The sequence below is a fragment of the Ambystoma mexicanum genome, chromosome 6q (genome assembly GCF_040938575.1).
Source record: "Ambystoma mexicanum isolate Mex_15411 chromosome 6q, UKY_AmexF1_1, whole genome shotgun sequence".
In the NCBI taxonomy this organism is placed as follows: Eukaryota; Metazoa; Chordata; class Amphibia; order Caudata; family Ambystomatidae; genus Ambystoma; species Ambystoma mexicanum.
In genome coordinates, this window is record NC_090937.1 from 1,624,940,728 (window position 1) to 1,625,946,895 (window position 1,006,168).

General features: G+C 47.4%; 2 protein-coding genes across 5 annotated transcripts; both read right to left on the reverse strand.

Annotated features, from left to right (window-relative positions):
- Positions 1-136,701: 136,701 nt before the first annotated feature.
- LOC138516922 (transcription factor COE3-like) lies at positions 136,702-686,834 on the reverse strand. Of its 4 annotated transcripts, none has more exons than XM_069632382.1 (17): positions 685,786-686,834; positions 551,588-551,744; positions 529,528-529,591; positions 528,644-528,699; positions 497,934-498,007; positions 495,096-495,164; positions 316,333-316,414; positions 278,684-278,801; positions 273,525-273,655; positions 272,530-272,656; positions 241,019-241,107; positions 191,979-192,044; positions 184,005-184,182; positions 175,300-175,485; positions 172,568-172,771; positions 166,523-166,595; positions 136,702-140,806 (listed from the first exon to the last, which is right to left on the reverse strand). In XM_069632382.1, exons 1-16 carry the CDS (start codon positions 685,917-685,919, stop codon positions 166,528-166,530), a joined length of 1,803 nt encoding a protein of 600 aa, XP_069488483.1. In that variant the 5' UTR covers positions 685,920-686,834; the 3' UTR covers positions 136,702-140,806; positions 166,523-166,527. The 4 variants fall into 4 exon arrangements, with proteins under 4 accessions (XP_069488483.1, XP_069488484.1, XP_069488482.1 ...); XM_069632383.1 differs by having other exon boundaries at positions 184,017-184,182; positions 273,525-273,658; positions 685,786-686,832; XM_069632381.1 differs by having other exon boundaries at positions 273,525-273,658; positions 685,786-686,832.
- A 99,183-nt stretch (positions 686,835-786,017) lies between these two features.
- Positions 786,018-794,606, reverse strand: LOC138515397 (streptococcal hemagglutinin-like). Its single transcript, XM_069630254.1, has 4 exons — positions 794,262-794,606; positions 792,822-793,145; positions 788,754-790,805; positions 786,018-787,565 (listed from the first exon to the last, which is right to left on the reverse strand). Exons 1-4 carry the CDS (start codon positions 794,604-794,606, stop codon positions 786,018-786,020), a joined length of 4,269 nt encoding a protein of 1,422 aa, XP_069486355.1.
- Between the last annotated feature and the right edge of the window lie 211,562 nt (positions 794,607-1,006,168).

Sequence of the window (1,006,168 nt, forward strand, 5' to 3'; positions counted from 1 at the left end):
TTTCCAGTTCGTACTCCTTGTTACCTCTGTCAGTATTTTTCTGATTTTCTTTTCGACCTGTTTCCTCAAACAGCGTTGACTTCTCCTTTTGTCCTGTCTCCTCAGACAGTGTACAATTCTTCTTTTGGCGGGGGTGTTGCCAACGCGCACACGCGCGTATTTTTCACGCTCTTTTCCCAGGCAGACGGTGAGTCGCGCCCGTATTTACCAACTGTGCTAGCCCCGTGTGTAGCGTACCCCTTCAGAGGTCATTGTAGGCTGCGTGTGACACGCATACGTTCATTTTTGTGTTCGTGGGTGCCACAGCATAGGGCAGGTTCCTTTTCCCACGCATGTGGTCTACGAGGGGTCGCGTGCACGTCATTTTCTGTTTTAGGGGTGCCTGTGCATTGCGTGACCCGTCATCTTTCCCCAGGGGTTACATACAGCCTTGCTAGAGCACTTGGGTATGAATTCCATCTAGTACCCTACCCCTTTGACCCCCAATTGCCCAGGACAATTGTCCACTGCAACTCCCATACGCACAACTCCATCAGTGCCATGGCTGGGAGGCGAGCAAGTGGTAAGGGTGGCAAAGGTAGCTGAGCCTCAAGAGGTGGGCATGGTGGGCGCGGTAGGGGACGTGGCCAGGATTTGCAGACTCCCCCAAGCCCACCACATGTGGAGGACCAGTCAGGGACACACATCCCCCCCATGGTTGAGGGAAACGTGGCTGACACCATCCCTGCTCAGCCCTTGTTGGACCGGCCCGTTGTGGCACCTGACCTAGCACAGGGTGACTCCCAGGCTGACTTCCAGGTCGCCAAGTCTAGGCCACGGGTGGCGGTGCAAGCCAGTGTCACCAGGCCACGTGGTACAGGGGCAGCCATGTCATCTGCAGCCCCGAGTAGGCGGGGTGGGGAGGCTGCAGGGGCAGCTGCACCTCCGTCCACCCCAGCTCTGACTCCCCCAGCAAGGACAGTATTGGTCCCGGTACATCAGACTGAGGTTCCCCCTGCCATAATCACACTTCAGCTAATGCCTGCAGATAGTCATGTGGTCAGTGTGCCATCGCACACTACTACTACACATTCCACCAGTGCTCCTGCCTCTAGTGTCCAGAGCGGCGTAGGGCGCTCCGGATCCCCACCACCCACAAAAAGAAAGAGGAAGAGTGCTCGTCCAGTACAGGCTGATGACCCCGACACAGCTACACGGTCCGGCACGCCAAGGAAGCCTAGCTTTAATGATGCCGAACTGGATGCACTTGTGCAGTATGTGTCCGAACATGACGCCGAAATGTTGGTCACTTCAGGGTGTAGGATTACACCTGCTCGACGTCAGGCACACTGGCAGTCCATCGCGGACAGCATAAGTGCCCTTGGGTTTATGAGGCGCACAGCTGTTGAGTGCTACAAGCGCTGGAACGACCTTAAGCGTAGGGCAAAGAAAAAGCTGGCCTCAAGTCATGCCGCAACTCTGGTGACTGGAGGTGGGTCTCCACAAGAGGACATAGAACTCACTCTACATGAGCATGTTGCTGGGACCTATGTCACAGAGGAGCAGATCCAAGGTGTGGGAGAACTGCCAGATTACGAGGCATTGTCCGGTGAGTGCACATGCATGTGTGTGTGAACCATGTGTATGTAGTTTGTGGGAGGGGATTCGGTTGAGTGCCAGGTCAGGGTGTGTGTGCCTGAGTGTTTTGTCCCACCCATGTGCTTCATCCAATGCATTCTGCACCCCGGGATGTGGGTATTACAGTGTCCCTTCTGGCCACAGTAGGCGTTTTGCACTACATTGCGCCAGTTGCCCTTGAAGTGGCATCTTGCTACCCCATTGTTCCGTATTAAGCTGTGTTCATTCAGGCTGATTGTAGGAATTCACCTGGTTCTACTGCGCATCACTCTGCCCCATTGTCACATATATGTCATGCCCATGGTACATGCCATCTGTGTGATGGCATGTGTCATGTATGTGTATTGGACATGCCACTCACAGGCCAATGTGTGATGGCACTGCTAGCCAGCATGCAGCTGATGTGTTGCTCTCCCATCTTGGTGTCATCAGTGTCTGACATTTTCCTCCCCTTCCAACTCATGGACAGTGCATGCATGGGAGGGTTATAGTCATGTGGGACATGTGTAAATCAAGTACTGGTACTGTGGCTTGTCTGGCCTAATAGCGTGCCATGGTGCTAATGCCTGTTTCCATGTTTTGTCTTTCTTGTTTTTGCAGAGGATGACGCAACTGATGCTGTTGACGGAGAGGAGATGGTGCAGGCCCAGGAGGGATCTGAAGCACGACCAGGCACCAGTGGGGGACGTGGTTTGGTGGTGGGGGAGAACCCTCTCTTGCTGCAGGCCATACTGTCCCGGGGTGTCCCTGGCTGCACCTCCCCAGAACTCTTTTCAGGTGTTGATTCGGATGAGGCCTATGTGGATTCGCAGGTATGTGTTCATGGAAGGGATACTGTTCTGTCCGACCCACCTGCACAAGGGGTAGAGCCCACTATGGGGATGTCAGTGTTGGTAGGTGCGCCTGTGGTGGTTACGGATGCACTCCGCAACATCTGATCCTGTTCCTGGGCCAGAGGGGAAATGCAGTCCTGCAGCCTCAGGCAGTGCCGACACAGCAAGGCGCAGTTCGCCTTGCCCCAGACAGGTGTGCTGCCCGCCAACGCGGTGGCCGTCCGCCACCAGGCAATACCGCATGGGAGCAATCCATTTACGGTATGGCCAACCAACAGACAGCATCATCCGAAATGATTGCTCAGGCCATTGGGGAGGGTGGCCACTTCCATTGTCCCACCAGAAAGGCAGATGGAGCTACTACAGTAGGCAACATACTACATTTGCCAATCAGTCAGGGAGGACATGTTGGCGTCCAACAGGGACAGACAGGCGGCCCTGGACAATCTGAGGGAATCAATTTCAATAGATGCCCAGGGACAGAGGGAAGCCCTGAGGGGAGAGGTCCGGCACCTCAGTCAGACTCTTGTGGACCTTGAGGCTTCCACTGTCACCAGGACGGAACAGCTGCTGGAGCGCATCACCCGTACGCTCTCAGCAGAGATGCAGGCAACTCGGGCGGAGGTCCGGGCAACACGTCGGGTGTTGCATGGGGATCTCCGCACCATATCCCTCCAGAACGAGGCCTTCCAGGCCCGCATGCTTGCTGCCATGGAGGACCAAACTAGGGCATTGCGTGGGCTGCCTCCCATGGCACCACCACCTCCTGTGGCAGCAGCAGCAGAGGTTGAGGAGAGCAAATCCAGCAGTGAATCTCCCACTATTTAGTAGCCGTGCAGGCCATGAGCCCATGGAGGTTGAGGAGAGCAAATCCAGCAGTGAATCTCCCACTATTTAGTAGCCGTGCAGGCCATGAGCCCATGGAGGTGTTTTTTTCCGCAACATTCACGCAGGTGACTGTTGGTGGGCACCCTGTCCTCGGATCTCCTGGGTGGCCTCCCCCACCCCCCTGGCCCACACATGGCCATTTTTGATTTTTGATTTTTGATTTTTGATTTTTTTGTTGCAGTGTGTTGCCTTGTGTGGCTCCCGTGGGCATCCACTGTATTCCGGCTGGGCACATGCAGGCTTGTCCTGAGTTTGGGTTAGATGCTTGGGTCAGTGAGACACACACCCCTCCTGCTTCCCGTTTCCATGGGCTTGCAAAGGGTGTCCCCAAGTGACAGTGAATTACACAGTGACGTTGGACTCCCATGAGCTGTGTGGGCAGTCTGTAGTCAATATTGTGTATACATTCCTAGTGCATATTGTTGTTGTATTGTGCACTGCATGGTGTATTGATGTGTGCTTGTGCATCCATGTCTCTCTCCTGATTTGCAGGTTCATTCCTCATGTCTTCACAAGGCCGTCCACTTTGGAGATGGGGCTCATGTTGTGAGCAGTGGACTTCCAGATGTGCATGGCAACAACACTATACAGTTGGAGGTGGTGGATGTGCTGGCATTCTCATGTTGTAAGACTACGTATCCTTTGCCTTAGTACTGTCATGTTTATGCTATGTCGATTGTATTGTGGTAAGTATTTGGTCATGTGTGTTGTTGTTTCTACATTCATGTGGGCATATTGTGTTTGGCCAGTTTCCTTTAGGGACACTGTACTTTGTGACACGTGTCATGTTTGGGGGATGACTTTGTTTGCTCTCACATGGCATGTCATGCCATGGTGTGTTGGGTGGCGGTGCTGGGGAGGGGTTGGGTGACATGGCACTTTTGTCATGTTGTGTCTTGCAAGGGGGTAATGATTTCAGCAGCATAGAAGTGTGTCTTTTGAACACAGCATTGGTGCTGTTTGTGTAGTTTGGGAAGCACACAATGGAACACTTCCAGATTTACAATCTCAGGCTGGTATGGTTGTGACAGTTGACTGTCCATTGACACATCATAATTGTCAGTAACAATCATCATTGATTGTCAGCTGGTATGTGCCAGGGCTGTGTGCACTCCACAGGGGTGTGATTTTATGTGAAGTAATTAGCCAAGAGCTGTGTACGGGCTGCCTCACCCCGTGCCCTTCCCCTCCCATGCGCAGTGGGCATGCATGTGGTTGGGGATGTGGGGGCACCACCATGTCCACGGCCAGGCCCACGGCGTGTTGCAAAGTTGTGCAGGACACATGCTGCCACTATGATCCTGCACACTACTGGGGGAGCGTATAACAGCTGCCCGCCAGAACGGTCAAGGGAGCGGAAGCGTGACTTGAGCACTCCGAATGTGCGCTCCACGATGCCCCGGGATGCAATGTGGGCTGTGTTGTATCTTACCTGGGGCGGCGTGGTGGGGTTTCGAATTGGCGTCATCATGTGGGTGCTGAGAGGGTAGGCACTGTCCCCTGGGGAGGTGGTAATGGGTATCATCAGTGGGGTTGTAACATTACGCAGTATCTGACATGCATGCATGCGCAGTGGCATTTGTACTCACCGAGCAGCCATGTATCGCCATGCCGCCCAGCTTCTATGTCTCGGTTTAGGGTAGACATTCAGTAGATGAAACTGTCGTGGGTGGAGCCTGGATAGTTGGCTATACTGAGGTGATGATTCCCTTGGCAACACATACTACCTGGGCATTGATGGCATGCCATTGCTTGCGGTTTCTATAGATGTGCTCAGTTGCCCTGGGGGGACGTAGAGCCACATGGGTGCAATCAATGGCACCTAGCACTTTGGGGAATTGTGCCACGCTGTAGAAGTCCTGGGCAACAGCCTGCCTTTCTGCAGGTTTTTTGGGCAGGTATATGTGCCTGCGGACTGATGGGCGTGCAGTGATGATGGCCAAGACCTGGTGTAGGCAGCGTGACTGCATGGCCTGTGACACCCCCCCCACTATGGCACTTGTCCGCTGAAATGATCCAGTGGCCAGGAAGTGCAGTACATTGAGGACCTTCTCCAGGGGGCTGAGTGCTTGGGAGCACAGGGTGGATGATGTGAGGTCATCCTCCCACTCACTGACCAGGTCGAGTATTATGTGAGGTGGAAACCTGTACCTCCCATACACATGGTCATCAGGCATCCCAAAAAGGCTGGTTCTGGGTGTAAAAATTCTGTCACGGACTATCCTCCTCCTCCTCCTGCGGTATCCCACGGCCACTGCTGCTAGGAACGGTATGGTCATCCTGGCGTCTGAGCTTGTTTGTTGTTTGCGTGCACTTTTATGCTGTGCGGGTGGACGTACGCCTACTTCCTGCTAGCGTACGTGTTTCCGGATTGGCCACGTTCGTTTCCATGAATACGTGTTGTAGGCGAGCGTGTAAAACTTCCCGCGCAGCCCTGGAATACCCGCACCCAGCCCAATCGCGTGTGGTACTTCTCACGCACCCCTGAAATACACGCACACGCTCCCCCAGGCCCAATCGCGTGTGAAACCACCCGCAAGCCCCTGAAATACACGCACACACTCCCCCTGGCCTGATCGCGTGTGAAACCACCCGCGAGCCCCTGAAATACACACACCCAGGCCAATCGCATGTGGATCTTCTCGCGCACCCCTGAAATACACGCACACGCTCCCCCAGGCCCAATCGCGTGTGAAACCACCCGCAAGCCCCTGAAATACACGCACACACTCCCCCTGGCCCGATCGCGTGTGAAACCACCCGCGAGCCCCTGAAATACACGCGCCCAGGCCAATCGCGTGTGGAACTTCTCGCGCACCCCTCGAATACACGCACACGCTCCCCCAGGCCCGATCGCGTGTGAAACCACCCGCGAGCCCCTGAAATACACGCACACGCTCCCCCAGGCCCGATCGCGTGTGAAACCACCCGCGAGCCCCTGAAATACATGCACACGCTCCCCCAGGCCCGATCGCGTGTGAAACCACCCGCGAGCCCCTGAAATACACACGCCCAGGCCAATCACGTGTGGAACTTCTCGCGCACCCCTGGAATACACGCACACGCTCCCCCAGGCCCGATCGAGTGTGAAACCACCCGCGAGCCCCTGAAATACACACACCCAGGCCAATCGCGTGTGGATCTTCTCGCGCACCCCTGAAATACACGCACATGCTCCCCCACGCCCAATCGCGTGTGAAACCACCCACGATCCTCTGAAATACACGCACACACTCCCCCAGGCCCGATCGCATGTGAAACCACCCGCGAGCCCCTGTAATACACGCGCCCAGGCCAATCGCGTGTGGAACTTCTCACGTACCCCTGGAATACACGCACACACTCCCCCAGGCCCGTTCGCGTGTGAAAACACTCGCGAGCCCCTGAAATACACGCGCCCAGGCCAATCGCGTGTGGAACTTCTCACGCACCCCTGCGATACACGCACCCAGGCCATTCGCGTGTAATACTTCTCGCGCACCCCTGAAATACACGCACCCAGGCCATTCGCGTGTGGGACTTCTCGCGCAACCCTGAAATACACGCACCCAGGCCATTCGCGTGTAATACTTCTCGCAGGCGCAGCCCTTTGCGATGGTTTTGCGATCTTGATGGCTTTTCCTTGCGCGAGGGCGTTCTTGGGGGCGTAACTGGCACTGATGCAGGGTCGCTGCGCCACTCTGCGCCACGTCTGCTTTTGGAGGTGGGAATCCATGAATACGCTGTGTGCGGAAATTGATTTTATCGCACGCGGCTGGCGCAGACATTCGCACGGGCACGCTGTGCGCCAGCCGCGTGCGACACTTTTGGGAGGAATTACATGAATCGGCCTGAAAATATAAAGAAACTTGGCCCAGCTTACAATTCCTTCATGATTGACGGAAACAACATCAAAGTTGGACAGGAGGTCAAAACACTGGGATTCTACCTAGATTCCAATTTCTCCTTCAAAAGACAACTGAGCTCCCTTGCATCCTCCACGGCCTACACATGCAAATTAATCCGCACAGCCAAACCCTTCCTGTCAGATTCTAGTTGCCTGACACTCGCCAGAGCTCTTATTTTGTCTCGTCTTGACTACTGTAATGCCCTTTATCTGGGATCCACCAAGGCTACCACCAGCAAACTGCAAACCCTTCAGAACAATGCTTTAAGAGCAGCTCTGGGCATTTCCAGAAGGGAACACATTACAAATCTCAGCCAACAGAACAATTGGCTAGCCACTAAAGTTAAAATCCTTTTAAAAACGGCATAACTCATTCATAAGTCCTTGAACAATGCCGCCCCAACTTACCTGATCAGCAGATTCAACCGACAGTCTTCTTTAAGACCCACCAGAACCGCATACAGAAATTGTCTATCTGTTCCCTATTACAAACGTGCCACCACAGGGGGCAACAGCTTCCCAGTAAAAGCTGCTTTGTTGTGTAACTCCTTGCCTCCAAACCTTAGAATTGACATGCCCTACCAGAATTTCCGCTCACTGGTAATCGCATGGTTGAAACGTGAGACCCATTAAATTTGAAGCGCCTAGCGCCTTTTGCATATGGAAACCACTTGTGCCCTCTTGCTTACCTGCCCGTGTGCCTCCTATTTACCTGTATATAATCACCTATATATAACGGCCTGTTGGCCTACTACTGATTTGTATATAACATTGGTGTACTTTATTCTTGTATTATGTATTTTCTGTGTACTGTAACTACATTTCGAATATTCTTGTGAAGGCTGCGCCTTGATATCCCCGGGTACGCTCGCGCATTATAAATAATAAAAACAAACAAACAAACTATGAGGTCCCTTTGCGGGACCCGACCTGAACGGCTGGTCCAGACCAGCCGTTAAAGTATGGACCTGTAAAGGCACTCTCGATGTAAATACGGTACCGCAATTTGCGGTACCGTACTTACCGCCTTCCCCAGTCCCATTGAGCCCTATGGGGCAAAAATGGGAATGGGGAAGGGCCAATGTTCAATGGGAAATTACCACCCTCCAACCTTGGAATGGGGTGGTACTTCCCCATTGAACATTGGTGGACTCGTTACGATACCGACACCAACCATGGTGCTAATAGTGCCATGGTTTAGCGCCAGTATCGTAATGAGGGCCTTTGTCTCTTAAAAGCTCACCTTCTGGCAGCTGGCAGTTTGTAAACTACGTACGCGTAAGGTACAGAAGTGATGGTCATAGCCATCTAGTGGCTGACATGCACACTACTTAGCTCAATGTTATCCGACTAGAGCACGCGCAGTCAGAACGCTCCAGAAACTAAATTCTTTGTGAGTCATGGTGTTGCTTGAGCTCCCGCCGACTCCAGACCCTAATAGAATATTTGTGAGTAGAAGCTTAGAGAAGACCAAAGAGAATATATACCCGGCGCCAGCGTTACTGTAATTTCCCTTTTCTGAGTTATAATGAAGTCTGATTAACTTCACCATCTAATTTAACAGAACAAATCTATCTTGTTCAGGAAGTTTTACTCATTTTTGGCTGAGACTTAAAAATTATTTCATTTTCTTGAACAAAACGTAAATATTGTGTGTTGTCGCTCACTTGCCATTAGGGCCACCGAATGCGACGTCTTGCAAAAGTTAGACTTCCAAGATTTCCTGAAAATAATTGAGAAAAGTGTATATTTAAACTTCTGTTGGTTTACTAAAAATAAAAAAATTAAAAAAGTGTTTAATAACATTAATAATTGTCAATGTTCAGTTTTGTGTACATTGTTGGTTGGTAAAATTAAAAACGTATTAGGAGATAATTTGCAAGGGGGTCTGAAATTTCGACTGCATAGAGCCTCCACAGTGTTTAATCCGGCACTGGGCCTCCAAGTAACCCAGAAGTCAAGGAACAGCTCTGGACTCAGCTTCCTGGATTGGGCCTTTTTGGGAGTGTTGCTTCTTTCTGCCTTGGCGTGGATTGTGGACATGCTTTGTTCAAATCATTTTGTTCCAGCTGCGCCGCTATATGGTCTGGTCCGTTCCGTGCGCTATATAAATACACAAATACAAAATACAAACCTCTTGTGAGTTCCACTGACCTGGAAATAGCCGGTCTGTCAAAAGCTTGTTAGTGCCACATGCCGTTGCTGATTGGACCTCACCTATTAACAGCTGCCAAACTGACGCTGAATCACCACCTCCGAAAGTTCCTTAAAGCCCGGCTTTATGCTCTTGACGCCCCCCTAGACGAGAATAAAGTATTGGGAAAAGGCCATATTGCCCCTGTCAGCATTTGTGACAACAGTGAGTTTTAAGACTCTCTTCTCTGCTTTTATCTTCTAAGACATTCTTGATCATTGACATTGTGCCATTTAATTGCCTGAATGTCCCACGCATTATTAGGCAGAATCCAGTGCAGTTCGCTTAGGGATCACTACACCAGATTAGGACTACAGGTGAGAGCAATAAATCCCCTTTGATATCAGTCTGTACCACAAAGATTTAGTTGGTAGCTGTGGCTGAGCAGTCAGACTTATCTCAAGAGGGAGATGAGCAGTATGCAGGGTTTACACATTAGGCCCAGTAGACTATGGAACAAGGAAACACTGACCAAAGCTTTGTAGTTAAAAAGTATATATATATGTATTTTATACACTTCGAATCAAACACATGTATCACAAGTATCAAGCACGTTAAATTAAGTCAAACAAAAATATACACACTCCCTATATGAATTGTAGAGAAAGTGAACCAGTGTAAAAACTGAGCAAAACGGCACAGTGACAACTTCACACAAGGGATCCTCTAACAATTCCTCACAAGGGAGGGAAAGCACAAGTTATTAAGAAATATGTTCTTATATACCCTAGCAACACTTCCCATCAGTTGTGAGCCAGTTCAGCAGGACAGTGCATCCATATAAGCAATACTTAAAATGAAGAATGAGCAAAATGGCATTTCACAATGATTATGCAGTGGGAAGAAAGAGTAGTCATAAGAAAGGGGTGCACCACACAGTTCGAATGGAGAATCAATCTCGAGAAGGCAGATCTAACAAATGTGACCAGAGTCAGTAGGCCTGTGCCAGAGTTAGTGGTACAGTGCAAGGGCCCAGGAGCAAAATGTTCTCGTAGCTGCAGTCTTTGGTTAACGATATATGAAAGGGTGGTTGCAAAAGTTCGAGAAAGACAATGTTAAGAGAGAGGGGGCGGTCAACCCAACAGGTAGGTAAAGGATTTAAAACACCTTTAGCACTACCACGAAGAAAGGGCGGCCTGGCGGAACAATGTACCTTAGATGAAGAAGAGGCTCCTGCGGTGGCGATTGTTCCTGGTAGTTCCTGCAGTTCGGGTGATCCAGCAGAGAGTGGAGGAAGGCTCGAGTTACTGCACTACCCACTGATGAAACCAGCCGCGGTGCTGCCCGACGAATAAAAGGTACGCTCCTTTAAATCGCGGTCCGGGTGGACTGGTGCCTGGCTATCCGGCCTCCGAGTACAGGGTACAGGAGATTCGACCAAGGCAGGTCCGGGAAGGTGATTGGCAACTGGTTGGCCCCACCAGCTCAAGGGATGAAGGCTCTTGCAGGTGAAGATCTTCTCTCGTCATGTGGTGAGATGCTGCAGCAGGGCTTCACCAGTGGTTCAGTCATTGTAGATGTCTTTGGCTTCTCTCCTCTTCGGCTTCTTAGTTCCAGTGGCGACGTCTTGCTCTTCCAGTCCTCAGGACCCTGCTTTTATGCAAAAAGATCCCCATTCATACAGCCTAGCTGTCACTCACACAGTGGAGTGGTCATCTTGGCGGGAGACCCTCCAGCCTATCAGGATAGAGTGCGACCTGCGTTGTGGAGGCAACCCTGTCCAGGGGTCCTACTCCCCCTCCCACACAAGGAACCCACCCCAGACTCAGTGGCGCCGGAAGGAGGGCTTCTGGGCAGAAGCCCGCCAAACGGCCGAACTAAGGATCCCCGACCTGGGTTAGGATTGTAGAGAAAGACACGAGAAAGAAGTTATATTAAAGTTCTGGCAATAAAAACCTACCAGAGCAAAGTTAATATTAAAATGCACAGCGGTATGTTAGAGGCTGTCAGAAAATGTGGTAGCCTCGAACAATGAAAATCCCATAGATAAATATTTGCGGTCAGATTTTTATGGTAGTAACCACTGCCACCAGCCAGAAACTTTTGAGAGAGGGACTTTAGGGTACCCCCTTGAAAATGAACATAGGGGAAAAACTATTAACCTGTTCCAGTACCTCCATAGTAAGATGGGTTGTACTGGTTTAGTTCATAGGATTTGATTAGTAAAGTCAATGGGGACTTTACATGCCCTGGGAGACAGTAGTCAGTCCCAGGGTATGAGTCTATGTTTGGGGGTCCCTACGACACCCCTGTGTCACTGAACTGAGGGTGCTGTGTAACACATGTGCATAAAGATGGTTCCTATGGGGTTGAGAAAGATCCCATAGGCATTAAACACAAAAATAGCCTAGAACACACATAGCAAAATTGCCTAGGAGTGGAAAAAGAGTCTCACTCTTAGCGGGTAAAAAGAAACAATCCCTTCAAATTCAGCAAAGCTGCTGGGGGACTCTGTAGGTAAAGGAAATTAGCCATAGAATGCGAATTCTCCCTAACACTCGCCCCCCCCCCCGGGGGGGGGGGGTGGGAAGGAGGATCTAATCCACTCCTGGATGAGTCTCTTAGCTCTAGTCGGTTATAAACATCCTAGAGAGACCATCAGCATTTTGGTGGTGACACCCTGACCTGTGCTCAATGGTAAAATCAAACCCTTGGAGGCAGATTGACCATCTTAGCAGTTTCGGGTTTTCCCTTTTCATTTGCATTAACCATCTCAAGGGTTGGCGGTCTGTTTGAATGATGAAAGTAGATCCATACAAGTATGGTCTAAACTTCTTCAAAGCCCACACAATGGCAAAACATTCTCTCTCAATAGTTGCCCACCTTGTTTCAGGTTCCTTCAGTTTCCTACTGATGAAGCAAATGGGGTGCTCCATACCTTTCTCATCCAGTTCACTGAGTACTGCACCTATACCTATATTGGAAGCAGCTGTTTGTACAATGAAGGGTTGGTGGTAGTCAGGAGCTCTGAGAACTGGAGCTTGACAAAGTGCTTTCTTCAGGCTTTCAAATGCCTGGTTGCACTCCTCATTCCATTTGATCTTTTTAGGGAACATTGGAGAAGAGATTACATTCAGTGGAGAAGCTATGGATCCATAGTTCTCAATGAAATTCCTGTAATACCCAGTGAGGCCTAGGAAGGCTCTCACCTGGGTTTGAGTAGAAGGGGTTGTCCAATTTTGCACAGCTTCAATCTTGCTGAGCAAAGGCCTTATTTCACCACCTCCTACCTCATGCCCAAGGTAGACCACTTTACTCTGACCATAAGACATTTACTTGCTTTTATGGTCAGATGGGCCTATTCCAGAGCCTGCAAAACATATGCTAGGTGGTCAACATGTTCTTTCCAAGTAGGGCTGAACACTGCAATGTCATCCAAGTATGCCATGCAGAAGTCCTCCATCCCATTCAGAACCTGATTAACCATCCTTTGCAATGTAGCAGGTGCATTATTTAATCCAAAAGGCATAACCTTACATTGGTATAAACCAACTGGGGTGGAGAATACAGTTTTCTCTTTGGCATGGTCAGTCAGGGCTATTTGCCAATAGCCTGACGTGAGATCAAATGTGCTGAGGAACCTGGCTGAACCAAGTCTATCCACCAGCTTATCTGTTCTTGGCAAAGGATGGGCATCAGTCTTAGTGACTGCATTTAGAGCTCTATAGTCCACACAGAATCTCAACTCCTTGGATCTTGCCTTTGGTACTAAAACAACTGGGCTAGGACATGGACTAGTAGAGGGCTCTATTACCCCGAGATCAAGCATCTTGCTGTCTTCTCCTTTGATGTGGGTTCTTACATTTTCTGACATCCTGTAGCCCCTGCTTTTGACAGGTAACCAGTCACCAGTTTGAATATCATGCTGGCCCCAAGGGGTCAAGCCTGGTGCTAGAGAAAACAGGCGGGCAAATTGATTCAACAACATTTTGCACTCCTCCTGTTGCTCAGGGGTCAGATTAGAAGAGAGATTAACTTCTTCTATTTTCTCATCCAAAGATTTGCCTCTGAGGAGGTCAGGTAGAGGTTCACTCTCCTCCTCCTCTTGAGCTGAAGCTAGAAGCAAAGCTCCCAGTTCTGGTCTCGAAACATACGATTTTAGACGGTTGATGTGAAAGACTCTAGGAGCCTCTTTAGGATTGCTTAAGTCCTCCAGATGGTTCACCTCTCCAAGTTTTCCCACAACCTTCAAGGGTCCCATCCATTTGTCCTGTAAGGCCCTCTGCCTTGTTGGGACCATAACAAGAACTAGCTGGTCTTGAGCGAACTCAACCATGTTGGCCTTCTGGTCATGCCAATGTTTGAACAGAGCCTGACCTGCTTTCAAGTTATCACTTGCCTCAGCCATCATGTGTAACATTCTCCTCTGGAGTCCTATCGCATAGTCAGTGACTCTGACTGGCGTGGGGGAAGGAGCACTCTCCAACCCCTCCTTGATCAGGGCCAATGGACCTCTGACCGGATAGCCATAGAGAAGTTCAAAGGGACTGTAACCCACTCCCTCACAAGGGACTTCTCTATATGCAAAGAGAAGGCATGGCAGTAGAAGATTCCACTTTTTCTTAAGAGGGTCTTCCAAAGCTCCTATCATGTTCTTCATGGTTCTGCTGAACCTTTCTACCAACCCATTTGTCTGAGGGTGGTATGCTGTTGAGAACTTGTAGGTAACTCCACAGTTTTTCCGCATGGCCTTCATGTAGTGGGACATAAAATGTGACCTCCTGTCAGATATTACCTCCTTAGGAAACCAAACCCTGGTAAAAATACCAAGTAGGGCCTTAGCTACAGCCGGAGCTGTAGCAGTCCTCATAGGAATTGCTTCCGGGAACCTAGTAGCATGGTCTACTACAACAAGTATAAACCTGTTGCCTGAAGAAGTTGGAGGATCAAGGGGACCAACAATGTCAATTTCTACCCTCTCAAAGGGTACTCCCACCACAGGGAGAGGCACTAGGGGTGCCACGTTCTTTGAGTCACTTTTACCAGAGGTTTGGCAAGAGTGGCAACTCTTGCAATACTTATCTACCTCAGCCCCCATTTTAGGCCAATAAAAGTAGAGAGAGAGCCTTTCCTTGGTTTTCTTGAAGCTCAAGTGACCAGCCAAAGGTGTCTGATGGGCTAGTTGCAAGAATTGGAGTCGGTTTGCTTGGGGTACAACAAGTATGTTGTAGTCCCCAGGGAGTGACTCGGTTGGTTCACTATAAAAGAGGCCATCTTCCCATTGTAACCTGTACTTCCCAGGCTCTTGCCCTTCAAGCTGAGAAGCTGCCTGGTGGCGAAGACCTTCCAAAGTTGGACATTCTCTTTGTCCCTTACTGAAGTCTGCCCTTTGGGGTCCACCTTCTGCCAGCAAAGACTGCAGCTCAGGATGGACCACAGGGTCAAGATACCCAATGAGTTCCCGGCCTCCTACTAGATCTGAATCTTCAGGCTTTAGTTCAACCAAACAGAGTTGTACCTCCCTCTCAGCTTCAGCTGGGGGAGGAATCGCAGGTGTGATTTTTGACAACCTAGGAGATTTCCTGGTTGGCAGCACTGGAGTGTCTCCTGCTGGTTTCTTCTTTGAAGCCTTGGGTTTCCCCTTTGATTCTGGTTGCTTTGAAATAGCAGTTAGTAACTCCAGTGGAGTAGGAGTGATTTCTTGTTCTATCATCTCCTCAGGAGAGCCCCTCAAGGTCCTCTCCCTTGCAGGTCTGGTAAGGTCCTGTAATCTCTTACTAGGAGGTCTGGGAGTACTTGACACTACTCCCAGGTCTTTCAGATCATTGCCCAACAGCACCATTCCTGGTACTACAGATTGTACACTCACAGGTATCCTGACAGTCATTTGATTGCACTGGATGAGAGCTGGTAATTGGGGAAGCTTCTGCACAGGCCCTCCAGCTAACTTGGTGAGGCATTTGGGTGCCTTAGCAACATCCTCCACCTTGAAAAAAGATCCGTCCACCACAGTTATGCTGGCCCCAGTGTCTCTAATGGCAGGGGTTTCCTGACCATTGACTAGGACACTGTCTTTATAATACTCTTTAGTATTAGGAGGGATATAATTATACACATCTAAATTCCGTTGTTCCCACAACCCTAGAGATACTAAAGATACACTAGCTGAGACTCCAATGGGATCATCAGCCAGTAGTTGAAAGTTTTCACTGATCATATGTACTTCCTCCTCTGGAGCGAAGGCTAAGGAGACAGTGTGGACCCCTGAATGTTTACCCTTACATCTGGGATCCCCTTTCACATGATCAGTAGAGCCACAAACATAACATTTCCCAAATGTCTTTATGAATGGAGGCTTGTTCTGACCTCTTTATGGTCTGGGACCAGAAGGTACACTAGCCTGATTTGGATCCCTTGTGGCTTACCCTTTGAATTTTGTTGGGGCCCTCTTTGGAATTGGATTTATTTGAATTCTATTTGTTGTCCTTCTTTGGCCGTTTTCCCTCATCCTTTTTCCAGTTACACCTGAATCCTTGTGAGTGGCCATGTTGGCAACCCACAAGTCAGCAGCCTTAGCTAGCTTCTTAGAATCTAATTCTTTTGAATCAGCCAAGTGTTGTCTGACCTCAGGAGAGCAGGCATCATAGATAGACTCCATCATGACAAGATTTCTCATTCCTTCATAAGTGTTAACTCTATAACTCTTAATCCATCCCTCTAAGTTCTTCAAACACTCATTCACCCAAGTAGCCCAAGGGGTACTATCATGCTTTTGAGGGTCCTAAACCTCTTATGGTACTGGGAAGGAGTCTTCCCAAATCTAGTTATCAAAGCTAGCTTTACACATTCATAATCCATCCTATCCACCTCCCCCAACTCCATTACCACATCAGATGTAACAGGGGGGAGCCTAGAGAATAACCAGGGGATCAACTGATTCCCTGTGATATCCTAGAGCCCATGATTGTATTCAAACATAGCAAGTAATTCTAATATATCCAACTTAGGTTCATACATACCCACAATCTCTTTAGGCATCCGGGGTCTTTTTCGACTGGAAGATCTAGAGGATTCGGGGAGAGAAGCATTTTCCAAAGACAATTTCTTCATCTCAAGCTCATGGTTGAGCTTCATTTCTTTGAGCCTTAGTTCTTGATGTCTCTGTTCAGTTTTGGCACTAATTCTTTTGAATTCAAGTTCAAGTCTCATTTTTTCTAGAGAGATAAATTCAGGACTTAATGTGGGACCTGGTAAGGGTCCAGTAGCCACAGGCTGAGGCCTTTGAGCAGGCAGAAGACCAGAGAGGGTGACATTGTTATCCTCCTCTTCCTCATCTGTCTCGACAATAACATCTTCAACATTATCCTCATTACTGTTTGCTACATTTGCTGGAGTAGTGGACACTACAGCACCACTAGCCAGACTTTGGTTCTCTAACAGTCTATCAATAATTTCTTGTTTCTTGCCTTCGACAGGAAGACCTTTCCTTCTACACAGATCCCTTAAATAATCAGCAGTATTAGTAAGGAGGGTCTCCTGGCTGTAACTTTCCATGATTTGTTTAAACAAAACTTGCTGTGATAGTTAGCCTTGTGGTTATTCGAACCAAAGCACTAGCAGAACTCTAAAATATAAATCCAATACTTTTATCCTCACCGTTGTACATCAGTGTTTGGCAGAATCGAGTGCAGTACCTTTAGGGAGCACTACAGAAGATTATGACTACAGGTGAGAGCAATAAATCCCCTTTGGTATCAGTCTGTACCACAAAGATTTAGTTGGTAGCTGTGGCTGAGCAGTCAGACTTATCTCAAGAGGGAGATGAGCAGTATTCAGGGTTTACACAATAGGTCTATTAGACTATGGAACAAGGAAACACTGACCAAAGCTTTGTAGTTAAAAAGTAGATATATATTTATGTTATGCACTTCTAATCAAACACATGTATCACAAGTATCAAGCAAGTTAAATTAAGTCGAGGAAAAATATACACACTCCCTATATGAATTGTAGGCCAAGTGACCCAGAGTGAAAACTGAGCAAAACGGCACAGTGATAACTACACACAAGGGATCCTCCAACAATTCCTCACAAGGGAGGGAAAGCACAAGTTATTCGGAAATAGGTTCTTATGTACCCTAGCAACACTTCTCATCAGTTGTGAACCAGTTCAGCAGGACAGTGCATCCATATAAGCAATACTTAAAATGAAAAAAGAGCAAAATGGCATTTAACAATGATTATGCAGTGGGAAGAAAGAGTAGTCATAAGAAAGGGGTGCACCACACAGTTCGAATGGAGAATCAATCTCGAGAAGGCAGATCTAATAAATGTGACCAGAGTCAGTAGACCTGTGCCAAAGTTAGTGGTACAGGGCAAGGGCCCAGGAGCAAAATGTTCTCGTAGCTGCAGTCAAGTCTTTGGTTAACGATATATGAAAGGGAGGTTGCAAAAGTTCAAAAAAGACAATGTTAAGAGAGAGGGGCGGCCAACGCAACAGGTAGGTAAAGGATTTAAAACACCTTTAGCACTACCGCGAAGAAAGGACGGCCTGGCGGAACAATGTACCTTAGATGAAGAAGAGGCTCCTGCGGTGGCGGTTGTTCCTGGTAGTTCCTGCAGTTCGGGTGATCCAGCAGAGGAAGAGAGGCTCTCGTCGTGGAGGAAGGTTCAAGTTACTGTACTACCCATCGATGAAACCAGCCGCAATGCTGCCCGACAAATAAAAGATACGCTCCTTTAAATCGTGCTCCGGGTAGACTGGTGCCTTGCTATCCGGCCTCCGAGTACAGGACCCTGATTTTATGCAAAAAGATCCCCATTCATACAGCCTAGCTGTCACTCACACAGTGGAGTGGTTATCTTGGCGGGAGACCCTCCAGCCTATCAGGATAGAGTGCGACCTGGGTTGTGGAGGCAACCCTGTCCAGGGGTCCTACTCCCCCTCCCACACAATGAACCCACCCCAGACTCAGTGGCACCGGAAGGAGGGCTTCTGGGAAGAAGCCCGCCAAACGGACGAACAAAGGATCCCCGACCTGGGTTAGGATTGTAGAGAAAGACACAAGAAAGAAGTTATATTAAAGTTCTGTCAATAAGAACCTACCAGAGCAAAGTTAATATTAAAATGCACCGACGGTATGCTAGAGGCTGTCAGAAAATGTGGTAGCCTCGAACAATGGGAAAATCCCATAGAGAAATATTTGCGGTCAAATATTTATGGTAGTAACCACTGCCACCAGCCAGAAACTTTTGAGAGAGGGACTTTAGGGTACCCCCTCGAAAATGAAAATAGGGGAAAAACTATTAACTCCTTCCAGTACCTCCATAGTAAGATGGGTTGTAATAGTTTAGTTCATAGGATTTGACTAGTAAAGTCAATGGAGACTTTACATGCCCTGGGAGACAGTAGTCAGTCCCAGGGTATGGAGTTTATGTTTGGGGGTCGCTACGACACCCCTGTGTCACTGCACGGAGGGTGCGGTGTAACACATGTGCATAAAGATGGTTCCTATGGGTGAGAGAAAAGATCCCATAGGCATTAAACATAAAAATAGCCTAGAACACACATAGCAAAAATGCCTAAGAGTGGGAAAAAGAGTCTCACTCTTAGCAGGTAAAAAGAAATAAACCCTTCAAATCCAGCAAAGCTGCTCAGGGACTCTATAGGTAAGGGAAATTCTCCCTGACACGCATCTGCCCAAACCGCCATTCTACAACAGTCTGCATGATCTGTCTTTACTTTACAAGGGGCATGGGATTTGCTAAAGTTTATACTTTACTGCATTTTATTGTTTGATTAAAAGTCTATGCTCTTATAGGACATTCCTTGGATATGCTTTTATTTTGGAACCATTGTACTTAGGTTCTATGGGTTGCTACTGTTATCAGCTCACAGCCCCTTCTAAGGATATCGTTTGCCCTTGGCCCAGGCCACCACAAAAGGAAACAAAGGTCTCCAGCGGGCTGCGTCTCTTTCAACTTTATGATTGGGATCACTGCTGAATTAGTAGTAGCGTGGGGATGAGTTGGTAAATTAGACACTACTCTTGGGAGGATAGCTCAGGGGCAACATGCTTGCCTTGGAGTCAAGACGATGCGGAGCAACACAGTCGATCCCTGGGTCCGCGCAAAGAAACTTCTGGGTATTAAGCGCGTTATAAAATAACCAATTACAATTACTCATCCTTGTCCGCCTGCAGAGCAGTAGTCGCCTCGTCACAGACTAACCTCTTTGTTGATAAGCGTAATCAAGCTTGAAGGAACATGTGTCTGATCTATTCGACTGCCGCTATAGCACGGCATTCTGGAAACTGTAGATTTCACGCAAAGTGCGTTGAAGTCTGAGTGATGCATGTTATTTCTTGTCTATCTCTTCTTGGAAGGCAACCCTTTTTCCACTCTTTGTATGCTGCAACCTTCACTTATTTACAAACCTGTAATTAGCTTTTGCCGTTTCCCTTCTGTTCCTGTGAAGGCTTTATTGGCAATGACTTGCGTTAATGTTCGGCGGTAGTTGTTATCGCGGAGGGGTTCCATTATGTTCTAGTTTATGGGTTGTTTCCTTGTTTAATGCATCTGAGTTCTCATGGCAGTGTCGCTCGTCTGGTGTTTCATGCTCATCTGACGTCTTCAGTGACTGCGCATGCGCCAATGAGCTTGGATAGAATAATGGAGTATTGATGACTATCCCATTGAATGACTGCTTTTGTAATTTTACCATTAACATATATGTGCATGTTGTTTATATCTCAGTATTGTGACCAATCCAGGGAATGTATCCCTTATACCAGGGGGGAGCCACTCCCTTTGGGTCTAGGGAGGTGAGTCCTCTCCACTTAATACCACGTAGGTGACAGGGCAAGCAGGATCCCACTGGGGGCAACCCCCCTTAAGGGGGCAAGGAATCCCCAAGTAAAGTTGTTACCACACCTCCCTTTAACTCCCATGTATTTGTTGCATATATGGGAAGTGAGCAGTACTATAATATGGAGGGCCCTTAGTGCCCATCTCTGAAGAGCAGCACAATGTCTCCTCGCTCGTTCCCGTGAGGAACTTAAAAGACATGCGACCCATGTCGAAGAGGAGAGAACCAGACTAAGGGGGAAACGAAAGCCTGCCTCTCGTTTCCAGGAGAAGCCAGGAGGAAGAACCACATGGAGGAAGGACCACACAGAGAATGTGGTGGGCTGAGGAAATCCAGAGTCTACGTATTGCTGCTGAAACCAGGAAGGTGGGGGGCCTGAGGAGCGATATGTGAGCACCATCAGAGCGGCACACCAGTGTCCAGCTATCGAAGTCCTGTCGGTCGCATGCAGAAGGAACTAAAAGAGGAGACCTGATCGCAAAGAAGTCATAGTCGCGGTTACGTATAGAGCAGAGAAGCTGCCTTCCCCGATGAGCACCGCCACAGGAGAACAGCTACACAGCTGATCGGAAGACACAGGAGGAGAACAATGAGGCACGAGAAAGCCCTCCATGGGATTACACTGAGGATACCCCACAAGGGGGTGGATGCAACAAGGGAATCCTACGGCCTGAGAGGCCAAACAACCCACAATGGGCGGAGCCCAAGAATACCGCACGTTGGGGTGAATGTAAGTCGAGAATCAGAGGACCTGAGTGATCAGCAGCCCATGAGGGGCTGACGCAGAGAATAACCCATGAGGGGGTGAAAGACATACGATAACCAGGTCATCAGAGAGGTTGGATATCCCACGAGGCACTGAACCACACAATACCTGACGAGGAGGTGAATGCCATAATGTACCAATGTCAGATTGTCCATGGCGGTCCAAAAGATGTGAAAGCCAGATTAAAAGACCCAGTAGGCGTAAAAAAGAGACTGTTTATAAAATCATAAAAGTCAGGACTCATCAATATTGTTGTTGCAAACGAGCAACAGGTTTAGAGAAGCAGCTACTCCAATGTGGAGATCACGTTCTTGAACTGATACGAGCGCTTGCATGGCAGGACCGAGCAACCATCTCTAAGAAGTGAGAAAGACTTAAACATCCCATCTTTGAACTATAAGAGCAGGCCGAAGCCTGAGTGAGTGAGAGAGAGAGAAAACCACAGACTCAATTGGGTGTGGGGTCGGTAACCAGCCACCAGAAGCCAAGTAGAGAATCTGGATTGCCAGTGACAGTGGAAAATGATTCTTTACTCATATGTCTCACGGTCCAGCTGTCCATGTACCCGGAGGAGGCGGCGGTAATGGGTCCAATGGATAAGAAGGTGGTTTCTGCTGGTCAACGTAATTATGCTGCCTCCCACCTATGCTTTTGCCCCGCCGCGTATGTCTCTTAGCGTGATCAAACCCTCCTGGAAGACTTTGACAACCTTTACTCTACTGTGCGAGGGGGTCTGGACTGCTCGGCTTTGCTGAACATCATGCATTGTCCGGATGAGTTCCTGTCCAACCTGGTATACAATGGAGTCACGGCGGCTGTGATTGCCATGGGAACTATGATTTCGGCCAGGAGGTTTCTTTATGTCAAAGATTGGCAAACAGAGACCTCTCAGAAGAATGCGGCGCCAATCCTTCCCGCTCAGGGGGCAGAATTCTGTGGGGATGAACTGGAAGAGAAGATGCATAGGAGGCATGAGCAGGAAAAGCATCCAGGCACCCTAAGGAGAAAAAAGCTGGTACCTCATGCAAAAGGTATAGATACTTGCATGCCGGAGCCGGTTCCTCCAAACCCTCAATCTGCCACAGATGGAGGTTTCATCTCCCAAAGGGCAAATCGTCTACCCCACCCAAGACAACTCGCTCTTCACTGGCAGGATCCTTCCCCAGAGTTACCGGTGGGAGGAAGGTTCTTTCTCTTGAATGATCTATGAAGTCACTCCATTCAAGATTCCCAGGTCTTCAGCATTGTGTCAGATGGTTTTCATTTAGAGTTTGCCGTGGTTTTGAGAGATACTGGAGTGGTGGGGTTTGCTTGGCCTATGAATAGCCTCAAGAAGGCCTCTTTGGAGACAGAGATCTCAGGGGATAGAGTTTACCAATAAATCATGTAGCAATGGAGTAGGATGAGCAACTAAAGGACTAGGCATAATTAAGGTTACCAGCAAGTAACCCCTGCATTATTGCCTTCTTTATCTGTACCATCTCCCAGTCAGGGGGCCTTTCTGCCACCCCACCTCACCTCTTCTGGCCCTTGCTTTCCCCTCTTTGCCCTGGGCAGCCCTGTACAGCCCTCTCACCGAGTCCATTGGAGGACACTTGGATCACGCAACCCCGAACTAGGGCGGGCCCTTCTACACGGATTACCCCGGCATTTCTCCAAAGCATCTTCCACTGAGCAGACCCTCTGGTCACAAGCATGACATTCTTTAAATGTTGTCTGCACTTTTCACCACTTTTCCTTGCCCCCCCCACCAGCCTTTTGGTTCCCAACTTGCTCCCTCCCTGCCCCTGTACATATCCCACTTTCCCAGCCCATTGCTGGATAATTTATTGTGTGTAAATGCCTCACTTGGAATGATTTTCAAACTCCACACTTGCTCCTCTGCGTTGGCCTATCAGAATGATCTGATTTGGCCTCCAGTTCAGCAAAGGATAATTTATAAGACCGTATGTTACATATAAGGGTGTTCGTGAACTGTCTCGACGGTATCCGTCCCGTCAGATCATTTCGTTCTGTGGATAAGCAGTTGGTGGTTGTTCCCCGTTGGCGTTGCTGTTCATGCCAGGATGGGTGCTTTTCAGGTTTGGTTGCTAAACCGAGGAATCAGGTCCCGCTGGATATACGGTCAGCTCAGTCCCTTTGGTTATTTCTGAAAAAGCTGACAACCTTTCTGCTCCAATGAAGATCGCTCGTTCCTGACCTTCCACCACGGATACATCTTCTTCCAGATGCAGGATTCCTGCGAGGTTCCAATCTTTTGTATATGCTCATTATAAATAAGCAATATACACAACAAACATATTTGGCAACCTTTCCTGGGATGTTGGCGGAGGGCAGAGGGTAAGGGTGCCTCCGGTTTGACTGATCCCCTCCAACGTAGATGTTCAACGACATCTGGACATGACTGTGATGTATTGGGCTTCCGGCGTACAAGGCTAAGTAGAGGCTTAAACGCCTACTCAGCCCCCCACACATCTACAAACCAAGAGCCAACACAATCATAAAGGAAAAACAGGCACAGTTGAGAGATAGTAATACTATAAAAACCCACCCCTCTTGAAGATCTCTGGGTGATGAGCTAGGGGAGAAGGCATTCAAAAGACCACAATGTTCAAAAGGAAGTTGCCAAAGAGGATTAAAATGACCTATTCAGTCTCTAGGGCCCAATGATGGACCAGGGGGCAGATATCTGTCAAGAGTACCTTTACAAATGTCTTGGTGGTTCAATGGCATAGAATCAAGATTCTCTGCACCAATCGTGGTGTCGGCTCGGGTTGAGGATACAGCAGTCGCGATGGCCCAGCGGCAAGCTGACATCGAGTCAGGGTGAAATGGAAGGTGGATGTTGTCTCGAATTCTCTACTCACACTCTGCAGATCGGGTGGTCCCCAAGTTCAGTCATTGGTAGCAGTTCTCTGGCCATGATCTAGTATCAGGATGCATATGCAGGCGAGTGGATTTTATGCAGAGGTTCGGAGGTTGCTGTTTGAGGAACACCAGGGTTGGGTCGATCAAAGCAGCGATGAAGAAGCTGGTGTTTCAGATGGCGACTCAAGCACGGCAAGGCAGCGGTACTTCATGGTTCGAGATGAGGCAACGTGTGCTTTTGCTGGCACGGTGCAAAGTCGAACAGAGTTGAACAGCAGACAGCATCGAAGGGCCTTGCTAGAAAGCTCGGCAGTGAGCGCACTTGAGTCATGGCTCAGAGCAGTTTGTAGTCCACAACAGTGGCCTTATTTGTTCTGGATTCCAGGTGTTCAGTGAGTCCCACTCCAGGGTTCTAGGTTAAAGGTTCAAAAACAAAAGGCTCGAATGCCTTTTTTTTTACACCAAAAGGACCGAAAAAAGGGTTTAATTTATTTATTTATTTATTTTAGGGGGGTTACCCCCTGTTTTCTCGTTTTAAAAAACTTTTTTTCACATACCAAACAAAAAATATATAAATAAATAAATAAAATTCGACCCTTTTATTTTCGATCCTTTTGGTTTCGATCAAAAGGGCATTCAACTCTTGATTCTAAACTTTTACCGGAAACCCCACTCCAGGGTCTCAAGGACTAATGCCAGTCATTTTCTCTGGCTCCCAAACATGGGGGAGGCTGGAACACACCTTCAGGGAACCTACGACACAGTGAAGTCCTAGGCAACAGGTAGCAAGGAAGGCTTATGGTCCAGCAGCATAGTCCACTCCCAATGGTCCCTGGAGATTCTTAGGGGGGCAAAGCTGGTCTCTTGGAACACTTGCCTGCAAGGGTTGCTCTCTCAATAGGGTCCTGCAAAATATTTTCAAGTGATGATCCAAAGATACTTCAAGATGATTAAAAAAAAAAGCCCTGGGAAACCCCTAAGAAGAATCAGAGTTCAGGTCTCAAAAGGGCATCTTGAATCCTCCACCCATTCAAGGAGGTGGGGGGAGTTCCCCCCCACACCTGGAAGAAGGGAGGAGCAAGATGAGTACTCCCCTGTGCAAAAGGGGGAGCCCAAGGGAAATGACCCAGAGAGCCCACAATACAGCAGGGCAGAAGAGACTAGACCCCGTCATTCTGGGAGGGATTCCCAGTCTCAAAGAATAAGGAAGCGCCTAGAGGACAGGGAGTGGACCACAAACAGTATCAGCTCTGAGTATGAGGGCGAATGGACTCAGGTGCAGCGGAAAAAGAAGGCTGCCAAACAAAAGGGAACTCTTGTCAAAGTCGCAATTCATCAAATAAAAGCCATCAGAAGCTTCATGACTCCCTACCACAAAAATGTCAAGTACTCAGTCTGGGAGCATCTGGAGCTGTATGACCAGATGATGACGTCATTTGGCATTAAAAATGATCAAAATTCCCTGGAGTTTGTCAAGTGGACATTCCCCCCGGAATACTCCAGCTTCTTTGTTGGGCTAGAGGATCAAGATCATTCAAGATGGTCTACTTACAAGGTGGCCATCTTGAAACATGTCTCTGTGCACAGGAACCCTCAGGAGGCTCGCATGCCAGCCTATAACCTGCAGAATGGAGAGGACCAGGCACCCAGAGAGTTTGTGCAGGAACTGAAGCGGGCATTAGCCCAGACCTCTAGACGGGTGCGCACAAGTAGTAGGGAGTTTATTAATACTTATTTTCATGCTCTCCCCAAGTATATCATGACACAAATGGTTAGGGACTTCCATGATCAAAGGACCCTGGATTGGATAATAAAATAGGCTACCCAGATCTATGAAGTCCAAAAGTCAGTGGAAAACAAAAATACTCAACAAAATCCCAAACCTTCCAACATTTTGGGGGGCCTAAAAACACTCCTCCCTCTAATAAGCCAAATGAGAGGCGGAGGAGACTCTCTGATCAGTCCCAAGTGGGTGGTAGTCAGGCAGGGTACTCCACAAAAGCGTCACCTACATAAGCCCCAGATACATGGATAATAGACCCATCTTGAGGTATGTATTGACTCCCCTGGGACGGGGGGGTCCAGTCAGATAAGTGCGGCCCCTCAAATCTTCCCTCCAAACTTTCCACAAAACGTCCCACAGAACTTCCCTCTGAAGAAAGAACTATTCCAACCTCCAACTTAAGTTTCTTCCCCAGGTACCCTGCAAACCCCAACCTTCAGAGCCTCCTCTTCTCCCCGCTTTCAGGACTCTAGACCCCCAAATCAGGGGGCAGAAGGGAGACCAAGGATGGAGGGCTACCAGGGAAACCTGCAATACCGATCTACTCTGGAGGAAGGGACAGATACCCTTCCCGAGAGCAGCAAAGGTATGACTCTAGACCCACATACCAACCAGAGAGGATGTTGCAACTGGAGCGCCAGTTCCAAAGTCTGACCCAAGACCTGAGTTGCATGTTGAGGGCTCAGCAGGGCCCTCAATGAACCTGGCTTCGCAGAACAACTTAAACCCATGGTCTGGTACCATGGAGCAATGATGTGGTGAAAACCTGTGACAACCAAGAGGTTCCAGCTGAGGAGGCCCGGGGGTAAAGGGGATGCAAAGCCCTAGAGGAAATGTCCTTCCTTACCCGAGAGAAACCCCTAGAAACGTCTGAACCTGAACCAAAATCTCCGACCCCCGAAAAGTTGCAACCTAGGGAACAGAGGGTAAGTAGGAGAAACCAAGGGACAAAGAAAACCCATATTGTGGAGGAGGTCCGTGTCATCCAGTTAGAAGGGTAAGAATCCCGGGAGGATTCAGGGAAGAAAATCTTCTCTTTCAGTGATGGGGGGTTTCTCCCAAGGAAAAATGGGTCCCAAAAGACACTATCTCAGACCGGGTAAGTGTGGGGACTGACCCAGAACCACCAAGAAGGTTATATATAACTGTAGGTTGTTGTTGTTGTAAATTATTTGCAAAATGTGTGTAAAATGTGATGGAATTTGGTTTTTAAAAAAACATCTTCTATTAAAGAACTAGAGTTGAGCATGGAGCCCGATGAGAACACCGGGGACCTGGAAGGGAAGGAAGAAAGGGGGTGCCGTGCCACAACCTCCAACCCAAAGATGGAAGGAGAGGCTGGAGTGCCCACTCCCAAAAGAAGGAAGAAAAGGGGGGTGCCACTGGAGTGCCCACTCCTTGATGAAGGAAAATTACGCCTAAGGAAACCGCACTCTGCCCTGCTCTTCCCTAACAAAGAGTCATGGAAGAACAGGGGAGGGGCATGTGGGGTGCATTTAAAGGCCCCAAACAGAAGTCCCTTTCACCTGAATGGTAGGCATTTAATCCCTGCAACGAAAATGGCCTGGCTTTTGCTTTTGTGTTCACATGAATGGCAGGCACTTCAACAAAAACGGTCTGGATTTTGCTTTTGTTTCATGTAAAGTTAAAGAGCCATGTGGAAAGAGTCCTAACTATCAATATCAATGGACCAGCAGCAGTTTGATTTACAAAAGAAGAAGGAATCAAAGAATCCGTTAACATGGAAAACAGGATTTTTCATCATTGAAAGCAAAAACGGCCTGCACATATGTTAGCAAATAAAAACAGCTTTAAAAAGCCACAATGGAAAAAAATACCACCGCTCACAGTAAAAAGTGAGGAAAGCAAAACATGATGTGTGGGTTGACCAAAGCAATGTATATTATGTTTCATCCACAATACTCCAGTGACATTTGAATAGACACTGGCCTCATTACACGGTAGGTGGTAAGGGTTTACCGGTACCGGTAAGGGCACCGGTACCGGTAAACCCTTACCGCCTTACTAAGAGGTCCCTTTGCGGGTCCTCTCTTAACGCCTGGTTTTTCCAGGCGTTAAGGACGGGACCCGCAAAGGGACCTCAGAGCTAATTACGGTACCGCAATTTGCGGTACCGTAATTAACACCTTCCCCATTCCCATTATGCCCTATGGGGGCAAAAATGGGATTGGGGAAGGGCCTTGGTGAATGGGGAATTACCGCCCCCACTCACCTTGGAGTAGGGCGGTAATTCCGCCATACACCAAGGCAGACTCGGTACAGTACCGTCGGCAACCATGGCGCTAATAGCGCCATGGTTACCGCCTACCGTGTAATGAGGCCCACGGTCTTCAAAAAAAACCTGTTCTGACTGAGGGAAAAACTTCACAAAGGAAAGCCCCACTTCCAGCTGGATGTCACATCTTCCATCTAATAACCCCAACAATAAAAGTTGTTGCTGCTAAAGGCATCAATATTCCGTATGCTCCAGACCTGCTGACTAGGATAGCAGGGACTTCAAGAGAAAGACTTCCTTGGCTGGTGCATGACTAAAAGGTGTGCATTCTTGATGCACACACTTCAAAGAGCACACCCTAACTCCAAAAAGAATCATAAAAACTTCTGGTCATAGACTGGCTCAGGGAGACAGATGGCGGTTCTGGATAAAGTAGCCCTCCCATTTTCTGAACAGGAACAATCACAATTATTTTAAAAGACTATTTCTATTTTAGACATTTTGCGCAGCAACCATACTGCGGATTGAGTTCATGTTTATACAATTTCTCTTGCCATGCTGCATCGTACTGATTTAGCGGTTGGCTTATCTAATTCCCCATGACCAGCAAAAATAGAAATAATATTTAGTATGGCAGTTGCTAGTACAATTATGAAGTTGTGATACACAACTAGTTTTTGCCAAAAAGTGGAAAGTAGAACAAAGGATGATGACAAATGAGAACAGACAGATGTTGCTCCAACACCTAAATCTGACAGGGGGTGGAGAGAGAGAAGGTAACTGTCCAATATTAGTGGCAGAGATTATTGCAGGGTATTTCCCCTAGATTGTAAAATTGGTGATGTCATTTCTACTATATAAGGGGGACTTCACTAGTGTACTATACTCTCGGCCAGCCCATAGAGCCCAGGTTTGCTCAGAAGTACTTTAAGACGAGATAGCTGAAACCTTGAGATGGATGGGGGTGAAGATTTATTACTCCACCACCAATCAATAAGGACAATTCAATAGTTTGGCAAAGGGAGTCTGTTTAATGACAAGTACAGAAAACGGGGGGTCATGGATATCAGCAGTGATGCGATCGTCCTTCTCACTTCAAACTCCAATGAACTTCATACAAGTTGTAACATTTAAACTCAAATCTCATAAACTTTGACGTGTAACACTCAAAAGTTAACATGCATTTCTATTGGTTAAGAAAAGGTAACTTTACTATAGGTACTATATCTGTATATGGTAACGGAGTGAGGGGATTGGGTAAACACTGTCAGGTGGGCATTTAAGCCCTTCCTTCAAAAATGACTACTGTAGACATCACTAAAAGTATGACGTCTCATTGGTTCTAATAACTATAGGACCCTAGATTATTTGGTTCACTGTGATTGGGTTGGCACCAACCCCATGCATACTTTTTCACTTCGCTTAGCAGCACACAAAATGGTCGGCCAGGTGCGGGGTGCCCCTTAGTTACCCGGCCTTCCTCCAATTATGGTTACAATCAATCATCCCTTTAGTATCCATGTGTCAATTAGTTCACTGTGGTTGGCCTCAAGAATGCATTTTCTGTCTGGAAAAGTTCTGATATCTCTGCATGGTCCGGTGCCAAACGTAAGTGTGAACCCTTGCTTCTCCTTGCTCAGCTGGTCACGTGATTCCTACACCGTGAATTTGTCTCTTTTCTCTCAATTTGTGTATTTGATTCTCATTTAGCCCGCCACCTGCCTATGTCTTCTCATCTCGACCTTTCATAGGCAGGATATTCTTCTAGTAGTATGATTTTGGCTTTCCTGGCGCGAGTTGCCTCTGCCGAGTTTTGATTCAGCCGTCCCTTCTCGTTTTGCTAAATATGAATCTTTTCTCATTTGGCTTTAGTAACCTGGGTTGATTCTGCTTTTTGTGCAAAGTAGAAATATACTTAGAATACTGTGCTTCGTTTGCGGTAGATTATGTATAATGGTGCTTGCCGCACTATTCTTCTACTAATCATAGCAAGTCGCACTGTTTTCTGAGCTTTCTTGCGGTTCCAAGCAGGTGTTATGGTCGAATATCTTCATCTTTCTTACAGCTTGTACTTCTTTGCATTTCGACATCGTTCTTTCACTTTAGGTTCACAATATCCTTATTCATGGCGTTTCGTCTCTTTGCATCATTTCCTGGTTATTATTTCTTTTATCTGTGAGTCAGTCCGGGCCCTCGTGACGTCACCATTCGCCTTCCATTAAGGCCTTTTTGGTTTCTTCAGTGACTGAACTCAGACGATCTTCATTTTGTTTCATTTGTTGGTAAGGTTTTCTCAATGGATACCTTACTGTCCATGGTTTTCTGGGTATCAGTACTTCAATAGGTGCTGTTCTTCTAATAGGCACTGGGCAGAGCACTACTGCCCTACTGCAGCTCTCTGCTGGTTTATTTGCTCATCATACGTCACATATCTCGGTGTGAAAATGGATGATTGGAGTGCAGGCTTTATTTGGGACCTCCTCTACACAAGGAAACACAAAAAAATGGGGAGAGAGAAAAAGGAGGATGACAGAGAGAAGGCTGCTGATACTTACCATATTTGAGAGTGGAGTGATCATACCCCTGCCCTATCTTTCCAGAGTGTCCTGAGATGCAGCTGGCTTTCCTGAAGCTTAAACAAAGGCTTGCTATGTAAATAGCAATAACCCCTGCCCTAAAATGCATACGGCCTTCATTCTTGTAGCAGTGCATCCAATATCTCCCCATTGAAAATTACATATTGAAAACCCCAATTGTCAGTGCATTTCAGTCATCTCCCCATAGAAGAATCTCTTGTTTGCCTGTGTATGTTAGAATATCCCCATTGAAAAACCCCTCATTTGTCTGAGTAAATCCTTTGTATTTGTTTTAGTCAATCAATTATTTCCTCCATTGAATTTCACGGGATCAGGATTGGTGGAATTCGAAACGAGCAATGCCAGTGTTATTTGTTAATTGTTATAGTTATAAAATGTGGTCCAAAAGAATGAATCCCATTTTGATCAGAGAAACACAATTGTCCCTGTGTTTGAATTGGGGCCTGAAAAACGAATTCCCATTTGCCACTGTCATTCCTCTTTGCATCTGCTGTCCTAACCCAAAACCGGTTTTCCTTTTGGTGAGCTAACCGCTTTCCCAGAGCTTACCTGTCTTTTGCAGCCTAAGTAAAAACGAATTCCATTTGCATTTTCTTTTCCATTCAAATTAAGCTTAATAGCCCAAAACATTGTTTTCAGCTTTTGTTCCTCTTTCCCTTTTGTGTGATCAAAGCGATTTTTCATTTGCATTCCCTTTCCATTGCCCAAGTCCTGTATATTCTCCTTGTGTGCTGATTAGTATTCTCTAAAAGCTCTGCTTGTCTTTCTAATCACAAGCAAGCAAATTCCCTGTTTTCTATCTCTTTCCCACCCAGTTGTGAGAAATAATTAAAAAAAACATGCTTCCATTGGTCCTCCAAAAAACTGATTTTCCCCTGCTTTGCTGGCTTCCGATCTTGTTTCTGTGAGCACCACACTAAAACCAATTCCCTGCCCCCCTGTATTCTTACTCTCTGCCACTGCCTTCCATTCAAAGGAATCAAGTCCAATTGATGCTTGGGGGTTGAGTGTTTCAGGGGGAGTGCTTAACACTAGTGCTATCATTGTGTTGAATTGTTCTTTTTCTCTTCTGCCATTAAAAAAAGGAAGTAACTGGGACAGTATATCTTAACCTGGTTGTTTTGAAGAGATTGTTGCATTTTTGTGTTGCCAGAACATTGGTGGCTGTTGTAATTGGTTGATTTTCCGTTGACATTAAATAATACATTAATAAATATGTTATTGCTACACACCGGCCTGGTTCCTAGTCCATTGTGACATGGGCTGTGTATGGAAGTTGGGTGCGAGACGGGTTGGAAAGCTACTCAAAAAGAATCTGTGGTATACTGAAAAAATAATACGTGTTTTATTGTGGACCACTTCTGTGTAGGGGAAGGAGTTCTCTGGCTTGCGTGTGCCGTCTAATGAACCATAGCAGATCAGAGCACCAAGCTTCGGTCCAGCAGTGGGGAGGGAGGTTGGGGGCTGGGAAGGGGTTTGCTTTGTTTTGGAGTGGGTGAGGAGGTGGGAAGGCAACAGGGAGAGCCTCCCCACATTCGAAGACACAAAACGATGGTGCCACTGGGGAAGGGGTTAGGTGAGGAAAGGAAAGGATTGACAGATTGATATCAGCTGGCAGAGAATGTGTATTCTCGCCACTTGATTGGCTCAGCGCTCTTCCCTGGGCATGAATAATATTTATACTGGTAGATGGTTGTTCTTGCCACATATTGTTGATTCTGGTCCCATGGAGCGGTAACCAACCCAGCACTTCACCTGCGAGTGTGTGCCAGTTTAACATCACATACAAGCGATGGGATGTTCCGTGTGAAAATCACACAGACCCTGAGTTTAGAAAAAGTTCAATCTTAATTATCGCTAGTGACCATAGTTGAATGCATTCTTATGGTATGGTATACACTAGTTAACGAGAATAAATCAAGAGTGAGCACATATTTTTTTTTTCTAAACTTTATTGTCACATGGAAGTCCTAAGTGACCGCCTCTCAGTCATACAGAATGTTGACAATGCCATTCTTAGCATCCACTGTGGGCACAACAGCCAATCACCTTGCTCAGATCACGGGCAGAATCCCACGTTCCAACCTCTAATCTGCAAGCGCACGACCTGCCGTCTTCCAACCCCAACCTCATCCACCCCACATACCTGATTACTCTATTGGTGGCAAACCAGCAACGCATTCATTCATACAAAATAGATTGCCATCAGCATCCCCAGATTAAAAACCTGGGCTATAAATAGCGATAAAACATGTGCCGGTGGGCCAGATCGAGTTGTAACGGCACCAGGACCTTTCATTAAGGCCCTCGCGGGACATTACCTCCCGATTCGGGCTGCTGGATTGGGTGTTATTGCTACATTCGCACCCGGGGAAGACAGTTTAGCCAATCATGCGGCTGGAACAGAAGGCAAGAATACACATTCTTTGCCCGCTGTTCCAGCCAACCGAGGCTCAACTCCGGGTGGTGACATTTTTTTGTTTGTTTTGAATGTGGAGAGGCAACAGGGAGCCTCTCCCTATTGCCTCCCCACAAACCCCCCAAAATAACCCCAACCACTTCCCAGCCCCTTCCTCCCTCCCCACGTACCTGCTGGCCCAGAGCTGTGTGCTTCAGTCCCTGTGCTCCTCCCATCTCACGTCCACTGCCATAGACATGGAAAAGGTACTTTGTCTCTTTCCCTATGGTGCCAGACATCTTTTTCTCATTTATTTGTTTACCTCTGGAGATAGGCTGTGCAAGCAGCACGGATCTCCTGAGGGAGAAAAAACATTTTCACTCCAGTTAAACCCTAGGTTGTAAATAGCTTTCACCCCCTCAATAACAGGCAGCCATTGGTGGTAATGGCCCAGAGCCCTCGCTGAGGCCCTTGCCAAGGCCCTCGCCTTGCCTGATCCTAGCTTGGCTCGGGCTGGCGGGTCGTTACCGCCCGTGGCTGCCCCTCACCGCAGGGCTGAGAGCCATAGTATCGACTGACTTCCTTCAAAGAAGCCACCAGGAAGAATGTCTCTGCATTCAAGAAACAACACTGCAATTTCCCAGTAATAGTCCAATCTTTTCTAACACACCAAAGTGAAAGCTAAAACAAGGAGAATGTGTGCATGTTTGTAAGGGAAAACATTAACATTGGACCTAATTACAATGCATGCTAATACTGCCCCAGTCCCATCAGGCTTACAAACAAAATGGCTACCTTGTAAAGAAAACCTTGCATTTTATAAAATAAAAATACGTTTAATTTACGTTTTGTGTACTTTACTTACAGAAATGATTGAAAATAGAAAATGTCATTAAAATGTCTTACTTCACCACCACAACTCTAAAGCCTGTATTACTATTATCATTAATCCCGGATAGCCTTATAGACGTCTGGAGGGGTCATTATAGCTTGGATTAATGACCCTTCCTCCACCCATGACCTTGGGCTTTGCTTCAGGTCATTATAATGCGATAATAAACTCCATCTCTGCATATGAGGCTAAATTCGTTTTTGCTTTTATATCTACAGGTGTCCTGGCTTTTCCATGACTTTTATGTTGCTGGGTCCACTTTGCATTGACCCGCTGCGTACCTTTTGCAAGCGAGTGATGCATGTACATGGCCAGTGTCTGTGTATGGTGCCCCATCGATAAGGTTGGCGATCGCACTTTCAATGTGTCTCTGGTGCTGAGGGTAGGTGCCTTGCTGGCATAACTTTCTTTCTTTGATAGATTAATCTCCTCTACAGCACTCCCATTCTCATTGACTGCCTTTTTCTTCATTAATGAACTTCAAAATCCTCTGTCTGGCCCAAAAAGCAATGCAGGACTCAGGTCCCTCCAAATCTGAAAACGTATCAAGACCTATGCACCTTCAAGCCCCCGCCCAAAATCATAGGACGCCGGCCACCTATCCAGCACAGTATTACAGAAACACCACCAGGGAGGTTGACTGTTTCCTGTTCAAGCTCCCACACTATGGAACGCCTTGACATCCCGACGTCAACATTAAGAGACCGACCTACTGCCGCTTTTGATTATCCCTAAAAAGTCTATTGTAGCCGCTAGCATTTTTAATACCATCCACCCCTATTATCTAAGCTCCTTCCACTCCTGCTCCCACCCACCACCCTCTTCCTTCCCCCCTTTGGCTGCCTCCCTGACGGTATCACCGGATTGTCTCGGGAGGATAGCTCAGGTTCTCGTCTTGGCAGCAAGACAACAAGGAGCAACACAGGTTCAATCCCCGGTTCTACGCTTAGAAACCTCTGGGTATTAAACACGTTATAAATATCATATTATTGCATCAGTACGCCACAAAATCCAGTGATGTTGTCTTGGAACAATGTTCGATACACAATCGCTATTTCATCTGCTCTCGTGAGGGCCTCTGTTTGTGAGCGCATCTCCTGCTAAAATATAGGGGATGCGTCGTTGCATCTTGCCAATTCCTTCCACCAATGATCTCACGGGATATTCTGTGAGATTTGGTGATGCAAGACTTAGGGAAATCCCTAAGGTTATTAATTGCCAATGAGATATGTACATTGACCTTGGCTTTCATTGGATTTTGTGTTCAAAGCGGTCCGGCGGAGGGGAGCTCTTCTATTTGTTAGTATTAGTCTCTCGCTGGTTGGTAATCCATGGTCTTTTGATGGATATAACACGTATTATTCCATCAAGATGACCTTGGTGCGAACATCGCAACCGCGCGATGTAGCAGTCTAATGAGAGCATCGCGCACACTGCACGTCAGGCAGGATTTCCACACCACCCTGCTGGCCTTCATGATGGAGGACTAATGAACTCTTGCAGGGACTGCAAGGGTCCATTAGGGAACTGGTGCAGGATGGGAGCTGACTGAGAACATTTTCTCCTAATTGGTGGGGGGTGGAAGCAACCAGCTGCTGACTGAGCCGGGAGTCGGTTAGGCGTGGATCTTTATAGAAGTCACGGCAAAAAAAACTGGTGCCATTGATTGTAGTCAGTTTAAAATGTGACTTTCAGTTGTGGTGCCTAGGAAACATCTTTAAACTTGTTGACGGTCTTTTCATTTGTTTCTTGTACATCTCCCAAAATCTCTTCCCCCGACCCGTGTGGTCTTTTTAGGACTTTTACAAATCCATGTGTTACTTTGTCTTCCATTTTCTTCTGTGGCTTGGAAAACTAAAGGGAATAGAACGGAATTTGAATGTTCACCAATTCTCTGAAATGTCACCCATCAGTCGACCTCAATTTTTTGATGGTAATGATTTTTATTATTGTTTTGCAGTAATAAGTGTGAAAAGATTTGATCATAAACTATATCACACAATAAATAAGTGCATTGTTTTGTAATCATTGACTCCCAAATGCACAGAAATAATTTAACATCCAAAATGTTCGAAATGCAATTTTATGACTTCCTCTCTGAAAATGGGCTCTACAGTCTGGAGCGGTGAAAAAGGAGAAGACAAAAAGGTGAATGCCAAGAAGATACATTATTTTTCTAATATATATATATAGATATATATATATATATATATGACAAGTTACTGTTTCCATAGGAAGAGCACTTTTTGGGCGGCTTATACCTTCGCTCCCCCTGGACGAATCCACACCAGACTTTGCAAAAAAAAGTATATGGCCCACTCTGAATTTTTTTGCAAAGTTTGGTGGGGTTTGGTCTAGGGGGGCAAAAGTTATGGGGGGCGTGCCAAAACGTTTTTTTTTCCCATAGACTGAATGGGGGAAAAACCTTGTGCACGCCAACAGCCCAAACCGTTGGACGGATTTTCACCAAATTTGCGGCAGGGGCAGGGGCCTGGTCCCAAAAGCGTGCATTTGTAAATTTGGTGACAATCCGTCCAGTAGTTTCCTTTAAAACGACAAAAAAATATGTCTCAAACAATTAGTGATATCTATGTCCGCTCTGCGGTCACACTTCCCTGTTCGCTCCGCTGACAAGATACCGATTGGCCAGGGGGGGTGGCGTCATGACTACAGACACACGACGTGTTAGCCGATTGGCTGCAGCGAGCCCTGATGTGCGTCAGAATGTGTGGATGCGCACGACATCTTGGATCTGAAGACAGTGCGGTCGCCACCAGAGGCGAAATGCTGTTTCGGAAACTGTTTTGGTCTCTTATAGTGCATGGGGAGGTTCACAGAGTAAGAGATGGGTTTAATACTGTACTTGTTTGGGCGGCAGGTGTTAATGATGCATTCGCCATGCGAAATGCTGTTTCAGAAACTATTTTGATCTCCTACAGTGCTTAGGAAGGTTCAGAGAGTAAGCGATGGGTGAAATACTGTCCTTATTTGGGTGGCAGTTGTTAATGATGTATTCTCTATGCCCGCGTGGTTCGGGGCGTTTGTACGTGCAGAAAATGAGGGGTCTAACAAGGGTAGTATTTCAGTCCGTGCTGTGTACAGGCACCTTGAAACTGTTCTAAGGACACGCGTGGTGTTAGCGAACATTGAAATTGAGTACATGTTGTTATTACATTATTTTTGACTATGGGTGTGCTATTGATTACTACGCCGCCAAGGGTGTGACATGCTGCAGTGGTTGTGGCCAGGGCCTAGAGTCTTGGATGCATGGCCGTAGGCCGTAGGCCGAAGGCCATACTTCCAAGACTGTAGGCCCTGTCCGCAACCACCGCAGCATCTCACAGCAATGCATACACCTGTAGTATTGATTATCGATTAGATAGTTGTGGGGAGTGTGTACAGTCTTGGGTGCATGGCCAAAGGCCATGCACCCAAGACCAAAGTTATAAGCACTGGAGGTATAAGGCACTGCACACGCACACATTGTAATATCTATGGACATACAGCTAGGAGTCTAGCCTCTGGCAGAACAAATGAAGCATACCACAACTATCGATACAACCGTACTACCGCACATCACTCAGGTGGTTGTGGGCAGGATGTAGACTTTTGGGTGCATGGCTGCAGGCCGTAGGCCATACGCCATACTCGTAAAACTCTAGGCCCTGGCCAGAACCACCACCTCATATTACAGCAATGCATACACCCATACTACAGCGTAGCAGTCTGATGGTTTTGGGGATACATTTAAATATCTATGGGCATATATCCAAATCTCTAGGTCCTGGCCAGAACCACTGCAGACACGTTAGTGGCTGTGTAGTTATGGTGAAGTTGCTGTTTCCATAAGAAGAGCACTTTTTTTGGATGCCTTATAACTGTGCTCCCCTTAGACGAACCTTCACCAAAGTTTTAAAAAAAAATATATCGGACACTCTAACTTTCTTTGGAAAGTTTGATGATGTTTGGTCCGGGGGGGGAATTTATAATGGTGGGGTGGGGGGAGGTTCTCAAAAGTCTCTTTTCCACTTAGACTAAATGGGGGAAAAAGGTTGTGCCCGCGAACATGTGGTGCTTTCCCCAATTGGTTTTGGAACAGCGTGAAGTACGTCAGCTTTCTTCGGTGCTTCCGCTATCTTTTATTAATGTTTTAGTGTATGCAGACATCGCCAGAAACACATAGAAAACAAGAGAGCACTGCACTTGTCACTCTTATGTAATACTATTTCAGAAGGTGACCTTTGAGGGGGGTGGTTTGTGATGTGGGAGCACAAACTGAAAAAGTGGAGTTTTCTTGCCACCAAAGTCATACGTTTAAATGGAAGTTCGTGCTCACCGTACCACTAGCAATTAGTGCATGTGGGTTAAAATCTTTTTGCAATAATATTACCGTCAGACTGGCGTTGTAATGTTTTGAAAACTAAGGCCGCCATCTGCACTGTCTGCTGGAAACAGTGATTCAGGAGGTGTATGGGAATAGCGGTTCTCATAATTAGATTTCAATATGTTGTTGCAAAGTAAGAATTTTTTTGCCTTCTGAGTGAAGGTCACATGAGTTGTTTTTTTGGTTGAACGCTCAATACGCCCGTGCATCCGAGTGAATGTATAAGGGGCATTTGTTTTTTGACCTTGAGCGAAAGGGAAACCTTTTAAGAAATTCAAGGAATGAAAGGGTCGAAAAAAATAGCAATTGATAAGGTTATGTTTTAAAACGTTTGTAAGGGACATGCAATATCAGTCCTTGAAGATTCTTCAGTGCGAATACATTGGTGTCTGACTTGCACAAAAAGAATGGAGGCAGTAAATATTATGTAAGTTTACTTTTGCCCACTCTACAGCAAACCGCGCTTTATATTTACATGAACGAAAATATAATTGTGCCAATATAACTGGCGTATTATCTTTGTGCGCTGTTACATTTTTCCTGTAATATTGCAGAGTGCACAGGTTCTGCATTTGTAGGATATGACTACACTAATCCTTTTTTAGCATTAATATTTCTTGTTTGAAACGTTATGTTTGGCCACATAGGTTTGTGTATCGCTTTGCACGTTCTTTTGGTCTTATTTGAAATCACGAGACGTAATTTTTTTTTACTTGTCCATTCATTTTGATTTCATAACTGAATTATCGTCTTCTAGTGTAGTTGCCATTTTTTTTATCTTACTCCGCATGCAGAATCTCTGTGTTTGTACCCTGTTACTATAGTTACACATGGTCATTAGTAACATTTCACTAAAATGTCATGTTTGACCACTTACATGTGAGTATTAATTAGCAATTTTTTTTGTCTTTTTTAAAAAAATTTGGTAGAAGTTGGTTGTTGACACGTATTTTCTGTTACGTTTCCCACCCAGGTACATCTTGCCGTACTGTATGTGCCATGGTTTCCAGACGTCGAATTAGGGCTTTTTCGGACGGCAAATACAACTGCTCGTGAGCGGTTGCCTGTACATAACAATTATGTGGGAGGACACCATAAGCCCGCTTTGCCCTTACGCTGAACTTGCTGTTCGGAGCAACATCACATCATTTATGGTGCTGTAGGCTCAAGGCCATGGCGCCTTTTTGGAAATTACTGTGGAAACAAAGAGGCTGCTTTAGCAAGAACCCATACCTTTTTTGTAATGGAAAAAAACAACGTGTTCCTCATCTGTAATATTTGCAATGCCACACTTAGAACCATTGTTATTATTGCATTGAAAATGGGATTCCTCCGATGGTCTGTGACAGTTTGTTGTTAAATAAACCTACTTTACAAACTCTAAAATTTTCACGTTTTATTTTACAATCCAGTCTATTATTTCCAAATGTAAGTTATTAGGTTGTACGTCATTGTATGTTTATTTACAGGTTCTACGTCACGTGACGTACTTGTGCTTTTTGCAGCCTACCATGGAAAGTGAAGAGGGACTATGTAAGAAATAACCGCCTTCCCTTTCTATGGTGGCCATCTTGAAAAAGGATTTTGTTTTGTTATCCGAACCTCCAAAACAGCCCCGGATTATGACAAGTAATCCTCCTTTTTAGTAGCACACCTTACTGCTTTGCAAATTTAGACTATTACTGGCAAAGATTATTGCGTCTATGCATTTTACTGAAAAATATGCAGTACTTGGAGTGTTGCAATTTTTTAAAAATAAATTATTTACACTGTGAAAGGCTCTATTAACGCAATATTTACTTTGTTTACGGGTGGCTTTATTTTTTGCTACGGCAGGTAATAAGGTAATTTGCGAACAATGAGCAAAGAGGCAACAAACGGTAATATGGGTCGGTAGATGTACGGCAACACATTTTGTGCGTTTGTTATTTGCAAGGTAGCGGCACTGTTTCTCATGCTTCTTCAGTACGGCAGTGCTGCTGTTTCTTGGGCAGGAAGGATACCTTTAGCTGATGTCATTTTCAGATAAGTTCAACTTTTGCTAAAGACATATCATGTGTAGTGCATTGGTAATCACTGCATACCAATACGTGTTGGCGTTGTGTAAGGGAAATGCCGAAGGTGGACGTTCCTACATCAATATAAAATCTATTTTCATACTGTCCACGAGGCATAGATCTTACTGTTAAGTGTGTACTGATTCTGAGACATGGCGCTGTGCTGTACGCCAGCATATTGTCATGTGGCATTCTTCGCAAGGTGTATACTGTTTAGCAAAAGCCCCTTGCTAAAGGGATGTTATGGTTACATTGCCCTACTGAAAATCTGTGACAATCAGTACAAAATGTTTTTTATTAACAAGACGTTATACTAAAAATGACGTACTAAAAACCCGTAAAAGTCACTCAAAAAAAACTTTGTTAAGGGGACGTTATGGTTAAGTTGCACCACTTTACAAACCTGCCATTATGGCTCAAAGTAAAACCAAAAAAATCCTGAAATTCGCCAGTTATGGTAGGCTAAATGCCCATACCTACCCGCACCACTGTGCACTGCTAGCACTAACACCCAGACCATAAAAGATAGCATCAAAAATGTCATTGATGATATCACTGCTGATATCACATGTGTAGCCCCTTTGTTTTTGTTCACTGCCATACATATATATACAAGACTGACATGGCCAATCTTACGGATATATACTCAACCATCCAATCCTGGATGGCTGACAACTGGCTCTGTTTAAATAGTGAAAAAACAGAACTCCTACTCATTGGCTCACCTACCATCCTGGGTAACCTCAGTCGGGAATACTCATCCTTCACCATCGACAATACACCTATCAAAGTGACTGACCACGTCAAAACACTGGGCGTCTACCTAGACTCAAACCTCACCATGGACAGACAAGTAAATGCCATCTCCACCTCATCAGCCTACTACGCCAAAATCATTAATGCAGCCAGACCATTCCTCTCACAACATAACTGCCTCACCATAGCTAGAGCCATCATTGGCTCCAGACTAGACTACTGCAACGCCCTACTCTCCTGGACTTCATGAAAAAACCTTTCTAAACTGCAAATAGCGCAAAACAATGCCCTCAGGGCAGCCACTGGGATCTCAAGGAAAGAACACATCTCAGAAATCAGGAGACAAGTCCATTGGCTCCCAGTCAATCAGAGAATCAAGTTTAAAACTCTTTCACTGGCACAGAAATGCCTCCATGACACTTCCCCTCAAAACCTTGTACAGAGGATTGTTAAACACACTGCCACTAGACCCCTTAGGGAGGGTTACTCTAACCTTATCCAGCTGCCCAAAACCAAAAAGGCCCGCGCAGGAGGATCCAGCTTCCCTACGATAGCTGCCTCACAGTGGAATGCCCTCCCGCCTAGCCTCAGAATGATTAAATCCCACCTTGCGTTCCGCAAAGCACTCAAAACAATACTCTTCATTTAACCAACATAACCTGCTGTGTTTTGTGTTTTTGTCTGCTCAAAGAAAAATGTTGACTACTGTATCCTGTAACTAAGAGACCTTTTGGTCAGATGTAACCTCCCCAATGAAAATTCTTTGCAATCTCTTGTAACAAGCGCCACGATGCCCCCGAGCTGTACGTGCGCTTTACAAATGCGAATAAATAAATAAATATGTATATTGAGTAAAAAAACTTTGTTAAAGGAACATTATGGTTCAGAGTTAAAATGGAAAACCCTTGACATTCGCTAGGTACGGTAAGCTAAGCAACCATAACTCTGACTGAGTTCTGGCTGCGTTAGGCCTGATAAGACACCTAAGCCGGATAAAACCAACAAACCCTGTACTTACGATCTGGAGACAAGCTGCTCTTGTCCATTCCTTCATCCTCTTGTGTATATAGAGGAGACTGCAGGTTTCTGTGCAGTTTACCATGGGAGATCAGGAAAATTGAGTCCATTCTCCAGTTCTGCAAAGGGGTAAAAACCTATCTTTTTAAATAAGCTAAATGGAATTAGATCACAAACGACATAGATAAGCTTTAGTGAAACCCGTACCTTTCCTCTTCTATGTCAACTGCGCCTAGATACAGTTAAGTTTGGTTTTGTTGCACCTGATAAAACCCTCAATCATTCAGAATCAATTCTCCTTGTAATGAATTGAACCATTGGATTAGTGTAACGACTTATAAGGAACCTGAACAGAGGACTCAAAACCTTACTTTGATAAACTATGAAAACCCCATGTTAGACTGATGGACAGTACTTCAGAGCAACCCAAGTTGTTTTGGCCAGAAGAAGCCTGTGTGGAAGGCCTACTACTCTGGCTATTTTGTATGCTATTTTTTTCTGAAAAGTGGTAGCGCCATTTGGGAGTTAGGTTTTGGACTGATGACTATTTTGATTTGGGAAATTGACGAGCATCCTTAGTTTAGTTATTTAGGCAGGTAATAACCTCATAACAATAGAGACGTGTAGGCATTTTCTCTTTATTTCAAATAAACACCCTTGAAATGTTAATCTATAGTCTGACTTCTTCTGGTTCACCGCACACCGCATGCAAGTGTACTTCCACCAACCCAGTATGAAACTGTCAACTTGAAGCTGGTATGAAGACTTCTATCGCCTAAACTTTGGAAAGCTCTCCCATTGGATTTTTTTTCCTTTCCTGCATACCTTTTAATAATTTCAAGAAAAGTCTTAAAATGTATCTGCTACTCGGTGATTTCTTACATCCCCTGAAGCTACACTGTAAGTATATTTTCATGGTATAAAATGTCATTTTTACATTAAGGGGCTGATTCATGGAATTATTTGCGCCGAAAAACGTCGATTTGTGCGCCCTTCTGCCCGCAAATCCCCATTTGTTAAACAGGGATTTGCGGGCAGAATGGCGCACAAATACCAGATTTTCAGTGCAAATAATTCCATGAATCAACCCATAAGTGTACTGTGTTGTGCCTCTGTAGAGCGCCTTGGATAAAAGCGCTATATAAGCTTTGTTATAAAATAAATGAGTCCTTTTACAAGGCCGCACTGGCATACATTGGGCAGGCAGTATGGACTTGTCTTCTGCCAATGGTATGGCATTTTGTACTGACAGTATGGGCAAAGCAAAGTGACTTGTCTTACGTGGGGATCCTGGCAAATATTGGCAGATCCAACATAAACATGTTTTCATATGGTATCATAAGTAGCATTATGGGCAAAGCAAACATGAGTATCCTCTTATGTGGGAATATTGGCATATATTGGTGCAGCCAGTATGGACTGCATGTAAATGTTTTTACAGTAGAAGAATACTGGCATATATTGTGGGAAAAGGCATCATGAAAATGCTTTGGATTATGTTCCAGAAAATGCTCCTTTGCAGTGTTGATGGCTTGGCATGCCATTGTATTTTTTAAGTGACCCTAAAAAACCTTGTGAGGTAAAACCAGTGCTTTAAGTGGGGTAAGAAACTGAGGGGGGGCTCATTTAGGGCGTGGCCTAAGCTTTGATGGGTATGGCCTGATTGATTGGCGTCGCCTAAAGGCGAACATGTAAAACTGGTCTGGCCTACATTACTAAGTACATATTGTGTAACAGACTGGTTGCTACATGCCTTAAAGTTGGGAATTTGATCTGGGACTCCTTAGAAGTGCCAGTATTGTGCAACTAAAACTATAGCTCCTCCCATTGGAAATGCATGTACTTTCCCATTAACCAGGACTGGCTCCAGGTGTCAACCATGGGATAAGGGCACTTGGCAGCAGTCTGCTGCTACCACATATGTGAAAATCATGAATATGTATGGGGCGACATTGACTGCATCTACTCACTGTCCAGTTCCAACATGACAGAACTCAATATAACTAGAATTAGTGATGTGCAACATTCCAAACATCTACATGCAGGCTGCGCGGCCCTCAACACATCCCATCTTTCTCCCACCTTCACCGGCCAATAGTTTTGGATTATAGCCACAGATAACTGTCCTCCCAACAACCACAACTAAAATGACCTGCCATTCACGGAGCTTGTGACTAGCTTCAGAAAGCAACGAAGCGCTGTAGAGGTCATTGGCCCGCTGGGGTAGTACACAATGAGGAAAGCAGCAGGGATACAAAAGGTGCGGGCAGGTAACAACTGGCTCCGGGGGAAATTTGGCAGCCACTGTTCTACAAAGATCCAATATATTGCCTGTATATGCAATGCTTTATAAACATCAAATCGAACCCACAAGCAAACCATACACCATAATGTCAGCACATACATCCTCACCAAAGGCATGCAACGCAACACTTATTCATCAAACCACAAAACGGTTGCAGTTTCATCTGGTCGTGGCGAACACACTGAAGTGAGAAGTTGCCTCGACCAGTTGAAACTGCAACAACAAGCAACAGTAAGCAACAGCAACAGTGAGGCAGCGGTCACTTACCTTACAGTGGATGAACTTCTCCTTCTCGTCGGTGGTCGTCGCAGCATCGAATCCAGTGGAAGAAGGTAAGTAAAATAAAATGGTGCACCGCCAGGCTGGGACTTTATTACTTCCTCTGGTGAGCCTCGCGAAGGGTCGCCAGAGGAAGTTAGATAGGTCAGGTCACAAAAAGTGAAACACTTCCGGCAGGCAGCTGTGACTGGCAGAAGAGTCAGCCAGTTACAGCATCACTCAAACAATGCTGTGACTGGCTGGCAATTATGCCAGTCACAGCTGTTGGCCAACACTGTTTGCCACTAATTTGATTGATTTAATTATGGACGGTCGGGTCGCCCATGATTAAGTCAGGCAAGTCAGTCACAAGCAGCCAGCGGCAGAGGCGTTGCTAGGGGGGGGCCTGCTGGGGCTTTAGCCCAAGGTCTTTTGGTTGTAGCCCCAGATTGAGGCTCAGGGGTTACAACCAAAAAGGCCAGCTAACCCCCAGTCTCAACAGTCCCAAAATAAGCATAGCTTCAGATCTTTTCCAGACGTATCAACACCCCTTGCTGGTGGGCTCATCTACCGTCGTGGCTGTAGTGGGGGATGACCCGCCGGTGCCATGACTGGGACTGGGGGGACCTGGCAGGGCCCCAGTTAAGCCCTGTTAGCGGTGTTCCGCTACCACTACCCCTGAGCCCCCCACCCTCCGTTGCACAGAGACACGGAGACAGAGATGATACTCGTGTGGGCTCCACGGTGGTTCTGCCGCCACCGGGAACGCCCCGTTTATTTATACGAGGCACGCGACGGAGTGAACGTCACCCCGTCGCGTGCGCGCCCTTACAGGGCCAGTGCTACACTCCTCCTTTTCCATAACAACAAAACTTGAAAAAGAGAGGATCTAACTATCACACATTTCACAGCACACAATAACACCCTCATAGTCCCCCATTTATTGACAGCCACCCTGGATCTCCCGATGGTGCTTTCAACAGCATAGATACGTCCATCAGCGGGCCTTCCAGCTCAGTCGGTCACATAGTCCCTGAGACGGGCAGGTTTCCCATGCCCTGTTCGCAGGGGGTACCTCCTGCCACCGTCTCTGGCCGGTGTGCCATCGCCTGCTCCTCCACGAGCAGGAGAGTCCATGGCGGGGGCTTGACCCCCACTTTCATCCGGTGCCTCTTCACACTCTCTACTGTCTGTGCTTTCCATTCTCGGCTCACCCAGCCTCTTGAAGAAGCTAGCATTTCGGGTCTCCGAGGACATCCCGTCAGAGGCAGTCACCATAGATCCCTTCACCGCCACGACATCCAGGGGAGCAGGTTCATACGTGAGGGACAGTTTGCCCTGTGGGTGGCGATTCCTCACTAACACCTCATCCCCCAGGGCAATACTTGGGGGCCTCAGACCTCTTCGGCTGTTTTCCATCTGTGTTCTTGCCCGTCTGTCCTCCTCAACTTGTTCATTGTCAATGACAGCCGGCTCACGACCCCCCCCCTCAGGTATGACATCTCTGGGACATCATTGGAATAAAGCCTCCGCAGGTGCCACACCAGTTGAAGAGTGGGGTGTGGTCCGGTATCCCCGCAGAAACACATACAGCGCCCTCTGTAAACACTCGCCTTTCCCTTGAGCGATCCTGAATACTTTGTTAAGCGTGCGCAACATGTGCTCTGCCTCCCCATTGGCCCGAGGCCAGAGCGGGGTGACCCTTATGTGTTGAATTCCATAGTCCTTCATAAGATCAACGAAACTCTCGCCTTGGAATGGTGCCCCATTGTCGGAGCACAGAACGGAGGGTAGGCCATGAGTAGCAAAAATCTTCTCCAGTGCTATCACCACCTTATCAAACGCCACCGACTCTATGAATTCGACCTCGGGATATCGAGACCATTCGTCCACCACCACCAGGAAATGAGGTGGACCCAGAGTCCGCATGCACCACTTCCCATGGTCTTGTCCCTCTTGGCATTGTTTCGATGGACGGTTCGGGCTGGGCCGGTGACGCGGCCTGGCACAACACGCTCGATGCCACAAACTCCTCCACTCTCCGCTCCAGCTCCGGGAACCACACCTTCTGGTGGAGACGAGCCTTTGTCTTGGGAGCTCCTTGATGACCCTGGTGCGCCAGGGAGATGACCTGTGGGATTTTGGTCTGGGGCACCAGGATCCTTTCCCCTCTCAGCAAGAGCCCTGACTCCGAGAATGTTAGTTCTTCACGCACTCACCATAGATGCTCCAGAGCCACTCTGGCCTCACTCGTTCTTCAACCCAAAGCATCCAGCACCACCTTCCAGGCACCTTGTGCCATGGCCGCCTTCAGTATGGCGAAGTACTCGTCGTTCTTCGACGCCAGCTCCAGCTCCTCCACCTGCATGGAGTTAGAGGTGGCCGTTTCTACGACCAGGCGAACGTACTCGCCGGCCTCTTCTGCTGACTTGGATTCGTGAGAGCCCCCTCTCGGATGTCTTGAGAGGTAGTCCGCAGCGTTGTTGGCCCCGGGACGGTATATTAATGATACGCCATACTCGAGTAGTGCGAGCATCCAGCGCTCAATTATCACAAGTGGCCTGGAGGAAGACCCAGCCATGATTGGCAACAGAGGTTTGTGGTCCGTGACCACGGTTACAGGTCGCCCCAGAATGTAAAGGTGAAAGTGTCTGCAGCCCCACAGAACCACCAACGCCTCCCTCTCGATTTGAGAATATTGTTGCTCGGTATCGGAGAGCGCCTTGCTTGCATAGGCAATGGGGCGGACCTCCTGGTCACTCCCCACTTGCGTGAGCACCGCCCCCAGGCCATAGGGGCTAGCATCAATGACAATCTCCGTCTGTAGGCTCGGATCGAAAAACGCCATGGTGTCCTCCGCTGCCAAGGCGCTCTTAATGTCATCGAACGCCGCTTGCTCAAGGGGCCCCCACTGACATACGGCGTCCTTCTTTGTCAAAGTTCTCAACCACTCTGAGCGGGACGCCAGGTTTCGGATGAAGCGGCCACAATAAGAGACCATGCCTAAGAAGCTCCTTACTTCAGCGACATTTTCTGGGGGCCGAGCCTCTTTTATGTCCCTCACTTTTCGGGGGTCAGGTGACACCCCATCCGCCTTGAAGACAATTCTGAAAAACTCAATCATGGTTTTGAGAAATTCGCACTTATCCTTGTGTGGGGTGAGCCCCAACGAACAAAGGCGCTCGAAGGTCTTGGCCAGACGTGCCAGGTGTTCCGTTTCTGGCTTGGCGTACACCAGGATGTCATCGCTGATGTTAAGGACTCCATCTAAATCCGCCAATGCGCCTCTGATAATGTTCTGGAACACCTACGCCGCAGAAGATACCCCAAAACTCAGCCTCGTGTACCTGTACAAACCCCAATGAGTGGTGAACGTCGTTATGTATCGGGACTCGGGGTGGACGACCGCCTGATGATACCCTGCTCTTAGGTCCAGTTTAGAGAAGAACTTCACCCACTGTAGTTCCGCTATAATGTCATCGATGGTGGGAGTTAAGTGCCGCTCCCTCTTTATTTCCTTGTTGGGGAGTCGCATGTCCACGCAGATCCTCACTGCGTCGGGCTGTTTGGGCTTGCGTGCGATGACAATGGGCGAGACCCATGGAGTGGGGCCTTCAACTTTCTCAATGATACCCAAACCTATGAGGTTGTCCAGCTCTCGATCCACCAGATCCCTAAGATGAAACGGTACTTGCCGATGCTTCAGCGTCACTGGTTGGATCGACTCATCAATGTGTAGCCGTACAGGCTCACCCACCAACTCGGTGAAAAACAGTGACAGTCAATAAATCATTCTGAAACAACACGTGCTGCTTCCAGTGGCTGTCCACCACTGGATTATCCAAAAATTGGGCTTGGATGGCTCACGGGAACTTCGTTCCGAAACCATGAACATCCGAGGCCTATTCAACAAAATGGCCGCTGGCCGCGTGTGTCTCTCCACTCTCCGCAGTCAGATTTCGCCTGATGCGCTCATCTTAGATGATCTGCGCAACGGGCGAACTTCGCCGCCTGTCCCAGGGAGTGATCCGGTCTTCGTCGCCACTGTTAGCGGTGTTCCGCTACCGCTACCCGTGAACCCCTCACCCTCCGTTGCACAGAGACACGGAGACAGAGATGATACTCATGTGGGCTCCACGGTGGTTCTGCCGCCACCGGGAACGCCCTGTTTATTTATACGAGGCACGCGACGGAGTGAACATCACCCCATCGCGTGCGCGCCCTTACAGGGCCAGCGCCACAAGCCCCACTTTTTGGAAAAGGCCCTGTTTGGTTTGGAGTCTCTCGTCAAGTGTGATCTTTCTCATGCTGGATACGATATCTTCCCCATCTAGGACACCCATTCTTTACTATCCCCGCGTATACGTGCCGGACGCTCCGCACGCCACGCTCAAGGTCCGCTCCTCTACGCCAAGCCCCAGTGTCAACAGCATTGGATCATTACACACGTCAGTGGTTTGCAGTGTCGGGCCAGTGGGCCGCGTTAATGATACTAGACTCCACAATATCTCTGTACTGGGCGCCCAGAGGATGGAGCGAGCAGCCTGGGCAGCCCTCCAATGACATGCGCGCAGCTTTGAAGCCGGGGCCTTATCTCCGCATAAGCTTCAGACGCTGCTGCCGCATCTGAAGGTTATTTGCGTAACATTTATCACCGCTGCGTTCCTATGCTGACTTCTCAGGCCTCTGGGACGTCTGCTTCCCATTGCTGTCAAACGGAAAAGGCTTTGAACTATTCGGAAGTGTAATAGCCAGTCCGCTCTGCTCATGGGATAAGCAGACAAAGTGGGCGGGCTCATTTTCACACGCAATCGGAAGTGACGTCTCAGGAACGTGATACATTTTAAAGGCAGCTATGCAAAGCGTATACCACTGCTTTTTCCTGATTGAAAAAAAGTGCACGGGAGAAATGAGCAGTTGCCTTTCATTAATAAAAAAATTGACCTCTGAAAAATCTATTGATATGCTTATAAAATAGCAGGGGGTGGGGGGGGGGGCTACGGAGGAGAGGGGAAGAGAAAGAACCAAGGAATATACGTTGAAAAATCCCCTACAAAGCAAACTTTGAACCTAAGGGTGGAAGCTAGAGCTGGCCCACCCAGAAGGGGAGAGTGCCCCAATTCCTGTCCCCTCTCCAAGTGTAGTATTTACACGTTCAGTACCAACCGCACCTCGTAACAAAAGTGCTGAGCAAGGTTCTCTTTCTTTTCTAGAACTGTCAGAGAAGCAACAACCAGACAGAGACACCATCCACAATACCGCAACTCATCAGCACCCCCAAATGATCCAAGCCAGAGAGAGAGAACCCCTGCATGGCGAGAGGGCGCTTCCACGTGGCTTTTCCGGGCTCTATGTGATCCAGGTATCAATGCCACCTGAAGGGAGAGAGCCAAGGAAGCAGGAGCCGGAGCGCCTCCACTGCTTTGCCAGATGCTAGGCACTACTCCTCAGTCGCAGTGCACAAGGAAGCAAACCGCTGCAGCCCCCTCCCCCCCCAGCACACCAGGGACTTGAAATAGAGCAGAAACCACTCAACTGGACTACACTTACCTTGTGGGGAGCAGCACCTCAATCCCCGAACACTTTTTCCCTCTCTCTGTGTTGGAAAAAGGGGCGGAGCTTAACCAGTGTCTTGAAAGTTTGTGTCAATTTGACCCCGTCCATTGGTGAAGGAAAGGACAGATTGGCCTGGGTCAGAAAACCAATCAGAGAATGTGGAGGGCTCAAGGGAAACCCCAGGAGACAGGGTGTTGTGGGGTGCTCAGGTGAGGTTCAGAGTAGGAGGAAGTAGCAGACCACGAGTCTAGCAGGGCAAGGACAGTGGATGGCAGTATTGAGGCGATTTTTGGACAAAGGGAGGTATGGTTGGTAAGAGCAAGTAGTGAGTGACATTGTTAGTGAGAGTGTAGTCACAGCTTTCAACCTTCTGTGGCCCCTGGGCGGGTGAAACACCCGATATTGTTTTTGTCGCATGAACGCCTATTCACTTATATGGGTGTGAAATGGGCTTGATGGGTGAGAGAGCTGCTTAAATGTAAATGGCTGTTGTCGCCCGCTAAACATATATGTATTGAGAGGTATGGTGCAGGGAGTGAGTGGGACAGAGTTGTGAGAGTCGAAGGAGTGTGACTGGGGCGAAGGTGGGGTGGAGGGCTGGTTACAGTAGTGTGCAGGTGGGCATAGTGGTGTGCAAGAGGGCACAGTAGTATGGAGGAGGGAACATAGTGTGGATGAGGGAGTGGTAGGATGCAGTGTGGGCATAGTAGTGTGGAGGAGGGAGCAGTAGTGTAGAGGAGGGAGTGGTAGGATGCAGGAGAGTGTAGTAGTGTGGAAGAGGGAGCAGTAGTGTGGAGGAGGGAGTGGTAGGATGCAGGAGAGCGTAGTAGTGTGGAAGAGGGAGCAGTAGTGTGGAGGAGGGAGTGGTAGTGTGCAGGAGGGCGTAGTAGTGTGGAAGAGGGAGCAGTAGTGTGGAGGAGGGAGTGGTAGGATGAAGGAGAGCGTAGTAGTGTGGAAAGGGGGCAGTAGTGTGGAGGAGGGAGTGGTAGTGTGCAGGAGGGTGTAGTAGTGTGGAAGAGGGAGCAGTAGTGTGGAGAAGAGTGGTAGGATGCAGGAGAGCGTAGTAGTGTGGAAGAGGGAGCAGTAGTGTGGAGGAGGGAGTGGTAGTGTGCAGGAGGGTGTAGTAGTGTGGAAGAGGGAACAGTAGTGTTAAGGAGGGAGTAGTAGGATGCAGCAGGGTGTAGTAGTGTGGAAGAGGGAGTGATAGTGTGGAGGAGGGTGCAGTAGTGTGGAGGAGGGAGTGATAGTGTGCAGGAGGGTGTATTGTGTGGAAGAGGGAGTGATAGTGTGGAGGAGGGAGCAGTAGTGTGGAGGAGGGAGTGGTAGTGTGCAGGAGGGTGTAGTAGTGTGGAGGAGGGAGCAGTAGTGTGGAGGAGGGAGTGGTAGTGTGCAGGAGGGTGTAGTAGTGTGGAAGAGGGAGTGATAGTGTGGAGGAGGGAGTACTAGTGTGGAGGAGGGAGAAGTAGTGTGGAGGACGGACTTGTAGTGTGAAGAAGAGAGTAGCAGTGTGGAAGAGGGAATAGTAGTGTGGAGGAGGGAGTGGTAGGATGCAGGAGGGCATAGTAGTGTGGAGGAGGGAGCAGTAGTGTGGAGGATGAACTTGTAGTGTGAAGGAGAGAGTAGTAGTGTGAAAGACGGAGTAGTAGTGTGGAGGAGGGAGTGGTAAGATGCAGGAGGGTGTAGTAGTGTGGAGGAGGGAGTGGTAGGATGCAGGAGGGTGTAGTAGTGTGGAGGAGGGAGCAGGAGTGTGGATGAGGGAGTGGTAGTGTGCAGGAGGGTGTAGTAGTGTGGAAGAGGCAGTAGTCGTGTGGAGTAGGGAGCAGTAGTGTGGAGGAGGGAGTGGTAGTGTGCAGGGGGGAGCAGTAGTGTGGAAGAGGGAGTGGAAGGATGCAGGAGGGCATAGTAGTCGGGCGGAGGGAGCATAGTGTGGAGGAGGGAGTGGTAGTGTGCATGAGGGCGTAGTATTGTGGAGGAAGGAGCAGTAGTTTGGAGGACAGAGTGGTAGTATGGAGGAGGGAGTGGTAGTGTGCAGCAGAGTGTAGTAGTGTGGAAGCGGGAGTAGTGTGGAGGAGGGAGCAGTAGTGTGGAGGAGTGAGTGGTAGGATGCAGGAGGGCATAGTAGAATGGAGGAGGGATCATAGTGTGGAGGAGGGAGTGGCAGTGTGCTGGAAGGCATAGAAGTGTGGAGGAGGGAGCAGTAGTTTGGATGACAGAGTGGTAGTGTGGAGGAGGGAGTGGTAGTGTGCAGGAGAGTGTAGTAGTGTGGAAGAGGGAGTAGTAGTGTGGAGGAGGGAGTGGTAGTGTGCAGGAGGGTGTAGTAGTGTGGAGGATGGAGTAGTAGTGTAGAGGAAGGAGTAGTAGCATGCAGGAGAAGGAGTAGTGTGCAAGAGGGAGCAGTAGCACAGAGGGACACGCAGTCACAACAAAGGATGGAGGCAAGTAGTAGGAGTAATGAGAGAGATCAGAAGGATAGAAATCAAAGATGCAGGAATTAGAAGGGGGGAGATGGTTGGTGTTGGCAGCAGGAGAGTGGTGAGATGAGAACATCAGGTAGGTAGAGGGAGAGGAGTACGTGGCCATTAAAGGAAGAAGGCCAGTTTTACCGGGGAATAAAGGCAGAGCTCCTTTAAGAGAAGGAGACTTGGAACGATGGGAGGGAGCGGGAGGCGGGAGGAAGGGGAAGAGAAGAGGGAAACAAGTCAGTTCATGTATGGAGCAATAAAGTGAAGGTTGCATTGAACCTGGCTCAGTGTTGTTCATGAGATGTGGATGGAGGCCTAGGCGAGGCTAACAACTGGCGACGAGGCCATCGATCGCCCACGGTGTGCTGCGGGCGGGACTGTGGGCCCAACAGTGTAGTGGTGGGACGGAAGAGCCCAGAAGTAAGACGGCGGGCCGAGTGCACCCAACAGTGAGCCGGTGGGTAAGATCACCCAGCAGCGCGTTGGAAAGTTAAGAACCAGCAGACCTTCTGACGAGAAGTGCCTTCGGGTGAAGAGCACAGCAGCTGGAGGGAGGAGGTAAGCCCAGCAGCACCACAACGGAGTGCAGAGGTGCCAGGAGAAGCGTAAGAGCCGATGCGCACAGTCAGCATGAGCGGATGCCTGGCAGAAGAGGAGAAACACAGGGGTCTGGCACACCACCGGAAAGAGACCCATGCCCCTCCCCCACCGTTTGGAAGAGAAGGCTGCGCGGGCCAGAATCAAAGCCCTACACCTGCGCACGGGGGGTGGTGGAGTGGTGACGGAAAATAGTGCGGTCGCAACCTGTAGCAGCAACGGCGCATGGCCCACTAACAGGTCGCCCATCTTTGAAAAAAAAAAACAACAACAATAAAACTAGTCATAGTAACAATAAGCAATAGCAGGGTGCCAACGGCCCACTACGCATGCTCAACAGGGATGCCCACATGAGGCACAGCCCCAAAGCGCAGCACTACAGCGCCTGGCTTGAAGACCCCCTCCACAGCCACACATAGGATGGGCACCGAAGGCCTGTCAACCCACGCGTGGTTGCGAGATTCATCCCAAGTAGCAACTGAAAGCTACAAACCCATGCACCACACCGGGGCAAGAGGCCACCCATGTCAGGGACCACATTCCACACAACCCAGGATCAAATACTCATGTTAACTACTGCAGGAAGAGCGCCCCACACTGCCAGCAGTGTAGATCACCAACCACGAAGCCGCTGGATACAAATAACTGAAGAAGCTCAAGGAACTCAAAGATAGCCACCATACAACCCCATCAAAATAGTTGACCAAGCACAGCAAGCTGCTGACACAGGGGCACGTGCCCTCGCAAACGTAGAGCCCGCATCCCAAGGCAACTTCCTGCGATGACTCAGCCCATTCACCCTGAACCCACACCACGACCAAGGCCAAAGATGGGAAAAATGGGTTGAGGAATTCGAGGACTTTATGAGGGGGATAGGGTGAAGTGGGAGAATGGAAGACCAGGCTCCCGTCCTTCACCTCTCGCGCTTGGCCTAAAGGGTCACGACCCAGACACCCGCCACGAGAAGAGTTTGTCCATTTACCAGACGACCAGATACCCTGGTACAGGAACATACGGATGTGTCCATCTGCCTGCCCAGCAGCCCGCACTGGCCATGCCGACACCTGCGGCACGGACCAACTAGACTAAAATCTACACGTCGTTAGAGATGCCATGACGACCTAGACAACGGGAAGCACATCTGTACAAATATACACACTGGACATTCCCACACCGATCTACACGAAGAATATACTCAGTGCTATGACATAGGCGACAGGCATATTCACGGACGTGCATCTTTATTATTTTTACATAGGCTTTCAGAATGCAGAAACGCAAGACGCGTCATGAACTCATCTACAAAGCTTGCTCACGCTTCTCTTGAAACCAGTTACCACCATGAGAGGTATAATGAAGACACGATACTGGTCATGGAACTATATGCTACTATAACCTAAAGCACCTATGCACCAAACGGACCACTTATGCACCAGGCCCAAGTAGGCCTCAAACAAGAGCTCCCGTGGACATTAACAAAGCAAGAGTCAGGTTGCTGATCCTGCAGAATGAGCCCGGTGAAGCAACCAGCCAAGGTCGCAATGTTGCAAACCCACATTCCAAGAACAAAGCATCAAAGGCACGATGTTGCAACCTCGCACTCCGCGCACCAACGTTAAAGTCACACCTGCAAATTAAACCAGACACACAGTGGAAAAGCAATATTAATTGTGCAGAATTCTGCCTCAAACACGGTCCCTCCCCACGTGACCAAGCCGAACCTGACGAGATGCCAAACCCAGGAGAGAAGAGGAGTCTGGATCCCTCGCTACGAGACACAGGCAGATACACTTGAAAGGCTCAATGGACATCTGCGACAGTGGGAGCGGTCAGCCTTCCAGCTATGAATAAATCCTCACATTGTCTGCACGTACCCATAGTGAAACATTGTTGCAAATTGCAGGTACACCGAGAGCTGGGAACGGCGGTGGTCCCAGGCTGGGAAGCTCACGGGCGCACCAATCAGAACATGGGGCTCTTAAAACTGACGCCAGTAATATTAACCAATCCTCAGGAGTCTTCATGTAACAATTCTCATGTATCTAATTGTAGGGACAACCCAGATATATCACCTGACTACCCTTTGTCCACTAACATTGTTCTCTATATGTGTGCTATACTAACCCTACCACTCGAGCAACCAATTAAGAGTGGCGATAGGTTTTTTGTTAACTTTCTGAAGTGACGCAAGTAGCGCGTCATAATACAGTAAAAAGGGCCTGCGAGCCCCACGATTGTGTGTGTGTCAGGACGGACGCGTACGCTCCTTGACCCATCCCTGTCGTTTTGTCTAATAAACAGCAGAGTCACCTTGCTCCTTGTGTGAGTCTCATACTCTATCTCATCTGGGATATACACGGGAAGAGTTGGGGCCTCCCTGCCTGGAGGTCTGCGGACGGCCCGGCCGACCCCGGCAGAATTTCCCCCCGACAAGTTGGAGGCACTGCTGAGATCTGTTTAAGATCGACTTTTTATTTTTACTTTTTCCAGGCACTCCCGTTGCGAGGAGGCCCGGCGGCGCGGCCCCCTCTGCCGTTGCCCCCTTCTGAGGACTACAGGACCATCGCGGAGCTGCGAGAAGACCGGACAGCGCAATCCGGATATTGGCCCTCGGGAGCCGGTTGAGAAGTATCCCGCCCGCGGTCGGCGAGTGTCCAGACGTGGTCCAGACGAGGGGAGGTGGCGAGCCGCTTGGAGGGGTGCACGCAGTCGAGCGGCCCTGCATCAGAGAACTTGGTGAGCATGACACGCACAACAAGCAATGCGAAATTGTGAGGGAGGGGGAGGAAGTAAATAAGGGAGGAGGGAGGTGTTGTACAGATGCACGGCGAAGGTCTAACAACTTAGTGTTGCCAATGGAATGAATGGTAGCGAAACGAGTGCGAGAGCAGTCGGCTACGTCACGCGAAAAAGAGGGGGCGGAGCACGAAAACATCACGTGCGGCCGCTCGTAAGACACTGATTGGCCTAAGTCGCGACTACGTGTAAGGGTGGGTGTGTGTGGTTTCCTACGATTTGGCATTTATTGATCAATGAGTAGACGAGGATCCCTATTGTTCGAGCAAGAAACTCGATAGGTAGATGACGTTTCCCTGTAGGCGGTAGCTAGTTGCCTAGTTGCCCAATACGGAAGATAATTGGCTGGTTAAGCCCTCTTGTTGAGGGGCGTATCACACGCGAGGCGACGCAGCGTGCGCAGTCCGATTATATTATTGATTTGATTACCTTGTTCCAGGAGTGACAGGAAGACAGCTGTAGGGTTAGCGGGGGTAGATTGCAAGTGTATTGTGAACTTAAAAAACATAATAAGAATGTACCAGTAGCTCGAAGAAATCGGTGACGTCACCAGTAGGGATTTAATAGGATATCGCGAGCACAAGGAACTTTGGGTTTGAGAGTGGTGGGGAAGAGAAATATGATAAGGGAGCGGACACGGAGATAAACGATAAACGAGTGTATCGGGAAAAGGAGAAGGGGAGAGGGGCGTGGCTGCGCATGGAGAACGCCGGCCACGGCAAGTGTAAAAGGGGGAGGAGAACGGGGAAACAGGACGACTGTATAAGAGCGTCGTAAAGGGTACGCAGCCGCAGGGGGCTGCGTGCGCTTCGGCCGCAGGGGGCCGTAAGGGAGGGAATATACAAATGTAAAACCATACATATATATAAATATATTTTTTATTTTAATAATTTTTTATTGCATAATTTGTCAAAGGATTGTCGTAAGTACCCACACTTGCGGGGCCAGGTAAACAATATAAGGTTGTATATTGTAAACTGCTAGTGAAGGGAAGGGTAACAAGTGGAGCGCCACTATGTCACACGGGACAGGGTCGGGAGGGTGGGGGAACACCCTCACTACCCCACTACAGCACATATGCACCACACTGCCACCCCATAGGGAGAAATTAATTAAGTACAGCATAGAGTGGACCCAGGGGACGGATAACAAAATGTTAACACCATGGCCGCCTAATGGTAGTTTCGATCCATATGCCCAACATTCACTGCTAAACCATCTGCACAATACATACAAGGGGAAGAAGTTGGCAAACCATGTGGAGGTGTTTAACTTATGGAGGATGTTCCAGGGGTCCCGACCAGGACCAAATGGAATGTTCACTATGGGGGAAACACCGGAAGAAAAGGAGATTAAGAAAGAAGGAGAGGATGGGAAAAAGGGGCGTGAAAGCACAAAGAATACGGGGAACGGAGGAGAGGGAGGAGAAAAGATTGATAAATCAGACGACATAAAAAAGGAACCGAGCAACGAGATACCCATAACACCGGGAGTGAAAACAGAGGGAGGAGGGTTGTACCCTTTAAGAGAATTAGGAGAAATAGAAGGACAGTTAAGGGCGGCTGAAGGATACTTGAACCCGGCATACAGCCCTCCACCATATGTGGCTCATAGGAAGATACCAGTGGGGGAGGGGAGGATTGGAGAAGAGCAGACTGTAGAGATAGGAAATGATGAGTGGGTAGCTGCACAGATATTATTAAAATTACGAGGTTCACTAACTGGAGAAGAGAGGGAGGTAGTAAAGAGAACAGACGAGGATAGTGCAAGAGAGAGTGAAATGAGGGGGGAGGAGCTATTACGACAAAAGGAAGAGATTTTGGAGGAAAGATTAGCAAAGCTAAGGGATGAGCAGAATGAATTGATCAAACAGCTTGAGAGGGAGGAAAGAGAGAGAGTGAGGAAAAGGAAAGAAGGTAAGAACGAATTGGAAAAATTAAGGGAACGAAATGAGGAGCAAAGGAGAGAAGCTGAAAGGGTAAAAGCAGCAGCAGACAGGGTATCAAAAGTAGTGCTGAGAGAAAAGAAGAAGGAAGAAGAAGAAAAGGAAAAGGAAATGGCAATATGGAAGAGGAGGGTACTATCAGAGACAGCTAAGAAATATGAAGAGGGGAAGTAATAGAAAGTATAGTAGAAAGAGAAAGGGTGAAATGGGAAAGGAAGAAAGAGGATGAAAGAATATTGGAACAGATGAGCAACGAAGTGATGGAGGAATTGAAGAGGAAAAGGGAGGAAAATAGTAGGGAGATGGAGGAGAGAAGTGAAGGGGAAAGAGAAGGGAGGAGTAGGGAGAGTGAAAAATGGGGGGATGTATATAGAAGTAGAGAAGTAGCAACAACATCAGCACTAAGGGGAGCAGTCGGTAACAAAGGAAAAGGAGAAATAGACCTAATAGATTTAGAAACAGTAACAATAAAAGGGAAAAAGGCAGAGTGGGGGGTACCATTTATGAATGATTTTTGTAGTGAGGAGGAAGAAGGAGTGGAGAGGGAAGGAAGGAAGAGTGAAAGGGAAAGCTTAGATAAGCTTTACCTCACTCGAACAAACATAGACTCGCCATGGATCAGTAGGAGAAGGGAGGAACTAGAGAGAAGTGAGGAGGGAGTGAAAGGACTAGTGGAAAGACAAACCCATGAAACCACACCATCCCCATCTCCATCACGCCCTCCCCCATCACACCCTACATGCTCAACCACTGCACGCTCGCTGCGCAGAATAAAGCTCGCGCCCTTCATGGATGAACTGACACCCTATGCATGTCGGCTTAGAGACCTCCCTAGTCGCAGGCAAGACAGACAAATAAACACGCCCACATTAAACACAGGAAATGACGAAAAGAGGGGAAAGGATGGAGAAGGAGTTAGGAGCAGGGGTAATAAGGACGAAATTGAAGAGGTAAAGGAAACGGAAGAAGAGGAGGGGTGTGAGGACTCGATATTATGGAACATAAAGGGTGACACAAGACACAACTTAATGCCACTGTTGGAGAGAGGAGGGGTTAGACCACAGTACGTCCCTTGGAAGCATACGGATAAAGAAAATATAAAATGTAGGCTCCCATCACTAAGTGGAGGTGCGGGTAAGTGGATATATGAAATGGAAAAACACACCGCAGGACAGAAACTAGCAGTAGGAGATGTGAAGGGCCTGTTAATATCAATATTAGGGGATAGAGCGGATGACATTTGGAAGAGAGCGGGATTCCATGGGGTAACAATAACAAACACATCGCATGATGGGGCACCATTTGCCAACTGCAGACATGCGCTATGGCAGGCACTGAGAGTACAGTACCCAGACACATCAGACATAGGAGCAATTACTTCCCGTAAGATGCGTGAGAATGAGGATCCTGTTGATTATATCCAGGATATCCAAGAGAAGTGGCGCATGGAAACTAGAGAACAATGGGACAAAACACCAGCCATATTTTATCATATACTAGTACAGGGGCTCCCAGAAGGAGTTCAGAAACAACTAAAGAAAGTAGTGGGAATCGAAGCAAAACCATGGCCAGAAATACAACTGACTATAGTACATCACTGCAGGACATGGCAAGGAAAAATGAAACAAAAGGAAGAAGACAGGAAAACAGAAGAGGCTAAACTAGTACAGAAAAAACTTACTAAATACACAATGGAAGGGGCACTAATAACTACGCCCACACCAATGGCCCAAAGCCCCACACAAGTAGTGGCTACACAAGATCCCGCTCAAATAGCACCTCCACAGACTATAACACAACAAGTCCCGCCACTGCAATTACACACACCAAACATGGGAGGAGGGTACCCAATGCAAGGAGCTGGGTATTATAGTTATAACAGAGGGAGAGGAGGATTTATGAGAGGGAGAGGATACGGATATAATACCCAACAGCAGGTGGGAGGACTTAGAAATTCCTACCCCACAGGGCAACCAGAATACCAGGACAACACAGGGAGCTTCCCATGGCAAAGCAGGGAACCACCCGTGTGTTGGAGTTGCGGATTATTAGGACACATGTCACGTACGTGTAGGGTCAGGCCAGGAACACCAGCATGGAATGAACAGGCACAACCTAGGACCTCACAAGAACAGCAGGGCATACAACAACAGCAGACGTTACAACAAGGAAGTGACCCACAACAACAAATAACACAACAACAGCCACTGCCACAACAACAAGTAGCGCTAACACAACAACCCCAAACTCAACAAACGCAATTGGGTAGGGTGACGGTGTTGGGACACAACCCTTACACAGGGAATGGCCAATCATTGTACCCCCAATAGGACAGCCCACAGACGGCCTTGGTGTGTCCCATCCTGTCAGTAACACCTAATAGTGCGGAGGAGCCACGCATAGAGGTAACGATAGGTGACAAAAAATTATCATTCCTTGTTGACACCGGGGCAACCCGGTCTTGCATAAGGGAAGGTAAATTTAAGATGTCAGGCGAAGCCATGAACACCCAAGGATTTTCTGGGGCTAAAGGGTTGGTTCCCTTTACTGATAACGTTCCCTTATCTATTGGAGATTATGATCTGTCGGTTCCACTTTTGTATTATAGTGCCTCACCAGTAAATATACTGGGGAGGGACATAATGAACAGGTTGAATATGACGATCTCCTTTACAGAGGATGGCATAATTTGCTCTACTCCAGGGATTAACATGCTCGCAGCACGACAGATTATGCAAGCATACTGTGGACAGACAGCGATTAGGGCGGAGCCAGTAGATGGCGAGCTATTCCAGTATGGAACAGACATGGCATTTGCATGGATGACAGGGATAGAAGGGAAAATATGGAGGAGGCCAGCAGCCTATCTGTTCCGACCAGAAACACCTGTTAATGAACCAGAAGGAAAGGTGTTTGTAATGGACATTGAGAGCATTATTGCAACAGCTGATTATATTGCTGTGCACGCCCAAGATAAAGAAGGGAGAGCATGGAGGGCAGTGATAGCACTAGCAGAAGGATGTAGGCTGACCCAGGTGTCAGATGAAGAGCTGTTCTCAGAAGAAAAGGAGGAAGGTGAAATGGTGTTCATGATGAGTGTAGAAATATGGCTAAGAGTGGCTCACAAACAAGTAGCGCAGAAAATTGCAATGGCACTTGAGGCACCCGCATGCACCCCAGTCCCATTCTTTAAGGAGGATATGTCAAGGGTGCCCAAATCATTATGGACTATTAGCCCTTATGACGTGGGATGCATAAAAAGCATAGGGGGTGTAAGGATAAAATTGAAAAAAGGTGCCATACTACCAAGAGTGAAACAGTACCCACTGTCAAAAGAGGCAGATGAGGGCATATATGAAACCATAACGGCCCTTATAAACAATGGCATATTGGTCCCCTCAGAGTCACCATGTAACACGGCTGTGTACCCTGTGCGCAAGGCTAAAGGGGGGTCTTGGCGCTTCATACAGGACCTCAGGCCCTTGAACAACATAGTAGAAGCAGAGTATCCAGTAACGGCAAACCCGGCCACAATATTGTGTGGCATTCCAGCAGAAGCATCACGATTTACAGTGATTGACCTTAAAAATGCTTTTTTCTCAATACCATTACACCCAGACTCACAAGATTTGACAAGCTTCACTTACCGAAATACAAAGTGGAAACATACCAGATTACCACAGGGGTATTGTGAATCACCCTCAATTTTCAATAGAGTAATACAGATGGATTTGGGTAACGTTGAAGTGGAAAGCACAGTGTTACAGTATGTGGATGACATAATAATTTGCAGTACAAACGAAAGTAAATGCAGAGAGGACTCGTTAAAAATGTTGACGATATTGGCTGAAAAAGGGTACAAGGTAGACATGGAAAAGATACAATACTGTCAGGAACAGGTACTTTACATTGGCCAACTGATATCCCAACATGGAAGAAAGATTGCACCACAAAGAGCACAGGCCATTTCAAGCACTCCAATGCCACAAACTGTGAGAGAACTGCAGCAATTTCTGGGGCTGTGCAACTACTGTAGAGCATGGGTATTTGATTACAGTTCATACATAGGACCCCTGCTTGAGGGTTTGAGGGAAGCCAATAAAGGGGAGAAAAAGTTGGGGTGGACTATGGAAATGAGGGAGGCCTTTGACGAATTGAAAGACGCGATATCAACTGCTCCAGTACTGGCATCCCCAGACTATGAGCGACGATTTTTCATATTTTCACATTGCGACTCAGCAGTGATGAAAGCAGTATTGGCCCAAAAAACGAGCATGGGCTATAAACCAGTAGCATTTTACAGCGGTCACTTAGACCCTGTGATGTTAGGTCACTTCCCTTGCGAACAAGGTTTCGCTGCAGCTGCTTTTGCAGTGGAAAAAGCATCAGCAATAACCATGGGGTGTCCAACTACACTGTTTGTGGAACATGCACTATTTGCAATATTGAATAAACCCAAGTCCACACTAACAACACAGAGGGCATCAGGTTATGAGATCATTTTGTCTAGAGCTGAACTAGCAATTGTTAGATGTAGCACGGTTAACCCTGCAAGGTTCCTAGCAGAAGTAATTGAGGAGGGAGATTACGCCCATGACTGCACCCAAATAACTGAAACGTACTCAAGTACTAGAAAAGTTGAAGAAAACGCACTCGAGGGAGGTGAGCTTTTGTTTATTGATGGGTCATCAACTATTGATCAAGGAGATGGGATACGGAGGACTGGGGCAGCAGTGGTAAAAATGATGGAGGCGCCGGTGTGTGTGGCTATGAAATGTGTACAATTACCACAGCATTACTCTGCTCAAGCCGCGGAACTGGTTGCACTAATATTGGCATTGAAGGAAAGTTTTGACAAACGAGTAACCATATATTCCGACAGTGCATATGTTACATCCACTGTCCACTCAGGGCTATCAAAATGGAGAAGAAGAGGGTTTAGGAGAGCTGATGGCACTCCAGTGCAACATGCCCTCTTGTTGGCTGAACTAATTGAAGTAATAAACGACCCCCAAGAACTAGCCCTAGTCAAATGCACCGCACACACCAATGGTGAAGACCACGTCTCAAAAGGGAATGCAGCAGCAGACGCACATGCGAAATATGCTGCATACTTTGGTGAGATATGGAACCCCACAGACTCACAGAGAGGGAGAGGGAGGGGAATGGCTAGGGAGATGTTGATAAGAGAAGGGTACACCCATCTCCCAGCCACACAGATTATGGAGCTACAAGCGGCTGCACCAATGGCCGAAAAAGAAATATGGGTAAAAAGAGGATGTACAATGTCACCAACCGACGCACTATGGCGCCAGGGTGGCACTGGAAAAGTTGTAATACCATTGGCACTTTTAAACACCGCCCTGAGCCAATTACATCACCCAGCCCATACAGGCAAGGAAATAATTGCAGCACGAATTAGAGAAGATTGGTTCTGTCCCGAGTTAAATTCTCATGTGTCAAATTTTATCAGCAATTGTCTCACATGTCAACAGTTTACGGCCGGTCATACCCTAAAAGTGATAAGAGGTACCATACCCCGGCCAGAAGGACCTTTTCGGCATCTCCATATTGACTATGTTGATATGATCAACATATGTCAAGGTAATAGGTATATGATTGTAGTAGTATGCCCATTCTCTAGGTGGATTGAAGCAGGGCCCTGTTCACACCCAGATGCATTTAGAGCAGCCAAATTCCTAGTAAGGGAGGTCTTCCCCAGGTGGGGAGTGTGCGAGGTCTTAAGGTCAGACAATGGCCTGCATTTCGCAAACGAAATGTTCCAGCATATCACATCCTTGCTGAGCATAAAACACAAATTTGCATGTGCATACCACCCACAGGCTAACGGTGTATGTGAACGCCTGAATGGCCTATTGAAGGAGGCAATTGCAAAAATACAACAAACAACAAAGAAAAGCTGGTTGTATTGCCTTCCATTAGCCCTATTTGAATTAAGGAATAGGCCAGGGTCCGACCACCACCTCACCCCTCACGAGGTGGTTACTGGACGTCAAATGCGCCTTCCCCTAACGCCAACGTCAAGGGCATTCACTGACCACGAAAGTTCAGCGAGTGTGTTAGGTGATGAAATGTATCAATATGTGTCTTCTTTGATTACTAGTGTTGTGTTTGTGTCTCAACAGCTCGAGCGCACACGGGGCGGGTCTACCAGCAATCAAGAAGAAGGTGCCAGTACAGAATTGGAAAAGGAGAACTTGTGCAAACTTGCCAAAGGTGACCACGTGCTACTTCGCAATTTCAATAGGAAGTGAAACGATAAGAGGTTCACTGGCCCCCATCTGGTAGAGGACGTATCAACAAGAGCAGTAAAACTAAAGGACAAGCGTGCCTGGAACCACCTACATGATGTAAAGATCTACAAACTGCAGACCCGCCCCAGCGCCAACGACAGGTCCATTGGAAGAACAGCAACAACATCCCCGACAGCGGAAGGAAGTTCTACCACAGACAACAACCCAATTGTTCCCTTACCGTGTCACTACCCAGCTTCCCCGGAGACAATAACTGACGAAGAAAGGGGTGATCCCCATACTGCCCACCCCATGGTCACACGCTCAAAGAGTAAAAATACTTCCGCCATCTGAGCACAAACCCCCAGCCCATTGACCCCCAAGTATAGTTATAACTGAACTGAAGGACATTGCCAGCACAAATACACATGTAAACACGTGAATGTTCTCTTTTTTCTCTCGCACATACAGGAACTGCGTATTATTGTATTGTTAAGAAAAAGCTAACTAACAAGTTCACTGCCCAGGCGTAGATGGTACTCCCAGACGATAACTACCCAGAAGAATTGTCACACCAATTTGTATACGAAATAAAAAGGCCAACATACCTAAAAAGGAGAAGGGTACGTGTCTACTACACAGCATTCCTCCTGGCCATAGAATATTCCATGCCCCACCTCCGCCCATACTTGCCGGTCCTAAGAGACCGATCACTTAGAGTAGCGTGGGAGCAGCTCTTCGCCTGGGCACTGAATGACTATTTGATAGGGAGAGCTTAAAGGAAACAAAAAACTAACATTTAATAACAAGCATTTTGAGAATTTTTAGGCGGGCAACTTTAACGTCGCAAGAATACGCTGCCAGGACTGCAGCAAGGTAAGAGCAAAATGCCGGTGAGATTAGCATATGTAATAAAAGTAATAGGGATTTTGATGATCACCGGGTTCTTGGCTGCCTCTGTATGGCAGTACAGCTATGCTATTAATTTTATTGCTGCACCCAAACCTAATATACCCCCGTCCCCTGCTGCAACAGGTGTTACGTCAGGTGATAGTAGTAACATTGCATCCAAGCAAAATAGAGTTAAACGCAGCAAAAACTCAGACAATAAAGGTATTGATAATTATATACAAGATTCAGCACACGTCACAAACAACATATCGTACCAACACATGACCCGCATTGGTAAGCAGACAACTGAGGACAGCTGCTACGTTTGCTCATTAATACCATACGCCATGAGTGCTTCACGAACATTTGTTGCTACAGAAATAGATGAAAAGACAGCACAGTGCATAATATACTTGGCACTGTTCCAAACGAAAGGAAGATTTCAAGGGACAGTAGTGCACATGACATGGAAAACACGAGAATCATACCCATATGAAAACAACTTCCTCAAGACCTATTTGAGTTACCACAAGAGCAGTTTACATGCTGAAGCATTCAGATACATAACAAGTGGCCCTGCAAAAGGAGAAACAAAGAAAGTAACACTGCAGTATCTACCATGTGATTGGTACGCCACTGAAGTTCCGGGTAAACAAGGATGCTGGGAGAGGCCGCTGGTGACGATAACAGGAAAGGTGTATCTGGACAACAGCTGGGAGATAGGAGTGATTGGCAGCAACATGGTAACAAAAGAAACTATCTCAACTATCGAGGCACACAATCACCGATGTTGGACGACGTGGATCAAGTATGTACCAATGCTCACGTGGGTAGAAACAGATGAAGACCCAATAACAATACTACCGCTGACTGCGCCCAAGGTATGCTACCAGCATAAAGGAGAGGTGGACGTAGGGTATAACACCAATTGTGCAAGTGTGATGGAGTTACCTGAGGGGGGAGCAGGAACAGCAGTAATAATGGACCATTATTGGGCCTGTGGAAAAAAGGCATACCATACACTGCCTCCCCTGTGGAATGGTGTGTGCACAATGGTGCACGTCAATGTACCATCACTAGTGGTACCTAAGAAGCATGTCAATGTGGCGAACTTTCCCAAAATGGATGAAGGGGACAAGAGAAAAAAGAGATCTGTACCACTTCAGGAGGAGCAAGGGAACAGGACCAACAGCAATGATACTGTCCTAAATAGAAGAAAAAGACAAGGAGAGCCACTGACAGGAAATTACCTGTGGGGAAGGTCGGAAATGGCACTAACCTCAATACCGCCAGAACACAGACTATTCAGCAGAGCAGCAATGTTCTTCTCCTCAATAATACACCCGGGACTGCAGGCTTACGCAAACGCAAAATGGCTCCAAATAACTAGATGGGAACTAATGATGACCATTAATTCTACAGTAAATGGGTTTAACGCAATAAAAGAGGAGCTGCGAGCTATAAGGATGGTAGCACTCCAGAACAGATATGTATTGGACCTTCTCACAGCAATGGAAGGAGGAGTTTGTGCAAAGATAGGACAATCATGCTGCACGTTCATACCTGCCAACGATGCTGACAATGGTACACTGACAGAAGCAGTTTCACAATTGGCCCAGATGCACTCCAAAATGATGGATGAAAGTAACGGTGTAAACAAAGATAAGAGCTGGTTTTCACTAATATGGTCATGGATGCCATCCTGGCTGTCAGATGGACTGAAAATAATAGTGGGTTGTACTATTTTGGCTGGAGCTACGCTGATCATAATTAGATTTTGGAAGGCCCGGAAGGCACGTACTACTGACGAGTTGCTCGAAATGGTGGGAATGCACCCCTTGATGCCAGCAGATGACGGCCAGAATACAGGTGTAATAATACAGGAGAGGGAGAAGTTGCGCACCCAAATCATCACCAACCATCTAGACCCACCATCAGTGAAGGTCGAGAACCCAAGAAACCCCAGGAGCTACATAGGAAAATGGGTATACTGTACTCCTGGAGGAACCTGTGAATATATGTATTGGTCATTTGAAGATCATGTAAACCATTATGGACATCTAGGAGGAATAACTAAGATATGGCGAGTAAGAGGAGATAACGAGAAGGATATGTTTGTGGTCGACAAGTCGACCAGAGGGGGGACTGAAGTGGGAGAATGGAAGACCAGGCTCCCGTCCTTCACCTCTCGCGCTTGGCCTAAAGGGTCACGACCCAGACACCCGCCACGAGAAGAGTTTGTCCATTTACCAGACGACCAGATACCCTGGTACAGGAACATACGGATGTGTCCATCTGCCTGCCCAGCAGACGCACTGGCCATGCCGACACCTGCGGCACGGACCAACTAGACTAAAATCTACACGTCGTTAGAGATGCCATGACGACCTAGACAACGGGAAGCACATCTGTACAAATATACACACTGGACATTCCCACACCGATCTACACGAAGAATATACTCAGTGCTATGACGTAGGCGACAGGCATATTGACGGACGTGCATCTTTATTATTTTTACATAGGCTTTCAGAATGCAGAAACGCAAGACGCGTCATGAACTCATCTGCAAAGCTTGCTCACGCTTCTCTTGAAACCAGTTACCACCATGAGAGGTATAATGAAGACACGATACTGGTCATGGAACTATGTGCTACTATAACCTAAAGCACCTATGCACCAAACGGACCACTTATGCACCAGGCCCAAGTAGGCCTCAAACAAGAGCTCCCGTGGACATTAACAAAGCAAGAGTCAGGTTGCTGATCCTGCAGAATGAGCCCGGTGAAGCAACCAGCCAAGGTCGCAATGTTGCAAACCCACATTCCAAGAACAAAGCATCAAAGGCACGATGTTGCAACCTCGCACTCCGCGCACCAACGTTAAAGTCACACCTGCAAATTAAACCAGACACACAGTGGAAAAGCAATATTAATTGTGCAGAATTCTGCCTCAAACACGGTCCCTCCCCACGTGACCAAGCCGAACCTGACGAGATGCCAAACCCAGGAGAGAAGAGGAGTCTGGATCCCTCGCTACGAGACACAGGCAGATACACTTGAAAGGCTCAATGGACATCTGCGACAGTGGGAGCGGTCAGCCTTCCAGCTATGAATAAATCCTCACATTGTCTGCACGTACCCATAGTGAAACATTGTTGCAAATTGCAGGTACACCGAGAGCTGGGAACGGCGATGGTCCCAGGCTGGGAAGCTCACGGGCGCACCAATCAGAACATGGGGCTCTTATCACTGACGCCAGTAATATTAACCAATCCTCAGGAGTCTTCATGTAACAATTCTCATGTATCTAATTGTAGGGACAACCCAGATATATCACCTGACTACCCTTTGTCCACTAACATTGTTCTCTATATGTGTGCTATACTAACCCTACCACTCGAGCAACCAATTAAGAGTGGCGATAGGTTTTTTGTTAACTTTCTGAAGTGACGCAAGTAGCGCGTCATAATACAGTAAAAAGGGCTTGCGAGCCCCACGATTGTGTGTGTGTCAGGACGGACGCGTACGCTCCTTGACCCATCCCTGCCGTTTTGTCTAATAAACAGCAGAGTCACCTTGCTCCTTGTGTGTGTCTCATACTCTGTCTCATCTGGGATATACATGGGAGGAGTTGGGGCCTCCCTGCCTGGAGGTCTGCGGACGGCCCGGCCGACCCCGGCAGAATTTCCCCCCGACAAGTTGGAGGCACTGCTGAGATCTGTTTAAGATCGACTTTTTATTTTTACTTTTTCCAGGCACTCCCGTTGCGAGGAGGCCCGGCGGCGCGGCCCCCTCTGCCGTTGCCCCCTTCTGAGGACTACAGGACCATCGCGGAGCTGCGAGAAGACCGGACAGCGCAATCCGGATATTGGCCCTCGGGAGCCGGTTGAGAAGTATCCCGCCCGCGGTCGGCGAGTGTCCAGACGTGGTCCAGACGAGGGGAGGTGGCGAGCCGCTTGGAGGGGTGCACGCAGTCGAGCGGCCCTGCATCGAGAGAACTTGGTGAGCATGACACGCACAACAAGCAATGCGAAATTGTGAGGGAGGGGGAGGAAGTAAATAAGGGAGGAGGGAGGTGTTGTACAGATGCACGGCGAAGGTCTAACAACTTAGTGTTGCCAATGGAATGAATGGTAGCGAAACGAGTGCGAGAGCAGTCGGCTACGTCACGCGAAAGAGGGGGGCGGAGCACGAAAAAATCACGTGCGGCCGCTCGTAAGACACTGATTGGCCTAAGTCGCGACTACGTGTAAGGGTGGGTGTGTGTGGTTTCCTACGATTTGGCATTTATTGATCAATGAGTAGACGAGGATCCCTATTGTTCGAGCAAGAAACTCGATAGGTAGATGACGTTTCCCTGTAGGCGGTAGCTATTTGCCTAGTTGCCCAATACGGAAGATAATTGGCTGGTTAAGCCCTCTTGTTGAGGGGCGTATCACAAACGAGGCGACGCAGCGTGCGCAGTCCGATTATATTATTGATTTGATTACCTTGTTCCAGGAGTGACAGGAAGACAGCTGTAGGGTTAGCGGGGGTAGATTGCAAGTGTATTGTGAACTTAAAAAACATAATAAGAATGTACCAGTAGCTCGAAGAAATCGGTGACGTCACCAGTAGGGATTTAATAGGATATCGCGAGCACAAGGAACTTTGGGTTTGAGAGTGGTGGGGAAGAGAAATATGATAAGGGAGCGGACACGGAGATAAACGATAAACGAGTGGATCGGGAAAAGGAGAAGGGGAGAGGGGCGTGGCTGTGCACGGAGAACGCCGGCCACGGCAAGTGTAAAAGGGGGAGGAGAACGGGGAAACAGGACGACTGTATAAGAGCGTCGTAAAGGGTACGCAGCCGCAGGGGGCTGCGTGCGCTTCGGCCGCAGGGGGCCGTAAGGGAGGGAATATACAAATGTAAAACCATACATATATATAAATATATTTTTTATTTTAATAATTTTTTATTGCATAATTTGTCAAAGGATTGTCGTAAGTCCCCACACTTGCGGGGCCAGGTAAACAATATAAGGTTGTATATTGTAAACTGCTAGTGAAGGGAAGGGTAACAAGTGGAGCGCCACTATGTCACACGGGACAGGGTCGGGAGGGTGGGGGAACACCCTCACTACCCCACTACAGCACATATGCACCACACTGCCACCCCATAGGGAGAAATTAATTAAGTACAGCATAGAGTGGACCCAGGGGACGGATAACAAAATGTTAACACCATGGCCGCCTAATGGTAGTTTCGATCCATATGCCCAACATTCACTGCTAAACCATCTGCACAATACATACAAGGGGAAGACGTTGGCAAACCATGTGGAGGTGTTTAACTTATGGAGGATGTTCCAGGGGTCCCGACCAGGACCAAATGGAATGTTCACTATGGGGGAAACACCGGAAGAAAAGGAGATTAAGAAAGAAGGAGAGGATGGGAAAAAGGGGCGTGAAAGCACAAAGAATACGGGGAACGGAGGAGAGGGAGGAGAAAAGATTGATAAATCAGACGACATAAAAAAGGAACCGAGCAACGAGATACCCATAACACCGGGAGTGAAAACAGAGGGAGGAGGGTTGTACCCTTTAAGAGAATTAGGAGAAATAGAAGGACAGTTAAGGGCGGCTGAAGGATACTCGAACCCGGCATACAGCCCTCCACCATATGTGGCTCATAGGAAGATACCAGTGGGGGAGGGGAGGATTGGAGAAGAGCAGACTGTAGAGATAGGAAATGATGAGTGGGTAGCTGCACAGATATTATTAAAATTACGAGGTTCACTAACTGGAGAAGAGAGGGAGGTAGTAAAGAGAACAGACGAGGATAGTGCAAGAGAGAGTGAAATGAGGGGGGAGGAGCTATTACGACAAAAGGAAGAGATTTTGGAGGAAAGATTAGCAAAGCTAAGGGATGAGCAGAATGAATTGATCAAACAGCTTGAGAGGGAGGAAAGAGAGAGAGTGAGGAAAAGGAAAGAAGGTAAGAACGAATTGGAAAAATTAAGGGAACGAAATGAGGAGCAAAGGAGAGAAGCTGAAAGGGTAAAAGCAGCAGCAGACAGGGTATCAAGAGTAGTGCTGAGAGAAAAGAAGAAGGAAGAAGAAGAAAAGGAAAAGGAAATGGCAATATGGAAGAGGAGGGTACTATCAGAGACAGCTAAGAAATATGAAGAGGGGAAAGTAATAGAAAGTATAGTAGAAAGAGAAAGGGTGAAATGGGAAAGGAAGAAAGAGGATGAAAGAATATTGGAACAGATGAGCAACGAAGTGATGGAGGAATTGAAGAGGAAAAGGGAGGAAAATAGTAGGGAGATGGAGGAGAGAAGTGAAGGGGAAAGAGAAGGGAGGAGTAGGGAGAGTGAAAAATGGGGGGATGTATATAGAAGTAGAGAAGTAGCAACAACATCAGCACTAAGGGGAGCAGTCGGTAACAAAGGAAAAGGAGAAATAGACCTAATAGATTTAGAAACAGTAACAATAAAAGGGAAAAAGGCAGAGTGGGGGGTACCATTTATGAATGATTTTTGTAGTGAGGAGGAAGAAGGAGTGGAGAGGGAAGGAAGGAAGAGTGAAAGGGAAAGCTTAGATAAGCTTTACCTCACTCGAACAAACATAGACTCGCCATGGATCAGTAGGAGAAGGGAGGAACTAGAGAGAAGTGAGGAGGGAGTGAAAGGACTAGTGGAAAGACAAACCCATGAAACCACACCATCCCCATCTCCATCACGCCCTCCCCCATCACACCCTACATGCTCAACCACCGCACGCTCGCTGCGCAGAATAAAGCTCGCGCCCTTCATGGACGAACTGACACCCTATGCATGTCGGCTTAGAGACCTCCCTAGTCGCAGGCAAGACAGACAAATAAACACGCCCACATTAAACACAGGAAATGACGAAAAGAGGGGAAAGGATGGAGAAGGAGTTAGGAGCAGGGGTAATAAGGACGAAATTGAAGAGGTAAAGGAAACGGAAGAAGAGGAGGGGTGTGAGGACTCGATATTATGGAACATAAAGGGTGATACAAGACACAACTTAATGCCACTGTTGGAGAGAGGAGGGGTTAGACCACAGTACGTCCCTTGGAAGCATACGGATAAAGAAAATATAAAATGTAGGCTCCCATCACTAAGTGGAGGTGCGGGTAAGTGGATATATGAAATGGAAAAACACACCGCAGGACAGAAACTAGCAGTAGGAGATGTGAAGGGCCTGTTAATATCAATATTAGGGGATAGAGCGGATGACATTTGGAAGAGAGCGGGATTCCATGGGGTAACAATAACAAACACATCGCATGACGGGGCACCATTTGCAAACTGCAGACATGCGCTATGGCAGGCACTGAGAGTACAGTACCCAGACACATCAGACATAGGAGCAATTACTTCCCGTAAGATGCGTGAGAATGAGGATCCTGTTGATTATATCCAGGATATCCAAGAGAAGTGGCGCATGGAAACTAGAGAACAATGGGACAAAACACCAGCCATATTTTATCATATACTAGTACAGGGGCTCCCAGAAGGAGTTCAGAAACAACTAAAGAAAGTAGTGGGAATCGAAGCAAAACCATGGCCAGAAATACAACTGACTATAGTACATCACTGCAGGACATGGCAAGGAAAAATGAAACAAAAGGAAGAAGACAGGAAAACAGAAGAGGCTAAACTAGTACAGAAAAAACTTACTAAATACACAATGGAAGGGGCACTAATAACTACGCCCACACCAATGGCCCAAAGCCCCACACAAGTAGTGGCTACACAAGATCCCGCTCAAATAGCACCTCCACAGACTATAACACAACAAGTCCCGCCACTGCAATTACACGCACCAAACATGGGAGGAGGGTACCCAATGCAAGGAGCTGGGTATTATAGTTATAACAGAGGGAGAGGAGGATTTATGAGAGGGAGAGGATACGGATATAATACCCAACAGCAGGTGGGAGGACTTAGAAATTCCTACCCCACAGGGCAACCAGAATACCAGGACAACACAGGGAGCTTCCCATGGCAAAGCAGGGAACCACCCGTGTGTTGGAGTTGCGGATTATTAGGACACATGTCACGTACGTGTAGGGTCAGGCCAGGAACACCAGCATGGAATGAACAGGCACAACCTAGGACCTCACAAGAACAGCAGGGCATACAACAACAGCAGACGTTACAACAAGGAAGTGACCCACAACAACAAATAACACAACAACAGCCACTGCCACAACAACAAGTAGCGCTAACACAACAACCCCAAACTCAACAAACGCAATTGGGTAGGGTGACGGTGTTGGGACACAACCCTTACACAGGGAATGGCCAATCATTGTACCCCCAATAGGACAGCCCACAGACGGCCTTGGTGTGTCCCATCCTGTCAGTAACACCTAATAGTGCGGAGGAGCCACGCATAGAGGTAACGATAGGTGACAAAAAATTATCATTCCTTGTTGACACCGGGGCAACCCGGTCTTGCATAAGGGAAGGTAAATTTAAGATGTCAGGCGAAGCCATGAACACCCAAGGATTTTCTGGGGCTAAAGGGTTGGTTCCCTTTACTGATAACGTTCCCTTATCTATTGGAGATTATGATCTGTGGTTCCACTTTTGTATTATAGTGCCTCACCAGTAAATATACTGGGGAGGGACATAATGAACAGGTTGAATATGACGATCTCCTTTACAGAGGATGGCATAATTTGCTCTACTCCAGGGATTAACATGCTCGCAGCACGACAGATTATGCAAGCATACTGTGGACAGACAGCGATTAGGGCGGAGCCAGTAGATGGCGAGCTATTCCAGTATGGAACAGACATGGCATTTGCATGGATGACAGGGATAGAAGGGAAAATATGGAGGAGGCCAGCAGCCTATCTGTTCCGACCAGAAACACCTGTTAATGAACCAGAAGGAAAGGTGTTTGTAATGGACATTGAGAGCATTATTGCAACAGCTGATTATATTGCTGTGCACGCCCAAGATAAAGAAGGGAGAGCATGGAGGGCAGTGATAGCACTAGCAGAAGGATGTAGGCTGACCCAGGTGTCAGATGAAGAGCTGTTCTCAGAAGAAAAGGAGGAAGGTGAAATGGTGTTCATGATGAGTGTAGAAATATGGCTAAGAGTGGCTCACAAACAAGTAGCGCAGAAAATTGCAATGGCACTTGAGGCACCCGCATGCACCCCAGTCCCATTCTTTAAGGAGGATATGTCAAGGGTGCCCAAATCATTATGGACTATTAGCCCTTATGACGTGGGATGCATAAAAAGCATAGGGGGTGTAAGGATAAAATTGAAAAAAGGTGCCATACTACCAAGAGTGAAACAGTACCCACTGTCAAAAGAGGCAGATGAGGGCATATATGAAACCATAACGGCCCTTATAAACAATGGCATATTGGTCCCCTCAGAGTCACCATGTAACACGGCTGTGTACCCTGTGCGCAAGGCTAAAGGGGGGTCTTGGCGCTTCATACAGGACCTCAGGCCCTTGAACAACATAGTAGAAGCAGAGTATCCAGTAACGGCAAACCCGGCCACAATATTGTGTGGCATTCCAGCAGAAGCATCACGATTTACAGTGATTGACCTTAAAAATGCTTTTTTCTCAATACCATTACACCCAGACTCACAAGATTTGACAAGCTTCACTTACCGAAATACAAAGTGGAAACATACCAGATTACCACAGGGGTATTGTGAATCACCCTCAATTTTCAATAGAGTAATACAGATGGATTTGGGTAACGTTGAAGTGGAAAGCACAGTGTTACAGTATGTGGATGACATAATAATTTGCAGTACAAACGAAAGTAAATGCAGAGAGGACTCGTTAAAAATGTTGACGATATTGGCTGAAAAAGGGTACAAGGTAGACATGGAAAAGATACAATACTGTCAGGAACAGGTACTTTACATTGGCCAACTGATATCCCAACATGGAAGAAAGATTGCACCACAAAGAGCACAGGCCATTTCAAGCACTCCAATGCCACAAACTGTGAGAGAACTGCAGCAATTTCTGGGGCTGTGCAACTACTGTAGAGCATGGGTATTTGATTACAGTTCATACATAGGACCCCTGCTTGAGGGTTTGAGGGAAGCCAATAAAGGGGAGAAAAAGTTGGGGTGGACTATGGAAATGAGGGAGGCCTTTGACGAATTGAAAGACGCGATATCAACTGCTCCAGTACTGGCATCCCCAGACTATGAGCGACGATGTTTCATATTTTCACATTGCGACTCAGCAGTGATGAAAGCAGTATTGGCCCAAAAAACGAGCATGGGCTATAAACCAGTAGCATTTTACAGCGGTCACTTAGACCCTGTGATGTTAGGTCACTTCCCTTGCGAACAAGGTCTCGCTGCAGCTGCTTTTGCAGTGGAAAAAGCATCAGCAATAACCATGGGGTGTCCAACTACACTGTTTGTGGAACATGCACTATTTGCAATATTGAATAAACCCAAGTCCACACTAACAACACAGAGGGCATCAGGTTATGAGATCATTTTGTCTAGAGCTGAACTAGCAATTGTTAGATGTAGCACGGTTAACCCTGCAAGGTTCCTAGCAGAAGTAATTGAGGAGGGAGATTACGCCCATGACTGCACCCAAATAACTGAAACGTACTCAAGTACTAGAAAAGTTGAAGAAAACGCACTCGAGGGAGGTGAGCTTTTGTTTATTGATGGGTCATCAACTATTGATCAAGGAGATGGGATACGGAGGACTGGGGCAGCAGTGGTAAAAATGATGGAGGCGCCGGTGTGTGTGGCTATGAAATGTGTACAATTACCACAGCATTACTCTGCTCAAGCCGCGGAACTGGTTGCACTAATATTGGCATTGAAGGAAAGTTTTGACAAACGAGTAACCATATATTCCGACAGTGCATATGTTACATCCACTGTCCACTCAGGGCTATCAAAATGGAGAAGAAGAGGGTTTAGGAGAGCTGATGGCACTCCAGTGCAACATGCCCTCTTGTTGGCTGAACTAATTGAAGTAATAAACGACCCCCAAGAACTAGCCCTAGTCAAATGCACCGCACACACCAATGGTGAAGACCACGTCTCAAAAGGGAATGCAGCAGCAGACGCACATGCGAAATATGCTGCATACTTTGGTGAGATATGGAACCCCACAGACTCACAGAGAGGGAGAGGGAGGGGAATGGCTAGGGAGATGTTGATAAGAGAAGGGTACACCCATCTCCCAGCCACACAGATTATGGAGCTACAAGCGGCTGCACCAATGGCCGAAAAAGAAATATGGGTAAAAAGAGGATGTACAATGTCACCAACCGACGCACTATGGCGCCAGGGTGGCACTGGAAAAGTTGTAATACTATTGGCACTTTTAAACACCGCCCTGAGCCAATTACATCACCCAGCCCATACAGGCAAGGAAATAATTGCAGCACGAATTAGAGAAGATTGGTTCTGTCCCGAGTTAAATTCTCATGTGTCAAATTTTATCAGCAATTGTCTCACATGTCAACAGTTTACGGCCGGTCATACCCTAAAAGTGATAAGAGGTACCATACCCCGGCCAAAAGGACCTTTTCGGCATCTCCATATTGACTATGTTGATATGATCAACATATGTCAAGGTAATAGGTATATGATTGTAGTAGTATGCCCATTCTCTAGGTGGATTGAAGCAGGGCCCTGTTCACACCCAGATGCATTTAGAGCAGCCAAATTCCTAGTAAGGGAGGTCTTCCCCAGGTGGGGAGTGTGCGAGGTCTTAAGGTCAGACAATGGCCCGCATTTCGCAAACAAAATGTTCCAGCATATCACATCCTTGCTGAGCATAAAACACAAATTTGCATGTGCATACCACCCACAGGCTAACGGTGTATGTGAACGCCTGAATGGCCTATTGAAGGAGGCAATTGCAAAAATACAACAAACAACAAAGAAAAGCTGGTTGTATTGCCTTCCATTAGCCCTATTTGAATTAAGGAATAGGCCAGGGTCCGACCACCACCTCACCCCTCACGAGGTGGTTACTGGACGTCAAATGCGCCTTCCCCTAACGCCAACGTCAAGGGCATTCACTGACCACGAAAGTTCAGCGAGTGTGTTAGGTGATGAAATGTATCAATATGTGTCTTCTTTGATTACTAGTGTTGTGTTTGTGTCTCAACAGCTCGAGCGCACACAGGGCGGGTCTACCAGCAATCAAGAAGAAGGTGCCAGTACAGAATTGGAAAAGGAGAACTTGTGCAAACTTGCCAAAGGTGACCACGTGCTACTTCGCAATTTCAATAGGAAGTGAAACGATAAGAGGTTCACTGGCCCCCATCTGGTAGAGGACGTATCAACAAGAGCAGTAAAACTAAAGGACAAGCGTGCCTGGAACCACCTACATGATGTAAAGATCTACAAACTGCAGACCCGCCCCAGCGCCAACGACAGGTCCATTGGAAGAACAGCAACAACATCCCCGACAGCGGAAGGAAGTTCTACCACAGACAACGACCCAATTGTTCCCTTACCGTGTCACTACCCAGCTTCCCCGGAGACAATAACTGACGAAGAAAGGGGTGATCCCCATACTGCCCACCCCATGGTCACACGCTCAAAGAGTAAAAATACTTCCGCCATCTGAGCACAAACCCCCCGCCCATTGACCCCCAAGTATAGTTATAACTGAACTGAAGGACATTGCCAGCACAAATACACATGTAAACACGTGAATGTTCTCTTTTTTCTCTCGCACATACAGGAACTGCGTATTATTGTATTGTTAAGAAAAAGCTAACTAACAAGTTCACTGCCCAGGCGTAGATGGTACTCCCAGACGATAACTACCCAGAAGAATTGTCACACCAATTTGTATACGAAATAAAAAGGCCAACATACCTAAAAAGGAGAAGGGTACGTGTCTACTACACAGCATTCCTCCTGGCCATAGAATATTCCATGCCCCACCTCCGCCCATACTTGCCGGTCCTAAGAGACCGATCACTTAGAGTAGCGTGGGAGCAGCTCTTCGCCTGGGCACTGAATGACTATTTGATAGGGAGAGCTTAAAGGAAACAAAAAACTAACATTTAATAACAAGCATTTTGAGAATTTTTAGGCGGGCAACTTTAACGTCGCAAGAATACGCTGCCAGGACTGCAGCAAGGTAAGAGCAAAATGCCGGTGAGATTAGCATATGTAATAAAAGTAATAGGGATTTTGATGATCACCGGGTTCTTGGCTGCCTCTGTATGGCAGTACAGCTATGCTATTAATTTTATTGCTGCACCCAAACCTAATATACCCCCGTCCCCTGCTGCAACAGGTGTTACGTCAGGTGATAGTAGTAACATTGCACCCAAGCAAAATAGAGTTAAACGCAGCACATACTCAGACAATAAAGGTATTGATAATTATATACAAGATTCAGCACACGTCACAAACAACATATCGTACCAACACATGACCCGCATTGGTAAGCAGACAACTGAGGACAGCTGCTACGTTTGCTCATTAATACCATACGCCATGAGTGCTTCACGAACATTTGTTGCTACATAAATAGATGAAAAGACAGCACAGTGCATAATATACTTGGCACTGTTCCAAACGAAAGGAAGATTTCAAGGGACAGTAGTGCACCTGACATGGAAAACACGAGAATCATACCCATATGAAAACAACTTCCTCAAGACCTATTTGAGTTACCACAAGAGCAGTTTACATGCTGAAGCATTCAGATACATAACAAGTGGCCCTGCAAAAGGAGAAACAAAGAAAGTAACACTGCAGTATCTACCATGTGATTGGTACGCCACTGAAGTTCCGGGTAAACAAGGATGCTGGGAGAGGCCGCTGGTGACGATAACAGGAAAGGTGTATCTGGACAACAGCTGGGAGATAGGAGTGATTGGCAGCAACATGGTAACAAAAGAAACTATCTCAACTATCGAGGCACACAATCACCGATGTTGGACGACGTGGATCAAGTATGTACCAATGCTCACGTGGGTAGAAACAGATGAAGACCCAATAACAATACTAGCGCTGACTGCGCCCAAGGTATGCTACCAGCATGAAGGAGAGGTGGACGTAGGGTATAACACCAATTGTGCAAGTGTGATGGAGTTACCTGAGGGGGGAGCAGGAACAGCAGTAATAATGGACCATTATTGGGCCTGTGGAAAAAAGGCATACCATACACTGCCTCCCCTGTGGAATGGTGTGTGCACAATGGTGCACGTCAATGTACCATCACTAGTGGTACCTAAGAAGCATGTCAATGTGGCGAACTTTCCCAAAATGGATGAAGGGGACAAGAGAAAAAAGAGATCTGTACCACTTCAGGAGGAGCAAGGGAACAGGACCAACAGCAATGATACTGTCCTAAATAGAAGAAAAAGACAAGGAGAGCCACTGACAGGAAATTACCTGTGGGGAAGGTCGGAAATGGCACTAACCTCAATACCGCCAGAACACAGACTATTCAGCAGAGCAGCAATGTTCTTCTCCTCAATAATACACCCGGGACTGCAGGCTTACGCAAACGCAAAATGGCTCCAAATAACTAGATGGGAACTAATGATGACCATTAATTCTACAGTAAATGGGTTTAACGCAATAAAAGAGGAGCTGCGAGCTATAAGGATGGTAGCACTCCAGAACAGATATGTATTGGACCTTCTCACAGCAATGGAAGGAGGAGTTTGTGCAAAGATAGGACAATCATGCTGCACGTTCATACCTGCCAACGATGCTGACAATGGTACACTGACAGAAGCAGTTTCACAATTGGCCCAGATGCACTCCAAAATGATGGATGAAAGTAACGGTGTAAACAAGGATAAGAGCTGGTTTTCACTATTATGGTCATGGATGCCATCCTGGCTGTCAGATGGACTGAAAATAATAGTGGGTTGTACTATTTTGGCTGGAGCTACGCTGATCATAATTAGATTTTGGAAGGCCCGGAAGGCACGTACTACTGACGAGTTGCTCGAAATGGTGGGAATGCACCCCTTGATGCCAGCAGATGACGGCCAGCATACAGGTGTGATAATACAGGAGAGGGAGAAGTTGCGCACCCAAATCATCACCAACCATCTAGACCCACCATCAGTGAAGGTCGAGAACCCAAGAAACCCCAGGAGCTACATAGGAAAATGGGTATACTGTACTCCTGGAGGAACCTGTGAATATATGTATTGGTCATTTGAAGATCATGTAAACCATTATGGACATCTAGGAGGAATAACTAAGATATGGCGAGTAAGAGGAGATAACGAGAAGGATATGTTTGTGGTCGACAAGTCGACCAGAGGGGGGACTGAAGTGGGAGAATGGAAGACCAGGCTCCCGTCCTTCACCTCTCGCGCTTGGCCTAAAGGGTCACGACCCAGACACCCGCCACGAGAAGAGTTTGTCCATTTACCAGACGACCAGATACCCTGGTACAGGAACATACGGATGTGTCCATCTGCCTGCCCAGCAGCCGCACTGGCCATGCCGACACCTGCGGCACGGACCAACTAGACTAAAATCTACACGTCGTTAGAGATGCCATGACGACCTAGACAACGGGAAGCACATCTGTACAAATATACACACTGGACATTCCCACACCGATCTACACGAAGAATATACTCAGTGCTATGACGTAGGCGACAGGCATATTCACGGACGTGCATCTTTATTATTTTTACATAGGCTTTCAGAATGCAGAAACGCAAGACGCGTCATGAACTCATCTACAAAGCTTGCTCACGCTTCTCTTGAAACCAGTTACCACCATGAGAGGTATAATGAAGACACGATACTGGTCATGGAACTATATGCTACTATAACCTAAAGCACCTATGCACCAAACGGACCACTTATGCACCAGGCCCAGGTAGGCCTCAAACAAGAGCTCCCGTGGACATTAACAAAGCAAGAGTCAGGTTGCTGATCCTGCAGAATGAGCCCGGTGAAGCAACCAGCCAAGGTCGCAATGTTGCAAACCCACATTCCAAGAACAAAGCATCAAAGGCACGATGTTGCAACCTTGCACTCCGCGCACCAACGTTAAAGTCACACCTGCAAATTAAACCAGACACACAGTGGAAAAGCAATATTAATTGTGCAGAATTCTGCCTCAAACACGGTCCCTACCCACGTGACCAAGCCGAACCTGACGAGATGCCAAACCCAGGAGAGAAGAGGAGTCTGGATCCCTCGCTACGAGACACAGGCAGATACACTTGAAAGGCTCAATGGACATCTGCGACAGTGGGAGCGGTCAGCCTTCCAGCTATGAATAAATCCTCACATTGTCTGCACGTACCCATAGTGAAACATTGTTGCAAATTGCAGGTACACCGAGAGCTGGGAACGGCGATGGTCCCAGGCTGGGAAGCTCACGGGCGCACCAATCAGAACATGGGGCTCTTATCACTGACGCCAGTAATATTAACCAATCCTCAGGAGTTTTCATGTAACAATTCTCATGTATCTAATTGTAGGGACAACCCAGATATATCACCTGACTACCCTTTGTCCACTAACATTGTTCTCTATATGTGTGCTATACTAACCCTACCACTCGAGCAACCAATTAAGAGTGGCGATAGGTTTTTTGTTAACTTTCTGAAGTGACGCAAGTAGCGCGTCATAATACAGTAAAAAGGGCTTGCGAGCCCCACGATTGTGTGTGTGTCAGGACGGACGCGTACGCTCCTTGACCCATCCCTGCCGTTTTGTCTAATAAACAGCAGAGTCACCTTGCTCCTTGTGTGTGTCTCATACTCTATCTCATCTGGGATATACACGGGAGGAGTTGGGGCCTCCCTGCCTGGAGGTCTGCGGACGGCCCGGCCGACCCCGGCAGAATTTCCCCCCGACAAGTTGGAGGCACTGCTGAGATCTGTTTAAGATCGACTTTTTATTTTTACTTTTTCCAGGCACTCCCGTTGCGAGGAGGCCCGGCGGCGCGGCCCCCTCTGCCGTTGCCCCCTTCGGAGGACTACAGGACCATCGAGGAGCTGCGAGAAGACCGGACAGCGCAATCCGGATATTGGCCCTCGGGAGCCGGTTGAGAAGTATCCCGCCCGCGGTCGGCGAGTGTCCAGACGTGGTCCAGACGAGGGGAGGTGGCGAGCCGCTTGGAGGGGTGCATGCAGTCGAGCGGCCCTGCATCGAGAGAACTTGGTGAGCATGACACGCACAACAAGCAATGTGAAATTGTGAGGGAGGGGGAGGAAGTAAATAAGGGAGGAGGGAGGTGTTGTACAGATGCACGGCGAAGGTCTAACAACTTAGTGTTGCCAATGGAATGAATGGTAGCGAAACGAGTGCGAGAGCAGTCGGCTACGTCACGCGAAAGAGGGGGGGCGGAGCACGAAAACATCACGTGCGGCCGCTCGTAAGACACTGATTGGCCTAAGTCGCGACTACGTGTAAGGGTGGGTGTGTGTGGTTTCCTACGATTTGGCATTTATTGATCAATGAGTAGACGAGGATCCCTATTGTTCGAGCAAGAAACTCAATAGGTAGATGACGTTTCCCTGTAGGCGGTAGCTAGTTGCCTAGTTGCCCAATACGGAAGATAATTGGCTGGTTAAGCCCTCTTTTTGAGGGGCGTATCACACGCGAGGCGACGCAGCGTGCGCAGTCCGATTATATTATTGATTTGATTACCTTGTTCCAGGAGTGACAGGAAGACAGCTGTAGGGTTAGCGGGGGTAGATTGCAAGTGTATTGTGAACTTAAAAAACATAATAAGAATGTACCAGTAGCTCGAAGAAATCGGTGACGTCACCAGTAGGGATTTAATAGGATATCGCGAGCACAAGGAACTTTGGGTTTGAGAGTGGTGGGGAAGAGAAATATGATAAGGGAGCGGACACGGAGATAAACGATAAACGAGTGGATCGGGAAAAGGAGAAGGGGAGAGGGGCGTGGCTGCGCACGGAGAACGCCGGCCACGGCAAGTGTAAAAGGGGGAGGAGAACGGGGAAACAGGACGACTGTATAAGAGCGCCGTAAAGGGTACGCAGCCGCAGGGGGCTGCGTGCGCTTCGGCCGCAGGGGGCCGTAAGGGAGGGAATATACAAATGTAAAACCATACATATATATATATATATTTTTTATTTTAATAATTTTTTATTGCATAATTTGTCAAAGGATTGTCGTAAGACGCCACACTTGCGGGGCCAGGTAAACAATATAAGGTTGTATATTGTAAACTGCTAGTGAAGGGAAGGGTAACAAGTGGAGCGCCACTATGTCACACGGGACAGGGTCGGGAGGGTGGGGGAACACCCTCACTACCCCACTACAGAACATATGCACCACACTGCCACCCCATAGGGAGAAATTAATTAAGTACAGCATAGAGTGGACCCAGGGGACGGATAACAAAATGTTAACACCATGGCCGCCTAATGGTAGTTTCGATCCATATGCCCAACATTCACTGCTAAACCATCTGCACAATACATACAAGGGGAAGACGTTGGCAAACCATGTGGAGGTGTTTAACTTATGGAGGATGTTCCAGGGGTCCCGACCAGGACCAAATGGAATGTTCACTATGGGGGAAACACCGGAAGAAAAGGAGATTAAGAAAGAAGGAGAGGATGGGAAAAAGGGGCGTGAAAGCACAAAGAATAAGGGGAACGGAGGAGAGGGAGGAGAAAAGATTGATAAATCAGACGACATAAAAAAGGAACCGAGCAACGAGATACCCATAACACCGGGAGTGAAAACAGAGGGAGGAGGGTTGTACCCTTTAAGAGAATTAGGAGAAATAGAAGGACAGTTAAGGGCGGCTGAAGGATACTCGAACCCGGCATACAGCCCTCCACCATATGTGGCTCATAGGAAGATACCAGTGGGGGAGGGGAGGATTGGAGAAGAGCAGACTGTAGAGATAGGAAATGATGAGTGGGTAGCTGCACAGATATTATTAAAATTACGAGGTTCACTAACTGGAGAAGAGAGGGAGGTAGTAAAGAGAACAGACGAGGATAGTGCAAGAGAGAGTGAAATGAGGGGGGAGGAGCTATTACGACAAAAGGAAGAGATTTTGGAGGAAAGATTAGCAAAGCTAAGGGATGAGCAGAATGAATTGATCAAACAGCTTGAGAGGGAGGAAAGAGAGAGAGTGAGGAAAAGGAAAGAAGGTAAGAACGAATTGGAAAAATTAAGGGAACGAAATGAGGAGCAAAGGAGAGAAGCTGAAAGGGTAAAAGCAGCAGCAGACAGGGTATCAAGAGTAGTGCTGAGAGAAAAGAAGAAGGAAGAAGAAGAAAAGGAAAAGGAAATGGCAATATGGAAGAGGAGGGTACTATCAGAGACAGCTAAGAAATATGAAGAGGGGAAAGTAATAGAAAGTATAGTAGAAAGAGAAAGGGTGAAATGGGAAAGGAAGAAAGAGGATGAAAGAATATTGGAACAGATGAGCAACGAAGTGATGGAGGAATTGAAGAGGAAAAGGGAGGAAAATAGTAGGGAGATGGAGGAGAGAAGTGAAGGGGAAAGAGAAGGGAGGAGTAGGGAGAGTGAAAAATGGGGGGATGTATATAGAAGTAGAGAAGTAGCAACAACATCAGCACTAAGGGGAGCAGTCGGTAACAAAGGAAAAGGAGAAATAGACCTAATAGATTTAGAAACAGTAACAATAAAAGGGAAAAAGGCAGAGTGGGGGGTACCATTTATGAATGATTTTTGTAGTGAGGAGGAAGAAGGAGTGGAGAGGGAAGGAAGGAAGAGTGAAAGGGAAAGCTTAGATAAGCTTTACCTCACTCGAACAAACATAGACTCGCCATGGATCAGTAGGAGAAGGGAGGAACTAGAGAGAAGTGAGGAGGGAGTGAAAGGACTAGTGGAAAGACAAACCCATGAAACCACACCATCCCCATCTCCATCACGCCCTCCCCCATCACACCCTACATGCTCAACCACCGCACGCTCGCTGCGCAGAATAAAGCTCGCGCCCTTCATGGACGAACTGACACCCTATGCATGTCGGCTTAGAGACCTCCCTAGTCGCAGGCAAGACAGACAAATAAACACGCCCACATTAAACACAGGAAATGACGAAAAGAGGGGAAAGGATGGAGAAGGAGTTAGGAGCAGGGGTAATAAGGACGAAATTGAAGAGGTAAAGGAAACGGAAGAAGAGGAGGGGTGTGAGGACTCGATATTATGGAACATAAAGGGTGACACAAGACACAACTTAATGCCACTGTTGGAGAGAGGAGGGGTTAGACCACAGTACGTCCCTTGGAAGCATACGGATAAAGAAAATATAAAATGTAGGCTCCCATCACTAAGTGGAGGTGCGGGTAAGTGGATATATGAAATGGAAAAACACACCGCAGGACAGAAACTAGCAGTAGGAGATGTGAAGGGCCTGTTAATATCAATATTAGGGGATAGAGCGGATGACATTTGGAAGAGAGCGGGATTCCATGGGGTAACAATAACAAACACATCGCATGATGGGGCACCATTTGCAAACTGCAGACATGCGCTATGGCAGGCACTGAGAGTACAGTACCCAGACACATCAGACATAGGAGCAATTACTTCCCGTAAGATGCGTGAGAATGAGGATCCTGTTGATTATATCCAGGATATCCAAGAGAAGTGGCGCATGGAAACTAGAGAACAATGGGACAAAACACCAGCCATATTTTATCATATACTAGTACAGGGGCTCCCAGAAGGAGTTCAGAAACAACTAAAGAAAGTAGTGGGAATCGAAGCAAAACCATGGCCAGAAATACAACTGACTATAGTACATCACTGCAGGACATGGCAAGGAAAAATGAAACAAAAGGAAGAAGACAGGAAAACAGAAGAGGCTAAACTAGTACAGAAAAAACTTACTAAATACACAATGGAAGGGGCACTAATAACTACGCCCACACCAATGGCCCAAAGCCCCACACAAGTAGTGGCTACACAAGATCCCGCTCAAATAGCACCTCCACAGACTATAACACAACAAGTCCCGCCACTGCAATTACACGCACCAAACATGGGAGGAGGGTACCCAATGCAAGGAGCTGGGTATTATAGTTATAACAGAGGGAGAGGAGGATTTATGAGAGGGAGAGGATACGGATATAATACCCAACAGCAGGTGGGAGGACTTAGAAATTCCTACCCCACAGGGCAACCAGAATACCAGGACAACACAGGGAGCTTCCCATGGCAAAGCAGGGAACCACCCGTGTGTTGGAGTTGCGGATTATTAGGACACATGTCACGTACGTGTAGGGTCAGGCCAGGAACACCAGCATGGAATGAACAGGCACAACCTAGGACCTCACAAGAACAGCAGGGCATACAACAACAGCAGACGTTACAACAAGGAAGTGACCCACAACAACAAATAACACAACAACAGCCACTGCCACAACAACAAGTAGCGCTAACACAACAACCCCAAACTCAACAAACGCAATTGGGTAGGGTGACGGTGTTGGGACACAATCCTTACACAGGGAATGGCCAATCATTGTACCCCCAATAGGACAGCCCACAGACGGCCTTGGTGTGTCCCATCCTGTCAGTAACACCTAATAGTGCGGAGGAGCCACGCATAGAGGTAACGATAGGTGACAAAAAATTATCATTCCTTGTTGACACCGGGGCAACCCGGTCTTGCATAAGGGAAGGTAAATTTAAGATGTCAGGCGAAGCCATGAACACCCAAGGATTTTCTGGGGCTAAAGGGTTGGTTCCCTTTACTGATAACGTTCCCTTATCTATTGGAGATTATGATCTGTCGGTTCCACTTTTGTATTATAGTGCCTCACCAGTAAATATACTGGGGAGGGACATAATGAACAGGTTGAATATGACGATCTCCTTTACAGAGGATGGCATAATTTGCTCTACTCCAGGGATTAACATGCTCGCAGCACGACAGATTATGCAAGCATACTGTGGACAGACAGCGATTAGGGCGGAGCCAGTAGATGGCGAGCTATTCCAGTATGGAACAGACATGGCATTTGCATGGATGACAGGGATAGAAGGGAAAATATGGAGGAGGCCAGCAGCCTATCTGTTCCGACCAGAAACACCTGTTAATGAACCAGAAGGAAAGGTGTTTGTAATGGACATTGAGAGCATTATTGCAACAGCTGATTATATTGCTGTGCACGCCCAAGATAAAGAAGGGAGAGCATGGAGGGCAGTGATAGCACTAGCAGAAGGATGTAGGCTGACCCAGGTGTCAGATGAAGAGCTGTTCTCAGAAGAAAAGGAGGAAGGTGAAATGGTGTTCATGATGAGTGTAGAAATATGGCTAAGAGTGGCTCACAAACAAGTAGCGCAGAAAATTGCAATGGCACTTGAGGCACCCGCATGCACCCCAGTCCCATTCTTTAAGGAGGATATGTCAAGGGTGCCCAAATCATTATGGACTATTAGCCCTTATGACGTGGGATGCATAAAAAGCATAGGGGGTCTAAGGATAAAATTGAAAAAAGGTGCCATACTACCAAGAGTGAAACAGTACCCACTGTCAAAAGAGGCAGATGAGGGCATATATGAAACCATAACGGCCCTTATAAACAATGGCATATTGGTCCCCTCAGAGTCACCATGTAACACGGCTGTGTACCCTGTGCGCAAGGCTAAAGGGGGGTCTTGGCGCTTCATACAGGACCTCAGGCCCTTGAACAACATAGTAGAAGCAGAGTATCCAGTAACGGCAAACCCGGCCACAATATTGTGTGGCATTCCAGCAGAAGCATCACGATTTACAGTGATTGACCTTAAAAATGCTTTTTTCTCAATACCATTACACCCAGACTCACAAGATTTGACAAGCTTCACTTACCGAAATACAAAGTGGAAACATACCAGATTACCACAGGGGTATTGTGAATCACCCTCAATTTTCAATAGAGTAATACAGATGGATTTGGGTAACGTTGAAGTGGAAAGCACAGTGTTACAGTATGTGGATGACATAATAATTTGCAGTACAAACGAAAGTAAATGCAGAGAGGACTCGTTAAAAATGTTGACGATATTGGCTGAAAAAGGGTACAAGGTAGACATGGAAAAGATACAATACTGTCAGGAACAGGTACTTTACATTGGCCAACTGATATCCCAACATGGAAGAAAGATTGCACCACAAAGAGCACAGGCCATTTCAAGCACTCCAATGCCACAAACTGTGAGAGAACTGCAGCAATTTCTGGGGCTGTGCAACTACTGTAGAGCATGGGTATTTGATTACAGTTCATACATAGGACCCCTGCTGAGGGTTTGAGGGAAGCCAATAAAGGGGAGAAAAAGTTGGGGTGGACTATGGAAATGAGGGAGGCCTTTGACGAATTGAAAGACGCGATATCAACTGCTCCAGTACTGGCATCCCCAGACTATGAGCGACGATTTTTCATATTTTCACATTGCGACTCAGCAGTGATGAAAGCAGTATTGGCCCAAAAAACGAGCATGGGCTATAAACCAGTAGCATTTTACAGCGGTCACTTAGACCCTGTGATGTTAGGTCACTTCCCTTGCGAACAAGGTCTCGCTGCAGCTGCTTTTGCAGTGGAAAAAGCATCAGCAATAACCATGGGGTGTCCAACTACACTGTTTGTGGAACATGCACTATTTGCAATATTGAATAAACTCAAGTCCACACTAACAACACAGAGGGCATCAGGTTATGAGATCATTTTGTCTAGAGCTGAACTAGCAATTGTTAGATGTAGCACGGTTAACCCTGCAAGGTTCCTAGCAGAAGTAATTGAGGAGGGAGATTATGCCCATGACTGCACCCAAATAACTGAAACGTACTCAAGTACTAGAAAAGTTGAAGAAAACGCACTCGAGGGAGGTGAGCTTTTGTTTATTGATGGGTCATCAACTATTGATCAAGGAGATGGGATACGGAGGACTGGGGCAGCAGTGGTAAAAATGATGGAGGCGCCGGTGTGTGTGGCTATGAAATGTGTACAATTACCACAGCATTACTCTGCTCAAGCCGCGGAACTGGTTGCACTAATATTGGCATTGAAGGAAAGTTTTGACAAACGAGTAACCATATATTCCGACAGTGCATATGTTACATCCACTGTCCACTCAGGGCTATCAAAATGGAGAAGAAGAGGGTTTAGGAGAGCTGATGGCACTCCAGTGCAACATGCCCTCTTGTTGGCTGAACTAATTGAAGTAATAAACGACCCCCAAGAACTAGCCCTAGTCAAATGCACCGCACACACCAATGGTGAAGACCACGTCTCAAAAGGGAATGCAGCAGCAGACGCACATGCGAAATATGCTGCATACTTTGGTGAGATATGGAACCCCACAGACTCACAGAGAGGGAGAGGGAGGGGAATGGCTAGGGAGATGTTGATAAGAGAAGGGTACACCCATCTCCCAGCCACACAGATTATGGAGCTACAAGCGGCTGCACCAATGGCCGAAAAAGAAATATGGGTAAAAAGAGGATGTACAATGTCACCAACCGACGCACTATGGCGCCAGGGTGGCACTGGAAAAGTTGTAATACCATTGGCACTTTTAAACACCGCCCTGAGCCAATTACATCACCCAGCCCATACAGGCAAGGAAATAATTGCAGCACGAATTAGAGGAGATTGGTTCTGTCCCGAGTTAAATTCTCATGTGTCAAATTTTATCAGCAATTGTCTCACATGTCAACAGTTTACGGCCGGTCATACCCTAAAAGTGATAAGAGGTACCATAATCCGGCCAGAAGGACATTTTCGGCATCTCCATATTGACTATGTTGATATGATCAACATATGTCAAGGTAATAGGTATATGATTGTAGTAGTATGCCCATTCTCTAGGTGGATTGAAGCAGGGCCCTGTTCACACCCAGATGCATTTAGAGCAGCCAAATTCCTAGTAAGGGAGGTCTTCCCCAGGTGGGGAGTGTACGAGGTCTTAAGGTCAGACAATGGCCCGCATTTCGCAAACGAAATGTTCCAGCATATCACATCCTTGCTGAGCATAAAACACAAATTTGCATGTGCATACCACCCACAGGCTAACGGTGTATGTGAACGCCTGAATGGCCTATTGAAGGAGGCAATTGCAAAAATACAACAAACAACAAAGAAAAGCTGGTTGTATTGCCTTCCATTAGCCCTATTTGAATTAAGGAATAGGCCAGGGTCCGACCACCACCTCACCCCTCACGAGGTGGTTACTGGACGTCAAATGCGCCTTCCCCTAACGCCAACGTCAAGGGCATTCACTGACCACGAAAGTTCAGCGAGTGTGTTAGGTGATGAAATGTATCAATATGTGTCTTCTTTGATTACTAGTGTTGTGTTTGTGTCTCAACAGCTCGAGCGCACACGGGGCGGGTCTACCAGCAATCAAGAAGAAGGTGCCAGTACAGAATTGGAAAAGGAGAACTTGTGCAAACTTGCCAAAGGTGACCACGTGCTACTTCGCAATTTCAATAGGAAGTGGAACGATAAGAGGTTCACTGGCCCCCATCTGGTAGAGGACGTATCAACAAGAGCAGTAAAACTAAAGGACAAGCGTGCCTGGAACCACCTACATGATGTAAAGATCTACAAACTGCAGACCCGCCCCAGCGCCAACGACAGGTCCATTGGAAGAACAGCAACAACATCCCCGACAGCGGAAGGAAGTTCTACCACAGACAACGACCCAATTGTTCCCTTACCGTGTCACTACCCAGCTTCCCCGGAGACAATAACTGACGAAGAAAGGGGTGATCCCCATACTGCCCACCCCATGGTCACACGCTCAAAGAGTAAAAATACTTCCGCCATCTGAGCACAAACCCCCCGCCCATTGACCCCCAAGTATAGTTATAACTGAACTGAAGGACATTGCCAGCACAAATACACATGTAAACACGTGAATGTTCTCTTTTTTCTCTCGCACATACAGGAACTGCGTATTATTGTATTGTTAAGAAAAAGCTAACTAACAAGTTCACTGCCCAGGCGTAGATGGTACTCCCAGACGATAACTACCCAGAAGAATTGTCACACCAATTTGTATACGAAATAAAAAGGCCAACATACCTAAAAAGGAGAAGGGTACGTGTCTACTACACAGCATTCCTCCTGGCCATAGAATATTCCATACCCCACCTCCGCCCATACTTGCCGGTCCTAAGAGACCGATCACTTAGAGTAGCGTGGGAGCAGCTCTTCGCCTGGGCACTGAATGACTATTTGATAGGGAGAGCTTAAAGGAAACAAAAAACTAACATTTAATAACAAGCATTTTGAGAATTTTTAGGCGGGCAACTTTAACGTCGCAAGAATACGCTGCCAGGACTGCAGCAAGGTAAGAGCAAAATGCTGGTGAGATTAGCATATGTAATAAAAGTAATAGGGATTTTGATGATCACCGGGTTCTTGGCTGCCTCTGTATGGCAGTACAGCTATGCTATTAATTTTATTGCTGCACCCAAACCTAATATACCCCCGTCCCCTGCTGCAACAGGTGTTACGTCAGGTGATAGTAGCACACGTCACAAACAACATATGGTACCAACACATGACCCGCATTGGTAAGCAGACAACTGAGGACAGCTGCTACGTTTGCTCATTAATACCATACGCCATGAGTGCTTCACGAACATTTGTTGCTACAGAAATAGATGAAAAGACAGCACAGTGCATAATATACTTGGCACTGTTCCAAACGAAAGGAAGATTTCAAGGGACAGTAGTGCACATGACATGGAAAACACGAGAATCATACCCATATGAAAACAACTTCCTCAAGACCTATTTGAGTTACCACAAGAGCAGTTTACATGCTGAAGCATTCAGATACATAACAAGTGGCCCTGCAAAAGGAGAAACAAAGAAAGTAACACTGCAGTATCTACCATGTAATTGGTACGCCACTGAAGTTCCGGGTAAACAAGGATGCTGGGAGAGGCCGCTGGTGACGATAACAGGAAAGGTGTATCTGGACAACAGCTGGGAGATAGGAGTGATTGGCAGCAACATGGTAACAAAAGAAACTATCTCAACTATCGAGGCACACAATCACCGATGTTGGACGACGTGGATCAAGTATGTACCAATGCTCACGTGGGTAGAAACAGATGAAGACCCAATAACAATACTACCACTGACTGCGCCCAAGGTATGCTACCAGCATAAAGGAGAGGTGGACGTAGGGTATAACACCAATTGTGCAAGTGTGATGCAGTTACCTGAGGGGGGAGCAGGAACAGCAGTAATAATGGACCATTATTGGGCCTGTGGACAAAAGGCATACCATACACTGCCTCCCCTGTGGAATGGTGTGTGCACAATGGTGCACGTCAATGTACCATCACTAGTTGTACCTAAGAAGCATGTCAATGTGGCGAACTTTCCCAAAATGGATGAAGGGGACAAGAGAAAAAAGAGATCTGTACCACTTCAGGAGGAGCAAGGGAACAGGACCAACAGCAATGATACTGTCCTAAATAGAAGAAAAAGACAAGGAGAGCCACTGACAGGAAATTACCTGTGGGGAAGGTCGGAAACGACACTAACCTCAATACCGCCAGAACACAGACTATTCAGCAGAGCAGCAATGTTCTTCTCCTCAATAATACACCCGGGACTGCAGGCTTACGCAAACGCAAAATGGCTCCAAATAACTAGATGGGAACTAATGATGACCATTAATTCTACAGTAAATAGGTTTAACGCAATAAAAGAGGAGCTGCGAGCTATAAGGATGGTAGCACTCCAGAACAGATATGTATTGGACCTTCTCACAGCAATGGAAGGAGGAGTTTGTGCAAAGATAGGACAATCATGCTGCACGTTCATACCTACCAACGATGCTGACAATGGTACACTGACAGAAGCAGTTTCACAATTGGCCCAGATGCACTCCAAAATGATGGATGAAAGTAACGGTGTAAACAAGGATAAGAGCTGGTTTTCACTATTATGGTCATGGATGCCATCCTGGCTGTCAGATGGACTGAAAATAATAGTGGGTTGTACTATTTTGGCTGGAGCTACGCTGATCATAATTAGATTTTGGAAGGCCCGGAAGGCACGTACTACTGACGAGTTGCTCGAAATGGTGGGAATGCACCCCTTGATGCCAGCAGATGACGGCCAGCATACAGGTGTGATAATACAGGAGAGGGAGAAGTTGCGCACCCAAATCATAACCAACCATCTAGACCCACCATCAGTGAAGGTCGAGAACCCAAGAAACCCCAGGAGCTACATAGGAAAATGGGTATACTGTACTCCTGGAGGAACCTGTGAATATATGTATTGGTCATTTGAAGATCATGTAAACCATTATGGACATCTAGGAGGAATAACTAAGATATGGCGAGTAAGAGGAGATAACGAGAAGGATATGTTTGTGGTCGACAAGTCGACCAGAGGGGGGACTGAAGTGGGAGAATGGAAGACCAGGCTCCCGTCCTTCACCTCTCGCGCTTGGCCTAAAGGGTCACGACCCAGACACCCGCCACGAGAAGAGTTTGTCCATTTACCAGACGACCAGATACCCTGGTACAGGAACATACGGATGTGTCCATCCGCCTGCCCAGCAGCCCGCACTGGCCATGCCGACACCTGCGGCACGGACCAACTAGACTAAAATCTACACGTCGTTAGAGATGCCATGACGACCTAGACAACGGGAAGCACATCTGTACAAATATACACACTGGACATTCCCACACCGATCTACACGAAGAATATACTCAGTGCTATGACGTAGGCGACAGGCATATTCACGGACGTGCATCTTTATTATTTTTACATAGGCTTTCAGAATGCAGAAACGCAAGACGCGTCATGAACTCATCTACAAAGCTTGCTCACGCTTCTCTTGAAACCAGTTACCACCATGAGAGGTATAATGAAGACACGATACTGGTCATGGAACTATATGCTACTATAACCTAAAGCACCTATGCACCAAACGGACCACTTATGCACCAGGCCCAAGTAGGCCTCAAACAAGAGCTCCCGTGGACATTAACAAAGCAAGAGTCAGGTTGCTGATCCTGCAGAATGAGCCCGGTGAAGCAACCAGCCAAGGTCGCAATGTTGCAAACCCACATTCCAAGAACAAAGCATCAAAGGCACGATGTTGCAACCTCGCACTCCGCGCACCAACGTTAAAGTCACACCTGCAAATTAAACCAGACACACAGTGGAAAAGCAATATTAATTGTGCAGAATTCTGCCTCAAACATGGTCCCTCCCCACGTGACCAAGCCGAACCTGACGAGATGCCAAACCCAGGAGAGAAGAGGAGTCTGGATCCCTCGCTACGAGACACAGGCAGATACACTTGAAAGGCTCAATGGACATCTGCGACAGTGGGAGCGGTCAGCCTTCCAGCTATGAATAAATCCTCACATTGTCTGCACGTACCCATAGTGAAACATTGTTGCAAATTACAGGTACACCGAGAGCTGGGAACGGCGGTGGTCCCAGGCTGGGAAGCTCACGGGCGCACCAATCAGAACATGGGGCTCTTATCACTGACGCCAGTAATATTAACCAATCCTCAGGAGTCTTCATGTAACAATTCTCATGTATCTAATTGTAGGGACAACCCAGATATATCACCTGACTACCCTTTGTCCACTAACATTGTTCTCTATATGTGTGCTATACTAACCCTACCACTCGAGCAACCAATTAAGAGTGGCGATAGGTTTTTTGTTAACTTTCTGAAGTGACGCAAGTAGCGCGTCATAATACAGTAAAAAGGTCCTGCGAGCCCCACGATTGTGTGTGTGTCAGGACGGACGCGTACGCTCCTTGACCCATCCCTGCCGTTTTGTCTAATAAACAGCAGAGTCACCTTGCTCCTTGTGTGTGTCTCATACTCTATCTCATCTGGGATATACACGGGAGGAGTTGGGGCCTCCCTGCCTGGAGGTCGGCGGACGGCCCGGCCGACCCCGGCAGAATTTCCCCCCGACAAGGGGACCAAGACTCACCCAATAAAATAGATGTGTTTGGCAATCTGGCGGGAAAATAAATAAAGCATTATAAAGACAATCCGGATGCAGGAGAGAACCACGTATCAACACCTCCTGGCAGCAGTCAACAGCAAACTGAGTGTAATCTCCAACAGGGACTATGAGCGATATGCATTCAATCAATGCCCCCAAATCCCACATGAGTCAATATGGGAGTTTGTCATCCGGCTACAGCGAAAAATCCTACACTGTGACTTCGCCAATTTCAATGACGATGAGGCGATCTGCTTGAGAATCATCGAAGGGTGCACCCCATTGCTATTTAGAAAGCATCTCTTAAAGAAGACCCTGTCCCAACAGGAAATCATCGACCTGGCACGGATATACGAAAGGGTCGATGCCCAAGCGGCAGCCATCGAGAGCCCCAAAAAGTCTGAAGCCATTGCGGCCCTGGCGTCAGGACAACCATGATACACCAGATTCCCTGGATTCTCACAACTGCATCCCATGAGTGACAAGCAATGCTACAGGTTCAGATTTAAATACCCCCATAGAGGTCCGTGCCCCGCCATTGGACAAGGATGCATGTGCTTCCAGGCAGTGTGCAGAGAGAAGCTACCTGATCCTGGCTCATACTGACCACCACCTCTACTAGCTTTAACCAGATGCCGGACCTGATAAGGGAATCCAACGATCGACGGACCTCTAAGGGAGACCCACCGCGACCGCCTCAGGATGGGTACCCCAACACAGCGACTGGTCGCCCCGAAGTAATCAGAGCCATGGAAGATCTCTACATTGCGCCGCCCAAGCGTGATTCGTAATGTACAATTACCAGCCCAACATGGACACCCAGACCTATCAGACCGGCCAGGAGCAAGCCTACCAAGGAGGTCATGGACTACACCAGGACTACGACATAAGCACACTCGCCCCACGCTATGATCATGACCCATATGAAAACCTCCATCCACGTGATCTGCCTGAGTATGGAGATGTCCAACACTACCTACATGACAGGTACAGCACGGAATACGTAAGGCTCCATAGCTCCTCATCAGACGACACATTGGCACCCAAGGTAGCGATACAAATAGGAGGCATATACAACCAGTTTGCTGTGGACACTAGAGCAACCGTCAACGTCATGATTGAACCACTATATCGTGCCATCTCAACGGTATACCCGCTGTGCAAATACCATGCCCACATCTTTCGATGGGGGTGACTCAACCTCCACAGTCAAAAAGACAGTTCCTCTGTGACCTATCTCACAGAGATCGCAGGGTCTCTACAGCCATTCACATCATACAAAGTCCCTCCCTAGGACTCTGTCCCCTCAGCTATAAAATAGCTAGGGCCCTTGCCCTAATAGACATACATTACAAACAAATGGACGTTATCCAGGGCCTTCCGCCGAGCACGCACATCATACAGGTGATGGGCCAATGGCCACTAGACTTCGGAGCCTCAAAGCCCTCTTCCCGAAGCTGTTTGAAGGAGTTGGTAGACTCAAGGACACTGTCATCAGCCTGCACATTGACCCAAGAGTCAAGCCTGTCCCACAACATCCCAGCAGAGTCGGATTTCATCTTCAGGCGCAAGCGTCAAAAGAATTACAACTCCTTCTGCAAAATGAAATTATTGAGAGGGCAGAAGGGCCCACACCATGGGTGTACCCCCTGGTTGACGTCCCAAAAGACAACGGACTACTACATCTATGTGTAGGTATGTGCAGCCCGAACACAGCCATCCAAAGAGAGAAACACCCGAGACCCAGCATTGAGGACATGCTTGTGAGGTTAAATCAAGCCACCCGGTTTTCTACATTAGACCTGAACCAGGGCTACCATCAGCTAATGCTTAACCCTGCATCCAGACCTATCACCACCTTTGCAACCATGACGGCTTGTTCTGATATAAGGGTCTCAACTTTGGGATCTCCTCGGCTCCAGAGATCTTCCAAGAAACAATATGCAAGCTAATCTCCCCAGTGCTCAATGCCCTCAATTACAGCGACGATATCCTCATCTTCGGAACCAATCAGGATCAACACGACAGAGCCCTCACCACGGTGTGCAACATCCTCCAATCTGCCGACCTCATGCTCAACGGCCCCAAGGGTGACATCAACAAAACTAGCCTGTGGTTCTTTGGCCATATTTTCTCGGGCCAAGGCATCAAGGCTGACCCAGAGAAAATCAAAGCTATCATCAACCTGCATGCCCCGGCTAGCATCACTGAACTAAGATCCTTCCTGCGGATGGCGGGTTACTGTGCCCGATACCTCCGGAACTATGCCACCATCACGGACCCCCTTTGGAACCTACTCAAGAAGGACTCTCTGTTTGAATGGGACATACAATGCCAGGTTGCTTTCTGCATCATTAAAGAAGAGCTAGCCAATCCCTGACAGCTGGCATACTTTGACCCAAACTGGGACACCGACCTCACAGTAGATGCCAGCCTTGTCGGTCTTGGCGCCATCCTAGCCCAGTCGGAACCCAAGGACGGCTGCAAACACAACATCATTGCCTACGCCAGCACACAGTCCTATCAAACACAGAAAGGGCATATTCCCAAACAGAACGCGAGAGCCTGGCAGCTGTGTGGGCCTGTGAGAAATGTCATCATTTTGTCATCGGGAGGAGGTTCACCCTCATCACTGACCATCCGGCCATACTGTACCTGTTCGGCAATCCCAAGACCAAGATGCCCCCTCGCATTGAAAGATGGGGCATCTGACTCCAGGAATATGGCTACCAGACCAATCATAAGCCGGGGGGAGGCTAACCCAGCCAACTACTTGTGTCCGGCCACCCAGAAGGGGAAACGGAGGAGACCATGGCACGCGAAGCAGAGGACTACATTCCATACTTGTCCACAAACCTCCCCCTCATGCATACTGTCACGTCAGAAGTATTCGCCGCTCAAAGCAGAGCAGACCCCACCATACAAGCTGCAGTCCGCCTCACCAACGAGAACAAGTGGAAACACCTCAACACAGAACACTTCACATGAGGGGAAGTAGACAGAAGCAACCTGCTGTGGATGGGCAAGATGCAAACAGAACTTGCAATAACAGACCAGGACACACTGCTAAGAGACAATAGACTAGTGGCCCCTAAAGGACTCAGAAAGGCGCTGGTGATGTTAGCCCATGAGGAACACAGAGGAGTGGAGAACACCAAGAAAATTCTATGGAACCATGTTCGCATACATGGACGTTATCGTGGAAGATGTGGTAACCCACTGTGGGCCCTGTCAAAAAGCCACACCTAACAGAACACTGTGCCCGCTACAGCTGGTACCCCTACCAGAGAATAGCCATAGATGTCTACGGCCCGCTTGACGATGGAGGACACTTGCTTGTCACAATGGACGAGTACTCCCGTTTCCCTCTCATCAAATACTCACAGTCAACGTCCTTTCACCATGTGGCCTCAGTGATAGATGAACTACTCAGCGAATGGGGAATCCCCTAAACGGTGAAGACTGATAATGGCCCACCATTCCAAGGGCAGGAGTTCCGGAAACTAGCTGATCACTTACGATTTCACCATCAAAAAGTAACGCCGTTGTGGCCCCAGGCCAACGGCATGGTGGAAAGATTTATGGCCACGATCAAGCAAACCCGACAAAAAGCTGTGATAGACCAGATGCCCCAACCGCAAGCAATGTGTCAGATGCTGCGGAGCTACAGGAACCCACCACATGAGGCGACAGGGCAAACACCCGCAGAGCTCATGGTGAAATACAGGCCACAGACTCGCCTTGCCCAAGTGGAAGACTACATCCCAGAACAAGATACAGAGATCTGAGAAAGGCACGCAAAGAAGAAAAGGAAAGCCAAGGAATGGGCGGAACGAAAGAGAAGGGCGAAGGAACAACATCTCAAGGTCAGAGAAACTGTCCTTGTACGGCAAAGGCAACAGAGAAAGACGGACTCCCGGTACAACACAGAGCCATTTCTAATCACAGCCATTAAAGGCTCAATGATAACAGCAATGGGAGAACAAGGTGAAATAATGTGGAATGCGTCCTTCTTCCGGAAGCTTTATATCGAGGAGTCGGGACCAAGAGAAGAGCCGGCAGCTGAGCTGGAGGGAGATGACAACAGGGAGGATCCTGAGGTGCCACAAGTCGAACCGCCAAGCGAGACCCGTGAATCACCTGGCCGACCCCAGCGAACCACGCAGAAACCCCAAAATCTGATTGAACAGATGTAGCACAGGGGCTTCTTTGATAAGTGCAGGAGGGGTGTTACCAGAGAATAAGAGCAGAGCCCCTTTAAGAGAAGGAGACTTGGGACGATGGGAGGGAGCGGGAGGTGAAGAGGGAAACAAGTCTGTTTTTTGTATGGAGCAATAAAGGGAAGGTTGCATTGAACCTGGCTCCCGTGTCCTTCATGAGATGTGAGTGCAGGCCTAGGCAAGGTTAGCAGGCAGTGTATCTGAAACACACACCATTTAATCCCTTTTAGTCAACTAACAAAATTGAAAGTGTAAGGCCAGTTAAGAAGGTCCCTGTGGGAGATAAGACAGATAATTAATTGGACTTTAGGTTCATAGTCAGACTCTAGACATCAGGGAGAAACATGCACCATATACCAACCAGGGGAGTAAGGACGCCTGGATTAGTGAGAGATTGGTGCTTTTAGATGAGAGAGAGCGGGTTGGACCTAGCGCCATGATCACATGTTCAGTAAAAAACTCTCTGGGAGTAGAAGCATTCTTTGAGCCATCTGTGACGCTAGGTTTTGTTTTGATTCCCGTCCTGAACACATGCAGAGGGGACTGCCACCAACCTCTGTCCACCAGGCTCGTACCCTATGGTTAAGAAACAACAAAGTGACCTGAGCCACCACTAGGGGCAACATTTAGAAGCTCTTCTGCGGTCCATAGTCCTTCTCTTCGAGGGCCCAAGCAATTACGTTCAAGAGCAAGTACTCATGGAAAGACATGTCCCAAAACCCAGAACACACACCGAGACAGTGGACCTCCACTGGCTCCAACACCGAGAACGCAGCACAGACCTGGCATGGCCTTGCCCAGCTTTACCGGAGCAACGAAATGCCTGAAGAGTCCAGTGATCTGTTTTGGAAAGATGGAGGAGAGGTTGCAATTATAGCCGCCATTACAACAGGGGAGTTGTCATTTGAGACTTCTGCTGTCCACACGTGTGCATTTCGCTCTGAACAGGTACGCCACCGGCATACGATCAGTCCACACGCATGCAGTGACACCATGATCTATCTTCCAAGTGCAGAGGTGGATCTGTGTTGCCATGAAGATGGCAACAGATCAGACACAGTGTGCCTCATTACAATCTTGGCGGAATGGGTTAAGGGGTGCCGCTAATGGATGCGGACCTGTTAAACCAATTCCGCCTCATTACGAGACCCATCGCGGGACCCGGTAAGGACGCCTGGTCCTAACCAGGCGTCCTTACCGGGTCCCGCGAGGGGACCATGGAGCTAACAACGGGCCAGTCGTAATCTGCCCGTTGTTAGCTCCCTGCACCCATTCCCATTGAGCCCTATGGGGGCTCGAATGGGTATGGAGAAGGTCCGGGCCCGGGTTCCCTGAGGGAGGAATTACCGGGCCCTCCAAACTCGGAATGGCTCGGTAATTCCCCATTCAGGGAACCCGGACCCGGTTTTGGAAGCAGCGATGCCGCCAAAGCCGTAATGAGGCCCTGTGTCTCCCACACTCTTCCCTATGGCGTCAAGGTCAGAATGAGACACTTACAAGGAAAGTCAAAGACATCATTCCCTGACATGTATCATAGAAACAATGTCTCCTAAAGTGTACTCTAGCAATCACACCCACTTAGGGGGCGTGCGGGGCCGGAAATGGCCCACCAGCCTGAGGGTCTCAGCAAAGGCTCAGCGGCATTACTTGCTCAGTACGCCCCCTAAAAAGAGTGGTGATAGCTAATCGGATGCCAGGGTTTGTCTGTGGTGTGAATAGTTTTATTTGTTTTATGGGAGATGGGATTTTTTACCAGATCTCCAGTAAAAATAAACTAAGATGGCCGCTCCAGAGAAAATAGAAAAGGGATCAAGTCCCTTTTCTATTCCTATAGTGGTCATGGCAGGAAGGAACATTGGTGCTGGGAGAACTAGCAGATAAGTAAGGTTGGAGTGTGATGAGTGGGGGCTTGTGGATGACGCATGGGGCAGGTGCGAGAGTGCCAATGAGGTACCAGAAAAATGGCGGCACTCGGGTAAGGGCTTCAGGTGGCTGGGAAAACACAGGCGGTACACTGTGTGTTCTTTCCCGTGTTTATATCCACCTGATTGACTAAGTGCCCTTTCCCGGGTGTATTTAGATATGTACAATGGCATAGAAGAATCCTAGAGTCAAATCTGCTCTGTTAGGAACGCATCAATGGATGCAGCATTGAGGCAATGGCCAGTTTTGAGCCAAGAGATATAAGGTAACAGGCAACGAGGGTGGACTCCAGAATATAATGATTATCTTCTATTCAGAAGAGCGGTACACACAATCCCGGGGTGTTCATCGAGGTAACTAAGAGACTCGCTGGGGGGCTAATGGATCATGTCAGCATTAAGCAAGAGACCCTCGTGCTCTTGAAAGGTAGCAGACAAAGAGTATGCCAAAATAAGGGAACCTCTCAGCACAGTCCTGTGTTGTTGTTGGTTTTTTATTTTATTTCAAACAAAACATTACCTCAAAGTAAATGAGCCTCTGTTATTTTGAGTTCAGGGGTAACTAGGATGCTATTTATTTATTTATTTGTTTGCATAGCGCAAAGGCCGCAGGCATCAGAGCCCTCACAGAAACACAATGGACTTAAAAAGAATGGGACAACACAGAACACTGAGACTGGGCAGCCTTTCAGCCGGATTTGAAGTGTGCATATCTAATGGTGGAAGGTCGGAGGTCAAGGGGACAGGTCATTGTAGTGATTGACCTCGTGAAGTCAGTAGAGCCTCATTCTGCTGGTGGTTAAGGTGTTAGGAGGACAAGAAGGCAGTCAATGATTTGGCATCAGAGGGGCAGCTTAGGGCATAGTCAGAAATGATCTGTGCCATTCATGTCAGAGAAAGGTCATACATGTACTTGAACTTGAATTATTATAAGGTTGGTAGAGCGCCAGCCGGCCTGGGGTTGGCAGAGATAGGGAAATGGGAAAAGTGAAAAGAAAGTGGGTCTGATGGGGTGGGTGAAGGAATTTAGGGGCAGGGCAAAGAGGGAGGAGGCTGAAATAGTCATTAGGCTCCCCAAAGATGTGGCCATTTATGAAGACTTTGGTTCTGTAGAACGTGGGAAGGGGTAGATATTGCAGTGGTTGAGCAGATGTTGCCTGGTGGGAGTGGCTGCAAAGGTAATGCAGGGTTAGAGCCCACAGTTTCTGCTGTTACATCGACTATACATTTGCTGGTGAAAGGGTGCGGGGATGGTGTCTTCTGAGAAGGCGAATGGGCTATGTTGAGCTCAGGGGAAGTTCATGAGGGGATGTTGCCAACCCCATCTTGCCCAGGCTGAGGTTCAGAGATGCGCTCATCGCTACAGGCGGCAGGATGCCAGCTGAATACGCCTGCCAGAATAAAGTCATGGAGCAAGAGAGTATCATTAGCAAGGTGGTCAAAGGGGAAGTTATGATGGCAAGGCATATAGTGTACAGGTAGGTGAAGAAAGATGAAAGGCAGCAGAGTGGACACGGGGGGGGGGGGTGATGATGAAGTTGTGGTCCTCGTGGATGTAGGATAAGAGGCAGCTGGAGATGTTGGAAACCGCTGTCTCCATGGTGTGTGTTATGATGTCAGTAGCAGGAGGTATGGGGCGCAATGGGCAACGCTCACCAACTGACAAGACGAAGGATTGGCACGGGGGGTGGCGTGGGTTATGCACGGGCGGTGGACAGTTGGTTATTCAAAAGAAAACTGTTGCTACAAACTAACAAAAGGAGAAACTTCCCTCAGCTGTGTCCTGCACTTGCTTATACAACAAGTGGTGGCGAGCTGGCGGGAACCGTGCCGATGATTATGAGCGCCGGCAGAGCGCTCAGGGGCGAAGAACCGGAACACGAGACGAGGGCCAATTGAAGAGCCTGCAGATTCCCGGCAGTTAGTGGAGTTCCAGGAGTGCGGGCAGATTTGGGAGCGAGCGAGCGAGGCACGGCGCGTATGGCGTCGCACAATGGCAACGCAGCATTGGACTACAAATGTGTTACTGCGGCACCTGCTAGTGGACCGGTGTAATTGTACTGGTGATTGGAACAATTATACACACAGTGAAAAATCTGCGTCGTCCACCGTGCTTTGTTCCTGCACCAGGGGAACCCACAGTACCTTGGGAGGAATGGAAAGACATGTTGAATTTTTACATAAGAGCAAGTGGTGGCAGGAGCATAGCAGAGGAAGAGAAATAGGCCACGCTAATGACATGCTTGGGAACGGAATCATTGTGATTATTTAAACTGCTGCCTGAGCCGGAAGGGATGATTGCACAAACACAGGAAATCAACAGTGGGCAGATGCAAGATGGCACAGGAGAGGCTTGTGCAACATTAGGGAGCATTTTCATCATCGCAATAAAATAATTGGATGACCAATTTGGCCACAACCTGAATGTAGTACGTTTTTCTCCTGGCGTCAGACCACTGGTGAGAGCGCGGCAACTTAATTGCAGATCATAGGGCACTCAAAGCCACGTGCAAACTTACAGGAAGTGAGGATGAATATATTTGTGATCAATTAACGAGGGCGACATCCAAAAAGAAAATACAGGGAAGACTGTGGCTGGCAAAAAAACCTGCCTCTGAAGGAAGCGCTTGCAACGGCAAGGAGTGTAGAAATGGCAACCTGATGTGTTACTTATGTGAAGAGGGAAGAAGGCGAAGAGACGAATATGCAGGTGCCCTCCTAGGTACTGCAAGCAAAAAGTCGAATGAAGAAAGAAGCCAAAGACTAAACAAGAACAAGAAAACAGTGTGTTTCAGGTGTGGAAACGAAGGGCATATCGCTAAACCCAAAGAGTGTCCAGCACAGGAAGGGGTATGCAAGAAGTGTAACAAAATAGGGCATTTTGCCAGAGTAATCAAGAACAACGGCCAAGGAGAAAGCGGAAGGAAAATTATCTATGTGCGATAGATGGGACACAAAATGATCAACAAAGGAGTGTTGATGGGTCATAAAACGATGAGAATGCTAGTTCACTCTGTCTCACCATACACAATTATTTCCCACAGAGCATTTGGAGGATGTTTTAAAAGACAGAGACCCAAATTGAGAAGATCTGATGTAGAACCCTCAGCATATGGAGGTCATTCAATTGATGTGATGGGATATTTTGTACGTGAAATAGCATTCAAGGACAGGGTGGTGGAAGCTAAAGAGTAGGTTGTGCGAAAGAGAGGAAATGTGTTGGGCTGGCACCATCAAGCTAAGCTGTGGATGTAGCGGAACACTGATGCAGAGGTTCAAGTACTAGCAATCAATGGCAGTAAAGTAGTATCGGAGGAGTTGGCAAAAATATTTCCAAAAGTGTTCTCTAAAGGTATAGGGAAGATAAAAGGATTCACTAGAGTTCAAGAAGCTATGTAAAGAAAATGTGATTAAAGCTTTTGAAGCAAGTGAATGGTTATCACAAGTGGTAATAACAATGATATCTGACAAAAGAATATGCATGTGTATAGATCTGCGTGATTTTAATATTGCAATTTAGGTAAACCGGCACCTGCTGCCCAACATAAATGAGATGCTGGTAATTATGAAAGATGCAAGTTGGTTCTCAAATCTAGACTTGTCTTCTGTATACCAACAGGTGGTTTTACATCCTGAATCTAGGCATCTTACATCTTTCATAATGCCATTAGGGGCGTACCAGTTCATGCAGATGCCATTTGGTCTGACATTAGCTTATGCATTTTTTCAGAGACTCATGGGAAATCTATTCGGTGGGCTAAAGACAAAAACATTTTCCAAGAAGACGTTCTCATATATGCTAAGACAGAAGCACCATGATGAATTTTACATCAAAGTAATAGAGATAATCGCAAAGGTGGGAATGACAGTAAGATTTGAGATATGCCAGCTAAAAGTACAGGAAGTAAGCTATTTGGGACACAGAATTGATACATGAAGGATAAAACCTATACCAGAATTGATGAGGACAATGATAGAGGCAGAGCGGCCTGCAGGCAAAGCACAGTTGCAATCCTTTCTAGGATTAATAGAATTTTATTCAAAATGTGTTAAATATTTTGCTTGGAAATACAAAGCCTTAAGAGAGTTTTTGAAAACTGGAAAACAAGTTTGATTGGACAGGCGTGTACATGGAAAGCTCTGCGAAGTTAAAGGAAGAGTTAAGATATGCTCCCATACTTCATAGATTTATGGTAGGGGCAAAATCATTTGTAACGACTGATGCATGTAAGTATATTTTAGGGGAAATTTAAGCCAGAAACAAATTGGAGTAGATGTTCCGATAGCATAAGCATCCAGATTGCTCACTGATATTGAGAGGCGATGTGCCGTAATTGAGCGTGAGGCACTAGTGTACCATTGGGGTTACCGTTATTTCAGATAATTTGTGTGGGTCATACCAGTCATGTTAAGATCGGATCATAAGCCACTTGCACACTTGTTCACAACAACCGGGTCAGGAAGAGGTTCTCCACGTATTGCAAGCTGGTTAGCTAATTTGCAAGGATATCATTTTGAATTAGAATACATTCAATGAAAATGAATACTGTAGCAGATTTCCTGTTACATAGGCCTGATAAGGAAAGGATTGATGAAGACAAGATGGATAATGAGATGTGGGTATGATTTAGATAGGAGGCAATTTATTCAATCTTATAGAAAGAGGAAGGGCATGAGTGTTTGCAGGATGATCATGAGTTGTACAGAATGGTTGGCCCATGCAGCCAGAATGCAGCAAGAGTTACGTAGTAGTCAAAGATGAATTGGGGGAAGGAGTGGAAGGTGTCATGAGAGGTAGCAAAATAGTGCCCGCAAGAGGCATCAGAGCGAAACTCATAGGATTGGCTCATGATGGGCATTTAGGAAGGAGTGTAACTAAACGGAACTTGAGGGAGATTTATTGGTGGCCAGCTATGGATGCTGAAGTGGAGGTTATGGTATGGTTAAGAAGTGTTTACCATGGGCAAGAGTGACAAAATGATGACTAAAAGTATGCCAGAATTGCTGTTGTTGTGTCAGTAAATGTGTGGTCAAAATTGGCTTTGGATATCATTGGACGTTTGTATGTTCTGGGGGAGGATTGATTTGCAATTGTGTTGGTTGGATCACTTGTCCAAGTCGTTCCAAATAGGGTTTGTCCAGGAAGTCACAACTTAGAGAGTGATAGAATTCCACCAAGTGATCTTTAATCGTGAAGGTGTATCTAACACTATTGTCTGTGATAATGGTGTGCAACTAATTTCTAGGGAAATTAAGATATTTCTGGCGGATTATGGGATAGAGGTGGTAGATACAGCATTGTACAATCCTAAAAGTAATGGATTAGTAGAAAGAATCAACCGCCTCAGCAAGGATAACATACAACTGTCAGTAGCGAGTAAACTAGATTGGGTATTTGAATTGGAGTGCATGAAGGTAATTTACAGACCGACACCAGATGTGGCAACAAGAGAAAGCTTGCTTGTCAGGATGAGGTGAAGGCAATCTTGCAATAAATTAAGTCCTACATGGATGGTAGGAGGTCAGTCACATGTAGTGAATGAGGCAAACGTATTGCAAAAGATCATCAAAAGAGTTAGAAAGAACTTTATGAAGAGGAAATAATGTGTGGTTTGTAGTATAGACGCAAAAATGTAGTTCTACCAAATGAATCGGCGGAAAAGGGGTGAATCAGGTTAAGTAAATGTGAGTGAAGAGAATAGTGTTGAATTTGTCAGGGGAAGTAGTCCCAAGTGAGAGAATGGAGCTTTGGTGCACTTGAAGGAGTATATATTAAATTAAAGAACATAGGCAGCGAGTTTGCTGCGTTCATTGTTTAATGCTAAGGAAAATGTGCTACAGTTAAGGTGCACTCACAATGTTCGAAGCAACGTAGGCACTTTACCAAGTTCATTCTTGCAATGTTCATTGTGCAGTGCTCAGGATAAATAAGCAAATCCTATTTTTTCGAAATGCTCAAAATACCATCAACTTTCCAAGTTTTCTGAGTCTCATGTAGTCAGATAGCACAGTGAGCTAAGCGCTCGCTCCCGATATCTGTGCACTGCCTGCTGTGGCAGGTTGTATTCCGGCAGGGTCAACTCAGCCTTTCATCCTTCTGATGTCGATAAAATGAGTACCATTCTGTGGGATAAAATAATGTCTTCTGTTATTTGAGCGCTGAGACCCACGGGTGTGTAGATCTATATACTTTGTAAGTGGTAAAAGTTATTCCTAAGGAAGAGGAGGTGTAGCAGGCGGTATGGGACGTACAATGGAGCTCGTGGGCAAGGCTCGCGTGCTGACGTGGCGCGGAGAGGCGTGGTTTATGAACGGGATCTGAAGGGATTTCAAACAGATGTTGAGGTGCAGGCTGGCTTCATGCCAAGGAGAACCCTACCTGAGCTGTCTGCAGCACTTGCCGCCATGCCAGCGTGCCACCTTACAGAAGCCAGCTGCAGGGGTTATTGGAGGTGAGGCGCTAGGTGAGCCTGATGCAGACCAGTCCTCCCCGAGCTGGGCCATACTGGACGTTTAAAGTTACACTGGAAGGGTCGTTAGTCAGAATGACTGTGCCGCGAAGCAGCGGGCACTCCGTCACCAACACAGCATGGGTCTGACCCTTTCTGCCCTTCCCAGTGTCAATCTTTGGGAAAGAGGCCTGCTTTCAATTCAAAACATGTTCTGCACTAGAGCCAGGCCAGCGTGCTGCCATTTTTATTTTAATGAGTTTTGGAACCCGAGGGCAGCGGTGGCACAGATGGTGTTCCCGGTGCAGAGGAGGGGGACATGAAGAGGGTTCAGTGCTGGAGTGGGTCGAGACCCTACAAAGAGTCCTTATGGGTATTCAGGACGAGCACAAACGCCCTGAGCACTTAAGGTGAGCTGATGGCCCCCATTCAAAGACCTGAGTCTAATAAGGAAAGTTCTCGATTCTCGGGAGGATAGCGCAGGGGCAATGCACTCCCCTTGGAAGCAGGAAACAGCAGAACAACACAGGCTCGATCCTCTGGTCCGCACTTAGAAACCTCTGGGTATTAAGCACGTTATAAATAACCAATTACATGGGCCGGATTAGATCTCCAAGAATCTCAGATTTCTTCTTTCTTATGTAAAATAAAATGCTACCGCACAGATACCTTTCTTAAAATGTAAAAGAAAAAAAACATAGCAAAGTAGACAACTGTGGTGACTTACTTGGTTTAGATTTGCATAACGTAAACAAAAGCCCATTGAATATTTGGGGGTGTACCTGATAAGGGAATTGAAGAGAATTGCTGAATTTGACGTAAAAAAATGGATAGAGGCACCCCTGTGTGAGGTGCGCAAGTGGGATGGTTGACCTTGAATATTTGGGCTAAAGTTAACGCCATTAAGATGGTACTTTTGCCGAAAGTGCTTTATGTCGTTAAGTGTCTCCCTCTGAAATGTCCTAAAAAACGACCCCAGCGGATTGATAGAGTCGGGCTTGTGGGGCGCGGGGAAGAAACCTACGATTGCACGATACATCCTGGTGGGCAATACGTGCGAGAGTGGTTCTGGTTACCCTGATCTTGATAGTTATCCCAGGGCCCTTTTGTTGGCAAGTCGGCTTACTTTATTGTGGAAAGGGGAGCTTCTTTCCGACTTCGGATGACTATAGAGAGGGAAAAGATCTCTCCGTGTGCTCTGGGTCATTTTTATTCCATGGTGAAGGTGGCCAGTTTGGTCACTAAGTTGCCTTCATGGATGACTGGTAATGGTCAGAACGCGTGGATGCTTTACGATGCCTCATGGGCTGTGGGAACCAAACCATATGCTGGAGTAGTTGGATTTCGAGGGGGAAACTGAAGGTCAGGGATGTCTTGTGTGATGGGCGACTCAGGTCTTTTGCCTCCCTTTGTAGTAAATAAGACCTTGGGAGGAAGGAGATTAGAGGCTATTCGGATCTGCAGTCCCCTTTGTTCCAAAGGCAGGGTATGATGGATGCTCCGATGAGGACTAGGCTGGACAGAGGCTTGTGATTAATCTGACGCACACACGCGTACGGTCTCCATCTTTCCTAAACTGATGCCTATGAACCTCTCACGTTGAGTCCTGCAAGAGATTGAGACGGGCTTGGGCTCTAGAGCTGGATGGGGATATTTCTGTTAAGGAGTGGGACATCCTGTTGAGGGTGTGTGAGATCGAAACTGGACTTGCCTTTGTGGTTCATCCATCAGAGCACGTTGGGACGACTGCATTGGACTCCTGTGCAGATGCACAGACTGAGTATGCCGCATAATGAATGATAATAATAATAATAATTTAGCATTTATGTAGCGCTACGAACCCTCAGGCATCTGAGCGCTGCTTATTATTACCCATGGTGTGTGGTGCTCATTTATCGACCTTGGAAGGATGAAAGGCTGAGTTTGGCCCTGCCGGGATTCTCTGCACGAATACCAAAGCGAGGGCTCTACTCACTGTGCTATTTGACCGGCTGGGCCAGTGATATGATATGATGTGATATGATATTACATTTATAACGCGCCTATATACAAGTGTTTCAAGGTGCGACGAGGAAAGGGAGGGGGAACAGAGGGAGGACAGAGACACCGATCTTACTAGGCCAAGTGACATTGAGATCACGAATGTACAAGGATTGTGGTAGGGAAAGGGGTAGGTTGCTTCACATGGTGTGGCATCGTTCGCGGGTTGTTGACATTTGGGGTGAAGTATTGGCCAGGTTGGATGCCATTTTGAACATATCCTTTCCTAAGTCACCTCTTCCGGTAATTTTGCTGTCGGCTAGTGGGAGTTGTGGAGTGGCCCGTAGTTTTGAGTATTGGATCAACAAAGCCTCGGTGAGAGCGGATAAGAGGTCTTGAGCGTGTGGAAGACCAGTAAAAAGCCAAGGATGGAGGGCTGGTTAGCTGCCCTGTGGGTCCTACCTACTTATGAGAATGACGCTTCTGAAACATAATTAGAGGGACTTGTATTTGGAAATGTGGGGGCCTTTTAACGATTTATATGGTTAAGCAAAGGCTGCTAGGTTGAGTGGTGTGTGGGTACATGGTGGAGGCATGGGATGGGAATGTGGCGTGTATGTGTGTGTGCATTTTTGGTTGTGTTTTGTTGTCTCTTTGTATTAGTTATTTTTAAGTTTCCTATTTCCATAGGGATAATTATGGGTGGTGGTCGGCTGCTCTACTACTTTGCGGAGACGTATTTGCTTTTTGTTTAAGGCATTTCTATCGTGACTGTTACCATGGTGTCTCTTGCATTGTCTGTTGTATTTTGTTCCAATATCTAACATGAGTTTAATGGAAAATGTATAAAAAAGTGCATTAAAAAAAATAATGTACTTGTTTAATGCATAGCTGTGGCCAGCATCAAAGCCTGAATATTAAACACATGAGGTGAAGTGCTGAAGTGAAAAAGAGTTGAAATTAAAAGGTTGCAACTTTTATAATCATTCGCCTGAAAAGACTTGGCCTTGTACTGCTCCGGCCATCCTCTAAACCAGCAGTATTCATACTGTGGGGCGCACCCAGAAGGGGGTTGCAGCCGCATCCCTGGGGGGAACGTGAGAGCCCAGCAAGAAGCAAGAAATGTAAAAAAAGTTAATGAAAAAGTGGGCCGCAGTTGTAAATGGATATATATTCCGATAGCCACAGACTGTTTTTATAGTGCCCAAGGGGGTGCTTTGCGTTAAAATGTAAGTAAATTGTGATATTTATAGAATATTTATTCAGCAACAATGATCAAAATTACTAACTGCATAGTGAAGTAGCTCATCAAACTGGCCCACACCGGCCAAAAAGGTGGCCCATTTTGACTGGCACACACTAGCATTTTGCATTTTTTGTACAGGCATAGCCCTATGGAAATGCTGGATGGGGCACTGCATGTATGTATGTGCAAGGGGGAGCTCCTTCGCCTCTTCGCACATACGGGCAGAGCAGCCTGAAACAGGGCGTTTCAGCAGCCGCATGCAGGCCAATGCAGAAGGTACGTTTATGTGCATTTTCTTTAATTGAAACATGCGCATGGATGCGTGTATGCATGTGTTATAAGTGAGTGTATGGTGATGGATGCTCGTGTGAATGATAGAGTGAATGCTGTATGAATGTGTGTGTGTGTGCGTGTGTGTGTGTGTGTTGAGCTGATGTTGGAAAGTGGTGGATAGAGGGGGGAAGGAGGGTTGTACAACAAATGCATTTATTTTAGAAATGTCAAAATGCCTTTGTAGCACAATCCCACTACCCACCTTCCAAAATCAGCTCTCCTTCAGAGGTGCTGTGGAGCCCAGGGGACAGGGATGGTATTTTATTACTGGATTTCTATCATAGATTTCCAGTCAAACATACTATGCTTTCCCCCTTGGCACCCCAGCACCTTGCATACACACATAATCATGTTGATTGTGTTAGGCCTAGTGGGGCCCAGGGGACAGGGATGGTATCTTTTTACTGGACATCTACCGTAGATGTCCAGTAAAAAATGTCATGCCTGCCCACTGGGCCCCCAGCACCAATCGCAAACTATTTGGATATTTACCCAGTTTTTTTTTTTTAAGTATGCTCTACAATGCAACATTTTAACCCATTATTTGAAAACCCTCGGGCTCCCTAAGTGGGCTTGGTCGCTATGGCATTTTTGGGGGAAATAGTTATGCACCTCCACTTAAAAAATTCACCAGCCGCCACTGGCCTTCGGACTGTGTTGGGAATGGGATGGGGGAGCCCAGGGACTGTGGTGGGAGCAGGATGGCCGGGAACCATTGGATAGTGGTGGGAGCTGGGTGGGGAGAGCCCAGGGTGTGTGATGGTGTAGGGAGAGCCCAAGGACTTGGTAGGAGTGGGATGAGGGAGCCCAGCCACTGTGATGGGAGCAGGTGGGTGAGCACAGGGACTATACTAGGAGTAGGGAGCGGTGACAGTGCGCAATACATACTGTCCATTTGGCATTTTTGGGGGGGCCCAGCCTGCCTAAATTTTGCTCAGGGGGGCCCAGGCCAAAAAGGTTTTAAAACCACTGCTCTAAACTGTGCAAATTGGGATGCTGCCACTGGAGGCAAGCTCAAACTGTCAGCCACCTCTCGGCGTCCACCAGGTGGATGTAATTGCTGCTGCCATTATGGACTCACTTGAGTGTGTGAATGGAGTTGCACTGCGCCATGGGCAGACCAAACGTGCACAGGTGACTTTAATTATGGAATGAACAGACTAGGAACATTATGAGAGATTTACAGAAAGTGACCCAATCATTCACCCGATGCTAACGAGTGAGTTCCGGAGGCGGGGTCCGGCCACTGCAGATCTCCGGTCACAGCATGACTTCATATTAGATTTCAGCAGGTAGAGAAGCTTCGAGTTTTGTGAAAATAGAGGGCAGGATCTAGTATTGCCACGATTCCTGGTATTTAAGTGTCAGGCAGTGCAACCAGGATAGCTGGATTAACCATTTCATTAATCTGGGCATTAATGCTTATATGAGTGCCAATAAATATCGATTTTTTTTTGTTTGAAGTACATAGGTAATAGGAGGCCCAAATTGAGAGGAAGGCCGCCATGGAAAGGGAGAAGGGACTACCAGTAGTTCCGTTCTCCCTGATCCATGACAACCATCTTTTTTTATAGTTTAATTGCGCTGGTTTGCCAGGTTGTGATAAAAACACTATTAGTACCATGGTACAATGTGCTGGGGTACTAATAGCAATATAGATTTAAATTTATTTAATGTGGTGCAGTTTAAAAAATAAACTTTACACACATTACATAAATATGTCTTATTCAAATCACAATAACATTTCATCACTTCCTTGGAATATATACTAACACGAACTATACTTTCTCAATAGACGTTTTGTAAAAATAATCATTAAAATACATTATTTCAACTAAAACAAAACAAAGAACTATAATAATAAGGGTAAGAACACGAAAAATGTAATTCTTAGACAGTCCTTAAGAGACCTCTACTGTACACTCAATAGCAATGACCTAGTTTTATTACAGTGTGTTCATAGTCTCTTAGGAGGTCAATAGACTGGATAGAGCATTACAGATCACATTCCTATAACTTTAGACTGCCCAGTCAGTTTTTGCCTACTACTGTACGCCAAATAGCGATCTTCAGGTGATCCTTTTCAAATGGATATGTCCAAAAAGCTCTAGATTATACATTGCTATGGGTAGTTTAATATTTGTTTTGTTGATGCTCTGTAACCACAAGTCTGTCTCCATTATGGATTCCTTATTCTGTACTTATCTGCCATAATGTGTAGTGCAAGTCTTTAGCATAAATGGGCAACCAATTAATACGTGTTTCCCGGTCTCAGTGATTTTCTTTATTCATCCATAGCCGGCAGTACCGTTCAGACATAGGCATCTGATTAATTATTCCACTAATTGCCAGAGTTGGAAGTTGGTTAATCCTGGTTAACAATATAAAACGTCTCAATCTAATTGAGGTACACAGGTTTAGGTATTGCTCTTCTCGAAAAGGATCTTAAGTATTTCTGCCCAAAATTCTGGCTTAGTCTTCAAGACTGTATTGGCAAGCCCATTAGGACCAGGTGCTTGAGAAGTGTTTAATTTATTAATCTTGGAGGGCAGCAGGTTGGCTGTCACTTTAAGAGGTGGGCTAAGAGGGGCAGTATTCATTATTAATCAGGGTAGCCCGCATGTTGCTCCTAGCTTCCCCTAATAACGGCCAGATAATACGGGTGTTTTTTGTACACAGAGTTCGTACTGTCTCCTGCCACTGTTTTAACTTCTACGCATATCGTTTTTGTTTGGTCCAAGATTTAAATGTATTCTTAAGTGACCTCCATACTGAAGCGTAGGACCTGAGTGTCATAGACGTTTTTTTCGCCTTATGGATATTGGCTCCTAATAGCCTTTTGCGTCTCTTATTCCTTTATCATATGAGTTCCTTTTATGTGGTTCATTTATTGACGTCCCTTCCCTAGAAGAAGGATGGATATTAGCAAAGGAAGATAGCCATCTCTTTTAGAGATGCCACAATCGGTCTGGATAAATCCCGCCAGAACGAACACATACTCTTGATCTCTCAACCACCACACCTACCGCTAAGAAGCAGCTATCACATGAATGCCACACCAGCTGCACACATATCCGGTAATCACACGCACCTTTGACTCTCTCTACTCTCTCTACCAACTTGAACTTCGGCTCCCAAGGGCGTTCAACCTACCAGCGCCTTCAGACCATACCATAAGGCGCTATATAAATGCAAAATAACATAACATAACATAACATTTCTAAATATCATTGATGGACATAGTCAGGAATGCGTTATAATTAAGGGTAGGCACTCCAGAGAGTGCTTGAGCCGCTTTATTGATGTTCCCTCTCAGACCAGCATATGTGAGTCGCAGCATGATTTACCGTGAGATCGCCCATCGGATTAATGTTTTCATCGACTTCATCTGAGGTCATTGTGAGCAATATAGCCCAAGGACCCTGGGGCATTACCGTTGAGGTAATGCCCCGGTAAGCAGTTAGAAGCATGTTCTACTATTGTTTACACTAGGTGTTTAAAAAGGTGTGAATGGCTCCTGCAATAAATGATTGCAAGAAGCATTTATAGTGGATACCTATGCCCAATTGGGAATCCCTTGCTGCCAGCATGACAAACCCCTGCTTCGTGGTAAAGATGGCAGTTTTGGCAGGCTGAGCCGGGAAAGAAGGTTGGCCTGTTATGGCTTTCCTGCTCCCAACTTGCCAAACGAATGAAAATCTGGTCACTAAGTAAAATTCACTTTTTCCAATGCACCTGATGACTGTGATGGACTATGGAAATAGGCTTAATAATAGAGAGGAGGAGGGAGAACAGGTAAGCATTAGAGTGAAGAAGTGAGATGTTGGGTGAAGACGGAGTTTGGAAGCTCCTCACTGACTATCCGGAAGGTGGACGCAATCCTTCCTAGTGATTTGTTCCATAGTGTTGGGTCATGGAAGGAGAAGGTTTGCATTTTGGCCCTTTCCTTGCAGGAATTCTGGATTTCATTGTCAGAAGGTTGGCGGGGCAGTGGGCATGTGTAACTCTTTGCTTTTGTTAGGTAATCCAAATTCTTGCTGCTGTGGCCTTTGTACACTATATCCAACATCTTGTAGTCGATGCATTTTGGGAGCGAAAGTTAGTGTAATTCTCCTAGCCTGAGAAAATGACACTAATTTGCATTGTCCGGTGGTCAGTAGAGGGGCTTTCAGTTGACCAACGGTAAAGGTACAGAGTGCAGTGAACAGATCCTTACTCTCACCATGTACATTGGAATGGGACTTGGACAGGTATGGCTTTCACAGGAGGAAGAGTTGGTTCCATGAAGGCTGTGGGTCTTATCTTGTGTGTCGTGTGGATCTAAATGGCCTAGAGATTTGTCACAGGAAGGGAGGAAGCCATTGAGGTTGTCTCTTGTTACCGTTCATGCGGCTGAAATCTCTCTTTCTTGGGCTCAGATGAGGATGTTCTTAAAAGAGGTTTGTTCCTTGAGTTCTGTTACACAGCGTTATACGAGCAACACCAATGCCAGTGCTTCCAAACTTAAATGGGGGGTGCTCTTCCCCTTTATTGAAAGATCGGCTTCAGGCCGCCCTGGGCTCATAATGTACCTAGATTCCTGTGTCGGGATGCGTCCGACAGAACTGTGATATGATGGGATTGTGACGATTAACTTGTTTGGCCTCTGCCCGTCGACTCATATGCCGTGGGCTTGCTAGTATCATGTTATGTTAAAAGAGCAATTTGTACTACACCAACGATGACCCTAGTAGTCCAACCGCATAGAAGCCTGTCCGAGAAGTGCCTTATTGTGCATCATACTAGCGGTACAGACATGTCCGCTTTTATAGTCATAGCTTCTCCAAGGAACTAAAACAATCATTCTTCTTGTCCACTGCCTGATCACATAACTATGAGGCTATTGGATGTGAGATTTGACATGGCCACTGTCCTGGTGGCTCTTAGATCTGGCCTCGTATACTCCATTGGGTCTTTCAAATTCTTCACCATTGGTGTTTGACCAAACTCCTGAGTGTGACCTTAAGTGTAACCTTCAGATATTTGCTTCTACTACTTCTGGGCTGTGACCGATCTTCCTATTGTCCACCTGACGGCCTTTATTATTGTGAGGAATTGCCATCTGGCAAGCTTGTGAAAGCCGATGGGCCAAAACACTTCCAGGTTAGATCCACAACAGTTCTTGGAAGAGTCTGGGGTCATGGTGATGTGTACGTTCGGGGTAGAAAATTGGAGTATTGAGACCACCTTGGAAGATCCTCCTATGTCAAATTTGGGGATCTGGCAGAGAAAGGTTGGGCACAACATATTGGGTATATACTCTATCAGTCGTTCACTTGACCACTGGAATGCACAATCCCTCTGCAACAAGTCCTCCTACATCACTGACCACTCAACTTTCACTTCCTGTCATCACAGACACCTGGATCTCTCCTCATTACTCTCCTACACTAGCAGCTCTCCACACTGACCCTACTACCATCTCCCACTCACCAGACCTGTTGGGAAGGACAGCGTTGTGTGGTTCTTTATCAACAAGGCCCTCAACACTTCACCTCTACCGTGTCTGACATCAGCTCTTCCTCATTTCATCATGCCATGCTGCTCCGCTGACTTCACTGGCTCTTCTCAGCTCCTTCTTCACTGATCTGGACCTTTGCCTTGAGTCAGTTCGTACCAACATCCTCTTTCTCATGCTGCAGCCACCTGAGTTGAAATAATGAATTCCCACCGATATGAACACTGCATCGCCTCCCTCCACATACAGCTAAGCCACTCTAGTGGGAACTGTTTAGACCTTGCCGTTCTCTCTAATTCACTCGCCTCCTCTGACCTCTCCATTGACCCCTCAGCCTCTGATCACTCCATTGTTCCATTGTTCACGTTAACATCTTGGGCCTTTAGCCAAGCCATTATCCTTCGCTTTATCCCTTTCTGCTAATGACTGTGCTCACTACCTTTTCTCTAACATCTCTAAAATTATTGACAATCTCACAGCCCTGCTCTATCCCTCCACAACCTCCCACTCCTTCTTTCTACCGCCTCTCCCCTTACCTCTTCTACTCTTGCTTACTTCTCCCCTGCCTCTCCTGTTCAATTAACACCCATTCTTCTCAGTACCCATCTTGCCCTCCTATCAACCCTTTTGATGCCCAAATGGTCAAATACTTAGTCCCAATCACTTGCCGATATCTCTATGAGCTCTTTAAACTCTCTCTTCCCACTGGACTCTTCCCAGCCTCCTTCAAATCTGCACCTGTCTTACCCTCATTGAGGAAACCTTCAAACTGACCCAAACATCCCAGCAAACTATCGCCCAGTTGCTCTCTTTCCCCATTAATCAAAGGTCCTTGAGCACGTGGTCTTTGACTTGATCACTAAGGACCTTGAGGATAATGGTTTTAGAGAGCCACTTAAATCGTGGTTTCATACTAAACAATCCACAGAGACTGCACTCATGTATGTCTTCAAGTTTCTGTCTAATGCCCACCACTCCAAACAAACTCTTTCCTATGCTCATCCTTTCGGACCTTTCTGCTGCTTTCATCAGAGTCACCCCCTCATCTCTCCTCCTCACACTCCAGCACCTTGGGATTTGCAAATCTGATCTTATCTGTATGGCTCCTACCTGGCAGGGTGACCCTTTAAAATCTCTTAGGACTTGCAAACCTCTGACCCTGCCCCTCTCCCTGTCAGTGTACACCAAGGATCAGTCCTTGAGCCTCTGCTTTTCAAGCTGTACACCTCCACCTTAGGAAGACGCATCTATTCTTTGGCATTCACTGTCACCTTCCGATTATGACACTCAAATTGTGTACTCATTCCCCACCTTCACCTCAGCCATCATAGAATGGTGTACAAGCTGTCTCACTTCAATTCAGCACTGGATGGCTCTCTGCAGCCTCATGCTGAACTCTTCAAAAATGGAACTCAACCTTCTCCCAGCTTCCAAATCAGTCCCTACTGCCCCCAATCTGACTAACCTTCTTGCTCCCTCACCCAAGGCTCGTAATCCTGGGGTCCTCGTTAATAGTGACCTAGGAATGTAACAATTCATCACTACCACTGCCTCTGTCAATCAAATTAACCTCCTCTTTCTAATCTTCTTGCTCCCTCATCCAAGGCTCATAATCCTGGGGTCCTCCTTAATAGCGACCTAGGAATGTAACAATTCATCACTACCACTGCCTCTGTCAATCGTATTAACCTCCTCAACATTCGTAAAATCTATCTTTTTCTTACTAAACACTCTACAAAATATCTTACCTCCACACTTGTGCTCCAGAGATCTGACTATTGCTCCTTGGACTCCTTGGGCTTTCTACCTTGAAACACTTGTGTATAGGCGCGTTACAAATGCCATATCATATCATATCATAGGCGTGTTATAAATGCCTTATCATATCATATCTACTGCTCCCTCTAGACAAAGTCATAAACTTTGCTACGTGCACTCTCAACAGCCTATCTAGATCCTCGCCCATGTTCACCTACTGACAACATACTGGTTGGCTCCCCATGCACAACCATTGTCTTTTCACGTTCCTTCTACTAGTCTACAACGCTATCAATGGTCTTGCTCCTCAGTACCGATCTGTTTGTATCACAGTTATCTCGCCATCATGTTCCCTCCGATTCTCCTCTGCACTCAACCTTGCTTCCGCTCGTTCTTCCTACTCGCCCCACTCCACTGGAACCCACTGCCCATAACAACCAAAGCCAGAGGAACAGTGGGTCTTATCAAAGCTAGGCTTAAACTTCACTTGCTTGCAAAAGTGTAAAAATGTACTTTAGTATATTTAAATAGTACTCCTTTTTTTGCCCCCTTAGGTAAATGTTACCTTTGTAAGTCTCCTGTTTTCTTGTCTCACTTTTATTACACCCCCATAAACGGACTCACCCCTTTTTTCTCATCTTATTTCTAGTTGTTGCCATACGTCATGTCTGTTCGAAATTGACATCCCACATCCCATGGCTCGAATCACTGCAGTGGAATAAGGGAGGGCTCTATAATGCTCACCGAAAGGGTACTCCAGATGCCTACTTGCTCTCTTAATGAGAGGAGACCTCACCAGCCATTCCTACTGGCAGGGGGAACATTTCCCCCAACACATGGCCCGCCTGTGACGTTATTTATTTATTTATTTTAGTTTTTCAATAAGGCGCTACATGCCTGAAGGCCTTAGAGCGCAGCAAGTCAGAGGAGAGCAATCCAACCAAGGTGATGCATCAAATCGAAGGGCTTTTATGCTCTTCTTAAAGGTGACTATTGCGTGCATATTTTTGACAGCAGTTGAGAGAGCCTTCCACTCCCGCGGGCCATGGAAGTCAAAGGTGGTTTCGCGAATGCACTTGCCTCCCTGTCAGCGGCATTGGACAGTAAGGGTTCCCAATTTGCAAAAGTAGGTGTGTCAACTCACCCTCTACTAAAGATAAGGAGAGCGTATCCCAAATCCGAGGGACCCACACTGGCATGTGGCCCCGTCTGGAGTGGGCCGCGAGGCTGTATTAAAGCCTTCTTTAACCATGATCTTTAAGGATAATGGTAACGTGTTTTTTATTAGTGAGGTTTCATTTATATGCAAGTTGGTGGTGTCCTTGGATTCGGGACAATATTTTCTATTCTATTGAGATACATTACTAAAGTGGATATTTTCAACAAAAAAGGGTAAACGAAAAGCATTAAAAGATGGTGGCAACCTGAAGACCCAGAGAGAAAGCAATGCTGTTTCTTGCTGAATCAGATCCCAAAATTCTGTCTGTGCTGAAGTTCTCAGTGGGCCTTAGTAGGTTGAACTTGAACTATTCAGAATGGGGGTTAGGGGGTCTCTTCCAGTGGATTTCGAGTGGGAAAACTTAGTTCAGTTTTGACCCCCAGCTCGTCCCCCCCTCCAGGATTGCTGTGGAAGATGTGGCTGGAGCTACACTCAAACCAGCCAGTGATTGGCGCCCGGAGGTGTAGATAACCTGTAAGAATCAAGTGCTCTTGTCGTCCCAGTCTGACTAATCTCAACACATTGAGGAACAAAGTAAAAGTCCCAAACCATACAATAAGAGAAAACAAGCTAAGTGTGAGAAATAGTGCTTCAAATCACTGCTAAAACACAGGGGGATCAAAAAAGGGCTTCATTACAAGTGAGCCGATCCGGTAATAACACCGGAAAGAATGCCGGTACAACCGGCAGAGGCGTAGACAGGGTAGGGCCTGAGTGGGCAAGGCCCCCCCAAAATCTGTAAATGCCCACTCAGCAGCTCTGTGTGGGTATTTACAGATGTTAATGTCACTGCGCTGGACCAACTACATTAGCTTCAGACCCCACTTGTTAGACCATCCTGGCTACGCCTCTGACGACCGGCTCCGGCATTGTTACTGGACCTCACTCTGCTCACTCTGAGTCTGCAGATAGGAGCAGGAAACTATCAGCCGGCCCGACCTGCCGGGAGTTCAGACCCATACCGGCAGAGAAATCACTGAAGCACTGACACCGTTAAGACCCCTCACTCTCTGCCTGCAGAAGTGTCTGACCCTTAGAGAGTTAGAGGTAGCTGAGCAAAGGGATCAGGAAGAACGATATTTTGGAAGAGAGAGTTGGACGTAGTGCAGGCCCCGAAAGGCCATGTGGACGATACAAAGGGACTATAACTTTATTCTTGCAGCCCCCGGGAGCCAGTGGAGAAATTTCAGGGCTGGAGAGATTTGATCCCTGGGCTTGAGGACAAGGATAGGTCTTGCAGTCCTGTTCTGGATAAGTTGCAGAGGGCGGAGAGTAGCTGAAAGCAGTTTGAGCAAGAGCCTGGTGCAGTAATCAAGCCTAGAGAGAACCAGGGCTCTGGAGACAGTGAGCTTCTGGGGGAAAGCAATAGAAGGAAGGACACCTCTGGGGCGGTGCAGCTGGCAGTGTGCCTTCTTGGCAAGGTCCATGATGTGAGGAGAGAAGGAAAGAGTGGAGTCGAAGACCAAGGTTTTTTGTCTCACAGAAAGGTGAAGAAAAAGGGCCTAAGGAGGGAGCGGCCAGAGTGAGAGAGGGAAAGCGAGAGTAGTGGTCCCAGCAGTCCTGAATTGCAGATAGCCAGTCAGGAATGAGCGAGAGAGGAGAGGAGACTGAGGGGAGCCTGAAAGAGAGCTGGGTGCATCCGCTTAGCCACTAAAAGTTAGAGGAGAAGGTAGAGATCAAGTGGGCCAAAGGGGCCAAATAGACATTGAAGAGCCAGGGTGAGAGGGTAGAGCCCAGGAGAACACCACATGTGGAGAGAGAGCTGGGGATAGAAAGTACCCAAGTTGGATTTGGGAGGATCGGGCGAGAAGGAAGGAGGTCAACCAGTCCAGGGCCATATCCATGAGGCCCAGGTACTAACGTATCGGGATGGCATGATTGACCCTGTAGAGGAAAGTAAAGTAGTAGAGGAAAGGTTTCTTGAGGTTTTATCCCCAGTCTTCACCCAGGAGAACAGTTTCCTCAGCGTCTTTCAACTCTGCAGCCTTGGTTTGTCTTCCGAGATAGTTTTGACACGATCCAACGTCCATATATCTATCATTGCCACTTTCCTCATGTTATAGTTTCTACTGCAGCAAACTTCTAGATGTCTCGTCTACCCTACGTTTCTGCATATATACGTTTGCTACTCATCTGGTTACTTATCTTCTTGTTTATCCTCTCAGTATGTAGGATTTATTGTTACTTCAATGACATTATCATTATTTAATTAATTGCATATCATTTCAGTGCTTCTTAGTGTCTTCTCTTCATGACCCCACTTTGCTCTGGTCTGATTCCACTTACAGCTCTTCTATGTCCAATGGTGTATGTCGACATCCTTCCACCACATCAGTGCATGGGCACATTCAATACGGTTGTCTGAGTGCATAAAGTCTCTCATACCTTCGATGCAGTATTGGGATAATACTTGGTGTCATGCACAGAGTGTTCCTGCTATTCTTCCAGTATGACGGAGGTGAGGGGGCGGGCACTAGAGATGAAGTCACCTGCTTCTTTACAAAGGCACTCAATTTTTGATGCACAAAGGTCACTTTGGTGTGATGTGCAGAATCCGGAAGCTTTCTTATGGCCACATGATCTCCCTGCATGGCTGGGATCTAAGTGTCTTGGAGGATGACTGTGCCGTTTTTTTCGTCCAGATATGAGAAGCTAGCATTGTCAGAGGAAGGGCCTCCTTCAAGACCCTATGCATCACTCACGAACAGTGCACAAGACTGGCCCATTATACCTGCAATAAAAGATAAAACCAAATCTCCCATCTCACACCCTAAGATCAAGCACTGCCCTCCTTCTAGTGATTCCAACCTCTAACTCTCTCAGGATCGGAGGATCTGCCTTCTCAACCTTGGCCCTAACCCTGTGGAACTCGCTTTCCCCTCATATTCGACACACTCAAAACTATATGACATTCCGCAAAGCTCTAAAAATGTGGCTCTTTCCGTAACACAAACCTCGACGTTCAGAGGCGATTGAACCCGCGCAACCCGATGACTAATGCTCAATGAGATCCCGAACAGTGTCATCACTGAATACGCTTATTAATTTGCTATTAAGCAACAGCAAGCCTGAAATAGCGGAATATTGATCACCTTAGACCATAACTCCACCTAAACACTCACCTCCCATATCACTATGCTTACTCTCTATTCTACACCATTACACAACTAGAGTGCAGCTACACCCCTCGATCAATTCGGCCTAGCTGCTCACATACGAACATTAGCCCATGAATACCTCATCATTCTAATAATACGCAGCTATATCCCATGACAAACCGGCCTAGCTGCAAACATAAGCATCCCACAGGCCTAACACAGCCTTGGTGACCAGCCGCAAGACTGCACACATTCAACTGATATCAATACCACCACACCTAATGCTCGGATGCTGCTACCTTCAGGCAATTGCATCAGCTGCACGCATAACTGGTGCACCCAAGCACCCTACGACACCTTACTCTCTCAAATGATCTGGACTACAGTTCCCGCGAGTGTTCAACCTACCAGCGCTTTGAGGTCATACCAATGATCCATAGAGCACTATACAAATGCCAAATAACATAACATCTTATCTCTTGGAATTGCATCAATGCAGGTGGCAATGCAGTTGGTGAGGGGAAGCATTTACATAATGCGCACTCGATCATCCTTGCCATTTTTCCATAGCTTGTTCTGTTATCATCAGCTTATCCCTTTTGCTCAATATGTCATTATGAGTTTGTTCCCGGACAGTACAGTACCCAATGGATACATAGTTCACTATAAATGCATTTTATGATTTTGTGGGACACTCTTAGGGTTGGGCACTGGCCACCGTATGAGCCATGAAGACATGAATGACTGAGACCTTGTACTTTGCAAGAAACCAGAGCCTCTGTGGTCGATGTGAAGGCTTTGAGAAAGGCATGTTGCAGTGGCAGGGCCTAGACCTATTGGTACGACCTTCATGTCAATCCTTCCAATATATTTCTAATTCTGCTGCAGGATACTTGGGTGTTCGATGATACCCTTTTAGCAGTGTGTGTTACTCATTAGCTGAAGGATACCAAATGCAGGGGAACCACAGTGACGAGGGTCTTTATGCCCTTAATGTTTACCACTCCAAGATACATTTTGTATCAAATGTTATGCTTCTTGTATTCCGATGGCAAAAAAATGGATCATTTGGTTATAGTCAATTTCCTCAATATACATTGTGTGGCCGGTGGATAATAGCCCTGCTTTATCGGTGTATGAGCCAGTTATTAAGACTCTAATTCTAGATTCAGTGAACGCTCAATATGCTATGAAAAACACTCATGATTGGGCCATTAGAAAAAGGAGCAGAAGAGGACCATGTGGACGCCGGTAAGAAAATATTGATAATGTTTCTTTCTATTGCTGAGGCTCTACTCAGTTATACTGTAGACTATACCTCCCAGAGTCAGATGAACTAACAACACTGGAAAATTAGTCTATAAAATTACATTTGCACTTCCTGTTTGGCTTTACTAAAATGCAATACGAATGTCGCGCCCTCTGACTGGACAGATAAAGGAATCTACTCAGTAGGTCCACTGAACATCTGAATAATAAGCAGTTAGATATTTGGTTCATGTTCTATTACAAATCTGTTCAAGAAGTTACACATTGGGTATCTCTACAGGGCCCATTTGAGCCTCAGCAATTACTGACCCCCATGTAATGCAGAAATAAGTGAGTTTTGACTATTCTATTATCAGAGCAATGCAGGTTAAATTAATTACATTTACAATGTTTTGCTTCACAGAATAGAGTGGTATGGGCAACAAAAGATACATAATATATACACATATTGTGCTGTCCTTAAATTTCTAGCTTTTTAAATAAGTGCAGTACTACATAAACTTAAGAACCAGAACTTCAATCTTATAGGTAGTAGGCTTAATTATGGGTTGATGGACTAGACATGCAAAAGTGAAAGCTTGAATGGCAATCTGGGAAGTGCTGAATTAAATTAAAATAGTTTTTCTTTTTTGAAATGTGTATCTAAGAAGATTCTATGAGAAAATCCCTAACATCAAATTAAAATGGACATTAATTTAAATCACAAAATAACGATGAATGGGATAACTAAACCATTACATTAATGCAGTCAACCAAAAGGGTTGAGTAATGACTAGTTTGTCTCACAATGTATAATATGCAATATTCTATGAAAGATTATTTATAGCTTTTTTAGTTTACGGTTGATGTGGTCAATTTTATGGAAGCATCAGTCAGAGCAGACAGTCTGCAATAGTGTCTCCTGATGAATATTCAAGCACAAGAGGCATAGTGGATGGAAACATGTTGGGATTGGTGACAAAGGGTGAATATCACAGGCTAGGATGCAAGACTGTTATGTGTGTAAAACAAATAAATGTTCTGTTCCTCTATCAATGAAATAGGATGCATTTTATATATGAATTGGAAGTAAAGAAATATATGAATGGTATAAACGTATATGAATGTAGTGTGTTGGTAGAATGACTGATAAAAATATAAAATAATAAGTGAATTATACCAATAAGTTCGTATTTATGTTTTCATTTATTGGAAATTATGTTTACCAAATACATTATTTTACTTAACTATTTGTCAGTTTATTTGAAGATATTATTAGATTCATCTATAGATGTTATCATCTTTTTATTAAATATTAATGAACATGAAATATCAATATCTCCGTAAGATTGGAAAGTTGAGGGGAACTTACTGATTAGCTAGAAAAGAGTTAACCAAATTATACAAGGTTGGATTGTATTATAAGTTAGGACCTCCAGTGCCTGTGACATAACCATTGGGGTCAACATGACCTGTTGCTGGCCACGCCACGCCACCCGACTAGAGTACCGTTGTCAAATTCATTGGTTAGTAATCGGAGATGTATAAAGGGTCCCAATATATCTCTTAGTGTTAGCAAATGTGATAATGGTCTTTTTTTCTTTTTAGTTTGTTTGTTTTAAAGACAGTAGCACATACCCCTAAGTATATTGCAAACACGGTCTCCACAGTATTCCCGCCACTGCTCCTGCCTGTTGTTTCTGGTCTGTCTATAAATGGCAGGGGCTCCACAGTGTCTTTGTTCTACTCCATAATGGAAAGACATCAGTACTGATCTTATGTAGTCAATAAATGTTATTTTAAATAATTATAGTAATGTGGATGCTGTTTACATCTAAATACTGCAGATTCATCCGTCTTAGTGACTAAGCCTCCATGCATTCCTTTTAGGTGCAAGAACATTCTAGGCAACCCTTTCTATTGTATACCCAGGTTGTATAACCATTGTAGATCTTGCACCGTCATGGGAATAGCATGCATTTGATATGAGTGCACTATTTACATACTGAAGCGATATTAACCGAGGCGGCGGGCCAACCCTGTGGGTAACGGCCCGCCACACAAGTTAAGGGCATGAACCAAGCGAGGGTCCTTTAATGCAGGTGGCGGTGCCATTACCGACAGGTAGATCCCCACACAGGAGCTAATAGTGTTTTAAAAAAAAAAATCATACCTTTGCGGTGATGCCGGTGTCGTACATACTGTCGACCAGGCAGTACCTTTTCAATGTCATTGAAAACGGACTGACTGGATGACAGCATAGCGCGCGGATCGCTGCTCCACAAAGGTTTTTATTTTTTTATTTTTTTTTAAACACACTCTTAACACCGGTGTAGGAAACTACGCAGGTGCTAAGAAGTGAGGTGGTTGGGAAAGTGGGGATGAGAAGGGGCACTGACTGCCAAGGCAGTTTAGAATGCAGGCTGTGCCTTACAATAGAGCCTGCGTGCCAAGCATCCTGATTGGCCAGCCCTCCCTCCCAGGGTGCTAATGATGGAAATTGTCATTCACTTAAGCGTCCAGCGTTCTTTTTTGCAAAATATTTTATCTTCATGACAAAAGGTTGTAGGTGGCACCTAAGGTCACATGGACAGATCCAGGTGATCACCATCACGGGCTTAATGCAATGTTGCAGATCAAGGGTCGGCAACATTTGGCTCTCCAGATGTTTCAGACTACAATTCCCATGATACATGACTATTGGCTATGCTGGATAGGGAGGATGAGAGTTGTAGTCCAAATATTCTGGAGAGCCAAAGGTTGCAGACCTCTGCTGTAGAGTGACGATAGCTTGGGTAAATAGTATCTGCCTATACTGACACATAAGCTTGTGTTCGCTATTGCTATGCTGTTTCTTGACTAGTGCTGTAGGAAATAATTATTCCACCTTGGCACTTGACAGCATTGAGAAGGCTGGTCATCACGTGACCAGGCACTGCCACTAAGTTGCTCCGCCCACGGCCACCGCCAGTTTTCACATCTTCCAGGCAGTTATTTAAGGACCCCATGCCAAATAAAGGTAGACAGGATTGAGGATGCTGCTGGTCACGTGACCGGGCCCTGCAACTGAGCTGCTCTGCTGACTACCTATTTAACCGGTCATCCTCATCGCCAGAATCCTCAGCAAACAATGGTCAAAGGCGAAGATCTCACCTGTTTGTGCCTGATAGAGCAAGAGCCAGACCTGCTATACTGCATTTCACCTACCAAGTAACTACTTCTATTTTCCAAAAGACTTCAAAGTGTGCCTCTCCCTACGCAGACTGTCCTCACAATAGCTAGGGTTTGAATGGCCAAATGCCCTAGGCAACCCCTTCAAGCTACCCTAGTGAACCTCATAAATATTACTGTTGCCCCATCCATCCTCATCTCATACAACAACCTTGATGCCCTCTTTATCACCAAAATATGGTTTACCCCATCCTCCCCACATTATTTTGATGCCCTCCTACCACCAGGCTACTGCATCCAACATGCTGAGTGGCCAGGAAGAGCAGGCGGTGGAACGGCAATCATGCACAGGCCATGCTCCATCATCCCCTCTCCCAGAACAATGCCGTTTTAATCACTTGCCTGCCAGTTCCCTCTATCCTACAAGGAATCCATTACCTTCCACTTCATCTACAGACCACCTCGACCACCTCACAGTAGTGATTCTTCCATTGCCGACATCTCCAACATACTCTCCTCTGCCAACTAGCCCACAATAATAATGTCTTTCTCTGAGATGTTCACGTCTCCTAGTCTCATGCCAACAAACACACTCGAAGCACGCTTTTTGCACTCTGCATCCCAAGGCTTAATTTTTACAACATCCCCCCTCATCAATGGCGCAGACCCTATCCCACTGGATGGTCTGACAATGAAGCCATCTCACTGTCGGCCAACCACTCGACAACAGCCCACTCACACACAAACCAGCACACTGTCACTTTTGACCTAATAATCAATTTGCTCACCCCCAGACCTCCTAAAAGCAATCACCACCGTAAATGTACATCCTATTCTGGCGATAGAATCCCAGCCTCCTTCATTAAACAATTGATGGTCATGTTGCACAAAACACCATCATCATTAATGCCATCCTCACAGAATTATCATTCTCAGACACCCTCAAAATTGGTCTAATACGACCTTGCCAACTAGCGGCCCATTACAAACCTCCCTTTTATTGACAGAATCTTGAAAACGTACTTGCTACACAACTATTTTTCAGAATCTAACGACAACACCTCCCACACACCTATCTGTCGGAATTCCATTCAAAGTGTAGCACCAAGATATCCACATTCCAGGTGGTGGATGATGCTCTACAAATCATTGATAAGGCTGACCCATGCCTCCTTATGCTCATTGACCTCTTGTCTGCATTTGACACCATCAACCACTGCTTCCTCCTTTCCCTCCTCGCTGGCAGGATGGGATTGCCTGGCACTGTCCTGAATCAGTTTACCTCCTACCTTTCAGGCAGACCCCAGGCGGTCCAGATAAACATGTTGCATCTAACCAATTGCCCATCTCCTATGGTGTCCCCCAAGGCGCCATCCTCTCACTGATTCTTTTCAGCTTTTACATTTAGCCTCTGGGCGCACTCCTCAAATATCCTGATATATCCATTCACAAATATGTGGATGGTTCTCAATTGTACATGACATTAAAAATCTCACAGGACATCAGTCGTCTCTGTGATCATCTAGCAATCATCCATTTCTGCATGTCAACTGCCTACCTCAAATGTAACCCATCCCAAGAGCAAAGTCATCTTCATCGAACCTCCCCACCCCCGACGCTAAATAAACAACTTGTCCAACAACCGGCTCAATGATATGCACCTAATAAAATGTATTTATTTATTTTATGTATTTATTGCTTGCTTGTTGGGCGCTTATACAGGAAATAAATTCTGTTTCAAAGTGCCCTCAGGGCAGCAGGGAGGGAACATGGGATAGCGGTACAATTAAATGCAACAAATACAGAGGTACAAGGGAAGGCCGAACCTACTATCCCTTATGAGTATTCAGAACTTTCAACTGCAGGAAGGAAGAGGGCAGTGGGGTAGATGCTGTGGTGTCCGTGCTCGTGGGTGAGCCGCAGATGAAGTGCAAGGTATGGTACGTGCTATGCAGCCAATAGCCGCGTATGGTGCAAAGTGCGGTTCTCCAGTGCAGAGGGTGTGCCGGGAAAGTGCTGAAGGAGACAGATGCTGGGGAGATTGGGTGTGAATGGTCAGAGGCCCAGAGGATGCATAAGGGCCCAATACACCACTCACAGCAACTGTGGGATTAGCAGAGGAAGGAAGAAGGGAAGGACGAGGAAAAGAGGAGAGTCTTGCAGTGTTTCCGGAGCTTCAGACGGACCTGCTGAAGATGCAGTGGCAGAGGGAGGTTGTTCCAGAGGAGGGATCTAGCGGAGGAAAGAGAGCAGCCTCCTGCTCTCTGTTTAGTGAAACGCTTTACACACACAGAGTTGGTGCCTGAGGAGCAAAGAGGTCTAGAAGGAGAGTATTTGGTAAGAGAGAGTTGCAGATAGAGTAATCCACAGGCCCAGACAGACTTGTGGATCATGCAGTTGGATTTGAATTTGATCCGTACAGAAACCGGTAGTCAGTGTAGGCTTTTTAGGTCCCTGGGCTTAAGGCCAAGGATAAGTCTTGTTGCTCTATTCTTGATTAGCTGAAGGGGTTCCCGAGTGGAAGAAGCTAGAATGAGGAGAAGGCTGTTGCAATAGTCAAGCCTAGAGAGAACCAGGGCTTGGGAAACATTGACCTTCTGGTGGAAAGTGAGAAATGGGAGAATTACTTTGAGAAGGAAGAGTTGGAAGTGGGACTTCTTGGCAAGGTCCTGCATGTGAGGGAGGAAGGAGAGAGAGGAGTCGAAGATGACTCCAAGGTTTCTGGCGTCAGGAAAAGGAGCAGGGGGTGAGTCCAAGGTAGGAGGCCAGAGAGAAGGGAAGAAGGAGGGAGCAGGGGTCCCAAGAAGAAGGATCGCAATTCTGCTGGCTTTTAGGCAGAGATCATTGCATGAGCAGCAGGCCTGGATGGCAGAGAGGCAGTCAGGGATGAAGGAAGGTGTGAGTGAGTCAGCAGGAAGTTTGAAAAAGAGTTGAATGTTGTCTGCACAACACTGGAAGTTCGGGAGAAGGAGGAGATGAGTCGTGCCAGCTGTGCAAGGTAGATGTTAAAGAACCAGGGAGAGAGGATAGATCCCTGGGGGACACCACATGTGGAGAAGGAAGTAGGAGAGGAGAAGGTGCCCAGTATGGATGACATGGTAAGAGCGGTCAGTTAGGAAAGAAGTCAGCCATTTCAGTTCCTGTCCCGAGATACCAAGTGTATCATGGAGCCTTTTTATGAGTATGAAATGGTTGACGGTGTCAAGGGCAGAAGAGAGATCAAGAAGAATGAGGACAGCTGGGGAGTTGGAGTCCAGAGATGTGAGCAGTTCTTCACAGGTGTTCAGAAGAGCAGTTTCCGTGCCTCTGAATGCTCAGAATCCAGATTGATGATCATGGAGACCACCAACAAGTTCAGTGTACAAGTTGTGTTGGGTCAAGGCCAACTTCTCAGCAGTTTCCCCAGGAAGGGGGGAATTGAAATGGGTCGGTAGTTGGATGGACAGGTAGGGTCTGCTGAAAGCTTTTTCAATAGTGGGCAGACAATGGAGGGCTTTAGGGGGAGGGGAAAGAGCCAGTGCCAAAAGAGAGGCTGCAGAAATCAGAGAGTGCTGGGACAAGAGAGCCAATGTTGCAGTTGAAAGTTCTGGATGAGCAGGGGAGGTCCTGTTTGGAAGAAACCTTCATAGAGTGGACAACTCTGGTAGCTTCATCATGTCTAACAGGGGAGAAGGCAGAAGAAGGAAGCAGAGTGGCCAAGGCAGGTTGGATGGGTTAGGTGGGTGAGTAACAAGTGTGTGCAGGATGTCCTGAGTTTTGGTGGCAAAGTGTGTAGCCAGTGCATTCCAGAGGGCCTGGGAAGGAAGAGGGGAGGATGAGATTGTGGAAAGTGCTGAATAGTTGCCTGCAGATTTTGAAAAGTTCAGTCGTGTTACTAGATGCACCTGATACCCGTGCCTGAATGTGGGCCCATTTCCTGGCATGGATGGCGAGTCTGTATTGCCTTTGGAGCAGGCGGCAGTCCAGTTTGTCAGAGGGTGAACCTGAGGTTTCGCTGCTCTGCATTTTCATTTCAGGTATGTAAGTTCGGAGTCATACCAGGTGTTACGCTAAGAGGCAAGTTTCAGGTGGATCCTTATGACTGGGGCAAGGATGTCAATGGTGTTGGTGATTGCCGTGTGAAGATCGCTGAGAGCAGAGTCTGAGGTGATGTCTGAGGTGGGGGGTCAAGGCGAGATGATGGCAGAGGCAAAGGCAGTGGCTGACACTCGTTTCATCAGGTAAATGTTCAAGAACGAGGTTGGCAGGCCTTTCGTAGGTGCGGTCAGAAGGCCGAAGGGACCCATTTGGGAGGAGAGGAGAGCATGGTCTGACCAGGAGAGTGGGGTGAACAGAGGGGGAGCGAGCAAGAGGTCGAAGTGGATGATGGCATCTAGGGTGTGAATCCACAACTCTCGGATTCAGCAAAATCCTTAGGCTTCACTATTGACAGTAGCCTGTCCTTCCAGAAACACATTGCCAATAAGACCCAAACAGCCTCGCTCTAAATCTTAACCCTGGCATAACCAAATACTTCATCCTACCGCCGGATTTATGGAATGTAATGCAGGCTCTTGGGGTCTCATCGATATGGAAAAAACCCTCCTGACCGGGACCCCGGCAGCTCACTTGGCTCCCCTTAAAGCAGTCCACCATGCTGCAGTGCATATTAATACAGTTCTGTGGAATGACCAAGTCTACCCCATCCTATGCAAATTGCATTGGCTTCCTGTCCAGGCCAGGATGCTCTTCAAGACTGCATGTATCATCTAGAAAGCAGACACGAGTAGCACACCAGCGTAGCTGGCGGCTAAGCTCCACTTATCTGATGGCGCACGCTCCTCATGCAGAAAATCAAGCAACAGACTCGAATGACAAAGAGGCCCTGAAAACAATCCTTCTCTTGTCATGCACCCACCCTCTGGGACTCAATCCTGGTATTGGCTCATAGTGGCCCCACAATTCTCCAATTTCGCTAAGCTCTAAAAACGTAGCTTTTTCAACAACCCCTGTTCAAGGACTAATCCGAATGGGTGCACAGACCATAACTCCGAATTCTGTGCTACTGCAAATAGATACCAGCCCAAATTCTGGCTATTCACACCCCGTACATCGATCCAGTGCTCTCAAGCACATTTCTGTGATTTAAACAATAAAATAAAAATAGAATTGACACAGCGTGAGGCCCAAGTAAAAAATGCAGATACCACCTTAATGTTGATTATTATAACGTCTGTCTAACTAGAGCCTAAAATGTTTCCTTTTAACTATACAAGAACCTTGGTTTGGGAAACGTACTATTCAAGTAGTTGTTTTGGGAGTGTGTCCTAGACTGAATGCTGCATGACAATAGTAGGGATTCTCAAAATGTGTGAACCTTATAGTCTTGATAATTAATGCCACTCAATGCTTTCATTCAACCCTATACGATTCATGTATAACCTAAAATTCCATCTTTGTTTTCTCTATAGTATGTTGCAAGTCAGATCAAATCCTAGCTTTTAGATGTTCCACAATTGTCACATTTTCAAATTGTCTGTAGTATATTTCTTACTCTCATAATGATCGACAAGGAGAGACAAACATAATGTTACGAATATAGGATTTGTGTCAAATTATTTGTTTCGAAATAGGTCTGGTTGCTATACCAATATATTTGATGTTGCATAGACAGGTGATCATATATCTGACATTACATGTGTAACAAAATAATGTTAGTTTGCTATCAGGAAGTCTAGGACACCGGTGAGAGTTGCCTTGTCAGTGAGGCTGCAGTTTTGCCAGGATGGGGAGACAATGTTATTTGCACATGGTTGGGTGATGTAGTCAAATTTCCTAGAGCCAGTGAGGGGGCGAGCCATGACATTTGACGCCTACCTTGTGGAAGTCAGGTGGGCAGCCGGGAGCTCTGCAGTAAGAGTATTATGCCTGCACCACCGCCCGGAGGTCCTGTGGAAGGAGGAAGTGTTTTATCTTGCAGAGTGGAGAGATCTGATCCCACCAATACAAGGGTGATCATAACAGCATGGAGTTGAGAAACCAGAAGAAAAAAGGCATAGATTGTTCAATCAGAACAGAGTTGTGTGGTACCAGGTACAGAAGAAAGGGGGCACATGTCAGCTTCAGACAGCAGGGTGAGCTGTACATACCTGGATTAAGGTGTAGGAAACTGTTGGGAAAATAACCCTGGAGTTGTTGGCTCCTTGGTCAATAGTGAAGTGAATCTTAGTATTTTCTAGAATAAGTATAAATAGGGTCTAAAAAGAAAAGGAAATACAAAAGCAATTCCCAGAGTGATTTCATTCAACTGCTTGGCCCTGAGTATTGCCCTCTGTGTATGAAAGCTGGATGACCCCCTGAACTCTTCCATTCTTCCTTAAAGTGGGGATAAAGGATGGCACTCTCTGCTGACGTGATCTGGCGTTCTGCTGAGTTTCTGGACAGAGGAACCAGAAGTGATGGCACATCTCCTGAAACTCCCTCGCCCTCTGAAATGAGCCCCTCTCCTAAGTTTCCCTTTCATCCCCCCATGTCTACCGGTTGGTCTGAGGCCCGCCTCATGCCTGCTGATCGGACACAAGTGAGTGAGCTAAGGAGCTTAAGAGTCACCCGGCCAGCTCTCCTTTATGGGTCAATGCAGCACAGCTGCCAATGCTTCCACATGTGGTCGGCGATACGGGTCTGCATGGCCAGGTGCCATGGTGGGCATGAAGCGGGAGCATGGCGGTCTTCCACATCAGCTTCAGACATCTCATTGGCGTGCAGCTGAAAAGTGAATGGTGGCCGCCCCCATTTCCTAAATACCTGTTCCTTCTGATGGTTAATGTTACTGCGATATGGCCAAAAGCGGGCAAGTGTGCTGAGCTCCCACCACTAGTGCAACCATCCTTAGGCAATAGTGATGCTGCTCTTCCTTATCATATAAAAGCCTCCGGCAGGCAAATGAATTGCCCTGCATCCAGGGCATCCTGTTAATAAGAGGAAAGAGTGGCTGGATCTTCCAATACTTGAGTCTGGTCCCTGCCTTATTTATCCTTTTCTGGTACAGCTGCTACTGCTAACAAACAGATTGGCAGCCGGTGATCAAAGGTCAATATGATTCATGGTTTTTACAGGTGAGAAAGGTTTCATAACAATAAAACTTTTATTTAGCATTTCATAAGCCTTTTTCCTAAGTAGGTTGTCATAGGTTGTGTGATCTGTAGGAAGCATCTCTTCCTTTGGTTCCTGTCCTTTGTTGATGCTCGGGTTTATTTGCAGGTGACGTCCAAGGTATGGAATGGCTATAGGAGATTTTCAAGGAGCGTTAGGTAGGTCAGAAGATCCAGGACTAACCTTGTCTTTACCAGTGAACACTAAAGGGATCTCTGACTCAATGAAGTCTGAAAGCCTCCCCACCCAGATGTCTCCCTATGCTAGTCCCGGTGTTCCCTTGATGCTGTGCCATGCTTTCATGCCTCCTGCTGCCATGGGCGCAGCACCTTGTGATCGAGGTCTCACCCTACCCCCTGTCTTGGGCCTAAGTGTCCCACTTGGGCATTCCAGTCTAGTCTTGCTCCTCCTGCTTTCTCGCTACCACTTCCTCTGGATCTTCGGCGCCTACACCTGATGTTGACCGTCCTCTTTCATAATTCTCTTGCACCTCCTCTGACTTTCGCTGTTCCTCCTCCTGATCTGCTACACTCTCCTTCTCTAACACCTCCTCCTTGTGTCCATCAACTTCCTCCTCAGTTCCTTCTTTCACTGCCCCCTGATCTCTGCCAACTTGCCTACCACCATCTCCTAAGGTTGACCGCTCATCTCAGTTTCTTGCATCTCCTTTTGTTATCAACACCCTCCTCAATTCCATGTTCTCTGGATGTTGACCCCCCTCCTCCTCAGTTCCATTGTCCACCTCCTCCTGATGCTGACCCCCTCCTCCTCAGTTCTTATGTGCACCCCCACCTCCCTCTGGCACGTCCTTCTCCCCCTCTAACATCCAACCATCTCCATTTTCCCAACATATCCTTATATTCCAAGCTTCCACTTCTCTCCGGGCTCCTATCTTCTTCCAGGCTCCTTCCACCCCCCAATCTTCTCGCAACCCACCATAACCTAATTCTCCAAACACCCACACTGTCTCTTTGAGATTGCAGGCGTACAAAGGCCCCGTAAACCACCCCCTGGGCTAGACACTCAGCATGGTCTGCACCCAGAATGGCATATTGGTGAGGTACTGAGATTGGCTATGGTCAATGTGTCCACACTGGCTCCTTAATTGACTACAAAGCCAGACCAAGTCGTCAAAGGCGGGTCTGCCATCTTGGATTTCATATAAATCATTGCCCTAGTCTGCAGGGAGCCATGGGAGACAAGTGGGCTGCATCACTGATCCTGGTTACTAGTTAAAGTGGGCTACATGTTTTAATCTCTCCGCTTCCCCACGAACCGGCTCAGAAGGCCACGAGTGACGTGTATGTAAATTCCTGAGATCAGAGCACACCAGCAATCAAGGTGCAGGCTTCAGCGCATGACAATGATTCTTTGCGCGGCCCAGTTCTGAGTCGGCATTCCTTAAAGGGACAATGTCGCTGAAATGGTCCTTCATAGCTTGATCCTTGGGTCACCCACCTGCTGGAAAGGGGTGGATTGTTTCCCTTACCTGAGCCACCGTGCCTCCCGGAATTAGTTAACAGTGCTGGAGTCATCATGCCGCTATCTGTGACTGTCCCCTGCGTTATGGATGAGGATGGGTGGGTGGGGGCAGCACAAGATCATTCCATCCCATCCTCCTCTGGCTTGGGGAGGCATCCGACCCCTTTAGTCACCCTACTAGAAGTACCATAACCGGCCGGAGACATTATAAAAATAACTAATTACCTTCCAGGCAAGCAGTAGAAATAGTGTCAGCAGTGAAAGTATTATAACTTTAACGCCCCGCTGCCGGGACAGATATGGCATTTAAAGGCCCACCAGGCCTAGCTTTGGTAGGCCTGAGCGAATCGAGGGTCTCAGCTCGGCCTGCTTGCTGTTAAACGGCATGTCCGCCACAGCAGATGGACGTGAAAGGCATTTGCACCCCGGGATTTCCTGGGGTCCAGATACTTTTCTTTTTTTATTATTCCGATGGTAGATATGCTCAGAGCGAGCACATCTCCCGTCATGAAAATAGAAAAGGGACTAGGCACCTTTTCGGATGATGGCGACCATTGAAAACATGTTCAAAAATGGCCACCATGATCCACCTGGTCCCTGACGAGAGGAGCATCGGGGACCAGAGATTTGCGCTCTGGTCCCCGATGCACCTCCTGCAGGTAAATTGGGGCTGGGAGAGAAGGGGAATTGGGTTTTTCAAAAGTGGGGAGGCAACAGGGAGAACCTCCCTTTTGCCTCCCCACTTTAGAAAAAAGTAGAAAAAATAGAGCTACCCGGGGAATGATCTCGGGTGGCTGGGACAGCTGGTGGTGATTGTGTTCCAGCCACCTGATTTGCTGATTGCCCTTGCCCGGTGCGAAAAGTTTATAAACATACTTTGTGTGTTATATGCACAAGACCAGTTAATGCTAAAATAATCTGAAAGAACGAGTCGTCTCATTACTACTGTTCAAATGGCAAATACCTTTATAGAGAACAGAAATCCCCCCCCCCAACAATGACGTTTCTCAGAAGGCAGATCCAGGAAGTATATTCTAGTGTTGTTTCCTATAAGTCATTAAACAGGTTAATATTTGCCGTACATGTGCTTACATTAAAACAGTGCATGAAGTAACCAGCAATGGGATCATACGTCTACGGTCATCACAAAACGCACAAACAGACAAAACAGTAATAACAGTCATAAAAAAATGATCCAGGAAGCAATTCCGAATAACATGAGCAATACTTAGATAAAAGCTTTTTCTCACACTCTGCACCCTTTTTTTGTCTTTGTTTTACGAGTCTTTTTTTATTTTGTACAAAACTGCTATCATTCCCACTGCCCCTAAAAAAATGAAGGTGGTGGGGGGTGGTCAGCTACTGGTTATTTATTTGTTTCACTCTTTCTTGTTCCTTGCATTATAATTTCTTTTTTTTCTTTGCCTTTTTATGTTTTTTTTTACAAAAATTGTGATTTTCGTTTTGTTTCTAAAAAGACATCAGCAAGTGTTTATGCATTTCAAACTGTCCTTTGGGCTGGGAGCCTCTCCCCCCAACCTCCTCACATACAAAGAAAGAAAAGGTTGTGTCTTTTACAAATTACCTACAAAAATGCACAGGAGCATGGCATATGCAAAATGTTCTATTGCGCCTAACGTTCAATGGGTAGTTACTGTACAGGAAGAATATGGAACTGGTCGAGGACAACTCTGCTAGTCCTTTTTCCCTTATCCTAAACGCATACCAGCGGTCGCGTGGTTAGGAGTGCTACTCTATCTAGAAACTCTAGAAGCAGAATCAAGCAATTTGATCAACTCTTTTAATTAGCCAATCACAATACCTACTTTTACTGAGCAGTAGAGAATTCCCCATGAGTGTCCCCTCTTTCTTTCTGTATCGATGGAGACTCTCTCTTCATGATTATATAATGTACGCCAGGAGTCCACAGAACGCAATGGACCACCTGCTCCTCACATCTAAATTGCTATTAAAGGGGGGGCGTACCCAGCCAATGGCAAAGCGTTCTCCCTTCCTCCTATCCTCACCTGTCGATGCATAGTCTTCGAGTATTACCACCGAATATGATTTCTGATTTCTGAGCCATTGCTTGAACTACTGTACCGCCATTTGATAATTGAAGAGTATTTGGAAGGAACACCAATCCTTTAGTCATGTATGCAAGTGGAGAGCATTGTATACTGTCAATTTCAATGAGCTCATCCAACAGAGTGAATGCTGTTGGACATACATGGCTGATGATTTGGAAGGAAATTACCCATAAAGAACAACTTGAGTTTTTCACTCACAGCCTGGTGAAGGACAACTGGTGTGCTGAAACTTTGCTAATTTCTGGAAACTTCTTCACCAGGTCAAACCAATGATATATAATTTGATCAGTTACTCGATACCAGAAACTTGAAAAAGGACCTCTTTTTTCTTTTAAAAAGAAACATTTTTATAAGGTGAACCATCTTTGGCCTTTCGATACCCGTTTATTGCAAATATTGAGTGAGTTCTGTTGACCACAGCCATTTGCATCCAGGTGTCAACATTTCTAAAGAGAAAAGGGTCTCTGATCTGGTGTGTGTTTTTAGCCCGATCCTTATAGATGTCAATGCAGTTTGGGAGCATTCAAGGGCCTGGAATGCATTCAGAGTTATATTTGGAATGTCTGGTCTGCAATAAGAACAACGCGTGCCGGCATGGCGTCACCAGAGATTTGGCTGTATCTCATTTATGTTTCACCATTGAAAGTAAAATCTTCATGCTCAACCTAGACATGACAGAGGAGAGGAACTCACAACAAGGTGGTAGGACCACAGGATAAGCCTTTCCAGAAGATGTGCAAAAGGAGAGGTGTGATGACATCAGGGGCAAGACGGGAGGCCAGCGGAGTGTTTTTCACACTACATCTCCACTGGGTAGCCCCACACTCACTACAACGCACCAAAAATAGGGGTGTCACTCTGTCTAGTAGTTACTGTTGTTTCTAGACCAATTTTGTCTCCAGAAATTACATTGATTTATTCTGACTAAATTCTCAAATCTCTAGTCAAATTGATGACGCTTTTAGGGCTGATGCTTGCTGGCATGTAGAGTACAATTAAACATTTCAGCATTTCAACACCACTAAGGAATCTCATTTGAAGTTCATTGACTAATACAAAGCTATAGCTTGACCCACCTACTGCTGCTTCAAATGTATTACCTTCATCTGTGCTTCCGGTGTTGGAGTCACGCTGTCGTTCGGTTATCGCGGAGGACCAGCAGGTGAGCCCAGTGACTGGGGCGGTCTGCTGACTCACCTGGAGTCAAGTGTGAAATATAGAATAAAGTGCAGTGGTAGCAGACCTTATCCGCCATGTTAATAGGGACAGGGGGACAACTCATTTTCCTGCAGTGCAGGCCTCAAGTGAGCGCCTTGTCACGACAGCCATAATATGATAAAGATTTTCACAAATTGTGCGCAGTAGCCACACAGTGCTATACAGCGAGGACGAACATGATAGCTTACTTCGGACAGAGAAAGAAGCCAGCGGAACAATTCATGGCTCCCACCAGGAGCCGGTCAAGGTCCTGGGCCACTCGTGTCGTCAGATTTGGTGGCAGGATTATTACACACGCCCAAGACCTCTAGTACGTTCTAACCATGGTTTCCAATAAATAAGACCTTCGTATGACCATGCCACGGGGGCCGATGACTCAGTCAAGTGCTGCACAACTTTACAACTACAGTACATGTGGGGTGTGTAAACAACCCAGAGCTATTGTTCCTGCTCCAGATCCTGGTTTCACCCCTCAACCCCACCTACCCTACATCTTCTAGGTCTGGTCAATGTCTCCGCTGCTACGCGCTCTATGAGACGTCAAGCTCTGGAGCTCGATCAGATCTGGCCAGCACAAGCTACTTACTACTTCCCCTATAACACCCTGGGAATCCTACAGAACTGCTATTCCAACCTTACTTCTCTAAGACGGTTTCCAATTGCATTTGGTGGAAGAACTTGATTGCGTACCAGCGTGGTGAATGCGAGGACCATGAGTGCATTGGACTAAAGTTTCATGAAGGACAGGTACCAGTGCTTGCGGTCGGGATGGATTTGTGCTTTTGTACCAATACTGATGACTTGACACCAGCATAAAAAGATCAAGGTGTAAAGGGTACCATTGGTGGCAGGTATAAACATCAGAGCTGAAATGCACCCATTATTGACAAGAAACACACTCTTTTTAAGACATATGATTGTTACTTTTCCATAATGCTGGGTGATGTTAGCCAACAATGTTCACGGATGCACACCCAAACCACATTCCTTGATGCAATTCCATGAATGAGATTTCCAGGTACCCCGGATAAGTTCCGGGTGCCGCTGCATGGATATGAGTCACAACGCTCCATAAGCTCCACCAGAACAATTTCCCAAAGTCCTGGCTTTCCATCCATGAGTCTTGATGCGGCAGGATTTGCAGTGGAAGTCATCTTGTGGAAGCGCACTCCGGGATATTTCAGCACGATGATGCATGTAAAAAGTTTGATATATGCATAGGAGCGTCATAGGGTTTATAGAGGCTGTGTTGCACCCTCTTGAAATATATTATTGACATTGGTCATGTCACCTTGTGCCACGAGAAACGCGTGCAAATCTCCTAGCATCACTCTAAAGTAAACCACAGGTGTAGGAAGAGAATCCCAACATTCCCTGATCAGTGCCAACAATGGATTGTGAAAAGACAAGGACCGCCATCTAACCAAAAGTCTCGTTTCCATGTCCTTGTCCGGTTCTGTCATTTACAGCAGAATCTTCATGCGGTTATTTGACCCATGTGCCCTCCCCACTCCCAGTGAGACCTGTGTTCTCATCTTAACCTATGTTCCCAGTTTTATAACACAACAAGCAGGTCTTTTCATAAAAGCCCAGGATTTCGCCTCCGGGCGAGTGTAGGGCATGTCGCCCTGGTCGCTGTCCGCTCCCATAGTCCTTTGTTGGAATGTGTCCCCTTTGGTCCTCAGGTCTGTCCTGGCGCTCCTCTTCGTGCTGTTACATCGGGGGCACAAGAAGACCGGACAGTGCTAGAAGAAAGCGAAAGACAGTGTGTTACTGGAGGACCGCTCTAAGTGGCAGTGGTAGTCCAATTTAGAGCCGCCATATTGAATTTGTCAAGTGAACAAGGACTAGTCAATTTAAAACAAGCTGAAAAGGAAGGGAGTTCAATCCAGCCACCGGGCAATTACCGGAGGTTCATAACCGGGTTCAGGACGGACGGCAGTAGACCACCACATGTTGCCATCATGATATTAATATATGATTTCACTTTGTGTTACTCAACTTCAGATCTATATGTGAAGCAACATGAAGCATGGCTAGGGGCTCAAGAGAGCATTGTTCAAAAATAGGGGAGCAATGGGGAAATGTACTATAGGGGAACTATGGAGCACTGTACAAGAATCGAGAAGCAATGGAGCACTGTACATGAATCAAGAAGCAACAGAGCACTGTACCAGCATCCAGAAGCAATGGAGCACTGTACAAGAATCGAGAAGCAAGGGTGCACTGAAGTGAGAAGCAATGGAGCACTGTACAAGAATCGAGAAGCAAGGGGGCACTTTACAAGTTCCAGAAGCAACAGAGCACGGTACAAGAAGCAATGGAGCACTGTACAAGAATCGAGAAGCAAGGGGGCACTTTACAATAATCTATGAATGTATTCTGTTTAACAGATACATTCTAACGTTGGTAAAACAATGACATGGTCCATATTTTTTTAAATCTTGTGATAGTATTACAATTTTCACTAATAAAGATAAAATAAATATTAGTAAGGATAACAACTTAATAAGTAACAGTCATACTAGTATAATATGTATTATCATTGCAGGCATTGCTGATTGTATTATTGCTCAAGCAGTTGCATACAGAGGTAAACCTCTTTTGGGGCGCTTGAATTGTGGATGTAGGCTCAAGATGCAGGGAGTAAAGTAAGATTGGCCAGAATGAGTAGTTTTGCTATTAAATGATTACATATGAAAATAATGTCACCCCATTGTTTACTTGGGGTTATTCAGCCTAACAGTTGAGTTAAACCCAAATGAAGACCAGTTTGTGTATTAGTGCCGGCTTCCCATAATCAGACACCACAGTCAGTGAGTTTGACTGGATAAGATGTCCACCAGGCTCAGACATACCAACTTGATGTTTGGAGTAGTTTGTTGCCTGTGATCGGATGCACAAGCCCATAGGCTGACTGCGAGATGTGTATATTGGAAGCTGTCTGTTCCAAGCAGGTTCGAGACACATTTTTTTGTATTGATTTTAGTTGTGTGCTTCTGTATTATGGGTGTCGAAATAAATCGACATTTTCAGTCGTTACGATGAAACGGCACAGTAATTATATGATCCCTCTTCCTGAAGGCCAGTGCATTACTGCAACCAGTGACGTGAATGAAGATGGCCTTATTTTTCAATTAAGGCATTCATGAAGGTGCCCTCTAAGGCAAAAGGCCAAACTTACAAATATTCATGCACGGCCCGAGAAGTGGCATTGCACGTATTGGAGATAAGTCTCTGTGCCACCCAATGAGCTTCATGTACGAATACAAGATCATTCCGGAAGGTTACATGGAGCTTGTTTAGATGCAGCAGAAGGGGACCAGCTGATCTTCAGCCTGAGGGAAGAAGACTTCTAATTAAGACCACGTTAAACATACTGCGGCTAGCAAAAAGAACCACCTGGCAAAAGGGCCCAGTAAAATGCTAGTGTGAAATGGGTGCAGATAAATACTTGGTACATTTTATTTTGATCTGCCCATTCTACAGAACAGAGAGGGTGAGATGGTTAAAACCCCACTTTTTATTGCACAATATCACAACCTATAACGAGGCGATGGCTGTAATTTTTATTTTATTGTGCTGTAACTGTTTCTCCCCGATCTGGTCAAGTATCTGGACCAGGCCCTAAAGGTGAGGCTATTCAAAATAAACTCAAGAAAGAAACTGTAAGGAAGTCCATGCTTTTAAATGAACGGAATATGCTGATGTTGGTTTATTGGGATTGGGTTAGGTGTCTCCTTTTATATTTACTGATTGGGAATGTTCACTGAGTATTGTGTGCTGACTTAATACTTGTTAATGGATATCTTCTGGATGTATATTAACTGATTGGGAATGTCAACGGAGTATTGTGTGCAGACTTAATACTTGTTAATGGATATCTTATGGATGGATGTGTATTTAATGATTGGGAATGTTAACAGAGTATTGTGGGCTAACTTAATACTTGTTAATGGATATCTTATGGATTTATATCTACTGATTGGGAATGTTAACGGAGTATTGTGTGCTACCTTAATACTTGTTCATGGATATCTTATGGATTTATATCTACTGATTGGGAATGTTCACGGAGTATTGTGTGCTGACTTAATACTTGTTAATGGATATTTTATGGATTTATATCTACTGATTGGGAATGTTAACCGAGTATTGTGTGCTGACTTAATACTTGTTAATGGATATCTTATGGATGTGTATTTAATGATTGGGAATGTTAACAGAGTATTGTGTGCTAACTTAATACTTGTTCATGGATATCTTATGGATTTATATTTAATGATTGGGAATGTTCACGGAGTATTGTGTGCTGACTTAATACTTGTTAATGGATATTTTATGGATTTATATCTACTGATTGGGAATGTTAACGGAGTATTGTGTGCTGACGTAATACTTGTTAATGGATATTTTATGGATTTATAACTACTGATTAGGAATGTAAACGGAGTATTGTGCGCTGACGTAATACTTGTTAATGGATATGTTATGGATTTATATCTACTGATTGGGAATGTTAACGGAGTATTGTGTGCTGACGTAATACTTGTTAATGGATATCTTCTGGATGTACATTTAATGATTGGGAATGTTCACTGAGTATTGTGCGCTGACTTAATACTTGTTAATGAATATCGTATGGATATCTAATGATTGGGAATGTTAAATGAGTATTTTGTGCTGACTTAATAATTGTTAATGGATATATTATGGATATATATTTAATGATTGGGAATGTTTTTAACTGAGTAGTGTGTATAACTTAATACTTGTTAATGGATATCTTATGGATTTATATCTACTGATTGGGAATGTTAACGGAGTATTGTGTGCTAACTTAATACTTGTTAATGGATATTTTATGGATGCATATTTAATGATTGGGAATGTTCACTGAGTATTGTGTGCTGACTTAATACTTGTTAATGGATATTTTATGGATTTATATCTACTGATTGGGAATGTTAACTGAGTATTGTGTGCTGACTTAATACTTGTTAATGGATATCTTATGGATGTGTATTTAATGATTGGGAATGTTAACGGAGTATTGTGTGCTAACTTAATACTTGTTAATGGATATCTTATGGATTTATATCTACTGATTGGGAATGTTAAGGGAGTATTGTGTGCTAACTTAATAATTGTTAATGGATATCTTATGGATTTATATTTAATGATTGGGAATGTTCACTGAGTATTGTGTGCTGACTTAATACTTGTTAATGGATATTTTATGGATTTATATCTACTGATTGGGAATGTTAACTGAGTATTGTGTGCTGACTTAATACTTGTTAATGGATAGCTTATGGATGTGTATTTAATGATTGGGAATGTTAACAGAGTATTTTGTGCTAACTTAATACTTGTTAATGGATATCTTATGGATTTATATCTACTGATTGGGAATGTTAACGGAGTATTGTGTGCTAACTTAATACTTGTTAATGGATATCTTATGGATTTATATTTAATGATTGGGAATGTTCACTGAGTATTGTGCACTGACTTAATACTTGTTAATGAATATCTTATGGATATCTACTGATTGGGAATGTTAAATGAGTATTTTGTGCTGACTTAATAATTGTTAATGGATACATTATGGATTTATATTTAATGATTGAGAATGTTTTTAACTGAGTAGTGTGTATTACTTAATACTTGTTAATGGATATCTTATGGATTTATATCTACTGATTGGGAATGTTAACTGAGTATTGTGTGCTGACTTAATACTTGTTAATGGATATCTTATGGATTTATATCTACTGATTGTGAATGTTCACTGAGTATTGTGTGCTGACTTAATACTTGTTAATGAATATCTTATGGATATATACTGATTGGGAATGTTAAATGAGTATTTTGTGCTGACTTAATAATTGTTAATGGATATATTATGGATTTATATTTAATGATTGGGAATGTTTTTAACTGAGTAGTGTGTATTACTTAATACTTGTTAATGGATATCTTATGGATTTATATCTACTGATTGGGAATGTTAACAGAGTATTGTGTGCTAACTTAATACTTGTTAATGGATATCTTATGGATTTATATCTACTGATTGGGAATGTTAACGGAGTATTGTGTGCTGACGTAATACTTGTTAATGGATATGTTATGGATTTATATCTACTGATTGGGAATGTTAACTGAGTATTGTGTGCTGACTTAATACTTGTTAATGGATATCTTATGGATTTATATCTACTGATTGTGAATGTTCACTGAGTATTGTGTGCTGACTTAATACTTGTTAATGAATATCTTATGGATATATACTGATTGGGAATGTTAAATGAGTATTTTGTGCTGACTTAATAATTGTTAATGGATATATTATGGATTTATATTTAATGATTGGGAATGTTTTTAACTGAGTAGTGTGTATTACTTAATACTTGTTAATGGATATCTTTTGGATTTATATCTACTGATTGGGAATGTTAACAGAGTATTGTGTGCTAACTTAATACTTGTTAATGGATATCTTATGGATTTATATCTACTGATTGGGAATGTTAACGGAGTATTGTGTGCTGACGTAATACTTGTTAATGGATATGTTATGGATTTATATCTACTGATTGGGAATGTTAACTGAGTATTGTGTGCTGACTTAATACTTGTTAATGGATATGTTATGGATTTATATCTACTGATTGTGAATGTTAACTGTGTATTGTGTGCTGACGTCATACTTGTTAATGGATATCTTCTGGATGTATATTTAATGATTGGGAATGTTCACTGAGTATTGTGTGCTGACTTAATACTTGTTAATGGATATCTTATGGATATCTACTGATTGGGAATGTTAAATGAGTATTTTGTGTTGACTTAATAATTGTTAATGGATACATTATGGATTTATATTTAATGATTGAGAATGATTTTAACTGAGTAGTGTGTATAACTTAATACTTGTTAATGGATATCTTATGGATTTATATCTACTGATTGGGAATGTTAACAGAGTATTGTGTGCTAACTTAATACTTGTTAATGGATATCTTATGGATGTGTATTTAATGATTGGGAATGTTAACGGAGTATTGTGTGCTAACTTAATACTTGTTAATGGATATCTTATGGATTTATATCTACTGATTGGGAATGTTAACGGAGTATTGTGTGGTAACTTAATACTTGTTAATGGATATCTTATGGATTTATATTTAATGATTGGGAATGTTCACTGAGTATCGTGTGCTGACTTAATACTTGTTAATGGATATTTTATGGATTTATAATTAATGATTGGTAATGTTTTTAAAGGAGTATCGTGTGCCGACGTATGGATGCATATTTACTAACTGGGAATGTTCACCGAGTATTGTGTGCCGACTTAATACGTGTGAATGGATATCTTATAGATGTATATTTAATGATTGGGAATGTGTTTAACTGAGTATTGTGTGCTGACTTAATACTTGTTAATGGATATCTTATGGATTTATATCTGCTGATTGTGAATGTTAACTGTGTATTGTGTGCTGGCGTCATACTTGGGAATGTTAAATGAGTATTTTGTGCTGACTTAATAATTGTTAATGGATATATTATGGATATATATTTAATGATTGGGAATGTTTTTAACTGAGTAGTGTGTATAACTTAATACTTGTTAATGGATATCTTATGGATTTATATCTACTGATTGGGAATGTTAACAGAGTATTGTGTGCTGACTTAATACTTGTTAATGGATATTTTATGGATTTATATCTACTGATTGGGAATGTTAACTGAGTATTGTGTGCTGACTTAATACTTGTTAATGGATATCTTATGGATGTGTATTTAATGATTGGGAATGTTAACGGAGTATTGTGTGCTAACTTAATACTTGTTAATGGATATCTTCTGGATTTATATCTACTGATTGGGAATGCTAACGGAGTATTGTGTGCTAACTTAATACTTGTTAATGGATATCTTATGGATTTATATTTAATGATTGGGAATGTTCACTGAGTATTGTGTGCTGACTTAATACTTGTTAATGGATATTTTATGGATTTATATCTACTGATTGGGAATGTTAACTGAGTATTGTGTGCTGACTTAATACTTGTTAATGGATAGCTTATGGATGTGTATTTAATGATTGGGAATGTTAACAGAGTATTGTGTGCTAACTTAATACTTGTTAATGAATATCTTATGGATTTATATCTACTGATTGGGAATGTTAACAGAGTATTGTGTGCTAACTTAATACTTGTTAATGGATATCTTATGGATTTATATTTAATGATTGGTAATGTTTTTAAAGGAGTATCGTGTGCGGACGTATGGATGCATATTTACTAATTGGGAATGTTCACCGAGTATTGTGTGCCGACTTAATACGTGTGAATGGATATCTTATGGATGTATATTTAATGATTGGGAATGTGTTTAACTGAGTATTGTGTGCTGACGTAATACTTGTTAATGGATATGTAATGGATTTATATCTACTGATTGAGAATGTTAACTGAGTATTGTGTGCTGACTTAATACTTGTTAATGGATATCTTATGGATTTATATCTACTGATTGTGAATGTTAACTGTGTATTGTGTGCTGGCGTCATACTTGTTAATGGATATCATCTGGATGTATATTTAATGATTGGGAATGTTCACTGAGTATTGTGCACTGACTTAATACTTGTTAATGAATATCTTATGGATATCTACTGATTGGGAATGTTAAATGAGTATTTTGTGCTGACTTAATAATTGTTAATGGATACATTATGGATTTATATTTAATGATTTAGAATGTTTTTAACTGAGTAGTGTGTATTACTTAATACTTGCTAATGGATATCTTATGGATTTATATCTACTGATTGGGAATGTTAACTGAGTATTGTTTGCTGACTTAATACTTGTTAATGGATATCTTATGGATTTATATCTACTGATTGTGAATGTTAACTGTGTATTGTGTGCTGACGTCATACTTGTTAATGAATATCTTCTGGATGTATATTTAATGATTGGGAATGTTCACTGAGTATTGTGCGCTGACTTAATACTTGTTAATGAATATCTTATGGATATATACTGATTGGGAATGTTAAATGAGTATTTTGTGCTGACTTAATAATTGTTAATGGATATATTATGGATTTATATTTAATGATTGGGAATGTTTTTAACTGAGTAGTGTGTATTACTTAATACTTGTTAATGGATATCTTATGGATTTATATCTACTGATTGGGAATGTTAACAGAGTATTGTGTGCTAACTTAATACTTGTTAATGGAAATCTTATGGATGTATATTTAATGCTTGGGAATGTTCACTGAGTATTGTGTGCTAACTTAATACTTGTTAATGGATATTTTATGGATTCATATCTACTGATTGAGAATGTTAACTGAGTATTGTGTGCTGACTTAATATGTGTTAATGGATATCTTATGGATGTATATTTAATGATTGGGAATGTATTTAACTGAGTATTGTGTGCTGACGTAATACTTGTTAATGGATATGTAATGGATTTATATCTACTGATTGAGAATGTTAACTGAGTATTGTGTGCTGACTTAATACTTGTTAATGGATATCTTATGGATTTATATCTACTGATTGTGAATGTTAACTGTGTATTGTGTGCTGGCGTCATACTTGTTAATGGATATCATCTGGATGTATATTTAATGATTGGGAATGTTCACTGAGTATAGTGCACTGACTTAATACTTGTTAATGAATATCTTATGGATATCTACTGATTGGGAATGTTAAATGAGTATTTTGTGCTGACTTAATAATTGTTAATGGATACATTATGGATTTATATTTAATGAATGAGAATGTTTTTAACTGAGTAGTGTGTATTACTTAATACTTGTTAATGGATATCTTATGGATTTATATCTACTGATTGGGAATGTTAACTGAGTATTGTGTGCTGACTTAATACTTGTTAATGGATATCTTATGGATTTATATCTACTAATTGTGAATGTTCACTGAGTATTGTGTGCTGACTTAATACTTGTTAATGAATATCTTATGGATATATACTTTTTGGGAATGTTAAATGAGTATTTTGTGCTGACTTAATAATTGTTAATGGATATATTATGGATCTGTATTTAATGATTGGGAATGTTTTTAACTGAGTAGTGTGTATTACTTAATACTTGTAAATGGATATCTTATGGATTTATATCTACTGATTGGGAATGTTAACAGAGTATTGTTTGCTAACTTAATACTTGTTAATGGATATCTTATGGATTTATATCTACTGATTGGGAATGTTAACGGAGTATTGTGTGCTGACGTAATACTTGTTAATGGATATGTTATGGATTTATATCTACTGATTGGGAATGTTAACTGAGTATTGTGTGCTGACTTAATACTTGTTAATGGATATGTTATGGATTTATATCTACTGATTGTGAATGTTAACTGTGTATTGTGTGCTGACGTCATACTTGTTAATGGATATCTTCTGGATGTATATTTAATGATTGGGAATGTTCACTGAGTATTGTGCGCTGACTTAATACTTGTTAATGAATATCTTATGGATATCTACTGATTGGGAATGTTAAATGAGTATTTTGTGCTGACTTAATAATTGTTAATGGATATATTATGGATATATATTTAATGATTGGGAATGTTTTTAACTGAGTAGTGTGTATAACTTAATACTTGTTAATGGATATCTTATGGATTTATATCTACTGATTTGGAATGTTAACAGAGTATTGTGTGCTAACTTAATACTTGTTAATGGATATTTTATGGATGTATATTTAATGATTGGGAATGTTCACTTAGTATTGTGTGCTGACTTAATACTTGTTAATGGATATTTTATGGATTTATATCTACTGATTGGGAATGTTAACTGAGTATTGTGTGCTGACTTAATACTTGTTAATGGATATCTTATGGATATCTACTGATTGGGAATGTTAAATGAGTATTTTGTGCTGACTTAATAATTGTTAATGGATACATTATGGATTTATATTTAATGATTGAGAATGTTTTTAACTGAGTAGTGTGTATTACTTAATACTTGTTAATGGATATCTTATGGATTTATATCTACTGATTGGGAATGTTAACTGTGTATTGTGTGCTGACGTCATACTTGTTAATGAATATCTTCTGGATGTATATTTAATGATTGGGAATGTTCACTGAGTATTGTGCGCTGACTTAATACTTGTTAATGAATATCTTATGGATATATACTGATTGGGAATGTTAAATGAGTGTTTTGTGCTGACTTAATTGTTAATGGATATATTATGGATTTATATTTAATGATTGGGAATGTTTTTAACTGAGTAGTGTGTATTACTTAATACTTGTTAATGGATATCTTATGGATTTATATCTACTGATTGGGAATGTTAACAGAGTATTGTGTGCTAACTTAATACTTGTTAATGGATATCTTATGGATTTATATCTACTGATTGGGAATGTTAACGGAGTATTGTGTGCTGACGTAATACTTGTTAATGGATATGTTATGGATTTAAATCTACTGATTGGGAATGTTAACTGAGTATTGTGTGCTGACTTAATACTTTTTAATGGATATGTTATGGATTTATATCTACTGATTGTGAATGTTAACTGTGTATTGTGTGCTGACGTCATACTTGTTAATGGATATCTTCTGGATGTATATTTAATGATTGGGAATGTTCACTGAGTATTGTGCGCTGACTTAATACTTGTTAATGAATATCTTATGGATATCTACTGATTGGGAATGTTAAATGAGTATTTTGTGCTGACTTAATAATTGTTAATGGATATATTATGGATATATATTTAATGATTGGGAATGTTTTTAACTGAGTAGTGTGTATAACTTAATACTTGTTAATGGATATCTTATGGATTTATATCTACTGATTGGGAATGTTAACAGAGTATTGTGTGCTGACTTAATACTTGTTCATGGATATTTTATGGATTTATATCTACTGATTGGGAATGTTAACTGAGTATTGTGTGCTGACTTAATACTTGTTAATGGATATCTTATGGATGTGTATTTAATGATTGGGAATGTTAACGGAGTATTGTGTGCTAACTTAATACTTGTTAATGGATATCTTATGGATTTATATCTACTGATTGGGAATGTTAACGGAGTATTGTGTGCTAACTTAATACTTGTTAATGGATATCTTATGGATTTATATTTAATGATTGGGAATGTTCACTGAGTATTGTGTGCTGACTTAATACTTGTTAATGGATATTTTATGGATTTATATCTACTGATTGGGAATGTTAACTGAGTATTGTGTGCTAACTTAATACTTGTTAATGGATATCTTATGGATTTATATCTACTGATTGGGAATGTTAACGGAGTATTGTGTGCTAACTTAATACTTGTTAATGGATATCTTATGGATTTATATTTAATGATTGGTAATGTTTTTAAAGGAGTATCGTGTGCGGACGTATGGATGCATATTTACTGATTGGGAATGTTCACCGAGTATTGTGTGCCGACTTAATACGTGTGAATGGATATCTTATGGATGTATATTTAATGATTGGGAATGTGTTTAACTGAGTATTGTGTGCTGACGTAATACTTGTTAATGGATATGTAATGGATTTATATCTACTGATTGAGAATGTTAACTGAGTATTGTGTGCTGACTTAATACTTGTTAATGGATATCTTATGGATTTATATCTACTGATTGTGAATGTTAACTGTGTATTGTGTGCTGCGTCATACTTGTTAATGGATATCATCTGGATGTATATTTAATGATTGGGAATTTTCACTGAGTATTGTGCACTGACTTAATACGTGTTAATGAATATCTTATGGATATCTACTGATTGGGAATGTTAAATGAATATTTTGTGCTGACTTAATAATTGTAAATGGATACATTATGGATTTATATTTAATGATTGAGAATGTTTTTAACTGAGTAGTGTGTATTACTTAATACTTGTTAATGGATATCTTATGGATTTATATCTACTGATTGGGAATGTTAACTGAGTATTGTGTGCTGACTTAATACTTGTTAATGGATATCTTATGGATTTATATCTACTGATTGTGAATGTTAACTGTGTATTGTGTGCTGACGTCATACTTGTTAATGAATATCTTCTGGATGTATATTTAATGATTGGGAATGTTCACTGAGTATTGTGCGCTGACTTAATACTTGTTAATGAATATCTTATGGATATATACTGATTGGGAATGTTAAATGAGTATTTTGTGCTGACTTAATAATTGTTAATGGATATATTATGGATTTATATTTAATGATTGGGAATGTTTTTAACTGAGTAGTGTGTATTCCTTAATACTTGTTAATGGATATCTTATGGATTTATATCTACTGATTGGGAATGTTCACTGAGTATTGTGTGCTAACTTAATACTTGTTAATGGATATTTTATGGATTCATATCTACTGATTGGGAATGTTAACTGAGTATTGTGTGCTGACTTAATACTTGTTAATGGATATCTTGTGGATGTGTATTTAATGATTGGGAATGTTAACGGAGTATTGTGTGCTAACTTAATACTTGTTAATGGATATCTTATGGATTTATATCTACTGATTGGGAATGTTAACGGAGTATTGTGTGCTAACTTAATACTTGTTAATGGATATCTTATGGATTTATATTTAATGATTGGGAATGTTCACTGAATATTGTGTGCTGACTTAATACTGGTTAATGGATATCTTATGGATGTGTATTTAATGATTGGGAATGTTAACTGAGTATTGTGTGCTGACTTAATACTTGTTAATGGATATCTTGTGGATGTGTATTTAATGATTGGGAATGTTAACGGAGTATTGTGTGCTAACTTAATACTTGTTAATGGATATCTTATGGATTTATATCTACTGATTGGGAATGTTAACAGAGTATTGTGTGCTAACTTAATACTTGTTAATGGATATCATATGGATTTATATTTAATGATTGGGAATGTTCACTGAATATTGTGTGCTGACTTAATACTGGTTAATGGATATCTTATGGATGTGTATTTAATGATTGGGAATGTTAACGGTGTATTGTGTTCTAACTTAATACTTGTTAATGGATATCTTATGGATTTATATCTACTGATTGGGAATGTTAACGGAGTATTGTGTGCTAACTTAATACTTGTTAGTGGATATCTTATGGATTTATATTTAATGATTGGTAATGTTTTTAAAGGAGTATCGTGTGTTGACGTATGGATGCATATTTACTGATTGGGAATGTTAACTGGGTATTGGGTGCTGAATTAATACTTGTTAGTGGATATCTTATGGATTTATATTTAATGATTGGTAATGTTTTTAAAGGAGTATCGTGTGTTGACGTATGGATGCATATTTACTGATTGGGAATGTTAACGGAGTATTGTGTGCTAACTTAATACTTGTTAATGGATATCTTATGGATTTATATTTAATGATTGGGAATGTTCACTGAATATTGTGTGCTGACTTAATACTTGTTAATGGATATCTTATGGATTTATATCTACTGATTGGGAATGTTAACTGAGTATTGTGTGCTGACTTAATACTTGTTAATGGATATCTTATGGATTTATATCTACTGATTGTGAATGTTCACTGAGTATTGTGTGCTGACTTAATACTTGTTAATGAATATCTTATGGATATATACTGATTGGGAATGTTAAATGAGTATTTTGTGCTGACTTAATAATTGTTAATGGATATATTATGGATTTATATTTAATGATTGGGAATGTTTTTGACTGAGTAGTGTGTATTACTTAATACTTGTTAATGGATATCTTATGGATTTATATCTACTGATTGGGAATGTTAACAGAGTATTGTGTGCTAACTTAATACTTGTTAATGGATATCTTATGGATTTATATCTACTGATTGGGAATGTTAACGGAGTATCGTGTGCTGACGTAATACTTGTTAATGGATATGTTATGGATTTATATCTACTGATTGGGAATGTTAACTGAGTATTGTGTGCTGACTTAATACTTGTTAATGGATATCTTATGGATTTATATCTACTGATTGTGAATGTTCACTGAGTATTGTGTGCTGACTTAATACTTGTTAATGAATATCTTATGGATATATACTGATTGGGAATGTTAAATGAGTATTTTGTGCTGACTTAATAATTGTTAATGGATATATTATGGATTTATATTTAATGATTGGGAATGTTTTTAACTGAGTAGTGTGTATTACTTAATACTTGTTAATGGATATCTTTTGGATTTATATCTACTGATTGGGAATGTTAACAGAGTATTGTGTGCTAACTTAATACTTGTTAATGGATATCTTATGGATTTATATCTACTGATTGGGAATGTTAACGGAGTATTGTGTGCTGACGTAATACTTGTTAATGGATATGTTATGGATTTATATCTACTGATTGGGAATGTTAACTGAGTATTGTGTGCTGACTTAATACTTGTTAATGGATATGTTATGGATTTATATCTACTGATTGTGAATGTTAACTGTGTATTGTGTGCTGACGTCATACTTGTTAATGGATATCTTCTGGATGTATATTTAATGATTGGGAATGTTCACTGAGTATTGTGTGCTGACTTAATACTTGTTAATGGATATCTTATGGATATCTACTGATTGGGAATGTTAAATGAGTATTTTGTGTTGACTTAATAATTGTTAATGGATACATTATGGATTTATATTTAATGATTGAGAATGATTTTAACTGAGTAGTGTGTATTACTTAATACTTGTTAATGGATATCTTATGGATTTATATCTACTGATTGGGAATGTTAACTGTATATTGTGTGCTGACGTCATACTTGTTAATGAATATCTTCTAGATGTATATTTAATGATTGGGAATGTTCACTGAGTATTGTGCGCTGACTTAATACTTGTTAATGAATATCTTATGGATATCTACTGATTGGGAATGTTAAATGAGTATTGTGTGCTAACTTAATACTTGTTAATGGATATCTTATGGATTTATATCTACTGATTGGGAATGTTAACGGAGTATTGTGTGGTAACTTAATACTTGTTAATGGATATCTTATGGATTTATATTTAATGATTGGGAATGTTCACTGAGTATCGTGTGCTGACTTAATACTTGTTAATGGATATTTTATGGATTTATAATTAATGATTGGTAATGTTTTTAAAGGAGTATCGTGTGCCGACGTATGGATGCATATTTACTAACTGGGAATGTTCACCGAGTATTGTGTGCCGACTTAATACGTGTGAATGGATATCTTATAGATGTATATTTAATGATTGGGAATGTGTTTAACTGAGTATTGTGTGCTGACTTAATACTTGTTAATGGATATCTTATGGATTTATATCTGCTGATTGTGAATGTTAACTGTGTATTGTGTGCTGGCGTCATACTTGGGAATGTTAAATGAGTATTTTGTGCTGACTTAATAATTGTTAATGGATATATTATGGATATATATTTAATGATTGGGAATGTTTTTAACTGAGTAGTGTGTATAACTTAATACTTGTTAATGGATATCTTATGGATTTATATCTACTGATTGGGAATGTTAACAGAGTATTGTGTGCTGACTTAATACTTGTTAATGGATATTTTATGGATTTATATCTACTGATTGGGAATGTTAACTGAGTATTGTGTGCTGACTTAATACTTGTTAATGGATATCTTATGGATGTGTATTTAATGATTGGGAATGTTAACGGAGTATTGTGTGCTAACTTAATACTTGTTAATGGATATCTTCTGGATTTATATCTACTGATTGGGAATGCTAACGGAGTATTGTGTGCTAACTTAATACTTGTTAATGGATATCTTATGGATTTATATTTAATGATTGGGAATGTTCACTGAGTATTGTGTGCTGACTTAATACTTGTTAATGGATATTTTATGGATTTATATCTACTGATTGGGAATGTTAACTGAGTATTGTGTGCTGACTTAATACTTGTTAATGGATAGCTTATGGATGTGTATTTAATGATTGGGAATGTTAACAGAGTATTGTGTGCTAACTTAATACTTGTTAATGAATATCTTATGGATTTATATCTACTGATTGGGAATGTTAACAGAGTATTGTGTGCTAACTTAATACTTGTTAATGGATATCTTATGGATTTATATTTAATGATTGGTAATGTTTTTAAAGGAGTATCGTGTGCGGACGTATGGATGCATATTTACTAATTGGGAATGTTCACCGAGTATTGTGTGCCGACTTAATACGTGTGAATGGATATCTTATGGTTGTATATTTAATGATTGGGAATGTGTTTAACTGAGTATTGTGTGCTGACGTAATACTTGTTAATGGATATGTAATGGATTTATATCTACTGATTGAGAATGTTAACTGAGTATTGTGTGCTGACTTAATACTTGTTAATGGATATCTTATGGATTTATATCTACTGATTGTGAATGTTAACTGTGCATTGTGTGCTGGCGTCATACTTGTTAATGGATATCATCTGGATGTATATTTAATGATTGGGAATGTTCACTGAGTATTGTGCACTGACTTAATACTTGTTAATGAATATCTTATGGATATCTACTGATTGGGAATGTTAAATGAGTATTTTGTGCTGACTTAATAATTGTTAATGGATACATTATGGATTTATATTTAATGATTTAGAATGTTTTTAACTGAGTAGTGTGTATTACTTAATACTTGCTAATGGATATCTTATGGATTTATATCTACTGATTGGGAATGTTAACTGAGTATTGTTTGCTGACTTAATACTTGTTAATGGATATCTTATGGATTTATATCTACTGATTGTGAATGTTAACTGTGTATTGTGTGCTGACGTCATACTTGTTAATGAATATCTTCTGGATGTATATTTAATGATTGGGAATGTTCACTGAGTATTGTGCGCTGACTTAATACTTGTTAATGAATATCTTATGGATATATACTGATTGGGAATGTTAAATGAGTATTTTGTGCTGACTTAATAATTGTTAATGGATATATTATGGATTTATATTTAATGATTGGGAATGTTTTTAACTGAGTAGTGTGTATTACTTAATACTTGTTAATGGATATCTTATGGATTTATATCTACTGATTGGGAATGTTAACAGAGTATTGTGTGCTAACTTAATACTTGTTAATGGAAATCTTATGGATGTATATTTAATGCTTGGGAATGTTCACTGAGTATTGTGTGCTAACTTAATACTTGTTAATGGATATTTTATGGATTCATATCTACTGATTGAGAATGTTAACTGAGTATTGTGTGCTGACTTAATACGTGTTAATGGATATCTTATGGATGTATATTTAATGATTGGGAATGTATTTAACTGAGTATTGTGTGCTGACGTAATACTTGTTAATGGATATGTAAGGGATTTATATCTACTGATTGAGAATGTTAACTGAGTATTGTGTGCTGACTTAATACTTGTTAATGGATATCTTATGGATTTATATCTACTGATTGTGAATGTTAACTGTGTATTGTGTGCTGGCGTCATACTTGTTAATGGATATCATCTGGATGTATATTTAATGATTGGGAATGTTCACTGAGTATAGTGCACTGACTTAATACTTGTTAATGAATATCTTATGGATATCTACTGATTGGGAATGTTAAATGAGTATTTTGTGCTGACTTAATAATTGTTAATGGATACATTATGGATTTATATTTAATGAATGAGAATGTTTTTAACTGAGTAGTGTGTATTACTTAATACTTGTTAATGGATATCTTATGGATTTATATCTACTGATTGGGAATGTTAACTGAGTATTGTGTGCTGACTTAATACTTGTTAATGGATATCTTATGGATTTATATCTACTAATTGTGAATGTTCACTGAGTATTGTGTGCTGACTTAATACTTGTTAATGAATATCTTATGGATATATACTGATTGGGAATGTTAAATGAGTATTTTGTGCTGACTTAATAATTGTTAATGGATATATTATGGATCTGTATTTAATGATTGGGAATGTTTTTAACTGAGTAGTGTGTATTACTTAATACTTGTAAATGGATATCTTATGGATTTATATCTACTGATTGGGAATGTTAACAGAGTATTGTTTGCTAACTTAATACTTGTTAATGGATATCTTATGGATTTATATCTACTGATTGGGAATGTTAACGGAGTATTGTGTGCTGACGTAATACTTGTTAATGGATATGTTATGGATTTATATCTACTGATTGGGAATGTTAACTGAGTATTGTGTGCTGACTTAATACTTGTTAATGGATATGTTATGGATTTATATCTACTGATTGTGAATGTTAACTGTGTATTGTGTGCTGACGTCATACTTGTTAATGGATATCTTCTGGATGTATATTTAATGATTGGGAATGTTCACTGAGTATTGTGCGCTGACTTAATACTTGTTAATGAATATCTTATGGATATCTACTGATTGGGAATGTTAAATGAGTATTTTGTGCTGACTTAATAATTGTTAATGGATATATTATGGATATATATTTAATGATTGGGAATGTTTTTAACTGAGTAGTGTGTATAACTTAATACTTGTTAATGGATATCTTATGGATTTATATCTACTGATTTGGAATGTTAACAGAGTATTGTGTGCTAACTTAATACTTGTTAATGGATATTTTATGGATGTATATTTAATGATTGGGAATGTTCACTTAGTATTGTGTGCTGACTTAATACTTGTTAATGGATATTTTATGGATTTATATCTACTGATTGGGAATGTTAACTGAGTATTGTGTGCTGACTTAATACTTGTTAATGGATATCTTATGGATATCTACTGATTGGGAATGTTAAATGAGTATTTTGTGCTGACTTAATAATTGTTAATGGATACATTATGGATTTATATTTAATGATTGAGAATGTTTTTAACTGAGTAGTGTGTATTACTTAATACTTGTTAATGGATATCTTATGGATTTATATCTACTGATTGGGACTGTTAACTGTGTATTGTGTGCTGACGTCATACTTGTTAATGAATATCTTCTGGATGTATATTTAATGATTGGGAATGTTCACTGAGTATTGTGCGCTGACTTAATACTTGTTAATGAATATCTTATGGATATATACTGATTGGGAATGTTAAATGAGTGTTTTGTGCTGACTTAATTGTTAATGGATATATTATGGATTTATATTTAATGATTGGGAATGTTTTTAACTGAGTAGTGTGTATTACTTAATACTTGTTAATGGATATCTTATGGATTTATATCTACTGATTGGGAATGTTAACAGAGTATTGTGTGCTAACTTAATACTTGTTAATGGATATCTTATGGATTTATATCTACTGATTGGGAATGTTAACGGAGTATTGTGTGCTGACGTAATACTTGTTAATGGATATGTTATGGATTTAAATCTACTGATTGGGAATGTTAACTGAGTATTGTGTGCTGACTTAATACTTTTTAATGGATATGTTATGGATTTATATCTACTGATTGTGAATGTTAACTGTGTATTGTGTGCTGACGTCATACTTGTTAATGGATATCTTCTGGATGTATATTTAATGATTGGGAATGTTAACGGAGTATTGTGTGCTAACTTAATACTTGTTAATGGATATCTTATGGATTTATATCTACTGATTGGGAATGTTAACGGAGTATTGTGTGCGAACTTAATACTTGTTAATGGATATCTTATGGATTTATATTTAATGATTGGGAATGTTCACTGAGTATTGTGTGCTGACTTAATACTTGTTAATGGATATTTTATGGATTTATATCTACTGATTGGGAATGTTAACTAAGTATTGTGTGCTAACTTAATACTTGTTAATGGATATCTTATGGATTTATATCTACTGATTGGGAATGTTAACGGAGTATTGTGTGCTAACTTAATACTTGTTAATGAATATCTTATGGATATCTACTGATTGGGAATGTTAAATGAGTATTTTGTGCTGACTTAATAATTGTTAATGGATATATTATGGATATATATTTAATGATTGGGAATGTTTTTAACTGAGTAGTGTGTATAACTTAATACTTGTTAATGGATATCTTATGGATTTATATCTACTGATTGGGAATGTTAACAGAGTATTGTGTGCTGACTTAATACTTGTTCATGGATATTTTATGGATTTATATCTACTGATTGGGAATGTTAACTGAGTATTGTGTGCTGACTTAATACTTGTTAATGGATATCTTATGGATGTGTATTTAATGATTGGGAATGTTAACGGAGTATTGTGTGCTAACTTAATACTTGTTAATGGATATCTTATGGATTTATATCTACTGATTGGGAATGTTAACGGAGTATTGTGTGCTAACTTAATACTTGTTAATGGATATCTTATGGATTTATATTTAATGATTGGGAATGTTCACTGAGTATTGTGTGCTGACTTAATACTTGTTAATGGATATTTTATGGATTTATATCTACTGATTGGGAATGTTAACTAAGTATTGTGTGCTAACTTAATACTTGTTAATGGATATCTTATGGATATCTACTGATTGGGAATGTTAAATGAGTATTTTGTGCTGACTTAATAATTGTTAATGGATACATTATGGATTTATATTTAATGATTGAGAATGTTTTTAACTGAGTAGTGTGTATTACTTAATACTTGTTAATGGATATCTTATGGATTTATATCTACTGATTGGGACTGTTAACTGTGTATTGTGTGCTGACGTCATACTTGTTAATGAATATCTTCTGGATGTATATTTAATGATTGGGAATGTTCACTGAGTATTGTGCGCTGACTTAATACTTGTTAATGAATATCTTATGGATATATACTGATTGGGAATGTTAAATGAGTGTTTTGTGCTGACTTAATTGTTAATGGATATATTATGGATTTATATTTAATGATTGGGAATGTTTTTAACTGAGTAGTGTGTATTACTTAATACTTGTTAATGGATATCTTATGGATTTATATCTACTGATTGGGAATGTTAACAGAGTATTGTGTGCTAACTTAATACTTGTTAATGGATATCTTATGGATTTATATCTACTGATTGGGAATGTTAACGGAGTATTGTGTGCTGACGTAATACTTGTTAATGGATATGTTATGGATTTAAATCTACTGATTGGGAATGTTAACTGAGTATTGTGTGCTGACTTAATACTTTTTAATGGATATGTTATGGATTTATATCTACTGATTGTGAATGTTAACTGTGTATTGTGTGCTGACGTCATACTTGTTAATGGATATCTTCTGGATGTATATTTAATGATTGGGAATGTTAACGGAGTATTGTGTGCTAACTTAATACTTGTTAATGGATATCTTATGGATTTATATCTACTGATTGGGAATGTTAACGGAGTATTGTGTGCTAACTTAATACTTGTTAATGGATATCTTATGGATTTATATTTAATGATTGGGAATGTTCACTGAGTATTGTGTGCTGACTTAATACTTGTTAATGGATATTTTATGGATTTATATCTACTGATTGGGAATGTTAACTAAGTATTGTGTGCTAACTTAATACTTGTTAATGGATATCTTATGGATTTATATCTACTGATTGGGAATGTTAACGGAGTATTGTGTGCTAACTTAATACTTGTTAATGAATATCTTATGGATATCTACTGATTGGGAATGTTAAATGAGTATTTTGTGCTGACTTAATAATTGTTAATGGATATATTATGGATATATATTTAATGATTGGGAATGTTTTTAACTGAGTAGTGTGTATAACTTAATACTTGTTAATGGATATCTTATGGATTTATATCTACTGATTGGGAATGTTAACAGAGTATTGTGTGCTGACTTAATACTTGTTCATGGATATTTTATGGATTTATATCTACTGATTGGGAATGTTAACTGAGTATTGTGTGCTGACTTAATACTTGTTAATGGATATCTTATGGATGTGTATTTAATGATTGGGAATGTTAACGGAGTATTGTGTGCTAACTTAATACTTGTTAATGGATATCTTATGGATTTATATCTACTGATTGGGAATGTTAACGGAGTATTGTGTGCTAACTTAATACTTGTTAATGGATATCTTATGGATTTATATTTAATGATTGGGAATGTTCACTGAGTATTGTGTGCTGACTTAATACTTGTTAATGGATATTTTATGGATTTATAACTACTGATTGGGAATGTTAACTAAGTATTGTGTGCTAACTTAATACTTGTTAATGGATATCTTATGGATTTATATCTACTGATTGGGAATGTTAACGGAGTATTGTGTGCTAACTTAATACTTGTTAATGGATATCTTATGGATTTATATTTAATGATTGGTAATGTTTTTAAAGGAGTATCGTGTGCGGACGTATGGATGCATATTTACTGATTGGGAATGTTCACCGAGTATTGTGTGCCGACTTAATACGTGTCAATGGATATCTTATGGATGTATATTTAATGATTGGGAATGTGTTTAACTGAGTATTGTGTGCTGACGTAATACTTGTTAATGGATATGTAATGGATTTATATCTACTGATTGAGAATGTTAACTGAGTATTGTGTGCTGACTTAATACTTGTTAATGGATATCTTATGGATTTATATCTACTGATTGTGAATGTTAACTGTGTATTGTGTGCTGGCGTCATACTTGTTAATGGATATCATCTGGATGTATATTTAATGATTGGGAATTTTCACTGAGTATTGTGCACTGACTTAATACGTGTTAATGAATATCTTATGGATATCTACTGATTGGGAATGTTAAATGAATATTTTGTGCTGACTTAATAATTGTAAATGGATACATTATGGATTTATATTTAATGATTGAGAATGTTTTTAACTGAGTAGTGTGTATTCCTTAATACTTGTTTATGGATATCTTATGGATTTATATCTACTGATTGGGAATGTTCACTGAGTATTGTGTGCTAACTTAATACTTGTTAATGGATATTTTATGGATTCATATCTACTGATTGGGAATGTTAACTGAGTATTGTGTGCTGACTTAATACTTGTTAATGGATATCTTGTGGATGTGTATTTAATGATTGGGAATGTTAACGGAGTATTGTGTGCTAACTTAATACTTGTTAATGGATATCTTATGGATTTATATCTACTGATTGGGAATGTTAACAGAGTATTGTGTGCTAACTTAATACTTGTTAATGGATATCTTATGGATTTATATTTAATGATTGGGAATGTTCACTGAATATTGTGTGCTGACTTAATACTGGTTAATGGATATCTTATGGATGTGTATTTAATGATTGGGAATGTTAACTGAGTATTGTGTGCTGACTTAATACTTGTTAATGGATATCTTGTGGATGTGTATTTAATGATTGGGAATGTTAACGGAGTATTGTGTGCTAACTTAATACTTGTTAATGGATATCTTATGGATTTATATCTACTGATTGGGAATGTTAACGGAGTATTGTGTGCTAACTTAATACTTGTTAATGGATATCTTATGGATTTATATTTAATGATTGGGAATGTTCACTGAATATTGTGTGCTGACTTAATACTGGTTAATGGATATCTTATGGATGTGTATTTAATGATTGGGAATGTTAACGGTGTATTGTGTTCTAACTTAATACTTGTTAATGGATATCTTATGGATTTATATCTACTGATTGGGAATGTTAACGGAGTATTGTGTGCTAACTTAATACTTGTTAGTGGATATCTTATGGATTTATATTTAATGATTGGTAATGTTTTTAAAGGAGTATCGTGTGTTGACGTATGGATGCATATTTACTGATTGGGAATGTTAACTGGGTATTGGGTGCTGAATTAATACTTGTTAATGGATATCTTATGGATTTATATCTACTGATTTGGAATGTTAACGGAGTATTGTGTGCTAACTTAATACTTGTTAATGGATATCTTATGGATTTATATTTAATGATTGGGAATGTTCACTGAGTATTGTGTGCTGACTTAATACTTGTTAATGGATATTTTATGGATTTATATCTACTGATTGGGAATGTTAACTGAGTATTGTGTGCTGACTTAATACTTGTTAATGGATAGCTTATGGATGTGTATTTAATGATTGGGAATGTTAACAGAGTATTGTGTGCTAACTTAATACTTGTAAATGGATATCTTATGGATTTATATCTACTGATTGGGAATGTTAACAGAGTATTGTGTGCTAACTTAATACTTGTTAATGGATATCTTATGGATTTATATTTAATGATTGGTAATGTTTTTAAAGGAGTATCGTGTGCGGACGTATGGATGCATATTTACTAATTGGGAATGTTCACCGAGTATTGTGTGCCGACTTAATACGTGTGAATGGATATCTTATGGATGTATATTTAATGATTGGGAATGTGTTTAACTGAGTATTGTGTGCTGACGTAATACTTGTTAATGGATATGTAATGGATTTATATCTACTGATTGAGAATGTTAACTGAGTATTGTGTGCTGACTTAATACTTGTTAATGAATATCTTATGGATTTATATCCACTGATGGGAATGTGTTTAACTGAGTATTGTGTGCTAACGTAATACTTGTTAATGGATATGTAATGGATTTATATCTACTGATTGAGAATGTTAACTGAGTATTGTGTGCTGACTTAATACTTGGTAATGGATATCTTATGGATTTATATTTAATGATTGGTAATGTTTTTAAAGGAGTATTGTGTGCGGACATATGGATGCATATTTACTGATTGGGAATGTTCACTGAGTATTGTGGGCTGACTTAATACTTGTTAATGGATATCTTATGGATGTATATTTAATGAATGGGAATGTTCACCGAGTATTGTGTTCTGACTTAATACGTATTAATGGATATCTTCTGGATGCATATTTACTGATTGGGAATGTTCACTGAGTATAGTTTGCTGACTTTATAGTTGTTAATGGATATCTTATGAATGTATATTTAATAATTGGGAATGTTTTTAACTGAGTATTGAGTGTTACCTAATACTTATTAATGGATATCTTATGGATTTAGATCTACTGATTGGGAATGTTCACTGAGTATTGTGTGCTGACTTAGTACTTGTTAATGGATATCTTATGGATTTATATCTACTGATTGGGAATGTTAACTGAGTATTGTGTGCTGACTTAATACTTGTTAATGGATATCTTATGAATGTATATTTAATGATTGGGAATGTTTTAACTGAGTATTGTGTGCTGACTTAATATGTGTTAATGGATATCTCATGAATTTAAATCTAGTGATTGGGAATGTTAACTGAGTATTGTGTGCTGACTTAGTATTTGTTTATGGATATATTATGGATGTATATTTAATGATTGGGAATGTTTTTAACTGAGTATTGTATGTTACTTAATACTTGTTAATGGATATCTTATGGATTTAGATGTACTGATTGGGAATGTTAACTGAGTATTGTGTGCTGACGTAGTACTTGTTAATGGATATCTTATGGATGTATATTTAATGATTGGGAATGTGAACTGAGTTTTGTGCGCTGATTTAATACTTCTTAATGGATATCTTATGAATGTATATTTAATGATTGGGAATGTTCACTGAGTATTGTGTGTGGCCTAATACTTGTCAATGGATATTTTATGGATTTATATTTAATGATTGGTACGTTTTTAAAGGAGTATTGTGTGCGGACGTATGGATGCAGATTTACTGATTGGGAATGTTCACTGAGCTGACTTAATATTTGTTTATGGATATATTATGGATGTATATTTAATGATTGGGAATGTTTTTAACTGAGTATTGTGTGTTACTTAATACTTGTTAATGGATATCTTATGGATTTAGATGTACTGATTGGGAATGTTAACTTAGTATTGTGTGCTGACTTAACACTTGTTAAAGGATATCTTATAGATTTATATCTACTTATTGGGAATGTTAACTGAGTATTGTGTGCTGACTTAATACTTGTTAATGGATATCTTATGGATTTATATTTAATGATTGGGAATGTGTTTAACTGAGTATTGAGTGCTGACTTAACATTTGTTAATGGATATCTTATGGATTTATATCTACTGATTGGGAATGTTAACTGAGTATTGTGTGCTGACTTAATACTTGTTAATGGATATCTTATGGATGTATATTTAGTGATTGGGAATGTGTTTATCTGAGTGTTGTGTGCTGACTTAATACTTGGTAATGGATATCTTATCAGAAACAGGGCTCTTGTTCTAGGAAAACATTGCTCTGATGTAAACAGAATGGGCAGTAGAAACACCAATGGATCCGGGTGCACGTGAACTCTCTGCCTAACTTGGCAGGTTCTGCTGTGGCCAGAAGGCGGCATGCTGGGGCAGAAAATGGCAGAGGAGACATGAGGATGGAGGAAGAGAGAGCGAGAGGAATAGAGAGACGTACTGTGCTTAGGAATAGGCCAGCCCTTGCAGGGAGCGCGCAGGAGGGTGGTACTTGTCCGAGTCCTCATAAGAGTCTGTAGAGCAGGTCAATGGAGAGCGGCATAGGGAGAAGGGAGAAAAACAACACATGTCAAACATAAAGGTAGGACAGCAGGGTAGACGGAGCAATGGAGGTAGGAGCAAGACAGAGCGGAGGCAGAACAGTTACACATGGGAAACATAAAGGTAGGACAGCGGGGTAGGCGGAGCAATGGAGGTGGGAGCAAGACAGAGAGCGGAGGAAGAACAGTAACACATGGGAAACATAAAGGTAGAACAGCGGAGTAGGCGGAGCAATGGAGGTGGGAGCAAGAAAGAGAGCGGAGGAAGAACAGTAACACATGGGAAACATAAAGGTAGGACAGTGGGGTAGGTGGAGCAATGAAGGTGGGAGCAAAACAGAGCAGAGGAAGAGTAGTAACACATGGGAAACAAAGGTAGGAAGGCGGGGTAGGCAGAGGAAGAGGAGAGTAGAGGGAGAAAGGAAACACATGTCAAACAAAGGTAGAAAAGGGATGAAGGTGGGGCAACAGAGGAGGGAGCAGGTAGTGAGGAAAATGGATTAAGAAATGACAGCGTAGAAGGGACTCTCTGGTAAGAAAACTAGCAGAGGAAGGGGAAGCAAAGAAAGGACATTGGTGCAAGGTAGTGGATGTAAGTGAGAAGCAAGAGACCCAAGAGAGAGCATTGTGGTGTGACAATGGAAGTGAGAGAATAGAAAATGTGGAGAGAGCCTTGTGAGGGATATCGAGACTCAAGGGCTCACGCAATATGGCATTCGGGAGCAGGACAAAGAGACAGAAGCAGTGAGTTGACAAGGAACAAGGAAGTATAACATGCAGGCATGGACAGCGGAGATGAGATTAAATGAGGCAGACAGCAAAAAAGACGGGAAGCAAAGGAACAGTCAATCAATAACAACATGGCTGCCAGCTAACAGTTGAATGGGTTGGCTATCGCTCGGCTCGCTCTTGTCCCATAGATCAGCTCGCGTTTCCATTGTGTAAGTGTGTCCTTTCCCACATTCCTTTGGATAGCCACACCCAATGGGTCATACCACAAACTCAGAAGTTTCTAAGCATCTGAAGGGCGTATGTGACTATTGCCCCATTAGTGTAGGTGACTATTGCCCCATTAGTGTAGGTAACTATTGCTCCATTAGTGTAGGTGACTATTGCCCCATTAGTGTATGTGACTATTACCCCACTAGTGTAGGTGACTATTGCCCCATTAGTGTATGTGACTATTACCCCACTAGTGTAGGTGACTATTGCCCCATTAGTGTAGGTGACTATTGCCCCATTAGTGTAGGTAACTATTGCTCCATTAGTGTAGGTGACTAGTGGCCCACTAGTGTATGTGACTATTGCTCTATTAGTGTATGTGACTATTACCCCACTAGTGTAGGTGACTATTGCCCCTTTAATTGGCTCCATCTTACTGCTCTCAGGTAAGCCCAATGCTTAGTTGGCGAAAACCAGGATTGAATCGGGCAAATAGGCTACACAGAATGATATGATATTATAGGTTATTTATAACGCACTTAATACCCAGAGGTTTCTAAGCGCGGACCCGGGGTTTGAACCTGTGGTTCTCCATATCGTCTTTCTTCCAAGGTGAGCACGTTACCCCTGAGCTATCCTCCCGAGACAGGGCAAACAAAACAGTGCAATCATTCATCATTTGAACAGACATCAACCACTGGGTGATATTGGCTAAGGCAAAGACTAAAGATAAGACCACAAGTGCAGCAGAAGCAACATGAGACACTGCAGCAGAGGGGGAAGGATGGGGAGCAGGTCTGGTCATAGGCCACAGGGTGGGGCATGCAGACAAATCTGATGTGTCCTTCATTCACACCCTTCTTACGAGGTAGTGCTACGACATGGGAGAGCGGGACTTGCACAGAGGTCTCCTGTGTCCTTCATGCCCTTTACAGGGGTGGGAGACTAATACACGGGAGAGCGGGACTTGCACAGAGGTCTCCTGTGTCCTTCACGCCCTTTACAGGGGAGGGAGACTAATACATGGGAGAGCGGGACTTGCACAGAGGTCTCCTGTGTCCTTCACGCCCTTTACAGGGGAGGGAGACTAATGCATGGGAGACCGGGCCATGCACAGAGGTATACTGTGTCCTTCACACCCTTTTGCAGGAGGGGGGGTGCTAATGCATGGGAGAGTGGGCCATGCACAGAGGTATACTGTGTCCTTCACACCCTTTTGCAGTAGGGGGGGTGCTAATGCATGGGAGACCGGGCCATGCACAGAGGTATACTGTGTCCTTCACACCCTTTTGCAGGAGGGGGGATGCTAATGCATGGGAGAGTGTGCCATGCACAGAGGTATACTGTGTCCTTCGCACCCTTTTGCAGTAGGGGGGGTGCTAATGCATGGGAGACCGGGCCATGCACAGAGGTATACTGTGTCCTTCACACCCTTTTGCAGGAGGGGGGCTGCTAATGCATGGGAGAGCGGGCCTTGCACAGAGGTATACTGTGTCCTTCTCACCCTTTTGCAGGAGGGGGGGCGCTAATGCACGGGAGAGTGGGCCATGCACAGAGGTATACTTTGTCCTTCACACCCTTTTGCAGTAGGGGGGGTGCTAATGCACGGGAGAGTGGGCCATGCACAGAGGTATACTGTGTCCTTCACACCCTTTTGCAGGAGGGGGGGTGCTATTCATGGGAGAGCGGACCATGCACAGAGGGATACTGTGTCCTTCACACCCTTTTGCAGGAGGGGGGTGCTAATGCATGGGAGAGCGGACCATGCACAGAGGTACACTGTGTCCTTCACACCCTTTTGCAGTAGGGGGGGTGCTAATGCACGGGAGAGCGGGCCATGCACAGAGGTCACCTGTGTCCTTCACACCCTTTTGCAGGAGGGGGGGTGCTAATGCATGGGAGAGCGGACCATGCACAGAGGTATACTGTGTCCTTCACGCCCTTTACAGGGGAGAGAGACTAATACATGGGAGAGCGGGCCATGCACAGAGGATTCCTGTGTCCTTCACGCCCTTTACAGGGGAGGGAGACTAATACATGGGAGAGCGGGCCTTGCACAGAGTTCTCCTGTGTCCTTCACGCCCTTTACAGGGGAGGGAGACTAATACATGGGAGAGCGGGCCATGCATAGAGGTATACTGTGTCCTTCACACCCTTTTGCAGAGGGGGGGGTGCTAATGCATGAGAGAGCGGGCCATGCACAGAGGTATACTGTGTCCTTCACACCCTTTTGCAGGAGGGGGGCTGCTAATGCATGGGAGAGCGGGCCATGCACAGAGGTATACTGTGTCCTTCTCACCCTTTTGCAGGAGGGGGGGCGCTAATGCACGGGAGAGTGGGCCATGCACAGAGGTATACTTTGTCCTTCACACCCTTTTGCAGTAGGGGGGGTGCTAATGCACGGGAGAGTGGGCCATGCACAGAGGTATACTGTGTCCTTCACACCCTTTTGCAGGAGGGGGGGTGCTATGCATGGGAGAGCGGACCATGCACAGAGGGATACTGTGTCCTTCACACCCTTTTGCAGGAGGGGGGTGCTAATGCATGGGAGAGCGGACCATGCACAGAGGTATACTGTGTCCTTCACACCCTTTTGCAGTAGGGGGGGTGCTAATGCACGGGAGAGCGGGCCATGCACAGAGGTCACCTGTGTCCTTCACACCCTTTTGCAGGAGGGGGGGTGCTAATGCATGGGAGAGCGGACCATGCACAGAGGTATACTGTGTCCTTCACGCCCTTTACAGGGGAGAGAGACTAATACATGGGAGAGCGGGCCATGCACAGAGGACTCCTGTGTCCTTCACGCCCTTTACAGGGGAGGGAGACTAATACATGGGAGAGCGGGCCTTGCACAGAGTTCTCCTGTGTCCTTCACGCCCTTTACAGGGGAGGGAGACTAATACATGGGAGAGCGGGCCATGCATAGAGGTATACTGTGTCCTTCACACCCTTTTGCAGAGGGGGGGGGTGCTAATGCATGAGAGAGCGGGCCATGCACAGAGGTATACTGTGTCCTTCACACCCTTTTGCAGGAGGGGGGGTGCTAATGCACGGGAGAGCGGGCCATGCACAGAGGACTCCTGTGTCCTTCACGCCCTTTACAGGGGAGGGAGACTAATACATGGGAGAGCGGGCCTTGCACAGAGTTCTCCTGTGTCCTTCACGCCCTTTACAGGGGAGGGAGACTAATACATGGGAGAGCGGGCCATGCATAGAGGTATACTGTGTCCTTCACACCCTTTTGCAGGGGGGGGGGTGCTAATGCATGGGAGAGCGGGCCATGCACAGAGGTATACTGTGTCCTTCACACCCTTTTGCAGGAGGAGGGGTGCTAATGCATGGGAGAGCGGGCCATGCACAGAGGTCTGCTGTGTCCTTCACGCCCTTTGTAGGAGAGGGGCCATGCACCGAGGTCTGCTGTGTCCTTCACGCCCTTTGTAGGAGAGGGGCTACACATGGGAGGGTAGCACCATTCAGACAGATCTGCGGCGTCCTTCCTTCACATCCCTTGTAGGGGGCTAGGCTGATTCATGGACCATTGGTGACTGGGGGGGGGGGGTTGGAGGGGCTTTCACAGACATCTGGTGCGTCCTTCATTCACATGCATACAAAGGAGAGCTGACTGCTTCATGGGGGCAGTGGGCAGCATGCCTACACATTTTATGTGTCCTTCTATATTTTCCCACCCCTGGCACACAGCATACAGACCGCTCGAGTCTCGGTGGGCATGAACCACGCAACTTGGTCAAACCCAACGGCCCCATTGACCTTTATTAGGTATTAAGAGATTGTTTGTAAAAACATGAACCTTAGCACTCTCATTAATGCTCCTCCCAGGTAAAGGGCCGCTCTTTCCCCCATTACCGAAGATCTGAAGACGCCATATAAGACTCAACCAGACCTGGCTTCCAATCCTGGTGCCTTAACTTGGCCAAAGTGGGTGGTACTGGGAAGAGGGCGGAAGCTCAACATTCTTGTTTTGGAAACAGGACGGTACCAAGCAGATGACCGACACATCCCTTGGCCTATAATCTAATAGTAGTAGCCTTTTACAGCACTTAGAAGGATTCCAGCATAAAACCGGAAGTCAAATAGCATTATCATTGTCATCATCTGCTTCTCTTCCTTTATTGACCCTCAAGAAGGAGCACGAAGGAACATTATCAGAAGTGCAACATGAAAGGTACGTGTACATCTCCCTATAGGTATAAACTGCCCATGTCCTATTGGATATCTTGTCTACAAGTAATGTGGTCTTTAACTAAAATATCAGGCTAGGCCTGATAGTGAACAGGGGAGATGGCATCCCCCAAGGCTCGTGCCACTGCATTGCGTCACAGGAACCCCAGCACAACATCTGGAAACATTGAATTGATGTCATTTTCCACCCAAAAAAGGCCCCATTTGAGCTGGAGCAGGGGCTGACTGGCTAATGGGTGGGTGCACTGCTTTGGGACCAGTGTGAATCGTTCCATCAAGTGCTGCATCCAATGAAATATAACCGCGGTTGCCATGGTGACACAACCGCTGCTCCACCAACCCAGAGAATGAGCCTCAAATGTGCGGGCCTTGAAACCAATTCTTGCTTTTGGGAAGCTCCATTTCAGAATGTTCCAGAAAGGCCCCCACACCTTGGACCCCACAGATCAGGGCAGGTGGAAGCAGGAGAGCTCAGGTCCAGTCCTGGATTCTCTTTTAAACTAAATGTAGCCATGTTGAGCCAACCGCTGTCTCTTTCTGTACATCAGTCCCTTCTGTAACAATAAATAGGACTGCTATTGTATGGGTTACCCTTAAGCGACATTCCATACCAACCCAGTGATTACAACATTATACTACACCATTGTGATGAAGAGGCTGTCTGCGGGCTGTGGTATTTAGAATCACAAGCGGATGGCAGATCCCTGGAAGGTCAGTTGGCCCTGATCCACCAAGCCAGCAGGATGCTCCTCCACGGAGCTACAGGTTGGTGACAGAGGCGCGCCTTGTAGCGCGGTACTCACCCTGGAGGCTGCCGCCATTGGTGCTGGTACACGTCGGTGGCGGGGAGGTCTGCGGCCTGACAACGGGGGCGAAGGCGCTCTTCTGTTTGACGGCGGAGATCATGTTGACGGGCGAGAAGGAGAAGACGCCGGCCGAGGCGGAAGAGTTGCCGCTGGACGGGAGGGTGATGGAGGACGCGCCGAGGGGTGGACTCGAAGGCATAACTTCATCGAGAAAAGAAGCAAAAGGAACAGAGCTGAAAACTAGAAATAATGGCCTTCTTTGAGAAAATGGTTAATGCAGGTCAGTTAGGTGCAGACATCTGGGCAACTACGCATGCCCCGTGGGAAAGGTACTATGAGAGGTGAGTGACCCACAACAAGCAAAGCATGGCACCAATATGAATTATGAAACCATTACAGCATGCAGCATATAAACAGTTAACAACAATGACCAGATATGATTACAAAGAAAATTGAAAAATCCATGTTCTATTTTCAATGTCATGCTTCCAGGAGCAAAACCCAGAAAGATCTGTACTAGTGCTGCTTACATTATAAGGATCAGAGTACTCAAGTGTTGCTCTTGCTCATTGCTGTCTTTCCCTAATATTACATAAAAAGCCTCATTTTACAGGGGGCGGGCAGAAATAGAAGCATTCAAGCGAGGCCTAATACTTTGAGGCTTCAGTTTCTCGCTCTGCTCCATTTAGGTGCTTAGACGAGGCGTAGGAGCAGCACGGAGCAGGGATAAGAAATCTGCGTTGCCTCCTCCTCCATTTTGCCAGTGCGTTTCTTTTTACGCCGTCTGGCCGTGGAATCCGTCTCGGTTTTTCACCTGCTAACGATTAGACGGATTCCATACGAACCAGGGATTAAATGTCGCCTGCAAAGCGTAATTTGTAGATGGTATTTATTTCTTCACAAGAAGGAGAGTAAAACTAAAGGGTAAGCAGTAATACACCCGGTGTCATTCTTCGGTGATCATCTCCCACTTGTGAATGTTCCGACAGTATGTAAGTGCACGGTTGTATACGAATTGTTCGTTTCCCAACTGTTCAAAATGGCCCTGAAAGCGCTAAAGAGGAGAAACTGAACGGACCGTCATAGCACACCTTTTGCAATTTAGTAACGCTATTGCAGAGGACGGCAACCTTTGGCTCTCCAGAAGGTTTGGACTACATCTCCCATCAGACGCGGCCAACGTAGTGAATGGCGAGGGATCAAGTGACTCGTAGTCCAAACATCTGGACAGCCAGTGGTTGCGTATCTCGTCCAACTAGAGAAAACACATTTTTCACTACATGTCCTGCTTTAGTGATACTGGATGAGTAAACCAGCCCAGCTATATGTTACAAAAGTGAAAGATGGGTGAAAGTCAAAAGCAGAATTAGCTTCATCCCTTTCTTATTACTACAGCTGTGAGAAATCATCAAACATCATCTTCTCCAAGGTCCTGAAATTGAGGGAGTCGACTAACAGTTCCAACGTTTGCAGATTTGGAGAACAAATGACCAGAACACAGAATGGCCAGTCTTTCCTCAACCCATGGTTTAATTGCTAGTCAAGCTTTAAGCTTTCCTTTCTGTAGGAAGTGAAATTGAATGTTTGTCATTTCAACTGCAAAATCTTCCTTTCAAGACATGTCAAGTTACTCAAATGCCTAACACAAATTATAGCATTAGAAAATGTAGTTTTAAATGAAAATCTACTTTTTTAAAAAAAAACATGACTTTAAAAATGTTTCTGAAATATGTGTCTTTTGCAGAAGGCCATACTGTTAGCTTGACTTTTGGGTTATATGTTAGTGCAAACCTCCGCTTGCAATAACGATAGAAAGAGGAAACTATTTGAAATGTGCATTTGGTAAGGAACAGAAATTATCACTAAACATGTTCTCCATGTGCACGCTGGTGCACAACCCGAGTAGTGTGTAGTGGTTCAGGAGAGCCTGTTTGCCCCATGTTGTATCCAGCAAGCAGTCAAAGTGATTTCTTACCGGGGCCTAATCCTAGATCTCTTGAATTTTCCACTTCTGTTTTTATCTCCATAACGTTTGTGCTCTTGTTTTAATACATTTTTACTGATGACAGATCTTTTTTTGTCTGGACACAGTTCGTTATCTCATCATTGCTGTTCGTATTGGTTGTTGTTTTCTCTATGGTTCCTGTCCACTCTCCTGCCAAACATCTGACATGGTTCAGTCTTGAGTTTGCCCCCGCTACTCCAAAAGCCTTTGGCAAACAACTGTGTTTGAACAACTGTGTTGTGGTGTTGTTGCAAGATGTGTAATTCTTGTTCCACCCTTTACTTGGCCAACCATATCCTCACACAATTGCCCTCTTGGTGGGAATACTGGCACACATTGGCCTGGGACGCTTGAACCCTAAACTTGGAACAGTCTACCTTGCCCTCGGCCATGGATCCATTTGTCTGAATTTATATTAAGAAATCCCTGGGTGTAAACAAAAGCTGCAGGCCTATCCTCTTCAGGCACATGAAAGGAGAACCTATCCTCATTACGAACATGAAAGGAGAACCTATCCTCTTCAGCAACATGAAAGGAGAGCCTATCCTCTTCAGGAACATGAAAGGAGAACCTATCCTCTTCAGGAACATGAAAGGAGAGCCTATCCTCTTCAGGAACATAAAAGGAGAACCTATCCTCTTCAGGAACATGAAAGGAGAACCTATCCTCTTCAGGAACATGAAAGGAGAACCTATCCTCTTCAGGAACATGAAAGGAGACTTACTTGCATAGGGTGAGTTGGCTGTGGAGCCGTTGAGGAAGTTGGGTGAGCCAGGCACCCCGAGGCCGGCCATTCCGCCCCCGCCGTAGCCATTCATGCTGGAGGTGATTGTGTTGTAGTTGGACTGTTGAGGGGTGGAGCTAGGCACGTAACCCCGGGGAGACACGCTGCTTGTGTTTCGAGAATAGCCTGCAAAGGAGGAGGGAGCAAGAGAGCAGGCATTAGAAGAAAAGGGAAAAGGGCTAAAAAAAGAAACAGTGTAGTGGGAGGGATGCAAAATATAGAAGCGCGCGGAACGACATAAGGCATCAAAATCAACGAGACAAGAAGGTTTGATGCATACTTCACCCTGCACAAGCACACGCATGTACACACACACACAGACTTAATTCACTCCTCTGTTCCTCTGTATTCGAGGGTGTCAACCCTCAGTCAGTCATTATTGCAGCAGTCACTCCTCTAATACCGTTTTCAGTCCATCTCTATCAAAGATCAATCGCGTATCCATCTACATCCAAGAAGTCCGTCCTCTACCCACCTCTTGTTCATTCGGATGATGGCCGTCAATCTATGGAGCAATGGCCATCCATTTGCCAGATTAACTTGTGAAGACCGTTTTCAACCCGGCTCTCAACCCTCCACCATCTCTATCTTATAGGTGGGCCCTCTGTCTAGCTCTACTCCAGCTGCTGTCCTCTATCTAGCCCTACTCTAGCTGGCTGTCCTCTGTCTAGCTCTACTCTAAATGCCTGTCCTCTATCTAGCCCTATTCTAGCTGGCTGTCCTCTGTCTAGCTCTACTCCGGCTGCTGTCCTCTATCTATCCCTACTCTAGCTGGCTGTCCTCTGTCTAGCTCTACTCTAAATGCCTGTCCTCTATCTAGCCCTATTCTAGCTGGCTGTCCTCTGTCTAGCTCTACTCCGGCTGCTGTCCTCTATCTATCCCTACTCTAGCTGGCTGTCCTCTGTCTAGCTCTACTCTAAATGCCTGTCCTCTATCTAGCCCTACTCTAGCTGGGTGTCCTCTATCTAGCTCTACTCCAGCAGCTGTCCTCTATCTAACCCTATTCTATCTGGTGGTCCTCTATCTAGCTCTACTCCAGCTGCTGTCCTCTATCTAGCCCCACTCTAGCTGGCTGCCCTCTGTTTACCTCTGCTCTAAATGGCTGTCCTCTATCTAGCCCTACTCTAGCTGGCTGTCCTCTAGCTCTACTCCAGCTGCTGTCCTCTATCTAGCCCTACTCTAGCTGGCTGCCCTCCGTCTAGCTCTACTACAGCTGCTGTCCTCTATCTAGCCCTACTCTAGCTGGCTGCCCTCCGTCTAGCTCTACTCCAGCTGCTGTCCTCTATCTAGCCTTACTCTAGCTGGCTGTCCTCTGTCTAGCCCAACTCCAGCTCGGTGTCCTCTATCTAGCTCTACTCCAGATGGCTGTCCTCTGTCTAGCCCTACTCTAGCTGGCTGTCCTATATCTAGCTCTACTCCAGCTGGCTGTCCTCTGTCTAGCTCTACTCCAGCTGGCTGACCTCTCTCTAGCTCTACTCCAGCTGGTTGTCCTCTATCTAGCTCTATTCCAGCTGGCTGTCCACTATCTAGCTCTACTCCAGCTGGCTGTCCTCTATCTAGTCCGGCTCTAGCTAGCTGTCCTCTATCTAGCTCTACTCCAGCTGGCTGTCCATTATCTAGCTCTACTCAGGCTGGCTGTCCTCTGACTAGCCCTACTCAGACTGGCTGTCTTCTATCTAGCCTACTCCAGCTGGCTGTCCTGTATCTGGCTCTACTCCAGCTGGCTGTTCTCTGTCTAGCTCTACTCCAGCTGGCTGTCCTCTATCTAGCCCTACTCCAGCTGACTGAACTCTATCTAGCCCTGCACCAGCTGGCTGCTCTCTGTCTAGCCCTGCACCAGCTAGCTGTCCTCTATCTAGCTCGACTCTAGCTAGCTGTCCTCTAGCTGTCAGTCCTGTGTCTAGATCTACTCCAATTGGCTGCCCTCTATTTAGCTCTACTCCAGTTGGCTGTTCTCTATCTAGCCACAATCCAGCTGGTTGTCCTCCAACTATCTCTACTCCAACTGGCTGTCCTCTACCTAACCCTATTCTAGCTGGCTTTCATCTATCAAGCTCTACTTTAGCTGGCTGTCTTCTATCTAGGGTTACTCTAGCTGGCTGTCCTCTATCTAGCTCTTTTTTAGCTGGCTGTCCTCTATCTAGCCCTACTCTAGCTGGATGCCCTCCATCTAGCTCTACTCCAGCTGTTGTCCGCTATCTAGTCCTACTCTAGCTGGCTGTCCTGTCTACCTCTACTCTAGATGGTTGTCCTCTATCTAGCCTTACTCTAGCTGGCTGTCCTCTGTCTAGCCCGACTCCAGCTGGGTGTCCTCTATCTAGCTCTGCTCCAGCTGGCTGACCTCTGTCTATCCCTACTCCAGCTGGCTGTCCATTATCTAGCTCTACTCAGGCTGGCTGTCCTCTGACTAGCCCTACTCAGACTGGCTGTCTTCTATCTAGCCTACTCCAGCTGGCTGTCCTGTATCTGGCTCTACTCCAGCTGGCTGTCCTCTGTCTATCCCTACTCCAGCTGGCTGTCCATTATCTAGCTCTACTCAGGCTGGCTGTCCTCTGACTAGCCCTACTCAGACTGGCTGTCTTCTATCTAGCCTACTCCAGCTGGCTGTCCTGTATCTGGCTCTACTCCATCTGGCTTTTCTCTGTCTAGCTCTACTCCATCTGGCTGTCCTCTATCTAGCCCTACTCCAGCTGACTGAACTCTATCTAGCCCTGCTCCAGCTGGCTGCTCTCTGTCTAGCCCTGCACCAGCTAGCTGTCCTCTATCTAGCTCGACTTTAGCTAGCTGTCCTCTATCTAGCTCTGTCTTGTAGGTGGGCCCTCTAGCAAGCTCTTCTCCAGCTGGCTGTCCTCTAGCTGGCCGTCCTGTGTCTAGATCTACTCCAATTGGCTGCCCTCTATTTTGCTCTACTCCAGTTGGCTGTTCTCTATCTAGCCATAATCCAGCTGGTTGTCCTCCAACTATCTCTACTCCAACTGGCTATCCTCTACCTAACCCTATTCTAGCTGGCTGTCATTTATCAAGCTCTACTTTAGCTGGCTGTCCTCTATCTAGGGTTACTCTAGCTGGCTGTCCTCTATCTAGATCTACTTTAGCTGGCTGTTCTCTATCTAGCCCTACTCCAGCAGGTTGTCCTTTATCTAGCCCTACTCTAGCTGCTTGTCCTCTATCTCGCTCTACTCCAGCTGGTTGTCCTCCATCTAGCTCTCCTCCAGCTGGCTGCCCTCTATCTAGCTCTACTCCAGCTGGCTGTCCTTTAGCCAGCTCTACCCTAGTTGGCTGTCCTCTGTCTAGCTCTATCTTGTAAGTGGGTCTTCTAGCAAGCTCTTCTCCAGCTGGCTATCCTCTATCTGGCCCTACTCTAGCTGGCGGACCTGTGTCTAGCTCTCCTCCAGCTGACTATCCTCTATCTAGCTCTACTCCAACTGGCTGTTCTCATCTAGCCCTACTTTAGCTGGTTGTCGTCCATCTAGCTCTACTCCAGCTGGCTGTCCCTTAGCCAGCCCTACTCTAGCTGGCTGTCCTCTGTCTAGCCCTTTGGAAGTACTTTATCTGGCCAGGTCATCTCAAGTACATTTATAGCCATTTTGTTATTGTCCTCTTTCTATGTGAATCCCAGCAGTCGTGTTCTTCTGTGCTAGCAGTCATGTATGTGCTCCCCTCTTCCCCCAACAGGCAGCCAGTGCTCTCTCCATCTCCTTCCCTCTAGCTTTGTGTATTTCACAGTCTGCCATTCATTCATCTCTACCTCAGCACTCGGCTCTTTAAGTCGCTTACCCACACTTCACCCAGTCCTCCTGCCAGCTCCACCACACTGACCAGTCCTCTATCTAGGACTCATGTCCTCTATCTGCGCCTGTGCAGATGGCAAGTCCTCCTTCTGTCTCTACTCCGTCAACACTATCTCAATCCCAGCAGTTCCATACAATGGTTTATTTTTAGGAAAACAAGTATATTTGTAACAGTGTAACACATCTTTAACAATTTCTGTGACCTCAATGTCCATCACAATGGTCATTTTTTGCTGATCGTTGTTCAGGTTCGTGTTTTATTTGGTCCATCCCAGAGGAAAGTCTGCGAATCATGTGTATAGAGTCATTCATCTATCTCTAAGACAGCTCTCAGTTGCCAGCATGTTGCAACACTAGCAGAGCGTCATCAATGTAGGCCCATAGAAGCAGCCCACCCTCTAACCATCTCTACCCCATCCATCAGACCGCTCTTAATGCCTACACAGGAGAATCCTGGTCATCTGACCTCTATCCAAGCCTATGTAGATAACAAAACCTCCATCTAGCAGCAACCAAACATGGGCGTGCCTTGACTCATATCCTAGGAGGTGCCAGTTCATGCCAGACGCTGCCAGCAAGCACACACACAGGCGCTCACCTTCATCCACACCACTGGGAGGCGCCAGTCCATGCCAGAATCCGCCAGCAGGCACACACGCGGGCGCTCACCTTCATCCACACCGCGGGGAGGCGCCAGTCCATGCCAGAATCCGCCAGCAGGCACACACGCGGGCGCTCACCTTCATCCACACCGCGGGGAGGCGCCAGTCCATGCCAGAATCCGCCAGCAGGCACACACCCGGGCGCTCACCTTCATCCACACCGCGGGGAGGTGCCAGTCCATGCCAGAATCCGCCAGCAGGCACACACGCGGGCGCTCACCTTCATCCACACCACGGGGAGGCGCCAGTCCATGCCAGAATCCGCCAGCAGGCACACACGCGGGCGCTCTCCTTCATCCACACCACGGGGAGGCGCCAGCCCATGCCAGAATCCGCCAGCAGGCACACACGCGGGCGCTCTCCTTCATCCACACCACGGGGAGGCGCCAGCCCATGCCAGAATCCGCCAGCAGGCACACACGCGGGCGCTCTCCTTCAACCACATCACGGGGTGGCGCCAGCCCATGCCAGAATCCGCCAGCAGGCACACTCGCGGGCGCTCACCTTCATCCACACCACGGGGAGGCGCCAGCCCATGCCAGAATCCGCCAGCAGGCACACACGCGGGCGCTGAGCTTCATCCACACCGCGGGGAGGCGCCAGACCATGCCAGAATCCGCCAGCAGGCACACACGCGGGCGCTCACCTTCAAATACACCGCGGGGAGGCGCCAGTCCATGCCAGAATCCGCCAGCAGGCACACACGCGGGCGCTCTCCTTCATCCACACCACGAGGAGGCGCCAGGCCATGCCAGAATCCGCCAGCAGCCACATACGCGGGCGCTCACCTTCATCCACACCACGGGGAGGCGCCAGCCCATGCCAGAATCCGCCAGCAGGCACACACGCGGGCGCTCACCTTCATCCACACCACAGGGAAGCGCCAGCCCATGCCAGAATCCGCCAGCAGGCACACACGCGGGCGCTCACGTTCATCCACACCACAGGTAGGCGCCAGCCCATGCCAGAATCCGCCAGCAGGCACACACGCGGGCGCTCTCCTTCATCCACACCACGGGGAGGCGCCAGCCCATGCCAGAATCCGCCAGCAGGCACACACGCGGGCGCTCTCCTTCAACCACATCACGGGGTGGCGCCAGCCCATGCCAGAATCCGCCAGCAGGCACACTCGCGGGCGCTCACCTTCATCCACACCGCGGGGAGGCGCCAGCCCATGCCAGAATCCGCCAGCAGGCACACACGCGGGCGCTGAGCTTCATCCACACCGCGGGGAGGCGCCAGACCATGCCAGAATCCGCCAGCAGGCACACACGCGGGCGCTCACCTTCAAATACACCGCGGGGAGGCGCCAGTCCATGCCAGAATCCGCCAGCAGGCACACACGCGGGCGCTCTCCTTCATCCACACCACGAGGAGGCGCCAGCCCATGCCAGAATCCGCCAGCAGGCACATACGCGGGCGCTCACCTTCATCCACACCACGGGGAGGCGCCAGCCCATGCCAGAATCCGCCAGCAGGCACACACGCGGGCGCTCACCTTCATCCACACCACAGGGAAGCGCCAGCCCATGCCAGAATCCGCCAGCAGGCACACACGCGGGCGCTCACGTTCATCCACACCACAGGTAGGCGCCGGCTCATGCCAGAATCCGCCAGCAGGCACACACGCGGACGCTCACCTTCATCCACACCACTGGGAGGCGCCAGTCCATGCCAGAATCCGCCAGCAGGCACACACGCGGGCGCTCACCTTCATCCACACCACGGGGAGGCACCAGCCCATGCCAGAATCTGCCAGCAGGCACACGCGGGCGCTCACCTTCATCCACACCACGGGGAGGCGCCAGTCCATGCCAGAATCTGCCAGCAGGCACACACGCAAGCGCTCACCTTCATCCACACCACGGGGAGGCGCCAGCCCATGCCAGAATCTGCCAGCAGGCACACACGCGGGCGCTCACCTTCATCCACACCAAGGGGAGGCGCCAGCCCATGCCAGAATCTGCCAGCAGGCACACACGCGGGCGCTCACCTTCATCCACACCAAGGGGAGGCGCCAGCCCATGCCAGAATCTGCCAGCAGGCACACACGCGGGCGCTCACCTTCATCCACACCACGGGGAAGTGCCAGTCCATGCCAGAATCTGCCAGCAGGCACACACGCAGGCGCTCACCTCTATCCACACCACGGGGAGGCGCCAGTCCATGCCAGAATCTGCCAGCAGGCACACACGCAGGCGCTCACCTCTATCCACACCACGGGGAGGCGCCAGCCCATGCCAGAATAAGCCAGCAGGCACACACGCAAGCGCTCACCTCAATCCACACCACGGGGAGGCGCCAGACCATGCCAGAATCTGCCAGCAGGCAAACACGCGGTTGCTCACCTTCATCCGCACCACTGGGAGGCGCCAGCCCATGCCAGAATCTGCCAGCAGGCACACACGCGGGCGCTCACCTTCATCCGCACCACGGGGAGGCGCCAGCCCATGCCAGAATCTGCCAGCAGGCACACACGCGGGCGCTCACCTTCATCCACACCACGGGGAGGCGCCAGCCCATGTCAGAATCTGCCAGCAGGCACACACGCGGGCGCTCTCCTTCATCCACACCACGGGGAGGCGCCAGCCCATGCCAGAATCTGCCAGCAGGCACACACGCGGGCGCCCACCTTCATCCACACCACTGGGAGGCGCAGCCCATGCCAGAATCTGCCAGCAGGCACACACGCGGGCGCTCACCTTCATCCACACCACGGGGAAGCGTCAGTCCATGCCAGAATCTGCCAGCAGGCACACACGCGGGCGCTCACCTTCAAACACACCACGGGGAGCCGCCAGCCCATGCCAGAATCTGCTAGCAGGCACACACGCGGGCGCTCACCTTCATACACACCACGGGGAGGCGCCAGCCCATGGCAGAATCTGCCAGCAGGCACACACGCGGGCGCTCACCTTCATCCACACCACGGGGAGGCGCCAGCCCATGCCAGAATCTGCCAGCAGGCACACACGCGGGCGCTCACCTTCATCCACACCACGGGGAAGCGCCAGTCCATGCCAGAATCTGCCAGCAGGCACACACGCGGGCGCTCACCTTCATCCACACCACGGGGAGGCGCCAGCCCATGCCAGAATCTGCCAGCAGGCACACACGCGGGCGCTCACCTTCAAACACACCACGGGGAGGCGCCAGCCCATGCCAGAATCTGCCAGCAGGCACACACGCGGGCGCTCACCTTCATCTACACCACGGGGAGGCGCCAGTCCATGCCAGAATCTGCCAGCAGGCACACACGCGGGCGCTCACCTTCAAACACACCACGGGGAGGCGCCAGCCCATGCCAGAATCTGCCAGCAGGCACACGCGCGGGCGCTCACCTTCATCCACACCACGGGGAGGCGCCAGCCCATGCCAGAATCTGCCAGCAGGCACATGCGCGGGCGCTCACCTTCATCCACACCACGGGGAAGCGGCAGTCCATGCCAGAATCTGCCAGCAGGCACACGCGCGGGCGCTCACCTTCATCCACACCACGGGGAGGCGCCAGTCCATGCCAGAATCTGCCAGCAGAAACACGCGCGGGCGCTCACCTTCATCCACACCACTGGGAGGCGCCAGCCCATGCCAGAATCTGCCAGCAGGCACACGCGCGCGCGCTCACCTTCATCCACACCACGGGGAGGCGCCAGCCCATGCCAGAATCTGCCAGCAGGCACACAGGCGGGCGCTCACCTTCATCCACACCACGGGGAGGCGCCAGTCCATGCCAGAATCTGCCAGCAGGCACACAGGCGGGCGCTCACCTTCATCCACACCACGGGGAGGCGCCAGCCCATGCCAGAATCTGCCAGCAGGCACACACGCGAGCGCTCACCTTCATCCACACCACGGGGAGGCGCCAGCCCATGCCAGAATCTGCCAGCAGGCACACACGCGGGCGCTCACCTTCATCCACACCACTGGGAGGCGCCAGCCCATGCCAGAATCTGCCAGCAGGCACACACGCGGGCGCTCACCTTCATCCACACCACAGGGAGGCGCCAGCCCATGCCAGAATCCGCCAGCAGGCACACACGCGGGCGCTCACCTTCATTCACACCACGGGAGGCGCCAGTCCATGGCAGAATCCGCCAGCAGGCACACACGCGGGCGCTCACCTTCATCCACACCACGGGGAGGCACCAGCCCATGCCAGAATCCGCCAGCAGGCACACACGCAAGCGCTCACCTTGCTCCGTACCCTGATTTGCTTCTGCAATGTTCACGGCCAGCTGGCTCCCAAAGGAATTGACTCCCATCATCCCCGAGTGTGCGTGGTTGCCGGTGAGCGATGTCAGCTGGCTGGAGTTGCGTGGCACGTTGTACAAGACTTCAGCGATGTCTGCTGCTCGCTTCAGGAGGTGGTCCTGTAAAGGCAGATATAAAAGAATGAGGGTGCCAACTCCAGATGCCACAATGCTACCCAGAAAAGGGGACATCCTTTGGCTGGTGTGAAACCTGCGAGTGCTTCTGCAATTCATAGTTACTACAATCCAGTGTTTCTGATACAGTACACCTTGGGCAGCCTTTGACACCATAGACCACCCACCGTCACGGACAGACTCCACTCTCAAGGCATCAGGGACGCAGCTCTGATGTGGATATCCTCCTTCCTCTCCAACAGATCCCAAATAATACACATGCCGTCTTTCTGCTTAACTCCCCACCCGTTAACCATGGAGTGCCACAGGCACCTCTCTCTCCCCTCTGCTCTTTAATCTCTGCATGAGCCCCCTCCCCGGACTCATCCGATACTACGGCCTATCTTGCGACAACTATGCAGATGACACCAAATTATCTTCAAGATCCCAACGGGCCCTTCCTGCTCCTCCTCCTCCTCCCCTGATCTCATATCACGCCTCTAGGGAAATCGAACACTGGATGACTGATAACTACCACTTTCTCCACTAAGGAACAACCCAGGTCTTGCGGTGCGGGAACACTACCGTCTTTCCCAACAGCATCCCATGGCCACTCACTCTATGTCCACCCCACCACCTCCAACACAGTTAAAAACCTGGGATGTATTATGTACTCGGACCTGACATTATCACATCCCATCAATACAGTGACAAAAAGCTGCCACCTTCAAATGGGCCTTCTCAGATGCATCTCCCCCTACCTGACATTCCCACACACAGAGTCGCTATGATCGTTACTATTGTCCTGTCATGCTTTGACTACACTAATGCCCTTTACATGGGGGTCCCTGCATCACTAGGCCCTAGCGAACACATCACACCGGCCCTGTGTAACCTTCAGTGGCTGATGATCGGGCGACGATCCACCTTCAAGGCAATGTGCTTCACCCACGAGCTCTCCACAATACAGGACCGTAATACCTGCAAGACCTACTCACACGCTACAGGCCCACTAGAAACCTGAGATTAGTTGCACACTCTGCCCCGTCATTCCAGGGTCAAAATCAACCAGATTAGGGGCTCATCTTTCTCAGTCCAAGCACCCACCATATGGAACTTGATTCCATTTACCATCCACCCCATAGAGGATCACCTCGCCTTCCGGAAGGCTCTCAAAACCTGGCTTTTGCCTTCTACATCCTGACAGACTTAGTCAATCTCCTGGGTGAGCTATTAGCCGCAGTCAGGAATACGAGGGCCCTACATCACAATGGAACATACCTGTATCCCTCCTGGGGCAAAGCCACTCACACGCAACAATTACTGCTCGACTTCACCCACCCACACACACATCACCATTTCCAATCGAATGCAGCTGAGCCCCGCAAATAAAATTCAGTCCAACTGTACACATAACCACTCACCTTGACTCTCCTACTCTCCTGATAGCCTATCACAGCACCCGGCCTCTCATCTGATTTCCATGGGCTACTATCAGGGATCTACCCAGCCTCTACCTACTTTCGTGCGGGCTAAAAATGCACACAGGCATTTCAGAAATCTTCCTTCACAACTCAAATCTCGGACCACAGTCCTCCAAAGTGTGTTCATCCCGCAGCGCTTGGAGGCCATACCAATGGCAGTAGGCGCTATACACATGCCATATAACATAACATAATGCCTGCCAATCACTCACTGGCAAAAGCAGCAATTTCAGAAAACACTTGTAGACATAGGTCTCTAGACAAGCAGCTGGGTGGTGTACACATCAAATCCACGCCTAGCACAACACAGGCTTGTACATTACGGCCATCAGCTTTAAGTGGAATGGAGTTGGTTCTGTATTGAATTTAAAATATATAAAGGCAGCATGATAGGCTATTCTTTTGGGGGAGGTGCAGCAGCTTCCTGAGTGACGTAAGCCTGTGAAGGACCCCTACTTCACCAACTAAAGATGTAGAGGAGCAGGTGGACTCGTCATCACTGGCTCCCGCCCCCTCACCTCCGTCCGACTGGAACAGCAGGAGAAGAGCCCTACGTGGGACACCAGGGATCCTCCCAATACTGCATCAAGTTTATGAGACACGATATGCACTCAGACAACCGTATGTATCGAAAGTACCCTCCCACTAAAAGGGTGGAAGGATGTCGGCACACACCACTTTACATCAAAGAGCTATAAGTGAAATCTGATGAGAGCAGAGTGGCGTCATGAAGAAAAGATACTGAGAAGTACTGAAATGATATGCAAATACTTAAGAATAAAGAGGTAACTGAAGTAACAAGAGAAACATGCAATCGAATATGAAGAAATCATATATGCAAATAATATAAAGTGACCTACTGACTAATAAGTAAGGTAGACAAGATATATAGAAGCTTGTTGCAGAGAAAAACGTAACATGGCTAGAGTGGTCATTACGGAAAGATGGACGCCAAACTCGTATTGAAACCAAGCTACCTCCTAGACAGACCGGGGCGACAGTGTCAGCAGACACTGGAAAGACTGTTTTGTGTGAAGAATAAAGAGGAGTCTACTGGTCTAGAAGCAAGGATGCTACTTCAAGGAATAAAAGGATAAACCGTGTACGTAAGACATACTTCTCTTAGACGCTTAACAGCAACTAACATGGGCAGCCATGTGAATAAAGATGGAAACCATAGGCATTGAAGTGAATGGGAAAAGCAGGACAAACTCAAGCACACAGAGAAGGGCGGACAAACTGATTTGACTGAAGCATGCAGACCAGGCTTCCAGCACGAACCCCCTGTACAGCCTCACCAAGAACACAGAGAGAGAAATGTTTCAAGTTAACAGAAGAGATATGACACTTGCAGGGAACACAAGAAAAACAACTCCATAATTGCAAGCAAGAGAAATCCTTTCCATGGTCTTTACTCAGGTGACCTGCACCTGCTAGACAGAGCCTTTTCATACGAGCCAGACTGAGAAGTCTGTTCCCATCAAACCAGAGGCAGGAGGATACAAACTTAACACAGGTTCAAAACCGAATGTTCTGTCTCAATGTCTAGGAGATCGGAGATGGTACCTTGATGGGAACATGCAGCACCTTTGGGGGCGTTCCCCCAACCTTAAATGGTTTCACTTGGCCTGATAACTGTCCAAAGCTCAAAGGCTGAGAAGACCATTTCTGCCCAAACCCTAATCACCTTCCACGCTAACCTTACACTATGTTGCATGGGCCAATCACCTTCCACGCTAACCTTACACTATGTTGCATGGGCCAATCACCTTCCACGCTAACCTTACACTATGTTGCATGGGCCAATCACCTTCCACGCTAACCTTACACTATGTTGCATGGGCCAATCACCTTCCACGCTAACCTGCCACTATGTTGCATGGGCCAATCACCTTACACCCATAACCTCACACTATGTTGCATGGGCCAATCACCTTCCACGCTAACCTTACACTATGTTGCATGGGCCAATCACCTTCCACGCTAACCTTACACTATGTTGCATGGGCCAATCACCTTCCACGCTAACCTTACACTATGTTGCATGGGCCAATCACCTTCCACGCTAACCTTACACTATGTTGCATGGGCCAATCACCTTAAGCTAACCTGCCACTTTCTATTCGTAACACGGAAGTGGGTTCAGGAGGAGCCATCAGATATCACTTATCCAATAATCGCACTAACCCATTATAGAATATATATGTAGTTCACCTCGCTAACCAACGCCTTCCCCTGATGGTTTTTGGGATGTAACCTCATTTTTGTGATGTCAGAGCTTAGCAAAACTGGACGACGGGTGTCTGGAGATTGAGAGCGGTTGAGGAATCTTGCATTGTTCACGCTGCAATCCCTGTTGTTGATTTTTTAATATAGACAGTGAACTTTGTCCTATGGCAGGGTCTTCCGTTCTTGCTACAGGGGATTTTCAGGGCCCAGTTCCTCTTGCATGTAAACAGGGAGACTGATAATAGTTAACTTGCCACTATTACAGCAGGGCCAAACCAAAAGTCAAAACCTTGCAGCCTTCACCGTAACTGCTGCAAGTGTGCCCTATTGAAATTGTTTAGATTGCAACAGTAAAAAATGAACAAATCCATAAACTGCCCCTCTGTCATGCGGTGTGGCCAGCAGCATTATGTATTGGTGGGCAGAAAATGAGCACGACAGTAAGGCATTTAACCGCTGTGACCTTTACTCTACGCAGTAATTGGGAGGGGGCGTACCGGGGCCACGGGCTAATGAAGCGGGTAGACGTGCCCGGTGATGCGCCCGCTCTGCGCGGCCTGCAGTAGAGACACTCCGCAGAGCTGCCTGCCAGCGCAGAGAGCAGCAATCAGAAGGCAATGACTCAGGGCCGATAACGAGCTTGTTAGTGACACAGGGACATTCATGCTAAACATATGTCCCCTGGAGACGTAATGAAATTAAAGCAGACCGCTAGCTCGGGCCACAGAGTCCTGACTGGCTGTGAACCGGGAGATCGGGGCTATCCTGAGGAGACAAGCACATGGAGAGCATTGGAGAACAAGGCGTCCAGTATGTGGCGCACTGAATGCAACAAGGCAAACCAAAGCCCAGAACACTGGAGAGTAGACCGCATGCAAGAGTATGAAACTCAGCATGGGGGAGACCCGTCAGCTCAGTAGGTAGCGCACGGAACTTTCAACATGAGGTGCTGTAGTCACGTGAAACTACTCAGAAAAAGAATTTGACACCCTGTACAGCGCTCCACTGCTCTTGAGCTAGGTCCGTGCTTAAAACAATAAACCCTTATTTTTTTAAATGACGATGCACAGTACCGTGCTCACAACCGCTAGGTACCTCACACCATAGAGAAGAGATCACAGAACACAAGGGCATTAAACCCTGACCGCACACCACGGAACTGAGCACTGTAGAGAAGGAATGCCAGAGCCCCAAACCATACAGCATGTAGCGCAACACTGTAAAGCGGGAATGCCAGCACAGTACAGCAGTAAACCCTGACCATACAGCAAGGAACCTAGCACTGTAGAGCAGGAACGCCAGCACCGTACAGCATTAAACTCTGACCGTAAACCAGAGAGCTAAGCACTGTAGAGCAGGAATGCCAGCACAGTACAGCAGTAAACCCTGACCGTACAGCAAGGAACCCAGCACTGTAGAGCAGGAACGCCAGCACCGACAGCATTAAACTCTGACCGTAAACCAGAGAACTAAGCACTGTAGAGCAGGAATGCCAGCACAGTACAGCAGTAAACCCTGACCATACAGCAAGGAACCCAGCACTGTAGAGCAGGAACGCCAGCACCGTACAGCATTAAACTCTGACCGGAAACCAGAGAGCTAAGCACTGTAGAGCAGGAATGCCAGCACAGTACAGCGGTAAACCCTGACCGTACAGCAAGGAACCCAGCACTGTAGAGCAGGAACGCCAGCACCGTACAGCATTAAACTCTGACCGTAAACCAGAGAGCTAAGCACTGTAGAGCAGGAATGCCAGCACAGTACAGCAGTAAACCCTGACCATACAGCAAGGAACCCAGCACTGTAGAGCACGAACGCCAGTATTGTACATCATTAAACTCTGACCGTAAACCAGAGAACTAAGCACTGTAGAGCAGGAACGCCAGTACAGTACAGCAGTAAACCCTGACCATACAGCAAGGAACCCAGCACTGTAGAGCACGAACGCCAGTACTGTACATCATTAAACTCTGACCGTAAACCAGAGAACTAAGCACTGTAGAGCAAAAATGCCAGAACAGTGAAGCGGTATTACCCGAATCGCTCGAATTCAATTGAAAAGGCATTAAAACCTAGACCATACATCAGGGAACTGAGCACTGTAGAGCAGGAACGCCAGCACAGTACAGCACCAATTCCAGACTATACAGCAGGTACCCAGCACTGTAGACCAGGAACGCCAGCACAGTACAACAGTAAACCCAGACCATAAACCAGGGAACTGAGCACTGTAGAGAAGGAACGCCAGCATCGTACAGAATTAAAAGCAGACTGTATAGAGGGGAATCCAACACAGTAAAGTAGGAAAGTCAGCACAGTGGAACAACAATTCCCTAACCATACATTAGTGAACCCAGAACTACAGATCAGGAACACCAGTAAAATGGAGCACAGAGTCCCATGCCATTAGACAAAGAACACAGCACCATAGAGCAGTATCTTAGGCAAAGCCGAGTACCTGGTCCCAGACTGTACAAAACAGAGCTGAGGATTCGTTGGGCAGGGACCCCAGCAAATGCAGCACAAAACCCTCTATGATGGAGCCTGGAACCCAGCATGCAGTGCACTGGGTAGCACAGTGAAAGAGAGGACAATTTACAGAAGATAACTCAACCCACATGAAACGCAATATGCATACGCGCAAAATTCTATATGATGTAGTGGGGAATAGAGCAACAAAGACCATGCAAAGGAGCTACTTAGAGCGGGGAACTCAGTAGAGCGGAACATTAAATCCCAGTACGGGAAATGAAACAAATAAATAATCCAGTATGGCACCCGGCACAATGTAGCACAGAACCCAAACCGGCAGAGCACAGAAATGTCAAAGGTAATATGCACACTTATACAACTTGAATGTGAAGACTCTGCAAGGAAATGATAAACAGAATGTGCATTACAAATCATCGTACAGATCAAAGTACATCTGGTGAAAGGACAACACTTCATGTAGATTGCCATGACTCAAAAGAGAATCTTCCTTCTGCATGTAACCTTGAAAATGCCAACTTAGTTTGAACTCTGAAAGGGATGTTTGTGCAAGTCTCAGCTTTCTTGAAAGCAGGAAAGCACAGATCTGTTCCCTGTCACTTCATATGTTTAGAATCCCCTGAAACCTGCAGCAGGGACAATGATTTTTTAAATGAGGGCAACATTGTTTAAAGTTCTGTCCTGTTTTACACACGACTCTGCCTCTGGCTTATACAAAAGAACTAAAACATCTGAATGTTATACGATGTAATTTGCGCCTGCTCTTTTCTTCTTGAATTCACACATTCTTTTTTCTTGTGTTCTCTGTGCTTCTTTTCCCTTTCTTTTGCACGTTTGCGCTTTCTTTGCACCTTCCTCTTTCCCACTCTTTCTTTTGCTCTCTCCATTTCTCTTTTTCCTCTTTTTTTCTTTTGCTCTTTTTTCAGACATTCTTTTGCTCTTTCACTATTTATTTTGCGTGTCTGCTCTTTCTTTTGCACTGTCACATTTCCAACCTGACCACCTCAAAAATTCTGGCCCACTTTGAGAAGGCTTTATGGTTGAAACAAATTGAAAATTCTCCTATTTGTTTACAAATATGTAAACTTATATATTGTTTTATACGGGGATTTTCATGGCTTTAGCTCTTAGACATATAGAGCAGCATTCTTAGTTCTCATTAAATAAGTCCCTATGGAATCCGTCAGTTTCAAACAGGTGCTAAAGGCCGGCAGATTCCATAGAAATCCATTGCTTTTCCGCTACCAAGAAAACGTGACGCTGGCAATCATTTGATAGGCTATGGGTTAGAGGAAGCAAAAATGGAAATTCTGGCCAGTGGGTCTGAAGCATTCAAATAAACTGGAGCGGTATCTAATGCGTAAAAGCAAGCATGATAGGTTTATTCATATTTTTACGGATTAGTTACCAAGGCAGGGGATTCAAAATTGACACCCCATGTCTTATTTTTATAACACATATTGGCCTTTGAATTAATAAACACAGTGAGATAACAAGGCAAGAAGGCTTGTTTCTAGAGGGTTCCAGCTCTAGTCAGCGACGGATAGCTCAGTGTGTGACTGTGGATGTGCCGCTGCCTTCCCAAGGGTGTCAACGTACCTGGTTATTGTGTGGCATCCCATAGAGCGCCTCAACAAGGTCAGCTGCTCGCTTCAACAGGACTTCCTGTGGAGGGGGGAAAAAAACAAAGCCGGGTGAACCTAGCGCTCCTTTGCAACATGGTGCAAACAACACAAGGCGCAACAGCACGCCTACTTAATGTGAGACACTGTGGGGATGTGCAAATACTTTGGCTGCAGAATAAACCAATTCAAATTTGTATTATCATCAAATTGAGAACATGAGAGATTTATTTCCTGGCAAGGTTTACACATCGTCCTCTCTTAGAAGGGAGTCGACTACACTTCACCTGACAGGGGAACCGAATATGTAACCCACTTCCCCTACTCCTTTTTGGGATCATCCTGGCATCTTGTATTGTAAACCCCCCACTTCCCAGCCTTACAGAAAGAGGTAGGGATTGACATGTCTCAGTGATCACAAGACTCCTGGAATCCTCCAGGAACCGGTCAGTGTAAGGCTTTCAAGACACCAAGACCAAGACAGCTGAGCGTGGGATGTTTTCCAGGAATCCAAAAAGGAGGGCCCTGAAAGGGCATCTCCGCGCAACTGCGAAGGAGGATCAGGTAGGCCTTTCCCCCAACTGGCTGCAGATGCTTCTTAAGGTTCACCCCGGACCCTTCTCTGAGAGCTCAGATTGCGCTTGACCATAGGGGACACGTCCCTTCACTGGGACGATGTGCGTGGGCACCTGGAGGGGCCAGTGCTGCTCCTCAGTCAGTAGTAGGGCTTGGACTGGTCGTAGGGTTATCCAACTCCAAGCCTCGAGGACTTGATTCATGTCGGGTTTACAGGATACCCTTCAATAGTCATAAGATATATTTGCATACAATGATTCTAAATATATGCAAATGTTTCCTCATGAATATTAATTAGGATGTCATGAAATCCAGTCAGGATCCCAGCCCTCGAGGCCTGGCATTAGACACCCTGTAGTGTGATCAAGTTTTTCTGTGCTATGACCAACTGGGATGTGTTTCACACTTACTCTTGGTATGGACTCTTGGGTTCTATAAGGAGTGATGAATTGAAGAGCAAAGCCAAACTATGCACTATGCTGATGACTAATGGGGGGAATAGGATACTCTGCAGCGACTCCCCAGTGCCTGACTCAACATGGCATCAGGAGACGGTATTGACTGCCTTCCACCCAAGTGTGCATTATCCAGCCAGCCTATAGTCCACCATGTCACACAGACAATGCAAGGTCAGGCAAACCCTAGTATGCTCACTTCTTGAACAATGAAAAGGGTCAATAGGGAGTGGTGGGTGGGGTCTACTTGGTGGGACCTAGATAGCTACCACGGAGAGCAATAGCTTGGCATAAAATCATTGAAGATTAAAGTGGCCAGTGCCTTGTTCATGGCGCGATACCCCGATAAGGGACCACAGTTGCTGAGTAGTACCTAAATTAGTTTGGCGACTGCTTTGTTCCTTTTGCCCAGCCTATGTCCTAAAAGCCCTTTTATAATCTGAAATACTTCTTGGCATCTCTCCCGCCTTCTCGCTTACTGCTATACCCGTCCCTCACTTTCCACGACTTCCTCTTAAGCAGTAACCCTCTCTCCCACTCAAGAAGCTTCTCCTGCCATGGCAGTAGCTCTGCCCGTCACCGCCACCCTCCCTCTGTGCCATCCCCCCCGCCTTTATGCCTCATATTCTGACGGTACCTGCCTACTACCCCTCCTCGAACTATGGCAGAAACCTCTTTCCTCCAATCTCTTCCATGCCTCTCTCTCCTCCGTTCTCTCTTCTCCACCCCTGGCAAGGGCCCATCCGCCCACCCCCTTTGCGCCATACTGCGCCGCGCACGGCCCTATCCATATTCAAGGAACAGCAGGACGGACAATCAGAATCTGCTCATTTCTACCTTCGTGCACTCCGCAGGTTCATTAGAGGAGCTTTAATTAGTGCGCATCAGTTCATTAGCCCATGCAGATTATTTATTTATTTCATCTTGCCATCCACCGCTCTGCGAAGATGCCGCTGAATTAAAGTTAATGGGAGCGGCTAGGCCTAGGGAGAAGGTAGCGGGTAGCTGCCTATTCATCGATTCCTTTTCACGCTTAGGTTATCTGGCTAGCAGGGATATCAGCTGGGTCAATATCCAGGTTCCCTGTTTAACCAAACAAGTCTATCCTGAGAACCCCAATCTCTGACCTGATCATATTGGTAGAGCTTTGAAACAGAGGCACTCCCGTGCCTCACTACTTTATTTAAACATTGAACCTATCAGCAGTTGAATTGAATGGAATTCATATTTTATTTATATCATGCTCGTACACAAGCGTTTCAGAGCACGAGTTGGACCCTCGGTAATAGCAACATAAATGGAGAAACATCTTAATTGCCCCAAAAAAACTTGCCTCTGGGGGGAGATATTTTACAATGAATCTCTCAAACAGGGTTTTCTTTTCAGATCCCACCTGCGTTTTTCTCTACAATTTGTATTTGTCCGGTTTACCTTGATCTTCAATTCATTAAAGACACTAGATATTTTTTAAGGTTTGAGAAATTAAGTTTTAATCTTTTATGACACGGTTATTGTTTTGTCAGCCGACACGTGTTTCGACCCCTACAGGTCTTTATCAAGGCTGAGAGTATTAAACATTACCATTTGTGCAGTGAAATTCACAGAATTAGGGACATTGGTGATCATAATTGATATTGCATGCTTATACCAAATAAAGGAGATCCAACTATTATTCGTGCAACATAGAATGTTCATCATTTGGTGACAGCTGGACATACATACAGGCAGAGGATGGGTAGGAAGAAGGGAGAAATCGAGGAGGTTGGTTAAGCGTTAGTATCTGAGTAGGAGTCAATATTGCTGATCAAAGGGATTAGCCTTACGTATGGGCTCTGGGATATACGATTCAATTGCCATTTCTTACTGAATGGTCCTTAGTTTGTTTCTACGTTTGTGGATTGCGGTTGGCTCAGTTTCCTATCGTCTTCCGCGGGTGAGTACCGACAAAAGCAGGTGAGTTGAGAGCTATGCACCTGCTGCTGGCACTGTTTGAGTGGACGCTTGCTTGAAGCAGTCGGCTCCACAAGGTGTGAATGGGAGATTTCACATTGCACTCTGTCAGCAACTCCCCTCTCCTGATACTCATTATGTTGGCACATCTGAGTCTCCTCCTTCTGCTGATACTCATTATGTGGGTACCTCTGAGTCTACACCGTCGCCTAGTATTCACTGAGTGGGCATCTCTGAGTCTTCACCTTCTCCGGATACTCACTGAGTGTGCATCTCTGAGTCTTCACCTTCTCCGGATACTCACTGAGTGTGCATCTCTGAGTCTACACCGTCGCCTAGTATTCACTGAGTGGGCATCTCTGAGTCTTCACCTTCTCCGGATACTCATTGATTGGGCACCTCCGAGTCTACACTGTCTCCTGGTACTCATTGATTGGGCATCTCTGAGTCTTCACCTTCTCCTGATACTCACTGAGTGTGCATCTCTGAGTCTTCACCTTCTCCGGATACTCACTGAGTGTGCATCTCTGAGTCTTCACCTTCTGCTGATACTCATTATGTGGGCACCTCTGAGTCTACACCGTCGCCTAGTATTCACTGAGTGAGCATCTCTGAGTCTTCACCTTCTCCGGATACTCACTGAGTGTGCATCTCTGAGTCTTCACCTTCTCCGGATACTCACTGAGTGTGCATCTCTGAGTCTTCACCTTCTGCTGATACTCATTGAGTGGGCATCTCTGAGTCTTCACCTTCTCCGAATACTCACTGAGTGAGCATCTCTGAGCCTTCATCTTCTCCTGATACTCATTGATTGGGCACCTCCGAGTCTACACTGTCTCCTGGTACTCCTTTTGTGGGCACCTCCGAGTCTACACTGTCTCCTGGTACTCCTTTTGTGGGCACCTCCGAGTCTACACTGTCTCCTGGTACTCCTTTTGTGGGCATCTCTGAGTCTTCACCTTCTGCTGATACTCATTGAGTGGGCACCTCTGAGTCTACACCGTCTCCTGGTACTCATTGATTGGGCACCTCTGAGTCTTCACCTTCTACTGATACTCACTGAGTGGGCATCTCTGAGTCTACACTGTCTCCTGGTACTCCTTTTGTGGGCATCTCTGAGTCTTCACCTTCTACTGATACCCATTGAGTGGGCACCTCTGAGTCTACACCGTCTCCTGTTACTCATTGATTGGGCACCTCTGAGTCTCCACCTTCTACTGATACTCATTGAGTGGGCACCTCTGAGTCTACACCGTCTCCTGGTACTCATTGATTGGGCACCTCTGAGTCTTCACCTTCTACTGATACTCATTGAGTGGGCACCTCTGAGTCTACACCGTCTCCTGGTACACATTGATTGGGCACCTCTGAGTCTTCACCTTCTACTGATACTCATTGAGTGGGCACCTCTGAGTCTACACCGTCCCCTGGTACTCATTGAGTGGACATCTCTGAGTCTTCACCTTTTCCTGATACTCATTGAGTGGGCACCTTTGAGTTTGCACTGTCTCCTGATACTTATTGTGTGGGCATCTCTGAGTCTTTCGGCACTCACCGCCAGGGGCGCCGAGTACGCGGGTGCTCCGGGGCCCGGGCACCCCCCGTCAGAATGAAGTCGGGCTGAGCCCCCCTCGTTCCCTCGGGCAGGAGAGAAGAGACGCAGTACGGATGGCCCTTTGTTCCATCCATTCCATACTGTGTCTCTCTCTAGCGGCCCGGGTGAGAGCCGGGTAAAAAACGATGTTTAATAATTGAGGGACGGATGCAAAGCAAGAGGCTCTTGTTTTGCATCTGTCCCTCAATTTCTAAAAATCATTTTGGTTTGGGTGTACTTCTACATCTGAGCACGGATGTAGAGGTACACCCAACCCAAAACGATTTTTAGAAATGGAGGCACAGATGAAAAGCAAGTCTGTCCATCCATTTCTAAAAATCTTTTTGGGTTGGATGTATTTGTACATCTGTGCACCCCTATTGCATTGCATCTGCGAAGGGAGGTGCAGGGAGAGGGCAAATGAGACTGTTTGCATGTCTCTGAGTGTGTACCTGGTAGGGTGAATGCTTTGCTATGGGCGGGGAACGGAGACGTTGAGGGAGGTAACTCCCCTGAATTCTAAGGAAGGTAACCGCGTGGAAGAGGGTGGCAGTGTGTGGTGAGGTGGGATCACCTTCTTGTGGCGGGATTAGCGGGATGGGGGGGCAGTAGAATGTGATAATTCAGCCTTTTGAAGACCACAAGAAATAAATCAGTCTTTTTTTTATTTGTTCTTCAAAATGCAGAATTATCACATAGAACCCAGTATGGACCTTGCCATACTGTTGACCTTGTGCAGTGTAATAGCATTCAATGGGACAGTAATTGTAGGGCCTGATGGTGCAGAGCTAATGGGCTTCTATATTTTTAAAGCGACAGTAACAGCACTTCTCAGCAGGGCTGTGTAATCTATTTTTTACTAGATCTGCCATATTTGAAATGGGGCAATGCTGGTACTCCTCAGTTAGCTCGCTAAACAGGGCTTCTATAATTGTAATACTATGCTTTTGTTGAGGCAATGCTAGTTCATCTTAGTGGGGCTGCTGTACTTTTGATGAGACAACATCAGCACTTCTCAGTTGAGCTGCTACACTTATTGACAAGGCCCCAGCACTTCGCAGCAGATTTATTTTTATTGGTTATTTATAATGTGCGTAATAATACCCAGAGGTTTCTAAGCGCGGACTGAGAGAACAAACCTGTGTTGCTCCATGTCGTCTTGCTTACAAGGCGAGCATGTTGCCCCTGAGCTATCCTCCCCAGACTCTGTAGACCTGAAGTACATTTAATGATACAGAACCAGAGCTATTGAGCAAGTCGAACATCATCTTCATCATCATCAGAATAACTCAACACTGTTGTGGTTATACAAGAGCTAATATATTTAAAGGGATGGAATGTTGCAGCGCTATTCAATAACCCAAAGTGCTTAAGCATAGTTAATGTGAAAATACTACACTTCTCACCGTTGGGACAGTACTGCCACTTCTCACAGAGGCTTCTACACCTTTTATGGGGCAGCACTGATCCAGCCTACTGGACAGCATCACTTTTAATGACACTTCTCAATAGGGCTGCTATACTTCAATAGGAAATGCCAACACTACCCCCCAGGGAATTGCATACTCTTGATGCCACCGAAGCAGCACTTCCACCCACCACAGCTGCTTTATTTTTAACGGCACGGTGTGTGTACTTCTCAGCCACTCTGCTTTACATTTAAACAGATCGAAATGTAATTTCTCAGCAGGACTGCAACACTATAGCATTGTGTTCTGTATGTTGAGTGCTTCTTCACCACCAATGTGGATTCATGGCTCTCTCCCAGTGTCTAAATAGTAGATCTGGCAACATTCAATTGGCAACAGGCATGTCCCGAGCTGCCTGCTGTCCATAAGCTGCCGCTCAGGATGTTGAGAGCCGTGATGGGGCAAGGGATAGAAGGCTCGAGCCTGTAGGATAGCAGAATCAGCAGGGTCTTAAAACCTGCTCACTCATTCTGCAGTGAGGGGCCATGGGGCAACATGAGCCTGATCCCACATACAGGTGGTTGTTACCCCTTTATCTCTCCTGAATGAAAGAATGAGTTCTCTCACACACACGTTATCACCCCTGCACATACATTGAATGAATATGGTATGGATCTATAGATTGAATTCTCACTCCAGTTTTCTCAGAGTGTTTTAACAGAAATATAATTGTCTTCTGGGATACTGACTCCATTAATATACATGGGGTCACTGAGATGACGTTCAGTTGTGAGATTACCAGCAACGGGTATACTCTGCTCCAAGGAGTGAGGTGCCGACTCAATATATCACACTGTTTATAGGTGTGAGACCCATCCTGAATGCTTGCCCAAAGAGCCTTGGACAGAGTTTCACACTGAAGAAGTGAGCATGTGATCCGGGGTCTGCAGCCCACACACAGGCAGGGGATTCCCATGCACCCACTTGCGAGATTTGCACCAAATTATTGAGATTGTGCTCCAAGGTATGAGGCACACGCAAAGTCTTTGCTCTGACGTTTGACACACTCACAGGATGGGCTGGCATTTCGTTCTCCCATCCTAGTTGTGTTGCTCTGCCTTTTGAGGGCTACTACAACCTGGATGATTATAGAGGGGAGGAGTAGGGGCAGTGATGGCCTACAGGAATGCAACTCGAAGGCGTAAATCTCCTTCTTACTTGACTTTGGTATATGCAGTACATGCTAGCCAATGTTTCCACTGTGCTGCGCTGCGCGCGCCACCACCCCCCGCGCGCCTTTACACCAAGTTGGCGACTAAGTGCGAATGCAGACATATAACTGCTGGTGATGTCACTTCCTATATTTGGGCCCCTTCCGAAAACTCATAAATCAGCTCCCCTGCTCACCACGAGCCGGGCGCTGTGTTGGTAACGCAATGGCCGTAGTCTCATGACGTGCGTGTGTCTTTGAGGAGTGGGATGGCTCGGTCAAGTCCATCCTTTCACACACGCCCCGGATCATGGAACCCCGCGCCCTCCCACTCCCCTTCCCTCCAGCTAAAGGTCAAGCTCTCGGCTGGTGCAGCTGCCCACTGATGTGAGACCCTTCTGCCAGCAGGCGCAGGCAGGATATTGACTTTCTGTCTTGGGGTGGGGGGCTCTGAGCTCATTATGGGAGCAGCCCCAGTCCCCCCCCCCCCACATGACTGGCAGAGATCCGTCAGCGGAGACAGGCGGGAGGACCCCCAGGCTGCAGCCAGGTAGCCCCCTCGGCAGTGACCCGGGATGTGCGTCAGGGGCTGGCGCTATTGAATTGCTGTCACGTTAAGTGCCGGCAATCGCAGATGTGTCCTGGGCGATCAATATCCTAACACAGCACATGCCTGCTGCTGCTGCCCGCTCCCTGGCACGGGCCTTTATTCAGATGTATTTCCAGTTACGGTGAAATCATAGCTCTTCCTACCCGCCCCCACCCCGGCTGACACTGACATGATCCGGGAAGGGAGGGGGCCTGGCTGCTGTGAACTCCTAGTAGGTGCCACACAGCTCTGAAGGATGCCCAGCCCTGCCATACATAACAGAGGCTACCGCGGAAATGGAGGCCGACCCCAGACTTCCGGGCACTTTCATGCCCCAATTGTTTAATAAAAACTGCTCAGTTTAAAACACATGTTCAAAGCATTTTGGTGACTAATAATTTAGAGGGCAAAGGTATGTTCATTTCCCTCGATGCCTCAGTATTTCTATAAATAAGCCCCAAACCACATTTCTGCCGCACTGCTGGGACATGTGTGTGTTCGGGATAGAAATGTATGCTAAGTTATTGGGTTTCAGGCAGAGAAACGAGGTATTATTGTCTCCTGACGCTTAATATAATCCAGAGATATTTAAAATACACAGATTGAAAAAATTATGGTATTTGAAATTTAAAAAAGCAAATAAAAATGGCCGCCATAAAAAAAAGAAATGGGAGTTCTTAAAAGACACCCTGTTGTACTTTCATGATGGCAAACATTCCTGGAAGTGGGTACGGCTTGGAAGGAGGGTCGAAAAAGCGAGGAGGGGGGGGGGGAGTGGGCAGGTTGTCGCATTTCAAAATGCGTTATTAAATTGTGATAGAAAAAGGCGAGGGCAGAATGCAGGACAGAATGCAGGCTCGTGCCAGTAAATGTTAGGTTATGCATACCAATCTACTGCTCGCCCTGCTGCCACAAGGGGCCGCCTGGTGCTCAAGAGGGTCACGTGATCCCAGCTCATGAGCCTTGAAGAGCCAATCAACTGGCAAAGGAGTTAATACAAGTGGGCCCCGACATTTCGACTGCCAAGGGGCCTCCACGGGCTTTAATGGGTTACATGTCTTTTCACCAAATATTTTTCCCCAACATTTTTTTTTACCTAATGTAGATTCACATAACTAAAAGCTACCGAAACTGATTCACCGAAAACCTGTATACCAAATTTTGTTTATTTTTTTTTTTAGTTGGGAGGGACCGCCAAACTACTGTTTTCCACCCTTAAAAACACCCCAAACATTCCCAAACAAATGTAACCCTTTAACCCACCCAAAAATACATTATATCTTAAATATTTTTAATGTTACATTGTTATTTAGTTATATTTAATAACAATGTAACATTACAAAACAGTTAACATTCGATAAAATTCAGTAAATAATTCTTTCAATGAAAAGGCCTTTCAATGAAGATTTTTAGGTGAACAAGCTCTCGATTAAAAATCTTTAGCTGAATAGTCTGCATACCAGTTTAATCCGGCACTGACCAGAAGAGAACAGGAGGATACATAAGCAGTCGGACAGGTGTAGAGAATGTATGCCTATTCATTAAAAACACAGGAAGCCAATGAACACATCTTAGGACGGGGGTGAAGAGTTTCCTGCAGTTAGCCCCAGTGACCACAGATCGCTCTGAAAGTGCAGGATTCACAAGGCTGGTGCACCAAGACACCGGCCTTGGCAGAGTCAAGTCTAGATGTTACCAGAGCTGATGAGGCTCCACCCTTCTGTTGCTGGTCCAGTAAAGGTAAACAGGCTTGAGTTTCCTCAAGGGCCAAAACCCATCTGCACCCCACAATTAACTTGGGGTGTCAGGGGTAATTTTTTGCCAATGATTACTCCCAGGTTTTAAACCTGAGCAACAGGGGGTGGGGGCCTTTGTGCCAGAGCGAGGACTTGGAAAGGTTAGGATGGATACAATGAGAATAATCTCAGATTTTGAAGGATACAGTTCACCCAGTAATTCATTACCTACAAACAAGCAGTCAGCGATGGGGAAGCCCTGCTAGAATTTGATAATTGATCAAGCAACTGCGCGTCACTAGCGTTATCTGTTAAGTCTAAACCAAAGGTTGCATTCAAAGAGAGCAAAGGCGGTATGTCAAAGCGCTGAGAAGGCAGAGCCATTTGGCGCCCCATAGGATACAGGCAAAGAGATCGAAAGTAAACTATCAATTCAAAAGAAGGAAATCCACTGAATGGCAGGGCCCTCAATGGTGAGACTTTCTAATTGTTATAACAGAATATGAAGGTCCACGTCATCGAAAGCAGCAGACAAGTCCAAGACGGTCAGGGCAGCCGTAATCCCTGAATACATCGGTTCTGCAGGTCATCGAGCAGGGCCAATAGGGCCGAGTCTGTACCTCTAGCTTCTGGAAAGACCACTTGGGAAGGGTCAAAAAGATCCGGTGATTCAATAAAGCTTTGCGGTTGAGACATCACTGTTTTTTCAAGTAGTTACCAGGGTATAGGAGCTTAGAGATGGGACACTCGTTAGATAACAAGTCTACATGTGGCCCAGCTTTCTTACACAATGGAAAGAGAATGGCTTCCTTTCAACATGGAGGAATCACTACGGTAGATAAACATCTACTCTCTGGAGCTTGGGACCAGCCACAGAGGCAAGGAGGACTACTAGAGTCGCTAGCTCTCCCGGACATGCGTGCAAAGGTGGGCCTGAGCACTTACCATTTCTGACCCGGACCACACATTGCACTGGCTCAAGTGGACTGAAAGTTGGCAACGTATTTGGGGGAGGGGCCGGGGGGGAGTGAGTGGTCTTTTCAACAGCTCTGCAGAAGGTGAGGTGTAAGAAACCATGACAAGAGCACGTAGTTCATTAGTGGATTTTAAAAAGCTATTTTTCAGTATGATTGAAACTATAAATACGGTCATTATAGTATTTACGTTTTTTGTAATGCGTCATCTGAGTGGCTAAAGTCGCGCTTCATGACGGGATCGTGCTGATCTCGCTCTCCATAGCCTTTCCCGCCTCGTGCTTTAGCTGATGTTGTAAATGTTTAGTGGGGAAATCGTGTCAAAACGCGGAGTAAGCCAGTGGCTGAACTGGGCTATGGCTTCTGGGGAGGGCGGAGTATGCTCCAGTGGGAGAAGATACTGATGCATATGTCATCATAAGACATATCTTCTCAGATCCAACTGACCAGGGGGTTTTGCCAACTTGTCTGAGCTGAAGAAAAGGAATTTTATATGGAGGGGCATAGCCAGGTGGTCTGGCCACACAAGGTGAGTCGTTCACAAACAAAAAGAAGTTATTCTCTTGCGAAAAGAACATGAAACATCAGCCCTTTCATATATGTAGTGTCGTGGCATAACTGAAGAAATAGAACAATTCATAAATTGTCCAGTAGACATTGAACCTGGAGTCAATCAGCCCGGCTGAAACAGAAATGGAGGTTCTGGGAATGCAGGCGAGAAACTTGGGGTTCGGGAAAGCAATACAAAGCGATGTTTACTATTAAGGTACAATTGACAGTGTAGGAGTAAATCACTCACAAGTGTTTAGAGGCTGATGTGTCAGGGTTTTGTTTTTTAGAATTTTTACCATGAATGAATTCCACCACTGCCATGTATTGAGGAGTGGCTTTGCCAGAGGATTTTGCAGCCCACTGGGGTCGAGTCTGCCATGCTTGATATTGTAAAGCCCAAAAAAAACAGATCTTAAAAGCAAAAAATAGATCAAGTGTCTGATTCCGAACGAGATCCTAAGTGGCATGTTCTTGCTTAACCACTGTGCAGAATATGCCTATGTAGATCTGGACATTTTAGGACAGTGCCTTTGCGTGGGGTTCTATGGGCATATTTAGTTTGCAGTGGCTCTGGATATTTTAGGACAGTGCCTTTAAGTGTGGATAATAGGCATATTTAGTTTGCAGTGGCTCTGGATATTTTAGGACAGTGACTTTAAGTGGGGTTAATAGGCATATTTAGGTTGCAGTGGCTCTGGATATTTTAGGACAGTGCCTTTAAGTGCGGTTAATCATCATATTTAGTTTGCAGTGGCTCTGGATATTTTAGGACAGTGCCTTTAAGTGTGGATAATAGGCATATTTAGTTTGCAGTGGCTCTGGATATTTTAGGACAGTGACTTTAAGTGGGGTTAATCATCATATTTAGTTTGCAGTGGCTCTGGATATTGTAGGACAGTGCCTTTAAGTGGGGTTCTATGGGCATATTTAGTTTGCAGTGGCTCTGGATATTTTAGGACAGTGCCTTTAAGTGGGGTTCTATGGGCATATTTAGTTTGCAGTGGCTCTGGATATTTTAGGACAGTGCCTTTAAGTGGGGTTAATCATCATATTTAGTTTGCAGTGGCTCTGGATATTTTAGGACAGTGCCTTTAAGTGTGGTTAATAGGCATATTTAGGTTGCAGTGGCTCTGGATATTTTAGGACAGTGCCTTTAAGTAGGGTTCTATGGGCATATTTAGTTTGAAGTGGCTCTGGATATTTTAGGACAGTGCCTTTAAGTGGGGTTAATCATCATATTTAGTTTGCAGTGGCTCTGGATATTTTAGGACAGTGCCTTTAAGTGAGGTTCTATGGGCATATTTGGTTTGAAGTGGCTCTGGATATTTTAGGACAGTGCCTTTAAGTGAGGTTCTATGGGCATATTTGGTTTGAAGTGGCTCTGGGTATTTTAGGACAGTGCCTTTAAGTGGGGTTAATAAGCATTTTCAGTTTGCAGTGGCTCTGTATATTTTAGGACAGTGCCTTTACGTGGGGTTAATAGGCATATTTAGGTTGCAGTGGCTCTGGATATTTTGGGACAGTGCCTTTAAGTGAGGTTAATCATCATATTTAGTTTGCAGTGGCTCTGGATATTTTAGGACAGTGCCTTTAAGTGTGGTTAATAGGCATATTTAGGTTGCAGTCGCTCTGGATATTTTAGGACAGTGCCTTTAAGTGTGGTTAATAGGCATATTTAGGTTGCAGTGGCTCTGGATATTTTAGGACAGTGCCTTTAAGTGGTGTTAATCGGCATATTTAGGTTGCAGTCGCTCTGGATATTTTAGGACAGTGCCTTTAAGTGGTGTTAATAGGCATATTTAGTTTGCAGTGGCTCTGGATATTTTAGGACAGTGCCTTTGCGTGGGGCTCTATGGGCGTATTTAGTTTGTTGTGGCTCTGAATATTTTAGGACAGTGCCTTTAAGTGGGGTTCTTTGTGAGTCGGTGGTTGGTAATTCTAGCTGGAAAAGCCTATGTGTCGAGCTCACCGATTGGCTGGCCCACCCAGCATTGTGCACCTGCTTCTGTCTAGAAACATAATGTAGATTTCATTTCTCCTGTTTCAGGAATGCGGCCGACTGTAGCCCAGATTATAATGAGAAGAAACCTGCTTCTTTAATCCGTTCAGAAGAGAAAGAAGTGAGGTCAAGATGAGACACACTAGTAGCACCCACTCTCTATACATTCCCTGATCAACTGCCCCTCCAGAAACCCTCAGTCACACCAATGTCCCACCATTCACCATTCATCACACACTCCACATTACACAATTCACCATGCATTCACCACCCCGCTCCCAATATAGGGAGGTTGTGGCGGTCCCGATACGAATAACTTATCTTCATTTTAGTCCATTTATTTACTACACATCAATTAGATTTAACATACTTTTCAATATAGCACTTATGCCCTTTCATTCAATGGGTGAAATCTTGACCATGTCTGTTAGGACCACGAGGCCCCCACCTCTTTTACAAGTTCCTTAGCTACTTGAGTGTCTGAAGCCCCACTAGGCGCTTCTTAGACCCCATCCGCAAATACTGTCTTACCGGGATAAGCACTAGAAGGGGACGGATTACTGCAAAACCCTGGAGGAAATGGTCAACAGGCACAGAGGGTGCCCTGGTTAAAGCACTAGGAGGGGACGGATTACTGCAAACCCCAGAGGAAATGGTCTACAGGCACAGGGGGTGGCCGGGGTAACGCACTAGGAGGGGACGGATTACTACAAACCCTGGTGGAAAGGGTCTACAGACACAGGGGTGCCCGGGTTAAAGCACTAGGAGGGGACGGATTACTGCAAACCCTGGAAGAAATGGTCTACAGGCACAGGGGGTGCCCAGGTTAAAGCACTAGGACGTGGAGGATTACTGCAAACCCCAGAGGAAATGGTCTACAGGCACAGGGGGTGCCCGGGGTAACACACTAGGAGGTAACGGATTACTACAAACCCCAGAGGAAATGGTCTACAGACACAGGGGGTGCCCGGGTTAAAGCACTAGGAGGGGACAGATTACAGCAAACCCCAGAGGAAATGGTCTACAGGCACAGGGGGTGCCCGGGGTAAAGCACTAGGAGGGGACAGATTACAGCAAACCCCAGAGGAAATGGTCTACAGGCACAGGGCGTGCTCAGGTTAAAGCACTAGGAGGTGGAAGATTACTGCAAACCCCAGAGGAAATGGTCTACAGGCACAGGGGGTGCCCAGGGGTAAAGCACTAGGAGGGGACAGATTACTGCAAAATCCTGGAGGAAGTGGTCAACAGGCACAGGGGGTGCCCGGGGTAAAGCACTAGGAGGGGACAGATTACAGCAAACCCCAGAGGAAATGGTCTACAGGCACAGGGGGTGCCCAGGGGTAAAGCACTAGGAGGGGACAGATTACTGCAAAACCCCAGAGAAACTGGTCTACAGGCACAGGGGGTGCCCGGGGCAATGCACTAGGAGGGGACAGATTACAGCAAACCCCAGAGGAAATGGTCTACAGGCACAGGGGGTTCCCGGGGCAATGCACTAGGAGGGGACAGATTACAGCAAACCCCAGAGGAAATGGTCTACAGGCACAGGGGTTGCACAGGGTAAAGCACTAGGAGGGGACAGATTACTGCAAACCCCGGAGCAAATAGTCTACAGGCACAGGGGGTGCCAGGGGTAACACACTAGGAGGGGGCGGATTACTGCAAACCCCGGAAGAAATGGTCTACAGACACAGGGGTTGCCCGAGGTAAAGCACTAGGAGCGGACAGATTACTGCAAAACCCCAGAGGAAATGGTCTACAGGCACAGGGGGTGCCCTGGGCAATGCACTAGGAGGGGGCTGATTACTGCAAACCCCAGAGGAAATGGTCTACGGGCAGAGGGGGTGTCCGGGGTAACGCACTAGGAGGGGACAGATTACTGCAAACCCCAGAAGAAATGGTCTACAGACACAGGGGGTGCCCGGGGCAATGCACTAGGAGGGGACAGATTACTGCAAACCCGGGAGGAAATGGTCTACAGGCACAGGTGGTGCCCGGGGCAATGCACTAGGAGGGGACAGATTAATGCAAACCCCAGAGGAAATGGTCTACGGGCAGAGGGCGTGCCCGGGGTAAAGCACTAGGAGGGGACAGATTACTGCAAACCCCCGGAGAAAATGGTCTACGGCCACAGGGGTTGCCCGGGGTAAAGCACTAGGAGGGGACAGATTACTGCAAAACCCCAGAGGAAATAGTCTACAGGCAGAGGGGGTGCCCGGGGTAAAGCACTAGGAGGGGACAGATTACTGCAAACCCCGGAGGAAATGGTCTACAGGCACAGGGGGTTCCCGGGGCAATGCACTAGGAGGGGGCAGATTACTGCAAACCCCGGAGGAAATGGTCTAAAGGCACAGGGGGTGCCCGGGGTAAAGCACTAGGAGGGGACAGATTACTGCAAACCCCAGAGGAAATGAACTACGGACACAGGGGGTGCCCGGGGTAAAGCACTAGGAGGGGACAGATTACTGCAAACCCCGGAGGAAATGAACTACGGACACAGGGGGTGCCCGGGGTAAAGCACTAGGAGGGAACAGATTACTGTAAACCCCGGAGGAAATGAACTACGGACACAGGGGGTGCCCGGGGTAAAGCACTAGGAGGGGACAGATTACTGCAAACCCCGGAGGAAATGAACTATGGACACAGGGGGTGCCCGGGGTAAAGCACTAGGAGGGGGCAGATTACTGCAAACCCCGGAGGAAATGAACTACGGACAGAGGGGGTGCCCGGGGTAAAGCACTAGGAGGGGGCATATTACTGCAAACCCCGGAGAAAATGGTCTAAAGGCACAGGGGGTGCCCGGGGTAAAGCACTAGGAGGGGACAGATTACTGCAAACCCCGGAGGAAATGAACTACGGACACAGGGGGTGCCCGGGGTAAAGCACTAGGAGGGGACAGATTACTGCAAACCCCAGAGGAAATGAACTACGGACACAGGGGGTGCCCGGGGTAAAGCACTAGGAGGGGACAGATTACTGCAAACCCCAGAGGAAATGAACTACGGACACAGGGGGTGCCCGGGGTAAAGCACTAGGAGGGGACAGATTACTGCAAACCCCGGAGGAAATGAACTACGGACACAGGGGGTGCCCGGGGTAAAGCACTAGGAGGGGACAGATTACTGCAAACCCCGGAGGAAATGAACTACGGACACAGGGGGTGCCCGGGGTAAAGCACTAGGAGGGGACAGATTACTGCAAACCCCGGAGGAAATGAACTATGGACACAGGGGGTGCCCGGGGTAAAGCACTAGGAGGGGGCAGATTACTGCAAACCCCGGAGGAAATGAACTACGGACACAGGGGGTGCCCGGGGTAAAGCACTAGGAGGGGGCAGATTACTGCAAACCCCGGAGGAAATGGTCTAAAGGCACAGGGGGTGCCCGGGGTAAAGCACTAGGAGGGGACAGATTACTGCAAACCCCGGAGGAAATGAACTACGGACACAGGGGGTGCCCGGGGTAAAGCACTAGGAGGGGACAGATTACTGCAAACCCCAGAGGAAATGAACTACGGACACAGGGGGTGCCCGGGGTAAAGCACTAGGAGGGGACAGATTACTGCAAACCCCGGAGGAAATGAACTACGGACACAGGGGGTGCCCGGGGTAAAGCACTAGGAGGGGACAGATTACTGCAAACCCCGGAGGAAATGAACTACGGACACAGGGGGTGCCCGGGGTAAAGCACTAGGAGGGGACAGGTTACTGCAAACCCCGGAGGAAATGAACTACGGACACAGGGGGTGCCCGGGGTAAAGCACTAGGAGGGGGCAGATTACTGCAAACCCCGGAGGAAATGAACTACGGACACAGGGGGTACCCGGGGTAAAGCACTAGGAGGGGGCAGATTACTGCAAACCCCGGAGGAAATGAACTACGGACACAGGGGGTGCCCGGGGTAAAGCACTAGGAGGGGGCAGATTACTGCAAACCCCAGAGGAAATGAACTACAGACACAGGGGGTGCCCGGGGTAATTTCAGAGGATATGAGGAGAATGGGACTTGGTGGGATAAATGAGGAGGTTAGGCGCCCCGGAGCAGACCAGCAATATGAAAAGGAACTAGGATGGATATTGGGGGAGGGAAGGAGAAAGATGGACGGGGGTCCCGGCGCCAGACCCAGAAGGAAGGGATGGGACTGGGGGTGCTCAATGTTGTAGCTGTGGGGATTGTATAGCTGTTCATGAAACGGAATCGGCATCAACTCAAGGTTGAGGTGCCCAGATTCCGACTCTTTTCTACCCTAGAGAGATCCTTTTTCTGAGCCGCTGCTTCTTCTTTGCGCACTCTCCATCTCCCAGGCTCAGATTCCTGGTCGGTTCTCCTTCAGGAAGAAATGAAAGCCAAGGTTCTGGGCGTAGGATGTGTTTGGCGATGCTATTGGCTGCCTGCCCCGCCATCTGCTAGCTATGATGTTGCTGTGTTATGTTGTGACTTTGTTTGATTTCTATTGTTTGTTTTTAATTTGATAGATCTGTTTTAGTGCACAGTGCTGTGACCCACTTCTGCGCAATGTTCGCACTTTGTACATTTCAAATAAATAATTTGCTTATGTTGCATTGTCGATACATCTGCGTTCTCCTTGCATTCACAGAGAGCTACAAAAAATGCTCAGAGTTTACACCAGGTTCGAACTTGCTGGGATCTGGGACCTATTCTAGCAAGGTTTTCTGGAGATGTTACGGCAATGTCGATTTTATGAACAACATTGTGCTACCTTTGCTGCTTGGAGGGGGTCCTGTCCTGTTCAAGCAGGCATGAATGGTTGGCTTGCCTCTCGGGGGAGAAATGTGGATCCCAGGCTTGGGTTCCCTCGACTGTCCGCTTTGACAGTTGACTTATCAATTCACCCCGGATCAGCTCAGACAGCTAGTCGGCCAACAGCCTACTGGGAGGTCAGAAGGAGCTGCCGGGGCCTTTGTCAAATTAACTTGCATATAAGATGTAGCAATCAGGTGTGGTCCCCGTTGAGTTTTGCTTTAAAATGTACAAATAAAATGCGGCCCATTTACCTCCAAATAACTCATGGTGGGCTTGAGCCCGTGCCCATACGTGAGTTGCACCCCTAATTAATGTAGAACACTACAGGGTAATTTATCTTGGCCAGTCATGCTACATGTCCCATATAATGTTTTAGAGAAATGTGCCTTGGCCAATCATGCTACATTTCCCATATAATGATTTAGGGTAATTTATCTTGACAATCATGCTACATTAACCATATAACGATTTTTCTATTTCCTTTTTTACTTGCTTTAATTCATTTTTATGGGCTGTGTGTGTTTGTAAACATAGAGAATACATATTTTCTAGCGAGCTTTATAGACTTTTCAAGGCCTTGGGTACTGTCCATAGTCTGTTGGAAGATGGGTATAAAGGATATATTTAAAAGCTCCCAATTCTTTCCTAATGCATAAGTACCCAGGTTGCTCATTGGTAGAGGTCTAGGGCAACAGTGGGAATAGGCTACCTATGGGTATGAGGGAAGACCTCAACCGTTCAAAGTTTAGGAGGCTCACCGAGGCTTGGGTGTACTAACAGTCCCTTGGTCACTAACCATATTTTTCCCTTGCAGCATCTCAAACGGTGGCTTTGTATTTATACTTGCATTTGATTTTTTGAGTGCAAGTTTTTAAAGGCTTTTTCCCAATCAATTTGTAAACCCACTAAAAGACTGGAAGTGTTTTTTAGACATCATCCAATCAGAAGGACTTGGGGATAGGCAGGTTGGCATGTTAAGAGACATCTTGAGAAAGGTGGAAAGAGGAGAGCGGAATAGAAAAAAAAAAGTTAACACTGTGTTTTAGAAACTGAGACAGGGAATTTGGGATAGCTAGGGCAGCTATATACTATGAGAAGGCGCGAATCGTCCAGTACACTGAGACAATTCACCCAGAGAAACCTCTAAGAAGAAAAAAGGATGTCACAGGGCTCAAAATTAAGATTGGATAAGCAGGAACTAAAAGCAGCTCCTGGGTATCCTGCATTAACCAGAGACCAGGAGCTACCACTGGGGAACGGGGGGCTGCTGCCCAGCATTCTGCAAATCTATCTTGCACATAAAATGGGAACATATAATTGTGTCTGTTATTTATGACCTTTATTCTTTAAATGACATATAGATGTGTCCTGATGTTTATTTATAGATTGTCCCAAAGTGCACTGAGTGCGTTTGTTTGGTTTCAGAGCGTCCGGGGGGTCTAATGCAGCTCCTGGTAACTGCTGGTGTCAGGCTAACCAGTCTCTTCTAGGCTACAAGCAGGAGCTAAATAGCTCCCAGCCCCCCTGAATTTTGAACCCTGCCTAAGCACACTGACAATTGCAAAGACGGGTGAAATCTGTATGTTGTTATGTTAAGCTGTGATATAAGACAAAGGAAAATCTTATATGAAGCAAAAATGCATGCTTTGTGGGCTTTGAACTAGAGGTTAACTTCTAGTGATGATGGCTCGGTGGTGCTGCGGTGTGTGGCTTGTTGGCTGAATTGTCCTTTTCTACTCTTAGCTTTTACATAAAACAATATGAAATGTATACAGAAAGAGAGGTCGTGTGTGCCTTTCAGATACCAGAGGACATTTGCACCATCGCCAGGGGGTAGCAGTGGTGAATACATCCCTTCAACAGCTAGTGCTTGCTATACATACACATATTCTGCTGTACATTTCAAAAACAGAATGAACAATCACAGAAATCAGAAAAAACAACAAATAGAGGACTCTGGATTTAAATTCAAATGCAACGAGGATAGAAGAATGCCAGTTCAGACCGGAAATGTGTAAGAGTAGCATGGCAAGACAGTCACCACTGCAGACATGGCTGTGTCTATCCTGCTGATGCCACTTTCAAATCCCATAGGGCGTCTAATGTTATGAAATCAATAGAATTGTACCAGAACTGGTCTTTATATTGATCAGAATATTAAGTATTAGTGATAACAAGATGGTGTGGGATTTTACAGCTATACAGCCAGACCGCCTATTGTTTTTGATGCACTTTCTCAGGGCATACTACTCAAGTCTGAGGAACATTTATAAGAAATGCCCAGGCAGAGACTGGAAATGACTAGTTCTATATATTCAAGATGACGCAAGATGTGAGATGCTGAAATCCATAACAGAGCAGAGAAACACATGCAGGGAGAGCAACATCACGGGGAAACCTGCACAACGGTCGGCACGTGATGTTCAAACACATGAAAACCAATGACAATTTAGGGTTAGCCTGCAGTTTGCAACACTAGCCCTCATCTTTCCGTCCGTAAGATGTGCACAGTGAAATTGGGTAGCAGCACTCCCTGTTAATACAGCCCTTGGAAGCAGAAGAAATCAGCATGACCCTCTAGATAAATAAATAAAAAATGACATCATCTGGCAGGATGGGATGGGATGCATCCTGGTCGAGATGAAGAACTGAGCTGTCAGCTAATGGGGGCGAGATGACCTCTAGAGGGCAAGTGGGGCGACACGCCGCCGCCTCCGCCTCCCGGTGTAATTTATGGGGGTGAAGCAGCCAGGCTGCCCCAATGGGGGCCGGGCTCCAGCCATTCTGAGCGCCGGCTTGGGCTGGGCCCGAGGTGTGCCGAGGTGAGCGGGCCTCATTTTTCAGTTGTCCAATTACCGGCGTACAAGTGCTGGCCGCCGGGCCCGCGCCGGAGGGGCCAGAGAGCAGACAGCTCCCCTAACCATGATGAATGGCCGCCGAGGCCGCGCGAGCGCCCCGCTGCCCCTCGCGCGCGCCGCGTCCAATGGGAAGCCGCCCTTCCGGCGGACGCCGGGGACTGTCCAATGGGAGGCTGCGCCGCTGGGACGGGAAGACGCGCCGGGCCAATGAGAAAGCCGGAACTGTTCAATCGCGCGCAGCGGGACCGCCCCCCCACGCTGTAGGATTGAAGAGTCCTCGGGAAGCGGATAGAGAGACGAGGCCGCGCCGTGAGCAATGAAGCCGCGCGCGCGCGCGCGCTCACTGCGCGCATGCGCACTGCACAGAAATGGCCGCCCATGGGGCATTCATGGCTGTCCATTCCCCTCCCTGTAAGAACACCGTTCACATCTTAACTTCTTCCCACTGCCCCTCAATTATCTCTCGCAGACCTGCTCTCTATTCCTCTTTCTGACACGTCACTTAGATGTGTCCTTTATTCTTTAGATATTTTCTTGGCCATTTAGGTTGACATTTCCTTCAGTGTGAATATGCTTTGCGTATATTGATGACATACTTGTGCAGTTATATTTATTTTCAAGGAGATTTTATGACAAGAAAAAGGACTATATGATCCCCTACATCAGAGCTAAATATTAAAGATGCTGGTGAAGTGGCCATTACAAAAAAAGAGTAAACTTTGCAAGTCTCTCTCCTAAAAAGAAACAGCACGAGTGCTCTATCACTTCGGATTACTCCCTCTGATAGAACAGAAACCATTTATTTTGTGTAGACTATAGGCTAAAGTGATTATAGGCAACACTACTACTTGTCTTGGTGAATCGATAGACAGTTTCAACTCAGCAAGGACTCGAACTGTGCCTTGCTGGTACCACACAGGAGGCTTCTCAAGCAATCAACCCACTGAGCTACTTGTAATCTTTCTGTTTGCGCAGCTTGTACTTTCCCTCTCAACCGCTCAGTCACTTCTCCCTTTCGCTCTTTATTTCCATTGTTTCGTTGAATTCCCTCTCTTTATACAGCCCTTCCTCGTCGACCAACGCTGTTCTCTCTTTCCATACAAGCCGCTCTTTTCTCTCAACCTCTGCCTCCCACGTCTCATTTCTCTCCTCCTCCAGTTCTGTGTCCGCGAACCCCACGACATATTTTACCTTTTCTTCTCTGCAGAGGCTCTTACTATAGTCCTCTTTTTCTTTTTGTCCCATACTCCCATTCATTCCTCTTTTTCCTCTCTCTGTTTTCTCATCACTGCTACGGTTTTCTACTTTTTGTCTCTTTTTAATCTTTCTTCACTCCCTTTGTTTTTTTCTTGAATCTCTGTTGTATCTCTATTTTCTGAAATCTGCTATTATCTTTCACTCTAAATGTTCTGTTTTATTTATTTTTAGAATCTGTTTCACACTCTGCTTTTCGTTCCCTCTCTGTTTATTCAATGCCTCTTCCCTTATGCAAGTCTATGCAAAAAGCACAAGCATGCTCGTCCTTAGCACTTAAGAGGTTAAATCTTACATGGTATTTGCTGTCTCTCAATCGCTCTCTCACCATCACACTCCGCTGCTGTCAGTCTCTGCATTTCTCCGATTGGATGTGTCCCCACTTTATCGGCATTGCCTGCCGATTCATGGCACACTGTTGCCTCTGTCGCTTTACTCCAGGGAGCTTCCCTCTTTTGCTTTTGCTGGCCTGTCATTGTCCCCACCCTTCAAGCTTTCATTTTACCATTGTAATGCAGCACCTTCGCCATCTGAGACCCTATTTGAGCACTCAAAAATTGAAATGTCCAACCTGCGTTTCAACTGAGGACGCACAATGAGTAGGGTGACCACATGTCCCGGTTTTGCCGGGACTGTCCTGGGTTTTGGAGCTCTTTACCCCTTTCTCAAGATTATGTTTCCATTGGAATCTGCAGTGCTCCCAGTTTTTTGGAGTAGGTCTTCATAGTTGCATTTTACAACTTAAGATAGTGTCAGTTTGTGATACATTAATTATAATATGTGTTTATTTGAACAGCAACACTTAAACACCCTTCTCCTCCAAACGCTACTGAAGTGTAGTGCCTTGACAGCCACTTTCAAGAGTAAGTCCTACCTTTATGTTAGTTGCCCTGCCCCAGGTTTTTTACTTTTTAAATCTGGCCACCCTAACAATGAAGCACTACTCGAAGTTTGTCGACAAAAGCATGAAATAACCACACTTTTCTTAACGTAAATGAGTTTTCAAATCCGAACTCGTGGAGCCGGAATGTACTTCCTGGGCGGAAAAGTAAAGCAATGATGAGTTTGAAATTTAGATTGACCAATCAGAGCAGCTGATTTTCTGACGGTTTCCTTGTGACATTGTGTGCAGCAAATGACGAGTTAGAATTCCAAGTGAAACTCCAACACGCAGTTAGTGCCGTGGCGTCACGTTCAGCAGCATTTGAAAACTTCAGACAAATATGTTGACCAACCGAAATTCCGATAAACAAATTCGAACTGCAATTCTCGGGAGGACAGCTCAGGGGCAACGTGCTCTCCACCAGGTCCAAGCTTAGAAACCTCCAGGTATTAAGCGCGTTATAAATAACCAATCATAATCATAAAGCAGCTACAGGCAACTATGACGTTGTGTTTTGCTTCTTCCATGGATTCTCAGTACCAAATATTGTGACTTGTTATTTCTATGGAAAATCAGTGCTGGAAATGGGCGCAGTGTACCCTGGGAAGGCCCTGTTTCATGTAGTGGATGGAGTGTGGCCAAGCGTGTGTGAGTGGGGCAGAGCCCCAACCATCATCGAATAAAGGGCATAGGGGAGTATCTAGGCCGGAACGGCGCTTTGACCAGTCAGATCTTCCCGGAATGCAGCTCCGTCTTGTTCCGGCCCAATTCCTGCCTTGAATCGAGATGAATGGAAAGGGCTGCATCATTTATTCACTCTACAATGCTTCTTCGGATCGCCCGCCGTGGATATCTGGCAAGAGCATGCCAAGGGAGTGTTCCAATAAACAGTGCCAGCGTAATGATTTGAAAGGTTTTTCCCAAGTCACCCCTGAGATGATGATATGGCTGGCTGTGACCTGCCCAGAGAGTGTCCTGGGGTGGCACGTGCCACCCCTGACATCAATTGGCCTCCCTGGGTGCCACCCTATTATCCTAAACTATGATCATGATGTGTGTGTGCTCTCGTCCTACATGCCACCCCTGCATAAGTCAGAGCCGCACTTGGGCCACCCCAGTCGAAAGAGTCTGGACACGCAACTGATGGCTGGGAAGAGCCATTGCCATGTCACAACTTCATACTTCCGTCGGTCCGGAAAGACCGAAACCATGACAGGCAGATGTATTTATTTATTTAATGGTGTTTTGTTTAGCACCAACGGCGAGCAGTCACTTCCTATGCCATGCTCAAAGTCCAGAAGAACTTAAGCAGCCAAGCTATAATGCAGCGCCTTCGCTCAGTGCATTAAACCCCTGCAGCTAGGAGGTCAGTGGCCTGTAGACCAGACGTTTCAAGTTGAACGGCTCACTGTAAAGAGTAGTGTGTGACCCGGGGGTCATGTCTTCTATCCAGGAGGACACCAACAGAGATCTGAGTACATCCTGCTGGTGACAGTTTCCAAACCTAAATACATGCCAACATTATCCATTCCATTTGGAAAGCACTGGTTAGTCCTGAGGTTCCCTTTGCATTCTGGGACTTGTGGTCCTGGATTTTCCAATTCTAAAAGCAGCACTGCAAGTCCCAGAATCCACAGTTAAAACAAGGACTAGACTTGTGTCTTCCGAATGGAAGGGGTTATGTTGCCATGTATGATCCCAGTTAGGTGATTCATGCAGTAATGTTGAATTCTGCATTATCAACACCCATCTTTTTAGTTAAGATTTTAGTATTTATAATACTAGAATCTTATATATAATATTACAGAACATTTCATTAAAGGGCTGAGAACATCTCCGCTGTGTGTGCCCACAGTAACCATGTTTTCATGCAATATGATGCAAGTATGCACATCCTCCAATGCTTTCTATGTGCACAAGGAGAACATTTCAAGTGCTTCGAAGCATTTCATTTGCACTCACGAGGCTAGTTATTTCTAACAGCGCCCCTTAGGCTGTTGGCAGACAGTGATGTCACTTGATGACAGGTAAGTATAGCTCAATGGGTTGAACACCTGTCGCACAGATCACAATGTAGCCAGTGGGTTACATGATTGGCTGGTGCTGGCTTAGACTTTCAAGTTCGATGAAAGGAGGTCCAATGATTTGGGGATTAGATGACCGCAACTTGTCTGGTGCAAATCATTTCCTTTGTTTTACTTCTCGAAGCCATGTCAGCGCTCAATAAATACCATAATAATAATAATAATAATAATAATAATAATAATAAATAATAATAATAATACGTTGCGCCGTGCCACTGTGTTTAACTTCTTTTATTTATCCCGGAATACATTTTGCACAGGTTTTTCTTCTTGTATAGGCAAGAATTCAAACAACATGCACTGGTGCAAAGCATTTTTGTACTCTTCGGTTTGCGAGTATCAGTTGGTGCAAATGTTGGTGCTGTGAGTGGCTAACCCAACCGGGAGGGTAGCGCCGGAGCAATGCGCTGATGATCCCTGCAGCATGGGTTCCATCCCCATTCCAGCGCTTAGAAGCTGGAGGCACCCAACATTAAGAAAGATATGAAAAAACAACAATAATAGAATAATACCCAACCGGGAGTGTAGCGCCGGCGCAAAGCGCTGATTATCCTTGCAATATGGGAATATCCCCAGTCTAGCGCTTAGAAGCTGGAGGCACCCAGCATTAAGAAAGATATGAAAAAACAACAATAATAAAATAAGACACAGCATAGAGGGTAGCGCCGGAGCAACGCACCGATGATCCCTGCGACATGGGTTCCATCCCCATTCCAGCGCTTAGAAGCTGGAGGCACCCAACATTAAGAAAGATATGAAAAAACAACAATAATAAAATAAGACACAGCACAGAGGGTAGCGCCGGAGCAACGCACCGATGATCCCTGCGACATGGGTTCCACTCCCAGTCCAGCGCTTAGAAGCTGGAGGCACCCAGCATTAAGAAAGATATGAAAAAACAACAATAATAAAATAAGACACAGCCTAGAGGGTAGCACTGGGCTAAAGCGCCAATGTTTCCTGCAACATGGGAATATCCCCAGTCTAGCGCTTAGAAGCTGGAGGAACCAAGCATTAAGAAAGATATGAAAAAACAATAATAAAGTAATGTGCAGCCTGGCGGGTAGCGCAGGGGCAATGCGCCGATGTTCCCTGCAACGTGGGAAAATCCCCAGTCTAGCGCTGGATGGCTGACAGCTGGCTCTGTCTAAAGAGTGAAAAGACAGAACTATTGCTGCTAGGACTGACTGACACCCTAAGAAAACTTGACCAACGCTGCTCATCTTTCATTATTGACAATACCGCTATCCCAGGCAGTAAAAACTCTTGGGGTCTATCTAGACTCCAACCTTTCCAGGTCCATTACCTCTTCTGCAGCATAGTATACTAAACTCCTAAATGCAGCCAGGCCATTCCTGGCCACTGCCAATTGTCTAACCATTGCCAGAGCCCTAATCGGCTCTAGGTTGGACTATTGGAACGTCCTCTTTTCAGGCACCTCCTCTAGAAACCTCGACAAATGATCCAAAATAATGCTTTGCGCACCGCCACCGGCATCCCCAAAAGGGAACACATATCAGAAGCCAGACGACAACCCCACTGGCTGCCCGTCCGAGAACGTGTCATCTGTAAAACACTTGCCCTCACCCACACGTGTATCCATCACGCAGCCCCGTCCTACCTATCGCAAAGAGTAAACCTACCCCACTACTCCAGATCCCGCAAGGACACCTTACGCTAACTTGTTGGTTGTACCCAAAGTCGGGCGCGGCGGCAGAGGAGGTGGCTCAAATAATTTGCAATGGCCGCGTACATGTTTGTAATATAGCGCTTGGACGCCATAGGACACGATTGAGCTAATCAAGTACCCGCCATTGAAATCGATATCATTAAAATCCCGCAACGGGGGGGGGGGGGGGGGGCTAGTGAGGCGCCTTGCCCATCCCATGCCGGGCCTCAGCTGCAGAAACTCCCCTCCCCCTCGCCACAGCCACCGGCAGCATGAAAAGGCAAATCAAGGCGCAGCTTTTGTTGTTCACTCTGGCCCTGTCAGGCTGTGATGAATGGCCCCAATTTGCCAGCTGTTTTAAGCTGTCACTCCTGATCAGCTGGGCTTGCCGCCCCCAGACAGCATGCTCCTGCCTGGGGTCATTACTGCTCCCTCACCACTGAGGAGTGGAGGGGAGGAGTGTGTGTGAGGAGGAGGGGTGGGAGTGTCGTCACACTGAGCAAAATCAAACCCTCTGAAAGTCCCAGTCAATCAGGTCACTCACCGCGCGCTAAAAGCTGTCAACCCGTCTAATGGGCGAGAAAGCGCCTGCGTGCGCGCGGGCAGCCACTGGGCGCTGAGAGCCGGGGTCCCTTGCCTTGTTCTGTTAAGTTAATGAGCTTTCACATTGAACAGGTGCAGCGCCCTGGTGGTTTCACGGCGCAGAACCCTGGCTCGAGGTCTCCGCGTGCCTACAGGCAGTTATACCTGGAAGGAAAAGAGAGACGCGCCATGAGAAATGGCATTTTGGGGAGAGCTTGGACACAAAACCTAGGCTTAAATTCATCCCATTAGGTGTCTGTGAAACACTGCCGAGCACTGCCTTCCCATTCTGTACTTGGTTCGATCGTCTGTTAGCACAGCCACTCTAGTTGGTCTCCAGCTTTCCCCATCCATGACCTGCTTCTGTCATACCCGTTGAAACGGGTTGGTGCTGTTCCACTTCCCCTCCTGTGATTTTGTCTTTAAAAAAGCACACAGGGGGTGCTGTTTTGGCCCAGCTGGACCAAATTGGGTGTTCCGGTCATTGTCAAGAAAGGTCATTCAGGGTCGAACTGGGGCATACATCTGACCTGAGCACCAATGAAAAAGTCGTCCACAGTTGCAATTCATTCCTGTTGCTAAAGACTGTTTCAGTAGTACCCAAAGGGAGTTTTTTGGTCCAATGTGTTGCAAACCTGGATTTTAAAGTACGTGTTGTGTGTTCAGTAACACTGTTCAAAACCAGCCGTCAGCAGAGGGTATGGCTCCCAAGACTGACAGCCTGGAGCAGGGTGGGCAGAATGGGCAGGTGTTTTGTCCCCAGTGGCTATTGAAAGTTTTGGTTACTTGCTTGCTAGGGCAGGAAAGATTATGACTGCGTTGGCCGAACAAGATGGCCAAAGGACTTGAAGGTCGGAATGAGGCTCGTCTCGGGCGGATAGCTTATGGGCAAGGTGCTCGCCTTGGAAGCAAGATGACGCGGAGCAACACAGGTTTGAATCCCGGGTACACGCTTAAGAGCGTTATAAATAACCTATCATATCATGGACTCTTCGCCTTTACCCTCCATGTACAGCGTCCTCAGTGGTAGGTTTCAGTCGCCAGCGTTGCGTGTCAACTGTGTACAGTCGCGAGTTCACTTGGAAGTATGTTGTCTCTTTCTATTGGCCAATATGTGAAAAAGTGGTGGGGCACCAATGGGAATCATGACTCGATGTGTGTTGTGGTTGTCCAGGTAGAAAGGATGCCGATAGCAAAGGTCCATCATGAGACACCGAACCACCAAACCCATCTCTCTGCCGCCCATGACTGACAGTATTGGAGGCTGCCAATGATGACAGTGTAAAAGGCAGCCAATGAAAAAGTAGGAGAAGGACTAAGGGTTTTTACCAATGCATAATATCCTTGAATTGATCCAATATGGCCGATTGTGTCCCGCACGCTGGCCGTGAGCTGGATTGCTACTTATCAAGCAGATGGTCCGCTAATGAAAGTTGGCCGGCTGAGGGTTTGCCACTTTCCCACCTACATTTTCAATGGATTGGGAAGTCTGATATGGACTGGACAAGTCTGTACAGTGAAGACTTCACTTGGAAGTATCTCGTCTCATCTCTTGGCCAATAGGTGTTAAACTGGAGGTGGGGCTCAGTATTGAATCCTGGGAACCCGGGAGGAACGAATCGATATGAGCCAGTTTTAGGGAGTGCACAAGAAAAGAAGGACAACTCCTTCCGAGGAGCACCTACCACTGAGGGCTGCGATGGGTCCAGCCAAGGATTACCTCATTCGTTTTTTGTGATCAGAGCTTGGTAGGGCTTGAAAAGCGACAAGCAATGGCAATGATTGGGAATGGTATTCTTGATGTTGGGCACAGAGAACTGCTGTAATTGGCTATTTATAATGTGCTTAGTACCCAGAGGTTTCCAAGCACGGTTCCATCCACGTCAGCTTGCTCCCAATGCGAGCCTGTTGTTCCTGAGCTATCCTCCCGAGACGATTGAAATTCCATAGAGGTAGGAGGAGGGAAAGAGGTCTTAACGAAGAGCACCTGGGATGTGTTAGAGAGGTCGGCTTCAGTTCTAGGGCAAATGGATTTCATTTTGGGTTGTCTAGACATCTTTGGATGGAGCGCCATAAAAGAGCCATGGCCAGACGATAGAACTCAGTGTGTCTGGGGAGGCAGGACGTGGCGGAGGAGTTTTTCACTCCCCCGCCCTTTATCTGCCTGAGTGCCTGCATGGAACTTTGAGTTCACTAAATGTGCTTTCTTGCACCTAAATACCAACTGTACTGATCAGACTCTTACCTGCTCAGGGTATGGCGCCCCATTCTACAGGCGAGAAAGTGAGGATCTTCGCTGGTCAGGCTCTTGTCTGCTCAGGTACGGCACCCGATTCTACAGGTGAGAAAGTGAGGATCTTCGCTGGTCAGACTCTTATCTGCTAAGGGTATGGCACCCGATTCAACAGGCGAGAAAGTGAGGATCTTCGCTGGTCAGGCTCTTGTCTGCTCAGGGTACGGCACCCGATTCTACAGGTGAAAAAGTGAGGATCTTCGCTGGTCAGACTCTTATCTGCTCAGGGTATGGCACCCGATTCTACAGGCGAGAAAGTGAGGATCTTCGCTGGTCAGGTTCTTGTCTGCTCAGGTTATGGCACCCGATTCTACAGGCATGAAAGTGAGGATCTTCACTGGTCAGACTCTTGTCTGCTGTGGGTGTGGCACCCGATTCTACAGGCGAGAAAGTAAGGATCTTCGCTGGTCAGACTCTTATCTGCTCAGGGTATGGCACCCGATTCTACAGGTGAGAAAGTGAGGATCTTCGCTGGTCAGACTCTTATCTGCTCAGGGTATGGCACCCGTTTCTAGAGGCAGGAAAGTGAGGATCTTCGCTGGTAAGGCTCTTGTCTGCTCAGGGTATGGCACCCGATTCTACAGGCGTGAAAGTAGGAACTTTGCTGGTCAGACTCTTATCTGCTCAGGGTATGGCACCCGATTCTACAGGTGAGAAAGTGAGGATCTTCGCTGGTCAGACTCTTATCTGCTCAGGGTATGGCACCCGTTTCTACAGGCGAGAAAGTGAGGATCTTCGCTGGTCAGGCTCTTGTCTGCTCAGGGTATGGCACCCGATTCTACAGGCGTGAAAGTGAGGATCTTCACTGGTCAGACTCTTGTCTGCTCAGGGTATGGCACCTGATTCTACTGGCGAGAAAGTGAGGATCTTCACTGGTCAGACTCTTGTCTGCTCAGGGTATGGCACCTGATTCTACTGGCGAGAAAGTGAGGATCTTCACTGGTCAGACTCTTGTCTGCTGTGGGTGTGTCACCTGATTCTAGAGGCAGGAAAGTGAGGATCTTCGCTGGTCAGGCTCTTGTCTGCTGTGGGTGTGGCACCTGATTCTAGAGGCAGGAAAGTGAGGATCTTTGCTGGTCAGGCTCTTGTCTGCTGTGGGTGTGGCACCTGATTCTAGGGGCAGGAAAGTGAGGATCTTTGCTGGTCAGGCTCTTGTCTGCTGTGGGTGTGGCACCTGATTCTAGAGGCAGGAAAGTGAGGATCTTTGCTCGTCAGGCTCTTGTCTGCTGTGGGTGTGGCACCTGATTCTAGAGGCAGGAAAGTGAGGATCTTCGCTGGTCAGGCTCTTGTCTGCTGTTGGTGTGGCACCTGATTCTAGAGGCAGGAAAGTGAGGATCTTCGCTTGTCAGGCTCTTGTCTGCTGTTGGTGTGGCACCTGATTCTAGAGGCAGGAAAGTGAGGATCTTCGCTTGTCAGGCTCTTGTCTGCTGTGGGTGTGGCACCTGATTCTAGAGGCAGGAAAGTGAGGATCTTCGCTGGTCAGGCTCTTGTCTGCCGTGGGTGTGGCACCTGATTCTAGAGGCAGGAAAGTGAGGATCTTCGCTGGTCAGGCTCTTGTCTGCCGTGGGTGTGGCACCTGATTCTAGAGGCAGGAAAGTGAGGATCTTCGCTGGTCAGGCTCTTGTCTGCCGTGGGTGTGGCACCTGATTCTAGAGGCAGGAAAGTGAGGGTCTTTGCTGGTCAGGCTCTTGTCTGCCGTGGGTGTGGCACCTGATTCTAGAGGCAGGAAAGTGAGGGTCTTTGCTGGTCAGGCTCTTGTCTGCCGTGGGTGTGGCACCTGATTCTAGAGGCAGGAAAGTGAGGGTCTTTGCTGGTCAGGCTCTTGTCTACCGTGGGTGTGGCACCTGATTCTAGAGGCAGGAAAGTGAGGGTCTTTGCTGGTCAGGCTCTTGTCTACCGTGGGTGTGGCACCTGATTCTAGAGGCAGGAAAGTGAGGATCTTTGCTGGTCAGGCTCTTGTCTACCGTGGGTGTGGCCCCTGATTCTAGAGGCAGGAAAGTGAGGATCTTTGCTGGTCAGGCTCTTGTCTACCGTGGGTGTGGCACCTGATTCTAGAGGCAGGAAAGTGAGGGTCTTTGCTGGTCAGGCTCTTGTCTGCTGTGGGTGTGGCACCTGATTCTAGAGGCAGGAAAGTGAGGATCTTTGCTGGTCAGGCTCTTGTCTACCGTGGGTGTGGCACCTGATTCTAGAGGCAGGAAAGTGAGGGTCTTTGCTGGTCAGGCTCTTGTCTGCCGTGGGTGTGGCACCTGATTCTAGAGGCAGGAAAGTGAGGATCTTTGCTGGTCAGGCTCTTGTCTGCCGTGGGTGTGGCACCTGATTCTAGAGGCAGGAAAGTGAGGATCTTTGCTGGTCAGGCTCTTGTCTGCCGTGGGTGTGGCACCTGATTCTAGAGGCAGGAAAGTGAGGATCTTCGCTGGTCAGGCTCTTGTCTGCTGTGGGTGCGGCACCTGATTCTAGAGGCAGGAAAGTGAGGATCTTCGCTGGTCAGGCTCTTGTCTGCTGTGGGTGTGGCACCTGATTCTAGAGGCAGGAAAGTGAGGATCTTCGCTGGTCAGGCTCTTGTCTGCTGTGGGTGTGGCACCTGATTCTAGAGGCAGGAAAGTGAGGATCTTCGCTGGTCAGGCTCTTGTCTGCTGTGGGTGTGGCACCTGATTCTAGAGGCAGGAAAGTGAGGATCTTCGCTGGTCAGGCACTTGTCTGCTGTGGGTGTGGCACCTGATTCTAGAGGCAGGAAAGTGAGGATCTTTGCTGGTCAGGCTCTTGTCTGCTGTGGGTGTGGCACCTGATTCTAGAGGCAGGAAAGTGAGGATCTTTGCTGGTCAGGCTCTCGTCTGCTGTGGGTGTGGCACCTGATTCTAGAGGCAGGAAAGTGAGGATCTTTGCTGGTCAGGCTCTCGTCTGCTGTGGGTGTGGCACCTGATTCTAGAGGCAGGAAAGTGAGGATCTTTGCTGGTCAGGCTCTCGTCTGCCGTGGGTGTGGTACCTGATTCTAGAGGCAGGAAAGTGAGGATCTTTGCTGGTCAGGCTCTCGTCTGCCGTGGGTGTGGTACCTGATTCTAGAGGCAGGAAAGTGAGGATCTTTGCTGGTCAGGCTCTCGTCTGCTGTGGGTGTGGCACCTGATTCTAGAGGCAGGAAAGTGAGGATCTTTGCTGGTCAGGGTCTCGTCTGCCGTGGGTGTGGCACCTGATTCTAGAGGCAGGAAAGTGAGGATCTTTGCTGGTCAGGCTCTTGTCTGCCGTGGGTGCGGCACCTGATTCTAGAGGCAGGAAAGTGAGGATCTTTGCTGGTCAGACTCTCGTCTGCCGTGGGTGTGGCACCTGATTCTAGAGGCAGGAAAGTGAGGATCTTTGCTGGTCAGGCTCTCGTCTGCCGTGGGTGTGGTACCTGATTCTAGAGGCAGGAAAGTGAGGATCTTTGCTGGTCAGGCTCTCGTCTGCCGTGGGTGTGGCACCTGATTCTAGAGGCAGGAAAGTGAGGATCTTTGCTGGTCAGGCTCTCGTCTGCCGTGGGTGTGGCACCTGATTCTAGAGGCAGGAAAGTGAGGATCTTTGCTGGTCAGGCTCTTGTCTGCCGTGGGTGCGGCACCTGATTCTAGAGGCAGGAAAGTGAGGATCTTTGCTGGTCAGGCTCTTGTCTGCTGTGATTGTGGCACCTGATTCTAGAGGCAGGAAAGTGAGGATCTTTGCTGGTCAGGCTCTTGTCTGCCGTGGGTGTGGCACCTGATTCTAGAGGCAGGAAAGTGAGGATCTTTGCTGGTCAGGCTCTTGTCTGCCGTGGGTGTGGCACCTGATTCTAGAGGCAGGAAAGTGAGGATCTTTGCTGGTCAGGCTCTTGTTTGCCGTGGGTGCGGCACCTGATTCTAGAGGCAGGAAAGTGAGGATCTTTGCTGGTCAGGCTCTTGTCTGCCGTGGGTGTGGCACCTGATTCTAGAGGCAGGAAAGTGAGGATCTTTGCTGGTCAGGCTCTTGTCTGCCGTGGGTGTGGTACCTGATTCTAGAGGCAGGAAAGTGAGGATCTTTGCTGGTCAGGCTCTTGTCTGCCGTGGGTGTGGCACCTGATTCTAGAGGCAGGAAAGTGAGGATCTTTGCTGGTCAGGCTCTTGTCTGCCGTGGGTGTGGCACCTGATTCTAGAGGCAGGAAAGTGAGGATCTTTGCTGGTCAGGCTCTTGTCTGCCGTGGGTGCGGCACCTGATTCTAGAGGCAGGAAAGTGAGGATCTTCGCTGGTCAGGCTCTTGTCTGCTGTGGGTGCGGCACCTGATTCTAGAGGCAGGAAAGTGAGGATCTTTGCTGGTCAGGCTCTTGTCTGCTGTGGGTGTGGCACCTGATTCTAGAGGCAGGAAAGTGAGGATCTTTGCTGGTCAGGCTCTTGTCTGCCGTGGGTGTGGCACCTGATTCTAGAGGCAGGAAAGTGAGGATCTTTGCTGGTCAGGCTCTTGTCTGCCGTGGGTGCGGCACCTGATTCTAGAGGCAGGAAAGTGAGGATCTTCGCTGGTCAGGCTCTTGTCTGCCGTGGGTGTGGCACCTGATTCTAGAGGCAGGAAAGTGAGGATCTTTGCTGGTCAGGCTCTTGTTTGCCGTGGGTGCGGCACCTGATTCTAGAGGCAGGAAAGTGAGGATCTTTGCTGGTCAGGCTCTTGTCTGCCGTGGGTGTGGCACCTGATTCTAGAGGCAGGAAAGTGAGGATCTTTGCTGGTCAGGCTCTTGTCTGCCGTGGGTGTGGTACCTGATTCTAGAGGCAGGAAAGTGAGGATCTTTGCTGGTCAGGCTCTTGTCTGCCGTGGGTGTGGCACCTGATTCTAGAGGCAGGAAAGTGAGGATCTTTGCTGGTCAGGCTCTTGTCTGCCGTGGGTGTGGCACCTGATTCTAGAGGCAGGAAAGTGAGGATCTTTGCTGGTCAGGCTCTTGTCTGCCGTGGGTGCGGCACCTGATTCTAGAGGCAGGAAAGTGAGGATCTTCGCTGGTCAGGCTCTTGTCTGCTGTGGGTGCGGCACCTGATTCTAGAGGCAGGAAAGTGAGGATCTTTGCTGGTCAGGCTCTTGTCTGCTGTGGGTGTGGCACCTGATTCTAGAGGCAGGAAAGTGAGGATCTTTGCTGGTCAGGCTCTTGTCTGCCATGGGTGTGGCACCTGATTCTAGAGGCAGGAAAGTGAGGATCTTTGCTGGTCGGGCTCTTGTCTGCTGTGGGTGTGGCACCTGATTCTAGAGGCAGGAAAGTGAGGATCTTTGCTTTTCAGGCTCTTGTCTGCTGTGGGTGTGGCACCTGATTCTAGAGGCAGGAAAGTGAGGATCTTTGCTGGTCAGGCTCTTGTCTCCTGTGGGTGTGGCACCTGATTCTAGAGGCAGGAAAGTGAGGATCTTTGCTGGTCAGGCTCTTGTCTGCCGTGGGTGCGGCACCTGATTCTAGAGGCAGGAAAGTGAGGATCTTCGCTGGTCAGGCTCTTGTCTGCTGTGGGTGCGGCACCTGATTCTAGAGGCAGGAAAGTGAGGATCTTTGCTGGTCAGGCTCTTGTCTGCTGTGGGTGTGGCACCTGATTCTAGAGGCAGGAAAGTGAGGATCTTTGCTGGTCAGGCTCTTGTCTGCCATGGGTGTGGCACCTGATTCTAGAGGCAGGAAAGTGAGGATCTTTGCTGGTCGGGCTCTTGTCTGCTGTGGGTGTGGCACCTGATTCTAGAGGCAGGAAAGTGAGGATCTTTGCTTTTCAGGCTCTTGTCTGCTGTGGGTGTGGCACCTGATTCTAGAGGCAGGAAAGTGAGGATCTTTGCTGGTCAGGCTCTTGTCTCCTGTGGGTGTGGCACCTGATTCTAGAGGCAGGAAAGTGAGGATCTTTGCTGGTCAATATGTTGTGTATAATTCTGAGGCATTTGAAGATAATTCGATGTTCCACGGGGAGCCAGCCAGATCTTTCCTACAATTTCCCAGGAATGTGTAAGGGCATGGCAAATGCATTCATCATTATTTGGCAGCCATTTGGAGACACGCTTAATACTTGTTAATTATGTGATGGTTCCAAGTATCAAGAACCTCATTTTCCAGTTGCGTTGCACAGTCAGTAGCCACACATCTTAACTGGGTAACTCAGATTGTGTTAGTTTAAGTTGCTAAGGCACTTGAAATAAGAAAGGGTACCACGAATTCTGTTTTGGGTGTGTGTTTCAATTGTATTGTACCACATGAAAGCACGGATTCCGGACTTTAAAAGGTGCACACCTTTTATAATACCAGACACATTATAGGGAAATCTCCTCTCTCAGGTTACTTTTCACATGTTTATGTGTCAATTTCTCAAAAGCAAATGCTCGAATGTCCTGTGCACGTTCCTCGAATAGTAAAGGCCAATTAAAAGAATCGTGCATGTATTATTTTAAGAGCTGTTCGCTTCCTGTGATGTCAATTCCCACTTAATAAGTCCCTGCACGTTTTTTTAAGGCCATGTTTCATGCCCTTTAGCAGTCCCAATTGTGTCACTGATGTAGGCAAACATGGAGGGCGGTGCACATCAGCAGGTGAACTGGTACATACCTGGGCATACAACATGCTCAAAATAAAAAGGAAATAAAGTGAGAAGACTACAAAGTGGGGCAATGAAAACTCAAGAGCCCCACAACATTTCCCAGGCTGTTAAAAAAAGCAAAAGAGAAGCATCACCCGGGCCAAGAGCTAGCGACCTCATCCATTATCTCCTCTGAAGAGGAAAAAAGGAGCCCTTCAGCATGAGAACCCAGTGTCGCTCAATCACCAGTGTAATCAATTAGTTAATTAATCCATTTAAAAATGGCCAGTGTAGTACCTAATTACATCACCAGCTGAATTAATGACTATAATAATCCCAATCACAAGGAAGCAAGTGTTGCGCGCTCCAGCACACCGCGCACGCCCACTCCGCGAACGTGGAAAATAGATTCTTGCGTTGCACTGAGCATCTATCCACTTAGGGTTCAGGGGTCCATGCAACTTATTATTTGGGATACATGGATACACACAAATACAGCTACTTTGGACCAATCACAGAGTTTAGGAAGCCTTTTTTTCCTGTTGAACAGAAAATGAGCACAGGTTCCTGCATAGAATATATTTCTGCAAAAAGGCACCGTAGAAGACACTGCGGTGGGCAAGCTTCACAATTAACCCTACCCGGATGTGGCAAGGATGGACCTCTATCTTCCAGAGAGGTACTTCGCTCCAGAATGAAGAGGCCTTCTCGCTTCCTTTCAGCGGCATTCCACAAAATCCACTGGCATCCCTCACACAAAGTATGAAGCCTGGGACGGCCACACTCCAATCACCCTAGCGCTTAGGGACATAAGGGTCACCCCAGAAGCCCCAGCGGCTCACCAGAACTCCACTCATCAAGGACCCCCAGAGTTGACCAAGGTCTTTGTATTCCTCTGTGTGGCAGGAATCACAGGACCCCTTACCACATGCCATCAAAAAGAGGACACGAAGGGAATGCAACCAAGCAATGTCTTCCAAGCTGAAATACAATGGAGCGGGGGGAGGGCTATTACTTCCTTCATTGTATTGAGAGTACGCATGCTGCTGAGTACCCCACCATCACTCCCTGCCCGGATGCGCCCTTTAAGAAACGGACAAGTATTGCAGACCCCCAGTCCTGTACACACTTCCCACCCACCCAGGGATAACATCTAGTGCGTACCTATAAGCTCCTAGCGATCTCTAGGCGCTAACTCCTTCCTTTCTAGGGAGCACATCCAAAAAGCACGTCTGAGCACATTCTAGCTACCCACTGGCATATCTCTCAGGTCAGCCGTTCTAAGTTTAGATCAAGCGCAGGTGACAGTAGGTGGGAGGAGAAAACAATGAACATACAGAGGAGAGACAGCTTAGCAGAGATGCCTCAGCTGAGAGATGTGTCGGTCACTGTCTCGAAATCATTCTGTTCACTTGCAGTCCTCATGGATTATAGTGATGTCTCAGCTCTGAGAGGCCAATGTGATGTTGCGTAATGTGCTTTATAAATAACTAGGCTGCATACAAGAAATATACCAGGGTTGACACATAGACATGGTTCACCGTGAGGTTTTTTTATACTCACAATTGATGTTAACAGTAAATCCTACAAATTTAGGTGGGAAATGATGTTAACAAAACATAATTCTTAGTACAATTTATACTCAGAAATTGGATAAAAGCAAGCAGGCAAGGTGAAACATCGATCGGTTATAGCCAAAGTAGCATCACTTTCAGTTGCTCCTGCACAGTGCCGGCTGGTGTGTTAGGATGCCATCCCGCTTGTTTTTGCTAAGTGAAAAGATGTACATTTTGAATTAAATTCAAAACTTCTATGTCTCAGCTAGAGCAATCTCGGAACACCGCCTATCCGCAGATGCAGGCACTGCACCATGCAGGTGGGGGTACTGTGCAAGGGGTTGTCCCATGCCAAGTACTTTTACTTTGATTTCTGCCCATTCCCATGAGTGCTCTGCACAGACGGTGTCAATGACGAGGCCAGCAGGACATTGGAGAAGTGACCCCACCATCTCTTCACTCAGTGTGCAAACGATGCAAAAAGAATGCCCGGACTGAATGTGACAAGAGCAAGCCTGATTCCTGCATGGTGAGGTGCGGGTAGGCCTTCTGGGTTATTGGTGGGATTGGAGTCTGGAGCTGAGCCTGCGATGGCGGCGATCAGGACACTGTAGAGTATGTTGGTATGTATTCATATTCGCATGCATGCCTGCTTGTGAGTACTGTGTGTGGGTGTGCATGAATGTGAATGCATTTGAATACGTGTGTGTGTTTGTGCATGTGGGAGATGAGTGAAGTGTGTATTTGTATGCAGGTGTGTGAATGCAATATGTAAGTGTAACTTGTTTGCAGACTGGGGCGATGGATTCTCATCATTGAGGTGGCATGAGGTGGGAAGGTAGCGAGATGCTTACGCCAGCAATGCCACTTTAGAGGCAGCATGGAGATGCTTAGGCTGGAGATGCTTACGCTGGAAATGCCACTTTAGAGGAAGCATGGAGAGGCTTAGGCCGGCAATGCCACTTTAGAGGCAGCATGGAGATGCGTAGGCCGGCAATGCCACTTTAGAGGAAGCATGGAGATGCTTAGGCTGGCAATGACACTTTAGAGGAAGCATGGAGATGCTTAGGCCGGCAATGCCACTTTAGAGGAAGCATGGAGATGCTGAGGCCTGCAATGCCACTTTAGAGGCAGCATGGAGATGCTTATGCCGGCAATACCACTTTAGAGACATCATGGAGATGCTTAGGCCGGCAATGCCACTTTCGAGGAAGCATGGAGATGCTGAGGTCGGCAATGCCACTTTAGAGGCAGCATGGAGATGCTTATGCCGGCAATACCACTTTAGAGACATCATGGAGATGCTTAGGCCAGCAATGCCACTTTAGAGGCAGCATGGAGATGCTTAGGCTGGAGATGCTTACGCTGGAAATGCCACTTTAGAGGAAGCATGGAGAGGCTTAGGCCGGCAATGCCACTTTAGAGGCAGCATGGAGATGCTTAGGCCCGCAATGCCACTTTAGGGGAAGCATGGAGATGCTGAGGCCGGCAATGCCACTTTAGAGGCAGCATGGAGATGCTTAGGCCGGCAATGCCACTTTAGAGGAAGCATGAAGATGCTTAGGCCGGCAATGCCACTTTAGAGGAAGCATGGAGATGTTTAGGCCGGCAATGCCACTTTAGAGGAAGCATGAAGATGCTTAGGCCGGCAATGCCACTTTAGAGGAAGCATGGAGGTGCTGAGGCTGGCAATGCCACTTTAGAGGAAGCATGGAGATGCTTAGGCCGGCAATGCCACTTTAGAGGCAGCATGGAGATGCTTAGGCCCGCAATGCCACTTTAGAGGAAGCATGGAGATGCTGAGGCCTGCAATGCCACTTTAGAGGCAGCATGGAGATGCTTATGCCGGCAATACCACTTTAGAGACATCATGGAGATGCTTAGGCCGGCAATGCCACTTTCGAGGAAGCATGGAGATGCTGAGGTCGGCAATGCCACTTTAGAGGCAGCATGGAGATGCTTATGTGCGGCAATACCACTTTAGAGACATCATGGAGATGCTTAGGCCAGCAATGCCACTTTAGAGGCAGCATGGAGATGCTTAGGCTGGAGATGCTTACGCTGGAAATGCCACTTTAGAGGAAGCATGGAGAGGCTTAGGCCGGCAATGCCACTTTAGAGGCAGCATGGAGATGCTTAGGCCCGCAATGCCACTTTAGGGGAAGCATGGAGATGCTGAGGCCGGCAATGCCACTTTAGAGGCAGCATGGAGATGCTTAGGCCGGCAATGCCACTTTAGAGGAAGCATGAAGATGCTTAGGCCGGCAATGCCACTTTAGAGGAAGCATGGAGGTGCTGAGGCCGGAAATGCCACTTTAGAGGCAGCATGGAGATGCTTATGCCGGCAATACCACTTTAGAGACATCATGGAGATGCTTAGGCCGGCAATGCCACTTTAGAGGAAGCATGGAGGTGCTGAGGCCGGAAATGCCACTTTAGAGGCAGCATGGAGATGCTTATGCCGGCAATACCACTTTAGAGACATCATGGAGATGCTTAGGCCGGCAATGCCACTTTAGAGGTAGCATGGAGATGCTTACGCCGGAAATGCCACTTTAGAGGCAGCATGGAGATGGTTAGGCCGGCAATGCCACTTTAGAGGCAGCATGGAGATGCTTAGGCCGACAATGCCACTTTAGAGGCAGCATGGAGATACTTAGGCCAGCAATGCCACTTTGGAGGCAGCATGGAGATGCTTAGGCCGGCAATGCCACTTTAGAGGCAGCATGGAGATGCTTAGGCCGGCAATGCCACTTTAGAGGAAGCATGGAGATGCTTAGGCCGGCAATGCCACTTTAGAGGAAGCATGGAGATGCTGAGGCCGACAATGCCACTTTAGAGGCAGCCTGGAGATGCTTAGGCCGGCAATGCCACTTTAGAGGAAGCCTGGAGATGCTTAGGCCGGCAATGCCACTTTAGAGGAAGCATGGAGAGCTAACATGAGTGTCCCCTTACATGGCATGGCACAGCCAAACTAGACTTGTTTATCTCACAGGTCTTGGGAGGATAGCTCAAGGGCAACACGCTCCCCTTGGAAGCAAGACAATGAGGAGCAACACAGGTTCGATCCCAGGGTCCGTGCTTAGAAAGCGCAGGGTATTAAGCGCGTTATAAATAACCAATTAGAGTGGAATTACTGAGATTGCAGAGTCCAGGGCAGTGGGGAGACCTAGCAGGGTTACCTTGTGGGCTGCAAGGATAGCAGCACAAATGGGGGCACACAGTTAACCAATGCTGGGTGTTCGGGCAAAATAATGAGTAGCAGAGAAGTACTCAAAGGGGATGTTGGTGATGAACTAAAGCCAGGGTGGTCTGACCAATGAAGTTGAGGAGAGGTGGAGAGCGAGCTTTTGGAGGGTGGGGGGGGGGGCAGCAGGGTCCTTACTTGTTCGTGATATGGAATCAGCTGTGAATTTACATTGAAATCGAGGATCTTGGGTACGGAGATTGGATGTGGATAGACATGGAAGGGGAAGGAGAGAATAGTGTGGTTAGAAAAGGGTCGGTGATGTGCACGAGAACAGCAATAAGAGAGGTGCCAATCAAGCGTAAAGGTTATAATGCAAGTAGCAATTTAAGTACAACGAATACGATAGGTGTCAATCAAGTGTACAGGTAATGATGTAAGTGGCAATGTAAGCACTAGCAATGAGACAGGTGTCAATCAAGTGTACAGGTAATGATGTAAGTGGCAAGGTAAGCACTAGAAATGAGACAGGTGTCAATCAAGTGTACAGGTAATGATGTAAGTGGCAATGTAAGCACTAGCAATGAGACAGGTGTCAATCAAGTGTACAGGTAATGATGTAAGTGGCAATGTAAGCACTAGCAATGAGACAGGTGTCAATCAAGTGTACAGGTAATGATGTAAGTGGCAATGTAAGCACTAGCAATGAGACAGGTGTCAATCAAGTGTACAGGTAATGATGTAAGTGGCAATGTAAGCACTAGCAATGAGACAGGTGTCAATCAAGTGTACAGGTAATGATGTAAGTGGCAATGTAAGCACTAGCAATGAGACAGGTGTCAATCAAGTGTACAGGTAATGATGTAAGTGGCAATGTAAGCACCAGCAATGAGACGTGTCAATCAAGTGCACGGGTAAAGCTGTAAGTAACAATGTAAGTACTAGAAATAAGTTAAGGGTCAATCAAGTGTACAGGTAATGATGTAAGTAACAATGTAAGTACTAGTAATAAGATAGGTGTTAAAGTGTACAGGCAATAAAGTAATTAGACGTTTAAGTGCAGGAATACAATGTGGCAATCAAGTGTAGAGGTAATGTTGTAAGTGGCAATTTAAGCACTAGTAATAAGATAGGTGTTAAAGTGTACAGGCAATAAGGTAATTAGACGTTTAAGTACAGGTAATACAATGTGGCAATCAAGTGTACAGGTAATGATGTAAGTGGCAATGTAAGTACTAGCAATGAGACAGGTGTCAATCAAGTGTACAGGTAATGATGTAAATGGCAATGTAAGCACTAGAAATGAGACAGGTGTCAATCAAGTGTACAGGTAATGATGTAAGTGGCAATGTAAGCACTAGCAATGAGACAGGTGTCAATCAAGTGTACAGGTAATGATGTAAGTGGCAATGTAAGCACTAGCAATGAGACGTGTCAATCAAGTGCATGGGTAAAGCTGTAAGTAACAATGTAAGTACTAGAAATAAGTTAAGTGTCAATCAAGTGTACAGGTAATGATGTAAGTAACAATTTAAGTACTAGTAATACGTTAAGTGTCAATCAAGTGTACAGGTAATGATGTAAGTGGCAATGTAAGCACTAGCAATGAGACGTGTCAATCAAGTGCATGGGTAAAGCTGTAAGTAACAATGTAAGTACTAGAAATAAGTTAAGTGTCAATCAAGTGCACAGGTAAAGATGTAAGTAACAATTTAAGTACTAGTAATACGTTAAGTGTCAATCAAGTGTACAGGTAATGATGTAAGTGGCAATTTAAGCAATAGCAATGAGACAGGTGTCAATCAAGTGTGCAGGTAGTGATGCAAGCATCAATTTAAGTATAAGTAATAAGGTAGCTGTCCATTAAGTGTACCGGTTATGAGGTCAGTAACAATGCAAGCAATAAGTCAGGTATATATTAACTCAAAGGTAATCGGTCAGGAATCCATCTAGAAAGTGAAGCCCTAGAGAGCTGGTGTTGGGCAGCGTGAGAGCAGGTGTTGGGCAGCGTGAGAGCTGGTGTTGGGCAGCGTGAGAGCAGGTGTTGGGCAGCGTGAGAGCAGGTGTTGGACAGCGTGAGAGCTGGTGTTGGGCAGCGTGAGAGCAGGTGTTGGGCAGCGTGAGAGCTGCTGTTGGGCAGTGTGAGAGCAGGTGTTGGGCAGCGTGAGAGCTGGTGTTGGGCAGCGTGAGAGCTGGTGTTGGGCAGCGTGAGAGCAGGTGTTGGGCAGCGTGAGAGCTGTTGTGGGCCGAGGAGGGTGGAGCTGCTTCCTTGAGAATGAGTGTTAAGGCTCTAGGGGGAAGAACAAGCTGAACAAGCAATGAGGTGCGTCATTTACCTAATTGCCCCAGGTCTCCACATGGATCTGACGCCTCCACCTGGCCCTACCCAGTGACGTGATCGCGTGCAGGGTATATCAGGGTGTCCTGTCGGCCATCAATTCGGCCTTCAGTGGTTCTCGTATAAAAAAGCACGTCATGGCCAGCTCTTTGGGGCCTCATAGCCAGCTCTTTGGGTGAGGCTCCAGTGTTTGAAAGGCACCATACTGCAAAGCTCTTTGGGTGATGCTCCAGTGTAAAAGGTACCAGATACCAGCTCCTTGGGTGAGGCACCTCATAGCCAGCTCTTTGGGTGAGGCACCTCATAGCCAGCTCTTTGGACGAGGCTTCTTTACCGATTGCCTCTCATACCCGGCTCCCTGGGTGGGGCTCTTTTTTAATAATGCACCACCACATCAGCTAGTTCCGTGAGTGATACGGGGCATAATCGAACTCATGGAGCATGGGTCTCATGGGGTGGTCGTACACTCTCCACCCACCACCGACCCACAGACAGTGCTCAGCCAGCCCCTGATGTCCTAGCGGGGCTTCGGCTATAACTGGACAGACAGGAATGAGGAAATCAAGGGCGCCGGGTGCGGATGGTGCAGAGAGTTGTGTGATCTTGCTGCTATTGTTTCGCGGTGAGCCGCCAGTGCACATCCCCATGTATTTTACATAAGAACATGCATGCATTTTTCATGCGGCCCAGGTGAAAGGCACTCTAATGTTCCGCTGCATGTCAGTGGAAAAGTGATGTTTTTGCTCCGAGAAGGCTCCTTTCCGCCAGGAAGCCGCTAGTCGAGGCCAGCATCAGTTGCCTGAAAGCACTTTACTGTGTTCCTTGAAACCGCAGTAGGGGGCACAAGCGCTCTTTCCCCGAGGCGGAGGCGAATAGCGTCCGGCCCAGCACAGAGCCGTAGAATAATATTATATATAGCGCTCTGTGCCAGCGTCTTCCAGCTTCTAGGCACTGTAGTAATAGGTGTTATTACCCAATGTAATGGTACTCAATTTAACGACCATGGAAAAACGAAGTGCTGAGTGGGCCCTGGTGGGGAAGAGCTGGCAAAGCGCTGGCTGCCCACAGCCTTGAGGCCAGAGCTTGATTTGCATCCATGGGTACTATGAAGAATGTGGGGGCTTGTGTGCTTAAAAAGAGTGCACCCCCAAAGCACTACATGTATATACAGAGTTTGAAATTGAGTGGAGCTGGGAGCACCACCCGCCACTCCTCCCTTGGAAATAGCAGGTAGCAGGAGCTACTCTTGGCTCCCCAGGCCAACTGATGCCAAACAAACACACCTGTGTGAATTGAACTCTGCACGTTTGGGACAATCTATAAATGCACATTAGGACACATCTTTAGGACATTTAAAAGGGATCATACATGATAATTGTGCACTTTATGGGAAAGTTCGATTTGTGGAACGCTGTGTAATAATAGCTCCTTGTTGCCCGATGGTAGCTTCTGGGCACTGGTTAATGCTGGACACCCAGGAGTTGCTTTTGATCCCTGTATATAGAATATATTATCTCCTTATGTTTTCTCCAGGGTCAGTGGATGCAGCTGGTAGTAAACATGTTGCACCCTGCTCCTTCTCTACCAGCGCTGGATGGTAGTGCCTGCTGTGGTGTGCGGTTTCAATGCTGCGCGATGTCTAGGGCCATCTTGCCGACATTGGGATACAATAACCCTACTGTGACCAGTTCTACCCATGTTTTGTTTCATACATGTAAATGGTAAGTTTGGGATTGGTACATAGAATAGGGCGGGGGAGATGTGGTTGTGGGGGTTCATACCCATTTTGAAGTAGGAGAGATACGATCAGTAAAAATGAATTCAGTGATACTGTCATTTGGCACCAGAAAAATGAGGGATCATCATAGATCCACCGTGACCATCTTAATCAATGAGTTGTGCGTGAGCTTACCCATCCTAATCAGTGAGCTCTGCATGAGCTTCACCATCCTAATCAATGAGCTGTGCATGAGCTTCACCATCCCAATCAATGAGCTGTGTTTCAGCTTGACCATTCTCATCAATGAGCTATGTGTGAGATTGCCCATCCTAATCAATGGGCTGTCCATGAGCTTGACCATCCTGATCATTGAGCTATGCGTGAACATGACCATCCTGATCAATAAGCTGTGCGTGAGCTTGACCAACCTAGTCAGTGAACTGTGTGTAAGCTTGACCATCCTAATCCATGAGCTTGACCATCCTAATCAATGAGCTGTGCATGAGCTTGACCATCCTAATCAATGAGCTGTGCATGAGCTTGACCATCCTAATAAATGAGCTGTGCATGAGCTTGACCATCCTAATAAGTGAGCTGTGCATGAGCTTCACCATCCTAATCAATGAGCAATGTGTGAGCTTCACTATACTGATCAATGAGCTGTGTGTGAGCTCGACCATCCTGATCAATGAGCTGTGTGTATGCTGCAACCTGCTGACAGATAAGAACAGTCCATTTTACTAGATGCAAAAACAAGGGGGGTCCTGGGAGTCACTCTACCGGACATTAGTCCCGGTTGCGAGAGACTTATCCAGAGTCTTTAGCTCACTATCTTTCACAGAGACGACATATCCCAAACATATCAGTCTTTGTCCTGCCCATGGGCAGTCCAGCACCGAAATGCTAGGCAATTCTCCTCTGAACAAGAGTACCAACAGCATCCCAGACACGTGTTTCGGTCTGGCTGGACCTCATCAGTAGGGTGGAACAGTGCCTCCCTAAGAATAGTGAGCAAGGGGTCCACGTCTGGATTCCCCTAGTAACTTAGGGTGAGACCCAAAGTTACTTGCATATGCAAATTAACAAGGGGGGTCCTGGGAGTCCCTCTGCCAGACATTAGTCCTGGTTACGAGAGACTTACCCAGAGTCTTTAGCTCACTTTGCATATCAGAATGAGCCACTCCAGGAAAGACAGCTGGATGAGTATGGACATTATCAAATGTGTATTAATGTCACCGCTATAAATCACATCGTCCAGTGAACCACAGACATCCTCACCTACGCACTTTTCCACAACAACGGCCAAGTTATACACGGGGGTAGCAAACATTGCCGACATTAAGACCAGGTCTTGCATTACTTATCAACCCACCAACGTGCCCAACATACAGTGCCAAGAAAAGATTGGAGCAAATTGCCCAAGAAACTAGAGGACAGCAGGAGACAACAAAAGAACAACACAAAACATGAACCCTGATCAGTGCACAGGAGTGCTACAACCAGAACAGTTGCACAATCCAGGTATGTACCGACTCGTTTTCCCACTGCAACAATTAGGAATCTCAGGCCCATATTGGAAAACTTGCAACAGAATAACCGCGCCCCCCCCACACCCGTAAGAAAGACTTAGCAGGCCTATGTAGAAAGCACCTGGTATCTCCCAGGCAACCATGAGCCTGAAGAACACCTCAACCCAACGCGTAACTTACTAGAACAGCTCAACGATCGAACCGGGCACAGCGTATCACATAACCACAACCCCAGGTCCAACAAAGAACACACTCACACAGAGGTCAAACCAAAGCAAAATGGCAATACGAATGCAGAGCTCAGAGGTCGAGAATCAGATACAATGCAACCTATGAAACGCGCGCGCGCTATGCCTCACTACAGAACCGATCAGGAGGAACTCCTCGGCAAAGGCAGTGTTGATGTACTGTTTATCATGGAAAAAGGCCCATTGGCTGATTACATAGTGTAACTGACGTCAGAAACTCCCCTTTGACAATCAAAAAGGGATGGGAGGAGTAGGAATTGCAGTGGCGCCTATGGGTCAGAAACCCTGGAAATTCAGGGCTGAGAATCACTTCTCAACCACCAAACTAACATATCCTTAACACACATGCACAGGATAGCCTCACGGAGACTATTGGGAGCCTCATGGCACCACATGATCACTCTATTGTGCTAGGAGATTTTAATATTGGTTTGACGAAAAATGACCCTTCGTTGGGGTCATTTAGTTCCTACATGGTTAGCTTTCACCTTGAACAGGTGATTTACATGCGAAACTCACTCAGCCAGACACTCCCTCAAGGCAACTTTCTGTCTGTGCCTGAACCCTGCAGCTCCACCTATTCACGGACTCTAGAGCAAGCGCTGCATGATACCTTTGGCCAACAATGCTCCAGACAGCACCCTACTTACTAACACGCGACAAGGAGCCATCACGGGGAGATAGTGGAAAACCATCAGCCTACAGGATCTACAGACACTGTGTGAGTTCACCAAGCCAAGTATCTCCACATCAGGGCACCTTTTACCAGAAGAATGAGCTGACATAATCCACTCGCTGGATTATAGAAGCCCTTAACAGCCGGAAATCTATGGAACAATTCACCCCATTGTAGAAACGAGAGGCAGCAAGGTGGTCTAACGCCCTGAAGAAAACAAACCGGAAACTAGAAACATCGTGGATGAAACATATAGTCAACAAGACAAAGCAGAATATGGGGTCAGGTAGGGAGGATGGGGGAAGAGGGAAGAGCAGGGGTCTGCAACCTGTGTCTCTCCAGTTGCTTTGAACTGCAACTCCCATGATCCTTCACCATTGATTATTTTGGCTAGAATAAATGGGAGTTGTAGTCCAAAACATGTGCCGGGCCACAGGTTGCAGATCCCAGTGGTAGAGGCAGCTCCCTCTTTAGCAAGTAATTGAAGTGTAAGACAGGCTTTCAAGAGATCCCCAGTTGGGCTGGCGCTGACTGTTATGGGCAGTGAGTCCTTGAGGAGCGGGGCGAGTACGGAGAAAGAGTGGAAGCTGGGGGAGGCAGAAATGGGGCATGGGACAGTGAGGTTGAGTGCAGCAGGGGATTGGAGGGAACGAGATGGTGAGTAAACAGAGATACAATTCACGGATGCCTATGGAAAGGGCTTTACAACTCAAGATGGTTTTTAACTACAACTCCCATGATCTCTCATTATTTATTAGACTAGCTAAGGCTGGAGATAGTTGCAGTCCATAACATCTGGAAAGCTAAAGGATGCATGCCCAAGCTGGATAGCATGGATGCCTGTGGCAAGGGATCTAGAACCTGTAGCTCGCATTGGCGTTTTGGCCTACGACTCCCATGACACCTCACCATTGACTGTGTTGTCAGTGGTTGATGGGAGTTGTAGTCCAGCACATCATGAGAGCCAAAGGTGGGGAACCCCTGGCTGTGGCTTCAGGGTTAAACCTGCTCTGGACAACATCTCAAAACACAGCTATAAACCTTCACAGGACAGACTGGTAATGTGTGCGCTGTATTATTCACCGTCAGATCGGATTATAAAATCCTAGAGTGACTGCAGTGAAAAGTTTAAAATTAACACTATCCTTTTAACTTTCTGACTCTGGGTGGTGTTAGCTCATTTACTGCAGTGGCACGATTTACCGGTTTGGGTCTATTTGACATAAAACATTGGGCCTAATCACACTTGGTCACATTTATTTGATATTTTTTCGGTCTAAATTGCAGGGACGACCCCCGCAAGCCCCCTTCCCACTTCCCCTCTACCTAATATATACCCTTACACACCCCATATATTTAGTTAATTAAATATGACCGGAAAAAAGGTCATAACAATTCGATCAAATGTTTTAGGTCAAATGTTTTTGGGTCAATTATGCAATTAACCAGCAGCTGATGAAAACGGTAGTGTCAGTGAAGGACAGTGGGCACAAGGACCCTTACACCATAACTTTGTGAGTTAGCAGTCTCACTTACAAGAACATAGTATGACTGTATTCAGCAACAACAGCTAAAACCAAACCAAATGAGCATAGGATACATGAGGCGGCCATCTTGGATCTGCTGCTTTTCAATGTGCAACTCTTAACAATTTCTGTCTAAAGGCAGCTTTTCCTCGCGTCACATCCCTTGTCTCTAGTATTACCGAGGCCCCCTCTGGCAGGCCAGCGCCCCACTACAGAGTCCACGCCATACACACTGTTTCTCGCTGGGCTGGGCTGGGCCAGTCTACCGGGCCACTGGAGGCCTCTGTCAGGAGTGGTTAGGGCATACTGGTCCTACCTTGGGTAACCTCTCCGGATCTCCAGGATGCCGCGGGACCACCTTCTGTAACCTCTGGAACCCGTAGTCGATGGTCGGCTCGTTCAGGGCTAGTCAAAAAGAGCAGAGGAAAAAGGACTGGTTACAACACAAACAGACCACTCCAGAATAGTCTTGCCTCAGTATGTGCTTCATTTGTGTTTTATGGCTATTCAGTCTGATATATTTATTTTTTTACAAATGCTCTACTTATATGCTAGTGCAATGGGTTAATGCGCCTGCGGCAGATTCATTTGAGTAACCATGAAAGCAAAAGTTAGCATCCTAGCAGGAATGACTTATTCTTTCAACGTTCCAAGCTGGATAAAATGCGTACCGTTGAGTTGAATATTGATAACACCAACTACGTTCTTCTAAAGTGTAAGGACATTATTTTTGAGTGTGCCTTAAACAAATATTTTGTATTAAGCGTTTCCCTGCATTGTCACAGCTGTCAATAACTCGTTCCTTATTAAATGCAACGTCATTTAATGAGCGGCACAAGATTGCAAAGCTGCTCTTGATAATAAAACAGCATCATATTTTTAATATAGGGCCTCATGCTGGCTTCCTGCTACTTCAAAGCACTATAACAATAGGTGTCGTTATTACCCAATTTAATGACACTGTATCTATTGACCTGGAAGGGGCTGCGTCTGCAAAGTGCAGGCTTGCCGCATGTCAGAGGGGAGCTCTTAACTCGTGAGCTATTCACCCAGATTGCAGTGATTTAGTTTTCAGATTCTGCCTCTCTGCTGGTCTCTGCAGTGGCCCCTGCTCCCATATCTGAATTCTCCGGGGTCTCCCTGTAGCATTAGCAGCAGGTCCTGCGCGTGCCTACTCTAGTTTGTCAGAATCTCCTTTTGGGGCGCCTGGCGGTGCATTTCCATCGAATTGAATGGGACATGTCTTCCTAATCCCAGGAGATTTGCAGTAGGATGGTCCACGAGCTCACGTCTGTTCATCCATCAGCCATCAATCAAGCGCGCAAGACCGGGTCACGCCAAGTGTACACCCTCTGCGGTGGGGGTGGGCGGAGCACATTATTTAGTTCCCCAATATTGGATTTTTTTCACTGGGCACTGGGCTATTCACATGGATGGAGACAGAAGGAGAGAGGGGCATAGGGTTTGAGGGAGAGAGGGGCAGAGTTTGGGAGAGAGAGAGACAGGCATAGAGTGGGAGAGAGATGGGCAGAGACGGAGAGAGAGGGGCATAGGGTGTGTGAGAGAGGGGCAGAGATGGGGAGAGAGAGGCATAGGGTGTGTGAGAGAGGGGCAGAGACGGGGAGAGAGAGAGAGAGAAAGAGAGAGGCACAGGGTGTGAGAGAGATGGGCAGAGATGGGGAGAGAGAGGCATAGGGTGTGTGAGAGATGGGTAGAGACGGGGAGAGAGAGGCATAGGGTGTGTGAGAGAGGGGCAGAGACGGGGAGAGAGAGGGAGAGAAAGAGAGAGTCATAGGGTGTATGAGAGAGGGGCAGAGTCGGGAGACAGAGGCATAGGGTGTGAGAGAGATGGGCAGAGACGGGGAGAGAGAGGGAGAGAAAGAGAGAGGCATAGGGTGTGAGAGAGATGGGCAGAGACGGGGAGAGAGAGGGAGAGAAAGAGAGAGGCATAGGGTGTGAGAGAGATGGGCAGAGACGGGGAGAGACAGGCATAGGGTGTGAGAGAGATGGGCAGAGACAGGGAGACCGATAGGGAGAGAGAGACAGAGGCATAGTGTGTGAGAGAGAGGGGGCGGAGACAAGGTGACCAAGAGAGGGGCAGAGACAGGGAGAGAGAGGGAGAGAGATATATACAGAGGCATATGGTGTGAGAGAGTGAGAGGGGGCAGAGACAGATAGAGTAATATAGAGAGAGATAGAGAGAGGGGGGCATAACGTGTGTGAGAGAGGGGGTCAGACACTGAGAGACAGAAATAGGCATAGGGTGTGAAAGAGAGGGGGCAGAGTGAGCATAAGAGAGAGAGAGAAGCATAGAACGTGTCTGTGTGTGTGTTGGACAGAGAGGCACAGAAAGGGGGAGAGAGACAGAGAGGCATTGGATGAGAGAGGGAGAGGGACAGAGACAGAGGGAGACAGGGAGGGAGAGCACCGAATGAAAGAGAGCGCGAGGGAGGTAGAGAGAGAGAGAGAGAGAGAGAGAGAGAGAGAGAGAGAGAGAGAGAGAGAGAGAGAGAGAGTGTGTGTGTACATTAAGGGAATGTGTGAGGGTCCGCGCGAGGTAGGCACATGGCCGTTCTTCAGTGTGGTGTGCTATGTTCTCTTATGCTATGTTCCCGGATGTAATATAGCGCTACATGATAAGTTCTGCAGTGCTTACACCCCCGCAATGTCCACATTGAACCGTTTGCTTGTGGCCACAGCATGATATATATTTATTGATATAGGATGGTCGGGAAATGCAGCGCAAGAGAAGGGGTGGATGTGGGGGGCGGCAGAATGATGGGGCGAAGGGAAGTTTGTGGGGCCCCCGGGTCCCCAATATAAGAAAAGATTATGTGGCAAAGATGCATTGCCACGAGCGAACAGTGGCGATGAAAGCGCCTAGAATCCCACCGTGTTGGGTCTGTTCGCCTTGGTCTGGTACAAGGCGTCGCCCGCTCCCATTCTCAGGCCTCACTCGCCAACTCTTTCGTGACCGCTTCAAAGTGCTTGTGTATCGGATCGACCCAAAAACCCTCCTTACCATCTGTCTTTATGCAGTGTTGGTAGAGAGATTGCCCCAGTGATAAGTTATCTACGGCGCGGGCGTGGCCAGGCCAGGAAGGGGCATGACCAGGCCAGGGTGCGTTGCCAGGGAGGTGGCGTGGTCAGACATGGGAGGTGGCGTAGTCAGACATGGGCATGGCCAGGGCCCAGGGCATGAACAAGTCAAGGGGGCATGGTCAGGGAGTTGGCTTGCCCAGGCCCTGGCGGCAAGGCCAGGAGGCATGCCCAGGCCAGGGGGCAAGGTCAGGAGGCGTGTCCAGGCCATGGGGGACTTGGCAAGGCCAGGGAGGGGACATGACCAGGCCAGGGAGGGCTATATCTAGGCATGGGAGGGGCAAGGCCAGGGAGGGGGCACGACCAGGCCAGGGAGGGCATATGTAGCCATGGCCAGGCCAACCGGGGCATGACCAGTCCAGGGGGCATGGCCAGGCCTTGGAGGACATGCCAGGCCAGGGAGGGGGTGTGGCCAGGGGGCGTAGCCAGGCAAAGGAGGGGCGTGGTCAGTATGCACTGTGATGCCCGCTCCGCCTCTCCCTCCAGTAGTCTTCTGTCTTGAATTCTCCACTCCCTTCCTCTCGTTATTTACAGTTCAGAAAAGGGCTGAGGGCACACGACCAATAATATTCAGACCCTCATCGACCCCAGTGCGGTCTGAGCCTGCCTCCCCATCCTCCCTACGCTTCTAACCCCACACTTATAGCCAATCCTTGTAATTGCAGCCATAGTGTTGTATCCCATTCCTGCGTTCCCTGCGCTATATAAAAACCATTAGGGCCCCCGGTCGGTGACGTGGCGCGCTCTCATTGGGGAAGCTCTTTGCTTTATACAGTATTTGCTCCCTTGTGCCATTTCTTCTCTTTCTAGGCTATCTCGCTCCTGATTGGTGCCCGGGGACTGAAACCCCCAGGCTGAAGTTTGCACCATGTATTAATCACTAATATACACCAACGTGATTGGCTTTACCATTTGGTATTGTCCCAAGTACCTCATTAAGGCCCTTTCTTCGCTCTGGCCTCTAATTTGGTCCCTGGGCCGATACAGGGAGATAAAGTGCCCCAGCTCGCGGTTTATTGCTTAAATACATACATACATCAAATTCATGATAGCACTGCGTCTAATAAAATTCCCCCTATAAATAACACCAGCTCTCATTAGCTTTATTTTTAACAAGTTAACAATTATTTGTATGAATCTTTCAATCTGGATTCTCGGCTGTTTGCCAGCCTATCGAAGTTCAGATTGGCTACTTTTTCCTGTTTATGGATTTACGCATTTACTCCGCCCCCTGAGGCGGCCTTTGTTGGCGTGTAGTGCCCCCACAAGAAACCAAGAAACGTAAACACAAAGTCTGCAAGAAAACCATACAGGGCCTAATTCACAGACGCGTTTTATAATGGCACAACCCCATTGGAAAACATTCTATGAATAAGGGCCCTATTCAGCAACAATGTGTGCAGTGTTTTGAATATCCTATGTTACAATGCCAAGCCGCCCCTCCCCCACCTAAGAGGGCAGTCAGGCCACATAGGAGAAGGCCCAAGACGAGCACAGAATGTGGAGAGTGACAAATAACCTCTCTGAGGTTTGTCACCGGCCTCACTGGCAGCAGGACTCACCTGGAGTCTCATGGCACGTGTTGGATTAATGGCAGGACTCACCTGGAGTCTCATGGCACGTGTTGGATTAATGGCAGGACTCACCTGGAGTCTCATGGCACGTGTTGGATTAATGGCAGGACTCACCTGGAATCTCATGGCACGTGTTGGATTAGTGTTAGGGATTTAGGAGATGGGGGCTTGAAAAAGCAAACTGGCGGTGATGTTGGGCAAAGGGTGCTTGTCAGAGGAGTGGGGCGGGGGGGGGGGCAGACATTAGACAAAGAGATGCTTGACCTAATTTGAGAAGCCTTACGGTCAGGAACATAGCTTAGATTTGAAGGGCATGGAGAGGTGGCAGAACATGGCACAGAAACCTTGTGTCAGATGGTGGGATAAAGACAGGGAAAGCAGACGCCTGTCAACTAGGAAAGGCAGGTGTATAGCCAACAGCACGCTGCTGCAGATCACTGTGTCCATGAAAAGAAGTCGGCAGCTCAGTGGGTTCAGAAGCTCAGTGGGTTGAGATGCTCTCTGCGAAATGCTGCCGACCACACATTTGAATTTAAGCGGGACATCTCAGCCTTTTATCTTTTTGTGGTTGATGAAATGAGCGTAAGATAAAAAGCATTCAAGTGCCAGGGGACACCTGTGTTAGCTCCCTGCTCCCTTTCCTGTGCGCTCCTCCCACCCCCGTGCTTCTCCCTGCAATTACCACCTGTGCTACAGTGTATATAAGAGCCCCTGCACGTGTTATCCCTTACGCTCTCTGCGCTATACTTACACCCAGTGTATATAAGAGCCCCTGCATGCGTTATCCCTTCCCCTCTCTGTGCTATACTTGCACCCAGTGTATATAAGAGCCCCTGCACGCGTTATCCCTTCCCCTCTCTGCGCTATACTTACACCCAGTGTATATAGGAGCCCCTGCACGCGTTATCCCTTCCCCTCTCTGTGCTATACTTGCACCCAGTGTATATAAGAGCCCCTGCCCGCGTTATCCCTTCCCCTCTCTGCGCAATACTTACACCCAGTGTATATAAGAGCCCCTGCGCGCATTATCCCTTCCCCTCTCTGCGCTATACTTGCACCCAGTGTATATAAGAGCCCCTGCACGCGTTATCCCTTCCCCTCTCTGTGCTATACTTGCACCTAGTGTATATAAGAGCCCCTGCACGCGTTATCCCTTCCCCTCTCTGCGCTATACTTACAACCAGTGTATATAAGAGCCCCTGCACGCGTTGTCCCTTCCCCTCTCTGCGCTATACTTACACCCAGTGTATATAAGAGCCCTTGCACGCGTTGTCCCTTCCCCTCTCTGCGCTATACTTACACCCAGTGTATATAAGAGCCCCTGCACGCGTTATCCCTTCCCCTCTCTGCGCTATACTTACACCCAGTGTATATAAGAGCCCCTGCACGCGTTATCCCTTCCCCTCTCTGCGCAATACTTACACCCAGTGTATATAAGAGCCCCTGCACGCGTTATCCCTTCCCCTCTCTGCGCTATACTTACACCCAGTGTATATAAGAGCCCCTGCACGCGTTATCCCTTCCCCTCTCTGCGCAATACTTACACCCAGTGTATATAAGAGCCCCTGCATGCGTTATCCCTTCCCCTCTCTGTGCTATACTTGCACCCAGTGTATATAAGAGCCCCTGCACGCGTTATCCCTTCCCCTCTCTGCGCAATACTTGCACCCAGTGTATATAAGAGCCCCTGCACGCGTTATCCCTTCCCCTCTCTGCGCTATACTTGCACCCAGCGTATGTAAGAGCCCCTGCACGCGTTATCCCTTACGCTCTCTGCGCTATACTTGCACCCAGCGTATATACGAGCCCCTGCACGTGTCAGCCCTTCCCCTCTCTGCGCTATACTTGCACCCAGTGTATATAAGGGCCCTGCACGTGTTATCCCTTCCCCTCTCTGCGCTATACTTGCACCCAGTGTATATAAGAGCCCCTGCACGCGTTATCCCTTCCCCTCTCTGCGCAATACTTGCACCCAGTGTATATAAGAGCCCCTGCACGCGTTATCCCTTCCCCTCTCTGCGCTATACTTGCACCCAGTGTATATAAGAGCCCCTGCACGCGTTATCCCTTCCACTCTCTGCGCTATACTTGCATCCAGTGTATATAAGAGCCCCTGCACGCGTTATCCCTTCCCCTCTCTGCGCTATACTTGCACCCACTGTATATAAGAGCCCCTGCACGTGTTATCCCTTCCCCTCTCTGTGCTATACTTGCACCCAGTGTATATAAGAGCCCCTGCACGCGTTATCCCTTCCACTCTCTGCGCTATACTTGCACCCAGTGTATATAAGAGCAAATACTTACACACAGTGTATATAAGAGCCCCTGCACGCGTTATCCCTTCCCCTCTCTGCGCTATACTTGCACCCAGTGTATATAAGAGCCCCTGCACGCGTTATCCCTTTCCCTCTCTGTGCTATACTTGCACCCAGTGTATATAAGAGCCCCTGCACGCGTTATCCCTTTCCCTCTCTGTGCTATACTTGCACCCAGTGTATATAAGAGCCCCTGCACGCGTTATCCCTTCCCCTCTCTGCGCAATACTTACACACAGTGTATATAAGAGCCCCTGCACGCGTTATCCCTTCCCCTCTCTGTGCTATACTTGCACCCAGTGTATATAAGAGCCCCTGCACGCGTTATCCCTTTCCCTCTCTGTGCTATACTTGCACCCAGTGTATATAAGAGCCCCTGCACGCGTTATCCCTTCCCCTCTCTGCGCTGTACTTGCTTTTTGGCACTTGACCTCTTTCCTGACCCTGCTGCTGCACTTACTTTGTCTGAACATCGTTCCCACCCCCTTCCCGCCTGTGGAGCCACGTGGGGGCTCTGTCCCACCCTGGGCACATTATAAATCGGTAATTAGAATGCATACAATAATATTGCGCATGCGATGAAAACGGCCAATACTATTTATATGCCCCAATGAGTGAATCCATATTTTATTTGATGTCATTGCACCGCAGTGTATTTTGATTTATATAGTCCATTAAGTTAGTCAATATGTTCCGATATTGACTCGTTGGCATGCGCTACAGTCATTAGCACACCTCATTAGCATATTTGCAGGAACTCTCTGGGCAGAGGAGCAGAGACCATGCTGACCCCACTGGGCGAGCTCCGGGGGCAGCCCTACACTAACCCTAATGGACGAGCTCCGGGGGAGGCCATACTCTGACCCCACTGGACGAGCTCCGGGGGCGGCCCTACTCTGACCCCACTGGACGAGCTCCGGGGGCGGCCCTACTCTGACCCCACTGGGCCAGCTTCGGGGGCGGCCCTACTCTGACCCCACTGGGCCAGCTTCGGGGGCGGCTCTACTCTGACCCCACTGTGCCTGCTTCGGGGCGGCCCTACTCTGACCCCACTGTGCCAGCTCCGGGGGCGGCCCTCCTCTGACCCCACTGGACGAGCTCCGGGGGCGGTCCTACTCTGACCCCACTGGACGAGCTCCGGGGGCGGCCCTACTCTGACCCCACTGGGCCAGCTTCGGGGGCGGCCCTACTCTGACCCCACTGTGCCAGCTTCGGGGTGGCCCTACTCTGACCCCACTGGGCCAGCTCCGGGGGCGGCCCTCCTCTGACCCCACTGGGCCAGCTCCGGGGGCGGCCCTACTCTGACCCCACTGGGCCAGCTCCTGGGGTGGCCCTACTCTGACCCCACTGGGCCAGCTCCTGGGGCGGCCCTCCCCTGACACCACTGGGCCAGCTCCTGGGGCGGCCCTATTGTGACCCCACTGGACTAGCTTCAGGGGCGGCCCTATTCTGACCCCACTGGGCGAGCTTCGGGGTGGCCCTACTCTGACCCCACTGGGCCAGCTCCGGGGGCGGCCCTCCTCTGACCCCACTGGGCCAGCTCCGGGGGCGGCCCTACTCTGACCCCACTGGGCCAGCTTCGGGGGCGGCCCTACTCTGACCCCACTGGGCCAGCTTCGGGGGCGGCTCTACTCTGACCCCACTGTGCCTGCTTCGGGGCGGCCCTACTCTGACCCCACTGTGCCAGCTCCGGGGGCGGCCCTCCTCTGACCCCACTGGACGAGCTCCGGGGGCGGTCCTACTCTGACCCCACTGGACGAGCTCCGGGGGCGGCCCTACTCTGACCCCACTGGGCCAGCTTCGGGGGCGGCCCTACTCTGACCCCACTGTGCCAGCTTCGGGGTGGCCCTACTCTGACCCCACTGGGCCAGCTCCGGGGGCGGCCCTCCTCTGACCCCACTGGGCCAGCTCCGGGGGCGGCCCTACTCTGACCCCACTGGGCCAGCTCCTGGGGCGGCCCTACTCTGACCCCACTGGGCCAGCTCCTGGGGCGGCCCTCCCCTGACACCACTGGGCCAGCTCCTGGGGCGGCCCTATTGTGACCCCACTGGACTAGCTTCAGGGGCGGCCCTATTCTGACCCCACTGGGCGAGCTTCGGGGTGGCCCTACTCTGACCCCACTGGGCCAGCTCCGGGGGCGGCCCTCCTCTGACCCCACTGGGCCAGCTCCGGGGGCGGCCCTACTCTGACCCCACTGGGCCAGCTTCGGGGGCGGCCCTACTCTGACCCCACTGGGCCAGCTTCGGGGGCGGCTCTACTCTGACCCCACTGTGCCTGCTTCGGGGCGGCCCTACTCTGACCCCACTGTGCCAGCTCCGGGGGCGACCCTCCTCTGACCCCACTGGACGAGCTCCGGGGGCGGTCCTACTCTGACCCCACTGGACGAGCTCCGGGGGCGGCCCTACTCTGACCCCACTGGGCCAGCTTCGGGGGCGGCCCTACTCTGACCCCACTGTGCCAGCTTCGGGGTGGCCCTACTCTGACCCCACTGGGCCAGCTCCGGGGGCGGCCCTCCTCTGACCCCACTGGGCCAGCTCCGGGGGCGGCCCTACTCTGACCCCACTGGGCCAGCTCCTGGGGCGGCCCTACTCTGACCCCACTGGGCCAGCTCCTGGGGCGGCCCTCCCCTGACACCACTGGGCCAGCTCCTGGGGCGGCCCTATTGTGACCCCACTGGACTAGCTTCAGGGGCGGCCCTATTCTGACCCCACTGGGCGAGCTTCTGGGGCGGCCCTACTCTGACCCCACTGGGCGAGCTCCTGGGGCAGCCCTACTCTGACCCCACTGGACTAGCTTCAGCGGCGCCCCTACACTGACCCCACTGGGCTAGCTTCGGGGGCGGCCCTACTCTGACCCCACTGGGCGAGCTCCTGGGGCGGCCCTACTCTGACCCCACTCGGCTAGCTTCAGGGGCAGCCCTACTCTGACCCCACTGTGCCAGCTCCGGGGGCGGCCCTACTCTAACCACACTGTGCCAGCTCCGGGGGCAGCCCTCCTCTGACCCCACTGGACTAGCTCCGGGGACGGCCCTACTCTGACCCCACTGGACTAGCTTCGGGGGCAGCCCTACTCATGTCGCAATAAGGACAGCGGGTTCTAAACATCCAGGATTATGAGAGCAGAGGAAGGCGGCAACAGTGCCAAGGACAGTGCCAAGGACAAGTATGCTCGTCCTTTTTGCATAGACTTGCATAATAGCCTGGCACTTAAGGGGTTAATACCCTTTCGGAACCAATGCAGGAATTTGCTTTACCTCCTTTTTCGCTCATGCCTCGAGCAGGCCACCTGCGGCCCTCTAGCTGTTAAGGACTCTGGCTCCCATGAGGCCCCACCATTGGTTATGCTGGATAGAGCTGATGGGAGTTGTACTACAGAACATCTGCAGAAGCAAAGGTGGCAGCCCCCCGCCCTGGAATGCTTTTATGGACACATCACTGCGGTATCACAAGCTAGCATGGGCTTTCGTTTTCAGTACATATGGCTCCAGCCAGCATAGTCAATCGCAAGACCTCCTGGGAGGTGTAGTTCAAAACACCCTGAGAGCAGACTTTTGCTTTCCCCGGAGGGTGCCGGCAGAGGCGTAGACAGGGTAGGACCTGAAGAGGCCAGGGCCACCCAAAATCTGTAAATGTGTGTGGGCAATTACAGATGTTGAAGTCACTGTGCTGGGCCCAACTACATTAGCCTCTGGCCCCACTTATTAGACAATACTGGCTACGCCTCTGGGTGCCAGAGGACAGATTTTCAGGAAGTTCCATTGTAAGTGTAGGGACATTTAGCGCAGAGGGGCTTTACTGGGGGGCGGGGGGTGCCTGAGCACCTGCGTACTCGGCGCACCTGTTGTGTGCCATATAGCCCGTGCCCTCTCACCACATTATGGCGTATGTTGGTACACCAATGAAAAAGTGGCCCACAGTTGCAAATGTCAATTCATTCCTTTTGATAGATACACTGTTTGAATAGTCACCAATGGGGAGTTGTTTGAAAACATGTGATGCAAATTGTGCATTTTAAAGAATATTTATTCAGCAACACTGGTCAAAACTATTAACCGCAGAGTGCATTAACTCATCAAACTGGCCCAAATTGGCGTAAAAAGTGGCCACCTTTGACCAAAAAAACTGGCCAACACCAGCATTTAGTGTTTTTAGTTCAGCCATGGGCCTATTGTTCTGTTGGCCAGTCCGAGCCTGCACACCATGCAGGTTCTTATTCCGGCTTCCCTAAATGTTCGACTTGTGTGATCCTCGGCAAATGACATAGAATCCCTCTACATCTCGTGCCCTCTTACCTGCTCGAAGCGCTATACAACTGAGCGGCCATTTCCAGAAACGCAGGTGGGGAGAGCTTGCGCTGCCGCCTGCTCACACGGGCCTGCGCCGCTCCACCAGCCCTGAAAGAGGCAGGGAAACAGGAGCGAGCGCCCCCCTTTCCCGGTAGTCCCTGGTGCCCCCACCCACTCCCCGCCAACCCCATTTTAATTGGTCCGAGGTATCTCTTCCCAGCAGCCAATCGATAAGCTGTTTCCTCCCCGGGAGCCCGGGTAATTGCATGAGGAGAGCGAGCTTGCGCGACCCCTGACCCTCCCCGCGCCCCCTCTGCAGACTGTCACCCGGCTCCATTACCGAGCTCAGATGAAGATAGATTGCCTGATTTAGCGTAAACATATGCTGCAATGCCAGCCCCCGGCCCCGGCTTTCTCCTCAGTAATTTGTATTGATTTCGCAGTCCTGCCTCACTGCTCTCACTCCCTCCCGCTCCGCGCAGGCTCAGTGGCAGCGCTGCCCCGCGTGACCGGAAGTGGAAATGCAGACTGCTACCAACAGGCTCCATGTCCTGTGTGGCACCTCCAGCCAGCCCTGCACGTGCTAAATGGGAGTCTGGAGGCAACATGCATTTACTGGAAGGCCAAAGCCACGTGCACCGTCGTGCCATGTGCTGTGCCGGTCGGTGTCCAGCTTCCTCCTCGAGTTTGCAGCCTGCGTCGCATCAGATATTTTGGACATCTCCTCCCATGGTCCATCACCTTTGACTATGCTGTCTAGGGCTGATGGGAGTTGAAGTCCATTACAGCAGGGGAAAGGTCACAGACCCCAGCCCCAGGGGAAGAACAACCTGCTGGGGGAATCGAACAGGTCCCGCCTCACCTTCACAAGTTTGAATTCGGGTCGCCCATCCAAGATCGAAAGATTCACTGCCGTTTCCTTGAGTAGAAATAAGACCTATTGTTGCAGTGCTTTGAAGTGAGAGAAGTCTGACATGAAGCACTGTATAGTTTGATGATTGTTATGGTGGCAGGACTTAAGTGGGGAAACCTGGGGTTACTTGGTACATCAGGGCTGTGGGTGATGCAGGTGGTTAGGACAGGCTTTGGCAGCAATTCAGCACTATACAAACGTGCACTGGCAAAGCCTAAAGGTTGGGCTCCTGTATGGACGCTTTATAGACGTTTGCCAGGACTTGACCCTTTGCCAGCTATTGCCTTCATAGGGCCAGTTTCTTGCAATATTGACCGGTCATGGTGAAACCAGGCCCCCAGCTCACCCCAACCGTTTCTTCTGGAGGTACGCGTGCTCTTCCTCCCCCGTGTTTGTGGAGCACGCATCCCTCAGCATCCGGAGCTGAGGGTATCCTTTTTGAGGGCGCTACCATGTGGAAGGAAGCCCACAACACGGAACAATTGGTGAATCTACGTCTTTAAAACAACCTTCATTGGATCGTGGTAGGTTTGGTGGACTCGTTTTGAGCGACCATAGCCACCCTCCTTCTTCTGTGATGGCGGTCCTCCAGAAACCTCTCCTTATCCCACACCCCCGTCCACTCCATGTCCCCCCACCTCCCTCTCACACCCTTAACCCATAGTTACCCATAGGAATAAAGTATTGCAGGATATACATGGATCCCGGCTTCTCTTGGCGAACAAATAGTCGAACACTTCAAAACTCTCGCCTTGAACACTTAGGCGTTGAAACACTTGTGTATAGGCGCGCTATAAATAAAATATATCATATCATAAACATAGCTGAGAAACTGATTCCCCTTCTGGATACATTGCAGAATACGTATAAGCCAACAATCCAATTTGTGAATCACTAGCATGACATATCGATCCAACCATCCTCTTTGAGGAGAGCCCTGAGAATGGGCCTGGGCCCACAATCATTTTGGGGGATACACAGGTGCCCCTCTTTGGTGATAAACTAACTCATAATTCCCAAGCCCACAATCATTACTAGGGATGCAGGACATATAACCCCTGAGCTCACAACCCACTTTGTGGATTCTTTTTTGCCAAAGACCACTGAGAGGTAAAGAAGGTTAAGGATGGAGGAAGGTTTGCAGTGATGAGCAGTGAAGATGAAGTTAGAGATGTGGGTTAACGTGGTATTTGCCCCAGCTATGACTGCGTGATCAAGAGTAGGGGCTGTCACCAAAGCCGTGAACCTTAAGGTAACTGGTGAACTTGAAGCAGGGATGGAGAAAGAGGAAGAGTTGGCCAGGTTTTTAGTATCAGCAGATGGCTTTTTTCGGGATAGGTAGTCGTGGGGTATTTTGATACAGGTGAGGAGTATACCTGTTTCAAGAGAACGGATAAAGACGAAGGAGAAAATAGGGAGCAAGTACAGGGCAAGTAGGGAGCAAGTAGAGGGCAAGTAGGGGGCAAGTAGAGGGTAAATAGGGAGCAAGTAGAGGGCAAGTAGGGGATTCAAGAGCCTTAATGGTTTGAGGAGCAAATGAGTCCAAGGTGAGCATGATGGCCTGGATTTCTACAGAATGGGTGCAATATTGGCTGGGAGTGAGGATAAGGTAGGAGGGAGAGCAGTGACAGAGGTACGACATGTCTGAGAGAATTGTGTGTGATCTATGTGACCCTGGATAAGAAGTACAAGGCAAAGCCATTAGCTGGAAGAGGAGATAAGAAAGAGAGTGGCCGAGCGCAGTCACAATGGCCTTCATCTAAGTCAATAGGAGAGAGAGAGTGTGTTCCTCAGAGGAAACGAGTGAAGAGAGGGTGGAACGAGGTGGAACGGAAGGAAGATGGTGGAAGGAGGTGGAACGGTAGTCAGATGGTGGAAAGTGGTGGAATGGATATCAAATGGTGGAACAGATGTTGGATGGTGAAAGGAGGTGGTGCAGAATTCAGATGGTGGAAGGAGGTGGAACAGAAGACCAATGGTGGAAGGAAGTGTAACAGAAATCAGATGGTGCAAGGAGCTGTAACGGAAGGAAGATGGTGGAAGGAGGTGGAACAGAAGTCAGATGGTGGAGGGAGGTGTGACAGAAGTCAGATGGTGGAAGGAGGTGTAACAGAAGTCAGATGGTGGAAGGAGGTGTAACAGAAGTAAGATGCTGGAAGGAGTTGTGACAGAAGTCAGATGGTGGAAGGAGGTGTAACAGAAGTCAGATGGTGGAAGGAAGTGTAACAGAAGTCAGATGGTGGAAGGAGGTGTAACAGAAGGAAGATGGTGGAAGGAAGTGTAACAGAAGTCAGATGGTGGAAGGAGGTGTAACAGAAGTCAGATGGTGGAAGGAGGTGAAACAGAAGTCAGATGGTGGAGGGAGGTGTAACAGAAGTCAGATGGTGGAAGGAGGTGTAACAGAAGTCAGATGTTGGAAGGATGTGGAAGAGAAGGAAGAAGGTGGAAGGAGGTGTAACAGAAGGAAGATGGTGGAGGGAGGTGTAACAGAAGTCAGATGGTGGAAGGAGGTGTAACAGAAGGAAGATGGTGGAAGGAAGTGTAACAGAAGTCAGATGGTGGAAGGAGGTGTAACAGAAGTCAGATGGTGGAAGGAGGTGAAACAGAAGTCAGATGGTGGAGGGAGGTGTAACAGAAGTCAGATGGTGGAAGGAGGTGTAACAGAAGTCAGATGTTGGAAGGATGTGGAAGAGAAGGAAGAAGGTGGAAGGAGGTGTAACAGAAGGAAGATGGTGGAGGGAGGTGTAACAGAAGTCAGATGGTGGAAGGAGGTGTAACAGAAGGAAGATGGTGGAAGGAAGTGTAACAGAAGTCAGATGGTGGAAGGAGGTGTAACAGAAGTAAGATGCTGGAAGGAGTCGTGACAGAAGTCAGATGGTGGAGGGAGGTGTAACAGAAGTCAGATGGTGGAGGGAGGTGTAACAGAAGTCAGATGGTGGAAGGAGGTGTAACAGAAGTCAGATGGTGGAGGGAGGTGTAACAGAAGGAAGGTGGTGGAAGGAAGTGTAACAGAAGTCAGATGGTGGAAGGAGGTGTAACAGAAGTCAGATGGTGGAAGGAGGTGTAACAGAAGTCAGATGGTGGAAGGAGGTGTAACAGCAGGAAGATGGTGGAACTAAAGTCCGATGGTGGAAAGAGATGGACCGGAAGGCAGACAGCGCAAGGAGATGTAATGGAAGTGAAATGGTGGCAGTAGGTGGAACGGCAGACAGATGGTGGAAGGAGGTGAACGGACGTCAGGAAATGGAAGGAGATAGAAGAGACGCTCCCTTTCCCTGTGCCCTTCCACTCTGGGTCTGACCAAACACGGATGAGCTGTTCTTACTCACGAGTGCGCTATAGAATTGAAGCTTTTCGGTGCATCGCATGCATGTGACGCACCATAAATGGGATTATGTGTAGACCCTTTGACAAGCACAGGTTCAAATCATGAGTGGCCCTGAAAACTGCACGGGACCCCGAATGGCTGAAGCTCAGCCAGAACCCCAAGGCCACTCTGCATTCCAGGCCATGGTTGGGAGCCCTCATTACTGCAGAGAACACACAGAGACAAGCCCCCCTTGTCCCACTTGTGGGACCTCCCCTTATCAGGGAACATTCTGTTCCACTCTGTACCTTCTCCGCCACATTGCGAGAACCCCCCCCCCCCCAGCAGAGGTCAGGAACAGACTTTGCTCTGTTTGACCCCCGGTTCTTCTCCGCTTCAAGTGAGGAACCACACTGTCTGCCCAAAGATTAAGGACTGAAATGGCATTGCAAAAATGATGTTTCTGAACTTTCAATAGTACACTTTGGCACGGACCCCTACATACTCACAGGCGAGGGGCAAAAACAGTTCAAACACAGAAGCACCACAAAGTTAAACTGAACAGAATTGTGTGTGAGAAAATCGATCAGTTATGCAGAAAAATACAAAAGGACAAAAAAAGCGCTGAAAAACTCTCGCTCCATCTATATTATGCAAAGATGTAAATAAATATCAAATATGAATTCCTCTTTTATAACACACTTAATATCTGAGACCAGACTCTGCATGACCAGGCAAGCTTTGAAGTTAAGCCCGAGCTGCGAGAGAAGCATTGGAGGAGAGAGCAAAGCCACAGAGCGCCGCGGAGGAGAAGAAGTGAGGCACTGCACCAGTGAGAGAGAACTTGTGGCAGCCGGAAGCCTCGCTCGGACAATATAAGCACCTGCCGGTGAGTCTACATAGGAAGGGGGACACTGGGACGGCAGGCGAGCATGTAAGACGAATAAGAAACTTAATGAAAGCAAAAGCAAGCATACTGAATACCGATCTCAATGAAAGGCAGTATTGTGAAGAATGATTTGAAGGAACGCAGTTTTGTGAAATCAAACGATAAAAAGGAATTGTGCAGCTTGAGAGAACAAGCATTGGCAAGAGCCATAAAGGAACTGTGTAACTTGAGAGAGTCTGCATTGGCAAGAGCCATAAAGGGACTGTGTGTAACTTGGGAGAACAAGCATTGGCAAGAGCCATAAAGGAACTGTGTAACTTGAGAGAGTCTGCATTGGCAAGAGCCATAAAGGAACTGTGTGCAGCTTGAGAGAACAAGCATTGGCAAAAGCCATAAAGGAACTGTGTAACTTGAGGGAGCCTGCATTGGCAAGAGCATAAAGGAACTGTGTGTAACTTGGGAGAACAAGCATTGGCAAGAGCCATAAAGGAACTGTGTAACTTGAGAGAGTCTGCATTGGCAAGAGCCATAAAGGAACTGTGTGCAGCTTGAGAGAACACGCATTGGCAAGAGCCATAAAGGAACTGTGTAACTTGAGGGAGCCTCGATTGGCAAGAGCATAAAGGAACTGTGTAACTTGATAGAACAAGCATTGGCAAGAGCCATAAATGAACTGTGTAACTTGAGAGAGCCTGCATTGGCAAGAGCCATAAAGGAACTGTGTGTAACTTGAGAGAGTCTGCATTGGCAAGAGCCATAAAGGAACTGTGTGTAACTTGAGAGAACAAGCATTGGCAAGAGCCATAAAGGAACTGTGTAACTTGATAGAACAAGCATTGGCAAGAGCCATAAAGGAACTGTGTAACTTGAGAGAGCCTGCATTGGCAAGAGCCATAAAGGAACTGTGTGTAACTTGAGAGAGCCTGCATTGGCAAGAGCCATAAAGGAACTGTGTAACTTGAGAGAGGCTGCATTGGTAAGAGCCATAAAGGAACTGTCTGCAGCTAGAGAGAACAAGCATTGGCAAGAGCCATGAAGGAACTGTGTAACTTGAGAGAGTCTGCATTGGCAAGTGCCATAAAGGAACTGTGTAACTTGAGAGAGGCTGCATTGGTAAGAGCCATAAAGGAACTGTCTGCAGCTAGAGAGAACAAGCATTGGCAAGAGCCATAAAGGAACTGTGTAACTTGAGAGAGGCTGCATTGGTAAGAGCCATAAAGGAACTGCCTGCAGCTAGAGAGAACAAGCATTGGCAAGAGCCATAAAGGAACTGTGTAACTTGAGAGAGCCTGCATTGGCAAGAGCCATAATGGAACTGTGTAACTTGAGAGAGTCTGCATTGGCAAGAGCCATAAAGGAACTGTGTGCAGCTCTAGAGAACAAGCATTGGCAAGAGCCATAAAGGAACTGTGTAACTTGAGAGAGCCTGCATTGGCAAGAGCCATAATGGAACTGTGTAACTTGAGAGAGTCTGCATTGGCAAGAGCCATAAAGGAACTGTGTGTAACTTGAGAGAACAAGCATTGGCAAGAGCCATAAAAGAACTGTGTAACTTGAGAGAGTCTGCATTGGCAAGAGCCATAAAGGAACTGTGTGCAGCTTAAGAGAACAAGCATTGGCAATTGCCATAAAGGAGCTGTGTAACTTGAGAGAGCCTGCATTGGCAAGAGCCATAAAGGAACTGTGTAACTTGATAGAACAAGCATTGGCAAGAACCATAAAGGAACTCTGTGTAACTTGATAGAGCCTGCATTGGCAAGAGCCATAAAGGAACTGTGTGTAACTTGAGAGAGTCTGCATTGGCAAGAGCCATAAATGAACTGTGTGTAACTTGGGAGAACAAGCATTGGCAAGAGCCATAAAGGAACTGTGTAACTTGAGAGAGTCTGCTTTGGCAAGAGCCATAAAGGAACTGTGTGCAGCTTGAGAGAACAAGCATTGGCAAGAGCCATAAAGGAACTGTGTAACTTGAGGGAGCCTGCATTGGCAAGAGAATAAAGGAACTGTGTAACTTGATAGAACAAGCACTGGCAAGAGCCATAAAGGAACTGTGTAACTTGAGAGAGCCTGCATTGGCAAGAGCCACAAAGGAACTGTGTGTAACTTGAGAGAGTCTGCATTGGCAAGAGCCATAAAGGAACTGTGTGTAACTTGAGAGAACACGCATTGGCAAGAGCCATAAAGGAACTGTGTAACTTGATATAACAAGCATTGGCAAGAGCCATAAAGGAACTGTGTAACTTGAGAGAGCCTGCATTGGCAAGAGTCATAAAGGATCTGTGTGTAACTTGAGAGAGTCTGCATTGGCAAGAGCCATAAAGGAACTGTGTAACTAGATAGAACAAGCATTGGCAAGAGCCATAAAGGAACTGTGTAACTTGAGAGAGCCTGCATTGGCAAGAGCCATAAAGGAACTGTGTGTAACTTGAGAGAGCCTGCATTGGCAAGAGCCATAAAGGAACTTTGTAACTTGAGAGAGTCTGCATTGGCAAGAGCCATAAAGGAACTGTGTGCAGCTCGAGAGAACAAGCATTGGCAAGAGCCATAAAGGAACTGTGTAACTTGAGAGAGCCTGCATTGGCAAGAGCCATAAAGGAACTGTGTAACTTGAGAGAACAAGCATTGGTAAGAGCCATAAAGGAACTGTGTGTAACTTGAGAGAGTCTGCATTGGCAAGAGCCATAAAGGAATTCTGTGTAACTTGAGAGAACAAGCATTGGCAAGAGCCATAAAGGAACTGTGTAACTTGAGAGAGCCTGCATTGGCAAGAGCCAAAAAGGAACTGTGTGCAGCTTGAGAGAACACGCATTGGCAAGAGCCATAAAGGATCTGTATAATTTGAAAGAACAAGCATTGGCAAGATCCATGAGAGTATGAGAGTATGTGAAAGTGCAACACGTGAATGGTGGCAAATCAAGCAATGGCAAAGCATCATGAGGATGTGAAAGGAGAAGTCAAACACCACTGTAGAGCTGAGACAGTGGCAACGTGCATGCGAGGGACGAGCAAGCAAGGTGTGTCGGTTTTGTGACCTATAATGAGTGGACTGTGTGGTCCAGTAACTGTGCCTAGACCGAGTACACCTATCTATAGAAAAGCCACTAAGAAGCTTGTGATTGACTATAAGGAAATCTTGTGTGATCTGAAATCAAGGAACCGAACTCTAGGAAATTGGTGAAAGGTCATCAGAAGAGCTGGGAAGTATCCCAAGGAATTGCGTTGTTTTGAAGTTGTTGAAAGACTTGAAAGCTTGGGGAAGAGAACCCCTTTTTTGTACTGTGATCTATTTGAACCTTGGGGAAGAGAAGCCCATTTGAAAACCAAGAGCTGGAAAAAGCTCTGAACTTTTATTTGAACACTTATCATTTTGAGGCTGACATTCCTACACATTGTATATAAATAGAAGCAAGGGCAAGTATAGGTTTTGGACATAGACAGACATTTGCTTTGAACTTCCTGACACAGACTATCCTTAGTTTTATTTAGGTAGGGAAATCCCACCTTAGCATAGTGCAAGTTAGGCCTTTTCCAACCTCTTTTCTTCTTAAAATAAAAGTCTATATCCCAATCTTTTAATTCAGTTGTCTGTGTCTGCTTCGTGATCCATGCACATGGGGCATTATGATTGCAATGGAAAATTTAAAAACCATAGAAATTCAGCAAGCATTGTAATCTAGGCAACTCACACCCCCACAATGCATTGCTGATACCGATATACATGACATCACAGATGACATCAAACATGGCATCATCAGTGACATTGCGTACAACATTACCACTAGGTAGATATCACTGCTTGTCGCTCTGAGCGGTACCTGCATGGTGGGGTCATGAGTAGGGCTGTACCGAACTTCGGCTTTGAGTCCCTATTCTGCCGAAGTTCGGCTGAAATACAGCTATCCGGCTTCGGCAGAATAGTTTCTGTTTAGGGACTTGAAGCCGAAGTCCACTTTCTATGATTAGCTGCCCTCTCCCTGTTTGGGAGATGACAGCCAATCATAGAAAGTTTGACAGTGTTCAGGCTGCAGAAGCCAAACAAGCTGTTTGCCTATTGGCTTCTGCAGCCTGACCACAGAGGAACCGGCCTAACGTGTTGAAATAGGAAGCGAGGGAAGGGAAGAGTTCTTCCCTTCCCCCGCTTCCTATGCCAACGGTCGGGCTTCAGCAGATGCCAGCACCCGGATCCGGAGAGATCACCAGGTAAGTGACCATGATCCCCCCCATGCCCCCTCATCACGGTGAGGCCGCGGGGGTGCCCAGCACCCCCGCACCGCAGTTATATTGTTGTTAATCGGGCCACCGGTGCAAATCCGGTGGCCCGACATTGCTATGCATTGGGGGACTGCTCCTACAGGAGCGGCCCCCGCAGACTCATGATATTCTCGCTGTACCCTTTACCGGTAATCATTCTCGCAGTAATGCATTGCTGTCAGATAACTGTGTGAAGGGCAAAGCCTTCAACACTTTTCTGCAGGTGCCAAGGTTCAGAATATAAAGATCCTCCAGACCCTCCTAAAGACCCGACCTTGGCAGCACGTGTGGCTGGCAATCGTGTATCCCAATCACACATTGGGCCTTAATATGATATGATAGGTTATTTATAACACGCTTAATACCCAGAGATTTCTAAGCATGGACCCGGGGATCGAACCTGTGTTGCTCTCGTGTCGCCTTGCTTCCAAGGCGAGCACGTTGCCACTGAGCTATCATGCATGAATAAGAGTACGGTGTGAATGTTGGGCATGGTTGCAAATGTGAATGAAACAGAACTGTGTATGTTATATGTGTAAATGTGTGAATGTGTGGGTTTGCGCGTGCTGGGGAGAGACAGTTGAGGGGAGGGAATATTGCTGCAGCCAGTAGGGACATTTTCTTACAGTGGCTTGTCATGTTTTATTGCCATTATGCCCAAAGCCAACATGATTAATGATCTTATGTGAAATACTGGACTGCATAGTCCAGTATTCTATGTAAGAACGTGAATTATGAGAAGTTAGTATGGTTGCTTTCTTAAAGTGGCATGGCATGTTTGACTGGTGTTATGGACAAAGGAATCATGATTAATGGGTACATGGCATACCTTCCTAAATTGGGCCAGCCAGTATGGGTGTTTTCTTACAGGTAAATATCATGTTTTTCTGGCATTATGCCCAAAGACAACATGGTACATGTTGCTACCGGGAATACTTGCTGCCATTGCTCGAACTAGCATTGCCATTTTCTTACAACAGCGTGCCACTTTTGTATTGGTATTATAGGCAAAGCCAAAGTGTCGAGGGGACTTCATTAGGGCAGCCAAGATGAATATTTAATTGGAGTGCATGGCATTTCTTCCTTGAACTGTGCTAAAAGGAAACGTAAGTGCTCTTACGGATACTGGCAAATAATGGCACAATGACATACATGTTTGGGCACAGCAGGCATACAAATTCTTTTTAATACTCGCATATATGTTGGCAAATGCATCATAAAAATACTCCTGTGCACTGTGTGGGGCCTCGAATCTATTGTTCTTTTTAATGTGTTACACTACAATAACGGATTGTTGTTAAATGTGTGTCTTTTGACGCAATTTTGGCTGGAAGTGCACTGTACAATGCAACATTTTAACCAATACTTGAAATCATTTGTGTGAACTGCACGTGTGAATGGGTGCAGACGACGCTTAGGTGTAGTGCCTTCAGGCACGGATGCTAGAAACATGGCATGTCGGCGCTATGGCAGGGCCCCTCTTCAGGGTGGAAATCACTTCTACTGGAGTTAAATGAACCCCTTCTGGTTACTCCATTCTACTCCGCAATGCAGTTACATAATCAATGTATTGTGTAAAGGCATGTCATGGGTGTCCAAACGCACCCACTGGGGTCATTTCATTATTGAGACATTAATATACATGATCATATTATCCATTCAATTCTATAAAAGCTAGTCCAGTCCTGGTTTTAACTTTTAACTTTACCTTCTGGGAACTGCCCACTTTATAAAGACAGGAATGCAAGTCTCAGAATGAAAAGTTAAAACCAGCAGTGGATGAAAGTCTCCTAAATGGAATGGATGATATTGGCATGTAGGCATTAATTTGCCAACAGATTGGTATGCAAGTACTCAGAGCATGGGACATGTGTTCGGTTATCTCGCCTGCAACAAACAACCTGTTCAACAGATGCAGTATGTGGTGCGCAGCCAGCGCCTACACAAGCCTGGCCCATCCTCTAGGGGGTAGCACAACCGCAGAAATCTCAAGCGTGGCAGAGCGCCGAGAGGGATACCTTCAGACGCAGGGACCGTGTAGTGCAGTGCACATTACTGTACCACCGAGTGCCCAGGAGGTGGGGGGTACAGCAAGCCACCGAGAGCAGGCGAGTGTCTGCACCGGTGACCACAGGAGGGTACACACAGCAAGGTCACCACACTACACAACGGAGAATGGAGAGGGGCGGAGGAAAGGAGGGAGGGAGGGAAGGAAGGAAGGAAGGAAGGAAGGAAGGAAGGAAGGAAGGAAGGAAGGAAGGAAGGAAGGAAGGAAGGAAGGAAGGAAGGAAGGAAGGAAGGGAGGGAGGGAGGGAGGGAGGGAGGGAGGGAGGGAGGGAGGGAGGGAGGGAGGGGTAGAGAGAAGGAAGGAAGGAAGGAAGGAAGGAAGGAAGGAAGGAAGGAAGGAAGGAAGGAAGGAAGGAAGGAAGGAAGGAAGGAAGGAAGGAAGGAAGGAAGGAAGGAAGGAAGGAAGGAAGGAAGGAAGGAAGGAAGGAAGGAAGGAAGGAAGGAGGGAGGGAGGGTAGAGAGAAGGAAGGAAGGAAGGAAGGAAGGAAGGAAGGAAGGAAGGAAGGAAGGAAGGAAGGAAGGAAGGAAGGAAGGAAGGAGGGAGGGAGGGAGGGAGGGAGGGAGGGAGGAAGGAAGGAAGGAAGGAAGGAAGGAGGGGAGGGAGGGAGGGAGGAAGGAAGGAAGAAAGGAAGGAAGGAAGGAAGGAAGGAAGGAAGGAAGGAAGGAAGGAAGGAAGGAAGGAAGGAAGGAAGGAAGGAAGGAAGGAAGGAAGGAAGGAAGGAAGGAAGGGGAGGAAGGAAGGAAGGAAGGAAGGAAGGAAGGAAGGAAGGAAGGAAGGAAGGAAGGAAGGAAGGAAGGAAGGAAGGAAGGAAGGAAGGAAGGAAGGAAGGAAGGGAGGGAGGGAGGGGTAGAGACGAGGAAGGAAGGAAGGAAGGAAGGAAGGAAGGAAGGAAGGAAGGAAGGAAGGAAGGAAGGAAGGAAGGAAGGAAGGAAGAAAGGACGGGAGGAAGGGAGGGAGGGAGGGAGGAAGGAAGGAAGGAAGGAAGGAAGGAAGGAAGGAAGGAAGGAAGGAAGGAAAAGGAAGGAAGGAAGGAAGGAAGGAAAGGAAGGAAGAAGGAAGGAAGGAAGGAAAAAAGGAAGGAAGGAAAAAAGGAAGGAAGGAAGGAAGGAAGGAAGGAAGGAAGGAAGGAAGGAAGGAAGGAAGGAAGGAAGGAAGGAAGGAAAGAAGGAAGGAAGGAAGGAAGGAAGGGAGGGAGAGGGGAGGGAGGGAGGAAGGAAGGGGTAGAGACAAGGAAGGATGGAAGAAGGAAGGGAGGGAGGGAGGGAGGGAGGAAGGAAGGAAGGAAGGAAGGAAGGGAGGGAGGGGAGGGAGGGAGGAAGGAAGGAAGGAAGGAAGGAAGGAAGGAAGGAAGGAAGGAAGGAAGGAAGGAAGGAAGGGAAGGAAGGGGAGGAAGGAAGGAAAGGAAGGAAGGAAGGAAGGAAGGAAGGAAGGAAGGAAGGAAGGAAGGAAGGAAGGAAGGAAGGAAGGAAGGAAGGAAGGAAGGAAGGGAGGGAGGGAGGGAGGGGTAGAGACGAGGAAGGAAGGAAGGAAGGAAGGAAGGAAGGAAGGAAGGGAGGGAGGGAGGGAGGGAGGAAGGAAGGAAGGAAGGAAGGAAGGAAGGAAGGAAGGAAGGAAGGAAGGAAGGAAGGAAGAGGAAGGAAGGAAGGAAGGAAGGAAGGAAGGAAGGAAGGGAGGGAGGAAGGATAGCAATGCGGAAGGAAGAGAGGGAGGGAAGTGGAAGAAAGGCCAAGTTTGGAATGAAAATGAGAAATGAAGTAATGCCTTCCTGTTGCTCTTCATTCCTTCTTCCCTCAATGTTTCACTCATGCTTCCCTTTCCTCCTTTCTCTCTTCCTCTGCCTTTCCCTCTCTACCTCCCTCAGACATGCTCTCTCTCCTTCCTTCAGTTTCTCTCTGTGTCTCGCTCCGTCATTTTTCCTATCTGTGCTCCTTCTACGCACACCTCCGACGTCCTCCCGATCTCGTTTCTCCTCACAGTTCCCTCATTCCACCCTCTTTTCTCCATCCTTCCTACGCTCCCTCCTCTTCCCTGCTGCCCATCATCCCTCTGCCTTTCGTCTTTCCCTTCATTTCCCTTCATCCCACGTCCCCTTCCTCCGCCCCCCCTCCCTCGGTCAGGCCTCTTAGCGGCCCGATCAATGCTCATTGAAAATGCATGTTCTTTAAACTGAGATTGACAAAGTGTAGGCAGGTGAACTCGCCCAGTGAGTTAAGTGATCATAGTTACCAAAGGGGGAGTGGAGGGGCCATTCCCCGGTGACTGGGTGGCGGAGATGAGGATCGGGGTGGGGGCGGCACAGGTAGGCCCTCAGACCCTCTGGCCGCAACACAGAAACAGGCCCTGGCTGCATGGCGATGACAAACACTGGGAGTGGCAGGACAAGGCTGCACCCCCGAGTAAGGGGCATATTAGAGAAAGCCACCATTGGGACGCTGGCTCTGGCATGATACCGGCAGTGATTGGTGAGAAACTTAAAGACAGGGCTGACTCATGCTTTCATCCTTCTGGTTTTCATTAAAAAAGGAGCACATTTGAACTAGGCACTAGGCCACCAAGAGACGTGTGGCAAGTCCTGATCTCCAATGGTTTCCACTCAGTAGCTCCAATCAAAGCCTCGTAGACTATCCATATCAGCCTGATCCCTGCCCAAAAGGGAAGTGCCGCCCAAAAGGGAAGTGCAGCCCAAAAGGGACGTGCAGCCCTAAATGCCTGCCACACCTCCTGTGGCCAACAAAAACAAAAACAACAGCAGCTCCAGTCTCCTGTCCCTGCCTCACTGGGCGTCATCAGCCAGGTTCAGCTGCCTCTCTAGGCAGAAAGACCAAGGGGTTCGGGTCTGGATCACTCTTCCGAAATAGGGTGAAACCCATAGGGTTCACATAACGGGTGTATTTGTAGAACGCACCTTCACCAAGAGGGGCTTCTTGGCGCTATCGACAGACACCAGAGGTTTATTGTTTCCCAACTGAATGGTACTCATTTTATCGACCTCAGAAAGATGAGTGGGCCGGCAGGGATACACAGACCGTGTGTATTCAAAAAAATCAACAATGCAAAAATCCTCTAATGAGAATTAATATAAGCGAAATGACTAAAAGAAATAGTAATTTGCATATTAATCAATATCAAAATTCTGGGGAAATGTCCCCGGAGCACAAGTCCATGGTTGGGTAATGACAGGAATGAAAAACATGTCAATCCCGGCACCAAAAAATGGTTTATTATACTTGTAGTAACCGTCCCGATTCCTTGCAAAACGGCCCTATAGCACTCTCACCTGAAGAAAAACATGAGTTGAAAGGCAGGAGCATGATATTTTCATCCGCAGAGCTAAATGATCTTAACCAGTAGGGTGACCAGACGTCCCGGTTATCCCGGGACAGTCCCAGGAGATCGCCCTCCGTCCTGGGGACCCGGGAGTTTTTTAATTTTATAAACCCTGTCCTGGGATTGGAAGGGTGGGTGGGTACGTCCCGGTTTCTGCCGGGCCCTGATTTGGGAATTTCGATATCAGGCCCGGAGAGACTCTTCCTGCGCGTGAATTGAGGCGTGAATCTAATGCTTTTCACACCCCCATTTCCTCCTCAACCCATCCCGGGCCCTTTTTTCCAATGAAAGGAGTGTGCCTGTGAGCACACACCCCCTCTCAACAGGCCAGCGACATAGAAGAAGGACTACAGTTTTATTTGTGTTTACTTTAGTCCCACCTCTATGTCTAAGGCCTGTCCCATTTTATTTTTACAATCTGGTCTCCCTATTAAGTAGGTGTGATTCGGGAGCGTGTGGCTACCACACCCACTAAGCATACAAGGGGCTTGACAGCCACCGACGACTTCCGACTAGCAACAACACGCCTCCTTGAACTGTCCCCCACCCGAAAGATGTTTCATCCAGGGGTTCTTCTGAAAAAGCAGTGGGAGTACTTGGAGCAGCTGGAGACCACGCAGCCACCCCTCTGGAAGAGGGTCAACACGTTCATAGAGATAAATTCCATTCCATTTCCACCTACTGTTCGCCAGAGAGAGGATCAGTGTTATGCAGGAGACCCACTGGCAACTACTGTATGGAGAGAGTGTTGTGATAGAAATGAGTACCCTGTCGCCATGTCTTCAACTGTCCTACTTGATCTCATTGGTCAGTTCGCAGGATTTACCAGTCATTAAATACCTCGTCCTCCAACGCACGTCACGATCCAAAATTATGACGAACCAGCATTCCATCCTTTTCCATGTCATACTTTTCTCGCATCCACCTCTGCCATTTTCGTGCCGCCTGCACATCTTCGGGACTCTCGCGAAACCTTTGAGAGTCAGTGGCGCCCCCAGATATTTTACATAGGGGTGGCCACACTGGAAATCTTGGGGTGGCACACCAAAACAAACACACATAACTGAACGGGCCGGTGGGGGGGCCAGCATTTTTGAAAGGGTGGCCATGGCCCACCTTGGCCACCCCTTGGTGGCGCCCCTGTTCAGAGTCTCCCCGTTGTTCGAATTCGCACTTCCTGCCTAGACTGTTCACTTAGTGAACCTTTTGGGATTTCTGGCAGCCATGTGAAACCCCCAACATGGCAGCCATACATCCAAACTGTTCACAAAGTGAACGGTCTAGTCTCTTTCTTACTGAGTGCGCCCATTTTAAAGTCACGCTCGGCATCAGGGTTCCCATTCGTAGAGTGTTGTGATAGAAATGAGTACCCCGTCGCCATGTCTTCAGCTTTCCTACTTGATCTCATTGGTCGGTTCACAGGATTTACCAGTCATTTACCAGTCACACACGTACGCGTCCATTCACGTGCTGCAATAATCAGCCCGCGGCAGAGTTAAAGGCCCGAAACAAAGCCGGCATGCAAAACAACGGTAAGGGACAGTAACACTTGCTACGGTGCTCTCGCAAAGGCCTGTTTGTTTGTTTGTTTATTTATTTATATAGCGCTCTTGACCCGGGGGTATATATGCGCTTTGAACATCAGGTTACAGGTAAAAGACAATAGTACAGTATTGATAGGGCATAGAAAATAGTATTCAAACAATATACATAAAATTGGACATTCGGAGTGCATACATATGTGGTAGGACAGTTATTTGTTGGTTAACCAGGAAATGACCTTGGTTCTGAAAGGTTGGAAAGTAGGTGTGGATTTAATATCCAGTGGGATGGAATTCCAGAGTTGTGATGCCAAGGTTGGGAAGCTGGATCCTCCGGCTCTTTTGAGGGAGTATTTGGGAACTGTTAGTTGTAATGAGTTGGACGATCTGGTGGTTCTGCCTGTAATGCTGTTATAATACGGCTAAGGAAAACCAAACACATGGCGAGGGTTCTCAGAACTTTCCACAGAGCATAGTTCTGGTGGAAGGCTGGCTTATGGAGCCACTGAGCAAAGAGGCTGAATGTTGGGTGAGAAACACGTTTGTCACAGAGGTTAAGACCCTCTGGAGACCAATTGTTAACAATGGCTGGCCAATATTCCATTATTATAAATAAGCAATAACCACCCGTGGTAATGGCCCAGGGCCCAAGTTAAAGGCTGGAGCTTAGCGAGGGCCTTTAACACGGGTCTCCGGTATTGTTAGCACCAGTTCCAGTCCATGGAATGGGTAGTTATTGCTATTAGCACCCTAGATTCCGGGGTTCTGAAAGCAATATTTGCTGTATGAATTAACGGTGCCCCTCGCAGAGTTCCGTTCATTCATACAACAAACTAACTCAAGATGGCCACTATTAAGAGCTGGAACACGTGGCTCCAAGAGGTGCTCCTCTTCCATTTCCATGGTGGCCACAAGGAAGACGGAGCAGCACCAGGAGCGCCGGTGGGACATCACCGCTACTGATGAAATCAGGTAAGTGGGGCTCGGGGTGGGAGTGACAGGACATTTCAAGGGCATGGAGGGTGGGGGAAGATGGCAGGGGGTTAGCCACCATCAGGTTGCTAGGAATGAAGGCTTGGATGGATAGAGTCAGTCCACGATTTAAGCAACCTGATTGGTTGCTCCACTGCCCTTTGTGTTAATACAGCAATCACCCCAGAGTTTGTGGGGTGTACATGGCTAGTAACCGCCTGCCTGCCCTAGCCTAGGCAGGCCCGAGCAAAGTGGCCATGTATGCAGCCCCGATGAGGTGTGATAGCTAGTTGTACCCTGGGATAGTTACATTATTTTACGGGAGATGGGCTCCGCAATTATTGCACAAGCCCAATCTCCTTTAAAAAAACAAAAAACTAGATGGCACCACCATAGAAAAAGGAACTTAGTCCCTTTTCCATTTCCATGGCAGTGGCCACAGTCTGGAGGAGTGCTGGGACCAGAGCACAACGCTCTGGTCTTAACTGAGGCTACAATTACCTGGTAAAAGAGACAGCCATATTGCCCCAGCGGCATTGTCTAAAATAAAGAGGCCTTTACAAACTAGAACAACGAAGCACACGGGGCAAGCAGCAACACCACCCAGAATGCAATGCTCACCAGCTCCACAGAGGACCTGAAACATTTCCCCACCATGTGTGACAAACGTCCACTTCCCATGATCCTCCACTTTTGCTCATCCTGCCCCCACCATCATTTCTCAAATGGTCACTTGCTCCACACATGCAAGGTTCCCGTTTCTTACTCCCAACACTACTCACAGGTGAATTTGAAGACTTTTTAAGTCTTCCAATCATTCTGAACGGAGGATAGCACAGGGGCAAGGCACTGGTCTTGGAAGCAAGACCACGCACAGCAACAGAGATTCTGAATCCCGGATCCACGCTTAGATACTGAACTCAGATATGGTATTAAAATAACAATTAAATAAATAAACAATACACAGATGACTGTTACTTTAAACACACATGTCACAGCTGCGCTGCTCATTATTTATTTGACCCCGTGTCTACAGGTCTTTTACCTCAAAGACACTGCTCACCACAGCAGTGGCTCATCAAGGAGACAAGTCCCTTTGTTGTACTTTGACTCTTTGACAAAGACATCTTACTTGGGAAATAGCGGAGTACACTTTCCTAAAGGATATGTAAGGTTCCCTTTCTTCTATAGGAGGCTAAAAGGATAACATGTTTCAAATAGCACTTGATGACCATTAGACTGGGTTTATGACATAACTCTCACTCCTGTTTAGTGAGTTGGGTGTTTCGCATTTCACTGACAGAATTTGAGAATGGTGACGTTATTGGGTATGGCAAACAGATGGACCTGGTCTGCACTCTACACAACATTCTGCCAGTAGGAAACTGACTTGTACCAAACGTGTGAACTCAGAAAGTGTGTAGGGAAGTGTGAGCATGGGCAGACCCTGGGGGACATGGTACCGGATCTCACCTCGGTGTGATTGCCGGAGCACGGGGCATGGTGGTACTGCGGTGCGACAACGCTGGGCTCCTGAAGACGGTGTCTGTCACGATGCACGGCAGCAACGCAGGGTTGTTTGCAGCACAGTCTGGCAGTGGAAGGAGCAGCCCGGCTTTCGAGGTGGTTGAACCCGCTCTGAAAACCACTTTGGCCAAGGATCCGGAGCCGAGAGAGGCCAACGGGAAAAAGAACGCCAAAGGAGGCGTGGCGGCAGCCATGATGGGACCCGTTCACATGGGGTTGGGAAAGGGGTGCAAACCTAACCGGGTTGGAAAGGATGGCTACCCAGACGTGAGAGGGGGGAGGCAGAGTTACAATGCAACAAGACCCTATCACTGGTCAGGATGTCCAGAGGGGTGATTGGTGCATTAGACAAGCAGACGGGCCTACAACTCTTTGGGACTCACCATCCATCTTGTGTATGTGGAGGAGTGGCCCCAAGAGGAATCACCACTGGAGTGGGTTTATGCGAGAGGAGAAGCATAAAAGACATGCCTACAAAGGAGCTGCTCGCCCTTATCCATACAAGGGGCCCATGCAGGCGACAACGCCCCGGTGAAGCAACCAGCGACTTATTTGCCTGTTTGTGTTTGACAAGGGTCTCAATAGAGGGAGTGGACATCTCAACCCAGAGTCCTGCCGTCTCTATCCTACATGATGGCAGCTACAGGATGGAATGAAGGCACATCATGAAACAACACACAACTTGAATAAAGCACACACACGCCGACCAGTGCATTACAGGAAGAGCAAGGGTCTGAAAACTTTGGTTCTCCAGATGTTTTGGACTACAACTCCCATCAGCCCTATCCAACATAATCAATGGTGAGGGCAGTTCTCTGATTGGGCCCGATCTTCCCGGTCCTGGGCTCTGGAAAAAAAATTCTGCCCAATCTCAGGGAACTGGTATGCACTTCACATTTATTTACGAATCCTGCAAGGTGTTCGTGTTGGGGGATTTGAACTGTGGTGGCTAGGCTAGACACTTCCCCACAAGACCACACGAGGGTCTTAGCAAAAGTGCCCTGAAATCCCCTGTCAATGTTGCACAGTACGGGAAGTGTTGATGCACCTTTTTTGGGGTTCAAAAGGTGTGAACATTGTGTACTTTTCTGACAACATTATAATAAATTCTGCTATTTTCCAGGTGTTCATGATTCCTCTTTTGAGGGGCTGAGAGGCCAATGTTTATGGGAGTGACTAAAATAGCCCCAACCCGTGCTGAACCCCTCCGAGTCCTAAGCTAGGTGGGATCCCCCAGTAAAAAAATGTCAGTTTCCACCACTGAGCGAAGGATGATGGGAGTTGAAGTCCAAAATATTGGGAGAACCACAAGTTGCCAACCTCTGCACTAGAGCCAAAACAGGCAATACAAAATACAGACTAGTGGGAACACTTGAGGGTATAAAGCAAAATCTAAGAGTTGAAACTTGTCTAGAATATCTTCCTCTACATTAGGTCTTTGTATACTGGCATCTGGGATAGGTGTTGAAACTGATGTTATTAACCTAGGTTATTTCACTGATAGGCCCCCAATTGCAGCAGCTGAATTGTTTTCTATGAGACGGCCCATGGGGCAAACACATCCAAGACTGGTACAGCTTTCTGACAAACATCAACTGGTGCAAAATGTACGTGGAAAAGCACCAGTAATTTAAAAAGAATAATCTCTATAATGTGGGTGTGGGTTTCTTGTGTGCAAGCATGGGCACGCATGTGTGTGTGATGTCAGCTCGTCTGAGTAAGTGCAGACCAGGTGAATAGGCTTAGCGTCGTTGCTCACCTGTGTAGATGAAGCGTCCCGGTGCACCTTTGCAGAATTGCTTGGACTTATAGGAAAGCGTGACTTCCACCACACCAGGTATGTGCCGCGGCGGCGTCTGCACTCGGATAGCATGAGGCGTTATCAGCTACAGGAGGAGAGGAAGGGAACACCATGAAACCTCTAGAAAGCAGTGATAAAAAACAAATGCATTTGGAGATCCTCAACAACAGAAAACACAGAAATAAGTGGAGTGGGACCTGACCTTCTGCCGTCAACAATCTAGAAACTGTATCCAACGCTTCTCCCGCTCTAGGGCCTCTAGGCCGGGCCTAACCTCGGATATGATCACAGCTCCAAAATGTGACCATCCATAACTGAGGGCCTCAGAACTTGCCCAGGAACTCAACTCTCAGACAATTCTCTACACAGATGATGCAGTCTACAGGCAAGTCACCAAGAGTTCAAAGGGCAGGAATGCTAGAATCAGGAGGGGCAGGATATCATGCCCCAGGGTGTAACATCACTGAACTGACATCAGGCATCCAGCGGACCACATTTAAGTTTCGAGAATAAGGGGGAGCAGGCATCGAACTTGAGAGTACACCCCTGAAATAAAGAATCTTTAAGCATAAGGGAACCAGATCCCTCCATGTCATCAAGGCACTACCTTTCCACTCTTGGTCTTTCATATTTACAAACCAATGCATTCTGGGAGTTGTACTGTTTATGTAACCTTTGTAATCGGGAGAATAGCTCAGTGGCAACATGCTCGCCTTGGAAGCAAGGCGACGTGTAGCAACACAGGTTCGATCCCCAGGTCCCCGCTTAGAAACCCCAGGTATTAAGCGTGATATAAATAACCTATCATATATCAACTACATCCGATTAAGGAAGAGGAATGATCAGAACTGTCTAAGCTGTGTTCTGATGACCTGGTGTCATCTCACGCCTACCCAAGCAGTCCTGCGGTCTCTTCTGACTTTTTATTGTGAGTGACAGAGTCTAAGACCTACCTCGCTCCACACGAGCATCGTGCCGAAGACCACCTGCAGGCCGTCAAAGAAGTTGTCTCCTATCACGATGACGGTGGCCCCTCCAGTGGTCCACCCTTCACTCGGGCTGATGGCCTTGATGCAAGGGGTGGCTGCTTCAGACAGAGAGGAGGAGACACGAAACAAAGATGTGAGTATGATTGCACTCGAAAGAGGACTGGTCACATGGCTGGACAGGAGGTGGGACAGAAGCTTGATGACAGGGCCTGACAGGAGGCGGGACACAAGCCTGGTCACATGGCTGGACAGGAGGATGCACAGAAGCCTGGTCACATGGCTGGACAGAAGGTGGGACAGAAGCCTGGCCAGATGGCTGGACAGGAGGACAGACAGAAGCCTGGTCACATTGCTGGACAGGAGGCGCGACAGAAGCCTGTCACATGGCGGGAGAGAAGCCTGGCCAGATGGCTGGACAGGAGGATGGACAGAAGCCTGGTCACATGGCTGGACAGAAGGTGGGACAGATGGCTGGACAGGAGGACGGACAGAAGCCTGGTCACATGGCTGGACAGGAAGCGGGACAGAAGCCTGGCCAGATGGCTGGACAGAAGGTTGTACAGAATCCTGGTCACATGACTGGACAGGAGGACGGATAGAAGCCTGGTCACATGGCTGGACAGGAAGCGGGACAGAAGCCTGGCCAGATGGCTGGACAGGAGGACGGACAGAAGCCTGGTCACATGGCTGGACAGGAGGACGAACAGAAGCCTGGTCACATGGCTGGACAGGAAGCGGGACAGAAGCCTGGCCAGATGGCTGGACAGGAGGACGGACAGAAGCCTGGTCACATGGCTGGACAGGAAGCGGGAAAGAAGCCTGGCCAGATGGCTGGACAGAAGGTTGTACAGAAGCCTGGCCAGATGGCTGGACAGGAGGACGGACAGAAGCCTGGTCACATGGCTGGACAGGAGGACGAACAGAAGCCTGGTCACATGGCTGGGCAGGAAGCGGGACAGAAGCCTGGCCAGATGGCTGGTCAGGAGGACGGACAGAAGCCTGGTCACATGGCTGGACAGGAAGCGGGAAAGAAGCCTGGCCAGATGGCTGGACAGAAGGTTGCACAGAAGCCTGGTCACATGGCTGGACAGGAGGCAGGACAGAAGCCTGGTCACATGGCTGGACAGATGGCTAGGCTGGTTGTGGATTGAAGGAGTAAATGGTAGTCAAGCAAGAGATAAATGCAGTGTGAAAACAGAAAATTCCAGAGCAGAATAAAATACAGAACAGAAGCGAGAAAGGGAAAAATAGAAAATATTAAGTAATTGTGTAGAGCACAGAGGCGAGAGGAAGAGAAACACAGAGGAAGAGAGAAAGGAAATTGACTATAAGATGACATGAGAAATAATATGGCAGAACAAAGCGCATGGGAGCATGAAACTGTAGGAGAAGCTGAAGGTGACCTATAAAGGAGAGACTGAAAATCAGTTAAGAGAGAAGCATAGCAGCAAAGTGGGATTTAGAAAGAATGAATGGAAGCAATAAAAGCAATGAAAGAGTCAGAAAGGAAGAGAAAAGCAGGAATAATAGCAGACAACAAAGTCAACCAAGAGTAAGAATGAGTGGAACAGAGAAATAGGAAAAGCAAAAGCACATGAGAAATGTTGGGAGTGTAGAAAAAGAGGGGGGAAAGAAAAAAAGAGGGGGGAAAGAAAAAAGAGGGGGTGAAAGAAAAAAAGAGGGGGAAAAGAGAAAAAGAGAAGAGAGGACAAACCTTAACATAGTGTGAAACAGAAAAAGGAAAAGTAGCAGGATTAGAGGAGAGAAGTAAAAACAGAAAACAGGATGAGAAACAGGAAGAGAGTGAGAACATCAAACAGGAAGCATGACAAAGGTAGAGAAATAAGATCGGAGAAGGAAACATAAGAATTAATGGAATTAAGAGAAACGAGTCAAACGTTGGGAGGTGAGACAGAGAAACAGGTGTAAGTGAAAGAAGTGACAAAAGAAGAAAGAGGAAGACAGATAAGATGATCAAAGAACAGGAAGTCAGGGAGACAGCAAGAGAAACTAAGAGTGCTTGAGCAAGAAGACGACCGATTATGAGAGCAGGAAAACCAGGGTAGGAAACCAAAAAGAAGGAGAGAAACTGGAATGAGCGACAAGATAAGACGAGAGGAAGTGGAAAAGGAGGAACAGGTGGAGACCGGGAAATGAAAGCTAGAAAGAGGAAGAGAGATAAGATGAGCAAAGAACAGGCAGGGAGGGAGACAGCAAGAGAAACTAACAATGTGTGAGCGAGAAGAAGTGAGAAACACAGAGAGACCCACTATGAGAGGAAGAAAACCAGGATATGAAAAACAGAAAAGAAGGAGAGAAAACAGAATGGGCGAGATTAGACGAGAGCAAGTAAAAAAGGAAGAACAGAGGAGAACAGGAAGAGAGACCGGGTGATGAGAAGCGAGGAAGACAGATAAGATTAGCAAGGTACAGGAAGTCGGGGAGACAGCAAGAGAAACTAAGAATGTGTGAGCGAGAAGAAGTGAGAAACAGGAAGACCGACTATTAGAGGAGGAAAACCAGTGCAGGAAAACCAAAAAGAAGGCGAGAAACCAGAATGGGCGAGATTAGACAATAGCAAGTAAAAAAGGAGGAACAGGAAGAGAGACCGGGTGAAGAGAAGCAATAAAGAGGAAGAGAGATAAAATGAGCAAAGAGCAAGAAGGCAGAGAGACAGCAAGAGAAACTAACAGTGTGTGAGCGAGAAGAAGTGAGAAGCAGGAAGACAGACTATGAGAGGAGGAAAACCAGGATAGGAAAAACAAAAAAGAAGGAGAGAAACCAGTATGGGAGTGAGTAGACGAGAGCAAGTAAAGAACGTGGAACAGAGGGGAACAGGAAGAGAGACTGGTTGATGAGAAGCGAGAAAGAGGAAGAACGATAAGATGAGCAAAGAGCAGGAAGGCAGGGAGACAGCAAGAGAAACTGAGGATATGAGCGCGAGAAGAAGTGAGGAACACAGAGACCCACTATGAGAGGAGGAAAACCAGAATATGGAAACCAAAAAGAAGATGAGAAACCAGAATGGACAAGATTAGACAAGAACAAGTAAAAGAGGAAGAACAGAGGGGAGCAGGAAGAGAGACCATGTGATGAGAAGCGAGAAAGAGGAAGAGGGATAAGATGAGCAAAGAGCAGGAAGACAGGGAGACAGCAAGAGAAACTAACAATGTGTGAGCGAGAAGAAGTGAGAAACAGGAAGAACGACAATGAGAGGAGGAAAACCAGGATATGATGAAAAAGAAGGAGAGAAACCGGAATGGGCGAGATTAGACAAGAGCAAGTAAAAAAGGAAGAACAGAGGGGAACAGGAAGAGAGACCCGGTGATGAGAAGCGAGAAAGAGGAAGAGAGATAAGATGAGCAAAGAGCAGGAAGACAGGGAGACAGCAAGAGAAACTAACAATGTGTGAGCGAGAAGAAGTGAGAAACAGGAAGAACGACAATGAGAGGAGGAAAACCAGGATATGATGAAAAAGAAGGAGAGAAACCGGAATGGGCGAGATTAGACAAGAGCAAGTAAAAATGGAATAACAGAGGGGAACAGGAAGAGAGACCGGGTGATGAGAAGCGAGAAAGAGGAAGAAAGATAAGATGAGCAAAGAGCAGGAAGACAGGGAGACAGCAAGAGAAACTAACAATGTGTGAGCGAGAAGAAGTGAGAAACAGGAAGAACGACAATGAGAGGAGGAAAACCAGGATATGATGAAAAAGAAGGAGAGAAACCGGAATGGGCGAGATTAGACAAGAGCAAGTAAAAAAGGAAGAACAGAGGGGAACAGGAAGAGAGACCGGGTGATGAGAAGCGAGAAAGAGGAAGACAGATAAGATGAGAAAGGAACAGGAAGTCGGGGAGACAGCAAGAGAAACTAAGAGTGTGTGCGCGAGAAGAAGTGAGAAACAGGAAGACCGATTAAGAGGGGAGGAAAACCAGGGTAGGAAAACCAAAACAAAGGAGAGAAACTGGAATGGGAGAGATTAGACGAGAGCAAGCAAAAAGGGAGGAACAGAGGGAAACAGGAAGAGACACAGGGTGATGAGAAGCGAGAAAGAGGAAGACAGATAAGATGAGCAAAGAGCAGGAAGGCAGGAAGACAGCAAGAGAAACTAACAATGTGTGAGCGAGAAGAAGTGAGAAATAGGAAGACCAACTGTGAGAGGAGGAAAACCAGGATATGATGAAAAAGAAAGAGAGAAACCGGAATGGGCGAGATTAGACAAGAGCATGTAAAAAAGGAAGAACAGAGGGGAACTGGAAGAGAGACCGGGTGATGAGAAGCGAGAAAGAGAAAGACAGATAAGATGAGAAAGGAACAGGAAGTCGGGGAGACAGCAAGAGAAACTAACAATGTGTGAGCGAGAAGAAGTGAGAAACAGGAAGTAAGACTATGAGAGGAGGAAAACCAGGAAATGAAAACAAAAAGAAGAAGAGAAACCAGAATGGGAGAGATTAGATGAGAGCAAGTAAAAAAGTGAGGAACAGGAAGAGAGACCGGGTGAAGAGAGCGAAAAAGAGGAAGAGAGATAAGATGAGCAAAGATCATGAAGGCAGGGAGACAGCAAGAGATTCTAACAATGTGTGAGCGAGAAGAAGTGAGAAACACAGAGACCCACTATGAGAGGAGGAAAACCAGGCTAGGAAAAACAAAATGGAAGAAGAGGAACCAGAATGGGAGATATTAGATGAGAGCAAGTAAAAATGGAGGAACACAGGGAAACAGGAAGAGACACAGGGTGATGAGAAGCGGGAAAGAGGTGGAAGGACATGGCCAGAATAGATTCGATTATAGGTTCTTTATTTCTTTAAACATACATAAATCATGTGTTTATGAGGGGTGTCTACTCTACACTCACAGCCACTGTCCTGTCTCTCAGTCCTGCTGTAGCCCCGAGTCTTACTCCATTGTACCACCCACGCCATTGCAGTGCTCTAGAGGCTCGGTGCCTTCCACAGGCCTCCTAGGCGCTCTATGGCCTGGATCATGAATATTCATGAACTCGCCACTGCAGCAGGTTGGGAGGAGGTGAGATGCATTATGGGCCGGGGTGCACCAGCATGGACTTGCCGGTAGTACACAGCCTGAAGAAGAGAGATACAAATAGAGGGGACAGGAAGTGACGTACCTTCAGTTGGGTCAAGACGGCGCGCCCGGCGGCCATGTTTAGAGTTGTTGTGCACAAACATGTTATCGGAGACTGCGAGGACATGACCGTCCACGTTCACCGTCGTCGACACCACCACCTTGGAGACAAAAACACCACATGAGACTCAGGAGCACAGCGGCCGGCTGTGTCTTCACACCACGCGCGTGGCAGTGCATGGCCTAAAACGAGAGCACTCACAAACCGTCTACATTGTCAGCTCCAAAGAATGAGGACAGAGAAGGACACATGTAATGAATAGGTTTTCAGACCACAGAGCCCTCCCTCTGGAGCATTGGGTATAAAACCAGCCTTCTTTACAGCTTGGTTACAGGGGGTGGTGGATGTGGAAAAAAGGAACTAGTGGTACTCGGGTTGCATCCAAAAAAGAGGGAGTGGGCTGGCCGGACCGATGGCAGGGGGCGGGGGAGGTGGGAAGATGTGCGGGGATGGGTGACCAGGATCACAAACCTTGGCTGAACAGTGAAGCAAGGATTTCAATCCAGTCTGCAGATTGGACCACATCCCTTCCAAGCTTCACTTGGTAAAAATAATTTGGATTTCAAGGTCTACAGTAAAGCACAAATTGCATAGGAAAGCCACATGACAACATGTACATCCTTATAGCAATATGGTAATAATATCATTGTGGCTTTCATTTTACAGCCTGAATGGTAAACTATAAGTCCCAGAATGCAAGATAATGGCAACCCGAAAAGCCTGGTCAACCGAACTGTACTTTTAGTGATTGAAGACCTGCAATAAAAGGCGTGTAATGAACTCAGATAAGATTTGGAGATTCTTTGCAACATACCTCCAGCTCCTTTTTATTCATGATGTTCAAAACAAGTGTTTAATGACATCAAAAGCAACTTTATTGTTTTGCATCTGAAGAGAGTAGACATCATGGATATAAACACATCTTTACACGGGCGCTCTGTGTTGCTCCCTTTAACTATTGCAGACTTGTGAGGTAACTGGTGCTTTGCGGTGTCTTTGAGTTGGAAATGGTCCATCATACATATGAAAGGCTCTGCCTCTGATAAAAAGGAAGGTGTTTGCAGCCTGAGCACCTTACGGACGTGGGGTGTGGGTGTGGTGCCTCGCCGTGACTTGGGAAACTGGCAGTGCTTGAATGTCCAACCTGAGCCGATTCTAGATTTGGCTCGGGAAAAAGAAAAAGCGTCCAAACGCGTTTCTTGATCCTTTGAACTAAAGGCATGTGCTGAAAAAATGAAATGAACTAGTGGTACGGGTATCATTAATCTATATTACACTTCCAGCTCTGGTTACAGGTGAGTCCACCAGCCTACCTTCTAACACAGAGCATTCTCTCGCCATCTACTCACCTGCACGCAGGCATGAAAGAAGTCGAGCATCCCACGGCCAGAGCTGGAAGTGTAACATAAATCAGTGGTACGCCGTACCACTAGCTCTTTTCATCTTTACTGCGCGTACGTTTAGTTCAAAGGCTCAAGAAGGACGCCTTGTCTTTCTCCTGAGCCAAACATAGACTTGGCTCAGGCCGGACACTCAAGCACTGCCCATTTTCCAAGTCTCAGCTCGGCAGACCCACACACACAGCCTATGGGCCGGGTCGTTATGGTGCTCAGGCTGCAAACACATTCCTTTTTATCAGTGGTAGAGCCTTTCATATGCATGACAGAACATTTCCAAATCAAAGAGCTCGCAAAGCACCAGTTACCTTCAGATGTGTGATAGTCAAAGTGAGCAGCACACAGCGCCCAATTAAAGATTTGTTCATATCCATGATGTCTACTCTCCTAATAAGCAAAACAATAAAGTTGCTTTAAGTCACTAAGCAAATGTTATCAGCATCATAGTTAAGAACGTGCTGGACGCCTGTGACACAGAATCTGCACATCTATCTCTGTTTATTACACAACTGCCTTTATTACATGTCTTAAATCACTGAAGGTACCGTGGGGTTAAATAGATGTTTAAGGCTGGTATTACCTTGCATTCTGGGACTTGTAGTTTACCTATTTCGGATGTGCAAAGTAAAGCCCCAATGGTATTCTTTTGGCTTAACATGTTGCTAAAAGGATTTACATGCAGTCATGTGGCTTTATTATGCAAATTATTTTCTGTAAGTAAACTCTATAAGACATTATTACTGTAGACCTTGAAATCACATGTGTATCCTTTCTGCATTTAATGACACATACACTTGGCCCCAATGTACTAATGCTGGCGCAGCGGTAGGTGTAAGAAAGTGTGCAATGTAAACTGAAAATGCAACCAGGATCTCCCGATGCTTGTCTGAAGATATGACACACGTGTTCAGACTCATGGCCACAATGATTCATATCAAACAGCCCGTGATTGGGGCATGCCTGGTCCGGAACGACCATGAAGCGAAAAAAGTGCTATTTAGCGTACGTGCCGGTGGGTGCTGTGAAATACCTGTGCTGTCTATCGTAAGACACTTTGGCTGCCGGAGAGAGAGCTGTGCTCTGTTGTGATGATCTTTGATTCAGGGCTTTAAGTGGGCTGTGGCCCGGCAGTCTCCGAAAACATCACTCAAGGGCTCACAATACCCTCCACAGCCACTTTTCTTTCCGTGTGGGGATTTCAAACATGCACATAGTCTGTGACGTGCCAGTGTCACGTTGCACTGTGCTATTCCATAGGTGTTGGATTGTTTATTTCATTCAATATAAGTGTGTCAAGCAGTCTATTGAATAAAACAAATGGCTTTGTGCCGCTATGACACAGCACAGTGGGATGCGACACGGGCTTGTCAGCAGCAGGGCTCAGGTTGGAATTCCCAGCACCACACAACTAAAAAAAGTAACCCCACAACTTTCCTTTCTTATTGTCCCATGCTGGAGATACTTCAGGCCACATCAGTCATTTAGGCCACACACCCTCGTTGCAGCCCCCTCCCCTCGTTTTCATACTTCACTTAAAGCACTTCTTTGAGTGCTGGAGAGATGGCAGTGCTGCTTATCATAAGAGTCTGTGGGTGCTGGGGAGATGGCAGTGCTGCCTATCATAAGATGTTCTGGGTGCTGGGGAGATGGCAGTGCTGCCTGTCATAAGATGTTCTGGGTGCTGGGGAGATGGCAGTGCTGCCTGTCATAAGATGTTCTGGGTGCTGGGGAGATGGCAGTGCTGCCTATCATAAGATGTTCTGGGTGCTGGGGAGATGGCAGTGCTGCTTATCATAAGATGTTCTGGGTGCTGGGGAGATTGCAGTGTTGCCTATCATAAGAGTCTGTGGGTGCTGGGGAGATGGCAGTGCTGCCTATCATAAGATGTTCTGGGTGCTGGGGAGATGGCAGTGCTGCTTATCATAAGATGTTCTGGGTGCTGGGGAGATGGAAGTGCTGCTTATCATAAGATTTTCTGGGTGCTGGGGAGATGGCAGTGTTGCCTATCATAAGATGTTCTGGGTGCTGGGGAGATGGCAGTGCTGCCTATCATAGGATGTTCTGGGTGCTGGGGAGATGGCAGTGCTGCCTATCATAGGATGTTCTGGGTGCTGGGGAGATCGCGTTGCTGCCTATCATAAAGATGTTCTGGGTGCTGGGGAGATGGCAGTGCTGCCTATCATAGGATGTTCTGGGTGCTGGGGAGATCGCGTTGCTGCCTATCATAAAGATGTTTTGGGTGCTGGGGAGATTGTAGTGCTGCCTATCATAAGATGTTCTGCGTGCTGGGGAGATGGCAGTGCTGCCTATCATAGGATGTTCTGGGTGCTGGGGAGATCGCGTTGCTGCCTATCATAAAGATGTTTTGGGTGCTGGGGAGATTGTGGTGCTGCCTATCATAAGATGTTCTGGGTGCTTGGGAGATGGCAGTGCTGCCTATCATAGGATGTTCTGGGTGCTGGGGAGATCGCGTTGCTGCCTATCATAAAGATGTTTTGGGTGCTGCGGAGATTGCATTGCTGCCTATCATAAAGATGTTTTGGGTGCTGGGGAGATTGTAGTGCTACCTATCATAAGATGTTCTGGGTGCTGGGGAGATGGCAGTGCTGCCTATCATAGGATGTTCTGGGTGCTGGGGAGATCACGTTGCTGCCTATCATAAAGATGTTTTGGGTGCTGGGGAGATTGCATTGCTGCCTATAATAAAAATGTTTTGGGTGCTGGGGAGATTGTAGTGCTGCCTATCATAAGATGTTCTGGGTGCTGGGGAGATGGCAGTGCTGCCTAACATAGGAGTCTGTGGGTGCTGGGGAGATGGCAGTGCTGCCTATCATAAGAGTCTGTGGGTGCTGGGGAGATGGCAGTGCTGCCTATCTTAAGATGTTCTTGGTGCTGGGGAGATGGCAGTGCTGCTTATCATAAGATGTTCTGTGTGCTGGGGAGATGGCAGTGCTGCTTATCATGAGATGTTCTGGGTGCTGGGGAGATTGCAGTGTTGCCTATCATAAGAGTCTGTGGGTGCTGGGGAGATGGCAGTGCTGCCTATCATAAGATGTTCTGTATGCTGGGGAGATGGCAGTGCTGCCTGTCATAAGATGTTCTGGGTGCTGGGGAGATGGCAGTGCTGCTTATCATAAGATGTTCTGGGTGCTGGGGAGATTGCATTGTTGCCTATCATAAGAGTCTGTGGGTGCTGGGGAGATTGCAGTGTTGCCTATCATAAGAGTCTGTGGGTGCTGGGGAGATGGCAGTGCTGCCTATCATAAGATGTTCTGGGTGCTGGGGAGATGGCAGTACTGCCTATCATAAGATGGTCTGGGTGCTGGGGAAATGGCAGTGCTTCCTATCATAAGATGTTCTGGGTGCTGGGGAGATGGCAGTGCTGCCTATCATAAGATGTTCTGGGTGCTGGGGAGATGGCAGTGCTGCCTATCATAGGATGTTCTGGGTGCTGGGGAGATTGCGTTACTGCCTATCATAAAGATGTTTTGGGTGCTGGGGAGGTTGCATTGCTGCCTATCATAAAGATGTTTTGGGTGCTGGGGAGATTGTAGTGCTGCCTATCATAAGATGTTCTGGGTGCTTGGGAGATGGCAGTGCTGCCTATCATAGGATGTTCTGGGTGCTGGGGAGATCGCGTTGCTGCCTATCATACAGATGTTTTGGGTGCTGGGGAGATTGCATTGCTGCCTATCATAAAGATGTTTTGGGTGCTGGGGAGATTGTAGTGCTGCCTATCATAAGATGTTCTGGGTGCTTGGGAGATGGCAGTGCTGCCTATCATAGGATGTTCTGGGTGCTGGGGAGATCGCGTTGCTGCCTATCATAAAGATGTTTTGGGTGCTGGGGAGATGGCAGTGCTGCCTATCATAGGATGTTCTGGGTGCTGGGGAGATCGCGGTGCTGCCTATCATAAAGATGTTTTGGGTGCTGGTGCTGGGGAGATTGCATTGCTGCCTATCATAAAGATGTTTTGGGTGCTGGGGAGATTGTAGTGCTGCCTATAATAAGATGTTCTGGGTGCTGGGGAGATGGCAGTGCTGCCAATCATAGGATGTTCTGGGTGCTGGGGAGATCGCGTTGCTGCCTATCATAAAGATGTTTTGGGTGCTGGGGAGATTGCATTGCTGCCTATCATAAGATGTTCTGGGTGCTGGGGAGATGGCAGTGCTGCCTATCATAGGATGTTCTGGGTGCTGGGGAGATCGCGTTGCTGCCTATCATAAAGATGTTTTGGGTGCTGGGGAGATTGCATTGCTGCCTATCATAAAGATGTTTTGGGTGCTGGGGAGATTGTAGTGCTGCCTATCATAAGATGTTCTGGGTGCTGGGGAGATGGCAGTGCTGCCTATCATAGGATGTTTTGGGTGCTGGGGAGATCGCGTTGCTGCCTATCATAAAGATGTTTTGGGTGCTGGGGAGATGGCAGTGCTGCCTATCATAGGATGTTCTGGGTGCTGGGGAGATTGCGTTGCTGCCTATCATAAAGATTTTTTGGGTGCTGGGGAGATTGCCTTGCTGCCTATCATAAAGATGTTTTGGGTGCTGGGGAGATTGTAGTGCTGCCTATCATAAGATGTTCTGGGTGCTGGGGAGATGGCAGTGCTGCCTATCATAGGATGTTCTGGGTGCTGGGGAGATCGCGTTGCTGCCTATCATAAAGATGTTTTGGGTGCTGGTGCTGGGGAGATTGCATTGCTGCCTATCATAAAGATGTTTTGGGTGCTGGGGAGATTGTAGTGCTGCCTATCATAAGATGTTCTGGGTGCTGGTGAGATGGCAGTGCTGCCTATCATAGGATGTTCTGGGTGCTGGGGAGATCGCGTTGCTGCCTATCATAAAGATGTTTTGGGTGCTGGTGCTGGGGAGATTGCATTGCTGCCTATCATAAAGATGTTTTGGGTGCTGGGGAGATTGTAGTGCTGCCTATAATAAGATGTTCTCGGTGCTGGGGAGATGGCAGTGCTGCCTATCATAGGATGTTCTGGGTGCTGGGGAGATCGCGTTGCTGCCTATCATAAAGATGTTTTGGGTGCTGGGGAGATTGCATTGCTGCCTATCATAAAGATGTTTTGGCTGCTGGGGAGATGGCAGTGCTGCCTATCATAAGATGTTCTGGGTGCTGGGGAGATGGCAGTGCTGCCTATCATAGGATGTTCTGGGTGCTGGGGAGATCGCGTTGCTGCCTATCATAAAGATGTTTTGGGTGCTGGGGAGATTGCATTGCTGCCTATCATAAAGATGTTTTGGGTGCTGGGGAGATTGTAGTGCTGCCTATCATAAGATGTTCTGGGTGCTGGGGAGATGGCAGTGCTGCCTATCATAGGATGTTTTGGGTGCTGGGGAGATCGCGTTGCTGCCTATCATAAAGATGTTTTGGGTGCTGGGGAGATGGCAGTGCTGCCTATCATAGGATGTTCTGGGTGCTGGGGAGATTGCGTTGCTGCCTATCATAAAGATGTTTTGGGTGCTGGGGAGATTGCATTGCTGCCTATCATAAAGATGTTTTGGGTGCTGGGGAGATTGTAGTGCTGCCTATCATAAGATGTTCTGGGTGCTGGGGAGATGGCAGTGCTGCCTATCATAGGATGTTTTGGGTGCTGGGGAGATCGCGTTGCTGCCTATCATAAAGATGTTTTGGGTGCTGGGGAGATGGCAGTGCTGCCTATCATAGGATGTTCTGGGTGCTGGGGAGATTGCGTTGCTGCCTATCATAAAGATGTTTTGGGTGCTGGGGAGATTGCCTTGCTGCCTATCATAAAGATGTTTTGGGTGCTGGGGAGATTGTAGTGCTGCCTATCATAAGATGTTCTGGGTGCTGGGAAGATGGCAGTGCTGCCTATCATAAGAGTCTGTGGGTGCTGGGGAGATTGCAGTGTTGCCTATCATAAGAGTCTGTGGGTGCTGGTGAGATGGCAGTGCTGCCTATCATAAGATGTTCTGGGTCCTGGGGCGATGGCAGTGCTGCCTATCATAAGATGTTCTGGGTGCTGCGGAGATTGCATTGCTGCCTATCATAAAGATGTTTTGGGTGCTGCGGAGATTGTAGTGCTGCCTATCATAAGATGTTCTGGGTGCTTGGGAGATGGCAGTGCTGCCTATCATAGGATGTTCTGGGTGCTGGGGAGATCGCGTTGCTGCCTATCATAAAGATGTTTTGGGTGCTGCGGAGATTGCATTGCTGCCTATCATAAAGATGTTTTGGGTGCTGGGGAGATTGTAGTGCTACCTATCATAAGATGTTCTGGGTGCTGGGGAGATGGCAGTGCTGCCTATCATAGGATGTTCTGGGTGCTGGGGAGATCGCGTTGCTGCCTATCATAAAGATGTTTTGGGTGCTGGGGAGATTGCATTGCTGCCTATAATAAAAATGTTTTGGGTGCTGGGGAGATTGTAGTGCTGCCTATCATAAGATGTTCTGGGTGCTGGGGAGATGGCAGTGCTGCCTAACATAGGAGTTTGTGGGTGCTAGGGAGATGGCAGTGCTGCCTATCATAAGAGTCTGTGGGTGCTGGGGAGATGGCAGTGCTGCCTATCTTAAGATGTTCTTGGTGCTGGGGAGATGGCAGTGCTGCTTATCATAAGATGTTCTGTGTGCTGGGGAGATGGCAGTGCTGCTTATCATGAGATGTTCTGGGTGCTGGGGAGATTGCAGTGTTGCCTATCATAAGAGTCTGTGGGTGCTGGGGAGATGGCAGTGCTGCCTATCATAAGATGTTCTGTATGCTGGGGAGATGGCAGTGCTGCCTGTCATAAGATGTTCTGGGTGCTGGGGAGATGGCAGTGCTGCTTATCATAAGATGTTCTGGGTGCTGGGGAGATTGCATTGTTGCCTATCATAAGAGTCTGTGGGTGCTGGGGAGATTGCAGTGTTGCCTATCATAAGAGTCTGTGGGTGCTGGGGAGATGGCAGTGCTGCCTATCATAAGATGTTCTGGGTGCTGGGGAGATGGCAGTACTGCCTATCATAAGATGTTCTGGGTGCTGGGGAGATGGCAGTGCTTCCTATCATAAGATGTTCTGGGTGCTGGGGAGATGGCAGTGCTGCCTATCATAAGATGTTCTGGGTGCTGGGGAGATGGCAGTGCTGCCTATCATAGGATGTTCTGGGTGCTGGGGAGATTGCGTTACTGCCTATCATAAAGATGTTTTGGGTGCTGGGGAGATTGCATTGCTGCCTATCATAAAGATGTTTTGGGTGCTGGGGAGATTGTAGTGCTGCCTATCATAAGATGTTCTGGGTGCTTGGGAGATGGCAGTGCTGCCTATCATAGGATGTTCTGGGTGCTGGGGAGATCGCGTTGCTGCCTATCATACAGATGTTTTGGGTGCTGGGGAGATTGCATTGCTGCCTATCATAAAGATGTTTTGGGTGCTGGGGAGATTGTAGTGCTGCCTATCATAAGATGTTCTGGGTACTTGGGAGATGGCAGTGCTGCCTATCATAGGATGTTCTGGGTGCTGGGGAGATCGCGTTGCTGCCTATCATAAAGATGTTTTGGGTGCTGGGGAGATGGCAGTGCTGCCTATCATAGGATGTTCTGGGTGCTGGGGAGATCGCGTTGCTGCCTATCATAAAGATGTTTTGGGTGCTGGTGCTGGGGAGATTGCATTGCTGCCTATCATAAAGATGTTTTGGGTGCTGGGGAGATGGCAGTGCTGCCTATCATAGGATGTTCTGGGTGCTGGGGAGATCGCGTTGCTGCCTATCATAAAGATGTTTTGGGTGCTGGGGAGATTGCATTGCTGCCTATCATAAAGATGTTTTGGCTGCTGGGGAGATGGCAGTGCTGCCTATCATAAGATGTTCTGGGTGCTGGGGAGATGGCAGTGCTGCCTATCATAGGATGTTCTGGGTGCTGGGGAGATCGCGTTGCTGCCTATCATAAAGATGTTTTGGGTGCTGGGGAGATTGCATTGCTGCCTATCATAAAGATGTTTTGGGTGCTGGGGAGATTGTAGTGCTGCCTATCATAAGATGTTCTGGGTGCTGGGGAGATGGCAGTGCTGCCTATCATAGGATGTTTTGGGTGCTGGGGAGATCGCGTTGCTGCCTATCATAAAGATGTTTTGGGTGCTGGGGAGATGGCAGTGCTGCCTATCATAGGATGTTCTGGGTGCTGGGGAGATTGCGTTGCTGCCTATCATAAAGATGTTTTGGGTGCTGGGGAGATTGCCTTGCTGCCTATCATAAAGATGTTTTGGGTGCTGGGGAGATTGTAGTGCTGCCTATCATAAGATGTTCTGGGTGCTGGGGAGATGGCAGTGCTGCCTATCATAAGAGTCTGTGGGTGCTGGGGAGATTGCAGTGTTGCCTATCATAAGAGTCTGTGGGTGCTGGTGAGATGGCAGTGCTGCCTATCATAAGATGTTCTGGGTGCTGGGTGCGATGGCAGTGCTGCCTATCATAAGATGTTCTGGGTGCTGGGGAGATGGCAGTGCTGCCTATCATAAGATGTTCTGGGTGCTGAGGAGATGGCAGTGCTGCCTATCATAGGATGTTCTGGGTGCTGGGGAGATGGCATTGCTGCCTATCATAGGATGTTCTGGGTGCTGGGGAGATTGCATTGCTGCCTATCATAAAGATGTTTTGGGTGCCGGGGAGATTGTAGTGCTGGCTATCATAAGATTTTCTGGGTGCTGGGAAGATCGCAAAGCTGTCAAGCTGAAGGATATTGTTTTTCAAAATGGCTGGGGGTGCCTTCTACTTCATCTATGAATACTTAAATACTGATAGAACTGTGCAGAATGTGCACACGGCTTCTAAGAGCTGGAGAGGTTGTTGTATTCCACACAGTGCACTGTTTGTGAGTTTCGAGAGATATCAGTGCTGTCCTGGCTCTGGGATGAGCAAGCATGATCTGTGCTATGCCTAGGAGGAGTGAGTGGGACATGGGGTGATGCCAACATGTTATTTTGTTATGTTATTTGGCATTTATATAGCGCCTCGTGTATCATTGGTATGACCTCAAAGCGCTGGTAGGTTGAACGCCCTCAGGAACCATAGTTCAAGTCAGTAGAGAGAGTAGAGAGAGAGAGAGAGTTGTATGTTGCGTGGGTTTAGGCGCTGGAGGCTGTAGGCCGGGCTATGGAGGGGCAGTTTTACTGTACTCCTGTGCTCTGGGGTGATATCTGTTGTGCTCTGCGGTGTGTCTATGGGCATAGATGGGGTAGATTGGCTGCTTGCAAGGCAGGTGCTTGTTAGAAAGAGGGGTCCCTGGTGGTGTAAAGAGATGCCTGCCCCCCACCCCCTCACCCCCATCTATAACGACCGTGAACGCTCTGTGGGGCTAGGGGAAGAAGAACAAACTCCATAATACCGGACAATGCGAGCAGGTGTTGCGGGGGTGTCCCCCGCTCCATTTATTCCGCATTATGGGTTCGGGGGTTGCAGGAGTGGTCCCCGCTTCCACAACATGGAAAGCAGGGGGAAATATAAAAAGTAAAAAAACTGACCGTGCGGCAGAAGGTCTGCCCCGCAATGGGGGAAACAGACACGGGTAAGTAAAATAGGTAAGTGCACCTCACCTTATATAGGGGTTCAGGGGTGATGGGTAGGGGGGGTGCGGGAAAGGATGGTCTACATGATTTCTGCGCAGTTTTCGAATTCTGAATTTTCTGATTCGAGGTTTTCGGCACCGCAATAATCCAGGAGGTCCATCCGGTTATCCTGTCTGTAAACCGCTGCATAACACACTCGTGGGCCCCGCCCACAGAGAGGGAAGATCTCCTCCCCACGCGCTGGAGAGTCTCTGGACTGGTCCCATTTCTTTCTCAGGTCTTCCTATTGGCAGATAGAATTGCGAGGGAAAGGGGAAGGAGACTAGAGACAGCATTAACAGGACTCTTAGCTTCAAGGCGCTCTAATGAATAGGAAGGAAGGGCTGTGTAGAGGAGAAGGGCAAGGAGAGGCGCAAAGGAGACCGCTACCCAAAAGAGACAGAGGGGTTGTGCTCAGATTCAAGGGTAAAAGAGAGAGGAGGATTTAAAAGGGCCTTGTTACTCCCAATGTAGCGCTTAGAAGTGGATTTAAACTTTGCCTGAGCCTGGCTGATACTGAAAGGACTTTCAGAAGTCATATGCTGCACAAGGCTGCTTAAAAGGAGAGAATGAACGACAAGCAAGGAGGGAAGGAAGAGTGACTAGGGGCGTTATAGTATGGTGGCAGCCTGCCCACGAACACTATTTATATATTGGCAAAGGGCAATGGGCATGCATATGGCACTGAAAGCTTCGAAGCACCGGAATAGGGAATCGAACCCTGGTGCACAGCATCCCATGTTCCCAAGGTGAGCGTGCTCGCCCGGGGCTATGGGCAGCACCAGCCGAGTGCCAGAAATCAGGGGGCGAGTTGGGCATGGATGAAAGCAAGAGGAAGGGGCTTGAGGAATCGGGGGGGGGGCATTGAGAGGCATCCCAGGGCCTGCCAGCAAGGGTCCATTAAAGCAAGCATCTCTGCACTCCTTCCCCTCTTACTGACAGGCCCTGTTCTCTTGCTCACTTGAGAACAGGGTGCATTAAAGCAAGGATCTGTGCACTCCTTCCCCTCTTACTGACAGACCCCTCCTACTGACAGGCCCTGTTCTCTTGCTCACTTGAGAACAGGGTCCATTAAAGCAAGGATCTGTGCACTCCTTCCCCTCTTTCTGACAGGCCCTGTTCTCTTGCTCACTTGAGAACAGGGTGCATTAAAGCAAGGATCTGTGCACTCCTTCCCCTCTTACTGACAGGCCCCTCTTACTGAAAGGCCCTGTTCTCTTGCTCACTTGAGAACAGGGACCATTAAAGCAAGGATCTGTGCACTCCTTCCCCTCTTACTGACAGGCCCTGTTCTCTTGCTCACTTGAGAACAGGGTCCATTAAAGCAAGGATCTGTGCACTCCTTCCCCTCTTACTGACAGGCCCCTCTTACTGACAGGCCCTGTTCTCTTGCTCACTTGAGAACAGGGTCCATTAAAGCAAGGATCTGTGCACTCCTTCCCCTCTTTCTGACAGGCCCTGTTCTCTTGCTCACTTGAGAACAGGGTGCATTAAAGCAAGGATCTGTGCACTCCTTATCCTCTTACTGACAGGCCCTGATCTCTTGCTCACTTGAGAACAGGGTCCATTAAAGCAAGGATCTGTGCACTCCTTATCCTCTTACTGACAGGCCCTGATCTCTTGCTCACTTGAGAACAGGGTCCATTAAAGCAAGGATATATGCACTCCTTCCTCTCTTACTGACAGGTCATGTTCTCTTGCTCACGTGCTTTCCCTCTTTCCTGCACCCCCTCCCTGTATCAGGGCTCTTCTTTCCCCTGTTCTCAGCAGCCTTCCTCTTCTAGTCCCCATCATGCATTTGGAGGGTGCCGGAAGCATAAACACTGTGCATGCAGCCACCACAAGACACAGCTAGTTTTAATGTTTCCATACTATGTACATCTCCCACATCTTCTTTCAACGCAGTCAGAGTTGTGAATGTTAGCAGCTGCCACACCTGGACAGAGTTGTGAATGTTAGCAAGTGCCACACCTGGACAGGTTGTGAATGTTAGCAAGTGCCACACCTGGACAGAGTTGTGAATGTTAGCAGCTGCCACACCTGGACAGAGTTGTGAATGTTAGCAGCTGCCACACCTGGACAGAGTTGTGAATGTTAGCAAGTGCCACACCTGGACAGAGTTGTGAATGTTAGCAGGTGCCACACCTGGACAGAGTTGTGAATGTTAGCAGCTGCCACACCTGGACAGAGTTGTGAATGTTAGCAGCTGCCACACCTGGACAGAGTTGTGAATGTTAGCAAGTGCCACACCTGGACAGGTTGTGAATGTTAGCAAGTGCCACACCTGGACAGAGTTGTGAATGTTAGCAAGTGCCACACCTGGACAGAGTTGTGAATGTTAGCAAGTGCCACACCTGGACAGAGTTGTGAATGTTAGCAAGTGCCACACCTGGACAGGTTGTGAATGTTAGCAAGTGCCACACCTGGACAGAGTTGTGAATGTTAGCAAGTGCCACACCTGGACAGGTTGTGAATGTTAGCAAGTGCCACACCTGGACAGAGTTGTGAATGTTAGCAGGTGCCACACCTGGACAGAGTTGTGAATGTTAGCAAGTGCCACACCTGGACAGGTTGTGAATGTTAGCAAGTGCCACACCTGGACAGAGTTGTGAATGTTAGCAAGTGCCACACCTGGACAGAGTTGTGAATGTTAGCAGCTGCCACACCTGGACAGAGTTGTGAATGTTAGCAAGTGCCACACCTGGACAGGTTGTGAATGTTAGCAAGTGCCACACCTGGACAGAGTTGTGAATGATAGCAGCTGCCACACCTGGACAGGTTGTGAATGTTAGCAAGTGCCACACCTGGACAGGTTGTGAATGTTAGCAAGTGCCACACCTAGACAGAGTTGTGAATGTTAGCAGGTGCCACACCTGGACAGAGTTGTGAATGTTAGCAAGTGCCACACCTGGACAGAGTTGTGAATGTTAGCAAGTGCCACACCTGGACAGAGTTGTGAATGTTAGCAAGTGCCACACCTGGACAGAGTTGTGAATGTTAGCAAGTGCCACACCTGGACAGAGTTGTGAATGTTAGCAGCTGCCACACCTGGACAGAGTTGTGAATGTTAGCAAGTGCCACACCTGGACAGGTTGTGAATGTTAGCAAGTGCCACACCTGGACAGAGTTGTGAATGTTAGCAGATGCCACACCTGGACAGAGTTGTGAATGTTAGCAAGTGCCACACCTGGACAGAGTTGTGAAAGTTAGCGGGTGCCACACCTGGACAGAGTTGTGAATGTTAGCAGATGCCACACCTGGACAGAGTTGTGAATGTTAGCAAGTGCCACACCTGGACAGGTTGTGAATGTTAGCAAGTGCCACACCTGGACAGGTTGTGAATGTTAGCAGGTGCCACACCTGGACAGGTTGTGAATTTTAGCAGATGGCACACCTGGACAGATTGTGAATGTTAGCAAGTGCCACACCTAGACAGAGTTGTGAATGTTAGCAGGTGCCACACCTGGACAGAGTTGTGAATGTTAGCAAGTGCCACACCTGGACAGGTTGTGAATGTTAGCAAGTGCCACACCTGGACAGGTTGTGAATGTTAGCAGGTGCCACACCTGGACAGGTTGTGAATGTTATCAGGTGCCACACCTGGACAGAGTTGTGAATGTTAGCAAGTGCCACACCTGGACAGGTTGTGAATGTTAGCAGGTGCCACACCTGGACAGAGTTGTGGATGTTAGCAAGTGCCACACCTGGACAGGTTGTGAATGTTGGCAGATGCCACACCTGGACAGATTTGTGAATGTTAGCAGGTGCCACACCTGGACAGAGTTGTGAATCTTAGCAGGTGCCACACCTGGATAGGTTGTGAATCTTAGCAGATGCCACACCTGGACAGATTTGTGAATGTTAGCAGGTGCCACACCTGGACAGAGTTGTGAATGTTAGCAAGTGCCACACCTGGACAGGTTGTGAATGTTATCAGGTGCCACACCTGGACAGAGTTGTGAATGTTAGCAAGTGCCACACCTGGACAGGTTGTGAATGTTAGCAGGTGCCACACCTGGACAGAGTTGTGGATGTTAGCAAGTGCCACACCTGGACAGGTTGTGAATGTTGGCAGATGCCACACCTGGACAGGTTGTGAATGTTAGCAAGTGCCACACCAGGACAGGTTGTGAATGTTAGCAGGTGCCACACCTGGACAGGTTGTGAATGTTAGCAAGTACCACACCTGGACAGGTTGTGAATGTTAGCAGGTGCCACACCTGGACAGGTTGTGAATGTTAGCAAGTGCCACACCTGGACAGGTTGTGAATGTTAGCAAGTGCCACACCTGGACAGGTTGTGAATGTTAGCAGCTGCCACACCTGGACAGGTTGTGAATGTCAGCAAGTGCCACACCTGGACAGGTTGTGAATATTAGCAGCTGCCACACCTGGACAGGTTGTGAATGTTAGCAGCTGCCACACCTGGACAGAGTTGTGAATGTTAGCAGGTGCCACACCTGGACAGAGTTGTGAATGTTAGCAGGTGCCACACCTGGACAAAGTTGTGAATGTTAGCAAATTCCACACCTGGACAGGTTGTGAATGTTAGCAAGTGCCACATCTGGACAGGTTGTGAATGTTAGCAAGTGCCACACCTAGACAGGTTGTGAATGTTAGCAGCTGCCACACCTGGACAGGTTGTGAATGTTAGCAGGTGCCACACCTGGACAGGTTGTGAATGTTAGCAAGTGCTGCACCTGGACAGGTTGTGCATGTTAGCAGGTGCCGCACCTGGACAGGTTGTGAATGTCAGCAAGTGCCACACCTGGACAGGTTGTGAATGTTAGCAAGTGCCACACCTGGACAGGTTGTGAATGTTAGCAGGTGCCACACCTGGACAGGTTGTGAATGTTTGCAAGTGCCACACCTGGACAGGTTGTGCATGTTAGCAGGTGCCACACCTGGACAGGTTGTGAATGTCAGCAAGTGCCACACCTGGACAGGTTGTGAATGTTAGCAAGTGCCACACTTAGATAGAATTGTAAACATTAGCTGCATCTCAGCCATTCTACAGGACTCTCAAATATAGGGCTTACCTCCATCTGTCTATTATATGGTGAAACTTAGTGCATTATGAAACCTGGGCCTTTCTCCCACTATACAGAACTCTCAAATCTAGGTATAGCCTCCATCGTTTCCTACTATATGGTGAAACGCAATGTATTATGAAACCTAGGTCTCTAAACCGCTTGCAGGACACTCAGAACTAGGTGTGGCCTACATCTTTGTCTACTGTATGGTGAAACGTAGTGTATTGTGAGACTTAGGCCTCTTCCCCACCATACAGGATTATCAAATCAAGGCATGTAGCCATACTGCGAAGATGAGCTGCAAAACATGTAAGCCACTAAACAAAAAGTTCAACATTACTGCATACTCAACTCACACAAAACTCACATAACCACCTCTTGCGCACCAAGCCTCTTGCACTTCACCACACTGCAACAATAAACAAACAACACATAAGCCGCACCAACAGCACATGAGGACTGACATCGATCCAATACTCGCAACAAAGCTCAGCGCACAGTGTAAAGCGAACTGAAGCTGCCAACAGGACACCACTTCTCTCACTATCCTACTCCCTCTTCACCTTACTAACACACCGCGCCTTCTGGTTTGCAGACCTGCATGAGCGCCTGGGGACCAATTCAGTTGTTGGACGGTACAAATAACTTTAACATTAACATTAACCCACATCTCCCCCTCATTGACACATTCATAAGCATAAAGAAGATATTGTGTTGTGTCTGTGCTGTCTGTGCTGTATCTCCCACTCCAGGCCTTATTTCTGCTTCACCTCTCCTCACAGCACACAATATTTAAAAGCGCAAAATATTTTTTTTTAAAAAACACTGTCAATGTCCATTAAATTGACAACAAATGCAACCATTTTCAATTAAGGAGACCCGCTGGGGTTCTGGTGCACTATATAGCCTATGCTAATCAATCAGTCCATCAAGGCTCACCTTTCATTTTCATTTTTTGGCAAGTCCAGAAGCGTACAACAAAATTAGTGACTGGGGGCACAGCTGTAAGGCAAATCTAAGGAGTGGCTGGGGGCACAGCTGTAAGGCAGATCTAAGGAGTGGCTGGGGGCACAGCTGTAAAGCAGATCTAAGGAGTGGCTGGGGGCACAGCTGTAAGGCAGATCTAAGGAGTGGCTGGGGGCACAGCTGTAAGGCAGATCTAAGGAGTGGCTGGGGAGACAGCTCTAAGGCACATCTAAGGAGTGGCTGGGGGCACAGCTGTAAGGCAGATCTAAGGAGTGGCTGGGGACAGAGCTCTAAGGAGTGGCTGGGGACAGAGCTCAAAATCAGATCTAAGGAGTGACTGGGGACATAGCTCTAAAGCACATCTAAGGAGTGGCCGGGGACACAGCTCTAAGGCAGATCTAAGGAGTGACTGGGGACACAGTTCTAATGAGTGACTGGGTACATAGCTCGGAATCAGATCTAAGGAGTGACTGGCGACACAGCTCTAAGGCGGATCTCAGGAGTGATTGGGATCATAGCTCTAAGATAGATCTAAGGAGTGACTGGGGACACAGCTCTAAGACAGATCTAAGGAGTGACTGGGGAAACAGCTCTAAGGCAGATCTAACAAGTGACTGGGGAAAAAGCTCTAAGGCAGATCTAAGGAGTGACCGTGGACACAGCTATAAGGCAAATCTAAGGAGTAGCTGGGACACAGCTCTAAGGCAGATCTAAGGAGTGACTGGGGAAACAACTCGAAGGCAGATCTAAGGAGTGACTGGGGAAACAGCTCTAAGGCAGATCTAAGGAGTGACTGGGGCACAGCTCTATGGCAAATCTAAGGAATAGCAGGGAAACAGCTCTATGGCAGATCTAAGGAGTGGCTGGGGAACAGCTCCATGGCAAATCTAAGGAGTAGCTGTGACACAGCTCTAAGGCAGATTTAAGGAGTGACTGGGGAAACAGCTGTAAGGCAGATCCAAGGAGTGACTGGAGACACAGCTCTAAGGTGGATCTAAGGAGTGACTGGGGACATAGCTCTAAGACAGACCTAAGGAGTGACTGGGGACACTCCTCTAAGCCAGATCTAACTAGTGACTGTGGAAACAGCTCTGAGGCAGATCTAAGGAGTGACTGGGGCACCACAGCTCTATTGCAAATCTAAGGAGTAGCTGGGACACAGCTCTAAGGCAGATCTAAGGAGTGACTGGGGCACGGCCCTATGGCAAATCTAAGGAGTAGCTGGGACACAGCTCTAAGGCAGATCTAAAGAGTGACTGGGGACCCAACTCTAAGGCAGATCTAACAAGTGACTGGGGAAACAGCTCTAGGGCAGATCTAAGGAGTGAATGGGGCACAGCTCTATGGCAAATCTAAAGAGTAGCTGGGACACAGCTCTAAGGCAGATCTAAGGAGTGACTGCGGCACAGCTCTATGGCAATCTAAGGAGTAGCTGGGACACAGCTCTAAGACAGATCTAAGGGGTGACTGGGGCTCAGCTCTAAGGCAAATCTAAGGAGTGACTGGGGAAACAACTCGAAGGCAGATCTAAGGAGTGACTGGGGAAACAGCTATACGGCAGATCTAAGGAGTGACTGGGGCACAGCTCTATGGCAAATCTAAGGAATAGCAGGGAAACAGCTCTAAGGCAGATCTAAGGAGTGGCTGGGGAACAGCTCCATGGCAAATCTAAGGAGTAGCTGGGACATAGCTCTAAGGCAGATCTAAGGAGTGACTGGGAACAGCTGCAAGGCAGATCCAAGGAGTGACGGGAGACACAGCTCTAAGGTGGATCTAAGGAGTGACTGGGGACATAGCTCTAAGACAGATCTAAGGAGTGACTGGGGACACTCCTCTAAACCAGATCTAACTAGTGACTGGGGAAACAGCTTTAAGGCAGATTTAACTGTGACTGGGGACACAGCTCTAAGGCATATTTAAGGAGTGACTGGGGAAACATATCTAAGGCAGATCTAAGGAGTTACTGGGAACACAGCTCTAAGGCGGATCTACAGAGAGACTGGGGAAACAGCTCTAAAGCTGCTAAGGAGTGACTGGGGAAAGAGCTCTAAGGCAGATCTAAGGAGTGACTGGGAACATAGCTCTAAGGCAGATCTAAAGAGTGACTGGGGACACAGATCTAAGGCAGATCTTAGGAGTGACTGGGGACACAGCTCTAAGGCATATCTATGGAGTGACTGGGGACACAGCTCTAAGGTGGATCTAACTAGTGATTGGGGACACAGCTTTAAGGCAGATTTAACTGTGACTGGGGACACAGCTCTAAGGCAGATCTAAGGAGTGGCTGGGACACAGCTCTAAGGCAGATCTAAGGAGTGACTGGGGACACAGCTCTAAGGCAGATCTAAGGAGTGACTGGGGACACAGCTCTAAGGCAGATCTAACTAGTGACTGGGAAAAGAGCTCTAAGGCAGATCTAAGGAGTGGCTGGGACACAGCTCTAAGGCAGATCTAAGGAGTGGCTGGGACACAGCTATAAGGCAGATCTAAGGAGTGACTGGGGACACAGCTCTAAGGCAGATCTAACTAGTGACTGGGGACACAGCTCTAAGGCAGATCTAAGGAGTGGCTGGGACACAGCTCTAAGGCAGATCTAAGGAGTGGCTGGGACACAGCTCTAAGGCAGATCTAAGGAGTGACTGGGGACACAGGTCTAAGGCTGATCTAACTAGGGACTGGGGACACAGCTCTAAGGCAGATCTAAGGAGTGGCTGGGACACAGCTCTCAGGCAGATTAAAGGAGTGACTGGGGACACAGCTCTAAGGCAGATCTAAGGAGTGACTGGGGACACAGCGCTAAGGCGGATCTAACTAGTGATTGGGGACACAGCTCTAAAGCAGATCTAAGGAGTGGCTGCGACACAGCTCTAAGGCAGATGTAAGGAGTGACTGGGGACACAGCTCTAAGGCAGATCTAAGGAGTGACTGGGGAAACAGCTCTAAGGTAGATCAAAGGAGTGGCTGGGACATAGCTCTAAGGCAGATCTAAGGAGTGGCTGGGACACAGCTCTAAGGCAGATGTAAGGAGTGACTGGGGACACAGCTCTTAGGCAGATTTAAAGAGGTGCTGGGACACAGATCTAAGGCAGATGTAAGGAGTGACTGGGGACACAGCTCTAAGGCAGATCTAAGGAGTGACTGGGGAAACAGCTCTAAGGCAGATCAAAGGAGTGGCTGGGACATAGCTCTAAGGCGGATGTAAGGAGTGACTGGGGACACAGCTCTAAGGCAGATCTAAGGAGTGACTGGGGACACAGCGCTAAGGCGGATCTAACTAGTGATTGGGGACACAGCTCTAAAGCAGATCTAAGGAGTGGCTGCGACACAGCTCTAAGGCAGATGTAAGGAGTGACTGGGGACACAGCTCTAAGGCAGATCTAAGGAGTGACTGGGGAAACAGCTCTAAGGCAGATCAAAGGAGTGGCTGGGACATAGCTCTAAGGCGGATGTAAGGAGTGACTGGGGACACAGCTCTAAGGCAGATCTAAGGAGTGATATGTGAGGCAGGTAGAACCCAATAATGTTTGCTTTTATGTGTGCGGCTAAAGCAACACTCATCGCCCAAAAACGTACAAATATAGGAGTGGTTTTTGTATCTTCACAGGGGGAGTGCCTCTAAACGAAACCCCCTTCCGGCTTGAAGTCTCCACCTGCTGGTCCCCATCCTCCTCACTGTGCCACTATCTCTTCTTTCCCAGGAACTGCCATCATGCTATGCAAATCTGGAGCGATGCTAATCATGCAAGCATGCCATAATTATCACAGCTGTACATGGCCGCCAAATGAGACTGGGAGCGCCGCCGGGATGCACGATGGAAGCTTAGCTTCGATAGCCCTGGGGCATAGGCGGAGCAGAGGCCCTGACTGGTAGACTTGTTTCAGTGCCCCTATCCCTCGGCTTCACTGTCTCTGCCCTGTCGGATAATGCCCATTTGGTCATAACTTACTGAGGACAAGAGGGGAGAATGTGTGCACAAGATCACACAGTACGTCAGCCGTGATAGAACACTCCCTGGTTCCTACCTGAGATGCCATGTCTAACATGCATACTATCCTAACCCATCTCTGTCTGCTTCCTTCCCTTCACTGACTGCCACTCCGGCGGCACCACTCTGCCCACTTACAACGTCCTCTGCTCCAGTACTTACCCTCCTTTCACCACACTATACCCGTGCACTTTCCATGCTGTGCATTCTGGGGGCCACACTACTCTAGAGCATTTGTTCAGAATGCTCCAGCTCTGGGAGACTCAGATTCCCATCTTTGCCCCCTCATCCCATCAAGAAGCATCACCTCCCAGGTGCCCGTAGGCCAAGATGAGGGTACATAAGTGTTTGGCTTTCTCACCAGATAACACCAATAATATGGATTGAAAGTACGCCGCACACCAGAGACCGAACCAGCTTTGTGCACCCTAGCACCAGCTGCAATCATCACTCAGATCAGTGATATTTATTCTATTGTCCATAGAAAGATAAAAGGCTGAGCTGGCCCGGTGGGTTCAAAACCTGAGACCTGCGGCTTACACAGTAGGTACTCAACCCACTGAGCTATGTTCTATACGATTCCGATTCCTTGGCATAAAATGCGTAGGGTGGCCCATGTGTGGTGTCTTGAATTGGACCTTCTCAGACAGCCAGCCAATGGACGGGTCATGGAGCTTATCCTGCCGCCAATGGGTGCATGAGGACTGCTGGCATAAACCTCTTCTGCAAAGGAAGGCTGACCACTAAGTATAGAAGGACGAGCAGAATGAGGCGAGAGACACTGCTATGGCTCCTTTGCCATAAAATAATGTCCAAATGTGCCACCGTAGGGTATTTTCACCGCACGACAAGTGAACTGCATCAGGCTAAAATATAGGCCCAGCCGTGCAGGAATTTTGAAAGCACACTGTTGACTGGTAGACAAAAAGCCCAGCCTTTAAGCTTCAAGTTCCAAGCCCCTCAAATATAGTCTGCAGCAAAAGGAAAATAAAAATTAATTGTCCCATGATTCCAACAAGGCTGAAAGAAATGGGGTGTATATTCCATTATAGGTGACAGATTCACTAAAGTACAGATTTGCTTTAACAGAGCACTGCCATGGAGAAGTCTGAGCATTTTGCAGTTGTGATGAAACTAAGAACACATGAAAAACAAAAATCCATTGCCAGAGAAATGAAAAATCTATGTTTATATTTGTGAAAGTTTGTTTGTATGTTCGGGTTTGGCCCCGACCCCATAACTGTTGGTTGGCTGACAATTTGGCCCATGGTCGACATACCAGTCTGGGGTGTACTGACAATAGTGAAATCTAAGCAACCCCACCCATTCGCCCGGCACAGGGCAGGGTCCGGCCCTGTGCTATCAGTATAGGCGATTTTGGGAGATTGACGATTTTGCGACTTGTTCAAAAATAGGAAGTTAGGACACAAGGTCAGCATACCAGTCTGGCGATGGTCAAATTTCACCAACCCCACTCATGCGACCTGCACAGGGCTGGAGCGGCTTGTTTCTGTATAGGTGATTTCCGATTTTGCAATTTTTTTCAGAAATCAGAGGTTATGACACAATAAAACATACACAAGTCTATAGCAGACCCCCACATGCATACCCGGGCAACCCCGGGTGGTACCGTTAGTATCTTATAATATAAAGGCAAATATTGATGGCATGGTGCAGGAGAAAATGTATATGCGATATGATGTCAAATATAAAAGCAGGCCCCATGTAAAGAAATACATTGTGACATTTAAAACCTATAGTTTCTGTTCATAAGAACGGACTTGAGCTTGGGCTGGAACACCCAATGAAGCCTTCCCCCACATCAGATCACAAAGGTCAAACACCTTTCACCTCTCCATCTGGAAAACTCCTTGAATCCTCAGCAGAGCCAGGAAGGGGACAGAGCTTGTGCCTGGGAAGAGGTTTATTGGGGTGAATGGGCCACCATTGGGTAATGAAGATGCGTCTCATGGATTTTGAACAGTATAAGATACTTGAAATTAAATTCAGCTTGTGTTGGTGGTGTCCTGGGGTAACTGAGAATTGACAGGCACCAGCAAATGCCACACGAGACAGGGGGTGGAGGTATACCCCTCTCCTCAGGAAAGAACAGATCATGTCATTAGACGTTTTTAAAAGTAAATGGACAATGGGAAAGGGGGAGAACCAAAATTGCAAGGGAGACAGAAGGAGGTGGCTGAGACAAGGAAAAAAGGGGACTGACATTTGGAGAGAGCAACAAGAGAGGCAGAGGCTGGGCCATCCATAACCAGAGATCAGGAGAGGCAAACAGGGGGATTGATGCTGGAGGCCATCCATAACTGACTCTGGAGAAGCCGTCTAACCAGGTCCCTATGCTTCCTAGGACCCAAGAGGCCTGATAATCTTTCCTGAGTATAAACCGTTAGTGATTTAAGGTAAGTACATAACAAAAACCATTGGTGGGGATATGTTTGAATTAATATTTTCTCCTTATTGATAGGGTGGGCATACAGAAGTAGATCCCTAGCATGTCCATATTAATTCATATTGTAATTAAGTCTTGCATAGTCAACAGACACTGGAGTCATTTGGGGGGAAATTTGAAAGCTCCAACATCGATCCAAGTGATGATAAATAGTTTGGACCTCATCACGAGGTGGGCGGAGTGGGAAAATGTGTCAGTAACACTATTACGACTGTATTTACCGCACTGCCCAATCTGGAGTTTGGCGCAAAGTGGGAATTTTACCTCCAGCTTTGTGCTAGAGGTAAAAATCTCCCCTTTCTGCCTGTTTTACAGTTATAATCCAAATTAAATGGTAGTTCCAGCCTGTTTGTATGTAAAGTGAATTTTGGACAAGAAGGAGAGGTTTTGCGCCACAGAGTGAGGTGATGCGCATTTCAAGTCTGATCAGGATGGTGTCTATTTATTAACACATCTATGGTCTATACTGTGCAAGGAAGAATCCAAATCGTTTCAATTGGCGTGATGCTCTTGATTGGGAGCGAGGGGGCAGGGCACTTCCTGAATTCATATTTGCCCCAGAAATATCTCCTACACTGCTATGCACTGGTGAAGGGGTGAAGCCGATGAGCATGGCAGCCTCATCTATGAAACAACATTGGCCCTTTTAAAACCTTGCATGCATTCCCTTTAGTTGTGCATACTTTGTCAGTGTCCACCGTAGTGGATGTGGAATGCATGGCGGCCTGTAATGCCTGTGGTAACAACCTGCAAATCATGTTCTTCTTACAGTCTAGCTTTGACAGCATTATTGACCTGTAATAAGAAAGTGACATCACTACTGACCTTTAATAAGAAAATGACATCACTACTGCTCTGTAACCAGTTATTACGCCTCTGTTGGAAGGTCACAATGTCGGCTGCTGGGGGACGACAGAGCAGAATTCTAGCTGCTACTGCTGCACTTGATCAAAGCTGTGAGCTTTCCAAACTTCTATCTAGTAAAATAGCTTTCTGTGCCCCCTGGCAGCCATTAACGGGTAAGGAACGCGTTATGGTAGTTTGTTTATTTTGTGCACCGCTGGAGTTGAACACACAAGAGTAAGAAGAATCTGCATGTTATTGTATATATATTGTATATATTGTACAAAAAAAACTTTTTAGATGTATGTTATTAAACTCCTCTGTGTGTATTGTGAATGGTTTTTTTAAACCAACACACAATATTCATTTTCATAAATAAACTTACATAACAATTTGTGTGTAACGTATCAGAAGCTGCATAATAGTTGTGCTTTTAATCCAGATCCTCCATTGATTAGATGTGTCAGCCACTGGAAGAGTCCAGATATTAACGGGGAATGGTAATATCCCATACCGTATGTAAAAAGGATATTGCGAGTCTCCTTGGAGTTCAGGGACCTTATAAAGGAGCTCGCCCATCAGCCTTGTTCCGCTGTTTGGTCACAGAACTCCTCAGTGATGTGTAATATCCTAATATGATAGGATGGGGGCATTTATTCCCACGTATTATTACTCTAGAAGTTTGTTGTTTCTAACTCAGTTCTTTTTAAAACACTCCAGATCTACAACTGGGCAATTCCAAGCCTATATTAAACTACTATCCTAAACTTCCTCTACCATCCTATCCAATCCCTGGATACCACTGTGTGACAGCAGGGATATATGATCTTGGACTCTAAATTTTGTTCGCCTACACATCCCATCAACTCTAGCTGGTGGGGGATTATGGGATTTGTAGTCCAAAACATCTGGAAATGCACAGCCTGAGAGATTTGGTTTGGGCAGGGCTCTCTCCAGGGACGTCATTTCACCAAAATGCCAGGGGTAGCGGAAGTGACACCATACGACCCTTGACCCCTGATGACATCACAGGAAGTGATGTCATTTGACCCCACCTTGAAGTGATAACGCGGGAAGTAATAGAACACGACCTTTTACCCGTTGACAAAACAGGAAGTGGCATCACATAGCATTGTACACTACAAAAAATATGTTTACAATATCACTATAATGTGATGTACATTTCATACTAGAATGGATAGCCATATGTATCGTTAAGATCAGTGTTTATAGGCCCAAATAACAAATTACTGTGAATGCAAGCAGACGTCCATGACCAAATGGTAATGATGTGTTATTATATAGCACTTACGCTTAAGCACTTTATATAGAAAAAAATATACACCCAATATCACCCAACCTGTGTTGGTACTCATTTATCGACCTCAGAAGAATGAAAAGGCTGAGTTGAAGCATTTAAGAACAGACTAAATCAGTGACTCGCCCCTTGAAGTGTGCCTGAAATAAAGATTGTTTGGTATTCTTATTCTTTCTTATTTAGGGTCGGTGCTAAAAGTGTTAGACTTGTGGCACTCCTGTTCTTATTGTTCTTCTTTTTTTAAGGGGCCTGAACAAGAAAGCCAGCCACTCCAGAAGTAAAGAGCCACAAGGAGCTGGCCACAGCCACAGCCCAGGAGCTTGCATTAACAAAAAAAACAAATTTAGAGGTCGCAAAGGAGACCTCAGAGGTCGCAGTTGCGACCTCTGGTGACCCCTAAATGATTCCCTGGCTCTCTCCTTGCTGGGAAGCCACTGGCTGATGGCTGGACTTCCAAGATTGGGGCCAGGCAGGCATTCCAAAGAGAGTCGACTCTTATTGGGCAAGACATTAGCATAGAAATGACTGTATCTCAGGGACAGTCATGCTTATTGGGCTGGCTGAAACAATCATAAAAATGTACATCTTTCTTGAAAGTATACATGCTAAGAATAAGAGTCTGCAAAAGTTATTTCGAAATTCTTTCTTAAAAAAACATGCAATGTCTTCCAATGTTAGTATTTTTCTGACCAGCCTCCTTATTTATTTGTCATTCCAATACTCAATCCACATGTTTTTAGATAATCATCTATCAATGCCACTAGGAAAGACACATCAGGTTGCAGACTCAGAGAGTATAAAGGATTGTCCCGGGGTCACTCATTATGGTTTAGCAGGGTTGTCCAACTCTGGCCTTGAGGGCCGGGATCCTGATGGGTTTCAGGATATCTATCCCTCATTAATATTCATGAGGAAAAAATGTGCATACATTTAGAATCATTTTATGCAAATTTATCTCATGAATATTAATGAGGGGTATCCTGAAAACCCGACATGGAACCAGCCCTCAAGACCTGGAGTTGGACAACGCCAAGATTAAACAGTAGAGGTTTAGGTTCCAATGCTGGCCATTTGACCACAACATTCATCTTCCCCTTCACTCCCAGGTGAGGTAAATAGGAGGCCTTTCTGACACCCATGGAGACCTGAGAAAATGTCCCACAATGCCTCCTGCACTCATCTAGAGTCACTCTAGGGGAAGACCACTATTGGGACATTCTCACGACCATCTTTGGCATTCCAACACGCCTTTAGAATGGCTTTAAACCTCACCCTCCTTGGCGCATCTCCACGCGCGTGGTGTCGGTTGTACTGCTCATTTGGTCTAGACCTGTTCACTCCGCCCCATTGACAGTGCTGCATAAGAGCTGATCAGTAGATGTTAGGGAATGTATAACACGTAGATCTAGGATCAGACCAGAGACCAAACCTATAGGAACCCAAGGGGACTGGATATACACAGGGTCCTACATATAGTTGTGATAGGGACAGGGCACTCATGGAGGGAGGTGAGGTGACAGTCCCAATTCTGTCCAGGTCCTATTGGCTGCACTAGAGTGTGAGGCTGGGCAACGGGGTTAGTCGAGGGGCGGGGGGTACTGAAACCTCACTTACTCAACAGCAGGCGTCTTCTGTGGTGGCTGCGGAGATTGTGAGCTCAATAGCAATGAGTTGGCATCAAGCGACTTATTTCTGTCTGAGAAGAGGGCTATTGCAAGTCTACTCTCGAATCTTTCCACTGCCCACGAGTAGTATGATGATAGGAGGTTATGGGACTGTTGGAACCCTTAGAATTGGTGGGGAGGATGTTGTACCCAATATGCAACTGGAACTGACACCAGGTAGGTCTTTCCAGGGTTGTCCAACTCCAGGCCTTGCAAGTTTTCAGGACATCCCTCGTTAATATTCATGAGATAAATTTGCATACAATGATTCTAAATGTATGCACATTCATTCTCAGGAGGGTTGGGCACTTACCTTCTTTCATGGCAGGGGAGAAGGCGGTCTCCAGCCACGAGGATGCACAGAGCAGCGGGATTACTGTATGGTAATGCCCCGTTCCGAGCCTCCCCATTGGCTGAAAGGACAAAGCCACGCCCCGCCCCACCCCCCAGGTACTAATGAGAGATATCCTGAAAACCCGTCCAGATTCTCAGAAACTTCCCATTCCTCAGCGATCTAGCCATCGGCGCCCCCAGAATTTCTAACAAGTAACTCGTATCTGCTTCATCCTAGAGTGGAGGGGCTGAAAGAGACATGTTCTTGTACGCTGATGGCATTACCTATATACCGTACAGAAATCACTGGGAAGATTTGCGGTTGAGCGCAACTGTGAAAAGCCTAACAGCTGCACTCTGCTGCTACAAAGTGCTATTAGAGCGTGTGCAGGGAGGAAAAAGCAGGCCTCACCTTTGACAGAGGTAGTAGCCCTTGTCTCCTTGCCCACTATCCAGTGTTTAGGCATCACGAAGGGAAGCTTGGAAGGCAGCAGTTTACAAGCGGGTAGGACCTGCAGAGATCCGGAGAGAGTGAGGAGGGCGAAAAAGTGAATCGTGAAATGCAGGCTTCTAGTGAGGTGATATTAACCGAGGTGGTGGGCCGACCCTGTCAGTAACGCTCCGCCGCACAAATTAAGGGCCATAGCAAGAGGAAGAAGCAGTGCCTGCCACATCGGTAAATATCGCCAGTAGCACCCGTGTAGTGCACTATAAGGGTTATAATGGAGTTGTTTTTTTTTTTTTAAATAAAGAAAGAAACGTACCTTTGTTGTGCGGTTCGGCACCGCGCAGTGCTGCTGTCAGTGTAGTCCATTTTCCATGTTGATGACAGCGACATCATCAATATGGAAAAGGGATTTCACTGATAGCAGCACTCCATGGTGCCGGGCCGCACAGCAAAGGGACGTTTCTTTTTTTTCCTTAAAAAATTCAAAACAACATCCTTTGCATCATTGTAGGGAACTGCATGAGTGGTAAGTGGTGAAGGGGGAGCAGGGTTGTAAGGGAACATTCTCTTTTATGGCTAATTTCCCTCACCTAGTGAGTCCCTCAGCAGCTTTGCTGGATTTCAGGGGTTTATTTTTTCCACTGGGGATGAGTGTGAGCATTTTTCCCACTCTTACCTGTGTTTTGCCATGTGTATTTATACTTTTTGTGTGATCTTGGACTCTGGAGCCACACCCCTCCATGAGCCCCACTTTTGTATGTGTTACACAGCACCTTCAGTGCAGTGACACCAGGTTGTCTTCGAGACTTCCCACTGACTCCATTTTTCTGGGGCTGACTAGTGTCCCCCAGAAACATGTAAAGTTGCCATTAACTTTATGTAGTATTTTTAAATTACAGACCCAGTACACCCCATCTTACATGGAGTATTGGAAAGGGTTAATTCCTACCCCTTTTTGTCTGTGCCTCTTGGAGCTTTGTTTTGCTCTCTTAACATTTAGACTTGGCTGATGGCAGTGGTATCTACCCTAACTTTTCTACCGTGATTAAGGTATATAAACGTGGTACTGTTTTAGGCTACTGTTTTAGCCTTGAACATAAACCCGCTTGACCAAATACTTTTTATTTTGTCTCCGATCGGGTTTAGTCACCATTTCTTTTTGTTAAGGTCCTTCTTGTGTCTTACTTTTCGCATCAAACCAGGTTTGCCTTCTTTGTTCGCCGCCCTTTGGCAGGGTTCTGTCCAGAAGCTCTCCTTTGGCGTCTGGGTGTCTAGGTGGGCTGAATGTGAGGGACGGGTTTAGTCACCCCCTGCACAGGGTCTCCTTGGGGACACAAGTCACACTTTGTGTTGATTGGCTGAGCAGGTTGTCCGGGTCGGACAACCCTGATGCTGAGTGATTGACAGCAGGCTGTGTGAATGGTGGATTTTGGCAGAAAAGGCAAGACTCTTGGGCTGGAAGTCAGAGTTGCCACTGGAACTGCCAGGAACTGAAGCGAAGCAGAGAAGAAGACGGCTGCTGCAACTCCTGAGTCCCGGTGAAGCCTTGCTGCAGTCCTGAGCTATATACCCTTCAGCGACCAGAGAAGATCCAGTCCGGAGTCGTCTTCCCTTGAGCCTGGTGGAATCAACCAGCTCACCTTCCAAAGCCAGAGGATCCTCTTCATGGTTGAAATCACTGCACACTGCTGTAGTGGTCCGCATAGCCATCTGAAGAGCCTCTCCTGTTTTAAAGTAGCGCACCTTTTATACACCGTTGCTTCGCTACTGCTGGCCTCATCCCTGGGTAGTGCAGATCGCTCCAGACGTCCTCCTTCTTGTCCCCACGACTGAAGCTACAGGAACCATGAGTCTGCAGGTAACTACAAGGAACAACTGCCGTGGCACCAGCTTTCTTCAACGAATAAGGTACTGTGTCTGACTTCGAGGAATTGGGGTGAACCCGTCTTCCTCACCAAAGGATTACCCTTTTCTAATCCTTTCCTCTTGTAAATTTTGCTTCCTTTTGTGACAATATCTAAGTACTCCTGGCAACCTCGAATCGTGAACTTTCTGACTGTGTGATCCCTGGCAACAGGAACCCTGTTCCACTTAATACTGGCTCAGGCCTATTGACTTTCATTCAATTGTTAGAAAGGGTCCTCTGATTCTATCTGCATTGACAAAAGTATTGCCTATGATTTTTATCCCCAACTCTCTTGTGTTAATTCATGTGCTAAGTGTTACATTTCTTCTCGCGGGTACGCTTATCTTTAGTAAGACCGAACTGTCATTGCTGTCAAAAAGTGATTGTATATGTACTCCCGGTAACGTCTATGTTTCATAACACTGGTCTTTCAAATCTTGTACTGCACAAGGGGAATTGGTTGTGTGTAGCGTATTTGAAGTGTGGTTTTATTTTACTAGAAGTTAAGTGTTTTGTGAACAGATGGTTTAAAAGTAAATGTACTTATATATTTTACCCGGAAATCTTGTGTCAGTGTTTGCTTGAGTCACTGTAATTGTAGTCCTTTGTGTAATCTCTGCTACTGCTCACTTGCTCTTGAGATAAGTATGGCTGCTCAGCCACTGCTACCACTCTTTCTGTGTAGTACAGGCTTGTACCAAAGGTGAACTTGTATTGCCACTAGTAGTCTTAATTGTGTGCAGTGGTCCCTAAGGCCACTGCGTATGATTCTGCCTAACATGGTAGGGAACGGGCGCTGGCTGAGCTTGGAACCTGGAATTGTACCTTACCGTACAGCCTGCGTTATGAGCCTCCTGATTGGCCGGCGCCCCCTCCTATGGTGCTAGTGGTGGTCAAGCCCACATTCCCACGTCTCATGGTCCACAGAGAGGAAGCCTCTTGTAGTGGTTGTTCTAGGTGGACACTACCCAGTGCTTAATTTGTAAAATAATAAGTGCCAGGGCTCAAATAGTTTTTTAACATGCACATGACGCGCCAGGATGGGCAGCTCGGCGCCCACCGTTGCCACTACCCACTGCTGCTCCCCATGCTGCCAACATATATGTGGGTAAAGCTACTACTCTCTCTGGCTTATTGTGGTTGACGGATTTACTCACTACGGTGGAAGTGTGATTTATAAATTCCAATCAACATACACAAAACAACATACTCGTCGTGTCTTGACATGAGACACGTTTAAGTGTCTTTAAACACAATCATTCACATGTTGCTCTGATTCTATAGGTGTTTATTAAGTGACTGACAGTTACAATAATAAAATTACCAAAACACTACATTACAATCAAACTGTGTCTGAGACCAAAAGTGCTGGGGCCCAGAAATAAGTGCCAGGGCCGAGCCTTGGCAAACACCCCCACAAATCAAGCGCTGACACTACCGCTAAAAAAAGCACAGTCTGCTATGCAGTTTGCTGTAAGAGGACTTGTCTGCTAGAAAATGAAGCCAGTCTTCTGTTTGCTGGTGTGGATTACAAAGCTCAAATAAACTGTCTCTTCTAATCTGCTTAAAATTGAGAAAGCAATGGCCAAGTATTTAATAGTTGATGGTTTCACAATGTATTAGAACGAACAAAATACCCCAAAATATATGAAAAAAGGGCACACCAGCGGAGGAAGGATAGCTCAAGGGCAATTTGCTTGTCTTGGCAGCAAACCAACATAGCGTAACTCAGGTTCAAACCCCGGTCCCACGCTCAGAAACCACATGCTGGTATTAAGCGTGCTTTAAAAGAATAATTATAATAACTTTTAACGGCAGTCTGTCTGTTTCCTTATGACTGTGCATGGAACCTGCAATGTTCTTATAGAGGCACATGCATCTCCTGTAATATGTGACTTTTCTATCGCTATTATTATTCTACACTAGAACTTTTAACCAGAGGACCAGCCGTCTAGTCCTCCCCGAGGTCCATCCGGGTCTTTAGCACGTGACTGCTATTTTCCTAGCACTCTGCCTTTAATTGCATCAGACTGTGAAGAGGCAGTTCCCGGATGCTTCTCTAATCAGCCCTGCTGGGAAGGCACGTGCTCTAAATGGGACCTTGGAAATATAATACACTGGAGAGGGCTTCAGCGCGCCCCACCCTGGAGATAACTAAGAGGGGGCGATGGGGTAGAAAGCAGGCGAATGCCAGGCAGCGGTGCTGTGAGTGAGGCGGTCGCGGGCGCTCAACATCCGGTGTGGGAGTGACTCATCGCGGGGCCGAAGATCCACAACTGGGCAGATGTGAATGGACAGCGCCAGGGAGGTTTCCCTGGAGCAAGCCCCTCGTGGAGCCCAGCCGGCTGGCCACTAGGGGGCGATCAACATCATAGTGTCAAAGATGATCCACTTCCAGGCCAAAGGGAACAGTCTGACATGTGGAGACATAACGACGACGACAGGCTCTGAAATAGACTACTGGCCTATAGAGAGACACGAGTCTAAAGAAGAATAGCCCTGCCAACAGGACGGGACCCCACAATAAGCAGCATTATACAGGAACTAGGGTCTCTATATACAGCCCGCGACCCTCTACTTGGAATGTGGAGAAAAGTGATGTTTAAGGGGACAAGACACATGCATTTCTAAATGTTCTAATTGCTAAGCTCAAGCGCTCTCCCCGTTGACTGGCTCCCATCTACACCACATCTCAACCTTGTAATGGGGTGTAAGGCACGCAGCAATGGCGCTGCCCCACTCCCCAACATGCCCCTGGTACAGGGCATCTTAATTCAGGACTTTTCACTTTCAAAATAAATAAATTAAAAGAGAAATACAAATACATGTGTCAGTTAGACAACAGTGGGAAAGATATACAAATGCATATTCGACACCGGGGAAGACAGTTTATTCACAAACTGTCTTTCTCGGGCACGAATCAATAATTCCTGCTCCGTTCGCACTGCAATCTATGACGGGTGGGCTACTTTGGGCTCGTTGCAGCCTTGTTTCAGTTAGTTTGGGCTACGGTTAAACCCCAGGCTGCGTATGGCTTTCCCCGCCCGGCAGAGAGGGCAGATATGGCTGTTAACTGACCACTGCCCTATCTTGGCTCGGACTGGCGGGTCGTTAGCGGCCATGTCCGCCGCCCCCTGCAGGGGTTTGAAGGCCATATTATGAGTACAATCAATGATGGCTTTTCTTGGAATAGGGCACCCTAAGAATGCTTGGACCAGCAGCAAGCAGTCCTCTCCTTGGACAAATGAACAGCACATCAGCCAGGATCTATATATTAAAGAGCGGTCCCATTAATTATTAAAGATTGGTATGGCGGTAACTACCACTATTTGGGGGTGCAGGGCCAGTAACAGCCTGCCAGCCTGAGCCGGTTATGCTGAGCGCAGTGAGGGCCTCACGGGGTCTCAAAATGAAGATAGCAGAAACCAGTGGGGGTGTGCAGGTGGCTGCGAGATCTCGGGCCGGCACCGTGTAATCCTGCTCTGACGAGCTGTGTGCCGCCCTCTGCCTACTAATATAGCAGAACATCAACAGCTGGAATGCTCTATAAGCTTCCATTGTGATGCATTGATGCACGCCTCTGACATACATGACCAAATTGCAAAACACAACCTATATCAGGGATCTGCCTCCTTTGATGCTCCAGCTGTTTTGGACTACATCCCCCATCAGCCCTAGCCAGCTTAGTCAATGGGGAAGCCTCATGGAAGTCATAGTCCAACACATCTGGAGAGTCATGGGTTTCAGACTCCAAATCCAGAGGTTACCTTCATCAGGCCGACATGACTCAATCCCACCTGCACAGCCAATGATCATGTGCCCTTCATCTCCTAATCCTTCCCAGACCAATGCATTCAATATCATTAAAGTGGTAAATACGTATAACCCCCCTTTGTCACAGTGCTTAGAAGTGGGAAGAACCTGCACGAAGGGTCATTTAGTGTTTGTTATTACTGTTATGGCATGTGATGGCTGCAGCATCCCTCACCAGCCACGGTGGCACCCGACAGGAGGCAGTCCCAGCATCATCCATAGCTTTGCAATGTCCAATGCCCAGGGGGTCCAACCTGGATGCTAGCTGACAGAACAAAACCTTGGGGGCCCCTCACCTTGATCTCATCGCACCACACAACTTCACTTCCCTCATAACCCCACCCACACATTCACAGGCCAACACCTTGAAATTCACCGGCACGCCGACTACCTGTTACCTCAAACTGCAAAGACTCACCCTATTCCTTCCCTCCACGCCTACACCAGATCCATCAAGAACATACCCATTTGCACACGTAGGGCAGGCAGGCCTGGTAACTCTTCACCACGACCGCACAAAGATAATGGAATGGTTCCTCGACACCCTCAACCACACACCCCACACGTTGACTGACACACACACTTGCGGTTTAGAAAGATCAGAACCAAGCGGTCCACTCTCTATAACACAACATCTTAATGCTAGTAGGAAGCGCTGCATCGTAAACTAGGAAACTCTTGGTGCTTCAGTCAGACACAGGTGTCCTGATGCACGCTCAGCATCCATGAGGAAACGGCTGACTTCTACTTGTAGCCGGCAACAAACCAAGATCCTCTTTGGAGCAATGGCGCCGACTCCGGTTCCTCGGTTGAGACCATGTGATAACAACACTGTGCCTTTAGAAAGAGCCATCATTGCAGTCGTCATGACTCATGGAAGCTGGTGCAGAAAGTCCATACCACAGGCACTACCACAGGCACTAGAGTGGGCCTAACGGGCCCGATTTCAGGGTACATCAAGTGATGGCGGGTGCAGTGTTTAAAAAAGCAATGCTTCTGCCCCTTGTGATAACTACCATCCCTGGCTTTTATAGTTCATCTGTGAGGTTTCTAATTATTTACTAGCTGTCAATGTATGCCAGGATTAACATGTATGAATCAGGATCAACTGCGATGTGATGTAATTACATCTGAAGTCATCGAGATTAAAGTTTACAGGATGTAACTTCCTGTGTCAAAGGGCATTTGATTTTACAACCACTGCCTTTATTATTCTGGTGAAATGATGACAGATAGGAGAGATATAGGAGTTTCAACTGGGAATGCAAGGAAACAATATTTTTCCAGCCTCTAAGTGGACAGGGAAGGGAAGCAACATGGACTATAATACCAAAGCAGCAACTTAAACAACAAATCTACAACCAATCAAGAACATAAGCAACATATGTCAACTCAAACAACAAATGCACATTTCATACAACACCGCAAACACCAAATCAGCAACTTAAACAACACTTGAAGCAACAAATAAACAACTAAAATACTAAATCAATAACTCAAACACCAAACATCAGCTCTAACCCCAAAATCAGCAACTCAAGCAACACCTAAAGCAACAAATAAACAACTGAAATACTAAATTAACAACTCAAACAACAAACAACAACTCAAACACCAAATTAGCCAATCAAACAACACCTAAAACAACAAATAAACAACTGAAATACTAAATCAATAACTCAAACAATAAACAACAACTCAAACACCAAATCAGCAACTCAAACAACACCTAAAGCAACAAATAAACAACGGAAATGCTAAATCAATAATTAAAACAACAAACAACAACTCAATCCCCAAAATCAGCAACTCAAACAATACCTAAAGCAACAAATAAACAACAGAAAAACTAAATCAATAACTCAAACAACAAACAACAACTCAAACCCCAAAATCAGCAACTCAAACAACACCTAAAGCAACAAATAAACAATGGCGATAATAAATCAATAACTCAAACAACAACTCAAACACCAAATCGGCAACTCAAGCAACACCTAAAACAACAAATAAACAACTGAAATACTAAATCAATAACTCAAACAATAAACAACAACTCAAACACCAAATCAGCAACTCAAACAACACCTAAAGCAACAAATAAACAACGAAAATGCTAAATCAATAATTCAAACAACAAACAACAACTCAATCCCCAAAATCAGCAACTCAAACAATACCTAAAGCAACAAATAGACAACAGAAAAACTAAATCAATAACTCAAACAACAAACAACAACTCGCACCCAAAATCACCAACTCAAACAACACCTAAAGCAACAAATAAACAATGGAGATGATAAATCAATAACTCAAACAACAACTCAAACACCAAATCGGCAACTCAAACAACAACTAAAGCAACAAATAAACAATGGAAATAATAAATCAATAACTCAAAAAACAACTCAAACACCGAATCGGCCTATCAAACAACACCTAAAGCAACAAATAAACAACGTAAATGCTAAATCAATAACTCAAACAACAAACAACAACTCAAACTCCAAAATCACCAACAAATAAACAACGGAAATACTAAATCAATAACTCAAACAACAAACAACAACTCAAAACCCAAAATCAGCAACTCAAACAACACCTAAAGCAACAAATAAACAACTGAAATACTAAATCAATAACTCAAACAACAATGCAAACTCCAAATCAGCAACTCAAACAACACCTAAAGCAACAAGTAAACAACAGAAATACTAAATCAATAACTGAAACAACAAATAAGCATTTTCAACAAACTGTTTAACCTCAAAGGCTTTTTATGTCCACCTGTTTCCCTCGGCACCCTCAAAGACAGCACCGTGACAATTCTCGCAGCATTTTTATAAGGGCTTATCAGGGATTTCTTGCCAGGGAAACAGACAAATGAAAACAGAGAAAAATAGGCATGCGTGGGGTGGGGAGAGCGGCTATTAAGCAAGAGAAAGTGTGAAGGAGAGAACAAAGTATGGCCAGAGAATTACATTTAGCAGGAAACGTACAGTCGGAAGCACATGCTCATTTCAATACACTCTTGGGGACAGCAAGCCCCCCACTTATAGAATGGGCGGTAAGGGGTCATTCGGACTGCTCGCAGCCCTAGCACAGACCTTGCTGTGTATGGATCTAGGTGATCATAACAACAACAAAACAATCAGGACGAAACATCACGTTTTCTGTTTTCTTTTAGGTCCTTTCAGTGCAAGTATATGTGGGGAGACCCACCACATCATCCCCATACATCCCCCACATTAACTATAACCCTAACCCACCATCCAAATATATTTCCTTTGAAACTCAGTCAAGAAAACTCAGATTTTACCTCTGCAATGTTTTCTGCTACACACTATTCATCGTAAACCATTGTGCTATGATTCTCAATTTAGTAAGGCTACCTGCACCGTGCCCTTTCTGGAACTGCAGAATACTGCAGTGGCTCATAGTGCCTGGAAGCACCTGGGAGAAGAATATTAGCACTATATAAAACACTAAAACAAACACTCAAGAGAATGTGAGGGAGAGACAGAGGGGAGTCAATAGATAAATAGCAAAGGAGATTGAGAGTAATAGACAGAGGATAAAAAATAGCAAACAGAGAAAGAGGGGAAGAAAAGGGAGCAAATGAGACATCCAGAGAGAGAAAGAAAGGAACCTGGTGAAGCTAGGGGGTAAGTTCCAAGGCACCCCCAATGCTATCCCAGGCTGGTTTCTAACTTGCTGTCTAATAAATCATTTGAATGCCTGATAACTCAATGCATTCACAGCAAAGTTGGCACAGTCGCTGATAGGCCTGATGCCCACAGATGTGTGCTGCGGTCGCTTGGGCACGAGTGGTGACTTCTTACGGAACTTTCCAATGCTGCTCCCATGCTATCACCTGGCCCCCTAGGGTGTTGCATGCACCCATGCTCCTGCACTCACCTGGAAGCGCCTCATGTCCCGGGGGTTGCCGGCATTCTTCAGACAGTTCTGGTTACATTTAAGGAAGAACTTGAGGAAAAACCTGAGACAAGGAGAAGGAGAAACAAGGCAAGGTTAGTGGGTCTCCACCCAGGTAAGAGGGTCACAGATTCTCGCGCCATCGCAACCGGCAGCCGGCGTCCCCGTCTGAGCGCCTTCTCACTCCCTCAGAGGCCATTTACTCCACCTCATTAATAAATGAAGGTACAAGTGGAGCTTGAATGGCCTGGGAAATAAGAGCTGTGTCTCATGCATGCAGTCACCGGTCTCCACTTTCACATGCACCTCAAAGGAAAAGATCTAAGAGACGAGAGAAGATTATCCCACAGCGCCTACTGCCACTGACTCGAAGCTTCTAAGCACTGTAAATGACAAGACCCAACTCTTGGCCCTGTTCAACATAACTCATTTTTCTCAAAGTACAAAGGTTGAGTAGACTTGTCAGAATTAGATCATGTGATGCACAGTTCACACACAGGCCCGGGCACCAGGCTCTTAACCCACTGAGCTACCTTCAAATCCATAGATCCATTCAACAACTTTCATAACAAGGTTGTGTAGCCCTCGTGGATACATGTTTCTGGGGGGTACACTCAACAATCATTCTCACTCTATGCACAAGTGCTGTCATTGAACATGGAACACAGGGCAGTGCACAGGATTTGGCAGTGTGCAGTAACACTATTCTTACTTCTTTTACTCAGGCTAATGACACAATAAGCGCTTTGAAACACATTGTGTATAGGCGCTATATAAATAAACTATCATATCATATAGGTGCTGTCAGCCAAAGAAACCCTTCTCTCAACGGTATACAACAACCACAGACATGTTTTATAACTCTGGGGCCTCGTCAGTAGTAGAAAACATCATTTTAGTTTAGTGGCTTAAGGGGCAACTTTTATGTAAATATAATACATTAAACAAGGGAAGCAGTGCAGAGCGCACTATACAGTAAAAACGCATAGGAATGTCACCCTAAAGCAAAATATCACGTGTGGGGTGCTTGCTTTCTGCATCACAGCACAATAAAAAAGTAATTTGTCTCAGAGGTGCAGAGCTGTCATTTTCTAAAGGACTAATATGTTTTCTGAGCTGCCAAGCAGTCCATGCCGCGCGCAACACCTTCAGCCAGTCTGGGCTTCTCAGCCAACAGAACGCTGCATTCTGGAGCTTGTAGTTTTTCTGTCCCCATTGTAATACTATCGAAGCAGAACTAGCACACAGCTGCTGGTCCCAGCCCTGGCCCACCCTAACGCAGGCATCTTCTCTCATCGCGTTTGGGGGGCGCCTGCAGCACTGTCTTCTGTGTCACACGTGATGAGAGACATGTCAGCCCTGCGCATGTGTACAATTTAAAGGGCCTGGAACATGGAATTTTTAGCGCAGTGCAAAGTGTATGTTTGCAGTGCTAATGACTTTGCACCAGTATTTTTGCACTACAAAGTCACCCTGCACCAGTGTAAGGTGAATTTGCACTGCAAAAATGCACTTTGCACCGCTCTGTGATTCAGGGTGTCACTTTGCATTGCGCAAAAAATGCCATCAGGCCCTACGAGTATTAAGAACTGCCTCTTGGTGTTGAGGTAGCACCCCCTCTCCAAGTACCAACAGCCTCTTTCCCCAACACCCAGGTCCACAGACAGAATAACTCACCCATAATTCACCCAAAGTAAAAATGAAGAGGCACAAAGTTTGTTTTAATTAAAGAAATCCAGTGCAAGTGAAGAAATTGTATTTCTGTTGTATTGTATTTTGTTATTTATATAGCGCTCTTTCCCCACTTGTGTGGCCTCAATGCGCTTTGTGCACAAACAAGAGTTGTGCATTGGCCATTTTAGGTGAAAGCAGATTTCGGTATCCTAGGGACTGTAATTTGAACAAAAGACCGACTCTTACAAATGAAAATAACTTATGATGTAAAACTTTAACAAGAAAGCAAAGTCATTAAAAAAAAAAAAAACATTTGTATTAAAGGTTTTCGTTGACATCATTACATGGGAGAAGGACCCTCCGCCCACATATAAAGCAAGCTCTACATGGCATACAGAGGTGCCATGGCATGTCCTCCATGTAGCTGCGAGGGGTGTGGCTCCGGGGACCCAGCCCTCAAGGCGCGAGCTGCTTATGCAACCAGCACAGGGACAGGAGCAATATTCTGCACCCCCCCACCCCCGGCTAATAGGGCCCTCATACCCCGGTGCCAACCAAGAACACGACTTGGTAAGAGGACGGAGAAGGCAGGGCCAAACCCAAGGTCAATGGAACTGCAAGCAGACTTCTGCCCAGGGAAGCCTCTCCCTGGGGCAGTTCATACCTCATGGCCGACCTTCCTCTGCTGACCCTCATGGCGCTGGTTCCTCGCCCTTCCACCTGACTCTGAGTTTGGCCGGAGGCGCCATGCCAGCTTTTATTCCTCTGGCGAGAAAACTCGTCTTCGGCCTATGCAACAGTTCCCAAGCTCGCGCCTTTCTAAGGCCATGCCATCTGCTGTAGAGTAAGGCACATCTCATCGATGCCAAGAGGCGTGGGCTGTATCCTTTGTCTTCCCTGGAGCCTGAGTCACTTGCAGTAATGGGTATAGAAAGAGGGGTGAGTGCTGGGCAAGAGGGCCAGGGGGTGCTGCAGGCGCGCCTCTTCTGCGTTAGGCTCTCATTTATCTAATCACTGTCTAATCTAATCTACTCGCAGTCTCGGGAGGATAGCTCAGGGGCAACGTGCTCTCCTTAAAAGAAAAACAACAGGAAACACCACAGGTTCGATCCCCGGGTCTGCGCTTAGAAACCTCTGGGTATTAAGCGCGTTATAAATATCATATCATAACGAAGGGCGATAGTTTCATACCTCATTGCTGCTAATGTTTGTTAAAGTCGAGTGGTGTTCCTGCCAAAAGCGGTCAACATACTTTAGTTAATTCACTCATGTGTGCTGTCTTCATTTTTAGGTTCTGCATATTTACCAGTTACATCAAGTTCAATAATGAATTATTTGTACAGTGCTTCCTAATTTCCGCGGTAGATTTTTAGTATATGTCCACTCTAATATGTGTTCTAATTACTACGTGTGCAGTGCTGCTTGACAGCCCGTGTTAATGGGAAGGTGGGGGCCAGCACATAAGTGCCAGGAGACCTTTATGTAGGGGGCGTGGGAGCTATCATTCAATTATAAGCTCGGGGGCCGGGTTACATGCACTGCTGTAAAGTGCAATCCTGCACGGTTTTAGTGCCAGGACCAAAACACATTGTTTGACACCTGGGCAAAGCTGCACTAGGGTTAATAACTTTGCCTGCTCACGAGTGCACACTTTGCAGTGCTGGAAATACGCATTGAAAGGTCCGTGCACTGTCTCCCCTAGTAGTGAAACTATGCAGAATTAGACGTGCACTGGTGCAAAGGATCCAATGTGTCTAATACAGGCTTATTATAGAGTAGCACACACCACCCAGGCATGTGTGCAAAGGCGTGATACAGGAGTGAAAGCGAGCACTCACCCTCTCAGCCGCTTACCAAAATTACGCAAACCAAATTGTTATTTTTCACCTTAAGTGTCATAGGAATATGTACAAGGTGAGAGATAGATATAGGGAGATAAAGCGATAGATAGGCCCATAGATAGATAGATAGGACCATTGATAGATAGATAGGCTCAAAAGTAGATAAACAGATAGATAAGCCCATAGATAGACAGATAAACAGATAGTTAGGTATAGATAGGTAGGCCCATAGATAGATGGAGAGAACCAAAACTGGAACTATAGATAGCTACACAGGCCTATAGATAGATAGAACCCAAGATAGAAAGAACGATATATGAATAGGCCTGTAGATAGATAGGCCCCTGGAAAGATACATAGGCCCATAGATAGAATCATTCATAGATAGATAGATAGATAGATAGATAGATAGATAGATAGATAGATAGATAGATAGATAGATAGATAGAGAGGCCTGTAGATAGATAGGCCCATAGATAGATAGATAGATAGATAGATAGATAGATAGATAGGCCCATAGATAGATAGATAGGACCATTGATAGATAGATAGGCTCAAAAGTAGATAAACAGATAGATAAGCCCATAGATAGACAGATAAACAGATAGATAGGTATAGATAGGTAGGCCCATAGATAGATGGATAGAACCAAAACTGGAACTATAGATAGCTACACAGGCCTATAGATAGATAGAACCCAAGATAGAAAGAACGATATATGAATAGGCCTGTAGATAGATAGGCCCCTGGAAAGATACATAGGCCCATAGATAGAATCATAGATAGATAGATAGATAGATAGATAGATAGATAGATAGATAGATAGATAGATAGATAGATAGGCCCATAGATAGATAGATAGACAGACAGACAGACAGACAGACAGACAGACAGACAGACAGACAGATAGATAGATAGATAGATAGATAGATAGATAGATAGATAGATAGATAGATAGATAGATAGATAGATAGGCCCATAGATAGATAGATAGATAGATAGATAGATAGATAGATAGGCCCATAGATAGATAGATAGATAGATAGATAGATAGATAGATAGACCCATAGATAGCTAGATAGATAGATAGATAGATAGATAGATAGATAGATAGATAGATAGATAGACAGACAGACAGACAGACAGACAGACAGATAGATAGATAGAAAGATAGGCCCATAGACAGACAAGTGGCCCCATAGATAGGGCACCGTCCCACGTGACGTCTGCTTTTCCGGGGCAGCGGCCTGTGGGGCCATCCCCCGGCTCCCCCGTGCGCAGGCGTCGCGGGCGGCCTCCGACTTATTGTCGCAAGATCAGACAGTTCTACAGAGGAAAGTAATTGCCTCTCTGAAGAGCGCCTGAGCGCGTGTCCTGGGAGAGCGATCGCCGAGTGCAGCGGATCGAAGGGTTCGGAGAAGCGCTCCCATCTGTCTCTCACTCTCTAATTCCAATCGACCTGCCCTGGCAAGCTTCGAAAAGTGGGCTTTAATCCCAGGGAAAAAACAATCAAAGGGCCGGCCTTGCACCGCGGGGGACCAGGCGCAAGCATCAGGTGTAAGCCCCCTTCTGAAGAGATATGTGCAAACACATTCCCCCCTCCCCCTCTTCCAACCCAAATAAATTAAGATAGCCAATAAGCTACGGCCGTCGCGTCACTCCCATCATCTCCATCAAAACCAATAGCTTGATGTGTTGCCCTGGCAGTGACCCAAATAAGCAGGGGCTCCCGCTCCAAGTCACCCGGACCCGCTTCCTCCCTGCTGGAAGCGAAATAATAATGCCCTGCACCCCACTGCCCCCTTCACTTGCACTCACCCCTCTTTACCCTGCACTTCCATTCCCACCCGAGCACTTTGCATTTCACGCAGACCGGCACTCCCCGCCTTGCACTTCCTGTTACTGCACTTGTTTATGTTTATGTTTATTGAATTTGTATAGCGCTTTAAGCCGAAGCGCTTTACAATATAACAACAGGTACAAAAGTGAGAGAAACCTATTTACAAGCAAGAACAGGTAATTAGTACAATAAGTAGAACGATTTACAAGGGGGAGGGAGGGTGGGGATAGAGTAGAGGAGGGGGTAGGAGAAGGGAGTTACGGTGCAGGATTTGAGGTGGGGGTGCACGGGGGAGGGGAAGGGAAAGTGCACGTGCACGATTCGAATGTCACAACGCCTAGTAGGACCGTTATTGTTATCTTTCTCCCTTGCCCCCTGCCCCTTTTTTGATTTGTGGCGCCTTGAAACACCATTTCTTGTAAAGGCACCTTAAAAATATCCATTAAATATATCCAACAGGTTTGGCTTTTGTGGAGGCCTTTCCCAGGCACTGCCATAATGATGCTACCTGGCCAAAATAAGCCGACAGCTGGAAAACAGTTTGTGCACCTGGACATTCGGTAGCAGTGCCTGGCAAATGCTGAAACCATGCCAAAACACAAGGCAACCTTGCTGCCTTTTTCAATTCTTATTTCTAAACAGAACTTCACACGGAGGGGCGCATATTTTACTTAAAACTCACGTGGCTGAAAGCACATTTCGTTATGACATATTTTCAACTGCACATTTACAACTGCAATCAAGTCATTAACTCTGAACTGCTTTGAAATAACACTGGCAGGCACTGAACAGAAATCAGTGTAATGTTAATGGTTGATAGAGATAGCTGGAGGAGATCTCGAGCGAGTGGGGATGTTTAGAGCAGGAAGGGATATGTAGTGGTTAGGAATGGATGTACGGGTTAGCATAGCCTCAGTTATTAATGGGTGGGTGAATAAACAAACAAAACACAGAGCCACCTAATAGCCAAAACTAACCATTGCGATTTCAAGGGCAATATGAGCAGTCCATGATCCGAGTACTTGTGTTCTAGCCTGGGTACAGGACACAGTTCAACAATAGAGCCACGGGATAAGTGTGCAGCCTGCAGTATGGATGTAGGGCACAGATCTGTAGCCACATGAAATAGGTAGAAATACCCCACATTATTTAAACAAGCATTGGAAATGCCAACAGTTTTGGCTATTGCGTAGGCATGGGAAAGGCACTTGCCAGGCATTATTGTAGTGGTATTAACTGGCCCTAGATGGTCGCAGCTGCAAGATGGCGTGAGTACCTGGTCATCTAGTAGCAGTGCCTGGCAAACAGGAATTCACTGAGTGACACATATAGTGCCTATAAATCAAGTGGATTGGCTAAAGGCAGAACTGGGTAAGACATTTTTATTATATCTGTAGCATGTTTACATCTCCAATTAAGTCATTAACTACCAGAAGACTGCTTTGAAAAAACATTAACAGGCACTTCGAGCAAAAGTTTGATGTAAGGCTTGAAAACGCAAGCTCAAAGAGATCCCCAGAGGATGTGCTCTGGGCCAGGGGGTTCGGGGGCAGGAAGTTGGTGTGAAGGGCATTAGGGATTCGCATGACCAAGGGCAGTCATTGGGTCCCACCTCTTATGCCATTTCTCCTTAGCTGTATTCTAATGCAATAGTTTTGGCTGATAAGTGGCACTTAAGCACCACCTAATAGCCAAAACTAAAAAATGGGGTGATTGGAGACCTGCGCTACACTGATCATGTGAAAACCTACCATGTTTGGCTGAAAAATCCACAAATGGCACAAGTACTCTCAAGTCCTTGTAAAAATGTTTTTTTTTTTTTAATGAATTTCCTTCTATCATCTGTATTACACGTAGTTAGAGGGAAGTTCAAGGTATGCCTGCCAGGAGAGGGGCAGCCAATAAAGTTACTAACACTTATAGAAATGATAGATAAGTAAGTTCCCCTAACCAGTGCCTCGGTCATAAAGGGTATATTATTTGTCACGTGGGATGACGTCATAGCTAACACATATTGAGGTCTAAAGCCTGTGTGTAACCAAAATGTAATCAAGAGTGTGTGAGCTACGATTTGTTGATCACCATATTCCCAACTTTTTTATATAACTAATAATAAAGTCGTATTTTGCCATTTAGGAGGATAGCTCAGGGGCAACATGCTCACCTTGGAAGCAAAACAACAAAAAGCACCATAGGTTCAGTCCTCGGGTCCGCGCTTAGAAACCTCTGGGTACTAAGAGCGTTATAAATAACCGATCATATTCTTTGAGTCTGTCCGGTTATTTGGGTCTGAGATCATTTATTATGTTAATCCCATCCTGCGCATGAGAACGGCCAAAGGTGCTACTGCACAGTAGGCAACCTCGTATGAAACCATTATAATTCTTAGTAATTGCTGACATTTATCGAGCAACGTAATCTGTTGCCGATTGATATAGCGTGTAACTCTGTATGAATATGGGTGATATGGCTGTTGAGATACACATGTGATGTCCACAATTAGGAGATATAAAATGTGTGAGGTTTCATGAACAAACTGAGCACCAAAAGACCACTCAAGTGATAACTGTGCAAGGTACAAGACCCATTGGCATCAACAAATGGCGGTTGAAAAGAGTACCTTCAGTTGCTCCAACCCTTTGCTACAAGTCATTAAACCATTTTTAGTATTTTGTAGCATTCAACCGTCTTAGGATTTCTTACGATTCATGTTTATCCAGAACGCTAGCATCCTGACTCACCTCTGCTACACGCCGAGTATCCTGCCGGCGTTCACCCACTTCCTGGAGGAGGTGGAGCTCTGGCACGGTCACGTGTGTTGTCACGTGACTTCTACCAACTTAAAAAAACAGCCCCAGACGCCCGAGAGGTGTGTTTATCCAGAAAGCTCGCATCCTGACTCACCTCTGCTACACGACGAGTATCCTGCCGGCGTTCACCCACTTCCTGGAGGAGGTGGAGCTCTGCCACGGTCACGTGTGTTGTCACGTGACTTCTACCAACTTTAGAAAACAGCCCCAGACACCCTCGCGGCGTTAAGCCCGACTGCGGAGTAAAGGGCACTGCATTTCACACGTAAAGAGCTGTTTGGCTGCTGTTCGCTCTGGACGGCGCGGGTACCTGGAGAGGAATAGGCAAGTGTGCGGTGTAGGGTGTTGGGAAGCAACAGACGTTAAGTCACTTACTTACATCTTCTTGTGGCATACGTGGAAAGCCCCTCCCCCACCTAGCCTTAAAGCTGTGTACCAACCACTCACGAACTCTCCCAGTGTGGGATGGCTTGTCCACCCCCCTCGGAAGACGACATAAGTCGCCGTCTGCGCAGCAGCAAACTGGCACTCGACACTGTTGACTCCCCAGAGTGCCAGGAGCACACCCTGTTAAATAAGCACTCTCTGAAAACACAGAGAGCTGTGCCACGAGAGAGGCAACCACAAACTGGGAGTAATTCCTCCCCCTTACATCTTCCCTGCTCACACCCCTCACCTCCCATGCCTCCTACGCAGATGAACTCACCCCTGGATAGGCATTGGGCCGACGTCAGGCTAAAGAAATTAGGCGGCTCCAAGAGTCCCACTGTGGACCCCACGTATTTGGATGGTCCTTTGCTCCCAGTAGCAGATCAAAGTGACAAAAGGGAAGGGGAGGCGAAGAACGGTGCAGTGTGGAAGAGGGTCCTTCCACCCCTATAATCACGCGGAGCCCTCTCAAAAATGCTGAGCACAGAACGCCCGGTGGTCCGACCGCTATGGCGAGTGATCTCCCGCCAGAGACTGTCGGAGTATGGGCGAGGCAGGAATCTATACGCCCTGAGCTATCATCACGAAAATGTTCTCAAGACAGAAGAACCGCTGATCGACTTACAGAGCCAGGAGTGCACTTTCACGCAGTCGTCCGTAAGTCGAATGCGGAGGGCGCCTCCAATCACCAAGTTATTACAATTTCCCAAGTCTCTACTACCGTCCAAATGCACCAATCACTGAAAAGTACACACTCACCTATTGGCTGTTCCAACCAGTCAAATCTACCTAACGCCAAGGCAATCCAATATGAAATTAGGGCAAACAGCTCAGACCTGGCTGAGAGCTCTGACCATGAAGCTGAAAAATCAGCAATGAGTGGCAGTCAATCAGATGACTCAGTATTTGAAGTACCCGAGGAGGAGGCGACTAAACCCCAGGATGATTCGTTTTGCGAAAATCCAGACCAACACACTCCATCTGCAGCAGTTGAGGCGAAAACACAAGAGAAAGTCCCACAGCTCATGCAACAAACACAGGAACTACATAAAAGTGGTAGTGGAGGCTCCAGCCAACAGAACTTGGCCTCTCAGTACGAGATCCCTAAACTGGATGACCCACTTGTAAAATCTCCAGTACCACGCAGAACAGTTCCACCAAAGCAAAGAAAAACAGCAAAAGCAAGGTTGGAAAAGGCGCCAGGGAAGAAATCCCGCAAAGCCCGGGCACGAGCACAGGGTAGAATCAATCGCTTAGCAACTCCTCTGATATCATCATCCCTCAAAGACTATTTCATCCAACAGCACAAAAGGAAACACGAGATGGAGCCGGAACTTTCAGATGCTGAAATACTTGAGGCTATCACAGAACCCTCTCCAAGACTGAAATCTAGGAAAATCGAGGGCATCCCTCAAGGGTCCGCAAATAGCACCTCAGCGAACCTTGCCCCACTTATAGACAACGAGGAGAGCAGTGACTTAGAAAACATCTCGCTCCAACAAAGGACAAAGCAAAGTGCTAAAGAAACCTGCGCTCACCAAGCGATTGAGAGAGGTGAAGTGCATGAATCTCCAAAAGCATTACAGTCAGAGGAGGCTCTCTCAAAACCTCGGGATGGTGGCCCACCCACTCCTAGTGAAAGAGAAGAGCAGACTTCATCTACCGCGAATGACCAATATGCATGGATATACCCACACATTCTAGGAAATTCAGGGAGGCCACTAGGAGAAAGCAACTCAATGACTCTCGTTGCACCGCCACCAACAAAGAGAAGGACAACAGAAAGGCCGGTTCATCACTTAATCGAGAGAGAGACAAAAACCCCCAAGGAATCGAGGCGCCTAAGTGAAATTTCAAGCATGACAGAGAAAGACACCCCCTCTAAAAATAAAGCTGATTTACTGTCGATAATGTCGGCGGTGACAATAGCCCTAAACCCCTTTTGCAAATTGTATGAGTCAATTCATGAAGCACTCAAGGACAACTCGTCTATGATAAGTACAATGAGTGAAAAACTAACCTTCATTGAAGGATATCTAACGGCCGTTGAGCAAAACTCAAATAGGATTGCCGCAAACCTTGAGGGGAAAATTGACTTACTGAGAGGCGAGTTAGAAGCAAAAAACAGCCGGACCACTTCCTCTTCTAAGGCTATACAGACAACAGAAAGTGGCAGCAGCATGGGTACCGGCCCCATTTTCAAAAAGTCAGTAAAAAAAACTGCACACCACGAACAGGAACAGGTCATAGCCGACGGCTCACGACTAATCTAAAGCAAACAAAGGGGAAAAGCGCACTGGAAATGGACAAAAAAGCAAAGACCACTCAAAGGGAACTACCAGAATCACAGAAAAGTTGAGATGAGGGGATCTTAAAACCTCAACCCAATATCGTCGTATAGCCAGAGAAACCTTCAACTATCTTCAGACCAGTTCTGACTCTTGATGTAAGTAGTGGGAATGAGTCCGATCAGGATCTATTGAACATTTCGCAACACTCTGTCGGTGAAAAGGCGAGGCCCTCAACATCGGAAAAAATCAGCTCCCCAACGACAAGCTCGCAAAAACCCTCGTCGGGGAAACCGACCCCACAACCGAATGAGGTAACAAACACTAATGGGGGGGGGCCGAAGGTCTCGTACTCAGAGTTCGCCGGCAAATTCACCAAGCATCGCCCTGGAAGCTTTAAAAACCCTTAAAGAACAAGAAATACCAAGAACACGCAAACCAGATCAAGACACAAGCTGCGGGCCAAATCAACGGCAGCACCAGGATAAAACTCGATTACAATCCCATAAATCGATGGGTAGTCACCGAAAGTCAAAGGAAAAGATACAAGAAAAGTTACACGACTCAATACTCTTCAAATTAGAGCAAACCTCTGCAAAGGATACTTATCTAGTATTGAACCGAGGCACAGTCCTGAAATTGCTGCGAAAGATAAGCACGTTGCGAAATTTAAGATCAGCCGATCTTATACTTGTGGAACCATACCACCGGGACCACAGAGCCAAAGCCTACCTCCATGTGAATAGTAAGGCAGCCTTCGATCTCTCCAGAGAAGTTGTAAAGGATCTCCACCGTATGGGCTTGAAAATAGAAAAACTTCGAATCCCAATGCCCTTACACCAAACCCACGAGAGAGAGAAAAATGGCACGACCTTACATCATGCCGCAAAATACATCGCAGAAAAGACACCGTATAAACCCAAGTGGTCCTCAAGGACAAATGTAAGGGGAGAATTCAGGCTGTCTAACCATTATGAAAATAAAGAACACAGTAATTACAGGAACAGTCGACCCACAGATCCACCGAAAGCTCAAGGAATAAGTGACGAGAAGCAATACCAGGAAGAACTAGGCAAACAGACGAAAACAGTGCCGAACAAAGATGGAACTCAATTGAAACCGTGGAAGTGGGTTCAAGACCTTATTGCCCGCCCCCCAAAGCATAGCAATCACCATCGTGTTCCAACGCCACTATGGGACGGGAGGAAATGCCGCCCACTAAGCAAAAAGAACTACCCCTTCATATGGCATCGTGGAACACAAGAGGTCATCGCCATCTAATGACCGAAAGTGAGACTAACTTAGGAGCCTTCGATCTTATTTGCCTTCAAGAAACTTGGCTCCTGGGAAAACCGGCGTTAGACGGCCACGAAATTGAAGTTTCCCCAGCAACAAGGTCCTTACAGGGACGACCATCGGCTGGCCTACTGACGGCAACCCGGGTGGGCTCAGGAATCTCGAGTATAAAGAAGGTAGCTGAAGATTATGGCATGTTAACAACTCTTGTATCTTGGAATCACCGTCCCCGGGATCTAGCCATAGACGCTACATCAGAAGTAGCTATAATCAACCTATACTGGAACCCGGATAGAGTCTCCACTGAGGGCTTCTGTACAGAGATTGCGAATATCATCGATAAAATTACAATTGACCTAAAGGTCCCCCACGTAAAAATATGCGGCGATTTGAACGCAAAATGCGGGACCGGCAAATACAAAGATGATAAGCCTTCCTATCCCGTGGCCGACGAAAGAGGTAAAGCGTGGTCAGAATTAATGAAATCACGTAAGCTGTACAATGTGGCAGAACTGGTGGAGCACAAATCCCAAATTCCAACATGGGAAAGGTCGGGTGCGGAGGCTACTCTCGATTACATTTTCATCACCGAAGGTTTGATCCCGTATCTGACGGACTTCACAGTATACTGGACACCAAAAAGTGACCACGATCTGCTGCAGATGTCCTGGGGCGGTCTTATGAAGGAAAGAGGGCACTACCTACCAGTGGTAAACTCGAATATTCAGCAAAACCGACTTCGTCTCTCATCTAACAACGTGAGAGGGTTGGAAATCGCTCTAAAGCAAAAAGGGGGGGTCCCACCAAAAAATCTAATAGATGGAAGACCTGAATATGTATCGCTCCTTGTGCCCTACAAAACAAGTTTTGGAGGCAAGGTGAAAAACCCTCCCAATCATGCCCACACGTTCAACCAAGAGGTGGTGACAAAAAGACTGGAGCTGAGAAAGCTAAAAAAGAAAGCGATCAAGGCAGGGAAGAGGGAGGCATGGACTGAATACCGCACTGGCGAGAAGATCTACAAGGCATGGCTAAAACACCATCGCCAAGCACTGTACCAGAAGGATGCGGAAGCCATGCTGGTAATTGGGGCGACGAGAAAGACCAAAGATTTTTGGACATTGCTCAGAAATAGAAATTGCCAAAAAGCGCCGCCACTCTCGAGTTCAGTATCTGAACAAAACTGGATCTCCCACTACTCAGACTTATACCGCGTACCAGGGGACTCGCCCCACCAGATTCAAAAAGGAGGGGAATACCCATGGATCGATTTAGCGAATCAGGAAAATATCTTAAGAGCAATTGCCAAGTTAAAAACTTCAAGGGCACCGGGCCCGGATGGACTGACAAATGTGGATATTAAAAGGCATCCATCAGCATGGGCAAATGCAATTTCCGAACTCTTTACCCAATGCCAGACCCAGAGGCAAGTTCCAAAATCCTGGACAGAGGCAATTTTAGTCCCAGTTTTTAAGCAGGGCGATAGAAACCAACCGGCTAACTACAGACCGATTGTACTTCTAGATATAATTGGCAAAATCTTTGCCTCGTTGCTGTTACAACACTTCAAGGACTGGGCCGCCATCTCCCCAGCCACGGACTGTTTCCAGACAGGATTCCAAAAAGGTACAGGAACGGCAATTAATCTTCTGATCCTGAGTATAATCAAAGCCAACACAAAGAGGGGAGCTACTAAAGTTTGCATGGCACTAATAGACCTCTCGCAGGCCTTCGATACAGTAGATCGTAGTAAGCTATGGGCCAAACTGACAGCATGGAACTGTCCGCGACCAGTTCTCGACCCCATCCTGGCACTCCACACGGAAACATCGTTAAGGGTCCGTCTAAACCAGCAAGGGGCCCTCTCCGACATGATTTACACCAAACAGGGAGTCAAACAGGGATGCCCCTTGGCCCCGGCCCTGTTTATTGCATTTATTGGGGACTATCAAGAGTCTGAGAAAATGGTGCGAGCATTCCCTCCTAAAATAGGAGGGGAGAAAGTGTCCAGGCTTTGGTCTGCCGACGACCTGGTTCTACTGGACCAAACAGCAGTCGGCCTTCAGCGCCAGTTGACCAACGTGGCGGCCTACATGAGCACGAACAATCTGCAAATCAACAAAACGAAAACCAAAATCCTGATACTCTCAAAATCAACAAAGAGCACTAAATCAACCTTCAGCTGGGCTTTGGGACAAGCTAAAATCGAAGTCATAACCGAATATAAATATCTCGGAGTAATGCTTGACAACACGCTCCGTGAAAACTCACTCCAAAACTCGCTCTGGTCAAAAGTGCGAAACTTAACTTCTCAAATGCGGGCAGTCGATGGGAAATTTGGAAAATTCTCGTGGTTCCCCGCCCTACAATTCTACAAAACGAAAGTAGTTCCAACCATTACTTATGGCATGGCGGCAAACCTCAATCTCCCGGATGAACTATGGCCGCGTCTAGAAGGCTTCATTTGGAAATCAGTATTAGGCATGCCTAAGTCAGCTCCCCTTCCAGCAATCCATCGAGATTTAGGTTTGCTATCTCTTGGAGCGGTGGTGACCATATCTGCAACGCAACTATACAGGAAAATCCTGCTCCAAAGCTCCCCCCCCGATTTTCAAAATCGTGGCGGCTGAATTACAAGGACGGAACTGCAAAGCCTTGGTAGATTGGGAAAAAAAAATCAAGATCGCTATGGAGGCGGTAGTGTGTGATGAAGAAATACTGATTTCAAATCCATGCCGTGTCAAAACTAAGCTAGAGCAGCAAGATTGGATCTGTACAAACGAAAAAGCTCTTTTTTACAAATCACTAAAGCACCTACCTCCTTCGCACAATCGCCTAAAGGAACCCTTAAAGTACTGTGACAAGTTCCCGGAAAAAAATCTAAGACAAACTTTTATGCGGGCACGGCTGAACTTACTGCCTACTAGAGAAATTCTATCTAGTAGAGCGCTGTCCCCATCAGCGGAGTGCCGTTTATGCAGTGTGCCGGACAATCGAGAATCACTCCGACATCTGTTAATGATTTGTCCAGCATTATCCTATGAGAGACAATCCTATCTGACACCACACTTCAACGAAGCCAAGATGTTGGATGAGGAAACCTCCTGGTCACGGCTGATAGCCGGGGACTCGGCTAAATGGTCCAGGACAGCCGCGAAATTTTTGACTGTCGCCCTGCAAAGAGCTAATGGGCCTAATTGCAAGAGCCTCCAGGTAGCCCCTGAGGAGGCACCCACGTTAAGCCTGCTCTCGAGTCTAGAGTAATGAAAGGAGTCCCCAGGAGTGGTGTCCTTAGGTAGTAAACAAACTGCGCAACAGGGAATGCGAATTTCGAAATATGTTTTGTAAAAACCTATGAGGTTATAAACAAATAAAAATAAAAAATAAAAAAATAAGTAAAACACACAAGAGTTTAACAGTGGAGTGTTCGAGATGATCTGAAGAAATTAGGATTAGTAAGAATGTAGTGGAAGGGAGCAGTGAGCCTTGTGACGCTACAGAAATGACTGGAGATAATAGTATTTTCAATAGATTTCTACTTGAGTGAACCTCTTGGGGCATTTTGTGAGTGGCGTTCCATTCAGCAGCGTTTCAAGAATCATTGTGAAGAGTAGCACTTTAACATTACCATAAGCGTGAAACGGAAGTGACGTCAGTGTGTTTATATATTGTGTACGTGGAACATGGCGGCCATACTGGATTGGTAAAATACGGAATTCATCTTTCCAGCCCATATCATAACTTGATCGCCATGGCTACCTGTACACTGTTATCGGTAATCAGTCATGGATAATGAAAAAGTACATATTGAAGAGCGGTGATAGAATCAATGTTTGGGAGGTCATTGTGAAAAATAAGCTAAAAGTGCTGTTGGACCGCTGCATGCTGGCAGCCATATTGGATTAGTAGAATTCTGAATTAACCTGTCTGTTCTAACAATCAAGATAACATGATCCCCTATAAGTTACTTGTTCATTATTATTGGTAATATATTATGGAATGTGAATGCTTACACATCGAAAAGTAGGGATTAGGCAAACAAATATTGTTTCACAAACAGAGAGTGCGGGGCATTTCCCCAGTTTTGAATCTGGACAGACAGCCCACATGCTGCTCACGAATGGCGCAGCAGCCATTAAACACTATGTAATTTGAAAATTTCTCAAGATCCTGTACGCGGTCTTGCAATTTACAAATGAACTGGCGACTCGCATTACAACAACAACTATGAACTCATTGCCATAAATTGAAGAATATCTATCTATGCCAAGAGTGCTCTTGGACTGTCATTATCTACTGCACACAACCGTGCCCTGATTTTTTAAATCTTATAACCACCCTACACTTATTGAAAACCATTTGCATGAACTTCCTTGCGCTACACATTTTGGAAATCTTATTTAAAAGCCTAAGAAGATAAGCCTCTACTAAAGCGCCAGACTGCTTGAGCATTCAAACACTCATTTTATTTTTTCCCTGAAGAAGCTTGCAGTGCGAAACACATGTTGGCACACGCTTTCAAAGTGCACCAATTGAATAAAGCACCTAACGAACAAAGGCTTCTCGTCATTTCTTAATTTGAGGGAATTGTATACACGTCAAAGCAACTGAATAAAAGTTAAACTTATTACCTCCGAGCCAGCACAGGCCACAGTCCATTGACTCTGAAATAGTTTGTGCTGCTTCTAGGAACTTGGTGGGCTACCGACAGTAGGCAAGTATCTGCAGCATGTTCAACTGAGTATAAAGGCAGTTGAGTGGGTAGAGCTCTGGCCACTGTAAGTGGAGGGCCACCTGACCCAAATAAGCAATGCATCAGGAGGCAGCCCTGCAAACATGCATTTTGGGTCAGTATTAGGTGAACTGCACTTGTCTGCATACTATAAATAAAGCTGTATTGGGTCCAGTTTCTAAATAAATTGCTTTCTGTAAATAAGTCTGTAGTAAACAAGCAATTCAATCAATGAGTAAATCACTTTCATGCTGTAAATACATGACCCGGACCAGTGTGCTTAATAACTTTTCTTAAGTGCTCATTTAGGGTTTTGGGTCTCCTGCTGGCTGCCTGTGCTGTGAGAATCTGCAGCTCTTTCCTCCCTTTTTGATTTCTTTATGTAGAATGTTGCCACAGTACAAAGGTGTGCCCGTCCGCTATAGCCTATACGCTCCTCCTCCTCATGGCGCCGGCCTGGGCGCCACCAAAGTTAGTACTTACTTCAAGAAACCCACTGCGTCCTTTGCTGTGCTTGGTACCAGTGCGAAGCACTCTCGTGGCATCTGCAGTCATTGCTTAAAAATAATGCCTGCCACAATGTCATGCCACGGGGCCTTTGATCACGCATGTGGGGCCGCAATCCTCACAAGCGGTACGTAAGAGCAAGCGCACTCGCACGCACCACCCTCGGCGCGCGCTGCCACTGTAGAATGAAAGTGTCCTGGATGTTGGAAGCCTCGGGTCAACGCCATTTTTGGGAGACTCCCGGTGCTCTGAGCCCGCTAGCACTGGCCAACTTAAAGCCCTTGTTGTCCAGTCCTTGGGTTTTTTATTTCATGTTATAATTAAGAGTCTTGAATTTAACGGGGAAACTAGGACTGCAACTCCCAGGATGCAATGAAAATACAATGCTTGGATGTAGAAGTGCTCCTGCCATGATGAGGGCACGGCATGAGAATGAGTTTGACCATTTTAAAAACCCAGATCCCTACGGACTCTTTTGCTTGGATACGTCCCTTTTATCAATTCTCCAGGTACTAAGTGGTGACGGCGTTGATCGCAAGAAATGAGAATGGGAAACTCCTATTTTTTTATATAAATCCGCCCACTATTAAATGGCCTAACTCAGTTGTTCATGTGACAGGCCCTGTTCTCCTTACCACTCCCTACCACTGTCCTGTGGCTTCGATGCGCTTTAAGTAAAGTGAAACTGATGTTACGCTGACACAGCATCACCAGCTTGTCTTTGCGGGTATTTATATAATTTCTAGAATTCTTGGCGCTAGGTGCCTTGTATTGCCCACATTGACTGCTGGCTCCCCACAACCTGTTCCGCAGGCACGCCCCGGGCCTACCCAAGCTCTGTGGCTAGTGCCATCTCCCCAGGACACAGGTAAGTGCCCAGACGTGTGTTTTTAATTAAAAGGATACGTGATATTATTTCCTTCGCTCCCTCCCGCTGCAATGAGATGCTGGGCTGCAATCCCAGAGCTGCTTTGCTCCTTATCCTGTGTTCTGCCCCTTTAAGGCGGCCCTGCACCCCCAGCCGCGTGGTGCGCTCAGCAGGCATCGATTGAGACCCGATCCGCCCGCACTGCAGGCAGCTAATGGGCTTTATTGCTGCAGAACACAATAAATCAGGCAACCCGATCCGGGGATTCTCCCCCCTAGAAAGAACTCCGAAGTGGGGGAGGAGTGGGGAGGGGCGACCTGGGTGGAGGGGGCTGCAGTCGGTGCGGGGGACAAGCCATTCAGAACAGAGAGGGAAAGTAAAGAGAAAAAAGTAGAGTGTTTAGAGGAAAAGGACAGAGAGGGCTGGTGATACTTATGCCAGCATTACATTTCAGGAGACGCCAGTCACCAGTGGTCTATTTACAATAAGGCCGCATAGGCCCAGGCCTAGGGCTGCAGGTTGCCACTAGAGCAGCATTTTTTAATAGCCGTTTATTTACAAAATACTGTCATATTTGTAATTAAACTTTTTTTGTTTCTGGCTGATGACTACGTTTCCTTTCTCACAATCTGAGGCACGGGGCTTTTCTGCATTTTTGTGAAAGAGGACTAAAGTCAGGGTGACCAGACGCCCAGTCCAGGGAATTTTTGGATTTTATAAACCCCGTCCATGGTTTCCAAGGGTGGATGGCTACAGCCCACTTTTTGCCAGAACCCAATTTCGAGATCCTGAAACCGGTTCCCGGCGCAACTCTTCCTGCATGAATGGGGCATGAAATGCTTTTTACACCCCCATTTTCTCCCCGGCGCTCGCCTCCAATGAGAGGAGTCTGCCGGTGATAAAGTTTCCCTTGCACTTGTGCGATCTCAATGTCACTTGGCCTAGTAAGATCGTTGTCTTGTCCTCCTTTTGTTTCCCCTCCTTTGCCTCATCGCGCCTTGAAACACTTGTGTATAGGCGCATTATAAATGTCATATCATAGTTTTTATAGAAGCTGCCCAGTGCTAAGCAGACAAAAGGCAGCCCTGTTTGGTTTTCGTGGCGTTCAGCGGCACGCCCAATACTGCCAGGAATACAACTGCAAAGAACGCCACACCACGCATAGTAGTTATGTTTATAAGTAACCTTTGCATGAATTAGTAAAGGCTATAGATTTGAAATATAAGATGGGACTTTTACTGTGAATCAGTAACTCAGATGGCAGCGTGAAATCTATAACTATAACCCACAGGTCTTAAAATATTCCTATGTAGCGCATAGTGTAAGCAATTGTAAGGCGTTAACAAAACAAAAAATGTAGATTACCCCAAATGCAAGCTGGAAAGCTCCATAGCTGTACCCACACTGACAAAGGCAATTTGCTGGAAAGCACGACCCAATATTCAATGTCACTCTTGGGGTGTTGGGTAATGATGTAAGCAGTACACACTCAATTGTTTATAAAAGAAGTCTGCACTCCACAGCCATGAGGCATGTTGTTCCTACCCGCCCATATATGTTTAGAGTCGCGCTTAACCATTATTCCACCCTGAGAATGCCCAGCCAATGGTTCCTAAGACCTTCTTCCTCTGTCTTTACTCCACTGGACTCTTTATGCCCCAACAGTTGCCAGATTTAATTTGTGATTTTACCATCTTTTAATGGCCTTCCAGTCCAAGCGAGTGGCGATGCATGGACTGCAGCAGCCTTATCCCTGACGTCTCGTTGCAACCCCGAGAAGAAGTTTTAGTTCGTTTTAATCAACATTTTTTTAATATGTGTCGGTACCACCTGCCTATATTTCATATTTAAACTTTGACACGTGTAGTAATTGTTAGTTATGTTGCCTGAAACATTCATATTACAGACCGGTGCTTCTCATGAGGTGACATCGGTCAACTCGCAAGAAACCAGATATGAATTGAAACCGCAATTCCTCATTTCAACCCTCTCTCACTTGTGTCCAGTTGGCAGACACCACATGTTCTAATCGCTTCCTCAAAGAGATAGTTCTCTTCCCTAACCGAAAGAAGGCAATTGGCCTCAACAGGTAGCGCTATTGCACTCCACGGTAGAACACCCTTCCTTCTCCACATCTTGGGCATCAGAGATCAGAAAACACTCTTTCAACTAACACGCCATAGAAGATACGTTTGAATTGGATTGGAAGCCATACTTTTTTAATCCCCACAACCTTGAAAGCTTCCTTATGTTGCTATAGAGGCAAACTAGGTCAAGATGGCAGTGAAGAGGGGTAGTTTGGCCAAGGGGGCATAGTCTGGTGAAGGGGTGGAATTGGGTGAAGGCGCAGAGTCTGGCAAAGAGGGAGTAAAGTTGAGGGTGGGGGTGGGGGGCCCGCGCACTTAGTTGGACCTAAGGCAAAAGAACACCTAAATTCAACACTGTTCTTTTTTTCTCCCATCACAAATCCAAGACTACAAGTCCCAGAATGCAATGAGAAATGACTAGCGGGTCCCAAATGGAACAGGGTAGGTTGTCATGTAGGATGGTGCTGACACCTATTCCTAGTCTAGCGTCATGAGTCCTGCAACGTTTTTTTGCAGTGTTGCACGTTTCACTAAAGAGACACGACTACAGAATGAGCTACTATTTCCAGCTTCGATCAGCCAATAGCAACAGGTGGTGCTCATGTGGCCATCCAACCTATACACAGCCCCCGGTGCTTGGCTAAAATATGAAATCGACCGGTTCAAGCTGTACTAAAGCCAGTGCTTTAAGTGGGTCAGAGCCTGTTGGGGCTGGGCCCAGGCAATCTCCTAAAAGTGGGGTTGAGCCGGGGCCCCCCTGACCCACCACAACATTGGCTGGATGCATTATCCCGTTGTGGCCGCAACCGCGGCGAGAGTTGCGCCCGCCATTAGGTCAGGCAAGCTGACAGAAGTATCAGCCAGCCACCACTTCTGCCAGTCACTGTAAATTCCTATGGTGACCTCTCGCGCAAGGGGTCACCAGAGGACGTTACTGTGCTTTTGTTTCCCCAGGTCGCCGAGGTGTCTAAAACCCTCAGCGAACCTGGGGACTCCGCGACATATTTTGAGGTTTATAAAAGATGGCTTGAATTGTGCACTTTTCAAGCCACCTTTTATAAACATAGAAATGTTTAACAAAGATGGCTTGGAAAGTATACAAACCATAAGGTACGTACACAAATATATAAATGCTATATATTTGTGGGCGCACCTTACTATGGTTTATGTACTTTTCAATCCATCTTGAAGTACACAAACCATAGTAAAGCAGGCAAACAAAAATATAAATGGAAGCATTTATATATTTATGTGTGTACCTTAGTATGGTTTGTGTAGTATGCAAGCCATATTTTATAAAAGATGGCTTCCATACAACACAAACCATAGTACCATACTCATACAAATATATACAATGCTTGTGTACCTTATTATGGTTTGTGTACGTTTGTAAGGCCACGCCCACCCCACAAGCCACGCCCCCAAATGAGGGCCACCCCCCGCGATTTCTTACCCCACTTAAAGCCCTGAGTAAACCAGCTCTTGCAACGGGCTGTACGTGAAGCGTGATTAGGCCCAAGTTGGGTTCCCATGGATTTCTACATTGTTTTCCATTAGGTTTGCACTGACTTTCTTCTGCATTATTATTCTGGTGTTACAACCAAGAGATGTACAAAACACCCAAGTCCTGCGAGTGTAAATCCCTTGTTAACAGACGTTTGGAAAGGGGTAATGGCCGAGTGACCTATAACATATATTGTTTTGATATATACTTTTCATTAAAGGGAGATCACAGCATTGTGCTGCCTTAACTTCATGTTATATCACAGCTGCCAGACGGTAAACATGATGCTTCAGAGGCACCCGCTGCACCCCTCTTTTTGCCTGCATCATTTTGGACCTATGAGTCAAGCTGATGCAGCACCCCTGCAAAGCCCGGCAATGGTCTTGAGTCCAGCATTTCCCTGGAATAAGAGTGCATCCTATCTTTGTATGATAAGCCGGGTTCAGCTCACCCAACCAGCTGCAGACACCCTTGTCTGGCGTGCAGGTGGTATCCACGTGACTTTTGTAAACCAGAACGTCTCCTAAGCCTGAATGGCAAGGCCTGCCTCTGATTGGACAGCATCCAGTGTGTTTGACATCATGCATCCTTCTGATTGAGACCTGATACTCCGCCACCCTCTCAGGCCCGCTGCCCCAGAAGTACTAAGGGTTTTGCATCAGCCTTGGAAGAAGGTCTAGGAAGAAGGCCTGAGGACCCGCTGTCCAAGAGGTGAAGCGCGACAGGAGAAGCTGCTGCTGACGCCTGATGGGGCGACTCTGCAGGAGCTTGGGACCTTCACCTGAATGGCCTCCATGATGAGGGCAAACACGTGCTGTGCATCCCCGCTAGGGCGATCACTACCTGTGAACGAACACCTGTCTTTGCCACCATACCCTGGCAGCCGGCCTGATCGACCGATCGGCAAAATGAGAGTGGAGGCTCAACTGACAGGGGACATGTCAGGTGCAGGTTCCCCTAAGGATAGCAGTGTCCAGTGCAGGGTCCCCTAAGAATAGAAGGGTTCACTGCAGGTTCCCCTAAGGATAGCAGTGCCCAGTGCAGGGTCCCCTAAGAATAGCAGGGTTCACTGCAGGTTCCCCTAAGGATAGCAGTGTCCAGTGCAGGGTCCCCTAAGAATAGCAGGGTTCACGGCAGGGTCCCCTAAGGAAAGCAGTGTCCAGTGCAGGTTCCCCTAAGGATAGTAGTGCCCAGTGCAGGGTCCCCTAAGAATAGCAGGGTTCACTGCAGGTTCCCCTAAGGATAGCAGTGTCCAGTGCAGGGTCCCCTAAGAATAGCAGGGTTCACTGCAGGTTCCCCTAAGGATAGCAGTGTCCAGTGCAGGGTCCCCTAAGAATAGCAGGGTTCACGGCAGGTTCCCCTAAGGAAAGCAGTGTCCAGTGCAGGTTCCCCTAAGGATAGTAGTGCCCAGTGCAGGGTCCCCTAAGAAAAGCAGGGTTCACTGCAGGTTCCCCTAAGGATAGCAGTGTCCAGTGCAGGGTCCCCTAAGAATAGCAGGGTTCACGGCAGGGTCCCCTAAGGAAAGCAGTGTCCAGTGCAGGTTCCCCTAAGGATAGTAGTGCCCAGTGCAGGGTCCCCTAAGAATAGCAGGGTTCACTGCAGGTTCCCCTAAGGATAGCAGTGTCCAGTGCAGGGTCCCCTAAGAATAGCAGGGTTCACGGCAGGGTCCCCTAAGGAAAGCAGTGTCCAGTGCAGGTTCCCCTAAGGATAGTAGTGCCCAGTGCAGGGTCCCCTAAGAATAGCAGGGTTCACTGCAGGTTCCCCTAAGGATAGCAGTGTCCAGTGCAGGGTCCCCTAAGAATAGCAGGGTTCACTGCAGGTTCCCCTAAGGATAGCAGTGTCCAGTGCAGGGTTCCCTAAGAATAGCAGGGTTCACTGCAGGTTCTCCTAAGGATAGCAGTGTTCAGTGTAGGTTCCCCTTAGGATAGCAGTGTTCAGTGCAGGTTTCCCCAAGGATAGTAGTGTCCAGTGCAGGGTCCCCTAAGAATAGCAGGGTTCACGACAGGTTCCCCTAAGGAAAGCAGTGTCCAGTGCAGGCTCCCCTAAGGATAGTAGTGCCCAGTGCAGGGTCCCCTAAGAATAGCAGGGTTCACTGCAGGTTCCCCTAAGGATAGCAGTGTCCAGTGCAGGGTCCCCTAAGAATAGCAGGGTTCACTGCAGGTTCCCCTAAGGATAGCAGTGTCCAGTGCAGGGTCCCCTAAGAATAGCAGGGTTCACTGCAGGTTCTCCTAAGGATAGCAGTGTTCAGTGTAGGTTCCCCTTAGGATAGCAGTGTTCAGTACAGGTTTCCCCAAGGATAGTAGTGTCCAGTGCAGGGTCCCCTAAGAATAGCAGGGTTCACGTCAGGTTCCCCTAAGGAAAGCAGTGTCCAGTGCAGGTTCCCCTAAGGATAGTAGTGCCCAGTGCAGGGTCCCCTAAGAATAGCAGGGTTCACTGCAGGTTCCCCTAAAGATAGCAGTGTCCAGTGCAGGGTCCCCTTAGAATAGTAGGGTTCATTGCAGGTTCCCCTAAGGATAGCAGTGTCCAGTGCAGGGTCCCCTAAGAATAGCAGGGTTCACTGCAGGTTCTCCTAAGGATAGCAGTGTTCAGTGTAGGTTCGCCTTAGGATAGCAGTGTTCAGTGCAGGTTTCCCCAAGGATAGTAGTGTCCATTGCAGGGTCCCCTAAGAATAGCAGGGTTCACTGCAGGTTCCCCTAAGGATAGCAGTGTTCAGTGCAGGTTCCCCTTAGGATAGCAGTGTCCAGTGCAGGGACACCTAAGAATAGCAGTGTCCACTGCAGGTTTCCCTAAGGATAGTAGTGTCCAGTGCAGGTTGCCCTAAGAATAGCAGGGTTCACTGTAGGTTCCCCTAAGAATAGCAGTGTCCAATGCAGGGTCCCCTAAGAATAGCAGGGTTCACTGCAGGTTCCCCTAAGGATAGCAGCGTCCAGTGCAGGGTCCCCTAAGAATAGCAGGGTTCACTGCAGGTTTCCCTAAGGATGGCAGTGTTCAGTGCAGTGTCCCCTAAAATAGCAGTGTTCAGACAGGTTTCCTTATGGACAGTAGTGTCCAGTGCAGGGACCCCTAAGGATAGAAGTGTCCAGTGCAGGTTCCACTAAGGATAGCAGTGTCCAGTGCAGGTTCCCCTAAGGATAGTAGTGTCCAGTGCAGGGTCTCCTAAGAATAGCAGGGTTCACTGCAGGTTTCCTTAAGGATGGCAGTGTTCAGTGCAGGTTCCCCTAAGGACAACAGGGTTCAGAGCAGGTTGCCCTAAGAATAGCAGGGTTCACTGGAGGTTCCCCTAAGGAGAGCAGAGTTCACTGCATGCTCCCCTAAGGATGGCAGTGTCCAGTGCAGGTTCCCCTAAGGATAGTAGTGTCCAGTGCAGGGTCCCCTAAGAATAGCAGGGTTCACTGCAGGTTCCCCTAAGGATAGCAGTGTCCAGTGCAGGGTCCCCTAAGAATAGCAGGGTTCACTGCAGGTTTCCCTACGGATGGCAGTGTTCAGTGCAGGTTCCCCTAAAATAGCAGTATTCAGACAGGTTTCCTTAAGGACAGTAGTGTCCACTGCAGGGACCCCTAAGGATAGAAGTGTCGAGTGCAGGTTCCCCTAAGGATAGCAGTGTCCAGTGCAGGTTCCCCTAAGGATAGTAGTGTCCAGTGCAGGGTCTCCTAAGAATAGCAGGGTTCACTGCAGGTTTCCCTAAGGATGGCAGTGTTCAGTGCAGGTTCCCCTAAGGAGAACATGGTTCAGAGCAGGTTGCCCTAAGAACAGCAGGGTTCACTGGAGGTTCCCCTAAGGAGAGCAGAGTTCACTGCATGCTCCCCTAAGGATAGCAGTGTTCAGTGCAGGGTCCCCTAAGGACAGCAGGGTTCACTGCAGGTTCCCCTAAGGAGAACAGGGTTCGGTGCAGGTTCCCCTAAGGATGGCAGTGTTCAGTCCAGGTTTCCCTAAGGACAGCAGGGTTTACTGCAGGTTCCCCTAAGGATGGCAGTGTTCAGTGCAGGTTCCCCTAAGGACAGCAGTGTTCAGTGCAGGTTCCCCTAAGGACAGCAGTGTTCAGTGCAGGTTCCCGTAAGGATAGCAGGGTTCACTACAGGCTCCCATAAGGATAGCAGTGTTCAGTGCAGGTTCCCCTAAGGATAGCAGTGTTCAGAGCAGGTTCCCCTAAGGATAGCAGTGTTCAGAGCAGGTTCCCCTAAGGATAGCAGTGTTCAGTGCAGGTTCCCCTAAGGATAGCAGTGTTCAGAGCAGGTTCCCTAAGGATAGCAGTGTTCAGTGCAGGTTCCCCTAAGGACAGCAGGGTTCACTGCAGGTTCCCCTAAGGATAGCAGTGTTCAGAGCAGGTTCCCCTAAGGATAGCAGTGTTTAGAGCAGGTTCCCCTAAGAATAGCAGGGTTCACTGCAGGTTCCCCTAAGGAGAGCAGGGTTCACTGCAGGTTCCCCTAAGGATAGCAGTGTTCAGAGCAGGTTCCCCTAAGGATAGCAGTGTTCAGAGCAGGTTCCCCTAAGGATAGCAGTGTTCAGAGCAGGTTCCCCTAAGGATACCAGTGTTCAGTGCAGGTTCCCCTAAGGATAGCAGTGTTCAGTGCAGATTCCCCTAAGGACAGCAGGGTTCACTCCAGGTTCCCCTAAGGATGGCAGTGTTCAGTGCAGGTTCCCCTAAGGATAGCAGTGTTCAGTGTAGGTTCCCCTAAAGACAGCAGTGTTCAGTGCAGGTTCCCCTAAGGATAGCAGTGTTCAGAGCAGGTTCCCCTAAGGATAGCAGTGTTCAGAGCAGGTTCCCCTAAGGATAGCAGTGTTCAGAGCAGGTTCCCCTAAGGATACCAGTGTTCAGTGCAGATTCCCCTAAGGACAGCAGGGTTCACTGCTGGTTCCCCTAAGGATGGCAGTGTTCAGTGCAGGTTCCACTAAGGACAGCAGTGTTCAGTGTAGGTTCCCCTAAAGGCAGCAGTGTTCAGTGCAGGTTCCCCTAAGGATGGCAGTGTTCAGAGCAGGTGCCCCTAAGGATAGCAGTGTTCAGTGAAGGTTCCCCTAAGGATAGCAGTGTTCAGTGCAGATTCCCCCTAAAGACAGCAGTGTTCAGTGTAGGTTCCCCTAAAGGCAGCAGTGTTCAGTGCAGGTTCCCCTAAGGATGGCAGTGTTCAGAGCAGGTTCCCCTAAGGATAGCAATGTTCAGTGAAGGTTCCCCTAAGGATGGCAGTGTTCAGAGCAGGTTCCCCTAAGGATGGCAGTGTTCAGAGCAGGTTCCCCTAAGGATAGCAGTGTTCGGAGCAAGTTCCCCTAAGGACAGCAGGGTTCACTGCAGGTTCCCCTAAGAACAGCAGGGTTCACTGCAGGTTCCCCTAAGGATGGCAGTGTTCAATGCATGTTCCCCTAAGGATAGAAGTGTTCAGTGCAGGTTCCCCTAAGGATAGAAGTGTTCAGTGCAGGTTCCCCTAAGGATAGCAGTGTAGAGTGCTGGTTCACCTAAGGATAGCAGGGTTCACTGCAGGTTCCCCTAAGGATAGCAGTGTTCAGTGCAAGTTCCCCTATGGATAGCAGTGTTCAGTGCAGGTTCCCCTAAGGATAGTAGTGTCCAGTGCAGGGTCTCCTAAGAATAGCAGGGTTCACTGCAGGTTTCCCTAAGGATGGCAGTGTTCAGTGCAGGTTCCCCTAAGGAGAACAGGGTTCAGAGCAGGTTGCCCTAAGAACAGCAGGGTTCACTGGAGGTTCCCCTAAGGAGAGCAGAGTTCACTGCATGCTCCCCTAAGGATAGCAGTGTTCAGTGCAGGGTCCCCTAAGGACAGCAGGGTTCACTGCAGGTTCCCCTAAGGAGAACAGGGTTCGGTGCAGGTTCCCCTAAGGATGGCAGTGTTCAGTCCAGGTTTCCCTAAGGACAGCAGGGTTTACTGCAGGTTCCCCTAAGGATGGCAGTGTTCAGTGCAGGTTCCCCTAAGGACAGCAGTGTTCAGTGCAGGTTCCCCTAAGGACAGCAGTGTTCAGTGCAGGTTCCCGTAAGGATAGCAGGGTTCACTACAGGCTCCCATAAGGATAGCAGTGTTCAGTGCAGGTTCCCCTAAGGATAGCAGTGTTCAGAGCAGGTTCCCCTAAGGATAGCAGTGTTCAGAGCAGGTTCCCCTAAGGATAGCAGTGTTCAGTGCAGGTTCCCCTAAGGATAGCAGTGTTCAGAGCAGGTTCCCTAAGGATAGCAGTGTTCAGTGCAGGTTCCCCTAAGGACAGCAGGGTTCACTGCAGGTTCCCCTAAGGATAGCAGTGTTCAGAGCAGGTTCCCCTAAGGATAGCAGTGTTTAGAGCAGGTTCCCCTAAGAATAGCAGGGTTCACTGCAGGTTCCCCTAAGGAGAGCAGGGTTCACTGCAGGTTCCCCTAAGGATAGCAGTGTTCAGAGCAGGTTCCCCTAAGGATAGCAGTGTTCAGAGCAGGTTCCCCTAAGGATAGCAGTGTTCAGAGCAGGTTCCCCTAAGGATACCAGTGTTCAGTGCAGGTTCCCCTAAGGATAGCAGTGTTCAGTGCAGATTCCCCTAAGGACAGCAGGGTTCACTCCAGGTTCCCCTAAGGATGGCAGTGTTCAGTGCAGGTTCCCCTAAGGATAGCAGTGTTCAGTGTAGGTTCCCCTAAAGACAGCAGTGTTCAGTGCAGGTTCCCCTAAGGATAGCAGTGTTCAGAGCAGGTTCCCCTAAGGATAGCAGTGTTCAGAGCAGGTTCCCCTAAGGATAGCAGTGTTCAGAGCAGGTTCCCCTAAGGATACCAGTGTTCAGTGCAGATTCCCCTAAGGACAGCAGGGTTCACTGCTGGTTCCCCTAAGGATGGCAGTGTTCAGTGCAGGTTCCACTAAGGACAGCAGTGTTCAGTGTAGGTTCCCCTAAAGGCAGCAGTGTTCAGTGCAGGTTCCCCTAAGGATGGCAGTGTTCAGAGCAGGTGCCCCTAAGGATAGCAGTGTTCAGTGAAGGTTCCCCTAAGGATAGCAGTGTTCAGTGCAGATTCCCCCTAAAGACAGCAGTGTTCAGTGTAGGTTCCCCTAAAGGCAGCAGTGTTCAGTGCAGGTTCCCCTAAGGATGGCAGTGTTCAGAGCAGGTTCCCCTAAGGATAGCAATGTTCAGTGAAGGTTCCCCTAAGGATGGCAGTGTTCAGAGCAGGTTCCCCTAAGGATGGCAGTGTTCAGAGCAGGTTCCCCTAAGGATAGCAGTGTTCGGAGCAAGTTCCCCTAAGGACAGCAGGGTTCACTGCAGGTTCCCCTAAGAACAGCAGGGTTCACTGCAGGTTCCCCTAAGGATGGCAGTGTTCAATGCATGTTCCCCTAAGGATAGAAGTGTTCAGTGCAGGTTCCCCTAAGGATAGAAGTGTTCAGTGCAGGTTCCCCTAAGGATAGCAGTGTAGAGTGCTGGTTCACCTAAGGATAGCAGGGTTCACTGCTGGTTCCCCTAAGGATAGCAGTGTTCAGTGCAAGTTCCCCTATGGATAGCAGTGTTCAGAGCAGGTTCCCCTAGGGATAGCAGTGTTCAGAGCAGGTTCCCCTAAGGATAGCAGGGTTCAGTGCAGGTTCCCCTAACAATGGCAGTGTTCAGTGCAGGTTCCCCTAAGGATAGCAGGTTTCAGTGTAGATTTTCCTAACGATGGTAGTGTTCAGTGCAGGTTCCCCTAAGGATAGCAGTGTTCAGTTCAGGTTCCCCTAAGGATGGCAGTGTTCAGTGCAGGTTCCCCTAAGGAGAGCAGGGTTCAGTGCCGGTTCACCTAAGGATGACAGTGTTTAATGCATGATCTACCTTCGACTTATATTGCATGGGGCAGGGTCATCCCTGGGTGGCAGTGTGTAATGCAGCCCCCCTGAGAGTTTGAATGCATGTTGTAGGGTCTTCTATGGGTGGTAGTATTTAATGCAGGCTCCCCTGAGGGTTCTAATGCACGGTGCCGGGTCATCTCTGGGTGGTAGTGTTTAATGCAGGGTCCCTTTAGATTTCTAATGCATGGTGTAGGGTCTTCTCTCGGTGGTTGTGTTTAATGCCGGCTCCCCTAGGAGTTCTGATGCATGGTGCAGGGTCATCTCTGGGTGGTGGTGTGTAATACAGGCCCCCCTGAGAGTTCTAATGCACGGTGCAGGGTCATCTCTAGGTGGCAGTGTTTAATGCATGGTCCCCTTAGAGTTATAATGCATGGTGCAGGGTCGTCTCTGGGCAGTGATGTTTAATGCAGGCTCCCCTGAGGGTTCTAATGCACGGTGCAGGGTTATCTCTGGGTGGTAGTGTTTAATGCAGGCTCCCCTAGGAGTTCTAATGCATGGTGCAGGGTCATCTCTGAGTGGTAGTGTTTAATGCTGGCTCCCCTAGGAGATCTAATGCATGGTGCAGGGTCATCTATGGGTGGTAGTGTTAAATGCATGGTCCCCTTAGATTTCGAATGCATGGTGCAGGGTCTTTTCTGGGTGGTGTGTTTAATGCCGGCTCCTCTAGGAGTTCTAATGCATGGTGCAGGGTCATCTCTGGGTGGTAGTGTTTAATGCAGGCTCTACTCAGGGTTCTAATGCATGGTGCAGGGTCTTCTCTGGGTGGTGGTGTGTAATACAGGCCCCCCTGAGAGTTCTAATGCACAGTGCAGGGTCATCTCTGGGTGGGAGTGTTTAAGGCAGGGTCCCCTTAGAGTTTTAATGCATGGTACAGGGTCTTCTCTGGGCAGTGGTGTTTAATGCAGGCTCCCCTGAGAGTTATAATGCATGGTGCAGGGTCATCTCTGGGTGTTAGTGTTTAATGCAGGCTCCCCTGAGGGTTCTAATGCATGGTGCAGGGTCATCTCTGGGCGGTAGTGTTTAATGCAGGCTCCCCTTTGAGTTCTAATGCACGGTGCAGAGTCATCTCTGGGTGGTAGTATTTAATGCAGGTACCCCTAGGAGTTCTAATGCATGGTGCAGGGTCATCTCTGAGTGGTAGTGTTTAATGCAGGTACCCCTAGGAGTTCTAATGCATGGTGCAGGGTCATCTCTGGGTGGTAGTGTTTATTGCAGGTTCCACCGAGGGTTCTAATGCACGGTACAGTGTCATCTCTGGGTTTCAGTGTTTTATGCAGCCTCCCTGAGAGTTCTAATGCACGGTGCAGAGTCAGCTCCAGGTGGTGGTGTGTAATAAAGGCCCCATGAGAGTTCTAATGCATGGTGCAGGGTCTTCTCTGGGTGGTGATGTGTAATGCAGGCCCCCCTGAAGGTTCTCATGCACGGTGCAGGGTCATCTCTGGGTGGTAGTGTTTAATGCAGGCTACCCTAGTAGGTCTAATGCATGGTACAGGGTCATCCCTGGGTGGTAATGTTTAATGCAGGCTCCCCTAGTAGTTCTAATGCACAGTGCAGGGCCATCTCTGGGTGTTGGTGTGTAATGCAGGCTCCCCTGAGAGTTCTAATGCATGGTGCAGGGTCTTCTCTGGGTGGTAGTGTATAATGCAGGCTCCCCTGAGAGTTCTAATGTATGGTGCAGGGTCATCTCAGGGTGGTAGTGTTTAATGCAGGGTCCCCTTAGAGTTCTAATGCATGGTGCAGGGTCATCTCAGGGTGGTAGTGTTTAATGCAGGCTCCCCTGAGAGTTCTAATGCACGGTGCAGGGTCATCTCTGGGTGTTGGTGTGTAATGCAGGCTCCCCTGAGAGTTCTAATGCATGGTGCAGGGTCATCTCTGGGTGGTAGTGTTTAATGCAGGGTCCCCTTAGAGTTCTAATGCATAGTACAGGGTCTTCTCTGGGCAGTGGTGTTTAATGTAGGCTCCCCTGAGAGTTATAATGCATGGTGCAGGGTCATCTCTGGGTGGTAGTGTTTAATGCAGGCTCCCCTGAGGGTTCTAATGCATGGTGCAGGGTCATCTCTGGGTGGTAGTGTTTAATGCAGGCCCCCCTTTGAGTTCTAATGCACGGTGCAGAGTCATCTCTAGTTGGTAGTATTTAATGCAGGTACCCCTAGGAGTTCTAATGCATGGTGCAGGGTCATCCCTGGGTGGTAGTGTTTATTGCAGGCTCCCCTGAGGGTTTTAATGCACGGTACAGTGTCATCTCTGGGTGGCAGTGTTTAATGCAGGCTCCCCTGAGATTTCTAATGCACAGTGCAGGGTCATCTCTGGTGGTGGTGTGTAATGCAGTTTCCCCTAGTAGTTCTAATGCATGTTGCAGGGTCATCTTTGGGTGGTAGTGTTTAATGCATGGTCCCCTTAGAGTTATAATGTAATGTGCAGGGTCTTCTCTGGGCAGTGGTGTTTAATGCAGGCTCCCCTGAGAGTTATAATGATTGGTGCAGGGTTATCTCTGGGTGGTAGTGTTTAATGCAGGCTCCCCTGAGGGTTCTAATGCATGGTGCAGGGTCATCTCTGGGTGGTAGTGTTTAATGCAGGCTCCCCTAGGCGTTCTAATGCATGGTGCAGGGTCATCTATGGGTGGTAGTATTTAATGCAGGCTCCCCTGAGCGTTCTAATGCACGGTGCAGGGTCATCTGTGGGTGGTAGTGTTTAATGCAGGGTCCCCTTAGATTTCAAATGCATGGTGCAGGGTCTTCTCTGGGTGGTTCTGTTTAATGCCGGCTCCCCTGGGAGTCCTAATGCATGGTGCAGGGGCATCTCTGGGTGGTAGTATTTAATGCAGGCTCCCCTGAGGATTCTAATGCACGGTGCAGGGTCATCTCTGAGTGGTAGTGTTTAATGCTGGCTCCCCTAGGAGTTCTAATGCATGGTGCAGGGTCATCTATGGGTGGTAGTATTTAATGCAGGCTCCCCTGAGGGTTCTAATGCACGGTGCAGGGTCATCTGTGGGTGGTAGTGTTTAATGCAGGGTCCCCTTAGATTTCGAATGCATGGTGCAGGGTCTTCTCTGGGTGGTTCTGTTTAATGCCGGCTCCCCTGGGAGTTCTAATGCATGGTGCAGGGGCATCTCTGGGTGGTGGTATTTAATGCAGGCTCTCCCGAGGGTTCTAATGCATGGTGCAGGGTCTTCTCTGGGTGGTGGTGTGTAATACAGGCCCCCCTTAGAGTTCTAATGCATGGTGCAGGGTCTTCTCTGGGCAGTGGTGTTTAATGCAGGATCCCCTGAGAGTTATAATGCATGGTGCAGGGTCATCTCCGGGTGTTAATGTTTAATGCAGGCTCCCCTGAGGGTTCTAATCCACGGTGCAGAGTCATCTCTGGGTTGTAGTATTTAATGCAGGTACCCCTAGGAGTTCTAATGCATGGGGCAGGGTCATCTCTGAGTGGTAGTGTTTAATGCAGATACCCCTAGGAGTTCAAATGCCAGGTGCAGGGTCATCTCTGAGTGGTAGTGTTTAATGCAGGTACACCTAGGAGTTCTAATACACGGTGCAGGGCCATCTCTGGGTGGTGCTGTGTAATGCAGGCTCCCCTGGGAGTTCTAATGCATGGTGCAGGGGCATCTCTGGGTGGTAGTATTTAATGCAGGCTCCCCTGAGGGTTCTAATGCACGGTGCAGGGTCATCTCTGAGTGGTAGTGTTTAATGCTGGCTCCCCTAGGAGTTCTAATGCATGGTGCAGGGTCATCTATGGGTGGTAGTATTTAATGCAGGCTCCCCTGAGGGTTCTAATGCACGGTGCAGGGTCATCTGTGGGTGGTAGTGTTTAATGCAGGGTCCCCTTAGATTTCGAATGCATGGTGCAGGGTCTTCTCTGGGTGGTTCTGTTTAATGCCGGCTCCCCTGGGAGTTCTAATGCATGGTGCAGGGGCATCTCTGGGTGGTGGTGTTTAATGCAGGCTCTCCTGAGGGTTCTAATGCATGGTGCAGGGTCTTCTCTGGGTGGTGGTGTGTAATACAGGCCCCCCTTAGAGTTCTAATGCATGGTGCAGGGTCTTCTCTGGGCAGTGGTGTTTAATGCAGGATCCCCTGAGAGTTATAATGCATGGTGCAGGGTCATCTCCGGGTGTTAGTGTTTAATGCAGGCTCCCCTGAGGGTTCTAATGCACGGTGCAGAGTCATCTCTGGGTTGTAGTATTTAATGCAGGTACCCCTAGGAGTTCTAATGCATGGTGCAGGGTCATCTCTGAGTGGTAGTGTTTAATGCAGGTACACCTAGGAGTTCTAATGTACGGTACAGTGTCATCTCTGGGTGGCAGTGTTTAATTCAGGCTCCCCTGAGAGTTCTAATACACGGTGCAGAGTCATCTCCGGGTGGTGGTGTGTAATAAAGGCCCCATGAGAGTTCTAATGCATGGTGCAGGGTCATTTCTGGGTGGTAGTGTTTAATGCAGGCTACCTTAGTAGGTCTAATGCATGGCACAGGGTCATCTCTGGGTGGGAATTTTAATTCAGGCTCCCCTAGTAGTTCTAATGCACGGTGCAGGGCCATCTCTGGGTGGTGCTGTGTAATGCACGTTCCCCTAGTAGTTCTAATGCATGTTGCAGGGTAATCTCTGGGTGGTAGTGTTTAATGCAGGCCCTTCTGAGAGTTTGAATGCATGGTGCACGGTCTTCTCTGGATGGTGGTGTGTAATGCAGGCTCCCCTGAGAGTTATAATGCACGGTGCATGGTCTTCTCTGGGTGGTGGTGTGTAATGCAGGCTCTTCTAGGAGTTCTAATGCATGGTGCAGGGTCATCTCTGGGCGGTGGTGTGTAATACAGGCTCCCCTGAGAGTTCTAATGCATGGTGCACGGTCATCTTTGTGTGGTGGTATTTAATGCAGGCTCCACTGAGAGTTCTGATGCACGGGCAGGGTCTTCTCTGGGTGGTAGTATTTAATGCAGGCTCTCCTGAGAGTTCTAATGCACGTGCAGGGTCATCTCTGGGTGGTAGTGTTTAATGCAGGTCCCCTTGAGAGTTCTAATGCACGGTGAAGGGTCTTCTCTGGGTGGTGGTGTGTAATGCAGCCTCCCCTAAGAGTTCTAATACACAGTGCAGGGTCTTCTCTGGGTGGTGGTGTGTAATGCAGGCTTTAATACAGGTTCCCCTGAGAGTTCCAATGCACGGTGCACTGTTATCTCTGGGTGGTGGTGTTTAATGCAGGCTCCCTGGAGGGTTCTAATGGACGGTGAAGGGTCATCCCTGGGTGGTAGAGTTTAATGCAGGCCCCCTAGGAGTTCTAATGCACAGTGCAGGGTCATCTCTGGGTGGTGGTGTTCAATGCAGGCTCCCCGGAGGGTTCTAATGCACGGTGCAGGGTCATCTCTGGGTGGTGGTTGGTGTGTAATGCAGGTCCCCCTGAGGGTTCTCATGCACGGTGCAGGGTCCTCTCTGGGTGGCAGTGTCCCCCAGGAGTTCGAATGCACGGTGTGGTGTCTTCTCTGGGTGGTGGTGTGTAATGCAGGCTCCCCTGAGAGTTCTAATGCATGTTGCAGGGTCATCTCTGGGTGGTAGTGTATAATGCAGGCTCCCCTGAGAGTTCTAACGCATGGTGCAGGGTCTTCTCTGGGCGGTAGTGTATAATGCAGGCTCCACTGGGAGTTCTAATGCATGGTGCAGGGTCTTCTCTGGGCGGTAGTGTATAATGCAGGCTCCCCTGAGAGTTCTAATGCACGGTGCAGGGTCTTCTCTGGGCGGTAGTGTATAATGCAGGCTCCCATGAGAGTTCTAATGCATGGTGCAGTGTCTTCTCTGGGCGGTAGTGTATAATGCAGGCTCCACTGGGAGTTCTAATGCATGGTGCAGGGTCTTCTCTGGGTGTAGTGTATAATGCAGGCTCCCATGAGAGTTCTAATGCATGGTGCAGGGTCTTTTCTGGGCGGTAGTGTATAATGCAGGCTCCCCTGGGAGTTCTAATGCATTGTGCAGGGTCTTCTCTGGGTGGTAGTGTATAATGCAGGGTCCCCCGAGAGTTGTAATGCACGGTGCAGGGTCTTCTCTGGGTGGTAGTGTTTAATGCAGGCTCCCCTAGGAGTTCTAATGCATGGTGCAGGGTCATCTCTGGGTGGTGGTCGGTGTGTAATGCAGGCCCCCCTGAGGGTTCTCATGCATGGTGCAGGGTCATCTCTGGGTGGCAGTGTCCCCCAGGAGTTCTAATGCATGGTGTGGTGTCTTCTCTGGGTGGTGGTGTGTAATGCAGGCTCCCCTGAGAGTTCTAATGCATGGTGCAGGGTCATCTCTGGGCGGTAGTGTTTAATGCAGGCTCCCCTAGGAGTTCTAATGCATTGGGCAGGGTCTTCTCTGGGTGGCTGTGTTGAATGCAGGCTCCCCTGGGAGTTCTAATGCATGGTGCAGGGTCTTCTCTGGGTGGTAGTGTTGAATGCAGGCTCCCCTAGGAGTTCTAATGATGGCGCAGGGTCTTCTCTGGGTGGCAGTGTTTAATGCAGGCTCCCCTGAGAGTTCTAATGCATGGTGCAGGGTCTTCTCTGGGCGGTAGTGTTTAATGCAGGTTCCCCTAGGAGTTCCAATGATGGCGCAGGGTCTTCTCTGGGTGGCAGTGTTTAATGCAGGCTCCCCTAGGAGTTCTAATGCATTGGGCGGGGTCTTCTCTGGGTGGCTGTGTTGAATGCAGGCTCCCCTGGGAGTTCTAATGCATGGTGCAGGGTCTTCTCTGGGTGGTAGTGTTGAATGCAGGCTCCCCTAGGAGTTCTAATGATGGCGCAGGGTCTTCTCTGGGTGGCAGTGTTTAATGCAGGCTCCCCTGAGAGTTCTAATGCATGGTGCAGGGTCTTCTCTGGGCGGTAGTGTTTAATGCAGGCTCCCCTAGGAGTTCTAATGCATTGGGCAGGGTCTTCTCTGGGTGGCAGTGTTTAATGCAGGCTCCCCTAGGAGTTATAGTGCATGGTGCAGGGTCTTCTCTGGGTGGCAGTGTCCAGCAGGAGTTCTAATGCATGGTGCAGGGTCCTGAGTATGGACTCTTTGAGGGTGGCATTGCCTGGTGTGGTGTCCCCCCTGGGGCTGACAATGCAGAGATTAAATCCCTTTAAGCAGTTATCTTGGTCCATTAAGGCAGCTTGAAAGAGGCCAGGGCTGCCACCAACACCGACATCCAAGATTTGAGGACACATTTGCTCTGAAGCTTCTCGGTGCCCCCAGGGGATGCCAAGAAGTGCCCAAGGAGGCGGGGGCGAGGCACTGCAGGAGTCATGAACAAGACCGATCGGAGGCGGGGCTCCTCCGCCGCCTGGTCTTAAAGTTCTATCAAATATTTAGAACGCTTGCACAGGCCGTAATTGGCTCCCCTTTAAATTATTCACACTCCGAAGTGTTCACAGCTGAAGAGGGTCAGAAGAGAAAGTGTAACTGAACCGACGAGCGGGAGTGAGCGGGGACACGTGCACGCACCACATACGCACACACGTGCAGTCATATTCAGGCGCACCCACACAGATGTTATGTTAAAGGCTGTTCTGCCGCACACTGTTGCCACCTGCGTGCTTTCCCAGTGCTGTGGCAGATCTGTAAAGCAAGAGAGTGTGTGTGGGGGGTAAGTTAGTGGGACTGAGCGGGAGAAAAGCGCAAGAGGGCTGTGATGTGCTGATGGCCACTTCAGTTCGGTTGACAGTGTTCACTGAGCGTGGGTGTGTTTTTCGGTTGGTAGCCACCATATTCTTTTGGGCGTGGTTATGTGTGGTTTATTTCGTTGTTGTGGTGTAGTAAAGTGCATGCAAAGAACTCAGACACAGAGACACATGCAACAGGCACACACAGAGGTTGGCAAAGAGATATTGTGCTCTTAACAAGCGCAAGGCACACCCACGTGTCCCAGACTCACAAAGGTTGCACAGAAACAGGGTTACGGATCACCTACACATGCGCCTGTGCACGCATAGGGGGCAAGTGAAAACACATACAGGATGACATGTTCATACATACATGGGTGCGAGTGAAATAGTATAAGGAATTGGAAAATCACTCTCTATGCCACGCCCAGTGCCAGGCAGGCTTGGCCTGGCATTAGGGGCAAGAGCCCACTGCTTGAATTGCAGGTCCAACATGCTAGGGAGGGCCAGCATAGTTGGTCAAAGTGGCCCAATTTGATTAGTCACTACACTGTGCGGCTAGAGGTTTTCAGCTGTTACTGACCATATATCCTTTAAAATGTAGAATATGCAGAACATTGGACTAAACACTCCCCCTTCCGTACTACTCCAACAGTCGGTCACAAAAGGAATGAATGCTATTTGCAACTGTGGGCCACTTTTTCATTCGTGCCCAAGCCAGATTTATGCCCCAGTCCGGTTGCCAGGATGATAACTGGCGAAAGACCATCCACCATACGTTAACCTATCAACAGCCTCAAAACCACCAATAGCCGAAATCACAACAAGGGCCCGATATTCTGCTCAATTTGCCAGGATCTAGAATCCTGCTGAACATGTTTGCTTGAGTGAATTGATTTAAATATCTTGAGGCTTTTAAAATGGTGCCAACAGCGTGTTTCGGGCCACGGGCATGTGATAGGAGTGGGGTATAAGCATGAAGGTGCTTGCGTGGGTCTTGTGTGTGTGTTTGGGTGTGTGATGGGAGTGGGGTGTGATGGGAGTGGGGTATAAGCATGAAGGTGCTTGTGTGGGTCTTGTGTGTGTGTTTAGGTGTGTGATGGGAGTGGGGTGTGATGGGAGTGGGGTATAAGCATGAAGGTGCTTGCGTGGGTCTTGTGTGTGTGTTTGGGTGTGTGATGGGAGTGGGGTGTGATGGGAGTGGGGTATAAGCATGAAGGTGCTTGCGTGGGTCTTGTGTGTGTGTTTGGGTGTGTGATGGGAGTGGGGTGTGATGGGAGTGGGGTATAAGCATGAAGGTGCTTGCGTGGGTCTTGTGTGTGTGTTTGGGTGTGTGATGGGAGTGGGGTGTGATGGGAGTGGGGTATAAGCATGAAGGTGCTTGCGTGGGTCTTGTGTGTGTGTTTGGGTGTGTGATGGGAGTGGGGTGTGATGGGAGTGGGGTATAAGCATGAAGGTGCTTGCGTGGGTCTTGTGTGTGTGTCTGGGTGTGTGATGGGAGTGGGGTGTGATGGGAGTGGGGTATAAGCATGAAGGTGCTTGCGTGGGTCTTGTGTGTGTGTCTGGGTGTGTGATGGGAGTGGGGTGTGATGGGAGTGGGGTATAAGCATGAAGGTGCTTGCGTGGGTCTTGTGTGTGTGTTTGGGTGTGTGATGGGAGTGGGGTGTGATGGGAGTGGGGTATAAGCATGAAGGTGCTTGCGTGGGTCTTGTGTGTGTGTTTGGGTGTGTGATGGGAGTGGGGTGTGATGGGAGTGGGGTATAAGCATGAAGGTGCTTGCGTGGGTCTTGTGTGTGTGTTTGGGTGTGTGATGGGAGTGAGGTGTGATGGGAGTGGGGTATAAGCATGAAGGTGCTTGCGTGGGTCTTGTGTGTGTGTTTGGGTGTGTGATGGGAGTGGGGTGTGATGGGAGTGGGGTATAAGCATGAAGGTGCTTGCAGTGGGTCTTGGGTGGGTTTGGGTGTGTGATGGGAGTGGAGTGTGTTTGGGTGTGTGATGGGAGTGGGGTGTGTTTGGGTGTGTGATGGGAGTGAGGTGTAAGCATGAAGGAGCTTGCGTGGGTCTTGTGTGTGTGTTTGGGTGTGTGATGGGAGTGGGGTGTGATGGGAGTGGGGTATAAGCATGAAGGTGCTTGTGTGGGTCTTGTGTGTGTTTGGGTGTGTGATGGGAGTGGAGTGTGTTTGGGTGTGTGATGGGAGTGGGGTATAAGCATGAAGGTGCTTGCTGGGGTCTTGTGTGTATGTTTGGGTGTGTGATGGGAGTGGGGTGTGTTTGGGTGTGTGATGGGAGCGGGGTATATGCACGAAGGTGCTTGCGTGGGTCTTGGGCGGGTTTGGGTGTGCGATGGGAGTGGGGTATATGCAAGAAGGTGCTTGTGTGGGTCTTGGGCGGGTTTGGGCGTGTGATAGGAGCGGGGTATAAGCTTAAGATGACAACGCTCCGCAGCCGACCCACCTTAATGTCCACTACATCGAGAAAAGACCTGTTGTCTACCAATGGAAGGGAAACATTAACACTTCTCTGGAAGATTAACACACATGCCTCAACCTCTGAGAAGCACAGAAAAAGCACAAAAAACACCAAGAGCAGGGCCTATAAACCACCTCTCAACATGAGTAACATCAACACGAGGCGCAGAGGCAAGCCCAGTATCCTCCACACGACTCAGATCTACAGGCTGGACCTCTTGGGGACCACTGGAAATTGCCCCTAAAAAGATTCCACCAACGAGTCCTGCACTGTGATACTTCCAGGGTCTGACATAAAGGCCAACATGCACCGCCGCCCCATCAGTCCCTGGAGGAGCTCACCTGCAATACAAAGATGGCGGGCCTTGTCACTTACCGCCCATCACGGCATAGTGCCACCTCTGGCTTCTTCTGGTGTGCCACCGGGAAATACAAGCCAAGCATTAACCTTTGGAGTAAAGCGCTATATAAACACAATAAATACTAATACTAATACATACCAAGCATTAAGCATGGGCCATCTGAGAGTAGGGCTAGCAGGCACGCGCAACAAACCAGGCCAAGAACGCCTTATGAACTTGGAAAAGCCAAGCCTTGTCCTGGGAAGTTCCAGTGCCCAGCCTTAAGTCTATACCACAGTTCTGGGCACGCCTCCTCATCTCCTCGAGTCACGCGTGGGCACTCCTCCCATGGGTAGGCCCCAAGAAAACCACCAAAGGCTCTGACACAGTCTCACAATACAGGGGGTTTTGTGGGGGGCAGCACCCTTAAGATGGTTGAGAGAGATAAAGAGAAAGAGAGAGATAGAAAGAGCAAGAGAACGAGTGGTCAAAAAACAGAAATGGGGAACAAGAGAGATAAAAGCGAATGTGCGAGAAAGAGAGTGCAAGAAGGATAAAGAGAAAATGAGCGAGTGATAGAGAAAGAGAGAGCTCGAGGGAGAGAGAAGGAGAAAGAAGGAGGGCGGACATAAAGGGAAACAGAGAGCGAAATAAAGAGAGACTAAGAGTAACAGAGGTAGACAAACTGAAATAGAGAGAGATAGAGGTAAAGAGAACGAGCGAGCGAGAAAGAGACAGACAGACAGAGTGATAGAGAGATGACGGGAAAGAGAGAGCTAGAGAAGAGAAGAAGGAAGATGGAGTTGGAGAGATAAAGAGAAACAGAGGTAGAACTACAGAAATAGAGAGAGGTAAACAGAACGAGCGAGCGAGAAAGGGCAAAAGAGGGAGTGATAGAGACAGAGTGATAAAGGGATGACAGGAAAGAGAGAGCTAGAGAAAGTGAGAGGGAGAGAGCGGGATAAAGAGAAAGGGAGACAGGGGTAGAAAAAGCGAGGTAGAGATACACATAGAAAGATAAAGGGAGCGAGAAGGCGAAAGAAAGATAAAGAAAAAGATACAGAGAGAGAGAGAGGGAGAGAGAGAGAAAGAGAGAGAGAGAGAGAGAGAGAGAGAGAGAACGCGCGAGCGAGCGAGCACGCGCAGTACTGTACAGGCTAGTCTACAGCAGTTGTTACCGCAAGTCAAGTCCTCAAAAGCGAAATCCACCCCATGCTTCGATGGTTTCCCCTCATGATACATTTGTGTGCAGATGATCTGCGTTGAGTGATTTGCAATTGTTATTCCGACCTCGTTGTGGGGTTGGGGCTCTCAGAGACTCTGATAGGCCAGCTCTGTGGGTGTGTTACAGGGCTGGGGCAGAGTCAGTGGTAGACCTTCTGCCAGTATCTCACTGAACCAGCCCAGCCTTGTCGCCTTTCGGGAGCTGAGAGTGTGTGAAGAAATCTCTCTATTTCCCTCTGGGCCCGTCCCTCTCTCAAAGGGGGCCTTATCTGGACGTTAAAGCCTCCATCTGTAGTGATGGACAGGGTGAATGCAAGGAGGTCCTCGCCTCTCATGCTGATGAGGTCTTCCGCAACACAAAGGCCTCGGTTTATCAATGGCGGCTGCGCGTGGAAGCCAATAGGAGGGGGGGGGGGGCGGAAGGAGCAGGGGGGAGTGGGGGGTTCTGCCTCTGCTGAGCTGTTGTCAGCTTCTCATTGGGATGCAGCCTAGGCCCCTTTCACCACATTAAACATGTTATTAGTGAGTGTCGGGCAGGTGAGAGTTCTGCAGAAGGTGCTCTCAACGTGCCCCACACCAGTGACTCATGCCCGGGACAACATGCTTTACCCCTGACACTCCCTGTACTGCTGTACACCAGCCCATCAGTACCCTTACTCAAGACAATCTTTACCCCTGACACTCCCTGTACACCAGACCATCAGTACACTTACCCGAGGCAATCTTTACCCCTGACACTCCCTGTACAGCAGACCATCAGTACCCTTAACCGAGGCAATCAGCCAGACCAGAAACCAGCACCCTTGCACCTGCCATATCAAACATTAACAACGACCAACACAGGGGACCTGGACCTTAGAACGCCTCATTAGGACCCTGTGGCCCTACACGTGTGCTATGCAAAGGCTACAGTGTGCGAGAGTGACAGTGGTGATGATGCGTTCTTAGCAGGTAGTCATGATGCTGTCCTGTGTAATTTACACATGCACACAGGCCTGCAACCCTTGGTTCTCCAAATATTTTGGACTGCTAATCCCATCAGCCTTAGCCAGTATAGTCAATTGTGAGGGACCATGGGAGTTTCAGTCCGAACCAGATATGCGCCCAGATGCCGCAGGGTTCGGTGTGCTTTATAAATGCCAAAATAAATAAATAAACCACCTGAGGAAACCAACAGGTTACACACAGCTGATCTACCACCTTGGAGGTTCGGCGCTCAAGTTTCACCTCAGCGGCCGGACTCGCCATGCCACTGACTGTAAAGCATTGTGACGGTTAAGACCAAGCCGCATAGTAAGCGAAGGCATGTGTGTCGCTAAGCGCTATGCTCATCTTCCATCCATGCCTTGGCCTCCCATCAATCATGGAGCCTTCAAAGATGCCTTAATGCCCGCAACCACTGTTCACAGCGGCAGCACCGGGATCAGCACCGGGGACGAGCTCAGGATTGTGAAACGTAAAAGAGACCCACACTTTACAACTGGTTTACTAATCTCCCACTGGAGAGAAAAACCCAGGGCTGTGCCCTACGGAATCAGTGATCCTGGGTGAGACAAGCACCTATAGACCACCCTTGCGAAACCCTATGCAAACCACTCACATTAGCCATGCTGGTGCGAAATGGAGGACTTCAGATCTGTTGAATAAAATGGATTACGATTGGCTGGCGGAGTAGAAATAACAGGGCTAAGAGTGAAGGCAGTTCATTGTATTGCATCACGAGGTACACGTCGGTGTATTGACCAATGAGAGATCACATCATCATCTGTGGCATCGCTGAGCCAATCATCACCGTGTCGGCATGCGGACATGGCTGGTAACGACCCGCCAGCCTGAGCCTAGCCAGGCCCGCGCGCAGCACAGACCTCAGCGACGGTTATTGGCCATTGCCGGAAATGTCCGACCCCCCAACCCTGACAACGGGGTGATAGCCATTCTCACCTTGGGGTTCATCCAGAGCGTGAATGGTTTAACTCTAAGATTTCTTTTTTTTATTTACAGGAGATAGGCTGCGCGCATGATGTGCGAGCCCAAACTCCAGTTAAAAAAATTAAAACAGGATGGCTGCTGCCATTGGAAAAGGGACTTAGTGCCTTTTCAATTTCCATGGTGACAGCCGTTGGCGGGAGGATCGCCGGGACTGGTGCACTAAGCGCCAGTCCAATAGGTAAGTGGGAGGGATAAGGGTATGTTTTGTTTGGCGGACCAGGCGGAGAGGGTGGGACCATGGTGGTGCAAAAGGGAGAGGCTCCCTGTTGCCTCCCCACAATCAAAATTGCCTCACACAAGAAAGGTCATTGGGTGGATTGAAACAGCGAGCGGTACACAGTGTGTTCTCTCCCGCTGCTCCAGCCGCCTGATTGGCTGAGCGCTCTACCCCAGGTGTGAATATACAATGCTGACCATAATATCCATTGGCCAATCTTTTCTGTAACATGCCCGCACTAGAAGACTATCAGCTTGCCATCCAATGAGAGATGGCGTCTATTCCGTGACATCACCGTTCGATCCCAACACTTATACAATGAAAGGTCTCATTTTCTTTCTATCGCCACCCATGTAAATTTTAAGCTTTTTGTCCCATAAAATATCCTGTGCTTCTATCTAAAAATGAAATAAATGCATACTTTATGGCTGATATCAACAGGTCAAAAAGCAGGAGGGTCATACCATAAAGCTCATGGCAACATAAAGGATCCAGAATCAAATCATGTGTTCCAAAGTAGGTAATCCAGAATGTATCACTTCGTCCAAGCAGAAGGCGTGCAGGTGGATGATCAGTCCTAGCAAGGCAGGTCCAGAAAAAACCTGAGTGCCGTGAAAGCAATGATCCAGAAAGAGTGCAGGTGGATGATCTGTCCTAGCAAGGCGGGTCCAGAAAAGACCTGAGTGTCGTGACAGCAATGATCCAGAAAGAGTGCAGGTGGATGATCAGTCCTAGCAAGGCGGGTCCAGAAAAGACCCAACTGCCATGAAAGCAATGATCCAGAAAGAGTGCCGGTGGATGATCAGTCCTAGCAAGGCGGGTCCAGAAAAGACCTGAGTGTCGTGACAGCAATGATCGATAAAGAGTGCAGGTGGATGATCAGTCCTAGCAAGACAGGTCCAGAAAAGACCCGACTGCCATGAAAGCAATGATCCAGAAAGAGTGCAGGTGGATGATCAGTCCTAGCAAGGCGGGTCCAGAAAAAACCTGAGTGCCGTGAAAGCAATGATCCAGAAAGAGTGCAGGTGGATGATCTGTCCTAGCAAGGCGGGTCCAGAAAAGACCTGAGTGTCGTGACAGCAATGATCCAGAAAGAGTGCAGGTGGATGATCAGTCCTAGCAAGGCGGGTCCAGAAAAGACCCAACTGCCATGAAAGCAATGATCCAGAAAGAGTGCCGGTGGATGATCAGTCCTAGCAAGGCGGGTCCAGAAAAGACCTGAGTGTCGTGACAGCAATGATCGATAAAGAGTGCAGGTGGATGATCAGTCCTAGCAAGACAGGTCCAGAAAAGACCCGACTGCCATGAAAGCAATGATCCAGAAAGAGTGCAGGTGGATGATCAGTCCTAGCAAGGCGGGTCCAGAAAAAACCTGAGTGCCGTGAAAGCAATGATCCAGAAAGAGTGCAGGTGGATGATCAGTCCTAGCAAGGCGGGTCCAGAAAAGACCTGAGTGTCGTGACAGCAATGATCGATAAAGAGTGCAGGTGGATGATCAGTCCTAGCAAGACAGGTCCAGAAAAGACCCGACTGCCATGAAAGCAATGATCCAGAAAGAGTGCAGGTGGATGATCAGTCCTAGCAAGGCGGGTCCAGAAAAAACCTGAGTGCTGTGAAAGCAATGATCCAGAAAGAGTGCAGGTGGATGATCTGTCCTAGCAAGGCGGGTCCAGAAAAGACCTGAGTGTCGTGACAGCAATGATCCAGAAAGAGTGCAGGTGGATGATCAGTCCTAGCAAGGCGGGTCCAGAAAAGACCCAACTGCCATGAAAGCAATGATCCAGAAAGAGTGCCGGTGGATGATCAGTCCTAGCAAGGCGGGTCCAGAAAAGACCTGAGTGTCGTGACAGCAATGATCGATAAAGAGTGCAGGTGGATGATCAGTCCTAGCAAGACAGGTCCAGAAAAGACCCGACTGCCATGAAAGCAATGATCCAGAAAGAGTGCAGGTGGATGATCAGTCCTAGCAAGGCGGGTCCAGAAAAAACCTGAGTGCCGTGAAAGCAATGATCCAGAAAGAGTGCAGGTGGATGATCAGTCCTAGCAAGGCGGGTCCAGAAAAGACCCAACTGCCATGAAAGCAATGATCCAGAAAGAGTGCCGGTGGATGATCAGTCCTAGCAAGGCGGGTCCAGAAAAGACCTGAGTGTCGTGACAGCAATGATCGATAAAGAGTGCAGGTGGATGATCAGTCCTAGCAAGGCAGGTCCAGAAAAGACCCGAGTGCAGTGACTGCAATGATCCAGAAAGCGTGCAGGTGGATGATCAGTCCTAGCAAGGCGGGTCCAGAAAAAACCTGAGTGCCGTGAAAGCAATGATCCAGAAAGAGTGCAGGTGGATGATCAGTCCTAGCAAGGCGGGTCCAGAAAAGACCTGAGTGTCGTGACAGCAATGATCCAGAAAGAGTGCAGGTGGATGATCAGTCCTAGCAAGGCGGGTCCAGAAAAGACCCAACTGCCATGAAAGCAATGATCCAGAAAGAGTGCCGGTGGATGATCAGTCCTAGCAAGGCGGGTCCAGAAAAGACCTGAGTGTCGTGACAGCAATGATCCAGAAAGAGTGCCGGTGGATGATCAGTCCTAGCAAGGCGGGTCCAGAAAAGACCTGAGTGTCGTGACAGCAATGATCGATAAAGAGTGCAGGTGGATGATCAGTCCTAGCAAGACAGGTCCAGAAAAGACCCGACTGCCATGAAAGCAATGATCCAGAAAGAGTGCAGGTGGATGATCAGTCCTAGCAAGGCGGGTCCAGAAAAAACCTGAGTGCCGTGAAAGCAATGATCCAGAAAGAGTGCAGGTGGATGATCAGTCCTAGCAAGGCGGGTCCAGAAAAGACCTGAGTGTCGTGACAGCAATGATCCAGAAAGAGTGCAGGTGGATGATCAGTCCTAGCAAGGCGGGTCCAGAAAAGACCCAACTGCCATGAAAGCAATGATCCAGAAAGAGTGCCGGTGGATGATCAGTCCTAGCAAGGCGGGTCCAGAAAAGACCTGAGTGTCGTGACAGCAATGATCGATAAAGAGTGCAGGTGGATGATCAGTCCTAGCAAGGCAGGTCCAGAAAAGACCTGAGTGCCGTGACTGCAATGATCCAGAAAGAGTGCAGGTGGTTGATCAGTCCTAGCAAGGCAGGTCCAGAAAAGACCTGAGTGCCGTGAAAGCAATGATCCAGAAAGAGTGCAGGTGGAAGATCAGTCCTAGCAAGGCGGGTCCAGAAAAGACCTGAGTGCCATGACAGCAATGATCCAGAAAGAGTGCAGGTGGATGATCAGTCCTAGCAAGGCAGGTCCAGAAAAGACCTGAGTGCCATGAAAGCAATGATCCAGAAAGAGTGCAGGTGGATGATCAGTCCTAGCAAGGTGGGTCCAGAAAAGACCTGGGTGTCATGACAGCAATGATCCAGAAAGAGTGCAGGTGGATGATCAGTCCTTGCAAGGTGGGTCCAGAAAAGACCCGAGTGCCATGACAGCAATGATCCAGAAAGAGTGCAGGTGGATGATCAGTCCTAGCAAGGCGGGTCCAGAAAAGACCTGAGTGTCATGACAGCAATGATCCAGAAAGAGTGCAGGTGGATGATCAGTCCTAGCAAGGCAGGTCCAGAAAAAACCTGAGTGCTATGAAAGCAATGATCCAGAAAGAGTGCAGGTGGATGATCAGTCCTAGCAAGGCAGGTCCAGAAAAGACCCGAGTGCCATCACTGCAAAGATCCAGAAAGAGCCCTGTTGCCCAAAGTGCTTTAAACTGGCCATTTACTTGTGAGAATCCAGAATTGACCAGTCTGTACAATATACATAATACAGAATTGAACAGTGTATTCTAACCATATGGATTCTGAAATGGTCTGTGTGTCCAGTAGAGATGATCCAGAATTGAGAAAGAGATCACATGTTGCTGTGCTTCTCCCCAGTAAAGTTCTGGCAGAGGGGATCCAGAATTGTGTGCCCCACCTGTAAGTATCCAAGGGTGAAATAAGTGTCCCGAAGGTGGAGGGCCATTATTAAATCATGTGCCCCCAGCAGGGAAGACCCAGACCTACTCGTGAACTCCAGAGGAAAAACCTGAGGTCTGAAAGACGTGCCCCATCAGTAAGGATCTCAAATGCAAGTGCTGGGTCCCATCGGCTAAGATGAGAATCGTGTGTCTTTTAATAACCACCACCTGTAATGAGGATTCTAAACCCTGGACCCTGTACTATGAAGAGCAGCGGCAGCACAGGGGGATCCTGCTGCTTAGTTTGGCCTTATATTTTGGAGCTGGCCCTTTAAATATAACAGGCAGCACAGTGGGCTGGACTGACCCAGCTAGCCCTTTGGCCCAGCTAGCCCTTTAAATATAACAGACAGCACAGTGGGCTGGACTGGCCCAGCTAGCCCTTTGAATCTCCAGGCAGCACAGTGGGCTGGACTGGCCCAGCTAGCCCTTTGAATTTCCAGGCAGCACAGTGGGCTGGACCAGCCCAGCTAGCCCTTTGAATCTACAGGCAGCACAGTGGGCTGGACTGGCCCAGCTAGCCATTTGAATCTACAGGCAGCACAGTGGGCTGCACTGGCCCAGCTAGCCCTTTAACTATAACAGGCAGCACAGTGGGCTAGACCGGCCCAGCTAGCCCTTTGAATCTCCAGGCAGCACAGTGGGCTGGACTGGCCCAGCTAGCCCTTTGAATCTCCAGGCAGCACTGAGGCTGGACTGGCCCAGCTAACCCTGCTGGACTGGCCGTTCCAAGACGCCCATGTTGTTTTAAGGTAATGGACACTTTCCGGCACTCCATTCCAGCATCTTGTGGCATGCCCGATTGGCACATTAATCACAGGCGGCAGAATAAAACTGCATCCCGGGATATAATGGCAGCTGGCAGAGAGGCTCTCAGCGCATTAATACCCGGCAGAGGCCCGCACTGGGGAATAGGAGCCGGCTCGCCTTCCTGGCAAGGCCCGAGCCTTTTAGGAACGAGGCGGCAGGCCGCTGCATAGTTTATGAGCAGAGCAGGAAGGGGATAAGGATGGTCAGCACACACACAGGGGGGAGTAGCATAAATGAGGCACCCGATGAGAGAAAACTTAGAAAGCAACAGAAGGAGAAGAATGCAGATTAAATACAAGGATGAAGTGTTGTGGGACCAGAGAGGGCGGGAGGGGAGGGGACACTCAGGATAAGGACAACGATGCTCTACATAAAAGGGCTGTGGAAACAGAAAGTAAAGGCACAGCCCTCCAATCCACTTGGAAAAGACAATTATGAAGTCTGTGTATCTGTATTTGTATTTATTTGAAGAACAGGATTAAAGATGTTCGATCAGAAATGAGTTACAATAACACGTTTACAGAAGGAGGAGGCATGCCCACGGGGGGTGCCTGTACAATAACATAAAGCTGAGAATAAGGGGTGACCCACTTTATGAGGGTGTAGGAAAGTGGCACACAGACCAGGGACGAAACAGAAACACAAAGTATAGAAGAAAACAGGTGACTTGCAAAAGTGATATTAGCCTTAGGGGGCAATTGCTTCAAACTAAAGAGGAGTACTAATGAAATGTACACAATGACATTATTAACCCTCACTGGAGGCAGTGGTGGGGAGGATGGGGGAGAGGTCTGAGGGACCCCTCTCTAAGTAACAGGGAACTCAGGAGGCAGGAATGTGGAACGAGGATGAAAAATGAATGTGTGAGGAACAGAGAAGAGACGGGTAATGAGACAATCATCAAAGAAAAGGAGAAGGTAAGGCGAGAGTGTAAGGAAACAGCCCCCGTTCTGCAAATGCAAAGGAAAGGACACTAACACACGATAAGCAAAATGCATGCGTAAAAGAGGGATTAATAGGAAAAGAGTGAACGGAAAGAGAACAAATTGCAAGGTTTGCCAATGGGGACCACCAATGCCCCCTGATGGAGCCCAGACCTGGGAAGTCAATCGGAGCTTACACTCTTATCAATCAATACTAGTTTGGCGCGCTGGCGGATCTGTAAAGCAAGGAGGGTGGGGTGTGGTTAGCAGGATGGAGCGGGAAAAGGAGCAAGAGAGCTGTGATGTGCAATTGGCATCTTTAGTTTGGATTCACCGTTCACTCAGCTTGGGTGTGGTTTTCAGTTGGTGGCCACCATGTGGTGCTGGGCGAGATTATGTGTGGCTTGTTTCATTCCTGTGGTGGTGTTGTGAAGAATGTGCGGTTTGTGGTGCTATAGATGCATGGTTGTGTTTAGTTCAGAGTTTGAGAGGTGTATGCAGAAGGGTGAGTTTTTGGTACGGTTTGTTAGTGGAAGTACAAAAACATATTAATTACCAAGACTTGGCTCAAGAGAAAACTATCTTGTGCCATAAGCAAGAAAAATAATCCAGGCCTTCCACCTCCAATAAACTACGACGAGGAGGTTGAAGAAGGAGTGTACACCGAGTGAAGGCGCAGGCAGGGCAGGCCACTGGAAGTGTAGCACCTAAAGGAGGTGGAGCTAGAGAGCCGAGACACCTGCTGCGTTCAGAACGGCTCTGAATGTGAAAAGCAAATGCTGGAGAGCTGCAAGTGCAGATCCTGAGAAGCCGAGGACATGGGAAGCCAATGCGCGGTGGTGGCGAGACCATGAGAAGGTTGTGGTGGGCAGACTGTCTGCATAACCATGCCGATACCACAACGGTGAAGAGTCAGCTAACGGTCTGGTTGCTAGAAGGGATACCGAGACGCAGAGAGCGAGAGGGAATGGAAAGAGGGGGACGCTACCGAAAGCTAACCAAGAGAGAAACTGTTCTCCTTAACATACGTGAAGACCTGCTCTCTGACCTTATCTCTAAGATTCCCTCCATCCTCATCATTCTTGATCTCTCCTCTGCTTTCGACATGGTCAGCCATACCATCCTGATCAATTGTCTCGTGACAACCAGGGTATCACTGACCAGGCACTGCCTGGCTGACCTCTTTCCTTTCTAAACGACCCTCCCAGGTAACACTTGGGTCCTACCTATCCGCTATCTCCCTCTCTACCTGCTGTGTTCCCCAGGGATCTAACCTCTCCCCCTGGCTTTCAACCAATACCTGGCAACTCTCGCCTACTGCATTTCCATTTTCTGCTCAAACTTCCAGTGCTAATTTGAGGAAACCCAACTTATTTTCAGGCTTCCTTCAGCCACCTCCTGAGATCCTCCTCATTGGGACACCTTCACCATCCTTTCCCCTCACTCTCTGGCCAGCCTCCTATGGCCCTACTCCTACCCCTACCTGCGAGGCTAAGAATCTCAGGGTCATCTTTGACTCCACACTTTCCTTCTGCGCACACATCTCTGACGTCTCCAAAAAGTCAAACTTCTTAGTGCATCTCCTTAGAGCAGTGGTCTTCAAACTTTTTTGACTCGGGCCCCTCCTGAGCCAAGTTTAGGCAGGCCGGGCCCCCCTAAAAGTGCTGGATGGACAGTATGTAGAAATCGCTATGAACTTTTGTGTGCCGTCAACGCACCCTACTCCCAGTACAGACCCTGGGCTCTCCCCCACCCTACTCCCACCACTATCCCAGTGCTGCCGCCCATCCTGCTCCCACCACAGTCCCATAACAAACATACACACATCCATACACATTTAAATAAAAAATAAATTGCCATAAACGTACCTTCTGCAGGGGCCTGCGCGTGGTTGCTATAATGCCCCGCTCCAGGTTGCTCTGCTCGTATGTGCGAGGAGGCGCAGGAGCACCCCCTCGCACATACATACATGCAGTGCCCCAGCCAGCATTTCCAATGAGCTATGCAAGGCTGGTGAAGCAAAACACCCCCAACGTTGCATGGCTTAGTGGTCATGTGCGGCTGGGGAAATTAACTGTCAAAGGCAAACAGTGTTTCCGTTTGACAGTTCAGCTGGCCCAGGAGCACTCCCTCAGCTGGATAAAGCAGCTGAGAGAGTGCCCAGTGTTTCACTGCGCTAGCTCCTCGGCTCCTCCATAATGGGTGAGGTGGCCAGTGGGTGGATGCCTCCTCACCCATTATGGATGAGTCGGGAGGCTTGGACTGGCCTATAGGGCAATAGGGCGATCACTGTACCAAAAATGCATAATGCTAGTGTAGGCCAATCAAAGTGGGCCACTTTTTTGGCCAATGTGGGCCAGTTTGAGGAGTTGCTTCACTATGCAGCTAGTAGTTTTGACCATTGTTGCTGAATAAATATTCTTTAAATATCACAATTTGTTTACATTTGAATAAAAAACAACCCCTTGGGTACTATTCAGTCTGTGACTAAAGGACTGAATATCCATTTACAACTGCTGGCCATGCTTTCATTGGTGCCTAAGACCGTTTTATGGTCCATGTGATCTTCCCCCTCCCATTGCCTCCAATCTAAAAAAAAAGAAATTTTTTTTTTTTTTTTACACATTTCATGCTGGGCTCTGGCGCCCCCCCTAGGAGGCGGCCGCGCCCCCCTGGGGGGCGCGCCCCACAGTTTGAAGACCTCTGCCTTAGAGGTACTCTGCCTTTCCTTTCCTTCCCCCAGAAGTTCATGGTCTCCCAAGCTCTGGTTCTCTCCAGGTTGGACTATTGTAACAGCCTCTTTCTAAATCTACCTGCCTCCACTCTTCGCACTTTACAACTAATCCAGAACAGGACTGCAAGACTTGTCCTCGGTTTCAAGCCCTGGGATCGTATCTCTCCAGCTCTGAAATCCCTTCATTGGCTCCCAGTGGATGCAAGGATTACATTCAAAACCCTCTGCATTGTCCACAAGGCTTTCTGGGGCCTGGGTTCCAAAATACCTTCAACTATTCCTCTGTAAATACCTCCCTTCTCGAGCTCTTCACTCCTCCACTTCTAATTCCCTCAGGGTCGGTCGTTTTTCAAAGAAACAAGCCGGGGGCAGATCTCTGTCTTCAGCTGGGCCTCCCTTTGGAACATCCCAAACACCCTAAAACTTGAGGAGAACCATCTCCAGTTACGGAAGCACCTCAAGACCTTCCTCTTCTGCCTTTGCCCCTCTTCTCCCCTGCTGATCTGTTTCTCTCTCGGCACTGTGCACCTGGTCACCCTCTGTCCTTCGGGCCCATGTACCTGCTCACCCTGCCACCCTTCTGCACTGCCTCCCGGCCACCCTCGGCACTGGGATCCGTATCTGTACCCATACAGCCCCACCCTCTTCTTCTGCACTTATCAGATATACCCTATCTGACTAATCATGCACTTGCTGCTTGCTGGCTGCACCACCATTTTCACTGCATTGTTTTATCTATTTATTTATTCCACTTATTATTTATTCTGTTCTCTCCTCTGCTCGCACTTTCCGTCTCTCCCCTTCCATGCACTTTCCCCCTTTTTCCTTTTTCCTTGCACTTACACGTTGTTATTGTCACTGGACTAGTAAGATTGTAGTTTTCTTTGTTTGATTTTTGTTCTCCCCTGTTCCCCTCCCTTTGCGTGGTCGCGCTCTGAAACACTTGTGTAGGAACGCGATATAAATAAAATATCATATCATAACAGAATGGAAGAGAAGGCGCCATCCAATTACAGGCCCCAGAGACGTTTCCCTGCCCTCTTGAAGATAACAGGGAGAATGGGAAGACCGGGAGGCCGCTGGAGACTCGTTATGTAATCCCAGAGACTCATCCCAGTATAACATGACGAAACCCTGAAATAAAGTTTGATAAACTTGAACTGTAGTGAATTAAGAAATAATATCACAGCTAACACTGACAGGGAGATCAGTAAATGTTGGGTAACACTACCCTGGGAACAAAGGAAGGTCCCCCATCATTCGAGAAGCACAGAGTGCAACATTTCAAAGAGAGACAACTATGAAACAAAGACAAAGGCAGCCCGGAAGATAAAATGGACAAAAGAGGCCGCAACCAGCGAAAAGGGTGAACTATAATGAAACAAGAGAAAAAGTACAAATAGGAAGTGGTGCTTCATAAGACTATCCAGGACCCCTCAACCTGGATCCAAGGATACAACAAAGGTCAAGAGGGGACGCATGGAAAGTAATCCCTAAATAGGAGGGAAAAGTCAAAAGCCTTGTAAGAAAGTTAGAAGAATTGATACAGAAGGTGACCAGAGACTCTCTTAACAGTGTGTATTAACAACACAGTAAAAGAAGACAAATGCAATAAAGAAACAACCACCAGGAGATGGGAACATTTCTTTTGTTAGAATAGTGGAAGGGTCAGTTAGTGTTAGGGAGTCTTTCTCCTGACCTTAGTTTGTTAGAATAGTGGAAGGGTCAGTTAGTGTTAGGGAGTCTTTCTCCTGACCTTAGTTTGTTAGAATAGTGGAAGGGTCAGTTAGTGTTAGGGAGTCTTCTCCTGACCTTAGTTTGTTAGAATAGTGGAAGGGTCAGTTAGTGTTAGGGAGTCTTTCTCCTGACCTTAGTTTGTTAGAATAGTGGAAGGGTCAGTTAGTGTTAGGGAGTCTTTCTCCTGACCTTAGTTTGTTAGAATAGTGGAAGGGTCAGTTAGTGTTAGGGAGTCTTTCTCCTGACCTTAGTTTGTTAGAATAGTGGAAGGGTCAGTTAGTGTTAGGGAGTCTTTCTCCTGACCGTAGTTTGTTAGAATAGTGGAAGGGTCAGTTAGTGTTAGGGAGTCTTTCTCCTGACCGTAGTTTGTTAGAATAGTGGAAGGGTCAGTTAGTGTTAGGGAGTCTTTCTCCTGACCTTAGTTTGTTAGAATAGTGGAAGGGTCAGTTAGTGTTAGGGAGTCTTTCTCCTGACCTTAGTTTGTTAGAATAGTGGAAGGGTCAGTTAGTGTTAGGGAGTCTTTCTCCTGACCTTAGTTTGTTAGAATAGTGGAAGGGTCAGTTAGTGTTAGGGAGTCTTTCTCCTGACCGTAGTTTGTTAGAATAGTGGAAGGGTCAGTTAGTGTTAGGGAGTCTTTCTCCTGACCTTAGTTTGTTAGAATAGTGGAAGGGTCAGTTAGTGTTAGGGAGTCTTTCTCCTGACCTTAGTTTGTTAGAATAGTGGAAGGGTCAGTTAGTGTTAGGGAGTCTTTCTCCTGACCGTAGTTTGTTAGAATAGTGGAAGGGTCAGTTAGTGTTAGGGAGTCTTTCTCCTGACCTTAGTTTGTTAGAATAGTGGAAGGGTCAGTTAGTGTTAGGGAGTCTTTCTCCTGACCTTAGTTTGTTAGAATAGTGGAAGGGTCAGTTAGTGTTAGGGAGTCTTTCTCCTGACCGTAGTTTGTTAGAATAGTGGAAGGGTCAGTTAGTGTTAGGGAGTCTTTCTCCTGACCTTAGTTTGTTAGAATAGTGGAAGGGTCAGTTAGTGTTAGGGAGTCTTTCTCCTGACCTTAGTTTGTTAGAATAGTGCTAGGGAAAGTTTTGGACAGCAGACTTACTCATTTGGACATTTCCCAACGACTAACGAGCAGATTATTTCTTTACATAGGTAGTGAAATCCCACCTAGCGAAAGGGAAAGAGAGGCCTAATTCTTATTCTTAAATAAATAATCTTTGGACAAGTCATAATTCTGCGCGCGTCATTCTTCTGACCCGCCGCACTGCCCACAGCACAGTGTTCGCATGGACCAGTCATTTCTGTGTAGGTTGTGATGCTACAAACGGGGCCCAAGTGACACAATGCATCTTTGAGCTTCAGTTAAAAGTACGAGGTTTTTTTTAAGTATTTTCTCCTTTTGCCTGATTCCCTCTGGTCTCCCCAGCTGATGGTGGAGGATTTAGTGCCTGTGAATATTCAGGAAGCTGCCATGATGGTGAAGGAGAGGTTCTGACGTGTTCTAAATCCCGGGCCACCTTCATTCCATTTATAAACAACCCCCTTTCTCCTCAGAGAGTCCAGGAAAGAGGATGTGTTGTATTGTTTAAAGCATGGACCTAGCTTGAGAGCCGACAGAAGACTGCCCCTGCGCGTGGGGGTGGGGAGGGATGCAGGCAGGCTGGGTAGCATTTAATAACAGTTAGTCTGAGATGCACTGAAGGCGAGTGCTGGTTTGAGTCATGGTGCAAGCGCCGCGCGGAATGTCCAATCAGCGGATGCTTGAAGAGGATGAGATCCGGGAGGTGAGCCGCGCTCCGTTCATTGGTGATGAGCGAGCTCTCCATCACTGAGCGCGCTACAGGGGCCGGCGCACCGCCGCGCTAATGATGATAAAGCCGTGCTGGCTGCAAACACTTGTGCATCTAATGGGAAAATGTCAGACTGGAAGTGGGTGGTGAGCGGCTCCGTGGCGCCCCACGTCTCGGCAACCTTGAGACATGTGCCTTAGGCCCCGGTGAAACCAAGTTGTCATCCTGCATAGAAGGTTGGGTTCTGGGGAGCATGGGCATCATTTTAGGGGGGCATAAAAGGGTTTGTCCCCCTCAACTTTCGTGGTACACCATTTCGCTCATTTGGCACGGGATCCTTTCCTTTCAATGTTATGTCCTCCCCCCCCCCCCAACATTTTCATCAAAGTTATTCCATTGCTGGGAAGAGCTGAAAACGAACCTCACTTGAATAGGGTTCAAAAGCTAAGATCAGCTGTGGACTACCGCAAGGACCTCCCTCTCGCCTATCGTGTTCTATGTTATGATGCACCCTTTAATGGACATTTCCACACAACATGGATGCGCCTATCACTCTTATGGCGATGACACCCAGGTGCACCTTAATGGGCCCTGGGACAATTTCATCAAAGCTTCCATTGTCTGAAAGAGGTTGCATCTTGAGTGCATCAAAATGGATTACAGCTAAGCGTTTCCAAGGCCGAGGGTGTGATTGTAGGCCTCCGCCACCTACTTGCCATTAAAAAAGTCTCTCACCACCCACCTATTCTCTTCTGCTATCAAAATCAAACATTCCTGATCTTTATGGCAATCGGAAACGAGGCCTCAAATACCCAATGTAGTAAGAAGCTGGTTTTAGCTTTTCCACTTATTCTTATATTCGATGGAACCACCCATAAGCTAAAACCAAGGCATTCAAGTAGAGCTAGGAGGGAGATGACACGTGAGGAGGAACGCACAGCTTGTGGGTGTTTGGTTATAAACTCTGCCATTGACTGTCCCTAATGCCTGCAGCCATTCCCACCCATTGCCTGCCCCTGCCCATTCAAAACAAATCCCGCTGAGAGCTCTGTGAACTCATTCTATCAAGCAGAAACATCAAACTCCAGCCTACCGGTGTAATTTTTAAGCTGTCTGCTGCTGAAAGTTAATTGCTTAATTGCAGCTGTAAATGGCCACTAGTGTAATAAAAGTTACATTAATGAAGTATGATTTCAACAACTTGATTTATATCTGTACCTTGCATGGAGGTCATGTTAAACAATAGTCACGGACAAAGGCCGCAGTTTTGGCTTGTGCATAGATGTTAAAGGAGTTTTTCCATGCACTGTTCTCTTATGCCCAGGTACCATTTAGCAGCTGTTGCCAACTTATGGCTAAGTAGTGCCATTATGGCAGAGCCTGGCAAATGCATGTCCCATACCTACACAAAAGCCTAAACTAGAGGCTTTGCCAACCAGTCCGCCATAATAGACTTCTATCCCACCTGACTGCATGCCTGATTAATGGTTCCCCACTTTTGTCCACATTTTATCCCATCTCGCATGTCTGCTCAATGGCTCCTCATACCCCTTCACACACTATGCATGCATAACTGACTTCTACCCCGCCTCAGCGCATGTCTGCTCAGTGGCTTCACACAGTATGTTCTGCATAACTGACTTCTCCCCCGCCTCAGTGCATGTCTGCTCAGTGGCTTCACACACTATGCATGCATAACTGACTTCTACCCCGCCTCAGCGCATGTCTGCTCAGTGGCTTCACACACTATGCATGCATAACTGACTTCTACCCCGCCTCAGCGCATGTCTGCTCACTGGCTTCACACAGTATGTTCTGCATAACTGACTTCTCCCCCGCCTCAGCGCATGTCTGCTCAGTGGCTTCACACAGTATGTTCTGCATAACTGACTTCTCCCCCGCCTCAGCGCATGTCTGCTCAGTGGCTTCACACAGTATGTTCTGCATAACTGACTTCTCCCCCGCCTCAGCGCATGTCTGCTCAGTGGCTTCACACAGTATGCATGCATAACTGACTTCTCCCCCGCCTCAGCGCATGTCTGCTCAGTGGCTTCACACACTATGCATGCATAACTGACTTCTCCCCCGCCTCAGCGCATGTCTGCTCAGTGGCTTCACACAGTATGCATGCATAACTGAATTATCCCCCGCCACAGCGCATGTCTGCTCAGTGGCTTCACACAGTATGCATGCATAACTGAATTCTCCCCCGCCTCAGCGCATGTCTGCTCAGTGGCTTCACACAGTATGCATGCATAACTGACTTCTACCCCGCCTCAGCGCATGTCTGCTCAGTGGCTTCACACAGTATGTTCTGCATAACTGACTTCTCCCCCGCCTCAGCGCATGTCTGCTCAGTGGCTTCATACACTATGCATGCATAACTGACTTCTACCCTGCCTCAGCGCATGTCTGCTCAGTGGCTTCACACGCTATGCATGCATAACTGAATTCGCCCCCGCCTCAGCGCATGTCTGCTCAGTGGCTTCACACAGTATGCATGCATAACTGACTTCTACCCCACCTCAGCGCATGTCTGCTCAGTGGCTTCACACAGTATGCATGCATAACTGACTTCTCCCCCGCCTCAGCGCATGTCTGCTCAGTGGCTTCACACAGTATGCATGCATAACTGAATTCTCCCCCGCCTCAGCGCATGTCTGCTCAGTGGCTTCACACAGTATGCATGCATAACTGACTTCTACCCCGCCTCAGCTCATGTCTGCTCAGTGGCTTCACACAGTATGCATGCATAACTGACTTCTCCCCCGCCTCAGCGCATGTCTGCTCAGTGGCTTCACACACTATGCATGCATAACTGACTTCTCCCCCGCCTCAGCGCATGTCTGCTCAGTGGCTTCACACAGTATGCATGCATAACTGACTTCTCCCCCGCCTCAGCGCATGTCTGCTCAGTGGCTTCACACACTATGCATGCATAACTGACTTCTCCCCCGCCTCAGCGCATGTCTGCTCAGTGGCTTCACACAGTATGCATGCATAACTGAATTATCCCCCGCCACAGCGCATGTCTGCTCAGTGGCTTCTCACAGTATGCATGCATAACTGACTTCTCCCCCGCCTCAGCGCATGTCTGCTCAGTGGCTTCACACAGTATGCATGCATAACTGAATTCGCCCCCGCCTCAGCGCATGTCTGCTCAGTGGCTTCACACAGTATGCATGCATAACTGACTTCTACCCCACCTCAGCGCATGTCTGCTCAGTGGCTTCACACAGTATGCATGCATAACTGACTTCTCCCCCGCCTCAGCGCATGTCTGCTCAGTGGCTTCACACAGTATGCATGCATAACTGACTTCTCCCCCGCCTCAGCGCATGTCTGCTCAGTGGCTTCACACAGTATGCATGCATAACTGAATTCTCCCCCGCCTCAGCGCATGTCTGCTCAGTGGCTTCACACAGTATGCATGCATAACTGAATTCGCCCCCGCCTCAGCGCATGTCTGCTCAGTGGCTTCACACAGTATGCATGCATAACTGACTTCTACCCCACCTCAGCGCATGTCTGCTCAGTGGCTTCACACAGTATGCATGCATAACTGACTTCTCCCCCGCCTCAGCGCATGTCTGCTCAGTGGCTTCACACAGTATGCATGCATAACTGACTTCTACCCCGTCTCAGCGCATGTCTGCTCAGTGGCTTCACACAGTATGCATGCATAACTGACTTCTCGCCCGCCTCAGCGCATGTCTGCTCAGTGGCTTCACACAGTATGCATGCATAACTGACTTCTACCCCGTCTCAGCGCATGTCTGCTCAGTGGCTTCACACAGTATGCATGCATAACTGACTTCTCGCCCGCCTCAGCGCATGTCTGCTCAGTGGCTTCACACAGTATGTTCTGCATAACTGACTTTGCTGAATGGCTCCTCATCTTCCTCCACACACCATGCCTGCATAACTGACTTTTATCCCACATGAGGGCAAGTGGGATAGAAGTGGTACCCAGTGCTGACTCAACGTCCGTGAGTGGCCTTCCTACCCGTCTCAGACTGGGGTTGTGCTCGGGAGAGTTCTTCGTCCTGCTCTTGTATAGGGGCGGGCGTTTACAGGTTGGGTGATATGGCTATGCACACATTTACATGCAGTGACTACTCGGGCTTCTGGGTGCTATGGTATGGTATTGTTTATTTATAAAGCGCCTATACACAGGCAAGTGTTTCAAAGCGCTCACCGACCATGCAGTGTGTTAGGTGTCTGTCCCCTGCTGTTCTGAGTTTCACGGTTAGGTGGTGCTGGACATGAGAAGTGAAGATAATCAAGAGATGGGATGCCAGGAGAGACGCTCAGCACAGCATGTGGGTGTTGTTTGGCTTTACCCCACCCATTGCCCGCCCCTGGCCATGCTAGACCCCATGATGTGTACTGATTAAAGATGGCAGACCATGGCTGGCTACCCACAGCCTGTACAGCGCTCTGCAACTCTCGAGCGTGGTCAGAATACATGATCAATCATACCCACTACCTGCCCCTCTCCACCCAAACCCTCACCCCAGCTCTTTGGGCTAGTGTTTCTGGGGTTATTTCTAAGCAGCCATTTGAAAGGCAATGGCATAACTGCTGCTGTAAGCCAGATCCTGAAGTGATAAATATGTCTTAACCAGGTGAGCCCTTAGCCACCTAATTAATTAATAAGCAATATGTGTGCCCTTGCACCTGTTCCTTGCACTGGATACCTGTTCAAAACAACCATTGACAGAGCCAACCGTTTTGGCTGTGGTAGAGGAATTAAACAGGCATTTCACAGGAGCTGCCATGATATACCTTGGTGCTACCAGCATTTTGTAATCGGTTGTCATCTTATGGCCAGGCTGGCCCGATTCCATACCTACACAAAAGTCACAACAGTTGTCTTTCTGATGCTTGTTTTCTTTGCATTTTGGGAGTTATAGTCCTCAATTTCCCATTATAAATCCAGAACTACAAGTCCCAGGTTGATAAGAAAAGCCCAGGACTTGTCAAGCCGCTCTCAGTCAGAATGGGGCATTGTTGGGGTTTTGGGGGAATGAACATGCAAGCCAACCATTAGTGGATGTAATCAAAGCTTCCTGCTGTGCGCTCAGCCACACTTTCTTTCTGTTTTTTTTTCAGAACCTTAATGTACAGGCCTTTCATCAGCTAAGGGCCGATTAGAAGGCAGCTAATGATTATAAAAGGGTTCGTGAGGTGAAGCCCATTTCAATTAACCTTTCAGGTCAAAAGTTCAAAGGCATTATGAAAAGGGATAATGTTTGCTTGTTAATGTGATGTCCACTGTTAATGTAAACGGGTAAAGGGTCTTGTACCGCGCACTGTTGCCACTTGCGTGGTCTCTTGGCGCTCTGGCAGATGTGTAATGCAGGGAGGTTTGGGGGGTTGCTTTTGGGGTCGAGAGGGAGAAGAGCAAGGGAGCTTTCATGTGCTGTCGGCAGCTTCAGTTCGGAGAAACCTGTCACTGAGCATTGGTGCATTTTCGGTCGGTAGCCGTCATGTGGTGGTGAGGTCTGGTTGTGTATGGTTAGGTTTCATGTGGTCCGTGTGCATTTTAAAGCCAAATCATCACCACAGACCTTTATTCGTTTATTGGTTAATATGAGAATAAAATAAAACGCACATACTATTGGCGTCTATACCTCTATCTCGCCAGGTAGAGGTCACTCCGAAACAAGGCTGCATTTTTGATGCCATCCTTTGTTTCAGTGCGGCCTCTTCCCGGGTGCGACCAGATATCGCCTTCTCTCCTCCTGTGGGTCCAACCCCACTCCCTGGATAACCTGGTGCTTTTGCCCTACCCGCCTGCCTAACCGTGTCCCCCTCCTCGGCCCCTAACATAATCCATCTGCTTGCTGTGAGTACTTCGATGGCAGTGCCAGCACACTGTGTGGTAGGGCTGAGCCTCAGTGGCGTCGCCAGGAATCAAATTTAGGAGGGGCACAGAGGAGGCCAAAGACAAAAATAGGGGGGCACAGACAAAAGTAAGGGGAGAACATGGTCACTGCTCGTCTTAGGTAGGAGGGGCACATGGGGGGGGCCCACAGAGTTTAACAGTGGGGGCCCTGCCCCCCCCTAACACCACCCAGATCCCCTCTAGCGACGCCACTTCTTAGCCTCTGTGCTTCGGAGTAAGTGTGTTACAGGCCGGGCAGGAAATGGGGTGGAACAAGGCAGAGCGGAATTCCAGCAAAGATTGTCCTGCCGGAACGCTGCTGTGTCGCTGCAGCCAGGGTTAGTCCAGGAAACGCCCAGATATATATACATTGGTAAATTCAGCTTGTTTGTTTGTTTGTTCGCAGCTTGTTTTTGCTACGGTGAGTATTGTGAGGAATGGAAAGAGGAAAGTCCAACTTCCATTGCTGGCTCAAAAGTGTTTTTTTGTGCATCACTACCAGACATGCATCAAATTTGAAATTGAGTGCATTTGTATGTCCCACAATGCTCTTCGCTTTTATGCAAATGCCCAGGCGTGCTTTATATGAAGAAGTCCTGTTTTGCTGACTGGCACGGGGCCACGCCCCTAGTTGCCGTACACGACCCCGCCCCCTCAAGTAAAGGGTTCCCCCAGTACACTTTCCATTTCCTGCATTGGTTGCAGGAACTTGCTGTGTTCTGTTGTAAGCTGGGAGGAGGGTACAGCGGCGTCGTGCACCGCCTTCCCTCCTTGAGGCACGCCTACCTCCCTCTCGGAGGATGAGCCAGCCATCTCGAGGGCTCTTGAGCCTCGAGCTCCGCCGTCGTGCACAGTACAAGGCCTCCATCACGCTCGGCAATTAACAAGCCCCCGGTCGCGGGCCGCCCCCGCCGACACAGAGCTCAGCCCCGCGGCGGATCCAGTGGGAGAGACGGGCCATTTCATTAACCGCCACGCGGGCCCGGGCGGCGGCGGCGGCGGCCTGCAGCGCCCATCACCGGGCGTCTGTGAGCTAATATAGCCCCAGAAGTCTTTAATAAGGCGGCCGCCCCGGCGCGCGCCCCGCTCTGCATTATTGAAACCAAATTACAGGCAATCGCTCTGCGAGTCCAGGCAGGGCCTCGGGCTGGCGCTCAGTGACTGACTCCCTGGCGATCGAAGGTGCCAAGAACAAGGGGCGTCAGGCGCCTGCGACCAGCAGACCCGGCTAGTAGACACCCAGAGGGTCCATCTCGGGAGGATAGCTCAGGGGCAACGTGCCCGCCTCTGAAGCAAGACGACACGGAGCAATCCCTGGCCCGCGCTTAGAAACTTCTGGGTATTATAAATAACCTATCATCTTGTATGTTTTTATGTGGGGGGAGGGGTGGGGGCGAGGGACATGATCCTCTAATCATGGATAGGCTTTTGTGGAGCTGTAAACTATAAAGTGGATTCAGGTGTGAGTGTGACCTGCAGGGTGAACACATAGCTCTGCAACCAGTGCTTAACTCGCAGAGCTATCTCACTGGTTCGCGAAGGCAGGGATGGGAGTACGCTTAGCTCTTACAGTTTTTTTTAAAAAAAAATGTAAATGGTTCCATTAAGCTGTTGGTAGTAAAAGAAACGCTATTGAGTAAATGTCAGGCTCTTGGGAGGAAGGATAGCTCAGGGGCTATGACAGCACTTACAAAGCTATATTGACATTTTCTTTATTCTCATAGCCCTGAGGACCAGGGTTTTTCAAAAGACACATAGGTTTGATACAGTAAAATAAGTACTAAACAGAGACACTGTTTTTTTTTTACTCACTACCATAATTGATATGATATTTATAACGCGCCTATACACAAGGGATTCAAGACGCGAAATGAAATGCCCCCTCCCCCCCACTGCTCTCATGCCTTCAGTCAGTCAGCACATAAGGTCTACTGTGGAACTAAGAAGGTGCATGGAAAATATTGATCAGAGCCTGCAGATGTGGCTGTGCCCTTCTCTGCGGAAGCGGAACACAACGTGGGATTTGAACTGTACGTCTAAAAAGCAATAGGGCCATTCTCCCTCCTCATCGTGGAGGCGATTTCACTGCATACATGTCGACAGAAGCTCTTAGCATGACGGGCCCGCCCACCTCTCCTGCCATTGGCCTCTCCTGCCATTGGAAAGGTGACGTGCTCCCGGCACGTGTCTTTACATCACATGTTAATGTTACGCAACTCTTTTAAGGCGCAACTCGCCCAAAGGCCTCGGTGATCAGCAAGTAAGAAAAGGGAGGAGGAGCCACGGAGAAGCCCAGAGAGGGCGATGAATGGGTGAAGGGACCTTTCGTGTCCGGAATGCGTGCAAAACACAATGTCCGATTACCCACAAAAGACCCCCTCATCATCCCTTCAAGAGTGTTGACTGCTCTTTCTTTAAAATAAATTGCCATATTTGTGATGTTAACATGGTACAATGCTCTGTTAGCTTCTCATAGAGATGTCATGTTCACAAAGCAGTCAGGAAGTGTATTGTGTGTGTGTGTGTCCTTGTCTGGATGCATCGGGCCCAGGCACCGCCCGATATGCATAGACACCCTCTCCCTGTAACAGGGCTTCTAGTCCTGGCTCCAGCTCTCCGAACAGCCATTTCATCCTCACATCCAGATCCTCAGGCTGTCCAAATGAGTATACATCACCCAGCTTTTCTTAAGCACTTGAATATTACGGTAAAAGTAGTGGCAAATGAAATGAGCTGAAATCCCAGGGTAAATGAGGCGTCTTTTAAGCCCACAACACTTTATCACTGATATATTTTTTTAACTTTCAAGATCTGTAGCTATTCTTATAATACGAACAAAACCTGTGCACTTTTATTTAATGCAAAGCAGCCAGGAATCTCGCTGGTGCTACTTGTCTGCCACCCCTTTCCCACAGGGACATTTCAAAACTGTGAATAGGAGTATATAAAACGGCCAATTATGAAAACGAATACCGTCTACAAAAAAATACTATTTGTAGTTAATCTAGGATTGGATAATAAGCTTTACTCTTAAGTGTTAAATTCTTACTATGAATACAATATACAATGGAAGTGATCATTTAAAATGAACACAATAAAAGCCTACAAATACGTTTTATAGTGAATGTTTCGACAGTCAAAGTTTCGAATGACAAAACGTTCGACAACAAAGTATGGGGAAACAAACTTTTGAATACATTTTTATTTTTTTTAAAAAACATGTTTTAATGGGGTGGGTCCCCCAACCCCTCTTTAAAAAAAAACACGTATTTTACTATATGAAACTAAACTAAACCCTTTAACATAAAAAAAATCCATTCGAATTTTTCTTTTTTGAAACTTTCTATTAGAAAGTTTTGTCATTCAAAACTATTTTTTTGAAACTATGACAGAACACCTACAAATACCCAGTATACAATGAGCTGGAACATGCGGACTAGACGGTGGGAGTGAAAAGGGTAGAGGGAGAGTAAAGAGAGAAGTTGGGATAGAGAGTTGGGCACAGGAGACGAGATGGAGAACACAATAGAGAGATAAAGATAGAGAGGGAGAGACAGGGAGAGCTATAGCAGGAGATATTGAGGAATAGAGCGGGAGAGAGAGGACGGAGAAAAAAAGAAGAACGACACACACAGGTAGAGAGATAAGGAGAGAGAGAGACAGAGATAGAGAGAGAGGCAGACAGCCAAAGGCACAGGGTGTACCATAGACGGCAAGACAGAGAGAGAGAGAGGGAGAGACAGAGGGAGAACTATAGCAGGGGCTATTGAGGAATAGAGCGGGAGAGAGAGGATGGAGAGAAAAGAAGAACGACACACACAGGTAGAGATGAGGAGAGAGAGACAGAGAGAGAGAGAGGCAGACAGCCAAAGGCACAGGGTGTACCATAGACGGCCAGACAGAGAGAGAGATAGAGAGGGAGAGACAGAGGGAGAACTATAGCAGGGGCTATTGAGGAATAGAGCGGGAGAGAGAGGACGGAGAGAAAAGAAGAACAACAAACACAGGTAGAGACAGGGAGTTAGAGAGAGGCAGACAGACAAAGGCACAGGGTGCACCATAGACGGCCAGACAGAGAGAGAGAGATAGAGCGGGAGAGTGAGGACGGAGAGAAAAGAAGAACACCAGGTAGAGACAGGGAGTGGGAGACGGAGAGGCAGACAGACAAAGACACAGGGTGTACCATAGACGGCCAGATAGAGAGAGGGGGGGAGAGAGAGAGAAAGTGAGATCACTATAATTCCCAGAATTACACCAGTTGTGTGTTGGGCACCTCATCTTGAATGATCTTCCCAACCACACAACCATACACATTTGGTGTGAATGAGTCCACGTTATATGTGTGCTACTTATTATAACCGATAGTACATGTAAAGTTACATGTAAAGTTACATGTAAAGTTTCTATAACATCTCCAGCGAAAAAAGAAGCTTTAGTGCACGGTCTCATCACGAAGAGATGCTCACCTCCTTACTATCTGCACCAATGACTCAATGTGGCATTAGTGATGTGGATGTCCACCTCCTTACTATCTGCACCAATGACTCAATGTGGCATTGATGATGTGGATGTCCACGTCCTTACTATCTGCACCAATGACTCAATGTGGCATTAGTGATGTGGATGTCCACCTCCTTACTATCTGCACCAATGACTCAATGTGGCATTGATGATGTGGATGTCCACGTCCTTACTATCTGCACCAATGACTCAATGTGGCATTAGTGATGTGGATGTCCACATCCTTACTATCTGCACCTATGACTCAATGTGGTATTAGTGATGTGGATGTCCTCGTCCTTACTATCTGCACCAATGACGTAATGTGTCATTGATGATGTGGAAGTCCACCTCCTTACTATCTGCACCAATGACTCAATGTGGCATTAGTGATGTGGATGTCCACCTCCTTACTATCTGCACCAATGACTCAATGTGGCATTGATGATGTGGATGTCCACGTCCTTACTATCTGCACCAATGACTCAATGTGGCATTAGTGATGTGGATGTCCACATCCTTACTATCTGCACCTATGACTCAATGTGGTATTAGTGATGTGGATGTCCTCGTCCTTACTATCTGCACCAATGACGTAATGTGTCATTGATGATGTGGAAGTCCACATCCTTACTATCTGCACCAATGACTCAATGTGGCACTAGTGATGTGGAAGTCCACATCCTTACTATCTGCACCTATGACTCAATGTGGTATTAGTGATGTGGATGTCCACCTCCTTACTATCTGCACTTATGACTCAATGTGGCATTAGTGATGTGGATGTCCAAGTCCTTACTATGTGCACCAATGACTCAATGTGGCATTAGTGATGTGGATGTCCACGTCCTTACTATGTGCACCAATGACTCAATGTGGCATTAGTGATGTGGATGTCCACCTCCTTACTATCTGCACCAATGACTCAATATGGCATTAGTGATGTGGATGTCCACCTCCTTACTATCTGCACCAATGACTCAATGTGGCATTAGTGATGTGGAAGTCCACCTCCTTACTATCTGCTCCAATGACTCAATGTGGCATTAGTGAGGTGGATGTCCACCTCCTTACTATCTGCACCAATGACTCAATGTGGCATTAGTGATGTGGATGTCCACCTCCTTACTATCTGCTCCAATGACTCAATGTGGCATTAGTGATGTGGATGTCCACCTCCTTACTATCTGCTCCAATGACTCAATGTGGCATTAGTGATGTGGATGTCCTCGTCCTTACTATCTGCACCAATGACGTAATGTGTCATTGATGATGTGGAAGTCCACCTCCTTACTATCTGCTCCAATGACTCAATGTGGCATTAGTGATGTGGATGTCCACCTCCTTACTATCAGCACCAATGACTCAATGTGGCATTAGTGATGTGGATGTCCACCTCCTTACTATCTGCACTTATGACTCAATGTGGCATTAGTGATGTGGATGTCCACCTCCTTACTATCTGCTCCAATGACCCAATGTGGCATTAGTGATGTGGATGTCCACCTCCTTACTATCTGCACCAATGACTCAATGTGGCATTGATGATGTGGATGTCCACGTCCTTACTATCTGCACCAATGACTCAATGTGGCATTAGTGATGTGGATGTCCACGTCCTTACTATCTGCACCAATGACTCAATGTGGCATTAGTGATGTGGATGTCCACATCCTTACTATCTGCACCTATGACTCAATGTGGTATTAGTGATGTGGATGTCCTCGTCCTTACTATCTGCACCAATGACGTAATGTGTCATTGATGATGTGGAAGTCCACATCCTTACTATCTGCACCAATGACTCAATGTGGCATTAGTGATGTGGATGTCCTCGTCCTTACTATCTGCACCAATGACGTAATGTGGCATTGATGATGTGGATGTCCACGTCCTTACTATCTGCACCAATGACTCAATGTGTCATTGATGATGTGGAAGTCCACATCCTTACTATCTGCACCAATGACTCAATGTGTCATTGATGATGTGGAAGTCCACATCCTTACTATCTGCACTTATGACTCAATGTGGCATTAGTGATGTGGATGTCCACCTCCTTACTATCTGCACTTATGACTCAATGTGGCATTAGTGATGTGGATATCCACGTCCTTACTATCTGCACCAATGACTCAATGTGGCATTAGTTATGTGGATGTCCTCGTCCTTACTATCTGCACCAATAACGTAATGTGGCATTGATGATGTGGATGTCCACGTCCTTACTATCTGCACCAATGACTCAATGTGGCATTAGTGATGTGGATGTCCACGTCCTTACTATCTGCACCAATGACTCAATGTGGCATTAGTGATGTAGATGTCCACGTCCTTACTATCTGCACCAATGACTCAATGTGGCATTAGTGATGTGGATGTCCACGTCCTTACTATCTGCACCAATGACTCAATGTGGCATTAGTGATGTGGATGTCCACCTCCTTACTATCTGCACCAATGACTCAATGTGGCATTGATGATGTGGATGTCCACGTCCTTACTATCTGCACCAATGACTCAACGTGGCATTAGTGATGTGGATGTCCACATCCTTACTATCTGCACCAATGACTCAACGTGGCATTAGTGATGTGGATGTCCACCTCCTTACTATCTGCACCAATGACTCAACGTGGCATTAGTGATGTGGAAGTCCACCTCCTTACTATCTGCACCAATGACTCAACGTGGCATTAGTGATGTGGATGTCCACCTCCTTACTATCTGCTCCAATGACTCAATGTGGCATTAGTGATGTGGATGTCCACCTCCTTACTATCTGCACCAATGACTCAATGTGGCATTAGTGATGTGGATGTCCACCTCCTTACTATCTGCTCCAATGACTCAATGTGGCATTAGTGATGTGGATGTCCACCTCCTTACTATCTGCTCCAATGACTCAATGTGGCATTAGTGATGTGGATGTCCTCGTCCTTACTATCTGCACCAATGACGTAATGTGTCATTGATGATGTGGAAGTCCACCTCCTTACTATGTGCTCCAGTGACTCAATGTGGCATTAGTGATGTGGATGTCCTCGTCCTTACTATCTGCACCAATGACGTAATGTGGCATTGATGATGTGGATGTCCACGTCCTTACTATCTGCACCAATGACTCAATGTGTCATTGATGATGTGGAAGTCCACATCCTTACTATCTGCACCAATGACTCAATGTGTCATTGATGATGTGGAAGTCCACATCCTTACTATCTGCACTTATGACTCAATGTGGCATTAGTGATGTGGATGTCCACCTCCTTACTATCTGCACTTATGACTCAATGTGGCATTAGTGATGTGGATATCCACGTCCTTACTATCTGCACCAATGACTCAATGTGGCATTAGTTATGTGGATGTCCTCGTCCTTACTATCTGCACCAATAACGTAATGTGGCATTGATGATGTGGATGTCCACGTCCTTACTATCTGCACCAATGACTCAATGTGGCATTAGTGATGTGGATGTCCACGTCCTTACTAGCTGCACCAATGACTCAATGTGGCATTAGTGATGTAGATGTCCACGTCCTTACTATCTGCACCAATGACTCAATGTGGCATTAGTGATGTGGATGTCCACGTCCTTACTATCTGCACCAATGACTCAATGTGGCATTAGTGATGTGGATGTCCACCTCCTTACTATCTGCACCAATGACTCAATGTGGCATTGATGATGTGGATGTCCACGTCCTTACTATCTGCACCAATGACTCAACGTGGCATTAGTGATGTGGATGTCCACATCCTTACTATCTGCACCAATGACTCAACGTGGCATTAGTGATGTGGATGTCCACCTCCTTACTATCTGCACCAATGACTCAACGTGGCATTAGTGATGTGGAAGTCCACCTCCTTACTATCTGCACCAATGACTCAACGTGGCATTAGTGATGTGGATGTCCACCTCCTTACTATCTGCTCCAATGACTCAATGTGGCATTAGTGATGTGGATGTCCACCTCCTTACTATCTGCACCAATGACTCAATGTGGCATTAGTGATGTGGATGTCCACCTCCTTACTATCTGCTCCAATGACTCAATGTGGCATTAGTGATGTGGATGTCCACCTCCTTACTATCTGCTCCAATGACTCAATGTGGCATTAGTGATGTGGATGTCCTCGTCCTTACTATCTGCACCAATGACGTAATGTGTCATTGATGATGTGGAAGTCCACCTCCTTACTATGTGCTCCAGTGACTCAATGTGGCATTAGTGATGTGGATGTCAACCTCCTTACTATCTGCACCAATGACTCAATGTGGCATTAGTGATGTGGATGTCCACCTCCTTACTATCTGCACTTATGACTCAATGTGGCATTGATGATGTGGATGTCCAAGGCCTTACTATCTGCACCTATGACTCAATGTGGCATTAGTGATGTGGATGTCCTCGTCCTTACTATCTGCACCAATGATGTAATGTGTCATTGATGATGTGGAAGTCCACCTCCTTATTATCTGCACCAATGACTCCATGTGGCATTAGTGATGTGGATGTCCACCTCCTTACTATCTGCACCAATGACTCAATGTGGCATTAGTGATGTGGATGTCCTCGTCCTTACTATCTGCACCAATGACGTAATGTGGCATTGATGATGTGGATGTCCACGTCCTTACTATCTACACTTATGACTCAATGTGGCATTAGTGATGTGGATATCCACGTCCTTACTATCTGCACTTATGACTCAATGTGGCATTAGTGATGTGGATGTCCACCTCCTTACTATCTGCACTTATGACTCAATGTGGCATTAGTGATGTGGATGTCCACCTCCTTACTATCTGCAATTATGACTCAATGTGGCATTAGTGATGTGAATGTCCACGTCCTTACTATCGGCACCAATGACATAATGTGGCATTGATGATGTGGATGTCCACGTCCTTACTATCTGCACCAATGACTCAATGTGGCATTAGCGATGTGGATGTCCGCGTCCTTACTATCTGCACCAATGACTCAATGTGGCATTAGTGATGTGGATGTCCACCTCCTTACTATCTGCACCAATAACTCAATGTGGCATTAGTGATGTGGAAGTCCACCCCTCACTATCTGCACCAACGACTCAATGTGGCATTAGTGATGTGGATGTCCACCTCCTTACTATCTGCACCAATGGCTCAATGTGGCATTAGTGATGTGGAAGTCCACCCCTCACTATCTGCACCAACGACTCAATGTGGCATTAGTGATGTGGATGTCCACCTCCTTACTATCTGCACCAATGACTCAATGTGGCATTAGTGATGTGGATGTCCACCTCCTTACTATCTGCACCAATGACTCAATGTGGCATTAGTGATGCGGATGTTCACATCCTTACTATCTGCACCAATGACTCAATGTGGCATTAGTGATGCGGATGTCCACCTCCTTACTATCTGCACCAATGACTCAATGTGGCATTAGTGATGTGGATGTCCACGTCCTTACTATCTGCACCAATGACTCAATGTGGCATTAGTGATGTGGATGTCCTCGTCCTTACTATCTGCACCAATGACGTTATGTGGCATTGATGATGTGGATGTCCACCTCCTTACTATCTGCACCAATGACGCAATGTAGCATTAGTGATGTGGATGTCCACCTCCTTACTATCTGCACCAATGACTCAATGTGGCATTAGTGATGTGGATGTCCACCTCCTTACTATCTGCACCAATGACTCGATGTGGCATTAGTGATGTGGATGTCCTCGTCCTTACTATCTGCACCAATGACGTAATGTGGCATTAGTGATGTGGATGTCCTCGTCCTTACTATCTGCACCAATTACGTAATGTGGCATTGATGATGTGGATGTACACGTCCTTACTATCTGCACCAATGACTCAATGTGTCATTGATGATGTGGAAGTCCACATCCTTACTATCTGCACCAATGACTCAATGTGGCATTGATGATGTGGATGTCCACGTCCTTACTATCTGCACCAATGACTCAATGTGGCATTAGTGATGTGGATGTCCACGTCCTTACTATCTGCACCAATGACTCAATGTGGCATTAGTGATGTGGATGTCCACCTCCTTACTATCTGCACCAATGACTCAATGTGGCATTAGTGATGTGGATGTCCTCGTCCTTACTATCTGCACCAATGACGTAATGTGGCATTGATGATGTGGATGTCCACGTCCTTACTATCTGCACCAATGACTCAATGTGTCATTGATGATGTGGAAGTCCACATCCTTACTATCTGCACCAATGACTCAATGTGTCATTGATGATGTGGAAGTCCACATCCTTACTATCTGCACCTATGACTCAATGTGGCATTAGTGATGTGGATGTCCACCTCCTTACTATCTGCACTTATGACTCAATGTGGCATTAGTGATGTGGATGTCCACGTCCTTAATATCTGCACCAATGACTCAATGTGGCATTAGTGATGTGGATGTCCTCGTCCTTACTATCTGCACCAATGACGTAATGTGGCATTGATGATGTGGATGTCCACGTCCTTACTATCTGCACCAATGACTCAATGTGGCATTAGTGATGCGGATGTCCACGTCCTTACTATCTGCACCAATGACTCAATGTGGCATTAGTGATGCGGATGTCCACGTCCTTACTATCTGCACCAATGACTCAATGTGGCATTAGTGATGTGGATGTCCACCTCCTTACTATCTGCACCAATGACTCAATGTGGCATTAGTGATGTGGATGTCCTCGTCCTTACTATCTGCACCAATGACGTTATGTGGCATTGATGATGTGGATGTCCACGTCCTTACTATCTGCACCAATGACTCAATGTGGCATTAGTGATGCGGATGTCCACGTCCTTACTATCTGCACCAATGACTCAATTTGGCATTAGTGATGTGGATGTCCACCTCCTTACTATCTGCACCAATGACTCAATGTGGCATTAGTGATGTGGATGTCCACGTCCTTACTATCTGCACCAATGACTCAATGTGGCATTAGTGATGTGGATGTCCTCGTCCTTACTATCTGCACCAATGACGTTATGTGGCATTGATGATGTGGATGTCCACGTCCTTACTATCTGCACCAATGACTCAATGTGGCATTAGTGATGTGGATGTCCACCTCCTTACTATCTGCACCAATGACTCAATGTGGCATTAGTGATGTGGATGTCCACGTCCTTACTATCTGCACCAATGACTCAATGTGGCATTAGTGATGTGGATGTCCTCGTCCTTACTATCTGCACCAATGACTCAATGTGGCATTGATGATGTGGATGTCCACATCCTTACTATCTGCACCAATGACTTAATGTGGCGTTGATGATGTGGAAGTCCACGTTCTTACTATCCGCACCAATGACTCAATGTGACGTTGATGATGTGGACGTCCCATATTGCATACCTGGGCATATCTGTCGGTTCAGCCCATGTCTCCCCAAAACCTTGCAGCACTGTGCGGTCTGCAAGTGACGGACCTCAGATGATGACAATAATCACCGATCTGGCACTTTGGAGCACAGCTCTTAAGTGTGTGCACATCTACTAAAGACGACCAGTGTGGCTCAAGCCAATATTTGTAATCTAACCAGATCAGCATGAAAAATGAAAACCCTATGCAATGAGTTTGTAAAATATTTTTTCTGCAATTCAATATTTAATGTGATAATATGGCCAAGAGAAACTCTTAGCCATTGGAGAGATTGGGGGTGAATGGCTGATATCAAAATCACGTCTCACGAGTCAATACAGAGACTTGGTTGATTTAGATCTGAAGGTTTTCTGCAGAGTTGGCCAAACATCAGGAATAGCCTCCAGCTGCAGTGCAGCGGCAACAGAGGGAATATACTCTTGCAAATTACCCGTGGCCCTTTCCTCACGTTGCCAGAGCAGAGGTCTGCAACATTGAACTCAATGGGTATTTTGGACTACAACTCCCACCAGACCTAGCCAGCATGGCCATGGTGAGGTTTCGTTGGAATAATAGTCCAAAACATATGGAGAACAGCAGGTTGCAGAACCCGCAATGGTCCTTGGAATCAAATGAAGTTTTCATAATGTTCCTTCACAGCAGATGTAAAGATTTTGGGTCTTATGTCCAAGGGGAAATCCAGCACTGGAAACCTAGGCCTATTCCCAATTGCTCCCTGACTTCATCTCAAGCTTGGAATTCCTAGCTTCCCTTTAGAAGGTATAACGCCTACTGGGCAGGTCAATTGTGGCGGATGAACTTAGAATCAGTTCAACTTGTGATGACTTGCCTGTGGAAAGAGACCAACAAAGTTCTTTCAAGTAAGGGGCATAAATAGTACCATAGACAGTAACCTTTCTATTGGAAACAATGTTTCTTTTGGCTCTCCATTGACACTATTAAGGGACGCGTTCAAGTTGTCGAGCTAATTCAACCCAGTCCTCTCCAGCAAATCACACCTGCGAGACATTCATGAATAGATGCAAAGAACTGCTCAGTAAACAGGATGAGGAAACACTTTACAAATTGTCAATTAATCGTTGCATTCATTTCAAACAATCCCTGTCCCATTTCAGCCCTTCTACCATCCAACAACAACCCATAGTAGAATTCCTGGATTTGTCACCCACTCCTACAGATATTCATGTAGTTTTAATTACTACACACTGAATCATGTTTGGGTTCTGCCTCTTGTTTGGGAAATAGTGGCTTTAAGTGAAACACAACCGATATGTATATTTAGAAGCCCTCCATTAAAGGACAATTTCTATATGACATACGAAACATATTTTACGTGATAAATTAAAGAAACTCTACATTTCGAAAGATCAATCCAACAAAGGCAGAAACATGGGTATTTAGAGTCTCTAATGGCCTCTTTAATTCACTGGTCATTCCTTGAATGTTAATGCCTGGGCTCTGCTTTATAAAGCAAGTTCAATATGATTGCCATCACGTGACTTGTAGTATGATTGATGGTGTCTACAAAATCAGTATGGATCTGCAGACCTTACAACTTTTGGGAATAATAATGGTTGTTTGATATTGCGTTGTACGTTCCCAATACGTTGTGCACAATAACATTTCATGGGTATGCACGATTGGCAAGTCCTCCCATGCCTCCCACCCAACAAATTGACCCATGATCCTTCCCTCGATGCCAAGGAGCTCCTACCTAAAGACACAGATTGACTTGGATGTTCTGTTTCAGAGAGATAATTGGCCTGATTTGAAAAGAAGTCACGCTGTCTTATCGTTGACTGAACCCCGAAGAAGGCTATTGGACTCCCTGGGAAGTTACTATGAATTTACTATTGATAAATCTGGCTTCACACAACAGTTACTATGAGTCAATCAGACTTACTCCTGATTTAATCATTGTATGTCAGGGTTACACTTAGTCATTCTTTTCTCAATCAAATAGCCCTCACCAAGTTTAAGTCAACAGCAAATCAGAGATTCTCATAGTAACGTATTTGTGAATCAGACCCAATTTGTTACATTCCTAAAGCAGTAATTATATTAATCTGAGAAATATCGGTGTCCATAGTTTTTCCAGGCCTTTGGAAACATCAGCAATTTACCTGGGATCTCTATAATTGCCTTTGGAAACATACTTAGTATTAGTTAAATTGTTCCACACACGTTGCCTGCACTATAAGACGGGTGCATGTCATTTTGGTATTATTAATCCATGTGCACTTTAGGAGTACATAATAATTTGCAAAACATGTACTGCTCCACCTAATGATGAGGGACCATTTGTGCATGCTCGCCTTGGCTCTTAAGAAACAATTCAACAATTATGAGCTATTTAGTGAAGACATTTCATTTGATTCCAATGTGACTAAAAAAACGACTCCCAAATGTGGAGCCTCCAATGTAGTCTTAAAATGGGGTATTTTTCCCTTGATCCTATCCAAATTCCTTTGAGATCAGACCAAGGGAAAAATCCTACTCCAAATACCTCCATCCACTACCCATGCCCTGATTTAGACCTAAGTATATCTCCTCCCTCCACTCCCTGGGCCCGGATTGGAACACTTACAGAAATGATCGCCTGTTCTGTCTTCCATGCTGTTGTCAAGATTCAAAAGCAGACGGCACGATGATTCTGCACAGGATCTACCTAAACATTAACTACTGTTTTTGACACAAACCTATTTGATCCCAAAATCTAAAGCATTGAAGTCTTTTGACTTTTCAAAAATGTTAAAGCTTCCAAATTTGTATAAATGGAGTTTCATATTTTCTTCTCCAAAACAGTTACACAAGTTAAAAGTGGGTTAATTTGTGTTAAATGAAATCCACACAAATGGGATTTGCTGTTTCCAAAACTCATAAAATGGCTTTTAAAAAATCAGAAAAGGATCAGTTAATGGAGATTTACTCTGAGATTTAAGTGAAACATTTTAAATTATTTGTATAAAAAAATCATCAAGAAAGCTATGTTTGTAGCTTTGTTTCTAACAAAGTAAGTACGACACCCAAGATCTTTGTTTGAAACATTTTACTTGAGATTTAATTTGCTTTGGTGGAAAATCCAGATATAAAAAGTGTATGCAGATATGTTGGCAAACTAAGTGAAAACTCTTTTCTACAGCTTTGCTATGAAAATATTGCTGGCAAAATGTCCAGCAAATTGGTTTCATGTGGCATTTATTTCAACAATTCTACCTGAAGCATGTTTGGAAAATGTATTCATAATGTTTTCAATTTCCTAAAGTTAATACATTTCAATTGAGTCCAATTACACTACAATAATTAAAATTTCTCATATCTGGACCACTTTTGTAAGTCTTGTAGAGCTCCCTTTTTGTAATAGAAGGCTCAAGAAAAGACAACAGCTTCTCTTATGGTAGGACCCTTGGTCACTGATAACAACAGAGTTGATAATTAAAATAGTCAACACTCCCTGCAACTTTCATATAGATATTGGCCATGAGGGAAAACTAGAATAGCATGCCTTATGAAACCCACACCCGAAGTAACCCTGAACTATAGACTAGAACGCAAGCGCCCCATGAGAGACAATGAATAGAATCAGAACTAACGCGGCAAGCCGTATTCAACCACCGACAATCACAGATAGAAATTGAAGACAGACTCATATAAGACATCTATATGAGTCTGCAGCTATAGATCTACAAAGTGACAAATGGCTTTCTAGAACTTTCAGGCATAGGAATAGAATTGTGGTAGAACAGGTGTAGCAAAGTAGATGCATGCAGCTATAGAAATGTAAAGGCAACTTCTGGGGGCATAATTTAGAGCCGCAGCTTTCTGGTGGATGTAAAATAAGGACAGGGATGGCAACACTTGTGGTCTCCAAACCCCACGGAAATAGATGCTACATCACGTGATGGGGCTCATAACAGCATCAATGAAGACTAGAGCACCACGTTTATGAGCCACAATAGGGGCCGTTGTTCACTCTGACCCAAACAAAGAATTCTAAAGACGTGAATGCAGCGCCAATTTTGAATAAGCCCAAACTAAGACTGTTAAGATTAAGGCCAGATCACGGGTGAAGCTTTGACAAGCATGTAGAGCTTTGCTTGTCGGGAAAGGATATGAATTCCGAATATTGGGGTTATGTTGATTATGCCGGAATGAGCACACTGATGGAATCAACAAGAATAGCTCAGCCTCCCGCTCTGTTATAGAATGGCAGAAACAAACCATCTGTCATAGAAATAGTGAAAAGACTGCCATAACAATGTCCACTCTCGCCCTCTACCGTCCCAAAAAATAAAACAATCAATCCATGATACCATGCTATTACAAGAAAAGACTGATTAATGTGACACTTTCCAAGCTGCAACTTAATATTGAAAAGTAAGAATGCCTAAAATACAGGTTATTAGCAGGGGTCCGCCATAGCATGTGACACTCATTGAAACAAGGAAAAAGAAAAAAGACTTGCAAAACCATTTAATTGCGACTGGTTGACCACTAATACAAGATATCTTTGCACAAAAGTGTACTAAAACAGTGTCACGCCTATCAGAAGGTCATTCCTTATCATTCATTGTTATGTGCTATGCCTGCTTCCTGTTCTGTAATCTAATGGGGGTGTTTAGTGGGGGTTTGGAGGCGAGTACTCTAGCTGTGTTGTGATTTCTATGGGGTTGTGAAGTTTAGACAGAGTAGGCCTACTGCAGTGTGACCTTCCTATGAAAATGTGTATTTTATCTCTATTCAGTAATGTTAACTACTTGCCTCTGCACAGCTTGGCCACCCACATCCTGTGCAAGCCTTTGGTGGAACCCATTATAATTGAGGTTGGCATTTTTTCATCTGATATTACGGGGGAATGCAATACTTACTTTAAGGGGGATTCTGTGTAAGAGACACTATGAAATGCTATTAATGATATGATAAAGTATGATGAGGCATTTATAACGCGCCTGCACACAAGTGTTTCTAGGCGCGACAAGACAAGGTCGGGAGACAAAGGGAGGATGAAACAAACGATCTTACTAGTCCTTGTGTCATTCAGATCGTGCAAGTGCAGGGGGAAGGGAAGATGAGAAGTGCCAGAAGAGGGAAGCGGTAAGGGCGATCAAGGCAGTATTGCTCTGAGTATGTGCGGCCAGGGAAGCCAGCTCTGTGTAGTGCCAGGAGGCAGGGGATTGTAGGGTTGAGCGAGAGAGGAGAGGAGACAGAGGGGATCCTGAAGGAGAGCTGAGTGTCATCCAAATAACACTGGAGGTTAGAGGAGGAGGTAGAGATGAGGTGGGCCAAAGGGGCCACAAGGATGTTGAAAATCCATGATGAGAGGGTGGAGCCCTGGGGAACACCACATGTAGAGAGAGTGGTGGTGGAGAGAAAGGACCCCAGTTGGACCTGAGAGGGACGGTCCAGGAGGAAGGAGGTCAACCAAGCCAGGGCCTGATCCTTGACGCCCAGGTTCTCACAGAGATGATTGAGCCGGATGTCCTGATTGACTGTGTTGAAAGCAGGGAAAAGATCAAGGAGGATGGGGACAGAAGGAAGGCTAGAGTCAAGATTAGTGAGCAGACCTTCAGAGGTGTTCAGGAGAGCAATGTGTGTGCCTCTGGCAGCTCTGAAGCCAGATTGATGGTCGTGGAGACAACCAACAAATTCAGTGTGGAGAGTAAGCTGGGAGATGGCCTGCCTTTCCAAGAGTTTGCCCACTAAAGGGATGATGGAGATTTGGTGATAGTTTGCTGGACAGGAGGGATTGGTGTAAGGTTTCTTCAGGAGGGGGTGCACAAGGGAATGCTAAGAGGGAAGGGGAAAATTCCAGTGGAAAAAGAGTGATTGCAGATATCGCCAAGGCTGGAGAAAGGGTGTCGATATGGTCCTTGATAGTTCTGGAGGAGCAAGGGAGCACCTGCTTGGATGACACTTTCATAGATATCAGGAGTGATAACAGAAAAGCAGGAAAAAGGAGGAGGAGCAGGAAAAGCAGCCACAAGCGTGCCAGGCGAGGTAGAGGGAGAGCAAGGGGAAAGAGAGGACAGGATGTCCTGAGTTTTAGAGGTGACGTGAGAAGCCAGAGCCTTGCAAAGGGTCATGCTTTAGCATGCTTCCCTAGGTCTAGCCTCAACCATGCCACACCAGGTTGTCTGGATACTCAATCACTCTGTAAATAATCTCCATTTGGATTCTCTGTATGAAAATGTATTGTTTGTGGTTATCATGAAAACCTGGAGTGGATTTGGCTCTGGTGGATCAACGTTTCAGACCCCAGTGCTACACAGCTGTGGAGTGGCATTTCTATGGTGAAGTTATCTATTAGGTGAGGTATTGTGTAGCCATTACACCATACTCTTGAGACACAATACATAGCAGCATTGTTATGGCCAAGCTCATTTATTAGCCATTGCCAACATAATGCAGTGGACTAGGCCCATTGTGGAGTGGTTTCCCATGGCAACATGAAAGCCAGTGCCCACTATAGCTAATTATGAAGGTGGCGATGTTCACGAATAAAGAACAATGATTAACATATTTAACGAAACTTAAATACAGAAAATGACCGATTTGTTTAATATATATATATATATATATATATATATACGGGGTGGGGTAAGGGATTAAAAAGGGTAGGGGTGGGTTGGGGTTATAATCATTGCAAAACAGGGAGCTCGGTGGGGTAAACCTTAATACCCCAAATAAAGAGAAATACAAACTTCGGTATTTATTCAGTATTTAAGTTTCGGAATTTTTTTTTCGTTATACCATTTTTCATTGACATCGCATGGAAGCAAATAATAGAGTTCATGTCCCAATGAACTTCACACGATTCACCCATTTCCTTTCCAGGCGCAGTGCACTTTGGCACCCTATTCAACAACTAATCGAGCCTTGTAGGCCGAGGGAGGGGTCATTTTCACAGAGTCATGAACCACAGGGGGGGAGGGGGCTATAAAACTGCCTGTTAGCACATTGTGGTACTAGCAAATCATGTTTGGGAGCTTTCGTGGTGAAGTAAAAAACTTTAGTTTAATAATTAGAAGGTAAATTGACAAACTCTGCAAATTAAATGTGGTTTTATGTTGTAGCATTTGAATAACAAGGGAGTCTTCATGACTGGAGCTTTTCCATTGCAAGCTTTGTCAAACTGGAGAGAGTTTAACATGCACATGTGTCAGGGTTTGTGTAAAAGCAAACAGTTTCTCTGTCACAAAGTGATAACTGTTCAGAATGTTTTTTTTCTTCTCTTTAGCATGTTAAATGGGATGCTACCATGACAAAACATGCCTTCCTAGAGAGAAAGTATCTTGTTGAACAACATCTTGCCTGGAGATTGCATTATTGTTTCCTTGTCTGCTTTTGAAGCCAGAATGTTCAGAGTGCAGTCAATACCAATAGTTAATGACTGCACTCTAAACATTCTGATTGGCCGAGAGGAGGTCAATAACGCTTTCCGTGTGCTAATTACTTTTGAGACCCAGTGCCTGGTGTTTAGATGCCTTTATGGTCTGGCGTCCTCTTATCTGTATATCCTACCGACCTGCTCACACTCTTGGATCCTCACATTGCCACTATGAGGGATTCCAGCCTCAGGCTGCATTGCTCGAGGAGATGGGTCATTCTCAGTGCTTGGCTCCAGGTTACTGAACAATTTATACCCACACATACCTTGTGTTTTTTCTTTGGCAATCTTTCGGAATCAATTGAAAAGATTGTTGTTCTCCCAATTCCTTCTTGCAATACTTCTATTTCTGACACTTTACTCCGATCCATGCTTCCACCTGCTCCTAGATGCAGTGAATTCTGCCCGCTACACTAGCTATGCACATTCTAAACACATTTCATGCATTGTTAGTGCTTGGATAGGCCTTAGGCTATATTATCATTTGTGGGACTAAGTGTTGGCCATGCCTATGGCAATGTTACGGATCGGCAACCCGTTGGGTGACATTAGCAGGGTACTTTCAGATTTTGATTGTGCATAGCTGGCCTAAGGAAGGCTCTATGTAAATGAGCAGGGAGGAGAGGCCGTGGGAAGCGGCGGGTGGCGCGCGGGGGGGACTGTAATGCGGAAAGCGAACACATCACGCTGCACATTATTTTGCAATAAGATCCCTCTCATCATTACCAATCAAACATGAAAAAAAACACACACATTTAGCATAATAAGTTACTGTATGATCTGGGTGGGTGGAGCTTCCAGACAGGAACGCGCAGTAGACCAGCCTCAACCCAGGTGGTACTCAAAATGGGGAGGTGGAGGGGGAGGGCGGGGAATGGGGAAAAAAAACACCCAAAAAACCAACAAATGAAGACTGACATGAAGCACACTGCTCCTGACAAGCCGCTCCGCCATGTTGGGCAAGCAAAATGAAACACGTCGGACTTTTTCACCTACTTAGGCGGCAGCCGTGCATATGGCCCGCGAGTTAAAAATAAAGACAATGTGCATACATTAGCATACATAATGCAGCGCGCTCCCCATTTAATATGCAAATTCCCTGAAACATTGCTGAGCACCTTCTGTTCGGAGTGCATAAATTTGAATTTGCAATTAGAATAATCTTGTATAATTAATGAAAAGCGTCAATTTTGGCTCCTAAGTAATTTGATTAACATGTTGATGGGGCACTTACCAAGCTCTCTAAACCGCCGGGGTTGGGCGTGGGAGAGAGCAGGGTGGCAGGAAATATGTGCGGGGGGGTGGGGGGGTCGGGAGGCAAGAGGGATTCCACCATCGCCAATGGCCAACCCTAGTGTGCCCGGCCATGATCTGAGGTGGTGAGAGGGTCGCGGGGGCGAGGGGGAGGGCAGGAAGCCAGTCAGTTCCCTCCCTGGAGGAAGGGGGAATTGTGGCTTGAGTTGTCCTGCTTGTCCTGCTTGCATACTACTTTGACATAACAGGAATCAAGGTGTCCATAATATCCAGCCAAGTTTCATCTGTTATAGACCCAGAAAAGTTTCTGGGACAGGCCTTGGTTTTCCAGTTAATTAACCTCCAATTCAGGCATGGAAATTCTGTCTCAGGTGTCGTGCCTTAAAAAAAGATTTGCATGGTGCTCCCTATGGAGGCTAATCGAACAATGTGGGGTTGCCCGCATCGGAGTAACTTTGCCCAGTATTACCCCACATACATAGTTTTAAATCTGTTAGCCTTTCTGGCCACGGGTCGTTCAATTCAGCAAACCATTTCTCCCGCATGTTAAAATGGTGGAAGCATATGCATCGGTTATACCAGGCCGCTATCGCCTTCCGACGACGGCCAGATTCCCCTTCCAAACATTGTCTCTTCTTAGAAGCAATCCATACTGCAACGCCTTTATATTTACAGAACAGCATCATACATGCTATAGAAAAGCCCCTATGCTTCCTCAGGTTTGGTTCATAATCTGCAGTGCATGCGGGGTAGTTTCCCTCAAAGACCGGGATATCCCCAGGAATGGCTGAGATGAGGTCAAAAACTTGGATGTGCTGCTCCTTTTCTGAATGGTGTGACTCATCCAACACCCCAACACCCTCTAGAACAGGGGTCTTCAACCTTTCACTCTCTGGATGTCTTGGACTACAACTCTCATCAGCTTTAGCCATGACACTCAACTGTGAAGCATCACGGGAGTCGGAGTCCAAAACCTCTCGGAGAACCACAGGTGGCAGACCACCACTGCCCTACTCACAGTTGTCGCTGCTTCATGATAGTATGGTTCCTCAGCTAACGGTGTAGTCGTGTTTCCAATGGGAGCATCGCAGAACCATAGCTGGTTTAATGGTTGGCCTTTGTTTACTCCACCCCCACGTACGGGTCTCTCTTACTGTCTTTATTTTCACACAAAAATAAGCAAAATATTTACTTTCTTTGTGGCATGATTGCAAAACCTGCATACGTCAGTCTGTAACGACACGGTTACGGTGCTTCTCCTTGGTTACTACCAGTTCCTTACTCTAAAGTGGCTCTTAAACGTGTTACCTTACAATTTGCACCGTGGAACTCAGATCTGAAACCTAATATTTAAAAATATGCGTTTTTCCAGATCAAGACCTTGTACTGAGCGAATTGGAATTCCTCACACATCAATTGTGAGGGTCCTGAAGAAACATACCTCTTCGTGATCCAGAAAGAGGACCCCCTCATAAGGAGAACATGCCCGCCCCCAGTCAGGCTTGGAGGAGCGAGGACCTGCCACAATGGGGTTTAATCTGAGTGGGAGAATTTAGGCTTCAGAAGCGACTCCATGCAAATATTATCCTCAGAACTGAACTCACAATTGCAATTACTTTCTGGAGGTGCAGAGGTGGATTTGTGTAGAAGTACATTATAATCGCTGCTATGGGTGGGGGGGGGGCTTAGTTACTAGTCTTATCTTCCAGATCAGGTCTCATCAGAGGCCTTGCTGGAGGGGTGCTGGAGGCACGGGGGGGGCTATATTCCCGGGTCTGTAGGTTGTAGCCCCGGATAGAAGCTGAGGTGCTACAACTAAAAGGCTAGCTTGCCCCGAGTCCCAAAAGTCCCGGCATTAGCACAGCCCCGGGTCTTTATCTTTTCCAGACCTAGCAACACCCCTGGGCCCGATATAGTTCTTTTCATCGCTAGCAACCCAGACAATATGCCAAGTACAAAGAGAGTTGCTCTTTATCCAGAGATGGTCAAGAACAGGAAGCCTTCAAGGCTCCTCGAGTCCCCGGTAGTAGGGGGGCTTCTGCAAAGTGCTGCAGGAAGAACCTGATGGAAAGTGGTTTAGGTCTGTTTGACCCCCCAAAAAATTGACCTTTTCCAATGTGACCGGATTTTTTTGGGTCGTTGGTTTGTTCAAGAATTGCGGCGCATTCCCTCCACTTCCTTCCACCTTAACCTATTGCCTTGACCCACACCACATATAAATTTCATTTAATTTGACCGAAATTTCCCTAAAGAAACGATCAAAAATATGCAGTCAAATTGAGATGGTCAATTTGCTCTGCGATCAAGTTTGCTAATGGCCTGGAAAGCACAGACTCAGCTTTCTCGCATTGCCTCTCGTGGTCCCCCATGGCCACAGAGAGTCCTAGGGCAGAACATGAAGAAAGCAATGTCCTGGGAGCCCTTTTAGCCGCTCAGCCAGGGCACCTTCTGGGCTTGATACCTGAGCATCATAGCACTGAGCTGTTTCATAGTATAAAGTGCTATTGCAAATATTATGAGCTACTGGGACAGCTCAGTGAGTTAAGCCTTGCCTCAGAGATCAATGTGCAATCTGCAGTCACAGGTTTAAATCCTGATATGGTGACTCGCCCCTATATTTTTATGAAGTTGATAACTTCAGTACCATTAAATTGAGTAATAATAATACCTACCAAATCAGAAGTAATACCCTCCATTAAAACTCAATATGTTAGAATGAAGTTGTTAATATGATTAAGGTTTAGTCTGGGTCCTGCACAGAGCAGGTTTTGCGGGTTCTCTCATTGCGATGAGTGCGGGTGGAAGACTTGATTGACCTCCTTATAAGATGACAGGTGCCTTATACGCAAGGTCAGTGTGAAAACTTCGGTTTCTGTGACAAACCCTCTGACAGGTGGGACTTTCACAGAGTCCATAGTGATTTTGTACAGGGTTGCCCAACTCCGGGCCTCGAGGGCTGGATTCCTGGCGGGTTTTCAGGATATCCCTCGTTAATATTCATGAGGAGAAATGTGCCTACGTTTAGAACCATTGTATGCTAATTTATCTCATGAATATCAATGAGGGATAGCCTGAAAACCCAGCATGGATGCGACCCTCGCGGCCTGGATTTGGACAGCCCTGGAACAATTGTAATAGTGGCAAGTTAATTAAACATATTTTTGGTACTTTGTTCAAAGCAGGTGTGTGTGGGGGGGGGGGCTTGGGGGAATATAAAGGGGTGGGACTGGTGGAAGTATGGAGCAGTAAAAGAAAAAATAACAAAATCGAAATACCAAACATAGGTCAAAATAAATTACATCTACCATAATTGTTCAGGTGAAAACACATGGGTGCACACTTTTTAATAAGTCAACCTTTGGTGCAGGCTTATATGAGCTACAGGGACTGCCCTGCATTTCAGGTGTGAAGGTCGGGGCGTAGACCCCTGCTTAGGCCCCTGCCTTTGTGCAGCTTTGCAATACCACCACAAACATTGTTTGGACGGAACCACACAGGACCCTGTCAAAGTGGCATTTGCCCGGACTGATAGTTGCATCTAAGCCTCCCCGTGCTGAAAGCTAAGGAGGGGTCTTCGCCTCTCCCTGGTGGGCACAAGCTCTGCATAGTAAAGGCAGATGCCTAAGCAGGGGCCCACTGCCTGGCCCCACATATGAAGCTTCCTGGATCAGGACACAGTGCAGTCCCTGTAACTCACATCCTGTGCAATGGGTGGTTTTACCAGACAGTGCTACTGCGCATGCGCGAGCTCAATGAGTTGTATATGAGGCACTTTTAAAGAAATGGGCACACAGTGTGGTGGTGGGTTTGGTGGGGGTCACGTGGGAAGTATATTCCTGGGGACATTATTGAAGGTGCAGGCTGACGCTGCAGGACTTCTAGCAGGTATTTCTCAAGTTCGAATTGAGCACAGATGATGAAACACTGACATGCAACTGAGGGGTGCAGCCTGAGGTCGCGCCATGGGTGGGAATGAGGAGGTATTTGAAGTATCCGGAAGCCCACCACATACGGCAGAGAGACACAGGCGGCCATTCCCCAGGGAACAGAAGGCATGGCCCAGCCTGATGCACCCCCTAAAACCCACAACAAGAAGGACAGAAAACTGGCTTCAAAGGGGGGCACCTGCAACCACGCGAGGTTTGCACAACATCCACTGCACGCCATTCAAGTACACTTAAAGTGTAACAATGAACAAAAGCATGAGGTTTTAGGCAAGCCAGACAGAGGCGGCCAATGATGGGATTGGATAAGGGTCTTTGTAGTTTCAGAAAAACGCAAAAGTGATGGCTGTAAGGTTCCATATGAATCATAAAAGCTGGCATTGCTCTGGGCAACTCTCCAGACCACCCTTGGTCGCTTGCCAACCCATTACAGAAGGGGAGGGCCATATGCAAATCAGGCTTCAGCCCACCTCCAAAAGGGCAGTCTTGCCCGAACCTCTAGGTCACACCCCTTTCGCAGGAGACCGCAAGCACCCCAGACATGTTTCAGCCTTCAATGGCTAGCCTCAGTGATATGTAGTTTGGGCCTCCAGGCAGGGCAAGATTGAGACCCAAGTCTGGCCATCGGTGGCAGGACCAGACTGATCTGCAAATGGCAGCTCCCCTTTTCCAGTGGCACAGAGGGGCTCACAAACAATGGTATGAAAGATTGCCCAGGAAACTGACAGTGGTTATGATTAATTCAAAACCTTCCACCCGCCCTTTCCTGGTTATAGCAAAGCTTCAGTGACACAGAAATGAAATGTGCAGGTTAGTAGCAGCCAGGAGGTCCCTGGGCTAGCCGGTAGCACCCCATCATTTCACCGCACAAAATGCAGTGGCCGAAAATGCTGAATTTAACAGCGCATTTCTACACAATGATATGGGGGGGGGGGCGGTTAGGGTAATATATAATGTATGGGAAGTATGGGGTGGGCAGCGGGGGTTCCCCGTATATAATTGCGTGGAAATGTGCAAAAAGAAAGAAAATATTCTGTATCTGCAGCTTACGTATTTATTATCTCTGAGATGATCACATACAGCCCGGCCAGCCACCATGCCAGGCCACCATGCCAGGCCACCATGCCCAGCCACCTTGCCCAGCCACCATGCCCAGCCACCATGCCCGGCCACCATGCCCGGCCACCATGCCCAATCACCTTGCCCAGCCACCATGCCCAGCCACCATGTCCAGCCACCATGCCCAGCCACCATGCCAGGCCACCATTCCTGGCCACCATGCCCGGCCACCATGCCAGGCCACCATGCCCAGCCACCATGCCCGGCCACCATGCCCGGCCACCATGCCAGGCCACCATGCCCGGCCACCATGCCCGGCCACCATGCCAGGCCACCTTGCCCAGCCACCATGCCAGGCCACCATGCCCAGCCACCTTGCCCCGCCACCATGCCCAGCCACCATGCCAGGCCACCATGCCAGGCCACCATGCCCGGTCACCTTGCCCGGCCACCATGCCCAGCCACCATGCCCAGCCACCATGCCAGGCCACCATGCCCAGCCACCATGCCAGCCACCATGCCAGCCACCTTGCCCAGCCACCATGCCCGGCCACCCTGCCCAGCCACCATGCCCAGCCACCTTGCCCGGCCACCATGCCAGGCCACCCTGCCCGGCCACCATGCCCGGCCACCATGCCCGGCCACCATGCCCGGCCACCATGCCCAGCCACCCGGCCACCATGCCAGGCCAACATGGCAGGCCATCATGCCCAGCCACCATGCCCAGCCACCATGCCTGGCCACCATGCCAGGCCACCATGCCAGCCACCATGACCAGCCACCCGGCCACCATGCCAGCGACCATGCCAGGCCACCATGGCAGGCCATCATGCCCAGCCACCATGCCCAGCCACCATGCCCAGCCACCATGCCAAGCCACCCGGCCACCATGCCAGGCCACCATGGCAGGCCATCATGCCCAGCCACCATGCCAGCCACCATATCTGTCCACCATGCCCAGCCACCATGCCCAGCAACCATGCCAGGCGACCATGCCCGGCGACCATTCCTGGCCGCCATGCACAGCCACCTTGCCCAGCCACCATGCCAGGCGACCAAGCCAGGCCACCATGCCCAGCCACCATGCCAGCCACCATGCATGGTGGCCTGGCATGGTGGCCTGGCATGGTGCCCAGCCACCATGCCAGCCACCATGTCTGTCCATTAAGCCCGGCCACCAGGCACAGCCACCATTCCTGCCACCATGCCCAGCCACCATGCACAGCCACCATGCCAGGCCACCATGGCAGGCCATCATGCCCAGCCACCATGCCCAGCCACCATGCCAGGCCACCATGCCAGGCCACCATGCCCAGTCACAAGGCCACCATGGCAGGCCATCATGCCCAGCCACCATGCCAGGCCACCATGCCAGGCCACCATGCCCCGTCACAAGGCCACCATACCAGGCCACCATGCCATGCCACACTGCCCAGCCACCAAGTCAGGCCAGCAGGGAGGAACAGCAAGATGGGGAGGATGTAGAAGAGAGGGTAAGGAGGAATGACTGGATGGGGAGGATGTAGAAGAGAGGGTAAGGAGGAAGGACTGGATGGGAAGGATGTAGAAGAGAGGGTAAGGAGGAAGGACTATGGTGGAAAGTAGATTAAGGAGGAATGGCTGAAAGGGGAGAATGGCACAGTAGAGGTGTAATGGGTGGAGTGGATTCGTAGAGAAGTAAGGATCAATGTCTGTATGAGATACATTGGGTTATTACACTCAGGTTGTATGGCGGCTGGAAGAGATGGAAGGGGTAATTAGACTGATCTGTTTTGGAAGATCTGGAACTCATTCCACTTTAAGTTGAAAATGTTTTTCCAGGGTGATGCGCCTTCCCACAAGCTCTTAAAACCTGTGCATGTGGATGTTGGACCCAGTTGGAGCAGCACTGTAGAGTCAGAGGTAACTCAATGTGAAGGTCAGTGATAGGTGAACAACCACTCAGCCTCGCCTCGTCCCGGGTGGAAACATCACTTTGAAGGGGTTCTTTTCTGGACCCATTAGGTTCTGACGTGCTGGTGAGAAACGTTTAGCTCCATCTGGGTATTTCTTGTTCGTGTCCAATGATGTGTAATAGCTGCATTTACTTCTTTTCTTTACCCCCTGTAGGTTTCCTTGGTTTCTCCCCTGATTATGTGGAATACCAGGGACAAAACCCCATATAATGAGTTAGTCAACTGAGAATGCTATCAGGAATAGCACAATGGCCACCCACCTCCAGTTATGGCTTTCCAGCCAGCAGCTTACACAAAAGACCAGTGAGCTCAGAAAAGGGAATTTGGACACCGAGGCGCTTCACAGCATATACCGGATGCTGAAGAAAGACAGTCTGGGACCCGCACCCAATCATAAATTAGACACTGTGAAAGCTCTGGCAGGAGAGTATACCAGGCAACCTGTTGCGGGTCTGGGATCTGCACCCAACCATAAAGTGAACATTGTGAAAGCCCTAGCTGAAGAGTATACCAGACAACACGTTGCCAGTCTGAGACCCGCACCCAACCATAAAGTGAACATTGTGAAAGCCCTGGCAAAAGAGTATACTAGGCAACCTGTTGCAAGTCAGGTCCTGAGGCCCGTAGTTTGACTTTTCCACTTACATACATGTGCCTACATATCCCAGCTGTTGGACGAATATAGCAGGACTGATGGCCAGGTGTTCTTCTTGACATAGGCACCGCTGGCAGCATCAGTGTGTACCAGGGCCAATCCCATGGCTCAGTGGACTAATGCACCTGTAGCAGGGATCTGCGTTTGACAGGATTGAATGCCGGCAAGTGAAAGTGCACTCAACAAATACACCAGTTGTATAATATAAAAGCAAAGAGTGAAAGCTCACACATGCAATACCTGACCTGAAACGGTCTGTACTAAAGTCATATATATGGGATAAAGTACCCTCTACCGTACCTTAAAAGGATATTGCAAGTCACGGAGGAGATCTGTTGCCAAATAGAGGAACAAGACTGAAGGCTGAGTTCCTTTGTCAGGTCACAGAACTCTGAGGTGACTTGCAATATCCTTTTTATGCACGGTAGGGGGTAGAGGGTGTTTTATTCGCTATAATACATGGCCACACACTCTCTTTCTCCACAGTACTGAGCCTCTCGCTTAACCTAATGATAGAGTCCTTCCATTTGCTCATCCATTTATTCAATATAAAATCTGTTTTCAATAAAAAAAATAGTTTAAGCGATTTTATAAAAATACATTTAGTCTTTAAGATAAGCTAAAACTTGCAGATTCTTGCTCAGATGTGTTAAACTCCAGCAGTGCACAAATTAAATGTTCTATCACAAACATTTGCTTGTTCCTTTATAGGCTGTAAAGTGTCATAGATAACTATTTTACAAGCAAGGAATTTGAAAAGCTTGTCGCAGCATTAATTAATTGCTGCATGGACAGCTGGGATTCTGCTCTCTGGTGTTATAAGGAGCAGGCATTGTGATGTCAGAACAGAAGTGTAATAACTGATTACAGAGCATTTATGATGTCATTTTCTTATTAAAGGTCAATTGTGATGTCACAACGAGCCTGTAATAAGAAAATCATTTCCAGGCTTCTATATGGGTATTGCCCGCTGCTAGAGGTTCCGGAAAAAGCACTACATTGCCCAAAATAATACAGGGACGCCAAAGCAACAAGGAAACTATTTTAACTTTATCTCTAACGCAACTAAACGAATTCTTTGCCTCCAGAAAAGTCATGCACGTGGGCCTGATTTCCCTGGATTCGGAAATGGACAGAAATGATCTCCCCGGATCCTGAATCCGGGGAAACTAAAAACCCATGCATAAGGCTCAAACACTGGGCATGCAGTGAAGAGATGTTCCCTGAGCTCAGAGGCAAACCTCCAACTCAGACCTCCTATGCTGAAGGCTTGCCTAGTTCTGGTTTAATCCACATTAGAGTATGATAAACATGAGCTGGCTGCAGACGCAGCAGTGAATTGATGTTTGGAAGACGATATTGTCTCTTAAGCAATGTAATTGTTGAGTCAGTAAAAATAGGAGCGGCACATAAGGCTGTATTCTGTGTGAAATGATAAAGCCGGGGAAAGTTGCATAAAGCTGCAAACTATGGGCAACAATGACTACAAGCAGGTGATTGAATGACGCATTTTGTTTCACTTGGCTTCTTCCAGTTTTGATACTACAGATTGAAACCTACATGCTTAGGTGCACATTACTTTACATGCTGGTAATTGTAGGCTCCAAACAGTGCTGCAAACTGGCATACAGAGCCTTTGACGGAACAGCATTTGGCGAAGGGACTCCACAACTTAGTAGGATGTAGAATAATATCCGAACTGAGCAAGCTCCCAGACTGGAGAATACCCTCTCATTTTTATGCTGACTCATACCAATATGCTAATTTTCTCCTTTACACCAACAATAGAACGCAGCAATACCCCTCGATCAATTCGGCCTAGCTGAAAACATTCCTGCACTATTCCTCAAACATATCAACAGTCTTTAGAACACAACTATACCCCTCGATCAATTCGGCCTAGCTGCACACCTACCTGCACTACTCCACAAACACCTCAACAGTCTTTGGAATGCAGCTATACCCCTCAATCAATTCGGCCTAGCTGCACACATACCTGCACTACTCCACAAACACAGCTATACCCCTCAATCAATTCGGCCTAGCTGCACACCTACCTGCACTACTCCACAAACACATCAACAGTCTTTAGAACGCAACAATACCCCTCGATCAATTCGGCCTAGCTGCACACCTACCTGCACTACTCCACAAACACCTCAACAGTCTTTGGAATGCAGCTATACCCCTCAATCAATTTGGCCTAGCTGCACACATACCTGCACTACTCCACAAACACAGCTATACCCCTCAATCAATTCGGCCTAGCTGCACACCTACCTGCACTATTCCACAAACACATCAACAGTCTTTAGGACGCAGCTATACCCCTCGATCAATTCGGCCTAGCTGCACATATATCTGCACTTCTCCACAAACACAGCTATACCCCGTGATCAATTCGGCCTAGCTGCACACATACCTACACTACTCCACAAACACATTGTCTTTAGAATGCAGCTATACCCCTCGATCAATTCGGCCTAGCTGCACTCATACCTGCACCACTCCAAAAACACCCCAACAGTCTTTAGAACGCAGCTATACCTCTCAATCAATTCCGCCTAGCTGCACACATACCTACACTACTCCACAAACACATCGTCTTTAGAATGCAGCTATACCCCGCGATCAATGCGGCCTAGCTGCACTCATACCTGCACTACTCCACAAACACAGCTATACCCCTCAATCAATTCAGCCTAGCTGCACACATACCTGCACTACTCCACAAACACATCTACAGTCTTTAGAATGCAGCTATACCCCTTGATCAATTTGGCCTAGCTGCACACCTACCTGCACTACTCCACAAACACAGCTATACCCCTCAATCAATTCAGCCTAGCTGCACACATACCTGCACTACTCCACAAACACATCTACAGTCTTTAGAATGCAGCTATACCCCTTGATCAATTTGGCCTAGCTGCACACCTACCTGCACTACTCCACAAACGCATCAACACTCTTTAGAATGCATCTATACCCCTCGATCAATTCGGCCTAGCTGCAATCATACCTGCACTACTCCACAACACACCTCAACACTCTTTAGAATGCAGCTATACCCCTCGATCAATTCGGCCTAGCTGCACACATACCTGCACTATTCCACAAACATATCAACAGTCTTTAGAATACAACTATCCCCCTCGATCAATTTGGCCTAGCTGCACTCATACCTGCACTACTCCACAAACTCCTCAACACTCTTTAGAATGCAGCTATACCCCTCAATCAATTCGGCCTAGCTGCATACCTACCTGCACTACTCCACAAACACAACACTCTTTAGAATGCAGCTATACCCCTCGATCAATTTGGCCTAGCTGCACACCTACCTGCACTACTCCACAAACGCATCAACACTCTTTAGAATGCATCTATACCCCTCGATCAATTTGTCCTAGCTGCAATCATACCTGCACTACTCAACAAACACCTCAACACTCTTTAGAATGCAGCTATACCCCTCAATCAATTCGGCCTAGCTGCACTCATACCTGCACTACTCCACAAACACATCAACAGTCTTTAGAATGCAGCTATACCCCTCAATCAATTTGGCCTAGCTGCCCACATACCTGCACTACTCCACAAACAAATCAACAGTCTTTAGAATGCAGCTATATCCCTCAATCAATTTGGCCTAGCTGCACTCATACCTGCACTACTCCACAAACACCTCAACACTCTTTAGAATGCAGCTATACCCCTCGATCAATTCGGCCTAGCTGCACACATACCTGCACTACTCCACAAACACATCAACAGTCTTTAGAATGCAGCTATACCCCTCAATCAATTCGGCCTAGCTGCACACATACCTGCACTACTCCACAAGCACAGCTATACCCCTCAATCAATTCGGCCTAGCTGCACACCTACCTGCAATACTCCACAAACACCTCAACAGTCTTTAGAACGCAGCTATAGCCCTCGATCAATTCGACCTAGCTGCACTCATACCTGCACTACTCCACAAACACCCCAACAGTCTTTAGAACGCAGCTATAGCCCTTGATCAATTCGGCCTAGCTGCACACCTACCTGTACTACTCCACAAACACCCCAACAGTCTTTAGGACGCAGCTATACCCCTCGATCAATTCGGCCTAACTGCAGACATACCTGCACTACTCGACAAACACCTCAACAGTCTTTAGAACGCAGCTATAGCCCTCGATCAATTCGGCCTAGCTGCACTCATACCTGCACTACTCCACGAACACCCCAACAGTCTTTAGAACGCAGCTATAGCCCTCGATCAATTCGGCCTAGCTGCACACCTACCTGCACTACTCCACGAACACCCCAACAGTCTTTAGAACGCAGCTATACCCCTTGATCAATTCGGCCTAGCTGCACACCTACCTGTACTACTCCATGAACACCCCAACAGTCTTTAGAACGCAGCTATACCCCTCGATCAATTCGGCCAAGCTGCACACATACCTGCACTACTCCACAAATACCTCAACAGTCTTTAGAATGCTATTATAACCCACGATAAAAAAGGGCCTAGCTGCACACATAATCTCATACACAAACTCCACGGCCGCCAGAATGCAACTCGGAGTGCACCAAAGCACTATATACTACCCTACTCTCGCCTTTGACTTGAACTATGGTCCCCAAGGGCGTTCAAGCCACAGCGCTGTGAGATCATACCAATGGTATAAGGCGCTATAAAAATGCACAATAACATAAAAGAAACCTTTGGAACATGGGGAATATCTCCCCCCCTTCTGCGAGAAAACAACCAAACGCAGAGATGTACCTTGCCCAGCCAGCCAGGGGCTTCTCAAAGGGACGGACCACCCGTGAAACGCCCCCTCATTACACACTTCTGGGAGGTGAGGTCACACAATGAAGACGCACCCAAATGGGCCGGCTGCTGATTGCTGCAGTCTTTCCTTTCATTATGATTAAACTGATGTTTTCGAATTATTCTCCTCCTCCCCGACCCCCGCCTCCATTACCCGCACTTCTGAGCTCCCCAAGGCCCTCTGTCACCTCGGGGCACAGAAACAAACAACCGGCTAATTTCCCTGCAGGGAGAGCCTAAAATATCCACTGTAAACAATAATTAAGAGGCCAGGAGTTACACGTCCGCGGGGAAAACTAGGCAACTGGGTGAGGGGGGAGGGGGGGGACAAAAGAAAGAAAGAGAAAAAAAGGCAGACACAAAGAAAGAAATGGGAAAGAAAGAGAGCGAAAGAGAAAGAAAGAGGCAAAAGAAAGCAAGAAAGAAAAACAGAGAAAGAAATTAGAAAGAAAGAGAGCGAAAGGGAAAGCAGGAATGAAAGAAAACTATACAAGCAACTAAAGAAATCAAGAAAGAAAGAAAGGAAAAAAGCAACGAGATAGGAGAAAGGAAGGAAGGAAGGAAGGAAGGAAGGAAGGAAGGAAGGAAGGAAGGAAGGAAGGAAGGAAGGAAGGAAGGAAGGAAGGAAGGAAGGAAGGAAGGAAGGAAGGAAGGAAGGAAGGAAGGAAGGGAGGGAGGGAGGGAGGGAGGGAGGGAGGGAGGGAGGAAGGAAGGAAGGAAGGAAGGAAGGAAGGAAGGAAGGAAGGAAGGAAACTATACAAGCAACTAAAGAAATCAAGAAAGAAAGAAAGGAAAAAAACAACAAGATAGGAGAAAGAAAGAAAGAAAGAAAGAAAGAAAGAAAGAAAGAAAGAAAGAAAGAAAGAGAGAATGCAAGAATGAAGAAATAATACAGAAGCAGCTAAACAAAGAAAAAAGAAAGAAAGACATGGAAATCTAGCAAATCCGTGACTGTGCTTCAATCACGACCATTGTAAAGAGAAGGAAATGAGATGGCAATAGAAAGGAAAAGAAGAGGATGGGTAAACATGTGAAGGAGCACATGAATAAATACGGATTGAGAAAAGGCTGAGCAGGAACAAGGAACGGATTCAGAAAGGCGGACTAGAAAACCTGATGGGATAGAATAGAACGAAGGAATCAGAGTCGAGAAAGAGAGGAGCATGAGAGCGCCCGAGAAGGAGTGCACGAAACGACGCAAGGAAAACATTTGCCCCACTGCAGGCAGACAGGGGCGTAGCAGCCAACAGGGGCGCTGGGCTGGACACGGCCGGAGCAAGGGCTGCTGGTACCTCGGGCCAGGGGTCACACCAAGAGCCCTGTGCCGAGGCTGCAGTCCTAGCCGTGTAGGTTTAGGGCTGGAAAGGCACTGGGAATTATAAGGTGCGGCAAACTGGCATCAAACCCTCTTCGTTGCACCACCCAAGTTAGACAGGGAAGGGAGGTGGGGCCTAGCGGAGGGTGGAGGGGGAGAGTGCGCTTGTCTAATCAAACCCTCTGGTCCGGTGAGTGGTGGCTGATTAAACACAAGGATATCAGAGATGGAGCAAATACCCCTGCAGCCCTAAATGCCCTCGGACCGGGCCCAGCTCTTCTGCCCATCCTCGGGTTGCGGTCCCCTGCTGCTGTCATCGCCTCCCCAGCTGTTTGCAATCTTTCACTACCTCCTCCTTTATCCAGTGCCTTGTTTCCTCAGCGACATCACCCATTCCCTCTTAATCCCAAGCACGTGGAGTCCTAGTGCCATGTAGATGTAGCCCCCGACACGTGTTCTGCCAGGCACGCGTTTCCCCACTGCCGTGCCCCCCCCACTCCCATCCTCCCTACCGTAACTGCCAGCAGTCATGGCCTTTCCCATGCACAGCTTCCATAGCGCACTGATTCCCCCATTGCACCTTCCCCAGCACCTTGTTTCCCTAGCTCCTTATTTTCAGAGTTCCTTGTTTCACATCTCGCCGTTTTCCCGGCACCTTGTTTTCCCGGCTCCTTGTTTTCCCAGCACATTGTTCTCCAGCACCTTGCGTTCCCTAGCTCCTTGTTTCTCTGCTTCTTGTTTTCCCATTCCCTTACTTCCCCAGCACCCTACTTTCCCTAGCTCCTTGTTTCTCTGCATCTTGTTTTCCCAGTCCCTTACTTACCCAGCACCCTACTTTCCCTAGCTCCTTGTTTCTCTGCTTCTTGTTTTCCCACTCCCTTACTTCCCCAGCACCCTGCTTTCCCTAGCTCCTTGTTTCTCTGCTTCTTGTTTTCCCACTCCCTTACTTCCCCAGAACCCTGCTTTCCCTAGCTCCTTGTTTTTCTGCATCTTGTTTTCCCAGTCCCTTACTTCCCCAGCACCTTCCTTTCCCTAGTTCCTTATTTCTTTGCATCTTGTTTTCCCAGTCCCTTACTTCCCCAGCACCCTACTTTCGCTAGCTCATTTTTTTCTCTACTTCTTGTTTTCCCAGTCCCTTACTTCGCCAGCACCCTACTTTCCCTAGCTCCTTGTTTCTATGCATCTTGTTTTCCCAGTCCCTTACTTCCCCAGCACCTTGCTTTCCCTAGATCCGTGTTTCTCTGCTTCTCGTTTTCCCATTTCCCACTCCCTTACTTCCCCAGCACCTTGCTTTCAGAACTCTTTTTTTTCCCAGCACCCTCTTTCACCAGCGCCTTGTTTTCACGTGTCCTTATTTTCTCAGCGCCTTGTTTCCCTATTGCCTAGTTTCCCTAGTTCCTTATGTTCACATCCCCTTGTTTTCACATCTCATTTTCTCTGCTCCTCGTTTCCACAGAGACTTGTATCCCCAGTTCCGTGTTTTCAGAGATCCTTGTTTCTATAGCTCCTTGTATTCAGAGTTCCATGTTTCCCAGCACATTGTTTCCCAGCACCTTCTTTTCACATCTCCTTGTTTCCCCATCACCTTGTTTTCTGAGCTCCTTGTTTACACCGCACATTGTTTCCCAGCTGCTTGTTTTGACTTCTCCCTGTTCTCCTTGCACCTTGTTTCCCCATCACCTTGTTTGCCAAGCTCCTTGTTTTCAGAGTTCCTTGTTTTCACATCTCCTTGTTTTCCCAGCACCTTGCTTTTCCCAGTCCCTAACTTCCCCAGCACCCGGTTTCCAGTGGCTCTTATTTTCCCAGCACTCAGTTTCCCCTGCACCTTGTTTCCCAGCACCTTCTTTTCACGGGACCGTCTTTTCACATCACCTTGTTTTGACATCTCCTTGTTTTTCCGGCTCCTTGTATCACCAGCACCGTTTCCATAGCAACTTATTTTCCCAGCTTCTTGTTTTTCCATCCCCTTGTTCTCAGAGTTTCATGATTCCCCAGAAACTTTATTACCTGCACCCTGCTTTCCCAGCTCAGTGTTTTCCTAGCTTCTTGTTTTCCCTGTTCCTTGTTTCTCTACATCTTGTTTTCCTGGTCCCTTGCTTCCCCAGCACCTTCATTTCAGAGCCCCTTATTTTCCCAGCACCCTGTTTCCACATCACCTTGCTTCACAGCTCCCTTTTTCCCCATCACTTTGCTCCAAAGCTCTCTGTTTCTGTATCACCTTCCTTCCCAACTCCCTGTTTCCCTATCACCTTGCTCCCCAGCTCCCTGGTGCCATATCTCCCTGCCCTCAGCTCCCCTTTTCTCCCTCAACTTGCTCTCCAGCACCCTTTTTCTCCAGCCCCTTGCTCGCCATGTTTCCCCATCACCTTGCTCCTCAGCTTCCTCTTTCCCATAACCTTGCTCCCCAGCTTCCTCTTTTGAATAACCTTGCTCCCAGCACCCTGTTCCTGCATCGCCCTGCTTTTGAACTCCCTGTTTCTGCATCACCTTGCTCCGCAGCTCCCTGTTTCTGCATCACCTTGCTATTAAACTCCCTGTTTCTGCATCATCTTGCTCCGCGGCTCCCTATTTCTGCATCACCTTGCTCCTCAGCTCCCTGTTTCACCATTGCCTTACTTCCCAGCACTATGTTTCCACATCACATTGCTAACCAATTTCTTTTTACCCCCATAACATTGGTCCTCAGCTCCCTGTTTCTACATCTCTTTGCTCCGCAGCTGCTGTTTCCGCAACCCCTTACTCCCTTGCTCTCTGTTTCCCCATCGCTTTGCTCCACAGCTCCTTGTTTTCGCATCACCATGCTCTACAGCTCCCTGATTCTGCATCACCTTGCTCCGCAGCTCCGTTTCCCCATCACTTTGCTACCAAGCTCCCTGTTTCTACATCACCTTGCTCCCAAGCTTCCTGTTTCTGCATCACCTTGCTCCCCAGATCCCTGTTTCTGCAACGCCCTGCTACCAAGCTCCCTGTTTCCGCATCACCTTGCTCCCAAGGTACCTGTTTCCGCATCGCCATGCTAGCAAGCTCCCTCTTTCTGCATCACCTTACTACCAAGCTCCCTGTTTCTGCAACACCTTGCTCCCAAGCTCCTTGTTTTCGAATCACCTTGCTCCCAAACTCGCTGTTTCTGCACCACCTTGCTCCCCAGCTCCCTGTTTCGGCATTGCCTTGCTAGCAAGCTCCCTGTTTCTTCATCATCTTGCTAGCAAGCTCCCTGTTTCTGCACCAGCTTGCTCCCCAGCTCCCTGTTTCTACACCACCTTGCTCCCAAGATCCCTGTTTCGGCATTGCTTTGCTAGCAAGCTCCCTGTTTCTTCATCACCTTGCTAGCAAACTCCCTGTTTCTGCAACACCTTGCTCCCAAGCTCCCTGTTTCTGCAACACCTTGCTCCCAAGCTCCCTGTTTCTGCACCACCTTGCTCCCCAGCTCCCTGTTTCTCCATCACCTTGCTCACCAACTTCCTGTTTTGGCATTAGCTTGCTAGCAAGCTCCCTGTTTCTTCATTGCCTTGCTAGCAAGCTCCCTGTTTCTGCAACACCTTGCTCCCAAGCTCCCTGTTTGTGCACCACCTTGCTCCCCAGCTCCCTGTTTCGGCATTGCCTTGCTAGCAAGCTCCCTGTTTCTTCATCACCTTGCTCTCAAGCTCCCTTTTTCTGCATCACCTGGCTCCCAAGCTCCCTGTTTCTGCATCACCTTGCTCCAGCCCCCTACGGGTATCCCCTTTACTCCTTTCTCCCATGTGAGTAGCTACCAGCACCCTCTTCAACCTCCACTAGCCTCACCTATCTCTATGACCCCTGCCACCTGGCAGGGTGCCAATCCATTTGAAGCCACTCCTTCCTTAGACTCCTTTTTCTTGTCTACTTGATCCCATTTCTCATTACTCACCCTCTTGCACTCAGAGGTTCCCTGTTCTCTCTGCACTGCCTCTTGCACCCTGGCCTGCACTCTACTGGCTCTGCACCCTGGCTCTGCACCCTACTGGCTCTGCACCCTGGCCTGCACCCTACTGGCTCTGCACCGCTGGTACTCTCTACCCCCTGACATCAAGTCCATTCTCGCTGTACCAGGCCGCAATAATATCCAGAAAATGCACCTCCCCTGATCCTGGAGGAAGGGGAACCCTATCTGCCCCCTCCCGATCCTCCATCCTATCCTTTCCCCTATACAGATATTGCAAATGATAACTGTGTAGTACATGTATGCACACCAGACTCTCGATTCTGTGATGTATGTTTGTGACTGTGTGTCAGTGCCCTCTGCTGTTGCTGTCCCAATGCTTCCCTGGGACACCTGGGTACTTTATATGCCCGCATCGTATCTACTTACAGGTTTGCCCCACTTTATTCAGAGTGGGATTTGTGGTGGCTCTCCGCCTATACAAATAACAAATGATGCTCGATCCGGAGGGCTGGATCGGGTGGTAACAGCCCGGGGTGCAAGCTACAGGCCAGAGCGTAGCTTAGGGAGGTGGGGGAGCAGCCATCAGGTTGCTTGGGAGGAGGCTTATATCGTCATAGCCCGCAATCCAAGTATCCTGATTGGCTGGCTCCCCTGCCACAGGTGCTAAATACAAATAATGTTCATATTGTAGACAATTGCTATTGTTTTTAATTAGAATCATTATATTTATAAAAACACAATTTATAGATATAATTGTGGATCCAAGTCGTCTGGTCGCAAGCCATCTTTCGGCCCCCGCTTTCTCGCTGCAACAAGGCACCAATGTCAATTCCTGAGCCGCCCACTCCCTTATTACCACTCCCATTCTCTCTACCCCATCCCATTTCGCTTGTCTTGGGGTGGGCCACCTTCCCCACACTTGGCTTCTGCCCCTCCCATAGACGCTTGTCTCCTTTGCTCCTCGCCCGGCCTTCAGAGCCCCCCATGGCCCCCCCTCTTGCAACCTTCTACCACAGTGCCCTTCCTCCCTTGGTATTCACACTTTTTTTTATATTGAGGCCCCCCTTGTGGAAAAATATTGTTTTCGGTCCCTCCCCTACAAGTTATAACTGCTTATATTTTATTTTTAAAGTAGTTACAGCAATCCTTTCAAAAAGATCCTCACGCCCACCCCTAGACATCCTGTGGTCCCCCGTAAAGGGGCCAGCCCCACCTTGTGAAGACCACTGCCTTACATCTTACCTCCACCTCCACCAAACACCCGGCCGGCTCTCCCACCTCGCTGCTACCGCATGCTTTAAAACCGCACACTCTCATTTTGGAAAAGGGGTCAATGTGATACCATGCATTTCCATCGTTTCACAAGAGGGCACAAACAGCACCTTATTTATTTCATGCCAATTGCACCACAAGTGCACGACTTTATTTTATTTTTACTTATTTTTCATTTAATTGTATTTATTTATTGACATACAGAAGGAACAATGCTCTTTTGATCACAAAAGAACGTACAATAGATAAGAAATCAGATTTGATGGGACGCGGTGAGCTTCTTATAATGGGGTTCGGTTTGATGGATATTCTGACCAGATTGTGGAGGGAAGTAAATGGAACAGTCACCGGGGACAATAGATAAGTGGACATACATAGATTAAGGATTTTTAAATGCAGTCAGGCGGTAAAATACTGTAGAGGAGCAGCCAAATACCCCCACCTCAACCACTTCACCCATATTGCCTACATGTTGGGAGCCAGAATGTGAGACACGTGCAGTACCAGTAAGAATACCGGTATAGAAGAGAATACTGGAGGCAAGGTTCCCACTGAGGAAACCATACCTGCATACGAGACGATATGATGGCCATTTGAATGAAATCCCAGAAGAAGCAAATGGATGACCAAGATGAGTGGTGACATCATGCAGAATCGAGCTGACGTGCATAGAAGAGATTCAGAGACCAGAGAAGGAAGATATTCTAAGAAGGCATCAAGAAAGAATCAAGCATATGTGGCATCTTGGGATCAAGGTGAAGAAGCTTATGCCATGGAAACAATGAAGATATCAAGTTATTTTACATGGGTACAGATGCAGAGAAACGCAAGCAGACAAAGTATTCTTGAGGCTAGCTAAGGAGTGACTAAGTTGCGCATGTGACAACACATACATATATGCATAAAGAATAAGTCAAGGTCTTATCAGGCTGGAGCGAGCAGGCATTGAATACAAATCGTGTGAAAGAACAAAACTCCTGTTCAGAAGGCAGGAACCAAACAAGGAAGACGTCAGAGGTCTATTAGAAAACAGTATTTTAACACATGAGAAGCTCAAAATCATGGTTTACAGTCACGTGGACAGATGGAGTTGGACGGACGAGATGGTCACACCTACGCATGAGGGCAGAGCGTGCATTCACTCCAATGAATTCTCCACAGTTAAGAACACTCCCAAGTACAAGTTCAAAGTCTTAATTGCCAGCAGACCACCGAGGTGATGATAGATGGATATGCTAATTGGTGGGAAGCTCTGTTTTAGACGAGCTCACCAGCACCTGGAAGTCCTGCCTGCGTGCTGCTAACGTAAGTGGAAAAGTACTGGCGAAGGTTAGAGTGCCAACCAATTGTAGGGGACCACGTAAATAGGGGTCCTATAGTTTGTGTAGCCAATGGGACGTTGTGTATTTAGTGACGTTCATAGTGGCCATTTAGAGGGGAGGGCTTAGTTGCCCCACCTGATGATAAGTACCCTATCACTTTCATTCATTGTCCCATACCAAGTATAGTGTGTACACTTGGATAGTTCCTTAGACCCAATCACATTTGCCACTAGGTTTTAGAAGTTTTCCACGTAGGATGAAGTTCGTAAACCGCAGGTTGAACGTCACCTATGACGATTTTTTGCTATCTAAGATTACTTTTTCTGAAATGCATTGAGAGATATTGCTGTGCGAAGTCGGATGATGTCTGTTGTACTCCCTGTTTTAGATAATTGATATTAAAGCAGTTATCCTTTTTGAAAACTACCTGAGTCGTTTCGATTATTGATATATGAATAAACTCTGCATCCCCGTCCATCTCCAGGGTATTGCTACTCATCTGGAGATCACCCAGTTCCGTACGGTATTGTCACTCATGCAAGGCAGCTCATGCCTTCCGCAAGGCATGGGATGCAGCACGTCCCACGTGCACAAGAGCATGGTGCATTCTGTGGATTCGCGTTTTATCTCTGTAAGCATAAAATCTGTCTTCCGTTGCTCAATGGCACTTTACAAATAACTGTGTATGAGTCTCCTGTGGTCCTGCGAAGCCATCGAAAGGTCTGGTAGCTCCATGGCTCAGAAGGCAGAAGGGGGTCACTTTCATTTAAATCCTAAATTGCACAGAGATGTCCATGCCTGTTTTCACTTAAGAGCAAACGGTTCCCCCCTCTGCGCCCCCATGCAACTTTTAACTTTTCCATAAATAGAGTAGAAAAGTAAAAAGTAAAAAAAAGGAGTCATTAACTTTGCCCTTCACTTTTCCACTGTGTTTGCGGGAAAGTGTAAATGCCCCCGTAGCTAGCGATTGTAGGGGGCCTTTACAATGGATTCCTATTGAAGACTTCCTGCTTTTACCAGGTGGTCATTTCAGGCAGATTCGCTAGGAATCCATTCAACTACCGCTAGCGTAAAAATAACATGCTGGCGGTATTGCCACCACATCCTTCCGGGGAAGCCGGAACAGCCCTAGGGCGTGGAAAGTGTGTTCTGCTCCCCAATACCACCCTACAAACGGAAGAGACGAACCCCTCGGAACAGTTAAAATGTAGCTGAAAGTGGGATGCACTTTTACTGGGCCCCCGAACGGGACTCCCAGATTTTTTGTAAGTGGTACTTGACGAGCATAGATTGTATTGTTGGACCATAATAAACATTGCTAGTTGTGTATGTTTTATACAGTATGGATTTTTGTATGTTTTTATGTAAATTTAAATTGAGATTTTAATGTAATTGTCATTTGTATTGTGCCTTTTCCCATTGGCATGGCCTCAAAGCACTGCAGGTAACAGAAAAAAGCATACAGAATCATTGTTAATAGACAAAAAATATCCAAAACAGGAAAATATTCATTTTATACTCCAAAAGCGTCCCCTAGGAAGGCAGCCCAGAGTGGACCGGCTCCACGGAGATGCCCCAGTAAAAACAGCCCAGACTGATAACAAAGCTTTCCAAATGAAGAGGCGAAAATAACACAAAGAAAACACAGTAATGACTGTTTAAAAAACCGTGCAAATAGCTATGTTTATTATTCTGCTTCATTTCAATAAGAAACACATTCGGTCCAGATACATTCGCTTTAAAGTGTGCTTTTGGTTTTGTTGTGATGTGACTTCAGCCGGAATGTGGAATGGGGCAATGGAATGTGGAGGGAGAGTCGGCATGTGGTAAGATTGTTTTGCTTCAGATAAGAGACTGTTGGAGGTTTAGTTGCAGGCTGATGAGTGGGGGGGTCCATTGCTGTGATAGTTGAAGGACACATACAGGCCTGGAACTTGCCTGCAGCAGTGTGTACCTTCATCCTTTCCGGGTTCCTATCGATTTCGGCGTATGAGGGTAACCTCCCTGCCCCAACTCAGGACAACTCAGCCCCCCTTCATTTGGACTGGGTTCGTTCCATCTGTGAAGGCCCACGCACCCTCCATCACCCTTCCAAACACCATACTGGTTCTAGTCAAAAGTCACTTTAATGTCCTCTACTTTGTCATTTCATTCGCTATTTGTTCTTTCCTTCTTTTCAGCTTATCAGTAAAGTTTAATTTGAACTTAATCATATTTGCCCCATTGTCCATTCCATTCGGGAGATGCTAGTCCAGTCCTGGTTTTAATTTTGCATTCTTAGACTTGTAATCCTGCATTTAGAATATGGTACACCTGTATTTGTGTTTATTTGTATAGCGCGCCTGGCCCTAAGGCATCTGGGCGCATATATTAAGTTACAATTATACATTACAGCAATAATACAATGTCAAAATAACAATGAGGAATGGACGGCGCATGGAATACAGAGCATGAAATACAATGAATGAAATACCTGGACTACAAGTTCCAGAATGCACAGTTAAACCGGGGCTGGTCTATCATCTCCCGAAAGGACTCAATAGTGTTGGCATTTATGCTATATTTTCAGTAATATTCATTTTTGTTAAATTATTTTTACTGTATACTGTGGCGCAGATGTGCGCACTAGTGTAAACATGCACTCGGGTATCCTCTCGAACTGCACAGCTACGCATATCTATGCTAACCCGTCTCCCAGTGTGAGGTTTATGGGTTAAACGTCCTGTAATCTCGTTGGCATTGCTTGCAAGTAGTGTTGTGTCAATAAAGTTATTTTGAATTTCAGACAGGCTAGACGCCGATTGATGACGTCATGCTTCTGAAAACGAGACACTAGAATCCTTGCTTTTCACTTTTCAGTGGGTATTTTCTGCTTTGACTGATTGACCCGAATGATTCACATTTTCCTTAGAGATTGGACCCATAAAAAAGAAATTTAAATAAACTGTCCCAAAACAAACAAAACTCCTTTAAAATCAAAAATCGAATTTAGTTCAGTAGCAAACAGAGGTGGGGGTCAAAACATGAGGGTAGATGTAGATGTGGAGTGGGTAACGTGGGAGTAGACGGGCATATGGCGGTCCACTCCGTGAGGGGCAGGGTTGTGCAGTTCGGTAAGCAACCAAAGAAGCACGTGCCTGTGTGTTGTGGCAGATGGCGTTTATGCAAATGGGGGAAGCCATCACGTTCATGCATGCTGTACACCAAGGAGAGGAAAGTGTACCTGAGGGCATAGCACACTCTCACCAGGCTGCTGGGCCCACCTCCTGGCCGCAGGAGGTGGGCACTGCCCTAGCTCTGACCCGGATGTCCACTGTTCTCTCTCCTTCTTGGTACACACGCTTCCTCAATATGCAAAACCCCCCATCTGCCACAACATCACGCAGGCATCACGCAGGCACACACAGGCAGGCTGAGATTTGACGGGCAGCAGAAGGTGGGCTGCTTTTTTAACGGACCCTACCAGCCCCTGGGAGTGGGGTGCACTAGTCACCTTGAGCTGGCAGAGGACAGCATGTGGATATTGAGGGGCAGGGAGCGCACTGACAGGCTGGGGCCTCTGAACAGTCCAGGGGGCTGGGGAAGAGTCAGTCGCACGCCAGAACGGTGGCGTCCTGCGAGGCTAGAAGGCTAGAGTACTAGAGTACAGCTTGAGTTCCACCCATCACAGTTTCCTCATTTTCATGATGAGGGTTCCTACTTTGAGGAACAATTTAGACAAGAAACTTTTAAATGCCATTTTAGACTTCTCTCTTACAGTTTTTCATGTTTTCCCTGTAAAAGGCCATACATGTAATTTAAATTGTTGTCCACCCCACACACAAGGTGTGACGGACACGGAACCCAGAATGGCAACCGGAATCAGGTACGTTTCTGGGTGGCATTTAACCGACATGGCTAGTGTTTTTAATTAGTACCCGGCAAGGGACAATCAGACTGTAACATGCATTCTGATTGGCCCTCGCCGGGGCATTACCCGACCGGTAATCCCTCTCCCGACATTCTTTTCCTTTGTCCCCAGCGGGCGGGTGCAAGGGGGTGGGGGAGTGGCAGCCCCTCAGTCAATGAGGAGGCTCAGAACGGGGTAATCCCTGCTCCGAGCCACCATGCGGCTGAAGGCTGTCATCTTCCCCCGCCAGGGATTCAGGTTTTCCCTGCCCCTGCTCCCTCAAATCCAAACAATCCCCTCCCTCCCAACCCCACTTACCTGCTTTTCGGTCCATTTCAGGAGCGAACGCACTGGGAACAATTTTGTCCCCAGCGTGTCCGCTCCCGATCCACAAAAGGCCGTTATGGAAAGAAAGAAGGGACTACACGTAGTCCCTTCTCTCTTTCCCATGGTGGCCATTTTCTTTGTTTACTTTTTTCTTATTTTATGAAGGGCCGCCATGGAAAGGGAGAAGGGACTACTGTAGTCCCATCACCGTTTCCACGGCAGCCATTTTACATTTTATTTGTTTACTCTTTTCCATTTATTATGAATAAGCTCCTTAGAAAGGGAAAACGGACCCTTCCCCGGCTGCCACTTTTTACAACGTTTTTTTTTTCTGTTCCGAAACATAAAACAGAAAAACAATGTTCTTAGTACCCCGGTCTTGCGGGCCGAGATACTAATAGCTATGAACCCCTCGCTGCGAGGGTTAACTATGGGCCCCGAGGCATTACCCGACTCAGTAATGTCCCGCGGTTCTGGGCTTATTGGTTAATTAAAGGCTAGTAAAAGAGACTGGACAGCTGGTAGAATAAATCACACCTGAAAGCTGCCTGCACCACGCCAAATATACATTGAAGCCAAGAGCGAACAGCAATGCTTAGTGGCCACACTAGGAAACTCAACAAATGGTTTGTTTTCTTTGTCATGTTAGAAGGTGTTCCTTCTTCGGGCAGGAGTGAAGTGGTGGTCTACATTAGAAGGTGGTCCTTCTTCAGGCAGGAGTGAAGAGGTGGTCTACAGCTTAAGATCAGTCCCTCTTCTCGCATTCACTCCTTCCCATTCACCCGGGTCCCATGGCCTGATTGACAGCCAGCGTTCCCGCCACTCCAAACGCGTCAGATGGCTATCGGCGGAGACAATAGTGCTGGGAAATGTCAGCCGAGCGCTATCGGGGCCTCCGAAGCAGCTGTCAGTCTGACGGCCCCTTCAGCCGCGCACCGGCGGCTGTAAGCGGGCCCTCCTTAACGAGCAGAAGTGCATACACTCCTGAAAATGGCAGGGTAGGAAGGATCTATATGTTTTAACCCACTAAACACCCTTCGCAACAGAATTTAGGACTGGGGCAAATATATAAACAAACTCCAGTCCTAGAATACGAGTCACAGGTGTTAGATAGTGCCCGATATAAAATATTGTTTACCCAACAATGTTTGCTTTCAATGCTCAAAACACTGCATACCGGGTAGGAGATCGGGGTACCCAGGTCCCACAGCCCATCCTAGAAAAGCTCTTTTTGGAGAAAAAATGGTAAACACATCTTCGTCAAACAAGAAAAGAGTTAAATATGAAAGGGAAAGCAGGGGTTATGGGTGTGGCGAGAGCTCCGCCACAAGGGGAAATAAGAGTCAAAAACAATGGCTACGTTCAGAAGATGTTATTCACAAAGAGGTTTTTCCAAAGCTCCTTCTCACGTGAAAGCGAGAAAACCTCATTCATTGGGCTAGCTTCAACTGCGCACGCTCAATAACTGCGGCAGGGCCGACTCAGACCCTCACCCTTCTCAGATCGATGCATTGAGTATCTAAAATGGGTAATAACAACCCAGCTGTTATTGCAGTGCTTAGAAGCGGTAAGGCTCTATCACAAAACTCTATATAACCCTGAGTAAGTGCCACAAAAAAAACTCTATATAAATACACAAATCTATATTGTGGCAATAAGACCCGAGGCGGCGGGCCAATACCGCCCCAGGTAATGCCCGCGTGGCCGTAGTTACAGGGCCTTAACGAAGCCCTGGGGGCATTACCGTGGGCGGTATTGGCCTGCTGCCGAGGGTCTTATGGCCATTAGTACTCTGGCCCGTTAGAAGAAGGTAAGTGGGGTTGGGAGGGCGGGGAGGGGATAGTTTGCGGGGGCGGGGGATGGTGGGAAAAAAAACTTACCCGAGTACCCGGCGGGGGGCAAAGGCAGCCTCCAGCCATGGGGAGGCTCGGAGCGGGGATTGCCCCGTTTTGAGCCTCCTCATTGGCTAAGGGGCTGCCACGCCCCTCGCGTACACGGGAATACCGTGTGGTATGGCTCGGAAAAGAGACAATCCAACTGTTGTATTCCCGGTGCGCAGCGCGTGCCGGGTACTAATTATCATTATTACCCACCTTAGCAATGTTCTTTTTTTAATCAAAGACAGAGGAGGCTGAAGGGACTGTCAGTCATTGAAGGATTTGAATATCGGGGTGGCACCGGTATCTGCAGCAGGCGCAGAATGCTCTGAGCTATCTATAAGGTAAAGGGTTTGACTGATCAAAGGCCACACAACTATTGCTACACTTTAAAATCTGCTGAAGAATACTGGGGTGACATTTTTTGTATTTTCGTTTTTATAATTTTTGCGGGAAAATGGTTTTGCACAGTATTCTGTGCAGATGACTGCGGTAAATGTAACTCTACTAGACCAACTTAGCTCATAATTTAATTTCATATTTGTATTTCTTATAACAATTTTATTTTTTACCCACCTCCTCACCCTCGCTTTGTCAATCTCAAACCAGCTCTAATTCATGAAGCTGACATGGCCCAAAAAAACGGTGAAATGTGTCTGTGATTGTTGAGCAGTTTTGAGAGACGTATTTGTTCACCTTCCATGGCCATATTTAAAGTGCTACTGTTTTTGGATTGCAACATTATTGGGATTATTGATGCTGAAAAGTGAGTGTCTGTGAATATTTGCTAAAGTGGACGCTTCAGGGGCAATAGTCTTTCTGCGGTGGAACCAGCCGATGCGCGCCTGATGCAGCGGGCGCGTACGGGTCCTACTAATGTTCTGGGCGTTTTTCCATCACCAAGTTGAAGAGATACACCCCTTAACATGGTTTAGCATATTGATGACAATTCTTCCAATTGTCCTGTATCAAATCTATCTTTCTAGGGGACTTTATTGGAAATATATATTTTCTACTCAACATAACATTGAAAGTGTTTCTTATCAGTAAGAAAGTGCACTACATTTTGCTGATTTCACTAAATCAGGGCATTCTTGTGAAATTGAAAATAAATATTACTGAATCAGTACATTAGCCTAAAACACATTCTTTTAAACCATTCAAAATTGCTAGAAACATGTCAGCAAATGACTGTTGCAGATTTGCTCCCCAAGGGAACATGTTTCACTTCATTTGTGGAGAAAATGCATCGCAAAAGATACCTAATATTGTTTTTCTGCAGTAAAGTTGAAAACTAAAGTAAATAATTTGAAATGATTTCCATTTATTTTGCGCGACAAAACCTAGAGTGAAACATTTGCTACAGATTTTCATGGCAAATTTACTGAGTGCTCCTTACTTAAGCAATAAGCCCCGATCCTGGGGGCATAACCGGATGTTAACGGCCTGGTCCCAAGTTATGGGCCTGAGCAAAGTTAGGGCCTTAACTCTGGCTCTTGGCTCCATCATCACCCGGTGCACACTCTAGAACAGGTGCTTATTATTATCTTTATAGCACCTTGACGCCATCCCGCTTGGCGCTAGCATCGATGTATTTGTGAGAAAAAACAAGATGCTGCAAAAGCCTGACCCATTTTTTCTCACATATCTATCCTCACCCAACATGGCCGCCACTGAAATGGAGGGTGGGGCTCTGTGCAAGACCCCTTTCCATTTGCATAGCGGCCATGGGTAGATGGTTAGGTGCAGCGTTGGTGGGGTGGGTGGCACAACCAACATTAAGGTAAGTGGAGGCTGGATGCGTGGAATGGGAGAGACAGGTAGTGCAAAGAACAAGTGGGGAGAATGAAGGAGCTAGGATCGTGAGATTCAGCCCTCGTTTTGAGCAACCTGACTGGTGGCCACACACTAGGGTGACCAGATTAAAAAAGAAGAAAAAAAACCTCAGACAGGCCATAGACATAGAAGTAAGACTACCGTAAATCCAAATAAAACTGTAGTCCTATTTCTATGTCATTGGACTTTTGCGGTGGGCGGGGAGGCGGTGTGCTCACAGGCACACTCCTCTCATTGGAGGAGAGCACCTGGGAGGGGAAGGAATTATGGTCGCGAAATGCTGTTCACGTGCCCATTCGCACAGGAAGAGTTGCACCAGGACCCGATTTGTGGATTTCAAAATCGGGTCCCGGCAAAAACAGGGACTGTAGCCACACATCTTGCAAACCCCAGATGGGGTTTTTAAAATTAAAAAAATTCTGGGACCCCGGGACAGAGGGTGATATCACCAGACTGTCCCGGGAAAACCAGGACGTCTGGTCACCCTACCAGACACGGCAAGGTACTCATTTTGTTTTCTCCTTTCTTTGCATACGTTTTTTGGCCAGGATTTTCTCCTGCTATTTTCCGAGAGGGATAATAAAACTAAACATTTACATTTGGTGATTGGATCAGCAGTATTTGAACTTTACACCCTCACTAGTTTTCAACCCCATCGCAGTATCACAACTAGTCAATCACAGCCAAGGCTAGAATGCCAGGGCTATGTCTCCTCTGTGTACTCCTCTGTGCCCTTTTACCTCAATTCTTCTTCTCGCTTAAGAGGTCCACTACAGCAAACCAAACTTCCACTGCACCCTAAGCCTTTAACCAACAAGCAACAGGCTCTCTGGATTCGTGTAGGGTGACCAGATTAAAAAAAAAAAAACAGGACAGGCCATAAGCATAGAAGTGGGACTAAAGTAAAAACAAATAAAACGGCAGTCCTACTTCTATGTTGCTGGCCTGTTGCGGGCATAGTGGAGGTGGGTGTTCTCACAGGCACACTCCTCTCAAAGCAGGAGAGCGGCCAGGGAGTGGAAGGGGGAGGAAATGGGGGCGTGAAAAGCATTCACACCACCATTCACGCGCAGGAAGAGGCGCACCGGGCCGTCCCGGAAAAAACTGGGACAGTAGCTACCCACCCTTCCAATCTCGGGACAGAATTTATCAAATTAAAAAACTCCCGGTACCCCGGGATGAGGGCGATTTCCCAGGACGTCTGGTCACCCTGAATTGTGGGGTCTCTCTGATTTGCTAATCCAGTTTAATCTAGATATGTGGTCTGGAAGGTAAAATGCAAATCCTGGAAACCAGGCGACCAGGGCTTAAATCCCATCTCGGCCACTTGGCCAAGCGGTGTGAACCTGAGCAAATCATGCTAACTAGCCCATATCCTCCATGTTTGATAATGATATTTATCATTTGCAGAATGCAAACCAAAATGGGAAAGATCTCTCTGTTCCTCCGTGGGAACACTTGTGAGCCACTGCTCTCTCTCGTGACAGGAAGAGAGAGCAGGGTCCCTGCCACCCCACCCCCTACCTGGTTGCCTGAAGAGCAGGCACAGTATTCAGGCAGAAGCGAAATATCCTAAACCTATATTCAAGAAAGACGATACAAATTATTTTTGGTTTAAAATAGAACAGGAACAACATTTTATTAAGAATTATAAATTAGGAGGTTCTACTTGATATGGAAAAGCCCCTGGCGTTGGTGCCCCCTGTTTACACTCTCTTGCAGGAGGGCGCATGCCGCAATGTGGAAATGGTGAGCGGTTGCTCACAGGGTCCAGCCCACTCCGCGACTATATAAGTATAGTGCAACTCTCCCCTCTGGTAAGGGCAGACTTGCACCCCAAAGCTTCCTTTTCGCCTCAGTTCAGAGCAATGGTATTCAAGCGTTTTTATGCTGAGCCCCCTTGAGTAAAACATATTTATTTATTTATTTTGCAATTTGTATAGCGCACCAAACCTAGAGGCATGTATGCACTGTTCTTACAGAAACGGACAATACAAAAGTAGATTGGTTCCATGGTTACGCAAATGCAAGGCAGGCAAAGAGATAATAAACACAGGCAGAGAGATAAGGTATCTGGTCATTGCATAGAATGCCATATCATAGAAAAAAATGCATCGAAAAAAAAGCATTGAATACATTTTTTTCAATGGTAAAGGGTTTTGTTTCATTAAAATGGGTTTTAAAGGTTAAAAAAGGGAGTCGGGGGGATCCCCCATAAAAAAACATGAAAAAAAAGCATTCAATGCTTTTTTCGATGCATTTTTTCTATGGTATGGCATTCTATGGTCTGGCATTCGATGCAATGACTATAAACCAGAGATAATAGGATAATACATAAAAGGCTATAAAGTCATCTGCCACTAGGGTGTTACTTATGTTGCTGGCCTACAGGCTACAGGCTAATACAAGTGGCTTAGTGTAAAGAGCCAAGTTTTCAACTGTTTCATATTGTTGCCGAACCCCACGTAAAGTAGTGTTGTCGGGCCTGCCCAGACCACCTATCTACTTATATGTTCTATTAAAAGCAATCAATATACTTCCTTTTTGAAGAGCCTTGCGACCCCCACGAGACAACCTTCAGGCCTCCTTAGGTGGGGACCAGCCCCACAGTTTGAAGTCCTCGGTTTCAGACGCTCACTATTGGCCACCGTTTCTTCTCTACGGATAGAGCAAGGAGGCCCTGCCATCAGTTGACCCCAACTTCTACCACCCCATCCTCATCCCGCATGCGACTGCAGTAGAAAAGTTGTGCTAAGGGAGCTGGGTTGGGAAACAGCGGTGTCCTCTGCACGCCGCCAATCGGTTGGGAAGCACGGAGAGTAGTGTCATGAACCATGGACATAGCCCCTTCTGGTCTTCCTGGTCCTGGTCCAGACGGAGAGTGTGCTCCTTGATACTTCCAACATGGCCGTGCCCAGTCGCGTGTTCCGTACTAGCCTGTACGTCGGACACGGCACGTTCTATAAATGGGCCACGCCCCCACGCCTCCGCACGTCTCAACGCTATCTCTAGGTAGTGTCTCGACGTGTGTGTGCTGCTCGGCGTTACCCTTCCAAGTTCCTGGCCAACTCCCTTATTCTTTCTTCCCTTTTCCCCTGTTTCCAGTATCTCTTACCTTTCTTCGATCCTCTTCCTGGACGTCCTGGAATACGCGACTTCCTGGAACTTTGAACACTCGCGCTGGAATCAGACTCGACTCGCGCACACTTATACAAGGCCCGGTCCGGCCGGGAGAAGGAGTCCTCCGCGGAACGCCACAAGAAGAGAACTCAGGTGAGCCGGGGGGAAACCTTTGACAGATTGAGACGCCAAACGATCAACACTGATACCGCTATGGAGAAAGCGGTCCAGGACCTCATGCGCGGCATGCAGGAGCTAACAATCCAGGTACAGAACTTAAAGGCAGAGAACGCAGCCTTGAAACAATTAGTGCTGTCACGTGACTCTGCCAATAAGGAAAGCGTGATACTGGGTGGAGTGGTAGACAAATACGATGGCTCGCCAAAATCCTTACGTGGATTTCTGGATTCCTGCTTGGTGCATTTTACATTCAAGCCCTATTATTTTTCAACTTCCAGGGCCAAGGTGGGCTTCATAATATCCCACCTTACAGAGAATGCGTTATCTTGGGCCACTCCCCTAGTGAACTCTGGAGACGTCCTCCTGGACGATTATGATGCATTTATCCAGGCGCTCAAGTCTATGTTTGACCGCCCCGAACAAGTGTTCAGCGCCCAGGAACGCCTACTTGATTTTCGGCAAGGATCCCAGGATATGCTAACGTTCGTTACCAGATTCAAACAGCTGTTAAAGGAGGCTGATTGGGGCCCTGAAGCGAGTTACATCTTATTTCGCAGGGGTCTAAATGACAATATCAAGGATGAATTAGCCAGAGTGGCTCGCCCCAGTTCGTTTCAGGCTTTGGTAGATCTAGCCTTACAAATAGACTTTCGTATCCAGGAAAGAAGGGCTGAAAGGAAAAAGGCTAAGACTGCCTTTCAACGAACCCCTCCGGAGTCGACTGTGAAATCCGATCCTGTCTCAACCCTTGATAACGACTCCGAACCAATGCAAATAGGCGCCTTTCGTGGGCCAATTACTCCACAAGAAAGGATGAGAAGAATTCACACACCGGCCTGTGTATGTATTGTGCCTCAGACAAGCATCTTGTTAGAGTATGTCCTTTAGCCCCTCCACGGCGTTCGGGAAACGCCAGCTCCCGGTCCTAGATGGAGCGAGGTTTCGGGAGAAAGATGTCTGCTCCACATCAATCACATCCTTGAACTCTCCTGGACAGAATAACCTGGTGGTGCCACAGGCCTTTCTATCGCCCTCCAAGCACAAGACCTATCCCATACTGGCCCTGGTGGACTGTGGAGCTATGGGAATTTTCATTGATCAAGACTGGGTTATTAGACATAAAATACCATATGAGTCACGGAACATTAAACAGCCGGTAGAAGCAATTGATGAGAGACCTCTCTCTTCAGGACCCATAACCCTACAGACAAAAGAGGTCTGTCTCTCCATAAACCACCACCAAGAGCAGATTACATTCGACATCATCAAATCAGCCCATTACCCTATGGTTCTGGGTATGCCCTGGCTTCAAAGACATAATCCGTACATTAATTGGACAAAGGGTCATTGTTTCTGGGCTCTGAGTTTTGTATGTCCCACTGTTTATCCCTGGATCTCTCCTTAACACCAGCTATTGAACATTCAGGAGAGCAAAAAACCTAACTCATGGTTTCCAACATTGTACAAGTCCTAGAGGTCCACCAAGGATATACTGATGTCTTTTCGACTGCCATAGTCCAGGTTTTACCCCTTCACAGACCCGAAGATTGTGCCATTGAGACAGATCCCTCGGCAGTAATTCCCTTTGGCAGAATGTTTATCCTTTCAGAACCTGAGAAAAAGGCCCTCTGAGAATACCTGGACATCAATTTGGAAAATGGCACCATAAAACCCTCAAAATCTCCAGCGGGTGCCTCATTGTTCTTCGTTCCTAAGAAGGATTCCAAGGAACTCAGACCCTGCCTCGACTACTGTGGTCTAAATCAATGCACCCTCAAAGATCGGTACCCTCTGCCTCTGATTTCAGATATCCTGGAAGCTGTCAGAGGCGCCGTAATATTCACGAAGTTGGACCTCCGGGGTGCCTATCACTTAATCCGTATCCGTTAAGGGGACGAATGGAAGACCCCCTTTAGAACGCCCTTTGGTCACTTTGAATATCTAGTCATGCCCTTTGGATTAGCTAATGCCCCTGCAGTTTTTCAATGTTTCATGGATAGGGTGTTTTCTGACATGCTTTTTCTCTTTGTCATTGTCTATCTAGACGACATTTTGATTTATTCCAAGGATCCCTTGAAACATGAAGAACATGTCATGGCGGTACTACAACGGCTCAGTGGAAACAAGCTCTTGGTCAAACCTGAGAAATGTCTTATTCACGTGACTTCAGTTCATTACCTTGGATTCATCCTCAGCCCAGAAGAAGTTGGAATGGACCCTTCAAAGGTAAAGGCCATACTGGCCTGGCCTGCTCCTACATCGGTGAAACAGGTTCAGTCTTTCTTGGGACTTGCTAACTTTTATCGAAAGTTCATTCCTACCTTTTCTGAGCTCGTCCAACCGATTGTTGCTCTGCTGAAGAAGGATGTTCCCTTCATCTGGTCTTCCTCGCAAGAGAAGGCTTTTCAACGCTTGAAGACAAGATTCACGCAAGCCCCCGTCCTGGCTCAGCCTGACTTAGATCGCCCTTTCATAGTGGAAACGGATGCCTCCAACTATGCCATAGGAGCAGTCTTGAAGCAGGTGCTTGAGGACAAGATGGACCACCCAGTGGCTTACCTCTCTAGAACCCTAACAACCAACGAAACCCATTACTCCGTCCTGGAAAAGGAACTGTTGGCAATCCGCCAAGCCTTCACAGAATGGCGACATTTACTCCTGGGTGCTAGATATCCAGTCCAGGTCCGTACAGACCATCGAAATCTACAAATTCTCCAATCTATGGAGTGCAGGAACAGTCGTCAGGCGCGTTGGGCCTACTTCTTCGCCCAGTACCAATTCCAAATCACTCATGTTCCTGGATCACAAAATGTGATTGCGGACGCCTTGTCCCGACGTCCTGACTATTTAACCACTGAAGATAGGACCTATCCTACAATGTTTCCCAACACAATCCTTATAGCTCAAGCGATCAACCTCTTGGAAGAGATTCGAGCCAAAACCCAGTCCTCTGACCTCCGGAAGGACATGTCTAAGAAGAATCCCTGGAACTTAAGAATCAAGGAAGGATACTTATTCAAGGACAATGCCTTGGTCATTCCCACACCGAAACTTCAACATAAAATAATAACTCTCTGCCATGATACTTTTCATTCTGGACATCGTGGTGTAACCAACATGCTCCGTCTTATACAAAGACAGTTTTGGTGGCCGGAAATGAAATGCAAGGTACAAGAGTACATCAAGACCTGTACTGTCTGCAGTCAGAATAAGCACGACAATAAGAGACCGGCGGGCCTTCTATTGCAACCTACACTGCCAACAAGACCATGGGAATGTATAGCTACAGACTTCATCGTGGAATTACCACCCTTCCGGGGTTACACGACCATCATGGTAACCATAGACTTGTTTACTCATATGGCACATTTCACGCCTCTCTATAAACTTCCTTCCGCTTCAGAGCTCGCAGGAATTTTCCTAGAACACATTTTCCGTCTTCATGGACTCCCTTCCAAGATCATATCGGACCGAGGACGGCAATATATTTCACAATTCTGGAAACATCTCTGTCGTGTTCTAGGGATTCAACGCGCTCTTTGATCTGGATATCACCCGCAGACCAACGGGGCCACAGAACGTGTTAATCAAACCCTGGAGCAATATCTTCGTTGTTTCGCAACCAAGGTACAGGATGACTGGTCCCTCCTTATACCCTTGGCCGAATTTGCCTATAACAATTCAGATCACTCAGCGATCAACGTTAGCCCCTTCTATTGCAGTCAAGGTTTTCATCCCTCCGTGTTACCTTCAGTTCTACCACATCCAACTCCAGTACCTTCACTTGATTCCTGGATTGAACTCTCCTCAACATCCACAAGGAAGCCAAGGAACAATTGGGAAAGGCCCAGATTTGCACTAAGCGATATGCTGATTCCAAAAGAAGACCAGCACCCTCCTATTCTATTGGTGACCAGGTCTGGTTGTCCTCGAAACTATTACCACGACATCTATGCCCTAACAAGTTAGCCCCCCGATATTATGGTCCATTTTCCATAGAAGAAATCATCAATCCTGTTTCTTATCGGCTCAAGCTACCAGACTCCTGGAAGAGAATACATCCAGTTTTTCACACTTCTCTACTCAGACCCTACATCCACTCCACCCGGAAAACCGGCAGACCCAGTCCTGTGATTGTGGACAATAAGCTGGAATATGAAGTATCCAGAATATGTAACTCCAGGTACAAACGGGGTCGGCTTCAATACCTGGTCGAGTGGAAAGGCTATCCTCCTAGCGAGAGAACATGGGAACCACTATCCAACCTAAACACCCCTCGATTGCTGAGAAGATTCCATCTCATACACCCTGGCAAGCCTGGTGGAACGGGGTTTCGGAGGAGGCATGCTATCATGAACCATGGACATAGCCCCTTCTGGTCTTCCTGGTCCAGACGGAGAGTGTGCTCCTTGATACTTCCAACATGGCCGTGCCCAGTGCCGTGTTCTGTACTAGCCTGTACGTCGGACACGGCACGTTCTATAAATGGGCACCTCCGCGCGTCTCAACGCTATCTCTAGGTAGTGTCTCGACGTGTGTGTGCTGCTCGATGTTACCCTTCCAAGTTCCTGGCCAACTCCCTTATTCTTTCTTCCCTTTTCCCCTGTTTCCAGTATCTCTTACCTTTCTTCGATCCTCTTCCTGGACGTCCTGGAATACGCGACTTCCTGGAACTTTGAACGCTCGCGCTGGAGTCAGACTCGACTCGCGCGCCCTTATACAAGTCCCGGTCCGGCCGGGAGAAGGAGTCCTCCACGGAACGCCACAAGAAGAGAACTCAGGTGAGCCGGGGGTAAACCTTAGACAAGAAGTCCATTTGTACTAGTATAATAAAGCAATGGGACCAGAGGCACGGGGGCATTACCGGGCAGGTAATGCCCACGGAGCGATAGTTGCAAGCCCCAGAGAAGCGAGGGCTTTAATGTAGCCCCTGAGGCCTTACTTGACCGGTAATGCCCCCCCTCCAAGGGTTCTGTTGCTATTAGTACTACTGCACATTGTATTTTTACTCAAGTTGAGAAACGGCGTGTAAACCATTTCTTGATTCGAGCAAAACATTTTAAAAAAAGGGCCACAACGGATTGGGGACAAGGGACCCAATAGTAGTCCCCTCTCTCTTTCCTTGGCGGCCATTAAAAAGATTGAAAAAAAAGAAAACAAAGGAAATGGCCTCCATAGAACAGGGCAAAGGGACTACACGTAGTCCCTTCTCCCTTTCCATGGCGGCCGGTGAAGAAAGGAAAGGAAATCCGCAGGACTCGGATCTCTGATCACAGCGCAGAGGTTAAAACTTTGTCGGCCGGGAAACGACCGAACGAGGGCCAATCAGATTGTTTATAACAATCGGATTGTCCCTCACCGGGTACTAATGTCATATAATGTACCTTGGACTGATGTAGTGTGAATTCTGCCATTTGGGTGGCATCTTATCGCATTATGACTTAGGTGCCTTTTGATGACTCCTGTTGTAGTGGTTTTATTGGGTCCCCTTATTGGGTCTACTATCCCTTGGCCCCAGGCTCCCTCCCGCACAAAGTACCGCGGGCGAAATGCCCGCGCCCTTGTGGCCTTTAGCTCCGCAATATGTATGTACATATGTGCTATTTTAGGCTGTAAAATGATGTACATGTACACCAGAGTGGCATTCCCTGCTCCTCCACAGCTGCCCTCATTGGTAGGTGTTCTCTCTGGCTCCCTTAATGCCCTGTCGTGTAAATACTATGCTGTTAATAACATCACACTGGGAACCCCATGATAACTGTCGGCCATCTTTGAGAGGGTTTCTCGAAAAATAGCCACAGTTAAGCGGCAGTTGCTTGCATCATGACATACATGTCTTGGGACCATTGAAACACACATGTGGGCGCGCTACCATGAGCCATGCATGCACACGCCAGCTGCTTCCATCATCATGATTTTGGGGAGAAAACTATAGTTAAAGATGTTTGGGGAATGATTGCGCTCAACGCTGTTGTTTCTCATTATCATTTGGGTATTTATTGAGCGCGGACTTAGCTCTGAGAGGCAACAGAGCGCTTTACAAATCATAGGGGGAAGGACACAGTGAGGGAAGCAGAGAAACAGAGAGGGTGCGGGGGGGGGGGATTTGGCAGCAAGGGATCTACAAGGAACCAGGGGGGGAGGGAATAGGGGGGAGCAGATCACCGTCTCAGGTAGGGTGGGGAGTGGATGCTGAAATGGCGTAAGTACCATAGCTTGTCATGGGATCACCCTTTATCAGTAATCATTGGTGGTGGTAATACATAAATAAATAAATAAATAAATAAATAAATACCTGTTACCTGCTTACTTATATTTAGCTGCAGTAATCTCCTATTACTTAAAAGCCCCACCAGCCCAGATAATCCCCGCTCACAATGACGTGTGTGTGATTGTGTCTTACGAAAAGAATGCACTTCCCTGGTGACCCCTTGACTAATGCAAGCGCCACTGTTTGCGCGAAGTGCAGTGCACAGATTTTAAATCACTGGTCGGCAGCCGCCGGCACTCCAGCGGTTTTGGCCTATGACTTCCGTGATCCAACTCCATTGCGTATAATGGATAGGGCTGATGGCAGTGGTAGGTCTAACCACCTGCAAGGCCAGAGGTTGAGCGCCGCTGTTTTAGATACTGCACTAATTCCATCATGTGGGCAGACACCCAGAAAAGAGATACTGAGTGCCCTGCACTATTTGCAACACCTGCTGATGTTCGACACGTGCAGCACGCCCACTGCTGACATTCTGAGCCGTGCAGTAGGTCAGCCGCATAAAAACAGCATCCCGCACAATGCGTAAAGAACGTGTGGTAGGTGCGTGGAGGATAGCCCAGGGTCAACGCGCTGGGCTAGGAAGCAAGCCGACGCTGAGCAACAGAGGTTCGAACCCGCGCTTGGAAAGCGACTGTGTTACAAAAAAAAAATAATAATAAAAATAAACGGTAGAAATTGGTGTACTTCCACCCCTCCCCCCCCCCCACCTTACATTCTGGGGCATTGCCAGAGTGGGAAAATGGTCTGGGGTAGGTACTAAGCCTGGCAGTGGACTAACTGGCTGATTCTCTTGGTGGGTACTGCGTAGGGCAAGAAACACTCCGCTGCTGCTCCTCTCAGAAGGCAAAACGGTGCCAATATGGCCAATTATTGCCCCAGTGCAAGTAACATATATGAGGACACACACATTACTTGACACCTGGCTACACTAATTTTGCTACACCAGGAGCTCATTTACGGCTTCTGTGAGGCCATTAACTCTCTGAAAAATGCCCCGAAATAACACTGCCAGGCCCTATACAGCACACAGCGTGACATCAGGCCCTATACAGCACACAGCGTGACATCACCGAATGTTAGAGCTAGCTCAAGGAGAACCCACGAGGGTGCATTGTGGGGGTGTAGGGACAGATAGTGGGTGGGCATGACCCTGGGAAAAAGTAGTGCCAAGGGCGGTCAATGGGTTGGTAAATAACCAAACAGCGGGCACAGTCCTTCGTCACCTCCCATCTGCTGCCAGGGCAATATCAGGTGTTAATGGCTTGTGCTAAACTGCCACCTAAAACACAGACTAAAAAGCTGGTCTGCCAGAAAGATACGGGAGAGTACTGGGTGCATGAAGGTGAGAGAAGCACACACTTAGCAGCAGACTTGGCTGTGCTCAGACATGGCCATTTGCCACCAGGCAAATCCTTGACGCTCTGTGGGCTCTGAATGTAGCCCGTGCTGGAGATTCTCCAGCATTGCAATAGTGTTGGGGGGAGGTGTTAGGGGGCAAGCATGTATCATATCCTGCTACCCCCCCGCCCCTGCCCCCAAATGCAGTGCGCACAATTCCATTTTGGTCTCCTTCGCGTCCCCAAACTGCCCACACCTTCCTCAATCTACTTTTTTGGGCAACATTAGTGGCAGAGGGCATTTTAATGCATAACAAAAATAATAAAACTGTAGAATCATTACAGATGCAGGAAACTCCTCTATTAGAGGTCTGTGCAGGCGCTCTGGGGCAAAATGCATACACACCTCCTAATTTGCATATGGGTTTCACCAACAGAAGTGACTTCACAGAAAAGGACATTGCAGGGAGCATCCTCGGTCTTTGATACTTGGAGGCACCATGGAAGTGACTCTAGAATACGTTTTTCATAAGTAAGACAAGCGGCAAATAACTTTGTGGTGCAAAATACCTGAATTGCACCATTATTATATATAGTGCAACTCTATAGTCATTAGGCTTTTCTTTAATAACAGCATGATATATTAACATAAGCTATCGAGTGAATCAGAATCCCTTACAGGGATGCAGATAAGACACAGTGGGCCTCATTACGACCCTGGCGGAGAACCATGGTGCAATTTGCACCATGGTCCATGGCGCAAAGCTGCCAACTCCGCCATGGGGGTTGGCGGACTTACCGCCCCATTCCGACCTTGGCGGGGCGGTAAATCACCAATCCCCATTTACCCTTCCCCATTCCCATTTTTGCCCCATAGGGTATAATGGGAGTGGGGAAGGCGTTAATTACGCCACCGTAAATTACGGTGGCGTAATTAACGACAAGTCCCGTAGCGCCATGGATTTTTCCGCCTGCAAAAAGCAGGCGTAAAAATCACCATGGCGCTACGGGAACTCGTAGTCGGGCGGAAAGGTACGCCATGGTTTACGCCGGCGTAAACCCCTTTCCGCCAGGGTCGTAATGAGGGCCAGTGTGATTAAATGCTTTGCCCAGGATCACACACTTTGGTTAAATGGTGAAAACGGGATGTGGACAATTTAAGCAACTGAGCACATCTTCCCATGTTGAGTTGATATAGATATGTATTAAGGTTTTGCTTTGCATTTCAGGTGCTTAAATAATACTTTCTTTATAGCAATGCCTTGGAAGCAAAGCACGTTACATAATAAACTAGCCTTCCTTAGTAAACTAACTATACACTATGGGCCCGATTCATTGCATTTTTGCAAGGTTCGAAGTGACTTTGCACTGCTGAAAAGTGACTTTGCACTGCCCACACAAACACTGATTCATGGAACTGTGCAAAGTTTATTCCTGCAGTGCAAAGTCAGTGCAAAGTCATTTTTGCAGTACAAAATGATTTTGCACTGACTTTGCACTGCAAAAATACACTTTGCACAGTTACATGAATCAGGGTTTTTGTCGGCAGTGCAAAGTCACTTTTCAGCAGTGCAAAGTCACTTTGAACCTTGCAAAGAATTCCATGAATCGGATCATTTATACATTGTCATCGAAATATGCTGTGCAATAAGAGTATGGCTTCAGTTTTATTCTCCCCATCCTGCATGCAAAGTCAGAATAGCATCGTGCAGATTAATGTGGGCCTCACAAAGCCCCCTTGGGTTTTAAAGCCATAGGGCCCGATTCATGGAATATTTTGCACGGTGCAAAGTGCCTTTGCACTGCCGACACAAACCCTGATTCATGGAACTGTGCAAAGTGTATTTTTGCAGTGCAAAGTCAGTGCATGGTCATTTTTGCTTCACAAAATGACTTTACACTGTTAAAATACACTTTGCACAGCTCGATGAATCAGGGCTTGTGTCAGCGGTGCAAATATACCTTTCAGCAATGGAAAGTCACTGTGAACCGTGCAAAACATTCCATGAATCGGGCCCTATGACTGCCCCCGTGACCCGTGACTGCCCCTCTGGAAAGCAGAGAACGTGTGGGTGACCTCGCGCTGGGTCATGCTGGAAAGGGCGATAAGTGTCGTCGGGGAAAGAGGCGCAGGTGCTGCTGAAGCGCTCTGATTGGAAGAGCCCGCATCTATGCGCTAGCCAGCTTCTCGGACCTGAAGAAGTAGAGGGCCAGGGTTTGCACGATCACAGCCTGCGGTGTGTGCTTATCATAAATGATGAGACGCCAGACTGAAAGTGCCAGGGACATTACAGCAGATAACATCGATTTCACACAATGCACCTTGAGGTGTGGTCTATGCCCACCGGCAGCAGTGGAGCAACCAACACACAGGGCTTCAAACTGCTACGATCTGCTCCCGTCCCATGCCCACTGCTGGCACTTGTTTAATATAGCACACCGCAGTGCACCCATTGCTAAACGATGATGGCATGACGTGTGCCCACTGCTAACAGGTTGTCCTGCTATTAACCACCACACACGCTATGCCCGCACTTGCAGCAGTAACCTGACCCATAGCATACACACCCCTTGTGCTGTAGCCAGCATTAACACTGTGCCCCGCGTTATAATGCCGCCATGCCGAGGGCCTACTGTTTAAAATACAGCCCCACCATTACACGCTAGGCAGACGCCACCCCCGCTGCTGAGACCCTGGCCCTGGCAGGCGGGCAGGCTGTCCTGTGGCTCCGTCAGCTGGCACGTCTCTTGCAGGCCTGGCACCGTCAGCTGGCACGCGCGCGCAGGCTGTGGGGAGCTCCCTCGTACGCCATCAAATGACAAAGGCCAGGCCTTGCAGGCATCCTGCCAGGCGTGCCAGGGAGGCAGGGGGGCTCATTTGCATATTGAAAACTTTGAAACTTTTTTCCCTCGTCCCCACCGGTGCCCGCAATACAGTTCAAAGGAGGCAGGAGAGCGCCGATTTGCATACGTAATTAGTTAATGAGCGTTTCTATTTCTCACACATCTGGCTCACCACATCAGACCTCATTTCTCAAAGTGACAGCTGGGCTCCTATCGCTACCCACAATGCACCCCGACGCCCACAAAATTAATTGTCAACCTTCCTCTTCGTAATGTATTATTCACCTTGAGAACTCCCTCCTCAACAACTTAGCAGGAATTTAAGAGGCAAGGATGTGAACTAATTAAAACAACAATATCCATAAGAGGCGAAGGGGCAGGGGGCGAGGCGAGGAAGGGTAAAGCCCGAGACCGGCCAGTGTACCAGTCGCAAGAGGGAGATCGAGGGGAAGAACGGAAGGTGGAAAGGGGCAAGGAACAAAGGACCGACAGAAGGGATGGAATAAGAAAGGTGGGAGGGAAATGAGAAGGGGAGAGAGAGGAAGAAGGATGAAGGGAGGTGAGAAAGGGAGAAGGGAAGGAGAGGGGATGAAGGAGACGGGACAAGGATGAAAGGTAGGAGAGAAAGGGAGAAGGGAAGGAAAGGAGGCAAGGATGAACGGAAGGAGAGAAATGAAGAAGGGATGGAGAGGGGATGAAGGAGAGGAGGCGAGGATGAAAGGTAGGAGGGAAAGAAAGGAAGGAGTGGGGAAGAAAGCACAAAGGCTAGAATAAAAGGAGGAGGGAAAGGACAAATGGAAAGAGAGAAAGGAAGACGGGAAGGAAGGGGATGAAGGAGAGGAGGCAAGGATGAAAGGAAGGAGAGAAAAGACACAGGGCAAGAGAGAAGGGAAGATGGGAAGGAGAGGGGATGAAGGAGAGGAGGCGAGGATGAATGGAAGGAGATAAATGAAGAAGAGAAGGAGAAGAGGCGAGGAAGAAAGAAAGAAAGAAAGAAAGAAAGAAAGAAAGAAAGAAAGAAAGAAAGAAAGAAAGAAAGAAATGAAGGAGGCACAGATGAAACAGAGGAGGGAAAGGAAAGCAGGAAGGAATGGAGAAAGAAGGGAAAGATAGGAGATGAAGGAGAGGAGGCGCAGGTGAAAGGAGGAAGGGGAGGAGAGAGGGAAGTAGAAGGGATGAAGGAGAGGTTGGATGGACAAAAGGAAGGAGAGAAAGGAGAGAAGGGAAGGTGAAGGTGAGGGGAAGGAGATGGGATGAAAGCAAGCATAGATGAAAGGAATGAGAGAAAGAAAGAAGGGAAGGAGAGAAAGGAAAATGGGAAGGAGAGGGGATGCAGGGAAGGCTGAAAGGATAGAAGAAAAAGAATGATGAAGGGAGGGGAAGGAACAAAGGAAAGGGGGAGGAACGAAATAAGAAAGGATAGGAGGGCAGAACAAAAAGAAAGTGGCAAGTATGAACGGAAAGAGAGGGGGAAGAAAGAAAGGGTGTAAGGACGAAAAGAAGGAGAGAAAGGAAGGAGACGGTGCAAGAAAAAAAGGAAAGAGTCCAGGTGAAAGGAAGTGGAGAAGGGAAGAAGGAAAGGGGAAAAACGAAAGGAAAAGAAGTTAGATGAAAATATGCAGGGCAGGGGAGCCGACTTATGAATTTCCTGGTGGGGGGGGGGCAAATACAGGAAGTGACATCACTGGCAGTTATAGGACCGCAAATTTGCATGTAGTCGCCAACTTGGTGCAACGGCGCGCGGGGGGTGGTGGCGCGCGCAGCGCAGAACAGTGGAAACATTGGCTAGCATGTACTGCATATACTAAAGTCAAGTAAGAAGGAGATTTACGCCTTCGAGTTACATTCCTGTAGGCCATCACTGCCCCTACTCCACCCCTCTATAATCATCCAGGTTGTAGTAGCCCTCAAAAGGCAGAGCAACACAACTAGGATGGGAGAACGAAATGCCGTCCCATCCTGTGAGTGTGTCAAACGTCAGAGCAAAGACTGTGCGTGTGCCTCCTACCTTGGAGCACAATCTCACTAATTTGGTGCAAATCTCACAAGTGGGAGCATGGGAATCCCCTGCGTGTGTGTGGGCTGCAGACCCCGGATCACATGCTCACTTCTTCAGTGTGAAACTCTGTCCAAGGCTCTTTGGGCAAACATACAGGATGGGTCTCACACCTATAAACAGTGTGATATATTGAGTGGGCACCTCACTCCTTGGAGCATAGTATACCCGTTGCTGGTAATCTCACAACTGAACATCATCTCAGTGACCCCATGTATATTAATAGAGACAGTCTCCCATCTGGGAAGACAATTATATTTCTGTTAAAACACTCTGAATTGTCACTCCAGTTTTCTCGATCTATAGATGCATACCATATTCATTCAATGTGTGTGCAGGGGTGATAACGGGTGTCTGAGAGAGCTCATTTTTCATTCAGGAGAGATAAAGGGGTAACAACCCCCTGTATGTGGGATCAGGCTCATTTTGCCCCATGGCCCCTCCAGAAGGATGAGCAGGTTTTAAGACCCTGCTGATTCTGCTATCCGACAGGCTCGAGCCTTCTATCCCTTGCCCCATCATAGCTCCCAACATCCTGAGCGGCAGCTTATGGACAGCAGGCAGCTCCGGACATGCCTGTTGCCAATTGAATGTTGCCAGATCTACTATTTACTCACTGGGAGAGAGCCATGAATCCGCATTGGTGGTGAAGAAGCACTCAACATACCAAACACAATGGTAGAGTGTTGCAGTCCTGCTGAGAAATGACCATTCTGAGAATGTGAGCAGTAGGCTGGATCAGTTCTGCCCCATAAAAGGTGTAGAAGCCTCTGTGAGAAGTGGCAGTACTGCCCCAATGGTGAGAAGGGTAGCCCCAATGGTGAGAAGGGTAGTATTTTCACATTAACTATGCTTAAGAAATTTGGGTTATTGAATAGTGCTGCTACATTCTGAGTAATTCCATCCCTTTAAATATATGAGCTCTTGTATAACCACGACAGTGTTGAGTTAATCTGATAATGACAGACTTGCTCAATAGTTCTGGTTCTGTATCATTAAATGTACGTCAGATTTTTAGAGTATCGGAAGGATAGATCAGGGGCAACGTGCTGGCCTTGGAAGCAAGACGACACAGAGCAACACAGGTTCGATCCCTCGGTCCGCGCAACATAGGTTCACTCCCTCGGTCTGCGCAACCCAGGTTTGCACCCTGGTGCACAGATGTAGAAGTATACCCAACCCAAAACGATTTTTAGAAATTGAGGGACAGATGCAAAGCAAGAGCCTCTTGCGCAAGAGCCTCTTGCTTTGCATCTGTCCCACAATTTCTTAACATCGTTTTTCCCCAGCTTTTACCCGGGCCGCCAGAGAGAGACACAGTATGGATGGAACAAAGGGCCATCCATACTGCGTCTCTTCTCTCCGGCCGGGTGGGGGGGAGGAATTCATTCTGCCGGGGGGCAGGCCGGGCCCCGCAGCCCCCCATACTCGGCGCCCCAGATGCAGGGTAGGATGAAAGAAAGGAAAGAGGGGAAGAAGGAAAAGGGGCAAACAACGAAGTGAAGGAGGCAAGGATGAAAGAAAGAAGGCTTTGGTAGTATTTGTCCAAATCACTGCTCTGTTTGGTTGGTGATTTAACCAATTGTGTGAATGTACCTGATGGGTGCACCCTCTCGTCCCCAGTGAAGGTACGCATACATATGTAATGTTGTGCTCACACTTGGAGTTTGTACTAATCACCATATGTGTTAAAAGAATGTACCCTTTGTTAAAAGAAGAGGCCTTCTCTTTATACAGCGACATTTAAGACCTGCTGACCTGGCAAGAACTTGTTTTAACAGAAGAATTGTGTTTGGTCACTGTATGTCGAAGCATGTTGAGCCTGCTAAAACTATCTGCAGATTACGGGTGGGGAAGGAATGAGTAAGCACAGCCTCGTGCACAGAGATAAGGACACAGAAGGGCACGAGAGAGAGCGAATAACAGATAACAGGAAACCACAATAGCAGATGTTGAACTGTTGACGGTTGATGCAAAGTCATGACTGGGAGGAACCGCCTTGTGGTGGACATAATCTATGTGCAGCAATGTATGACAATGTAAAACAGATGGGTATAAAAGGACCACGATGTGCAGGGCAAAGGGCGGCACTTTGACGACTTGCTTTGCGAGACGGTTGAACTTGTGGCCCATTCGCGAATGCTTGTGTGTTAATAAAGCAATGTTTACTCAACTCTTTTCTGTTTGAGTTTTTATAGGGTCCCTTTTTGTACTGGTTTTGGTGACGGCAAGAAATCGCACCCACAATTTTGGTGTCAGAAGTGGGACGCGAAGGAGCGACAGTCCGTCACTGGGTGAGGAACGCCGCGGCGGAACCGGAGAAGGAATTGATCACGGGGCCCCAACAACTGAATCCGCACCTTTGATTGCAACCAACGCGTCATCCTTGTTTTTCCGGCTCCGTTGGCGGTGGAACAGCAGGCTGTCGCCCTTCGGGTCCGGAACACTCTGGCGGGACCCTTAAGATAAGTGGTATGGACGGATGCATGATGGAATAAGGAAATAATGATTCAGGGTTTGTGAAGAGGACGGTGGTAAGTCCGTCTATGAAGAAGTAATGTTGAAATGATGATATGATATGTTAGATACGCCAGGAGGATGTATTATTATTGTTAGCCAATAGGTGCATATTTGGGAAAGGTGAGTGTTTTAGGCAATTGTGGTATACCAACAAAATGGGTCAAGCGGCTTCCAGCAAGAGTGGTATAGGCAAGAGACACTATGCCCCTCTTGAAGGAACCCCTGCATTTGATATGTTGATTAAACATGGATTGAATTCAACATTGTTCTTAAAAGAATGGTCCGAATACACAAAAGATTTGATTGAGCATAAATGGCCAGACACCGGGTCCTTTGATGTGGACCGCATATCCAAAGTAGAAATAGAATTAGTAAAAAGACGGGTTAGACCCGCACAGTTTGAGGCTATACGACTATGGAGGGTAGAAGCAATGCGCAGGCGCAATGCTCAGAATAAACAAAAAGCAAAGGAGCAGAAGAGAACGGTAAATCAAAAATTACATGATCTAGAGATAAAAGAGAAGGGTGAGAGGCTAGATCAGTTGGATAGACATATGATGATTAAGAACAGTGGGGGTATGTATTCTGCCGTGCCGGTGCCTCGATATGAAGATGTGATAGGGCTAGAAGCAGAACAAACAACGACTGAATTATTGTTTCCAGGAGCTACAGCTCCACCGGCAGACAGTGAGGGTGAAAGGGTGGAATTCCCAATGAAGTATGGAGACCCAGATAGGTTGATAGACCATAGGAGAACGACTACTGTAGAAAAGGATAGAGATGGAGACTTGCAAATCCTTATGACCGGGCTGTATGGCACACCCCTCAATGACAGCCTACGGGACCAATTGGGGCGTTTGACACCTTTGGAATTTAGGACAGTGGCCACTAAACTATATACCTTTTATGAGGGTAACTGTAAATTGAGAGGACAGAGTACTGCGGATCTGCCCTCAGCATATCAGGACGCTGTCGCGTTACTACCAGTGACTGCGTCCAGTGTTCAGTTATGGGGATGTATGTCCGACATAATAGCGGAAGTCATAAGGGGCGGTGTTGAATGGGAGAAGGAAAAGAGGGCATGGGAAAGAGAGGTGAGGGAAAGAGAGGCTAAACTCAAAGATGCAGACCAGGCGGGCCAAAACGTAGCTAATCGTATGATAGCATCCATACACTCGCAGTCCATGTCCACCCTGGTGAGTCTGATGGAGGGCCTTGGCTGGCCTATACAAGTAAACATAATTAAATATCTTCTTATTAGGGTGGATGATATAGAAGAGGAAAAGGAGCCTAGGTATGTGTCCCAGTGGAATAGGATTAGGACGGAATTGGATAAGAAACTGCTATCTAATATAAGAGTGGATGATTCAGGGGCGGAAGAATGGAGGATGGCTAAGGTGGAGAAACTATTAAAAGATTATAAAAAAATAAAAGAGAAAGCTCTTAGTCATCAATCCTCTGTTTCGCCACCAGCGCAGGCCCTTGTAAGTGAACAAACAGACATGGAAAAGTTACTATTAATGCCAATGAGAGAGTGCCAACCCACCATAGAGGCAGCCACTGGTAACATGATGCGCACCTATGTGTATGTCCCTTTATCCCGAATTGAATTAATGCATATCACCAAGTCCATCCCCGACCCCCGTATAGACCCGGCAGGATTCTACAAAGAAGTAGGAAAGTTATTCAGACCAGGGTTATTTACCGTAGAGGATGTAGATAACATATTGTTAGCCATTGTCCCAGAAGAAATATGGACCCCCTTTCGTGCCAAAGACAATGAAACAATAAAATGGAAAGATGTAATGGATGCGAGCAAAAATAGAAAACTGCATGAGGAATATCCTGAACCCCTAAGGGGGCATGGCATGGCAGTCCTGAGGGCTCTAGAAAAGGTGTTACCCCCATTTGATGTGAATGTGGAGAAACTGTCCGCTGTGATACAGGGTGCAAGTGAGGAGGTAGCACAGTACTTTCTGCGTTATGAAGCAGCATTCAAAGCGCACAGTGGGCTAGAGATAGGGTCTGAAACGGGCCAACGGTACTTTGCCACAAACTTTGTAGAGGGGCTCCACGGGCCAATTCAGGAGAACATTAGGAGGGCAGAAAGTACATGGATGACTAGGAACCCCCGGGATCTCCTCGAAATGGCTAGGTATTACGAAAGAGGGGAAAGAGTGAAGGGACAACAAAAGGCACGACAAGAGAAGGATTTAAAAACCAAAGTGTTGATGCAACAGTTGCATCAAGGGCCCCAAGGCAGGTATAACTACAATTATAACGGCCCGTCACAGGGCTATAGTAGCAACATGATAGGGGGCCAAGGGACAGGAAGAGGTACAGTGCAAGGAGGTGCGCTATATGGGAGGAGGGATGGGCTACCCCAAGATGTATGTGCCTTCTGCAAGAGACCCGGACACTGGAAATCCCAGTGTCCCCAGAGTGGTGGGAGAGGAAGGGGCGTACGGCCCCCTTCACAGACAACATTTGCCCCAGGAAATAGGACTGGTGGGTACGGCAACCAAGACAATAGAATGTTTAAACCCCCTCAACCCAATGCCTTTGACGGACAAGCAAGAGGGGATGTTCCCTGGCCGGCCCCGCCTCCCCCCAATCTACTGTATCAGCCACAACAAAGGACACAAGTACAAGGTGTATGCCAGGGTGAAGAATGTGGAGAAGGGGTATACTATAACGATGATTTTCAGGATAACACAAGCGATATGTCCTGAGGATGCCGGAATGAGATAGCGGGAGTGGTGCAGGTTCCTATAGACCAAAGGGGGCCTTATGCCTCTATTAGGATCGGCCCCCACCGAAACTTGAGATGTCTGGTAGACACGGGAGCTGGAAACAGTTCCGTGAATATCAGAGCCGTCCCCGCTGTCCCATTATCGGATAAAAGCAAGGTATCAGTTGGATTTGGGGGAAATCCAATAAAGACTCCTGTAAGTGAAAAAGTAGAAGCGGAACTTCATGGGGTAAAATGGGAGAATGGGTGGCTATTGACCAATCACTGCCCAGAAAACTTGTTAGGTATTGATGCATTAAAAACGCTAGGGGCCACAATATATTGCTCCCCCCAGGGAGTGAGAATGACCATAAGCAAACCTATGAGTATGATAGGAGTAATGCAAACCCTGCCCCCGGAACTCCAAGACATCCCGAATGAACTATGGGCCACTCATGGGAATGATGTAGGAGTGTTGGATGTTTCCCCAGTAGTAATCAAACTAAAGCCTGGTGCCAGGTTGCCCAGGATAAAACAATATCGCATATCACACGAGGGAGAGCAGGCACTATATCAAATAGTACAGGACATGATACGATTAGGGGTGGTAGAGCCAACAAATGATAGCCCTTGTAACTCTCCGATCCTTCCAGTACACAAGAAAGGTGATGAAGCGGTACCCTATCGTTTCATTATTGATTTGAGGGAGATAAACAAAATAGTAGAACCCAGATATCCAGTTGTCCCTAATATTTCAAGTGTACTCACTTTAATTCCCAAAACAGCGAAATGGTTTACGGTAATTGATTTGAAAAATGCCTTCTTCAGCATTCCTATTGCCGAAGAAAGCAGGTACCTGTTTAGTTTCACTCTTCGAGATAGACAGTATCGATTTACTAGAGCCCCGCAGGGATATACAGAAAGTCCCGCCATATTCAGCCAAGCACTAAAAACACAGATGGATAACCTAGCCCTACCCGCTAACACTGCTCTGATACAATATGTTGATGATTTGCTATTATGTGCAGCCACCGAAGAGGAATGCCATTATGTGACCAGATTGGTGCTAATGCACTTAGCAGAGAATAAGCACAAGGTAGCCCTAGCCAAAATGCAGTATGTAAAACAAAAGGTCCATTATTTAGGCTTTGAGCTGTCCGAAGAGGGGCGAACCCTGTCTACTGATCGCATTGCTTTGATACAGTCCATAAAAGGTCCAGACACGGCAAAGGGTCTCCGAAGGGTAATTGGTGTTTTATCCTACTGTAGGCACTGGATTCCTGAATTCTCTGTATTGATCCAGCCCATGCTAAAAGCCTTAAAAGAAGTACAAGAAAACGGCCCATTAGAATGGACACCTGAGATGGAAAAAGCCCTGACAGCTATGAAAGATGTTCTATGCCACGCACCAGCCTTAGGCACACCTGATTATACTAAGAGATTTTGCCTTTTTGTTGATGAACAGGAAGGTTGCGCTGTGTCAGTCTTGACACAGGAACAAGGGGGTAAACAGAGACCATGTGCATATTTTTCTAGCACTCTGGACTCAGTAGCTCGAGGCCTACCCCCATGCATGAGAGCAGTAGCTGCAGCAGCGACAGCCCTAAAACAAAGTGCAGGTATCATCCTAGGGAGTGAAGTAACAGTAAAGGTTCCACATACGGTAGATGTTCTTCTGAATAGAGTGCATACACAGCATTTGACTACAGCTAGACTCACACAGTATGAGATGATCCTGTTTGCCAGTAATGTAAAAATTGAACGGTGTAACACTTTGAATCCAGCGACACTGCTTCCTTTGCCCACCTCACCTGATGACATTAGGCATGATTGTGTGATTCAAATGGAAGAACACACTAAGGGTAGAGCAGACCTGCAAGACACCCCGCTGGTTGATAATGAGGGTGTATTATTCTGTGATGGTTCCTGTTTCAAACTGCCAAATGGGGAGACAACAGCAGGGTATGCAGTAACTACAGGGGAACGGTTGATTGAGAGTGGGAAAGTGTGTGAAAAATCGGCCCAGGCAGCAGAATTAATTGCGCTAACGAGAGCATTAGTGTTAAGCAGCGGTATGAAAGTGACAATTTATGCTGATTCAGCCTACGCTCATGGGGTGGTTTCCAGTTTTGGTAAACTCTGGGGAGAGCGTGGGTTTTTAACCTCCCAAGGTGATACTATTAAACATGCCCGATTGATTGCTGAATTATTGCAAGCCCTTACGCTGCCCAAAATGGTGGCCGTAGTGAAGTGCTCAGCGCATAAAAAAACACTGGATTATGTCACGCAGGGAAATTCTTTGGCTGACCAGATGGCTAAACTAGCTGCCACAAGGGACACTCGGTGGGAAGCCCGACAGCTCATAGTGGGGAGGGATGTGACTATGGAAGGGACGAAGGAGCGCGTAAAGGAAATCCAAGCAGATGCAACCATTGAAGAAAGACTATCTTGGCACAAGGATGATCAATATGAGGAGACGGTAGATGGGCTATGGGCACATACCAAAACGAACACCTGGGTACTACCTGACGCATACTTACCTGTGATAGTGAGCGTGGCTCATGGTCCAACCCACGTTAACGCAAGAACTATGGAAGAAGTTTTAAGTACTGTGTGGTACAACAAAAGATTGGGAATGTATTGTCGCCAATGGGCAAAACAATGTGAAATATGTGTTTTATATAATGTGGGGAAAGGTGTACCGGCCCCGGCGGGCCACAGTAAGTTACCCACCTGCCCTTTTGAGGTGGTGTATATGGACTTTATACAGCTGGAGCCTGTAAATAAACATTCCTACTGTTTGGTGATGAAATGTGGGTTCTCAGGATGGGTGGAAGCATATCCCCTGCGGGACAATAGTGCCACCTCCACAGCACAATGCATATTGAAACACTGGGTGCCCTTGTATACGGTCCCCAGATATCTATGGTCTGACAATGGGACTCATTTTACTGGTGAAGTAGTACGCAAAGTTTGCAAGGCCCTTGGTATTGATCAACGTTTCCACGCAGTTTTTCATCCTCAATCAGCTGGGATTATAGAGGGCACAAATAAGGTACTGAAGAACAAACTGGCAAAGGCTTGTGCTGAAACGGGACTGAAATGGCCGGATGCATTGCCTATTGCATTATTGAGTATGCGTACTATGCCTAAGCGTACACATGGTTTATCTCCTTTCGAAATTGTTATGGGGCGCCCACCAAGTATTGGGACCCCCATATCACCTAAGAGATTGTCTGAGCAAGCATGGCCTGCATTACAACAGTACTGTATTGGGTTAACTAATAGACTGATTTCTATTAATGCACAGGTGAACGCAGTAGCTCCATCTCCTCTGATAGGAGAAGGTCACGACGTGCAGCCCGGTGACTGGGTTGTTATAAAAGCCTTCGATCGCACCAGCGGACTGCAACCCAGATGGAGGGGCCCGTTTCAGGTGCTCCTCGCAACACAAACTGCGGTAAAAGTTGATGGCAAACCGCACTGGTACCACGTGAATCACGTCAAGAAGACGCTTCCATTACTGATTCCTCCGGAAAAGGGAACCAACCAACCCCAGGTTGCAACAGTACTGCCAGACGCCATTAGTAGGTGTGCCCATCGTCTCCGATCCCGTGACGTGTATGTGCCAAGCAACGTGTAAGGACACTGTTTTGAACTTTGATCATTAGGGAGATGAACATTTGGACTCTCTTGTTGGTTTTAGCAGAATTGTGCCTTACTGAAGACGACGGGCTTGTAGCCTGAAGGGCCTTCGGCGTTCCCCTCCTGGGACAGGCACTACGAGACGTGGGACAGATCGGATGAAGGTTTTCAGTGAGACCTACCACTATTAGAGTAATAAGGACACTGGTGCTTTAAATAGGGGATATTGCTATATCGCTAGGTTGCAACTGATATACGCTGTATACTGAGCCATATACTGAACTATGTCTACACCCGTGTATGCTGGTTTAGTCCCTGAACGGATAAGTGTATGCTCCTCAAACACAGAAGGTAAGAGGAAAATACCAGTTTGTACCACAAGAGGCAAAATTTTGTTTTCTGTATGCACGATAGTAGTACTAATAGCATTTGCCATAATATTCTGGTATCTGGAACATCCATCTAGATATGAATTAAAGAACCTGTTGCCCGAGTCAAATGAAACAGGGAGAACAGATTGGGTCAAGAGCAGGAATCGAGATGCCTATGACCAACACGACCCGGAAGACTATGCTAAAAATGAATACGTGAAGATAATAAACACAACATATGGGGTAGTGAATAAAACGGATTGCTGGATCTGCACCCACATGCCCCGACATAGCAGTGAAGGCATCCCAGTGTACGCATCGCCAGTTACTGAGGATGCCGGGTGTACATTAATTTACATGAGAATAGTGTCAGCACAGCAATACATGATACCGAATACCGCTTGTTATGTTAGAGGAGAGAACAAAACCCTTCTAAAGGAAAAGATACGCTATAAAATCAAAACTGAGGGAATCGGGCTTGCACCTGCTATGGTACAGATAGTAAGAGAACCTCCTCCCCCTATCACCATCACACAAGAGTTTAGGCCAAAGAATATATGTTTTAAGAGGAGCGCAAGAGGTAATCAAAGAATGATCTCGGGGTGCAGTCAAATGGTGAATCTAAATAACTACACGAAGGGATTGTTACAGATTGAAGGACATGCCTACGTCTGTAACAAGAGGGCTTATTTGTGGTTAGCCAAAGATTTTGTTGGGGTATGTTACATAGCCAGAATAATGCCGGCTGTGATGGTATATGCCCCGTCTACTCTGCATAAAGAAATACACAGCAGAAATAAACGAGCAGTAAACCCAAAAATTCCTACGTATCAACCTACAGGATGGGAAACGTTTATAGATCTGATGGGGGTCCTGGTTCCTCCAGCGGGCATCTTTATGAACAGTCAAGAAATCCAAAAGCTAAACAGGGCCCTTGAGTTCGTAATCGAAGAATCTGCAGACCTAATGGAAAACATTACTTATGAAATGAAAGCAATTCGGCTAGTGGCTCTCCAAAATAGGTATGTCTTAGACATACTCACTGCAGAAAGGGGCGGAGTCTGTTTTTTGGTGGGATCCCAATGCTGTGTTTACATACCAGAAGGGAGTACAGGAATCCTGGATGGAGTAAACAAACTGCATAAAGTGGCGGATAGCATCCACCAGGAGGAAGGGTCAGGAGATAGCTGGTGGATGAAGCTCCTGAAAGAAATTGGATGGCAACTTCTTACGCCTATACTGGTTCTAGCGGCAATAGTTGTAGGAATTTGTCTCTGCATCCAATGTTTCCCGGTATGTGTGTCGTGCTGTGTTTCCATGTGTTCTTCCAGCATAACGCGCCTAAATCCAATGGATAAAAGCCATGTACAAGAGGAATTTTTTGACATGGGAGGCCTGGAGAAGATTATGGTACATACAGTATGTGATGATGTTGCTTTCCTGCCATCTGCTTATGCTAGGACTGTTTAGATTGATGCTCAAGTGTGAGCAAAGGGTGGATTGAAGGTACGCATACATATGTAATGTTGTGCTCACACTTGGAGTTTGTACTAATCACCATATGTGTTAAAAGAATGTACCCTTTGTTAAAAGAAGAGGCCTTCTCTTTATACAGCGACATTTAAGACCTGCTGACCTGGCAAGAACTTGTTTTAACAGAAGAATTGTGTTTGGTCACTGTATGTCGAAGCATGTTGAGCCTGCTAAAACTATCTGCAGATTACGGGTGGGGAAGGAATGAGTAAGCACAGCCTCGTGCACAGAGATAAGGACACAGAAGGGCACGAGAGAGAGCGAATAACAGATAACAGGAAACCACAATAGCAGATGTTGAACTGTTGACCGTTGATGCAAAGTCATGACTGGGAGGAACCGCCTTGTGGTGGACATAATCTATGTGCAGCAATGTATGACAATGTAAAACAGATGGGTATAAAAGGACCACGATGTGCAGGGCAAAGGGCGGCACTTTGACGACTTGCTTTGCGAGACGGTTGAACTTGTGGCCCATTCGCGAATGCTTGTGTGTTAATAAAGCAATGTTTACTCAACTCTTTTCTGTTTGAGTTTTTATAGGGTCCCTTTTTGTACTGGTTTTGGTGACGGCAAGAATTCGCACCCACACCAGGCGCGTGAACTTCATTTCACCCAGTGCTGGTTTGATTATACTTTAAAGTTTCCCAAAAGCATGTCGGCCATCTTGGGGTCAGGCAGTGGTGTCATGGAATGCTCTCCCAAAAGCTATGCAGCGGTTAGAGAATCACTTCTTATTCAATCCAGCGGTGAAGACCCAACGTCACAAGACGCCTTCCAGAAAGGCTCTTGAAACCCTCCTACTCAGACCTCTGCTCCCTGCTTGAACCAGGAGGCAACCTTTCAACAATGTCAGCCCTCGCATGATGGTGCCATCGCAGTTAATAAGCAACGGCAAGGCCACATTGCTTGGGGTGGTAGAGCAAGGGCCACGGTGAACAAGGATTCTGTAGGAGGGGCACAGAAGATGACACAGTTAGGCCCCAGATGGAGCAAAGTCGGGAATGTTACGTTATGCTAATATGCTTTTACATTGTGCCAACTTAGCACCATGGTAGTTTCAAAGCGCCTTGGCATTTCCACGCAGTGGCGAAATGAGCCCCACCTGCGGTATCTGGGCTTAAGCCTAATGGAGGAAAGCGAACGAGCAAGGGTGTTGATCTAGCAGGATGGGAAAGAGGGCATAGGTGCTACAAACACAGAGAAGGAGCGCTGCAGCGGGGCAGAATGTGTTGCAACAGCATGGGTGCTTGCCAGTCCTGCCAGGTGTAGCCTTGTTCCGCACAGGGAAGGAGCGCTGCAGCGGGGCAGAATGTGTTGCGCCAGCACAGATGCTTGCCAGTCCTGCCAGGTTTAGCCTTGTTCCGCACAGGGAAGGAGCGCTGCAGCGGGGCAGAATGTGTTGCGCCAACACAGGTGCCTGCCAGTCCTGCCAGGTGTAGCCTTGTGCCGCACAGGGCAGGAGCGCTGCAGCGGGGCAGAATGTGTTGCGCCAGCACAGATGCTTGCCAGTCCTGTCAGGTGTAGCCTTGTTCTGCACAGGGAAGGAGCGCTGCAGCGGGGCAGAATGTGTTGCGCCAGCACAGGTGCTTGCCAGTCCTGTCAGGTGTAGCCTTGTTCTGCACAGGGAAGGAGCGCTGCAGCGGGGCAGAATGTGTTGCGCCAGCACGGGTGCTTGCCAGTCCTGCCAGGTGTAGCCTTGTGCCGCACAGGGAAGGAGCGCTGCAGCGGGGCAGAATGTGTTGTGCCAGCACAGGTGCCTGCCAGTCCTGCCAGGTGTAGCCTTGTGCCGCACAGGGCAGGAGCGCTGCAGCGGGGCAGAATGTGTTGCGCCAGCACGGGTGCTTGCCAGTCCTGCCAGGTGTAGCCTTGTTCTGCACAGGGCAGGAGCGCTGCAGCGGGGCAGAATGTGTTGCGCCAGCACGGGTGCTTGCCAGTCCTGCCAGGTGTAGCCTTGTTCTGCACAGGGAAGGAGCACTGCAGCGGGGCAGAATGTGTTGCGCCAGCACAGGTGCCTGCCAGTCCTGCCAGGTGTAGCCTTGTGCCGCACAGGGCAGGAGCGCTGCAGCGGGGCAGAATGTGTTGCGCCAGCACAGATGCTTGCCAGTCCTGCCAGGTGTAGCCTTGTTCCGCACAGGGAAGGAGCGCTGCAGCGGGGCAGAATGTGTTGCGCCAGCACAGATGCTTGCCAGTCCTGCCAGGTTTAGCCTTGTTCCGCACAGGGAAGGAGCGCTGCAGCGGGGCAGAATGTGTTGCACCAGCACAGATGCTTGCCAGTCCTGCCAGGTTTAGCCTTGTTCCGCACAGGGAAGGAGCGCTGCAGTGGGGCAGAATGTGTTGCGCCAGCACAGGTGCCTGCCAGTCCTGCCAGGTGTAGCCTTGTGCCGCACAGGGCAGGAGCGCTGCAGTGGGGCAGAATGTGTTGCGCCAACACGGATGCTTGCCAGTCCTGTCAGGTGTAGCCTTGTTCTGCACAGGGAAGGAGCGCTGCAGCGGGGCAGAATGTGTTGCGCCAGCACGGTTGCTTGCCAGTCCTGCAAGGTGGAGCCTTGTTCTGCACAGGGAAGGAGCGCTGCAGCGGGGCAGAATGTGTTGCGCCAGCACAGATGCTTGCCAGTCCTGCCAGGTTTAGCCTTGTTCCGCACAGGGAAGGAGCGCTGCAGTGGGGCAGAATGTGTTGCGCCAGCACAGGTGCCTGCCAGTCCTGCCAGGTGTAGCCTTGTGCCGCACAGGGCAGGAGCGCTGCAGTGGGGCAGAATGTGTTGCGCCAACACGGATGCTTGCCAGTCCTGTCAGGTGTAGCCTTGTTCTGCACAGGGAAGGAGCGCTGCAGTGGGGCAGAATGTGTTGCGCCAGCACGGGTGCTTGCCAGTCCTGCAAGGTGGAGCCTTGTTCTGCACAGGGAAGGAGCGCTGCAGCGGGGCAGAATGTGTTGCGCCAGCACAGATGCTTGCCAGTCCTGCCAGGTGTAGCCTTGTGCCGCACAGGGCAGGAGCGCTGCAGCGGGGCAGAATGTAGCCTTGTTCCGCACAGGGAAGGAGCGCTGCAGCGGGGCAGAATGTGTTGCGCCAGCACGGGTGCTTGCCAGTCCTGCAAGGTGGAGCCTTGTTCTGCACAGGGAAGGAGCGCTGCAGCGGGGCAGAATGTGTTGCGCCAGCACAGATGCTTGCCAGTCCTGCCAGGTGTAGCCTTGTGCCGCACAGGGCAGGAGCGCTGCAGCGGGGCAGAATGTAGCCTTGTTTCGCACAGGGAAGGAGCGCTGCAGCGGGGCAGAATGTGTTGCGCCAGCACGGGTGCTTGCCAGTCCTGCAAGGTGGAGCCTTGTTCTGCACAGGGCAGGAGCGCTGCAGCGGGGCAGAATGTAGCCTTGTGCCGCACAGGGCAGGAGCGCTGCAGCGGGGCAGAATGTAGCCTTGTTCCGCACAGGGAAGGAGCGCTGCACCGGGGCAGAATGTGTTGCGCCAGCACGGGTGCTTGCCAGTCCTGTTGGTGGAGCATAGTTCTGCACAAGGGAGGAGGCGAATATTTCCTAGAGGGCTGTGATAAATGTTTTGTGTTTCCAATGCAGACTTGGAGACGTGTAAGTTAGTACACAATGTATTGTTGGGCGCACCAGGGGCTCGAGAACGTGCCCTGGCAGTCCTGGAAGTTTGGTGGCTTATTTGCCCGGGCATCTCCATGTGTGGTATGAAGCGGTGGGAGCGGCACCCTTACCGCTATCGGCAACTCTTGACATGGCGGACGCCTGGGTGCCCTTATAAACCCGCACGCACAGATGTCTGCCCTGTGGCTTGGCATCAGCACCGCAAACCTTTGTTTGTCGATAAGAATCACAGGTGACTCTGATCCGAACCTGACGGGGCCGTTAGATGGTGATTTGTGTTCTTCGAAGGTGCACTGGGCAGCCGCAGTATCGAGCGGAGGGGAAGCGGCAGCGCGGCAAAGAACTTATCGACAGCATTATTGAGTGGCCACCTAGTCCTCAGGTCAAAGGTCACGCACCAAGTAGGCGGCCTTTAAGATCTTCATACAGCAGAGATCAGGGTGAGGGGAGGGGACAATAGGCGTGCATACCCTTGTGTAGGTCTATTTATTTCAATGTGGCCAGTAGCGGATGCAGCTTTTGATGCCAGGGGAGGCGGATAATAGGGCTCCAGCGGGAGGCTGTGGGCGCAGTGGGCACCAGGTAGCAGCCAGGAGAGGTCGACCGCCTTACCTGCCCTCCCCCTGGCTCCACCCAGGGGCCCGGTGTGGGCTCCAGCTGGAGGGCGCACTGTGCATTTTTTTAAAAAATGTATTTGCATTTTTAAAGCACTCACACAGCCCACGAGGCGCTGTTACAGGAATTTTTTTTGTGTTGATTTTAGTTACGTATTTATAACGCACTATAATACCCAGAGGTTTCTAAGCGCGGACCCAGGGATCGAACCTGTGGTGCTTCGGACCCAGGGATCGAACCTGTGTTGCTTCTTGTCATCTTGCTTCCAAGGCGAACACGTTGCCACTGAGCTATCTCGTCATGCTTCCAAGACGGGCACGTTGCCACTGAGCTATCCTTCCGGGCATCAGGGGGGGGGGCAGGAGAGGGCGACCACCTCTCCCGCCCGCCCCCCTGGCTCTGCCACTTAAAACTGGTTTTGGGAGTTGCACTGTTTCCAAGAGCTCCACCGGACGTGGGGAAAGCCTGGCGACCCAAGGAGGATTATTTGTCGAGATCTGAAGGAGAAATGCTCGGCAGGAGTGATACCAGACGATAGCTAGCAAACCAGTGGATGACGCATTCCGAAATAGGCGCGAGACATTACAAGCCAACCGGCCCTACAAATAAACAACATACCAGCCAGATTTGCTCCCTACACCCGGCAAATATGCCAGAAATTAAAAGTATCTGTGTCCACCCCGCGCGGCTTCACAGATATGTTTGGAACAGTGGTACCAGCAGAGCAGCGCCTGGCGAAGGAACTCCAAGAGTATTGGGGCCTTATCTGAAGGGGATCTTTTCAGTAAAAGTGCATCCTTTCATTTGCATGAATTACTAGATGCAATAATGTATGCGTTACGACACAGCAGGGAGGCTTCTGGGTAGTCTGGTGCTATTTGCGCCCACAAGGGGCAGACAGTGGCTATGAGGAATGTTGTATGCACAGGGTAGTGGGCCATGGCGTTCTGGTTCCTGGGTCAGATTTGGGTCTTTTTTAACACTAGACCAGGTACTTGTGAGCTGCACCCACCAGCATAACAGAACAGCTATTTAGCATTCACATTCTTTTTCCACTAGCGTAGCCCATCCACCTCTTTTGCAGAACCACCAGAGTGCCTGGAAACCAGTGTCGTGTAGTATAAATCCCAGTAAAATTACATAGAGAGAAGGCGGCGTGGCCACGTGGCACGTGGCCACGGTCGGCCAGGGAGCGGGGAGGCGGGCCTTGAAAGGTTGCGCAGCGGTCATGTGATTCTTCCAGTGCGCTATTAGCTGCCTGTGGGGCTTATTGCTGCTCAGAAAAGCCACTAGAAATGGGGTGCTCTCATTTCCAAATAACCACACAAACATCAATAAGTGTGCACATACAAGCGCTACATTCAGGCAGACTTTAGCGCCTGGATGTCCACACTTGTTGATATGAGCATGCATGCAGGTTGGAAAAATAAATGGATTTTCAAGTTTTCCATCCACCAGAGAAATGTACAATTAATTAGGTTATGATGGAGACGAGATGGGATGGATGAACGGATTTGCCACAAATCACACAATTTGTTAAACTGGTGTTAAAACTCCAGTTCTGTAGCAGGAAACCTAAGCACAAGATTACTTCTACTCCATTACACAGGAGCAGGGCTGATCTGGATTTAGAATGCAGTCATTTCCCTGCATGACCAAGGCATGAAGCCACTATGGGACCACGATGGAGCTGTTGTCCTCTATGACCAAGGCATGAAGCCACTATGGGACCACGATGGAGCCGCTGTCCTTCATGACCAAGGCATGAAGCCACTATGGGACCACGATGGAGCCGTTGTCCTCCATGACCAAGGCATGTAGCCACTATGGAACCACGATGGAGCCGTTGTCCTCCGTGACCAAGGCATGAAGCCACTTTGGGACCACGATGAAGCCGTTGTCCTTCAGGACCAAGACATGAAGCCACCATGGGACCACGATGGCGCTGTTGTCCTCTATGACCAAGGCATGCAGCCACTATGGGACCACGATGGAGCCGTTGTCCTCCATGACCAGGGCATGAAGCCACTATGGGACCACGATAGAGCCGTTGTCCTCCAGGACCAAGGCATGAAGCCACTATGTGACCACGATGGACCCATTGTCCTCCATGACCAAGGCATGAAGCCACTATGGGACCACGATGGAGTCGTTGTCCTCCAGGACCAAGGCATGAAGCCACTATATAACCACAATAGAGCCATTGTCCTCCAGGACCAAGGCATGAAGCCACTATGGGACCACGATAGAGCCATTGCCTCCAGGACTAAGGTAGGAAGCCACTATGGGACTACAATGCATTGGACTGGTCTGGATCTGGAAGGGAAGCAACCTCTTCTGTAATTTGGGAATACAGCTGTCTGGACCTGGAATGCAGCCAATGTCCTCCATGGCCCAGTGATGGAACCATTATGAATCTAGAACTCATCCATTGTCCTCCATGATCAAGGATGGGCTGGTCTGGACCGAGACAGCAATCATCTTACTATTTGATGCAATAATGGAGTTGGCCTGAATCCGGAAAGCAGCCATTGTCCTCCATGGCCCATGAATGGAACAGGTGTGGACCTCAAAGGCAGGCATCTTCCTCTGACATGCAGATGTCTGGAACTGGAATGCAACCAGTGACCCCCACCACCCATTAATGGAACCATCATGAATCTATAATACTGCCATTGTTTTCCATGGGGGGGTTTAGGGGAGGGTCATTGAATAATGCACCTCGCACATAGAGCTCTGAAAACGTAGATGCATTGAGCCCCACTCTTTTGCAACCCCCCTTCCCCACACCTCACCCCATTAAAAAAGATTGAAGAAGAGTCATGAATCAAAGCCGAGGACATTAAGGTGTTATGTATTGGGATGTGGGTTGTGGGGGACAACATGTGGTTGCTTGTCACATAGTTTAAAGATAAATGAACACAGAGACAGATGCCTCCGAGTAAACCCACACAATAGGTTTCTTCTATCGTAGTGGTAGCTGACTCATGGATACACTTATAACCAGGTAATTTTGTTGATACTAAATCCTGGTCAATTATTTAATTTTCAGGCCTTGTTAGTGCAGCATTTTGCTCCTGGATAAACAGACAGCGTACACCTCCTCTCCCCAGGCCAGTGCGTTTTTGGCTTGTTTTACACATCAATGCCACAGATAATGAGTACTTTTGTGTCCATTGATCTACAGATGTTTCAAGCACTAGCTGTAGCATGAGTTAGAGAATTCTGTTACCCTGTTACAAGTACTGCATTATGTATGTTTTGAATATATGCTCCATGTCGAATCTGGAAAACGACATTCCCCAAATGTGTGATTGTGGACAATACATACCTCCCTCTGTACTTTGGTTCTTATATCTAACTGAAATGAGAGTGCCTGGAAACATGGGTGTTAGACGCATCTGAAGGTCATGTGTCATCACTTCCTATGATGTCACTTGGGCTCGGGACAAATTACATATCTTCCTCTGATGTCATCATAGGTCAAGGGTCATGTGATGTCACGTTCACTACCTCTGGCATTTTGGTGAAATGATGTCCCTGGGCAGCCCTTGTCATTCATGACCCATCAATGGAACCTTCTGGATCTAGAAGGCAGCCTTTGTCTTCTGTGATGCAGGAATGAAGCCAATTGGACTGAGAATGGAGCCACTGTCTCCCATGATGAAGGAATGAAGCTGGTCTGGATGTAGGAGGCAGCCACTGTCCTTCATGACTCATGAACAGAACCAATCTGGATCTAGAAGGCACATGTCCTCCTCTGTGATGCAGGAATGAAGGAATCTGGATCTAGAATGGAGCCACTGTCCTTTATGACCCATCAATGCAACCGGTCTGAATCTAGAATGCCACCATTTTCCTCCATGGCCCATGAATGGAACTGGCCGGGATCTAGAAGGTAATCATCTTCATTTGAGGTGTAGGAATTGCGCCTTCTGGATCTAGAATGCCGCCATTTTCCTCCATGGCCCATGAATGGAATTGGCCGGGATCTGGAAGGTAATCCTCCTCCTCTGTGATGTAGGAATTGCACATCTGGAACTATAATGCAGCTATTGTCCTCCACAGTGCATGAATGGAACTGACCAGGATCTAAAAGGCAGTCCTGGTCAGTTTTATGTAGTTTTGTTTCTGTCCTTGTGAGCGCTCTGATGCCTGCGCATGAACAGTGCTATATTAAAATATAGATAGATAGATAGATAGATAGATAGATAGATAGATAGATAGATAGATAGATAGATACTCGTACTCCTCTGGGACGTAGGAATGGAACCGTCTGGATCTACAATGCATTAATTGTCCTTCATGACCCATGTGTAGAGCCTTTGTGATCTAGGTTGCAGCCATTGGCCTCCATGACACAGGAGTGGAGCCTTCTGGGTCTGGGATGCAGCCATTGTCCTCCATGACCCATTTGTGGAGCATGCTGGATCTAGAATTAAACCATTGGACTCCATGACCCAAGAGTGGAGCTTGCTGGATCTAGAATGCAGCCATTGTCCTCCATTAGCCATTAGTAGAGCCTTCTGGATCTAGAATACAACCATTGGCCTCCATGACCCATGAGTGGCACCTTCTGGGTCTAGAATGCAACCATTGTCCTACATGACCCATGAGTGGGTCATGTAGGACGCCGCCTGGAATTCATGCCTGGCAGACAGCATACATCGCCTGCTATTTATGCCTGGCAGACAGTATATGCTGCCTGGCATTCACGCATGGCAGACAGCATACGCCACCTGGCATTCACACATGGCCTCAGCATACACCGCCTGCCATTCATGCCTGGCAGACAGTATACTCCACCTGGCATTCACGCATGGCAGACAACATACACCGCCTGACATTCACGCATGGCCGACAGCATTCGCCACCTGGCATTCACGCATTTACGCATGACAGAGAGCATACACCGCCTGGCATTCACGCATGGCTGACAGCATACACCACCTGGCATTCACGCATGGCTAGCTGCATATGCTGCTGGGCATTCACACATTTATGCATGGCAGTCAACATACGCCGCCTGGCATTCATGCATTGCAGACAGCTTACACCACCTGGCATTCATGCATGGCAGACAGCATAGGCCGCCTGGAATGTATGTATTCACGCATGGTAGACCTCATACGCCACCTAGCATTCACGCATTCACACATGGCAGACAGCATACACCACCTGGTATTCATGCATGGCCGACAGCATACACCGCCTGCCATTCATGCCTGGCAGACAGTATATGCTGCCTGGCATTCACGCATGGCAGACAGCATACGCCACCTGGCATTCACACATGGCCTCAGCATGCGCCACCTGGCATTCATGCATGGCCGACACCATACGCCGCCTGCCATTCATGCCTGGCAGACAGTATACTCCACCTGGCATTCACGCATGGCAGACAACATACACCGCCTGACATTCACGCATGGCCGACAGCATTCGCCACCTGGCATTCACGCATTTACGCATGACAGAGAGCATACACCGCCTGGCATTCACGCATGGCTGACAGCATACACCACCTGGCATTCACGCATGGCTAACTGCATATGCTGCTGGGCATTCACACATTTATGCATGGCAGTCAACATACGCTGCCTGGCATTCATGCATTGCAGACAGCTTACACCACCTGGCATTCATGCATGGCCGACAGCATAGGCCGCCTGGAACTTATGCATTCACGCATGGTAGACCTCATACGCCACCTAGCATTCACGCATTCACACATGGCAGACAGCATACACCACCTGGTATTCATGCATGGCAGACAGCATACGCCGACTGGTATCCACGCATGGCAGACAGCATACGCTGCCTGGCATTCACGCATGGCAGACAGCATATGCTGCTTGGCGTTCATGCATGGCCGACAGCATACAGTGCCTGGCATTCATGCATTGCAGACAGCATACAGTGCCTGGCATTCACGCATGGCAGAGTGCATAGGCTGCCTGGCAGAGAGCATGGCAGAGAGCATACGCCGCCTGGTATTCACACATGGCATCAGCATATGCCACCTGTATTCACGCATGGCAGACAGCATATGTCGCCTGACATTCACGCCTGGCAGACAGCATATGCTGCCTTGCAGTCACGCATGGCAGACAGCATACACTGCCGAGCATTCACGCATGGCAGACAGCTTACGCCGCCTGCCATTCACACATGGCTGACAGCATACACTGCCTGGCATTCATGCAAGGCAGACAGCATACGCCGCCTGGCATTCACGCATAGAAGACAGCATACGCTGCCGGGCATTCACGAATGGTAGATAGCTTACGCCACCTGGCATTCACGCATTGGCCGACAGCATACACCGCCTGGCATTCATGCATGGCAGACAGCATGCACCACCTGATATTCACACATTGGCAGACAGCATACTCTGCCTGGCATCCATGCATGGCAGACAGCATACACCGCCTGGCATCTACGCATGGAAAGATAGCATACGCCGCCTGGCATCCATGCATGGAGGACAGCATACACTGCCTGGCATTCACCCATGCCAGACAGCATCCGCTGCCTGGCTTTCACGCATGGCCGATAGCATATGCAGTCTGGCATTCATGCATGGCAGACAGCATATGTTGCCTGGCATTCACGCATGGCAGACAGCATTCACAATGGGTCCCTGTGGAATCTACTTGCTTTTTACAGGTGTAGGCATCTGGCCACTTCCATAGGAATCCACAGCATTTACACCAGCATTACAATGTTGCATTTGCATGGCAGTGAGGCTGAGGCTGGCAGAGATGGATATTTGGTTCTGTGCCCCCTCTCCTCCATACAAATGAATGGAATGTGGCATAAGGTTCATGCGTGCATTATTTGGAAGCATGTATCTTAGACATGAGTGGCACTCTGTGGCAGTTCGGAGTGTGTCACTGTGCTGGGGGTAAAGATCAAGGTGTAGAGGCTTTGGGGTGCTCTGCTCAGAGGCAGGACAGTGTATAACAAGGGGCACTGGGTATAACCAGCAACTGAATATATCCTGTTGGGGACCCTAGTGTTGGCCGTGGGTGATCCTGTACCTTGGGCCCCCCTCTCTTGGTCACCAGCCTTTCTGACCCCACATGACAACTGCGGACCCTCAAACTACGGCCTACTGATAGAAAACCAGTGAAGAACCTGCCCTTTACAAGAGCTCCCACATCCCCATATCCTCCAAACTCGTCATTCCCTCTTTTACCCCCTACCTTTCCCATGTTCCCTCTATCAGAACGCCCACAGTTACTGCTTCCCACCTCCTCCACTTCTACTTGGCCTCTCAGCCTAAGTGGGTCCCCTCCCTCTTCTCTTCTTTCTTCCAAGCTGTGCCTTCTACCCATCTATGCCTCTCTTTGAACTCAGCTGTCGATCTGTCCATCCACTCCGTCCGTCCATCCACTCCATCTATCCACTCCATCCATCCAACCACTCCATCCATCCATCATCCATCCACTTAATCCCACCATTCCATTCATCCACTTCATCCATCCGTCCGTCCGTCCACTCCATCTGTCAACTCCATCCGTCCGCCCATCCATCCGTCCATCATCCATCCACTCCGTCTATCCACTCTGTCCACTCATCCATCCACTTCATCCTTCCACTCTGTCCATCCACTCCATCCATCCATCATCCATCCACTTCATCCCTCCGTCCACTCCGTCTATCCACTCTGTCCACTCCATCCATCAGTCCACTGCATCCGTCCACTCCGTCCATCCACTCCGTCCATCCATCAGTCCATCCATCCATCCTTCCACTCCTTCCATCCACTTCATCCGTCCACTCCGTCCATCCATCCATCTATATGCCTCTCATTCTGTCTCTATACTTTTCATTGTAGCCATAATATCTTTACACCCATGTAGCTATGCTTTAAGCATCTATATGTACTATATACCTATTTACCAACTCCTTAGCTCTCTCAATCTCTCCTCGCTCAACTCTCTCTCTACTATCTGCTTCTCTCTTGCTCTCCCTTCCTCTCTCTCCCCTTCTATCTCTCACCCTTTCTCACTCCCTCTCACCCCATCCTCTCTCTCCCCTCTCTCACGTTCACCTCTCTCCCACTCAATGCCTCACTCTCCCTTTCTCAATGCTCCCCCTCTCTCCCTCCCGGTCTCTCTTTACCTCTCCTCCCTCCCCCTCTTCACCCTCCAACCCTCTCTCACACCCCTCTGTCTCTAATCCCTCTCTATATGGTTCCCTTCCCCCTCTCCCTCTCTGCCTCCCTTTCTCCCAGTCTCTCCCTCTTGCTCACACCCTCCCCTCCTGTCTCTCTATCTCCCCAGCCCTGGCTTCCTCTCCATCTCTTTCTCTTTTTCGCCTTCCCTCTCCCACTCACCGTTTTGTTTGGCTTACCCTTGTCTCTCTCCGTCTCCTCACTCTCTCTTTTGCTCTCTGTCTCTCTCTCTCCTCTGTCGTTTCTCTCTTCTGTGTCTCGCTCTCTTTCTTTCTGGAAACCTACCCTCCTTCTCCCCCTTTCTCTATCTCTCTCTTTCCTGCCCCGCCTCTCTCTTGTTCTCCCCCTCTCTCTCCTTCCCTCTCCACTCTGTCTCCCACTCTCTTACTCTCCATTTTGCTTTTCCTCTCGCCTCCTTCGCTCCCTTTCTCTAGCCCCCTTTCACACTGTCTCCGTTCCCCTCTCTCTGACACTCCCTCTCTCTTTCTCCCACTCTCTCCCGGCCCCCCCTAGCTCCATCTCAGACCTTTCTGCCTGTTTCTCCCTTGTCTCTCTTCCAATCCCCCCACCCCCGCCCACACTGTGTTTGATTTTGCGCTCCTGCACGGCTGTTTGGAAATCTTAGACATGCCAGCAACACAATCCGTTCATATATATTTGATGGCTTTTTCTGATCATCGCACGCCCCCCAGCAGCTTCAGCCTCTGTGCCCCCTCCTCCCCAAGACACTGCCACAGAGAATCAATATTACTTTATAATTCAGGATCAGTGGCGGTCGGGCCTGGGAACCGGTCTCTCTGGAGCCTTTATAAATATTACAGCGATATTGACTGGAAGCCTGGCGTCCTCGCGGGGACGCTCCTTTCTTTCTCTTCCTTTCTAATTTCATGGACGGCCTTTATTGCGGGGTCTAAAGTGGAGCAAAAGGTGGGGGCGGGCGAAGGAGTGTGGGCAAGCACACCTGCTTCCTAGTTTTGAGACCTCAGTCCATTTTTCTTCCCTCATGCCCCATTTCTCTACTGCCCCTTAAGGTGTGCCCCTTCCCTCACTGGCCCACTGTCTCATCGGGTGCAGAGGCGCACATTTCCCAGTGGGCAGCCCTTGATGAGCACTCACATGACCGAGTGCAGTCACAGAGCAGAGATACTGAACGACTCACTCATGAGTCATGGAGGACAATGGCCGTATTCTGGATGCACAAGGCTCCACTCATGGGACATGGAGGCCAATGGACATATTCTAGATCCAGAAGGCTCCACTCATGGAGGACAATGGCCATATTCTAGATCCAGAAGGCTCCACTCATGGCTGACGGAGGACAATGGCCGTATTCTAGATCCAGAAGGCTCTACTCATGGCTGACAGAGGACAATGGCCATATTCTAGATCCAGAAGGCTCTACTCATGGCTGACGGAGGACAATGGCTGTATTCTAGATCCAGAAGGCTCCACTCATGAATAATGGAGGACAATGGCCGTATTCTAGATCCAGAAGGCTCCACTCATGGGTCATGGAGGACAATGGCCGTATTCTAGATCCAGAAGGCTCCACTCATGGCTGACATAAGACAATGGCCGTATACTAGATCCAGAAGACTCCACTCATGAGTAATGGAGGACAATGGCCGTATTCTAGATCCAGAAGGCTCCACTCATGAATAATGGAGGACAATGGCTGTATTCTAGATGCAGAAGGCTCCACTCATGGCTCATGGAGGCCAATGGCTGCATTCTAGATCCAGAAGGCTCCACTCATGGAGGACAATGGCTGTATTCTAGATCCAGAAGGCTCCACACATGACTCATGGAGGACAATGGCCATATTCTAGACCCACAAGGCTCCACTCATGGCTTACGGAAGACAATGTCCATATTCTAGATCCAGAAGGCTCCACTCTTGAGTAATGGAGGACAATGGCAGTTTTCTAGATCCAGAAGGCTCCACTCATGAGTCATAGAGGACAATGGCCATATTCTAGATCCACAAGGCTCCACTCATGAGTCATGGAGGACAATGGGCATATGCTAGATCCAAAAAGCTCAACTCATGGCTTGCGGAAGACAATGGCCGTATTCTAGATCCAGAAGGCTCCACTCATTGGACATTAAGGCCAACCGCCGTATTCTAGTTCCACAAGGCTCCACTCATGAGTCATGGTGGACAATGGCCGTATTCTAGATCCAGAAAGCTCCACTCATGGCTCATGGAAGACAATGGCCATACTCTAGATCCAGAAGGCCCCACTCATGGCTCATGAAGGACAATGGCCGTATTTTAGATCCAGAAGGCTTCACTCATGGGTCATGGAGGACAATGGTTGCATTCTAGACCCAGAAGGCATATGCTGTCTGGCATGTGTGAATGCCAGGCAGTGTATACTGACTGCCATGCGTGAATGCCTGGCGGCGTATGCTGACTGCCATGCGTGAATGCCAAGCGGCGTATGCTGTCTGCCATGCGTGAATGCCCAGCGGCGTATGCTGTCTGCCAGGCGTGAATGCCAGGCGGCGTATACTGACTGCCATCTGTGAATAACAATGTCAGCATGCCAGACAGCATCAGCCACTGGGTATTCACGCAAGTCCAACAGCATACACCACCTGGCATTCACGCATGGCAGACAGCATACGCCACCTGGCATTCACGTTTGGCAGACTGCATACGTCGCCTGGCATTCACACATGGCAGACAGCATACACCGCCTGGCATTCATGCGTGGCCGACAGCATACGCCACCTGGAATTCATGCATTCACACATGACAGACAGCATACACCACCGGGCCAGGCATGAATTCATGGCTCATGAAGGACAGTGGCCGTAGTTTAGATCCAGAAGGCTTCACTCATGGGTCATGGAGGACAATGGTTGCATTCTAGACCCAGAAGGCATATGCTGTCTGGCATGTGTGAATGCCAGGCAGTGTATACTGACTGCCATGCGTGAATGCCAGGCGGCGTATACTGACTGCCATGCGTGAATGCCTGGCGGCGTATGCTGACTGCCATACGTGAATGCCAGGCGGCGTATACTGACTGCCATCTGTGAATGCCAGGTGGCGTATGCTGTCTGTCAGGCATGAATGCCAGGTGGCGTATGTTGTCTGCCAGGCGTGAATGCCAGGCGGCGTATACTGACTGCCATCTGTGAATGCCAGGTGGCGTATGCTGTCTGCCAGGCGTGAATGCCAGGCGGCGTATGCTGTTTGCCAGGTGTGAATGCCAGGTGGCGTATATTGTCTGCCAGGCGTGAATGCCAGGCGGCGTATACTGACTGCCAGGCGGGAATGCCAGGCGGCGTATACTGACTGCCAGGCGTGAATGCCAGGCGGCGTATCCTGTCTTCCAGGCGTGAATGCCAGGCGGCGTATGCTGTCCGCCAGGCGTGAATGCCAGGCGGCGTATACTGACTGTGAGGCGTGAATGCCAGGTGGCGTATGCTGTCTGCCAGGCGAGAATGCCAGGCGGCGTATGCTGTCTGCCAGGCGTGAATGCCAGGCGGCGTATACTGACTGCCAGGCGTGAATGCCAGGCGGCGTATACTGACTGCCATCTGTGAATGCCAGGTGCCGTATGCTGTCTGCCAGGCGTGAAAGCCAGGCGGCGTATGCTGTCTGCCAGGCGGCGTATACTGACTGCCAGGCTTGAATGCCAGGCGGCGTATACTGACTGCGAGGTGTGAAAGCCAGGTGGCGTATGCTGTCTGCGAGGCGTTAATGCCAGGCGGCGTATGCTGTCTGCCAGGCGTGAATGCCAGGTGGCGTATGCTGACCGACAGGCGTGAATGCCAGGCGTGAATGCCAGGCGGCGTATACTGACTGTGAGGCGTGAATGCCAGGCGGCGTATGCTGTCTGCCAGGCGTGCATGCCAGGTGGTGTATGCTGACTGCCAGGCGTGAATGCCAGGCAGCGTATACTGACTGCCAGGCGTGAATGCCAGGCGGCGCACACCAGGTTTCCTTACCCTGTATGGCTTTGGGCGCTTTTTTTTGCTATATAGTGTGCTCCTTTTGCTGGTTTGGGTTTGATGTGTTGACCAGTGAGGCATATGTCCTCACTGGACTGCCCTCATTCTGAGGCCAGTTCCTGCAGCACGCTGCCAGTGGTTGCACGTGTCCTTCTTGACTGATTACACTGCTTTGCATGAACCTGCAAAGCCACACGCGTCGCCCTTCCGCATCCCCAGCGAAGTGGCCCATGCATGGAAGCACTCGGGCCACTTGCGAGCTGCCTATTCGCCCACGTGGAGTCATCCCTCAGCACCCCTGTCACCTCTCCCTCGGCCCTGCTCCTAACCCAGTCCCCTAACCTGCTCCCTTCCCCGGCCTGCTCGCCTTGTCTACAAGCCTCCCACTTGCCAGAGTGTCGCCGAGGTCTAAGGAGATCACATCCATCACTCCGCCTCGCGAGATTTCCCCGGTGACCCAGTCAAATAACTCAATTCCATGTGTCTGCCTCGAGTTTCCTCGTGGAGCGCAGCCGCCACGAATCCCTCCGCGACCTTCTCAGGCATTTGGCTATTTTTCCCATTTTGAAGGGGGTTCCATGAATGCCCACATCACTGCTTCGGGCTGCCTGGCAGCAGTTCCCACCCTTGCTGGCCCCCTCTCCGCGCCCCCTGTTCTTTTATTTGGGGCTGTATCAGCACGCGTTCTGGAGTTGCACCACACACCAGCGTAAATTACTGCAGGCACGGCGGCCAGTGGACAATAGAGGGGTGCTATGGTCTGTGGTTGGTCTTTTAAGAGGTGCAAATGGTGGGTGATTAGAAAGAGGACGAGTGCAGGAAGCTTATTGATATGCGGAGTAATGACTAGAAGCAGGTGATCGAATGATGCATTCTCTTTCACTGTGTTTCTTTCAGCTTTCATTTTACAGTTGTAAAAGTGGCTTTGTAGGTTAACATTACTTTTTATGCCGGTAAATGTATGCTGCCAGTTAGGGGAGGAGATGAGGGGGGTTAAAAAAAAATCTACAATTACACTCTTTTTTGCTCAACATAATACTATGGTAATATAGAGGTCAGGTTGGTTGATTATGTGCTCTGAAACCATTTCAAATAACCTCTTTAAAATGTAGTATGGTTTATGCGCTTTGTTTTTTTCTCCACTTTTTAATAGGCAATCCCTTCCCTGCTGTGACTCCATCTCTAGCCCCGCCCCAATCACCCCAGCTCTCTTGCCCCGTGGAATCCTTTAACCCTTACTTCCCATGAACAGCACTAGTCTGCACTTGTGCAGTCACGTGCATGTTTAATATGATAAGTCATTTATAACCAGCCTGTACACAAGTGTTTTTAGGCGCGATTCAAGCGCATGGATGCTCCATTATGGTTTGCTTGCTTAATATTTTTAGGGTGCACACATCTTAATCCAGCAGTCCTGCCCCACACAGCTAATGATCAGTGAGCCCCATTATTGCTTGGTTTTAAGAAAATGGAACACAAGGCTCAGCTCAACACTTCTGGGGTTCAGTTTAACAAGATAAATCCGTCGCTTCTTTCGCCAGCAAACCTTAAAGAAAGTGTTGGATCCCGCTTTCCGAGTTGGGTAATATTGTCCTCTGTTTGTGCCACTGCCACGGTATCAGGTAATATTGTCCCCGTATATAATGTCGCCATACATATAGTCGCCGGGAAACGGCATAGGCGACATTATATATGGGGACAATACATGGGGTAAATAGGAGCAGGGGTTGTGGGGGTGGCCCCCGCTCCCTTAAAAAGAAAGAAAATTCAGGTGTTGCGGTGGTGTCCCCCGCAGGTTCCCTATGATAATGTCTCCGCAAAAAAAGGCGATATTCTTGCATGGCGATATTCTTGCATGGTGACATTCTTGCATGGCGACATTCATGAAATGGCGATATTCTTGCATGGCGATATTCTTGCATGGCGATATTCTTGCATGGTGACATTCTTGCATGGCGACATTCATGAAATGGCAATATTCTTGCATGGCGATATTCTTGCATGGCGATATTCTTGCATGGTGACATTCTTGCATGGCGACATTCATGAAATGGCGATATTCTTGCATGGCGACATTCTTGCATGGCGACATTTCTTGCATGGCGACATTTCTTGCATGGCGACATTCTTGCATGGCGACATTTCTTGCATGGCGACATTCTTGGATGGCGATATTCTTGCATGGCGACATTCTTGCATGGCGATATTCTTGCATGGCGATATTTCTTGCATGGCGACATTCTTGCATGGCGACATTCTTGCATGGCGATATTCTTGCATGGCGACATTCTTGCATGGCGATATTCTTGCATGGCGACATTCTTGCATGGCGATATTCTTGCATGGCGACATTCTTGGATGGCGATATTCTTGCATGGCGACATTCTTGCATGGCGATATTCTTGCATGGCGATATTCTTGCATGGTGATATTCTTGCATGGCGACATTCTTAAATGGCGATATTCTTGCATGGCGACATTCTTGCATGGCGACATTCTTGGATGGCGATATTCTTGCATGGCGACATTCTTGCATGGTGATATTCTTGCATGGCGATATTCTTGCATGGCGATATTCTTGAATGGCGATATTCTTGCATGGCGACATTCTTGCATGGCGACATTCTTGCATGGTGACATTCTTGTATGGCGACATTCTTGCATGGCGACATTCTTGCATGGCGATATTCTTGCATGGCGACATTCTTGCATGGCGATATTCTTGCATGGCGACGTTCTTGCATGGCGATATTCTTGCATGGCGACATTCTTGCATAGCGATATTCTTGCATGGAGATATTCTTGCATGGCGACATTCTTGCATAGCGATATTCTTGCATGGCGATATTCTTGCATAGCGATATTCTTGCATGGCGATATTCTTGCATGGCGACATTCTTGCATGGTGCATTCTTGCATGGCGACATTCTTGCATGGCGACATTCTTGCATGGTGACATTCTTGCATGGCGATATTCTTGCATGGCGACATTATTGCATGGTGACATTCTTGCATGGTGATATTCTTGCATGGCGATATTCTTGCATGGTGATAATCTTGCATGGCGACATTCTTGCATGGCGACATTCTTGCATGGCGATGTTCTTGCATGGCGACATTTCTTGCATGGCGACATTCTTGCATGGCGACATTTCTTGCATGGCGATATTCTTGCATGGCGACATGGCGATATTCTTGCATGGCGACATTCTTGCATATCGATATTCTTGCATGGCGATATTCTTGCATGGCGACATTCTTGCATGGTGCATTCTTGCATGGCGACATTCTTGCATGGCGATATTCTTGCATGGCGACATTCTTGCATGGCGATATTCTTGCATGGCGACATTCTTGCATGGCGATATTCTTGCATGGCGACATTCTTGCATGGTGACATTCTTGCATGGTGATATTCTTGCATGGCGATATTCTTGTATGGTGATATTCTTGCATGGCGACATTCTTGCATGGCGACATTCTTGCATGGCGACGTTCTTGCATGGCGATGTTCTTGCATGGCAACGTTCTTGCATGGCGACATTCTTGCATGGCGACGTTCTTGCATGGCGACATTCTTGCATGGCGACGTTCTTGCATGGCGACATTCTTGCATGGCGACATTCTTGCATGGCGACGTTCTTGCATGGCGACATTCTTGCATGGCGATGTTCTTGCATGGCGACATTCTTGCATGGCGATATTCTTGCATGGCGACATTCTTGCATGGCGATGTTCTTGCATGGCGACATTCTTGCACGGCGACATTCTTGCACGGCGATATTCTTGCATGGCGACATTTCTTGCATGGCGATATTCTTGCATGGCGACATTCTTGCATGGCGATATTCTTGCATGGCGACATTCTTGCATAGCGATATTCTTGCATGGCGATATTCTTGCATGGCGACATTCTTGCATGGTGCATTCTTGCATGGCGACATTCTTGCATGGCGATATTCTTGCATGGCGACATTCTTGCATGGTGACATTCTTGCAGAGATATTATCACATGGAGCCTCTGCCACTATGCCAATCTTCCCTGGTCTTCAATACAGCCCACTCTCGCCATCTGCTGATGTCAGTTTCTGCAGCAGGCGATAGTCGTCGCTTTCCTGCGACAATGCTGTATCTTTTCAGCCGCGTTTGATCCATTTGGCGAGCACAGAGGCTTTGAAGTACCATCCAGGTTCCGTTTACTTGCACCTACACATCTTTGCGTGTCTGAAGTAGTGCTCTCAAATTTCCCCAGGACATATGAGCCTAGGGTATCCCCCCTCCAGCAGAAGAAAGTACTAGGATACACCCAGCAAAAGTCTGGAAAATGAAGGCCCCTCTAGCAGCAGTCCCCCCTTACAGGACATATACCAAAAATTACTAACTATATGTACAGACATCTACATATTTAATACATGATATATGATATGACCTTTGGTTTATATCGCGCCCATACACAAGTGTTTCAGAGTGCGACGAAGCAAGGGAGGGGAACAAGGGAGGACAAAACAACGATCTTACTAGGCCCTGTGACATTGGCAACGTGCAAGTGCCGGGGAGAAATGTCATTTATTGTCTTGTTTTGGGCAGTTCCGTAGCGAACAGCGATACCACAATGATATCCCGCGACATAGAATGCTTGCACTGTTTGTAAAGCGCCAAGCTCGCTTCTTGGTGCTGATGGATGTTACGGAGCCGTGCGGTCATTTCATTGGTAGTGAGCTGCCATCCTGGAAGATTACCCAGGGTGCATCGGTGCCTATGCCACATCCACCGCACTCTAGAGCAGTGGTACTCAAAACCTTTAATACTGAGCCCCCCGGGTCTCTTGAGTTAAAATATTGTTTCTGGGAAGCCCACCTAGGGGTTGCCCACCCTACCACAGGGACCAAAGGATGTCTACTGCTAGCATTAAAAGTAGTCCCTTTAATTCTTTTTTTTGTTACAAACAGTAATCTTAATCCCTTTTTAAAGAGACTGGCACCCCACCCCCACCCTGGACATCCGTCTGGCCCCTCTGAGGGGGGGGCAGCCCACCAATCTGAAGACCAGTGCTCTAGAGTGTGATTCAAGTATGTTTTTGGCTCTGGGCATGTCCAGCGTGGAGAGCTTCTTCGACACCCAGGGGCCACTTTCCGTGCATTGCAGCAATGCACTTTAGTAGGGTGGCCTCCTTTCGTAGTGGCCTAGCGCTGCACCTCATTAGGAGTTCAGCGTGCTGCAAAAAAGTAGCAGCAATTCCGTTACTGACAATTGTTTGGGCGGTAATTGAATGAATGTCTCTTTTACCGCACCACTGAATTGCAAATCTGACATTGTCGTGTCGCCTTTACCACCAGCGCCATGCTGGGGGTTAAGCTTCCACTTGAACCCCTTAGTGCCAAGGACTTTTTGCATAGACTTGCATAATAGCCTGGCCCTTAGCCAAAGATTGGCGTATATATTGCGTGGAATTGCCACTCACTGTTAATCCACCAAATATTCCCATTGAGTACTATGGACTCCAAAAACAGAGATTTACACCACCGTACCACTACTCATAAACCTGTGGTAATGCCACGAGACCAAGTGGCAGTAATGGTAATCCATTTTGGTGCCAAACTTGTAATGAGGCCGGTGGTATCGGATGCATGACAAGGTTTGCAGAGATTGCCAGGTCCATTTTGGTTCAGCGCGGTCATGTATGTTAGGTTGGGATGTTCTCGGGTCATGAAGCTGTGCAGTGTGATGTGTGCTACTGCGGAGGTTAGAGGGTGGTGGTATGCATTGATCAGTGGCTATGCCGGTTAACATGTGGCATTCTTGTTTACATTCTAGATAACACCGGATGCTAGTTAGTATATGACAGCACAGCGGGGGGCGATTCTGCTCGGTCCTTTGTGTGCAGCCCTGCTCACATTTTCAGGCAGTTTCAGAAGGATGCTGCGTCTCTCACTAAACCACAATATTTAGTTACAGGATGACTATTTTATTTCAGTTATGCAGGGCGCTATAGCTGGCGAAAGTGAAACGAGCGATATTCAGCCAAAGGTCAATTTCACATAAAATGCAGAGAAAGGCCTCTCTAGCAAGAGTTGTCAGGGCTCTGCAACTTGCATCTCCCTAGATGTTTTGGACTACAACTCCCAGGACCCCTCACTGTTGACTATGCTGGCTAGGGATGATGGAAACTGTGCAAGAGATATGGAGAGCGAAAGTTTGCAGAGCCCTGATATGGTGCCCAGTGTTGTCCTTCACCCACAATTCAAACAATGTGATGAAAGATTCTGTAAGGAGTGATATTGGTGATTGGGATATGCTTATTTATTTTTATTTATTTATTTAAATTTATAGAGCGCACTACAGCCCTCGGGCATCGAGGCGCTGTGAAAGGACATGAATAAAGGCTTGATTCGGGGTTACAAGAATGCGGCCCACAAAGGTACTTACTGCATAGTGATCAGTTACAGTTATGATTAAAAGGAAACAGTGTGTGTAGCAGTTTACGACTGTACAAGGGAAAACATATCATACAAAGAGCCTAGTCTTGATAGCTTTTCTGAAGGCTGCGTGAGGGTCAATCTGACGGAGTTCCGGTGGGAGAGAGTTCCAGAAGGTAGCAGCCATATTGGGGAAGCTCGTGCCACCCGCCCGCACTCTGTGTGTGATGGGTGCCGTTATTCTGTTGGCGTACGCCGTTCTCGACGGTCTGGAGGTGGTGTGGGGGACAATTCTGTGGGCTAAGTAGGGGGGGCCAACTCTCAAAGGCATTTGTGCGTCAAGGCGAGTGTTTTGAAAACAATCCTTTCCTTGACGGAAGCCAGTGGACCTTGCTCCTGACTTCCGAAATGTGGTCTTTTCTTGATATGCCCGTTGCGGCTCTAAGGGCGTTATTTTGCACAACTTGGAGTTTGGTCAGGTTCTTGCGGGAGGTACCTACAAAGAGCGCATTGCAGTAGTCGATCCAAGAGCCAATGATTGCCCTTGCAATGGTGAGGCAGTTCTCTTGGGAGAGGAAGGGTCTGGCTGCATTAAGAAGTTTGAAATGGTACACTGAGGCAGACACTACAGCATTAACCTGTCTATTCATGGTTAGGTCAGGTTCGATGTACACACCCAGAGTCTTGATTACTTGGGAGACAGCAATAGGGATGTTGTCAACAGTAAAGGAAGAGTATTGCTTTCCCAGTTTACCCAAGGTACATGAGGATCCAAATAACAGAAGGTCGGTCTTCTCACTATTGAGACAAAACCAGTTCTCTGCCATCCAGGATTGGATTGTAGAGTAGATGAAATTGAGGGTGTTGCGGTCGGCTAGATAATCACCCGAGAGGGGGATCAGCACTTGGGTATCATCCCCATAGTTGGTACATGAGATGCCAAATGAGTCCAAGATTTTGAATAGCGGCCTTGTGAAAAGGTTGTATAGTGTGGGAGCATTGCAAGAGACCTGCGGGACTCCGCATTTTATGAGACTCGGGTTGGCAAAAGAGGATTCAGAGAAAACCTTCATGACTCTGTCCTGTAGGAAGGAGGTTATCCAGGTACAGGCCCCCGGGGAGAAATTGGCTGCAGTGGAGAGGTGGTGACAAAGGGTCTGGTAATCCACCAGATCAAAAGCAGCGGATAGGTCAAGTAGGAGAAGGAGCGCGGGTTTGCCAATGTCTCTGAGATCGTCCATTTGATTTTTTAAGTCGAGCAGGGCAGTTTCCGTGCCATGCCTGGGTCGGAAGCCGGATTGCCGCAGACCGAGGAGGTGGTTGTCCTCGATGAATTCTTGAACTTGCAGATCGGCTGCTTTGTCCAGAATTTTTAGTAAAAAAGGCACAATGGTAATCGGCCTGTAGTTCCCTGGGACAAGTGGATCGAGGGAAGGTTTTTTCAAAAGTGGGCGGACCCATGCTTCCTTGAGTGTCGTTGGGACAAGGCCTGACTGGAAGGAGGAGTTGATAAAGGCAGTGATGAATGGGGTAAGGGACGAGGCACAGTCTTTAATGACCTGCACCGGACAGGCATCCCCTTTACAGTTAGAAGCCTTGATGGATTTGAGGAGACCATTGACCTCAGATTCACTCATATCCCTGAAGTTAAACACTGGGGTAGGGTTCTCTGGGGTAGTTGGAGGCGCCGTGTCGAGGGATTTGGCTAGTAAGTCAGAGAGGGCTTTTTGGTGGTTGAGGATTTTGGTGTGCAAGGTTTCAAGTTTGTCCAGCATGGCTGTAGCATGGTAGATGGAGGGGGTGCAGGAGACTCGAGCTCCCTGAAATGGAGAAGATTTCCTTCGTCACTGATTTTGCATTTGCAATTCTGGTGTTAAAGGAGGCCGCCTTGGCCTGAATGACAGAAGTTTTGTAGTTTTTTGAGATGGCCTTAAAGGCTGCTTTGGAAGCATCACTGGGGTGTTTTTTCCAAGTAGCGAGCGCCGCCCTCTTATAGCGAAGCATTCTGTGATATACAATTCTGAATTGGTCATTCTCCAGGTACGGCTACTGGGTGTTCCCCACCATCCACAGAGCTTTGCAGGATTTAGTCGATTTAGTAATTTCCTTAACTTGAAAATAAAATTGACACGGCTCAATTCAGGAGTATTCTCCCTCCCTCCTGAATAAGGTCTGCATTAATTCCCAGCCAAGATGCAGTTCATAGTCAGATGTGTTTCTGCCCATAGATTGCTTGAACTACTGCTGTCGAACGGTTTCAACACTAGATAACAGGCCAGGAAAAGAAAGGGTAATTGACGACGGTAAAGGGCATATAACAGCGGTTATAGTCTGGAAATATTATTATTATTTTTAGGGTATTTGTTTGGCGCAGGCCTAGACAGAAATGCAAGGGAGCTAACATCAGGGGAAGGGAGGGAGGGCAATTTGGCGGCAATCGATCAGTGAGCATCCATGGGAGCAAACGGGTGGGGCAGATCACCCATTCTCTGGTCGGGTGGCAGGTGGAGAGTCAAGGGTGTGTAGATCTAGGTGTTACAGAGGTGTCATTCTTTTAAGACGTTGTCCTTCAGCTCCTTCCGGAAAAGGAGAAGCGAGGGGGTGAGCCTGATGTTGATGGGGAGAAGGTTCTAGAGTCTTGGGGCGTAGACGGAGAAGGCGTGTCTTCTGGTTCCTTTCTTCCTGCACCGGCAAAGTTCATCTCTTCACATGTCCTTACTGCTGGTGCATTGCAGGCCTCTTGGGATTCTGGGTTTCTCAGTGCGGTAGCTTGGGGACTTCACGGTGGGGGTGGGTTAAGGCTCTAGCTGAGCTCCCGCAGCACACTGACCAGCTGAGAGCAAATGCAGGGAGTCTACAAGCCCCCTTGAAGAGCTCTGGACTCACCTATAGCTTGGTTCCCTGATCTTGTTGAAGGGATATGTGTAGAGTCCAGGATGTACATGAGCCATGGACCGAGCTGAGTCGCACGCATGTTTGGTAGTTGACACGGCAAACTGCAGTCATTATTGGGGAGGTGGTATGGAAAGAAAGATGATTGGTCGGCGCCCATGCAAGATGTCATTACAATAAGGCATGCATTGCGTGAGGCTCTGTACAGGATCTTGAGACTGGGATACTCAGCCTGTTCCCCGACCAATTTCAGTGCAGCTGTTTGGAAATAAATCTTTTCTCTACCATTTGCTATCTGGTTTCCTGTTTGGATTGTTTGGTGAAAGGCTGCGGGCTTCAACATCGGTGCTGTGAATGGGTTTCAAACTGAGGTTGCAGCTGGATTGAACATCTTCAGACTGAACTCTTCCAGCAGAACTCGGCGATGCCGATAGTGTAACCACGGGTGAACCACTGATGTGCGAATCGACGTCTGTTTGACGTTCAGCATCAGTTGCCAGGCTGTCTTTATGTCTGGTGAGCTGATCACAGGAATGAGCACTGGGACTCAGCCTCTGCAAAGCCGGCTCATCCTCCAAAAAGTCTAAGGACGAGTCTGTAGATCCTCAGTCTTGCACAACGTTTACACATATACCTGAGGGAGGTCTTACTCAATCTCAAACTGAGCTCCTAGGGAGAGGAGTGGACGTCTGCCTCTCCACCTACCCACTTATCTGGTATCCAGTGATAACATTGCTGTGAAAATGGCCACCAGGTGGAGACATTTCCCTAAAAATGCACCCTCCAGACAATCACTTTCCCCAAATATTTTTGGACTGGAGGTAATAATATCTAATTATATCCCTCCTAGAACGTTTGGGCAAAGGATTTTAGGGCTCAGGAATAAAAAGTCACCTATCTGGTGACTTTTTAACAGAGACATTATCACATAGAAGCAATTTGCGTGGTCACCACTGTATGTCACGATGATCCATACAAAATGCACGTATTATTTCTCACACTTGTCTTTACAGCAAAGTAAAGTTATAGTGCGATGGAACTACAAAAGAAAAAAATAGCGTCCATTACTGTGTGAAAGTACACGTGCTGTGCCTACGCATACTCCTGTACTGCACCTTTGTGTGTTGCCATCTGTAAGCCACCCGTGTGTGTCAGCATATGTGCCTGTTGAGCGTGCCCTTGTGTGTGTTCCTGTGTGTCAGCATACGCGTGTCTGCGGAAGCAGAAGACAGCCGGGCACAGCCTCCACATTTGGCTAATGGAAGCCGTTAGACGCTGTTTGTATTATTTATTTGTTTGTATTTGCTGAGGAGGCGCTGCGCTGACGGCAAATGTCACTTTCACCATCTGTCACGTCTGTCTCCTCCTCTGCTGTAATGGCGCGCGATTACGCGGCTTGGGAGCACGCGCGACCGGGCTCCTTAAGACTGATTTAAGGCAAGCGACTGAGCGGACCCGGAGGGGTGCCGACAAGCCTGCAGGGCCCTGGGAGCTCCTCGCAAGGAAACTGTCTCCTTGGGCCCGGGGAACCATACAAGAGGAGTTCTGGGGAGCGTGCAGGAGATTATTGTGTAGGTGAAAGCGAGTTTAAGCCTTTTTAAAGCCTGCACAACCTTGCTGATTTTATGTGGGATAAACGAATTAACAACACCCACGCACCATGAAATGAACAAACAACTGAGAAGGACTGGGGAGTAGGCCGGAGTGGAGTGCAGGGAAAAGAGAGGCCTCTGAATGGGAGGGAGACCAAGGTGTACCCTTCCCTATAGAGGGTTAAACGGGAAACAGTGGAGAGAGACGGGTCCCACTTATTTGGACCACTAATAGAAGGCCTTAGAAAAGAAAAGGGAAAAGAGAGGTGTCCCATCTCGGAACTGATGGATCACAGGTAGCACATCCCCCGGAGGAACCTGTGGGGGTGGTAATTACTGCACACCAACTTGTGCTAAAAGGAAGGGATATGGGCAGCACTTAGTCTGAACACTGGGCGTAGAAAATGCACAGTCACTGAATAGCCGTACTGAATACCCACACTTCATGCGCACAATAAAGGAGTGGTAAGTGTAACACACCAGAATGTGTGACAGGGGAAGGGATATTGGCCACAGTCCATCAAAACAGCCACTAACCAACCCTATAAAAAAACTCACCCGTCTGCATACACCTCTCAAACTCTGAACTAAACATAACCATACCTCTACAGCACAACAAACCACACTCAATTCACTACACCACAATAATGAAACCAATCACCCATAGCCTCATCCAAAAGCACATACCGGCTACCAACCAAACTGAAGCTGCCAACAGCACAGCACAGCCCTCTTGCTCTTTTCTCCTGCTCAGTCCTAACTCACCCACCCCCTTACTGTCTGTCTTTACAGGGTCTCCAGAGCACAAAGAGACCATGCAGGTGCCTCAGCACACGGTATAAGAACCTTTAATATAACATAACATAAGGTTGAAAAATATTGTAAAATATCTATATTTAGGACTTGAAAATTGGTCCTTCCTCCAAATAGAGTGAGCTGGTGAGTATGCACACAGCATGAATAATTATTAAAGTGAGGCCTAAGTGCATGCATAACAATACGAAACCAAATCACCCACACACGTACACCACATGACACAATACAACACACATGCAAATGCTTCCAATGAGGACTAGATGTATGAGTTTCAATAACAATGCATGTCAAAAATACCACACACACAGCAAACCACACACACACGTAATGTGAGATAACACATGGCATGCACAGATAAAAGACGCCAGCCATTCAACACAAACATCACAAAGCACACCACCCACCAATGGCCATAGCACAAAACACAACAGATAATATGCACATGTGAAAGGAAGACACTGATGCATGCACCTCAATAAAATCATACACCACACATAGCACTCAAACAGCTCATAGCACAAAACACACAAAATGACAGGCACAGGTAAAACGCTTCAAATGACGCCTAGATGAATAAGTAGCAATAGCAAAGCATACCATACAACCACACGCACATCACACCACTCAAAACACATGCCACAATACATAACACACATAGATGTAATCATTCAATTAAAGCATAGATGTATGAGCAACAATAAGAAAGCACATCACACATAGCACACAAACAGCACACACCACAGAACACACGGCATAACACAAAAGAACACACACACATTTCACAGATGAAAGTGAAACATAGACATAGGGGCCCCAAAAAGGAAACAGGTTACCCATAGAAACACTGCACACTTATCACTCAGACGCCATTACGGTGGTGATTGCTTTTGCTGGAGTATAAAAGCTCTTTAAATTAACATAAGATCACATAACACCACATAACATTACACACAACATTCGCAGGTGAAATCATTCATCTAAAGCCGGATTGTATGAGATCCAATTCACACAACACACCACATATACCCTCAAAATCTCACTAATAGCACGTAACATAACAAAACACATGACATGCACAGGTGAAATCCTACACACGAGTCACAGATCTGTAGACAACCAGAACCAAACACACCGCACATAAAGCACACACTAGACACATAATGCACACTTAATGTTCCTTCGAGGACAGCCAAGATGTGCACGACACATAAAGCACAGCCTACCCAAACAACAAATCCTCGCAATTTGAAGGTAACAGTGAAGCACTGATGTTTGAGCATAAACAGCACAACCCAATACACCACACGTCTCACATCGTAGCATGGATAGGTGCACTCACATGTCCGAATGCCCCAAGGCCTAGTAGGGCCACAACTGCATACTTGCTCTTTTGCCATTGTTATTTCATCCCCTTGTTCCCTTCACACTTAGCCTTGTGGTGCCTTGAAACACACTTCTGTTGTATAGGCTCCTAACAAATGCTCAATAAATAAATAAATAAACAAATCTACAAGTGTATAAGTGGCAGGTATGTTTTAGAAATAAGATAAAGACTGGGGAAACAAAACATGTGAGGCACTGATTGGTGAAAAACCTTGGGTGAGTCACAGACTGTATTGTCATTGTGGCTGTGCCCATCGCAGTGGAAAGGAAGTGAACACTGACTACCCCGCCCTGTTGCACCAGCTTATGTCCAACATGGGAACAGGTGCAAAGGCCCACTTTTAAAGCACCTGCCACAGCCTTTGAAAGACAGTTTAAAAGGGTACAATTGTATTTAATTAAAACAACATTAAAATGATTCTGCGATCCGTTATGGTAACTGAGTGCAAAAACACGAATGTGCAAATCATCACTCAAAGTGCGAATCGTGAAAACGTGGTTAGTATCAGGTGCTCAATGAAGTGCAATCACTATTTCTCTTTCTCTTTTTTCATATGACTTGCGGTCAGTTATAGAAACCAAGAGACAAGTGGGCGATCCCCGCTACTGTTACTGGTTTTTCACGCAATCGAGTTTGTAAAATAGTCATCGTGCTAATCACTCAACATTTCAACACCAGATTGTCAAGCATGGGACTGCCTACTATTGTCTCACGATTTCTACAATTGTACATAAGGGATGATGGCCCAGGAGGTTAGGTCGAAGGAACATGGTCGACACGCAGTGTTTCGGCCCTTCCGTCAAGATACGGGCATCCTACACCGTTCTTCAATGGGTTGGGTTAGAAGGACAAAATGAAATGAAGAAGATACTGCAAAATGAAAAATATTCTGCAAAAACAACGGCAGTACTGAATACAAACACAAGCGTGCACACTCTATTCAGAGGGATTACATTAAAAACATTACCGAAAATGAAGGAATATTCGGAGACAGACTGGTATTGTATACCAGATTAAGCGCTACGCCAAGCACACAGTCGGAGGGACAAATAAAATGAACTGTATAGCACAAAAATATTTACAGCCCCCAAACACACTGCTTTTCATAGGACAAAACAAAACCAAAAGTATACAACAAAATAAAAAAATATTCAGTAAAATGCATAAGATTATCGTGCACGTCATCCAACCTTCCTGTCGGGTCATCGTGCATGCGCAGGAGAGTCGGAGTGACAAAAGGAAATGAAAGGTCATGCACCCTACAACACGGCAACACTGTTGCATGGAGCAATTAATTTCAAAATATAATGCAGAATTAACATTTGGAGCGGGATGAAAGGGGGGGGGTCACAACTAAAAGAGGTATATATTGACCACCCCATAAAACCAAAGCATCCAAGCAAAATGAATCATCAAAGAGTATGCCAACGCACAGCAGAAAACTCACACACCATCACAAAATGCAACCATTGTGCAGAACAGACTCACGTGCATAACATGAACAACACAGAATTGATAACCTGTGCACTGCATTGCTCCTCGCTTTCACACACTTCCAAAGCAATTCTGCCAACCATTCCCTCACCTGCTCAACTTTTGGAACCACTTTGGGGCTGATTTATTGAAGTGTTTTATAATGGTCAATCCCATAGGAACACGTACCATGAATCAGGCCCTTTAAACAATCATGATTGGTGAAGCCTCAGGCCCTCCAGTTTATAGCGATTTCACGACTGCTAAAAATACTGCAAAACCAGCCATTTTTTTTAAACCAGTAATTTGGATATTTTTACAGAAACACCTTTGAAAACTGCAGGTTTTGAATAAAACAGACGTTTAAAAATAAAAGGCACAACACATGCATTTTAAAAAGATATACTAAAAAATAGGCGCGATATGTGGGGGAAGGAGAGAGATGGAGCGTGGGCCTGAGGGAGATCAATGGGCCAGCAGCAGAGCGATTGGGAAGATAATTTGTGAGTATGAGGGTTGTTGGTGAGTGGGGGGGTGGGTGCTTGTTGGGATTGGAGAACATAGGAGCAGAGTATTTGCACCATTGCAACTGATAACAAACGTATTGCTATAAAATCGGCATGCACACGAAACCAAGAAAGTAGAACACAATAAACACTGTTCTGTCAAGCCGTTGACATTTGGAACTCTTCCTATTAAATTGACAGCAGAGAGCAAATGCACAAGTTACATATAATGACAGCCTGACACTCTTACAGAATCTTTGTAGCAACCTGGTCTCTTATACCCTGGCTCTCTAGCAGCTTCCAGTTAATAAAAAATGTGCCACACAAATGACACAATAGGTATAATTTTGTGCCACCAAATGTCATATTTTATGCCAGAAAATGTTCAATTTCATTCCGCAATATCCAGAAGGGTCTGTCTTAAGCTGCAACATATACCGAATATCTCCATCCTTCAGAAAACCTTGCCTCAAAATAAAGAGTCCCACTAACATAGATATCTGTCCGCCCATTAAATATGCATCCACAAATTATGAATTGGGATTTTAAGTGCCAAGGAGGCGTATGCTCGTCCTTTTTACATAGACTTGCATAATAGCCTGGCATTCAATTCCACAAACTTAGCACAAATCTGTGAAACAGTAACTGCACAACAGTACTACCTTCCTACACATTCTTGTGATAGACATCAATGTCACTGGCCAGCAGTGAATGTTTAGTTTTCTTTTTTTGCATCTCCACTGAATGTTTAGTTGGTGTATAAGGTGCTGTGCAGGAGAAACTGCATGGATAAGCTCCTTTCCTCAACAAGTTAAGCATTGAGCGATGGCTCTCATTTCAGCGGAATACACACATTGCGCATAGAAGCGTTGGTATTTTTCCCTGTAACGTCATACAGAACAGTTTGGATGTGTGTGCTAACTATAAACCAGAGAAGTCCGAAGACATGACCATCCACAACCAGTGTCGTGTAGAGAGACCTTTTAATATGGTAACCATTGTGCACATTTGTGTGTGTGAATTTGGATGTATGCAGGTTTTGATCACTGTATGCATGTGTTTGTATTCTGATAGTGTATGTCCATTCATACTCATGTGTTAACACTATAGTCTGCATGTGGGCCACACAGCACTGTTGGCACGCGGGTGGGTGTAAGCACGCCAATGTCTTTTTTTAGTATGTAAGTCCATTCCACTGTGTGTGCATTTGTTGGCATTGTCAATAGTGACCGTGGGCCTGCTTTGAGACCCTCCCATGCAGACAGTGGCCTACCTCTCCTTTTGGCTCATGGGGTTCTTCAGGGCTCAGTTATAGAGCCTTTCCTTTTCTCTCTTTATTCTGAACCCCTTCCCTGTATTCTCCCCTCTTTTGAGTTGGCGGCACATTTTCAGGCAGATGACTCCCAATTGTTGATTTGCTTTTCATCTTTTCTTGATTCTCTACACTCTGCTATGTCTGAATGCCTGTCGGCCAGCCAAGCTTGGATGCAGTCTCGGTATCTCCACTGGAATGCCGCCACGACAGCCATTCTCTCCTTCCCAGCCACTACGGCCCCTTGGCCCCTTTTCTCCCACTTTTCTTAGTTTCCCCCTGTCTCTTTCTTTTTCCTAGATCGCCGGTAAAGTAGGTGTTATTTTTGATTCCTCACTTTCTTTCACATCACACATTTCCCGTATCGCACGACATTGTCGTTTTCAACTTTTTAATATTAGAAAAGCTCCCTCTTTCCTTACTTTTCATGCCACTAACCTATTCATCACTACTCGTATTTCCTCTCGTCTTGCCTACTGTTCTGGTCTTCCTACTTCTCACTTGGCTCCACCCCCACTCTATCTTTAACTCTGCTGTCCGCCCTCTAAGAGCGATTTCCCCTCGTTCCTCTCTGCGCTCATGTCTCTTCTTTGGTTATCCTTCGAAAAACTTGCTTGCACTTTTCGCTTCGTCTGTATCACGTTCAAATGTGCCCATGGTCTTGCTCCCGGCTATCTGTGCCCCGGGTGTCTATGTAGACCCCCTCTCATCCACTACGTTCACGATCGCAGCGTCTTCTCTCGGTTCCTAAACAGTCTCGTTTTCAGTCTTTCTGTCTTCTTGCCCTTAAGTTCTCGAACGCTTTACCATGGCATAGTCGGTCCAGTTCCTCTTATTTTATTTTCCTTAGTACCCTTATAAGCCATTGTCTATCTACCATGTCTTTAAGTATCTCTGCTTTTTGTTCTAAACTTGCCTTTGCACACATTTTTGTACCGTTTTAAATCTGTATGTATGGCACTTTGTCAAAAGCGCTTTATAAATCGAATAAATACAATACAGTACAATATAACACACAAATACAAGTTGCATGGATCTACATATACAAAAATACACATATGCTGTGATAACCCAAGGATATGCATACAGTGACATAGACCTTCCTACACCCAAATCCGAAATCCTCACACAATCGTGTGCATTTTGTCTCGAGAGGATAGTCCAGAGAGAACACACTCCTTGGAAGCAAGACTACACGGAGCATCACAGGTTCGATCCCCGGGTCTGTGCTTAGCAACCTCTGGGTATTAAGCGCTCTATAAATAACCTATCATATTAATGCACTCCAGTGCCATAATGTGCCAACATCCACTAACATGAGACTCTAAAGAAGTAAAACCTGCTTAACCACTCAGTTATTTTATTTTAATTGGTTATTTATGACACGCGTAATGCCCAGAGGTTTCTAATCACCGATCGAACCTGCGTTGCTCTGCGTCGTTTTGCTTGCAAGGAGAGCACGTTGCACCTGAGCTAACCTCCCAATGAATGCGGTGTGCGGCATCCAGAGCAGGCATGGGGCCTGGGGCAGGCAACCTTGCAGGCCTGCTTGTCAGCCACATTATTCAGATATTAACTGAAAACGTCGTGCGTCTTCTGGTTGCGCCTTTGCGAGGCCCCTTGATAGAAAGGAAGCGTGCACAGCGTGCTGCCACGTCGCACCCTCCCTGCACACGGACACACGCCCGTACCCTGCCGTCCCTGAAATGCACCCACTCAGCTGCAAACGCAAAGATGCAAGTATCCCGATTAGTGCAGCTCTGCCCGTGCAGCCAAGCGCCTGCGTGGACAGCTTGCATTTAGCAGGCTCTGAACAGGATCACGTGGGTCCACATAAAGTATGCCACAAATCTAGCCGTGCGGCACCACTGCCTCACCGGCGGTGCTGATTTACACATTGTGCGGCCGAGCACGGGGCGGGCAAGGGGTTTGCAGGCACCTGGTGCTAATCATGTGCAGCGGCGTGGACCGAGGGCACCCCTCTTTGCGCTGATTTATGTGTGCACTGAATGTGCTGGGTAAACGGGCCTACTTTATGGGGGGAGCGGTAATCGCATGCACGCGACGCCCCGGCGGTAAATCACGGTCAGAGGCCGCTGGGAGCTTATTATGGTCTAATGAGGCCGTGTCCAGGCCCTCGTGCACGCTGGCGGGGGAGGCAGGGGGCTGGGCAACAGCTTGACATCCCAGTGCACCCTCCCACCCCCCCCCCACATAGTCCTGGAGTGAACCCGGCCGAACCGTGTCATTTCTCTGCATCCAATCATGTTTCAGGATCAGTCATGTCTGTGTTGCCTCGTGGGGAAATGAAGGGAAAAGCAGGGCAGCATTGGAGTGACGTCTGAAAGGGCAGTGGAAAGAGAAGTAGGACTGGAGGACGGTGCAGAGACCCAGGATATCTGTCACAGAGCTCCCTCCGCCCAGAGGTTGGGTAGAGTCAGTGGTGGAAATGAAAACGATTTGGAAGGGGGGAGGGTGGGGGTGGGTCCCACAAGGGCCGGGGTGGAGGTGGAGTTTGGAGGAAGGGGCGGAGGTGCGAGGAGGCAGAGCTCTGAGAGGTGGAGCTGGCCGTTCACCTCCGATCAAAGGAAATGTTCAAAATAATAGTTTAAAGATGGCGCAATGTCTTTCATGCTGCTTCTTTCTAAACTCCACACTGTACATCAATTCCACTCTGAAGCACTTCCATGATAAATACGTTATCATTACTACTTGAAAATCGCTTTGAGGTCCCGTCTGAAGAGGCGTAAAGGCGAGCAGCAAGAGCTGGGGTACAGTCAGGATTAAGGGCAGAGCCCCACTGAATTTATCTTTTCCAGTGATTGTAAGATAAATAAACACATACAGCACCAGACACTGTCCAACCACAGCTACCCTTTCCTTGTGCCCTGAAAAGCAGCACATGGCCACAAGCAGGGAAAAATAACCAGTCTCCATGAGTGCAGGAACTCTTGCCACATGACATCCTGGGCAAACATTCACGACTCACTTGCACTCATCTCACCTCCTCACCCCCCCCCCGCTGCCCCCCCAGTTTGGCTTCCAACAATGCTCTGCTTTATAACAATAATGGCTTTAAAAGTACACAAACCATAGTATCTTACGTACACTGTGTGCGTAGCTTTCTATGGGTTCTAACCATAGTAAACTACGCACACCAATGATCAATTACCGAGGCCGCGAAGGTGGACGTGATCAGATTCACGCAGCTTGTGCAGACATCCTAGTACTCGGGCAGTCTCCCCTTCCAAGGAAATTACCCACCCAACCCCTGCGCTGTGGAACGGGGAGCTTGGCCGGGCAGTCCCTGGAACCAGAGCAGACATGACGGGTGGACCACTTCTCCCGAGTCATCTCATATCAGGCGGGACCTCTTAATCTAGCGGTGCATTCTCCATACCGTAGCGCGGCAAATGCTTTTTTTTTTTTTTAGCATCAAGCACTTTTGTTTGTTATGGGTTGTTTGGGGCTAAAGCTGGCCGTATCCCGAGATCCGGCTACACATATGATGCCAGATCTGGGATCCATCAAGAGCCGACCTATTGGCCAGCGCTGTGTAGCGTTCAACGAGAAGCTAACCCTACGTAGGAGTTTAAAACATACCGCTTTCCCTTTCCCCTTTCTACACTAATCTTTCTATCCTGCCCTGAAAAAATATTGTAACTTCTGTTTCGCCTCCCACCTCGTTACCATTTGAACTTTGTAAGGTGCGCCGAGACCCTCTGGGTAGGGCTAGCGCTGGAAGAAAATTTAAGTTATTAGCAATGTTGGGGCTGCCTCCCGCATATGATGACCTACAGAAAAGATCCAGGATGCAGGAACCAGGCCCAAACCATTTCCTGGGCCAATGGAAATGACCCAAGATTGGATACAATGTAACCTTGCATTGTTTCTGTGGTCGATGTCTCTTCATCGACAGCGCGTCCCGCCTCCGTGTTCTTAACCTGTCGGCCACGATCCAATGAAGCGTGCAAGGAGCAGGGGATAGTTCACCGTTGCTCATTAGACGCTCGCTCGAAGCAATCGGCGGCCCAATTGATTCCCCTCCTTGCAGATTTGTATTCCAGCGAAGCGGCTCCCCGGGCGATGCGCTGAGATAGATTGCCTCCGTGGAAAAAACCGGGCTCTTCGGCAAAGCGGCGCACATCTGCTAAATGGAGGCACCCCACATAAAGATCTTAATAAATACAAGAAATTAATAAATAACATTTCAGGGGTGGCAGGGCTGTGGCACGAGATCAATCAGAGCGTGGATATGGATCGGACGCCCTCCTGGGGAGGCTGGCGGGGGATGAGTAACATCGCCACGGGAGGGATTCAAACTGCAACAAGGGGAGAGTGGCGTTCTGGCTCTCTCTGTGCCCTTCCGCCTACGACAGCCAGTCCCTCCTTCTCTGTCTCTCTCTCGCTCTGTCCATCCATCTCAGGGTTTCTCTGCATGGCTCTCTTGCTCACTGTACAACCACCCTCTGTCCCCTACTGTACCCCCTATTTCTTTTTCAGAGCCACCAGAGCACCAAGGGGACCACTCCAGCGGTGATAGTGTGCGGTACAACTATCCTTTAATATTAACATTAACATTAACATTCCCATGTTCTCTGCCTTTCTGCCTGCCCTCCCTAAACCCCAACAGGGGCAGATGAAAACACGCTCAGTGCTATTGATCGGAGAGCCCGCGTCCTCGGAGAACTGCCACTCAGCAGCGAGAGATACGCGATGCGATGCAGCGGACGCCTGCACGGCAGTCTGTGATCCGGGCGACCTGGGAGGCAGCCATCGTACTGCCTGTTGACACCTGAGCTCTGGTCTGTAGACAGTGCTTTAAGTGGCCTGTAGAATCGAGACGGGGCTCTTAGGGGTGGGTGTGTCTGCAAACCGGCGTGGCCTGACAGGGGGTCGGCATTTCAGTTAAGAGGCAACACTTGACTCACCTGACTGCTGCCTGTTAGACCATGCCCCGTAAGAGCCCTGGCTCGATTGTGCAAAAGGGCTGCGGGCTACAGGCGGCATTCAGATCAGGCAAGTGTTGCCACTTAATTGCGATACCAACCCCCTGCCAGGCTCCAATTTGCATGGATCAATGTCCTCGTGTTTTAGGGTGTGAGGGTGATGGACCCTTTATTCCAAAAGAAAGGGATGTCTGGCAAGGGGTCAGCGACAGAATGAAAAGGAGAGCCAGGCTTTTTTTCTAAAGCCTGAAGCGCTTGCTTATACGTGAGAGCATCAGGCTTTAGAAGAAAGCCTTGGCTTAAAGTGGGATGGGGCCATTAGCGGACTTTAGTGAGCCCCAGCGGGGACCCGTCTCAGAGGTAATTTTCAGAGCCTGGCGTTGCTCTGCCCCGGCTAGCCGCGGCCCACTTAAAACCTGTCTGCAGACGTAGTCTTCATAGAGCAGAAGGAAGCTGTCATAACATCTGTGCACAGGCCACTGTACTGCTCGCCGACACCCAGGGTCCGGTCACCCCACCAGGCCTCAGAGGGTGCCAGGAATCTCTGATGTCATTGTCTGCAATAGACACTGTACTGCCCGCTGACTCTGGGTCAGGTCTCCCTGGCAGTCTTCTGCTGGGCAGTAGAAAGCTGTTTAGTAGTCTATACAGGCAGAGGGCACTGTACTGCCCGCTGACTCTGGGTCTGGTCTCCCTGGTAGTCTTCTGCTGGGCAGTAGAAAGCTGTTTAGCAGTCTGTACAGGGAGACAGCACTGTACTGCCCGCTTACTCTGGTTCTGGTCTCCCTGGCAGTCCTCTGCTGGGCAGTAGAAAGCTGTTTAGCAGTCTGTACAGGGAGACAGCACTGTACTGCCCGCAGACTCTGGTTCTGGTCTCCCTGGCAGTCCTCTGCTGGGCAGTAGAAAGCTGTTTAGCAGTCTGTACAGGTAGACAGAACTGTACTGCCCGCTGACTCTGGGTCTGGTCTCCCTGGCAGTCCTCTGCTGGGAAGTAGAAAGCTGTTTTAGCAGTCTATACAGGTAGGCAGCACTGTACTGCCCGCGGACTCTGGGTCTGGTCTCCCTGGCAGTCCTCTGCTGGGAAGTAGAAAGCTGTTTTAGCAGTCCGTACAAGTAGAGGGCATTGTACTGCCCGCTGACTCTGGGTCAGATCTCACTGGCAGTCCTCTGCTGGGAAGTAGAAAACTGTTAACAGTGCATACAGGCAGAGGACACTGTACTGCCCGCTGACTCTGGTTTGGTCTCCCTGGCAATCCTCTGCTGGGCAGTAGAAAGCTGTTTAGCAGTCTGTACAGGTAGACAGCACTGTACTGCCAGCTGACTCTGGGTCTGGTCTCCCTGGCAGTCCTCTGCTGGGCAGTAGAAAGCTGTTTAGTAGTCCATACAGGCAGAGGGCACTGTACTGCCCGCTGACTCTGGGTCTGGTCTACCTGGCAGTCCTCTGCTGGGCAGTAGAAAGCTGTTTTAGCAGTCCGTACAGGTAGAGGGCATTGAACAGCCCGCAGACTCTGGGTCTGGTCTCCTTGGCAGTCCTCTGCTGGGCAGTAGAAAGTTGTTTTAGCCCAGTGAAGAAACTAGGAGGAGTGCATCGACAGACATCAACCAGTGTCGGCCTTAAATGACCTTTTCTAGCCAGTCCAGCCCCTCAAGCTGCCACTGAATGCACCGCTGACTGTTGTCATGCCGCAATCACTGACGTCGTTCGAGACACTTTGGCCAGTGCTTCAGACCGACCAACCAGCACTGAGACAATGATTCCTGACCCCGAGTTGCCGTGTAGGCCAACCTACAGCCGTCCATCCATCCTCGCTCGCCAAACTGCCTGCTGCCTGATAACCGCAGCTGTCTCCCATCTTCAACTCTGTCGCAGGAGCTGCAAAGTGCCCTGAAACCGGCTCAACCCTGTCGAGCAACAAGTGACATTTTATGACCCATTGCTCCCTTTGTGTTGAAATCAAGTATCCTTGAAATATTGTTATTAATTACTTTACCGACTACCCTCCTGTCATTATCCAGAGTGCATCCCTTTTTCCTTCTTTGAAGCTGCCTGTCCTCTGCATTCCTTTACAGGGTGGGTTGATGTTGTAGTGTTGCTAGAACTGTCTGTTGTGATATAATAAAGTAGATATTTTTATACAACCTTGACTGGACAGTCCCTTCTATCATTGGGAAATAATTGAATTTTCGCTGCGTTGCAACTGATGGACGATGCTCGACCTTACGGAGATAAGCCTGCCGTTCCATCCACGTTACCAAAACCGGATAAGGTTTATAATTTGCTTGTTTTTCCAATCTGTTCAGATCCTTTCTGGTGTACTAGAGGTGTGGGGCGGATTGCTGGTTATGAAATCCATATTCATCCCTGGACCACTGGTGCCCCCGAAGTTGATTCGTACAATAGCCATGAAAGCACAACGCATAAAAAGTATAAAAAAATGCATACAATGTAATACAATATGCACAAATATATATTAGAAAAAATATTAATAGAAAATGGAACTAAGATGTGTCTATCCAGCTGATGACAAATCACAGGTGTAAGGTGTCTGAGAAATGTCCTTATAAGCAGCGTTAAATTGAATACATGCGCAAAAGGGGGCATACATCATTCACGTGACTGGACTGGTATTAATACTCATTCATACTTTAGACCTTGCACGTGGCTTAGTGACGACCTACAAACACCTACATATGTTGCCACTGCTCGACTGATGAATGTGTAGTAGTAGATGTCGTGCAAGACGGGAAGCTTTCCTACTGGACGAGCAGGGAGTGAACATACAGCACAGCGGTTCATATCCTGGTATCCAAGGCCGTGATGTGATGCTTGCTTTGATTATAATTGAAAGAAATTGTAACTCAATGGACCTGACCTTTTTTTAACCATGTTATCATTTGTTTTTTATATCACGTCTGACCTCCAAGCGCAAGCCCAGGTTTTGAACCAAAGCTGCTCTGCATTGTCTTATTTCTAGGTATCAAACCCATGCTGCTCTACATTGTCTTGTTTCCAGGTATCCAACCCATGCTGCTCTGCATTGTCTTCTTTCCAGGTATCCAACCCATGCTGCTCTGCATTGTCTTATGTCTAGGTACCATACTCGTGCTGCTCTGTATTGTCTTGTTTCCAGGCATGTAACCCATGCTGCTCTGCATTGTCTGTTTCCAGGTATCAAACCCATTCTGCTCTGCACTGTCTTGTTTCCAGGCACCGTACTCATGCTGCTCTGCATTGTCTTGTTTCCAGGTATGGAACCCATGCTGCTCTGCATTTTCTTGTTTCCAGGTATGGAACCCATGCTGCTCTGCATTGTCTTGTTTCCAAGTCAAGTACATTGCCCCTTAGCTATCCTGCTGGCCCACCCTAGTAACGTGCATTCTAGTAAATCTGAAAAACATTGGCAAGTAGCTCCGCTAAACCAAGGGGTATCACTGAGGACTCGACTGTCAGTCTCAAGATAAGCTGTCAGTTGCAGTCCACTCGTAGCAGAAAAATGATCTTGAGAATGACTTAGAGTTGGAGCAGGCAAGCACACAGAAAATCACGGAAAACTCGGGCCCAATTGGCAAGTTGCCCTCACAACCTATGAGCCATACCATCTATCCCGAGTACCTGCTCCATGAAAAAAGCCCGGCAACGCTGGGCGGAAACTGCTCAGATGGACTGGTCGTGTGCTATTCATGCAATTGGCGACCATGTAGTCCTAAAATGAACAAAGTCTGTACATGCCATCCCCATGTGGGCCTGGTCATTGGATATCAGTCATAGCTTGACAAAGTGTGGATTTCTCTTGAAGACTCAAAGAATATCCCACAACCAGAAGCAATCCATGGTGTGGTCTTGGGACTCAAGTCATCTTTCTCAGAGTACGTCCCAACCCTGCGGATGGAAAAGATCAATATTTCGGAGAAGGTTCCCTTGCCATGGAAGCCCCTATGGTGGACTGTATGACCTCATGGCTTGATCTGGACCAGACATGGACCTAAAGGACCTTCTCTATTGAGAAGAGATTGCCCCACAACCAGAGGCAGCCGGGGAAGGTAGGCTAAGGTAGGACCTACCGTTTGCTGCCAAACACACTACTCTTGTCTCTAGCTGACCCGAACCCAGAGGACTAAAACTGGGATGCGCAAACCTCCTTTGTGCAAAGACTTCAAAGCATGGCACGGTCCGGGGATTAGTGCCACCACGCGCCACATACTGCGGCATGCAAAATCCTCGCCCTCAGCTAGACGTGACAAGCAACCATGATCCCAACTGTCACGCGGGCAGTGTCTGTCACCACAGGTAGATGCATTCGGCAAGGTGTGCGCATTGAACACGTCAACCTCAGTTTGGAGGCGTCCCCTACCTGTCGATGATGACGGGGTCGGAGGGCGTCTCATTCCGGTTTCCACAGCTTTTTTTGTCACAACACCGGCTAAATGGAGACAAGAAGGGGAGAAAGAGAGACGCACCCCATTAGCTTATTCATAACAGCGCGGACATAACATACATACCCATTGATGAATTGATACAAATGCTGACACATTAATATATTCATGTGTCAAGCCACACATATGTGTCCCTTTCACTGAGATAACGTTGCGTGCCGCTGCACTCAATAAACTTACCTGCGTTTACATGGTTTGCTCCTTGATGTATGTGCTTTTGGACGCGGGCCACATACAACAATTCAAACACCCATAGAAATGACCAACAGACACAGGCAACCAGTTCCAAGATGCAGCTGGAATTGACTGGGCTTTTCTCCACAGCAGATCAGCTGAAGCCCCTAAACCCATATGGTCACACCTGGATCCAGCACAAACCCAAGGGATGTTAGTGATGCTGGGGCCCCATAACGGGTACACAGTCACACATGAACACCCCTTCCCCTAGACAGCTCCCAGTGGCACCGATGAGTTGGCCAGCTTTTAGCAGCGGTGCACTTCACAGCCGGATTACAGCCAATCATTGACAAACCAAAGTCAGGCTAATTATGGCCAGTGCCAGATCATTACCCAATTTGTTCCAAACATGATCCTGAGCGATTGGCAACAGTTAAACTAATAGCAGGAATTCTTCGGGGGACAGTATTTGAAGTAGGATAGACACCAAATATGTTCACACTTTTCAGAGGCATCTGTCAAGAGATGATTGCACTTGAACATGTCACTGTCTCGAAATGCCGCCATCACTACGCACGCCCCCTGCGGCCCGTGGGCATGTCGCGTGATGGTATAAGAATTTGTAATAAATAAATAAACATCCGCATTGGGAACGTTTTCTGTAGGCTGCCAGTGCCAGATAAATTGGCTACTAGTGCCCTTTGCATGTTCATGGGCTGCTCGCCCGGCCCACCCACCTCCCTATGCACACACGCATTTGAAACATTCGGACAATGTTCCCACACCTTGGACTTCGGTCTTCCAAGGGCGATCCCACCACAAGCGCGTTGAGGCCACACTAATGGGATAAAAGCGCTATATAAATGACAAACTACTACTACTACTAAATGAAAACAGCGCATGCATAACACCCAGCTTTGATACTTTGCTAATTGGCACAGGAGCCCGTTCGAATTGTTTCTCGTGACAAATAAATTTAAAAATCGATCCAGTGTGACAAGCCGTGCAAGATGCTTCTGCGTGCGGATGCGCCACTCGCAATGCAGCCCACCCCGCGCTACAGAACGCGGCATCCTCAGCAGGACCGCCCTACCAGGGGGCGGACAGAGGGGGGTGTCCTTCAATCTACATGGTAATGATGATGTTTTGACCAAAACAAACCGAACAATGTCTTCGATTAATCATTAAAGAGAGGAGCCCCTCCCGTTACAGCAGTATTAACATTCATGTCGTTATCATGCATCAAATTGCAGTCCTATTTCTGAAAGGTGTGCCATAAGGCAAGGGTCTGCAACATTGGGCTCTTCAGATGTTTTAGACTACAATTCCCATTAGCCAGCATATTCAGTGGTGAAGGCTCATGGGAGTTGTGGTCCACTACCATAGGGTATGTCCAAGTACTTGTGCCAGTGAGTATAATATTCAGATACTTTAGGGGAATCTAGGGACTGCAGCATTCGGCGCTCCCCTCACACCATCGCTAGCCACCATAGTCAGTGGTGAGGGGCCATGCCAGTTGGAGTCCAAAAGCTCTTGGGAGTCAGAGGTTGCAGGCCCCTGCTATAGGGTACATCCAAATAAAGGTGTCACAGAATATGACAGGCAGATCCTTTCACGTTATGTGAGGTCAGCAACCTTTGGCTGCCCAGTTGTTTTGGACTACAACTGCCATCAGCCCTAGCCAGCATAGTCAATGGCGAGTGATCCTGGGAGCTGTAGTCCAAATCATCTGAGGAGCTGCAGATTGTAGACCCCAACATCACGAAATGTCAGACACTACCCTCCACGAGGTATTGTACTTAAAGGAAATATTTTAATGTGTTTCTTCTGCATGTCTTTTCCCACAGTGACATTCATTTCTCATCAAAGTGTCCTAGATAGCACGCGAATCGGTGGGACAATGTGTGTAACCTCTTCTCCTGTAGATCCCCCTCCACACACACACACACACACACACACACACACACACACACACACACACGCACACACGCGCGCGCGCGCGCGGCAGTCATAGGAGTGTGTGCAAAGACAGAGGTGGAGAACAAGCAGCCGGCCTGATGGTGGGTACATGAGACGGGCTCCACAGTACTCATGTGTGGTCAATACATGGGTTATGGGTTACACTGCAGTAGCCACCTATGGACATCTGTACTCCTCAACTAGTGCTCTCTACAGCCAAGCCTCCCTGAAATAGGGCCCGCCCGCTTCTATTCCTCCTGCCCACGCTGGTCACCTGTCCCGTCTTTTGTTGCTGTTTCCAGTGTTTGTGCGCCCTGGTGCCTGCAGACTTCAGCACCCTATTAATAGATAAATAAATACTGCAGTAGCCATACACGCCAGATGTTTTGGACTGCAATTCCCATCATCCATAGCCAGAATAGTTTGTGATGAGTCATCATGGGAGATGTGGTCCGGAGATTAATATCGTATTAACTCAATAGCTCCTGATTGGCCAGAGACACACATATCATCTGTTAGCTCAGCATTATTGACAGTAAATGACCAGCGTGTTGGCAATGACGCCTCAAACATTCAGCGAGGAGTAGGACTCATTAGGAAAGACCCTCTTCGCATCTCACCTGCACATGATCTCGTGGGTGAGGAGCACCCGACACATCTCGGGGTTCTTGTCTTGACCTTCGTAAATGATTGCCTGCCAAGAGAAAGCAAAGTGGTGAGGGTAAGGTTCATGTGGCCAAGGCAAGAGCACGGGTCGAGCACCGAGACACACCGTGCACACCACACCACCACCGGGACACACTGTGCACACCACACCTTCACCAACACACACCGTTCATACCGCACCGCCACCGGGACATACTGTGCTCACCACACCACCACCGGGACACACCGTGCACACCACACCATCACCAGCACACATTGTGCACACCGCACCACCACCGGGACATACTGTGCACACCACACCACCACCGGGACACACCGTGCACACCACACCATCACCGGCACACATTGTGCACACCGCACCACCACCGGCACACACTTTGCACACCGCACGGCACTCACACTGTCACAGTCCTAGGAGCCCAGCCATCACTGCTTAGCATGTGTACATGCACCTCACTTGTGTCAGTACATAAGTAGTATTCTCTGCACACGCCTGCTTATGCTATGATTTCCTGTGTTATGTTATTAGGGACCCGTATCAATTAGCTCCATTAATAGGAGCAGTCTGCTGCCGAATACCCCAAGTGTCTGCCTCTGCCATTGGTCCATACTTCAGATTGTAAATTCTAATCCGGCAGTCCGACTCAGCCCTTTATCAACCCCAGGCCAGAAAAATGAGTGCCTTTAAATGGAGTAGTGAAAGCAGCTGCTGTTTATATATTTATTTTTTATTTTTTACATTTATAAGGCGCACAAAGCGGCCCGGGTGCATCGTGTTACACACTTAGACGTGGAAGTAATCCAGAAAGAATCCCTAAACAAAAACCTGGCAATATTATTATTATTATTATTATTATTATTATTATTATTATTATTATTATTATTATTATTATTCATTATTATTATTCATTATTGTTATTATTATTTTATCAGTATTATTATTCCTTGAGCATTAATCCAGTTAATGCCCTCATCATGCCATTAATAGCAGCCCATGTATGACAGCATCCAGTTTCCTTGGACATAAGGTTATAAGAAAGGTTCTAGGTCACAATACCTCACATCAAACTAAAGGGTACCATGAATTCAGCCACAAAATACAAAGAAATATACATAGCACATGTCTTCTTGTAAAATTACAGTGCTCTGAACTCTCCTGCTACACAGCATCAGCACCTGATTTAAGCCCAACCAATAGCCAAGCCCGGCCCAGGTAACACACCCTTGTTAGGTGCCCCTTGATAGTTTCAAAGCTTGCATGCATGGAATAGAGTCTGGAATGCCACCCCAGCTGCTGAAACCCATTCAGAAGACCAGCACAAGGGAGGGCGAGAACTGGCATCTGAGAGTGTTATCCCTAGAAGAATTGTCCTCCCTAGAGCTAGCAGCCGAACCGGCGAGCGCCTTGACAAGGTCTTCTAGCTGGAAGACCTACTTGCCATGGAGTCCCTCAAACTGATCGCTAAAGTTCATGGTGATACCGGAGGCAGGATCAGTGATCTAAGGGTGAGACTGGGGAAAGGCCACGGGTATGTGTAATCTGCGCGGGTGTCAAAGATTACTTCCCGGTCTATTTGTTAGGGAGAATTCTCCCTCTAGGGCTAATTTCCCTCACCTAGTGAGTCCCCCAGCAGCTTTGCTGGATTTCTGGAGTTTATTTTTTCCACCTGGTAAGAGTGTACATCCTTTTCCACTCTTACATGTGTTTTGGCCAATGTGTTGTTACTCATTGTGTGATCTTGGGCACTGGAGCACACCACTCCAGGTGCCCCTGTTCTTGTATGGGTTACACAGCACCTTTAGTGTAGTAACCGAGGGTTGTCTTTTAGACTTCCCTCTGACTCCATTTCGCTGGGGCTGACTACTGTCCCCCAGAGAAAGGTAAAGTTGCCATTTATTTTACATAGTCATTTTTACCACAGACCCAGTACACCCCATCTTACATGGAGTACTGGAAAGGGCTATTCTGTACCCCTTTTCTGTCTGTACCTCCCTGAGCATTGTTTTGCTCTTTTAACATTTAGACTTGGCTGGTGACAGTGGTATCTACCCTAACTTTTCTACCGCGATTATATTAGATAATTATTATCTAATATAATATATTATATTAGCCTCGACCATAAACCCGCTTGACCAAATCGTCTTTCTTTTGGCTCCGGTTGGGTTTATTCACCATTTCTTTTTGTTAAAGTCCTTCTTGTGTTTTACTTTGCGCTGCAAACTAGGTTCGCCTTCTTTGTTCACTGTCTTTTGGCGGGCTTTTGCAGAGAAGCCCTCCTCTTGGTGCCTGGGTGTCTAGGTAGACTGAATGTGGGCAAGGGGTGTAGTCACCCCCTGCACAGGGTATCCTAGGAAACCCAAGTCACACTTTGCCATGATTGCCTGAGGTGCTTGTCCCGGCTGGACAACCCCCTGCTGCGTGATTGACAGCCAGGCTGTGTGAATGGGGGTTTTGAGCATAAATGGCAGGTCTCTTGGGCTAGAAGTCAGAGTCGCCTCTGGAACTACAAGGAACCGAAGAGAAGTGGAGAGAATGACGACTACTGCAACTACCCCGTCCCGGTGAAGCCCTGCTGCAGTCCTGAGCTATCTTCCCTTCAACGACTCAGAGAAGATCCAGTCCGGAGTCTTCTACCCTTGAGCTTGGTGGGGATAACCAGCTCATCTTCCACAGCCAGAGGATCCTCTTCCTTGGTCAAAATTGCTGCACGCTGCTGTAGTGGTCCGGATAGCCACCTGAAGAGCCTCTCCTGTTATTAAGGAGCGCACCTTTTATTCCTCGTCGCTTCTGCTGGCTTCATCCCTGTGTGGTGCAGACCCCCTTCAGACGTCCTCCTTCACAACGAAGATCCAGGAATCGTGGGTCTGCGGGAAACCAACAGGAACCACTGCCAGGGCACCAGCTGCACCATTGGAACAAGGTACTGTGTTCTACTTGAGGAAACTGGGTGAATCCCTTTTCTTCATTTCCAAGGCTTGCCCTTGTCTTCCCTCCTTCTTATAACTTTTGCTTCCGAACATTGACAATATCGAAGTACTTTTGGCTACGTTGAATCGTGAACTGTCTGACTATGTGATCTTCGGCAACAGGCCCTGGTGTCTTTCGACCCTGGCTCCGGCCCTTTGACTTTTGAACTCCTGTCTCTGAGTGTTTCTTGATTCTGCCTGCCTAACCTAAATATTGCCTGTGATTTTTGCCTCCAACTCCCTCTGGGTATCTCAGGTGCGAAGTGTGTTTTTGCCCTGGTAGCATTTCATGTCACGGATACGCATTTATTTAGTAGACCCAACTGCCAAAAGGTGTTCGCAACCGTATCCGCGGTATCCTGTTTTGTTCATAACACCGGTTCATTCAAACACAGGGTACTTACCTTGAGACTTACTGTACAAAGTGAATTGGTTAGTTGTAGTATATTTAACGTGTGGTTTTGTTTAAAGTTTAATAGAGGTGTTGTGGTTATAACTGATGGTTTAAAAATAAATGTACTTATAATTTTACCTGAAACCTTGAGTCAGTGTTGGCTTGAGTCACAGTAATTGTGGTCCCTTTGTGTAATCTCTGCTACTGCTCATATACTCTTGAGATAAGCCTGGCTGCTCCACTACTGCTACCACTATAACTTAGTAGTACAGGCTTGTACCAAAGGTCAAACTTGTATTGCCACCTGTGGTCTTAATTGTGTGTAGTGGTCCCTAAGGGCACTGCACAGGATTCTGCCTAACACTATTAGACCCCTGAGAAGAGATATGAGGCTGTGTCTACGGGAAGCGCCCCTTAGCATCAGACACAAAAAAGTCTTGTTTTGTGGCATAGATGAACACTCCACTCTTTCGCCTCATCATTCCAGGCCTCCCCAGTAACTCTATAGTGCTCATTAATTGACAGAAAATCACATCCCAGGGTGCATCACACTAGACTGTTCCACTTCCTGTCTGTAAACTTCTGGTGTAAGAGTTTCCTGTTTGTGAACTTCTGTCCAGTTAACCCTTTCTGGTTGTAATAGCTTCATGGTTATAAAAGCCTACAGTATAACAACTTCCAGGGTACACATATATACTGTTTATAATGTACCTAGTTTTGGGAAGTTCCTGTTAAAGAACTTTCAGGCTGTACAAGTTTCTTGTTTATCTGCTTCCTGTTAATGATCTTCCTGGTTTTGAGCTTCCTGTTTAAAAGATATTCCCCATTATGAACTTACTGGATGTCTGAGTCACCTGTTTATGTACTTCCTGTTTATTTACTTCCTGTTTATTTACTTCCCGTTTGTGTACTTCCTGTTTATCTATTTGCTGTGTATACTCTACCTGGTTGTGTATTTCCTTTGTATGTGAGTTCCCTGTTTATGACACTCCTGTTCAAGAAGGAAACATGTTAAATAAATATCTTGTTTGATGAGCAAATTCAGCTGTTTCTCCATTTACTGTTGAGTCTCAAACCTTGATGTTGCTCTATTTAATGCTTTGTCTCAGATCTAGATGTTTCTCGTACTGCTCAAGTGGCTCAAATGTAGATGTTTCTCCATTTGCTGTTGAGTCTCAAACCTGGGTTTCTCTCCATTTACTACTGTATCCTAAACTTAGGCAAATAGAAAAATAAATTAGGCGTTTCTCCCGCTGCTGCAGTGTCTCAAATCTAGGAGGGTCGCCATTTGCTGCATCTCATATTTGGACCCTCTTCCATCGTCTCCTTATCCAAAGACCAGTGCTTTAAGTGGGCCGGGGCCTGCCGGGGCCGGGCCCCGGCAGTCTCCATAAAGTGGGGCTGAGCCGGGGCCCAGCCGGGGCCCCCCGTCCCACACAACATTGGCTGGATGCATTATCCCACCGCGGCCGCAGCCGCGACGGGAGATGCGCCAGTCAGTATGTCGGCCAAGCTGACAGAAGTGCCAGCCAGCCAGAGCGACGCTGAGGCTGGCGGCACTTCTGTCAGTTAGTGTAACTCCCTCTGATGACCCCTCATCAGGGTCATCAGAGGAAGTTACTGTCCCTTTGTTTTCCCTCCCCAGGTCACTGACCCCCGCGGGCTCCGTGATCTAATATGCAAATTAAATCACGGAGCCCGCGGGTTCGCAGAGGGTGAAAGACGCCTCGGGCTCAGTGATCTATGTGCTCTGAGCAGATAAATCACAGAGCCCGAGGTGAGTTTCTCCTTCGGCAAAGCTTTATAAAAGATGCCTTGAACTGTGTACGTTTCAAGCCATCTTTTATAAAGGTAGAAATATTTCTATGTTTATAAAAGACGGCTTGAAACGTGCACAATTCAAGGCATCTTTTATAAAGCTTTGTCGACGGACAAAGCCACCTTGCGGTTTGTTTTGTCCGTCATCAACGCTTTATAAAAGATGCCTTGACTTGTTTACGTGTCAAGTCATCTTTTAGAAACATAGAAACATGTTACAAATATCTATGTTTATAAAAGGTGGCTTGAAAAGTACACAAACCATAGTAAGGTAAGCACACAAGTGTGCGTAACTTACTATGGTTTGTGCACTTTTCAAGCCACCTTTTATAAACATAGAAATATGTAACATTGCTATGTTTATAAAATATGGCTTGAAAAGTACACACACCATAGTAGTACGCATACAAACATATAAATGCTCACATACATTTATATATTTGTTTGCGCACCTTACTATGATTTGTGCACTTTTAGGCCACGCCCACAATGAAAGCCATGCCCCCAAACGAGGGCCCCCCCTCAATTTCTTACCCCACTTAAAGCACTGCCAAAGACCCCCTCGCATATGTGTAAGCAGGGGCTCTCTGGTTGAAGTCATCATCTTTCCCTCAAACCACACACTTTGGCAGGCTGGTCAGGCAAAGTTTCAAAAACTGAGCATATGCGCCTCACTTTATCAAGAGGGGAGGCGCGCAAGTGTAAACGAGCCAGAAAGCAGACAGGAGTAAGCGCCATCAAGTGCCATTAAAGAGACAGGCACCTTTTATTATTGAAAAGGGCACATTTGGTTACATCACAAGGTTAGGTCAGGAAGCAACAAAGATGTATTTGGTGGCATGCCAGATTTTAACAACTATTGGCAATGCCAACAGTTTGGGCTTTTGAGTAGGCATGGGTAAGGCACTTGACAGGTACTGCCGTAGTGGTATTAACTACCCATTCATGGTAGCAGTTGCACAAAGGTGTGAGTACTTGGACTAATAGCAGTGCCTGGTAAATGCCCAATAATTATACACAAGCCAAAATTGTTGGCTTTGCCAATGCTTGTTTTTAACAGGGCATCAGTGAAGGACAGGCATAGTGCTTATAAATTGAGTGGCTGAAGAGAGACCTGCTTAAGACATTTTTATCACATCATTAGCGTTTTTAAAACTCCATTTAACTCAATAACTCTCAGACGACTGCTTTGAAAAACACTGGCAGGAAATTGAGTCAGCGTTTGGTGGTAATGCTTGATTAAAACAAGCTCAAAGAGTACTCATTACGAGATGTTTTGGGTGGGCAGGGGCAGGAACTGTGTGAGAAGGGCCATAGGGATTAGCATGGCCATGGGCAGTCAATGGGTGAGCAAATAACCTACCAACACCTACAAGCTTCGCGTACCTTCTCATGTGCCATTTCTCCCTATCTGTACCCCAATGCAATCGTTTTGACTTATAGGTGGTGCAAGCGCCACCCATTAGCCCTAACTAAAAAAGAAAGGGGCTATCACCCACACTTTTTAAAATATAAAGTTCATTTTTGGTAATTTTGTGTGTGCAGAGATTTAAAAGTTTAGTCACTAATACAAGTGCCTTTCTTTTCTATTGCAGTGAAATAACTTTTGTCCTATGGTGTATTTTCAGCTTTGATGTCTTCCTATAAACGCACAAGCCAGAAAAACTTGTAAAAGGCAGAGGAAACTATGTTATATATGCCAAACTTTGAAATAAAAAGAAGTTCCAAAAAAAAAAAGGCAGAAGAAACAAAAAACCTGCCCGTTTGCCTCTTGGGACACAGTATGATTAGTGCACGCAGTGCTATAGCAAGCAGGTAAGATAGCTCAGCGGGATGAGCGCTTCCTGCTGCGTTCTGTGTGTCATCTGCAGGTCGCCGGTACGAATAGGAGCAAGGCCAACTCATCCTTCCAAGGTCAATAAACGAGTGCCAACTTCCGTGTTGTGATATTGTATGTAAATATGTTCCATGTGAAGCGCTTTGGCGAAAGCGCTATATACATTATACACCGCTAAGGCCATATTCCAGAAACTTTGCATCAGTGGTAGTGCAAGGCACTAAGGGCCCGGTTCATTGAATTTTTTGCACCGTTCAAAGTGACTTTGCACTGCTGAAAAGTGACTTTGCACTGCCAACACAAACCGACACATGGAATTGTGCAAAGTGTATTTTTGCAGTGCAAAGTCAGTACAAAGTTAATTTTGTACTGCCAAAATGACTATGCACTGACTTTGCATGAACTTTACACTGCAAAAATAGACTTTACACAGTTCCATGAATCAGGGTTTGTGTTGGCAAGGCAAATGCAGTTTTCAGCAGTGCAAAGTCACTTTGAACCGTGTGAGATAGGCCGTGTATCGGGCCCCAAGTCAAAAATTGCTGTAGTCCAAAAAACATGGGTGTGGCACCTGTAGAAGCGCAATAAGTGTGAAGATAAAATTGCACTAGTGCAAGAAGCCTATTCTGTCAATGCGTGTTTGCCCCGGGGCAATGTCTGCCCTGCTCCTGCTTCCGGTACGAAGTGCATGAAATAAATGCACTGAAAGTATAGGTGCTAGGACTAGGGCAAAGATTGCTTTTATGCAGAAATGCATTGAAGGAGCATGTTGCTTGTGCAGGCCCTAACTGCCCTCGATCCCATGCACACTCTCCACACTAGCCCCCCCCCCCGTGCACACTTTCCGCACTAGCACCCGTGAAGACTTTCCGCACTAGCACCCGTGAACACTTTCTGCACTAGCACCCCTGAACACTTTCTGCACTAGCACCCCTGAACACTTTCTGCACTAGCACCCTCGAGGTCGTGCGTTCAGCGGCAGCGGTTTATGCAGCTCTATTTTCAGCCGCTCGAGGATGGCTCCATAAATCAAAGAGTAATTGTAATCTTTTCCCCATTTTTGGAGCCTGTCACGCGGCGGCCTTGTGCTACACCAGGCCCGGGCCCCAGGGCCTCCAGGGGGGTCTCTCTCAGAGTGGAATTGGATGGGAGCGTAGCGCGCGCAGGAGGCCATGACATTCATTTAAGGCCCTGGCATTTGTTTAGGGGGCCCGAGGTGCGGGCGCGGCGATTTATGGAAAGCAGGTGCCAAAGCATGCCTCGGCGGAATGGAAGCCGTGAGGGGACATACATTACGGGCCGAGGGCGCCGCCATTAACGCCAGGAGTGGGGGGCCGCGGGGCATCAAATCTGATGAGCTCGAGAAGTGCGCACAGAATGGGGATGCCAGCACGTGGCCAGAGAGCAGGTGTGGGGGGGGGGGGAGAGGTCGGTACACCACACGGGTAGGGTCCCAGGCGTGGAGCGGGGGAATGCAGTGGGGGCCTGTGTCAAGGTCACCCGCGGTACCACGGCACCTTTGTTTAGAAGTGCAGGGAAGCAGCACACGTGCCACCCTGCTTGTCATTATGTTACTAATTCATACATGCGCTGCTTGCCTTGTTCATTCAACCATGACCTTTCTGCAGGTGTGGGATCGAGGTTAAGGGGAACAGCCTAACCCGTGCATTCATGCGTGCATTTCCCAGGCACTAGAAGGGGTCTGCAACCTTAGGCTCCCCGGATGTGTTGGACTGCAACTCCCATCATTCCTAGCCAGCATAGTCAATGTCAAGGATTAATGGGAACGGTAGTCCAAAATATCCGGAGAGCCCAAGGGGACCGCAGCCTGACCTATGCATTCGTTTGTTTATTTTTTCAAGGCCGGATTGGTGCACTTTGCAGGTTGCTTTCTTGACTATGCAAGTGATAGCAGTTTGCTTTCTCTAGGACTGCCGGCAACGGGTTGCTGTACACTCCCGCTGGGCCACATTTTAAAATGTAAAATGCAAAAAGAAAAACATTCTGTATAGAATGCAGCTGGTTAAAGGAAGCCCGCCTGTTTAAACAAGAAAATGAATGACCACGAGGGTGGAAAACACAGCAGCTGGCATGCACCGAATCACAGGGTAAAGTGCTTTGAGCCCTGATGCCTGCGGGTTCCGGCGCTCTATAAATAAATAAACATAAAGTGAGTGTCGAGCCCAGGACATTGATAAACTAAAGCTTGCATTCTGCATCTGTCCAGGTAATGCAGACAAACCGCTGATGGAGCGGCGACGCGAGAAGACTTCATATTCCAGAAAATTTGCATCGGTGGTGGACTGGCCTACAGAGAACGCAGGCAATTTCTCACAGGGCCTGTGCACCATGGGCCTCTTTTGTGTGGTTACTCAGCGGTGGACTGGCCTACAGGGAATCGCATGAGTTCCCTGTAGGCCAGTGCACCATGGGCCTCTTCTGTGTGGTTACTCAGGGGTGGACTGGCCTACAGGGAATCGCATGAGTTCCCTGTAGGTCAGTGCACCATGGGCCTCTTCTGTGTGGTTACTCAGGGGTGGACTGGCCTATAGGGAACTCTGGAGATTTCCCGGTGGGCCTCTGCACCATGGGCTTCTTCTGTGTGGTTACCCAGGGGTGGACTGGCCTAAATGGAACTCTGGAGATTTCCCGGTGGGCCTCTGCACCATGGGATTCTTCTGTGTGGTTACCCAGGGGTGGACTGGCCTAAATGGAACTCTGGGGATTTCCCAGTGGGCCTCTGCACTATGAGCCTCTTCTATGTGGTTACCCAGGGGTGGACTGGCCTACAGGGTACCCTGGAGATTTCCTGGCGTGCCTCTGCATCATGGGCTTCTTCTGTGTGGTTACCCAGGGGTGGACTGGCCTACAGGGAATTCTGGGGATTGACTGGCGGGCCTCTGCACCATGGGCCTCTTTTGAATAGGATGAGGTCAATCATTTGTTACAAAGCTTACAGTATACATTAATATTGGGCCACTTTGAAACATACTTCCAGGGTCACTTGTGGTTTCCAGGCCAGTCCTGGTTGCAGGGTAACCAGATGGTGCCCGGGGTGCACGGCAAACCCAACTTGTGGAGACACACGGATCTCTATGGCGTTCTAGAAAAGGAGCAGAAGACATGCACAGGGCAGGGTTCAGTGCCCCCCTCTATCCCCTAAAGACTCATGTGTGTAGATAACATTTAAGAATTGGAATTAGGTCTTTAGAAATAAACCTGTGGGGCAAGGGGTGGGGGTGGCGAAATGAGGCTCGCGGGGAGGACACGCGAGACGTCGAATTAAGTGAGTACTCACAGAAAAGGCAAGTACACAGGGTGTGCAGAGAGCAGCAGAAGTGTGGGGTGGGGGAGGGGGGGGTAGAACCAGCAGCATAGCAGGACTGTGGAAGAACAACAGGAGAGCAAAGCTGGAGACTAAATGGAGGAGCCGGGAGCTCTTCAGAGGTCAATGCTTGTAGGCTGGAGAGAGGCCCCAGAATCATTCTTGACTTTTATAATAATATTGATTTCTGACGCTTCATCAGGAGATTCCAACTTGCCGCTGGTCAGTTGGGGGTCACTCTCAAGGAAGTGACCACCCAAAGGGGGGCTGCATAAGACACGTACTGCTCAGAGGGTTTCTGACTCTAACGGAGGTCCAAGGAGGGCAGAGTTTCATGGATGGGCGAGACGGAGGTCCAAGGAGGGCAGAGTTTCAAGGATGGGCGAGACAGAGGTCCAAGGAGGGCAGAGTTTCATGGATGGGCGAGACGGAGGTCCAAGGAGGGCAGAGTTTCATGGATGGGCGAGACGGAGGTCCAAGGAGGGCAGAGTTTCATGGATGGGCGAGACGGAGGTCCAAGGAGGGCAGAGTTTCATGGATGGGCGAGCCGGAGGTCCAAGGAGGGCAGAGTTTCATGGATGGGCGAGACGGAGGTCCAAGGAGGGCAGAGTTTCATTGATGGGCGAGACGGAGGTCCAAGGAGGGCAGAGTTTCATGGATGGGCGAGACGGAGGTACAAGGAGGGCAGAGTTTCATGGATGGCGAGACGACGTTCCAAGGAGGGCAGAGTTTCATGGATGGGCGAGACGGAGGTCCAAGGAGGGCAGAGTTTCATGGATGGGCGAGACGGAGGTCCAAGGAGGGCAGAGTTTCAAGGATGGGCGAGACGGAGGTCCAAGGAGGGCAGAGTTTCATAGATGGGCGAGACGGAGGTCCAAGGAGGGCAGAGTTTCATGGATGGGCGAGACGGAGGTCCAAGGAGGGCAGAGTTTCATGGATGGGCGAGACGGAGGTCCAAGGAGGGCAGAGTTTCATGGATGGGCGAGACGGAGGTACAAGGAGGGCAGAGTTTCATGGATGGCGAGACGACGTTCCAAGGAGGGCAGAGTTTCATGGATGGGCGAGACGGAGGTCCAAGGAGGGCAGAGTTTCATGGATGGGCGAGACGGAGGTCCAAGGAGGGCAGAGTTTCATGGATGGGCGAGACGGAGGTCCAAGGAGGGCAGAGTTTCATGGATGGGCGAGACGGAGGTCCAAGGAGGGCAGAGTTTCATGGAGGGGCGAGACGGAGGTCCAAGGAGGGCAGAGTTTCATGGATGGGCGAGACGGAGGTCCAAGGAGGGCAGAGTTTCATGGATGGGCGAGACGGAGGTCCAAGGAGGGCAGAGTTTCATGGATGGGCGAGACGGAGGTCCAAGGAGGGCAGAGTTTCATGGATGGGCGAGACGGAGGTTCAAGGAGGGCAGGGTTTCATGGATGGGCGAGACGGAGGTACAAGGAGGGCAGAGTTTCATGGATGGGCGAGACGGAGGTCCAAGGAGGGCAGAGTTTCATGGATGGGCGAGACGGAGGTCCAAGGAGGGCAGAGTTTCATGGATGGGCGAGACGGAGGTACAAGGAGGGCAGAGTTTCATGGATGGCGAGACGACGTTCCAAGGAGGGCAGAGTTTCATGGATGGGCGAGACGGAGGTCCAAGGAGGGCAGAGTTTCATGGATGGGCGAGACGGAGGTCCAAGGAGGGCAGAGTTTCAAGGATGGGCGAGACGGAGGTCCAAGGAGGGCAGAGTTTCATAGATGGGCGAGACGGAGGTCCAAGGAGGGCAGAGTTTCATGGATGGGTGAGACGGAGGTCCAAGGAGGGCAGAGTTTCATGGATGGGCGAGACGGAGGTCCAAGGAGGGCAGAGTTTCATGGATGGGCGAGACGGAGGTACAAGGAGGGCAGAGTTTCATGGATGGCGAGACGACGTTCCAAGGAGGGCAGAGTTTCATGGATGGGCGAGACGGAGGTCCAAGGAGGGCAGAGTTTCATGGATGGGCGAGACGGAGGTCCAAGGAGGGCAGAGTTTCAAGGATGGGCGAGACGGAGGTCCAAGGAGGGCAGAGTTTCATAGATGGGCGAGACGGAGGTCCAAGGAGGGCAGAGTTTCATGGATGGGCGAGACGGAGGTCCAAGAAGGGCAGAGTTTCATAGATGGGAGAGACGGAGGTTCAAGGAGGGAAGAGTTTCATGGATGGGCGAGACGGAGGTCCAAGGAGGGCAGAGTTTCATAGATGGGCGAGACGGAGGTTCAAGGAGGGCAGAGTTTCATGGATGGGCGAGACGGAGGTCCAAGAAGGGCAGAGTTTCATGGATGGGCGAGACGGAGGTTCAAGGAGGGCAGAGTTTCATGGATGGGCGAGACGGAGGTCCAGGGAGGGCAGAGTTTCATGGATGGGCGAGACGGAGGTCCAAGGAGGGCAGAGTTTCATGGATGGGCGAGACGGAGGTCCAGGGAGGGCAGAGTTTCATGGATGGGCGAGACGGAGGTCCAAGGAGGGCAGAGTTTCATGGATGGGCGAGACGGAGGTTCAAGGAGGGCAGAGTTTCATGGATGGGCGAGACGGAGGTCCAAGGAGGGCAGAGTTTCATGGATGGGCGAGACGGAGGTCCAGGGAGGGCAGAGTTTCATGGATGGGCGAGACGGAGGTCCAAGGAGGGCAGAGTTTCATGGATGGGCGAGACGGAGGTCCAGGGAGGGCAGAGTTTCATGGATGGGCGAGACGGAGGTCCAAGGAGGGCAGAGTTTCAGGGATGGGCGGGACGGAGACCCAAGGTGGGCAGAGTTTCATGGATGGGCGAGACGGAGGTCCAGGGAGGGCAGAGTTTCATGGATGGGCGAGACGGAGGTCCAGGGAGGGCAGAGTTTCATGGATGGGCGAGACGGAGGTCCAAGGAGGGCAGAGTTTCATGGATGGGCGAGACGGAGGTCCAGGGAGGGCAGAGTTTCATGGATGGGCGAGACGGAGGTCCAAGGAGGGCAGAGTTTCAGGGATGGGCGGGACGGAGACCCAAGGTGGGCAGAGTTTCATGGATGGGAGAGACGGAGGTCCAAGGAGGGCACAGTTTCATGGATGGGCGAGATGGAGGTCCAAGGAAGGCAGAGTTTCATGGATGGGTGAGACGGAGGTCCAGGGAGGGCAGAGTTTCATGGATGGGCGAGACGGAGGTCCAAGGAGGGCAGAGTTTCAGGGATGGGCGGGACGGAGACCCAAGGTGAGCAGAGTTTCATGGATGGGAGAGACGGAGGTCCGAGAAGGGTAGAGTTTCATGGATGGGCGAGACGGAGGTCCAAGGAGGGCAGAGTTTCATGGATGGTCGAGACGGAGGTCCAAGTAGGGCAGAGTTTCATGGATGGTGAGACGACGTTCCAAGGAGGGCACAGTTTCATGGATGGGCGAGACGGAGGTCCAAGAAGGGCAGAGTTTCATGGATGGGCGAGACGGAGGTCCAAGAAGGGCAGAGTTTCATGGATGGGCGATACGGAGGTTCAAGGAGGGCAGAGTTTCATGGAGGTTAAAGGAGGGTAGAGTTTCATGGATGGGCGAGACGGAGGTTCCAGGAGGGCAGAGTTTCATGGAGGTCAAAGGAGGGTAGAGTTTCATGGCTGGGCGAGACGGACGTTCAAGGAGGGCAGAGTTTCATGGAGGTTCAAGGAGGGTAGAGTTTCATGGATGGGCGAGACGGAGGGCAGAGTTTCATGGATGGGCGAAGTCTGCAATCCAATGCTTTGGTCAATCGGCATTGGAGCAGTAACGTGTATAAAATGACCCTGGCACTGCCCAGAGCCAGACTGGCACTACACATAGGCGCATATTAACAAGGCTCTGTTTGCGACTTTTGTAACCAGGCGGCACGTGCTGCATTTTAAAGCATAGTGAGCTGTGGAGGTTGGCCTAAAGAGCCAGGTATTGAGAGTAACTTTATTAGAAGGGCTCACGTTGACCATCAAAAGCAGGACGCAGCAGCTTCACGGGCAGCACCAGGACCCTTGGCGCCCACCCCAGTCTGGAGATGCCGCTAAATAGCCCACCTGGTGGGCCCAGAGAGCACCCCTTGTCCTCCCGTGGATCTCTGGGGCCCGCCAGGAGTCTTCCCATGGGAGTAACTTGGGAAAGGGATCTTGCCTCAGGAAAGTGCTGCATTTGAACCAATCAGCTTTTGTTCTGCTCAGCAGCAACACCATCATCACGGATTTAGGCTTGAATGAACCCAATCCCATGTCAGTGCCAGGTCTTTTGGTGCCCTCCGTTGGGCTACTTCAGGGCTGTCCTTCAGATCTCATGAAGTAGTCCTTTAAGACGCGCTGTTTGATTGGTCCGATATCCTGTAGTAGTCCTTTGAGACATGCTGGTTGATTGGTCAGATATCCTGAAGTAATTCTTTGAGACGCGCTGCTTGATTGGTCAGATATCCGGATGTAGTCCTTTGAGACACGCTGCTTGATTAGTCCGATCTCCTGAAGTAGTCCTTTGAGACGCGCTGCTTGATCGGTCCGATATCCTGTAGTAGTCCTTTGAGACATGCTGGTTGATTGGTCAGATATCCGGCAGTAGTCCTTTGAGACGCGCTGCTTGATTCGTCAGATATCCGGCAGTAGTCCTTTGAGACGCGCTGCTTGATTGGTCCGATATCCTGTAGTAGTCCTTTGAGAAGCGCTGGTTGATTGGCCAGATTTCCTAAAGTATTGCTTTGAGATGCGCTGCTTGATTGTTCAGATATCCTGTAGTAGTCCTTTAAGACGCGCTGTTTGATTGGTCCGATATCCTGTAGTAGTCCTTTGAGACATGCTGGTTGATTGGTCAGATATCCTGAAGTAATCCTTTGAGGCGCGCTGCTTGATTGGTCAGATATCCGGATGTAGTCCTTTGAGACACGCTGCTTGATTGGTCCGATCTCCTGAAGTAGTCCTTTGAGACGCGCTGCTTGATTGGTCCGATATCCTGTAGTAGTCCTTTGAGACATGCTGGTTGATTGGTCAGATATCCGGCAGTAGTCCTTTGAGACGCGCTGCTTGATTGGTCAGATATCCGGCAGTAGTCCTTTGAGACACGCTGCTTGATTGGTCAGATCTCCTGAAGTAGTCCTTTGATACACACTGATTGATTGGTCAGATATCGTGTAGTAGTCCTTTGAGACGCGCTGCTTGATGGGTCAGATCTCCTGAAGTAGTCCTTTGGGTCATGCTGCTTGATTGGTCAGATCTCCTAAACTAGTCCTTTGAGACGTGCTGCTTGATTGGTCCGATCTCCTGAAGTAGTCCTTTGAGATGCGCTGCTTGATTGGTCCGATATCCTGTAGTAGTCCTTTTGAGACATGCTGGTTGATTGGTCAGATATCCGGCAGTAGTCCTTTGAGACGCGCTGCTTGATTGGTCAGATATCCGGCAGTAGTCCTTTGAGACACGCTGCTTGATTGGTCAGATCTCCTGAAGTAGTCCTTTGAGTCATGCTGCTTGATTGGTCAGATCTCCTAAACTAGTCCTTTGAGACGTGCTGCTTGATTGGTCAGATATCCTGTAGTAGTCCTTTGAGACGTGCTGCTTGATTGGTGAGATATCCTGTAGTAGTCCTTTGAGACGCGCTGCTTGATTGGTCAGATATCTGGAAGTAGTCCTTTCAGATGCGCTGCTTGATTGGTCAGATCTCCTGAAGTAGTCCTTTGAGACAAGCTGCTTGATTGGTCAGATATCCGCAAGTAATCCTTTGAGACGAGCTGCTTGATTGGTCAGATATCTGGAAGTAGTCCTTTCAGATGCGCCGCTTGATTGGTCAGATATCCGGAATTAGTCCTTTGAGACAAGCTGCTTGATTGATCAGATATCCTGTAGTAGTCCTTTGAGATGCGCTGCATGATTGGTCAGATATCTGGAAGTAGTCCTTTCAGATGCAATGCTTGATTGGTCAGATCTTCAGAAGTAGTCCTTTGAGACGAGCTGCTTGATTGGTCAGATATCCAGAAGTAGTCCTTTGAGACGAGCTGTTTGATTGGTCAGATATCCGGAAGTAGTACTCTGAGACGTGTTGCTTGATTGGTCAGATCTCCTGAAGTAGTCCTTTGGGCCGAGCTGCTTGATTGGTCAGATATCCGCAAGTAATCCTTTGAGACGAGCTGCTTGATTGGTCAGATATCCGGAAGTAGTCCTCTGAGATGCGCTGCTTGATTGGTCAGATCTCCTGAAGTAGTCCTTTGAGACCCACTGCTTGATTGGTCAGATCTCCTGAAGTAGTCCTTTGAGACGAGCTGCTTGATTGGTCAGATATACAAAAGTAGTCCTTTGAGAGGAGCTGCTTGATTGGTCAGATCTCCTTTCCCTAATGTGTATACCAGATTCCCAAAAATGTCTGCAAGACGCTAGGATTGGATCCAGTCCTTTTAGCCGATTTTTGCTCTCTGTCCAATCCTAGTTTTTCCTGGAAGAATTTCAGGAGGTCCCAGCACTCATTTCTTTAGACTCCTATCCCCGCGGATGCTAGCTGGATCTGTGCCCCTGGCATCACCAGCGGCCCAGCTCCTGGCACGGCGTCTTGGCCCGGCCTATGAGACCCCCATCAGTGTCCCATGCTACAGACCCCCCACGATGCCCCCATACTAACCCCTCACCAGCCCCGCATTCTGCCCGCACCCGCCCCGGGCTCCCTTGCCAAGGGCCTGCCTGATGGAAACAGATGGCCAGCAATAACGCAGGAGGTCAGGAGCAAATGGGAAGCGATTAGCTCTTGTCAGGAGCCAATGACAGCGCCTTTATCAAGAAATATTATCGCGCGTCCCTGCTCTCGCACACAGATCGGAAGGAAGCTGTGAGCCAGAGCCGGGGGCATCGGGACCACCACAAAGCTGCCCCCCACCCTACAGCCTTCCAGACTGTTTGACTGCAGAGGCGAGCCTCTTCCACGCGTGACTCCCAGCTAGCGCTTAGAGTGGGGAGTCTAAGTGCTGATGACGAGACTCCTAGGGAAGCACTTGGGAGGGCATGGGGAGGTGGCTGCCCCATTGAAGTCTGGAACTTCAATTATTGGTAAAGCCTCAGTATTGGGTCTGACGACACGACCACGTCCAGGAATAACCTTATAGTGAGAATCCCCCCGCCCCCTCCACCGTGAGTACAAATATTGTTTCTGGGCGCCCCCACAAGCTCCAACTGCTTATATTTTCTATTACAAGCTTATATTTCCTTTTGAAAACAGTCACCATAATCCGTTTTTGAATAGCCTTTCCCCGCGGACTTCCTTCGGGCCCCCTCCCCAGGGAAACTATCTATCCCCATAGTTTGAAGACCACTGATGCCAAGTGCAATACCAAAAAAACAGAGCAATCGGATGGGTGCAAGGATTTAAAAAATAGGACCAGAATTATAACGGTTAGACTGTGAGATGCAGGTAAGCCTTAGCCTGGGAGTGTGTGCATTCCTTGAGATGCAGGTGTTAGCCTGGGAATGTGAGCATTCCTTAATATGCAGGTAAGAGCTAGTCTGGGAGTGTGTTCATTCCTGGAGATTCATGTAAGAGCTAGTCTGGGAGTGTGTGCATTCCTGGAGATTCATGTAAGAGCTATTCTGGGAGTGTACACATTCCTGGAGATTGAGGTAAGAGCTAGTCTGGGAGTGTGCGCATTCCTGGAGATTCAGGTAAGAGCTAGTCTGGGAGTGTGTGCATTCCTGGAGATACAGATAATAGATTATCTTGGAGTGTGCTCAATCCTTGAGATACAGGTAAGAGCTAGTATTAGAGTGTACCCATTCTTTGAGAGGCAGGTAAGAGCTAGTCTGGGACTGTGTGCATTCCTGGAGATGCAGGTAAGAGCTAGTCTGAGAGTGTGCACATTCCTGGAGATTCATGTAAGAGCTAGTCTGGGAGTGTGCGCATTCCTGGAGATGTAGGTTAGAGCTAGTCTGGGAGTTTGTGCATTCCTGGAGATGCAGGTAAGAGCTAGTCTGAGAGTGTGCACATTCCTGGAAATTTATGTAAGAGCTAGTCTGGGAGTGTGTGCATTCCTGGAGATGTAGGTTAGAGCTAATCTGGGAGTTTGTGCATTCCTGGAGATGCAGGTAAGAGCTAGTCTGAGAGTGTGAACATTCCTGGAGATTCATGTAAGAGCTAGTCTGAGAGTGTGCGCATTCCTCGAGATTCAAGGACAGGCAGCGATGGAAGCTTTCCAAGTTTACCAAGGCAACCAGACAACTGCAAGGAATATGGTATAAAATCCTCATAATAGCAAGCAGCAGAGCTCCATTCCATGGTCTCTACACACGTGTCCAGGAGGAACAGGACAATGCCTATTCACTCAAGGTAGATGGAGGACAGCTGTTCCCATTGAACCAGAGGTGCAAAGATAAAAGTGTTGCTCTAAAGTTAACAACTGAATGTACTCTCACAGGCCTAGGTGATCAGAGATAGCAACATGATGGAACACACAGCACCTATGTGCTCGTTCCCATCAGCTTGGAAAGGTACACCCAGTCTGGTAGCTGTCCAAGGTCAAAAGGCTGGTAAGACATGTTCTATCCGATCCTCAGATAACTTTCACTTTAAGACATTTTATGATGCAGGGGTCAATAGCTTCTCTACTTCCCTGCGAGTTAGAGGCGGTCCTAGGAGCAGCCACCAGATATGGCGATCAAATAACCATACTAACCCATATACATATATAGTTTCCCTAAACTGACCAATCCGCATTCTCGATAGCTTTTGGGGACGGAACCTGTTTTTGTGACGTCACCCATGGTTAAAACGGTGTGTCACACGGCTGGAGGATGAGAGCTCGGGAAATACTATGCTGCTCTAGGGTAATTCCGGTCATTTTTGTTGGAAAATAAAGAGAGTAAAAATGTGCCCTATGGTTGAGTCTTCCGTTCTTGCGGCGGGGGTGGTGTTGGGCCCAAGTGTCCTCTTGCTGGTAATTGAGATACCTGCTTGAGAGTCCCTGCCGCTCCTTTTCAGGTGTGTGAATCACAAGAACTGTAAGTAAGAGCTAGCCTGGGAAAGCATGCTTTCATGGAGAGGCAGGTAAGAGCTAGCCTGGGAAAGCATGCTTTCCTGGAGATGCAGGTAAAAGCTAGCCTGGGAAAGCATGCTTTCATGGAGATGCAGGTAAGAGCTCGCATGGGAATGTGTGCTTTCTTGGAGATGCAGGTAAGAGCTAGCCTGGGAATGTGTGCTTTCTTGGAGATGCAGGTAAGAGCTCACCTGTGAATGTGTGCTTTCTTGGAGATGCAGGTAAGAGCTAGCCTGAGAAAGCATGCTTTCATGGAGATGCAGGTAAGAGCTCGCCTGGGAATGTGTGCTTTCTTGGAGATGCAGGTAAGACCTAGCCTGGGAATGCGTGCTTTCTTGGAGATGCAGGTAAGAGCTAGCCTGGGAATGCGTGCTTTCTTGGAGATGCAGGTAAGAGCTGGCTTGGGAATGCAGGCTTTCTTGGAGATGCAGGTAAGGGCTAGCCTGGGAATGCGTACATTCTTGGAGATGCAGGTAAGAGCTAGCCTATAAATGTGTGCTTTCTTGGAGATGCACGTAAGAGCTCGCCTGGGAATGTGTGCTTTCTTGGAGATGCAGGTAAGAGGTAGCCTGGGAATGCGTGCTTTCTTGGAGATGCAGGTAAGAGCTATCCTGGGAATGCCTGCTATCTTGGAGATGCAGATAAGAGCTAGCCTGGGAATGCCTGCTTTCTTGGAGATGCAGGTAAGAGCTAGCCTGGGAATGTGTGCTTTCTTGGAGATGCAGGTAAAAGCTGGCATGGGAATGCATGCTTTCTTGGAGATGCAGGTAAGAGCTAGCCTGGGAATGCGTGCTTTCTTGGAGATGCAGGTAAGAGCTAGCCTGGGAATGCGTGCTTTCATGGAGATGCAGGTAAGAGCTCGCCTGGGAATGCATGCTTTCTTGGATATGCAGGTAAGAGCTAGCCAGGGAATGCATGCATTCTTGGAGATGCAGGTAAGAGCTCGCCTTGGAATGTGTGCTTTCTTGGAGATGCAGGTAAGAGCTAGCCTGAGAAAGCATACTTTCATGGAGATGCAGGTAAGAGCTCGCCTGGGAATGTGTGCTTTCTTGGAGATGCAGGTAAGACCTAGCCTGGGAATGCATGCTTTCTTGGAGATGCAGGTAAGAGCTAGCCTGGGAATGCGTGCTTTCTTGGAGATGCTGGTAAGAGCTGGCTTGGGAATGCAGGCTTTCTTGGAGATGCAGGTAAGAGCTAGCCTGGGAATGCGTACATTCTTGGAGATGCAGGTAAGAGCAAGCCTATAAATGTGTGCTTTCTTGGAGATGCACGTAAGAGCTCGCCTGGGAATGTGTGCTTTCTTGGAGATGCAGGTAAGAGGTAGCCTGGGAATGCGTGCTTTCTTGGGGATGCAGGTAAGAGCTAGCCTGGGAATGCCTGCTTTCTTAGAGATGCACGTAAGAGCTAGCCTGGGAATGCCTGCTTTCTTGGAGATGCAGGTAAGAGCTAGCCTGGGAATGTGTGCTTTCTTGGAGATGCAGGTAAAAGCTGGCATGGGAATGCGTGCTTTCTTGGAGATGCAGGTAAGAGCTAGCCTGGGAATGTGTGCTTTCTTGGAGATGCAGGTAAGAGCTAGCCTGGGAATGCGTGCTTTCTTGGAGATGCAGGTAAGAGCTAGCCTGGGAATGCGTGCTTTCATGGAGGTGCAGGTAAGAGCTCGCCTGGGAATGCATGCTTTCTTGGATATGCAGGTAAGAGCTAGCCTGGGAATGCATGCATTCTTGGAGAGGCAGGTAAGAGCTCACCTTGGAATGTGTGCTTTCTTGGAGATGCAGGTAAGAGCTAGCCTGAGAAAGCATACTTTCATGGAGATGCAGGTAAGAGCTTGCCTGGGAATGTGTGCTTTCTTGGAGATGCAGGTAAGAGCTGGCCTGGGAATGCGTGCTTTCTTGGAGATGCAGGTAAGAGCTCGCCTGGGAATGTGTGCTTTCTAGGAGATGCAGGTAAGAGCTAGCCTGGGAATGCATGCTTTCTTGGAGATGCAGGTAAGAGCTAGCCTGGGAATGTGTGCTTTCTTGGAGATGCAGGTAAGAGCTAGCCTGGGAATGCCTGCTTTCTTGGAGATGCAGGTAAGAGCTAGCCTGGGAATGCCTGCTTTCTTGGAGATGCAGGTAAGAGCTAGCCTGGGAATGCTTGCTTTCTTGGAGATGCAGGTAAAAGCTGGCATGGGAATGCAAGCTTTCTTGGAGATACAGGTAAGAGCTAGCCTGGGAATGCGTGCTTTCTTAGAGATGTAGGTAAGAGCTAGCCTGGGAATGCGTGCTTTCTTGGAGTTACAGGTAAGAGCTAGCATGGGAATGCATGCTTTCTTGGAGATGCAGGTAAGAGCTAGCCTGGGAATGCGTGCTTTCTTGGAGAGGCAGGTAAGAGCTAGCATGGGAATGCATGCTTTCTTGGAGATGCAGGTAAGAGCTAGCCTAGGAATGCGTGCTTTCTTGGAGATGCAGGTAAGAGCTAGCCTGGGAATGCGTGCTTTCTTGGAGATGCAGGTAAAGCTGGCATGGGAATGCGTGCTTTCTTGGAGATGCAGGTAAGAGCTAGCCTGGGAATGTGTGCTTTCTCGGAGATGCAGGTAAGAGCTAGCCAGGGAATGCGTGCTTTCTTGGAGATGCAGGTAAGAGCTAGCCTGGGAATGTATGCTTTCTCGGAGATGCAGGTAAGAGCTAGCCTGGGAATGCATGCTTTTGTGGAGATGCAGGTAAGAGCTAGCCTGGGAATGCATGCTTTCTTGGAGGTGCAGGTAAGAGCTAGCCTGGGAATGCGTGCTTTCTTGGAGATGCAGGTATGAGCTGGCATGGGAATGCATGCTTTCTTGGAGATGCAGGTAAGAACTAGCCTGGGAATGCATGCTTTCTCGGAGATGTGGGTAAGAGCTAGCCTGGGAATGCATGCTTTCTTGGAGATGCAGGTAAGAGCTAACCTGGGAATGTGTGCTTTCTTGGAGATGGAGGTAAGAGCTAGCCTGGGAATGCGTGCTTTCTTGGAGATGCAGGTAAGAGCTGGCATGGGAATGCATGCTTTCTTGGAGATGCAGGTAAGAGCTGGCCTGGGAATGCGTGCTTTCTTGGAGATGCAGGTAAGAGCTAGCCTGGGAATGCGTACATTCTTGGAGATGCAGGTAAGAGCAAGCCTATAAATGTGTGCTTTCTTGGAGATGCACGTAAGAGCTCGCCTGGGAATGTGTGCTTTCTTGGAGATGCAGGTAAGAGGTAGCCTGGGAATGCGTGCTTTCTTGGGGATGCAGGTAAGAGCTAGCCTGGGAATGCCTGCTTTCTTGGAGATGCACGTAAGAGCTAGCCTGGGAATGCCTGCTTTCTTGGAGATGCAGGTAAGAGCTAGCCTGGGAATGTGTGCTTTCTTGGAGATGCAGGTAAAAGCTGGCATGGGAATGCGTGCTTTCTTGGAGATGCAGGTAAGAGCTAGCCTGGGAATGTGTGCTTTCTTGGAGATGCAGGTAAGAGCTAGCCTGGGAATGCGTGCTTTCTTGGAGATGCAGGTAAGAGCTAGCCTGGGAATGCGTGCTTTCATGGAGGTGCAGGTAAGAGCTCGCCTGGGAATGCATGCTTTCTTGGATATGCAGGTAAGAGCTAGCCTGGGAATGCATGCATTCTTGGAGAGGCAGGTAAGAGCTCACCTTGGAATGTGTGCTTTCTTGGAGATGCAGGTAAGAGCTAGCCTGAGAAAGCATACTTTCATGGAGATGCAGGTAAGAGCTTGCCTGGGAATGTGTGCTTTCTTGGAGATGCAGGTAAGAGCTGGCCTGGGAATGCGTGCTTTCTTGGAGATGCAGGTAAGAGCTCGCCTGGGAATGTGTGCTTTCTAGGAGATGCAGGTAAGAGCTAGCCTGGGAATGCATGCTTTCTTGGAGATGCAGGTAAGAGCTAGCCTGGGAATGTGTGCTTTCTTGGAGATGCAGGTAAAAGCTAGCCTGGGAATGCCTGCTTTCTTGGAGATGCAGGTAAGAGCTAGCCTGGGAATGCCTGCTTTCTTGGAGATGCAGGTAAGAGCTAGCCTGGGAATGCTTGCTTTCTTGGAGATGCAGGTAAAAGCTGGCATGGGAATGCAAGCTTTCTTGGAGATACAGGTAAGAGCTAGCCTGGGAATGCGTGCTTTCTTAGAGATGTAGGTAAGAGCTAGCCTGGGAATGCGTGCTTTCTTGGAGTTACAGGTAAGAGCTAGCATGGGAATGCATGCTTTCTTGGAGATGCAGGTAAGAGCTAGCCTGGGAATGCGTGCTTTCTTGGAGAGGCAGGTAAGAGCTAGCATGGGAATGCATGCTTTCTTGGAGATGCAGGTAAGAGCTAGCCTAGGAATGCGTGCTTTCTTGGAGATGCAGGTAAGAGCCAGCCTGGGAATGCGTGCTTTCTTGGAGATGCAGGTAAAGCTGGCATGGGAATGCGTGCTTTCTTGGAGATGCAGGTAAGAGCTAGCCTGGGAATGTGTGCTTTCTCGGAGATGCAGGTAAGAGCTAGCCAGGGAATGCGTGCTTTCTTGGAGATGCAGGTAAGAGCTAGCCTGGGAATGTATGCTTTCTCGGAGATGCAGGTAAGAGCTAGCCTGGGAATGCGTGCTTTTGTGGAGATGCAGGTAAGAGCTAGCCTGGGAATGCATGCTTTCTTGGAGGTGCAGGTAAGAGCTAGCCTGGGAATGCGTGCTTTCTTGGAGATGCAGGTATGAGCTGGCATGGGAATGCATGCTTTCTTGGAGATGCAGGTAAGAACTAGCCTGGGAATGCATGCTTTCTCGGAGATGTGGGTAAGAGCTAGCCTGGGAATGCATGCTTTCTTGGAGATGCAGGTAAGAGCTAACCTGGGAATGTGTGCTTTCTTGGAGATGGAGGTAAGAGCTAGCCTGGGAATGCGTGCTTTCTTGGAGATGCAGGTAAGAGCTGGCATGGGAATGCATGCTTTCTTGGAGATGCAGGTAAGAGCTGGCCTGGGAATGCGTGCTTTCTTGGAGATGCAGGTAAGAGCTAGCCTGGGAATGCGTGCTTTCTTGGAGATGCTGGTAAAAGTTAACCTTGGAATGCGTGCTTTCTTGGAGATGCAGGTAAGAGCTAGCCTGGGAATGCGTGCTTTCTTGGAGATGCAGGTAAGAGCTAGCCTGGGGATGCATGCTTTCATCGAGATGCAGGTAAGCGCTCGCCTGGGAATGCGTGCTTTCATGGAGATGCAGGTAAGAGCTCGCCCTGGAATGTGTGCTTTCTTGGAGATGCAGGTAAGAGCTAGCCTATAAATGTGTGCTTTCTTGGAGATGCAGGTAAGAGCTTGCCTGGGAATGTGTGCTTTCTTGGAGATGCAGGTAAGAGGTAGCCTGGGAATGTGTGCTTTCTTGGAGATGCAGGTAAGAGCTAGCCTGGGAATGCCTGCTTTCTTGGAGATGCAGGTAAGTGCTAGCCTGGGAATGCGTGCTTTCTTGGAGATGCAGGTAAAAGCTAGCCTGGGAATGCCTGCTTTCTTGGAGATGCAGGTAAGAGCTAGCCTGGGAATGCGTGCTTTCTTGGAGATGCAGGTAAAATCTGGCATGGGAATGCATGCTTTCTTGGAGATGCAGGTAAGAGCTAGCCTGGGAATACATGCTTTCTTGGAGATGCAGGTAAGAGCTAGCCTGGGAATGCATGCTTTCTTGGAGATGCAGGTAAGAGCTAGCCTGGGAATGCATGCTTTCTTGGAGATGCAGGTAAGGGCTAACCTGGGAATGAGTGCTTTCTTGGAGATGCAGGTATGAGCTGGCATGGGAATGCATGCTTTCTTGGAGATGCAGGTAAGAACTAGCCTGGGAATGCATGCTTCCTTGGAGATGCAGGTAAGAGCTAGCCTGGGAATGCGTGCTTTCTTGGAGATGCAGGTAAGAGCTAGCCAGGGAATGTATGCTTTCTTGGAGATGGACATAAGAGCTAGCCTGGGAATGCGTGCTTTCTTGGAGATGCAGGTAAGAGCTGGCATGGGAATGCATGCTTTCTTGGAGATGCAGGTAAGAGCTACCCTGGGAATGCGTGCTTTCTTGGAGATGCAGGTAAGAGCTATCCTGGGAATGCGTGCTTTCTTGGAGATGCTGGTAAAAGTTAACCTGGGAATGCGTGCTTTCTTGGAGATGCTGTTAAGAGCTAGCCTGGGAATGCGTGCTTTCTTGGAGATGCAGGTAAAATCTGGCATGAGAATGCGTGCTTTCTTGGAGATGCAGGTAAGAGCTAGCCTGAGAAAGCATGCTTTCATGGAGATGCAGGTAAGAGCTCGCCCTGGAATGTGTGCTTTCTTGGAGATGCAGGTAAGAGCTAGCCTGGGAATGCGTGCTTTCTTGGAGATGCAGGTAAGAGCTTGCCTGGGAGTGCGTGCTTTCTTGGAGATGCAGGTAAGAGCTGGCCTGGGAATGCGTGCTTTCTTGGAGATGCAGGTAAGAGCTAGCCTGGGAATGCGTGCTTTCTTGGAGATGCAGGTAAGAGCTAGCCTATAAATGTGTGCTTTCTTGGAGATGCAGGTAAGAGCTTGCCTGGGAATGTGTGCTTTCTTGGAGATGCAGGTAAGAGGTAGCCTGGGAATGCCTGCTTTCTTGGAGATGCAGGTAAAAGCTAGCCTGGGAATGCCTGCTTTCTTGGAGATGCAGGTAAGAGCTAGCCTGGGAATGCGTGCTTTCTTGGAGATGCAGGTAAGAGCTAGCCTGGGAATGCGTGCTTTCTTGGAGATGCAGGTAAAATCTGGCATGGGAATGCATGCTTTCTTGGAGGTGCAGGTAAGAGCTAGCCTGGGAATACATGCTTTCTTGGAGATGCAGGTAAGAGCTAGCCTGGGAATGCATGCTTTCTTGGAGATGCAGGTAAGAGCTATCCTGGGAATGTGTGCTTTCTTGGAGATGTAGGTAAGAGCTGGCATGGGAATGCATGCTTTCTTGGAGATGCAGGTAAGAGCTAGCCTGGGAATGGGTGCTTTCTTGGAGATGCAGGTAAGAGCTAGCCTGGGAATGCGTGCTTTCTTGGAGATGCAGGTAAGAGCTAGCCTGCGAATGTGTGCTTTCTTGGAGATGCAGGTAAGAGCTGGCATGGGAATGCATGCTTTCTTGGAGATGCAGGTAAGAGCTAGCCTGGGAATGCATGCTTTCTTGGAGATGCAGGTAAGAGCTAGCCTGGGAATGCGTGCTTTCTTGGAGATGCAGGTAAGAGCTAGCCGGGGAATGCGTGCTTTCATGGAGATGCAGGTAAGAGCTAGCCTGGGAATGTGTGCTTTCTTGTAGATGCAGGTAAGAGCTAGCCTGGGAATGCGTGCTTTCTTGGAGATGCAGGTAAGAGCTAGCCTGGGAATGCGTGCTTTCTTGGAGAAGCAGGTAAGAGCTAGCCTGGGAATGCGTGCTTTCTTGGATATGCAGGTAAGAACTGGCATGGGAATGCATGCTTTCTTTGAGATGCAGGTAAGAGCTAGCCTGGGAATGCGTGCTTTCTTGGAGATTCAGGTAAGAGCTAGCCTGGGAATGCGTGCTTTCTTGGAGATGCAGGTAAGAGCTCGCATGGGAATGTGTGCTTTCTAGGAGATGCAGGTAAGAGCTAGCCTGGGAATGCGTGCTTTCTTGGAGATGCAGGTAAGAGCTAGCCTGGGAATGTGTGCTTTCTTGGAGATGCAGGTAAGAGGAAGCCTGGGAATGCCTGCTTTCTTGGAGATGCAGGTAAGAGCTAGCCTGGGAATGCCTGCTTTCTTGGAGATGCAGGTAAGAGCTAGCCTGGGAATGCTTGCTTTCTTGGAGATGCAGGTAAAAGCTGGCATGGGAATGCAAGCTTTCTTGGAGATACAGGTAAGAGCTAGCCTGGGAATGCGTGCTTTCTTGGGCATGTAGGTAAGAGCTAGCCTGGGAATGCGTGCTTTCTTGGAGATACAGGTAAGAGCTAGCATGGGAATGCATGCTTTCTTGGAGATGCAGGTAAGAGCTAGCCTGGGAATGCGTGCTTTCTTGGAGATGCAGGTAAGAGCTAGCCTGGGAATGCATGCTTTCTTGGGGATGCAGGTAAGAGCTAGCCTGGGAATGCGTGCTTTCTTGGAGATGCAGGTAAGAGCTAGCCTGGGAATGCGTGCTTTCTTGGAGATGCAGGTAAAAGCTGGCATGGGAATGCGTGCTTTCTTGGAGATGCAGGTATGAGCTAGCCTGGGAATGTGTGCTTTCTCGGAGATGCAGGTAAGAGCTAGCCAGGGAATGCGTGCTTTCTTGGAGATGCAGGTAAGAGCTAGCCTGGGAATGCATGCTTTCTTGGAGATGCAGGTAAGAGCTAGCCTGGGAATGTGTGCTTTCGTGGAGATGCAGGTAAGAGCTAGCCTGGGAATGCAAGCTTTCTTGGAGATGCAGGTAAGAGCTAGCCTGGGGATGCGTGCTTTCTTGGAGGTGCAGGTATGAGCTGGCATGGGAATGCATGCTTTCTTGGAGATGCAGGCAAGAGCTAGCCTTGGAATGCATGCTCTCTTGGAGATGCAGGTAAGAGCTAGCCTGGGAATGCGTGCTTTCTTGGAGATGCAGGTAAGAGCTAGCCTGGGAATGTGTGCTTTCTTGGAGATGGAGGTAAGAGCTAGCCTGGGAATGAGTGCTTTCTTGGAGATGCAGGTAAGAGCTGGCATGGGAATGCATGCTTTCTTGGAGATGCAGGTAAGAGCTAGCCTGGGAATGCGTGCTTTCTTGGAGATGCAGGTAAGAGCTAGCCTGGGAATGCGTGCTTTCTTGGAGATGCTGGTAAAAGTTAACCTGGGAATGCGTGCTTTCTTGGAGATGCAGGTAAGAGCTAGCCTGGGAATGCGTGCTTTCTTGGAGATGCAGGTAAGAGCTAGCCTGGGAATGTGTGCTTTCTTGGAGATGCAGGTAAGAGCTAGCCTGGGAATGGGTGCTTTCTTGGAGATGCAGGTAAGAGCTAGCCTGGGAATGTGTGCTTTCTTGGAGATGCAGGTAAGAGCTAGCCTGGGAATGTGTGCTTTCTTGGAGATGCAGGTAAGAGCTGGCATGGGAATGCATGCTTTCTTGGAGATGCAGGTAAGAGCTAGCCTGGAAATGCATGCTTTCTTGGAGATGCAGGTAAGAGCTAGCCTGGGAATGCGTGCTTTCTTGGAGATGCAGGTAAGAGCTAGCCGGGGAATGCGTGCTTTCATGGAGATGCAGGTAAGAGCTAGCCTGGGAATGTGTGCTTTCTTGTAGATGCAGGTAAGAGCTAGCCTGGGAATGCGAGCTTTCTTGGAGATGCAGGTAAGAGCTAGCCTGGGAACGCGTGCTTTCTTGGAGATGCAGGTAAGAGCTAGCCTGGGAATGCGTGCTTTCTTGGATATGCAGGTAAGAGCTGGCATGGGAATGCATGCTTTCTTGGAGATGCAGGTAAGAGCTAGCCTGGGAAAGCGTGCTTTCTTGGAGATTCAGGTAAGAGCTAGCCTGGAAATGCGTGCTTTCTTAGAGATGCAGGTAAGAGCTAGCCTGGGAATGCGTGCTTTCTTGGATATGCAGGTAATAGCTAGCCTGGGAATGCGTGCTTTCCTGGAGATGCTGGTAAAAGTTAACCTGGGAATGTGTGCTTTCTTAGAGATGCAGGTAAGAGCTAGCCTGGAAATGCGTGCTTTTGTGGAGATGCAGGTAAGAGCTAGCCTGGGATTGCGTGCTTTCTTGGAGATGCTGGTAAAAGTTAACCTGGGAATGCGTGCTTTCTTGGAGATGCAGGTAAGAGCTAGCCTGGGAATGCGTGCTTTCTTGTAGATGTTGGTAAAAGTTAACCTGGGAGTGCTGGCATTTTGGAGCTGGAAGTAAAGGTTAGGCCTGGGACTACTGTGTGTGTTTTGGGGCTTCTTTTAAAGGTTAGCCTGACAGTGTGTACATTCCTGGCCATTAGGAAACATGTCACATGATTGTCAGCCTAAAACATGAAGTTCAGAAACTGTGTGCAAGAGTATTGGATATAGCTAGACAAAGCTTGATGTAACATAAGTGGGTATTATTGAAGAATATTAAAAACTTCCCAAAAGTTTTTGTTGCCAGAAAGCCAAGCATGCTTAATATACGAAAATTGATTGAAGCCTGAAAATAGTAGTGTTTGTAGCAGACATATAGAGTGGAGAAAGCACTGATAAGGAACATGCTTGTTTCATACGGATTTCCATTGTTCTACACAAATAGTGAAATCACACAAAGGACTAGAGGGCAGCTATGACTTGTGACCTTTACATTAAATGGGTCACCAGTGGTATCGTACTACCTTTGTCAGCATGAACGTGGCTATGGGTGCCAGTAGCTGGCACTCCCACACTTGCACAGGTTCACAAAGGAGGTGTGCACGCAGCTGCGCCAGGATTCCACCCAGAGCAGTGACCCACAGTTTATTACTGACATTAAAAAGGTTCTTAACGCCTGTCAAAAAACCTTGATCACACCGACAGCAAGTCAAACCAATGCTAGCAAATATGTGAGGTGGGGGGGCGTGAAGCCTGTAGGGAGGGAGGGTGGGGACAATGAAGACAGTGGGTTTAGAAATAACTCAGTGAGCCAGAAGGCTGTGTCCGAGTGGTGCATGGGATGTAATGTGATGCAATGGGAAGTGGTCTTCCACAGCACAGGTTGTGGCATTTTGTGGCCTGACGGTGCAGCACATACATGGTGTGTACTTGTGTTCGCGTATTGTTTAAAGGGCCATGAGCTTCACCATTCATTCATTCATTTGGTGAGTGTCGATGATGCAAGAATGCCCCCGTCCTGAGGAGTAGGCGGCGGCCAGACCAAGGGGTACATTTCCTGTCTGTCCCAATCCCCACAGCACGTGGACATACATCCCAGGTCACAGTATCATCCATGCATTCAAGGTCCACCCAAAGGGGGTGCTCCTGCTGCAATCTGCCCAGGTGTTGCTAGCAGAGCTAATGAGGAATAGACTGATGGGTGCCCTGGAAACGGAAGATCTAAGCAGACATTGCGCGTGGCACCAGGCGCGAGGGGAATAATGTTACTGGACAACGCAAGAACCAATCAAAAGCATCATTGGGAAGTCCTCCTTCATAGGCCTCAACATCTGAAACCTCTTGCCTGAGGGATTCCAGAGGTTCAAGTCCCCTGTTTAGCGTGCGCGTCCTCTTGACCGGGGCCAAGAGGTGCTACATGGGGATCTACAATCCAGGGTTGCCATATCAACACGGGAGGAAGGAGCTCAGAGGACAGAAGGAGAGAGGTATCATCATGAACATTGGCCCTCCAATCCGTCTCCGTCCGAACACAACGCGGTGCTCTTGGAAGCAAGACCACCCAGAGCAACAGAGGTTCGAATCCCGGATCGGGCTTAGAAACCGAGCTCAGGTATGCTATTAGGCGCGTTCTAATAAACCGATTTATTAAATTTAATGAAATGAATCTTACCTGCTTGGACATGGAGTCGATCAGTCGTACGTAGAGATCCTGCTCCGTTCTGATCCCTGCAAGCAAAGAAAAGGAGAGATCCTTCAGGCTCCTGATCGGGCGGGAGAACTTTCCACTTAGAACAAGACTGGCGAAGACTGAACACTCAAGTCCAACTCGCCGATGCAGCGGGTTCAACGGCTACAATCGCTCCAATGTCTCTTGATCGACTCTCCCAAACATATTATAAGCGGAACCCTGCTTCCCGTGTTCTGCATGCCGGCGGTGTCCAGCACGGCGAGCAATCTCAGACTCTGCAATACATCCCCAACCTTCCACCCCAATACTGACCTAGATCAACTTTACAACACATTCTCCAGAGCTCTGAACTCCAACTGTGCCTTGTGATGGAACACTTTTACTGATGACCCTTCGACGCCTTCCTATGGAGATTGCTTCGTTGAAGCGATTTACCGCTTGGTAATTTACTTCACTGAGCTTATCTTGCAACAGTAATAAGAGGGTATAAGTTGAGGGATAGGGAGTGGAGGTGGGTGGGCCAAGGTTGGGGAGGGGTTAGGGAGATACAGTATGGGAGGGAGAGTAAATGCCACGTGGTAATTTCAGCGAAGTAAATGACCACAAATACATTTACTTTGATGAATCCACTTAGATCCTGGAAATTGGCACACATATTTATACCCTAAAGGAAGTGAAGGGGTTACAATGGAACTATAGGCCTCGATGCCCTGCAATCAGAACCCTCAACGCCCCTGATTTGTGAAGGCCCATTGCTTCAGGTCTGCGGCTCTTCCTCCATCTTCAGCTCTGCAGCGGCTGAACGAGAGTGTTGCCCACATTTTGTGGGTGCCAGAGCTTGGCAGTAAGGTGGTCCCCCTTCTTACCATTGCTGTATAGAAGCTGCAGCCTGTAGTGGATGCCATTGTTCGTTTTCTCTCCAGTTTGTTCCTGGCAAAGATAGAAAATGGACAAGAGGGTCAAAGGTCGCTGAATACATAGCAACAACAGTAATGCACCCCAAGCACACGGGCAGAGAGCTGAGCACACACAAACATGGGTAGATATACTGTTGCCAATGTCAGCAAGGCATGCAGTGCGCGAGAGACAGAGAGAGGAGAGATGGAGAAAGAAGGAGGGAGGTTTACAGGGAGAGAAGAGAAGAGAAGAGAAGAGAAGAGAAGAGAAGAGAAGAGAAGAGAAGAGAAGAGAAGAGAAGAGAAGAGAAGAGAAGAAGACCGAGAGAAGAGAAGAAGAAGACCGAGAGAGAGAGAAGAGAGAAGAGAGAAGAGGAGGAGAGAGATAAACAGAGAGACATAGAGAGAGAGAGAGACAGAGAAAGAAGAGAAGCAGAGATGCAGAGAGAGAAGGGAAAGGAAGAGAGACAGAGAGAGAAGAGAAGGAGAGAGATAAAAAGAGACAGAGAGAGAGACAGAGAAAGAAGAGAAGCAGAGATGCAGAGAAGTGAAGGAGAGAGAGGAGAGAAGGAGAGAGATAAACAGAGAGAGAGACAGAGAAAGAAGAGAAGCAGAGATGCAGAGAGAGAAGTTAAGTCGAGAGAAAGAGAAAGAAGGAGGGAGAGACCGAGAGAATGTGTGAGAGAGAGAGAGAGGGTGAAAAGAGAAGGAGGGAAAGAGACATAGAGAAGGGGAGAGCGGCAGAGAGAGAATTAGAGAGACAGAGAAAGGCGAGAAGCAGAGATGCAGAGAGAGAAGTGGAGAGAGAGAAGAGAAGGAGAGAGATGAACAGAGAGACAGAGAGAGAGACATGGAAAGAAGAGAAGCAGAGATGCAGAGAGAGAAGTGAAGGGGAGAGAGACAGAGAGAGAAGAGAAGGAGAGAGATAAACAGAGACAGAGAGAGAGAGACAGAGAAAGAAGAGAAGCAGAGATGCAGAGAAGTGAAGGAGAGATAGGAGAGAAGGAGAGAGATAAACAGGCAGAGGGAGAGACAGAGAAAGAAGAGAAGCAGAGATGCAGAGAGAGAAGTGAAGGAGAGAGAGAAGAGAAGGAGAGAGATACACAGAGAAAGAAGAGAAGCAGAGATGCAGAGAGAAAAGTGAAGGAGAGAGAAAGAGAAAGAAGGAGTGAGGGACAGAGAGAATGCGATGGAGAGACAGAGTGAGAAGAGAAGGAGGGAAAGAGACATAGAGAAGGGGAGAGGGACAGAGAGAGCATTAGAGAGACAGTGAAAGGCGAGAAGCAGAGATGCAGAGAGAGAAGTGAAGGAGAGAAAGAAGAGAAGGAGAGAGATAAACAGAGAGACAGAGAAAGAAGAGAAGCAGTGATGCAGAGAGAGAAGTGAAGGAGAGAGAAAGAGAAAGAAGGAGGGAGGGACAGAGAGAATGCGAGAGAGAGACAGGGTGAGAAGAAAAGGAGGGAAAGAGACATAGAGAAGGGGAGAGGGACAAAGAGAGAATTAGAGAAACAGAGAAAGGAGAGTCAGAGAGACCGAGAGAGAAAAGGAGAGAAAGAGGCAGAGAGAGAAGGAGAAATAAAGACAGAGATAAGGAGAGAGCACACGTTTCTTTGCAGTTCTATATTCCTATCAAAGTAATTGGAAAATCAAGACAATAAAATTATCAGACGAAAGTTAATTTACATATTTTTTAGAAAATGACAAAAATGTCAAAACAATTTTTTACTAATATGTTTTTACACACATTTTCCTTTTTTTTTAAATGTAGCCAATTTTATGAAATTGGCATGATTTCACAACATGAGCACACGGGATATGTCCATAGAAGCACGCACGCTGACAGGTAATCACGCAGGGATGCACAGACCCCGAGGACCTTGCTGTCTTGCAGGGGTGACGCAGCCACACCCATTCCACCCCTCCCTGCCACTCTGCGCCTCGCCCTGTGGGTGAGATTCGTGCTGTCAGGTGGGTTCCTCCTGTTCTATCTCTCTGGCAGTGCGGCGTGGCACGCTCTCACTGCATCTCTCTGCTGGCTGCCTCTCTCTCTCTCTCTTTCTTTCTCTGTGTCAATGTGGCCTGGACTCTGTCTCGGTCTCTCTCTGCCAGTCCTTCAAACTCTTCCTCTATGAAAGTGGTCTTTGTGTGACAAAGTCCGTTCTCACTGTTTAGTCTGGTTTTCTCTCTCCCCATACACCTCTCCCCCTCTCTCTCTCCCTCTCTCTTTCTCTCTCGCTCTCTCTCCCTCTTCGCTCTGTTCCCCTGTCACTCTCCCCACATATCCCCGCTGTTACACTCTGTCTCTCTCTCTCTATCGTTCCATTGACATGTTATTGTACTGAAATGAGTGTAGAAAGTGGCAGTGCAAGGGAAAGGTGCAGGCAGCCAGCCACATAAAACTGCAAGCTATGGTAACACTGCTTGCCAGAGTTATATGTGGGGCTGGGGTGCTTTCTGCAGGCGACCCCGCACCCCATCACTCTCTCCTCCCTGAACACACTGATTGCTCCCCGCTGAGTCACCCCAGCCGTTGCTGACAGCAGTATGACCACACAGTAATAAAGCAGATCTGTGGAAGAGGGGAGAGAAGGGTCCATGTGTTGAGGTCAGCCGGGACAGAGGCGTCCCCTGAGGTGGAGACCAACCTGTTATCTGGAGACCTCCCTTTCCATGGAGTGTATCCTGCAAGAATTATGCTATCACGATGGGGGCACATTGCCTGCTTGGGGGTAGTTATGGGGCGTTGTAACCAAGGTGAGCGGACCCAGGTAAGCTTTTAATTAAGCTTTATTGAAAGGCCCCCAGAGGTTAGGCTGCCAGGACCGGAATGACTTGAATGCTCTCGAAGAGAGTGTTCAACGAGAACGTTCAACTGCAAACGTTCTACACTGACATGGAGTCCGTGTGTATGTAACTATAACATCTCCCTTCCAAGGGAACAGGGAAGGGGAAGGCAAAAAGGGGGGAAAAAGGGGGGGAAAGAACACAGGAATAACTGTAACAGTGTTTGTCAAAGATGAAGTTCCTCTTGAACAGGAGGCTGCCGTTACGTGTGCATCAATAGTAGACGTAGTCATTGTTGAAGTTTCAAATGATTCTCCGGTTCCTCTTGGAGAGTTTAACGGTGGGGCCAGAGATCTCATCACCCTTTATATCATGGCTTTGTTGATTTGAGTCCTCTGATTGGGCATCGTCTTCTAGCAGTATGGTCTTACTTGTGCTTGGTTTTTTGTAATCTCTTTCTATTTTCACTAGGTCATCACCAGACCATTTTTCCCCATCATCCAACAACACAGATTTGCCATAGCATCTCACTACCCTTTGGGGGGGTCTAAAGTTGGATTCGTCTTTGTGAGTCTTCTTGGGTTCCCTAACACATACCCAATCTCCCTCTTGGATTGCCATCTCTTTCACTCTGTTTCTTGAGTCGTAGTATGCTTTGCATTTGCTCTGTTTCCCTCTTACAAGTTTCTGGATGTGGTCCATGTTCATTCTCACCTCCCCATTGTCCATAAAAATCCAGGCTGGTCTGAGTCAATTGCAGGCGATTCTGCCTCTCATCATTGTGAATGGTTCGACACTGGTGGTGGTATGTGGAGTTGTTCTGTATGCACTTAAGGCCTCTTTGAGTGTTTCCCTCCACGGGAGTGTGTTGGCAATGGCTAGCTGAATTACACTCTTTACCAGACTGTTCATTCTCTCTACGAGGCCATTAGAGATGGCATGATGTAAGGAGGTGGTGATATGATGGATGGATCTGTCTTTGAGGAACTCCTGAAATTCCAGTGATACGAACTGTGATCCATGGTCCGAGACTAACTCTTTGGGATCTCCTTCTCTGTTAAATATGTCTGTCAGGAAATCCGTAATTTTTTTTGTAGTTACATTCGTCTCTGATATGCCCCACTCTGTCCATTTAGACATATAGTCTACTAGTACTATGATGTAGATTTTGACAGCTTCTAGGTTCTCAAATGGTCCCATAATGTCCATGGCTAGTTTGGACCATACGTTTCTTGGATTTTCAATTGGCTGTAAAGGTGTTTTCCTTGTGGTTTTGGACTTGTCGCTTGTAGCAAAGGCAGAGCAGTTTTTGACCGGCTCTTCTGCTTCCTTCCACATGTTTGGCCACCAATAGTTGTACCTTAAACGGTTCTTTGTTAGGCTTCTCCCGAGGTGCCCTTCGTGTGCTAGATTAAGTAATTTCTTCCTAAACTGTATTGGTGGAATTATTTTGTCACCTCTGTAGATATGCTCCTTGTCCATGTATATTTCTTGTCTGATGGGCATGAAGTTCGTAAGACTTTGGGATGGTGTTGCCCAGTCATCGGTTATTGCTTTCCTGATCTCTTTTTGCTCAGGATCATCATTTGTTATGCTTTTCCACTCACTAATGGGAATGGCTGGGTTTATGGTTGCTATAATGTCTCGATCTGGATCTTCAGGTTCAGTGTCTTGATTGGTCGATAACCTGGAGAAGCAGTCGGCCACTTGATTTTGTGCTCTGGGCGTATAGCAAATGTTGATGTTGTATTGCATAATATCGAGGATCCAACGTCTTATCCTTGGGGATATGAGGTGAGTTCCGAAAATGTTGCAGGATCCGTCTTACATGCTACATGCCTATCAGGACATTCAACACAGCAGAAATATGCAAGTTGAAGATAGAAGAATGCGGCCCATTTTGCACTGATTGAGCCTCAGAACTGTTACATGTATTAACCTTACCCAAACAAAGCTTGTCAGCCAGTTCACCCTGATAAAACAATATCATTCTCACTCACAAAGCTACCACCATGCAGAGTGTTCCCCCACCAACGAAGTTCCTTCCGTGTCCGGGAAACCCCACATGTCCGTGGGAGCAGTGGATAAATGGCTTTCAGGTTTACCTGAGGACCATTGGAGGTAACAAATTCAGTGACGACCTAAAAGAAGTGACTCTACTAAACTGTGCAGGGGCGGAGGCCCTCCGAATATTTAGGGCACTCCCCGAACCAGAAGATGAAGGGGGAGATGGCAATGGCAACCGCAAATATGAAGGCGCATTGGCTAAACTCTCCAAGCACTTCGGCAACAAGACGAATGTCGTGCTGGAGAGATACACATTTTTCTCCAGAAAACAGCTGAAAGGCGAATCAATTGACGCCTTCTTAGCATCCCTTAGAACGCTCATGTCAATTTGCAATTTCACCGGCGTTGGAAACGAGTACCTTAGAGACTGAACGTTGCTGCTCCACGAATCCAACAGAGGCTGTGGCAAGCCAAGAACCCATCCTTGGAAGAGGCCACCGAGATCGTCAGAAGCATTGAGTTGGGTGACCGTTGCTTGAAGGAGAGATTCGACCAGGCAGAAATTTCTGAGGTGAAATCTGTTGAAGGCAGTGTGAGTGAAGCTTCAGTAGTCCTAGTGAGGAAAACATCATCACATGTTCCGAGGCCCTATCCAGGTAGAGGGAGGCATCTGGCACACGTCAATCAACTTCCAGGACGTTGTCAAAAATGTGGTTGGCAGAGACACGGCGATGTTGACAGAGAATGCCCTGCAGCAGCCGTTGAGTGCTATAAATGCAATCAAGTTGGTCACTTCGCCAAGGTATGCAAGAACACAAGAGGAAGGTCGAGCAGGTTCAGGAGACCATTTGCCAGGCCAATGAGAGACACACTGCGGACAGTCGAGACTGATCAAGGACATGATGAGATGTTAACCATCAATTGGAAAAGTCCACCCATACAGATACTCGCCGTCACCTCTCTACAACACTCCAAGGCTCCTTGGGTCAACATGCAGATCAACGGGGTATCACTGCCCATAATGGTGGACACGGGGTCCCCCTACACAGTGGTCGATGTAGGAACCTTTCTGTCTGAACTGTCTGGCAAGATGAGGGATATAAGAAACACCACAGTGCGAGCTACAGGTTATGGGAAAAGTCCCATAGACATCATTGGCTACATGTGGGTGCAGCTCAAGTTTTGTGACAGGGCAACTTACTGCAAACTCTTCATAGCAGACAAAGGCTCATCCATAGTGGGCTGGGAAGAGCAATCTGCTCTCCCTGTAAGGATCTATCCCGATGAAGAGAACCCCATATTGTCTGTTCTGAGTGAGGATAAAGACATTAAAGCTACCCTGGCACGACAATTTCCCAAGGTGTTCAGTGGAAAAATTGGACTCCTGGAGGGCTTTCAGCATAAGATCATCCTCAAAAAAGGTTCCATTCCAATACCTCACAGAGTTCGTGGAGTCGCCATTGGAACCAAGGAGACATTAAAGAATGAACTCATGCGCCTGTGCGAGCAGGACATCATACAACCTAGCGAGAGCTCAGAATGGCTTACTCCTATAATACTCGTGAAGAAACCGGACAACTCCATAAGAATGTGCATCGATCTAAGAGACCTAAACAAGAACATTTGAATCGACAGGCACCCCCTCCCAAACATATCGGAACTATTAACAAACATGAAGCCAGCAAAGTACTTAAGTACCCTGGATCTCTCTTCTGCATATCACCAAATCAGCCTGGAAGAAAGCTCCAGAAGCCTCACCTCATTCGGCACTCCTCGGGGGCATTCATGTTTAAAAGAATGCCCTTTGGCCTCACATCAGCCGCTACTGTATTCCAAAGGCTAATGTCACATCTGTTCGGAGGCTTGGAAGGAGTTCACTTTTCCAAGACGATATCCTCATCTCAGCAATCTCAGAGGAAGAGCACGATACAATACTTACCAGCGTATTAGGAGTGATTCAGAAGAGTGGCCTCACCTTAAAATTGGAGAAATGCAACATAAAATGCAAAAAAGTATCATACCTCGGTCATTCCATAGACAGCAATGGCATTAGCCTCAAGAAATAGCTAATAGTTACCATCCTGAGCATCACAGAACCAGAAAACAAAGACCAGTTGAGGAGTTTTCTCGGAATGACAAAGTATTATTTCAAATGTATAAGTAATTACGCCAACAAGACCAAGAACATGAGGAGATAATGCGTGCTCTGTGCGCAGACAGGTAATGTTTTTACTCTGTGGGCCTTTATATTGCAAACTCGGCCTTTATGTTGCAGACACGGCCTTCAATGCTGGCTTGCTCTGTTGTTCTTTATGGTTCTGGCAGGCTCAATGTGGCTAAAGCAGGGCAAGTGGGAATGGCTTCAAATGTCATTTCGTTCCGTACGAAATGTGCGTGGTCGTTGTCATAGTAACGAGGATGCGGCACGTAGTATGTCTAACGCGCACCGCCGTAATAATGTAGGCAAAATATTGTCCGGCAAGATGGCGGCACGTACGACGATGTGATAAGGTCCTTTGCTTGAACCGCTAGCCTGCCGTTGGCTAGCGATTCGAAAAATGCTTCCCTTACTACGGGAGGATGATGCGAATAATGCGCCGGCAATGTGTCCTTGAAAAGCAGTAGGATGAGTGTAGGTTTGTCCTACCTTTCTCCCGTGCCCCGAATGGCTGGCCAAAGCTGGACGAGGAGGACTTCAACAGGGCCTCAGGGGTGCTCCCAGGCGCTCGTCTCAGGGTGGAGTGCAGCACGCATCGGCTGGAGATAGGGCTCACCCTGGGGGCCTTATAAGGTACTCCTCGTCGCCATTGTAACAAAGGTGAGTGGACCCAGGTAAGCTTTTAATTAAGCTTTATTGAAAGGCCCCCAGAGGTTAGGCTGTCAGGACCGGAATGACTTGAACGCTCTCGAAGAGAGCGTTCAACGAGAACGTTCAACTGCAAACGTTCTACACTGACGTGGAGTCAGTGTGTATGTAACTATAACAGGCGTTCGGATAGGCTACGGTGGGGGTCTGCCAGACCTTGAGGAGAACAAGAGCAGCAGGCCGCAGGGTCTACAATTATGATTTTTATTTTCTACTTTTTGAAAATTATGGAAACAGATGATTGGTTTGCATTGCAGTGTGGCCCTTTGCAAGAAGGACCCACATTTTGAGTAACACATAGCTTGTTTTGTCTGAAAAAGAAGCTCTTAAAAGTAAAAGAAAATATTTATTTGCATTAACATTGTAGACAGACTTGCTTTAAAATGTACAATATTAATTTGCAATGATCCCTTTCAGTATTTATTGTTTTCATAATAAGAATGTTCGGCTTGTCTTACTGAATAAAGGACATTAAAACCTAGCATACCAGTATATATTATATATATTATTTCCTGGTGTACTCTTTCCAACCACCCCTATGAAAAGGGGGTAGGAGACAAATAGCACCAATGAGGTTTTCTGTCTGCTTTGCATAAAATAAAGAGCATTTTGGGAACATAAGAATGTCCACAGATCTTTATATTTTACAGATGTATATATGATAAAAGGATTGTGTTATCGAATCTCAAAGTATATAATGCACATTGGCCTTGCGCTGATCATTTCAACAGAGGGCAATAGACAGAGGGTGGATGGGGGGGGTGCTCCCACAGAGTCCACACTGCCCTCGGGCAAGAATATAGATCTGAATTCAATGGGCAGAGTCTGAATGGCGCAAGAAAAGTAAGGGAAATTAAAAAGAAAGCGTCCCACATTGGCCATTTGAAATCTCTGACCTTTGACCACAAATTGAATAGTTTCAAGAGGTGCACTATTGAGAAATATGCGGCGAGTTGTACGTTTGAAAGAATATTGTGGTCGTATCTGTAGCCTTGAGCTCCCCAGGTATGGTCGACAACAACTCAGATGAGTACTAGCCAGTATATTGTGGGGGATCATGGGAATTGTAGTTTAAAACAGCTGAAGAGCAATAGTCTGCAGACCTTTGATCAAGTGACACTGATCACAAGTAGATGTAGATTTATTTGGGCGCATGACCCTTCAAGTGTAAGCAAAGGGACTTTATAAGAGTGGTGGCATATGAAACTTAAGGGGTGGCCTATCAGACATGGGTGTATTACCTATTATAAGATACACCTGGCATGTGGTGAACACTAATATATGCACTAATATATGCAACAATGCTTTATTATCCAGTAGAAATAAAGACTCAGCTAAAATGCAAATATTCAAATAAAAAAGAAACCAGAGCAAAATAATTCCGTGCTGATTCCAATCCATGAAGGATAGCCCCGAGTGTTAAAGTTCCTGCTGCAGAGACACGCTTGTCCCTGAATAATCAAAAATCTCAAGCTTAAAGGGTTAATGCGCCTGCTGCACTCACCTTGTTGTAACATGGACTGCACAGCTTTCTCCATCAAAGAATCGAAGAACTGGTGTCCCTGGCTCACTACTCAAGCCCATCCACTCAAAACAAAAAATGCTCTCAATTACAAATTGTTGATAATTAGTAACCGGCGGGGGGTGGGAGGTGGGTGGCTGGCGGCCCCTCATCCAATCAGGAGGCTCAGAACAGGCACTTTATCACAAGGCAAAAGCTAGAGACCGCCATCTTCCCTCGCCGGGAATCAGGGAAGTGCGCCACCTGCGTCCACATCCCCATCTTTCCGCACCTCCTAATCCCAAATTCCACCCCCTCCAACCTCTCTCAAACACGCCCAAACATGCCGTTTATCAACTATAGCAATGTGCCCGGGTTCTAATAGCAGTTTAACCCTTCTAAGTTATGGCAGGGGCATTACCTGACTCATGAGGCCCACATGCTCGGGTGCTGTTGCTTAAATATAGCAATTGAAAACATCCTTTAATTCTAGGCCAAAAAGGGGGACGACGTGTTTAACAAAACTGCATTTTTTCCCTCCGGAACTAGAAAAACTATCAGTGACAGCGCAGTTTGAAAGTGTCAATTTGGCACTTTTGGATTCAAGGCCAGTCATGAAGGCTCAAGAGGGGAAGCAGCATATTGTGAGAGGGCAAAGGATGGAGAGGCAGGGTTCTGTCCCCATAGGCCTGCCCAGGCCCAGTCTGGGAGCCCTGGCCCACTTAAAGCCATTAGGTGACCAATTAAACCAATCCAAAATGATTTGTTAATCCATCCTTACTGGTATTGCCCATTTATTTATTTATATTTATTTTTGTTTTATTTGAAACCTTAACAATGTTATCTTATGTCATTTCCATTTCCATGTACATTGCCATTTTCTTAAAAAAGATGTACAACATACGTTTAAAAAATGAATACAATTCCAATATTTGGAACAATGTTACATAGGCAAAGGACATTATCCACTCCCCCTCAACGCCCAACCTCCTCCCTTCTTCATCCCTCCACAATCCCTTTTATTTTCCAATCTGAGTTGGAGCTAAGTCCCGCACTAGTCCCTACAGGGTACCAAAATCCTTTCCAAGTTTTACCTAGTTCTTGATTTCCTCCCTATCATCATTTCATTTCGATATCAAGAACTTCATTGGTGAATTTTCCCAATGCAAAGATGAGTGAAGGGTTTTCTCCCAATAGTAGCTTGTTCCACCAGTCCTCTGCCGACAGCGACTCCACTCGCTTTATGAATCTTCCCATGTGTAGAGTTCTCTGGGCCGTCAAACCTCTGCAATAAACTATTATGTGCTTCAGGGACTCTACAGAGTCTTGCTGACCACAAAGCCTACATGACGTTTCAGATTTCTCTATTTGCCTTCGAGCTCCCAGCACCTTGTTAGTTAAGTAGAGGTTCGGCATATCCTCATGAAAAGATCTCTATATTTGCTACGCAGAAATGTTAGCATGTATTTCGAGATAGATCTCAGCGCTCTACATTCTCCAATATTCTCCATCGTTAGTCTATTTGAGTTCCTTTTATCTTGGCTTGATATCGAGTTATCTCGACACCATTTAGCTTGAACTCCCATGGGATTAACAATTCGGTCTTCTAGAGACACATTCGGGTTGGTTCGTCATTTAGTAAATGTTTCCTTCCAGTAGTCCCAAGGCCACTCAAGGCCTTTGCCTGGTTGTGATCTGAATTGGCGATGACGGATTTTAGAAATAGTTAGCGACTTCCAAAGGCTCACTGAATAAAGTTATGGTAGCCCCAGTTCAAATCTAATCAGGGCCAGGGGAACTCCCCTTGGGAGTCGCAAAACCTTCTTCTAAAATATTCCCTGTAAAGTTTCCCAGATATGCCAGGGGAGAATTAGTCCATACTCTGCTCCGTATAACAAGATTGGGATTAATTTCATGTTCTAAAAGGTCAAAATGGGAACCATTGAGAATCTGCCATGTCTACTATGCAATTCCAGACCCTGGGCGGCCATGTTTATGGTCTTTATTCTCAAACCTAGGCCACAAAGAGTCGCGATCATTCTCTGAGTCACACACACGCCAAGGAACGTGATGGTCTCTATTCGCACTAAACATTCTATTCCCATCCTCCAGTTAAATGTAAACTTTTGGATCCCCGTACCAGCATTTAGAATCATCACTTTCAATTTCTTTACATTCATTTGCAGGTCATTGCTCCTTATATAACTTTGTAGGCACGTAAGTCTTCCTTGAAAGCCTATAGGTGTTTTGTCGATCAAAAACATGTCGTCAGCATATAAGACCCAAGGTATTGGGGTGTCACTGATTTTAGGAGACTCCTGCTTCATTTGAACATTTAGTTAGGTGGTTCAGTATTAGATCAGCAAAATGTTTTCCTAGGAGAGAAGAAGGGTGACAGAGCAATAGCTTTTCGGATTGGTTCTATCGCCCTTCTTGAAAATCAGCCCCATCAATGCCTTTTTCCAGGATAAGAGAACCTTCCTTTGTCTCATGATTTGTTAGAACAGCTGGTAGGCAAATTCTGCCCATTGCTCAGGGTTCTGTTTAAGTATGCTATTGGTTAAACCGTCCCGCCCAGGGGCTCTCGAAGTGCTCAATTTCATGATCCAGGTCAAGATGTCATTTTTTTCGAAATGCTAAGATTGTGGTTCCGGGTCTTGGGGTCCCCTCTGTATTTCACTTGGAGACATTGAGGCAAAGAGGGTACAGAAGTGATCTACCCACTGTTCTTCAGTCAGAGCAGTCATCTGCAGAGCTTACTGAGGACTGCCCATGGAATTAAGAAGTTCCCAGGTTAGACGTGAGTTTTTCTTACATAAGGTTTTTTCATAAGTTCCACTTCAAACTGGGATCTAAGTTGTTTAAATGCCATTTTCCAATGTTTGTATTGTTGCCGATTCTTTAACTTCTGGTCTCTTATTACCCCAGGAAGCCTCTTCAACTCGCTCCTTCTTATAGCCATGCTTATGTAGAAATTCACAGTTCCTTCGTCCCCCACACTTTACCAGAAATTGTACCAATAATGGCACATAGTCCACAATCTCCTTGTTTTGTAGGTGTCCCTCATTCCATTGTCTCCTCAAGTCCACAACATCCTGTGTGACAATGGATAGCCTATTTCTGCTTTGAGAGATGGCGACCTCAGCCTCTCATCATGGGTTCAAAGCATTGGCCATTCCCCTCCATCGTAAAGTGAGGAGAGAGTGATCACGGGATGGCGTTCTAGTGGTCTCCAAGGATGTCAATTCTAGCAGCACATCGGGCGATACAAAGAAATAATTAAGAAAGTTCTTACGTCGGCCACTATATCGCCTCTTATCAGCATGTGCAATTTTCCGGCTTCCAATTCCAGTAGCCACCTAATGGTTCCTCCACCACCTCAAGGAACCCAATTGCCTGTATGACATAAGGGTGCTCAATCATTACGAGACATCTTATATTTAGGTCCCCACACAATATGGTGTGCAGGATCTTCCTTTCTCAATGTTCCAAGTCAATTAGACGAGTTATACAGGCAACAAAAGCATCTTCCCGGATTTTAGGTGGGCTGCAGAATACATAGAATAATTGGACCACTTTCTTCGGGCCCCCCATTCTGCGCAATGTCCAGAATTAGCATTTGGACCCATGAGTTAGGTCTGTGATTGTCCAGTATTTTAATTCCTCGGCCCAATTCAATTAGTGTCAAAAGACCAGAGTGGGATCTGCTCTTCACACCTTTTTTGGCCGGGTTTAGAAGACATGGCGACCCATCACGAAAGAGAACGTCTCTTAGCATTCCCGGAAGCACAAGATGTCATAGGATTTCAAGTCCGTCTCATCATTTACAAACAAGTGCAGAAAAGCCCTCGTGATCCAACATCCTATCCGTATCTCCTCTAGGCTACTTGAGCTCTCTCACTATTTATGATTTCCATGCGTGAGCACTCCAGGCAGCCAGGCCCAATCCAACTAATTTTTCTCCTGGAGGGATCTCCCTTGATCTTCGTTTACAATTCTGGGCTCTGTTCTTAAGGCTGAGAAAGTAACTGTCGGGGGATCAAAGTTTCCTTCTTCCTGGATTCTCGGGGGATCCTCTTCACTTAGCAGAGATTTTGTGAGCTGAATATCAGTGATTTTCCTTAGGTTTTTCCTCTCTTCTAAGGGTCATCTTTTTACCTGTGCAGCCACCCCTTTAAGCTGTCGCAACGTCCTATCTACCGCTTTCAGATCAAAGCCCAGCGGCTGGAACATTTCCGTCGCCTCCCACAGCGTCCTTTTGATCAGGTTGGATCTCAAGTGTAAAACCACCCAACCCATTCTTGAGTCCTTAACACATTCCACCAATAGGATATCATCAGAGGTTATAGGTCATAATGTTGGGATGTGGTGAAACCATGCCATGACTATTTCTCTAAATAGGATCAATCCATCCTTGGAGCTCAGCAAACGCTCCAATGAAAGGGTTAACTCAACATCGGGATACACCCTTAACTGACCATCTTGATTGAATGCGTTCAGTGATTTTGGAGAACACTTTTGATGCTTCGCCTTCTTGGCCTCTCTGTAATTTCGATCAGTAATTTGTCTTTTTTGATGCATGGTTAGGAACCCAGTCATGGGCTTCTGCCTATCTTTCGGCTCCGACACCACTCCAGCTCCACTCCGTGCACTAGAATCACATTCAGTGCAGTCTGCAGGGTTGGATCATACTTGCTTCTCCCACTGCTCATTGACGGATCCAGTGGAATACACTGAGTAGCCCTGAATGGATGTATTCCTCTTGACCCTCAAAAGCCACATTGACAGGCACTCCAGATACTCGGCCCCCCTCAGTTTCCACACTTATATCAGCTCCCTCCTTTTCAATATGAGGGATTTTCTTAATTTTTCCATTTCCTTGAATCAAGTGTGTGGGGGAGATGGAGTACTCAAATTGAGGGAGAAAATTTTGGCGGAGTTGGATTTTTGTGTTTTTTGTACAGCCTTATTTTTAGACTTCTTTCTTTGGGGTGATGGATGACGATTGCTTAGTTTTAGTCCTTTGCCAAAGATCACCTAGTTTTCCTTCACAGTGGACCCCTTTATTTTAATGTTCAGGCTCAGCCTCTTCCGATAGATCTCATTGAGCCTCCTCCAAATCTTCAATTTCTAGTATCTCACCTGGGGGATTCTCCCTCCCTGGATGTGGTATTATAGAGTGGCCTTCATTCTCTTTCAGTTTTGATCCCATCGTCTTGTTAGCAGCTATCACCAACGCTGATTTCTGTTGGGGTTTTGCAGCTTCATTTCTTCTAGGGCCTTTAGTAATCGCTATTTTCTAAGATCCCCTTTGACTCGATTCCAATTGAGTGCCCAATGGCTCATTCTTTTTTGTTAGCGTGGGATCATGCATAACGCGTAAACATTTTGGTGATTCTAGTCTCGCTTCCAGCGTTGTAGTTTTACCTGTCAATTCTTCCCTCGCCAGATCACACAGACGGTTCTGCCGTTGCGTGGATGGCTCAGCTTCTCAGTCCAGTCTTGCTGGCACAGTGGCTGTAAACGATTCTAAGTAGATAATTTCTTAATGCGTCATCGCCAGCAGTGGAGCCTAATCTTTGTAATTTCCATGTATGGCTTTGTATGGTTTTATAGATGGCGCAAGGGAGATCGAAAAGGCAGACATTATGGTACCCCGGAGCTGTAGTATTATTTTTTTCGTTGCCGATCATCCGGTGGAGTCACGTTTATGGAGAACGCTGATTCATTCAAAGAAGTGTTTGGAGAGGGAGATGCAAGGGCCGAAGATGCCCCGTGCGACTCTTGTGCTCTAGGGAGTGAATTATGATGGTTAAAGTTTGTAGAGTTCAAGCAGGTGGACTCCCTACCCAAGTTCCATCTCGCCTCCTTTCTCTTTTAAATTTCCAATCTCCCAAAGGAGTTAGGGGGCGTTGTTTCGGGGCCGTTTCAATGAAATAACTAAGATTCACCCTGTTCATCCTGTTCGGAAGTACTGGACATATGGCCACTGTATATTCCCTTTTGGGCTTTACGGTCTTCGTTATCCTGAATAGCAGCTATATCTTTTGACAACTGGAGCACCTGTACTGAGGTCGAGGACTCTCTCTTCGCTCCAGACTTGGGCTCTTCTGTCTCCTGCTCCTTTATTGCCTCGAGCGTTCCCCCCATAGATACACAGGGTGTAGGAGTCACTCTGTCATCTTCCAAATTGGGCGGTCACTCTTCTAGGCCTGTCCTTTGTTTTTGGTCTGGGTAGTTCTGTAGAGTCTCCTCATTTTCGATGGATACACTCTTTTTGGGGCAGCACACCTTTTCCCCTCTAGGTCATCATGGTGGCCACCCTTGGGAGAGTTAAATACTCCTTCCTCTGCCGCCAGCATTTTGCTATCAGTTACATCTATCCGCGGAGTGGATTGCTTTAATATCACTTCACAAACATTGCGTTGAACACTCTCGGCAGCAGAGTCCGATATTGATCTCACATCGTTCTCCGGTTCTGATTCTGACATCCATCTCGAGGGGACTGGTTCTTGTAATTTTAATTGGCTCTGAGTGTGCAACCCCATTTGGGCCATCAATCCGTAGGGATCTTATGTGCTCTTATTGTTTCTATTCTCACCAGCACTCACCAGCAATCCAAAGGGGGGTGCGGATCGAAATACAGCACGGTCGCTGTGAGGTCGCAAGGGCACTCCTCAGGCCCGGTCCGGCGTCTTTCAGGAGACCACGTCCTGCTCCGCATTCCACGGATCTGGGTGATTTTAAAGGCTTGATGCACAGATAGCCGGTTGTAGCCACGCCTCTCACTTGTAGCCACAGAAAAGATCCTCCGCCAACACGCAGCGCACAGCAGACCACTTTCCGATCCACTGGCCATTTACTCCACAGAGTAGTTCCAGCTTCTTAACAGCACATCATTGCCTTCTCCACTGCCATGACTGAGATAAATCTGTGACGGCGTCGAACGTACACACCAAATGGAAAACCGCATTGCGCATACAACCCTCAACAGCCCTAGAAACTGGAAACACAAGCCACACGCAGAAGCAACAATGAGGACAACTGCATCTTAAGGTGCACTAGTACGTAATGAGGGATCAAACCTCTGGCATCATGAAAGTGCGCATATGTGGGAAACATCAGGTGTCGTGAAGCAATACGTGTTTGAACCAGGAAGACTACGTCACGTTACAGGAACAATGAAATATAAACCCCAATCCAGCGAAATTTCCAAGCAGACTAAAATTGTATTTTGTTTAAATATTTAATAGGTGAAACAGTTGATGAAATACAGAAGCCCAACCTGCTGGACACCAACGAAGGAGCCAGCAAGCTGGCAGCAACATAAAACAAGCATTGGCAATGCCAACAGTTTGGGTATTTCTGCAGGTATGGGTTAGGCATTTGCTGGGCACCGATAGAAAGGTACTACCCAGCGATCAGATCGCAACAGCTGGAAAATGGACTGGTAACCTGGGCATGTGAATCCAGTAGGTGGCAAATGCCTGTCTAATACCTAAAGCCAAAACTGTTGGCTTTGGCAATGCGTGCATTTAAAAGGGCATCAGTGCAAGGGACAGATATAAACCAAGTGACTGAAGGCACACTTGGTTAAGACATTATTTCTACACCAGTGGCCATTATCAGCTGCAGTTAAGTCATTAACTCTCAGCAGACTGCTTAGAAATAACACTGGCAGGCCAAAGCTTGATGTTTCTCCCTGCAAGTGCAGCTCAAAGAGATCCCAAGGGGGTCTGTTTAGGGCGGGGAGGGGCAGGAAGCGTGTGGGAGCCATGGCCAGTCAATGGGTGGGTAGATTGCAAAGAAGACCCACGCGCTCGGTGACTCTCCCCGCAGGTCATCTCCCCCCGACCTGTACTCCAATGCAATAGTTTCGGATTAAAGGCGGCACTACGGGACAGTTGCAGCTACAATTAAAAAGTACTTAGAAAAGCCAAATGTTTTGGCTTTCGCTAGGGAGGAACCTCTATTTAGTACAATTTCTTACAAATCGCCCCAAATATAATTAATATCATGTTACTACTATATTATTTTTTTGCTACAAGCTAAATAATAAAGTGTTACCACTAGTATTCACTTTTTAAAGACACGTTAAGCACTTTCATTCGTGGGTGGCGATGCTGCAAGGCTTAAAAAGCGAGTGTGGGGAATTTCCTTTAACTAAGATATGTTAAATTAAAGCAGGGGCTTAGTATGCCGGCAATACGGTCTCTTATGTGCCCAGAAGCACAGCGTATGTGCCCAAGTAAAGCAAGAGCTCATACAGAGGGCATCCAGGCTCATAGGAAGCCGGATTGACCAGCAGCTGGGCGCCATGACACTTTCAGCACCAAGCGGTGGGGCCGTCTGTAGTCCCTTTTCGATGTCACTGGAAGAAGAGACGTGCCAGTCATGCAGTGGCTGCCACAGAGAGGAGTGGAGCAGGTCACCAGAGTAAAGGAGGGGTGCGTGAAGCCTCAGAGTATTGAGGCAGTAGCGATGGAGCTGGAATGCTGGACTCCTGGTCCAGGGATACCTAGGTAAACATTGCCGTGCAGCCTGATTGGCTGTTAAGATTCCAACCAACTCTCAAAATGGACTGTTCTTGCAGGTATACATTGCTCCTTTAAATCACCCAGTTTGAAAACAAGGACAATGTTCCTCTGGTCCTGCTACTGATGTATATGTATACCTCAAAAAAGCCTGGAAAAGTGCAAAGCCTAAAAATCATTTTTATACCATTTGTTTACTCCCATTCAGGGGGATTGTGACACCTATGTGAGCCAACACTAAAAATTATGTTTTGTATTAATGCAGAAAGAAAATAATATGTAACAAGGAAAAATGCAGAGAGCTATTATCTGCCATTATACTATACGCTCAGCCGATTTAACTGAACATAATTATTTGGAAAACATTTTGCACACTTAATTTTATACACTACAAAAGTTCTCTTGGTCTTTCAAACTTAAAAAATGAGGCTCATCCTGCATTCATTTGTGGTCATTAATTCCAAAATCAATGCATTCATCCTCACTCATAACTATTCTTAGCAAAAACTTCAGCAAATAAAAAAGTGCATGAGATAACACACGCATTCAGCCAAAGGCTTCACTTGGGCCTCTATCAGCAAACACTCTTTCACTGATGTACACAGTGTTTCGGCATTTATGCGGTTGTGTAAGCCTTCTTCAGGCAGGATCGTGTAGGATTTAGAAAGCAATACTGTTGATGTTTTGTCTTCTACTCTTTGCAACGGAGAGCCGGTTGAGGTTTTTCGAGCTTTGTGCGATGTGTTTCTAGGGCATACACCATACGCCAGAGTAATTCATACAAAACAACCGACAAAAATAACCGGATCAAATCCAGAAAAATGACAAACTAATGGATGTTGGTTAGATTCTACAGTGTCCGTCAAGAGCTATGTTATAGAGCTGGTCATGCGAGATCAGACTTTGACCTGTCCGGCAGGGCCAACAATGCCAAGAGCCACTGTTAACATATTAATCTGTCTTTGGGCTTTGTTAAGAGGCTTGAAGGTCCTCAAGTCGCTTGGGAGCCTGGGATTATCTCCCCAATCACAGTCAATCAGATACACGTCCAAAGTCAAAGCAGGATGAAGACATTGACTTAAATTCCCCCAATGTAGACATCAAACCCCAGCTCAAAGAAAATCTGCTCTGGGGAAGAAGCTTGAATGTGGAGGCAACAACAGGAGAACCAATGGCCCCAAACGAGAGCCCCAGACAACAAAAGCCAAACCCCCCCAGAGCAGTGACTGCTGCATGATGGTCCTACCCTCGAGAGACTGAAAGAAAGAGAAAAACTAGGATGATATTTCAACTGGATCATGTTCATTGATGACCAAATCCGCTCACTACTCAGTCCTGGACAGCTTCATCCAACACTATTTCGAAGACTCTAACCTCTCTTTCCGAGGAACATCCAGGCCATATAAATGGCCTCCTCGTAAGAGTCAAAATGAACTCCCACCGGGGTCTTTATGGCAGATGTTCTTTGAGATCCGTCAGCTGGTGCGGAAGTTGAGCCGCAAGCGGTGCACGCAGAACTAACCGAGCTGCTCCGGCCAACGCACTCCGATGCAAGTTCCCCGGATTATCTTGGAAGTCAACGTTGCACTCAGACTGGGAACTTACCCCAGCAAGAGGCTATGTGCTTGCTGGCTCTCATGGGGACTGTATTGCAGGGAATCAGGTAAGTGCACCCCCCCGTGTCACAAGCTGAGGACATGCAAGAGTATATACAGGTAACCCACGAGTACAGCCCACAAGGGGGCCTCTAAAAGGCTCCTCATTCAGGAGCCAACCCCCATGATCCAGCTCCCCAACCAGAGCACCCCAAGACTTTCCTGGCCTCTGTGTAACACGCCTGTGTAGATGCGTAGTAGCTACATAATTCACATCTGTAATGGTTTTCGGTCTGCAACCTGTCACTCCCCAGATGTTTTTGATTACCACTCCCACTCCCATGATCCCTCACCATGAACTATGATGACTAGGGCAGGTGGGATATGTAGTCCCCAAAAATCTGGAGAGCATAAGGTGCAGACCCCTGCTTATGTGATCATTTCCATTCATAATTGGGAGAGTAAGCACTGTACATAATTATGCACAATAGCAATTTGCATAACTTACAGAATCATGGATTGAAAAAACAGAGCCCAGCTTGTCTAAACGTGTAATCAGAAGGACGCGGGGCGCCTGTGGCGAGCTATCAGTTTAGATCCCCACCTCCCACACAGTAGGACCACATTTGATGATGTTAAGCAGCATAATGGCAGTTCCTGGCGCAGTTCTGCTGGTGGCAGACACCGAGAGTTGTCTGCTTATAGGGCCGAACCCATGATTTATCAGAACCTCCACTCTCCTGTGGTAAGCATGTGTTGCTCCTAAACACCCGTTACTCAAGTCAGGTCATGGTACAGCTGTGTGTCCACCAAGATCCCTCCCATCTCTGTGTGTAAAAGTGGGTTCATTGTGCCACTGCACATTGACCTAACTGTGGGCACATCAAGGATCAGTGTTTGACCTGTTGGTCCCAGATTCGAACCCTGGCCCTTTATACTTCCAATGGGACCATTGTGTTGTGTAACACACCACCTCATTTGTCTATCAGCGCCAGGATGCACGTGTGCACCTTGTCTGTTATTTCCGGTGTATGGCATATGAATCTGGAAGCTCACTTTCCACTGATGAAGCTCACTCTCCACTGATGAAGCTCACTTTACACTGATGAAGCTCCCTCTCCACTGATGAAGCTCACTTTCCACTGATGAAGCTCACGCTCCACTGATGAAGCTCACTTTTGACTGATGAAGCTCACTCTCCACTGATGAAGCTCACTGTCCACCGATGAAGCTCACTCACCACTGGTGAAGCTCACTTTCCACTGATGAAGCTCACTCTCCACTGATGAAGCTCACTTTGTGTTGATTAAGCGCACTCTCCACTGATGAAGCTCACTTTCCACTGATGAAGCTCACTCTCCACTGATGAAGCTCACTTTCCATTGATGAAGCTCACTCTCCACTGATGAAGCTCATTTTGCGTTGATGAAGCTCGCTCTCCACTGATGAAGCTCACTTTCCACTGATGAAGCTCACTCTCCACTGATGAAGCTCACTTTCCACTGATGAAGCTCACTCTCCACTGATGAAGCTCACTTTCCATTGATGAAGCTCACTCTCCACTGATGAAGCTCACTTTGCGTTGATGAAGCTCGCTCTCCACTGATGAAGCTCACTCTCCACTGAAGAAGCTCACTCTCCACTGAAGAAGCTCACTCTCCACTGATGAAGCTCACTTTCCACTGATGAATGGGCAGAGGAGGCGGGCGCTGCAGGAAAGGCGAGCTCTCATTATCAAAGGCATGTGTATGCCTTTAGCAGACTGTGCCAAGATGGCACCCTGCACCAGTACGGCACTTTGCAATAGACCATCACGCCCACCGACATCTCCCTCAAGGATGACGTCAGCGGTTGGCATCAAGCAATGAAGGTAGTGAAGGAATTGGTGATCATTCACAAGACATATTTTAAAAGCTATTGTTTGGGGCGTCGTCTCTGCTCCCCAGAAGTGCAGCCCACGATCTATTCAAGAGACCCCAGATTGGATGAAGAAATGTCGATATCCCGATTGGTGGGAATCGTATTGATCATCTCCACATTGGGCCCCTTTTCTTCCATGTTGGCTTATTGAGGTCACTAAAGCGCCACCTATAAGCTGAAACTATTGTACTGGAATACAGCTGCGAGGGACATTACAGGTATGGAAAGGCGACAAGCTTGCGGGTGCTGTACAGATATTTACCCACCCACTCATGGCTGATGGCTATGCTCATCCCTACGGCCACTCCTATCCACTACCTTGCCCACGCTGCCCAAAACACATCTTCCTTGCGCCTCTTTGGTCTAGATCCATCAAGCAGTAACATCAAACTTTGGCCTGCCTGTGTTATTTATAAGCAGTCTTAAGAGTTAATGGGTTCATCTGTGAAATACAAATGTCTTAAGCAAGTGTGCCTTCAGCCGCTTGATGTATCGCTGTTTCTTGCACGGAAGTCCTGTTAAAAACAATTATCGACAAAGCCAACAGTTTCAGCTTGCATATAGACATTAGATAGATATTTGCCAGCTGCGGCCATCATATTCCCTGGTAATGACACCTTTTCCCAGCTGTTGCCAACTTATGGGCAGGTAGGACCATGGTGGTAGATGCTAACCCCATTCCTACACAAATACAAAAACTATTGGCTTTGTTAATGCTTGTTTTGTGTTATGCCGCAGTAGCTCTAGTGCCCAAGAACAGTATAATAACACAGGAGACCCAGACCAATAAGAATGGAAAGATGCAAGCACGTGATCCTCTTACTCTGTCTTTCTCCACGAAGTCTATGTAGGAGGTCCTCTCGATCTCCACCGGCTGCCCCTGGCGGTCGTACATGGCCAAGACGAAGTGGAAGAAGTTGGACTTCCTCAGGTTGGAGGGCGGCTGCTTCTCAAAGTGAGCCCTGGCCAATCCCACGCCACTGCAAAGGAAGCAGAGAGGAAAGGTTTGTCTCACACAGAAGACCAGGATCCACAACAGGTGACGCGAGGGCGAGGATCCGCACGGGCGCGGAGAGCATGAGCTGCCATGACACACATGAGCACAGAAGGGCACACACCAACAGGCTGTAGAACATCGGACTAGGATCTACATACAGGACCAGTGTCTATGGGAACATGTAAGAGTACACAGGGTAGAAAAAGAACAGGGGACATAGATCCACATGAGACATGAACTTCTGGCGATGGATACACCTGGTGATTGTATGACCGCAGAGCAGAGGGACAAAATCCCACGGATTGGGTCCACATGACGAGGAACCACATGTGAATGGAAGGAGAGCACAGGAGAGGGCCTCGTAGAACAAGGAAAGGGGATTCTGTGAGTTGAATTACTTCACAGGAGAGGGCCTCGTAGAACAAGGGACGAAGATTGTGTGAGTTGAAGGGCAGCACAGGAGAGGAACTCAAAGAACAAGGGATGAGGATTGTGTGAGTTGAAGGACAGCACAGGAGAAAGCCTCATAGAACAGGATTGTGTGAGTTGAAGGACAGCACAGGAGAGGGCCTCGTAGAACAAGGGACGAAGATTGTGTGAGTTGAAGGGCAGCACAGGAGAGGAACTCAAAGAACAAGGGATGAGGATTGTGTGAGTTGAAGGACAGCGCAGGAGAAAGCCTCAGAGAACAGGATTGTGTGAGTTGAAGGACAGCACAGGAGAGGGCCTCGTAGAACAAGGAACGAGGATTGTGTGAGTTGAATTACAGCACAGGAGAGTGCCTCGTAGAACAAGGGACAAAGATTGTGTGAGTTGAAGGGCAGCACAGGAGAGGAACTCAAAGAACAATGGATGAGGATTGTGTGAGTTGAAGGACAGCACAGGAGAAAGCCTCAAAGAACAGGATTGTGTGAGTTGAAGGACAGCACAGGAGAGGGCCTCGTAGAACAAGGGACAAGGATTGTGTGAGTTGAAGGGCAGCACAGGAGAGGAACTCAAAGAACAAGGGATGAGGATTGTGTGAGTTGAAGGACAGCAGAGGAGAGGGCCTCGTACAACAAGGGGCGAGGATTGTGTGAGTTGAAGGACAGCACAGGAGAGGGTCTCATAGAACAAGGGACGAGGATTGTGTGAGTTGAAGGACAGCACAGTAGAGCAACTCGTAGATTAAGGGATGAGGAGTGTGTGAGTTGAAAGACAGCACAGGAGAGGAGCTCGTAGAACAAGGGACGAGGATTGTGTGAGTTGAAGGACAGCACAGGAGAGGAACTCGTAGAACAAGGAACAAGGATTCTGTGAGTTAAATTACAGCACAGGAGAGGGCCTCGTAGAACAAGGGACGAAGATTGTGTGAGTTGAAGGGCAGCACAGGAGAGGACCTCAAAGAACAACGGATGAGGATTGTGTGAGTTGAAGGACAGCACAGGAGAAAGCCTCATAGAACAGGATTGTGTGAGTTGAAGGACCGCACAGGAGAGGGCCTCGTAGAACAAGGAACAAGGATTGTGTGAGTTGAATTACAGCACAGGAGAGGGCCTCATGGAACAAGGGACGAGGATTGTGTGAGTTGAAGGGCAGCACAGGAGAGGCACTCAAAGAACAAGGGATGAGGATTGTGTGAGTTGAAGGACAGCACAGGAGAAGGCCTCATAGAACAAGGAGCAAGGATTGCATGAGTTGAAGGACAGCACGGGAGGGGGCCTCGTAGAACAAGGGGCGAGGATTGCATGAGTTGAAGGACAGCACGGGAGAGGGCCTCGTAGAACAAGGGACGAGTATTGTGTGAGTTGAAAGACAGCACAGGAGAGGGCCTCGTAGAATGAGGATTGCATGAGTTGAAGGACAGCACAGGAGAGGGCCTCGTAGAACAAGGGGCGAGGATTATGTGAGTTGAAGGACAGCACAGGAGAGGAACTCGTAGAACAAGGGACAAGGATTGTGTGAGTTGAAGGGCAGCACAGGAGAGGAACTCAAAGAACAAGGGATGAGGATTGTGTGAGTTGCAGGACAGCACAGGAGAGGGCCTCGTACAACAAGGGGCGAGGATTGTGTGAGTTGAAGGACAGCACAGGAGAGGGTCTCATAGAACAAGGGACGAGGATTGTGTGAGTTGAAGGACAGCACAGTAGAGCAACTCGTAGATTAAGGGATGAGGAGTGTGTGAGTTGAAGGACAGCACAGGAGAGGAACTCGTAGAACAAAGGACGAAGATTGTGTGAGTTGAAGGGCAGCACAGGAGAGGACCTCAAAGAACAACGGATGAGGATTGTGTGAGTTGAAGGACAGCACAGGAGAAAGCCTCATAGAACAGGATTGTGTGAGTTGAAGGACCGCACAGGAGAGGGCCTCGTAGAACAAGGAACAAGGATTGTGTGAGTTGAAGGACAGCACAGTAGAGCAACTCGTAGATTAAGGGATGAGGAGTGTGTGAGTTGAAGGACAGCACAGGAGAGGAACTCGTAGAACAAGGGACGAAGATTGTGTGAGTTGAAGGGCAGCACAGGAGAGGAACTCAAAGAACAAGGGATGAGGAGTGTGTGAGTTGCAGGACAGCACAGGAGAGGGCCTCGTACAACAAGGGGCGAGGATTGTGTGAGTTGAAGGACAGCACAGGAGAGGGTCTCATAGAACAAGGGACGAGGATTGTGTGAGTTGAAGGACAGCACAGTAGAGCAACTCGTAGATTAAGGGATGAGGAGTGTGTGAGTTGAAGGACAGCACAGGAGAGGAACTCGTAGAACAAGGGACGAGGATTGTGTGAGTTGAAGGACAGCACAGGAGAGGAACTCGTAGAACAAGGAACGAGGATTCTGTGAGTTAAATTACAGCACAGGAGAGGGCCTCGTAGAACAAGGGACGAAGATTGTGTGAGTTGAAGGACAGCACAGGAGAGGAACTCAAAGAACAACGGATGAGGATTGTGTGAGTTGAAGGACAGAACAGGAGAAAGCCTCATAGAACAGGATTGTGTGAGTTGAAGGACCGCACAGGAGAGGGCCTCGTAGAACAAGGAACAAGGATTGTGTGAGTTGAATTACAGCACAGGAGAGGGCCTCATAGAACAAGGAGCAAGGATTGCATGAGTTGAAGGACAGCACGGGAGAGGGCCTCGTAGAACAAGGGGCGAGGATTGCATGAGTCGAAGGACAGCACGGAAGAGGGCCTCGTAGAACAAGGGACGAGTATTATGTGAGTTGAAGGACAGCACAGGAGAGGGCCTCGTAGAATGAGGATTGCATGAGTTGAAGGACAGCACAGGAGAGGGCCTCGTAGAACAAGGGGTGAGGATTATGTGAGTTGAAGGACAGCACAGGAGAGGAACTCGTAGAACAAGGGACGAGGATTGTGTGAGTTTAAGGGCAGCACAGGAGAGGCACTCAAAGAACAAGGGATGAGGATTGAGTGAGTTGAAGGACAGCACAGGAGAAGGCCTCATAGAACAAGGAGCAAGGATTGCATGAGTTGAAGGACAGCACGGGAGAGGGCCTCGTAGAACAAGGGGCGAGGATTGCATGAGTTGAAGGACAGCACGGGAGAGGGCCTCGTAGAACAAGGGACGAGTATTATGTGAGTTGAAGGACAGCACAGGAGAGGGCCTCGTAGAATGAGGATTGCATGAGTTGAAGGACAGCACAGGAGAGGGCCTCGTAGAACAAGGGGTTAGGATTATGTGAGTTGAAGGACAGCACAGGAGAGGAACTCGTAGAACAAGGGACGAGGATTGTGTGAGTTGAAGGACAGCACAGGAGAGGAACTCGTAGAACAAGGGATGAGGAGTGTGTGAGTTGAAGGACAGCACAGGAGAAGGCCTCATAGAACAAGGAGCAAGGATTGCATGAGTTGAAGGACAGCACGGGAGAGGGCCACAGGTCAAGCAAGGCCTCCGCCAATGGACGCACTAGTCCACCAAGCCACAGACACAGCCCCCACCCCCACGAACCCCCAGAGACTGCAATGCTGACATTTTAGCCACTAGCTGACATCGTTGCACCAAACTCATAAAAACAATCAGGCACTTGCTTTCAAAAGGGGGAAAATTCACTCATGAAAATGGCGTTCCCAGCACTGGGCAGAACACATTTCCCGGTCGCTGGCAAAATTGGGTTGAAGCCAAGTGCATTTACGAAATTGTGGACTCATGAATGTATTTCCTAGCTATGCCTTCTAGTGAACCCGCTGAAACCAGTCCTGCCAAATCTCGTACCTGCTGCACTTTCTACTCAATTGAAGGATTGTCAAATAACTTGCTCAGAAACACTCCAGCAACTTTTATAATACAGATTTTTGTAATTATCAAAATAAGTGGAACACTGACGTCACAAGTTTTGGCGTCGTTTTTATTTCTGACTTTTTCCACAGTTCTGAGGGATTTGCTTACCGATTTGGGGACATTATGCAACTTATGCAACTTAGTGCAAAATAGCACTCAATTGATGAAAGCAGAATGGCCCAATTGTGCACCTGCGTTACAGGGTGTGGTCCCTTGACCTCGAATTTCAGGAGTCAATGACAACTTTGAAACAGAGCCTTCATTTGTGAAAACTCCCAAATACTATAGTATCAAGTATTATCAGGAGGAGGGGGGGGCGGAGTCCCCCCTTCCGCCTCAGATGACTCTTGGTTGATCTGAATAATGATACAGAGAGAAGTGACTGAGGGGGTGAGCGAGGAAAGAGGCACCCAACAAAGCAAATACACAACCTGGTTTTCGGGTCAGGCTGACACGTGTCCACACTACAGGAGTAGGGAAGCCCAACATGCCTTCCTCAAACTTTGAACCCAAGAGTCGCACCCTAGATCCATAAAACCCTATCGTTCGAGCAAGGTACTTGTTTAGCAGCAGGTAAAACAAGCATTGGCAATGCCTGCAGTTTGGGCTTTTGAGTAGGCATGGGAAAGGCACTTGCCAGACAGAACCGTAGTGGTATTGACTACCCATTGTTGGTAGCATCTAATAGCAGTGGCTGGCAAAAGCTTAAGACGAACGCGGTACCCAAAAATGTTGGCTTTTCCAATACTTGTTTTAAACAGAACTTCAGTGGCTTTGCCAATACTTGTTTTTAACAGAACTTCGGCGAAAAACAGGCATAGTGCTTATAAATCAAGTGGCTGAAGGCAGACATAGTTAAGACATTTGTATTATACCTGTACTGTTTTTACAACTCCATTTAAGTCAATAACTCTCAGAAGACTGCATAGTACAAACATGGCCAGGCACTTCGGGTGCAACGTTTGATGGTAAGGCTTGATTAAAGTGAGCTCAAAGAGTTCCCATGAGGAGGTGTTTTGGGGGATGAGCAGAGGCGGGATTGGGTGGGAATGGCCATAGGGTGTAGCATGGACATGGGCAATCAATGAGTGGGTACAGAACCAAACAACACCTACACACTATATGTCCCTCCTCAAATGTCATTCCTCCAATGCAATCGTTTCAGCTTATAGCGCCACCTAATAGCCAAAACCCAAAAAAGATTTTAGAGCAGCACTTCCGGTTAAGGCCAGCAGCAGGGCCTGGGAAGGCTTTTATCTAATTCATGCATGGAGGCGACTCGGCCCAGGGGTAGTCAGGGCTCGGAACATTAAGTGACAATATTTAACAATGGTAGTGCCAGACCACGTGCTAGAACTCTTTCTTAGCGCCTTATTTTACTCACAGGTAAATATCGATTAATAGTTCCCTGGAGGGCCTTAACAATGTGTTACACAGCAGTATGGAGAGTTGGGGAAAGCAAAGTTGTAATCTGCAAAGTGGGTGGGGTTGTGTGAATACAAGCTCTTAAGACCCATGGGGAGGTGAAGGACCCGCGGGTTCGAAAATGGCTCATTTGAGGGGAGGGGGGTAGGGGGGCGCAAGCAGACGCATATTTTGCACAGAAGTGTGACTATAGGAAGATAGTGAAAGTTGACTTTCCATGAATAGAAAAGTGTATTATGATACAACAGACCCAGATGTGAGACTGGCTTCCACGAATGGTGTGACAAGGGGTTCCAGGCTCACAACATGAGTAAACGGGCCTTCAACGTCCGCGTGTTCAGCCATTACCATGTTGCCCGCCCGCAGAGGGTAAGTGGGCGCCAAACGCCTGCACGGTCATCTTTTCACATTAGAAAGTCAGATGTCAGGTAAATGACGTCAGGCTTCTCATTTCAGCGGCGGTTCGGCCACAGAATAAGACGGGGTCTGTAAGCTGGGAAGGAGAGGGGTGTTGGAGAAGATATCACCACCTCAGGAGGGCCTTCTATCATCTGGATTGGGAAGGAGAGGGGTGTTGGCGAAGACATCACCACCTCAGGAGGGCCTTCGATGATCTGGATTGGGAAGGAGAGGGGTGTTGGAGAAGACATCACCACCTCAGGGGGGCCTTCTGTGATCTGCATTGGGAAGGAGAGGGGTGTTGGAGAAGACATCACCACCTCAGGAGGGCCTTCTGTGATCTGGATTGGGAAGGAGAGGGGTGTTGGAGAAGACATCACCACCTCAGGAGGGCCTTCTGTGATCTGGATTGGGAAGGAGAGGGGTGTTGGAGAAGACATCACCACCTCAGGAGGGCCTTCTATGATCTGGATTGGGAAGGAGAGGGGTGTTGGAGAAGACATCACCACCTCAGGAGGGCCTTCTATGATCTGGATTGGGAAGGAGAGGGGTGTTGGAGAAGACATCACCACCTCAGGAGGGCCTTCTATGATCTGGATTGGGAAGGAGAGGGGTGTTGGAGAAGACATCACCACCTCAGGAGGGCCTTCTATGATCTGGATTGGGAAGGAGAGGGGTGTTGGTGAAGACATCACCACCTCAGGGGGTCTTCTGTGATCTGGATTGGGAAGGAGAGGGGTGATGGAGAAGACATCACCACCTCAGGAGGTCTTCTGTGATCTGGATTGGGAAGGAGAGGGGTGATGGAGAAGACATCACCACCTCAGGGGGGCCTTCTATGATCTGGATTGGGAAGGAGAGGGGTGTTGGAGAAGACATCACCACCTCAGGAGGGCCTTCTATGATCTGGATTGGGAAGGAGAGGGGCGTTGGTGAAGACATCACCACCTCAGGAGGGCCTTCTATGATCTGGATTGGGAAGGAGAGGGGCGTTGGAGAAGACATCACCACCTCAGGAGGGCCTTCTATCATCTGGATTGGGAAGGAGAGGGGCGTTGGAGAAGACATCACCACCTCAGGGGGGCCTTCTGTGATCTGGATTGGGAAGGAGAGGGGCGTTGGAGAAGACATCACCACCTCAGGGGGGCCTTCTGTGATCTGGATTGGGAAGGAGAGGGGCGTTGGAGAAGACATCACCACCTCAGGAGGGCCTTCTGTGATCTGGATTGGGAAGGAGAGGGGTGTTGGAGAAGACATCACCACCTCAGGAGGGCCTTCTATCATCTGGATTGGGAAGGAGAGGGGTGTTGGCGAAGACATCACCACCTCAGGAGGGCCTTCTATGATCTGGATTGGGAAGGAGAGGGGTGTTGGCGAAGACATCACCACCTCAGGAGGGCCTTCTATGATCTGGATTGGGAAGGAGAGGGGTGTTGGCGAAGACATCACCACCTCAGGAGGGCCTTCTATGATCTGGATTGGGAAGGAGAGGGGTGTTGGAGAAGACATCACCACCTCAGGAGGGCCTTCTGTGATCTGGATTGGGAAGGAGAGGGGTGTTGGAGAAGACATCACCACCTCAGGAGGGCCTTCTGTGATCTGGATTGGGAAGGAGAGGGGTGTTGGAGAAGACATCACCACCTCAGGAGGGCCTTCTGTGATCTGGATTGGGAAGGAGAGGGGTGTTGGAGAAGACATCACCACCTCAGGAGGGCCTTCTATCATCTGGATTGGGAAGGAGAGGGGTGATGGAGAAGACATCACCACCTCAGGAGGGCCTTCTGTGATCTGGATTGGGAAGGAGAGGGGTGTTGGAGAAGACATCACCACCTCAGGAGGGCCTTCTGTGATCTGGATTGGGAAGGAGAGGGGTGTTGGAGAAGACATCACCACCTCAGGAGGGCCTTCTATGATCTGGATTGGGAAGGAGAGGGGTGTTGGAGAAGACATCACCACCTCAGGAGGGCCTTCTATGATCTGGATTGGGAAGGAGAGGGGTGTTGGAGAAGACACCACCACCTCAGGAGGGCCTTCTATGATCTGGATTGGGAAGGAGAGGGGTGTTGGCGAAGACATCACCACCTCAGGAGGGCCTTCGATGATCTGGATTGGGAAGGAGAGGGGTGTTGGAGAAGACATCACCACCTCAGGAGGGCCTTCGATGATCTGGATTGGGAAGGAGAGGGGTGTTGGAGAAGACATCACCACCTCAGGAGGGCCTTCTATGATCTGGATTGGGAAGGAGAGGGGTGTTGGTGAAGACATCACCACCTCAGGAGGGCCTTCAATGATCTGGATTGGGAAGGAGAGGGGTGTTGGAGAAGACATCACCACCTCAGGAGGGCCTTCTATGATCTGGATTGGGAAGGAGAGGGGTGTTGGTGAAGACATCACCACCTCAGGAGGGCCTTCAATGATCTGGATTGGGAAGGAGAGGGGTGTTGGAGAAGACATCACCACCTCAGGAGGGCCTTCTATGATCTGGATTGGGAAGGAGAGGGGTGTTGGAGAAGACACCACCACCTCAGGAGGGCCTTCTATGATCTGGATTGGGAAGGAGAGGGGTGTTGGCGAAGACATCACCACCTCAGGAGGGCCTTCGATGATCTGGATTGGGAAGGAGAGGGGTGTTGGAGAAGACATCACCACCTCAGGAGGGCCTTCGATGATCTGGATTGGGAAGGAGAGGGGTGTTGGAGAAGACATCACCACCTCAGGAGGGCCTTCTATGATCTGGATTGGGAAGGAGAGGGGTGTTGGCGAAGACATCACCACCTCAGGAGGGCCTTCAATGATCTGGATTGGGAAGGAGAGGGGTGTTGGAGAAGACATCACCACCTCAGGAGGGCCTTCTATGATCTGGATTGGGAAGGAGAGGGGTGTTGGAGAAGACACCACCACCTCAGGAGGGCCTTCTATGATCTGGATTGGGAAGGAGAGGGGTGTTGGCGAAGACACCACCACCTCAGGAGGGCCTTCTATGATCTGGATTGGGAAGGAGAGGGGTGTTGGAGAAGACATCACCAGCTCAGGGGGGCCTTCAATGATCTGGATTGGCGCTAGAGCAATAAAGGGAATGGAATATCGACAGTGCTCTGATGTCGAAGCAGCATGTATTACTAAACAACAGCGATATTGCGACATGATCTCTCCAATGGAAGGACACCTGAATCAGAGAAACAAATCCAGCAAACCACGCCCTGAAGCTGGTCCCGACTACTTCTGGAGGCTGCAGAAGGCCTCACTCACAGAGAGTTACCCGAACTGATACCCTGAAGCTGGTCCCGCCTGTGCTTCTGGAGGCCGCAGAAGGACTCACTCACAAAGAGTTACCCAAACTGATACCCTGAAGCTGGTCCCGCCTGTGCTTCTGGAGGCCACAGAAGGCCTCACTCACAGAGAGATACCCGAACTGATACCCTGAAGTTGGTCCCGCCTGTGCTTCTGGAGGCCGCAGAAGGCCTCACTCACGGACCGACGCCCTGAAGCTGGTCCCGACTGTGCTTCTGGAGGCCGCAGAAGGCCTCACTCACAGACAGTTACCGGGACCGACGCCCTGAAGCTGGCCCCGACTGTGCTTCTCGAGGCCGCAGAAGGCCTCACTCATGAACAGTTACACAAACTGATACCCTGAAGCTGGTCCCGCCTGTGCTTCTGGAGGCCAAAGAAGGCCTCACTCACAGAGAGTTACCCAAACTGATACCGGAACTGATACTCGGAAGCTGGTCCCCACTGTGCTTCTGGAGTCCGCAGAAGGCCTCACTCACGGACAGTTATCTGGACCCACGCCCTGAAGCTGGTCCCGACTGTGCTTCTGGAGGCCGCAAAAGGCCTCACTCATGAACAGTTACACAAACTGATACCTTGAAGCTGGTCCCGCCTGTGCTTCTGGAGGCCAAAGAAGGCCTCTCTCACAGACAGTTTCCCGAACTGATACCCGAACTGGTACTCGGAAGCTGGTCCCGACTGTGCTTCTGGAGGACGCAGAAGGCTTGACTCATGAACAGTTACCTGGATCCACGCCCTGAAGCTGGTCCCGACTGTGCTTCTGGAGGCCGCAGAAGGGCTCACTCACAGAGAGTTACCCGAACTGATACCCGAACTGATACTCGGAAGCTGATCCCCACTGTGTTTCTGGAGGCCGCAGAAGGCCTCACTCACAGAGAGTTACCAGAACTGATACCCGAACTGATACTCGGAAGCTGGTCCCGACTGTGCTTCTGGAGGCCGCAGAAGGCCTCACTCACAGAGAGTTACCAGAACTGATACCCGAACTGATACTCGGAAGCTGGTCCCCACTGTGCTTCTGGAGGCCGCAGAAGGCCTCACTCACAGAGAGTTACCAGAACTGATACCCGAACTGATACTCGGAAGCTGGTCCCCACTGTGCTTCTGGAGGCCGCAGAAGGCCTCACTCACAGAGAGTTACCAGAACTGATACACGAACAGATACCCTGAAGCTGGTCCCGCCTGTGCTTCTGGAGGCAGGCCTCACTCACGGACCGACGCCCTGAAGCTGGTCCCGACTGTGCTTCTGGAGGCCGCAGAAGGCCTCCCTCACGGACAGTTACCGGGACCGACGCCCTGAAGCTGGCCCCGACTGTGCTTCTGGAGGCCGCAGAAGGCCTCAATCACGGACAGTTACCGGGACCGACGCCCTGAAGTTGGCCCCGACTGTGCTTCTGGAGGCCGCAGAAGGCCTCACTCTTGAACAGTTACACGAACTGATACCCTGAAGCTGGTCCCGCCTGTGCTTTTGGAGGCCAAAGAAGGCCTCACTCACGGAGAGTTACCCGAACTGATACCGGAACTGAGTCCCCACTGTGCTTCTGGAGGCCGCAGAAGGCCTCACTCACGGAGAGTTACCAGAACTGATACCGGAACTAATACTTGGAAGCTGGTCCCCACTGTGCTTCTGGAGGCGCAGAAGGCCTCACTCACGGACAGTTACCCGGACCGACGCCCTGAAGCTGGACCCGACTGCTTCTGGGGACAGTGAATGCCTCACACACGGACAGCTGGTTCATACACACACGTTAGCACGAACTGCTTCAGAAAGATCAGAAAGCTGTTTTTATTGGTCCCCCCCCCCCCCCCGCGCTTGTTCTAGGGCCTGGGTCTGACTGCACGGCTCTTCTGATGGTAAAGAAAGAGTTCAGTCAAGTGGGAACATGTACACAGAGACATCCCCGGAGAAGGCAGAGAGCGCCATGAATATTTCATGTTTAAAACAGGCGTGACAAATGCAGGCAGACGCAGACATGGATGGCGGGCGGGGGGGGGGGGCTTGCAGGGGAGTGAGAACGAACAGAGGGTGCGAGGTGGCAGCAAGAGGAAAAGCTGAGCTAGGGAAAATAGAGGAGGGAGAGGCTGACTTGCCCAGTGGACGAGATGCGAGGCAGGCACCCCATGGCACGGGGCTCACAGGCAAGTGCTCCAAAAGGCTCAAGCAGGGTGGGAACATAACCATCACTGAGAGCCCTTGAAATTCTGAGACGATAATAGTTTCTACAGTGCATTTACATTGTGCAAGTTCACAGCCATGTACCCAGTCACACACACTCACACACTTTTTCAGCTGTTCAAACTGGTATATATGTCCTGCATTTTACAGACATCTCTTTATTAGGGTGAATATTGTGAACAATCAAAACAGAAAAGTCCATTATTTGCTTGAAATGTTTTCTTAACGAATCACTACAAGCCTGTTTAACATTTACAATTGTGGACATTATGCTATTCCCATAATGCTCTTTGATTTTATGCAAATAGCCAGGACTGGGTTCTATACAGAGATACTGTGTTGCGCAAACTGGCCGGGGCCACACCCCCAGCCAGTTTGTGTGTGTGCGCGCGCATGCACTATAGTATCCAATCTTTTTACTGCAGAAAAGCGACTCCCCATTTTACGCCCAAAAATCGGTAAAAACGGCCAGTAAAAACCGGGCTGAAAAATGTTGCAGTAAAAACAGGTGGAACATTACACCATGATCGGCATTCCCTACACTCACCTGCTCCGTTGACGCTACCCGCCACCCTTTTCCATGCACATCCAGCCCCGTTTCTTGGCTCGGACGGAGTGGGCGATCGCCCATGGCCCAAAACTACACATCGCAAGATGGGGCTACAGTAAAGGGCCCACTCAGAAAGCTGCTTCTGATCTGGCCAGACAACAGATTAAGCAATCTTCTGTGCCGGTGAGCGCTGCTCTACGATGTGCGACTGCCTTCTCTCTGCCGACTTGCGGGTGACTGTTATGCGTTGCAATATGCAAACAAAGGAAGGCATATTCCAAACGCAGCGTGTGAGATGCTCTGGCGTCACACACCCAGTGCTCCCCATTCTTTGTGCTGACAGCCTTTCAAGTGGGGCAATTTAAAAGTGATGGCTCATTAAATAAGACATTGTTTTTACATAGTATGTGCTTAAAATTTCAGTGTAAAGAACTGAATATGGGGCATTTATTTTCACCAGGCCAGCACAAGTATCAGCGGCCCAAATTAATGCATTTCTCAAAGAGAATTAAAATGCCACACAGAAAAAGTTGTAAACTATTTTCTTTATTTTCATGTCATTTTTTTGACATACCAAAACGTTTTTTTGTATGTTACTTTTTAGTTACATATGACGCATCGCTGGAAAGGTTAATTCTGGATTTCTTGCTTACGTATTCTAGTGGCTGCTTTGGGACATGGACTAAATGCATCGACTCCGCATCAAAGGTCTTCTAATTGCCTAAACATGCCAATGACTGCCTAGCGCGCACACCAGATGGCAACTCAATGTCACTTGGCACCTTGATTAGGAAAGTAGAGTTCATTGAGTGTCACCGTGCAGACAGTAGTCCATGGCAAATCAATGCAGTGATATGTTTGCAGCAATTATTTGTGCACTGCACAAGCCATCACCCTGTTGGTTAATGGTGTCTATGTTCAGAACATATACCTGTTGTTGTCTGATATGCCCAATGTCCATAGGATAGCCCACCGGAACGTTTTGTGTATGTGACTCTGACGAGCATGCCATACTGGGCCCACACTAAACACAAACAAAGAAGTTGCCTCAAATTGGAAATCCACGCGGCCAAACACCCTTTCTACACTGCCACACCATGATTTTCACTAGTTGCAGGCCAGCACTAATAAGAGATGCTAATGACAGCTCTGTTAGATAAAGCATGGGCCTGCTCTTTTTTGCTGAAATAACCCCTGAGGTGTGCGTAATAGTGAGGGGGTAGTGGCTGAGGAACTGTGGCCGCTTTAGCATGCATTCGAGCCAGTTCTGTTTAAAACACTTCATCGGCTTGTTACTGGTCAGGCTAAAGTTTGAAAGAGGTACAATCCTTTCTGTGTAGCCTTTCTGTGCATTGTTTATTGGGTCTCTCTTGTACGGTATCCTGCCCTGTCTGTAGATTTAATTCCTTAAAGTGTCATACATTCTGTTTTGATTTGGCCAGATTGTCGGAAGCTGCCTTAGCTCGAACAGAGAACCAGTGCTGTTGAGCGTTGTGCGGCTTGGCGATCACGTATCCCGCCTGTAGGTACTTTCCTCTAATAGTGTTGGTGGTGGAATCGGAGCGCTGCGAGCTGCGAGCGCCTCAAGCAGACGGTGAGGAGACAAGGAAAAGAGCGGCGTTTGCTTAGCAGCGTTTGCTTAGCGGAGCTGACGGTGAGTAAGTGAGGGGCGGCGTTTGCTTAGCTTGGCTGACGGTGAGTAGGTGAGGAGCGGCCCTCTCTCGTTGGTGCCGGGCTGAGCTGAGCTTTACGCTTTGTGCATTGGGATACCTCCTCCTCTGGGCACTTGTGTTTTCAGGTGGAGCCGGGCTGTGCTGGGTATCTCGCTCCGTGCTTTGGGATACCTTCTCCTCTGGGCAGTTAGTGTTCTCGTGTGGAGCCGGGCTGTACTGAACATTACGCTCCGTGGTTTTGTTTTACCTACTCCTCTTGGCACTTAGTGTTTTCAGGTGGAGCCGGGCTGTGCTGCGTTTCACTTTCCGTGATTTGGTTTGACTTCCTCCTCTGGGCACTTAGTGTTTTCAGGTCTCATTGGACAATCTGAGACTCTCTAGCCGTGATTCTACAGGCACGCATGGACATTCTTCGTGAAGTCTATTGCCTCTTATTACAATCTGCTGATTGCTGATGGTCCCCTTGCTTGTATGATAGCTGCTACCTGTAGGTTTCTGGTGACTGTGGATCTCTGATCTTTGAGCCAGCTGTTCCCATTGGGGTTTGCTTATTATGAAATAGCGTAATTGACAGACTGATAGCTTGGAAATAGTAGGAACTGTTGCTTTCCCCCGCTCACTGGTGACTGTGAATATTCTATCTTTGAGTCTGTGAGGGAATTGGGGATATATCAACATAATATTACTCCTGCTGAGCCCTTGGTCTATTTCACTTATTTTGATATTATCTTAAAGGGGTTATAACTCTTTTTTACTACCATGAAGTTAAGAAGCAAACTTTAAAATGGAAAAAAAATAAGAATGACATGAGAGATGTGGACACAGTGCAAATTAGCACTCGGACGGTGGCTGCCAAAGATAAGAAGATTACTGATTTATTTGGGGAGCAAGTGGTTGTTGCTCAGCTACACATGGCGCCTCTGGATGCTGACATACCGTCCAGTGAAGAGGCCTGCACCTCCTTGGAATTTGATAATAATAATTCACTTACAGCCTGGAAGGACAAATAACCAATCCTGAGTAGAGCGGCTGAAGGATCCTAGACCTGAACTAGAGACTTTGGAGAGTGCTGATCCAGATTTAGTGGGATCAATCTCTAGTATCCCCCCCATTGTAGCTATGGATAGACTCTCATGTTCCCCTCGACTTACCGGACTGGCGGATAGTGTGGGTGACTGTGAAATATAAGAAAAGGCTTTACTGACTTCTGAGCATGAATGCTCTAAATGTAACAAATTGAAAGAATTGGACACTCATAACACTGCAACTAGTTTTGCACTGAAGATCCTATTAGGGCTATGTTATACCATTGTCTCCCAAGTATAGAAATAATGCTGGTGTACTCAAGGAAATGTCTAAAGGACACACTATCACTGACATGGTGGGGAATAACACACTGGGTGAGAGTGTGCCCGCTAAAGAAGCCACTGTTGTTTCGGAATAAGAGAACCTGGAACCAACATTGGGTGAAATTATGGCTGGCAGTGATTGTGAGAATGCTGATGACTGTCATCTATCAAAACGTGAGAGAAGAAGGAAACAAACTCTTCCAAAGAAATCTGAACAGGATAGGGATGTGGAAGTGGTGGAAACTGCTGATAAAGTGACTGCAGAGGGGCCTGAATCCACTTCTAAAAGAGGCAGAAAGAGAGCAGCCAGGAAGGCAAAAAAACGTGCCCAAAAAGGGGTAATATAACTACTTGGCTAATTGGATCAGAGAAGCCTAAAAGTAAGGCTAGAGCTCCGCAGAGTATTCCTGTGATGGAGTGGCCAGCTGATGCTGTTGCACCTGGTGATAGTACCCGGGATACAAATTATACTACTTTTGATTGCAGTGAGGATAGTGATGTAGAATCTGTTGAAATCCAGGGGCCTACCAGGTAAGCTAAGGTTAAGTTTTCTAAAATGGCCAAGGAACTGCCTGTGAAATTATCTATGAATAATAATGGATCCTCGGGGGCTATAGCCCCTGTTGGTCCTGGCAATGTGTGCCTGCCTAGAAAACAGTTTACCATATCTGGAAGTACTAAGAAAACAAGAAAGCTCATAAATCGAGGCAAATTACTTGAAATTCTAAATGCCCAACTCCCTCTGAGAATGCTGAAAAGTGGGGATTTTAAGTTTGTAGAACCCCGTCAGAATCTGCTTAGCCGAGTACATTGCTACTCAGAAGCTGTAGTCTGCCTTGTGAGAGAACATAAGGAGGATTTGAAAAGGGGTGGTTATCTGCTTGATGTCAATGAGGAGGGTGATCACTGTCATGGTAATAAGGCTAATCCTGATACTTTTAGAAACTGTGCCCAGAGTAAAAGCCTTATGATGGGTAATGATGAAAAAAAATCTCATTGGGAATGGTTTTGGTCCTTTTTGCCACCTGTCCATAATAATCATTGAGATGGCACTTCTATTATATCCTGGAATACTAGAGGCCATAGTCATCTTCTTGCGTTATGAGGTTCTTATGAGCGTCTCTGTAATGCACAAATTGTTTTACTACAGGAAACCCGGTTCATGCAAAGGGTGATCTTTAACGGTTCTACAGCCTTTCATAATCTGGCAATAAAAGGAGATAAGGGTAGGCCATATGGTAGCCATATGGTGGCCTAACGATTTTGATATCTAATGTCATCAATGCCTATGAATGTGTATTGCTCTCCCCTAATCCCAATGGGTTGATGGTAGAGGTGCAGCTGGATAACGGTAGCTGTATCCTGCTGATCAATACATATATGACCCTCCAGGTATTGATCACACTGCTGACATACAACAAACTATCTACGAGTGCATATCTGATAAATTCATCTCTGATGGGATGACGAACATTATTCTGGGAGGTGATCTTAATTCCAATATTCTGATTTCCAACACAGGGGTCCTGACAAAGGCTGAGAAGTGGAACACCTTTATAAACGATATGGAACTAGTTGTGGTGAATGGGTGCAAACATTATAAGTCCGCTACTCGTAGTACATGGACAAATGGTCTGTATGCATCCACATTAGACTACATCTGTATGAATGACAAGATGTTTGATAGCCTCGCTGGCTTTGAGCTATTGGAAAATGAATTTAGTGAGGATGCTTTGTTACAGTGCATGGCTACTCTGGATATCAGACCGGCTGATAGAGACTCCACAGGAGGGATCATTATATCTAGCCGTGGCGGCAGGATCAGTTGGTCTGATACCAATCTTTCTAAGGCCAAAAAGTGGTGTGGTGGTATAACAATAGAACTTCTCACTACTTGCTCTGCTGATAATATAGTGTGTTGGCTGTCTAAACACATATACGGTTTTATGCCTTTTGGAGGGAAACTGAGACCCCATAGGAATGACCTTAGTAAACCAAGAGTCTATGATAGGGTCATTAGGGATATGAAAAGAGCGATGCGCAGGAAATTGCAGCTATGTGATCTCAGTGTCCAGAATCCTGATCTGTTGCATAGGACCAGGAGAAGGATTATGAATACCTATCGCAATGAGATCAGACAGTATTTGGCCTCGGAAAACAACATAAATTGGCAACACATGGTCCGACTTCTTATAGACAGGAACACCAAGAAATTGTGGCCCAGTTTTAGATCTCTTGGCAATATAGGTGGTTCAGGACTCTCCATTCCTATTACTAGTCATACTTGGATGAGGTTTATTGCTAAGAAATGTGAGGGTGATACTTCTAAACTCGAAAAGAGACCGATATCTAACTTAAACATTTTTCGGGAGGATATTATAAGGGCAATTAAGAATTTAAAGTCTTCCAGAGCACCTGGCCCCGATGGGGTTTGTAATATCATAATAAAAGAAAACCCTGAAGTTTGGGCTGATATTTTGGGGACTCTTTTTCAAAAACGTATAGCTACAGGTATGATGCCCTATTCCTGGAAGATATCTAACATCATTCTGGTCTTTAAAAGTGGACCACGTGATATAACTGAAAGTTATAGGCTCCTGGCACTCACGGATGTGTCTAGTAAAATCTTTTGCTCTTTAATTCTTCATGATATAACTAAATGGATAGATTGTCATACAATCCTGGACATAGCCCAAACTTGCTTTCGCAAAGGGTGCTCGACAAAAGACAATATCTTTATAGTAAATACCCTAATTGAGCAGGCCAATGGTAAGGATAGGCTTCCATTATATATGCTATTTGTTGATTTTTCCTCTGCCTTTAATTCGGTGGAGCGTAATAGGCTGTGGCATAAACTTGAGTCTCTAGGTATGCCCCCTCATCTCTTTTATGCATGTATGATGATATACGATGAAAGTAAGGACAGGATCTGTCTGGATAACCTGGGTACCCTGTCTGAACCTGTTTCTATAGCAAAAGGTGTTAGACAGGGTTGTGCCCTGGCCCCTACCTTATAAAATTGGTTTGTGGCTGATTTTGGTGGTATTTTTAAAGAAAAAAGAATGTCTTCCCCAGAATAGGCTCACACAAAATTGGGTGGATCTGCTATGCAGATGATATTATTATGTTTGATAATACCTATAGTAGTATCTGCAATAGCGCTAGTGCCATTTGTGATTATGCCAAGAATAATGGCCTAGAAATCAATTTTTAATAAAACTCAATTTATGGTGGTGGCCCAAAATTGCAGTAAAAAACTAAATATTCTATGCCCATTAGGCCTGATAAAAAAAAAGTAAACTGCTATAAGTATCTGGGCCATGAGGTATGTGGGGAGAGAGGGAAAATGAATCCAGTGGTGCAACAGAGTAAAAGATCTGAAGTTATGGCCACCCTAACAGCAGTCGTGTCCTTTTCTGAAAAGAGGGCGGGCTTTAGCCTGTTCGGAATAACTAATTTATATAAGCAGAAGCTGGTGTCTATGTTCCTGTATGCTCTGGAGACATCGTTCTCCGACTGGTCTGACTGGGCGGATGTGACGGAAGGAATAATATGGCGCAGACTGCTTGGCCTTACTAATTACACTCCGGTCCAGGCGATACGCCTTGAAATGGGGCTGATCCCTCTGTCAACCCGAATTGATCAAAATAGAGCTAAGCTATATGTGAACATCAAATTTGCTCGCCCAGGTACTCTGATGTACATCCTTCAGGAAGGTTTGGAGGGAGGTAAAATGGAGGCCCTGAATAAATTTAAGGAGAAAAATTACCATCTCTTTGATAAATTTGGTTGGCCACCCAAATGGGATCATGGTAAAGGGGCAGTATTGACGTCATAGAGAATGATAAGATCTCCACTATGAGCTCTCTAAGCACATATGTTAGGATGCCTTTTATATTCAAAGAGTCCCAAAGCTATCTGAAATATATGCCCTCTCAGGCCAATCGCAGAATATTTATGGATATTCGACTCAATCGACTCAATGTATTGGGGGTTCGGGGAGCCTGGACTAATGTACCTGCTCAGAGAAGGATCTGCAGAATATGTGCTGAAGATTCTAGAGTGGAAACAGCCAGCCATGTTCTCACCTGCTGCCAGGGGATGAGATCGATCTATGACAAGTACTTTTCTAGATTTGATTATGATCAGAGGTATATTGAAAGTGACATTTTCTGGCTGAGGTGCTTATCAGGGAGGAGTAATAGGCTGGTCATTGCTATTACCCAGATCTGGAAGGTAGCAAATAAACGACTATGGAAATTTGAAGAGGATGTTAAAATGAGGTTGGATTTGGAGAGTGGACCTGAATTGGGTCTTGACATACATAATCAGTGAATAAGTTTGTGATTGTGATGTAATTAATTTGGTATATTTATGTGGCATAAGTTTTATTGGGATATATATATTTTTGCCGTGCCTTTTACGTGTGATAATGATTTTTCTGTATGTTATTTTCGTATTCTTCTTATCCTCTTTCATGTTTGAATCTGATGTAATTTGAGATAATACGATTATATAATTTTTTATATGTCTTCTCTGTTTATATATTTATGAAAATTTCTTTGAACTACAACACAATAAAAAAAAATATATATATGTATATATAATTCCTTAAACATGTTTCTGTATTAGGGGTTGGGATTGCCCACACTAAGACCCAGCCCTTCCTCCTCTAAACTCTAAATTTCTTCAGAAACAAGAAGCAAGAGAGCCATTGCACCCCATTTGAGTGGCTGATACTTGCATCCAAAAACGTAAGCTGTCCAAATGAGCATGTATGGTTCATGGTTACAGACATTTTAATGTTAGGGTATGTATTGTGAACCGTGTTGTGAAAACCAAGCCATATCTCTGTTATGCATTTAGAGATTCACACATACAACCCTTTTATCACATACTTTTTTAATCAAATGTAGAGATCTCTGATCACTGTTATAGTCCTGAAGTGCTCTGAGATTTAATGCAAAGCATACAGTAAACCTCATTGGTGCAATTTGTCCACTTTCCCACTCTCTGAGAGGTATTTTGAAAGAGTACAATAAGAGCGTACCAGACTGTCCATCTTGGAATAATAACCGTCTATGAAAAATAATTCCTATGGTTATACTAGTATTGGCCCTTGTGAAATACAAGTGAGGTGGTACGAACAGAACACCTGCAACACAGGGCCAGGTCAGTGGTCCCACAGACCCCGGTAGGCTGGTCACACTGCAGTGTGCCAGTACGGACAGTTTGACACTGCATTCAGGCAAGGTCCATCTCTAAGAGCAGATGACAGAAAAAAACATTTACTTGGGCAGCAACAGCTGTGTTTCAACATTAGAATTCTTCTGTAAAGTTGTTGAATTACAATGTAATAAAACCAGCATCATTCATATAGCAATCATTCATTCATATTGAGTAGGGGTTTTGTAGCACAACAGAGGTGTAGTTTGGGAGTGACATGTGCCAGTGGGCGGGGTGGGGACGCATTCTGATATTTCACCCTGGGCACCAAGTTGGCTAGAAACTGCCCTGCAGCACTCCCAGCCATCTAGTTGTGCATTTTCAGTTTCTGTCTGGACTGGGGGCCTCTATGCACCAGGTTCAACTTCTGTCTTCCTGCTGCGACCCCCGTCCCCAGCAGAAGTGGAGCAACTCAACCCCCGCAGCTCTTCATGGAAGAAGTGGGGTCCCCAACAGCTATTGGTTTCTAAGGAACGCATTCTGTTTTCACCTGCCCCCCCTTTAATACAAGATGCAGAATAGAGAGGGAGACATGGGGGTGAGCTATATGTGCAGATGAGTCCAAAAAGAACCTGACACTGGGTAAAGTGGAGCAAAGTGCTCTCATCACCATTTGAACCCAAACAGGAAACTGGCGGAGTCAAAATGGCTACCGGTGGCGAAGCGAGTCCCGCCCTCATTTCCTTGCCCTGGCTTCTGCCTGATTCAAGCTACGCCTCCCAGCTCTCCCATGCCGCTGCCCACTCTTCATCACTTCAATTCACAGAGTGGTGACAAAGTGCTGGAGGGTGCAGTCCATACATCTTGGCTCCTCCCAATAGAAGGGGTTCTAACCTTTACATATCAATTGGTTTAAACAGCTATGCAGATTAGCCATACAGCTACTTCCCTTTGATGCAGAGCCCTCAACTGCAAGCAGTTGTCTTAGGATTGCTAGATGCAATATTAAAGCACGCCTCGTGCTATTTTACGCATGCGCTATAGAAATACCGATGTTACTATGTTCTTTGCAATTCTTTATGAAACCACTCTATGGCATGCCAGAGTACGGGCGACCTTTACTTGGGGGCAATGTAGGCAGGGCAGTTTCTAGGCAATATGGTGCCCAGGGCAAACAGCTAAAGTTCACCACCCACAACATGTGCATAACTCACTGACATGCTGTAAACTTGTCACTGTGTGTAACCTCCCCCCCCCCCGCGACATAACCAACATCAGTGTGCCCCTCTTGCCTCAGACGTATCATAGCAGCGGGCGTAGCTTCCGCAGCTAATGCCCAATGGCCTGGGGTTGGCAAAAGCAATTGTGCAGGCTGGCCCCCCACCCAGATAAAAGCCTTGCCCCAGCCAGATCCACCTCTTACCACCAAACACTGCAGTGTGTTATTCCCATCTGATCCTTTTTGAGCCGCCCAAGTGGATGAAATCAAATTTAGCATAGAGACCCCGTTGAAGTCTACGGAGGGTATTGGCCTGGCTGTGTTGATGAACTGGCTCTATGGTGGGTGGCACGCGCCAAAGCCGTGTGCGTTGCGAGCTACGCCTCAGCGCTCTGTTAGGCAAGGGTGATACCTTGCATGTGGCGATGCCGTGAGTGAGACGAGGCACACATCAGCCGGCAGTGCACATCGATCAAATGATCCACTGTATACAAGTAGTGCAGTCCTTAACCAGTCTAGGAACACGTTTTTCTGGTGCTCAGGCTGGTGTATTGTGGGCTGCCAAATGTCCTGACATGTTTCAGGTGTTAGCGGGCCACATGGCGATTGCAATATGTTTTAAGGAACTGTTGGTAACCGACCAAAATACCAATGCCTGTACTTATCAGACAGGGCTGAGTTCTGCCACTTACCCGGGCCACTACCACACCAAGTAGGAGATGGACAATGTGTCCAGGCAGAGAACCAGCTGGTTATGGAGTAGACCTTTTCTGTGTGTGCAGCACAACCTTTCTGGACCCCCTTCTACTGCATAACCCTACCTTCTGTCAGCATTCTCTCCCTCTTACATCAGTCCTTTTTTAAATTACTTTCTGTATTCATTTTATTTTTGGGCCAATCTCCTGCTTTCTTTTGATCATTTGCCCTCTCTGCTTTACTGTTTTATTTCTCAATTGACACTTGATTTCCTCGTAAATTGCCCTTTTGTTTACCATGCAATGTTTACTTTCTTCCTTTTCCCCTCTGTTCTTCCATTCTGGCATTCTTGTACATTTTCTTTCTGTGTTTTCTTTCATTCCTGTGTTCACGTTCTTTGCCCTTTTCCATGCACCAACCCCATCCTTGATCTTTCTCCCCCTCATTTTCTCACTAAGCCCGCCCAACACCTCGAGTCCCCCCTCCCCCTCACCCACCCTTCCTTTCTCTTCTGTTTTACTTGGATTGCAGCTTTTGTTGTCAGGCTTTTCTGCATCCACTCAGCCCTGGCAATGCCCTCTCTGTGGGGGCGCCAATGGACCCAACTTTTCTGAGGTCGGCAGTACCCCGAAAGGTTAGGGTCATTTATGATGATAAAGAGGTGCTAAGTGCTTGTGGGAGGCGGTGCACAGCAGGTTAAAGTAGGCTTCTGTCTTTTGTCCATGGTCAGTGCCCGTAGGGACTGACCGGCCCTTCTCTGAGTGACCTGAAAGAGGGAAGTCATGGGCACGGAGAGCAGGGTGGTGGGTACGTGTGTGGGAGCGGTCAATGTTTATGGTGGGGCAGAGATGGCAGGGCATCGAAAGGAAACGAAGAAATGAAGTCCAACGTGGGCAGTGGGTGAGAGAGTGGCCTTAAAGAGGACTGTGGAAGAGAGGGTGTACAACACCCTGAAATCAGAGTTGCCAGTAAAGGAAAACCATTTATAGCCCAAATTGAGTAAAGAACTAGCCCAAAAGTAGCCCAAAAATTACTTCTAAACGGACCTAAATCTTCTGGTCAAAAAATAGGGTTTGCTTGCATGCAAGACAGCTTCTTTAAGATCTTACATTAAAAGCTACAAATCAGGTAGAAAGACAGACAATTGAAACAACAATTTCACAGCGAGAGAACATAGTGTGTTCTGCAGAAGCCGTCCAGAAACGGAGGTGAAGGACTCATAATACAAAGCACACACACATCAACATGCCCCATTTCATTCAGGAGATACTAGTCCAGCCTTATTTTAACATTGCATTCTGTGATTTTCAATCCCCTGTTCCCTCCCTGTGGCCTTCTGGGTGCTTTGAAACTGAATTGTCTTACTGTAAAAGCGCCTAATTAAAGCACACTAAAATAAATAAATAAAGGGTGGGTTGTATTTCATAGTGTTGCTAGAACTGTCTGGTGTGATATAAATAAAGTAGATATTGTTGATGCAATCTTGAATGGACAGTGCCTTTTATCATTCATTAATAATTGTATTTTTGCTGTGTTGCAATTAACCAACGATCCACGACCTTGCGGAGATAAGCCTGCCGTTCCGTCCACGTTACCAAAATTGGACAAGGAGGTTTATAATTGACTCGTGTTTCCAATCTGTTTGGATCTGTTCTGGTGTAGGAGTGAGGCTGATTGATGGTTTAGAAACTGATGTTCACCCCTGTACCACTGGTGCCTCAGAAGTTGATTTGTAACAACATCATAGGTGTAAACCAATCTTTGAACAAAGACGGGGCACCCCCTTTAATGGCTTTGAAAATAAGAGCTAATTGGTGTCGTTTTGGGTCTTTCAGTTGGAAATGTAACGGCCATCCCGCATAAGAAAAGGTTTACTGAGGACAAAGGAAATGGGTTTGCTTACATTTTAAACTGAAGGTAATTAAGCCCATTCATTTGTATTTGTATTTTATTTTATATAGCGCCTTACGCCAAAGCGCTGTACATAAGAACAAACAGTACAAATAAAGAAGTCAATATTTAAAACACAAAGTATTTCAGCAATTGCAAAAAGGTGACCCTCATTAACCAGGTAAAAGAAGATGGGATCGTAGAGAGACCAAAAGGATGAATAAACAGAGATAGATCGGAGAGAGAGGGAGAGAGACAGGGAGAGCACTCCAATTTAAAGGTGAAAACATGAAACTTAAATGCTGCTCCAGAGCCAGTGCTTCCAGCCGAGAGGACACCAGTAAACATTCATTGCCAATCCATTCCCTTTCAAATTAGCACAATATAGCCCAAAACCCACCAACCCCATCAATTCTCTCTGCAATTGACAGTGGGCGAAGTGGGCGGGAACGGTGCTATTCTACTTTTTTTAAATTACGTTTTACTGTTCCTGTACTTTTATTTTAAATAGAAACCGTTCCAGAATGGTTTTGTTTTTAAATAAAAGTGTTGAAGCTTGCACTTCAGTGCACGGCACTGCACGTTCCCTTGCATAGCAGCTGTGTTTGGGGGTTTGGATTGCACGTGGGAGGGGGTGCAGGGATGGGGTTTGTGGGGAGTGGTGGCAGGCCAGCAGGGAACACAGTTCCACTGCTTCTTTTCGTGCACTTCGACCACTGGCACTCAGAGTTTGAGTTGCCCAATTGCGCGGGAAATAACCCAGTCTGGCGACCCTGCTCCACATCAGCACTTCCTGCCCAGCGAAGTTCACTCCGAATCGGTCGAAAAAAGGTGAACTTTTTTGGAGGCAGCCATCGACGAGCGGGTTCGAGACATAGAACCTTATAGCATGAAGCATAGCTCGGTGGGTTGGGCCAGTGCTCATGAATTCCTAGAAAGGTCAGGGAAAGTGCCAGTATTCTGCCTCTGAGGTCCAGCCAGCCTGGGAGCTGCCCTGAAGGTCAGATGAGGTCAGGCCTGCCACATTAAAGGTGGCAGAATGGCACTGCTGAAAGATAGGCTGGCATCAGAAGCACTGAAGGCATTGCAGTTATTGCAACACCCCAGCCCCCCAACCCCCTCGGGACAGGTGCACTTTGATCTTGAGTAGGAGGTGGGAGTAACGCTTTACCCACTCTAAGATCTTAAAAGGGGGCTTTCCTCGCCTCTTAAGGGGGCTCCCATAGGAACACTCAAAGCAATTACTGCCCCCACCACCCCCCAGCCTCTCCGAGTAAGTGCTAACACACTTAAAAAGCCATAAAGACAGAGAGACAGAAGGGACTCGTGGTCTGCTGGTCCCCCTCCCCAACCCCCACACCACCCCGGGCTTCTCCAGAGACCCGCATAATGACAGTTTAAAGTCTGCCCATTGTCTACACATTAGGGCTCCTGTGCCAGGGGAACGCGGCTCTGCCCATTAGCGAGGCCTGCTGGGGCTGAGAAGCCTTAGCCAGCACGCGCAGCACTGGAGTGTTAGAACCGAAAAACCAGTCCTGGTGCTTGCTGACAATCCCCTCGCCATCCAAATACACATAGAAGGGCCTGTGCGTTCCAGCGGCCCCACATCTCCATGCAGACCCCGCATTCCAGCACTTCCAATCCCCCTGCCTACACAGACAACAGAACCTGTGTATTCCAGAGCCTCCAACCTCCCTGCAGAACTCTGCATTCCAGAACTTCCAATCCCCCTGCCTACACAGACAACAGAACCTGTGTATTCCAGGGCCTCCAATCCCCTGCAGAATCCGGCATTCCAGAACTTCCAATCCCCCTGCCTACACAGACAACAGAACCTGTGTATTCCAGGGCCTCCAATCCCCTGCAGAACCCGGCATTCCAGAACTTTCAATCCCCCTGCCTACCCAGACAACATAACATTACATTCCAGAACCACCAACCCCCCTGCATACACAGACAACAGAACCTGTGTATTCCAGAGCCTCCAATCCTCCTGCCTACACAGACAATAGAACCTGTGTATTCCAGAGCCTCCAATCCCATGTAGAACCCTGCATTCCAGAACTTCCAATCCCCCTGCATACACAGACCACAGAACCAGTGTATTCCAGAGCCTCCAATCCCATGTAGAACCCTGCATTCTTGAACTTCCAATCCCGCTGCCTACACAGACAACAGAACCTGTGTATCCTCCAATCCCATCCATATACAGACAAGAGAACCCTGCATTCCAGAACTTCCAATCCCCTACATACACAGATAGCAGAACCTGTGTATTCCACAACCTCCATACCCATACAGAACCCTGCATTCCAGAACATTCCATTCCCCCTGCATACCCAGACAATAGAACCTTACATTCCAGAACTTCCGATCCCAGGCAGTACCTTACATTCCAGAACCTCCATATCCCATTGCATACACAGACAGCAGAACATGTGAATTCCACGGCCTCCTGTCTCCATTCATACACAGGTACCAGAGCGTGTGAATTACACAGCCTTCCATTTCCATACATACACACGTAGTAAAACACGTCAATTCCACAGCCTCCCACCCCCATGCCTACACAGATAGCAGAACATGTGTATCCACCGCCTCCCACCCCCATGCATACGCAGGTAGCAGAACATGTGCATTCCACAACCTCCCACCCCCATGCACACGCAGATAGCGGAACATGTGCATTCCACAGCCTCCCACCCCCATGCACACGCAGATAGCGGAACATGTGCATTCCACAGCCTCCCACCCCCATGCACACACAGATATACGGAACATGTGCATTCCACAGCCTCCCACCCCCATGCACAGGCAGATAGTGGAACATGCCCCACCCCCATGGACAAGTAGATATACAGAACATGTGTATCCCACAACCTCCCACCCCCATGTACACGCAGAAATACGAACATGTGCATTCCACAGCCTCCCACCCCATGCACACACAGATATACAGAACATGTGTATCCCACAACCTCCCACCCCCATGCACAGGCAGATAGCGGAACATGTGCATTCCGCAGCCTCCCACCCCCATGTACACGCAGATAGCGGAACATGTGCATTCCAAGGCTTCCACCCCCATGCATATGCAGATAGCGGAACATGCCCCACCCCCATGCATACGCAGATAGCGGAATATGTGCATTCCACAGCCTTCCACCCCAATGCATATGCAGATAGCGAAACATGTGCATTCCACAGCCTCCCACCCCCATGCACACACAGATATACAGAACATGTGCATTCCACAGCCTCCCACCCCAATGCATATGCAGATAGCGAAACATGTGCATTCCACAGCCTCCCACCCCCATGCACACGCAGATAGCGGAACATGTGCATTCCGCAGCCTCCCACCCCCATGTACACGCAGATAGCGGAACATGTGCATTCCAAGGCTTCCACCCCCATGCATATGCAGATAGCGGAACATGCCCCACCCCCATGCATACGCAGATAGCGGAATATGTGCATTCCACAGCCTTCCACCCCAATGCATATGCAGATAGCGAAACGTGCATTCCACAGCCTCCCACCCCCATGCACACACAGATATACAGAACATGTGCATTCCACAGCCTCCCACCCCAATGCATATGCAGATAGTGAAACATGTGCATTCCACAGCCTCCCACCCCCATGCACACGCAGATAACAGAACAGTCTGGATGGTCTGGAACTCGATCCCCATATTGGCTTGGAATGCCCCCACAATTCTCTAATTTTGGACATCTCTCAAAATATGGGGTTTTCAACAGCACCTGACTAGGACTAATCACAAGGGATGCACTGTCTAATTCACAGACAGCTACTCGCAGTACTACGCTATTGTTAAAAGATGGCAGCCCCGGCTACCTACTTCCTGTACAGTGCTCTGCTGCTCGCAAGTTATCTCTGCCATTTAAGCAATAAAGTAAAAAATAGATTGTCATTTGCCAGGCACTTGGTGGTATGCCTGGGGATCCCCACCATTTTCCACCTATTGCCATCTTAACAGGTGCGACCATTCCGGCAGGGCCTGATGAATACCTTTCCCATGCCTACACAAAAACGACAACTGTCGGCTTTGCCAAACCTTGTTACCAATTGAAGTCATAATCAGGGGGGTCTATACACACTGCACTCTAACTCTGTACAGACTTTTCGTGATTAGTACAAGAAGATCTTCATCGATCTCTTCTCAGTCAATCATGATTTTCAGAAATCAGTCAATAACTCCTGGTAATGACTGCATTCTGAACATTCCCACATCAACGGGGCGAAAGTTCATTCAACAAGACACTCCCTGTCTGGGAGGATCGCTCTAGCGAACTCCACAAACTCCAAAGGAAAAGGTAAATAATGGGAAAATGTACTCAGTTGCCTTTGAGAAACTACTGATGTCTACATTCCACCGGATGTGTGCTCATGTCAAAACCATTCCTGTTCAACCAAGGTTGCAATTAAAATGCTTCATTTAGTAAGAACCCCACTACAAAATAAAGCCACATTCAATGTGCTAACACAGTTTGCCTTTTACTTTAATTACTATTCGTTTTTTATTTCACCTCCAATTCATGAATTGCGGTCACCACTGTGGAGTAAGAGCATTGTAGACCTCGGGAGGGGCATTATCAGCTTGGATAATGACCCTTCCACAACTTATAACAATCAGCGTACTTCTGGGTGGGTCATTATCCGATGATAATGACTGCTCCCTCACTCCGTAAGGCTTGGTTAATAGCAAACAGCGTTATGGCAGGAAGAGCCAAGCGGGGCATGGCTTGACATTTGACAGCATGGCAAGGCCGCTCTGCTGAGTGGCATTGCCGCTTCTTCAGGGAAATAGACTCTAAATACACTTGCTTGGTGGATATAAACTTGCGGGTGACATCATTCACAAAGCACACTGACATACTATTTATAACTCGGTTTGACTTGCTGTCCCGAAATACCTTCATAAATAATAGACTCACCGTTATTTAGGGGCTAAAACACAATGGTCTGACTCACAATACACAAGGGTAATGGCAGTGGGAAAAAGGCACATTTGCGCTTGGCGTAAATTGTTCACGGTTCAGAAAACTGTGAAACAGATCATTTGCAAAAAAGGTGCAACGTAAAAAATGGCTTCTTGTGACTTAATGGGTAGGAGTTGAATGTCCGTCCAACTCACAATCTTTGCACCTGGAAAATGATTCTACCTGGAGGTGTGTCAATATCAGGGCAATTCCTAAGAGGGGCATACCTACAAATCTCAATGGTGTAATGCTTAAAAAGTGACTGACCCCTGCGATCACCTAGCATAAGTCAGATGTAGAAGAAAAGAACTGCTGTTCAATCGTCCTTTAACATTTTACCTGAAAGTGTTTTACTTTGCCTAAAGTTTGACATCACTTTCAAGTAAACACGTTAACACTTAGGGCGCGATTCATGAAAATGTGCGCAGTAATCCTGCAGGAGAAGCACACCGAGGGTGACACTGCACGAGCCTCTGCACTGATAAAAAAAAACGTGCCCTGCGTATTCATGGAATTAACTACACAAAGTAACCATATTCGCAATTCACGCATGGGATTCCCCCAACACGCCCCATGCAAAGCAAAAACAGCCAGAACAGCTACCTTTTTTGTGCTCCCCTGGGCACAAATACATGCACCCTTCAAACAGTGCGTGAGGTCCCCCCAAAGCAGGCCTGCATCTCAGGGACCCTGCGCAATGTCTCTGGCACCCTGACATCATGCATATGAAAAATCGTAACTTGGTTGAAATCTCAAAAAACCTGCGTGCAAACTCCTGTAAACCGTTCCTGCACCCCAAAATCCAACATGCAAACACACCTACACACTGCGATTCCTATGCGCAAGTGTACTTAGGCCTGCCTTCGGGTGGCGGATAGTATGAAAGTCTTACATGGCCATTTCACGGCCAAGAGATGTGGATCGAAGCCATGAATACGTCTCATGGTGCGCAATTTTGGGCATGCGAGGGAATGCCTGCAGCCCGTCCCTCGGAACGCCCACTTTTTAGCAAGTTTTTTCCCATTAATGAAGCTGCTGTCCCTCGCCAGGCATTCCTTTAGCTAAGAGATGCAGCGATCATCAATGCATGGCGAATGGCAGCTCCACCGTTAAGGCTGAAAACATGTAGTGCTGTCCCCCGCCAGGCATCCATTTAGTTAATAGAAAAAGAGATTAGAAAAATAGAAAAAGAGATTTGCAACCTCTCCCCAAGAGGGAAGACGGTGCAGATATCTGTAAAGGGCTGCCTGATGGCGTTGCCTGCAGCTCGTAAAGCTGGGTCTCATCAAAGGGACATGGCCTAATGAGCCGGCAGGTGACCCCCCACAATTATTCCATGCCTTCCCTTGATGAGGCCCGGGTCGTTTTCCCTTGCCCCTTAAGGCACGAAGCAGGCTGTACCTGTACCTTACTAAACAAGAACCCCTGTGATGGAATCATAGAGAAGACGGTAACACGCTGTATGCTCCGTAGCCTCCTAACTTTGGTATCTTGTCCCTATGCAGAGGGAGGAAGCAGTGACATGTGCTTCTAATTTAAAAGGTACGCCTCTTAGAAGTGGATGGTTATAGAGTTAGGGAATAATTGGCAAAGATGCTACTCTGAAAAACCTTGGCCAGGGTAGTGATGTTCAATTTACAAACAACTTATTATGCGTAACTCTGAGTTACTCTTGATTACTTCTTATATTGAGTAACATTAAACATTTTTATTATTATTATTTATTTATTTGTATTTCTCATTTTTGAAACGCCCAGACCCAAGGGTATCACAGCGTTAGATAGAGGAGAAGCAAAAAGTTACATTCTACAGTACAGATCACAAAAGGCATTGAAACGCGTGTTACTCGTATTTATCGAACAGCCAAGTCTTTCGAGTTTTTTGAAGATATTGTGAGATTGCTCATTTCTGAAGAAGGCGTGAAAGGAGTTCCAGAGCCCGGGAGCCGTGACGCAAAAGCTGGAGCCGACGGCTCTTTTATTCTTGAAGCGGGGGGTTGACAAGTGAGATGCTGGAGCAGGATCTTAGCGCACGCACTGGGCGGGTTGAGAGTAATACTGGTGTTGAGATAGGGGAGCCTCATTGTAGATGCATCTGTGCGCTATGGCCAGGGTTTTGAATTCTCCCCGAGCTTTGATCGGCAGACAGTGTGTCTCACGTCTGATTTCTGAGATGTGGTCTGACCGTTTAAGTCCAAGGGCACCACGTACGGCTTTATTTTGTAGCAGCTGTAGTTTGGAAATATTACTCGCCCAGGTGCCCATTAATAGGAGGTAACAGTAGTCCAGTTTTTTTAGGATAAGAGCCTGAGCGAGAGTGAGGCAATTATTTGGTGAGAGCAACTGCCTACGCAAGGAAATGAGCATGGCGCTATAAACTGTTGCATGTGTCATTCTGCGACAAGATATCTATGGGGGAATGCCCACTTTAGAAACACAGCTGTTATGGTGTATGCCAGAGGCACTCTTAGTAAACTCTTTGGGAGATTAATTTCAGAGTTACTCTTAGTTAGAGATACTCATAGTGCCTGCTTCATGACTCAACTTCATAGATTTGTGAGAAGAGAGAAAAACCTATTTTATTCGACTTGCACCGTTAAAAATGTAAAGCCATACAATAATTAACATATTCTACATAGTTCAATTATTGGACAATAGAAACATAAAATGTTTCGAACAGATTAGAAACATGCAAATGTCCATGTACAATTAAAGAGGCCTACCTATTTTCATAGCTCTGTGAGTCATTGAGCTATGTGTGTTGTGTGATTACAGGGTAATTAGAAAGCTCAGTAGGTTGAATAGCTGCTTAGAGGATCTGTGTGCTAACTATAGGTGAAATATTTGCATCAAGGCCATTCTTGCTATTTGGTAGTATGAGATTTCCTCCAATGGAAAGCCCGAAATCTTAATTAGACTCATTGGACCTCATTACGAGTTTGGTGGTAAATCGGTGCAACATCTGCCAATGTACCACCAAACTTCATTTCCGTTAATAGCACTCATTCCTGTGGCATTACCACTGAATTATGGTGATATGGCTGCGTAAATCCCCATCGTTGGTGTCCAGAAAACTCCATTGGGATTTTTGGCCGATTTACAGTAATCAGGATTACTATGCGGTAAATCTGTCGCTTTTTGGAGGTACAGTGTAGAATTCCATTTGGGCCCAGATTCATGGAATTATCTGCGTGAAAGATTGGGACTTTGCGTGCCAAACTGCGTCTGAAATCCCATTTGTCTACTCATGGAATCGACTGCACAGCACTTTTTCGTACATTGTGACAACTTTGCGCATGAGAGGCTGAGTGCTTTGTGCAAGACACCACGCATGCAGAGCGTGGGTGTGGCTTGTGCAGAGGACAAGGTAGGGGGCAGAACACGGAAAATGAGGAAGAACAAGGCAAAAAGTGGGAGTTTATGAGGAAGGGCCCACAGACAGTCCATCACACGCCCACTATTGCATGGAACGATACATATTCATGGATCCGAGCACACAACCTCTTGGCAGATAAATGGCCGTGCAAAGCCCTCATACTATCCGCCACCCCGCGGCAAGCGTACAGACACTTGCACATGAGATTCACTGCGCAGGAGTAAGACCGGGTGTCGGATTTAGGGGTTTGTGTATGCAGCAGTGGTCCTGATCTGACTTAGGGGTGTGCGTACACAGTGTAGCAGGGTGCAGGCACAGTTTACAGGGGTTCACACGCAGATTTTCAGAGTTTTACCAGAGTTACAAAAAATTGTATGCATGGTGTTGTGGTGCCGGTAACAGTTACGGCCACCAGTTATGGCTGTTTTTGCTTTGCGTGGGGGCGTGTCAGGGGCGTTACGGCCGCAACTTGCATATACAATTGCTTTGTGCAGACAATTCCATGAATTCGCCGAGCAAGCATTTCTTAATTTGCACACAGGCTCGTGCAGTGACGTTCTCGGCACGCAGCCTTTGTGGGATTAATGCACACTTTTCCATGAATCAGGCCTTTTTTGTCTAAAGATGGAATTCAGCAGTGTGGTAAAATACGCAGTAAATATGTTACTGTCATAAAAAGTGGCGATAACAGAATGACTGCCACTTTTGTACTGTACCGCCAAACTAATGGGGCCCATTGTTCCCAAATAATCATAGAACATTTTTATATGCAGTTCTGATCACCCAACAGAAGCTTCAACTCTCTTAACACCATGTGAAGGATAAAAGGCTGTCTTAGCCTTGTTAGGAATGGAAACAGTGAATCACATGCAGATCCCAGCAGCGAGCAATGAACCCAGTGAGCTATCTTACGGCTCTAAGCATGACAATCATTTCAAATAACCAAAAGCACAGCATGTTCTCAGCCCTCTAGCCAACTGGCTATCCATTGCTGCTCTTTGTGAGCAGGACCTGGCAAGGTGTAGCTTTGACGCTTTGCTCGAGCAATAGCCTACCTTCAAAGAAAAAGCGAGCAAAATGTTAAGTGGGACTGTGTGCATAGCTGGTAGAAATAATGATAGCTGCACAAGGGCAATATTTCTGACGAACAAAATGCTTTTGGATAAATAGGTATAATCAATGAAAAACAATCTCTGCTGAAAGGAGATTACGGTTATATTGCATGAGCCCCAGCTAACATCAATGTATTAAACAAATATATACATTCCTGGCAAACAACATTGTGGCTGTGAAACAAGATTTTACACGAATTAAAAAATGCTATTCCATGGGGAGGGGACTCTGTGGGGGATTCATTAGTTAAAGAACCATACCTCACATGAACATAGCTCAGGGCAGTTTTGTTTTTCAGAAACACATATTTTGTTTAGTAGAGCAATGGCACCTGCTCTGCCAGTCAAACATAAATGTGGGCTATAACGAAAAGAAAATTCAGGACTTCTTTTTACCCGGCTCTGCATCATCAGCACCCATCAAAATATCGGGGATCCCAGAATGTCCGTGTGTGTGATGTTGACCTCTGGATTTGCACTGGGATAGCATCAGTAAGATAGGTCAGTGGGTCAAGTGCCTGTTGCAGGCATTTTTTGTAATGATTAGGTAAAGCCAAAGAAAAACTAGCACAGTGTCTGGGTGATATACGCCTGGCCCACACTTCATGTAACTGCTCCACTACCCTGGTTCAACAAGGGGTCAACATCATTAACGCATGCCAACATCATTAACACATGCCTCTCATACGGCAGCATCACCTCCGCAATCAAAACAGTTCATAATCCCCCCTCCTCAAGAAACCATCCCTCTGCCCTGCGACCCTGAGAACTACCATCCCATCACAATCCTGCCACATCGCACCAAAATCACGGCACGCTATGTCACGAGCCAACTCCAGCAGCCATTACCACAAACAACCTCCTCAGCCGCAGCACAGACCCAGTGACACTGCACATCCTGGATGACCGCTACAACGTCACAGACAAAGGACACGCTGGCCTTCCAGACCTCTTCAAACTTTCATCAGGTATCAACACTATTGACAACACATGTCCTCGACTGGACCACCTTTACCTCACTGAATGGACAAGGTTTGTCTCCATGCCCCCCTATCGATTAAACCCTACCGCGGTTAAAACTGGGTACCCCATGGATCCTCCACATCTCCCCACCACTCCAAACGCTATTTTGAATCCCTCGGACAGACTCTTAGCAGCCACAACATACGCTTTCACCAATTTGAAGATGATGTCTTACTATGCGCCACCCCCACAAAACTCCACACCCTCAAAAGTTGTCTATCCACCATCACCACCTGGATTGCCAGCCACTTCCAAGTACCTTCTCACCTGCCCCTTCTCCCCTACCACCAGGCACACACCCGACCTCACCACAGCATCAACGAACTTACCACAGACGGCCCACACATACCCATCTCCAGACTTGTAAGATCCCTTGGCTTCACCATCGGCCCCCAGCTTTCCTTCACAGACAACGTAGCTGCTGTCACCAAAACATGCAACCTGTCTCACCTCCTATGCCAGATAAGGCCCATCTCTCCCCCTGACGCATCTGCACCGCAGCCCGAGCACTCGTTCTGTCCAAGCTGGAGTACGGGAATGCTCTCCCCTCTGAGCTGGCCTTCCTACAAGCCATGCAGAACACAGCAGCAAGATCGTCCTGCACCTTGCCAAACACTCACACATCACACCTGCTCTTTCTCATCTCCACTGGCTCCCTGTGCCTTGAAAATTGCTTTCAAAGGACTCTGCATTGTATACAAAGCTGTCTGCTGCAAATTGCCATCCTCCCTGCACAGTAGACTGAAAGATCGCCGATTCAAACAGCAAACAAGGCAACCAAAATCTCCTCTGTATTCTACTCTGCAAGCCAACCAAAATCTCCTCTGCATTCCACTCTGCAAGCCAACCAAAATCTCCTCTGCATTCCACTCTGCAAGCCAACCAAAATCTCTTCTGCATTCCCCTCTGCAAGCCAACCAAAATCTCCTCTGCATTCCACTCTGCAAGCCAACCAAAATCTCTTCTGCATTCCCCTCTGCAAGCCAACCAAAATCTTCTCTGCATTCCACTCTGCAAGCCAACCAAAATCTCTTCTGCATTCTCCTCTGCAAGCCAACCAAAATCTCCTCTGCATTCCACTCTGCAAGCCAACCAAAATCTCCTCTGCATTCCACTCTGCAAGCCAACCAAAATCTCTTCTGCATTCCCCTCTGCAAGCCAACCAAAATCTCCTCTGCATTCCACTCTGCAAGCCAACCAAAATCTCTTCTGCATTCCCCTCTGCAAGCCAACCAAAATCTCCTCTGCATTCCACTCTGCAACCCAACCTACACACCGAAACAAGCCACCACCTGAAGGGCACACCCTCCCGCAGCACTTCAGTGCTGCACCTTCCATCACCACCTACAGCAAAAGTCCCAAAATGTATGTCTTCTCCCACACCTACCCAGCCAGACTGCCTCCATTCCTATCCTTTGCCTAATCTAATCTTCCTATCTTGTCTGAAAGCGTTGTAACTTCTCTTTCACATCCTTGGGTTCGAACTTTGTAAGGTGCTATGAAACCCTCGGAGTAGGGCCTGCGCTATATAAAAGTGTTAAATAAATAATGAAATGAAATAATAACCGGCTGAAACGCAGGGGGTATCGAATCAGCGTGTGTCAGTGAGATGTGTTATGTTATGGAATGTTCTTGGTGACCATAGTGTTAAATGTAGCTATTAGTCACAGGAAGCGAAAAGTCCTAAAGTAAGAGTGTTCTGCCCTGGCTCTGAGTGCAGCAGGGAGACTCCGGAGTCTGGTGAGGGATACTGCACAGCCTGAAGAGGAAAGACACCACCACTACATATGCTGGATGACCTCCACAACATCACTGACAAAGGACGCACAGCCCTTCTTTAGCTCCTCAGACTTTTCTTACACTTGATCTTAGCATCAGGGCACTATAACAAAGTAGAACATGAGACGAAGAAATTGAACATACATTTCTTGGACTAAATGCACTTTCTAGACTTCTGCAACTTCATCATTTTCGGGCCCCATAGAATCAAAGATTGCACCTGGGAAACAGAGATGTGCCACATTCCCGTTTATTTATTTATTTATAACACGCCGAAGCACGTAGGCATCAGGGCGTGTTGGATCAGAGCAATCTATGGCCCTCGTCGATATGCTCGTTATCGTCTTATAACCATTTCACTGTTATAAGCAAGAAAGGGGGAGCCTAGTGTCCAGGTAACGAGAATACCATAACTACGTGTACCAACTAGTTGTGCCTTTTGCTCGGCACCCCATAATTTCCCACTGGCACAATCATGTATCCATTACTAGCCGCAGAGGCAGCCTCACACAGTACACAACAAGCGCCACACAGGTCCAATATTATCCATTCCATTCGGTAGATGGGAGATTGTCCCTATTATAAATGATGAATGAAGAGGGTGCCACGAGGCATCCCATTTATTCATGCAAAAGACAAAGCTATCAGCACCCCGGGTTAACCGATTAGCAATCCGCGGTGCCAATAGCAATAACCACTTGTTCTACGGCATGGAATGGGTAGTAATGGCAACGTGGACCCTTAGTAAAGGCCTACGGTAAGCTTGGGCCTGTTAACTGGGGTCCCCCCGGCCGTTACCACTCGGTCCAGCACATGGAACGGGTGATTATTGCTTAAATAAAAATGGGTGTTCTTATAAAGGGTGTCATGCCTTATTCCCTCCAGGTGCTTGCCCAGTTGTTGTCATGAAATGAATGAAAAGTTCAGTGGGCACTACCGCTGGATTCGAACTTGCAAAGTGCAGGCTGGCCCCAGGTGAAATGCAGGCTGGCCCCAGGTGAAGTGCAGGCTGGCCCCAGGTGAAAGTGCAGGCTGGCCTCAGGTGAAGTGCAGGCTGGCCTTAAGTAAAGTGCAGGCTGGCCTCAGGTGAAGTGCAGGCTGGCTGCAGGTGAAGTGCAGGCTGGCCTCAGGTGAAATTGCAGGCTGGCCTCAAGTAAAGTGCAGGCTGGCCTCAGGTGAAGTGCAGGCTGGCCTCAGGTGAAGTGCAGGCTGGCCCCAGGTGAAGTGCAGGCTGGCCCCAGGTGAAATGCAGGCTGGCCCCAGGCGAAGTGCAGGCTGGCCCCAGGTGTTATGTTATGTTATGTTGTTGTGTTATTTCATTTGTAAGGCGCCAAAGCCCGAAGGCATCCAGGCGCCGGAAGAAAAGAAAGTAGGCCCTATCTAATACACATAGGTAGCTGAATCAGAATATTCTGAGAAGAGTAAAGTCTTTAACTGTTTCCGAAACAACATAAGATTGTTTGTATTACGCAGAGACACCGGAAGGGCATTCCAGGCCTGTGTGGCCTGTACATGAAAGGCGCGGCCATTGCCACAAGCTCTTTTCACTCGATCTACGTGTAGAGAGCAGGTTTTAGCTGAGCGAAGAGATCTGGTAGGTACGTATATCTTCAACCTATTCTTGAGGTATGTGGGCGCATCACCATAGATACATTTATGGCAGGTTGTCAGGAGCTTGAATTGTATTCTACCTGAAACTGGCAGCCAATGGAGACTCCTCCTAGCTGCGGAAGTGGGCTCTAAGCGCTTCATCAGAAAGACAATGCGTACTCCAGAGTTTTGAATCTTTTGGAGTCTTTGTAAGTCAACTTTCTTCACCCCTCCCAAAAGAGCGTTACAATAGTCCACTCTAGGCAGTATTACGGCGCGGACTAATTTTTTTCGGTTTTCCTCTGAGACCAGCGGGGCCACTTGACGAAGCACTTTCAGATGATAGTTAGTGCTTTTCACAATGGCGTCAACGTGGGCCTTGTTGTCTAAACTGGCCTCCAAATAGGTGCCCAAGGTCTTAACCTTGGATGCCACTGATATCTGACAGCCATCGACCAAAAAGCTGTTATACTGAGAACCCAACTTCTCTCTGGCTTGTCTGGGACCATATAGCATTAGCTCTGTCTTGGTGGCGTTAAGGCAGAGCCAATTTGTTGTCATCCAGCTTTTTACCATTTGGTAGACCGAGTCTAAGTTTTGTTTGTCCTTACCATGGTCTCCATTGACCTCCAGTGCCAACTGGAAGTCGTCTGCATAATTGCAGAAAAAGAGGTCTGAATTCTCAAGATCCCTGCATAAAGCAATGCTATAAATGTTAAAGAGCAAGGGGGAGAGGCAAGCCCCCTGAGGGACTCCACAAATGGTGATCTCAGCATCAGAATCACTCTCACCCCAATGCACTCGAGAACTACGTCCCTCAAGGAATGACTTGAGCCAGGTTATTGCCTCCACTGAGAGGCCTCCAACCATAGACATGCAGTCTAACAGAATCTTATGATCAAGCAAGTCAAAAGCTGCCGAAAGATCGAGTAGCATCAGCAGTCCCGACTTGCCAGATTCCAGTCCAGATAGCATGTGTGTCTGCAGATCCAACAAGGCACTCTCAGTGCCATGGAAACTACGGAACCCTGACTGTTTGGTATGAAAGATATTTCTTTCTGCCACATGTGCCTGCAGTTGTAACGTGGCCACTTTATCCACAAGTTTTAGGAAGAAAAGGGTGTTAGTGATTGGTCTGAGGTTTGCGGCATCATTAGGGTCTAAACCAACCTTTTTCAACAGAGTAATAACTACTACATGCTTAATAGATGAGGGAATGTGATTAGTACGAAAAGAGGAGTTTACAAAACGACAAAGGTGAAGTGCAGGTTGGCCTCAAATGCAGTGCAGGCTGCCCTTAGGTGAAGTGCAGGCTGCCCTTAGGTGAAGTGCAGGCTGGCCTCAAATGCAGTGCAGGCTGCCCTTAGGTGAAGTGCAGGCTGACCTCAGGTGAAGTGCAGGCTGGCCTCAGGTGAAGTGCAGGCTGGCCCCAGGTGAAGTGCAGGCTGACCCCAGATGACGTGCAGGCTGGCCCCAGGTGATGTGCAGGCTGACCCCAGGTAAAGTTCAGGCTGGCCCCAGGTGAAGTCCAGGCTGACCCCGGGTAAAGTGCAGGTTGGCCTCAGGTGAAGTGCAGGCTGACCCCAGGTAAAGTTCAGGCTGGCCCCAGGTGAAGTCCAGGCTGGCCTCAGGTGAAGTGCAGGCTGGCCCCAGGTGAAATTGCAGGCTGGCCCCAAATGAAGTGCAGGCTGGCCTCAGGTGAAGTGCAGGCTGGCCTCAGGTGAAGTGCAGGCTGACCCCAGGTGAAGTACAGCCTGACCCCATGTAAAGTTCAGGCTGGCCCCAGGTGAAGTCCAGGCTGACCCCAGGTAAAGTGCAGGCTGGCCTCAGGTGAAGTGCAGGCTGGCCCCAGGTGAAGTGCAGGCTGGCCCCAAATGAAGTGCAGGCTGGCCTCAGGTGAAGTGCAGGCTGACCCCAGGTGAAGTGCAGGCTGGCCACAGGTCAAGTGCAAGCTGGCCCCAGGTGAAGTGCAGGCTGGCCCCAGGTGAAGTGCAGCCTGACCCCAGGTAAAGTTCAGGCTGGCCCCAGGTGAAGTCCAGGCTGACCCCAGGTAAAGTGCAGGCTGGCCTCAGGTGAAGTGCAGGCTGGCCCCAAATGAAGTGCAGGCTGGCCTCAGGTGAAGTCCAGGCTGACCCCAGGTAAAGTTCAGGCTGGCCCCAGGTGAAGTCCAGGCTGACCCCAGGTAAAGTGCAGGCTGGCCTCAGGTGAAGTGCAGGCTGATCCCAGGTGAAGTGCAGGCTGGCCTCAGGTGAAGTGCAAGCTGGCCCCAGGTGATGTGCAGGCTGGCCCCAGGTGAAGTGCAGCCTAACCCCAGGTAAAGTTCAGGCTGGCCCCAGGTGAAGTCCGGGCTGACCCCAGGTAAAGTGCAGGCTGGCCTCAGGTGAAGTGCAGGCTGGCCCCAGGTGAAATGCAGGCTGGCCTCAAGTGAAGTGCAGGCTGGCCTCAGGTGAAGTGCATGCTGGCCTCAGGTGAAGTGCAGGATGGCCCCAGGTGAAATGCAGGCTGGCCTCAAGTGAAGTGCAGGCTGGCCCCAGTTGGAGTGCAGGCTGGCCTCAGGTTACCGCATGTGGTATGCATGTGGTGACTCAAAGGGCCTGCATGATTCTGAGTAATGCGGTCACGCATGTCATTCCGCATTTTGGCGTTCCATAGGGTACCTTGGGGAAATGCCACATTACTGCGCGTCGATCTCTCGGCACGTGGCAACACTGCACGCGGTACTGCTTTAGAGTGCGGTAAACGTCATCCACACAAAAGCACGTCGTTTTGAGAGTTTCATTCTTGGTACTTGGTAAATGTGTGGTATTTGGAAAAGATTCATGTTTTCCCACGACTGCCCCCCTCGTAACTATCCCACAAGTCTTATCCTTTCTACTGTTAGTCTACTTCATGGGTCTGCAGCCTTTGTGTCTCCAGATGATTTTGACTGCAACTCCCATGAGCTCTAACCAGCATATTCAATTGTTAGGGGTCATGGGAGTTGTAGTTCAAAACAGCTGCTGGTCTGGTCAACCTTAAATTTATGGCTCACACACCAAACTGCAGAACAGTAGCAGCAATTCATCTTTATATTTTCCATAAAATGACATCAGCCAGGTGGCAATAAAAACACTTATGATTTAAGTACAAAATGAGATCTCATGCTGTGGTGCGTGCCATATAGATGGCAATTAAAAAGCCAGCTGAACACTGTCTGGAATATCAAATAATCTGGTATAAAGTGGTTTAGCTAACTTTAAACTATGCATTCGGTGCCTTTTAGCTTTGCAAACTAGGCTTTGATGGACAGAGTTCCAGCAAAAATGGAATATGTTGCACATGCGGCCTCCAAACAATAGAAAAATAGCATTGACTATATAAACAGCGCAGCAGCACCAAATTAATGTTCCTCTTTATGATAAATTAAAGCATATACATACTTTCAAACCAACTATACCTTGAAAGAAAGAAAGTCTGTGTCGTCCATAACCAGGTACCTGTAACATGCATGCTGCTTACATATATTTGCGGTAGGTGCATTAACCCACTGAGGTGACTTGGAAAGACGTGACAAAATGCTCTCCAAAATGCGACACATCTTTTACACTTAGGAAATGGAAACCCAGTTTTCTCCATATGTGTCACAAGTGACACTGGGCATATTTTTCGATCCAGAGTCACGTGTTATTTTCTTAAATTTAATTTAGACGCATGAAAAGCCTTTGCACATGACGGCGTGTCAGATGCCTGCCAAAAATACTTGCTGCGTTGTTAAGGGTAGGACTAGTGGGCTTGTCCAGCTCTGGGCCTCGAGGGCCAGAATCCGGACGGGTTTTCAGGATATCCCTTGTTAATATGCATGAGGAAAGATTTGCATACACTTAAAATCATTGTATGCAAATTTATCTCATGAACATTAATGAGGGATATCCTGAAAAGCCGTCATGGATCCAGCCCTCGTTGCCCGGCCCGCCGCCACTAGCCAAACGTTTTAAAAAGTGGTTTCCAAGTGGTCAAAAGAGTCCAGGCCAGATTTTGTGGGTTGCATCTCTTTGCAAACTTTTCTTAAAGCCACCTTCTTTAGCAGTGAAACTCTTTGGATTTTTGGGGTGATTGTTTCAGAGTAGGGATTCAAAGTAAAAAGTTACAAAAAGAAGGAAGATAACTGTAATGGCTGAAAAGGCTGCAGTGAAGGAAGGGGTGAACTATGACTTGGGAGGTGTGGGGATGAACTATTGAGAAAGTCCTATTTCCCCCAATGGGGAGCAGGGCCTAACCGGCCATCTTCCTGTGCTCCCATGCCCCGCTCGGCATCATCGGAGGGGTGCAACCGGGCAACCGTGATTGCATTCATCCAGTCAGGTTTTGGGCAGTTCTTCAATTTAGATTTTTTAAATCAGAAAGAATTGTTAAGAATCTATAGATATTTTGCCCCAGGTGCTTCTGGGAAATACATGAAACACTGCGATAGTGCTGCGTACGCGGGAGCATTTCACCACATGTGTTGATGCTGCCTGTCCCCAAAAAAGTAATGAGGCCTCTCTCAACAATACATGCCAGCATTGCCAGCATTGCCCCCACTTTCAAGCATGTACAGCCCAAATCAAAGCGCCTAGAAACACTTGTGTACAGGCGTGTTATACATGCCATATCATATCATTATCAGGCAATGTGGTCTGTCCAAGGAAAGTACTGAGGCTCGTCTCAACATGACATGCCAGCATTGCCAGCATTGCCCCCACTTTCAAGCATGTACAGCCCAAATCAAAGCGCCTAGAAACACTTGTGTACAGGCGTGTTATACATGCCATATCATATCATTATCAGGCCATGTGGTCTGTCCCAGGAAAGTACTGAGGCTCGTCTCAACATGACATGCCAGCATTGCCACTGTAAAACACATTTTTATTGCGCTAATACCCAAGGCTAACACGTGGACTCTCTCTATAGTGTATGCTCGCGCTGGTCCTTACATGCTGGTTATGCCCAAATCAATACCTGACATTGTTCTCAACATGTTAGGGCACTGCCCCAGTTCTGCATCATATCGCCCTCAGTGCCAGCAGACTGTGCCTTTGTCTCCAACACCCAATTCACACACACACACACACACATGCATACACGTACAAATGCACACAAATATACATACAAGCATTATTTTTTTTAAATGTGCCTTTTTTCTTTATCATACTCCTAAAAGCCTGGGATGGTTCATTTTTTCATGCATGACATTAGAAAACTTGAGATCTCCTTAAACAAACCCAGGTGAGTATTTGTGATAACCCCCATCTGCTTGTAGTCACTGTTTGATAAAGGTAGGCACCCTCTTGATATGCATAATACTGTCATTTCCAATTCAAACAATAAGCTGCAACCCCTTATGTAGAGGTGAGACATTTGAGAAGAAAGGATAAGCTGAAGCTTTTGTATGAATTATTATTATTATTTAATTAGTATTTTATAACACGCTTAATACTGGGGACCAGTCTGTAAATGTGGGACCAAGATTCAAACATATGTTGCCGTGTGTTGTCTTGCTTCCAAGGCAAGTTTGTTGCCCTTGAGCTCTCCTCCAGGCCCTTAGAGTACAAATATGGAGAAATAGCATAAGAGGAAGGATACAAAGCTTGTAGGCGTTGTTTGGTTATTTGCCCACCCATTCAATGCCCATGTCCATGCTAGTCCCCATGCCCATTCCCACCCAGTTCCTGCCCCTCCCCGCCCAAAACACCTCCTCACGCGAACTCTTTGACCTCACTTTAATCAAGCCTTACCATCAAACATTGAACTCGAAGTGCCTGCCAGTGATTTTCAGAACAGTCTTCCGAGAGTTAATTACTTAATTGGCTCTGCAACCCGGCTACTGGTGTAATAAATATGTCTTACCCAGGTCTGCCTTCAGCCACTCGATTTCTAAGCACTAAGCATGTCCTTCACTGAAGTCCTGATAAAAACAAGCATTAGCAAAGCCAACAGTTTTGCCTTGTGTATCAGTATTAGTCATTTTCCAGGCACTGCTATTAGATGCCCTGGTACTTGCACCATTTTGTACCCACTACCATCAATGGACAGTTAATGCCACTCTGGCAGTTGTAAGGATATTTGGCGTGTTACAGCACAGAGTACAGCACTACTGCACAGGTAGCATTTTTATGCAGCACCACTACATGGGTGTGGTGCATTGCTATATGTGTTGCCAGAGTAACATGGACATATAAGTAAAGACAGGCTATTCAGTCAAAAACGATTTTTACATATAAGATGCAAATCTATTTTTACAGTTAAAAGCACACATGTGCACATTCAAAATGCACACTATTTTTCACCTGAAATGCCTATGTTGCAAGAGACACATTTGAAAATTAATAACTAACCTTATTAATAACTAACCTGACTAATAAAACTTCATTTAACATAACCCACTAATAAAAATGTGTCTCCACTGCAGAATTAGGCCTACTCTGAAAGTGAACTTTTAAACGCACATTCATTTTTTTTCTCTGCTGCTCTGTCCACATAACTTCAGGAAGCAAAGAGCTCGAAGGAACAGGAAATCAGTTTGTTACAATTGCCACTGTAGAAGTGAGCCATTGTGTGGTGAGGGAGGAGATGACATGATTGATTCTGATTGGAGCAGCGTCATAGCAAGTATCATGCTAGAGGCTGTGATTAAAACTTTGCTGGAGAAGCTTGAGGGGAGTGGGAGAACAATCAAGATCTTGCAGAGCTGGGAGAAGGATCTGTTTCCTGGCTGAGACATTCCTGAGCGTTCCAGGCAATAACCTCGGTTTGAGAACGGCAGACGCTTGTTCTCACTGGGGTTGATTTTCAAGGGAGCCAAATTCAGAAAGAGAATAGCCGAAGAAAACTCATGCTGAACAGATAAGGTAATTATAGAAGCGTGTGGGAGCTGTGCGAAAGTGTGCGAAACTGTTCAGTCAGTGTATTAAAGGGAGTCTCAGTCTCTTATCAGCATATTTAATGTTACCAATTGAATATATTCTCGCAGCTCTCTGTTCATTTTATCACAAATAATGTTGTACCATTTCATTTATTTCTGTAAAAAAAGTTAAACTGTGTTTAAAAGAAATTTCTATAATACAAAAATATTTGAAAACAGATAGCTAGTGTGTATTATTTCTCTCTTTCTATTTGCATGGGGAAAGGTTTAAACGTGGGGAGATTTTTAAACAGTGCAATTGTCATTTTAAGGCAGATGTGTGCATGGTTATATTCACTATGGACAGTTGTGAGTGACTGTTTGTAGCATAGCCTGTTGGAGGTACATGAGTCAACGGGAAGAGAGACTCTCTGGACATAGTTCCATACCGTATATAAGGTAGTTGAAATTACCACAAAAATACCACAATAGCCAATGGTGGCACACAACACTAACACTGAAAATGTGGTATCCCTAAAATGTAGGCCTGAGGTCTCTCTAGTGATCAATAACAATCTAGATAAAAAACAAGGGATGTTGGATATTGGGGCCACAAATAAACCAACCACTATACCAACCAACCACGCAAACTACCGCGCATACCATCTAAATAGGTCTGAATTCTGAAATAATGCAATGTATTATTGTCATGTGTGACCCAATATGAATACAGAGAGTGATTATTGCTAAAGGTATTTTGGCGGTAAGAAAATACTGCAAAGCCCCAAATATCCACAAAATACCCAACACAGTGCATGGCAAGTGCCTTCCCCATACCTACACAAAAGCACAAACTGTTGGCATTGCCAAAGCTTGTTTGCCAAGTCTGCTGCAGCCATTAATTAAACTGCTGCACAAAGCTGAAAACAAAGGCAAGTATGAGGAAAGTATTTTCCACCCAGAAGGTTTATGGTGGGGAGAGCATGGGGTTTTCTACCACACACAAGATCCTCCTGACTGCTCCAAAAGTTCCTGATTCCCTCCACTGTGAAGCCTGTGCCAGGGATGCTGCCCACCTGCCCTGCCTGGTGGCATGCCACTGGACTGGGTGCTGTGCATGTGTGAATGCTATGCAGGTAAGAGCGCCCATTAAGCCCTGCAAATGCCACCTATTGTGTCTGTCTGTGTAACCTGCAGGTCACACGTGTGATCCTAGGTGACACTACTCAGCCCTTGATATTTTCTAAGCCAATACAAATCTATAGCTTCAAGCAGATACTTGTGAGGTTGAAGGGCAGAGCTGCACCTGCACCCTTTGGCTGGGTGGCAAACTTGAAGAGGGGGTGTCGCCGCATGTGCTGGCCTCTCTTCCACCGGAATCATGCCATGTGTTTTGCCAATGGCACGGGCCCACCGTCCTTTCACATGCGCAGTGTGCTGGGTCTGCCGCACATGACTCTGAGCTGTCTAACCTCTGGGGGGATTTGCACAATGGCTCCAGGTTTTCCTGGCCCAGCGGGAGGTCTGGGAGATTTCTGTGGTGTCGCCCGAGTCTGCGACGGGAGGCTAATGTGTTGGAATGTCGACTGCAGTTTTCTCGTGTGCACTTTCCTCATTCACTAACGCTCAATGGAGCTCATGACGCGTATGGTGGTGTGGGAAAAAGAGGCAGGAACAGAATTACCGCCCCGCCATACTACGAGTTGTGCCCTGGAGTGGGTGCTGTACCTCCAGCATAATCCCCCCACTTTCCACCTAAAAATTGGCAAAATCTGTGAAATTACTGTGGCGTTAATTCCGCTGGCGGTAATTCTGACAAAATTCCCAATGAAGTCCAAATTAATGGGGATTTACCCCACCACCACGATTTGCAATCTGGCAGTGAATCCACCGGACCAAGTGGCGGTAACAGTAATTTCATTGAGTGCTATTCCAGCAGATTTACCGCCGGAATACTGCCCAACTCGTAATGAGGCACATTATGCCAATTTTTCAAAACTATATACATGTTCTGTGTTTGTGGGGGTACTGTAGGGAAACTGCAATCAAAAAAACAAACATAAACCAACTTGCGCCATTTTACCCATTGGAGAAGTGGAGCGATATACTGTGCCCCCGTCTCACCATCAATCACGACTCCACTGTGTCTACTCTGGAGGTAAAGATAATCAACATCGAATCTCTTAACGGGATTCACACCTGTGGCCGGTTTTTGTCATAAGGAACGTTGAACCCACTGAGCTATCTATCCTGTATATAATTTAAGGAGTTTGGACGTCCCTTGGCCTGGCCATCCTGCCTTTCACTTGCACGCAACTTCAAAGAGAGGTATGCAGGGGAGGGGCTGGCATTAAAATAGTGGCCTGTGTGAACACCCGGACTTCGCAGTCCGCCCTTAACTGAAGAAGAGGTTTTCAGAAATGCATGTAACTATAATAGACAGGTCACCTGGCAAACGTTTCCTTGATTTCTACTGGGTGAAGGCTTCCAAATAGATGGAGGCGGAAGCGGGGAGCTAGAATTATACTCTCTCTGCTCAACATATTTCAGTATGCATGGACATAATTTTAGGGGGGGACAGGGGTGTTTGTCCCCCCCCAACTTTCATGGCACACCATTTTGTCCCCATTAATTTGGCTAGGGCACCTTTTCTTCAGATTTTATGCCCCCCCCACGAACATTTTCAGAAAAGTTACTCCACTGTCAGTACGAGTTTATATATTGGTCAAGTCCGTAGGTTGCAGAGTGGCATCAGATGCTGGCTTTACAACGGAAGGGTGTGATCCTGGGCAGATCAGTTTATCCTCACGAGACGTAGTACAGGAGTTTCTAATATCAGCGACATAAGTCGTCGTTTCTAACTGAATAGAGAATTAAATTATGATTAAACAGAAGGTGTGTGGGAGAAAAGCCAGTAAGGAATATTCTTATTACAGGCTAGCTGTAGGGTCACTAATGACCTGTAATAAGCAAAGGATTCATATGGCTCTGTGTTCAGTTATTACACTTCGCTTGTGACTTCACAATGCCCTTAGACCACATGGCCTGTCACTGCAGCACTTCCTTAAAACCGTGACAGTCTTTACACACTCCTTTCTTGGTCGAAAGCTTTCTGTGACATTTGACAGCCATTGCATTTGATTTGATTTGATTTGATCTGAAGCATTTGTATAGCGCACGTAACAAACTAAATTGTTTCTAGGCGCAGATTGAGAACTAAACCAGAAGCACTGAAGGGAAAACCTACATTAGAGGCAATCAATGCAATCAGGGTAGCGGCCCAGTAAAGAATGGCCACCCATCCAGTACTCCCACAGGTGGGCTTTAGGGCCTTGTGAAATTCAAAGAGAGATTCAGGGACACCAATCTCCCTTGGGAGACTGGTCCATAATCTGGACCCATGCACTGCCAGTGTTCGATCCCGCCGGACACACAATGAGAAGGGGGAGTTCCCAGCAGCAGTTTGTCCCTTGACCACATCCTGCCAGTTGGTTGGAATCTACACATTTTATTGGACAGGTAGAGTGGAGCCAAGTTGATCACACATTTAAAAAATGAAACACATGTTTTTAAAATCGATTCTGTCCTTTACGATGAGCCAGTGCTAAGATCGCCGTAAACTTGAAATAGGCGAAGACTTCCCTTCTCTAACTGTCAGTCTCACCGCAGCATTTTGCACCCTTTGCAGACGTTGAACTGGAGTTGATGGATTTCCTGCGAGAAGGCCATTGCAGCAGTCAAGTCGAGAGTGCACCAGGGCTCTTACCACCACTGCATGGTCCTGTGCAGGAACAAACGGAAGCGAGCCCATGTAAAGTTCAGGCTGAGCGTCACTCCCCAAACGTTCCTGCCAGATGGAGCCTCGATTTTTCATTTTTCAGGCAAAAGATCATTCTGAGCCCAGGAAGCCAGGTTGATGAGGACACCTTCCAGGGACAAGAAGATGTTTGAGACTAAACAGTGCTACTTCTGTTTTACTGCCATTAAGATGAAGCCAGTTGGAGGACATCCCCCGTCACTGACGTCCTCCAAACATCATTTAACCCTCAGAAATGACTCGTCCACGTTCCCTATTTTGATTAACACCTGGGTGACATCCGCAGAGGAGTGGAAGTTGACCTCATGCCTCCTCAATATATCCATCAGGGGTGCAGATATAAATTGAAAAGAAGGGGGGGGGCAGTGAGTATCCCTGAGGGACCCCACAATCCTGAGGAGAAAGGGGCTCCGAAATGAAGCCACCCCATCTCTCCTGTTGCTGCCGGTCTGTATGGAAAGAATCAAACTATTTTGCGATCTGTCTGAGGCGGCTGAGTAAGACCCGGCGATGCACATTTACTGATGAGGTGCCGATTAAATAAATAGGATGATTTTGGAATTTAATGAGAGAGCAAGAATCTGCATATGATTATTTCAAAGCAAATATAAAACCGTCATTAGATGTATTGTTTTAAACTGCTTAAACTATCCAAAAAGATTGTACATTGGTTGTATGCGTGGGCAAGCGGACGATCGCAAGAGGCCAGGTATTAAAGGGGATGACGGTGTGTGGCCATGTGTTATAGGCAATGATATACCCCCCACCGTGCGTATAACACATATTGCAAGTCGCCTGGAAGTTCCGTGCCATTATGAAGGAAACCAATCGTGGGCCGCAATACTCTATGTGGTCGCCGGCCTCCTCTGTGACCTGCAATAACCTTAGAATGTATGGTTCAGAGTCATCACAAGGCGTTGCGCGTGTGGCTTGGAACTGGAGGTGAACGTCCAGTGGTGGCCCCTGGCTGGTACATGGGCATGCTCGGACTGGCCTACAGGGCAACAGGCCCATGGCCAAACCAAAAACGCAAAATGCTGGTGTGGGCCGGTTTTTTGGGTAAAAGTGGGCCACTTTTTGGCCAATGTGAGCCAGTTTGATGAGTTACTTCACTATGCAGCTAATCATTTTGACCAGTGCTGCTGAATAACTATTCTTTAAAATGCACAATTTGCATCACATTTTATCAAACCTCCCTCCCCCCTTGGGTACTATTCAAACAGCGTCACAAAAGGAATGAATTTCCATTTGCAAGTGTGGGACACTTTTTCAGTGGTGCCCGAGACAATGTTATGCCCCCGTCCGACACTGTACTTGGGTCCCAGCTTCGAATACTTATTGGGCAGTGTTGGGAGGGGCGTGGTGGACAGCAGACTTCTCCTTTTTTGACTTTCAAACGCAAACAGCTCCTCCTTGGGGAAAGAATGGCGAGGAATTGCTGCCTCCCCTCGCCTCCTGACGTCACTTTGAGGTGCCCTCACCGTGGCCATGGAAATTAAGTAGATTATTAAAATACCCGCGCTTCCACGTGCGCCCGCCACGCAGCTGCAGGCCGCCTCTCTGCTGAGCACACCCCGGTGTGCTGTGCTTTGCAGAGCCTCGTGTGTGAAGCTGGCAGCAGAAAACCAGAGAAATGAAACATTTAATAGAACAGCGCCACCTGTTGGCAGTCCGTGTATCTGCAGCAGATGTCCTCTGGTGAGAGGATCAGAGCTCACTCGGCTTCTTGGGGGGTCGCGTCCAGTGAGGGCCCGCGAGGCCCCACTCTTCAGACAGAAGGACATGTTAATTATCTCTTCCGCGCCCTGGAGCTCATTTGAGAAGCGTTTTTCAATGGGACTGCACCATTGTAAAACGCGTATGTAAATCAAGCCCTATATCTCTTCTGCCCCACGTGCCCTGTTCATATTAAAGAACTGTGTGTAAAAAAAAACAGGGGGGTGGGGGGCTATACATGCCAACACTGCTGGTTACAGCATAAATACGATTCGCAGTGAAATCATGTTTCAGTAAAAAAAAAATATTAGATTAATCAAATAATGATATTTTTGATCGAAGGGTAATTTTCTTGAGCAGTCGAAAACTGTCTCCTTTAAAAAGTTCACATTTTGCATAATGCACTATGAACAGGTAGGCGCTAGACCTGCAGGGCTGCACTATGCAGAGGTAGGCGCTAGACCTGCAGGGCTGCACTATGCAGAGGTAGGGGCTAGACCTGCAGGTCTGCACTATGCATGGGCAGGCGCTAGACCTGCAGGTCTGCACTATGCATATGCAGGCGCTAGACCTGCAGGGCTGCACTGTGCATGGGAAGGCGCTAGACCTGCAGGTCTGCGCTATGCATAGGCAGGCGCCAGACCTGCAGGTCTGCACTATGCATATGCAGGCGCTAGACCTGCAGGTCTGCACTATGCATGGGCAGGCGCTAGACCTGCAGGTCTGCAATATGCATATGTAGGCGCTAGACCTGCAGGGCTGCACTGTGCATGGGAAGGCGCTAGACCTGCAGGTCTGCCCTATGCATAGGCAGGCGCTAGACCTGCAGGTCTGTACTATGCATATGCAGGCGCTAGACCTGCAGGTCTGCACTAAGCATGGAAAGGTGCTACACCTGCAGGTCTGCACTATGCACGGGCAGGCGCTACACCTGCAGGGCTGCACTGTGCACAGCAAAGCGCTAGACCCGGGTGGGAAGTTCAATGGAATTTCAGACGAGATGGGATGATCTTCAAATGTCGGCGGGTAAAGAAGGAGTGGCTGACGTCATCCTCCTGGACCTGTCTGCAGCCTTCGATACTAAAGGCTGTTTCATCCTCATATCGGTTTCTTTTTAGGGGTTTGTGGTTGCAAGTTGGGAGGGCTCAGTCAATTTTTCTTAGCCTCCCCCCCAAGAAACAAGCATTTCCATTTGATTAATTGATAAATTATTAACAACTGGAAAACATCCCATGAAAATAGGAGCGTTTCAAACCATGTTGCAAGAAAATTATAAAAAGTTCACATCTATTAAAACTACAAAGCTGTACTTGAATATGTATCTTTGCGGGGTCAGACGCCGCCGGCGTTCCCTTGAGGGCATTCTAATAATCCAGTTTGCTGGGAATAATGGCTCGTGAAAGGGTGAGGCAGTCACTAGGTGAGAGGGGCTGTCTGCTCAGAGAGATGAGCTTGGAGGGGTAGGCTGTGGTATCCAGTCTTTCATTCGAAAATGTTTCCATCAAAAGTTTTCCAACCAAAATATTACCATCGAATGCATATATGTGTGGGGTAAAGGGTTGATTTTGTTTGGGGTGGGTTTTTAAGGGTAAAAAACAAGGAGTTAGGGGTAACCCCCCTCAGAAAACAAAGAAATTACAAAAAAATGCATTTACTGGAAAAGTTTTTGTTGGAAAACTTTAGATGCATTTTACTGTCGTTGGAAAGTTTTTGCTGCAAAGATTAGTAATGGTAGGCTGTGGAAGAACTGAGAGCATTGACATCTCATGAAGACCGTTCTTGTACGCTAGCCCGTATACCACAACACTCCCATGCAGACTATCCTGCACGACTCCACCCGGAGAGCGGACTAAGACCCAGCCTGCCCAGCGACAACCTTTCCTTTAGCGCCCCCTCGGACATCAGGCAACAAGTATCCACTAGTCAAGGGCTCGCTCTGACCCATCCAGCACACCTTCCCTAAGTCCCACAGGGCTCACTTGGACCCTGACCTCCCCACAAACACCAGCAACGCATGACGCCCTGCTCGGGCCTCGCTGAATCTACCAGAAACCAGACTTCTCAACGCCATTACAGTTTTCGGTTCTTTGCATGAAAACAGAGAGATTGCATCTTACAAACATGTAAACTACTTTACTGAATGAGTGATTTGCACATTTCTTTTCCTTCCTGCAAATCTCAGTGACTCCATCCCGGTGCATGCAAAATGGCCGACAACCTGCAAAATGGCCGACAACCTTCACCCGTAATGGTCACTGTTAGCCGATGCATGAGTGACAGGCAGCAAATGCTCACGCCTGCTTGACTCCATGTAGTTAGTAATGTGTTGCTGAACTTAAATTCAGTCCATATGTGGCAGAAACCCCGTAGGACCCAGCCTTCAGCGGTAGCTGTGACTATTGTCGTATTAAGACGCGCCGCCAGTCCATCCACCTTTGCACTCTGGGGCTTTTAGAGGTCAGTGCTTTGTAAATAACCAGTCATTGGGGGCTGCAATACTGCGTAGTGACTTTTTCTGAAACAACCCAGCATTGCCAGAAAGTGAGCAAACCTTCTGCTGTCCTTTTCAGAAGTAGTTATCTTCTGTAACAAACCAGTTTGCAAAAAAGTTAAGATAATTCACATTTTTAAGGTTTTAGGACTTTTTTATCTGGTTCGAATAAGCTGGCGTTTCAATACTGCAGCTAGTTTAAGAGTGAAGTCTTGCATTAATACCTCGATTGACCTGCAATCTAAATCTGGCGACCGATTGGCTAATAGGGACAGCATTTCATTGCCTAATTGGTTTTCTCTTTCCCTCCCTCCTCATTGGAGGAAACGAAAAATGGAGGACATATGCTCAGTGGTGACTATGTAAGAACATACTGGAGACAGATGAAATGTGCAAAACCCATGATAAAATAAGCACATGCAACTAAACCTAGGAAAGGAAGGTTGCAGGATCGCCAAGGTCAGTGGAACTGTATCTTATTCTAGTGGATTTTTGAATAAGGAAGACAACTCAACTGTAATAGTCTTTGGCCTGTTTTTTACTGAAGCGGTAGAGAAAGTGTGATTCCAAAATGTCCTCGCTGTTCTTCTCAATGAAGTTAAGAGTTCATTTCTTTTCGAACAAGGTCACCGATCAGTTTCCCCAATACATTGCAGGTGATACCCCTAAGGCAAGCTATAAAACTACAGAACAATTAACTCTGGAAACACAAGTAGCCCCCAGGATGACAAATCCCAGGAGATTGGGACCAAAGTGCCCACACTCCATGCTAATATCACTGGGCACAGATGCAACATATGTGTATTTTCAACACCAGGCCTTTTACTCTTTGTGTGATATGTCTTTACTATGGTACATTTAGAAAATGTCATGGATTCTAGGTTGTGTTTCTAAACTCTAGATACATCTGTTCTGGAGAAGATTTCGAGTTTTGCTCGAAAAGCTCCCATATTTAAAATGACAAGAGGACTTGGATGATAATGGACTATATAGTGAAATGAACTATCCGAAAAGTCCACCAGTGAAACCTTTAACATTTAATTTTACATATAAATGAATGCATGGACAATCAGACTCCTCTGGACATCCGGGGCAGATTCAGAGTGAAATTCCTATGAGAAATTCTGATTAACCCCTGGCCTATTCCTGGAGAGGACCACTGGATTCACAAAGAGGTCACTATGAGAAGCGCCAGCTTATCCCTGATCTACTCCTGGAAAAGGCTATTCAGAAAAAGAGGTCACTATTATCTCCGACCTTCTCCTGGAGAGGGCTACTGAATTCAGAAAGAGGTCACCATGAGAATCTCCATCTTACTCCTGACTTACTCCTGGAGAGGGCTACAGGATTCCCAAAGAGAACACTCTTAGAATCTACATCTTACTCCTGACTTACTCCTGGAGAGGCTACAGGATTCCCAAAGAGAACACTCTTAGAATCTACATCTTACTCCTGACTTACTCCTGGAGAGGGCTACAGGATTCCCAAAGAGTACACTCCTAGAATCTACATCTTACTCCTGACTTACTCCTGGAGAGGGCTACAGGATTCCCAAATAGAACACTATTAGAATCTACATCTTACTCCTGTCTTACTCCTGGAGAGGGCTACAGGATTCCCAAAGAGAACACTATTAGAATCTACATCTTACTCCTGTCTTACTCCTGGAGAGGGCTACAGGATTCCCAAAGAGTACACTCTTAGAATCTACATCTTACTCCTGACTTACTCCTGGAGAGGGCTACAGGATTCCCAAATAGAACACTATTAGAATCTACATCTTACTCCTGACTTACTCCTGGAGAGGGCTACAGGATTCCCAAATAGAACACTATTAGAATCTACATCTTACTCCTGTCTTACTCCTGGAGAGGGCTACAGGATTCCCAAAGAGAACACTATTAGAATCTACATCTTACTCCTGACTTACTCCTGGAGAGGGCTACAGGATTCCCAAAGAGAACACTATTAGAATCTACATCTTACTCCTGACTTACTCCTGGAGAGGGCTACAGGATTCCCAAAGAGAACACTCTTAGAATCTACATCTTACTCCTGACTTACTCCTGGAGAGGCTACAGGATTCCCAAAGAGAACACTCTTAGAATCTACATCTTACTCCTGACTTACTCCTGGAGAGGGCTACTGAATTCACAAAGAGGTCACCATGAGAATCTCCATTTTACTCCTGACTTATTCCTGGAGAGGGCTACACGATTCCCAAAGAGAACACTATTAGAATCTACATCTTACTCCTGGAGAGGGCTACAGGATTCCCAAAGAGGTCACTATGAGAATCTCCATCTTACCCCTGACTTACTTCTGGAGAGAGCTATTAGATTTATAAAGAGGCTACTGTGAGTAATTGTGACTTATTCCTGACCTACTACTTTGAGTAACTATGAATTGCTACACATAGGTCAGCAATAGCTCATTGCTACTTTTAGCAAATGTATTGTGTATCAAAGCGTGGTCTCTGAAGTCAAGTGTCAGAGTCCCTCATAGGAATTTATTTCCGATTAAAACTGCTGTCTCTGGTGTTAAGTGAAGGGTGAGTTGGAGGTAATCAGAGTAACCTATTTCTGATTGTAATACCTGTCTCTAGGTTTAAGTCGAAGTTACTCTTAGTAAAGTTTTGTGAATCCAACAGCCCTCTCCAGATTTAAGTTAAGGATGAGTCAGAGTTACTCATGGTAACTTTTAGAGTTACTCATAATATCGTTTTGTGAATCCAACAGCCCTCTCCAGGTTTAGGTTAAGGATGAGTCTCTTAGCTCTGGTAGTTTTATTAAATAATGTTGATACAGGCTTGCATTTCAGGGTTACGATAATAGCTGCTGTGTTGCTGCTACGCAACTCAATGACGCGCATTGTATCATGTGTATCATTATTTAATTGTATTCAAACTGTTGTGCAGTGATGGCATTCCACAGAGGGTGTTGGAGCGCCTTACAAAGTTCAAAGGAGGAGGTGTAAGAGAAGTTACAATATATTCAGAACAGGATAGGACGATTAGGATAGACAAAGGAGTGTAAGGGAGTTGGTCTGTCTGGGGTAGGTGTGGGGTAAGTGTCGAAGTTCTGACCCCAAACCTGTGACCTGAGTGCTACACATGGATCTCTGGGGCAGGTGCTCAACCCACTGATCTATCTTACCCAGTGAATCTATAATCAGTGTGAAATATCCGGTTGCACGTTTTACTTTTCACTTGTGGGATGTTTACAGCCCGTGCCTCCCAGGGTGGGAAATGGGCGGGAACAAGGCAAACGCGGAGCCTGGGCCCTGCCCCAAGGCCTGGGATGCTCCCGGGTCTGTTCCCAATCCTAGCTCCCAAACACAAGCAGCCCGAGGCCATCCGGAGCTCACAGGCTGTCCACGTTGGTATACATGTCTTGCAAGGTGCAGATATTTCTTGTTAGGGCGAATATTGTGACCAACGGAAAGAGCAAAACCCAACTTGCATTACTCTCTCAAAGAGGTTTCTTGCCGGAGCACTAGCAGCCGTGTTTCCCAAAAGGCGCTTTGATGTTATGCAACTCGCCAGGCGTGGTCCCGTGTAGCGCTTCTGTGTTGCACGAGATGGCATGTTTGCGTACATTCTGCCCGGATTTCGCTGACACGCAAAACCGTCGCATGACGAAATGCTGCATTCCTTGTTTCATACATGTTACGGCTGGATCATCACCTCAGATAGCTCGGTGAGTTAAGCGCTCGCGGCTCCGCTCTGAATTGAGCCCACAGGGCACCGATTCGAGTGCCAGCAAGTCAGAGGAAGCTTTTAATTTCCGCATGATCCAGGGCATAATACCATGGCATTTGGGTACTAGCAACACCAGCGCTGCAGCAAAAAAGTATTTACTGCTCCAATGATATTGCTACTAAAAGTATTCATATTATTATTATTTCCTCAGCTGGAGCCGCGGCTTCCGCTTTAGGAATAATGACTTCCCGTGAGGACTGCTAGGACGTCCTGTCTGTCTATCTGTCTCTATTGGGTTTCCAGCTCGACCCTTGCTCTCTGTGCATTATTACTGAATTCCAGACTAATCTGCACTGAATTAAGAAGTGCCGGCTGTCGTGGTTAGGCTCCGCTCCGCGGCCCCAGCCCGGGAGACCCCGCAGTGCTCAGCGCTTCTGGGTGCTCGGATCAAATAAACATCCCGGCTGAGGCTCTGTGTACGGGGCTTTCTCAGGGGAAAGGAGGGGGCGGCGTATGAGAAAGAAGTGATGACCCAAGGCCCAGCCGAGGCCCAGCCGAGGACCCAGATCTCATCGAGTGGCCAACCCCGGGCTTCTAGGACAGCCGTCTCCTGGGCCTCCCCGGCCTCTTCTTCCAAACCCTAGAAAGTCCCGAGCATGGTGCCGAGCCCTGCTCCAGTCTCCTGGCTCCAGGCTTCTGGCTCTAGGCCCCAGGCTCCAGTCTCCTGTCTCCAGTCTCCTGGCTCCCGTCTCCTGGTGCCGGGCTTCTGGCTCTAGGCCCCAGGCTCCAGTCTCCAGTCTCCTGGCTCCCGCCTCCTGGTGCCAGGCTTCTGGCTCTAGGCCCCAGGCTCCAGGCTCCTGGCTCCAGTCTCCTGGTGCCAGACTTCTGGCTCTAGGCCCAGTCTCCAGTCTCCAGGCACGAGACTCCCTCTCCTGGCTTCAGTCTCCTGGCTCCAGGCTCCAGTCCCCTGGCTCCTTACTCCAGGCCCCAGGCTCCTGGCTCTTGGCTCCAGGCTCCATTCTCAAGGCTCCAGTCTCCTGGCTCCTAGCTCCACGGTCCAGTCTCCTGACTCAATGCTCCTGACTCCAGGCACCAGGCTCCTGGCTCTTGGCTCCAGGCTCCATTCTCCTGGCTCCAGGCTCCAGCTCCTGGCTCCATGCTCCAGTCACCTGGCTCCATGGTCCAGTCTCCAGGCTCCAGTCTTCTGGCTCCAGGCTCCAGTCTCCTGGCTCCTGGCTTCATGGTCCAGTCTCCAGGCTCCAGTCTCCTGGCTCCAGGCTCCAGTCTCCTGGCTCCAGGCTCCATGGTCCAGTCTCCTGGCTCCAGTCCCCTGGCTCCATGGTCCAGTCTCCAGGCTCCAGTCTCCTGGCTCCAGGCTCCAGTCTCCTGGCTCCAGGCTCCATGGTCCAGTCTCCAGGCTCCAGTCTTCTGGCTCCAGGCTTCTGGCTCTAGGCTCCAGGCTCCAGTCTCCTGGCTCCAGGCTCCAGGGTCCAGTCTCCAGGCTCCAGTCTCCTGGCTCCAGGCTCCAGTCACCTGGCTCCATGGTCCAGTCTCCAGTCTTCTGGCTCCAGTCTCCTGGCTCCAGGCTTCATGGTCCAGTCTCCAGTCTCCTGGCTCCAGTCACCTGGCTCCATAGTCCAGTCTCCAGGCTCCAGTCTCCTGGCTCCAGGCTCCAGTCTCCTGGCTCCAGTCACCTGGCTCCATGGTCCAATCTCCAGGCTCCAGTCTTCTGGCTCCAGGCTCCAGTCTCCTGGCTCCTGGCTTCATGGTCCAGTCTCCAGGCTCCAGTCTCCTGGCTCCAGTCCCCTGGCTCCATGGTCCAGTCTCCAGGCTCCAGTCTCCTGGCTCCAGGCTCCAGGGTCCAGTCTCCAGGGTCCAGTCTTCTGGCTCCAGGCTCCAGTCTCCTGGCTCCAGGCTCCAGGGTCCAGTCTCCAGGCTCCAGTCTTCTGGCTCCAGGCTTCTGGCTCTAGGCCCCAGGCTCCAGTCTCTTTCTTATTGGAATTCATGACGAACAAAGAGTGCCCTTAGCACTTAAGGAGTAAGAAAAAAGGGCCCCTTATCCCTCACTTTCCTCCCATTACCTACCCTCTTTTGGTGGCTGCGAAGCGGGTGTGGTCCCCCCTCTCCCCCCGATCGCAGGAATGAGTGATAGACCCTGCTGCCTTTTTTGGATCTTTGCATCACTCTGCCCGTATGCTGATGCCTTTATCAATGCAGAAGGTTAGGCCCCTGGCAGGTCACAGTGGAGGGGTCTATTGCATTCATGGCGCGTGCAGTAAGTTCTTTACCTAAGAGGTCTAAATAGGCCCCATGTTGGGAGCATCTCATGTATTTTGCACTATTTGCTTCTTTGCATAATGGGACCTGTAATTTTGCTTTGCATTACAAATGAGAGGCTGTGGTGGGGGGACAAAATGCAAGGAAAGGTGGGAGTGATCTACCCCATACTTCCCTCTACGCTCTCCTGGAAAATGCGTGCATCCGTATCTATTGCTCAGGGCTAGCTGCGTCCCCCTTTCTGCTGTGGACACTTGCATCAACCTTTACACAAGTGCAAGTTGCCTTTCCATTGGGTACCCGTAGAATCAAAGACATGTTCTTCATAGCAGTGTTTTTCCATCAACTCTTGGGTCAGTTGAGTAATTGGTCCTGATGAAGGCGGAACACTAGGGTGGCCAGACGTCCGGGTTTTCCCGGGACAGTCCGGGGAAATCACCTTCCGTCCGGGGGTCCCGGGAGGTTTTTTTCATTTTGGGTGGCTACGGTATTTAAAATCGTACTTATTTTTCACAATGCATACAGAATTTTAAAGTTGGAGGTTTGGCTCGAACTCCCAGCCTTTCAGGTACAAGTCATGACTGTGGCGCAGTCAGTAAGTGTTGTGCACAGAGACCGGCTTGGAAAAGATTGTTCAGCAAGTAGGGTAACCAGGTCCCGGTTTTCCCGGGACACCCGTCCGGGGATTGCAAGGATGGGTGGCTACGGTCATTAAAATTGTATTTTTTTTTGTCACAAAACGTTCAGAATTTTGATGTCAGATAATTGGCTCGAACCCTCAACTTTTCAGGTACACATCAACACGCTTATTGTGCCACAGAGACTGGCTTGGGAATGAGATTACAGCAAGCTACTTCATATGAATTAGAGCAAACACCTGTTGTGAATTTACATGGCAAGAGGCACAGACAAACCTGCACAAATGAGATCATGTACACTTTATAGAAAGGAGAAGTGCTGGAAATATGATTAGGTGGTGGTTGTGGTTGCGTGTTGGGGGGGTGGTAATTGGTGGGCTGCGATGGGGCAGTCCCTCTTTTATGTTGTTGGTTGTCCCGTTTTTTCGTTTTGGAAATCTGGTCACCCTACGGAACATCAATTATTCCGCCGAAACGTATGGTAATGTCGACCCTGCCACCTGGATTTCTTCAGCTAGTATTATTTAAAAGAAATTAGCAAGCCATGGTTTCTCCAAGAAATAAAGTTAACTAATAAAGTATTGCAGAATTGTAGACTGCAGAATTGTATGTGTTAATAACGAGTTTGGTGCCGCAAAAAAGTAAACTGATGAGTGCATTTTTGTAAGTATTTCATGCATTTTCAGCATGGCCCATTCCATTTGTGGGATGCTACTCCAGTTCTGCTTTTTATTTTGCAGTCTGGGACGCGCATTCCCGAATTGTCGCATTATAAATGCAGGACTTCAAGAGAATGTAAAATAAAAAAACAGGACTGGATTAGCATCACCTGAATGGAATGGGGCATGCATGATGCTTAGTTTACTAGTTACCTTTTCGTTCCCCCAATGAACCCCGGACTGTATTTGTATTTGTATTTATTTTATTTATAAAGCGCACAAGGCCCCAAGGCAACCGGGCGCGTCACTTGGTTACAGGCAAGGTATAGGCAGAGACAATTGAATTATATATAAAAGACATAAAAGCAATATAATTAAGTTATACAGGAATGTACAAGAAATATACAGGTTTATGCAGGTAGAGCAGGGGATATACAGGTGTAGAGTAGCAAGCCGATTAAGGCAAAAGGCAGCACTGTTATAGCTGGTGGTTCTAGAGGTGAGGACATGGTACGTCGCAGGTACTGTGGTAATGTGGTGCAGACTTGGTTTAAAATGCAAATGATGAGGCCCAATCAGGCCAGAACATGTCTGGGGGTTGCTTGTGGTTTCGTGCAGAAGGGATGTGACTTAGCAGTTCGGGCAGAACGGCCTCTCTTGGGAGGGGGGGCAGAGACTGATTTGCATATGGTCTTTCCCCTTCTGTAAAGGCTTGGCAGTCGAAGACAGATGCTCTGCAAGGTTACCCGAGAGATGCCAGAGGTTAAGATTCATTCTAAAACTCCCAGCCATCACCTCCTTTGTTTTGCTGCTAAAAGGCAAATGGTCCGTCACAGCCTTAAGACACTAACATTTTTCAGGGAGACTTTGAACTTTTCACTCAAACCGGTCCCTGAAGCTGAGCTTGCGCGTGTGAACCCTTTCTCATTAATCGCTGCCTGCAGGTGGCTGCACCTAGGTACTTGCTCTCACTTACCATGTGCAGGCCATATACCTCAACACCCCGGAACCCCACCTGGCCCACCATTGATCACACACAGAACCTGCTCTCAACCCTTAGTGTTTTCAGGGAACTGCCTCGCTTCATCCCTGGTAGCCGCTAAACCTGGGCCTTACGCTCAAAGGCACCTACAGACGGTACCCCCAGGGACCATCTCCCCAAATGTCAAAGAGTTCCCTGGCCTCGTCCACGTGCAGGCCCCTGCAGCGTAACATTTAGGGAAGACATGATGTAGCACCTTTAGAAGCCCTATGATGTCTAACCACCCCATCTCCCCAACACTGGATTTTTGCAGTACCACTAAGATACTCAATGTGTCCAAAACTAAAAAGAAGTGCACAAGACAAGTGGGAAAAGGCTGGCAGCCTGCAGCACCCTGGCTGTCTGCAGAAGGAAGCCAAGGGCACCTACTTTGTAACTATGCACCAAGCTGTATGAATTCTTATTCTCTTTCGCCCTGTTACCCTTGGATCTGGCGGACATAATAAATACTAAACAAATAAACAAACCTGTGCACAGCAAGAAGCACTGCTGCGTCACACTGCCTGTGTACCCACCGCCGTGGCACCCTTGCACAAGGAAGCAACAGTAGGAAGGGTGAGCACTGCTCTGCGAGAGTACGGGGACAAGTGGTGGCTAAAGAACCTACTCAGCCCCACACTACAACTACTGATCCCAGTCATTAAGGTGAAACAGGCACAGCCCGGCTGATACGGTGTTAGGGTTGGCTCTTATACTTGCATGTGTGCTGAGCCAGGATTTATGTCACCATCAGAATATAGGCTGTGAGTGTGGAGTGTGAGGTCAGAATGTTTGGAGTTGAATGGGTTCTAAACCAGGCAGTTAGATTAAGTGAGCCTGGGTGGTGGGAGCCAGTGGGCTCCTGTCCCTTTCCTCTTTATCTCCTAATAACTTTGATGACATCTGATCCTTGTAACAGAAGAACCTTAATAAAGTAACCACTATGCGTACCTGGCCTGTGTATCCTGAGTGTCCCTTGGAGTGAACCCTATGACCAAGAGCCGGTCATAACAATTGGCGACTAGGATGGTCCAAGGTATGGTGAAGGAGGACCTTGGAGTGGACACCAAGTGAAGCAAAAGGAGATACAGGTACCTGTGTGATGTCATGTGAGAGAGGAGAAGAGACTCTGCTGCGGGGGGTGCAGGCAAGAGGACAAGTGAATGAAAGGAGAGAGGGAGAGCCCACTGCCCCCAATAGACTGTTTGCGCCCAACACCCAGGGCTGTTTGAGCCAGTCCACCAGGGCTGGAAGGGACAGCCTGTCAGAGGAGACCCCTGGGAAGAAGGTAGAGTGCCCTCTTTGAGGCCAGGAGTCATTAGAGGCTGTCCAAGAGTCTGGAGAAATGGAAAGCACCCAGGGCTGGAAGGGACAGCCTGTCAGAGGAGACCCCTGGGAAGAGGGGAGAGTGCCCTGTTTGAGGCCAGGAGTCATTAGAGGCTGTCCAAGAGTCTGGAGAAATGGAAAGCACACAGGGCTGTTTGAGTCAGCCACCAAGTACTGCTTTAGTCAGCCCCCAGGCTGTTGCAGGCGGCCACCCAGGGGTGTCAGAAGCAACCTGCCCCATGGAGCCTGGGGCAAGGATGGCCTGTTGGAGTCTGCCAGGAGCAGGCCCCCTGGTACATGAGGAGACATTGGCAGGGTTGCATGAGGCTGCCCAAGTGTGCCACCATTTCCTGAGTGACTATGCCAGCATTATTTAAAAAGGGGAAATGTAATTTCCATGCCAAGTAAGCGTAACTGTGCCTTTTTATGCACCTGGAGGCTAAAGGTTTTAATGAGAATAGACGCTATGCTGATTTGGTCTGAGGTGGGGACCACACAATGTGAAAATGATTACTATTTGGGTTTGGGGATGATAGTAGTTTTTGGGGATGATAAGTTTATGCTTGCAGAAGAAATTTTGGAGTTTCATTTAAAAGTAAAATGTCATAATGGATTGAGCAACGATGTGGCAAGTTGTGACTGAAGAGTGCTGTTGTGCATTAGCAGTGAATTAACATGAGAAGTATTAGTGAGAATGATGTTGCACTGAGAATAGGAGATGCATTTTATTTTAGATGTAACCATTTTGAGGCATTGCAGGTTGGTTTTAGAGTTGGCCCCAGTTGGCAACATGGACGTTGTAATACATGCAACTCTATTTTGAGGTAAGAAGGAGCTTTTATTAGCGGCCCCCGGGGTATGGAGCAGTCAGGGAGGGAATCACAGAAACGTTCCTAGGTGGAACGAGGGGAGATCGGAATTCTCCGTTCTGGAATGAACGGAATGCACATCAACATATATGCATATAACATCTCCTTATCTAAGGAAAAAATTGAGAGGGGAAGATGGGAGGAAGGGGGCAGGGAAAGGTGTGGGAAGGATGAGGTGAACAGATATAGATCAATAGTAAACGAAATCATTCTTGACATTCTGGATGATGGTGCGGTTCCTTCTCGACAGACTTCTGGTGGAGGAACCCTCATCGTTGGGACGGTGCTCGCTGTGCCTTTTTGTGCCGACGTGTGGGTCTGTGGAAGTACTGGGTCTGTAAGTGTCGGTGGTTGTTCTTTTCACATCTTCTCTTGTCCGGGTACCAATGTGGTTGTTTTTGGAAGTGCTCGCTCTGTGGTTGTCATTCGTTATTTTCACGAGATCGTCGTGGGACCATCTCTTTCCATCCTCTAACGTGAATGACTTTCCATGTCAGCGCGTGACCTTTTGTGGGGATCTAAATTTTGATTCGCCCTTAAGTGTCTTTTTGGGTTCTCTGACACAGACCCAGTCACCTTTCTGTAGTGTCAATTCTCTTGTTCCATTCTTCTGGTCGTAGTAGTCTTGTACTTCCCTTGTTTCTCTTTTATGTTTCTATGGATTTGTTCCATGTCCACCTTCCGTTCTGTGTTTATTCTTGCTTCGCCAGTATCTAGGAAAATCCATGCTGGTCTCAGTTGGTTGGTTGCTGTTCTTCCACGCATCAAGGTGAATGGTTCTGAGTTGGTGGTGGAATGCGGCGTTGTTCTGTATGCGAGCAGGGACTCCTTGAGGGTTTCTCTCCATGGCATGCCATTGGCTGTGGCTAGTTGGATGACACTTTTTATTAGTCTGTTGATTCTTTCCACCAATCCGTTGGACATTGGGTGGTAGAGCGATGTGGTGATGTGGTTGATGGATTTCTTTGCAAGAAATTCGTGGAATTCCAGCGAGGTGAACTGGGACCCGTTGTCTGACACTATGTCTCTGGGGTCACCTTCCCTGTTGAATATTTCTGTAAGGAAGTCAATGACTTTTTTCGTGGTTGCGCTGGTCTCTACCACACCCCATTCGGTCCATTTGGAGGTGTAGTCCACGATCACGATGATGAATATTTTTTCGGCTTCCAGAATTTCAAAAGGGCCCATGATGTCTATGGCCAGCTTTGACCATACGTGTTTGGGAGCTTCTACCGGCTGAAGTGGTGTTTTTCTTAAGATTTTCGATTTGTCGCTGGAAGCGCAGGCGCTACAGTTTTTTACTGTTTCTTCTGCTTCTTTCCACATGTTGGGCCACCAGTAGTTGCTCCTTATCCTGTTCTTTGTCATACTCCTTCCCAGGTGTCCTTCATGGGCTAGTTCAAGTAATTTTTTCCTGAGTGCGACAGCTGGAATAATTCTGTTACCTCTCAAGATAAGGTTGTCTTTAATGGATATTTCATCTTTGAATGGGGTGAATTTTGCCAACTCTTTCCCGACATCTTCCCAGTCATTCATTACGGCTCTTCTGATTTCTTGCTGCTCCGTGTCGGCTTTGGTGATGTGTGTCCACTCATTGGAGGGGATGTTAGGATGAATGGTAGCTATGATATCTTCATCTTGAACTTCATTTTCAGTGTCTGTTTTGTCTTGATTGGTGGTTAGTCTGGAGAGGCAATCTGCCATTTGGTTTAGTGAGCCCGGATTGTAGAGAACTTGAACATTATATTGCATCACATCCAGGAACCAGCGTCTTATTCTAGGGGATATCAAGTGTGGCGTTTTGGATTGAAGGATGTTGACAAGAGGTTTGTGATCAGTCTTTAAGAGGATGGGTAGACCCCAAATTAGATTTCTGAAGTGTTGTAGAGCCCACTTGACAGCCAAGGCTTCTCTCTCAATGGTGGAATAGTTCAATTCTGCATCCCTGAGCACCCTCGATGCAAATGCGATGGTCACGATGTTGCCCTTCTGTTGTTGTTCTAGTACTGCACCAAGGCCGATCTTACTGGCATCCACTGACACTATTGTCTTAGCCTTGTAATCAAACATGCTTAAAGCTGGAGCTTGATTGATGTCAGACTTAAGGCTCTCGAATTCGTTTTTGCAATCCATGGACCATTGAAATCTGCTACTTTTTTTCATGAGTTTCCTCATGTTCTCTGTCTTATTAGCATAATTGCTGACAAATTTGGAGTAGTACTCCGTCATTCCTAAAAAACTTTTCAACTGGTCTTTGTTGGTGGGTTCGGTCAGACTCAATATTGTGTCCAGGAGTTTTTTCTTTGGACGGATGCCTCTGGCATCGATGGAATGGCCAAGATAGGAGACTTGATTGCATTTTATGTTGCATTTCTCTAACTTGAGGGTGAGTCCACTCCTTTGAATTATCCGTAGTACGCCCATCAGTTTGGCATCGTGATCTTCCTCGGTTCTGGCCGATATAAGAATATCGTCTTGGAAGCATCGTACTCCATCAAGACCTCCAAAGAGATGTGACATGAGTCTCTGGAACACTGCTGCGGCCGAAGCAAGCCCGAACGGCATTCTGTTGAACATGTAAGCTCCCAAAGGTGTGACAAAAGAAGTGAGGGCCTTCGAATTGTCATCTAAGGCAATTTGGTGGTACGCCGAGGAGAGATCCAAAGTGCTAAAAAAACTTGCCGGTTCCATGGTTGAAAGAAGTTCTGTTATATTGGGAAGTGGGTGTCTGTCGACCCATATGTTTTTGTTTAGGTCTCTTAGGTCAACGCACATGCGTATGGAATTGTCGGGTTTCTTTACAAGGACGATGGGGGCAAGCCATTCAGAACTCTGTATGGGTTGTATAATGTTCTCGTTGCACAGGCGTGCGAGTTCATCTTTGAGTGCCGCCTTGGTCCCAAAGGGCACTCCACGCACCCGATGGACCACAGGGACAGCACCTTTTTTTAATATTATTCTGTGCTGGAAGCCCTTGAGCAATCCGATCTTATCGCAGAACACTTTGGGAAATTGTTTGGCCAAGTTGCTTTTGATGTTGGTATCGTTTTTTAGCACGCTCATAATGGGGACATCTTCTCCGGGATGGATTCTCACTTGGAGGGCCGCCTGTTCTTCCCATCCTACTACGGAGGACCCATTCTTGGCTACAAACAACTTGCAGTATGTTTGTCTGTCCCGAAATTTGAGCTTGACCCAGGTGTATCCCATGATGTAAATGGGTGTCTTTCCATATCCAGTGGCTCTCACAGAGGAGCTTCGTAAGTCATGAATTTTGCCAGAAAGTACTTTTACAAATGTTTCAACATCCACCATGGTATATCGGGATCCGGTGTCTACCATCACTCTCAAGGGTATGTCATTGACGCACATGTTAACCCATGGACCATTCGCCTCTTGGAAGGAAGTGACTGTGAGGATCTGCACCTGCGGGTGCGTTTGATTGACGGATAGCATACTGTCTGAAGTTTGCTCATAGTCTACTTTTTTCACTGTCCCATATTTGTTGATGGTTGGTCTGCTGCCTTTGCCAGATCCACGTGGACTCCCGCGGGTGTTTCGGCAGAGTTTGGCAAAGTGACCTAATTGACCACACTTGTAACACTCGACATTATTGGCCGGGCACATCCTCCCAGGAATATGGCGTTTGTACCATCCACACTTTTGACAACTCGTGGGATTTTGATTATCGTACACTGATGTTCCCCCCCTCCTGGTCCTAGAACTTCTCCTGATGCTTTGGGGGGCATTTTTTACTGCCGCTACTAATGCCCCATCATGGTCGTAGTCGGGACTGCCTTCCACGTACTTCACTTCCACTCCAGCACCCTCCTTCAGAGCCTGCCTCTCTTTCATACAACGATCCCCAAATTCCATGCTTCTCACTATCTCAGTGGCTTGGTCCAGCGAGGGATTCTTTGTTTTTGCTGTATACGAGGGTCTGCTACGTTGAGGACTAACTGGTCTCTCAAGTACTCATCACTGACACCTGTAAATTCGCACGTAGACATGAGTACTCTGAGGGAGGCTAAGTATGCGTCAACAGGTTCACCTTTGGTTTGTTTCCGAGAAAAGAATTTATATCTTTCTAGTACTACATTCATCTTGCTGCTGAAGTGCTTGGTGAGCTTTATTAGTGCCGTGTCGAACTTCCGGGTGCCATCTCCACTTGCGCCGTCTAGTTCTGGGAGCGCCCTGAATATCCTGAGGCCTTCGGTTCCTAAACAGTTTAGGAGGGTCGCTTCCTTAAGGTCATCGTTAAATTTACTTCCGCCAATTGCCCTGAGGTATATTTGGAAGCTGTCCAGCCATTGCTCCCAGGGGCTGGTTGGGGTTCCGGGGCAAGGAAGAAATTTGGTGGGGTGCGGCACGTTCTGCATGTTTGGAGAGATGAGTGTATCTAGAGCACAATGTTATGCACAGTTTGTAATAGAGTGCGATGTTAGCACTTAGCTGAGTGTGAGGTTCACTGCATTTTGCGATTGGGGGGCGTTGAGGTGCGTGGACTTTGTGTGGTTTCCGAAAACATCTTGTGTGCTTTTCCAGAAGAAAAAGAGTCCAGTGCTCCTAGCACCTGTGAGGGCGCTGTATGATGCGGCCTTGATGCGGCGACTGGAACAGCTGATGACTTTGTGTAGTGCCTCCTGCGGCCTGCGGGGGCGTTGTGATGTGCGGCCTTGTGGCGGTCGCCGGGACACGAAAAACTACGGCTGGCCTAGACAAAATGGCCGCACGCAGGGCACGTCGCGAGGTCCTTTCCTCGAACGGCCGTTGGGTAGTGCTCAAAAGATGCACTACAACGCTGGTGGCAATGCGTCTATTTATGCATAAAGGAATTGAATTGGTACCTTTTCCTGACGATCTGGTACCTGGTGTCAGCCGGGTGGCCTGCCGGATGGCCCCCTCCCCACAGATGGCAACAATGGGGTGGCGGAGGCGGCGGCGGGGAGGAAAAGAACTGCCGGCCGTAGTTGTCGCCAGAGAAGGGCTGGGGCACCGGCAATGGAGCTTCTGGGGCCGGGTGTCAAGGAAGGGGAAACCCCGTCGCCAATTGTAATAAATGCGACTCTATTTTGAGGTAAGAAGGAGCTTTTATTAGCGGCCCCCGGGGTATGGAGCAGTCAGGGAGGGAATCACAGAAACGTTCCTAGGTGGAACGAGGGGAGATCGGAATTCTCCGTTCTGGAATGAACGGAATGCACATCAACATATATGCATATAACAGACGTTTAGGTCTCATTTAAAGTCGGTTTCCACATTTGTGTTGTGACAGGGGTTGTGTGTGAGTGGCACATATGAGGTTGATTGAGGTGGACAATCAAAGGGTGTTGATCCTATTATGCTTAGTATAACGTTTTGAGGCATTTTAGCATATTAGTTTGCCTGTTTAATGGCGACATGGACTTTTAGAAAATGTGACTTGGATGTACTATGTTTCAATGTTCTGATCATCCTAACGCTATGTTTTGCTTGTGTGTGTGTGGGGTGAGATTTGTGATCTTAAAGCACAATAAGAGTGATGTTGGCCATTAATGGTTACCACAATCTTTGAGGCATTTCAGCATTTAGAGTTGCCCATGCTTTGGCAACATGGACTTTTAGGAAATTAAATCTGCAATTTATAATGTGATTATTGATATGTCATTGCAATGCTTACTATAACCCTTTTTGAGGCATTGTAGGCGTGATGTTTTGTTTGTACGTGCATGGATGTGCAACCCATGATGACTGCTAGAGTGACTGCAGCGCTCCTTAGCAGTTAACATTCTATGTGGGGGTTGTCTGTATTTTGGGCATCCTGTGTTTCATGTGTGTGTTGGAGCAGTATGTGAATGTTTTAGTATTGGTGCATGACCAGTGTTTGGTTTTGAAATCTTTTGGGGCTTTTTGCTATGTGTTTTAATTGAGGTACATGACCAGGGTTGGTCAGGGGACTCTGCGGAGTTGGAGGTTTTTGGTGTTTTGAGGCCTTGCGGGGTTAGTGATGTTACTAGTGGTAGGCTAGTATAGAAGCTTGTTGGAGCTTTGATGAATTGGTTAGTGACTCTGTGGGGTCCAGAGGTATCTAGTAGGAGACTAGTACCATAAGCTTTGCGAAGCTGTGTTGTTGTGATGATTGGTGGCTCTGAGGAGTTCACGTGAAGCTTAGTGAAGCTTTTATGTTGTTTTGGGTTGTGGCTCTGCGGAGCAGTCCAGAGGCATCTAGGAGGGGACTAGTGCCTGAAGCTGTGTGAAGCTTCTATGTTGTTTTTGATGGTGTGTAGCTCTGCAGAGTTTACTTGAAGCTGTGTGAAGCTTTGATATTTTTGGTGACCTTGGAGTTGTTAAGGTCCAGGGATTTCTTGGAATTCTGTAGATGCAAGTGACATTGCATTTAGTGTTTTCTTTTACCTTTAGGTACCTTTTGGAATTGTTCTTGAGTCCGCTCTTGATTCATTTCAGAAGCCTGGCAACGTTTCATCTGCAGCTGTGTTCACTTTGGGGTGCTTATTTGGTTTTGAAGGGCTCATTTGTCTGGCCAACATTTGTAGCGTTATGCTGGTGGTGGTTGTTTAGTGACAGCTGGTTGTGTTTCTTTATTGGTGTGATGAGGTGAGTGAATGGTGATTAGGTGTGTCTGTGTTGCTTGAATTTTGGATTGGATTTGACAGTGGCATGAGTTGTGACTGTGGTTTCTTGGTGACCCGGGTAGATTGTTGGGTTGTTAGTAAGTATCTCGCGCAGTTACGACAGTACCTGGTTTTTCCTGGTCTTGGGAGTTAGTGCTCGGAAGTGGCAGTTCGAGGTTCCTTTGTGGCAGAGAGGAACGGAAGGAGCTTTGTGTTTGGTTGGTCTTGGTAGTGTTTTGGTTTGTTTGCCGAGGTGGGCGGTTAGTGCTCGAAAGTGGCAGTTCGAGGTTCCTTTGTGGAAGGGGGGAACGGAAGGTGATTTGTGATGTTTTGACTGGTTAGGACTGTTAGTTGTGGCCGCTGGGACTGTCATAGGATGTTAATTACGCCTGTTTGTTCAATCTCTGGGGTTAGCGGAACTCTGCTGAGAGTGAGGTGTGTCTTGCTGTTGTGAAAGAGCGTGTTGTTCTTTATGCAAGAGGAGGAGGTGTTAGGGTTGCTTCCTCTAAGTTTGTGTTTGAGGTGTGTTTGTTTGTTGTAGGAAAGGAGGTCTTAGGGTTGGCTCTTATACTTGCATGTGTGCTGAGCCAGGATTTATGTCACCATCAGAATATAGGCTGTGAGTCTGGGGTGTGAGATTAGAATGTTTGGAGTTGAATGGGTTCTAACCCAGGCAGTTAGTCCCTTTCCTCTTTATCTCCTAATAACTATGATGACATCTGATCCTTGTAACAGAAGAACCTTAATAAAGTAACCACTATGGGTACCTGGCCTGTGTATCCTGAGTGTCCCTTGGAGTGAACCCTATGACCAAGAGCCGGTCATAACATACGGCAACAGGACCCACGGGCAGGGTGCACTCTCAGGACGAGTGTGAAGTGATAACAGCAGCAACCCAAACACCCCAAAGCACAAAAGACTCCAAGATAAAAGAATGGCCATTCAGGATTCTACAAAAACATACATACTTTAATTAATTGATCGGGAATGCAAATTATGAAGGAATAAATAAATAAATAAAACCACAAGCTAAAACCCAACCCCTGTGGAAAGAACACAGGAAATGCAGAACGTGTTTGCAATAGCACCCTGGGTTCTTGAGTAGGGGTGAACAGGCAAGTAACTGCCATACTGCCACTTGAAAATCATATGTTGTTGCCCAATCAAGCTTATTAGTCGCTATGGTCCCAAAACTCGACCAGGTGGTCTAGGCACTCAACAGTGCCTGGTTCTTCTTTTTGGGTGGTTGGACAGCATCAAACCGGGCGTCTATGTGTTATCCTTTCTTGTTGAACCAGATTCTCATGCTGCGAGTCACGCTGGCCTACGCCTCGAATCGACATCTACTCAAGTTCATTTTGGGGCTTTGTGCAGTTCGATTTGCCATCCGAACAGTACACTTCAGAGAGTTTGCTTGGGCTGAGGGTCGAGCCAGTTGGAGACCAATGGTTACCGCTGGGTCGAGTCGGAGTGAGCCTCTGATAGCTGCCAGCGCGTGAAGTCCAGGTTCTACTTGTGTCAATACTGATGGTTAATACGTTGCTCTCAAACGCGGATGCCTGAGGCCATCCACCGCATTGCCCAAACCGAAGCGGCAATGAGCGCTGCTGGTGCAGTGACGTATCGAACCAGTTTGAAGTTTGCAAGTAGCGGTGAAAGGTGCATCGAGAGTGCCAAAGGCAGCACCACAAGTACCGTGTGGTCCAAAGGCTTTGAACACATTTGAATCAGTTGAAGGGCAGTCTGCAATTTGCAGTAATGAAACAGGAATCCAGGATTCCCAAGGCTTCCCAAGGCGCTGTGAGTCCCACTCCAAGCGCTCTAGGATAAGGGAAGCTCTTCTTACTATTCAGTGAGGAGCCTGGATCCACTGCAGTTAGCAGAGTGCAGGCATTGATGCGCAGCCGTTCACCCCAATGTTTCCTGGTGAGGGTTAGGAGACAGGCCTCGCCTCTGTCTTGGAGGCGCCTGCCCTCACATCTATGTCAGAGGACTTTGGATTGGACCACTTTCACAACAGAGATATTTTCTTCTTGGTGTCCGGGAAGGAATGAAGGAAGGAGAAGCAGCCTCCTTCCTTCTAAAGTAAAAGTAACAGGAGATTGGACAGGAGCAAGTCTGCGGCAAGGGGTCCAATCCCTGTTGCTGCAACAAGCGATCCTTACCTTCTGGTATGATACCCAGGGTGCATTGTTCTCCATCAGATGGAGAGGACGGGAAGGAAAGAGAGACCCAAAGGAAAGCAGGATGGAGGACCCTCTTCATTCACCTTGGCTACCCAAACGCTGCCCCTTGCAAAGTCTGCACTTCAAAGACCCTTTGGTGTGCAGCACCCAGGTGTGAGGATGGCCTTTGTTATATGCGTGTGCCTTTGAAAGCAAGGTTCCCAGGGGTTCTCTTGGTGAGAGCTCCCACGCCTGAGGAGGAAGCATTAATCTTCTTCCGAGGGGATCAAAGGATCACAGCGTCATCGGGCTATGGTCTCACTGGGAGCAGCAAAGACAGCTCCGATGCCATGAATACACTTGCCCTCACATAGCTGGTCTGATCTCATAGGGTTCACACTTGTATGATATCAAATTGGTATGGCTTTAATAATTGTGCGCTCTGAACAGTTACCATACCGTAAGTTTAACCAACCCCCAGATGAGCTTGGTCAGTTATCACCAATGAATGTTCTGCTCACTGAGCTAACTCCCTGGCTTATGGCATACCAAATTCAGAGGACATAAGGCCTAGCGGGCTCATGTCAGAGCAACTGTTTATTGTGCCTGCGGACTCTGGGTTACCAGTTTACAATGGGTCACTGAAATAAGTCAGTCGGTTAAGCCGAAGAAATTCCAGCAATGATCGTTTAACTCACTGAGCTATCTCGTCGGCTCATTACATATATTCTTGAAGGCGCAGCTAACCTTCAGCAACGCCACGGGGCACAGTCTCACCCTTGACAGCACAGAGAGTGCTCGCTGTACCATCCGTGCAGAACCTATGGACACAGGTTCAAATCCCAGCAGAGCCAAACTGACCCGTGCATCCTTCTGAGGTCGATAAATGAGCACCACACACTGTGGGTAACAATAAGCAGCGCTCAGATGCCTGAGGGTTCGTAGCGCTATATAAATGTTCATTATTATGATTATAGGTGTACCTATGGATGTTGGTAAAACAATGTATGGCCGTGTGCGTTAGTGGCATAAACGATGTTCACTTGACGCAATCGGGTGAATACAGTGTACAGTAGGAATGCCTTGTTGGTTATGCAATTTTCTTACACTGCAATACGCTAAATATTTTCTGTTATGTGGCTGTAGTGTTAAGTTTATTCCACGTTAGATCACAAGAATCCCATGATTTTCCCATACTAATTCACCCTACTTTCCCCATTGTGTCCACAAATCCCATATAGGTAGTGGGACATGAATCGTGTGCTCTACTATCGTGCAGTCAGGCAATGCTGTTACCTCCCATCTAGGGGTATCACGTGGACATGCAGTACCCAAATCCACTGGCTGCAGGGCTTTAAGTGGGCCGGGGCTTGCTGGGGCAGAGTCCTGGAAGATTCTGTAACCTGGTTTCTGTGACAGGGGTCTGCTGGGGCTCCCTAATGTACTCTGGCAGCCCCAGCCTCTGAGGCCACTAGAGGCCAAGGCTTTTTTTTCCTAAAGCCTGAAGCTATCGCTTATTGCGAGAGTATCAAGCTTTAGAAAAATAGGCCTTTTCTCCATAATTGTGGTGCAGGCACCTGCAAAGCATCCCATTGAGCAAAAGATGCCCGTGGGCCGGTGCCACCATTAAGGAAGAAAAGTTGAGTCTGCTGAAAGCCAAGGCCTTTTTTCCTAAAGCCTGAAACTCTCGCTCATTCACGGAGAGTCAGGCTTTAAAAGAAAAAAAGTCCTTAGCTTCCAGCGTCCTCACCTTTCCATCATTAATGGTTGGCTCGGCACCTCGCCAGGCATCCCTTTAACTAAGAGATGCAGCGATCCCAGATGTCAGATAGGTGAAAGACTGCTGGAGTTTCGACTGATCTGCTGCAGGACACGCACAGATCTCTGCAGTGGGCACTTGACACAGCGGCAACTGCCCTGCGTGCCTCCCAGAACTGCGTAAATGACCAGCTGCCCACAGTAAACCTTGGCACTACTCTCCCCAGAACGCTTTCAAGGTTTTTTTGGTTGCATGTGAGAAAGCGGTGGATCAGGGCAGTACAAAGGGAGCATGTTCGGGAGGTGGAGTGGTGAGGATGCAAGAGAGCGTGGTGCGCAGAGACAGGTGGAATAATCGCGTCTGCTCCATCTGTTCACAGGGTGACTCAAAGTGCGGCGCAGGGCCCGCCATTAATTATTAAAGCAAATCGCTGCGTTTTCTAGTAAATGAGGCCGGGAAATGAGAGCAGCAGTTACCGTAAGCAGCCTCCTGAGCTCACGGTCCTGGCCCGCTACGGCGGGGCGAGGAGCCGGGCTAATGCAATTACCCGCCTTCAATAGCAGCACTCTCCGCTAAAAGGCAACTTAGGGAGAGGCGCGGCATGGCGCTCCAAGCCCGCTTCTCTGAACCGAGGGCCGCGATCATACGCGGAAGCTGACGTAAGCCCCCTTGTGTAACCTTGTGGTCGGGTGCAGGCAATCAATACCTCACCGCAAGCTGTGAAAGTTTCCCCTGCATGCTGACCTAGCAGGGGTCTGCAACCTGAAGCTCTCCAGATGTTTTGGACTACAATTCCCATGGTCCCTCACCATTGATTATACTGGATAGGGCTGATGAGCGTTCTGGTCCAGACGCCTGATTAGAAGGGGTGTTTGCAGAGCTGGGGTCCCTACACTCTCCACACACCGAATAAATACCTACCTCGGAATCGCAATCAGCGTCTTGGTGTAAAGCGCTTTATAAATCAATTAATCAAATCAAATCAAACTCATTTGAAAAATATGTCTATTGCGTTGTGAGAAGCTTTGGAGATGGGTTTGAATTATATTAGTGACGAACAGGGCAGGTGGATAGCTCAGTGGACGCGCCCTGGCCTTGGTACCCAAGTGCCCTCTGGGTAGGAGTCCCTGTCTAGTGCTTTGAAGTTGGAGAGCTTCAGCAGTAAGTGTAATTTCAATTTCCAAATAAATACATTACTTCGTTGCTTCGCAGACAGCGACAGGGCACCGCAGTTTGTTTCATAAACCCAGGAAACAGCAATCAATGTATCCGGTCTGCGGAGTGCTAATTTGAATGTTTACAAATTGCTTTACTAATCTCTTTGCTGTATTTTGTGTCAAATAGTGTTTATCCACCGCTGTAGCGCCTACAAGGATAAAAGACGCCCATTGCGTAGAATGTGTAAGGTTTTGTCTGTGGCCTTTGTCAGCCATCTTAACAGTGACACATGTATTGCATTTTGTAGATCAGATTATTGTTTTCAGTTTGGCCCCATGGCCAGAGAGTATCGTTGAAGTTGCGGCAACTCTCAGAGTCTAGGGATAAGGCAGTCAGAAAACCAGCCACGATGCTAGTCTGACTGCTCCACAGCCATCCCAAAAGAGGATCCACCAGTCAAACAAACAGCCGATACAGCAGGCAGGACACTCCACAGCCATTCCAAAGGAGAAAATGGCAGTCAGGAAGCCAGCCACGATGCCAGTCTGACTGCTCCATAGCCATCCCAAGAGAGGATCCACCAGTCAAAAAAACAGCCGAGACAGCAGGCAGGACACTCCACAGCCATTCCAAAGTAGAACATGGCAGCCACGATGCCAGTCTGACTGCTCCACAGTCATTCCAAGGCACAGGGCTTTAAGTGGGCCGGGGCCTGCCGGGGCTGGGCCCCGGCAGGCTCCGAAATTTCGTTTTGAGGCGGGGCCCTGCCGGGGCCCACTAATCTCCCCTGGCAGCCCCGGCCACTACACGAAAAGGCATTTTTTTCTACAGCCTGAAGCTCTCGCTCGTGTGCGAGTGCTTCAGGCTTCAGAAAAAATGCCTTTCAGCCATAATGGTGGCGCCGCACCTACGAGGCATCCCTTTAATCCAGTGATGCACGTGGGCCGGCGCCACCATTATGGAGAAAACGTGAGGCCGCTGAAAGCAGAGGCCTTGCTTTCTAAATACTGAAACTCCCGCGGATTCGCGTGAGTTTCAGTCTTTAGGAAAACGGCCTCTGCTTCCAGTGGCCTCACCCTTTCAGCCTTGATGGTGACGCTGCCCCTCCCCAGCTGGCGAGGGGCAGCGCCACCATTAAGGCTGAATAGGAGAGGCGCTGTCCCCTGCCAGGCAAGCCTATAGAATAGAAATGCAGAGATCAGCACCCTCTCCCCCAAAGGGGAGAGGGTGCTAATCTCTACAAAAGGCTGCCTGGCAGGGGTGCCAGTAGCCCATTGAGCCGGGGCTCGTCAAGGGGGCGTGGCCTAACGGGCCATCAAGGCCCCCGCTGTTAGGCCACGCCCCCTCGATGAGCCCCGGCTCGATTTGTAGTGCCACTTAAGGCACTGCCAAGGCATAAACAGCCAGCCGGAAAAGGAGCCAAGATAGCTGTCAGACTGCTCCACAGTCATTCCCAGGGAGGGTTTGCCAGTCAAACAAACAGCCGAGACAATAGGCAGGACACTCCACAGCCATTCCAAAGGAGAAAATGCCAGTCAGAAAGCCAGCCACGATGCTAGTCTGACTGCTCCACAGCCATCCCAAGAGAAGATCCACCAGTCAAACAAACAGCCCAGACAATAGGCAGGACACTCCACAGCCATTCCAAAGGAGAAAATGCCAGTCAGAAAGCCAGCCACGATGCTAGTCTGACTGCTCCACAGCCATCCCAAGAGAGGATCCACCAGTCAAACAAACAGCCGAGACAGCAGGCAGGACACTCCAAAGCCATTCCAAAGGAGAAAAGGGCAGTCAGAAAGCCAGCCACGTTGCCAGTCTGACTGCTCCACAGCCATTCCAATGGATAAGGCAGACAGAAAACCAGCCACAATGTCAATCTGACTGCTCCACAGTCATTCCAAGGTATAAACAGCCAGTCGGAAAAGGAGCCAAGATAGCTGTCAGACTGCTCCACAGTCATTCACAGGGAGAATCAGGCAGTCCGAAAACCAGCCAAGATATCAGCCTGACTACTCCACAGCCATTCCAAGGGGAAACAAGGCAGTCAATAAACCAGCCACGAAGTACGTCTGACTGCTCCACAGCAATTCCAAGGAAGAAAAAGCCAGTCATAATACCAGACACGATGTCAGTCTGACTGCTCCACAACCATTACAATGGAGAATAAACCAATCAGAAAAAGAGCCAAGATAGAAGTCAGTGTGCTCTGCAGTCACTCCAAGGGAGAATCAGGCGGTCAGAAAACCAGCCAAAATGTCAGTCTGATGGCTCCATAGCCATTCCATGGGAGAATGAGCCAATCAGAAGACCAGCCACAATGTCAGTCTGCCTGCTCCACAGTCATTGCCGGTGCTACCACTAGGCAGGGTTAGGCGCTTGCCTATAATATGCAAATGTCAGGGCAGCAAATGCAGCTGAACTTGCAATTAACCTTTTTTGTATTGTGTATATATCTTTGATTTTACTTTGTATTCTTTCCCGCTGTCACTAGAGACTGCAGCCGCAGCAGTCAGGCCAGGCAGGCTGGCACCAAGCACTGTGAGGTGGTTGGGGTCGGGTCACGAGTGGGCATGGCCCCCACACTTGCACATGCAACTGTGCCCTCAACCCTTGTGACTGATTCTAGGCTCAGGCTCGTGCGATGCGAAAGTGTTTGTCGGTGAGCTGCTGACTAGGGCTGCTGACTAGGGCTGCTGACTAGACCTGCTGACTAGGGCTGCTGACTAAGGCTGCTGACTAAGGCTGCTGACTAGGGCTGCTGACTAGAGCTGCTGACTAGGGCTGCTGACTAGGGATGCTGACTAGGGGGCTGCTGACTAGGGCTGCTGACTAGGGCTGCTGACTAGGGATGCTGACTAGGGCTGCTGACTAGGGATGCTGACTAGGGCTGCTGACTAGGGCTGCTGCCTGCGGCTTGTCCCGCCCCTGCACTAGCTGCAGCAGCCAGCCAGGCCTTCCTTCTGTGCAGCGCGCCAGCCCGGGCACGGCCCCTGCTCAGGGTGAGATTACGAGACTCGGTCGAGAGCCGAGCCGAGACACACTGACCCGGCACAGGCGAGTAGGTGCGTTCGTGGTTTAGTAAGAGTCAGAGGGGCCTGAAATAATTGCTTGATAGTTCTGGCTGGAGGCCCTGTCTGGTCGCTGCTGGTTTTTATAGGCGAGGGGAATTGGTGTGCATGGTTTGGTGAAGGGAGTGGTCTGAGGGTAATGGACCGTATGGGTAGTAAAATGACGCTCTGATCACTTAGATAGCAGCATAACAATGCTTGCAAACAATGAGGTGGCAGGCTATGGCTGGTTCCAAGCTAGGCTGTTTGAGAACAATGAAAGCTTGGGGATTCTGGTTAAGTTAGTGTTTGCTGACCAGTACTCCCGGCAGCCGACACTGTGCATGCTCGTGTTTTAGACTAGGAGCTGCTCTTCCTGCCTGCCTGCCTCTGTCCTAATGTGCACCTACCCCATGGTTGGTGCCTAGGTCCCTTAAGTTATCCCCTTGCCATGCATGGATTCTTGCAGGATGGCAACGGGCAGCATCGACCAGTGATGTGATGCCGTCCCATTAGCGTAAGCGTCAGTGACCGAGAACGCAGCCCCACCAAATCCTCTTCCAGACACGCAATGAACCCCCCGCCCCCCAAGGCACGAGAGGATATACGAGGGCAACACAAGCATGGGCGCTCCATTATTTGACAGCCCCCAAAAAATACAGCACTCGAAAATCCCTTGCCAGCTGGTTCTGTGATCAAAAGGACACCAGGAGGTCCTCTGCAAGTTTTCATACTTTCTAAAATCGGTTCGGGAAATTAGAGGGAAAAAAGGGAACAGCCAGTTGCATTCGAAAGAGACGTCCGATGGGGCTTCTTTGGAAATATCTCAGATTTTGCTAGTGATAGTGTTCAGACGTCACCAGATCCCCCTTCTACCCAGTAGGAGGGTAGTGCGTAAGGATGCGTGCTGTCAATGACCTCGACTGGACCGCACCACGGAAAGGCCGCCGGCCTACGAGAATATTATTAACTCAGTGCCGCCTCCATTTCAACACAAATAATTATCAAACACCTGCTGATCTCCCTGCGACGCTCAGGGAAGGGATGAAGCAAGTTCAGATGTTAGACATCAAACAGTATAACACGCTGTCGATCTTTCCCCCTCTTAATGTAGCTATCAGAACTGGTGGTATTTTTTGTCCGTTGTTTTAGCCTGAGTGTTGTGGATGATATCAGTACTCAGGCGTATCTTGTTTGTGGGGTGCCTGTGAGAGACATGTCCTCTGTGACATCTGGTGGGTGAGTCGGATAACTAGTGTTTTGTTGTTTTCGTTAGTGATGTGGGTGCTTGGTGGGAGAGGTCAGGGAACAGAGAGTGAGTTGTCACTGTTAGACACCAAGGGTAACCCAAGCAGCAAAAAAACATGTTAGCCATGTTTTTAAAACAATGCTGTAATTTGTGGCTCCCCAATCATAAATTGTTAAGAACCACTTCTGAGCGGGGCTTGAAACGTCAGGCTTGGTAACCCAAACTGCTCACATATCAATCTTGTACTCGCAGGCAACCACAACCTTCAGTGCCAGAGTGTTCTCTTAATGCTGTGACCCAAGTGGGAGGGGCCAAAGTGAAATCATCAGATGAATAGCTACATTTTATGGGCCTTCCGGAAAGGGCAGTTGGGTTGGAATAGAGCAAATCCACAAAGGGGGGTGGGCTCCAAAGCTGGGGAGTTAAGAGAGAGAGAGAGAGAAAGGATGCAGTCCAGATTTGTCCTGTTGACATAAATAGCAGCAGGGCCTTTCAACCTTTTCAGATGAAAGGGGCCCGAGCCTCCATGTTGGCAGTCAGCTTTCTTATGACATGGCAATATTTTATTTATTTTTTATTTTTATTTGTACATTTATATAGCGCCAAAGCCCTCAGGCATCAAAGCCTATTTGCACCTATAATTCAGGACTTTGAACGTGCTTCTTTGCAGAGTGCGCGTTACAGGCTGTATTTGCTTGAGCCCTTCATGACGTCACAGAAACCTGTATTTATGAAACACAGAGACTTTAATTTGACTTCTGAACCCTCACATTGTGAGTAGATGCGGTGCGAGGGTGAAGAAAATGCAATGGGATCCATGCACAGCAGAAGACGTGAGCAATGAGTTAGGGGGAGGTAATGCGTTGCAGCAATCGGTCCCAAAATGGGGACGGTTGATTGAGAATGGTCAGGCCCCAGAGGGTGGTTTCTGCAGGGGTGCCAATCTGACAGTTTGCCTAGGGTGTCAAAATTCCTTGCACCGTCCCTGTCCACAGCCATTACAAGGGAGAATAAACCAGTCCGAAAAGGAGCCAGGGTGTCACTCACACTGCTCCACAACCAGTCCAAGGAATAATGAGGCAGTCGGAAAATTCCCAAAGACGGCAGTCCACCAGGAACACATCATGGACTCAGTTGTCTGATGTGTCATTCAGTGAGTCAGTCAGCTCATCACTCAGTGAGTCATTTAGATATACATTGAGTCAGCCACCCGGACCATATACATGGAATGTATATCAAGCCATGAGCCAAGCTGTTAAGTGGGTCATGGGCGCATGGCTACAAATGAGACATGTATTAAGCTCGCCCATCAAGTAGGGAGCAAGTCACTCAGGCAGACTGACTGGCAGCCTCTCAGACGGGCCAACAGATAATCATTCATTAAGTGAGCAGACACACAGCCATCATTCAGACAGGCAGACACACAATCAGTCAGATAGCAGGATAAATAGAACATCTGTCAATCAGCCAGGTCACTTCCTGTCTTGAAGCGCTTGCAGTCTGCAGAGCGTGCCACCGGTAGTCCCGGCGCAAAAGGTCACGCACAAAAGCACGCTGTGCTGTGCCCGAGCTTCCGGCGCGGTGTGGGATGCTGGAAGCCCGGTGCCAGGGGCCGTAGAAGGTGAGTGGGAGTGGGGTGGGGGCATTAGCGGGTGGAGCAGGGCGGACAGGGCCTGCTGCAATCCACGGTGCAACCTTTTGTTCGCAGCCAACAGACATCGAACTGTCTTAAAGATCTAAATACAGTATGATAAATACTTTGGCCAGCAATAGTGCGCCAAAACAGGAACCATCTCTTCAAACCAGAGGCGCGCCTCCTGCTGGGCTGCGTAAACCTGGAAATCATGGCTATGCGTGGTGGCCTGCGCGAGCCTAGACATTAGAGCCAGTACTTCCTGCTGACATTAGAGCTAGTCACTGCCTGCTGACATGAGAGCTAGTCACTTCCTGCTGATATGAGAGCTAGTCACTTTCTGCTGACATGAGAGCTAGTCAATTCCTGCTGACATGAGAGCTAGTCACTTCCTGCTGACATGAGAGCTAGTCACTTCCTGCTGACATGAGAGCTAGTCACTTCCTGCTGACATTAGAGCTAGTACTTCCTGCTGACATGAGAGCTAGTCACTTCCTGCTGACATGAGAGCTAGTCACTTTCTGCTTCGAAAACCAGGAAGCGGAGGAGCACTGGCTGTCCGTCGTGCGCTGCGATCCTTCAGCGGCAAATTAAAAGCACTCTATTTAAAAGGCCCACACTCCACATGCCACGTGCTCAGCATGTGCACAGCAGCAGATCACTTGAAACACACCCTCCAGGCAAAGATGGGTGGGATCTGAAGTGGGGGGCTGCAGGGAAAGCAGAAGGTCTATCCAGAATGCCAAGAGGGCTTTAGAGAAAGGCCTTGGCAGTACCCAAGGGGGGCCCAAGGCCGGGGTATGTAACCTTTGGCTCTCCAGGTGTTTTGGAATACAGCTACCATCAGCCTCAGTCAGAATAGTCAATGTTGAGTGATCATCAGACCCACGTGGAAAGGCGCCACATATTTTCAAAGCCACTGGCTCATGGCGGCCATTTTGCTGGAAGAAGGTTGCAGCTACGAAGTTGCGGAATTGAAAACATGTTAAACTGCTTGACGCTGCAGACCAAAGCAGCGCACAGCTGAAGCCAAGCCACTGAGTGAGAACTCTTGCCTAGAGACTGCGGTAAGAGAAGGCACTCAGCCTCAAACGACCCTCATACGTCCTCTCAACAAGCCACAGCTGGCGTCACAGACTAAGAAGGCACACGCAGAGCTCCAAGAGAGAGTAGGAGCACTAACGTCAGTAAAACATGCCCCCTCTAAAAGCTCACAGAAGCACCAATGAGGAGCTATATGACACATGTCAAGGACATAGAAAAGAGACACAGGCCTGGCCCTTGCAAGAGGGAATCCGCTGGAGACATAGGGAATCCAAACTAGCGGAAGAGGAGAGTCCCCTACCCCGACAATCCCCCTCTCCTACACCCCACACCCCCACCTCACCCTCCTGCCAGAACAACCTGTTACCAAACTGCCCTCATCTGAAACACGGTCCTGGCACGTCTATTGGGCACAGAGAGATTTCAGAACATGTCTGCTCGCAGACCCCTGCGTGGGGGTGGAAAGGGCAGTAAGCAAGCAGCCCAGCGCACCCGACCGGCACACGTAAAAGCAGCAAGGAAAACATCTGGGAACGCCAGGCAGATGCAGAACTGAGAAATGGAGCTCGTGGCAGTAAGGAGAGCCAGCAGGGGACACCGCGTGGCCTTGATCCCCCATTGCTGGTGAACCGGCAGCCCTGCCTCACCTGTGCCTGCACTGTGCATGCTCCGCCAGCAGGCGTGTGTCCCACCTGCACCTGCCCTGCACCTCTGTCCATCTTTCCCTGCTTGAGGCCCACTGCTTGGCTCCTGCGTCATAATGTCGCGTGCATCGAGGTCCTGCCCCCGCCCCCCGAATGCTCTCCAGATGACCAACCACACATGCCACCCCATTCAGAAAAGACCGGGGGCATGTTTCAGGATTGGGTGGTTCAGCCAGCCCTACTGGGACCCGATGCATTCAAGTTACTGCGTAAAACCTGGATTCAGGCAAGCATTGGCAAAGCCAGCAGCTTTGGGTTTTGTGTAGGCCTGGAATTGGCGTTTGCCAGTCCCTGCCACAATGGCACTGCCTGGCCATAAGATGGAGACAGCTGCAAAAGGGTGCTGGTTACATGGCCCTATGACAGACGTGCCAGGCATATGCCAAATGGTGATACACAAGTTCAAACGGTTGGGTTTGTCAGCACTTGGTTTAATAGGACGTCAGTAACAGGGGCGCATATAAACCAAGCAGGTGAAGACTCACTCGGTTCACACACCTTTTGTTACACCAGTAGCCCATTGCAGCTGCAAATAAGCCATTAATTCTTAGAAACCTGTGAAGAAATAACACTGGCAGGCCAAAGATTGATGTAACTTCTTGAGAGAGCGAGCGCAATGCGATCCCGGGATGGCGTGTATTTAGCCGCAGAGGCAGGGAGTGGGTGTGAAAAACTAACACCCTGATTCATAGAACAGTGCAAAGTGTAGTTTTGCAGTGCAAAGTGACTTTGCGCTGCAAAAATACACTTTGCACTGTGACTTTGCACTGCAAAAATACACTTTGCACTGCTCCATGAATCAGTACGTTTGCTGGAAATGCAAAGTCCCTTTGCACAAGTGAAAGTCACTTTTTATCGTGCAAGAAATTCCATGAATCAGTCCCACATGGATTCAAAATGAGCGTGATCAGTCGATGGGTGGGTAAATGACCAAAGAACACGGACAAGCTGTATTCCTTCCTCACATGTCATCTCGCTCCTCGCTGTAGTCCAATGCAATGGGTTCGGCTTCACCCCCCACGCGTCCAAACCAAACAGTGACCCAATCTGACGGATGCATTGTGGGCCTTGTAGTGCGGGTCTGTTAATCATCAGCAATTACCCTGACCAGGATCCGCTGATGCGCCTTGAAGTCCACACGACTGCTGCCCATGGCCATGCCGCTTTAGTGAGCTGCGGGCTGTGGGGCACCCCTCTGCTCTGGTGGGCATGTACCAAAACACAATACTGTGTATCCTGTTGTTTGCGGCCACCAACATAAGACAATGCTAAATGATGTGGCAACGCGCTTGCAACAAACATTGGAAAGAATACACCATTTAAGACCTTTTCCTGCGCAAATAAAACTCTTTCAAAAAGAGGTGAGACACTTGTGTGTAGGCGCTATGCAAATGCCTGATAAATAAATGAATAGAGATTCAATTACAATATTCACCAGCTGAAGAATGAGGTACAAGTGCCCTTCTAGGCAGGGGAGTTGCTAGGTCTGGATAAGACCCGGGGCTAAGCTGATGTTGGAACTGTTGGGACTGGGGGCTAGCTAGTCTTTTGGCTGTAGCTCCTGAGATTCTATCCGGGGCTACAACCAAAAGACCAGGGGCTATAGCCCCCTTGGCCCCCCCTAGCAACGCCTCTGATTCTAGGCACTGTTATATGTTCTTTCACGTCTGAGGGGAAGCGGCTGAAAGTAGCAGTGTGAAAGGGTGCTGTGTTTGATCTCATCGTGTGTGCATGCGTGCAAGGAGCGGGTATGTAATGTATGTGTGAATGAGGGAGTGTGTGCGTGCATGAGTGACTGCATGGTGAATGGGACGTTTAAGTGGATGAGTGTGTAAATGTGTAATGCTGAGCTGCTACCATTTGATACTTAGGCCTCATGCCTGACAACCCTTGGGGTTTGACAGCAGGGGCGGAGCCTCTAAGTTTGCCACTCCCTGTTTTGAAAGTGGCCCCTCCCATCACCAGTTAGCCCGCCTCAAAATGTAGGTTTTGTTGCGCCCTTGCACTGTACGCCAGGTTAAAATTCTGAATGTTAATTCTGTGACTGTCAAGCCTGAGCCGAGAGTGTGCTCGTCAAGAATAGAATGTGCGCATATATATATATATATAAAGAAAAAGAGAGGAAAGGGGAACCGCACTCTCAGCGGACAGAATACAGGTGCCCAAATAAGCAAAAAATAGCACAGCTCACAACTTAGGAATGGTCATCAGTTTAATTAAATGGGTAATACAAAAATAAGATAAAAACATGGCCGGAAAGGCAGCAGCAAGAACAGAGGCAGGACGCCTAGAGGCACGACCCGCACACAACGCATTTCACGCTCAACTGAGCGCTTGATCACGTAAGGGAAAGAAGGACCAGAGCACTCTCATACCTGAAAAGTGTAGTCCTATTGCTATGTCAATGAAACTGTGAACGTGCCTGGAGGGATGGAAATAGTGGCAGCCATGTTTGAACGGAAGGCAGGAATGGCCAACGAACAGAGCAAAGGTATGTACCAATGTAAAGGGACCAAAAGTTGGTGGGTCTCATACAGTGCAAAGTGCACAGAAGGGACAAAAAAACATGGGAATGGTAAGGGACCCGAAATAATGAGGTCGGTACCACAGGTCCACGCCAGGCACACCCACAGTTTCACTATGAATCAAATATAGTTTGAAAGTTCAATGAGTAAACCCCCCATAGTCATAATCTGGTAAAAATGAAGAAACTGCATAGACCTCAAGAATAAAAAATACATAAATGACAATAGATAAAAACATAAGGCGACCATTTCCCAACCACTCATGCAAGTAACTAGAAGCTGGTCATGAATATGACAATGTAGCACAGGCAATGGTTGAGGTAAGGTGCAAGTGCAGACAAGAAATAGCAGCAAAGAAATGTGCAAATGAGCAATAACATGATAGCAGTATCTATGTGTGCAAAATTGCAAAATACAGCAGTGGCTCCGAGGGAGCATCGCAACATCAATATGTGCAGATATGCAAAGCTAAAAATAGCTGCATAAACATGTGCAAATAGGCAATACCATGATAGCAGCATCTATGTGTGCAAAAATGCAAAGTACAGCACTGGTTCCAAGGGAGCATCGCAACATCAATATGTGCAGATATGCAAAGCTAAAAATAGCTGCATAAACATGTGCAAATAGGCAATACCATGATAGCAGCATCTATGTGTGCAAAAATGCAAAGTACAGCACTGGTTCCAAGGGAGCACCGCAACATCAATATGTGCAGAAATGCAAAGCTAAAAATAGCTGCATAAACATGTGCAAATAGGCAATACCATGATAGCAGCATCTATGTGTGCAGAAATGCAAAGTACAGCACTGGTTCCAAGGGAGCACCGCAACATCAATATGTGCAGAAATGCAAAGCTAAAAATAGCTGCATAAACATGTGCAAATAGGCAATACCATGATAGCAGCATCTATGTGTGCAAAAATGCAAGGCTGAAATGGCAGCATAAACATGTGCAAAGTTGCAAAGTACATTCTAAACCATCAAATTCTTACAATTCATGCACAGTAGCTAGAAATAACACAAGCCATGATACTGATACAAGCTGGGGGAAGATAGAATGCAAATAAAGAGAGAAATGGCTGCCTCTAATTGACCAACCAGAAAGCAGCAGGGGAGCAAACTAAGAATAAGAGAGCAAAGGACCACAGAGACATAATCAGAAAGAATTATTATATAAAGAGAGGCTCATTTCCCACAGAATCGCGACTGCAGCAGCATGAAATTTAGACAAAATAGGTCTAAAAAGGAAAGAAAGGAAGAGACAAGATCACCGATAAATTAAAGTGAAAAATAAAATTGATCCAAACAGGCCAAGGATACAGTAAGCGGAGATAGATACCCAGAGGAAACAACTGAGCCAGAGGGAACTCAAGAAGTATCAGAGAAAAAGAAGGCAACAGTAATGTATGTAAGTCCAACGTAGATGCCTAGAAACGTATATAGCTCCTCATCTAGATTGTGCCCATTGGGAGACTTAGTGTCGAAGTCCAAGATAAATCTAGTCTCCAATTGTCTTAGTTTTAAAACACAGTCACCACCCCTGGGATGAATTGAAATGTGGGCCACTGCAAAAAAAGTAAGCAGACTCATGTCATTCTCATGTTCCTGCCAGAAGTGCTTGGCCATGGGGTATGTGGGATCTGAGTTTTTAGGCGCCCTAAGATTTTGCAAGATCCTGAGTTTGAGCTTGCATGTGGTGCTCCCAACGTACCACTTCATGCAGGGACATGAGAGGACATAAACAACAAAGGTGGTATCACAATTCATAGAATACTTGATAGTCTGATTGCATTTGGTGACCGGATGTATAAAAGATTTGCAGGAAGTGGCATGAGCACAGGCTTTACATTAAAAACATTTGGTAAAGCCAATAGGGGAGACCACCAACCAATTGGAGAGAGGAGAACTTCTGTCAATGGGTGGCAAAAAGCTGGAAACTAACTTGTCTCTAAGCGATGGAACTCTTTTATACGTTATGGTATATGTATATACACACACATCTCAAATAGCCGTCAGGGCATCAAAGTACCTCCTATCGCAATATTATATTTGGTAATCATAATACAACATGACAAAGAAAAAAAAAGAAGCAGCAAGGGTATAATAAAACCATCGGCAAAAGACCCACAGATTGGGTAATCACTTCATTTATAATATCAGCCCAGATCGAAATACCAGGAACTCTCTGTACCCAGCCACATTAATCCCCACTAAGCCTCATCCCCGAAGGAGAAAGGTTTGCACCAGTTAGATGAGTGGTAAGTGGAGTCGTTCCAGGTAGGCCAACAAATCCTGGGTGAGGGTACGGGCTGATTGAGATGCCACTCATGGCCATCCGGTCAACGCACCCACTTCTTCCCGGGACACCTCTAGCCGCTCTCCAGTCGCAGAATTCCAATTTTACAGTGTCATGGGATTCTTGCCGTCACTGGACACTCAGCAACAGCCCACCATGGCTTCCTTGGACACAAACGCACAACCTCTAACGGTGCGTAGCCGGTGCAGACATTTATTTGAAAGGGCATCCTTCGGTTCTTGCTTGTTCACCATCACGATACCCCATGGAGATATACTGTGGCACTTATAGGCCTCCTGTTATCAAGGCACTTAAACATGCTCCCTCTCTGCGTGGACTGTGTACTCTAGTTTCCTCTATACTCACAAGTTGAGTGTATATATTACAGGGCCTGTGGTAGCGGCCCTGTAGTTATCGTTAGTTTGCTCAACCCATAGGAAGAACAGTTTTTGGACAGCTTATAACTTTGATGCCGTTTGACGAATCCCCACCAAACTTTGCAAAAAAAGTATACGGCCACCTCCGAATGATTTTGGGAGATTTGGTGAGGTTCATGGTGGGGGGGCAAAGTTATAGGGGATCCCAAAGCTTTTGAAATCCTAATAGACATAATGGGAAAACAAATTGCCCACACCTACATCGCAAACCACTGGATGAATTTGCACAGAACGCGCGCAAGGAATGGAGGCTTAATCTCAAAAGCTTGCTTTTGTAAATTTGGTGTAAATCCGTCCAGTAGGTATTTTGTAAAATGGCAGACAAATAGGTAAAAAATAAAGTGTAATATCTGCGTCCGGTCCGTGGACTCACTTCCTGATTCGGTGTCCGGGGACACATCTAGGCCAATCGGGACATCCCACAACGTTTGCGGACATCGTACATGCCCACTGATTGGTCAATTTGAGGTGCGTCAAAACATTTGAAACGGACGTCATGCTGGATTTGCGACCTGTGCCCTTAGTCCGTGAACATCACAGTCAAAACATATTTAAAAACACAACATTGCACTTGTCAAACTAATGAAACAATCTCTGCGGAGGTGAGGGGTGAGGAGGATGGTATGGCATATGGCCACATAAAGCCAAAATCAGGTGTCTTTTCATCTCTGAAGTCTGCGAACATCTCAAATGTTCAGGTACATTGCTGGGATGTTTGCAAACTTGACAAAGGTTTGAGGACATTCATGCATATTTCTGCATTATTGGGTCAATGAAACTGCATGAAATGTTGTAATATAATTTTAGACACAACTTGTAAAGTTTGGTGCTGTTTCGCCAAGAGGGGGCAGCATTAGAGGTGGGATCCCCAAAAGTTTAAACGGCTTATGTAATATCACTGCGCATTGCCTAAAAAAATGGTTCGTTCTTAAAGCCTGCCATCTTTTATACATAACAAAACCACTGCCAAAACAGGTCAAAATCAGTCTGTGCTTGATGAATGTCTTCGAGCGATGGTTGCATTATGGTGGATTATCCTGTCAAACCTGGGCATATGTTATTCTTGCAGCCGGTCATGTGAGATATTACTCTACTTATGAACGCAATGAAACAATAAACATTTTTTAAAAATTATTTATACTGGAAAAAACAGTTATCTGTGATTATTTGAATGGGGAACACTGGAAAAACACTGATAAACACAGATTCTGAAATGTTTTCAAAACACTTGAAAATCCATCCCATAAGTACAAAATATAAACACTGAAAACAAGAAACCCTAATTATAAATATACCCGTAGCTGCGGCAAAAATAGTAAGAAAAAAAGGTCTTCAGTAATTTTAACAGATACAGTGCGGTTGGTGGTGAAAAATCATTGGCGCTAGTGGTCAGGTAGTGTTTGAAATGGACAGTGGGCACGTGCGAAAACAGAAATGGAATAACAAACCCCTAGAAATTCAATGATAAAACTTTAGTTAATGATCAGTTACTGTAAGAACTGTATCGCAAACAACACCCCTGAAATTCTACGCATTGGTGAACTCAGGAGCAGCTTAATTGGCACGTTCTCATTGCAAGGCCCAGGACGTCATCTTCATTAGAGGTCCAATGGCGACGGGTCTCGTAGAGTTCTAAAATATACAGTGTGCACGGTGGCCATGGCTAGTGGCGCAGAAAGAAATCTATGGAATGACCAAACCCGTGAAATTCAATGAAAAAACTTCAGTTCATGATCAGTTAAAATAAGAAAACCTGTAAATTCAACGCATTGGGGAACTCAGGAATGGCTTAATTTGGTGCGGCCCATTGCAATACTCAAGAGGAGATATTTATTAGAAGAGAAGGGATTCACGATGCCATGGATAATGGCGTTATGGGGGATTTAGTATTATAGGGGAGATCAACGGGAACATGCCGAGTTAAGCCAAATACCTAATGCGCTGATTTTCAGGGGTTTTGTGGCGATACGTTTCTTAACATAACTGATCATTAACTAAAGTTTTTTCATTAAATATATATATATATGGGAATAGTAGTCAGGGGAATCTGTGATGGCCAGCGGGTTTTTACGCTCCTGTGCTAGTTTAGGTTTTAGTTATGTTGGTCGCTCTATAATTTATAGGGCTGCTCTGCACGTGCCAGCCTGACCCAGATCCCCTATAATGAACCTACAAATTAAATATGGCCGACTTCAGAATTCTTCCCCAAACCACCTCAGTGCGATGTTCATAAAACGCTTCAAAAGGTATGGACTCTAATTTCCATAGCACAGCGCATGAAACATGAGATGGGCACAGACTCTGCATCTTCAGTCGCACAGAGTATTAAAAGAGAATTCTCTTACGGGCAAAGGCCACAAGCCGGAAGCAGTCTTAAGTTCGGGGGCATTAGTTATTAACTTTTTTAACTCACCCTTATAAATGTCCTGGGCTTGTCCCTTAAACCACAATGGGACAGCTCAGGGCCCGACAGAGAGACTCGGGAAATTTGATATGATCTCTGGGTCTCTGGAAAATAGGCGCCTGTCACCCCTTTTCTTTCAAACACACCAGATAAAATCTAATTGTGTGCCTGAGTTTGTCTTTGTAAAACTGCAGGCAGGTGTTTTGTGGGTCCGGCTTTTGTAAGTATGCCATGGTCATTTTTATAAATGGTGCACTCTATGGTGCTGCTTTGCACCATTGAGGAATAATTCATGGTACTGTTGGCTCCCGCTGTGGTTTGTGTTAACGGGGAGTCCCTGTGTAGTTCACGTTACTGGTGGGTCCCGGCGTGGCTTGTGCCTTTTCCGACACTACTCGGTGGTGCCATTCACATGGTAAAACCTGTGACCTCAAGGCCCGAGCCCCAGAGGAGGACCCCCTGAACTAGTGCTTAAGAGTCCAGCAGGAGGAGTTAAACCATTAACACCCGTCACTTCTGCTTGGGGTTGGGCTCGGGGCGGGGGTTACCTTCTGGCTTCATGTTGCTGTGATAGCGCCCCCTTTTCTGGGGCTCTGGGGTCTTCCATTCAGTGGGGAGGAGCTGAGCTTTCACCAGTAGTAGAAATCTGTGCATTCCAACACATGAATGCAGCAGCAACTGGTTTTAAAAGGTCAACAAAAAAACTCTTAACTTTGGTAACTGTACATATACTTACAGCCTCATTACGAGTTTGGGGGTTGCCCGCCAGTAACACCGGCGGGATACCGGCAAACTGTGATACCGTTTTCACCCCTTGGTGTGCCAGAATTACCGGCAGATTCCAACTGGCGGAAACGCTTGTTAATCCCATGGGGGATGTGCCCGTATCGCCGGCACCAGTGTTACCGGGCCGGTAATACTGGCTGTATTTCCGGTAAACTGATGCATATACCTTCTGCAGATAAATCCTCCACCATATCGTCCGACTCGTAGTTGGCCGGTCTGAAAAAGTGCTGGTGTATTATTACTGCCACTTTATTCCCGGATAATACCTAATTATGATGAGTGGGGCTTGCATGGCATCATTACCTAATGAGGGTCCCTGATTGGTCCCTGCAAATTATCAATAACTGATATTATGCTTCTTCAGTACTTTCTATGTTGCCCATGCCATAAATGTACCATGTGATCCCAACTCGCTGATATGAAAATAAGAGGTGTTACCCATCCCACGTTTTTACTTTAACCACCAGGCCCATCATGGCACCCTTAGAGTACATTAGCCGTGGACTGCCATCGTTAATTTTAAGTGGGCGTAAGATAGACTTCGCGAAGCACTCAGGTGGGCACGTGTTCTTCTTCCGGGACCATGGGCACTCTCTAGCTGTGATATAAGTGCAGAGTAGCGCCTACAGGATAGCGTTGTGTGTAAATGCTGCTCGTATAGGAAGGTAGAGGGGCTTCCGGGCATTGGAGGGTCTCGGTATAACGTCGTTTCATCGACAGTCATTTTTACGACTGACTTTTAAACGGGTACAAAATTACGGAAAAGCTTGTCGAAAAATTACGAAAAAGGTTATCAAATTTTATGGGCAGGTGGGAAAGGGCAGATAAGGGGTTGAGGGGTCGGAATGAAGTTAAAATTAGGTGGAGGGGTTTGGGGCGGGAAACCCGTCACTTTCCCCCAAAAACAAAACAACAATTCAATGACCTTTTTCGTAATTTTGTACTCGTTTAAAAGGCAGTCATAAAAATGACTGACAATGAAAAAACCTAGAAGCAGGGTTTTTCCCCTGCCTGGAAAATAAGAGTACCGCCACTTTGCTCAAGTCTCCGGTGGCGCCCCGCTGCGCTCCACATGTGCAGCCCGCCCCTTTTCACAATTAGGTCCTAATGTGGATTTGATGAAAAAATCGAGAGTCTAACTCTTTCAGCATGTGCTCGGGAATACCCTGTGAAAGTTCCTCCGCTCGCTGCTTTCAGGCACATGTCTGGGGTAGACCCTTTACCTGGGAACTACATGGTGACGGAAAGTGCTGGTCCTAATGGCCTAGTGGAGGCCATGCACGATAAACTTGCACTGATTGGAAAGGGGACGATTGCAGCCAAAACGTTTCCAGGAATCGATTTATGTATCTTCTTATAATGCACCGGAGCCCACGGGCCCAAGGCATCAGAATCGCTCCCACGTCTCCCGACTGTGAGGAGCTGTGGTTTAGTCACAATCCTTGCTTTCCATCTTGACCACATTGTGTGATCCTGGGCAAAATCCCATTATTACCTCATCGTGCGGTTCTCTTGGTTGCCGAAGTTGAGGAGCCCCAGAGCAGGGTTGTCCGCCCTGAGCCTCGCTACATGTTTTAGCCTACAACTCCCATGATCCCTCACCATTTACAAAAGTTAGTAGGGATAATGGGAGTTGTAGGCCAAAACATCTGAAGAGCATTAGTGTTAAAGCTAAACTTTTGAAGGTACCTTTCACAGCCATAGGGATCAGGTAGGGTGGACTGCGCCTGCAGTCTGGTAAGCGCCCTCGGTGAAATACTAGACCAGATCTCCAAAGTAGGGAGATACCCTGGGGAAATCCACATGTGGTCATCAACCAGTGTATTTGGTGGTTCGATAAAAACTTTGATTTCAGGTGTGCCCATTTCTGTAATGTTTGGCATTTGAGGAACACCAGTTTCAATGATTTAGTGTTGGAGAGGAAAATCCGACAGCGTTCACCAGAAGGAAGCCAAATATCCAAAATGTGAGCAAAGTTGGACTGGATCCGGATCAGCGGTCAAAAGTCAGTGCTCAAGCCTACAAATGAAGCATCTGTTGCCATGCACAAGATAACACAGTGTACTTTGTATGGTTTAACGCCCTCAGGGCCCGATTCATGGAAAGATGCGCATTGACCCTCGCAAAGCCTGTGCGCCTGAACCGACTGCGCATCCCTTCACGCATAAGAAAATATGCATGCTCCACGTATTCACAGAATTTCCCACGCAAAACAACTCTATGCGCAAGGTGAGGCCGGGACAGCCATGACACGCCCCCACGCATAGCAATTCCAGCTGCGTATACAGACCTATGTGCACTCCTCGAACAGGAAGCAATTCAACCCAGTAGAACAGCATGCAGACCCTCACAACCAAGGCAGAACCTCTGCGACACTGCATATGTTCCCTCGTAACTATTCCCAGCAACCACACATCATGCGTAACATGTATCGCAAAAGTTGTCATTTCCCCGATTAATATGTGTGCGAACCCCCGTGAACCGTGCCTGCACCCCGCTACAGTGTTTACATGCACCCTTAACTTCGACCGGAACCCTGACTGCGTGTACGCACCACTAAACCAACATGTAATCTCACCTGTGTCTGGTTATTCGTACGTGCAAGTGTCAGTATGCCTGCCTTCGGGTGGCGCTTGGATCAGGAGCATTGCGTGGTCATTTCCCCGGCGCAAGGTTACGTGGTTAAATCCATGAATACAATTTGTTCTGTGCAGTTGTGGGCGTGCAATCTCCTCACGGCAGATTGTCCGTCGGAACGCCCACATTTTCCCTCGTTCGTCCTCATTTTGCATGTTCCACCCCCTCTTTTGGACTCTGCGTAGGCCCAACCCAAACACTGCAAGGAGTCTCACACAAGGCGCTCGACTGCTCGCAGAGGTGTGCCGGACTTGCGCGAAGTCCACGCAAGTCCTGGAAAAGTCCTGCGCAGTCAATTCCATGAATCGCCAAATGGGATTTTGCGCAGTGAATAGTGCGCAGAGACCCTATTTAGTGTGCAAATAATTCCATGAATCATGCCGTTAGTTGGTGTTTGGCTGCACTTAGGTTCGGAGGGTCGTAGACGCTGTCATTGTCAATAAGAGCGGTGGGGAGTTAAGGATGCAATGGGATATATGATGACGACGTATGAGAAGGGCCATTCTTATTGGGTCAACGTTTATCAATTGTATGAAAAGTGGACCGATATACCTGGTTGGCACTTAAGAAGAAAATGATTGTGTGGGTGTAATGCTGACAGACTGCTCATAATTGTTCATTTGCATTTAATGATGTAATTGAATCCCTTTGTGTGTATATTGTGTTAACTGAATTTGAATGAATGTGATGTGAAGTCGTTTTAAATGTTTTCTTTAATTTATGGATTTCCTTTATTTCAAGGGGTCACTTGGGAGTCTCCCCTCTAGGTTAAAGTTCCCCATTGTTATCATATGATAGGTTATTTATAACACGCTTAATACCCAAAAACGCGGAACCAACCTGTGGTGCTCCATGTCGTCTTGCTTCCAAGGCAAGCGCGTTGCCCCTGCACTATCCTCCCGAGACATGGAACAAATTCAGAGAATGTGATATTTATCATGTGTACAAACCCACAGGATTATGTGGGGGGCTACCACTGTCACCGGAGAAGAGTAACACACTGTTCCAGAAAACAGGAACCTCTCTGGTGCAGTGGAATACTAATTATAAAACATGAAATACCAAAATAAATAACAGATACACTTTAATTGAGGGCCCTGTTTCGATAGGTGGCAATTACTCCCCCTTCCGACCACTTCTTAGCTCCTCTTTGCTTCCCACCTCTTTTCCTACCTAGGCCTGCCACTCATTTGCCATCCACCCCCTTTTTCATTTGGGCTGTTAAGTGGCGCCATAGCGCCACCTGTAAACCAAAAGGATTGCATTAGAGGACGGGACGGGAGACCTGGCATATGAGATGATAAGCTTGCAGATGTTGCTTGGTTATTTGCTCACCCAGTGACTGCCCATGGCCATGCTAATCCCTATGGCTACCCCCACCCAGTTCATGCCCCTTCCTGCCCAACACACCCCCTCATGGCAAATATGTTAAGATCACTTTAATTAAGACTTACCATCTTACCTTTGCACTCGAAGTGCCTGCCAGTGTTTTTTCAGAGCACTCTTCTGAGAGTTCATGAATGAATTGGAGCTGTAAACGTGCTTCTCGTGTCTTAAAAATGTCTTTACCAGCTCTGTGTTCGGCCACTCGATTTATAAGCACTCTACATGTCTTTCACTGAAGTCCTGTTAAAATCAAGCTTTGGCAAAGCCAACAGTTTTGGCTTGTGTATAAGTAGTAGGCATTTGCCAGGCACTGCTGTAAGATGCCCAGGTATTCGTGCCATTTTGCACCTGCTACCATCAATGGGTAGTTAATGCCACTACGGCTGTGCCAGGCAAGGGCCTTTCCCCTGCCTACACAAACACCCAAACCAGTTGGTCCCATGTAGCTTTCATTGCTGTGCACAGTTGTCACCAACTAGTTGTTCATTGGCCGAAACATATTTTCCTTCGTATTGTCATAATAGTACTTTGTCGTAAGCATTTTTCCATTGCAACATAAAACGCAATAGTGCATTCCCTCAGCCCACCAATTCGTGAAAAGGACCCATTGAACTGTCCCTGAACTGCCCCTGAACTGTCCTGCTTGTTGTAGGTGGTAGACTGCGTGCGAAGCCCCTCACACGGGAGAATGGGCCGACAACACGTGGGCCTGATTGGCTTGTGAGACCTTGCAGCGATTGTGGACCTCCATAGACTTCCAATCAGTAGAGTATAGCACAAGGGCGCTTATTGTTAATAATGGCCCTGTAGATGAAGAAATGGCTTCAGAGAGCAACTGGTTTTAAGAGGACAGACACAACGAACCTATAGTCTATGAGCTTCATTGTGGGTGTTGTGGTAATGGGGAAAGCGCACAGTATTTTAAATACCACTTGTTGCAAAAATACCACATAGCTATGAATTGGAATGGAAGAGTACTACTTACCTAATGGGATACAGAGCAAGTGTGTACCCCGTGCAGTTAACATCCCATTGGAGCTCAACTCATCTTTAGGTGATATTTTGAAAAAAGGAGGACTTTCAAATTCTGTGGTATTATAGTTACCACCATACTGATAATAGTGCCTTGGAATGAATAAGGGCTATGCTGTCTGACACTAGGACTTTTCACATGGTATGTGGCATACTTCCACCAGGCTATTTAGCGGGTTTACAGAATGGCAAATGGGAAAATTAGGCAATTTTTTGAGAAAACATTGGCCTTTTAAATAACTGAATTTAAATAAACGTAGAGTGCAAGTATGAGCACGTGTGGGCAATGTAAAGGAGACATTTCTGACCATCCTCACCCTAAGTCCACTCCTTTTCCTTTTGAGCCATCCGCTGTGTCAGTGTGACCCCCAGCAGGCACACCAGATGGTAAGGATGGGTTCAAGGCCTGCCTCGTGTCAGCATGTTGCAGACTGCCATCTGCTTGAACCACTATTTGTGCCACGGAGGACACATGGAAAATAAAGAGTGTTATGTGAATACATCCAGAGGTTGCTGCACCCTCGTCCGGGTGCACCCCCTTCCCCGCTCCTGGGGGGGCCTAATTGCTTTTACATCTCTTTTACCATTCATCGTAAACCGAATTGCCTCCCAGTTCCTACACAACCTGTGTTTTATTGACAGCGCAACGGGACTCTTATAATCGACCTTTGGAGGATGAAAGGCGGCCTGAATCCCAGCAGGGCCATGTCAGTGTGAATTTTTTCCTTACCAGGGCGATAAAAGGAGTGTCATTCAGGTTTGTGGTGTGTGCAATTCCAACGACAATGGTCAATTTCTTAAAATATGATACTATAAGGGTTCTTCATGGTAGTTAGGAGAGGTTTATAAGAAAGCTGAACTTGTCAGGGATAACGCTGCCATGTTCTTACGTCACAGATGTGCGCAGAGCCCGAAGCGGAAAAAGCCAAAACAAAAGCATTGTGATGTGCAACAATACACACCGAGTTATAAGAACGATTCCTTCAAAGTCATTGGGGGGAGGGGGAAGGTCTTGCGACATTTGCAAAGCACGTGACCATCGGTCTTGTGGTTTTATCATGTGACAAAACCAGCCAATGGCATTAGACCGTCACGTGACACATCTTCCCAATGATCTCATATTCAAACGTACGCCGAACAGACAGGGTATGGCACGAGCGGGCAAGAGCCCCCCAACATGTACAGATGTTAATGCCACTGCCGTGGGCCCAACTACATCACCTTCGGGCCCCACTTGTGAAACAATCCTCGCTACGCCTCTGCTCGGAATAATAAAAAAAGGTTTTCAGTCACAGCCAGATCAGCTTCCAGACCTACAGCCCATCCAAACTGCATAAAAGTATCCACACGGTGTGTCTTTGGGTTTTTCTGACACCGCAATTTAATAATGATGTATTTATATAGTGCTTACCTCTAAGCGCTGTACATAGAACAAATTTACACACATTAATCATCCCCTTTGAAGTTGGTACTCATTTATCAACCTCGGAAGGAAGAAAGGCTGAGTTGGCCTTGTCGAGATTCCAACCTACAACCTGCAGATCACACACAAATCAACGCAGCAAGCGCTCAACCCGCTGAGTTATCTAACCAGCATTTGTAGAAATTAAACATTTAAGCCTGAAAACAATACAATTTCAGCACATTTATAAATAGTTTTTTTTAATTAAATGGGAATTTGATAAAGAGCATATCTCGTTAAACGAATGCATGAACCAATACATAAAATAACAAAAAACATTCAGTTTGTAGACAGGACGCCCATGTCCACTAGAAGATGCTGAGAATGCACTGGGCCAGCGCAGACCCCCTGCCCCCATCTTTGGGCCCGATTCATGGAATTGTTTGCACTGCTGAAACGTCACTTTGCACTGCCAATACATGCTGATTCATGGACCTGTGCAGTGTATTGTTGCAGTGCAAAGTGAGTGCAAAGTCACTCTGTACTTCAAAAAATGACTTTGCACTGACTTTACAAAAATACACTTTGCACCGTTCCATGAATCAGGGTTTGTGTTGGCAGTGCAAAGTCACTTTTCAGCAGTGCAAAGTTACTTTGAACCGTGCAATAAATCCCATGACTCGGGCCCTTGACCACTGCAATTGCTGCTCATGGTCCTGTGAAGTCTGCTTTATGGACATGTATTGTTAAAGATTCTTAGGCATAAAAGTTGCACACCTTTTATACTTAGACAGCGATATTATAAGGAAAGTTCTTGTCTTGGTCAATGCGTATTTGTCCTGTTCACTTTCTCCAATCGGGAAAGACAAACTGGAAGAACGTTGCATATTTGACTTTGAGATTTGTTCAGTTCCCGTGACGTTACTTCCTACTGCGTACGTCAGCGCCCCCCTACTTTAGTCCTATGTAAAAGGAACGCTTTCCTTCCCGCTTCTATACCTCTTCGTAAAATACAGAATGTGTCGCTAGTGTGCACATGTATGATTTTCGAATATACAACAACCCTCTCTAATTTGTTTTATTTTTTAATTTTATTTATTGTGCTCTTAGTTTATTAGAAACTTTAGACACATGAAAGAAATGAAAATCATAACAATAAAAGGAATTAAAATGATATATACATACGATTAAAATAACTAAGATTCACATTTAATCATCGACTTCCCAACATTTCAATGCATCCCATATTCTATGAATATAGCTAATTTATATATTAGAATTGCTGCCCAAATATATCAGGGCCAGACCCGCCAAAGGTTTCAAATCTAGCTCAGCCTAAATAACTCAATTTACATTGATGTCAGGAGGTCCAAAGGGTGCTTCGCCAATTGCCTTCATAAAGTGCAGAACTAGTGACAGAGGGTATCCAATCTTATTTGAACCCCGAACAAAATTAAAAAGAGCAATTTCTGCTGGTATGACTTGATCAGGGGTAAAGATGAGACCTCTCCATGCCCAGAGTCATCACCTCCAACACCTGCAATACCGGTCACGGCTTTCATTGTTATCCTTACATTCCAAAGATCGATTCACCGAACTGATCTCAACCAAAACCACTACTATCCAAATTCTGTCATTTCAACTAACGTTTGCTTCGCGAACCTTGTTCCTTAGGACCTGATGCGAAATCAGCATGGACTTTGCCTCTCAATATTCATTTCCCGTTAGTTATCTACAACATATCACCATGGAACATCCAAGCTGCGTTGCAGTCCAATTCTTTTTATTTTGTTTATTCAAAATGTGTCATAGTTCTCATGGACAAATTCACATCAATTTACACAAATAATTAACAATTACATAACATAATTACAATTCATTATCTTCACTAAAATAAACCAAAAATGTCCAACTGAAAATGTGCCGACTCCAGCATCGCGGCAGACCCACATGTTCGGCATAAGCGCGCTTCCTTTACGATGTGTAATTGGGATCTATGTGTTATTAACGAAAAATGTAATAACAAAAACTGTTTTCATACAGTGTCCGGTCAAATGGTCGAAAATAAATGGTCGAATGACCATTTGATCGAATCAAAATGGTCGAAAAAAAAAGGTTGAATTTTTTAATTTTTTTATTTATATATTTTTTTAAGTAAAAAAAAATAAAAAAAATATTTGACCTTTTTTTTGTTGAGCATTTTACTTCGATCAAATGGTCATTCGACCATTTGGTTTTCGACCAAATGACTGGTAACCTTTCATACATAGAAAGTACCGAAAATATACTAAATGTTGTATTTGTTTTATTTGGAGGGTACCCCTCAACCCCTCGTTTCCCTATGATTATAACCCAACCCCTCTCCCCACCCATTTTAATCCCTTACCCCAAACCATATATATTTTTTATACATTTTTTTCTATATTTTGTATTCATTAAAAAAGTTCTTTTTTATTTTATATCTGTTAATATCACTGGATACCTAATTGGGGACCAATAGTTATTAAGCCAGGAAGTCAATTTAACCTTAGTAACAGTATCAATCTTCTAACCTTCAGTGATGGGCAGATAAAAATAAAATAGATCTGCGTCCTAAAATAATGATATTGAAAGGGGACATACAGTGTATACCTCTTTAATACATTCATGTGTTCATAATTTAATCGCCAGTCCCACAAATCGATTTTCTTTTCAAATTCCATTTTTTAATTGCCAATCATTTTAATCCCAATTCGGTGTCCATTCAATACTTTCAAATAGTTTTAGGACAATGGTCCTGATGGCAATGGTTTTACCACCTTTCGGTTGTTTAAGTTCCATTCCCAGTAAAATGAAGAGGAGGCACTTGGGATCTTGTACAGCTTTAATGTTTTGCGCCCCCTGTTTCTTTAACACTATTCCATCAAGAGGTCCCGGGCCCAATTCCAGCCTAATGATCTCAATGCGGGACAGACTGGGGTAGGTTCACTATCCAGTGCCAGAATTTCCCCTCAATTAACTTAACCTGCAGCAGGCCTTCCAGAGCCAGAGCCTCCGGGCCGTGCAGTACTGCTGGGCAGAAACGCGGCTTGAGCAAATGAACTATACCTTGTATAATGTACCCAGCTGTTTCATTTGCCAACCTTTTTATTACGGCTGTAAGGGTAGTGGCCCTGCGTATTTCATTAGATATGACCTCTGCATAGGTATTCTTAAGGCCTATCAAGATTCCAAGATATTAATACGCTCGAACCATTGCGATTGAGGCCCCGATTTGCAAGTATCAGTGACTTTCTGCTATTCTTATCACCGAATGCACATGCAGTTTGTTTTCTCAACACTGGGGACCAAATTGTTCTCCACAAAGCATGAGCATAATTCTGACTCCGTTCGACACAGCCAACATATGTGTGAGCCACAGTGACTGTGTCATCAGCGTGTGATACACATTTAATATGAGCATCATCAATTTTAGGAGAACAGGTTCAATCCTCAGCTAACCTCATTGTTTGATCCGCCATGTAGAGGTTGAAAAGCAGCAGAGCCAACACGCAGCCCTGCTTAACCCCCTTATTGGTCATGCAGGGGACCGGCACCAATTCCACCGCTTCTCAGCTCCACATTTACCCAAGTACAATTGTGGAATTGGCACAAAGTCTGTAGCGCCATCTATTGATTTGATAAATGTCCAATTTCTTCAGCAGCCTGTCCCATTCCACCCTGTCGAAAGCCGCTTTCAAATCAGCATATAGCAAATACAAAAGGGGAGGGGCACCCTTAGTCCTAGCAGATCTCATCAGTCTATCCCACAAGACGTGATTGGGAGTTGTAGCCGATCCCTCACAAAAACCAGTTTGGAATGTATCCAAAATGGAGTTTGTTTCGGCCCAATCTCATCATTCGTTCAACATGAAAAACGCAAAGATTTTACCAGTAACGTCCAGCGTTGAAAGTAGAGGATAATTTAGCAGGGCACATCTCAATACCTTTTTATACAGTGGGATCAAAAGTGCTTGACAGCATGACTCTAGGATTACCGCCTCCGTACAGACCTTTTGACACAGCAAATAAAGAATCGGAAACCAAGGTTTCAGGGATATACTCTGCACACCATTTGGCCCTGGTTGCAGCGAGTGGAAGTGCCATCAAGCAGGACAATGTCATCGGCATAAGCCAACCGTGGTAAGTGGCAGGTGGCTCATTTAGGCGCCAAATTCGATATCTCTGACAGTGCTTTTCCAAAGTCTGACTAGTACACATTGAACAGGCCTGGGCCCAGGATACAACCCTGTACGAACCCAGAATGTGTCAGAACCTCTTGGAGAGCGTGCCTTCATGCTTTAATCTGACCTCCAAACCTGTGCAAGTATAAAACAACACTATCAGCTCTCACTAACTATCATCAAAGCCCCATACTGACAATTTAGCCCACGGTTTCCTCCGAATCACCTATATCAAATGCTGCCGCAAGTTCTAAAAACAGTGGCCTGTACTGGAGACATGCCCTTGATATGATATGACATTTATAACGCACCTATACACAAGTGTTTCAAGGACTTACACAAGGTTTGCACTTTGATGAATAATCCTCTTACACACAGTACACACACCTTCACTAAACCCAGCTTGATATATAGGCCTGGTGGCCTGGGTCACAAGATATTTTAAAAGAAGGGAGGCAAAGATCTTGCTGGAAATATCCAGACCAGCAAGAATACACCGCCCACCCCACACACACACACACACACACACACACACTCATGTAAACGTGCACCTTTTATCTAGAGAACATGAAGGAGTCTCTGCATGTAGTGATCTCCTTGGATATTTTCGGGATATTTGAAAAGAAGACCGTGTCTCTGTCCAGTTATGTTCCAAATATTACTATTGCGGACCATGAAATGTCTTTGTTTAAGAGATTTAAAGTACAGGTATTGCTTTTTTGGGAAATCTGTGCTCCCTGTGTCCTTTTTTTTTAATTGTCTGGTAAATGGTTTTACGTCGCTGCTGCTCCCCTGCCCGCTCCAAGTACCTGTAGTACTAGCTCAGTCGGTTGAACACTAGCTGCAGACATCTTTAGGTAAGCGACAGGTCACAGATTCAAACCCCAACTCAGCCTTTCATCTTTCCAAGTTCAATGAAAGGAACAGCAGTACTCAGGTGGGAAATTTGACCAATCAGGAAAAGCGCTTAGACAGTGCCGGGGGCGCTGTGTGATTGCAGTGGGTGCCGTATGTGAGGGGCCATGCTTCTTTTAGGCGCTTTCTGCACTCTAAACCTGTTCCATCTTGGACTCTGATCCGTCCTACTGAGGGACATGGAGGGAAGGTTGGCACCCCCTCTCCAGATAGGTTACATGGGGCCACGGGTTCCTAATGTGAGGGCATATCAGGGGAACACACACAACTTTAAAAAGAAAGGCAGTTGCTTCTCTTAAACGTTGGCCTCTCAGTGCCAACTAGGTCGGTCACTTAAGTATACATATATATTTTTTGCATTTGTGTCAAATGTTCTATACAAAATAAACCGTAACACAACAATATTTTAACACTGATAATACTCAAAATCTAAAATATACACTGAACATCTCAATCATGTACGTTATTCAATAAAATGAAGCGCTCCAATGCAAACAAGAATTATCTTCACAAAGAACGATGGAAGGCAATTAAAGTTGGTTCAGGGCAATGTTCCAGATAAAGGCTCTCCCATAAACATTCTCATGGGCTAAACCTAACGCCGTAAACCACATTCCCAGAAATAATGGTTCTCAAATTTGCCAAAACAGGACAGCCAAGAAGGAGATGTTTTAGCGATTCTGGTGAATTTGCGCAGTGGCGACAGGTTGTACCCATTATGTTATTTTTCGTTCCATAGGAACCTATTTGCCATAGCCTGTAACATATTGAAAAGAAACCGAAGAATAGTTCTTGCAACTTTCCAGGAAGGATACAATATCAAAAAAGGCACAATGGAGCCGCGTTTCCAATTACTCATACAGAGAGCGCTATATTGTTTATAACACTGTATTTTTTCAGAGTTTGGACGCAGTCTTTTTGCCACAACCGTTTTTTCACCAACAAAATATTGCTCTTGACCTCGTCCACACTGCTGTATAATTCGCCTGATGGCGTTTTACAACAGTGTACAACGGGGTACTTAACTTTACTGGGATGGTTATCCATCAGGTTAACGACTGAATTGGTCGGTGGTTGATAAAAATTCCTACAAGGTTGAATTTGTTTCCATAAGATCTTAGAATTTAAGAAATAAGGCCTGATTCATATCATATAATGATCACAGGGCCGGCCTTTGGCAATCCCGGTGTACCCTTCCAGCATGTTCCTTCGATGAAGTCGAAGTTATAATTGTTTAGCTGATGGTGGGCTTCCAAACCATAATATAAGGCTGGGATCACCTTAGATCCACAGTATTTATTTACGGACTCAAGTGAGAATCTACCAAATCGAGACTGCAGAGCGTTCATTGGACGTGGCATAAGTTCAGCTTTAATAATGAGATGGTCTGTCAAGGTTTGTTTCAGTTGAGTACCATCGATGTTAAACCCCAGATATTTTATATAATGTACCTCTTCTATTTGTTGTGACTTCAGGCTCCAAGTTATGCTTGATCCTTTCTTGCAAACTCTGAGCACTAATAATATGGACTTTGTAGTATTTACAATCAGTCCGTTCTAAAGAGCGTTTAAGTCAAAGGCATTCAGGAGTCTAGAAGTTCCTACTTTACTGCAGTACAAAAGCAAAATACCGTCCGCGTATGTCAGACAAAACATTTGCACCCATACATAACAGGAGAGATAAAGTTAGAATCGGAAAGTTCATCTCCCAGATCAGATAGATATTAACAAAGAGTGACGACTGCATGCAGCCCCTATGCAACCCGTTTGATGTAACAATTTGACGGGTCAGGTTTCCTTGCCGACTTAGCCTAACTCTCATGGTTGTGTTCGGGTGCAATTGGATCAATATCTAGCTTAGTCCATAGGAATTTCCTCTCGATCTTATTGAAAGCCAGTGATAGGTCGATAGACACTGAATAGATTACAGGAGTACGCTTTTGCCGAACAAACTCCTGCAGGTGGTCGATTATAATTTCTGCAGTCGATGTTCCTACTCCCTTTCTGAAGCCAATATGGTTTGGTTTATGCAGACCAACATAGGAGACCCAGGATGATAGTTCAGTCAACACTAAGGACGTCAAGATTTTAGACGTGCCCAAAAGCGCGATCGGTCTGTAATTAAGCAGACTATTGCTGACACCCTTTGTGAAGGTAGGTGTAAATATTGCAGAATGCCAAGAGGAAGGCCATGCCCGCCTGTCAAGAACCGATCAGAACACTTTAAATAATGTGAAGCCCAAAAACTGTATCAGATTTAAGAATCCTGTTATAAAGCCCATTACGGTCTGGCACTCTTGACGGACTTGCTTTACGGATAATTAATTCAATATCACTGTATTCGAAAATCAAGTGACCACAAAAGGTCCACTCCTTTCTTAGAAGGATTTATATCTATAGGGATATCCTGAAATTCTTGTTAAAGGCCCTCCTCCTCGTTGACCAGCTTCCAAAAACACTGTTCGGATTTACTTGATATTGCACATGGAATATCTTCCCCGAGCTCTCGAGTGCCTCATAACTTTCATTCCCTTCATCGTGTTTTGGTATTTCGTTCGTTCTTGCCTAATCAAAGAAAGACAATGCGAGTCCTTCAGACGCCTTTTCTTCAACCTTCTTATGTTCCTTCGCATTTTGCACTTAATCGCGTGCACCTCAGGAACGTTATTTGTTCTTTTTGGTGTTACAGTAAATTCACTTACTTTACATCTCTGGATAAGACTTTGGAGGACGTTAAAGAAATGGGAATGATAGCTAACGGCACTTGCCTGTTACTCTGAAGAACTGGTCCATATCTCTCCGAACATCCCCATCTTCGCACTCATGGATCCCTCACTCCATTTCAACCTGTTTTTCACACAGCTCTCTGCGGTTACACGATCTGCAGACACGCAGAGCCCAAATGGGACGCAATAATCGCAAGGATCGCCCTTATGAACGTCGAAGGGATCACAGTAGAGGCGGATTTGGGTGATGACGAAGACAAAATCAATCCTAACGACGATGCCAGGTCGGCCTACCCCCCAAATCGCCTTCAGCATCGCCATTCAAAGGGGCAAGATCCCCAGGTTGCCAAAATGGTGCCGCTTCAGTCCCCTTGTATTAGAAGTTTTGAGCCCTTCACTCGCGGTGGGAAATTATATAGGTCATTTATAACACGCCTGTACACAAGTACAGTAAAGTCCACAACTATAATGAAATAATGAATGTCCTGGGGATGGATGCTAAATATTCCAACCTCAGGCCTTGACCCCTCCCTGTGTAATTACAGTACAGGGGAGTAGCCAGGATAGTACGGAAGTTGCAATGGGTCTTTACCCGGGCTGCCAGAATCCAGGGTGGGGGTAACTCATCAAAAGAGCACTGGCAGCTGCCCACCCGTTTTTTGGGCGATCAGAAGGGCTCCCCGAGGCCGGACCCCTCGGTTTGCTCAAGGCAATCTCTTGGTGTGTTGTTAAGTGCACATTATCCGGGAGGGGCCAAGGGGTGAGTTCCTCGCTGCATGTATAGCTGGGCAGCAGGTAAGCCCTCCTCTCCACGCCTGCCTCCATCCTAGACATCCCTCTTTTCATGTCTTCCTCCTTCCCTCGCTCCTTCTCGAGTCGGTTTTCTTTCCTTTACCACTCGCACGTGTTTGTCTTCCAAATGATGTGTTTCTTACTTTCCTTTGAATTCTTTTATTTGAGTTGTGTGTCTTTCTTTTCGTCTCCTTTTGCTTTTCGTGTTCCTTCCTCCTCCCTTTCACTCTCGGCTTTTCTTTCCTTCCTCCTTTAATGTTTCCCTTTCTCGTCTGTCTTCTGTCGCTTGTTATTTCCCTGGGCTCCGCTTTCTCCGCCCCACCTCCCCAGGCCCCCATTGTACTTTCCGCCCTTTCAGTCCGCGGCTGTCACCCGAGAGGGACCAGCAATGACCGGGATCCAGCGCTGAAGCCCTCCGTCCTGATGCGCAGCGCTTTCCTGGGAAGGGGATTCCGAGCGCAACCTCGGGGTGGTTCGGGGACCTTACGCCGCACACTGGACCTGACCACACTAGGTTCAGGCCGCGCATGCGGGGGCAAGTCCCCCAACCCCCGACCCCCTACCCCCCACCCACCTCCCCCCACACGGGGCTACAGCAAAGGTCGCAGAACCCACACAGCCCCAGGGCTTCAGCAAAACTCGCGGAACCCCACACAGCCACACGGGGCTACAGCAAGGGTCGCAGAATCCACACAGCCACAGGGCTTCAGCAAAACTCGCGGAAACCCCTCCCACACGCTGAACCCCACACAGCCACTCTGGGCTACAGCAAAACTCACGGAACCCCACACAGCCACACGGGGCTACAGCAAGGGTCGCAGAACCCACACAGCCACAGGGCTTCAGCAAAACTCGCGGAACCCCACACGCTGAACCCCACACAGCCACACGGGGCTACAGGAAGGGTCGCAGAACCCACACAGCCACAGGGCTTCAGCAAAACTCACGGAACCCCACGCGTTGATCCCCACACAGCCACAGGGATTCAGCAAAGCTCACGGAACCCACACAGCAAAGGTCGCTGAACCTCCCTTCCCCTCCCCCACACGGGGGCTACGGCAAGGGTCACGGACACAGAGTCGGGGGGGGGGGGGTAGCCTGTGTCTCTTGCCATAAACAGTCAACTTTGCACACATTTCTATTCGGAAAAAAGTGATATAGCGCGAAGCACGCTCAAAGGGAGCGTCGGGGAGCTTGACAGGGCGTGTGTATTGCGTTACACCCGAAGAACCGCCCGGAGCACAGCCGGTGTGTGGGGTCTGGCGCACAAGTACAGAATAATAACCACGGGGCGACGGGGGGTGGGGGCTGGGGACGTACACACTCTTCCATTAAAAAGATATATAGTATGTATCATAACTTCACACATTTCCAATTTGAAGCACCGCCAAGTCCATATTTGTTCATATGTGTAAACATGTGTTTCCCAAAGGCCGAAACCAGCATCACCGAGTTCCTTGTGTGCATGTTCCAGCGCAACCTCAGCGGTAAACGGCCCCCTAGAAAGTTATTCATAATACATTGCATACCCCCCTCCTCTTCCCCACTCCCTAGTCCGCGAACTGAGTGGCATTGCACGCAGCTGGTGGGCGTGTTCTGTTGACAGTGAAGCCTCTGGCCATCGGAGCCCACCCATAGCGCTCCAGGGGTCATCCTCGCGCGGCGCTATGGCTAGAGCCGCCTCTGTTCTCAAGGGACAGACCCGGCAAAGCTCCCTGAAGCCGGAAGCGCGGCTCTTCCGGACGAAAACACACACACCGACAAAAGAACGCGCCCTGCCGTGCAGGTACTCCAGTACTGTGTGTTTCGGTACCCAGTGAATTTACGCGGGTATGTTATGTAATCGACACGAAACTAATATTGGAAAAAAATAGGTACAAAGCCAGCTGAGGGGGGGGGGGGTTTACAGACCAGGACAGGCCCCGTATGAGGCAGCTGGACCCTTGACTGATGGGACTGGGGGGATAGGGGAACCCCAAACGCTCCCGGCCTTCCGGGGGCGTCCATGCCGCGCACACAGCAATCGATTATCGGCTCTTCTCCTTCCCACGCTGCCTTTATTCAATGTTTCCTTTTTTCTTCTTTTTCTTCCGTTCTGTTGTTTGTTCCTCTGTTCTCTCTCGTCCTCTCCTACTTTCTCGCCGTCCCCGTTTGGGACTGTTCCCGCCTTTGCCTTTCTTCCTTTCCCCTCTTTTTTGCTTCTCTATTTTCTCCACGGGAAGCTCCGTCTCGCCTCTTCTCATCGCATGTCCACGATTCTTTAGTACAGGTGTAGAATTCACCTACAGCAAGGGTCGCTGACCCCCCACACGGCCACACGGGGGCTACAGCAAGGGTCGCTGCCCCCCCCCCTCACGGCCACACGGGGGCTACAGCAAGGGTCGCTCACCCCCCACATGGCCACACGGGGCTACAGCAAGGGTCGCTCACCCCCCACATGGCCACACGGGGCTACAGCAAGGGTTCGCTGATCCCCCCCCCCTTCACGGCCACACGGGGGCTACAGCAAGGGTCGCTCACCCCCCACATGGCCACACGGGGCTACAGCAAGGGTCGCTCACCCCCCACATGGCCACACGGGGCTACAGCAAGGGTTCGCTGATCCCCCCCCCCCTTCACGGCCACACGGGGGCTACAGCAAGGGTCGCTCACCCCCCACATGGCCACACGGGGCTACAGCAAAGCTCACGAACCCCACACAGCCACACGAGGCTATAGCGAGGGTCGCTAACCCCCCCCCCCCCCGCACACGGCCACACGGGGCTACAGCAAAGCTCACGAACCCACACGGCCACACGGGGGCTATAGCAAGGGTCGCTGACCCCCCACACAGCCCCACGGGTCTACAGCAAGGGTCGCTGACCCCCCACGCAGCCCCACGGGTCTACAGCAAGGGTCGCTGACCCCCCACCCCCGCCCACGGGTGTAGAATTCACCTCTGCGCCAGGTCCCTTCCCTTCCGATAAACGCTCGCGCGCGCGCCATGTCGCAGTCCCCGGGTTCCCTTCACACGTTCTTTTCTTTGCTCCCTCTTTCGCGTTTCTCTGCTCTTTCTCGACCCTTTTTTGTCGTTCTTTTCTCCCCGCCTGTTGCTGCCACCAGCCTTCTATCTCTGCCTTCGGGTCTTCTATCCTTCCATTCTATTTTTCGTTATTTATAGTGCTCTTTCGTGCCTTATTTATTGTGTGTTCTCTCGCGTGTATGTCCCCCCCCCCTTTGCTTAGTTTAGTCCTCCATCCCCTGCCCCCTCTCTCTCTACCTTCCTCCCTTCCACTCTCCCGCCTTCTGTTCATTTCTGCTTTCTTTCTTTCTCTCTCTCTCTCTCTCTCTCTCTCTCTCTCTCTCTCTTTCTTTCTCTTTCTTTCTTTCTCTCTTTCTTTCTCTCTCCTTTTTTCTTTATTTCTCTCGTTCTCTCTTTCTCTCTTCCCTCTTTCTCTTTCTTCCTTACCTTCTTTCTTTCCTTCTTTGTTTCTTTCTTTTTCTCTCCTTCTCTTTCTCTTTCTCTTTCTCTTTCTCTCTTTCTCTTTCTTTCTTTCCCTTTCTTGTGTTCTTTCTTTCACTTCTTTCCTTCTTTCTTTATTCCTTTCTTTCTCTCTCCTTCTTTTTTCTTTATTTCTCTCGTTCTCTCTTTCTCTTTCTTCCTTACCTTCTTTCTTTTTCTCTCCTTCTCTTTCTCTTTCTCTCTCTCTCTCTTTATCCCCTTCTCTTTCTCTCTTTCTTTCCTTCTTTCTTCCTTTCTTTCCTTCTTTCTCTCTTTTTCTTTCTTTCCTTCTTTCTTTCTTCCTTTCTTTCTTTCTCCCTTTCTTTTTTCTTTCTTTCTGCATCTCTCTTTCTTTCTCTATTTCTTTCTTTCCCCCTCCATCCTTCCTTCCTTCCTGCGGGGTGCCAGTCTGCATCTCCAGTCGTGATGAATCGGACCGTCTCCACTGCCCGGTTCTGACAGCAGGATAAGTTTCGGCAAATGTTTTGGGAAAGCTACAAATTCCGTTTTGGGACACCTTTGTCTTTTTTACTTTCTTCTCGGGGTTCAGCCTCGTCTAATCCTCGGAGTCTCCTTTCTTCCCGGTTTGGCCCAGAGTAAAAGGAAGCGCTGTTTATAGCGCTGTGTATAGCGCCGTAAGTAGCTCCTCTGCTGGCAGACAGACAGTCTGCGAGCCTGCATCCATTGCGTTTCCCGCCTCCTTACGTCCCGGTCTTTCCATTCTTCCTGTAACGAGTCGTTCCCGCTACTTGCCACTCAGTCTGATAGCGCTGATCTAGGAACTGCAGCGCCTCTTGGCGCTTTCCGGATTAGCGCAGTAGAGGCGTAATAGCCAGGAAAGGCGAGTTTCGGGGTTCCTCGGCACGCGAGGTGCTGGGTCTGAGAGCCGTCTTTAAAGAAACGCCACTGCAGCCGGGGTTCGCGGACCGCACAGCGTCCGGATCCAGGGCACCGTTTTTATTTACACCTCTATCAGTTTTGCTTTCCGTTTCGTTTTTTTCATTTTTCTTCCGCTATTTAGTTTTCTCTTTCCCATTTTTCCTTTTATTCTTTTTTGTATTTTTTGCGTCTCCTGTTTCTTGCTCGTCCCCTCTTCCCTTCCGCCCTCCTTCATTAACGTCTTTTTATCAATACCTTTCATCACAGTTCCACGACACATTTACCCCTCTATTTCTTTATCTCTTCACATCACTGTATCTTTTCTTTCTACTTGACGGTGTATTTTTCTCCCCTTTCTGGAACCCTCAGCCCCACTATCTTGCTCTCATGAGATAACCTCCTTGGCTTTCCTTTTCATCTGCTGTCTGATTTCATCGTTTCCGCGATTTCCCCCTGGCCCTGCTTTTTCTCCCCTTGTCCGTTTTCCTTTGTCTCTCCTTTTTCCCTCCACTTCTTTAATGTTTGACCCCCGGACCCCCTCTTTCATTCTGTACCCCTGCACCGCCTTCTCTCTTTCTATATGTAACATAGGTTTCCCCAGCGATGCTCCGAGTCTCCACCAATAGCGAGACCATAACATTGAGAATATGTTCATTTTTCATGGGTCTCGTGACTGGCATAAAGGCCTGTTTCCTTTAGACACCAGGGCGCAGGCCTTAGGAATTGGCGAGGGGGGCCTTATTTTCTGCACCTTTAATGCACCCCAGTGTTTGCCAGCCTGCACCCTCTACTGATCAGGGCATTTGTGAGCTATGAACGCTGCCTTGTGTTTCTGCGAGTTGCACCGCGCACCCCAGCTATTTGCAGGGTCTCCAGGCCCTCGGGAGGATCTGGAAGAGGGCGCTGATGTAGAGGGGTGCAGGCAGGGCACCGCTGCTGCTGTGTTGATGGGTGCAGATCAGAAGTAGGCGTGATTTTTAGAACAGGCCTCGAGCCACCGACCCACGCTTTAGAGGTGTGGCTTCGGTGGGAGAAATAGTCCAGAGTATTGCATTCTACTAACACTCTGGACACGCCGAGGGCGTTCCCACTACCAGCGCATTGAGACTATAATAATGGTAAAAGGCGCTATGTAAAGAAGTACAACACAATACAACTGGGACCGAGCGTTAGATAGAAAAAAAACTCTGTGTACCGTCAGGGGGGTTCCCAAGCAACTATCTGAATAGTGGCCGGGAGAGAAAACCACTTCGTAGCTCAAATATCACACTACCATTTCCGGATCACCCTCTTCAAAGATGCATTTTCCCGTTAGTGCCCTCCAAGCACATTTCATATTGCTCTGGGGTATTACTTTATGCCATCCCATGCTGCCCTTCATCCAGCTATCAAGTCTAGCACCCGTATGCCTGGGGACCCTTCTCGGTGCTTTATAAATACATTTAATAAATACATTAAAAAGAAAGCATAAGGTCGTCGCCACCTTGGGCCATTTAAACTCGGAATTTGGAACAGGTTAATGTTTGGCCACTACCCTTCTGGGAGTAAATATGGGGGCCCACTCACAAACACTCCTATTTTCCAGCGTAAGTCAACTTGTTCAGGGGAACAAGCAGGGAAGTCATGTCACCAAAATGCCAGGGCTAGCGGAAGTGACAACACATGACCCTTGACCGCTGATTACATCACGGGAAGTGATGTCATTTGACCCCACCCCAAAGTGACATCACAGGAAGAGAACAAACACTACCTTTTGCCTCTTGAAAAAACAGTAAGTGGCATCACATAGCATTGTACACAACAAAAAATATGGTTACGATATCACTGTAATGTGATATACATTTCATACAAGAATGGATCACCATATGTAGAGTTAATGTCAGGGCGTACAGGCCCATATTGCCAAATTACTGTGAATGCAAGTAGACGTCCATGGCCAAACGATAGTGATGTGTTATTATATAGCACTTACGCTTAAGCACTTCAAATAGAACAAATATACATACAATATCACACTACCTGTGTTGGTACTCATTTATCACCCTCAGAAGGATGAAAGGCTGAATTGAGCTGTTTAAGAACAGACTAAATCAGGGACTCACCCCCTGAAGTGTTCCTGAAATAAACCTGTAATTAGTTTAGCAATTTTTGTATAGAATTCCAGAAAGACACATTATTTGTTGTTCCTATTCTTCCTTATTTAGGGTCACTGCTCAAAGTGTTACACTAGTGCAACCGCCCGTTTTTTTTAAAGAGTCCTGAACAAGAAAGCCAGCCACCCCAGAAACAAACAGCCACATGGCATTGGCCACAGCTAGCCCAGGAGTTTACATTAAAATTTTATGGGTAGCAAGGGAGACCACAGGGGTCGCAGTTGCCACCCCTGGCGACCCCCAAATGATGTCCCTGGGAACAAGGTACAGGCCCAAAGCACTCCCATTTTCCAGCGTAAGTTGGCAGCAAAACTGCAAGGAAATTGAGGTGCAACTTGTGTTATGCAAGAAAAAGTGCAACCTGCACATATAGTGCCTAGAGACCATGACAATGGCAGTGGTGTGTGCCATTAATCACAACATAACATGATTCAAATGTGGGCGTAATTATGCCCCGAGGTGGTGGGCTCACCCTGTATTAAATGGCCCACCGTCCCAGTTAAGGGCCCGGGTGCAGCGGGCGTCCCTTAACGAGGGTGGCGGGCCGTTATCTTCAGGGTGGGCCCCGCACAGTGCTGTCAGCCTAGAAGCCCGTTTTCAACCTGGAAGCGGTATTGCCTGCCTGGCTGAGGGCACAGTGCAGCAGTGGGTGGCAAGTGAGAGGTACGTTCTCTACACCATTACCACCCGTATAGGGAGCTACACGGGCGCTAAGGAGATGGGGGAGTGGAGTAGGGAAACACCGGACACCAATGAGAATGCAGGCTTTTCTTGGTGATTACAGCCTGCGTTCTGAGCATTCTCATTGGTGGAAGGAACCTACCACGTTGCTAATGGTAATTTAGCTTGGGAAGAAAACATTTCATCTCCCATTACAAAAAAAGATTCTTCTCTCATTGCAAAACATGTTTGCAGTGACATGTTTCCAATTTCTGGTCCAGCAAAGGAGCACAAGAGTGGCCCAGTGAGTTGTATGTGGGGCCTAGTGCCAGCCATCCTAGCCCCTTTGGGGGGCAGAGATCAGCACATGTTCAGGGGAGCCCCATCTCACCCAGTTCCCTGGGAGGCAGACCCCCACTCGTGTGTCCCCTGCTCAGAAACAGCCTGACGTCATGCACTGGGTCAATGTCCAATGCTTCTAGAGGCCTGAGGTCTAGAACTGAGCCGGCAACGCCGACCCAGCGATGAGAACGCCCGTCCAGCAGAAATCAGCAACCAGCATTTCTGATCTATGCCCCAGAAGCCTATGGCATGGCGGGCAGCCCTGAGGCAGACATGGGATCCGGGAAGGGGGGCTAGGGCATGCTTCCAGAAAATGACCTGAGGCTCCACCTTACAACTCAGAATCCTACCACACGAAGAGGAGGGTACGATCCATACAGATGTACCAATGATTAGCCAATCAAGGGGGCCCCCTTTCCTCGGGTATGTACCTTCCTCAATGAGGGGCCTTTCCCCTCTGGGGTGAAGCGTGAAGTGAGGGGGGGGGCTCTAGTTTTTAGCCCATGGGTCTACGAACTACGGCTTTCCAGATGTTTCAGGCTTTGTCTTCCATGAACCCCGACACATTTGGCCTTGCTGGCTAAGGCTGATGGGAGTTGTAGTCCAAAACAGATTGAGAACCAAAGGTTGGAGACCCCATGGATTTGGGCCAACGTTTCAGAGAATACAGGTTCCCAAAGGGCGGCGCCCACTCACTCTGTGTTTACCGCCATGTACCCAGGAGAAAGGAAACCCGAGTGGGTAGTAGTGGGGTACACGTGTCCTGTCCTCCTGTGAGAACAAGGCCACCTCCTGCCACGGTAGAAGAGGCAGCTGCCCAGGGGCAGGCCGCAGGGGCAGAAGAGACGGTGGGAATGGACAGTGATGTGTGCCTCCACACACACACACACACACACACACAGAACTAAGCCCTAGCACTGCCTCTTAGCAGGAGGAAGCCTGTCGCATCGGCACGGATTATTCATCACTTTAAGGCCAGCCCCCGCCACCCCCGGGACGCTCGCTTCCCACGGGATGGGGGGATAACTAAACGCAGATGCTCGGGACCTCCGAGCCCGTGCCAGGCGGGTGGGGGAGGGGAACATTACACAGCCAGGGACCGTTCCGTGGCTGTTGGGTGTGCTGCGCTTCTGACACCCTGCGGGTTTGCGTGCTGTCTGGCCCCTGGCACTTCAGAGCTTCAGTCCCTGTGGCCTCTGGCACTTCAGAGCTTCAGTCCCTGTGGCCTCTGGCACTTTACAGTATAAATGCTCTCCGTGGCCTCTGCCACTTTACAACTTAAATGCTCTCCGTGGCCTCTGGCACTTTACAATTTAGGGTGCTTTCTGTGTCCTGACACTTTACAGCTCAGGATGCTCTCTGTCGCCTCTGTCACATTACAGCTTAAGTGCTCTCTGTGGCCTCTGTCCCTTTTCAGATTAGGGTGCTCTCCGTGGCCTCTGTCCCTTTTCAGATTAGGGTGCTCTCCGTGGCCTCTGTCCCTTTTCAGATTAGGGTGCTCTCTGTGGCCTCTGGCACTTTAAAGCTTACGCTCTATATGGCCTCTGCACTTTACAGCATAGGGTGAGCTCTGTCACTTCACCGCTTACTCTCTATGTGGCCCCTGCACTTTACAGCATAGGGTGCGCTCTGTCACTTCACCGCTTACTCTCTATGTGGCCCCTGCACTTTACAGCATAGGGTGCGCTCTGTCACTTCACCGCTTACTCTCTATGTGGCCTCTGTCACTTTACAGTTTAGGTGCTGTCTGGGGCCTCTGTCACTTTACAGTTAGGTGATCCATGTGGCCTCTGCACTTTACAGCATAGGGTGCGCTCTGTCACTTCACCGCTTACTCTCTATGTGGCCTCTGCACTTTCCAGCATAGGGTGCTCTCTGTGGCCTCAGTCACTTCACCGCTTACGCTCTATGTGGCCTCTGCACTTTACAGCATAGGGTGCGCTCTGTCACTTCACCGCTTACTCTCTATGTGGCCTCTGTCACTTTACAGCTTAGGTGCTGTCTGGGCCCTCTGTCACTTTACAGTTAGGTGCTCCATGTGGCCTGTCACTTTACAGTTTAGGTGCAGTCTGTGGCATGCCACTTTATAGTTTAGGTGCACTGTATGGCGTCTGTCACTTGACTTGATTTCGACAGTCTGTTGTTTAAGGCTGCTGTCACTCTGCACTTTAATGATGACCTCTGCCTCTTCGGCTCCTCCCTGGCATTAGGGCAATGGCCCACTGCAGCTGGCACTACCCTCACCAGTGGCTATGCTCGCTAGGAGTGCTGGGATGTGTGCTCTCTGTGGCCTCTAGAGCCTACCTTTGCAGACCCCTGTGGGTGCCACGCGTGCCTTCTGCCACTTCCCCTAATGATGGCCCCGTGCTCTGTCACTCAGCAGTAAAGACGGGGGCACTCTGCTCCCCCTGGTGCCAGGTCTGTGGGCGTCAGAGAGGAAATAAGACGCCCCAGGTCAGCTCGTGCAAGTGGTGCAGCACGCGGGGCCCCAGGTGGGCCGGTGCTGTGTGGGTGCAGTCCCATATCCACTTACCCCTTGGCAGCAACGTGTGTACGTGCTTCCCAGAGCCCCCCAATACGGTCTAATTCGATCAAATTGGGGAAAATACATTCTAATCGAAAGTTCAAACTATGGCCACTAGAAAACAAATTCCGCAAACGCGGGGGTGCATTTTATGAAAGATGTACATTTCGCTCATGCACTAGAGCAGTGCACTGTGATTTATTTGAAAACAATGGTTGCCCGAGGTGAACAATATCTTCCCCTGCTGCCTGAAGATGGGCTATGGGTGTGTACGCATGTAAAACACCTAATATCACCCCCCCTATCCTCTGAAGTGCAGCAGCAGCACAGCACCGAAGCTACGACAGCACCACACTAATTCCATGATCCCGGCTGAGACCCCATCAGTACAGGATCCCCGTCCCTACGACCATTTCAAGGCCCAGAAGGGGAGCAAGCCCCCCACACTGCAGCCAGCCAGCGGAACCCCTTGCCCGCAGAGGCGTGCGGGCTTCCTGGCGCGTGACTTCCTGGATGCCAGGGCTGGCAACCAGGACTAATGGCCAGTAAACCGAGCCCACACACGGGCCAGGGGGCCTCCTCTGCCTCCCACCAGGCCATGGCGCCCACCACAAAGACTACTTTTAATTGGCCAATAATAAATAAAGTGTGTGTGCGCTCGTGCCATCCTGTGGGACCCCCAGTCTGTATGATAAAGTGCTGGGGCACGAGCAGACAGAGGCAATTAGAGACGAAGCCCACTCTTCAAAGCCACCGGTCTAGGGTGGGGGGCTTTGGGTTCCATGATTTACCCTAACGGCCTCGTTATTTGAGGCGGGGGCTGCTTTCAGGGGGATAATTGGCACTCTTCAATATGTTCGCAACTGCATTTTACAGTGGGTGTCCGAATAAAAAAGATTAATCGATATAGCCTACATAGGCCCGAGGCCACGCGGGCTAGTACGGAGCGCGGCACGCGCGCTCTGATCTGCGGCTTCAGACAACAGGTAAGGTCTTTCAAGCCTCTTCCATGTCCATCAGAAAGCAAAAGAGTAACTTGCTTACCCTTGCATAAGGTAGGTGAAATAGCTCAGTCGGTTAATGCATCTGCTCCAGTCAACTGTGCGTGATTGGCAGGCCACAGGCTTCCACCCTGGCCCACCCAACCAGAGGCAGGCACAATGCATCCCATACAATACTGTGATTACAGCACCTGTTGTTTACAACAGGAGGACTTTTAAGACAGTGGCAGTGGTGCTGTATTAAAAAGTAATGAATATTACATGAAGCCGAGCGATAGCAGGGAAGATATGGCAAGCACGGATTCCCACAATGGGATGTAGCGCCTTCACAGCAGATGTGAAGGTTTTGGACATAGAACTTTTCAGTCGCCTTGGCGCGGTTTCCTAATGCACCCGTGAGGTGTTCAACGGCCCCCTAATATCACCCCTCTCTCTGCTCAGGAGAGCAAACATATGGCGAGGTGGAGCCCTCCCAGTCAGGCTCTTATATTCATGTCTGCACTGTAATTACACACACACACACCTGTCAATTCCTAACCACCTCTCGCCAAACACAGTAGAGGAGAAATGAGGGCTCGCTGTGGGGTTCCTTACTTCCAGAGTGGCGGGAGACCATGCCCTGTACCCCATGGAGCGACATAACCAGACCTGTCTGTGTCACCCTTTACTCCGCACGTGACAGTCAAACCAGGCCTCAATACTTTGATTGTATGCCTAGTGTGGCAGTAACACAGGCATTGGTATGGTGCTCTGTACTCCAAGTGCGGAAGTGAGGCCAGACCTGGCTGTGCTGCCCTTTACTCTGCGGATGACAGTGAAACCAGAGCTGGCTGTGTAGCCCTTTACTCTGCGGGTGACAGTGAAACCAGACATGGATATGTGGCCCTTTACTGCACATGTGACATTGAAACCAGACCTGGCTGTGTCGCCCTTTACTCTGCGGGTGACAGTGAAACTCGACCTGACTGTCACGCTTTACTCCGCACGTGATGGTGAGACAAGACCTGGCTGTGTCACCCTTTACTTTGCATGTGACATTGTATCTAGATCTGGATACTTTGATTGTATGCCTAGTGTTGCAGTAACGCAAGGCCTTGCTATGATGCTCTGTACTCCAGGTGCATTAGTGAGGCCAGACCTGTCGGTGGCGCCCTTTACTCCGCAGGTGACAGTGTATCCAGACCTGGATACTTTGATTGTATGCCTAGTGTGGCAGTAACGCAAGGCCTTTCTAGGCTGCTCTGTACTCCGGGTGCATTAGTGAGGCTAGGCCTGTCTGTGGTGCCCTTTACCCCATGGGTCACAGTGATATTCCATGCATGACCGTGATACTTCATGCGTGACACTGAAAGCAGACCTGGCTGTGTCACCGTTTACTCCATGGTACAGTGAAACCAGACCTGAATGGATCGCCCTTTACTGCATGCATGACAGTGGAACCAGACCTGGCTCTGTCACCGTTTACTGCCCACATGACAGTGAAACCAGACCTGGCTGTTTCGCAGAGGTGTAGACAGGGTAGGGCCTGAACAGTCAAGGCCCACCCAAAATCTGTTAATGCCCACTCAGCAGCGCTGTGTGGGCATTTACATATGTTAATGTCACTGTGGTGGGGCCAACTACATTAGCTTCAGGCCCCACTTGTTAGACAATCCTGGTTATGCCTCTGCTGTGTCGCCCTTAACTCTGCATGTGACATTGAGACCAGATCTGGATGCTTTTATTTGTATGCCAAGTGTGGCAGTGAGACGAGGCCTTGCAATGGTGCTCTGTACTCCAAATGCAGAAGCGAGGCCAGACCTTTCTGTGGCGCCCTTCACTACGCGCATAACAGTGAAACCAGACCAGGCTGTATCGCCCTTTACTCCACACGTGATGGTGAGACCAGACCTGACTGTGTACTCCGCGCACAACAGTGAAACCAGACCTGGATGTGTCACACTTTACTCTGCACGCGACAGTAAAACCAGACCTGGCTGTGTCGCCATTTACCCCGCAGGTGACAGTGTTTCCAGACCTGGATACTTTGATTGTATGCCTAGTGTGGCAGTAACAAGCGGCCTTGCTATGGTGCTCTGTACTCCAGCTGCAGTAGTGAGGTCAGACCTGTCTGTGGCGTCCTTTACTCCGCAGGTGACAGTGTATCCAGACCTGGGTACTTTGATTGTATGCCTAGTGTGGCAGTAACATGAGGTCTTGCTATGCTTCTCTGTACTCCAGGTGCATTAGTGAGGTCAGGCCTGTCTGTGGCGCCCTTTACTCTGCACCTGACAGTGTATCCAGACCTGGAAACTTTGATTGTATGCCTAGTGTGGCAGTAACGCAAGGCCTTGCTATGCTTCTCTGTACTCCAGGTGTATTAGTGAGGTCAGGCCTGTCTGTGGTGCCCTTTACTCCGCAGGTGACAGTGTATCCAGACCTGGAAACTTTGATTGTATGCCTAGTGTGGCAGTAACGCAAGGCCTTGCTATGCTTCTCTGTACTCTAGTTGAGGTAATGAGGCCAGGCCTGTCTGTGGCGCCCTTTACTCCGCAGGTGACAGTGTACCCAGACCTGGCTGTGTCACCCTTTACCCGCAGGTGACAGTGTATCGAGCCTGGATACTTTGACTGTATGCCTAGTGTGGCAGTAACACGAGGCCTTGCTATGCTTCTCTGTACTCCAGGTGCATTAGTGAGGTCAGGCCTGTCTGTGGCGCCCTTTACTTCGCAGTTGACAGTGTATCCAGACCTGGGTACTTTGATTGTATGCCTAGTGTGGCAGTAACATGAGGTCTTGCTATGCTTCTCTGTACTCCAGGTGCGGTAGTGAGAGCAGGCCTGTCGGTGGTGCCCTTTACTCCGCAGGTGACAGTGTATCGAGCCTGGATACTTTGACTGTATGCCTAGTGTGGCAGTAACACGCGGCCTTGCTATGGTGCTCTGTACTCCAGGTGCATTAGTGAGGTCAGGCCTGTCTGTGGCGCCCTTTACTCCGCAGGTGACAGTGTATCCAGACCTGGGTACTTTGACTGTATGCCTAGTGTGGCAGTAACATGAGGTCTTGCTATGCTTCTCTGTACTCCAGGTGCATTAGTGAGGTCAGGCCTGTCTGTGGCGCCCTTTACTCTGCACCTGACAGTGTATCCAGACCTGGATACTTTGACTGTATGCCTAGTGTGGCAGTAACATGAGGTCTTGCTATGCTTCTCTGTACTCCAGGTGCATTAGTGAGGTCAGGCCTGTCTGTGGCGCCCTTTACTCTGCACCTGACAGTGTATCCAGACCTGGGTACTTTGACTGTATGCCTAGTGTGGCAGTAACATGAGGTCTTGCTATGCTTCTCTGTACTCCAGGTGCATTAGTGAGGTCAGGCCTGTCTGTGGCGCCCTTTACTCTCCACCTGACAGTGTATCCAGACCTGGGTACTTTGACTGTATGCCTAGTGTGGCAGTAACACGAGGTATTGCTATGCTTCTCTGTACTCCAGGTGCGGTAGTGAGGTCAGACCTGTCCGTGGCGCCCTTTAGTGCAGGTGCAATGAGACCAGACCTCAACGAAGTGCTCTTTACATCAAGCACAGCATTTAGGCGAGGCCGTGTTGTGTGACACTAACTCCAAGTGCAGCAGTGCGACCATGCCTTACTGTGGTGCCTTCATTCCAAGTGGGGCTTGGCTGCAGTGTTTTGACTCCACGTTTGCAAGGAGGCCAGGCAAGGCCAGGCCTGTTCGTGGTGCTTTTACTTTAAGCATTGCCTTGGGACAAGGTCTGGCTGCTGTGTCTTTACACCACGCCTTTGTTGAAGTGCTGTGTGCTGCACACTCCTTGCATCTGCCATTTACCACCGACCCTGACGTGAGACTGGGGGGGCTGGGGTAGGACATTCGGTGATGCTGGGCCGGGTAGTGTTCACACTGGAGCTCTCGGTTGCCTTTTGTGAGTAATATCACTACAGCGCTCAGAAGCAGAAGGAACTGCCTTGAAGCACTATATAAAATCCCGAAATGATTAAAAACCAGATGACTTCAAGTGACACTGTATGCAGGTGGCATAATCTGATGGATTAAGTGAGGGCCACGGATAGAGCCCCATCGTGTCTAGGAGCACAGTGGCTCTGTTGAGGGGCTCACCCTTTGAGCCGCAGAGGAGTGTCAGAGAACATCGCAATGCTTCCTGTGACACAGCCATTGATAGCTCCTCTCCATGGCAGGAGGTCGCCTCTCGGGTCTCCCACGCTATTCAATGGGGAACAGAGCGAGAGTGTGTGGGGGGCAGGTTGAGTATAGCCTGTTGTGTTCACTCAGCAATCACTGTGCAGCCAGGAGCAGGCACGAGCGGGGCCGGTACATCAATGGCACAGGGTGCAGAGGGTGGGGGAGGGGAAGGGTTGGCAGATGTGACGGGCAGACCGTGTGACAGACAGACGGACAGGCCAGTGGATTCTCGGGGATAGGCACAGAGCGGCTGACAGACAGGTTGACTGAAGTGGGGGTGGGCAGGCGGAGGAGCGAGAGCGGGAAGGCCGCCCCGTATCCAGGCAGACAGGCAGTTCTGGGTAGACAGACCAATAACTAGACACGAGGCAGATATGGAGAGAGAGGCCGGCGCGGGTGAAAGGCGGAGTCGGGCTCATTTCTGCAGCAGGAGTGAAACTTCGTGGGGCTTGCATAATGGCGCACTTCCAGACAGGTGAAAGGCGGAGTCGGGCACATTTCTGCAGCACGAGTGAAATTTCGTGGGGCTTGCATAATGGCGCACTTCCTTTACAGGTGTCCAGACAGGTGAAAGGCGGAGCCGGGCTCATTTCTGCACCAGGAGTGAAACTTCGTGGGGTTTGCATAATGGCGCACTTCCAGACAGGTGAAAGGCGGAGCCGGGCTCATTTCTGCACCAGGAGTGAAACTTCGTGGGGTTTGCATAATGGCGCGCTTCCTTTACAGGCGCACAGCAAATAAGCGGCGGAGAGTGCACGACCGTCACTGCCCCCTCGAGAGCACACGCACACGCACGTGCGCCCTGTCTAGGAAACTTCGGCGCTTCCGGTCCCAGTGCAGGGAGCCATTGACCGGCGTTCTCGCGACACCTGGGGCGCGGCCGCTGATTCGCCGCTTACAGCCCGCGAACCTTCTTGCGCGACTCCTTGAAACTGCTAGGGTAGCTCAGTCGGTTCACCCGAAGTCCCATCCAGCCTTTCACCCGAGCCGCTTTTATAAACTGGGTACCGTCGAGTTCGAGCCCTAGAGTTTAACTGTTATTTAATCGCTGAGAGAGAATTCTGTGCCAAGTTCTTTCTGTATATTAAACGTTCGTATTATTACACTCCTTTGCAGGAGCAGAGAGAGTATTATATCTGTATTGTATTTGGTTATTTATATAGCGCTCTTTTCCCAATTTGTATGGCCTCAATCCGCTTTGTGTGGACAATACAGTAACACAGACACTAATACAACACCAGTGAGAAAACATGAGGCCCCTTTAAGAGATTCCTGGACAGGGGGTGCCATCGTTTTCACCCACTATCACCGCTACTTGCCTAGCGCATGGGCGATAATATGGGGGGGAGGGGGTCAAAGCAGTAGTGGGGGCTGCTTTTGGTGCAGGGGGTGGCCAATAGGGTGCCAGTGGTAGGCTAGGGGCGCACTAGGCACGGGAGGAGCCAGGTGACGGCCGCCCCACCCCTGCTCTCCCCCAGGCTTCGCCACTGGGTCACACAATTAATTGCATATGTTAAACATTCGTATTCCTCGGGATTGATACATTGGAGCGTCGCTAGACACTCCCTGGACAGAGTTATCAGTCATGTCGAACAGGCCGGTCAGACACCTTAGACTGGTCAGACACCCAGGGCTGTCCTGTCATTCGCCTGCCTTCAAGGATATTGTTCTCCTATCAAGGAGTTACCCTCGTATCCACCCAAGAGACATTATGGGAGGCTCGAAACTAGCAGCCACCGCCCACAGCTGGGCCTGCAGGGCTGCGTGCTACCCGTGTTCCCTATGCTCGCCGCAAGCACTCTAAGGCAGCCGGCAGCCAGTTACATGAAACATGATACCAAATTAATACAAATAATATCCTGTTTTTATATAGCACTTCCTGCCTGATTCCTCCCACTTCTAAGCACTGTAAAAACAGGTGTTATTCTCCAATTTAATGGCATTCAATTTATGAAACTAGGAAGGAGGGAAAGCTGTGATCGCCCTGCTGAGAGTCAAACTTTGAACATGCCGGCTTGCCCCTTGTTTGAGCTGAGCACCTAACTCTTGAACCATCCACCCAGACAGCCTCACCCGAATACATGATAATAATTTCACGCATAGCGCCAAAGTGCAGGCCGGGGTGGGATCTAGAGGGTAAACCGTCGACTGTGAACGCAAGGGGCCTTGGGTGTAATCATAGCTTCCTCACTGAAGGCTGCCCGACAGTTGAACACTCACTTCTTAAGCTCTAGCGCCTAGATGCCTCTGGGCTATGTGTGCTTTATAAATGTCAAAATAAATAAACTAAATTGCCCTTAACTTCAGTTCCCTTATCTGCCCACATGGTCAATGCTTAGAAGCACACTAATGGCCCACATTATGAGCTCAGTCTACGAAAGACGCCCGTGTGGGTCATCCTTGAAGCTAAGAGGGTGATTTCTGTTATTGCGTTGGGTTGTACAAGCCGCCCCACACAAGCGCAAAGGCATGGAGATGCTGTGTGGGAGGGGGCGCAATGAGTGGTGACTCGTACGTATTAAGGGTGGGGAACCACCCGCCCCCCAGGGGCAGGCTTCATTGGTTTCTTCAAGGTAACGCGGATCGCCCCCTTGTGCTGCGTTTTCAAGCCAAGGCGTGGAATCTAGAAAAGCACCTCTGAAAACTCGAGCGATGAAAGTAGTGAGTCTTTTCTTGCTTTTCTTTGAACAGAACCCAGACAGGGGGCATTATTTTTGTAGGATCTATTTATTGATGTATATCCAGGAGGAACAATGCTCTTTTGATCCCAAAAGAACGTACAATAGATAAGAAATCAGATTTGACGGGGAGCTTTGAGCTTCTTACAATGGGGTGATTTTGAGGGACATTCTGACCACCAGGTTAGGAGGGGAGTAAATGGAACAGTCACTGGGGACAATACATAAGTGGACATACATAGTTTAAGGGCAACCAACACTGGACATTTCTAAGTGCGGGTAAGTGGTGCGGCCGGCTGTGCTCGGGATGTGACTCTCAAGGATGAAGGACTAGAGTGCGGCTCAGAGGCAGGTTAGAGGCGACGGAACAATGTTAGCTCGCAGGCAGATGAGAGGTAGGGTAAGAGGCGAGGAGGTAGGCTTTTAGTTTGGTTTTGAACAAACCCATGTGGACGGTTTCTCGGATGTCCGGGGGAAGGGAATTCCATGCAAGTGGAGCAAGAAGAGAGAAAGAGCGGGAGCGAGAGCAAGCACGGCGCGGGCGAGGCGCCTCAAGGGTAGTCGAGGGGGCAGAGCAGAGTTCACCCCGTTTATTTATGCCAGATAGAAAGTGTCGCAGCCTGGAGAACATTAATAGAGACACATAAGCGCCTCTTAGGATACAAAGCTTGCCTCCCTGATATGCAAGGAGGTGTGCAGGTGCTAGAGACGCATGCCCCATTTTTAGGGAGATTATAATCCCTTGGTCCTCACTGCACTGTCAATGCTATGCATGAACCCTCCCTGGAAAGGTCCACTCGCTGGGGACCAGCTATGCATTATAAGCACCAGTGCAGGAGGGCGCTGCAGCATTAGCTATAATGCGCTGACGTCAGAGTGCATTATAAGCACCAGTGCAGGAGGGCGCTGCAGCATTAGCTATAATGCGCTGACGTCAGAGTGCATTATAAGCACCAGTGCAGGAGGGCACTGCAGCATTTTTGTAGTTTTTCAGTAAGATTGGCGGTAAATGACCAGCAGAGGTGCCCGAGTAGAGCTGGGCAAAGGGGGCAACTGCCACCTTACTGTTGTAGCAAGGGGGGGCGGGAACCACACTTTTCCACCCATAGAAATGCTGACTGCACCTCCAAAATGCGACAGCAGGCTCGGCCAGTGCTGCAGGAGATGGCTGCTGAAGGCAAATGTACAAGAAACTGCACTGTGAGTGCAGCGTCTCAGGGATCCAGCTGCACTGCTAAACTGCACTTTAAAGTTGAGTGGCAGCCCCCATAGCAGAAAACTGCACGGTAGCACAGCAGGTTAGGCAACTGCTGCTGAGCTATTACATGTAGAATTCAAACTATAAATCCTTCGGTTTTTTTCGAAACTCATTCTGCAAAATGTACTCAAAAATGCACCGTCCCCGCCAAGTCAAGGGGGTCAAGCTCTGACGTTTGCTCACATTTAACTGGGTGCGGGGGAGATATTTTGGGGCCCATAGTGAAAATCAAAAGTGGGCCCTCATGATGGAAGGTTCAACAGTGACATTACCGTGCATTTGGCAGTGCAAGGACTGTATTATGCATCATTCATTTGGTGCAAATGTCAGTGTCCGATTCCCGGCCTAGGGGCAAAAGTGTCTTGCACAAGTGATATGTATGCACACTTTTCACATCAATTGGCACACTTTTGCTGCAGTCTCGGATCAGCGGGCACCTTCTCCTACCTGCTCCTACCATCAAATATTTTTCTCACGGCTGACAGTGCCTCGTTGTCCAGGCACCTGCACTCTGGAATAGCCTTGCTTTAGACATTCAGAAGGCCGCCTCTCTGCTGTCATTGAAATCTCAGCTGAGAAGGCTCATGTTTCACTTGACTGCTCAGTGCTGAGCGCCTAGACTCCCTTTTAGGGCCTAGGCGCGCTATGCAAGTGGCAGAATGGGCACAAAGGAAGCAATGCATGCCTGCTTGGGATTTGAGCTTCATGGACCATGCAAAGGTTCCCACACTGCCCAAAACAAGAACAGTCTGTTTGTGGCTTCTTAATCCCGGCCACAACAACTGACCACAGTGTGTGCTCCTGTACAGACGCTTTTACTTCCCTCTGTTCCAGTATCTCGAAATATATAGTGCTTAGAAACAGGCTAACTACCAGTGTTGAGCGCGATTATAAAATGAATACCAGAAAACGGACCCATCAGGTAGTTTGCCTGGGGCGCAGTCGCGAAGAGCAGGCTTGGACAGGATATGAACCCTGTGAAAGGGGGTCCTTGAGCCTATCTACTACACAAAGTAAGGTTATGCACAGCTCTTTAAGTGGGCCAGGGCTCAGCCCTGGCAGTTCCCAAATATTGACATTGAGCCAGGGCTCCCCAAACTGACCCCCCTCTCACCCCCACTCCCCCCCGACCAAAATAATTCCCTGAAGTAATGCAAATGAAAATGTATGCCAAGCACTGCTCTTCCAGGGGTGCTGCCACCTTTAGAACCATAACACAAGTTAAACAAATTGACTTGTTTGCAAAAACTGAATGGAAACTATATCAGAATACATTGTTTTTTTATTTGTTATTTTTACCAGCACAATTGTCATTTGAATGATTTTAATGTGTAAGATTCGTGGACTTTCTCAAAATAACTGTGGGATTGCAGGGTCCGCTGCCCTATTTTTAGTTGATATCCAATTTTATAACTGAATATATTTATTTTGGTCAGTACTATGTGTGCACATTGGGTATATTTGAATACATCGTTTCAAGTAAAATGTATTTTTTCTTTACACGCATGACCACGTGACTGCTCTGCTGGCTCGCACCTTTCGTTACACAGGGCCCACCTCTGTTAAAGGTTCATTATCTACTTGGGAAGAGAAGCTGCCCTTTTAGGACCCGCACCACCCACCCCTCCCCCCGCGATTTCTTATCCCACTTAAGGCACTGGTTGTGCCCCCCCCCCCCCCGACTCCCCGCGCTACACCCATCCCTCTGCTTTTTTTGGTTTAATTAGTTCTGAAGATTAGTGGCCCTGACATAATTATAGAAAAATAATTGTATTAAACCTCGGTGGAAAAGTTGAATAAACGCAACTTAATTATCTTTTTTTTCTTTCTTTCTAGTTCAAGCCTAGAAGCGGACTCCCCTTGAGTTCCTTATCAAATACTTCCTTGCAGGTCACACACACCCTGCAGCCCTCCTGCAGCTCCTTCCCAGAGAAGATGTAGGTGCGCCTTCCTCGAGCACTACGTTCATGCAGGCGCTCCTCCTTTCAGCAGAACCTCTTAACTTCCCCGGGGATAGGTCTAGGTTTGCATTCCTCGAGCATTAGGTGTGCATTCCTCTAGCATTGGGTTAATGCACGCTCTCCTATAACCTCTTACCATGCCCATGGGATAGGTCCAGGTTTGCAATCCTCGAGGATTGGGTTCATGCGCGCTCTCCTCCTTTCAGCAAAACCTCTTACCATGCCCATGGGATAGGTCCAGGTTTGCATTCCTCGAGCATTAGGTTGATGCACGCCCTCCTCCTTTCAGCAGAACCTCTTACTTTCCCCTGGGGAAAGGTGCAGGTTTGCAATCCTCGAGCATTTGGTTCATGCACGCTCTCCTTCTTTCAACAGAACCTCTTACTTCCCCTTGGGGATAGGTGCAGGTTTGCAATCCTCGAGCATTTGGTTCATGCACGCTCTCCTCCTTTCAACAGAACCTCTTACTTTCCCTTGGGGATAGGTGCAGATTTGCAATCCTCGAGCATTGGGTTCATGCACGCTCTCCTCCTTTCAGCAGAACCTCTTACTTTCCCTCGTGGATAGGTGCAGGTTTGCAATCCTCGAGCATTTGGTTCATGCACGCTCTCCTCCTTTCAACAGAACCTCTTACTTTCCCTTGGGGATAGGTGCAGGTTTGCAATCCTCGAGCATTGGGTTCATGCACGCTCTCCTCCTTTCAGCAGAACCTCTTACTTTCCCTCGGGGATAGGTGCAGGTTTGCAATCCTCGAGCATTTGGTTCATGCACGCTCTCCTCCTTTCAACAGAACCTCTTACTTTCCCTTGGGGATAGGTGCAGGTTTGCAATCCCCGAGCACACTCTCATCCTTTCAGCAGAATCTCTTGCCATCCCTGGGGATAGGTGCAGGTTGGCCTTTCCTTGCTTAAGACTGACACAAGCCTGCATCTCTTGTGTAGAGATTGAGGCAGGCTTGCACACCGCGGGTCAAGTGATGGAGTCATGCATGCACAAGATGCCGAATGATGCACGTTTGCATTTCCTGAGTAGAGCTTGATGCACATCTGCATCTTTTGCGAGGAGGGTGAGCCAGGTCCACATCCCTGGAGTCAACAGAGATGCAGACTTGCATCCCTATACTAAAGCATTGCGCAGATTTGCACCGCCTTTTTACGCTTCTGTGAGACTGACGCAGTTTGCATCCCTTGCGTGAACATCGATGCACACTTGAACCCCTGCACAAAAGAATGATGCGGGTCTGTATCTCTTTAGTGGTGATTATTACACGTTTGCATGCCTCGTGTAGAGATCCATACAGGCTTGCATCCCTTGAGTCTATTGTATGCACTAATGCAAGTATGCATGCTTTGAGCGGATATCAATGCAGGCTTGCATCACTTGATCAGTATGCATGCTTTGAGCAGGCTTGCATCCCTTGAGTCTATTGTATGCACTGATACAAGTATGCACGCATAAGCGGATATCGATGCAGGCATGTACCGCTTGATCATTCTGTATACACTGATGCAAGTATGCATGCATAAGCGGATATCGATGTAGGTTAGCATCACTTGATCAGTATGCATGCTTTGAGCGGATATCGATGCAGGCTTGCATCACTTGATCATTCTGCATACACTGATGCAAGTATGCATTCTCTGAGCGGATATCGATGCAGGCTTGCATCACTTTGAGCGGATATCAATGCAGGCTTGCATCACTTGATCATTCTGCATACACTGATGCAAGTATACATGCTCTGAGCGGATATCGATGCAGGCTTGCATCGCCTTGAGCGGATAGCAATGTAGGCTTTCATTGCTTGTTTTAAAATTGATGCATTTTTGCGTCACTTGCAAAGGAATGGATTCATCTGTGCGTGATTGGGCAGAGTTGGGGGTCATTTCACCGCCACTGAGTAGACTATGTACTTCTAAAAGATCCAGCAACTTATCAGAAATGGCGCTCACTGCTAAGGCGTCTGTGGAGACTGTACAGTCCGGTGGAACAACAACACTATGCAGGAAATCTCTGAACATGCCGACATTCCAAGAAATCTGTCTGCAAAGCTTCTCAAATCTCAAAAGAAAGTGCATCGGAAAAGTGAATTGAGGTCAGAGAGTATGTAAAATCCGGAAACTATTAAGAAAAGGCAAGATTCGACTGGTTCTCAATGTTTTTTTCTCCTAATATCCACATGGTTTTAGTTTAAAGAATCTGCAGAGATCTCCCTACACAGAAAGAGTCCAGATTCCTCCTAAAGAGCAATGCAAACGGCGCTCATTTCCCGATCCCTGCAACCGCAAGGCCTAGTTTCCTGCCCATCGCCATCAGCACTTTCCCGATCCCTGCTAGCGCAAAGCCAAGTTTCCTACCCATCGCAATCAGCACTTTGCCGATCCCTGCAAGCGCAAGGCCTAGTTTCCTACCCATCGCAATCAGCACTTTCCCGATCCCTGCAAGCGCAAGGCCTAGTTTCCTACCCATCGCAATCAGCACTTTACGCATCAGCAAGCAGCATTTGTTTTTTTACTTAACTTTCTTAACTTTGCATTTTCGGTTTATTCGGTGTGATTAATGCACGTTTAAATTTGTGAACATGCAAAACTCTTTCTGTGGTGTCGAAGCCATAACATCTGAATCAACACCGGCCGTCGATATTCTGCTGCGGTATACGATTTCCAGATCCTCGCTCTCTGTCTGGGCCTCTTATGAACAATCTCACAATCGTCGCTCCATTTCCAATGTGATCTCCGAATCAATACTCTTGTGCGGGATCTCTGACTCAACCCTCCCCGCGAGGTACTCTGGGGTACTATCTCTGACTCTTTACCCGTCTTCCTCTTCTGCGTGATTTCTAAGTCATTCCGGCCCATCCGATACTCCTGTATACAAACTGTAAATTATCCCACACAATCCGATACTCTTGCTCCATCGAAAATCCCGGAATCAACCCACGAGTCCAATACTCTTCAAAAAAATAAATGTTAAGGATTCTTCTTTGCCAGATACTCTTTGGTACGATCTCTAAATCCCACTTTGCCATCCAAAACTCTTATACACTACTCCAATAACTGCCTGATACTCATGTACTTGATGCCAATATCGTCATTCTATGCCCCACGGCTCTTTTATATAATACCCATATCGTTCCTATCGGTGCGATACTCTTGTACACTATGCCCATATCGGCACTCTGAGCCCCACTGCTCTTTCATATAATACCCATATCGTCCCTATCGGCACGATACTCTTGTACACTATGCCCATATCGGCACTCTGTGCCCCACTGTTCTTTCATATACTACATATATCGTCCATATCGGCGCGATACTCTTGTACACAATGCCCATATCGACACTCTCTAACCCACTTCTCTTTTACAGAATACCCATATCGTCCCTATCCGCATGATACTCAATGCCCATATCGGCACTCTCTGCTCCACTTCTCTTTTATATATTATCCATATCGTCACTTTCGGCACGATACTCTTATACATGATGCCCATATCAGCACTCTCTACCTCATTGCTATTTTATATAATACCCATATCGTTCCTATTGGTACGATACTCTTGTACACAATGCCCATATCAGCATTCTCTGCCCAACTTCTCTTTCATATAATACCCATATCGTCCCTATCGGTGTGATACTCTTGTACACGATGCCCATATCAGCATTCACTGCCCCACTGCTATTTTATATAATTCCCATATCGTTCCTATCAGTGCGATACTTTTGTACACAATGCCCATATTGGCCCTCTTTGACCAACTTCTCTTTTATATAATACCCATATCGTCCCTACGGCACAATACTCTTGTACACGATGACCATATCAGCATTCTCTGCCCCTCTGCTATTTTATGTAATACCTATATCGTCCCTATCAGCATGATACTCGTGTACACGATGACCATATCAGCATTCTCTGCCCCTCTGCTATTTTATGTAATACCTATATCGTCCCTATCAGCATGATACTCGTGTACACGATGACCATATCAGCATTCTCTGCCCCTCTGCTATTTTATATAATACCCATATTGTCCCTTTCGGTGCGATACTCTTGTACACAATGCCCATATTGGCCCTCTCTGCACAACTTCTCTTTTGTGTAATACCCATATCGTCCCTACCGGCACAATACTCTTGCACACGGTGAGCATATCGGCATTCTCGACCCCACTTCTCTTTTATATGATACCCATATCTTCCCTACCGGCGCGATACTCTTGCACACAGTGAGCATTCTCGACCCCACTTCTCTTTTATATAATACCCATATCTTCCCTACCGGCGCGATACTCTTGCACACAGTGAGCATATCGGCATTCTCAACCCCACTTCTCTTTTATATCATACCCATATCGTCCCTATCGGTGCATTGCTCTTGCACACGTTGTCTGCATCCTCCTTCACTGTCTGAAACTCGTGTAGGAAGTGTAAGTCTTCCAGACCCTCTGCTACTTTTGTGCAAAACATTTGACTCATCCCTCTTTGCCCCGTAAACTTAAATAGGCTGTCTATATCACCCATACCTACCTAAGTGCAGTGTCAAAATCGCCCTTCTCTGCATTAACTCTTTTATATATGCAGTCTTAATCCTCCCCACCTATCAATCATACTACTGAGCCTGAAACTCTAATATAGAATGCCCATATCTTCCCCCTCTGGCCGATACTGTTGTATGCAATGTCCTTGCCGTCCCTCCATAGCGGAGAACTCTTGTGTACAATGGCCATATCGTCGCTGTCAGCCTGGTACTCTTGTGTACGATACCCATAGGGCCCCTTTCTATCAGTTACTCATACAGGAAGTACTCATCTTCCAGACCCCTCAGTCGCTCGTGTACACAATAGCTAAATCGTCCTACTTGGCCCGAAACTCTTGTATAAAGGATGTCTAAACCACCCCTAATCTCCTGATACCCTACGATGTTGAGCGCTGTTCGATACGCTTGTATATAGGAAGTTTAAATAAACCCTACCCATCGCATAGTCGTGTGTGATAGTTTGTCCGATATCCTTGTATATACGAAGTTTAAATAAACCCTACCAATCGCTATAGATTTGCACAATACGCGTGTCTGATACTCTTGTATATGGGAAGTTTGAATAAACCCTATCCATCACATAGTCTTGTGTAATATGTTTGTCCGATATGCTTGTATATAATAAGTTTAAATAAACCCTACCAATCGCTATAGATTTGCACAATACGCGTGCCTGATACTCTTGTATATAGGAAGTTTCAATAAACCCTACCCATCACATAATCTTATACGATACGCTTGTCCGATACGCTCCTATATAAGCAGCTTAAATAAACCCTACCCATTGCTTTACTCTTGTACGGTACGCTTGTCCGATACGCGTGTATAAAGGAAGTTTGAATAAACCCTACCCATCACATAGTCTTAAACTCGACGCTTGTCCAATACGCTCCAATATGAGCAGTTTAAATAAACCCTACCCATTGCTATACTCTTGTACGATACGCTTGTTCGATACGTGTGTATACATGAAATTTAAATAAACCTTACCATTGCATAGTATTGTATAATACGCGTGTCCGATACGCTTGAATATAGGAAGCTTAAATAAACCTAACCATCTCATAGGCTTGTATATTATGTCCATATCGTACCGACTCGTGCAATACCCGTGTAAATTGTTATGTGACTGGGTGTGTGTAAAGCGCCTAACTGCCAAGAATGTAGCCTCCTAGTGCTGCGTGTTGTTCGAAGTCTAAGTTCTCACTCCCCATCCATTACTCTTGTGACTCTCTCCAATGTCCTCTAAACCAACTCGTGCTTTAAACTTACCCCAATATCATAAAACAAATTAAAGTAACGTGCTTTTACTGAACCATCCAGTTGAACATAGCGCCTCCCCTAGGAATTTCTAAGAAGGCAGCCGGCTTCCAGGAACTCTGCCTGACAGCCTCCCCTCCCAGGCCACCACAACAGAAGGCCGCGCCAGCCCTGCACAGCTGCTCCCGTGTGAGCCGCTGGGCCATGTGGGAAGGCAGCGCTATTGTATAGCGCCCAGAGTTTGCGAAATTGAGTCCGGGTGCGGAATTGTAAATCTCCACCGGGAAAACAAAGTAGATTGTTGTGATATTTTGAATTTATAAAAATAATGGGACCGTATTACTTTTCTTCTAAAAGTGGGAGCCTGTGTGGAAATTAATTGATTATATTAATTAATATATAGTACACTTCGTCATGCTGTTCTAGCGGAATTATAAAGCGCATAAGTATTACCGGGGTGTGCTCTTGGCGCCGTGGAACTATAAACCTATCAGGGAGCACCAACATTGCCTGCAGCAAAGGAGTGTTCGCACCTTGACTCGTTTACAGAGGGGCAGGTGTGTCTGTCAGCCACAGGAAGGACCCGGCGGTGAAATACAGAGCAGGGGAGAGGGATTGGACATAGCCCTGCCACCCATCCTAAACCTGGCATGTTCGTGGGAAGAAGCTGGAGGCTGCGATAGACTTCTGAGCGCTAAAAGCGCCTTGAACTTGGCGCTACGGCCCGCCCCTGTGCAATTTACACTAGGTCTGACACATGTATTGGCATTTTGGGGGTTGACGTGCCAACACAGGGCGGGTGAGTGCAGTGCCCGGTCCTTACCTCTGCGCCGCCGTGTTGGCATCCAGGATCCCGCTACTCTGCATCCAGGACCTGACCGAGGTCAGGCCCCCGCTCATGGGCTCTTCTTTCATGGTCAGCCCCCCTCGGGGCAGCGTGTCCTGGATGGAGAACATGAAATCAGCGGGCTCTCCTCGGCGTATCCAAGAAATCGGGAAGGGCAAATCCCACCAAAACGAGCGCAGCTCCACTCCACCAAGAACCAGGCGAGTCGGGGGTCTCTCTCTCCGCGCCTTCCCGTCCCTCCAGAAACTTGAGCTAGTGCCAAGCGCAAATCCTTGCCGGCGTGGGCGCTGTGCCCTCGGCCTCAGATGTCACGGTGCCCGTCCTCGGGATGCTGCGCAGAGAAGTCTCAAGGCTGCGCTGTGGTCCAGCACTTGGCAGCCTGCGGGCAGGAGACCCGGCGCACCTCCACCTCCAGGCGAGAACTTGTGTGCAGGACCATGTGGCCGCGGCGGGCGGGCGAGCTCCAGGGGCGAACAGTTCGGAAGTTCGCGGGTGAGTTCGGGGGTCTCCAGCAGTGCGGGGGCTGGGGAGGAGGTAGGGGCGCTGCCTTGAGGGGTAAGGGCGGCAGGGTGGGGTCGGTAGGGGATGGTTCTGGCCTGAAGGGGGCGGCAGGGGGGAGCGTGGGGAGAGGTGGTCCTGCCTGGAGGAGTGCCTGGAAGCTCTGGCGCTGCCGAGCATTGCCATGCAGGGCTCAGGCTGCTGCTGCTGCCGCGGGGGGAGGAGGCTGGGGCTGGCCGGGGCTCTGCGAGCCGCCCGTCCCCGGGGAGCCGGGGGATTGGGTAGCGGCAGCTGGAGCCGCTGCTGCTGCTGGAGTTCACCCCCGGCCCCTCCCTCCCTGCCTCCCTCCATCCATCCCTCCTCCCAGAGCTGCGGCCGGGCGCCACCTCTGGCCGGAAAGGGTAGGGGAGGGGCGGCTCCCCACCGGCCCTGGTCCCCATTCCTCCATCGGGCACATCTTCTGCAGGGGGGGCGTTAGAGGGGGGGAGCGGGAGCGGAGGTGCGCACGGGAGTCGCTGGAGAGTGTGCAGAGGAGCTGCGGCTGCTGGAGACTGCGAGAGATGGGAACAGCGAAAGGTTACCTGGGAAAGGCGTGATGGCGAGGGTGAGCTGCGGGGTGATTGGTGTGCTCTGGGGGAGGCGAGTGATGTTCGGGTGCCAGGGCACAGAGGGCATGTTTCTAAGGCGCATCATAGCCCAGGGGTCGTGAGGGTGGGCTGGGGGTGTACAGTAGAGACGTGACGGGGGTGGGCATTCAGTGTAGTGCCAGCGGTGCTGGATGTGGAGGGAGAATTTTCGTGGAGTGCTAGAGTTGAGGTGATTGTGCGTGCGTGCAGATGTGGCACGTGGGGCTTCTGTGTGGTCCAGGGGTTATTGGAGGTGGACAGTGCTTGAAATGGAAACACCGACGTTCAGGTACTCACTATTCCAGAATACCTGGTATTGTTGAGAAGTGCCCGTACCGTCCCATTACATGTGTTGACCCCTCATGAGAAGTGACGGTACCAGGTCTATACATATAAAAGAACTGCCAGTAGTTAGTACTGGCAAGCACTGGAGGTGGCGGTCAAAGTAGCCAGAGTTTCTGTGCAGCGTTCGACTTGGTGGGGGTTGTGGTAAGACGAGAGTTCGCGGATAATGTCCGTATGCTAATTCAGATGGGTGGGGGTACGAGCAGAGATGGGAGGGGTGTTCTGTGTGCCCATGGGGTGTCTCGGATCTGAGGGTTAAAAGAGAAGTGAGTTTCTGTGCAGAGTTAGGGCTGTTGTGGTGAGGGGTGGGAGGTGGTGGAGGGGAGCATGTATGCTAATGCAGGTGAGAAGGGGGCACGAGCAGAGATGGCAAGGGTGGTACTGCGAGGTCACGAGGTCAGGAATGTGCCTGGGTGCTATTGCGGCGGTTGGGTGCATTTTCTAAGTGGGGATCAGGTTGGGGCGATGGAGAGAACGGGAAGTGAGGTTTGGGTTTTACTGTGCGGTCAGAAGTTGTTGGAATTTAGGGCAGAAGAGATAACACTGTTATGTGAGTCCAGCTGAGATGAGGCTGTGAGGAGAGATGCTGTGTGGTGGCAATGAGGGCCCCTCTAGGGTGGAGCTAGGTGGGTGTTGGCTAGGAGAGGTTCTGCGAGGGGACAGCACGGGTGGTGATGCGATGGAGTGGATGATGTTGGAGGGTAAGAGCACAAGTGGAGAGGGAGAGTTCCTGCTGGTGATGGAGTTGCTGGTGGTGTTGGAGGGTAAGATCATAGGTGGAGAGGGAGAGTTCCTGTCTGGTGATAGAGTTGCTGGTGGTGTTGGAGGGTAAGAGCACAGGTGGAGAGGGAGAGTTCCTGCCTGCTGATGGAGTTGGATGCTGTTGGAGGGTAAGAGCACACATGGAGAGGGTGAGTTCCTGCCTGGTGATGGAGTTGGATGCTGTTGGAGGGTAAGAGCACACATGGAGAGGGTGAGTTCCTGCCTGGTGATGGAGTTGGGATGGTGTTGGAGGGTAAGAGCACACGTGGACTGGGAGAGTTCCTGCCTGGTGATCGAGTTGGGATGGCGTTGGAGGGTAAGAGCACATGAGGAGAGGGAGAGTTCCAGTCTGGTGATAGAGTTGCTGGTTGTGTTGGAGGGTAAGAGCACAGGTGGAGAGGGAGAGTTCCTGCCTGCTGATGGAGTTGGGATGCTGTTGGAGGGCAAGAGCACACGTGGAGAGTGTGAGTTCCTGCATGGTGATGGAGTTGGGATGCTGTTGGAGGGTAAGAGCACATGTGGAGAGGGAGAGTTCCCGTCTGGTGATAGAGTTTCTGCTGGTATTGGAGGGTAAGAGCACAGGTGGAGAGGGAGAGTTCCTGCCTGGTGATGGAGTTGGGATGCTGTTGGAGGGTAAGAGCACACGTGGAGAGGGTGAGTTCCCGTCTGGTGATAGAGTTTCTGCTGGTATTGGAGGGTAAGAGCACAGGTGGAGAGGGAGAGTTCCTGCCTGGTGATGGAGTTGGGATGCTGTTGGAGGGTAAGAGCACACGTGGAGAGGGTGAGTTCCTGCCGGGTGATGGAGTTGGGATGCTGTTGGAGGGTAAGAGCACATGTGGAGAGGGAGAGTTAATGTCTGGTGATAGAGTTGCTGGTGGTGTTGGAGGGTAAGAGCACAGGTGGAGAGGGAGAGTTCCTGCCTGGTGATGGAGTTGGGATGCTGTTGGAGGGTAAGAGCACTTGTGGAGAGGGTGAGTTCCTGCCTGGTGATGGAGTTGGGATGCTGTTGGAGGGTAAGAGCAAATGTGGAGAGGGTGAGTTCCTGCCTGGTGATGAAGTTTGGATGGTGTTGCAGGGTAAGAGCACAGTTGGAGAGGGAGAGTTCCTGTCTGGTGATGGAGTTGGGTGGTGTTTGAGGGTAAGAGCAGAGGTGGAGAGGGAGAGTTCCTGCCTGGTGATGGAGTTGGGACGGTGTTGGAGGGTAAGAGCATACGTGGAGAGGGAGAGTTCCTGCCTGGTGATGGAGTTGGGATGGTGTTGGAGGGTAAGAGCACACGTGGAGAGGGAGAGTTCCTGCCCGGTGATGGAGTTGGGATGGTGTTGGAGGGTAAGAGCACACGTGGAGAGGGAGAGTTCCTGCCTGGTGACGGGGTTGGAATGGAGTTGGAGGGTAAGAGCACATGTGGAGAGGGAGAGTTCCTGCCTGGTGATGGAGTTGGGATGGTGTTGGAGGGTAAGAGCACACGTGGAGAGGGAGAGTTCAAACCTGGTGATCGAGTTGGGATGGTGTTGGAGGGTAAGAGAACATGTGGAGAGGGAGAGTTCCTGTCTGGTGATATAGTTGCTGGTTGTGTTGGAGGGTAAGAGCACAGGTGGAGAGGGAGAGTTCCTGCCTGGTGATGGAGTTGGGATGCTGTTGGAGGGTAAGAGGACACGTGGAGAGGGTGAGTTCCTGCCTGGTGATGGAGTTGGGATGCTGTTGGAGGGTAAGAACACATGTGGAGAGGGAGAGTTCCTGTCTGGTGATAGAGTTGCTGGTGGTGTTGGAGGGTAAGAGCACAGATGGAGAGGGAGAGTCCCTGCCTGGTGATGGAGTTGGGATGCTGTTGGAGGGTAAGAGCACACGTGGAGAGGGTGAGTTCCTGCCTGGTGATGGAGTTGGGATGCTGTTGGAGGGTAAGAGCACATGTGGAGAGGGAGAGTTCCTGTCTGGTGATAGAGTTGCTGCTGGTGATGGAGGGTAAGAGCACAGGTGGAGAGGGAGAGTTCCTGCCTGGTGATGGAGTTGGGATGCCGTTGGAGGGTAAGAGCACACGTGGAGAGGGTGAGTTCCTGCCGGGTGATGGAGTTGGGATGCTGTTGGAGGGTAAGAGCACATGTGGAGAGGGAGAGTTAATGTCTGGTGATAGAGTTGCTGGTGGTGTTGGAGGGTAAGAGCACAGGTGGAGAGGGAGAGTTCCTGCCTGGTGATGGAGTTGGGATGCTGTTGGAGGGTAAGAGCACTTGTGGAGAGGGTGAGTTCCTGCCTGGTGATGGAGTTGGGATGCTGTTGGAGGGTAAGAGCAAATGTGGAGAGGGTGAGTTCCTGCCTGGTGATGAAGTTTGGATGGTGTTGCAGGGTAAGAGCACAGTTGGAGAGGGAGAGTTCCTGTCTGGTGATGGAGTTGGGATGGTGTTTGAGGGTAAGAGCAGAGGTGGAGAGGGAGAGTTCCTGCCTGGTGATGGAGTTGGGACGGTGTTGGAGGGTAAGAGCACACGTGGAGAGGGAGAGTTCCTGCCTGGTGATGGAGTTGGGATGGTGTTGGAGGGTAAGAGCACACGTGGAGAGGGAGAGTTCCTGCCCGGTGATGGAGTTGGGATGGTGTTGGAGGGTAAGAGTGCACGTGGAGAGGGAGAGTTCCTGCCTGGTGATGGGGTTGGAATGGAGTTGGAGGGTAAGAGCACATGTGGAGAGGGAGAGTTCCTGCCTGGTGATGGAGTTGGGATGGTGTTGGAGGGTAAGAGCACACGTGGAGAGGGAGAGTTCAAACCTGGTGATCGAGTTGGGATGGTGTTGGAGGGTAAGAGAACATGTGGAGAGGGAGAGTTCCTGTCTGGTGATATAGTTGCTGGTTGTGTTGGAGGGTAAGAGCACAGGTGGAGAGGGAGAGTTCCTGCCTGGTGATGGAGTTGGGATGCTGTTGGAGGGTAAGAGGACGCGTGGAGAGGGTGAGTTCCTGCCTGGTGATGGAGTTGGGATGCTGTTGGAGGGTAAGAACACATGTGGAGAGGGAGAGTTCCTGTCTGGTGATAGAGTTGCTGGTGGTGTTGGAGGGTAAGAGCACAGATGGAGAGGGAGAGTCCCTTCCTGGTGATGGAGTTGGGATGCTGTTGGAGGGTAAGAGCACACGTGGAGAGGGTGAGTTCCTGCCTGGTGATGGAGTTGATATGCTGTTGGAGGGTAAGAGCACATGTGGAGAGGGAGAGTTCCTGTCTGGTGATAGAGTTGCTGGTGGTGATGGAGGGTAAGAGCACAGGTGGAGAGGGGGAGTTCCTGTCTGGTGATAGAGTTGCTGGTGGTGTTGGAGGGTAAGAGCACAGGTAGAGAGGGAGAGTTCCTGCCTGGTGTTGGAGTTGGATGCTGTTGGAGGGTAAGAACACACGTGGAGAGGGTGAGTTCCTGCCTGGTGATGGAGTTGGGATGCTGTTGAAGGGTAAGAGCACATGTGTAGAGGGTGAGTCCCTGCCTGGTGATGGAGTTGGGATGCGGTTGGAGGGTAAGAGCACATGTGGAGAGGGTGAGTTCCTGCCTGGCGATGAAGTTTGGATGGTGTTGGCGGGTAAGAGCACAGGTGGAGAGGGAGAGTTCCTGTCTGGTGATGGAATTGGGATGGTGTTGGAGGGTAAGCGCTCAGGCGGAGAGGGACAGTTCATGTCTGGCGATGGAGCTGGGATGGTGTTGGAGGGTAAGAGTACAGGTGGAGAGGGTGAGTTCCTGCCTGGTGATGGAGTTGGGATGGTGTTGGAGGATAAGAGTACAGGTGGAGAGGGTGAGTTCCTGCCTGGTGATGGAATTGGGGAGTTGAGATGGTGTTGGGGGATAAGAGCACAGGTGGAGAGGGAGAGTTCCTGCCTGGTGATGGAGGTGGGATGCTGTTGGAGGGTAAGAGCACACGTGGATAGAGTGAGTTCCTGCCTGGTGATGGAGTTGGGATGCTGTTGGAGGGTAAGAGCACATGTGGAGAGGGTGAATTCCTGCCTGGCGATGAAGTTTGGATGGTGTTGGAGGGTAAGAGCACAGGTGGAGAGGGAGAGTTCCTGCCTGGTGATGGAGTTGGGATGCTGTTGGAGGGTAAGAGCACATGTGGAGAGGGAGAGTTCCTGCCTGGTGATGGAGTTGGGATGCTGTTGGAGGGTAAGAGCACATGTGGAGAGGGAGAGTTCCCGTCTGGTGATAGAGTTGCTGCTGGTGTTGGAGGGTAAGAGCACAGGTGGAGAGGGTGAGTTCCTGCCTGGTGATGGAGCTGGGATGGTGTTGGAGGGTAAGAGTACAGGTGGAGAGTGTGAGTTCCTGCCTGGTGATGGAATTGGGGAGTTGAGATGGTGTTGGGGGATAAGAGCACAGGTGGAGAGGGAGAGTTCCTGCCTGGTGATGGAGGTGGGATGCTGTTGGAGGGTAAGAGCACACGTGGATAGGGTGAGTTCCTGCCTGGTGATGGGGTTGGAATGGTGTTGGAGGGTAAGAGCACATGTGGAGAGGGAGAGTTCCTGCCTGGTGATGGAGTTGGGATTGTTTTGGAGGGTAAGAGCACACGTGGAGAGGGAGAGTTCCTGCCTGGTGATCGAGTTGGGATGGTGTTGGAGGGTAAGAGCACATGTGGAGAGGGAGAGTTCCTGCCTGGTGATGGAGTTGGAATGGTGTTGGAGGGTAAGAACAGTGGTGGAGAAGGAGAGTTCCTGCCTGATGATGGAGTTGTGATGGTGTTCGAGGGTAAGAACAGTGGTGGAGAAGGAGAGTTCCTGCCTGATGATGGAGTTGGGATGGTGTTGGAGGTTAAGAGCACAGATGGAGAGGGAGAGTTCCTGTCTGGCGATGGAGCTGGAATGGTGTTGGAGGGTAAGAGTACAGATGGAGAGGGTGACTTTCTGCCTGGTGATGGAGTTGGGATGGTGTTGGAGGGTAAGAGTACAGGTGGAGACGGTGAGTTCCTGCCTGGTGATGGAATTGGGGAGTTGAGATGGTGTTGGAGGCTAAGAGCACAGGCGGAGAGGGAGAGTTCATGTTTGGTGATGGAGTTGGGATGGTGTTTGAGGGTAAGCGCACATGTGGAGAGGGAGAGTTCCTGCCTGGTGATGGAGTTGGGATGGTGTTGGAGGGTAAGAGCACACGTGGAGAGGGAGAGTTCAAACCTGGTGATCGAGTTGGGATGGTGTTGGAGGGTAAGAGAACATGTGGAGAGGGAGAGTTCCTGTCTGGTGATATAGTTGCTGGTTGTGTTGGAGGGTAAGAGCACAGGTGGAGAGGGAGAGTTCCTGCCTGGAGATGGAGTTGGGATGCTGTTGGAGGGTAAGAGGACACGTGGAGAGGGTGAGTTCCTGCCTGGTGATGGAGTTGGGATGCTGTTGGAGGGTAAGAACACATGTGGAGAGGGAGAGTTCCTGTCTGGTGATAGAGTTGCTGGTGGTGTTGGAGGGTAAGAGCACAGATGTAGAGGGAGAGTCCCTGCCTGGTGATGGAGTTGGGATGCTGTTGGAGGGTAAGAGCACACGTGGAGAGGGTGAGTTCCTGCCTGGTGATGGAGTTGGGATGCTGTTGGAGGGTAAGGGCACATGTGGAGAGGGAGAGTTCCTGTCTGGTGATAGAGTTGCTGGTGGTGATGGAGGGTAAGAGCACAGGTGGAGAGGGGGAGTTCCTGTCTGGTGATAGAGTTGCTGGTGGTGTTGGAGGGTAAGAGCACAGGTAGAGAGGGAGAGTTCCTGCCTGGTGTTGGAGTTGGATGCTGTTGGAGGGTAAGAACACACGTGGAGAGGGTGAGTTCCTGCCTGGTGATGGAGTTGGGATGCTGTTGGAGGGTAAGAGCACATGTGTAGAGGGTGAGTCCCTGCCTGGTGATGGAGTTGGGATGCGGTTGGAGGGTAAGAGCACATGTGGAGAGGGTGAGTTCCTGCCTGGCGATGAAGTTTGGATGGTGTTGGCGGGTAAGAGCACAGGTGGAGAGGGAGAGTTCCTGTCTGGTGATGGAATTGGGATGGTGTTGGAGGGTAAGCGCACAGGCGGAGAGGGAAAGTTCATGTCTGGTGATGGAATTGGGATGGTGTTGGAGGGTAAGAGCACAGGCGGAGAGGGAAAGTTCATGTCTGGCGATGGAGCTGGGATGGTGTTGGAGGGTAAGAGTACAGGTGGAGAGGGTGAGTTCCTGCCTGGTGATGGAGTTGGGATGGTGTTGGAGGGTAAGAGTACAGGTGGAGAGGGTGAGTTCCTGCCTGGTGATGGAATTGGGGAGTTGAGATGGTGTTGGGGGATAAGAGCACAGGTGGAGAGGGAGAGTTCCTGCCTGGTGATGGAGGTGGGATGCTGTTGGAGGGTAAGAGCACACGTGGATAGAGTGAGTTCCTGCCTGGTGATGGAGTTGGGATGCTGTTGGAGGGTAAGAGCACATGTGGAGAGGGTGAATTCCTGCCTGGCGATGAAGTTTGGATGGTGTTGGAGGGTAAGAGCACAGGTGGAGAGGGAGAGTTCCTGCCTGGTGATGGAGTTGGGATGCTGTTGGAGGGTAAGAGCACATGTGGAGAGGGAGAGTTCCTGCCTGGTGATGGAGCTGGGATGGTGTTGGAGGGTAAGAGTACAGGTGGAGAGTGTGAGTTCCTGCCTGGTGATGGAGCTGGGATGGTGTTGGAGGGTAAGAGTACAGGTGGAGAGTGTGAGTTCCTGCCTGGTGATGGAATTGGGGAGTTGAGATGGTGTTGGGGGATAAGAGAACAGGTGGAGAGGGAGAGTTCCTGCCTGGTGATGGAGGTGGGATGCTGTTGGAGGGTAAGAGCACACGTGGATAGGGTGAGTTCCTGCCTGGTGATGGGGTTGGAATGGTGTTGGAGGGTAAGAGCACATGTGGAGAGGGAGAGTTCCTGCCTGGTGATGGAGTTGGAATTGTTTTGGAGGGTAAGAGCACACGTGGAGAGGGAGAGTTCCTGCCTGGTGATCGAGTTGGGATGGTGTTGGAGGGTAAGAGCACATGTGGAGAGGGAGAGTTCCTGCCTGGTGATGGAGTTGGAATGGTGTTGGAGGGTAAGAACAGTGGTGGAGAAGGAGAGCTCCTGCCTGATGATGGAGTTGGGATGGTGTTCGAGGGTAAGAACAGTGGCGGAGAAGGAGAGTTCCTGCCTGATGATGGAGTTGGGATGGTGTTGGAGGTTAAGAGCACAGATGGAGAGGGAGAGTTCCTGTCTGGCGATGGAGCTGGAATGGTGTTGGAGGGTAAGAGTACAGATGGAGATGGTGACTTTCTGCCTGGTGATGGAGTTGGGATGGTGTTGGAGGGTAAGAGTACAGGTGGAGACGGTGAGTTCCTGCCTGGTGATGGAATTGGGGAGTTGAGATGGTGTTGGAGGCTAAGAGCACAGGCGGAGAGGGAGAGGTCATGTTTGGTGATGGAGTTGGGATGGTGTTTGAGGGTAAGCGCACAGGTGGAGAGGGAGAGTTCCTGCCTGGTGATTTAGTTGGGACGGTGTTGGAGGGTAAGAACACACATGGAGAGGGAGAGTTCCTGCCTGGTGATGGAGTTGGGATGGTGTTGGAGGGTAAGAGCACACGTGGAGGGGGAGAGTTCCTGCCTGGTGATTGAGTTGGGAAGTTGTTGGAGGGTAAGAGCACATGTGGAGAGGGAGAATTCCTGCCTGGTGATGGGGTTGGGATGGTGTTGGAGGGTAAGAGCACACATGGAGAGTTAGAGTTCCTGCCTGGCGATCGAGTTGGGATGGTGTTGGAGGGTAAAAGCACACGTGGAGAGGGAGAGTTCCTGCCTGGTGATGGAATTGGGGAGTTGAGATGGTGTTGGGGGATAAGAGCACAGGTGGAGAGGGAGAGTTCCTGCCTGGTGATGGAGTTGCTGGTGGTTTTGGAGAGTAAGAGCACAGGTGGAGAGGGAGAGTTCCTGTCTGGTGATAGAGTCGCTGGTGGTGTTGGAGGGTAAGAGCACAGGTGGAGATGGAGAGTTCCTGCCTGGCGATGGAGTTGGGATGCTGTTGGAGGGTAAGAGCACATGTGGAGAGGGTGAGTTCCTGCCTGGTGATGGAATTGGGGAGTTGAGATGGTGTTGGGGGATAAGAGCACAGGTGGAGAGGGAGAGTTCCTGCCTGGTGATGGAGTTGCAATGGTGTTGGAGGGTAAGAGCACATGTGGAGAGGGAGAGTTCCTGCCTGGTGATGGCGTTGGGATGCTGTTGGAGGGTAATAGTACAGGTGGAGAGGGTGAGTTCCTGCCTGGTGATGGAATTGGGGAGTTGAGATGGTGTTGGGGGATAAGAGCACAGGTGGAGAGGGAGAGTTCCTGCCTGGTGATGGAGTTGCAATGGTGTTGGAGGGTAAGAGCACATGTGGAGAGGGAGAGTTCCTGCCTGGTGATGGCGTTGGGATGCTGTTGGAGGGTAAGAGTACAGGTGGAGAGGGTGAGTTCCTGCCTGGTGATGGAATTGGGGAGTTGAGATGGTGTTGGGGGATAAGAGCACAGGTGGAGAGGGAGAGTTCAGGCCTGGTGGTGCAGCTGGGATGCTGTTTCAGGGTAAGAGCACATGTGGATATGGAGAGTTCCTGTCGGGTGATGGAGTTGGGATGGTTTTGGGGAATATGAGCACAGGTGGAGAGGGAGAGTTCCTGTCTGGTGATGGAGGTGGGATGGTGTATGTGGGTAAGATCACAGGTGGAGAGTGTGAGTTCCTGCCTGCTGATTGAGTTGGGATGGTGTTGGAAGGTAAGAGCACAGATGGAGAGGGTGAGTTCCTGTCTGGTGATGGAGTTGGGATGCTATTGGAGGGTAAGAGCACAGGTGGAGAGTGTGAGTTCCTGCCTGCTGATTGAGTTGGGATGGTATTGGAGGGTAAGAGCACAAGTGGAGAGGGAGAGTTCCTGCTTGGTGATGGAGTTGGGATGGTGTTGGAGGGTAAGAGCAGTGCTGGAGAAGGGGATTTCCGGCCTGGTGATCGAGTTGGGATTGTGGTGGAGGGTAAGAGCACAGGTGGAGAGGGAAAGCTCCTGCCTGGTGATGGGGTTGGGATGGTGTTGGAGGGTAAGAGCAGTGGTAGAGAAGGGGGTTCCTGCCTGGTGATGGAGTTGGGATGGTGTTGGAGGGTAAGAGCAGTGGTGGAGAAGGAGTGCTCCTGTCTGGTGATGGAGTTGGGATGGATTTGGAGGGTAAGAGTACAGATGGAGAGGGTGAGTTCCTGTCTGGCGATGAAGTTTGGATGGAGTTGGAGGGTAAGAGCACAGGGGGAGAGTTCCTGTCTGGTGATGGAGTTGGGATTGTGTCTGAGGGTAAGAGCACAGGTGGAGAGGGAGAGTTCCTGTCTGGTAACAGAGTTGCTGGTTGTGTTGGAGGGTAAGAGCACAGGTGGAGAGGGAGAGTTCTTGCCTGGTGATGGAGTTGGGATGCTGTTGGCGGGTAAGAGTACATATGGAGAGGGTGAGTTCCTGTCTGGTGATGAAGTTTGGATGGAGTTGAAGGGTAAGAGCACAGGCTGAGAGGGAGAGTTCCTGTCTGGTGATGGAGTTGCGATAGTGTTTGATGGTAAGAGCACAGGTGGAGGGGGAGAGTTCCTGCCTTGTGATGGAGTTGGGATGCTGTTGGAGGGTAAGAGCACAGGTGGAGAGGGTGAGTTCCTGCCTGGTGATGGAGTTGGGGAGTTGGGATGGTGTTGGAGGGTAAGAGCCCAGGTGGAGAGGGAGAGTTCCTGTATGGTGATTGAGTTGGGATGGTGTTTGAGGGTAAGAACACAGGTGGAGAGGGAGAATTCCTGCCTGGCGATGGAGTTGGGATGCTGTTGGAGGGTAAGAGCACATGTGGAGAGGGTGAGTTCCTGCCTGGTGATGGAGTTGGGATGCTATTGGAAGGTAAGAGCACATGTGGAGAGGGTGAATTCCTGCCTGGCGATGTAGTTTGGATGGTGTTGGAGGGTAAGAGCCCAGGTGGAGAGGGAGAGTTCCTGTCTGGTGGTGGAATTGGGATGGTGTTGGAGGGTAAGAGCACAGGCGGAGAAGGAGAGTTCATGTCTGGTGATGGAGTTGGGATGGTGTTTGAGGGTAAGAGCACAGGTGGAGAGGGAGAGTTCCTGCCTGGTGATGGCGTTGGGATGCTGTTGGAGGGTAAGAGTACAGGTGGAGAGGGTGAGTTCCTGCCTGGTGATGGAGTCGGGGAGTTGGGATGGTGTTGGATGGTAAGAGCCCAGGTGGAGAGGGAGAGTTCCTGTCTGGTGATTGAGTTGAGATGGTGTTTGAGGGTAAGAACACAGGTGGAGAGGGAGAATTCCTGCCTGGCGATGGAGTTGGGATGCTGTTGGAGGGTAAGAGCACATGTGGAGAGGGTGAGTTCCTGCCTGGTGATGGAGTTGGGATGCTATTGGAAAGTAAGAGCACATGTGGAGAGGGTGAGTTCCTGCCTGGCGATGAAGTTTGGATGGTGTTGGAGGGTAAGAGCCCAGGTGGAGAGGGAGAGTTCCTGTCTGGTGATGGAATTGGGATGGTGTTGGAGGGTAAGAGCACAGGCGGAGAAGGAGAGTTCATGTCTGGTGATGGAGTTGGGATGGTGTTTGAGGGTAAGAGCACAGGTGGAGAGGGAGAGTTCCTGCCTGGTGATGGAGTTGGGGCGGTGTTGGATGGTAAGAGCACACGTGGAGAGGGGGAGTTCCTGCCTGGTGATGGAGTTGGGATGGTGTTCGAGGGAAAGAGCACACGTGGAGAGGGAGAGTTCCTGCCTGGTGATGGGGTTGGAATGGTGTTGGAGGGTAAAAGCACACATGGAGAGGGAGGGTTCCAGCCTGGTGATCGAGTTGGGATGGTGTTGGAGGGTAAGAGCACATGTGGAGAGGGAGAGTTCCTGTCTAGTGATGGAGTTGCGATGGTGTTGGAGGGTAAGAACAGTGGTGGAGAAGGAGAGTTCCTGTCTGGTGATGGAATTGGGATGGTGTTGGAGGGTAAGAACACACGTGGAGAGGGAGAGTTCCTGCCTGGTGATCGAGATGGGATGTTGTTGGAGGGTAAGAGCACATGTGGAGAGGGAGAGTTCCTGCCTAGTGATGGAGTTGGGATGGTGTTGGAGGGTAAGAACAGTGGTGGAGAAGGAGAGTTCCTGTCTGGTGATGGAATTGGGATGGTGTTGGAGGGTAAGAGCACACATGGAGAGGGAGAGTTCCAGCCTGGTGATCGAGTTGGGATGGTGTTGGAGGGTAAGAGCACATGTGGAGAGGGAGAGTTCCTGCCTAGTGGTGGAGTTGGGATGGTGTTGGAGGGTCAGAACAGTGGTGGAGAAGGAGAGTTCCTGTCTGGTGATGGAATTGGGATGGTGTTGGAGGGTAAGAGCACACATGGAGAGGGAGAGTTCCTGCCTGGTGATGGAGTTCGGATGGTGTTGCAGGCTAAGAGCACAGGTGGAGAGGGAGAGTTCCTGCCTGGTGATGGAGTTGGGATGCTGTTGGAGGACAAGAGCACAGGTGGAGAGGGTGAGTTCCTGTCTGGTGATGGAATTGGGGAGTTGAGATGGTGTTGGGGGATAAGAGCACAGGTGGAGAGGGAGAGTTCCTGCCTGGTGATGGAGTTGGGATGGTTCAGGAGGGTAAGAGCACATGTGGAGTGGGAGAGTTCCTGCCAGGTGAGGCAGTTGGGATGCTGTTTGAGGGTAAGAGCACATGTGTATAGGGAGAGTTCCTGTCAGGTGATGGAGTTGGGATGGTTTTGGGGAATAAGAGCATAGGTGGAGAGGGAGCGTTCCTGTCTGGTGACGGAGGTGGGATGGTGTTTGAGGGCCAGCACAGGTGAAGAGGGAGCGTTCCTGCCTGGTGATGGCGTTGGGATGCTGTTGGAGGGTAAGAGTACAGGTGGAGAGGGTGAGTTCCTGCCTGGTGATGGAATTGGGGAGTTGAGATGGTGTTGGGGGATAAGAGCACATGTGGAGAGGGAGAGTTTCTGCCTGGTGATGGCTTTGGGATGCTGTTGGAGGGTAAGAGTACAGGTGGAGAGGGTGAGTTCCTGCCTGGTGATGGAATTGTGGAGTTGAGATGGTGTTGGGGGATAAGAGCACAGGTGGAGAGGGAGAGTTCAGGCCTGGTGATGCAGTTGGGATGCTGTTTGAGGGTAAGAGCACATGTGGAGAGTGTGAGTTCCTGCCTGCTGATTGAGTTGGGATGGTGTTGGAGGGTAAGAGCACAGATGGAGAGGGTGAGTTCCTGTCTGGTAACAGAGTTGCTGGTGGTGTTGGAGGGTAAGAGCACAGGTGGAGAGGGAGAGTTCCTGCCTGGTGATGGAGTTGGGATGCTGTTGGCGGGTAAGAGTACATATGGAGAGGGTGAGTTCCTGTCTGGTGATTAAATTTGGATGGAGTTGAAGGGTAAGAGCACAGGCTGAGAGGGAGAGTTCCTGGCTGGTGATGGAGTTGGGATAGTGTTTGAGGGTAAGAACACAGGTGGAGAGGCAGAGTTCCTGCCTTGTGATGGAGTTGGGATGCTGTTGGAGGGTAAGAGCACAGGTGGAGAGGGTGAGTTCCTGCCTGGTGATGGAGTTGGGGAGTTGGGATGGTGTTGGAAGGTAAGAGCCCAGGTGGAGAGGGAGAGTTCCTGTCTGGTGATTGAGTTGGGATGGTGTTTGAGGGTAAGAACACAGGTAGAGAGGGAGAATTCCTGCCTGGCGATGGAGTTGGGATGCTGTTGGAGTGTAAGAGCACATGTGGAGAGGGTGAGTTCCTGCCTGGTGATGGAGTTGGGATGCTATTGGAAGGTAAGAGCACATGTGGAGAGGGTGAGTTCCTGCCTGGCGATGAAGTTTGGATGGTGTTGGAGGGTAAGGGCACCGGTGGAGAGGGAGAGTTCCTGTCTGGTGATGGAATTGGGATGGTGTTGGAGGGTAAAAGCACAGGCGGAGAAGGAGAGTTCATGTCTGGTGATGGAGTTGGGATGGTGTTTGAGGGTAAGAGCACAGGTGGAGAGGGAGAGTTCCTGCCTGGTGATGGAGTTGGGGCGGTGTTGGATGGTAAGAGCACATGTGGAGAGGGAGAGTTCCTGCCTGGTGATGGAGTTGGGATGGTGTTCGAGGGTAAGAGCACACGTGGAGAGGGAGAGTTCCTGCCTGGTGATGGGGTTGGAATGGTGTTGGAGGGTAAAAGCACATTTGGAGAGGGAGAGTTCCTGCTTGGTGATGGAGTTGGGATGGTGTTGGAGGCTAAGAGCACACATGGAGAGGGAGAGTTCCAGCCTGGTGATCGAGTTGGGATGGTGTTGGAGGGTAAGAGCGCATGTGGAGAGGGAGAGTTCCTGCCTAGTGATAGAGTTGGGATGGTGTTGGAGGGTAAGAACAGTGCTGGAGAAGGAGAGTTCCTGTCTGGTGATGGAATTGGGATGGTGTTGGAGGGTAAGAGCACACGTGGAGAGGGAGAGTTCCTGCCTGGTGATCGAGTTGGGATGGTGTTGGAGGGTAAGAGCACATGTGGAGAGGGAGAGTTCCTGCCTAGTGATGGAGTTGGGATGGTGTTGGAGGGTAAGAACAGTGGTGGAGAAGGAGAGTTCCTGTCTGGTGATGGAATTGGGATGGTGTTGGAGGGTAAGAGCACACGTGGAGAGGGAGAGTTCCTGCCTGGTGATGGAGTTCGGATGGTGTTGGAGGCTAAGAGCACAGGTGGAGAGGGAGAGTTCCTGCCTGGTGATGGAGTTGGGATGCTGTTGGAGGCCAAGAGCACAGGTGGAGAGGGTGAGTTCCTGTCTGGTGATGGAATTGGGGAGTTGAGATGGTGTTGGGGGATAAGAGCACAGGTGGAGAGCGAGAGGTCCTGCCTGGTGATGGAGTTCGGATGGTTGTGGAGGGTAAGAGCACACATGGAGAGGGAGAGTTCCAGCCTGGTGATCGAGTTGGGATGGTGTTGGAGGGTAAGAGCACATGTGGAGAGGGAGAGTTCCTGCCTAGTGATGGAGTTGGGATGGTGTTGGAGGGTCAGAACAGTGGTGGAGAAGGAGAGTTCCTGTCTGGTGATGGAATTGGGATGGTGTTGGAGGGTAAGAGCACACGTGGAGACGGAGAGTTCCTGCCTGGTGATGGAGTTCGGATGGTGTTGCAGGCTAAGAGCACAGGTGGAGAGGGAGAGTTCCTGCCTGGTGATGGAGTTGGGATGCTGTTGGAGGACAAGAGCACAGGTGGAGAGGAAGAGTTCCTGCCTGGTGATGGAGTGGGATGCTGTTGGAGGACAAGAGCACAGGTGGAGAGGGTGAGTTCCGGTCTGGTGATGGAATTGGGGAGTTGAGATGGTGTTGGGGGATAAGAGCACAGGTGGAGAGGGAGAGTTCCTGCCTGGTGATGGAGTTGGGATGGTAGAGGAGGGTAAGAGCACATGTGGAGTGGGAGAGTTCCTGCCAGGTGAGGCAGTTGGGATGCTGTTTGAGGGTAAGAGCACATGTGTATAGGGAGAGTTCCTGTCGGGTGATGGAGTTGGGATGGTTTTGGGGACTAAGAGCATAGGTGGAGAGGGAGCGTTCCTGTCTGGTGACGGAGGTGGGATGGTGTTTGAGGGCCAGCACAGGTGAAGAGGGAGCGTTCCTGCCTGGTGATGGCGTTGGGATGCTGTTGGAGGGTAAGAGTACAGGTGGAGAGAGTGAGTTCCTGCCTGGTGATGGAATTGGGGAGTTGAGATGGTGTTGGGGGATAAGAGCACAGGTGGAGAGGGAGAGTTCCTGCCTGGTGATGGAGTTGGGATGGTGTTGGAGGGTAAGAGCACATGTGGAGAGGGAGATTTCTGCCCGGTGATGGCTTTGGGATGCTGTTGGAGGGTAAGAGTACAGGTGGAGAGGGTGAGTTCCTGCCTGGTGATGGAATTGGGGAGTTGAGATGGTGTTGGGGGATAAGAGCACAGGTGGAGAGGGAGAGTTCAGGCCTGGTGATGCAGTTGGGATGCTGTTTGAGGGTAAGAGCACACGTGGAGAGTGTGAGTTCCTGCCTGCTGATTGAGTTGGGATGGTGTTGGAGGGTAAGAGCACAGATGGAGAGGGTGAGTTCCTGTTTGGTAACAGAGTTGCTGGTGGTGTTGGAGGGTAAGAGCACAGGTGGAGAGGGAGAGTTCCTGCCTGGTGATGGAGTTGGGATGCTGTTGGAGGGTAAGAGTACATATGGAGAGGGTGAGTTCCTGTCTGGTGATGAAGTTTGGATGGAGTTGAAGGGTAAGAGCACAGGCTGAGAGGGAGAGTTCCTGGCTGGTGATGGAGTTGGGATAGTGTTTGAGGGTAAGAACACAGGTGGAGAGGCAGAGTTCCTGCCTTGTGATGGAGTTGGGATGCTGTTGGAGGGTAAGAGCACAGGTGGAGAGGGTGAGTTACTGCCTGGTGATGGAGTTGGGGAGTTGGGATGGTGTTGGAGGGTAAGAGCCCAGGTGGAGAGGGAGAGTTCCTGTCTGGTGATTGAGTTGGGATGGAGTTTGAGGGTAAGAACACAGGTAAAGAGGGAGAATTCCTGCCTGGCGATGGAGTTGGGATGCTGTTGGAGGGTAAGAGCACAGGTGGAGAGGGAGAGTTCCTGCCTGGTGATGGAGTTGGGGCGGTGTTGGATGGTAAGAGCACACGTGGAGAGGGAGAGTTCCTGCCTGGTGATGGAGTTGGGATGGTCTTCGAGGGTAAGAGCACACGTGGAGAGGGAGAGTTCCTGCCTGGTGATGGGGTTGGAATGGTGTTGGAGGGTAAAAGCACATTTGGAGAGGGAGAGTTCCTGCTTGATGATGGAGTTGGGATGGTGTTGGAGGGTAAGAGCACACATGGAGAGGGAGAGTTCCAGCCTGGTGATCGAGTTGGGATGGTGTTGGAGGGTAAGAGCACATGTGGAGAGGGAGAGTTCCTGCCTAGTGATAGAGTTGGGATGGTGTTGGAGTGTAAGAACAGTGGTGGAGAAGGAGAGTTCCTGTCTGGTGATGGAATTGGGATGGTGTTGGAGGGTAAGAGCACACGTGGAGAGGGAGAGTTCCTGCCTGGTGATCGAGTTGGGATGGTGTTGGAGGGTAAGAGCACATGTGGAGAGGGAGAGTTCCTGCCTAGTGATGGAGTTGGGATGGTGTTGGAGGGTAAGAACAGTGGTGGAGAAGGAGAGTTACTGTCTGGTGATGGAATTGGGATGGTGTTGGAGGGTAAGAGCACACGTGGAGAGGGAGAGTTCCTGCCTGGTGATGGAGTTCGGATGGTGTTGGAGGCTAAGAGAACAGGTGGAGAGGGAGAGTTCCTGCCTGGTGATGGAGTTGGGATGCTGTTGGAGGCCAAGAGCACAGGTGGAGAGGGTGAGTTCCTGTCTGGTGATGGAATTGGGGAGTTGAGATGGTGTTGGGGGATAGGAACACAGGTGGAGAGGGAGAGGTCCTGCCTGGTGATGGAGTTGGGATGGTTGTGGAGGGTAAGAGCACATGTGGAGTGGGAGAGTTCCTGCCAGGTGAGGCAGTTGGGATGCTGTTTGAGGGTAAGAGCACATGTGTATAGGGAGAGTTCCTGTCGGGTGATGGAGTTGGGATGGTGTTTGAGGGTAAGAGCACAGGTGGAGAGGGAGAGTTCCTGCCTGGTGATGGAGTTGGGGCGGTGTTGGATGGTAAGAGCACATGTGGAGAGGGAGAGTTCCTGCCTGGTGATGGAGTTGGGATGGTGTTCGAGGGTAAGAGCACACGTGGAGAGGGAGAGTTCCTGCCTGGTGATGGGGTTGGAATGGTGTTGGAGGGTAAAAGCACATTTGGAGAGGGAGAGTTCCTGCTTGGTGATGGAGTTGGGATGGTGTTGGAGGGTAAGAGCACACATGGAGAGGGAGAGTTCCAGCCTGGTGATCGAGTTGGGATGGTGTTGGAGGGTAAGAGCAAATGTGGAGAGGGAGAGTTCCTGTCTAGTGATAGAGTTGGGATGGTGTTGGAGGGTAAGAACAGTGATGGAGAAGGAGAGTTCCTGTCTGGTTATGGAATTGGGATGGTGTTTGAGGGTAAGAGCACACGTGGAGAGGGAGAGTTCCTGCCTGGTGATCGAGTTGGGATGGTGTTGGAGGGTAAGAGCATATGTGGAGAGGGAGAGTTCCTGCCTAGTGATGGAGTTGGGATGGTGTTGGAGGGTAAGAACAGTGGTGGAGAAGGAGAGTTCCTGTCTGGTGATGGAATTGGGATGGTGTTGAAGGGTAAGAGCACACGTGGAGAGGGAGAGTTCCTGCCTAGTGATGGAGTTGGGATGGTGTTGGAGGGTAAGAACAGTGGTGGAGAAGGAGAGTTCCTGTCTGGTGATGGAATTGGGATGGTGTTGAAGGGTAAGAGCACAGGTGGAGAGGGAGAGTTCCTGCCTGGTGATGGAGTTGGGATGCTGTTGGAGGACAAGAGCACAGGTGGAGAGGGTGAGTTCCTGTCTGGTGATGGAATTGGGGAGTTGAGATGGTGTTGGGGGATAAGAGCACAGGTGGAGAGGGAGAGTTCCTGCCTGGTGATGGAGTTGGGATGGTTGTGGAGGGTAAGAGCACATGTGGAGTGGGAGAGTTCCTGCCAGGTGAGGCAGTTGGGATGCTGTTTGAGGGTAAGAGCACATGTGTATAGGGAGAGTTCCTGTCGGGTGATGGAGTTGGGATGGTTTTGGGGAATAAGAGCATAGGTGGAGAGGGAGAGTTCCTGTCTGGTGATGGAGGTGGGATGGTGTTTGAGGGCCAGCACAGGTGAAGAGGGAGCGTTCCTGCCTGGTGATGGCGTTGGGATGCTGTTGGAGGGTAAGAGTACAGGTGGAGAGGGTGAGTTCCTGCCTGGTGATGGAATTGGGGAGTTGAGATGGTTTTGGGGGATAAGAGCACAGGTGGAGAGGGAGAGTTCCTGCCTGGTGATGGAGTTGGGATGGTGTTGGAGGGTAAGAGCACATGTGGAGAGGGAGAGTTCCTGCCTGGTGATGGCGTTGGGATGCTGTTGGAGGGTAAGAGTACAGGTGGAGAGGGTGAGTTCCTGCCTGGTGATGGAATTGGGGAGTTGAGATGGTGTTAGGGGATAAGAGCACAGGTGGAGAGGGAGAGTTCAGGCCTGGTGATGCAGTTGGGATGCTGTTTGAGGGTAAGAGCACATGTGGATATGGAGAGTTCCTGTCGGGTGATGGAGTTGGGATGGTTTTGGGGAATATGAGCACAGGTGGAGAGGGAGAGTTCCTGTCTGGTGATGGAGGTGGGATGGTGTTTGTGGGTAAGATCACAGGTGGGGAGTGTGAATTCCTGCCTGCTGATTGAGTTGGGATGGTGTTGGAGGGTAAGAGCACAGATGGAGAGGGTGAGATCCTGTCTGGTAATGGAGTTGGGATGCTGTTGGAGGGTAAGAGCACAGGTGGAGAGTGTGAGTTCCTGCCTGCTGATTGAGTTGGGATGGTATTGGAGGGTAAGAGCACAATTGGAGAGGGAGAGTTCCTGCTTGGTGATGGAGTTGGGATGGTGTTGGAGGGTAAGAGCAGTGCTGGAGAAGGGGATTTCCGGCCTGGTGATCGAGTTGGGATTGTGGTGGAGGGTAAGAGCACAGGTGGAGAGGGAAAGTTCCTGCCTCGTGATGGGGTTGGGATGGTGTTGGAGGGTAAGAGCAGTGCTAGAGAAGGGGTTCCTGCCTGGTGATGGAGTTGGGATGGTGTTGGAGGGTAAGAGCAGTGGTGGAGAAGGAGAGCTCTTGTCTGGTGATGGAGTTGGGATGGAGTTGGAGGGTAAGAGTACAGATGGAGAGGGTGAGTTCTTGTCTGGTGATGAAGTTTGTATGGAGTTGGAGGGTAAGAGCACAGCGGGAGAGTTCCTGTCTGGTGATGGAGTTGGGATAGTGTCTGAGGGTAAGAGCACAGGTGGAGAGGGAGAGTTCCTGTCTGGTAACAGAGTTGCTGGTGGTGTTGGATGGAAAGAGCACAGGTGGAGAGGGAGAGTTCCTGCCGGGTGATGGAGTTGGGATGCTGTTGGCGGGTAAGAGTACACATGGAGAGGGTGAGTTCCTGTCTGGTGATGAAGTTTGGATGGAGTTGAAGGGTAAGAGCACAGGCTGAGAGGGAGAGTTCCTGTCTGGTGATGGAGTTGGGATAGTGTTTGAGGGTAAGAGCACAGGTGGAGAGGGAGAGTTCCTGCCTTGTGATGGAGTTGGGATGCTGTTGGAGGGTAAGAGCACAGGTGGAGAGGGTGAGTTCCTGCCTGGTGATGGAGTTGGGGAGTTTGGATGGTGTTGGAGGGTAAGAGCCCAGGTGGAGAGGGAGAGTTCCTGTCTGGTGATTGAGTTGGGATGGTGTTTGAGGGTAAGAACACAGGTGGAGAGGGAGATTTCCTGCCTGGTGATGGAGTTGGGATGCGGTTGGATGGTAAGAGGGCAGGTGAAGAGGGAAAGTTCCTGCCTGGTGATGGGGTTGGGATGCTGATTGAGGGTAAGATCAGTGGTTGAGAAGGGGAGTTCCTGCCTGGTGATGGAGTTGGGATGGGGTTGGAGGGAAGAGCACAGGTGGAGAGGGACAGTTTCTACTTGGTGTTGGAGGTGGGATGGTGTTGGAGGGTAAGAACAGTGGTGGAGAAGGAGAGTTCCTTCCTGGTGATGGAGATGGGATGGTGTTGCAGGGTAAGATCACAGGTGGAGAGGGAGAGTTCCTGCCTGGTGATGGGGTTGGGATCGTGTTGGAGGGTAAGATCACAGGTGGAGAGGGAGAGTTCCTGCCTGGTGATGGGGTTGGGATCGTATTGGAGGGTAAGACCACAGGTAGAGAGGGAGAGTTCCTACCTGGTGATGGGGTTGGGATTGTGTTGGAGGGTAAGACCACAGGTGGAGAGGGAGAGTTCCTGCCTGGTGATGGGGACGGGATCGTGTTGGAGGGTAAGATCACAGGTGGAGAGGGAGAGTTCCTGCCTGGTGATGGGGTTGGGATGGTGTTGGAGGGTAAGAGCAGTGGTAGAGAAGGGGGTTCCTGCCTGGTGATGGAGTTGGGATGGTGTTGGAGGGTAAGAGCAGTGGTGGAGAAGGAGAGCTCTTGTCTGGTGATGGAGTTGGGATGGAGTTGGAGGGTAAGAGTACAGATGGAGAGGGTGAGTTCTTGTCTGGTGATGAAGTTTGTATGGAGTTGGAGGGTAAGAGCACAGCGGGAGAGTTCCTGTCTGGTGATGGAGTTGGGATAGTGTCTGAGGGTAAGAGCACAGGTGGAGAGGGAGAGTTCCTGTCTGGTAACAGAGTTGCTGGTGGTGTTGGATGGAAAGAGCACAGGTGGAGAGGGAGAGTTCCTGCCGGGTGATGGAGTTGGGATGCTGTTGGCGGGTAAGAGTACATATGGAGAGGGTGAGTTCCTGTCTGGTGATGAAGTTTGGATGGAGTTGAAGGGTAAGAGCACAGGCTGAGAGGGAGAGTTCCTGTCTGGTGATGGAGTTGGGATAGTGTTTGAGGGTAAGAGCACAGGTGGAGAGGGAGAGTTCCTGCCTTGTGATGGAGTTGGGATGCTGTTGGAGGGTAAGAGCACAGGTGGAGAGGGTGAGTTCCTGCCTGGTGATGGAGTTGGGGAGTTGGGATGGTGTTGGAGGGTAAGAGCCCAGGTGGAGAGGGAGAGTTCCTGTCTGGTGATTGAGTTGGGATGGTGTTTGAGGGTAAGAACACAGGTGGAGAGGGAGATTTCCTGCCTGGTGATGGAGTTGGGATGCGGTTGGATGGTAAGAGGGCAGGTGAAGAGGGAAAGTTCCTGCCTGGTGATGGGGTTGGGATGCTGATTGAGGGTAAGATCAGTGGTTGAGAAGGGGAGTTCCTGCCTGGTGATGGAGTTGGGATGGGGTTGGAGGGTAAGAGCACAGGTGGAGAGGGACAGTTTCTACTTGGTGATGGAGGTGGGATGGTGTTGGAGGGTAAGAACAGTGGTGGAGAAGGAGAGTTCCTTCCTGGTGATGGAGATGGGATGGTGTTGCAGGGTAAGATCACAGGTGGAGAGGGAGAGGTCCTGCCTGGTGATGGGGTTGGGATCGTGTTGGAGGGTAAGATCACAGGTGGAGAGGGAGAGTTCCTGCCTGGTGATGGGGTTGGGATCGTATTGGAGGGTAAGACCACAGGTAGAGAGGGAGAGTTCCTGCCTGGTGATGGGGTTGGGATCGTGTTGGAGGGTAAGACCACAGGTGGAGAGGGAGAGTTCCTGCCTGGTGATGGGGACGGGATCCTGTTGGAGGGTAAGATCACAGGTGGAGAGTGAGAGTTCCTGCCTGGTGATGGGGACGGGATCGTATTGGAGGGTAAGACCACAGGTAGAGAGGGAGAGTTCCTGCCTGGTGATGGGGTTGGGATCGTGTTGGAGGGTAAGACCACAGGTGGAGAGGGAGAGTTCCTGCCTGGTGATGGGGACGGGATCGTGTTGGAGGGTAAGATCACAGGTGGAGAGGGAGAGTTCCTGCCTGGTGATGGGGACGGGATCGTATTGGTGGGTAAGACCACAGGTGGAGAGGGAGAGTTCCTGCCTGGTGATGGGGTTGGGATCGTATTGGAGGGTAAGATCACAGGTGGAGAGGGAGAGTTCCTGCCTGGTGATGGGGTTGGGATCGTATTGGAGGGTAAGATCACAGGTGGAGAGGGAGAGTTCCTGCCTGGTGATGGGGTTGGGATCGTATTTTGGGATCGTATTGGAGGGTAAGAGGGAGAGTTCCTGCCTGGTGATGGGGTTGGGATCGTGTTGGAGGGTAAGACCACAGGTGGAGAGGGAGAGTTCCTGCCTGGTGATGGGGTTGGGATCGTGTTGGAGGGTAAGACCACAGGTGGAGAGGGAGAGTGCCTGCCTGGTGATGGGGTTGGGAACGTGTTGGAGGGTAAGATCACAGGTGGAGAGGGAGAGTTCCTGCCTGGTGATGGGGTTGGGATCGTGTTGGAGGGTAAGATCACAGGTGGAGAGGGAGAGTTCCTGCCTGGTGATGGGGTTGGGATCGTGTTGGAGGGTAAGACCACAGGTGGAGAGGGAGAGTTCCTGCCTGGTGATGGGGTTGGGATCGTGTTGGAGGGTAAGACCACAGGTGGAGAGGGAGAGTTCCTGCCTGGTGATGGGGTTGGGATGGTGTTGGAGGGTAAGACCACCGTTGGAGAGGGAGAGTTCCTGCCTGGTGATGGGGTTGGGATGGTGTTGGAGGGTAAGACCACAGGTGGAGAGGGAGAGTTCCTGCCTGGTGATGGGGTAGGGATGTTGTTGGAGGGTAAGATCACAGGTGGAGAGGGAGAGTTCCTGCCTGGTGATGGGGTTGGGATGGTGTTGGAGGGTAAGATCACAGGTGGAGAGGGAGAGTTCCTGCCTGGTGATGGGGTTGGGATGGTGTTGGAGGGTAAGATCACAGGTAGAGAGGGAGAGTTCCTGCCTGGTGATGGGGTTGGGATCGTGTTGGAGGGTAAGATCACAGGTAGAGAGGGAGAGTTCCTGCCTGGTGATGGGGTTGGGATCGTGTTGTAGAGAGGGAGAGTTCCTGCCTGGTGATAGATTGCGTAAGAGGAAGAGTGGAGTTTCCTTTTGGTGATGGGATTTTTTATTGTGGGGTCATCAGAAGAGCTAAGGTGTTAAAACCGCCCATCAAATAGTCGACAATGTCAAAGGATCGGAAATTCAAACGTTCATCTCAGAGCACCCGGAAGTGGCTGGGATAAGACACGTGACACTAAGCAAACCACCTCACTGCCTTGGTGTGTAATGACCTGGGTGGGGGGGAGTGTTGGTGGAGGCTGGGAAAGTGAGTGGTGCCTTGTGTCTGGAGGATAGGTTTTGTGGGGGTGGATTTGAAGTGATGTATTTGTGTTATTGAGAGTCTTGTGCTCCTCGACTCGACTGTGCACAGTCTCACGGAGCTCAAGGGACTCTATGGAGTAGGAGGAAGGGAGTGCCAAGGTGTGCAGGAGGAGAGAGGGTCAGGAAAGAGGATGCAGAGAGCAGGGTTTAAGGTCATGGATTTTGGAGGGGCAGTGGTGGTCAGGGGAAGGTTGCGAGGGAAATATGTTTTGTTGGGATAGTTTGAAGAAGTGGGATTGTTGAGAGGGAGATGCAATGTGCGGTGGTGATGCTTAGAAAGGAGAGGTGGGGAGCAAAAGGAGATGCTAAGAGGGGAAATGTGGTGATGGATGTGAAGCTAAGGTGGTGATTAGAGGTCAGTGAGATTTACTAGTCTGGCGATGCATTTCAAGAGGCTGTGGAGGTCATTAGAAAGCTTGGGGAGGTGCTGAATGAGTGCTACAGGTCAGCAGAGAGGTTGAGAGGGAGATGTGTTGACGAGGGATGGGCTTGGAGATGTAGTGGGGGTTAAACGTGATGGGGAGGTGTTGTCTGATGATGTGTTTGAAGATGCAGTGGAGGTCAGAGGAAAGCTGTGGAGGAGAATGCTCTTTGTGGTCATGGTTTGAAGTGGCAGAGAAGGACAGCGGGTATGCCTAGTTTTGATTGGTGTAAGTCAGGCAAGAGGAGGCAGCCGTTTTCTGAGATTGTCGGAAGGAGGTTGTGGAGGCTGGAAAGTGGAGACTTACTTTCTGGGTAAGACTAAGGCTAGAAAGCATATGAGCCACAAGCAACATTCATTGGAAGGTGGAGTGACGGGGTGGGGTTTCGGAGTGAGGGGTGCAGAGACATCTTTATGGGATGACAGAAGGGGCACTTACCCCGGGCCCCCGACTTGGAGGGGTACCCCGCAAGGCTGCTTGAGCTAAAGCAGTCATTTCCCATTGTTCACTATACTGAAATAGCGCACATCCAGATGTTTTACGGCCTTCTGATGAGGCTCTGAACCTACTGCCTGTTTGTAATTGACAAGTACATTCTGCTCCGATCAATTCACCCTGCAATGCTTCCTGCGTTGACTGTGGTTACCATGGTTTGTGCGTTCACTACAGCAGAAATCCTGCACCATTCTCACCTTTCTGTGGAAATGATATTCATCGTGTGCAATAACTAGAGTTGAAATGCTTATTGACACATGGGAATTCTGGGAAAGTTCAGAAGATAGCTCAGTGTGTTACGCACTCATTGCAGACATGTACGTTCATTTGCAAGATTTCAATGCCAAAGTCCAGGAAAGCCGACTCAGCCTTTCCTATTTTTTTTTTTTTATTTGTTTATAACCTCATGGGTTTTTACAAAACATATTCAAAATTCGCATTCCCTGTTGCGCAGTTTGCGTACTTCCTAAGGACTTCCTAAGGATACCACTCCTGGAGACTCCTTTCATTACTCTAGACTCGAGAGTGGGCTTAACATGGGTGCCTCCTCAGGGCACGCCTGGAGGGGTTTATAGTTTGGCCCATTAGCTCTTTGCAGGGCGACAGTCAAAAATTTCGCGGCTGTCCTGGACCATTCAGCCGAGTCCCCGGCTATCAGCCGTGACCAGGAGGTTTCCTCATCCAACATCTTGGCTTCGTTGAAGAGTGGTGTCAGATAGGATTGTCTCTCATAGGATAGGGCTGGACATATCATTAATAGATGTCGGAGTTATTCTCGGTTGTGCGGCACACTGCATAGACGACACTCCGCCGATGGGGACAGCGCTCTACTAGATAGAATTTCTCTAGTAGGCAGTAAGTTCAGCCGTGCCCGCATAAAGGTTCTTCTTAGATTTTTTTCCGGGAACTTGTCACAGTACTTTAAGGGTTCCTTTAGGCGATTGTGAGAGGGAGGGAGGTGCTTTAACGATTTAAATGAACGAGCTTTTTCGTTTGTGCAAATCCAATCTTGCTGTTCTAACTTTGTTTTGACACGGCATGGATTTGAAATCAGTATTTCTTCATCACACACTACCGCCTCCATAGCAATCTTGATTTTTTTTTCCCAATCTACCAAGGCTTTGCAGTTCCGTCCTTGTAGTTCAGCTGCCACGATTTTGAAAATCGGGGGGAGCTTTGGAGCAGGATTTTCCTGTATAGTTGAATTGCACATATTGTCACCACCGCTCCAAGAGATAGCAAACCTAATTCTCAACGGATTGCTGGAAGGGGAGCTGACTTAGGTAGGCCTAATACTGATTTCCAGATGAAGCCTTCCAGACGTGACCATAGCTCATCCGGGAGATTGAGGTTTGCCGCCATGCCGTAAGTAATGGTTGGAACTACTTTCGTTTTGTAAAATTGCAGGGCGGAGAACCATGAGAATTTTTCCAAATTTCCCATCGACCGCCCGCATTTGAGAGGTTAAGTTTCGCGCTTTGGACCAAAGCAAGTTTTGGATAGAGTTTTCACGGAGCGTGTTATCGAGCATTACTCCGAGATATTTATATTCGGTTATGACTTCGATTTTTGTTTGTCCCAAAGCCCAGCCGAAGGTTGGTTTAGTGCTCTTTGTTGATTTTGAGAGTACCATGATTTTGGTTTTCGTTTTGTTGATTTGCAAATTGTTCGTGCTCATATAGGTCGCCACGTTGGTCAACTGGCGCTGAAGGCCGATTGGTGTTTGGTCCAGTAGAACCAGGTCATCGGCATACCAAAGCCTAGACACTTTCTCCCCTCCTACTTTTGGAGGGAATGCTCTCACCATTTTCTCAGAATCTTGATAGTCCCCGATAAATGCAATGAACAGGGCCGGGGCCAGGGGACATCCCTGTTTGACTCCCCGTTTGGTGTAAATCGTGTCGGAGAGGGCCCCTTGCTGGTTTAAACGGACCCTTAACGATGTTTCCGTGTGAAGTGCCAGGATGGGATCGAGAACTGGTCTCGGACAGTTCCACGCTGTCAGTTTGGCCCATAACTTAGTATGATCTACTGTATCGAAGGCCTGCGAGAGGTCTATTAGTGCCATGTAAACTTTAGTAGCTCCCCTCTTTACGTTGGCTTTGACTATACTCAGGATCAGAAGATTAATTGCCGTTCCTGTACCTTTTTGGATTCCTGTTTGGAAACAATCCATGGCTGGGGAGATGGCGGCCCAATCCTTGAAATGTTGTAACAGCAACGAGGCAAAGATTTTGCCAATTATATCTAGGGGTACGATCGGGCTGTAGTTAGCCGGTTGGTTTCTATCACCCTGCTTGAAAACCGGGACTAAAACTGCCTCTGTCCAGGATTTTGGGACTTGCCTCTGTCTGGCATTGGTTAAAGAGTTCGCAAATTGCATTTGCCCATGCTAATGGATGCCTTTTGATATCAACATTTGTCAGCCCGTCCGGGCCAGGTGCCCTTGAAGCTTTTAACTTGGCAATTGTTCTTAAGATATTTTCCTGATTCGCTAAATCGATCCATGGGTATTCCCCTCCTTTTTGAATCTGCTGGGGCGAGTCCCTTATACGCGGTATAAGTCTGAGTAGTGGGAGATCCAGTTTTGTTCAGATACTGAACTCGAGAGTGGCGGCGCTTTTTGGCAATTTCTATTTCTGAGCAATGTCCAAAAGTCTTTGGTCTTTCTTGTAGCCCCAATTACCAGCATGGCTTCCGCATCCTTCTGATAGAGTGCTTGCCGATGGTGTTTTAGCCATGCCTTATAAATCTTCTCGCCAGTATGGTATTCAGTCCATGCCTCCCCATTCCCTGCCTTGATCGCTTTCTTTTTTAGCTTTCTCAGCTCCAGTCTTTTTGTCACCACCTCTTGATTGAACGTGTGGACATGGTTGGGAGGGTTTTTCATCTTTCCTCCAAAACTTGTTTTGTAGGGCACAAGTAGCGATACATATTCAGGTCTTCCCTCTATTAGATTTTCCGGAGGGACCCCCCCTTTTTGCTTTAGAGCGATTTCCAACCCTCTCACGTTGTTAGATGAGAGACAAAGTCGGTTTTGCTGCATATTCGAACTTACCACTGGTAGGAAGTGCGCTCTTTCCTTCATGAGACCTCCCCAGGACATCTGCAGCAGATTGTGGTCACTTTTTGGTGTCCGGTGTACTGTGAAGTCCGTCAAATACGGGATCAAACCTTCGGTGATGTAAATGTAATCGAGAGTAGCCTCCGCACCCGACCTTTCCCATGTTGGAATTTGGGGTTTATGCTCCACCAGTTCTGCCACATTGTAAAGTTTTCGTGATTTCATTAATTCTGACCACACTTTTCCTCTTTCGTCTGCCACGGGATAGGAAGGCTTATCATCTTTATATTTGCCAGTCCCACATTTTGCGTTCAAGTCACCGCATATTATTACGTGGGGGACCTTTAGGTCGATTGTGATTTTGTCGATGATGTTCGCAATCGCCGTGCAGAAGCCCTCGGTGGAGACTCTGTCCGGGTTCCAATATAGGTTGATTATTGCTACTTCTGATGTAGCATCTATGGCTAGTTCCCGGGAACGATGATTCCAAGACACAAGAGTTGTTAACATGCCGTAATCTTCGGCTACCTTCTTTATACTCGAGATTCCTGAGCCCACCCGGGTTGCCGTCAGCAGGCCAGCCGATGGTCGTCCCTGCATGGACCTTGTTGCTGGGGAAACTTCAATTTCATAGCCGTCTAACACCGGTTTTCCCAGGAGCCAGGTTTCTTGAAGGCAAATAAGATCGAAAGCCCCTAAATTAGTCTCACTTTCGGTCATTAGATGGCGATGACCTCTTGTGTTCCAAGATGCCATATGAAGGGGCAGTTCTTTTTGCTTTGTGAGCGGCGTTTCCTCCTGTCCCCTACTGGCGTTGGAACACGCTGGTGATTGCTATACTTTGTGGGGGCGGGCAATAAGGTCTTGAACCCACTTCCACGGTTTCAATTGAGTTCCCTCTTTGTTAGACGTTGTTTTCGTCTGTTTGCCTAGTTCTTCCTGGTATCGCTTCTCATCACTATTTCCTTGAGCTTTCGGTGAATCTGTGAGTCGACTGTTTCTGCAGTTACTGTGTTCTTTATTTTCATAATGGTTAGACGGCCTGAGTTCCCCCCTTACATTTGTCCTTGAGGACCACTTAGTTTTATACGGTGTCTTTTCTGCAATGTATTTTGCGCCATGATGTAAGGTCGTGTCATTTTTCTCTCTCTCGTGGGTTTGGTATAAGGGCCGTGGGTTTCGAAGTTTTTCTATTTTCAAGCCCATACGGTGGAGATCCTTTACAGCTTCTCTAGAGAGATCGAAAGCTGCCTTACTATTCACATGGAGATAGGCTTTGGCTCTCTGGTCCCGGTGGTATGGTTCCACAAGTATAAGATCGACTGATTTTAAATTTCGCAACATGCTTATCTTTCACAGCAATTCCAGGACTGTACCTCGGTTCAGTACCAGATATGTATCCTTTGCAGAGGTTTGCTCTAATTTGAAAAGTGTTGAGCCGTGTAACTTTTCATGTATCTTTGCCTTTGACTTTTGGTGACTACCCATCGTTTTATGGGATTGTAATCGAGTTTTATCCTGGTGATGCCGTTGATTCGGCCCGCAACTTGTGTCTCGATCTGGTTTGCGTGTTCTTGGTATTTCTTGTTCTTTAAGAGTTTTTAAAGCCTCCAGGGCGATGCTTGGAGAATTTGCCGGCGAACTATGGGTACGAGACCTTCGCCCCCCCATTAGTGTTTGTTACCTCATTCGGTGGTGGGGTCGGTTTCCCCGACGCGGGTTTTTGCGAACTTGTCGTTGGGGAACTGATTTTTTCCGATGTTGAGGGCCTCGCCATTTCACAGACAGAATGTTGCGAAATGTTCAATAGATCTTGATCGGACTCATTCCCACAGCTTACATCAAGAGTCAGAACTGGTCTCAAGACAATTGGAAGTTTCTCTGGCTGCACGACGTTTTTGGGTTGAGATTTTATTAGTCCCCTCATCTAGACTTTTCTGTGATTCTGGTAGTTCCCCTTGAGTGGTCTTTGCTTTTTAATCCATTTCTAGTACGCTTTTCCCCTTTGTTTGCTTTAGATTAGTCGTAAGCCGTCCGGCTATGACCTGATCCTGTGCGTGGGGTGCAGTTTTTTTTACTGGCTTTTTGAAAATGGGGGCGGTACCCATACTGTTGCCACTTTCTGTTGTCTGTGTTGCCTTAGAAGAGGAAGTAGTCAGGCTGCTTTTTGCTTCTAACTTGCCTCTCAGTAAGTCAATTTTCCCCTCAAGGTTTGTGGCAATCCTATTTGAGTTTCGCTCAACGGCCGTTAGATATCCTTCGATGAAGGTTAGTTTTTCACTCATTGTGCTTATCATAGACGAGTTATCCTTGAGTGCTTCATGAATTGACTCATACAATTTGGCAAAGGGGTTTAAGGCTATTGTCACCGCCGACTTTATCGACAGTCGATCAGCTTTATTTTTGGAGGGGGTGTCTTTCTCTGTCATGCTTGGAATTTCACTTGGGCGCCTCGATTCATTGGGGGTTTTTGTCTCTCTCTCGGTTTGGTGATGAGCCGGCCTTTCTGTTGTCCTTTTCTTTGTTGGTGTCGGTGCACCGAGAATGGTTGAGTGGCTTTCCCCTGGTGGCCTCCCCAAATTTCCTCGAGTGTGTGGGTGTGTCCATGTATATTGGTCCTTCGCGGTGGATGAAGTCTGCTCTCCTCTTTCACTATGGGTTGGTGAACCACCATCCTGAGGTTTTGAGAGAGCCTCCTCTGCCTGTAATGCTTTTGGAGATTCATACACTTCACCTCTCTCAATCGCTTGGTGAGCAGAAGTTTCTTTCACACTTTGCTTTGTCCTTTGATGGGGCAGATGTTTTCTAAGTCACTGCTCTCCTCGTTATCAATAGGTGGAACAAGATTCACTGATGTGCTATTTGAGATCCCTTGAGGGATGCCATCGATTTTTCTAGATTTCAGTCTTGGAGAGGGTTCTGCGATAGCCTCAAGTATTTCAGCGTCTGAAAGTTCCGGCTCCACCTCATGTTTCCTTTTGTGCTGTTGGATGAAATAATCTTTGAGAGATGACGATATAAGAGGAGCTGCTAAGCGTTTGATTCTACCCTGTGCTCGTGCCTGGGCTTTGCGGGATTTCTTCCCTGGCGCCTTTTCCAACCTTGCTTTTGCTGTTTTTCTTTGCTTTGGGGGAACTGTTCTGCGTGGTACTGGAGATTTTACAAGCGGGTCATCCAATTTGGGGACCTCGTACTGAGAGGCTAAATTCTGTTGGCTGGAGCATCCACTATCACTTTTATGTAGTTCCTGTATTTGTGGCGTGAGCTGTGGAACAATCTCTTTTGTTTTCCCCCCAACTGCTGCATATGGAGTGTGTTGGTCCGGATTTTCACAAAACGAATCATCCTGGGCTGTGGTCGCCTCCTCCTCAGGTACTTCAAATACTGAGTCGTCTGATTGACTATCGTTCATTGCTAATTTTTCAGTTTCATAGTCAGTGCTCTCTGCCAGGTCTGAGCTGTTTACCCTACTTTCAATTTGGGATGCATTGGCGTTAGGTAGATTTGACTGGTTAGGACAGCCAATAGGTGAATGTGTACTTTTCAGTGACTGGTGCATTTGGACGGTAGTAGAGACTTGGGGAGTTGGAATTACTTGGTGATTAAAAGCGCCCTCCACATTCGACTTGCGGACGACTGCGTGAAAGCGCACTCCTGGCTCTGTAAGTCGATCTGCGGTTCTTCTGTCTTGAGAACATTTTCGTGATGATAGCTCTGGGCGTGTAGATTCCTGCCTCACCCATCCTCCGACAGTCTGTGGCAGGAGATCACTCGCCATAGTGGTCGGACAGCTGGGCGTTCTGTGCTCAGCAGTTTTGATAGGACTCTGTGCGATAATAGGGGGGGGAGGACCCCCTTCCACACTGCACCGTTCTTCGCCTCCCCTTCCCTTTTGTCACTTTGATCTGTTACTGGTAGCAAGGGATCATCCAAATACGTGGGGTCCAGAGTAGAACTCTTGGAGCCACCTGTTTCCTTTTGCCTGACGTCGGCTCGATGCCTATCCAGGCGTGAGTTCATCTGCATAGGAGGCACGGGTGATGAGGGGTGTGAGCAGGGAAGATCTAAGGGATGGAATTACTCCCAGTCTGTGGTTGCCCCTCTCATGGCACAGCTCTCTGTGTTTTCAGAGAATGCTTATTTGACTGGGTATGCGCCTGGCACTCTGGAGGGTCAACAGTGTCGAGTGCCGGTTTGCTGCTGCGCAAACGGCGACTTATGTCATCTTCCGAGGGGGGGGTGGACAAGCCATCCCACTCTAAGAGAGTTCGTGAGTGGTTGGTACACGGCTTTGAAGCTAAGTGGAGGACGGGACAGGGAAGAGGGGTTTTCCACAGGAAGGTAAGAGAAAGTGGCTTACCGTCTGCTGCTTCCCGACACCCTGCTCCACACACTTGCCTATTCTCCTCCAGGTACCTGCGCCATCCGGAGCCGAACAGCAGCCAAACAGCTCTTTACGTATGGAATGCAGTGCCCTTTACTCCCCAGTCGGGCTTAACGCCGCAAGGGTGTCTGGGGCTGTTTTTGAAGCCGGTAAATGTCACGTGACAACACACGTGACCATCGCAGAGCTCCTCCAGGAAGTAAGAGCATGCCGGCAGGCGCCCCAGGATACTCGCCGTAGCAGAAAGGTAGGTCAGTATACGAGCGTTCAAACGTTTTCCAAATTTCCTTTCCGGAATGAACACCTATGTCTGGAGTTGGAAAACGTGCATGTATATACAGTTTGTTTTGTAGCACATCAGGTAAGCAAGGTGCGTGCACCAGATAGCGGTTGCTATAAAAACAAACATAGTACCAGTGTGTTGATGGTCTAGAAATCGCTTTGTTCAGATAGGTATCCAAATTGAAGACAGTGGAACCACAGTGTTCAGGCTTGTTTCTTGGACAAATCATCATATCACTGACATTGCGGTGCTGTCTTCCGCGAAAGGATTTGCCTTCTCACAAGCTTGTGGCATTGTTTAGCCTATCACCTGATCTTTCTTTTTATGAAGGCTATTTGAGTGGAAGGAGACCTAGACAGAAGAAAGCCACGCAGATATTGCAGGCCTCTGGCAAACTTATTTTTAGGTTTGCTTTTTTGAAACAAACATTGTTTGCTTTTTTGTACAATTCAGAGGGTTCTCTGCATGTTTATAAATAACAATTCACAAACCTGCGTTTTGGGCACTTTTAAAGCTTTAAAATACAACAGAAAAACCCAGATAAAGTCCTTTAAGCTCACAACAATTAGTATGCTGCTACTTGTTTACTTCCCTTGATGACGGAGACAATGAAGCTGGAATCATCCCCATTTAGCATAATACGCCTTTATAACTTTAAAAAAAATGGTCATGTTAGTTTATGTGATTTGTGTACTTTCCTATACAATGGGATTCTTTTACGATAAATACTGGAAAGGTAAGCGGTCATTGTAGAGTAGGTGCAAATCCCAGCATCACTGAATAACCTGGGCAACTTGTTTAATCTTGTATTGCCTAATTTGTCAAAATTGCCAGTCCCTAAACCTTTCAAAATTGTCGCCCTTCAGAGTGATTCTGTTCTCAGGGTATGCTTTTCCCAAAAGACCCCACTGACACTTTCACTGGCCATACTGTTCCTTCCTCTATAATTATAGGGGCTGTTGCTATATTGCACACCAGAGCCACTTATTCCTTTGCTCTCTAATGGCAACCCAACTTGAAAGCCATGTCCTTCTTCTAATCTCAGTCTGTCTTGTGACAGACACCTTCCCGGTAGCTTCTACTCTTCATCCACTATCTATGCTATGGTACGCATAGCGTTTTCCGTGCTTCCACTTGTGTCTGCTGTATTCATGCCTGAGCACTTTTGCATTCTGTGCGGGAGTCGTCTGTATATTCTGGGTTATGAGCAGCTTTTTCATACTTTCTGTGTCCTGCATTTATACTATGGCCCGTGTGCATTCCTCGTGGCTCCCAATGATGACGAGTGTCCTGTACCTATGCTAGAACACAAGTACCCTTGTCATGGGCCGCTCATGCCGCTTGTTTACCTTTGTGATTAGAGCCAGAATGAAGCGACCAGGGGACTGAAAGGAAGTACAGTGCTTCATTTGTTCTCTGCAAAACAGCATATCAAGTTGTGGGTTCTGATCACGGCGAAGGGGATATGGCCATACATTTTGGATCCCTTCATTTTGGCATGGTGGGGTGAAGTGGTGGCTATGAATGGAAGCGGCTGTGGGAAAGAAGCACGGCTGGGGAAGGGGCAGTAGGGAAAGACGAGCACGAGAATGAACAGCACGGATACAAGCAAAGGGAGCCCCAGCCTGGCCAGGAGCCTGGGCAGGAGAGAGAGGACAGGCTAAAGAGGTGTCGGAGCAGATTCCAGGTCAGAATAGAATAGGAGAGAGGAGAAGTAGTCAGGCACCCCCCCATTAACTAATAGGGACTTCATGTCCTCTGACATCACTTCCTGTATATCATAAGGAGCCATGTACACACCTGATAACTAACATGGATTGGCATTGCCTTGTTGGGACTTTATGTCCTCTGACATCACTTCCTGTATATCCCAAGGAGTGAGGCACTCACCCGATAACTAACATGTATTGGTTTTGCCTTGCTGAGACATCATGTCCTTTGGCATCACTTCCTGTGTTTCCCAAAGAGCCAGTTGCACCCCCCCCCGTCATATCTAATAAGGGTTTCATGTGATTTTACAGCCGGATACACACCCATTAACTAACATGGATAGGCATTCCCTTGCTGAGATTTCATTTCCTTCTTTTGACATCACTTCCTGTATATCCTAAGGAGCCAGATACACACCCATTAACTAACATGGATAGGCATTGCCTTGCTGAGATTTCATTTCTTTCTTTTGACATCACTTCCTGTATATCCTAAGGAGCCAGATACACACCCATTAACTAACATGGATAAACATTCCCTTGCTGAGATTTCATTTCTTTCTTTTGACATCACTTCCTGTATATCCTAAGGAGCCAGATACACACCCATTAACTAACATGGATAGGCATTGCCTTGCTGAGATTTCATTTCTATTGACATCACTTCCTGTATATCCCAAGGAGCCAGTTGCACCCCCCCCCATTACCTAATAGGGACTTCATGTGATCTGACATCACTTCCTGTATATCATAAGGCGCCAGGTACACACCCATTAACTAGCATGGCTAGGCATTGCCTCGCTGATATTTCATGTCCTTTGACATCACTTCCTGTAAATCCCGAGTAGCCAGGTAGACCCCTGTTAACTAATAGGAACTGGCATTACCTTCCTAGGATTGGCACTATCTTGACATCACTTCCTGTATTTCCCAAGGAGTCAGGTGCAACCCTCCCACCCCAATTATCTAATAGGGTCTTCATGTGATATGACATCACTTCCTGTATATCCCAAGGAGCCGGTAGACCCTTGTTAACTAATAGGAACTAGCATTGCCTTCCTGGGATTGGCACTATCTTGCTGTGACTTCATGTCCTCTGACATCACTTCCTGTATTTCCCAAGGAGTCAGGTGCAACCCTCCAACCCCAATCATCTAATAGGGACTTCATGTGATATGACATCACTTCCTGTATATCCCAAGGAGCCGGTACACCCTTGTTAACTTCCATGGATTGGCATTGCCTTGCTGTGACGTCATGTCCTTTGACATCACTTCCTGTATATCGAAAGAATGCATGTGCACCCCACCCCATTATCTAATAGGGACTCATGTGATCTGACATCACTTCCTGTATGTCCTAAGGAGCCAGATACACACCCATTTACTAACATGGATTGTCATTGCCTTGCAGAGATTGGCATTAGCTTGCTGTGACTTCATGTCCTCTGACATCACTTCCTGTATTCCCCAAGTAGTCAGGAGCAACCCTCCCACCTCTATCATCTAATAGGGACTTCATGTGATATGACATCACTTCCTGTATACCCCAAGGAGCCAGTACACCCCTGTTAACTTCCATGGATTATCATTGCCTTGCTGTGACGTCATGTCCTCAAACAGCACTCCCTGTGGTGCTCTTTCTGAGCATTCTCTATGCTACTTCGGCTTGGTGACCCACCTTTTGTACGGTATGCACCCCGCATGGCAGTCGCTGAATCTTCCTAAAGGGTTGCTTATAGAAGACCATGTTTAAAAAGCCTCCAGTCCATTGACATCATTGGGTCGGCCCCAGACATAGAACTCTAGTTCGTCTTTAGTTCATGGGGGAGCTTTGGAGAGACCCCCCTACCACAATTAGGATCTCGCAACTAGATGAGTGGGGGGCGGAGGAGGGGTACAGTGGGTGTCGTTTCCTGTAAAAGTGAGTCACCACGTGACACAATCCAAGCACAGCCAGCTCTAAAACTCTGATCATCTCATCGGCTGCTGACGTCATGGGATGGCAGCACGAGGCTGACATGACACATTGTCACCGGGCTGCAGAGTATACCAGGAGCCAAAAAACACTGGCCTGCTGCTGATGGCAGGTCCAGGTGGGGTCATCGCAAGCCCCACCCTCCCCTCCATCTGTCCCCCAATAACAAGCATAACGGACACCTTACGGTGCACACTCAGGGCTGGTGGGGGCCCAATTAAACATTGTGTTAGGAGGGCCCCCTTGCCTTACAGATGCAAAACATAGTCTTTGGCACCCGTGGGGTGTTTATATTATAATGAAGTCAAAAGAATGCAGCCGGTGGTTACTGGTTGGGCAGGCAGCCAGCAAGGAGCCGAACCAGTAATGCCAGCTAAAAAGCTATGAATCACTCTTTGCCATCTGGGTGGTAACTTCAAGCGGGAGATGCCCACCTGAGAGCAGTAGCAAATGCAGCCTGTAACCTGCACACGATGCACGTTTGAGGTCCCGAATTAAGGCAGTATGTTTCCGTGCCACAAGACTGCCAACATAGGACAGCTGTAGGAGGCCCCCAGGGCTCCAGGGCACTTTTAAACTGAAATGGTTGAAAAGACCTGACGTAGTCCCTGTGTTTGCTGCACCTGTATAAGTGTGCAGTAAGGTTCATCTACCCCCAACCTCGCCATGACTTCAATACTTCACTCTCCAATGCCCCAGTGTCTGCAGAGAACCTAGCACTCCTTAACCCAGACCCCTACTCTACCCACCCCACATACTTTTACTATGCCCTGCTCTCTTAGTCCCTGCCAGCACCCCATGTGTACTCCCACTTCAGTTTGTAGAGTGGCATCCTCTGCTGGTATCTGCACCCTTACACTCTTGAAATCTGCTTCTATGTTCTCCTACCACCGGGCTTGGCCGTAACATGTTACCCTTCCACCCCACACACTTCCCGGCATGCCGTCTACTCGTGAACCTGGCACCGGATGCACGCTCCTCTCACCCCTTACACTCACCCACCGGGAGTGTACCTGGCTCCTTGGAATATACAGGACGTGATGTGAGAACAACTGCAGTCACAGCAAGGCAATGCCAATCCCTATTGGTTAACAAGGGTGTATACAGGAGGTGATGTCAGAAGATAAGAAGTATCTCTACACTTTGGGTGCCTGGTAGGCCTTAATCTTCCAGGCTATAATCAACATATACAAAAAAAATTGATCAAGCTCTCCATGCCACACGTATTCCACCCAATTTTCCTTTTCTATACACTCGTTTTTTCTCAAAAAATATAATTCTATTCATGTATCAAAAGTAAAAAAATGTAATGTACATATTTCCACAAACAACACATGGACATTTCAACATATTGTATATCCTAGCTATAGGTATACTCAATTTTCCAGGCACAAAAATCATCTGTTTTCAACACGAGACCCAAAAAAACAAAGATCCAACATATATGTATAAAGCTCAAAGAACCCCCGGCTCATCAGGGGACACTAAAAGTCTTGTTAGTCCTTTTATCCCATGACCTGCCCCTTTTTTTGCAGTGCCATGATAGCTTCTTAAAGAGTCGACACAGTGTGTTTCGGCCGTCTATTGAGAATTAGGTGCTGCTCCTGCCAATTGCGACCTTCATCAGGACATAACCAGTTCTTTTGACAATAACATGTATTCCGGTAATCAAGTTTGTGTGTGAGTGTGCACACAGTCCGATGTCAGCCAGTTCACTGTGCTTTATTAAATTGAGAATAAAGTAGTATTTTGCCATATTTTCTGGGTTTGTCTGGTTATTTGGTCTGAGATCTTTATTGGTAATCCCTTCTAGCACAAGAGGCGCTCCTCTGAATACTGATAGCAAGGGCTGTTGAAGGTGATGTGCTTTTCTCTGCAAAGAGACAAAATATGTATGCATAGTTATCCTGAGGCAAAAGCCTGAGATGAGCAAATTTCAAGCTCCAAGATGGAGCAAAATAGAGAGGTAAGTTACTCACACTAGAGACAAGTGGGAAAAGACGATTGTAAGAAATTCAAAGCACACATTTTGTATGGGTTTAGCTGTGATAGTAAAGATATTTTGCAGTTAGCGATAAATGTGTGTGGTGAATGAAGCTGGAATTCATGTTACCACAGATTTTTACTGCATGTAAATGGAGAAAAGGGCAATTGGCTTTTTAAATTCACCACAAGGCAATGTTGATCCCTTTTTTTTAATGGGGGTGTACCTAGGTACTTGGCATATACAGGAAGTGAGTCAGATGACATGAAGTAACTGCAAGGCAATACCAGTCCCTTTATTTATGAGGGGGTGTACCTGGCCACCTGAGCTATATAGGAAGTGATGTCAGAAGACATGAAGTCACAGCAAGGCAATGCCAATCCCTTTTATTTACGGGGGTGTACCTAGCTACCTGGGCTATACAGGAAGTGATGTCAGAAGACAGCATTGGCAAATAGTTTTGACTTTTGTATACACATTGAAAAGCATATCTGCATGGAAACATGTAGGCGTGCCAGTTGTAGTTCAAGCATATTTACTGCAGTGATCTGTGTGTCATCAGCGTGTTACTGGTACCGTTGACCATACCATACATCCGGAGCTCCTGCACCAGCGGTATAAATTGTGTACCCTGTGAATTCAGTAGTGTGTTGAAGTGCCAGCTACACAATGCTCGTCATACCTTCATGTTGCCCTGAAGCTAAATGAAGAAGACATGTCCTGCCTCCGGGGAAAAAAACACTTTTCAATGCCTGTAACCTTGTGATGCCTCCTGTAAAACCACAGTAGTCCCTGTAATTGTGTGATCTCTGTTACAAAGAACACACGTGATGGTGTGTTGTCTCCCGCATACATCTCATATCAATCTGTGTGATTGTCCATTCTTTTCTACTAAATTGAGGAGTAACTCACCGGGATTTTGTGTTCTCTCGCATCTAAATCTTCCAGCACTCTCACTGTTTGTGTGTTGCCACCTGCCAAAATGATGTGTCTATCTATGTCATATTGTGTAAAGGCCAGGACAAGTCATGTGTCACTCTTTGTGATCTGGTCTTGCCTTCAGCAGACATCATTTTCGCATTACACTCGAATACCTCCATCCGGGTACAATTGAACTTTGAGGGGCTTCTATCATCGGATGTCCTTACCTATCGGGGGCTGAAGCAGGGGTGCATTCTCGCCTCGGCGTTGTTCAATTTTTTCATTAATGATGTTAGAAGTGCACTTGAAGAAGTATGTGCAGATGCACCAAAATTGAATAACATCGAGGTGAAAGCGTTATGGTACGCAGATGATTTCGTACTAATATCTAAAACTCCCATTGGCCTGTAAAATCTTTTAAAAGCATTATGTCAATATTTTCGAGTTAATGAGCTGGTAGTGAATGATAAGAAAACCCAAATCGTAGTCTACACTCCGAAAGGCAAGCGCAGTCATCGCATGACTTGGAAAATAGAGCACATAAGTCTAGAGGTGGTTCCCAATTATACATACTTGGGTATCCTATTTGACGGATCGTCGAACGCTCATTCTCAGTTAATGATAATTGAAGTTAAAATTCTCGCAGCAATCCGCCAGACTCGTCTCATTATGCATAAATTTGGGAAATTCTCCATCAAACCTGCTCTGATCTTCTGGATTCAGAATGTCATCCCTACCATCTTATATGGTCTAGAGACATACAGTGCAATTGACCAAGTATTCCTACATGCTTTGGAAGCAAAATTTTGGCGTGCTATTCTAAATCTGCCACAAGGCATTCCAGGCCTGAACATTCGATATGAAGTAGGTTTGACCTCACTTTTGGCAATGTATAACTGGCGCTTATGCAGCTTGTTTAGAAAATGTCTATTATGTGTTCTTGATAAATCAACTTTAGCTACAGTTGCCAGTTACCTGATGTCTTCCTCTCATCTGTTTCTGAAAACATGGTCTAAAAACATCCTTACCATACTACTAAATGCAGACATTCCTATTGAAACCCTTGTCACTGATCCTGATAGAGCTAAGAAAAAACTCTACATGATGGATTGGATTGACACTAGAGATCTGTGTTTGAAGTATAACGATTTTGATCCATCTGTTTTTTCAGCAAAGCGTTATAGAGACATGGCCTTCTATTTATGCAAATCTCCTTCTCCTGATGTTAGGGATGCTTTGTTGCGCATACGTTTTAATTTATGTCCTACCCGTGAAATTTAAGCCCGTAGGAAAGAAATCCCGCGGGAATCTTCAGGATGCCGTTTTGGCAATAATGCAACAACTATTGAAACTTTGGAGCATGTTATTGTGGACTGTCCTGCACTTATGAACTTAAGACAAAGTCACTTTAGTAAACATTTGCCTTACTTTAGCCAGATGAAACATGAGCATAGATGGCTTGCTATTTCCACTACCAACTGTATGAGCATATGACTGGCCACAATTAACTTTCTGCGAGCCTTAAATCTACTAAAATAGTTCGATTCCTAACGATATCTGCTATATGGAACAGTGATTGTCATACTTGTTCATTGCCTTATCAATCGTTTAATAATGCAAACCCAAATGTACCTATTAGCATTAGAAGTGATGGTGTGACATTTGGGGTGATCTGTAGGGTCTTATGATTGCATGTTTTATAATTCACTGTGTTTTATATGTAAACCTTTTGATAAATTGTTGTCTTAAATTGAAAAAAGTTGATTAAATTCAACTAAATTCATTAAATAAAAAAAGAAGAAAAAAAAAAGAAATCATGTATCACTAGCTGTCTTTTGTTTTGTCAACTTTGAATATCACTCACCACATGCTATATTTGTGTGTAGCAACCTGCTTTATGATGCAGCAATCTCTGTGATATTTTGTTGTGGATAGAAATTATTTTTTTGTGATGTTGTCTTGTCACATGTGAAAAGGAAACTGCGCACATCCATGTTACTGTCCACAGTTTGATTTCAATGACTAGAGTTTGTTCACATGTAAAAATCATCAATTTATTGATAGCCCTTTGTGATAACATGTGTTTCGGCACAAACCATGTGCCTTCCTCAGATCAGGGCAATGTCTCTTTATCTAATTACAGATAATGCAAAAAATAAAAATAATGAAAATAATAAAAATGGACAGTAAAAAAATAACCAAAAACAACAACACATTTTTGAAAACAGGCCCCCAGTTGGGCCACACAGATCATATTGATACCATATGAGTTAGTCAAATTAAGGGAAAAGAAAAATATATGAAAAAACATTTTTTGACATAGAACCATTCATTTGTAGTGAATGAGATCACATCCCATTGCATTTCATAAATGTAAACAGCAACATTGCAAAAGTTTTATTTTAGAGAAAAATTAATTAAATCATACCATCCAGCCATCAGGTTTCGTTTGGAAATATGTAGAACAGAAGTGGGAATAGAGATTTTGGGAGAAATTTTGGGAGAGGAAGGGAAAAAGGAGAGGGAAAAACCATTAGGTGATTATCCGGTGTTGCATTCATTATATCATTGGTAGAACCCGTATGGCCAATTCACGCTTACCCATCGGCTGACTTCTCAGATAAACATTAACGTGGTTGAAGATTGAGTCCCATCAGACTCTTCTGGGGATAGAAGTGAAAGATCATGGTTACTAGACCGTTTGGTGTATTGGCTTTGCACCCCCTAAAGTCCCCTGTGACCTAATCAATAAGGGCCCGGACATGTATCCATTCGAATGACAGCACCCGTGTGCGTGAATAAATGTGAGCGCATGTTTAGTAAAATCATGTATTCGAGTTCGCATTTACGCCTCGGCATACGTTGCCGCTGGGTTTGAGGTTGCGTTGAGTTAGCGATAAAATAAATATGCGGTTAGAGGTTACGTTGGGTTAGCGATAAAATAAGTATGTGGTTAGAACACGTGTAAGTGTGTCTAACCCCAGTATCCAATTGTTTGCGCCAGGCAGTTGGTAAAGAGAGGCGGTGCATTGACGGGAGCGGGGGACAACACGTGAACACGTGATTTTACGTTGCACCTGTAAATCACATGTCAATCTCTCTGATCTTGTGCTGCCCCCACCAACGCTTTTATTTTGTGTTACCTCCCAAATAAATCATGTTTCAGCCTTTGCTGATGTGATCTCTGCCCCACAAAGCATGGGTCACTCTCTGTCATTTGTTTTCATGGCCACACAAATCCCCAATTACCTGTGATTATCTGTTACAACCTGAAAAATTCATAATCACCTGCATCAAAACATGCGTCATTCACTGTAATTGTTTCCGCACCCACAAAATTAAATGCTAATCTCTGTGATTTTGTGTGCTTTGCTGTATCAATCACGTGTCATTCTCTTTGACTTTCTTTTGTCATTTTCAAAAATCTCTCTGATTTTGTGCCTTGACCCACTGAATGATGGGACAATTTCGGTGATCTTATGTTGTCTCCCACAAAAATCACATCAACCTCTCTGTGATATTGTGTTGCCGCATCCCCAAAATCGCAGTGTATGAAATTTCAATCCCTTTGATTTTGTCTTGTCGCCTACAAAATTTGCACATTAATCTCTGTGATTTTGTGTTCTCTCCTGCAAAAATCATGTGTTACTCTCTGTGATTGTGTAGAGGAGGAGCCAAATACCCCTATCAAGAGCTCCACCCCAATGTTGCCTATCTGTTGGGAACCGGAAAGTGTGACACGTGCATTGCCAGTAAGGATGTCTGTACCGCAGAGAATTATTGAAACAAGGTATCCACTGAGAAAACCCTATGCATTCTCAAATAAATAATGTTCTTCTGGATGGATTCCCGGAAGAAGTGTGAAAATTAGTGAGAAAAGAAGACTGCTGACGTCATGCGAAGCAGAACTCGTGCACCTTGAAAAGAGAAACAAGACGACAGTACATAGACATTCTATAAGATCTGAAGAGGAGGTGTTGAGTATGAGTAACATTTCGGTCTCGACAAGTCGTGGCCACCATGAGGCTGTGTGTCCATCAAGTAGTTACATGAACCTGAGAAAGAAATAAACTTCTGTTTGAGGTCAAATGGAAAAACACTGAAAGTGGCAAGAGTTCATCATTTAATAGTATTATATGCAGCGAAGAGCTCGAAAACATGGTCTCCAGTCACATGGTCTGATGAGAATAGCTTTGGGTCGAGCTACACCGAAACCAGAAGATAAGACCATACCACAGTTCCTTTTATTCTCAGGCACAGCGAGCTACTGCAAGGCCAAGTTTAAAACCTTAATTGAGTGGCAGACTGTAAGAGTGATGATAGATGTTGGGCTAATTGGACGGGGAGGCATGATCACACCGACCCTCCCTGCACCTGGTATGGTAGCCTGCGTGCTGCTAGTGTGTGGAATATACCAGAAGGGAACACGCATGCCAGCCAATTGTAGAGAGCCATATATCAAAGAGCCCTATAGTTTGTGTAACCAATGAATCGTTGTGTATTTTATGACGATGAAGATGACTTGCACTAGTGGAGGGCTTAGTTGTCCACCGGATGTTAGCGGCCCAATCATTACCCCCATTAGTAAGGAATGTATACTTAGGTGTACCCTGTAAGCCTATCACACCCCCAAGTAGGTTTTTGTAGTTTGTCACATTGGACCCCATTAGAAATTTGACGGTAGCCGGAGCGGAATGCTCCCCATTGGGCTCAATGGGAATGGGGAGGCCGGATGCATCCGACACGCTGTACTTATAGGTACCGCTTTGCCTGCCAGGCAGAAAGGCACCCGCGAGTACAACTCGTAGTTTGCCGATCCGGGCACTACGGTTCTGGCAAGCTTACCGGTACCGTAGTTCTCGGACCGGCAAACTTATAATGAGGCCCGTAGTGTGACATCACTGATGACGAATATTGACAATAAAAGATAGGTTTTTCATGAAATGCATTGAAAGCTCAAGCGAACATCGGATGATGTCCGTTATAGCCTCCCTGTTTTAGATAATTGCTAATAAAACAGAACAGAGTTCTGCCAACTTCCTGAGTTGGTTTGATTATTGACGTGTGACTAATTTCTGCATCCCCATCCATCTCTAAGTATTGCTACCTCATCTTAAAGGGCCCAGGTCTATGGGTTCAATTGTGTGTTCTCTCCTGCATAAACCATGTGTTACTCTCTGTGATTTTGTGTTCTCTCCTGCATAAACCATCTGTTACTCTCTGTGATTTTGTGTTCTCTTATGCATAAACCATGTGTTACTCTCTGTGATTTTGTGTTCTCTCCTTACACCCAGGCCACAGGAAAATATAGATGTTGGATTATGCAAAGAAAGAGCCGTCATTCCTCACATGGAATGTCCATGTCTTAAAAAGGGGGTGGGGCAGTCCTGTAATAAATTAACAGGCATGCACCAGTTGGTGTCCTGCTTTAAGGGTTCTATGGCATTTTTCTATTTTCTGAAGGTCGCATAATAGCTTACTACAGTGGGCAACTTGATCCAGTAATGAGAGGACACTATCCGTGTGAACAAGCTTTGGCAACTGTCACATTTGCAGTGGAGAAATCAGCAACAGTAACAATGGACTGCACCATCACTCTTTATGTGGAGCATGCCCCCTATGCTGTACTGCAGAAACCAAAGAGCACATTGACTACACAAAGAGAATCAGGATATGAGGTGATATTATCGAATGTAGGCCTGAAGATAGTGAGGTGCAGGATTGTCAACCCAGCAACATTCCTGGCAGATGTCCTCCTAGTAGGAAACCTTGCACACGACTGTATAGCAAACATAGAGATGTTCATTGGCACTCGCAACGTAGAGTAGGATGATTGTAGGAACAATTGACCAGACAGGTGGGGTCAGGCATACTGGGACTGCAGTGGTAAGACTGAAGGAAGACGGGACAGATGAAGTAGTAGCCAGTGCGTGACTGCCATCCCATTACTCAGCACAAGCAGCAGAACTAGTGGCTCTCATACTAGCACTGGAAAACCGCCATGAGAAGGAGGTGAAATCTATTCTGACTCCACCTATGTGACATCCACAGTACACTCTGGACTTTCACAATGTCTCAAGAGAGGGCTCAAAAGGGCAGACGGCCCACCAGTGCAACATAACTCTAACTGGGCAGACTGATTGAAGTGATTGCTTATCCAACACAGGTAGCAATATGAAGTGCCAAGCAGACACAAAGGGGGAGGATCCCATCTCAAGGGGAAATGAAGCAAAAGACTTTGAGTCTAAATATGCAGCGTATTTTGGTGAGCTATGGGAACTAGGAGGTGCCCCAAATGCAAGGGATTACACCAGGAACATGTTACTCAAAGAAGGGTACAAGGTATTACCAGAAGCACAGATCATGGAGATGCAGGGAGCTGCACACCGGGAAGTGAAGGAACCGTGGGTAAGGAGGGGATGCTCGATGTCTCCGTCGGATGCCCTATGGAGACAGGATAAAATGGGGAACAGGTGGATTGGTGATCAAAGTGGTGATGCCACTAGCATTATTGAACACTGCACTGAACAATTGCACTATACAACACACACAGGGAAGGAGGTCATTGCTACATGCATTGGAGGAACAGGGTTCTGACCTAATTTGATGGAACATGTGGATTAAAATGTGAGCAACTGCTTGACCTGTCAGCAGTATATAGCAGGGCACACCTTGAGAGTGGTGAGAGGAGCCATACCAAGACCACTAGGCCCAGTCCAGCATTTATACGTGGATTATGTCAACATGATCCAGTTCTGTCAAGGGTAACGCTACATGATAGTGGTTGTATGCCCATTCTCCAGGTGGATTGAGGATGGACCCTGCTCACATGCTCATGCCCTTAGAGCGGCTAGGTTCCTGGTCCGGGAGGTGTTCCCAAGATGGGGCGTGTCTGAGGTCCTGCAGTCTGACAATGGGCCTCACCTCGCCAACGAAATGTTTCAGCATATCACAGCACTGTTGGGCATCCAACACAAATTTGCCTGTGTGTACCACTCGCAAGCGAATGGGGTGTGTAAACGCCTGAATGGCCTCCTGAAAGAGTGCAGAGTCAAAACACAGCAGAGTACCAAAAATAATTGGTTGCATTGTTTACTTCTTGCCTTGTTTGCATTGTGCAATAAGACTGGGTCAGACCACCATTTAACACCCAATGAGGTGGTGACAGGACGGCACATGCATCTTCCCCTGGCTCCTCCCACAAGAGCACTGAAAGATTGTGAGAATAGGACAGGTGTGTAAGGACAAGAGATGAACGACTATGTTACTTCTTTGGTGGCTAGCGCTTCTTTTATCTCCCGCCAGCTACAACGACACCAAGGAGGCCCGGAATACAACTAAGAGAGCAACAAAGGCAGTGCACCACATGACTCTGAACTCAAAAACCCTGTGAGAGAGGGGACATTGCCCTCCTATGTAATGGAATGCGCCAAGGTTTACCAGAACCCATGTGATGGAAAAAGTGGCCAACCGCGCTGTCAAACTAGAGGGTAAGACAGTGTGGAACCACTTGATGGATGTCAAGCCCTACAAAGCAGCTGCCTCACCTTGCAACAAAGTCACCTTGACTGACAGGACCAACCTGCAGCATCTAGAAGAGCTACAAGTACGTTCTGAACTTTTACGACCGAGAGGAGGCCATCCGATGGTTACGCGCTCTCGAGCAGCAAAAGCAGAGGCTGGAACACTCATGGACATAGATTAGGACACATGACCTTTTTGTTATGTTTCTCTTCCGCACAGGGTCTACGTGAAAGCCAATGTGACTGTACTGTGTGTTCATATCCATGTTGCCCTTTAACCCTGATACATTCTCCAACCAATTTGTCCATGCTGTGAGGAGACCCCGCAGATTCCGAGCCTGATCGCTCGGAGTATACTATCTTGCCTTTATAGAGCATTTGGCCTGAACATACCCACAGCTTGACCACTGAGATCCCCCAGTCTTTGCCACATTAAGATACCCATCTGTAAGGACATTGCAGGAAGAGGTGTTTGCCTTTGCCATTAGTGATTACTTGGTTCACTGGGATTAAGAGCATTTACAATACTAACAAAATAACACATGATTTCGCGTATTTCAGGCGGGAAACTATATCTTCCAGCTGCAAGGATCAGGCAGGGTAAGTGAAAATGAGAGAAGCAATAAAGAACGTTATTATTATGTTGTGTCTATTATTTCCAACTGGGTTGATGGGATTCATTTTCTGGCCAATATATCTTGTTGATAGTACTACCGCAGTACCCTCTACTGACATCCCCAACCTGAGCAGGTGGAACGACCATATCAGGTGGACCGGAGGACACTGCTGACAAGTTAAGGAGAGGTAAGCTCAGGTTGACACAGAAATGAAGGGGATTGACAAGTATCTCACTGACACTGCTCGAGTATCAAATAACATATGGTAAAAACACATGACAAAAGTAGGTAAGGAAACCACTGGGGAGAGCTGCTACGTCTGCTCTTTAATGCCCTACGCAATGAGTGCTTCCAGAATGTTCATTGCAACTGAAATACCTGCAGCAAGAGCATAATGCCCAATGTATATCTCGATGGTGCAAACGTAAGGAAGATTTCAAGGGAAGACAGCCACACTGAGATGGATGTCCAAAGCAACGTTCCTGTATGAAGATAATTACATAAAGGCATTAGACATGATGAACAATTATTGGCAGCTAGCTGAAGTTATACAGTACATAACTGATGGATCTGACAAAGGAGAAATGAACACTATCACCTTGAAGGAACCGCCATGTCCCTGCCCAAGAGTGAAGGAGACAGTAGGAGAGCCTGGTTGTTGGGAAATACCCCATATACTAGTGTATGGACAAGTATACACAAACGATGGATGGCACGATGGAGTGGTGGGAATCAAAGCACTGACACTAGCACATTCATCAGTGACCAAAGTACAGGAGGAAAACAACAAGTGCCCGAAGGAATGGGAAGCAAGTGCGAAGTTACTGACATGGGTGGAAAATGAAGTTAGTCCGATAATATCCCTGAAGACACCAGCGCTGTGCTATTAGAACAATGGTGAAGTTGAAGTTGGCAAGACTGTTGGATGCAGAAGCAATGAACAACACGCAGCTATAAAAGCAGGAACGGCAGTACTGATGGATCATTACTGGGCTTGCGGATCTAGAGCACAGGAAAAGCCACCCGACCTGGGAGGTGTTTGCTCGTTGGTGCGCATCAACATGCCTTCGCTGGTTGTGCCAAGGAAGGATGTGAAGCTCGATAATTTCCTGAAAATGGACAATAACAAAAGAAGGAAGCGATCGATCTAAGTGATACCAACTGCCAAGACAGAGAAGGCAGATAAATCAGCCAGATTAAGCAAAGAGAGGAGGAAATTACTTCTCAGGAGCATCAGAAACAAGACTAGATGAAGTTCCAGCAGAACACAGGCTGTTCAGCAGGATGCAAATGTTCTTTGCATTAATAATACCATCGGTATAGACATACACAAATGCAAAGTGATTACAAATCACCCGCTGGGAGCTGATGGTGATGATCAATTCCACATTGAAGGGTTCCATGCCATAAAGGAAGAGCTCAGAGCAATAAGGTTGGTGGTGCCCCAGGATAGATATGTTCTGGACCTCCTCAGAGCTATGGAAGGAGGAGTGTGTGCAAAGATAAGGAGTTCCTGTTACACATTCATACCTGCAATGACGACGACAACGTGACCCTATCAGATGCTGTGGCACAACTGGCACAGATGCACGCCAATATGGAAGATGACGCAAGGGGGATAGGAAAGTACCAGAGCTGGATAGCGTACATATGGTCATGGATGCCATCATGGCTGTCAGATGGACTAAAGGTGATAATGGAAGCGCTCATGCTGATAGCAACATCAATGTGTGGGATAAAATTCTGCATGGCAAAATGCATGAAAACAGCAGAAGTAGCAATCAGAATGCACATCCTGATGGATGTGAACATAGGAGGAGCAAATGATGAGATTAAAGCAGAAAGGGACAAGATCAGAGAAAGAATTGTACAATGCCAACTGTTCCCAACTGAATCAATGAAGTTGGACAACGCATTTGATGCAAAATACTATGAAGGGAAGTGGGTTTGGTGCAACACCAAAGGAGTGTGCTGCTACGTGAACTGGTCATTCAATGACCAAACAAACTACTATGGGCACCTCAGAGGAATAACAAAGATATGGCAGCCACGAGCAAAAGGACTGTCATATAAGGATGTGGTCGACAGGTCGACCAGAGGGGGTACTGAAAACGGTTGGGGAAGCCTACCACACCCATCCCCCCTACCAAAACCATGACAAGGAAGAAGGCCAGGAAACACTGCAATCACCCATTCTATTTCAGATGAATTCCCAACGGACCTATGATTGATGAGTATGTTGAGAGGTACCCACTCAGCCAGCCATACAGACCAGGGATGGTACGGACCTATCCCTGTGTGGATGAAGAGCTACAGGTCATGATCAGGGACACCTCTAGTGAGAGCCTGGACTAAGCACCAAGAAGCCATGTTGCTGACATCTGTAGAGACACCATGACATAGCAGCGTTAGACATGAAGCACATATGCCATCCACACTTCGGGACATAAACACACACTAGAACACATGAAGAACACAAGCATACGGTTCTATAGTTAGAAGACATATACGTACTGTCATTGCTTTTATTACTTTGCCATTAGCCTAACGCAGCAACACAGAAACCGCAAGAGACATGATATTCTGAGAAAAGCTTGCAGATGCTTATATACAAATAACCCTATGGAACTCCAGGAGAACCTACGGGACCTGACAGGACCAAGTGTGACTAACCTATGGAAATGTAGACTAGTATGGACATTGCAGAAATCACATTCTAAGGTTGAGGATCAGGCCTCAGGGCAAGAGATGAGCTGAGCTGATTCAGGCTCGACAGAGAGCAAGAGGTGTGAGACAGAACCCACAGCCAAGGCCAAGATATACGAATGACATTCCAATCCTCAGATGACAAATGGACCAGCTGCAGAAGAGGCTAAGAAATCCGCATAATTCAGAGCGGCACAGTTCAGATTCATGGTCTCTGACATGGCCGAAGCATACAATGGGCAGCGGTGGGAAAAGAGTGCTGGTCCCAGGCTGCCAGACACAGACAGCGACAAGTATGCAACAAGAGCACTCTCATGAACTAAGGTGGTGTACACAAGTTACAATGCAGACACATAATCATTCTTGTTACCTTGCAGAGGTACACAGTGAGCTGAGAAACTTTGGGGGTCCCAGGCCTGGGGACGTCAGATCTAGTTTAGTATCCTAGGGCTGGGTAGCAATGGGCAATAACAATGGTAAATCCACCACGCTACAACATTGCCTAGGGGATGGACCAGGCCAGCCACCTGACATGCGAGACCCAGAAGAATAACATCTATATTTATTTTATTTTTTTACATTTTTAAAGAGCTCAAACAGCCCATGGGCATCGAGGCGCTGTTACAGATTTTTTTTTTTTAGTTGCATAATTGGTTTTTGTTTCTTAGTTGCGTATTTATAATGCACTTAAACACCCAGAGGTTTCTAAGCACAGACCCGGGGATTGAACCTGCGTTGCTTCGTGTCGTCATGCTTCCAAGGCGTGCACGTTGGTGCTGAGCTATCCTGGTCAATTAGAGGTGGTAGAGTACTCAGTACCCAATCGGTTGGCCTGATAGTTTTCCTGGAGAAGGGCCCAAGGTGTCATGTCATGCTGACAACAGATCACAGTAAAACCGGCCTGCACACGAAAGAAGAGCGCGATGTGCATGGACTTTTCCTGTCCCTGTGCTGATCCCTGTTGGTTTTGTCTGTAATAAACCGCAGTTTGAACTTGCCGTTGACTGAGTCCTCCGTGTATCCTGGGGGAGTTTGTTGGGCCCTCCAAGTCCACAGACTTCCAGCGTCCCTCTGGCATTACTGGGGGTCCTCCCCAACAATAAACTGAGTGATCACCAGCATGATCGCATATTACAGGGGATATATGACCACCATATGCAAGCAGGTTAAGATCGATACCAGGAAGTAAACAAATAGGTGAGGTTAGCTTTGCCTTGTAGACAAGGAGCATAGGTATATGTGATTTTGAATGAGGGTTTTCAACAGTTCCCATTATTGGAGAAAGGGGGAGGACAACTGCAAAATATGTCATGGCCACAGATGGACAAAGGTAATTTAAGGTGCATGTTGCCAAGTTTAACTTCCGATGTGGGGAAATGGTTTTATGAATTAGAGAGTATGACATCAGGAATGACGTTAGCTAAAGGTGACATTAAAGGGCTGCTAGCTGCTATTCTCTGGGAGAGAGCTGACAATATTTGGTAGCGAGCAGGATACGCAGGTGTGACTGTTCAGAACATGACACACGATGGAGCATTGTTTAACAACTGTAGAGCAGATGCATGGCATGCGCTCAGAGTACAGTACCCCGATACTTTGGACATGGGTGCGATTATGACTAGGAAGATGGGTGGAGGTGAAGATCCTATTGTTTATTTTCAAGATATTCAGGACAGATGGCGGCAAGAGACTTGCAAACTGTGAGATAAAACTATAGCATTGTTTTACCACATTTTGTGTCAGGGGCTGCCCGAGCCAGTGCAACGCAATTGAAAAAACAGGTGGGAATGGAAGTGACGCCACGGCCAGAGATACAATTGATAATCATGCATCACTGCTGGTTAATGCAGGAGAAAAATAAGAAGAAAGGTGAGAACGCAAAAGCAGGAGGAAGCAAAGTTAGTTCAGAAGAAGTTGTCTAAAATAGCCATCAAGGGAGCGATAATGACAAGTAATGAAGGAGGGGTGACACAGGAGACACAGCCTGGGCAGCAGAATAATGTAGGATATCTCGCAGATCAGAGTGGGTATAATTGTGGCCTAGAGGAAGAGGGAATGGGCCTAGAGGAGGAGAACAAGGTGGATTTCAAATTGCTCAAGGAAGAGGAGGATTTAATGGTGGACAGCCACAACAATATTGGAATTGTGGGAGAATAGGACATATAGGTAGGACATGCAAAAGCAGAGGAAGCATGCAAAGGAATTGGCAAGTTCCAAGAGGGGAGATGGGTTATGCTCCACAATATAGTGCAGAAAGGCAGGAATATTATACCCAGGATCACATGTATGCTCAGACATATGCGTTGCAACCTCAGTAAATGCAGCCTGCATTGCTGCAAGTGCAGTCACTGCAAGGGCAACCACATCAGGCACCCATGCAAACACAACAAGCACACCCGCAGCAAACACAGGTACAATAGGCTATGGCACCACAATGGACCATGACCCCAGAAACACAACAGGCACCCACACCCAAAATTCAGAGTGTATGATCAGAGGAAATCCTTCCACAGGTACAGTGATGAATGTATATCCACAATAGGACAGCCCACAGAGTGACTTGGTGTGTTCAGTACTATCAGTGACACCAGACTCCCAAGAGGAACCAAGGGTCGAGGTGACAATAGGAGGCAAGACATTTTCATTTCTAGCAGACACTGGAGCCATTCGTTCTTGTGACCACAAGGGAAAATACCCAATGTCAGGTACTGCCATGAGTGCTCAAGGGTTCTCTGGGGCAACAAATTTAGTTCCTTTTACAGACGAATTATCAATTTCTACAGGAGAACATGACATGTCAATGCCATTATTATACTCTGGGCAGACACCAGTCAACATATTGGGACATGACTTAATGACGAAACCTAACATGACAATGGGCCTCATCACATGTAGTGCGGTAAACCATGGTGCTATTAGCACCATGGTTCATGCCGGTAATTTACTGGTACCGCCTTGGAGGAAAGGAGAATTACCGCCATATTCCAATGTTGGGAAGGCGGTAATTCCACCTTCCTCCATTGCCCTTCCCCATTTCCATTTTTGCCCCATACGGCTCTATGGGAATGGGGAAGGCGCTAATTACGATACCGCAAATTGCGGTACCGTAATTAGCACCCTGGTCCCTTTGCGGGTTGGTTTTTAACGCCTGCTAAAAAGCAGGCATTAAAGTACCAAGCCGCAAAGGGACCTCGTAGTAAGGCGGTAAGGGTTTACCGGTACCGGTGCCCTTACCGGTACCGGTAAACCCTTACAGCACTATGTGTAATGAGGCCCAATATCATTTACTGACTTAGGAATAGTGTGTTCTACTCCAGGGATACATTATATGAGTGTGGGAGACTTTATACCAGCTTATACAGGTCAGAAGTCATTATGAGGAATACCTTTAGATCCAGAAATATGAAATATTCTAATATCCTGGTTACCAATGTTGGAAGGTAAAATATTGAGAATACCTGATGAATTTTTCTTCAGACCAGCAATCCCCATGGATGATGAGGAAGGGCTGATCATTCCCTTAGATGTAGAAGCAGCAGTGGTCAGAGAACAAAGGGTGATGCTGTATGGGACAAACAATGAAGGAAGGGGATGGAGGACAGTGATCGCCCTTAGTGAAGGATACAGGTTGACAGATTTGACAGATGAAGAATAGTTCATAGATGACTATTCGAATGAGGAGCTGGTGTTTTTTATAAGTATCACTAATTGGATTGAAGTGAAAAATACAGAGATACTGCATAAAAAAGCATTGATGAACAGAAATCCGCCATTCCTTTCAGGAATTCTTAGAGAAAGTGCCAGAGATTGTGTGGACTAAGAGCCCATATGATGTGGGGCTATTAAAAGGGATAGGTGCATTTGAGAGTAAATTAAAACCAGGAGATCTTTTACCACAAGCAAAACAATACCACGTGTCCAGAGAGGCGGGTGAAGGTATATTCGAGATGATCTCTGCATTAATGAAGCAAGGTATATTAGTGCCATCAGACTCAACAGGTAACACAGCTGTGTATCCTGTCAAAAAATCAAAGGGGCGGTCATGGAGATTTTTCTAGGACCTTCACCCATAAACAATATGGTTGAAGATGAGTTTCCTTTGGTTCCAAACCCTGTAACGATATTATGTAGCATTCCACTCACAGCCAAGTATTTTACAGTTGTTGATTTGAAAAACACATTTTTCTCCATTCCCCTTCATGAAGACTCACAAGATTTGGCCTCCTTTTCGTATAGAAATGCGCATCTGAAACATTCTAGGCTGCATCAAGGGTACTGTGGGTCCCCTTCAATCTTTTACAGAACCCTCATGGTGGACTTGGGAAATGTCCAACTCGAATGTAGATGACATTTTGATGTGTAGTGAGACAGAAGAAAGGTACAGAGTACTCAGTTAAACTCATGAACATACTCCCCGAGAAAGGATACAAGTTAGACAAGGAGAAACTACAATATTGTTAGGAAGATGTCTTGTATATAGGACAATTGATCTCTCATGCGGGGAGAAAAGTGACACCTGAAAGAGCAGAGGCAATCATGAAAACTGTTTCACCAAAAACAGTGAGGGAAATGCAACAATTTCTAGGCTTATGCAATTATTGCAGGGGCTGGATTTTGATTGTACATACATTCAACCACTTTTAAAAGGGCTTAAAGAAGCACATGTAGACAAAAGCACAATGACATGGACAGATGTGATGCTTGAAGGGTTTGAAGTATTAAACAGAGCAATCAGTACAGCCCCTGTGTTGAGGATCCCAGATTACAATGAAGAATTGTATTTCTACTCCCACTTAAATGGAGAACTCATGACAGCAGTTCTTACACAGAAGAAGACATTAGGACATGGACATAAACCATTGACATCCATTGACATATTACAGTGGGATTTTAAATCCAGTAATGAAGGGACACTATCCTTGTGAGCTTTAGCTGCTGCTGCATTTGCAATTGACAAAGCATCAGGTATAATGTTGGGATGCCCAATGACATTATTCGTAGAGCATGCACTATTTGCAATTTTAGAGAAGTCTAAAAGTACACCGACTACACAAAGAGCATCATGGTACAAGGTGATTATTTCGAAACCAGCTGTTAAAATTGTTAGATGTAAGACAGTAAATCCAGCAATGTTTATAGCAGACCCAGTAGGAGAGGATGACTAGATACATGACTGCACAACGTATGTTGAGAATTATAATAAAATCCCCCAACTTAGAGAGGATGCAATTGGAAGGAGGGGAAGTCGTTTTTATTGATGTTTCTTAGAAAATGGAACAATTGACTGAAAGGCATATGGGATCAGCGGTAGTGAAACTGAATAGAGAAGGTGAATTTGAGGTTGTAACAAGTATGAGATTGTCTTTGAATTATTTAGCACAGGCTGAAAAATAAGTGGCGCTCATTGAAGTGCTCTGAAGCTTTGAGGATGAAGAAGTGACAGTGTACTATGACACACCTATGTGATGTCAACTGTACATGCAGGTCTGTCACACTGGAAAAGGAAGGGCTTTTTCCATGCAGACGGCACGCCAGTGCAACATGCAGCCCTATTGGATAGGTTTATAGAAGCATTGAGTCTTCCATTAACCCTAGCAGTCGTAAAATGCTCAACACATTCTAAATGAGCAGATTTAAGTTCCAGCGGAAACGAAGCTCCAGAGGCCAAAAAAGCAGTCTATTATCCATTCAAATCCAGTCTAGAGAAAGAAGATGTTAAATAAATGACAGGACAATGCATGTTGGTAAAGGAGGGCTTTAACATGCTGTCTGTTTCCCAGTTAATTGAAATACAAGATCGAGCTCCACAAGTAGAACAGGATTTATAGAGAAAGCAGGGATGTTCTTTATCCCCCACTGAGGAAATTTGGAAGCAGGATAGCACTGGAGCAGCTTCACTAACCAGCACACATGATTTGATAGAAAGTCTCAGAGCAACAATTACAGAAGAATGGTTCTCACTGAATCTCCTGAAACATGTGGCATATTTCATTGCGAATTGCATAATGGGCCAGAAATGTACTGCAGGGCTCACTATGCGAATAGTAAGAGGAGTAATCCCTAGACCCAATTGCCCAATTCAGCATCTGCAGATAAATTACGTAGATATGCTACATATATGCAATGGCTACAGATAAATGCTGGTCATAGTATGTCCTTTTCTAGATGGATAGAGGCAGGTCCATGCACACACTGTGATTCCTCATGTGCTGCCAATTTTCTGGTACACAAGGTGTTCCCCAGGTAGGGGGTGTGCGAAGTCTTGCAGTCTGACAATGGACCACACTTTGTAAATTAACTTTTCAATCAGATAGTACTCCTATTAGGTATAAAACACACATTTTTGTTAGCTTATCACCCATAGGCCAATGGTGTCTGTGAGAGACTAAACAGACTCCTCCTACTCGAGGTGCCAGGAATGAATGGAGGAACTGCTGTGCTGATGGATCGATATTGGGCCTGTGGATCCAGAATTTACATGCAGCTGCCTAAAAATTGGTAAGGAATATGCTCAATTGTGGTCATACAAGTTCTGACATTAGTGATTCCCCGAAGTGACCTCCATACCGATGAATTTCCAATAACGGATGTCCACCTGAGGAAGAAGAGATCGCTCACCCTTTATCCTGGGAGTGTTCTTTTGCTCTGGAGAATTCAGGGCAGTGAAGACACGCGCTGCCCTCATTCGTAGGTGTGACCATCATGCTCGTCCAACTTCATCCCACCATGTGACTTAAGACACAAATTCGAGTGTCTAGTGTATTAAAATTATTTTTTCTACTCGACCTCTGATGCCTTCCTTGTTTTTGTCCAAGTCTCCTGAACAGGAGCTTCGTTCTTTCACATGATTTGTATCCAATGTCTTCTCCCTCCAGCCTGATAAGACCTTGGCTTCTTGGCTCATTCAGCCTCGTCTTTCTGAAATTCACATTGAATTCATTTGTTTCCTAACTGCGCCACACTGGAGAAGAGGCCTTTTGTCTTCAGCCCAGCTCTGCTATAACACGTAGCAGAAACATCCATTCTTTACTGACTCCAATATATATATATATATATATTCAGTGAAAAAACGTTGTTAAAGGGACGTTATGGTAAAGTTGCGCTACTAAAAACCTATGAAATTCAGTGAAAAAACTTTGTCAAAGGAACGTTATGGTTCCAAGTAAAACCGAAAAACCCTTGAAATTCGCCAGTTATGGTAAGCTAAGCAACCATAACTCGCGCCACCACCGTGCACTGCTAAGACTAACACCCAGGACATCAAAGATGACATCACAAATGTCATTGATGACATCACTGATGACATCACATGTGTATGTACATTTCATGAAATATATGTACAAGGGATTCTTATTATAATGTTGCGAAACAAGTGTCAAGGATCATTGCAATAAATATCATACCCCAATTAGTGCATTGAACGATGCATTGATATAAATAGCATTCTATTATGGGGTTCTATCTAGTATACTAAGCTACTGATACAGAAACATAACATGGTGTGCAGTGTACAAGATGAAGGTATAATATTCGTAATGTTAATATGTTGAATAATGAAATGATAATTGTTTTCTTAATAGATTTTTGTGTACTGTGAAATATGTAATACGTAGCTAATAAAACATTACTATAGACAAAACACAAAGACACAAGAACACATACCAATATGGGTATTTACAGGGAAAGTGAAGTTAGCAAAAAAGCAAAAGTAGTAGCAGAAACAATTCATAACTTAACTGATTATTTTCATGCAAATAAATGATTGCTCTGTTTCAAAGCTGCTATTCACCCTATGTATATGTATCACTTGATGTGATTGGACCCACAGGGAAAGTACAGCCATAAAAAAAAACAACAGAACTATCAGAAAGTGCTCATAAGTCTATTGATTATCTTTATGCACAAAAAGGATTGCTGTCTATCAAGCTTGTGTCTTCCCGTATGTATATGTTTCATATGATGTGACTGGACTCTAACAGAATTACTGTAAGAACCTACTTGAAGGATACGTCTACAAATAAAATAAAATGTTTAGGTTCTGACTGTTACTGAAGAAAACCATGTGGCCTAGATATGTCAGCAAAAGAAAAAAGAGTGAGCCAGACATGTGATGTCATCAGTGATGTCATCAATGACATTTATGATGTCATCTTTGATGTCCTGGGTGTTAGTTTTAGCAGTGCACGGTGGTGGCACGAGTTATGGTTGCTTAGCTTACCATAACTGACGAATTTCAAGGGTTTTTCGGTTTTAATTGGAACCATAACGTTCCTTTGACAAAGTTTTTTCATTGAATTTCATAGGTTTTTAGTAGCGCAACTTTACCATAACGTCACTTTAACAAAGTTTTTTCACTGAATTTCATAGGTTTTTAGTAGCGCAACTTAACCATAACGTCCCTTTAACAAAGTTTTTTCATTGAATTTCATAGGTTTTTATTAGTGCAACTTAACCATACCGTCCCTGTAACATTTTTTTTTTTACTAAATTTTAAAGGTTTTTATTAGTACAACGTGACCATAACATCCTTTTCAATAGCTGAAGACCATTAACATCTTATGTCCTCAAAGTGGGAATGCCGGGTGGTAAAAAAAACAAAAAGATTTTCCTTCCTACGCCGGGACGCCTGCGGCGTCTCGGTGTAGGAAGGAAAATCTTTTACCAAGATGGCCACCATGGAAAGGGAAGGCGGGGTGTATAAAGAACACAACGGCGCATGAGCGTGGTTGGGGGGGCACAGGGGAGACACATGGGCATGAGCGGGGGGTGAGAGGGAACAGGGTACAAACGGGGCATGAGCAGGGGGTGGGGGGGGAAAGGAAGGAAACGCAGGGCATGAGCGGTGGTGGGGGGAACACGAGAGATACACGGGGCATGACCAGCGGGTGGGAGGAACATGAGGGAGACACGGGGTATGAGCAGGGGGTGGGGAGGAACACGTGGGAGACACAGGGCATGAGCGGGGGGTACAGGGCACATACGGGACATGAGCAGGGGTGGGGAGGAAAGGAGAGAGACAAGGGGCATGAGCAGGGGATGGGGGGAACACGAGGGAGACACGGAGCATGAACGGGGGGCGGGGGTAACACGAGGGAAACACGGGGCATGAGCGGGGGTGGGGGGATCACGAGGGAGACACGGGGCATGAGCAGGGGGTGGGGGGCAACAGGAGACAGACATGGGGCATGAGCAGGGGGTGGGGGGCAACAGGAGACAGACATGGGGCATGGGTGGGAGCAAGAGGAGACAGACACGGGGCATGAGCGGGGGGTGGGGGGAACAGGAGACAGACACGGGGCATGAGCGGGGGGTGGGGGTACAGAAGACAGACACGGGGCATGAGCGGGGTAGTGGAGGGCAACAGGAGAGAGACATGGGGCATGAGCGAGGGGTGGGGGGCAACAGGAGAGAGACACGGGGCATGAGCAGGGGGTGGGGGCAACAGAAGAGAGACACAGGGCATGAGCGGGGGGTGGGGGGCTAAAGGAGACAGACACGGGGCATGAGCGGGGGGTGGGGGGCAACAGGAGAGAGACACGGGACATGAGCTGGTGGGGGAACAGGAGACAGACACGGGGCATGAGCAGGGGGTGGGGGTACAGAAGACAGACACGGGGCATGAGCGGGGTAGTGGAGGGCAACAGGAGAGAGACATGGGGCATGAGCGAGGGGTGGGGGGCAACAGGAGAGAGACACGGGGCATGAGCAGGGGGTGGGGGCAACAGAAGAGAGACACAGGGCATGAGCGGGGGGTGGGGGGCTAAAGGAGACAGACACGGGGCATGAGCGGGGGGTGGGGGGCAACAGGAGAGAGACACGGGACATGAGCTGGTGGGGGAACAGGAGACAGACACGGGGCATGAGCAGGGGGGGCAACAGGAGACAGACATGGGGCATGAGCGGGGGGGTACAGGAGACAGACACGAGCATGAGCGGGGGGTGGGGGGTACAGGAGACAGACAAGGGGCAGGGGGTGGGGGGCAACAGGAGAGAGACACGGGGCATGAGCGGGGGGACCAGGAGACAGACACAGGGCATGAGCAGGGGTTGGGGGGAACAAAAGAGACAGACATGGGGCATGAGCGGGGGGTGGGGGGCAACAGGAGAGAGACACAGGGCAGGAGCGGGGGGTGGGGGGCAACAGGAGACAGACATGGGGCATGAGCGGGGGGTGAGGGCAACAGGAGACAGACACGGGGCATGAGCAGGGGGTGGGGGGAACAGGAGACAGACACGGGGCATGAGAGGAGGGTGGGGGGCAACAGGAGACAGACACGGGGCATGAGCGGGGGGTGGGGGGCAACAGGAGAGAGACACGGGACATGAGCGGGTGGGGGGAACCGGAGACAGACACGGGGCATGAGCGGGGGGGCAACAGAAGACAGACACGGGGCATGAGCGGGCGGTGGGGGGTACAGGAGACAGACATGGGGTATGAGCGGGGGGTGGGGGCAACAGGAGAGAGACACGGGGCATGAGCGGGGGGTGGTGGGAACAGGAGACAGACACGGGGCATGAGCGGGGGGTGGGGGGAACAACAGAGACAGACATGGGGCAGGAGCGGGGGTGGAGGGCAACAGGAGACAGACATGGGGCATGAGCGGGGGGTGGGGGGCAACAGGAGACAGACACGGGGCATGAGCGTGGGGTGACGGGCAACAGGAGACAGACACGGGGCATGAGCGGGGGGTGGGGGGCAACAGGAGACAGACACGGGGCATGAGCGGGGGTGGGGGGCAACAGGAGACAGACACGGGGCATGAGCGGGGGGTGGGGGCAACAGGAGAGACACGGGGCATGAGCGGGGGGTGAGGGGCAACAGGAGACAGACACGGGGCATGAGCGGGGGGTGGGGGGAACAGGAGACAGACACGGGGCATGAGCGGGGGGTGGGGGGAACAGACACGGGGCAGGAGCGGGGCGGTGGGGGCAACAGGAGACAGACGCGGGGCATGAGCGGGGGGTGGGAGGAACAGGAAAAAGACACGGGGCATGAGCAGGGGGGTGGTGGGCAACAAGAGAGAGACACGGGGCATGAGCGTGTGGGGGGAACAGGAGACAGACACGGGGCATGAGCGGGTGGGGGGAACAGGAGACAGACACGGGGCATGAGCGGGAGGGTGGGGGCCAACAGGAGATAGACACGGGGCATGAGCGGGGTGTGGGGGAACAGGACACAGACATGGGGCATGAGCGGGGTGTAGAGAGAACAGGAAACAGACACGGGGCATGAGCGGGGGGAACAGAAGACAGACATGGGGCATGAGCGGGGGGTGGGGGAAGGGGAGAGACACACGGGGCATGAGCAGGGGTGGGGGGAGGGAGAGAGACACACGGGGGTGGGTGGGAGGGAGAGAGACACACGGGGCATGAGCGGTGGGCGGGAGGGGGAGAGACACAAGGGGCAAGAGCAGGGGGGGCGGGAGGGAGTAAGACACGGGGAAAGAGCGGGAGTGGGTGGGAGGGGGAAAGACACAGGGCAAGAGCGGGGGTGGGCGGGAGGGGGAAAGAGACACGGGCCAAGAGCGGGGTGGGCGGGAGGGGGAAAGAGACACGGGCCAAGAGCAGGGGTGGGCGGGAGGGGGAAAGAGACACGGGGAGGGAGGGGGAAAGACACACGGGGCAAGAGCGGGCTTGGGCGGGAGGGGGAAACACACACGGGGCAAGAGCGGGGGTGGGCGGGAGGGGGAAAGACACACGGGGCAAGAGCGGGGGTGGGCGGGAGGGAGACAGACACGGGGTATGAGCGGGGGGTGGGGGGCAACAGGAGACAGACACGGGGCATGAGCGGGGGGTGGGGGTCAACAAGAGACAGACACAGGGCATGAGCGGGGGTGGGAGGAACAGGAGAGAGACACGGGCATGAGCGCAGAGTGGGGGGGTACAGGAGACAGACACGGGGCATTGGTGGGAGCAAGAGGAGACAGACATGGGGCATGAGCGGGGGGCAACAGGAGAGAGACATGGGGCATGAGCGGGGGGTGGGAGGGGGTACAGGAGACAGACACGGGGCATGAGCAGGGGGTGGGGGCAACAGAAGAGAGACAGGGCATGAGCGGGGGGGTAAGGGGTACAGAAGACAGACACGGAGCATGAGCGGGGGGTGGGGGACAACAGGAGAGAGACACGGGACATGAGCGGCTGGGGGGAACAGGTGACAGACACGAGGCATGAGCAGGGGGGCAACAGGAGACAGACATGGGGCATGAGCGGGGGGGTGGGGGGGTACAGGAGACATACACGGGGCATGAACGGGCGGTGGGGGGTACAGGAGACAGACACGGGGCATGAGCAGGGGGGGCAACAGGAGACAGACATGGGGCATGAGCGGGGGTGTGGGGGGGTACAGGAGACAGACACGAGCATGAGCGGGGGGTACAGGAGACAGACACGGGGCATGAGCAGGTGCTGGGGGGCAACAGGAGAGAGACACAGTGCTTGAGCAGGGGGTGGGGGGGAACAAAAGAGACAGACACGGGACATGAGCGGGGGATGGGGGGCAACAGGAGAGAGACACAGGGCAGGAGCGGGGGGTGGGGGGCAAAAGGAGACAGACACGGGGCATGAGCGGGGGGTGAGGGCAACAGGAGACAGACACGGGGCATGAGCAGGGGGTGGGGGGGAACAGGAGACAGACACGGAGCATGAGCGGGGGGTGGGAAGAACAGGAGACAGACACGGGGCATGAGAGTGGGGTGGGGGGCAACAGGAGACAGACACAGGGCATGAGCGGGTGGGGGGAACCGGAGACAGACACGGGGCATGAGCGGGGGGACAACAGGAGACAGACACAGGGCATGAGCGGGCAGTGGGGGTACAGGAGACAGACACGGGGCATGAGCGGGGGTTTGGGGGCAACAGGAGAGAGACACGGGGCATGAGCGGGGGGTGGAGGGCAACAGGAGACAGACACAGGGCATGAGCGGGGGTGGGGGGAACAGGAAAAAGACACGGGGCATGAGCAAGGGGTGGGGAGAACAGGGCGGGAGGGGGAGAGACACACGGGGCATGGGTGGGGGGTGAGCGGGGGGTGGGAGGGAGAGAGACACACGGGGCATGAGCGGGGGGAGGGCGGGAGGGGGAGAGACACACGGACATGAGCAGGGGATTGGGCGGCGGGTGGTGAGAGACATACGGACATGAGCGGGGGGTGGGCGGCGGGTGGGGAGAGACACACGGACATGAGCGGGCGGCGGGTGGGGAGAGACACACAGACATAAGCGGGGGTGGGCGGCGGGTGGGGAGAGATATACGGACATGAGAGGGCGGCGGGTGGGGAGAGACACACAGACATGAGCGGGCGGCGGGTGGGGAGAGACACACGGACATGAGCGGGCGGCGGGTGGGCGGTTGGGAGAGACGAGCGGGGTATGAGCGGGGGGTGGGCGTAAGGGAGAAAGACACACGGACATGAGCGGGAGGTGGGAGGAACAGGAGACAGACACGGGCATGAGCGGGGGTGGGGGACATACTGTGCAGGCGGGATACAAAGCCTCTCATGCGAGGAACAAAGATGGCGCGCATCTCTGAAGCCAGACGCACTGCACGCTTCCACGCATCCAATGAGAGAGCACGTCAGATGTCCGCGGACATCACGCAAGCTGCTGGCCCAATCACCGTCCTGTCCGCGGAGCGAACAGGGAAGTGTGTCCGCGAAGCGAACACAGATGTCACTAATTTTTTTCACTTACATTTTTGTCATTTGTGGACAGACGGATTTACACCAAATAAAGCAAAGCACGCTTTGGGGACCAAGCCGCCGCTGCTGCCGCTAATTTGGTGTAAATCCGTCCAGGGGTTTGGGCTGTAGGCGTGAGCAAAGTTTTTTCCCATTATGTCTATGGGAAAAAAAAAAGTTTTGGGACCCCCCCCTATAACTTTGCCCCCCCTGGACGAATCCTCACCAAACTTTGCAAAAAGATTCAGAGTGACCCAACTACTTTTTTTGCAAAGTTTGGTGAGGATCCTTCCAGGGAGAGCCAAGTTATAAGCCACCCAAAAAGTGTTCTTCCTTTGGAAACAGCAACTTAACCATAACTACATGGCCACTACCGTGGCCATGTAATATATATGTTCATGTTGGCGCATGCCGCAATCTATTCAATATAAGTTAGCCTCAAGAATACTTTGTCTGCTTGCGTTTCTTTGCATCTGTACACGTGTAAAACAGCTTGATATCTTCATTCGTGTTGTAGCATAGGTTTCTTCATCTTGATCCCAAGATGACACTTATCTTCGATAGTTTATTGATGCCTTATAGAATCTCGGCATTCTCTAGTTTCTGCATCTCTTCTATGTACATCATTTCTACTCTGCATGACGTCACCTTTCATCTTCTTGATTCAATCATCCTGTTTCTTCCAGGATTTAATTCGAATGGCCATCATACTGTCTCATATGCAGGTATGATTTTCTCAATGGGAACCTTTCTTCCAGGATTCTCCTTGGTATCAGTATTTTCACAGGTACCGCACATGTCTCACACTCTGATTCCCAACATATAGGCAAGATGGGCGAGGGGATTGAGGTGGGGGTACTTAGCTCCTTCTCTACAGACTAATTGGGAAAATGGGGATTAGACTGATGGGATTCCAACACCTAGGTTTTGTTTCACGTACGTGCTGCTAAGGAGCCGAATGTCCAAGGTTGGAATAGTATGTCAACCAATCAGTGGGGTTGAGGGACAACCTAACATACAATGTTGCAAGAGCCAATCCACTGTCATTTTGTCTGCTATAATCAGTACTGTATGCATTTAGAGGTAGTTCAAGACGTGCCCTACAGACAAGGAGTAGCCAATGAAGCACTAATCCTTATATGTTCTATAAGTAGACATGATCCCTTAACCAATCCCTCCCCTCAATAGGTTTTGCATTTTGCCATGTTGAATGACATCATAGATGACGCATATTGAGGTATAAGAGCTCCATGTAATGAAGTTACTATTACTGTGTAAGTCTGATATTTGTCAGGTCTCCCTACTTTATTAAACTGATCATAAAGTAGGACTTTGCCATATTCCGGTTATTTGGGTTGTGACCAGTATTTTATTTCTATCTAGCATGAAATACCCTTTAAGGTGCTGCAGCACATACCCATAAGTAGTACATTTAAACTCAATACAGAATCTACTCATGAGTTGTACATTTGAACTCAATATATAATATATGCATAAGTAGTACATTTTAACTCAATACAGAATCCACTCATGAGTTGTACATTTGAACTCAATATATAATATATGCATACATAGTACATTGAAACTCAATACAGAATCTACTCATGAGTCGTACATTTGAACTCAATATTACACAGCCATGGTAGTGGCTGTGTAGTTATGGTTAAGTTGATGTTTCCATAGGAAGAGCCCTTTTTGGGTGGCTTATAACTTCCCTCTGCCTGGACGAATCCTCACCAAACTTTGCAAAAAAAAGTATATTGGTCACTCTGAATTTGTTTGCAAAGTTTGGTCCAGGGGGGCAAAGTTATAGGGGGGGTCCCAAAACTTCTTTTTCTCCCATAGACTGAATGGGGAAAAAACTTTGCTCACGTCTACAGGGCAAACCGCTGGACGGATATTCACCAAATTTGGACCAGGAGCGGCGGCGTGGTCCCGAAAGCATGCTTTTTCAAATTTGGTGAAAATCCGTTGAGTATTCTTTTTTTTTAATGACCAAAAACTAGGTCACAAAAAATTAGTGATATCTATTTTCGGTCCGCAGACACACTTCCCTGTTCACTCCGCGGACAGTGTCCTGATTGGCCAACCGGCTTGCATCTTGTCCGCGGACATGCAACATGTTCACTGATTGGACAGTGAAGAGCGTGAAGCGCGTCAGATTTTTGGGAACGCCCGCCATCTTGGATTCGCGGACGTCCGTGGACAGCGCAGTGAAACTTGGTGGAAAAATACTATTTAGTAGAGTGTGTTGGTGTGCAAAACTGTTTGGGGAGGGTGGGGGAGTAAGAGATGGGTTAAATGTTGTATTTATTTAGGTGGTAGACCCCCCTGTTGTATTCGCTTTGCCTGCGGACAACGCAGATGTTCTGAAATGTTCTAAATAAACGAAATGGGGGTGTTTTGAGGACAACGCCTATACGTATTGTTCGCAAGCAAGCTGAAAGTGTTCTAAGAAAACTTGCGGTGTCCTGAAATGTTAAAAAATAAACTAAATGGGTGTGTTCTGAGGACGGTAAGCCTGACCGTTTTGTTTGCAGGCAAGTTGAATCTGTTCTAAGAACACATCATGTGTCCTGGGATGTTCGTCAATAAACAAAATAGGGGGTGTCCTGAGGATGGTATGCCTGTCCGTATTGTTCGCAAGCAAGTTGAAACTGTTCTAAGAACACTGACAGTGTCCTGAAATGTTTAAAAATAAACTAAATGGGTGTGTTCTGAGGACGGTAAGCCTGTCCATTTTTTCGCAGGCAAGTTGAATCTGTTCTAAGAACACATCATGTGTCCTGGGATGTTCGTCAAGAAACAAAATGGGGGTGTCCCGAGGATGGTATGCCTGTCCGTACAGTTTGCAAGCAAGTTCAAATTGTTCTAAGAACACATGAAGTGTCCTGGGATGTTTGTAAATAAACGAATGGGGGTATTCTGAGATCACTACGCCTGTACATATTGTTCGCAAGCAAGTTGAAACTGTTCTAAGAACACTCACGGTGTCCTGAAATGTTTGAAAATAAACAAAATGGGTGTATCCTGAGGACGGTATGCCTGTCCGTTTTGTTTGCAGGCAAGTTGAAACTGTTCTAATAACACATGCAGTGTCCTGAAATGTTCATCAATGGACAAAATGGGGTGTCCTGAGGACGCTGTCCGTATTGTTCGCTGGCAAGATGAACGTGTTCTTAGAACATATCATGTGTCCTGGTATGTTCATAAATAAACAAAATGTGGGTGTCCTGAGGATGCAATGCCTGTCCGTACTGTTCGTAGGCAAGTTGAAACTGTTCTAAGAACACTCATCATGTCTGCGGACATTAAAAGTGCCAATATGGCATAGTTAAAATGTTTTACTCTATGGGTGTGATATGCTGCGGTGGTTGTGGCCAGGGCATAAAGTCCTAGGAGCATGGCCATATGGCCATGCACCCAAGACTCTATGCCCTGGCCACAACCACTGCAGCATATCACACCCATAGTGGCTTATAACTTTGGGATCCAAGAACAAATTTATAAGCAATGAAGTTATAAGCCACTATGGGTGTGATATGCTGTGGTGGTTGTGGGCAGGGCCTATAGTCTTGGGTGCATAGACAAGACCAAATTTATAAGCACCAAAGTTATAAATCACTATGGGTGTGATTTGCTTTGATGATTGTACTTATCATTATATACTTACTGTTTGGTTTAGTAACTGGAGTACATGTATTTCTTGTTTATTTCTGTGATAAAAGAAAAGATCATGTTAGTATTGGTATTTTGTAACGACTTATAACATTGAATAATCAACATTTTTTTGTTTACCCTCATATTTAGTAGATTACAAACCAGTGTACTGTGCAATTTGCTCAGTTTCTGTGTTTGTTGCTAAAATCATTGGGTCTGTGGGAGAAAAAAATCTATGTTGGATTAAAAAAAAACCTTTTTTGTTATGCTACAGTCTATTTGTTTGTTTGTGTTCAGTGTTCACTTGTTGTTTGGGTAGTTAGATACCAGATGGCGTATTCTAACCGTCTATATTTTGTTATAATTTAGTGGTCCTATTTAGTAGTTGTAGAATCTTGGGGCAGTTAGATACCTGTTGACATATTCTAACAGTCTATTTTTTGTTATAATGAAGTGGTATTGATTCATCTGTTTGGATATTGTAAAATCTTGGGGCAGTTAGATACCAGTTGGCGTATTCTAATTATCTATTTTTAGATATAATTTAGTAGTATTCATTTATCTTGTTTAGATCTTGTTTAGTTGTTGTAGAATCTTGGGGCAGTTATATAGCTGTTGGCATATTGTAACAGTTTATAGTTTTTTAATAGAAGTTTAGTTAATGTTTAAGTACAGTTTAGTTAATAAATTTTGGTTTTAAGAACATTAAATAAGCGTTTTTAAGATTTGCAGGTAATCTCTGCTTTAGAGTAATGGTACTATCATTACATTCGAACCAGCCACATTTTTTTTAAATATATATGCAGTATAGTGACCTGCATTGGTTGTGGCTCCTGTGCGGTAGATTATACCTATCGTTGTGAAGATTTTCTTATCAAGTGATACTTGACCATGTATGAATCCAGTCAGCTTGCAGTTGTTTTTGGTACCATCTGCATTGTAACGTAGAAGCATTAGTATTACGTATTTACTATATGTTTGTATTAGTAAGGTGGAGCGATTTTCCGAATTGCAGGTAGTACATAATCTACCATGGTTTGCATTTTGTACAAGTTGCTGAAATGGAATGGATTCACAATTAGCTATTGATACATACACAAAGCACTCATTGGGGTTTCGTTCTTGTGTAACATTGTTGCAGAGATTGCATGTATGTTTCCACATGTATGAAATCTGGAAGATTTCATTTATAGGTATGTTTTTGTTTTCCAGTACTTGTAGTAAGTACATTAGAAATGCTTGTGGATCTTCCTGTGAGTTTATAGTGAATTTCACCATTCCAGCACAGTAGTCCAATTGTTGTCTTATTCCATAAACACTATGCGTGTTGTCAGGATTGTTTGCTGCATTTCTGTGAAGTACTAACATTTGCAAACACAATGGGTCGGTACTGTGTAAGTAAATGTTCTCAACAATTGGTGGTAATTGAAATAGAATATTCATTGCTACATTTGCGTAGCAACTTACACCAATTACATTTGAAAGTTTAAATGGACCAGGTAGTTCTGTATCTGAGTGCTTTTTTTGGAGTTTGTCTTCCTTCCTTGAAGAAGTACCTGGTTTACTTTCCCTGATAGGTTCTTTTTTGATTGTGGTACTTGATGAAGTATTAGTTTCTTTTAATCTCTTTGGAGGATTTGCAGTGACATCCAGTTGCATTTATGTTTGATTTAGTTTTCTTTTAGAACAATTTACTTTTTGTGGAATAGGATATGTTTGTAGATGGCGGGTGTATAGTGAACAAAGTCTAAGGTATTCAAAAATGCAAGGAATATCAGCGTTTACTTTACTTGCATCAAAGTTGATTAGAAATAGACTGTCAAGTGTACGTAAGCGTGATAGTGCTACGTAGCTCATGCCTTCTTTAAAGACTGTGTTACCAATGTCTATCAATGCTTTTTCTAGGGTAAGACCTTGTGATTTATGAATGGTGACTGCTTATGCAAGAGTCAGAAAAAATTGTTCTCTGCGTACATACATGTCTTTGAAGAGAAGGAATCGAGCTGTTGAGCGTCCTATCCTTTACACTTCTGAAAGTTTATCAAAGAGAATATTGACAAACTGAATGTTGTTGTCACGTGGGTATGTTTGAAAGCCAACCTAGTCCTTGATCCACGTCAAGGTTACGTTTAAACATTACTCTGCAATTTAAGGATCATTTAAATATTTTTTCCAATCCAGGATCATTTAAATATTTTTTCCAATCCAGGTTTTTGGAGATTGAATTTTCAAAACTGTTTTGTCTCATTGTGGCTTGTTCACACATGGGTAGTGTCATACCATGTATGTCTAGTTTGTCTGTGGCGCTAATTTCAATTATTGGTTGCATTTCTTTTTTTAACATTGTTTCATTGAATTTGAAACAGCTTTCAAGAGTTGGCATTAAGGCCATACAATTGACATTTTTGTGGGCTAATTGTTCCATAACATCCGTAGCACATGCATTATCGCCATAAAGTGCATGAATGTGTCGGGTTTTCAATATTGCTTGTGCTTCTTGAGATAATATACCAACTCTAATACTTTTTAAGATGTTGGCATAAGTGAGATCTGCAGATTGTCGCATGTTTTCTGTTAATTCTCTGTATTGGAAATGTTGCCAAAGGTTGACATTTCCAATGCTGCCAACAGTTTTACAGCAGAGTTTGTGATCTGAGGTTTTAAAAATAGGCTCACCTTTCACTGGTGTCAATTGAAGAAGATCTCCGTAAACAATAATGTGTTTTCCTCCAAAGAGCTCTTCGTAGTTTGTTTTGAATACTTCTTGTAATCTGAGGTGAATCAAATCCAACATTAGGTTGGAGACCATGCTCACTTCATCTATTAGTGGCATTTTCATTTGTTTTAATACTCTGCGTAGTTCCATTGCAGCTTCTGTAGAACGTTTGTAATAGTCTAATTTGTTTTGGTGTTCTACTGGCAGGAGTAGTAATTGGTGTAAAGAGACACCGCCTATGTTGTAGGCAGCTAAACCTGTGGGGGCAGTGACAACAGCTGACAGTTTGTTGTTTGTCAATTGTTGAAGGAATTTACTGATGATTTTGATTAAGAATGTTTTGTCAGAACCAGCTTCACCACTGACGTACAGTAGTATAGGTTTGTAATTTTGGTAGGTGCATTCTTTGTTTTCAAGTTGTACACCATGTGCAATTTCTTTTGTTACTTCTTCAAAAATGCTACGTTGCACATTGTTTAGTTTTGATTGTAGTATAGTTAAGTCTTCTTTATCTTCATACTGACACATGGTGTTTTCTACTTCTGTCATAGCTAATTCTGTCTCATTTGTTATTAGTGGCTCTCCCAGTGGTTCTTGGCTTCCTGTTATAGAAGGTTGACTACTGTCAGGAGTGTCCTTATCTAGCTGGGCCTAGAGTTCTCCATCGTGTTGCTGTTCATTGTGCAACATTGTTTTGTACTGTGTAAAGTTTACATCAGTTATAGTGCTTTCATTTGCTTTGAAAGTGTCTTCATAGGAGTCATAGTTATCTAGTATTTCTTCTTCTTTTCTCCATGGTTTAAAGAGTTGTAGGAGGGACATGTAATATAGTTCTTTATGTTGAGGAGTCTTTAATGACAATTTGATATGATTAATTAAATTTGGTTTGGTGAGTTTTACTAAGCTTCCTTCACAATTTGTCACTCTGTACTCACCTTTCATCGGGTTTTATATTATTTTTGTATGTGAAGTTTTGGGCTATGTGGTATAGACACATGTTTTCCAAAGTGGTACTTCTGCTTGGGTAGTATGTGTCCAGTAAATTGTTTTTTAAAATGTCTTGGCTGTTGGGATCATGTTTGGCTATTGTTTCTATAACTTTGTGTGATTTTAGAACTCTTTTTCTAGATTTAGCAGGACCAAGACTTAGCCATACTATATTTGCAGATTTACCATACAATGCAGTACCAGTTAATCGATCAGCTGCTTCATAGGAGCCACAGTCTCTATGGGAGAGCATTTTTATGTCCAAGCTGTATAATTTCTGAGACAGTGTTTTGTCTGATGACAGGTCATTCCAGAGGTCTTGGAGCTCTGTTTTTTCTGCTTTGGTTAAGTATGCTGTAACATATCGTGCAACTGCAGTGGAATTGTCTGCAATGCACTGCACATCTATGTTTGCATTCCATAAGTGGGCAATGATTGCATTGTAATCATTGATATATTTTTCTTCTTCTGTTCTTTTTATGCAATATGTATTTTTAGGTGATTTATCTTTAACACTATGTCTACCTGAAGACATGAAGTTGTTTACTTGACCTGTTTTTGTAACTGGTCTAGGGAAACCAAAGCGGCATTTGGTGTAGTATTTCCCTTTGTTTTTGTATTTGCGACGACAATATTTGCCACATTTGTGTCTTTGAAATTGTAAAATTTGTGCATGAAGATCACTATTTGTTGCTTCTGATGGAATTTCACAAGTGACATATTTTTCAATAAACTGTAAAACAGTGGCATCACTGTCTTGACCAAATTTAGGAGCATCTTTAATCGATAAAAGCATGTGGATATGTGGTGCTCCTCTGGCTTGGTATTCTTTTCTCCAAAAGAAGTGTTGCACTTCTCCAAGGGGAGGAACAGTTTTATTACAAATTAAATGTAGCATAGCAATGAAGCGATGGTGAAAATATCTTGAAACATTAACAGGATCCAAAGAACAAAGTTCTCCAAGTGTTAGTATATCTATGTTTGTTTTGTTTTTGTTTGATATGCTTAGGAAATCATGTAAATCTTCACATGCATATTCTACACAACTTAATGTAACAAAACAAGTGGGTGGGCCAAGGTTTCTTATCATACAACGTACATCTCCATAACGTCAAAACCAGTATTCTTTTGTACCACACATGTTTGCTAATAGATTTGTAATATTTGATTGTAAAACCTCATTTTTTGTTGCACTTTTTGTAAAAATTGTGTAGCTGAAGTATTTTGAAAGTGGGATCCTGATTTTAATGTGTGTGCAACTCCATAACATAAAGTTGCTAGTACACTTTCGAAGAGTAGGTGGAATATGTATTCCCCATTTTGTCTAAATCTGGGATCTTCAGAATACATCCGTAACGAGCGGTATTCTGATGCTGTTATTTGAATAGGTTTATAATCATCAGACCTTCCTCCTTTGCCAGTAGGAAAGAGTAGAGGAAAAGCACGTGCTTCTATACTTTTTTCCCATATGCTGATTGGTGATATTTTTGTTTGACGCATTTGGTACGTTTCTAGTGCATCTTCTACAGTGTCATTAGAGTGCAATGGATGAATTGTATAATGGTCTAAAGTATTGGATATTGTAGCAGGATCTAGGAGTTCAAATTGACCAGCTTCTTGTGTCTCTTGAATTATTTCAGTGGTATCCTTCAAGTTTACTTCATTATTAATTTCTTTGTAGTAATAATTATTGTCTTTTAGATATTGCAAGGCTTGTCTAACTTTATGTAAATCTACCAGTTGTTGCCAAACTCATTTGTCTTTTGTAGGCACACCATTTACTAAGATAATTAAAGATTGTTCCATGGGATGTTGCATTCCTAGAGAGTGCACATTTTGTTTTAGATCTAATGGTAAATACACTACTTTTCCATGAATACCTTTCACTAATTCAGAGGGAGGTAATTTTGCTGTTTTTGGTTGAAGGAGTATTATTGCTTGAATGAGGTGCACTGTTTGAATTATGATGCTCTCATATACATTGAGTTGTTGTAGGGGTTTTGGTAGTGGAAATAATTGAAAATTATTTGTAATAGCACGTGAAGGAGTTTGGTTGTTGTCACGTTTTGTTGTGCAGTAACTGCAAAGTATTAAGGGGTCAGTTATTTTGTATTTGTTTTCTGCTATAAGGTAGAGAGCTAATTCAAACCATTTAGAATCTTCATTGTCTTCTATTTTGTATGTTAGGTCTAAAGTTTTTGTGTTACTTTTATAAAAAGTTCTACGGCAACATACACACACATGGTTTTTTACTTCAGCAGATGTACTTTTAAATTTTAGTATTTCTTTTTTGTATGTGTGTAGTAGAATGTTTCCATGCATAGAATTGTTGCTAATTTGCTTTAAAGCTATTTCATTCTGTAAGTGGCTTTTACTTCCAAAATATTTTTTCTGGATATAGTCGATTTCTTCAAGTAGGTCTTTTGCTGTACCATGTAGAAGAATGTTATTTAAATTGGCTAGTGCTAAAGCAGGACTTTTAGCATAATACAAGACTAGATTTCATATAGTTGAATGATGTGTTGATATCATTTTGATATAATGGAAGGTGGTTTTGCAAGTAGGTCCTGAAATGCAGGCTAATGAATGTCCTTGTAGTCCTGTGTACTTGCGTACTGGACAGGTATCCATATTTTGCAGTAGTTTAATTTTGATTTTTTCTTTGCCTTTCACATATTGATTGAGGAATTGGCGTAGAGACTTGAAAGATTTTTTGGGAATGTTACACATTGACGTGCATGGCCATTTGTATACTAGACGTTCTGATTCAGTTGAATGGAGAGGTAATTCTAAGTTTTCTGGGGATATTTTTGTAAGCAGTATTTCTTGTTCCATTATGGTATTATTAACTTTTTCATAACCTCGTCCACTGCTATGTATGGCAATTGTATTTGTTTGCCTTTGTTTGTATGCTTCTACATTTAAATATGGTTCTGTGCTTGTAGTGTGACTCCACTCACCTCCACAGATACTTAATAAGTTATTTCTGTTGACATTTTGTTAATTGAGAAGTCTTTTTTGTAATTTAGTCATTAGTTTTGTTAGTGGTTTCATTTTGTTTAACACTAAAATAAATAACTTTCTTTTGAGAAGGATTGCACTGTCTCTCAACGCCTCTAAGATTAATTTCCTACGATAGGTTTTAAGGGTTGTGCCTGATTTCTCTCCTGTTTTTATAATATTTTGAAGGACTCTGTGATGGAACATTTTTGCTAAAATACTTTTTCTGGTATGCTTACTTTGCACTATATCAAGATTTATAGGAGCAGTTTTATCTGTAGTGGTAGCTGAATTGTTGTTAATTGTTTTCTAGTTCGTTTTACATTTTGATAGAGGAGGCAAAGTTTCTGTACTTGAAGCTTGTTTTGTTTCGCTAAATGACTGTATTAGCTGTTTTGTTGGAACTCTTTTTACAAATTCTGCTAGAGATGGATGCTTATTTTGGACACTTCTATTTTCATTTGCTCCGCTTCTGCGTTGCTTTCTACGGACTTGATTTTTGGTAGGCATTCTTTAGGGCCTGTTGAAAAAAATAAAGAAGGCATGGGTTGGGGTGTTCTTAATGTATGTGTGCTGTGTGCATGAGTATCTAAGTAAGATGATAAAGATATATGTGATGGTGTGTGATTGTGCATTGGGCAACTACAACTTGTTGGGATGGGTATTCTTGAATTTATGTGCTACTAAATTGGGGTTCAGATGACAGTAGAAAGTAAGCCAGTGGTGTGGAGAAGTACAAATAGTAAATCTAATGATATACAATTAAAACAGTTGTTTGTTCTATAATATCAAAATTCTGGGGGCTGAGTTGGGTCATTTGTGTGCCGAAAAATAGGAATTTGTGTGCCATTCTGCTTGTAAATCTCTGTTTAAGAAATTAGGATTTGTGGACAGAATGGTGCACAATCTCTATTTTTAGGGGAAGAAATAGCATGAATTAACCTTACAGTGTGTTTGAATAATAGTACAAATATTATGGTGGTATTCAACTTACTTTTTTTCTGGAAGGAGCAGGTTTCTTCTTAGTTCTTCTTTGTACATCAAATTCGGCTGCTTCTTTTCAGGAGAATGGTCTTCACTGCAATTGTAAAGGAAACAAATAAGTAGTTTTGTTTGTATATAGTATTGTTTTTAATTTAGACTTTGATTTTTTTAATTGACATTGACCCTCAGCGCCTTCCTCACAATCATGAAAACTATCTTATTCACATAAGATGCGTCACACCAGTTGAATACATATCATATGTTCTTAATGCATAAGCTGTATTGTAATGACTAACTGTACCAACCAAAATATCAGTTCTATGCCTTGTGGAATTCATAATGTACCACTGAATGCCACTATTCCTACAAATAGCCTATTGCAAGTAACAGCGCCCATGGCTGCTTGCGCACTATATAAATAAATAAATACATTTTCATGTTTTTGTACAAGTATTGTTGTTTGATATTTGAACATACTGTGAGCATTCAATTTTGTTAGAGTATGTTAAAATCATTTGTGATGTCATCTTTGATATCATGGGTGTTAGTCTTAGCAGTGCACGGTGGTGGCACGAGTTATGGTTGCTTAGCTTTCCATAACTGGCAAATTTCAGGGGATTTTTTGGTTTTACGTGGAACCATAACGTCCCTTTAACAAAGGTTTTTCACTGAATTTCATATGTTTTTAGTGAATTTCATAGGTTTTTAGTAGCGCAACTTAACCATAACGTCCCTTTAACAACGTTTTTTTACTGAATATAATATATGCATAAGTGGTACATTTTAACTCAATATAGAACCTACCCATAAATAGGACATTTCAACTCAATACAGAATTTACTCATTAGTAGTACATGTGATCTGAATACAGAATCTACTCAAATACAGAATCTACTCATAAGTTTTGTATGAAAACACAATACAGAATTCATAAATAGTACATTTGAACTCAATAATGAATGTATGCATAAATAGCACATTTGACCTCAATGCAGAATCTACACATAAGTAGTAGATTCGAACTCAATAATGAATGTATGCATAAATAGTACATTTGAATTCTATGCAGAATCTACACATAAGTAGTACATTTGAACGCAATGATGAATCTATGCATATGTAGTACATTCACACTGATTGCACAATATACACAAACATAGTACATTTGAACTCATTACATAATATATGCCTAAGTAGTACATTTTAACTGAATAAAGAACCCACCCATAAGTAAATTTCAACTCAAGACGGAATATATGCAAAAGTAGTACATTTGAACTCAACACTTATTGTACGCATAAGTAGTACATTTAAGTCAATGAAGGACCTACCCATAAATAGCATATTTCAACTCAATACAGAATCTACTCATAGGTAGTACATTTGCACTCAATAATTAATCTACTCATAAGTAGTACATTTGAACTCAATACATAATAAACTGATACATAGTATATTTGAACTCAATAAAGAATCTATGCATAAGAGGTACACTTGAACTCAATACAGAATCTACACATAAGTAGTACATTTAAACTCAGTACATACTATATGCATTAGTAGTACATTTGAACTCAATGAAGGTCCTACCCGTAAATAGTAAATTTCTACTCAGCACGCAATCTGCTTGTAAGCAGTACATTTGAATGCAATAATGATCCTACTCATCAGTTGTACATTCAAACTCAGTACATAATATATGCATATGTAGTATATTTGAACTCAATAGTGAATCTACACATAAGTAGTACATTTGAATCCACTACACAGTATATGCATAAGTATTACATGTTAACTCAATGAAGGACCTACTCATAAGTCCATTTCAACTCAAGATAGACTATACACAAATGTAGTACATTTAAACTCTGTCTTAATAGCAGTAAGACTGAGGTTCTTCCTTTCGGGACACCTGTTCCCCGTTTTCCTCCTGCATTCTGGCCCCCCTTTATGGGCTCACCTCCGTCTCCTTCCAATGAGGCTAGAAACCTTTGGGTCATCTTCAACTCCTCTCTCTCTTTTACTCCTCACATGTTGTACCTTGCCATGAAGGTCCACTTTCAACTTCACCTCCTTAGAGGCATTCTCATTTTCCTCACCTTCCCCCAGAAGCTGAATGTCTCTAGAACACTGGTCCTCTCCAGGCTAGATTACTATAATGGCCTTTGCCTCAGCATCCCTCTTTCTTCACTCCATCCTCTTCTATTAATCCAGAATAGGGCTGCATGACTTATCCTTGGCCTCAAGCCCAGGGACCATATCTCTCCAGCTCTAAAATCTCTCTACTGGCACCGGTGACTGCAAGGATCAAATTCAAGAACCTGTGCATCATCCATAAGGCTGTCTGGGGCCTAAGACCACACTATCTGCATCTCTCTCATACTAAATATTCTCCTTCCAGATCCTTTCGAACTTCTCTCTCCAACTCTCTGCTGATCAAACGTTTCTCCAAGCAAAGAACTGGAGGCCGAACTCTCTCCTCAGGTGGCTCCCTCCTATGGAATGGTCTCACGCTCTCTCTCCATCTTGAACCAATCCACCTCAAGTTCCCTTAACATCCTGGTCCCTGAGGAGTCCAATAGGTTCCTGGCCTTCTGCCCAATCGACACCAGCATCCCCCTTGCACTGCCCTGTGGGCCCACACCCGCCTGTTGGGTGGATGCCCCCACCTGCACTTACCTGTTGGGCAGTAGACCTCCCTCTTGCTTGGGACTTCTCCACCCATGCACTTACCTGTTGCCTCCCTAACGGGCACCTCTGACACTCCTCCTGGGGGTCCCTAATCTAATAGCATTTGCCCCACACTACCCCCCTTTTTTTTCAGTTTTTGTCTTTTGACTGCACTTGCATGTTCCGAATGTCGCAATGCCTAGTAGGACTGGTGTTCATTTCTATTTTATTCATTGTCATTTTTATTGTTTATTTGCTCCCTTTTTTCGCTTCCTTTTTTCATTGTGGCGCTTTTATAAGCGCCTTATAAATATCCAATAAATAAAATAAAATAAAATAACTCAATAAAGGACATTCCCATACATAGTACATTTAAACTCAATACAGAATCTATTCATAATTAATACACTTGAACTCAATATATAAATATATGCATACGTAGTACATTTTAACTCAGTAAAGGGCCTGCCCATAAATAGTACAATTCAACTCAATACATAATCTACTCATTAATGGTACATTTAAAATCAATTCAGAGTTTACTCAAATACATAATCTACTCATAAGTAGAATATGAGAACTCAATACAGAATCTATTCATAACTAGTACATGTGAACTCAATAATTACTCTATGCATTAGTACACTTAAACTCAATATTGAATCTACACATAGGTAGTATATTTGAACTCAATAATTAATCTAAACATAAGTAATACATTTTAACACAATACAGAATATACAAATAAGTAGTACATTTGACCTCAATAATTACTCCATGCATAGGTAGTACATTTGAACTCAATCTATGCATACGTAGTGCATTCAAACCCAATACAGAATGTATGCATATGTGGCACATTCATACTCAATACATTATCTATGCGTAAGTACTACATTTGAACTCAGTAAAGAATGTATGCATAAGTAGTTAGTTGTAACTCTATAGAGAAACTATGTATAAGTAGTACATTTGAACTCAATAAATGATCTATGCTAAGTAGTGCATTTTAACTAAAAAGGAACTATCCATTAGCAGTACATTTGAACTCAATACAGCATCTATGCATAAACAGTACATTTGAGCTCACTACATGATCTATGCATAAGTAGTACATTTTAACTCAATACAGAATCTGCATAAATAGTACATTTGAACTCAATACAGAATCTATGCATAAGCAGTATATTTTAACTCAATACAGAATCTATGCATAAGTAGTACATTTGAGCTCACTACAGAATCTGCATAAGTAGTACATTTGAACTCAATACAGAATCTATGCATAAGCAGTATATTTTAACTCAATACAGAATCTATGAATAAGTAGTACATTTGAGTTCACTACATGATCTATGCATAAGTAGTACACTTTAACTCTTTAAAAGGCTTATCCATAAGTATTACATGTTAACTCAATACAGAATCTATGCATATGTAGTATATTTGAACTCAATACAGAAACTATGCATATGTAGTTTATTGGAACTACCGTTTGCATCTAGCTCCTAAAAGGGGCGTTAACTCAATCTGAAAAATGCAGAGCCCTCCCAAAATCATACTAAATTCAGAAGTTTAACAAAATTACAAATGGGACATCTGTAAGCCAAGATCAAGTCATAAATCAAACAAAAACTCAACGAGCTATAGACAACTCTTACTGGTGAGTACCAAAAAGCTGGGCATTGGGTATTAGAAGTTCACGGGAGGGGGTACGTATGAAGGTGTGGAAAGAGGATGGAACAAACAACAAGGATCTTTCTGGACAGACGAAGAGGCCTCCTGGGCAGGTGGGTAAAGAAGAAGGTTCCATCGTGGAGTATTTCTACTTTCTGACTTACTATCTAGAACAACCATAGAGATGTAGAACCAGGAGGACCAACACTTGAGAGGCCATGGTCAGCTGGATGTAAGGTGTCCATATCGCCAGGCAGCTCACATGGGAAAGTGGAACTCTAGGAGTCTTTGGAATTCTCTTCTGCCTAATATTCAGGCCCTCTCATGTCTTTCCAACCTTAAAACGGCCAGAAACACCTACTTGTTAAACCCCAAGGACTAGCCTGTTCGCCTCGGGATTTGGCTTTTGGTTCAAGTCCCCTATGTACCTCCTCTGGTTTGTCTTCTATGTGCACACTGAGGCCTAAGGGTGTGTTGCGCGTGAAACGGTAATACATAGTAATAATAATGTCCACGCTTAGTCTCTGCTGTGGTCTTGGGTCTTGCAGAGCAGGTTTCCAGACAGAGCTTGACGTCCTTTTAGATTTCTGGTTTAGACTTAGTGTTTCACATGAATATAGGAAAGGCTTTCTCACATGTACAAGGAATTATTTTCTACCGTGGAATCCACTAAAGCTCGTTCCTCCAGGAGTCAATTTTCCCTGCTGTGGATGAATGCAAGAGATGAGGTAATTACTGGGAGGATAAAGTGGCCGCAGCCACTGGTGTAACGGTGGCCACTGCAGGGGGCCCCCGTTGGAGAATAAAAAGAAAAAGGAAAAATTAAATGTTTTCCCCAAAAAAAGTTTTTTTTCTTTTTGATTTCACTTTGCATTCATAAAGAAATTATTTCCGTAACAGAAATAATGTCTTTATGAAGGCAAAGTGACTACAAAAAGAAACTTTCTATTTTAATACTGAGGTATCCACCCACCCCATTCAATGGAAGACCCTAGGCTGGAGGCCTCCATGTCATGGCGTGGGGAAGCCCTATGACTTCAAAAAGAAACAGTGGGCCTCATTATGAGTTAGCCGGCCCGGAAACAACAGTACCGGCAAACTACGAGTTCTGCAAGCCGGTGCCTTTCAGGCCACCAGGTCTGACCTGGCGGGCTGAACAGCACCGGCCTGCAGAACTTGACTGATGCACCGGCACCATTCATGAATGGTGCCGGTGCATCCAGCCTTCCCATTGAGACCAATGGGACTCAAATGGGAATGGGGAGTAATATTTTCCGGCGCCCGGGAATGGGCAATTACTGGGTCCACCGGGGCTGTAATGCACCAGTAATTGCCCATTCCCGGGCACCAGAAAATTCATGACTCCGGTGGCAGCCGTGCCGATATTTACTGGCATGTCTACCGCTAGGGTCATAATGGCCCCCAGTATCTTTTTGAAGTCACTCTGCATTAATAAAGAAATTATTTCCGTTATGGTTCAGTCCTTAAAGGAAATCATTTCTTTATGAAGTCAGTGTGACTTCAAAAAGAAACCATTTCTTTTTGAAGTAATAGGGCTCCACTTAACCCCCTGACGGGTGCGTGTGTGAGTGTATGGTAAAAGGGTGCACACTTAAATGTATAGATGGCTGCCTGTGTGAGTGTATGGTGAAAGGGTGCACACTTAAATGTATGGGTGGGTGCCTGGGTGGTGAAAGGGTGCACACTTAAATGTACGGGTGGCTGCCTAGGTGTGCATCCATGGTGAAAGGGTGCACACTTAAATGTATAGATGGCTGCCTGTATGAGTGTATGGTGAAAGGGTGCACACTTAAATGTACGAGTGGCTGCCTAGGTGTGCACCCATGGTGAAAGGGTGCACACTTAAATGTATAGATGGCTGCCTGTGTGAGTGTATGGTGAAAGGGTGCACACTTAAATGTATGGGTGTGTGCCTGGGTCTGTGTGCCTGTATGGTGAAAGGGTGCACACTTAAATGTACGGGTGGCTGCCTAGGTGTGCATTAATGGTGAAAGAGTGCACACTTAAATGTATGGATGGCTGGGTGTGCATGTGTGTATATGGTGAATGGTGTGTGCTTGTGTTCAGGGGTGCAACAAAACCTATATTCCTGGGGAGGGGGGCTAACCCTTCAAATGTTGGGAGAGGTGCTAACTTCACAGGCGGTGGGTGAGGGGCAAACTTATTTGTGTGGGCCATCAAATTTCTTTACGTATTTTAATGAGACCATTCTAGTGCAGCTACAATGTTACAAGCAGGTAACTCTCTCCTTTAAGGTTTAAAGCTCCCACTTACGGACTGGTGTGAGAATTGAGCGGTCTTCTGTTCCCTCTCTACCCTTGCAATCACTCCCCTGGCACCCATATCACGACTTCAATTGGCTACAAAATGTGGCATTTGAATGCAGATACTAACAGTGAAATGCTTTGTTAGTAATTGCTGGGCTCTTGTTAACAGCAGAACCCAGGTGCCGTTTAACATCTTTGTCCTGTTCTGTCCGGCAACTGCTCTGAAGGTTAGCCAGGTCGAGTCAACATAGCCCAACATTTCAAGGGGGGCGGGGGTGCTGAATCCCAGTCATCTCAATGGTGTTGCACCACTACTTGTGTTTAATGCCTTGATTACTTATTGGCAATCTTCATTACTCCTAGACCTATTCTTCCTAATCCCACTACTTGTGTATGAGGCTCTCTGCCTCATACACAAGTACTGGGATGAGGTAGAGGTACATGGAGGTAATGCCTCACTTAGCTACCTGTAATCTTCATTACTCCTAGTCCCACTATTCCTCATCCCAGTACTTACCTATGAGTGAAGGAGCCTCATACGTAAGCTCTGGGACAAGGAAGAGGGACGTGGAGGTAATTCTGGACCAAGGAGCGGATTTTGGAGGTTGGGGAAGGGGTTTTTAGGGAGAGGGGATGTTAGTGGAGGGCGGGATTGTGTGACAAATCATAACGGTTGTCCATGTCCAGGCTAAGCAGGCATGATATGTGATATTAGCGGCTAGAGAGGCATTTTGGTGCAGTCAGTCTAGTCATTCCTCAGTTTGATAAGCCTTTTTTTTTAACTGGGCATTTTTGATAAAGCAGTCCTACTAAGTGTAATTACCTGGCTAGACTGGCATTTGGGTGCTGCCAGACTAGTCATTTCTTACTGGGGCATTGTATATTTTTCTGGGCATCTGTTATAAAATGATATGATAGAAGTCATTTATAACGTGTCTGTTCACAAGTGTTTCTAGGCGCAACAAGATACGGGATGGAAGATAGAGGGAGGGCAAGACAAACGATCTTACTAGGCCCTCTGTCAATCAGATCGTGCAGGTGTGAGAACGAGAAGTGCAAGGGGAAAGGGAGGGGGGAAGCGCAAGGGAGAGGGGAGGGAAAACAGGGCAGCAATTCTCTAAGTAAGTGCAGCCAGGGCAGTGCAGCTCTGGGTCGTTTAGGGTTACAGTTACAGCTCGTAAGTGCGTGGTAGGCCCAGAGGCAGTGCAGGGGTGACTGATCAAGAAAGAGTCTGGACAGAGTGAGATTCTGAGGGTAGTCAAGCAACCAGACGGCACAGCAGACAGGTAGGTCAGTTAAGCCAGGAGGAGAGGGAGCGAGAGAAAGCAGAGGAGAAGAGGAAAGTTTTGAACTGCTTCCCGATCTTCAGGTGGTCCGGTTCAAGTTTGAGAGGGGCAGGGAGGCCTTTCCAGAGGGAAGCACCTGCATAGGAGAGAGATCACCCCCCCCCCACTCTCTGCCAGGGGAAGTGTCTAACCCTTAGAGGGTTGGAGGTAGCTGAACAAAGGGCTTGAGAAGGAAGGTATTTTGGAAGAGAGCGATAGATGTAGTGTGGGCCCGGGCCCAGAAAGCTTTGTGGACAATCCAAAGGGTCTTGAACTTGATCCTTGCAGCAACCCGGAGCCAGTGGAGAGATTTCAGGGCTGGAGAGATATGATCCCTGGGATTGAGGCCAAGGATAAGTCCCGCAGTCCTGTTCTGGATTAGCTGCAGAGGGCAGAGAGTAGAGGAAGGCAGGTTGAGAAAAAGGCTGTTGCAGTAGTCCAGCCTAAAGAGAACCAGGGCTCTGGAGACAGTGAGACAGTGAGCTTCTGGGGGAAAGTGAGAAAGGGAAGAGACCCTTTGAGGAGGAGCAGCTGGTAGTAGGGCTGCTTGGCGATGTCCGAGCTGTGAGGAGAGAAAGAGAGAGTGGAGTAAAAGATGACAACCAAGTTTTTTGCCTTGCAGGAAGGCGAATGAAGAGGGCGCAAGGTGGGCGGAGAGAGTGCGAGAGGGAAAGCAGTGGCAGGGGTCCCAATGAGAAGGATCTCCATCTTACTGGCATTAAGGGAGAGATCGGTGGATGCGCACCAATCCTCAATCGCGGATAGACAGTCAGGAATGAGAGAGAGAGGATAGGAGTCTGAGGGGAGCCTGAAGGAAAGCTGAGTGTCATCTGCATAAGAGGAGAAGGTAGAGATCAGGGGGGCCAAAGGGGCCAAGAAGAGGTTGAAAAACCAGGGCGAGGATGGAGCCCTGGGTAATGCCACAGGTAGAGAGAAGTGGCGGAGAGAAAGGAACCAAGTTGCACCTGGGAAGGGAAGTCCAAGAATGAGGAGGTCGTACACTCAAGGGCCTGATCCGTGATGCCCAGGGTCTCATGGACTCGATTAATCAGGATGGCGTGATTGACTGTGTCGAAAGCAGAGGACATATCAAGGATGATGAGGACAGAAGGAATGCTGTAATCAAGGTTAGAGAGCAGAGCTTTACAGGTGTTCAGGAGAACAGTTTCCGTGCCTCTGGCAGCTCTAAAGCCAGACTGATGGTCATGGAGACAACCAACAGATTCAATGTGGAGAGTGAGCTGGAAGAGGGCCAGTTTTTCAAACAGTTTTCCTAGGAAAGGGGTGATGGATATTGGGTGACAGTTTGCCAGGCAGCCAGGAAAGGCAGATGGCTTCTTCAGGAGTGGATGCAGAAGGTAGTGCTTAAGGGGAGAGGGGAACATTCCAGTGGTGAAAGAGTGATTATAGAAATCAGCCAAGGCTCGAGCGAGGGTTTCAATATGGTCCTTGATGGTTCTAGAGGAACAGGGGAGCACCTGTTTGGACACCACTTTCAAAGATCGGACTTGTCTAGAAACCTCATCAGGTGTCGTCAGAGAGGAAGAGAAATAGAGCTGGCCAATGGGGGGCCAGGAGAGGAAGAGGCAGAGGAAGAGGGGATGGGGGACTGGATGTCCTGAGTTTTAGCAGAGAAGTGAGAGAACAGAGCCATACAGAGGTCCTGGGAGGGAACGGGAGAGATAAAGACCACAACAGGATTGACCAGTTACTTACAGATTTTAAAGAGTTTGGCCGTTTTTTTAGAGGCCACAGAGACGCAGCCTTGAATGTGTGCTCTCTTCTTGATGAGTGTTATTGCTTGGACTGGCATTTTGGTGCAACCAGTCTAGGTATGTCTAAATGTGGCCTGTCATGCTTTACTGTAATGTTATTACGTGTTTACACTGGTCTACATTGTGCAGCCAGTTGGACATGTTTTCATTGTGGCATGGCATTTATAATAGCAAAGCATTAATGTTACTGTGCACTGTTGGTGACTTGCATGTATTGGAACAGTGTTACCCTACAAAACCATTGCAAACACTCTGGCTTTTTAGCCAATTCTTTTCAGACAGTGTGCTGTATATTGCATTAAAACACATATTTATATCTTTCTCCTAGTGCAGCGTGTTGCATACCCCTTCAACAGCTCATTCGCGCATAATACGCAAGCATGATAATCTAGGCCGGCCCAGAGTGTGGCGCGACCCGTGATTTGTTGCTGAGTTGCGGGGAGCCCTCAGCATGGCTCGCAAGGGGGCCCCCACATTTTGTGTTACGCCACTGGTAGCAGCGTGCCTAAAGGTATTCCACGCCACCTGATCTTGCACAAAACTCTGTCTATCTGCCCACATAAAGAGGTAGACTTAACCATGACTTGAAAAAACCTGCACTCAGCGATAGGTAGCGCAGGCCAAACCTTCCTTGAACTGTTTTGATTTGAGCCTGAATCACTTCCTTTTGTGGTTTGCTTCCTTGGAACAAGGAAAGGAGAGTAAACCTGAAAGGATACAGCAATATAATCATCCACAGCTGATAAGAGATATCTCACATGTTGCTGTATTGTCTTTTTAAGAGATAAAACTATTTTGAATCCACTGTAAAGAGCTCTGCTGCTTCTCAAAGCTGGGTCCACGCTCAATAAACACCATAATAATAGGAATAACATCATGAGTGATGCTATATAGTTTGCACAAACCTTTTGCTCTCCAGGTGTTTTGAACTACTACTCCCGGTATCCATCACAATTGACTCTGCTGTCTACAGCTGATGGGATTTGTAGTGCAAACCATCTGGAGATCCAAAGGTTGCAGACCCCTTTTCTAAGGCAACGCTCTTCCCTTAACGTCTTCTCTATCACGGTTTACGGGGCAAGTCTATCTGTCTCTTGTAAGGCGCATTCCCTGGTTTGCCAGTGGTCTTGTGTAGATGTTATATGGGACCTTGTGTAGTGTTTGACTCACCTTTGGTAGCTGTGGCTGAACAATATAGACCCAAACTGTTTTGGAAGGGGCTTGAGAGAGGGTACCAAATACAGAATTGATCAAATATTAATAATGCCAATAGAAATGAAGGTACATACAGAAGTACTTAGTTTTAAAAAATGAAAATTATTTCTTTTATGACCTAAAATCACGTAAAGGAATTAGTACTCAGTAAAAAGCGTGGGTGCCTTTCTTTCAATTGGAGTTCTTTTTTTGGGTCCACTCCTTTTTACTACGCAGATGCATTGCTTTTATTTACCTTTTTATTTGTATTTTTATTTAAGAAGAAGAAGAAGAAGAAGAAGAAGAAAGTGTAACCATGTACATAAAAATAAAAACTGCTCTCTGTGTTTTCAGCAGATTTTATTTTTGGGGTCTCCCTCAAGTTATTCATGTCGAAAGAGCAAAGTGGGCAAACACCACTGGAAATAATGAAAAACTAAAAAATCATCTTGATAAATGAGTAGATCAGGAGAACTAAATTCACCAGCCACAGCCATTCAACAGCAATGCCACCAAAAATAATTAATTTAGAAAAGGAATGGTGGGGATAACTTGGACATAATTCAGTGCAGTAAACCCTTCTTTGGCGAACCAGCCCCATGGACAGCAAAGGCACTGTCGGTGCCCCTGAAGTCCTCTTTCTATGTTAGTTTATGGCGGCGCTTCTTTTAGTCTTGCGTCTGAGTTTTCTAAGTACCACTGTCTTTTGGAATCTCTGTACTCACAGGGATCTGTTTTTTCCTGGTCTTCTGTCTCGTGATTGAGGGGCTCGCAAGAGGCAGACCAGGGGGATCAGGCACGGCAAGATCTGTATTTATAGCAAAGGGTAGATCCCCAGGTCTAGCGCTACTGAGGGTCTCAGATCTGAATGGCTTAAGGATGAGAGATAACAGTGCATGGCCCGCAGCATGAAAGACCTCTTAGATATGGGGTCCTCTCAGATAGTACGATGCTTGGGGATTTGTGTACACAGCTAGCAAGATCACAACAGCATGATATGATACATGATATGATATGATAAGTTATATATAACGCGCCAGTACACAAATGTTTCTAGGCGTGACAAGACATGGAAGAGAAGAAAGAGGGGAACAAAACAAACAATCGGACTTGGCCTTATGTCATTCAGATCGTGCAAGTGCAAGGGAGAGGAGAAGTGCCAGGGGAAGGGAAGGGGAGAGTGCAATAGCAAAGCCCAGATAAGTGCTGCCGGGGTAGCTGGCTCTAAGCAAGTGCAAGGAGGCAGGGGACTGTAGGGATGCAGAAACAGTCCCTTGTGCGCAGTAGGCCCGAAGGCAGTGCATGGGGCTACTGGTCGTTAAGGAGCCTGGTGCCATAAGGTTCAGAGGGAGGCCAGGTAACCAGTTAGTGAAGCAGACAAGAACATCAGCAAGGGAGAGAGAGAGAAAGCAGAGGCGAAAAGCAAGGTCTTGAGTTGGTTGCAGAACCTGTGGTGGTCCTGCTCAAGTTTGAGAGAGGCTGGGAGGATGTTCCAGAGGGAGGCACCAGCCGAGGAGAGAGATCTACCCCCAACTCTCAGCCTGGAGAAGCATCTGACCAGCCAAGAGTTGGAGGTGGATGAGCGCAGGGCGAGAGAAGAAAGATGCTTAAGCAGAGACAGTTGGATGTAGTGTGCTCCCCTATACCAGACATCCTTGTGGACAATGTAGAGTGCCTTTAGCTTGATGCTTGCACACACCGGGAGCCAGTGGAGAGATTTCAGGGCTGGAGAGATACGATCCCTTGGGCTTGAGGCCAAAAACAAGATTTGCATTCTGGTTCTGGATTAGTTGCAGAGGGCGAAGAGTAGAGGCAGGCAGATTTAGAAAGAGGTTGTTGCAGTAGTCCAGCCTAGAGAGAAGCAGAGCTCTGGAGACAGTGAGCTTCTGGGGAAAGTGAGAAAAGGAAAAATACCTCTGACGGGGTGCAGCTGGTAGTGGGATTTCTTGGAAATGTCCATGATGTGAGGAGAGAAGGAGAGGTGGGAGTCGAAGATGACACCAGAGTTTTTTGCCTCGCAGGAAGGCGCAGGAGGGCGCCCCAAGGAGGGCGGCCTGTGTGAAAGAGGGAAAGCAGGAGCAGGGCTCCCAATGAGAAGGATCTCTGGCATCAAGGCAGAGATCATTAGAGGCACACCATTACTGATTCGCGGATAGACAGTCAGGTATCAGCGAGCGAGCAGAGGAGGCTGAGGGGAACCTGAAGGAGAGCTGAGTGTCATCTGCATAACACTAAAAGTTAGGAAGAGATGAGAGGTTGGAGCCTGGGGAAAATTACATGTGGAGAGACAGGTGGTGGAAAGACAAGACCCCAGTTTGACCTGGGAAGGTCGATCAGAGAGGAAGGAGACCAACCAGGCCAGGGCCTGATCCGTGATGCCCAGGTTGCCACAGATACATTGATCAGGATAGCGTGGTTGACGGTGTCGAAAGCAGAGGAAAGATCAAGGAGGATGAGGACAGAAGGAAGGTTAAAGTTGAGATTAGAGAACAGGTCTTCACGGGTGTTCAGGAGAGCAGTTTCCATGCTTCTGGCTGCTCTAAAGCCAGACTGATGGTCATGGATACAACCAACAGTTTTGGTATGGAGAGTAAGCTGGTCCTTGATGGTTCTGGAGGAACAGGGGAGCACCTGTTTGGATGATACTTTCATAGATCGGACTTATCTAGAAACATCGTCAGGCGTGAACACAGGGAAAGTGGAAAACAGAGTAGGAGGGGGAGAGGCGGCCAGAGAGGGGACGAGAGAGGTAGAGGGAGAGGAAGAAGAGAGAGAGGACAGGAGGTCCTGAGTTTTAGAGGCAAAGTGTGAAGCCAGTGCCGTGCAGAGGGCCTGGTAGGGAACAGGAGACGTGGATACTGCAGCAGGATTGGCCAGCTCCTTGCAGATTTTGAAGAGTTTTGCCATGTTGTTAGAAGCCACAGATAAAAGGACTTGGATGTAGGCTCTCTTCTTGGACAGGACAGAGAGTCTATATTGCCTTTGGTGCAGGTGGCAGGCAAGTTTGTCAGAGGATGCGCCTGATGCCCGCCACTTCCTGTCGGCCACCATGCACTTGCGTTTAAGGGTGGCAATGTCAGAGTCATACCTTAAATTTGGAGGTGTGCTTCAAACAGATCCTCATGACAGAGGCAAGGACATCAAGAGTGGTAGTGATAGAGAGATGCAGGTTAGAGAGGGCTCTGTCAGATTGTGAGTCAGCCGCAGGCATAGGAGGAGGTGAGAATGTAACAGCGAACGCCTCAACTGACACACGCTTCATGGGCTGGATGGCCTAGAAGGTGGGGGGCAGTGCTGGGGTCGTCTTCACCTGGGGGACACAGAGCGTAACGTGGGAAGAGAGAATGCATGATTGCTTGATTGATGTACCAATGAGGACTTGTGTAGAGGGCAGGACAAAGAAGGGGTATGGATCCTCCCCAGTGCCAAGATTTTGTAGGATTAATGAGTGTTAATACGGGCAGGAAATAAAAGTGCCAAAATTACCCAGAGGTTATGGACCCAGAGGTTCTGGAGCCAGATCGAACCAGGCTCAATGACAGAAATAGACTAAGTGCAAGGCCTAACCCAGCTTTATTAACTTCAAAATAAAGCAGGGACTGCATTCAAGCATGAAATGTCATTAATCTCAGCGTGCTTGTCAAGAACAGTTACTTTAATACTACAAATGTGTCATCAATGATGATATAGCATAATATAAGTTTACAAAACCGATGGGCAACGTGGGTTGGATAATAATAGTGACTATTTACACATTCTATAGGGGTGAAAGATATGATTGAGTAATGTTTGTCTGTTGGCTCTCCCTGAGACAACCTCTAAATTGATAACAGTAAAAAGACATCGGGCCTCATTACGACCTTGGCGGAAGACCATGGTGCTATTAGCACCATGGTCCATGCCGGTAAGTTACCGACTCCGCCATGGAGAAAAGGGGAATTACCACCCCATTACAAGGTTGGTGGGGCGGTAATTCCCACTTCCTCCATGGCCCTTCCCCATTCCCATTTTTGCCCCATAGGGCTCAATGGGAATGGGGAAAGGCTGCGGCACCGTAATTAGCACCAAGGTCCCTTTGCAGGTCCCTACTTTAACAGCTGGTCTACACCAGCCGTTAAGGTCGGGTCCCGCAAAGGGACCTCGTAATTAGGTGCTAATAGGTTAACGGCGCCGCAGCCTTTTACGGCGCCGTTAACCCATTAGCGCCTGGGTCGTAATGAGGCCCATCATCTCTACAATAAACTATTGCTTGGCATAATACGTAATGGCCAGCCTAACATTGGGGGTTTTGATTGGTTGGCGTTCTACTGACCAACCTTCGGCAACTGACAGGTCATCAAGACATGAGACAGACAGAAGTAGCTCATGGACTGCTATCCCTTCAATTAGTGAAAATATTATCCCTTGCTCTTAGGCCATGAACCAGGGTGATTTATTTGTATCTGACCTTGTGTGGTGCCTCACGTCTAGGAATATGCGTGAGGAGTGAGGCAGGTATCCCATCTGTGTTCGTTGCTAATGAATAGACAGTGTTCTTCAATCATGGGTTACGTTTGATGAGACCGCATTTGGAATTATTACACTCTGCATTTATTGGAATTGTAGCTAATGTTAGTGCACGTTTTATGGTTCCTTTTACCACTGGGGACACTCTAGAGTTATTCGTTGTGGGGTCTTCTCTCACCTGGCTTGCAAAGGCTGCTTGTTCTTTTAATTAATCTAAGAATATATGGCTTCCATACTTGGGACTTGTTATCTCATGATATCAATGCAACATTCCTATCCTCCCTTTTTTTGACAACCTGGCCTGGGTTGCTAGCTACTGTCTAAGCTCGGCACGTATCTGTGTTTTTGTTATTTCATTACTTTGAATTCCCATGAAGTCTTGGTGCCTTTTTGATGCCATCATTATTGTGATGTTTCTGTGTCAGAGAGCTATAGTCGTGCATCATTTGCCATCTTTAGCCTAGATCGTGTCACTCTCCTGTTGTGCCTGGGTTACGGGTGGTATGGTTGCCTTAGTGAGTAAAGTGTCTCATCTATAAGTTATTGAGCAGGGGAAGGGGCACTAGCTATTGATCATGTATTCATCTGTCTTTCAACATTCCCTCCTCTAATTGAGTCCTCGACCACATTATCCTTCTTGATCTCCACCACATATTCTTCTTTGGGTATCCATACTTTAGTCAACCCCATCATGGTGCCTGTATCCCTGACATGTTTTTCCACACTCCAGCAGTATTCTCCATTGGAACCACAATATACCCAGTGCTCAGTGTAATTGTGAGGGTCCTGAGAACAAGAACACTTTGATCCTGGAGCAGTAATTCTGCTTTCCATTGCTTGGGCATAGGGTATGTCATATGTTTGGGTGTACTTATGCACGTGAGTATCCACATTTATTACTATTTTCATTCCATCTGCCAATTTGGCAGCCTTTTTGAAACTGTTTATTGCTATTCTTGAAACCCAGAAAGTCAGTAGTACTTTGGCTATTAATATTCTAAATTCATTAGCTAGCCACGTGGGTGTCCAGGAGAACAGGAAGCTAAAGCAGCCATCATCTTCCATCTCTTCCACCTTTTTTGTGTGTGGTTCTTTTAAGGTGGCTGTGGTCTCTGTGAGAGTTCCATTCTCCTCATCATGGGAGGGTTTGTATGTGTGCAGCAAGAAGGCCCAATCTTTGCACACACTCCCCCCGCATGCATCTTATATAGATTGAGAACATATCTCTTCTGGAGGGTCATATATCTTACTGTCCTAAACTCCTCTCCTATGGCATTAAAGCCTTTCGCTGTTGGATTGATTGTTTGTAAAAACTCCCATCTGGTGATTTGTAACTATTTTTCATTCATGGATGTCTGCAAACGGAAAGTAAAGAAGGACGTTAAGAACACTGCTACTGAACAATTAATGCTCATCTGGTATGTCCTCAAAGGACTCTATTGATTTAGCCGAAAAGTAGTTTTTCCTTTTACTAAGTTTAAGGGTAAGGGACCTTTTGTTTCCTAAGCGTGCATCCATTAGGGAGAAATCACCAACCTGTGCTACACTCTGAGGTACTATTAGAGCTGATGTACTTAGTACCACCAGAGAACTCTAATTTGGAGGGAGCTGCATATAGGTTTTTGAATCACAGGCCCAATAGTGGTCCATAGTATGGCAGTGCCAAATTTCATACCTGAAAAATCCATGATGCGTTTGCATTCCTTATTTTCAACAACTTTCACTGGGTGATTATTTCTAAAACATAACTTTGGTGCTTGCATTTTGGTAATGGGTAGTGTTCCTGCTTCATCTTCCACTCATGTTAAAAGTTTGCATGTTTGTTTCCATCCTTCACGGCAGACTTTATCTGTGTTTTTTACGCATCTATGGATGCACACACCACTGTCTCTGCTCTGCATCCCATTACTCCATCAACCCATTTCCCCAAGGGAAATACTTTTCCAGTTATCTGCAATTGTTACCTGTTGAAACAAAAATGCATCGACCTTCCTTGTGCATCCATGCATTTCAACATTTCATGAGCCACTATCTGGACGTCCCCTGTGTTTGGTCTGTCAGGACATATTTTAGCACCTTGCTGGGAGGTGCTTTATCTATCAAACCTGCTTCAATATATCCATCATGAGATTCTCCTTTATATAGTTATTTACGTATGGGAAGCCTGCTGATGTCACATATTTTATAATTACTGATTGCCCTTCAAATTGTCCTCTTGTCAGGGACAGTGCAAGATGTAAAAAAACAATGTGCTCTAGATCCAAGTACTTCTTGAGGTATAAATACTCTAGAGGCAGTCATGGCATAATGCATGAGGGAACACACAGAGCAGCTCTCCTCAGATGTCTCTCTCCACACTCTGCTCATTTGCCTGTACCACAAATTATTTGTGACGTAGGCAAAACCAGCCATATAGTTACTCAGGTGCCTAGAGTCACCTAACACACATCTTCTAATTCTTTTACTCTGCATGCTTACTACAGGGAATTCATGTGTTGACATTTCACTCGTCATTAAAGGACTAATTCTCTTCATGCCATAATAATAATAATAAAAATAGAGGCTACAAAACGTAATAAAATTGAGCTATAAGCATAATTGCTAATGTGTCTACCTTTTGAAAATAATTGGAAGTGTTATTCCTTCTGAGTGCTGAAAGTGAATATCGAACAGTATTGAATAATCCCATTATTTCCACCAGAAGAACTTACTTTAAAGAATGGGGATTTACATAATAAAAGTGTTAGCATCGAAAGGAAACTTCTTTCTAAAACAAGATAGACTTTTATATTAAACAACAATATGGCGAAACTGAGGTTCCTTGCTCCTAAAAAGGGACCAGTGTCCATCAAATCGGATAAGGCCAAGAAAAATAAAATTGTTATAGGGAACATATGTTATTTTCATTTTACTGTGGAAGTATTCATGCTTTATTTCAAGCAAGCATTGTTAAAAAGCCATTGAACTATCTTGTCTGCATATCTAAAAGGAAACAATCTTTTGTATTCTTCTTGCTTCTGTTTGGTCCTTGTCATCACTCTTGTTTGGACTTTTCCCATGTCTTCTTCACCTTTGTGCTTGATGTGACTGGCGGGGGGGTCTCTCCTTTGTAGAGTCTGACATCGCAGCCAGGCCTGCCTTCCATGGAGATTCACTGCTGTCTGTGTAACCGCTACAAATATGAACGGTCAATTGAAACAGATCTTGTGCCACCGTCTTGTAAAAGTCTTGCACAGGACCTTATCTCCTGAATTCAATACTGGTGGTCTTAATAAGGTGTCAGCATCAACTTGTTCATTTGCTTCATCAGTCTTCTTTGACTCCCCCTGTCATGCTCGTAGCTGTTGAGAGATACATTTAAGAGACACTGGGCCTCATTATAGGTTTGGCAGTAGCCTTGCCAGTAAAACCGGCAGGCTGCCGCCAAACTTCCGAAATATTCTGGCACCCGCAAATGGGCAATTACTGAGTCATTACAGCCTTGCCATACCCAGTAATTGCCCATTCGCGGGCGCCGGAATGAAATGATCCCCATTCCCATTTCAGCCACATAGGGCTCAATGGGAATGGGGAGGTCAGATGCACCGGCACCATTAAGCATGGTGTCGGTGCATCCGACATGCTCTGCTCGGGGATGCTGGTATGCCCGCCATACTGGCGGGTGGGAAGGCACCCGTGAGTGGAACTCGTAGTTTGCCGGTCCGGTAACTATGGTACCGGCAAGCTTAGCAGTACCGTAGTTACCCTACCGGCAACCTCATAATGAGGCCCTCTGTCATAGCTATCAACTAATCGTGCATTTCTGTCCCTAACACATTAGTTGCTTTTTCTGCATCAGTGTGAGCTCGAGTGGGAGGAGCAAGGAGTGTGTGCATTCAGTGCCCCATTACCAGCTCATGCGGGGTTAAATGATGGTCAGAGCTGGGCCGATTGAATAATGCAAATAGGGCTAAAGGAAGGCAATGGAGTCAACCTTTTTGCAGTGTCCCTTTTAGTTTGGCAATCTGCTCTTTTAGGAGGCTGTTGAGATACTCACAGAAGCCGTTTGCTTGTGGGTGGTAAACGTATGAGAATGTATGCTTAATACCCACTAGGATAGTGCTGTGGTCCAATATTTTATTTGCAAAATGTTGTCCAGTGAACACTCCTGATCTTGGAATTACCTCACGTACGAGGAACTTTGCCGAACATGTGGCATTTGGATGTGTGTATGGCCCTATGTAGTCAATATGCAAATGCTGATATGCTCCAGTAGGATAGCAATATACAAATGCTGAAATGGTCCAGTAGGATAGGGTATTGCTCCTTTCACTGTTTGAAAAGTAAGGCCAGCCTTAAATCTATGGCACCTCAAACAATTTACAACAAATTCTGTGAAGTGTTCTGCCAAATCAGGACAAATTCAAGACACACTAGTCCTCAGAAATCAGTACTGCAAGACACTCCCTTGATGTGTATGCTGGGTGGTATAATTGATCTAATGCTACTTTAAGCAGCACTAGAGGCAGAACTGGTTACCCGGTGCTGTCCTGTCACCACATTGCATCTGTGGGTGACTATCATCACCCCCTTCGTTTCCATAACTCTTGCTCTTCTAATGGTGTGTTTCCCTGTAATTCAGTTATTTGTGCTATGGGTAGTGTATTAAAACCCTCCTACATCACCATGTTGCATGCACATGTGTATTTATTTGGTGCAGTTTCAATGTCAGATATTTTGGAAAAGTATGCTGCTCTTTATGCTGTACATTCGGCGGTCTCATTGCCGTGAGAAATCAAATCTGCACCTCAGGTGGACGCAACGCACGACACCACTGCGATGGCCGATGGGAGTTGGAGTGCGTCTATGAACCTGTCCATTAACGGCATATGGTGCACTGGCGTGCCGTCTGTGTGTAATGCGCCATGCCTCTTCTAATGTGACAATCCTGTTGACATCACGTAGGTGAAGTTGGAAATATACTGAGCAAAAATTAGCGCTACCAATTCAGCTGTCTTTGCTGAGAGATGCACAGGCAATCTTGCACTTGTCACTGTCTCAAAGTTTTCATTCAATTTTGCTTTTACTAATGCTGTCCCGCTGTGTTGTTTGCCAGTGATTTGGTTTATTTATGACGACCCATCAATAAAGAGAACTATCCCTCCTCCTAGGACATTTTCTTTGACATGTGTTATCTCATGTTAGTATTTAGTGTTCTCAGTGAAATCATGCACGTGGTGTCCTTTCTTCACTGGTTCTGCTATTTATTTCTTTTTTATTTTATTTTATTTAGCATTTGTAAGGTGCTTTATACAACAGAATTGTGTTTCAAAGCGTCACAAGGCTAAATGAGAAGGGAACAGGGAGAATAATACCAATGGAAAAAACAGTAAGTATACAGTCATAGTCCTACTAGGCCTTGTGGTATTTGGACGTACAAGTGTATTTGAGAAGAAGTGCAGGGGATGAAGGAGGAGCATAGGAATGAACAAGTGCTGGAGGAGGTTCGGGGAGGGATGTGCTAAGTGGAGCCTAAGGGAGGAACCTCAGGCATAATGCTAGTAAAGGCAACTCTCAAAGGTGGGATGTGGAGCCACTAAGGAGGGGAGGGGTGCTGGTATTGACTGGGAGACAGGGCCTGGGATCCTGTCAGATTCACGAGGAATGGACACCAGTCACAGCGGCAGCGAGGCAATAAGCAGGAAAGGGAAAGAGGTAGAGAAGAGCAGAGTTTTGAGCAGTTTCTGGAACTTAAGGATGTCTGGCTCAAGCCTGAGAAGGTCAGGGAGGCTATTCCAAAGGGAAGCACCAGCTGAGGAGAGAGACCTGCCCCCCTCTTGCTGCTTGGAGACATGTTTGACTGTCAGAGAGTTTGAGTTAGAGGAGTGTAGGGCTCTAGCAGGGGTTTATTTTGAGAGGGAAAGTTGGAGATAGCATGATCCCAGCCCCCAGAAGGTCTTGTGGATGATGCAGAGGGTCTTGAATCTGATCCTTGCAGCCACCGGAAGCCAGTGGAGAGACTTTAGAGCTGGAGAGATACAGTTCCTGGGCTTCAGGCAAAAGATAAGTCATGCAGCCCTATTCTGGATTAGCTGGAGGGGGGAATGGAGGAAAGAGGGAGATTGAGGAAGAGGCTGTTGCAGTAGTCTAGCCTGGAGAGGACCAGAGCTCTGGAGACATTGAGCTACTGGGGGAAGGTGAGAAATGGAAGAACCCCTCTGAGGAGGTGGAGCTAGAGGTGGGACTTCTTGGTAAGGTCCATGATGTGAGGGGTGAAGGAGAGAGCATAGTCGAAGATATTTGATATTTGAGATATTTATAATGTACGCTTGACAAACTCAATCGCACCTAGGCACAGATGGAATCAAAAAGAAAAAGTCTGACCCGAGGTCACAATGGAACATTCCAGGCCGATGCACCAACCACAGCAGCTGCACCAGGAAATCCATTTTAGAATGCTACCACCTAGTCTTTTTACTTAAAAAGATATGTTATTAGAACCTTTGAAATTGACCCAGTGATTCAATGGCCTAGTGCTTACAGGCAACTTAGTCCAGATTGTCGGTCCGTACCCTCCAAAACGGCGGTCACCTCTAAATACGTACTTAGACCCAGGGATTTCCAACAGACGTTTGTCACTACATCGAAGTTGGCGAGTTGGGTGATTCCACCTGATCTTCCTGGACAGGTAAAGTGGAGCCTATTTATCTACAAACTTGTGCACTAAAGACAGAATGTTAAAGTCTACACGGCGCTTGACCATCAACCAGTGCAAGGAACGCCGGGGAGACTGGAAATTGGAGAGGATTCCTTTACTCTAAAGATGAGCCTCACTGCAGCGTTCTGAGCTTTCTGCAAACGCTGCATTTGGGTGCATCGGATGCCTGCCAGTAGGCCGCTACCATAGTCTAAGTGGGCATTCTCCATGACCCCCACCATCACAGTATGGTCCTCCACTGGTACAAATTGTAAAACCTGTCGCAGGAGACGCACAACGCCAAAGTTACACTGTTTCTTGGCACTGATTTACGCAGCACACCCACCGTTTTGCTGCCAGACACACCCCTAGTTTTTTCATTTGGGTGCAAACAATAAGTGTATGACCATAAAATGTGCGGGGTCTGGGCTCCTTCTCGACCTGAGGATGTTTGTTGGGCCGAACAATACAACTTCAGTTTTACTAGCATTCAGCAGACTATTTCCAGGGTCTAGTTTGTTTTTTTAGCAGTGGCAAAACCGTGCCCTTTTTTTAACACTGATTGTATGACCCCAGTGGACAATGATTTGTTGATAAGTTGTGCCCCAAAGGGAGAGATTTCCCTGGATTGCCTCTTTGCCCCACTAGCTGGAATAGAGAAGAATAAATCATTAGTGGGCTTCATTTGTTCCAGCAAAGTCAGTATGGTCTCTTCCGTGACTGGTGAGAAGACACATGTGTTTCCTTTCTGCTCATCTACAGTTGCCATTATTCCTGGGAGGCCATTAGCACTTTCTTCTCCTGTAGAAAGTTGTCAATGCAGGCAGCAATATTGTTCAGAATCAGTTCTATCTTTTAGAAAAGAACGTGTTAAACAGGCTAGACAGCTCCACGGAAACTTCCATGGATGAGAAGCGAATCTGCTCCACGGAAGCGTCCATGGATGAGAAGCGAGCCTGCTCCACGGAAGCTTCCATGGATGAGAAGCGAGCCTGCTCCACGGAAGCTTCCATGGATGAGAAGCGAGCCTGCTCCATGGAAGCTTCCATGGATGAGAAGTGAGTCTGCTCCACCTAAACTTCCATGGATGAGAAGCGAATCTGCTCCACGGAAACTTCCATGGATGAGAAGCGAATCTGCTCCACGGAAGCTTCCATGGATGAGAAGCGAGCCTGCTCCATGGAAGCTTCCATGGATGAGAAGTGAGTCTGCTCCACGTAAACTTCGATGGATGAGAAGCGAATCTGCTCCACGGAAACTTCCATGGATGAGAAGCGAATCTGCTCCATGGAAGCTTCCATGGATGAGAAGCGAGCCTGCTCCATGGAAGCTTCCATGGATGAGAAGTGAGTCTGCTCCACCTAAACTTCCATGGATGAGAAGCGAATCTGCTCCACGGAAGCTTCAATGGATGAGAAGCGAGCCTGCTCAATGGAAGCTTCCATGGATGAGTCTGCTCCACGTAAACTTCCATGGATGAGAAGCGAATCTGCTCCACGGAAGCTTCCATGGATGAGAAGCGAGCCTGCTCCACGGAAACTTCCATGGATGAGAAGCGAGCCTGCTCCACGGAAGCTTCTATGGATGAGAAGCGAGCCTGCTCCATGGAAGCTTTCATGGATGAGACACGAGTCTGATCCACAGAAGCTTGCATGGATGAGAAGCGAGCCTGCTCCACGGAAACTTCCATGGATGAGAAGCGAGCCTGCTCCACGGAAGCTTCCATGGATGAAGAAAGAGCCTGCTCCACGGAAGCTTTCATGGATGAGACACAAGCCTCATCCACAGAAGCTTCCATGGATGAGAAACGAGCCTGCTCCACGGAAGCTTCCATGGATGAGAAGCGAACCTGCTCCACGGAAGCTTCTATGGATGAGAAACGAGCCTGCTCCATGGAAGCTTCTATGGATGAGAAACAAGCCTGCTCCACGGAAGCTTTCATGGATGAGAAGCGAGCCTGCTCCACGACGGAAGCTTCCATGGATGAGAAGCGAGCCTGCTCCACGACGGAAGCTTCCATGGATGAGAAGCGAGCCTACTCCACGGAAGCTTGCATGGATGAGAAACAAGCCTGCTCCACGGAAGCTTCCATGGTTGAGAAACGAGCCTACTCCACGGAAGCTTGCATGGATGAGAAACAAGCCTGCTCCACGGAAGCTTCCATGGATGAGAAACGAGCCTGATCCACAGAAGCTTCCATGGGTGAGAAGCGAGCCTGATCCACAGAAGCTTCTATGGATGAGACGCGGGCCTGATCCACGGAAGCTTCTATGGATGAGACACGAGCCTGATCCACAGAAGCTTCCATGGGTGAGAAGCGAGCCTGATCCACAGAAGCTTCTATGGATGAGACGCGGGCCTGATCCACGGAAGCTTCCATGGATGAGAAACGAGCCTGATCCACAGAAGCTTCCATGGGTGAGAAGCGAGCCTGATCCACAGAAGCTTGCATGGATGAGAAGCGAGCCTGATCCACAGAAGCTTCTATGGATGAGACACGAGCCTGATCCACGGAAGCTTCCGTGGATGAGAAACGAGCCTGATCCACAGAAGCTTCCATGGATGAGAAACGAGCCTGATCCACAGAAGCTTCTATGGATGAGACGCGGGCCTGATCCACGGAAGCTTCCATGGATGAGAAACGAGCCTGATCCACAGAAGCTTCCATGGGTGAGAAGCGAGCCTGATCCACAGAAGCTTGCATGGATGAGAAGCGAGCCTGATCCACAGAAGCTTCTATGGATGAGACACGAGCCTGATCCACGGAAGCTTCCATGGATGAGAAACGAGCCTGATCCACAGAAGCTTCCATGGATGAGAAACGAGCCTGATCCACAGAAGCTTCCATGGATGAGAAGCGAGCCTGATCCACAGAAGCTTGCATGGATGAGAAGCGAGCCTGCTCCATGGAAGCTTCCATGGATGAGAAGCGAGCCTGCTCCATGGAAGCTTGCATGGATGAGACACGAACCTGATCCACAGAAGCTTGCATGGATGAGAAGCGAGCCTGATCCACAGAAGCTTCCATGGGTGAGAAGCGAGCCTGCTCCACAGAAGCTTCCATGGGTGAGAAGCGAGCCTGATCCACAGAAGCTTCTATGGATGAGACACGAGCCTGATCCACGGAAGCTTCCATGGATGAGAAACGAGCCTGATCCACAGAAGCTTCCATGGATGAGAAACGAGCCTGATCCACAGAAGCTTCCATGGATGAGAAGCGAGCCTGATCCACAGAAGCTTGCATGGATGAGACACGAGCCTGATCCACAGAAGCTTTCATGGATGAGACACGAGCCTGCTCCATGGAAGCTTCCATGGATGAGAAGCGAGCCTGCTCCATGGAAGCTTGCATGGATGAGACACGAACCTGATCCACAGAAGCTTGCATGGATGAGAAGCGAGCCTGATCCACAGAAGCTTCCATGGGTGAGAAGCGAGCCTGATCCACAGAAGCTTCTATGGATGAGACACGAGCCTGATCCACGGAAGCTTCCATGGATGAGAAACGAGCCTGATCCACAGAAGCTTCCATGGGTGAGAAGCGGGCCTGATCCACAGAAGCTTGCATGGATGAGACGCGGGCCTGCTCCACAGAAGCTTGCATGGATGAGACGCGGGCCTGATCCACAGAAGCTTGCATGGATGAGACGCGAGCCTGATCCACAGAAGCTTGCATGGATGAGAAACGAGCCTGATCCACAGAAGCTTGCATGGATGAGACACGAGCCTGATCCACAGAAGCTTCCATGGATGAGACACGAGCCTGATCCACAGAAGCTTGCATGGATGAGACACGAGCCTGATCCACGGAAGCTTGCATGGATGAGAAGCGGGCCTGATCCACAGAAGCTTGCATGGATGAGACACGAGCCTGATCCACGGAAGCTTGCATGGATGAGAAGCGGGCCTGATCCACAGAAGCTTGCATGGATGAGACACGAGCCTGATCCACAGAAGCTTGCATGGATGAGACACGAGCCTGATCCACAGAAGCTTGCATGGATGAGAAACGAGCCTGATCCACAGAAGCTTGCATGGATGAGAAGCGAGCCTGATCCACAGAAGCTTGCATGGATGAGACACGAGCCTGATCCACAGAAGCTTGCATGGATGAGACACGAGCCTGATCCACAGAAGCTTGCATGGATGAGAAGCGAGCCTGATCCACAGAAGCTTGCATGGATGAGAAGCGAGCCTGATCCACAGAAGCTTGCATGGATGAGACACGAGCCTGATCCACGGAAGCTTGCATGGATGAGACACGAGCCTGATCCACAGAAGCTTGCATGGATGAGAAGCGGGCCTGATCCACGGAAGCTTGCATGGATGAGACACGAGCCTGATCCACAGAAGCTTCCATGGATGAGAAGCGAGCCTGATCCACGGAAGCTTCCATGGATGAGATACGAGCCTGATCCACAGAAGCTTCCATGGATGAGAAGCGGGCCTGATCCACAGAAGCTTGCATGGATGAGACACGAGCCTGATCCACGGAAGCTTGCATGGATGAGAAGCGGGCCTGATCCACAGAAGCTTGCATGGATGAGACACGAGCCTGATCCACAGAAGCTTGCATGGATGAGACACGAGCCTGATCCACAGAAGCTTGCATGGATGAGAAACGAGCCTGATCCACAGAAGCTTGCATGGATGAAAAGCGAGCCTGATCCACAGAAGCTTGCATGGATGAGACACGAGCCTGATCCACAGAAGCTTGCATGGATGAGACACGAGCCTGATCCACAGAAGCTTGCATGGATGAGAAGCGAGCCTGATCCACAGAAGCTTGCATGGATGAGAAGCGAGCCTGATCCACAGAAGCTTGCATGGATGAGACACGAGCCTGATCCACAGAAGCTTGCATGGATGAGACACGAGCCTGATCCACAGAAGCTTGCATGGATGAGAAGCGGGCCTGATCCACGGAAGCTTGCATGGATGAGACACGAGCCTGATCCACAGAAGCTTCCATGGATGAGAAGCGAGCCTGATCCACGGAAGCTTCCATGGATGAGACACGAGCCTGATCCACAGAAGCTTCCATGGATGAGAAGCGGGCCTGATCCACAGAAGCTTGCATGGATGAGACGCGAGCCTGCTCCATGGAAGCTTGCATGGATGAGAAGTGAGCCTGCTCCATGGAAGCTTGCATGGATGAGACACGAGCCTGCTCCACGGAAGCTTTCATGGATGAGACACGAGCCTGATCCACAGAAGCTTCTATGGATGAGAAGCGAGCCTGCTCCACAGAAGCTTCCATGGATGAGAAACGAGCCTGCTCCACGGAAGCTTCTATGGATGAGAAGCGAGCCTGCTCCACGGAAGCTGCCATGGATAAGAAACGAGCCTGCTCCACAGAAGCTTGCATGGATGAGACACGAGCCTGATCCACAGAAGCTTGCATGGATGAGACACGAGCCTGATCCACAGAAGCTTGCATGGATGAGAAGCGGGCCTGATCCACGGAAGCTTGCATGGATGAGACACGAGCCTGATCCACAGAAGCTTCCATGGATGAGAAGCGAGCCTGATCCACGGAAGCTTCCATGGATGAGACACGAGCCTGATCCACAGAAGCTTCCATGGATGAGAAGCGGGCCTGATCCACAGAAGCTTGCATGGATGAGACGCGAGCCTGCTCCATGGAAGCTTGCATGGATGAGAAGTGAGCCTGCTCCATGGAAGCTTGCATGGATGAGACACGAGCCTGCTCCACGGAAGCTTGCATGGATGAGACACGAGCCTGATCCACAGAAGCTTGCATGGATGAGACACGAGCCTGATCCACAGAAGCTTGCATGGATGAGACACGAGCCTGATCCACAGAAGCTTCCATGGATGAGAAGCGAGCCTGATCCACGGAAGCTTCCATGGATGAGACACGAGCCTGATCCACAGAAGCTTCCATGGATGAGAAGCGGGCCTGATCCACAGAAGCTTGCATGGATGAGACGCGAGCCTGCTCCATGGAAGCTTGCATGGATGAGAAGTGAGCCTGCTCCATGGAAGCTTGCATGGATGAGACACGAGCCTGCTCCACGGAAGCTTGCATGGATGAGACACGAGCCTGATCCACAGAAGCTTGCATGGATGAGACACGAGCCTGCTCCATGGAAGCTTCCATGGATGAGAAGCGAGCCTGCTCCACGGAAGCTTCCATGGATGAGACACGAGCCTGATCCACAGAAGCTTTCATGGATGAGAAGCGGGCCTGATCCACAGAAGCTTGCATGGATGAGACGCGAGCCTGCTCCATGGAAGCTTGCATGGATGAGAAGTGAGCCTGCTCCATGGAAGCTTGCATGGATGAGACACGAGCCTGCTCCACGGAAGCTTGCATGGATGAGACACGAGCCTGATCCACAGAAGCTTGCATGGATGAGACACGAGCCTGATCCACGGAAGCTTGCATGGATGAGACACGAGCCTGATCCACAGAAGCTTCCATGGATGAGAAGCGAGCCTGATCCACGGAAGCTTCCATGGATGAGACACGAGCCTGATCCACAGAAGCTTCCATGGATGAGAAGCGGGCCTGATCCACAGAAGCTTGCATGGATGAGACGCGAGCCTGCTCCATGGAAGCTTGCATGGATGAGAAGTGAGCCTGCTCCATGGAAGCTTGCATGGATGAGACACGAGCCTGCTCCACGGAAGCTTGCATGGATGAGACACGAGCCTGATCCACAGAAGCTTGCATGGATGAGACACGAGCCTGCTCCATGGAAGCTTCCATGGATGAGACACGAGCGTGATCCACAGAAGCTTCCATGGATGAGACACGAGCCTGATCCACAGAAGCTTGCATGGATGAGAAGCGGGCCTGATCCACAGAAGCCTTCATGGATGAGACACGAGCCTGATCCACAGAAGCTTGCATGGATGAGACACGAGCCTGATCCACGGAAGCTTACATGGATGAGAAGCGGGCCTGATCCACAGAAGCTTGCATGGATGAGAAGCGGGCCTGATCCACAGAAGCTTGCATGGATGAGAAGCGGGCCTGATCCACAGAAGCTTGCATGGATGAGACACGAGCCTGATCCACAGAAGCTTCCATGGATGAGACACGAGCCTGATCCACAGAAGCTTCCATGGGTGAGAAGCGAGCCTGATCCACAGAAGCTTGCATGGATGAGACACGAGCCTGATCCACAGAAGCTTGCATGGATGAGACGCGGGCCTGATCCACAGAAGCTTGCATGGATGAGAAGTGAGCCTGATCCACAGAAGCTTGCATGGATGAGACGCGGGCCTGATCCACAGAAGCTTGCATGGATGAGACGCGGGCCTGATCCACAGAAGCTTGCATGGATGAGACGCGGGCCTGATCCACAGAAGCTTGCATGGATGAGACGCGGGCCTGATCCACAGAAGCTTGCATGGATGAGACGCGGGCCTGATCCACAGAAGCTTGCATGGATGAGACGCGGGCCTGATCCACAGAAGCTTGCATGGATGAGACACGAGCCTGATCCACAGAAGCTTGCATGGATGAGAAGCGAGCCTGATCCACAGAAGCTTGCATGGATGAGAAGCGGGCCTGATCCACAGAAGCTTGCATGGATGAGACACGAGCCTGATCCACAGAAGCTTGCATGGATGAGAAGCGAGCCTGATCCACAGAAGCTTGCATGGATGAGACACGAGCCTGATCCACAGAAGCTTGCATGGATGAGAAGCGAGCCTGATCCACAGAAGCTTGCATGGATGAGACACGAGCCTGATCCACAGAAGCTTGCATGGATGAGACACGAGCCTGATCCACAGAAGCTTGCATGGATGAGACACGAGCCTGATCCACAGAAGCTTGCATGGATGAGACGCGAGCCTGATCCACAGAAGCTTGCATGGATGAGACACGAGCCTGATCCACAGAAGCTTGCATGGATGAGAAGCGGGCCTGATCCACAGATGCTTCTATGGATGAGACACGAGCCTGATCCACAGAAGCTTGCATGGATGAGACACGAGCCTGATCCACAGAAGCTTGCATGGATGAGACACGAGCCTGATCCACAGAAGCTTGCATGGATGAGACACGAGCCTGATCCACAGAAGCTTGCATGGATGAGACACGAGCCTGATCCACAGAAGCTTGCATGGATGAGAAGCGAGCCTGATCCACAGAAGCTTGCATGGATGAGAAGCGGGCCTGATCCACAGAAGCTTGCATGGATGAGAAGCGGGCCTGATCCACAGAAGCTTGCATGGATGAGAAGCGGGCCTGATCCACAGAAGCTTGCATGGATGAGAAGCGGGCCTGATCCACAGAAGCTTGCATGGATGAGACACGAGCCTGATCCACAGAAGCTTGCATGGATGAGACGCGGGCCTGATCCACAGAAGCTTGCATGGATGAGAAGTGAGCCTGATCCACAGAAGCTTGCATGGATGAGACGCGGGCCTGATCCACAGAAGCTTGCATGGATGAGACGCGGGCCTGATCCACAGAAGCTTGCATGGATGAGACGCGGGCCTGATCCACAGAAGCTTGCATGGATGAGACGCGGGCCTGATCCACAGAAGCTTGCATGGATGAGACACGAGCCTGATCCACAGAAGCTTGCATGGATGAGAAGCGAGCCTGATCCACAGAAGCTTGCATGGATGAGAAGCGGGCCTGATCCACAGAAGCTTGCATGGATGAGACACGAGCCTGATCCACAGAAGCTTGCATGGATGAGACACGAGCCTGATCCACAGAAGCTTGCATGGATGAGAAGCGAGCCTGATCCACAGAAGCTTGCATGGATGAGACACGAGCCTGATCCACAGAAGCTTGCATGGATGAGAAGCGAGCCTGATCCACAGAAGCTTGCATGGATGAGACACGAGCCTGATCCACAGAAGCTTGCATGGATGAGACACGAGCCTGATCCACAGAAGCTTGCATGGATGAGACACGAGCCTGATCCACAGAAGCTTGCATGGATGAGACACGAGCCTGATCCACAGAAGCTTGCATGGATGAGAAGCGGGCCTGATCCACAGATGCTTCTATGGATGAGACACGAGCCTGATCCACAGAAGCTTGCATGGATGAGAAGCGGGCCTGATCCACAGAAGCTTGCATGGATGAGAAGCGGGCCTGATCCACAGAAGCTTGCATGGATGAGACACGAGCCTGATCCACAGAAGCTTGCATGGATGAGAAGCGGGCCTGATCCACAGATGCTTCTATGGATGAGACACGAGCCTGATCCACAGAAGCTTGCATGGATGAGACACGAGCCTGATCCACAGAAGCTTGCATGGATGAGACACGAGCCTGATCCACAGAAGCTTGCATGGATGAGACACGAGCCTGATCCACAGAAGCTTGCATGGATGAGACACGAGCCTGATCCACAGAAGCTTGCATGGATGAGAAGCGGGCCTGATCCACAGAAGCTTGCATGGATGAGAAGCGGGCCTGATCCACAGAAGCTTGCATGGATGAGAAGCGGGCCTGATCCACAGAAGCTTGCATGGATGAGACACGAGCCTGATCCACAGAAGCTTGCATGGATGAGACACGAGCCTGATCCACAGAAGCTTGCATGGATGAGACACGAGCCTGATCCACAGAAGCTTGCATGGATGAGAAGCGGGCCTGATCCACAGAAGCTTGCATGGATGAGAAGCGGGCCTGATCCACAGAAGCTTGCATGGATGAGAAGCGGGCCTGATCCACAGAAGCTTGCATGGATGAGAAGCGGGCCTGATCCACAGAAGCTTGCATGGATGAGACACGAGCCTGATCCACAGAAGCTTGCATGGATGAGACGCGGGCCTGATCCACAGAAGCTTGCATGGATGAGAAGTGAGCCTGATCCACAGAAGCTTGCATGGATGAGACGCGGGCCTGATCCACAGAAGCTTGCATGGATGAGACGCGGGCCTGATCCACAGAAGCTTGCATGGATGAGACGCGGGCCTGATCCACAGAAGCTTGCATGGATGAGACGCGGGCCTGATCCACAGAAGCTTGCATGGATGAGACACGAGCCTGATCCACAGAAGCTTGCATGGATGAGAAGCGAGCCTGATCCACAGAAGCTTGCATGGATGAGAAGCGGGCCTGATCCACAGAAGCTTGCATGGATGAGACACGAGCCTGATCCACAGAAGCTTGCATGGATGAGACACGAGCCTGATCCACAGAAGCTTGCATGGATGAGAAGCGAGCCTGATCCACAGAAGCTTGCATGGATGAGACACGAGCCTGATCCACAGAAGCTTGCATGGATGAGAAGCGAGCCTGATCCACAGAAGCTTGCATGGATGAGACACGAGCCTGATCCACAGAAGCTTGCATGGATGAGACACGAGCCTGATCCACAGAAGCTTGCATGGATGAGACACGAGCCTGATCCACAGAAGCTTGCATGGATGAGACACGAGCCTGATCCACAGAAGCTTGCATGGATGAGAAGCGGGCCTGATCCACAGATGCTTCTATGGATGAGACACGAGCCTGATCCACAGAAGCTTGCATGGATGAGAAGCGGGCCTGATCCACAGAAGCTTGCATGGATGAGAAGCGGGCCTGATCCACAGAAGCTTGCATGGATGAGACACGAGCCTGATCCACAGAAGCTTGCATGGATGAGAAGCGGGCCTGATCCACAGATGCTTCTATGGATGAGACACGAGCCTGATCCACAGAAGCTTGCATGGATGAGACACGAGCCTGATCCACAGAAGCTTGCATGGATGAGACACGAGCCTGATCCACAGAAGCTTGCATGGATGAGACACGAGCCTGATCCACAGAAGCTTGCATGGATGAGACACGAGCCTGATCCACAGAAGCTTGCATGGATGAGACACGAGCCTGATCCACAGAAGCTTGCATGGATGAGAAGCGGGCCTGATCCACAGAAGCTTGCATGGATGAGAAGCGGGCCTGATCCACAGAAGCTTGCATGGATGAGACACGAGCCTGATCCACAGAAGCTTGCATGGATGAGACACGAGCCTGATCCACAGAAGCTTGCATGGATGAGACACGAGCCTGATCCACGGAAGCTTGCATGGATGAGACACGAGCCTGATCCACAGAAGCTTGCATGGATGAGACACGAGCCTGATCCACGGAAGCTTCCATGGATGAGAAGCGGGCCTGATCCACAGAAGCTTGCATGGATGAGACACGAGCCTGATCCACAGAAGCTTGCATGGATGAGACACGAGCCTGATCCACAGAAGCTTGCATGGATGAGACACGAGCCTGATCCACAGAAGCTTGCATGGATGAGAAGCGGGCCTGATCCACAGAAGCTTGCATGGATGAGAAGCGGGCCTGATCCACAGAAGCTTGCATGGATGAGAAGCGGGCCTGATCCACAGAAGCTTGCATGGATGAGACACGAGCCTGATCCACAGAAGCTTGCATGGATGAGACACGAGCCTGATCCACAGAAGCTTCCATGGATGAGACACGAGCCTGATCCACAGAAGCTTGCATGGATGAGAAGCGGGCCTGATCCACAGAAGCCTTCATGGATGAGACACGAGCCTGATCCACAGAAGCTTGCATGGATGAGACACGAGCCTGATCCACGGAAGCTTACATGGATGAGAAGCGGGCCTGATCCACAGAAGCTTGCATGGATGAGACACGAGCCTGATCCACAGAAGCTTGCATGGATGAGACACGAGCCTGATCCACAGAAGCTTGCATGGATGAGAAGCGGGCCTGATCCACAGATGCTTCTATGGATGAGAAGCGGGCCTGATCCACAGAAGCTTGCATGGATGAGAAGCGGGCCTGATCCACAGATGCTTCTATGGATGAGACACGAGCCTGATCCACAGAAGCTTGCATGGATGAGACACGAGCCTGATCCACAGAAGCTTGCATGGATGAGACACGAGCCTGATCCACAGAAGCTTGCATGGATGAGACGCGAGCCTGATCCACAGAAGCTTGCATGGATGAGAAGCGAGCCTGATCCACAGAAGCTTGCTTGGATGAGAAGCGGGCCTGATCCACAGAAGCTTGCATGGATGAGAAGCGGGCCTGATCCACAGAAGCTTGCATGGATGAGAAGCGGGCCTGATCCACAGAAGCTTGCATGGATGAGAAGCGGGCCTGATCCACAGAAGCTTGCATGGATGAGAAGCGGGCCTGATCCACAGAAGCTTGCATGGATGAGAAGCGGGCCTGATCCACAGAAGCTTGCATGGATGAGACACGAGCCTGATCCACAGAAGCTTGCATGGATGAGACACGAGCCTGATCCACAGAAGCTTGCATGGATGAGACACGAGCCTGATCCACGGAAGCTTGCATGGATGAGACACGAGCCTGATCCACAGAAGCTTGCATGGATGAGACACGAGCCTGATCCACGGAAGCTTCCATGGATGAGAAGCGGGCCTGATCCACAGAAGCTTGCATGGATGAGACACGAGCCTGATCCACAGAAGCTTGCATGGATGAGAAGCGGGCCTGATCCACAGAAGCTTGCATGGATGAGACACGAGCCTGATCCACAGAAGCTTGCATGGATGAGACACGAGCCTGATCCACAGAAGCTTGCATGGATGAGAAGCGGGCCTGATCCACAGAAGCTTGCATGGATGAGAAGCGGGCCTGATCCACAGAAGCTTGCATGGATGAGAAGCGGGCCTGATCCACAGAAGCTTGCATGGATGAGACACGAGCCTGATCCACAGAAGCTTGCATGGATGAGACACGAGCCTGATCCACAGAAGCTTCCATGGATGAGACACGAGCCTGATCCACAGAAGCTTGCATGGATGAGAAGCGGGCCTGATCCACAGAAGCCTTCATGGATGAGACACGAGCCTGATCCACAGAAGCTTGCATGGATGAGACACGAGCCTGATCCACGGAAGCTTACATGGATGAGAAGCGGGCCTGATCCACAGAAGCTTGCATGGATGAGAAGCGGGCCTGATCCACAGAAGCTTGCATGGATGAGAAGCGGGCCTGATCCACAGAAGCTTGCATGGATGAGACACGAGCCTGATCCACAGAAGCTTCCATGGATGAGACACGAGCCTGATCCACAGAAGCTTGCATGGATGAGACACGAGCCTGATCCACGGAAGCTTACATGGATGAGAAGCGGGCCTGATCCACAGAAGCTTGCATGGATGAGAAGTGGGCCTGATCCACAGAAGCTTGCATGGATGAGAAGCGGGCCTGATCCACAGAAGCTTGCATGGATGAGACACGAGCCTGATCCACAGAAGCTTCCATGGATGAGACACGAGCCTGATCCACAGAAGCTTCCATGGGTGAGAAGCGAGCCTGATCCACAGAAGCTTGCATGGATGAGACACGAGCCTGATCCACAGAAGCTTGCATGGATGAGACGCGGGCCTGATCCACAGAAGCTTGCATGGATGAGACGCGGGCCTGATCCACAGAAGCTTGCATGGATGAGAAGTGAGCCTGATCCACAGAAGCTTCCATGGATGAGACACGAGCCTGATCCACAGAAGCTTGCATGGATGAGAAGCGGCTTTTTGTCTGCACAAAGTTGTTTCTGATAGAGCACAATTCTTGAGGCTAGTTCAAAGCTCCATGAATTTTGTTCCCCAAAAAAGTCAGACTTCGCTTTGAAAAGTGCATTTTTATATTCGTTTTGTACCGGCGTTACTTTATCTGCATTTGAAGTGGATCTATGTTTCCTCCACTTGTTTCCGCGTTTCTCTAACACTTACGCAGCACCTGTCTGAGTGGGGCCACTCTCGAGTATTTCCTACTAATTATTGTTGTTCCCTACCCAAGAACTCTTCGCAATTTAGGGAGAGGTCAATGGCATTCAAGGCCTTCTCTAATTCTGTGCCTGAGATTTTTTTTCCAAATCTTTCGATCTGCAGTAATACGACACCAAAGTTTTTACCGCTGCCAACACTCCCTTATCCGGCTGTCCAAGAGTGAACAGCCAAGCAAAATGATTGGACAATGAGACAGGTACTGTATACGTTACTTCCGTGCACACTCCTCCACCTAGGAGTACATCAAGACAGTGAACATCATTCCACGTCCGGCGTTAACCCGCTGGTGCTACCGGCGGGATACCGCCATACTTTTTGCACTGTTTCCACCGCCTGATATCCGGGTACCACAGGGACATTACAGGGCTCGGCGGCCCGGGATATCAGTCAGTGGAAAATGTTAGTCCCAATTCCAGTGGGGTCCCAAACAACTCCACAGGAAAGGGGACACAGAAGCACCAGAACCATTGCGAACAGTGCCCGTGCTTCCGTGACAACACTGCTTTCCATGGCCATTGCACCCGGCACGTCAGACCTGCTAGACGCACAGGCCCACGAAAGCAGAGTTGTAGTCTGCCTGTCTGGAATGGAATGCTACCGGCAACCGTATTTCCAGACCGGGAGACTCATAATGAGGCTGACTCAATATGGGATGCAGACCCTTCCAAAAGTTTTAAATCATGGTCGGTTGCAATATCCCAAAACGCCTCAGCATCCCGATCATCCATCCAGATGTTAAAATCTCCCAGGTATAACAATTCCCCATACTTAGATCTTGAGTCTACAAGAATTGATCCAAGCATTCCAAGAAGGCTTTGGCTGGTCCGGGAGGCCGGTAGCCAAAAACGATCTAAATGGCACTGAAGGTTAACTCCACACCATACAGTGAACTATCTGCGTACAGGTGTTCCAATCAAGAGCCTCTAAGAGCCCGATGTTTCTGGCTTCACAAGACGTGAGGGTAGAGGGTCCAAAGAGGGTGGCCATAGGGTAGGAGGAAAAGAGGGCGCTGGTGTCCTAATGAGGGGGATCTCTGTCTTACTGGCTTTGAGCCAGCGATCAGTCGCTGCACACCATGCCTGAATGGCAGATAGACAGTCGGGGATGAGAGAGGAGGAGGAGGAGTAGGTAGAGGGATGTTTGAAGGAAAGCTGTGTATTTGTTTGTTTGTTTGTTTGTTTGTTTATTTTATTTACAGAGCGCGCCTGACCCAGGGGTATATGGGCGCAAGGTTAACGTAATGGTTACATGATGAAGTTATACAGTTTATACAATTTATGCATAGACTTTACAGATGAGACATTAGAATGGCTGGGAAAGTCAGGTAGGTGGGGGGTATGGAGAAACTAAGGCAGATATGTACATGTTATGTTATGTTATGGTACTTTGCATTTATATAGCGCCTTATGTACCATTGGTATGATCTCTAGGCGCTGGTAGGTTGAACGCCCTCGGGAGCCATAGTTCAAGTCAGTAGAGAGAGAGAGAGTCATAAGGTGCGTGTGAGCACAGGATATGTGTACAGCAGGTATGGTATTCATATGATAGATGCTTCTTAGCGGTAGGTGTGGTGGTTGGGAGATCAAGCGTATGTGTTCGTTCTGGCAGGGTGTTATCCAGAACGATTCTGGCTGCGTTAGGCCTGAGGAGAACGCCTAGGCTGGCGGGTGTGTAGCCAGCTATGTTTAATTAGGATGAGTATGAGGCAGGTGTTGATATGAGAACAGCTATACCGAATGTGTCATATTATCGCTGTATTCTACTTGAGTGGTGGTGTATAGAAGAGAGTAAGCGTGGAGATGTGATATGGTGGTTTACATTAGGTGGTTGTGATCGGCGGACTCCAGCAGGTCTGTGCACACCAACCGTTCCATGCACTCAAACCGTTCTATGCACTCCAACCATTTTTATACACAGTCCATTCCATGCCCTCTATATGCTCCTTGTTTTCCATCCGTTGGATGTACTCCTTCAGTTCTATGCACCCTATCTGTTCAGTCAGTTCCATGTATTCCTTCTCATGCACTTCGTCCGATCTATGCATGTTATGCCCACATCATCCGGTCCAACCATTTTGTTCGTTCAACCCATTTCAACTGTTCTAACCACCTTATCTGTTCTCCAAGCATCATTTGTTTCATCCACACACGCTCTTCATCCGCTCCACACATGCTCTTCATTCGCTCCACACACACTATACCTCCACCCCATGCTCTACATCCGCCCCGCGCTCTACCTCTGCCCCGCGCTCTACCTCCGCCCGCGCTCTCCATCCGCCTCACACTCTCCATCTGCCCCACGCTCTCCCTCCGTCCTGCGCTCTCCATCTGCTCCACGCTCTTCATCCGCTCCACACACATTCTTCCTCCGCTCCACACACGCTCTTCCTCCGCTCCACACACGCTCTTCCTCTGTTCAGCACACACTCTTCCTCCGTCCCCACACACGCTCTTCATTCGCTCCACACACGCGCTTCATCCGCTCCACACACACACTCTTCCTCTGCTCCACACACACTCTTCCTCTGCTCCACACATGCTCTTCCTCCGTTCCACACATGCTCTTCCTCCGCTCCACACACGCTCTTCATCCGCACCACACACGCTCTTCATCCGCTCCACATGGGAGAGAGGTGCAGTGGAGCAAGGTACCTGATAGTGGTGGTCTGTCCCTTTTCATGTTGGATGGAGGCAGGGCCCTGCACCCACGCAGACGCCAAGTGCACAGCAAACTTCTTAGTGAGGGAAGGGTTCCCACATTGGGGAATATGCGATGTTATATGCTCCGAAAACGGGACTCATTTTGTAAATGACCTCTTTAAGGGAGTAACAACCCTTCGGCTCGGTCCCGAAGAACATGAAAGATAAATATATAGTTGTGAGTGTGAGTGCGGGGTGAGGTCGAGTTAGTTGTTGTTCAGTAACCAAGTGATGATGTGGCTTCTGAATATTTGAAAAGTTGGGCTGGTTTTAATGTCCTGTGGAAGTGTGTTCCACAATTGGGAGGCTAGAACCTGGAAGCTTGTTCCACCAGCTCTTTTAAGGCAGTACCTAGGCACCACCAGACAGGATGTGTTAGTAGATCTGGTAATTCTGGCAGATGATTTAATCGTAAATTTGTCTGTGAGATATGGTGGGGCTAGGTGGTACAGCGCTTTGTATGTGAGGCAGAGGGTTTTTAGATCAATTTTGTTTTGTTTAGAGAGCCATTTGCATAACATTCTGGTGGTGGAAATATGCTCTCTTCTAGGAATGTTTAATGCCGCTCTAAGTGTGTTATTGTGCAGAACCAGCAGTTTATTGATTATAGATTTGTTGGCACCTAAGTAGAGGCCATTGTAATAGTCCAGTTTGGACTGTATAAGTGCTCTGGCCAGTATAAGGCAGCTGCTAGAGGACAGTAGGGGACTGCAAGCTCTGATCAGCTTACCAGTGTTGGCAGTGGATGATGCAGTCATGTTTACTTGTTTGGTGAGATTAATGTTGGCACCGAGGTAGAAGCCAAGGGTTTTTACGTTATTGGCAATCTGTTTGTTGTTGCCATCAATGAGGATGCAGCTGTAGTTGGGACTAAGTTTGTGCAAGTTGTTAGGTGAGCAAACTAGAAGTATCTCAGTCTTATCATCATTCAGGCAGAGGCCATGTGTGGCCATCCATGCCTGAATGATGATGTAGACTTTGTTAATCTGGCAGACATCGGAGTTGTACATGCCTGATAGTGTTAGGAGTATCTGGGTGTCATCGGCTTAGTTGGTGTAGGTGACACCCAGACGGTCCAGTTTGTCAAAAAGGGGCTTTGTACAAATATTGCACAAAGTAGGGTATACACAGGCTCCTTGAGGGACTCCACATGTGATGGGTATTGGGTCGGCCGCAGCTGTGGGTGAGAAAACACGCATGGTTCTATTTGCGAGGAAGGATTCAATCCACATGACAGAAGAGTTGGAGAAGTGTGCTGCCAATAACAGGTGGTCACAAAGGATTTTATAGTTCTTTCGTACTGGAACTTGCCTGGTTAATTCTGACGTTGAAAGATTATTTTTTAGTACAGATTATCTCACTTTTGTAAGTGGCAGTAATGTTGGTTAGGTTGACTTTATTTTCTGAGGAGGGGGTGGTTTTCCAGAGTGTTGCAAGTTTTCTTTTTTCTGTATGGAGGAGTTTAAGTTCAGGGGTGAACCAGGAGTTCAGATGTGCTCTTGGTTTGTCTTTGCGCAATTTTAGCGGGGCGATCGTATCTATGGCTCTGGTCATGGCCTCATTGTAGGTGTTGACCAGCAGATTCAGGTTGTTAGTGGAGGGTATAGTATTGTGTATGGGAGTTACCAGAGGTATTATGGCCTCAGCAGTAATGTTACGTTTATTTCTAGTCAGACACAGAGATGCAATGGGGGCTTTCTTAGGCTCTAGTTTGTTGGCGTTAATTTCTAGGGATAGGAGATGATGATCAGTCCACACGAGAGGTGAGGATTCTTTAGGGTAATATTGCAGTTGAGGTCTGCTACCCAATCGAGTGTCCTACCTTTCACATGAGTGGGTAGGGTGCTTATTTGTAAGAAGCCTTGCTCTGATAGTGCATTGGCTACAGAGATAGCTGGTAGGTCTTTGGGATCATTATAGCCAAGGTTGAAGTCACCTAGGATGATGTTTTGCGCCATGGGTTTTGTGTTCTCAGCTACTAATGTTGTAATGTCTTCTTCAAAAGATCCAGAGGGACCTGGTGGCCTATATATTAGGTGGATGGTGATAGTATTTTTAGGAGATGTTTGGAGCTTGACAGTGAGTAGTTCACAAGATGCCAGGGGAGAGGAAGTGGCTAATCTCATGTCTCGGGTAGATTTGAAGATGATGGCTATTCCTCCTCCTCGAGCGTTGGGTCTGTCAGCTCTGAGGATGGAATAGTGGTCAGGGATTGCTAAAGTTAGAAACAGGCCAACTGCGTCATGCAGCCATGTTTCTGTTACTGCGAGGAAGTCTAAGTTGTTGGACAAAATGACATCTGCGATTTCGGTCACGTGGGCAACAAGGGACCTGACATTTAGTAGTGCCCCTTTTATGGGAGGTTTTTGTGTGTCCTTTTGGATGAGGTGAGGGCTGTTGACAGCTAAATTCTTAGCCCTAAAGGTCTTGGTGCTAAATTTAGCTGGTGGATTGAAGTTTGTGGTGAGTCTGTTGCCTATTCTACTGTTACGCTGTGTTATGTTAGGGTCGGTGGCAGGTGTATCTACTTGCTGCTTAGATGTGGTAGGTGTGAGTATGGGTGTGCCATGCTTCAGACTGCGTGGGGTGTCATGAGTATGACAATGTGTGTGAGATCTTAGGCGGTGACACCTAGTCAAGCCAGAGACAGGGAAGGAAAGGTTGTTTGTAGAATTGGAGTGGAAGTGAATATGCTCTGTTATGAGTGAATCGGTCCTGGTTTTAGTGTCAAGTGTGTGGCCATTGAAACTGGTGCTAGAAGTGAGGTTACTGCCTGGTGGAAAAGGCGGTCTGGAGGGCAGAAATGGTGTAGGGCAGGTGATAGGGTGGTGTCGGGGCAGGGAAGTTTGGACAGCCCATTTTTGTAGGCTACATAGTGGGTACCAAGGCATGGTACACTATCCTGGATGATGCAGTAGGGGAGCATGATTAAGGTGAACAGGATTTGCATGGTGTGTGGGTGTTGTAGTCCAGGTACTTACAGTGTACCCACAGTCCCAGTGGGCTACAAAATAGGAACAGTGGGCTATAGAATGGCCACAGTGGCCTACAGAACAGGTGCAGTGGTCTACAAAATAGACATAGTGGGCTACAAAATGGGCACAGTGGGCTGCAAGATCGGCACAGTGGGCTACAGAGCAGGCAGAGTGGGCTGCGAAATGGGCACAGTAGGCAACAAAATAGGCACAGTGGGCTCTAGAATAGGAACAATGGGCTATAGAATGGGCACAGTGGGCTACAGAACAGGTGCAGTGGGCTGCAAAATTGGCACAGTAGGCAACAAAATAGGCATAGTGAGCTGCAAAATGGGCACAGTGGGCTGCAAAATGGGCACAGTAGGCAACACAATAGGCACAGTGGGCTGTAGAATAGGAACAGTGGGCTATAGAATGGGCACAGTGGGCTACAGAACAGATGCAGTGGGCTTCAAAATTGGCACAGTAGGCAACAAAATCGGCACAGCGGGCTGCATAATGGGCACAGTGGGCTGCAAAATGGGCAAAGTGGGCTACAGCACATGTACAATAGCAACAAAATGGGCACATTGGGCTGCAAAATGGGCACAGTAGGCAACAAAATAGACACAGTGGGTTTATGAATAGGCACAGTAAGCTACAGAACAGGTACAGTAGGCAACAAAATAGGCAGTGGGCTGGAATGGGCTAGTCAGAATAGACATCAAGATCGGAATTGTCAGGCACAGTGGGCAGATTAATTGTGGTATTAGCGGCATAACATTGGAAATGGGGAGAGCAGGAGAAGATCAGGTGAGCAAAAGGGGCGAGATAGATATTGACGAGTCAGGGTGATAGGATAGAGTCCTGGTGAATGCCACAGGTAAAGAGGTTGGTGGTGGAGGAGAAAGGGCCCAGCTGAAGCTTGGAAGGGCAGTTAGTAAGGAAAGAGGTCAGCCAATCCAGTGCCCGGTCTGTGATACAATGGGGGTCATTACGAGTTTGGCGGAAATACAGCAGTTATTCTGCCCGAGTGGTATTACCGTTACTGCCGGGATGATCGGCAGAATTACTGCCATATTGCGACATGGTGGGCAAATGCGCATCCCCCGATGGTAACGATAATACTTTATGGTGGTATCACACCGAAAAATGGACAACGGGTTGTAATATTACCAAAACACAACAGTATTACCATTACTGCAGGAACATAAGCTGGTATCACTGCCAGCGGTATTAACTTCGATGGTATTACCGCTGACTCGTGATTCGGCAGCACAGTAAAAGTGGCAGTAATCTTACCAGTTTCACCATATACCGCGGAACTCGTAATGACCCCCAATTGTTAGCCTATGGCCAAAGCTCTTCATGGTTTCAGTCCGGTTATTACTTCCCTAATAGGAAAATGCTGAAAACACAACATGTAAGTAGAATCTCAGCTTCACCAAATGCCAGGCAAATACATCCTGCCCCAGTTCTTCCTCTGATTGCGTTACGTTCATCAGTATTTATTTATTTATTTTCCAGTTTGTATCACGCCGGAGCCCGCAGGCATCAGTGGACGGTTTTAGCCCTGAAACATTATTAAGTGACAATCTTTGGGTCATTTCTTTTAGTAATCTCTAAAGTTCTTCGCCAGTTACAGGAAATCCCACAGATCTGGTTGTGGGAGTATTTTGTTGCAGTCAACTTTTAGAATTTGTGTAGAGATTAGTGGGGAGGAGTTTGAGGTTCCCCAGAAGTAAGAAGTCGGCCTGCTGACGTTTCTCACAGAACCCACTGTCCTAATGGGATCTGGCAGGGTCCTGCAGGGAGGTGGGGAATGAGAACTTTTTTTCAATGTCCATGTTTCTTGGGCAGGAAATGGAAAGAAGTGACATCATTCTCGGAGGGTGCAGAAGGGGTGGGGGCAGTGGACCACAGTGGGGGTGGCAGGAGCCATGGGGGAGGGGGGTGGTGTTTTGGTAGTGCAGGGGGGTGGTTTGCAACCCCCCCAATTGCCCCACACTAATTTTCAGGAAATAGATGGATGTCTCTAATTTCTGCACATTTTCACTGAACGCTGTCAGGGAAACTGTAAACTTTGTCATGTGTACTCATGTTGGTGGTGAAATATACGATTTTGCTAGCCACAGCATGTCATGCTAAGCCACACATGATGTATTACAGATATCCTGCTGTATCTTGGCTTTTATGTATGTAGGTGCTTTTATAGCGCCCACCTGGCTAGAAAGTAACAAAGCGCTATACAGACAGAGAACATGCATAGTGCCTTATTCACAGAACGTTTTCCTATGGGATTGCAACATTATAAAACGCTTCTGTGAGCTAAGCCTTGCAATGCAACCGAGCTAGTAATCTGCTAGTTTTCAGTTCAGGGTATTTTATACATGCAGGCTAGGTTTTCTGAGTCTTCGGCGCTGATGCATTGAATTGTGGGATGTTTTTGCGGCATCACTGTATTGATCGACGCTGAGGGCTTGGGCTGGACGGACCAGCGTTCACTCTTCTGCGGACTTGTTCGGCTAATGGGAGCCTGAGAAGCCCAGGGAAGCGCGCAAGTCGAGCCTAATTGGAGAGTTTGCGCATGCGCTGCGCCCGCACTGCGCGGCTCGACTGACAACACCGGGAAACAGTAGCCATTCCCTCATTATTGCGATCTCAGCCGATGCACCGACTGCCCACGAAAAATAGATTTTAAAAACCAGCTGTAGAAGTTCCGGGGAGACAAGCACTGCGTTTGATTGTTCATACCTGCAAGATTGTGATTCTAATTAAATAACTAATATCAGAAGACACTGCTTTTATTCCTTCTCTATAATATGACGTCTTTCATTTTAATCAGAGCACGGGAGCCTCGAGGCACCTGTTGATGGCTCCATTCCACCATTAATATTTTACGTTTTACACTTACAAGGATCAATGTTTCTGTAAATATCTCATGTCTGTAAATATGTTTAATATGATATATGTAAAGCCTAGGTCTTCCATTGTTGCCTGGATTACCTGCTCTTCAGCGCCAGGCACGTCATTTCACCAAAATGACAGGGGTAGTGGAAGTGACAGCACACGACCCTTGACCCACTGATGACATCACAGGAAGTGATGTCATTTGTCCACACCCCAAAGTGAAATCGCATGAAGCGATGGACCACGTCCTTTCACCCATTGACAAAACAAGAAGTGGCATCACATAGCATTGTTCACTACGAAAAATATTGTTACGATATCACTATAATGTGATGTACATTTCATATAAGAATGGATCACCATATGTATCGTTAATATCAGTGTGAATAGGCCCATATTACCAAATTACTGTGAATGCAAGCAGACGTCCATGAACAAATGATAATGATGTGTAATTATATAGCACTTACGCTTAAGCGCTTTATATAGGAAAAATATACAACCAATATCACCCAGCCTGAGTTGGTACTCAATTATCGACCTCAGAAGGATGAAAGGCTGAGTCGAGGTGTTTAAGAACAGACTAAATCAGTGACTCACCCCCTGAAGTGTGCCTGAAATAAACCTTTAATGAGTCTAGCAATTGTTGGATAGAATTCCAGGAAGACACATTATTTGGTATTCCTATTCTTTCTTATTTAGAGTCAGTAGTGAAAGTGTTAGACTTGTGACACTCCTGTTCTTATTTTTCTTATTTATTTTAAGGGGCCTGAACAAGAAAGCCAAACCCTCCAGAAGTAAAGAGCCACATGGTGCTGGCCACAGCCCAGGAGCTTGCATTACAAAAAAAATGGAGGTTGCAAGGGAGACCACAGAGGTCGCAAGGGAGACCTCAGAGGTCGCAAGGGAGACCTCTGGTGATCCATAAATGACATCCCCGTCCAGCGCCCAGATACCTACGGGATTGCACACCCTATAATTGTTAAATAAATAAATAAATAACACTTCATGTTACACAATTTACCATCCTCAGAAGCTTGAAGGGCTGACTTGATCCTGGTGTGACCAAACCTCTATCGACAGGCCCAACACAATATTGGGCACGAACACCAAACTCACTGAGCTGCTCTGTTGGAAAAAGATAAATATAGAAAACATGTGCATTTCCATTTGTTTAAGAACGTGTAATAGTTCATGTATTAATAATATGATGATTTGAGGCCCTAAGGCCTAGGGGCATACAGCGCTTTACAGGAAATAAAATAAATAAATAAATCAGGTTGCTGGAAATGGAGGCTTGAATCTGAGAGCGACCGCCCGCTTTCTCCCAGCCACCTGAGCCCCTTCCCTGAATGCCACCATCTCCCTCTTCCCGCCACCACATCAGTGCACCCCATAGCACCCCTCCTCACACCCACTAACCTGACTTACCACCTGGATGTAGTGTTTCCTCCTTCCAGCTGCCAAACTCCTTCTCCACCCATGTCGCAGTCCTGTAAATGTTTCCTACGGTGGCAGCCATCTTTATGGGGTTATTTTCGACAATAGATTGGGGACATGCAATACATATGCAAACCATCTCCATTAAAAAAACACTCTAAAGTTTTGCACACCATTGGGGGTGCACCAGAGCGTCAATAGTGATCTCTCGAGGCACTCACCGAGGCAAGGCTGGGACTGGTGAGCCGTTACCAGTGATGTCATTTGGGGGTTGACATGGGTCGAAGGTCTCCCATGCCACCCCTGTGGTCTCCCTTGCCACCCCTAAAAAAATAAAAAATCTTCTTTTATTTAATGTAAGCTTATGGACTGTGGCCAGCTCAGTGTGGCTCTTTCTTTCTAGAGCGGCTAGCTTTCTTGTTGAGGCCTCTTAAAAAAACGGGTTTTTACCAGTGTGACACTTTGAGCAGTGACCCTAAATAAGAAAGAATAGGAATAACAAATAATTTGTTTTTCGGAAATTCTATACAATAATTGCTAGACTCATTAAAGGTTTCCTTCAGGCACACTTCAGTGGGTGAGTCCCTGAGTCTGTTCTTAAACACCTCAACTCAGCCTTTCATCCTTCCGAGGTCTATAAATGAGTACCAACACAGGTTGAGTGATATTGTATGTATTTTTGTTCTATATAAACGCTTAAGCGTAAGTTCTATATAATAACACATCATTATCATTTGCCCATGAATGTCTGTTTGCATTCACAGTAATTTGGTAATATGGGCCTATTCACACTGATATTAACGATACACATGGTGATCCATTCTTGTATGAAATGTATATCACATTATAGTGATATCGTAACCATATTTTTCGTAGTGTACTTAGGGCCAAATTTATGTGATGCCACTTCATGTTTTTCAAGATGTGAAAGGTTGTATTCTATCACTTCCTGTGATGTCACTTCGGGTTGGGATCAAATGACTTGACTTCCTGTGATGTCATCAGAGATCAAGGGTCCTGTGATGTCACTTCCTCTACTGCTGGCGTTTTGGTGAAATGACGACCCTGGCCGTTACTGGCCTTGTTCACCCCCAAATACAGGATCAATGCTATATTGTAACAGGAATTTGAACACAGCTCTTGTGAACAATGGGTCAGTGAGGCCCTTAACCACTGCTTCAGAATGTGCTGTGTTTCACCTCAATGCTCAGTGTCTCCATAAGCCCGCATTCCCCATGAACCACGCTCACTGCGATCTTAACCCTGCTCTGCAACCTTAACACCGAGTGGGCAGATAATACCTGTAACAGTCCCCTACCTCGAAAGCCTCATTTCCCAGCTGAACAGTACTCAATTGGTAGAAAAGGTGTCAGTCGTGCCTGCCGCAATTTGAACATGTGTGAGGCTGTGCGCAGATAACTGGGGTGAGCCCTTGCGGCCTTGGCCAAAACCTACATACCACATAGCCCCTTAGAAGGCCTTGCCACCATAAAATAAATGCAGGGGCAGAATACGTGGGTTTAAGCCATCCCTGAAGCTGCCTTCCTCTAAGGCATGTAAATTACACTTCAGAATAAAACATGCCTGTAAATATGCAATGTCAACGGAACATGTCTGTATTTCACAAAGTTATTCTTGAACTAATTTATACAAACATGTCTGGTTGCCCAGGGTAATCCAGACGTGGACCCCTTGGTTACTGCGCTTAGAGAGGCACTGCTTCACCTCATTGAGGAGGCCTGACTAGGCCGAAACACGTGTCTGGGGTTGCTGTCGGTACTTTTGTTCAGAGAGGAATTGCCATAGCATTTTGGTGCTGGACTGCCCCAGGGCAGGACAAAGACTGATATGCAAATGGCTATTTCTTCTCTCTGGAAGGTACAGTGAGCTAAACGTGGTTGTAGACCCTCCAGAGTGAGCACCTTCCCATAGACCAGGTTTTTTGCTGTGTTCGTTCTCGGTAGACGGGCTCCAAGACCTTTGCTGGAATGTTTAAGGACTTTGGGGTTTGACCCTAAATTACCCAGGATAATCTAGACATGGACCCCTTGCTCAATGCGCTTTGCGAGCTTCGCCTCACCTCACTGAAAAGGCCCAATAAGACCGAAACACGTGTGTGGGGTTGCTGTCTGTGCTCTTGTTCAGAGAGGAATTGCCTAGCATTTTGGTGCTGGACTGCCCCAGGGCAGGACAAAGACTGATATGCAAATGGCTATTTCTTCTCTCTGGAAGGTACAGTGAGCTAAACGTGGTTGTAGACCCTCCAGAGTGAGCACCTTCCCATAGACCAGGTTTTTTGCTGTGTTCGTTCTCGGTAGACGGGCTCCAAGACCTTTGCTGGAATGTTTAAGGACTTTGGGGTTTGACCCTAAATTACCCAGGATAATCTAGACATGGACCCCTTGCTCAATGCGCTTTGCGAGCTTCGCCTCACCTCACTGAAAAGGCCCAATAAGACCGAAACACGTGTGTGGGGTTGCTGTCTGTGCTCTTGTTCAGAGAGGAATTGCCTAGCATTTTGGTGCTGGACTGCCCCAGGGCAGGACAAAGACTGATATGCAAATGGCTATTTCTTCTCTCTGGAAGGTACAGTGAGCTAAACGTGGTTGTAGACCCTCCAGAGTGAGCACCTTCCCATAGACCAGGTTTTTTGCTGTGTTCGTTCTCGGTAGACGGGCTCCAAGACCTTTGCTGGAATGTTTAAGGACTTTGGGGTTTGACCCTAAATTACCCAGGATAATCTAGACATGGACCCCTTGCTCAATGCGCTTTGCGAGCTTCGCCTCACCTCACTGAAAAGGCCCAATAAGACCGAAACACGTGTGTGGGGTTGCTGTCTGTGCTCTTGTTCAGAGAGGAATTGCCTAGCATTTTGGTGCTGGACTGCCCCAGGGCAGGACAAAGACTGATATGCAAATGGCTATTTCTTCTCTCTGGAAGGTACAGTGAGCTAAACGTGGTTGTAGACCCTCCAGAGTGAGCACCTTCCCATAGACCAGGTTTTTTGCTGTGTTCGTTCTCGGTAGATGGGCTCCAAGACCTTTGCTGGAATGTTTAAGGACTTTGGGGTTTGACCCTAAATTACCCAGGATAATCTAGACATGGACCCCTTGCTCAATGCGCTTTGAGAGCTTCGCCTCACTGAAAAGGCCCAATAAGACCGAAACACGTGTGTGGGGTTGCTGTCTGTGCTCTTGTTCAGAGAAGAATTGCCTAGCATTTTGGTGCTGAACTACCCAAGTGGATATGCAAATGGATAGTACACTCTGGTCTTATTCTGCCAGTTTTCGTGGGTGTCCATTGCATCTACTTGCGTTCCCGCACCACATTCCGCCACTATTGGCCAAATATTCCCAGAACATGTTTTTAACCCCCTCGACCCCCTCCTTACCTCATAGGTTACCCACTATGAGCAGGGCTCTGTTTCTTGCTAGCTACGTCCTCACTAGAGTACACCACATACATATTGGGTTTTGACTCGGGCTGAAAAAGAAAGAATTGCCATCAGTTGTGCAGATATACTGTAGCTCTTGCGTCATAACAATTTACCGTCCTACGCTGACTTCGGCTGGGTTTTTCCTCATGTTTGTTCCTTCCCGTATTATCAACAGTTTAATTAAATTAAATCGTTTGGTCATTACGTCTCGATAAATTCATAGAGGAAAATCTGCGCGGGCAGCCACAAGATGGCGCCGTTGGATGTACAATGGCCACAGCTTGGCTCATTTACATGAGACGCTGGCTCGGCGCGCATTCCAGGCCTGGGACTTGCATATTTCTCAGGGAGTGACTCCTCAGCATTCATGAACATGTGTATGTTTCTTAGTATGTCATAGACTGCTCATTATTTGTGTTCGTTATTACACATGTTCCAGATGAAGCCATGCCGCCCCGCCCCCGCATGCGAACCCCCCACCCCGACTCCAGCTTCCCTGAGTTTTGCCTGCTCTAATTAAGCTGCAGCACTCCCGCGTCCTCACTATTAAAATGATTTATGCACTTCCTCGTTGCAAAAATATGATGTATTTCCCCCTGTTAAAAACTCTTTGCTAATTGCTGTGCGGTTCCCGGGTACCCAGGGGTCCAGTTCGCGCCACAGCAACAAAACAAAACACAAAGAAACCTGATTAATGGGTCTTTCTGCGCGCTTCTGCAGTTCGAGTTGTCCTTCATAACTTGAGGATGCTGTGAGCAAACTCTAAATGTAATATGTTGAGGTGGCCTTCATCTTATTTCAATGCAAGCGCCCTGAAGCCCCCGGGTTTGTGTGCGCTCTACAAATGTCAAAATAAATAAATAAGGCGAGGCGCCTCGGGACGGGCCGCAACCACACCCACCCGCCAATGTCCATCCTGATTTTCAACATGATCCACACCGAGAGGCTCTAGGCATGGAAACCAGGCATAGAGTTTCCATACTATAACCTCTGTGTGTGGTGGATGCCTCTGAATCGCCGCTGTGCACACAAACACGCACAAAGGGTGACCGCATATAAGAAAAACATGGGCGCCATTGCTATTTGTTTATTTATTTATTTATTTATTTATTTATTTATTTATTTACAGGAATAACAATGCTCTTTGGATCACAAAAGAACGCCCACTAGATTCGAAATCAGATTTGGCGGGAAGCAGTGAGCTTCTTAAAATGGGGTGAGTTTGAGAGACATTCTGACCATGTTGTGGAGGGGTGTGAATGGAACAGTGACCGAGGACAATACATAAGTGGACATGCATAGTTTAAGGACAATAAACATTTGACATTTTTAAGTGCAAAGAGGGGGTACGGCCAGCTGTGCGCGGGATGTGGCCACAATGGGTGAAGTGCTAGAGGAAGTGAGAGACAGAGGCAGGTTAGAGGCGAGAGACAAATGTTAGCTGACAGGCAGATGAGAGGTAGGTTAAGAGATGAGGAGGTAGGCTTTTAGTTTGGTTCTGAAGAAATCCATGTGGACTGCTTCTCGGATGCCCGGGGGAAGAGAATTCCATGATCCCCAAGGACTGTGCCTGGTAGTTTTACACATAGAATGGAAAGTTCAATTTGTAGGTTTCGATGCCCAGCTCTCACATCAAAATGAAGCTTCCCTGCACGAGACAGCGTATTTCCAACATCACAATACGCTCCTGGCAGGGAATCCAATTCAAAATGGTAAAACATGAGGGGAGTTTTTCTCCACCTGTCCGCCCCCCTTCTGTGCCTTTTTTGGGGATAATCAAAATAAGCGTGAACCGGGACAGCTGACCCATCCCTTTAAGACGAGGTAGCAATACTTTGAGATGAATGGGGATGCAGGAGATACTCAAACATCAATTATCGAAACAACTCCGGAAGTTGGCAAAGGTTTAACTGTTTTAATGTCAATTATCTAAAACAGGGAGTACAACGGACATCAACGGACGTCTCACAGCATGATCTTGAAGCAGTCGATAAAAAACATCACTTTTATAGCAAAAACTCATAATTGCTGACATTAACCTACGTAATTGCTAACATCATCCTACGTGGCAAACTACAAAAACCTAGTGGCAAATGTGATAGGCTTGGAGGGAACATCTAGATATACGTTCCATACTAGTCTAAGAGAGTGATAGGTTTACGAACATCAGGTGGGACTACTAAGCCCGCCCTTCAAACAGGTCACTATGCACGTCACAAAATACACAACGTGCCATTGGTTACAGAAACTATAGGGCCTTTAACTATGTGGCCCCCTAAGAATGGTTGGAACTCTCATCCCCGTCAGTACTTTTTCATCTATGCCAGCAGCACGCAGGCTGGACTTCCAGATGCTGGTGAGCTGGTCATAACCATAGCTTCCCACCGGTTAGCATATCACCCATCATCACCTCAGTGGTCTGCACGTCAATTAAGGCTTTGAACTCAACCTTGGAAATGTTCCCTGCTCTGGAGAATACGAGGGATTTGAGGCACGCTCTGTCTCCTTGCCTAGGTGTGGTCCGTTATGTTTGTCCAGCTTCATCCCTCCACGAGACTGAAGACCACAAAATTGAACATTGGTGTATTTAAAATACTATCATTTAATGATCGTCTGACGTCTTCCTTGTTTTCGTGCACGTCTCCTGAACAGGAGTTTCATTCTTTCACACGATTGTAACCACTGTCTGATCTTCCCGTCCCGAGCAACATTGGCTTTTTGGGGCTGGTCCAGCCTCACCCCTCTGAGATTCACTATTGTAATTCAATTGCTTTTCATCTGCAACACATTGGAAAAAGGACTTCCTTTCCTGGTCCAGCTCTGCTATAATGCGTAGAGAAATCGTCCATCATGCACTGACTCCTATATATGTACACGTTGGCGCATTCCACAAACTATTCACTACATAGCTAGCCTCAAGAATACTTTGTCTACTTGCATTTCTTTGCATCTGCACACATATAAAATAACTTGATATCTTCATCGTTTCTGTAGTATAAGCCTCTTCATCTCGAGCCCGAGATGTTGCTTATCTTTTATACTTTCTTGATGCCTTATAGAATATATACATTTTCTTGTCTCTGCATCTATTCGATGGACGTCAGTTTTACTTCCTGTGATGTCACCAATCTGCTCTTTCGTTAATTTGTCCTGTTTCTTCTGGGATTTCATTCAGATGGCCATCGTACTGTCGTGTATTGCAGGTATGGCTTTCTCAATGGGATCCTTGCTTCCAGGATTCTCCTTGGTATTGGTACTCTCACTGGTACTGCCCATGTTTCACATTCTGGTTCCCAATATATGGGCAATATGGGCGAGATGCTTGAGGGGGGGTACTTGGCTCCTTCTCTACAGGCATGTTGGTGCCGTTCATCTGCAAGCACACACCACCTCTCTGGATTTATTTTCTGTAATTTACATAGAATGCAGATCTTCACATCACAATTAAACACACATTTAATTATGAAAAATAGCAAAACTGATTACCGTTTGTGTTCTGTCTTCAGTGTTTCTTCAGAGTAAAGAACCCAAATGATTACCGGCTGTACCCAATAGATTAGGCACAAGCGCTGGTGCCGAAGGTATTACCCAAATTGTTTGTTTACAATTGTTCGAATGAACGGTTTGGGTTGGCTGGGGGGTTGCGGGGGGTTTCCCCCCGCATATATGTTACAATTGACCTTCACAATTCGGTCAATTGTGAAAAGGTCAATTGTCATTCAAACAGTTGTAATACGAACAATTCGTATAAAACCGGTGCCGAAGGGTTTGACACATCCCTTAAGTCATGCACAAGTGCCCTGGCCTGAGCATATTTGCAACAAGTGCATCTCATTTGCATGGCCGCGTGCCTCATGCGTGTGAGATCCTACCAGCAGCCACTGGCACATTTGACATCTCTCAAAATGGTGTCTTTGGAGGAGGGTGGTAATGATGGAAGTGGTGCCAACTACAGAGGGGTAGAGTCTAAGCCTGATTCTGCCCCTAGCTTCTGTATTTCCCATCAAGTCTGTGCCATCCATCGCATCCAATGGACAGACCTAAATCCAGGACAAAGTGAAAACATGCCTAATGGACTCCACGGGAAATGGGGATTTACTGGTGTCGCCACCACCCATAATATCCTAGTAATTCTGGGATATCGGGTGGCTAAAACAGTACAGTAGTTCCCCGCTATCCCGCCAGAGTTACGGGCGGGATACCGGGTTCTCATAATGAACCCCATTGAGTTTGTTCACCCCAAGTGCTCGAATCTCTTAAAGGAGATTTGATCCACTATATAAGGCCCAGCTCACGTCCTGGTCCTTTGTAGGCTTTGCTAGGCCATGAGGGAGGGAGTACACAGAGCATACTTGGAGGGCCTTTGGAGGGTTTATGGAGCTATGGAGCAGGCGTTGGAGGAGTTTTGAGGAAGTTGAGCTGTTTGACGCTGATTGTTTGTCCATTGAATTGTTCTGTAGTGTTTTTGTTTCAAATTTTTGAGTCCCTTTGTTCTACTGTTTATTCAATGTGTTTATTGTGTGTTGTTAGTTTCCCTCATATAAAAAGAAAAAAATGCCTCTTTTTCCGCAAATCATTTTCCCTTTTGTGTTCTCTTTTAAAATTTAAAAAAGCCCTAAAAAAGGTTCCTGCCCCTAAACCTATCCAAAAACCCCAGAGCAGATTGCTTTCACTTTGCCACTTTCCCTCTGCATATGTGTTGTTGTATCATTTCCCCTCTTGTTTTGTTGGGTTGTTGTGCAGCGCTCTCTGTATTAGCATAGACGCGTATTTACTGCAGTAGAGGGCTTTGTTCACTTTCTGGACTCTTGGGGTCTTGCTTTGGTTCTCAAGGATGGGGGGTGGAAGAGGAGGAGCTGTGTTCCTCCTTACCTTGCAGGAGGAGGAGGGTTCAACCATGAGAGTTGAGGAAAGGGATCCTCATGCTGTTTATTGGCACCGGTACTCAGGCACAGGGCCTGGAAGGATCACCGATCCTCTGAGTCAGTCAAGGAGGTGGAGGCATAATGGAGGCTTTGGAAGAAGGTTAGGGAGAGAGGTAGAGCCATTGGAGGAGGCTGTGACTAGTAGCATAGAGGCAGGGGTGGAAGGGCCTCTTGTGGACACCCCATGAAGGCAGAGCGATACATACACAGAGGTAGAAGGGGCAGCGTCTCTAGTAAACCTCTCCACAGAACTATAGCCATTGAGAAGTAGGAGGTCATGAACTAGAGCCATTGAGGAGTAGGAGGTCATGAACTAGAGCCGTTGAGGAGTAAGAGGTCATGAACTATAGCCATTGAGAAGTAGGAGGTCATGAACTATAGCCATTGAGGAGTAGGAGGCGATGAACTAGAGCCATTGAGGAGTAGGAGGTCATGAACTAGAGCCATTGAGGAGTAAGAGGTCATGAACTAGAGCCATTGAGAAGTAGGAGGTCATGAACTATAGCCATTGAGGAGTAGGAGGTCATGAACTAGAGCCATTGAGGAGTAGGAGGTCATGAACTAGAGCCATTGAGGAGTAGGAGGTATTGAACAATAGCCATTGAGGAGTAGGAGGTCATGAACTAGAGCCATTGAGGAGTAAGAGGTCATGAACTAGAGCCATTGAGGAGTAGGAGGTCATGAACTAGAGCCATTGAGGAGTAGGAGGTCATGAACTATAGCTATTGAGGAGTAGGAGGTCATGAACTAGAGCCATTGAGGAGTAGGAGGTCATGAACTAGAGCCATTGAGGAGTAGAAGGTCATGAACTTGAGCCATTGAGGAGTAGGAGGTCATGAACTAGAGCCATTGAGGAGTAGGAGGTCATGAACTAGAGCCATTGAGGAGTAGGAGGTCATGAACTAGAGCCATTGAGACGTAGGAGGTCATGAACTAGAGCCATTGAGGAGTAGGAGGTCATGAACTAGAGCCATTGAGGAGTAGGAGGTCATGAACTTGAGCCATTGAGGAGTAGGAGGTCATGAACTTGAGCCATTGAGGAGTAGGAGGTCATGAACTAGAGCCATTGAGGAGTAGGAGGTATTGAACAATAGCCATTGAGAAGTAGGAGGTCCTGAACTAGAGCCATTGAGGAGTAGGAGGTCATGAACTTGAGCCATTGAGGAGTAGGAGGTCATGAACTTGAGCCATTGAGGAGTAGGAGGTCATGAACTAGAGCCATTGAGGAGTAGGAGGTCATGTTTCCAATATAGGAGATGGGGCGGCCATAGCAAGCACCATGTTTTATGTTTTATTTTTATTTGTTTATTTATACCGCGCCGAAAGCCCTCGGGAATCGGGGCCCAGACATAGAGACTCGGACTTACACATAAAATCGGGACAACATAGACTGCGTAGTGATGGCTCAGAAAACCTTCACTTAAATAGATTTGTTTTCAGGGTTTTTCTAAATGTTGTTGTAACACTCACCTGAATCCCTCGGAGGCGCAGGTCTGGGCTGGGGGTTCTCGGAGTCTTCTAGGGTCACGCGCAGGCCTCGAATGCCACCCTGGAAAGGCCCTTTCCTCACTGAGATCTTGATCTGAAGGGTGAGGTGTCTGCAATTATGAGAGCAAGGGGTTAATAAGGATATATAAGCCTGACTGGGCAAGCAGACTCCCCTTCCTGGTACTCCCCAAGTAGTTCGTAGGCTAAATGTGCTCACCTTATGTAGGTGACAGCGGAGCTCTCCATCCTGCGTCTGTGCAGGGGCGCCGAAGCCAGTTACTTCACTGGTTAATTGTCCAGCCTCTTGGTTGCAGAGGATGAAGATTTGGAGCTAGGCCGTCATTAGCAGCACGAACGGCGGTTGCTTGAATATGGAGGTCCGGAGAGTGATGGAATGGCGAAGGTATTGCAGGCAAGTAAGTAGAAAATGTCAATTCGAAGTTAAAAGCACTTCTTAATGTCTCTTTTCCTTTTTCAGGTTGCAGAAGCAGCTGGGTAGAAAAATAGATGTCGAGGAATGCGCCGAGGAGTGAGAAAAATGAGAGCTGCCCAAAACACGTGCGTATAGATGGAGTTTTGTATTTCTTAATGATGTCCTTTTGTTTTGCAGATGCGAGTACCAGCGTCGGCGGAGGCGAGAAGAATGCAGCGCAGGTAAGGAAAGTTTCACGGAGGTTTACTAACCAATGTCCTTGCTTCCACAGGGTGCCGAAAAATGGAAAGCTGCAGCCCGTGGCTTGAGATGCACCGATGGACTGGGTAAGTGCTGCGCTGGTTTTTATCTCGTGCTAACCTGGTGTTCTTTTCCCTTCTCAGATGCTGCAGAAGACGAAGATGGTATTTCAGAAGGTAAGATTACGGATTTCTCTTCCCTAGATGCAGAAGTTGAAGATTCTCTGGAGCTGACACGGTGAGCGTCCTGCTGCTATTGCAGAATAACGCGAAGCACGTTGCTCTGATCGGGCGTGTTTTAAATAGCCTACTGGAGTGCTTAGGTGTCTCCTTCCACAGCAGCCTTGCCCAGGTAAGAAGTCCCAGCTTCCAGAATAGTTCCAGTATCCAGTCCCAGGGAGTGGTGCTGGCCACACCCAGAAGGTAAAGTAGTTCCAGCAAAGGATGGATGAGGATTTAGTCCTGCAGGTGAGTGAGCAGCATGGTCTGCAGCAGGTAGGTCCACCCAAGCACCATTCCTTACATCATGAGCCTGGCACGTCCTGTGCCGGGACTGGGTCCCCTTATGAGCCTGGCGCCACTGGCGCCAGGACAAGGTCCATAAGGCCCCTATGGGAGCCGATGGGTGCCTGGAAATGAAGTTGTGACCCAGCTTCCGAGGCAGTTGGGCTAAACCTGACTCCTTGGAGGCTGCGGTCATGACAGCACCCCCCCTCAAGGCCCCTCCCAAGCTTGTCTTTTCCGGAGGTTTTGGCTTGTTGGGAAAAGCCCGATGAAATTTTCGGACTAGACGAGGTGCATGTACATATTCTGAGGGTTCCCAAGATCTCTCCTGGGGTCCATATCCCTTCCAATCAATCAGGTAGTATAGTTTTGATTTGGAAATTTTGGAGTCCAAGATGTCTCGAATTTCAAATTCGGATTCTCCGTCAACTTGGATTGGCTCAGGAGGTTTAGTCAAACGGGTTCCGGGTTGCACAGGTTTCAGGAGAGAAACATGGAAGACAGGATGTATCTTCATTCGAGTAGGTAATTCTAGTTTGACAGCCACTGGGTTAATCACGGCCGTGATCGAGTAGGGTCCTAAATATCTTGGGTTGAAGGTGCGTGGCCCTTTTAAAGATAAATGTTTAGTGGACAGCCAGACTTGATCTCCTTTTTGATATTGAGGAGCCTCTTTTCGATGTTGGTCTGCTCCTTTTTTGTATGATTCTTTAGCTCGTTGAAGATGAGCTGTGGCTTCTTTAAATGCTTGAGTTATCGTCGAATGCAGATGGTCAACAGCAGGTGTTCCGAGAGCTTGAGGTGGGTCCAGATTTGAGGTTCGAGGATGACTTCCATACAGCAGGAAAAAAGGGGTTTTTCCCGTCCCAGAATGGATTGAATTATTGTAAGCGTATTCAGCAATCCAAAGGACATCCTTCCAAGTACCCTCGGATTGATGCAACATGCAGCGCAGATATTGTTCTAGAGTTTGGTTAGTTCTCTCAGTCTGCCCATCGGTTTGAGGATGATGGCTGGTGGAAAGTCGTACATCAATTTGTGCTAAATGACAACAACTCTGCCAAAAATGGGAAATAAATTGGCTCCCTCGGTCAGAGATTAGTACTGAAGGGAAACCGTGCAACCGGACAATGTTTTCAAGAAATTCTCGGGCTAGAATGGAAGCTGTAGGTAAACCCTTCAGTGGGATAAAATGAGCCATTTTTGAAAAAAGGTCCACGATCACTAGAATTGTGTTGTATCCGGAGCAAGGGGGTAAATCCGTGATAAAATTCATCGAGAGCGTGTGCCAAGGGCCTGGTGGAATGTCTATTGGACGTAATAATCCTGCTGGTTTTTCCTTCTGACTCTTGTTTTGTGCGCAGATACCACAAGAAGCCACAAACTCCTTAACATCTTTCCTCCAAGATGGCCACCAAAAATGCCTTTTAATTTTCTCTGAGGTTTTGGCAACTCCAGGATGTCCTTCCATTAGAGAATCATGGTAGCAGGTGATGACCTGTTTTTGTAAGTCAGCGCAGGGTAAGAATAGTCTTCCTTGGAAATACAATAGGTTCTGATCTATTGTAAAATCCTTTCCTTTCAATTGCCAATTCGATGGATCTTCGGGAGTTATGAGTTGATTGACCCTTGCTTTAATCTCTTCGAGGGATAATGTGTTGATTACTCCTAGTATCTTTTGTTCAGGAATTATTGGCACCGGCTCCGGATTAGCTGTAAGTTCGTCTACCCCTATCCGGGAAAGGGCGTCTGCTTTTCCGTTCCTAACGCCTGGTCGAAATGTGATTACAAAATCGAATTCTGCGAAGAATAAAGCCCAGCGTAGTTGCCTCGAAGATTGAGCTTTAGCTGACTTCAGGTACTGGAGGTTACGGTGATCCGTGATTACAGTTACTGTGTGCCGGGCTCCCAAAAGATAATGCCGCCAGGCCTTAAAGGCGGACTTAATTGCCAAGAGTTCTTTGTCCGTAATTGTGTAGTTGATCTCAGGAGCCGAAAATTTGCGAGACCAAAAGGCTACAGGGTGTAACTGGTGCGTTTCGGGGTCTCTTTGTGACAGCACCGCCCCCATTGCAAGACTGGAAGCGTCTGTCTCGACGATGTAGGGAAGTTCTGGACGGGGATGCCTTAAGACTGGAGCAGAGATAAATTTGGCTTTTAATTCTTGGAAGGCTTGTTCGGCCTCTGGAGTCCACTCGAATTTTTTATTCTTTTTCAGAAGAGCCGTGATAGGTTGGACTACCCGAGAGAATTCAGGAATGAACCTTCGGTAAAAATGAGCGAAGCCCAGCATGCTCTGCACACCTTTCACGGAAGTTGGGGAAGGCCATTTGGTGATAGCATCCACTTTTCTTGAGTCCATGTGAACTCCGTTGGGTGATAAGATGAACCCTAAAAATTCCACTTCCTTTGCGTGAAAGGTGCACTTCTCCAGTTTAGCAAACAAGCGGTGTTGGCGAAGTCTCTGTAAAACCGCTGTGACGTGTCTACGATGATCAGTTTCTGAGGCTGAGTATACCAGGATGTCGTCAATATAAACGACTACGCACACATCAATAAGTTCTCTGAGGACATCATTCATGAAAAACTGGAAAGCGGCCGGTGCGTTACATAGTCCGAAGGGCATTACTTGATACTCAAATAATCCATATTTAGTGCGAAAGGCCGTCTTCCATTCGTCGCCCTCCTTAATGCGTACCAAATGGTAAGCTCGTCTGAGGTCTAACTTTGTGTATATGCAGGCGCCTTTTACCTGGTCCAATAATTCAGGAATCAAGGGCAACGGGTATCGGTTTTTGACTGTAATCTGGTTCAGGGCGCGATAATCGATACACGTTCTTAGGTCACCTTCCTTTTTCGGGACGAAGAACAAAGCTGAGGAAGCCGGGGATTTCGAGGGGCGGATGAATCCGTTAGCCAAGTACTGGTCCAAGTATTGCCTGAGATGGAGGTTTTCTGGTTCAGTGAGGGCATATATTCTACTGCACGGAGGGGTGGACCCAGGTATCAGGTCTATCTGGCAGTCGTATGACCAATGCGGAGGCAGGGTGTTGGCTTGATCTTTCTGAAAGACGTCGCTGAACTCTTGGTATTCCAGAGGTAATCGGGGGTCCTCGGAAGTGATGGCTGCTAGCTTGATTTCGGGCTGAGGATAACAGGTTGAAGCGCATTCTGGAAACCGAATTACCTTGGCTCGCCAGTTTATCTGAGGATTGTGCTTTTCCAACCAAGGCATTCCCAGAATCACCTGAAACTGCGGGGCCTTGATTACATCAAACACGATCTTCTCCCGATGTCCACCTTGACATAACAACGTTACCTCTATGGTGGTATGAGAAACTGGTCCGGAAGCTATTTCCGTACCATCCACTGTAGTGATTACGTCCTTTACCATCTTGGGACGTAGGGGAAGATCCATCCTGGTAGCCAAGTCGTGGTCCACATAATTACCGATTGCTCCGCTATCAATGTATACTTTGATAGCATGCATGCGATCTGGTCTATTGGGACTTATGAGGACCATAGGCATTACCAAATGCGAGGTCAAGGAACTGGTTTTAACGCTCGGCAAGCGGACCTCTACGCTTGTCGGGCGAGGTCGTTTCCCGATTCCAGTTTCTCAGCATTTTTATCAGAAGCTCCTACGGTCTTCTTGACCGGTTTCACTGAGCAATCACGAAGGAAATGTCCAGAATTCCGACAGTATAGGCACAGCTGTAATTGCCTTCTTCTTTCCCTTTCTTTCTGAGTTAATGGTCCTTTTACTACTCCTATTTGCATTGGTTCCACGGAGTCATTCCCTTTAGCGGAGCTCTGAGGTCTTGAAAGTACCCGGGTTTCAAATCTGGATCGATCGGTCTTCCTGTTCTGTAGCCGATGATCTAATTGGACCACTAGGTCGATATAATCTGAACAGTCTTGCGGCGGATTAACCACCTGTGCTAAAACGTCTTTAAGTTCCCCACGTAGACCTCTGTAGAAGAGCGTGATTCTCTTATCTTCAGGCCACCTGGTCTCAACCACCAGCCTATTAAAGGACGCTATGTAAGCCAGGAGATCCTGATTACCTTGTCTGAGTGAAAGGAGTTCATTGTCCAAGGCCTGCCCCTGTGAATGTCTTGCGAACAACTTTTCCATACTGGTCTGAAAGTCTTGAAAGTTATAGAGGAGCGGGTCATCCTGTGTCACGAGAGGAATGGACCAATCTGCAGCACTACCGCTAAGATAGGAAAGTACAAACGCTACCTTGGCTTGGTCCGTTGGGAATGCGGCGGGTCTACACAGAAAGTGCAAGCGGCATTGATTGATGAATACTGCATATCGCTTTGGTTCACCGGAAAAACGTTCGGGCGGGGCCAAAGGCACATTCCCTGGCAGATTAATTTGCACCGGATTACTTGAGGTTGTAGGAGTGCCGCCCCCTCCATAGGGAGGCAGTGGCGTCTGTCCCGCTTGAGCCTGTAGCAACTGTCTGGCCAGATCATCCGTCCGTTCCTTGGCAATGATCAACTCCCTTCGTAAAGCGTTTGTTTCTTGGCGAGATGCGTGTACTTCTGCCCTTAGTTCCCCAAGCAATTGAGCCAGTTGATCTGTGTCCGAGGTTTCCATTGCGCCTGGGTGGGAATATTGCGGTAGGCTTCGCGTTCTGTAACGCTCACCTGAATCCCTCGGAGGCGCAGGTCTGGGCTGGGGGTTCTCGGAGTCTTCTAGGGTCACGCGCAGGCCTCGAATGCCACCCTGGAAAGGCCCTTTCCTCACTGAGATCTTGATCTGAAGGGTGAGGTGTCTGCAATTATGAGAGCAAGGGGTTAATAAGGATATATAAGCCTGACTGGGCAAGCAGACTCCCCTTCCTGGTACTCCCCAAGTAGTTCGTAGGCTAAATGTGCTCACCTTATGTAGGTGAAAGCGGAGCTCTCCATCCTGCGTCTGTGCAGGGGCGCCGAAGCCAGTTACTTCACTGGTTAATTGTCCAGCCTCTTGGTTGCAGAGGATGAAGATTTGGAGCTAGGCCGTCGTTAGCAGCACGAACGGCGGTTGCTTGAATATGGAGGTCCGGAGAGCGATGGAATGGCGAAGGTATTGCAGGCAAGTAAGTAGAAAATGTCAATTCGAAGTTAAAAGCACTTCTTAATGTCTCTTATCCTTTTTCAGGTTGCAGAAGCAGCTGGGTAGAAAAATAGATGTCGAGGAATGCGCCGAGGAGTGAGAAAGATGAGAGCTGCCCAAAACACGTGCGTATAGATGGAGTTTTGTATTTCTTAATGATGTCCTTTTGTTTTGCAGATGCGAGTAGCAGCGTCGGCGGAGGCGAGAAGAATGCAGCGCAGGTAAGGAAAGTTTCACGGAGGTTTACTAACCAATGTCCTTGCTTCCACAGGGTGCCGAAAAATGGAAAGCTGCAGCCCGTGGCTTGAGATGCACCGATGGACTGGGTAAGTGCTGCGCTGGTTTTTATCTCGTGCTAACCTGGTGTTCTTTTCCCTTCTCAGATGCTGCAGAAGACGAAGATGGTATTTCAGAAGGTAAGATTACGGATTTCTCTTCCCTAGATGCAGAAGTTGAAGATTCTCTGGAGCTGACACGGTGAGCGTCCTGCTGCTATTGCAGAATAACGCGAAGCACGTTGCTCTGATCGGGCGTGGTTTAAATAGCCTACTGGAGTGCTTAGGTGTCTCCTTCCACAGCAGCCTCGCCCAGGTAAGAAGTCCCAGCTTCCAGAATAGTTCCAGTATCCAGTCCCAGGGAGTGGTGCTGGCCACACCCAGAAGGTAAAGTAGTTCCAGCCATGGATGGATGAGGATTTAGTCCTGCAGGTGAGTGAGCAGCATGGTCTGCAGCAGGTAGGTCCACCCAAGCACCATTCCTTACATCATGAGCCTGGCACGTCCTGTGCCGGGACTGGGTCCCCCTATGAGCCTGGCGCCACTGGCGCCAGGACAAGGTCCATAAGGCCCCTATGGGAGCCGATGGGTGCCTGGAAATGAAGTTGTGACCCAGCTTCCGAGGCAGTTGGGCTAAACCTGACTCCTTGGAGGCTGCGGTCATGACAGTTGTGTGGTTCATTTCTTGTCTTAGCTGTGTTGGTAGGCTATTCCATTTCCATGGAAGAGCAACATAGGATTGTGCCTGTCTCGGACGAACATTGAAGAATTTTTAGAATTTTGTGGTATTTGTAAAATGCAGGACCTGGAAGAATAAACTGTATTTGGGCGTAGATGGTACTAAAAGAGAATCAATGCTAACAACATGACTGACTTAGCTCTGAATTGAAAACTGTTATGATGTTGTGCCAACAGGGTGGCCTGAGCCACCCAACATAGTGAAGCTGGAGGGCATGGAATGTTAAGTACCTCCAGTTCCGATGAGGTCATGCAGCTGGAAATGTATCTCAGTGTTCTAAACTTGTCAGTTGATTTTCTCTGTGTCCCTGTAGGGAACCCTTGTTGTTGTTGGGGGTCTTATTCCCCTCTTACTTAAATAAATACTTGTTTATAGACTTACCAGTGCCCTGTGTGATGCCTCGCAACAATGGCGACGAGGATGGGATTCGGTGAAGACCCCCAGCAACATTACTGAAGGTACTGCCACTCCGCTGTCCTCCCCAGCGTTGTAGTGGCTGTTAAGGGCCGAACTGAAGATACATGGTGCGCTGGCTGCTCCGCTTTGGTTTTAGCGTCGAGCGGCCACCAAAAATTCATCGGCATTTATACAACAAGTAAGTGCGCTGCCGCGTGTGTGTCAAGGCTCGGCGTTGTATAAGCGCATTCAAGCTGTGCACGGACGCCAAATGGAAGGCGAGAGACTTCGTTGAAACAGGGAGATTTGCCGCGCAGCGTTGAGGGAGACGCGGAGTGGGGGAGCCGAGGAGGATTTATACGCAGCGTCGCGAAGAGCATCCGCGACGTCAAGGGAATTTCACACGCAGCATTTTCCCGAGGCGCGGCGTGGATGGACCTAAGCGGATTACCCAGCAGCGTGTAGTAAAAGCTCTGCGTGGATTAGCCAGAGGATATTACCACGCAGTGTCAAGTATAAGCGTATTCGACACCCAGTGTGGATGAGCCTGAGCAGATTACCCAGCAGCGGGTAGTGGAAGCTCTACGTGGATTAGCCAGAGAATACTACCACGCAGTGTCAAGTATAAGCGCATTCAACAAAGCATTAGGAGCATAGGCGCATGAAAGATATAATTTTGTATAGCTTCAATAGAAAGACCAAAAGTGATAGAACCAGACACTGCTGCATCGAAGACAGGAATATTACTGAGTGTGGAGGTGGCGAAAGGCGAAGTGGTGACAGATAAACACAAGAGGAGCGCTAGCAGCGAGGCATCAGGTGGTTCGGTTACGTCCTCTGAGCGTTGAGGACACAACATGGCAGGATTGCCAGGGATAGCTGGGCCACCGATTTTTATGCCGATACCAGGACCCGCGAAGATACCGTGGGCTCAGTGGCGCAAGGGATTTGCGCATTATTTAAAAGCTGCTGGCGGAACGTCATATTCTAGCGAGAGGAAGTTGGCACTATTGTTGCATTTCTTGGGGTATGAAGGCCAAAGAATCTATGAGACTCTGCCACAACCAACGGGAGAAGGCAGCGAAGGTGATGCTGGGAATGAGTTTGATGTGGCTTTGGTAAAGTTGGACAAGCATTTTAACCCCAAAACCAGTACCGTACTGGAACGATATCACTTCCGCATGAGGATGCAGGCACAGGGTGAATCTGTCGAGGAGTATGTGACGGCCCTTCGTCATTTAGCATTGACGTGCAAGTTCCAAAGGACATTTGATGAACATGTTCGGGACCAGTTCATGACACACTGCAGGTCAAATAAAATACGTGAAGAGTTGTGGCTGAAAGATGACCCAAATCTGGATGAGGTGTTGGATTTGGCAAAGCGGGTCGAACACTCATTAGCGTGTGTTGCCAAACTGTCAAAAGGTGAAGCTAATGACAATAAGGAAAGCAAAAGTGAAGTTTTGAATGTAGGAGACAACAAAAGCAAAAGGCGAGGAAGAAACAAGCAATCTAATAAAATTGGGGGTGAGGAGAAGAAAAACCAAGAAACAGTGCAGAAATCTGAGAAAAGAGAGGAGAGTTTGTGCTTTCGATGTGCTAGTGGAACGCACTTTGCTTCATCTGTCGTATGTCCAGGGCGTAAGGCCACATGCGCAAAGTGCAAGAGGAGAGGTCATTTTGCAAATTGTTGTAAAAACTTCCAGTTTGGACAATCAAGTCAAAGAAAAGTACTATATGTGAATGAAGAAGATGACGGCAGATCATCGGATGAAGAAGTGATGCTTCCTGTGCCAAATGTCATCGTCAATACTATTAATGTTGTGCTGGACGGTGATCAAGATGACTGCGAGCGACCGTATGCGACAGTGAATGTGAACGGTTGCGATGTGTCCATGATGGCAGATTCAGGCTCGAAAATAACTTTGGTGTCTAAAAATGTGTTTGAGAGGGGGATGTGTGGAGCGGTAAGCCGTTTAATTCGTCCGGATATATGTCCCGGCGGATACAATCAAGACAGAATTGATCTACTGGTTTATGAGTGGAGTGAGTTTAAGTTCAAGGGAAGGAGTTGAAAGGGTAAAGTGTATGTCACTAGAAAGGGGCAGTCTCTATTAGGATGGAGAGAACAGAAGAGTTTGGGCATCCGTTTGGACCCCAATCATCCTGAACAGGTGCTCCAAGTGTCAGGGGCATGCACAGGATCAAGCAAATACGTGTTGAAACATAAAGGAGTTTTCGAGGAAAGTTTGGGGAAAGTGAAGGGGTTTCAACACCAGATTGTCTTAAAAAAGGGGAGTTTGCCCGTCGCGGCGAAGCTTAGGTCGGTACCATTCGCCTTGAGGGAAGGGGTAAAGGATGAGCTCAAGAAGTTGTTACAAATGGGTGTGATTGAGAGAGCAGGAGGTGTGGAATGGGTATCGCCAGTCGTTGTGGTAAAGAAGAGTTCAGGTGATTTGAGGTTGTGCATAGACATGCGGGAGCTCAATAAGTGCATCATGGTTGACAGGCATCCTTTGCCTAACATGGGTGAGATGTTAACTATGGTAGGCAAAGGGAAGGTATTTTCAAAACTCGATATGGCGTCGGCATACCATCAGGTCGAGCTGACAGAAGATTGTAGGAAAGTTACAGCTTTCATAACGCATGAGGGTGTATTTCAATTCAGAAGAATGCCGTTCGGGTTGGCATCAGCTTCATCAGTATTTCAGAAAATTATGGATCGGCTGGTTGGATGTGTAGCGGGTGTGTTCTGTTTTCAGGATGATGTGCTGATATGCGGTGAGACGTTGGAGGAGCATGACAGAAGTTTGTATGCGGTCCTAAAAATATTTGAGGAGAGAGGCATCACTTTGAGGGAAGGGAAATGCAAATTTGCAGTACCCAAGGTAGATTACCTGGGTCATGAGGTATCATGTGAAGGGGTGAAGCCCAAGGAGAGCATTATAAACTCCATAAAAGAGATCGAGAGACCAACGACCAAGAGTGAACTGCGTTCATTTTTAGGTATGGCAGAGTTTTACCAGAAGTTCGTGGAGAACTATGCTGCGAAGGTCGTGGAGATGAGAAAGATATTGAGGAAAGGTGCGGACTTTGTATGGAGTCATGAATGTGACGTAGAGTTTGCCAGAATCAAGGAAGAAATTGATATGGCGAGACCGTTAGGATGTTTTGATACCAGGAAGTTGATGATTATTACGGTGGATGCAAGTGAGGGCGGCCTGGGTGCTGTCCTAGCACAGAAACAAGGTGATGGATCAGAAATAATAATAGCTCATGCTTCGCGGGGGTTGAAAGGTGCGGAAGTGCGCTATTCGGTCCTAGAAAAGGAGGCCCTTGCATGTTACTGGGCGGTAGAGAAGTTTAAAAATTTTGTCTGGGGGGTGGAATTTGTGATCCGTACTGATCACAAGCCTTTGAAAGTTATTTTTGAAACTAAAGGTCTGGACAAAGTATCTCGTAGGGTGGCTGGATGGGTCACCAGATTTCAGGCCCACAGGTTTGTTATGGAAGTAATCCCGGGGAAAGAAAACATATTAGCGGACAGTTTGTCGAGAGTGAGAGTTCATTCTCAGGACGGAATAGAAACCGATGAGATGGAAATGGTGTTTGTAAGTACAGAGGGTATCGTATCCAAAGAAGAGTGGTTGGAGGAAATAGGAAAGGATGTGACATTGAGGAAGGTGATATCATATATTGAGTCCGCAGTTTGGCCAAGCAAAGCGGCGTTATTGGAGAAAGAAAAACCCTTCTGGGAAGTGAAAGATGAATTGTCAGTTGCTGACGATATATATTGTTTAGATGGGAAAGGGCAGTGGCTCCCAAAGGGATTCGGGGAAGGATTATAGATTTGGCGCATAATGGTCATATAGGCATTGCGAAGACCAAGGGAGTGTTGAGAATGGATTACTGGTGGCCTGGTTTCGACAGGGAGGTCGAAGTTCGGTTGGGTGAGTGCCAATTTTGTCTCCAAAGTGGTAGGGGGGTAGAAGCTAAGAAGCAACCCCTGGTGGATGTGGGAGTTCCGTCAAGAGTTTGGAATGATATAGCCATGGACATACTAGGACCTGTTGAGTTGGGATATGGTCGGGGAAGATTTGTGGTAGTAGTGGCTGATCTATTCTCTAGGTGGCCGGATTTTAGAATTGTGAGGGAGATAACGGGAGAAAGCATGGTAAAAGTGTTGCAAGAAATTTTTGCGAGTGAGGATCTTCCAGGTAGTATCCTCACGGACAATGGAACGCAATTCACTGGTGGATGTTTTCCCAAGTATTTAGAAAAATGTGGTGTGAGCCATAAGAGGACAGCTTTGTACCATCCGGAAACCAATGGGGTTGTTGAGAGACTCAACAGATGTGTGATGGAAAGCATTCGTATGGGGGAAGAGTGTGGATTTGACAAGTTAGCAACTATTCAGAATAAGATGTGGGCGTTACGTATGGCACCCCACGCTACTACCGGATTATGTCCGTTCGAACTCATGAGAGGTCGAAAGCCGTATTCTTTGGCGTGCCCGCCTTGGTTGGGCAGAAGCAGAGAGTCCGATGTGGTTGTTGACGAGGTGAGAAGATCTCTCAAAAAGAAGAAGAGTGAATGGGTCATGCGGGAAAATAAGAGGAGAGGTAGGAAGGAGTTGTGTGTGGAATGTGGCGATTTTGTAAGAATAAAGAAAGGAGTAGTGAAAAGGAAGGGGGAGTTGTTATATTCCGACCCAGTAAGAGTGGTGGCTGTGTTGAAGGGTGCAGTGCGGGTGGCCGGTGGCCAGGTTTGGAATATGAATAGAGTTGCCACGGTGAAGAGAGGTAATTTGTGAAATATTTTATTGAGAAGGAGATGTTTATTAAAAAGAAAAGGAGATGTGTTATGATGTTGTGCCAACAGGGTGGTCTGAGCCACCCAACATAGTGAAGCTGGAGGGCATGGAATGTTAAGTACCTCCAGTTCCGATGAGGTCATGCAGCTGGAAATGTATCTCAGTGTTCTAAACTTGTCAGTTGATTTTCTCTGTGTCCCTGTAGGGAGCCCTTGTTGTTGTTGGGGGTCTTATTCCCCTCTTACTTAAATAAATACTTGTTTATAGACTTCCCAGTGCCCTGTGTGATGCCTCGCAACAAAAACCATCCAGCTCACTTAATTAAAAAGATAAGTTTTTCGTGAAATTGTAACACCTCTGTCGTGCCTCGGAGCTCCTTGTGATACCGTGCCCTCAATCTAGGAGCATATACTGCAAACTGTCCATCACCCCTAGATACACAGCAAGAGGGAGGAATCACCAACAGGAGCTTGTCTGACCAGCAGAGAGAATGACTTGGATCATACCATGTCAATTTCTCTTAGAGGGGTGTTCGAGCCACATTGTGCAAGCACTTGAAGACTAAACATAGTTACTTAAAGTTGATCCTCTCCTTAACCGGGAGCTAACGGAGAGCTCTATGTACTGGCGAAATGGCAGCTGATTTTGAAACTTTATAGACTTGTCGGAGGCAGCCTTCTGGGCCCATCTGCAGTCTAGCCAGTTGACTCTTAGGAACACCTTTTATCAGACTGTTTCCATAATCAAGTCGGGAGTTTATCAGCGCCCCTACGATTATAGTGTGGTTATTCTGTGGAATGGGAGGAGGATCCAGGCACAGGAGACGCAGTGAGTAAAAGGCGGATTGAACCATGGCTCCCACCGGCCATTCACTGCCAAGGTTCGATTGCCAAATGCATCCTTGGTTCTTAAATTTCAAGGCAAGGTGAGTATCTTGCCCACTAGGAATGGAGGTGGGGGACAGTTATCTTCCTTTGCTAGAAGGTCCAGAGAGTATCCGCTATGTTTTGCTCGGGTTTAACAGATTCTGGGACATCCAGCGTCCAACTTCCTCCATGCACTGAGCTAAATTATTGAAGGATTCCCCAGAACGGCTGACTCTAAGATACTTTTGCATGTCATCGGCATAGGAGTGGAAGTCTAGATCATATTTCCTCAAGGTGCTCATAAGTGGTTGCATATAAAGGTTGAACATAAGAGGTGACAATGAAGATCCTTGGGGGAGGCCACGATTCCATGGAAGAACGTCCAAAAGATATCCACCAAATGTCATGCCTTGAGAACGGGTGGACAGAAAAGAGCTAAACTATCATAAGGCTTGACCTGAAACTCGAGTTACTGACCTCAGACATGACAGCAGAATAGCATGGTCTACTGTGCCAAATGCCGCCGAGGGGTCCACTATCACCAACATGGATAATTCACCATTGTCTCTCCATTTTAATAGCTCATTCCAGACCATAACCAATGCTGTCTCTGTACCATGTCGTGGACGGAAACCTGATTGATGGGTATTCCTCAACATGTCCGTGCATCTGATTGGTCACCACCTTCGTCAGGGAAGAGCTGCACCATGATGGCGATTCTGAAGACCATTGGGGTCAGCTGTGGATTTCTTTCAGCAATGGTGATACTCTAGAGATGTCTAGATCAGGTGGAACAAACCCTAGTGTTAGCGACTGATTAACACATTCAATCATAATGAGCATTACGTCTTGAGTGGGAGATTGAGACGCCTAGTAAGGGAAGACAAGTACTGCATCATTAGTAGCTTTTAATGTCTTTATCAAGGAACATATGTATTCTCCTGGGAAACAATGGCACAATCTTCTGCGTCTTCGGTGCAGTCCCCGTGGGAGACCGAGTGGTCTTGGGGAACAAATCCGGCTCGGGCCAGAATCTGCTCAATGCTCATAAAGAATCCATTGAGAGCATTGCCTTGTGTTGCTGATGGCACGATGCCTTTAGAAATACGGCCAGGGTGGAAGAAGTTGCCAGTAGAGGAAATAAGTTCTCCTGGTCTATAACCCGCTGTCGGGATTTTATTCTGAAGAAATTTAGGTACTTTTCATGGCCGTTTTTAAACTTAAGGCAGAATAAGGGCTGCTATGTTTCCTCCAGGTACTCTGCATCTGTCTGTATTATTTTTCTAGTGCAGGAGAGTACCAGGGATTGGACTGCTTTTTGTGGGTCTTAGGTTGAAGTGGGTAAAATTCATTACAAATGGAGGCCATCACTTTGGATCCACAACAGAGAAGCTCTGCACATCTCCCACTGTATTGACAGATGCTGTAGCCTCCGCTACCGGCGGGCCTGGCATCGCCTGAATGTCTTCCATCCTGCGATAAGCAGCAGATGTATTTAGTGAATTAGGGGCACAAGGAACATGGCAAGGGCATCCCTAGGGGTAATGGCCATGAGGATCCACATTTGGTGTTGGCATAAAAGAATATTACAGGCAAAAGGCAAAACAAGTACTCTGCCTCCTCCAAGCCCACTAGGGACCCTATAACAACCCTCCCCCGCACGGTAGTATGGAGGGAGAGGGATGTTGCACTTGCCAGGGTGCAGAAAGATGGTGACATTGGCTTGCCATGTCAAAACTCCTGCAACCGTCCAGTTTGTCCAATCAGTTTCAGTGTCACTGGCAACTGTGGCAGCCGGCAAGCCCCTATTTCCACCACCATACCAACACGTGGTAGTGGGTCAGCCGCACTACACCGGCAGTGCCTGTCTTTGGGCATGACCCCCTGGACTACATCATGCGTCATGCAGGCACCTTCTGCTTGTATGGCGTATTGATGGCAGCCAAGGTGAGGAGCAAAATGCAGCTCCGCCACCATTCCTACGCGAGAGGAGAGTGATGCACGGTAGAGAAGAAATGAGGCGGACACGGTGGAGAGGCTGCTGGCTTCACAGGGAGACCCCTCATTTGGCAGAGTGGCAGCAAACTGTGGGGTAGCTGGAGAACTTTAGGAAATGGTGGCTTGAGAACATTAGTAGGCCGCGGCACCGTGTAAAATGGACGGAGACCTTGGGTGGGTGACTGCGCCCTGTGAGAGAACACGGGAACCCTAAGTGAGAAGACCCAGTCTTGTGTTTGATGTTCCCCGTGGATGAGTACGCATTTGGCCTAGTTGGTGTTCTTCCTGCTGCCTGTTTATTCTCTCTACTGGAGAAAAGCATCCTTACTCAGTGGCTCCTCTCAGTGATGCTTGTGTTAAATGTTCCTCTCCTGTGATGGAAAGGGGTCACTTTTACTTTGAATGGTCGGTCTATAGAGGAAGCCAGCAGGTACTCAATGTTACCTTCAAATTCAACTATCCGTCAATCGACACACACGTTTGAAAGCGGGTCACTCACCAGCTGTACCGACTTGGCATCTCCTTGCAAGTTAAATACCCGCGCCATGTTTGCCAGGTTGATCTCAAGCAGTTACACCGGAGTGAGACCCTCACTCAGGAATGTACTGTGATGGCTAACCTCCCCGGTGGCATCCTTGAGGCTACGCTGCCTGGTGGCATCCTTGAATGGACGTAGGGTGGCGCAGACATTAGACAGCAGCTGACACTAACACGGTATTAAAAATGTCCCAGCATAACATACTGCTGTGAGTGTGGCAGTAAGCTACGATGGCATTGCTTTGCTCGCGCAGCCTGTCCAGCAAACGGAAAGTAGAGTTCCAAACAGAGGCCAATGGCATCTTGAGGTTGTGCGGCGACAACTTGTGACACACCTGCAGTTGGCACAGAGCATTTTTGGCAATGTACGCCCGGTTGAAATGGGAGCTGTGGCCCACACCACCATTTCGTTCACAGGCTGACAATTGCAGATAAAGTATGTGACAATGAGGTGCAAGTCATGCGTTAAGCAGTGGGCATGCACGGTCTTGCAGCAGCAGGGGCATTTCATGCATTATCTGCTGCAATAACTCAGAAATGCAAACTGCAAGGCCTTTGCGGCTGCGCCTCCACTTGTCCACCAACCCCAGGATGTCAGCTCTCCTGTGGCTTCAAGGCTTCTGCCCTAAAACCTTTGCATGCACGGCACTGCCCGCTGCGGTATTGCATGCACCTGCTGTCCCCTTAAATTACTCTGAGACCCCTTAACATCAAGGTGCCAAAATCCAGGTTTTTCCAGAAAAGAGTAGGGCATGGGGTCAATTGCCAACATTATAGCCAGGTCAGCACGGAGCATGCCATGTGTCATGGGACTTCTGATATTTTTGGCCACACTCAGATGCTTCCACAAAATCGGTCTGACACAATGGGTGAGCACTGCTATGTACCGCTGGACCGCAGTGGGCGGAGCTAGAAATCCCACTAGGAGCAAGCACTAACACAGCTGCTGTTTTAGGGGTAATTGTGTGAATTTAGGGGGGTCTTCCGCTTATCTTACGGCTTGGAGAGGGATGCACCTCAGATCTTTTGACTTCATGACATGTCTGGGCATGGTGCCAAGGCCCACTTTTTACTGTTGTTATGGGCTAACAACTCACGTGCTGGCGGCGGTGGCATTAATGGTCATCTGGATGCCAGGTAATGACGTGGTGAGCTTTCCAGTAGTTGACAGGAGGCTCTTTCTGGGGTGAGCTTCTATTAATCCTGCAGCCTTGGCAGTCACTGGTGTCATTGCCATCCTCCTCCCTGGCATCGCCGCTTATCATCGATGGCACACACGTCCCCTCCTGCACTCTGAGCGATCATTGTCCGTCTGGTCACCATCGCTGCTGTCTGCCCCGGAGCAGCAGAGATAGCGACACTCTACTATAAACCTCCTCCTGCTTTTCAACCACAGCACATGTTATCCTTTGCTGGTCCTCAGCAGACAAGATCTGCACGCATCCCACTTATGCCCCCCCCCCAGGTGCTGTCAGTCTCGGTGGATGCGCAGGTTGTGTTGCAATAATAGTGTATTTACTTGTACTAGTGCATGCACCACAGAGTGACTTGTGATGAGGTGTGGAACATGAATTGGACAGTGTCTTCAGTTGACTATGTGTAATTCTGGGAGCCCCGTGCACAATGAGTGCTACCACGAAGTGAAAAGTCCACGACCAGCACATCTGCCGCCACCTCTGGCTTGTTTGGGTGCTGACATGTTGTTCCAAGTAATGCACTCGCTGACTGGTATGTCACCCTCCTCCTTCTGCTGCTCCGCCCATAAAACTCAAGTGATGGTGACACTCCTACAAGGAGGCCTCTGGGATCCCCCCGCCTTCCTACTCCCACTCCCAGGTGTCAGCCAATGGCACGTGACTCCCTCTTTCCACTCACTTCAAGAGATAGACACTGACTGGGGTGTCAGCCGCCGTCCCTGCCACCAATAGCAGGTGAGTGTAACTCTCCCAAGCTGCCCTCAGGGGTTCACTGCTCCACCGGATCCTTCTCCCAGGACATGTTTCTCGTCCACTCATTGCTGTGTCAGCAGACCCCTGAATCTCTCGTGCTTCCTACAAACAAAATCAGGCAATCGCCACTCTCCCTGAAGCTCCTCTCAGGGGGTCCCTGCTCCTCCTGCTTCTCCTCATAGGGGCCACCGCCACTCATGTCAAGAGATGGGCACAGACTGGTGTGTGACCTTCTCCCTAAATCTTGTATGCTCCCTCCCACAGAAATCAGTCAAAAAGGACTCTCTCACAAGCTTCCACCAGGGAGTGACTGCTCCTCCGTCTCTTGCTCTCAGGGGTCAGGTGAAGGCACATGTCTCATCCTTTCACTTCAGAAAATGGATATTGACTGCTGTGTCACCTGACTTTGTGAATTACTGGTGCTCCCTCCCATTAAATCCCGGTGAGCATGACTCTCCCTCCAGCTGCCCTCTGGGATTCCCAGCTGCTTCTGCTCCTCCTCCAAGGGGTCACCGGTGTTACATATCTAGTGCACTCACTTCAAGAGACAGACACTAACAGTAAGTGACACTTCCACGGACCTCTGATGATTCCTTCCCCCAAAATCAGGTGAGCGTGACTCTCCCACAAGTTTCTTTCAGGGATTATTTGTGCCTCATCCCAGCTGCCACCCAATGGCACATGCCTCTCCCGTCAACTCACTTGAAGAGACAGACACTGACTGGGGTGTCACCTGCTACTTGAACCATTGATTCTCCCACCGACCAACATCGTGTGAACTTGACTCTCCCACAAGCTGCACTCACGCATCCCCCATTTGTGAAACTAGAAGGGTCTTCAGGCACTGGGAGTGTGAGTTTGCAATACCAGAGCAAGAGACAGTAGTGGAACGAGTCTGTGAGGCCAGAGGGGAGATCGAGCTGCAAGATTCGTTTTTGAAACCTTTGAAGAGGGCACGGTATCACAAGGAGGACGAGGACAGAAAAGATACAAATCACCCGTTTTATTTACTTCAAATGGGGGTTGGATGAACTCCTCTCTTGCCCTCACATTAAAGCTGTGAGCACACTCTACCATCTAAATAAAAAGAAAACAGTACTAGTCCATTGTACGTTCAAAACAATAACAATTAAACTAGAAAAACCTATTGCCTGCCCCCACTCTAATACCAGGGAAATGTAATGCAAACAGAAAATCAGTGGGAAACCAAAGGATGTCAAGATATCAAGATTCTGCATGTGGGTGGGGTGGAGCACTTGACATACGGGCACTCTTTGCTATGCGAGTACACCTGGGGTAGCTGGTCCGTCCCGTCGGAGCCTGCTTGCCATTCACCTACTCCATCTCAAAGTTCAGGGTTTTGACCTCTCAAGTCTCCCTTTTCCTCAAGTCCAGGTCAATCCCCAGCGTTTTGCACACAACACAAATGTTCCAAGCTTTTCAGCACAAACATAAAAGTTCCAAAGGAACATTTATTTTAAGTCTCTGTTGGCCCCCTCAACCGAGTCCCTACCTCTTACCTTCATCTTCTTTCTTGGTTCCCCTTGCTCTGGCTCAAACCGTTTCAATTTACTCTCTCTGGGTTCCCTTCCCCTAGCATTATTCTTTAGCGTTTGCTATGCCTTATGGTACTTGTATGCTTTTCACACTGTCCCAAATATTTAACCAGATTCAACAGTTCACCCAATCTTCTCAGGCTCTCTTCAGCCTTGCTTTGCCCTAATACTTTATCCACAGTTTCTGTACCCTTCTTCACACCCGACTCCTCTGGTTTTCCTTACCCAAGTCCGGGCCTCGCAGAAATTTCAAAGTCTCTCCACTTTTGTTAGAATCAAACACAGTTTTCATATAAATTCTTCAAACACAATTCTCATGTAGGCTTCCCTCTGTCAGACTCGAGCCTGTTTTGTTCGAAAAAGATTATCACAGTTCAATTCCTTTAGGCTTCCCTCTGTCGGGCTCGAGCCTTAACACAGTGAGCAGAGTCTTTCAAATGGGCATACTTTCCTTTTCCGCCTGACCACTCTGTTACTTTATTTTACAGATCAATTTCACTTTATTTAAAAAGAACTTGAAGTCCCATAATGCCTTTCATGGGCCTTTTTACATCCTACTTTCTTTCTCAAATTCATTTTTCAGGTTCCAGTTCCAGACACACACACGGTCACCGGGATTTCCTCTCTCATGAGACTCACCCAGTTAGCGCGGCTCTGGTGGGCAACTTCTCTGGAGCTCTCTGGGTCCAGGTCCGGGTCTTCCCTCCTGCCCCTCAGGTACCTGGGCTTCCCTTCATATGCCCAGGGGAAACAGGTACTTCTGTGGACAGAGTCAGCAGGAGATGATCTACCTTCTCTAGCTCTTGGAAGGTACAACTCCTCAGCCCTGCTGCAGCCTATGGACAATCTTCATAGCTCTAGTCCTCTTCTTCTTTGTCCCAGTGGTTTTGACAGAAGGCAATGGGGAAGTATGAGAGTTGTAGTTTTCTCTAATGATGGAGGAAAACTTCTGTATGTGTTTGTCAGGGTGAAGGGGGAAGATGTCTGGTTGTAGGTGAATGGGCTTTAGATGATAATGTCCCATAGTGACTGTAGGAATGTCGGATAGGGATATATTTCTTCTCCTACACCTCCCTTTAATGTTAGTACTTGTTGGAATTGGGGAGGAGTTGACGGGACAGACTTCACATCAACCTATAAAGGTGGAGGCAGTGTGGAGGAGGGGTTTGTCAGAAAGGGAGGAATACTGCGTCTATCCAGATGGCATTCCTCCAACTGTTCCCAAGGACCCCGGCTCATGTGATCCTCCCGCACTGGTCTACCCGAGGGTCTGGTTCCAAAGGCGATGGCCCTGCCCTGGTCACCTGAAAAAATGATCCCTGGGTTCCATAAGTAAGAAAGCCCTCAGGTTTCTCAAAATCCAGACAAGGTGATGGGTGCAGATAGAGAGATTTTGAGTTCAGAGGGGGTGACCAAGGTTGCGGCGCAGTTGGGGACCAGACAGAGAAAGGACGTTTTGGAGGTGAAGTCTATGAAGAAGTGGAGGTTGTGAGCAAAGAGATAACACAGAGGTGCATTATAGCCACAGGGGGAGGCTGGTGGTACTGGAGGATATCAAGAGGAGGTAGAGGTTGTGTGTGCAGAGATGATCAGGGCTTGAACCTATCAAGAGATGGAGGAGGTTATGAGTAGAGAGAAGATCGGAGGCAGAGACCAGCCAGGAGAGCAGAAGGTTGGGAATTGTGAGTAGACTAGAGATGGAGTGTATTATGAGAGGGAAATGTTGTGCATTGTGTAGACTGGTGGCAGAGGACATGACGTTGAAGAGTTTGGGAAAGGTGAGAAGTTTTTTTGGCAGTGAATGCCTGGAAAAGGAGATTGGGAACAGCAAGGAGACGGGTGGTGAAGAACATCAGCAAGCGGGCGTTGATGGATAAAGAGAAGGTTGATCATAAGGAAGATCACTGTTGAGAAGGTAGATCTTTGAGAAAAGGTAGGCAGAGAAGAACATCAAAGGACGTGGTGATGCGTTGAGAAGACAATCGAGTGAGAGGGGATCTTGATCATTTGAAAGTGGCTGGAGTACGAAGGAGATCGAATAAGGGGAGAAATCACAGACTGAATGGAAAAACAGAGATTATGGCAGGGAATACGGAAAGGAGATTAAAGGAGCATAGGCAGCAGTTGGTCATCTAGATAAAACAAGAAGATTCTGGGAGGCCAAGTTGGCCCAAGGCAGGTAATAGTAGCAGGAAGAGAAATAAGAGGGGAGAGGGAGCTGACAGCAGGTTTAGAGCAGAGTAAGGGTGGGGAAAAAGGAAAATCCATAGCCAAGATCCTCTGAGGGTTTCCTGATTCATGGCCTGACCCAGTGCCAGACGTGCTGCTCCACACCAAGCCTGCATTACCAGATCCATAGTTCAGCCATTAGCTCCCTAGATAAATTCTCCCTCCTTGAGAGCGCACGATGGACACTGCAGACAGGACCCTAAAACCAGGAACTAAGACTTTAATTCTGTTTTCTTTTTATTTTGGACTTTTCCTTTGAGGGCTCCAAGTGTTCGCTGGAATAAAGGGGTCCCTGGAAATGTGTGAGATACTGGCACCCTCTTAGGAGAGACCGAGAGAGAGAACTGAGGGACTGGCTACCAGAGACCTATCCTGAGGGACGGAAACCTTGGGCAAAGTTAAGCCCAGCCTTAGGTTTTCTTTCTATCCTGCTCCTATGATTATGGCTCACCTTATGTTAAGTCCCCACATATACCCTAGTGCTTAACCCGGAGAGTGTGCTCTTGGCTGGTGCTTCAATCATCGTCGCCTTGTGACAGAGGGAATAACCGAGATCATGGATAGTTAACAGCACATGTACTAGTCCAAGAGAAACCTTTTGAGTCTCTGTTCTAAGATCAAGGGAAGTGGGTTTCAGGGGATGGGCCCTGCAGATGGAAGGTGCATTTCCCAACTCTTTCTCTAATAAATCTGGGTGCACGGCCGGAACACGGAATGTTGGTGTGGAGCGAGCATGTTGGCTCCTAGTAAAGGCTTATCTCATCACCTGCCAGGAAGGGTGCATGCTGTCTGCTCCCGTGATCACCACTGAAGTGCACGGCACAGGGGGCTTTGTCTGGTTGTGCTAGTGTATGAGCCAGTCTATTCCTATGCGCGCCTCGCCATCCCTCTGTCTATTCCTATACGCGCCTCACCATCCCCCTGTCTATTCCTATACGTGCCTCGCCATCCCCGTGTCAATTCCTATACGCGCCTCGCCATCCCCTTGTCTATTCCTATACATGCCTCGCCATCCCCCTGTCTATTCCTACACGTGCCTCACCACCCCCTGTCTATTCCTATATGCGCCTCACCATCCCCCTGTCTATTGATATATGCACCTCACCATCCCCCTGTCTATTCCTATATGCGCCTCGCCACCCCCATGTCTATTCCTATACATGCCTCACCATCCCCCTGTCTATTCCTATACGCGCCTTGCCATCCCCGTCTATTACTATACGCCCCTCGTCATCCCCCTGTCTATTCCTATATGTGCCTCGCCATCCCCTTGTCTGCTCCTATAGTCACCTCGCCATCCCCCTGTCTATTCCTATACATGCCTCGCCACCCCCTGTCTATTCCTATATGTGCCTCACCATCCCCCTGTCTATTCCTTTACGTGCCTCGCCACCCCCCTGTCTATTTCTATACGTGCCTTGCCACCCCGTCTATTCCTATACGCGCCTCGCCATCCCCCTGTCTATTCCTGTATGCACCTCGCCATCTCCCTGTCTATTCCTATATGTGCCTCGCCATCCACTCATCTATTCCTATACATGCCTCGCCACCCCTGTCTATTCCTATATGCGCCTCACCATCCCCCTGTCTATTCCTATATGTGCCTTGCCATCCCCTTGTCTATTCCTATATGCACCTCGCCATCCCCTTGTCTATTCCTATATGTGCCTTGCCATCCCGTCTATTCCTATACACGCCTCGCCATCCCCTTGTTGATTCCTATACGCGCCTCGCCATCCCCCTGTCTATTCCTATATGCGCCTCGCCATCCCCCTGTCTATTCATATACATGCCATCGCCATCCCCTCGTCTATTCCTATATGCACCTCGCCATTCCCATGTCTATTCCTATACGTGCCTTGCCATCCCCTCGTCTATTCCTATATGCACCTCGCCATCCCCTCGTCTATTCCTATATGTGCCTTGCCATCCCCTCGTCTATTCCTATACACGCCTCACCATCCCCTTGTCTATTCCTATACGTGCCTCGCCATCCCCCTGTCTATTCCTATACGCGCCTCGCCATCCCCTCGTCTATTCCTATACGTGCCCTGCCATCCCCTCATCTATTCCTATACACGCCTCGCCATCCCCTTGTCTATTCCTATACGTGCCTCGCCATCCCCCTGTCTATTTCTATATGCGCCTCGCCATCCTCTTGTCTATTCATATACATGCCTCTCCATCCCCTCGTCTATTCCTATATGCGCCTCGCCATCCCGTCTATTCCTGTATGTGCCTCGCCATCCCCTCGTCTATTCCAATAAGCGCCTTGCCATCCCCTCGTCTATTCCTATACGTGCCTCATCATACCCCTGTCCATTCCTATACGTGCCTCGCCATCCCCCTGTCCTTTCCTATACGTGCCTCGCCATCCCCCTGTCCATTCCTATATGTGCTTCTCCATCCCCCTGTCTATTCCTATACATGCCTCACCATCCCCCTGTCCATTCCTATACGCGCCTCGCCACCCCCTGTCTATTCCTATACGTGCCTCGCTATCCCCCTGTCTGTTCCTATACGTGCCTCGCCAACCCCCTGTCTATTCATATACGTGCCTCGCCATCCCCTCATCTATTCCTCTTTGTGCCTTTCCATCCCCTCATCTATTCCTATACGCGCCTCGCCATCCCCCTGTCTATTCCTATACGTGCCTCACCATCCCCCTGTCTATTCCTATATGTGCCTCGACATCCCCTCATCTATTCCTATACGCGCCTCGCCATCCCCTGTCTATTCCTATATGCGCCTCACCATCCCCCTGTCTATTCCTATACGTGCCTCGCCACCCCCCTGTCTATTCCTATACACGCCTCACCATCCCCCTGTCTATTCCTATACGCGCCTTGCCATCCCCGTCTATTCTATATGCCCCTCGTCATCCCCCTGTCTATTCCTATATGCGCCTTGCCATCCCCGTCTATTACGATACACCCCTCATCATCCCCCTGTCTATTCCTATACATGCCTCGCCATCCCCTCGTCTGTTCCTATAGTCACCTTGCCATCCCCCTGTCTATTCCTATATGTGCCTCGCCACCCCCTTTCTATTCCTATACATGCCTCGCCATCCCCCTGTCTATTCCTTTACGTGCCTCGCCACCCCCTGCCTATTTCTATATGTGCCTCGCCACCCCCTGTCTATTCCTATACGCACCTCGCCATCCCCCTGTCTTTCCCTATATGCACCTTGCCATCTCCCTGTCTATTCCCATATGTGCCTCGCCATCCACTCATCTATTCCTATACGCGCCTCGCCATCCCCTGTCTATTCCTATATGCACTTCGCCATCCCCCTGTCTATTCCTATATGTGCCTTGCCATCCCCTTGTCTATTCCTATATGCGCCTCGCCATCCCCTCGTCTATTACTATACGTGCCTCACCATCCCCTCGTCTATTTCTATACACGCCTCGCCATCCCCTTGTCGATTCCTATACGCGCCTCGCCATCCCCCTGTCTATTCCTATATGCGCCTCACCATCCCCCTGTCTATTCATATACATGCCTCGCCATCCCCTCGTCTATTCCTATACGCGCCTCGCCATCCCCTGTCTATTCCTATATGTGCCTCGCAATCCCCTCATCTATTCCTATACGCGCCTCGCCATCACCTGTCTATTCCTATATGCACCTCGCCATCCCCCTGTCTATTCCTATACGTGCCTTGCCATCCCCTCGTCTATTCCTATATGCACCTCGCCATCCCCTCGACTATTCCTATACGTGCCTCGCCATCCCCTCGTCTATTCCTATACACGCCTCGCCATCCCCTTGTCTATTCCTATACGCGCCTCCCCATCCCCGTCGTCTATTCCTATACACGCCTCGCCATCCCCTTGTCTATTCCTATACACGCCTCGCCATCCCCCTGTCTATTCCTATATGTGCCTCGCCATCCCCCTGTCTATTCATATACGTGCCTCGCCATCCCCTCGTCTATTCCTATACGTGCCTCGCCACCCCCTGTCTATTCCTATACATGCCCAGAATCTAAAACGGCGACAAATAATCTAATACCGCCTCTAAGTAAATTGAAACTAGATACTGACCGAATATCTTCGCTGTGTACAGGAGAACTCAGAAACGTACCTAATAAACTAATAATCATCTGCCAGCTATTGTATCTAGAGAGCAGCAAATAGTCTAATATCCTCTAAGACCAGTTGAACCCAGAAGTGTGCCTAAAAGCGTGACACCCAGATCCTAGAACTACAATCAGAAAACCCTCCTAAATCAACCTAAAAGCCAGCACCAATCATGAGCACAGCCACTCCACCAGACTCTGTCAGAAACAACCCCCGGAGACCACCCCCACTCTCCGAGCTGCCTTCCCTCCCGCCCCTCCCTCCCAATCCACCCCACCCTCCTCCACACCCGCTGCCTCTCCCCTCTCCAAACACCAAGCCAGAGGAGCACGATGGCGAGCCACTCACCCTAAAACCACTCATCCCCTGAACCCCACCGCCGACCCGCCAGCATCGCCCACACCCCCGCCCATCCCTATCAGACCTGGCACACCCCACCCGGAATTCATCCACCCACCGCCTTGCCCTCATACCCCTGCCACCTTCCCCCTCGACCGCACCCTTTCCCCTCCCTAAAAACTGTGCGCCTAGCCCTAGCACGAACCGAAGCTGCTTCCCTCTCCCCCTCTCACCCCCCTACCCTCTCCCACACACCAGTCGCAGCAAAGAAACTAAAGAGGAAACGTGCCTGGTCCCCCTCAATCTCTCAGCACTCCTCGCCTCCCCTGTCTCGACTCACCCCCTCTCTCCCGCATTCTCGGCCTTCCCCCGTGGCCTCCCCCTTCCTGAAACCCCTCTCCCTCGATTTCTCATCAACTGCAACTGAAACCCCCAACCGCCCACACCCCTCCGCCCGACGCCTGCCGAGTTTTCTGCCCTCCCACTATTCCCTTCTAGCGTCACCCACCTTACCCCCCGCCACTCTCTCCGCCACCGCCACATCCCGCTCCAGCACCAAGACCTACCTTACCCGCCGATGTGAACTGTATCCTATTTAACGCCTGTTCCGTAGCAAAAAACAGACATTGCATCTATGACCTCCTCGCCTCTGTCAAACCAGACCTAGTTTTCATCAATGAAACCTGGTTCTCCGATGACTTCGGCCCAATCGCTAGTGAAGCCTTTCCTCCTGACTACTCCCTCATCCCACTGAACCGTCCGTCCAGAGGAGGTGGGGTAGCATTCGTCTTCAAATCTCCCTTCCGCGCCTCGATCATCGACAACCAACCCTCCATCCCATCCTGCGAATCTCTCCTCGTTACACTTTCCCTCTCCCCATCACTCTCACACAGCTTCCTAATAATCTACAGGCCCCCTGGCTACGATAGACAATTCGCAAACAACCTTTGCGACTCAATCGCCACCCTCCAACTAAACCATCCCAACCTCACTCTCCTTGGTGACTTCAACATATGGCTCGACATCCCCACCAACCATATGACACACTCCCTGGTGGACGGTTTAGATGCAATTAATCTCCAACCCCACTTAAACGGCCCGACTCACTACAAAGGATACACTCTTGATGCCATCTTTAGCTCCAACTCCCTGATTCATTTAAAGCCCCCCACCCCAATCATCTGGTCCGATCACTTCATTCTCTCGTTCGCCATCCACTCACCCGACCCCCCCTCCCGTACTTGCATCCGAACCCCTGAATTTACGTAAATGCTGGCAAAAACTAACAATCACCCCGGACCTAGCCGAGGCACTCCTCCAATCTCCACCACCCACCTGCCTTCCCAACAACCAACTAACCCCTGAAGCCTTTGATTCATGGCTCAACGCATCTCTCCTGCGACTCACCCCCCCCATGCAAACCATCAACCCGCCGTGGCCCTTTCCCCAGATGGTTCACTCCTGAGTTGAAGACCACTAAACGACTTTACAAATACCTAGAACGCAAATGGCAGAAAGAGAAAACCCACGAGAGCAGGACCACCTTCGCCCGACACCTATATCAATACAAGGCCGAAATCCGGAAAGAAAAAAAAGCCCACTACAACACCCGAATCCTAAACTGCAAAAACCCAAGCAAAGAACTCCACAAAAACATTTCAGAATTCACCAATCCATCTTGTAATACAACCGTCCCGACTGCCTCACAATCACTGTGTGACTCGCTCTCCCTCCACTTTCACAACAAGGCTATCGAAAGAACAAAAACTCTAAACACCAAACTGGCTCAACTACAGCCACCGGGCAATCCTCCACCCGTACCGGGCAGCCCTTCAGCCGCAACCTCTACGCAACCAACGTTTGAATCCTTTAGTCCAATATCACCAGAACAGTTTCTCAAACTTCTATCTGCCCGCAAACCTTCTGGTTCACCACTGGACCCCTGTCCAGCCACAACCCTTAAAGACATTTTTGCTTCCACCTGCGCAGGAGAACACGCAAGATCTATCATAAATTCCTCCCTCTCCTCCGGTATTTTTCCCGACGCATTCAAAACGGTGCAGGTCAAACCTCTAATTAAAAAACCTTCGCTCGACCCTCTCGAGCCCAAAAACTACCACCCAATCTCAAACACCAGGGATGACCTTAAAATGACAGCAGACTCCGCGGGATGCGCCGCACTAATCCTCCTCGACCTATCGGCCGCCTTTGACACGATCAATAACTCAATCCTCCTAGACCGACTCCACTCCCTAGGAATCCGTGGAACCGCCCTTAAATGGATAGCTTCATTCCTCAAAGACAGGCACCAAATAACGACACTCTCCAGCTTTACCTCACAAGCCCGACCAGTCGACGTGGGAGTCCCTCAGGGAGCATGTCTATCCGCCCTCCTGTTCAATCTCTACCTGATCACCCTCCCACCAATAATTCGTTCACACAACATCCTGTGTTACAACTACGCCAACGACACTCAACTAATTCTAAAATTCCTGAACTCGAAACCCGACTCCCGACCTGGCATCCTGCCTCCTTAACATAGAACTCTGGATGACCCAAAGCCACCTCCTGTTAAACCCCTCCAAAACTGAAATCATGATCTGCGGCAACCCCGATCTTCTTCCGCACCCCCTACCCTGGCCACCTGCCATGGGCAACTCACCGACACCCTCCAACACAGTGAAAAATCTTGGATGCACCCTGGACTCCGACCTAACACTCTCGCGCCAAGTCAACAATGTCTCAAAATCCTGCCACTACCACCTCAAAAACCTTAGGCGCATCCTTCCATACCTCTCATTTCCCAACAGAGTCTCTGCGGTCCAATCAATCGTCATATCAAGACTAGACTACGGAAACCACCTATACCTCGGAATTCATGCATACCAACTAAACAAACTCCAAAGAGCACAAAACGCAGCAGCCAAAATGCTACTTGCGCTCGGTCCAAGAGACCACGTATCCCCAGCTCTTAAAACACTTCACTGGCTTCCAGTAGCCCATAGGGTGGATTTCAAAACCTTATGCCTCTCCCATCGAGCACTGCATAAAACTGGACCGCAATATCTTCAAGACAAGCTAATACCTTATCACCCCAACCGCACCCTAAGATCAAGCTCAGCCGGCCTCCTAGTAATTCCTAAGACAAACTCAGCCAGGTTAGGCGGATCATCATTCTCAGCCCTAGCCCCAACCCTGTGGAACTCGGTCCCACCCCACATCCGCCTAACTGAAGACTTAACGGCCTTCCGCAAACTACTGAAAACCTGGCTCTTCCCCTAAAACTAACCAGTTCCAAACTAGCTTGATCACAATAACACCGACCCGGCAATTGACCTGAAGCAAGAAATTTACAACTAAATAAAATCGAATGTAAACCATAAAGATAAACAGAGTAATATAGATCAAAACAGTGAAGTGGATAATAGGATTAAATCATAGGAAAACTAGGAGATCTGAATCGATTAAATGATCATAATGAATGAGGAGGGAACGTAATGATTGACATAGATGAAATATCTAGAATGGATGTAGCATATAGAACAGATGAACACATTGAATGGAAGGGTGCGAGATTGGTAGAATAGACGACTAGAAAGATCAAATGAATATAGAGATCAGAGGAAATAGATGAACATATTAGAGCCAATGAGTATACAGAGTGGTTGTTTGTGGAGAATGGAGGAGCGTGTAGAGCTGATGAGTACGTGTAGAGTTGATGAAAACGTGAAAACAGAAAAGCAAACAGAACACAGGAGGGCGTAGAACAATCGACTAATCCGAACAGACGAATGTATAGACTCAATGGACGTTTGACCAGACGAATGTGTAAGAGTAAACAAACATGTAGAGAGGACGAGCGAGGAGGGCGGATGAGCGTGGAGAGCGGATGAGCGTGGAGAGCGGATGAGCGTGGAAATCGGACGATTGTGGAGAGCAGGTGGGTGTGGAGCGAGGAGAGCGAATAAGCATGAAGAGTGGATGAGTATGGGGAGCGGATGGAAGGGAGAGCGGATGAGTGTGGAGCACGGATGAGTGTGGAGCGCGGATGAGTGTGGAGAGCGGATGAGTGTGGAGAGCGGATGAGTGTGGATAGCGGATGAGTGTGGAGAGCGGATGAGCATGAAGAGCATGGAGAGCAGACGAGCATAGAGGGCGGAAGAGCATGGAGAGCAGTTGAGGGTGGAGAGCGACTGAATGTGGAAAAGCGCAGAGCGAGTGTGGAGAGCGACTGAGTGCGGAGAGCGCAGAAGCGTAGGATGCAGTTGAGTGTGGAGAGCGGATGAGTGTGAGAGCCGATGAGGGTAGAGAGCCGATGAGTGTAGAGAGCGGATGAGTGTGGAGAGCGGATGAGTGTGGAGAGCGGATGAGTGTCCTGGAACGGACGAACAGGTGTGACGTGGATGAGCTGATGGAGCGGATGATCGTGCGAAAAGGTGAATGTGTGGTGTGGGTGAGTGTGTGGAGCGGATGTTGTGTGTGGAGCGGACAAATACATAGTGCGGATGAGTGTCTGGAATGGATGGACACGCAGAGCAGACGAGTAGTATTGTCAAGCCGATGAGTAGTATGTTGTGCCGATGTGTGGGTGGACCGGGTGAGTGCTGTGGACTGAACGAGTGTCTAGACTGAACGAGTGTCTAGACTGGACGAGTGTGTAGACTGGACGAGTGTGTAAACTGGACGAGTATGTAGACTGGACGAATGTGTGGACTGGACGAATGTGTGGACTGGACGAATGTGTGTAGCGGACGAATGTGTGGAGCGGACGAATGTGTGGAGCGGACAAATGTGTGAAACGGACGAGTGTATGTAGAACGGATGAGTGTATGTAGAACGGACGAGTGTATGTGGAACGGACGAGTATGTGGAACGAACAAGTGTATGTGGAGCGAATGAGTGTATATGGAGCGTAAGAATGTATGTGGTGCCGAAGAGTCTGTGGAGCGGACGAGTGTACGGAGCTGATGAGTGTGGGGAGCGGACGAACGCATGGAGCGGATGGATTTGTAGAGCGGACGAGTATGCTGAATGGAGCAGTATGCTGAATGGATGAGTACGTGGAGCTGATGAATAGTATGTTGAGCGTATCAGCGTGTAGTCCGGATGAGTGTGTAGACCAGATGAGTGTGTAGATCAAATGAGCGTACCGAACAGATGTGTATAGAGAGCGGTTGAGTATACAGCACGGATGAATACGTAGGCAGACAGGAGTACATGCACTGGGTAGACTGAAGTGCGTGCGCAAGAAGGACAGGAGTGCACACGTATGGAACACATGAAAGCATGCGTGAGACACACCGGAGAATGAAGGACAGTCTTGAGCACGCAAGGTGAACCAGAGTACATGAATATGTCGAGCAGGCATGAATGTGTAGGACAATCTTGAATGCCTGAAATGAACAAAAATGCATAGAACGGACCCACCCGCACGGAACTGCGTGACATACATAATATGTTTTGGAATACAGGGAACATTCGAAAGAGCATACATCATAACACACCCCACGCTTACTCTCTCCCGTACACCACCACTCAACTAGAACACAGTGATACTATGACACCATTCGGTATAACTGTTCTCATATCTACATCTCCCGCTTACTCCACAGCACTCTAAGTAAACATTTCTGGTTTCACACCCCCCAGCCAGGCGTTCACCTCAGGCCTAACGCAGCCACACTCGTCCTGGATAAAGCCGGCCAGAGCGAACACATACTCCTGATCTCTCAACCACCACACCTACCGCTAAGAAGCAGCTACCACTTGAATTCCGCACCAGCTGCACACATACCTGGTGCGCAAACGCACTTTTTGACTCTCTCTTCTCTCTTTACTGACCGAACTTCGGTTCCGAAGGGCGTTCAACCTACCAGCGCCTTCAGACCATACCAATGGTATATAAGGCACTATATAAATGCAAAATAACATAACATAACATATTCCTATACGCGCATCGCCATCCCGTCTATTCCTGTACGTGCCTCGCCATCCCCTTGTCTATTCCAATACACACCTCGCCATCCCCTCGTCTATTCCTATACGTGCCTCGCCATCCCCCTGTCCATTCCTATACGCGCCTCGCCATCCCCCTGTCCATTCCTATACGTGCCTCGCCACCCCCTGTCTATTCCTCTACGCGCCTCGCCATCCCCCTGTCCATTCCTATACACGCCTCGCCATCCTCCTGTCTATTCCTATGCGCGCTTCTCCATCCCCCTGTCTATTCCTATACGTGCCTCGCCATCCCCCTGTCTATTCCTATACGCACCTCACCACCCCTGTCTATTCCTATACGTGCCTCGCTATCCCCCTGTCTGTTCCTATACGTGCCTCGCCATCCCCCTGTCTATTCATATACGTGCCTTGCCATCCCCTCGTCTATTCCTATATGTGCCTTTCCATCCCCTCATCTATTCCTATACGTGCCTCGCCATCCCCCTGTCTATTCCTATATGTGCCTCACCATCCCCCTGTCTATTCCTATACGTGCCTTGCCATCCCCTCGTCTATTCCTATATGTGCCTCGCCATCCCCTTGTCTATTCATATATGCGCCTTGCCATCCCCCTATCTATTCCTATATGCACCTCGCCATCCCCCTGTCTATTCATATACGTGCCTCGCAATCCCCTCGTCTATTGCTATACGCACCTCGCCATCCCCCTGTCTATTCCTATACATGCCTCGCCATCCCCCTGTCTATTCATATACACGCCTCACCATCCCCTCGTCTCTACCTATATGTGCCTTTCCATCCCCTCGTCTATTCCTATACGTGCCTCGCCATCCCCTCGTCTATTCCTATGCACGCCTCGCCATTTTCCTGTTTATTCCTATACATGCCTCGCCATCCCCCTGTCTATTCCTATATGTGCCTCGCCACCCCCTGTCTATTCCTATATGCGCCTCACCATCCCCCTGTCTATTGCTATATGCGCCTTACCATCCCCCTGTCTATTCCTATATGCGCCTCGACACCCCCCTGTCTATTCCTATCCGTGCCTCACCATCCCCCTGTCTATTCCTATACGCGCCTCCGCCACCCCCCTGTCTATTCCTATACATGCCTCACCATCCCCGTCTATTCCTATATGCCCCTCGCCATCCCCCTGTCTATTCCTATACGTGCCTCGCCATCTCCCTGTCTATTCCTATACGTGCCTCACCACCCCCTGTCTATTCCTATACATGCCTCGCCATCCCCCTGTCTATTCCTTTACGTGCCTCGCCACCCCCTGTATATTACTATATGTGCCTCGCCACCCCCTGTTTATTCCAATACGCGCCTCGCCATCCCCCTGTCTATTCCTATACGCGCCTCGCCATCCCCTGTCTATTCCTATATGTGCCTCGCAATCCCCTCATCTATTCCTATATGCGCCTCGCCATCCCCTGTCTATTCCTATATGCACCTCACCATCCCCCTGTCTATTCCTATACATGCCTTGCCATCCCCTCGTCTATTCCTATACGCACCTCGCCATCCCCTCGTCTATTCCTATACATGCCTCGCCATCCCCTCGTCCATTCCTATACACGCCTCGCCATCCCCCTGTCTATTCCTATACGCGTCTCGCCATCCCCTCGTCTGTTCCTATACGTGCCTCGCCATCCCCCTGTCTATTCCTATACGCGTCTCGCCATCCCCTCGTCTATTCCTATACGTGCCTCGCTATCCCCTCATCTATTCCTATACACGCCTTGCCATCCCCTTGTCTATTCCTATATGCGCCTTGCCATCCCCCTGTCTATTCCTATATGCGCCTCGCCATCCCCCTGTCTATTCATATACGTGCCTTGCCATCCCCTCATCTATTCCTATACGCACCTCGCCATTCTGTCTATTCCTGTATGTGCCTCGCCATCCCCTCGTCTATTCCAATACGCGCCTCGCCATCCTCTCGTCTATTCCTATACGTGCCTCGCCATCCCCCTGTCCATTCCTATACGTGCCTCGCCATCCCCCTGTCCATTCCTATACGTGCCTCGCCACCCCCTGTCTATTCCTATACGTGCCTCGCCATCCCCCTGTCCATTCCTATACATGCCTCGCCATCCCCCTGTCTATTCCTATACGCGCCTCTCCATCCCCCTGTCTATTCCTATACGTGCCTCGCCATCCCCCTGTCCATTCTTATACGTGCCTCGCCATCCCCCTGTCTATTCCTATACGCGCCTCGCCATCCCCCCGTCCATTCCTATACGTGCCTCGCCATCACCCTGTCTATTGCTATACGTGCCTCGCCATCCCCCTGTCTATTCCTATACACACCTCGCCATCCCCCTGTCCATTCCTATACGCACCTCGCCACCCCCCTGTCTATACCTATACGCGCCTCGCCATCCCCCTGTCTATTCCTATATGCGCCTCACCACCCCCCTGTCTATTTCTATATGCGCCTCGCCATCCCCCTGTCTATTCCTTTACGCGCCTCGCCATCCCCTGTCTATTCCTATACGCGCCTCGCCACCCCTGTCTATTCCTATACGTGCCTCGCCATCCCCCTGTCTATTCCTTTACGCACCTCGCCATCCCCCTGTCTATTCCTATACGTGCCTCACCACCCCCTGTCTATTCCTATATGCGCCTCGCTATCCCCCTGTCTGTTCCTATACATGCCTCGCCATCCCCCTGTCTATTTATATACGTGCCTTGCCATCCCCTCGTCTATTCCTATACGTGCCTCGCCATCCCCCTGTCTATTCCTATATGTGCCTCACCATCCCCCTGTCTATTCCTATACGTGCCTTGCCAACCCCTCGTCTATTCCTATATGTGCCTCACCATCCCCTTGTCTATTCCTATATGCGCCTCACCATCCCCCTATCTATTCCTATATGCACCTCGCCATCCCCCTGTCTATTCATATACGTGCCTCGCAATCCCCTCGTCTATTGCTATACGCGCCTCGCCATCCCCCTGTCTATTCCTATACATGCCTCGCCATCCCCCTGTCTATTCATATACGCGCCTCGCCATCCCCTCGTCTATTCCTATATGTGCCTTTCCATCCCCTCGTCTATTCCTATACGTGCCACCCCCTCGTCTATTCCTATGCACGCCTCGCCATTTTCCTGTTTATTCCTATACATGCCTCGCCATCCCCCTTTCTATTCCTATGCACGCCTCGCCATCCACCTGTCTATTCCTATATGTGCCTCGCCACCCCCTGTCTATTCCTATATGCGCCTCACCATCCCCCTGTCTATTGCTATATGCGCCTCACCATCCCCCTCTCTATTCCTATATGTGCCTCGACACCCCCTGTCTATTCCTATACGTGCCTCACCATCCCCCTCTCTATTTCTATACGCGCCTCTGCCATCCCCCTGTCTATTCCTATACATGCCTCACCATCCCCGTCTATTCCTATATGCCCCTCGCCACCCCCTGTCTATTCCTATATGTGCCTCGCCATCTCCCTGTATATTCCTATACGTGCCTCACCACCCCCTGTCTATTCCTATACATGCCTCGCCATCCCCCTGTCTATTCCTTTACGTGCCTTGCCACCCCCTGTCTATTTCTATATGTGCCTCGCCACCCCCTGTTTATTCCAATACGCGCCTCGCTATCCCCCTGTCTATTCCTATAGGCGCCTCGCCATCCCCTGTCTATTCCTATATGCACCTCGCCATCCCCCTGTCTATTCCTATACGTGCCTTGCCATCCCCTCGTCTATTCCTATACGCACCTCGCCATCCCCTCGTCTATTCCTATACGTGCCTCGCCATCCCCTCGTCCATTCCTATACACGCCTCGCCATCCCCTTGTCTATTCCTATACGCACCTCGCCATTCCGTCTATTCCTGTACGTGCCTCGCCATCCCCTCGTCTATTCCAATACGCGCCTCGCCATCCTCTCGTCTATTCCTATACGTGCCTCGCCATCCCCCTGTCCATTCCTATACGCGCCTCGCCACCCCCGTGTCTATTCCTATACGCGCCTCGCCATCCCCCTGTCCATTCCTATACACGCCTCGCCATCCCCCTGTCTATTCCTATACGCGCCTCTCCATCCCCCTGTCTATTCCTATACGTGCCTCGCCATCCCCAAGTCCATTCTTATACGTGCCTCGCCATCCCCCTGTCTATTCCTATACGCGCCTCGCCATCCCCCCGTCCATTCCTATACGCGCTTCGCTATCACCCTGTCTATTGCTATACGTGCCTCGCCATCCCCCTGTCTATTCCTATACACACCTCGCCATCCCCCTGACCATTCCTATACGCACCTCGCCACCCCCCTGTCTATTCCTATACGCGCCTCGCCATCTCCCTGTCTATTCCTATACGCGCCTCACCACCCCCCTGTCTATTCCTATATGCGCCTCGCCATCCCCCTGTCTATTCCTTTACACGCCTCGCCATCCCCTGTCTATTCCTATACGCACCTCGCCACCCCTGTCTATTCCTATACGTGCCTCGCCATCCCCCTGTCTATTCCTATACGCGCCTCGCCATCCCCCTGTCTATTCCCATACGCACCTCGCCACCCCCCTGTCTATTCCTATACGTGCCTCGCCATCCCCCTGTCTATTCCTTTACGCACCTCACCATCCCCTGTCTATTCCTATACGCGCCTCACCACCCCCCTGTCTATTCCTATACGCGCCTCACCACCCCCCTGTCTATTCCTATACGCGCCTCGCCATCCCCCTGTCTATTCCTTTACGCGCCTCGCCATCCCCCTGTCTATTCCTATACGCGCCTCGCCACCCCTGTCTATTCCTATACGTGCCTCGCCATCCCCTGTCTATTCCTTTACGCACCTCGCCATCCCCCTGTCTATTCCTATACGCGCCTCGCCATCCCCCTGTCTATTCCTATCCGAGGTCCACCTCCCAATGGGGTTTGGTCATGAGCTAGAGGGAGGGCCATAGGGGCAGAGTAGAGTCTGTGACCTGGATTTGTATGAAAGGGAAGAGGCACAGGTGTTTCGCCTTTCCTCCCTGTAGAACGTGGCCCGTTCCCATCCTGACAGCCTGTTTGTGTGGTCACCATGAGGAGAGGCATGTTGCAGGGTATTGGTGCAGGCAGGGTAGTCCCGCGGAGCCCCCCAGCTAGAGCATGCGTGATCATTCCAGCTACTGCCTGCTATCTTGGGGTGACACCAGGCCTCTCTCACGTGTGTCTTAGTGTTTGCCTTCCTTTGAAGTCCTTTGGAGGCAGTGACACCAGCACCCTGAAAAGGACTAAACTCTTTAGTGCTCCCCAATTGAATTAGCTCTTTCCCAAGCGGGTGTTGGCAGCCCCAAGGTTTGGCCCGTCTGTGTCTAAACCCATATTTGTATACTTCCCATAAAGAGGGGAGGCAATCTTTGTTAAGGAAAGCTTTTAATGACAACAGAGAAAAAAGAAACCTGTTCCTAGCGCTGCCTAGAGATTTCCTTTAAGCCGGGGCCTCTTCTGTTGTAGGGCCCGATCGCTGGGCCCGTAAGGCTTCAGTGTTTGACACCATGTCACATCACCGTAGCTGGGGTGATAACTCAAGGGTGAACTACTCACCTCAGACATGAGGACAACCGGCACTTTGCTATTTTAAATTCTGGTAGCGCCAAACCCAGTCCTTCATTCACTCATGGTCCAATCGATGACCATGAAATGATACAGTAATGCCATGTAGGATGAGAGCGTGAGGGAGAAGAAGACATAAGGAAAGAAGTCCCACACAAAGCCCTGATATTGTTCTGATCACCTGTGGGAGTGACCCTCTGTCCTCAGCTCTTAGTGGAGACCTGGGTCCGCAATGCCCAGCTTCCAGCGGGCACGGTGTCCATTCAAAGAAAGGGGTCCATGTCTTCAACACTGGGGGAGCAGGAAAATCGGGCCAAAATCTGCGAAATTGTATTGTGTCGAAATCTCACCAAATGGCGGCTCCATCATCAGGGCTTGAGAATTATCGACTGAGGAATACGGGTCATCGGGCCGGGAAACCCTTGCAAATGTCCAGGTCTGGAGTGGACGGGAGGTCGCCACTAGAAAGATGGAAACCTTATGCTTCAGATATCTGCACGAGGGACGTCCTTGAGGTCAAACAAAAAACTAAAGGCAGAATATTCTTAGACTGGCCTGAAAGGCACGAGGTTTTCGCCATTGGGCAGATTATCACGTAGCAACTGTGTCCATTGCATTTGGGAGACAGTGGCCCAGATTCTAAACATGGGCTGATAGAGACATTAAGTCAAGGAAATGAAGTCGAGACCCAGCAGGACACTGGTTCGGAATTAGCTTCTGTGCTTGAGCCCCGGGCCACTTAAATCCCCAGCTGTCCTCCTTTATGTCAAGTGCAGTAAGAGTGGTGCCCATGTCACTTCCTGGGGTAATGTATTGTGTTAACGCTCTCTGCTCAGTAGTTACTTGTAGAATATTGCAACAATCTTTTTTGCCCTGACTTTTGCGATCAGCCACATTACAGAAATTTGGCACCTGTGAAAGTGCCCATTAGCACAGTATTGGCACTAGAGCAAAGTTTTGCCCCAGGGCCCGAATCATGGAAAAGTGCGCACAGATCCTGCAAAGCCCACGCGCTGAGAACGACACTGCAGGATCCTGTGCGCAGATGTGTTCCTGCGTGATCCCCGTATCCATTGAATTGTTCGCACAAAGTAACCGTATATGCAAGTAGCGGCCGGAACACTCCCAACACAATCCTACATAGAGCAAAAACAGCCAGAAACGGCTATCTTTACATTCTCCCCTGGGCATGAACACATGCACCCTTTAACCTTTAAACAGTGCGTGGGGTATCCGGCAAGCAGGCCTGCATATCGGGACCATGTGTGGGGACTACTATAACTGTTACATGCACCCCGACAACATGCGTAAGATTTATCATATCTCAGGTAAATCTCAGAAAATCTGTGTGTGAACCCCTATAAACCATTCCTGCACCCCTCTACACTGCGTACGCCCCCCCTAAGTTAGATCAGAACCCCGGCCGCCTACACGCTCTGTTAAATCCGGCATCCTATGCGCAAGTGTCTGTACGCCTGCCTTCGGGAAGTGGATAGAATGAGGACTTTGCATGGCCATTTCCCCACCTAGAGGTTGCGCGGTCAGATCCATGAATACTATCATTCCACACAATAGTGGGCGTGCTTTGGAATGTCCTCATAACATCCACATTTTCCCTTGTTCTTCCTGATTTTCCAAGTTCCGCCCTTACCCTGCCATCTGAGCAAGCCACACCCATGCTCTGCTTGGTGTCTCGCGCAAGGCACTCGGCCCATCGCAGTGATATGACGAGCCTGCACGAAGTCCCAGCAAAGTACAAATAAGTACCGCGCAGTAGATTCCATGAATCGACAAACAGGATTTTGCATGCGATTTGGCATGCAAAGTCCCTATTTTCTGCACAGATAATTCCATGAATCGGGCCCCTAGTCTTTCAATGCATTTGTGCGCCAGGTAAATGTTTGCCCTGGTGCTACCATGGACCGGTATTAGCACGGTATGGAAAACTGAACGTTTATTAGCACAGTACGGAGTACTGAGCAGAATTAGTACGGTATGGAATACTGAATGGTATTAGTGCATTATGGAATACTGAACGATATTTGTATGGCATGGAATACTGAGCGGTATTAGTATGGTATGGAACACTGAGCTGTATTAGTACGGTATGGAATACTTACCAGTATTAGCATGGTACCAAATACTAAGCAGTATTAGTACAGTATGGAATACTGAATGGTATTAGCATGATTAGGAATACTGGGCAGTATTAATACGGTATGGAATACTGAGCAGTATTAGTATGGTATGGAATACGGAGCGGTATTAGTACAGTATGGAATACTGAGCGGTATTAGCACAGTCCAGAATACTAAGCAGTATTAGTACAGTATGGAATACTGAGAAGTATTAGTATGGTATGGAATACTGAGCAGTATTAGTATGGTATGGAATACTGAGCGGTATTAGCACAGTACAGAATACTGAGCAGTATAAGTAGAGAACAGAATACTGAGCGGTATTAGTATGGAATACTGAGCGGTATTGGTACAGTATGGAATACTGAGCGATATTAGTATGGTATGGAATACTGAGCGGTATTAGCACGGTAAGGAATACTGAGCAGTATTAGTACAGTACAGAATACTGTGCGGTATTAGTTTGGTATGGAATACTGAGCGGTATTAGTATGGTACAGAATACTGAGCGGTATTAGTACAGTATGGAATACTGAGCAGTATTAGTATGGTTCAGAATACTGAGCGGTATTAATACAGTACAGAATACTGAGCAGTATTAGTACAGTATGGAATACTGAGCTGTATTGGTATGGTATGGAATACTGAGCGGTATTAATACGGTACAGAATACTGAGCAGTATTGGTACAGTATGGAATACTGAGCTGTATTAGTATGGTTCAGAATACTGAGCGGTATTAGTATAGTATGGAATACTGAGCGGTATTAACACGGTACAGAATTCATAGCAGTATTAGTACAGTATGGAATACTGAGCGATATTAATATAGTATGGAATACTGAGCGGTATTAGCACGGTTAGGAAAACTGAGCAGTATTAGTACAGTATGGAATATTGAGCGGTATGAGCCCGGTAAGGAATACTGAGCAGTATTAGTACAGAACAGAATACTGAGCGGTTTGAGCCCGGTAAGGAATACTGAGCAGTATTAGTACAGAACAGAATACTGAGTGGTATTAGCCCTAAGCCACAGTTTTCTCTCGTGCAAACATTTATTTAAAGAATAGGGTTTTCCATGCGGTAAACTTTCCACTAGTGGTAATACCGTGCAAAATTGCACTTGCAGCAGTACAAGGTCTCTGTCATCTGGCCCTTACTGGAGGTATAATCTATGTCATGAGCGGTATTTAGCCATTAGCGCAGTAAATCCTAAGTGCCAGAAGGCATGCGATTGCCTTCCAGGCATGGGCTGTTGTTATACTGATGGTTTTTGTCAAATCCGATTTACTTCTGATTGTGACAGAAATGCCCAAAACAAATTGCAATGCAAGCGGTATTTTTCCAGGTGCTAGGTCTGCACTCACTAAATACCCAAAACCAAAAGAAATAAATAACATTATTTAAGTAGTGTCGCAGGATATGTATTTGCACTGACTGGAGAACAAATCTCCTCGCACATTTCTTTGGTTCCGCCACCTTTCCTTATAACGCAAAGAATCAATGTGCATTATTGCCAATTAAACTGTTTTCGCCATATGTGCACGTGCATTGCCACACTTAAATAAATGATATGAAGAACACAGCCCGTTACGGACACATTAGCAACGTGTGAGCGTTAGAGAGACGGCGGAGCACTGGCCAGTACTAATCTTCATGCCTGAAGTTGTTAAAACGTGTACAGTGATGTAGCTTTTGAACAAAAGCTGGAGGGTGCACACCCAGGCCTGTGCCAGTATTGCCCACCCAAGACCCCAGTACATCCATGTTTCTTTAATATGTTTACAGATAGATCTTGCACACTGTACCCTTCTATTGTTTGAGATGCCTAAAGCGCCTAGCTGATGCTCCTAGGAGCTAAACCCCATGCGATGTCAATAAAAAACAAATAAAACAATACTTTCAAAGTAAACAATTTGCATTTATCCATGATCATTGCCTGTTCTGCATAGGAACATTGAGCAAGTGGCTTTGTGATTGACAAGTCACATCTTCAGTTCTTGTACTGCTGGCCTCATCTCTGCTCACCATCAGTCTGTGAGTCACGTCCCCCCAACCCTCGCGTCTCCAGCCAGTCAAGCCCCTTCATAAGAAGGGGTCTCACAGGTTTTCATTTTCTTCAGAATTGTTCCGATACATACATCTTGTCCACTGCACGAGTCCATTGACAGCACTGCACAGTTAAGCTCCATTGCTTTATGGAGATCCTCTGTAAGCTGGCCTGGCAAAGATGGTGCCAGAGGTGGGATTTTACGAGCTCCTGATTTGGGCTTCGAGCACTGGGCATAATAGAATGCTCCTCCATGCTACACTGTGAATGACCTATTATGTGTTTCTGTCCCCTAGTGCATATACCCATGAAAGACCACTATGCCGAAAGCCACACAATGCGCCTAACAGCCTTTTGGCCTAGCACTTCCAGGCACACAGAGAGACAACATTGTTGTTTTAATGTAATGTCTGTGCATTGTCAATTTCTCCTGTGTTATAAGCATCTCTTGTGTTAATAGTGCAATGTAAATGTAATCTTGCTGTTATTGCAACTATCCACGTGCTTAGAAGCAGACCATTTTCCATTAGGCGCTGCTAAGCACAATTAAATACATATATGAATGTACGATTATAATAACGGAAGAGTTTTGATGTCAAAAAAGAGTAGGAAAGGGATGCATTTCTTGCAAAATGATTGCAATAGCGGACAAGTGGGCAACAGGGCATTATCGAACATGAACGGACTGGCATTACAGTCGTTAATGTAATTATAGACTGAGGGAATATGGCTTCACCGCCTCTTCAAGCTCGGTTCCCTGGAGTACAGTGTTAGCAGAGGGCGCTGTCGGCACCCTGGAGCAGTGGGCCTGTGAATTCCGGCCTCCTGCTGGGCCCGGCCCACTGCCGCCCCGCCGCGAGGTAAGTGCCTCCCTCTGAAGCGAGCGGGGAATGCATCGCGGGGCGGCGGCGCGGGGCGCCCATCAGGCTTGATGTCCATGTCTGGGGCGCCCATCAGGCTTGATGTCCATGTCTTGTGATGCAATCGATAGCCTGCAATTCACAGACGCCTTCGGTCGATAACCAACAGCCTGTATCAATGGCGGTGCTATGGGAAAGCAAACCGCCACATATCATCGGGGGCCGCCGTGAAATATGCATGTCTCCTAGCGCCCAGAGCACCAGCCATTAATAACGAGGCGCTGGGAAGGCGATCAAGGTACCCACACCTCTCCCAGGGCCAAAGAGAACGCTGTCATTATCAGACACAAAATCGATCACATATCAGAATCTGGGGGAAGGCGAATCTTACAGCGGTTACGGCTTTTTATGCAAACGTTTCCAAGGATTTAACTAGAAACCTCATGTGTTTGATGTGGTTAATACGCTCTTGTCGAGTCCCTTCTGCCATATCTCATGTCCTATGTAAGGGATTCGTTCTGTCACATTCCCTTCAGGACGTACGACACCATGGATTGTGGCTAGGCAGGTGACTAGGCCAACACAATGGCACTCAACTGATGACCCTGCGATGGGGGAAAGGATGAGTTGCCCCTGCCAGCCTCCAGGTCTCTGGGTGAGCAGTCCAGCCACTGTGCCACCCTTCATGCTCAGGAGAAAGCCTTGATAGTTTGGGCTATTAGGCGGTAACGCCACCCATAAGCAGCACCTTTAGAAGTAGAGTGACAGATAGGGAGGCGTGGCACATGAGGAGGGACGCATAGCTTGTAGGTGGTGTTTGGTTAATTGCCCACCCCTTGACTGCCCATGGCCAAGATAATCCCACTTCATACGCCACCCTGCCCAAACTGCATCCTCCTGGGATTCCTTTGAGCTAGCTTTATCAAGCCTTACCATCACACTTTCTGCTCGAAGTGCCTGCCAGTGTTTTCGCAAAGCATTCTTTTGAGAGTTAATGACTGTAAACCTGCTACTGGTGTAATAAAAATGTCTTAACCAGGTCTAGCTGCAGCTCCTCGGTTTATAAGCACTATGTGTGTCCTTTTCTGAAGTTCTGTTAAACAAGCATTTTTTGGCTTATGTACAAGTATTAGCATTTCCCAGGCACTGCTATTACATGACAAAAATAAAGGGGTGTTGGCTGGTAGTTTTAGAATGAATCTTAACCTCTGGCATTGCTCTGGGCAACCTTCCAGACCATCGTTCTTCGTCTGCCAAGCGATGGCAAAAGGGGAAAGACTATATGCAAATCAGGCTTGGTCCCACCCCCAAAGAGGCAGTCCAGCCAAAACTCTTAGGTCACATCCCTTCTGCACGAGACCACTAGCATCCCCAGACATGTTTTGTCCTCATTGGGCCTCATGAGTGAGGAGTAGCTTGGGTCTTTTACGTTTTTATTTTTTATTTATTTATTTGTATCAGTGTATACAAACCTTTACAAAATATATTCAGATTTCATACAATGAAACCACCAGATATAAAACGTCCACATTTCCTAAAACATCAGGATTTCGGAATACAAACCTAGCACATTGTCTTTCAATATGTTACCCGAGCAATTCATTAATCAATAAATTCCAGCTTGTAATAAAAAATACCATCTTAACACAATATAAAATATACAATTTTCAACTAGCTATATAATTTACACACATTTTGTAAGAACCTTAGCACCGTTATTTTTCAATGACAATGATATCCCGTGCATAGTATTCAACCATAGGTAATCCAGCGTCGCCCAACGTATTTTACTTACAAATTTTCTAAAATACTGAATCCTCTTCCTGTGTAGCAATAAGTTCGGCCGAGTGTCCTTCTCCCCATAAACTTTACAAAATGGCGACCTGCATTCCATTCCTTAAACATGTCATTTCATTGGTAGGCGAAACATTGAATCTAAAACGCATAAAATCATTCCTTGCTCCTTCCTCTATCCAGGAAACATGGCAAGCAAGGTTCCAGAGTACACGCCTCTTTGTGATGGGCTATCATGTGACCATAGAGGTGTGTTCTGGGCACAGTGTCAATTTTGCAGGCCCAGTCAAATCTTTGATTTATTTTTCTCACATAATTTGTGTTGTTTATCACTGTTTCCAGACTTGTAGCCAGCTTAGCTAAAATATTCAGGAAATGAGAACAACAACAGAATATAAAACCATCTTTTAAAAATCCATACCTTCTTTCGTTGCCTAGCACCGAATATACATTTTGGCAAGAATTGACCTCGATTTTTCTAAAGAGGGTGAGCGGCCTCCATTCAACTCGACTTTGTACATAGTTCAAGGCTGGTAAGGTTGGAACCCCTTCCTTGGGATCTTGGTTCTCACCTCATGGAGCAGCCCTTGGTCCGTGGACTAATGGTCTCGTTTTTAATTCATCAAATGCAGCTGACTCTCTTCTGAATGCCTCTGTTGAATTCAATCTCTCTCCTTGATATAACAGATTTTGAATTGAATTCAACAAATGGTTGGGAGTCCTCGAGAGGTCCATTACTAACCCTGGTAGGTCTAATGGTCTGTTCTCAATTGTTGGGTTGGGCTCCTGATTTGGGAGCCTCAAGGAGTTTGAAGTGAGAGCTTTCAGGCTGTTATGTCTGCGTCTCTGGAAATAATGGTCAATGGTCCCCTTTATGTTAGTTGATGACAAAGTAAAGTCTTGTAATAATGCAGATGGGAGATTCTTAACTGAGTCTCTCCGAATTTCTCCTGCTGATGTCTTCTCGACTTGAGGTTCTTGATGAATTTGGAGGTAATAGGGATCAGTCGACCTAGGTTATTTAATTCCACCTGCAAGGATTTCTCCGTATAGGAGCCGTCCCATTGGGGAGCTCTTAAGTCGTCAGCGAAAGGGCCACTCCTTAGATTATAGTGAGAGGACATTTCCCAAATATGTGACAATCTTTGTTGAGTGTCATAGTGGATACTCAATGCGAATCTGATGTTATTATTTCACTTACCTTCAGTGTATTAATTTAATGTTCAAATGGAGTTCCACACTTTGTTTTAGGGAGTGAAATGGTCTGAAGGGGACGAAACAGGATCAAAGGAGTAAAGTCTCCAACAGTCTCCCGTTATCCCATCTTTGTCTCTTTTCCCTTTTACCAGTAACTGAGGCAGATTGAGTCTGCAATTGCTGGAGGCTCCGTCTATGGGCTCTTAGTGTTATTGCTCAGGATCCATGACTGTTCACAGCAATGCAAAGCCCACAGCGATCTCCGTGTCACGTTTTATATGATGAATACAGTCAATTTAAACAAATGAAAAAGCTTACCGTGGTGGGACAACTTGGGAATCAATGTTTATAATCCACGGCGCTGGCTTCACCACAGAGCCAAACAGCAGCAAAACAGCGCTCTGCTTTCAAAAGATGCTCCGCCCTTAAATCCGCGGCCGGGCTTCACGCCGCAAGGGTCACGGAGACTGTATTTTGAACTTCCTGGTATGAGGGGGGCGTGGCTTCAGCTCCTCTGCTCCTTAAAGGCACAAGCCTTGCTGTTAGTCTCCTTTTACTCGAGTAATCCTCGCACCTCGAGTAGAGTACACAATCTGCACTGCACTGCAAAGTTATTCCTCCAGCAGCAAAGAGCCAACACCAACAAAACAGCGCTCTGCTTTCAAAAGATGCTCCGCCCTTAACTCCGCGGCCGGGCTTCACCAACTCGACTTTGTACAGATTGAAGGCCCATTTAATTTCTGATCGCCGCAATTGTAACACACTTAGGGCCTCATTACGACCCAGGCGGACTTCGCGGTGCTAAATGCACCGCGAAGCATGGCGGAAAGCCGCCGATAGCGCCATGGGGGTTGGCGGATTTACCGCCCCATTCCGACCTCGGCGGAGCGGTAAATCCCCAATCCCCATTCTGCCCTTCCCCATTCCCATTTTTGCCCCATAGGGTATAATGGGAGTGGGGAAGGAGTTAATTACGCCACCGTAAAATACGGTGGCGTAATTAACAACGAGGTCCCGTAGCGCCATGGTTTTCTCCGGCTGGTAAAACCAGGCGGAGAAAACCTCCATGGCGCTACGGGAACTCGTAGTATGGCGGAGAGGTACGCCATGCACTACGCTGGCGTAATACCCTCTCCGCCAGGGTCCTAATGAGGCCCTTAGACATGTAGTATAGAACAGCCCGCCAGATCATAGCCTCGTATTTACCCAACTCAAAAAGTAGTCCTTCAGGGGAAAATTCCAAGCCATAGCTCAACCTCGGGATTACTTTGGCGGTATAACATTTTATTACTGGCAATAACGAAAATGTTCCATGTTTCCTATCAACCTTGGACATTTGACCTGCAAGCTTCAGGAGTTTCTCTCTTAGAATATTTCTATAAGGACTCTTTGAAGGGTGAGAAATAATCGTGCACCCCAAGTACATCACCCCCTCTTTTACTTGGAGCTTTGTTTGATTAGGGGACCCTACAAACATATTTTCCTTTTTACATTCCTCATTTTTAGTATTACCGTCTTCTGGGGATTGATTTGTAATTTGTTATTCAAGATATATTGATTGAAAGCTTTGACTAGACTTTGTCATCAGAACGACGTATGATCAAATAATATAAAATCATCGGCATAAACTGCCCAAGGAAAGTTTAGATCACCAGATTTCAGGTAGAAAAAAGAAATCAGCTTTTGCACGTGTTTCGCCCACATCAGAGACATAGATATTAAAAAGACAAGGTGACAATATACAACCCTGTCCAAGCCCATTGTGGGTAAGGATGAGCTTAGACATAAGATATTAATTGCTCAAACTAACCTGGACCGAGCATTTCTCATGAAGATATATTAATATACTTAGCAAACCATACGAAAGTCCACAGAGTGGCCCGTTCCACCATATCGAATGCCATGGACAAGTCCATGGAGCCACATAGATAGGTTTTGAATGATCTTTCCAGTCTAATTGCTGTAGGAAACTCATTAGAGTGACCCCACAGTCGGTTCCCATAAAGCTCCTAAATCCAGGCTGAAACATATGGAGAATATTATTACACTTACACCATTCTTCAATTTGTCCTAGTACCAATGAGGCAAAATTCTTCAAATCAGCATCCATAATAGCTATTGGACGGTAGTTAAGGGGGGACATCTTGTCCCCCTTCTTTTAGCTAGGAATCATGTAGGAAGTCTTCGAAGAGCACAGGGTGGTCATAGTGTTTACAATATCCGAGAAAAGTACATACAATATTCTGGACTATAGGGCAACATTTTGTTTAAATATCCAGATAGACAGAGTATTAGGTCCACCTTGCTCTAGATATGATATCACCCTTAATCTTATTTGCAATATCTTCAAACGTCACCTTCAGCGACTAGCACTAAGTTTAGAGTTTGTACTTGTCATTTGCCCCCCCCCCGAATCATACAACCCTAGAAAATGACGTGTACACAAATGTTTGGGTATGAGCTAGTTTGAACGATAAGATGTTTGGTTTCAAAGCCATTTATTAGCAACCAAACGTTCACAGAACTCCCCTCCTTCAAAGCCGCCATCATGGCCTTTCCATCCTGTTGATACAAGGTGTGTCTATAATGTTTTATCGAATTTCTTAATTTTTGTCTCAGCTTGTTTATAATAATCTATTTATTTGCCTATCAATTGGAGATTTTTTTACCTGTCATATCTGTTTGTTGTAATCACTGGTCTATACATTTCAACTGTATGTAGTCATTAAGAGCCTACTGTGGTCAATATAACCATTCCTTAGAAGTTCAAACTTCATAAAATGATCAATTAGCCCTTTAAATGCAAAAATATAATCAAAGGTAGACAAGGTATTCCTCCCATACCAGGTCGGAGGGGTCCTGGAGTAACCTTCCGTTACTACGCATAGTATATTCAAACCCCACCCTTCTCGATTAGAGCCGAACTCTGACCCCGGATACATTTACGTCGGGTGTAACGGTATACCTGGTCAAAGTTAAAACCTGATTCCTGATTTACAATGTCCATACCATCTTTCCAGGATCCGTTTAACTGTAGGGCACAATCTGAAGGTCGTGCATCCATGCAGTCCGCAATAAAGTCCCGCATAACAGTCACCTGCCCCCATGGACATGTTATCAGCCATTCTTTTATCCTTGCACTCACCCCCCAATCATGCACCCCAAGTCCCCAATGGGGTTCCAATAAATATTTATCAATATTATTTGATTGTAGTTGGATCCCTTATCGGCCTTGATGGCCACCGCTAAGACTCCTAGTCGGGATAGAAAGTTTCCCAATCTTCAGGCCGAAGCCATTTCTAACTGCTATAAGCGGTCCCCTGAATGGCGGCCCCTTACTCCCTTCATAACTGGCGGTGTAAATGTAGATGGAAAGGGACAGTGTAAATGTAGATGGAAAGGGACAGTGTAAATGTAGATGGAAAGGGACAGTGTAAATGGAGATGGAAAGGGGCGGTGTAAATGGAGATGGAAAGGGGCGGTGTAAATCGAGATGGAAAGGGGCGGTGTAAATGGAGATGGAAAGGGGCGGTGTAAATGGAGATGGAAAGGGACAGTGTAAATCGAGATGGAAAGGGGCGGTGTAAATGGAGATGGAAAGGGGCGGTGTAAATGGAGATGGAAAGGGGCGGTGTAAATGTAGATGGAAGGGGACAGTGTAAATGGAGATGAAAGGGGCGGTGTAAATGGAGATGGAAAGGGGCGGTGTAAATGTAGATGGAAAGGGACAGTGTAAATCGAGATAAAGGGGCGGTGTAAATGGAGATAGAAAGGGGCGGTGTAAATGGAGATGGAAAGGGGCGGTGTAAATGGAGATGAAATGGTCAATGTGAGCGCAGATGGAAAGGAGTGGTGTAAATAGAGGTGGAAAGGGCCAGAGAAAATGGATATGGAACGGGGCGGTGTAAATGGAGATGGAAAGGAGTGGTGTAAATAGAGATGGAAAGGGAGGGTGTGAACGCAGATGGAAAGGGAGGGTGTGAACGCAGATGGAAAGGGAGTGTATGAATGTAGATGGAAAGGGAGGGTGTGAATGCAGATGGAAAGGGGGGTTAATGTAGATAGAAAGGGGCGGTGTGAATGGAGATGAAATGGTCAATGTGAGTGCAGATGGAAAGGAGTGGTGTAAATAGAGGGGGAAAGGGCCAGAGTAAATGGATATGGAAAGGGATGGTGTGAATGTAGATGGAAAGGGAGGGTGTGAATGCAGATGGAAAGGGGGGTTAATGTAGATGGAAAGGGGGGTGTGAATGCAGATGGAAAGGGGGGTTAATGTAGATGGAAAGGGGTGGGGTAAATGTATATGGAAAGAGAGGGTGTAAATGCAGATGGAAAGGGGTGGGGTAAATGTAGATGGAAAGGGGTGGGGTAAATGTAGATGGAAAGCGGCGAGGTAAATGTAGATGCAAAGGGGCAAGGTAAATGTAGATGCCAAGGGGTGGGGTAAATGTAGGTGGAAAGGGGTGGGGTAAATGTAGATGGAAAGGGGCAGGGTAAAAGTAGATGGGAAGGGGCTGGGTAAATGTAGATGGAAAGGGGTGGGGTAAATGTAGATGGAAAGGGGCAGGGTAAATGTAGATGGAAAGGGGCATGGGAAGGGCAGTGTAAAAGTAGGTGGAAAGGGGCAGGGTAATGTAGATGGAAAGGGGCAGGGTAAATGTAGATGGAAAGGGGCATGGAAAGGGCAGTGTAAATGTAGGTGGAAAGGGGCAGGGTAAATGTAAATGGAAAGGGGCATGGGAAGGGCAGTGTAAAAGTAGGTGGAAAGGGGCAGGGTAAATGTAGATGGAAAGGGGCAGGGTAAATGTAGATGGAAAGGGGCATGGAAAGGGCAGTGTAAATGTAGGTGGAAATGGGCAGGGTAAATGTAGATGGAAAGGGGCAGGGTAAATGTAGATGGAAAGGGGCGTGGAAAGGGCAGTGTAAATGTAGGTGGAAAGAGGCAGGGTAAATGTAGATGGAAAGGGGCATGGAAAGGACAGTGTAAATGTAGGTGGAAAGTGGCAGCGTAAATGTAGATGGAAAGGGGCAGGGTAAATGTAGATGGAAAGGGGCGGGGTAAATGTAGATGGAAAGGGGCAGGGTAAATGTAGATGGAAAGGGGTGGGGTAAATGTAGATGGAAAGGGACAGTGTAAATCGAGATGGAAAGGGGCAGGGTAAATGTAGATGGAAAGGGTCATGGAAAGGGCAGTCTAAATGTAGGTGGAAAGGGGCAGGGTAAATGTAGATGGAAAGGGGCGGGGTAAATGTAGATGAAAGGTGCGCTGTCAATGCAGATTAACAGGACCTCATTAACTTGATACATTGGCATCAGTCCAAAATGAGCCCTAGGAACCCCAAAAGCTACACTCTCGGCCCAGCCAAACATCAAGACGCCATTTACATTTTGTCAGCATCACTTTGCTGTATTTGAGCAGGCTTTCTTGAGGTCAGCAGCACACCTGTTCGCTGGGCTCTTAGGACATGTGAGCACATCTGTCTCTCAATGTTCACATCCCACCTGGCCCCCAGTCATATGCTCAGTCTGCTCTTGTTTCCAAGTTAAAATAACCATTGGCAAAACCAATGAAGCTGAAATGTAAACCTCAGGATCATATCCGCCTCGGTACTCGAACCAGGAAGTACCGTCATGCGTCAAGTAGTCACATGACCCTCTCTGCTTTTCACAGCATGCGCCGGGTAAGGTACCCCTGGGAACTTGGACGTGGGTCTTACAAATAATAACTCTTTGATTCTGGGTCGATGAGGAGGGGCAGTGGGAGCAATGCAAAGGTGTCTATTCATGTAACTCGAGGCAATCAAGATCTCTGAAAACAAATTCAGAAAACTGTCAAAAATCTGCGCGAGAAAACTCATAACTGGTTGCATCGACCCACAATCGGCAGGACCAGCGTCAAAAATGTAACTTCCGATTTCTGTAATTAATTCGCCATATTTTTGGTGATCTAGCCGTTTAAGCATTTGATGGATGCAATGACTATAGCCACCTCATAATTAAAGTGAGTCTGGGATAATAAGTGCCAGGGCTGAGCCCTGGCAAACACCCCCACAACTTTAGCACTGCTTGGGCTTCACCTTTGCTCAGGGCGACCAGGGGGCTGCCAGTGGCACATGATTGATAAACAGCTGCAGCCAGGGCTAGGAGATTAATACAACCTTAAATCACTCTTGGGCCCATTGTGCTGTAAAAAGGTCTTTCAGAACCAAGCTGGGGTTGGAAACTCTATACGAAGCCGAAATGGAGAGTTTTTGGAAAACTTAAGTTGCAGAATTTTGTAGAGCAAGTTTCTCCGAGTCCTTCTTGGGTTCCCCGGTTTTGCCCCAGCACGTGCCACGCGACTGGAAACCACCGCCCTAACTCCTGTGTCCAGGCCTAGTCCCAACTGGCGATGCTGAGGTTCCTGTGCTATAGCTCTGAGGACTCTTCTCTGAATGTGAACTTGCCAACGTGGTATCAGAGGTAAGGTGAAGTACCGCTGCTAGAGGCGCCCGGTGGCGACAGCAAGGCACTGCCATCGCTCCCACCTACCTCTCATTATCGAAGCACTTACCAGGGAGGTTATTGGGAAGAGAATATAGATGGCGGCTGAAGCCGGGCTTGGTGGTTTGGTCACTGCAAACTCACGCCTGATCATGAGTTTAGTGGTAATTCAATGAGAAATCTACAGAATTACCACCATACTCTCTTCCTGTTACCGCCAATCTGACCCGTGGCATTACCATGGGATTATTTGTAGTGCTACGGCAGTGTAAATCCTTTTACATTGTACAAATGCATGACTTCGGCAAAGAAGGACCTTTTTGATGGTGAAAGCGCAATAAGGTTTGTCCAAAGTTGTCCAGGACGCTTATGAATGCAATCGGTAAAGTGCCTTCTGCTTGGCATAATCCGTGGTCTGTTTAAGCACTATTGGGCTGGATACCTGACTACAACACCTCTAGCGTGGGCTTCCGCTCGCAACAGAAGGAACGCGGTAGCCATGAGACCTAAGACGTCCGGCAAGCAAGACAACTTGATAAAAAGAATACATTCTATGGGGGACCCAAAAAAATATATTCTCTCAAATCCTACATGAGTGCTGTGATGTTTATTGGCAGTCCCAGGATCAAATGAACTGAAAGGCCATGTTAGGTCCAAAATGGGCCAAAATACCTTCTTGTCATGGGAAGGCAGCCTGGCAGAATGAAAGGTCAGCCTCGAGACTTCAACACAGACAGTGGGTCTCATTATAGCCCTGCTGGTCCAGTAATAAAGTACTGATATTAACAAATACAGCTCTTAATCAGACCGGCAGAGTACAAGTTTGCAGGTGGGGTCAACCACACTTACCTCCAGCCAAGAGCTGGAGGTAACTCAAACCCTCATCGGCATAAAACTACTGGTATTCTCGGATGGCCGTGATTATTTCAATTACGAAAATTTCAAAAATGTAAATTACGAATTCGAAATGTTTGTAAAGGAAATAATCTCACGCATATAGTGACCTGTCTCCCCCTGACGATCAGAGTGCTTAAGATCCCGTCTAATATTACTCAAAACATGCACACCCCAAGGAGTTCACCACCTCTCCTCATTACTGTGATAGCCATAGCATATCTAGCGACCATACTTGTTGAATACCACTATTGGAATCTGTACCCTACCATGGCCCAGCACCTCCCCCTACAAATAAATAAAGGCCTACTAAACATAGCACACTAGATCTTCCACTGAAGACATATCCATATACTATGCTTGACAAAAATGGAAGACTCTGCTCAAGACTCTCCAAACTCCATGAACCATTAGCAAGAACCCTCGCCCCCAGTAACAAAAGATCTACCTTCATCCCAGTTACACCAATCCCTAAATCTGAAGGTCCACCTAGACCCATTGCCTCTAACCCGACCCCTAGATCCCAAACTACATTAGGCTCACCAGTTCCAACTTGAGCCTGCAAAAGTCTTAAGGGTGCTCTAATAAATACAAGATCTATGGTTGCTCATGCTACCGAAATAGCAGTTATTATACAGGCAGAACACCTTGACTTCTTAGCGATCACCGAATCCTGACTCCATGCCGTTGCAGGAACAGCTCTCTCACTAGCTATGCCTTCTGGATATACTGTCTTCAGATCAGACAGAGTGGACACTCGAGGAGGAGGCATCGCACTCATTGCAAGAGACAATCTACTGATTAGACTAGTGCCGTCCCTAGATACCATTTCTTGCGAGAACCTAACCGCCAAACTAAACATAAATAACACCCAGGCACTCATGATCCACCTAATATATAGACCTCCAGGTCCCATTGGAACCTTCGAGGATGACCTATCCAATATTGCCTCCAATAACCTAAAAAATTCCTCCCAAGTTCTACTATTAGGGGACCTCAACCTAGGTTATAAAGACCCAAAGGAGGCACATGCATCCAGTGTGGCAAATATACTAATAGAACAAGGCTTTACCCAAAAAGTGCTCACCCCTCTCACACCAAAGGAATAATCTTGGACTGGGTAGCAGACCATAATTATAATGTTACCATCTCCTCCATATCCCCTCAGATATGGTCGGACCGTTAGCTTATAACCTTTACCCTAGTCACTGATAAACCGATCTCTATACCTGTATCCCTTGCTCCACCTATACCCACTTAAACTAAAAAGAATATCACCTGCGACAACTTACTCCCGCTCATCTTTCCCACACTCAATGCCATCGCCGATAACTTGGGGCCTGATGCCTTGGTCAGGGAATATAATCGTATCATGACCACCTCTCTAGGCACAATAGCGCCACTTAAACTCAGACAAAGCACACCTCAATTCCTGATACACACCACACCTGAAAACACTACCTGCCAAAAAAATGTTATGCGCAGCATCCTGGAAATCACTTCTGACTGAAGAAAAGAAGACTAAGCTCAGTGCTAGCACAACTCTATATAAAAATGAAATACTACTAGCCAAACGTGAAACCTATAATGCTAGAATTTCCCAAGCCAACTCTAGTACAAAAGAACTTTTTGTTATCCTTAAAGAATTGGAAGCCCCTATCCCTGTGCCAGATAACTGCACCAAGGACAAACTCTGGTGCTCGAACATTCAGCAAGCACTGGCAAACAAAGTTATGACTCCACAAGTAAAAATTGCTAATAAAAAAGCCTCATTAACTAGTATCACGCCTATCAGAACATTATTAGACTCCTCCAAAAATACTGCCAAACCACCCCGTTTCAAGTTCTCCAAAGTCACCACGATTGAAACAGAAAAAAACAAACTATCTCTCAAACCATCTAACTGTCAGGGCGATCCATGCCCTGCTCAACTTATAAAGGATGCAGCCAGAGATCTGTCACCTTTTATCACAAAACTTATCAACTCGTCATTTGCTTCTAATACCATCCCAACTAACCTTAAGGAATTATGGGTGCTCCCACTACTAAAAAAACAGACTCTAGACCCCTTAATTCCCACCAACTACCGACCCATTACTACGGTACCATTTCTACTGAAAATCCTAGATAAAATGGCCTATTCACAAATCCAAAAACATCTGGAAGTGAATTCCTTACTAGGATCAAGACAATCTGGCTTCCGGCCTCAGCACGGAACAGAAGCTGCCTTAATAGACTTGAAGGCCCAGAGAGATGAACTGAGGGACAAAGGAGACTCAGCCCTTCTTCTACTCTTGGACCTATCGAACGCCTTTGATTTGAGTGATCACCAGGTCCTGTGCAGTCACTTCTCTACTGAAGCCATAGCTTGGATACAATCCTTTCTTTGTGACCGCACCATGAGAGTCTCCTCACCCACGGCTGCTGCTGACCCTATTCCCATCACATGTGGCGTGCCGGAGGGATCCTGTGTCTCACCAACCTTATACAACATCTTCACAAAGCCCCTTTTTCGATGATCTGGATCATCTGGGTATCACCTACACTAACTATGCAGATGATACACAGATCATCATCCCGCTGACGGGAGATCATGAAAAGGATTTGGCCTTCGTGAACGAGGTTTATCTCCTTATCCAGGCATGGATGGCCACCCATGGACTATGTCATCATTCTGGGCACTCCATCTTCCCTCAAAAAACTGAGCCCCAAATACTCAGCCTTTAACATCGACCAAAACATCATCACAGTCGCCAAGGAAGTAAAAACCTTGGGGTTCTACTTGGATTCCACTTTCTCCCTTAACAAACAGGTAAATGCCATGGCCCCGGCCACAGCTTATACCTGTAAATTGATACAAGCAGGTAAAGCCTTCCTTTCCAATGATAGCTGCATTACCCTTGCCAGAACACTTATTCTAGCAAAGCTCGACTTTTGTAAGGCCATGTACATAGGGGCTAACAAAAAAATAACCAAGAAAATCCATTTTTTGCTAAATAACGCTCTCAGAGCCGCACTAGGAATTGCTAGGTGAGAACACATTTCTGAGATGAGAAGAGCCAACAACTGGCTGTCCACAGCTGACAAAATCAAACTGAAAGTTGCCTCGCTCACTCATAAATGCATAAACAATGTAGCTCCACTCTACCTTTCGGACAGAATTAGCATGAAAACCACAACAAGAACAACCAGACTCTCCAATACGAACTGCCTTCTGATTCCCAGATTCAAATTGTCCAGAGTGGGAGGCAGTAGCTTCCAGGTTTAGGCAGCCCCACCCTGGAACTCACTTCTCTCCTCCCTCAGACTGGAGCAGTGTTAACAAAAATTCCGACATAGTATAATAAAGTGGTTTAAAGACACTGGCCCTCATTCCGAGTTTGGAAGTAGCCATGGCGCTATTTGCGCCACGGCTGCCTCCAAACCCGGGTCTGTGTCCGGTCTGGGTGAATGAGGACTTACCGGGACATTCCGACCTGTGCGGACCCGGTAAGTCCCCATTCACCCGACCATTCCCCAATCCCATTTGAGCCCCCATAGGGCTCAATGGGAATGGGGAAGGTGCTAATAGCAGGCCCGTAATTAGCGCCCTGGTCCCTTAGCGGGACCCGTAAAGAACGTGTGGTCCAACCACACGTCCCTTGCGGTTCCCGCTAAGCGACCTCAGAATTGGGTGGTAAGGGATTACCGGCACCGGTCTCCTTAGCGGTGCCCGGTGTCCCTTACCACCCAACTCATAATGACCACCACTGACTGTTAGGGGTCCTGCTACACCCTGACTAACTGGCCCACCCTGTCACCACTCAATGTATACATTCTTTTTACTATACAAATCTTCGCTTTCTTCCATAGACTACACTTGCATGCTATCACCTAAATCTGAATTTCTTCCCTGTAAATTTACTGTATATTTGTAACCGTATTACTTCACTGTGTAACTATACCAAATGTATATTTTCTTTTTATGTGTAACTAAGCTTTGAGTGATCTTGGGCAAATAATAAAACAAACATCACCACTTCCCGCTGCCGCCCCTCCCTCCACCTCCCAAACCTGAATACATACATACTTACCGCCGGTGCCCAACTTACCTTTACTCCTTTAATGCAATGCTAACCTTGCAACGAGAGTTCCACCTCCCCATTCAGTGGCAGAACTTCCTACCAATGGTCCTTTTTTTATCCCGCTCTCCTTTTAATGGACTCAGGGACACCCCCGTAACTCCTGAAGTGCCATATTGTCAATCAAGGCTAGCAGGGGACACCCCTGCAATCCTCACTCTCCTTGATCAACAATATGGCTATACAGTCACCTTTCCAATGCCGAATTCAGCATTTTTAAGTGTTCGAATTTTCTTTTTTGGCTCTTTCTCTATCGCTTCCAGTATTCTCGGCACCGGTATTGCCGGTGCCGAGAATACCGGCAAATCCAGCTACTCCTTGGAATGGGGATTTACTGGTCGTTCCACTGCCTTTACTATCTTGGTATTGACGGGATATCAGGCGGTGGGAATGGGAGCTGCATTTGCCGATATCGGACAGATTTTCCGCCAGGATACCGGCAAACCTATAATGACGTCCGGTGTGCCTAGTGAATTCAAATGTATTTACTTATGCAGTTGAAGCAAGGAACACGTGAAAAATGAAACCAGGCCATAGAAGGGAATTGGTAAGGCAGATTGTGAGCTGACCGACAAAAAGGTAGCATTTCATTTTCAGCTGACACATCAAAAAATTCTGTTTTCATAGAAAGAGAAATACACTTATTAACTGTGCTTTGCATGCGAAATTCAAAGTCATGAAAGTACATTTTGTTTCGTATTTTATTAATATACATTAAGATGAACCGGCTTTGTATATACACAAACAAACACATCACATTCCATATAAAACCAGTGATTAATAGTCTATATACAATCAAAACTAACACATTAAATGAGGACTTATTCTCAGGATTAAAAGAGTCAGCATTTTAAAACAGGTCTCAAGACAATGGGCCTCATTATGAGTTTGGAGGTAGCCATGCCGTTCTTAGTGGCATGGCTACCCCCAAACCGAATACCGGGTCTGGGTCCCAGGAATAGGGAATTACCGGGCCATGTCGACTTTTGCACATCCCCATTCCCATTGAGCCCCCATAGGGCCCATTAATGATGAGCCCGTTGTTAGCATCCTGGCCTGCTAGCGGGTCCCGCTAAGGACGTCTGGTCTGGCTAGGCGTCCAGAGCAGGACCCGCTGCAGAACTCTTAATGTTGCGGCCCAGAATTAATTTCAACAGCAGGTATTGCTGCACTACACGGCTATCGGGGTCGGCTGTTGTGCCGCCGAGGACCTGCTCACAGTCCATCAGACACTGGATGAACATACCACGGTTAACATTAGTTGCCAGCGGTGTGAAGTCCGCCTTGTGCCCACATGCGCACAGTCTCTGTTTCATCCATGATTTCGGTGCTAAAATGGACATTCTAGGGACCTGCTGGTCAATGCCCGATAGCCAAGTAGCATTTACTCGCATTGGCTTACTTAAAGTGCCACATCGATCGTATTTTCCAGCTTCTTGAAGGCTTTGAAGACTTCAACTAATATGGTGGCATTGTCAAGGATTTTCATTTTTCACAACACATAGCCAGTCTGTAGTTTTTAGTCAACAACAACGGCTTTCCGTTCAAATTCAAGTCTGAGATATTGAATAGACAAGTTGCGTGGTATCCTGAACAACAACCTTAATAATGTTTAATCAAGTTTGTTTAGCCGCGACAAATAACTATCTCCCCATGACTCAACACCATATAGCATACATGGGAGGATGTTTGTCCTATACAGCAATAGTATGGTGTGTATTGAGAAGACACCCTGCCTGCCAATGAATGCACTTATGGCATAGGTCATTTTCATACAGTTAAGCCCATTTGCACCCCAATTGGCATTGATGACAGTTTGTCATCTATTTACACACCTAGGTATTTGTAGGTTTTGACAACTTCAATTTGCTCCCAATTGATTTTCCATGTGAAACGGAGTGGCATGTTTTTTTACTTTTCTCGAAATACCATTATTTTTGTTTTACTTGTGTCGTCTACAGTCCCCGATTTCTTTCAAAATCTAGTTTCATTGGGAGGTATATATTATGTTCGGTAATCCATTCATTAAGTTCATTAAGCAATATCCTTGCAAATGTTTTCCCGGGAATATCGAGCATTGCTAGTAACCGGTAGTTGCCGGGATTGTTCCAGCAGCCCTTCATGTACTCTGGGAGGATGTTTTAGTATCCTGCCAGGTAGCTGGAAGTTTACCTTGGATACCTATATTCATAAAGAACATATGACGTGTTGTGGCCCAAGTGGCTGGAGAGGCCATCGGGTCCAGCAGCTCTCGATGTACTCAGCTTCATAATGGTGGCTACAATTTCATTAGTTGGAGCTTCGCATTCCAATTTACCACATCCGTTACCTGTGTGTGCACTTTCGGGTTGTAAGAGGGCTGGCCCCTGGCACACTATTTATCTGCAGACCAGTTTTGCAACACCTTCTCACCACTCTCCATATCCCTGTACTATTCCCAGACCTGGCATAGGATGCGAGTTCCTGCCATGTTCTCACCTCACTGGTTTTCGTGTGTGTCCGCAGCCAATGGCGATAGTGCCCTTGTGCTGCTTTAATCTACAGGGAGAGTTCACTTATTGTTTGGGTGTCTTGTGCATCTAATAGGATTGCAGCATTGGTTTTGCACGAGCCTCTTTTTTCCTCCTGAATTTTGTGATCATGCACACTGTATTTTTTCGGGTAAGATTCCAGGCTTCAGCCACACTCTCATATGTCCGTTTCCCATGGACAGTTTCTTTAACATGCTCCATTATCAGCGAAAATGCGTCAATGGATGTGGAGCCCTCATTTACGGTGGAGTTAGTGCATCGTGTGCTATATATACCTATTTCAGACTCAGCAAGGGTAGTTGCATTTGTTAAGTTGGTTGGGTTCCATTGAATACGATTGGCGCCTACATTTAGAAAAATATTTCCATTTAAACCATGGCCGGAGGTACTGGTATTCAGTAACACACACAGTGGTAGATGATTACTTCCTCACAGATTAATATTGACATGTCATCTACTAGTTGGAGTGCAGCGTGATTAACAAACACAAAATCCATGATGGAGGCACCTCCTCCTGCAACACATGTATAGGCGTTAACAGCACCCCCAGCATAATAACCATTCAGCATGAAGAAGGGACAGTGGGATAGCATTTCTGCCCAGGTTTTTCCCTGTACATTCTGGGGGTGTGAATCAGGTGGACGGGACTCACGCGGAGAATTAGTTGGTAATACGTCTACAATCCAGATTGGAAAATTTGGTCAACTTGGTCAAGGGTCTGAGCAACTATCATGATGTTATGCTTATAGGAGCTTGGGTACGGCGGGTTGTATAGATTTATGATAACTATTTTTTCACTTTTGGGGGTTCCATAATTATCAGCGCTGCCTGAACCTCAGCGGTGGCGTTTTGGATTTCTTTAATACACCATGGATGCCAAACAGATTTGAGCAACCCTCCCTTGGGACGGCCAAGTGGGCCTTTTACTGCCAGTACTTGAGTATTGCTTCTACCATCTATTTCCCATGTTTCACACATCCAGGTTTCTTGCAGGGCCACTATGTCAAATAGATTGATGTGTTTTACCAGTCCGTTCACTGCGCAAATGGCTAAAGCCGCGAGTATTCCAAGAGAATATCACGTGATTTCAGCGTGAAGCGTTCACAAAGTATTTCTTAAAGGCTTTGGGTAACCATTGCCAATAACCATCAGTGGTATTAGCCAGCTCGTTCCTTCCTTCAGGTGTATGTTTTATCCCAATATTATTTGGTGATCTCGCTGCAATCTTGTTCATTTTTTTTCAATACTTGTTCTTTTAGTATCAACCATGCGATAAAGTGATGGTATTTTTGACCAGAGGGCGAATTTTGGTTGACACCTTAATCAATCATACAGCTGTAGCCCAATCTATACAGATCACGCTCAAATTGCATGATGTAGTCTAGTGTGGAAACAATATTAAACCAAATGTTTGCAACCACTACAGAGGTGTGTTCTTCTTGGTCAACTATCTTGATGTCTTGTGTAGTAATACCACTAAGTGGGACTGCACCGTGGAGTAGATCCCGGACAGCTGAACGATTCAGGTGGGAGGTGGATATTTTCATGGAATAGGGGACGACATTGGAATGCACGATTGCCTATAGTGTTTTCCACATTGGAAATACTCCACTGCATATCATGGGAGTGAGTTACGGAGGATGGCGGATTCAATATAGTGGTTTGAGAATCAACACTTTTGCAATTATTTCCACTTATACTATTTGTGTCGGCATTCATACAATAAGTACTCAATGTTGATTCACTCACAAATAGACACTTAACATCTTCAAGCACCTGATCTTCCAAACCTTTAGCTCTTCAAATTTTCCCAGGTTTTCTTGCCCTTCGCAGTTTGGTGTTCCCAGCGATATTTCTAATGGGTTTCGCTGTGTATGTACCTTTCATTACATGTGACTGAGGCCGACTTTCCAGTAAAAATGACTAATGCCTAATGTGTAACTTTGAAAAAGCAGAGATTGTTATCATGGAATTCAGTGCATTTTGCAGTCTAAAATAATGAGCACATGGAGTCAGAATGCCCATTGCTAGGGTAATGCGAATACATATCATCATGGAAAAATGAACAGTGATAACAAGATGCAATTATATCAAAAAGAAACAGAAGGCCTCATTTACATTGTAATGGTAACATTTCGAACAACAATTCTGTGCTTGGAGAAAGGCTAGGTTCACCCATAAGACATTTTCCCCTTCCGCCATCAAGGGCTAAAAGTTCTGCTCAGCTCTTTATCTGAAAGTGAAATCTCTTTGAAGTTTCTGTGGAGCCAACTTGTGATGGACCAACGTTTTATGAGGTTAGTAGATGTCCCCATCAATAAACAGAAGACCCATTAATGGAAGAAAAATCTTTTAAAAATACATATATTTAAATTCAATTTATGGTGGGGTTAAGACTTGAATGACAAGTGCCTGCCCCATGATGTTGAGAGGACAGAGGTTACACCATCTGGCCAGGAAGATAAGATATCTTCTGCAGACCACTGACTTGTCAAGAGTGATTAACAGTTTTACAACAGGCCAGAGTCAGCAATGGAAGCAGATGCCCAAAATGTATGTGCAATGGAGAAATGAAACTTGAAGTAAAAATAGGCATATCATTAAGAGGAGGCAATATGAGTGAACGCAAAATCATACTTTATTGATTTTCTCGGGAACCATGATACTTACAGAAATGCAACATGTATCATGGTAACGATTAGCACAAGGCCTATCGGTTACCACAACAAAATGTGACTTTTGGAAACCAAGTTACATGTGTTTCTGCATCTCCAGAATATGTTATGAAGTAGAAACGTGGGGAGGGAGTAGCTTGGGGAATCATGTAACTGCATATTAAATTTGTTGATACTGACTTTTATCATTTTTGAGTAAATTGCAAGAAGAAAACTGTTTGCAACTGCATCCTTGTGCTGAAAAGGGAGTCCCTTCTTTAAAGCTGCCATGATTAGATGAATATAAGTATATAAAACATTTAACAGTTATCTGTAAAATGAAATGTTTTGTCATGTAGCAGCTTTTGAGAAAAAAATGGAGATTTGTAAAAATATAAATCCCAGTGGGAGGACTGATACTACTCCTAATCTAAACTTCTTAGCTCTGGGAGCCTATCCACTGAGAGAGGCTAAAGCCCTGGGGGAGGAGAGGACTGTAGGTGCCCAATCAAAATCAAGGACCAATAAGCTGGTATATAATCATTTAGACACTTTTGGGGGAGTGGAAAAAGATTCATAAGGAGATGCACAATGGAACTCGGGGAGAACTGACTGGGAAATGAATGAGGGGAGAACTGCCTGGAAAATGATTGAAGGGAGAACTGTCTGGGAAATGAATGAGGGGAGAACTGCCTGGAAAATGAATGAGGGGAAAACTGCCTTGAAAATGATTGAGGGGAGAACTGCCTTGGAAATGAATGAGGGGAGAACTGCCTAAAAACATCTGGGAGGAACTGCTGGAAATTGCATTGGAGACAGGAATTAGGAAAGGCTAATGCTGGCTAGGATCATACAAGGAGAGCCATATAGAGGGATGAATGATGGTGGCTATTCATGACTCAAGTGCCTAATCAGGGCCCTGTGTTTTCCCAAGAGAGGGGCCTGAAATGCTGAAGTCTTTGTGGAGCACCAAACCCAGAAATCCAATGTAAGCCATTTGTCCAACAGAACAGAGTTTGTTGGGGAATCTGTTTAAGTGAATACTTTCCCCATAATTAGTGGTTGGGGTATGGTAGTAGACCCTTAGCGTATTTTCTAAATAATAATTTCAATAACTCTCATATAGTCATTGAATGCAAGAGGGTGTTTCTGGATATTTTGAAAACCTTTGCCCTCTTTCCTAGGGCTAATTCAAGTTATAGTAATAGAAAATAATTGAGTATTCCTATTTCTCTTTGCCAACCCCAGAATTCCCTGAAGGGAAGGGGTGTCCTTTTCCAAAACGAAATTCCTAGCATTTCAGCATTCCACAGAACTTGCCTTTAAGCAGAGGAGTGCTGAAAGAAAACTGAATGTCTAAGGTTTTGGAGCTGGGATGGAAAAGGGTTCTGCCTAAATGCAATAAAGTGGAGTCACTGATTTAAAAGAATACTTTCTACTGAGAGTGGGAAAGTGGCTTCTGAGAGAAGGGTGGTTTTGCCTTGCATCGCGGTGAACGAGGCCTTGCATCGTGGTGAACGAAAAAAGTTTCCAAATCAAATGAGAAGTGTCTGTTTTGAAAAGTGTGTCATGTTATATAACTGCCAGCGTTGCTAAGAGGACAGTGCTAGTCAAAGCTCTTTTTACCCGTGATTAAGTTAAACAGAACTGCTAGTATTTTCAAATGTGCAGGGAACATCGAAAATATGAAGCGCTGCATGGGTGAAGTTGTGTTGCCCATAGGTAAGTGCTATAGATTATTTAAATTAAACTCCATATTACCATAGAGTGTCAATGTGATGCTCTTGTTGTGTCTCAAGGTGCTACATGCTATTAAAAGTGATTTGACTGTTCATGTTGTGGGGCTAAAGAGTTGGGATCAGTGTATCCTAAGCCAACTATTGTTTTAAATGTGTGTGAATAGAAATTGGTAGGAAAAGAAAAGCAGGTGTGCCATGGAGTGAGGTGGTGTGTGTTGCGATTGTGTATTGAAGATGAATTGGACATATCATTTACCAAATATGTATTTTACCTGTACACCGGCCTGGTGTTTGACCTACTTGTGGCACAGGGGGAGGGGTCTACACACATCTATATGAGTCATTAGACAGGGCTAGATTGAACCAAAAAGGAATATTCATGTGTCACTGAGGGAAAGAATTCCCTGCATCGATGGATGCTACATAAATACCCCCAACAGTTTCAAGATCCCTTGTGCAGGTCTCAACACTTAGCAGTCTGACTGCTGCATGCCCCCAATATGGGGCTCATGGTGGGATGTAGGAAATAACACTTTCTCACTCAACAGGATTTATTTGATTTGATTTGAGTTTTTTATAATGTGCACCTGAAAAATTCAATCGTATCTGGGTGCTGATGTAAAACATAACAACAGAGCTTCTTCAAAGGCTATTGTCAGGCAGAAACAACCCATACACAGTCCGGTATCTAAACCAAATGATATTCTCTCAGCAGAACAAATGGGTTTCACGGCTTTAAGAAATTCTGTGAGGGTTTTAATTTCTCGAATAGTTCTCGGAAGGCAGTTCCAGAGTCTTGGTCCATAGACTCTGAATCTTCTGTCCTCTTTGCTTACGCATCTAGACCGTGGTACCTTCTACAAGTTCTTGGCATTCAAACACACATGACGAGCTGGGATGTAGGACAGGATTTTATTCAACAGATAGCTGGGGGCTAACTGGTTCATACATTTGAATATAATGCAGCGGATTCTAAACTCCATGCGCTCTTTCACCGGCAACCAGTGTAGGGACCTGATTTGGTCACCCTGAACACCAGTCTGACTGCCGCATTTTGCAGAACTTGCAGTTTCCGCAGCTGGAATACTGGTGTTCCTGTCAACAGCACGTTTCCAAAATCTAATTGCGAGTTGGTAAGAGTCCCTACAACTGTTGCTCGGTCCTTATCTGCTATAAACGGCAAAATCTGTCTAAGCATTCGTGGGGTGTGGAACACAGACTGCACTGTTGCGCCAACCTGTGCCCCACATCCCATATTGTCTTCCCAAATACATCCCAGATTTTATTTTTTGGGAAAATCCAGTTGTGAGCCCAGACAACATGGTGACATTGCCTGTTTATTTTGTTGCAAACAATGTTTCAAACCAAATAATGCAACCTCCATCTTGCTGGCATTTAGGAACAGCGGATTGGAACACATCCAAGCTTGTACCTCCTTCAAGCACTGTTCCACCAGCTGAGAGGTCTCCTCCGATCGCTCTACTCTCAGGAACACCTGAGTGTCATCTGCGTAAGAGTGGAATTCCCCCTGATGTTTCCTCAGTATGTCCATAAGAGGTTTGATGTATAAATTAAAGAGAAGCGGGGAGAGTGAAGAGCCCTGAGGAACCCCACACATTTGCCAAAAAAGGATTCTGGCAGGAATTCTCCCAGTTTGACTCTCTGTTCCCTTCCAGTGAAAAAAGACTCACACCACTGTAGGGCCTGTTCGGAGACCCTTCCAACCTCCCAAAGCCGCCTCATCAGGATCTACTGTGTCAAATGTGGCAGATAGTTCCAACATGATCAATAACGACATGTCCCCCTGATCTGCCGTCTCCAAAAGAACATCCCAGACTGTCAATGAAGCAGTGTCTGTCTAATTCCCGGTCGGAAACCTGATTGAAGAGGATCCAATTAGTTCTCCTGTTCCACATAGTCCTGTAGCTGTAACGTGACTATTTTCTCCCGGATTCTTGGAACCATGGTTGTCCTGCCACAGGTCTATAATTCTGGAACTTCTTGCTGTATAAATTTGCCTTTTTTAACAATGGAGTGACAACTGCCTTCTTCAGGTTAGCTGGGAGTATACCCATAGTCAGAGATTTGTTCACGAAGTCTGTCACAAACGGGGAGATGTCCGCATCTTCTCGCTTAGCTACTGATGATGGGATTGCAAATAATACATACTTTGTAGCTTTGCATTTGGCGAGTAGAAAGCGTATCGTCTCCTCTGAAACTTCAGTGAATACAAAAGGCTTGTGTGCCAAAGAGCCCTCTGGATTAACAGTCTTTGTTTCAACCAGATGTTCCTCTGACTCAATAAAAGAAGAATGTGCAATATTTTCTCTAATCAAATCTATTTTTTCTATAAAATAGTTGTTAAACACATCTGCCTGCATTTGTGATGCTTCCGGCGCTGCTGATGCAAAATTTGGCACCACAAAGTTCGCAATCACTGAGTGAAATTCTCGTTGTCTATAGCTTTCTCAATCTTACTCACAAGAAATTCTGTTTTAGCCTCAAAAATAGCCTTTCTATATATTCTCTGGGTTGTTTTTATCAACTCCAGGTTGTCGCCAGTTTGCCTTTTCTGCCATTTCTTTTTGCAGGATCTCAAAAAATCTCCTATTCTTTGCAAGATCCAGCGAAACCCAAGGATTTCCCCCTTTCCTAGATTTAACTGGTTGAAAAGGAGCCCGCTCTTTACACATTGAATCCATAATATACGTGCCTTCATTAAAAAATTGTTGACAGGGCAGAGAATGGTCAATTATTGCAGAGGCAGCTTTGAGCTCATTCCCAGGTATCTTTAATAAGTCGTTTGTTTTACGACGTTGGGCAATCCTACAAATGTCCTGTGCCTCAGGCATCTTCCATAACCCTGTCATCTCAAACAATCTGGCATCATGCTCTAAGCATGACACTGGAGGCGTGCCCAAAAAATGAATAATATCCTCTCTGTACAACTGTAAGCCAAGACAGTGACATGACTATACGAGGGCGAGGTAACCAGAGATCTCATTTTGTGAGCCTCCAGACTCTCTGATAATTCCTTAGCTTCAGCAGAAGTTGTAACCCCCAGCCAAATATTGAAATCGCCCAATCACAATGATTCCTTATGCTTACCCGCGGAATCTGCATGAAACAGGGCCATGTTATGCAGGAATGCTCTTGCCGGCCCTGGAGGTCGATATCCAAACAAATTTTCTTATCGTTTTGGTTGGGGGACACTGAATGCAAGCATTGCCCCATCTGGTTAGTGTCATCCCAATCTAATGCCTGCAGATGAGACAGCTTTCATGGTGCTCTAACGATGACCGCGACCTCTTTTTGACGTTCTATTTATAGTCTGGATAGTACCAGTAAATGATAAATCACCTGTGAAGAATCATTGAACCAAGTTTCCGTCAAGAATATGCAATCTAGACCATGGAATTCAATAAAGTCATGAGTCTCTATGGCATGTTTTACTGCTGCCCTCCCACTCAATAATGCTGCTTATTTCTATTGGAAATATCTGGTGGTGATAGCACTAGAGCTATTATTCTCTGGATACTTGAATTCCTAATTTTATCCTGTGTACGTAGCGGGCAACCCTCCGTTGCCATCAAGCTCCTTTAATGCCTCGTTAGTATAAACTATCATGATGTATTGGGGCAGGAGATCCCACTTCGTAAAGTATACAATATCAGCAGAGTTACCTGCCCAAAATGTAGTGCAGCTCCCACTCCAAACAGCGTCGGGCAGAATCTTCCGCCCGAACTCCGAAACTCGGACGCAAACAGGCCCAAACAGGCCAAAAATCAAAATCAATCAAACCAAATCAAACGGGATTTATCAAGAGCAGGAAATAACACCTTTGAGTTTCGATGGTGTCGTGGTATACACGGGGAGCTGCAGGCGCCCTGTCCTCAAACATTACCCTCATACGTGCCGCTCCATTCGACAGGTCTCATCTGCTTCATCCTACCTAGTGTGTAGAATACTGCTTATGGCAGCATTGAGGGCCATCACATTCAGAATAGTGTGGGTCAGGAAAAGCGTTGCCCAGTCCTGTTGAACCGGATGTCCTAAGCCTGTGACGATCCCAGGGTGTATCCATTAACCCCTGGGCCCTTCTGGCCACACTCACTGGAACCTCTGACCTTGGGTTCCGGTTCTATGCTGAGGATGTCCAGGTGATTATCCAACTGGGAAAGAGTGGTCACCACTGCCAATCAGTGGCCATGGGCTCCTGTAAAACCCGCGAATGGTGCTCAGACCACAGTGTTTGCATACACGGCAAGTCTTACACCAGCAAGTGGACCAAGCAAGCGCCCAGATCCTACCGGGCCTAGAGGACTTCAATAGTACCAATACACTCTTACCAATAAATGGCCAAATGGTTCAGAACCGGTCAGGACACATGATTTGAGGGTAAGAAAAAGCTAGCATACATGATCCCAACCTTGAAATCCCTAACCTGGCTTGTAATCGAGTATGGACTTGCATTCAGGGTGCTGTGCATGACTTATCTGGTGCGCTGGTCTGCTGGAACCCAGTCTACATTTGCATTGATTGGACCCTTCACCCCCAACCAGAAGCTGGAGAACTGCTGACAGGGGACTCATTTATCAATGGCAAACCAAGAAAGACCGATGGGAATCTGGCGACGCGGGCCCCACCTGTACAGTAATCAAATCTTTACAACAAAGTACATCTTCACATTTCTGAAATATTTGGACCAGGCGACACCGACTGTCGCGATACAGTGGCAAACTAACACGTGAATAGATGCAAGGACTGTGGGGAAATCCCACGGTGCCCCGTCATCCCTTGCAAGCTAAAGCCTTGCTGTAATTACTCCTCAGGTCTTGAATCACTTTTCTCCAAGGAAACCCAAGTATAACCAAAGACTTCCATCAATCATTTTAAATTAAATTCATATTTTAATATGGACACAAGCCTAGGGAAAATGTCCAATGCATTTGGGACTTCATCAAGTCCTTCATCAGGAACCTTAAACGTCTTTACAAAAAAAAGGGCATTTTCAGTAACAAAATGTTGGCAGAACAAGCTATTTAAAAAAAGCACATTATTTAATTGTGTCAATGCTGAAAAGTGGTCATGTATAAGGATTACTTTCAAAATTCCATATGAGAAACGGGAATGGGACAAATAGCACTAGCAAGGGTTTCTGACAGATGTCTATAACATCTGGGAACATTTTGGAAAAATAAGAATGACCACAGATCTTTTTATGTGACAAATGTTTGTGCTCTAGCACATTGAAGCATATCGTGTGCTCGATAACCAGACAGACTCAAAGAATATGGCAACATACTACTTTATTATCAGTTCAATAAAGTAGGGCAGTCTGGCAAATAACAAGCTGTAGTCCGCAAACTCACACTTAGGTTTCGATTATACAAAGGGTTTATACCTCAGTATGTGTCATGTATGACATCATCCTACATGGCAAACCTAAAAACCTATTGAAGGGAGGGATTGGTTAGGGGAATATGTGTACCTATACTTTGTTTTGGTGTTAGTGATGTAATTGGGTGCCTTCTTATCTGGTAGGCACACCTTGAACAACCTCTAAATACGTATAATGTGGATTATAGCAGAATAAAAGCAGCAGGTTGGCCTGTGCAGCACTGTGTAACATGGTGCTACATAGACTCCCATGATTGGTTGGCAGTCTCTCCCAACCTTGGACTTTCGGCTCGTTAGCAGCACCTAAGCAAAAACAAAACTCAGGCGCAGAGAGCCTTGTCAGACTACTCCCCACTTGCCCAATTAGTCCATCATCTCTCATCGGTCAGTGCCCCAAGCCAAGGCTTCTTCTTTGTAGTTGACCTTGCAGTCTGTGCTCTGCTCTGGGACTTTTCACGGAGTGTATTTTCTTTGGCTAGAACTTAATGAATAGCCCTTGGTTTCGACTTCTGAGTCACGTGCGAGGAGACCACGATTGTATCAATTTCCACCTTTTATTTACTGCGATTTAATTTTATTGTTCTGGGTGCTATTACTCCTCCTGACCTCTGGAGACCTGATCACTCATCTTACATATGCTTTTTGCATCCTTGATGGTACAATGCTTGGCACTTGCAGATGTTTTCGCTTCTGCTTAATCTAAGAGAAACATGTCTTACGTACATGGCTTATCCTCTTTGACTCCCTTTGTAACTTGCAATTATTCCTTGGTGTGGCATCCTTGATCCCAGGCCCTTAGACTCCTTTTTGTTCCTCACATGAAGCTGTTTTTCCAGCGTCTCCTGACTCTGGTCTGTCTCTGAGGTAGCGCGATTGGTTTCAACACAAGTCAGACGTCCATCTTTTTCTCGAGGCCGCTTTAGTCATGTATTGTTTTCTTCTGCAGCAAGCTTCTATATTTCTCAGCTACCTTGCATTTCTGCGTATGTATATACACATGTCTCTTGCATATTTCTCTGGGGAACATGATTTCTTCATATTTGATCACATGTTTCTCTTGTCACTTCACTTACATCTATACTCTTTAAGTATTTGCACTTCGTTTCAGTGCTTCCTCGTGTCTTTCCTTCATGACGTCTCTCTGCAGCTGCCAGTTTGTACTTACACCTTTTCTATGTCCAATGGTGTATGTCGACATCCTTCTACCATCTCAGTGCGTGGGTACATTCTATACAGTTGTCTGAGTGCATACACTCTCATACACTCGGTGCGGTATTGGGACAACGCCTGGTGTCACACATAGCGCTCTTCTACAGTTCTCCCAATATGATGGAGGTGAGGGGGTGGTGTCTATCAGTGGCGTGCTTCTCTGCTCTTCTACATGTCTGTGATAAAAGAGTTGAATGCTTTATTCACCAAGTACATAATGTGCACTGGGTGTTAAACTTTCCCTGTAATCCTGGCATCGTTGGCTGGTTCGGGGACTACGGGGCTTCCAACGGCTCCAACACCATTACCGCAGTTACAGAAGTGGCCGCCTCAATGCCACATTTAAGATGGTGGGCGTCATGTCGCAGGTACGCCTCTTCCAAGATGGCGGATTTCAAATTCTGGGCTGGCGGCAGGGGCACGGCTAGTCTTACGTAAAAGATGGGCTAGACCACAAGAACACGTGCCTTATTAAGCCTATGCATGATGTTATGTTGATTTTCCACAGCACGCACAGTAACATTAGCATGTGTGCAACACTGAGGGCTACATGCTGACTCAGACAGGTCCAGGGTTTGGATAAAATAGTTGCAACATCACTTACTCCACTGGGGTACAGAGACCTTCTTTTCAGGTGAAAACCTCGGCTTGCCCCAAAAGTATACACATCCCTACACTTTAGACGAGGGGGTACTAAGAGGGGGAGCCTGTCTCTAAGAATGGCTCTGAGCATGCCTGGAGTCTAATGGCCTCACATTTCAACAACAGGGGCCAGCAAGGCACCGGGTATTAACCCCATAAGTGCCAAAGTCCTTTTTGCATAGACTTGCATAATAGCCTGGCACTGGGTGCTGTGAGAACACGTCATAGAGAATTCATTACCCTCTTTCATATGTTACATGTCACCTCTGACTTTCATTTTTAGGTAGAGAACTAATGAAATAGTCGCACGGGCAACTGTCTATCTATTAGAAGTGGAGGAAGGCTGTGTGCTGTTTGCAGGCCCCCTTTGCCGCTCCCTCCATGCCACAGGCTTCAACCGTGACAGAGGGCTTTAGGAATGGGTATCGACAGCATCAGGTCCCAGGGTCCCAGGGCGGGGGGAGGGGGTGTGATGGCGGCGCAATGCCATTATCATGCCTTAAGACCCGTGGGCTCTCCCTGCCCTCAGGAATCTGTGCCTTCCGTGCTGAGGCACGGCCATTCCGGTCTCATAAATGGGCATCAGTGACAGGGACGGGTGTCAATGTTCTCCGGAAGTGAAAAACCAAGCGAGAGGCTGACAGGGCCAGGAGAGGGCGGTGAACAGCAGAGGAAGGAAAGCTGCTCCTGGAATGGAAGCAGCAGAGGCCTGCACATGCCGTGGCAAAGCAGGAGGAGAGGAAAATACCCACCGAGGCCCAGGGGCACACAGAGAGCACCCATGAGAGGACCCCAGACAAGGGCAGAATCAGGGAGTGTGCCTGAAGCAGAGCCTCAAAGCAGGGCCACAACAGACAGAGCTCGGGTCAGACCATGAGAGTCAGAGAGCCCCAATCAAGCTCAGTGCCAGAATGTCCCTGGGGCAGAGCTTCAGTCAAACCCAGAGCCAAACACATGGCCAGAGTTTGGGGGAGTAATTAAAGCAGAGTCGAGTCAGGCCCTGAGTCAGTGAGCCCCTGAGGCAGAGGCCCAGTCAAGTCTCAGAGCTCGACAGAATGTTTGGGGCGGAGTCACAGACAAGGCTAGAGTCAGGAAGAGTAATTAAAGCAGAGCTCGAATGTGACCCTGAGTCAGGGAGTCCCTGAGGCAGGTATCCAGCCAGGCTCAGAGCAAGAAAGTCCCTGAGGCAGACTTCCAGCCAGGCTCAAGCCAGGAAGTCCCTGAGGAAGAAGCCCAGTCAGGCCCGCAGTCAGGGAGTGACTGGGGCAGAGCCGCAATCAGGCCCAGAGCCAGGGAGTCCCTGAGCCAGAACTCCAGTCAGGCTCAAGCCAGGAAGTCCAAGCAGGAGAGCTCCAGTCAAGCTCAATGCCAGAGAGTTCCCGAAGCAGAACCCCAGTTGGGCCCGGAGTCAGGGAGTGACTGGAGCAGAATCCCAGTGAGGCCCAGAGCTCAGCAGAGTGCATGGGTAAGAGCCGCAAACATGGCCAGAGTCAGGAAGCATACTTGGGATAGGTTCCTATCATGTTCAAATCGTAATGTAATCCACATCGTTGTGTGGAAGGCAGGGCTAGCTTGGGGGTGGATCGTGAGAGGGGAAGGGAAGTGACGGAAAGGGAAGGGGAAGGTTAGTTTAATAAGGAAAGGAGACTGTTTGGAATCCGTGTGGGCCGCCTTATTGAGAAACGTATGTCTGGTGTCTCGGCGTACAGCTGCGCGTGAGAGAGAGCGCAGCCGCCAGTGTAACATTTCTCAGTCAGGCCCAGGGTCCGGGTGATTACTTGCCGAGCCCCAGTCAGGACCACAGTCTACGAGAGTGCTTTGTGCAAAGCTTGAGTGCAAAGCAAACACCCAACTGCTTGCACCCTGACCACTTGAGTAGCAAAGTCAACACAACAGGCACATCACAAGGACACCTAAATACAACATCCTGCCATCTGGTCTTGAAGTGATAGCTGTCTTCTGGATGCCATACTGAAATGGTGCCTTCCGAAAGTAGAGGTCAATGAACCGGAAGTGTTTGTCAGGAGCCGGAAGTGATTGGCAGGAACCGGAAGTGCTTACCAGGATCTGGGGTATGGAAGGAGAGGGCATGTTTCTGGCTATCTAGTCACTGCATAATGAACTCTTCTACCTGAGGGTGGTCTCCTTTTTCTTATTAACAGTCAGTCCATCATTAGTGGTGGGAGAGGGTGCTCTGAAGACTAGGTGCATTTCTTTAATGCTCACTGACGGTTCTGGCAGTGTGATGGATTGGGGATGTTGGCCTGAAGTCTAAAAAGGGCCCATAGAGACCAATGACACGCGAACATCGGGAGGGGAGGCAGTGAAAATGGATTGTGGGCCATGTACCCTGTCAGTGCCTGAAGGGGCACTCAGGGGCTTTTGCAGCCGAGGACCACAGAAGCACCATGGCCAGACAAAGGATGATGGGTCGCCTAAAAGAAGTGAATGGGGCATACGGGCCACAAACACTGACGCCAAGGTGAGAGGGAGGTGAAGGGACATTGCGAGAAAGAGTGAGTGTCATCGGCCTTTGGCATTTGTTAGCCTTGGTTAGGCCTCACTATGCACACTGCAAATATCACACGAGAGCCAGGTTCACCATAACCTTCCCTTTATTATCCCTCCAACAATCTGCCCCTCACTTCCCTTGTCCCTCCCCTTCCCCTGCGCCTCCCACTCCCTGCCATCTCCCTGAGTCCTGTGCTCTTAAAGGGGCTCTGCCCTTATTCTCTGGTAAGACCTACCCCGCACTTATCAGGAAAGCCACTGGTCTACAGCTGTTCAATCAGGCGTTGGGGACAGGTGACTCGCGGGTCTTGCATGGCGTTTCGACTTGTGGAACCTTAGTGACCTCTCTATTGTCATCGCTGTCCGGCACAGGCTCCGGTACTTCTCCTGGTTCGGGTTCCTCAATATAGAGCTTATAGAAGAAGGACGCAGTCTGCGTTTTCTCCTTGTTCTCCAGTTGCTGTTACAATTGGCCCTTTGATGGCCATGATTAGAAATTGCTCGGGGCTGTACCGGAAGTCCGTCTTCCTCTGTTGTCTTTGCTGCACCAGGATGGTTTCTCCGATTTCGAGCTGTTGTTCCTTAGCCCTTCTCTTTCAGTCTGCCCATTCCTTGGCCTTTCTTTTCTTCTCTGCATCCCTTGGGCGGGTCTCTGCATCTTGCTCCGGTGTGTAGTCTTCCACCTGGGCAAGGCGGGTCTGCGGTGGTCGCCCTATCATTAATTTGGGGTGTGCTCCTGTAGCTTCGTAGCATCTGGCTCATTGCTTGCGGTTGTCGCATCTGGTCTATCACGGCTTTTTGTCTGGTTCGCTTGATCGTGGCCATAGATCTTTCCACCATGCCGTTGGCTTGGGGACACAGCGCGTGACCTTTTGGTGGTGAATGCTGAGGTGATCAGCAAGTTTCCGGAACTCTTGCCCTTTGAATGGTGGCCCGTTATCCGTCTTTACTGTTATGGGGATCGCCCATTTGCTGAACAATTAGTCTATTACTGGGGCCACATGGTGGAAAGCCATCGAGTGCACATGCTTGATAAGGGGAAAACGGGAGTACTCGTCTACTGTGACGAGCAAGTGTCCTCCTTCCTCAAGAGGGCCGTAGACGTCTATGGCTATCCTCTGCAACTGTCTGTTAGGGGTACCAACTGTAGCGGGCACGGGGTTCTGCTTGGTGCCGCTTTTTAACAGGGTCCACAGTGAGTTACAAGTAGTCTTTTCTAAAAGGGACCAATATTTGGTTATGTTTCTGTTGCCTTTATATCATATGAAGACTGCCTTCCAAGTGAACCATTGTTTTTTTTTACTTTATTAAGTTTCCATGGAGGGCAGATGTTCTTAAAAAGCCCCATAGGTTCTTGGTAGGTGATACCATAGACCAATGGTATATGTAGGTGGGTACAATTAAAAAATGGTGAATGGACCTGAGTGTTTTCAGTAGGTACTCCTATATCCTGGTGCGTGGAGTGGTTTGCACTTTTTCTAAACTCCAAACGCAGAGTGATCAAAATATTATGGTCTTTCCATTTGTTTTGTGGAAATATCAAACTGTGGTCTGGCATAGAGCTTTCTTAAATTCTACTCCATTTTTGCCAAGGCACAGTGTAAAAGCGAGCCGACTGGTTTCAGTGGTATTGGGCAATTAAACCACTTTCATCAGGGCTGATACAGCTAGCATAGAGTGATCTGCTGTTTTCAAACTTTAATGCAGCGTAACATGGCTGTTTTCACGAGGACCCGTCTGTTAGTGATACAAAGCGCGAGGGGGTTGGGGGGAAATAAGCTCCAATTAGAATAGTTTTACAGAATTAGATATATATTTTGCATGAGTTACCACTGTGGCAATGTCATATCTTACCCTCATCATGGTGTTCCCCCTTTAACTGGTGGTTCTTCTTCCAAAAGGAATGGCTTCAGTCTTCCTACAGGGGCTGTTGGTAATCAGCCGCATGGAGTGTAACCTTAGTAAGGGAAACAACAAATGGTCTTTTAGCCTAGGTTACCAACTGAGTGGCAACATGTGTGTCATGAATCTTGTAAAATTTAAAAAAAACATGTTCGACCGAACATGTACTAGCTAGGTGGTTTATACACTGGGGCGACTGTTAATGGTTGGGACCCTATACACATACAAATAACCCCAAAGGGAAAGATACACCAAGGGAAGTAACAGTATAACCATTCTCATGTGTATTGTAATCTATGTTGTGGGTAATAGATGACACCCTCGCTCTTATGTGGTGACCACGTGAATCGGTTGCTAATCTCTGCATCTGATGCTTTCGTTATGACACAACTGTCCTTATAGATGTGTCTCCTTCTCTCGATCCGTTACAGCGTACTCAAAAGCTGGCTGCATCCCACCTGGTTTGGAAGTCCCTGCGCGAAAGCTGTTAAATTCAGCCCTTATGTTGCATCACATGAATTGGTGTCGCGTGAGGCTGACTTGCCCTCAACGTAGACGATGAGATGTGAATGTCTCCCATTTGATCATGGTCATTGCAGTTTATACGCCAAGGTGGTTACCAGGAAAAAGTGTTTATGGCAGAGTGTTCATACGTGCACACTTTCTCATCCGTGTGGGTCCTGGACTAGGGGGTACGGAGGGGAAAGCTCTCAGGCAGTCCGTTATAGCTCAAAATATGCGGAGAAGAAATGGAAGAAGAAGAAAGACAGAGACCTGATCCATCTACCCCCATGATGAAGAAGAAGAAGAAAACAGTCACATGGCTAATCGACAATGGGACATCGGACAGGGAAAATCCTACAACAGAGACCTTTGAACAGATGTCCATTCCTGAACAGCCACCCTACATCGAACTAAGAACGACAGGGGATATGGAGAGTTCCCTGGTGATGAACCTCTCCCAATATAACCTGAATGAGGATCAGTATGCACTTCTAGAAAAGGGACTTTCATTCGTACCTACCATTCAACATGACCCATTCTGAACCCGGATAGAAGTGGCCCAATTGATCAGAAAATATGACTGAAACAATATTTTTGCTTTATACCAAATAGGGAAGGTGAAAAATCTGCAACTAATCGAAGGAACAAATCTACCTTTTATCCACCTTCGAATGGGATCCTCCCCGAATCAATCACCTTTGAAAGGCGCTTCTAAAAAAGATAGAGCAACTTGAAAAAGAAGAAACCCACATGTTTAACAACTTCTCAAGGAAGGACAGAACAGCTCTACGTACCCTTACCGAGAATAGCAAGATCACAATAAAACCTGCAGATAAAGGAGGGGCAACGGTGATCCAAGACACGGAAGACTACAACAAGATGGTCCTAACACTGCTGGACGACTGTACCAGTTATAGACAGCTTGGTAAAGATCCCACCGAGGACATCCGTAAATTGATTCTACCCATTCTGGAGGAATCTGTAACTGAAGGCCACATTAGCACAAAGGAGTATGAATTCCTTAATCCAAGGACGCCAAGGAAACCGGCGTTCTATGCACTGCCCAAAGTCCACAAGGGGAAAATACCTGTGCCAGGAAGGTCTATTGTGTCCGGCATCGGATCTATCTTGGAGCCTCTCTCGGAATTTGGGGATTTCTTCCTCAGACCAATATGCAAGATGAAATCACATCTGAAAGACACCACTGCAGTACTGAAACTCTTAAAAGAACGTCCATTCGATTCAGAACACAATATACTTGTGACTATGGACATTGAAGCACTATACACGAAGATCCCTCAGATGGCGGCACTACAGGTAGTTGAAAAGGTTTTGCAAAACGCGCAACCTCCCCTGTAAACTCCAGTCAATCTTATAATGCAATTGGCAGAGAGAGCCCTAACAAAACATTATTTCCTGTACGAAAAAACATTCTAGGGACAATTTTCAGGTACTGCCATGGGCGCAACATTCGCACCGAGTCTGGCCAACCCGTACGTGGCAGAATTAGAAGAACAGTCAATCTATCACAACACAAACCCATGGACTGGCCATATAGATCTATGGGCCCGATACATTGACAACATCCTGATGATTTTCAAGGGAACAGAACAAGACCTATCAGCATTTCTAACCTGGCTAAACCAACAGAACCCCTATTTGACATTCACAGAAACACATAGTCGGACAGCATTACATTTTTGGGTCTAAGCTTAGAGATAAGAAATTATATCATCACTACCCTTGTGTTTAATAAACCCACGGATAGGAACTCATTACTAACTTTCTCAAGTTTCCATCCAGCCAGTCGCAAACCGAATCTACCTTGTGGACTATGATAAACAAGCAGGTCAACTGAAAAGGAAACTACCGAATCGAGGCTATTCAAGACGCATCGTAAAACAGGTCAAGAAAAGGGCAGGAAACATCTCTAGGGAATCTACCCTAGAACAACATGAGAAACACAAGAGCCAAGACGACAACATTACAGCCGTCTTTACCTACTCTCCAATGACCAACAAAATAAAAAAAGAAGTGCTCAGATTGTAGCCCATACTAAATGTGGGGGAAACATTTCTAACGACACCAAGATTCGACCCTAAAAAGAGGGAGACACCTGAAAGACTCTCTGATTCACACCTATAAAGAACCAACCAACCAAATGCAAGAAACTCTCTGGAGTCAAACAAAACCATCAGGACATGGACCGTGCGGATGATGCAGAGCATGTGCTAACACAACCAAAACTAAAACAATCATTATAGAATGGAAATAGCCCTGGGTACAAAGGGACTTAACAAATTGTAACACAAAGAATGTGATTTATCTGATTACCTGCGGTCTTCGATACATAGGGATGACAACCCTCCCAATTCGAACTAGACAGGCAGAACATCGATCCTGCATCCGGACAAAAAAAAAGCATCTGCACCAGTGGTTGAACACTTCATCGAAAAAAAAAACATGGCCCGATGATTTCAAGTGGTCTGTCATTGAGAAAATAAACATCCCAATAAGGGGCGGTAACCTTCACAGTCTGCTGTACAGACGGGAATAACAATGGATATTCAGGCTGAAGACTGATGTCAACGGTCTCAACGAACCTACATCATGGCAGACCTTGGCAACATTGTAAAAAAACTTCTAAAAAAACCTGTTGATACAACGTTTCCAGTACTACCGTATATCTGGTTTAGAAGGTTTTGATTGTCACATGTCTGTTCTCTCTTTTGCATTTTGCTCCAATTCCAGCTGTACTTGTATGTGGATGGATGTTTACAATACCCCAGAATGGCGCGCTGTAGGTGGATTGCATAGCCCCTCAGGCTTAACATTAACAGACTGTAGCCTGCTGGGTTGTGCCAGCCACAAAATACCCAGAACTAACCTTACAGTGGTAGAGATGGCATGTATTAAGTTTGGCCTCTCTTAGCTTAACACACGATAATGTCCCTTATGACTTCCTAGGATGGGTATGTCTTGACAATTCTTTCAACTAAAATCTGTACCCCCTAGGTCCAAATACTGTCTAGCTGCCGTGACATATAGACTATTTTTCAAATTGTATAATGTCATCCTTGCAAATATGTTACAAAAAATATGCACAGGTGTGTTTGAGAGTATGACAATAATGGTACATATTAGCTGTAATTGTGCAACATTCTGGCACTTATGCAGCCAGGAGCATGCGTAGATGGATCAGGTCTCTGTCTTTCTTCTTCTCTCCATATTTTGAGCTATAACAGACTGCCCGAGAGCTTTCCCCTCCATACCCCCTAGTCCAGGGCCCGCACGGATGAGAAAGCGTACATGTATGCACACTTTGCCATACACACTTTTCCCCGGTAAACACCTTGGCGTATAAACTACAATGACCATGATCGCATGGGAGACATTCACGTCTCTTCATCTACGTTGAGCCCTAGTCAGCCTCACGTGACACCAATTCAGGGTTGGATTTAATGGCTTTCGCCGCAGGGACTTCCAAACCAGCCGGGACGCCGCCAGCTTTTGAACATGCTGTAACGGATCAAGAGAAGGAGACAAATCTCTAAGGTCAGTTGCGTCGTACTGAAAGCATTGGATGCAGAGATTAGCAACCGATTCACGTGGCCACCGCATAGGAGCGATGGTGTCATCTATTACCCACAACAGATTACAATACATACGAGAATGGTTATACTGTTAATTCCCTTGGTGTATCTTTCCCTTGGGGTTATTTGTATATGTATAGGGTTGCACTCATTATGAGTCGCCCCAGTGTATAATCCACCTAGCTAGTGTTCAGTCGAACATGTTTTTTTTTTATTTTACAAGATTCATGATACAGATGTTGCCACTCAGTTGGTAACCTAGGCTAAAAGACCATTTTTGGTTTCTCGTACTAAGGTTACACCACATGTAGCTGATTACAAACAGCCCCTGTAGGAAGACTGAAGCCATTCCTTTTGGAAGAAGGACCGACAGTTGAGGGTAAGGTATGACATTGCCACAGTGGTACCTCATGCATAATATGTATCCAATTCTGTAAAAGCTCTTTTAATTGGATCTTATCATGTCTCCCCCCCTCCCGCTTTGTATCACTAACAGGCGGGTCCTCGTGAAAACAGCCATGCTACGTTGCATTAAAGTTTGAAAACAGCAGATCACTCTATGCTAGCTGTATCAGCCCTGAGGAAAGTGGTTTAATTGCGCAATACCACTGAAACCGGTCGGCTCGCTTTTACACTGTGCCTTGGCAAAGAGGGACTAGAATTTAAGAAAGCTCTATGCCAGACCACAGTTTGATCTTTCCACAAAACAAATGGAAAGGCCATGATATTTTGATCACTCTGCGTTTGGAGTTTAGAAAAAGTGCAAACCACTCCACGCACCAGGATATAGGAGTACCTACTGAAAACACCCCGGTCCATTCACCATTTTTTAATTGTACCCACCTACATATACCATCGGTCTATGTTATCACCTACCAAGAACAAGTGGGGCTTTTTAAGAACATCTGCCCTCCATAGAAACCGAGTAAAGTAAAAAACAATGTTTCACTTGGAAGGCAGTCTTCATATGATATAAAGGCAACAGAAACATAACCAAATATTGGTCCCTTTTAGAAAAACTACTTGCAAAGAAAACCATCTGAATCAGAATGTGGGACTACTGACTAAGGGACGATTCGGATGTTAGATTACCCTTCAGGTCCAACACGTGGACATCAACTACAGTGGGTTACCACATCTTCCACGACACCGTCCATGTGTGGGAACCAGACCTGGTTCCTTAGGAGTTTCTTGGTGTTTTCTACCCTGCGGTGTCCTTCGTGGGCTATCATCACCAGCGCCTTTCTGAGGGTTTTGGGGGCCACTCGTCGATTGCCTCTTACCATTGTGCTCTGGTCTGTTGTCGCGAGTTCTGCCTGTCCTTTGGACTTGGTACACTCGCTGCCTTCCCCTGCTTCACTGTCAGCTTTGTTGGTTCTCCTCTTCGGCTGGTCTGCTGGGTGCTGTGAGGCTGGGCTTCCCTCCTCTGCTGCACTGCTCGGTATGTTTACCCGCCGGTCCTCTCCTGAGCACCCCTTGACCCGTTGTCACTCAGCTGGGCTCACTCGACCCTCTGTCCTTCTGCTGGGCACTCCTGTCCCTCCAATCCACTGCTGGGCACGCTGTCACACCTGCCGCACACCGTGGGCATACGAAGGCCTCGTCGCCATTTGTTAGCCTTGGTTAGGCCTCACTACGCACACTACAAATATCACACGGGAGCCAGGTTCACCGTAACCTTCCCTTTATTATCCCTCCAATAATCTGCCCCTCGGTTCCCTTGTCCCTCCCCTTCCTCCCGCACCTCCCGCTCCCTCACATCGTCCTGAATCATGTGCTCTTAAAGGGGCTCTGCCCTTATTCTCTGGTAACAGCATTGCCCGTGGGGTGGATGGGGGGCAGGTGATGGCTGCGCCCACAACCAAGCAGGCGGCGCGGGGGAGGCACGTATTTGTGTATAGGCGTGTTATAAATGCCATATCATATCACAAGGGAATGAGTAGTAAATCAGGAGGAGGGGTGAGACCAAATTCCACTCGTGTTGCCCATTAGCCACATTACTCTCATTAACTTGCCCTCGGGCAGTGGTATCAGCAATGCCTCGCTGGGGCGAGATGGGGCAAAAGAGGAGTGCAAAGATGAGAGACATCTGCAGCACGCGATACATTTGACAACATTTGGATTACTAGAAGCTTGGAGGGGTGGGGCGAGGCGCTTTGGGGAAAGCAAGGCGGCGAGTCCACCTGGAGTCCAAAGTGGCTGTGTGAATAGATGTAGCTCCTAGGATATTGTTTATAATCTTAACACACTTGTGGCATGTCATGAGGTCATTTGCAGGCACCCACAGCAGACTAACCTGCTCACATGTTTTAGAATTAGAAAGGTATCTACTGGGCACTCCGGCTTTATTTTATTTATTTATTTTTAAATTTATAGCAGCGTGCCAAACCCTCAGGCATCTGGGCGCTAGTTACTGAGATTGGCAAATGAATATTCTTCAAAGTACAGTACCACTCAAAGCGGTTACAGTGTGCAAGTAGATTCTATTTGCATAATCGGACAAAGCCCCACCTCATGGTGCGAGGGGCTACATCAGGTATACTAGCAGGAAACATCAGGTAAAGTTCAGTCTGGCAAAGCCACGCCTCATGGTGCGAGGGGCTACATCAGGGATACTAGCAGACAACATCAGTTTAAGTACAGTCTGGCAAGCCCACGCCTCATGGTGCAGGGGGCTACATCAGGTATACTAGCAGGGCACATCAGGTAAAGTAGAGTCTGGCAAGCCCCATGGCGCGATTGTGACACCCCCATCTCACAAAGAGTACTTAAATAATGAGCACATGCCTGGTAAATGCCCTAAAAGGCTCAACACTGTGTTCAAGGCAGACTTTGCACACAATTGCATTAAGCATAGACCTGTGCTTTGGGGGGTGGGTTGTTTGTTTACTACATTTCTAAAGTGCTTTAAACCAAAGTGCTGTACACAATTATTGAGATGGTACAAGTTAAGAAACGATGAACAGTACAAATGACAAATATAAAAGAGAGAGAAGAAAACAAGAGAAAGAATGAACCATGAAGCTAGAAACGTCAAGATGATCCGGTTGCCTGTAGAAGTGAAGGTGGATTTAAAATGAGTAATAGGATAATAGGGAGAACAGGAGGATGTCTCCAGGACTGGGCAGCAGGAAGATGAGTGGAGACATGGTAGTGGAGAGAAATACAAAAAGAAAAAAAGGAAAAGAAAAGCTGTGAGTTCTCTGCATGGCAGTGGAAAGAGGGGCAGAAGGAGGGGGGGTGCTGGCATACTGATGCAAAACCATCACTGGTTCATCATGACAGGGACAAACCCTGGCATCTTGGGATAAAGCCATCACATGTGTGTCCTTGCAGGGGCAAATGCTGCCATTCCTGGGTAAAGACCCAACAGTTGTGACCTTACAGAGGCAAACAGTGGCATTTTGTGGCAAAATGCCATCATAGGTGTGTCCTTGCAGCAGCAAATGCTGGCAACATTTGGGAAAGCCATCCCTTGGGCTTCCTTGAAAGGGCAGATGTTTGCATTTTGGGGCAAAGCTTTCACAGGTGTGTCCTTACAGCGGCAAAGGTCAACGTTTGGGCAAATCCATCACATAGGCCTCCTTAAAGGGGCAAATGCTGCATTGGGGGACAAAGCCTTCACACGTGTCTGCTTAAAGGGGCAGCCCAAGCATATCCTCAGCGCTGCCTGTTCTGTCAACATCGCTGCAACCTGCTGTCTCCGCACTGTGTTCCCTGCCAGAGTAGGCAAGGATGGGAAGTCCAGGATTAAGAGAGCGCTGCCATATATCCATTCACAGAGGCCCTGATGATCACCCTGGTCTTCCTTGCTGTGCTGTCTGAGCAGTCCAACCAAACCACCCCCTCCAGTGTGAAAAGAAAATCAAAATATCGAGGCTGAGTACCCCAAAAGGAAATACACCGAACATGGGTTACAAAGGAACATACAAAGTACTTTATTTTATACTGAATCCAGTTACGAAGAACAGAGCAAAATCAGATAGCTATCGGCCCTCAGTGCAACACAACGAACTCCAGCGTGGTTCAGTGTGTTCAGTGAGAGACACTGTACATTAGAATGCATTGGTCTTTTATACTCTTCGTGAGCACGATGTCCAGCCCTACTTCGAGTTAATATTCCGCTAATACATCACCGATCTAGGGTTCATGCCTAATTTTCATATCCACATGTAACTAGTTTGCTTTTAATACATATATCAACAGGCCTATATGGCAACTGTGTATTCTGCGATTTTCCATGCAGGTCTTCTCAAACATTAATACAATGTAGTTTAAACAAGTGTTCTACGTTCAGTATTTGGATACATTGTTCTTAACATATGCTCGCGGATTAGTTTCATTGCACGAGTAATCCTTTATACACAGGTCAACGAAGGACAAGGTCTCAGTTCACGACCTCAACAAGTGGCCTGCAGGCAAGTTACATATTAGCTACATACAGAGGTCAAGACAGCCATGTTGTATTTTGGAATGACATCGTCCACCATTTTAACTCACAGGGTGACTTTACAAAGCGAACTTAAAATGGCGGATTGACCTAAAATGGCGACTTACATTGATTTTAAGGTCAGGACCTTGCAACACAGATTTCTTCGCAAGTGACTTGTAAGCAGCTTGGCGTAGGCCAATATACATATATTTATTACGATAGGAGGCACAGTATAATTTCTCATTTGACAAACCCTCCTTTTGGCCTATGCCAAGTGGTAAAACTACTTTGGATCTCCTTGCAAATAACTCCATGCATCATCGTCCATGCACCCTGAATCGCTGTCGGAAATATCTATTGCCATTAGGTCATTCGTTAAAATTTCTTTCAACACACATTCTTTGGATGTTTTATTTTGGGCATACAGTTTATGTCCTATCGTACCCATCGCTTGTGTGCAACATCCCCCTAGCATCGAACATATACTAGGTAGACACTGACTACAGCAATAAAGAAACAACATGATTCCCAAAATAATCAGCAAGACCGAAAGTACCTTCCAACCCCAAGACCGCAAGAAGTCCCAGAACCAAGCGCTAAGATCCCAATTTCCCTTGGGAACATGCACTTCTGAACTAAGGAGGTGCAGATTCTGTATTGCCTTGAAGATGGTTGGGGAGCAATCTGGTATGAAAACACAGCAAGCGGACCCCACTAATTTACACACTCCACCACGTTCAGCCAGAATGACATCTAATGCCATTGGGTTCTGAAGTGCTACTAGTCTTATCGCCTTTTGTTCTAATGTCATATTATAGAGTATGTCCGTGGTATGGTTGATGGTTCTCTCCAGTACTCTCGCTAGTCTTCTGATATCTTCGGAATTCGCTATCTGCCCCCAAAATGGCACAACTGATTTTGCTATATCTCCCAAGATTTGTGCTGGACTGTCACCATTCTCGTCCCGCCGTGGACGAGCCTTTGAAACTTCTTTTGTACTAGCTATAAACACCCCAGGTAACAGGATCCCTAAATAACAGGTTCCCTGCCAATCCCTGAGCAACCCTGGGAATGCTACATTACCGCAGACAAAGTAGACAGGTTCGCCTACATACAAAGGTCTGTTTTCCCCAGTCAAATTTGCAACGTTGGCACAACCTAGAAAATCTCCCATTGACGGAGTTCCATTCCTCTGTATGCAAAAAGAAACTGAATCGGGGCTATGATTAACAGTGTAAGAAGGAGGCCTGGTAACCTTATTGCCTATCGGAGGCCTAATAGAAGCAACGTTAGTTTTACTCCTGTTTGTGAAAAGCGAGCATCCCGAGGGAGTCAAAACACATTTCTCAAAACTATTCAAATTAGTGCTGTCAAAGTTCCCTGAGATGCTATCATTCCAATGGCCAAAGAACAGTGCTCTAAGAGAAGCATAGCAAGCAGTTGTCAAAGGTAAAGGATGAATATACCAACCTAGCCCCTTATCTCTGTGTTGCGGTAAATGTGAGCAGATCCATTAAAAAAGGGTCTGTGGGTTATTAAAAATGGCATGTGTAGCATTCATGTTAAGTAGCAGAGTATTATTGTGGTACCTTTGTCTATGCTGAGAGTCCCTAGGGGACAGAGTATGCATATGTACAAAGGGAGTAGGACCAGCAGGTACATTTTCAGTGGGCAACAAGGATTATAAAGGATGCATTTCCTCAAGGTACCACAATCCTAAAACAGTGACTATTAAAAAACCCAAATATCATTATAAAAACACAGCAATACGTTTTCGTGGCACAGGCATATTGTCTATTGTCCCGGTTGGTCACCCCCTTGTTTACAAGTCCCATACGAGCGGTAGCAGTGGCAGGCATTGTAGTCTTCAAAGGGAAACCCCCAATGTTGTTTGCTGGCAACTTCCCGGCCGCACCACTTCTTAGTCCTTCCTCAACCCTAGCCAACATAATCCCCTTTCTCAAATTTGGGCAAAAACAAGCCCTCGATGATCCTTTCCTTCTTTGAATGCACAGCCGAACCGTAAGTCTATCAGATGCGCAGTAAAACCATGCCATTAGTCTATTTTCTTGGACGCAGATTGTACCTTGCTTTTCCTGGTACTGATTGATCCGGAAACAATGTGTCGTCACTTCCCGTTGGAAGCAACGTATCAGAGACAAGTGAAGATGCCGAATTTGGAACAGCAGTTTCCGGATGCAAAACTTTTGGAGAGTGTGGAGACAAAATGGCGGCTTCCCCAAGCCTCAAAGGCTCAGCAAGATTCTCCGACACACTCTCGGTGCTATTTACTGCTCTGAGATCATTGGTTGCAGCATTAGCAAGGGGTTCCATTTCTTCTGTAACTTGTGGCACTGGGTGAGGAAGTTTCTTGACGTGATACGCGTGGATCCAGTTCTTTCTTCCAGAGACCCGCACCGTTGTTTGGGTGACCAACAGGACCCGGAACGGGCCACGCCAGCGTGGCGCAAGGCAGGAAGAGCGCTCAAATGCCTTGATGAGCACCCAACTTCCAGGCCGTATACTGTGGCCCGGGTCCTCGTATCGCACAGGTAAATCTTCTCATACCTGGTGATAAATCAAATACAGGTTTTTAGTCAACTGGCTACAATAATCTGAAAGTCATTTTCAATGTTTCTCAACTAATTGCATTGAGGAAGGTTCCAGATATTGGCAGGTCTCCCCATTTCCACCTCAAATGGAGAGAGCCCAGTCTTAGTTTGAGTGGTTGTACGCATGGATAATAACACGATCGGTAAGGCGTCCGGCCACTTTAATTTAGTGCCGGCACACGTTTTAGCGAGCTTGTTCTTGATGATACCGTTGTGTCTTTCTACTAGTCCGGCGCTCCGAGCATGTCTGGCCGAATAGAACCATTTGTCAATCTGTAATGCCGCACATATCTGCAGAATTACAGCAGCGACAAAATGTGGACCATTGTCCGACCAGATAACTCTTGGTAGCCCGAACCGCGGGAAGTACTACTTTAACATGGTTTTCGCAGTAGTCATGGCTGTAGCATCTTTAACGGGGAAAGCCCCAACCCATTTACTAAAAGCACAGATGACCACCAGCACATATTTTTTATTGTCACATCGTTCCATTTCAATAAAGTCAAAGTGGATAACTTCAAAGGGGACAGAGGGTGGCCCAAAACTTCCCCTTGGAGTTGCTGTCCCCTTTCCCACATTGTGTTGTAGGCAAATCATACAATCCTGGACATAGCGCTGGGCAATTTTTGAAATTTTGTCATTTGCCCAGACTTTTTCTAACATCTTTGTCATTTTCTGGGCACATACATGCATAGGACCATGGGCCATGATGACCATCATTGTTATATACGCGTCAGGGAGTAGCCATTTCCCTTCAGCTATGTCCACCCAACACCCGTCTTCATCAAGTTTCCCTAAGCCTTCAGCCCACCTCCTGGACGCTTCCAACGTGGCATCAGCTTGGATATCCCATACAGACCCAACACCCTCATCCATTGCATAAGCATTTACAGTCTCCCTTGAAACATACATCTCCGTAAGGGGATCGGTAGCAGTTTGTCTAGCTATCTGATCAGCAAAAGCATTCCCTTTCCCTATGTCATCTGTAATCTTTCGAGGTGCTGCACATTTCGTAACTGCTAACTGAGTATGGAGCGCAAGCGTTGAGAGTAGTCGTACTATTAGGTAGCCATGTTGGATTTTAGTGCCATGTGAAGTTAGGAACCCTCTCTCTGACCAAAGTCTCCCAAAGTTGTGAACCACCCCAAAGGCATACTGACTATCAGTATATATGTTTACTACAAACCCTTCGGAAAGTTCAAAAGCTCGGGTCAATGCTATAATCTCTGCGGCCTGCGCAGAGTTATGCATGATTCTCTTGGTTTCCACGACCGTGCTTAATGTGGTGATTGCATAAGCAGTTGTGGATGTACCATCTGGAAATTTGAAGCAGGAGCCATCACAGAACAGCTCTCCTTGTGGATTATCCAAAGGAGTGTATTTCAAATCAATTCCACCCTTTGTTTCTGGTTCGGTAGTATACAGACAGTCATGTGACTCTTCATCGCCGCAAGTAGAATCTTGCGGAAAAGGTAGTTCAGCCGGATTAAGAACACAACACCTCTTAATTTGAATGTGAGGAGAAAACAAGATCAATTCATATCTTGTCAACCGTGCAGAAGTGAGGTGTTGCGTTTGGGTTCGGTTCAGTAGAACATCTACAGAGTGAGGCACCATCAGGGTTAGATCATGGCCTAGGACCATTCCCTCACTCTGTTTTACAGACGCAGCAGCAGCAGCGACAGCTCACAAACATCTTGGCAAAGCGCATGCTACAGGATCAAGGGCGGAAGAAAAGTAACTGCACGGCCTATTCTTCCCTCCATGTTCCTGCGTTAATACAGCCAAAGCACATCCATCACATTCATGCACAAACAACACAAAGGCCTTTTCATAGTTTGGTGTGCCCAAAACTGGTGCAGAGCATAATGCAGTCTTAAGCAAGTCAAACAATTGCTGGTGTTCCGCGTTCCACGGCAATGGCAAAGAAATGCCCTTTTTTGTCAAAGCCAACATCGGTTTGATCACTAGTGAAGATTCTGGGATCCACAACCTACAGTAAGAAGCCATACCATATCAAGGCTCTAACTTCCTTCTGTGTATTTGGGACAGACATGCCAAAAATGTGTTTTATTCTTTCAGGTGTCAATCTTCTTCCCTCCTTTGACAGGAGATAGCCTAAATAGGCGACCTCCTGGCAACAATATTGAAACTTTTTAAGCAAAGCTTTGTGACCATGCTTAGATAGATGAATAAGCAATAACACAGTCCCCTCCTTACAGGCACTCTCAGAATCAGCATCTAAAAGCAAGTCATCAACATACTGAAGCAATGTGCAAGTAGAGGGCAATTCAAGGGTATCAAGCTGTTCTTTCAAAGCCCTACTATAGATGCTAGGATTCTCCGTGTACCCTTGAGGTGCACGAGTAAATGTGAACGAGCGTCCCCCTAAGGTGAAGGTGAACAAGTATCTACTATTCTTTAGATCCACAACACTAAGTAAGTAGCTGTAGCTGGAATCATGGTTAAGGTTGTCGTCACATCATCACAATTGGAAATTATGGAGCGACGACTTTATTAATAGCACGTAAATCAATTATGAAACGGAATGGAATTGCATTATCGCCTTTCTTGTACACGGGTTTCAATCGGACTATTACACAAACTTCCTGAAATTTCTTCAATCACCCCGCGAAGCACAAAATTGGAAACAATGCATTTCAAAGCTTGCTCGCCCTCAACTGAAATCTTATAATGGGGAATGTGTGGCAGCTCAATTCCGTGTTTCAAAACTATCTTAACAGGTTCAATCTGTAAAACACTGACATCATTGTCGTCAACAGCCCATAAGCTCTCTGGTACATTAATGAATTCTGGCGGCAAAGGTCTAGTCAAGAATTGCGAGACAGAAAATTGCTGTGGTGAAATCGTCAAGCTTACTCCATCAGAAGAACAATAAATCACTGCATTTAATTCTTTAAACAGATTCAACCCCAGCAAGTTCTCTCCACAATTTGAAGTCAACAGAAATGGACAGTTGTCCATAAAGGGACCCAAAGAAATGGGTGCCGGCGAAGAAACCGGACAAACAACTGGTGTGCCAGAAAACCCTACAGAAACATTGATTTGCCCTGACAGTGGAATGTTTGGAACCCGTGAATGATCAATGGAACACTTCTGTGCCCCAGTATCTATCAAAAACGGATGTTTCCTATTTCCCACCACCATTTCAACGTAGGGACCTTTCTGATTGACGGGAATAGGTATAGGTTCCAAACCCTGCGTCAGGCAATCCTAACGAAACAGAATGTTATATTAAGGAAGCTCTTCAGATAAATATGCAGCAGAAGGATGATCAAATATGTTCCTCGTATCCACACTCAGAGTCTGATTATCCTGTGAAAAAGGTAGCTGAGGATCCTCTGTAAACTGACCTCTACCAGGGCCCCCTACACCCAGGCGACCTCTGGATCGTCTACCCATATTCCCAAATGTGTTATTCGACCTTTGTTGAAGGACGGGGCATTATGCACGCCAATGACCCTCTTTACGACCATAGGCGCACAGGTTAATGTTCACAGGACCCAAGGGCAGATTCCCTTGCGGGACATACTGACGTCTAATCTGAGAACTACCCCCTCTGGGGCCTCTAACAATTTGCTGTAATAGCACTTTAGTCTTCAAATCACCTTTTTGTTTTTCAACTCTATCTTTTTCATTATTGACACAGTTCTCATAGTACTGAGCCATGTGAAGTACTTCTGATTGTGACTTCGCCTGCCAAGTGCTCTCAGAAGACATAATTTGTGACTGGATGTCAGGCAGCAATCCATGCACAAATTTGTCCACAAATAACCTTTTCCCAGACTCTGTACCTAGGTCTTGTCCACTGAAATCCGAGAATACCTGTCCGAACCGATTAAAGAACTCGGTAGCACCCTCAGACTTTCCTTGGACACAGGCCGTAAGTTTGTCCCAAATAATTCTTTTCTCTGGAATTATAGTTTTCAATTTTGCAATGATTCTATCAGGCAAAGTTAGTATCACCTGAGGCGGTCTTTTACCAGCTGGCCTTTCTCCATCGAGTCTAGTTATATTCACCCATATGTTCATGCCAATCCCTGGCACGTCGTCTATTGTTCTAACTTGTTTCCACAAATCTACGGGCAGGAGTACAGGGAATAACAAATCGATATCACCTAAGGTGAACACTGAGGATTGCAAGACGTAATCTATTTCTTTATAGAATCCTGTCGGATTTTTCCTAATATCAGGAATAGATTGCCTAATAGTGTTCACTTCCTGTCTTGAGAACGGGACGTGGACAAACTGTGATACATAATGTGCAGGAATGTTCACAGCGACTATACCCTGTGCAGCATCGGCCACAACCTCAACCTTTGGGACAAATGTCGGAGGAACCTCTCTCATAGCCAACTGAGAAGTAGATGACTCCGAACGCTTACTAAGCAACAGAGCTAAGTCGAGCGCTAAAGCAGTCAAAGAAGTGTCAAGTGAAAAAGCTCTCTTATAAATACTCAATAAGTCTGTGGGACAACTAATCTTCCTTTTTACACAATCATCCTTTAGGTACTCTATCATTACCTGTATCACTTTCCTCTGCATTTCTGGCGTATACTGACTATATGTGTCATATACTTCAACTGCAGTTATCGACATATCTGAAATCCATATAAGCGCGTCCTTTGTACAAATTTGTGCTTCCTTAGATATTGATTTACGACAAGGAAGGAACCGTTTCTGTACATACATACTTTCCTCCTCGTCATCCTCATTCTGCTACTTTTCTAACTCCTTTCTATACCCAAAGAACCTCTTGACATGCTCATTTACTTTCTCCACAGTGTCTCTAGAAAACGCTTAAGTATTTAGATCCCTTAACCCTTGCGGGAGATCTGTATTATTTAATTTTCCCCACATTACACATAAATGAATCCCTAAACCTTCAATAAAAACATTTTTCTCAGGAAGATTATCCATATTATAGAGTGTGGCTAAAACATTAGCTTGATCATCCCTCTCCATACAATACTTAGTCCATGCAATTAACTCACGTTTCTTCTCTGGTGGTACAGTATTACGAGTGACAACCTTCGACACCGCACCTTGATCGACTACAAGCGGCTCAGGACCACTTGGAAGAGAGAGAGCAGGCAAATTCAATGGCGGTACTGTTACTGGTGCGATAAGAAGAGGTGGAGGAGCCGGAGGAAGGGGAACATTAGGAGGAACAGGAACAACGGGAACACCAGCAGGTAGAGCAGGAATAGCAGGAGGAAGAGGCAAAGCAGAAGGAAGAGGAACATACGGAGGTGGCGCAGAGGCACCAGGCCTTCGTTCATTTAATAATTTGTCTATGAATTCATCGGAAGCATGGAGGTCTTTGGAAGGATAGATTTTCTGAATTCCAAGTGAGAAAGCCCTATCCATATTCCTAGTCGATTCAGAATGTTTATCTTGGTCATACAATAATGCCTTTTCGGCGTTCGTCTAATGACGGCGCGCCTGTTTTTCTCTACTTTTAAGTTGTTGCAAGGCTTCTTTTTTCCAGTTCTGCAAAACATCAAATGCTGCAGGTCTAGCCTTTTTCTTTAATATAATTGACTCTAAATACTCAATACGAGGGATTTCAAAACTACCATTGATTGGCCACTGAAGTTCGGAGGCATGTCTGGTTTGTCTGAATGGTAGTTCTGAAATTCCTTGTATTGAATACTTAGAATCCATATTATTAAAGAAAAAGGCTAGACCTGCAGCATTTGATGTATTACAGAATTGGAAGAAAGAAGCTATGCAGCAACTTAAGAGTAGGGAAAAGCAGGCGCGCCGTCATATGACGAACGCCGAAAAAGCGTTGTTATACGATCAAAATAAACAGTCTGAGTCAGTTAGGAATATGGATATGACTTTTTCACTTGGTATCCAGAAAATGTATCCTTCTAAAGACTTTCATGTATCTGATGAGCTGATTGACAAACTTCTAAATGAACGAAGGCCTGGTGCCACTGCGCCACCTCTGTATGCTCCTCTTCCTGCTGTTATTCCTCCTCCCGTAGCTCCTCCTGCTCCTCCCATCGCTCCTCTTAATGTTCCTCTTCCTCTGGCTGTTGTTCCTCCTCTTTTCATTGCTCTTCCACCTGTTCCTACACCTTTGCCTGCTGTTACGGGTCCGGTGGGTTTGCCTGTTAAACCAATCATAGTACCTTTGTTACCGAATGTACAAGATTTGCCTACTCTCCCTCTTCCAAGTGGTTCTGCACCGCTTGTAGTTGATCGGGGAGCGGGATCGAGGGTTGTAACTCGTAATACTGTGTCTCTAGAGAGAAAGCATGAACTGACTGCATGGGCCAGACATTGCATGGAGAAGGGTGAACAAGCTGATGTTTTTGCCACACTCTATAACTTAGACAATTTTCCTGAGAAAAACGTTTTTATTGATGGATTGGGAATTCATTTACGCATAATGTGGAACAGATTAAATGATATAGATCTCCCACAAGGGTTGGGGAATCTGAATGTTTTAGCATTTTCTAGAGATACTGCAGAGAAAGTACATGAGCACGTCGAGAGGGTTGAGTATAAAAGGGAGTTGGAAAGTTTGCAGAATGAAGATATAGATGGTGATAGTTTGGACGCTATGTTAGTACAGAAATGGTTCTTTCCTTGTTGTAAATCGATAAATGAAGAAACACGGATTTGTACAAAAGATGCGATTAGGTGGATTTCAGATATGTCGATAACTCCCGTTGTAGTATATGACACGTATAGTCAGTATACACCAGAAATGCAGAGGAAAGTGATACAGGTAATGGTAGAGAGCCTGTAGGATGAATGTATAAAAAGAAAGATTTGTTGTCCCGCAGAATTATTGAATATTTATAAGAGAGCTTTTTCGTTTGACACTTCTTCAGCTGCTTTAGCACTCGATCTAGCCCTGTTGCTCAGTAAGTGTTCAGAGTTGCGTACTTCTCAGTTGCCTATGTGAGAGGTTGTGCCGACATTTGTCCCAAAAGTTGAGATTCCTGCCGATCCTGGTACGGGTGCACCTGCTCAAGATATTCCTGCACATTATGTGTCACAGTTTGTTCACGTCCCGTTCTCGAGACAGGAAGTGAACACCATTAAAAAATCTATTCCCGATATTAAGAATAATCTGACAGGGTTCCGATATTAGGAAGAATCCGACAGGGTTCTACAAAGAAATAGAGTCTGTCTTGCAATCATCAGTATTTACCTTAAGCGATATTGATCTGTTATTTCCTGTACTCCTACCTATTGACTCGTGGAAGCAGATTAGGACTGTAGATGATGTACCAGCATTAGGAGTTACATGGGATAATATGGTTAGGCTAGATAGAGAAAGGCCAGCTGGCGAGAGACCGCCACAGGTAATACTAACTTTGCCTGATAGAAAAGTTATGAAATTGAAAGCTATAATTCCTGAAAGAAGGATTATTTGGGAAAAGCTTACTGCCTGTGTACAAGGAAAATCTGAGGGTGCTACCAAGTTCTTCAATCGGTTCAAACAAGTATTCTCAGATTTCAGTGGACAAGATTGAAAGAGAAACGACTATTCATGGACAAATTTGTGCATGGATTGCTGCCTGACATCCAGTCACAAATCATGTCCTCCGAGAGCGCTTGGCAAGCGAAGTCTCAGTCAGAAGTATTGCACATGGCACAGTACTATGAGAATCGTGTCAATAACGAAAAAGAAAGAGTTGAAAAGAGAAAAGGAGCCATAAAAACAAAAGTTCTATTACGTTTGACGATTTCACCACATCAACTTTCTGTCTCTCAATTCTTGACCAGACCTTTGCCGCCGGAATTCAGTAATGTTCCGGAGTGTTTATGGGCAATTGATGATAATGATGTTGGTGTTTTGCAAATTGAGCCCGTTAAGATTATTCTGAAACATGGAGTAAAGTTGCCACGTATTCCCCAGTATAAGATCTTGGTCGATGGTGAGCAAGCTTTGAAATGCATAGTCTCCGATTTTGTGCACCGTGGGGTAATTGAGGAAATTGCAGGTAGTTTGAGCATTAGTCAATTTTTGCCTGTGTACAAAAAAGATGATAATGCAATTCCTTTCCGTTTCATTATTGATTTACGTGCCATCAATAAGATCGTTGCTCCACAATTTCCATTGTGCCTGATGTGACGACAATATTAACTATGATTCCGGCTTCAGCTACTCACTTTAGTGTTGTGGATCTAAAGAACACCTGCTTTAGTATTCCTATACACAAAGACAGCAGATACATGTTCCGTTCACTGTAAGGGGACGCTTGTTTACCTTTACTCGTGCACCGCAAGGTTACACGGAGAGTCCTAGCATCTACAGTAGGGCTTTGAAAGAGCAGCTTGATGCACCTGAGTTGCCCACCACTTGTACACTGCTTCAGTATGTCGATGATCTACTCTTAGCTGCTGACTCAGAGAGCGCTTGTAAGGAGGGCACCGTGTCGTTGCTTATTCACCTAGCATGACATGGACACAAAGCTTCGCTTAAAAAGTTTCAGTATTGTCGACAGGTCGCCTATTTAGGCTATCTCCTGTCAAAGGAGGGAAGAAGGTTGACGCCTGAGCAGATAAAAATCATTTCTTGCATGTCTGTCCCGAATACACAGAAGGAAGTCAGAGCCTTGATAGGAATGGCTTCTTACTGTAGGGAGTGGATCCCGAACTTTTCCTTAGTGATTAAACCAATGTTGGCTTTGACGAAGAAGGGCATTTCTTCGCCATTACCGTGGAACTTGGAACACCAGCAAGCATTTGATCTGCTCAAGACTGCATTGTGCTCGGCACCAGTTTTGGGAACACCAAACTATGAAAAGGCCTTTGTGTTGTATGTGCATGAATGTGATGGATGTGCTTTGGCTGTATTAATGCTGGAACATGGAGGGAAGAATAGGCTGTGCGCCTACTTTTCTTTCGCCCTTGATCCTGTTGCATGCGCTTTGCCAAGATGTTTGAGAGCTGTCGCTGCTGCGTCCGTAAGACAGAGCGAGGGAATGGTCCTAGGCCATGCTTTAACCCTGATGGTACCTCATTCTGTAGATGTTCTATTAAACAGAACACAAATGCAACACCTCACCCCCGCACGATTAACGAGATACAAATTGATCTTGTTTGCACTGCATATTCAAATAAAGAAGTGTTGTGTTCTTAACCCGGCTGAACTTTTACCTTTCCCGCAAGGTACTGCTTGCAGTGACGAAGAGTCACATGACTGCCTTTACACCACAGAGCAAGAGACAAAAGACAGAATCGATCTAAAAGATACTCCTTTGAATAACCCACAAGGGGAGCTGTTTTGTGATGGCTCCTGTTTCAAACTCCTGGATGGTACATCCACAGCTGCTTATGCAATCACCACATTGAGCACGGTTGTGGCGACCAAAAGAATCACGCATAACTCCACACAGGCCGCAGAGATTTTAGCATTGACCCGAGTTTGTGAACTTTCCGAAGGGTTTACCGTAAATATATACTGACAGTCAGTATGCCTTAGGGGTGGTTCACAACTTCGGCAGACTTTGGGCAGAACCAGGTTTTTTGACCTCACATGGCACTAAAATCCAACATGGCTCCTGGATAGTATGGTTACTCTCAGCGCTTGCACTCCCTACTCAGCCAGCAATCATGAAATGTGCATCACATCAGAAGATCATGGATAATGTAGGGAAAGTGTTACGCTCACCTGATTCCCGCAGAGGCGCCGGTCTTGACTGGGTGAATGCCGTATCTTCAAAGGTGATGTGTAACACACGGTTGGCTCTTTGGGCTGGACCTCTGTGCACTGTATGTCTGACTCGAAGAGTAAGATGTCTGTAGATAGAAAATATGGGATTAATGAACTGGGGTTATTGGGTGCCTCTCTCCTCTTCCCTTTCTCTTCTCCTGTAGAACCCCAAAGGTTAACGCCCTCACCTTAGGTAAGTGAACGCCGAGCTCTCCATCTGCCTCAGGGCAGGGTGCCGTAACCAGTTTCTTCACTGGATAAGGGTGCAGGCCTCTTGACCTCAGAGGACTGCTGTCCGTCGTTAACTGCACGAACGGTAAGTTCTGGGCACTTCTAATGTCTTAAAGTCTTTTGTAATGATATCTCTTGTTTTGCAGGGTTCCGGCAATGGCGGATGGCGGGCTGATGAGAGTTAAGGATCGAACCCGCGTGAGGAATAGAGGTGCGCCTGGAAGCACGTAAGTAAGCGCTTGTAGCCTGCTTCACGATGCGCACTAACTGTCCCTTTTATCTTGCAGGTACAAGTTCGGAGCTTTAGAGAAGCTGAAGGGTGCTGGAATACCCACTGGATTCGGCGTGGGAAGGAGTAATGGCACATGAGTAATAAAGTTGCCCAATGTCTTTAAACGCACCTTCTTTTGTCTTTCAGATGCGGGATGCAGCGCCGAAGGCCTCCGGAGCGTGCGAAGAGCTGGTAAGCTTTTGTCTTTCAGATGCCGGAATGCAGTGCGAAGACCTCCGGAGCATGCGAAGAGTAGGTAAGCCTTTGTCTTTCAGATGCCGGAATGCAGCGCGAGGCGTTGGTGACAGCCGATGGACCAGGTAAGAGATGCGCTGCCACTGAAGACCGTAGTGCTAACCTGTTCTTTCTTTGCCTTTACAGGTGCTGCTGAAGACTGGATTCCAGGATGGTAAGCCTTTGTTCCCTTAGGCCCAGGATCAGAAGCAGAAGACACGATGAGCGTTCTGCTGCAGAGAATGCAGAATAACGCAAAGCAAGATTCATCCATCGGGTGTGGTTTAAATAGCCTCCTGTAGTGCTTAGGTGTCTCCTTCCACAGCCACGCCTAGGTAAGAAAAGAGTTCCTGCTTTCCAGAAGAGTTCCAGTGTTCTGAACCTAGGGAGTGGCTCCTGCCACACCCAACAGGAAAAGTAGTCCCAAACAGAAGAGGATCAGGGGTTCAACTGGCAGGTAAGTAAGCAGCATGGTCTACTGCAGGTAAGTCCACCCAAGCATTATGAGCCCGGCGCTTCCAGCGCTGGGACTGGGCATCTTTATGAGCCTGGTGCCACTGGCGCCAGGACAGGGTCCAAAAGGTCCCAATTGGGACTGGCTGGCACTCGGAACCGGGGCTATGGGTCTGCTTCCAAGGGAGTCGGGCAAGTCCTGATCTTTTGGAAGCAGAGATCATGACAGCACCCCCCCCTCAAGGCCCCTCCCAAACCGGGCTTCTCCGGGGGTTTGGGCTTGTTAGGAAATGTTCGATGAAATCTTTTGATTAGACGAGGCACGTGGACATATTCTGCAGGTTCCCAGGATCTTTCTTGGGGACCGTAGCCTTTCCAGTCAATCAGGTAAAATAGTTTAGATTTGGAGATCTTGGAATCCAGGATGCTTTTGACTTCAAACTCAAGTTCTCCATCAACTAGAATAGGTTTTGGAGGTGTAGTTAGTCGGGTTTGAGGTTGCACGGGTTTTAATAGAGAGACGTGGAAGACCGGATGTATCTTCATGTGAGGGGGCAAGTCCATCTTGACCGCTACTGGATTTACTATGGTAGTGATGGAATAGGGACCAAGGTATCTTGGGTTGAATGTGCGTGGTCCTTTTAGAGGTAGATATTTGGTGGATAAGCAGACTTGATCTCCTACTTGATATTGGGGGGCTTCCTTCCGATGTTGGCCTGCTCCTTTCTTGTATTGTTCTTTAGCCCTTTGAAGGTGAGAAACGGCTTCCGTAAAGGCTTGGGTGATTGTAGAATGCAGGTGGTCTACTGCTGGTGTTCCAAGATCTTGGAGTGGATCCAACTCCGAGGTTCGAGGGTGACTACCGTATAAAAGAAAAAACGGGGTCTTCCCAGTTCCCGAGTGGACAGAGTTATTGTAGGCATATTCGGCTATCAAAAGGATATCTTTCCAAGTTTTTTCAGTTTGTTGTAGCATGCAGCGCAAACACTGTTCCAGAGTTTGATTGGTCCTCTCGGTTTGTCCGTCGGTTTTAGGGTGGTGGCTGGTCGAAGTCTCACATCAATTTGAGCCGACCGACAGCAACTTCGCCAAAAATGAGAAATAAATTGACTACCTCGATCCGAAATTAGAACTGAAGGAAAACCGTGCAGTCGGACGATGTTTTCGAGAAATTCTCGGGCCAGAGTTGCTGCTGTTGGTAAGCCTTTGAGTGGAATGAAATGCGCCATCTTGGAGAATAGGTCCACGATTACTAGGATCGTATTGTATCCGGAGTATGTAGGTAGATCGGTGATGAAGTCCATAGAAAGCGTATGCCAAGGGCGAGGCGGGATGTCAATAGGGCATAAGAGGCCGGCTGGTTTTTCCTTTTGACTCTTGTTTTGGGCGCATACTCCACAGGACATTATAAAGTCTCTGATATCTTTTTTCCAAGACGGCCACCAGAAGTAGCGCTTGATCTTTTCTGAGGTCTTGGTCATACCGGGATGTCCTTCCATTTAAGAATCGTGATAACAAGAGATTACCTTTTTCTGTAAATCTGTGCTGGGCAGGTATAACCGTTCTTGGAAATATAATAGGTTGTCCTTCACCGTAAAGTCCTTTCCCTGCAGATGCCAATTCTGTATGTCTGCTGGAGTTACCAGTAGCCTGGCTTTATCCTTAACTTCCTCTATGGATTGTGTGGCGATTACACCTAGAATTCTTTGTTCGGGAATGATAGGTACAGGTTTAGGATTGATCAAATGTTCTTCCACTCCCATCCGAGAAAGGGCATCAGATTTACCGTTTTTTGTACCAGGTCGATAGGCAATTATGAAGTCAAACTCGGCAAAGAATAGTGCCCAACGGAGTTGCCTAGAGGATTGAGCTTTTGCGGTTTTCAAATATTGCAGGTTTCGGTGATCTGTAATCACAGTAACGGTGTGTCAGGCCCCCAGAAGATAATGCCGCCAAGCCTTAAAGGCGGACTTGATAGCTAGAAGTTCCTTATCAGTAATAGTGTAATTGATTTCAGGAGGTGAGAATTTGCGGGACCAAAATGCCACGGGATGCAACTGATTGGTTACTGGGTCCTTTTGTGATAGAACTGCCCCCATGTTAAGGCTCGAAGCATCAGTTTCAACGATGTAGGGGAGTTCTGGGCGAGGATGTTTTAAGATCGGTGCAGAGATAAATCTAGTCTTCAAATCCTGGAAAGCTTGTTCCCCCTCGGTAGACCATTCAAAACGTTTGTTTTTCTTTAACAAGGCGGTGATGGGCTGGACTATTCGAGAGAATTCGGGGATAAACCTGCGGTAAAAGTTAGCGAAGCCTAACATGCTTTGAACACCTTTTACGGAGGATGGCGATGGCCATTTGAGAATTGCATCGACCTTCTTTGAATCCATACGCACTCCGCTAGGTGATAATATGAATCCCAAGAATTCAACTTCAGTCACGTAGAAAACACATTTTTCCAACTTAGCGAAAAGTTTGTGTTGCCGCAATCTCTCGAGGACCATTTTCACGTGTTTCCGATGTTCAGTTTCCGATGAAGAATAAACGAGGATGTCGTCAATGTAAACAACAACACACACATCTATGAGCTCTCTGAGGACATCGTTCATAAAATATTGAAAGGCGGCCGGGGCATTGCAAAGTCCGAAGGGCAGGACCTGATATTCAAATAGCCCATACTTGGTGCGGAAGGCCGTCTTCCATTCATCGCCTTCTTTTACTCGTACCAAGTGGTAGGCTCCTCTAAGATCCAGCTTTGTATATATGCATGCTTTTCTGACTTGGTCCAGGAGTTCAGGGATCAAAGGTAACGGATATCTATTCTTAACGGTGATCTGGTTCAGGGCGCGATAATCTATACAAGTTCTAAGGTCCCCTTCTTTTTTTGGAATGAAGAACAAAGCTGAGGAAGCAGGGGACTTGGAAGGACGAATAAACCCATTCGCTAGGTATTGATCCAGGTATTGTCGGAGTTGAAGATTCTCAGGCTCGGTGAGGGCATAAATTCTACTACAAGGAGGAGTAGATCCAGGTATCAGGTCTATCTGGCAGTCATAAGACCTATGAGGAGGTAGAGAGTTAGCCTGATCCTTCCGGAAAACATCTTGGAATTCTAGGTATTCAGGAGGTAACTGGGGAGCCTCCGAGGAAATTGCTGCCAGTGCAACACCAGGTCGAGGGTGACAAATAGAGACACATTCTGGAAACTGAACCGTTCTTGCTCGCCAATCAATCTGAGGATTGTGCTTCTCTAACCAAGGAATTCCTAGAATAATCTGGAACTGAGGGGCCTTGATCACATCGAACACGATCTTCTCATGGTGTCCATCTTGACTTACTAGCGTCACTTCTTGGGTGGTATGCGTTACTGGTCCGGAGGCTATCTCCGTACCATCCACCGTAGTAATGACATTCTTTACAGCCTTTGGACAAAGAGTCAGATTCATCCTCAAAACCATTTCATGATCCACATAATTGCCGATGGCACCGCTGTCGACGTAAGCTTCAATCGCATGTAATCGATCCGGATGTTCAGGGCTAATGAGGACCATAGGTATCACGAAATGCGAGGTCACGGAACTGGTTTTAACGCTCGGCAAGAGGACCTCTATTCTTGTCGGGTGAGGTCGTTTCCCTGCTCAGAGTTTGTGACCCTGGTAACTGCAGCTCCTACTGCCTTCTTGGCTGGTTTCACCGGACAGTCTCGAAGAAAGTGCCCGAGTTTCCGCAATAGGGGCATAATTGCAGCTGTTTTCTCCTTTCCCGCTCCTTTTGTGTTAGTGGTCCTTTCAGGCCCCCTATTTGCATGGGTTCCCCGGAGTCTACTCCTTTGGTAGGAGTTGGTGGTTTGTAAAATACTCGAGCATCAAACTTGGAACGATCGGCCTTCCTGTTCTGCAGTCTGTGGTCAATTTGAACGACTAAGTCAATATAGTCCGAACAGTCTTGCGGGGGATTCACTACTTGGGCTAACACATCTTTGAGCTCTCCACGTAGACCTCTATAAAACAGCGTAATCCTTTTGTCCTCAGGCCATCGAGTTTCCACTATCAGTCTGTTGAAAGACGCAATATAAGCCAAAAGGTCTTGATTACCCTGTCGCAATGAAAGGAGCTCATTGTCCAAGGCCTGCCCCTGTGAATGTCTTGCAAACAGTTTTTCCATACTGAGCTGAAAAGCTTGAAAATCATGGAGAACCGGATCATCTTGATTAACTAGAGGGATCGACCAGTCTGCCGCATTGCCACTAAGGTACGAAAGCACGAAAGCTACCTTAGCTTGATCAGTTGGAAAGGCTGCTGGCCGGCATAAGAAGTGCAACCGGCACTGATTAATAAATACTGCAAACCTCTTTGGGTCACCAGAAAATCGTTCGGGCGGAGCCAGAGGTACATTCCCATGTAGGTTGATCTGCACTGGGTTCATAGAGGATGTTGAAGGAAGATTTGCCCCTGATGCGGGTAACGGGGTTTGTCCGGCTTGTGACTGTAGCAATTGTCTAGCGAGATCGTCTGTTCGCTCCTTGGAAATAATCAGTTCCCTTCTTAGAGCATTCGTTTCCTGACGGACTGCATGCACTTCTGCTCTTAGTTCCCCAAGTAACTGGGCTAGCTGGTCGGTATCCGAGGTTTCCATAGCGCCTGGGTGGGAGTTTTGCGGTAGGCTTTGCGTTCTGTAACGCTCACCTGATTCCCGCAGAGGCGCCGGTCTTGACTGGGTGAATGCCGTATCTTCAAAGGTGATGTGTAACACACGGTTGGCTCTTTGGCCTGGACCTCTGTGCACTGTATGTCTGACTCGAAGAGTAAGATGTCTGTAGATAGAAAATATGGGATTAATGAACTGGGGTTATTGGGTGCCTCTCTCCTCTTCCCTTTCTCTTCTCCTGTAGAACCCCAAAGGTTAACACCCTCACCTTAGGTAAGTGAACGCCGAGCTCTCCATCTGCCTCGGGGCAGGGTGCCCTAACCAGTTTCTTCACTGGATAAGGGTGCAGGCCTCTTGACCTCAGAGGACTGCTATCCGTCGTTAACTGCATGAACGGTAAGTTCTGGGCACTTCTAATGTCTTAAAGTCTTTTGTAATGATATCTCTTGTTTTGCAGGGTTCCGGCGATGGCGGATGGCGGGCTAATGAGAGTTGAGGATCGAACCCGCGTGAGGAATAGAAGCGCCTGGAAGCACGTAAGTAAGCGCTTGTAGCCTGCTTCACGATGCGCACTAACTGTCCCTTTTATCTTGCAGGTACAAGTTCGGAGCTTTAGAGAAGCTGAAGGGTGCTGGAATACCCACTGGATTCGGCGTGGGAAGGAGTAATGGCACGTGAGTAATAAAGTTGCCCAATGTCTTTAAACGCACCTTCTTTTGTCTTTCAGATGCGGGATGCAGCGCCGAAGGCCTCCGGAGCGTGCGAAGAGCTGGTAAGCTTTTGTCTTTCAGATGCCGGAATGCAGTGCGAAGACCTCCGGAGCATGCGAAGAGTAGGTAAGCCTTTGTCTTTCAGATGCCGGAATGCAGCGCAAGGCGTTGGTGACAGCCGATGGACCAGGTAAGAGATGCGCTGCCACTGAAAACCATAGTGCTAACCTGTTCTTTCTTTACCTTTACAGGTGCTGCTGAAGACTGGATTCCAGGATGGTAAGCCTTTGTTCCCTTAGGCCCAGGATCAGAAGCAGAAGACACGATGAGCGTTCTGCTGCAGAGAATGCAGAATAACGCAAAGCAAGATTCATCCATCGGGTGTGGTTTAAATAGCCTCCTGTAGTGCTTAGATGTCTCCTTCCACAGCCACGCCTAGGTAAGGAAAGAGTTCCTGCTTTCCAGAAGAGTTCCAGTGTTCTGAACCTAGGGAGTGGCTCCTGCCCCACCCAACAGGAAAAGTAGTCCCAAACAGAAGAGGATCAGGGGTTCAACTGGCAGGTAAGTAAGCAGCATGGTCTGCTGCAGGTAAGTCCACCCAAGCATTATGAGCCCGGCGCTTCCAGCGCTGGGACTGGGCATCTTTATGAGCCTGGTGCCACTGGCGCCAGGACAGGGTCCAAAAGGTCCCAATTGGGACTGGCTGGCACTCGGAACCGGGGTTATGGGTCTGCTTCCAAGGGAGTCGGGCAAGTCCTGATCTTTTGGAAGCAGAGATCATGACAGAAAGGGAACACTTTCGCTGACCAGATAGCCAAACAGACTGCCACTGATCTCTCTTCAGAAATGTATACTTCAAGGGAAGCCACAAATGCCTCTACTTTGGATGAGGGTATCGATTCTGTAAGGGATATTCAAGCCGATGCCACGTCAGAGGAATCTAGGAAATGGGCTGAGGGTTTGGCGAAATTGGATGATGATGGGTGTTGGGTGGACAAAGTAGAATGGAAATGGTTACTGCCTGATGCATACATTACGATGATGGTCACTATGGCTCATGGTCCCACCCATATTTGTGCACGAAAAGTTATCAAAATGTTGCAGAATGTGTGGGTAAATGATAAAATCTCTAAAGTAGCCGATCGCTTTGTCCAGGGGTGTATGATCTGTTTGCAGCATAATGTGGGAAAGGGCACATCGACTCCTAGGGGTAGTTTTGGTCCACCTTCTGTCCCCTTCGAGGTAATACACTTCGATTTCATTGAAATGGAGCATTGCAATAACTACAAGTACTACTAGTTGTTATCTGTGCTTTTAGTAAGTGGTTGAAGCCTTTCCTGTCAAAGATGCCACAGCTATGAAAATGGCAAAGACCATGCTAAAGGAATATTTTCCTAGGTTTGGTTTGCCAAGAATCATCTGGTCGGACACTGGTCCACATTTTATCGCTGCTGTAATTCTGCAGATATATGCGGGATTACAGATCGGTACACGGGGCCATTCGGCTAGGCACGCTCAGAGTGACGGATTAGTAGAAAGACACAACGGCATCATCAAGAACAAGCTCGCTAAGACGTGTGCCGGTACCAAACTGAAATGGCCGGACGCCTTACCGATCGTGTTATTGTCTATGAGAATGGCCCCTCAAACTAAGACTGGGCTCTCTCCATTTGAGGTGGTCATGTGTAGGCCAGCTAACATTTGGAATTTGACGAAACCCTGTTCGCTACGCGATGTTGAGCATGTACTTCTTAATGACTATTGTGGACAGTTAACAAAGAAATCTGTATTTGATTTACCACCAGATGTGAGAGGCTTTACCTGTCAGGTACGAGGGCCCAGGCCACAACATACAGCCGGGGAGCTGGGTCCTCATCAAGTCGTTTGAATGATCTTCTTGCCTCGCACCTCGTGGGCGGGGCCCGCACCTCGTTCTCCTGGTCACACAGACAGTGATGCAAGTGGAGGGCAGGAAGCACTGGATCCACGCGTCCCACATCAAGAGGATTCCTTTCGCTTTGCCACACGATACAGACTACACAGAACCCACCATCGATCACGAAGCATCAAACAGCATCGAGAGTGCATCGAAGACTTTCCCTGAGCCCGTGGGGCCTGGGGAAACAGCCGCTTCATCTCCACACTCTCCAACACTTCCTTTTCCAAATTCCGTTCAGAATCTTGTATCAAATCCTGCTTTGAATTTACCGCTTCCATCAGGAAGTAATGACACGTTGTTTGCGGATCACTCAGTACCAGGGATCACAAGGTACGATCTGCGTCCGAGGAAGTAGAATTACTGCACGGTTCGGCTGTGCCATCAAGGAAAATCATCAAAGGGCTTGTCTCTTTGGCCCGATCTTTTGTACATAAGGGGATTCTGTTGGCTAGGGTTTGTGAAAGGACTAAGAAGACACTTGGTCTGGAGATCGCCAGCACATTAACTTTGGTGTATTCGTTTGACGAGATAATGCTGCAACCGCTCCCACTCGTACGGAACAGATAAGAAACTGTGTGACCGATTGTAAAAATGAGCAATCGAATGCGTGGGCCCTGAAAACGTATTGTTGTCTTGTGATAATGTTAACTGGTTTCACAATAGTCATTGCCTTAGGACTTTGGTATTTGGAAGAAGTACATCCACTTGAAATTCTGTTACCCACTGAAAATGTACCCACTGTTTCTACACCTTTCGTGCACCTGCACACTCTATCTCCTAGAGACTCTCACCACAGACAGAGTTACCATAACAATACTCTATTACTCATTATGAACGCCACAAATGCCATTTTTAAAAAGTCTAATTGTTGGGTCTGCTCGCATTTACCGCAACATGGGGATAAGGGGCTGGTTTGTAATATTCATCCTTTACCTTTGACTACTGCATGCAATGCTTCACTAAGGGCACTATTCTTTGGCCGATGGAATGATAGCATCTCGGGGAACTTTGATGGAACTAACTTGAATGATTTTGAGAAACGTGTTCTAACGCCCCTTGGATGCTCACTCTTTGCGAATAGGAGCAAGCCTAATATTGCTTCTATTAGGTCTTCTGATAGACTGTCCCGTCCTTTTCAATCTGTGATCTCTTTCAAGATGGCTCCTATATGCAATAGGGATGCCACGCCACCTTCTTACACTGTTAACCACAGCCCTGATTCAGTTTCTTTCTGCATACAGAGGAACGGTAGTCAATGGGTGATTTCAAGGGTTGCGCCAACTTTGCAAATTTGACTAGTGAGGACAGACCTTTGTATGTAGGCGAACCTGTCTACTTTGTTTGCGGTAATGTAGTGTTTCCATGGTTACCCAGGGATTGGCAGGGAACTTGTTATTTAGGGATTCTGTCACCCGGGGTATTAATTGCTAGCACTGTAGAAATTTAAAAGGCTCGTCCACGGCGGAACGAGAATGGCGATACTTCAGCACAAGTTCTGGGCGATGTAGCAAAATCCTTTGTACCATTTTGGGGGCAAATACTGAACTCTGAAGATATCAGAAGACTAGCGAGAGTACTGGAGAGGACCATCAACCGGACCACTGACATACTCTATAACATGGCTTTAGAACAAAAAGCAATAAGGTTAGTGGCACTTCAGAACCGGATGGCATTGGACGTCATCCTGGCTGAACGTGGTGGGGTATGTAAATTAGTGGGGTCCGCTTGCTGCGTTTCCGTGCCAGATTCCTCCCCAACTATCTTTAGGGCGATACAAAATCTGCATGTTCTTAGTTCAGAGGTGCATGTTCCCGAGGGAAACTGGGATCTTAGCGCTTGGTTCTGGGACTTCTTGCAATCTTGGGGATGGAAGCTACGTTCGGTCTTGCTGATTATTTTATGTATTCTGGTGTTTTTCTGCTGTTGTGTACAATGTCTTCCTGGTATGTTTTCGATGCTAGGAAGATGTTGTGCACAAGAGATGGGTACATTAGGAGACAAGGTATATGCCCCAGAGAAAATATCCAATGAATTTGTGCTGAAGGAAATCTCAGTATCTGACTTCATGGGGATCGATATCTCTGATGGTGATTCAGGATGTATGGACGTTGAGACGTGGAGTTATTCGTAAAGTGACTAGAAGTAGTTTAGCGCTTGGCTTGGGCCAAAAGGAGAGTTTGTTAAATGGGATATCATATCGTGCCTCCTTTATTGTATATATTGGCCTAAGCCCAGTCGCTCTGCGAAGAAAACCGAGCTGCAAAGTACCAATCGTAGATCTACTTCGCCGCCATTTTAGGTCCATCTGCCATTTTGATTTCTATTCTAAAGTGATCCTGTGTTCTAAAATGGTGTACAGTGTTTCCCACTTGTAACTGAGACATCCTGAACCTTGTACATGAGTTAATGTATAAACTGTCTGTTTGCCGAATGTTTGGGTTGAGTAAAGAGACCTTGTCCCATGCCTGACTTGCAGACAGAGGATTCTCTGTGCCAATAAGTCCGATCCGCCGACATACATCGACTACAATGTTATATAAATACTGAACGTGGACACTAGCTGAACTGCATTGTATAGGACATGTGTTAAGGCTTATTGTTAAATCCGAGAATACACTGTTGCCATTGTAACTTGTTTATATGTAAACTGAGGATGATCCATGAGCATATAGTTGGACAAGCCAGAAGTGAACTCGGCACGAACTCTAGGCAATGTATTATTAATCTGTAGAGGGGCTGGACATTGTAATTGCAAATGTCTACAATGTACAACTGTTTAGACGTCCAGTACCTCTCACCTCTCACACCGAAAGGGCTGGTATTCACTGTGATGTACTGAGGGCCAGATAGCTATCTGATACTTTGTTTCTTTGTAACTGTACAGTTTTAGAATAAAGATCTGTGAATCTTTATAAGCCAGTGTTTGGTGTATTTCCTTTTGGGGTACTCAGCCTCGATATTTCCTTTTGCTTTTACAATTCCTGACATCTCACTTCTGGCAGATACAGCACAGTGAGATACCATTATTTGTCCAGCATCACACACTTTAATTAAGGTGAGAACCAGAATTTCAGCCAAATGTTCAACTCTGGAAATTGACCACATAGCTTCTCATCCCTAGTTGGTGCAAACTTGAGTCACTATTTGGATTTAAGAAGGTAAAATAAAATTGTTTTATAGAAATGACAATTAAACTATGCATATTGCAATATAAAACAACCTGGCAAATATAGAAATCCTTACAGATATATGCTTATCAAAAAGTGTACAAGTGTAGGAAGGCTAATTACTTCTGGCATGAACACTGGAGAGGGACTGACCATTCTCAGTTCTGGACAAAACCCGGATTTTAGTAGTTTTCCCCTCCTGCAGATAAGGCACAGTGAGATAGCATGGTTTGCCCAGGATAATACACTTTCCCTAAGTGGTGAAGCTGGGATCTGAGACCACTCTGAAACTTGACCACATAACCTTTCAGGTCTAGGTGGAACGAATGTGTTAATGTTGACCAACTTGCCAAATATATAAACCCTTATATGTTAAGTCCGAACAGTATGAACCTACCCCGTTGTAATTTGACAACTACAAACATCAAAATGCAACTAATTTAAACCTCATAAACATCCTCTGATTTTTGCAAGTAATGCACTTTCAAGACTTAGACACACAAGAAAGATACTGGGCCTCATTCTAAGTTTGGCAGTCCAGAAATAATGGTGGTGATCCCAATATACTGGCACACTTTCCAGACCACCAGACTACAAAAATGCCTGCAGGGGCTGGATCTCCCAGGTAGTCTGACCTGCCGGAAGCTCCGGCCCCTGCAGGCATTGTTTCCACTGAAGCACCGGCCCCATCAACAACAGGGCTGGTGCTGCCGTGTCCCCATTCCCCAAGGGAATGGGGGCTTACAGTTCCAGCTGCCTGACCTCCCGGGCCACCGCGACTTCTAATGTCCCAGTGTCAACGGGAAATCAGGCGACAGGAACAGTGTTACGAGGTCGGCAGCAAACCACCGGTAGCACCAGCGGGTTACCGCCGACCTCGTAATGAGACGATATGTTCCGCTGCTTATTGTAAGTTATATATGACTTGAAGAAAATGTTAAGGTCCACCTAAAGGAACCCCGTTTTGGTGTGTGTCACCTCATGGAAGTAAGAGTCCGTTTAAAATATACTTGTGACACCCTTTTTGTCTGTATCCGTTTCCTTTCATGCCATGATGCGCTAGTGTGACAGTGCGCATTTCAAATTATGTTAACATAACATAACAGAGGAAGCTGTTGTGGAGTGACTTTGGGACAATGCCTTCTTAAGAGGACAAACTTATGTGAGGGGAGGGCACGTTTAATGACCAGGGCAGTAGGTGACCATGACTCACCTAACATGAGGACATATTTACCAACCTCACAGGAAAAGAGATAAAGGGCATCCTCAAAACAATGCCGCAACAGGAGAGCACAACGTATGAAATTACCATCTCCGCTCTGAACAATAAATGAACAGTGCCCCCCAACCGAGATTACAAGAGATATTCAAACAGTGTGTCCAAATTCCATATGGAACGATGGATGAGTTTGTCATCAGAGTGCAGAAGAAGATCAATACTGGGACTTCACAAACTTAACGGATGACGAGGCCATCAGGTTAAGAATCATCAAGGGCTGCATGATGTCTGTCTTCCAAAGGCATCTACTAAAGAAGCCAATTACACTACCCGAGATAATACATCAATTCATCACAATAATAGATAATAGATCTAGCCCGCGTGTCTGAGAGGGTATACGTCCAAGCAGCCTCCAGAGAAAACCCCAGAAAGGCTGAAAGTGTAGCAGCGATACAAGGTTCAAAGGCGCCCAGACCCAGGAGCCAGTGTGGTCTGCCCAAGCAAGCGTATAGTAGCCCCTACCCAGAGAACCAAGGGGAGAGAGTGCTACAGGTGCGGATTTGAGTTCCCACATCGAGGACAATACCCGGGGAACAGGCAAATTTGTATACAGTACAGAATGGAAAAGCCATTTACAATTGATGTGTGAAGAAAGAACACTGCTTCACCAGAGGGACGAATCTGTGCCATCGCAGGCGCCGGCAGGACGCCATGAGCCATCCCAGGTGGCCAGAACCATGCCATACCAGGCACGGAACTTCCACAGACTACAGCCAGGGCGAACCAATGCATCTTTCACGTCCAACGCAAGATGATCGGAGCAATGGAAGATCTCCGTTTGTAGATGATAAACAATACTCAGAGGAACCAGAATACCCTCTGGTGCCGAGGGACATGTACCAGCACCAGCAGGAGTTGTACGAGACACAATACTTGGTGGACCAAAATGTGAATCCAACCATGTATCATGGGGGGGGGGGAGATGACTACAACTCAGCAGGCAGATATAGCAGAGCATACGTGTGGTTAATCATAGCTGAAGCAGACCGACAACACTGCTCCCAGGGTTGCTCTCCAAATAGGATGGCGTAACCACCAGTTCATTGTCGACAAGGGAGACTCTGTCAATGTGATGAACGCAGAGGATCACTGACTGATCAAGGAGCCCTACCCGCTAACACTATCCAGGGCAAATATATTCCAGTGGGGAGCACACCACCCTCTCCACTCCAGATGCAACTTGCACCACAAGGGTCGCATTGTGTGATTAACCATTTACACCATCCAGAGCCCCATGGCAGGGAGATATCTACTAAGCTACCAGGCAGCCTGAGCACTGGCCCTCATCAACATCCAATATGACCAGTCACAAATTGACAAAAGTGTCACCCAGTGAGCAAGGGGCACGCCAACATGGTGACAGATCAACACATGACTCTTCAGAGCAAAAAATAAAAGTTCCCCTGCCTGTTCCAAGGTGTCGGCATGCTGAAAGACTCAGAGATAACACTCCATGTGGACCCAACTGTTACCCCGGTGACACAACACCCACGCAGAGTGGGATTTCACCTGTAGGCGCAAGTGTCCAAGGAACTGCAACTGCTCCTGGATGACGACATTATAGAACAAGTAAATGGCCCAACTCCTAGGTGTCCCTGCTTGTGGTGGTACTAAAGGTCAACGGACAGCTCAGGTTGTGCATTGACATGTGCATTCCAAGCACTGCAATACAACGGGAGAGAGATCCAGGGCCGAGCATTGAGGATATGATCATCCGACTCAATCAAGCTGTGACGTTCCCAAAGCTTGACCTAAACCAGGGCCACCACCAGCTTCTAATCCACCCGGAATCCAGGCCCATCCCAACCTTCGCCACCCATGAAGGACTTTCTTCTACAAGAGACTTAACTTCAGTATTTTGTTTGCCGCAGAAACGTGCCTGGGGCCCATACAAAGACCGATGTCCCAAATGACAACAGCGTTCAACTACAGCGACAATATTGTTCTATTTGGAAAGTCCCAAGCACAGCACAAAAGGGCACTGTTGGAGGTGTGTGAAATCCTGCAAGCAGCAGGCCTCCCCTCAATGGGGCCAAGTGTGACATTAACAGGCCGCAACAAAAGTTCTTGAGACACATCTTCTCCGACCAGGGGGTGATGGCAGACCCAGATAAGATCAGCAGAATACCGCACTTAGCACCTCCGTAGGATGTCACAGAACTCTTGTCGTTCCTCGGAATGGCTCGGTAATTTGCCGAGTATCCACCCAACTATGCCACCCTTTCAAACCCCCTCAGGAAGCTGCTGAAGAAAGATGACCCATTCATGTGGGGAGAAGACTCTAAAACAGCATTCCAAGCCATCAAGGAAAAACTTGTCACCAGTCAGTAGCTATCTTAATTCAACCCCACATGGTATACTGAAATAACAGTGGATGATAGCCCTGTGGGCATGGGGCCATTTTAGTCCACAGTGAATCAGAGACACAACCAGTAAAGCGCATAGTGGCCTATGCTAGCAGGGCCCTCTCTCCAACCGAGACAGCATTCTCCCAGGCTAAGAGACTAAGAGAGGGAGTCTGAGGCATATGGGCCTGTGAGATGTTCCACCATTTTGTGATAGGGTGATGATTAACCCTTGCAACAGACCACCAGGCATTACTTTCCCTGTTCGTGAACCCAAAGACCAGATGCCCTCAATAACCGAACGTTGGTGCATCAGGCTACAAGAATATGACTTCCAAATAATTTGCATGCTGGGCGGGGGGGGAATCAAATCGAGCCGACTACCTTTTGAGACACCTGGGAGTGTAGGTGAAAGACACACAAGAAAACAAAGTCAAATACATCAGTACATCTCAGAGAACGTCCTCCCCCTGATACTCACCTGGCAACGTTCTCTGAACAAGAGCAAGGAAGACCCCACCATTGCTGCGGCAGTTCCGCTGGCCAACAGAAACAAGTGGAAAAATTACAAACGCGAACTACAGGAAGTGTCATGGTGCAGGCACCCAAAACCCTGAAACTGGTGGGGCTATCCCGAACTTTTGCAAACAGAGAATAACAGGAGTTATTTAAGCATCGAAGGCCTTACCTGCAGTACATCCAGATCTCATCTCCTGCTTTGCCACAAACCGCTGCATCTGCAGAACAGAACAAAAAGCACCCTCTCAGGTAGCTACTCACCTGATCGGCCCGCTCCAAGAACTTCATCGGACAGTTCTTCACTCAGCAGCGTGCCGCAGCTCGACACCGCCACACGGATCTTCTATTCTTCTTCCTGGACTTGCGCCGTACCTGCTGAACAGAAAAGGACAAACAGGTTAGTCGCACGTAGCAAAGGAAAGCTACAGAGGCGAGCATTCAAGCGCCCAGCACAACGCTATACTTACCGGCAGGAATCCTGAGCAACATTGTCAGGAGGGTCATCCATCATCCGAAGGTCGCTTAACGCCGCACCTGTAAGGCAATAACGGACATTAGTTATCTTGAACAGAAAGACTTAAAGGCAGTTATTCCAAGCAGTCATTGGAATAGAGACTTACCTGCTTACTCCCGGGCCTTCTACTTCAGCGACTTTCTTCGGATCAGTGACGTAATTCCATCCAGGAAAGACTGTGAACCGTGCACCTGCCAGAGTGTGCAGGACGGAGAGCTCACCCATTAAAACACAGAGGTGACCCAGAAGAAGTGAAGGATAGACCGGAAGGAGGTGAAACCACTGACCAGCTCCCTTCGGTGGCTAATATCTTGTTTCGACTTGCAGGCTAACATCTCCTGAAGCAAGGACTAAGGGGAGACGCAAGCTGGCATCACCAGCCAAGCAGAGCAGCATCAGGACAGACAACACTCTACGCACACGAGCACGCCCCCGTGGAGACCAGGTGAGCGTGACAGGAAGTTCTAGAATTGGACCCAAAGGAAATACACAGACTGGCCAAAATACATGATGAACTAGCCACCACGGACCAAGGAATCTACCTAAGAGGCAGATGACTAGTAGGGCCCAAGACACTGAGGAAGGTCATCGTAAATCTGGTCCACGAGGGCCACCGGGGACCCACCAACACAAAGAAGATATTACGCAACCAGGTGTGGTTGCCGTACATGGATGCAGGAGTGGAGGACATACTCACGCACTGCCAGCCCTGTCAGCGTGAGGATACGGCCATGCCACCATGCCCCCTCAGGGGCAGGCCGCTTTCCCAGGGCCCTTGACAAAGGGTTGCATTGGACTTCTATGGGCCCATCGGAGCAGAAGTTATTTACTGGTGGCCATAGACAAGTACTCCCAGTTCCCGGTCATGAAACAAGTACAATCCACCACTTTTCACAGTGTGGTGGGGACACTTGATGAACTGTTCAGTGAGTGGGGGTACCCAACATGATGTAAACAGACAATGGGTCCCCATTAAAGAGCCATGAATTTATAAGGCTGGCATCACACGGCTTCCAACACCAAAAGGTTATGCCACTGTGGTCAGCAGCCAATGAGATGGTGGAGCGCTTCATGGCAACCATCAAAAGGACAAGACTGAAAGCGATCATTGACCAAATCCTTTCCCGCAAGCCTTATGTCACAGGTAAGAAGCTATAGGAATACCCCACCACGAGGCCACAGGGAAGACCCGGTTGAAAATCATGATCGGCTACAAACCTAGAACACGCCTCATACAATTTGAGGACTACACCGGGCAGCAAGATGAGGAGGTCAGACAGAAAGACGCTGGGAGGAAGAGAAAGGCTGAGCTATGGGTCGAATCATCGTAGACGAGCAAAGGCGATGCTACTGCTGATGGGAGAGGGAGTCCTAGTTCACCAGAAACAACAACGGAAAACCGACAACCGATATGATCCACGCCACCAGGTGGTAGAAGTTAAAGAATCCACGATCACAGCCAAATGAGAAGCACAGGACATAACATGCAACGCATCCTTTTTCCGTACCGCCGGGCACGTGGGTTGAGCGAGGAAGAGGCGGGATTTAGGGAAGGTAAGTTTAGTTTGTGAATGAAAGGGAATAAAGAAGGTTCATGCAACTTGAGGCTTTGTGCCATTGTTGAGAGTAAAGAGGGCCTAGTTACTTCATGACAGAAGCCATCGAAATCGTAAAAACCGTGCTGACTAGTGCAGGTGGGTACATGTTTGAATATTTATTTATTTTAATTTGTATAGCATGCAAACAGCCCCGTGGAATCTAATATAGTTTTCACGCCCCAGCTGGGGGGCGGATATGGGCTTTAACGGCCCGCCAGCCCGAGCTTGGTATGCCCAAGTGAAGCAAGGGTCTCAGCTCTGGCTGCAGGACTATTAAAGCCCCTATGCACCGCCCAGCCAGAGTGTGAAAGCTATTTGCACCTGGGATTTACCGGGGTGAAGATCGTTTTCTTTTTTTTTTCATCCGATGGGAGTGCAGCGCATGTAACAGGGTCATGCCACCTCATTGCAATGCAGCAGCAGGCAGAAGGGTGACCAGGGGAACAGCATGCTTATCCTCTGGCGCCCCCTGGCGGCTCCATGCCTCCTACGGTCTGCTGCTTCACTGCTTCATCCCACATACATGTGATCAAATGAGTCGCCATTGGGCACAGTTCTCAATTATTCTGACCATTTCTGTTAAGAACGGGTCAAGGCTAACAATAAAAAAAAAATGAATTATAATGCTATTTTTCTAAATTTAGTATTTAAAAAGTGTAAAATGTTTTAATGTACTTGCGGATGTGTTTTTAAACGGCTTTATGTGCATTAATGTTGTCTCTCTGTCGTTTACGTGTTAATTTCCGTTTTTTTCATATACGGTATGGGTGTGTTACAGGCAGAGGAAGTGTTAAATTTGATAGTATAGTGAACATTTAGTGTTGTGTTTGGTGAAAATATGTCAATTAACAGTTTCAAAAACACCAACATTGATATTTCTATTAATCAAACCCCCAAACCTTTCAAAGCCGTAATTTAAACACCTTTATTTCCGACTCTTGGCTTAAACGAGCAAACACAAAGGTTTGGGCGCCATCTAGTGTTTTGTTTAGGCTTTGCAGTACACCTTCGAGCGCGTTTACATCCCATTATTGACGAGTCCTTAATTTATGAGAAATCGGGGTGGCAAATTTATCAGGGCACCGTTTAGTTGTCTAATTTTTTTTGGTTTTTGTTTATTTGTTTTTGGCTCAATGAGCCTTTACAAAAAGTAAAACATAAAAAAACAATTTACAATTATTTTTGTATTACAAGTTCAAGCTAAAGGTCTCATTTTGTTCTAATTTTTACCCACCCTGCCACTTTTTAAGGCATTTATACTATTGGTCTTTATGTCATCAGCTGCTTCTTACAGAGCAACATTATAATGGACTGTTTTCCAGGGCTATATATGTTAAACAATTATTTTGCAGTTGGTTAGCACCTGCATAGCGGCCGATGTTAGTACCAGAGATGAGTCTGTCCCACAAAAAGTCTGATATATCCTCCTCTCTGCGTACAAGGTTCCTGAAAAGTCTTGACCGATGTTTCCATGATCCTTCACAGTCCATTAGTAAATGCCTTAATGTTTGCTTGGCAGGGTTTATACAAATCGAACACAGTTTTTTGCCTTGTCCCCTTGGTTTCGCTTTTCTAAAACCTCCCTGCAGTGGACCAAGATTTAGCCTCATTCTGAGGAAGTTTGAGGGCAATTTTTGGTTGGGGAATTTCATTAAATAGCGCGAAAGGCACCCAAGTTCCCTTTCCCTCCTCAAGAAAGCATTTTGAAGTGGGCGTGATCTAACCTTCTCTACGGTTTCAATCCAGTCTAAAAATACATTTTTTTTTTTTACTTTATATGGGTTTGTGCCCAGATTTTCTTCGTCGAGGCCTGCCTTTGCTAAAGCTTTCATTACCTTGTCCCCAAGTGCTGACAAAGGTGTTGATTTGCCCCCCAAATTTTGACACCTGAGGTCTCCATAAAGGGAGGTCTCTTTACCTGTGATTATTTCTCGATACAGAGAGACCACTCGAGTCTCAGACTTCCAATGGGTGTGCAACTTCGAAGTCCCAAGACTTTTTTCCACAGTCGACCCTCAAAGGTTTCCCAGTTTGCTAACCAAGAGCCGGTCTAGCTTCCAGACCATATAATAACACTGGAACCACTTTGGCTAGATAATACTTCACTAACGGAAGGATGGAAAATTTACAAAACTTATAATTCAGCTTGGTCATTTGTGATGCGGCTTGCGTTACTTTGTCCATGATCTCAAATTCTACCTTGTATTGGGCTGGATAGGCGTGTATGTTGTAACCCAGATATTTTATGGTTTCTACAACTCGAATGCTTTCGCCTCCCAGTTTCCAATTGTTATACTTAGCTTTTGTCAGAGGATGTTTAAAAATGAGAATATTAGATTTGCCAGGGTTTATTGTTAGTCTGTTTATCCCAACATACTCATTTAATCTCTTGAGTAACCGTTGTAGACCAATTGGTGTTCTATCAAGGAGTACTATATTCTCTGCGTAGGCCAGCCAACAGATCTTTCTCCCATTCAAGGTGGGGCTGGCCAACACAGATGATTCTAAAAAAGGTCCCACAGCTGCCAAAAACAGGTTGAAAAAGAGGGGCGCTCCTAAGCACCCTTGTCTAACCCCCCTGTTTACCTTTATTAGTTTTGAGAGGTGGCCCATTGCATCTAGGCGAACTCTTAAGTTTGTATCTCTATGCAATTCCACCAATATGGACAATAGTGTTTCGGGCATGCCCCACCCTCGCAACTTTTGCCAGAGTAATGCTCTTTCCACTTGGTCGAAGGCCTTAGATAAATGGATCCAAGCTCCGTACAATGGGAGCGATTTGTTGTTCTCTTTCTGTTCATTCAACAGATTAAGGATCAGACCATTTAATGATGTCGACAGTCCCTTTCGGAACCCTGTTTGGAAACGTGATAGTATGTCAAAATCTTCTACCCATTTTGAAACATGATTTAGGAGACGCTTCATGAATATTTTACTTGCAATGTCGAGCAGCGCAATTGGTCTATAATTTGGTGCTGCCCGACGTTCCCCGTTTTTAAAGAAGGGTATTACTAATGCCCTTTTCCAAGAAATTGGAATTGCCTGTGTCTTAAGGATTTCCCTAAAGAGACCGGACAATAGTTTTGACCATAGTACCGGTTCACTTTTGAGTGTCTGTTAGGTCAGGCCATTCAATCCTGATGCTTTAGAGGTCGAAGAATTGATTATAATTTCGCAAATTTCCTTCTCATCAAAATTAAGTTGCCAAGATATATCTGGGTTAATCACAAAGTGACTGGTGCTATGACTCTTATAGGTCTCTGTTAAATATTCAACCCAGCCTTCTTCAGAGACTAAGTTACAGAGAGAATTACCTGTTTCCCCCTCAAATTGGTTTATTGTTTCCCAAAAACATTTGGTATTATTCTCTCTTAGTGTTTTAAGGGCTTTCCTATGCTCTCTTTTTTTCTTTTGGGTAGTTTCATCAAAGGTGTGGAGATGTTTTTGTTTTTCTCTCCCTACAAAATCTTCAGGTGCCAGAGTGGCCCAGAGAAATTTGGTAAACCTCTGTGGGTCACATTCTGATTTCCAGATGTACTCAGGAATCTTTTTTAGCCACTCATTAAGTTTAAGGCCCCCATTCTTGTATTTCGGTTCTCTGATTTTCCCTTTTTTTTTCCTCCAAGTTCTGATTTTCTCTCCCTGTATTTGTTCCTAGAATGTTATGGAACGAAAACTCTAATCTGCTATGATCACTGCCCCCGTCTTGTTTTAAAACAAGAAGAGATGGTAATGCATATAGTCTCTTGGAAACAGAAATAAAGTCTAGAATGGAGGATGACTTCTCTCTATGCCATGTTGTGTGTGTTCCTTGATCTCCCCCCCGATGGGCTATTAACCATTTTAGGTCCCAGCGTTCCATGAACTCCAGCCACATTCCTCCCTTTCTTAACTTCCCAGCCGCTGCATGTATTAACTCATTGCTTTTTGAGTCTAGGCAATTTGTATTAAAGTTTCCTGCCAGAATTATGTTACTAGAGACTGAATTCAATGTCACTGCTTCTAGTAAAAGGCCCAGGTTTTCCAAGAATATGTCCAGTTTTGAGCTGGCGGGGTTCCAGTAAATATTTATGAAAACCCAGGTTGAGGGTTTCTCTTTTTGAACTATTTCTGCTCTACATGCTTGAATACCTAGAGTGTTTTTCCAAATTTCAGTTATGTTTTTGAATATTTGATTTTTAAGAGCTATGAGCAAACCCCCTGATGGTCTCCCTAATGCTTTTTGTGATGCCGGTAGGCAAAAAAACGTATACCCTTCAATGTGTAATGGGTTCACCAACTAGGTTTCTTGTAATAAAACAACATCACCCTGGTTAAATAAGTGTGCCCGCATTTCTTTTGCCCTTACAGTACTGGAGCCCCGCGAGTTCCAACTGAACACATTTAGATCATCCTTTCTAAAGTTGCTGCCTACCTAGTCCTAGCTTCTGCAGTACTTGAGAGAGAATCTATGGAAGGAGCGTAAGAGTGTTATCCTTTGTACTTAATTCCGTCTCTCTACTCCCCCCTGTCTTCAGTTTCAACTCATTTGACATTTCCCTTGTGCTGTCACAATGTTTAAGAATAGTATTTCTTTCTGAGTCATTGCATGAGACTTCCAGCCCATAAGATTCTAGCTCCACGGACTCTTGCAACATAGCGTGCTTTGCATTTTCCGAGGTAAGTACAAATTCGACCATAAAAGGGTCCTATGACATTGGAAATTTGACACTTTCGATATCTTCTGATGAAAAAGAGTGAAGATTTTTAACTTTCTTTGTTATGCCCAATATGACTGCACGGCTCAGCGTTTTGTGATGCCCTATGTTAGAACAGTCTCATCCAGACTCTTTGAATGGTGTAATCTTTCAGGTTGCTTTGACTCAGGTATTCGTAAGTGTTTGGTGGTATCTGCGTTGCCGAACAGGTGACATCTTGATTTCCGTGACAGTTTTACCGACTTTCCTTCACCATTTTGAATTTTATCTTGTTTTGTTGCTATTGATTTTGTTTTGTTCAAAATTGTGTCGGTAATCGGGTTTGTTAAAGGTGCCCCGATTTTCTTACTGGTCTTCTGGCTTGTTATTACAAAGATTGGGGCTATTTTTATATTGGGGTCACTATAAGCTGTCCCTGTGTTGTCTGAGCTATGACTCTTTTTCGAAGATTGTAGAGAAGCTCCATTTATTTCTTTCATAATTTGTGATTCTTCTGATTTTGATTGATTTTTTAGGGATACTCTCCTCTGCCTTAGTTCTCGAATTGTTACTTGCTTCTGGCTTGTTTTCAGTTTGTAGGGCAATGCTTGCTTTTGTAAATAGAACCATTTCTTCTGGTTTGTTGCAGTTTCCTGTTTTGGTCTTTTCAGGATTCTCTTTAGTTTTTCTCTGTGTTCTCTTCTCTTTGATGTTTCTATTGTTTCCCAGAGGAATACGTGAATCTTGAGCATTACATGCTGGGTTTTCTATTTCCTCGCTGCTTGCAGAGGTTTTTGGCTTTGGTTGCGTGTCTGCCTTCCCCGCTGTGCTTCCAATATTTTTGTTGTTTTTCAGCCCCTTCTTTCGACTTTTCTTTGTTTTGGAGTGTGCTGTTTTTGACCTCTCCTTTCCTCCTACTTCTCCTATGTTTCTCCTACTTCTCGAGGTCTGGACGCAGGGATGCTGCCAGTCTGGGACTGTCTCCATTTGCTTTCCATTAATCTTTTCTGGCTGGATTTTTGATGCCACTTCCGTAATTTCCAATTCTCCTTCCACTACATTGGCGAGCCTTCGGAATTCCTTGAGTACAGAATCTGAGAGTGGAGTATCGTCTAATGAGTACTCCTGAATGGTTTCTTCTTTTTCCTCTGTTTGATCTAACTTCCGGTTTTCTTTCAGTAAAAGGAGTACTTCTCCCAGTGGTTTGTTGTTTTGTTTTTCCATATTGTTTTTTTCCTTCTGACTTTGCTGTATGGAGGAGATATCAAGTCCTTGTTTTACCATTTCCAGATTAAGGTCTCGAAGCGGCAGGGTCATGTTAGTATTGATTGCGGCTCCCAGGCCAACTAAGGACGAATCACACAGTGCTACTTCTTTTGTCATCTCCAAGATTGTTCCATTTTGTGCTTGTACCTCCATTTTGAGCATTTCAAAAACCGATGCCAATGAATTGAGAACAAAGTTTAATGCTTTTAGTGTTTCGGTATTGGATCTGTTTTTGTCTTGGTATCTTCATAATGGACTGGGTCTCTTTGTTCTTCTGAATTTTGGCTAGTATTTTCAAAGGTCTGAGTGTTTTGGTTCATTGATAGTGCCTCAAAATTCCTCCTCATTCGGTGCAGTGATTTCATTCCCCAGTTTTGCTGGTGATAACAGGCTTTCTGTGCTTGAGGACGGGGTTTGAGGGTTGCCCAGGCTTGTGGTTGGCTGCAGACGGCTCTCCCTGGGCCTTTTGATTGGTGGCACAGTGTCAAAGAGGTTTGGCAGGGCAGTCCCCGCTTGTTGGCTACTGTATTCCTCTCCTCTGGGGCCACAGTGTTCACAGATTGGTTCAGTGTTTCGGCCATATGACCAGAAGCGTGGCTGTGGGTCCATAAACCGGACTGTAGTGGGCGTTTGTTGTTGACACAAGCACCCTGCAGGATCAGGGGAGGGATGTTGGTTTCAGCGCTGATAGCATGTCACACAGTGAATTGTCAGCACAGACCTGTGCTATGCCGTTTATGGCACACTACAGGAGGCCTGCACAGGCCACTTTTGGTGGTGTATCTCGCTTACATTTTGTTTCAACGGCCACGTGGATTTAATCACTGTGGTACTTTTAGTCAGGTACCAGCTGAGCCTCAATACCCTTTTGAGGGTGGTCGGTAGATGTCTCTTCAGTGAGTCAGAGGAAGCTGATAGCAAACCGAATTGTATTAAGCCCAGGGTTGCAAGTGGCAATGTCAGATGAACGCACGAACTTGAGAACAAAGAACTTGTGTGTATTTGAACTTTTGGGAAACCTGGAGAAGGGCGAGCTGCAGAGTGGTCAGGCATAGCAGCAGTACTCATTCGAATGACTCTCACTGCCCCTTTTTCGTTAAAACTGCAAGTACCAGAAGGCCTTAGGAAAGGGCGGCATGAGGTGTCGGAGTGGTCCTACAAGGGTCACAACTAATCCCTTGTACACTGGAAAGTCTCTGACCCAATGCAAAGAGAAAGCTAAGGGAAGTGAATCCTGCATCGTGAGAACTTAAAGTGAACTGTATATTTGGCAAACATGAAACCCAGTTGGAGGATTGCCTGTGAGTTGGGGTGAAAAGTAATACACCCGTGAACACTGTGTAGACAAGAGTGAACCCGGCCGAGGGTTATACGCAGTGAGAAGTTGCAAGCTGCATTTGAAAGGCCATAGTGAACCCAATGGAGGGGGGCCAAGTTGCAAGAAAGATCCCATCCTGGCAGAGGGAGATCCAGGGGGCAGAGAGCAATCGCCCAAGGTGCAAGATTACCAAAGGAACTTTCAGTTTGTTTGTTGTTACGATACATCACACCATCCGGGGCAAGAGACTTTGCATAGAAAAGACTTGGCCCTTGAAGGTTCTGATAGCCTGAACTGGAATTGTGAACCTCATGCTGGAGAGGCCCAGGAGTGTGCTGTGCGCAGAAGTCCCACCTTGTCCCGTGCTAAGAATGTGGGAAAGGGATACCCAGCCCTACCATCTTGACTTATCATTTCGTGAACACTTCTTTCTTTTCAGGTGAACATTATCCCACAGTCTTTTGTAACTTAGTGGAAAGGATTGCCAACATGTTTTCTTAGTATAGGCCCTTTTTATTTGACAAGAGACGCCACTAGGACTCCCTTATTATTTGATGGTCATAGCTTGTTCCCAACTCAGGTTTAGTTTTAGATTAGGTGTTTATCGCACTCATTATAAAGTTCAATAGAACACCCTTGATCTGTGATCACTTGTCTGTCTTTACTGTTGCCACCATGAGTTCCTTACAATACTCATCACAGTACTAACGCCCACCTCCCCCTCCCCAATGGTCAGATCGCCCCACTTGCTTTGGTGCAGACAATAGGATTATAGTCCAGGTCAGGATCTTTATATGCTAGGTATTGAGGGGGTTGGGCTATAAAAGTACTTTTGCAAAAGTTTCTGTCGGAAGGTGGGACTTCTTCAATGAGTAAGTACCATGATGAGTGTTAGGCAGAATCCTGGGCAGTGCACTTAGGGACCACTACACACAATTAAGACTACAGGTGGCAATACAAGTTTTACCTTTGGTACAAGCCTGTACTACTATGTTAAAGTGGTAGCAGTAGCGGAGCAGCCAGGCTTATCTCAAGAGTATATGAGCAGTAGTAGAGATTACACAAAAGGACCACAATTACTGTGACTCAAGCAAACACTGACTCAAGGTTTCAGGTCAAAAAATATAAGTACATTTATTTTTAAACCATTTGTTTAAACACAACACTTCTATTAAATTCAAAACCACATGTAACATACACTACAACTAACCAATTCACTTTGTACGGTATTAATCAAGGTAAGTACACTGTGTTTAAACGGACCGGTATTATGAAACAAGACACGTTACCGTGAATACGAATGCGATCACTTTTTGACAGTTCGGTCTACTAAATAAGCGCGTATCCGCGGCAAGAAATGTTACCGGGGCAAAAACACACTTAGCACCTGAGATACCCAGAGGGAGTTAGGGGCAAAAATCATAGGCAATATATTAGGCAGTCGGAATCGAAGAACACTCAGGAATTCAAGAGTCAAAGGGCCGGAGCCAAAGTCAAGTGACACCGGGTGCCTGTTGTCGAGGATCAAACAGTCAGATGGTTCACGATTCAACGTAGCCAAGAGTACTTTGATATTGTCAATGTTCGGAAGCAAAAGTTATAAGAAGGAGGAAAAAGTAAGGACAAGCCTTACGAAGAGAAATAGGGATTCACCCAAATTCCTCAAGCAGGACACAGTACCTTTCTCAAATGATGAAGCTGGTACCATGGCAGTTGTTCCTGGTATTTTCCTGCAGACCCACGATTCCTGGAGCTTCAGCACGAAGAAGGACGATGAGGGGGTCTGCACCACACAGGGATGGGGCCGGCAGCAGCAACAATGAATAAAAGGTGTGCTCCTTTAAAACAGGAGAGGCTCTTCAGGTGGCTATCCGGACCACTACAGCAGTGTCCAGCGATTTCAACCACGAAAGGATTCCTCTGACTGAAGAAGATGAGCTGGTTATCCCCACCAGGGTCAAGGGAAGAAGACTTCGGACTGGATCTCCTCTTAGTCGTTGAAGGGTAGATAGCTCAGGAATGCAGCAGGGCTTCACCGGTACGGGATAGTTGCAGCAGTTGGCCTCTCCCCCGCTTCTCTTCGGTTCCTTGTAGTTCCAGTGGCGACTCTCTGACTTACAGCCCAAGAGACCTGACTTTTATGCGAAAATCCCCCATTCACACAGCCTGGCTGTCAATCACACAGCCGGGGGGTTGTCCAGCCCGGACAACCACCTCAGCCAATCATGAAAAAGTGACTTGGGTTTCCTAGGATACACTGTGCAGGGGGCGACTACACCCCTCCCTCACATTCAGCCCACCTAGACAGCCAGGCACCTAGAGGAGGGCTTCTTGGCAGTAGCCTGACAAAAGACAGTGAACAAAGAAGGCAAACCTGGTTTTCCGCGCAAAGTAAAACACAAGAAGGAGTTTAACAAAAAGAAATGGCGAAGAAACCACACCGGAGACAAAAGAAAAAGGATTTGGTTTAAGTTCGAGGCTAATACAATAGCCTACAATGCTACCACGTTTATATAAAATAACTGTGGTAGAAAAGTTTCAGGTAGATACCACTTCCACCAGCCAATTCTAAATGTTAAAAGAGCAAAACAACGGATTCCAAGATGTCCACCGGACTGTGCGGATGCACTCCTCGAGTCCTCCATGCAGGCACATAAAAAGGAGAACATTGCGGCGTATGAAAGTTTACCGACAAGCCAAAATGAGCTGCTGGAAAGCACAACAGGACTCGGATTGAACATCCGTGCGGTGCATGTCTGTGGAAAAGGACCGGTGCGTGTGGCGGAGCCCGCCACAATCAGGCGCGCACCCAGCAGTGGGGAAGGACAAACCCCGCTGGACATCCCCAGGGGAAAGTACGGGGGGCTGGAGCAGCAACAGCCGGCAACTAATAACGCTTGGCCGCGGACGGTCGGTGGTGTCGTCCCTGCCCCCCAGGATACGGAGACCTGAGCTCCGACGGAGGACACACCCGGGGACAAGAGAGTCAGTCTGTGATGGAGGTTTCCCTCCCCCGTCCGACGACGCACTTTGGCAGTACAGGAAGGCCGCGGAGCACTGCCTGCTCCCGCAACCAAGCCACCTCCACAACTGTGTAATAACAGTAGGAAAACAGACAGAGAAAAGTACAGTAGCAGAATATGGAGTCCAATATGCATAGACTCTTCACCGAAGGAGCAATGGACGAAGTGAACATTGTCTCGATTAATGTCCAGGGCCCAAACTCCCCCGCTAAAAGACGATCAATCCTAGGCAGGCTGGAAGCCATGCAAACGAAAATAGCGATCCTACAGGAGACACACTTGCTCCAGCGAGATGAGAAAAGGATGCGTAATATAACATACCCTATTCAGTTTTTCGACTCAAGCCAGACTAAAACAAAAGGGGTGGCAATCCTGTGCAGCAGAGACTTAGGCTTCCACAAACAGCACATAATGAAGGATCAGAAAGGTAGATACTTGGGTGTGAAGGGTACCGTCAATGGCCAAATGTATACTATTCTAGCAGTATATGTCCCCAATGAAAAACAGGACCAGTATATTCCCAAACTACTCCAGAAGGTGGGAGGATGGTGTAAGGGTAGAGTGATAATAGGAGGAGACTAACTGTGTGATGGACCCAAAACTAGATAAAACACTCCCCCGGATGGCTGCAGACCAGCGAAACAGACAGGCTCTGGGAAAACTCTTCAGAGACTTGGAGGTGATAGAAACGTGGCGGTTCTTTCACTCGGAAAGCCGGGAATACTCAGATTACTCAGCGGTTCAAAGGGGGTACTCTAGAATTGACATGATCCTGGTGTCCTCCACTTTAATCCCCTATATCAAGAAAATAGAAAATGGGGTCCAATATCTCTCAGATCATGCCCCAGTGGTGACCTGCATAGAATTGCAGAGGACAATGAATAGGCCCGCCCACAATGGAGGTTAAATTAAACCATTCTGAGGGATATAGCGCTTAGAGCACACATGGAAGAAGTCATAAGAAATTACTTCCTGGAGAATGACAATGGGGAGGTGGACTGGAGGGTGGTTTGGGACGCGGGGAAAGCAGTAATTAGAGGGGAATTTATAGCACAAGCAACGCAATACTACAGGGGGAAAGCCCTGATAAGAAGAGGTTAGAAATGCTGAAAAGCTCCATAAGATCCGTCAGACGCCCAGAGCCTGGCGGGACCTTAAAAAGGCTAGAGCCAAACTAGAAAACCATATGGCGGATAGAACATTGCAACTACTGCTAAACAATAAACAATCATATTACATACACGGGGGGAAGCGAGCAAATTCTTGGGAGCCAAATTACGCAAACAGAAGGCGCGCAATCATATTACCCGGTTAAGAAATAGTAGTGGGGAACTGCAAACGGGAGATGAGGAGAAACTAGAAACGATGGTCCACTTTCACAAAAAACTGCTGACCAGCGAGAACCTGAATGCAGCAGAACAAGTGTCCCATTTGTCAGCCATAAAACTGCCGCAGATATCGGAACAGCAAAAAGATATATTGGGGGCCCCTTTCACTATACAGGAAGTGGGTGATGCGATAGCAGCGCTACCTAGGGGAAAGGCACCTGGCCCAGATGGCTTAGGAAATGGGTTCTACAAAATGTTCCAGACGCAGCTGGCAACACCCCTTACTCGCCTTTTCAACCTAATCAGGTATAGGGGAGGAGTTTCCAAGGATATGGGACACTCGGTCACGATTTTACCCCTAAAGCCCGGGAAAGACCCGGTGGAATGCTCCAGCTACCGCCCCATAGCTCGCCTCAACACTGACGCAAAACTCTATGCAAAAATACTGGCGAATCGGTTGGCGACAGTATTGCCCAAGATAATACACGCAGACCAGGCAGACTTCGTACGGGGGAGACACACTCAGGATAACGTCAGGCGCGTAATTGACATCATAGAGTGAGGCTCCAGGGGGGTCCAGAAATTCGCTATTGCTGCGCTTGACGCCACACGAGCATTCGACAGCATAGACTGGGAGTACTTAAGACTGGTACTAGTGGGTTTTGGCTGTGGGACGACATTCACCAAGATGGTTTTGGCAAATTACCAGCATCCATCTACGCATCTAATGGTGAATGGCTACTCCTCAGAAAGCATCAATATCCGGAGAGGTACTCGGCAAGGGTGCCCTCTCTCCCCTCTCATATTCGCCATGGCAATGGAGCCATTTGCCTACAGAATTTAGGGAAGACCCTGGAATTAGAGGGGTGCAAACTGGGGAGATCCAGAATAAGATAGCCCTATATGCAGATGATATCATGCTTTACCTGGCAGACTCAAAGCACACGTTACCCAGAATAATTAAAGAACTGCAGAAGTTCGAAAAGACATCAGGGTTCACAATAAACTATTCAAAATCCAAAACACTGAACATAACCGAAGGTAGCGGGGACACAGCACACCTGAAGGAACGGTATCCCCTACAGTGGGAAAAGCAGTCCGTGGAATATCTGGGAATCCGTATCACTAGATCCACAAAGAACCTGCTCAAGGCAAACAATACACCTCTATGGAAGCGCCTGCAGGAAGACTTGCAGAGATGGGACGCTCAGGAATTATCATGGTTTGCTAGGATAGCAGCGATAAAAATGACCTTGTTACCCAAACTACTGTATGTTGTAAGCTCAACCCCGGTGGTGATCCACCCCAAAACTGATTCAGGAACTCCAGAAGGCCGTGTTTAAATTTATTTGGAGGAATAAGAAGCCGAGAATCCAAAAAAGGATCATGATGGGCTGGGAGTTCTGGATATAGGGAGATAGGTTTTAGCAGCTCAACTGACACCAGCACTGAAATGGGCGGGCAGAGACACCCTTCCGGGGTGGGTGGAAATGGAACAGACTGCGACAGACATCCCATTGGGTATGCTACCATTCCTAAAGACAAAAGCTAGAGAGAGAGAGAGGGGAGGTATCCTAATAGAGGCCACAAAAACGACTCTACACACCTGGGATAAGGCTATCAGTGGCAGGGGGGTCAAACAAGGCCTTGGCCCACTGTTCCCTATCGTGCATAATCCAGACTTTTCGCCGGGGCTTCATAAAATGTTCTGGGACGGTTGTAGGGAAGCTGACACAGTGTCCCTACAAGATATGTATCGGGATGATCCCCCACCGTCCTTCGAAATAGGCAAACAAAGATTCTGTATTACCGAACATCACAGATTTAAATATATACAATTGCGTCACTGGATCTCACACCCAGAAGTAAAAAGGGCTGGGTTATGACCCCCAGTAGGCTTAGAACACACGATAAGGGAGGGGGCACATGAAAGAGGGATTACCAGACTGTACAAGCTACTTGACAAAGCGCAAATAGATGATACCCTCCAATATATGAAGGACTGGGAGCGGGACATGGTGGAGGAGATCACAGAGGAAGAATGGAGTCAAATCTAGAGGAGGGCTCACAAACTATCCAAATCCATGGCAATTAAAGAATCTGCATACAAATTATGTTATCGCTGGTATTTGCCCCCAAGTAGAATACATAAAATGAATCACACGTATCCCCCAGAATGTTGGCGTCAGAGTGGAGAAAGAGGTGACTTGTTCCACATGTGGTGGTCATGCCCAAGGATAAAAGTGTACTGGAAAGAAATACTGAGCCTAATCAGAGACATAACGGGCGCAGACCTACCATGGTCCCCGAAAGTCATCCTGTTGGAGGCAGTGACAGAAAGGATATATGCAGCTTCAGGGAACAGAGCAGCCCTCATTACCCACCTTCTGGCTGCAGCAAGGATGACAGTGGCCCAACGATGGAAGACAGTGGAAGGCCCTACAGCCCCATGGTGGTGGGTGAAAGTGTGGGGAGTTATGGCAATGGAGAACATCTGCGCCACAAAATCAGGGACGTACTTGAAATTCTTGGCCATATGGGATCCACTTCAGGACTATGTGGGGGAGAGGGAGCCCCAATTCTTTAAACCCAGGATTCTAAGAAACATTCATATTAGATAAAGACAGCAGAAGACATGGAAGAGGAGTGCGCTCATGAAACTGCTCTGGTTACAACCATGGTTTAGATTGGTTCGAATAATAATAAGGAAAGGGGGCGGGAAGGGTGGGTGAGGGTGGTAGGGGTTGGGGGAAAAGTTTGAAGACAATACTAGTCTTATGACAAAAGTTCAAGTAGGTTGAATAAAGGGTTCATGTGGGTCATGATGTTTACAACAAATGCTGTAACTAAAGGCCAATTATTGTCTTAAGTAAAAATGAAAATAAAGTTGATTTAAAAATAAAAAAAAAATAAAAAAAAGAAGAGCGAAACAATGCTCTAGGAGGTACAGATAAAAAGGGCTAAGAGTTAACCCTTCCAGTACTCCATGTAAAATGGGGTGTACTGGATCTGTGGTTGATTTGACTAAGTAAAGTTAATGGCAACTTTACCCTTTTCTGGGGGACAGTAGTCTTCCTCAGAAATGGAGTCGGTGGGAAGTCTAAAAGACAACCCTGAGTCACTCCACTGAAGGTGCTGTGTAACACACAAAAGAAGGGGGCCACTGAAGTGGTGTACTCCAGAGCCCACAATCATACAAACAGGTAAAAGACACATAGCAAAACATGGGTAAGAGTGGGGGAAAAGCTCACACTCTTACCAAGTGGAAAGAAATAACTCAGAGATCCAGCAAAGCTGCTGAGGGACTCACTAGGTAAGGGAAATTAGCCATAGAATGAGAATTCTCCCCAACAACGAGGCAGACTAGGAGTAGTGCAGATTAGCAGGAAGTAATCCCAGCATGCACTGTTTTACGTATGTCTTGTTTGGAAAGCCAAGTATCAGCCGGGATTTCTAGTTCTCTTTTTCCCCCCCCCCTTTATGACCATACCCACAAAAGAACAGGTCTAGTGGTCACTTTCCTGAACAGCAGATCTGGTTCCTGTTCTTGGCTTCCCCACGTGACCTAAAGTGTTTATTCGGGGCAAGCCACTGCTTCTCTTCTAAGGAACTTTAAATATGTGCTCAAATTAAAGTTTCTCAACAATTACACACACATCGCCTCATCGGGAGTTTGGCCTGAGCCCTTAAATACGGCGGTAACGGTATTACCGATGCTTTTTGCTGGAGGTAAAAATTACCAGCCGAATGCCCAGAGAAAAATGAAGACATCTGTTTTGTATAGTTAAAAGAAGAATGAGAGCAGCTGCAACAGAGGCATCCCCTGAGGTAGGGCCAGGCTGGCATCTGGGGACATGCACTGGCATCACGTGTGTCATGAAAGAATGTGGCCTTCACGCTGAGGGTGCATTGACCAGCCAAGCGGGGATGAGGGAGACATTGGCTCTCTTTTTCTAACATGCCTTGTAGGCAAGCTGAGGTCCAGGCAGCAGGTTATATGCATGCATTTGTTAATACATTTTAAGTGTGTTGATAATTATCAGTGTTTGTACATACTGTTACAAATGCTGAGATGCAACAGCACTACCTACCAGTCAGTAGCCAACATGCACAATTCAACATTTCCTTTGCGAACACAGAAGAAACAGGTCATTTGTTTTAATCTCATCATGACCCTTTCCCAGAAGAAAGGACAATTTGAGAGACAAAGTGGTACATATCAAAGCTCAGAAACAATAAAAAAACGGGATCTTTTAAAATGTTTACAATGTGCTCATTACTAGTTTGGTGGTAATTCAGCAGAAAATTGGCTGAATTGACGCCAAACTCACTTACTGTGACCGCCAATTGTTCCCGTGGGTTTACCATGGGATTATGAGTGGTGGTAGGTTAGTGTTAGTTCCCATTTCCGGAGTCCATAGGGATTTTGGGCACAAGTTAACCGTTCCTAGGATGAGGAGCAGTAGACTCCCAAGATTAATCAATTTTAATATGAGCACAAACAACCATTGATGTCCAGATACACGAGATCAGTAAACCAGGGGACTAAAGGAAAGTAACTGACAAGTGTCCCCAGTGGCCACAAAGAACATAGCATGCACGTTCGATTAGCTAAAACCTTAATAAACAGAAGGAAATCCACTCTCAAACATGGTACCTAACATGTGATCCAGATACAAGAAACAATGGCTATTCATTAAGAGCCAAGCACAGATAAGACACCTGCAGAACTCCCTCAGTACACGTACAGACACCAGAAAGCACACAAGATTAATTTCAAAGGATAGGGAAGGCATCATCGCCTCGGGATGCTAAGGAGTATTCTTTCATTGGAATTATGGCAGAATGCGCAGGTCACTCCCACCACTTGTGTCTCACTCATATCTTGATACCTTGTCAAAGTGCCCAAGGTTGGCAAACTAGATGCCAACCAATAAGAAGTCCCCATGCCGCACCACCTATGATGGATGATGCCAGCCAATTAACTATCCCTGTAATAATACATTCAAAATGGTATCAGTAGTAGGATGGGTCCAGTTGGAGCCATTGTAATCTGGGTACAAAAAAGTAACTTAGCTCACTACCTGCATCTGCCAATAAGAGGTTGCAGAGGATGGAGATATGTTAAATGTTAGGTAATCCCAGCTCTTTATTCAAAGTACACAAGGAGCTGGGAGGAAAACACACAACTATTTTGTATTTCTTAATATTTGTTTTAGTACATAAGAACTTTAACAAAATTGACATCATATATTAATATCATATATTTGAAACTGAACACATGTTCTAAATTATTTTTAAAGACCATACTCATCATCCATGATGTCATCATGACAAACAAACTGCAACACCTAGGTTTTCCTCCATTGGTTTTCACACCTAGGATACATTCATTTCCTATACTGGTTAACCCATTTTAGACATCACATGCACTTGCATCATTTTCCTTTCATTTCATAGGCTAGCAGTAAACTGAGGTAATGTGGACTCCCATTGGTTGGCACAGGCTTTGCTCAACCTTGTACTGATCAGGTGTGAAATATATGTTGTTATAATGAAGATAGAGAGATTAGTGTGCCACTTAAATGTTGCAATTAACTACTGGCTCTTGTTATCTCAGTGTCACGTCTGTGAATGCAAGGCTACTCTCTGGGTCATGCCCTTCCTCTATCTAGTTCAGTAGGTTTGCTAATCTCAGTTATCACTTTAACAAACTGAAGTCTCAATTATGTGTTTCCTTGAGACCATGTTTTAACTTGGAATATCTATTTATTCAGCTACACTGATCACAGACTTAGTTGGCTGCGTCAATCATTGTGTCAACTAGGCCATTTATTTTTTGTTGTTCGTCTATGAACTGGAACATCAAAATCAAAGGCCTTATATGCCTTAAGCTGATGCTCATTCAAATTAACCATCGCACACTAGACAACTTGTGAAAAACTTCCACGTGTTTCTGCTGTGCTTAACATTTACTGTGCTCTCACATTCCATTTCCCTTAAGCACTGTGCGACTGTTCCAGGCGTGCTTGAAATATATGGCTGTCTGACTCATTCTGATCTTCAAGGACTAGCTAGATTTGTAAAGCCTGCCTTTCATTTATTTTTTCATTTTTAAGGTGCCTAATCCCTCAGGCAGGGTGCTGTTGCGAACCAGTTACATACAAAAGCTTCAACGGAATTGAGTCATCCCGCCCATGACACACAGACACAGTCAAAATAGTTTATTGCGGTAGCGACTCATTGTTCCCTAACAGGTTTAAGGAGGAACGCTAAGCAAATAGACAGGTTTTCAGGGCTTTACAGAAGGCTGAGTAGGAGTCCTCTGCTCTTAGTTCAGGAGGAGGGTGTTCCATTGATTCGTGTCCGACGGGAAGCTTGCACCACCTCCTTTGGCTCTTTTCACTTTGGGCTGGGCCAGCCAAAGTGCGTGGAAACACCTAACCGGCCTGCTGAACTTCGATCTTACAATTTTCTTAGCAAGGTATTGCCGGGCAGTATTGCTCAGGCATCTGTGCGTACTAGACATTGTTTTGAAGATAATCCTTTCCCTAAAAGAGAGCCAGTGCGCATTGTTTCTGGCAGCAGTGATGTGATCTCTTTTAGGAATGTTTAAGGTTGCTCGGAGAGAGTTGTTTTCAATTATCTGTAATTTATTGATCTTCCGTTTGGAGGTCCCAGCAAAGAGGACATTGCAATAATCTAGTCTTGCCCCAGTGATTGCTCTTGCAATTGAAGTGGGAAAAGTGAACAAAAGGCTCCCACCAATCCCCTCTCAACCCTGGCCTAGAGGATCACGGCCCAGACACCCGCCACGAGAGGAGTTCGCCCATCTCCCAGACGACCAAATACCCTGGTACAAGAACATACGGATGTGCCCACTCGCGTGCCCACCCGCCTGCCCACCAGCCTGCCCTGCACATGCCGACACCTGCGGCATGGATGAACTCGACTTAACCATCCAGCACCAAATCAACACATCGTTAGAGATGCCATGACGACCTAGCCAACGGTCAGCACACCCGTGCAAACATACACACCGGACACTCCCACACCAATCCACACGAAGAACATACTCAGTGCTATGACGTAGGCGACGGACACACCCACGGACGTGCATCTTTATTATTTTCCACATAGGCTTCTCAAAATGCAGAAACGCAAGACGCATAATGAACTCATCTAAAAAGGCTTGCTCACGCTTCTTCTAAACCCTTGTACCATAATGAGAAATATAACGAAGACACGATACTGGGGATAGAGCAATATGATACCATAACCTAAAGCGCTCTGTATCAAACGGTTCCACCTATGCACCAGGCCCAAGTAGGCCGCAAGCAAAAGCTTCCATGAACATTGAATGAGCAAGAGCTCGGTTGCTGACCCTGCAGAATAAGCCCGGCGAAAGCAGACAGTCAAGGGCACAACGTTGCAAACTCTCGAAGCGCAAGCCGACGCCAAGGTCGCACCTGCAAGATAAGCCAGGCACACAGTGAGAAATGCAATATTAATTGTGCAGAATTCTGCCTGAAACACGGTCCCACCTCACGTGACCAAGCCAAACCTGACAGGATGCCAAGCCCAGGAGGAAGAAGGCGCCTCGATCCCCCGTCTCAAGACACAGGCAGATACAATTAAGCGACTCAATGGACATCTGCGGCGGTGGGAGTAGTCGGCCTTCCTGCTTATGAATAAATCCTCACATTGTCTGCACATACCCATAGTGAAACATTGTTGCAAATGACAGGTGCACCATGAGCTGGGAACAGCGATGGTCCCAGACTGGGGGGCTCGCGGGAGAACCAATCAGAACATGGGGCCCTTATCACTGATGCCATTAACATTAACCAATCCTCAGGGGTCTTCATGTAACAATTTTTATGTATCAAACTGAAGGGACAACCCAAGTATACCACCTGACTGACCCTTAACCAATAACGACGTTCTCTATACGTATGCTATACTAACCCTACCACTCAGGGAACCAATCCAGAGTGGCGATAGGTTTTTTGCTAACTTTCTCAGGTGACGCAAGTAGCGCGTCATACTAAGGTAAAAAGGGCCTGCGAGCCCCACGATGTTGAGAGAGTGTCAGGACGGACGCGTACGATCCTTGACCCATCCCTGCCGTTTTGTTTAATAAACAGCAGAATCACCTTGCTTCTTGCGTGTGTCTCATACTCTATCTCTTTTGGGATATACGGGAGGAGTTGGGGCCTCCCTGCCCGGAGGTCCGCGGACGGCTCAGCCGACCCCGGGAGAATTCCCCCGACAAGTTGGAGGCACTGCTGAGATCTGTTTAAGGTCCGCTTTTATTTTTATTTTTCCAAGTACTCCCGTTGCGAGGAGGCCCGGCGGCGCGGCCCCCTCTGCCGCTGCCCCCTTTTGAGGACTACAGGACCGTCACGGAACTGCGAGAAGACCGGACAGCGCAATCCGGATATTGGCCCTCGGGAGCCGGTTGAGAAGTATCCCGCCCCCGGTTGGCGAGTGTCCAGACGTAGTCCAGACGAGGGGAGGTGGCGAGCCGCTTGGAGGGGTGCATGCAGTCGAGCGACCCCGCATCAATGGAACTTGGTGAGTATGCCACGCCCAACAAGCAATGTGAAATTGTGAGGGAGGGGGGAGGAATTGAATGCGGGAGGTATTGCACAGGTGCGCGGCGAAGGTTTGATAATTTAGTGTTGGCAATGAAATGAATGGTAGCCGGACGAGTGCGAGAGCAGTCCGCTACGTTACGGGAGAGAAGAGGGCGGAGCACGAAAACATCACGTGCGGCCGCTCGTAGACACTGATTGGCCTAGGTCGCGACCATGTGTAGGGATGTGTGTGTGCGTGGTTTCCTACGATTTGGCATTTATTGATCAATGAGTAGATGAGGATCCCTATTGTTCTAGCAGGAAACTCGATAGATAGATGACGTTTCCCTGTAGGCGGTAGCTAGCTAGTTGCCCAATACGGAAGATAATTGGCTGGTAAAGCCCTCCTGTCGAGGGGCGTATCACACGCAAGGCGACGCAGTGTGCGCAATCCGATTATATTATTGACTACCTTGTTCCAGGAGTAACAGGAAGACAGCTATGGGGTTAACGGGGGTAGATTGCAAGTGTATTTTGGACTTAAAGAATATATGAAGAACTTACCAGTAGTTCGAAGAGATCGGTGACGTCACCAGTAGGGCTTTCATAGGACATCTCGAGAACCAGGCATCTTTATTTTTCAGTGGCGGGGAGGAGAGCTGTGTTAAGGGCGTGGAAACAGAGGTACACGGTAATGAGTTGATCGGGGAAGGCGAAAAGGGGGACGTGGCTGCGCACAGAGAACGCCGGCCACGGCAAGTGTAGAAGAGGGAGGAGGGGCAAGTGAAAATAGGACGGCAGTATAAGAACGTCACAAGGGGCACGCAGCCGCAGGGGGCTACGTGCGCCCCGGCCGCAGGGGGCCGTAAGGGTGTTGTATAAAGGAAGAAACGAAAGAAAAGAATATACAGATGTAAATACTATATTTTACTAATTTTTCCTTAGCGGACTATCGCAAGTCCCCAAACTTACGGGGCCAGGTAAAGATATAAGGCTGTATATTGTAAACTGCTGGTGAGATAACCGCTACCAAATAGGGGAAGGGTAACAAGTGGAGCGCTACTATGTCATACGGGACTGGATCGGGGGGGGTTGGGGGAACACCCTCACTACCCCGCTGCAACACATATGTAAAACACTATCACCCCATAGGGAGAAATTGATCAAGTAGAGCATAGAATGGACACAGGGGACGGACAACAAAATGACGACACCATGGCCGCCTAATGGTAGCTTTGATCCATATACCCAACACTCACTATTAAACCATCTGCATAATACATACAAGGGGAAGAAGTTGGCACACCATGTGGAGGTGTTCAACTTATGGAGGATGTTCCAAGGGTCCCGACCAGGACCAAACGGAATGTTCATTGTACGAGAAAAAACGGGAGATAAGGAGATTAAGGAGGAGGGAGAGAATGGGGAAAAGGAGAGTGAAGGGACACAGAACACGGGGAAAGGACAAAAGGGAGGAGAAAAGAGTGACAACTCAACCGAAAATGAAATAAAAAAGGAACAGAGCGACGATATACCTCTAGCGAAGGTAGTGAAAACAGAGGGAGGAGGCTTGTATCCTTTAAGAGAACTAGGAGAAATAGCAAGAGAACAATTAAGAGCGGCTGAGGGGTACTCGAACCCGGCATACAGCCCGCCTCCATATACAGCTACAGGTGGCCACACGGAGGGGAGCGGACTAGTACAACGGGACAAGCTCATAGGAAGATGCTAGCAGAGGTGGGGAGGGCTGAAGAAGAGCAGACTACGGACGTAGGAAATGATGAGTGGGTAGCTGCGCAGATACTATTAAAATTACGAGGTTCATTAACAGGAGAAGAGAAGGAGGTGGTAAGGAAAATGGACGAGGATAATACCAGGGGGAGTGAAATAGAGGGGGAAGGAAAAGGGGATGAGCTGTTAAGACAAAAGGAAGAGACTTTGGAGGAACGATTAGCAGAATTGAGGGATGAGCAGAATGCACTGATAAAGCAGCTCGAGAAGGGGGAAAGAGAGAGAGCACGGGAAAGGAAAGAAGGTAAGAATGAGTTGGAAAAAATGAGAGAACGAACTGAGGAGCAAAGGAGGGAAGCCTAAAGGTTAAAGGCAGCAGCAGAAAGGGTATCAAGAGCAGCACTGCGCGACAGGAAAAAAGAGGAAGAGGAGAAAGAAAAAGAAATGGCAATATGGAAGAAGAGATTACTGTCAGAAACGACAAGGAAATACGAAGAAGGGAGGGTGATAGAGAGTATATTAGAGCAGGAGAGGGAGAGATGGGAAAGGAAGAAAGAAGATGAAAAGATATTGGAAAAAATTAGTTGTGAAGTAATGGAAGAATTAAAAAAGAAAAGAGGAATTCGGTAGAGAAATAGCGGAGAGAAATGAAGGGGGAAAAGAAGATAGGAGGGGGAAGAGTGAAGTAAGGAGGCATGTATATGGAGATACAAAAGTAGCAACAACATCGGCACAAAGGGGAGCGAGTAGTAAAGAAGAAAAGGGAGGAACGGACCTAATAGACTTAAGAACAGTAACGATTGGGGGGAAAAAGACAGTTTGGGGGTTACCATTTATGAGTGACTTTTGTAGTGAGGAAGAAGAAGGAATGGAGAAGGAAGGAAGAAATAGTGAAAGGGAAAGCCTAGATAAACTATACACCACCCGGACAAATAGAGACTCACCATGGATCTGCAGGAGAAAGGAAGAACTGCAGAGAAGTGAGGAGGAGAAGCATGGAATAGAGGAAAGGCAGACACGTGAAGCTACGCCGTCACCGTCCCGCCCTGCATGCTCCACCACCTCACGCTCATTACGTGCAACATGCCCATCTAAACTAGCGCCCTTCACAAGCGAACGGACACCCTATGCAGGAAGGCTTAGAGACCTCCCTGGACGCAGGCAGGGACAACTAATACACACGCCCACCATAAATAAAGGAAACGATGAAAGAAGGGGAAGTGGTGGAGGTGAAAGGGTGAAGAGCAGGAGAAATATGGACGAAACTGACGATGTAGAAGAGACGGAAGAAGAGGAGGGGTGTGAGGACTCGATTTTGTGGAACCCAGGGGGTAAAACGGGACACAACCTAATGCCTCTTCTAGAGAGGGGAGGAGTTAGACCACAATACGTGCCTTGGAAGCATATAGACAAGGAAAATATAAAGTGGAGACTCCCATCATTAAGTGGAGGTGTGGGTAAATGGATATATGAAATGGAAAAACACACCGCAGGACAGAAGTTGGCAGTGGGAGATGTAAAGGGCCTTCTAATATCAATATTAGGGGATGCTGCGGATGACATCTGGAAGAGAGCGGGCTTCCCCGGGGTCACAATAACAAACACATCGCACGATGGGGCACCATTCGCAAACTGCAGACATGCGTTATGGCAGGCACTGAGGGTGCAGTATCCAGACACATCAGACATAGGAGCAATTACCTCGCGCAAGATGCGTGAGAACGAAGATCCTGTTGATTATATCCAGGAAATTCAAGAGAAGTGGCGTATGGAAACTAGAGAACAATGGGACAAAACACCAGCAATATTCTATCATATACTAGTACAGGGGCTCCCAGAACCAGTCCAGAAACAAATAAAGAAAGTAGTGGGGATGGAAGCAAAAGCATGGCCATAAATACAACTGACTATAGTACATCATTGCAGGACATGGCAAGAAAAAAAGAAAAAAAAAGAAGAAGATAGGAAAGCGGAAAAGGCTAAACTAGTACAGAAGAAACTCACTAAATACATGATGGAAGGCGCACTAATAACTACACCTGCCACCATAAATCAAAGCCCCACACAAGTAGTGGCTGCACAAGACCCCTCCCAAATACAATCATCGCAGACTGTAACACAACAGATGCCGCCACTCCAACCATACACGACTAACATGGGAGGAGGATACTCAATGCCAGGAGCTGGGTATTATAATTACAACCGGGGAAGGGGAGGAATAATGAGAGGGAGAGGATACGGATATAACACACAACAACAGGTGGGGGGACTTAGAAATTCCTACCCCACCGGGCACCCAGTATACCAGGACAACACAGGAAGCTTTCCATGGCAGAACAGGGAACCACTGGTGTGTTGGATTTGTGGATTGGTAGGACACATGTCACGTACGTGTAGAGTGAGACCAGGCACACCGTTGTGGAGTGAACAGGGACAACAAGAGCTCACACAGGAACAACAGGGCCTCCAGCAACAGCACACATTGCAACAGGGAAATGGACAGCAACAAATAGTAACACCACAACAGCCACGGACATACCCACCGCCTCAACAACAGGTAGCGATTACACAACAACCCCAAGCACAGCAAGTACAGTCACTTGCACAAGTCCAAGACCATAACATAACCTCAACCAATACCCAACTACAGCAAACACAACTGGGTAGGGTGACAGTGCTGGGACACAACCCTTACACGGGAAGTGGTCAATCATTATACCCCCAATAGGACAGCCCACAGATGACCTTGGTGTGTCCCATCCTGTCGGTAACACCTAATAGTGCGGAGGAACCACGCATAGAGGTAACGATAGGTGACAAAAAATTATCATTCCTTGTTGACACCGGGGCGACCCGGTCTTGCATAAGGGAAGGTAAATTTAAGATGTCAGGTGAAGCCATGAACACCCAAGGATTCTCTGGGGCTAGGGGTTGGTTCCCTTTACTGATAACATTCCCTTATCAATAGGGGATTATGACATGTCAGTCCCACTTTTATATTCTAGGGCCTCACCAGTAAATATAATGGGGAGAGACATAATGAGCAGGTTGAATATGACGATCTCCTTTACGGAGGACGGCATAATTTGCTCCACTCCAGGAATTAACATGCTCACTGCACGACAGATTATGCAGGCATACTGTGGACAGACAGTGATTAGGGCTGAGCCAGTAGATGGTGAACTATTCCAGTACGGGACGGACATGGCATTTGCATGGATGCCAGGGATAGAGGGCAAGATCTGGAGGAGGCCAGCAGCCTACTTGTTTAGACCAGAAACACCAGCCAACGAACCAGAAGGAAAGGTGATTTCAGTGGACATAGAGAGCATTATAGCAACCGCTGATTACATTGCAGTGCATGCCCAAGACAGAGAAGGAAGAGCATGGAGGGCAGTAATAGCACTGGCAGAGGGATGTAGACTCACCCAGGTGTCAGATGAGGAGCTCTTCTCAGGAGAAAAGGAAGAAGGTGAAATGGTATTTATGATGAGTGTGGAAATATGGCTAAGGGTGACGTACAAACAAGTGGCACAGAAAATTGCAATGGCACTTGAGGCACCCACGTCCACCCCAGTTCCCTTTTTTGAGGAGGATATGGCAAAAGTACCCGCATCATTATGGACTACTAGCCCCTATGACGTGGGGTGCATAAAAAGCATAGGGGGAGTAAGAATAAAGTTGATAAAGGGTGCAATACTCCCCAGAGTGAAACAGTACCCACTATCAAAAGAGGCAGATGAGGGCATATATGAAACAATAACGGCCCTTATAAATAATGGCATATTGGTCCCATCAGAATCTCCATGCAACACAGCTGTATACCCAGTGCGCAAGGCTAAAGGGGGATCTTGGCGCTTCATACAGGACCTCAGGCCTTTGAACAACATAGTGGAAGCAGAATACCCCATAGCAGCAAACCCGGCTACAATATTGTGAGGCATTCCAGCAGAAGCATCACGGTTTACAGTGATCGACCTTAAAAATGCCTTTTTCTCAATACCATTGCACCCAGACTCACAAGATCTAACAAGCTTCACTTACAGAAACATAAAGTGGAAACACACCAGACTGCCACAAGGGTACTGCGAGTCACCCTCAATATTCAACAGAGTAATACAGATGGATTTGGGTAATATTGAAGTAGAAAGCACAGTGTTACAGTATGTTGACGACATAATAATTTGCAGCACAAACGAAAAAAGATGCAGAGAGGACTCATTAAAGATGCTGACAATATTGGCTGAAAAAGGTTACAAGGTAGACAAGGAGAAGTTACAATACTGTCAGGAACAAGTACTTTATATTGGGCAGCTCATATCCCAATATGGAAGACAGATTGCACCACAAAGAGCACAGGCCATTTCAAAAACGCCATTGCCACAAACAGTGAGAGAATTACAGCAGTTCCTGGGCCTGTGCAACTACTGCAGAGCATGGGTATTTGATTACAGCTCATACATAGGACCCCTACTTGAGGGGTTAAAGGAAGTTAATAAAGGGGAGAAAAAGTTGGGGTGGACAATGGAAATGAAAGAAGCTTTTGATGAACTGAAAGATGCAATATCAACAGCTCCAGTACTGGCCACCCCAGATTATGAACGACCATTTTTATATTTTCACACTGCGACTCAACAGTAATGAAAGCAGTGTTGGCTCAAAAAACAAGCATGGGCTACAAACCAGTAGCGTTTTACAGCGGCCACTTGGATCCTGTGATGCTAGGTCATTTCCCTTGCGAACAAGGTCTCGCCGCAGCTGCCTTTGCGGTAGAGAAAGCATCAGCAATCACCATGGGGTGCCCGACCACACTATTTGTGGAACATGCACTATTTGCGATATTGAACAAGCCTAAATCCACGCTAACAACGCAGAGGGCGTCAGGTTATGAAATAATATTATCTAGAGCTGAACTATCAATTGTTAGATGCAGCACTGTCAACCCTGCAAGGTTTATAGCAGAAGCAATTGAGGAAGGAGACTATGCACACGATTGTACAAAGATTACTGAAATATATTTATGCAGTAGAAGGGTTGAAGAGAATGCACTGGACGGAGGTGAGCTCTTGTTCATTGATGGGTCATCAACAATTGACCAATGTGACGGGATTAGGAGACCTGGGGCAGCAGTGGTAAAAATGACGGAGGTACCGGTGTGTGTGGCGATGAAATGCGTACAATTACCACAGCATTACTCCGCCCAAGCAGCGGAATTAGTTGCACTGATCTTGGCGTTGAAGGAAAGCTTTGACAAACGAGTGACCATTTATTCCGACAGTGCATATGTCACATCTACTGTCCACTCAGGGTTGTCCAAGTGGAGGAGAAGAGGGTTTAGGAGAGCTGACGGCACCCCAGTACAACATGCCCTCCTATTGGCTGAACTAATTGAAGTAATAAATGACCCCCAAGAATTAGCCTTGGTCAAATGCACCGCACACACTAATGGTGAAGACCATATTTCAAAAGGGAATGCAGCAGCAGACGCACACGCGAAGTATGCTGCATATTTTGGCGAGATATATAACCCCCCAGAGTCAGAGAGAGGGAGAGGGAGGGGAATAGCTAAGGAGATGTTAATAAGAGAAGGGTACACCCATCTCCCAGCCACACAGATAATGGAGCTACAAGCGGCTGCACCAATGGCAGAAAAAGAAATATGGGTAAAAAGAGGATGTACAATGTCGCCAACTGACGCACTATGGCGCCAGGGTAGCACTGGAAAGATGGTAATGCCACTGGCACTATTGAACACCGCCCTGAGCCAGCTACACCACCCAGCCCACACAGGCAAGGAAGTCATCGCAGCACGAATTGGGGAAGATTGGTTCTGCCCCGAGTTAAATTCCCACGTGTCAAATTTTATCAGCAATTGTCTCACATGTCAGCAGTTCACGGCCGGTCACACGCTGAAGGTGATAAAAGGTACTATACCCCAGCCAGAGGGACCTTTCCGACACATCCATATTGACTATGTTGATATGATCAACGTATGTCAAGGAAATAGGTATATGATTGTAGTTGTGTGCCCATTCTCGAGGCGGATTGAGGCAGGGCCCTGCTCACACCCAGATGCATTCCGAGCAGCTAAATTGAACATCAAGCATAAATTTGCATGTGCATATCACCCGCAGGCCAACGGTATATGCGAACGCCTGAATGGCCTATTAAAAGAGGCAATTGCAAAAATACAGCAAACAACAAAGAAGAGTTGGCTGTATTGCCTTCCGCTAGCCCTATTTGAGCTAAGGAATAGACCAGGCTCCGACCACCACCTCACCCCTCACGAGGTGGTGACCGGACACCAAATGCGCCTTCCTCTGACGCCAACATCAAGAGCATTCACCGACCATGAGAGTACTGCAAATGTCCTTGGTGATGAAATGTACCAATATGTAGCTTCTTTGATTACTAGTGTAGTGTTTGTGTCTCAACAGCTCGAGCACACACGGGGAGGGTCTAAGAGTGATCAACAAGAAGACGCGGATGAAGAATTGGAAAAGGGAAAACTGTGCAAAATTGCCAAAGGGGACCACGTACTACTCCGCAATTCCAACAGAAAGTGGAACAGCCCACGCTTCACTGGCCCCCACCTGGTAGAGGAAGTATCAACGAGAGCAGTAAAGTTACAGGACAAACGTGCCTGGAATCACCTACACGACGTAAAGATCTGCAAACTCCAGACCCGCCCCAGCGCCACCGACAGGGCCATTGGAAGAACAGCAACAGCTTCGCCAACGGAGGAAGGGACTTCTACCGCAACTAACGGCCAAAGTGTCCCCATACCCTGCCACCCCCCTGATTCCCCAGAGACAACTACTGAAATAGAAAGGGGTAATTACCATACCGCCCACCCCATGGTCACACGATCAAAGAGTAAAGAAACCTCTACCAATTGAACCCCAACCCTCTGCCCATCGACCCCCTACCCACTGCAGTAATAACCCAACTGAAGGACATTGTTTTGCACATACACATGTAAACACTTGAATGTTCTCTCTTTTTTTCTCTCGCACATGCAGGTACGGCGTATTATTGTACTGCTAAGAAAACAGATAACTGACAAAGTTCACTGCCCAGGAGTAGATGATACCCCCAGACAATAACTACCCCGAAGAATTATCGCACCAATTTGTCTATTACATAAAAAGGCCAAAGTACCTGAAAAGGAGGAGGGTACGTGTCTACTACACAGCACTTCTCTTGGCCATAGAACAATCAATGCCCCACCTCCACCCATACTTGCCTGTCCTAAGAGATAGATCGCTTAGACTGGCGTGGGAACAGCTCTTCGCCTGGGCACTGAACGACTACTTGATAGGGAGAGCTTGAAAACAACAACTAACACTAATAACAAGCATTTTAAGAATTTTCAGGCGGGCAACTTTAACGTCGCAAGAATTAGCTGCCGGACCGCAGCAAGGTAAGAGTAAAATGCCGGTGAGACTAGCCTCTGTAATAAAGATGATAGGGATTTTGATGATCACCGGGTTTGTGGCTGCCTCTGTATGGCGGAACAGCTATGCTATAAATATTTTTGCTGTACCCAAATCTAACATACCCCCACCCCCAGCTGCAACAGGTGTTACGTCAGGTGGTACTAGCAAAATTGCACACAAGGGAAATAGAGTTAAACGCAGCACATACTCAGACAATAAAGATATTGACAACTACATACAAAATTCAGCACACGTCTCAAACAACATGTGGTACCAACACATGACTCAAATAGGTAAACAAACAACAGAAGACAGCTGCTACGTCTGCTCATTGATCCCATACGCCATGAGTGCCTCCCGAACTTTCGTTGCCACGGAAATAGATGAAAAAACAGTACGGTGTATAATATACCTGGCACTGTTCCAAACCAAAGGGAGATTTCAAGGGAACACGGTGCACCTGGTATGGAAAACACGAGACACGTACCCGTACAAAAATAACTTCCTTAAGAGTTATTTGGGTTACCACAAGGCCAGTTTACATGCTGAAGCATTCAAATACATAACAAGTGGCCCTGAAAAAGGAGAAACGAAGAAAGTTACATTACAGTACCTAACATGTGATTGGTACGCCACTGAAGTTCCTGGTAAACAAGGATGTTGGGAAAGACCGTTGATAATAATAACAGGAAAGGTGTACCTGGGCGACAAATGGGACACAGGAGTGGTTGGCAGCAACATGGTAATGAGAGAAGATACTACAACTATTGCTGAACACAACAACAGATGTTGGATGACTTGGGTCAAGTACGTACCCATGCTAACGTGGATAGAGAAGGATGAAGACCCAATAACAATACTGCCAATGACTGCACCTAAGGTATGCTACCAACACAAAGGAGAAGTGGACGTAGGATACAACACCAACTGTGCAAGCGTGACAGAGCTACCTGAGGGGGGAGCAGGAACAGCAGTAGTAATGGACCATTACTGGGCCTGTGGAGACAAGGCATACCAGACACTGCCCCCTCTGTGGAATGGTATATGCACAATAGTACACGTTAATGTACCATCACTAGTGGTGCCCCAGAAACATGTGAACGTGGCGAACTTCCCAAAAATGGATGAAGGAAACAAAAGGAAGAAGAGATCTGCACGGCTTCAGAAGGGGCCAGAGAACCGAAACAACGGCAACAACACTGTCCTGAATAGGAAGAAAAGACAAGGAGAACCTCTGACAGGAAATTACCTGTGGGGAAGGTCGGAAACAGCACTCACTTCAATCCCGCCAGAACACAGATTATTCAGCAGAGCAGCAATGTTCTTCTCCTCAATAATACATCCTGGACTACAGGCCTACGCAAATGCAAAATGGCTCCAGATAACTAGATGGGAACTAATGATGACAATTAACTCTACAGTAAATGGATTCAACGCAATAAAAGAGGAACTGCGAGCAGTGAGGATGGTAGCACTACAGAACAGATATGTACTGGACCTCCTCACAGCAATGGAAGGAGGAGTTTGCGCAAAGATAGGACAATCATGCTGCACATTCATTCCTGCTAACGATGCTGACAATGGTACACTGACAGAAGCAGTATCACAATTGGCCCAGATGCACTCCAAAATGATGGATGAAAGTAAGGGTGTAAAAAAGGATGAGAGCTGGTTTTCGACGCTATGGTCATGGATGCCATCTTGGCTGTCAGATGGACTGAAGATCATAGTTGGATGCCTTATTCTGGCTGGAGCTGCACTTATCATAATAAGATTTTGGAAGGCCCGGAAGGCACGCACCACAGACGAGATGATCGAAATGGTCGGTATGCACCCCTTGATGCCAGCAGACGACGGCCAACACACAGGCACAATAATAAAAGAGAGAGAGAGAGGCTGCGCAACCAGATCATCACTAACCACCTGGACCCACCATCTGTGAAGCTCGAAAACCCAAGAAACCCAAGGAGCTACATAGGGAAATGGGTATACTGCACACCTGGAGGAACCTGTGTATATATGTACTGGTCATTTGAAGACCATGTTAATCACTATGGACATCTGGGAGGAGTAACTAAAATATGGAGAGTGAGAGGAGATAAGGAAAAGGATATGTTTGTGGTCGACAAGTCGACCAGAGGGGGGACTGAAGTGGGAAAAGTGAACAAAAGGCTCCCACCAATCCCCTCTCAACCCTGGCCTAGAGGATCACGGCCCAGACACCCGCCACGAGAGGAGTTCGCCCATCTCCCAGATGACCAAATACCCCGGTACAAGAACATACGGATGTGCCCACTCGCGTGCCCACCCGCCTGCCCACCAGCCTGCCCTGCACATGCCGACACCTGCGGCATGGATGAACTCGACTAAACCATCCAGCACCAAATCAACACATCGTTAGAGATGCCATGACGACCTAGCCAACGGTCAGCACACCCGTGCAAACATGCACACCGGACACTCCCACACCAATCCACATGAAGAACATACTCAGTGCTATGACGTAGGCGACGGACACACCCACGGACGTGCATCTTTATTATTTTCCACATAGGCTTCTCAAAATGCAGAAACGCAAGACGCATAATGAACTCATCTAAAAAGGCTTGCTCACGCTTCTTCTAAACCCTTGTACCATAATGAGAAATATAACGAAGACACGATACTGGGGATAGAGCAATATGATACCATAACCTAAAGCGCTCTGTATCAAACGGTTCCACCTATGCACCAGGCCCAAGTAGGCCGCAAGCAAAAGCTTCCATGAACATTGAATGAGCAAGAGCTCGGTTGCTGACCCTGCAGAATGAGCCCGGCGAAAGCAGACAGTCAAGGGCACAACGTTGCAAACTCTCGAAGTGCAAGCCGACGCCAAGGTCGCACCTGCAAGATAAGCCAGGCACACAGTGAGAAATGCAATATTAATTGTGCAGAATTCTGCCTCAAACACGGTCCCACTTCATGTGACCAAGCCAAACCTGACAGGATGCCAAGCCCAGGAGGAAGAAGGCGCCTGGATCCCCCGTCTCAAGACACAGGCAGATACAATTAAGCGACTCAATGGACATCTGCGGCGGTGGGAGTAGTCGGCCTTCCTGCTTATGAATAAATCCTCACATTGTCTGCACATACCCATAGTGAAACATTGTTGCAAATGACAGGTGCACCGCGAGCTGGGAACAGCGATGGTCCCAGACTGGGGGGCTCGCGGAAGAACCAATCAGAACATGGGGCCCTTATCACTGATGCCATTAACATTAACCAATCCTCAGGGGTCTTCATGTAACAATTTTTATGCATCAAACTGAAGGGACAACCCAAGTATACCACCTGACTGACCCTTAACCAATAACGACGTTCTCTATACATATGCTATACTAACCCTACCACTCAGGGAACCAATCCAGAGTGGCGATAGGTTTTTTGCTAACTTTCTCAGGTGACGCAAGTAGCGCGTCATACTAAGGTAAAAAGGGCCTGCGAGCCCCACGATGTTGAGGGAGTGTCAGGACGGACGCGTACGATCCTTGACCCATCCCTGCCGTTTTGTTTAATAAACAGCAGAATCACCTTGCTTCTTGCGTGTGTCTCATACTCTATCTCTTTTGGGATATACGGGAGGAGTTGGGGCCTCCCTGCCCGGAGGTCCGCGGACAGCCCAGCCGACCCCAGGAGAATTCCCCCCCAACACAATAGTTAGGTAGCTCTCAGGGACCAGGTCCATAGAAGTCTTTTTCCGTAGTTGGAGGACCCAGGATTCTTTGAGGCTGGCCGGGACCAGGTTGTCTGAGACTGAGGCATTGTTGAATTTAGTGATGAAGGGGACTAGGGTTTCGGAGCAATCTTTGATATATGCTGGGCAGAGATCTCCTTTACATTTGGATGGTTTGAGATTTCTGAGGGTATTGGCTGTTTCTAGTTTGGAGATATCTCTGAAGTGGAATGGTGGTGCGGGGTGTATTTTAGTGATTGGAGGTGAGTTGGGAGGGGCGATTAATCCTTGTTTATTCGCAATTGTTTGCTGTAGTGTGAATATTTTGGTACGCATGGTATTCTGAATATTAGTGCACAAAGTTTCATCTTTGTTGATGCTGTTAGGGGCTAGGACTGGAGATTCTAGTTCTCTGAGTATTCTGAATAATTATTTCGAGTTGGAGCTTGCATTAGCAATTCTGGTATTGTAGACTTTAGATTTGGCTGCCGAAATGGGTTATTTGTATTCTTTAGCAATTTTATGAAATCGTATTTTATGGTGGTCCAATCTTTTTTTTTTCTCCAAGTCTGCTTCCGCCTGCCTCTCCTGAGAGCGCAAGGCTTGGAGGTCATGGGTGAACCAAGGGTTGAGGTGGGAGGTCAGTTTAGATTTTCTGGGGGGGAGCGGGGCCACCAGGTCTACTGCATCCGTTAGCGTGTTGACATAAATGTTTCATAGGCTTTGAGGGTCAGTATCATTGAGGCATTCCAAACTAAGTGGCAAGAGGGAGGGTACACTCGACTCTGGTGATTTTGCAGGAGGTGTGGGCTAATGTGGGTGGTAACGTGGGTAGGGAGATTAATGGTAGTATCCACGCAGGAAGAGAAAAGCTCAGTATGTGGTGGACTGGCCCAGGGCCAGGGGTGTTAGAGGTGATGAAGATCTGGCTATTCAGGTCGGCTATCCAATCCAGGATTCTGCCTTTGTTGTGGGTGGGTGAGGCAACACAGTGTATAAAGCTGATTTCTGTGAGGGAATAGGGTACTGTGGTGCCTGCCATATCTAGGGGGTTGTGAGGCTTAGATTGAGGTCACCCAATAGTATAACTCTGGACGTGGGATTAATGTTGTTGCCTATGGTATGGACAAGGTCTTCCTCAAAGATGGCTGATCGGCCTGGCTGGCGACAGAGGATATGTATGGTGATGGAGTCAATGGGGGTAGTGGCCATTTTAATTGAGAGATGCACGCAGTGCCCTCTGTGGATATACTGCAAGGTCTGATTTGGAGGGAGTCTCTGTAGATGAGAGCGACATCTCTGCCTTGCGTAAGTGGTATATTGCCCCTCAGGATGGAGAATCTGTCCGGGATGGTGGCTAGAGAGAGTGCCGGGCTAGAGGCATGGTGAAGCCAGGTTTCAGTGATGGCCAGTAAGTCTAGATTTTGCATGGTTATCAGGTCATGGCTATCCAGAGCATGAGCCGTGAGTGACCTAGCGTCAATTAGGGCTCCGAGTAAGGTGGGGGGTAATTTGTGCCCCGGGTGATGGGTCATAGCAGTGGGCCACAAAGGGGTTGAGGGCTTCATGGAGAGTACTTTGTGAGGTGCCCTAGTAGTAATGTCAGGTTCTATGGGTTGCTCGACACAAGGCGTGCTGATGTCCTCCACGTGGAGGCAGTTAGCGGTGGAGGTCGGGTTCTGTGATGAGTTCCGGCAGTGATTGGAATGGTTAGGAAGCATAGAGCAAGTAGTAATTTTGCCAGCTTGTTTGTTAAAGTCATAGCCTGACTTTGTTGTTATGGTGGAGCGACTAGTGTGGGTTCTTGTCCAACGATGAGTGTTTATTCTTAAGGTGGAGACTAGGACGTGGCAAGGGGTGACTCTGGACGGCCTAGAGCCTATCCTAGTGTTCTCTCATGGATGGTTTCAGTGTGGGTAGCGTAGCGGGCGAGATCAGTAGCGCCATTGTGCTGCGCACAACAATGCACCCTTATAATGCTTTTGAAAAGGAACCTTTCATGCTTGCATTTCACTGGTGTATTTTACTGGGAGTGAAATTCATTTTCTGCCATGTTGGATTTCCCTGTAAGTGTATACAGCATCTTGTCCCTATCATTATGACACTGTCCCTTTAGCAATGTACTGAGACCCTATCTACTGTATGCTGCAATGCCAGCTCCTCCACAAAAGTTAAGCACACAGTGTGCTTCTGTTGTTATCTAATTTGAACTCTACACTAATGTAATTTGAACCCACTAATTCTTATGGCAGTTAACATTTGCATTGCCTGTTTAAATGTAGGCTTGTGGATTCTGCTTTCAGCTTACGTGCATGTGTCATTTTTATTTCTCAGAAATGGAGTAAAGCTGTCTCAGCTAGGATCTTTTTTCACCTGCTCAGTACTGCTAAATACTAGTGGTAAAAGCTGGTACCAGCAGATGCAGCTGCACCTTTACACCATCAGATAGGTAATGACCAATAAAGTAACCAACCCGTATATATCCTATATGTAGTCTGACTTACTAACCAACCCAACTTCCCTATAGGTTTTGTGAATTGATAGTATAATGTGACGTCATTGTGGTACAAAACGTGCTTGCAGTTATTGAAAATGTTGACAGCTATGTGAACGAGATACTTGTATGCTGTACTGGCTTGTGTTTGTTGTTTGAATAAAGCAGGGTTTTGACGTGCACCCAAGTCCTCCATCTTTGAGTATTATTCTGACTAATTGTGTGATCCTGGCCACACCTTTACAGACTATTCAGGAGGGATGAGAGGGACAGAGACAGGCTGGGGGGGTGGAGGGGGTTGCTGGCTTTCTAACAGAGCTTGTAGGTAAACAGATGTCCAGCTTACATGCATTTGGTAGTATATTTTAAATGTATTGTTAATTCTTAGTGTTTGTACATATTGTGACAAATGAAGATTGAACAGCACTAACCACCAATCAGTCTTCAACATGAAACATTAAATGGAATCCGATCCTTAATTGTTATCTGAAAAGTACCTTTCCCCGAAGAACGGAAAAAAAAGCAAAAAACGGACATAATTTAATTCTTTTTAAAATGTTACATTATTTTCCAATGATAATTCCCAGTATGTTTTTTTTTTTTATTTTTGTTGTCTGTAAATATGTTCTATGTACAGCACTTTGGCAAAAGCTTTATATAAATAACAAATCATATTGTAGTCATAATACAAATGTTATGCTTATACTCAGCAAACCCCATTATCAAAACATACAAGAACCTCAATATTATTTTCCGAGAGAAGTTTGTCATTCCATACAGACAGTCGGTGTGCTCTGATTGGACTCTTTCAAGCTATTTTTAGGAGGCAAGTGATGGGTGAGAAGAGCACCAATGAGAATTCCTAGCTGTAGGTTAAAAATCAAAGAGCATGTTGGAAACAAAATAGTGACCAGAGACCTTAAAATTTGACAAATATGTCTGCGATAACAATGTTGTATACTTGAATCACCAAGTACAGAATGCTCGCTGGGCTTGAAACTCATTTGTCACAACACTCACCCTAACATTATAGTGTTTGTAACCATGAACTGTATACTCATTCGCCCAGCCTAAGGGTTTGAATGTGAGGATATAATTCGGAAAGCTTTAGGATTTAGACATGAATATAAAATGACTGCAACATTTGTCCGTCACTCCAATCGGGCTGAGGAGCCTTCCGGCTTCCCGTTTCCAGGCAGAGATTTAGAAGAGCAGAGTCCAGGTGTCAGAAGGAAGGCTGTGTATTTAAGAATTTGTGCATGCTCAGACTTATTTAAAGAATTGTAGATGAAAGAAAGGATATAAAAGCACAACAAAGAGTGCAGTGGCTGCCAGCATATTGCAAGTACAACAACACTAATGGTATAATACAAGTGTGGGGCTTGCACGTGCAAATGCACCTTTCATTTCCCTGTAATCGGCATCATTCATAGTGCCACTTCCTTGTCCAACTGCTTACTTGTGGCATGGAGAATACCCCAGGGTCAATGCGCGTAGAGACTGGTTCTCCACAATGAAGCGCTTTATAAAACAATTAAAAAGTGATATGTCTGCTCTGATTTTCTCTTACATAGCAATCCAGTACACTTACCCATGATCCTACTGTACATTTTATCCTAGCTGGAGGAGTACACATATGCATTGGGTTTGTGAGGCAAGCAGAAGTCTGGGAATGTGCAAGAGTAGGACTGGGAATAATGAAGATTCCTGACTGGGACATTACTCGCCCACCTATCCCTCATCCTCCCCCTCACTGTAGACCGCTGTAGGAGGAGCACCCAGAGAAACCTTGAATATCACAAATCATATGTAATCATAGCACTGCAGCTTGGAAGACTGCACTCATGAAGCTTTCCTCTCTCTGCCGTGACAGGCGCAGGAGAGGATGAGCTAACATTAAAGTCACAGCCCGTGTTGCACCCTTCACATGTCATGGACAGAAGGTCCTCCTGCATCCACTCGATGGTTCATCAAACCCCTGGTAGAATGATACTGTCGTGTCTCCCAACGTTCGCCACCATCAAGACTCACGTGGCCTACGTGTCCCTGCAGGCAAGCGGCGAGGGTCTCCTGCCAAACAGAGGAGACCCGCACATCACGGCCCGAGGGATCTTCGCCCTTTCCTTCACTGGCACCTCCCATGGAGGTTTTCACACAACTGGCGCTGCCGATTGGGCACACACAGAACCGCACGTCACGTGACTAGGCATCCACAACGGCCTTCGTCATCATCACGGGTCACGTGACTCAGACTACTCACGTTCCCCTCCCGTGATGTGATCACGTGACCTTCCACACAAGCTAAAGGGAGCAGAGAAACACGGAAGCACCGCTTCACAGCTGCTTCCTTCACGGACTGCTTTGGCGTTTCTTTGGATTTTGCTACCACGACTACTTGACCACGGAACTGTAAACGGATTGCCTCATTCTTTATCCCGGATATCACGCTGTTTGTTTGCTACTGGTTTCTTGACTCGGAATTGCTCACTGGACTGCCTACGGATATTCCCTTGAACACTGAACTTTGGTTATCGACCCCGGAACTGCCTATTGGACTGCTCACGGATTATCCCACGTATTTGCCTCGGAGTTCTACATCACGAGTCCTGTCAGAGACACAATCGACCAGTGCCTGCTGTACCCCCACTACTCCACCACACATTTCAGGCCACCCTCTCCTTCACTTTCGGGTAAGCCCCTTTTCTGCTATTCTATCATAAGGCTTTGTTGTCCATTCCCTGTGTTGATTAACCCTCCATTGCCTTACAGTGGTCAGAGGGTCTTTGGCGTTTCTGGTTCCTGATAGACGACATTCTCCACCTGTGGTTTCAGGCGCCGCACGGGCTGTGTTGTTAGCTCCGGCCTAAGTGGTGCTTGGGGTCGGAGGTGGTAGGACTAATCTGCACGACCACCAAGGGCTAGACAGACTGTGAAGCCTTCTTTGGTCGTCCGGATTATGAATGTCTCGGCCGAGGACCCTGTGACCGCTCTAATGCAGGCAGTCGCGGCCCTTCGGTCAGACATGGCCGCAGCCACGACTGCCATTCACCATCGCCTTGACGCCTTACAGAGTGCCCGTCACCCCTTGCCCGAGGACGCTGACTTTGGGGACGCCCCAGCTCCTGATCCTCCATCATCCATTCCACCCCCCATTCCTACACCCATGGTTCTCCCAACCCCGTTCCCACTTGCAGCCCCGGAAAGATACCAGGGTGACCCAAGGAAGTACCGAACCTTCCTCAATCAATGCAAGCTCCATTTCCTATGTCGGCCCCAGGCATTTCCGGACTCTATTACTAAGGCGGCTTTTCTCCTCTCTCATTTGTCGGGGGTAGCGGCCACCTGGGCGAATCCCTTATTGGAAAGTGACCACCCTGCTCTTTACGATTTTGACCTCCTGGTTAGTGAGATGGCCAAAGTGTTCGACACTAGATACAAGGCGCATTCCCGGGATCTGGAATTACTCGATCTCACACAGGGCAAGCAAACACTCATCGAGTACATCGCTCGCTTCAACCAACTCTCTGCAGAGACCTCATGGCCGGAGAACAAAAGAGCCATCATGTTCTACAGGGGCCTCTGCAGTGCAATGAAAGATGCTCTTTCTGTGGTTCCCTCTCTCCCGGCCGTTTTTTCGGATCTGGTGGACCTAGCCCTGCAGGTGGACGCTCGACGCTCAGAGCGGAGGGCAGAAGCCGGGTTTTCCGTGCAAACACCTTCTTTGGGGGACACAAAACCCGAACCCATGCAGATAGGTGGAATACGTAGTCCGATAACCCAGGCCGAGCGAGAGCGCAGGAGGACAGATAATGCCTGTTTCTACTGCGGCATAAACGGGCACTACGTCAAGGAATGCCCCCGTCGCCCAAGAAACAAGAATCCGGGTTTTCCGAAAGCTCGCCCCTGAGACCGGGGGGACGGGCGAGCGTTTCTTTGACCCCCACTGAGCCCTCATTCGGTCCCATTAGACCCATCGTTGTCCAGGCTCTCTTGAAACCCACCGGGAACTGCATTCACCCAGTACAAATAGTAATCGATTCAGGAGCCACGGGTTGTTTCATAGATATCACGCTAGCCCATCGCCTCAACCTGCCTTTGATAACCAAGGAGTACCCAGAACCCGTGCAAGCGGTGGACGGGACCTCCCTTGCTTCGGGCCCGATCAAGCATCAAACCGCTCCTTTAGAGGTGGTGATCCAGGACACTCACAAGGAAACCATGTCCTTTGATCTCATCGCTACACCGCAATTCGGGATCATTCTAGGTATACCATGGCTTAGGCAACACAACCCGTTTATTAACTGGGGTACTGGACAGGTCTCCTTCGAGTCTGAGGTCTGCCAACATTACTGCTTAACGGAACCCGACACTATCTCCAACCCTGCTAGAGTTCTTGGGGCCTTGACTGCTTTACACATGAACGATGGGGACCGTCCGGTTGCAACGCCACATTCCGTTGGAGCCGTTCAGGCCGGGATTCCCAGCGAATACCATGACTACCTGGCTGTTTTTGACAAGGCCTCTGCAGAGGGCCTGCCACCCCATAGGCCATATGATTGCCCTATTGATTTGTTTCCTGATGCCCCGATACCGAGAGGTAGAATATATTCTCTATCACAGTCGGAGGAACAGGCCCTAAAAGAGTACATACAACAAGCCCTGCGGGTAGGTCATATCCGACCCTCCAGTTCACCGGCTGCCAGTCCCATATTTTTTGTCCCGAAGAAGGAGGGTGACCTACGACCCTGTGTGGACTATAGACGTTTAAATGCCATCACTGTGAAGAACCGTTATCCCATTCCCCTCATCTCCACGTTATTAGACAGGTTAACACATGCATCCATCTACACCAAACTGGACCTCCGGGGGGCATATAATCTGGTTCGCATGCGTCAGGGGGATGAGTGGAAGACTGCGTTTTGCACCCGACAGGGTCTTTTTGAGTATACGGTAATGCCTTTTGGCTTATGTAATGCCCCAGCCACCTTCCAGCGCTTCGTTAACGAAGTATTCAGTGACATCTTAGACGTGTACGTCGTGGTCTATCTGGATGACATTTTGATTTTCTCCCCTTCTCTGGAAGACCACATCGTCCACGTTAGGGAGGTTTTGGCCCGTCTACACAGAAACGCCTTGTTTGCTAAGCCCGAAAAGTGCCTGTTTCACACTAAGGAGGTAGACTTCCTGGGGTTCCACCTAACGCCTGGGGGTCTATCAATGAACCAGTCAAAGGTTCGTGCCATCACGGATTGGCCTGCTCCAAAGACCCTCAAGCAGTTACAATCTTTTCTGGGTTTCGCTAATTTCTATCGGAGGTTCATTGCTGGCTTCTCCTCCGTAGTGGCTCCCCTTACCGCTCTTACCAGTCCGCTGGTTCCGTTCTCTTGGACCCTGAAACATCAGCAGGCATTTGAGGAGCTGAAAACTAGATTTGTGACTGCTCCCGTGCTTCAGCACCCGGACCCTGTACTCCCATACATCGTGGAGGCGGACGCTTCCTCTTTTGCTTTGGGTGCAGTCCTTTCCCAACCCTGTCCGGCCACTGGTCGTTTGCATCCCGTGGCTTTTCACTCACGGAATCTCACCCCAGCCGAGTTACATTATACTGTCACTGAGAAGGAATTGTTGGCCATCAAGGACGCACTGCAAACCTGGCGTCACCACCTCCTTGGGGCCCGGCACCAGACCACGATTTATTCCGACCATAAGAACCTGCAGGACCTGGCTACCCTTAAATGCATTAATAGCCGACAGGTGCGTTGGCACTTGTTTTTTGCTGCATATGATTTTGTAGTTAGGCATAGACCGGGTGCTGTCCATGGGAAGGCCGATGCTCTGTCACGTTCACCGGGGGGGGAGTCTCTTCTGTCTTTTCCTGCCACGTTGCTCGAGGGGGGTCATGTCATTTGTGTCTGCACACCGTCCTCGTCCATGCAGTCCACCATCCGTCATTGGGTCTCCCAACATCCACACGCACTGGCGGAATGGGATCTGGTTCTTCAGGAGGGGTTACCGTTCATCCAAGACAAGCTCTTTCTTCCCACTGCCGACACACGCAACCAAGCACTAGAATGGTCACACGATGCCGCCATTAATGGCCACCCGGGGCAGCGTCGCACTCTAGAACTGCTAAAACGCTGGTGTTGGTGGCCATCAATGAAACGTGACGTGGAGAACTATGTAAACACGTGCTCAGTGTGTGCACAGGGTAAATCACGTAGGGGTCGCCCGTTGGGGTTACTCCAGCCATTACCGATTCCCCCCAGACCCTGGCACACTATCTCGATGGACCTCATCACGGACCTGCCACGCAGGCAAGGTTTCAACACCATCTGGGTAGTGGTAGACTCCTATACCAAGATGGCACGCTTTGTACCTTGTACTGGGATACCCTCCGCTCCTACCCTGGCCCAGTTGTTTTTCAAGTCTGTGTTTTGTCTCTTCGGTCTGCCACAGATCATTATATCAGATCGTGGGACTCAGTTTACTTCCCGTTTCTGGACAACCTTGACCAAGCTACTCGGCATTGATGCCCGCTTTTCCTCAGCCTATCACCCGCAAACAGATGGGCAAACTGAGAGGGTGAACCAAGCCCTCGAACAGTACCTGCGCTGTTTAACTCTCCAGTACCAAGACACGTGGCTTAACTTACTACACCTGGCGGAATTTGCCTATAACAACTCCCTGCACTCCTCCACTGGCTTTTCTCCCTTTTATTCCATGTACGGTCAGCATCCCCGCACCCTTCCATTTCCTGATTTCACTTCATCCACTACTCCTGCTGCCACTACCTGCGCCCGTGATCTAGTCTCGGTCCATGCGCAAACCCTAGTCCACTTGCGCGAAGCCCAGGTCTCCATGAAGTCCGCAGCTGACAAAAAACGGGTGGCGGCTCCCGAATATCGGGTGGGGGATCGAGTGTGGTTGTCCTCCCGCCACCTACACATCCCTGGCTGCCGCAAGTTGCTTCCCCGGTTTGTGGGTCCCTACCGTATAGTCAAAGTCCTGAACCCTGTGGCTCTACGGTTGTCTGTTCCTGCCACCTGGCGTATCCATCCGGTTTTTCATACCTCCTTGCTCAAACCCTGTCTAGGTCCTACCCGTCTCACTGCCCCTCCTGCCCCTGTCGCCTTGTCCTCTCCTGACATCTATGAGGTCAGTGCTATCTTGGGTTACCGCCATGTTCGGGGTCGCTTGCACTATCTCGTGGACTGGTTAGGTTACGGCCCTGAGGAACGTTCCTGGGTGCCCTCCAGGGATGTCCGGGCCCCCCGGTTGGTTGGCCAGTTCCATCGTGATCATCCATCTAGCCCACGGGGTCGTGGGCCGTTAGGGGGGGGCTCTGTCGTGTCTCCCAACGTTCGCCACCATCAAGACTCACGTGGCCTACGTGTCCCTGCAGGCAAGCGGCGAGGGTCTCCTGCCAAACAGAGGAGACCCGCACATCACGGCCCGAGGGATCTTCGCCCTTTCCTTCACTGGCACCTCCCATGGAGGTTTTCACACAACTGGCGCTGCCGATTGGGCACACACAGAACCGCACATCACGTGACTAGGCATCCACAACGGCCTTCGTCATCATCACGGGTCACGTGACTCAGACTACTCACGTTCCCCTCCCGTGATGTGATCACGTGACCTTCCACACAAGCTAAAGGGAGCAGAGAAACACGGAAGCACCGCTTCACAGCTGCTTCCTTCACGGACTGCTTTGGCGTTTCTTTGGATTTTGCTACCACGACTACTTGACCACGGAACTGTAAACGGATTGCCTCATTCTTTATCCCGGATATCACGCTGTTTGTTTGCTACTGGTTTCTTGACTCGGAATTGCTCACTGGACTGCCTACGGATATTCCCTTGAACACTGAACTTTGGTTATCGACCCCGGAACTGCCTATTGGACTGCTCACGGATTATCCCACGTATTTGCCTCGGAGTTCTACATCACGAGTCCTGTCAGAGACACAATCGACCAGTGCCTGCTGTACCCCCACTACTCCACCACACATTTCAGGCCACCCTCTCCTTCACTTTCGGGTAAGCCCCTTTTCTGCTATTCTATCATAAGGCTTTGTTGTCCATTCCCTGTGTTGATTAACCCTCCATTGCCTTACAGTGGTCAGAGGGTCTTTGGCGTTTCTGGTTCCTGATAGACGACATTCTCCACCTGTGGTTTCAGGCGCCGCACGGGCTGTGTTGTTATCTCCGGCCTAGGTGGTGCTTGGGGTCGGAGGTGGTAGGACTAATCTGCACGACCACCAAGGGCTAGACAGATACCCATAGGGCAGTCCAACACCCCACGGAGTCCACAACTATGATGGTGCCTCTTAGTCACATGCTGGTCATTGTCGTAAGGGGCTTGTGTCCTTTACCTGCCGGTGCAAGAGTGACAAGCAGGCTGTGGATTTTCTGATCCGTGCAGTGCAATCAAGTGTGGCAGGAAGCAGCTGCTTCGCGTCCATACATGCCAAAGTCCCTCTTCCACTAGAGACAGCTCTGTGCAGATAGAGGGAACTATAATCTCCCAGGGCATGATGAAAACACTTTGATCGGGTGAGAAGGACCAGCCAGTAAAGACATAGCATCAGGGGACATTGAAAGAAAAGTGGGTGACACAATATGGCCCAATTCCCCGGGTCTCTGTGCAGAGGTAATAGCTATGGAGAACAATGTCTTGAAGATCACATGCCTGAGATCAACAGTCACCAAGGACTCGAACGGTGCAATCTCTGGAACTTTAAGAAGCATTGACAGGTCCAAAGCAGGCGTAGGTGATCTCACTCTGGAACAGACAGCAGTGAAGCTTTCCAGGTGCCACTGGGGCTCATTTATTATCAGACAGGTGGATCAGCCCCATTCATCAATCAGAATTCACAGAAAGTACTAAGCACTGCCGTTGAGCACGGAGGGATGAGGTACCCAGCCGCATCTGGAAGACAACTTACAGGCACTGGGATATCACTGCAGTGCCGTATTGGAGTGGAAAGGGGTACCCTCTCCTGAATCAGGTGATTAGGCTCCCCTAATTCCCAACGCAGGAGCATAAGCTAAGCCATCTGTGGGATTCCTAGATGACTGCTGCAGCATCAGAAGAGATCCCTTGCTACTGTAATCCTGATCTTTCAAGAAGCTGCACCCCAGAACCTGCTTTTGAGAGGCCGAGGACATGATTCCACATCTACTGGACTACAGTGTTTACCCTCCTGAAGGGCAGAGTTGCAGCTAATTTCAGCCAAAGGGAAACCACCTTCGATTGGGCCAAAAAGGTGTACTACCAACAGCATCAGCCTGCAGCCTGCTGCCTCTAGCCTTTCAGACTATCCTGTGCATCAGGAGAAAAGGAGGAACTACTAAGCCAATTGCTCAGGCCGTCGCCATGTCCTTGCAGTGCAAACCCCCATTGCCCTCCCACCCCTGCAATAGATGTAAACTCGGACAGTGCCCTGGTATCGGATTGCAAACCATGGCAATGTGCTAAATACACCTGGGCTTGTTATGGTAATAGTGTATTAGGCCAGAGGAATGGGGAGCTCGTAATGATATCACAAGTAAGCAGAGCATCTAAGGCCCATCAAACACCTCCCCTGGCAATAACGCTAGACTCGACCATGGGGCAAAGTTTACTGTCTTTATTCTCCAACACACAGGGATCATACAGGAAATCACAAACCTCCAGCAATCACAGCTCCTGAGCTGGTGTCACCCGGTTTTATACCCCATTGAGGATGTAAGAGTATACCAGAGGACGGAGGTGTGTGCATCTATAATGTCACAAGTCAGCACAGTATTTGGGGCCCAACCAAACCCTTCCCCCTTGCAATAACGGAGAACTGAGCCATGGGGCAAATAAACCGTCTTTTGTTCTCCAAAAGACAGGAATCATACAGGAAAGAACAAAATCTCTAGCAATCACAGCTACTGTACCCGCATCACTTAGTTTTGTCTCTTAGTTACGTCGCAATCACGAACCCATATTCACTGCGTAGCTTGGGTGATACTACCTATAGAAGTCCCCTATGCCTGTTATTCCATTGGTCTTCCAATGTCAGGTGGGTTCGCCTGAGACTTCCCCTGTGTTTTCCCCTGAGAACGCCTTACCGGCTCACACGCTAGTGTTCTGATCTTCAAACTTTGTACATCTGAGTTTACTTACCGGTCAAGACTAGACCCGTTAATAGAGATTTGTCTATCATGCTCTTCACTCGCCTTCGTTCCCTGTTTTCGTGCTTCAAGCTTCGCCCTCCTCTGATCAAGCGCATGGAAGCCTGCATCCCTAGGTTTAGAGGATCCATCAGGCATGTCATCCATCGGCAGGATGACCCTGCACACCCGAAACAAGCCGTTTTCTACGATGCCAGAAGTCAGACCACTATCATTGCTCTCCACTTCAGTATGTCAGAGTTTGGCACTTGGGTCCTGATATTCATTTTGATTTTTATCCTCCTCTTCATCCTCATCATAAGTTTATAGATTCATTAACTCCATTATATCATCATTGTCACTACCAAACTCATTAACCGCAGACACCTCATCAACTGTTATCCGAGACCTGCTTTTTCATGAGGCTCTCCGCGGAGTTGTCTTGAGTATTTGAGTTAATGGTGACATTCAAGGCCTTGATATTTCTATGAAATTTTCAGGAATTATTTGCATTACATCCCTTTCTTTTCACTAAATATTTGGTCTTTTCTACTTGTAAAGATTCACCTCCTTTTACTTTATTGGCAGATGCTTTTGTGGGATGAAATATTGAGTAATTACCCTCACTTCTGTGGCTTTTATTTGCTGATTCATGGACCAGGCTTTGTGGGTTGCCCACTATGCCCTCCGCATTAGCCAAGGTGGATGGTTTACGGTTTTGTAGATCGTCCTCACTGAGACATGGATTGCCATAGTGGTAGAAGCACATGGAATCAACTTTGACATTACCTCTTCTTCTTGAATTTCGTTCAGAGACATGTTTGTTAAGTCAATTGTTTCCAAGTGTCAACTTACATCCACAATGCTCTGATCACTGGGCATCTGTGTTGGATTCACTCCTTTGTCCATCTGCGTTGAGTTCATTTTGTGGGCCAATATGCCTATTTTTGCAGCAGTGGCTCGAGTTTTTGGGTGTTCTTAGCCCTTCAGGAGAAGATGTATTCTTATTGGGTTTTAACAGACCAAGAGCTTCCCTTGCAACTTCTGTGAGGAGTCTTTTGTCCTTGCTGTTATTTCTTCGTTGTTCCATCAAAAGCTTAAGTGAAGAATCAGTTTGCTTATTCACGTCCATGGTTCTTTGTTTGCTCAAGTTAGTTTCAACTTCAAAGCTTACTAGCTTGGAATTCATCATAGCAGAAAGGGTGGTCAAGTCCTTTACATTATCATTGATTTGTTCGTACATTTTTAGAAAAGGAGAGTCTGCGATTGTTAAAGCGGCTATGATGTTAGAATTTAGCTCTTGCAGTACTTGGTTGGTCACTTCCTTTTCAACCAGGCTCATGTCTTGTTTTCTTATTCTTGCACTTCCTTTGAGCAGGTTACGCTGTACCTTCGGGAACTCCCATTCAATAAAAAAAGAATTTGAAGAGGACTCATTTGAAGAGGTCGATGAAGCGTGCAAATTATCCAAGCAAGAACTGCCAATATCCTTAATTGTCCCCTTGTGAAGATCAGGGCAGCTTCTAAGCACTTGCTCCTCAGCGTGTTTTTGAGGAGCCTCATTCCTTTGTTGAGAACAATTTAATGTTGGAGAGAAGACCAAATCCATTCTTCTTCGATTTTGGGCTCTCACATACCAGGATTGTTTCCAACCCATCATCTGGGCATGTTGTGGTATAATTCTCGAAGTCCCTTTATACTTCGAGAATTATACCACAACAGATTTAAATTTTTCAATTGCTCATCGCGACCTTTATTACCCATCACACTGTTCATTTGCGTTAAGTCTCTAATGTTTTTATATAGCTGTCTTCAAAGGGAAAAGTTATATTAGACATCCACCTTAAGGTTGCCGTTTTCCCTTGGAACCGTCCTTGGCTGGTACACATTGATAGGTACATAAGGCATTGTGCTCCTGTTGCTAGTCTTTCAGTTGCCACTCACGTTCTGGAGGAACTCATGGCATAGGGAATAAGAGAGCAAACAAAGCAGCTCTCTCCTCTGGTCCGTTTACCTACTTTAGTCATGTGATTGTAGCACATCTTATTGGATACTCGAGCAGTATTGGTAAAATAGGAATCAACCCCTCCTACATTTACTTCAATACGGCGCCTCCCTCTCCTTACTGGTCTGGCTGTGCTTACCTCCCGACCTGACATGGTAGCTACACCTGCCGGAATTGGGGTTATGTTAGTAGGGGTCACAGCTTTGCTTTCTACAATGGAAGACATTCGCTAACAAATGAGGGCTAAGACGCCAAGCGAAAAAAGGACACAAGTCAACATTATCACCCTTTTAATAATGGCATTCATTACTTACTCTGCTTCAGAACCTTTGTGTAGCTTTGAAGATATTGATGAACTACCTGGAATGCACTAGAAATGCGCTATTCTGTTAGTATGTATTATTTTAAGCCTTACGGTTATTACTGTGCTCTAATGATATAAATAATAATTGTTCCCATACAATGGGTATTCTAGGGTCCCAAAGAACTTCTAGTACGGAGTGATTTCCTCGATGAAGTCATGGGTATGTTTGTGACAAATAGGTAAGGAAAACACAAAAGAGTAAACTGAGAGAGGGTCGTCTTGCATGGTTGGATCTTCTAACAAAGTGGACAAATTGGCCTTGAAAGGCCGTGGGGTGAGGGTCTTGAGGAAGCATGGGACAGTAGAGAAATCACAGCCACTACTTTCACGATGAATGTTTTCAGTGTGCGGAAAGAAAAATAATAAATGAACAGTGTACCTTCACTCTGGATGTCTAGTAAGTCCTTTCCCTATCCCTCTCGCTCGGGAGCAAGTAATCATAGGTTGGCTTATGCTGGGCTGTAATGCTCCTTGTTAATCTGTTGTTTTTTTTTTTTGGCGGAACGTTGGCCCTTTCGCTGCCATTGCTAGGAGAGGCGGCAGCTCGACAGGGGTTGACGTCATCGAGGAAATTCCAGGCCTTCTTGCCCTTCATCTTTACCACTCGATCGGTTATTCACTCAATTTTGTGTGGGCCTGCTGTACCTGGGCTTAAACCAGGTGCAGGTGAAATTTCGTAGAAGCACAGTGTCCCCTGGATAAAGTGGTGGTGGTGGTGGTTTGATTTGTTTTTGTATTGTTGCCTTCTCCTCCAACTTCGCCAACTGCAGGCCTCTACCATCATGCCTGCAGTTGCCGAGAAATAAAAGAGACACTAGCAACCAAGGCAGCGGTGTAATCATACATTTGTTGTCCCAATACATAAAACAATGTTTCTGTGTCTGTTAGAGCTCTAAGGCGAAGAGCCAGGGGAAGTTTCACGCACCGCCTGGTTACCACCTCATTTGGGGTTAAGTGGTGTTTGTACCCTGGTTTGTTGCACAAAGCGAATAATGCTAAAGGCAGTCAGTGGAGCCAACTTTTATTTAAGGTTACTTTTATCTTGGCGATGGACTCCTTGAACAGGCCGTTAAGGCACTCGCATACTCCATTCGCCTGCGGGTGGCATGCACATGAGAATGTGTGATGAATTCCTAGCAAAGCTGCGATGTGATGGAACATCTCATTGGCGAAAGTTAGGACCGGTGTCAGACCACAGGATCTCACACACTTGGGAAAAGTTCTATAACCAGGAATTTTTCATCTCAGGATGGGAACAGGGACCAGCTTCGATCCATCGGGAGAACGGGCACCCAACCACTATCATGTAGAAGTTGCCCTGACATACTTGGAGCATGTCAACATAGCGGTGTTGAAAAGGACCCAGCGGGCAAAGTATGGCTGCTCTCAGTACCCTTAATGTATGGTCTGCTGTAAATTGCATGCAGACAATGCAGTTAGTCAAACACTCTACCACATGCTCCCCAAGGTTGGCACAGAACCAATCTTCTCCAATGTGAGCAGCAAGTACCTACTTCCCCGTATGGGAAGGATGGTGTAGTTGTGCAAGTGCTGTGTGTAATAATGATAACGGCATGATTACCTTCCTGGTGCTTTCCTGCTGCCATAGGGCATCTGTAGGAGACACAGAAAACCCCATTCTCAACCATAATTCCTTTGCCTCTTTTGGCGTATTTCTCTGCAATTCCATTATTTGGATCACTGATAATGCATTGTACCCTTCCTTCCATACCATTGTTCGTATATAATTGCGCGCCTGAGATGGGGTGTCCATATCGAAGATGTCGTCAAAATATGCGGTGTGTTTTGCTTCTGCATCTGCTGCCTCTTGCCCCTAGAGACAGAATTCTCCCCCCTTGTGTGGGCCTGGTATTTTGCGACAGCTATAGTTATTGGGAATTTGACCGCTTCTCCTGGCCTGCCCAGTAAGAGCGGGTGCTGCACCAGCGAACTGCCTGCACATCGGAAGCCCCTCTTTAGCCAGCGTGACAGGCCTGAATGGACTGTGGACAACACATAGGCAGAGCCTGAATATACTGTCACTTCTTGGTTCTTGCTCTGTTCTAGTGCCATTATTAGGGCCACTAGTTCTGCAGTTTGTGCTGAAAAATGTGATGGTAAGCGTGCACTTACTACCACCTCGCTCGTCGCATTCTCTTTTATTCTCATTACTGCCGTCTCAGTATGTCTTTCCCTCGTGGTCTGCTCTATATTCGACAAGCCATCAATGTAAAGTACTGCTTCCCCCTCAAGTGCGTTCTTTCTAACTCTCGGGATGTCGTCACAGCTTTCCATATTTGCAGTGCAGTCGTGTACATAATCTCCCTCCTCGAAGGGCTCGGCGACAAATGTTGCCGGGTTCACCAGTCGGCCTCTTACTACTTTGATGGCTGGATTTGATAGTATCACCCCATACCCTGAAGCCCTTTGTGTAGTCAGTGTACCTTTGGGTCATTCTAGTATTGTGAAGAGAGCATGCTTCACAAAATGAGTGCTGCTGCATCCCATGGTAGTACTTGCTGATTTTCCGACGGCAAATGCAGCAGCAGCTAACGCCTGCTTGTAAGACTAGTGTCCTCTCATTACTGGGTCTAGCTTCCCGCTGTAGTAAGCGAATGGCTTGTAATCCATGGTTGTCTTCTGTGTCAGTACTGTGGTCATTACTACTACATTGGAGTGTGAGAATAAGTCAAATTTGTCCCGATAGTCTGGGATCCCCAACACTGGAGCTGTGCATATTGCCATCTTCAGCTCCTCAAATGCCCTGCTCTTTTCTTCTGTCCATTGTGATGTGCCGTCCCCTCTTGGTGCTTCTTTCAGTGAACTTATCGGCGGTCTTGTGTATGTACTGTAGTTAAATACCCATGCTCTGCAATAATTGCAGAGGCCTAAAAACTGCTGCATTTGTCATCGTCCTGGGTTTTGGGGTCTTGCGAATTGCCCCTGCTCTTTCTTGTGTTACTTTTTGCCCCTCTCGTGATATTAATAGCCCAATATATAATACTTATTTTCAGTAATACTGTAATTTGGCGTTGTCTAACTTGTTCCCCTTTTCTGTGAGTACAGTCAACATGTGTATGGAGTCATTTCTACACTGCATTTCTGTTTTGCTGCAGATCAAAGAGTCATCTACCTATTGTATAACAACACTTTCTAACTGTATATTGCCTAAGTTCATCTAGAGTACTCTGTTGAAAATGGAAGGGCGGCTCACAGTACCTGTGTGGGAGCCTAGTGTGTTTCCACTTTATATTTCTATATAGGAAGTGAATTAAAATCTTGTGAGTCTGGGTGGAGTAGTATAGAGAAGAAGGCATTCTTCAGATCCATCACTGTGAAGTGGGTAGCTTCCGTAGGAATGCTACACAGAATAATCAGTGGATTTGGGACTAAAGGAAACTCTGCCTCTACAATGTGGTTCAAAGGGCATACATCCTGTATAAAATACCACAACCCCAATTTCCTTCTTCACAGGGTACACTGAAGTGTTGCATGGTGATTCTGATGGAATTATAAAAATTTTTTTAACTAGGGCCGCAATGGTCTCATAAATGCCCTCATCAATCTCGCTTGACAGAGGGTATTGTCTTACTCTCCGTAAAATGGCTCCTGGCGTTGTCTTCGCTGCTCCTGTTCGTTTCAAAAGCCCAGTTATAGGGACTTGTGCTCCATAAGACACTGGGGATCTTGGCCAAGTCTTCCTCAAGAAATGACGGCGGTGCTTGTAGCATCATTGCTAGTTTGTGCGGTACCTCTCTGTAGTGTATTTTTACCCAGTATGTAATGCTAATGTCGAACACCATCTCGTAATCCGAGCGGTGGTCTTTGAACAATTCTTCGTCAGTCACAGTAGTCAACCTGTACTCTTCTCCCACTCCATACTCATCCGGTTTCATCTTTCCCACGCAATGTTATCCTGTCCTCTCACACTATTACTGCCGATAGCTCTAGAGGGATTACCGTCTCCTCTGGCTCGTCCATCGGTAGCTCTGGTCTGAATATGTATTCATTTGTAAGATGCCACAATTTTCCCTGAATCCCAGGGAGCCACGCTATTATTACTTGAACTCCATATTGGAACAACTCTGGCACCCTCCTCTGTACTGTGCTTCCGCAATAGGCTTGAATAATTTCCCACACGTTTAGAAGGCGAATCCCAGGTGTGGAAAACACAATCCCTTGGTCAGTGAACGAGATGGTCCTGTTAAGTTTGCTCATAATGTCTCTTCCCATTATATTTACTGGTGTCTGTCGAGAGTACAATGGCAAAGCTTAGTCATGCTCCCCTATAGAAAGTGTAAGATCGCCCGTGAAAGGAACCAAATCTGTTGCCCCAGAAAATCACTGCGCATTCATGGCAATGCCTGACATTGGAAGCCTTCCCTTCCTGATACAGGACCTAGTCACCCCGTGTCTACAAGAAAGGAGAAGGTCTTGTCACCTATCGTCACCCCTATAGGTGGTTCCTCTGGCAGGTTAGATGTAATCAATAGGTCCGTCTGTGGGCTATCCTATTGTGGGTACAATGACATTCCGTTCCCTGTGAATAGGTTGCTCCCCGCCAGAGTCATCCCTCCCAATTTTCGAATGGGAGTCAATCCCATTGAGTCTGTGTGTGTCAGTGTCTCGTCATTGTGCTGTGTCATGAATGGTGACTATTATTCTGCATCTGCGGTGCAGGTGGTGCCTGCGAGTATGGCTGTGCAGGCCCCTGTAACTGGGGTGTCAGTGTCATTGGCTGGTATACTTGTGCGTGTGCGTCTGATGTCTGCATCTGTCGCTGTGTTTTGTTCGGAGCGCAGTAATCAGTCTGTTCTACCTGATATGTGGGCTGATATTGCACCCCCCCATTCTATTGCATTTCCTCCCTGCTCCTACACACTCTAGAAATGTACCCTATCTGGCCACACACCCAACACTAGGGTGGTCCTCCTATTTGTCTCCGATATCCCTCAGAAAACCCCTCTTTACCGTGTCTCATCCGATACCCATACCCTCTTCCCCTAGGTGGCCCCCCTCTTCCTCTAAACCTGTGGTACATGTCGCCCTGCCCCACAGAACTTTCTCCCGCAGGTGGCGGTCTTAACTGCGCGTGTGGGGTACCTGGAGCGTCCGTGCTAGTTAAGATCACCCCTTCCATAGTATAATTTGACTTCTTCTGTACTAGCTTTGTCTCTTCCTGCTTTCTTTCCTCATGCTTCTTTCTCGCATTATCTTGCATTAGTCTATTATAGTGATTTGGATTTCAGACCACAGTTTAGCCTCCATCTCCACCAACTTCTTAAGCTGTTTTTGCACCTGCTCTGGCAACCCTTCACATTGTATATGATAAAACAACCCCAATGTTTTTTCCAACAGTTCTCGCATTTCAAGTCTCCATTTGTCTTGAATAGCCTGAATATACTGCAAAAGGTCTTCGTCTTCCCCAATTTTGCGTGACATAATCGCGCTAATGTCCGAGGTGTCTGGGTACTGCACCCGCTCGGCAGTTGTTAAACAGTGAACCATTGTGCGCCATATTCTGTGTGATTACTCCTGGGAAGCCGGCCCTTTTCCACACATCGTAGGCAGCCTCCCCAAGGATTGGGGAAAGGAAGCTTTTCATGTCCCCCACTGCTAATGTCGTGCCTGCCGTTAACCTTTCTACCTCTTATATCCACTTACTCGCTCCCGCAGTCAATGAGGGTAACTTAAACCACAAATTATCTTTGTCAATCTGTTGCCATGGTATGTATTGTGGTATGTATAGTGGGTCTTGCATCCGTCCAGTTTTCCCTCACTGTCTCCCAGTGTCCTGGGTGGCAGTGAACACTGACATCAATTCTCCCCTCCTTCGTGCTTGAAGGTCCCTGAGCCTCTGTGTGTAGGGAGTAACACTATCTGCGCTGCGCGATATATCCCTGGAGCTATGCCCCTTTTCCCCCTTGGAACCCTGTAGTCCACCCGCATCCTTATTGTTTCTCCATACTTTGTCTAGGTCCGGGCTCTTCCCCAGAGGACGATGAACAGACCGCCCCACTTCCTCATCCTCACTCCCTACTAAATCACTGTCGGACCCTATATCTCCACCATCGCCTGTCTGTATTATCTTGGAAGATAAGCCTCCTTAACACTGTGCCTTCTTGCTGCCCTTCTCCTATGTCAATCACGCTTCCACTCCCCCCCCCCCCACCCAGGGACATGATATTGTCTCTGTCTGGCAGTGTAGCTGCCCTGCTATATGTCCTGTCTCGGTCTGGCTCTCCTTGTTCCTCTCTCTTCGTTGTCACAAAAACATGCTAAACCCAACTTAACTTGCACTTCCCTCCCAGCATGCTCGTCCTCTTCCCTACGCTGTTGCTGTCTTAAGAAGCCGCTCTACTTCCAACTTCCTCTTCTCCTCCTTTATCTGTACTTTTCCCTTCCTTCAGCCTTTTTTCTCACCATATACTCGAGCTCTGTCTCTGCGTCTCTTGCTGTTTGTACTCTCCTGCCTCTCACTTTGTGCTCTTTCACGCTCCTCCTTTTCCTCTTTCGCTCATCTCTCTACTTCTTCCATTATCGTTGCCCATTCTCTTGCTTCACTCATGTCATAGCAACCTGCTACTTCTTGGGTGGGGTCTCCCATTACCTTCCAGTCTAATTTGAGCAATATTTGGCCGCCTACCCACTCGTTAGAAACTATATTCTCCGGTCCCTACATTCTTCCCTATATCCCGATGTCATTCTCCTTTATGCATGCCTGGATCTCACTGCGCTCTTTCATTTCACCTCCTGCGCTTTCAGCTCCCTCAACCACTTGTCCGGCGTCATCCTGCCCCTCCCTCTTGCTGTATGCTGGAGGTGTGAATATTGGATTTGTATGCCCTGCCACTGCCCTTAATTCCCTTGCTGGATATAATCCCTTTACCCCCACTGTTGCACATTCGCACACATGTTCGGAGGAGGAGGGGTAGGGGCTGAGGGTTTCTCACCTGCAGCTTCCTGTTGGTTCAGCATCCAGTGATGCCGCACCACAGACCTTACAAATATAGCCATTCAATTCCCTCACCTTGTAGGCCTTGTGTATATGCGGGTGTAATGGTTGCTGCACACATTTGGAGAAACTCCCACCTTTTGGGCATGACTTAGGCAGTTTACCCTCTGTGCTCTGTGTCCATTCCGCGCTATGTTTTCAAATGTTGTCCTTACATCATGGAAGGGACTTGCGTTAGGGAGAATTCTCTGTTTAGGCTGAATTGCCTAACCTAGTGAGTCCCCCAGCAGCTTTGCTGGATTTCTGGAGTTTGTTTTTTTCTCCTGCCAAGAGTGAGACTTTTTCTCCCACTCTTGGACATGATTTGTGGTGTTCTTTTGACTGTTAATGTGTTTTATGGGCTATGGGTCCTTTACTCCATAGGGTCTCATGTGTTTTTACTATGTGTGTTACACAGCACCCTCCGTGCAGTGACACAGGGATGTCATAGTGACACCCCACCATAGACTCCATACCCTGGGACTGACTTCTGTCTCCCAGGGCATGTAAAGTCACCATTGGCTTTACTAGTCCCAAATTATGAACAGAAACCAGTACAAACCATCATATTGTGGACGTACTGGTCGAGGCAATTCGATTGCCCCGGGGTCTGTTAGTCGAGGGGGCACGTCTCTGCCCCCCTGATCTAGTTTTGGCTGGTGGCAGTGGATACTACTTTTTATATTCGACCACGAATATATCTCTAGGGGATTTTCCCATTGTTCGAGGCTACCAACTTTAATTATTTAATTCTCATAGCCTCGAACATACCGCCGGTTTATTTAATATTAATTCACCGGTTGGTATTTTTTGCCAGAACTCTATTCTAAAATGGCGTTTGTGTTCTCTTCTGTGACTCCAACCCAAGTCCAGCCCTTTGTTCCACCTTTTGGCGGGCTTCTCCACAGAAGCCTCAAAAAGTGGTGCCACTCTGTCTGGGTATCACAGGGGGTGTGGCAGGGGGTTTAGGCACCCTGGACTGAGTTACCTTGGTAACTCAAGTCGCACTCTTGTGTGATTGGCCCAAGTGGTGAGCCGGCCGGCTCACCACTTAGCATGTTTGATTGACAGCTAGGCTGAGTGAATGGGGTGTGCTGCATAAAAGCAGGGCTTTTGGGACTGGAACTTCAGAAGACGCCACAGGACCTGAGAATCCAACGAGGGAGAAGCTGAGCCGACCTGCTACGACGACACCACCGGTGGAGCCCTGCGGAACCGACTCACCACTTCCCGACGACAGAGAAGATCTCCCGGCCGGAGAGTCTTCTTCCCCTGACTGGTGGGCACAACCAGTTTACCTTCTTTTCCTCGCATCCCAGGACGTCTTGTGGTCGAATTGCCCGTGCCAAGCACCCCGACAACCGGATAGCCACTTACCACTAGACCGCGAATAAAAGGACCGCTCCTTTTAACTGAGAACTCCGCGGCTGGTTTCTTCCCTAGCAGTGCAAAGGACTCCTGTCTTCCTCCCCGACGAGATCCTCTCTTCCCCGGACGAAGCACCGACTTGCATCCGCTGCCAGGAAAAACTGCCCCCGCTGGAGTATTCTCACCACTTTAAGGTACCGTGTCCACCAGGCCTCCCTTTCTAAAGATTGCTACAAGGTAATAATAATCTCTTAACTTTCTGGACTGGGCTGGCCGCCTTGACCATCTAACTAGTCCCTTTCTTTTGGTCCAACTTCTTTCTGAACCTTTGAGACTTTTGTGCACTTTTCAACCGTGTGACCTTGGACACATTTCGTTCTGATCCTCTTAAAGTGGATCCGGCTTTCTGAACTCTAACTTCACGTTTTGACTCTGCCTCCCTCTCTTGCTGTGTTCTTTTGAAAGTGTTGGGATCTGTTCAATTTATGCTCTGCCTTTCTCTCCCTTTTAAACCGAATTATTAGAGTGCCATCTGCGCTAAGCGATCACCGCTGTCTGAAAATAAGCGGGGCTTTACTTAAGACTTGTCTAATAGTCTTTTAAGGGAGTGTATATCTTTTAGTGACCGTGTTTTTGAACTGCTTAATATTAGTGCCTGTATGTTTTATTAGATGTGGTTTTAAATAAATAATGATATCTCTTTTACACCAAGCTCTGGTCAGTGTTTGCTTGTTCTACTGTGTTCTTTTGACCTATTGTGAATACTCTGTATACTGCCTAACTCTTCTTGAGGGAAATCTGACTGTTCAGCCACAGCTACCAAGTGAATCTGTGTGGTACAGACTGCTACCAAGTGGGTTTACTGCCAAACACCTGTAGTCTTAAATCTTTTGCAGTGGTCCCAGAGGGAACTGCACAGGTTTCTGCCTAACAACTTGCACATGTGCTGTAGGGGTGTGTCCACCAGGGTTTTATCACAGTACATTACTTTAATACTTACTTGACCCCAAGTCTGGGCTTTTGACACTTCTGCTGTTACCAAACAAATTCACTTTACTTTATGTTAACATCAAATACACAAATAACAGTCCACGCCACAAAAGCACAAGTCTCTGGCTCTCGAGCAATACCCTGGGAGTGCTCCATGAACCGACGTTCTGCAACTCTCAGCCTTCGTTGGCACACCCACCAATCCTGTGCATGCACCTCCTGCGCCCCACCCCGAAACACGACTTCTTTACTCCTCGATCGACATAGGAAAATCCTGCACCCCTTGGGCTTTCCAAGTCCTATACACAACCCTTACTGGTGACATCACCTCTATAATACAGAAGAGAAAAAGAACGGCTGGTACCCGGACCACTCACAAAATTGACCAAAACACTCCCCAATGACACCGAGAACCCAACAAATACAAACAACATATATCCACGGCCGTCTTCCTGCCTCCCAACAGGGGATATCAATATTTCACATGCTCGATCTGTACCTACAGCCTCGCCTTTTCGATAAAACACCTCTGCGAGACTTAAACCAGAATTACACCTTCCGGGATTCAAGCTAGCCTCACTTGCTAAGCCCTATGCACGGGAATACCATCATCCATGAACCGAGCTACAATGCCCAACCCACAGGAAATCCAATATTTACATAGCTTTTATCATTCGTACCCACGAGCCAATCATCTAGGCCAACTGCCAAAACTGGTCACCTCAAGATCGAATGTTCCCTAACCACAAACATTCGCCTCCACGTCTTACCACCCCAAAATACTCAACACCACCCCACACCAAATATCTGTTCTCCACTTTCCCTATTTGCCATATAGCCGAGTCTATACTTACACTATGTGATCATCTGACATCGCTTGGCCACCTGCTCTCTCCCAACTTGCCACTCCGCCCTTCTGTTCTACTGGGTGTCCCACTGACAGGATTTTCTCCAAAGCGGCCTCTGATGGCCTATTCACGGGTTGCACCTTCTATGTGATTCTTGGTCTCTGTGGGTCACCTCACAGCCCTCCAGGCATTGCAACAGGAGGTTTTGTGCCGATCGAATGTAGCCAACCGTGCTCTGCTACCACATTGCAATAGTATACCAGAGAACGTGGGGGTGTTCGTATCGATAATGTCACAAGTCAGCAGAGCATTTGGGGCCCATCCGAACCCTTCCTCCCAGCAATAACCGAGAACTCAGCCATGGGGCAAATAAACAGTATTTATTCTCCAAAATACAGGGATCATACTGGAAACAACAAAACCTCCGGCAATCACAGCTCCTGAACCATCATCACTTAGTTTTGTCTCTTAGTGACATCACAATCAACAACCCATACCAAAAACCTAAGCGCTATATACATTGGGTAGCTCGGGTGATACTACCTATAGAAGTAGCCTATGCAAGTTATTCCACTGGGCTTTCCAAGTCAGTTGGGTTCACCTGAGACTTCCCTAAAAAGTGTCTATTAATTTGTTGCACAGTCGCACAATGACCATTGGCCCTTGCAACATTATGCACCATCCCAAGATTTGAGCGTCTGGATTGGCTGGAGTGGGTCTCTCCAACCCTGGGACCCTGTTCTGTTCACAGCGCTCGGTGTAAGACTGTGTCCCCATTCTTGCCACTGATATAGCCACCTAGCCTGGGATAGTGCCTGCAGGTTGCAATGTTCGTTGGACAACGCATGTATGAATCTTGTCTGCTACATTGGGAACCGCTCCTCTTCCCACAATGAGTAGATAGCCATTGTTCAGCTCAGCTAGGTAACATGAGTGAGGACACCATTTCGATCTGCAATTATTGAGGATTTTATTCTGTATTTCGCAAGGTGGCTCATGCTTCGGAAATCTGGAATTTTACACCCACCCTTATCCCCCTTGGCTGTGAACACGGTCTCTGTGCTTCGTGCTGCAGAGTCTAATGTTTCTTTTAGAGAATATTAATGATCGAGCCCTTATAGGTTTTCTATATGTCCTCGTACTTCCTCATGGTTGCGAGGAAGCAGTTGCAAGCTAGCGCCATGTGTCCTTTGCTTTCTTGCATTTCTGCTTTTGCTAGTGACAAGGAAAATCTTCTGACAGTATGCATACATAGCCGTCCTCTATCTACAGAACGGTGTATGCATGTTCTTGGTGTGTGCATGTATGTCTGCGTAACTTCGTGCAGGAGTTTTAATTTACTTTGTGACTAAAGTTGGCATGTCGTGTTGTCACTAGTTACGTCAGCACGGCGGGTTATTATCAGTCAACCTGATCCAGTGAGGAGGCACCGGTCTCTGCGAAGACATCAGCTGGATAATGTTTGAATGGGTGTCTAAGAGAATATCTGTTCCCATACGTGGAATACACTGGTCCACCTGGTGGTTGGCCAAACAGCAAGTAGCATCTCTCATTTCTTATCCTTTGGGCTGACATGAGGCTAGGGGACAAGAGGGCCATTCCGGGGACCCTCTCTTCAACGTCACAAACAGGAACTCCATACCAAAAAAACAAAGTGGTATCCCAATTGGTTAGCTCAAATCTATTACGTATGGAGCCAATAGTGATCCATTAATACTGCCATTCCAAATTTCATGCCACGCATCTTTGTCTGCTTGCATTGCTTGTTTTCTCCTACTTTGACTGCACCATCGCTGCACTCTGGAAACATAATACTGCTCCTTTGAGTGGTACTATGGGCATGGGCCCAGCTTCATTTTCTACCCATGTTATCAAATTTGCACTTGCTTCCCATTCCTTTAAGCATGTCATTTTCTTCATGTACTACATAAACTGGAACGGTTATGAGCATATGTGCTCCGCTCCCCACCACCCCTTCTCTCCATCCATCAGCTGTGTCTACTTGACCATACACCATCATCTGTGGACTCTCCCAGCATCCTGGTTCTCCCCCTATTTCTGCTGGTCCCCTCGTGGGACAGGGTACAAAATTTTAATGTTATGGCTCTTGTTTCACCCTTTTGTGGACCGTCATTCTATAGTCTTATCTTTTTTCCAGTAATCATCCATCATGTCTAGGGTCTTCATATGGCAACGTCTTAGACATCCACCTTAAGGTTGCTCTTTCCCCGTGGAATCTTCCCCTTGTGGTGCACATTGATAGGTACATGATACATTGTGCTCTTGCTGTGGGTATTTCAGTTGCCATAAATGTTCTGGGGGCACTCATGGCATAGGGGATGAGGGACAGACATAACAGCTCTGTCCAGTGATTTGTCTGCCTACTTGGTCATGTGCATGTACCACATGTTATTAGAGACCTGGGCTGTATCAGTTAGATAGGAATCAACCCCTCCTACATCTAAATTAGCATTGCGCCTACTTCTCTTTACTGGTTCGGCAGTGCTTATCGCCTGACCTGACATGGTAGCCATACCTGCCGGAACTGGGGTCACGTTAGTAGGGGTCACAACTTGACTTTCTACAGAGAGAAATCTTCGACAACAAATTATGGTAAGATGCAGAGAGAAACAGAAACACAAACTATTACAATTTTAATAAATGGTACCCATAACTTACTCCACTTCGGGCTCTTGTGTAGTTGCAAGTGTGATGATGAACCTGCATGAAATTCGCCAGAAATGCAGGATTACGTGGTTAGTACATATTAGCTCAAACCCTGTGGGTATAATATTGTGACAGTGCGATAAAAAAACCTGTTACCACACAATGCGTATTCTAGGGTCACAAAAGATCTCAATTACTGAGGGACTTCCTCAGCAAAGACGTGGATATGTTTGGGCCAAGTGGATCAGAAGGGCACGAAAGAATAAACTGGGAGATGGTCTTCTTTCTCGTTCGGATCTTCTAACGAAATGGACAAATTGACCCATATAGGTCATGCACTGGGTAATCATGGAACACAAATATTAACAGTTGCCATTTTTGAGATGAATAGCTATGTGTAAGAAAGGACCATAGACCGTGATAATTACATGCTCGGGATGGGGTATCCATGTCTAGGATATCCTCAAAATATGCTGCACGCTCCCATTCTGCATTTGTTACTTCATTGCCCCTGGAGACGGGATCCTCCCACCTCATGTGGGCCTGGCACTTCGGAATCGCTATGCCTATTGGGAATCGGAGCGCCTCTATGAATCTACCCAATAACAGGGCGTGTTGCACCGGCGTGCCGCCAGCACATCAGAAGCCCCTCCTCAGCCAATGTGTCAGACCAGAGTATACCATAGATGTCAAGTAGGCTGAACCCAAATACAGGGTCACTTGTTGGTTTTTACTCCGCTCCAATGCCAATATAACAGCAAACTCTGCAGCCTGTGCTGAGCAATATGACAGTAACCGTGCAAAGACCTAACAACTGCTGCATTCATCTCACCGTCATGGGTTTTGGGGTTTTTGAAGATTTCCTCAGTACTTTCTGGTGTCACTTTTCACGATATCAACTGTCCAATGTATAGCACCTTTCTAGCAATATCGTAATTTGTCTCCGTCTACCATGAATCCCTTTTCTGCTAGTGTGATCAACATGTGCACCAAGTGATTTCTACACTGCATTTCTGATTTGCTGCAGTATAAAATATCCACATACTGTATAATGGCACTTTCCAATTGTACATTGCCCAAGTGCATTTGAAGGACCCTATTGAATAAGGAAGGGGACTCACAGTACCCTTGTGGTAGCTGTGTATATTTCTATATAGAAACAAAGTGAAGTCCTGTGACTCTTGGTGAAGCGGTATAGAGAAGAAGGCATTCTTCAAATCTATCACCTTGAAGTGGGTAGCTTTTAGGAGGATGCTACACAAAATTGTCGCAGGATTTGGAACAAACAGAAATTCTGCCTCTACAATCTGGTTTAAAGGGCACAAATCCTGGATAAAGCGCTACAATCCCACTATTGCCTTTATCACAGGGTACACTGCGGTATTGCACTGTGATTCTGATGGTACCCAAATGCATTCTTTACCGAAAGCCACAATTGTCTCGTAAATGCCCTCATCTGCTTTTCTCGACAGGGGATATTGCCTTGTCCTCTGTAAAACTGCTCCTGGTTTGAGCTTTATCTTCACTGCCCCTATCCCTTTCAAGAGCCCCACGTCATAGAGACTCGTTGTCTATACGACAATGGGTACCTTTGCCAAATCTTCCTCGAGAAATGGTGGCAGTGCTTGCAGCATCATCGCCATTCTGTGTGGTTCCTCCCTGTAGTGTTTTCTCACCCAATATGTGATGGTAATGTCAAACACCATTTCGTGATCTGACCGATTGTCCTGGAACAGTTCCTCATCGATCACGTCAGTCAACCTGTAACCCTCCCCCACTGCAATCACTGTCCTTCAAGCTCGTCCTGTGTCATCTGTCCAATGCAATGTAATTCTGCCTTCTCCCACAATCACTGCCTCATGTTTTAGTGAGATCACTTTTGCCCTCTGGCTCATCTAATAGTAGTTCTGGTCTGAATATGTACATGTTGGGAAGACGCCAAAGTTTTCCCTGAATCCCCATAAGCCATGCTATCATTACTTTCACCCCATATTGAAATAGCTCAAAAATCTGCTGGCACCCCCCTCTGTACTGTGTGCCTGCAATATGCCTGAATAATCTCCCTTATGTTTTGGAAGTGAATCCCAGGTGTGGAACACACTATCCCTTGGTCTGTGAAAGAAATAGTCATGTTAAGTTTGCTCATGATGTCTCTTCCCATTATGTTCACCGGTGTCTGTTGAGAATACATAAGTGGTAGAGCTCTCCTGTAGAAAGTGTAGGTTTGTCTATAAAAGGAACCAAAACCATTTCCCCAGAGAATCCCTGCACATTCATGGTGTTGCCTGACATTGGGTATCTTCCCTCCATGATACAGGATCAAGTCACCCCTGTGTCTATGAGAAAGGAAAACACCTTGTCACCTATTGTCACCGCAATACGTGGTTCCTCTACCGGATTGGGTGAATTGATAGGACAGAATATGTCAGGTCCATCTGTGGGCTGTCCTATTTTGAGTATAGTGACATCCCATTCCCTGTGAATGGATTGCCTCCCCCCACTACAGTCACCCCCCCCAAATTCTGAACGGGAGCTACTCCGATTAAATGTGTGTGTCAAAGTCCCGTCATTCTGCTGTCACTTGTGGTGACTGCATGTCACTCTGTATCTGCTGTGCATGTGGGGCCAGTGGGTATGGCTGTGTGGGCCCTTGCACCTGGGGCGCGCGCACCAAAGGCTGCTACGCTTGCGTGCGCACATCTTGATTCTGTACCTGCCACTGTATTTGGTCTTGGGCATAATAGTCAGTCTGTTCTCCCCAATATGTGGGCTGGTATTGCTTTCCCCCATTCTGTTGCATCCCCCTCTGCTTCTGCACACTCGAGAGATGTGCCCTATTTGTCCACACACCCAACACTGAGGTGGTACTCCCGTCGGTCTCTGATAGCCCCCTGCTCTGCTGCATCTGATGTCCAAAACATCTTCCCCTAGGTGCTCCTCCTCTCCGTCTGAAGCTTTGGTGCATGTCACCACGCCCTATGAAACCTCCTCCAGTGGGTGGCTGTCAGTACTGCGCACACAGCACACCTATTCCGTCTGCGCTTCATCGCCCCTTCCAAAGTATATTTTGACAATTTCTTCTGCACTAAATTCTCCTCTTCCTGCTTACATTACTTGTGCTTCTTTCTCGCATTCTCTTGCATTAGTCTACAATAAGGTACTACATTGAGTGAGATTTCAGACCAAGCTTTGATGTCATTATCGGATCCCCTGTTCCCATCAGTACTGTCACAGTTTTCCTGGAAGCTAAGCCTTCTCAACACTGCGCCTTCCTGCTGCCTCTCTTCTAAATGACCTGTGCTTCTTCCCTTGCCCACTCAAGGAGGAAGCAATCTCATCTCTAGCCATCCGCGGTGTAGCTCTGCTGCGTTTCCTGCCTCAGTCTCGCTCTCCTCTCCCTTGCGTCTCTCTCTCCTTGTCACCAAAACATATTAAACTCATCTTTACTTGCATTTCTCTTACAGCGCGACTTTCCTCTTCTCTGCGCCGTAGTTCTCCAAGGAGCCGGTCTACCTCCAACTTTCTCTTGTCCTTCTTTATTTGCACTTGCCTTTCCCTCTCTTCTGCCCTTCTCTTTGCCATGCCCTCAAGCTCTCTCTGTCTCAGTGCTACCAGCTCCTTTCACGCTTCTGCTTTCCGATTCTCCCTATGCACTCTTGTTTTCTTCCTTCTCCCATCTCTCTACTTCTTCCATTATTGCTGCCCATTCTCTCACTTCATCTATGTCCTTACAGTCCACAGCTTCTTTGTTATTTCATTCCGTTTCTCCCGCTTTCTTCCCATCTAGTTTAAGCAATATCTGTCCGCCCACCCACCTGTTCAGGTTCCTGTCCCTCCATGTTTCCCTGTGTCATTTTCTTTTAATCGTGCCTGAATCTCGCAAATATGTGATTGGTATAACCTGCTGCTGCTTTTAATTTCCTCACTGGGTATAATCCCTGGGCCCACTGCTGCGCTTTGGTGGTCAGTGGGAGGCCAGGCGGGGGTTTTTCATCTCCGGCCTCTAGTTGGCACACTAAGTCCCCCTCACCGCCCCGAAACATTTTCCATAAACATTTTCCATAACTCAATTACAGCCATTGCTTTACTCAACTTCTTCCCTCTGTAAGCCCCATGTACACACGCATTCTGCACACATTTGGAAAAGCTCCCCTCTTTTGGGCATGGCTTCAGCAGTTTGCCCTTTGTACCTTGTGTCCATTCCACACTATATGTACAAATCTTGTCTTCATAGACTTACACATATGTCGTAGGGGTGTATCCCCCATACTTTTACTCAAATACATTACCTCAATACTTACTTTGATAAACCCCTCCCCCCCAAGTCAGGGTTTTTGACACTTCCACCTTACCGAATACACTCGCTTTATTTCACATTAACACACAATTTCAAAATAGCTGTCAAAGCCACAAAAAGCTTTAGCCTCTCCGGCTCTCAAACGATACCCTGGGAGTGCTCCGTGCACCGCCCCTCTGCAATTATCTGCCTCAAAGGTGCAACATGCCCATTCCATGCACCGCCCCCCAAAGAACAACTTTTTCAAACCCTGATCATCATTCACAACCACTCAAAATGTTCTGCACCCCTCGTGCACTTCAAATCCTATACAATAACCTGGTTGGTCATGTCACCTCTACAACAAAGAAGAAAAAGTGAAATCACCAATAAATGCCCCTTCAACGAGCTTACCAACTTATTTCCCAACCGCACTAACACCCCAACAAAGACAAACAACGTATACACGGCTGTCTTCCTGCCTCCTAACCAGAGAAACCAATACTCCACAAATCCAATCTGTACCTACAGTGTCGCCTTGTAGATAAAACGCCTCTGCAAGACACAACCAGAAGAACACCTTTCTTGATTATAAGAATAACAGAGTAATTCATCTTTAAAGCCATTTAAAAAAAATACAAAAAAATCAATTTCATACAGAGAAAAGACTAGAGTGGTAAATGTTCAACTGGGAGAATTTGCTTCTTCCTGCTCGCAAAATAGCAATCATTTAGTTGTTCACATAACTCTCCATGAGAAGCATAGACGGTAAACTGCCAGCAGGCTTTGAGAAGAATTATGATTCACACCTAGGGAAGGGCCATTGGCCAATCAGGTGACTGGAAGAGTGGGCGAAAATATACATTCTCCGCCCCCTGTTCCAGCCACCCAAGGCCCTTCCCCAGGTTGTGCCATTATTTTTTAATGTGGCGATGCAACAGGAAGCCTCTCCCTGTTGCCTCCCCACGCCCCTGCCCAAAACAATCCCAATCTCTTCCCCACCCACTCCCTACTTACTTACTTGCAGGACCAGAGCTGAGTCCCTATGACAGGAGGCATCTTGGATACATTATTTTTTCTTCCCCTACGGAAAAACCCTGGGGTGCGAATGGCTTTCATGCCCCGGCGGAGTTGGGGGGGGGTGACATGGGCAATAACAGCCCACAGCACTCGGGAAGGTCCTCGCTTCGCCCTGGCATACCATGGCTCAGGCTGTTGAACTGTTAGACCCTCACCCCTCAACTAGAGCATGGAAGCCATATTATAGGCTATGACATCACAATGTCCATCACTTCCATGGTTTATAATAGCCCATTCTAAAGTGTAGGGAAAATGAGCCATGATCTTAAAGATAAAAACTACTCTATGGGACTACAGACTGGGATTGGTTGTTTGGAGACCTGAGAATATTTAATAGGCCCGAGTTTAACTTCTATATTAAGCTCCAAAGGCGTCTGGTGAAACAGAACTTCCTGAATTCATGGCAAGAAGATTAATGTATGGGCAGAATTACAAGAACCAACTGGCTTGGGTTAGTGTTAAGAATGGATGTCCAAACCAATGATGAACCTTTGTTGCTTTATTAAGCATCAAACGTGACAGCAGGCACTGCCTCCAGACGCCTGCACCGACTGACTAAATACAGAACTCTCTTAAAGCACAACACTCTGAAAGGAATGCATTACCTCACAATGGCATGTATGTATATATGATATGAAACAGAGTACAAACTGATTGTATAAACACATGTGACATTCTGAATCTGAACCTTAGATTGATTGATAAAGTAATATCCCAACACATCTCCTCGCTTACAATGTTAAACTCACTTAAGATAATAATCTCTTAACCAGAGAGGTTTACTCCTCACTCTCTCCAAATTCACATTTACACTGCTATCTTTTAGTACATTATTGTTTACACTCCTGTTTGCATTTGAACTATATAACAGATTATCATCATTGTCACCCTCAGTACTTTCACAATCCTCAACCGGCCCATTGTTGTTACATTTCACTAACTTTGACATGGACCAGCATTCACCTCCCTCCAAGATGACTACGTTTCCTCTCACTGCAGAAATTCTTTTAGGCCCAATGAATTTGCTCTCAATGCACTTAGGAGACATTCTCGGATTTTTGATATAAACCATATCTCCTATTCTCCAAGCTATGGCTTTGGACTTCCTTTCAGCATTCGCTCTCTCCATATACTCATCCTGAGCCTCTCTTATGAGTGACATAACTCTGGTCCTGTCCACATAAGTACTTTTCGCCAAATCCAACCATCCCGGACATAATTTGGTCCCTGGTTGTCTACCTTTGAGGGACATAAATGGGGAAACTCTGGTAACCGAATGTGGGGTCGTGCAGTAATTCCACACCATTTCCCTTAAAACAGTTTGCCAATTAAGACCTGACACCATAGCTAGCTGTAGCCCTCCTTTTATAAATCGGTTTGCCCTCTCTACCAAACCATTTGCCCTAGGCTGGTAGAGAGCCGTTCTGTAATGTTTGATACCAAACTTCTTAAAGAACTCCACCATTCTGGCAGAGCAGAACTGAACACCATTGTCTGATACCAACTCCGTTGGAAATCCCTCTCTATAAAATACCTCTTCAAAAAATGTAATCATTTGAGCAGTGGTAGCCTCTCTTATCGCCTTCCACTCCACCCATTTTGAATGGTAGTCCACAAGAACAATCAAGTACTTAAAGTAATTTCCCAAATCTTGCAAGGGACCCATCAAATCTACCGCAACTTTTTTCCATGACTCACTTGGAACACTCACGGGTCTTATGGGAGCCTGCCTAATAACCTTACTCTTATCACTCTTCTCGCATTCTCTGCAACCTCTCACGCATTTTTCAACTTCACTGTCAATTCCTGGCCACCAGAAGGATTGCCTGATATGTCTTTTCGTGCCCCCCATGCCTAAATGACCTTGATGCGCAATGTTAACTAACTTGGACCTAACATTACAAGGGGGAACTACCCTTACTCCCTTCTTGAGCTGAAAACCATCCTCTGATAAGTTTAATTCTTCTTTTATTCCATAGTAACCCTCATATTTCTTTTCAATGATATCTTTCCTGGGCCAACCTATTTTGGTCCACATTTTCACTTGTCTTATTATTTCATCCATATCATCAGCATCTTTCCACTCATCTCTCCCTATGGCTTCATATTCTACTTCATAAATGGTCAGACCATGCTCAACACCCACTTCCTTAGAGTCGTTGTCTTGCACGGGCAACCTTGACAAACAGTCTGCCACTATGTTGTCTTTCCCAGGTATATACACAACCCTAAAGTCATAAGCTAGTAAATCTACCATCCATATGGATATTCTAGGGGAACATTTGGCCCACTCCACACTTCCTAACAATTGAACCAATGGCTTATGATCCGTCCTCACAGTGAAAGGTTGACCCCAGAGATAAAACTTGAAATGCTCAACAGCCCACGAAACTGCTAGAGCCTCCCTTTCTACAACAGAATAATTTTCTTCAGCACCCCTCAAAGGTCGAGAGGCAAAAGCAATGATGTGTTCCACTTTGCCAGCATCAAACTGAGAAAGAGCAGCACCTAAACCCAAAGTACTCGCATCCACTGCTAGCACAGTTTTCCTATTGGCAACAAACCCTCCCAAAGAGGGAGCACTCACAATACAATCTTTGATTTTCATGAAAGCACTTTGACACTCATCAGTCCACATGTACTTTGCATTCTTCTTTAACAATTCCCTCAGAGGCGAGGACATAGCGGCAAAGCCGTCGACAAACTTGTGGTAGTACTCCGCCAACCCCATGAAAGAGCGTAACTGCTCCTTGTCTTGTGGTTGAGGAGCATATCTAATACTGTCCACAAGGGATTTCTTGGGTGAAATTCCATCACATGAGATCCTGTGGCCCAAATAATCCACCTCTTTCACGGCAATCTTACATTTTTCTCTCTGCACAGTCAAACCAGCTTCTCTGAGTCTAACCAACACTGCTCTCAACGTTTCATCATGTTCAAGCTCATTCTCTGCAAAAATAAGAATGTCATCTTGAAAGACTGTGACCTTTCTCAAACTCGAGTACTTCTTCCATCACCCTCTGAAAAACAGAGGCCGCGGAGGCCAAACCAAAGGGCATGCGGTTATACTTAAACACACCCTCGAGTGTGATGAAAGAGGTGAGATGCTGGCATTCCTTGGATAATGGAACCTGATGGTATGCTGACGAAAGATCAATGACGGAAAACCACTTCGGCTCACCCAAAGTTGACAGAGTCTCAGAAATGTTTGTCTCTCAACAATGATGTTCTGGTTCAAGCTGCGAAGGTCAACACACAATCTTAGTTTTCCATTTGCTTTAGCCACTAAGACGATGGGCGACAACCATTCAGTGGCCGTAACAGGCTCAATGACACCCTTGTAAACCAAATTTTTAAGCTCTTCCCTAAGTTGATCTCTCACTTTTAATGGCACTTGCCGCACCTTGTGTACCACAGGCTGTGCATTGCTTTTGAGCTTTATATGGTGTTCAAATTTCTTCAGTTTACCTAACTTTTCCGAAAACACTTCTGGGAAATCTTTGGTCCAAATATCCTCTACTTCTGCTATGGTCACAGGATTGGGAGCACTGGCCTGAACTCACACTCCTAAGCTCCTCTGCTCCTCCCAACCCAACAAAGAGGTACCTTTCTTCGCTACTAGTACAATGGCTTGACAACTTCTCTCTTTATACTGTATCTTTGCTGGAAATTCCCCCAGAATGTCTATAGCTGATTCTGCATAACCGCAAGCTCTGACACTGGTAGGTCGAATTATGTCTCCACTTTTTCTTAAAACACTGACTAGGGTATCTCGGGATATGATAGTCCAAGGCGAGCATGTGTCTACCTTCATAACTAGCTCGCACCCATCAACAAAAAATGTGTCCACCGGGCCTTTCGTCTCCCCAGATAAGGCTGATATTTCAAAAACATGCTTGTTGATTGATTCTCTCACATCCGCCACTTCCTGTATGTCAGATCCCCTCCTAACATTTTCTTCTTTGTTATCTTCTGCTCTATGTTCCACATAACTGACAGCAGGGACTTTGCAGACATTTGCAAAATGTCCCTTGCCCCTGCATTTGAAGCATTCACCAAACTTAGCGGGACAAGATGGAAAGTTTGCGCCGTGTCTGGAGCTCCCACAGCGAGGACAAGAACTTCTCATATTCCAGTTCCCTTTCTTTCCACTGAAAGGATTAGGTTTCTTTCTTTGATCCAGAGCGCACACAGCCACGGATGGTGTAATCGATTTGTCCACCCTGAGCTCTTTGACATACTGTGACGTTTGCTCAATGCCCCTGGCCAGCTCCACCGCCTCATCCAGACTCATGTCCTTGGCAAGAAGTTTTTCTTGAACTCTGACATTGTTGGTGCACCTTATCAGCTGGTCTCTGATTAATGAGTCACTCAACTGTCCAAATTCGCAGGAGTAGCTCAGGGACCTCAAACATGCAATGTAAGATTCTACGGGTTCTGACTTTTCTTGTATTCTCTGGAAAAATTTGTGCCTCTCAAAACTGACATTTTTCTTTGGTTCGAAATGGTCTCGCAGGCGACCCAGAGCTAACTCATATTCATCCATATCGTCAGATCCTGACACTTGGTTTCCAGTAAGGCCATCAAAAATTCTTCGCCCTTCTACTCCTAAATTATGTATCAGAAGAGCCTTCTTGCGTGCAGGTGAGAATCTGTCTCCCCCCATAGCCACCAAATAGTTCTCAAAGGCATCTTTCCATTTATCCCACCTGACTGCAGGCCGGCCTGGTTCATTCAGAAAAGAGAGAGGGGGAGGAATGGACACAGCCATGGTGAACAGTAACACTGTAGTTGTGACCCTAGCTCTTCACTTTTGAGTCACATTTAATGTATTCCAGGCAGGCAGTTCACTTGGTTCTGGGACAGTTTCTAATTATAATTGTCCAGACCAAATTTTATGCATCTCCAGCTGTGAAGTCTATAGAACGTTCTACAGTAAAGACAGGAGGCCACCAGTACATTGAAAGATAGTTGCAGCAGAGAATGACGTCACAATACAATTGTTCAGATCGCTGCTCCTGAAGCGATAACAGTGCAAAACCCAAAGGGGCGGGGCCAATGGTGCAGGGCGGAGCTTGCGCACGGCACTGTTCGGGGCTCACGAGCCACAGCGCTTGTTTAGTCGCTCTCTCGCTGTGCGCGGCTCGAGCTAGGAAGCTGAGCTGGCACTCGCGCGAGCGCTCACTCGCCCAATGTTTTGAAGGGGGGGGGCTAGTCGGTGCCCGCGCGCGCTCCACTGGGGGAGGCACCCCTTTCACATAGGCTCCACACCGCACCTCTAACCTGCTACAGCTGACGTCGTTGCGTCGTGGTCTGCCTCCAGTATCCTCCCGCGGGCTCTCACCTCCTCTGCCTGCTGTCACGCCGGCAGGGGAATCCGCGATCCGCACAGCCACAGGAACGCGTACGCCTGGGCCGTCGCACAGGAGGTTCTGGACGATCCTCGTCGCCAATGTTAAGAATGGATGTCCAAACCAATGATGAACCTTTGTTGCTTTATTAAGCATCAAACGTGACAGCAGGCACTGCCTCCAGACGCCTGCACCAACTGACTAAATACAGAACTCTCTTAAAGCACAACACTCTGAAAGGAATGCATTACCTCACAATGGCATGTATGTATATATGATATGAAACAGAGTACAAACTGATTGTATAAACACATGTGACATTCTGAATCTGAACCTTAGATTGATTGATAAAGTAATATCCCAACAGTTAGTTGACAGCAGCAGTTATTTTAATATATATTTTAAAAAGCAGAATAAATCTGTGTTCGTGTATTGCTTCTATATTGTAGGGCCTGAATTTGCCTTTATAAAACCTTTTTTTATTACATAGTGTGTGTTCCATGGTCTTGAGAAGATAAAAGGTAGGGGTATGATGTATTTTTGGAGGCTAGCTACTATTAACAGGTGGTTGGTCGGTGAAGCAATGCACCTTGCTAAATACGATACGGGGCACAGCACATTCCAAAACATTGCTCCACCTCATACTTCTGGCCAGATTGCGACTACGTCCCGTGTAGTTTTTATCCACCTTTTAGATTGTGCTTAGGTCATTTCCCATAGGACCCATGGGCTTATAAGAGTTTATATCCCTTTCCTTTTAATGGGTTTACAGTGATTGAAAACCTCATATGGCTACTGGCTCGCCAATCCTAACAGCACACCCCAGGGTAAATATTTAGTTTTACGGTGTCATATTTTAGATGACTTTACACATTTTTAACCATAGACTTTAGAGTTCTATATGCAAATAGGAGAAGAGTACTCTGCTTGGACGACATTTACATAAATTATCACTAAGATTATGAAAATGATTTGTTTGACTGTAATGCTCATATTATCTCTGCAAGGTAACACATACAATACATGAAAGGATTCTTTATATGTATCTATTTAGGAGTATGAAGAGGGACTATACTCTGTCATTCTAGTGGTAAAACAGGGTAAGGAAGTTATTGATGACATATGTTAACCATTTACACAAGCAAGTTTGTGGGTTAGGTACACTGAAGACTCTGGGTTAGGTACACTGCAATTTTGCTGTCCAATAGTGCATCTTGCAGGTGCCAAAGGGTAGAAACTTCTCTTGTGATAAGTACAGATAACAAACGCTCCCAGGAGCCTTACTTTAGGTACACCACTACTCTTTACAACATAACCTGCCAAACGTGACATTTTGAGTGCCTTTGGGGTGGAGGGTATGATAGAAATTATGACATAATACTCAGGTCTATAAAAATGACCTCTGCACCATTATAGTAGCTTCTTCCCACTTAGCCAGTGTGAAAGGTAAATGGCACCGCTCAGGTAAAGACTCTTCAGAAGCAGTGTGCCCCACACCATTTCGCCAAACTGTTAGAACAGATAGAGGAAAGAGAGGGAACTGCAATTGATTGTGTGACCCTCCTTGGTGACAGGACACTAAATGTGTCACACACGCAAATGCTTCCCTTACCTTCTTCTGGAAAAAAATTGTCCTAATCCCAAAACCATGCCAAATTGATTTCTCCAATATCCAGGTACCATGTAGAAGTGCAAGTAGCTGGCCACAGCACATGGAATTGTGTGCAATAGCAACAGTCTGACTGGGGCTATAAACATCAATGTATGCCTGAAGTCGATTTTTGAGGTGTACCAATTTATATAGGCACACACATTGAATAATCTATACGGACATACAGGCTGCCTCCAATCTATGAATAAGTGATGAATCTATGAGGCACAACAGTTGGGAAGCAGGTTATGGGGTCCTAACAAAACATCTCTGTAAGCATTACTAGTTCATGGGACAGATGCTACCCAATGGTGTGACAAATGATTGAGAAATCTATGGGATGCCAGCCAAATGCAATGCAGCAACAACAGCCTATTGGACAAAAGGACAGACATCCCTGCAACCCTATCAGATGGCAGGAATACCACTGATGCTGGGAGAAGCCTTGAGAGGGCTGAGGAGTGGTAGCAAAGGAGCAGAAAGTTCACAGCCAACCACAACTCCATGAGAGTTCCCGGGCACATGTTGGCAATACCTGAGAAACATATGTGGGGCATTTAATGAGAAGAGAAAAATGAAAATACCTACCACGTGATTGAAAAGACAGCTGATGGGGGGGCCTAGCCACAGGATGGCAATACCTGAGAAACATATGTGGGGCATTTCATGAGAAGAGAAAAATGAAAATACCTACCACGTGATTGAAAAGACAGCTGATGGGGGGGGGGGGCCTAGGCACAGGATGGCAATACCTGAGAAACTGATAAGGGCCATTTCATGAGAATGGAAAACAATGAGAATACCTAGCACGTGATTTAACTGACAGCTGATGGGGGGCCTAGGCACAGGATAGCAATAATAGAAGACAGAAATTGATTTCACTATACAAACAAGC

Coding starts and splice junctions, on each gene's coding strand:
- LOC138515397 (XM_069630254.1), bottom strand. CDS start 794,606: ATGCAAGCTTCTGTGGATCAGGCTCGTGTCTCATCCATGCAAGCTTCT. Junction 793,146..794,261: donor TGCAAGCTTCTGTGGATCAG/GCTCGTGTCTCA, acceptor TCTGTGGATCAG/GCTCGTGTCTCATCCATGCA. Junction 787,566..788,753: donor TGCAAGCTTCTGTGGATCAG/GCTCGTGTCTCA, acceptor TCTGTGGATCAG/GCTCGCGTCTCATCCATGCA.
- LOC138516922 (XM_069632381.1), bottom strand. CDS start 685,919: ATGTTCTCCATCCAGGACACGCTGCCCCGAGGGGGGCTGACCATGAAA. Junction 192,045..241,018: donor ATCCGGAGAGGTTACCCAAG/GTAGGACCAGTA, acceptor CCCCCTCCACAG/GAAGTCCTGTTGAAGCGAGC. Junction 184,183..191,978: donor GGATGCCACACAATAACCAG/GTACGTTGACAC, acceptor CTGCCTTTACAG/GACCACCTCCTGAAGCGAGC.